This window comes from Sarcophilus harrisii, chromosome 6 (genome assembly GCF_902635505.1).
Source record: "Sarcophilus harrisii chromosome 6, mSarHar1.11, whole genome shotgun sequence".
Classification (NCBI taxonomy): Eukaryota; Metazoa; Chordata; class Mammalia; order Dasyuromorphia; family Dasyuridae; genus Sarcophilus; species Sarcophilus harrisii.
In genome coordinates this window covers 112,102,202-113,255,634 of record NC_045431.1, presented here as the reverse complement: position 1 = coordinate 113,255,634, position 1,153,433 = coordinate 112,102,202, and the positions used below count along the sequence as shown (strand labels likewise).

Here is a 1,153,433-nt window from a genome sequence, read left to right as displayed (position 1 = left end):
AATGATCGCACTAAAACTGTAAAATTAACCCTCTAGGCTAATGAAAATTTTCAGGAACCATTGAGGAAATTAATTTCTGGTATTTAATGTTTCTTTATTGCCAATCTTCCTAGAGTTCTATTATATCTCATAATATGACAGGAAATGGACATAAACACATTGAAATGATGCAATTCAAAAACTTTTTTGTCAGGGGAAGCTTCAAAGACATTTTTTTTCTGTCATGCCTACTGACTAATCAATAGTGAAAAACAGGAGACTTTCCTCAAATTAGGGCATGATGCTATATTTTATAATTATTATTGACGTAGCTTCTATCAAAGTATGAATTTCCAAAAAGAAAAATCATTCAATTTATAAATTCCTGAAAACTTGTAATTGGTAGGAATTTTTTTTCCTATTTAGACACAGCACTAATAACTTTATAACATATTTTAATATTGACTCAAATCATCCAAATAGAACTAATTTTTGAAGGTTTTCTATGTTCTGGGGCTTTAAAGCACACCAAAAATTGCTTATAAAATTGAGTAAAGTTACAGTACCCCTCTTCCCTCTTCACCATACACTTGCAAAAGCTCTTTCAAAGATATAGGGCCTATGGAAGAATTGTAAAATTTAGCTTGCTTATAGCCTACTGTTAGTTCTCCCTTTCAAAAATGATCAGAAAAAGAAGCCCTAAGCAGGAAGAGCCTCTGCCAAATAGAAGGAGTTCAGAGGAGGCTTTGTTCATACCTACAACATAACATGGCCATAGATGTTTACATCCTATGGTTTAGTGTCAGTCTGACCTCAAATTGATCTTTCTGTTTCCAGCATGGAGAGACAAAAGCTATGCAATCCAAAAGGAACTAGTTAATAACAGACTTTTAAATCATGCATTAGCACTTAGCATCTGGAAATCCCTGTTGCAAATAGCAGAATTAAACTAAATCAGTGCAGCATCTTTTATAGCTGAGTGCACCTGAACCAAAGGATAGATAAAGGCCCTTGGGTAAGTAAAGTATCATCCAAAACCCCAACATTTCTCTCAATTAGTAGAGCACCTACAGTGCTCAATAGGTTTGTTTCCCACACTGAAGATTTATAATTCAAAATTACCTCATACAAAACTGGTCTGTAAATGGCAGAGTCTCCAGAGCCCTCACCTATTTGCCATAATCTATAGTAATTGAAAATATTTGAGATTTTCCTCTAGACACCTATTTAAATTTAGTCCAGCTAACTTAGTTTTATTCATATTTCAAGAAATATGAGAAAAAATGTTTATCTACAATTTTAATATCATGGAATATATATATAAGCTAGGTTGGTTTACAACTTATTGGAAAGGAAAAATACTTAGTTGTAGTATTTGGGTCTAATGGTTAAGATGAAGTATAGTGGTAATATTTAGAAGGTGTTTGGAAAGAGAAAAGCAGTAGATACCTTTCCTTTAGTATATTTCAGGTAATCTAGAATACTATTATATAAGAAAGATGAGATCAATGGGAGATCATATCTTAATTGAGATTAGCAGTAATCACCCTCAGGAGCAAAAAAGCAGATAAAGGACAGGAGTCTATGTTTTTGTCTCAGGCACAAACCAGTAGCTACTTTCCTTTTAATCTCTGCTTTTTTGCAAAGGGATCCCTCATCCCCACCCTCTTTTGAAAAAAATGTATTTCAGGTTTTTTTGTTTTTTTTTTTTGCTGAGGCACTTGGGGTTAAGTAACTTGCCCAGCTCACACAGCCATATCTCAGATATTTTAATACTCTAATGATACTGCTTACAAATCCAGTCTTAAATCATCCAATTCTTCAAAGTCCAGCTCAAGTATCCCTTCTTTAAGAAACAATTTCTCAACTCTAGATGTTTATTATTTCCATTCTATTTATACTGATGATAAATCAAAATTATACTACCTTCACATTCAGTTACAAGAGTCTGTATGGGGTTTTAAACTAGAGTTTAAAGAAGCTGGGCTCTAGCATATACTGAATGTGTTGTTCATTTGGCACTTAATGTATATGGTCTAATATTTTATACATATACATATATATATATATATATATATATATATATATATATATAAATATAACCAAGCTATTACTTATATGTCACTAGGGCAAACATTATTTTCTCTTACTCATTGGATTTTCCTAAAGAAAAATAAAGAATACTTTTAACACTTATTTCATACTGTACATATTTGTATAATTATGTAACAAATATAAGTATCTAATAAATTACAAATATAAGTATGTTAAATTAGATATGAAATGCACATATTAAAACATGTAATAAATATGTGTTATGTCCCTACTCTAATCTCAGCTGAACCTTAAGGATAAAAATTGTGTCATTTAAAAAAAATTGTCTGCCTGATATCTAGCACAATGATAAAAAAAAGTGCACATTTAACAATATATATTTGTTTAAAAAAAACCCCCACAACTTTTAAAAGTCTCATTGTATCCCTATTCATCTTAAAAAACTTAAGCTCATTTCTTTGTAAAAATACTGGATTAATAGTTCTGTATCATTAGGTAACTTGAGTTAGGGAGGTTTAGCTTAAGCTACTGGTTGGAATCAAAATATGGTGAAATAACTGATCAGAAGGTACTAAAAGATTCAGGAGGATTGATCTCAAGCAGTAGGTTAGAGGAAGACAGGTATTTAAGCATCTGTTAGACATAAAAAAGTGGACAGAGAATTCAAAGAAAGCCTACAACATGTTTAGGAATGTGCAAGAGGCTAGAAAAGGGTCTTGAAACAAAAATGATTGGTTGACCAGAGCTCCTCTCTAGTGAATAGGAAATTAAAGGTAATTTCATGAGTGGACTGGTATCCAGAAATCCATCCCACAGCAGACAGGGAGACAGAAAATAAAAAAAGCCTATGGTAGAGATTTGTCTTTAAATAAACAAAGAAACTTGGAAATCTATTATAGGAGGCAAGAAGTGTATTGTCATTAAAGAATTAAACCCAAGGATAATTCATTCCAGTAGTCAATACTGGAATTTTATCAAGGAGAGTGCAGTAGCATGAACTAGGAAGTATGTAATCTCAAACAAGTCATTTAATGTGAGTTTTAGTTTCCTAATCTGTAAAATGGTAGAGGTATGGGAAGACAGAATAATTATTCTAACTACTTGATAGAGTTATTATAATGATCAAATGTGGTATATTAAATAATTTGTTTTCTAAATGTGAACTCTTATTAAAAGGAGAAATGTTTTTGCAATTTGGTGAGAGAGAGAGATTTTGTATGTCACTTTTTAATGGGGACATAATTTGGCCTGTAGTATGACTGAAATGTGAAAAAATAAAAGATTTTTCTTCTACTATATGTATTGAATTATGTCTTCTAATAGAGTTCTATGCCACAAGTCATCTATCATAATAAAATAATTAAGACCTATCCAAATATATTTATATGGTCCTTCAAACATCAACCATGTAAATTTTATTCAAATACTCATTTCTCACCTGATCGCACTATTTTGACTTCTGCATCATAACATAGAAGCTCATTGGGATAACCTCATTATTATGTAAAATTTCATTGAGTTTTGAACTTCAACTCCTCACTTCCTTTTGCCTCTTTGGAAAGTAGAGCCATGAACTCTGTATCTCTATCCAAGGAGAGAGCTAAGATCAAATATCTCCTTTCTCATCTAGCTGAACTATTTTTAGGACTTATCTAAAAGTCTTCTCCCTGGCATTGGGTACATTCCTTTCTTCCTTCTCCCCCATTTCTTTATAGTTTTCTGTTTGTTGTCTTTGCCCCCTTTAGACTGTAAGCTCCTTAAGGGTAGAATCTCCCTTTTCTTTTCTTTTTCTATTTACATCTTTGGTATCTGACACATAGTAAGTGGTTAATAATATTTTGATATTTGCATAATACAATTTAAGTAGAAATATTAAAATCAGCATTATATATTCAAATACATATTCCATTATATACATTATTATCTTATTTTAGTGGTTATATTATTATTTTATTTTGTTATCAAGAACGGGGGATATTAGAGCTAGAAAGTATTTTGCAAATTATATATTCTAGATTCTTCATTAACAGATTTTTAAATGGAAGTCTTGAAATGGTAAATGACTTAACCAATATCAGGTAATGAATTATTGGCAAAAGTATTCCTTGAATCTTTGTTTTAGTGTATTTGTTTTAGTGTATATTTTTACACACTCCCCCATAGTTCCTGGCATACAGTAGCTACATAGGAAATACTCAGTGACCTATTAACATATTAACATTGTTAATCTTATAAATGCTAAATATATCTATATATGTTGTTGTAGATATCAAATTCTTATTGTATTATTAACATTTAAACACTTTAATAAAAAAGTGAATAATGAAAAATCACCTGGTGAGTGTGAGAAGGCTGATTGATTATGATAAGTAATCAATTTTAAAGAAGAACAGGGATACAGATTGTCATTAATGAATTGTATGACAATAAGACAATATGGGCCAATAACAGGGTGACAGTGAGGGATGACAGAAGAGAGCCAGACTGCTCAATAACAACTTGGCAGATAACAGAATAAAGTGAGGGGGTCTCTAAACACTGGATAAATTCCATGTAGAATATTTCATGAAGAGGACATCAAGAACAGCAAAATAAGGTAGAAAAATTGGATAGATCAAAATATGCCTCATTGGAAGCTACTCCAGCATTGACAGTCTCATATATCCATTCAAGAAAAGTGAACTTAAAATTATATTTGATAACTTCTCATGTTAAGTACCCACTTAACACTATATCAGACCTCAAAGATGCTTAAATGAAATTCTCTTTCACAAGCTTTCATAGCATTTTTTTCCCTTTCCAACTGACTGGGGAGTTAAAAATATAAATGTTTCAGAAAAGACAAATATCTTTATGGAAAAATATGGACAAATGAGAGCAATGCCAGAGAAAGGTGACTAAGTAGACCTGAATCTGTGATACATCAGGATCATTTGAGGGAACTGGGATTATACAGCCTGGAGAAGAGGAATATTAGAGTAAAACATGATGTATGTGTGTGTGTGTGTGTGTGTGTGTGTGTGTGTGTGCATATCAGTACTCTGGACAGCACCAAACTGCAGGATGAGAATGACGAGCCTAGTTTCAAAATATAGAACTCTGTTGTGTTGGCTTTAAGAGCAAACAAGGGACACATAATCAGAGTTACAGTGAGAAGGGAGAATGCATCTCTTTGAGGATACTTGAGAGTTCAAGATGTAAATCTTCTAGTCTTTGAAATGCTGTCATGTGTAAGAGAGTTGAGAACTGTTTTTATTTGGTTTTGAGAAAAGAAATATGAATTTTGGAGTCAGGGAGATGGTTCAAAGAAATATATTGCAGATCTATAAGAAAAAAATTAACTAGTTAAGTTCAAGACAACTAGTAAGTTTGAAGAAACAACTGGTTTTAAGGTAAAATTGTTATCTTTTGCTTTATTAATAGGTAATAAACACAGCATTATTAGAAATCTTTAAGTAAAATTTGGATGACCATCTCAGAGATGAAGGATAAACTTTTATTTATGCATAATTTGTATTAAAATGAATTCTGATAGATTTTCTAATTCAAATGTCATAATCTGGTCTGGTTGAAATGATTTTCTGAATATTTAGGTATGGTGTTCTTCTTCTTTAAAATATAATGGTTCTCTCTGGGAGCAGGTTTCTTGGGGAGGTTTTCTGGAGGTAGCCTTAGTTTCAGTTCCAAGTAATAATCACCCCAAATACAGCCAGCTGATAAAATCCAAATGTTTATTTTCTCCTTCCTTGATTCCAAGAGCTCTTGCAGCTTGTCCTTTGCTTCTGCCTCTGCTTTCTTCAGCCTCCAGTCAGCACAAAGGTGGAAGATGGAATGAATCTGACTCCAACACCAAGAGTGGGCTTGTGGGCTTCCTTGCCGAGTGCTCCCCTCTCAATTTTTTCAACTGAACTAACTAACCTGAAGCTCTAAGAGCTTCTTTATATATGATCACCCAAAGGTTGACTCCTCCTCTGAGGGAGAGATTAAGGGAGGTGTGAATTCACAAAGCTACAAAGTTAATTTTGTGAATCTCCCATACTTGTCACCTACAATGAGTACTTAAATACATTAGTGAATTAGAGAATTTGTTAAGTACCATGTTAAATTAGGCAACCGACATCACTTTGTAAGGATTTGCTCTAAAGTGTGAACCAATGAGCAATGTATCTATTCCATTGAGTTAACACTAGGATTCTAACGTCTCCCTTGGGTTATCACCTTGTTTCAAGTTCTGGCTCATAACATTTTGTAAAATCAGATCAATCATACTGAACCATGCTAAATTAGATAATTATTGTCTCTATCAACTCTAATGAGTTAACACTTTGTAATGATTCCAACACCTCCCCCTTTCTTTTGATTTAGAACATAGGTGATCATGACCTCCCTAACTTCTCAAGGAGATGAGAACCCCTCCAAAAAAGGGGGTTGTAGTGGAACTCTTAATCCTGTTCTGATATACAAAATAACTAGGCAAAAGCCCTATTTATCATCACTGAGGACTATGATATTCCAGAAGACAAGAATGTGATGGGTATCTGTGACTGATCTGAACTATGATGATAGTTCTTTAGAGGTAGCTACAAGTGATCTTTTAGTTGTGTGTGATAACACTTTCCTTTCTTCCTTTCCAGATGTTAAACTACCCATTTTCTCTCCTTCAACGATCTCACTTGCTCCTTTTGTCTTCTAAATGTGAGTGTTGCCTTATCACTTAGTCTTTGTGCTTTTCTCCGAAGCTTCATCTCTCCTTAGAACTTTAATCCTCACTTCTATATGGATAACTTCTAAATCTTTCCCTATATCCTTGATATCTATCCTGAGATTCAGGTTCTACCTCCAATTGCATCTCAATTGCATTAACAACTCAACCCAATATTTTCATAAATCCTGCATGTCTAAGATAATACTTAACCCCCTCCCTTTAAAAAGGCTCACCCTAAAAACATCCCTATTTCTGTTACTATTCTTTAAGTCAGTGATCTTTAATTCAATTAGAAACAGGGATTATTAAACCCTATATAACCTCTGTGGGTCACATATGACAATTTAAAAATCACACACACATAGACATAATAGTATAAATTGTATTTTGTCAGATAAATATATTCAAATCTGTTTCTGGTCACATTTGAGAAGTATTGCAGGATGCATTTAGTGCATATACTGTGTTTTACACCTCTGTTCTAAGTCATTCCTGAAATATTAGCTATCTTCATATTCTTCATCCCCTTTCCTCATTCTCATTTGCTCCATCCTCAAGTTTTGTCATTTAAATTTTTTTCTTCAAATCTATTATTTCTGTTTTATACCATCATCACAATTTAGTCTACCTTGTCATCTCACATTTAAGCTACTGCAATAGTTGTTTAATTGGTCTTAATTTCCTTCATTCCTTCTCCTATACCTTTCACCCCCACACCATTGAAATTTTCATTTTCCTAAAAATAACTCTAATCAATGACTTTCAATTATCTATAAGAGAAATTCTAGCATTCTTACCTAGAATTCAAAGCCCTCTGCAATTTAACTTTTACTCATATCTCTACCATGAACTGTTACTATATGGGCAAGCTCCTTTTCCATCTATAAACCATATAGGGCAAGAATCATTTTCTTTCACTCAGATTTTCCTAAAGAAATTTGTCAGAATATTTTCAACACTTATTATCTTATATCATACTTATCTGTATATACAGACCTGTAAAATATGATATAAGCCCTTTGCCATAACTCCAGAATAATTTAAGCTCCTTGAGGGTGAGAATTGCATCATTTAAAATGTATTTCTGATATCTAGTGATTATACGCGCACACACACATGCAATGCTAGAAGAAGTTGGCATTTTACAATATTCATATGTTGAATAGCTTTTTTGTCTCATTGTATCTTTAATCATCACAATCATGTTATATAGAATAAAAAATCAAGAAATATTTGCTTTGGATAATGACTTCAATTTAATTAACATCTAAAATATTACGCCTAACTAGAGGAGATACAAAGATGTATGACTCCTGGTACTCATCCTGCAGGAAAATAAACTAACAGGGGAGAAAACTATGTAGGTATCCATTGAAATATAATCATTCCATAAGGGAACTTCGAACTAATTGACACATTTTCATTAAACGCCTACTATATCCCAGAAACAGTGCTAGAAGCTTAATGTACTTCTACAAGTACATTAACAAAATGTACTTGCCCTCAAGGAGGTTACATAATGTTATAATGTTTAGGAATGAAGGGTAATTTCTGATTAAAGGAATAAGGGAAGGTTTTAAGGAAAAATTTGAATTTGAATTGAGTAATGGAGAACTCTGATTTTTAACAGATAGAGATGGAGTTATATGTGCTCTATTTCTAATTATGCTTCAGGTGAGAGGGTTGGGGAATGTAGGGCTTTTTTTCCCTGCATAGTTGGGTACCTTACACAAGTCTTTTGAAAAACTATTTTAAACTTTTTATTTTGAGGTTTATCTACTAGTATAAATATTAATTGAATTGAAATCATCCTCATCCTCATCCTCATGGTGTGGGAGCTGAAACAGGTGTTGCAGGTATGCTTCACTGAACCATTTAACAAGAAGATAAATGAACCCAATTGAACCATATGGGGATATTTTTGGTCTATTTCCTTACCTTCTGTGTAGACAAGGAAAATGGAGCAGGAAAAATATTTAAATAATGTAACATACTATAGTTCAAAGTACTTTATCATGCAAATACAGCCCATACTATTGACCCTTTCATAGCCAGACCCAGAAAAAGTTTGTTTATAATCACTGCTTTTAATTCCTTACATTTCACTTATCTCTTAATATTTTGTAATTAATCTTCCAAATCCATTGCTCTACTGAAATTATTCTCCCAGAGCTACCAACGATCTTCTAATTTCTAAAGTTTATAGTCTTTTCTCAGTTTTTATCCTTAACACTATAGTTACTGACATTTGAGCAATACTTTCTCCCCTGGCCTCTTTTCATTTGATCCTTAAAATTCTCTCACAGAGCTTAGATCTTAGATTAGGATCTTAAGTCTTAAAGATCATTTAGTTCAACCCCTCAATTTGTAGATGAGAAAGTTTAGGTGCAGAGAGGGAGATATGTCCAAAGTATTCCTGCATCTGCTCTCTTTTCATTTTCCTACCTATGTAAACATTCCTCTTTAAATCTCCTTTTCTGGTTTATAATTTATGACTCACCTCCTAAATATAAGTGTCACCCAAGGGCTCTCTTGGATCTTTCTCTTTTTCTACATTCTTCCTTAGATTCAATGATCACTTTTTCTCTTTCTTTCTTTCTTTCCTAAATCAATGTCTAGCCCTAATTTATTTCCTGAGTTTCAATCACAAATTTCCAACTTCCTAAAAAATTTGTATTTGTAAAAAGTCTTGATCTGAAATAGAAATCTTTATTCTCTCACTCTGTTAAAGTTAATTATTAGTTATAAGGTCATTTTCTGGTAACCCAGGTTTGCAATGTCTGAGTTATTCTTGCTTTTCCTCTCCCTTACCCCATCGCTCTTTGTATTTAGCCCATTACCAAGTTTTATAATTTTTAACTCTACAATTGTTTTTGCATCTTTCCTTCTGTTCACTCATATAACCATTTCTCCCACCTTAGTCCCTCAGTGATTCTTGCTTTGATTATTACAATGACTTTGCTTTCAGTCTTTCCTATCTCTCATCTATCAATTGCACAGAGTCAAAATAATCTCCCCAAAGCCCAGGTTTTATTTACCATATGACTTTATGCTGATTCCTAAAAAATAAAATTAAAAACTCTTGGGTTTGACATCTTAAAGCTCTGTTCTAATCTGTTTCTAGACTTATACCACCTTCTCCTTGACACATTCCATCTCCTTGGCAGTCTTTATTCTCCCTAAACTGGCTTGAAGGAGATTTCCAGAACCCACTTCTATCCTTTTGCTTAAAGTATTCAGATTAATAATGTTTTCTCCTTCCTCCAGTTTTTTTTTTAATTTTATTTATTGATTTGTACAAAGTTCCCCTTAATGAAATCTGAGTTCCCTGAGGCTGGAAACTGATATTTAAAAAAAAAAAAACAATATCCCAAACACCTAGTAAAGTACTTTCTAAATAATAATTCTTTAAAAAAAAATAGAATATATAAGTGATTTCTAGGAGAGTGAAGGGATGTCACTTGAACCAAGCCTTGAAATGATATTCAATTGATCTCTGGCATTTTATCCTAATTTTATTTCTAACTTTGTTAAAAAAAAATCCTAATAACATTATTTACTTTATATATAACTTGATAGGTCAAATGAAGTAGAAATTTAAGCAATTATATAGTCAATTCGGTTTTTAAGAATTATGCAAAATTGTTAAGCCCCTTGGGGCCTAAATATGCTATTCAGTGTGTTAATTGGATAATTACATTTTTTCTTTCCTTGCTCTGGCCCAAGAACACTTATACAATTACATTTTTCCATGATAGTAGTCTGTGGTTACTCTAATGTTTATGTAGTTTATGGATTTTTGCTCCTGTGCTATAAATATGGAGAATACATACAAATATGCTACCATATGCATATGAATATACATATATACATACATACACACATATATGACATAGCACAATATCATCAATTGACCCCTCAGAATTATAAGATTAGAAGATATTCATTGGATTCCATGTGTTCAGAATACCAAGAAAGGTATTTTTTTTTTTTTTTGATTCAGATGCTCTCATCAATTAGTTCACATTCTAATGGGAAAGATGTAAAAAATGTATCTACTATATATATATATGTATATATATATATATACATATATATATATGATGTAGATATCTTGGTACAGAAAAGTGGCACGATGGATAGATACAGCATATATAATCCTAGAATCAGAAGGAACTGAATTCAAATTTGAGCTTAGAAACTTTCTACCTCTGTGACTATGGGCACTTAAACTCTTCTTGCCTCACTTTCCTTATTATCCAGTATTATGTGGATTAAATTTAAAAAATCATAAAGCACTTAAGATAATATCTAATTCACAGAAAGGTTTTATAAACATTAGCTATTTTTATCATTGTTGCTATTGTTGTTATTAGCAGATAACCTCAGCACTGGAAGTGTGTGTGTGGTGGTGTGGGATGGAGAAGAAAAAGAAAAGACCTTCTAAAAAGGTAGCATTTGAAGTGGATATACAAAGAAACTCGGTGCCCAGGATATAGAAATGAGTAGGAGAGTATGTGGAACAGTTGAGAAGGCAGGGAAACAGGATGTGTGCTATTTTATGTGAGGAACAAAAAGAAGACCATTCTCATCAATTCCTAGTGTAAGAGGAAATTGTAAAATTGTAAAAAAAAAAAAAAAAAGTAGAAAGAGGTCATGTCATGTCAAGTTTTAAATGCAAAACCATGATTGTACATTTGTTCTTAGAGGTTATTAGAGCCTCTGATAAGTTTACTGAGTATAGAGATGATATAATCAGTCCTATGTTTTAGGAAAATCATCTTGACAGCTGAGCAGAATATGGATTGGGATGAGGGAGATTTACAATAGGAATATCAACTAAAAGACAATTGTAATTACTTCACATGTTAAGATCATGAGAGCCTATACCAGAATGACACATGTGTGAGAAGGAGATTGATAGATAGTTGGGTAGAGATGGAGATAATCAGTTTACATATATATGTATTTATATGTATACATATACATATTACACACATACATGCATATATGCATCTATATCTATACATATAAAAACACAGAGAGAGATGATGTAAAGATAGAAACCATAAACCTGATTATTGGATTGGATATATGGGATGAGTCAGGAATGACACTATGGTTGCAAGCTTGGATTATTGGGAGGATGCTGATGTCCTTAGCATTAAAAATAATAAAATACCTATAAGGAGAAAATGGTGAGAGGAAGATAATGAGTTATTTTAGACAGTAGTGTGAGAAATCTATGAGATTAAAAAGTCAGAGATATATAAAAGGCAGTAATCGATTGGTCCTCAGGAGAGAGGTTAGAGCTAGATTTATACAGTTGGGAATCATCTGCTTAGATATGATAACTAAATTTATGGCAACTAATGAGATTACCAAATAAGAGAGCACAGACAGAATTTTGAGAAATAAAAACAATCTCGATTGTACATATAACCTGGATTAAGACCCAGCAAAGAGAAGAATATTTAGATGGAAGAGATCATTATTATGATCCAGAGTAGAGAGAATATCATGGTAACTGACAGGGTTAAATACTAAAGAGTTCAAGAAAAATGTAGATTGAATAAAGGCCATTAGTCTCAGCAATTAAGAGAACACTGGTAATTTTGTAGAGAGAAGTTTCAGCTGAATGATGAGGTCAGAAGCCACATTGCTAAGTGTATATATATAATCAAATCCAAGTAGAGGAAGTTGAGGAAATTTCTATAGCTGGCTTTTTCAAGGAGGTTAACCATGAAGGGGAAAAAAATTAAGAAGTATCTGGTAGAGATATTTGTGCCAATTAAGGCCAAGTATCAAGAAAATCTAGAGAAGAGAGAGTTTCCAGGAGAAGTGCATTTCTTAAAAAGTAGGGTCTTAGGAATTTTTCACTGCATATTTATTTTTAATTTTTGGATCTTAGGATTTTAAAGCAAGATATGATTTTATTATGTGAAGTGTTCATATCATAAAGTGTTAAGGTACTTTATATCTACTTGTATTTTAATTTTATCAAAAAAGATAATACTATTCATTTCTCTGTGATATGAACACTTGGACAAAGGCAAGGAAGAATAATAAAATCCTAATACAATTTAATTTTAAGAAATCTGAGAAACTCAAACCTAACTTTTATTTTGGATACTATTAATTAGATACGATGTCATTAATAGACACAGACCAGAATTTCAAGTTTTACACTATTGATTCATAATAATTTAAACTCATCAGCTATAATTCATATTCTATTAATAATTATAAATTTTCAAAATGAACAGTAATTATTTCTCTTTAAAAAAATCAAAATGATCCTAAATCATAGCAGAGTTCCCCAAAAGGAACAATGGACTGACATTGGAAATTTCTTTCAGTGTAGATTTTCCTGAGTACATATGTAAGAAAACAATTTTTAATAGATATGCTCAGGATAAGAACTTAGTTTCAAACCTTGAAAGAATTCTATTATGTATGGAAAGATTCCATGATTTTTTTAAACTGTCAGACTTAGTTACTAGTTCTATTTTTGTTCTTGATTTGTTTTTGGTCTCCTGTATATCACATCTCATTTCTACCTTTAAATAAAATGCTCCTTTGTATCACAACTCATGCTCTTAGGAGATAATTCCCAACTCCTATTTTTGCTCTCCGTCAAATAAAAGGGATGCCCAGGTAGCTGTGTCAACTTATCTTGTAGATCTATGTTTTTTATGATTTTTATAAATACATGAAGTATTAATGGTTCCTAAAATGTAAACACTATAACATTTATACTATTGAACAAATATTAAAATATAAACAGAATATTCCCTATATCCCTTCTATATTATTTCTACTTAGAAAAGGAAATCAATTCCTTATAACATTGGGAAAAATATCTGGTCATTTTGTTTTTGCAAAAGTTTTGTGGCTTTGGACTCAGAAACATGATGTTAGCAAATAAAAAAGAAATTCCTTTTAGACTTTCCCAGGATTAATCATTGAGCTATAATCCTTCTTCACATTATCAAATTAACTTTGTACAAAGGTCTGAAACACCAGGAAATACATTTGGGAAAGTAATAGAAGTCTTCTTTAAAAATATATTTTAAAAGAATATTACAGATGACTGGAATGAGCTAATCACTCCATTCTTTTGAATCTGTCAGTTGAGTGATGAGATAAACAAAAATGGTTTATAAAATAGTCACACAATACAATTTAGTGGAAGCTTAATAAGATACCTACAATTATTGCTAGAGACATACTGGTAAACACTTTTAAATTACAATTGCACAGCTGATTTGAAGAATTCTCATTTTAAAAAAATGTGAATTATAAATTTATCTAATTTATAATAGTCCCTTAGAATTTCTAATAACTTGCCACGTAAGTCCTAAATCAATGATGATTTACACTCATTGGTATTTTTGTTTGATCCAAGTCTCTGCAAATCATTACTGCTGGAGGATGCTGTGCAGATTTGGGTCATTACAGATTAATTCTGCAAAATCTCAGTTCAGTGCTCATGTTCCTTGGTGATTATTTTGTTCATATATCGGGCATTCACATATTTTACCTTGCATCAACTCAATTCCATCTCTTGTTTTACAACCTCTCTGCAAATGACTTTGTTTTCTAGAAAAGTATATGGACACTTTAAAAATCTTGCTCTATTCTTTCTTTCTCTTTCCCTCTATATTTTATTGACTCATATTCTGAAATTTTCCCTAAGTCTAAAGGAAAGTAACTATCACCACTTTTACTTTCAAAGTATATCTTTTAGCTACATGGTTAATCACTTCTACTTCTTTCTTTTAAGGGAACTTCGCTATCCTTCTATAATATTCATTTTCTTTCTTGAGTCCTTCTTCTTTGACATCAGTACCCTATAACTTTTTAAAAGATAAAACATGCAAGTCTCTACGCAATCCTTGACCCTGTTTGCCTCTTCTAACTAATAATCTTCTTTTTTATGATAAACTCCATAGTTTAAGTTAATCTTAGTTAAGATAAAATCAAGTGTGAAGACACAGTCTTCGAAGAAGAGTGAGTGAAATGTTAGTGATTCTAAAATGCATGTTAAAATCATTAGACAATATTGCTATCATGGAACTGAAAGGAGAGAAGTAACAGCATTTTCCAGAGAAGAGGTTCTAACAAAATCCTGAATACAGTAAATGGCAGAGAGTGGTTAGCAAGGTCTGGATTCAAAACTTGAGGATTTCATATTATGAGGAAATAAGGATCAACTTCCACATGGTAAATGGAAGGATAATTATTTGAAGAATAAAAGTTATGGAGTATTTAACATGTGAAATTAAATATACTATATTTTTTTATAAACAAAAACAAATTATACATTTACAAATTATATATTCACAAATTGAATGAAGCTCACATATTCATATACAATACATCTCTAGAAAAAGAACTAATAAGTAAAATATGTAGCTATGTGTATATATATATATATATATATATAAAACACACACACACATATATATATATATATATATATATATATACACACACATATATACATGTGTGTGTTTAATTGTAGCCTTCTCTAGAGCAGGAGGAAGGGAATAAAAATAGTGCACAAAAGAGAATAAACAAAAACTTTCAAGGAAGCAGAGAAAAACAAAGAAGGTTAAATGGAAATTCATGGTTTTATACTGAATTATCTCTTACAGTCTTTAAACACATGGAGTTTTTTTTTTTTCTCTTTTTGTATTTAGGTTCAAAATTAATGAATTTTATAAGTAAAGAAAAGATTGTGTTCATATGACTATATAATTTCCATTTCTTCATAAAAAAAACCTGCTCATATTCTTTGATCATTTATCAATTGGAGCATGACTGGTTCTCTTGTGTTTTCATCATTATATATCAAAATGTTTGCCTTGGTTTATGAGAAAAAAGAAGAAAAGTTAAATTTGTCATTCTCCTCTTTCTAAGTTGTGCCTTTCCTGTGTGAAGACCATACATTCTGAAGAATTTGAATTGCAATTCAAAAGAGCCTTTCCTTTATGGGTAGAATGGAATTTGCTACTAAGAAGCAAAGTAGACAATAAATCAAAACAAAAGTAATTCCCCTTTCTCTGAGTAATTTTGTTTAGCTCTACAATGATAGACTCTACCAAATAGAAAAGCCTAGATGAATTAAAAGTCATACTAGCAAACATAAATACTTTTACACTGGCATGATGTCATGAAATAATGAATCAATCATTATGAACCAAAGCAATAGGTGACAAAAACTTAAGAAAGATCAGGAGGAAAAAAGTCTTCTTACTTAAAGACTCGGATCAAATGATTATTTATGAGAGGATCACAGGAGATGATCTGCCATTGGTAGTCTTTGAGTTGAGATTTAAAGAATTGAGGTGTGATTCAAATTAGTATGAGGAGAAGATGGGGGAATATGTGTGGGAATTTCATTTTATAGAGAAATAAATAAACAAAGTCATCAAGTTGAAAAAGCTTGAGACTTTTATCAGGGATCAGGAATAAGTAATTAAGCCTGGATCAGGTAATCTTTCCCAAGGAAAAAGAGACATAGCAAATAATATAGCTTCGTGGATAAAATTCAGGGGGTCTAGGAGTTTGGATGGAACAAAAATTGTATTATTTTATTAATGAAATGGTGTAATATTATTTAATAGTATGAATAGATGATATTAAGCTCTCACTAATTATTTGGTTCTTTTAAATGTAAGAGTTCTTTGAACTTATTGGGCACTTGCTGAGAAAAGAGTACATATACTTCAGTAACTTTTTGGTTATACTTTCATACTGTTTCTAAAATTAATAGATAAGTTGGTGATTCCTCCAATACTGCATCAAAATGTCTGTTTTCTTGCAGTCCCTCCAAAATTTGGTATTTCCCTTTCCTGCTCATTTTCCCCCAATCTGATGGTTATGAGATAGAACCTAAGAGTTGCTGTAATTTGTCTCTAATGAGTCACTACTAATTTAGAGCCTTTGTAAAAATGGGGTTAATGTTAGCTTGGATTTCTTCCTTTGAGAATAGTCTGCTCATAACTTTTGACTATTTGTCAATTGTGAAATGATTCTTATGCCTTTAAATTTAAATAATTTCCTTATATATCTTGAAAATGATATCATTAGGGAAAAAGGCTACAAAATTTTCCTCTCTCCAGTTAACTCTTTCCTTTTTAAATTTTAAAAGGATTAGAGGTCATTGTTTAAAGTCTTTTTAAGATTTTATGTGATTAAAATTTTAGTTTATTTATGTTCCTCTTTATATCTTTTTTTTAAAATGAGCTCTTCCCCATATATAAAAAGGTAAAAATGAAACAAACATAAAAAAAAACCCATCACCATCACAACAACAATAATAACAATGATGACAAAACTAGATTCCCTTAGTCAATGTCTGCTTAAACTGGAGTCAGCAGAAAATTCATTATTCTATTATGAAGCAATAAAATAACAATCATCATTATTATCATCAATAACAACCTCTACAAAAACTTCCTTTTACAATCTCTTTACTAGAATTTGACAAGGGTTATGAAGTTTAAGCTAGCCAATCCATTGAAAAGTATCCAAATACATAGTTATAGCTTGGTCTCATTCATTCATAGCATTAAATTTGTTTGCATTATTATGTTAATGGAGTTTAAATTTAACAAAGACATTAAATATCGCTCATAAAACATTTTTTAATACTGAGAAAGCTCCTTTTATCTGCTGTGCAAACTTTAGAATTTCTTAAATCACTGCAAGACATTTTCAACTATTTGTTCATATATTCAGAATCTTATAAATCTTAAATTAAGATTCCTTGCTTGCCCTTTCTGTAGTGGCTAGAAACTGGAAATTGAATGAATGCCCATCAACTGGAAAATGAGTGAATGGATTGTGGTATATGAATGTTATGGAATATTATTGTTGTGTAAGAAATGACCAGAAGGATGATTTCAGAGGCCTGGAGAGACTTACATGAACTGATGCTAAGTGAAATGAGCAAAACCAGAAGATCATTATATACTTAACAACAATACTATATGAGGATCAATTCTGATGGATGTGGCCCTCTGCAATGAGATGATCCAAATCAGTTCCAATTATTAAATAATGAAGAGAACAAGCTACACCCAGTGAAAGAACTATGGGAAATGAGTGTGGACCACAACATAGCATTTCCACTCTGTGATTGTCTGCTTGCATTTCTTTTTGTTTTCCTTCTCAGGTTATCTTCATCTTCTTTCTAAATCTGATTTTTCTTGTGCAGCAAGAAAACTGTATAAATATGTATACATATATTGTATTTAACATATACTTAACATATTTAACATGTATTGGACTACATGTCAGGAAAAAAAGGGGGGTGGGAAGGAGGGGAAAAGTTGAAACAGAAGGTTTTGCAAGGGTCAATGTTGAAAAATTACCCATGCATCTTTTTGTAAATAAAAGGCTACAATTAAAAAAATCCCTTGATTTCACCTGACCTATAACCAAACTCTGAGATAATCTACCATGACACTGGCATGTGATGAAATTGAAATTTCTTCTCAGCCTAATTAATAAAAAATAATTTATTTAATACATAAAATGTCTGAATGAAAAGATACAATTTAAATTCTCAATCACATTATCATATTATAAAGTTAAATCTTTATCAAAGTTTTCATTGAACTAATTAGAAAGTGAGGTTCAGCACTGCAAGATATAAAGAGTAGAATGACATGGATAAGCAAAATAATTTATTTCTTCCCACAAAGCTTTTTTTCTTCTTCTTCTTGAAAACACATGATGGTATCTCAAATAGGAAGTCAATTCCCTTTTTAAGACTGTAGATGAAATGGCTAAGATGCCAACAATGAGTTTAATCAGATATAAATAAAGTCTATCATTGTAAAGAGGGAAACGTGACAAAGTATATTTCACTGTGTTTTAAAATATATATCTAGGGTTTCTTTTTGGAATTTTTGCAAATACTTCACATTTGTAATTCAACTCTACTTGTTTTGTGTTCCATGGCTTATACTTCAACCAGGCAATATTCTTTACAAATTTCGGACATGATTATTGTGAATAAAGAATGAATAATGTCCCCCATTATTTGAAAACTTCTAGTACTCAGTATGTAGTACTAGAATAAATCTAAGTGAAATAAAGGAACATTTCAACAAAGATAGACCCACTTCTGACTTTTACTATATATATATAACTATTTTGTAAAAAAAAAAAAAAAAAAAAAAAAAAAAAAATTAACCATTCTTACCCCAACAGACAACAAATTCACTATCTTTTTTTTTCTTCCCTTCAACTTATTAGAATCCAGTTGCCTTAACCATGAGTAGCTAGGTTACACAGTAGATAAAGTGCTGTGCCTGGAATCAGGAACACTTATCTTCCTTATCTTCCTGAATTTAAATCTGGCCATAGACATTTATTAGCTGTTCAATCGTGGACAAATTATTTAATTCCAATTTCCTTTGTTGCTCATGTATAAAATGAACTGAAGAAGGAAATGACAGACCACTTCAGTGTCTAGCCAAGGAAATCCCAGATGGGGTCTCAGAAAGTAAAACTCATCTGAAAAGGATTGAACAACAAGCCTTCACCTCATCTTTGTCCTATTGCTGTTTATTTATTTTCACATAAGGCAAGATCACAGATAAAGAGTACTAGAATACATCGTGGCTCTAATGCTTTTTGTCCGGTTGACTCTGGATAGTTTAATCTTTTTGAATCTCAGTTATTTGTAAAATAAGACAGTTACATTAAATGGCCTCTGAGGTCCCTTTTGGTACTGAGTTTATAAGTCAATGACCATTCCATTATATGATCTATAAAGTAAAACATGGGTATTCTTTTTCTTAATTTAGGAAGAAATTCCTTTCTGTAAGTAGCCTCAAATGTCATGAAGGGAGGAAAACAGTTGAGGTGGCTCTAGTGGCTAATAGCACTGGTCTACTACACCAATAGACTACAATCCAGATCTAAGTTGGTATGGCATTCTAAGTAGCTAACTATAGAAATGGAAATAGTATTATCCAAATGGTTTAATAGAGCTTTATATAATAGAGAAGTTGAATGTAACCAAAGTAACAACATTGTATCATCTTTGAAGCCTCATATCTTCAAATGGATGCAGCCAACCAACACACAAGGGGTTTTCTTATAGATTTTTTTGTATTTTTTTTTTTTTTTTTTTTTTTTTTTGCATTCTGCAGGTAGCAGTTCCATTCCTGGGATGTCTGCTTCATTGCTTCTTCTTACTACCTGACCTACCTACCGTATCTCTTTTTTTTTTCCTTTATCAATTCTATATTACCTATTGTTCCTTTTCCCTTTACCCTTTCACTGGAGTAGCCAGAAATGATTTCTTGTTCTCCCATTCTCTTAGCAGTTATTGAATTTCTCTTTTATTCTTAAAAGTCTTCTTTGTATTCTTTTTACCTGTGTATATAGATGTATATCTTCATGACTAAATTTTAAAAACCAAGAGGGCAGGAATCAAGTGTAATTTTGTGGTAATAAAACAGTACAAATAGATGTACATTCCAAATGCTACAATGGTACCCAAGAAATACTGAAAGACCTTGAGAAGGGTCTCCACCTTACTTCTTCTTAGATAGGAGCTGATAAAGAATATCAACAATCATTGCACTGGAAGATAAGAGAAAGCATAAGTGTGTTACAATTGTTACTATTTAGAAAAATTGCCAAATTAAAGAGACAATGACTTTGTTGATGTATGGAAGAGAGCAAGGAATGTATAACTTTCATCTTTGTTATTCCCATCAATACCTTGCACAATATCTTCCTCACGTTTGCACAAAGTAGGCACATAATTGTAGATAATTCCTAATGATATAGCAGCATTTTAGGGATGTCACAGATGTCTGCTCCCCCCAAGATTGTGTCCCCAGTAATGCTCTAGTATGGTCACATTGAGACCATACTCATGAGACCATATGGTCACAAGTTCTATCATTAATCCTCTGGGTAGGTATTACCAGTTCTTATTTATCCTCTAGAAACTGTCATGAGCTATATCAAATGCTGCCCTTTTGATTGAGAGCAAAATCTCTGTTGGTTATATAGAAAGGAGAAGTTTTTTTCTTCTCTATAGTCAGGGATTTAAAATTCTCATGTATGAATGGACAGTCAACTCCATCAATCACAATGCACTGTCCACTTCTCCAGATCCTTTAGGTATATTATTAAAAATAATTTCTATGATATATATGTGTGTTTACACATACACACCCACATATATGTATGTATATAAAATGTCATCAGACTAAGATAATGAATTTGTCTTTTCAACAAAGGTATATTATTGTGATAACCATAAATCAAAAGAATAACTCTACTTTTGCAGGCAATTAATTAAAATAAGTGTTCATACAATATATCTATCATTAAGAGAAGGAAAGGAAAAATGATTTAATAATAATAAATGGAATCTTTAAAATATTTCTTAAAAAACAAGGAAATATAAAGAAAATAAATAAAGAATAAAATATGCTGACTATTGATTCTTACTCTCATGGTTTTCAATTGCCATAATTTGTAAAGGTGAACAAGTCACAATCATGTGTAGAATTTTTTTTTTTTACTCTGAATTATGGCTTGACATGTGACTAAAATGTGTATTGTTTTTACGTGGAGGATGTTAGGTTTTTAACCCCAGAAATTATGATTTACTAATCCAAAGGAAATTTACTGAAAATAAACTAACCTTTATCCATAAATAGAAATTTTTGTAACACAAAAACCTCACATTTTGTACAAAGCATATGACAGCTCGTATGTAAAAACCTATACATTGATCACCTGAGTGGTGTAGTATAACTATTCAGAGAATCATAGAATTCTCCCAGTTGGAAAGGATTTTAGATCACCAAGTCATTGTCAATAAAATTGGCTTAAAGTGGCCTACTTGTGAAGACTTCTAGCTTAATAATTTAAAATTTTAATTATTTATATTTTTATCACTTATTTTATTTAGGTTACTAGTCCCAAGATTTTTTATTTGGGTGAATTCTACTAATTCATTGTGACACAGCAATGAGCATTGTTCTCAAAAATCTGTTTCTCCTGATCATAATCTCTGGTAGATGCTATTGAGCTGGGAAGACTCAGAATAAGAGCCCAGAAAAGAAGTACATTTCTATTTTCTGTGTATTATCCTTAGAAAGATCCCAAATGGTTTGTCAGTCAATCATTTTGTATTCTTCCTTAGTTTTTTTCATTTTCAAATCTAAAGATGCTCAAGCTTTATCATATACTTTTTGTATATCATTCTAGCCTATATTGTGCCCTGGCAGGAGACTGTGTCTTAAAGATACATACATTCATTTTTTTATATCACTGATATTTAGTGAGTTGAAGTTACAGTAAATTACTTTTTTCTGTCTCAGAGACTTGATTATGCCTCCCTATGGGCTTGGGCTACAATCATGAACTGTTAAGAAACTGGTTGAAAGACAAATAGTTTTGCTGTGTAATTTACAACTCTTAAAACGGAAAGCAGAAAATTAAAGTAAGATGCAAAATCACTTTCTTTCCATTTCCCAAAACATCTTCAAAGACACATTTAAAATATAATGTGAAAATGGTAAATTTAGAATTCTGTTCTTTATGGACCATTTTGAAAAGCTCAAGGGACCATGGGAATAGACTGCAAATGAGTCTCATTTAAAAATCTCAGAAGGTCAAATGTATTTCTTGAAAGTGGAAAAGAAAAACAATTGAGTGTGGTTTTCTTGAACGAGAGTTTTCAGAATGGAACTTTGATTTAACACTTTTTTAACTGTTGCCTTCATATAACCTACATGTTTTCCAACAGTCTATCAAGTTATTTCACTTACTAATTATAAATCCTATGCTTTGCAAGAACAATTTTTAGAAATGCAAAGTTAGATTATTCAACAACTATGGAAAAGAAAAAATATATTTTAACAGTGTGCTTGTATTTCTTTATGCAAAATGTATGGATTCTAAAATCATTTGTAATAGTATTATTCACAATAGGGGAGCATTTGGAGAGGGGGGAACATGTTGCATGACATATGTTATATTGGAATACTGCCACTACTAGAGTGGCTGTTGGGGTCTCCATCTTTGGCTTCATATTTAAACACCCAGTACGTGGCATGTTCCCAACACAACACATACACCCTATCGTGTCTTACTGCTTAATTATGGCTTATATTCATAACATATGTTATATATTGTCAATAGAAAGAAAAAAAGCATACTTAGATTTGAGCTGAATTTAGTGTCTTTAAAATATTCAAATATGTTGTTTTGCAATAACATATGGTCATGAAAAAATGTTTTCCCTGCCCTCCAACAGTAGATCTCTTCTAGAATGAATCATGAATTCTACAAGTAAATTAAATGGACTATTCTACTGAAAAAATTGTTTTGTACTTTTGCTTGAATTTTGCTTAAAGGTTTGGTTTTAAAGCCTTTTACAGTCTTTATCCCTTCCAATCTGGCCAGTCTTATTATTCATTATTGTCTTTCATGTATCCCGTGATTCAGAGAAAAAGATATTCAGTTGCTCAAGTAAGACTCTTCATCCAGACTGAGGGCATTTTTACTATCAACTCTTTATACTTAGAAAGTTTTGCCTCTTCATCTCTGCCTTATGACTTCCTTTGAGTCTCAGTTAAAATACTACTTTCAGTAAGAAGCCTTGTCTATCTCCCTTAATATTAATGACTTCTCTCTGAGATTATCTCCAATTTACCCTGTATACATCTGGTATGTACAGAATTCTTTGCATATTGACAACCCCTTTTAGACTCCGAGTTTCATGAGGGCACTGATTATTTCTGCATATTTTGCATCCATAATTCTTAACATAGTGCTTGACAATAGAATGTGCTTAATAAATACTAACTTGGAGCCTATAGTTTTTTCATTGACATAGAAGCAAAAATGGATAAGGAAAAAAAGTTGAATTCAAAGGTCTGGAATGATAATCATGAGAGTGAAAAACAGAATGAGGGAAGAATGAAGAGAATAATCAAGAGAAACCATATATATCACATGATCCTTCCCCTTTGGGCTCAGGAAAGCATGAGGAATTGTAAAGGGCTGAAACTTAAAAAAGTGCACTTGAATCAGACAACCAAGCACTTAAGGCTAATTACTTATTTGAAAATGACTCTATTAGCATGCATTTGGAAAAATGGCCCTTCTCACTGTTTGGTGCTGGCTCAGTGTTTGGGGTTAAGATAATTGTAGGCAAGGATTAGAGGGTGGGGTGATAGAGGCCAGAGACTCACTTGGTTGCAGGACGAGAAGGAGAAAGGTAGAGATTCTGGACTCCAGAATCAAAGAGAGACTTTTGGCAAAACTCCTGGCAGTTTACCTGCTTCTTTCACTCCTCCTCCTCCTTTTACCCAGGAAGGCAAAGTTGATGGGGGAAGGTCAACAGCCTGCTTGGGTGTGGTGTAGGTGGAGATAAAGCTGAGATAAAGTGAGAGTGAGAATCACCATGCCCTTCAAGTTCACTTAAGTCCTCATACTCTCTGGCGGTATTTCCATTAATCTCTCCTTTCTCATCCTCTTTCTCCTCACACTTCCTCATCTGGCTGTTCTTAAAACTTTTCTTTTTTCTCTAATTTGCAGGATTCTTTAAGGCCAATTTTATCAAGTTGTACATATAGAATGTTTTCTTAGAAATTGAATCAGGACCTTTATCATTATAATATTCATATAATTGATCTCCTAGTTTCCAATTATCTGCCTCTATTTCTTCTTCCTTAAAGAACCAAGGAAACGTGCATTCTAATGTATCCATAAGTCCATCAATCTGCTCCCAAGTTACAATCAAACCTTGCCTCTTTATTAGTCTGAGTATGTTTCCTGTGGATCTCCCTTGGGGTGGGGGTGGTGATGGTGTTGAGGGTGGGGTGGGGGAGAATCTTTTCCTAATATATGCCCCATTTCAGCTAGAAAATGAGAATTACTAGTTTAGTTCTTAACAAAGTAAGTAAAAGCCTGTACAACTTGCCTTCCTTTCTATGCTTCTATGCTCCCTCCAAGGAAGAACCCTTATGGTTTGAGACCCAGTGAAATTAGGCAAATAGATGTAACCCATTATAAATCTTTTGGTCATCTGTATTTTATCCTTGTTGTAGTAGACACCTTTTCAGGATTCACTTTTACAATACCAGCAGCAAAAGAGACAGCCGAGTGGTCACTGTATTCCTTATCCAAGCATTTGCTATTATGGGTGTGTCACAAGCAATAAAAACAGATAATTGACCTGCATAAACTTCTAAACATTTTGCACACTTTTGTAAACAGTATAAGACTTTATGCACCACTGGCATACCCTTTAATTCTCAAAGACAGGCAATAGTAGAGAGGAGAAACAGAGACTTTAGATGCTCCTCCAAAAACAAAAGAAAGGGGGAGCCACAGATAACCCTAAAGAAATTCTAAATTTAATGCTTTATACTACTAACTTCTTAATTTTTGACAAAGATGCACTGGTTCTGGCAGACAAGTTTTATAACCCACTGGAAGGGCAGTGTCCAGTGTGAGCAGCAATACTGTCTTTAGATAATCACCAGATGATGTGGAGAGATCCAGAAAGTGGTGAATGGAAGGGGCCAGATAGGCTAACTGCTTGGGGGAGAGAGAGGGTTTGCTTGTATCTCTACAGACAGATTGTGAAGGAATCAGATGGGTGCCAACGAGCTGTATTTACCTTGTCCATCAGAGAGAGGCAAAGCAAACCCTTGAAATGAAGAAGACCCAAGAAACATTGGGTGATTCCGTTGCTTACTGTGCCCACCATTGAAAGAGGATGACAGTTATGGCATTTGACTCATGGACATCAAAAATTGTTGGACTTCAAAACCGTCAGGAATCATTGGAATTCCTGAGATATGAAAAGATTGTTGTAGGACTTGAAAACCCTCAGGAATCATTGCATTCTCTGAGACATGATAAGACTGTTGTAGGACTTGAAAATCTGCAGGAATCATTGGATTTCCTAATACATAAAAAGACTGTTGCAGGACTTCAAAAACTTGCAGGGATCATTGGATTCCCTGACACATAAAGTAAAGAACAATAGATTGGTTTTGGACTATGTCTTGATTGCTGAAGGAGGCGTATGTGTGATTGTTGTTTACATACTCTCCTTCTAGGACTTCTGGAAATCTTTTACAATACCATATTGATTCATATTGTTTATTATATCACTACTTGTATGTACAATTCATGTTTGTGACACCACATTGAGCCTGCACTGGCTGTGGGGAGAGTTATCACCACTAGCCTGTGCTTTATTGCTATGCGCTTATGTAATACCTCCCATGCTGATGAGTTTGTGCATACCTGTTTCTAGTAAGACCTTTAGCCCAGAAACCCACTAACAATATCTGGCTTGACTCCCCACTTCCCTTTGGTGTTTTTTAATCTTTCTTCCTAAGAAGTCAGAGAGGGTGTGAGCACTTCCTTTTTGGGATTCTCACCTCCCTGAGAAATCAGGGAGGGCGTGACCACCTATGTTCTAAAACGAAAGAAAGCAGGAGATGTAAAGGGCTGAAACTATGAAAAGGTGCCCCTGAATCAGACAACCAAGCACTTAAGGCTAATTACCTATTTGACAATGACTTTAATATCATGCATTTGGAAAAATGGCCCTTCTCACTGTTTGGTGCTGGCTCAATATTTGGGGTTAAGATAATCCTAGACAAGGATTGGAGGGTGGAATGACAGAGGCCAGAGACTCACTTGGCTGCAGGATGAGGAAGAAAAAGGCAGAGATTCTGGACTCCAGAATTGAGAAGAGATCTTTGGCAAAACTCCTGGCAATTTGCCTGCTTCTTTCACTCCTCCTCCTAAAGACTGAGGACTTTTACTTATCCTGACTCTGGCTGATCCTGAGACCTCCAGGGAGCTAGTTTGGACTTAACAAGGAATATCTTTCTTGATGCATAGAAAATACTCTTTGCAGGCCACTTGAATAAAAAATATAATGTTTTATAGTTTTCAATTTTTTAAAAGTACTTTCATAAACATTTTATTTTTTCCTCACAACAAATATGATTAGACAAGGACACAAGTCAAGAGACCCAAAGTTACTTGCCCAAAGTAATACATTCTGTGAATCAGTTGAAAAATCAAATGTGAAAATTAATACCTGCTGATTCACACCATGGTGAATTTTTTCTCCTGAATCATGCTGCCCTTTATTCAAACTGAGATCTACCTACATTTCTGCAAAATATGATATTAGAAAAATATTAGCAATAATGATTTACTAAAATACAAGATGAGGATATAAAAAAGACATCAATTTTTAATGTACATGTATTTCTTATAGACAGGTTGTTTTTGTTTCAAATTTAATCCTTTGTGTGAACTGTCACTTTATATCACTATAGTTCTAATCATAGGACTGGAAAAGACCTTCTGAGGTCATCCGATCCTTCCCCCTGCCTTCATTTCAACTGCCTTGCAAAAGATTAACCTTGAAATGAAATGTACATCTTATTCTATATTTCAACAATCTTTGCCAGCCTCCATCAATCTCTAGTTATTTCTATTATATATCATTTTGCAAAAGTAATTAGCTATATAAATTATATCCTTCAAGAAAGCCTAGTGTCTAAGAGAGTTAAAAACAGGTTTGTAGGTACCTGACATTTAGTGACTGAATTAGACATCCAAAAGAAGGACTCCTTGAAAGCCTTAACATAATTTAATATTTTTAAATACTAAGTAAGCACATATACAATATTCATTATTTGTTTGTTAATTTATGTTTTGAAAAGAAAATTAATTATACTAATAAAATAAATGGAGAATTAATTTCCCAATGTACTATGTTTCTGAATGAGATATTAATTTTATATAAAATATAACAAAAATATCTTATTAAAGTGATGATTTAAATTCATACTGCTCTTTGTGTTGCTAAAAAGCTGAAAAGGGAACATAATTAGCAGAGCTTCACCAAGAAAATAATCATGTACTACACATAAAATTTCTAAGTTTCCATAAGCAATAGTAATATGAAGATACCATCATGCTTGATAATCTTCCCTTCTATGATTACAAGATACAGCTGAATGCTAGCTCATAAAAGAATCTTTTCCCTTTTACTCCAAACCATTTCTCACAAGGCAATATTTTCCTTACAAGACAGATATCTCAACTTCATATGGGTTAACTCTGTGAAAAGGAAAGGAGGGGGAAAAACACGACAGAGAAAGAATATGAAGAAGGTATTGCAAAATCCATTAAAGATCTCATGTTCATTTGTCAGAAAGGAATGCAGTGGAAAAACTGGAGGAAAATACTAGTGTCTTTGATGCATCATGTACAACAGGATGTGGGCATACTGCTTGATAAATTATAGTGTTTGTGCATTTATAGGACTTGAACAATGAATGCTTAGCCAATAATTGCTGTATTTTTCAACGGTTGTAGCCTTGAGGATGAACAATAGGTTTCATCATAAAGATGTTAAAACAATCCATTACCACATGACTTTTGCTGACCCTACTACCTGTACTAACAGGATAGCTTTTATGTAGTATACAATACCTCACTATTCTAGAAGAAGTTTAAAAGGGATGAAGAGGTGTAGAGTATTTCTGAAATGTCCAAAAGAAATACCATCTGAGAAAATACAGCATTTATGAAACAGGAATTGGAATGGGAGTATATGTGTGTGGGATCCTCAGGAGGGTTTCAATCTCCCATAAGATCATTCCTCAGGTAATGAACTTTTAAAAGAATTATTCAGCCATGTGGTTAATGGCTTTTTTTGTTGTTGTTGTTGAGGCAATTGGGGTTAAGTGACTTTTCCAGGATCACACAGCTAGGAAGTGTTAAGTGTTAAGTGTCTGAGACCACATTTGAATTCAGACTCTCCTGACTTCAGGGCTGGTGATCTATCAGTGGATAGCATCATCTAGCTGCCCTTGGTTAATGGCTTTTAAAGAATATATGCATGTGTATGTATATTGTGGGTATATATTTATATAGACACATATGTGTGTATTTATTTTTATATGTATATATATATATATTTATATTGTGTATATGTATATATATGTATACCGATATACCCCACTCTCATGTTCTTCTGATCATATTCTTATTAGGCAGTTCAAGCTTAATCAGAAATGGGACCTCTGAACTGTACATTAACATCCCCAGAAATTGACACGATGATTTAGAAAACCACATATTTGTGTTATTTATACTTTTTATTTTTATTTTTAAAAACTTTTCCAATTACATTTTTAATATTTTTTTAATTTTCAAAATACATGCAAAGATAGCTTTCAACATTCACCCTTGCAAAAACTTTGTGTTCCAAATTTTCCCAATAACATTTAATCTGAATCTTATCATACTTGGGTATAGAGAACTCCTATCAAGGAAACCTCTTCTGCCAATAAACCTTGGCAGTTTGTGTGCAATATCAGGCTTTAGGGAGTTATGTGTTGGCCTAAATACTTTTCTAAGGGTCTACTAGCTTTTCTGATAAGTTGTTTTCATGTTTATCTCCTTTTGGAAGCATACAGATGGTAAAGTAGATACATTAAGCAAGTAGATACAATAGATTGAGAAGACCTAAGGTCAAATCTAACCTCACACATTTATTAGCTCTGTGATGGTATGATAACTGTATGACTAAGCCTGTATTTTCCTCAGTTTCCTCAACTGTAAAATTGAGAAAATAACAGCATATCTTTCCCAAGGTTGTTGTAAGGATAAAATGAGTTATTATTTTTTTTTTTTATCAATATTTAACTTAATCTGGTCCTGGGACATAGTAGGCCTATAATGAATGCTTGTTTTCTTTCTTACATTTGATTATAAATACTTTAAGAGCAGGAATTGTACTTTTTCTGGATCTATAGCTCATACATTTAAATGAAGGTTGACCAAAAGCCAGTATATGCCAGAGAAAGAGTTGAACCCAGGTCTTTCTGATTCCTAGACCACCTTTCTATATAGAAACCAAATGATGTCCACTTGAAATAGATAAAGGCATTGGACCTTTGATCTTATAGTTCCACATAATTATGTGAAAATAAATTCCTTCATTTTATTGACAAAATTCCTATACCTTAGTTTTAAAGATTATCATGCAACCACAAAAGTATTAGAAATGCATGATATCTCAAAAGTTTTAGAGAAATTAAAACTTTAATGCTTTAAAATTGCATTAAGATTTTTGAGTCAACTTAAACATATAAGATAGGTAGATAAGTTTGTTTATACATATCTAATGTCTATGTATATATATATGTAATATTTTTATTTACTACTGTAATTATTGGATACAATACACTTTCAGTTCAATGTTATTTTTTTTTTTTTTATCTAGGGAATTTAAAAAAAAGCGAAAGCAAAAAAACCCCAAACAAATGAAACAAAAAAAAAATACAAAAAAAAAAAAAAAAAGGTTTTATTAATGACCTCATCAAGGGACTAAAGGAATAATGACATAAAGCTTTACTTTTTAAAATTTTGTCTAATTTTATTGCCCCTACTGACCCTTCTCTATTAAATTGTGGACAAAGTGGCTAAGCCCAAAGTAGTGTTTTTGTTTCAGCATACAGTTTAAACCTCAGGTAACTCTTGGTTCTAGGCAGCTGGGTGGTACAAAGGATAGAGTACAGAGTCTAGAGTTAGAAAGACATCAGTCCAAAGTCATCCTTAGAGAATAACTAACTGCATGACCCTGGGCAAGTCATTTAACCCTATTTGCTTCAGTTTCTTTCACTATAAAATGAGTTGGAAAAGGAAATGGCACCATTGCAATATCTTTATCAAGAAAACCCCAAATAGGATCATAGTCAGACATTGCTAAAATAACTAAACAACACAAGAACAACAATCCTAATTTTAAAATTTATAAAACCACATCTTTTTTTAAAGTAGCTAGACAAAATCTCTATAGCTTCAGGACTGGAAGAGAGATCAGTCATCATTCTAAATAACTCAGACTTGAGTAAGAAAGGGATAAGAACTGGATCTGTCATTTCATTGATTTACAGCACTCTTGGATAAGACAACTCCTTTTATCAATAAAAATCAATATTATCTCTAAAACTTAAAGACTGCTCAAAAATACCTTAAGACTATTCAAAAAAGTACTGAGAAGTTTAAGAAGATCTTGATACCAGTTTTTTTTCTGGCTATTAGGCCAGCTTTCCATTCACTATATCCCTTCTTCTTTCTTTCTTTCTTTCTTTCTTTTTTTTTTTTGAAGTATTTTAAAAAAATTTTTATTATAGCTTTTTATTTACAAGATATATGCATGGGTAATTTTTCAGCACTGACTCTTGCTAAACCTTCTCTTCCAACTTTTCCCCTCCTTCCTCCACCCCCTCCCCCAGATAATAGGTAGACCAATACATGTTAAATATGTTAAAATATATGTTAAACACAATATATGTATCCATATCCATGTAGTTATTTTGCTGCACAAGAATCAAACTTAGAATTAAAATAACCTGAGAAGGAAATTAAAAATGCAAGTGGACAAAAATAAAAGGAGTGGAAATGCTTTGTTGTAGTTTACATTCATTTCCCAGAGTTCTTTCACTGGGTGTAGCTGGTTCTTTTCATTATTGAACAATGGAACTGATTTGGTTCATCTCATTGTTATCAGAATTGATCATCATATAGTATTGTTGTCAAAATGTATAATGATCTCCTGATTTTGCTCATCTCACTTAGCATCAGTTCATATAAGTCTTTCCAGACCTTTCTGAAATCGTAAAGGTCATTTTTTTGCTGGTCATTTCTTACAGAACAACAATATTCCATAACATTCATATACCACAACTTATTCAGCCATTCTCCAATTGATGGGCATCCATTCAATTCCCAGTTTCTAGCCACTACAAAGAGGGCCGCCACAAACACTCTTGAACATACAGTTCCCTTTCCCTTCTTTAAGATCTCTTTGGGATATAAGATAGTAACACTGCTGAATCAAAGGGTATGTACAGTTTGATAACTTTTTGAGCATAGTTACAAATTGCTCTCCAGAATAGTTGGATGCATTCACAATTCCACCAACAATGTATCAGTGTCCCAATTTTCCCACATCCCCTCCAACATTCAGAACCTGTCATCCTAGCCAATCTGAGAGGTATGTAGTGATATCTGAGTTGTCTTAATTTACATTTCTCTGATTAATAATGACTTGGATCATATTTTGGATCAATAGTTTCCATTTCTTCATCCAAAAATTGTCTATTCATATTATTTGACCATTTGTCAATTGGAGAGTGGCTTGATTTTTTTATAAATTAGAGTCAGTTCTCTATATATTTTGGAAATGAGGCCTTTATCAGAACCTTTGATTGAAAAAAATGTTTTCCCAGTTTATTGCTTCCCTTCCAATCCTGTCTGCATTAGTTTTGTTTGTACAAAAATTTTCTATTTTGTGATCAATAATGATCTCTAGTTCTTCTTTGGTCACAAATTCCTTCCTCCTCCACAGGTGTGAGAGGTAAACTATCCTATGTTCTTCTAAATTATTTATAATCTCATTCTTTATACCTAGATCATGAACTCATTTGATCTTATCTTGGTGTGCAGTGTTAAGTGTGGGTCAATGCCTAGTTTCTGCCATACTAATTTCCAATTTTCCCAGCAGTGTTTGTCAGTGAATTCTTATCCCAAAAGTTGGGGGTCTTTGGATTTGTCAAACACTAGATTATTATAGTTACTGATTATTTTGTTCTGTAAGCCTAACCTATTCCACTGATCAACTAGTCTATTTCTTAGCCAATACCAAATGGTTTTGGTGACCGTTGCTTTATAATATAGTTTTAAATCTGGTACAGCTAGGCCACTTCAATTGATTTTTTTTCATTAGTTCCCTTGAAAGTCTGCCCTTTTGTTCTTCCAGATGAACCCCACCTTCTTTTTTGAAGAGGAATTCCATCTATATTGTTTCCAAGTATCATCTAGCAGCCTTCAGTTGAAGACCTCCATGGATAAAGAACTCACTTGTCAATTATCCATTCTACTTCTGGTGTAATTAGTAGAAGAGTATCACTTTTCTTATGAATTGTCTTTCAGTGATAAAGTATAAAGCTCAAAAATTTCATGTATAATACCCAAACACACACACTATCTATCTATCTATATAAAATTTTCCATAAGCAAATAGTAATGTAAAGATACTATCTTGCTTGATTTTATATATGTATATACATATACATACATATATATATATATATATATACACATACATATATATAAAATCCTTATCTATTTTAGTTTTTCTTTGTTCCTTGGATCTCACATAGTATTTTGTTTTATACATTGTTAATACACTTAATGTAACACTGTTTATTACAATTTTCAGTTATATTATTGGATAATAGATTAAGGAGTACAAGAAAACCTGGAGGCTATGTAGTGAAACTCACTCATTTTATAGTTGTAGAACTAAGATTCAGAAAGTTTTTAGCAATTCCTCTAGTCATGTAGATAACAAATGTCAGACGAAAGATTTGCTTCTATATCTTTATGGCTCTAGTTGTATCTACTATATACTAGACCAAGCTGCTTTTAATGGGGCATGAGATTACATTATGGCAACACTGTTTATAGGTTTGAGAAATTTTGACCATCCCTTTCCAATTAATTTTTGAGGCTTATTAGATTTTAGAGCAAGATTAATGGGAGGTACTAATCATATGGTGATGGTTACACTTTCTATATCCAAATACATGAAAGAGGTGAATCGAGTTCATTCCTTTTAACTTTCCAAAAAGTAAAGACTGAAGGCCTTTGGTGATGAAGTCTTCTCAGGAATTATGATAAAATTAAATTCTCAGTGTGAGTATTTATTTGCCAATGAAAATTAGAAAGCTACAAATGATGTCTTGATTTTTTTACTTTATTTATTATCTAGATTTAACACAGTGATGGAAAAAACAATGAAATTAAACCTTACAATGTGTGGTGGGTACATCCCCCTTCTCTCCCCTCCAGGGAAATAGTTGTCAAATATTTACCAGCACACTTATGCCTTTAGTTGAGAAGTACAAACCAGAAAAACTTATACATGCTTAGGAAGCTACTTTGTGTACCAGCTGAGAGAAGCTATGATACTGCCAACAGAACTAAAATATATATTGACTGGGCCTCAGACAGGTTGATCTAGTTGATTTCATCCTAAAAGAGTGATGCTACTTCCTCCCAAGTAACAGTAGCTATTGGAGCAGTAGAAACCAGATACATTATTGTTGTTTCCATGGAAAGTTGATACAGAGATAGAAATCAGCTGTGTAGCAGAGTGCTGAACTCCTAAGAATCAACAGAAGTAGTTGTGTGGCACAGCAACAGCAGGAATGGCAAAGGAGTTTCTGAACTATGCCAAAAAACTACAGAATCAGAGCCAAAGAGCAGAGAGCATAGGCAGTTTCCAGAGACTTAAATCATTAAGTCTCAAGAAGGAGAAATATCCCAGCTGCAGAAACATTAAAATATAAAAACTCCCTCACATGTGAGTAGGAATTCCTGGGGCTTTACGTAGGGTGAAATACCAGAATTAATTCTCTACCAGTATATGAGACTATAGGAGATAGTATGCATTTTTTTTCATGTGCCAATTTTAAATAAATTATTCTCTAGGACAAGAATTGCATTTCCATGTGTGTACATCACTGATAAAGTACAATGGTTCATTTCTCTCCCACTGCCCACATTCAAGTACTCAAAATACCCAGATTTACACAGTAGCTTAAATGCTACTTAGATGGCCATTTGTACCCTTGGCTACAAATCTTCAATATTTGGAAAGCTGTGTGGAATACTTTTTCTTCTAGTATTTTTAGTCAATCCCTTTCAATGGTGGGTTCAGGAAAAACACCTCTGGATGAGGCTACTACACCATTTGAGAACTAGTCAGGAATACCCACTGGCATGCTTCCTCCCTGCCCCTTCCTCAAGCTCTAATACAGATTAGTAATAAGAGGGTTGCGAGAAAGGTATGAAGAGAGGATGTGTTTTGCACATTCAGAAATGCTTTGCAATTAGCTTTCAGTCCTCTTGTTCTCATTGATGACCTTTCTGGTATTTTCATTTGAACAGTGAAATAGCTGATATGCAGTTGTCAAAGTTCTCCGCACCCAAATGGGTTTCCCAATTGTGGATTTGACTTCAAAGATGCCAGATTTATTAGTTAAGAATGGAGATATTGAAAGTGCCACCTCCAAGGTCAAAGATCAATAGGGGTCTTTTGGTACCAATCTTTTTGTCTAATGCCATAAGCAGTAGTAGCTGTAGTTGGCTTATTGGTAAAATGGAACACTCTGATTCTGGTGATCGTTGCAGCATCTTTGCTGGGTTGCCAATTAAGAATCAATGAAGTAGGATGGCACTCTAGCAGTATTTGTAACTTTTTTTCTTTTCTGATGTAAGCTGCAATAGTTTTCACTTTCAGCAAGACCATTAAAGATAAATCTTCTAGATAGAAATTTTTGGTCGGTCCTTTGTACTTGACTTGAACCTTAAAGCATGCCTACCTCATCTGCCACCATGAAAGACCAATGTTTCATGTCTGCTGTACAATTTTCTCATCAAAACACAAACCAAATGTTTGACATAAAATACCATTTTGGTTTGGTTCACTGCAATTTGATTTTTTTTTTTTTTTTGGCAGCTTCACAAATTAAACATCTAGTCAGTGAATGTAATGTAGGTTGGTCTTGTCCTGTTGCCTAGGTCATTATCAGTGCTTTCTATTTCCCCATGTTGGAAGACTTCCACATAGAAATAAATCATACTAAGACAAATACCAATCATGGGTCTCTTTAACATAATTACTGGGGGCATTCAGGTCAAGCTGAATGGTATGGAATAAGAAAGGCTGATAATAATACTATTGATTTTCTATATTTATATTGTAAATATAGAATGTAGAATTTAAATAGAATATATAGTACTTTTGAAATGTGATTTATCATTCACATTATTTACTAACAGTCTCATCATCCTCTGAATACTTTATTATTATCCCAAATTCAACAAATTAAACACAAGCTCACAAGTTTTCCTCCTAATTTGTTACTTCTGACAATGGCACCTCCTCTAGTCTCATACCCTTGCAACTCTCAAGATAAGTTTAGTTTTGCTATTTCCATATGCCATTATTTAGTATGACCTGGACATTTCTTCTTCTCTAGTAGCATTCTTTAGTAACCTAAATTCAAGTTCTAGTTTGAAACTCATATACCATATGATGGTAGGATAATAGTGACCAGAGATCCCAAGTTAAAGTGGTTTTTATAAAGCCCCAGGACCTTTGAGTAATCATTCTAGACAATTCTGTTAAGGAATGGAAACTATTATTCTTGAAATTAATCCCTGAGACGTGAATCCCTTTCTCCCTTTTTCATGGATTGGTTGACTTCCTTCACTTCCATTTTTCTATTGATTATCTTTTTTTCTCTTTCAAACCAAGATCACTACCTTCATGTCCCTAATGCCATTGATGATCAGTCTAACATTTTTGACTCATTCCATTTGTAAGACCAGTTCATCTCTACTTGTACATTCTGAAGTCTACTGCACCTGATCTTGAGGGTGAACCATACTGGCACTCAATTTACTATGGACATCTGTTTGGCTTATCCTATACCAGTTCATAATATGGCAGAGACAATAGACATTTTCCACCACATTTAGCTCTCACCTACTTTCCAGTCACAGTGTAATGGAAATAATTCTCCTTCACCTTAAAGATAATGAAACAGAGCTCCAGATAAGTTAAATAACTTGCTCAAGGTTACAGTCAGTAAACCATATGGTATATACAATATCTTTCCATGAATATATACACCAAAACAAAGAGTATCCTTGAAAAAGAGGATGATACAAGATTCAATCTGGAACATCATAGTTCCCAATAATAGCAATAATATCAAATGCGTCACAATACTTATTGCTTATGTTGGCAAACACATGGGCTAGTCAAAAAAAAAAACAAAAAAACATGCAACCTTTGAAAAACCTATTTTTGCGAAACCTTTAAATGTGAACCAGTTTAATCAAATGTTCCTTTCCAGTTCTATATATCCAGGGTACTTGTCAAGGTCTATAAAGGCATTCTTTTTGTGGTTAGTGTTTTCATGACAACAAGAAATTCACAGGAGCACACAAATGCATTATGTGTCTAGATGAATATGAAGTCTATATAATCCAAAGAGGAGCAGTCATGGTAGCATTGTAGCTTTGTTCATCTGGGCATTAAGGTCCTAAGACACTTTCTTCTGTAAGTTAATGAAGCTGACATTTGCCTCAGAGAGTATAAAGAGAAAAATGGTGGAGGAGAAAGATAAAATTAGTGAAATTAGTAATCAATAGTTACCAATCATTGAGGGGATGATTTACTAGGGTCTGAAGATACTAATTATTACTTCTGAATCAAATAGAAACTGTTTCCTCTATTGGCAAATATTAACATATTTACAAATGTTTTCATGAAAATGTCAATTACTGGGCAAAACATGCCAGCATTGATATGGTAGGTGGCCTTTGGGGGAAAATATGAAAATGTAAATTACACAGTCATTCACTAAAGATAAAACACCTCAATATCTTTGTGCCAGTGTCTACCGAAGTTTGTGGAAAATTTGACTATTAGGTCAAACAGATATTCATGTGATTCATGTTAAAGAAGGAGGGGCATCTGTGTCTTTGATTTGACCTGCACAAAATCAGCTAGTAGTGTAATGAACCAAATCACAGGATACTAGTTTAGCTTCCTAGAAGTCTGCTAATTTGTTCCCCTGCAAATTTTCCACAAAGAGTTATTTACATTTCACTAACCACTAGGTTCACACCTGGGGTTGGCAACACCTGGCAGTGTTCTTAATGAGTTCACTACTGTTTCTGTAGAAAGTGCTGACATCAATAATTGTAATGTTACATTTATTGCAAGAAAAGTACAAACATAACTGTAGTGGATTAGTAAAGGTCACTGAAATCCGCAGCTCCTTTTGGTGCTAATGTAGTTTGACAGTATTTTCTAGCTAGGTTGGAGGGGGAGGACAATAATCTTGGAGGGAGGAGCATGAGTCCCTGTGAATGCTGGCTCTTTCACAAAGTTGTCTCACTACATAAAGGCATCAATCTATTCTGGAAACTTGATATTGAAATATTTCCCTTCTGACATTTAAAAATGGTACTCAGGTTAGCATCACAACCTAATCAGCCTCTCACTAATCCCTCCTTCTGATCCCTCTTATATGCCTTAGATCATAGAATTAAAGATAGAGACTACATATTTTACATATACTCATTAGTATATGGTTTGTTGTCCCCCAATAATATGTGGGCTTCTTTAGGGGAAGCCCTTACTAGAGTTTAGTTTCTGAATCCTCAGTATCTACTATACATTAGGCACTTAATAAATGTTTAGGGAATGAATCAATAATTGATATAACATTTCTTTCAGTATGGCTAGATTTTGGATTCGATTTGTAAATAAAGAAATGAAAGCCCAAATATGAGGCAGCCAGGTGAGACAGCATAGTGGAGAAAATGCTGGGCTATAGTGTCCAGCATTGAATTTAAATCTTGCCTCATAAATTTAGAGTGGTGTATCCATTAGCCAGTCACTTAGTCTCTCATTGATTCAGTTTTATTTCATCAAAAAAATGAGGGAATTGGATTCAGTACCTTCAATAAATATGTAGTGCAATAGGGAGACACTTGAATATAGCAGAGGCCAAGGCCTTTGAAAGGTTGGATTTTGAAATGAACTTTGGAAAAATCCAATGTTCAAGAGAAAGAGGTAGGAAAGATGCACATTCCAAGCATATGACACAGACTCTGAAAAGTCATAGAGACACTGGGTAAAATCATACATAGGATAAAATAGAAGGCCATATTAATAGATTTGGCTAACTTGTAGATACACATCTTAATCCAATGTCATGCATATTCTAAGTAGTAGAAAGCAGCAATTTTCTGCAAAAGTTGATTTGTACAAATGAGAAAATGGATACTCAACATGGTAAAGTAACTTGTCCCAAATCACATAATTAACACAAAATATTGGAACTAGGTCTCAAAGCTAGGTCTTTTGACTCCAATTTCATTACAGCAATTGATACTTTGCAGAAGTAATAAATCAACAAGAAAGAATATGTAAGAATCTAGAAAATGGAAAGAAAACAGAAGACCTACCATCAAGAAACTTACAATCTAGTAGAAGAAAAAAAGATAAATTGTTCAACTGTTTTAGTCATGTTTAATTCTTCCTGATCCCATTTGTAATAAAGTAGTTTGCCATTTCCTTCTCCAGATCATCTGACAGATGAGGGAGTTGAGGCAAACAAGGTCAAGTAACATATAGCCATACTTGAATTCAGAAAGATGAGTCTTTCTGACTAGGCACAGCACTGTATGTATTATACCACCTAGCTGTATATCTATGAAGATATCTAGCAATATAAGTCAGCATTTAACAAGATACAATATGAGTGTAACAGAATTAAGGACATGAGAATCAAGAGAGAGTAATGACATCGTGACTATTGTTAGCAATAGACAATAAAGAGATCAAAAGAAAAGGAAAAGGACCTATATGATAATACACACACACACACACACACACACACACACACAAATACACATAGCAAAAATTTTTGTGATGGCAAAGAACTGCAAACTAGAGGAACAAATGATGGTGAATGAATATAATGGAAGTAACAAAAGAGGTAGTTTTATAGAAATCTGGGAAGACGTGAACTTATACAGAATGAAATGATCAGAATCAGAGTAAAGTACCTGATAAATCAAAGAACTTTAACAAAAGTTTAATGATTACATAATTAATACTAGCATAGGTCCATATAAAGTTTGGCATGGTGAGTAGAAGTTTGATCAAAATGACCTGGGTTGAAATTTTACTACAGAAACTTATTAGCTCTATGGAACTGTAATGTTTAAATATAATTATGTCCATCAATTATTTTATGAAACAATAATGAGAATAACATTATATAATGCTTATTCATGTCCCAGGCATTATATTAAAAACATTTTGAATATTATCTAATTTGATCTCACAAAAATTTTTTTCATGCAAAACATTTCTATAGGGCAAATTGTAAAACAAAACAAAACAAAAACAACCTCTCAAAAGATAAAACAAAGAAAGTTTACTTCAATTTGTATACAGAAAATATCAGTTCTTTCTCTGGGTATGGGTACCATTTTTCACAAAAGTCCGTCAGACTTGTCTTGGATCAGTGCATTGCTGAGAACATCAAAGTTGTTCACAGCTAACTATCTGATAATATTTCTATTGTTACTTTGTATCCAGTACATTTCACTTTAAATCAGCTCATGAAAGCCTTTCCAGGTTTTTCTGAGACCATCCTGCTCGTCTTTTCTTATATAGCACAATAGTATTCCATCATCCTCACACACAACACAATTTGTTCAGCTATTCCCTATGGATGGACATCCCTTCAATTTTCAATTCTTTGCTCCCAGAAAAGAGCTGCTATATATGTTTTTGTATATGTAAGTTTTCCCTTTTCATTTTCTGTTTTTTTTTTTATTTATTTTGAGATATAGACCTAATAATGGCATTGCTAGGTCAAAGGGTATTCAGGGTTTTATAGCCCTTTAGTCATTATTCCAAATTACTCTACAGAATGGTTGTATCAGTTCACAACTCCATCAACAATGCATTAATGTTTCATTTTTATCCCATCTTCTTTACTGTTTTCCTTTTCTGTTCTATTAGCCAATGTAATAGGTATGAGGTAGTGCACCAGAATTGTTTTAATTGATAGTTTGAACATTTTTTTTCATATGGCTATAGATAACTTTGATTACTTCAACTGAAAACCATTCATAATTTTTGATCATTTATCAATTGGAGAATGGCTCTTATTTTTTTAAAAATATCAGTTTGATTAAGCTTTTTATATGTTTGAAAAATGAAGCTTTTATCAGAGAAATTTGCTTCAAAATTCTTTTAACAATTACTTTTGCTAATTGCAATTCTCTTCATTCTGTTCCCTCTAACCATTTATTCTACTCTCTCTCTCTTTTCACCATCTCTCCTCAAAAGTGTTTTGCTTCTACTTACCTCCCCATCAATCTGTATTCTCCTCTTAATAAAATTACCCTACCCCTCCCACATCTCTAATCCCTTCTTCCTCTTAATTTCCTATAGGTTAAGATAGATTTCTATACCTAATTGGATATATACATTATTTCTTCTTTAAGCCCATTCTGATGAGAACAAGGTTCACTCAATCCTTTTTATATCCCTCCCCTTCCTCTCAACTAAAAAATATTTTTCTTATCTCTTTTATGTGAAATAATTCTCTCTCCATTTCCCCTTTTCCTAGTATATTCTTCTCACCCCTTAATTTTATTCAAAAATATATCATCCCTTCATATTCAATTCACACCTATGACCTCTGTCTATACATATTACTTCTAACTGCCTAATGATGAGAAAGTTCTGAGTTTCAAGTATCATCTCCCCATGCATGAATGTAAATAATTTAACTTTACTAAGTCCTTCATGATTTCTCTTTCACATCTACTTTTTGTATTTCTCTTTAGTCTTCTAATTTTCTATTAAGTCGTATTTTTTTTTTTATCAAGAATGCTTAAAAGCCCTCAATTTCATTGAAGATCTGTTTTTACCCCTGAAAACTTTTTTTGGTGGGGAGGAAGATTATAATCCTAACTTATTTTTCCCTATGAAATATCCTTTTGTAAGCCCTTCCATTCTTCAATGTAGAAGCTGCTAAATCTTGTGATACTCTGATTGTGGCCCCACTATATTTGAATAATTTCTTTCTGATCATTTGCAATATTTTCTACTTGACCTGGGAGTGCTGGGATTTGGTTATAATCTTCCTGTGAGTGTTCATTTTGGCATTTCTTTCATGAGATGAATGATAGATTCTTTCAATTTCGATTGTACCCTCTATTCTAGAATATAAGGAAAGTTTTCCTTGAAAAGTTCATGAAAGATGATGTCTAAGTTCTTTTTTTTTTGTTGTTCATGGCTTTCAAGTATTCCAATAATTTTAAAATGATCTCTCCTATACTGTTTTCCAAATTAGCTATTTTTCCAGAGATATTTCACATTTTCTCCATTTTTCCATTCCTTTTGTTTGTTTTTGTTTCTTGATTTCTCATAAAGTCTTAAGCTTCCATTTGTCCAATTCTATTTTTAAGTAATTTTTTTTTTCCTTTAGTGAACTTTTGTACTTCTTTCCATTTGGCCAATTCTGATTTTTTAATACATTTTTCTCCTCATTGGCTTTTTGTATCTCTTTTGCCATTTGATTTAGTCTGATTTTTAAGGTGTTACTTTCTTCAGTACATTTTGTCTCTTTTTTTAACCAGGATGTTGACTCTTTATTATTATTATTATTATTATTATTATTTTCTTGTATCACTCTTATTTCTCTTCCTAATTTTTCTTCTACTTTTCTCTTTTCCAAATTTTTTTCAATGCTTCCACGACCAGAGATCTATTCATGTTTTTATTGGAGGCTTTAGATGTAGGATTTTTAACTCTGTTATCTTTCAAATATATGTTTTTATCTCCTTTATTACCATAATAATTTTCTATGGTCAGATTTTTTTTTGTCATTTTTCCAACCTTTTAGTTTATTGGGAATTGAGCGGAGAATTGTGTATGCAAATAGGAAGTATCATTCTGGTTTGATGTGAGGGGGTGTGTTTAGTGAGTTGGCTGGTGAGAAGTTGTCCCGGTCTCCAAGTAAATAGAGAGTAGTAGCATTAGGCCCAAGGCGTCCTTGATAGTGTAGTATCAGCGAAAGGAGATTTATTTTTAACTCTTTATTAAAAGTTGCAAGCTCTGATGTGCTAATCCTCTTCCTTCTTTTTGGACTACCACCCAGGAGTAGGAGTTTCTGAGTAAAGAAAAAGCAACAAAGTCCTGCCTTGTGCTACCAAAGAGATCCTGTAACTTCCTCCTGATTCAGATCAGGAAGTTCTAATTTCCTTCCTTACCATCTGTGAGCTGAGAGTTCCAGAAGCCACCACAGCTGCTGGTAATTCAATGGCTTCCAAGGATGGTTCCTGTTTTTCTGGGCTGGGCTATGCTGGCACAGTTTATCCTGGAATGTATTGGATTATCTTACTTTCTCAACCAGATAGATCTTTTCTACTGACTTTTTAAATTGTCTTTGGCATAAGTTGGCTGAGAGGTCTGGAAACCTTCACTGCTATCACTGATTTGGTGCTCTCAGGTACAAACCTTGTTTACTGATAACAGACTACTCTGGCTTGTGTTGGATTGAATTCCACTCTTATCCTGGTACATCAGACCTTTGCTGTTGACTATCTAATTGTCTTGAACTAGAAATTGTTTCACTCCATATTTTTATGAATTCTGCCACTCTAGAATATGAGTCATTTGAAAATGTTTGAAGCGTTTTGAGGGAAAGCTTACGGAATTCTTACCTTTATTCTGCTATCTTGTTTCCATTTCTAGTATGTAGATTTTGAAATGCTTTGCAAACTTTAAAAGTATTATATAAATACTAAATGTTGTTATTATTAGATCTCTCACCAGAATTTGGACTCTAGTCCAAGTATTGCTATCAATGTGATTAATTTCAATGACTGAGTCATTCTATCTTGGGTCCAACATGTGCATATGTATCCACCCTGCCTTTCTCCTCAAAATATATGTAATTCATTAAATAGAATATAAACTAATTGAATCTTGTATCTACAAGCTTTTTCCTAGGTTAATTGTCATAAGTCCATATTCACTTTCCAACATTTTGATTTGATTTGCCAGTTCTTTTTACTAAAAAAAAATTGAACCACTTGATGCAGATGGGCTCAGCAGTGTTCAATTAAAAATCAAAGCAAGTATTTATTGAATACCTATTATATTGAAGGCATTGCAGTGACCCCTGAACACAATTCAGATTTTATAAATAAATATATCACAAATAACCTGACAATTACTAAAGAATTGCCATTCAGTAAACTATCTTCCATCAAGCAGATGCTTCTTGATTTTTGTTAGACCATTGCACAAAATATGTGTGCTCATGGCTAATGGCAGATAGCATTAACATTTAGAAATACTTGGTTTATTGACTACAGTCAACAATAACTGTTTTATAAATTATTAAGCACCGATCTTTAGTATGAAAAAGTTACATTGTTATGGTGAGTCCATTAGTTAAATGAGTGACTCCCTATTTCTATTTCAAAATTATTCTATGGAAGAGGAGTGCGTTTGTACATGAATTAAAATGAATTAAAACCAATATTAGGTACTGAGATTATGTGGTAAAATGTTGGAATGTACAAAGCAAAGAGGATCAATAATTTAGCTTATAAAACTAATGGTCAGGGACTGTTTCTGTGTTCTATACTATGTGCAGTAAACTGCTGGCACTGAATAAATACCATTAACTATAATAATCCAACAGTCTCTACAAACGACTTCAAGATTTACATATTTTGTCATAATTGGTTTACAGAGTGTACGTACTATCTTAATTCACTCTTTTAATAACTTTTTCCAAACCATTATAGAATAACCATAACCACTATGCATTAATTTTTAACAAGATATCTATAGTCACCTATTTATCATTTATAACATGGATGGCAAAAGCATTATAAAACATTTATTAAGCATTTATAAATAATTTTATACTACTACTAGCATGTGTTATAAATATATTATTAATTCTTTCTAAATTATTGATTCAAAATAGCTAAAACTGAATATGAGAGTAACTTTTATTATGTAAATGACATTTCATCACCCTTGAATTCCCCAACTGAGGCCAACCACAAGTACCCTAGTTGAACTCATAGACCTTCTATAATAATATTGTACTAAGTTAGAAACTATTTAGAGAACATCATAGGAATGGTAGCCACCAAAAAAAAACAAACCTGGTATACTTAAATCTATATTTTAGTAAAATAATTTTTCCCCTCAAAGATTATTACTAAATACAAGAAGCTACAATGTAATTAAAATTTTGAAATGGTGTCATACTTAATGGGTTCAATTCCATCCTCTGAGCTTCCTGGTGACCCAGGCAGTTCTCCAAATCTGTAAATTGTAAAGCTATTGTTACGCATTGTAGAGGAAGATTTTCACCCATATTTTGGGTGAAATACAAATAAAATAACAGTTCTGACCTCGTTACTAATTGGTCAGGTTATTTGGAGAAGACATTAAAGTTTTCAGACAACTAGAGTGTCATCAAATGTAAAAATAAACATAATTTAGTGAGATGTCAAAACACTTGAATAAATTTATTTCATCTATGTGTTTTATTTGCCATGTAAAATATTTAAGATTACAAACATGCTAATTCATTCAGGAACCTGGGTTCTAGTCCTGCAATTGATTTGATCTTGGACTTGTTAGTTTCCCCTATTTTAAAATTATATTAGTATATAATGGAGTGCTGGACTGATCTCATTCCTTAATTTTTTCTCATCCCCTAATACTTCATGTTTAATATTGGAAAGAAATTAGACATTCATTGGTTATTCAACAGTTTTATTTGTTTTTTTGAAGAGATTTTGCCATAGTAAAAGGATATTCAACAAAGAAATACTCAGAGTTGATTCTGCTAAGAAAAGCTCTCTTGTCTGAGTTGCCTATTGTGGTCTACCAGCCAAACATTAGAGAGTACTTGGAGATCCCTATGATTATTTTCTCCTCAGGTAATTAAAAAATCATATTAACTGACAGAACCTTTAGTCTCCAGAGCAAATCAAGTCTTAAGAATAGTTTCTTGGGTGTGTGTGTGTGTATTGAGATTAAGTGACTTGAGTCCATTATCCATTTTAAAATGAGAAAGGAACACAGAGAAACCTGTAGCTGAAAGTAATGATCTCCATACTATATTTTGGGAGTCTTTGACTTACTTGAGGTATTTTTTGGATCTCAGCTCCTGTTATCATAAAACTTCACATAGTTCTCCTGGGCTCTGAGTGGCAGAACAATTTGATTTGACTTTTGGAAACTGATTTTTAAAAAATCAATTTAGAATAATGAGATATGTACTATCAAGTTCAAATGGAAGCCACAATACATGATATATGTATATCCACCCATCTATCCGTTGTGTGTATGTATGTGTATATATATATATATATATATATATATATATGTCTGCTTGTATATTATGAAGCCTGACAGCATAATCAGACTGCCCAATACTGAAGCACCCCAAGGGGGTATTACCAAAGTATGTTTGGATCTAAAATGGAGGTACATTTTTTCCATCTCCACATGAGATGGTGGGCTTCCTTTGATTGGCTATGAAAGAAGAACAGCCTACATCTTTAAAATTGGTAAATGGGGACAGATGCTGTATTTCTGCTCTTGCTTTTTCTTACTGCATCTAGAGGATTAAGATCACAATTTATTCATGAATTGAACTGACGAGAGGAGATAGGTTTCCTTCTCATTCTTTCTCTGTTTTTTGCTGATTGTGAGAATTAGGTCAGAAGGTATTTGCTTCTGTTATGTTTAATTTTCCTTCTCAGTGACAGTGACAGTGATTCCAGTTAGACCCAGGATTTTGATTCATGGTATCTTTGGAGTCAGTATTACCTAAGTTTTCAGTAAACCAGCTAGTTTGGGAATCCCAGAGCAGATGGGGGACCTGGGACTTGAGTCCAACAAGAATTTGAACTTGGAAATCAAAAATGATTTTTATAGAACTCAGCTAAGATATGAACATACTCTTCTTTCCTTCTCCAGAGACTGAATTGGTATTTTTTTTGTGGGGGATAAGGGGAAGTGGTGGTGGTAAATTTGCATTTAAATCTGTTGAAGTAAATACTCTTTTTGTAAAGACTAATTGGACCCTAAACAGAACTGGGGAACAGGTGATTCCTCCTATTTGGAGCTATATACTGTTTTGGGGAACTAGAATTATATGCAGAAACCCTCAATACCTCCAATTCTCTTTAGGAATATAGAAGAATCTTAAGGGAGAAATGAAATGGAACTTATCTGGCTTTACAGACAGTATGGACCAAAGTAGTCAGTGCTACATATGTACAAATACATATTTATACAAATATATACATAGACATATGCATATTTCATCAATGAGGTGATATAGTCAACTACTTTGCTGATAGAGGTAACCCTGCATCACCTCTCTTCCCCCTCAGGATGAAAATTAAAGTAAATTAGCCCCCAGTACAAAAATATTTTTTGTTATAGCTCTTTTATCTTTCTGCAACATAAAATTGCAAAAAAGGCTAAATTTCTCCTTAAATGAAATTGACTTAAAAATAATCAGAATAAGTATAAGTTTAACCCTCCAAATATTAATCACAGAACTATCTGTGGGAAATTTATTCTAGGAGGAATATGGAAGACATGTGATTCAATATCAGCTTAGTAAAGATCTTCCACTTACATTTGTGACACTCATTATGGACTCTAGTTTTGCTGGCTTGAGTCTAAAATCCTACCTTCAATTCTCTATAATTCATGCTTCATAGTAATAATTAGAATTCATTTATAAAACATGGGTAGTAATGTCCTACCTTGCTGAAAGTGTGGTTGATTGATAGAGGGTAGGGGAAGAAAAACATATAAGTTTTTATATAGTATTTACTATGTTCCAGGCACTGTGCTAAGCCCTTAACAAATTTTAAAATGTTTGATCCTGTGAGTTTTTTTTTTTTTCTTTTTTAAGTTATTCAATGTAAATCAATGCAAAGTTAGGAAGTGACTTGCCTAGGGTCACACAACTGGGAAGTTTCTGAGATTATATTTGAACTCATGTCTTCTTGACTCTGGAACCAGCACTCTATATGCTTCACTTCCTAGCTGTCTTGATTAGAAAGTATTTTGCAAATTAAAGTGTTATGTATTAAGGGTTTCATGTGCACCAAGATGTACCAAGCTTCATTGTAATTCTAGGGACTAGCATATGTGGAATAAATATGCAGTGTATAGGTACACAGAGAAAGCACAGGGAAGAACAACAGAGACAGAATCAGAAACAGAAACAGAGTCAGGAAGATCTTAGTCTAAATCTTGCTTCTTTCACATACAGATTACATGATCTGGTCAAGTTGGAATGTCACAGTTGCTGAGGCAACTCCCTAAAGACTAAAATTTACAATAATGTCAAGACATTGATAAAGTTTTTCACTATAAGTGCCAATCATAGAAGAAATCGGAATTCTCATCTAGAAAAAAAATGAGTTACTTGAGGACTGCCCCTTTCACAAATAGTATTAAATATTCTTATAGTTCATAGATGAAACAAATCATTTAGTCCATTCATCAGATAAATGGGAAAACTGAGGATCATAACAGGTTTGCCAACTTGGAGGTATTCAAGGTGATTCTGGGTGATCACCCACCAGGTATAGGAGTGAGGATTGCTTTATAGGTTGTATTGGTGGCAGCTAAGATAAAATCCAACTCTCAAATTTTGCCATTCAAATTGTTAAGGCTTGACTAAAAGGACTTCAGATTTAAAAGATGTGAATTCTAGTAAAGCATGTTTTGGGTATTTTTATATCTTGTGTCAACTCTACACTATATTAAACAGAGTGATGACCTTCAGTAATTATTGATTTGATGAATGAACATGGAGGATTGATATTATGAAGGATGAAAGTTGTTTCTTACAAAATTTATGATGAGTTTGCAATAAGGAAATTCATTTATGCCAGGATGAAAGCAAGAAATTTAAAACTGACAGTAAAGGGACTAGTCCTATCTATGCAAGAAGACAAAGCACAGAATGAAACTTGTCATTTTTTTAGCAAGTATATAGAAATTTCACCAAATTTAGTTTTGTGATACAAAGGGAAGATAGAATTGCAAAACCTTGCATGCAGTAAGCACTTAATAAATGTATGTTGATGGACTGAGATCGGAGTATATTGAGGAAAATTAAAGAGGAAATGCATTACTCTGCTTCCTTTAAGGCTTATCTCATGATTAGCCTGCTTGCCTTTGCTAATTTGTCAGAGTAGTTTGTGTTCTTGGTCTTCTCAAATTATCTTGTATTATTTATATTTTTCTGTGTTTTTAACTTTGATGTCTTTTTTTTTTTTGTTTGTTTGTTTTCTTTTGCCAGTTTTTGTATTTGTATGCCCAGGATCTACTTGAACCTTTTGCAAACAGCAAATAGATACTTAATGATTGCTTATTGGGTTGAATCTAATTGCAAGGAAAGGGAGTGGCAGGGAAAATTTATTTCATGGAGGCTTCTTTAAAGGGCAGCTAGGTGAGATAGTAGATGGAATCAGGAAGACCTGGTTTCAAATCTGGCCTCAGACACTTATCAGCTATGTAATACTAGGCAAATCACTTTATCCTCTTTGCTTCAGTTTTCCTTATCTGTAAAATGAGTTGCAGAAAGAAAGTGCAAACATTTCAAAATCTTGACCACAAGAACACCAACCAAATGGGATCATGAAGGATTGGGCATAATTGAAACAACTGAACAACAAACCCACAAAGCTTACATTAAATTTTAATTTAAAAAAATTTAATTTTAAGATTTTTTTTCTATCCAAACTACTTTTACCTAATATAATTGAGTAAAAAATAATATTCTGGTTATTTTCAAGGCAGTTGTGTCTTACTTTGATAAAAATGTATTAACATCCCTGTCCCACAAAATGAATAGATTTTTATATATTCACACAATCAAGATTAATGTTTGTATCTAATATCAAGAACAGTCCTAAAATGAGAAAGTACAAAAGTAAAGACAGCGCTATTCATAAATATATGACAAGAGAGCGATAATGCTAATTAATTTGGGTAAGAATGCAGCCAGATTATAGTATAAAAGACTTAAATCTTTTCAAAGATAACAAATAGATGGCAAAGGTCATCTAATCAATGCAGATAAATAATGAAAGTCTTTAGAAAAAGCTAAAATGTGACAAGTGAGTGGGTGGGCCTGTCATTCAATATGGAGAATTTAAATATTGAAAAGTCAATTGTTTGGATATTAAATTTGAATGACTATAACGATGAAATATAGAGAGGAAAAAAAATCTATGTCTCTCACTCATTCACTATCACATGAGCCAGATTTCCCCAAGAAGCAAATTGATCTTCAGGGGCAAATTAGTTGCTTTGGCTAATGCATTTACTTTGTCATACTGCTAAAGATCTATTTTCCAGGGCTAGATACAAGGTGGAGAATGGAGTTAAGAGAGAAAATGAAGAAGAAAATCTGAGTATTTAAATTGCTTTCACTTTAGCAATTAGGGTAAGTTTGGGTTGCCAATAATATATGGAGTGCAGGAAGTCTTGGATCTTGCTTGAATTGCTGATACATGATCATAGACTTTTAAAACTGGAAAGGGCACTAGAGACCATCTATCCTAACCAATTGATTTTACAGATAAGAAAGTGAAGTGTAGAGAGGATAAATGACTTAACTAAGGTTGCAGAATAATTAACAGAAGCATGGGAAATTCAAGCTGAATTTTTATGTTCCTAGGCAAGAACATTATGATTTAAACCTAAGTACACTGAATACAAGGAATAGCCTGTTTGTTATCGCTAATATGTATGATGCTGTGACCTCTTCTAGATGTGAAGGTCTTTTATCATGTAATTGAAACAGATTTTTTTCCCCATCATCCAGATTTCTAGACCTATAGTTAGACTTTTTTTGACCTATTGTTGTTGGAGAACAATTCTCCAGTAGAATTAAATATGGTTCAATATTTTTGAAGGACATTCTCTCATTTTACTTGCCTAACATTATAGGTAGTGGTGAAATGCAATTAGAAGTTTATCAACTGTCACTTGAACTATCACTAGCTACCTTTTGGCCAGTCTTCCTAAAATCTTTCCCTAATTAAATACATTCTTCACATAACTGCCAAAGTGATATATGTTCATGATGCAGGCCTGATCATTTCCCAACCTTAGTTAAAATACCTACAACAATTCTTTACTGTCTCTAGAAAAATAAAACAAAACAAAAACCCTTCTCCATGTAGAATTTAATATTTTCACAATTTAAAACTTTTTTTTATTCTGTTCAATCTACATTCAAGCCAAACTGTTCTTTTTTACCATTCCCTATAAGCAATATTCTACTTCTCATGTTGTTGCTTTTGCACAGGTTGTCTTCTATGTTTATAAATAACTGGAATAATCATGTGAGATATGAAAAAAGAGGTTTGGCTGAAAGAAATGTGGCAGATGATTTGATATAATGGTTGAGGGAAAAGGGGACTATCAAAAAGAATTCACAGGTTATGAACTTATGTGACTGCAATGATGGTGATACAATTAGCAGGTGAGACAAAATTCAGAGAAGGGACAGATTTTGGTGAAACTTAAAAATGACTATTTTGGACATGTTAATTTTTGAGGTGCTTATTTGTTATTCAAAGGAAAATGTTCAGAAGACTCTGGGTGATATGAGTGGGGAGATGAGGATAAGAATGAGGACTAGAATTATAGATTAAGGAGTCATTAAGGAGAAACTGATTGCCTACTTCCCTATAGGAAGGCTAAGAAGATCACCCAATACATAGGATGTGTATAAGGAAGAGGACCTAGGGTAGAGCTTTGGGGACACTTCCAGTTAAAAGGTAAGGCCTTGGTGATTCAGCAAAGAATATGAAGAATCAGGAAGATGAAAAATCAGGAAAGAGTGGTGACATGGAAGCCAAAGGAACAGTAAATGTAGTTGGAAGTTGACAACAGTGCAAAAACTTATGAATAGTGAAGAAAAGAAATGTGCAAAAAAAGTACAGATAGCATGTTTTATACCTAAGTACTAAGGCATAGATCTGGTCAAATATAAGTGTACAAATAGAGAAAAGAGCATGTGATTCCAAGTCCAAAGAAATGTGTTTGAATCCTGTTCTCCCTACACCATGATCCTGGTTAAGCTCATATACCTCTCTAGTTCTCAGTTTCTTCTGTGAAATCCAGGGACCTAGATTACCTTTAATGTCCCTGTGATTCTGTGAAGACCTCATGAAAGACATTTCAAAGATATATTCAAACACTTTTCAGTGTTATATGTGGAACGCTCATTGTCTACTCTTATTTGACAAAAGCCTGGAACCATCCTGAAAAAATAAATTTTAAAAAAGTTAAAAGGAAAGAAGTTCCTGAAGAACTGGGAAAACATTGGGAAAGGTTGAAAGAAGCATTATGTTACATAATATTTTCTATATCAAATCATTTTACCTAGTACCAGAGTCAACAAATGAGACAAAATTTTTAAGCTAAACAAAAGGGGAAAAAAGTAAAATCTGGGCTTCAGTGTGAAATGCAGACTGCTTGGGCTCCGGCTGCCACTCCTGCAGCAGCCACAGCCCCTGGTTCTGCTCCTGAACTTTCCTAGACCAATGCCAACACCTTCATTGCCTTCAAGCCCAGTGTTGTCTAGTGGGGCCATCCTGGGGACATTATCAAATGTTTTGAGCAGTAGGGATTCCAGCTCATGGGGATGAATTCTTTAAAGCTTCAGAAGAACAGCTGAAACAGCACTACATTGATCTGAAGGACCCTCCAATTTCCCCTGAGTTGGTGAAGTACATGAACTCTGGGCCTGTTGTAGCCATGTTCTGGGAAGCTTGAATGCAGTAAAGCAGGCAGAGTGATAGTGGGGGAGACCAACCTAACTGATTCCAAGCCAGGTACCATTCTTGGAGACTTCTGCATTCAGGTGGTCAGGAACATCATTCATGGCAGTGATTCTATAAAAAGTGCTGAGAAGGAGATCAGCCTGTGGTTTAAGCCTGAAGAGCTGGTTGACTATAAGACATGCTCATGACTGAGTCTATGAATAAGTATTTTAAAAGTGTATGTGGACTGAACCCATTCCTTTTAGTAGCTGTGGTATGCTTCTATGCGTCTTTATCATTGATTGTGAGTGTGTGTATGTATGTGTATGCATGTATGTCTCCATCCTTAAATACAGCGTTTTATGCCAGAAGATTGAAAGGTATTGGAATCATAATGTTCTAAAACCTTCTAACACTATTTGATAAAGCCTTAGGGGGAAAAAAAGCTAATAGCGTAGTAGAGAAAAACAGTTCTTAGTATGTAAAAAAAAAATCCCTATTTAGTTTCCTACTATAGGACAGAAACTCTGTCCCACTTGTGCAGTCTAGTAGCCTAATCTAACCTCAAATCAATCAAGGATTTAGAGAATAGAGCTGTATAAATATTAAACAAAAGAATAAAGTAAATTGATTTATCATTCAACCAATTTAAATGTACCACTGTTTTAATATATGAACTTGATGTTTTTCTTTTAAAAATAAATCATATGACATAGAGGAACATTAGAAAATTGTATTATTGATAGAATTTTTTTTTCATCTCCTGAACTGCAGAAACTGCATTTTATGTATCAAGAAGGGCAGTAGAAACAACACTAAGAATGGAAATCTGCCAAGTCTATTGGAAAAAAGTAATATTGTACACATAAGTATCTAGGAAACTAGACTACTTGTTATAAAATTAGTTATTTCCAGAAAAGACAATGAAATAATACATAGAAATAATTGCAAAGTGTTTCATAATTGTTAAGGAGCATACAAATGCATGTTTCTAATAATTACTTTTGCTTACCCTAGGAAATGAAATACTTTAAATAAGTAATTAAATAATTAGTATTATGACATCTTCCCAGGTTATCTCTCCATAGTTATAATATAATATATATCTTTTAGAAAAAAAAAAAAAAACTCTAGTCAAGGAATAGTAAAGTACTACTTTGTATGATTTTGGAAACCATTTTTATCACTGCTATCTTTCACTGAATTTAGAAGGTAAGATTTATTCTCATAAAACATTTTTAGGTTGAGCATTCTGAGATAAAAAAAATAGAAAAGCAAGTTATGACTTGAATTCCTGTGTTTAAAAATTATTATTCAAATATTTTCTTCAAAAAATAAAAAGAAAAACAAGTGGAACTTTCTTAGAGTTTTAATGTTCACAAGAAATCATTTAAGTACAGACATAGTTGTCCTTTGAATAAAGAAGACATGGAAATTTAGATGCAGGAAGCACTTAGGAGTACAACACTGAAGCATTGAAGCCTTCATAAAGTAGAAAAGCAAACCAATAAATAAACCATATTATGTGGTTATATTGCCACCTAGCGGTATAAATAATAAGACACTTAATAAAGATAGATGACTTAAAAGAAATTCCTGTCAATATTATAAATAAAACAACACCTTCAAAGTTAAAAGAGTGGAAGGATTATTTTACACCAAATGGGTGAAAAAGCCTAATAAAAATAGTTATCTCTATTCCCTTATGTTTTCTTTCTTCCAAAGCTGCATGAAGTCTATTGATACAAACCTCAGGTGTTTTCAGAAAGAGTTTGTGGATTCAGCACCCTGGACAGATATTAAAGAAAACAAGCTAACAGGAAGGAGGGGAAAAAATGCCTTTGAACGACAACAACAAAAGTTATTTCTTGTTGCTTTAAAAAATTCTGTTTCTTGGTACTCTAACTAAATTTTAAAACCTTTTTTTTTTCTTTCCTTCGTGGAAACTGGCAAGGGGGAAAGAATCCGTATGAGAATGCTTTTGCTTCAGCTATCTTTCTCTCAAAAGCCAGCCTTCTAAAACTGAAACCATCTGACTTGTGATCAATCTAGGATACAAACTGGTGAAAGGAGAATGGTCTAATATTGACAACTCCATTACCGTCAGCAGTGATGCCAGATTGTTTCCAGAGATTAAGATGCTTTTTACATGCTCGAGAAACCATCACATTATTCCCTGTGAGATGGTTAAAAGAAACAATTGTGACTTCGATGTTGTGAGCTTGCTTATTGGCATGGATATTATAGTAAGACCTAAACCTTTCCTGGAGGAGGAGAGAGACTGGAATTAGAGGAGATCCAAAAGCAGAATTTCAAAGAGGCCAAGAGGATTTTTAAAAAGTAGAAAATGAAGAATCTACAATGTCAGATAGTAATTTTAATAGTCATAAATGCACATGATTAGAGGATTAAAAAAGATAAATCTCAGCATGGAAAAATAGCATATGGAAGTAAATTTTTTATTAATTAGGCAAACATTTGAAAATAACAGTCAATAAAAGGAGAGCTTTTAACATTTAGTTAATCTAATGGGACATTAGTCATGCTTATTTTAAAATTATTATTTGAAAATATTCATATGACTTAGCATGTGTTTTCACTACTGAAATCTACAATTTGATCAGTGTAATGATCCTTCTTCCAACTTCAATCATAACACATTTACAATTTAGCTTACAGTTATGGAGGTGAAATAATTTATTATCCTTTGGCTCTTCTAATCTCCATTCTCCAAAATTCGTTTTGAATTTTATTAGACTGAACTTTAGTCAATGTCCTTTCATAATCATTTTCTTCCTCATCCCTCAATTATAAGAAGATATCTTATAAGATACTATATCTATGTGTATTTACTATGTATCTGTGTATATCTCTGTATATGTGTGCATGTATGTCTCTGTCTGTCTAGCTCTCTATCTATCAAAAAGAATTGGCAGAAACTATATAAATTAATCCAATTCAAGCACCAAATTTATACAGATAAGAAAACTGAGGTCTATGGTGATACAATGACTTATGAAAGGTTCACAAAGATGGTTAGCAGAAGAATTAGTTTTAGAACTGAAAGACATGTCATTTTCAGTTCTTCATTTACACATTATTGTATCTCCAGGATAAAAAAATAAAATAAAATAAATAAAATATTGCTAAAAATTTTTTTTGGGGGGGGGAATGAAATGTTTCCACAATCTAAAATTAAATTACCTAGCATATTGGGTTGAATTTTAAGAAAGGAAAAATAGGCATATGATTGGCACTCACAAATACAGCACACTTTTAATAGACATCATATTACCATGGTTTATTCACTTAAAAGTCATGACATCTACTAAACTAAAGGTTTTCACAGCAATGAGCAATTAGTTAAATATCACAAATGGAAGCAAAACCATTAGTTTGGGTATGGATGTCTGTTCTTTGGTGCCTTAATTACCTATATTGCAACTTGTTTCAGACCACTAAAGACAGGCCTGTCTAAAAATCCCCAGGCAATTAAGGACAAAGCATGTTCAAACATGAGCAGCTCCTGAAGAAATAAATGAAATGAACAGGTTTTATCCATAATGTTATTAAGTAGATAAATCACTAGGAAGAATAAACCACCAAGAGAAAAAAATAAAGGACAAACTAAGATTAGGCCTTTAAAACCTCCTTGGAGATTATGTGATTTTTCCCAAGAAATCAATATCTGTTCAATTGAAGATAAATTACAAGAGAAATGAGAAAAGGATACTTCATGAGCAAGTAATAATAGCATTGTTTCCTACAATATACAAAAATCTCTATTCATAAAACAGAGATGGCATGGGGGTATAGGGAGAGCTGTTTTTCTCCAGTAGCTATATGTCAGTTCAACTATACATGACTATTCCTTCTATAAATCTTTTTTATGTGGTCTAGTCAAAACTAAATACCAGCTCAATGTGTTCTTTAGGACAAGATTCATGCCAACACATTTACAAAAGGAAAAAATATCATATCCTAATCTTTTTCTTATTTTAGTTTATTTTCCATTTATTTTTCCAGTAATGGATATTTTTGTTTATATTGATCTTTTACATGGACAAAAAAGTTAAGTAAGGATAAATCTGAAGGAAAAAATGAAGGCATGAAGTGTATATTCCTTTGCATTATATATAAACAATAATAATAATAATTTCTGTACTTTTTCACCAAATACTGATAGCAACACTTTTAGCATGAGTATAGAAGACAAAATATCTGTCCAATAAATATATTACACTCTAATGAAGTTTTGGATAACATATGAGGGTAAATTGAATCCAAGCTATTCAGACACTGGTATTAATTTTCATTCTGTATCACCACTATTCAGGATAGTCTCTTTCATTTAAGGGAGTGCAGTAGAATTTTTTTTTTTTTTTGGAGGGGTTTAGGGAGGAGGGTGAATCATGTAAAGATTTACTTGCAAAAGTCATTTGTGTAATATAAGAATCATAGTCAGAAGTGCTTATCAATGAGTTCCGTATTTTTATGTAGTTTTAGCTATAAAGAAGCTCAGATTGCTTAAAAAGTAGGCAGCTTAGATCAGAAACCAATGGACATTAGATAATTGCTCTAAAAACATCAGATCATAATACTTTTTTTTTTTTTTACTATACCAAACTAAGCTATTGATGAGGCTTGGAAAAGGTAGGAAGCAGGGTTTTTATTATAAAAAAAAAAATACCTGAGAGATAGGAACATGGATTTGGCAAAAAATACTCTTAGGACTTCATAACACAAGTATGATTATATAGCAGGGCACTCATACCACCATCTGTTTCTTCCTTCTGCTTTATAGTGAGAGACGAGAGTACAAGTAATTCAAGAGGAACACAGCAGGGCTTTCTAGCTGACCAGACATAAGAGGAAATAAAAATATTAGGCTCTTTTATTGGACTGCACTTAATCATGATGAATGGACTCTTTATGGGTCTATAGAAGATGAGAATCTAGCTAGGATAATATTAAGGAAAGAGAGATGTTCATACTATGAGAAAAATACTAGAACTAAGAATGACCCTGACAACTGAAACCAACAGAAAGAATATAAGATTCACATTTTCCATCCTAGGCTCACGCCATGCACATACATAACCATTGAGGATAATGGCAAATGGGATTGCCAGTGCTCTCACTAGTGTTCCCCCCTCCCTTCCTCTCTTTCTCCTTCTCTTTCCACATAACCAAATTTGACAAGTTAAACAGTCTATGATGTGACTGTACTGTGTACTTTTAATAAATGTTTATTGATTTGACTATAATCTTTGATTCAATACAATTAAGATAAAACAACATTTTATCAAAGGATGGACTAATGTCAATCGCAATGTAATTTCTTTCATACACACACTAAGCTGAATTATATTCTACATTATAAGAAGTTCAAGATATTCTTAGGAATGTTTCTTTATCTTTTATAAAACAGAAGACTACAAGTGTTCAAAGAACTTGTGTAACAACTTATGGAAAGAGATAGGTTTTTCTGTCCCCCCATCCCCTTACTTACATTATATCTTGCTCAATTTTAAGGAACAAATTTTTAAAATTAAAAAAAACCTTAATTTATAGGCAAATATAACTATAAATAGTTATATGCATATTTGTATATATATATATTTATATTGAATTTCTTAAATTTTAAATTGTTTATTAAAGTTTACATATATATACATACATAAGACTGTATATACATAAATGTACATATCTACACACATATATATGTATCTGTCTAGTTACAGGCATTGAGGAAGGCTTTTTTCTTATTCTAGGTAATGACATAATAATAGAACTTCAAATTTAGAAACTATACTAAAAATGTCAACACTCATTCATTCAATGCATGAATCATCTTTCTGTGCCTCCAACTTAACATTTCTATTTCAGTCTCTTCATGTCTTCACACTTACTATTCACCAAAAAACTTCAAAAGTACTGGGCCAAGTAAACTAATTCATTTACTAACCTGGAAATCTAGGATAAACCTTTGTCCTGGGTTGATTTAAGAATTAGATAAGAGGGCAAGATGAAATAATTGACATTTTAATTATTCTGAAATTCTCTGGCATTAGCATTAACCAAATCTAGAGAGTTAGAATCTTGCCTTCAACCAATCAAAATTATCTAATTATGTGTATGTATATGAATGTATTTATGGATATATATATATATGGGTGGATGTATACACATATAAAATATATGTGTACATATATAATTTTTTGTATAAAATAAACTGGTTCCTGAATATGTTTTTACATATGAGAGTACAAATGGGAAAAGAGAAGAAGAAAAAAATTAACATGAGCTAAGAAGATTTATTTTCAGGGCAAAATAATTAGCATGAGATTCCCATCCTTGTAGAAACTTTTTAGATTCCAGAGAATGGTCAGATGATAGAATATGCCTGTATTTCACATCAAGCAACTGAAATTTGCAAATACATTTTGGAACATAGAATAATTTTTTTTGGGGGGAAGGATTTGGTTATTATTTATATAGAGCAATTAAGTGGCATGTTGAGCCTTTTATTCATCCATGACTCAGACAAAACAAACAACTGAACAGCAACAACTATATATACATAGTTATTTATACTATAGGCACTTAAGAAACATTCAGTAAGTACTTGTACTTATGCATACTCATACATATATACATACATATACATTTAGGCCATTAAAGATCAAAACTGCACTAAGTACATCTTTAGTACACCTTGTGTACACTGCATTTAATAAAGCATTATATGCACATAAGAGGCAGCTAGAAGGTTCAGTGGATATAGGGTTGAGCCTAGAGTAAGCAAGATCTGACTCCAAATTTGTTTGGACTTGGTGACTAGCTGTGTGACTATGGACAAGTCATTAAACCTTACTTTGCCTAATTTACTGGAAAAATAAATGGAAAACTATTGCAGCAGTTTTATTATAGTAAGTCTCCAGAACACAGTTTATCTGCACTTCTCTTGTGTATTTGTGTATTATGTCCTGGTTTAGAATAAATGTCTCTCTTTTTGCTTTCACTTTTTGACTATCAAAAGGTAAAGGTGAATTCAAATGTTCTTAAGAAACTTTCTTATTAACAGTACTGCCTCACCCCTGTCCTGGACCTCAAATATTTTATTTTGAAATGTTTTCATTCAATTTCCATATCATAGTTCTTCTTAGAGTTATCTCTATTGCTTGAGCTACTGACATGCACTCTGCTTCATCAGGGTAAAGTGTGTCTTATCTAAATTTTGTTTCATTCCTAGGACCTACTCCAATGATATGAACATGGCACAATCTTAAATTGATGCTCTTAGAATGAATGGATGAAAAAACAAATGCTGACTTTGTGATCTTAATTCAGACTGGCAGGTACAAAATATATATAAAAGAAAAAGCAAAAAAAAAAGTACTTATGTGGGAAAATCATATGGAAAAACTGATAGTTTATGATATAGGAATATATTGTACTTTTAAAATGCAAACTTATCAGAATTCTCAACTGCATTCTAATAACCATCACTTAAATAGTATATTTTAATATATTTTAAATGCAAATAAATAGAATAATACAATATTACTAATAATTCATATTTTGAAATAAAAATAGAAGAACTAGAAGGAAGAAGAAAATTGAGCAACAGAGACTTTTTTATATATTACATTGGGACATATTTGTCAATACAAATTTAAAATGCAGTCTATTATAAAGAAAATTGTGAGAAGATGTTTCCAATTTTAGGGTCTTGAAATTAGTCATTAAAAGCTTGACTTATTTAAACATTCAAATGTAGAAAGTATATGGTTATGCAAAGTGGAACATGAAGATTCAAAAATTCATTCCCCATGTTAGAGGTACAGATGCTTGAAAGGTCAAAGAACTCTTTCAAGGAATTTGTAACTATCCACATCTCCTTATGCAAATACACAAATAAACAAATTCAACTTTTATAGAGTGAATAAATCATATATGGTGTAATTTTTTGTAATACTAATGTTCAAATATATGTAGCTGCTGTTAAGATTAATGAAATGAAAATCCATTAAACCATTACTAGATTAATAGTAACTTTTTGTAACAATGTATTCTTTGTCAATAAATGTCAATAATACAATCACAGTTATATAGGATTTTTATTGGTCATTTTTCATAGGGGTATTCCTGACAGGGAAGATGGAGGAGATAGATAAAGGTATTGAGAATTTAAAGAATTAAAGAATTACGTTCAGCTTCTAGACAAGATGATTTAGGGGAACATGATCATTGTCTTCTGTCTTCAAGGTGGTTAAATATAGGAAATTCATCTCCATTCTGACTTCAAAAGTCAAAAAAAGTGATAAAAAGTTATAGAGAAAAAATTTGTATTTAATGGTATTTCCTAAAAATTCATATTGTCCCAAAATGGAATATGTACTACCTTAAGCAGTAGTAAATTTATTGCAGGATTTTAAATGGATGCTTAAATCTACCTATGAGGGATATGGTCAGAGTGATGTTTACTGTGGTATACATTACATCACCAATGTTCCTTTCAGCTTGTAAAACTGAATCTAGTTTAAAAACTCTGGAGTGACTCATCTAGAGTTTGGTGCCATCAGAATCCTACTTAAAATTACTTTTTTTATCTCATCAATCTCCAACTCTAAGAAAATCAAGAATGCATTCTTATTAGAATCATTTTAATTCAGCAAGAATTTAAGTGTTTATTATGTGGCAGTCATTGTGTTAAGAAGTAGAGATGCAAAGAAAAGCAAAAGCAGCAAAAAGCCTTCCAAGCTGTTTATAGTTCAATATTGGAAGACAATATACACCATAGTCTGTTTGAACAAGATACACACAGGACAAATGTTCTATTATGTAATAGGGGAGGTACTGATATTAAGGGGGGTGGATATGTGAAATAAAGCAGAAACTGTTAAATAGCCTCAAAGAAACTCATAGATTCTGATTCTTACATAATGGCTTGGAAATTTAATGTTAGTGTCAGTGAATTTTTTGTAACAACAATTTGGAATTCTGAACAGAATTTTCTGGCAGTGTTTATCTAGGAAGAGGCAATTGAATTTATTATTTTTATATAAATAGATCATTATTAAGATATCTGATAATCCTGAATTATCATCATCATTATTAATATTTACACTATTTTTTGTTTTTTTATATTTCAAAACCTTATTAATTGAATGACTTTAATACCACAGACTTCAACTTCTTTACATAGTCATGTTGTATGAGTTAATGATGATTTAGGAAACATTATGTTTTCCAATAGCTACTTACTTGATTTTAATAGTCATGTCATTCTTAATATTGACTTATTTCTGTAATATGTCACTTGTTCACTAGAGAAGAATCTCATAGCAGTTAAGGTTAAGTATAATCCCTCCCCCCATACCTTGCAGATAATGCATATTTTTTAAACTGAAAGGAGACTGGGGTGAGAAGCCTGGGAGAGAAAAAGTGATTATATATTTCTAGGAAGAACAAGACAAAGGTAACAAATAGCCCTCTTAGTCTTCTCTACTCAGTCATTGAAATTTGCCCAAATTTTAGAGCTAATGGTAGAAAATTAAAATGTTTTCCTTACCAAAGATCACTCAACTCTACTTAAGGAAATAGAGTTGTGGGGAAATTTCTCTTAGTCAAGTGTTATTATAAGATACAAGTGAAATGAGTTCCTGAACGTGTTAGGTGATAGCTTAATTGAAAGACTAAAGAAGAGATGGAAGACAGAGGAAGAGAAAAAAAAAAAAACGCAACAGAAGAGTTTAACAAATACATCTGTTTCTAGTCTAGGTCTCAATTTGGCTGTGGGAAATAGCTTCATAGTCATTGGATCCTGAAAAAATCTGAAGAAAGCTTTACAACTATTATAAGAAAATGTTAGAGAGACAAAGCCAAGATGATAATGGATAATATGACAAATAATGGATAATACTGACAAATTGCTCCTTGATATTTGAATTGCTTTTTTCTGGAAGCTTGCAGTATTTTTTCCTTGAGATCATAGTTTTGGAGTTTTGCAACAATGTTCCTTGGGATTTTCCTTTTGGAATCTCTTCCCAGATGTGATCAATGGATGCTTTTAATGACCATTTCCCCTCTGTTTCTAGTATATCAGGAAAGTTTTCTTTGATGATATCTTGAAGGGATGCTCTCTAGGCTTTTTTTTTTGGTCATGGCCTTCAGGCAGACCAATGCATTTTAAATTGTCTCTCCTGTGTCTATTTTCCAGATCCAGAGGGATGATAAAATGTAGGGAGGTGGAGTATGAAGTAGGTTAAAAATAAAACACTATTAAGGAGGATAGAGTGGAGAGAACAAAAGAGAGAAAATAGAATGGAGGGAAATGCAGAGCTGATAATCATAACTGTGAATGTGAATGGGTTAAACTCTCCTCTAAAATGGAAGCAAATAGCACAGTGGATTAAAAAACAGAATCCTACAATATGTTGTTTACAAGAAACCCATTTGAAACAGAGAAACATACAATGTTCTGGGATGACCAGTATGAATGAATTTTCCACAAATATTCTGAAACATTTATGATGAAAAATTCTATTCATACCCAGAGAAGGAACAGATTGTGTCTAAATACAGTGTGAAGCATTCTTTCTTTCCCTGTCTCTTTCTTTTTAACTTAATTTTTCTTGAGGATTTTTTATTTTTATTATGGTGATAGATCTATGTTTTTTCACCATTTGATTTTTATGGAAATGTTCTATATAACTTCACATTCAATTTCTTAATTATGGATTGGACATAGAGAGGAGAGGACATAGACCTCAAAAATTTTAAAACCAAATGTAAAAAATATGTTGAATATAACTGGAGAAAATAAGAAAGAAGGAAGGGAGGAAAGAAAGAAGGAAGGGAGGGAGGGAGGAAGGGAGGGAGAGAGAAAGGAAGGGAGGGAGGGAAAGAAGGAGGGAGAGAAGGAGGAAGGGAGGGGAAGGAAGATGGAAAGAAGGAAGGAAAGAAGAGAGAGGGGGAGGAAAAGAGGGAGGGAGAAAAAAGGGAGGGAGGGAAGGAGGAAAGAAAAAAAGGAAAGAAAGAAGGACAGAGGACGGGGAGGAGGGAGGGAAGAAGGAAGGAAGGAAGGAAGAAAATACTAGCTGAATAATGTTATAACTCTCACGACATGAAATCACAGAACCTCCAATAAAGACTTTGGAGATAGTGTTTTAACTGAGAATTATATAGCAGGCATAGTAGGAGCCTGAAAAAGCTGTGTCCTTCCTTATAGGGGGAGGTTTATTAATCATAACACTCTCCAGTAGACAGTAAAGATAATAAAAATATTTTTAACATACCAGCTAAAATAAAGAAAGGACACCAGAAGGGAACAGCTGAGATGCAATAATTGGTTGAATACAGTTTAAGAGTAATGACTTATGGGAAATAATTCCATCACTGAAAAACACAATATAATAAGATGAGCTTATAAGGGAGCTTTCTAGCACTGTAGTTTTAAGTTGCTCCTTCATACTTCAGCATGCTTTCTTAGTATGTATGTCCTTGTCCTGGCTACAGGTTTATTACATATGATTTCCCACAATGATTTTTCATTCATGCTCAATCTTCCAATTAAAGAGTGTGTGTGTATATGTGTGAAATGGTAGAGTGACTAAGTTCATGTGTTTTGTGTTACAAATATAATAATCTAATAGCTATAATCTCACATAAATAACAGGGAAAACTGTGAGGGTATTTGCATGTGTCCTGATTACTATAGTTAAATTGTTATTTATATGTGGTTTTAAAAATATGCTTATTATTCTTAATGAAGTACCCTATTATTCTTATATCTTTGCTGCAAAGGTAGAAGGGGATCACCCAGGTCTGTGGGCATTTAATTTGGAAAAAAAAGGTTGATTATCATGAAAAAGACAAGGTTAATCTGGTGTTGAGATTCTAGGAATTTGGCTGTGTTGATTCTAAGAAAGCAGTAGCAGCATAGTAATTATTCTATAAAATCATTCAATATAATTATCTCACAAGTCCCACAATTGAAGTAGAATGGAGGAGATGATTATTATAAGGCTATAAATAGGAGGGGGGGATTCAATTGTTTTTGTGAGAGTTTGACAGTCTTACTCTTCCTTTTGCTTATTGTAGAAAACTTTTTATTTAGACCCCACAGTTTTGCAAATTTTCTCATTTTCCTATTTTAAATTAAATTTTCTTAATTTGTCATATTTTCTTTTTAATTGGAATTTAAATAAGTAGGAATTATTTTAGAATATACTTATCTATATTTCCTAAGTCCAGTTTCATGAAATATAAATACCACAGGTTATGTTTATACACACACACACACACACACACGCATGGAAAATTGTTGAGGGGGATAGGAGAGACAATAAGATTTGCTCATAGTGGTGGCTAAAATAAATCACAGGCAGGACTTAAATTCCACTCTTCAAGATTTCAAAGCCTGACTGTAGCCACTCATTTTTTTCTTTTTAATTTCTATATTTTCAGGAAACAGAGTCATTTGTTTCTTCATCTTCTCTCACCTATCATTCAGAAAAATTACCTGAAAACCACAGAGTCATCTTTGATTCTTTTCTGCAACTCATATCATTACTAAATATGACTTATCTTTTCCACAAAAATGCTGTTCAGATACATTCCTTCCTCTTTATTTTCATTATTATTTCCTCCTCTTTGTTTTCATTAATACCATATCATCTAAACCTTATTATCTAATACTTACAGTTATCATTTCACATTTAGATTTATCAATTACTAATTTAACTCCTTGTCCAAAGTCTTTCTAATCATCCTACATATACTGAAAAGTTCTCTCTCCATACTGTAGTATTTTGAATGCCACAGCCTACTCTTCAAAACCTTCATAGTTTTGATCAGTCTTATAGACAATCTTCTCTCTTTGTACCCCTAATTTGTTTTGTCTTATTACTATATTCATACTATGCTAATATTTCCCCCCTCATATTACTTCTGTTAGTCTAAGTATATGCTCTTACTCCTATTGATTTCTGTTCATTCTTTAGTGTCCAACTCCTATACCATTACTATGAAACCTATTTAAATTATTCTAAACCCTAGTAATCACTCCTTTGGAGTTTTAACTGATTGCTCCTCACATTCTGTTTCTCTAATTCCTAGGCTGTTTTATTCCTCTAGATCCTAAACCCTTAAGCCCTTAACAACTATTGTGTTGAAAGTGCTAAGAGCTGAAGTGACCATGGTAAAATATCTGTTTTTTAAAATCATTCCACAGATAAATTGACATCTATAATACTACCAAGTTCCTTAAGGGAAGGGGGGTGTTTTCACTTTTCTTTGACTCCGCTATGTTTGGCTCAGAGTAAGAACTTAATAAATGCTTGTTAATTGATTTATTACTCTTTCTAATTGTTCTGTGGACTTTAGGCTTGGTTTCATAAATACATTGTAAACTCTTGAGAACAAGGATTGTGTCCTAAGCTGTTCTTATGACCCCTATAAATTCTGGGTATAAATCCCTACTGACTTACTAAATGCTATAATTAAACACTGAAACATTCTTATTGACCATTAATAGTCTAAAAAATATTCAACCATGTGGTATTCTTTCAGCCACATAGTTATGATTAACAAGATTAATATACTAGTTTTCATTTAGGAAGATGGCTCTATATTCCTAATAGCCTTGTGAATCACCCAGAATCCATTTGCCATAGTATAAAGAAAATGAAGCTAAGAATGCTATACTATTTAACTTAGTTTTGCATTTTTTTAATCTAAAAGCACTACAAAATATGAGTTTATCTTACCAAATTATATTCTTCAAGTCATTTTTCTAGTAGCGTTGGTAGATATACAGTGATCCTGCAAATGTCTAATTCTTCTGTTTCTCCAAACTCCCTCTTTCTGTCTCTTTCATTAACTCCTTTTCTTTCCCTAATGTTGTTAATATGACCTTAAAATTCTTTCATTTCACTTATTTATCTTCACTCTGTTTCTGATTCCATCTACTCTCATACCTGTTATTTTTACCTTGATGCAATTGAAACTCAGATTTATACATCCATAATGAACTATTATCCTGGGCTCAAGATCTATTCATTTGTAGAATAACCATTCTGTAAGTACTTATATTATGAAACATTGTATGAGGAGAGGGGAAGAGGAAAGAATTCATGCTTTGATATAATTAATAGCTGGGAAGGGGAAGCTAAATGGTACAGTGAATAGAGCATTGGTCCTGGGATTCAATCTGACCTCAGACTCTTAACACTTCCGATCTATATGACCCTGGTTAAGTTATTAACCTCAATTGCCTTATCTCCCCCTCTCCCCCCCAAAAAAATCTGTGCATGATGGTGGCATGCTGTAATCCCTGCTTTTAGGGCTATTTAAGATAGGTGGATTAGTGAATCTTGTGAGTTCTGAGCTACATTAAGGCTAAAGTTAATCAAGTGATCATACTAAGTCTGCTTTCAATATGGTGAGTTCCGAGTGGCACTAAGATGCTCAAAGAGGGGAAAACTAGTCCACTTCTCTAACAAAATAAGTCTAAACTTCCATATCAGTCATAAGTTGGTAATAGTACCAACATGGTGCTTGTCAAGGTTCTCTTCTGAACTCTCTTCTGCTCTATTCTTTATATTTAAAAATGGTTTATTGATGTTCTGTTCTTATTTATTTTTCAGAAGTATTACTATTACCCCTTGCTCCCCTCTACAATTCCATTCTCACTTGAAATAATTGGCATCCATAATAATTAAACAAGAATATTGAGCAAAAGATCTGTTGGCTACCCTTCTCTTAAATATAAATACTACCTCTACCAATGTGTTGTATGTGGACATTAACTTGAATATATTCTACCATATTTACTCAATGTCTAAGGACTGTAGGCTTCCTTGCTGTCTGATTTTAGGGCATTTCCATCCTACATTTTCATACACTTGGAAAATAAGCTATATCAGCCAAAATATTATATTAACTCCATTGGGCAACAGCTTTCTTTGAAAACTATAGGTTGTAATTATTACATACCTATTAAGAAAAATTAGTTGTAGAGAACTTCCATTTCACATCCAAAACTAAAAACAAACACAACCTCTAATATGTATATGGTAATATCAAATTTATTTGGGATTTATTAAATTCATTTTAAATATTTTAAGTACTCTGTGTTCTTTACAGTATCTAGCTTTGCTAATGAATGTGGGCAATTTTCACCTTTGTTCTGAATTTTTTGCTTAAAACCTCTTTGTTAGGTTCTGATAAAGGCCTCATTTCCAAAATATATAGAGAATTAACTCTAATTTATAAAAAATCAAGCCATTCTCCAATTGAAAAATGGTCAAAGGATATGAACAGACAATTCTCAGATGAAGAAATTGAAACTATTTCTAGTCATATGAAAAGATGCTCCAAGTCATTATTAATCAGAGAAATGCAAATTAAGACAACTCTAAGATACCACTACACACCTGTCAGATTGGCTAAGATGACAGGAAAAAATAATGATGATTGTTGGAGGGGATGCGGGAAAACTGGGACATTGATGCATTGTTGGTGGAGTTGTGAACGAATCCAACCATTTTGGAGAGTAGTTTGGAACTATGCTCAAAAAGTTATCAAACTGTGCATACCCTTTGATCCAGCAGTGTTACTACTGGGATTATATCCCAAAGAGATTATAAAGAAGGGAAAGGGACCTGTATGTGCACGAATGTTTGTGGCAGCCCTTTTTGTAGTGGCTAGAAACTGGAAACTGAATGGATGTCCATCAGTTGGAGAATGGCTGAATAAATTGTGGTATATGAATATTATGGAATATTACTGTTCTGTAAGAAATGACCAACAGGATGATTTCAGAAAGGCCTGGAGAGACTTACACGAACTGATGCTGAGTGAAATGAGCAGGACCAGGAGATCATTATATACTTCAACAACAATACTATATGATGACCAGTTCTGATGGACCAGGCCATCCTCAGCAACGAGATCAACCAAATCATTTCCAATGGAGCAGTAATGAACTGAACCAGCTATGCCCAGAAAAAGAACTCTGGGAGATGACTAAAAACCATTACATTGAATTCCCAATCCCTATATTTATGCACACCTGCATTTTTGATTTCCTTCACAAGCTAATTGTACAATATTTCAGAGTCTGATTCTTTTTGTACAGCAAAATAACGTTTTGGTCATGTATACTTATTGTGTATCTAATTTATATTTTAATATATTTAACATCTACTGGTCATCCTGCCATCTAGGGGAGGGGGTGGGGGGGTAAGAGGTGAAAAATTGGAACAAGAGGTTTGGCAATTGTTAATGCTGTAAAGTTACCCATGCATATATCCTGTAAATAAAAGGCTATTAAATTAAAAAAAAACCTCTTTGTTCAAATTTGTAAGCTTTAAGGAAATCCATGACCCTTTAAAAAACTATATCCTGAAAATCCAAATCTGATTTAATGCATATCTTATTTCCCAAATCAAATTCTTTTAAACAAAAGTCTTCAGTTTAATAACCAATTGTTATGTTGAAAACAATGTTGAATGCTTGTTGAAAATGTTGAAAACACTTCTTGATTTTTCACTTGAATATATACATCGTTACCAAAGATGTATCCTATCCACAGGAAAGTATTCAAGGTTCATTTTGCTAAATAGCTTGTCCCTACATCAGTCACTAGAAGCAAGTAATGATCACCAGATTTGGTTAGTCTTGGAAGACTTAGAATCACAACATAGTAATATTCCCCAAGCAAAACAGCAGCATGCTGTACAATCAACTCCAGGTCAACCAATGACCACAAGTTACTTATTCTTCTGTAGGCTATGTATTCGATGGTGTCTCCCCTGGCGGCACCTATAGATCCATGCTTCTTCCTGTTCAGAAGTCCTATTTTCCCCATGTATGGGAAAAAGCCTCAAACCTCTTACTTAGTTCCACATGTTCAGTGGTCTTTCTTATTTCTCTTCTTTATTTGTGTTACACTGTTTGACCCTCTGGCTACCTGACACAATTTAGGAAACAAACTCCACTCCTTTTCACATTATATTTTTCTTTGTTCCTCCATCATTTAAATGTTTATTGATTTTTAAAAATACATTTCCCCATCTCTTTCATAACTTGAAGAAGACAGATATTCTTCTGACTTCTTAATGTTCTCCATCATAGATGGGAAATTAATCTGTAATTTGTGTACATATAAATTTTCTTTGTTATGAGCACAAGTACAAATGCAATACATGATTTATTTCTAGAAAATTCCTTCAGTCCTTAATTTAAGGAAGCAGATTTTCAGTCCCCTGGTTCTCTGCCAATCTTGTTGGAGGTCTTGTGCTGAACTAACTTCTTGCATCATTATTCTTTATCTTGTACTGGAGGCTGATACAAGATTTTTTAAAGAGACTTCTCAATATCAGCTACATTTCAAAAACAATTAGAAGCTTCCTGTGAAATCCAATACAATAAAACTCTTAGTTGTCATTTGAAGGAGAGCATCAGGTGGAAATCTAATTGATAGCAACTTTATACTTCTTCCTACTTCCTCTTGCATCCTGCTGCTGATACATTCTAGATACACATTATCTATCAGTTACTACTTCTTTGGTACTGAATTTTCTTATTTTAAACTACAAAGACACTGATAACAATTTATTGTTTCATTATTTTAGCCATTTTCCACCCCATCTGTACTCTTTATAATTTCCTTAGCTCTTATGTATATATATATATATATATAAGATATATGTATGTATCTTATATGAATATATATGTGTATATATATATATATATATATATATATATATATATATATAGATGTATATAGATGGAGTTTAAGTAACAAGTAAAGTGATTAACTGTTGTCCCTGTGAAGCTGTACTATACCTTTTGAATATCCTTAATTATTTTAAATTATTATAACATATATTGGAAGCAACCTAAATTTGTTTTCTTCCCCTACTTCTTCAGTTGAAAAATATAAACTATAGATAACCATATGTTAAAGTAAGCAACAGGGATTATTTATGAAAAAACCTATTAAAATACCAGGTAGGTAAATATTTACATAATATTTAGCCATCTAAAGTTAATAATAAGAAGCATGTAATTATTAACTATACTAAAATGTCTAAACTACTAAAAGTTATATTTGTTTGACTTAAGGAAATGCCTTCTAAAATGATTATTATTTAATTTATTTTATTTAATTTCATGAAAAAATTAGAGAAAACATAATGTGTAATATTTTGAGGCTGCATTAGACTTAGAGACTATTATTCCCAATTGAAGGGTAAAACAATCTCTATTTCTGACTACACTTCTTTTCTATATAATTTGTAATTTATCACCACTAGATTTCCTGCAAAATTATCTTTTGGACTATTCTCTTCTTTGTGCTAGACTGAAGATTCAATGTAAACTTAAAAAAAAAAAAAAAAAAGAAATGACTATGGTATTAGACTAAGTTCTGTCAACCTTTCACCATAACTCATCATTAGTTTCAACTAAATTGAAATTCCCTTGTGTTCACAAACTTCCATCTAGCTAGTTCACTCTTTATTTAATCCAATAAATGAAGCCTAACTCCAGCAGTTTCCATAATTTGTTTGAAAAGGACTTTGCATAATAAATGAAAAGATTTTATTACTTGTACTTCATTCAGTAGCTGCAGTGTTCAACTTAAATAATGCAATTAAAGGTGAGAAGAGAGTAATTTTCTGCAAACTCTCTCTGGTGACTTTCTCAATAGGATTCTTAAACCTTTAAAAGCCTTCACAGTAGCAATCCCACCATTTATTACTCACATGTTTCAAGGCAGCATTCTTTTACTTTAGTAATCATTACTACTTAGGGCCAGCTCTTCTTGACATTTATCATAGCCTTCTTAGTATTCTAAAGGTAGAAGTAATCCTAACTTTAAAAAAAATACTTTGAAGATAATACATATATCTGATATTTACACATCAAACTTCTACTCAGTGAATATTTATATAGACTCAAGGTTGTGATTAGATAGAATTCTAATTCAGAATATGGAAAAAATTAGGTTCACATCCTGTTTTATATCTTTATCTGCTGAGGGATAATTCAGATCAATTCTCTTAGTCTCAGTTTATTTCTAAATCAAAAGGATGGAAAACCATGTTATATGAATAGTCAAACTCTAAGTTATCACCATTAGAATTAGTATAGAAATACATATACACACAATCATAATGGAGACTAGAGATAAAGTTATAAGCAATACCAATGCAGACACACACGCGTTTATATAAAATAGAAATGTAGTGTTTTATTTTAGTGAAACTTGAATATTTTCCAAATGGAAAATCAATGATTCATGAGAATTATTTTTAGAAACAGAATGATGAATGATAATGAAGATGCCATAATGCTAAAAAAAAAAAAAAAAAGTAGCATTCTGACTTCCTCAAGATTTTCTGTGTGATTTTATTTTCATTCAAGCTCTCAAACCAACGAAATGGATAAGACTATCAAATACCATAAAATAACAAAGTCAGATTAAAGGGAAATTGGTTCTAATCATATGGGCACTTACATTAACATGAACAATACGCAGCCTATCTTGACCAACAACAAAACAAAACAATAAAAGCCTCAACAATGTTGTCAGAGATGCTTTCTGAGTGATAATTCTGGTATTTTGATAAGTAGGGAGAGAGGGAGCAGGGGAAGAGAGAGAGGGTGAAGAGGCATTGGAAAGACAGACAAACACTCAGACAAAGAATCACAGAGACACACACGTAAGAGAGACACAGGAAAGAGAGAAAGAAAGGGAGGGGGAGAGGGAGAGAGAAAGGGAGGAAGAGGAAAGGAAGACACACACAGTGAGACAGAGACAGAGAGACAGAAAGAGAAGAGGGAGGAAAATTGAGTGAGAAAGAGGAAGGAGAAAGGAAGGGAGAAGGAAAGGAAGCCAGGGAGGGAGGGGGCCTTGGAGGGGTAGGCATAAGTGAGAAGAGACAGGGAAAGGAAGAGAGAGAGAGAGAGAGTGTCAGTCTTGAATAAATTCTTTAAAGCATGAAAATGCTGAAAGAACCTCTAGTACCAAGTAGAAAAGAAAATTACGCCCATGTACCTTACAAACATTTCTATTAAATCTAAGGAAAACAAAATTACAGCACTGGGAACATATAGGATGTAAGGATTTTCAATGTCCACACTGTGCAAGTCCATAAATTATAAGTCCTTAAGAATATCATTAATGTATAAGTTGAGCTATCAGTATTTGGCTAGTTCAATAATAAATTGTTTATAGAAAATTGGGCATTTTGATGATAGACACAGAACATGAAGTTTTCAAGAGCACCTTCTTTGTCTATAATTATTTTAAAAAGATACATCCACAACTCTCATTTCTTTCTTTCTTTTCTGTTTTCCTTTAATTCAGTTTTAAAAACAACCAGTCACAAACAGTATTTGCATGAACAAATGAAAATTATGCATTTGAGTTAATAACCGATTTATTTTTTAAATCATATTGTAAGTTAAATTACATGGATATTTCATGCTAAAGAACTTTGGGTGGAAAAGCATCTTCTTTAAATTTTAAACTTTGTCTTTTAATGTGAAAATTACATAACTGGTCAAAAATATAATTTGCCTTTTATTATCTGGGATGGAGATCTGGAAAGTTGAGATAAAAGATAGTTGTTTTTAAACATGATTGATGATGATGATCGTATTTATTACAATATATCAAATTTATGTAGAACTTGATGATTTAAAAATACTTTTATAAATATAATCTAATTTCCAACAAGAATCAGAGCAATGTAGGACCTTTTATCATTTCCATTTTACAGATGAATTAATCAAAGTAAATAAAGATCAAAGGTAAAGTATAATTTGGGAATGAATTGCCTACAGGTTTCATACATGTCCATATAGCCTTAATTAACTGCATATTTTAAGTGAAAAGATTTGGGATGGTTGAATTAGTTGAATAATTTTTCCATATCACCACTTTAATATAAGAATCCACATAATGTTAAATTGACTTGGAATGAGGAAATGTGCTAATTTGACTTGGAATGAGGAAATGTGCTAAGTCTAATTTTTTTTTATATGATATGTAATCAATATGAAGGAAAAATGGTTCTAGTACATGTTGTTGTAAGACTCAGCTCCAAACTTTTACAAATCTGAGAAATATAAAAATCAAAGGGATTATTTAGGAATTTTCCATTCAGTGTTTAAGATTATATGACTAATAAAATCATATTTACGTGAAGTACAATGCAACTGAATGTTAGTTTTGTTTTTGATTCCCACAATACAAGTGAACCAGGAAAACTTTGAATTAATTATCCAGAATGGTGGCAGGATGAAGGCATGCAAAGTTGACATTTGACTAAAAAACAGAAAAATTAGCACTAAAATGCAGTTGCCTTACAGTGAAAATACTGCAAAGCCAAGACGGTGGAGAAAAGTTAAAGACTTGTCTGAGTTTTCCCCCCAGACCTCTCCAAATAATGCCTCACTACAAATTCTGGAGTTGTAGAACTCATAAAAGAATGAGGTGAAACAATTTCCCAATCCAAGACAACTTAGAAATTTGGCAGGAAAAATCTTTTACATCAAGGTGAGAGTGGAGAGCAGTCTAGTTAAGGCTGCATTCCAGCAAACTAGCAGTAAGTATGGGGTAACTGAACCAGTGGCTGAAGTGGCAGTTTCTGGACTTCTCACCCCATAGACAGTAATGGGTTCAGATAACTGCCACCTCCCCCTACATCATACCATGTTGGAAGAACCAAAAAAAAAAAAAAGTCCCCCAAATTATTTCTTTAAAAAGATGCATAGGGGGCAGCAAGGGGGCGCAGTGGATAGAACACCAGCCCTGAAGTCAGGAAGACCCGAGTACAAATCTGACCTCAGACACTTAACACTTCCTGGGCAAGTCACTTAACCCCAATGGCCTCAGGGGGAAAAAAAAGCTGCACAAAAAACTTGAAACTTAAGATAATGCCCTCTCCATTTTGGAAACAGAGCCCCACTTTAGCATAAAACTAAAAGACAAGAAATAAGCTGGAAAGGTAAGCAAACAACAGAAATGAATTGTTATTCTGGTGACAGGGAAGATCAAAATAAAATCATGAGAAGACAAAAAAGTCAAAACTGTTATATCCAAAATCTCAGAAGAAAGTACACATTGGTTTCAAGTCACAGAAGACCTCAAAAAGGATTTTAAAAAATTAAGAGAGGTAGAGGAAAAATGGCAAGAGAAATTAGAGTAATTCAAGAAAATTATGTCAATAGCTTAATAAAAGAGCCATCAAAATAATGAAGAAAATAATACTTTAAAAACAGAATAGATCAAATGGTTTAAAAAAGCACAAAAATACAATGAAGAAAACAATGCTTTGAAAAGCAAAATTAGCCAAATGGGAAAAGAGATCCAAAAATTCACTGAAGAAAAGAACTCCTTAAAAATTAGAATTGGTCAAGTGGAAAAGGATATGCACAAATTCAATAAAGAAAACAATTCATTAAAATTATAATTGGGAAAGTAGAAGTAAATAACTTTATGAGATTAAAAACAATAAAACAAAATCAAAATAATGAAAAATATAGGAAAATAATGAAATATCTCATTGGAAAAACAATTAACTGGAAAATAAATCCAAGAGAAAAAATTTAAGAATTATTTAGATTATTGTAGATCCATAATCAAAAAAATATCCCAAACATCATCTTTCAATATATTTTCAAGAACAAGTCTGATATTCTAGAACCAGATAATAAAATTGAAACCAAAAGGAACTATCATTTCCTGAGAGAGATGCCAAAATTAAAACTCCAGGGAATAGTATAATCAAATTTCAGAGCTTCCAAGTCAAAGAGAAAAAAACTACAAGAAGCCCAAAATAAACAATTCAAATATTATGGAGCCACAATCAAGATAATAGAAGATTTAGCAGTTTCCTCGTTAAAGAATCGGAGAGCTTGGAATAAGATATTATGGAGGGCAAAAAAGCTATAATTATAACCAAGAATCACCTAGCAGATAAAACAGTATAATCCTTTGGAGGGGAATGACTATTCAATTAAATAGAGGATTTTCAAGCATTTCTGATGAAAAAGCCAAAGTCGAACATGAATGTGTCTCTGAAATAGAAGACTGAAGAAACGCTTAAAATGGAATCAAGAAAAAGAAATCACCAAGAATTCAATAAAATTATACTTTTTAGATTCCTACATGGGAAAAATGATACTTGGAACTCCTAAAAACTTTTTTTTTCATATTAAAGGGACAGTTAAAACAGTATATATGACAGACATGGGCATGAGTTGAAAAGGATGGAACAATTGTTTAAAAGAAATAATGGGTTGAGAAAGAGGAATATGCTGGGAGAATGGGAGAAGTAGAGGTAAAAGGGGGTAAATTAACTGATAGAAAAGATTAAAAACATCTTTCATAGTGACAGACAAGATGAGGAGGTGGGAGGGGAACATATGAATCTTACTTTCATCAGATGTGGTTCAAAGGAGGAATAACATACACATTCAGTTGGATATAGAAATCTATCTTACCATAACAGAATATAAGAGGAGAAGAATATCTGAGAAGAGGAGTGAGTGATGAAAGGAAAGGCAAATTGGAGGAGGTAAAAGTCAAAAGCAAAATACTTTTGAGAGTTGAATAGTGAGAAGAAAGAAAGAAAGGTTTAACAAGGAAAAAAATGGGATGGAGGGAATACATAGACATCAAAACTATGAAAAAATATACAGGTTTCTCTGAGGAAGACTTCCTTTCTTAAATAAATAGAGAACTTAGTAAAATGTATAGAAATAAGAGTCATTCCTCAGTTGATGAATAGACAAAAGATAACAGACAGTTTTCTGATAAGTAGTCAAAACCCTCTATAGTCATAAAAACAATGCTCTAAATCACTATTGATTAGAGAAATGTAAATTAAAATAGCTCTGAGCTACCACCTCATAACTATCAGATTGGGCAATATGACAGAAGAGGAAAATGACAAGTATTGGCACAGATGTGGGAAAATTGAAGAACTAACACATTGCAAGTAGTATATTGATTCAACTATTTCAAAGTCTAATTTGCAATTAAGCCCAAAGGGCTATAAAACCAAGCAAGTCTTTGTTGGTCTCTGTATATATCCCAAAGAGATATAAAACAAAAAAGAAAAGCACCTATATGTATAAAAATATTTATAGTATCTCTTTTGATAGTAGTGAAGAATTGGAAACTGAGAGGATGTCCATCAATTTGGGGCATGACCAACCAAGTTGTTGTATACATTTGTGATGAAATGCTATTGTGCCAAATGAAATAATGAGCATGACCTCAGAAAAACCTGGAAAGACTTACATGAATTGATACAAATTGAAATTAGTGGAACTGGAAAAACATTGTATATGGTAACCACAATATTATATGATGATCAACTGTGAATGACACTGTTCTCAGAAATACAATAATGCAAGACATTTCCAAAAGATTCATGATGAAAAATGCTCTCTCTCCAGGGAAAGAACCTATGGAATCTGAATGCAGATAGAAGCACACTTTCTCTTTACTTTCAATATTTTTCTTGTTGCTGGTCTTGTGTATTGGAATCAAAATATCACCTAGTCAATATAATTTGATTTATTACTTCATCCTTGCCAATTGTATTCACTTCTATATTCTATGGGCCCATTTTCCTATATGAAAAATGGAGATAGTGCCGTTTTTTTCATAAAATTCCCTGAATCTAAAGATGGAAATAGAATTGGTTTGAAATAATAATACTGTATTAGAAAGTTCCTAATACTTTTGCGTTCTGAGCTATTCTCTGATGCAGACCCCATGCCAGAGGCTGGGGGACACTGAGAGCGTGGTCTAATAACAAAAAATGATATAACTTTGTTAGATATTACTGATTCAATTTATAATGCTTTGGATGCTATGATACTGAAATGCACAAAGATTGCAAATGGTCAAGGCCATCCACACTACTACAGAAGTTAAAACTAAATTCTGCTAATTCTTTAGATTCCATAGTGTTCAAAAAAGATTAGGGAATGTGCAAAGGATGCTTTCTGATGACTTATTAACCCAGGTGCTTACTTTCAAAAGGAGTAGGGGTCATCAGAAAAGGAAAAAAAAAAACAAAGAATTTTTTTAGTGACATTAATATATATTGATTCAAAAAAAAAGCTGTGAAATGATTTAAGATAGCTAGAATATTCATGGTCCTGAAATCTGAGAATAAAAGCTAATTATGCACAGGTGCATGGGAAGATATATGTACATTCATCTAAATGTGGTTTTTGATCTATGTTTCCATGACAAGGTAGATTTTAAAAGTCAAGACAGTGAATAGAGATTTGCTCGAAAGTTTCTGCTTTAGGGGAAATACTGTTTTAAGTCTTTGTGAAATCCATATTTTAACTGAGAATGAAAATGATTTTTTACAGAAGTATACACACACACACAACATTAATTCATCCTTAAAAATTTCAACTTTCTGTAATATATATTTTCAAGAAGCAAAACTATTTCCTAATCTAACTTCTAGCAGCTTTTAAAAGATTTTTATGTCTAGAAATTATTTTGAAAATTACTAGAGTTAGCTTTTAGTCTATATGTAACAAATATTTTTCAAGAATATTTGTATAATAATGAATATTTAAAATGAAAATACTTAGACACAAGTGATCAATGTTACTATCTCCATCAGTGTACTTCCAAACTTGCTGTAAAATTAAGCTTGTTTTCTGGGAGGCTAATTATTTACATAACTAAAGTTTTAAGGAAAAATTAAATGACTCTGTGGCAAATATGAAATATTAGGAATCATTCTACATATCAAAAGTGATTTTCTGGTATTCCAAAACATGTAAAGGAAGCTTTTGAAAATGCATAAAGAAAAAAAAAAGATGACTGGAAAGTCCTAGTCTAATTAATCTAACTAGAAAAAAAAGGAACCCCCTTTTTTTCTGGAAAGTTTTGTATATCAGAGAAATGCTAGAAGATACAGTTGTAGACTTGAGAGATAATCATATATACATATATATTTATGTACAGCAAATTACTGATATTAGAAAATAAAGTGAAAAGAATATTTCAAATAATAAGAGCAATAATAATAATGATACCAAGAAAGTCTAAGTTTTATTGAAACAATGTGATATAGACATGGCTGACAATTTAATTGACTGATTAAATCCTTCTGTGGAGCAACCTATATTCATTTGTTTAAAAAAAAAAGTCTTAGTTCATGGAATTCTAATGTTTCTGATAGTTAAATCAAAGTATTATTAAGTTGTTATATTGTATTTGAGGATTGGCATACCTTATGATGATACTTTATCAATATTATGATTTTTGTTTTTATGTGAGAATTATATATAATAGAGACCTATATGACTACTCCCTCCTCTTATGAAAGCTATTACTTGAAATACAGATATAAATGTTATTCCTAATGAGACAAGTGTCAGTTTTTACTTGCCATCAGTATTGACCAACTAATTCAACCATTATATGGAGAAAAATTGCAAATGTTGCTGAAAGATTATAGACCATGAGATAATAGTGTCCTGAAATATATTCAAAAGCATTTGTTCACCAGAAAAATCTATCTAGTTATATACAATTTTGCAAGAAAAAATTAAAAAAAATAGATTTGGGAGGGAAAAAAGTCAAGATCATGAACAAAAATAGGAGAGGGTGATTTTAATCATATAATTTTAAATAAAAATAAATCAATAATTCAATTCCCCAATTTCTTTTTAAAATATATCAAACCTATTCCAACTTATATGGGTACTTCCCACAATATTAATGCAGACTGTGATGCTTTCATAGTGTAATAAATCTCTTTTCTTTCCCTCCTAAGAACCTTCATCTTGGTATACTAGGTGATTCTTGATTCTCAGAGCTCTCGAGATAAAACACAAGAACATGAAGGTGCTATTAAACTGCATCATCTATGGATACAATCCCATCTATGGACTGCACCTTTTGCATCTGAGGGAGACTATATAAATTCAGAGGAACTTATCAACCAGAAGGTGGCCACTAGCAGATAATCATAGTGATTCTGGAAAGGCTAAATACACACAGAACTTAATTTGTGGGAAAAGAACCTTTTAATAAGCGCTACCATGTTGAGCATAAGACCTTTGGTACAATCTTTAGAGGATAGCCCAAGAATCTGTAACAGGCTAGTAGCCAGTAGAACTGATAAATGTGCCAGGAATTCTATAAGGTATGACTATTTTAACTCAGGCATCCAAATAAAGGTTGTCCTTTCGTGTAACCCAGTGAGAAATTTATTCCAGTAAAGTTATGATTGTTACTTTTTTTCTTTTTCGAAGAGGGGTACAATTACTGTCTCCAAAGTTATGACAAAACACAACAGAAAATGAGTCATATATTTATAGGTACATCTTATATATTCCAGGAGATTCTGATCTGCTAAAATATGAAAAAAAATGATATTTCATAACTTATCAGGAGCTTTCACTGGCCAGGGATGAAAGGTTATGATAATTCTACCTTTATGATGCCATAACAGTATTCAAAATTTATTTTGTAACAAAAAAATTGGTAACTCCTCTTTTAATAAAAACTGACAAAACATATTTACAAAAATACTAAGCATAATTCAAACTTTTAAAAATTAATATTATAATTTGGAATGAACAATAAATAATGGTAATCATTTCTAAGTGCTTCCTATTCTGTTGAAAATTAACAAGAATTATTTGCAACTTCATATTCTCGCCAATTGGTGGCATGTATTACATATTTTCCTTAGAAAATATCTTCTATAGGTTTCAGTTACAAACAGCCTTTAGCAGCTGAAATAGTTTTAAATTATTCTCTTCCATTCAAAGGTTAGTAAGAATGAAATTAGAAAACAATTTTTACTACTATAGACATCTAAAAACAGTATTTAATGTTGTAATGTAGTTGTTTTAGCAATAACCTTTTTAGGAGACTCTTCTGAATCCTAGAGAAAACCAAAATATTTTGGCAATAATTACATAAAAAATGATAAACTATCACAAAAAGTTATGGATCTTTAATAATTTATTTTGTCATCTAATATAATGTCTTTATCACATAGTATATGTATATACACATACATATATAGATATGTGTGTGTACACATGTAGTCAATGATCCTATTTTAGTTTGATGTTTTAGTCAGAAATTGTATTGATCCTTCATAGAATGGAATTTCATGGTATTGGGTCAGCATCCAAAATTAAGGTTTTTTTCCCCCTTGATGTCTTTTATTATTCTTAGGCAAATATAAGCTTATACAGAACTTTTACTTTCTCTACACCATGAAAAGATTCATTAGACAGATTAAGTATATGTGTCAAAGACACAAGTTTTCTAAGGACACACAAAGGAGAAAATTTATTTCTAGTTGACAGTTCTTGCACCAGTGTCCTCTGTTTCTTTGATTAGTTTTTTTTTTACCCTAGAGATGGTGCATTTAATAAAGCCCTAGACCCAGGGTAAAGAAGACCCAAGTTTGAATCCTGCTCACACATTTATTAGCTTTGTCATTCTAAGCAAGTCACTTAACCTTTGTCTGCCTCAGTTTCTTCATATGTAAAATGGGGATAACAATGATATCAATTCTCAAGGTTGTTGTTATCAAATGAGATAACAGGTAAATCATTTTGTAAAGTTTACAAGAATTATATAAATATCATATATTATTATTATTTTCTCAGATCTTTCTTGGCTTCAATCACTGATTAAACCTCATTCTTTTTCTTTCTTATTCTAGTCCTGGAATATTAATATTTCATTAGATATGCTTGTGTGTATGTGTCTGTTTATCTGTTTCTCTGTGAATATGAGCTAAAACACTTCCCTATGACCAATGGTACTCTCTCCACTTTAAGGGCATTCGAAGTGGGATCTGAAAATTTCCAACAACTGCATGCAGCCTTTGTTTATATACTGGCAGTACTTAAAAATTGAATGGTAGAGAAGATGGTAAATAGTGAAACGAAGACCTCTTTTATAAGACCTAAGCAGGTAGGTGTATACCTGAAGAAATGTATTCAACTGGAGCACTTTTATAGTTGGAAATAAAATGACAGATAGATAGGATGACATTAGTACTTGCAAGACCCCCGAGTCATGGAACATTTTTGTAAGAAATATACAACCTGCAGTCTACAGACCAAGAACTGTTGAATCAGACCATAGATGTCTAGTGCCCCACGTATAGCCATAATAGTAATTTCCCATCCTTTAGCACTGTCAAATTCAAGGGCTTGCTTCCACTATATTTCTCATTACTCTTTCCTAGATATGCTAATTTATATTTTTTCAGTTAAAAGTCTATTTCCTGGCTATTATGCTAACCTCTCTAGATCTTAGCATAATTTCTCTGTCCTTGTTTTAAAACTTGAAAATTTGTCATTAGAGAATTTCATGACTGTCTGGTTTATTCTCTTTTCCATGCTATTAGGAAAGATATTAAATTAAACCTTACTAAATACTAGTTCATGAACTCTCATTTAGTAATCACCCCACAATTAGAATAATGCTTATTTTTTTTCCTTCTACTAGTTAGGGAATAGTCATAGACACTGATCTATGACAAATATTCATATTTTTTAAAAATATGGAATAAGAGGAAACTTACAAAATCATTTTAGAAGTTTTTCTTTTCCTTTCAAACACATTCCATGAATTTTGTTAATTAAAAAGTATTAAAAAAAAAAAAAGTAAAGAGGTGCATGACATAATGGATAGAGGGTTGGTCTTGGACTTAAAAATTCTTCAAAACCTTCTTGCAACAAATCATTTAAACTCTCAGTGGCCAGGCTAAATTATAATGCTATAAATTGAAGACAAGCCTTTGATTTGCATAGCTGGAAACAATTTCTATATCAAGTCTGAGCACTGCCTAAATCACAATAATATAGAGACAGAGACAGGTAGAGAGAGGAGACAGAGTAGGGGGACAGAGAGAGAGAGGAGGGGGAGAAAGGAAAGAGGGAAGGAGGGAGAGGGAGGAGTGGAGATTAATGAATCAATTTATGTGCTAAGTAGTATGACATAGTAGATAGGACAGTAAATTTGGAATCAGAAAGATCTCAATTCAAATGCGATTTCAAACATTTACCAGGTAGTTGTGTGATCACAAATTCTGTGCTTTAGAATCCTTATTTGTAAAATGATATCCTCTGACTACCCTTCAAATATTCTACACATGATCCATGAAATAAATAAATGTTAATAAGATCATAGATCAAGGAGTGGAAGGAACATTGGAAGACTTCTCCTACTCCTTTATTTTACATAGAATGAAACAGACACAGGGTGAATATGACTTACTCAAGATCACACAGAGAGGTTACTTAAACAGATGAGTATTTTCAAATGTGGTGTATGTATAATACATGAAATCAACATGATCTGAGCATTTATCTTTGGTCAGATGGTCTTTTTCTGCTTGACTATGGAATAAAAAAAATTTTATTATTATTATTACAGTCATAAATTAATGTAAAATTGAATTTATCAATTCATTTCCTTACCATCTTCTTTATGCATATTCTTGCAATTCAATTAAAGTACTGAAAACATTAACTATTTTATCTTAATAATTTCTTCCATCAATTAAAATAATCCAATTAATTTGATTCCTAAATCTATTCCATATCATAAAAATCCACCTTTATCACAAAAACTCAAAATTTCCTAGCTTCATTTAGGAGTAAGATAATGTTCTATCTTGACAAATTTTTTCAGGCTCCTTGTTAAGATCCAAAGAATATATGTGTCCTCCCGCCCCCCCCCCCCCACATACACAGAGGCTATCTTATCTTTGTCTCTATATCATGTGATATAAGTCAAGGAGAGCTTATCTATAAATCAAAAATCTCACTAAAAAGTAGCTTATTCAGGAATAAAACCTTATCTGAATGTATTATGGTATAATTAATCACATAAAGCTCAAAAAGATAAAATAAAGGTCCCTTAACAAATCAAAAATGTTAGATTGTTTAAAGAACTCAATGTCAATAGCAAAATATCACTCAGTATGAAATTAGATTTGCTCTTATTTTCCTAATTTCAGAAAAAGGAACAAATTCCTGAAACAAATAAACAGGTGACATCTAGGTGTCACTTTACATAATGTTTTCATATTTATTGTTTCTTTTTGCTACAACCCTGTGAGGTTTGTAATATAGATATTATTTTTACTTTCCATATGAGGAAACGGAGACTGAGAATTTAAGTGGTTTATCTCCCATCAAAAAGCTATCATATCAAAGGCAGTAGGTCATGCTTAAATCTGCATCAAAATTCTTTCTAATGTTGCCATAAACCTGAATCTTCTTAGGGCCTAGTGTAAAGCCAGGGTACTATGTTTCTATGGCCAAATAAGTACTAAAACTTGTCATTACTAGTTTCCAGCAGAGAGAAAAACAAATATTTACTTCAGTGACCAGATTCAATTTTGGGGGGATGGGGGAGTCTATAAAGATATACTTCACTTAGAAAAAGGCATTTGCTTATTAGCTCAACTGGGTGTTGTGGTGGATGATCTCTTTCTTCTCCACTATATTTCTCAAGACTAAAGAATACATAGCTTTCCTAAGGAAAAATGTACATTTTTCTAAGATAGTTTGGGAAGTTGAGAAAGGACAAAAACTATGGGGAGCTTTTAAAGGACCCTAATGCAGGGCAACAACCAATCTCTGAACAGCCCTCATATTCTCATTTCTCTGTGTCTCTATTCATACTGTTTCTTTTCCTGCACTGTCTTTTCCTTCCAATTCCACTTGCCCACATTCTGTGCAGACAGGTTGCTTCAAAGTTTATGCTGAAAGCCACATCCTCTAGGAAGTTTTCCCTGATCTTTCAAACAGAAGTGATTTCCGTCTCTTAACACATGCCTCTCACCCCAGACTACTGTTGCAAAGTATATCTCTCATTGTGATTCAATCACAATCTACCTTGTATTGCAGGACTAACCTCTTTTATTCAATTTAAAGTTCCTATTAAAATGTCATTTATATAATGGAATCCTCCCTCAACCCCTCTTATTTCTAGTGCCTTCCCTCCATTAATTATTTCCCATTTGTTCGTGTTTCTCTCTCTCTCTCTCTCTCTCTCTCTCTCTCTCTCTCTCTCTCTCTCTCTCCTCTCTCTCTCTCTCTCTCTCTCTCTCTCTCCCCCTCTCCCCCTCTCCCCCGTGTATCTCTGTCTCTATTTGTTTACATGTTTTTCTCTTTCACTAAATTGTGAGCTCCTTGAGGCCTTTTTTGTATCCCCAATGCTCAACTGCGTAGAGTAGACACAATAAATAATGGTTAATTTATTTAATTGATTATTAACTATTTGACATTAGAAATAAAAAGTCCAGAACAAAGGAAGTCTTTCTATGAAAGAGCTTATATTGTTTTTGTAAGGAGAATTCACAATTTATACAGAGTTAATATAAAATAATTTTGGAAACTGTTGTATATGTGAGCACTAACAACTGGTGGAATCAAGAAAGGCTCCAAATAGGAAGTAGCCCTAAAGTTGAGCATTATTTGAAGTTTGGGACTCCAAGTATAAGAGGTAAGGAAGGCAATCATTCAATACTCATCAATTTTAAATCCTTTATTGTGCACAAAAGCATAGGGAATAAATGAAATAGATTTTAAAAAAACAAAAAACAAAGCAAAACAACAACAAAAAATACTTGCTCTACCCTTTTCTTTAGGAAGTATCTTTCTGCGTTTTGTTGGTGCAATTGCAATGAGTCTTCAGTAGTTCTCTGATTCACCTCATGATAATAAGAAATGGGCAGAACACTCCAGCTTTAACAAGTTTAAAAGGAAAAATAAAGTTGATTTTTTGTGAAGTTGGAGTCAGGAAGAATAGGATGTAAGTGATATAAAAGCTGTGTGATCCTGGAGATGTCATTTACTTTCCCCATAACTCTGACAACTCTTGTACAGCAGGTTGTAGTCTAATTTTATAGAAGGAGTTGACTCTCTGGGTTTTCCATATTATAACTGAAAGCATATACTAGGACAAAACAAATCAAAAATATTTAGGAAGGAATTTGAGTTAATTTCCCTGATTGTCTGGCAGTATTTAAGAAAAAGAAGAGGGATGGATGCCCTGTGTTTGGTAGGAATTTGACAGAATAATGGACTTATGAGGTCAAGTTGATCTAGGATAGCACTGTGAACATTAAAAATGACTTACATGTAAGAAGCACTGATCACTAGGGGCTTTCATTGTCTGGTTACACCTGCTGTGTTTCTGATCTATGATCTCATCCCAGAATACATAGTCTGAGCAAGGAGCACAGTGTGCCATTCAAATGTGAGCATTGGTGTATATAGGTAGATAAGGATGTGCTCCTTTGATTTCTGCTCTGCCCACATGATTCCTAGAGAATGTGGAGATCAGAAGCACTGCATGATCATTGAATAGCAATCATCCCACAATGAAGGGAAGTGAAAGCTTCTTAGAGGTTGGATGACTGCAAAGCCAGGAAAAGAACAGAGAGATGCCAGGAACATACCAAGACTAAAGTTTGTTTTCTTAGAGAGGAATTAAGAACAGCAACAATTCATAGTAATACATTACTTGAAAACTTACAAACTTTTTTACTTATAATAATTCTATCAGATATTTTGTCAGTCCCATTTTACAGATGAGAAAACATGCAGAGAGATTAAGTGATTCATAAATTTGTTTTGAGAAAAGTTTGAATTGACACTGTTGGAAGGACTTAGTAGGAAAACAGTAGAAAAAGACAAAAAGATGTGAAAGTGATGACATAGATATACACCAAGAGAGCCAACTCTGAAAACCCCTACATTATTCTCCAATCCCTTAGAAATTAGTTCTTCATCATACATAGCAATGATAAGATGGACATGGCTTTTTTCAACAATGAGGTGATTCAGGCCCATTCTTGTGATGGAGAGAACTATCAGCATCCAAAGAGAGCACTATGGGCACTGAATGTAGATCACAACATAGTATTTTCACCTTTTAAGTTATTGTTGGCTTGCTTTTTTTTCTGTCTCACTTTTTTCAATTTTTATATGATGTTTCTTGTGTAGCATGATAAATGTGGAAATACATTTAAAGAATTGCACATGTTTAACCTATATTTTATTACTTGCTGTCTAGGGGAGGAAGGTTGAGAGAAGAGAGGGAGAAAAATTTGGAGCACAAGGATTTGCAGGGGTTAATGTTGAAAACCAACTTTGTGTATTTTGAAAAGAAAAAGCTATTATTAAAGAAGAAATTAGTTTTTGTCTTTATTTAAGTAGTGAATCTAATGAATTAAACCATGTTGTTTGGTTGATAGAAGTGGGCTTTAAAAATAAAAAGTGAAGAAAGTAAGAAGGCTAAGATCATAATAGGGACATACTTGGAGAAGAACAGGCCCAATACTAGGCAGAGAAGTTGAAAAGTGGACTGGAATATAACTTGCCTTAAGGAACATGGCAGTACCATGTTCATAAAGGAATACTGCTCTCTCTCTGCTCTTCTCTTTATAATTATTCTCTTTTCACTTTGTACTTTCTTTTTCTATTCTCTTTCCACATTCCAAATTCTATTAACAATCCCTTCATTCAAAAAATAAATAAATACCAATATAACTCTAACATTATTAAATAAATTGAACTATTTTCTGCTTTCATTTTTGGTCCAAGTGCTTTGCTTCTTTCTACTGAGACGTCTAATCCTTGAGTTTTACCTATTATCATTCTGTCTGTTAACATGTATGAGGTATGGGAGTCAAACCCAAGGTTCTTATTTATAAATGGCCACCTAACACAGTAATCTCAACCTTTTCTAATTTTACAAAGGGATTTGTTTTCAAATGATCAAGAAAAAACACATAATTGAAATAGCTTTTCAGATAGGTTAAATTTGTAATCCATTTTACTTTGATAATAATAGTCCAGTAAAAATTCTGGCTGATCTCATGGTTATGACAAAAATTCACTTTGGTTCAAGATCAAATGCATGATCCATCATATTTTAAGACTCATATCAAACAATGGAAGATAGGAAAACAAACAAACCAACATGATGACCTTTAATAATCTCAAAAAACTAGAACCTACAAACTGATTTCTCTTTCATATTGAGTATAATACATTTTTAATATATAGTGTCTATTTTAAATAGAATATAAAATATTTCATCATGTTTTTGAAATTAAAGAGATTGAATTTTTCAATGAAAAAGTTCAATAATGTTTCCAGACTGGTATTAATTACTAATTTTATTCAAAATGACATGCTAAATTAATTACTGATGAGCTATGTTAGTGGATGTATTCCAAGATTCTGATTGTTTGTGGCAGAGTGGCTTGGTAATAAATATTTAACACTCTGTGGGATATCCTGGTTGCACTGGTCAGTTGTTCACTTCTTTGATCCCTGGAAGCTAATTTTTGTTGCAGTCAACTGTAACTGATTGGAGACAGCTTTTCTATGCAGGCACCTAATGTACATTTCCCCATTTGATTTTTACCTGATTGAACTCATATCACAAAAAGCAGCAAAGCATAATACCATTCTTTGATGCCAACATCTGCCTATTAATCATTTAATATTTTATATTACAATTTGCCCAATGGTTCTAAGTTTTTGTTTTATTTAGTTGAGATTTTTGTTTGTTTTTTACTTTGTTTATTTATTTGTTTGTTTTTAAAGATAAGGTTTTGCCCAGCATAGATGTACATAGGCCATTCTTGGATATGTCCCAGTCTGATTATTGGAGGGTGACTAGGTCCATTTTTTGACATTGGCTTGTTTGTCTCTCCTCCCCAAAGTAAGGAAGAACCCTCACTATTTTTGGAGGCCTGCTATTTCCTTGCTGAACTTGATAATGATAACTGATTAGCTTAGCTAACTGAATCTTGGAACTCCTGAGCATGAGAGATTTCCCAGCCTCAGGATCCCAAGTAGAAGGGATTACAGGCAAGATATTTAAACAAAAACTTTCAAATTACTTTGAAGTCATCTTTAAATCACTGTGGCATCCTCACTATTAGAGACTATTATTTAGTTCTAGCATAGCATTTTATACATTCTTAAATTCCTTTTACACTTTTTTGTGTGTTCTAGGTGATTTCTCCTGGGAAAACCTAAGAGAAAGGCTTGCATAGTTGGAGAGTATTTCCTTCCTAAAATCTGGGATTGTTAAATAATCATTTGACCTGGATAAATTATGGATTTTAGAGTAAATCAGAGTTTATCAGCATAATATACCATATTAATTATTCACCATATGCATCTTTATTTAACATTATTATTTCATCATGTTCATCATGGGCAAGATTTCTAAATAATGCAGTCAATTTAGTGAGAATAATTTCTTAAATCAAATAGGAAATCACCTAGGATAATTCCAAGGTTGTTTGGAGATAAGGTTATGATTCCATCTTTAAAAGCATGATTATACCATGTCTTGCTTTAAAAAGCAAATCTACAAGGAATATTTTAGATATGATGCATATGACTTCAATATTTCAGCGACCTCCTGATCTTATACATGTGTGTGCTCCCATTAATGGGATGAAAAAATATGACCCCTGTATATTCCTGTAATACTTCTGTTCCCATATGGGAAGTCCATGCTTCCCTATAAATTCTCAAATGATATGATTGCTAGAGTCCATCCTCTATCTAGTTCTTTTTTCTTTTTAAATATTTATAAACATCAATGTACCATCAAGTTATCTCACTGATATCCTTTACAATCAACTTTTTCTAATCCTACATTTCTTCAATGACATCTTCTATGTTAAAGCTTTCTTATTTGCACTAATCTTTCCATTATCCATTAAGAAATATGAAATTATGATTCTTCAGAGTTAACAGTGTTCCATGGTTTGTAAATTTATGCCACTATCAAGATGATACTGATAATAACAACTTGAATTTTTCTTTCAGGGAGTGTCTTAGAATTACTGAAAATACTCCAGGGATATTTAAATAAATTCTATCAAACTTAGCCTTTGCTATTCTTGACCCTATTCAGTTTTTCAAGTTCACAAATGCAAATACTTTAGAGCCTAAAACGCAGTTAGTGGTCTAAAGAACATGTATTTTTCATCTACTTGTCATAAATGTAAAATTTTATAATTTAAAATCCTCCTTATATAAAACATCTAATTTAAGCTTCTCAACAACCTTGTGACCCAGGCAACATATTAGTGATTTGGTCAAGTTTTCATACCTTTTAGTAGTAAAGCCTATACTTGAAAACATGTCTCTTACTTCAATTCTACTACTCCTTTTTTTTAACCATGGCAGATTATTGATTAAGGTAAATAAAAGAAGATCTTGGAAATTATTTTCTTAACCTCCATATATTCACATATGTTTACATAAGTATATATAAATGTTTTAATTTTATTTTTAAAGTAATTTAATACTGAAATTAACGTTAAATGGATGACAACTTGATTTATAAATGTTGGAAGGACATAAATATATATATATATATATATATGTGCACACTGCATAAACAAGATCTATTAATTTTGAATTATTGCAAGAAAAAGCATTGTATTTGATTTTTCTTGTGCAGCATGATAATTGTGGAAATATGAATAGAAGAACTGCACTTGCCATCTAGGGATAGAGTGGGGGGAAGGCAGGGAAAAATTTAGAACACAAGGTTTTGCAAGGGGGAATGTTGAAAATTAACTATGCATATATTATGGAAATAAAAACTTTAATAACTAAAATAAATAAGTAAAACCTTCAAATAAAAAAGGAAAAGAAAAGGTAACATAATAAAAATTTTCTAGAAGCAAAATATGAAGTTCTTTGAGCTATGAAATAAAATAAACTCACTTTTTACTAGGGTCTTCTACCTCTTCTTTTGGGTTTGACTGTCTTTTGAACTAGTTGATGGTAAGAAATATTAAATTTTCATATTTTTATCATTTTGTAGACTTTCCAATAGACTAATTCTAAAATTTTGGCAAAATCAGAAAAGACAGATAGTCCTATTCTCCACTAAATTTTATTCAAGTTAAGGAATTTATACTAATGCTTACAATGGAAAGTAATGGCTCTTTGTAATGATTCTACTGAAAATACATTTTTAATTAGAATTACAATTTATTTTAAAAAAACATAAAAGCCACATTTTATTGCAGTAGCTATAAAATAGTGTTTGATTTATTGTTTATTTGATTTAAAGAAATTAAAATTGCCAACTTTGATTCCTGCATACAAAACTATGTACGTAACATAAAAATAATCTAGTTATTGAAAGAGAATAATTTGTGTGTAAACAAACAAGTCACACTGTATTGGCAGTGACACAAGCAATGATGATGTAAACATATTTGGGGCATAAGTTTTCTTTTAAAGACTACATACAATTTCTCTATAATAGAAACTGAGACTGGTTTTTAGTGTGTAATTACTAGGGATGGACTATGTACAAACAAATTACCATGCATTGGATCAATTTGGACACTTAAATGCTTTTTTACAGTGAGAATTGTTTATACTTTATATATTTGATACTTTGACATATATAATTATATAATATTTTACCTATCAAACATTTTTTGGTAACAAAAGTCTTTTATTTTCAGTATTTAAAGATTTATTTACTTAATTGGGTAATATGAGTTGAAAGATTCAACCATACATCTAGAAAACAAAATTATTTGGTAAAGAGTAAGGAAACTAATATAAAACAGCTAGTGTGTTCTCTAGCAAGCTAGTAGCCAAAGTATTAATTTGATGATTATATCATCAAATTCCTGATAAAATTGGAGATCTATGGATCCACCATTCCCCCCTAATTTTTTGAATAACTATGAACATCAGTATAAAATTCATCTCTCCTTAATCCATACTTTTTCATGCCTCCAATATTCCTAGCAGAGTGAATATTCTCTAATGCCAAGAGAGATAAAAGGATTGCTGCCAATATAATATATGAAGGAAGGGAGTAAGACTGTTTAATAGTGGCAGAGAAACTCGCGATTGCATATCTGACAATAATCAGTAGTGAGACAGATTGCCACATTGTGCAAAACAATATTTTACCTTATTCCAAAAGAAGGCTCTGTAGCTACTTCTCTACCTTTTTCAGTCAGGTAAGCCTTGCCCACTATCTACCCACATCAAATGAAACAGAGTAAGGAAGAGGGAGAGGGAAGAGGAGGAGTTTAGGGAAGAAAAAAGAGTTGGATGGAGAGACAAGAAGGAAAACTGTGAAAAGGAGTAGGTGAAAGGAGACTGAGGAAGAGAAGGAAGAAAGGAAAGAAGAAAAGGAATGTAATGAGAAGGAAAAGGAGAAGGATGGGAGAGAGAAAAATGAGGGAGAAGAACAGAAAGAAAAGAAAAAGGAAGAGGAAGTATTTAATTACTGAATATTGAATAGAGACATCTATACACATTTCCTATGTAATTTCTTGGGTTAAGAATCCCAAAATGTAAGTTTTATTCCTTCTATAATCCATGTAACTTGTCTTAATTACCTTTTCCCAGGGATTCAAAGGAAGATGCCAGTTCTTTTTTCTTTTTTTTTTGGGGGGGGGGAAGAAGAGGGGGGTGGAAGGCAATTGGGGTTAAGTGACTTGCCCAAGGTCACCCAGTTAGGAAGTGTTAAGTATCTAAGGCCAGATTTGAACTCAGGTCCTCCTGACTTCAGGGCTGGTGCTTTGCTCCATCGACTGCACCAATTAGTTTTCCCTATTCTTTTTTTTAATTGAAGTATTTTTTATTTTCAAAACATATGCAAGGATAATTTTTCAACACTGACCCTTGAAAATGTTGTGTCCCAATTTCTCCCCTCCACCAACCCCTCCTCTAGAAGGCTTGTAATCCAATATATATTAAACATGATAAAAAATATGTTAAATCCAATATAGGCTTACATATTTATACAATTATCTTGCTGCACAAGAAAAATCAGATCAAAAAAGTATAAAAAAGAAAAAGATAAAATTCAAGCAAATTACAACAAAAAAAGTAAAAAAAAAAAAAAAAGAGTAAAAAAAAAAACCTCAGTTCCCACAGTCCTTCCTCTCTCTCATATCATCACAAGATCATTGGAACTGTCCTGAAACATGTCATTGTTGGAAAGAGCCACATCCATCATAATTGATCATTACATAATCTCCTGGTTCTGGTCACTTCACTTAGCATCAGTTCATGTAGGTCTCTCCAGTTCTCTCTGAAATCATCCTGCTGATAATTTCTTATAGAAAAATAATATTCCATAACATTCATATACCATAACTTGTTCAGTCATTTTCCAACTGATGGGCATCCAAATAAATTTCCAGTTACCACTACAAAAAGGGCTGCCACAAACATTTTTGCACATGTAGGCCCCTTTCCCTCTTTTAAGATCTATTTGGGATGTAAGCCCAGTAGAAACACTGCTGGATCAAATAGCATGCATGGTTTGATAACCCTTTAGGCATAGTTCCAAATTGCTCTCCAAAATGGCTAGCTCCATTCACAATTTCACCAATAATATATTAATGTCCCAGTTTTCCCATATTTCCTTCATTATCTTTTCCTGTCATCTTAGTCAATCTGAGAGGTGTGTAATGATATCTCAGAGACATTTTAATTGCATTTCTCTGATTAAGAATGATTTAGAGAACCTTTTCATATGACTAGAAATGCTTTCAATTTAGAAGATCCCAGTTGATTACAACAATATTACAAATATATATATTAGTGAATACAATTCATCTTACATGAATTTGTACATGTTGATTCTATTAGCTCTTTCTCCAGATTATAATTTTTTTTTAAATCTTTTTTTTAAATATAATAGCTCTTCTTTGCCTCATCACTTCGGTCATTTCAATTTTCCTTTATAACTTTTTTCCAAATCCAATTTTTTAAATTGTTGGTATTTTTTTTTAAGATGACAATGAGCAGGAAGTACTGTGTGTAGCATTCTGGCATAGTGGCATTTTCACAGTCTTAAACTTTAAGCTTCCAAACCGACTGGACCTATTTAAAAATAATATATTTTGTAATGGGTAGATAAGAGCTTAATAAATTGTGTTATTTTTAATATATTGATAAAGAAAATTATAACTTTTTGTTTTATTTGGACTATTTTCTTATGGTGAAATAAAAATATAAACATGCATATATATGTATGATACTATTCCTAAACATACAAAATGATAAATAAGTTTTTAGGGAAACCAGGAACTAATGACAAAACTTTTTTTTTTTTTCCAGATGAAACTAAATGTCTTCTGTAATATACTTCATTAAGATTTGTTTATAAAACTAGTAGTCCACCAGAGGGAGATGAGCTATTATGTAGTTATGTAGAGTTAAATTTATGAAAGGCTGGGGGGTTACTATTCACCCCAACCTTTTCCTCTCCTGCTTTGACTCTAAGGGACTGATAAACTCCCATAGAGAATAATGTTAATGTCCACTCATAGCAAGATGATAATAATAATATATATGCCTTCAAAGATTGCAAAGTGCTTTATATACATTTTCTAATTTGATCCTCCCAACAACCCTTTAAGATAAATAATAGAGATATTGTTATTCTCCATTTTAATGGTGATAAAAGGGAGATTCAAAAGAAATCCCTTGGTAATGGATTTGAGTGGAGGTCTCTGTGAATGTAGATCCAGCGCTTTCTATATTAAGTTGTTCTGCTTCTAAAAGTATAAGTTTGAAAGTGCTGAATTTTGAGGTGAAAACCATTCAAGCCTTAAAAGGGTAACCATACCCACCTCTTCTGTCTAGGAACTTGGGTTCTCCATCTCACTTCATGGATTCATTCTTCAAACCGTGAGACTGTAAGTAGAGATTCCCTATCCCCTTGTCAGGAGCTGTTTATGTTTTGTCTTTCTCCAAGAGATTATTAACTCTTTGATGTAGATGAAGATTATCTTATTTACTTGCATTTATATCTTTGCAACTTAGTACAGGACCTGAAACATAGTAAGCGCTTTATAAATAAATAATCTTATCTATTATCTAACTAGGTACAGAGAAAATATATAGAGAGTAGTTGGAAGACAGTCTTTATGAAGAAGTTCCTAAGGGCTGGAGGACTCAGGGAAGGCTACAAACCAAAGGAACATCTCATTTGATTCTTGTAGGAATCAAACAAAACTAAAAGGCCGAAGAGAAAAGGTAACATATTCCTGATGATTTTACACTATCATGGAGAATAATCAGTACAAAAATGATAAGAAGGATTCTGGTAGGCCACAATGGTTAGACCATGCAGTACATAAAATATAGTAATAAGCTAAGAAAATACGAAAAATAAGAATGGGCCAGAGATGAATGCTTGAAATCCCAAGAAGAATTTACTTTCTGGAAATAATAGAAAACTACTAGTTTATGGAGTAGTAGATGCCTTTGTAAGACTTAGGCTTTAGGAAAATCATGTTAGGCGTTCAGTGGAGGATCAACTGGAGGAAGGAGATGTATGAGGTAAAAAGAATAATTAGGAAACTATTGAAATAGTTTAGGTAAAAGGCAACTAAAATTGCAACTTAGAATGTTGACTGTGCCTGTGGAAGCTTAAAGAAATATTGGGAAGTATGTTAGAAATAGGAACTAAATTTGGTGATTTTTCAGATATCAAAAAAGCTGTGGATGAATTTGATGGGAGGTAATACCTATGGCAGTGATGCTGTCTTGGAGGGTAATTTAAAGAAATAAAATTCTTATTTTCTCTGAATCAAAAAAATAATAAATGACATCTATAGGGCTTTCAAATAAAACATCACATATACCACATTACAATTAAAATGCAATAGGAAGACCATTATATCCAGGACCATCTCAATCAGTGCTGATATTATATGTATTGCCACTTGACCCAAATGACTCAGTAGGGCAGATTTTGTATAGCCCTCCTTCACTTAAATCCAATTTACTTTCAGGTCATGATATCTCCTTCCTAAAGCTATGGTTTTCTTTGAGGACAAAAAACAAACCACAAACTGTGAGGAGAAGGAGTAGCGGTCTCACTGGGGACCTAATTGGCTAGTTCTAATTGGACAATGCAGTCTGCTCTTTCCCTCCATCTTCTTCCCTCCCTCCCTTCTTCCATCCCTCCCTTTTTTCCTTCCTTCCTTCCTTCCTTCCTTCCTTCCTTCCTTCCTTCCTTCCTTCCTTCCTTCCTTCCTTCCTTCCTTCCCCTTCATCCACATACGGATTACTAAAGGAATATTTACCTAAAAGAATATAAATTTTGGTCACTGAAATTTAACAAGATTTTTGAGGGTTTAAGGACTATATTTCCTTTATAAACCTTATCTTAAATCACTCTGATTCTCATTGACTGTCCAACAATCAATTGACTTGAAAATCATAGTCCTCTTTGAGAACTGAGACAAACAACAGCAGTTAAAAGTTTATCTATAAGGGTAGTTAGGTGGCACAGTGGATAGAGCACTAGCTCTGAAGTCAGGAGGACCTGAGCTCAAATTTGACCTCAGACCCTGGGCAAGTCACTTAATCTCAATTGCCTCAAGAGAAAAGTAATGTGTGCCAATCTGAATAAAGAAATATTTTTCAATGATTATAAACTATACTGATGAAAACAAAGTTGTAGTCCCATCCCCTCAAAAAAGGCCAACATCTATATATCACTTAATACTCACAAGAACTATATAATACTATTATCAACCTAGTAACTTATTCCAGGGTCACAGAGCTACTAATTGCCCAAATAAGAATTCAAATTCATGCATTTCTGACTCTAGGCCTAACATCCTATCTATTATATCCAAAGTTTCCTCTGCCTACTCATAAATCCAATGCAAATAGAAGATATTTACAGCCAATTAATTCAGTAGAGTCTTGGTGCATTTATCTTGTGTCAACAAATCTAACAATAATGTTGGTACATGACCCAGAATATTAAGCCTTTTTAATATTTAAAGTGGTTTAGTATTTAGTTGTTTTTAGCTATTCAGTCAAACAATTGATTTGTTTTGACTGACTGGACTGCTACACTTGAGGAAAAAGCCTAGATACATAAGGAAGGTTTTTTTCCCTGAATGCATGTCATTTGGGCAAATGGGTTATTAGTAATTTTTGCCAATATGCCAGATAGGATATGAGTGGCTTGTTGATTCAACCATATTTTCTGCTTATTCAGTTCTTGCATAGATGTAGCTTATGAATTTAAAGTAGATCTTAAAATCCATCCTTATCACATCTCTTTAATTTTTACTACTTATTTCTAACTCGGTTTATAGCCATGTTGTTAAGTTGAAGTCATTGATTTTAAACAACAAAAAACAAAACTATAATCATGGTATTTTGTAAGTACATTCTTTAATTTACATTGAATTATATGAACTATAAAATATGAACATAATATTGTATAAAAACAACGCTCCTACAGAAAAAAATGAAAGATTTTGAATTTAAACAATTTGAACATAGATCTGAAAGTGAGAAAAAATATTAAATTTGCTTTTATCTGGATTGCTAATTATTGTTTGGTAATTCTAAACTTATATTTGTTTTGGAAAATAAGGTATGCATTTGTTAAAATGTATTATATATAGCCTTTTTTTTTTCTAAATCTCTTACTGTTTAAAAGTAAACCAAATCTGTGATTTCTTACATTGAATTCTCCATTGAAAATGGTGAGGGTTTGGAGGCAACTCCTAAATTTTATTTGGTTCTATAAAAACAAAATCAAAAAGTAATGGTGTGCAAAATTTGAAAATTTCTTATAAACAATACTCAAGAGGAAGGCCCTGTTATTTTTCTGCCTTCTTTGCTCTGAAATCAATGATATTAGATATACTATGGTTAATCACTTCATTAAAATTTTATATTATTCGTTAAAAAATGAATAGTTCTTCATATATTCTTCTCAATATAATTTTTCATTCCAACTAAAGTAAAATAGTTAGGTGTGAATTGTCTTTTCCAATCATTTGCCAATAGGAACCAACTTCAAAATGATAATATTGAATTTTGTGGGTTCTTGGGAGAATGCTTTACTGAATTGAAGGTGCAAAATTAGACCGCTATAGCTTGCTGCAAACTTTAGCCTCTGGCATTAAATCAGATGCATTTTTTTTTTTTTTTAGAAATTTAGATATAAATAATCAGCTTTATTATTTTTTTGTAATGAAATAAACATGGGAGAGTGTTGAAATAATTACTTTTCTTTTTCTTTTTTTTTTTTTTATTTAATAGCCTTTTATTTACAGGATATATACATGGGTAACTTTACAGCATTAACAATTGCCAAACCTCTTGTTCCAATTTTTCACCTCTTACCCCCACCCTCCCTAAATGGCAGGATGACCAGTAGATGTTAAATATATTAAAATATAACTTAGATACACAATAAGTATACATGACCACAACATTATTTTGCTGTACAAAAAGAATCAGACTCTGAATTATTGTACAATTAGCTTGTGAAGGAAATCAAAAATGCATGTGTGCATAAATATAGGGATTGGGAATTCAATGTAATGGTTTTTAGTCATCTCCCAGAGTTCTTTTTCTGGGTATAGCTAGTTCAGTTCATTACTGCTCCATTAGAAATGATTTGGTTGATCTCGTTGCTGAGGATGGCCTGGTCCATCAGAACTGGTCATCATCTAGTATTGTTGTTGAAGTATATAATGATCTCCTGGTCCTGCTCATTTCACTCAGCATCAGTTCTGTAAGTCTCTCAGGCCTTTCTGAAATCATCCTGTTGGTCATTTCTTACAGAACAGTAATATTCCATAATTTTCATATACCACAATTTATTCAGCCATTCTCCAACTGATGGACATCCATTCAGTTTCCAGTTTCTAGCCACTACAAAAAGGGCTGCCACAAACATTCGTGCACATACAGGTCCCTTTCCCTTCTTTATAATCTCTTTGGGATATAATCCCAGTAGTAACACTGCTGGATCAAAGGGTATGCACAGTTGGATAACTTTTTGAGCATAGTTCCAAACTACTCTCCAAAATGGTTGGATTCGTTCACAACTCCACCAACAATGAATCAATGTCCCAGTTTTTCCACATCCCCTCCAACAATCATCATTATTTTTTCCTGTCATCTTAGCCAATCTGACAGGTGTGTAGTGGTATCTTAGAGTTGTCTTAATTTGCATTTCTCTGATTAATAATGACTTGGAGCATCTTTTCATATGACTAGAAATAGTTTCAATTTCTTCATCTGAGAATTGTCTGTTCATATCCTTTGACCATTTTTCAATTGGAGAATGGCTTGATTTTTATAAATTAGAGTTAATTCTCTATATATTTTGGAAATGAGGCCTTTATCAGAACCTTTGACTGTAAAATATTTTCCCAGTTTATTGCTTCCCTTCTAATCTTGTCTGCATTAGTTTTGTTTGTACAAAAACTTTTCAGTTTGAGTATAATCGAAATTTTCTATTTTGTGATCAGTAATGATCTCTAGTTCTGCTTTGGTCATAAAGACCTTCCCTTCCACAGGTCTGAGAGGTAAACTATCCTATGTTCCTCTAATTTATTAATAATTTCATTCTTTATGCCTAGGTCATGAACCCATTTTGACCTTATCTTGGTGTACGGCGTTAAGTATGGATCAATGCCTAGTTTCTGCCATATTAGTTTCAATTTTCCCAGCAATTTTTATCAAACAGTAAGTTCTTATCCCAAAAGCTGGGATCTTTGGGTTTATCAAAGACTAGGTTGCTATATTTGTTGACTGTTTTATCCTTGAACCCAATCTATTCCACTGATCAACTAATCTATTCCTTAGCCAATACCAAATAGTTTTGGTAACTGCTGCTCTATAATATAATTTTAGATCTGGTACAGCTAAGCCACCATCATTTGATTTTTTTCATTAATTCCTTGAAATTCTTGACCTTTTGTTTTTCCATATGAACTTTGTTGCTATTTTTTCTAGGTCATTAAAATAGTTTTTTGGGAGTCTGATTGGTATAGCGCTAAATAAATAGATTAGTTTAGGTAAAATTGTCATCTTTATTATATTTGCTCGCCCTATCCAAGAGCATTTAATATTTTTCCAATTGGTTAGATCAGACTTAATTTGTGTGAAAAGTGGTCTGTAGTTTTGCTCATAAAGTTTCTGATTTTCCCTTGGCAGATAGATTCCTAAATATTTTATATTATCAGTAGTTACTTTAAATGGAATTTCTCTTTGTAACTCTGACTGTTGGATTTTGTTAGTGATATATAAGAATGCTGATGACTTATGTGGGTTTATTTTATAACCAGCAACTTTGCTAAAGTTGTGGATTATTTCTAATAACTTTTTAGCAGAATCTCTGGGGTTCTCTAAGTATACCATCATGTCATCGGCAAAGAGTGATAATTTAGCTTCCTCATTTCCTATTCTTATTCCTTTAATCTCTTTCTCAGCTCTTATTGCTATAGCTAGCGTTTCTAATACAATATTAAATAGTAACGGTGATAGTGGGCAACCTTGTTTCACTCCAGATCTTATTGGGAATGGTTGCAGTTTGTCTCCATTACATATGATGCTTACTGATGGTTTTAAATAGATGCTGCTGATTATTTTAAGGAAAAGTCCATTTATTCCTATACTCTCAAGTGTTTTTAATAGGAATGGATGTTGGATTTTATCAAATGCTTTTCCTGCATCTATTGAGATGATCATATGGTTTTTGTTAATTTGGTTATTAACATGGCCAATTATATTGATAGTTTTCCTAATATTGAACCAGCCCTGCATTCCTGGTATAAATCCTACTTGATCATAGTGTATTATCTTGGAGATGATTTTCTGTAGTCTTTTTGCTAATATCTTATTTAAGATTTTAGCATCAATATTCATTAGGGAGATTGGTCTATAATTTTCTTTCTCTGTTTTCAGCCTACCTGGTTTAGGTATCAGTACCATGTCTGTGTCATAGAAGGAATTTGGTAGGACTCCTTCATTCCCTATTTTATCAAATAATTTATATAGCATTGGGGCCAATTGTTCTTTAAATGTTTGGTAAAATTCACATGTAAATCCATCTGGTCCTGGGGATTTTTTCTTAGGGAGTTGTTTAATTGCCTGTTCTATTTCTTTTTCTGAAATGGGACTATTCAAGCAATTTACTTCCTCCTCAATCAGATGCATTTTAAAAAATTATTTCAATTCTAATTTCCCCAAGAAAAAGCTAAAAAAGGACTTTGGGAGGGGGGAAAGGGCAATGTCAGGTTAATCAAAATCTGGGGGACATATATGCTTTGCCAAGGAAAGAATAAGCTTTTATTTCATATCAATTTTAATAATTATTTTTGGTAATTTTAAATACAAAATATTAGAAAGAACAAATGAAAAGTGTTAGAAATGTATTGCATCTCTAAAAATTATTCTAATAGGCCCAAAACTTTTCAGTTACATGAGCGAATATTAAATGGGATATAAAAAAAAAGACAAATAAACCAAAAAATAAACTGTGATTTCATTTTATCCTAAATATATTTTGTTCTAGAAAAGTATTTACCATCTCTACCTCTGGAAAATATCTCTACCATAAGTCAATTTTAGTCAATATTTTAAAATTTAGAGGTAAATTATTTTTTATATTTGACAACAATAATATTTAATAATTCTTGCAATTCACATTTATCATCATAAAGGAGGTTTCTTGAATTTCTAGTTTTTGTTACCATTAGTTTTGTAGTCAAATAACTTCAGGATTCTGATAAAGGCCTCATTTCCAAAATATATAGAGAATTGACTCTAATTTATAAGAAATCAAGCCATTCTCCAATTGATAAATGGTCAAAGGATATGAACATACAATTCTCAGATGAAGAAATTGAAACTATTTCTAGCCATATGAAAAAATGTTCCAAGTCATTATTAATCAGAGAAATGCAAATTAAGACAACTCTGAGATACCACAACACACCTGTCAGATTGGTTAGAATGATAGGGAAAGATAATGCAGAATGCTGGAAGAGATGTGGGAAAACTGGGACACTGATGCATTGTTGGTGGAATTGGGAATACATCCAGCCATTCTGGAGAGCAATTTGGAACTATGCTCAAAAAGTTATCAAACTATGCATACCCTTTGACCCAGCAGTGTAACTACTGGGCTTATATCCCAAAGAGATTTTAAAGAAGGGAAAGGAACCCGTATGTGCAAGAATGTTTGTGGCAGCCATTTTTGTAGTGGCCAGAAACTGGAAATTGAGTGAATGCCCATCAATTGGAGAATGGCTGAATAAATTGTGGTATATGAATATTATGGAATATTATTGCTCTATAAGAAATGACCAGCAGGATGATTTCAGAAAGGCCTGGAGAGACTTACACGAACTGATGCTGAGTGAAATGAGCAGGATCAGGAGATCATTGTATACTTCTGGACGTGCCTCTTCAACAATAAAGATGAACCAAATCAGTTCCAATAGTGCAGTAAGGAACTGAACCAGCTACACCCAGGGAAAGAACTCTGGGAGATGACTATGAACCACTACATAGAATTCCCAATCCCTCTATTTTTGTCCACCTGCATTTTTTATTTCCTTCACAGGCTAATTGTACACTATTTCAAAGTCTGACTCTTTTTATACAGCAAATGAACTGTTTGGACATGTATACATATATTGTATTTAACTTATACTTTAACATATTTAACATGTATTGGTCAACCTGCCATCTGGGGGAAGGGGTGGGAGGAAGGAGGAAAAAGTTGGAACAAAAGGATTTGCAATTGTCAATGCTAAAAAATTACCTATGCATATGTCTTGTAAATAAAAAGCTATAAAAAAGAGTCTTACTTATGATTTTTTACTATCATTATGACAAGACGATGTCTATGAAAAATCCTTCTGACCTCAACTTTCTGATATGTAAAATTAGATTTCATGATTGCAGACTAGAAGTTCTCTAAGGCATTTTCCACCTTTATGTTTATAAATATATAAATATAAATCTACTCAATTCCTTCTTAAGTGAAATGAGGGACCTTCTTTCCAGTCATTCTACATTATCTCTCTGGGGCCTTAATCATTTCACCTCCTAAGAGGACAGTGTTCATTCATACACTGATGTGGGAAACTGGTGAATGTGTATATATCCCAATCACTAATACAGGTAGACAATGTGTGACTTATCAATGAGAAGAAGCAGTAGCATCAGGTTTACTGATACAGACTCCTAATTGGCAATTTGATGATATTGGCCCAGATTTTGACTTCCAACAACAAAATCCAGAAATATTCTGGATTGCAGCTGTTGCAGTTTACTATTCTATGCTCACTATCTATGTAAATAGCATATAACTGGAAGGATTGGTAGACACAGGGGCAGATTGTACTGTCATTAGAGGTGCCAATTGGCCCAGTTACTGGCCAAAGATTAAGGCAGACACCTATATGTCTGGTGTAGAAGGATCAATAGCAGTTGAAGTTAGTGCTACTCCTTTGACATGGACTTTTGAAGGCAAAACAGGAGTTTTTATTCCTTTTATAGTTGAAAAAATCCCCATCAATCTATGGGTAAGAGACATCTTACAACAGTTAGGATTACAATTGAATACCTCTGCTTTTTAGGCAGGGCTTCTGTTGAAGGCCTGCCAACACTTTCACCTGTTCCCATTCAATAGAAAACTGATATGCCACTGTGAGTAGAAAAATGGCCTTTACAAAGTGAAAAAATTCAGGGCTTATTAGATATAATACAGGAACAACTTGACCAAGAACACTTACAACCTTCTCTAAATCCTTGGAATTCCTCAATATTTGTTGTAAAAAAGAAATTTGGAAAATGGAGGATGTTGACTGATTTAAAAGAAGTAAATGAGCAGATGGAAACTATGGGAACTCTTTAGCCTGGGACTTCCATCTCCTATTCAAGTGCCTAGAGAATGGCCTCTTTGGATTATAGACATTAAGGATTGTTTCTATTCTATCCCTCTAGATAAGGAGAATATGAAAAGATTTGCCTTTCCAGTGCCCAGCATTAATTTAGCTGAGCCTTATAAAAGATATGGATGGAAAGTTTTGTCACAGGGAATGAAAAATAGCCCTCCTGTGTATCAAATGTATGTTGCTGCTGTTCTTACTCCAGTAAGAAAAGCATTTCCAAAAGTTATGTTGTAACATTACATGGATGATATATTGGGATGTGCACCTGAGGAACAAATGTTAGAAGCATGTCTACAAAAGACCATAGGAACACTAAGGAACTACAAATTGCAAATGGCTCCAGAAAAAATTCAAAGCCATGCTCCTTTTCAATATTTAGGATATGAAGTATATCCTAAGGTGCTCACAGTACAAAAACTTTCTTTAAAAACAGAGACGTTGAACATCTTAAATGACTTTCAGAAATTGATAGGAGATATCCAATGATGTGTCCAGTGTTAGACTTGACTACCTACCAATTGCAACCATTATATGACATTTTAAGGGAAAACAGTACTTTAAACTCACCATATCAGCTTACAAAAGAAGCTCAAGAGGCTTTGAGAGAAGTTGAACTGGCTTTATCCAATGTGGTTGAAAGAGTCACTCAAAAACCCTTGGAAATATCAATTTTTGTTACAAAAGAGGCATCCGAAGTCCTTCATCAAGGACACAGTGTAATAGAGTGGGTGAACCTCCCAGCACAACCAGAACAAAGCTTTACTCCTTACCCAGTGCTTGTGGCTAGAATTTTATTAAAGGCCATTAAGTGAGTAGTACAATTATCTGGGATAAGACCTGACAAGACCTTTTATACTATGCATAATTTAATGTATGCTGTGAAACCATCCCAGAGTAGCAAATTTTATTGGCCACAGCTCCAAATTTTACACACAGGTCTCCATTAAAGATAACCCGGCTATTACATAATTGGCAATGAATTTTTGAAGAAAAGATTTCTCAGGTTCCTCTTAAAAGACCACTATCTTTACAGATATATCCAAACATGACATTTGTGCTGTATACTCTCATGACTTAGCTATAAAGAAAGTAGTCAGAACTCCTCTTCAGTCCATTCAGCAGAATGAATTGTATGCAATCATGCTAGCTCTTATTATCCAGATGTACATATAATATCTGATTCACCCTATTCAGTAGGTATGGTACAAAGAATTGCCAGAGCCCAAATAAAATTTGCAGCTTCTAATATATATCAACTCTTTAAGGAGCTTTAAGAGCAAGTGAGAAAGCATCCAGGTAAGATTTATATCTTGCATGTCCACTCTCATAGTGGACTTCCAGGGCTATTTTTGATGGTAATTCAAAGGCAGATAGCCTTCTAACCATGCTAGCCAGTACTCCTTTATTTCAGGAAGCTCAAGAATCTCATTCTAACTATCATCAGCCTGCTTGAGCTTTATGTTTACATTTGGGATAGCAAAAGAGGAAGCTAAGAGTATAGTAAAAGCCTGTACAGATTGCCTTCCTTTTCACGCTCCTACGCTCCCTGCAGGGAAGAACTGTCACGGTTTGAAACCCTATGAAATTTGGCAAATGGATGTAATTCTTTATAAATCTTTTGGTTGTCTGTCTTTTATCCATGTTGTGGTAGACACCTTTTCAGGATTTACTTTTGCAATATCAGCAGCAAAAGAGACAGCCAGAGCAGTCACTGAATTCCTTATACAAGCTTTTGCAATCATGGGTGTGCCACAAGCAATAAAAACAGAAAATGGACCTGCATATACTTCTAAACATTTTGCACACTTTTGTGCACAGTATAAGATTTTACACACCACTGGCATACCCTTTAATCCTCAAGAACAGGCAATAGTAGAGAAGAGAAACAGAGATATCAAGACACTCCTCCAAAAACAAAAGAGAGGGGGAGCCACAAGTAACCCTAGAGAACTTTTAAATTTTGCTCTTTATACTATTAACTTCTTGATTTTTGACAAAGATGCACTGGCTCCAGCACACAGGTTTTATAACCCACTGGAAGGGCAGTGTCCAGTGCAAGCGGCTCCACTATCTTTAGATAATTTCCAGGTGATGTGGAGAGATCCAGAAAGTGGTGAATGGACAGGACCAGATAGATTAACTGCTTGGGGGAGAGGGTTTGCTTGTATCTCTACAGATGGAGAAGGAATCAGATGGGTGCCAAAGAGCCATATTTGTCTTGTCCATTGGAGAGACAGAGAAGACCCAAGAAATATTGGGTGATTCCATCTCTGACTGCATGTGCCACTGAAAAAGCATGGCAGTTAACTTATGAACATCAAAAATTGTTAATATGACTGATGTAGGACTTCAAAACCCACAGGAATCATTGGATTCCCTGATACCAAATAAGACTGTTGCAGGGCTTCAAAATCTTCAGGAATCTTGGATTCCCTAATACACGAAGTAATGGACAATAAATTGTTTTTGGACTATCTCTAGGACTTATAGACATGTATAATTCCTCATGTTGATTCATGTTGTTTGTTAAATCAGTACTAGCCTGTACTATGTGCTTGTGTAATACTTCCTATGCTGATGGATTTATGTATACCTGTTTCAAGTAAGACCCTTCAGTCCTGAGGAAATCTGCTAACAATATCTGGTTTAGTGTTCTCACTTCCATGAGAAGTCAAGGAGGGCGTGATGCACCTCTTTTTTGGTGTTTTTACCTCCCTTCCTGAGAAGTCAGGGAGGGTGTGACCACCTGTGTTCTAAAACAAAAGATGTAGAGAGCCAGAATTCTGGAGAAGTATACTTGAAACAAATTGTTAACTCAGTGGAATTGATGAAATAAAGGTTCTCTAGTTCACATATATACTTAATACTTAGTATGGTGATGTAGTGGTTCTCCAATTCACACATTCAGTGTACTGTAATGATGTAATTATAATAAGGTATTTAAACTGAATAAAAAAGTCAGACTGGGGGATGGCGGGGGGGGGGAGGGGGAGACTGGTAGAGATTAGCAGACTGTCAGACTCCTGGAGGAGACTGAGTCATACTGGTGGGTCAGATTATGTCAGACATAGACTTGTGTAAGAGACAATAAAGACTTTGGACTCTATTCTTGTCCATTTTTATGGTATCTATCCTGTTGAGACCAAGGCCTTCTAGAGGACCTCCAGAAAGTTATCCTGAACATTATGGGGAGGGGAAAGGTAATATGAAACATAGCTGCGAACTTGACTGGTCTTGTTTTTCAGATACAGCTCATTGCTGTGTGGTTCATTATGCTAGGAATGAACTTTCTTCTCATATATAATTTCCAAACATCATTAAGGCTTATGTCAATGGCAACTTTCTCCAAGAAGCCTTCCTTGAGCCCCTTAAATTCTAATCTTTCCTTCCCGCTATTATTATACTTACATATTTGTGTGTATATGTTACATTATCCAGTATAATATAATTTAAATATACATAATAATTACATGTATATAATAATTATACAATTGCCATAGAATTCTCTTTTCAAATATTTCTCCTACTTTCAATGCTTCTTTTGTGTCCATTTGTAGTGATTAATTTTTAAATTTTCTAGCATTTTTTTTTAGCATTTAATTCAAGTTCTATGTTAGTCCTCTGTCATTATATGTAATGTTCTCTGTTTCAGTTTGGTTTTCTTGGGGTCTCTGAGAGCAGACTTTGTTTCAGTTCAGTAATCACCACAAGTGCAGCCAAGTGTTAAAGTCCAAATCCTTTATTGTCTCCTTCAAAGTCCTATCTCCTTCACTTGGACTCAGCTAGTTTTCTTAGAGGACTATCTCTCTCCTTTGTTCCAAGAGCTTGAGCTCCCACCTGCCTTCTCTGGTTTCTGAATCTCCCCAAATCAATCTTGGCTGAGGCTTCTAGTTTATATGCTCCACATTGAGTATAAATCAATCATTATATCACTAGGAAACCATTATTTGTTGTAGGATTAAATCACTACTAAACTAAATTTAACCATTGTCTCCTCAATTCCACTTAGTACCTTGTTTCAACTTCTGGCCCATAACATTTCCCACTTTCTTTTGTTTTTAGAACATAGGGGGTCATGCTCTCCCTGACTTCTCAAGGAGGTGAGCACCCTAAAAAGGAGTTGATCATACCTTCTATGACTGCTCAAAAAAGAGGTGAAAACACCATAAAAGGAAATGACTACTCCCTGATGTCTCAGGAAGGGAAATGAAAACACCAAAGGACATGGAAAATCAAATCAGATTAGCAGATTTCTGAAGGGTCTCATTTGAAACAGGTATACATAATATCAACGTGGGAGGTATTACACATAATTACATAAATTACATAAGTACATAGTAACACAGGCTAGTAGTGATGTAACAAATAACATGATGATTTATGAGGAAAACTTGATAACATGAGGATTTATACATGTCCATAAGTCCTAGAAATGGTCCAAAAGGAATCTATTGCCCATTACTTCATGTGTGTAGGTAATCCAATGATTCCTGCAAGTTTTAAAGTCCTGCCTTATCAACAATTTTTCATCTCAGGAAATCCAATGATTATTGAGGGTTTTGAAGTTCTATAATAGTCTCATTATCAACCATGCTCTTTCAGTGTCAGATGATTCTTAGGTTTTCTCCTTTGTTTCAAGGTTTCTCTCTTTTTCTTTCTCTCTCCAGATGCTCATTGGCACCCATCTGATTACTTCTCCATCTGTAGACATACAAGCAAACCCTTTCTCCCAAGCAGTTAACCTATCTAGTCCTTTCTATTTACCACTTTCTAAACCTCTCCTCATCACCTGGCAATTACATTGGAGCTGCTTGCATTGGACACTGCCCTTCTGGTGGGTTAAAAAGCCTATATTCTCTCCAATTGTAATCCTTTACTCCCATCTGATTGCCTTTTGGCTGACTGATCATGTCTTAATATTGAATTTCTAAAGACTCTCTGGGTGTAACCTTGGCTGCCATCATGCCCCACCTAGGGCCTTGAAGCCAGGCCCTGCCTCTCATTTCCCTGGGTCAATCTATCTGTGGCAGCTCAGTGGAAACCTTGGTTGCATTTTGGACATAGGGTTTTCGGTTTTATTTTCTCACCCGGTTCTCTCACTCTATCTCTATATCTACATTGAGCTCTCAGATGTCCTATTTTTCCACATTGAAAGCATTGACGAGTCTCTCCAGAAGTCCCTTGCCAAGAGGGATCTTGTCTTCCCATATTCATCATAGTCTGGGTATAATAAGCACTTGTGCCCACTGTGGCACAGCGTCTTATGATCTCCTCTAAAAAAGCATCTTTGTGTAGTCCCCATATTATTCTTATGCAAACATCATTGGCATTTTCCTTAGCCAGTTGTTTTATCATAATTCTTGTAGCTGAATTTTCTCCAATGGTTCTTGTGACAGTTGTTTGCAGATTTCCCCCAAAATCAGCAAAAGGTTGATTGCGACCTTGCTCTATTTTCGTGAAGGGATCCCCTCGATCTTTCCCTGGGAAGGACCCCATGCTTTTATTGTAGCAGCAGCAATTTGCTCATATGCTGCTATGGGGTAGTTAATCTGTGCTGAATTCCCTGCATACTGACCTTCCCCTGCTAGTTGGTCAAAGGTGACTTGTATGTTAACTTCAGTTTGCTTATTGAATTGGGCTTGTATCCTACATAATTCACTGTACTCCAAAAGCCACAAGTTCTGTCCAGGTTCTAAACATGTCCTTGCTATGCATTTCCAATCACGAGGGATTAAGATTCCATAAGCCAAATTCTCTAGTAACATCTTAACATAAGATGATGTAGCCCCATAAAGAGTGCAGCCTTTTTTCAAATCCTTAATTTTTTCCAGATCAAAAGGAGTGTATCTTCTCCTTTGTTGACCTGAAGAGTCAAGTTCTTCAATCACAGGGTATGCATTTATTAAATCAGATATATCCTGTCCTTCATTTTTAGCCCTAACCAGTGCCTTTTGTAATCTTGTCATAGGCTGCTTCATAAGTGGTGCTGACTGTGTCACTGCTCCTTCCCCTCCTCCTTCTCCCTCCACTCATAAAAGGTTAATTGAAGGAGGAATTCAGAGGATGGGGAATGCCCTAATACTTACTGCTATAAAGCACCAAACTCAGAACTGTACTTAACTCCATTCTTATCTGATTCTTAATCCTTTTCACCTAGTTTGTCTAGATCCTCCTTCTCCTGTACTTTCTTCTTCTTCCTTATTCTATAAGTTATATAATTTCCTAAAGCCAATTGTATTAATTTATATGTATAAAGTGTTTCTTTGGAAATTGAGTTAGGTCCACTATCATTGTAGTATTCATATAATTGCTCTCTTACCAATTTCCACTTGTCTGGATTTAATTCTTTTTCCTTAGAGAACCAAGGAAACGTGTACTGTACTGTTTCTAAAAGTTCAATGATCTGCTCCCAAGTTACAATCAAGCTTTTGACAAAATTTTCCTTTTGGTGGAGAAATCTCCTTTCTAAACATTTATCCCATTTTAACTGGAATACTACTTTAACCCTTTACAAAGTTTCTTTCTTGTACTCACTCCAATTTCACAGATGAAAGTTTTTGGCCCCACATTGAGGGCCAAAATATAATGTTCTCTGTTTCAGTTTGGTTTTCTTGGGGTCTCTGGGAAAAGCCTTTGTTTCAGTTCAGTAATCACCACAAGTGTAGCTAGGTGTTAAAGTCCAAATGCTTTATTGTCTCCTTCAAAGTCCTATCTCCTTCACTTGAGGCACAGCTAGTTTTCTTAGAGGACTATCTCTCTCCTTGGTTCCAAGAGTTTGAGATCTCACCTGCCTTCTATGGCTTCTGAATCTTCCTGAATCAATCCTAGCTGAGGCTTCTAGTTTATATGTTCTACACTGAGTATGAACCAATCATTATATCACTAGGAAACCATTATTTGTTGTAGGATTAATGCAGTGCTAAACTAGATTTAACCATTGTCTCCTCAATTCCACTTAGTACCTTGTTTCAAGTTCTGGCCCATAACAATTAAAATATTTTTCAGATATAAAAATTTTACATTGAGTACTGCTTTAGTTGTACCATATATTCATTTTTATAAAACATGTTTGTAGAGCTGTATGTATTTATTTTATTTTCTTTAAAATGTCATATTGTTTCTTTAGATTGTTCTTTTATTTCATACTTTTTTTTTAGAGTATAGAATGATTGTCCCCATTTAATCCATATTTGAGCTCTTTACAACCTGCTCCCTCCCAGATATGCTGATCCCTTTCAAATGTTTTAATAATTAAGGAGCAAAATGTATGGTCATTTGTCTGTGGTGTTAATGCACAATGTAAGTTGGATATATGATTTTAAGTAATCTTTGCCAATATTCAGGATTGGGGGAAGGGTTTTTTGATTGTCATGTTTTCTGTCCATTTAATTCTTACATGAGGTATGAATATAAAATAAATCAAACAGAGTAAATTTTTTGAGGGTGATTGCTTTAATCTTAAATTTCCCTAGTGTATAGCACATGATAAGTGCTTAATTAATATTTGTATAATTGAATGACTGAAAAGCCATACTTTTCGAGCCTATTTGCTGAGCTATCAAATAACTATCACAATAATTATGATCATAAGACCATAAATCTAGAACTGGAAGAGACCTCAGAGGCCATGGACTTTCCTTCTCCATTTTACAAAAGAGGACTCTGGGGTCCAAGAAGATGCAACTTTTGCATGATCACACAAGTAGCCTTAGAATTAGGATTAGAAGGTGTGGCTTTTCCAGACCACACAAATAGTATCAGAAGTAGGATTTGAGTGATTCTATAATCAGTGCTCTTTTCTAATATGATCACAATCCTCTACTGTATTAATTACATTATAGTTTTTAGGAAAATATGTTTGCAAACTTTTACAACTGATGTAAAGGTGAGTTACCACTATTTTGAATAACTACAGCTTCCACCTCTACATTTTTATTTTCTTTCTTGGCCCCAAGAAGGCTCATCTAACAAATTAGCTTGTCAGGGAGTTTATAGTTTAAAGTCCCAAAATAGACACTGGACTTCAAAAAATTATCAAAATTAGCTTTGAAATATTTTACAAAAACTTAAACTTCTTTTGTTTTACATCCCCAATGGATTTCTGCTAGTTTTAAATATAAATTTTCTGTACCTTAAGTTTTGTTGTTTTTCCTCTTATTACATTTTGGCTATTGTAAATTAGTGAATTGGCCTTTATTAAGCATCTACTATGTGCCACGGACTATACTATACTTCAGACCTTAAACAAAAAACTTAAATAGACATTTCCCAATACATACTTAAGTCAGGGTACAGTGTAAGTTCCTTATCACATACATAAACATAAGTCCCTTAATTTGAAGGAAAAAATACGTTTCTGTTGCAGGAGCAGATTCACCCTGCTAGTTTGTCTCTGATGATACTTCTCTGCCAATATCATTTGTTCACTACTGTTCTTTGGATAATAAAAATCTTATTGATCATAATGCTCTGATCTTTCAAGTGGAATTAATAGCAACAACACTGACCCATAATTCACATCATAACTTACTCAACAGTAATGGCTCTGAACAGGAGACCATTCATGTTTTTGTGAAAATGGGTGCCTTTTCATGCAGAAATAAATTAGCACTTAAAACCTGAAAAATTACTTTTTCCAATACAGCAAGAAATGTGGGAAAAGTTGTACTGATTATTTAGTGTTTATTCAAACAAAACTACCATTGAAGTCCATGAGTGTTCTTCCTTTATAAATATTGCAGAATTAGCTCATTTAATTTTCTTGTGATTGTTTATGGAATCATATGCTAACATAATATACATATATGTGTGTGTGTGTGTGTGTGTGTGTGTGTGTGTGTGTATGCACAATAAAATTTGTTAAGAGCCAGCCTAGGGATTTGTTTTGATTTTCTTTCTTTCTTTCTTCTTTGTTTATTGAAATACATACTTGGGGTAAAGATCTTTCTTTTCTTTATATCGATTGTTATTTCATATTTTGACATAAGAACTTTTCTACAAGGGCTTTGATAAATAGAGTGGAACTAAAAAACCATTCAATTGAGCTTCAATAAATTTGCATCTGTGTCACCCTAATGATTCTGCATTTCCTGGCATTTCATATTGGGAATGCCACATTTATCAATAGTTGGGGATTGTGATTAGTGTAAGTATACACAAGAGCCAACTCATGAAAACTTGAGTTGAAAGGAAATGAAGTGATCTTTAATGAATAAGGAACATGATTCATTTAATAGATATCAGTGAAATGAAAACTGTACCAAGGAATTAAAAAAAAAAAGAATGAGATGAAAATTGACTTATATTTTTTATCACTTAGTATAGTGCCTGACATATAGTAAGCATTTATAAATGTTAGCTGACTAACTGCAGTAATTTCTTGTTTTTTTCTCCCCCCAATCTTGCTTACTCCGGAATTCTGAACCTCACTATTATGCTTTCCTTTAATGATCATCTTTCAACATAAGTATTCCACTGACATTTTTCAAGAAAGATTACTTTAGAGCTATTCTGTTCTATGTAAATCATCTATGATTTTGATGTAGCTTAAGAAAAGATTCTTAGACAATCTGAAGATGACAAAGCTTATATGTTGGATTGCTGAATTTTGATATAAATAGTCAAAAAATATTTTGAAGAGTGGGCTAAATTTGCAGGATTAAACTCAATAGATTTTACCAAAGGTCTTTTTAATGGGCTTGAAAACTCAGTTGTATAAGTACAAAATGGGACAAATAGACAACACTTTGAAAGATCTGAAAATTCTAGTGGTGTCATCTCAATATTTGTCAGTATTATAAGACAACAAAGAACAACCCTATAGTAACTCTTATTTCTATAAAAGAATCATATTATCCTACACGGTACAGATGCTATTGCAGAGAACTTCTCCAACCATGCTTCTGTTGATTAAGTAAACAGTGTTTTTGGTTTGGAGCTCCACATATTTAGAACATTAAGTGACAAATGAACTATGTGCAAAGAATTGAAAAGGATGATGAAAGACCTAAAAGGATAAATGAAAGTCATTTTAGCACAAAGAATAAAAAAATCTAGGTAACATGATCATTAGCTTCACATGTCTGAAGAAGATACAGATTTGTTCCGCGTGATCCTAAAGAGCACAAAAAGCAATCATTAGTAGAAGTTACAAGGAAATACATTTTCAATTCCGCATGAGGAAAATGAGCCATCCACAAATACGATGTCATGTCTTGGGAGTAGTAAACTCTTCAGCACCCCAAACCTTTTGAAAGTCTAAGCAATCAATCTTGAGTACTCTTAAAGGAATATTTAATGACCATCACTAAGGGGGAGTTTATTCCTTTATTTGACAATCCATTCTGCATTTATTGTTTTATACCTAATAAATGCTTGAGAGCACTAATAAATAGGAACTTTTTCTTATATCATATTCAATTCTTTCTAGAACAGGGGGTCAGAACTATATCCTGTGGGCCAATCTAGTTGATCACTTTTAAAAAATATTCTATGAACTAAGCTCATAGGTGATCTTAAAAATAACATAAACACAACAAAAACCAGACAGTGGGCCAGAAACCATTTTTAATTTGTAGGCTGTACAAAATAGGGAGAAGGCTGGTTTTGGCTTGTTTAGTTAAGGTCAGCTGAAGTACGAAAGTGTTCCCTCTAATTCTATGATTCTGTCATCTTCATACCAACTGATGGTTCACAAATAACTGTCAGCATAAATTTAGTCAAATATCATATCAACTCTAGTAATCCCTCCTATTAAAAAGTGGCAAACTCTTAATAAATATAGCCTCATTCTGTTGGTGACAAGTTTTGATAAATGTGTCATATACTACATCAGTGGTAAATGTAGCTATAAAATTCATCTGTTCTAATTTCTCAGCTAAAGTTATTTTCTTCTCTACAAATATTTGACAAATTTCTCATTAATTGATATCCTTATTTTCTTAAAAAATGTTCCATTCAAAGTCATAGAATCTTCTCCACTATGAAACTAGTATGTTTCTTTCTACCAAATATTTATCTACATGACTGTCACCAACCTTGAAACAAGTTAATTAAACTTTAGCCTATGAGAGTGATTTTGGCAATAGAATAATATTTTATCTTTAATTATCCCATATACAGTCCATTGTGAGAAAGTCCTAACAACAATACATGTTTGGATTTCCATTAATTCTAAGAATAGAATACTATTTTTGTAACATTTCATTGGATCTCCAGCCTTCACTTCTCCAATGACCAACTAAAGATATTTACTATACAGCCTTTGCTGCTGATGGTCACAGAATATTGCTGGGGATGCACTTTGTGGTAAAAATGCATTTTCTGGATTTTTTTTTTACCACAAGAAGTAGAATTAGAGAAGTACTCACTTTCACTTGATTGAGAAAATATAAATAAATATGATATTCCAAAAATAAGCTGAGGTTAGAAATTCCTTTAGTGATATGAGTTAATTACAAATTATATATATATTTTATAAATACATGTGCTTTATCATCTTATATTTTTGAAACTGTTTTATAGAGCATCACATATGAGTGTTTATATATAGGTAAGAATGCCCATATACACACATATAAATGCATACAAATATATCTATATGTGAATCTATACATATATATATATATACATAAAGATTTTACCTACTTCTCTAAGTTCCCTGTTACAATCATTTTAATCATAAATTGATATTTGTCATGTGCAAGAAAAATTAGGCTATAAAGGGGGGGAATGAGAAAGAAAAAGAAAGCAAATAAATAAAAAGTTGAAAATACTATGCTTTGATACATATTCAGTCTCCATGGTTCTCTCTGGATGCAGATGACATTCTCCATTCCAAGTCTATTGAAATTGTCTTGGATTGAATTGTTGAGAAGAGCAAGGTCCCTCACAGTTGATCATCTGTCCTACTGGTTCTGCTCACTTAAATCAGCATCAGTTGATGTAAGTTTTTCAAGGCTTTTCTGAAATAATCAGCTTGTTTATCATTTCTTATAAAAATAATATCCCATTACATTCACATACCACAACTTATTCAACCACTCTTAATTTTATGGGCATCCCCTCAATTTCTAATTCCTTGCCACTACAGTTTTGCACATGTGGGTCTTTTCTCCTTTTTATGAATATAGGTTGTCTTTTTGATTTGTTTTATTGATTTATTTAACATTTTTCCCAGTTAGTTTCAAAACAAAAAAAAATACATTTCTTTCTAAAATTTTTGAGTTCTATGTTGTCTCCTTTATCCCCACCCACAATTAAGAAACCAGTTATGAAGTTATGCAAAACATTTCCACATTAAGTCAAGTTGTGAATTTAAAACGTATAGATCTCCCACTCTAATGAAAATAAAAACCATCAAGAAAAAAAAAATTTTTAAAGAGAGAAGATAAAGAGAGAAAGAAAGAATGCTTCAGTTTGCATTCAGACACAATATTTTCCTTGTCTGGGTATGGATAGGATTTTTCATTATAAGTCCTTCAGAGTAGTCATGGATGATTGTACTGCTGAGAATAGCAAAGTCATTCACCTCAGGTCATCCCAGAACATTGCTATTACGTTGTATACAGTGCATTTCACTTTGTTCATGGAGGACTTTCTAGGTTTTTCTTTTTCCCTGAGAGCATCCTGCTCATCATTTCCCACAGAACAATAATATTGCATCATAAACACATATATTATTGATCGATTCTGCAATTTATGGGCATCTTCTCAATTTCCAAGTTACTTTGCCCTGAGAAGAGATCAACTATGAATGATTTTTGTGTATATAGGTCCTTTTCCTTTTTTTGAATTTTTTTTGGTATTCATATCAAATAGTGGTCAAAGGATATGCATGAATTTATATCAATTTGAGTACAGATCAAATCATTTGATCATTTATCAATTGGCACATGACTCATTTTGTTTTATGAATTTGACTCAGTTCTCTATATGTTTGAGAAATCAGAGAATATCAGAGAAATTTGCTTTAAAAATATTTCTACAATTACTATTGTTAACTATATTTCCCCCATTTATTCTCTCCTTTTACCCTGTCCTCCTCAAAAGTGATTTGGTACTGACTACTCTCTTCTTCAATATGCCATCTTTGTTATTATTCTTCCCCGTTCCATATTCCCCATTTCCCTCCAATTTTCTTGCAGGGTACCACTATTGAGTATGTATGTTATTTCCTTTTTTAGCCAATTCTCATGATAGTAAGATTCACTTTCTTACCCTTTTCTTCCCTCCTTCCCCTCAAATGTTAAAGCTTTTTCTTGCTTCTTTTTTGTGGCAGATAATTTGTACCATTCCCTTTCTCCCTTTCCCCCAGTACATTATTCAACTCACACCTGTACCCTCTCTCCATATATAGTCCTTTTAACTGCCATAATAATGAGAAAGTTATAAGGAGTTGCAAGTATCATCCTCCCAAATAGGGATGTAAACAAATAAACCTTATTAAGTGTCCTATGGTATCACTTTCCTGATTACCTACTTATGCTTCTCCACAGTCCTATATTTGACATTCAAATTTTTTATTCAGCTCTGCTAAAAAATGTTTGAAAATATTCTATTTCATTGAATGACCATTGAATTGATGGGTAGGTAATTCTTGATTGTAATCCTAGTTCCATTGCTCTCTAGAATGTCTATATTCTAAGCCCTCCAATCCTTTAATGTAGAGGTTTCTAAATCTTGTGTTATCCTGATTGTGGCTCTACTTCTTTCTGGATGTTTGCAATATTTTCTTCTTGACCTAAGAGTTCTGAAATTTGACTATAATATTCCAAGGAGTTTTTATTTTGGAATCTCTTTCAGTAGATGATTGGCAGATTCTTTCAATTTGTATTTTACCCCATAGTTCTAGAGTATCAGGGCAGTTTTCCTTGATAATTTCTTGAAAGATGATGTACAGGCTCTTTTTTTTTATCATAACTTTCAGTTAGACCAGTAATTTTTAATTTAGCTCTCTTGAATCCAAATAAGCTTTTTTTTTTTTAACCAATGTGATATTTCACATTTTTTTTTGAATTTGCTTTATTGTATCTTGATTTCTCATAATTACCTTCCATTTGTTCAATTATAATTTTAAGGAATTATTTTCCACAGTGAACTTTTATACCTACTTTCCCAATTGGCCAATTTCACTTTTTAAGGCATTTTTCTTTCATCAGCTTTTTGCATTTCATTTCGTACCTCTCTCAATTATTTTTTCCAATTTTTCCTTTCTCTTTCTAGCCTGATTTTCAAAATCCTTTTTGAGCTCTTCTATGGCCTAAGCTCAATTCTTATTTTTCTTGGAGACTTTGGATGTAGGAGCTTTGACTCTGTTATCATCTTCTGAGTGTGTTTTGTTCTTCCTTGTCACCATAATAACTTTAAATGGTCAGAAACTTTTTTTGTTGTCTGCTCATTTTCCTAGCCTATTACTTGGCTTTTAACTTTTTGTTAAAGTAGGATTCTGTTTCCAGGGTAGAGGGTACACTGTCTCAAGCTTCAGGTTTTTTTGGTAGCTGTTTTCAGAAATACTTCTAGGAAGCTGAGCACAAGCACTCTTTTCAGGTCTACAGCTGTTAGTTGTATCCCTGCCCCACTGTAGCTATAAAATCTAGTATGCTGAATCAACATTTGATCACTCTGGCCCTGGGATTGGGACAGGGGTGCACTGGTGTGGGCTGCATTGGAACTGCACACCAGACTCCCACCCTATGGTTACAATTCCTCTCCAATGACCTTCCCAATCCTCCGTGGTGTTCCTGGGCTTAGTGGTCCAGAAGCCTCCAACACTACTGCTGATTCAGAGATTTCTGCCTAACTGAGACTGGAATCCAGCTGAGGCTGAAAGGCCGGGATTGGGGCTGAGGCTGAAAGGCTGGGATTGGGGATGAGGCTACGCTAATTCACTCTGCATTGAGATTATATTCCAGGTTTCCACCCTGGTTCCACAGACCTTTTCTGCTGACCTTTCAGGTCCTCTTTGCTGTTTCTGAGCTAAAAAGTCTGAAAGCCACCAGTACTGCTGCCTGATTCAGACATTAAGCTGGGGCTGGAACTGGGACTGGGTCCAGGACTGTGACACATGACCAGCACCAGGACTGCACTCTGACTACCACCCTTGTGTCACAGTCCTTTTCGGATGACCTTCTAAATTCTTTCCAGTTGGAAAATGTTCTACTCCATCATTTGGGGTGTTCTGATAGTAGGGGGACATGAGTAAATATTTCTTAAATTCAACTGCCCAATCGTTGGGGACCAATGATAGAATATGCAAAAGTAAGTATGTCAAAATATATTTCAATTCACCATGTATATGAGGGCAAGGAATACATGACACACATAACAGTTGTGTTCCTTTGATTATTTTAAATGGTAACCTTTAGGGTAAAATTTCTCTTTTTTGAAATTTTAGATTATAGGCATAAATTTTCATAATGAAGAAATCAACTTCAAATTCAGTCCCTTGAAATGTTCTAGTATTTCCTGGATACAATAAGTCAATTGGATGGCTTACATTGGTATCCATACTATTTTTTTTTCTTTGCTTCCAACAGTGCACTTGGAGGGGAAGTGTCAACTCTAAAGTGCACCCAGAATGGCTCAATTCTAGGAAAATTCAAGAAACTCTATAATGATAGGCAATGCTTGAACAGTGGAGAAAAGAATGAAAGGCTATCTAAATATGTTGTCAGAACTGAAAATTAAGATTATTAATGAACAAGGACATAAACCTGAAAGCCCATTACTACCTAATTATAACATATTACTTTCTGCAAGTTCAGTGTTACTCAAGTTTCTCAAGAACAATAGCCTGATGCCACAATTTTCTAATACTTACTTACCCATAATCTTTGATCAAGATGCTTTCTTTATAAAGACAATTCATAAGCTGCACATCAATGTCTCTATGTTTTATGATGAAAATATACAGTTAAAGCATCACCACTTCTTTTGAATATAGTTAAAAGGTTCTATTCAAAAACCTATTCATAAGAAACACAATGCCAAATTCCACATAAAACACATTTGGATAAAAAGTAATATATGCTTTGTGTCTTTCTCCTGCTGGGGACACATACTCAGCCTCATCACAGTTTATATATTTATATGGTTTATTTATTCTATTTCCAACATTATCACATCTCTGATGGCATTAGTAAATACATAAACATATATAAATAAAATACACTCTGCAGGGTAGGCTAGAAATGCTGAAAGCATGAAAAGCATGTTAAATGACATTTTCCAAGAACAAAATCTCTCTTTGAGGTATGAATTTAGAATTAGGATGTCAAAGAGAAAGCTGAATTGTTTATCACAATGTTAAATTTTTAAAAAATCACAATGGTAAATGACAATCACAAAAATACATTTACTTTTTATCCATACTTTACTGAGTAGGACAAATTAATATTAAAATACAATAGTATCAATTTAGAAATTTATGTATGAAATATTCAATATGAATGTTCCTATCATATCTGTGTATGTGTTTTTTTTAAAAAAAACTTTAAGTATATCTGGATTTGTGGAGAGAGCTCTTCAATGTATTATTCTGAATCTAAACCTTCCATGGATGAAGGTGAACCTAGATTCTTAAAGCCTATGTCAGCTTTGGATAAACTTTTCCAGAAGCTACTAATCAGGAAACAATTCAATGATATTCTCAAGTACAAATTAAATCTGCTTTGTCAGAGCCTATTTCATTCATTTTGTTTTTTCTATGTAAATAGTTATTCTTGAATTTCATTTAGGTATCTCTTTTTAACATTGGTGAGCTTGATGAAACCAATATAATACTATCCACAATAAAAACTTCTGGAGAAATTCATCAGTATCATAAGATTCTACTTTCATTTTAATAGTAGGCAAGATATTCTTTATTCTCCATTATTTCCATATATTTCTTATCATATAAGATATATATCTCTGCTGTTAAATGTTTTTTTTTATTTTTGGTCATAGTTTAATTTATTCTCTTCTTATAGTTTTGTTAAAAACTATTTTGTTAAACAGCTAGACTTGGCAATAATTATTTTCTTGATTAATTTTTTAATATAAAAATGTTATTCATTTCTCCCCTCAATTTTTTTTTCTTTTCACCTCAGAGGTATCTTGCTTTATTTCTTAAGGAATTACTTCTTAATGTTTTGAAGGTAGTTTTAATGTCAATACAGAATTATTCAGTCTGTATTTTCACCAGTGCAGTTACTTTAAGTAATTCAGATTAAAACTATTGCAGTTAGTCATAATGTCTCCTTTTCATCGTTAGTACATTAAAAAAATACATTTTGACCTCTTCCCTAACTAATCTGATAGCATAAATTGTGGATCCTTTTATTTTTGAATCCTCAATTAGTGCCCGATCTGCCATTTCCTAAACATAAAAATATTATCTTTTCTCATCTTGGAGATGTGATATCCAAATTTGTCATACTTTCCAAATGTCTTTTGGAAAATTTTAAAGTTATATAGACATGACTTGTCACTCTCATTTAATTCTAAATCTGAGCCATAATCTCTAAATCGAGTTGTATACCCATTATACATTTTATATGTCCTCTTAGCAAGAAGGTACTTCATTAAATTTTAATTCAATCCATTTAAAATATTACTTATAGGTTAATGTTAGAGACCCATATTTTTGAGCAATCGAGGAACCTAAATGAATCATTTCCTTTCATGATTCCTTCAAATAAACGATACTATAAGCAATGTGACTTGTCCTTCAATTATATGCCTATTTGGTTGGTTTGGTTGAATCATGCAAACAAGTGACATTGAATTTAATAATATCAAGGTGACTATTCATTTTAGGGTTAATCTACTTTTCATGTGTCTCATGTACTTCTATTAATTAAGTTATAATCTTGAATACTTTTAAAAACTTCTAAGCAACAGAAGTAGCATCCTAACAACTCCTTCCCATCCACCTCACCTCACCTCCCTCCACCCCCATTCCCTGTACTGTTGCTGAATGCTTGCTTTCATGCAAATTAAATGGCACTTTCTCCCACTTTGGATGTATATAATTCAAATATATGATTTGTAATTTTGTTACTATGGGGAAAATCCATCCACCAATGCATTCCAAATTATTTTCATACACACACACATATATATACACACACATATTATACACACACACACACACATATATATATATATATACACACACGTAATATTAGAGAACTGACTTGAAAATATTTTTGAAGTCTTATATATGATCCACTAATCCCACCAAAATTTTTACTACGGGATAATTTTAACTAAATTTAAAATTTCATAATAAATAAAGAATAGCAGATATTCTCCTTCCTACTTAAATTGCTTATTGTCTTGCATCTTCATTCTTCTACATGCATTCATATTAACAGAGGAGAGGAGGTTAAATGTACTAATAAGCAAAAAATTTAATAAGCAAGTATAATGATCACAGACTATTTAGAATATAATAATGTATTTGTACACACACACACACACACACATATACACATACCCTCCTTGGACCTCAGAACCTACCTCAAAAGAGGTAATAAAAAAGAGTTTTACTTCTTTACTGCATAATAGCTATGTGACCCTGATCAAGTCACCTAGTTAGTGAATTTTTCTGAGCCCCAGAAACTAAGTTATAGAACTGACATTACTATGCATTCATAGATTTTGTTTCCACATTGGTAGTTCTCTAAACAATTAAAAATCACAAGTCTGATTAAAACAATAAAACAATTAACACCTGGAAAAAACTGTCCTGGTCTAATGAATACAAAAAATTGAGACAAGTACATTAGCTCTGCTTCTAGACACTAATACTAAAATAGCTGCTTATACATTGAAGTTTATAAAAGTAATTTCAAACTTCTATCAGTCCCTCACTTCCCCTTTCCCACTGTTTCCACAACCCCAACTAGTCAGAGTACTGAAATTAAAAAAAATAACTGATTTCAGATCCAATCTTAGACAGTTAATAGCTATGTGATTCTGGAGAAATCATTTAATTCTTCTGTCTCAGTTTCCACAACTATAAAATAAAATAAAAAAAAATTATAGTATCTATACTAAATGTTTCCTCAAAACATTTTTATCTGGTTTTAGCCAGAATTCTGGAGTTCTGCAGCCTGCATGTGAGAGGTCAGGAAATTTGTCACTGCAACAAAAAGATATGTAACATATGACAAAGGTAGTACTTGAGTCCCAAGTCTTCCTGTTTTTTATTCAATATGAAATAGTAATATGTAATATAATACATACACACGCCAAAATAATGAATGTATTTCTAAGAGAAAACTTAAAATTCCAAATGCAGTTGGACTGACAAATCATGATGACACTGATCATTATGCTCATTGAATTTTACATAGTCTCTGTTATGGCTGTCATTGGATCAATAGACTTTCAAATTTGAGTACAATTTTAGGATAACTATAACGTAGTGGAATGCTGAATACTCAAAAATGACAATCCATCATTTTCTCAATAATAAAGCATTTGCAAGCTACAGGTAAAATAATTTAAAAAATAAAAATGTATTATTTTATGAAAATGAAAATTAGTGTCATTCACAGACATCATTTTGGAAGGAAGTGATTACAGTGCTCATTGGTGGTGCTATTATTTAGCTTGTACCAACTTACTAGTCAGTAGTAATTGCAAAGCTTGCCTAGTGCTACTCTTCTGAAATCTCAGTAAAAGATATGAGGAATATTACTTGAGCAAAAACTTGGATTTGTATGCCTAACACCTAGATATTGCAGGTAAATGTCTCTGGGTTTTTAAGAACATTATTCTTTAGAGCCCAAGAAGGTTTTATCAGCTTTTTGTTGACACTGCAAATTCAGAATGAGCAATAGTAAGCAATTGAATCAATTAGTAGCTTTTGGCCTTCTGACCTTCTTAAAAATGTTGCCTATAAACTGCACTGAAGATGCTGATTTAAACAGCAATCAGCAAGAATGTCTTATTGAAGAGGCAAATAGTCTTTTTTCTGTCTATGATTTCTATGTCAAATTGATCATCAATATTCAGAAAGAATGCCAGCTAAATAGTGGACCTAATAGATTTTTTTTTCCCTTCCCAAATTGACCCACATCAGAGAATTGGCTGGAAGGCTGTCACTAGATGAGATTAGCATTCATTTTACTTTTTTATCACAGCAGATGGGATGATTCAACTGTTGTCCTGAAGTTATAATTAGACTACTAAAGAAATAGATTAGGGTAAGACACATTTTGAATTGATATGTTGGAAAGATTTCTGGATAAGTCTAAGAATCTGAGTTCAAATCCATTGTAATAAGCCTATATTACCCTGGGCAGGCCAAACAGTTTTTTATCTCATTTTCCTCAATAAAGAGATAGAACTATTTGGAGTAATGAATTCAAAGATAGTTCTTCCATTCTCAAGGTGGGAATGTTATAATTCTCTACCCTATTTAGGTGGTATGAGGTTTATCTGAAAACTCTCACTAAGCCATTTGTGAACTAATAAAATCAGAGATATGTTAAGGCTTGATAAAGGAACTAAATAGAACTGTTGAATCTCTGAGATTTGAGACTTTCAGAGAGGTGTACCATTAATACTGTAACATTTATTACATACTTCTCAGGAAACAAACAAAATCATATCTAACTTTTCAATTACTGCTGCTATTCCCTGAAATTGCATCATAATTTCTTGATTCTTAATTTCCTTATGTAAGTTTTGCTTACATAAGTCTCTTCTTTAAAGCCTCTCTTAATTACTGTCAAAATTATTTCACCCTAATCTGAAATCATGGCTCTTCATTTAAGATGCTTTCTTAACTTTCTTGGTTCAAATGAACTCTGGTCTAGGTTACTAAAGAGCTTGCCAGTGTAAAAGACATGTTTTAGAAGAATTAGCAACATTTCACAAGAATCATCAAAGTTTAGAAGAAGCATCTAGATAAATTGTAAGAAAGTAAGTTTAGAAACTATATTAATAACCTTGATGTTAATCCAAAAAAAAAAAAGATTGGGCATACTTAGAAAGAAAAGAATGACTACTGAAAGAATTTATTAAGTATAATTCAACTGCAACTAATCTTCATATTTTTAATCAGGATACCAGTAAGTTCATGCCTCATGAGAATATCATAGTGTTAGAAATAACACTTTTGACACTGAAAATCAGGTATCAAGGAAAATTTATTAAAGAAGAATCTTAATGAATTGTTTTTAACATTTTTGCTCAGAAGCAAGCCTCACTCCTCTTCGGGAAGAGGGAGCACTGAATACAGAAGTGGAATAACCTTTATATTTGCTAGTGTGGGATAGCCCCTCCCTTCAGAGAATGAATGGGTCCATTTCAGCCGGGTTACAGTCTTTCTGATACATCCACTACATGTTTCCCCTCAATACATATATATATATATATATATATAAACATGTTGCCCCTTATCATACATCCCATGATCAAAAAAAGAAAAACAAAACCCCCAAATTATGGAGTGTGTTGCTTAATATTCAGTTAGCCTATTAAGCAGATACAGTAGTGATTTGGTCAAGTCCTATCACTGACCCCAACTAATTTGGGTTGGATGGGCTATTATCTTAAGTTTGTAATATTCTCAAAACTACAAGACTCTTTCTGATTGGCTGAAATCCTCTGTGCCTTCTTAGGCACCCCTCCCTCCCCCAATTCCTTGTTTTCTCAAGGCTTCTATTGATTACTTAATTGTTTTGTGAATCCTAATCTTCCTTAACCTCTCACTTTGTGAAAACCTCTTGGTCAATGGTACCTCCTATCCCACATTATCTCAAAGCTCGCAACACTGTGGAAACCCAGCTTTTCAGCATTTCTCACAATAGTTACAGAATATCTTGATTTTAGCAAAGTTCTTGATTCTTTAAATTTATCTGTGTGAACAAAAGTGAATAATATGTGTTTTTAAAATAGCATAGGCTTAGTGATATGTCACTAAGGATCAGTTTTCAAAACTGGAAAGTATAACCAGATCTCAGAATGTCACAGTTGGAATGACTTTTGGAGATCATCTGGTTCAACTTTCATAACTGATATATAAGAAAGTCAAAACCAGAGACATTGAGACATTCTGATAGCATTCTCCTGGTTCTGAACTTGTATTCTAAGGTCTTCCCTTATTATAAGTCATTTTACAATTCATTAATTTCCCTCCCTCCACCCAAAGAAAAGTTTGCTGACCTATTATTGGCCAAATTCATGTACTGTTACCTTTGAAATTTACTTTAGTTCCATTCTTGGATCTAAATGACTTCACAAACCATCTGAAGTTAAGATACTTTTGATTACAGTTGACAAATTTCCTATCATATATATGCTATCAATCATACTATCACTGTAGTTCAGTACAGTGATATATATTTATTCCAAATGTATTTCTTCAAGTTTTTCTTAAATTAATTTGACTTGGGCTCTAAAAATGTCTATCCTTCCTTTTTCTCCCTTTTACTCTGAAAGTATTTATCTTCCTATAACTGTCATAAGGATTGAGACCCTGAATTTCATTAATATTATTTAAATCTGCTGTGATGCATTTTACAACCCTAAAGTTGTACATTAATACTGCTATTATACAGGTATTAATTGTTTTAAATGTGGTCTTCCCATTGAGCTTTGACTTCAGAAGGCCAGTAAGTCTTTAATTTTTTTTTTATCCACAGGTTTCTTGATGTGTTTGTCTAGAAGAGACTAAGATATTTATTGCTATGCCCTTCTTCACTGATTCAATGAAGCCTCCAAAGACATTTTAGCAGCCTTCAGTCTCTGTATTCCCTTGACCTGTACTAAGAATTGTATACTTTTTGAGACCAAATAATATTCCAATATTATTGGAGAAAGATCCTACAAGATGAAGAAGCAATTGAATTTGTTTTTCAAATGAAACAGTGCAATGTCTTTAATACACGTCAAATGGTTAATAATATTTTTTCATTTGCCATTCTTAATTTAGAAGCCAATCTCAGTTCTATTAGGAGAGATGATAATGGATTTAAGGTAAGTATACACTATAATGGGCTTAAAATGTCTGTCCCTGAAAAAGATACATACTATTTTTTTCTTGATAGTATTTGTGTGAAATGTTTTAAATAGAGAAGTTTTCCATTTGCACATCAAATACTCTTGCATTTTTGCTCTCTTTGATTCTATTTTGTATTAGCTGCAACACTTAAATAAACCATGAATGTGGAACTGATTGAAAGGCTTTGCAAATCTACAAACACTGTGTTTATGTTTGTATACATATACATACATATAAATTTCAAAACTTGTAACAGTTCATAAAGGGAATGGTCAGCAAGAAAGAGGAAGCAAACCATTGGGATTATATGAATATTATCTATTTTTAAGAATTTTTCTATTGTGTAGTTAAAAGGTAGTTTTAAATTCCCATTCATGTCTTATTTAATTTCTACACATTTCCTATATGCCATGAATAAAACTGAAGAAATGCAAACAAATAAAATGCTTTTTTGGGGGGTATTAACAAATACCTTAAAGCAGTAGAGCTCAAATTCAAACAATCCATTTGCAATATGATTTAAGTTATAAATGAAACTCTAATTAATAAATTGTTAATTTTTTCTTGACTGAATAACATAATATTTGATTATCTGAAATTCTAAAATATCCCAAGTTCCCATCAATATCAGGTGGAAGCAGCCTAATATATTCCAGAATAAAAATGCCAAGCTAGGATATGAAGATTTATAATGTGGGGACATGTGTAAAACAGAAACAGAATACACATCAATAGCAGAATTGCAGATTAGACCACAATATGGTTTATTAAAAGATAAATATCTTGGTGAGAATTGCAATTGAAAAGTTGCTCAACAATTTGGAATTATGCTCAAAAAGTTATCAAACTGTGCACACCTTTTGATCCAGCAGTGTTACTACTGGGTTTATATCCCAAAGATATATTAAAGAAAGGAAAGGGACCTGTATGTGCCAAAATGTTTGTGGCAGCCCTGTTTGTAGTAGTTAGAAATTGGAAAATGAATGGATGCCCATCAACTGGAGAATGGCTGAATAAACTGTGGTATATGAATAATATGGAATATTATTGTTCGGTAAGAAATGACCAGCAGGATGAATACAGAGAGGCTTGGAGAGACTTACATGAACTGATGCTAAGAGAAATGAGCAGAACCAGGAGATCATTATATACTTCAACAACAATACTGTATGAGGATGTATTCTGATGGAAATGGATATTTTCGACAAATCGAAGATCTAATTCAGTTTCAATTGATCAATTATGGACAGAATCAGCTATATGCAGAGAAGGAACACTGGGAAATGAATGTGGACTACTTGCATTTTTGTTTTTCTTCACAGGTTATTTTTACCTTCTGAATCCAATTTTTCTTGTGCAATAAGAGAACTGTACAGATCTGAACACATATATTGTGTCTAGGATATACTTTAACATGCTTAACCTGTATAAGACTGCCTGCCATCTAGAGGAGGGGGTAGAAGGAGGGAAGGGAAAAATTGGAACAGAAGTGAATGCAAGGGACAATGTTGTAAAAATTACCCATGCATATGTTGTGTCAATAAAAAGCTATAATTAAAAATAAATAAATAAATAAGTTGCTCAAAATCTGAAAAGGTTGTCGTATTCTAGTATAATATATACATTAGTCATATGCATATATATATATATATGTACCCAAATCAACACATGAAAGTATGTAATATAAAATAAAGAAAGGAATATGGGCCAGAAAATCCACTGTCTTATCTTACAATACTTCATGTGTTGTTTTTTCAGTTGTTTTCAGTCCTGTCCGACTCCCCATAATGCCTTTTGGGGAGGGGGGTATTCTTGGTAAAGATACTGGATCATTTTGCCATTTTGCTCTCTAGCTCATTTTACAAATGGAGAACTTTTGTAAACATTTTGTAAACTTTGCAAACAAGATTATATGATTTGACCAGGGTCACAAAGCTAAGGAAATGTCTGAGGCCAAAATTGAACTCAATTCTTCCTGACTCCAGACCTTGCATTTTAACACCTACCTTCAGTTTTTGATTACTCAAACCCATTTTCATGGCATGCCAAAAAGATCTTAGAGGACTGATGAGAAGCATGGTATCTTAGAATTTCTCATCCCTTTAATTAGTTTTAAGGGAGCTCTTAAAATAAAATTAAAATTATTTTAAAAGGAAGAATTATCAAAATTAGAAACTGATAGGAATCAAAGGTGACTTTACCCTCCTCCCAAGATTTTGATTGAAATTTGGGAGAGTTCACCAAAAAACATAACTAAAGCAGTTACGATGTATTAGGCACTGGGATAAGCATTCAGAATAAAAAGTAAGAGAAGGATATTCTCTGCCCTCAAGGTATTCACATTCCAATGAAGGAAATCTACAACATGATGCATGCAAGATACATTGGAGATAATCTCAGAAGAATGGCAGATGCAATATTTGAGGTAGAAAAGAGACTGGAAAAAAACTAAGAATCTGGATAATGGACAACAGAGCTACCAAATGGCACCTATTCTTTCTTTTAAGCACTAGATCAGTGCTAGGATCAGCTTAGAGATCACTGGTATCTCTTTCTATATGGGTACCTTCTGTTCCACCAGTGACAACACTGTGCTGTGCTACTGGCTAACCCATAATTTGTTGTCCTCAGACATGTCTTCCTAAACTGTCCTGGGCAACAACAAGAACAACAAAAGTTTCTCTATGACTCTTTCTTAGCTCTCCCAATCTTAAGTACATTTTCTAGGTTCTTGTGAGGAAAGTGTGTCAAGAGAACTAGGCAAACTCTCCTTCTATGACATAGAAAGATGATGAGATAGATTTTATCATTTTTGCAGCTAATCGACAAATCCAATGTTACCACTTCCTATGAAGTTGAATTCCACCCAGCCAAACACAGTGACTACATGCTCTTGGCAGTGGTTCTCAAACTTTTGTTTTCAGTATCTTTATCCTATTAAAAATTATTGAGGATCTCTCCAAAAAGTTTTTATTTATCTGGATTATATAGACATTTACCATATTGGAAATAAAAACTATTTTTGAATTTGTAGACCCTCTAAAAGGGTTCCAGAGATCCCTAGGATTCAGAGGTCCTCAAATTTTTTAAAGAGGGGGCCAGTTCACTGTCCCTCAGACTGTTGGAGGGCTGGACTATAGTAAAAACAAAAACTTTGTTTTGTGGGCCTTTAAATAAAGAAATTTCATAGCCCTGGGTGAGGGGGATAAACGTCCTCAGCTGCCGCATCTGGCCCTTGGACCGTAGTTGAGGATCCCTGCAATACTTTGAGAACCACTGTTCTTGGGTTTTATACTGAGCCTGTTAAGAAACAGGACTTATTTTGTAATAGGTTTCCCTCTTACTTTGGCAGGTTCCTGAATGCCCTTAACTTTGCCTATTGCTATTATTATAAGCATACATTAGCATTGCAAACATGTAAATCTTTGTGGTATGGAAAGAAATTAGATACAAGTATAAAATTCATATTCCTGAAAATTAATATAATAGAATAATATTTATTGAGTCTTCCAAGGATGCTATAAAGTCTTTTTCCACTTTATAGAACATAGAAAAATACAGCCCCTGACCTTAAGGACTGGCATAAATATAATACTAAAATACTTAGCTGTGTTATGGAGCACAAAGGGAAGACACTTATCTACTTAATATGATTAATGTAGACTGTTCAAATAGAAAATTTATGAACTCGATAACTCTGAAATTCAAGTTGAGTAACTTGTTGAGCTAAATTTAAATTTCCAGTCCATAAGGGAGAAAAAAAATAGAAGGCCACTTTTCTATAATTACCCAGGCCAACCCAACTCAGTGTCCACAGAATCATTCTAGCTATGTCCCAATGTCTAGCTCAGCCCACATTATCCATATTTTCATTTAATATATTATACATGTTCTCAGTAATTTTTTCTCTCTCTCTCTTTTCCATTCTTCCTTTTCTCATCCCCCAATATTCTTTTCCAAATCATTTCCCTAGGCTTTTCCCAGTTTTCACAAATGTTCAGAAGTCATTCTCCAGGCTATTTAAGTACAAACCTTGAAGTCACTTAGACTGTTACAGCTGGTTTACCTTTTATCTTGTGTGTCCTAATTATTGCCAGATGCAATCTAATTAAACCCACCAGGTGTCTCCCCTCAGGTTAGAGCACCTTGCAGAATTCCTGTTACAAATAAAGCAGAGAACAACAGAATGCCAGATACATAATGAACTCTTCATAAGGAGTAGAGTTACTTTGTGTTGTGTGTGTGTGTTTTAATGGCTATAAAGGGAGGCAAAGGGATCACACATCTAAAGACAATGATACATAAAATGACACTGTTTTCTATTCAAATATTTCTTCAAAATTGTATTTTTCATCAAAGTGAAGATTCTAATCATCAATTATGCCAAATGGAATGATAAAATTCAAAGCTATTATTTTTGGTTTTGAAAATAAGTCATGCTAATAATTTCTATTACTTATGTTAAATATATTGACAGTCAATAATTAACATAGGCAAATATGCAGGAGATTTTTCTGGACTTTTCCTTAAATGAAAGTTGTTTTCACCCTAAAACATCATACGATATTCATTATTTTTTTGGTAATGTTTCCTTTGTCAGAAATTTATTTTCTTAAAATTCAGTAATTCCAGATGTACTTCAAGATTGGGAACAAGAACCATCTGCATTTTGGTGAGGAGTTATATAGTTGGAGGCTACAGGATTGGCAGTTATTGCAAGGGAAAGCAAAAATTTTTGAGAATCCTTACTTGGAAAACTGTACTCTTACAGTGTAATCTGTTTCTAAAAAGGAAAGCTACTATTTCTGTGTGGCTTGGAAAATTATATTTTGTTGTCATCTTAAGAAAAGATAATTACAATGAACTGAATATTATTTAGTGATTTATTTGTTAATTTATTTGATTAAGGAGAAAATTTCCTTTGAGATGTTTTATTGGCACAGTTAAGATTTGAAAAATGTAACTCGTGATTTTCCAGGATTTTAAAATGCTGCAATGTCCGAGTGATAATGAAATTGCTAGTAACAAAAAAATCATAAAAAATACTAGAAACATAGTTAACTTATATTAAAAAAAATAATTCCTATATATGTCCATATTGTTAATCCTCTCAGAAGGCAAGTAAGTGCTTGGAGGCTTTTTCTTTATATGCCCACTGTCTAACACAGTGCCCACTAAATGCACTTAATATTTGTTTACTGATTTATGACTATGTTCACAATTCCATCTTAATTATATGATTACTTAAACTCAACTACATGACTATTTTTTTGAATTGTACTTCCTAGGTTTAGCATAATCACCATAGTTTTACATCAACTATAATGGCATTAACTTACCCAGTATCAGAACTTGTTGAGTAATCTAGTGCAGGCATACTTTTATGGTTGAGAAAATGTTTTAAATATTGAATTTGTTTTTAACATTTCTTTAAGCTAATCTTTTCTTTCATGTGTTTGGATGTTCCCAAATTAAGCTTAATATAAGGCAATTTTATTTTTTAGGTATGGAATTATCCTTACCTTTTAAAAATTTATTTTGGGCAATTTTAGTTAAATCAAACTTCAACTCTGCGACTATGTGACTTTGGGAAAGTCACTTAAACTTGTCTGCTTTTAATTCCTTCATGTGTAAAATGAGTGGTTTGGATTAAATGATGTTCTCTATAGAACACTATTTTTATTAAGAAATTAGAAATATACTTCCCTTTGTCCCCAATTTAAGAATCCAATAATTTTTTTTTTTAATTTAAAGAAAATAATGGCCTTAGATGTACTACAGCTAACTCATATTGGCTGACTGAGGGCTGAGGACAGTGGATTATTCTTCCTCCCTCCATTCCTTCTTCCCTCCTTCCCTTTCTTTCCTTCCTCTTATATCTTAGACAAGAGCAAAGGCTATCAATTAGGACTTAATTTATTATTTTACTGATTGTCTAGACATAAGAAAGTGATGGAGGGAATGTTAATAATTCAGATTGTAGTTAAAATGTGCAACATACTTTTTTCCTCCAGAGAGCTAGTTGTTAAAACTTGACCAACACATTCTTTTTTTTTCTTAATAGTTTTTTATTGACAGAACATATGCATGGGCAATTTTTCAACATTGACCCTTGCAAATACTTGTGTTCCAACTTTTCCCTTCCTTCCCTCCACCCCTTCCTCTAGATGGCTGGCAGTCTCATATATATGTTAAATATGTTAAGGTATATCTTACATGCAATGTATGTGTACGTATTTATACAGTTCTCTTTTTGCACAAGAAAAATCAGATTTAGAAAGGTAAAAATAACCTGGGAAGAAAAACAAAAATGCAAGCAGTCCACACTTGTTTCCCAGTGTTCTCTCACTGGATATAGCTGGTTCTGTTGATCACTGATCAATTGGAACTGAATTTTGACCAGCACATTCTTGAACAAAACAAAATATTTCTATTTTAGATGGCATTAAATTCACTTGAAAATATTTCAGAAAATAGGATCTGAGTTCTAAGTCGATTATTGGTTCTGCTGTCATCACAACTTAAATTTTAAATATGATTCATTTTCTTCATGTACTTAGTCTATAGGATTCCTGAAGAGGCACAATATTTTATATAATAATATGATCAAAAAGCACAACCTCTGTACTGTCAAAATCCTATAAATATGCAAGTTCACACTGTTGCTTATGCATACACACACACATATATATATATACCCCCATGTAAAAATATATACACAAAAATGTATATACACAGATATATACATTCATACATATTCTTATTTTTTTTAAATTAAAGCTTTTTATTTTTCAAAACACAGGCATTGACAATTCTTCAACATTAGCCCTTGCAAAACCCTGTGTTCTAATCACCCCCCTTCCCTCAGGCCCTCCCCTAGATGGCAAGTAGTCCAATATATATTAAACATGGTAGAAAAATAATTCAGACATTTTAAAAAATATCCTGGTGTGTGTGTATGTGTGTGTGTGTTCTCATTTGTTGATTTTTATGGAGGGAGGAGAAATATAGAACTATGATTTTATTGGTTTGTACAACTCCTAACAGAACAACTTCCCCTACCTTCACTGATACATATCAGCAAGTCTCTAATTTAGTCTAACAGAGTTCCTAGAAGAGTTGGAGTTTAGTGACTTGCTCATGTTTAGAATGGTAGCTTATATATGTTAGGAGTAAGATATAGTCCTTAGTCTGCTTAACTACAAAACTATGATGAAATTATCTTGCCTCTACAATACATTTGATTTTTGAATGAAATTCAGACTCTAAAGATAGAATTTTTTAAAAAAAGTTTTGATTACCTTTTACAAATGTAAAGACCACAAATCAGCTGTCATAAATCTTCATTTCTAAAAAATTTAGCAATTTTTAAAAGGAAAAGTTTTCTTTCCAAAATTCTCTGTAAATACAAAACATTTCAGTGCTCTATCAACTATATTTAAACTAATCAAATTATCTCATTTATATAATTCAGTTGTAATCAGGAAGTATTATTTAAAAGACACAATGATATCTGAGAAATTATCAATCATAGAAGTCAAGATGACAAGTTCCATACAACACTTTATGTTTAGTCACTGATATGTCTATAACATAACAAATCACTATTGTATAAATTGAACCAAATAAGGAAAATGAGTGCCTGCTTTCTGCTGTTCCTAGAAATTCTTAATGATCAGTCTCAGCTGTGCTTTTGACATTTCTACTCTCAGCTTGCTAACGTGTACTTCAAGGCTGCAATAACTAGATTAAAGTAATAACACACCAAGTGTTGCTCCAGGCTCCAGTTTTCGCTGACACAAATCATCTTTCACTGGACACACTTTATAGTCTCTAACATAAAATGACTTTGCTAGAAAGCTGGTATTTGCCAAACTGAAGGTACATTCATAAACTCTCATAAATCTGCACAAGTTTTTTAGAGTTTGTGGCAAGACCAAGCCAGTAGTTAAAATATCTTAATTAAAATTGCAAAATCACATCAGCTTCAATTGAAATGTCCTGAGATTAAATGTGAAGCTAATCTTGTTTGTTATTCAGCGGCTGGCAGCTTGAGGCTGGAGGATCCTCCGAGTCCCATTGCTCATTGAAAGGTGTCCATTTGCTCTCAGTGGGAAAAAAGAAATAATGCACTCTTGTTGGATCGCAAGAACAAACAAATACTTAACATACCTAGTGGGGTTTATTGTTCAGCCCTGACATAGAAATTATTAGCAACCTTACTAATGTTTGTTAACCTGAATCATCGGTGAAATATAATGAAATAGTGGGGCATGGCAAGCTAAAGGTAAGTACTTTCCCAGAATGCTCTGTCTTCTGATTGATGTATCTTTGGGCCCTCCATTTCATATATAAACATACAAAAACAATGATTTCTTTGGCAGAAGGAGCTCCCTTTGTGGAAACTCCCCTTTCTCAAGTATATTACCAATAATTTAAGCAAATTAAATTCTAGGGACTTTCCTGAGACTCACAGTGTTTGGAGTGACTTGCTCAAGGTCACCAACTAGCAAGTGTCATTAGTAGAATTTGACCCCAAGATTTCCTGACTCCATAAGTCAGCACTCCATCCATGACATACTGTCCCTTTCATTGTATTTAATAAACATGTAAAAAAACCTGCAAAGATAAATGTAGACATGGACTAAATCTACAGATCTTTAGAATAACTCATGGAAAAAAGGATTTTGATTTAGTAGATGATTTGCATTTGGGAGAGAATATGTCATAGACCAGAAATTACTAAAGTAAACTGCTAAATGATTAATGCAGTTACACGGTTTGTTTTTTTTATTCTTTTTGGTTCTACTCACCTAGTGTTTTTATGCAGGAATCAAATCATGGATGCATAATCCAGCATTAGTAAGAGACACAAAACTAATAATGAAGAAGTTTGTCCTCTAGTTTGAAAGGGCCTTTAAGGTCAATCATGTGCAACTGAATGAGGTAAAGGTCCTTCAAATACATGCAAATCACCACAGTGTTCCACTTAGTTTTCTTTGTCCTACATATCTGAATTTCTGTGTCTTTCTAAACACAGATGAGTCAAATTCAATTTATTAGAATTTCCAGAATTTTAAAAGGTAAAAATATATTGCAATATACACTAGAAAAATTTTGAGAGGCAGCCTTGTAGAATGAATGAAATGGATTTAGAATCAGATGAATTAGCTTTAAATTCCAGTCTTTTTATTCAGTATCTGTATGACCTTGTATAAATCATTTAAGTTCTCTAAACATCTGAAAAGCTTAGATCAGAAAGAATAAGTTCAAATCTATCCCAGTGCTCACTGGTGACATGATATTGGGAAAGATATATTTAACCTCTTCGTGCCATAATGGTCTAATCAGTAAAATAAGAAGTTGACCCTTATTCTTCCTGCTCTCACTACATCATCCTACAATCCTTTATTATTGGATTGTGACAGGATGGACTAGAATAATGAATGTAAAATAATTTGTTCTTGTAAATTTCTACATAAATATGAGTGTTTAAGTTTTTTTTTTTTTTTCAATTCAGTTTTCCTTTTTGTATCTTTTAGGGAAGATTTCTTTCTTAATTCTTAATGTCTGAAGTAATATTATATAGCAATCTGGGCTCACTGAAATGAACACGAATACATTAAAATATGTAGCCCATTGAATAGTTTTATATAGTTTAAGGAGTAATGTGATACTCCTCATTTTCCAGAAACAGAGTGGACAGTTTTCCTGAAAGAAACTATCTTAACAACATGGTTACCTATATGTGTGTTGCACAACTTTCTCCTATTTATATCATCTGAATCGTTGGAGACAATGAAGGTTTCTAATGAAATAAAAAAACTTTCAAATTGACAGAGATCTTTGAGATAAATTATTATTAAAAAATTAAGGTGTTTTGTTAATGCTTGTTAACTCAAATATCATTGTTCACTAATTTCCTTCCCTATGTGTAACTGCACCTAAAGTACAGTTAACCAAAACAAATTACAGATTGATCAGAGAATATCTATTACTATGCATTGATTTGAAAGGTAGGGAAACTGAGACACAGAAAGATTAATTCACAATGTCATTAAGAACCAGGTCCAGAATTAGAAATCAAGTTCTTTGCTACTGTTTTATCAATTATAGTTGCCTCTCAAGGATATTTTCTCAATTTCTGAAAATTTTCTGAAAATGAACATCTTATGTTCAGTCACAAGAATTTGTAATGAATTTTTCAACATTGGCCCCAGTCACTTTGCCAAATTAAATAGCTATATTTTCACTAGGATATAAATAAAACATATCACTATTTAAATGAGTAGTTGTCATAAGTCCTTGCTAGAATGTGGATTTTTGGAACTACTTGCTATATAAAATCAACATCAAAGCAATTAACCTTTATAAGCTTTGCTCTATTAGCCCTCTATCACTTCACAAATACTCAAAACTAAATTGATTTGAGCTTTGTTATGTTACCAGCACTACTAGTAGAAGAATTTAAATGCAATGGTCTCCAATATAATGGTATTATTTTGATATCCCCAAGTTATATAAGAATTTGGACAAGAATATTATTGTTCTTTTTCCAGAATGGATTGAAATATACATTTTATTTAACCAAGGAATGTTGCAAGAGAGTATTCAAGGTACCTTATGCATATTGTAGAAATATCAGTAAGTAATCAAGTATGATTATTAGTAAAATTTATAAATAATTGTTGGAAGTTTGTGAAGAAAAACTGAAAAGAGTATACACTGAGGGAAAAATTGTGAGTACAAAAGTAGAAATCAGTTAGCAAGGTATCATAGACCCAGATATCTGGTTACCACTAGATTTTTGACTCAATTTTTTTTTCTTTCATTTAGCCTGCTTTTTAACACTAAGGAATGTCAATCTTCCTCAGATTTTCCTTTTTAATAAATTCACATTTGCTTAACTTATTGCAAGCTGTTTTAGGCTAAATGTGTATTATGATAGATTATTTAATATATGGAGGTACAGTTTATACAATTCAGCCAGCAAGGAAATTCAAATTTTGGGGCCAAAAATTTCTTCAATACTTCTCTAGATACAATCAGGTTTTATTACTTTCAGTTGTTCTTATCTGAATGACCTTATTCACTTCTCTAAATATTTAAAAAAACTAATTCTTACCATGATATTATTTTCATTCGATCAGTTTCTTGTATCAGGTTCAAAGTTTTCATTCTCATCTATCTACTGCCTCTAAATTCCTCTTTTCCTCCACAATTTTTCTGCTTGATTTGTTCTATTCATTTTACACCTATATCATAATTCTCCCTTTTCCTAACCTATTTTGCCTTATATTCAAGGAAGAATCTTTAGGTTTGTTTATTAGTGTCAACTTAGCAAGGTAATAAGAAAGTTAAATTGCATAAACAGAAGTGATGTATCTTCCAACTAAACACTGTCTTTTTTTGCCACAGCTATGAGGAAAATAAAACATGAAAAATATAAATATTTGCAATCATTCTCTTAAGAAAAGATATTAAAATATTGAACTAAAATTTTTAAACATATTGCCTCTTGTTTTGGGAAAACCATTTTCCTGTCATGCAAAGTCACTAATATACTGTGAATTCATTTTCAAGCTAATAAGCTAATAACAGATTTCCCAAGTTAGGTTTTACAAATAAACTAATATTGAATAACCAATGTAGCAGGAATAAAATGGAATACCCAGCTATTTTGTTTTTCGTTTTCTTCTACTGAAGTCTTAAATACAAGTTATTCTATAAATCTCTCAATGCCTAATAATAAAACCATTATGTCTTGAAAGTTCTCAAATGTCATCTTTAGGACTATTGAGGACATATAATTTTCTTAAAGAAGTACAGAAGGATCACCTTATCCAGAGAGTGATAATTTAAACAAAAAGTGAAAACAATGGCAAATAAATGAAGGGCATTTCACAGGATTAAAGATCTCTAAAATTGATATTAAGTTTTAACACACTATCTGGATTCACAATGTAATCATTTGAAGACTAAATTGTTCAAAATGATATACTATTCAATGATAATTTTCATGCTTTTAAGAAGATAATCATGTTACAAAATTACCTACCCTTCTGCGGACTTGAGAGTTGTCTTTTTCCTACTTCTCTCTGTTAAACTAAATTCTATCTCGCCTACAGGGGCTAGTATATTTATATGTGCAAGGGCTTCAATAATTCATATTTTTGACATTCAGACATTATATGACCCACTGAATATTCTTAATTAGTTGGGGAAGGAGGCATCTGTATGGATTCACAAATTATTTTAAACATGCTTTTAAATATTTTAAATTAGAGCTTCCAATTAAAATTGTACATGTCACATTGTCTCATTTAATTCTACTGTTCTTTTTAGGAGACACAGCCTCAGCTGAACAAGCTGCATTGATGTGAGCTGAGCTCAATTAGTTTCTGATGTTCTGCCAAATTGCCTCATTACCTGTCATACAAACACCACTGACACTTTTAAAGTCAACCTCCTTGCATCCATATTATTCTCTTTAGACCCAAAATAATTATTCTCATTAGACTAGTAAAAATAAGTAATTTGCTAATAAACAGTAAACCAATATGTTTTGTAATATAAATAATGTGAAAAAAGCAACAGTGTGATTTATAAATCAAGTCTGTGCACCAAATATAATTTCTGACAAATTTAAATTGCAATGCATCCATGAAATCCTTGGTAGTTGTAATAGGTGTTGTTGATATTATTATTATTATTTAACATGTACTGACCATTGGGTTTTCCAAATTGCTTGAAATATATTGCTTACTGAGAAAAGTGAAGTTTACCCCCCTTTCTGTAGATTTATATGTACCTGGCCCTAAAATTATAAAACAATTCAAGTATTCAGTATTGTACAAAGAGAGCTCTAAATGGCATGAAATACGTCCAACTGTAAATTGGAAAGATAAACCACACAATAAATTTATTTTTCTAATGGGTCTTCATTAATGTCAATTAAAATTTATTAAAAGATTGAAAGGAAGGAAATAAGCATCTATTAAAGCATTTATTATATTTCAAGCAATGTGGTATGCCTGGATATAATATTTTTACAAGTATTATCTCACAAGCACCTTGGAAGATAGGTGCTATCAACATTTTAATAAAGAATCTGAAACAAAGGTTAATGAACTTGCATATGATCACATGGCTAGAGTATGGTTGAGGCTAGATTTAAACTCAGGTCGTCCTTACTGTCAGCCTAACACTTTATCCACTGTGCCTCATAGTTGCCTGATTGATTATTGGATAGTTATATGGTTTTAAGCCATGGATATTTGGTTTTCTGATTGACTTTTTTTTCTTTTTTAACCTCGACCCAACATTTTTAAGAACAAGAAAATGTAAGCATACAATTAAGAGAATGCCTTCTAATTGATTACAAGTTTTCATGTGAAAGCAAAATTCCCCTCTATATTCTTATCTTGAACCAAGTGGAAAACAGAGTGCCATCATTAATTTAAAACTTATATGACATTAACATTTCCATGATTAAAGAATTTACTGATTATAGTTATTATTCATATTATTTGAGTTTCAGTTGAATAACGGCTAATTATGATAACCAAGATTATGTACATGACTTTTATTTGACCTGGGAGTTTCTGTTTGATTTAAAATAAGCTCTAAAGAACTCCTTAAAAGTAAAAATAAAATCTACAGTATAGAAAGACCTCCACATTATTGTCATATTTAAGCAGAATTGGAATACCACCAGCACATGACTGATTAAAACTTATTTTTGATGCTGAATATTCATGCCAATAGTGCTGAAGAATTTTAGTTTAATAATTTTATAGCCAAGATATTTTAGCATTAAACACTTCAAAAAAAAAATCAAGTCATCTTATCCCAGTCTTAGTGAAAGAAAGCAAAGTCATAATCTATCTGTTAGTGAGGATTCCTTATACTTGGAGTGTCCTAGATTATTTAAATAAACCAAAGATCTAGGATGTTAAATCAAGAAAAATATTAGTAGATAAGAACAAGATCAAGGTCAACAGACACATAACTGGTTAGCAGAAAAGACTAGCTCCACTGGAAAATTTATCTAAAGACTATTATTATGTAGTTGGAGAGTTTTATAATAATCCTTTCTTCCTGACCCCTATCTTGTTCCTTTTCTTTTTTTGCCATATCTATATACCAACCTTTTATTATTCAACTTTTCATAGTTTTAACAATTATTCCTTGAAGGAAGATTCTGGATTAGGTCAGAAAGTTTCAAGCTCTCCACAAACAATACAAAATTATGCCTCAGGGTGAATGTAGAGCAGTTCAAACCAAAGAAGAGTTGGGGCAGAATTGAGTTCCTCCAGGGAAAAGAGGGGAAGAACTAAAGAAAGATACCAAGACCAAAATTTGGCTCCTGGGAATTAGACAACTCCAGTCTTGTTTTTTTTTTGAAACAGCAAGTGACAACCCCTGATGCTAGGTAGGTTAGAAGGTAGCCTTGCCTCCACCACAGGAACTTTCACCTCCCACACAGTGTAAGGAGTAAGGGATGGAGTCAGGGAAGATTGATAGAACCCTTGCTAATAAGAAAATCCAGGCCAAGCTGTGCTTCTGAAGGAGGTTCTGGGAGAGAAGGGACCAACACATTTGCATTTAGTGCAGAACCAATTGGACAGAGACTGCTGGCTGTGGGCACTTAGAGTAGCAAGGAGTTCTTTGGTTTAGGTTCCAGGCCAGAAAGAAGAATTGAAGGACAACTTTAGACCAGAGTCACCTTCTCCTCCCCACACCAACTAGAGGTGACTACCTTAATAACTTCTTATTGATAGAGACCGACAGAGAGACATGAACCATAGCAGATACTTTGTGAATAGGAAATATCACGTTCATTGTCCGAGAAGGATACTGAAGTAAAAAAGAAAAAAATCCAAGAAAAACAATGAGATTATGAAAAAAAAAAAAAAGCTAATCAATATAAGGTAAAATCAAAGATTGATTTCAAGTTACTCAATAATGACAAACTATTGGAAATGTAAAACACATGCCTAAGATTGTCCTTAGTAACTGTATATTTTGAAAGAAAGACTAGGGTAGAACTGAGTATGATATGATTGTAAAAAGCAAAACAGTTTAGAAAAGATCAATAAAAGAGTAATTATGTTATATGAGCCAGAGTAAAAACTGTCAGAGAGGAATATAATAGTTCTGGAATCCTACTCAAATTGGGAATGGGTATAAAAGTCTTTTAAATTTTTAAAGAAATAAGAGAAAGAGCAAAAAAGGTTAGGGAGTATAGAAAATGTGAATTAACAAGAATGGGATAAGATATGTATATTAATGATTATTGGATAAAGAGGTAGAAAAATTGGATAAAATGACAGGAAACGATAATGATATATGTTGGAGGGGATGTGGGCAAACTGAGACACTAATGTATTGTTGATGGAGTTTTGAAATGATCCAACAGCAGGAGAGCAATTGGAATTATGCCCAAAGAGTTATCAAACTGCACATACTTTTGACTTAATAATGCCATTATTGGGTCTGTATCCCAAGAAAATCATAAAGAAGGGATTAAGGGTTACATACAAAAATGTTTGTAGCAGTTCTTTTTGTGGTGGCAAAGAATTGGAAAATGAGCAGATGCCCATCAATTGGAGAATGGCTGAACAAGTTGTGGTATATGAAGGTAGTGGAATATTATATAAAAAATGATAGATAAGCTGATTTTACAAAGGTCTGGAAAGATTTACTTGGACTGATGCTGATCAAAACAAGCTGAATCAGGAATACACTGTACACAATAATAGCAAGAATGTGCAATGATCAACTACTAAAGACTTGATCCTTTTAAGTGATTCAGTGATCCAAGGCAATCCCAATAGACTTTAGATTGAAAATGCCATCTGCATCCAGAAAAAGAACTATGGAGATTGAAGGTTAATTAACACATGTTATGTTCATTGCTTTTTCTGTTTTTTTTCTCTTCCATTGTTTTTCACTTTTATTCTGATTTTTCTCTCTCAATATGATTCATAAAACAATGTACATTAAAAATAAATATTTTTTAAAAAAAAAGAAGTAGGAAAAGAGTAGGGGAGGAGTACAAAGGAGGTATTCTTGGGTGGGTGGGGTAGGTTAAGTAATAACAAAGCAAGGTAGTGGGTACAAGTAAAGCAGCAGAGTCAGTGGGGATAGAAAATTAAAGATACAGATATAATAACAATAATCAGGAGTAGATCTTATTTTTAAAAGAACAAGTAATCATTGACAAAAACTACAACAGATTTAATGAAAAAGAAAAATAGGGAAATTACTTTATATACTAGACATTAACTAATTTTGTTTTAGATTATTTAAAATAACTAGATATGGATAGCGTAGAGTTGCTAAAATGATATTCCTAAAAATATCTAATCATGATAATATTCTCTTTTACACACACACACAAACACCCCTTTCTTCAATGTTTTGTCTCATGGATGTGATACAAATTCCTTGACTTTATTTTTTCCCTGAGGCAATTGGGGTTAAGTGACTTGCCCAAGGTATTACATGTCTGAGAATAGATTTGAATTCAGGACCTCCTTCAGGGCTGGTGCTACTGCACCACCTAACTGCCCCTTCACCTTTTATTAAAGCATTCACAATCTAGGTGCTACCTATCTTAAATAATTCATATAATCCCTTCCCCTGAATCTTTCATTTCAAACAATTCACCAACTATATGTTCTCATATACATAATATTTCCAACCTCTGTGCATTTGCCAAAGCAATCCTTTACACCTGAATTGCAGTCCTCCCTCACCTCCTTTCCAGAAATACTTTCTTCAAAATTCAGAGGTGGTTTACTACAAGAAACCTTTCTTAATACCTCCAGTGGTTAGCATTCTTTCCCTCTTGAAATTACCTTACTATTAACACTGATATATCCAGGTTTCATCACTTCCACTCCAAAAAAAAAAAAAAAAAAAAAAAAAAAAAAAAAAAGTAAAGTTTATGAAGATGAGAATTATTTCTAAATTTTGTTTATCTTCATTGCCTAATATAGTGTCATATATATATAAGATATATGCTGCATTTTGCTGAATCTTTAATTGAATTCCTCTTTTTCTGATCACCTTTTCAGACAGTTTTCAATGTAATTACTTTCAACAAATGATCAAATAAGAATAAGCATATAAAGCACTTTGCAAACAGTATATAACCAAAATGCTACATTTTAGTTATTGCTAATAATTATTATTTTTGAGATATATGCATATCATTTACAATTAAAACACAAGCATATAATTCACTTTTAATGCTAATAGAGAAATCAAGTGATCCCTTAGTGACAACTTATATAACAAGATGTATTAAAAACCCTTTGAATCTTCTTAAAAATTTGGCATAATTTAAAAAAGTCATTTTGTAAAATAATGAAATCCTACACCAGGAGTGAAGAATCTGAATGTGAAAAAAGTTGGGAACTGCTCATGTAGACATTATGTGGGACCATCTTGAGGACAATTCTAGGTACTCATCAAAGTAATGAAAGAAATTAATAGGTGGTTATCCTTCACTTTACAGAACATATGTGTAAATATTTGCATACACATATACATATTTCTTTAATGTATGTGTGCATATACCTGTATATAGACACATATATGTCTGTGTATTCTCCATAAAAAGTACCATGAAAGTCTACTTAGCCTCTTAGAATGGGTATCATTCAAATATGAAAGAAATTTTTACATAGCTGAAGTGCAAAAATTAAATAATCTAATAATTTAATGATATATGAAAATACAGTAAGAAAGATGATAAAATGAAAAATTACTCTATTATTCATTTACTAAGAAGCACAAGACACTTTACAATATTCCCCAAGTTCTAAGATTTTATTATGGCATGGAAATTATTGACATGCTCTATTTTAAGATAATATATTTTGAGTTTCCAGGGATCATGACAATTGTTGATTCTAATCCAACTCGAAATTTTAGAGGGATTTCAGATCCCCAAAGGCTAAATGAATACAAAAAATGCCATTGGTATTAAGTAGGAGAGGAGAGACTTTTTTGGAACTTTACACTATTGCAAATATAACACTATTTGTCACCAAATGATAAACCTTGCACTGTTTCCTTTACAGTCAATATCTATTGTTTTCTACATATGTGTCCTATTTTATGATATTGAATAGTGGAAATGGTAAGCTAGTACAGGGAAACACTATGAAGAGCCCTCATTTCATCATTTCTTGGCTGAATAGCTTTGGAAATCTGTAAACTGATAATGATGACATTTTACCCTCTTGAAACTAAAGAACAGAATTAGACTTTCTTTGATGTCTCCATCAAGTTCTAGGTTCTATACCTTTATTATCTGGGTCAAAATTATTTTTATTAAACTATAACTTCTCTGTGCAAGGGTACAGCTAAAAGGTTTATAAATCTCATTGCATTATGCCATACACAAATAGTCAGAAAATGAAATGATGAAACATTAAATTATAATCATAGAATCTAGATTAGTAACTATGACATATAAAATAAGAGGTCAGATGAGATGTTGTTTTTTTTTCAAACTCAAGATGTGTATCCATTCATAACATTTGTTTAGATAGTCCTGTGAATTTTTCAGCTTACAAAGGACCAGTAATAATAGAATTCCAATCTTGTTCACTGTACACAGTTGTCTTAAAACTGCGATATATTATCTAACACAAACCACAGAAGCAAAATGCAGAGACATAAAATTAGACTGCACACAATTGTTGTCCATAAATAATCCGACTGGGACTAGATCAGTTGCAAAATAGTTTTCTCACTTTCAATTCATAGAATAATTTTATAGAATCATAGTTACTCAGAAATCATCTAGTTCAAACTCTGTTACAGAGAATAATGAAAATAAGGCCCAGAGAATTAAACAACTTATTAAATAGGCATGCAGCTAATTATGTACTCACAAAATCACAATTAATTATTACTATATTTTCTGAATTTCAATATATAATGATTCCCTTATATGTTTTAACAACCATTGAGAATATGCTATATACATTAGGATATACTGGAATATATTTTAAAAATGGTTGCACACATCAAATTTATAACTTGCATCTGAGAAACTGATTCTCATTAGCCACAAGTGTATTCCCTTCTCCTCCCCAAAAAATAAACAACTCTTGCATTTATTTTTAATGTGTGTTTATAAAAATGTTCTTATGTCCTTACATTTTATCATCAAATTTAAATTGTTGTTTTTGTATAAAAACAAGAACTGCAAATGATTTCCCATAGATAAAATGTGACTTTGCAAATGCTTACTAATGCACATTCTGATTTTCTGCATTACTAGTAAAATATCTTCAAATGACAACCATTGTAGTTTGCTCTTATTGGTATTCAAATGGAACTTAATTTGTGCTTTTTTGATAAGGGTGACCTGTGATTAAATAATTAGAATAATGTTGTAGCTTTTCAACAAAGGCTTGCATTAACATTTGAGTTTTACAAGATATTCCATTCCTTTTTTTTTCTAGTCCCATCTAGTATGTATAATCAACTTTAGAAGATGATTATCCATTTATCAATTAACTTTGTCCATTTTTATGGTTTATCATCTTATTGTCCTGAAGTCTTTTTGTTCATATAAGCATTAGTCATTCATTAGAGCAAATCAGGAGAAAGTAAGAAGGTAAATCTCAGGTAAGTTAATATTTCTATTTGAAAGAATGGCTTGTTAAGATCTCGTGGGATTTCACTTGGCACTCTACCCTGTGATAGTTATTCTTGTTATTCCAATAATATCAACAATAATTCCACTTGGCCTGAAGTTTATTTCAGCATGTTTTAGTGCACCGCTCTTTCTGTGTTTCCTAACATCACCTCAATTTGTCATCACAGATTTTTATGATTTTTTTTACTTCCTTACATATCAGTACAATCTTTTTAACCCTGGGATGCTGAGCTAGCTTGATCTAAAACAGTTTACCATTTACTAATGAAATGTATATCAAGAATTCACTAGAATTTGGAACTCAAAATATCTTTTGTTTTCCTTCATAATCTCAAACAATGTTTGCAGTGAAAAAAAAAATCCTACTGTTGTAATACTAGTAATTATACAGGGAAAAACAAACATTGTTATTATTATTATTAATATACATGTTATATATGTGTGTCCATATTTATATGTCTATCTATTTATCTATACATCTAGAAATAACGCCAATGTTTTAGTATATATGAATATATCTCTCTAAGGTCCTTTTCATTTTCCCTTTAATCATGAACATACAGACTTTCTTCTTGGTTCTTTTCAGAGTACCTAGATTGCACAGTGGATAGAATGATGGGCCTGAAAGAGAAAAACTTGAGTTCAGATCCTACCTTAGGTACTTATTTAGTTTGGTGACATGTATGTATCAACTTCTATATGCCTCAATTTCTTTGTAAAGAGGAAGTAATAATAGCACCTCTTGACAGGATAGATATAAGAATCAGCAGAGTTAATATTTGTAAAGTTCCTAGAACCATGCTTGGGACATAATAAATAATTACACATAGGAAGCTTAATATGTATTTATTCTCCTCCTTTTTTTCCCTTCTGAAATATTGTATTATCTGATTTTCTTCTGTCATAATTGGTCTCTATTTCTTCCTTTTTTTGGTATTTCTTGATACATATTTCCCAAGCTTCTTTCATGATCTGTAAAATGAAGAGATTATCAGTTCTGGTGGGGGAAAGCACTGCTTTTTTTGGATGGATTTACAAAATAAAAATGAACATTAGTAAATGGGTCTCTGTCAACCCAGAGATTTGAAGGGATGTTGGTTTAACCTAGTCCTCTTTATTGTATTTTCTTAAAAAAAAAAAAAAAAAATTAAAGACCTAGAAAGATTTCACTAATGTATTTAAACAAGCTTCTTATGCTATTCTTGTACACACACACACACACACACACACACACACATAGGAAGGATCAGCTTAGGTTTGTCTTTTTATCTCTAGTGATGAATACAAAGCCTTACACATAATAGGCATTTAATAAATGCTTGCTGATTTGTTGAATAAATATTTGTTGGAAGGATATCAAAGAAAATGTAAGCAAAAGAAAAAAGCACACATTTTTATACACTACATGTATAAAATATGATGCAATAAAATTAATAGTAAATAATTATATAATAAGAATAGGATGGATATGGAAAAGACTATAGAAGATAAAATTATTTTAAATATAAATTTGAAAGAAAAGAAAATTTAAACATTAAAATATGAAAATGACAAAAATATTAATATATAAAATTTATGGAATATGGAAGTACTCAGTAATCAGAAAGCAATACTCAGAAAAAAAATTCATAGTCAAAATGCCAACTCAGTAAGAAAGGAACTATTTGATATAAATTATAAAAAAAAAAAAAATTAGAAAGGAAATTTAAAACCAAAAGGCAAAACCAGATTTGTAGCAAAGATTAATAAAATAGAAAATTTTAAAAATAGCAAATCTAAAAGATTTTTTTAATAAAACCCAATTAATTCTAATCAAAATAAAACATGTAAATCAATAATAACATAAAATAAATGAAGAAAACCATGACAGGTCATAAAAACTCACAGCTCATATTTGAAAAAATATGAATTTGAAAATTTAAAAGAAATATATGATTAAAAAAAGAGCATAAAAGAACAAGAAAACCATAACAAACCAATTTTGAAAACAATATTAGAACATTAGCTAGTCCATTAAAGAGCTTTTATTTAAAAGATTTCTTTTTAATTATTTTTTTAAAGACACAAGGTTTCAGATGTATTCATTTGCAGTTCTCCCCAAAGTTTTGATGAACAAATAGATCCTAAACTATTATTGTAAAGGGCTGAAATTATGAAAAGGTGTACTTGAATCAGACAACTGAGCACTTAAGGCTAATTACCTATTCGATATGAGATGACTCTATTAGCATATGTTTGGAGAAATGGCTCTTCTCATCATTGGTGCTGGCTCAATGTTTGATATTAAAATAATCCTAGGCAAGGCTTTGCAGGGGTCCTCAAACTATGGCCTGCGGGCCAGATGCAGCAGCTGAGAACGATTATCCCCCTCACTCAGAACTATGAAGTTTATTTATTTAAAGGCCCACAAAACAAAGTTTTGTTTTTACTATAGTCTGGCCCTCCACCAGTCTGAGGGACAGTGAACTGGCCCCCTATTTTAAAAGTTTGAGGACCCCTGGAGAGGGTGTGGTGACAGAGGAGAGAACTCACTTTGAGTGAGGATGAGGAGGAGAGAAGTTGATGGCAAACCTTGTGACAGTTTGTCTGTCTCCTTCACTTCTCCCCCTAAAGACCAAGACCTTTAATTTATCCTGATTTTAGCTGAAGTTTCTAGGGAGCTAGTTTGGACTTAACATTATTATGGATTGTTTCAAAACAGAGAGTTGTAAGTCATCTAATTCTTTTTATAGCACAACTAATAATAGCATAAAGTAGATAAAGATATCTACTGTTTTTATTAATAAATACTAATGCAAAAATAATAAAGTCTTTACAAATTGAACACACAAATATTTGCTATTGTTGCCAATGAGGATTTACAAAAAGAATGCAAGGATGAATTAAGGCAGGGAAAATAAATGTAATAATCTTATTGACAAGATAAAATATGATCATATCATGATAATAAGCAATGTAAATAAAATTTATAGTATGACATTCTATAACAATAATAAAATAATTTTAATAGCAAGAAAACCATTAAAATCTTTGGCAAAATGGCATTTTTATTCATGTCACCCTCATACATTCATAGTAGAAACTAAATTTATCATAATATCAAAATATTTGGAACATGAACAAATATACATTGGAATAAAACTAGATGTACATCCATTCAAAAAAGAAATCAAAACAAGATTATCTCCTTTGGATATTCTTTGTAAGCTATTTTTACTAATCTGAGCAATAATGAGGAACAAGACAAAATAAATGAAAGAAAAAATCAATAATAAAAAGTAAAAATTTAATTATAAGTGACATGCATTTACTAAAAAAAAATGACGGTAGTAAATAAAAGCCAGTAATATCTGGCTTTAATTTAAAAAAAAAGTTTTTAGAAACATAATTTAAAAATAAAAAAGGCATTTCCTTCTTAAAAAAAATACTGAGATAAAAAGGTAGCTACAAGAAGGGACAAAATATTTCCTTTTTTGGGGGGAGGGCAGGAATTAGTGACAAGATAGCAAGAAAGAACCATTTAATTCTTACTTTGCTTCTGGTTTCTGCCATATAGAGAATAATTTATGCATTGGAAAATGATAGAAAAAGTATAACAAGAAGTTGCTCTACAAGATAAGAAGAAAATGAGAATACATGGCTTTGTCCTTACTATATTTAAGTTACTTAGCACAGGTGAAAAACATCCACTGACTAAAAATCAACAAAACTTGGTGCTATACCAAGCTCAGATCAGTGACCTTTGAAAAATCATCAGAGACAGGAAAGTTCCTAACAAGTACCAAAAGGAGAAATTTTATCCTAGTTTTTTATGTTTGTTTGTTTGTTTTTTGAAGAGACTATAATCTCCACACTATAGTTGAGAGAGCATGATTTTTATTTGTGGTAAAATAATATAATGAATGCTTGAAGACATGGTTGGCAAATACTTAGAAAGTGAAACTGATAATTGGGTGTCAGAATACTTTCATCAAGAAAAGATGCCAATTTAATTTTATTTCATTTTGACCTTATTAAACTAGGAGATGAATTGAATAGTATAGATTGTGCATACATTTTAGCACACATTTTGTATCTACAAAATGAGAAATCATAGAAAACTGTTAGAAAAAGGAGGAATAACTTTACCTCAACTATGGAAGGTAAGGACATTAAAACTAGGGTAAAACAAGCACATAATTGCAGAAAGATTGATGAGTACAAGTCTAAAGATAAAAGCATTTTTAATAAAATTCATCCAAACATGTAAATAAATAAAATAGATTTGCAAAATACATAAGAACTTTTAATCTCTAATATCAATAATAAACATGTTTGTAAAATAAAAGGCAAATATAGCTAATAACTGTAGAACAGAAGGATAGAGAAAGAGAGAAAACAGGATAGTCAGAAGAAGAGTAAGAGAAACACAGAGACAACTCTTTTTTAAAGATGATATAGAGAAAAGAAAATTCTAACACATTAAAAACAGAATTGTAGATAATTCGGACACTTTGGAAGTTACTATAAACATGTGTTTAAAAAAAATTTAATTTAGTATACTTCCTTTTAAATCAAGTTGTCTCAAAGAGCTTATCAATATTATAAAATGTACAAAATATTGTTAATTTAGGGCATCAATTATTCAGGTATTTTTATTTTTATTTAAATATGTCTCCTTTAATTTTTAAGATTTCTTTATTTGATTTGATTTGAGTATTGATTTGAGTTAATTTCTCAATTTGAGTTTTTAATAGTGTATATTTGTTAATCTTTTTTTTTTTTTTTATAATGTATACTCTATTTTCCTCTGGAGATTTTTTAAGTGGTATCCCAGAAATTTTGGTATAGTGTCTTACCATTAACATTATCTTTCAATTCACTATTTGAGAAAATTGTTGAGAAAACTAGAAAATGATATGTCAGAAATTGGCATAGACTTACATCTCACACCCCAAAATTGAAATTGAAACCATTTATATTTATGTGAAAAATTGCTTTAAATCACTATGGATGAAAGAAATGCAAATTAAAACAACACTGAGGTACTACCTCATACCTCTCAAATTGGCTAAGATGACAGGAAAAGATAATAATAAATGTTGGAGAGGGTGTGGGAAAACTGGGACACTAACACATTGTTAGTGGAGTTGTGAAATAAACCAACCATTCTGAAGAGCAATCTGAAACTATGCCCAAAGGGCTATCAAACTGTAAATACCCTTTAACCCAGCCATATGGTTACTAGTTCTATATCCCAAGGGAATCATAAAGGACAGAAAAGGATCCATGTGCTAAAATATTTATAGCAAAGAATTGGAAAAGGAGTGGGTGCCCATCATTTGGGGTATGGCTGAACAAGTTGTGGTACATAAAGAAAATGGAATATTATTATTCTATAAAAAAAATGATGAACAAGTTGATTATGGAAAGGCCTGGAAAAATTTACATGAATTGATGCTAAGAGAAACAAGCAAAACAAGGAATACATTATACACAAAAACAGCAAGAATGTGTGATGATCAATTATGAAAGCCTTGGTTCTTCTCAATAGTTCAGTGATCCAAAGCAATTTCAATACACTTTGGACAGAAAATGTCACCTGCATACGGAAAAAAAAAAAAAAAAATTAAGGAGACTGAATGTAAATTAACAAATGCTTAGGTCACTTCTTTTTTTCTTTTTTTTATGTTTTCCATCTTTTTTCCCTTTTGATCTGATTTTTCTCTTCCAACATAATACATAATGTGTATTAAAAATAAACTTACTACAATAAAAAATAAAAATAAATTGCTATATAAATGCTAAGGACAAAAACAACAACAACAAAAAATGATCTCTCTTTTAGTTACTATCTCTATGGTTTGTCCTTTGACCCAATCATTATTCAAGATGTTGATAATAAGGTTTACCTTAGTCTTATATCTTTGCTTGGTTATTACTTTTATCATGCTATAGATAGTGGAAACATTTAATAGTTTTAAAAAAATTGACTTATTTCTCTATGCTCTAATGTGTTTTATTAGTAAAAAGCCTTATATAGTATGAGAATATGTAGTCATATGCAAGTTCTCCAAAAATTTGTTCAGGTCCCCTTTTTCTTTTTGTTGGATTTGCATATCTCTACAAGAGGAACATTAGTCATTTAATGTTATATAATTATTTATATATTATGCTTGCTTTTTTTCTTTATGAACCTCTCTCCTCTGAATTTTTATATATTTTATTTAATATACATTCAGGGTTAAAGTTTATCATTTCTTTAAAAATAATGTAATTTCCTCATTTTCCCCAAACAATATTATGATTTTATTTTTGCTTATTATTTTTGCTTATTATTATTTTATTCCTGCTAGCTGTTGGAAATATCAGTTAGTGAAAGAAGCAGTTTGGGAGAGATAAAGGATAATGTGGTGGAAAGCACTTTGTTACCCAAATTATAGGCACCAAATCTTACTTTTTACCTTACATTGATCATTTATTTTCCTTCCAAAGCTTTATTGTAATTCCCAATTACAATCACAAAACTTATTGGTCTTTAGATCCAGAAATTCCATTATTAGGATATTATTTTAAGTATATATTTAAAAGTACTTATCAGATTAAAAATGTTAATGGTTTCTCCTTTTTTAGAAAAAAGGAAAAATATAGTTATTAAGCCTAACAATAGGTTGAATATATTGTAGTACATTTTTCAAATGAAATAGTACATAATAAAGTTAATTGCAAACATTAAAACACTTTAAAAAATAAAATATTTTAATTTATTTATATGTAACATATGTATTTGTGAATTCTAAATGTGAAATTAGGAAATCCAAAGGACTTAAATTATGCAAAAATTCAGTAGTAAGACAAATATAAACACACTGAACATAACTATATAAATTGAAAAGAAAATAAGCTCAAGGAAGCAGAATTTCAAACAGACATGGAGAGAAAAGCAATTAAATATTTTTATTGTTGCTGTTCATTCATTAATTCGAGTTCTACATTGTTAAATGATAAATATTTTATGTGTTTAACTCTTAATTTTGTATATTTTTATTATTTTTATTCCATTCTTTTAAAAACAAATCAAGGAAACTGATATTAGTTGTGTGACCTTACACACCTATTCTGACTGCCTCACACACAAATAAGGGTGTGATAAAATATGAACTGAAATTTTTCTAACATCAGTTAAACTAGATAAATAAAGCCCATCCAGAGGCCCAGTTATTGTATTGTCTATACAAAACGGCAATTTCTGTAACTTGAGAACAAAGAGGTAGTAAATAGGAAAATTTAGAATTTCTTGGTCAGAGGAAACCAGGATCATAAACTAACCTCTACAACTGTACCCATAAATAAATATTTCAAAGTGCTGATTTGTGAAATTAATGAATCCCTCTAACATAGTTATGTGCTTTACAATACATAGGATTTTGAATTATAACTATGTATAGTAATTTGTTGTAATCTAATGGAAATAGATAGTGTGAATTTGAAAAATGCAACCACTTCAGGTAGAAATTCCTTACGCAGAGTAATTAAAACCTACATAAATTACAAAAACAAATCCTTAGTACTGTAGTATAGAATTTCTCACAGTAGGAACTTAACAAAATATAGTTACTAAATTTGATAGAATTCAATTGTCGAAAAGTTTCAAGAAAGCAGTTTTTAAATATCTATTTTCAAGTTTTCTTTTACTTTCTCTTTCTCTTTCCACCCTTTTCTCTTTACCAGATCTTTGTTTCTGAGGAACCATAGATTCTAATAAACCTCAGAAGAGAAAGGAGACTCTCAATGTATGTTCTTTTTTAACAATAATGATGGTTACTCTCACCATGATTTAAGAAAAGTTGTTGCTGATGACAAGTTGTAAATTTGCCACATAATTAAAATTTATTTGTCTGCAACATAATATCTATTATTTAGAAACTCCATATTGTGTTATTCACTTCTAAGAAGTTTCCTGAAGAATTTTACTTCAAAAGATTCACTTTGAGACAGTAACAATATTCACAAAAAGGATAATTTTTTTCTTGTTCTACAATAAATTAGTCATTTTCCAAAAAATAACAAAACAAAATATAGGCATAAAAATATCTAAGATCAATTCTGTTTAGAAGCTAACTTACAAATTCCCTAGTAATCTTCTGCTAGTAACACTTTTATAAATTGCCCCAAATGGTAAAACAAAGAATGACCAAAACAAACAAACAAACAAACAAAAAATACCCGACAACAATAACCACACACTGGAATAAATGTCACAAATATACTTTAATTAATGCATAATGTATTGATAAACATAGACCAGCATAACTGGATTAGAATTTAATACATTTCTTCTTTTAAAAAAAATTTTTCTAGCATTTAGATAAAGCAGGAAAATGTTTAAACTTAGTCTTAATGATTTTGGTAAGTTGTTTTATTGAGCTTAGGTATTTGAATTTGGTAAAATGCTCATCTACCTGGAGACAATAGCATATTTAGGGAAAAATAAATTAAATGGAAGTGCTAGTAATAATGAAAAAATATTATCTGTAAAGAAATGAGTAGGTCTAATTGGATGAAAAAGTCAGGTTAAAAATGCCAACCCCTGCCAAGTAACTAGGACCATAGATAAAATGATAACTTCTATTGGGATGTATCAATCAACAAATATTAGATGTCAACTCTGTTCCAGGTATTGTGTATGTAAATTTTATTAATGGCATAGAAGTGATCTGGGTAACATATTTTCACATCCTCATAAAGGAAGGTTAAGTGAGTACCACTGGTAACTTGTTCATTACCCATCAAATCTTATTGATGGGGCCAGCCTGAAATAAAATTCAAAAACCAAAATTGATTAAAGCTTTGTCAGCTCAAAAGGACATATTCTGTCTTCCATTCATAGGTACTGGAAAGATTCCTAGACCTTCACCAGTTATGAAATTTAAACAGCCCTCTCCTTTTAACAAAATGAAACTGAAAGATGTCATGTAAAATCTCTAAGTTAAACACCATAAAGTTAGTCTTTCAAAAGGAGATATAGATATTTATAAACTTTATGTGGAAACAGACTTTAAAAAAGGAAGAAGGGAAGAAAAAACCACTCTCGGGCTCTTTATTATAAAATGTGTAGATTGGATAAGACAACAACAGTAGAAAGAAGATTTTAATATAAGATTTTTAAGTTAAAAAAAAAAGCAAAATAAATGGTTTTAGAGTTTAAAAAAAAAACCTTAAATTCCATTTAATTAAAAGATCTGAATTTGGGTTCCAATTTGGATCATTAGTAAATCATTTTCCTTTAACACATTTTCTTTATTTTTCAGATAATCTTCCTTATAATTTATTTTTTAATACAGAAAATGATAGATATATCTGGGGAGAATTTTTTTCTCACTTTTTTCAATTATAGGCTCTCTACCTCTACAATGAATGCATCAAACTCATTCAAAGATCATCTTGTAACTAACTAATTAGTCAAACTTTGCTTGTCCAATTCAATGACCAATGCCATTCTTTGTCATCAAGAAATTATGGAATTCTGGGGGTGAAGCCAAGATGGCAAAGTGAAGCTAGGAAGCTGCTCAAGCTTTTCCACTTTCTCTCAAAAACTCCATGAAACCCAATATCTGAACAGAGCTATGGAATGAAGAAACCACTTTCCAGCTCAAAATAGATTAGAAAAACTTCAAGAAAGACCATTCTTACTGGGGTAAAAACAGGTGTTTGGCATAGCTCAGACAGAGTCTGAGCCCAGACCTTTGGTCCTGGGTCAATAGTGTAGCAGACAATGGGGCAGGCTCCAGTCCCAGTTCAGAAAGCAAATTCTGGAAAACAGGCTGTTTCTTGCAAAGAACAAATAAACCTACCCCCACCCCTGCAAACAGAAGGAGCCCCTGTACTCAAATCCAAGGCTCAGAGCTACACACAAAACTTGGTAGAGGGCCTCAGGGGAAGAAGCAGAGCTTTACCACTGGAGTAGAGAGAAAGAAAGGAAGGAAGGAAGGAAGGAAGGAAGGAAGGAAGGAAGGAAGGAAGGAAGGAAGGAAGGGAAGGAGGGAAGGAGGAAAGGAAGGAAGGAAGGAAGGAAGGACACAAAAAGGAAAGAAAATGAGCAAGAAACAAACAAACAAAAAGAACCTTTACCATAGAAAGTTGCTATAGTGATAGAGAAGGCCAAAATACTAACTCAGACAAGGACAGGATGTCCACAAAGGAAATCTTAGAGTAGTAACAATATTAAATGTATATGAATGGAGTAGTAGAGCATACAATTTCTTAAAGAAGATATTAAGCCAGTTACAGGAAGACTATATTAGTAGTGAAACTCAATGTTCCCCTCTCAGGATCAAACAAATATAACCACAAAATAAACAAGAAAAATCTAGAGAGGTTATAGGATCCTAGAAAAGCAAGATATGATAGATCTCTGGAGAAAACTGAATAGATAGAAAAGAATACACTTTTTTTCTCTGCAGTACATGGTACACAAAAACTGACCATGTATTAGGGCATAAAAACTTCACAATCAAATGCAGAAAGGCAAAAATAATAAATGCTTCCTTTTCAGACCGCAATGCAATAAAAATTATATTCAATAAAGGACCAGGGAAAAATGGATGAAATACCAATGGGCAATTAGATAATCTTGTTGTGAAAAATGATTGAGTCAAACAACAAACCACAGAAACAATCCATAATTTCATCCAAGAGAATGACAGTAATGAGACAACATACCAAAACCTATGCGACATAGGCAAAGGATTTTTATATCACTAAATAACTACATGAATAAAATAGAGAAAGAAGAGATCAATGAATTGCACAAGCAACTAAAAAAGAAAAAGAATACATTAAGAAACCCCAATTAAATACCAAATTAAAAATCCTGAAACTCATAGGAGAGATTAATAAAATTGAACATAAGAAAATAATTGAACTAATTAATAAAACTAAGAGTGGGTTTTGTGAAAAAACAACAATAATATAGATAAACCTTTGGTTAATTTGATTAGAAAAACGAAAGAAAAAAGACAAATCACCAGCATCACAAATGAAAAGGGTAAATTTACCTCCAATGAAAAAGAAATTAAAAATAATCAGGAGCTAATTTGTCCAACTATATAACAAAACTGACAATCTAACCAAAATAGATGAATATTTATAAAAATGTTAATTGATCAATAGAAGAGGAAATAAACCAGTCTCATTTTAGGAAAAGAAAGTGAATAAGCCATTAATGAACTTCCTCATAAAATATTTCCAGGGATGGATGATTTACAAGTGAATTCTATTAACCATTTAAAAAATAATTAATTTTTTTTAAAGGTCTTTATTTTCAAAATATATGCATAGTTTTCAACATTCAACCTTGCAAAACAAGGTTTTCCCATTTTTTTTCTCTTTCCCTTCCTCTTACCAGTCCCTTATATGGCAAATAATCCAATATATGTTAAATGTGCAATTTTTTTTATACATATATCCACAATTATCATCCTGCACAAGAAAAATCAGAGCAACTGGAGGAAAAAGAGGGAAAAAAAACAGAAGCAAGCAAACGACAACAAAAAGGCGAAAATACTATGTTGTGATCCACATTCAGTCCCCAGAGTCTTCACTCAGTGCATATTCCAGTGCATCACTGGCCTGAATCACTTCACTATTGAAAAGGGCCATGTTCATCATAATTAATCATTATATAATCTTGTTGCTGGATACAATGTTCTCTTGGTTCTACTCACTTTACTTAGCATCTGTTCGTGTAAATCTCCCCTGGTCTTTCTGAAATCATCCTGTTGATCATTTCTTAGAAAACCATAATATCCCATAATATTCATATACCATAACTTATTCAGCCACGTTGGGCATCCATTCAGTTTCTAGTTCCTTGCCACCATAAAAAGGGATGGTACAAAATTTTTGCACATGTGATTGCCCTTTCTTTTTTTATGATCTCTTTGGGAAACAGGCCTAGTCGAGATACTACTGGATCAACGAGTATGCTTAGTTTGACAAACCTTTCAGCATAGTTCCATATTGCTCTTCAGAATGGTTGGATCAGTTCACAACTCCCCGCAAAAATGTATTAGTGTTCCAGTTTTCTTACATCCCCTCCAGCATTCATCATTATCTTTTCCTGTCATCCTAGCCAATCTGAGAGGTATGTAATGGTATTCAGAATTAAGAACAATTAATTCCAATGCTATGTAAATTATTTGGAGAAACAGGTAAAGAAGGAGTCCATCCAAATTCCTTCTATAACACAAATAAGGTACTGATATCTAAACTAGGAAAAGCAAAACAGAGAAAGAAATTACAGATCAATTTCCCTGAATGATATTGATGTAAAAATTTTGAATAAAATATTCGCAAAGAGATTACAGTGACTTAGCAGGAAGATAATATACTATGACCAAGTAGGATTTATATCAGGAATGCAGGGCTGGTTCAACATTAGGAAAACTATTACCATAATCAACCATATCAATAACAAAACCAAAATAAGTCATATGATAATCTTAATAGATGCAGAAAAAGCTTATGACAAAATATAGCACCCATTCCTATTAAAAACATTAGAAAACACAGGGATAAAGAGAACCTTCCTTAAAATAATAAGCAGTATCTATCTAAAACCAACAGCATGCATTATTTGTAATGGAAAGAAGCTGGTTGCATTCCCAATAAGATCAGGAGTAAAACAAGAATTCCCATTATCATTATTCAACATTGTCCTAGAAATGTTGACTTTAGCAATAAGAAAAGAAAAAGAACTGCAAAAAATTAGAATAGATAATGAGGAAATAAAACTATTACTCTTTGCAGCTGATCTGATGGTATTCTTAGAGAATCCTAGAAAAATCATCCAAAAACCTACTTGAAACAACAGTTTTAGCAAAGTTGCAGTATATAAAATAAACCCACGAAATAGTCCATTTAAAAGAACAGGAAAAAATAAAATATGTAGGTATGCACCTGTGAGGACAAACTCAGGAACTATATGAACACAATTACAAAATACATCTATATAAATAAAGTCAGACCTAAAGAATTGGAAAAAATATTAATTGCTCATGGGTAGTCTAAGGTAATATAATAAAAGTGACAATTCTGCCTAAATTGGTCTCCTTGTTCAATGCCATACCAAACTGCCAAGAATTTATTTTATAGAACTATAAAAAATACTAACAAAATTCCCCTGGAAGAAGAAAAGGTCAAGAATATCAAGGAAATTAATGGAAAAAAAAATACAATTTTTTATCTAGCAGTACCAGACTTAAAACTATATTCTAAAGCAGCAGTCATCAAAAAGATGTGGTACTGACTAAGAAACAGAGTGTGGTAGATTAGTATGAATAGATTAGATAATATGACACAATAATTAAGATATATAGTAATCTAGTATTTGATTAATTCCCAAACTCCAGGTTCATATAAAATTATGGGGAAAACTGGAAAATGATATGTCAGAAATTTGGCATAGACCTACATCTCACACCCCATACCAAAATAAGGTCAAAATGCATATATAATTTGGTCATAAAGGATGACACCATTAGCATATTAGGAGAGCAAGGGTTAATTTACCTATCAGATCTTTGGAGAAGGGAGATGTTTATGACCAAAGAATAAACAAAAGAACTTTATGAAAGGCAAAATTGACAACTTTGATTACATTAAATTTAAAAGTTTTTGCATAAACAAAACAAACAGAAACAAGATTAAAGGGGAAGTGCAAATCTGGGGGGAAATTTTCAGTTAGTGTTTCTAATAAAGGCCTTATTTCTAAAATATATAAAGAAGTGTGTCAAATTTATAAGAATACAAGTCATTCCCCAATTAATAAATGATCAAATGATATAAAAAGACAATTTACAGATGATGAAATTAAAGCATATTAAAAAATGTTCTAAATCACTATGAATTAAAGAAATACAATTTAAACAACTCTGCAGTACTACCTCATACCTCTCATTTTGGCTAAGATGATAACAGAATAAGATAATGTAAATGCTGAAGGAGATGTGGGAAAATTGGAACACTAATGCATTTTTGGTGGAGTTGTGAAATGATCCAACCATTCTAGAGAGCAATCTGGAACTATGCCCAAAGCCCTTTAAAACTATGTGTAACCTTTGATCCAGCAGTGCCACTACTCGGTCTGTAACCCAAGGAAATAATAAAGGAGAGAAAATGATCCCCATGTGCAAAAATGTTTGTAAAACTATTTTTGTGGTAGCAAACAATTGGAAAATTAGTAAATGCCCATCAATTGGGGAATGGCTGAATAAGCTATGGTATATGAAGGTAATGGAATATTATTGTTCTATAAAAATTATGAACAAACTCATTATGGAAAGGCCTGGAAAGATTTACATGAATTGATACTGAAGAAAATAAGCAAAACTAGAAATACATGGTTTTGCTTGTTTTGATGAGCATCAGACATTATGTAAAGCTATCAGGGCAACTATTATTTTCTCAAAGTTAAAAAAAAAATTCATCCATCGTTTGATTCATTAAATAGGGTAAAATCTTAAAAGAGAAATAAAAAATAAGAGAGCATCTTTTCATGAGTATTGGCAGAGAAAGCCTAAATTCCCAATTTTGTAGTCCTTTAAAGTAAAATTCAGAATTTGAGTGAACAAGAGAGGTCGTCTAATGCAATTCCTTAGTAAGTTAAGCAAACTTAGGCTTAGAAAGCAGAGTGACTTATTTAGACATACAAAGGTAGAAAAACAATAGAGATCAGATTTGAAACAAAGTCTTCTGAATTCAAATCCTGGGATCTTTCCACATTGAATTTTAAATATTATACTTTAAAGTGACAATATGAAATCCAAAATGAAGACCCAAATCACTAGGCAGTTGAATATTGCTGGGCCTCAGGCAAGGAAACTAGATTGTAAAGGAGATAATAAAGGATTTAGACTTTAACACCTGGCTACTTTTGTGTTGATTACTCAACTGAAATGAAGGCTAGTCCCAAAACCTCCAGAAAATCAAACAAGAACCTTATATTTAACATATATTTTAACAGTTTTAACGTAAAATGAATTGCTTGACATCTAGGGGAGAGGGTGGAAAGAAGGGGTGAAAAATTTGGAACACAAGGTTTTGCAAGGGTCAATGTTGAAAAATGGTTTTGAAAATAAAAAGTTTAAATAATTTAAAAAAGGAAAATGTATTCAATTTGGGCTTCCCCACATTGCTGCCCTCTCTTCCATGTTAAGCAGAAGTAATGCATTTCAAAACTTTAAAAAGAAAAGTATCTATGAAATTTATATAATTTCTATAGCTAATTCATATTTCATATCCACAGATAGTTATGATAGTAATGATCCCCTGTTTTGAATCTTTTTTTTTTTTTTTCTAATAAGGACTGACTTGATGTAATTTAGATCTACTTATCAATTCATTCTTCCTTACATAATTTTTCTGGTAGTGGTAATAGATTTGCATGGATTTATCCATACAGGTTTGTTCTTTCTTCTATGTAGATAATATTGTGTGTTTATTTACAAAGAAAATTGAGTTTGGATATCAATGCACTGTGTTTCCATGGAAGAAAACAAATCCATTTAGCCAAAAAAAATTAAAAAAGTGTGTGTTTCTAGTCTTAAAAACATGACCAGTCCTTGCTCTCATAATGCAAAAAGAAATCTTTAGGAAGGGTACAGATGAGGTTGCTTTCCCCTCTACACATTGAAAGCATATCCTTCACAGCAGAGGAGGGAGAACTGTGTAGAATTTTTATCATAGAATTATAAAATAAAGCACATGAAAATAATATACTTTTCAACTACACTTGAGTAAGCACTAAAGAAATGTAGTTGCATGAATATGTAAACACATTTTAGTACATATTCATTAGACTTTTAGCATAATTCATTGCTATGCATATTTAACATTATATTATAGTGCATTTAGAAAACATTTTCAAATGCTCTGGATGCTTTCTTCCTAAGATAGAGACTTTTTGAGAACAAGAATTCAGCCATTGCCAAAGTGGGCTATTAGGCTGAAATGAAACATCTAAGTTTAGTTTTTAAACTAAGATGGATGGGGAGAGATTCCACAAAAGCCTTTGAAATAAAATTCAAAAAAATCATGAGGTCTAAAAGAAAGGCAATTCAGTCTGAAAGTTTTACATTTGCGCTGTCCATATTGGCTAGTTCTCCTCTATCTCCTTTTGAGGTACTAAATATGTCTTTAGCTTTAAAGAAATTGTGTTGCTGCCAACAATTTATATTACTGTAGCTCCCTTACATAAATGGATCCTTATGAAAGTAAAATGAATCATCATCTAAAAAGTTAATTGTGTTATTCTTAGTTAATAGCTTTAATGACCACAGAACTTGAGTATTTTGTCTAGTTTTACATGAGGTCATGTATTTCTCATGCAGTAATACATCGGTGTCTTTTTTCATTTAGAAAGATTCATATCTATCTATATCAGGTGACACTCTAAACTTAAAATAATAGCTCACACATATTCTCTTTTATCTCATATATCCATAAACTATGATTCAATAGTTTTTATAGTTCACAGACACACATGTGGCTAGAGAGTAATTCATGCCCAATTTTCTATTATAATAGCAATATTATAATTTGTTTGTACATTATAGAATATTTTTCACCCAGCTTTGGAGAGTTTCCTTATTTTAGTTTTACAGGGGAGAAAATTGATGTAAATGTGAGAACTTTGACCATGATGTCATTTATTCTAAGACTCTTCCCTTAGGGAAGGAGATAAGAACAACAACAACAAAAAATAGCTAGAAAGACTGCTAATGGTGGGAATTCTTTACCAGCTTGTGGATCAGCTTATTCTCAGGAATTGCTAAAATGAACCCATCCTGATCCTATTTTTAATTAATCATATAAAGAGATCTCTAATATATAGGAATTCTACCAATCCCTGTGTTTATTTTTATTTGGATACTCATGGCTTCTGTATTCAATATTGCTAGAATCTGCTTTGGGACATTTAAAAAAAATCTTCTCTTCTCTTTTGCCTTTCCGAGTATAAAACATTACTATCCATAATTGCTCAAGATCAATTATCTTTTAGCTACAATTCTTGGCAGAGTTGGTGTCCATGTTCAGCTTCATGTTTAAAAAAAACAGAACTGACGCCATACCCATATGGTAGTGCTGGGGTTCTAGAGAAGCCCTGTTCCAGGTCACCAAAATGATGGGAAATAGGGAAGATACCTCCTAAGTATGATGAGTTATGCTCTGGTGTCACAAGTCTCCTCAAAATAAATTTTAGGCTTAGGTATCTGGCAAACCAAGGGGCAAAGATTTGATTATGTTGCTAAGGTGGACTTAATCCATAAGGATTTTTAGAGGAGGAAGGACATTTAATAAGGAGGAAGACAAGTTTCCTAGCAATAAGTAGGAGGAAGATGCCATTAAGAGAAAGATGCCATGAAGTGGGAATATACCATTGACATAAATTGACCTTGGCAGGCTAAATTAAAAAAAAAAAAAAAAGTTTAGCAAGGATATACAGAATGAGGAGATCTTTTAAAGGGGAAATATAAAATATAACTTTGTCTTCTGAATGGGTATAGTAAAGATGGAGTTTCTAATGATATCTACCTTGGGTGGAACTGTAATCAAAAGTCCACTTGAACAAAAGGCCTACTTAGAGCTCAGTTGATGCTATCAGTGTTCTTCCTCACTAACCTCAGGGAGTATTATAATCTTATAAATGCTTCAGGCTTTCTCTGCTAATGTCTAACTGGGATACTCAGGGTTTCAACTTTTGGGAAGTGGTGAAGGTGCATATTTCCTTAATAACCTTTGTTCATTAGATTATTTTTTCCTAATATCAATAAACCAGTAGTTAAATAGCATAAATTTGCTTTTTCAAATCCATGTCTCCCATATCAATAAAGTGATTTTTTCACTTTAAAATATATCTCTAAAACCACCTACATTAAGATAATAACTTGATTACCTAGGTCATTATTTTTTTTTTTAATTTAAGAACAAAAAGGCACAATTCTATACATCCTACTAAGTGAAAGGTGGTAGACTTGAGGTCAAAAAGACAAAGACTTCAAGTCTTGTTACACTTTTATTAGCTGTATGACTCTAGGCAACTCATTCAATTCCTCTCAGTCTCAGATTCCTTATTTGCAAATTTGGATAATAATGGCATTTATCTCACAGTGTTGCTAAGAAGATTTAGTGAGATAATAGTTATACAACATTTTCCAAAACTGGAAGTACTAAGTAAATACTTAATACTAAGTAAATACAGGATGATGTCAACACTTCAAAAATCCTTTATTTTATTTTATCCATATAAGGAGCATAAAATCGTCAATTCCTGTGTAGCTATTCTTTGAGAACTATTGCAGGTGAAAAATTCTGAGATCAAATTGGAGATGAACCTCTCAACTGTTGTGCCACAGTTCCCTTTTGATGTCCTGACCTAGTTTCCCCATTGTCCTATCTGCCTCAGGTTATAACTTTTCCCTCTTAAAGTTTGATGAGATAAATGTCTGCCTCAGTTGCTCTGCCCCAAAACCCCAGGCTATGATCATTCCCTCTTAAATGGTTGATGAGATAAAGGCTTTTTATCTTTAAGGTTATAATCATTCCTTCTTAATGTTTGACAGAATAAAGGTCTATCCATTTTAGACATCATTAGAATATCAGAACCTCTCCAGTACTTTCCTCCATTGTGTCATCCGAGGTGCCTCCCCCCCATTAGGTTATCCCCATACAGGTACCTCCCCCATTATGTCATTGTTCTTGTTATCCTATAATTAAAAAAAAAAAAAGCTTGCTGTCTGATACTTCGGGCTGGATTCTTTGAGATGGTAGTCTTGTCCAGCCCTGGAACCAAGATCCATTTGGTCCCAGTATATCTCTCCATTTAATAAACTATTAAATTGGTCTCTAATCTCTGACTTAGTTTCTCCGGCATTACACAACATGTACTAAAGCTTTAATGATCAGTGATCAACCTATATGCTAGGCTGTACCAAAACTTATATCACATTGACAAAGATTTTCAAAACCTACGTTCTCTCTATGTCACATTTAAACATTTGAGTTATTAACAAGTCAGAATTTTATATTTCTTCCTTTCCTCTCTCCACCCCCACCTCTAAGTTAGATTGCTTGCAGAAGATAATGTTATTTTTTATAACCATAATTAAATGAGCTCTTTCACCCACATTTCCTTTTTTTTAAAAGGTTTTGAATTAATTAAAGTTTATTCCTAAAAAGATATCATTATTTTCCATTTTAATATCTCCCTGTTTATTTATTTTTAAATCATCACTTATAATTAGCAGCACCAAAATAGAAGTTTTAGTCTTTTCCTGATTGGCAAATATTACTCCATCTCTTTCCTTTCTTCCAGTCTACCATGTGTTTTGAAATAAATGATGTTAAATGTTTCTGAATAACAACAGTTATTTGAACCTATATATAGTACTATGTGTAGTCAAATAATTTAGTGCATTCAAATCATCAAAGATGTTAGTGTAACTCTAAGAATATTTTTTTGTTAATTAATTACTGGGATAAAATAGAAAATATTCCAACTTACATATTAAAATATTTTGAAATATTACACATAAGAGTTAAAAGAATTCATTTTTTTTAGAGTGATGAAGTATGAATTAAATGTTATTTGCAAATGGAGCCTTTCTTAACTAGAGTAAATTATCTAAAATTGAGTGATCATTTTATTGCTAGAGATACAATTTTGTAATTCTACACATACTATCTTGGACTTCCATCTTGAATTCCTTCTACTATATTTGTTGTTTGAAAGACTTTTTAATTTGTTTATTTTTTCAATCCCTCTTTTAGAAATGTAAGTAATTAAAATGTTTCTAACCCTGGATAGAGAATTCCCACTTTAAATTTTAAAATAACTCAAAATGATGTTGAACAAAGTCTCTTTAGAAGTATTTAAATGACATATAACTCCATTTTCATTTTAATATGTCTCTATTTTAAATAAATCATATAATAATTTATTTCTAACATAATATTTTGATATCTTATTCTTTAGTTAAGTCCTCAGCTATGTTTGTAGGCATTGTGCAAAACATTTTTGGTCTAGGTATTTATAGAGCTTCTGGGTTTGTAGGGCACACAGAATACAACAATAGTCTAAAATATCTACTCTAATATTTAAAATCTTAAAGTCTATCTTCATAATGAAGCAAAATTGAATAATGTAAAAAGTCATTCTTGTGCTTCAAGTAGCCCCCAAATCACAAAAACAAAACCAGAAATATTTCCTGTTTTTCACATTTTAATCCTCTTTAGATAGGTATGACAGTGGATATATTTTGAACCATATAAATTAAATTAATTAATAAGTTTGGCATACAGTAAAAAATAATAAATTTATGAAATTCTAATATATTTTCTATTTTTGTAAATTTTTCATGCAAATAAAAAATTATTTTCCTGATATTTTTTGTCCTTATCATTACTTAAATGTTATTATCAAAAACATCTTGATGGTTAGGACACACAGCTGAATTTTTTTAAAAAATGAAATTCAATAGATATAAATGCAAAGTCTCACCCTTTTAAAAAAATCATCTTCTGAAGCAGAAACTGTAATAAGAAAGTAATTTGAGAAACAATTTTTTTTTTAATCTGGGGGAATGGGTTAGATATACAGTCTGTGAAGTGGCAGCTAGAAAAACTAATATAAAGCTTCAGTTTATATGAAGAGAATCACTTTCCAATAAGAGGCAAATGACAATCATACAATATTCTGGTCATACAACATAGGAACATTTTTATTTATTCCTAGATATTTGAGGATCTGAAAAATCTGGAAAGAACCAGAGAAGGGCAAATATGGGACTTAGTCCCATGATATATGAAGATGAGCTGAAATAACTGTGAATATTTATCCTAAAGATAAGAACTCTAAAGGAAATATGGCAACCATCTTAAATCATTTACAAGCTTATCATGGAAGAGAGAGATGACATATATTTTCATTGCAGAGAGTAGAAGCAGATATAAAAAGTGCAAAGAAAGAGGCAGATGTAAGATTGATAGCAAAAAAGAAAAAAAAAAAACTTCCTACCAATTAGGCTCCAAGCAGAATAGGATACCTTAGGAACAAGAGAAACCTTGGGTATGTAGGTGATATTGGGGATTTCTCTCCTGTGTGGGTTTAAGTTGTTGGACTATGACATTCTTTTTAATTTATAATTCTGTATTTCATTTGTGTGTGTGTGTGTGTGTGTGTGTATAATATCTATCTATCTATCTATCTATTTATCTATCTACTTACCTATCTATCTATGAAGAAAGAGGAAGAGGGAAAAGAAGACATCTACATATAATATACCTTATTTGATATAATAGATTTGACATGTAAATATGTAGAAAAAATAGATAATATAAATAGTAAGAAAATGGAATAAGGAAAACTTGCAATCAACTCCAGCCTCAGATGCATATTAGCTATGTGATCTCAGGCAAGTTACTTAGCCTGTTTGCATTAATTTACTCATTTGTAAAATAAAGATAATTATAAAACCCACCTTCAAGGGTTGTTGTGAAGATTGTATCAGAGAAAACATATTTAAACATTTTGTACAATGCCTAACACAAAGAGCCTGACATATTCTATAAATTCTTGCTATTATGAGCAACTAGGTGCCACAGTGGCTGGAGCACTGAATTTGGAATGAGAAAGATTCATCTTCCTGAGTTCAAATCCAGCATATTTAGGTGACCCTGATCAAGTCACTTAACCCTGTTTGGCTCAGTTTCTCATCTGTAAAAAGGAACTGGAGAATGAAATGGGAAGCCACTGCAGTATCTTTCCCAAGAAACCCTAAATTTGATCATAAATAATTGTACATGACTGAACAACTCTAAACTAATACGTTAAGATTTTAACTTGTAGAAAATATATGTCAACCTGCATTGGTGGAAGGAAGTTTTTTATCTGAGAGTTTCTTACTTCAGTGATCTCACAGGTCAAGTTCCTATCCCTATTTTTGATAATAGATCAGTAAGTAGAGATAGAAAGATTAATTTATATGTATAATCCCTATGACTTTTATAGGAATGTTTTTCTGTCTCTTATTAAGGAAAAAGTGCTGATTCACTATGATTAAATCAATTCTTAATTTAAAGTTTAGCCCAGCTGACATTCTTCCCATAATTGATAAACTTGCTGATGTTCTCTGCAGTTCATGACTAAATAATATGTAAGAAATATGCATATATACACCTACACAAGACTTGGGAACTTGCTTTTCTGATTCTAAGGCTGATTCATCATGTATTTTACTCATACTCACACACTTATAAACACAAATTTAAGTTTATAGTTCAGTGAATTTTGAAGTTGGAAGGGATTCAGAGTCACTGAATTTTACATTTAGGAGGGATTTCATTGGTATCTGATTTGTTATGAAAAGTCGATTGACCAAGCTCAGGGTAAGGATATTTTCCTAAAACATTTACTCCTGGCTCTAAAACTAACTGGTTCTATGACTATGTGCCTATCTTGTAACCTCTTTGGGCTTGATTTTCTTCCTCAATAAGTTCTGATATCAATATCATAAATTATGATTTAAATTTTTAGTAAGGGAACTATGTAATGTTTGGACTAGCTTTCTGGAGGTCCTTGGTCTCAGCAGGTCTCATGATACCATGAGAATGGTCAGGAATAAAATCTAGAGTCTTTATTATCTCCTTCTTGTCTCCTTTACTCTCTGTCTCTATCACAGTCTGATCGAGTCTCAGTCTGCATCTCTCCCAGGCTCCTCCTGCAGTCTCTGCCAGTCTGCCAGTCTGAGCCAGTCTTGATCTTAGTGGAGGAGTGAAGGAGGAAGGAGAGCCATCAGGAGAATGGTCAAAAATGGAATGCTCATTTTAGTCCTCTCAGCCCTTAAATACCAAGATATGATTACATCATTACAGCACACTATGTATGTGCGAACTAGAGAACCATTATATAACCACACTAAGTATTAAGTATATGTACTTATTTTGCTTCTTTTCCTTATGGTTGGTCTTTTTCTCAAAAAAAAAATGGTATATGGGAAATTCTTCCAGGAATTTTAGTATTCCATCAAATCAAATCAGACATTTTCCAATTGATAAGTTTCCCTACAATTTCAAGCTACTTTCCACTACAAAGAAAGCTGTTATAAATATTTATGAACATATAGGTTCTTTTCTGATTTGTGTTCTAAAGATGTTCAGGGCATCTTTTCTGTTATTGCAGTGCACATTAAGAATAGGGCCAAATTAGATGGGGGGGAAAGGACCAAGGTTGAAAGGAAGATTAGGCTAAGCTTGTAGCTACATTAATGTGTGTGTATAGATTTAGCATATATATACATCTGTCTAGTCTGCTCTAGCTATAGATAATACATATATAATAGTCAACTCTAGTTGCTAAAATAGAAATTTAAAAGTTTTCTTTTATTATTCATCATTCAGGTCAATTATGCTCCTCATTCACATATAAAATTAAGGTTTTCATTATTTTTTATTTGCTCTTTATGTGAGAAAAATATCTGCTAAAATTAAATTTATATTTGCACTTTCATTTTATCTTGCTTTTCAAAGAGAAGCTAATCTCACCTTCTTGCTTCTCACATGTCAATTAACCCAGAGATATATTCTTTTTCTAAGTTAGTTTTTAATTAATTTTGTATCTCAAAATTACCCCTATTATTCTAAAATCCCCATCCTTAGTTCTACTTTTTTTTGGGGTCACAAAAATCAAAATGCTGAGGTGAATATCAACTGTGGAGAGAGGTAATGCCAATTAGAATACACCAATTAGTTCAGAATCTCATGACAATACAGGATGGTGTGGAGAGGTAGATGAATAAATGGAGATGGGGGAAGTAAGTCACTCATTTCATTTTCCTTCATAAGCGATATAAATATACAGAAAGTAGGGGCATTGAAGATTGTCATTTTACTGTTACTTGTTCCTCACTTATTAGTAATATGAAAGTTTGTCTTGTGTTTTTCCTTTCCTCTCCTCTAGTTTTTCCCCCCTTCTTTTCTTTTTCTTTTAAATCTGAAACAAACATAAAATGACAAAAGTCAAGGAATTTGATGGAGTAGGAAAAGTTACTGTGAGAAATGGAGCATGATGAACTAAACACAGAATGTATTTTTAGGAGAAATCAGCAAACTCTTTTGCTCTAACCAACTAATATTTGTACTGACACAATTAGAGTTAGAAATACAACAAAATGGCCATATGAATTTATATTAATAAATAAAAGGAGCTAAAATGTAAATAAGTGAAGAATATTTACTATAATGTTTGAAGAATACACGCACTGCATGAAAACTATAGATAGAAGTAAAAAGGATCTCTCTGAATTTGAATAAAATAATAAGAGATTACACAGAGTAATCAATTTTATATTCTTTACATGGGGTCAGAGGCTCTTGAATATGACATGAAAATGCTTAAACACACATAAATTAGTGAAGCTTCTCTATTTGCCAAAATTAACCAGGCAGCCTCATAACTTATACCAATAAAGTAGGGTTGATGATGAATAAACACAAATAAATATATTAATATGGATTAATAATATACTGCATTATATTTGAATAAAATACAGGGGATCATTATAATCTTGGAAAAAATACTTTAAAAAGGACTTCCATCCTCCTCTTGTTAGAAAATTTCAATGAGATTTAATTACTCTTTAAATAAAAGTAATGTAACATCCAACCAATTTTATTAAATTCTTTACCCAAGAATGTTCTTTCTTCCTGTTTCAAAAAGTAAACTAAATATTTTATGCTTATTTTCTAAAAAATCCAAATTTCAGATTTCTAATATGTGAAAATTATTTTTAGTGATAATTTTTGCATTCTAATCACACTAATAATTTTGATAGTAGTCTATTCCCAAGATGATCTCAATTGTCATTGATCTCCCATCATTTATCTTAACTGGCTTCATCTCTCAGTGGCATCTTCAAAGAATGGTTACCATAGAGATATATAAAAGGTGCCAGGAGGGTAAATGGTTTTCATCTCTTTGCAGTACTCTAGTAACATATCAATGTCATTAGAAATTAATTAAATTAATTAGGTTGACCTAATAGCATATGACATTCTTTTGTCCAGGAGTAAGAGCTAATAATATGTCTATGCTTATCAGTTTTCTAGTAGCTTTATGGTATTTAAGATTTAAAAAAGTCATTTTCAAAAAGCAAACGATTAAAATAGCTACTCTAAATATATTCCAAACCTGATTACCAAAACCCACATCATTACTGTGTAACCACTTTCTAGGTAAGTTATTTTATGGATACAATTTGTCAAACAACAATTACCTTGAGAACATTTGTACAATGCACAAACTTCAAAACTTAGATATTAATCAGAATAAAGCTATTTAAACACTGGTTGGCATTATGGTTTCTTTCAGCTCACATTCTGGATGTACTGAAACAGTAAACTAAGTGAGCCCCGATGGCCCAGAAAATTTATAGAACTTCCAAAGTAGTTTATCCACTTGTGAGTTGTAGTTCAGCATCATCCTATAATTCTAGACTAGTAAATTCACCTTAAATTTGGGGAGATGTAAGTGAGATGCTGTTGACTGCATAATAGAGTAAAGAGTATGATTTAAGGAAGAAAAGCTGATTTGTCATAGTAGCTTGTGCTCTCAATATATATTTTTTGACAGAGGTTCTAATGGTCATTAGGTTTTATTTAATAATTTTTTAATGTATTGGGAGTAGGGACTGAATCTATGATTTCATTGGTATATGGAACTCTGTCATAAATCATATCTGCAGATTGATATCTTCATTGCAAATTAGAGACTTCAAGAATGGTTAAGTGATTTGCTAGGTCTTTTTCAGTTCTAAGGCTGTCAACTATTCCAATTTCCTTTACTTTTGGTATAACTTACAAGAAGTGGAAGAAACAAAGAAATTAATCATTCAATCAATAAATATTTATTATGTTTCTGGTATAGTCTAGTCACTGTGCTAAATGCTAAAATAATTAAAATTAAGCTATATGCCACATGCCCTCTTTCTTAAATTATAATGTAGCCCATGGAAAAGATTTCTGGTGGTCACTTATTTGAATAAGAATTTAGATGATCTTTTATATGGCCACAGTTTGGAGTCACCAGTGCATCAGACATGGAGATTTGGGGACAATGGTTGGAAAATTAAATTGGTAAGTCTAATGTTACAGTCTAGAACATGGGTTCTTAAAATTATTCCAATCATGACATCGGGAACACGGCTATATAAAATAGGTACACTAATCAAACATTTACTGACAATAAATCATAATTTTGCAAACCCCACATTTAGTTTTGCCATACCATATGAAGTCACAAACCACAGTTTATATAAGTTAAAGTTGAGAGCATGCTTAACTAGATTGAGGCCAAAGGCAACAGAAATGGACAGCAAGACAGAAGCCAAGATAAAGGAAAGCACATTAGAAAAATATTTAGTAAAGTATTTGGAGCTATTCTAAGAGTGAGCAAGAAAAACGGCAATTTCCTCCCAAGGGCAACTAGCTGCCTTGTAGCTTTCCTTTATACCCCCACTATGGAGATAATTCTATTATTCCTCTCTTAAAGAGAGTAGCCATCAGGATGGGTTATATTTTCTCAAGTCAGTCTGTCTGTGTGTCTTTATATATAATCCCTTCATAGCCATTTCTCAGAGTAGTGCTCTGTCATTTGGTAAGATGGGGAAGGGGAGTAATATGAAAGCCAGATGGAAGCTTATTTCCCTAAGTCCAATGATCCTAGCCATCCAAATTCTTTCCCTGGGGTCAGGACTAGAATTTCAGCAGCTATACTTTTTGCTAAGATTGTGAAAACTAATTACTGGCGAGATCCCCAAAAGATAGAAATGATATTTTTATTTGTAACATCATTTTAAAATGAAAAAAATACATAGAGATCAAGAAGAATTTCCAGGACCTATTATAACTGTCAGGAAAGTCTTTTTCTACCCCTTCCCAACTAGTTAATTGTGTGTAATTATAGTTTGTCCATAATAATGTCAATTTCTTTTTAGTATGTGCAAAGTAAACACTGCCAATGGGGCTGCCACTTGTCACCCTAAATCATTGTGATGGATTCATTGCATTTGGCAAGATTAAATAAGTACACTTTGTTTTTATTATTTGGTAGAGCAAGTTATATCTTTAAATGACTGAATGCTGTAGTTAAGACATTAAATTATGGGCCGTAAGCCTTGTCATTTATTCTAATGTTGCTTTTTGCTGGGTTTTTAGCATTACTTGTAAATTCATGTTCGACTGATTGGATTACTTAAGGGCTACATTGGATTCATTTGGCTATATAACTTAAACCATGTATTGATGTAAAGGTAAAAATCTAGAAAATATGTTTCTTTAATCTTAAAATTTAAACTTAAAGTAAGGAAATAAATTTAAGGGACTATTAAGAGTTATAGCACAGTCTTTAAGAGACTATACTTTAGAGAAAAAAACAGTTTGAAGGAACTGATAAATGACCATGGATGTCTACATCCCATAGAGGGATTTTAGCAGAAAGGCAGTTTAAAGAGGTGGATTTTCCATAGCTTATTGTTTTGGAAAGAGTAATGAAAAACAATCTTCTTTCCAGAAAAGATGTCAGGAAATATACTTTGAGGACACAGACTAAAGAAGAACAAAACTGCATTCTTTGTCAGAAACAGTCAATGAACTGCATATTTTTTGTTTAACTCTTTTCTTTTTTGGGAAGCTTGGTGAAGCAGTTGATAGAGCACAAAGTCATTAGATAAAAGAATCATCTTCTTGAGTTCAAATCTGGCCTCAGACATTTATCATCAGTATGTCCCTGGGCAAATCACTGAATCATTTTTGCCTCAATTTTCTCATCTATAAAATTAGCTGGAGAAGGAAATGGCAAACCACTCCAACAACTTTAACAAGAAAATCTCAAATGGGTCACAAAAAGTCAGATATGACTGGAATAACTAACAATTTTTCTCTTTGTTACAGACAAAAGACAAACAAATTTTAAAAATAAAGAAAAGGTATCTTTGATTAGCATTCAGGCTCTCCTAGTTGTTTCTCTGGAGATGGATAGCACTTTTCCTCATAAGTCCTTCAGAATTGTCCTGGATTATTTTATTGCTGAGAATAGCCGAAGTTTTTTTGTTTTTGCTTTTGTTTTTTTAACTAGGAGATTAAACGATATTGCTGTTAACATGTATGATATCCTCCTACTTCTGCTCATTTTGTTTTGTATCACTTCATATAAATATTTTCATCTTTTTTGACAGTATCCTGTGCATAATTTCTTAAAGCACAATAGTACAACTTATTTAGCCATTTCCCAATTAATGGACAACACTTCAATTTTCAATTCTTTGCTATCACTAAAAAAGCTGGTATTCATTTTTTTTTTTGTACACAAGCTCTTTTCCTTTTTATTTTTTATCTTTTTGGGATACAAACCTAGTAGTGTTATTGATTGTCAAAGGGTATGCATAGTTACATATTGCTTTCCAGAATGGTTGGATTGGTATATAACTACCAATAGTATATTAGGTTTTTTTTTTTTTTTAATTTTCCCACATCCCTGCCAATATTTGTTATTTTCTATTTTTTTTTTGTCATAAGCCAAACTGAGAAGTGTGAAGTTATACCTCGGAGTTGATTTAATTTGTATTTCTCTCATTAATAGTGATTTAGAGCATTTTTTCTCATATGACTATATATAGATTTGATTATTTTCAAAACTGCCTGTCCATATCCTTTGACCATTTATCAGTTAAGGAATTGCTCTTATTTTTATAAATTAGACTCAGTTTTCTATATGTTTGAGAAATGAAATCTTTATCAGAGAAACTTACTATAATTTTTTTCACCATAATGATTATTAACTCTGTTTTCCCCTCCATCCTATTTTCTTCCTGTTTATCCTATTCTCTCTCCATTCTCAAAAATGTTTTGCTATTGACTTTTATCTCCTATTCTTTTATCCTCTTTCCTTCCAACCTTTTACTGTAAAGTAACAGATTTTTACTCCCAACTGAATGGGTTTATTATTTCCTATTTGAGCTATTTTCAGAGTAAGGTTCAGGGTCTCCCCTCCATTATTTCCCCTCCATTATGAAATTTTTCAGGCTTCTTTTATGTCAGATAATTTATTTCATTTTATTTTTCCCTTTCCCCTTATCCCAGTGTCTTCTTCTTTCTCATCCCTTAATTTCATTTCTTTAGATAATTATATAATCACATTCAATTTATGCTTTTGCTTTCTATGTATATTAAAATGAAAATGTCTATAGTAGTTGTAAATGTGATTTTCCCATGTAGAAATACAAACAACTTAAACTTATTGAATCCCTTTTGATTTCTTTTTCCTGTTTACTTTTTATGCTTTTGCATCTTGTATTTGATAGTCAAATTTTCTACTCAGCTCTGGTCTTTTAATCAAAAATGCTTGAAAGTTCTTAAATATCCATTTTCCCCCGGACAGATTATACTCAGTGTGCTTGCTATGTGATTTCTGATTGTAATCCAAGTATCTTTTTCTTCCACATATCATATTCTAAGCCCCCAATCATTTAATGTAGAATTTCTTAAATCTTGTATTATCCTGACTGTAGCTCCACAATATTTTAATTGTTTCTTTTTGGCTTGCAGTATTTTCTGAAATACCTGAGAGGTCTGAAATTGCTATAATATTCCTGGTATTTTTCATTTTGGGATTTCTTTCAGAATCTTTTGGATTCTTCCAATTTCTAATTTTGCTCTCTGGTTTTAGAATAATAGCATGGTTTTCCTTTATAATTTTTTGAAAGATAATATCTAGCCCTCCCCCCCCCTTTTTTGATCATAACTTTCAGGAAGACCAATAATTTCTAAATTATCTCTCCTGGATCAATATTCCAAGTCAGTTATTTGTTCTGATGAGCTATTTCATATGTCCCATTTTTTTCATTCTTTTGATTTTATTAGATTGCTTCTTGATATCTCATAAAGTCATTAGCATCTATTGATAAATTCCAATTTTTAAGGAATTATTTTTTTTTCCAGTGAGGTTTTCTACCTCCTTGTAAGCAGGATTCCATATCCTCTATGGCTACAAGTTCTGCTCTGCTAGTGTTCCTTTTCAGAGTGGAACTAAGATTCAGGACTATGATCTAGATCTGAGTACAGGCAGTGTAATAGAGTCCTATCCTTAGAGTCAGAAAATGGACTTTGTAAATTTTCTTTTGACACATTGTCTGATCCCCTCACTGTCTATGGATTGGAAACTGCTATTGCTGACATGGATTCAGTTGTCTTTAGGCCTGTTTATGGCCTTCTGGTGCCTGGTCTGTGCTGGTCCTTAACTAATCTCCTCTCTGACCTTAGTGTAACAGACCTTTCCAGCTGACTTTCTAAGTTGGATTGGTTTGGAAAATTGTTTCATTCTGTTTTGGGGTGTTCTGGCCCTAGAATTTGTTTAGAATTATTATTAAAGCTATTTGGAGTGTTTTGGGGTAGAACTCGGGTAAATCCCTGCCTTTATTATGCCATCTTGGCTCTACCTCCTGAAAATATTTTTTGGTAGTACTTATAGCTCAAGGTTGTTTTAAGAATCAAATCAAATAACATTAAATTGTAGTAATGATGATGATGAAAATGATAACAAAAGCAAAATAACAATTATAAAACTTTTAGGAATGAGAGCTGACTTATGATTTCCTTGATAAAAAGAAGTTTTAAAAGTAGATCTATTGTGTCTTCAACAAGTAACAAAATACTTCCCTAATTTGATCATTGCCCTCCTCCAAAATGTGTAAAAACAAATCCTTGAAGTAAAAGGAAAGAGGAATATTAAAAAAAGAGCTACTGGTTTGTATTTCTTTTTGTTCTTAGCAAAAACAAAATCTGCAATATGAAAGTAGGAAGTAGGAAAGAAGTTGTCTAGTTGAAAACAAAGGATGTTAATAATGGAAAAGAAAAAAAAGAGATGAGCATTCAAAGAAGTGAATAAAGGAAACAGTTGTAGAAGGAAGAATAGTAGGCCAGGAGAGGAATTGGGAAAATGAAAATTCCATTAAATTGTAAAATTTCTTATCATTTGGAAAGGATAAAAGTTAATAAAGTAAAATTGAATGCATAAAATATTATAAAAAATGACCTGCTTTTCATCCAAAATCTAAACTTTTTTTTACTGATCCACAATGATTTGGTTATGCAGATATATTTTTATAAGTTAAATCACATAAAATTGATTTTATTATCAGAAACTTATAATTATCAGTAGATTTTCCTAAGCATTTTTATATAATTCAAATTCATAACTATTTTGTATTTTATATGTTAAGCTTGATTGAATAAAAAGGCTTATATTCTCTTCCAACTACATGCCTGCCCTGTTGACAAATGAGTCCTCAAATACGTACTGCAGATTTTTGTATCTTCCACAAATGTGCAGAAAATAAGTCATAATTGAAATGCTATAGTATATAATATTTATGCCTTTAGGGAAGAGAAAAATTGGCCAAGAGCCAGTTCATAAATAAATATTCATTGTTTCTCCCCTAAAGGCACTTCCATCATATTTTACTAATAAGGATGTTGTTTGGAGGCTACATTATAAAGGTCACTGACTGAAGAAATAGGACTTTTAAAGTAGGATTCTCCTACAGAAAAGAAAAAGAAATTAGGAATGTGCATTCATATGTCTAAATGAGTTGATGGATTTCCCATTCATGTATAATAGCTTTATATATAAACAAATAAATAATTTTAATTAGCCTATGGTTGATTCATGAGAATGAATGTTGATGGCACCTTGGATTTTCTAGGGACAAATGTAATTATAAAGGGCATCAGCGTATTGAATCCATAATTTAACCTACGTGAAATATTTGCTTGAAATGCTGAGATCAGAGATGGAGTGGCTTTCTTTAAGATGAATGTTCAAAATTATCAGTAACCTTATTTCAAATTAATCTTCATTTTTATATTTTAATTTGTGCAGTATTTTGCTATTTCCAGAGATGTGAACTAAGCTTAAATGTACTTCAAATGGCATAGCTTCAGGTTCCAGATTTGAATGCAGTCTGCTTCTTATGGGTCCTAAGCTGCTTGTAGTTCAAGTCATATCTGTATAAAAAGTCACATTTTCCTGAGCTCCAACAGATAATATCCAGAAAGCCATCATGTTGTCTGCATAATGACCTTTATTGACACTGCCAATGGTGTAATACTAGACTGGTGGAATAAAGCATTAATCTGACCTTGTATGACATCTCTTAAATTCTTATTACAAAGAGTAAAGGTTAAAGGACAATATCACTATTATCAATAACTCAGTTTCCCATGTCACAAATAGAATAACGTGATGTCAAAAACACTAGCGAACAGCATTTTGTCTTCTTGTGTCTCATATTGGTTTTTTTTAATTAAAAATTATGTCTTTAAAAACTAACAATATTACTAGAACCTTATTCAATAATAAAAACACTACCATTGCTTTAGCTCATTTCTTATCTCCCTCCTTCCTTCCTTTCCTCCCTTCCTCCCTTTTTTCTTATCTCCCTCCTTCCTTCCTTTCCTCCCTTCCTCCTTCCTTCCCTCCATTCATTCCTTCTTTTCTTCCTTCCTTCCTTCCTTCCTTCCTTCTTCCCTCTCTCTCTTCTTCCCCCTTCTTTCCTCCCTCACTCTCTCCTTCCTTTTCTCTCTCCTCTCTCTTTTTTTCTCTCCCTCTCTCTCTTTTTATCTCTCCCTTTCTCTTTTCTCTATTTTTCTTTCTTTCTTTTTTTTTCTCTCTCTCTCTCTTTCTTTCTTTCTCTCTTTCTCTCTTTCTTTCTGTATGTTGTTTAAAACACCAGGGTATATGACAAATTCATTCAATACAGATTTCTACTTCAAAGGTTTACTCAAGTAACTAGTTTTATATATGTAAACATTAGATATCTGCTATAGAACCAGTAGTATGTTATATAAAATGAAAGGTTAGTATTTTTCTTTAGATCTTGATCTTGAGTAGCACAAGTTATTCCAGTTTATAGAAAAGAATACAGACAGATATCAGTAAATTACAAATGGAATAAATGCTTTTGTAAGATTTCTTCAAGTAGGGGAGAAGCCATGATGACAGAACAGAAAAAAAAAAAATTACTTAGCTCATGCCCATTTCTATTGAATAGATTAGAAAGTAAGGAATAAATGAAGCCTTTTTTTTATTTTTAAATGATAAAACCAAGAGCAAGCACTGTCTGTAACAGAAATAAACTTGAAATCTTACCAATAAGATCAGAGGTGAAGCAAATATATCTATTATCACCATTATGATTAAACCATTGTACTAAAATGCTAGCTATATCAAAAAGATAAGAAAAGAAATTGGAAGAATAAAAGTAGGCAATGGAAAAACACAAATAACCTTTAAAAATGTGATGATATATTTAGTTCTCAAGGAAATTAAGAATATTTTAAATAATTAACAATCTCAGTAAAATTGCAGGATATAAAATAAACCCATATAAATAATTAACATTTTTTAAAACTACCAACAAACCCAGAAACAAGAAATAGAAAGGAAATTTACATTTTAAAAATTGCAGATAAAATACTCAAGTATTTTAAGATTTTTAATAATTTTAAGATTCTACCTGCCAAGACAAGCTCAGAGATTATAAGAACACAACTATCAAACACTTTTCATATAAAGATATTGAAACATTTGGAGCAATATTAATTGCTCATGGGAAGGGTGAGTATAATATAATATGTGTAATATACTGCATAAATATAATAGTGATAATAATTCTATCTAAACTGATTTTCTTATGTAATGCCACACCAATCAAATAATGAATTATTTTACAGAGCAAGAAAAATAATTAAAAAAACTCAAATGGTAATACAAAAGGACAGGAATATAAAGAGAAGAATTTTTTTAATGGGAAGGAAGTTGGTCTAGCAGTTCTAGAATTAAACTATAGTAAAAAGTGATTCTCAGTAGGAAGCAAACAAACAAACAAAAAAACTTGAACTATGCCCAAGAAGTATTGTGATGAATCAGTGGAATACATTTATCATATAAAGCACATTCAGCAATTACCATAATAACCTAATGATTAATAAACCTAATATTAAGACTTTTGAGATAGGAACTCAATATTTGACAAAAAATTCAGGGAAAACTGAAAAGCAGTTTGGCAGAAATTAGACACAGACCAATATCAAATATTATATACCAAGGTAAGATCTATTTTCCAGGTCAGTTTTTTTCCCCCAATGAGCTGTTTGATGTTTTCTTTTGTTTTCCCCATTCTTTTGATTTTGTTTAACTGATTTATGATATCTCATAGAGTTGTTGGCTTCCACTTGCCCAATTGTTTTTTTTTTTTTTAGGTTTTAAGGAATTCTTTTATTTGGTTAGTTTTTGTACCTCTTTTAACATTTGTCAATTTTTAAAGAAATTGTTTTCTTCAGTGGATTTTTTTCCAATTTGGTCAATTCTATTTTTTTTTAAAGACGTCATTTTCTTCATCAATTTTTGTGCTTCAGTCTGGAACTATGCCCAAAGGGCTATCAAACTCTGCATCCACTTTGATCCAGCAGTGTCTCTATTGGGTCTATATCCCAAGGAGATCATTAAAAAAAAGAAAAGGACTCACATGTGCAAAAATATTTGTAGCATCCCTTTTTGTAGTAGCAAGGAACTGGAAATTGAGTGGTTGCCCATAAGTTGAGGAATAAGTTTATTGGGATAAAAAAGAATATACCTTTTTTCTTAATGGTACATGACACCATGAAAAAAGAAATGACTATGTATTAGGACATTAAAAGTTCACAATCAAAAGGAGAAAGGCAAAAATATTAAGTGCATTATTTTCAGATCATGATGAAATAGCAATTATGGGTAATAAAAAGCCATGGAAAAATAGATTAAAAACAAATTAGAAACTAAATAAATAAAGAATGAGCCGGTGAGGCAGCAAATCATAGAAACATTTAGTAATTTCATCAAATAGAATGACAAAGAAACAGCATAACAAGACTTATGGGATGAAACCAAAGAAGTTCTGAGGGAAATTTTATATCTCTAAATGCTTACATGAATAAAAGAAAGAGGAGCTAAAAGAATTAGACAAGCAATTTTAAAAATCTAGAAAAAAGACTAAGTTAAAAATTCTCAATTTAATACCAAATTAAAAATATTGAAAATTAGAGGATTAATTAAAGTGAAAGTAAGAAAACTATTGAGCTAATAAATAAAATTAAGAGTTTTTTTATGAAAAAATCAAATAGATAAACCTTTGGTTAATTTGATTAGAAAAAAATAAAGAAGAAAACCAAATTACAAGTATCAAAAAATTAAAATGGTTAATTCACCACTAAAAGAATAACAGAAAAGGAAATAAAATATTTAAATATCCATTTTAGAAAAAAAGAAATTGAATTTTATCAATGAACTCCCTAAAAAAAAATTTCTAAGGCCACATGAATTTACAAATAAATTTTACCAAACCTTTAGAGAGGAAGTTAATTCCAACATTATATAAATTAATTGGAAAAAAGGAAGAAAAGGAGCCCAATTAATTCCTCATACAATAAAATATGGTGGTGATGCCTAAATCAGGCAGAGCCAAAATATAAAAAAAAAGATAGACTAATTTCACTAATGATTATCAATGCGAAAAGTTTAAAAAAATGTTAGCAAAGAAATTACAGCAATTTATCAAGAGGATAATACACCATGACTAGGTGGAATTTCTACTGGTACATTATTAGGAAAACTATCCAGATAATAGCCCATATCAATCCCCACACCAATAGAAATCCTATGATAATCTCAATAGATGCAGAAAAAGTTTTTGAAAAAATGTAACACTCATTCTTATTAAAAGCACTAGAGAACATAAAAATAAATAGTGTTTTCCTTACAATGATTAGTAATAATTATCTAAAACCATCAGCAAGCATTATATGCAATGGAGATAAGCTAGAAGCCTTCCTAAAAAGATCAAGATGCTCATTATCATCACTATTATATAATATTGTACTGGAAATGTTAGATATAATAAGAGTAAAAAAGGAAATTTAAGAAATTAGAAAAGGCAATAAGAAAAAAAACTCACTCTGATGACAATACACTTAAAGAATCCGAGAGAATCAACTAAAAGATCTACTTGAAACAATTAACGACTCAATTGTGAGATATCAGTCTTTCAATATATTACTAAATTTATATATTTATCTATCTATTTTGTATATATGACCAATAAAATTCATCAGTAGAGATAAAAAAGATATCTCATTTAAAATAATGTTTGGCAATATAAAAGATCTGGGAGTCTGTCTGCCAAGTCAAATCCAGGAACTATATGAACAAAATTACAAAACACTTTTTACATAAATAAAGTCAGTTCTAAACAGTTGTAAAATAATAAAATCTATTACTCATGGTCAGACAAAACTAATATAATAAAAATGACAATTCAGCTTAAATTCATTTACTTAGTGCCATATCCATCAAATTACCAAAAACTATTTTATAGATTTAGAAAAAATAAAAACAACATTAATATGCAAGAAAAAAAGTTCAAGAAAATCAAGTAAATTAATGAAAAAAATGCAAAGAAAAGTAGCCTAGCTGGACCAGATTTAAAACTGAATTATGAAATACCAGTCATAAAACCTATTTAGTACTGGCTGAGGTAGATCAGTGGAATAGGTTAGGTAGAAAAGACACAGTAGTAAATGATTATAGGAATGTACTGATAAATCCAAAGACTCCAGTTTCTGGATAAGAACTCACTATTTTCAAAAACTGCTGGGAAAAATAGAAAATAGTATTGTAAAAACTAGACAACATATCATACCACATACCAAAATAAGTTTGAAATACATTGCACAATTTAGACATAAAGGATTACATACACCATTAGGATAATTTACCTGTTACATCTATGAAGAAGGGAAGAATTTATGACCAAACAAAATGATACTATTATGAATTGTGAAAATAAATAATTTCAATTATTTTATTAATAAGGTAATAAACAAATGCAATCAAGATTAGAAAGATATTAGAAATCTGGAAAACAATTTTTGTAGTCTGTTTCTGACAAAGGCCTCATTTCTCAAATACATAAAGAATCAAATCAAATTTAGAAGAATAGAAATTATTTCTCATTTGATGAATGGTCAAAAATATGAACAGGCAATTTTCAGACAAAGAAATTAAAAGTGGCTATGGTGATATAAAAAATGCTCTAAATCACTATTGATTTAGAGAAATGCAAATAAAAACAACTCTGAGATGCCACCTCATACCTATCAAATAGATTAAAATTACAGAAAAGAAAAATGATAAATGTTGGAGATGCTGTAGGAAAATTGAAACACTAATGCATTGTTAGTGAAATTGTGAATTGATTCAATCATTCTGGAAAGCAATTTGGAACTATACTCAAAGGGTTACAAAATTGTGCGTACCTTTTGATCCAACAATACTATTAAGTCTATATCTCAAAGAGATCATGAAAAAGGGAAAAGAACCCTCATACAAAATATTTAAAGCAGTTCGTTTTGTGGTGTCAAAGAATTGGAAATTGAAGACTATCAGTTGGGGAATGGCTTAACAAGTTGTGGTATGGAAGTGTAATATAATATTACTGTCATATGAGAAATGATGAGCATACAGATTGCAGAAAAACCTGGAAAGACTTACATGAACTGATATAAAATAAAATGAGAAGAAACAGAAGACATTGTATATAGTAACAGTAATACTGTGTGATGATCAACTTTGATCAACTTAGCTCTTCTCAACAATACAGTGATATTAGATAACTCCAAGGGATTCATGATGGAAAATGCTGATTACATCTAGAAAAAGAACTACACAATCTGAATGTAGAGCAAAGCATACTATTTTCATTTTTTTGTTTCTTTTCTTTTTCATTTTTTAACTTTTGTTTTGAATTTTCTTTTATAACATGACTGATATGGAAATATTTAACATGATTGCATATGTATAGCCTATATTTGATTGCTTGCTATCTGGGGAAGAGGGGAGGGAAGCGAGAGAGGAAGAAAAATTTGAAACTTAAAATCTTAAATCAATGAATGTTGAAAACTCTTCATATATAACTTCAAAATCAAATATATTAAGTAAAAATTAAATATAAGATACAGCTGATTTGTACATAGTGCTTTTGCATTTACATAGCCCTTTAAAAATTATTCAATTTGATTCTCATAACAACTCTATAAGAAAGATACTGGAGTTATTATCATTGCCCACATTACCAATAAGAAAACAAGTTCATATAAATTAAATTATCATGTAGTTAGGAGCAATATTTAAACCCACATATTCCCTGCTTCTAAATGTATTTCTGTTGTCATTCTCACAAGTTTTCTTAATGACTAATGATAAATTATTATATAATAATTGCACAACAATTTGAATAATTTCAAAAGAGGAAATTGGGTAATAAGAATAGAATTAGTAATATCACAGATGTGTGGACACATCATTGTATGTTTGTAGGATAGGAACAAAATTAGCTTTCCTGAAATAATTATATTAAGAAGTAAGAACCAGTCTCAAACTATCAAAGTTTTTACAACTTGAGACACTCATTCTTTGCACTTGATATTGTATTTATCATACTGTCATGGTAAGTTCCAATATCACAACCTTTAGCCTTTTTGCTCTTCTGCTTATCTACCTTCCTTCTTCCTGGTTTTCGTTTTGTTTATTTTAGAGATGCTTTGTTTTGAATTTCACAAATTATCCACCCTCCAAAATCATCTCCTCCTCTAACCACCAGTTCCCACCAGAGTGGGGGGTTAATCATGTCCTTCCCTTTACTAGAGTACTTTCCCACTCTTTCCTTGATTATTTTTAGGATATTTTAGGATAATATTGCTTCTTGCCCATGGCTGAAAGTATTTTCTGCTCCTCCTCCTCCATGGCAAACTCTCATGAGGAAAAATTCTTCCTTTATTTGTCCTCAAAGCCACCTTTCAGAGCAAGGAAGTCTAAGATCTGAGCAAATATCCTTCATTTACATTTCTCAAAATCAAGTTCTTCCATTGGATACCTTGGTATCCATTAGATACCTTGCCATGACTAAGTGACCTAAATAGACCTCTTTCTGTTTACCTTACTTTATCTTTCCTCTGAATCCTCTTCTTCCGAAGCTACTTATTATTACATCATCTCTCTATATAGCTCTGTCAGAGTCTGACTTTGTCATTTTGTCTGTCACAGTCTCTACAGAGATAAATTCTGTTCCTCTGGGTCTGTCTGAACCTTCTTTTACCTTTCAGTCTCTCCTCTTCTCTCCTCCTCCTCCTCCTCCTCCTCCTTCTCCTCCTCCTCTTCTCTCCTTCTCCTCCTCCTCTTCCTTTCTCCTCCTCCTCTTCCCTCCTCCTCCTCCTCCCTCTTCCTCCTCCTCCTCCTCCTCCTCCTCCTCCTCCTCCTTCTTCATCTCTCTATCTCCCTCCCTCCTTGCACACATCCATCCATCCCTTCCTCCTTCTCTCTCTCTGTGTCTCTCTCTCTGTCACTGTCTCTCTCTCTGTCTCTCTCTGTCTCTCTCTTCATCCCTTTTCCTAACTCTTCCTCCTTTTCCTCTCTCTCCTTTCCCTTTCTACCTCCCTCTATCTCTGACTCCCCCCCCCCCCCCCCCCCCCCCCCCCCCCCGTCTCTGCCTGAATATATGTTTTCTTTTGTTTTGTTTTTTGGCTAATTTACTGAAACAAAATATTTCAGCTCTAGTAGACTTCAATTTAATTATGCATGATACCTCAAGACAGAACTAGCTTCTCTGAGCTGAATTCTCCACAGGTTTGACACATGAATCATTCTTTTCAATTTACTTATAATCAATTGTGAACAAATGTATCTATTTCTCTTTCCCCATTACTGATCAAACTAAAGTGACAGGCATGTCTGAGGAAAAATGGAAACTGCAGTTCTTCCCCTCCCACCCCGCCTAATTCTAAAGCAGGGATCCAGCCATTCTCCACTTAATATTGAACAATTTACAAAAAATATTTATGGATATACAGAAATCTACATATTTTATCTTTTTCAATGAATTTCACAGGGTAACTAAGTTTGCAGTGCTGCAACAAATGAACTGAGCAGTTGGGAATAGAAATGTCAACAAGGGAGTTATGAGGCTATTTTAAGAATTTAGGTTTGAGGTGACAAGGTCTGACCAAGTGTGACAGCAATGAAAATGTAAAGGAAAGGTTAAATAAAGAACACATTATGGAATGGAAGAAAGAATAGACATCCTTAGACAAGCTATTTAACTTTCAGTATTCAGTTTTTTTGTCTGTAAAATGAAAGGTATGTATCAGCTGTTTCCTAAAGTCCCTTCTTTCCCAATATTATTATACTGATATTCTGAAAAAATTAAATGCAAATGTGTATCCTTAGAAGATAACTCATTTGAAAAAGTAAATAGAACTTCAGATTAGCCTATATGTATGTATACACTCTTCCTCCCAAACTCTCCTTACTTTAATTTCTACTTCAAGCTAGCTCAGCAAGGAAATCAACATCACCAATACTATACCTCCATTAGTTCCAAAAAACATGGCTGCTTAATGCATCATCACTTTTACTTTTTCTAGAATTTTCCTTCCCTTGTCACCATCCTCATATATGGGCTGTATTTTTCTCATCTATGTGAATGGAAATTCCTAGAAAGCAAAAGTCCTCTTACTTTGATATGTATGCCCACAGGTCTTAATGTACTGTGACATCAATATATTCATATCTATATTTTTATGCATGCATATGTACTCATATACATGTGTAATTAAATGTCACATAATGTATAAGTATTACATATTTATATATGCACATATTCATTCATGATCAAATAGGACTTAGTGAAGCTGAGATTAGGGAATGGGAACTCTATTATTAGAAGAATAAATGTATAATTGACAGAAAGAAAAAAGTTTAGACTCTGAGCTGTTTTGTTTTCTTTTGTTTTAAAAGTCAATAGTGAAGTTTTAGACAATTTAGAGATGAAAATAAGTCATTTGGAAATCTACAATGTAGGGGCAGAATCAAGATCATAGGGTTAGAGCAAGTAGTTTTGTCTTATTCCCTCACCACCGCCACTCACAAAAACCAGTTAAGAGAACCAAACCAAATTCTAACTAGAAATGGCAAGAAAAAGCTACAGTGAGTCATTCTCCCCCAGCTTAAGATAGCTTAAGAAGGGAGACAGTAAGTCTATGGCAAGTGGGGTTGGGACCCTCCCGGAGTAAATTGTGACATTAGCAGAAGCTTCAAATAAAAGAATTAGCAGTGGGTTGTGGTTGCAACAACAGCAGGGAACAGCCCATCACCTAACAACTGAATACCGGGGCAGAAAGGAATCCCAGGGGATCGAAGATCAGGAATGAGTATTACATGACACATCTATTGCCCATTACTTAGTCCCAGGTCAGAGGTACAGCACAGAGGGAAGAATTTGGGGTTGCAAGAGAGTAGGACTCTACCTATGGAAGGAGCAAGGAAGCGATGGAAGTTGAAGTAACACAGCTCTGTGTCTCTGAGTCTAAGAACAGAGAGAGGATTCAGTTTCACTCTTTATCACATAAATCTTCAATGGACTAAACAAGAGCAGAAAACCAAAATTAAGGTCAAGCCAGCAATTCATTCACTCTGGACATGCAGGTTAGATATGATAATTTGGATCAATTCACTCTACAAATATTGAAAAGGATTCACTGGGGAAAGTTACAAACTAAGTTTTTCGTGTGTGCTAGGTTCTATGATGATAAGGTATTACTGATAAAGATAAAGACAGAAGTATTTGGATATGAAGAAACTACAATCATTCCATGGGGATAGAACATATTATCCTCAATTTATTATAAGTTCTTTCTTTCAAATGCATGTGAAGAAAAGATAGAATGGTAGTTTGAAATAGCATGAAAATACTACAATGAATTTTCAATTTATTCCATAGGGAATAGAGAGATGTTGAAGTCCATTGAGCAGGAGATTGATGTCTCCAGAGCTGTGCATTAGGAAGATTAATTTGGCAGATGTACACATATGAATTAGAAGTATAGAGATTAAAAGTGAGGAGACTAATTAATAAGTGATGGAAATCACCCAGATAAAAACTAAAGAAGTCATGATTGAGAATGGTGACAGCAGAAAACTAAGGGATATAAGTAAGAGGTGTTTAACCAAAATCACTAGGACTTCAAGACTCATTAGATATGAAGAGGAGATGGCAATAGGAAAAGTTTAGGATGACTCCAAAGTTATGAGCATAAGTGTCTTGCAAAATGATGTTTTCAACAGATAAAGATAAATTTGATGGAGAAATATTGATACACCCATATGCACAAATATAACTATGTGTATATATATATATATATATATATATATATATACACACACATATATTCATAAATAGCATGCATTTATGTGGATATATATAGGCATGCATCTGTGCACACATAAATATATGCATACACATATTATATGTGTGTAGATAGATAGATAGACAAACACCTATCTTTCTATCTATATCAGGAGAAGATGATTATACATACATTTTGTGAGGTGCTAATCAAAAAGTACATGGGGTCTTGATCACCAAGTAATTTGGAATGTGAATCTGGAATTCAGGAATAATGCCAGAATGAGAAATGAGGATTTGGGAAGCAAGTAGATCATACATGGGAGTAGAGATGATAGATGATGTTAGGGAATTCAATCATGGAAAATATCTACCTTAAGTGTACGATAAAAACTCATTGAAAGAGGTAGAGAAGGATTGTAAAAGAAATAGAAGGAGAAATAAGGTAATTTAGTGCCACAGAAGTGAAGGGAGATTTCTTTATTATAATACTGTAACACTAATTCTTAAATATTGTTAGGAGAAAAACTAGGGAGAAACAAAATCATTGCACTTATCAGTTAGGAGATCATTAGTAACTTTTGAGTGATTAATTTTAAAAGAATAATGGAAATCTAAGCCATATTTCAAGTAATAAGAAGTATGTAGGTAGTGAGAAAATAAAAGCTTTCTATTTATTTGGTGTTCTTTGTAGTATATTTGCTAGGAATCTTCCAGTCAAAGCTCACCAAAGGATTGTTCAACTTCTGCTAAGGGGAACCCAACAACTCTTGAGCTATCTCATTCTATGTTTGGATTGATGGATTTGCCTGACATCAAGTCTAAATTGGCATTTTTGAAACTTCACTAGTTGAATCTGGTTTGTTCTGTGGGAAATAAAAAAAAAAAAAAAGACAAATCATTCCTCTATGTTATAGTCTTCCAAATCTGAAGTTATCATATCTTCTTTGATTTCATTGTTATAAGAAACTCTCATCAAGGAAACTATTTATTATAAAACCTATTCTTGGAAATTTATATGGGGACACTAAGAGGTTCAATGACTTGCTCAAGGTGATATCCAGTAGGTGTCAGAGGTAAGACTTGAATGTAGGCCTTTTTTGAGTGAAATCAACTGATGCAATATTTTCTGTGGGAAGTATATTGAAAAGAAGAAAATAAAATGGTTATATGCATTGTAATCTAACATACAAGGACTTAAATTCTCTATTAGGTTCCATTATAATTTAACTCCAATATAAGATTTTATTTATTTGCTAATAAATATTGAATGCCTTTTAAAAATAAATTTTGTAGGAAAAAGTGCAAATTTTCTTACACTGATCTGAACAGACTTTTTGTCCTGGTACCATGGTAGGATAATAAGCCTGTAGATTAAGAATTTTTATGCTCATGAAAGTAAGAGGAACAGATTCAAGCATGGGGCTTTGAAAAAGATATGAATGTAGGATTATTTCCCTTATGTGAACAGTGCCTGAAACATATACTTGTAATAAAAGGACTAAAAGCCAGTTGTTGATATTCCATAATCATAATTTTTCAAAAATCTAAATAAAATGAAAATGTAACAATAATAAATATAATCAATTTTCATACAATATAAATGTTGCTGTGATGACATTTCAAAGTCAGTGCAAGATTTCTCAGAGAATCCTACTAACATTTGCTTCTTTTAAATTACCACAGTCAGTTGGCAATATCTGTAGGAATGTGGCATACTTATCAGATTCCTAAATTCTTTATTACTTCTTACAGACTTTCAATAATGTCATATATTTAAGTCCCACAATTAGAAAAGAGAATCCTCTGTCAGGTTTTATACATACACTTACAAGCAACTTTCCTCTTTCCTTTTTACTTTTTTTTTTTAATCATTTACAAGCTAATCTCTTCTTTCCTTTTCACTTTTCTTTTTTCATATTCATATTTATTCCTCTGGCCAAAACCAAGACTACTTGTTACTGAAAAGAAATGGGGAGACAAAATAATAAGGCTTTAGAAATTATCCTTGTAAGAAACTCCTAAGTCATGAATGAAAATGATAATAGTAAAAATGAAAGAGGTAGATGTGAAAGAGTTTGGGACAAAATCAACAATACTTCAGGTCTTATTAGATGTAGGGAGAACACTGTGATTGGACAAATTTGATATGATTAAATATCAACTATAAAAATAGATCTAGAATATAACACAGTATATCAAAGATATAGAGCCAAAAAGGGAATTAGGTATGGCATGCATGAATAGGTTTAGGTTAAGACTGAAGTGACTTTCCATAAAACTCATCTAGTTTGCTCAGTCTTCTTAGTGATGATCTAGGCCTGTGATTTCAAAAGTGTTGAGTTAAAATTGAAAAAAAAAACCAAAAAAAAAACTTTGTGTCCTAATGGAGATCTGATACTTTTTAAAACTTATAGCCTTAGAAGTAGTTTCTGTGATATTGAGAGATTAAGTGACTGAGTAAAGTCACTGAGCTGGTATATTTCAGAACTAGGCCTCTTGTAAATCTGCATCCAATGAATCACGATTGTTATCTTTTCTAGAACAATACAGCTTGATTTTATTATGTATTTGAACATCCAAAGAAATTTTTAAAATGTAGAATAATGAAGAGATTACATAGGTAGCAATCTAGAAACAGGAGAGAAGTTGATATGATAGAATGAGGGGAAAGAGAAAGGGCATAAATGAAGAAAGAAAGATTTGTAGAGAGACGACTTTAAAAATTAAAATAATAATGATATTGATATCAAAAGAGTGAACACAATTATAGTCAATGATATTTTCAGGTTTAAAATATCATTTTTATATGCTAACATTCAGCAATACAAATCAGCAAAATATTTTATTGAGAACCCATATGTTCATATAGCTATAATCTAATAATTAGTTGATTTTGATTCAAAGCTGGACTATAACTAGTATGTGTAACAAAAATTATAGAACTAGAGCTGAAAGAGACATCAATAACTCCATAAACTCAATCTCCTTAATTATCAATAAGGAAACTGAGGCCCAGGCAAGTTAAGTGATTTGCCAAAGGTCATGAAGCATGTATCAGGAATGGAGTTCAAACTCAGGGCTTCTGACTCAGGAATCAGTGTTCTTTCTACTGAGCCATACCATCTTCTTTAGACTATGATCAAAGAGAAGTCCTAGATTTCTTTCAATCTGAGTTTGAATCCCAACTTCTCTACATTGTGATCTTGAGCAAATGACTCAAATTCCTTAAATTGCAATGTCTTTTTGTACAAAAGAAAAGGATTTGGATTAATGATGTGTAAGGTGCTTTTTGTTCTCTGAATCCAATGAACTCACTACCTCAGTTTTTGTACCTGTGAAATGGGATCATAACACTACCAACGTTATAGGAAAGGTATAAGGATAAAATAAATGTTAGCTATTATAACTGTTAATACTGTTATTTTCTTCAACTTCAACACAGTCTATTGTCTTGGATTTGGAATCTGTCTTTTATACAAATAGGTCCTGATTAGTGTGGAAATTGAATCCCATGAAATGGCCATATCATCCAAAATCTTTCACTGCACATTTCATTTAAATTGGCACCTATGATCATATTTTATATAATTATAACTTCAAATAGTACAAATTCAAATATATACAACTATTTTGCAGGATTAGTTATATATACTAATTGGGCCACAGCTGCACTCATCACAAAATATGAACCCATTAAATTCCTTCTCACAACAGTTCTAGCCTGAATTCCTACTTATCACATCTGCATATTCAAGAAATTAATTTAATATCCCAGTAAAATGACGTATGGTATGCATAATCATCAATTAAATCCAAGATTATGGAAAATCTCTGAATACTGATTTATAATGGTCAAACAAAAGAAAATCAGTGAGCATTCTATCATCTTATAGAGGTAAATATGGTTTAAAAGCAAACCTAATGTTGTCATTTGCAGCATCATTTGGTTTTTGCCAAAAAAAAACAAAAACAAAAACTACTAGTTTCCTTTTTATAGATTCATAAGAGTTTTTCAGCTCCCACTGATCCTCTCTACCCCTCATGGAGTACACAATTTTATGCCAAAAGTGGAAGAAAGGACAATGACTTCATTTGTTTTACTATTGCCATAACTTCTGAGGGACCATCTAACTTAAAAAAGAAATTGATGACCTGATCATTTCTTAGTACATGTTTAAACCAACTGAACACTTCAAAACTTTCCCAAAATTTCATCATAATCCTGACACTATGATGGCAAGCAATAATCCATTTTTGGAAACTAGGGGCACTTTAAGAAATACAAAGAACGTTCTAAACAAAGAAATTACACTTTGATGTAAGATCATGAAGATATAAACCTTTCATCTCCTAGGCTGCCATTTTTTGAAGTTGCCAAGTGCCCCATTGTTAGAATATAAGTTCACTTTCATACATTTCAAAGACTGGAAAAATTAGCAATAAAATAAAAAAGTAATAATTCTTTGCTAATAATTTCCCTTAGAATATGTTTTATCCTGAATCACCAGCATTATTATCAGACGGCATTGCATTCTTTATTTTTTTTTTTTAACTTTGTTCATCAGGTAGTTCTGAAAACACCAAATTAATTAGTTATTCTCAGTCAAAAGAAAAATGTGCCAGTTTGTCCTATATGTTTTAATGTCAGCTCCATGAACATTTAGCTAGAACTCAAAGTAATTAATGTGACATATCCTCAGTTTTGAACAACAGCACTGGCAGTCTCTTTGGCTTTAACATAAAATAGTCTTTTCAAAACAATGAATCAAAAACCATGATAATTTTCAATATAATTTACCTCAAAATGTGCTTACCTTGGGAAAGAATGTCACACTTCTAGCAGCAATTAGCCTGTTAAAAATAAAACAAACCATTTATTTACAATTCTTAAATAGCAAAAAAACATGACAATATATTATAGTGCTTAGTGGAATTTCATGATACTAAAAACTTTTCCTAATTTTGTTCATTTTAAGGCCAAAATGAAAATAACTGTTTGATTACAATAAATGAATGCTTCTCTCTTCACTGCATGTGCCTAGAAAATATGAAAACTAATGAGTTTCATGAGACAGCAAAAACAGATTTTTCCAGGGCACCTCCTCCAGGTCATGTGGACAGATGAGGGCACAATTCACTCACCTGCTTGAATAAGAATCACATGGATAAAAGTTTCTGCAAGAAAATTTAAGGGTGAGGTGTCAGAGTAGATTTCTTTTCTAATGAAAAATGTAATGTCTCCAGGTGAAAGTTATTAATGTGAGATGTAGTTCATTCCAATAGAGCATTATTTATAGTGCTGGTTGTATTCTTTCTCTGAAGTACATTCAAGTCATCACTGAGAGACTTTTATTTACAGTGCATCACAAATAGCACTGAGATACTATAGAGTGAAAGCATGATTTCCTATAACAGGCCCATAAATTTTAATTCTCACAAACTCTGTTGCATCACTGCCATATTTTCTGCCTATCGCCAACAAGGGTGATGGCAGACAATAGGAATAGCTGCACAAGCTCTCATGACCTCACTCTCTTACAGTGTCAGTGTAAGAAAGGTAAGAAACACTAAGTGACCACACATGTCCATGATGTGAGCAGGATGATATATGTTCATTATGCAAATAACCCTCTTGTAGATCAGAAATGTTTACTTTCAATTGATTATATCTCATCAGACTTTATTGGCTAAACAACAAACCTTGGAAGATATATTACAGTACATTTGAAACAAGTAACGTATAAGTCTGTCTTAAATGCATTGCATTTGGATATTAATCTGTAAATAGAAATAGGGCATGGCATAAATTCATCCAAGTTCATTAAGGCAATAAATTGTCAAGACTTAGAAAAATGGTAGCTTTTCTTCTTGCTAATCTCCTTCATTCATTGATTCTCTGATCTACCAATAGCTGTGGACACGAATGAGTTATAAGGCTCAAAATCAAGCTTAGTAAATACTATTTTATTCTTCTAGATTTCCTCAATAATACTTTTTCAACCAATGGTAAAAGTCTTTTCATGCTGTATTGGATTCATTTCAAAAGAACTTCCTGGACTTCTCTCTTTATTTATTATTCTTCTACATGTTTGTTCTTCCATATATAGAATCAGAAAATCTGACACAATAAGATGAAGTAATTTGCTTAATATTGCACAGGGAATAAGCAAGAAAGGCAGGAATTAAACCCAAATTTTCTGCCTCCATATAGAACGCTTATATCATAATTTAATTTATTACACAATATTTTAAAAGTATCTCATAAATTAATTTGTGATAAAGCGTTAGTACCTCATAAAGCCTCCCTATTTTATATTTAAAAGAGGTATTTATGCATTGGTTGTATTTATACTTTTAAAAGTATAATGCTTTTTTCATATCACCTTCATTTCAAGGATAAATACTTTGTCCCTCCCTTCCTTGTATACAATCTTTCTTTGTAATGAAAGGAGGAAGAAAAAGGAGACTAGAAGGGAGGGAGACTGAATGGAGGAAATAAGAAGAGAGGAAAGGAAGGGGGAGGAAAAGAAAAAAGGGAGGGAAGAAAGGAGAAAGCAAATAAGAGAATGAATATTTAGAAAAAAAATTTAAGACAGATTATTATCACAAAGTTCATTTTTCTACTCTTAAGAAGCAGCCATGACAGTGTAAAGAACTAAATCTCTTTCTGAAATTTCAGGTGCCAGTGGTCAGTGAGCAATTCCCTTTCTCCCCAAATAAGGTCTATTCAGTACTCCTTAAATCACATATCTTTTTACAAGGTCTGGCAAACGCAGGGGCCTTTAAAAGGAAACTATATTTAAGTAGCAAATGCTACACCTTTCCCAAACTTAATCTCACTACTAGCAAGTGTTGACATTGTTGGTCTAATTGAGTTTTGAAGTGTTTTAAGGAAGCACCCATGACCCATGATGGGTGCTTCCTTGGGTGCTTCCTTAAAACACTTCAAAACTCAATTATAAAATATAATAGATAGCCCAACTCAGAGAATGATTGAGAAAATTCTTGGTGGCTAGAGATTTTTGCAATATATCAAAAAAATTTAAAAATTTCTGATTTCTGGATAAAAAAAGTTTCAATTGTTTCTTATGATTTAAATTTTTACTTCTATGATTACTCTTTATATTTAGGAATGACTGTGCATACATGCAACAACATGTACATAAAGTTTCTACTTTTATGAATAGAGAGTTGCAGATTAAATAGACAGTACTTAGAAGACATCTGACCCAACCTCTTTATTTTAGATCTTAAAAAACAGGTTCATAAAAGTTTGGTGACTTTTTCCAATATCATAGCCATAATAAGTAGGAGTATCAGAATTTGAATTTGAGTTTTCTATCTCATAGTCCATTGTTCTTCTGGCTTGATTTATGATACCCAATTATTTAATTTTAAAGCATCTATATTTCATCATATCTGCAAAATCATCTCTTATCACCCAACTGAAATACTATCAAAATCAGATTTTATCAAAAGTGTGTTTCATGGGAGAAACTTTGTATTTTCATATAATTAGTCTGTCCTTACATACTAATGCCATTTGATTACCTAGAAACTCAGAGTTGTCAGTGGAATAGCTATGACTTAGAAATCATCTCATCTATTTGTCCCATTGAATTTATGATTAAACCGAGGTCTTGAGAAATGAAATAATTTGTTTAAGGTACAATAGCTAATAACTAGAGAAGATGGCCCAGAGCACAGTCTCTTAGTATTCTAGTCTACTTAGTATACCATATTGCCCTCTAATTATACTTAACCAACTAAGTATCTTATTGCATGGAATGATCAGAATGGACCTATGCTGCTGCCTCAATATTCCATATTGATTCCACTTAATTAGAGGATCAAAAACCATATCTACTTCTATTGTGGTAGATGACACTGGATATGGAATATGAACAGAAAACAGATGGCTTTTAAAGTGTAGTAGGTTACATAAATGAAACATTTGAATCTGAATTATTTTTTCATCTCTTTTGGTTCCAGTCAGGTCTCTAATGTTCTTTTAATGTAAATTTTTATTTGTGCATTTCATGGCTGTTATGTGAATCCATTGCCACTGAATATATTCAGTCAAAAGTCTTGTTGAAAATTAACAAGATTCTTTCAAGATCTAAATAACAGAACACATTTATTTTGATAAAAAGGGGAAATGAAAGCTTGACTTTCATTATCTGTATACTCTTAAATTGTGTACATTCTGATTTACTTGGATTGTTAATCATCACCAAAATTTAAAAGATTATCTGAGTTGAAAGCACATCACATAATGTCGATTTTACTCTTTGCTGGAAATGGGCCATGATTCTGCCAAAATAAATTGTTAGGGTAATTTATTTTCTAGGTTTCTATCTTCTTCCACTCTAGTATGTAGAGACATGTTAGTTTATTCATCTGAATGCTTGAATTTTAACAAGGGATGGAAATGAATTCATCATGCATCACAGAGAACAGAAACATTGCTTATCAGTAAAGTTACTGAAGGAAAGAGACATGTTTAATTGTGTATTGTATAAAACAATAAATCAACTTACAAATTTTTTGGAAAAGTTTCATTTAGATGTAAAAATCCACATTAATTTGAATAAAAAAGTTACAAAATCAATCAAGTATTTATTAAATACCTTTAGCTATGGCATAAACTCAAATTAGGGCAATGATTTCTGCATTTAATGATTTAATAATTATTAAGTAATATTGATTATATTCACTTAGGCTGATATTAAATACTGTGTATAATCATATCTCACCAATATAAAACTCAAGTTATCTGACAAATAGCTTATCTAGGATTTGCCTGAGAATAAGAAAAAATTTTTCAAAAAATATAGCCCTAGGCTGAGAATTTTATGGATAGTATTTTTGTCCTTTAATCTATAAGCTCCTACCATCAGGTTACCATAAGATATTTTAAATTCCTAGAGAAAGGGGATTATGGCACTCTTATTGACTGCATGAATTCTAGTATTATGCTTTCCTTAATATAGGCATCAGCTTAATATTAGTTGAATGAATAAAGCAACATGTATGTTTCTGCATACACTTATATAATGATACCCTCAAATGGGAATTAAGCAAAACAAGCAAAAAGATAATGAAATAAAATTATGAAATACTTGTTTTAAAGATTACAGAATTTTTCCAGGCAAATAGTCATCCTCAGATCCACTGAATTATAATTCTATATAAAATTAAGCAGGACCATTCTAATCTTAATGTCAGGGATATGGGGAGCACCTGGTTACAAATATATAGCAAAAATGTAGAAATAGTAACAAGCAAGATCTTGGTGTTGAATCAATACTTTGTCTTAGCCAGGATGCTTCTTATGTTTCTTTCTGCTCAAGATAGGATTCATTTCTCAAGAGCAGTCTAATCTGGGGCACACAGCTATATTTAAGGGAGTGATCACTTTGAGCTAGGCTGATTTGAAGAAAATGGTACTTTAGACCTTGAAAGAAAGGATGATTTTCTTGGGGTAAAGATGAGTGAGATGCTCATTCTAGTCATGGGTATAAAACATGCACAAATAGACAAGGACAATGTAATGTCATAAAAAAACAACCCACTGTTAATATAGTTTGGTTATAACAACTTGTCTTGGAGGGTGGGACCTAACATTTATTGTCGTTTTAAGGTCTGAAAAACACTTTTTATACAGCATCTGATCCTCACAAATATGAGATGCGGATGTTATTACTTATATATTCTACAGCTATGAAAATAGGTTTGAGGCAGGCTATGATTTCACCACACACAAAGCAAGTGACAGAAGCAGAATTGCCTCTTCTTTACTCCAACTCCAGCACCCTGGTTACCTTGCCATAGTGTATTTCTTGTGTAAGGCAGAAGTGGGAAATAAACATGTAATGTTAAGTTGGAAGAAAGACTAACTGTGAAAAGACACAATGTCCCATATGCAGTGTGATCAAATATACATGTACATATATATATGTGTATATCGTGAGTGTTTATGTGCATATATTTGCATATATGTATATATGCATACACAAAACAGTTGTCCAATTTGTTTACACAGCTAATTTCTTTTTAGAGTAGCAGGTATTGGCTTGAGATGTGATGGAAAAAATACTGAATTAAAAATAAGAGCTGGGATTAGATCATAACTCTGACTTGAAGTTGTAAAATACAAATGCAAAATTGTAAGAGATATATAAAAATTTTCAAGGGGATATTTTCTCAGAGACATATTTTTAAAAATATAAAATGGTGGAGCATCTAGATAGTGTAGTCGATAAGAGTGCTAGCCCTGAAGTCGGGAGGACCTGATTTCAAATTTGGCCTCAGACACTTAATATCCCTAGTTGTGTGACTAGCAAGTCACTTAACCCCAATTGCCTCAGGGGGAAAAAAAGTATAAATAACATTGGACTAACCATCTAAAATTTGTGATGAGAATTAAATATATATATATATATATATATATATATGCATACATATATATAGCACTTTTGTAACAATAAATGTTGGCTGTTATTGAAGATTTTTTTTCTTTTTTCATTAAACAAATCCCAAATATGATGAAAATATATTAAAAAATTATAAAATAATAGTTTTCTTCAATACTGAGATTTGTTAATTCTATGGGTTGCATCTAAAATAGGAATTATCTAACAATCCATAATCTACTAAGGAATGAGTAGGAATGATCAATCAGCAGCAACAAACCAATGTGACTCTAAAACCTGAAAAAATAATTGCTGAAAAAGCACATAATGAAAGCACAAAATGATAAGTGCCATAGATAGGGGGAAGGAGAGAAGAACTTAATTCTGAGATCCTCAGTCAAGGTGTATATAAAATGGGAGGGCTGGTGTTTATCAAGAAGTTCTCAATGGTCAAAGCAGCATATAGGATGATGAGGTTGTTGCTAAGCTTCCATCTGATCAAATAGCATGGCTAGATAGCATCGTGGAAAGAATCCTGGAGTCAGAAAGAACTGAGTTCAAATTTCACCTAAGACTGAGAAGGAATGGGAAGGGAAACAAAAGAAAATTCACACTTATTCATATGACCCTAAGCAAGTCATTAAAAATTTATCAATTTCCTTATAAGTGAAATAAGAATAACAATAACATCTACCTAACAGTGTATGCGTGTATCTGTGTGTGTGTGTGTGTGTGTGTGTGTGTGTAATTTCATAGGATGGGATATGATGATGATAAAATGAAAATATGATTATAAAGTGCTTTGCAAACCTCAAAAAACTATTTAAATTCAAGAATATATATATATGTATATATATAGAATATATAGAGAGAATATACATATAAACTTAAGAAGGTAGGATGGAAAGGAAACATAAAATGGAAATGGATTCACAAAATGTTTTAATAAATTTATGAAAGTCAAAGCCAGAATACCAAATAGCAAGCATGCTCCAAAGATATACTCAATAAGGCCTTTATGTTTTGTTTATTTTTATTTTGACATCTCTCTTTTTTTAGTTGAATATTTTTATTTTCCCTAGTTACATTTAAAGCATTTTTAAAAAATATTTGTTTTTAAAATTTTGATTCTCTCCCTTCTTCCCCACTTTCCCTCCCTTTAAGAAGGCATATGTGAAGTTATGTAAAACACTTCTATAAAAGACCTGATGTAAAAGAAAACAGAGTAGGCTTCAATTTGTAATTAGACACAAAAAGTTCTTTTTCTAGGTGTGGACAGCATTTTTCATCATAAGTCATTCAGAATAGTCGTGGATCTGTTGAATTGCTGAGAATAGTAAAATCATTCACAGCTGTTCATCCCACAACATTGTTATTACTTTGTATACAATACATTTCCCTTTGCTTGAGTTTATGGAGAACTTTTTAAGTTTTTCTAAAAATATCCTGCTCATCATTACTCAGAGAACAATAATATTCCTTCATAATCACATATCATAATTTATTCAGCCATTCTTCAATTGATGGGCATCCTTTCAATCTTTATTTATTTATTTATTTTTGCTAAGAAGAGAGCTGCTATAAATAGTTTGGTACATTTAGGTCCTTTTCCTTTAAACAATATCTCTTTGGGGATTCATGAGTGGTAATGGTAATGTTAGACTAAAGAATGTGTATGATTCTATAACCTCGGGTATATTTCATATCATTTAATCATTTATCAATTGGGGAATGGCTCTTTTAAATATATATAATTCAGTTCTCTACATATTTGAGAAATGAGGCCTTCATCAGAAAAACTTGCTTTAAAATTCTTTTCTCAATTACTATTGCTAATTGTATTTGCCCCCTGTTTATTCTATTCTTTCTCCCCTTTCACTCTGACCAAACTTCCCTCAATATCCCCTTTCTTCTAATCCTATCCCCTTGCTGTATATCATTCCCCTCCTACTTTCCCACAGAGTAACATAGATTTCTATGTTCATATTGAGCGTGTATATTATTTCTTCTTTGGGCCATTTCTAATTAGAGTAAGGTTCACTCACTTTCACTCCCCTCTCTTCCCTTCTACTGAAAAAGTTTTTTTTTCTTGTCTCTTTTATTGAAGATAATCTTTCCCTTTCCTTTTCAACCAGAATATGCCTCTCACCCCTTCATTTTATTTTTAGATATTATTCCTTCATATTTAACTCACACATGTGCCCTCTATCTATACATACTCCTTCTAACTACTACAATAATGAGAAAGTTCTTATGAGTTACAAGCATTATCTTTCTACATAGGAATGTAAACAGATAAACCTTATTAAGTAGCTTATGTATGATACCCTTTCCTTATGCTTCTCCTGAGTTCTATTTTTGAAAATCAAATTGTCCATTCTGCTCTTGTCTTTTCATCACAAATGCTTAAAAGTCTTCTATTTTATTGAATTTCCATCTTTTTTCCTGGAGGATTATAATCATTTTTGTTGGTTAGATGATTCTTGGTTGTAATCCTAGTTCCATTGCTCTCTGGAATAGAATATTCCAAGCCCTCTTGTCCTTTAATGTGGAAGCTGCTAAACATTATTTTTTTCCTAACTGTGACTCCACTATACTGGAATTGTTTCTTGATTTCTCATAAAGTCCTTAGCTTCTATTTGCTCTGTTCCAATTCTTAAGGAATTATTTTCCTCGGTAAACTTTTGTACCTCCTTTCCTATTGACTAATTTTGCTTTTTAAGACATTCTTCTCCTCTTTAACCTTTTGCATTTTCTTTAATACCACTCTCTCTTTTCTTTCTAATTTCTCCTCTATCTCTCTTACTTGATTTTCAAAATCCCCCTTGAGTTCCTCCAAGGCCTGAGACCGATTCTTATTTTTTTGGAGGCTTTAGACGTAAGCTTTGACTTTATCTTTTTCTGAGTATGGGTTTTGATCTTCTTTGGGACCATAGCAACTTTCAATGGGCCAGAAAGTTTTTTCTGTGGTCTACTCATTTTCCTAGTAGGTTACTTGGTTTTTAATACTTTTATAAAGTAGGGATCTGTTTCCAGGGTAGAGGGTAGAAGTTTCCAAGCTTCAGGGTTTTTTTGCAGTTGTTTTCAGAGATCCTTCTAGAGAACTGACCAGAAACATTCTTTTCTACACCTGAACTACGAGGAGGATCCCTGCCCCCATATAACTGTAAATTCTAATGTCCTAAACCAAGAGTTCTTCCTCAGTGCTAGAAAGATCTTTTGAGGTGAGAGTTCTAAAAGCTATGGCGGCCATCATTGCCCACACCCACTCTTGGTTATCTGGTTTCCCAAGGCCCTCTCAACCTACTGACAAACCTTTCCTTCTGATCTTCAAAGTTGCCTTCGGTGTTTCTGGATTGAGAAATTTAAAAACCACTAGTGCTACTGCTGATTCAGAAGCCCTTAGACTCATCCTCAGTTTTCTGAATTTGCTGGTTTGGAGGCAGGGAAGGAGACTGGGGCTGTGTTCCCCTCCTTTCCTGCTGACCTTCCAAGTCGTTTTTGGTGTCTTTGGTATGAGAATCAAATCCTTAATTTTCCCTTTAATGGGTTCTTGGACATTTCAAAACCCACAAAACTAGAACCATTTCTTAAGATGATACAGGTACATCTCTTTGAATATGAAGGTTGCTTCTTCTACTTGCCATTGTGCCGGCATAAAAAAAAAATACTACCTAAACTGAAAAACAAACAAAACTTACAGAAATACTGAAAAGATCCTGTTTTTCTTTTCTTTTTGCAAAAAATGATAAATTTTGCACCAAAATTTGAAATGAATGTGCCTAATTGACATGAACTCAGTAGTAGCAACATGGGCTATTTTTATTGTATTTTGCATTTACACAGTGATAATATGATTGTGCAGCTTTCTTATAGTTAGATGAATATATTAAATAGAATTGTGCAGCAAGATGAAAGCCTAACACTTTATGAGTAGCATCTGCTAGGGAGGCGGGCCAGAAGGGGAAATCATATAATTAAAATAATGTTTTTACTCTCTTAGTATTATATTAATCTAAATTTGACAAAGATACAACCTTTTTAAGGAAAAAACAGTCAACTGTAAGCCTCACATTCTTGCACAGTCTGTGTGCTGTAACTTTTGTAGACCAACTTTTCAATATTTATTTGGCTAAAACAATTTTGCATCCAAAATATTTTGTAAGTGAGGAAATTTAAGAGTTTTACTATAAAATATCATTTTTCTATGAAACAGAAGAAAAATAAGAAACATAATGAAAAGAGGGATTTAAACTCAACCTGCAAAATTCTTTCAATTTATTTTAAAGGAAGGAGATAAATGATTGGTGACTAATGTAGCTAATGTATGATTGCCAAAAATCTACGGCATTGACATGAGTAGTTCAATGTCCATTTAATTAAAAGTGACATCGATAAAATATAAGTGATTGAAAATGTGCACTTTTGTTTTTCTCAGCTCTGCTCTGCATATAACTCTCAATTATTATGGGTTCTTTCATTGTTTGTCATACCTTCTTAAAGATGGATTTACAGATTGACTATTAAAGTTAGAATTACAGTCTCAGAAACTAAACTAAATGCTTTCACAAATAGCATACCCAATGAATAATCCTGGAATCATATGTTTTTCTTTCTTTCTCTCTTTCTAATTTTTTGTTCTTCTTATTCTTATTCTTGCTGCTCTGCTTCTGCTGCTTCTGCTTCTATTTTCTTAGTGTTTCAAGTAGATGGCTCCTTTCCCATCAACTACTTTCTAACTGTGAATATGACAATATGATGAAGATTTACAGATGCCAAAGCATTTGACTAAAGCAGCAAGTGTGTGTTATAGATATAAGATGAAAAAGAAATGATACTCTGGCCTTCAGGTGATTTCCATGAAGATGCCTACATAAAATTCAGTACTCAACCTTAGTATTATATCTGAGAGGAAATGAATCTTTAGAGAAAAATCAATAATAACCTCCCCAAAACTTTATTATATATTTATATTTTAATTCGAATTTTAAGAGCTGTACTTTTGAAAAAACAGAAGTTTCATATATGGACAACTATTTTCCCTTGTCCTGTATAACATATTTCTTAACTGACCCAAAGAAACTGACCTAAAGAAAGCCTCCATGCTTTCAAAAATTGGATCTTTAACAAAATTATTTTAACAGTTGCCTCAACTATGGTATATTTTGAACTATGATATTAGAATCACTTTGTCATACTATATAGAAAGATGGCCTTGGAGTCAAGAAAACTGGTTCAAATCCTACCTATCACATAAATTGTCAGTATGACCCAGAAAAGTTGCTTAAATCCCCAAGGATCCAAGCAATTCTAAGATTACATTTGTATAACTGGCACTAATATGCATTGATTAGAAAAACTTTTTCACTAGAAATTTCCTTTACCAATTAAGTCACCGGTCCAGTTTGGAAGAAAAGAAGAAAAAAAAAGACCTTGTGCCATTGTAAATGAATGTATGATTATTAAAATTAACATTTTTTTTCTTTGGAAAAGACAATTTGTTGGTTGAGACATAGATAAGTTAAGTCTTTAGGCAAGCTATTTGCTATCATTGAATCTAAGTACTTCTATGAAAAAAAAAAAGTCACGCCCAAATAAATGCTATGCTATATGAGCAAAACAGAATCACAGTAGCACAAAGGAAACAGGTGATGCACAAATCTAGAGATTTGTGCCCATCCCAAATATTCAAATTATGACAGAATCTTTTGAGCTCTTACCAGGCTGATCAGACATAGCTAAACACACTTTGCCCCCAACATTATGATATCATTGTCTTCTTTGTAGAAAGGATGAACAACAATGAAACTATGATTTTTACTTCTAGTTCTATAGGATTCATTTATGCATATTAATATTAACTCTGTAAGTTCATGCTTTTGATAAGTCTTATGAGAAATTTTATTTTGGGGAGATTATTGAGAAGTTATACTTAAAATCTATCATTATTTCTCCTGGCAAATGTAGGACACATTTGTAAATCATAGAATATTATATAGTGTCATTGTTTTTAGCAGAACAATGTATTAACAAAAAAATTGTTTAAATTGCTTAGTGCAAATAATTTTTTAAATTGTATGCATAAATTGAAAGGAAGAAAAATATTCTCTCTTACTTATCACGATATTCCTATGTACAAAGGATCAAAGAGTTGGAGCTAAAAAGTACTACAGAGGTCATATAGCCCAACTTCTTTACTTTAGAGATAAAGCAACTAACACCAAAAGAAACTGAATGATTACACATTAGGACATTAGGAGCTAGTTAGTGGTAGAACAGAAATTCCATTGGACATTCTATGACGCTGAATCAAAAATTCTTATCAGTGTAGCACACTATCTGCATCATCAATCTAGTTATCCTTTTCTCTACCTACTTATCTCTCTTATCTCTCCATTTTCCGTGAAACATTTTTCTAATAGAATGAAATATTTAAAGAAATGAAGGCAGAGAAGAAATGCCCATTTTCTATTGAAACAACAATAACAACATTTATATGATTTCATGTTTATAAAGCATCTTATTTCATTATTTCATTTTAACTTCACAGCAAGTCTGTGATGTAGGCAATAGACATCTCATATTCTTCCTTTTAGAAATGACATAAAGAGAAATAAGGTATATTCCTAGGGTCACCCAGCAGTAATTTTAAGAGCTGGTTATACGTACAAGTCTGACCCTCAGTGCAATACCTTATCCCTATGTATGAACACAAATGCTGCCTACAAAATCAAACCTGCCTAAAAAGTTGAATTGATGCTGATTTCTATAAAATGATTTTGAGTAGATAGATGGTAAGAAAATTGATAATCTATACATTTTATATGTTAAGTATAAAAGTGATTCAATAAGCCAAGGGACTTGCTTTGAAATCTTGATTGTTATTGTGATCTGTGTTGCCTCATAAAGAAAGGGATCCCTTAATATTGATATAATACTTTTAATAATTTAATGTCATAAAGGGACATCATTTTTATATACATATCAAACCATTATGTTTAATACCCCAATATAAGTTATTAAATCAAAAGGGGCCCAAAGGAAATATAAAGAGTTCAATTGTGGAATGAAGTAGAGAACTAAAATGCCATTTTTAAAGTATCTCTCATCTCATTTGGCCTTTAGGATTGTTATGTATTTAGCAAAGGGAAAGGCGGGCATAATTAGTTCTTCATGTGTCAAAATATTTGGCCTCATAAGGCTATTTAATACAAACAGAATGTTTCAAGCAAAATTTAATTATAAAGTTAAGAAATGTTTTCTAACATGAAGTAAATTAGATCAATAAAGTCAAGGATTTTGAGTTGGAAAAAAATTCAGATATTATTTAAGCCAATCCCTTCATTTTATAGGAATTTGAGGGAGCAAAAAAAAGACTTGTCAAAGGCTACAATGTTAGAATGTTAGAATAGTAACATATAATTACTTATGGTAGATTTGCTTCGATCATTTTTTTTTCTTTTGGCAAATCAAGTATGTGAATTCTAGAATATGTATTGAGATAGATTCCAATTTCTTATAACAAAGATCCTTGTTTCAAAATCTGTGCTGAATGGATATGTAATATTTGCTTAATAATTGCACTATACACATGTATATACAACTCACAATATTATGTGAAAGCCTTAAACTACTGACTTTTAGTTTCTTTAACTATACTGCTGAAGGCTTATTTCTTAACAGTGAGCTATAATCTACCTCTTTATAACCTTAATGTATTGATCTTAGCTGTGCCTTCTGGTACAAAAGGAACACCCCCATTCCTTCTTCCACAGAAAAGCTTTTCAAATACATGAAGACTGAAATTATTTTCTTTATGCTAAATATCTCTAGGTTCCTGTAAGGTATATGACTTAGTTCCCAAATCCATCATTCACTCTCCCCTTGCCATATGTTTAAAAAATTAGTACATAAAATTGAAAACAGTACTGCAGAAATTCTTTCATCATTTTCAAGTATATTTAGAGGAGTGTGTTTTATTATGGCTCTTATAATCACGGTTTGACTCCTGTGGACTCTGAAACTGACTCTTCTGATCAGCCCCCTGCTGTTGCTATTTTGCTTAATGATCTTCTTTGAAAAGAGATTTTTAAAAATCCTGTCATTGTTTTGTTAGCTTTTCTGTTGGCACAACACATATAAGAATCTTAGAACCTAAATATTATGAGGGATATTTTTAAACCTTAAGTCATTGTTTTGCTTGATGAAAATGATTCTAGAAAGCCACACAACACCTCAACATGCAGGATAAATACAAAGAATATATGCCTTGTGATTGGATACTAAAGACTAATACCAAGGACCATAGCCAAAATATTTTGTAATGTTCTTCAATTAAAAAAATAATTTGCTCATTCATGATTACACCAGCTATTTTATGAAAAAGGGGGGGAAAAAGGTTTATCATTTTACGGGGGGAGTAAAATAAAACAAAGGAAATGACCTGTTCAAGATCATACAACTAATGAAACCAAAGCCAAGACTTGAACCTAGCTAGTATTGTACCCACAAATCCATTGCTTTTTCAAATAGTTTCTGTTAACCAAGAGTAAGATAAACAAAATCATTCTCTATTAATATTGAAAATGTTGAAAAACAAAGATCGTAAATGCTTACACTTAAATTTTTCCTCTTATTTCTTCCCAATTTGCCTTTTGGCTTGGATCCTACACAATACCTAGATGATTCTCAAATCATATTTCATCTAGTTATGTCTTATTTTATATGTATATTTAGAATTTTTATTATTATATCATATCTCACCTCTTTTTATCCTTTTCCTTCTTAAATCAAATGTGTCCCATTTTCTTTTTGTCAGCTTGATTTTCAGAACATAAATGAAGCTTTTCATTTGCCCAAGTAACATTACTTAGCAATGGGAAGAGAGAGGAAATGCTCATTTAAAATACTGCAAGAAGATAGAGCTAGATGTTCCATAAAGGAATTATCAAAGGACACAGTTAAATAATTTCAAGAATGAAAATTATGAGTGGATTGCTATTTGCACCACAAAATACAATGACTGAAAACAGGAATTTATTGATGTATTAGAATGTTGAAATGCCAAAGTCATCTTTATTTTAGCCCTGTTGATTTTGAATCTTGAATCTATAGCCTGTCATATTAGACCTCCCCTCAGCACCACTTTACAACTTTTAATGTAATGCCATCTACAACACATACTAAAAACAAATTGTGAAAAAAACATGATAAAGGACAGAACCATGAGACACTCAGATAGAGATGTTTCTCTATGTTGACAGCGGTATTGTATTCATAGTGTATTTCAAGCACCTACACATTCCTCTAATTACAATATGCCCACAGAGTGCTATTAAAGGTGTTATGAATTATCTGTGCAACTTATTAATTGTTTACTTATTTGGCTTAAAAGTGGTGGAATGACTCTACTGCAGCTATCTGAGATTAATATCTCTGGGAAAGTGATATAAATTATATCAATGTTATCAAATTAACCTCTATAATAATCATTCTATCATGTTTTTGATTATTTCATGTTTTTGAACTTAGAATGATTCATATGTTTTTTGAGGTGAGGGCCCATGATGTTTTTCATCTTTGTCTACATACTACGCAGCATGATACTTAAGCACATACCCTGTATGATTTAATAAATGTTTGTTGAATTTTTGAATCAAAAATTGCTTGTCAGATAAACATCTCTTTCAAAAGCAAGGGACAAATAGCCTTCTGAATTAAAATTGAGGTCTTACAAGACAGTGAATTCTTGCTTGTTTAAAATCAAAATATATCCTAAAGATGAGAACATAGTGGAGAGAAATTGTCAATATTCAGTGAAAACTTGCCCATTGAATTGAAAAATTAACCTCTGGTGGATTGCCTTCAGGCAGACTGCAATTTCAGAAATTATACTCTAGCTATAGTCACTTTTTTATACCAAGATGTTTACCCCTTCCACTATCTTCACTTTACCCTGTAAATTTGAATTCTAGGCAATCTTCAGACTTAAAATTTGATTCAAGATAACTAAGGAAAAGAAAAAGGCTTTGCAAGAAAATAAAATTAACACTGACATCTTTAAACACCAATACCAAAATTTAAAACATGGATTAGTTTTTCAGTGTTTAAGATAAATGTTCTATGTACTGAGTTGCAATGCCCATTATCTGACATCAATATCACCAAAAGCTTTTATTCTATCTATCTCTATTGGGAGGAAAATGTAGCAGAAACCAAGACTTACAAAACACTTTAAAGTTGGCAAAGTATTCTAAATACATTATGTATATTGTTTGATTCCTACATCCCTGCCAGATAAAGATTATAGAAATTATACATTCTGTTTAACACATTGAGGCTCAGGTCCACCCATCTAGTTTTCAAAGGTGGGATTCAAACATAAATCTATTCTTTTATCCATTACAATGGAGTTTTGAATAGTTATATTTCTGCACCTCATTTCTATTCCAGGCTGACACATAATAAATACTCAATAAGTTCTTGTTGATCATAGATAAACATTCTATATCACCAAAAGACACTAAAATCACCTGTTTTTTTTTTTTTTTTTTTTTCCAGCCTTGGAGATCTCTCATAAAGCAAAAAGATGGAAAATTCCCAGTGCAAGCAACTAATTGAATTTGCAGGTATATTATAGTGCCTGTTGGGTTCAAGTCATTGTATACATGAAGACAAAGAAGACCCAGATATCTCAGCTTCAACCCTTTCCATGAATGTGTACTTTCAGACTATATACATGAACTAAGTTAATCTTAATTTATAATAAAAATTAAACAAAGCAAAGCAGTATGGAATTCAACTAATATGAATGCTAGCTTGTACAAATTCAGCTAAGCTTACTGTATTACTTAGTCCAATGTGCCTAAAAGGAATGAAATTAAAGAATTTTGTCCTGGCATATATGACTATGGCATTATCATCCCATTCACTATATAATTATCCCTCAAAACTCTGTCCTTTAAGCTTTGTTCTTCTCTAAACAATACCCCTACCTCCCTGCCCCACAAAAATTATCAGTCTTCATCATTAATCATGTTATTTGAAAATTTGATAGATATTCCAGTTGCATATTTTTTAAATTATTGAAAAAAAGTATTGATCAAAGAACAATCCCATTAAGGCTACATTCGAAATTTTCTTTTCTTCTGTTATGGATAGTTTGCATGCATAAATAAAGTTTAACATTTGTAAATTTCATATGCACACATGTATATCCATGCACATACATTCATATCTATGCAGACATATTAATAAATATTAATTAAACTAGTATGTGTTAGACTCGTGCTAAGCCCAGGGAAAACAAAAACTGGTAAAACCCCTTCCATCCAGGAATTTACAATCAAATGGGGGAAACATCATGTAAACAAATATAAGCAAAGCAAGCTTATATGCATGATAAATAGGAAATAACAGTAGTTAAGCAGTAGAATTAGGAAGAGTTGGGAATATTTTTTCCTGTAAAAAGGGAGATTTTGGTTTGGAATTTAAGTAAGTTAAAGATGCCAATATGTGAAGTTAAGAAGTTTCATTTGATCTTTATATTAATGCTGAATTTTAAAGTTGGGGAAATGAGGGCACAGAGAGTTTAGGTAACTTGTTGGGGGTCAGGCACCTAATAAGTTTCTGAAACAGAATGAGAAACTGGATTTTCTTAATCACTGTTCCCTAGATTCAATAACTCAAGTACTTAGAAATCTCCTTAATCACAAGTATCTAACCTGCATTTCCTCATCTTATTCATGTGAATAATTTGAGCTAGAAATTTGCATGCAAAAATAACCAAGAGGAAAATCCTATTTTTGCAAGTAAGACATTTTAAAACACTGATCACAAATTTTCAAATAGTGGCCAGCTATTTCAATGTTCAGAATAAAATTGTTTTCTTGCTTGCCTTGCTGAATTCCAGATTTAAAATGTAAATGACTTTTCCCTGTATTGCCACTTTATATTCCTATTAAAAGTGTAGTTAAATTGAGATGACTTGTTCTTGAAGATACACAATGATTTGCTATGACCCTTGATTCCCATTCTAAGTGTTCACAGTCACTATTTGCACATTCATCTCTTAAAGGTATTTTCTAGAATTTTGTCAGGGTTGTACATTAAACTAACCAAACTGTAGTTTGAAAAATTCACCTTCACTATTTTTTATGTCAGGATACTAGGCTCACCTATTCTGTAGAATTTTTCAAAGATCACCAGTAGCACAACCCATTTTATAATTCTTTTGTTATACTATAATAAAGTTCATCATGTGATCATAATATCATACTATTTGAAGGCAGTTGGGTACTATCTTAGGTTTAAATTCCCTATTATCTATTTTTAATCTGTACTTTTCAGTCTAATATTCAATTTTTGAAGTAGATCTGCATCTGAAATTGTATGAACACAGAGTATAGATGGTATTTTAATGAATACATGAATTTCATGAGTGTAAATTCAAAATGTATAGTTCATGGATCTCCAATGTACAAGAAAATGAATGACCTGTTCCAAATAAGAAATTACCTTAAATATATAGGTAAATGGAGTTATAATAAGATAGTGAATTATTGACTAGATTACTTAAAAAAAAAAAAATTTAACATCTCCTAGCTTGGTTTTTCTATTTCAGTAAAGGAAAAGAAAAAAAGTAATCAGGAACTTTTTTTGGTCATCTTATTTGGATTTTGTTATCTTATTTTTCAGTGCTTTGTCATTTTTGAAGTTAATACATATCCTGTTTTTAAATTCTTTCTTATTTTCTTTGATTCAGATTATGCAAATGGTATAACCATTCTATCACTACTTCCTTTTGTACATGCTAACATACTATCTCCTTATATTACTCTTGACATGAGTTGCTCATGACAGAACCCCAGGAACATGCTCAGAGGCAGTTTTTCAGGATCATCTATCTTCCCTGAATGAAGACATGAAAAACAATTGCTAATTATTTTATCTAGGTTATCTATGGAGATGAGACCTAAGAATTTTGATACTTTAGCATGTGTTACTAATTTTTTCCTAAAGATACTCCAATAATAAGTCAAAAATCAATTGGCTGCTTTCATTTACCATTTTAATAAGAGTTAGAAAAGCAATTAACATGCAGTGGCATATGAACTTTTTTTCATTTAAAAAAAATCATACAATTTTGTGTCAGCCTCTACAACTGGGTAAGTATAGTAGCTACTAATGAAGGAGTGTGGTATATAGCACAGGGATCAGCAAATTTCCTGGATCAAATCTAGCAAACTACCTGTTTTTGTATGGATTGTGATCTTTTTTTTTTTTTTCTCCCATTTTTCATTTCCATTTGCAAAAAAAATCAAAAGAAGAATATTTAATTAAATATGAAAATTATACTTATATGAAAATCAAATTTCAGTGTCCACTCATGCTCATTCTTTTACACACTATATGTAATTATATAGTAGCAAAGTTGGGTGGTTGTAAGGGAGATAACATGATATTCTTAATGCCTTGCACTGTTACTTGTTAATAATTTGATAATGTTTTTGTCATGTATAGTGCCATATCACGTTTTTTTTTTAATCCTAGTGCATATCAATTTTGAGGAAATAACTAGAGAAAAGTGAACTTATACCAGTATTCAACAATTCAACAGTACCTATCTATGTATTATTTTATATATATTTTTTGTTGGCATTCAGTTGTTTTCAGTCATATCAAAATCTCCATGATTTTATTTAGTATTTTCTTTGCAAAAATACTGCACTGCTTGGCCATTTCCTTCTCCATATTATCACTTATTTCAGTATTATTAAAATTTGAATTTTGCCAATAAAATATTTTTATAATTTTTTTCTCTTTTTATGTAATTAGCCACTCATTATCTTTGATTTTACCTCTTTTGCTCTACAATATCTTAGATATTCACTCTCTGTCCCTCTCCATAAAGAAAAAAAAAGTTTACACATCTCTGATACAGCAGATAGATATTTACCATAGGATTAAGAAGTCCTAAATTCAATTTTCTCTGTATATTATATGCTAGCTATATAATTACTGGTGAGCTATCTAATCTTTTGGTATTCTAAATTTAAGACAGGCTAGCTGGTTTCTAATATTTCTTACATTAATATAATTAATTCTTCATTACAAAATCAAGCTATCTACTAATGGATCAATGTGACATAAGAGGAAGGTTTGGACAACTGATCTTCATGGCAGTAGGTCATGAATCATACTTGATTTTTCTACAGAATGTTTTTTTCTATTTTATAGTCTAAGTTAATTTAATGTTTTTCCATATAAAAGATTCTATTTTATTTTTTACTAACTTTTTTTGTTCTTTCTTAGTCTTCCTCCTAAAGCTGCCACAATTCAGCTGAAGGGATAGTATCAAAACTACTAATTATTAATTAACTCATAACACTGTACTCTAAAACAGAGATTAGAATTGGTGAGAAGAAAATTAGATTTACATTCATAGACATTCTCTTAGGAGACCATTGAGAGATATATCATGATACTAAACATGAAACAAAATGGAAAATGTATCCATACAATTGGAAGATTTGGTTGTTTCAGTGACAGCCTCTTAAATCATTTAATGATAAAATGTTAAATGAATTAAATTCAAACCCACTGAAAATAAAAGAAATCATTCAAGATAATCATTAAAAGATAAAAGTTTGAAATGATCAGGGAATCAGGAAAAGATAAACTGTCTACAGAACAATTCAGATGAGAAAAGAAGAAAAAATGTGGCTGTATCTTTTAATTCATCCTACATAAAAAAGTAATTAATTGGGAGCATTAGATATTCATCCTACATAAAAAAGTAATTAATTGGGAGTATTTTCTCTATATATTTATGTTAACTTACACCTTACAAGCAAACAAGTGATTAGTAGCACAAATCTTAGAATTATATTATAATTTTGAAAAAGAAGAAAACATTTTTTAAAAGAATCATCTTAAAAGCATAACCTGGACAGTTGATAAAAGCCTTAGAATAAAAAGAAAAAAAGATAGCATTCTATTTTTGGTACAGTAGCTATGTTGACATGAAGAAAATGGACGATGATATTTATAGAACTCTTCCTGATTCACATACATTGTTGACATGATTCAAGAACTCTAACAAATTGACAAAAAATAGTTTCATTGACATAGTTACTTTCATCCCAAGACTATGTCCAAGAGCAATATCATTTAAGATTAACATTTTTTCCCCTTCAGAGAGTAGAATTATATATTCAGAGATCCAAAATGTATATTATATATACTTTCTCCTATTTTTTCTTCTACTGATGATCATTTTGCTAATATATAACTGTAATAGAAATTTAAATTACAGAAACATTATCACAAGGTTATAGATTTAATGCTAAAAAGAACCTTAGATTTCATCTAGTACAAACCCTTCATTTTAAAGAAAAAAACAAATAAACAAATAAAAAACTAACACTTAAACATTTAAGTGAATTGCCCCAAGTCACACAGCTAGGAAATAAAAGAGATGGCATTTGAAATCTAGTCCTTTTCTCTCCTAATCCTGCCCTCAACTTGTTGGGATAATTCCTGCTACAATTACAATTCATCTGTACCTTCTCATCACAGATGTCATTCGATGTGTCTTTCATAGATTAACCAATACCTTGAAGGACTTTTCCTGGTCTTTAACTCTTATGTTTAGGAATAATTAAGTTAATTTTAGGTATATGAACCTAACAGTAGAAATGCCCTCAGGAGATGGAATCAACCATAAACATTTATGTTATCATAAGCATTTGTTAATTTAAATTTAATTTTAATTATTAATTAATAATTTTGACATATTATTAATCAATAACAAATGGGATGGTATGTGAGAAGAGATAAATAATTGGCATCTGCATGCCTCTTAAAATATTCCAAGATGTTTACATACATTTTCACATTTGACCTTCACCATAATCTTGTAAGAAATAGTATTGTCATACTCTTTTTATTGATCAAAAAAACAACAAAAAAATACCAATAATCTGAAAAATTAAAAAAATTTACTCATGGTCATAGAGCTAGTAAGTACTAGAGATTATATCTAAACACAGTTTTATCCTAGATCAGAATTACCTTCATTAAATCATGGTGTATTTCCAAAGAAGAATAAGAATATGAAATGGTTCCAAATTCTCCAACTAAAGAATTTTAGAATTAGATGAACATTAGTGAAATTCAGATTAAATGGACCATTATCCCCCCAAAATTTGATAATCATCACTCTTAATCATCCACTCATCTTAATATTCAATTCATTCATGTATTGGTTTTTTTGTTTGTTTGTTTATTGTCATCTGTCCCTCCCACTGCTTCCACAATTCGGCATCTAATGATAATAAATAACAAAATTTTAACACCTTAGTATTAAAAATATTAAAAAAACAAACAAACAACAAATCCCCACTTTGTCCACATCTTAGAAACATCTTATTTTAAATGTTGACATGATTAAAATATAATAATTATTAAAATATAAATAAATATATTTTAAAACTTTTTTTTCAAAATTATAAGAATTAGAAAATCAGTTAACCTTCTGGTCTTGAATGTGCATCTATTCAAACTATTATCTTTGGCATGGGCATTCCTTCAGTACCAATACTATCTTATTCATCACCTGTGTGCAGCTGACAGACCCTCTCTATTGCATTACCAGCTGTCACTTCAGACAACAGGATTACTTTAGAGCATCTGGCTCTTTAAAACCACCTGGTCCACCCCATAAACATTACCTCCTGTTGGCCAAGATTTCCAAAGCCAGCACAAGGCATGTAGAGAATCCAAGAAGATAGAGTTGACACAAAGTAAGCAATAGTTCACTAGTCCACATGGATCCAACTTAACTGCTTTAAATAGAATAATCAAATTTCTTTTGTTACTCTGCAAAAATAGTAATAGTTACTCCTTAAATATTTTTGATAAGGCATAATAAAACATTTCTCTTTTCTCAGATGAACCAAGGATATCCCAAAAGAAAAGAAAGTGTTCTTTAGAATGAAGAACATGAGGCATTTGATGAAATGCATTATACTAATAATATAATCTAAAATAGTTATGTCATATGGCTAAAATTCAGAACAGGTTAAAGACAAAAAAAAAAAAAAATGCCAGCTAATTTCAACAGGAAACAAAAGAACTAGAATCAGAGTTAAAGGTAAAGAATAAACAAACACAAATGTAATAGGATGAATATTTACAAATTTTGCCCTGGGGCAGCTGCTTTCACCCTATCTATAACAAAGGGAGGCCCAGGAATATGCTCTTTAACTAATGCTTATGTATTACCTTTTCTGAAAAGGAGATAAAAATGCCCCCATAACTTGATATGCACTGGTTTCCCCAACCTGGTATTCCGATTCCCTAAAGGTATTAAAAATTCCTGGGCATAAGCAGTTGAGACCTCCCAGACTACCCAGAAGATCATTCACTTTTTTACCACATCCTGATATGATAATAGGCCTATTTCCATAAGACTAAGGAAAGACAGGGCTAAATGCAGAAAAGCTAGATGCTACTATATCTTTGTCGTGGTGTATCTTTGCTATATTAGAGCAAAATGAAGTTTCTTTTTTTTAACTATTCAATCACATAAAAGAATTTTATTTTGTCTAAAAAACTTGAGCTGCAATGTTGACGTTAAACCTTAAAGGAAGGGGTAAAGGCATTGACCATGATGAAAAACTGGCTATGCCCTTGAAAGCTTAAAATAGGTAAGCCCTGCAGAAACTAGGCAGTCTCACACCTAACACCCTATATCAAGATAAGGTCAAAATGGGTTCATGGTTTAGACATAAAGAGTGGTATTATGAGCGAATTAGAAGAACCTATAACATATTGCTTGCTATTTTAGTAAAGGGGAATGGAAGAGAGGGAGGGAGGGAGGGGAAAAAACTGGAACACAAAAATGAATGTTAGAAACTATCGGAAAAATAAAATATTACTAAAGGAGGAAAAAATAAAATAAGGTTATTGAAGATAGGGACTGTGTCATTTTTATCTTTGTATAAGTATCATGTTTATCATTGATCAACACTATATATTTCACATAGTAAATGAGCTGTACATGTATATGTGTATGAATACACATGCACACACATATGTATACACATACATGTATGTATGTATTTTAAATAGGAATCTGAGAATAAGATAATTGCTTGCTTGATAATTAAAGTCAGGATAAAGAACAGATTTATAGAAACAGGAAGATGTGATATCCTAATTCAATGGAAAAAAAAGTTCAAAGGAATATAAGAAGGGGAGGAAACATTTTAAAAAAACAAAAAATTCTATGAAGAATTAGAAGAATAAGAGAATAGCCAATTTGATTAGGCTAATAAACCATATGCTCAATGAAGAAGAGAATGATATAAGATCAATTTTAACATTTAGAAAAATGCATTTTGAAAAGGCACTCAGAAAAATTTAAAAGTGCTAAACAATGGCTTATTAATACTAATTTTTATTACCTCTTGTATCCAATAGTTGTGAAGGAGATTATTTTTTATGTAATACATTAAAGAGAGGTCCTTAAGAACAAGAATGTATTAGAAGCACTGAGAATAGATGTTGATGCATATAATAAAGATAAATAATAAAATAAAACAAGTTGAGTGAAGATACTGATTCAGATGCAGATATAGTGAGGGGTGTGTGTGTGTGTGTGTGTGTGTGTGTGTGTGTGTGTGTAGTTATACAATCTTCACAGTATTCATGGATAAAAAAAGTCAGCTTTTCTTCTGACAATATGCTTGATGAAAACAAAATCACAGAAGCAGAGAAGTGAGGATGCTATGTCTTTAAAAGCAACTTCTCATTTTTAACAGATAAAGAAACTAAAGTTAGCATAATTAAGGAGCATCCCTAAGATTATAGACCCAGACAGTAGTAAAGTCAGCCATAGAATTCATAGCTCTTGATTCTCAGGCCCAAATGGCATCAATAGAGCTGATCCCAAAGTCAGGAACATCTGAGTTAAAATCTGGCCTTAGACATTTGCTAGCTCTGTGACCCAAGGAAGTGTTGCCTCAGTTTCCTCATCTATAAAAAAGGGTAATGTGCTTATTTATCAGGATTATTGTGAGATCCAATCGAAATAATAATTTTAAATAATTTAGTATGGGGTCTGGCACATAGTAGACCCTTTAAAATGCCTTTTTATTTCCTTACTCCTTTTCACTGGAGTTTGTCTTTTTAAAATATATATTAAGGGGCAGCTTGGTGGCACAGTGGATAGAGAACTAGCCCTGAAGTCAGGAGGATCCGAGTTAAAATCTGGTCTCAGACACTTCCTAGCTGTGTGACCCTGGACAAGTCACTTAACTCCAAATGCCTAGCCAAAAAAAAAAAAAAAAAAGGCCTCATAATTTAAAAATAATAATAAAAATAAAATATATATTAAAATGCTATGTTGTTGCTGTTCAATCTTATTTGACTCTTTGTGGCCCCATGAACCATAGCCCTTCCTTCAGCGCTTCTATGTCTCAAATTTATTCCAATCTCAATTGACCAATTGAGTCAACTGACCAATCTCAAATTTATTGCTTTCATTCCATTTTCTATTCATCTCATTCTGCCTTCTCTTTCTTGTTTTTTCTTCAATATTTCACATCAGTATTTTACAGCGTGTCCTAATATCTTAGTATGTGGCCAAAGTATTTAACTTTGGCTTCACTAAATCTAAATCCAGTCATCTTTCCAGGTTACTGCTTATCAATTATTTAATACATTTGATTGAACTCAATTAATTAACTCTATGAGAAATGTCATAAAGTAATGATCCCTATTTTAAACTTAGTAGATGCTTATGGGAAATTCTCAGTGATCTTCAGGACCCTGAGAGTTACAGATGAGGTGTTGAAGTACTTAACACTTTGAGATGATGCAACAATTCTATGATTACTAGATAGCAATAGGTAAAGAAGGGTGCAAAGATGATTGGACCACTGAGTCAGGAGAAGCCACCCATTGAATGGGCAGTAAAAGAAGAAATATTCTCTCCTCTTCCCCTCTCTTAAACTTATGGTTTTGAACTCTAGAATTTCCAATGAAGAAGGTAGGGAATATTTCTTTCTTCTGTCCCACTGCATAATTAAGGCTACTGTTTTGGAAGAAAACAGCTACAGAGCAATATCATATATTAGAAACCAAGAAAAGGAACAAATGGGTAGTTTATTTAGAACTCAAGGGTGATACTGTAAGCATATTAGAGGCTGGAATAGTTTATTTGCCAGGTCTATGAGTAAGGAAAGAATTTATGACCAAACAAGAATAAAGAGTATTATGGGATTTAAAATTTATGATTCTAACCATGTTAAATTAAAAGTTTTTACACAAACAAAACAAATGCAACCAAGATAAGAAAAAAAGCAGAAAGAAAATGGTGGTGGTAATTTTTTTTACAGCAAGTGTTTCTGAGAAAGACCTCATTTCTCAAATATATAGAAAATGAATTTAAACAAATACAAGTCATTCTCCACTTGATAAATGGTAAAAAAAAAAAAAAAAAAAAATGAACTGGTGAAGAAAACGGAGTTATCTCCAATGTTTTACACATATTTATATAAGCTCCAGATCATTATTGATTAGAGAAATTCAAATTCAAATGACTCTGAGATACTACCTCATACTTATCAAATTGGCTAATATGATAGAAAAGGAAAAAAAATACAGTTATTGCAGGCTAAGTAGTAATATTAGAATATTCATTTACTATTGCTGGAGTTAATAATTTTAGAGGGCCATTTAGTTCTATGCCCAAACGGGCTATAAAACTATGCATATCCCTTGACACAGAAATACAAATACCACATTTGTTTCCCAAAGAGATTTTTTTTAAAAAGGAAAATAACCTATATGTGCAAAAATATTTATAGCAGCCCTTTTTGTGGTGGCAAAGAATTGGAAAATGAGGGAATTTTCATCAATTAGGGAATGACTGAACAAATTGTGATAATATGAATGCAATGTAATACTATTGTGCTATAAGTGATAAGTAGGCAGATTAAAAAAAAAAAACCTGGGAAAAATCTTACATGAATTGATGCAAAGTGAAATGAGCAGAATCAGAATATTACACAGTAGCTTCAATATTATATAACATCTTACATGAATGACTTAGGTATTTTCACCAATACATTAATCTGAGACAATTCTAAAGAACTCAAAATGAAAAATGCATCCACATTCAAAGAAAGAACTGATAGAGTCTGAATGAAGATTGAAGCATACATTTTAATTTTATTTTTCTTCTTTTTTTTGAAATGTGTCTGTTTTCATGGTCAAAGGATATGAACAGACAATTCTCAAATGAAGAAATTGAAACTATTTCTAGTCATATGAAAAGATGCTCCAAGTCATTATTAATCAGAGAAATGCAAATTAAGACAACTCTAAGATACCACTACACACCTGTCAGATTGGCTAAGATGACAGGAAAAATAATGATGATTGTTGGAGGGGATGTGGGAAAACTGGGACATTGATTCATTGTTGGTGGAGTTGTGAACGAATCCAACCATTTTGGAGAGTAGTTTGGATCTATGCTCAAAAGTTATCAAACTGTGCATACCCTTTGATCCAGCAGTGTTACTACTGGGATTATATCCCAAAGAGATTATAAAGAAGGAAAGGACCTGTATGTGCACGAATGTTTGTGGCAGCCCTTTTGTAGTGGCTAGAAACTGGAAACTGAATGGATGTCCATCAGTTGGAGAATGGCTGAATAAATTGTGGTATATGAAAATTATGGAATATTACTGTTCTGTAAGAAATGACCAACAGGATGATTTCAGAAAGGCCTGGAGAGACTTACACGAACTGATGCTGAGTGAAATGAGCAGGACCAGGAGATCATTATATACTTCAACAACAATACTAGATGATGACAATTCTGATGGATCAGGCCATCCTCAGCAACGAGATCAACCAAATCATTTCTAATGGAGCAGTAATGAACTGAACTAGCTATACCCAGAAAAAGAACTCTGGGAGATGACTAAAAACCATTACATTGAATTCCCAATCCCTATATTTATGCACACCTGCATTTTTGATTTCCTTCACAAGCTAATTGTACAATAATTCAGAGTCTGATTCTTTTTGTACAGCAAAATAATGTTTTGGTCATGTATACTTATTGTGTATCTAAGTTATATTTTAATATATTTAACATCTACTGGTCATCCTGCCATTTAGGGAGGGTGGGGGTAAGAGGTGAAAATTGGAACAAGAGGTTTGGCAATTGTTAATGCTGTAAAGTTACCCATGTATATATCCTGTAAATAAAAGGCTATTAAATTTAAAAAAAAATGAAATGTGTCTGTTTTCTTGTATAATATAATTAATGCAGAAACCTATTTTGTATGATTTCCCATGGAGAATCCATCTCAAATAACTTGCCTTCTCAATGAAAGCTGAGGGGAGTGTCATAAGGTTGTGAATCTGGAACTCAAAATTTCAGAAAAAAGATTTAATTTTTTTCAAATAATTGAAAAAATATTTAACATACAAACAATAAGACTACTCCTCTTACATGACAGCATGCATATATGCTGTTTGGGTAACACTTTGTCTGGGTCTTCAATCCTGGATTTCTCTTCTTTCTGCTTCATTACCCAAGCACAGATTTTTTTTAAAACAGCAATACTAAGGTGATTCTTTCCATTCTGGGAGCAAATTTCCCCAAAATGGAAATTTACAGGAGTTAAGGATTAAGATACCTTAGTCAATGCGGCTTATGCTGTGGTTCCTGAATTTTGAAACTACAGTTAAATTTCTCTTGAGAACATGAGCAACAGAAGGGATGAGTTGAAACATTCACCTAGCTGGTTGTGGAATTTAGAATTTGGGGGACCTGTTCAGATAGTGGAGATCTGAGAGGGAATGTGAAATGCCTATTTAACAGTCCCAGAAATATTCAGTGTCTTTATATTTTAAGTATCAATCATATGGGAATGAAATAGAAGCAAGTATATCATATATTTGATTCTTTGTCAATTCATGCTTTTGAGAGTTTTGTGCTTTTAGAATAAGTAGCTTTTCTATACTTGATATACAATTTATACTGAAAGCCTATCTTCTCCTATTGGGAAGAATATAAGTAGTGTCAAAAATAAGCTTTAAGTGATGGTTCCTATGAAGGGATTGGCAGGAGGGAATAACTAAAGGGAGAAAGCATTAGGAAAAAAATAGGAAAAACAATCTAAGCATGCTTTCAGAGACTAAACTTCAACAGGACTGAACTTAGTCTATACTATAGTATAATCTATACTACTGTTAATGATTGACAGTGTCCCACACAGCTTGCAAAAAGCTAGTTTTATGGTACATAAAGTTGAAGAAAGAGTTGCTCAAAGTGGGTCAAATAACCAGTGTATGATCACAAAATTAACATGTCTTATAGCTGGTTGTCTAGCTCCTCCCACTCTATCCTCTTTATGAAAGATACTTTTCTTTTTTTATTATACTTTTTATTTACAAGATATATGCATAGGTAATTTTTCAACATTAACAATTGAAAAACTTTTTGTTGCAATTTTTCCTCTCCTTCCCCTCACCCCCTCCCCTAGATTGGTCAACCTGACCAATACATGTTAAATATGTTAAAGTATATGTTAATATATATATATATATATATATATATATATATATATATATATACATATCTATACAGTTATTTTGCTGCACAAGAAGTATTGGACTTTGAAATAATGTACAATTAACCTGTGAAGGAAATAAAAAATGCAGGCGGACAAAAACAGAAGGAATGGAAATGCTATGCTGTAGTTTACAGTCATTTCTCATAGTTCTTTCACTGGGTATAGCTGGTTCTTTTCATTATTGAACAAATGGAACTGATATAGTTCATCTCATTGTTGAAGAGAGTCACATCCATCAGAATTGATCATCATATAGTATTGCTGTTGAAGTATATAATCTCCTATTCCTGCTCATCTCACTCAGCATCAGTTCATGTAAGTCTCTCCAAGCCTTTCTGAAATCATCCTGCTGGTCATTTCTTACAGAACATGAAAGATACTTTTCTGAAAGACTTTTTAAAATCTTAATTTTCTCTGCAAAATACAGAATGTCACTTTGTATCATACATTAATGTGAGGGCTCATTGTTTCTTCCAGGAACTTTAGACCAATGTTATGACCACTGTATATCCCTATCATCAGTATACTTGTATAGTTTATATATTGTATAGTTTATATATTAGTGTCAGAACATTTTATTTTTTTCATTTGATCTTGATTATAAAAATGACAATTAGCCAAATATTTTTTGAGAAAAATTCTTTCATTCAACATGAAATAACACTGCAGCTATATGTCTGCTACTTCATTGAAAAAAATATATCATTAAGTCAAGAAGACCTAGGTGAAGATCAAATGAGAAAAAATAGGTAAAGTGCTTTACAAATCTGAAAGGTGTGTGTATGCTATGGGTAGCAAGCATTATACTAGAGCAATAGAAACGAGTATGACATATAAATGTCCTCGTCCTGAGGTAAGTAAGAAATAAGCTATAAACAGAACATTTTAATAAAAATGAGGTAATTAATTGATTTTAATTGATTTTTTAGTCTAAGGGATGTCAAAAGATAATAGATAATTTATTTCCAAGTAAATTACAAAGAAGAAAATTTCTCCATGTGTTCAGAGAAAGGAGTGACTCAGGATATTAAGAAGGTTTCAGGCAGGAGGTGGATTTGAGTTTGGCTTTAAATATTTCTCTCAAACAGTGTAGTTAGAATTGTCTTTTACTGTGCTTAGAAAAATTCTGACATGATAAAACTGAAATATGAAGATTCTTGGTAAAATGCTTTCTTGAGAAAAGAATGCAGGGCATTTTAGTAATAAATAATCCAAGAGAACTTTGGAAAAATGGATGGACTTGGTAGCTTAAGGGCGGGGGGCAGGAGAGGGGGGATTTAAAAGAAAAAAAAAAGGAAATCTATTAGAAGTACTATCAGGTAGGAATCAGTCAAAAAAATATGGTGGCTTCCAGAGAATTACATGGTCAACTAGGAATTGAACTAGCTCAATAGTAACTTATAGTAAGAGGTAAAGAAGACAAGTTTTTCCTAAAGGGAAATAATACTTTTCATAACTGCAATGTATTTATTTTAGACAAGCTTGTCAAGATAGAGAAAAGTAAGACCTGCTTCTTAGAAAATAGAACTAAGGAAATGTCCAGCAAGGTCAAGATACGTGTTACGTTAGCTCCTGAAACCCTGGGTCAAAATCATTAAAAATCATGAGGCAAAAATATCTATGTTCAAGTTGAAGGCCATTGTTTTGAAGATGTCAAGACATTCAACAAAAATAAAAATTCTATCAACAAGGATTGAATTAGATTTTTAAAATCTTTTTACTGCCTAGTACAGAACACACACATTGAGTAAGGACTTAATATTTATTATAGTGAAATGAATGATGAGATTTTCTGTCAGATTCTTGAATGAAAGATTAAAATCTGCATAGGAGTTCTCTAGGGACAAGATATAGGAGTGCCTTTTACAAACTAAGAGCCCACATGCCTTGAGTAAAAGTTAGCCAAGAGGTTCTAAAAAGAAATTTTAGTAGCTGAAGCTTAGAAATCTTTGCCTAATTATATTTATATCTGTTTAAGAGATTGGGGGCTTTGCCTAGCTCCAGCCTAGTTATTAACTTTGGTTTCCCTCTTAGTTAAGGCTATGACACAAATAGAATAACATGAATCAAAGATAAAAATAGCATCAAGGATTGTTTCAATTTGCCCAAGAAAATGTAAACTAATATAGCCATACAGTCTTCTTTAAAAAAAAAAAAAAAAAACCCACAAACTCCAGATCCTCTCCTAAATATTTCAGTTCTCTCTTACTTTTAAGTATCGTGGAATCATACTATAAATTTTCAGAATGTTCAGAAATAATTATAGGACATTCTTTCTTTGGACAACAGTGTATACCCAAACAGGGATGGTCTATATTGGCATTCCAGACATAGCTAAAATATTGAGCAAAAGCTAGTGATTCATTCTTTATTAGCAATTCATTATTTAAGAGGTATAGGACATTTTAATTCTGAATCTAAGTGATTCAAGAAAGTCAAGGAAAATAGGTAGTAGCAATATGGAGAAACACAGAGAAAAGGGAAAGGAAAATATGAATTACAGACATTTTGAATCACTAATACTGACAGATTTATTGGTCATAGAAAATGACATCTGAATGAGAAGGAAGATTATACTTTCACTGACAAAAGAGATAATTTCAAAAGGAAATACCAGATAAAAGATATATAGAAGAAACTTTCTGAATATTGATTAGGCTACAGTGAATTTCCTAAATAGTGCACAATGAAATGTTAACATTTGCACTGAAAGATCTCAAAATTTACATATATTTCAACAGTTCTAGCAGGACCACATACCAATCCTTTTGGGACATATTTTCTGACTCTAGAATTAGAGTATCTTGTCTCAAATTCTTCCTATGGTATAGATTGTATAACCTTGGAGAAGTCACTTCCCTTGTTTAATATTGGTTTACTTACTTATAAAATGAGGAGAGTTGGATTAGATGACTCCCAAAATCCTTTTTCAGTTCCAGTTCCCTTTTTAATATCTTTAAGCTGAGCCTAAATTATGAACTGAATTCCAAGGATAAAATTAATCCAGGCTTTTAGCTTGATTTTCACTGATTTTGATGACCTAATACAGGATAGAAAGACTAACTTAGTCCTTAGCTCATCACAACAATAAAGTCTATGGTGGTAGAAGTGATTTGAAACATATTCAAAATTTTCCTAAGATCACTGCACCAATATAACTTCTAATGGTCATATAGTTAATATTCAATTGAGTAGTAAATTGTAGATTATTCATAGATGCTGACTGGAGGAACAATTAAATACATCCATATATTTTGATGTTTGTCCATATGTAAATTCAGTAGAAATTCAGTAGAAAAAAAAGGCAAAACTTTTATATTACTAGAAAATTAATGCCAAAGTTGAATCTAGTTTTATGACAAATAAGAAATATTTTGAAATGTAAAAAAAAATTCCTTACTTCTATGGATCTTCTTGAATATCAACCGTGATATCTTATTTTTTAATCATGGGCTCATAGCTAGATCAATTCATTGGTCTGAGAAAGAATTTCCATAATAGTAAAATTGAAATGACAACACTTGTGGTAACCAGTTTCATAACCATTTATGAGGGTAAACTAATAAAATATCTGTAAAGTATTTTCTAAATCATATAGTGGGATACAATATTAATATGTTATTATTCATCTGTTTTGATGGATTTAAGCTATGTATGACCTGCGACATATTTACACTTTCTTTATATTTAGTTTTGTGTTTTATATTACTGGTACATTGGTAGAGTAGATGTAATACTTAATTTCTCTGTTTGGATATGAGTTTTGGGCTGTATAGCTATCCTAAATATATTCATTAACAGTAGCTTTAAGATAACTCTAGTCCCCAAAGGGATCATGGGTATATATGTACCTCATCATGTTCCCACATTGTTTTACTATGTTATGGCAGATAGTTATATTTTTAAAAGCTTTTGATTATATATAGATTATAGTTTACAAACATTTAATAAGGTGACATTAATTAAAAATTGATTCATGTCCAGGCATGATGAGAACACTATTTTCCAAGGTTTTCTTCCACCTGTCTCCTTCTAATGGAAAATATTTTTTCCTAAAATACAATAGTCACAGGAACTGATAAATCCCTGTCTTCTTTCACACAACTTCCTGGTCACATAAGGGCACAAAAATTTCCACCTACATGGAGTTAGAGGCACTTCCAACTTGGTAGATATCTGAAGACCAATCAGGTGAGTCACCATACTCTATCATTCTGTGACCGTACTTGCTTCCACAATTCTGCCCATAGTAATGGCCTTTTCCAGTACAGTTTATTGGGAGAGATTTCAAGGACATTTTTGGGAATCTGTATTTGTAGTATGGTATTGGTATAATTATTGTTATCATTATTATCATCATCAATGTTGTCATCATCCTCATACTCGCATATGGTTGGTATTCGCTGAAAGCCACAAAGAAGTGAAACAAAATAAAGTGATTACTCTTCAAAGACGTGCATTGGACATAAACATATCTTACGAATATTTAGTTTCCATTTTACTTGTCACTTCAAAAAAATACATTACACCTAAAGCAGCTAATGAGTTTCTCAGAAGAAAGGAGGCTGTTTTTAAAGTTCACACCAAATATTCCTTTATACCTGTTTGTGAGAATGCCATTCTTCTCCTTTTCCCCAAAAGGGGAAAAACAAACAAAACAACAGAAATTAGAGCTCCTTTGCCTATTTGGTAAAATTGCCAAGTTAAGAACTAGTTAGTTGTTAAATCAAGTTAAAGTGATCGATTTAAAGTACTTGAGGTTTTTCCCAAACAAAAGTATGGCTAAATAAAGAATAGGTTAGTACTTACGGACTGAACTACATCATAGTGGCATTTGGACTAAGCAAGCCATTCACCTTTCTCATCTATATTGACAATCCTCCAAACTTTATATGAAGTCATATATTGAACTTCTATTAGGACCAACTGGCTAAAACAAAAGTTAAAAGGAGTTCTTGTCATCCTTTAAATGTTGCTCAGTCTATTTCATGTATTTTAAATCTAACATTTGGAAGGGACTTAAGCAGGCATTTATACCTGAACAAGATTACCCTCTATCATGTGCTCAAGTGATCAACCAGTTTTTGATTGAAAAATTCCAGTTGAGGAGAATCTACTAAATCTAGAAGCAGGTCATTATATTTTTGGACAATTATTTCCCCACATTTAAATTGGCACTAAATTTAGAAATATGTAAAGTCCAATCTTCCTGAAAACAAAGGTGAAGATGTGTGATAATTTAATGTCCCTTTTTGATTTCTGTCAGCTGGGATGAACACTATTATCAAATTCTCCTTTCCCTTTACCAATATAAAAACCTTTTAAGGGAGACCTCTGCATTGAATTTTTCACTTAGATTTTTATCTTCCAATCATAAAATAACACATTAACACTTTCATAGCAAAAAATAAACTGCAGAAATGTAGTGACTATATAATCTTGTCCTAGCAAAATCATTCAATCAGGGCAGATAAAAGGAAATTTTTACACTCAACTTATACTCAACAAGAAAGAACAATGCATACCTTTATGGAAGTTTAACAGTATGAGTTAAGGGATAATAAAAGAAAATGTCATGAGATGCCACAAAACAAGAACAGTATTAATTGTCCAAGAATGACAAATAGTATGAATTCAAAACCTTTACAAAATTCTATTAAACAAATATTCAATTCAGCAAATATTTAGGTGCTTGTAATCTAGGCAAGGGAGGCAACATTTTCAAAAGCCAAGAAACAGGAAATCATTGGCAAGTTAGAGGAATAGTTAGTAGGCCTGTTTGATTAGAAGATAAGAATCATAAAGAGAAACTATAGAAAAAAACCTATAATCTTGCAGGATTACCATAGGATGCAGGGTTCTGGTTACTGCATGTATTTAGAATCATGACAGAGTTACAAATGAAGAACCAAGGAAGATGATGATTTACTTAAAGCCAGCCAACTATAGTTATAAACGACAGAAATATAAAACCTAGGTCTTTTAATGCCAAACCTTCTACATTCCCCAATATATAGTAGTATTTCTATACTAATGTCTATATGACATCCTTCCCTTCCACATCTCTTTTCTCCTCCCCTCCTCACTCTCTTCCAAAAGAATGTTATACAAATGTGAATATAAAAATTGCTATGTGTTTCACATCTCAAAGTGGTTACAATATCAAAATTTGATTTTTAAAAAAAGTTCATTCCAGTCATTGTAATATCACATATTTGCTTATATTAAATACACATCCATACTATACCCATCTGCATATATATTTAGATAACGTGATGACATTGCCACTTATACTGTTTATTCAACCACATGTGTATTTATGAATGTTGGTTGTATGTATGTATACATATATGTATCTGTTTATACATGTGTGTAAAATGCATGTATATGTAAACCTTGTTTTTTCTTATGCAAATAAGAAATCGTATCTATCATGAAATGCATGTGATTAATTTGAAGTTTTCTATATTGTATATATATGTGTGCATATTTATCCATCCATATATACATATATATGTACATACATACATAGACAGAGAGAAACAAAGAGAGCCAGAGCCAGACACACACACACACACACACAGGAAGAGAGTTGGGGAGGAGGGGGGAGAGAGAGAGAGAGAATTTCATCCAAAAATATTTTTAAACCAAACATTAACATTTTAAACTGAAAAATGAATTTTTTTTTTTTTTCTGAAGCAATTGGGGTTAAGTGACAAGTGACTTGCCAGGGTCACACAGCCAGGAAGTGTTAAGTAACTGAGGCCAGATTTGAACTCAGGCCTTCCTGACTTCAGGGCTGGTACTCTTGTCTACTGCACCAACTAACTGCCTCTGAAGAATGAAATCTTGATGGAAATAAGGTTTAAAATATTCTGACAGGAAAAGATAATGATGAATGTTGGAGGGGATGTGGGAACACTGAGACACTGCTACATTGTTGGTGGAATTCTGAACGGATCCAGCCATTCTGGAGAGCAATGTGGAACTATGCTCAAAAAGTAATCAAACTGTGCATACCCTTTGATTTAGCAGTATTTTTATTGGGTTTATATCCTAAAGGGATCTTAAAGGGGGAAAAGGGACCCACAGGTGCAAAAATGTTTGTCGCAGACCTCTTTGTAGTAGGCAGAAACTGGAAAGTAAGTGGATGTCTATCAACTGGAAAATGGCTGAATAAGTTATGGTATGTTAATATTATGGGATATTATTGGTCTTAAGAAATGATCAGGAGCATGATTTTAGAAAAACTTGGAGAGACCTACATGAACTGAGGCTGAGTGAAATGAGCAGAATCAGGAGGTCATTGTACACAATAACAACAAGATTATACAATGATCAACTCTGATAGATGTGACTCTTTCCAACAATGAGATAATTGAGGTCAGTTCCAATGATCTTATGATGAAGAGAGTCACCTATACCCAGCGAGAGGACTATGGGAACTGAGTGAGGATCATAACATAACATTTTCACTCTTTTTGTTATTGTTTGCTTGCATTTTGTTTACTCATTTTTTTCCTTTTTGATCTGATTTTTCTTGTGCAGCAAGATAATTGTATAAATATGTATACATATCTTGGATTTAAAATATATTTTAACATTTTAACATGTTTAACATATATTGGATTACTTACCATCCCGGGATGGGGAGAGGGGAAAGAGAAGAAAATTTGGAACACAAGATTTTGTAAGTCAATGCTGAAAAATTATCCATGCATATGTTTTGAAAATAAAAAAGCTTTAGTAAAATAAAATACAGATAAAACATATCATTTTCAAAATCTAAACCCTCCTCCCCTATAGTAAATCCTATTCTACTTCTTTACATGGTATGGTGAATTAAATAAATAGAATTGTTCAAAAATCTTACCTGGGTAATGTCAGTCATATCTACCGTTCACTGAACATTAGAACTCAAATGGATATTTAGGCTATAAAACCATATTATGTTATCTTGAGCTCTAAAACACTATTTAGATTTCTTATATTTTTATTATAAATTCTACCTCACAGTAAAAGTTAAGCATCACAAATGTGGTATTTCAAAGAAATTATGATGATTTTATATTAGTCACAATATTTCACCTTTCTATCAGGTCTACCCAGGACATGTAATCACAGCCCAGTGGTTGCTGAAATTTATTCCTACATATAAAATTCAATAAAGTATCTTATGATGTTTCCTTCCTGCTGTGCATTCCTAATACAGTTGTACCTACTTGGATGTCCCATCTTCACTTCAAATTCAATATCTGAAATTGATCTTTTATGGTCTTTCATGTGAAAACAGCTCCTTTAGTATTTAAATACAATATATTCTGCTAATAAACATTTATAACATAATATATGAGCATGTATTATATATTATAAATAAATATTTATTCTTATTCTCCCTGAATTTTTTGGCCTGAAACTTCAAAGTTTCATCCTTTTATCCTTTCATCCTTGTTATACTCTTGTAGAAAGTTTATCATCTATACTTTATAGATCCTTATATCAGAATTTAGAGTGATAAGGGATATTTTTATTCTATTATTATGATGACAGTAGTGACTACTATTACTATTACAATAATGCTACTTCTTCTACTATTACCACTACTTTTTTAGAAAATTAATTAGTAAATTAATTGACACACATTGCTTTATGAATCATGTTGGGAGAGAAAAATCAGAGCAAAAGGGAAAATCCATAGGAGAGATATAAAAACAGAAAAAAGAAGTCAACATAAAATGTATTGATTTACATTCATTCTCCTTAGTTCTTTTTCTGGATGCAGATGGCATTTTCTGTCCAAAATCTATAGGGATTGCTTTGAGTCACTGAACCACTGAGAAGAACCAAATTTTACATAGTAGTAGATCATCACACATTCTTGCTATTATTGTGTACAATGTATTCCTGGTTCTGCTTGTTTTGCTTAACATCAGTTGATATAAATCTTTCCAGGTCTTTCTAAGATCAATTGGTTCATCATTTTTTATAGAACAATAAAATGCCATTACCTTCACATAGCACAACTTGTTCAGTAATTCTCCTGCTGATCAGCATCTATTCATTTTCCAAATCTTTTCTACCACAATAAGAGCTGCTACAAAGAATTTTGCACATGTGAGTCCTTTTCCCTCCTTTACAATTTCCTTGGGATACAGACTGCTGGGTCAAATAGTATGCATGGCTTTTTAATCCTTTGGTCATAGTTCCAGATTGCTTTCCAGAATGACTGGATCATTTCACAACTCCAGTAACAATGCATTAGTGTCCTAGTTTTCCCACATCCATTTCAACATTTATCATTTGTTTTCCTGTCATCTTAGCTAATATGAGAGATGTGAGGTGGTACCTCAGAGTTGTTTAAAAACAGAATTTGGTAAGTAAAAGTGAATGACTCCATGAGATATTAAGAAACAGGAAATTAAAGTGAAAAGAATGAAAAGAATAAAAGAAATGTAAAAATATCATTGGAAAATAAATAACTAGAAAACAGACTGAAGAGAGAGACTTTAAAAATTATCACAATACCTGAAAAGTATAATAATAATAAAAGAAAATAATTTAGATGAAATAATTTCAAGAAATTATAAAGGAAAAATTGTTTCAATGCCTTACAATCAGAAGGCAAAATAGAAATTTAAAGAATTCATCAATCACCACTTGAAAAAAATATAATCAAATTCGGAAGCTCTGAGATTTTAAAAAAAAAAGTACTTTAAGCATTCAGAAAGAAATCAGTCAAATATCATGGAACCACAGTAAAGCTTATATAAGATTTAATGGGGAACTTAAATGACTTGGAAAATGATTTTCTGAAAGGCAAAAGAGCTAGAATTTCTACTAAGAATAACTTATCCAGCAAAACTGACAATATTTCAAGGTAAAAAACCAGAAATGTAATGAAATAGATTGCTTTTCAGCTTTCTTAATGAAAAGACCAAAGGTGAATAGAAAATTTGACATTCCAAAACAGACTATAGCATAAAAATGTAAGCATGAAAGAGAAATCATAAGGTTAAATTGTTTGCAATACTATGTAAAAATATGCTTCATAATAACTATCATCATTATGGCAGTAAAAGTATTCTACTTAGAATGAAAAGGAGTGAATTGATTATTTTAGGATAATGTAAAAATATGAAGTGGTAAGAAAAAGATATGCCCTGGGAGTAGGGGGAAAGAAGAAAAAGAATACGGGAAATTATCTCACATAAAAGAGGCACACAATAAAAAGTTTTGTATAATGTAGTGGGTCAGGGAGAGAATAGCAGGCAATACATAAGACTCACTCATATTGAAACTGATTCAAAGTGGGACGAATATAAACACACATATTTTGTTTCCATATGTGTGTACAGATAGATAAATAATTATATTGATATAACACTCACTTTGGTATAGAAATTTAGTATTTCACAAAAAAAATCAGGATTGAAAGGGGTTAATGTGGAAAGGAGTGATCAAAATGAGGAGATCACTATGTATGTGATCAAAAGCCCCCCCCCCCAAAAAAAAAACAGTCTTTTGATAAGGAGAAGATAAAAAGATAGATAGACAAAAATGGGAAGGAGAGAATTATTTAGTAATTATGGCTGTGAATATAAATGGGATAGACTCACTCATAAAATTGGAGCAACTAACAAAATGGATTAGAAACAAGAATCCAACAATGTTGCTTATAAGAGATATAGTTGTTGAAAAAAAAATCAACAAGTGATGATATCTGAATATATAGACTAAAGCTTTCTCTCTCCCCCTCTCTCTCTCCCTCTCTCTTCCTCTCCATTCCTTCCCTTTCATTTTCTGGTACAAAATGACAAATATTGAAATATGGCTTATATGATTCTTCATGGAAAATATTTCAGATTACATAGAGTCTCATGAAGAGGAGAAAATAGGGAGAGAGAAATTTTGGAACTCAAAACATAAAAGAAAACATATTTCTAAAAATGGTTTCTATTGTAACTGGAGAAAATAAAATATTATTTTTTAAAAAAGAAACAAAGACATATGTTCAGAGCAAAAATAAAGAGTTAGAGCAGAATATATATATCTGGTGAAGTAAAAATAAGTCAAGTTTAGCCATCATGATCCCAAACAAAGCAAAAACATAAGTATACCTGATTAAAAGGGACAATTGGAGGAAACTATATTTTGCTAAAATGAAACTATATACAATGAAGTAATGTCAATTGCAAAAATACCAAATGGGAAAGGATCCAAATTCATAATGGAAAATTTAAGTGAATTATAGCAGGAAATAGACAGTAAAACTATACTAGTGGAGGACCTTAACTTTCCTCTCAAAGAATTATATAAATCTAACTGTTATATAAATATGAAAGAAATTGAATAAATGAATAGAATTTTAGAAGAGTTACTTATGATAGACCTCTGGAGAAAATGGGATGGGAATAACAGTTAGTATTTTCAGTCTACATAGTACCCTCACACACAAATTATAAACACACATGTGTGAACACACACAATGCATACATATATACATGCATGTATATGTTTCCATATATGTATGTGTGTATACATGCACACACATATACAGAGAGAGAGAGAAGACCTGGAGAAAAGCATAAATATTAAATGTACTTTTTTTCATTCTATAATGTAATAAAAATAGCATTAAATGAAAGTCCTTGAAAGTATAGATTAAAATTTAATTAGAATGAGTAGGTTAAAAAAAAAACTCACGGAAATTAGCAGGACCAGAAGATCATTATATACTTCAACAACAATACTATATGATGATCAATTCTGATGGACGTGGCTCTCTTCAACAATGAGATGAACCAAATCAGTTCCAGTAGAGCAGTAATGAACTGAACCAGCTATACCCAGTGAAAGAACTCTGGGAAATGTGTGTGAACCATTACATAGCATTTCTAATTCCTCTGTTTTTATCCGCTTGCATTTTTGATTTCCTTCTCAGATTAATTTTACCTTATTTCAAAGTCTGATTCTTCTTGTGCAGCAAAATAACTGTGTGGGTATGTATACATATATTGTATTTAACATATACTTTAACATATTGAACATGCATTTGTCTACCTAACATCTGGGAGAGGGGGTGGGGGGATGCAGGGGAAAAGTTGGAACAGAAGGTTTTGCAAGGGTCAATGCTGAAAAATTACCCATGCATATATCCTGTAAATAAAAAGCTATAATAAAAAGAAAAACTCACAGAAGTAATAATTTCACTAAAAAATGACAATGAGACAGTTTTCCAAAATTTATGGGATTCAGTCAAAGTAATAACTAGTGAAAAATTAATCTCTAAATGCTTATATCAATAGCATAGAGAATGATAATATCAATGAATCAAGCATATAGTTAAAACACAGAAAAAGAAAAAAAATCTTCAATTAAATATCATATTGAAATTTTGAAAATCATAGGAGTAATGAAGTTAAAATTAACAAAAAATATATTGTACTGTAATGTTCTGGTTAGCTTTCTGAAGGGCCTTTGGACCAGCCTTGGTCTCAGCAGAATAATAACCATGAGAATGGTCAGGAATAGAGTCCAAAGTCTTTGTCTCCTCTAATCTACTCTGAACCAGTCTCTCCCAAAGTGCAGGAGACAGGAGAGCCACCACGAGGCTGATCAAAGATGGAATCTTTGTGACTGACTTTGTCTTCAGTTTTTATATACTCTATTACGATTACATCATTATAGTATACTGAATATAAACCAATCATTATATCACTAGAGAACCATTATTTGTTGTAAGATTAAATCAATCATACTGAACTAGAGAACTATTAATCACCATACTAAATTGTCTTATCAATTCCACTGAGTTAACACCTTTCTCCAGAGTTCTGACCCATTACATTATACTAATAAATATAACTTAGAAATGATTTTATCAGGAAAAAACATAAAATAGATAAACAATTGTTTATTTGATTTTTTAAAAAAGAAAAAATAAATTACCGGTATCAAAAATGAAAAGTATAAATTCATTAACAATGAAGAACAAATTAATTATTAAAAGCTATTTTGCTCGATTTTATGCCAACGAATCTGATCTTCTAATTAAAATTGAAGGATATTTATAAAACTGAATTTCCCAGATTAATAAAAGAGAAAAATAATACTTAAATAATCCTATCTTAGAGTGCAAGAAATTGAACAAGTAATCAATAAGAATAAAATCTGCCAGATCAGATAGATTTACAAGTGAATTATATGATGCCTTTAAAGAGCAATTAATTCCAATAATGTATAAACTATTTGAAAAAAAAATAGACAAAGAAAGCATCCTACAAAGTTCTTTTTTAAGGCACAATATTACTTTGATATCTAAACCAGGAAGAGCAAAAACAGAGAAAGAAATTTATAAGCCAATTTACTTGATGAATAATGATGCAGGAATTTAAATAAAATATTAGCAAAGAGATTACAGTAACATATCACAAAGATCATAAACAATGTTTGGATGGGATTTATTCTAGAATTGCAAAGCTGGTTCAATATTAGAAAAACTATATGCATAATTGCCTACATATATATATATATATATATATATTTTTCTGAAACAACAAAAATCATATGATTATCTTAACAGCTGCACAAAAAGCTTTTGACAATATACAACACTCATTTTTATGAAAAGCACTAGAGAACATGTGAATAAACTGAACTTCCCTTAAAATGATGACTAGTGTCCATATAAAACAACTATAAGTCTTCCCAGCAAGACCAAGAATGAAGCATGGATGTCTATTTTTACTACTATAATTATATTACAGATATTAAAGTATTAAGAGAAGAAAAAATATCGAAGGAATAAGAATACGATATTATCTTTGAAGATTATATTTTGGTATACTTAAATTATACTGGTCTACATATAGCTCTTAAATTTTTTCTGCATTGTTGAAAATCATTACTAATATATTGGAGTACATAAGCTGAATACAAAGGGGTATGTGTGTGTCTGTGTGTGTGTACACACATATGTACATGCAATCAATAGTAATTATTACCTATTATTAAGGGGAAAAACTTTCACAAATGGATTAGGCTTATGGAAGACAGTAACCTTTCCCTTATTTTAAGAAAGGATTAATTATTTCATTTTCAAGAGGATTAAATGATTACTAAGCACAATATCAAATAAGGGAGACTTTATATAATTTAACTGGAATGCCTCATTCATTAACTTATTGAAAATAAGTTAAAATAATCAAGTTTTTACAACAATAGATTTTGAAAAAATGTCCAGCAATGCTGAATCCCTTATGTATCACATGTAGTAATTGCAAAGATGAAAATAAAGTTTTGAAATGTCTAACACTTTCTGTGTATATAAAAAAAAAAATTTCTTATGAAAATTGGAAAAATCTAGCCTGTCATCCAAATATCTGAGTCATTTTAATAAATCCAAATAAACAGATGTTTGGAGAAGTCATGTAGACAAAATATCCAATTGAGGGACTAAATCTTTCCACTTTCTTTCAGAAGACTGTCATTGTGTGGGTAGTCCTAATCTTCAACAGTTTTTTCTAAGAATTTGCTTTTCAAAAGAAAAGAAAGAAAACTTTATTGGAAGAAAGCCATCTTTCAAAGTCTGGAGGGCCAGTCAAGAATTTTCAAATGCCAAAAGTGGGTTGCTTTATTTTTTTTGCTTTAGAGAAATGAGTAAGAGGATGATGCAGAACAATTCATTATCCTAGTCTGTCTATTTATATTCCTACAGATCCTGGCAGAATGGGAATTTGAGAAAAATACTGTACAATAATTCTAAGTACAGAGATCTAAAACATTCTTCCCTACTCAAAAGCCATATCTAGCCTAACCTTTCCAAGCTGTCCTCAATCTTCCCTTACTAGCAATAATATTTAGTATTAAAATGTGCCATATCTCTAAGACTATATCCCCATTTTCTTGCTCATGTCAGACATATCAAGAAAGTCATCACTTTAAAGACAGATATTTGACAAAGAATATTTTAAAGGACTTTAGAATCTACAAACTCCAATTCAACTGAGAAAGTAAAGAATATCTTTTCTTAGAAGTCTGTAAAGCCAAAATATGTTCATCTTCTTTTAGTGATTTAAATTTTGGCCTTCTTAAAGTGGAAGTTGGATTAGGTGGAGTTCTTAATGTTTTTTTTTTGCATTCTGTTGTTGTTTGCCCTTCATTCTGAAAGAGGACCATGACATCATACAATTGAATTGGATTTGAGTGAGGAAGGGCTGTGTAAAGTTGTTTCGCTTTTCCCCCAGAGCCATCTGGATCTAGTGGCAAAATACAGATATGGATTACTGGAGATGGCCCTGGGTGAAATGGGACACCTTGACTTTTTTAAGCTAAAGTTTTCAATAGGTTTCAGTTTGACTGAGGATGCACCCATTTAGTGATTAAGGCTAGGAGGTAATAATTGAGACAAGGAATCTCCTCTTCCACTTTGTCCAAAAATAAAAATCTAAATGAATGAATGAATGAATCCAGGAGGAAAAGACCCTCAGGGTGTCTGTCTAAACCAGAAATGACTGGTATTTAGATTCATTTTGAGTCAACCAGGACCCAAACAACAATCAAACCTGTTGGTGGCCAGTGAGCATCAGATTATTTTTAGTTTAAGGTATGATTCTTAAAGAAAAAATGTAGCCAGTAAATCTCTGATTCTGATGCAAAATCAAAGTATTTGGAGAGGACAGGTTGGGGTAGAATGCTATTAGTGAGCTTTTCTTCTAGGAAACCCTAGGGTGCTATTTAAGATCACAATTTATGAACAGATTTGAGAATTGTGTAAGTGAAAGGGTTATGAATCAAATTTGCTATGGATAGATTGGTGCCTATTCATCTACTATGCTGTCACCTCACTTGAATTTTTCTTTTATCAATCTTCACTAATGCTTATGTGGCCTTTTTAGAAGTTGATCTAGAAATAGGAGTCTTGAATTCTCTTTTTAAGTTCATCAACTCACTTGAGAATGTGTCCATAAAAATATCAATTGACCCCAAAAATGGAAATGGATTGCAGAAGGAATTAAAAATCAGAATCTAACAATATGTTGTTTTCAAGAAACATTTAAAAATGAGAGCTATACAGTGAGTTAAAAGAAAAAGCAGTTGAATTTATTATGTTTCAGCTAAAGCAAAACAAATAAAGAATCATGGTCTCAAAGTTAAAGCTAAAATAGATTTAATTAAACAAAAATATAAGTTGGAAGATTGTATTGTGATAAAAGATACCATAGAAAATGAAGTTATTATCACTACTAAACCTATGTACACCTAATGCTTTAGCATCCTGAAGTAATCATTAAATAAAATACAGAACTATGATAATACTATATAGTATGGGACTTTAATCTTTCCCTCTCTGATAAATCTAACCAGAAAATAATAAGAAATTAAGGAAGTTAATAGAATCTTAGATGAATTAAATATGATAGCTATCTGGGAATAGGAATAGAAAGGAATATACCTTTTTCTTAACAGTACATGGTACCTTTACAAAAGCTGACCATATATTATGGCATAAAATTTAAAAAATGATGGAAAAAAAATTAGGGACAGTTTCTCAAGAATATATAGATATAGATATGTAAATAATATAAAGAACTTTGCCAAATACAAGTCATTCTCTAATTGATAAGTGGTCAAATGATATAAGTAGGCAGGTTTTTTTTAATGAAAAAAATCATATAAAAATGCCCTAGATTATTATTGATTAGAACAATACAAATTTAAAAAAAAAACTTTGAGATATCATCTTATATCTACCAATCATCAACTCTGAGTTGAATACTATTGCTACCTGCTGTTGGGGTTCAGTTTTGAAATTTAGTTTTGAACCCAGGTTTTCCTGACTCCTAGTCTAACTCTTAGTCCTAAGAAATACTCTTTCATAATACTATGATTTTCTTCACAAATTTGGTAGATTAATGGAAGAAATTGTGGCATAAGTATTACACAATAAAATTTGATTAGAAATGCAGTGAAAATCACAAGCTTAATAGTCAAGCCAATGTAGAGTAACAATTATGTATCTTTTTAAGGTGAAGGGAGTACCTCTTAGAAAACTATATAGTCTAAAAATATTACTAATGATTATTGAAAATGCTTCAAACATAAAAGTGATATAAATAAGTAATCATTGAGCAATTATAGCTACAAAAGCTGTAGTTTGGAGACTAATTATTTGCATTCCACTTGGAACCCAAGTTCCTATGTTATAAGTGATTTAAATGAAGTTTGTGAAGTAGATGCCAGAGTTACTAGTTGATTATTCATCTCTACCTGACCACTGGCAAGCCAACAGAAGAAAAAATTGCCTATTGGTATACATGGAACATATAAAATCTCTTACCATTTAGGATCTAAAAAAAAGAGCAAATCTAATTTTTAATTACAGCCATTTCAAGAGCTATGAACTTTTATGCCAATTTTCAGAATGGAATGCATTTTCAGAGACAGCTGTAAACTTTAAAATCAAATTTAATGAAAACCATGCAGCCTTTCTTACTATAAAATATCTATTATCACAATTTGCTTAAAGAAGCAGATTTTTGGTTTTGTTTTGTAATTTTTTCCTTTTCAGAGAATTATAGAACATTACAATAATCATTTAGAGCTAAGTGTTGACTCTGAACCTGAAGCCCATCACAGCACCTTATGCAGAGTAGTACTCAATATTTGAGACAAAAGTCAATGAATGAGCAAAGCTATTTATAGTTTATATGACCTTGGAAAAGGCAGTTTATCTTCTTGGCTTCATTTATCCTATCTGTAAATAAAATAGGTAAATTAATGAAAAGGCAGTTGTTAGGTACTGTTTCTTTACCAATTTTTCTTCTAAATGCTCAGGATACCAATATAAAATTTAAGAAAATCTCTGCCCTCAAGGAACTTACATTCTGATAGATGAGACAATATACAGAGTATTGTGTATTAAAAAACTAGGGTTTGCCTTTTAAAGTTATATAGAGGGAAGTGTATGAGAATATACTGAAACCTTTTTAACAAATGATGAAGTTGATTTAGCAGTAAATTGAGACCTGGAAATAGAGTTATTGGTAAAACTACTAGATTAAAATGAGAGGTCTGTCAAATTAGGCCTAGCTAATCAAGTGGAGGGTGATTAAGACAATCACAAATTATAAAGTAGGGCCCAGGAATGGTTTTTCAAGGATTAGAACTGCCCTCTTGGTCATAGTTTCTAGTCTTAGCAGAAAAGAAAATGGTCAACAATAGCAATTTACTAGCTTAGAATTCAGCTAGGAAGAAAGTGACAGTCTCAGAAAAGGAATCTATAACAAAATATTTAAATAACTTGCCAAAGGTCATTTAGCTAGTAAAAAATGGCCTTTAATACAGACCTTGTTCTCTTCATGCCAAATGTAATATTCTTTTCGTTTTTCTGAATAATCAATTAGGCAATAAATATTTGTTGAGCACCATATATAAGTTTATTATTATTGTAGGTTATAAAGGATAAGAGACCATACAACTCTGCCCTCAAAGGCACCCATAAGATTTGAAGAGATAACACAATCCACAGCTAAAATAGTTACTGAACGCAGTAATATTTTGTGTTTGTATAATCAACATATTCTTTAGTTCTTTCTGATATTTGTACATGTTTCATAAAAAAAACTGCTCAACATTGTATAGTCATAAAAATTTCATACTGATGAGAAGAGTGAAAATATAGCACTTAACACATCTAATGCTAAGATAAGCTCCTAGATTCCTACTTTTACCTCCTAAAACTGGCTAACTGAAGAATAATAATTATTCATTTCACATGAAAAGATACTTGGATAAGAAATCTATTTACATTTTAAAATATTAACCACTAATTAATTTCAAGTTACCAGTGGAATATTTTCCAGATTTGATCATTTGTTCAGGCAATTTCATCTGGCTTTCTTTGATTTTTTTTTTTTTTTTTTTGGTTTGTGATAAATTATGTAGAAAAATCAATTAGTTTCTTTTTGGGAAAAAAAAATACCTTTTCAACCTAAAGTATTAAAAAAAATTCCATAGTTACCTTGAAGTTGGATACCAATTGGCAGAGCTAAAATAGTGGATGTTATGTTTCTTCTATTAATATAGTTAGTATGGACTATGCATGGACCAGTGCTAAAAATACACATGTTTGAGGCATTCACTTGGTTCATAAACAATATATGCTCTATCATAGAAGAAAGGATGAGAAAAGCACAGGTAATTATTTTAAACAAAGCACTAGAAGAAATCTGATAAAATATAGTTGACTTTCAGAAAGGATTTGAGGAAAAATATCTGGATAGGTCAAGCAAATATAATAAAGATGACAATACTCCCTAAACTAATCTATTTATTTAGTGCTATACCAATCAAACTCTTAAGAAATTATTTTACTGACCTAGAAAAAATAATAACAAAATTCATCTGGAAGAACAAAATGTCAAGAATTTCAAAAGAATGAATGAAGAGAAAAGCAAATGAAGGTGGCTTAACTGTATCAGATCTAAAACTATGTTATAAATCAGAGGTCATCAAAACCATTTGGTACTGGCTAAGAAATAGAGAAGTTGATCAGTGGAATAGGTTAGGTTCACAGAACAAGAATTTGATAAACCCAAAGGCCCTTGCTTTTGGGATAAGAATTCACTATTTGACAAAAACTGCTGGGAAAATTGGAAACTAGATGGCATAGACCCACACCTAATCCTGTATACCAAGATAAGGTCAAATGGGTTCATGAGCTATGATATTATAAATAAATTAGAAGGACATAGGATAGTTTACCTCTCAGATTTGTGGAGGAGGAAGGAATTTGTGACCAAAAAAGAATTAGAGATCATTATTGATCATAAAATAGATAATTTTAATTATATTAAGTTAAAAAGTTTTTGTACAAACAAAACTAGTGCAGACAAGATTCAAAGGGAAGCAATGAACTGGGAAAACATTTTTACATCCAAAGGATCTAATAATGGCCTCATTTCTAAAATATATAGAGAATTGACTCAAATTTATAATAGTTCAAGCCATTCTCCAATTGATAAAAGGTCAATGGATATGAACAGACAATTGTCAGTTGAAGAAATTAAAACTATTTGTAGCCACATGAAAAGGTGTTTCAAATCACTATTGATCAGAGAAATGCAAATTAAGACAACTTTGAGATACCACTACACACCTGTCAGATTGGCTAAGATGACAGGAAAAGATAATGATGAATGTTGGAGGGGATGTGGAAAAACTGGGACACTGATACATTGTTGGTGGAACTGTGAACAGATCCAACCATTCTAGAGAGCAATTTGGAACTATGCTCAAAAGTTATCAAATTGTGCATACCTTTTGATCCAGCAGTGTTACTACTGAGCTTTTATCCCAAAAAGCCCAAGAGATCTTAAAGAAGGGAAAGGAATCCACATGTGCAAAAATGTTTATGGCAGCCCTTTTTGTAGTGGCAAGAAACAGGAAACTTAGTGGATGCCCATTAGTTGGAGAATGGCTGAATAAAATATGGTATATGAATGCTATGGAACACTATTATTCTGTAAGAAACGACCAGCAGGATGATTTCAGAGAGGCCTGGAAAGACTTACATGAACTGATGCTGAATGAAATAAGCAGAACTAGGAGATCATTATACATGGCAACAACAATACTATACGATGATCAATTCTGATGGATGTGTCTTTCTTCAATATTGAGATGATTCAAACCAGTTCCACTTGTTCAGTGATGAAGAGAGCCATCTACACCCAGAGAGAGAACCATGGGAACAGAGTGTAGAATACAACATAGCATTCTCACTTTCTCTGTTGTTACTTGCTTGCATTTTTTCTTTTTCTTCCTTTTTGATCTGATTTTTCTTGTGCAGCAAGACAACTGTATAAATATGTATACATATATTGGATTCAATATATTAACATATATATAGGACCTGCCTTCTAGAGGAGGGAATGGGGGGAAGAAGAGGAAAATTTGTAACAAAAGATTTTGTAAGCATCAATGTTGGAAAAATTACCCATGCATATGCTTTGCAAATAAAAAGCTTTACTAAAAAAATAAAAAATCCTTTCCTGTAAAAAAAAAAAAAGAAAAAAGAGTTTGAGAAGTAAAACTATTGAAGCAGCTGGAAGAAGTATCTTCCAAGTTTAACAATGAAGTATGTAAGTATATAGTAGGTATGTAGCAATAGGGAAATTTTGTGGGGAGGATGGAAGGGAAATCTATTCCCTGAATGGGAAATAATTTTTATGAAATCACAGAAAAAGGGTAGTTATCAGGGAATTATACTGAAATCCAATATAGTATGTTGGCTTGCATCAGGAACAGTGGATTTGAATGCTGCCTCAGACACTAGTTGCATGATCATGGATTTTAGTTATGTCTTTCAAACCCTCTGTTTTATAATCTTTAAATTGGGAGAATGGTTTCAATATGTTTCTAAAATTATTGTTGTAACCAAAGTGCTTTGAAAATTATTAAGTTCTAGAACATGTAAATTATTATAACACAAAATTATACAAAGAATTAAAGTGTGAGTAAATACAATTTTGATGTCTTGTTTAAAATCAATATTAAAAAGGTTTAAGGATCATGTGGTAAGTTAAAGGGGATGAACTTATGTAATAGCTATATTTTCTAGGATGGGGGTCCCTGATTGAATTTATTTGCAGAAGAGATAATTGCGAAGAAGAGAAAGATTAAAGTTCACTCTTGTTTTGTCTGTTTTCATGAGACAATTCTTTCATTTTTTTTTCAGTCTGTTTGGTCCTTTGTTGCAGAAAAATATTGATAGACTGTACCTATTTGTGGTATATGTCAAAGTTCATATACTCTCCCCCCTTTCTTAGATTCAAATATCTCCACCAAACAAATGACTCCCAAATATAAATAACAAACAAAATGTCTGTCCTGAAATTTAGGCATATATTTCCAAATTTCAGATAAGCACCTTCACCTTAATAATCCATATGCATCCAAAATTCAAAATGAACTTCATTGTTTTACTCAAAAACCTCTTGGCTTGTGGGTGTATATGTATATTTGTTTGTGTTTGTGTGTATGTGTATGTGTGTGGTTATATATTTCCACATTTTGGAAGTATAGCTATTCCATGGATTGTTACCATATTATTCATATTCCTTTCAATATCACTCTTAAGTGATGTTTTTAAAATTTCATCCCTATTCATTCATTATTCAATTTCTTGAAATAGATTGTATTATTCTATGTATAACTAATATTTATCTAATAATAATATAATATGTATATATGTGTGTATGTGTATATACATATAAATACATAAATATTTATTTGTATAAATATCTCCATATTTACTTGTCCACAACTGTTCTTACTTTTGTCTTTGTATCTATAATAAGACCTAAAACACTGTTGGACACATAACATTAATATTAATGCTTGTTGATTCATTGAAACACAAGAGAGAAAAATAGTCATTGATTTATTTCAGTCTTGTAAGACAAAAAAAAAGGAAATGGTTCAGATCCAAAAGTACAGAAGAGGTTAAGTCTTGGGCAGAAAGAGAAAGAGAAAAAAAGGAGAAAGAACAGTTAAAACCAAGAGGGATTTTGAGGTGAAGAAAGTTGAAGTTCCTATTAGATGGAATTTATCTTTTAAAAATTAGGTTGTAAGAGCCTAAAAGATGGAGTTTCAAAAGAGTGGCTTGAAGAGAAAGATTTGGTGAGGATTTATTATGTGATGACATCAAAAATATCTATAGGCATTTGTAGAGGATAAATGCTAGTAGACTACTCAGACATAACAATCAGTGTCATTATAATTAGTAACTGCTATAAGAATCGAACAAAAGTATTTTGAGGCAAAAAAAAAAAAAGAAAAAAAAAGAAAAGAAAAGTCTTAAATGATGTTAAGGAATATCAGTGTGAAACAATGATAAAGAAAACAATGAAACAATGTAGCTGTTTATTGATAGCAAGTGGGAACATTATATGGGATGCTATAATCAGACATTTCTTTATTCCTTGATAAGAAAACCACGGATGAAGGTCATACATTAAAATAGTAGAACCGTGAATAGTGACAGAGTCATTGATGTTCAGGTGATGGTCCACATTATGATATTTCCCTGGAGAGCCAAAAGTAGATCCAACTCCTAGTCAAAAGGAAACTAGGATACAGGATCTTTGCCATATGAAACAATTTGTCTCTATTGTGACTGAAATTCATGTGATCCTGCTCGTATTCTGCTTTTGAACTTTTAGTCCTTCTCATCTTATCATTGATTTAGGCTGACTTAAAATACTTTTCTTAATAAGTTATCTCATTTAGATTTTGCTCAAGCATTGGTATTTGGTTTCCATCTCTGAGTGTTATGCTGGTTTTGAAATTTCTTGGCTCATTTCCCTATCATTGTGTCACTACTAGCTGTCGGATCCCCTCTCAAAGCCCATTCTCTTATTTGTCAGATAGGGATAATAGCTCCTAGTTCTCAGAGTTTATTTGATTATCAAAAGAGATAATTTATGTAAAGCATTCTGTAAATGTTAAAGTACTATGAGTTCCAGTTATACCTTCTACCATTAAGACAATAAGTCCCAACATCATGGGCCACTCCAACCATCAGAAAATGACTGCCATTAATTAACCACCTGGATGATCTGGGTAGAAAATGTGTGATGTTAACAGACTTGTCAGCCACATTATTATACTTAATAATGAACCCTATCATCACTGGCACCTTCAAATAAAAGAGGCCATATACACATTGTCATGTTTCATAAACACAAACTAGAAAAATTATTTCCAGAATTGTTTAAAAAGGATTGTAAAATTATTTTCACAATTGCTCAAAAAAAAGAATGAATTATTTCTAGTGTGACCATTTATAAATTATTAATCCTACCTCTCCCTCCCACCCCCAGGCTACAATTCTTTAGCTTTAAATTGAGTAGTTTGGGCTGGATTGCTTCTGAGATCACTTTCAGCTCTATGTTCTATGATCCTATAAGGCTATGTGTGATTTACTTATAAAGCCAACTATGGGACTTTTTTGCAATTGGATAATCCATGCAGGCCTCTATAATGAATAGATTTTCCATCAACCCTAATGGGGATGATAATCTGGGTTAGTTTATTAGGGAACTTTGGCCTGATTCTGGTTACCAAAATTGATGCTCATTGGGGCTGGGGAAAGTCTAAAGTCTAAAGTTAAATAGCCCAGCAGAGGGTTAGGGAGAAATAACAAGCAGTAAAACAAAAAAGCAATTCAGGAATATCTATAAATTCTGGACAATGATCTTTTCAAAGCAAAAAACACAAGCATCACAGGGATGAGCTAAAATGTACCAAGATGCTACCTGTGAGCATCAAACAAATAGTCAAAGGGAAGATTTCAGTAACATGCTAGAGGAGGGGAAACTCATTGACCATTGGCAGTTTGGCTATTTGCTAGTGTATAGCATCTGCTTTTCCAATACCCCTTTCCCCCCTGCCAATTTTTTATGCAAGTACATTGATAAGTGATAATGACGCAGACAAGATTAGAAGGGAAGCAATAAACTGGGAAAATATTTTTACAGTCAAAGGTTCTGATAAAGGCCTCATTTCCAAAATATATAGAGAATTAACTCTAATTTATAAAAAATCAAGCCATTCTCCAATTGAAAAATGGTCAAAGGATATGAACAGACAATTCTCAGATGAAGAAATTGAAACTATTTCTAGTCATATGAAAAGATGCTCCAAGTCATTATTAATCAGAGAAATGCAAATTAAGACAACTCTAAGATACCACTACACACCTGTCAGATTGGCTAAGATGACAGGAAAAAATAATGATGATTGTTGGAGGGGATGCGGGAAAACTGGGACATTGATGCATTGTTGGTGGAGTTGTGAACGAATCCAACCATTTTGGAGAGTAGTTTGGAACTATGCTCAAAAAGTTATCAAACTGTGCATACCCTTTGATCCAGCAGTGTTACTACTGGGATTATATCCCAAAGAGATTATAAAGAAGGGAAAGGGACCTGTATGTGCACGAATGTTTGTGGCAGCCCTTTTTGTAGTGGCTAGAAACTGGAAACTGAATGGATGTCCATCAGTTGGAGAATGGCTGAATAAATTGTGGTATATGAAAATTATGGAATATTACTGTTCTGTAAGAAATGACCAACAGGATGATTTCAGAAAGGCCTGGAGTGACTTACACGAACTGATGCTGAGTGAAATGAGCAGGACCAGGAGATCATTATATACTTCAACAACAATAATAGATGATGACCAGTTCTGATGGATCAGGCCATCCTCAGCACCGAGATCAACCAAATCATTTCTAATGGAGCAGTAATGAACTGAACTAGCTATGCCCAGAAAAAGAACTCTGGGAGATGACTAAAAACCATTACATTGAATTCCCAATCCCTATATTTATGCACACATGCATTTTTGATTTCCTTCACAAGCTAATTGTACAATAATTCAGAGTCTGATTCTTTTTGTACAGCAAAATAATGTTGTGGTCATGTATACTTATTGTGTATCTAAGTTATATTTTAATATATTTAACATCTACTGGTCATCCTGCCATCTAGGGGAGGGGGTGGGGGGGGGTAAGAGGTGAAAAATTGGAACAAGAGGTTTGGCAATTGTTAATCCTGTAAAGTTACCCATGTATATATATCCTGTAAATAAAAGGCTATTAAATAAATAAAAAAAAAAAAGATAAGTGATAATGACAATGACAAATCATGCGTTTTCTCTATGACTAGTTTACTTGTTATTTATGGTCGTTTATGTGTTTCAATAATCTCCAACTCTTCCTGACTCCATATGGAGTTTCCATGGCAAAAAAAAAAAGATGGAATGGTTTAGCATTTCCTTCTTGAGCTCATTTTATAAATGAGGAAATGTGATTTTTACAAATCACATGGTTAAGTGAATTGTTGAAGGACATACATTAAGTATATAAGCCACATTTAAATTCAGGTCTTCCTGATCTCAGGCCTCACATTCTATCCATTGGTCTACCTATCTTCCAGTCCTCTCAACATGTCTTCTCAACCATCATAAGATGAGAAGTGAGATGATCTCACTTCCCTTTTTTCAAAGCAGAAGTGCTGTCAATTAGGCAGCTATTGTAACTAAAGCTCTGAATTTGAAGTTTGAATTACATCTAAAATATTTAATAATTACATCACACTGGGCAATACCTTAACTACTCTCAGCTTCAGTTTTCTTATCTTTAAATTAGGTATAATAATAACTCCTAACTCACTGAGTTATTGTGGAATGAACAGATTAACATATGCAAAGTGCACTGCAAACTTTAAAATGCTATATTAAAGGTAAGCAATTATCCATTAAAATAGTTGTTAAATTCATAGAATATCCACTGCTGATATTTTAAATTCCTTTAATTTAAATTCCTTTAATTTAATTTCTATTTTTTATACATGCACATACACCCACATACACACACAAACACACACACACACACACTACTGTGGAAAGAAGGATGGATTTGGAGCTTGAAGACCATCTAAAAGCTTCTGGATGCTATTCTTACTTGTTTTAAAAGAAAAAAAAATTGGAAATAGATAAGGACATTTTCATGAACAAGTATCTTTTTCTTTTCTACCACATATATACAAATGTCCATAAAGTTCAGAATATAAATAATAATAGTAATAAACATTTATTAGATGACAAAAACATTAATGTGAATGTTTTTAAAGCAGGATAAGGCTCTAATTTCTAAAATATTTCAATGAACTTTTTACTAACTGTTTTACTAAATGTTTTTAAAACAAAAACAAAAAAACTCTCCGCTGTTTACTATTTATGTGATCCAGGATAAGTCATCCATTTCTCAAGAGAAAAGATAGATGACCTCTTCCCCTATAATCCCCTTTGAAATTAGATGGTTTTGGGCATAGCTGCCTCAATTAAAACCTGCTATCATGGTGACAAAAGCAATGGCTTTCATTCTCTACCTCTACTACCGAGTTTACTGCCTTATGTTTTCTTTTTTTTTTTGGTATTCTTTGTCCTATGTTCTTCCCCCTATAATAAACCCTAGGACAAAGCTGGCATAGATACATATTATAGCATCCATTGTTAGTATAAAAGATGAAGATGATAAACTCACAATCTAATTGATGGAACAAAGGCAGTGTGTGTGAAATAATACATAAAATATTTATAAAATATGCCACAAATATGTTGCAAAATATTCTTTCTAGGGCAAAGGGATTGTTAATCATTTTCAGAATTTAGGGATGGATTAGCAGAACAATATAGGTGAGATCATCCCTGAAGTACTGGCTTCTCACATACATCTCTTAGTGTATGTGTTGATAGTTCTAAATACTCCATAAACATGAATAATTTATTAGCATTCCCAGAATAGGTGATAAATGCTATTATGCCTATTTGATAAATAGTGAGAGGCAAGGAAAGATTAAATAGTGTGATCAGCATAGCAAAATCAGGAATAGCTTTCATGTTTCAAGAGATACCATTCAGCACTCTGATCTCTGGCTCTCACAGATTGCCCGTTTAGTCTATCTTTGCAACTCTAAGCAAATCATCTAATTCCATCTAATAAAATGAACTATAATCAGAATCTAGATGATGGACTGATTGTGAGGAGCAAATAAATAAGTACATAAATCAATATAAATTTACTATTTTATCATTGATGTGTGTATATGTATAGGTGTGTACATGTACGTGAGCACAAATATCTTATTATGAATATTATCAATAACAAAAAGTGTTATTGGGGTAGGAAAAAAAAAGTAGGTCTGAGTCTGCTACTGGCACATTCTAATTAGCTAGCTGCTTTGGGGAAAATCAATCTAATTTATTAAAAATCAAAAGAATTTATTAAATATTTACTATATAATTGGTGGCATACTGACCATTCTTACAAGAACTATTCCTTGGTTGAATGATTCAGGAAAATATGGTTGAACTGCGTGAAAAATCATACCCCTTAATATATTTTATACATACATATACTCATATGTATGTAATGTATATATGTATATGCATATATACAGATCAGTAAAAACCAAATTAAAAACAAAAAGTTTGCAGCTGTATCAAATTGTTGACTATCAGTTATATATTGAGTGACTGTGTGGCAAGCACTTTGCTATGAATTATACAGGAAGGGAAAAATATTCTTCTTTTGTTGCATCAAAACTTATACATTCCAAAATTAAGGATTAGTTGGCTAGAGTAATAGAATTTTCTTCTACAAAATATAACAAGTGCGAATTCTGAGAACTAAAGGAAGACTTCAAGGAATTGATGCAAAATGAAGAAAGCAAAATCAAGAAAAGAATATACAGAATGACTCTAATATCATATATGTAAACATCACTAAAAACAACATTATTTTTGTTCAGTTATGTCAGACTCTTTGTGATCCCATTTGAGGTTATTGTGGCAAAGGTACTAAAGTGGTTTACCTATCTTTTTCCACAATATTTAGTAGATAAAGAAACTGAAGCCGAGTTAAGTAACTTGTCCATAGTCATACAGCTAGTAATTGCCTGAGGCCATATTAGAACTTGGGAATTCCTGACTCCAGGCCCAGTCCTCTCTACTGGACCAACTAGCTACCCTAAAAAGAAGTTTGAGTTTCATTAAATGCAAAGATTCCATATGCTGAAGCACATTTCTCTTCCTTTAGTAGAGACACAGAAGAATAGGGCTATAGAATGTTACATTTATGAGCAAAAATAATGGAATAATTATCATAAATTATTTTTCTTTCTTATAAGAAAAATTACAAATTGGTAGGATGAAATGGAAGAGAAAGCTAGAAATGACTACAAAATCAAAAATGTAAATGCCATGTGTATGTTTATTTGCTTTAGGTCTGAAATGCTCTTTTGAGACTAAGCAAATACATTATTACTACACATAACATGCATACTGAAAAATTTATGGTCTTGCTTGAGTCATGACAGATGAAATTGATAGTGAGATGTGATGGTTACTTCTAAGTAGGAGAAGTAGAGTAGGAATGCATATTAATATTTAATTTATAACTCTGGCCATTTACCTAATTATTATGTTCGTTTTAATGAAGTGAATGCAATCCTGTTTCCACCTAGCATTCATTACAAGTATTACTGTTTCAATTCCAATGGAACTATAGTCCCCTCTGCCTTATAATCTCTCAACTGACAGATTTTATGGCTAAATTGAAAAATTACTAAATAAATTTCATGAAGGTTTATTTTAAAACTTCTGGATATAGATAAAAAAATCTCTTCTGAAACAGCCATCTTTAATCACCTTTTTTTTTCTAATAATTTAAACTTTTTCTTACAGGACAATATAAAGTACAATAGCAATCATACCAACAGTCACTCGACAAATACTTATTAGCTGCTATGTTGGAGGCGTTGTGTAAAAGACTAGTAATATGAGGTTTTTGTCTTCAAAAACCTCAGATTTTAATAAACTTAGCAAATAACTATATGCTTGCAAGGCATTTACATTGTAAACAGAATATAATATCAGAAGGCAGGCACTAGCATGATGGGAATAATGGAAAGGAAGACATAGAAAAGGCCTCCTGAAAAAAAGTAGGATTTGAATTGAGTCTGAAGCAAGTCAGTAAAGCCACTAGACCCTGTTGAGTTTTACAGAAAACTGCTTATCTGATTTAATCCCACAAAAGCCATGGGGATTTGATCTAAAAAACCAAGACTATACCAAATGGGCTATGCATATATGAATATTGTTAATTGGATGCCATGGAAAGGCTTTGGATGAAACAATATTTTAAGGGTCAAGAAGTTCTAGAACAATAACAGTCTTTGGGTAGTACAAAATGTAAATGAATAAATAAATAAACAACAATAAACCAAACTTTAAAAATGGTCCCTGAAGAGATAAATTTTTTTTAGTATTTCCTATATAGTAGCTTTGGTAAGCTAAGACAGAAAAGTAAGCCTACTTAGAGACATTCAAATTTAAATCAATACTTTCTTATTAAATATGTGTGATTTGTAATACTTTGTGTCAAATTTAAGCATACAAAGTAAGAACAGGAAATAATGCCTACTCTAAAGGATAAAACCTTGGTACTTGAGCCCTTGAGACATGAAATTCTGCTATCTATCATCAGTGGTACTGTTAATATTTGGTTCTGACAGAGAGCCAGGAAGAAAGCAGGAAAAATGGGATTAACATATAGAAAGAGTGAAGATAAAGACTAAAATCAAAACTACTTAAATGATCCTGGGATTCACCCCAATAACAACTGACTTCTTGGGGCCTATGAAAGCCTTGAAGAAAGAGCACTTAAAGAAGCAAAAGAATATACCAAAATCCTAGAAGGAGGGATAGTAAGTAGGTAGAAAGGAAGTTAACTCTTTCTTCCTTTGGTATATTCTTATCTCTACATTAAAATAATCTTGAAAAGATACAATCAGATGAATGATTATTCAAAACAAAATTTAGTCCACAATTGTGAAATCTATAGGCTTTATTCCAAAGGAAAGGAAAAAAATAGGGTAATTGCAGAGTTCCTAGGCTTGTGAAACTGGGAGTCTAATTTCATTGTTGTCATTTTGCTCATTTTGAGGAATGCAGTTGATTGAAAGTAGAGCTCAAAATTCAGAAGTCTTTTTTCTCTTCCAAAATATTCTTCAAAAGACTACCAGAATAAAACACAAATTATCAAATTCATTTATTTTCTGCTTTTATTCCATAAAATCCAGAGCCATTTAATATTTGGTTTTAACTATAATGGTATAGGAGAAAGAGCTTTGGACCTGGAGTCAAAGAACCAAGATGCACATCCTGTCTATGATTCTTATTAGTTATAAAACACTAAGAAAGTCATTTTACTTTCTTGGGCCTAACTATAAAATGAGTGGGTTGGCAGAGGAAAGTCTCTGATATTTCTTTCAACTTTAAATCTAGGGTACTATGATCCTAATGACTTCATTGACAAGAAAAGAGAGGAAAAACTGTACATGCCATACTAAATATAGACCCTTCTTTTTTTCTGATCTCTTGCTGAGTAATTTATTCTTTAATTTAGCATTTCTTCTGAAAGTTCTGTGTTTAATGATTTCAGTATATTAGGACTGGTCCTACAATTTATCAAATACTGCTACTAATAAATGCCAAGCTTCTCAATGAATGGTTTTTAAAATGGTTCTTCTGGGAATTCTTTACTATAATGTTGCAATTCTGGAAGTATGATCAGATTTTTTTATTTGAAATTAATATTTTAGAATTCTTCTCAGATTGTTGTTGGCAAAAAATGTGAGCAGACTCTCCCAAAGTGAATTTGGAAGTATATCAAGATTCTTAATCGCAGTAGGCAGTAGGCAAAATATAGACATGGAGCCCTAGTTAGCTTGCCAGGATGCTTTATTTTTAACCTTATTCCTAAAGATGAATGAAGTGTGTTCAACTTAAAAGGAACAGAATAGAAGAAATTCACCTGCAGATTCTCAAAATAGGAAGGTCCTTGCAAACAGGCATGATTAGGAAAGACTGCAGGAGGAAGTAATATGTGAATTGGGCTCTAAAATATACATAAGATTTAACAGGCAAAGAGAAAGGAAAAGGATATATTAGTCACTAGAAACAACTTCATCAAATAGAGGTGAAAGAACAAGGGTTTTATTTAAGGCAAAGATAACAGCTTTGTTTATAGAAAAGACTAGACAAATTACTCAAATTTAAGCAATGTTATATGGATCAAATATTAAGATAGTGATTTTTTCCTATGTTTCTTGATATTAATCAGTCAGATTTCATACCAATATTTTGAAGATAAAACCATGTAAACTTTTTCAACAGGGGAGGGCTTAGCATGAGTTGATATCCCAGAGAAGTTGTAAATGAAAGAGAAGCTTCTCTCTGCAGATTTGGAGGTTAAATGCTCTTAGAAAGATGACCTGGAATTAGGAATATACAACCCAATCCAACTACCCAAGAATCATAGCTATTAATTTTATACAAGTAGTCTCAGAAAAATATAACTGGGGATAAGAAAAAGAACAGTTGTGTGTATGTGTGTGTGTGTGGATGTTGCTTGTGTGGATGTTTTAGCAAAGAGCTTTTTACTATGCACAAGTTAGCTTTATATGTTTATTTCCCATAACCATGGGACAATAAGTTCTACTACTACAGAGCAATGGATTATTAAAATTTTGTGTGTCCCAGAATGTTAGATAATGTTTTATAAATTTATAAATTTATATTTCTATTATGAATTGACCTAAGCTATTATACTGGTATCTCTTCAATACAAGGCTATTATTACAAAAGAATGCTTCTTATAAAGGAAATTTATTGTATTTCACCAATTCCTACAAAAGAGCAGTTGAATGACCTAAGAAGCATTGATATTTCTTTAACTCAAGGTATGCAGAACACTGCTTGTATAAATATGTCTAGAGTTAGATCCTTACTGATATAACTGTAAGGTAGCTTTTTAAGTCACTGCATAAACCAATGTATCTTGTTTCACTGCTTAAATGAATATTTTTTCCTAAGCACTATGAGTCATTTTAGCATGTTGATCAGTATCAGCATATAACTTATCTTCATGTACTTTTTTCACTGACTTCAATGTGACTCTCAACCAGATTCATAAGGGGGGAATGCAAGAAAAAAAAAAAAAAAAGAGATATCTCTGAATATACAGACATGAAGTTACTCTATACCTATGAAAAAAAATTAGCTTTGCCTAGAAAATTCTAAAATTGAGCTTTTATTTTGAGCTATGTTTTTGATATGTCACCTAGTCATAAGAGCATAGATATAAAGCTGGAGGAGACCTCAAATGCCATTCTAGCCCAACCTCCTCATCTACAGATGAAGAAACTGAGATTCAGGTCACTTAAGCAATGTGTCTAAGATCACACAGGAAATAAACATGGGCAGTACTTTACACCTGGTCCTCTCTCTGATCCACAAGCCACGGTTCTGTTATTTTTTATTAATCTTTAATCATTACTAAATAGATTGTTTTCAGAAATTTATACTTTCCTAAATGAATGTAGTTAGCAAATATGAAGAAGTGTATTAGTGTGTGAAAGAGAGAGAGAAGGAGAGAGGGAGAGAGGGAGAAAGGCAGAGAAAGACAGAGAGAGAGACACACACACACAGAGAGAGAGAGAGAGAGAGAGAGAAAGACTAAGCAACCAAAAGTCATTTAGGGAGGCAATTTAAAAAAAAAAATGTCTAACTTTTTGCCAAATTATATTTGATGTACTACATTTTCAAATTTTCATAAAAATATACACTCATACATACAAAATTTAATAATACAGCATTTTTATGAAAAAATTAACGCATATAAAGTTCACTGAAAACAAACAAAATAATTACAATAACAAAAAATGATGTGGATTATACTAATATCTCATATTTTACAGTGGTAGAACTGAATTCTTCCCTTTACAAATACCAGGAAATTTTATTAACTTTGAGTACCACTAGTGGCTCTTTTGAATATTTCATGTGGACTAATGTGTGACTGACATCATAAATATGAATCAAGGAATGATGGGAGATTTTAAAAAGGCTTATGAAGAGAAAATGAAAAAGGTGGGTAAAAAGTCAAATGATGTTAATTCATTCAATAATTCATTCATAATTTTTATTACCTGTTTATTCTGTACAATGTATCATGGTGGGTTCTGGAGGAGATCTAAAAAGATCTCAACTCTAAAATGAGCTCAGTCAATTCATAGCTGTATGAGACCTAGGCAAGTGATTTCCTCTCACTGGTATTTGCTTCTTAAGTATAAAATGAAGATGTAGGATTAGATTAGTTTTAAGATTCCTTCAAGTTCTCAAAGACCATGAGTTCTAGGAATGATAAGATATGTACATTTATAAATATAATACAAAGTAAATATGGTAAATGAATAAGTAGTACAAAGTTCTACACCATTAAATGTGCATAAGCTAGCTATTATCCACCCTTTACCTTTAAGCACTATTCAGTGCTTCTTCCTAATACTATCAAAGATTTACTCCTGTTTTCTGTATCAGAAATTGACTTAAGACACATATCTTAAAAGTTATATCCCCTCTTTCTCTTCTCTGCACTCCTGTTTTCCACATAAACACTTTTGTCTGAGTGCAGACAGAATAAAATAATATTTAAAAACAACATTTAAGTATAAAAGAAGTCACAAAAAATCTGTCTAAGCATATGTCAATATGGAATTGATGGGTAATTCAAACACTTTTCACATACATGGTAAGTGTGCCATTGGTATATATGTGTATGTGTGTGTTTATATGCATACATATAAATGACAACATGGAGGGAAGCAAGAAATGAGCCTGAGTACTTTTTAAACAGAAATTCTCCCAATTTTCTCTTTTTCAATCTTCCTCCAAGCACAGTGATTGGAATCATAGTCCTAATTTATCACCTTTTAAGGAACTGATGCCCTTATCTCTAATACACCAAAGGAAGTTTTGGTTTTATGCCAGTCTTTCACCATTCTCTCTTCAAACCCTTACCCCTCTGTGATGCCAGTCATCAGAAAGCATTTCGGATTCAAAGATATTGATAGACCTACAACTTTTAAATATTATAAATGTGTCATAGGCTTGGGTGTGGGTTGTCTTAATAGGAAAGGAATAAACTCAGTGTTTTATAATGATTCACATTGGCATGCTATTGAACATCTGTTCTATTTTTTCCTGTTTTTAAAAATGTATTTGTCAAAGGCTGCAAATCTTTTTTTTTAACATTTTAGAAAAGTTACATAAAGATGATTTGTACCACTTAATGAGAATAAGAGAAAGAAAACAATAAATCTTTTCTTTACTAACAAAGTTTTAAAAATATGTCAGTGGATCTAATATGTTCAAATACCAGATTGTCTCCACATTTCAAAATGATGCTGTATTTAGATCTATCTTTATCAAAAATCACTGACACATCATGGAACATATATTTCAAATTATTTTTCTATCATGAATGAAAAACCTTTGATTCTCACTGTAAAATTAGTGACTGTCATTCTTTATAATATATGCTGGTGAGACAATTATGTTCTAACACAAACAATCTGAATTTTTGAAATTCAAGTCCTTGGAACATATCAAACAATTCATTGATGAGCCCATTGGATAAATATTGGGTAAATCCAAATCCTGGGGGGCGGGGGGAAATCTTCAAATTGAGAAAAAAAAATAAGAATATTATCATCATCAATTACTGTTGAATGTGCAGAAAACACATCATACTTCTTATAGCTCACAATTGATATTATTGCCCAAGTGAGAGCTTTGCAGTTATGGATCTTTCCCCTACCCCCTCATGATCATCTTATCCTAAAAAGAGTTAACTAATTTAATTATTAGCTTAAATAAGTAGAGTATGGTACTTTATTTATATGAAAAACATAAGACATATCCAAGAAACAGCTGGGGCTAAGTGAACTTCTATTTTTCATTATATTCAATTATCCTGTTACCAACTCCCCTTTCTTTAAAATCATGGTCATTCCATTTCAACCAGTTTATAAACTTTATTGTCATATAAAGGAAAACAACCAAAGAAATCTGTCAAATAACTAACAAATCACAGCTTTTATCTATTTTGTAATAATAATAATGATGACAATATGCTGCCTGTACATTTGATCTAATTTTAGGTTGTCACTTTTTTTAACTTTTTAAAATTATTGATTATTTTATTATAATTTCTATTTGTTATACATTGGTATTTTGGAAAGGTAGCATGCTCAATTTCTGAGCAAGTATTTAAAAAATTCTGCTAGCAACAGGATGTCATTAAAAGTAAAATTCTTCTGTCATTTTAATTAACTCATTAGGAATGCATCCAAATTCATCATTATTGGTAGCTATATTCTAACAATTTCCTAACAGTAGTGTACTCTGTAAAATGAGACGTTACACTGGATAGTTATTATTCATAATATAGTTGAAGTATTATTTGTATTAGAAAAATAGAATTAGTTATCACTTTAATTAAAATATCTGACTTATGGATGCCATGATATTGCTTTTTGTATTTGAAAGCCCAAAATCACATCTATGGTTTTTTAATCCCATCAGAATAAACATTTTTGTACTTTTTTGGGGGGTGGGATAGAGAACAGGATGAAAAGCAGGATGATGTGAGAAACAGGTTGTATATTATTTTAACTAATTCAAAAAATAAATCTCCATGATTTGTAGGAAGAAATTCTTATCACCCTTTGATTTGAATGGCTCCAATCTTCACAATGAATGTTTATCATTCTTCCACCATCAGTGGTATGAAAGAATTATATACATATATACATATATATATATATATATATATACACACACACACACAGACACACACACAGACACACATATATGTATAATATATATGTAAATATATATTAGTGGGAAAGACAAGAGATCTCTTCAATTAAATAGAGATATCAAGGGAATATTTCATGAAAAATGGGGATAATAAAAGACAAAAATGGCAAAGACAATAGAAACAAAAGAAATTAAGAAGAGGTGACAAGAGTACACAAAAGTATTATATAAGAAAGATCTTAACATACACATAACATGATGGTGTGATTGGAGAAAGTATCTGAATTGCAGAATCCCTGAGCTAGAGGAAATGACAAAAGCAACATGAAGCAGTTAAAGAGAAATATCCCTTGGCACCTGACAGAAGGTCATTCATTTCTTACTGAGAGCTCTACAGTGAGAGAGATGAGGTAGTCCATTCCACTTTTGAACAGCTCTAATTATTGGATTATTTTTCATGATACAGAGTTGGAATCTGTCTCTTTTGAAATGCTACTCATTGTTCCATGAACTTCCCTCTGAAGCCAAGCAAAAGAAACTAAATTCTTTTCTTGGGCTCTAAAAAGCTAGATCTAAAGCTAATTAGATATGTGAACTGAGGTAATTATTTGTGCATAAATCAATGATTTAATGTGACTAAAAATTTTTAAGGTAAAATATAAATACCATGATTTATATATAATATATATTTATAAAAATGTGAAATATATACATCTATGTATACATGGAAAAAGAGGAATAACAATAAGAATAAGCAAAGAAAAACATCATCTAAAAAAAGAAAATACTATATAATGGGATAATTTAAAATTTAAAATCATTGGTGATGTAATAGTTCAATATATGGAGATACTTATAATCTATTCCTAACTCTTATGCTTTAAAAAAAAGCAAATCACATTTTCTTTAATAAACACTGACCATTATATAGCAAGTATATGCAAGTCAACAGAATTTGGCAAATCTTTTTACTATATGTAAGTACGCAAAAATATATACTAGTATTTTGTTAAGTGTACTGGATATGTATGCATATACATTCCTACATGTGTGCATAATACATATAAGCATTTATATATTTACAAATGCATAAATATCTATAAATATATGTCTTTATATATTTACATATTACTATATATACACAAAAATGTACATGTATTATTACATTAGTAAAGATATTTAGCAAAAAAAAATTAAGCAACCATTTAATAAAAGTTAAATGAAGATTTGGAAATAAATTGACTTTGGATAATGATAATTCAGATTATTTTCAATAAAATTAGTTATAATCCATACTTATTTTCTTAATTTGAAAGGTCTTACTTATCCAGCATTCTATCAACATGACATGCCTTTTGCTCATGACTACTAAAGATAACTATTAAAAATTATGGAGCATGTGTGCAGCCTATCATTTTTTTTATAGTTCTGATACAGTGGTATAAAGGAATACACTCCAATCTGTTACTATTTATGTGTTTAAATTAGCAAGTTGAAAATTACCCAAACCATACTAACACCATTTAATAGAGGCTAAACTTCTGACTGCTAATAACATAAAAATCCTCTGTCTGAAGGTAGCTGATTGGTGTCTTGGATAAAACACGCCCCTCCCTCCCCCCCGGAACTCAAGAGGACCTGAGTTCAAATAGAACTTCAAATATTTGACACATATTAGCTGTGTGACCATGGGGAAGTCACTAAACCCCATGTGCTTCACAAAAAAAAGCTCCAAAACCAAAACAACTGCAAGAAATTGTAATTATTTTCTGGAAAGCAGTAATTTTGACAGAAACATATCTCTCCCTTTTTCCTATTTAAGGAAGAAGATATTTAAGTTCATTACTAAGAATTGTCATTATTTAAAAACAAGAGTAACAGAATCCCCTGGACATTTAGGTGAAACTATTAGTGTACACACAACAGAATAGATTGTTAACCTTTGAAACTGCTCAAAACTCAGATATTCTTCTCTGTTTAAAGGTGATGCCAGCTTCCACTTTATAATAGCTTAACTAACCTGACTTTTTCTGTGTCATTTGATGCCTCATGAATGATCTAAAGTGAAAGAATCAATTTTAATATACAATTAACACAAAGACACACACGAATCTTCCCAAGATGAACCCGAGAAAACACTGTCAAAATATGATTGATTTCTGTTGCTAATTGTTGGTATGCTAGTATCATACCATTCTCAGTCCAGACAGTTTTGACAGAAGAGGTGTTACATCCATAATCAAGTTTGGCATGAGGAATACTATGCCAGTAGATCATGTGGAAAACGATGGACCAGACACTTCATCCATAATGGATTATAAGAGGCATGCATTATTCTAAGATCCACATTTCCAGTCACAGACTTTCCTGTTAAATTTTTTTCGTATTATTTTTCATATCATCATATCCATGAATGTCTTAAATCAGTCTATTAAACAAACAAAAACCAAGCTTTCCACACAAAAAAATTAAATGGGAATACATCTAAATGACTTGAAGACCACATACCCTTTTTTGATACTATCAAATGTCATCAAAGTGCATGAAAATTTTGAATTTTTCACTGAAGAATTTTTATTATTAAGCAGATAATCCAAAATTCTCATGTTATTTAAGTTGGATTTGTCCTAATAAATAAAAATCAATTTTCTCAAAAATATGAATAAATTTGCTTCCAAATACTATTAGTTCAGTAGTCAGCACCATTATGATTGTGAAAAATGTTAAATTTTAAAACAACATTCCTGATGTGATTAAATAAATAATATATATGAAGCACCTGATAAAATACTATGCTACACAACTGTTATTCATCATCACGATTAGTATCATTCCATTCTAATAATACTGTACTACAGGAAAAAAAAACAAACTTTATAATTCTTGCTCTTAAGAGGCTTACAGTTGAAGTAGTTGTTACAACATGGAAACAAATAATTATGAGAGGTAAAATGTGATTGGGGCAAATTAGGGAAATCAACATAATTTTTTTTAGTAAAATTAGGAGAGAAACAATTTTTGACTTTCTTCCTGAACCAAAGATTTATCTTTAGAATACCAACTCAGTTACTATAAGTCTTGGAAAATGAATGTCCATAAAATTAAAGTTGAGGTTCACTCAAAGTGAATGGTAATTATAAACAGCATGTATTCTCTATTACAAATCCAGAAATTATGATGCATTAGCTATCATCAAAACCAAAAACATAACAGAAAAAAAAAAAAAAAACAGAGCCTGGATATGTTGTAGGCAAATTAATGGAAGGACGTGGAATATGAGCCAGAGAGACAGAAGATGGGCAAGCATGAACGTTTTGTGATCTCTATCATGGAAAGAAATGTATAAACGAATGCAATTATCAACCAAAAATGTCAGAGTATCAGAGGGACAGATAGAAAGATACTTTAAAGGAACACCTTCCTCAATTGCATTTTTTTTTCAAAATAGAATTTTGTAAAAATAAGATATATACATAATTATAAAATCTACTTAAGAGTGAAATTAATCAACTATTATGTTGGAAAAATATGTCAAAATTTTACATAACTTTAAAAAAAAACTTTTTTCACAGCTTTAGAAAAAGCTTTCTATATTCTTCACAGACTTATCACTACCAATTTAAGGTGCATCAATCTTGCTTCCCTTCTCATCCCCATTGCAATTTTTTTTAAAACTTCTCCCAAAAGGGAACATGTAAATGTAGATATTTATTAATATAAATATGGAAAGGGTATGAGTCGGTAGGAGAAAAGAGACCAGTAAGGTATCCCATCCTAAGTAGAGCAAGAATAAGTCAGAAAGATAGAGAAAGAATGGACAGAAGAAATCTAGAACTATAAGTTAAGAACACATAATTCATAAATGAGAATAAAGAAAAGCTTCAGAGCAACAATTTGGAGACCTTGAGCTGGAACGGTCACATAGAAGAGAAGCCACGTCAGTAGAAGACTGAGATGTCAGGTTGCAGAGATAACAAGCAAAAAAGAGTTATCTTGAAGACATTTAAAGATTGGCTTCTAGGTGAAGTGGATAGAATAGTGGGCTTGAAATCAGGAAGACTCATTTTCCTGAGTTTTAACCTGCATGAATCACTTAATCCCATTTATCTTAATTTCCTCATTTGTAAATTGAGCCAGAGAAGAAAATAAACCACTTTAATGTCTCTCCTAAGAGACATGGTTGAAAAATGTCTGAACAATAACTGAGTTCAGATTTGATATCAGCCACAATAGAGCCATTGTAAGTTTGCAAGCTGGCTAGTTTTCCTTTTTACTGTACCTTTATAGTTCCTTTCTGAAAATAGCAATATTGTTTATTGTGCATTTAAACATCTAAATTATGACTATAAGTTTTATAGAATATTATACATATACATATGTAATTGATCTATACATTTTACCTATGCCTAAATGCTTTAAATTAAATCACTTTTCAGTGTAAAAAACAAAATCTCAACAGATTTACCAGGACATAGCTTAACTGCAGAGCACACAAAAATAGCTGACTTCCCTTAATCCACACGGTTGATATATTATTCAACTATTTCTGAAATCCTTTATCTAATACCGTTTAGTCTTCAATTCTCTCCCTTTTCCATAGCATGAAAAACTGTAATTGCCTTGCTCAAATGTTGATATGCCAGGATTATTACAATTTACTGATCTAGTAGACCTATTGAAACCTATTGACTTGTCTCAGATTAGAAACCTGGGAACTTGAGCTAGCATTTAGTTTGTACTAGACTAAGTACAATTGACTCCCAAGAAACTACTAGAAAAAAGAACTTAATGTGGGTTAATGCAAAAATACGTCTTTCAGAAAGCTTTCTCTAGTATTTTGGGAATTGTATCTGTCCGAAATAACATTTTCTATATTATAAAATTATCATCACAAGCAGACTAAGCAAATCATAGAAATAGAATCAATATAAAAACTTCTATTTCTAAAGCTTAGAAAGCTATCATAAGCTTGTATATATTTATATAAATATAATTACCTATTCTTTATTTTATTAAATATAAAAATGATTTCTACTTTGCAACTATTTATAAACTTATTCAAAAATTTAATTTACTCAAGATAAAAAAATAATTTGTTAACATCCAATGACTATCTCATTCTAATAGCCTTTTAAGCCTAATATTTTGTATAAACTATTTCACAAAAATTGATGGGAAAACTAGAAAATAATATATCAAACACTTGATATAGACCTACATCTCACACCTCGTATCAAAATAAGGTCAAAATGGAGAATATGATTTGGGGATAAAGGGTGATACTAAAGGCAAATTAGGAGAGCAAAGGATATTTTACTATCAGATCTTTGGAGAAGAGAGGAATTTACAACCAAAGAAGAACTACAGATCATTATGAAAGGCAAAATGGACAACTTTGATTACATTAATTTAAAAAGGTTTTACATAAACTTAATTAACAGAAACAAGATTTAAAGGGAATTACAAAGCTAGGGGAAAAAAATCACTGTAGCCAGTATTTCTGATAAAGGTCTCATTTCTAAAACATATAAAGAACTGTGTCAAATTTATAAGAATACAAGTCATTCCCAATTGATAAATGGTCAAAGGATATGAATAGACAATTTTCAGATGATGAAAATAAAGCTATCTACAATCATAGGAAAAAATGCTCTAAATCACTCTTGATTAGAGAAATGCAAATTAAAATTCTGAGGTAATACCTTGTATCTCTCAGATTGGCTAAGATGACAGGAAAAGATGATGATAAATGTTGGAGGTAATGTGGGAAAATGTGGGAGTTGTGAAATGATCCAACCATTCTGGTAATTTGGAAGTATGCCCAAAGGGCTATAAAACTGTGCATAGCATTTGACCCAAACAGAGCCACTACAGGGGCTATAACCTAAGGAAATCCTAAAGGAGAGAAAAGGATCCACACGTGCAAAAATATTTGTAGCAGCTCTTTTTGTGGTAGCAAAGAAATGGAAAATCAGCAGATGCCTATCATTTGAGGAAGTTGTGGCATATGAAGGTAATGGAATATTATTGTTCTATTAAAAAAAATATGATGAACAAGTTGATTTTAGAAAGGCCTGGGAAGATTTGTATAAAGTGATGATTTTTTTTTTAAATGAGCAAAACAAGCAGAATCAAGAATACATTGTACACAATAACAGCAAGAATGTGTGATGATCAACTAAAAAAGACTTGGTTCTTCTCAGTGGTTCAGTGATCCAAAGCAATCCAAATAAACTCTGGATAGAAAATGCATCTGCATCAGGAAAAAGAACTATGGAGATAGAATGTAAATCAACACATGAAATGTTTACTTCTTTTTTCTATTTTTTTCCCCTTCTCCCATGATTTTTCCCCTTAAAAATAAAAAAATACACATTTTAAAAAGTTTAATATGTATCATTAACCTTTTATTACATCTAAATAATTAATATAGCATTAAATCAAGCTGAGTTGTAAGAACTCACACTGAAAAATTAACAAAGGACTCTCACAATCAGGTTAGCATGATCTTTAGCATACCTTTGTATCTACCCCTAGGATTCCATTCTTGGGCTCCTAGGGATATTAAAAAGTCTCATATATGTGCAATCAGTGAATGTTTTGATTTAGAGAATATTTAAAGATCAAATGAGTTACCACACCCTGTCTTATTAACTAGAAAAATTTCCATATGGAACATGAGGTGGGGGAATTCTATTTTTTCTATAGAAGCTAAGTTCCACTCCTTAGTACATTTCCAAAATCTCATTTTGTTAGACATTCAATGTCTTCAAACTAAAACAGAGCCTCAGGTTGATTCACTCTGTCTTAGTTTTGGTTCTAAATTCAAATTATGTTCTTTACTATATACTTTATATATTAAAAGTTGTGTCAAATTCAAATAGAAATGATCCCTCTAACAGGTACATAAGAATCCCTGCAGGCTGTTATTGACATAGGAACATTAATTATTTTCTATTGCATTTTTATTTTATTACTATTTCCTCAATTACATTTTAAACTGGTTTGGATCCAAATCTAGGAACTTGGCTTTAAAAGTTCCTAACCCTATAAAAATGTAAAAACTCTAATAAACCACACAGATAATTTACCACTAATTCTGATCAGGCTTAACCAAGGAAAATAAAGTTTATTTCTATCAAAGTCCTAGCTTATGCATATGTGCTATTAATTGAGTTCTATGATTAGGTGCTATTTTCATTACAATATAAAAGGAAACTTTTGCAAATTTAGGATAAAAGCATTCCATTTGCCTCAAGTCAATTGAATCAATCTAGGTCACGTTTCTGTATATGTGTGGGTGATGTTTGCATTAGCATGTAATATATAAAGAAACATTGGAAGAATTTTTTTTCTGTGTGAATTTTTAATAAATTGAAAAGTGTTAGATGATTTATGATGCGATAAACTGACTATCACGCTCTACCTTGGGACTTGTTTTTTCCCTTTGATTGATGTTGGCAAGCTGATTTTAAAAACCAGAACACACAAAGGGAAGATCTTCCAAGTCTCTTTAAAGATCTAATGATGAGGTTACTAGTGGAGTGTGTGATTTTGTGAATATCAATTCCGTTTCCATAGAAAGAAAGTATTATTTCACAACAATAAAGAAGCTATCTGAAGCTGAGGTCTTGATTCAAGCCTTCTCTGGCTGACATAATTTAGACAATTCACTTAATCTCTTCATGACCATCTCCTATCCCTGTGTAAATCCCTAAGAGTGTTAACCTTGAGAGAAGTGACTCATCAGCATTTCGAAAGAGAAGTTCCTCAGCTAGAAGCACCATATACCAAAGAAGTTGCAGGTCCATTAATTCTCTAAGTATTAAACATTCATGACCACAACAATTCCATAGGTATTACAAGGAGGCAATAAACTTTGGCAGCTAGGAGGCACTGTACTAGGTGAATCAGGAAGACTTCAGTTGAAATCCAGCCTTAGACATTGTTATCCTTAGAGAATCAGAGACATTGTATCTATACAGCATTTTGCAAACCTGAAAGCATTATATGTTGGTTATTACTGTATTATTACATGATATTACATCCCTGACTTCTATTATCTATATTAAATGCAAAAATCAAGTATCACATTTAAAAACATGAATGGTAAGGCACTATTGGTATTGGAAGGGAGCATTTATTAAGACTCTCTTGTGTTCTGGGTATTATACTACCATTTGATAGCAAATTTACAGCATACAGCAGAAGTCATACTAATATATTTCAAATGAATCAAAGCTTGTTAGAGCTAGAAGTATTCTTTATCATTTAATCCAAAGCCCCATTTTCAAGCTAAAGAAAATAATGTCAGCTAGATGGAATGAAACACAGTTAGTTATTAGAAGGACTTTCCAAATGCAGAGACTATTTGAAGTGGTTTGGAATTAAAGAGATGAGCAGATATATAGATGGAGGCAACATGTAACTGTAATTAGAAAGTTAGCATTGGAGAAAGGAAGACCTGAATTTAAGCCCCACCTCTGACATAGACTGATTGTATGACTCTGAGTCATCATTTAAACTCTTAGTGCTCTCAGTGGTGACAAACTCAAATGGAAATGGATGGCTACAGGCAACATATTGACTGGGAAAATCTCAAATTAACATCACCCATGTTTTACTGTATTTTTATATGTCCTATTAAATTTTTTCCAAATACCTTTTAAACTTGAGTTTTATGGTTCTCCAGTTTGATACTTTTGCTCTAGGCAACTCTTTAAAACTCTAAATCATATAGAAAGTGTTGGCCTGCATTAAAAGTGGAAATTAAACCAATCAGGATTTTCCTATACAAATGAAACCAGCAAAACTATGAGTAATTTTTCCTGTTTCTGTTAATAGCCTATTTTGCCTAATTATACAGTATAAATAGGTATACTTTTGTTTTCTTATATATAAAAGTTTAACTAAAGTTCTCTTTTTGTACCTCATAGTGCTATAGAGGTGACATCAGAATTAGGCAATTATAGGCTTCATGAAGCTTAAGAGGATTCTTGTAGAAACTATGATCAAATGATTATTTGTTATCTGAAGCTAAATCTCAGAATTAGATTAAGGATTACATGAAGAATAATTTTGCCTATAACAATTATCAAATTATCAAAGACATATTTTGGATTATAAAATCAAAGCTCTAATGCTCGAAAGGACCTTGGAGATTATCTAGTCCAACTCTCTCCTCTCAAAAGAAACTGAGTTTCAGGAAAGGAAACAAGTAGCCTAAAAACATATTAGACTGTGAGCTCCTAGAAAGCAGGGACTTTATAAAACAAATAAACATTCTGCATCCTCAAACCTTCCCACAGGGCCTGACATATATTTGGATCCTAGTGAATGCTTATTAATAAAGTGAAACATTATTCATTAACAATAGCAATATAGGGAATAAGTACCAGAGTTTAGATTTGAACTCAGGCTCTGTGGCTCCCTGTACAACAACACCCTTTGTAAAAGGATTATTATATGTATTTGGTAGAAGTGCCATATTAAAATTTTTTAAGATGTAAATTTTATTCTTGTCATTACTATTTATGCATTCATAGAGTTCTTTAGGATTTGTAAAGTGATTTACATATATAATTTCAGTTGATCCTTAAAATGAACATCTGAAATAGGTGAAGATGAAGAAACTGAGGCAGAAAGGGTAACTGAATTTTCCATGTCTGCATAGCCAATAAGTATGTAAGGAAAGATTGGAACTTATTTAATCTTCACTTCAAGACTAGAATTCTACCAACCACCTGGTCTTGTTCAACTTTCTCAAAAACCAAAATATCCCCATTTCTATGACACAGGAAAGGGAAGAAGGGGTCCAGTTCACTGCTGCTCCCTTTTCTTTCTTTTTTTAAAAATTACGTTTTCACCAGTCAGATGCTTTGACAGGAGCTGTGGCAGAGAGAACCACTGTACCCTGTTCAACAGTAGAAGTAAAGTTTAATTTCTTCTGAATTGTTTCCCCCTTATGGGTTATTTGTATTGTTACTGCTCATATCACTGTTTCTATAATAGCTTCCAAAGCAGACTGTGCAAGAGCTTCCTGTCATTCTGTCCACACTGGGAAGTTTGGATGGAGAGTCAGTTCTGAGGAGCTATCTCACAGCATGCTATTTGTCTAATCTTCCAAAGTAGTTATAGGTTATTTAGCACAAACAAACTTCCACTTTGGATGTAGTCTAACATGAGCTATTTGAAAAGTAGTTTTATTTTTTTTCTCTCTTCCCAATGGACTTCTTAAATATGAGGAATTAGAGAAGAACAGCATCAGATTAAAAGAATCAAGTACTCAGACTGAAAATGTATTTGTCCATAGTAGCCTGATAAGGTCAGAATTACATAGCTTCTCTTATTTATGACTATCAGTCTATGGCCTCCAGGCACTTCCTAATGAAACTACTTGCAATTGGTAACCATTTTCAAGCTGTCAAAATGTGCCACTGAAAGAGGAATAAGCTACAAGTATATTTAATGTGCAGGCAAGACAGATGCAGCTCCAAATGTTATCAACATTTTCTATTTTTTTAACAGGGAGAAGCTGAGAATATTAACTTATCTTTTAATGATCTTCATTCAGTATTAAGTAGAAACTAATTCCTGTTATTTCCTCAAAAGTATATTATGTGGATTCAAACATACTATATCTCTCAACTTGCAGAAATCCAAAGATTCATTCTGGATCCAAAACATTTAGGATTCCTCATTACTTGTCATTTGCTTATTTTCATTATTTTCCAGGCAATATTTTCTTAAGATCTGGTGAACAAGTTTCAAAAACCTGCATGGTGAAAGCAAAGAAGCGAATCTAAATATGAGGGCAAATATTGTTTTGTTCAGTTATCAGCTTTGCTATTGTTCTTAGATGAATTTTGCATGAGGGTTCTTATGTTAAATGTATAAACAAAGTAATGACCTCAAAGAAGTGTTTAAAAAGGGATTCAGTGACATTGACTCTTCTCTAAGTGATTCCACCAACAAAGTTAACATGTAAAAGCAATTTTTAGGTTAAATCATTTTTTGCTATCAGAAACAGGACTGCAATGAGGGGAAATGTTAAATTAATTCTATCAAATTAGTTCATGCCTATGAGATATTACCAAAGTAATTGAAACAATATCAATGCAAATCTTAGGGGTAGTGAGCCCTTTCTAAAATAGGATTAGAATACAAATAGCCCTGGGGGTTTTGGTATCTTGATTAGAAATAAACTTGATGCTATCCAGGAGAGATATGCTAGTCTCTGAACTACATATATCCTAAGAGGAAGTGGTTGATAAAATATTTCTTCCATTCTAAAGGATTTGTATTTATAGAAAAATTCCTCAATGGAGCAATTTATGCAGCCAGGTGAACTCTTAACCAATTACTGGTCCATTAGTAGGGTAGTGGAAATAAAATTTCATTCAAACCAGGAATAATAGAAAAGAAAAAAATACAGATTTTTCTGACACAGATGTTTCATTTGTTATAAATGAAATTTCTATATCAGAAATCTTCCATTATGTATAATTAATAAAAAGTGGCTAAGGAAGTAAAGAATCAAAAAAGAGTTGATTCACAGACCAGTGCTTAAAAAATGGCATAGAATTATGTATTATTAGCTGTAAAGATATTCATTTCCCCCATGAACATTCAAGGAGGATGAAGAGTGAGAAAAGGGTATCAGTTCCCTTTAATTGACTTTTCAGTTAACTATTCACTCAATGTTCATAGAGAAAAAAGAGTTAATAAATTTTAGGAAATGGAACAAATATCTTAATTCATTTTTTCAATGGCATTTCAGAGTTGATATGACAAACAAAACTCATCTAGATCATTCGAAAATTTAACCAGTTCAACTATACACTTTTATTCTCCTTTAATTCTTTATTTTATTGTCATCTTGTCATTCATGTCCCAACAATCTTTAACAGTCATGTCTGTTTTATGACTTCTTTAGGATGTTTGCAGGAGGAGGTTGTGCTACCTTATCAACTGAGTCCCCTACAGGTTTCTACCTATTCTCAACTGGACTCTCACTGTAATACTTTTATTCTTTCCTTATTGATCATCATATTGCCAGCAGTCATTTTTTCAAACATATTCTCCTTTTTATAAGGCTCCAATGTGACACTGACCTCCTCTCTCTAAACATATGAGATTGATGCAAATAGTGTTCCCCATGCACTTTTGGCAAAATGGAAGGAAAACTCTGAGAAGCTCTCCTCTGGGAGAGACCCATCTCAGGGAATCAAAATAAGTAGTTTCATTCTGTTATCTTGATGGGACTAGCTACACCTTCTATTGAGTAGTTGCAAATTGTTGAATTGAAAATTAGTCCAGGGCCACTCCTACTTAGCTCAAACTTAAGTGGTCTCATTCAACTGGAAATCTAGGCCTGGGGGCAGTGACAACATTGAAGGAAGAACATCATTCAATTGATCTCTTATTTTAAAAAAGGCAATTTTAAACTCATAACTTGCAGAATTATGCCTTGTCAAGGAACCTCTCTCTCCTTGGCATAGCTGCTTACCAGACTCCTGCCTGTTGTGAAGAGACCCTCTTCTCAGTGAAAACCCCTTTTTATTTCTCTGCCACGATTTCTCTGCTAGGACCTCTATTTCCCTACCAGGACTTTGTTACTCAGAAATCTGCCTTCTTAGCAAAGCTGGCTTCTGCAGTGCCAATAATAAAACTTCCCTTTTTTGCCACTAATATTTCGGGCATTCTTTCATGTTGAATCTGCGTCGACCTCAACTGTCTGCACTGCCACTAAACGCATCAAGATGAACTTGCCTATTTTACTTAGAAAATTGAGGACATTTATCACAAACTTCTTCATCATCCCTATTCTCTATGTCAAAATTCCTCTAGCTTCACTTGTCCTTTCTTGTTTTAGTACAGTCTAAAAGAAACAAGGCTAAGGCTTTCAAGCATGCTGTATTCCATCTCCAATCTCATCTGGGAGCTTGCCACATTAGTCAATCCTCCTCTCCTCCCCCAATACAATCCAGTCTCTTTTCATTATGGGGGAGGGGAACTGACTTTTGAGTATAAAGACCTGAGTTCAAATTCCAAATCTAATGTTTATCACCAGTGTCATCTTAAGAAAGTCACTTAAGCTCCCATGGTACAAATAAGAAGCATGGACTAAATGGCTTCTGATTAAATGATTCTAATTCTGTCTTTCTAATCATATCATCTGTTCTTCCTACAAACCTTGCAAATTTTCCTCATATTAAAAAAATATTCTCCCCTCTACTCTTTTAAACTATCACTCTTTATCTCTCTTGTCTTTCATTGCCAGCACTAATACTTTGCTTTTCTATCTCATTACCTGCTTCCTTCCCCAAATTATTATATTATTATAGTATATGCATTATATAATACATAATATCATTATATATTAAATATATTATTATAATATCTCTTTGTAATCCTTCAAACTTCTTTCCAAATTTCAAAGTTTTCAAATAATCTCTGCTATGGTAATTTATTCAATTATTTATTTCAGCAGATGACTCGGAAAATCTACATATCCATATCCTACAACTGTAACTCCTCTATCCACATGCCATAAACTCAAATTCAAAATATTTCCCTCCAAAAAAAATTTTGCTCATTATTTCCTCCTCACTTCAATGAAATCTATCTCTTCTTCAACATTTTCTATTTCTTTATTTCTGCGGCAGAAAGAATCATTCTCTAAGGCACAAAGTCAATAATCCTCATTTCTCACCATCATATTTTTCATTGCCATTTTCTTGACTCAGCTTCCACAATGACCTGCAGCTAAGTTCTTTCCTCTACTCTTAAGATTACTACCTTAGTTAAGAAACTCATTATTTCTGACATATTTGTGTATATTTTTAAAATTAAATGTTAATAGCTTTTTTTCTCATTACTTATGTTTCCTAATATAACTCTTTCTCTTCCCAGATATACCTACTATAATTAAAAGGTAGGAGGGGGAAGCCAGCCCTACTAAGCAATATTATGAATAAAGCTGACATTTCATTTATTGTTACATAAACATGACTCTCACTTCTGTACAGAAAGGGTGGGGAGGTGCCATTTTACAAATTTTTGAAGCGGAATGATTTAATAGCATTTCATTTTGGTGATTTATCTCCATTTATTTTATATTATTTGTTCCTTATTTTTTCTAGCCTCTGTAAATTTCATTTCACATTAGTATATTCAGTCATCATATATTTTTCTATCTATAATATCTTACAGCACAGTCATATACATGTGCATATCCATAAATTGTATACTTACATCATGATTTATGTAACAGCATTCAACATTGAAATGCTGTTATTTCCTAATTGATTGGCATTCACTTATTTTTTGTTCCCCCAGGTTGTTGTTAATGCAAACAGTACTATTATAAAAATTTAGGGTAGAGCAATGAATAGAGTATGAGGCTTGTAGAAAGTAAAAAGACCTGAATTCAAATCTAGGCTCAAATACTTTCTAGCTGTGTGACCCTGTACAAGTCACCTAACTTCTATTTACCTCAGTTTCCTCATCTATAAAAATGATCTAGAGAAGTATATAATAAATCACTCTGGTAACTTTGACAAGAAAATCCCAAAAGATGTCATAAAGATTTGGACATAACTGAAAAATTAATTGAAAACAACAAAAATAAATATTTTGGTTATATATTACCTGTTTTCCCTTGTTCCCTTCTTCTTCTTAGCCTATAGTCCTGCATCTCTAGCTCAAAAGGTATGAATATTTTGCCAACTCCCTAGATAATTCCAAATTGTTCTCCAAAATGACTGGACTAATTCAAAGTTCCATAAACAATGCATTAATGTATTGATATATCTCTAGGACCAATACTGACAATTTAAATTTTTCTTTCCTTTTTTGTCAGTTTGCTCAATATGAAGTGATACCTCAGAGCTGTTTTGATTTGCCTTTCTTTTACTATTAGAGATTTGGAGTCTTCTTTAATATGGTTGTCAGTAGTTCATAATATTTTTGAGAAATGTTTGTTCATATGTTTCAAACACTCATCTACTGGAGAATAGCTTTTTGTGACATATAATTCTCTTAGTTTTCTATATATCTTGGATATCAGAATCATATCAGACAGAGTTGATATGAACATTTCCCCAGTTGACTACTATTCTTCTTTATCTCAACTGGATTAATTTTGAACACTCAAAAGTGGTTTTTAAATATCATGTAATTAAAAATTATATTTATATGTAATTAAAAACAAATTATTTAAGAATTTGCCCCACCAGCTATAGCAATTAAGATTTTACTCATCTTCTAGTTTTATATTATCTTTAATATTTGAATCACATCAATTTTGATTTTATTGAGGCATATGGTTCATACCAAATTTTGGTGGCCTACTGTGCACTTGGTCTTTTTATATCTAGTCTTTTCTGTCTCTAGTCCATCACCTATATATTTGGAAAGATGACCTCAAAAAAGAGATTTTAACATATCCTTTCCCTGGTCAAAATATATAAGTGACTTCCTATTGTCTATCAAATGAAACACCTCACATTCAAAGTGATACAAGATTTATTATGATTTGCATTACTTTATTTTATGTATTCTATGTTTCAGCCAAACCAGTTATTTCCTGAATTTGCTAACTCACTGAATTCTTTGCCTTAAGTTTTACTGAAAAAGCTATGATGGACATCACAACTTCCAAACCATCTCCTGACATGAATGAATTAGAAGTAATAGATCAAATACTAGCCAAGACTCCATATACGCTAAAGTGAATTGATGAAAACTACATGTCATCCACCTGATAATTTAGAAGGCACTCAGGGATGAAATTGGAAAAGTGTTTGCTAAAATATGTAACCTAATGTTAAAGCTGGCTACCATGACAAGGACTGGGGGGTTACAAATGTGACTCCTAAACACTGGAAAGGGTGCAGAGGATATCACTGTAAATGTAAACTGATGAGTCTCATGTTTGTACTAGGAAAACTAATGGAGTTTATAAGAAAGGGAATAATCACTGAATACTTAAAAATTTATTTTCAGTGTAAGTTAAAACAATGTGGTTCCCTCAAAAGCCATGTTTGATTAATTCGCAGACATTCTTTATGTCAGACATTAAAAATACAAGGTCAATAATGTAATAGTATCTTATCTCAAGGAACTTACATATAAGGGGAGACAATATATACATTAGTATACCCAAAATAAATATGAAGTAATTTTAGGACAGGGAGAAACCTTCAAAAGATAGAAAGCAGCATATAAATTGAGATTTGAAGGATAATAGGGATTCTAAGAAGCAGAAATAAGCTAAAAATGCATTCCAGGTATACAAATAGCTTATACATAAGTATAGAGATATATTATATAGGCAAGTCAAAGAATATGTGAAGGATAGTGTTGCATGTTGAGACCAAAAAGGTGAGGAAAAAATTAGGTGGGGGAGAGGTATAATGATAATACTTTGTCCCTCCTCAGACTCTCTAGGATCAAATCTAAAATTCTGTATTTGACAATGAAAGGCCTTAACCACCTGGCCATAACCTCCTTTAGGGATTTCATTCACTCAGTAGTGCAAAGTGGCCAAAGAGGCTCAACTGGCTCTCCCCTCTGCTTCTCCTTCCCTCCCCCACCATATGGAATCCACTCACTCCTTATATTCACATTCTAAAATCCTTGACTCCTTTCAATCTTCAATTTAAACACAACTTTTCATATGAAGCCACATGTGATCCTTCCCAGCTATTAGTGCTTTCTCCCCAAAGTTGCCTTGGATTTGTTTTCAATAGTCTATATATATACATGTAAACATATATTGCATCTTCCCATTAAAATGTGAGCTCCTTGAAGCAAGAAATAATTTTCATTTTTGTCTCTGTATCGTACCATGATTGGAATAAAGAAGGTCTTTAAATAATATTCACTCATTGAACTAAACCATTATACTGAGACACTTTAAGACCATCAGCTGCAAATCAAATAATAGTCTACATTGATAGAGTGTGTTTGCTCATCAGCCAATAAACCACTTGTATGGTTGCTCAGACCATATCTCACTTATTTTCAGCTTTTATCTCTATTCTGATAATTCTAGGGTATGTATATTTATTCTTCATCTATCATGATGATCATGATCTATGTCAGGAGCCAGTAGTTTTTCAGACATCTCCAAAGGAATATTACAGGCCCAGTGCCAGTAAAATAGTAAGTACCAATAAACATTTGTTGATTGATTGATGGATTTCCCACAGCCATCTCAAATCAATTTGACCAGCAAAGAATTCTCACAAGATCACCCTTCTCACTTCTGCCTCTTAAAATCTGTAATTTACACAGTTTAGGGACTGCCTCCCATGGGGGTCTCTCCTAATCTCTGATATCTCACTGATCAACTATCACTTGCCTTGAATTTCCTTCATATAACTGCATAAATTTGGTAATTACAAAACTCTGCACATACCTTCATCATCCCTGCTCCCAAGAAAATATGAGATCTATGAAGGCATGGACTGTTTCTCTCTCTCTCTCTTTTTTTTTTTTTTTTTTTGTCTTTCTGTCTTTAACATCAATCACAGTATCTTCCAGTAAATAGGCTCTCAATAAATGTATAATTTTTATATTGACTATGATTTGTCACACTCAATTTACATTTTCCTTTCCTGAGATGGTTGTGTTAAGACACTCACTATAGTAAGCATGTGAATAAATTTGGCTTAGTTTAGTTTCAGCTACATTGTATCACTTTATGAACCCAGCATCTGTTCCAGTTGCTAAAAAATGATAGGTTCATTTCTGTCTGCTTACAAGAGAATAATGAAATTGAATATCCACATAATATTGCTAGTAGTAAAGTAAGGATTTCCTGCTGGTTTTTTTTAATGTCCTAATATTATTCCTTTTTTGTTTACAGTAGAAAACTTAAAATGCAGGATGTGCTTACATTAAGAATCTGTCATGATATAAACAAATAGAGAAGCAACACATAGATTCATATTGGTGCATTATTTGAAAACTCAACAAATCATAAAGCTGTAAAAACCTGACATTTCTTATATCTCAAGAGTACAGATCTTAAACCTAGTAACTAGCATTCATGCAGAATGGAACCAGTGTACATTAGGGTTGGTCAATAGAGTTGCAAAAAATTATTTTCTTGCTTGCTGGTTTAGGATAAAAAGCTGGAATATGCAAGCAAGATTCCTGCTTTGAAGACAATACAAAATACAAGTAAATAATTATCATTTTATAAATATTGTAAGGACAAAAACTAAGTAGGGGAATGATTTTCATTCTGAAACAGCAATATGCAAATTGACAATCAATGTCAGAGGCCCACACAGCTGAATCCAAGCCTGAAAAACTTGATTTTAAATGTTTAGTTCCTGAACCTGGTTCCAAGTTTTCAAGCAAAAAAGATATTCTTAATGGATATTTCTGTTTTACAGATGATAAAACTAAGATCATACAAATGAGAAAACTAAGTTGAGGGAAAGGCTTATGCAGCTACATGTCAGAGTAAGGACTAGAAGTTATACCTTCTTTCTACTGCATCTATACAGAAAGGCATGGTTGTCTGGCAATGAATCTGCTTTTTCTTTCCACCTTCTTTACTCTTGTGATTTCTGTCAGCTTTTCACTCACTTCTCAACCTTCACTCATGAATCCTCCTGGTCCTTATCTGTAGTCCTTCTTTCTGTGTCTTGAATGGCACTTATCCAAAAATATTATTATTTTTTTTTTACTATACAGCTTCTATTTCCCACTTCTATGTCTTTGTACAAGTTGTCCTCCACTCCTAGAATCCAATTCCTAATCTTCTTCAACATTCAAAATTTCTGGCTTCTTTTCAGGATTAATCCCTATGCCATTTAATAGAAGAATTCCTGATTTCCCCTAGTTAAGTGATCTTTCTTCTTCCTCACGGTGATTTGCATTTACTTATGTATTTATTTGTTTGTATCCACCAGAAGAATGTAAATACCTTGAAGAAGGAGTCAGTGTTTTTCATTTCTGTGTATCCCTAGTGCCTAGCATAGTGTCTTGTACATAAGAAGCAATGTTTGTTGAATTGATTTAAATTGAACTCTATTTCATCATCCTCAAATATAGTACCATTTCTGGAGTTCCAAAATCCATTTTCTGACAACTATCAATTGGTTTTTTTACTTCTCCCTATGTCTTACAAAACCCTATTATTTATCCACACAATTGTAGAGGGCCACAAATAGTAGGGTGAACTCTGGGTAAGGTAAAGTTAGTGGGAGAACAACTAATTGAATACAATGGATTAAAATTGGTTTTAATGAATCCCAGAAGTTTTAAAAAGAGGAAAGATTTTAACTTGGCAGCCAAACAAGAATGGATCAGGAGAAAAACAAGCAAAGAATTGGTGCCTGTAGCCCCAGAGCTACAGCACATGGGATGTAGCTAAGGAAGCATTTTACTGATTTATATAGTCTGTTACTGCTCTAGGAGGTTTGCCGGGAATGAGTTAAGTATCTTAACTACCATGGCCTGTTGCTCAGAAAAGGAATTAAGTACCTTAAGTACCTTGCTATGAGCTTGCTATACACTTTTAAAGCTCATTTTCAATTCTGCCTACACCTAAACATTTGCCCTTAGAGTATTCCCCATTCCCTCACCCTCCTCCTTCAACTCTGCCTTAGTGGGTAGGGAGGAGAAGGAGGAATGGGAGGGGCAATGATACCATTGGCACTGCTCATGCAGAAGTTTTGCCCACTGTCTATGTGCTCATTACAAGAAGTGGGGCTCAGCACCAGGACCCCAGGCAAAAAACACTTGGGACATGATGGCAACTGCTATTACACCCAGAGAGTCTTTAAAAGCTCAGTACTCCAACATGATCAGTCAGCCCAGAAGCAACCTGATGGGGAAAGAGGATTGCAATTAAGGAGAATAGAGTTGAATGCCACTGGGAATACTGAAATATCTCCTGGAGAGTTGAAACCTGTCCCTGTATGGCCTATAAACCCCTTGCCTCCACACACAGTAGGTGTGACCATTTCACCTCCTGAGAGTACTTACAAAACAGTGTCTATCCATACACTGATTTGGGAAACTGGGGAATGTGTAGCTAATATCCCAGTCAGTAATACAGGTAGACATTGTGTGATCTATCACCCAGGAGAAGTAGTAGTGTCAGGCCTCCTGATACACACTCCTGATAGGCAATTTGGTGATATTTATCCAGATTTTGACTCCCAACATCAGAATTCAGGAATATTCTTGACTGCAGCTGTTACATCTGACTGTCCTATGCTCACTATCTATGTAAAGGAGAATTTAGTACTACCCTTTTGAGATGGAAATTTGAAGATAAAACAGGAGTTTTTACTTCTTTTGCAGTAAAAAGAAATCTCCATTAATCTATGAGGAAGAAACATTTAACACAGTTAGGATTACAATAAAGTGCTTTGGCTTTTTAGGAAGGGCTGCTGCTTAAAGCCTGCCAGCACTTTTACCTGTTCCCATTCAATGGAAAATTGATAGACCCTTGTGGGTAGAAATGTAGCCCTTAAACAATGAAAAAAATTCAGGCCTTATTAGATATAGTACAGGAGCAACTTGACCAAGGACACTTACAACCTTCCTTAAATTCTTGGAATTCCCCTGTATTTGCCACAGTATCAGATTTTACAAATCACTGGCATACTTTTTAATCCTCAAGGATTAAAATAGTAGAGGCAATAGTAGAGAGGAGAAATAGAGACATCAAAATGCTCCTCCAAAAAACAAAACAAAAACAAAAAACAAAAGAAAGAAGAAGCCACAGGTAACCCCAGAGAACTTCTACACTTAATTTTATATATTAAAATTCTATATATTAAAATTTTCTGATTGCTGATGGAGATGCACTGGCTCCAGCAGACAGGTTTCATAACCCGCCAGAAAGGCATCCAGTGTGAGCATCTCCAATATTTTTAGATAATCACTAGGTGATGTACAGAGAGCCAGAGGGGGTGAATGGAAGGGACTAGATAGGTTAACTTCTTGGGGGAGAGGGTTTGCTTGTATCTCTCCATGTTATATCAAAGTTCCCTTTTAATGGGGTGACCAGTTCCTCCAATTATCCTATTTCGTAATTCTGCTTTAGGTTAGGACCATCCCCACTTAATGGTTGAGATAAAGGTTTTATAGATGTTCCTTAATGTCATTAGAATATCAGTAACCTCCCTATCCTAGGTTATCCCCACCTAGGTCTCTCCATTATGTCATTGTTCTTGTTATTCCATAAAAGGCTTGCTGTCCCAATACTCGGGGCTGGACTCTTTGAGGTGATAGTCTTGTCTAGCTCTGGGATCAACATAGATGCATTGGTCCCAGTATTTCTTTCCATTTAATAAATTATTGAATTGGTCTCTAATCTCTGCTTGCTCAGTTTCTTCGGCATTACATCCAGATAGAGAAGGAATCTGGTGGGTGGGTGCCAATGAGCTGTATCTGTCTTGTCCATCAGCGAGAGATGGAAAAAGAGAAAACTCTTGAAAAGAAGAAGACCCAAGAAACATCACATGGTTCCATCTCTGACTATATGTGCCATTGAAAGAGCATGGCAGTTAACCCTATGTATATGGCAATTGACTTAAGAAATAAAAAATTGTTAATGAGACTGTTGCAGGATTTCAAAACTTGTAGGAATCATTAGATTCCCTGACACATGATGAGGCTGATGCAGGACTGCAAAACCTGAAGTAATCATTGGATTCCTTGACACATGAAGTGATGGACAATAGATTGGTTTTGGACTATCTCTTGGTTGCTGAAGGAGGTATATGTGTGATTGTTATTTATATAGCCTCCTTCTAGGATTCATGGAAATCTTTTATAATACCATGTTGATTCATATGCCTGTGTGATTCCTCTCATCTTGATTCATATTGTTTGTTATATCACTACTAGCCTGTGTTATATTACTACTTGCTTGTGTGATACCCCCCATGCTGATGGATTTATGTATACCTGTTTCAACTAAAACAAAAGAAAGTGGGAAATGTAGAGGGCCACAGATAGTGGGGGAACTCTGGGTAAGATATAAGATCTTTCAGCCCAGACGCAACCCGATGACAATGTCTAATTTGGCTCCCCATCTCCCTTTGGTGAGTCTCACCCTTCCTGAGAAGTCAAGGAAGGTGTGACCACCTGTGTTCTACTTGAAGCAAGGGATACTTACACAGTAAGGAGGCATTTACATATCAATAGCAGGGTGCTTATAGTTAACACTTGCACAGTGTGCTGTGGTGCTGTGGTGATATAATAGTTTTATAGTTGGCACATGCTCAGTATGGTGTAGTGATATAATTGTACTAAAGTATTTAGGGGCTTAGATCATTCCAAGTATTCACCACCTTTTCTTCTATACATGTGCTGCTAAACAGAGATGGAGGAAATCTTACAATGATTCTGAATGGGTGCATTATAAATTTATGTTACGCAATCTCTACTGGGCTTTCAATATTTAGGCAATCCTACTAAGATCCCTCTTATCAACTCACTATTCCACTTTCCAAAGTAGTGCTTCCAAAGCTTTTTCATCCCTCTTCTAACTACCTATGCCTACATGTCATGTGATAACCAAGAATCATGCCTTATGTTTTACAGAAAATAATTTGAGGCTATCATTGTAACCTCTGTCTCTTGCCTCTTTCTCATCTACCACTCAGATATTTTATATTACTTGTCTCTTCCTTTACTCCATATCCCATATCCCCTTACTCTTTACAAAAGCTAATCCTTCTGTTTATTCAAGCAATTCCATTCCATCCTATCCTCTCTCCTTCATTAGATTACTCTCTCCATTAACTCCATTCTTTCTCTTATTTTCAATCATACCTTTTCTGAATCATTCCCTATTGTCAATATATACACATATGTCTTTGCCATCCTTAAAATACACTTCTTGATCCTTATATCTTTGCTATAATCCTATATCTTTTCTGTCTTTGTAATTAAATTCCTTGAAAAAAGCAATCTATAACAGATATCACAACTTTTTCTCCTTGCAATCTTCTTAAAATCCAGATCCCCACTTATCATTCTTCTAAGACTGTTCTGTCCAAAGTTCTTAATGAAATCTTAGTTGCCAAATCCAAAGGTCTTTTCTCACTCCTCATTCTACTTGACCTATCTGAAACCTTTGACACTGCTCATTTCTCTTTTCTTCTTGAAATTCTTTCTCAAGATTTTTGGGATGCTATTCTCTCCTTTTTCTCCTTCTACCCAAGTGATCACACCTGTTTCCTTTGCTTGATATCCTTCTCAATTACACCTTATAAATATAGGTGTCCCTCAGGTGGCTCTATTCTTCTGTCCTTCTGTACTATTTCACTTATTGATTTCATGGATTGAATAACCATATCTATGCTATTTTCCCTTGAATCTATCAATTCTGCTCCAAACTATCTGCTGTCCTCCTGTCTTGTATCTACACCTGCCTTTTAGATATATCAAGGTATATGTCCCTTGGATATCTTAAACTCAACATGTCTAAAATAGAAGTCATTTTTTTGGGGGGGAGGGGGGTCTTAAACCCTTTCTTCCTTTCCTGTTACTCTAAAAGGCAATTCCATCCTCCTAGTACCTTAGACTACATAGACGTTATCCTCAACTCCTTACTTTCTCTCATTTTCCACATCCAATCTTGTTGCTAAGATCTGCAAATTTCACCTTTGCAACATTTTTGAACATGCCATCTTCTCACCTTTGACATTACCATTACTTTATTCAGGACTTCATCATCTCACACTTTGATTATTGCAATAGTCTGCAAGTGGATTTGTCTGCTTCAATTCTGTTTCCACTCTAATCTGTCCACTATGTGATCACCAATCCTAAAGCAGTTTTGATTATCTTATCTCCCCACTTAAGAAACTCCAGAATCAAATACAATACATCTTTTGTTTGACATTCAAAATCTTTTGTAATCCAATTCCCTCTTATTTTCAGTCTTTTTACACTTTACTCCACATGTACTCTTTTGACTGAATGACTCTTGAATGTTCTTAAAGCAAGATGAAGTGCAGTGTTTCATAGGTCTGGCATTTTCTCTCATTATACACGATGTCTAGAATATTTTCTCTATTTTACCTAATGTTCTCTGTATCCTCTAAGTTCCAACTAAACCCCCAACTTTTTTCCCATAAGCCTTCCCAAATTCTTAATTCTAATGCTTTCTACATTATTTCTTATTTATCCCATATATAGCTAACTTGTGTTACTTATCTATGCAGGTGTGCTTGCATGCTCTCTCCTGAATTAGATTGTAACCTTGAAAGCAAGAAATATTATTTACCTCTTTTTGAATGCTCAGTGCACAACTGGAAATTAAGTAGACACCTATTAATTGTTTACTGATCGATCTTTAATCTATAACTACAAAAGAGATTGCCATCTAATTTCTGACCTATTTATTTAGCATGCATCTCAAATAATATTATATCCTTATGGCTCTGTTTCTCTCTTGCTCACCCTATCTTTGTACTCTGTTATGATAAATATACTGATAACTTTAAAAACTTATCAACAAATTCATGATTTGCCTTAGGACAAACTTCATAAAAAAATGGAAAATTAAACTGGTTGATGCGTCATAGATCTATAAATTTAATTTCTCGCCCTATCTCCTCAAAACATTTCTTCATGTTCATTCATTACAATGTAATTTTCTTAGATCTGGTGCTTATACAAATATCATGATCATTGCTCAAATAGTTGCCCTGGTTGCTGTGTCAAAAATTGCAAAGATTAAAAACCAAAATACATATGAGGCTAGAATTTAAAGTAATTCACTCTTTCAAAATCTGTTCTTCCCTCCTGGACCCAGTGTCTCTGAACCCTCACTACCTTGGAAGTTTATACAAAATCATTTTTTTCCCCAAAAGAAGTCTTTTCTGAGTCCTCATTCCAGTACTCTATTCCATACATCAAAAAAAATTGTATATTTACTTATCTATATTTGTCAAGCAGAATGTAAACAGGGGCTGTTTTATTTTATTTAAATCTTTGTATCCCCCAATTTCTCATAGTTCCACTGATTATACTGCTCATAACTAATGTTGAATAAAGGTTTATTTAAATTGACATACCAGTTGTCACTTTTTTACTTACAGGGAAAAACTTATTTGAATATGAACCAACCTAAAATAAAACTACTTAAGGGGATTCCTTTTCAAGTTGTGTAGAAATAATTTCTATTTTTTGATGAATGACCCAATGTGAAAATGCTTACTGGACATTCATGATTCTGATTATATAATCATTCAGAATGTATGCTTTCAAAAACCCTAATACATATCATAGCTAATCTCTAAGGGGAAAAAAAAAGTTCTTATTATATATTTCTCTTCTAGCTTAAGTGTATTTTTACATTGTGTGTCAGAGGATGAATGGATGGGAATGGGTTAGTATAGTTACAAGAATGCTAGTTATAAAAAGGTCTAAAAAAAAACATAAGTTTAGAACAAATTAAAAGAACTACAAGTTTACAAACATGCATTTCTGGACATTACATATTACAATGGAGAAATGGTACTATCATCAAATGCAAGTATCCTTTGACTTTAATGCTACCTTTTAATTATAGCATATTTTTCAAGATTAATATAGTAGATAGTCCACTGAAAGTAAAGAAACAGAATTTGTTTATTTATTTATTTATTTTTGCAGGGCATTTGAGGTTAAGTGATTTGCTCAGTATCACACAGCAAGTGTTAAGTGTCTTGAGGTCAGATTTGAACTTGGATTCTCCTGATTCTAAGGTCAGTGCTGGATCCACTGTGCCATCTATCTGGCTCCTAACAGAATTTGTTTAAATCTGACTGCTGTTTACTCTCTGTGTACTCCCTACTCCTAACTGTGACATTTGGAAGGTAATTAAATCTGTCTCAGCCTTTAAGTTTGTATTGTTTCTCAGCCTCTTGGTTTGAACCAAGCTGGCCTAATTGCTGTCCCCCATGCATATTACATCTTGTCTATTTGCCTTTGCACCATGTTTCTCTATTGACTTGGAATATTTTCCTTGATTAATTCTGTCTTCTTGTTTTATTTTCCCATAGTAGAGCATAGATTCATTGTGTTTTGAGCCAGTTTCATATTGATTTTTAAGTTGTCTAGGGCCAGCTAGTATAGTGATGGCAATATAAGGCACTTAGTTAATACCTGTTCAGTTGAACTAACTGGAAAAATTTTACTACATATTTATAAATATTAAAGCCTATATCATTACTAGGTCTTTATAAAAAAATTTTTTTTAAAGGGGAAAAGGACCTATATTTTATTAAAGGTTTTTTTTTGTTTTTTGTTTTTTTTTTGGTGGCAGGGGGTTGAAAATTGGGGGAATATTCAATCCCCTAAGAAATGATGAGCAAAATGCTCTCAGAAAAAAAGCTGAAAAGACTTATCAGCTGATGCAATGTGAAATACATATTGTGTACAAAGTAACAGTTATATTGTAAAATGAACAGTTGTCAATGACGTAGCTATGCTCAGCAATAAAATGATCCAAGACAGCTCTAAAGGACATGATGAAAAATGCTATCGCCAAAGAACCAAGAGTATCTGAATACAGACTGAAGCATATCTTTAAAAAAATAATAATAAAAAATCTTTTCCTTTTTTTTTTTTTTTTTTTTTTTTGGCAGGGGAGGTGCAGTGCTCCATGTTTTCTTTCACAACATAATTAATATGGAAACAGGTTTTGCATGATTATACATGTATAATCTATATTAAATTGTATATCTTCCCAGTGAAGGAAAGTAAGAAGCTAGGGAGAGAATTTGGGATTGAAAGGTTTAAAAATGATATTAAAATTGTTTTTACATGTAATTGGGAGGAAAGAAAATATTAAGAATTCAAAAATGTAAAGAAATCTTAAAAATCAAAGCCTAGATCAGAAACTAGATTATATCTCATTTTTATAGTTTAAAACACAGAACTACATACGGAAAGTTAGAAGGGACAATTCATTATTTTATCAGGGAATCCATTCTACCAATCAACAAATATTGATTAAAGGCTTACTATATTTTAGGTATTATTCTAAGTGCTGGAGGAACAATGTCCAGAAGAGAAATATTCACTGACCTTAAGGAACTATCAGTCTTCATATGAAGACTTCTATTCAAGGTGAACTTATTGAGCAGTCCATTTCATCTTTGGACAGCTCCAATGACTACATTTTTTCCTATTTGTGTTGTAGTTGTCATTTTTCAGTTATGTTCATCTCTTGGTGACCCCATTTTGGGGTTCTCTTGGCAAAGATACTGGAATAGTTTGCCATTTCCTTCTTCAGTTCATTTTGCAGATGAGGAACTAAGGCAAACAGTATTAAGTGACTAGTCCAGGGTCATGTAGCTAATAAATGCTTGAGCCTGGATTTGAATTCATGAAGATGAATCTTTCTGGTTCTAAGTCCAGTGCTTTATCCACTGCCTTTATCCATTGTCTCTCAATTAATTTCAATTCATTGCTTCTAGTCCTGCCCTCTGGAATTAAGAAGAATATATCTAATCTCACTTCCATATGATAGGTCTTCATATAGTTTTAAGTAACAATCTGCTTTCAGCCAGGCATTCTTTTCTTTAAGCTAAACTATCTTTTTTCCAACACATCATTATATGGCATGATTCCTAACTCTTTGTGAAACCAGTTACTATCTGTTGGATGAGATCCTGTTTGTTAATGTACTTCCTAAAATGTACTATTTGGAAATGGACATAATATACTAGATATGGTAAGAATAGGGTGTGCCTGTTATCTCCCTCATCACTGATGATTAATCATCTTTCTTAATAAAGACTAAGATCCCATCATTTTGTTTTGTTTTGTTTTGTTTTTTGCCTGCCATATCACACTGTTGATTCACACTGAGCTCACAGTTCATTAAAAACCCCTGCTGTAAAACTTAAGAGGGGGGAGATACTGAGTTCAAAAGCAATTTAAGCTCATTAAACTATAGAAACAATGCAATGGAACACATTGCTTTTATCACAAATAACCTCATTTGCTTGATATTATTTTTTTCTTTTTCCACATTCAAGTAATTTTTTGTATTGCATAATCAATTTGAATTCCCCAAATGAGAACCACTATATATTGACCTACTTTCCCATAAATACATGGTAAATATGGCAATTTACCATACAAATAAGGTCCATTAACAGATATCAATTTAGTAGTTAATAAGGCTTAGTACCTACCATTAAAAGTATTTATCTGTGCTATAGGAATCCCATAGTCAGATGTATTTCATCAGGTTTTAATGAATTCCCTTCATACCATGTGGAAGGAACTAGAGTAGGATCTGATAATGCTTTGGATGAGTCAGTGTATAGGAAGCCATATAGACATGATAAAGGCAGGAAGAAGGGCTTGGAGGGTAGAATACAAATGTTTTCCTTTTAGATCAACTTTTGTGCTTTCTTAATTTCATTTAAATTGTAGCATCCAGAGAATTTCAGAGAACAACAGAGTTTTGTTGTTTAGATACCCATGTCCCCTTCATTTTCTTAGTATACAATTGTTATGCCAAATTCCCTTTTAATGGGGTGACCAGTTACTCCAATTGTCCTATTTCGTAATTCTGCCTTAGGTTATGACCGTCCCCTCTTAATGGTTGAGATAAAGGTTTTATAGACATTCCTCAATGTCATTAGAATATCAGTAACCTCCTTCTATTAGATTATCCCCACCTAAGTCCCTCCATTGTTCTTGTTATTCCATAAAAGGCTCCCTGCCCTGAGACTTGGGGCTAGACTCTTTGAGATGATAGTCTCGTCTAGCCCTGGGATCAGCATGGATGCATTGGTCCCAGTATTTCTCTCCATTTAATAAATTATTGAATTGGTCTCTAATCTCTGTCTTGCTCAGTTTCTTCGGCATTACACAATCTCCTGAAATAGCATGACTGGGAAAATATATTATTGCATATTGACTTTAGTTAGATTTGACCTTTGGCCATAAATCATTTTGAAGATTGCGATAGAACTTTAATCCTACCAGCAGGAGAAAGTTAACTGTTCCATTTACACTACTTAAAAAATTACTTCATTAAATGCTTTGACTTTGAACTATTTATATCTTGTGACTAATCAGTAAAAGGAAAAATCTTTAGTTCTATTTAGGTATGGTTTTGTATGGACTTATTGAGTGCCAGAAATAGGTAGCTTGCTTGAAACATCCCTCTCATATGAGAGGCCCTTATAAAAGCTATTCTACTTTCAAAATATTTCAGAAATATTTTTTTTGTTGACTAGAAATTACATAAATAGGAGTACTTTTAAAAATATTGATAAATCAATCCTGTGCTAATATAATTAAGGAAAACCTAATTATGTGACTTTTGATGAAAATCAGTAAGTAGCTAAGGATGTTCCAAAAGATCTGTTATTGAGGGTATAAAGTGCATTTTAATTTTATATATTCAGCATCTATGATAATGCTTTTAGACTTGAAATATTCCACCTAGAACAGAAGTTCTTAATTTATTGTTCACTCCCACTACCACCCCATTTTCAGGGATTCATTCATTAAGAAACTCACAAGTGTGTGTATGTATATACACACATGCATATGTATACATGCATACATGCACACACATATATAATATTAATATATGGATGTAGGCATATATATGTATCATTACAATTGATTTTCTTCATAACACAATTGCAATTTATTTGTGTGCATTGAAAAAACCCATCATTCTGAAGTCCTAATCTCCAGCAGTGTGCCAGCTTGTCCCTGAAACCCATGTGCAGGGGTCCTCAAACTTTAAATAGGGGGCCAGTTCACTGTCCCTCAGACCTTTGGAGGGCCGGATCATAGTAAAAACAAAAACTTTGTTTTGTGGGCCTTTAAATAAAGAAACTTCATAGACCTGGGTGAGGGGGATAAACATCCTCAGCTGCCGCATCTGGCCCGCAGGCGATAGTTTGAGGACCCCTGAAATTTATTAGGGGAGCAACCCTTGCAGAGCCTTCATCAATCATCTACCTGTGCAATTCTTAGTTCTTATTTCCCTATGTAGCCCTAGATGCCAAAGAACTATAAAACAAATTTATTACCAAAATCCATTGCAAATGACAGTATTAGAAACAAATATAATTTTTAAAATGGAATTTATTAAATAAAAAAATTAATAAGATCTGTTTTGTTCCTTCACGTTAATAGTCACAGTTTTTTCCCCCATCTCTTAGAGTGAAATCTTTTTCTACTAAAAAAAGCAAGCAACTTGAGGACAGCAACTGTCTTACTTTTCTATTTTTTATTCTCATCATTTAACACAGTTGGCAGGTAGTAAGTGTTAAATAAATGATTTTTCATTCATTCATTCATTATTTATAATTATTGACATGTTGTAGGAAGAGTAATAATCTATCATTCTTAACTATTGTTCCATTATAACTTATCTATTATTGGTACGGTTTCCCAGTTGAGACACCAGCCACTACTTATTAGCTGTGCTCGCTTCCCATTCTGTATAGTCCAGCTGAGGCAAAAGAAATTCACATCAGACTCAAAGATATATGCAACAACCTCTTGGATAAATCTTCAAAGCCAACTTTTCTATCTAGGGGAACTGCTCACTTCTTCAGCCCCATAGATATAAGGACAAGGGGATATTCTCTCAATTTCACTCTCTGGGGAAACAATTCTCACTCAGTAGCAAAAAAAAAAAAAAAAGTATGCTAAATTGTATATTGGTCAATTTCTAAAAATTATATGAGCTATACTTTAAAATTTTGTCAGTTTTGCTGGATATAAGGTATAAATTTCAGAGGAGGAAATAAAGACCTCTTTTAAAAGTTTCAACTAAAGTATAAATTAAAGCATTCTCTCACCTCTTTCATCCTGGTATAGTAAGAGTACCTACAAGAATTATGATCCTGAACATAAAGCTGAACTTCACCTAATCACATTTAACCTAAACTGCCAAGGCAGCTTCCCAGAAATTTGTGTAAGGGAACTCTTTGCATTCACTGATTGAGATGGACTACTTTCAGCTGTGCATGGCCATACAACAGCTAAAACCCACTGGCAGTAGTAGTCCTCTGCTTTTGGAGCAGAGTCTTGTTTATTCAATCACTAATTTCCTTAGTGGGTGAAAAATCAGGCTTTGTTTGCTTATATTTGCTTCCCTAATCCCCTTTAATAAGGTCCCCTTAACAGCTCAGGGGGTTTCCTGCAAAATGGTTTTGCTTTACTGTTTGTGTGAGCCTGCGTTTTTGTCTATGTTTCTCTCAATAAGCTTAATTACAAAGGAAAAGATCTGGCCATTTGGGATTTAAAAATGTGATCTATACCTAAGTGGGTTGGGAAATTTAGAGAAATAAAATCTTTCCTCCTTCCCTATCATATAGGACTGGAGATAAGAACTATTGTAAATATTATGGAAATCTAGAATGGTGAAATTTTTGAGAGGAAGAGGAGTTTTCTTCCAAAATTGTGACCTAAATTTGTGTGTTTAAATTTAAATTTTATATGATTAGAATTACTTTCAATTGATGCATTTGGGAATAAGATTTTAGAAATGTGTGTATTGATGAAGTATTGCTATTAGAAATTTAAATCTGTATTTGATTTGAAATTTTAAAAAATTGGGTATTAAAACAATGTTCTTTGATAACTTACCTAAAGAGATCACGTTTGTATCTCCTATTTAGATGAAATATATTTAAGATACTATGTTGCTTGCTAAATTGTATATTGATCAATTTCTAAAAATTATATGAGCTATACTTTAAAATTTTGTCAGTTTTGCTGGACATAAGGTATAAATTTTGTGAAATTTGGTTCAAAGTTATTTAGATATTAACTGTATTCCGACTCTTAAAAATTTGTCTTGCTTTCTCCCTTTATATTTAAAAGGTAAAGTTTATAAAATTTCATAAGAGAAAGGTTTACAAGCAGAAAAGGTTGCTTGGGAAAGCAATTTTTAAGATTGAAGATTCTGAAGGAAAAGTTTCTTTCTTTCTCTAAGCCCCATTACTTGCCCTCCTTGCTGCAAGAATGGGTGAATGGGATAGAGAAGGAAAGAAATATATATTCAGCATAGTGAAGAGGTTAAAAACACGTAGAAGAAATCAGGAAAAATATTGAATCAGAATTTGAAAGAAAGAAAAATAGAAAGGAAACTATGAATGAAGAATATGAGGATTTGGGGGAACTTTAGGGAAATAGAAAAGCAGTTGGTTCCCTGTGTTACTTTAAAAAACGGGCAGCAAACAGTCCACTTTCACATTACAAGTACTTAATCCTTTCTTGATTTACAAAAGGAAGGAAAAGGGTTGAAAGATATTGGGGGAGGGGCAGCTAGGTGACGTAGATAGAGCATCATCTCTGAAGTCAGAAGGACCTGAATTCAAATCTGGTTTCAAATATTTAACACTTCCTAGCTCTGTGACTCTAGGCAACTCACTTAATCCCAATTGCCTTAGCAAACAAACAAAAATCAAAACAAAACAAAAAGGTATTGGGGGAAAAGAAAACAATTGACCTAAAATTGGTCAATTTGGGACTGCAGAAATAATTAAAGTTATAGAACTGCTAAAACATTTTAACAAATTGTGGGAGTTTTGAGAGTAATCATTAAATTGTTTGGAAGTGTCAGCTAACTTGAGTTAGTCTATTATATTTTCAAGTAGGCCAAATTTACATGACTAAAGGTCTTCTGAGGACCTGAAATCTGAAGCTTAAAGAAAAACTACAAAAACAAAAACAAAATCCTGATGGATATTGGTAATTACCTGATGAGAAAAGAAGGTGAAATAAGGGCATAAATAGAAAGATTTTGATGGGGGTTGTGGTCCCTTTAAGAAACTAGTCCTTTCAGATTGATTTATCTTTCTAATTCCCAACTCCTCCTAGCTGATGCATTATCAACTCAGGAAGCTAGGACCTTTGATTCACAAATCCTGGTCAAAAGCATCCCTTTGAATTCCAATAGGAGATCCAGGCTTATTGCATCCCCCACTGGATCTGAGCCAACTTGGGCTCTTCTAATGATTTGCTCAGGTTTTCCAACCCTCACCAAGCAAACTCTATCCCTCACTGGAACGCATCGAGGAGCCATCTTGGGACTAACCCACAGGCCCTTCTAACTGAATCTCTCATTATAAAAAAGCCAAGCTGGAGCCCTCTCTTTGCAGAGGTTCCAAACATGCCAGCCTTACACTTGGCATGCCAAGGAGCCTCTGTCCACTGAAACCCTGTTTCTGGTGCCCTCCTCTCTTTATCCTTACCTGTTTCCTCAACTAGACTTTAACCTTACTTCCTATGCCCATAATAAACCTCTTTTATCAATCTAGGTTTTCGGGTCTGTAAATTCCTTTACAGGGGACTCTTGTGCCACTACTAGACCTCATTTAACTCTCCACCCTTGTGCCGAATCCAAAGGGGTTTCAGGGGAGCTCTATTTGACTCCCTGAACCTTGAACCTGCCACTAGACCTCAATTAAACCCTAATTTCATTTAGGTACCCCAAATCTAGACCTCATCAATTTTAGCTGTAAGTCATTGGTGTGCTCAAGCAATGTGAGGTGTATTTTAAAGAAAATTTGGAAAGGTAGATACCTGACTTCTCCTCCAAATCATTCCAGATTTCTTTGGATATTGACTCTGAACAGATTTTGGAGTATCAGAACACTCAGAAGCATAGGAAGAAAATTTGGCATATAACCAATATCTAGTATAAGACCTAATGGAACAGCTTTTGATCACATTCCTACTTAAAGCAAGCTTCTATAATCAGGGCAAGTGGTCAGTGGAAGCTATAAGAACAAATCAAGTAAAATCTTATAGTTTTCTATCTGAAAAATATGTGGTCATTATGATGGGGGTCTGAAATTGTGTCCCCTTTAATCTGTAAAATGAACATTCTAAAACTGTGTACCCTTTGATCTGTAAAAAAGGGAGATTGGAGTCTCAGGTCCTCCTGGGAAGCATATCTCCCCAGACAAGTTAAGTGGCTTCATTTAACTGGGCCATTTCTAAGGCAAATCACTTCCATTGATAGCAGGATTTCTATTCAAATTCAGGCTGAAAAAGCCTTCAAAGCAATTTCATTTGGGAGATCCTGGTGTAATCAGCTCAAACTGCCCCAGCCCCCCACTAAGATCTACTCATATAATAGGTTTCTGTTTACTCATTTCTTTGCAGAATGTCCAAAGCACGACTATGCCTTGTCCCTTGGTATGGCTGCCTGTTAGGACCCTGCCTGCTGAGAAGACATTCTCTTCTCAATGTCAGCCTCCATTTCCCTAATAGGACTTTGCCACTATGAAGTCAGTCTCTTAGCAAAATTGACTTCTCATCCAACAATAAACCTCCATTTTTGCCACCTAAAACTCTTTGAGTTCATGAATTCTTTCACAAAGAACCTGTGCCTCTGACCAAAAAGGGATTTCCACAACTCTCTGACTGCCATTAGAACCCCATCAATTATATCCTAAATAATCAGGTGAGTATTTGGCCTAATCATCTGTGGGTTGCTAGATACTTATGTCTGTCTGTTTCTTTGAGTATTTCTGTCGTTGCTGACTTTTATGATAAGCATCATTATTTGTGAAGGATTACCTATTCTAATTTTTGGGGATGCAAATGGTTGGGATGATAGATGCCTCAAAATGGGAATTGGGCACAGAACCCAATTTATATGCTGCATTGGCCCATGTCCCATTCTAGATCTGGTCCTCATCATTTTGATATCTCCTGGTGAATTTGGTCTGGGGGCAGCTGATGGAAACAGGTTCTATGGTTCCTGCTGATAGCTTTAAGTGGAGTCATACTACTCCCTGTCTGCCTCCCCTATGTGATACCGTTTATCATAAGGTCATCATCTAGTCAGGATGGTAAAGATTGAACAACCAGGAAGGGGTGGTCCAGTTAGAATTGGTGTCATAAAAGGATGAGGATGGACTCCAGCAGAGAAAAAAGGACAAAGCAAATCCAGAAGGATTGGAGACTGAGGAGGAGATGGTTGAGGAAATGTATCAAGAATGATGTGATAGGTCTTAAGGATTGACTTAAGGAAGACTTCTCATAAGAATTGGTCTCAACCTGTGCTCTAATTGTGACCTGAGAGTTTTCAATAACAAGTTGTGCTATAGTTAAAAGCTGCAGGTGTTCAATTATCTTAGAATCAATTACAAGGTCTTCCTGTTCTCCCTCCCTCCTTATCTTTTCATTAGCATTTAAAACCTACTAAGATAAAGAGTGTGTTATTGACTAGTTTTCTTTGTTTCTGGGATAGATATTTAAATTACGATGTAAATCTAGATTCTCCTAACCAATGGAGAAAAGGTCAGAAGGTAGGGTGGGGGCTTCTAGAAGCCTTAGGGTCTATATAATCTTGTATTTTGCATCTTGCACTTGGCACTCTTCCCTGTTGGAAGTTGCCCTTTCTTACTAGATGGCAATAAATCTCTTTTTTTTTTTAAATTTTTTTTTGTTTTTTGTTTTTTATCTTAAGAATCCCTGATTTTAATTTGGGATAGGGGTCATAGCTGTCCTAATATTCCTTTAAACATTAACATTTTGTTTATATGAGAGAAAACTGTGATGTAAGAACTAGATGATTTATAAAAATTCTTCCTTTCAAAAAGTCTGTAGTTCTTGGGATATTTTTTATACATAATCATTTATATATTGTCAGTAGCTTCATTTAGGATTATCATCTAATAAATATTTTCATGATAATTATTTCCTAATGGACATAGTCTCACAGGCCACCAGATGTAATTGTCAAAGCAATAGTGAATGCCCTTGCATACAACTGTTCAGACTCTTTTGCCACTAAGGACCTGGGAGGATTTCAAAAGCTGGTTTAAGGTATAAACAATTGGTTAAGAGTTTTTCAGAGACCAAATATATGCATTAAACATAGACCATGAATGCAAACTATAATTAGCTTTGGGCAGGGACTGTCAGTATTAATAATTACCTACTAACATTTATATTATTATTTTGTGTGTTTAGCCAGAAAGAATGACAAGACTCATAGATTTCATACAAGATTTCTACTGCCCCTTTATTTATAGATTACTGTATGTATATGTGGAGTACTGAGATATATTCCCCCTGAGCATTTTTAGTTATTTGAGAAAATAGAGATATTTTTAAAATTGGCATATGTTCCACATAGTTGTTGCTGTAGTTCAGTCATTTCAGTTGTATCCTTTTGTGACCCAATTTGGAATTTTCTCAACAGAGATACTGATATAATTTGCCATTTTCTTCTCCAGATCATTTTATAGAGGAAACTGAAGCAAACAGGTTTAAGTGACTTACCCAGAGACATAGCAAGTAAGTTTCAGAGATTGCATTTAAACTCGGGAAGATTCATTTTCCTGAATCCAGAGCTTACACTCTATTTACTCTTTTCTAGCAGCCCTTTCCACATAGATCACTACTAAAAACAAACTCTCCTATAGATAAATACTACATATACATATATATATGTATACATACACATGTGTATTTACATGTACATGCACACACATCTCTGTGTCTGTATGTCTATATGACATACATACAGACATATGTGTGTGTATACAAATTTGGACCTCCCTTAATGAGAAACCTCACTCAATGGGAATTCCCTAAAAATTTTTATTGCCTAAGAGATATCATCCATACCATATAACTAACCAAAACTAATGAAATCAATTACATGTCAGATCCACCTCCACATATAAACACACACATGTGTATAGACATGCATGAACACTTGTAAATACACATTTATACTGTGGAATATAGCCATGATGTATACACTGTATATAGGCACACATATGTATACATGAAAATATGCATGTATGTGAATAAGTATGTATCCATTCATATATATATATGTATTTATGTACTTACTATATATACATACCCTTTAACAATGTACATTGGTACTTTTTCTGCAGCTTATAGTCTTAGATACTTGCCCAGATCACAGAGTTCAAATGAATTATCCAAAGTCAAATAGATTATGTAGAAGAAATGGGACTTTAACCCAAGTTTCCTTGACTTCAACAGCAGATATTTATTAAAACATGCTGCCTCTGTAATCACTATAGACTAATGTAAGTAACAACAGCAAAACAAAACAGAGAACATTATTAGTCTTGTTCATAAATTCTTCTCCCTGATTAGGACTATAACAATACATAAATACTATCTAGTTATGTTTAAATGTGAAAGGGAAAAAAAAAACTCCAGGCACCTTTATTATAGCAGTCAATAAGAACTGATTAACATCTTCCACAAAGAATCTTATAACATGTCATCACATAAAATGAGATTATAAAGCTGCCAATCACAATTGAAAACAATGATAGAACTTAAGGACAATAAGAGAAAAGGGCAGATCTAGAATAATAATGCCTTAGAAGATATTAGTCGCATATATAAAAGAGTATAGAAATATGTGTGTATGTATATATAATTTAAATGATATTCAATTTCATAACAGACTTTTAACATTTCTAAAATAAAAGAGTAAATTTATAATCTGAAAATATTTAAAATTTTAATTTAGTTTCCACATGTGGCTTATACCTGCCAGTGTTTTTTCTTTATTTTTACAAAAAAAACCCAGAACTTTATTATTTAAAGGAGTATATAATCCCATGTGTTTTTTTTATGTTATTGATAGTATCTTTTGCAATCTCATTATATTCTAATATGATTATATAACTGAAATTAAAGACCATAGAGCAGAGAGGGAAATAAGAGGGAGACCCAAATTATATTCCCAGTTCTGTCATTAACATGCTAAAAGGTTCAGTCATCTTCTTTCTATGCTTCAATCTATTTATGTATATGATAAAGTGATTAAAACAAATAAGCTACAAATTCCCATACATATAATTACAATTGGCATATGATTTCCTCTAATATAAATTCTGAGCATTGTTAACTTATTTGCAATTCTGACATCATACACCACATTTAATGACATAGAGTTATGATTTCATCATAGTCATATAGAATTCCACTAAGAGTAACTTCATGTATCAATAAAATGAAGCAGTCTAAGTTTTAGGAGAGGGCAGTCATTTACACAGTGATTTCAAGCTGCCAAGAATTCAGGATAGACAATAATTTGTTTTACATATTGTCTTAAAATTTTATCAGTTATGGGTTTATTGAGGTCAAAATTCAAAAATCTGTTGGGAGTTTATCCAAGAGAGTACTTTTTTCCTGATACTTACCAAGCTGATATTTGCCACATTCAGGTAATAAAATTGCTATTTGCTGGTAACAAATGGAAAAGGATGAAGGCAAGCTGATTTTATATAAGAGGACACTTGAAATGAAGGCAATAGTTAAGCTTGAGTTATAAAAATGTTTGGCTTTGGGAAGCACTGAACATCATAGAGGTATTGGAACAGAGAAGAGAATGGTTGGAAAAAGAGAAAAGATATAATGTGATAAAGTATTGGACTTAGGTTCATGAGATTTGTGTTCAAGTCATGATTGTACTACTTTCTACCTGTATGACTGCAAAGAATTTACTTAAATTTTTGGTTTTCTTATCTCTAAAATGAAGGGGAAGTCATATTTGTACTACCTATTTCATAAAGTAAATTTAAAAGAAATTTGTTGTGGGAAGGGGATAATTGTCTAAATGATATTAAAGAGCTTTTAAATTTTGAATTTTTTTTTTTCTTCTTGTACTAGGTTTTATTGTTAGAAATATTTTGCACCATATCAAATGGCCAAACACATTAAGATAAAAATGGAGTGTCATAACATTGACTAGAATTGTTTATATTTATTTAAAACATTAATAATCTTAACATCTTAATAATGTATTCTCTTTTTCTATATGTAATGTACAAGACAAGAGTAATCATTCCTAATTCCTTAAGGGAGAACTTGTATCAAAGAGGCAAGCTCTCTAGTTTATTATATTTGTTGGGCAGCAACTTGGTAAACATTACCTTGCCAAAATTACCTGAGACCAATTCTTTGTAGATCTGTAACATTACATGAATCATTAAAATTCTAAGCCTCTGTTTCCTCATCTATAAAACAGGGTTGATAATTATTTCACTACTTATGCTACCTACTTGTTATGAACACTAAATTATATAAGCAAATGGTTTTTTGTTTGTTTGTTTGCTGAGGCAGTTGGGGTTAAGTGACTTGCCCAGGATCACATAGCTAGGAAGTGTTAAGTGTCTGAGACCAGATTTGAAGTCAGTTCCTCCTGACTTCAGGGTGCTCTATCCACTGTGCCACATAGCTGCTCTAGCTAATGGGTTTTTATTTTGTAAATAAAGAATGCTACATTTTTGTATGTTATTATAAATGCAAATAAGGTATATTTCTTGTAATAGATGAATCCAAACATCCTTTTATACCCTTATCATTTTCTCAAAATTATAAAATTTCTACTGAATATTTCCTAAGTTTAGAAAATAATATCTTTTTATTTTCCATTCTGTATGGTCTTCATTTTTTTTCTGAATAATTCAGAAGTCATGATAATTTGGAAGGTAGAATAATATGCAATCAAAAATATTCATATTTAAAAATATATGAGAGATGCTTCAATAGGGCATCAAGAAATAAGAACTGCAATTAAAACCATGATTCAAGTTTTGAAAGAAAAGTTACAGGGTGGGAATGGTTTAACAATTCAAGCCAAATTTTGAACAGCCTCCTAAGTTAGGGTAATATATGTGACAACCTAACAAACAAAAATGTTCTCTGAATTTATGAATTCAGGGCCCAGAGGGATTTATGATAAAAACAATAACTAAAATGAATTAGGATTACTTTTCCTTTTATTTTCAATACTTTTAAGATCTATAGTGTCATTGAAATACCTTTCTCCTCGACCCATACAGTTTAACAGATATCCATGATTTAGCTGTCATTAGAATATCACTTTCATGCTGAATTTTGTACCTTTAACTTGTCTTTGATTCAAGGCAATTACAATAAACTTGTGATGGGGGGGAGGGGAAACAACAACAACAATAAAAAATCATATCCAGAAAGAAGAATATGGAGAATGTATAGAGATCACAGCAGAGTATATTTAGCTTTTTTTTTCTTGTTTGTTTGCTTATTCCCCCCTCCTCATTCTTTTTACCTTTTGATCTGATTTTTCTTGTGCAACAGGATAAATGTAGAAAAAAGTTCAGAAGAACTGCACATGTTTAACCTATATAGGGTTACTTGATGCCTAAGGAAGATATGAGGTAAGGAGGAAGGAAGAAAAATTTGGAACATAGGTTTTAGCAAGGATGAGTGTTAAAAACTGTATTTTGAAAAATAAAAAGCTATTATTATAAAAGAAAAGTTTGTCCCTTTAAGCAGTCTCACCTAGCTATAATATGAATGTTTTATGAAAAAAGACAACAAAATAGATAAAACTTTACTTAATTTTATTAGAAAAAGGAAAGAAGAAAATCAAATTGTTAGTCTCAAAAATGAAAAGGGAGAATTTCCCACCAATGAAGAGGAAATTAGAGCAATAATGAAGAGGAAATTAGAGCAATAATTAGGAGTTATTTTGCCCAACTATATGCCTATAAATTTGATAATCTAAATGAAATGGAGGAATATCTACAAAAAGAGAGATTGCCCAGGTTAACAGAAGAGGAAATAAATTATTTAAATAATCCCATTTTAGAAAAAGAAGTAGAACAAGCTATTAATGAACTCCCTAAGAAAAAATCTCCAGGGCCAGATGGATTTACTTGTGAATTGTACCAAACTTTCAAAGAACAATTAATTTCAATATTATATAAACTATTTGAAAAAATAGTGAAAGAAGGAGTCCTACTAAATTCCTTTTATGATACAGATATGATGCTGATAACTAAACGAGGTAGGGTGAAAACAAGAAAGAAAATTATAGACCAATTTCCCAAATGAATATTGATGCAAAAATCTTAAAATAAAATATTAGCAACAAGATTACAGAAAGTCATCCCCAGGATAATACACTATGACCAAGTAGGATTGACACCAGGAATGCAGACTGGTTCAATATTAGGAAAACTATTAGCAAATCAACTATATCAATAACCAAACTAACAAAAATCATATGATTATCTCATTGGATGCAGAAAAAGCATTTGATAAAATCCAATACCCATTCCTATTAAAAACACTAGACTATAGGAATAAATGGACTTTTTCTTTAAAATGATTGGTAGCATCTATTTAAAACCATCAGCAAGCACCATATATAATGGAGATAAACTAGAACCATTCCTGGGAAAACCAAGAGTGAAACCAGGCTGCACCCTATCACCATTACTATTCAATATTGTATTAGTAATGTTAGCTTTGGCAATAAGAGAAGAAAAAGAGATTAAAGGAATTAGAGTAGGTCATGAGGAAACCAAATTATCACTCGTTGCAGATGATATGATGGTATACTTAGAGAACCCTAGAGAATCAACTAAAAAACCACTAGAAACAATTCCCAACTTTAGCAAAGTTGCAGGATACAAAATAAACCCACATAAATCATCAGCACTTTTATATATTACCAACAAAATCCAGCAGCAAGAGATACAAAAAGAAATTCCATTCAAAATTACTGTGGATAGTGTAAAATATTTGGGAGTCTATCTGCCAAGGGAAAGTCAGGAACTATATGAACACAACAAGAAAATACTTTCCACATAAATAAAGTCAGATCTAATCAGTTGGAAAAATATCAAGTGCTCATGGGTAGGCCTAGCGAATATAATAAAAATGACAACACTCCCTAAATTAATCTTCTTATTTAGTGCCATACCAATCAAACGCCTAAGAAATTATTTTACAGATCTAGAAACAATAGTAACAAAGTTCATCTGGAAGAACAAAAGGTTAAGAATTTCAAGAGAATTAATGAAAAAAGATGCTGATGAGGGTGGCCTCGCTGTGCCAGATTTAAAACTATATTATAAAGCAGTGGTCATCAAAACCATTTTGTACTGGCCAAGGAATACAGTAGTTGATTAGTGTAATAGGTTAAGTTTACAGGACAAAATAGTCAATGACTATAGTATTAAGATTGCCCTTTATGTGATTATAGAGGCATGAAATCTCTGGTGGATAGCATGAACAAAGCATTCAAGTAAAGTACAATAAATGTAAACTCATACATGAGGTCAAATGCTTCTATGCTATGAGATGAGATTCCTACAACTAGAATCCTGATGTTATTATTAGATAAGCAAATTGTATATCTAATCTGCACCCTCTGTAGAAGTGAATAGCTACTAAAGTATTCAAGATCACAAAAAGTGGTTGTTCTCTAGCTCTTCTCATAATATCAACATGGTCCGTACCTGACATATGTACAAAGAAAACAAATTCACCTTGGATATTCATTTTTAAACAAATACAGCATGAAATCTATCCACCAAATTGTGCCTATTAGAAAAAAAAATGATGAGCAGTTACAGATGACTAAGATATGAGAAAATGTTAACCTTTTAAACAACAAAGAATGTAAAATCTCTATAATAGGATCATGGTTTTAGCACAGAGAATTTGAGTTCATCAAAGCCTTTTAAATGAAGGTCAATTGCTTCATTTTACAACAACAACAACAACAACAACAACAACAAACCCTGAAAGTTGGAGAAATTAAGCCATTTTCACAGGGTAATAAAACAAATATGATGCAGATCTTTCTATTCCAAACACACTATTGAGTCTCCTGTGACTCCTGATTGCCTGACACATTTTTTCATTTGCAGAATCTTCTACACCATGTTTCCTTATCTATTTCTGATAATTAAAATGTCTAAAAGATTCACTTCAATTTCATTTAACAAACTTCAGTTAAAAACCTACTACTTGGAAGGCAATGTTTTTGTGGTCATTGTTTTCATGAACCTTGTTTCAACAAAGCTACAAAATATAAACAGAAAAGTAAATACAGGATTATGAAAGGAAAGCTAGGATGATTTGGAAAAGTCCTTATGTAGAAGGTAACAAAAGACTGAATCTTAACAGAATCAAATTATGTTAAGTGACAATTGAGGAGGGAATGCTTCCCAGGAAAGGGACACAACCTGAATGTTTGACTAACTAAAATACAAGGAGATTAATGTTGCATATAAATAAATATACACCTTTTCACTGAATTTGGAAAAAAAAATCTTCAAACCCAGAAGTTAACTTTTTTTATATAATGGACCCCTTTGAAATCTGATAAAGCCTAAGCATAACGTCTCAGATTAATTTGCTAAAAGCAAACAATATATAGAATTATAAAAGAATCCAATTTCAAGGTTCCTCTAAAATCTGTACACAGATACCAAGTTAAGAACCTTTGTTCTAAACTAATGAATGAGTGTAATTGGAGGAATAGCTACTTCGTCCAGGTCAAGGAAAAGCAAGACATATGGGGAACTATACAAATATCCCTGAAAATATGAAGAACATGTGCTTTTAAATGATTTTTTCCTTTTTTTCTCTGATCCAATTTCATTACCCATCAAGGATAAACATTGTGGTATGCTGTCATTGTCATCATCAAAATCATCATCCATATCATCACCATCATCAGTAATTAACACAATACTTTAGGATTTTCAAAGCACTTTCCATTTATCATCTATCATTCAGACTGAGAAAATAGAAAGACACTATGCTCAGGTTAGTTCATTCAGGCAACCTTCTTCCCTGTGGATTGAGAGAAATAGAGTGGATCCCCGGAGGGAAAAATATATTGGTGTACCTATTTAAAAGCTTATGTTATAGACAGGTTAAGTTGAAAATTATTTCAGCTTTGTAGGTCTTTTAAGAGAAATGAATAGCAAGTTCAGGAGCAGGTGAGGAAAATTGTAAAATGCAAATGTCTGAATATAGAGAAGAGAGAATAATGTAATTGGTACCTTGGCAATAGGAGTAAACTATATTTCTTATCAGGGAAACAAAAGCATGGGGTTGCTTTAAGAAAGCAGGGAGGAAACACCTGTCACTTTTCTCTACCTATTCTCTCCTGATTTAAGAGAAGAAAACACTGAGGGATGGGAGTTGGAAGGAAGACACTGAAAGTGAGAAAGCTGTCCCTGGCTTTGCTGGAATAAAGTAGAAGTCAATTCTCTAATTCAATGGTAAATGTGGCAGTAGGGTAAGTACCTAATAGAAGATGATGTCTACAACGTGCAGGCAGGAATGCAGCCAATTTCCAGTAAGTTATAAAAAAGATGGGATTGCAGGTTCAAAGAAAGATGGGCAAAGAAAAGTGTTGAACCAAAGTAACAGAGAATTATATCCAGTTTTTGTGTTTCTCTTATATTATGAAGATCAGATAAATGAATATGGGTTAAATAAGTTTTTGAAAACTAAAAAAAGATACAAAAATGATTACTGACATTATATTTTAAGTATTTCATTAACTTTTATAATATTTCTACAAAAAATATGTCATTAATAGTGTTCTGTTGATCAAATCTAAAATTGGGTGGGGAGAGGTTATCTTGGGATTTGTTAGCAATTAAGTACTTGTAAGAATTTTTCATGACAGGTATGCTATCAAAATAAGAAAGAGCATAATCTCCTCAAAATACCTTTTACTTACTTATCTGTATTTTTAAATCATCACTTTAGAGCCAAAAGATGCCATTTAGTCAAACTATCTCATTTGTAGATAAGTACAACCTAGAGAAGTTAAGGAACTTGTTCAAGGTCATACAGATAAGAAGGGGGCAGATGGGCATTAAACCCAGGTCCTTAAATTCTAAATCCAATGCTCTCACTAGCAACTTGAAGATCACTTTTATCTTACATTCCACTTTGTATACTCAGGAACTTGAACATAATAAAATTTTATGTTGGGTTGAATTGAATCAGACTTTCTCATTTCAAAAATAGCCTATCACTTTAAAATGAGGAGCATCTCCTAATGACCCTCAAATCTGGGAAAGAGATCGACTCCGGGTGGTGAAATTTTGTTTACAACCTTTAGAGGCAGCTGTGGAGCAGAATATAAATAATCGACCAGGAAAAAAAGCAATTAGATATCACCCTACTAGATTGGAAGTCATGAGAAAGGTATAGGATGAATATATAAAGAATTTTTGTTTTCTGCTTCATCCCTTTCCTTTTTTTGGTATGATAAGGCAGAGAAAAACAATCGAAGGTCTTCATCTTCCACTTGGGTCCTTCACAGAGGCCAGTAATCTCAATCTCTCTCTATTTTTCTCTGCATCTGTCTCACTGTATGCTCCGTCTCTGTCTCTGTCTGTCTCTTTCTTTCTCTCCCCTCTCACTTTCTCTTTCTCTCTTGTTTGTGTCTCTCTTTTTTCTATCTCTGTGTCTCTTTCTGTATGTCTGTGTCTCTTTTGTGTGTGATTTTGATTGTTTTTTGTTTGCTTTTCTTGATGGGCACGGCATCACTTAGTACAAGGACAGGGATTCTTATTTCATCATCCTCTATAGCTGCAAGTCTCATTTTATCTGTATCATTAACTAGGATTTTTGTTAAGAATTATATCTTCATTCTCTAGAATTTATATTTACATTATATGTGTGTGTATGTGTGTGTGTGTGTGTGTGTGTGTGTGTGTGTGATTTTATCTAACTAAATGATCATATATTTCATTTTTTTTCTTTGTGGGCCAGACTTGTGATGTAACTAGCATAGAATCTCCAGATAAACTCTCTGTACCATGACAGATCTGAATTTGATGCTTCTAAATGTAGTGGGTGGTAGGCAAAAGCTTATGGAATTATCTCTGCATACTGAAGAATTGAATGACTTAGCAAGAATGTCCTATCTTGTAGATTCTGGTCAGAAGTTGAAACCAAGTCTTCCTAATTATAAGAATATCCTTATCCAGAATTCCATGTTGCTTTTTTTATGTTTCTCTCTTCATTTAAAAAAAAATTCTATTTCCTCTCAAATAATGTTTAAAAGAAAGTTTGGTCATTTTATTGAGGGAGAATCAGTCCATTAAAGTGGCTGCCACTTGCTGAAATATTATTCCTAGATTCACTCACTAGGGTAGGAAACAAGTTTTCCTCCCAAAATCACTTCTCAAAGAACCTTTCCTCATTTTACTTGGAAGTTAAGTTTATGTGTTCTAACTATAAATCTCAAATCTAGCTGACTCTTCTTTTTATCTCTTTGGATTAACAAGTACATTATTTATCACTTTACAGTATTTTACAAATTGTAATTGTGACAGATATCTAAAATAGGGGTAGACATATCATTTGACTAGATGGTGCTTTGAATATCCCAAACAGCTTCACCACTTCTTCTGTGTATAGAGTACTTATGGCATCATTATATATCCAGTTATCAATTAGAAATAAATGTGTGTGTGTGTATGTATGTGTGTGAATGTGTGCATACATACCTATATACTGTTTCAACTGTATTTGCATATAGTTGAATTAATATTAAAAAAGACAAGACACTCAAATCTAGAAACTCCTACCACTACACTATGGTAATTTGACACATTTTCCATGTTAAAATAAAATACCTATATTCTAATTTCAGGAGAGAAGAATTGAGACTGAAAATTGGTTCCTTATTTCAAATGCACAGCACAACAGAACTCAAGAAATGTGCTGCTGCCTAGTTACAGGGCTCCATGTGCTTTAGGAAACAAAATGATCTTCCCTACGTTGCTATAGCTACAGTTGTGTATCTTTAAATGTACTGCAAAAATGAACACCATTATATTGGAGAACAAAACAGAAGAGACATTTGTCTTGACAGCAATTTTTAACTATACCTTCTCGAAGATTATGTCTAGCATTTAGTTATTTTGCAGGTGATGACCCATTATTATATTACCTTATTTATTATATCCACACATTTAACAGACAGTTGCTTATTTGCATAGTGAAAAAAAGGAATATATGTGTCCTGTGCAAATAATGAGATGCTCATTTGTTAAATTTAAAGTATCTATTCTTACTAGATTTAAATTTTTGAAATATAATTTCCATAGGCATTTATGCAGCATATCATTTATTCTATCTATCTATCTATCTAGTTTTTCTATACCAGTACAGAAAACAGCAAAGCAAAATTCTACCTTCTAAATGTTGATTGTATTCTAGATTTGAGAGTCATTAGGTACATGCTTTAAAGTTATAGGATATCTTTGAATATATTCACCAGAGTGAATCTAAAGAAAAAAAAATGATACTTTGGAGGAAACAACACAGGTTAGCAGGAATAAAAATTTTATATATAAAGTATATATATATATATATTTAAATATGTTTATACGTTCGTATATACCTATATATCTATGTAATTATAACAGAAAGAGCAGAGGTTTGATTTGAAGTCCCCTCTCCAATTTGATGAACTTACCAGTCTTTATGTGGGATTTTCAGGGTAAAAGGAGTTTACTGGACTTTTGAAACCTCCCTATGGAAATATATTCTTTACCTTTCTGGTTTTGTGGTCCTTTTGAACAATATGATAAAATCTATGGACCTTTTCTCAGAATAGTTTTAATTGCATGAAAAAAATTATGTATAATTACAAAAATAAAACAATCATACTGAAATATTATTATCATTTTATTTTAAGTTCATGGATCCCAGGCTAAGTAAACTTGCCATATCAATGGGGACTGTCCACATGACTAGATCTATTTACCCTCACTGAAGCTAATCCTATATGATGATCTAAAAAGCAGTTATATTCACCACTATCACTAAGCTGTATGAAGTGTTCAGGGAGTATTCTATGTCTGATGTGAGGGCTTGCCTAGCCTTTTTCAGGGCTGTTTATCCACTTTGGATAATATCTACTTTTGGCAACAACCTTTATCCATCTCTCACCAGTGGCTCCAAGAAGTTATAGCATGAACAATGGCCACAGACTGTTAATTACATCTTGGAAGACAGGATAAACTTGGGTAACCAATAGGTTTCAAACCCATCATTGAGTTAGCTACCCCCAAAATGTGAAGACTTCCCCTTGTGGAATAGGCAGATGAGAATGATTTGTTCCAGTGGCCATGAAAGCAACTGAAGCAATTATTACACAGTACTTTGAATTTGGTCATATATTGAAGATGCCAAGGTCTCCCCTGAATCCTGAGCCATCACCACTAGTCCTGACCTTTGAATCGATGAGTCTGGAAGGAAGTGTTTTCACTGATGACTTTGTGCAGCTCTGCCTCACATATGCATTCACTGCAAGTCAAGATATTATGTTGCGATATCATCTCTCTTAGAAAACAAAGGATGAACAACAAAAACAACAACATATAGTGACAAAGATATTTCATTATTAAAATTAATATGTATGACAAAGTAAGGAGATAAGACAATTGAAGTAAGACTGAGATAAAAGTTCAAGCTGAATATTGTATTCGTATCATCAAGATACAAATAGAATCAGAGGGAGGTATATATAACACTTTGAATATAGTATTTAGGGAATGTTTACAGAAAGATGTGGAAAAGAAATTCAATAGGCCAAAAGATAGGGAGATAAACCAATCTGTAACAAGAGAAAGACAACTAACAACAGTGAGAACATGGATCCCTCTAAAGAAAAAGCTAAATGTTTTCTATTTCTTTTCTTTTTAAAAAACAATAGCAGCTACCTTGTAAGGTTGTACTGATGATCAAATGAAATCATATATATTTATATATACATACATTGATTTACATTCAGTCTCTTTAGATCTGTTTCTGGATGTAAATAATATTTTCTGGTCCAAAGTTTATTGGGATTGCTTCAGATCACTGAACCATTGAGAAGAACCAAGCATATAGTTTATCATTTCATATTCTTGCTATTATTGTGTACAGTGTATTTGTGGTTCTGCGTGTATTGTTTAGCATCAGTTCTTTCCAGGAATTTCTATAATCAGCTTGTTCATCATTTTTTATAGAAAAATAATATTTCATTACTTTCATGTAGCACAGCTATTCCCCAAGTGATGAGCATCCACTCCTTTTCTAATTCTTTGCTACCCCAAAAAGATCTGCTATAAACATTTTTGCATGTGGGTTCTTTTCCGTCCTTTATGATTTCCTTGGGATACAGACCCAGTAATGGCATTGCTGGGTCAAAGGGTATGCACAGTTTTATAACCCTTTGGGCATCTCTTCTATTATTATCAAAAAAATAACATTTCCAGTTATTACCCTCCCAGCCTTGGGATGGCAATTCTAATCTCTTTGGATAGATAATTTCATTCATTCATACCTGAACAAGCCTAAAATCCAAGAATTCCTACATGGTCTAGCAGCTCTTTCCAGACCTTAATCCATGATTTACAATGGAATACAAGCCATTGGTTTTCTATTATCATGATGCAAAGGATGGATTTTAAGTGATGGTAATAGTTCTTTTTTTTATCCTTTTTTTTTTACCCTTTGTTTTTATCCTCCACCCCATGCTTTTGTAATACTGGTGCTCTTGGAGGCCCTGTTTTAAAACACCCAAGCTAAGAGAATGATAAAATATAGACAAATCTGACTTTGATTTTTCCTCGTATTATTATTAATTGAGAAAAAAAATAGTCAAATGAATGACATTGTGCCAAATACCAAACTACAAACTATGGTAGATCTCTAATAATCTAAAGTATTTGATGTTCTTCAAGGACTCCCAAACCTTTCATCTAAATTGATCATATCGGTTCTATTTTCATTCTCTTAGAAAACATAAATTGTTTTTCATTTAATGAATCATATCTTCATAGTCTCCTAGGGAACAGATCACATTATAATATCTTAGAAGTGGAAGAGCTCTTAAAGGTCATCTAGCACCATGGCTCATCTAATTTGAGAATCTATTCCATGATATTCCTGAAAAAGTCTTATTATATATTCATAATTTACAAAAATGTTTACATATATACATGGATGTATATATATATATATATATATATATATACATATATGTATAGGTGCATATATATATATATATATAGAGAGAGAGAGAGAGAGAGAAATATAGATATATAGTGACAGTATATTTATACACAAAATTCAAGCTTCAGTTAATGCCAAATAGTGACAAACTGACAAATTTGGGTAGGCGTTCTTTTCATTATTTTTCATAAATTAAAATATATGCTGACATTCTTGAAAATACTTGCATTTAATTACTGATAGTAATTATTGTATTAAGAGACTGGTTTCTAAATTGACTTCTAAATTGGATCTATGTGGCTCCAAAACAAAAAATTAGATATTTCAATTTACAGTTGACTTGGTAATATAGTATCATAGAACCAAAGAAACCCAAATAATTTATGGAAATCAGTTTTTACAAATGGGATTTATTTCGAATGATTTTTAAATATAGATAGTCATATAACAAGTAGCAAGTGAAAAGAGAATAACTTATCTGGATCAATCATTCAAGGCCATACACTTTTATCAAGGTTTAAGAAAAAAAGAACAAAATGGTATCTTTTGCCATTTCCTTCTCACATTTTTGATGATTTTTCTTTTTATTAAGCAAAGGTTAGGTATATAACAGGAATGAAATAATAATACTATGTCAATTATCCAATTTGTTTCAAGGAAAAACAAATCTAAAATTGAAAAATCCATAAAATGGCTGACTTACTCCAATCATTTAACTGTATACATCAGCTGAAAGCTATTTTTGCCCTAATTTATATTTGGATTTAGAAATACTAACGTTTACATCAGTAATATTTTATTTGCAAGAGAAGAACTGACCTGGGAGAATAGAATGCTCCTGGACTCTTGTCCTTACAATTATGTCAAATCATTAATTCTTTTTGTCTAAAGTCATGTAGAAAAGATATACTGTCACTATAGAATTAATATTTTTATAATTTATATTTCATATTATATATATTATAATTTATATTTTTGGAAAAATGTAATTAAGAGCATGATTACATTTAAAGAGTTATCTGTATATAATGAGTTTAAACATATATTTCTAGAAATTTAGCAATATAGATATATATGCATATATGTGTGTATATATATATATGCATGCATATATAAAATGCTTTAAATTAGCTTTGTTTTAGTTTTCCACCCTAACAAAATTTCACACCTGGAATTTTTCTCATAATAATGCTAGTTCAGGCATTTCAGCTTCACTGTACTATAGTTTAGAAAACTTTAGGTAACTGAAATACTACATTAAAAATTTTCAGTTCTACTATCTGTAATGTATTCTTTTAATTGACATTTTTAAATTACAATTTGGGTGTCAAAAGTAAACTATGTGGAAAACATGCTATATGATCACAACATAGATTTAGGTCTGTTTGTTGTATTTTATTTTTAAATAAATATGAATTTCCTTCAAATATTTTTGACATTTACTTTTTTCCTTCATTTCATTTCTTCCCCCTCAATTTAAGTATAATTGACCATGCTCTATAGAGAAAGTAAATTATTAAAATGTGAATTTTTAATCTAGTTTTTATAATTATATATGTAGATATTGTATACTTATAATGTAAAAATATTACTCTGCAAATCAATGGCTTCATAATGATTAAAAGTATAAAGATAAGATAATCACTAGTTAATATTTCATTTTTTTTTTTTTACTCTGGATATACCTTAAGTTTAATTTTTTTGTGTTTACTTTAATCTGGACCTGTGCTTTAATTGGTATAATAAACTCCTGGTGAAAAAATTTCTTCTAGTATTGCTAATTGTCAGTTTTTTCTTTTTTCAATTTTTTATCTTTGAGAGTGGTTAGTGAAATGAAATGACTTCTTTCTAGTCACCTAGCCAGTATCTTTCAGAGGTAGCAGTTGAAGCAAGTTATTCTTGATGGCAATCATATCCCCATATGCTGTACCACATTTCTCCTCAAGTTTAATTTTAGATGATTAAACAAATCTTCAATTTGTCTATGGAAACTGGAAACATATTTTTAAATAAGAAGTTCTGGTTTTGGCCCACATGGATACTATTTCAATAATGATATACTCTGAATTAAGTTATATCTTCTCATCTACAATGCTGATTTTTATACATCTCTATCCTGAAAACTCTAGGAAGGCTAGAACATCAGCTAATACTTGATAGGACAACAGATTAACTTAAAGTAAAAACATTTGGCTCAATGTATCTGATTAAGTCTAAAATGCAATAGTGTTACATTATCTAGTGATGTTAACAGGAAGGAACTGCTGTTAGAATACAGATTTACCTTGCAGATATAAAAAGAAGAAGAAATTAAGTGATATTACAAAATGTGAGGCTCTAGCAGTTTCAATAGGAGGCAAGCATGCTCAAGTTTCATGTAATTTGCCTCAAGATGTCTTTTTTCAGTAATGATCATCTTCAAGGTTCATGATGAAATTTAATGAATCTAAGCATAAGGTTCTAACCTAGAGTCTAAAAACCCCACCTATATAACAAAATCTTTGCATCCTTTCCAACTTGCAATACTATTATTCTAATTGAATGATAATACACAATAAGAGGAAAAAATGATGGAAAACAAACAGTGCAGTTGTCATAAGGAAAAAGTGATAATCACTTATAATACCTTAGGAAGAAAATCATTCTGGTTTAGCCCAAGGTCACACAGCTGGTATGTGTATGAGGCTGGATTTGAACTCATGAACTAGAGTCTTGGCATGATTCCAGAACTGACATTCTATCCACTGTGAAGCCAGGGAAATTTGGATTAAATTATTACTTCTTATCATATCTTGGCTGTAGGAAGGTCAACTAGTGACTTTGCCTCTATCTACCAAGAAACTGTCTAAAACTTTAAAAATGCAGAGAAAGAACCTCTTTCCTTTATGGAATGAGCACCTGACTCTGAAGAGCTCTTGATTTTTGTACAGCGTGTGATCCAAGTAAGTTATTTATCCTCATAATCCTCAGTCTCCTCTTTGCATATTAGGGATATGTTTTCATATAATAATAAATAGAAATTAAAAAAAAAAGAAATAAACAGAACTTTAAAAGAGTGGTGAGCCAAGTAAAGTATCCAGAAACCAAACACTGGAGAGGTTCTCTGGGTATTACATTGTTACATGGGAAATGGAACAACATTACTTGTATTATAAATATTGCAGAGATAAGGTAAGTAAAGCCTTTTATAAATTTTAAAATCCACTATAAATGTGAGTTGTCCATAAAAGGAATGGAATTAAATAATTGATCTTTAAGTTAAATATTTATAAATAGAATATTAGAATTCTTATCTGCATTGGATAGTTGTATTAAAACATATCTATATAGATTGGAATGGATTTTGAATAAAATTTACAAATTCCTTGCTTCAGGGAAGGAAGGGTGAAAAAATAGGAATGAAGGAGTAAGGCAGAAACATCCAAAGGACTACATCTAGTAGAATATTAATTTCTAACCATTATTGATCACAAAATAGAAAATTTTGATTACATCAAATTAAAAAGCCTTTGTACAAACAAAACTTAATGCAAACAAGATTAGAAGGGAAGCAACAAACTGGGATAACATCTTCACAGTTAAAAGTTCTGATAAAGGCCTCATTTCCAAAATATATAGAAAATTGACTCTAATTTATAAGAAATCAAGTCATTCTCCAATTGATAAATGGTCAAAGGATATGAACAGACAATTCTCAGATGATGAAATTGAAACTATTTCCACTCATATGAAAGAGTGTTACAAATAATTATTTATGAGAGAATGCAAATTAAGACAACTCTGAGATACCACTACACACCTCTCAGATTGGCTAAGATGACAGGAAAAAACAATGATGAATGTTGAAGGGGATGCAGGAAAACTGGGATATTGATGGATTGTTAGTGGAGTTGTAAATGAATCCAACCATTCTGGAGAGCGATCTGGAATTATGCCCAAAAAGTTATCAAACTGTGCATAGCCTTTGATCCAGCAGTGTTTCTACTGGTCTTATATTCCAAAGAGATTTTAAAGAAGGGAAAAGGACCTGTATGTGCCAAAATGTTTGTGGCAGCCCTGTTTGTAGTGGCTAGAAACTGGAAAATGAATGGATGCCCATCAATTGGAGCAAGGTTGGGTAAATTGTGGTATATGAATGCTATGGAATATTATTGTTCTGTAAGAAATGACCAGCAGGATGAATAGAGAGGAATGGTGAGACTTAGAATAACTGATGCTAAGTGAAATGAACAGAACCAGGAGATCAGTATATACTTCAACAACGACATACTTACTGTATGAAGATGTATTCTGATGGAAATGGATTCCTTAGACAAAGAAGATCTAACTCAGTTTCAATTGATCAATGATGGACAGAAGCAGCTATACCCAAAGAAAGAACACTGAGAAATTAATGTAAACTGTTTGCATTTTTGTTTTTCTTCCCGGGTTATTTCTACTTTGTGAATCCAATTTTCCCTGTGCAACAAGAGAACTGTTCAGTTCTGTACACATATATTGTATCTAGGATATACCGTGACCTATTTTACATGTATAGGACTGCTTGCCATCTGGGGGAGGGGGTGGAGGGTGGGAGGGGAAAAATTGGAACAGAAGTGAGTGCAAGGGATAATGTTGTAAAAAATTACTCTGGCATAGGTTCTGTCAATAAAAAGTTATTAAAATAAATAAATAAATAAAAGAAAGGGAAAACAAAAGAATATTAACTTCTAGAGGACACGGGAGGTTTTCTTGATTGTCTATGTGTCCCTTGTATCTAACACAATTCTAAGTAATAGAAAATGCTTAAAAATGTTTGCTGAAATGAATAGAATTACATTGAATAAATGCATAAATTGTGAGTGACAAGAAAAAATATTTTAAAAGAAGCTCAAATCAGTAATTTTTTCGATTAACTACTTTCCCTATTTCCCATCCCAAACTTCATTTTTTCTACCAGAGTCAGTTTATGTGCCATATATACTTGAAACGAATTAACTTTCATTGTCCCTTGTTCACTTAAGGAATAAAACTTTCATTTATATTTTAAAATAAAAAACAAGACATTCTTATATCAAGTTAATATGATTACACTGTATAAATTACAAATAATAAACAGTATCAATTTACTTTCAGTGAAAAGACTATTTTGGAATTTCCCTGAACATATTCTATTTTAAATTTCTATTTAAAAAACAGAAGCTTAAATTAACCGGATTTATCCCTAAAGTGTATGCAAAGATTTTCCTTATAAAGAACTTCTAACTCTGTCAAATTATAGAGCTGAAAACCAGAAGTGATTCTATAAACCCTTAGTTTATATACTGGTTTGCTAACCTACTTTTTTTTTTTTTAATTAAAGGAAAGTGTTGAATTTCATGTTTCCACAAACTTCAGGGAAGCAATTTATTACAACTATTTTATAATGCTCTTTGGATTCAAAATCATCCCCTTTCTCTTTTCCCTTGGTAGAATTCCCATAAAGTAAGGACTTGCAATGATCATTACAGACAAACTAAATTTGTTATCTTGATCTGATGGTGGTTTGATTTCAATTTTGCATTTGGCGAATTGTTGTCAAAACTTTTGGAATCTCTATTGCTTGGAAAAATTAAGTCTGTAAGTAAGACATCTCATGAAACCACAGGGAAATCAGACAGTTATTAAATCATTCATTAAAGTTGTTTTGATTTTTGTTTCAAAGGAAGGTAAGGGGTAAATATTGATAGTTGTTAATTTCATGCAGAATATTTATTTTACAAGTTTTTGTAGAGTTAGTTGCTAGCTCAACAAATTGTTAACTTGAATAGTTGTTGAGGATGAGAAGGCATGGATAACTTCTGTTCTCTTTTACTGGCAAAACTATCCAAAGGGATCACAGATAGTCTGAAATATAAAAATATTTCCAGAGTATTTAAATACTGCTTAGGGTTGTAAGAAATTACCAATGAAAATTAATCAATGAAAATTTTAAATTCTTTATTACCCTCAAAGAGTTAAAATTCAGACTGACATATGAGAGACTACTATATAAAGACACATTTCAGTACATTAATAAGAATTCCAACAAAGATATATATTAAGCCTTTGTTGGATGTAGGACTCTGCTGGTGGCTAGTTATTATAAATAACTTTCAAAGTAGATGGGGAAACAACATGCTTAACTAAATATAATAACATCTAATGGAGTTGAGGGAAAATGTAACTGAAGGTCTCAGAGAGGTTACAATAGTAAAATTTGAACTGAGTTTTAAAAGATAGATATGAAGGAAGAAGGAGAAGAAGAAGGAGGAAGTAGAAGAAAAAATAAGAGGAACAGAATAGGCAAATTGTGAAAGTGAAAAAAATGAAGGATAAAGTAATATGGTATAGATTTTAAAAAATAGTTCAGGGAAGAAGAACTTGGGAATAAAAGAGTAGGAAAGATTTCACAAAAGTAGTGGAATTTAAGATTGGACATTGAAGAATAAGTACATTTTGTCAAAAAGGTAAAGAGAAACCAAAAAAAGGAGGGAAAAAAAGATATTTTAGATCAGCAGGACAGCTAGTGGGAATTATTGTAGCATATAATGTAGTCAATGTAAATAAATGAGTTCTTGCTGGAGAAGAATAAGAAAAGAGATGAAAAAGATTAAATAATTTGAGGAATTCAGGAATATTAATTCAGATTCCTCTAGTTTTCAGATGGGGATCTGTATAATTAATATAATTATATCCTTAGTATGGTATGAAAACTCTGCCCCATACCAACTTAAAAAATTCCCAGATGTATCTCATTTCATCAACATTTTATTTTCTCTTCATCCTTTTCTTTCTCGTCTTCTTCCAAAATGCCTTGTGTTTTACTAGATTTGACAACTGGTATAAGAAGACATTAAAAAGTAATTTTAAAGAAAAAAAAAATCCATGTATAGAAAATTGTAGTCTTGACTTCCCAGAGTTCTGTTCTCTTGATCCCTGGATATAGGTTACAGAGCAGGAGAAGCCAGGGCAGAGCAGAGCACCTAGAGATGTGCGAGAAAGAATGCTCCTTAGGGCATTGAGTGGATATGTCCATCTCTTCCCCTCTCATTATTTCAACTTCATGAACTACTATGTCAACAGGATTGAATGGAGTCAGGAAATTTGGGTAAAATTGAGTTCATAGTTATGAACAGTTATGGACAGGAATAGTGAGAACTAATTTTTTTTCTTAATGATTGTGGTCTGAGTACTGATATAGAATAGCTAACATTAGCCAAAAATTCACTAAATGAAAAATGCCTTTTGGAATGTGGTTTGGGGTAAAGGAAGCTACAAGAATTAGTTCTTCATCTTATATTACATGGCAGAAGCACTACTCCAAGAAATGAGCAGCCACTTCTTTCTATACTTTTCTACCTTCCTCATTCAGGAATCTAACTAGAAAATGATAGAGTTATTTTATTATTAAAGCTTTTTATTTTCAAAACAAAAGTATGGATAATTTTTCAATATTTACCCTTGCAATCCAAATTTTCCTCCTTTTCTCCTCTCCCTCCGCTAAATGACAAATGATCCAATATATGTTGAACATGTATAATTCTTCTATACATAGTTCTACAATTATTATGCTGCACAAGAAAAATCAGATGAAAGAGAAAAAGAGAAAGAAAACAAAATACTAGTAAACAACAACAAAAAGAATGAAAATCTTATGTTGTGATCTACACTCCGTTCCCACAATTCTTTCTCTAAGTGTAGACGCTTCTCTTCATCACAAAACCATTGGAACCGGCCTGAATCATCTTATTGTTGAAAAGAGCCATGTCCATCAAAATTGATCATTGTATTATCTTGTGCCATGTACAATGATCTCCTGGTTTTGCTCACTTTACCTAGCATCAAATTCATGTAAGTCTCTCCAGGCTGTTCCAAAATCATTCTGCTGATCATTTCTTATAGAATAATAATATTCCACTGATGGTTTCCAGTTTCTTGCCACTACAAAAAAGACTGCCACAAATATTTTTGCACATGTAGGTCCCTTTCTCTTTTTTATGATCTCTTTGGGATACAAGCCCAGTAGAAACATTGTTGGATCAAAGGGTATGCACAGTTAGATAGCCCTTTGGGCATAATTCCAAATTGCTCTCCAGAATGTTTGAATCAGTTCACAACGCCACCAACAATGCATGAGTATCCCAGTTTCACCACACTACTTCCAGCATTCATCATTATCTTTTCCTATCATTTTAGCCAATCTGAGAGGTATGTAGTGGTACCTCAGAGTTGTCTTTGCATTTCTCCGATCAATAGTGATTTAGACCACCTTTTCATATGACTAGAAATGGTTTCATTTCTTCATCTGAAAATTGTTCATTTCCTTTGACCATTTATCAATTGAACAATGGCTTGAATTCTTATAAATTTGAGTCAGTTCTCAATATATTTTAGAAATGAGACCTTTATCAGAATTGTTGAATTTTTTAAAAAAAATGTTTCCCAAGTTTCTTGCTTCCCATCTAATTTTGTCCATATTGGTTTTGTTTGTAAAAAAAAAAATTAACTTAACATAATAAAAATTATCTATTTTTGTATTCAATAATGTACTTCAGTAGCCACAAATTGGCCACAATTCCTTCTTTCTTCGCAGTTCTGAGAGGTAGACTATCCTTTGCTCTTCTAATTTACTTATAATATCACTCTCTATATCTAAATCATGAAACCATTTTGATCCTATCTTGATATAGCATGTTAGGTATGGGTCAATGCCTAGTTTCTCCCATATTAATTTTCCAATTTTTCTGCATTTTTTGTCAAATAGTGAGTTCTTATCTCAAAAAGCTGGGGTCTTTGGGTTTGTCAAACACTAGATTACTATAGTCATTGACTATTTTGTTTTATGAACCCAACATTTTACTGATCGACTGACTACTCTATTTCTTAGCCCGTACCACATGTTTTTGATGACTGTTGCTTTATAATATAGTATTAGGTTTGGTACAGCTAGGCTACCTTCATTTGTATTTTTTTTTTATTAATTCCTTGAAATTCTTGACTATTTGTTCTTCTAGAAGAATGTTGTTATTATTTTTTTCCAGCTCTATAAAATAATTTCTTGGGAGTTTGATTGGCATGGCACTGAATAAGTAGCTTAATTTAGGTAGTATTGTCATTTTTATTGTATTTGCTAAGCCTACCTATGAGCACTTGCTACTTTCCAGCTGATTAGATCTTATTTTATTTGTGTGGAAAGTGTTTTGTAATTTTGTTTATATAGTTTCTTACTTTGTCTTGGCAGATAGACTCCCAAATATTTTATATTATCTACAGTTATTTTAAATGGAATTTCTCTTTGTATCTCCTGCTTGCTAGACTTTGTTGGTAATATATAAAAATACTTATGATTTACATGGATTTATTCTGAATCCTGCAACTTTGCTAAAGTTGCAAATTGTTTCTAGCAGTTTTTTATTTGATTCTCTAGGATTCTCTAAGTATACCATCATATTGGAGCAACTAGGTAGTGCAGTGGTTAGAGCACCAGACCTCAAGTAGAAGGACCTGAGTTCAAATCTAGCCTTATACACTTAACATTTCACACTGTGTGATCCTGGGCAAGTCACTTAACCCCAATTTACCTCAGCAAAAAAAAAAAAAAAAAAAAAATGTATACCGTCATATCATATGCAAAGAGTGATAATTTGATTTCCTCATTACTTATTGTAATTCCTTTAATACCTTTTTCTTCTCTTATTGACAAACCTAATATTTCTAATACAATATTAAATAGTAATGGTGATAATGGGCAACTTTATTTCATTCCTGATCTTATTGGAAATGCTTCTAGTTTATCCCTACTACAAATGATGCTGGCTAATGGTTTTAAATGGATGCTACTGACCATTTTAAGGTAAATTCCATTTATTCCTATACTCTCTAGTGTTTTTAATATGGTGTTGGATTTTGTCAAATGTTTTTTTCTGCATGTATTGAGATGTTCATATGATTTTTGTTAGTTTGGTTATTGATATAGTCAATTATGCTAATATTTTCCCTAATATTGAACTACCCCTTCATTCCTGATATAAATCCTACTTGGTCATTGTGTATTGTCCTGAGGATGACTTGCTGTAATCTCTTTGCTAATATTTTATTTAAGATTTTTACATCAATATCCATTAGGTAAATTGCTCTATAATTTTCTTTCTCTGTTTTGAACCTACCTGGTCTTAGTATCAGCACCATATATAGAAGAAATTTGGTAGAACTTCTTCTTTCCCTATTTTTTCAAATTGTTTGCATAGTTTTGGAATTAATTGTTCTTTAAACCTTATTCTTTAAAAGTTTCATAGAAATCACATGTAAATCCATCTGGCCCTGGAAATTTTTTCTTGGGGAGTTGATTAATAGTTTATTCAATTTTCTTTTCTAAAATGAGCTAGTTAAGTAATTTATTTCTTCGTCTATTAATCACAGCAATCTATATTTCTGTAGGTGTTCCTCCATTTCAATTAGATTATCAGATTTATTGAGATAGAGTTGAGCAAAATAACTCCTAATTATTGCTCTAATTTCCTTGTCATTGGTGGAAAGTTACCATTTTCATTTTTGATACTAACAATTTGATTTTCTTCTTTCCTTTTTCCAGTCAAATTAACTAAAAGTTTATTTTTTTTGCGTGTTTTTCCCCCCATAAAATCAACTCTTAATTCTGAGTACTCAATAGTTTTCTTATTTTCAGTTTTATTAATCTCCCTTTTTATTTTCAGAATTTAAAATTTGGTATTTAAATGAGGGTTTTAAATTTGTTCTTTTTCTAGCCTTTTTTTTAGTTGTAAACCCAATTCACTGAGATTCTCTTTCTCTATTTTATGCAAGTAAGCGTCTAGAGATATAAAACTTCCCCTTATTACTGCTTTGGCCTCATCTCACAAATTATGGTACATTATCTCATTGTTGTCATTCTCTTGGATGAAATTATTGATTGTGTCTATGAACTGTTGTTTCACCCACTCCTTCTTTAGGATTAGGTTATTCTGTTTCCAATTAATTTTTGGTCTATTTTCCCCTGGCCTTTTATGGCATGTAATTTTTATTGCATCATGATCCAAAAAAATTCTTTTATTATTTATGATTTTCTGCATTTGATTTTGAGGTTTTTATGTCATAATATATGGTCAATTTTTGTATAGATTCCATGTACTTTTTTTATCTTTTATTTTTTTATTAATTATAATAACTTTTTATTGACATAAGCCATGCCAGGGTAATTTTTTACAACATTATCCCTTGCACTCACTTCTGTTCTGATTTTTCCCCTCTCTCCCTCCACCCCCTCCCCTAGAGGGCAAGCAGTCCTAAATATGTTGAATATGTCACAATATATCCTAGATACAATATATGTGTGCAGAACCAAACAGTTCTCTTGTTGCACAGGAAGAATTGGATTCAGAAGGTAAGGATAACCTGGGAAGAAAAACAAAAATGCAAACTGTTTACATTCATTTCCCAGTGTTCTTTCTTTGGGTGTAGCTGCTTCTGTCCATCATTGATCAATTTATTCCCTGTACTTCTGAGAAAAAAGAGCATATTCCTTTCTGTCTCCAATCAATTTCAATTTGACAATTTCAAAATTGTCAAATCTGCAAGAACGAGTCATTCCTCAACAGAACAGAATGAACATAATGAATATCAAAGGATATGAACATAGTTTTCTAATTAAGAAATTGAAACAATTTTTTTCTTTTGTTTTTAAAACATAGGTGGTCATGACCTCTCTGACTTCTCAAGGAGGTGAGAACCCCAAAAAGGTGATCAAGTCTTCCCTGACTGCTCAAACAAGGGGTAAAAACAACATAAAAGGAGGTGATCATGCCTTTTTTGACATCTTAGGAAAGGAGATGAAAACACCAAAGGAAATAGGAAATCAAATCAGATTAGCAGGTTTCTGAGGTGCCTCACTCTTAAAACAGGTATACATAAATCCATCAATATGGGAGGTATTACACATAATTACATAAATTACATAAGTACCACAGGCTAGTAGTGATTTAACAAATAACATGAATCAACATGAGGATTTATACATGTCCGTAAGTCCTAGAAATAGTCCAAAAGGAATCTATTGTCCATTACTTCATGTGCCACGAATCCAATGATTCCTGCAAGTTTTGAAGTTCTGCAATAGTCTCATCAACAATTTTTTATTTCAGGAAATCCAATGATTCCTGCTGATTTTAAAATTCTGTAACAGTCTCTTTATCAGCCATGCTCTTTCAGTGTCAATTGTTTTGTAGTTCTTCTCCTTTGTTTTGAGGTTTTTCTCTTTTTTCTGAATCTTCCCAGGTGCTTGTTGGCACCCATCTGATTCCTTCTGCATCGATAGAGAAACGAGCAAACCCTTTCTCCCAAGCAGTTAACCTATCTAGTCCCTTCTACTTACCACTTTTTAAATTTCTCCTTATCTTCTGGCAATTACATTGGAACTATTTGCACTGGATGCTGCCCTGTTGTTTTAAAAAGCCTGTATTCTCCCCAATTATAATCCCTTTCTGCTATCTGATTGCTTTTCTACTGATTGATCATGTAATCCCTTTCTCCCATCTGATTGCTTTTTTGCTGATTGATCACATCAGAATCCTGAAGTTCTAAAGACTCTCTGGGTATAAACTCAGCTGCCATCATGCTCCATCTGTTTTTTATATGATATCTTGGAGCTGGGCCCTGTCTCTCATTTCCCTGGGTCAATCTACATTCTGAGGCCCAGTGGAAGACCTTATGGCATTTTTGACATAGGGTTTTAGGTCTTCTACTCTCACCCTGTCTTCTCACTCTATCTCTTTGCTTCTCTCTGAGATGTCCAATTTTTTTTAACACCGAAAGCATCGGCAAGTCTCTCTAGAAGTCCCTTGCCAAGAGGGAAACTGTCTTCCCATGTTCATCATAGTCTGGATATAATAAGTACTTGTGCCCGCTGTGGCACAGCGTCTTATGATCTCCTCTAAAGGAGCATCTTTGTGTAGTCCCCATATAATTTTTCTGCAAACCTCATTAGCATTTTCCTTAGCCAGTTGTATCATAATTCTTGTAACTGCATTTTCTCTAGTGGTTCTTGTGACAGCTGTTTGCAGAGATCCCACAAAATCAGCAAAAGGTTCATTGGGACCTTACTCTATTTTTGTGAAGGCTTCCCCTCGATCTTTTCCTGGGAGGGAACCCCAAGCTTTTATTGCAGCAGTAGCAATTTGCTCATATGCTGCTATGGGGTAATTAATCTGTGCTGAATTGTCTTTATTCTGACCTTCACTTGCTAGTTGGTCAAAGGTGATTGAAGTATTAACTCCAGTTTGCTTAATGCTTTAGGCTTGAATCCTACATAATTCATGATCCTTCAAAAGCCACACCAAGTTTTGTCCAAGTTCTAAATATGTCCTTGCTATAGATTTCTAATCACTAGGGGTTGAGACTTCATAAGCCAAATTCTCTAATAACATCTTAACATAAGATGATGTAACCCCATAAAGACTGCAACTGTTTTTCAAATCCTTGATTTTTTCCAGATCAAAAGGAGTGTATTTTCTCCCAGGGGGTGGAAATACCTGATAAATAGAAACATAAATATATATAGTGTGTGTGTGTGTGTGTGTGTGTACATACATGCAATTGTGGCCTCCCCTAGGGTGGAGCAAAGGAAGAAAATAAGAAAAAAAAATGCATGATAACATATTATACTATGACTTGGAAATGATTGTTTTATTCCATAAATTAAAAATATTTTTAAAAATTGCTTTGGTAATATATGAGATTGATGTTTATACTTTTTTCTATCAACTAAGAGAAATATAAGGAATATTAATAGTTGAAGAACTTGCTACTATAGAGGGTAAGAAGTGAGAAGATTCTTTTTAAGTGGATGACATAGTTTTAAAAGCTTTTTTCCAATTGCTTTTCCTATGATAACATCTATGGCAAGAGTCTGTATGAAGTCTTCCATTTTAAGTTTAAGTTTCATTTTAGAAAGTAAGGATGTAGAAAATCTCAGAACATAGACTATATCCAGAGAAGGTGTACAGGTGCATAATATTTACTCTCTGAATGGGTTCAATTTTTTAAAAATTATTTTCATTTATTTATTTATTTTTTGCTTAAGGTATTGGGTTAAGTGACTTGCTCAGGATCACACAGCTAGGCAGTGTTAAGTGTCCAAGACCAGATTTTCAAAACCAGATTTGAACTCAGGGCCTGCTGACTTCAGGGCTGGTGCTCTGTCCACTGCACAACTTAGCTGCCCCATGGGTTCAATTTTTCAGCATTTGGTTTAATGAATTGCTCAGTCTCTTCTAGTGACTCCCAATTCCAGTCACTTAAGACAGTCCTAACCTTTGGAGTAACTTTTTCCTACCTTGTTTGTCCAAACACTCATGACAATGCAAAAGCTAAACAGTTTCTCCTTAGATCATTGGAGAAACAAGATGCTTTTTAGTCTGGTCACAGAACTACCTCTTGGCTCCAGATTAAAAAAAAAATGCTATTCATGAAGCTACCTGAACTGCCTCAGTAACATTTCTGGCTTTTTACCATATAAATTCCTGAGCTGTTCTTTTTTTTGTTCTTTGTATATATTCTGTTTCATAATCATGACCTTTAAACTATGTTTATTTTTTGCATGCTTCTTATGTTCTCCTATAAGGTTAACAAGAAAGCATATCACAGAAACTCAGTATATTCTTTTAGGGAAAATTGTACCATACATAAATGACCATGCTCAATATTTACATTTTATCATTATTATTATTATTATTTTTTACAATAGCGGACTCTTTAATCTCCAATGTGCTATCAGTCTAAGTTTTCTTTTTTTCTTCTTTGAAGGTTCAACATTCCTTTGAAAAGTTTGTCCTTGGACCATCATATTCATTTATATTTAATTATAAATATGAAAAAAATCCCAAATATAAATCAGATGCTTCTGATTTTCTTCTAATTTGGATTATCCTTATTACTTTTGCCTTTTTATTTTGTTAATAATTAAAGTTTCCAACAATAGAATTTTATTTAAGCATAAATTAAGTGGCTTTTTAATCATACATGAACTTTTATATAAAATATAAAAATAATTAAACTATTATTTAATATTATGTTATATATTATATATATTATATAAAGATGCTTTTATCTGTCATTCTTCTAGTATATAAATTTCTAGATATGCACAAAGAATAAAATTATCATCTTTTGACTTCACTGTAGAATTCATCTTGAAATTCAAAGGTTAATATATTATTATAAGCAGTCAAATAAGTTGTCTATCTTGGAAAAACGTAAAAGCAAATAAACATATGAGTGTGACAGAGAGAAAAAAAGGAAAGAACAAAAAGGCAAAGCATACTATTATTTTAAAGATACAGCATTAGTCACATTATTGTAATCTTACAGAATGCCTTCATTATTTAATAGACACACAAATATCTATTAAAATGTCTCTTATTCGTGAGAAAATCATTCAGTTATGTAAAACAGCCATGTGAAAAGGACTGAAACTGGGCTTTGAAAAAAAATGTAGGGCACTTAGATGGCGCAGTAGATAAAACACCAGCTTGTGAAGTCAGGAGTACCTGAGTTCAATTCCGGACTCAGGACACTTGAACACTTACTATTTGGGTGAGCTTGGGCAAGTCACTTAAACTCAGTTGCCTTAAAAAAAAAAAAAAGAAAAAGAAAAACCTAAAAAAAGAAGAATGTAAAGTATACATCCTTCCCAAATCTATTATTTCTAATCTCTTTATTTATTAACTATTAATTATTCCAATGTCCATGGTCATAAACATTTAAAATGTCATTTCCCATTATCTCATTTTTCATGCTTAAACATTTTTTGAAATTCCTACTTCAAAGTTTGCCTTTGTCTGTTTAATCATGAACAAATAATGAACTGTTTCCTAACATAAAAGGAAAACCGGATTCTAAAGTAAAAAACGCTTAGGAATCTTAAAAAGAAATTAATTCTCTAAAAATACCAGAGTCCTTAAAAGGCTAGAACATAGAAAAAAAGCTGAATGTGGAAATTTTAAATTTAATTTAGAGGTAGAAAATAAGATAAAAAAAACTGTAGCAGAGATTTAACTTTATTATTTGATAAATTAGAAAACACTATTTTAATGCCTATGGACTTGAAATACAACTAAGTTCTTGAATGTGCACAAAAAATGAGATTATCATCTGTTGTGACTCCACAGGAGAATTCATCTTGACATTCACAGGAGAAGAATCTGCTCCATTTTGTTTCGATCAAATGAAACTGTATATACATCTGCAACTGCATCCATACCTCCAGGGCAGGTCTATTTGAGGAAAAATAAGTGTTTGAAAATACTCCTTATAGTTCTATAACATTTATTCTTGCTCTGGGCAAGTCTATATGGGAAATACATTTTAACTGGTTTTAAAAACCTATTCCAGATTCTAGATTGTCACACACACACATTATCTGAAAAGAATGAAAAATGTCTTTTAAAATCCTGCTCAAGGGGTAAACTACAAGTTTGCTTTTCCCTGACATGATTCACATCCCTTTCTATATATACCCACATGCAATCCATAAAACAAACCAGATACTATCAAAATCCAAGAAAAAACACTCCAACACTATTTGCAATGTAGGTATGCCAACATAGTTTCAGTTTATATCTTTTCCCCAAGGCAGTAAACCTACGTGGATGTTCTGAGACACAACTATCTATATAGTTGAAATACAAATCATAAACTTGTTTCCAGTCTATGATAAAAAACATAAGTAGTTAATTTAATACAATTCAAAAGAGCATTTATTAAGCACTTACTCTGCCATGGATTGTGTGCTAGGTATTTAAAGAAATGGACAAAAATTAGGTTTCTTAATCTTGAAGAAACAAACATATTTTACAGAGGATGGGGGGATTTCTAAATAGAGAGGTATATTTAAAATGTATACAGGAAAAGGTAACAAGACATTTCCTGATCTGCTACTTCAATAAGCTTTTACTTTAGTAAGCCACACATCCCCATGTGAGGACAGTTTAATTAATAAATATCTTATGTAGAAAAGAATATAATAAAACAAATTGATGTAGCTAATGTCTATTATTTTATAATGCAACATTAACTTATATTTAAATGGAAATCTTAGGGATTTTAGATTGAAAATATTAAATAAACATATTTGTCAGAAGACCCACAATTGCTCCAATTGTTGTTGTTAGTTTTTTTTATTTCCATGCTATAAAAATAAATCTATGATGCATTTTGACTGTGTGATATATAACTGTCCAATTATTTTCTTTGGTGCTAAAACCAATGTTTCATTTTATTATTTTTCTAAGTGATGGCCTCCCTCCATAGATCAAGTTTCATGGATTACATGAAATAAGCCTACTAAAGTCTAATTTTGAATTCCATGCAATTTGAGTCCCTAATTTTTCTATTTAGATATTAATTCCAATTTTTAATGTACAGTTTTGTAATTCAATAAAATCAAATCCACATACATGTAACAGATACAGAGTGTTCAGAATCCCATGCTGGGAAATGGAGTGCTATTTTAAAATCTGAAAACAATGATTCTTTTCATGCTGATATAAAGTCTTTATTTTAATCATCAGTGGTATCAACAAACATTTTAAAAAATATCTGATATATTTTCACATAGATGAAGGATTCAAAGAAATGAGACAAAATACCCATCTTCTAAGATCTTACAATCTACCTGGAAAAAGAAAACATTTAGAGATTTAACTTCAAAATAAGGAGGCATGAAGGAATAAATATATACTAGATAAGTTGGGTGGGGTCAGAGGCAGTATATATATATAGGATGGAATCTTTCCTTCTTAAAAAAAATAAATAATAGTTTCAAAGGTCTCTGTTTATAATCCATGCCTCAGGCTACTGGAGAGTAAAACTGGTTATGGCTAAATATGACAGATTTATTTTGATGCAATTGTATTTTCTGATGGAAGTGACACAAAAGTGACAACAAAACTTGTTCATAATTTATCAATGCCTGCTATGCCCATATTTCAATATTTGGATGGTTTAGCTTTCTTATCAATGTGGTTTTCCCTTCACTGGTGCAGTTCACAACTCATTACTTTATTATTAAGTGTACAGCTACCTCTGGGGAAGCTCTCTAGTTTGAAATGATCTGATTTGGTCAACTATCATTTGTATATTCTAAGTATTATGCTAAGTTCTGAGACTACAAAGGAAGATAAAATAACATTCTTTCTCCTGAAGAAGTCATATTTCCATGATAGATTCAATTTGCAAATGATTTATTCATATCTTTCCTTAAATACCCCATTTATGACTATCCATCATGCCTTCCATTGGTCCTTAAAAATGTAAAGATATTAAGTTATGTGCATGTATTTTGGTACATACTACTACTACTACTACTACAACTACTACCACCACCACTACTACTACTACTACTACTACTACTACTACTACTACTACTACTACTACTACCATTACTACTACTACTACTACTACTATTACTACTACTACTACTACTACTATGAGTGATTAGGTAAAAGGATGGATAATAAATAGGAATTTGAAGTTGGTATCTAATGAGTTAAGGATAAGAACTTCCTGCCCACTAACTTCAATACTATTTATTATCTGTTGTCTTCGTACATGGCATTTGATAGATAATGTCATTTTAAGACCTATGTAAAGCAGTATGTATGGCAGCCTTTGGCATGGGAAATCCGTATGGGAAAATGTGAAACTATCAGAGACAAGACACAAACAACAACATGCATCCATAGCATGAAAGAGTTATTTCCATGTTCTGCCAAAAAGCATTAGATGGTTATATTAATATTTAGCCAGTATTTTCAATAGAAAAATATAATGAATTATTGCCCAATTAAAGACAACAAAATAGAATGTATGAAAACTAAAGAAAAAAAAGTTAGAAATTCTATGTTCAGCATTGAAAACTCAAGTCAAAAGTTAAACATTTATAAGGAAAAAAAAAACAACTCAAAGAACAAAATCATCAATTCAATAGCAATCCAAATTTTTACAAAGGCTTGAGAAGTAAAGAATACTTGTCAAGATAACAGCCATTTATTAATGTGTCAGGCACTGGGGATACAAAAAAGTGGCAGGAGATGTAGTGGACATACTCTTGAGTTCACAATCTAATGGAAGAAAAACATGCATAAACTATATGAGTATATATGTAAGTAACACAATTTCTATTTATATTTATATATCTATGTAAATAGGTCAATAGATATAGAGAAAAGATAAATTAGCTATAATCTCAGGAGGAAGACACAAAGAATTAGCTAGAACACAAGAATACAATGAAGACAAGAGATAGAGATAAAGAGGCAGATAATTACAAGCATGAATTACAAGCATGAAAACAAAATTCAGGGAAAATGAGTGCATTCAGGTGATGGAAAGAGTATCATGGGCAGTGAACCATCAAGAGCCCAATATTACTGAATTGTCAGTTTATGGAGAGGAGCAAGATATAAGGATATTAGAAACACAGGAAGAGTTCAGGTTATGAAGAAATTTAATAGCAAACTGATTCCTAAATATTTTGATCCTAGAAGTAATAGAGACTAGTTTAGTAAAAGAGAAAAGTAATTGTACAATGATCAGAACTGAGAAAGAACTGGAGGAAAAAGGAGATGTGGAAAATCATTGGACTTCTATATGGGTATAGGAGATCCATGACAACTTGGAAAAACAAAACAAAACAAAAAGACAATCACCATTAATATAATGAATAACAGAAAATTTGACCATCAAGAGAGATAATTCAGTCTGTAGTTTCTTTAAATAAGTGGAAAGAAACAGGGCTGAAGAGATGCATGATTATTTATTCAAACTATCCCTACCATTTAACACAGATCTTGGATCATAGTTATTACTATTTACAAAAATAAGCATTCTTATATTCTCAAAAGGTGATTAAAAAGGTTATGAATTCTAAAATCATTTATCAAACAATAATCATGTCACCCAACTATTGTAAAGCTGATATGTTCATTTAATATAACTAAAAGTAGTTTACCCCTCTAATATCCAGAAGTAGTATCAAAGGTCCTTCAGAGAGGAAAGGAATTAATACTTACTCAAAAACGATATGACAAGTCTCAAAAATGACTTAATTATACAGATTTGTTTGTAATAACAGAGAAGATAGTGATGACAATTCAAGATCAGGTCATCATAAACATAATTTTGTGAATTTTTCTTCAGGGGTGCCCACAGTTACTGGTTAATATATACTCTTTAAGAAAATATTAGAAACTGTGGACTATCTCAATGAAAAATATGGAAATTTAGCTCATACCAACTACCAGCATGGTACCAATCATGAAAAGCCATGTTTTTTACTTTCTTTTTATCCCCAATGTTTAACACATAGAAGGCACTTAATAAATAATTGTTGACTTAAATGATATTTGTTTGGTTATTTGTTTTTTTTTTGCTTTTTGTTTTTATTTCAGCATAGTACCAACATCACCTAGTAGCAACAATTATGCACCAGAAACTCACTTTCATTCATAAAGTACCAGAGGACAAATTCCCATGTTATAAATATAACAAAGAAGCTGTCTTTTATAATTAAAAAATAAATTATACTGAAATTGTAAGATTATTAAAGTAAAAAATGTTGCTCATAATCATCTAGAGTATTAACATAAAAATATAAAAACAGTATTTTTCTGAAATGTCACTGTAGCAAATATTCATGATCTTTGAAATACTACAATAAAAATCTTTCAAAATATAGAGATCTAAAGAAAGAAGTCCAAACCATGTGGGAACAGAATGAATAGATATTGAACATGTCATCCTTTGGCTGCTGTAGTTATCCCAAAGATGTTTTCAGGGAATTCAGAAAAGATAAATTACAAAGACAACAACTTGTCCCAGGGCTAGTTTTTTTTTTTTTTTCTCTACCTGAACTCCATATAGGGACTAAGGGGAGATAAGAAAAATGAGATATGTCCAATATATCCCCAAAGATTCATAGAATCACTCTTAATGAAATGATTAAGAGAGGTAAAGGGCTATTAGAATCCAGTGTTGCAAACACTGTCACAGAAAGTACAGAAGGTTGTTTTTGTTTGTTTATTTTGTTTATTTTTTTTTCTTAATTGCTTGTATTTGTTACAAGGAAGGATTCATTAATGTAGAAGGAAGATACTCCAGAAAGAACCATATAAATGAAGATAAAACCATTAGTAAGTTATTTTTAATATAAATTTATATGTAAGTAAAATAATTATTTTATAAGTGTATTTTTTTCTCATGTCTTACCATTTCACTGATTCATGTACAGCTCAATTTCCTAAAAATTTTGTAGAAAAAAAATAATCATTTTGCTGTTAGTACTACAATCCAGGTCTCCTCAATTGTACAGTGTTGCATCTATATAACATACAATAATTGCATGAAAAAACTCCTAAATATTTTTCCCATTTGTCAAACTTGATCTTCATGACAGCTATTCCTTATGCATTCCCTTCATTTATTTATAGAAGTTATGCTATTTTGTTAATAACAACTAAAAGGAACTTTTTGTTAGCGATGACATCATAAAATCAATTAATATGTCTAAACATCACAATAACTTGATTATGTTTATTATTATTATTTTTATCAATGATACCAAAGATGTTTTTATCTGGGATTTGGAAAAGAAACCTAGATTTTTTGAAGAATTTACAGGAAAATTGTATAATCAGTAAATATTTGAGGCCCACCTATCTTCCCAGGATGAATCATATTCAACAAGAACTTAAAACACTCATTCAAAAAATTTAAAAAAAGCAAAATTACCATTCACAAATAGTTTCTCATGGAATCAGCTATTACAGTGTGGTTTTGAGGTATAAGAAGAGGGAGCTGTATTTCAAAAAAAACAATATGTTGCTATGAACAGGCTTGTCATCATAATCAATGAAAAATGGATCCAAATCCCATGTCAATATTCAGTAAAACAAAAATTTCTCTATGTCTGTACTGAGCTGGATTGTTGATATTAAATAATCCATTAATTCCAAAAAGCTATACTTAGCACGCTTCTTTCCTTGATGATTAAAACAGAAGGAATTCCTAGAAAGGGTAGTTGCTTATAGATTAGCTGATGCATCTAAGGAATAAGAAAAAGCTTTCATGTATACTTTAACTCAAACATAGTCCACTAAATTACAAGGTAGAAATGCTTTCTAGTAATAATTAATTGAACAAGAAATAACTCTTAAATATCACTTAAGTTCTACCAGACATAAGGTATATTAAGTCCTAGAAAAATCACTATGTTCAAATTTTCTGTATAGAGTGACTTGCTAAGGATTATCTTTTCCAATGGCATTTCTGATACTTAGTTTATTTTAACTTAAGAGTAAACATCCATGGAAGGTTATGGATTCAAATGAAGTATGAAATTTTCTATCACTATCACATGTCAGCTCAAAGTCACAAAGTTAGTATGCATTAGGGAGTGAGATGGAAGGACTTAAGACAAGTCTATGAATTCAGATGTAGAAGGAATAGCAAGAAAAGCATTGATTCTGTATTTTGATTACCTGGGTTCAAATCCTATATCTTACCTTTATTATCTGTTTAAAATTGGGGAAGTTACTTTGCTTGGCATCATTTTATTCATCTGTTAGAAAAACTACTATGGTGACAGGGTGGAACAAAACATAAACTCAGATGAGGATAGAATATCCATAGAAGAAATCTCAAAGAGTGAGATAAAACCAAAAAGGCTTCTTGGAAATTCTCATAAAAGACTTCAAAAGGCAAATGAGAGAGGTAGAAGAAAAAATGAAAAAAGAAATGAGAAGTATGCATGAAAAAGTCAACAGTTTGGAAAAGGGAGGAAAAGACTGAAAAAAAACTACTTAAAAGGTGGAATAAACTAAATGGAAAAAGAAATACAAAACATAATTGAAGAAAATAACACATTAAAAACTAGAACAGGGCAAATGGAAGCTAATGACTTTGTGAGACAGCAAGAATCAATCAAACAAACTAAAAAGAATGAGGAAATGGAAGAAAATGTGAAATACCTCATTGGCGAAACAGCCACCCTGAAAAATAGATCCAGAAGAGATGATTTAAAATTATTGGCCTATCTGAAAGCCATGACCAAAAAAAAAAAAAAAAAAAAAAAAAAAAGAGCTTGGGTAGCATTCTACAAGAGGTTACTAAGGAAAACTGCCCCAATATTGTAATAAAAAGGGGAAATACTCATTGAAAGAATCTATCAATCACCTTTGCACAGAGATACCACAAGGAAAACACCAAGGAACATTGTTGCAAAACTCCAAAACTGTAATCTCAAAGAAAAAAAAAATGCTACAAGCTGCCAGACAAAAACAATGCAAATATCAAAGAGTAATGATAAGGATTACCCAGGATCTAGAAGCTTCTACAATAAAGGATCAGAGGGTATGGAATAGCATATTTCAGAAGGCAAAGAACCTGGAGTTACAATCAAGAATCAACTACTCTTTGAGACTCAGCATCATTTTTCAGGAGAGAAGATGGATCTTCAATGAAGTAATATACTTTCAATCATTTCTACTGAAAAAACCAGAACTAAACAGAAAATTTAATCTACAAACACAGAACTCAAGAGAACCATAGGAAAGTAAACAGAGGGAAATATATATATATATATACATATCATATATATATATATTTCAAGATTAAATTGTTTACATCCTTATATAGGAAAACAATATCTTTAACTCTTGCAAACTTCATCTGACACTAGGACAGACAATGGGGAACATCACATGAACTGAAAGTGTGGGGTGGGAAATAGTCTGTACTGGAAAAAGAGGAAAAGGGAAGTAAAATGGAACAATTAGTTCATATGAGAAAGTGTAAAAGGCCTATTATAATCAAAGGAAATAAAGGAGGGAGATAAACTCCTCAATTTTGGCTTTAAGAGGGAATAATTGAGTATAGAAATTTATCTAACCCTATAAAGAAGTTGGAGGAGAATGAGAAAAAGAAAAGGGAGGGACAGGATAGAAAGAAGAGAAGAAACACTAGGGAAAAAAAGGTAAGAAAAGGAGGGGGAGGGGGATAGGATATAAGGTAATGGGTGTGGAGGGTGAAACAATAGGACTAAGGATAGGATAGAAAGAGAATAAAAGTACATACAAGGGAGAAGAAGGGATGGAGGGAAATACAGAGCTGATAATCATAACTATGAATGTGAATGGGATGAATTCTCCCATAAAATGGAAGCAAATCATAGAGTGGATTAAAAACAGAATCCTATAATAATGTTGTTTACAAGAAACATACTTGACACAGAGAGACATATACAGAGTAAAAGTAAAAGACTAGAACAGAATTTATTATGCTTTAGCTGAAGTAAATAAAAAAAAAAAGCAGGGTAGCAATTTGATCTCAGATAAAGCAAAAGTAAAAATAGATCTTATTAAAAGATATGAGGGAAAGTTCATCTTGATAAAGATTACCATAAAAAATGAAATAGTAAGGATACTAAATGTATATGCACCAAGTGATAGAGCACACAAATTCCTAGAGAAGATGTTATGCCAGTTACAGGACAAAATAGACAACAAATCTTCCCCTTTCAGAATCAGACAAATCTAACCAGAAAATAAATAAGAAAGAAATTAGGGAGTTTAATAGGATCTTAGAAAATCTAGTTATGATAACCTCTGGAAAAAACTGAATAGGGACAAAAAGGAATATACCTTTTTCTTGGCAGTATATGGCATCAACACAAAATTGATCATGTATTAGGGCATTAAAAACTTCATAATCAAATGGAAAGTAATAGCAATATTCTGGTATGGCCAACTGTAAATGACTTTGGTATTCTCAAAGATAAAATGATCCATGATTACTCGGAAGGACTTATGGTGAAAATTCCTATCCATACTTGCAGATGAAACTGATTGTGTTTGAATACAGATGGAAGCATACTCTTTCTCTCAATTTTTTCTACTTTTATTTTTCCTGAAGTTTTTTTTTTTTTTTTTAATAAGAGTGGAAGATCTATATTTTCTTTCACAATATGACTTTTATGGAAATGTTTCACTTAACTTCACATATGGTTTCTTAATGAGGGCTAGGAGGATAAGGGAGAGAACTGGAACGCAACAGGTTAAAAACAAATGTAAAAATGTTTTAGATGCAACTGGGAAAAACATTAAATAGATAATTTTTAAAAAAATTAGCATGTAGTTGGATGTGGTAGAACATATAATCTCTTGATTTCCAGAGTTCTGAACCATATAGTAGGTAGATGAAGCTAATTGGATATTTACATTAAATTTGTAATTAATATGGTGAGTCTCTGGGAATATGGGAAGTCACACCATAATGCTTAAGGAGAGGAGAATTGGTTTAAGTCAGAAACAGAACAGGCCAAAAGTTCTATTCAGGTCAGAATGGGATTGGGTTTGTGAGTAACCCTATATTTCTAGTTGGGTGAGATAGAAAAACTTGACTTTTAAAAAGTTTGGAATAAATGACCCCTGAGGTCACTCTAGCTTTAGACATAAGATCATCTCTATCAACCATTCCAGGCTGACTCTCACAACATAGCAATTGTCAAAAAAATTCTTCTCCTTTCATTGCTTGATTATAGCGAATGCAGCATTCTTATCCCCCATGTAACTTAGTAAAATAAAGTATGTATCAGGGATGAGGAATGAAAGAAGGAAAGACTTGAAGACTATACAAGAGTCTCCTGGCTCCATATCATGAATATTTTCCTTAAAAAAAGAAATGTCAGCACTGAACATACACACAACAAATTAACACCTCAAAAATAAAACTGATTTTTTTTTTAAAAAGCAGAATGAAATACATTGTGGTGTTTGTTATTATGAGCATAAAGTCTGCAAAAGGAGAATTTGCATGCACAGAGAAGAACAGAAACCTCGTTTTATATGAAACTATAAATCTCTATTTTATGCTGGGAAAAAATAAAAAAAAAACAATGTGCCTCAGAACATTGAATTAATAACTGTGGCATACTTATTGGAAGATATGATCAAATTGCATGGGATAAATGGGCATGGATTTGTTATAGTTTCATCATTGGAAGAGGAAGCCATATAGTAGAGGTCACATTTGAGTAACTGAATGAGGCTGAAAATTTCCCCCTGTGGCATCATAACAGACTTTCTTACTTCAATAGCTTTGTGATCTTTCTCAGGTGGAAATATTCCCCAGTAAGATGTATTACAAATCATCCATACCTTCTTATCTAGGAGGGCAGATATGTGGAGAAAAGACTCAACATAAAATAGTGTCAGTGCAGGAAGAGAAGCAGTGAGATGTCCTGGATTGCAATGGGCCAAAGTTTTGGTTTTGGAGTGATTTTTAAAAAAAATGGGTGGAGAAAGGAAGAAGTAAGATCAAGGAATAATATTGATTTCTTAGTTATTTGAATTGGATAGGAAGATAACTCAGAAAATCCAAGAAAATGACAAGTTATAATAATCCACAAGAGAAGGCTCATCAAACTGCATGACACTTCATCTGTTAAAATAAACATGTTTTTAATTGGACCTAGGGTTGCAGAAAGAGAATTCAGGTATAATATATGCCATATGACTAATACTTATAAACAGATGGGTGTAACCAGTGAAAGTTTCTTCCTGAAATTAAGAGTGAGCTATAACAAAATAACACAATCTGTGTTGATATTTTATTACTTATAGCACAAAAAGGTGTAATATCTATGTGAAAGTAAATTTTTGGGGAAATTTATTTAAATAATTAAAATATTATTAAATAGATTTAGGTTTTTCAATAATTTTATATTCTCTTCCCAGTTTTATGACTTTTTAGTACTCCTAGGAGGTGTTAAGAGAAGTAAATTTTATAACCACAAGGGCAGAAGAAGTTGGATATAAGTAATATGCTTTGTCTGCATGAATGGTTAACTGAAGGTCACTATGTAGTATAAAATTTATTAATTCAAGTATATTAAAATTCAAGTCTAGCAGACTAATCATTAATAACCACGGAGATCTAAGGAACAGACCTGGCAGTATATTTTGGAAAAAGAAACTGCTGCAAAAAGGATCACACTTGGCATATTCATCTAAGTGTACACACATAAAAATGTTAGATTACTTGCCTTCAAATATACCCTATGATCACTATGTAATGGGGTATTAATAGCCAAAAATGTAATTAGGATGAAGTCAAAATTAGTTTTGTTTTTGTTTTTTACCCATTGTACCAGTAAGAAAAGAATCAGTAAGTAGAGCAGTTGGAATGAGAACTTTTTCCATTTCTTTGATTTCTCATCTGTCAACAGAGATTCTGACAAAATATATGTAGAAAGTTATTTTCTGAGTGTACAACTTCTTCTTTTAGACTATATGTATTATTGCATTAATCTAAAGAATTTTTAGAGAAGAACCTACTTTTACAAATGAAGGTTGACATCTGCTTTAAAACTTATTCTTATAAAGTTGCCTAAGGGCTTAATACATTTTCAAGTGTTTAGTACAATGCTTAATATCTACAAGGTATGTAACAAATGTTTGTTGATTGACAGATTGATTGAGAAGAACTACACACCCAGTGTCTGTCAAATATAGAACTTAAATCTTGGTCTTCTGGATTCTGTATCTTTTTCTAGTTAAAGTACAGACATATCAGCCCAGACGCCATGGGAAACAATGAAGGAAACCCTGCTATGTGAGTCAGACTATTACCTATATCTTGACTACAATTTCTACTCACATTATGATGGAAATACCCAATGACACTGAACCCAAGGGTCTTGAGAATAGCAGCATCCCCAAAGCACTGGATTTTCATTTAGCCCAGTAACCATGGATGTCACTGAGGGACAAAAATCAGAGTGGAGAAGAAACCTACCTTCTTTATCACCACCATTAGCACCTGTTTACCAACTGCTACCAATAGATAGACACAAATGCCATGGGAGTGGTATATTGCTGCCTAGACAATGAACTTGCTTTTGCACGAGCCCTCACAGCTATCATTTGGGACAGGGCCTCCTGAAGCAGGGGAAAGTAATTCCAACAAACTGGAAAACAAATACTAAACAAATACTACTCATACAGTTTAAGGAACCTTAGATAAAACAATCAAAAAGAGAGACAAGAGCCATCATGCACTATGCAGGTCAAATCACCATCAACACCATCTCCCCCAGGCTTTAATGGAGACAGCCAAGTATCCTAAAGCCAGGAGGCTTTGCAAAATAATTGTTTCTAACCCAGTGTCCATAGCCATTATCTCAGGAAGGAAGACTTTGGAAGATGTAGCCTAAAAAGTGATCCCCTTCAAGTTATAGCCACATTTCTTAAAACACCTAGAAAAAAAAGTTGTGAGGAAACTCCAACACACTGAGAGTAATTATTTGCATATAGTCACATAGCTATAAAGCATCTGAACTAGATATGAACTTATGTTTTCCCGAATCTAGGCCTACTACATTATCAATTATACTATTCTACCTCCCATTAGTGCACTAATCTACACTATTTTAAGACTTAGGAACAGAAGGAACCCAGGATCTTGACAATGATTCCATGTCCCCAAATCAATGACAGCTTCATTCTGAGTAAGAAGTTCTGAGTATTACAGAACTGATTTGCAAATTGTTATATCTTAGCAGTTCCTGTGAATAACAGGAAATTAAAAGAAGTTCATCACTATCTCTTCTATATATATTTTACTTGTAACAAACAATTCAATATAACAAAGTAAAAATAGTTATTTTTTTATTCTCCTAATCAGTCACACTTAGTAATCATGAATCAGAAAAGTCACTCTTTGCCTACTTGTACTGAAATCAACTCTAATTTACAAAAATTGACCTAAAGGAATGACTAATAACTATATTTATTTTAATCAAGAGGACACAACATGGTGCATTAAAAAAGAGTTTAGTGTTCGAGTTCTGACTTTATTAATAGCAAAATATTTGATTTTAGGCAAGTCATTTTTTTCTCTTTAAATAGTAGGATTTTTCCCTCTTATAGGATCAATGTATTATAGGAAAAAGGGCACGAAAGTTAAAAGTAGAAGACCTGTGTTGGAATTCTGGCCCTGATTCTTATTAAGTAAGTGATCATGTGCAAAATCCTTCATCCTGTCTTACAAGGATAATAATATTTTTATATAGCAAGTACATCTTTAGGGGTTCCTGTCAAATATTCAGATTCTACATTCCTGAGTAACTGCAATGACTGGATAGTGACCATTGGACCATAAATTGAATGCATCCACTCCACAATTATAAAGTGAACATAAAAAAATTACCTGTGAGGAGAAATTTGAACACTGATTTTGCCCAGAGTGCAGACTCAAGATCAACTTAGAGCTTCTGTAAAGCTTAAAAAATTTATGTGAATATGAGTAACTACCACTTATATCAATAATAGAGGGATCTGTTTCAGGATTCAATAGTGTGGTATCTATTTAAACTTGGCCAAAATGTTTCTTGGACAAAAGACTCATATTGTTTCACTGAGATTTTGCCAGTAGTTCTTCTGGCTTAATATGATGTATCAAAACTGAGACTTTATTATCATAATCTTGCATAGTGAAGATAACCTACATGGCACTGGGATAGAAAGTGACTGAAATTGAAAGTGATATCCTTTCCTCCTCTTCTTCATTCTCTTCTTCCTCTTCCTCTGTCTACCTTCTCTAAAATAAGAGAGCTACACAATATTCTTTTCCTGATCTCTTTCAGGTCTGAAATTTTAAAATTCTATTCAATGAATCCATCTTAGATGGTAGTATAAAAGTTGTTGTTGTTGTTTGTCCTTTGTTATTGAAGAGGACCACAACATCAGAGAGATGTTGTCATGACATGCAAGTGAATTGGATTTAAGTGAGGGAAGGCTGTGCAAAGCCTCACTTTTCCCTCCAGAGCCATCTGGGTCAAGTGGCACAATATAAATCCAGTCGACTGGATATGGTCCTAGATGAAATGGGAGACCTTGGCCTTTTTAAGCTATTTTTCAACAGGTCTCAGTTTAATTGAGGATGCACTCATTCAGTGATTGAGGCTAGGTAGAAATAGGCAAAGAATCTCCTCTTTCATTCAAAAAACATCTAAATAATAAATGAATGAATGAATCTGTGGGAGGGGAAGACTGTCAGGGTTTCTGGCCAAAGCAGAAATGATTGCTATTTACATTCAATCTGAATCAATCAGGACCCAAATAGGCGCATCATTTCAATGAAATTGTTTTCAGAATTTTCACCCCCCCCCCAAAAAAAATCATTCTTTTTTTTTCCAAATTCATCTTTTGAACATGTAAGAAACATATAAAGTAGAAATATTTCATAGGAATGAATTTAACTTTGGAAATAACAAATTGTATCTCCATATTTTGTTAATTGTTCAGAAAATATTTCTATTGATTCCCTTCAGAAATTATGTAAAACATGAACATTGTTCTTTTTAAAACTTGAGGAAATTCCTTTACCTAGTTTTATCACATGAGAAATAATAGTTAATATCAATTGAATATTTTAAAATAGCCATATCTAACAAATAGAAACAGGCATCACTAAATTTTACACAAGTATTCTTCTGGATCACATATTGACTTAGAAAACTCCATATTCACATTATCTATGTTCCATTATACTTTTATTAATTTTCTTAAACATTTTTCCAATTATGATTTAATTTTGTATGGGCAAGATTCAGTCCATGAGGCTACATATTTGATACCTCTGATTTAAAATCATACATTTTAGTTAACTTTAATGTGTGTATGTATATGTATGTGTATAATAACAATATCCATACCTAATAATTTAAAATATTTATGTCTTCATTCATAAGAAAATGTCTAAGTACCACATGAGACTGCAATGTCTACAAAACCTGCTAGACAGTTTTAGGAGTTTCTAGAGCCAAAACAGTTCATCACCCAGGGATGAACATTGTGATGAAAATTTTCTACAAATTTAAGTAGGCCTTTGGACACAGTCCATAAAATTCATACACAAACCCTTTCTATCTTGTTAAAATCTGCCAGCATTTAGACATAGCTGGCACAATTTTCAATATTCATGGGTTATTTTCATGCCAATGTTAAGACATGGGAGCATTAATTTAGTAGAAAAGCAACTTTCATTGTTTTTAAAAATTTAATATCTATTATGAATGCAAAACTAAGTGATCTGGACATCTGATATTGTATTACTGTTTACATTCAAATTCTTATTCTGAAAATATCTGTTATTCTCATTATATGCTAAAAGAAAGAAGACTGCCAAAGGCAATATCAGGTTAGAACATTTACTTGTTTGGAAAATTTTATAAAGAAGAATGTTGAATGATTATTAAAAACATTTACTAATAAAGTAGAATTAGTGAAGTTTAAAACTTAAATAAAAAGGTAATAAGATATCTAACAATTTAAAATCATCTCAAGGTTATTTAAGAGGGAAAATGAAAGATCTACGAACAAGAGAAATGTAGAAATAATATGATAAAAATTGATTTCAGGAACTGTTAGTTTTCATTGAATATACTTAAAACTATAAAAATAAAGGAAGTAGAAATAACCCTCAGAAGAACAAAAATGGAAAAATAACTGAGAATTTTTCAAATGTGTAGAGGAGAGATCTATCCTGTGGATGGCACAGTTTTGAAGGTGTTGAGGGGCCATCATAGAAGGTGTATAAGAAGAAAGGAAAAATTCTAAAATATGGGAAAACCTTGAATCTTATAAATATAAAAATAACCAAGAGAATAATTATAGCTCCTGATCCATATGCCTACATTCCATCTTTATATGAGAATGGCAAGATATTATAATAGCAGTGAAACTTCAAAGATGAGAAGTCAGTAGGAAAAAAACAAACAAACAAACAGGTTTTTAAAGGGGTCCCTTTTAATGCAGATTAAACACCCTGCAACATTTTAGGAAGAGACTTATGCTTGAGACATTTAGTTACAAAAAAAAATTCTTGTGATCCAATGAGCCTGTCTTTGGGAAAGAGACTATATTCTTAACACTGTTCTAAGACACTTAACTGCATAAGATAAAACAAAATTCTAAAAAATTTATTTAGCTGATTTAAGACTGATTGATCACTGTAATCCAAGGAAAAGTCCTTAATTTAGGAAAATAGTCTGGAAGAAAGAAGAATAGTTAAAAGAAAAGCCCAGATGTCCTCTAACTTTTGGAATTGGGAGTCTGAAAGAATCAAAAAAGAGAAATCTTAATCAAATGAAGGATTAATATTGTTTTATTAAATAAAATATTTTCATCACTTGATGAAAAAAGTATTCCATCTGAAGAAATCACAATATGATTCAAATCATTTAGAGCCTGAAGGCACTATAATCAAGTTGCTTATTCAAGAACATTCTAGGGAACCCATGCTATTGAACAATCCTTAAGAAATATTGTGCTTTAGGGAGAGTCCAGTGGTCTGGTTATCTTTAGCCAGTAACAGCTTCCCAGCATAATGATCTGTCAATCTCTGCCTAAAGAGCAATGCTCAGTAGTCCAGTGAACAGGTGGCTTGCCCACTCAAGCCTACTATAAAACCTGTGTTAAATGGCCAATAAATTTTCCCAGTCTAACCCTATTGAAGTAGCAATGGGAAAAAAAAGATTTTGTGGAAGCAAGTTGAACAGCCTAATCAACAGAGATGCTACATTCTACAAGGACTGATCCAGCAAATTACAGAAGGAACTTGTACTTTACTGACTTTACATCCTATAGGAAATGTCATAAGAATCCTCCAGAGTTGCTTTTATGTGTCCTTTACTACCATAGCATTTTTATATCCATTCTCACTTTTACCTACATGAATTCTATAGGTTTCTGGGAGAACATTGCCTAGATTTTTGAGAAATGTTATGAAACTATTTTTAAATTATGTATAATTTTAGTAAATGATTTTTCCAAAGAACTGAATTCACTGATTGTTTACAAGAAGCACACCCATAGGAATTTTGTGAATTGGTGTCAGGAGTATAGCCACCTATAGGGTTATGACAAAAAACCAAGAAATAACAGCAGCCACAGCTCTGGGGAGCCAGCATTGGCATGTACTGGTGCACTTTGGAGGTGTGAGCTTACATAGATGAAATTTTTATTACAGTCATCTATTCTTAAACTGAGGGAATCAGCAAGTTTTTTCAAACACTATTTGACAATTGATCATATCTTTGCCCAGGAAAATAGGCTCAGGAGACTCTGAAACTTCCACCATGGGATCCTCATGTTTTCTTTGATATAGCCACACATTGTCCTATAACTATAGCAGGCTGGTTCTGTCCCTATTGCTCTTTTTAAATTTCTTTTAAAGATATTCATTTTATTCTAAACAATCATATTTCTGTAATATAGTAGAATAGAAAAAATGATGGTCATGTATGAAACAGTAAATCTATTATGTACTTGCTAGTCCTTTTAAGGAAATAAAGTTATCATGTAATTTTTTCCCTTGTTTTCTGCCCCCTCCCAATTATCTTTCTGCCAGTCATTCTACCTCTCCATTTGTATACTCTGTTCCATCACCTCTGTTTTCCAGTGCAGAAATGATAACCAAATATTGTTGCTGCTCAAAATAAAGGATTATTCTTCTCCTTTATTGCTTTATTGCCCATGTGTGTTGCTTTAGAAACAAAAATAACTTTTCCAGGCCACCACTCACCAATGTGTATTATAACCACTCAGAATAGTAAGTTTCCTGAAGAGTTTTGACTAGTTTTAGAGTTGCAGCTCCAACACTCAGCACAGTTCTTGGGGAATAATAAGCCCTTGAGAAGTGATTTTAAAAAATTCATTCAGTCAGCCATTTCGCAAGTAACTAGAATTAGAAAATATATGATCTCATTGTGCTTTTATTGTTTCTTGGTTATTAAAAAAATTATTAAATGGAACAAAAGTGCTTTTTAACCTTAAAAAAGGTATTCCCCAATCACATAGCCAAATTATTGAAGTCTTTATATATGTATGTATATATATATATATATATATAATATCTGAAACATATATATAACAATAGAAATTAATCCTATCCAATGATTATCTTAAAATAAGCATCAGTTGAAAAATAAAAGAAGATAGAAACTCACTAAGGCTATTGCTGTCATGTTGAAGGATATCCAGATCAGTGTTCTGATTAAAGAGGGATTTCCTATATATAGTAAGATATTCCAGCTGCTCCTGTTTTTGTCTAATGTGCAAATTGCATCAAATTCCAAAAATATATGTGGTGCTTCTTAGAAGAGATATAATAATCATAATAATCACTTAAATGACTTTGTTCAGAGTGTTTTCACAGGAAAAGACCAAGTATATAGAGAATATCTTTTGTTTATTTATTTTACTGTGCATTTATATGGACACCATAAAAAGCTTGTCTATCATTATCTGGAACAGTAAGTAGATATGGATAGTGAATTAGGTTCAGAGGCAAGAAAGTGGGTTAGGATTCTTTTGGAAATTTGTCTTTGCTCACATAGCCCATTTTAAAAAAAAAAGCAGAAAAATAATTTTACTGTAAGTAGATTTTTTCCATTTATTATGCTAAAATGATTCCTGTTATTAACTTTAGTTAATAGTAGTGGTCTCTCAACTTAAAATGTTATTATACTTGACAAAATTTATTCATTTAAAAATTATTCTAAGTATATAGTATAATAATAGCACATTAGCGAAAATAACACGTGGATGTTTATTAGAAAAAATAAATTCTTCAAAAGATTTCCTCTTATTGAAAAATTTCTTTCAGTAAAAAAGCTGCTTCCATTTTCCAATTAAATCATAATTTAATAAAAATGTCAGAGAAGTGACAGCATAAAGAACCCAAAGATTTTCAAAATGCATAAGCAAAGCTAATAAATAATAGTGACAATTCCACTATACTGCTAGGCTAGGGATGCTAATTTTCTTTCTCGTACACATGTTCCTAAATATGTAGGAAACCTAACATGATACTGTGACAAAAATCTTTAAATTTTACTTTTGCCAAGTATATGCTATTTAATTTGCTATTAAGCCCAATATTCTAAGCATTGTGTCTCCTTGCTGTCATTAGTCCCACCTACCTTCCTGTTAGTAGACTATAGTTAAATACCAGTTCTGTCCATTTCTATCCAGTGAGCAGGATGCTATCAGAAAAACCTGAAAAGACTTTCATGAGTTAATGCCAGGTGATATGTATCATGTACAAAGTAACATCAATATTGTAAGATGAACAGCTGTGAATGACTCCACTATTCTCAGCAATACAATGATCTGGACAACTCAGAAGGACTTTTGATGAAAAAGTCTATCCATCCCCAGAGAAAGAACTGATGGTCAATTGGGGAATTGCCAAACAATTGGTGTATGAATGTAATGGAATCAATAAGAAATAATGATTTCAGAATGACTCAGGATTTCAGAAAAATCTGAAAGAGTTATATGAACTGATTATGAGTGAAGTGAGCACAATCAGGAAATGTTGGACACAATAACAGCAGCATAATGTGATGATCAAGTATGACAAACCTAGCTCTTCTCAGTAATATAGTGATCACAGACAATTCCAATAGACTTGTGATAGAAAAATGCCATCCACACTAGAGAAAGAACTATGGAGACAGAATACAGCTTGAAACATACTATATATTTATATTTCTTTTTTTTTTCCTGATTTTTCTTTCACAGCATGCCTAATGTGGAAATATGTTTAGCAGGATTATACATGTATATGTGTATACATATAAGGTTATACTATATCAGATTGCTTTCTGTCTTGGAAGTAAAAAGAGGGAGGGAGAATAATTTGGAACTTGTAATCTTACAAAAATCAATGTTGAAAACTATTTTTACATGTAATTGAAAAAATAAAGTCAATTATGCTCTTTAAAAAAGAACTGAAGGTGTCTGAATACATATTGAAGCATACTTTTTAAATTTTATTTTTCTTAAACTTTTTTCTGCTTGTTTTCTTTCACAATATGACTAATATGGAAATATTTTGCATGAAAAAATATTGCCAACCTCACTAAACATAAAAACAGATTCACAAGAGAACATATTTCAAGTCCTAACTTACAATCTTCAAAATCACACACACATACACACAGATTGTAGAGGAGGCATGTTCCACTCATATATGAGTATTAAAAGAAACCTAGTAAGTATAGTTTATAGGTAGTAAACAAATTCATACCTCCCAACAGATACCAATATCCCCATGTGCACATGCATAAACATATATGCACACCCCCATGCTGAGAAGAATGGAGTTAACATTGACTACAATTATAAAAGAAAAATGATAAATCAAGAGTCTGAAATGAATCCTGATGAGCACTTAAAAGTGAGAGCAAAATATTATTTGATAGTTTATACAGTGAAATTTATATATGTATATAGTTTTTAAAGAAGTTATATCATCAGTGTTAGTTTCTTATAAAACATTTAATTGAAAATAAAAGTTGAGACATGATTGCAGATTGTACACTCATTGGAAATGTGTGTTCTTGGGCAAACCAACTAACCTTTGTACTATCAGTGCACTGGATATTATGAGCAATCTCCAATAAAAACTTGTTAAGATTTAAATTCTCATCTTTTGGCAAACTTGCCCTCTGTGGCCTTACAATTATTATCCTCAGAGTTTTAAGAAACTGTAACTTGGAAATAAGGTGTATGTATATATGTATTGATTGTGTGTATATTTTTGCATGGGAATTCAAATGCTCAGGCTTTAGTCAAAGTATTATTAACCAATAAAAATATGCTATCTACTGCTATGTATTTGCAGTGGGGAAACACTGAACTGAATATTTTTAAAGGGACTTCTCATTTGTTATTTTCATTTTAAAATTATTGCTAATAAAAGAAAAATAATCAGACAGAATTATTCATGATTTTTTTAAAAAATTGTCAAAATTGGAGAGCTCATCATATTGAATATCTGTGACAAACATTTTTTTATAACCAGAAATAAATACTTACTAGTGCAGGTTGCACCTAGAGGTTAAGTGACTTGCTTTAAATTGGCAGAGGTGGGAGTTGAATCCAGGTTGTTTCAAGGATATCATAATAACTGATTGATTGATTCCAAGCTTCTATTCCATAATCATTAAGGCAAACAGAAACAATTATCCAGAGGAGGCAGCATATAAATTCCAAAAGTGGAATTTATATTTTCTCCACTGTTGCTTTCTAAATAGGAATAAAAATGGTTTAAAAAATATACTTGGTATCTATAAGGCTATTGATGTTAAGAGATATAAGGTTGAGCTTTTGGTTTCTGAAGCCAGTAATCCTGCTTCTTTGGAGGCAAATGTTAATGCATTGCTTTAGCTCATGAGCTCTGAGATGCAAAAATATAAGTCATTGGGTGTCATTTCCCAAAACTGCATCACTGTGGTGAACCACCAGTGGTGGTGCACTGTCAGGCTACCTAAGGAATGGTGATAAAAAATAACATAGGTCAAAGCTCCCTTGTTTATCAGTTGGGGAGTGGGTCTAATCATGGTAAGAAAGAGATATCCACTCTCATAAAAAGAAAAAAAAAGATTTGCAGCATGGAGAAGTAGAGAAGTAGATAGACAGTTGATTTTGGAATCAGGAAGATCTGGATTCAAGCCGATACTCTAATTCATATTGGCTGTGTGACTCTGAGCAAATCATGTAAGTCTCAGTGCCAAATCAGTTCTCTCAGGCAACGTTTCAAAATGTAGACTTGCATTCCTCACTGGGGTGTCCTACACAAATGAAATCATAAGTTTATGCCAATATATTAATTGTACACAATCAATAAACATTTAAGTGCCAACTATGTGTAAAACATCATGCTGTGAACTGTGATGTGAAAAGAGGCAAAAGAGTCCGTTTCATCAGGAATCTTAAAATTGAATGGGGAAGAAAACATTTTCACTGTAAGTATACATGCGTATATGTATGTGAATGTGCATACTTACATATAATTAATATAGCAATATATAATATGATCTATATGTATGTATACATATACATAACACATAATAAAAATGAAATTTGTTATAACTTTTACACAAACATCCTTTAAAAGAAAACTCTTCCTTTGGCTTAGGCAGAAAGTCATATGACCAAATTAATCAACAAGAAGTGTGAAATCAGAGGGAAACCACACATACACACTCAAGTGCTTTCTACAATTTCACTGTCATTGTCAGTGCATTCAAGTGGCTGACCAACTGGGAGGGATGGACCCCAGATCAATACAATATCATATGCTCTAGGGATATGTTGCAATTACTGGCTTAGAAAGCACTCTAGCAAAACTTCAATATTAAGTCAATGCTCTAAATGCTTCTATTTTGATCCATGTTATGCCAACTAAAATGAGGAAGGATATTATAAGCTGCTTCTGAAGACAGGTTAATGTGTATGTATGGGGCTTGCTATTATAAAAGATGTAAAAACTGAGGAAGTAAGGCAGCCAGTTCTAAAACTACTTTTCATGAAGCAGTATTTATAGCATTAAAGGAAAATGATGTAAAGAATTTTAGATGCAACAGAGTATTAATGTGAATCCCTCTCCATTTCATTCTATTGTAAAAGAACTAGAGATGCACTGATTATTATGGCCACTTTGATTTCATTGAAAATTGCAAGAGATAGCTGTGATGATTTATAATTACATACAAGAAAATGAACTCATTCCTCTCTCTATGTGTGTATGTATGTATGTATATAGCTTTTCCACATGCAATTGTACAATTACATATATAAGTATATTTGTGTGTATGTATATATGTGTATATATACACATATATGTAATGCATGCATGTATGTGTGTTTGCACATGAATTGTGTAGCAAGGATCTCTACTCACCTGTGTTCCCTATTCCTACTTGTTAAATTCCAACAAAATTCACTCTTGTGGAAGACCAGTTTATCCTAATTAACTCATGGATTCTCATATAGATGTTTTTAATCATTACCTTCCAAAGGTAATAGTATCACAAAGGGGATAATTCTCTTTAGAAATGAAAAATACAGATAGATGCAATAAGGCTTCATGTGTATTCTTATCACAAAAATGCTGACATACATTACAAAAAGTTTTAATTTCTGCAAAAATCATGTCACCTGTATTCTAATGAATACTATACTCAACGCTTTCTGCTCCCTAACAGATGAATTTCCACACTATTTTAGGTGAAAATGGAAATAAATCAAGCCAAATTTTAATCGCAATATTGACAAAAGCAAAAAAAAAAAGGAAATTATGAGTTTTCTGTTTCAAATTCAGAATTTGTCACCATTTTTCTATGGTAAAAATATCTCAGAATTAGCTAAGTATAAGTGATTTGATGTTTAAAAAACACACAATCTGGCCTTATATTAGAAAAACAGAAAAAAAAAAAGAAATTAAGAATTTTTTCCAGGATTTTCCTGGTAAATATAATTTTGGAGCCTTTTATAAAGTCTGGAATATACAGGAATATACATTTAAAAAAAATAAAACATTTTTCTCCTTCCTCTCTGTATCTCTGTTTCTCTCTCTGTCTCTTGATATATATATATATATATATATATATATATATATACACACACACACATAGATATATACATATCTATGTATATACACATATATACATAGATAGATAGATATATATATATACATACATATATGTATATACACATATATACATAGATATATAGATATGTGTGCGTATACATATATTCTTTTTTCTACATAGTATATTACAATGAGTTCTCTATGGACTACAAATAAATTGAATCTCTTTTAAAGATAAAGATATTCAGAAGCAATAAATGTATAATCCAAATCAAGGTATGGTAGAAAGCTTCTAGATTTACAGAGAGAGGAAATGGATTTGAATCCTGACTTTTCTTGTTACATTACATAAGTCACCACCTTTTTTGCCCTCAATTTCATCCTCTATAAGAGAAGGATAAATGAGATGATCTCTATGCTTTCTTCTATCTCTAAGCCTGATGAATCTTTAAAAAAGAGAATTATTTATTTTGAAAAGTCATGAAGGCTGACCCTTGCCAATCTCCATCCTTAAAATGATTTTGAGTGACATGTAAAATCCCTAAATTTCAGAGTTCAGAGGCCATCTAGTACAAGTTATATCTGAGCAGCAATATCCTCTACAAATCCCTCAGAAAAGATTATCCATTTTCTGATTATAGATAAACGATAATGTACCCACCATTTCTTAAGGCAGCTCATCCTTACTTTTGAACAGTTAAAATTGTTACAAAATTTTCATTCACATTAAGCAGAAAAAAATGTTAATTGACTCCCAATTATAAGTTAAGTTCCTCCCAAGTACAGGTTTTATTTTTATTTTTATTTTTTTTTTTTGTTTTGTACTCAAAGACTAAGCAAAACAAATGCAATACTTTCCCATCTGAAAGGCTATCAAATATTTGCAGTCAGCTGTTACATCCTATGTATAGCTCCTTGTTTTTAGGCATAACTTGCTCAATTCTTTCAACTGTTTCTCTAATCCAACTCCCACCCCATTCCTTACCTTAATGGAAAAAGAGCTTCTAAGCTTTCTCTTCTCCCCAGCTCAGCTAAATCCCTCACATTTAAATCTCATTTGTACATTTAAATCCCATCAGTGCCTGCTTTCTAGTTCCTTTGTCTCCTTGGCTTCTTCTTTATACATTCCTGCAGATTAAACCAACAATAAAGTACCTAAAACTGATTAAAATATTCTAGGTTTACCAGGACAAAATAGAACCATCTCTCCACTTAGTTGAAACAAACACTTGTTATTAATGCAAAATGAGAAAGAGAGCATTAGTTCTTTTAGTTATATCACTCTTTGAATTCTATTATTCTAGTAGTCCACTGTACCCTTCCTAACCACACATCATCCCTATTTAAATATATGTAAGCTCTCTGCAGAAGACTCCCAAATTTATAATTCTCCAGGCCTAAATTTCCAATGATCACATCTTTCTGCATGATATGCCATGGCCACGTATTTCTGAAACTCAGGTAATCCGACCTTTTCAGCATCTTCCTCCTCTTCTCTCCATTTTTGATACTAATTCCTTGAAGTCATTCAATTCTGATTCAAATTTTATATTCATATTTTTCCTCCTCTATCTTTTCATCACTCATAAAAACCTTGAGTTTAATTGAGCCTCCACAAACTCTCTTCTATCTTTCTACTATTCTCTATCTTTGCTTTCTCCACCTTAGCTTATTATTACTAATTATTATTATTAACTCTCGCACAGACTATCACAGTAACCTATTGATCAATCTCTTCACATGAAATATAATTATATTCTATGTAGGGATGAAGTAGAAACTAGACTTCAGATTCCTTTGGAATAGGGGACTCCCAGATGAGGGAAATCCTTCTACCAATAAAAGTCATCACCTTTTCTGTAACTTTGAACTGCTTGGAGACCTACAAGTGGCTTGTTCAGTGTCATGCAGCTAGCAGATGTTAGAGACAGGATTAGGAGAAAGTTTTCCCTAGTTTTGAGGATAGTTTTGCAGTGATTAAAGCTATTCTATTTCATTGCAATGATTCTACATACACTAAGAATTGTGTCATTCTCCCCTCAACTTCTTTTGGAGAAACAATGAAGTCCAAGACTTGTTCTTCACTGAAGGGTAGGGCTGTGAACAAACCTGGAACTTTAGAAAAGGTGGAAGTTCAGAAAGAAGAACAGAATTGGATAGCTGAATGATAAAGGACATATCTTAAAAGTTTGTCCAAGAAAAGGACATAATTTGAAGTTATATAGTCTTAGTTGGTCACTGTATATTGCATTGCAAATTTATATTGTTCTCTGATAGAATTACTATCATAGTTCAAATAAAGTTATTCCCAAACTCATCTCTCTCTCTCTCTCTCTCTCTCTCTCTCTCTCTCTCTCTCTCTTTCTCTCTCTGATCTCTACAATTATCTCTTTTCTAATCCACCTCCCAACTTCTTTTTAACTGAGAACCTCATTCTTTACCTTACTGGAAAAATAACATCAAAGCTTTCTTCTCTTAGATCAGTATCAAATGCCTCATATTTAAATTTCATTTGTTCCAGTTTTTGACAGAGAATTAGTCTTTCTCTCCAGCAAAACAGGCCCCTTATATACCATGATAACCATATTTACCTTTTCTTTGTCCTTCTTTCTTCCTTCCTTCCCTGCTTCTTTTTTTTTTAACTTCCTTTCCCCCTTCTTCTTTTCTTCCTTCTTTCTTTTTTCCTCTTTCTTTCCTTCCAAATTTTCTGGTTCTTTCTTGCTATATGCTCAAGTTTCAAGACAAATCCATATTTCCTCCATAGTTTATAACAAAAGAAAACAAAACTTTAGGGTTTCTATTCAATAACTTCCTTCCCTTTAATAGTCAAAATCTTGTAAAAATATTTAATCATAGTATACAAAATTTAAAAATTTCCTAATCTACATTCACTTTATCTATTTCTATACCTACAGTAATAAGTTCGAATTATAAAACCAAATGAGAAGAAACTACGAGCATGACGATGCTAAAGAATTATTCAATTCATATTAAAGTTCTCATGTGTTCAATTTATATTAAATCTCATATTTATACAATTCATATTAAAGTTCTCATATATGTGTTTATGTATGTGTGCACATAGCTTATATACATGGATATATTAGTATATCCATGTATATGTGTATATGTTTTGCTTTTCTCTTATAGTGGTAAAATGGACTTTTAACTACTTGATCTTAATCTATTCACTTGATTCTAATTTCCTGTTATTTCTGTACCAGGACTACATTTTATTTTTGTAGTATCTACCTAATGAAAAGAGAATTTGAAGGAGAGGATGAGTTAGAGACTATTTATTATTTTTTAATCCTTTGTATTTATCATTTTGTAACTCAAAATACTAATTTCCTCTTTTGTTGTTCAATATTTACCATAGAAGAAGAAATGAAATTACTCAACAGAAAACAATGAGATGAGCAAACCAATAACAACAATAACAAAATTATATATCCATTATTAATCAGCCAGAATATATTTGATTAAAGTTTTATAGTATAGCAACCCCCAAAAGCTGGAATAATTATTTCATATACATATATTTATATATAGCTATAGCCTTGGATGTGTTACTACCTAATTTTTTTAAAAAAAGTTATATTATTTACACAAAAAGCACAGTTTCTTTTATATTATTTTAATAAAGAATATTAGGTATGCAAATATAATTCTAATTGGATGTAACCATACTACTCATGCTAGCATTAAACTTGTTTTAAAGGTGATCTGTCTAAAGAATAATATCACAAGCATACTAATGAACACTATGATGAAGATAAGCCAATTTCCTGACCCTAAAAATAATAATGACTGGGTTATTTAAAATGCTGAATTGCAATTCTTTTAAGACTAATGATATTTGATAAAAACCAGATTAAAAGTCTAACCTCTTTATATATGACATTATGAAAAGATTGAAAATGACATAACCAAAGTGGATTGTTGACAATCATTATTAAATCTATATCCTTTCTTTAAAGGACCATAACTTTTTCCTTATTATTTTTGGTTTATCACTTTTTTCCTTATAATTTTTGTTAAGCTGACTTAACTTTCAATGTGTTATTGAAAGCACTTCATGAAATAACTGAAAATTAAAGCAGTGCACCTCAATTGGGAAATGTCTAAACAAATTGTGGTATATGAATGGAATGAAAGGAACATTATTGTATTATAAGAAATCACAAGCAGGATGATTTCAAAAAACCTAGATAGACATATCAACTGATGCATAGTAAAGTGAATAGAAACAGGAGAATATTGTACATGATTAACAGAAGTATTGTTCAGTGAAGAACTATGAATGACAGTTGTTCTCAGAAATATGATGATCCAAGACAATCCCAAAGGACTGATGATGAAGCATACTATCCAAATCCAAAGAAAGAGCCAATGGTTAAATATTACAACTTCTTTCTTCTCTTTTTGTTTAAGTTTTCTGTAAAAATGACTAATATGGATATGCTTTATATAAATGCACATGCATAACTATATCTGATTATATCTGATTACATACCATCTCAAAGAGGCAGAAAGGAGGAAGGGAAATAGAGCAAGGGGTAGAATTTGGAACTCAAAACTTAAAATAAAAATGTTTTTTTTAAAAAGGAGAAAAATATTTATAATTAATTCCTAATTAAAAATAATTAATTAATGAGGGTAAACATTTAATTATTTTAACATGAAAAAACAAAGAAATTGCTTTAACATCATGAAATTATTACAGGGAGATTTCAAGTATGTATCCTATTTGATTATATTAATATTGAATATCAATTGAAATTTGATTATATGAATATATCATCTTAAACTCCTTTAAGGAAAAATGCATTAAGAAAAGTCTAAAAAATAGTAAAGTTGCTGCTTAATTGCTAATCTACAAAATGGGAAAACTCACAAATAAAAAAGCCTGGTATAGTTCACAAGGAAAAATAATTATTTTCTAACCAAATCACATTTAATTTGTTTTCAAATGGAAATCATAATATCCCCTAGGTTGAATTAGAATTGACAATTTCTTTGCATGACATAACATCAATACATTCAAATAATACTGTCCATTAAAGAAAATTCAGGATATCAATGAAATAAAAAAAAATATTTAAAAGCAATTATTTAAAATAATTTACATGAGAGACCTTCATCTGGAATGTTAAAGCCCGTAATCACATTGAGCATTATACATTTACTATCTGGGTGACTCTAGGCACATTGCTTAAATTGTGTCAATGCACATCTTTTAACCTATATCTCAGTTTCCTTATCTTTAAAAGAGAGGTCAATAGCACTTATTTCCCAGCATTGTTATGAGGATAAAATGAGAAAATATTTGTAGAATTCTTTGCAAATCTTAAATGATTGTATAAATGCTAGTTATCACCATAATAATTATTATGGTTATTGTTATTGCTATTTAGAGATAATATTATTGATTCTAATTTTTAAATGTGAAGGGATTTGTCCATGTTCATATACCTACTAAATGAATCTCCATTGGAGATAGGAAGGAAGGAAGGAAGGAAGGAAGGAAGGAAGGAAAAAGTATGAAACAAACATTGAACATACAAATATAAAAGCAAGATAGTGTCTGTTTTCAATGTGAATAAAACAAATGTAAACTGGAAACTAAATAGACCATGTGATCCTTAGGAAGCAGTCAGATGGCAAGTTTCCTTGATTTGTATGGAAAAAGACAATGAGTCAGTTGTAGACAGAATCCATTAAGATACCAGTACCTTCTGATTAGATCAAAGATCTAATCAAATTCATTACAGGGAGCATCAGTGACTGAAAAGGAGGCAAAGTATCAATTTTCCTGGTCTAGGCTCAAAGCCTCCTCTTAATTCTTTGAGCCATGTAACTATGGTCATACCCCTTTACCTCTCTGAGTTTATTTCCTCATTAATTAAATGAGAGATGACAAAACTCATATTAGCTATGCTTCAGTGTTATGTGCAGGCACTTTGTAAATTATGCATTAACATGCAATTGTGAATTATTCTTATCATTGCTAAACATTTAGTTGATTTATTTTCTCATAACCATATTTGATTATGAGAATAATGATACATGTTAATTTACTCAGAACTAAAACATAAAAGATGGAAACATTGGACAAGACCTGGCAAATACAAGTGATTGCTATTTCAAAGACCTTTTTAAATGACAAAGCATTTTGGTTATTATTATATACTTAGTTGATATAAATGTTTGAATATAGAACAGATTATAGTTCTATAATTAAAAAGTATCCTGATTGCTAAAGGACTCATTCAGACATCCATTTTCTAAACACATTTTCCTTCTTCTATTCTATTGCAAATCTATATTCAATGATGAGCAGGGGTATTAAGATTTGAATAAAGAGACTTTAAATAGATTCTTTGTAATAGATTTTAAAATTACTAAAACTCTATTTCTTTTTTATGGTTTATATTTTTAAAAATTTATTTACTTACTTAGTATTTTCCCCCAGTTACATTTAAAACATTTTTACATTTATTTTTAAGATTTTTGAGTTCTAGTTTCTCTCCCTTATCCCCACCAATAATTAAGAAACCATATGTAAAGTTATATAAAAGTCAAGTTGTGAAAGAAAACATAGATCTCCCACCCTAATGAAAACAAAAACCCTCAAGAAAAGTTTAAGTTAGAAATAAAGAGAAAAATAAAAGAGAGAAATAGATAATGCTTTGATCTATATTTAGATACAACCAGTTCCTTCTCTGGATATGGATATAATTTTTCATCATAAATCCTTTAGAGTAGTTGTGGATGATTATATTAGTGAGAATTTACAGCTGGTCATCCCAGAACATTACTATTACTTTGTATACAGTGTATGTCACTTTGTTCATAGAGGACTTTCTAATTTGTTTTTTCCTGAGAGCTTCCAGATCATCATTTCCCAGAGAATAATAATATTCCATCAGAGAAACTTGCTTCAAATTTTTTTTACAATAACTATTACTAATTGCATTCCTCCTCATTTATTCTCTTTCCTTTTACCCTGTCCCTTCTCAAAAGTGTTTTGCTACTGGCCACTCCCTCCAATATGTCCTTTCTTTTACATCTTCCCCCCTTCCCAATTCCCATCCTTATTGCATTTTGCTGCAAGGTAAGATAAATTTCTATACCTTTATTGAGTAATACCCTATTTCTAAGGTTGGAAATAGTCATGAAATATAGACATTTTTACATTCATTGTATTTATCATTCTTTTATTTTCACGGTATATAAATAAATAAAATTATTTTATAATGTCAGTAGTAGTCAATATCTATGTTATTTGTACCCCAACATCTATAGATTCTTTTTTTTTTTTTTTAATTTTTCAAATCTCTTCTTCCCACTATTCTGACTTGTCAGTTTCTTTTGTGTAAAGGTCTGAATGGAGAATACAGCATTTTTTGAAGAAGAAAATATTTTAACAGCATATAATTTTATACTGCCTTATATCCAGAGTTAAGGTTCTTCTAGAAAAAGATTGCTGAGAAAATGCTTTGGGGGAATGCAAATATATGCACTTAGAAAACAACAACAGCAACAACAAAATACATAACTCTACATATTTCATTTTGCTTCAAGGACATCCTCAGAATGAAGAAAGTAGTTAGTAGTTAATTTGTAATCAAGACTACCATGTAATATTGAGAAGCATTGTTAAATCCTACCAAACTAGTCACCACCAATGAGTTCAACACTTTCTTAATTATTCTCTTGTTTTTGTTTTTGTTTTGTTTTGTTTTTCCTATCCAACTTGATTATAAGCTGCATACATACAACTATTGCTCAATAAATGTGGTTTGGTTGGTAGATTACACTCATTTATATTTTAAGGGTAGCAAATTCTTGTGAATTTCTGGAGCAAATATTTTCTTTCTTCATTGAAAATAGATAATATAAGATGATGTGTGATTTTCCCAAATAAAAACTGTAGAGAGTATGATACTTTCTACATATTTAAGATGAATTTGCAAGTGAGAAAAATATATAACTGCAGTTTCACAAGTAATAATCCTGGAAGAAAAAAAGACATTTTATATTTCATGAAGTTTGTTAATATGTATATTTTGCTTTTGTTTTCTCTTCTTTACCATCCCTCCTCCAAATTATTCACTTTACTCTAGCAATGTAGTTGTAACAGCTTCAGAGTTATTAAGCACCAGAACTGATTACCTAGGGAAACTGCGAAATCTCCTTCCCTAGGAACTGTAAAAAGTATATATGGCCAACCATCTGTGAGGAAAACTTTGAGGGAAGCCAGCCAAAGGCTGGGAGGTGGAACAGCATTAATTTCCAGTCTCCCTTGCTCAATATTTCCACATTTCAAATATTTATACCTTTTTTTCTCCTGGAAGCTTTCATTTAGTCTCGATATTTATATTTCATTTGCCATTGGCATAATTATTCTTAAATTTTTGAAGAGATTTCTTTGTCCTCTTCAAAAATTATCTTTACTATAGTATAATAATCAGATTGTTAGAGGGTCTGCCTTTGAATCCAAACTGATGATTGCTATTTAAGTGACCTTGGTCAATAATTCCTCTGGGTCTCAGTTTCCTCAAATGTAGAATTCGACATTTGGACTAAATACAATTCAGTTCAACAAGCTTCATTAACTGCCTGTGTGTGAAAGGACAGTGATGACCTCTGTGGTCCCATCCAGCTCTAAATTTTATGATCTTAAATCCAAACCTGGTATGTAGATTTAATTTATATGATTTCCATAATATTCAGTATTCATTCAGAAAATATTTACAGACTAATTGTTACAGTGCTATGCGGGAAGCAAACATGAATAAAAATGTTTCTGCCTTCTAAGAACTTATCTATAATAGAATATAGCATTTGGGAGGTAGTCAAGCAGTCATTTAAGGTTTAGTAAGTGCCTGTTTATGCTAAGCACTGGAAATAAATAGGAAGGCAAAAGATGGTCCCTATTCTCAGAGTTCACGATTTAATGGGGAAGAAAACATGTAGAACAACTATGTACAAATAAGCTTATTGTTTAGTTGCTTTCAGTCATGTCTGACTGTTCATGAGCCCAATTAAAGTTTTCTTCGCAACGATATTGGAGTTGTCATTTTCTTCTCTAACTCATTTGGCATATGAGGAAACTGAGGGGCAGCTAGGTGGTGCAGTGGAAAGAGCACCAGCCCTCAAGTCAGGAGGTCCTGAGTTCAAATTTGTTTCAGCGACTTAATACTTTCTAGCTGTGTGACCCTGGGCAAGTCACTTAACTCCAACTACAAAAAAAAAAAAAGAAGGAAATTGAGGCAAACAAGATTAAATGACTTGCCCAGGGTCATACAGGTGACTCCAAGTTGGCACTCTGTCTATTATGCTAGCAACCTGTCTATAAACAAGCTACCTACAGGAAAAATTGGAAATTACTAATAGAGGTAAGGCACTAGAATTTAGGGGAAAAGGAAAGATAAGAAAAGGTTTCATGTAGAAAGTAGAATTTTTGCTGGTACTCGAAGGAAGCCAGGAGATGGAGGTGTGGGTGGAGAAATATCCAAACATGAGGGACAGCTAGGAAAAATGCTAAGAAATGGGAGAAACATGAAGAAATTCAGTGTTATTGGATTGCAGAATACTTGGGGGAGGGGGAAGCAGAGATTGGATTAGAGAGAAAAGGACTGGAATAAAATATAAGAATAGAAAGGGCTGAGTTGAGAGTCCAGTGATGGGAAATTGATTACCAGTTCTGGCACTTAATCTTTGTGATCATGGGAAAGTCACTTCTTTTATCTAGTTCTTGATTTCTTCTTATGGTAAATGAGGAGATGGGATAGATGACTCTCAGAGGCCCTCCCAATACTAAATCTAGGATTCTATGAGATAGGTCAGTGAAAATTAAACATCAGAGGATACTAAAAGAGAAAGCTGAAAAGATCAGGGAAATGTGTGGAGGTGGTAGAACTGAAAGTGGCCCTCAAAGCCTGGAGAAGTTTTTGATTGGTCATAATTTAAGAAAAGGGTATTCCAGACAGAGAATTGAGATTAAGGGAATAGATGTGTGTGTGTGTGTGTGTGTGTGTGTGTGTGTGTGTGTGTGAGAGAGAGAGAGAGAGAGAGAGAGAGAAAGAGATAAAGAGTGAAAAAGAGAGACAGAGTGAAAAAGAGAGAGAGACAGAGAGAGAGAGAGACATACAGAAACAATTATAAAGGACTTTTTGTGATAATCTAAATCCCAAAACTACTAGGTGATTTAATATATATTACTGGGAAGATTCATCTTCTTCAGTTCCAATCAGGCCTCAGACACTAGCTGTGTGATTCTGGCCAAGTCACTTGACCCTGTTCACCTCAGTTTTCTCATCTATTAAATGATTTATAGAAGGGAACGAGAAATCACTCTAGAATCTTTGCCAGGATAACTCCAAATGAGGTGACAATTATTTGGGCATTATTGAAAGATTTCAACAACAATGAATCCAACACTCCTGCCCTGCAATGTTTTAAACCATTTCTTGCAGATGGCTATCTCATACACACACACACACACACACACACACACACACACATCTTTACACACATATACACACTCTAGTGCACTCCTGATTTTTATGCTTCTGTGCTATTAGCCTGGAATGTTATCTTTTTGCCCTGTTGCATCTTGGACTTTTTCAAGATTCACTTTAAACTGAGCTGCCTAAATGAGGCCTTTACTGGTCACATCACCTGTTTGGGTCCTGATCGACTCAGATTGAATGTAAATATCTGTTATTTCTGTTTTGGGCAGAGAGTCTCCTCTTCCCCCCTCCCCGCAGATTCATTCATTTGTTGTATTATTTGGATTTTTTTTTTTTTTTTTGGACTGGGCTAAAAAGAACATTCTTTGCCTCAGTTGCTACCTAGCCTTAATCACAAAGTGAATGCAGCCTGACTCAAACTGAGACTTGTTGAAGACCTTAGCTTTAAAAGGCCATGGTCTCCTAAGGCATCCGGGGCCATCTCTAATCATTTTGATCTATATTTTGCAACTGGATCCAGATGGAAAGTGAGGCAGGTGACCTTGCATAGCCTTCCCTCACTTAAATCCAATTCACTTACATGTCATGGCATTACCTCCCTGATGTCATGGTCATCTTAGAGAACAAAGGAGAAACAACAATCTACTAGTGCACTCCATTTCCCAAAGGTACCTAGTACTAATATGTATATATGTGTGTGTATATATATACACACACATATATACATAACCTGTATAAATTACTTTCTTCATTAGGAAATAAGCTTCTTTCATGCTAAATAAAATTTTATTTATTTAGAGAGTGGACCATCCTGGATATGATATCAGGAAGACATGAGTTCAAATTCAAACCCAGATATTTTATTGCTATATGACCCTGGATATGTCACTTAACCTCTCTGCCTGTCTGTTTCCTCAACTGCAAGATGAGGATAATAATGGCAATTACCTCCCAGGGTAGTTGTGAAGATCGAATGAGATAATATATGTAAAGTAGTTAACACAGGGCCTGGCATATAGCAGGCCAGATGCTTAGCAGATGTGTGCTTCTTTCCCTCCCTTAGCACATTGGCAAGCGCATCGTGGTCACTTAATACTTGTTAATTGGTGGATTGAGATGGCTTCTGTTTTAACCTTCCAGTAATCCCAAGTTCATTTGTAATTTATCTCATTCTATTTTTGTACATTTCTAATAAATGGAAATTCTTTAATTATATGGAACTGAAATATATCTCCATGCAAATTATATCCAATCATCCTAGTTCTTTTGTCTAAAGCTACACAATTAATATTCTCTTCATTTCTATCATATTTGTTCTTCCCTCCCTCTCCATAGAATTGCTCATATCATTCCTTATTCCAGGGATGGACTTCTCCTCTCCTCCCCATTTTCATATGCTAAATTCCTGTTTTTCTTCAAAACTCAGCTCTTGAAATCTCTCTGTGCCACATATATCCTATATACATATATATACACACATATCCTATATACATATATATATATACATATCCTATATATATATATATATATATACCTATATATGTATAATTAGAAGACTGAACAAATGATCTCTAAGTTTCCTACCAGCTCTAACTCTTATGTTACAAAGAAATTCTTAAAAATATATGATCCTATACCCTTAAACCTTTTCTATTCTAAGTCAAGATTTTTCTGGTTCTTTAAAACTTTTTCTTAGAGTTAGTGAGATCACTGCTAAGGTAGATAACTCTGGAATAGTGGGTAAATGAAGTCAAGGATAGACTGATGGCCTAGTTGTGAACAGTTCTGATGAGAGTGAAAAATATGAGACTAACGTAAGACAGAGAAATTAGAAAGTTCTCTCTCTAGTAAAAGTAATTGCTTCAAAACTGGTTGAGAAGGAGAAAGAGAGAAAAAAAATGCAATATAAGCCTCAAGATCTTGAAGGTGGGACAAGCTGGATGAAAAAATGGAAAGCATGGTCTCCTAGGAATTGAAGCATAGTTAATAATAAGAACAATATATGTAAAGTGTTCAAAACTCTACATTTATTATCTCATTTGATTTTCACTAACACTTTTCAAATAAGTAATTATGTGTATGTGGAGGAAGAGAGAAGTTAGCTTCTCTATTTGTTTGTTTAAGGTGGCAGAAATGGTAGGTATTGAAGTTGATATTAAAATACAGACCAGTTTTTCCTGACTCCAAGTTAAGATGAAAATTATAGGAACTAAAGAGATTGCAGAAGGTTAAGGCTGAATAGTGTTGAACGAGTTATCAGTGAAATGTTGAAGTTACCAAGATAATGGCAGGTGCTAGGTTTATCATAAAGCTATAAGCCAAGGGGAGAAGTCATAGAAGAAAGTCAGTGAGGACCTTTTATGTTGGTAGCTTGCATAAGCATATGGTGGGAACTTCAAAAGCAATGACTTGATTGATTAATGGTGACAAAATAATGGTCTGGAAATATCCCTGGTGAGCAAAGAAGCCAGAGTTTTAAAATGCTTTTTAAAAGTATATCTTTTCTACCTCTCATAGGAAGAATGGTCGTTATTAAGGAAAGCTTTAGACTTTTATTAATCACTTAATTAATCTTAAATGCAAATTTAAGAGATACAAAGTCTCTCCCTGACCTCAAAGAGATTACAATCTGGCTTGGGTAAATAACACATACATATATAGTATATATGTAAAAAAAACAGAAGGTGATTTTTATTGGGGGAAATGAAAATATTTGAAGGAATCAAAAGAAATCTCACGTATAAGATGGTAATTGATCTGAATCTTAAAGGAAACTCAATATTCTGAGAACCAGAGATAAGAATGGAATAAGTTCTAGGAATAAAATACCAGTTGAGAGATGATGTGGATCATTTGGGCTCAAGTATTGTGTGGGAATGAGAATAATGTGAACTCCTTCAATTAATTGCTAGTGCTTTCTCTGTTTTTTTTTTTCTTTGCCTTCCACTCTCTCTGTCTCTCCTTTAATATATACTTGTCTCTCTATATACTTATGTATATCTGCCCATTAGAATACATGTTCTTTAAAGGAAAGATTTCTTCTTTTTCTTTTTTTAAAATTTTGTTTGTATTGGTAGTGCTGCCATAGGGTCATGAACAAAATAAATACATAACCAAGCTTTGGTGGATTGGATTGATTTGGAAGAACCAATTTTTGGGAAAGGCAAGAACATGGAATAGAATACTTTTTGACAAGGTTCCAACTGGGCTAGGTATAGCAAGGGAATGAAGCTCTGAGAATCAAGTTAGTCTTTTAATTTTGTTCATTAAACACAATAACTCTGTTGGATTGAACAATGGTAGTTATTAAATTTTAAACATTAAATATATTTATGGATGTCCCTTCTAGAAAAGCCCACAATTCCCACTCCTTTTTTTTTTTTTTTTTTTTTTTTACAAAATTTCTAATGATAGTGTAACTTTTGTTTATGATTTCTTAGAATACAGAAAATAAGAGTGATCACTGAATTATTAAATTGTAGATTTGGAGTTAAAAGGGAATTTGTAGATAACCTAGGTCAAACCCCTTATTTTTTCAGGCAAAAGAAAAATAAACCTGAAGGCTAAATGGGTTAATTAAGTGACTTTAGGATATACAAAAAGTATTAGAGCTGGGATTTGAATGCAGGTTTTGATTCCTATAGGACAGATAGGTGGCACAGTAGATAGAAAGCCTGATCTGAAATAAGAAAGACCTGAGTTCAAATTTGAACTCAAAAACCTCAAGCCATGTCATATTGGAAAAGTCACCTAACCCTATTTGCCTCAATTTCCTCTTCTATAAAATAAACTGGAAAAGGAAAGGAAACGAAATGAACTGGCTTCAGTCAGACATGACTGAAGCAACTGAACAATTACCTTTGACTTTATTTTTTATAATACTATTATGCCTCCTTAAAGCAATTTAATTGAAATGATACTTTGTATATCTCTTTTGGAATTAAAATATTTTAAAATTTGAACTAGTTTTAAGCCTGCAGTACAATAGATGTTTAGCACTATAAAAGGATAGATGTCTTTTCTCATTTATTTCTATAAATTAATAGGATTTATTGGAGCATTTTATGCATAGAATGAAATATGTCATCATTTTTAACCTCCTCCTCAAAATTCTTCCAATAAGTAATACATATATATATATATATATATATATATATACACACACATACATAATAGATAACTTTTAAAAGACATATGGTTAGGGAAAGATTTGTAATTTGCAAATATCCAAAAATAATTTAAAGGGCTTGATTTGTAATTATAATAAGCATTTTAACTCTTACATAAATCAGTATCTCTATGCATTTATAGTTTCTTAAGTGCCACGTTAAATGTAGTTGGTTAAATACACTAAAATGGATGCAATTATATGGAAGCTATATATTCTCATGTACCAGAGTAAAACAATTTAGTGTATCTCTAGCATGGAAATATGACTTAATTAAATTTTAATTTCCATATTATGCTTTCTGAAACATTTTATTTAAATTGCTTCAATTGTGCTATTTTTTGTAATGGGAAATTTGCTGTGCTCAGGTGCAGAGCACAAGAGTGATTGTCAGAATGACATTCCTAAGGCACTAAAGCCATCGATAGAAAATACTCCAGGGAACACAAAGGTGCACAACATGCTTCCTTCCAATGAAACAGTAAGGTTTAACCTTTAAAATGTATTCTGAAAGTACTACTCTCAATTTGCCAAAGGCAAATTTCAACACAAAATCTAATGTTAAAAGTGAATTGTAATCAACTTTAAATGCATTATTTTCCCTGCATTTCAATCATGAAGCACATTTCTTGTATCACAAATGGTGGAAATGATGAGCTGCTTAAGACACAGTGACTTGAGTGAGAAGAAAATTTTGTCAGAAACATGTACTTCATAAAAAACCATCAAACAAAATGTTGGATTAAGCTAAAGTATTTCAATTTAAGGGGGAAATGGCAAGAAAATTAATATGATTTGTTGCTTTGCAAAATCAGTTTTTAATTAGATGTTAGCCTAAATGGTTTCTATGCAGTGAGTGATTTATCATCTTTGAATCTATCCCCTCATGTGACCATGATATAAATAACTATATCTCTCACATTAATTACATCTCTCCCCCTTACACTATTATATGCACTCAATCAACAGGAGACTTATTATATCCCAATGACCTTATTCAAGCTAAATGCCCATATGTATTTATAAAATTCTAGAAGAAATAGAATAAAATAATAAAGTTTTGATAAACTAATATATCAGATATGCTAAATACCAAGCAATTTATACACACACACACACACATGACTAGGTAGTACTTTGAAATTAAACAAAGTCTTCAAAAATGACTGATAGGTATAGAAAAAAAAAAATTAAGAGAAATGTAAAATTTCCAAGCTAGCACTACTTAAAACTCTTTGGAGAGTTTTATTTTTAACAGAAATAAATAAATTATTAAATATATGGCACCTACTCTTTTCCCTCGTCATCCTGTCATGCCAGTGTTCTGAAGCATAGAGTATATGTGTGAGATCACCCACTGTTCTGAGATCTCAGTTGTACCAAGATGCAACATTTTGAGAAGTGACAGCCTCCACTTAAGAATTTTCAAGACTTTTCTTTAAAAAAAGTTTGGTCTTCATATTATTCTAAATACCTTTCTTTTTTTTCTAACTTCCTTAACTTCTAATAAAGGCTGTCTTTTCAAGCATAAGTAAAACAGATTAATTATTTCATTCCACCAGATTTGTAATATTTTCCAAAATCTCCAAAAGTGCCATTATCCACACTTTTTCAGGAAATGAGGGCACATATAGAGAGAACTAACTATTCAATTTTCTATTGTCTTAAATTTAATAACATTGGTATCACAAGGGAAGTAGTTACAGAAATTATAAATGGAATGTTCCTATGAGACAGTCCAGTCCCAATCATTTCAGGTATGTAAGTCACTAGCTGAAATAGGGGTCTTAGGAGATATAAATTTAAATACTAATGTGATACCAATTTTTCTATCAAAGAATTATTTTAGATTTATATATCATTTTGTAACTATTATATTCTCCATTTCTTGATCTTAGTTAAGCTTGACATGTTTTTAAAAAAGGATATTAAAGATGAAATGGTGATACGGATATTTTACATGGTAAGTATAGAATAGAGAATAAAAAAAAAAAAGCAAGAAAATATTTAGCTGTTATTCAGGTCGACCTTCAATGATCAATAATTTAATTGAAGACTTTCTCTCAAGCCATTTTCCATTTTTCTAAGTCTAAATCACTAGATTTTTGCTCATAACATTTCAGAATACTAGAACATGAAGAGAAAGAGTTAATTTTTAGGTGCTACAGAAAATAAGAAATGGTGTTAGTAGACCTGAGAGAAGTTATGTGGTAACTGAGGTCAGAGGAATGTAACCCAAACAAAGGAATCGATTTCAGATTTATGATCATGCTGGTAGGATGCTGAATCCTTAATTAAGGCCATAATTTTCTAAGTTTTAAGAGGTATATAAACACTGAGCCAAATTTGAGTTTGTAACATCGGCCTCAAGTAAAAAGGTTTCTAGCATTACTTGAAGATCAAAAAAGAGTGTGAAAAGTATATTGAATAATGTTCTATATAAGATGGAGGTGATAGAATGAAAACTATTCACTTTAAATAAAACTTTATTTAAATTTTAGAGTCACAAAATATCACATAGGAAAGCCCTCCAAAATTATCTACCCCACTTTTTCCCCCCTGAGAATAAGTAAAGTACATGAACAATGATCACCTCTATACCTCAGCAAGAGGTGGTCATCTAATCCTTATTTAAAATTCAAATGATACAATAGTCAATGACTATGGTAATTTGGTGTCTGATAAACCCAAAGACTCCAGTTTCTGTGGTAAAAACTTACTATTTGACAAAAATTGCTGGGAAAACTAGAAAGTGATGTGGCAGAAACTAGACATTGATCAAGACCTAAAATGAGTTCATGATTTAAATATAAAGGGTGAGAGTATAAACAAATTAGGAGAACAAGGAATAGTCCACCTCTCATATTTGTGGAGAAGGGAGAAACTTATAACCAAAGAAGAGCTAGAGAACATTATAAAATGAAAAGTGGATAATTTTGATCATCTTAAATTACAAAATTTTACAAACAAAACCAATATAGCTAAGCTTAGAAAGGAAGCAGAAAACTTGGGGAGAGGAATTACATCCAAAGTTTCTGTTAAAGGCCTCATTTCTAAAATATATAGAGCACTGACTTAAATTTATAAGAATAAGCTATTCCCCAATTACTAAATTGTCAAGGATATAAACAGATAATTTCTAGATGAAGAAATTAAAGCCATTTCTAGTCATAGGAAAAAATGCTCTAAATCACTATTAATTAGAGAAATGTAAATTAAGCTAACTCTGATAAGTCACTTCATACTTCTCAGATTAATTAAGATGACAGAAAAATATAATGATAAATGTTGAAGAGATGTGGGAAAACTGAGACACTAAGATATTGTTGATAAAGTTATATACTGATCCAACCAGAGCAATTTGGAACTCTGCCTAAAAGGCTATAAAACTGTGCATACCCTTTGATCTAGTAGTGTCTCTACTGGGTCTGCATCTCAAAGAGATCATTATAAAGAGAAAAGAACCCATATGTGAAAAAAATGTCCCTTTTTATAGTGGCAAGGTACTGGAAACTGAGTGGCTGCCCATTAATTGGAGAAAGACTGAATAAGTTATGGTATAGGAATGAAACAGATTACAATAGTTCTATACAAAATAATGAGCAGGCTGATTTCAGAAAAACCTGTAAAGACTTATGTGAACTGATGCTAAATAAGGTGTCTAGAACTAAGAGAGTATTTTACTCAGAATCAACAAGATCTTGTGATGATCAACTGTGATGGACTTCACCCTTTTCAACAATGAGGTGATTCAAGGCAATTCTAATAGACTTATGTTGGAAAGAGTCATCTTCATCCAGAGAGGAGATAATGAAGATTGAAGGTGCATCACAGCACATCATTTTCATCTTTTTTGTTGTTTGTTTGCTTATTTTTTTTCGTTCTTTTTTCCTCCTTTTGATCTGATTTTCTTGTGCAGCACAATAAATGTGGAAATATGCCCTAGAATTGCACATGTTTAAACTTTATTGGATTACTTTCTGTCCAGGAGAGGGAGAGGAGAGAAAGAAGGGAGGAAAATTTGTAACACAAAGTTTTGCAAAGGTGAATGCTGAAAACTATCTGTGCATGTATTTTGAAAAATAATAAGCTATTATTATTTTTAAAAAAGAAAAGAAAATTCAAGTGATAGTGAATTTACCACCTCTAATAGCTGGCTATTTTACTTTGAATAGGCCCAATTATTATCTTTCTGAAAAGAAATTTAAAATTCCTTTGTTATGACATCTTTCTTTAAAATATCTAACTATTAATAATTCCTCATTATGTTTACTATTCTAGTACACGTCCAGGCTCTTGTTCTTTTTTTTTTTTTTTCAGGGGATGAGTGATAATTGGCCAGGACTTTATACAATATACATTATATTCATTGTGGAATCAGAAGGAATCACTCTGGAAAACAGAAGGTGGCTGAGAAGACTTATTCTTTTCTAGAAAGGATAAGGGCTGATTCATTCCAGACCATGTCTGTCTCCTCTCACAGGGCTCAGTTGGGATATTACTTTCTACTTGGTCTCCCCACAACTGCCTTCTGTGAAAACAAAATGGAATTTGGAGATTTTTTGGAAAGAAGGATAAGGATACTGTCACTTTCAGATGGGGCTGATTATTTCCTAGGTAGCAGCTAACACTGCATTTTCATGATAAGAAAGAGAGAGCTTATCACTTTCTCTTTGTCAGTCACTCTGTCTCTGTTTCTTTCTGTCTTTACCTCTCTGCCTCTCCTTCTCTCTCATGCATATGTATATATGTATATATTGTAGTGATATAACAGTTGTTTATGTATGTGTTTATAACATACATACATGTATACATATATATATATATATAATATTATAGGTGATGATTATTTTAAAAAAGATTTTCTTAGGTATCTCTCCACAAAATTCAAAAACCAATTTTTTTTCTTTTTTTTTCCAGTTTTTTTTTAAAGCAGAAGAAAACACTAGATTATTTCTTTTAAAATTATTTAACATTTTATTTTCCCCAGTTACATTTGAAAACAATGTTAAATATTTGTTTTAAAAGCTCAGAGTTCCAGATTCTCTCCCTGACTCCCTTTTCAATTTTCTTCATAGAGAAGTCAAGCAATTTGATATGTTATACATGTATTGCCATGCAAAACATTTCCAGGTATCAATCATGTGGTAAAAGAAAACACAGAATAACAAAAAAAAAATCTCCTCAAGAAAAATAAAGCTCAAAAAAAGTATGATTCAATCTATACCCAGGGGTCCTCAAACTATGGCCAGATGGGGCAGCTGAGGACATTTATCCCCCTCACCCAGGGCTATGAAGTTTCTTTATTTAAAGGCCCACAAAAGAAAGTTTTTGTTTTTGGTGTAGTCCGGCCCTCCAACAGTCTGAGGGACAATAAACTGGCCCCCTATTTAAAAAGTTTGAGGACCCCTGCATACCATCAATACTTTCTTTGTAGACAGTGCTTTTCATCATAAATCTGTCAGAGTTGTCTTATTGAGAATAGCTAAGTTCTTAAAAATCTTAAAATGCTGCTATTTTTACACAGTACATTTCACTTTGCATCAGCTCATGAAAATCTTTCCAGGTTTTTCTGAGAGTACCCTACTTATTTCTTACAGCACAGTGGAATTATACTGTAATTATATGCCAAAATTTGTTCAGTCATGTGATAGGCAGGCCCTCAATTTCCAATTCTTTGACAAGAGAAAAGGGCTGTTAGAAATGTGTGCATGTCTCTGTCTCTGTCTCTCTGTCTCTGCCTCTCTCTTTCTCTCTCTCTCTCTCTCTCTCTCTGTCTCTCTCTGTCTCTCTCTCTCTTTGTGTGTGTGTGTGTGTGTGTGTGTGTGTGTGTGTATGTGTGTGTGTGTGTGTGTATGTTCTTTCCCTTTTTGTTTTTTCTTATCTGTTTTGGGATACAGACCTCTTAGGGTTCTTGCTAGATCAAAGGTTATACGTGGTTTTATAACTCTTTGGGCTTAGATCCAAATTGCTCTATAGAATGGTTGAATCAGTTCAAAACTGTATAAGCAGCATATCAACGTCTAATTCCCTGCCTCTTCCCCCATCCACTGCATTATTTGTCATTTTCCTTTTCTGGCTTTTTAGCTAATCTAACAGGTATAAAGTAGTATTGTAGAATTGTTTAAATTTGCCTTTCTTTAGAGCATTTTTTTTCATATGTATATAGATGCTTTACTTCATTTGAAAACTCTTCTGATCATTTGGGAAATGCATATTTTATAATTTAATTCAGTTTTGGATATGTTTGAGAAATGATGGCTTTATTAGAGAAAATTATATCAATTTTTTCATAGTTACTATAGCTAACTGTATTTCTCTCCATCCTATTTTCTCCACTGTTTTTTTCTTTCTCTCTCTTTTTACTCTGTCCCTTCTCATAATGTTTTGCTTCTGATTATCCCCTCCTCAATCTGCTCTTTCTTCTATCACTCCTTTTATCTCTTTTCACTTTTACTTTTCTGTAGGGCAAGATAGATTATGTTATTCCTTCTTTGAACCAATTCTTTTGCTAGTAAGGTTACTTCACTCTCTTTTACCTTCCCCTCTTCTCCACCACTGCAAAAGCATTTTCTTGTCTCTTTTATATGAGCTACTTTATCACATTCCCCATCCCTTTCCCCTTTTTCCCAGTACGTTCCTCTTTCACCCCTTAGTTTAGTTCAAAACTTTTAGATATCATCTCTTCATATTCAATTCACATTTCTGGTTTCTGATTACATATATACTCCTAATTTCCCTAATAGTGAATAAGTTTGTTTTTTTATGCTACAAATATCTCACCACGTATGAATGTAAACAGTTTAACCATATTAAGTCTTTTACTCTTTACTTTCCTCTTTACTTTTTTATGTTTCTCTTGGATCTTGCATTTGAAAGTCAAATTTTATTTGCTCTATTCTTTTCAACAATGTTTGAAAATCCTCTATTTCACTAAAAGTGAATTTTCCCCCAATGTTATGCTCAATTTTGCTAGGTCAGTGATTCTACTTTGTCTTCTGGAATATAATATTACAAGCTTTCTGATCTTTTAAAATAGAAGCTGCTAAATCTTATATCATCTTGACTGTGGCTCTATGATATCTGAATTTTTTATTTCTAGCTGCTTGCAATATTTTCTCTTTGACTTATGAGTTCTGGAATTTCATTATTATATTTCTGTTGTTTTTACTTTGGGACCTTTTTTTCTGCAGGTGATCAATAGATTCTTTCAATTCCTATTTTACCTTCTCATTCTGTAATACTAGGGAAGTTTTCATTGATAATTTCTTCAAAGATTATGTCAAGACTTTTTTTTTTTTTTTTTTTTTTTTTTGATCATGGCTTTCAAGTAGTCCAGTCATTTCTATTTATCTCAATCTATCTATGCATCATCTTTGAGGAAATTATCAAGGATATTTTACATTTTCTTCTGCTGCTTTTTCATTCTCTTGGTTTTACTTTATTGTTTCTTATCACAAAATCATTAGCTTCCATTTGCTTAATTCTAATTGTTAAGGAATTATTTTCTTCAGTGATCTTTTCAGCCTCCTTTTCCACATGGACAATTCTACTTTTTAAGAAGTTATTTTTCCCCACTGAATTTTTATGCCTCTTTTTACATTTGGCTGATTTTGTTACATTCGGCTGACTATGCCCAACTATATCTTCATAGTTTTATGTACCTCTTTTACCATTTGGTCTAGTCTGTTTTTTAAAGTATTATTTTCTTCAGTTTTTTTGTGTGTGTCTTTTTCACCAAACTGTTAACTTTTTTTTAAAGATGAATTTTCCAGCATCACTCTTATTTTCTCTTCCAGTTTTTCCTCTTTCTCTCTTACTTGACTTTCAAAATACTTTTTGAGATCTTTCATAGAATTAGAGCATTCATATTTTTCTTGGAGGATTTGGATATAGTAGTTTTGATTTTATTATTGTTTTAGTATGTTTTGATCTTCCTTGGCACCATGATTACTATATCCAGGTTTGTTTGTTTTTTTTTTTTTTTCTGTTTGTTCATTTTCTATTTAATAATTTATAACTTTTTTTTTTTTATTTTAGCAAGGCTTTGCTTTAGAGTGCAGTGTTCCAAGCTTTTGTGCAGCTGTTTTCAGATATACTCATGGGGACTTGTAAGTATTCATTTTTCCAAGATGGTTTCCTCCAAGTGGAAACACTTCCAAGGAGTGTTTACGATTCTCCTACCCTGTGTTCTGGTCAGTGAATGACTATGAGTATTCATCTACTTTGGAACTGTCTCAATGATCCTATTCCACAGTAGCCACAAATTCTGGTATTCTAGTGCTCCTCCTTACCCTGAGATTGACATCCAGAACCATGACCTGAATCTGAGTATGGGCAAAGCAACAGGGTCCTGCCTCAGTGCTACCAAAGAGACCCCTAGAATTTCCTTCTGAGTAGTTGTTCAATTCCCTTACCATATGTGTGGTGATAAGCCTGAACACAGTTGCTGCTGCTCCTGCTTCTGACTCTGTGGCTTCCAAAGCCTGGTCTGGCTTTCTGGGGCTAAATCAATGCTAGACTGTGCTCCACTTTTACCTAAGTATCCCACACTTTTCATAGTGACATTCTAAGTTGTCTTTGGCTGGAAAATTATCTTGCCCATGTCTTTGTGGATTCTACTGCTCCAGGAATTGTTTATTAGCAATATTAAAGCTCTTTCAGGGATTTTGGGGAAGAGCTCAGGTGGGTCCCTGTTATTTTTATACCATCTTGGTTCTACTACAATCTACCTCACCCCACCCACTTCTAGATAATTTCTTAAAATTCATTCCAGATCTTCAATTATAATTACAGTAGACAAATAAGGACATTTTTAAAATTCACATTTAAAAAAAGATAGAAAGTTCATATATATATGCCCACATATATATAAACCCAAACACATATACATGTGTATATATGTGTGTGTGTTTTATCAGTTAATACGAAATCAAAAACTTAAAAAGAACTTACAATGGCAAGCCAAAGCAGGAGATAGCCTTGAGCCAGATTTTGAAATAATTGAAACTTACTGTCAAAATCTTTGTTCCCTTTTTCACTCTTATTTTCTATAAATCTTCAATAACACCACCATCTGAATGCCAATAAGTCAATATGGCATAGTATAAATGCTGTGAATCAAAAGCTCTGAGTTCTAATCATATTTCTTTCAGTAATTAAAGGCTTAAACTTGTTAAAATATCTAATCTTCCTACTTTTCAGTTTATTCATTTGAAAAATGAAATGAAAATACCTCATTTGATTAAAGACAGGTGTTTATGAACTTGAGGTTGTAAAGCAAAACTAAAAAATACTAAAAAATTCCAGAAGATGACTGTACTAATAGATGGGAGAAAATTAGGAAAGAAAAACTTGGAAACTTAGAATAACAAAGCAACTATATCTTTAAATAAAAATGAAAAAAATATGGAATTGTGTAGTTCAATCTCATTGTTTTATTTTTTTTCTTGAAGTTAATTTCTCCATCTTTATGGAAAATCACACATCACTGTATCAACATTATTATTAGGAGGCACTAATTTCCTTTAGAATCTGTCCTTTTAGGACATATCAGAATTTCTAGAAAACACTTGTATATTAGACAATTAACTATTGATTTTATTTGCCATGGTAGCTTTGGAGCTGAGTGATCAGAGAAGGCATGCTTATGAATGCAACAATATTTCCTCTTCCACATCCTGAGATAGTGAATTGAAATAATGTGCTCTATTAGAATTTCCTTTGCGTTCATTGTGCTGATGGAGCCATGTTGAGAAAAAATTTCCCCTGCCTACATCTCCCCTTCCTCTCCTTTCCTCCAGGAATATCATTTGCAATTTTCATTCTCATGAGGCCCAGACAATCTCTTATTTGAATGCTACATGTGAAATGAAACTATAAAGCATAAATGAAACTATAAAGAGATTAATAATATTAAATATATTTTAAAATTTTATACTAGAACAAAATGTAAAAGTTTATATTACAAGAGTTTTAGATTAGAATTAAATACAAAATGAAGGATTTTTTCTAATGTCAGTAAACATATATTAAAATGTGTTTTTTCTTTTAAAAATTTGTTAATTTTCAAATATATATAATTACAATACTACTGGATATGGAAAATTGCTTTTTTATGAGCAATGTTTAGCTTCTTGTCATGAGTGCAAGGGCAAGTGGTTAAAGCCACAGTCAAACACTAGGGAATGAGCTTTTGAGTATCTACTTTATACTTTCTTTAGGAAAGAATAGGAATTTAATATAATTTTTTATTTCATTATATTCTGATGCAGTAGCACCATATTAGATTTTTTTTGGTGTGTAATGTTCCAAGTTTGCAAAGTGTTAAAGTAAATATCTAGACAAGATTACAGGAAACTTAGAATATTTTAGTGAAGTTGTGATGATGTGTTATTCACCTCATGTTTCCTATTGGGTTTAAGGAGAGAACAAGCTGATGTACCTCTGAGAAAGGGAGTTAAAAATTAATGAGTAGTATCTATGTTACCTAAAGCATCTGTACATGATCCAGGGTTTGTTTTTGATTTGTTCTGTTTCCAAGTTATAACAAAGCAAAGAAGGTTTCTTGGGAGTGTGGTGGGATGTCATTTCCTGCACATTTCTTATCCTTTGAGAATGAATTCTGTGTTTCTATCCCCATGGAAAAGTACCCAAGGGTAAGCATCTGACATGGTACTGAAAGAAGTTGATAGCTGAATAATATTAATGACTAAACTGTCATAAACTATCATATTAAAATAGTAAATATTTTAAATAAAATTTCATTATACTCAGATTACTTTGTTAAAATCTAAACAACAGTCAACCTTGAATGAGTCTGGAGAGACTGTTTCAGTGTTTATATTTACAGAGCTGATTTAAAAGGTTTTCTAGGAATTGTACCCTCTTGCTAAAGATGAGTTGACAACTTAACCTCACATAGACATTTAGTGGGCAAAAGCATTCTGAGCCTTAACAAGCCCCTAATGCAAACATAAAAAAGACTGATGTCTCAGCAATAACAATATGGCACCATTATGCTCTCTTAACACATTTGCAGTGCATTATATTGACAGATAAGAGTTCTAAGTCTTTGGAGCACTATTTCTTGAACTCATATATTTCAAACTATTCTCCCCATGGAGACGTCACCTCTTCTTCAAGGATATATTAGACACTGTGGTAATAAGGACAGATTTTTGTTTACCACTTTGATATCACAAACCTTTCAAAAAACAGTATGTAATTTGCTCTTCAATAGCATGTCAGTGTAGATTGTATAGCTCAATATGTCTCAAAATGAAGAGAAGTAGTCTGTCAACAATATGACAAAGGCTGCAGAAATCGTTTTGTGTTATATCTGATATGCATATAAGCTCTACATGCATGCTGGTGCACATTGTAGGGCTGTCACTCATTTTCTCTAAGAACTGTCTTGTTTTACTCTTTCAGAAAAGAGGATTTCCAGGTGTCACAGTAGGATGTGAGCACAGTATAGTCAGTTACCTTTCCCATCTGGAAATGAAGTAGCTGGATTTAATGAGTCAGGCCACAAATGATGAATTAGATAAAATCCTCAGTCATGCACATAAACAATACCAATTTTTTTTTTTTTTTTAGTAAATTGATAAGATTTTCTAAAAAGACCAAAAAAACAGAGTAGATCAAAGTTTATCTGAGGAGAATATTTTGAAACTTTGCCTAGCACCTGTTCACTATGGATGACCTGTTGTAGGTCCTTATTAACTACTTGTTTTTATTTTTTAAAAAAATCTGATCTTGCTCTTCATTTCTCATTTATACTGATAAGGGAAGAAAGCAAAGAATGCTTCTTTGAAAAAAAGTTTCATTGCTAAAACATTTTCTTTTTAAAGGGAAAATGATAAATCAATTTTCAATATTCCTTTTATATCACAGATTTATTGCATTAGATAAGAAATTTCACAATATAATTAATGAAGAAATAAATATATGCTATCTCTAAATGGTATACTTCATATATGCCTCAACAAAATCAACATCGGGTAACAGTTTTATGTTACTTTAAAATGTGCACATGTACCTGATTCAATCTCACAATTTTTTGAGGAGGTACTTTAAGGATTACAAGTCTTTTCTATACAGATGATCCCAGAGAGCTTAGGTAACTGCCTAAGATTACACAATTAGTGTCATAGTCAACATTCAAACTCATTTTCTCCTACTTCTAATGTGCAATTCTTTCCACTGTGTAAGACATTGTTCCATCATTTCAGTCATGCCCAACTTTTTGTAACCCCATTTGAGATTTTCTTGGCAAATAGAACAAAGTGATTTGCCATTCCCTTCTCCAGTTCATTTTACAGATGAGGAAACAAGACAAATAAGATTAATGGCTTTCCCAGAGTCAGAAAACTAATAAGTTTCTGAGGATGAATTTGAACTCAGATCTTTGTGATTCCTGGACCAGTATTATAGCTATTGTTCCACATAGCTGCCCATGTGCAAAGATATCTTTACCTTTAGGGGGGAAAAAAGGTTTCTTTATAGGATAATAGGTCTGAATTCTGCCATTCCTAAATTCAAATGACATTCTCCAAAGGAAAAAGAGCCTGGAGTAGTGAATCATCTTTAAAAAAAAAAAAAAACCTGCTGGATTCAAAGTCAAAATATAAAATTATCTGTGTAACTAATGAAATCAAGACATGCTATCTCTCTAAATCCCATTTGTTTAGAGAAAAAGAACATCTATATACCTCAGGAAATTCTCTAAAATTTGATTACTAAATCAGAAATTGATTATCATCTTGATTGGTACATGATTCTCAGTGCTGATTTCCCACAATTCCCATTCCAATGGCTATTATTGAGGGAATTACAAATACTTTAGAAACAAAAGTGAAATAGAGGGAAATAGATTTTGGATCAAGTAACCTCCCATTTGAGTTTTAACCCTTAGCATTATATGGTTTTAGAACTGGAAATTACCTTATTCATTACCTAGATAATCAGCCCTCTCAAACTATAAAAGAAAAAAAGGCCACAAAATAGAAGTGAGTAATGATTAAATAAAAACATGTCATTTTCTCATGTACATTTTAAAAACTGATTTAGCAACATTCAGTAAAATTATTTTTAAATAAATGTAAAGGCATAGAAAGTGATCCATTTAATTTTTTTTCTTTATAGGAATCATTGAATGTTATAATATTTTGGCCATCTTAATGAATTACAGATAACCAATTGCATTAATCAAACACTGAAAAATCTTAAAGCTGGAGGGAAATTCAGATGATACCTAGTCTAGTCCATTCACACCTGAACAATAATCTTCTCTATAACATTGCTCCAAATGGTCATCCAAGGTCATCTTAAAGAAGTTTCAAAGAAATATTCATTCATTTCCTCTAAAATCACTATCATAATCTTGGTTCAGAAAATAAGTATTTTCAATACTCATTACATATATCCAATCATTTGCCAAATGCATTTGTTTCTATAGTTACTCCATCTTCTACTTATTTGCCTCTTATCTCCATTCACATAAGCCACCTTAGTTGAGACCCTCGTCATTTCTCAAGTAGACTATTACAATAATTTCCTAAATGTTCTTGTTGCCTCTCCACATAGCCACCTAATTTCCCTAAGCTATAAATCTGACCTTATCACTTCCCTCCCGATTCTATAATCTCAGTAGTTTGCTATTACCTTCAGGATCAAATATAAAATCCTCTTACTTAAAATGAAGACTACAAATTGTTAAGAATTAAAAAGCAAACAAAAATGAACAAAAATAATGTAAGCTATTTGATGATGTAGTTGATTTTGTCTTTCATAAAATGCCTAAGGTTTTTTCACAGTTCCTGGAACACATAAAAAGTTAGTGCTTAATAAATGCTTGATGGGTAATTGATATATAGATTTTGCTTTCTTCTTGAATTCATCATCTTAGGATAAAGAATAAACACATTCCCACTGTTCCCTTTTCTATTCCTCTTTGAAATAAGTACTTTTTAAATTTAGGTTTTTTTCAAGCTCTTTTTTTTGCAGAGTATGGGTAGAGGTGGACATGGAAAAGGGATATAGGACAAGGTGAATAGTATGATATAATGAAGAAAAAGCTATTTTTAGAGTCAGGAAGCACTAATTTCAAGTTCTGACTGTTACTTGAGTACTAATAAGTAAATCACCTGACCTCTCAGTGCATCTAGGCCACAGTTTTAGACTATTATTTACAGATGAAATAAATATTTGCATCAGTGGAAGTACTTCACACATCAAGGGTTTCCTGAAGAAGAAAACATATTATCTGAAATCACTCCTTCTCCCCCCCCCCCAAAAAAAAAAGATAGCCTTTTTGTTTTGTTTTGATTTGTTTTTACAGTTAGAAACTAAGGAAAATTAAATTAAAAATACTATTATAAGAGAATGTATGTAGTGATAATACTATTATTACTAATAACATGTATTTTTATAGAAATGCCTTTTTTGTTGTGCTTCAAAGTTCGCAAATTTCTTACACATGTATCTTATTTGATCTTTACAATACTGTGCTATAGCTGCTATCATGAATGAGCACTGACTGAAATCAGAAAGGACAATGCTAGATCTGCCACTTACAACTTCTGGAAACTTAGATTACCTTGATTTTTTATCTGTAGAATGAAGTATGGCCCAATCCCTTCCAGCTACTTTTGAAACTTTATAGGATTTTGAAATTGTACTCTCCAATCTGTTCTCAGTTATTCTACTGCCTTGGGAACTCAAGAGGCTTCTTAATGAGTCCCAACCAACACATTTTGTGTGGTGGTGTTTTTTTTTTTTTTTTGGGGGGGGGTCTGTTTTTTTATTTTGTTTTTAATTCACAAATTGAAAGGTTTTCCTTTAAAGAGGAACCCATGGTGGGAGCACATAGGCAACATGGGAAAGTTGTAACCAAAGTGTTGGTGTACTTCAGTTAGTATGGTTTCCAGGCTAGGAAATATGAAAGAAGTGGACTACTGATTTTTCAGGAAATTATCCTCTGAATTCAGTACATCCCAAATTGCTCCAGAATTTTGTCACATCTTCAGAACTGGAACTGGGTTCCACATCTTACTCTGCAGGACATTTAAACAAGGCTTGAGAATAAGGACCAATACCCTTTGGCAGTTATATCAGCTTGGTTTTCCACCTTTATTGTCACAAGCAAATGTATCTCACAAAAAACCTTATTTGGGAACAACATTAAGTTAAAAGATCACAGCCTAGAAGATTCTGATATGGCAAATTCCATACTTGGGGGAATAAGTAGGAGAGAAGCAGAAAAGGTTTATGAAAGTGGTTCTAGGCAGGAGTGCATGTATTCAAACAGATGCATCCATTGGCATATAAGTCTTATAAAACTCAACCCTCCCCCCCCCCCCCACCAAAAGTTAAGGTTCCAAAAAGGTTGTGGGGGGGGTTGTTTGGGGAACAGGACAGTCCAATCCCTGCCACAAGAGAAACAGACTAGATTCTTTCTAAGGTCTCAACTAATTTAATACTATTTATTGAAGATTTGGTGAATTGTCACAAAAGGAAAATTGTTCTTGGAGTCAGAACACCTAGGTTTAAATCTTTAGTCTGTAACTTACTGTTTTACCTCTCTGAGCCTGAGTTTTTTCATCCACAAAATAGGGAATTTATAACATTTGTACAAACTATCTCAAAGGATTGTTTCCAGGAAAAGTCTTTGTGAAACATTTTTATACAGATATGAAATATTGTTACTAGAGAGCTTAAATGTTTATAGAAGCAGACAGGCCAGGTTTTTTATTGAAATGTAATTTAGCTATTTTGGCTAATGTTTAGATAATCATTGACCAATTTCTTATCTAGAGAATCAATCCCACCAAAGTTTTCTATGCTTTTGTTATAAGAATTGGAGTTCTAATATTTTGATCTTCCCCTTTCCGTATCCTAACTCTTATTTTGATAATATAATTCAAAGAAATATGTCCATATTACTTTACCCTTGAATCTATACAATACAGAATGAAGGAAAAGAACTGTTTTCATTAAGTTTCTACTATGCTCTCAACACTGAACAAAAGTATTTTTACAAATTTTATCTCCTTTGATCTTCACAAAAATCTTGGGAGATAGATCTTATTATTATCCTCTTTACATATTTGAGGAAACCAGTGTAAACAAAGATCAAATGATTTGCTGTAGCTACTCAGCTAGTCAGTGTCTGAAGCCAAATTTGAATTCTGGTTTTCCTCCCTCCAAGTACAATACCTTATCCACTGTACCATCTAGCTGCCTCTTAGCTCTAAGTTATAACCTAATGGTTCTGTTGGTTGAGTTGATAATTAAATATATGACATACATATATATAGGACAGATAAATAAGTAGAAATCTCTCTGTCTCTCTCTCTCTCTCTCTCTCACTCTTTTTCTCTTGCTTTCTCTGTCTCTGACTCTCTCTTTAGCTTTATGAAGATAATTATCTTCAAAGACCCACCATCTTAGTGTCTTGTTCTAAAAATATTCCAAGTAAGAAAATTCAAAGATACAGTCTAGATAGCAATGGCTAACAGTTTAGAATTTGACTTAATTTATATTAGAATTGAGATGCGGCATAAGTTAATAGAAGGAAAATGCCTCAGAACCATGAAGACCAAAGATATAAGATTCAGAGAAAATGCTCACCTATATTAGTACAGGAAGTTTACAAAACTGTAATCACTGTACCAGTGAAATCACATAGCTACTACCTATTTTTATATTAGAATTATGACTTTAGGTACCATTTCAAAATAGGATTAGTAATTAGTAATAAGTAAACTTGATATTGTATCTTCATGAATTCCAATAGTCATGTTATCAATAGCATCACTTTTGCCCTTATTTTACTCTTGTTCCTGTGTTTTCTGGCCCAATTCTTCTCCCTATAGGTATATTGATTTGTTTTGCATAAAAGTGAATGTAGTCTGTATCTTGTATCATGTTGTGCACAGCACTGCATTACCTGAGGGCTGAGTGAAACACTTTCACAACTACTAAAAATTTAAAATGTGGAAAATTTGTAATAACAAATAAACAAATAAAATGAGTTACCTAAAATCTTATCTATATAAATGACAATAGGCTACCTGAAAATAAGCTTATTAGAACAATAAGATACTAAATAAATGGAAGCAGATAATGATCCATAAATTATAATCAAAACTTCAGTTATGGATTTTTAAAAATCCCAGAGAAAAATGCATGAAAAGTTTAGAAAGACAGATTAAAAATGATGGTTAGGCTAAAAATAGTAATAGTAGAAATAGTAAAAATAGTAATAGTAGTAGTAGTAATCTCAGAATCATTTTGGGATAATTAAATTATCCAAATTGTTTTAAAATGGCAGAACATTGTGTTTAAATGAGTTTTAATTTACTGCTGCTACTGGTCTTAAAATTTTATAATTAATTTATGACATAAGAGACACTGGCACAGGACTGACCAGCATGCCATGCCCTCATCAGAGAAGGTGATGTGCCCTATAAGTAAAGCAGAATTGAATTATCCCAAAAGAAACATGAAATGTGCAAAATCAAAGAAGCCACCCCAAATGTTTATAGGGACTATTTGTGTCTGACCCGTGGCAGACCATTCCGAAATTGTATTGGTCTGTTCAGCCATAGTCAGACACATTGTGACTCGATTCTAACATTGCGATGTCATTTTGGTCCTCTTCTAGAGAGAAGGGTCACAACCAACAAACTACTACTATTACTATTACTACTACTACTACTACTACTACTACTACTACTACTACTACTGCTACTACTACTACTTTTATTACTATTACTCCTATTCCTATTACTACTACTATTATTATTGCTACTACTATTACTGCTGCTGCTGCTGCTACTACTATTACTACTACTACTTCTACTATATCACTACTATCACTAATACTAGAACAAAAGAACCATATTTTTTTTTTTTGGATTTTATTAGAGATAATTTAATTCAGCCACATTTAGCTCCATTAAGTAATACATTAGAATGGATTCTGGATTTACAATCATGTAACTTGAGATTAATTCCAAGCCTTGTCTATCATTTACACTGATGTGAACTTAAAAAAAAAATATTTCCCATATGTGGACTTTTGTTTCCTTAGCTGTAGCATGAAGGAGCTTAGTGTTAATGAAGAAGAGGAAATTAGTCCAAATGTTTTCTCTAAATTGTGTGACCTTGGGAAAGTCATATAATCTCCTAAATGATAAAATAAAGGAGTTCCTTCCAGTGGTCCAAGAGGTCTCTTCCAGATCTAAACCCATTATCCTGGGATTTTAAAGATAAATAAACTGACATCAGAAAGGTTAGCTTATTTGCCCAAAGTCATTCAGAAAGTAGGTAGGACAAATAGGAGTTTTATATTCCAGTTTGAACCACAGGAGCCTGCACTGTTATTGAGAGACAGCTGTCCAGGGGAGAGTATTATTCTCCCTGTCTCACATAAAAGGGAAGAGTCTTTTTGGCCCAGAGCTAGGAAACCAAATGTGAAACTGATTTATCTAGGTTCTAAATTGATCTAGATTAATTAACCCTGGAGAGCATCCAAAACGTTGTTCTGACTCCAAGTTCACTAAAGCTACCATTTATTCTTAATTAGATTTTTCAGGTAGCTTTATCCTATCAGAAAGGGAATGACTTACTAGGTAATATGATGTGCCAGGCTCTATTTGCTACGGAGGAATTATAAAATGTGTTTCCTATTCTTAAAGAGCTTACAGCGTTCTTGGGAAGATGATATCTAAAGCGTTGGATAACAATTCAGTAAAATAAAATGAGTGCAAGATATGATGGCATGAGAACTGATTTTGAAGTAGAATATCTGTGTTTAGGTCTTCCTTTTAACTCTTACTAACTGTGAATTTGGAAAATCATTTTATCTCTCTTAGGCAGACAGAGAGGCAGTAGATAAGAGTATTGGGCCAGAGACAGAAAGATCTAAATTCAAATCCTGCCTTAAACACCCAATAGCTGTGTAACACTGGACAAAACACTTCTCAATCTATTTCAGTTTTCTTAACTGTAAAATGAGAATAACAACAATACCTACTTCATAAAGTTGTAATGCATTTATAATGCATCTTGAAGATAGTAGGCACTTGGAAAATGTTTATTTATTTCCTCTCTCAGATTTATAGAATGACAGAATTGAAGTTTTGGAATGAAAATCAGTGGCTATCAAGTCTGACTGATGTACAAAAAGAATCCCACTCCATAATATGATCTTACTCAAAAATTTTCAAGATTGGGGCCCCACTATCTCTCAAGTTAGTCCATTCTACTTTTCAACAACTCTATCAGGAATAATTGCCTGACATCAGGCCAGAACTGGCCCCTTGGCAATTATCACTCACTGTTTCTGAATCAGTCCTCTGAGACCCAAAAGAATAAATTGAATCCTTCTGCTACATATGACTTCTTCAGATATTTAAAGAGTTAGTTGTGACCTTCCTGCATCTTATCTTTTCTAGACTAAACACTCCCAGTCTTTATAACTAGTTGTCATATAGGCTTATCACCTTTCACTATTCTCCATTAGATGCTCTACAGATTATCAATATTTCTTTAAAACGAATGTACATAACTAAAAGCAACACTGAAAGTAGGGTATTTAGTGGCATTATTATCTCTCTATTCCAGGAAGCTGTACATTATATTAATGTTGTCTAAGATTGCATTCACTACAGAAAACTAAAACCCTAAAATCTATTTTAGAAAAATGGCTATCAATGCCATCCCCATTTTATTTTTCTAAAATTTATTGTTTTGTACCTGGGGGCAAGGATTTACTATTCCTATTGATTTTACTTTATTAAATTCAGCCCAGGCCATCTAACATGATCCTTTTGGATCCTGACTCTATCATCCAATGTTGTTAAATACACTTCCTAGCTTTGTGTTATCAGTAGAACATGATGAGCATAACATGTTCAATTTTATCCAGGTTACTGATAATAATCTTAAATATCCCAGGAGAAAATTCAGTTCCTGGGGGAAATTCCAGGGAGATTTCTTGCCACCTTGTCATTGATCAAGCAACAATTCATCTGTCCATCTAATCAGATGGACGGATCACTCAGATCTGAATCAATCTAACTGAATTATCTAATCCAGAAGGATTAAAGTGGGGCCAGGTCATATTGATCACCAAAAACTCCCAAGTGCAATCTAAACAATATTAAAATAAAATTGTGTAATGTTTTACAAAAAAAAAAAAAACACATAAAAATAATGGGTTTTGTTTTAAGTCCTGGTGCCACCCACAGAGCTCTGTTTTTGAATGATACTAGTGAATACCTATCTTTCCATTTTCTCCAAAGGGACAGACAAAATAATTCTTTATTGATTTTTAATTAAAATCTAGATTATTTAAACTCTATTTATAAAGCATTGCCTTCATGAACTAATTTGTTAAATCTGTCAAAAAATGAATTTAGTCTGGTATAACCTGTATTTAATGAATACATGCTGATTCTTTGTAATTCATGATTCCCTTTCCATATGTTTGTCAACTAATTATCCTTTAAATAACCCTTGCTTCTTTGTTGTTTGTTTGTTTCTTTGATTTTAATCTGTAAAATGTGATTAATAATCACAGCTCACCAAGTATTGAATATATAAAATACTTTGTGGAAGTTAGGCTTAGTGGTTAAATAGCCAAAACTAAAGAGGACCCGAGTTTAAAACCAGCTTCTGAGAATATAACTCTGCCCTTTAAGAGTGAAAGTTTCTGATTATTTGCTTATTGTCATCAGTAAGTGGAGTTTCTTTATATGTTTTCTTTGTTGTTCAGTTCTCTTCCACTTTTTAGGATCTCGTTTGAGGTTTTCTTGCTAAAGATATTAGTACGGTTTGCTGTTTTCTTCTCATCTCATTTTAAAAATGAGAAAACTGAGACAAACAGGATTAAGTGACTAGGGTCAACATATCTAGGATTACAAAGCTAGAAAATGTTTGAACTCGAATTTGAACTCCTGTCTTTCTGACTACAGATCTGGCACTCTTTCCATTGGACCATCCATTGGTGCAATTTTTTTTTTTTAACTCGGATGAAATCATTGATATAGTCTTTTAAAAGTCATACAAAGAATACTTTGCAAAGTGAAAAGTACCTTTAAATTAAATCATTTAATAATAAAGGGCTTAACTGTATGGTTGACACAGAGAAAATAAAAATCCAAAGAATAGAAAAAAAAAATTGAAGTAGATTTGTACCATTTGGACATCAGTTGATGCTGTAATGAATCATTTGGGCCCTTTTCAGAATACTATAGTCTGTACTAACAAAGGTAAGAATATCTCTCTTATTGTAAATAATATTTGGGTATTTTAATGTAGAAATTGTCCCTTTTATATCATACTTAAAGAATCTCTTAGGCTCATATCAAAAAGGAATATAATTTACAGTATTCTTCTATAGCATCTACCCTTATAATGGTTTTCTGTATTTTCTTGGAAACTCCTTTTCCCCCCTTAAAGGTAAAGAGATATCAGTGAAAAAATCATGAAAGAAACTTAATAGCCTCAAGCTAAAGGGCTATAACAGCATATTTAAATATTCTACAGAAGAAAGACAAATAGTCCAAAAAAAAAAAGAAATGAGTATTTCAGAACTACTCTGAGCTGCTTATTAGGTATCTAATTATATGATCCTGACAATTTTCTTTAGTATCCCAGACTCTTTTCAGCTGTAAGAGAAGCCCTGAAAATACAAAAAGAGGCAAAAGACAATCTCCTGCCCTTATGGAACTGATAATGTAATGCAACGTTTGTTTTCTAATGAGTAGGTTGTTAAATTTTCAGTGTAAGCATTTATGACTGGGAAATTGGGAGATGTTATAAATTAAGACTTAATGTACTGTTTTGTTCATATGGAGCTACTGGAGTGTGCCTTAAATCCAGAAAGCTTGATGGTCTTCCCCTCCCAGACTTTTTTTTAAAAGTAAGTAAGAGGCCATTTTTTTGGCCTCATTTCTTACCCAGCCTCAATTACTGAAGGAGTATTATCTCATACAAACTGAGTCATCTTGATCTGTATCTTGCCATCATACCCAGATGGTTCTGGAGGAGTGACCTGACATGACTCTGACTCATTTAAATCTAATTACCTTGTAAATGGAGACTTTACTTTCCTGATGTCATTGGTCCTCTTTAAGAAGGAAAAACAAACAACAATGCTTGAATACTTAAACTTAAAGAAGTGATGAAGAAAATATTAATTATGCATATTAACCTCAAAATTGTCTTTTGGGAAAACATTTTTATCAGTTAAATGTTAAACATTTATAGGCACACTTCTGATAATCCTTAATATTTTAGATAGCATTGTCTGAAACACAATTAATACATATTGATTGATTATCAATTGATTAATAAATATTGATTTATTTAAAAAGAGATAATTTTTACCCTTTACTGTTAATGTAGATACTGAAGTTAACTATCATGAATACATTTATTATTTCTTTTTCTTTTTTGCTGTGGCAATTGGGGTTAACTTGCCCAGGGTCACACAGTTAGGAAATATTAATTATCTGAGGTCACATTTGAACTCAGATTTTTTTGATTTCAGGATCAGTGCACTATCCATTGTGGCATCTAGCTGCTCCTACATTTATTATTTCTAAGTTTTTTTTTTTTTAACTTACAATTAACTTTTTATTTTCTAGAAATTATTTCTCAAGAGGCAGAGAAACTTTTCTTTTTCTTCTATCACATCTTTTTGATTTCAGAAGGCCTATGTGGGTAACAAGACCTCACATTTCAGATTCGATATGACTTTCTCTTGTCGTCTTGGGAGCTCTAAGAACTAGCAGAGGCTTTGTGGAACAATAGAGCTCCCACTACCAAAAAAAGCAAAAACCAATAATGAGGCAGAATCTTCTATAAATTGAGACTGTTAACATCACCCTTGAGAATTGGAGATTGATGCAATAAAAAAAAATGCCTCAGGAATTGATAGAACAAGAAAAAACAAAAGTTTAAAAAAAATCTAAAATCCCAAAACAACCCTTCCAATAAGGCAAATGGTAAAGTATTCACTAGTTTTTGCAAGCCAACCATCTGCAGAGACTCAAGTAAAATCTGTGAGTAAAGACAGTTGTTTAAGAAGTCACAAGGGGGATATCATTTGAATTAAAGTACCAACAACCCCCAAAACAAGCTATAGTACTTTTTCTATGTAAACACCTTGTCAAAAATCTAATATTTTAGAGAAACTATAGAGGGCACATATATGTAGATCCCACTCAATCCTGGTTGACAATAATTAAAATAATTAAGCTGTTTATAAATTTCCTGGCAAATTATGCTTTTCCTATATAGATTCTGTAAACTATAGTCAGCATCCTGAAGACTGAATTTGGTGGAAATGAAATAAAAATTAACAAAAGATCAGTAGGGAATTAGTGATAAAATCAGCAGGAAATTAGGAATACTCCAAACAATAGTTCAACCAGCCCCCACTGATAACCACAGAAGCCAAATGTAGAGACAAAGAACTGCAGGCAAATGGGAAATAGCAGTAGGAAACAAAGAAAGGTGCCAGGGAGGGAGCCCCTGAAAAGTTAATTGAAACAGCCAGCTGAGAGCCACTTGCCCGAGAGGAGAAACATGGAAGATGGAGAAAAGAAACAAGAGAGATTGAAGCACTAAGGTCCCAATTGAAGCTTAAAGTAGTATAAGACAATGAAGAAATAATACTCGGAACCAATAATAGTCCCCATTTCTATGGCACATTATTTATGTACTAATGGCCTAGAATTAGTGTAGCTAGCAATTTCATATTTAATAATACATATAAATAGCAATTTAAAATTGTTCTGGACAGAAACTCTGAGGAATGTTAAATTGGACCATATTTTGTTTCATTTATTTTTTAGCTCTTAACCACTGAACCAGTATGGCCTCAAACAAACTAATACCTTAGAAACACCTTAAATTTAAAAGGCCAGGGTCATGCACTGTATCCTGACCATTACCAGTTTTCTCTTGCCACTGGACTCTGGTGATTCTGGAGGAGAGAGCTACAAAATGAAACTGAGGATTTCACCTAGTTTTGCCTCGCTCAAATCTATGATATAATACTTATGGTGTTGTCATGATGGCATATATTGTCAATATGGTATCATAAGAATGAAGGACAAACAGCAACATTATCATCTATCTTATCTTTGTCCAACCATATCAGGAATGAGCTCTCTCTTTACCTTACTCTATTAAAGCCTCTAGCTTTTTTTTAAAGTTCTGACCATCCACAACATTCTCTGTCCTCCATTAAGTTTTTGTTCTTCTTTCAGCTGCTAGTATCAATCCATTACATTTACTTTGTTTTTATTTTGCATAACTTTTATATCTTTATGATATTGCCATTCTTCAGGTAAATGAACAGTAAAAAGTAAGCTCAATGAGTATAGGGAGTTTCATTTTTCTTTTGAAATCCCTAAGGCTTAATACAGTACCTGCTGCATAGTAACATGTTAAAAAAAAAGTCTGTTAGATGATGGATTGATTGAGAATAACTTATAACTACATTTTATATAATGCCTAATATTACATCTGAAGCTCAAGTGTTTGACCTTGGGTAGATCAATTTTGTTCTCTGAGGTTTCCTCACATGAAAAATTGGGATAATAGTTGTAATTACCCACCTCAAAGTGATCCTTAAAGACCTGTCAAATGACATAATATATGCTATCAATCAAATAAGAATTTGTAAAAAATGTTTTCTAAAGTACATACTGATTACCAGGCACTGTGCTTGGAATAGTTGGGACATGTTTCAACCTTTGTTTTTTGAGAGCCTAAAGAGAATCTCACTGAGGTCAAATGAAATGAATAGCAAAATTACAAGTACCAATAAGGAAAACTGCTCCCTGGGAATAAATTTGATTTCCTATGTACAGATTTGATGTTAATAGATTTTTTAGGCCTTAGAGTACAGTCAATCAACATTTTTCATTTTCATGGATGGATGAGATGCAATCTGTCCCTTTGGTCCTGGTTCTATGTTGGGTATAGCACATGTGGTTCCCTGTTTATCTAAAGCATGCTGTGTGCAGAAGAGCTTTGTGTATTCAGTTAGGCATGGAGGCAATTGAGTTACATATTGTTATTTAGCCTAAAACAGCAGAGGGATAGGCAAAATTCATTCAGATTTCGTGAGAAAGCTATATAACCTAATCAAACTACATTTTATGATAACAATGTGTTTTGTTTTTTATTTGCTTCTCTTCCACCACTATCTCTCCACTCCTATTGCAAAAAAGATCCTTGTCCTCTAGGAGCTTATATTCTAATAGAGAGACATAATATATAAAAATTAATACATAATAATTTGGGGAGTTGTGGGTAAGGCATGAGAAAGTTGCAGCGTCTGATGGGAGTGCACAAATAATGCCAATTTGTTGATCAGTAAGCTGATGGTAACTACCCCATCTCTACCACCTCTCAATTGTACCTCTAAGCCATAATATTAGCATATCAACCAAATCTTTGTTTCTTTCCTATAAGGTCATTTCCTTGTTTCTCTTTGCTAAAATTCCCTTGGAAATTAGCCCACTGACAAGCAGCCTAATAAATCTTTGTCCCTTAACTTGGAGACTGAGCATGAGAATTCTTTCTTCAAATCCACAAAACCAAACAGGGGGACCCTAATCTTCTTGGGATGTTTTCTGCCTCAACAAGAATAGATTTCTTGTAGAAGGTGAAGCTTAAATTGGACAAAAAACAGAGAAGAGCACAAGATGTATTCTAGTCATAAAGGTCAGCCAGCAGGAAGAAAAGAAACTGCATATTCAGTGAGAAACATCAAATAGGTCCCATCAAATAGGTTGCATCTTATAATATGTTATAAAATAGAAAGCACTAAACAAATATAAACTATAGCTATTATTGTTATTTTAATTATTATATGCTATTATTGTTATTTTAATTATTATATGCTATTTCCATTGTATAAGTTCATGCTAATTATCAGGTACTTTATTAATTAAATAAGAGCTAGTTGTGGGTCTAAAAGCAAGTCACTTAAGCACTCTGAGCAACTCTCCTCAGATTTATAATCACCTACACTTGGGATAGTTCCATATTACCAAAGTCATAGGTCCTTTTCATAAGGATATACTTCATTAAAAACAACCAAATGCTCTTTTATGAGCTACATTTTAGAAAGTGACACAGAGGCTGTTCTATGGTCTATCTGAACAGTAATGAAACTTTTTTTCCCTCTTGAATTTCGGGACACAGGACAGAATGGTAAGAATATCCTTCTTAATCATTTTCCAAGTTCCAAGTTTCCAAGCTTCTAGTTACCTTCTAGTTAGAAGCCATGGTTTCTTTTACCTATTATGATTAAACAAATAAACAAAATCTGGGACCGGAAGACTTTCTCTGTTTCTGATCCAAACACAATTCCTATTTACATTCACTCTAAGTCAATCAGGGCCCAAACAAAATCTGGGGCTTAGTCTGAGATCTATTGTTGGTCAATCAATAGGAGACCAAGTGATCTGAGTTCAAGACATGGTTCCTAAGAAAGAAATCTATCTAGTAAACCCCAAGATATTTTGGGAGATTTTAGCTACCAATAAAATAACTGGTATTTATGTAAATATTTTAAAATTTAATGGATATTTTGGGAGGATATATTGGAAATTTATAGGATAGTTTGACATCATGGGCAGAAAAACTGCCCTTGGAATCAGGAAATCTTGGATTCAGGCTCTACTTGTGACAGAGTAACCATTTAAATATTAATTAGGTCCAGCAATTCTCTAATGGTTTATGCTGCAAAACAGGTTCTTATTTCCCTTGGTAAAATATTTTTTTCATGTAGCATTTTCTAAGTTAATGATACCACAAATCTAGTTTGTCTATTTTTTAAATTTTGTTTTTATTATCTCCTATCCTCAAAACAAGAGTGGAAGACAGTTTCTGCAAGTACTATCCTTTTTATTTTACTAATGCAAAATCTGACACTTGAAGAAAGTGAGATGCTCATAGTCACACAACTAAGAAATGTTCTGTATGGCATTTGAAACCAGATCTTCCTAAAGTCCTTATCTAGTATGAAGCCTATCCTCCCCTCCCTTATTCTACTTCTTTACCTGTAACTACAAAATGTCCATCATAAGAACTGATGATTAGTATAGAGAAAAGTGAGTATAGGGGTTGCTGTGGTTCCTGAAAGTGCTGGAATTGATATGATTCCATTCTGAGCTTTCCAGATCCTCACCCCTCTTCATTACCTTATACTAGACTATGCAGTACTCAGTGAAAAGTATGACCTATTTATTGAAGACATGATAGGATATTTGGGAGGGTTCAGACCTAAAGAAAACCACATATCCCTAGAAAGAAACTGGGGAGAGAGAAGCTGTAACTTCAAATAGTCCCTTGCAATACAATACCAATATATGGACCTAAATAGATCATTTGTGAGCTAGGTAAGGCACTGAGCCAGATGAATTACCTACCTGGGTAGATAACATGATACAAAGAAAACAAAGATAGATTAAGAGGCTAGGGACCTGGATTCAAGGATTGAATCAGCCATAAGTCAGCCTAGTAAGATTTCATTTACTTTTTTTCTAATTTAGGAGCTGGAATAAGATAAGTAACATTCCTTTCCAGCCTTATCTCATATACCACTCTCCATGAAATCACTCGACACTTCTAAGGCCTAGCGGTTTTTAATTCTGGGTCAAATAACTTATTTTGTATTTATTTTTAAATGTGTTAATAAATATTTTCCATATAATTTGATTGTGGGCTAAACCATACTAAAACTATACCAAAGCTTGCCTGTCAGTAATAACCTTCTACTCTTTTCCTTTCAGCTTTACAGAGTTCTAATGGATGTATTTAATATCATGTATTATAGTGATGCACATTGGTATCTACTCTAAATGATCAGGCTTGCATGTCTTTTTCTAAAATTTTCATCCCTTTCCATAATATCCAAAAAATGACTCTGTATATACTAGTATTTAGGCACTTAATACAATTGTACTGAATGAATGGTCCTTCATCTCTAATATTGTCATTATAGAAACATATGTTGGAAGGAAAATAGGCTAATTAACAGCATTGCTTTAAAAATGGAAATGAGAAGTAAAAATAGTACTTCCAAGGAAGCTAAAGGAATTACTCATGTGGTTAGCCTAATTAATTAACTTTAGTAAAGTATTGTATATTTCAAATGTCACCAAAATGCTAATATGTTCATTTTAACAGATAACTTTTAACATCTATAGATGTCTATAAGTTATTTTGAATTTTAAGTGCCATTCTAGCATTCAGTTATAAAATACTCAACTACTAAGAACTAAGGTTCTTCTGAATTTATATTATTCATCCTTTACCCCCTCAATTTCCCTCCCCCTGAAAAAAGTACCCTCAAAATACTAAGAAAGTGTGACAGACCATTCTAGTCAGTTCCTCAGAGAAAATTAAGTCACCAAAAGGGACAAATCACTGATTTATTTGCCTATATGTATGTATATACGCAATTATATATGTTGTGGATCTTTATTTTTATCTATATTTAAATTAAATGTATGTGAAGTAAAAGGTTAAAAAGAAAACTGCCTGGAAATTTCAAAGGCTTTTCCACTGTCAGTCATTTCATGAAACATTTAGAATACACTATCTCTTTTATCAGTTTCTTGATGCAGCAGTCCTAAGAAACAGGTCTGGCATTCGTGTATATGCATTTATTAAGTGTTTACAATCTATCAGCTCTTGCACATACAAAAACTAATAATGTCCCTCACAGTGAATTAAGCAAAACATTTTTGACTAACTTAGAGTTACTTTTAAATATCCCTTGTAAGAAATTCTTGGGAAGGAAATTATAACTTTTATACATATATTCAAAGTTACAGAAAAGGTAAAAGAATGTACCTTAGGTAATCAATACTGTCAATCTTTAACATATAGTTATACCTTATTTTTACTTAATGTGTTGGTTTACAAATCAGTGGAATTAAAAATAATGGAACTATCCTATTTTCCTCTTCTGTTTCTTTATTGTTTCCTTTTTATTTCCACATTTTTTTCCTTTGTTAATTTTATGATATACCAAACTTCTAGTTTGCTTCATACTTCTCTGATTCCCCCTTTTTCTTTCAATTCCCAAAATGTAGATTATTCTTTAAGTCTTTTATAAACCTCATCATTTCTCTCTTCACTCTAATCCTTGTGATCTTTTATCTACACTCAGTTTCAGTATTCCTTCTAACTTCCATAGTACATTTACAGATTACTCACACTATAGTGAGAGGACTTGAATTCAAATTACATATCTGTTACTACCTGTAATAAATATACAAGAAAGTCATGTAAACATCTATGGACTTCGGTTTCCTAAGCTCTTCAGATGGTAGTAGTGGTAGTTTACAATAGTTGACCTCTGAGTTCCTTATAGCTTTAGACATCATTCCATTTTATATATGAATGCATTTTTATGTCCAACCTTTATCTTTTGGAATCAGTATAAACTGTATTCAAGACCTCCTTCTGAAATAAAACCTTCTAAATTCCCCAGGTTACAATACAATCTTTAAAAAAAAATTTAATCTTTGTGTTTTCCTTAGAATCCATCCATTTCTATGTAAAAGGCAATCTTAAATTTTTTGTTGTTGCTGTTATTTTGAAAAAAAAAAACATTATAATTAATAAATAATTCTTTTGTTTTGAACAAATGATTCTTTTATTTACTACCTTATGATTAAAAACACACACACACACACACAAAAAAAAAAAAACCACAACTTTTTCTAACTAGGAAAGTCTCAATTGGGAAATCATCTACTTTTATTTTATTTTGCTGTAATTATTTTATGTAGTTTTCAGAAAGCAGTTATTCAAAGTTGATTTTCTGTTGATATTGTGTTGATTCAGCATTGACATATGGTAGCTGGGTTAAATCAAGATAAAATCAATCTACTCAAATCTCAAATAGAAACAGCTTGAAAAAAAATCGAATATACAGATGCCCCTGGAAGAGGTTGGGCAGGACAAAAAAAAGTTTCAGAAAAATAGTCTTTCATTAGTATTCAAACCTATATTTTACGAGTTAACAAGACTTTAACTCTGAAAAGTATGAATTCATAAAACGTGGAAAAAAGATTAAACAGAGAGATTCTTTTAAGGCTTTTAAGGCTCATTGTTTTTGTTCCCTATACCACTTCCATTCTTCTCAGAAGGCAGAACATCTAAAAACAGACAATTTAGTTACTTTACCCCTCATCCCTATGATGTGTCTTTTTAGAGGTTTATAATGCAAATAGAAGCATTAAATATAACATTTCTGAGGGTCATGTCAAATTTCATTTTTTTTAATCCCCATATTCCTCCTTAAAATATGTTGTATACCAACAGTCTTCTCCATGTTGCATGATAGTCAAAAGTAGTATGGAATAACTCATTTTCCAGAAATGAAATGAAACATAAAGTAAGGCTGACATGGAACAAAGAAACTTATAGAGAGAAGCCATAAATTAACATAAGAAATATGCTATTGGTATATACAGAAATGGTACATACACAGTCACAGAAATGTTGGGAGTGGGAATTATAATTAAGGGAAGGACTGCCAATATAGAACCTGCAGGGAACTATCACCAAATAAAGTGAACACTAATGGAAGATGTAATCAGGGGTGGGACCTCATTCTTACATGGGGGAATTAGGTATTCTGAATAAACTGTAATATCTGAAGTACTCAGCCAATGGGGAATGAATTGTGGGGACTTATACTTATGTGGAAGTGTCAGAGGAAGAACTTTCATTTTGGGACAGAGTACAAAAAGTTATGCTTTAGTGCTTAAGTGTGTATCTGCTGCCAGATACCCATTCTTGCAAGATGATGAATAAAAATCTTTTTTTGGGTTCATTAGGAAGTCTATAGAATTCTTGGTGAGATGCTTGTTTCTTATAGTTATGAGTTGGAGAGATTGAAACAGAATTAGAAAAGAATAATTATCTAATAAATATATGACTAATTGCTCTGATTTTTCTGGCCCAGTATGCTCTGTTTGATATAGTTACTCTACTTTGTTTTTACACTCTCATATATCTACTCTCTCTAACAATGAAGATCCCAAGCCATCCAGATCTCATCATACTGACCAATTATTGTCCATATCCTCCTATGAATCCTCTCCTGAGGTACACTCAACTTTGCCATATACTCACCAATACTATTGGAGCACCTGGATTGTTATCCCACAGTCTTTCAAGATGACTAGCCTACCTCCTTTCTAAATCACATTTTTTTCAGTTATTCATTTTACTCCTTGAGTAAAAATGATTAAGCTCACCTTGGAACTAGGCCAGTAATGAAGGCTGCTTGTCTGAACTTCAAATGTTTTCCAATTGTTTGAGAGAAACTTTTCACATTTTGGCAAATAGTGATCAAGATTAATATGGCAAAATTTTTGTAAGGAATAGGAGGAAGCATGAGTAAAAAAAAATCCCAAAGTGCCCTGACTAATTCAAGACAACATATAATCAAAGAATAACAACACTCATTACTGTGATGCTCCAACATATGATGGTAGAAAGAATATGGAGAAAGAAAAGGAGGCTCTCTAGTGTCTGGGTGCTACATAATTAAAAGTGATTCACCTATGCCCAAAGATCTATAAATTCATGCAGATCCTTTGACCTAACAACACCAATACTAGGCATGAATAACAAAAGATTTGTGGAGAAAAAAAGGATAATCACACACACACACATATATATATATATATATATAATATATATATATATATATATATATATATATATATATATATATATATATATATTCAAAGTAGCTCTTTGATGCCCATCAATTGGGGAATGACTCAATAAATTTTGTGTTTGTGATGGAATATTATTGTTCTATGGGAAATGATGAGCAGTATGCTCTCAGGAAAACAAACAAACTCCATGAACTCAAGTGAAGTGAAATGTACTATATACAAAGTTATAGCAATGTTCTGGGATGACCAGTTATAAATGATTTTGCTATTATTAAGTAGTACAATCATTTATCAATACTCTAAAGAACTTAGGATAAAAAATCCTATCCATACCCAGAGAAGGAACTTATTGTTTCTGAATACAAATTGAAGCATTCTCTCTCCCTCCCTCTCCCCCCCTTTCTCTTTTTCTTGATGGTTTTATTTTCATTAGAGTGAGAGATCTATATTTTCTTTCGCAATGACTTTTATGGAAATGTTTTACATCATTTCACATCTTAATTGTGGAAAAAGGGAGACAACCTAGAACTCAAACATTTTAAAAACAAATGTAAAAAAAATGTTTTAAATGGAGCTGAGGAAAAAAAATAATTAAATTAAAAAAAAAAAATAAGTGATCCACTAAGTTGAGTGACTTTCTTGCATCCTATGGCAAAGACAAGCTCATTCATTTTGCTTACTTAAAAAACATTAGGTCTTCATCTCTGCTTTCTCTACTGACTGAAGGTATAATCTCTTAAAATAATTTAATAAAGTATCTCAGAGGCAAATTATTTTGGAAAAAGGTTTGGGAAAAGCAAAAGGCTGGTAATTTCATTCTATTCATCTCAATCATTAGATGAAATGGAGAAGGTGAATTTTTCCATATGCAGATGTAATAATTACATAAATTTTATATTTATACAATCATAGTCTGATAAATATGCCTTATGCAAGTATAAAACACTTACATGATTATTTACAATTCCTTGCTACATATTTGTTTATGCATAAATTCACCTCCTTTTTTCCATGTATTTATATGTAAATTTAGCACATATGGAAACTTTCTTCTCAAATAAAAATTATGAAATCTTTTACTCTTATTCTTATATAACTAGTTAGTAAAATATAACAATAAAGTAATTTTGAAAAATAATAAGGTAATGACGATGTCTAAACTTCCCAGTTAAAAAATGTTATTGCATCTAATTTCCCAAGGTATGTATTTTTCAGATCTATACTAGGAGTCTTTATGAAATAATACTGATAATTGAAAAGCAATAAATATGGGTTTCATGTCACCTTTATAACATTTTTATAGTTAAAATATATTTAATGCATTATCCTTATAAATTTTTAGCATGTTGTAATAGTTTAGAATTAGAAACTGAACTTAAATGAGAAATATTCTATATATGAGGGATATAAGACCCACTTCCTTTGATAAACATAAAATAAAAAAAAATATATGCATATTATATATATATGTACACAAATGTACAATAATATATAGACACAAATGTATGTAGGTATACATATACCTATGTCATATATAGAATGAGGATAATAACATCTAGGTCCCAAAGTCATTATGAATATCTAATGAGATAATATATCTAAGACACTCTGCCAGGCTTAAAGTACTTTAAAAATATTTTCTATCATTAGAATTAGTATTCTTTGCACACTTATCTAAATTTCAATTTCTAATATGGCTTCTTCCACAGACACAAAATTTACCTAACAAATAACTATGCTATATTAAATAAAACCCCCATTAGTACTGTATTTATTTTAATTGGGGGCATAAGGAAGGAGAGGAGGAACGCTCCTTCTAATTTTTTTTTTTTAATTGTACTCTGTTGTTCAGTCATTTATCTAACTCTCTGTGTTCCCATTTGGGATTTTCTTGACAAAGATATGGGAGTGGCATGCCTTTTCTTTCTCCAGCTCATTTTAAAAATGAGGAAACTGGCAAAATGGCAGGGAACACTCAAGAGGTTGCCTGAGCTCTCCCCAATTTTCCTTAGAAATAATGTTAAGTCAAGCTTCTAAATAGATTCTTTAATGACAGAATACACAAAAACAATGAAGTGAAACAATTTTCTAGCTTAAGATAACATAGAAGGATTCAGGAGAGTCTGTCTCATTTGGGTAAAAGGGAAGTACAGTCTACCACACAAGGTGTTCTAGAAAGCCTGGGGCAGGCTCTCAGAAACAGCACACATCAAAAACTGAGGTCCCTTGTCCTGGATCATTAGGTAATATGATGAATTGGTCATAAGGCCAAAGAGTCTTCTTGGAAGTGCTCATAAAAGACTTTAAAAGGCAAATAAGAGAGGTAGAAGAAAAAGTGAGAAAGGAAATGAGAAGTATGCATGAGAGAGTCAACAGTTTGGAAACAAAAGGCAACTCCTTAAAAAATACAATTGGTCAAATTTAAAAAATAAAATCCACTGAAAAAACAACACCTTCAAAGTAGAATAAATCAATTGGAAAAAGAGATACAAAAGATACACATTAAAAATTAGAATAGGGTAAATGAAAGGTAATGATTTTGAGATATCAAGAATCAGTCAACCAAACTAAAAAAAAAAATAAAATGAAAAAAGGAAGAAAATGGGAAATACTTATTAGAAAAACAAAATAGATGCAGAAGAGACAATTTAAAAATTCTTGGTCCATTTCAAGACCATGATCAAAAAAAGCCAGGATAGCATTGTTTAAGAAATCATTAAGAAAACTACCTTGATATTCTAAGGGGGATCTTCCGGGGTTGGAGCCAAAATGGCAGAGTAAAGTCAGGAAGCTGCTCAAACTCTCTCAGTCCCTTGAAAACCACATGAAACCAAACCTCTGAACATACTCTGATAGAATGAAACTATTCTCCAGCTCAAGGTAGACTGAAAAACCTTCAAGAAAGATCAGTCTTACTAGACTAAAAAATATGTTCAGTCTTGCTCAGATAGACTCTGGGAAAGTCAGTGAGAGAGTTTTATTCATAGCAAATCAGCAACTGAGACCCTCAGTCCTGGCTCAGTGGACAACTTTCAGTCCTAGCTCAGAAGGCAAACTCTGAGAAACTAGGTTGTTTCCTGAAAAGAAGAGGCAAAGCTATCCCCTGCAAAAACAAGGGGCTCCTGTGCTTAAAGTCAAGTTTCAGAACTGCACTGGAAGCTTGGGACAGCCCCTTTACCTCAGGAGCAGAGCTCAACCATAAAAGTAAAAAAGAGGAAATACCAAAAGAAAAGAAAAGAAAATGAGCAAGAAACAGAAAAGAATAATGACCATAGAAAGCTACTATGGTGACAGAGCAGACCAAAACAAACTCAGATGAAAACAGAATGTCCACAAAAGAAATCTCAAAGAATGATATTAATTGGTCTCAAGCCCAAAGAGGCTTCTTGGAAGTGTTCATAAAAAACTTTGAAAGGCAAATAAGAGAAATAGAAAAAAAATGAGAAAGGAAAGATAGATATTCGTGAGAGAGTCAATAGCTTGCAAAAGAAAAAAAAGAAATGACTTAAGAAAACAACTTTTTAAACAATAGAATTAACCAAATGGAAAAAGAGATACAAAAGCTAACTGAAGAAAATCATACATTAAAAAGCAGAACAGAGCAAATGGAAGCTAATGAATGTGTGAGACAGCAAGAATAAGTCAAACTAAAAAGAATGAAAAAAAAGTAAGAAAATGTGAAATACATTATTGAAAAACAGCCGATCTGGAAAATAGATCTTGAAGAGACAATTTAAAAAATATTGGCCTACCTGAAGGCCACAAATAAAAAAAAAGAACCTGGTTAGCATCCTAGAAGAGATCCTTAAGGAAAATTGCCCCAAATTTTTAGAAACAGAAGGAGAAATACTCATTCTACAAATCCATCGTTTACTTCTGGAAAGAGATTTCATAAGGAAAACTCCAAGGACATTCTTGCAAACTGCAAAACTACAATCTCAAGGAAAAAATACTACAAGCTGCCAGACAAAACCAATTCAAATATCAAGGAACAACAGTCAGGATTACTCAGGATCTAGCAGCTTCTACGGTAAAGGATTAGAGGGCCTGGTATACCATATTCCAGAAGGCAAAGTATCTATAGTTACAGTCAAGAATTAACTACCCAGTGAGGGTTAGCATCATTTTTCAGAGGAGGTAATGTAGCTTCAGTGAAGTAAGAGACTTTCAATCATTTCTATTGAAAAAACCAGAACTAAACAGAAAATTTAATCTACAAACACAGAACACAAGAGAATCATAGAAAAGTAAACAGGAGAAAAATATGCATTATTCAAAGGTTAAACTGTTTACATCCCTAGATGGGAAAATGATATCTGTGGTTGTTGAGAAATGTATCTGTCATTGGGGCAGACAGAGAGGGGCATTACATAGACTGAGGGTGTGGTTGTGAATGGACTCTGCTGTGATTATATCAAAGAAAAAGACAATAAGAGGTGGAAAAAGGAATGTACTGGGAAAAGAGGAAAGGAGAAGTACAGAAGAAGTATAATTGGACAATTGGTTCACAGGAAGAATCACAAAACACCTATTACAATCCAGGGAAAGAAGGGAGGGCTATGAACATTGTCTCAAGCTTGATCTCATCAGTTTGAGCTCTAAAAGTGAATAACTTAATCTTTCATTTGGGTATAGAAATGCATTTAACCATATAAAGAAGTAGGAGGAGAAAGAAGAAAAAAAAAGGAGGGGCAGGATAGAAAAGAGGGCAGAAATAAGTAAGAGAAGCAGGGAAGGGATGATAGAAGATAAGGTAGTGGGTAGGGTAGATTGATGGAGAATGGCTGAATAAATAATGTTATATGAAAGCTATGGAGTATTATTGCTATATAAAAATGATAAGCAGGATGATTGCAGAGAGGCCTGGAGAGACTTACATGAACTGATACTAAGTGAAGAGGGTAGACCTAGGGGAACAATGTCTACAGTAACAGCAAGATTATATGATGATTAATTCTGACAGTCTTGGATCTTTCCAACAATGAGATGATCCAGGCCAGTTCCAATGGTCTTAAGATGAAGAGAACTACCTGTATTCAGAGAGAGAGAGCTGTACGGATTGAGTCAGTATCCCAATATAATATTTTCACTTTTTTTGTTGTTGTTTGATTGCATTTTGTTTTCTTTCTTATTTTTTCCTTTTTAATCTGATTTTTCTTGTGCAACATGATAATTGTGGAAATATGTATAGAAGAATTGCACATGTTTAACATATTATTTGCCATCTAGGGAAGGGGTGGGAGGAAGGGAGGGAAAAATGCAAGCACAAGGTTTTACAAAGGTAAATATTGAAAATACAAATTTTTAATAAAAAAAAGAATGGGTGGGTTGAATAAGAAATCATAGAAATAATAATTTCATTGAAGAAAATAAGAAAATATTATACCAAAACTTGGAAGCAGCCAAAACAGTTCTTAGCAGAAATTTTATATCTCTAAATCCTTACATTAATAAAAGGGACAGAAGAGAAAAATGAATTGGGCATGCAACTAAAAGACAAAAATAGAAAAAGAACATGTTAAAAATCATCTAATAAAACTGAAAATAAGAAACCTATTGAGTTAATAAATAAAACTAAGAATTGGTTTGATGAAAGAATAACCCTATTGTTAATTTTATTTAAAAAACAAGTTACAGGTATCAAAAAACAAAAGTATGCATTCACTATTAATGAAGGGGAAATTAGAAGCTATTTTGCTCAATTGCATGCCAATAAATCTGACACTCTAATAATATAAATTGCCCAGATTTACAGAAGAAATAAAATACTTAACCCCATTTTAGGAAAAAAAAATGAATAAACCATCAATGAACTCCCTTAAAAAAATTCTACATGATCAGGTGGATTTGCATGATTCTACTAAACATTTAAATATCAATTCCAATATTGTATAAACTATTTGGATAAATAGGCAAAGAATTGTTCTTACCGAATTCCTATTATGGCACAAATATATTGCTGATACATTAACCAAAAAGATCCAAAATAGAGAAAGAAATGTATATTCTGATTTATCAGGTTGATAATATACTATGACCAGGTGGGATTTATTAGGAATGAAGGGCTGATTCACTATTAGGAAAATTATGAACATAACTCACCATTATAAATAACAAAACTAACAAAAATCACCTAATGATCTCAATAAGTATAGAAAAAGTTTTTGACACAATATAGCAGCAATTCCTATTAAAAAAAACTAAAGAAATACAAATAAATGGAGTTTTCTTTAAAATGATAAGCTAACCAGCATATACCTAAAATCACTGGCAAGTATTACATGTAATAAAGACATTAGAAGCCTTCTCAATAATATCAGAGGTGAAACAAAGGTGATTATTATCCCCACTATTATTCAACATTGTGCTAGAAATGTTAGCTTTAGCAATAAGAAAATAAAGCTTAAGGAATCAGGATAGGCAATGAGGAAAAAAGAAAACTCATTCTTTGCATATGAAATGATGATATACTTAGAGAAACCTAGGAAATCATCTAAAAACATACTTGAAACTAGCAACTTTTGAAAAGTACAGGATGTAAAATAAACCCATATAAATCATTAGCATTTTTATGTATTACTGCACAGCAGTAAAAGATAGGAAAAAATATCGACCATTTAAAATAATGATAGACAATATAAAATATTTAGAGTCTTCTTGCCAAAACAAAGCCAGGAAGTATATGAACACAATAACAAATCATTTTTTACCCAAAGTTATATCTAAACAACTGGAAAAATATAAATTGCTCATAGGTAGGTTGAGCTAATATAATAAAAAAATGACAATTCTACTTAAAATAATTTAATTATTCAATGCTATAACAATCAAGCTATCAAAGTTATTATAAAATAATAATAAAACTAAATAAATATAATAATAAATATATTTTCTATAGATAAACATAAATAAATATAATAAAGGAATAAATAATAAGGAAAAATAATAACAAAATTCATCTGGAAGAATTAAAAGAACATGAATGGAATTAGTGGAAAAAAAAAAAAAAAGAAAAGATGGGTGGCCTACCATATCTAAAACTATATTATAAAAAGACAATCATTGAAACTACTTGGTACTGGATAAGAAATAGAGTGGTGGATCAGTGAACTAGGGTAGGTACACAGGACACAGTAATTAATAACTATTGTTATCTACTCTGATAAAAGCAAAGATGAGAACTTCTGGGATAAGAATTCACTTTTTGTCAAAAACTGCTTGGAAGACTAGAAAATAGTGTGGAAAAAACCAAACAAAGATCAGTATCTCATATCCTATATCAAGACAAGATAGGATTGGGTGTATGGCTTAAATATTAAATGGTGATAGCATAAGCAAATTAGGAAAGCAAGGAAGTGTTTACCTATCAGATCTATAGAATATGGAAGAGCTTATGACCAAACAAGAGATAGAGATGATTATGAAATGCAAAAAAAGGATAATTTTGATAGCCTTAATTAGAAAAAAAAATTTTGTACAAACTAAATGAAGGCAACCAAGAATAGAAGGAAAGCAGAAAGCTGGGAAGCAGTTTTTCTAGACAATATTTCTGATTAAGATTTCATTTCTTAACATTTTTTAAATATATGAAGAGCTGAGTCAAATTTATATATATTCATGTCATTTCCCAGTTAATATATGTTCAAAGGACATGAATAGGTAGTTTTCAGATGAAGAAATTAAAATTATTTATAGTTATATGATAAAATGCTCTAAGTATTGGCTTGAGAAATGCAAATTAAAACCACTCTGAGGTATTAACTAATACTTATCAGATTGCTGAATGTGGCAGGAAAGGAAAATGTAAATGTTGGAGAAAAGGTGAGAAATTTGAATACTGATGCATTGTTAGTGGAGTTGTAAACAGCTCCAAACATTCTAAGAACAAATTGAAACTATTCCCAAAAGACTATCAAACGATATTCCTATATTCCAACAAGATCACAAAAATAGGAAAGGGAAACACATGTACCAAAAAAATTTATAGCAGTACTTTTTGTGCTGACAAAGAATTGGAAATTGGGGGGGATGCCCATCAATTAGGGAATATCTAAATATAATGGAATACTATTCTATAAGAAATGATGAGCTGTTAGATTTCAGAAAAATCTGGAAAGATGTACAACATGAACTGTTGGTGAATGAAGCAAGTAGAACAAGAAAAACACTACACAATTATAGCAACACTGTTTGATGATCAAATATGATAGATTTAATTCTTCTCAGTAATGCAATGATCCAAGACAATTCCAAGAAATTTGTGATGGAAAATGCTAATCACTTCCAGAAAAAAAGATCTATGGAGTCTGAATGCAGATCAAAGCATAATATTATCATCTTTTCTTCCTCCCTCCCTCCTCTTTCCTCTCCCCGCCTTCGTCACTCTCCTTCTCCTCCCCCCTCTCTTCCCCTCTTTTTTCCTCTCTCTCTCTCTCTCCCTCTCCTTCCTTCCTTCCTTCCTTCCTTCCTTCCTTCCTTCCTTCCTTCCTTCCTTCCTTCCTTCTTTCCTTCCTTTCTTTCTTTCACTTTTATTCTGCATTTAATAGCATAACTAATATGAAAATATGTTTATCATGATTGTACATGCATAACTCAAAACAGATTGCTTGCTATTTTGGGGAAAGGGAAGCTGAGAGAAGGAAGAGAGAAAATATTGTAGTTCAAAACCTTATGAAAGATAAATGTTAAAAACTATCTTTAGATGTAATTGGGAAAAATACTATTAAGTAAAAAATAAATAAACTGAAGTAAACAAACAGTAAATGACACAGCTAGTGGTGAGGCTAGATTTGAACTCAAGAACATGTCTTCCTAATTCAGTCAGTACTCTATTCACTGCTCCACCTAACTACCTCTTTTGCTCATTAAATTAACCTTTGTTATACTAAGTAACAGATTAATTATTAAGCAACTGTCTCAAAAAAAAATCACTACTGGCTTAATTTGTAAAATCTTGGTTTTACATAGGCAATGAATATTGCCTATACTGTATACATGTCATATAATTAATTTGCATGGATACAATACTTTAATGAAGATCAGTTTAATTAAGTTAAAATTTTCCCTGGTGGTAACTCAATCAAAATGCATTATATCCTCATTATAATATTATCTGTAGGAGATCAACATTCTAAATGCTATAAGGAGGGTTTATTTTAATGAGGGTGGTCATAATAAACTGTGCTTTTATCAAGTTGTGCACAGTGATATTGAAACATAGTTTTATATTAAGATCACAGCATATGCATTCTAGTCCCTAATTAGTATGGTCTACTTCTGTGGTTTTATTAGAAGGATAATGCCATTCAAATGATAATGTTTTGTTTGACTAATATTTATGACAATCATCTACTTAAACTGATATAATGAATACAAGTTGGCATAATTAAGTTTACATAAATAATCAAACGCAATTTGTGCACCATTTCAGCAGTGATCACAGTCATTGTCAAACGTCATGTTTAAGTGTTATTTATTTTCATTTCATGTATCTTGGACTAACTCCATGGTAAATGAAAGATTCTCAGCTATAGAATTCAGGGGTCAAGTTGGGTGCAGGAAAAACATACTTTGGAGGAGTTTGGCAAATGAATTTGTGATAACACTGAATTTCATGAAAATATATATAATCAAAAAAGATGAATAAATATTTACTTAAGATGAATTTTGGGGTAATTTAGTATTATCTAAATAAAAATAAAGTGCATAGCTTTATCCATTACTTTTAGGTATGCTTTGTTGTTGTTATGTTTTTTGTCATGTCTGACTCTTTGTGACCCTATTTTGAGTTCTCTTGGTAGAGATATCAGAGTGGTTTAGCATTTCCTTCTGTGCTTTCTTTTACAGATCAATAAACTGAGGAAAACAAGGTTAAATGACTTTCTCAAGCTCACTCATTAAGTATATGAGAACATGTTTGAAGTCAGGAAGATAAGTATTTCTTACACTGGATCCAGTACCCTCCCCATTGAGTGCTCATTTAGGTATGCTACAAAAAAACAAAACATATAAACAATAATGTTTTTAAAAATATTATCCTTGCAAATGTTTGAAAATTATACAAGTATGAGCTATGTCATACTCAATCTAAATTGTAATGAAACAATGAAGGAATAATAATGAGAACACAGTTCGACTTCATTCTTCTTGTGAACTAATACTAACAAAGAGTTCTGACTATTGTTCTAAGGGAGTTCAACTTTTTTTTTTAATTAAAATATTTTTAATCAGAGTAACAACTAACAATTTTTGTGCCTGAGGTAAGAGGCACAAAATGGTCCCAAGAAAAATGACATGGATATTGCCTTAAATTTAGTGAAGTCCTAAAGCTTTGTTGAAGGAAAGGGAAGACAGTAGAATTACAAAGAAGCTACAGGTGTTAACTCGGTGGAGGAGAAAAGGAGACATGACACAACCAGCATGGTTCATCTCAGTTAGGCTGGTGGACAGTGAGGGGATCTAGTGGGGATTTTTATTTAATTGTTCTTGTGAACTAAGAACTGAACTCAATTATTTTGAAGTTTTTCAAAGATGGAAAGTACTATCAGTATTCCTGTTGTTTTTTGTGTGTTTGTTTGTTTGTTTGTTTTTGCACCAAAATCTCATTTTCTTGAGAAGTCAAAAGCAATTATAATCTGAACACTATTTGTGCAATAAAAAGCAAGAACTCAAAATATTATAGTCCATCTATATATCTGGGTCATAACATCCCCCCAATGTACAATGTCAGTCAAGAGGATATATATTTATAGAAATCTGGTAATGAGACATTTGAGCAAGGAATACCCTGTGCCCAGGGCAGTTCATGACTCTATATTTCAGGCCCAAGAGCCAATGTTCTTTTAGAGAACAGTATGAACCAAGTATTACTTCCTTGTCTTCTAAGGCTGTCTGCTCTCCTGACAGGTGAAGATCCTGGTCTGATATTCCAGGGCTCCTCAAGAAATAACAATCCCTTTCAGTAAAGCAACAGCATTGCAATCTCACTGAAACAATAGCTCCCTTAAGTTTGGAATATGCTAAGCTAATCAAGTCTGTTTCCTATTGGTTTTAAAGTAGGGTTTCCCTTCCACAAATCATAAAGGGCAGGGAAGGGCAATACAAACAAGTACCTGAGATGGAGTTTCTTAACAAGATTTGTTATGGATCCCTTTGACAGCTTGGTGAAGCCTATATATCCCTTTTCAAAATAATGTTTATAAATAAAGAAAGAAAATTTTCCCTGGTGGTAACTCAATCAAAATCTCAGTTAGAGGGTAATGAAAATTTTTTAAAAAAATGTAATAGCCCTTGCCCCATCCAGATTCATAAATCATGGACCCCAGGTTAAGAACTGCAGCCAGGAGATGTGTCATCTGTCAGGCTAAAACCTCTGACAGTTCTTCACACACAGAGAGAATCCAGCTTTCCTCCAATGACTTTCCAATAGCTATACCACTTTCCTCTAATGAGAACAACTGTAGGAGAGTACAGGTAGACAGCTAGGTGCATTGTGCATTGAGTTTTGAGTCTGGAGTCAGGAAGACTCATCTTCCTGAGTTCAAATCTGATCTCAGACACTTACTAGCTGTGTGACCCTGAACAAGTCATTTCTTCTATTTTCTTTGCTTTTCTCATTTGTAAACACTAACTTCCTCATAGGGTTGTTGGAAGGATCAAATGGGTTAATAGTTATAAAGTGCTTACCACTATTCCTGGAGCAGTAAATTGCAGCTATTAGCTAGGTATCAGCTTTCTCACCTGAGGAGATTCTCCAGCTCTTTTAAGAAACAGAAAGTGGTAGCTTTTCATACTATAATCATGTCTTCATATCTTTTCAAGTTTTAGATTTCCCTATAAATTAAAGTACTCTTAAGTCAGAGACTTTGATAACAATAATAATAAATTCAGATACTCATCAAAAAGTTTTTAGTTTATTATTTCATAACTGGAATTGAGAAGAATTAAATGAGCTAGTGGGTAACAATGCCTTTCAGCCTAACCCCACCTTCAGTCAAAACATGTGTCTTAGAAGAACATGCTTTCATTCAGTTACACCATCCTTTACCTTAGGCACTTGTATATGAGGGACTATGCTTGTACTAAAGTTTTATTTATGATATTTATCTTTCTACCCTTCCTTTCCATAAATAAAATATCCATATTAAAATTATTTAGTAACTTAGAAATGTTTTATATGTTCATGCTTTATTAAGCAGAATGAATTGAATTTGACAACGTTTTACTTAAAAAATTCAAGATAATTATTCTGAACTTCAGCTATTGAATTGGGAGAATAGAGTGATATCTTCAGCAACTTTCCAGAGTTCTCTGGGACTATTTATTCTCCACTTCTGTTAAATTTTTATGTTTTTTTTTTTTTTCTGCCTTCCCCGTCATAGCTAGCTATTATTTTTTTCTATTATTGACATTTTTGAATTTTGTACATGCTCTTCCCTGAATCTGTTTCTCAATGACATCTTCTTGATTCCTAGAAAGAAATCAGAGCAATCCAAGAACCTTTAAAAAATTCATTTTGAGGGAGGGCTTGGAGGTAATGCTACACTTCTACAATACAAAGCAGATAGTAGAGAACAGCAACTATTTTCGTTCTTACTCAGCAGTTGGTTTTACATTTTCTTATGTTTTTGGCTATATTCCAATGATTAAAGTTGCCAAATGACAGACAAATGAATAGTAAGGCAGCAAGGTACACTAGACTAGAATATAAATACCCCAGTGCCTAGTGCCAACTCTGCATGTTATATTTAACCTTTTTTGAACTATTCCTCATCTAAAGTCTGAGAAATTGGCTTCTGTCTCTTCTATCACTAAAATTGCTTTATTATGATTCTTTAGGTAAAATATGGAAGAATAAAACAGCAGAAAAAGAGCTATTTTCAAAATCAGGAAGACTTATTTTTACATCTTGTTTCTGATACAGTCTTGCTGGGTGATCCTGGCTAGGCCAGTTTCCCTTTATATGATCCAATTTGCTGTGGAAAGGTCTTAATGATAGAAAAAAAGGCTGATCTGCAGTGAAAGAATATTTATCTAGTGATAGAGCTCTCTTAATTTATAAATAACTTTTGTTGTTCAGTCATGCCTGACTCTTCAAGACCTCATTTGGTTTTGTTTTGTTTTTTGGCAAAGATACTAGTGGATTGTCATTTTCTTCTTCAGTTAAATATTCACATTTTATTTATGTAACATATATTATTTATGAGGAAAAGAGACAAACCTGGTCTGGATCATATAACTTGTAAATAAATGACGCCAGATTTGAACTCAGAAAGAAGAGCTGTACTTACTCTAGGCCTGGTACGCTATCCATTTATTCCACTCAGCTACCCCAAAACCTTAGGTCTGGTTTTTAAAAAATAGAGTATTATTGTACACAGGAAACAACACTACACAGAAGATTCAATGTGATCTAGTACAGGGCTTCTTAAACCTTTTGCACTTGTAATCCTTTGTTGCCAAAGACTATTTTTATGCAATCTCAGGTATATAGGTATACAAATCAAATATGATTGAAAATAAATCATAATTCCATGACATCCATATTAGTTTCCCCATATGGGGTCATGATCAATAGTTTAACCAGGTTTAGACTCTAGTCAATATTTTGATTTTAATTCTTCAATCTCTATATCAGATTTTTTTGTACTCTGGAACAGAATAGTTGTTCTGTCTTCTGCAAAATTAATGTAACAGAGGCTTTTCTAAAGGAAGTGTCTTTTTCTTGATAATAGGTAAATACATTGTCTGCCAGTCCCCTGGGGCTAAATAAAATGTTTTCAAAGACATTTTAAGAAAAAATAAATTGAGTTAATCAATAAAGAACTACTGAAGAAAATTCAAGACTTCTGTTGTCTCTCTTTAGCTTTGTCTCAAGTCAAGTACCTTTTATATTCACCTAAGTACTTGCATGAAATAAGATCTTTCATAAAATAATGTATGTTCAAATTATATATTTGTGCAGAGCAAGAGAGTTCATTGCAAAATACAATCTACATACTTTCTTCACATAATTTCTGATGTAAATAAAATTTGAATAAATTATAAGATGAGCATATGATTCTAAAAGAATATATATGTTAAGTGACTCTATGACAACTCATATGTTATAACTTGCAATATCCTTATAACCAACTCAATTTAAAAAAAAATTCTTGAAACATCATTGAAAACATGTAGTAATGTCTGAGCTGGATTTTATTTCAAATCATCCTGAGTCCTTATTCAAAGTTCTGTCCAATTTTTCATCAAGCTGCCATTACATTTATGTTTAGGTAAGCTATGGTTACTATTCTAGATTACATGTACTAATGAGAAGGAAGTATGGCGAGAAGAGGGAAGGGTTTGATTCATTGATTTATCTATATCATTGTTGAAAATTTCAAATATAGGATTTACTCCAAAGATGAGAACTTTTAAAAGCATAACCTAAACAGGCAAGAATTGAATTTGGGTCCTCTAGATTATGAAGTCTTGCATTTTATATGTTATAATATCATGTTGTCTGGTATCAAAGAAGAAGAAAAAGTGGTATTTGTCTTAGAAATTGTCCTAGAACTATCATAAAATTTATTTCCATTACTATGACAATTGGTGTCAATTGGATATTTTGATTAATATTCTCCTTATTAATAAACAACAGCCTATATATACTCCCTACCATCAGGATTATTTAGAAACTTATATATGGAACTATCCTAGTACAATTCATGGCTAGCCTCTTCTTTGCAAAATATTTGACAAAGTTTACAACTAAGTTTCTGAAAAGAGTTATTGATTTTTTGTTACTAGTTTCTCCCTCTTTTTCCTAACCAAGTATTCAAACATATAAAGCAATTCAAACAATTTTTATCCACCCCTCTCCCCAAATATGAAAGAGAAAAATAAAATGTTAGCTCTGCTCTGAAGGAGGTTATAATCTATTGAAATAAATACACAATCCAATATAGGCTAACTTTCTAATTTTTTATTCCATCAGATAAGTATCCTCTATCATTAGCCAATATTGACTGCATGCAATTTGTCATAAGTTTATACATATGTAGTAAGACAAATCACTTTTCTAAATAAGGTCATTCTGTGAAAGAAAAAAAAACCAGAGAAGTAGTAGTAGTAGTAGTAGTAGTAGTAGTAGTAGTAGTAGTAGAAGAAGAAGAAGAAGAAGAAGAAGAAGAAGAAGAAGAAGAAGAAGAAGAAGAAGAAGAAGAAGAAGAAAATATGGTAAAAAAAAGGTATTTGCATTTGCATTACCTGTTCTTTCTCTAGTGATGGATAACACCTTTCATCATAAGTTCTATAGAATTATTTTGGATCTTTGTATTTCTGAGAATATCTAAGTTATTCATATTAAATCATCCATTGTACAATATTCCTATTACTTTTTACAATGTTTTCTTGGCTCTGCTCATTTCACTTTCCACAAGTTATTATGTCTTCCCATGTTTTCTAGAGACCATCCTATTTAGCATTTCTTTAAGCAAAATAGCAATTCATCCCAATCATATACAAAAACTTGTTCAGCCATTTCCCAAGTGATGGAATTCCTCTCAATCTCCAATTCTTTATCAACATAAAAGGAGATGCTATAAATATTTTTGTACACAGAGGTCCTTTTAATTTTTTAAAATCTTTTTTGGAATATAGATCTCATAGTAACATTGCTTGATCAAAGTGTATGTTTGGTTTTATAGAGCTTTGGGCATATTTCCAAATTGCTCTCCAAAATGGTTGAATTAATATACAACTTCACAAATAGTACATTAGTGTTTTAATTCTCTCACATCCCCTCTAACATTTGTCATTTTCCTTTCTTTGTCATGCTAAGCAGCATGTCTGCTTACCATAATGGTACAGAATGAATAGAGTATTTGTGAAAAAGAGGATTTTTTTTTTTTTTTAGTGAGTTGATAAGAGAAGGAATTCTTTGCATAAAGTGATATTTCATTGAGAGGTATGATTTGGAAGGGCCTCAAAATTTGCTGTATAAACTGTATCTGAATGAGAAATAACTATTGGCAAATGGTTATTTATCTTCTTTTTGATAATGTCCAGTGATAAGAAAGCTTACTTTCTAAGGCAATTCAATTCAAACTTTGAATGAAGGAACAGCAATATTTCAATATATGGTGGAAAGTATGTTAGAAAATGGGAAAGGAGTGAAGTAGAAGAAAAATTGAGAATCAGGACAGAGAGGTGAGAAAAAGGTAAATAGTAGTTACAGTCAAATAAATAAAATTGGGCTTATTATAAAGGATGTATGGATGTTATTCCATAGAGAATGGGGAGTCAATAAAGATTTTTGAGACAAGGAATGTCACTATCAAAATTATGCTTAAAGGAAAATATACTAATCTAGGAGTAGCTAAAAAGCCTCAATAAGGGGAAAGGAGATGATTAGGAAAACTCTCTGGGACATTATTATCATAATTAAGAATCATGAGAGATTAAAGTCATCAACTAAGAGGTTGATAAATAGAAATGAAAAGCAGGACAAATTTGGGTTTTTGAGATATCTAACAACACTTGATGGAGTTATTCCTCAAACATTGTTAAATGCTTACATTGTTCCAGGCAATATGAGAAGGCATATACATATATATATATATATATATATATATATATATATAAAAGACAAATACAATAATACAATTCTGGTCCTCAAGAAGTTGCATTCTAATGGAGCAGATAAAATGTAAATAACTATGTAGATAGAAATTATATATTGCATATGTATATACAGAAATACATAAATATACACACATATAAACACACAAGGAGCAGAAAGTATTGATATCTATTTTTCTTTCTATCTACATACATACATATATATATATACATACATAAACATATACATACAGTAGGTAGAAGGTATTAGGAGAAAGGGAGACACTAACAGAGCTTAGGGGTTCAAGAAAGGGCTCCTAAAGAAGATGGAATTTGACCTGAGTGATGAAGGGAACATGGAAATCTAAGAGGCAGTGATGAACAGATAGAAAATTCCAACTATGGCAGACATGAAGTATAAGAGTCCATAGGTAGGAGATGGATTGTTATGTGCAAGGAACTATAAGTAGCCCAGTACAGGGGAGTCAAGTATAAGAAGCTTGTAAAAGTTGGAAGGGACCAGCTTAAGACAATCTTTACATGACATGCAGAATTTCTATTTGATCCTGGTGTGTAAAAGTTCACAGAATTACTCATTTTATCAGTACTGCCAAGAAGTTATTAATGTATGTATATTAAATATGTATATTTTCTCAGTTAATTTCTATAAACATAGTTGTTGAAAATGACCTTACATCAAGACGACAAATCAATAACTAGATTTACGAAGAATAACATGATAATGGTTGAAATCTAATGTGTACTTAGCTATTACATTAATGAGAATTCATTAAGAAATCTTTACAAAAAGGCCAGGCTTATGGTGTGAATCTCAAGTAAAGTGCTCTATTAACTCTTTTATATGATTTTAAAACATATTGCAATATCTATCTTTTTATACAAACATTAACTTTTTTCCCCATAGTATTTGAATAAAAAAAAAGTTTGTCTTCTTATAAAGAATTCTTTAACAATTTAGGAAAGGACATAATGCACAAATATATGTGAAATACAAATACAAAATTCTGAAAACCAAGGACAGACACAGAATTGGGTAGGATGGAAGAATGGAAAGGACACTGGACTTCAAAGCAAACAAACCTGGTCATACCTCTGAATTATTTGATTGTGAAAACTGTTTTCTCTTTAGGAGACAGAATTTTTTCTTCTCTACACAATGAAGAAAAGAGCAGAATAATTTGCCTCTTGGAGTCATATTGAGGAAATCACTTTGCATCATGTAAAAGTGTTCATAGAAAATGTGACTTCAATGACAAAAGAAAACAAGAGTAAAGCATCAGTCCTATTGTTATGAACAAAAACACTGCACGTAAAGGTGGTTAATGTTAATTCTGTTAATGACAACTTACCGAGTGAATTCCCAAAATATACCCAATACACTTTAGGCAAAATGACCAAGCCTTGTACTCCTTGCATCCCCAATTCTCAATTTGATTCATCTGAAGGTTTTACTATTGCATAGTTTTTTGTTGTTTTTTTCTTTCTGCCCTTTAATTATATTAGTTTTGGCAGGGATTGCTTCTTACTCAAATTTGCATTTTTTTATCAGATAAAACTTTCTTTGCTTTCACTTGACACATATATTTGTTATGTCATTTTATACTGAATGTAATTTTTTTTTCTCTTCAAAATTTTAGGTTCACAAAACTGTTTGTCTACACATAAGGGAAGGGAACTGGCAAAAATGATCAATTTCATTCTGACTTTTCATGTACTTTCAAATAAAACTCATATGAAACAATAAAAACTGCCATTCTTGGACCTATATAAATTGTATACATACAAATTGTTTTTGCTATGTCCTAAGTTGATTATCAGAATATATTAATTGGTTACAAAGAGTTTTGTTTGGCTCTGTTTCATTTTTTAAAATGATTTAGAATCATCCACAGTTATTGGTACTTTTAGACCTTTCTGTTGCTTTCTGTCCATAGTAATCAATGTGCTTTCTGGAAAAAGAGAGAATTTAAATTCTCTTCAATGATATTATTTCATTAGGACAATTCTCTTTTGAGTAAGCATTGTGTACTGACTTCTCCATGTTTAGAATTATAATTCTATACTACATAGTACTCAGAACGATAATTATTTGTTTTTTATATTCAATTCTCATTTCAAACTCATATTTGAGGATCTGTTTTTGATATTCAATATTAAAACTTTCTAAAGATATATCTTGTGTTTTTGCTTCTAATAATTTTTCCTTTTTTAGAAATTTACAGAGTAAATTATTTACAAAACAAAACTTACTTTAATGTTTTTTTTTTTTATTTCTGTGTTTCTAGAATAATTTTCCTTGCTTTTCCTCAAATACCTTCTTGCAAGGTTACGGAAATCTCTTTAATACTTATTGTTAGAATATTCCCCATATAATTATTTTTATTTTCCTGGTTGATTTTTATTTTTTTAAAATGTTTAATTGGTCATTCCATTTTCCCTAGTCATATGTAAAAACTATTTTTAACATTTGTTTTTAAAATTTTGAATTCCAGATTCTCTTCCTTCCTTCACCCCTGTAAACCATTTGGTATAGGATGTACATGTGTTGTTATAGAAAACATAGTTGTGAAAGAAAACAAAGACCACCACCTCACACACACCAAAATTAGTTCAAGAAAAATAAAGTTTAAAAAAAGTATTTTGGGGTCCTTCAGAATTTTCTCAGTTCATTGCATTGCTGAGAATAGCTAAGTCATTCAAAACTGATCTTACAATATTGCTCTTACTTTGCACACAGTACATTTCACTATGCATCAGTTCATGGAAGTCTTTCCAGTTTTGTTTTGTTTTTTGAGAGAATTCTGCTCATCATTTCTTACATCACATTAGTATTTCACTACGAGTCCATGCAATAATTATGCACTATAATTTGTTTAGCCATTCTCCAAATGATGCACATTCCTTCAATTTCTACTTCTTTTATCCCAGGAAAGATCTGTTTTAAACATGTCAGTCCATATAGGTCTTTTTCCCTTGTGTCTTTGTATACTTCTGTGATATAAACTTAGTAGAAGGATTGCTAGGTCAAAGAGCATCAATGGTTTTATAGCTCTTTGGGCACAGTTCCCACTTGCTCTACAGAATGGTTGAATCATTTCCAACAGAGACATCAATATCTCTGCCCCACCATATTCCCTACAACATTTGTCACTTTCTTTCTTCTTCCTATTAAGCAATAGGTATGAGGTGTACCTCAGAATTGTTTTTAATTAGCATTTCTCCAATCAATAGTGAGTTGAACATTTTTTTTTAATATGGCTACAGACAGCTTTGATTACTTCACTTGAAAAACTTCACATCTTTTGATTGATAATCAAGTGGGGAATAGCTGTTATTTTTTTTATATACATATAAATTTGACTCAGTTTCTCATAAGTTTGAGAAATGAAGCGTTTATCAAAGAAATATGCTTTATCTTTTTACAATCACTACCACTAACTCCATTTTCCTCTACTCTATTCTGTTTATCTTCCATTTATCTTATTTTCTCTCTCCTTTCATCTTGTTACTCCTTAAGTGTTTTGCTCTTTCTCCAATTTGCCCTCTCTTCTATCATGCTCCTCCCCTACTTCTTTTATCATCTTCCTCTCCTACTTTCCTATATGTTAAGATAGATTTCTACACTTTATTGAATATATGTTTTTCCTCCTTTGAGACAATTCTGATGACAATAAGATTTGCTTCTTCCACTTCATTTTCTACCTCTTCCCTTCCACTGTAAAATATTATCATATTATATTAAATATATTATTAATATATAATATAAATTCTGGTGTTACTAGCTAAAATAATAGGAAGGAACTATTTACTCATTGATTGTTGCAAGACAATTTCCACTAAAGTACAAGGTCGCATAGTAGCATGACGTGATCCCATATTCTAGAAAACCAGGATAGTAAAATATTAGTGTAAACACATTTATCAAGCTGGAAGAAGCAGGAGAATAGACCCAATTCCATTGTTTATTGACTGACTGTGGTTATCTGAGATCCAATCTAATTATGACTAGAGACTTTCATTACTACAAGGATGTAGAATTATAAAACATAGCCATAGAAATTCATTTATAATTATCTACAAAGGTATAATAAGTCATAAAAATTAATAAAAATAGGAAGTATTAAAACCAGTTAAAAATAAGTCCATCTCTAATATGCTCAAGGATTACCCATCCAATGACTTATATTTTACATAGAAAAATCACCCTCCCAGATCATCAGTGGTGACAATCTGGTCCTGCTTCATTCTTTATGTAGCCAGGTTCTGAAATAGAGAAAGAAGGGAGCAGTCCAATAATGCTGATTTTTGATCTTTCTGTGATTTTTTTGCATGTAATTATAACCAAAAACATATAGATACTCCAGATACTCTCCTAAGAAAGAGGAAACAAAGGTAATTTTTTTTTTACTTCAATGAGGTAGAGAAATAATTTCTCTACTTAAGCACTAAAGAAAAGGTGTCCAAATTATACTTCCCCTTGGGTATTTCAGTTTAGCTCAACCAAACTGATGAGCTATAGACAAAACCACAAAAGGATACAAGATACTGGCTCTTATTTTAGAGCAAAGGAGATAAAATGTTGAGAAATGGACTCAAATCAGAGTGTTTAGGAATTTGGCTTAAAAACTTGAATCACTTCCCATTTATTTGTTTGTCTTCTGCTAGACAGAGAGGAGTTTTTTTCTTGTTTCTCTTCATTATGTGGATAATAGAATACAGAAATTCCTTGTTTTCTCTGTCTTTCTTCTCTTATCATTTTGATGGAAAAGCAATAGAGCACAATATAGAATCGTATGGTTAGTAGACGATGGTATATAGAAAACCATTTACCCTTCAGAAGCACAAAACAGTTATCAGCAGTGATTTTTTTCTCATTTTTTTTTTTCTTTCTCACATAGGGGTTGGGAAGTCTCTGTGATCTTTTTCTATACAGAAAACAAAGTCATGAAGAGGAAATTGTATTGTTCTTATATTGGTATATAAACTATTTTCAGGAAGATGAGTTAAGGATAAATAGCATCTTTTAAAATAGTTAATTCTGATAGAAATCATTTATATCATGCTTTAAGCAGGGATCCTCAAACTTTTTAAATAGGGGGCCAGTTCACTGTCCTTCAGACTGTTGAAGGGCCAGACTATACTAAAAACAAAAATTTGTTTTGTGGACCTTTAAATAAAGAAACTTCATAGCTCTGGGTGAGGGGGATAAATGTCCTCAGTTGCTACATCTGGCCCACATCCTTAACTCATCTTCCTGAAAATAGTTTATATACCAATATAAGAACAATACAATTTCCTCTTCATGACTTTGTTTTCTGTATAGAAAAAGATCACAGAGACTTCTCAACCCCTATGTGAGAAAGAAAAAAAAAATGAGAAAAAAATCACTGCTGATAACTGTTTTGTGCTTCTGAAGGGTAAATGGTTTTCTATATACCATTGTCTACTAACCATACGATTCTATATTGTGCTCTATTGATTTTCCATCAAAATGATAAGAGAAGAAAGACAGAGAAAACAAGGAATTTCTGTATTCTATTATCCACATAATGAAGAGAAACAAGAAAAAAGTTTGAGGATCCTTGAAAGGTATACAAAATATTTTATAAATATGTCATTTTAATTGGCTCAAAAAGAAAATAACAATATGTGTACAGAAATCAATCTTACCCTATAGAAGAGTAAGAGAGGATGGAGTTTGAGAAGGGGAGGGGAGGATCATAGAAGAAAAGGCAAAGTGCAGAGTAATAGCAATGTTTTGGGATAATCAGCTGCTAATGACTTCACTATTTTCGGCAATACAATGATCCAAAACTACTCTTAAGGATTTATGATGAAAATTGTTACCCATACCCAGAGAAAGAACTGACTGTATCAGAATACAGAGAAGCATACTTTTTTTTTTTTAACTTTCTTTTTTTTTCTTGAGGTTTTCTTTTTGAAGGGGAGGAGATATTTGTTTTCTTTTGCAATATAACTTTTATGGAAATACTTTGTACAACTTCACATGGGTCTTCTCAATGGGGTGAGGAGGTGGAGAGGAAAGGGAAGATCTAGAACTCAAAATTTTAAATACAAATGTGAAAAAATAAAAAAAAAATAAAAAACTTAATATTACTTCATCTTATTCTCATAAAACCCCTGAGAGATAGGTAGTATACTCTTCTGAATTTTATCATTGAGAAAACTGAGGCCTACAATGGTTGGGTGACTTTATAAAGCACACATAGTTATTGTCCAAGGCTAGATTTGATCTCAGGGCTTACTGACTCTAGGCCTGCTCTTAAATCTTATAAAAGTCTTTCATAATATATCTATATCTTTATAATAAGACTTTAATAATTCATATGCTTAATGTTTCATAAAACACATCATATTCACATGTTTATTATTGCATACTCCCTTAACTATTTGTATGTAATAATTTTTATTATATATACTGCTTTTTATTTAGTAAGGATTTGCTTGCCAATATGGACCCTTGACAGAAGTTAGGTGAAAAAAATTATAATATATTTGGTAAGAACAAATTCAAAACTCAAGAACAAGCTATACTGGTGTAAGTAATCAGAGGATAAGAGTATGTAGGAATAGGTCTTGGAATGGATATTATTATCTAGGGTTTTCTGGTATAGAGGGGAGAAGTGACAATGCAGAAGCTATGCAAGAGCAATGAACTGACATTATCAAGGTACCATTCAGAAAAAGCAATGATAAGTGAACTTTCAGTGGGACCACTTCATGGAGAAATGCTAAGGCTTAGGAAGGGGAAGTTGCACATCAATTTGACCATAGAAAGGCATTTGACAACACAACTTTTAATTATTTCTTATTACTAAAAGATTATTCATATTCTCATAGGCCTGTGTTTTTAAGGTCATGGCATGATGTTAACAAGCAAATTTGATAACCTAATGTAGTTTGTCTCATACTTGAGGAAAATTAGCAGTTTAGCCATAATTAACTTGACAAACAGGAATTTATATTCATTTAGGGCAAGTGTATACTGGAATCATCATCTAGGGCAGAGGTTGTAGTGGATTGTTAAATTTTCAGTGTGGACATTTATATCTTGTAAAGTGGAAAACTAAGTTGTTTTTGTAGTTTATTTAGACTTAATTAAGAAAGAAATTATTCATAACTCAGATGGAATATAAAAATGTATATTGCACTTTTTGGAGATCTCTGTTCTTAGGCATTTTCCAGCACAGTCCTAATTTGTTTTCTACTGCTCTAAAAATAATCTGGTGGATTGTCAATTCTGGAACTTCTGAAAAGGTACTTATTTAATTATTTCATAGATTAAAACAAACAGGGTTACCAGAATAGGGAAATAGAAACAGCAAAACTTCATTCAGTGAAAAGCATTCATAAATTATAAGTTGTTTGAAAGAATTTGTATATAACATTTCAGCACTTAAAAATATGATCTTAATGAATGTCTGTATTTACAGTTAAACATTAGTGAAAATAATCAGCAAATTGCCTGAAGAAGTCACTGTTTTATTTTATTCTTCCAAACAGGGTAAAAAAAGACCAATATCATATCAAACAGTTGCTGGTAAATATTCAATTATTTCTCAATTTAACAAAAATGTAGGGCAATTACATTATTCCATAATTTCACATAATTTTGAAATAATAGAATTATTCATTCAGCCTATAAATGCTTTATTCACTCATTTTACAGTGGCATATTTTGCAAAGATATACAATTGTAATTTTATTGGATTAGCATGATAGACTTTTAATATACAACTTAATTTAAACTATGAAATGGGTAAAATTTTAATCTTATATTTTCTTAAATGTAACACTTAATATAGGAGAAATGTTTTCTCTTATAACCCAGTAACCCAGTAACATTAGTAAAGATGATCAAAGGACTAACTTGTTTTACAGGGGGAAACATTTAGTTAAATATAGTAAATGGTTGCCAAAGTTCATTACTATGTAGGACAGCAGTATGTTGCTATAGTAAATATTCTTTTAAAAGAGCTATTATTTAGCTACTTCTTGTTCTTCTTTCATTTAAGCATGGGAGAAATAGTTATCAAAATGAATTCAGGAGATATAATTATCTATGGTTAGAGACATAGATACATAATAGTAGCTTAGAGCAATGGTGCTCAAACTTTTGTTCTCAGTATCCATTTATACTATTAAAAACACAGAGGATCTTTACAAAGAATTTTTGTTCATGGAGCTAATATTTGTAGATATTTGTCATATTGGAAATAAACATATAATTTTGAATTTGCAAATTCTCTGAAAGGGTTTCAGAGAGTGCCATGAATGTATGGACCATAATTTTAGAATGAACACTGGCCTAAAGTGTGTGTGTGTATATATGTCCATGTGTCTATGAACACATATATGCATACACACAAAAAATATATGTATATATATTCATTAATGAATATATGTGTATGTATATGTACATATATATATAGATATATAGAGCTATATGTATATAAACATGTGATTCAAATGTATATATATGCATTGTGTATATGCATATACTCATAAACATATACATATACAAATATGTATATATGTACGATATACATATGTATATTCTAAGTTCATCTACCTAACTGCTCCTCATTTATGTGTCTGCATGTACACATGCATATGTGCATCATATGTTAAAAGACATATACTGAAAATTTTAAAATTAATAGAAGCTGAGAAGATGGAGTAGTGAATGGTTCAAAGTTAAATCCAGAAGGATTTAGGCTAGATATAGGGAGTACTCGCCTGAAAGTAAGATTAATTTAATTAGCTCCCCCTCCCAAAAAAAAAAAAAAACCAGATCCAATTATAAAGCAGAAAATTTGACTGAACTTAAGTAAGTCAAGCCTAAATATAAGAAAAAGAAATAAAATATGTCCAAAAATTGAAAGGCATCTTATAATCTGGAGCCAACAGCATTTTGGAGATAAAAAAACCAAATCCTTCAAAAACAATTTGGTGTGCTCAAATTTGTAAAGTTAGATAGTAATGCAATTGGACTAGGATCTAGGTAGGTAGAGGAAAAGAGAATCTTATATTCAGCTTGGTTTCAAGGCAAATAATGAAATCCTTGTACTGACTATATGCCTCTATTAGTTTACCTAATATGACATATTTAAAATATATCTGTTTACCATTTTGGAGAATGAGGAAGGGAGGAAGAAAGGGAGGGACAGGATTTTGAACTCAAATTTTAAATAAAATACAAAATAAAAACTAAAAAAATGTTTAAAATATTAAAATATTTGAAATATTTCAATAAAAATTATGGGTAAATATTGTTTTTATTATTAAAATTATGGGTAAAAATTTGTTACCTATTAAGAGATGTGAAATGTTTTCATATAGGTCTTGACTGAATTCAGAGTTGAGTAAAATAATGTTCCCTTTTGGGAACATCAAGAACTTATTATAAGGAAAAGAAATGACTTACCCAAACAATTAACTTACCTTAACATGCTTTTCCAATTATGAAAGTCAGTTTTATTATTATTACTACTACAATGCAAATATGATTCTTGAAACTCAGTTTGATCTGAATTCTTCACATTATCAACATTCTAGGCTTTAATATTATCATTGTAGAATATCATTATAATAAAGTTTCACAAAACCTATTACAGATTTTTTAAATTTCTAGACTGAATTTTCATTTAAAAATGATTTAAATAAGTTAGATTTTTGGGAATAATAGAAAATAAGCAAGAAATACATATCAATGTTGCTGTTAAATTTTGCCTTCCATATTTGCATTTATTTATTTTTTAACAGATATGTAGCATACTTCATTAGCTAGCTGACTACTCATTTTCCACCATTTCCCAAACTATTATTAGCTGTCCTAACAGAATTTGCCCTTCTTTATTCCGAGAGACACTCTTAAATAATCAGATTTTTAATTGAATAAGGAATTGCCATTTCATAAATCACATTAACAAGGAAATATTTTGAAGAGAAGAAAATATAATTCGACATATATAATATTAGCAATTTCTGATAAAATGCAATCATTCATACAATTTTGTATTGATTATAAAGTTTTGAGAGAAAAATAAAATTTCCCTATATAAAATGGCCTAGTTTTATTTATATTAATTAAATCTATAACATAGAGGACTATTTTTCCTTTAAAATAATAGGAATAAGTGATAAATGAAATGCAAATATAATTCATTAAATTAGAGAATCATATTAATGACCTCTAAGATTCCTCCCAGACAACACTTGGCAACACAAAAACTTTTTGCCTTTCCTTATAAGAATGAGTATATCAAATTGATTTGAATTTCTGATCCTCTTCTTAATCTTGCCCATTGTTTTGTGGAAATTTTCAATTATATTTTTATACTCCAAAATATTTTTAATTTCTTCAGTGTAGTTACTCTGTCCAGCAATAAATACACAAATTGAAACCTCTTCAAAACTTAGAACAGGAAGTCTTCATTTTCTTTCATGTACCTTAAATCCCTTCAAGTGTCTAGTAAAGCCTAAAGCCCACTTCAAAGACCAATGCAATTAAATAAGTGAAATGGCCAAATTATAGTTAGCATTTAGTTAAAATCAAGATTATTTGCCCTCATATCTATTTGTCTGCTTCAAATTCTAATTCAATGGATATATATGTGTGTATACATATACAGAAATACATATTTCTATAAAAATACATCTGGACTTAAACATACATTTTATAAGTATTCATATAAGAACAGGAAGTCTGATCCACCTTTCATATGTGGAAAGGAGCCCACTGGTAGATTAGTGAAATCTAATGATGCCTTCCAAAATACTATTATTAAATATTAAATAATTAAAATGCTAAATTTTAGAATTAGCTGAAAAAAAGATCATTCCCCTCTAGTAGACTAGTGAAATCTAACGATGCCTTCCAAAATACTATTATTAAATATTAAATAATTAAAGTGGTAAATTTTAGAATTAGCTGAAAAAAAGATCATTCCCCCCAGCTATTTAACTCTATCAAGTATAACTCTATTGAGATTTCTAAATAAACAAGTAATTTCTATTAATACCTGTTCTCTACCTATAGAGATAAGCCATCCATCAATATCTAGAAATATAGATATCTATAAACATATAGGTACACGTTTGTGTATATATATATATATATATATATATATACAGAGTTATTTATACTTATCAATATGTGTATGTGTATGTTTAAATATATGAATCTGTAAACCTTAATACAAAATTTTTTTACAATTACTTTCCTTTAAAATTCAAAATCTTTTGTTTCAGTGGTTGGAAAGTATATAAAATTATTTATTATTTGTTTTTATAATATTTTAAATAATTCATTATCAAAATGATCAGAGTAATCAAATGATCAAAAAATTTCAAAAATAATCCTTTAAAACAAGGACTAAAGTTTATGTCAAGTCTCCTGGCATTTGAAAATGTTATTTCTTTGAAATAAAATTTTACTTGTGAAGATGATAAAATATCAATTAGAATCACAATCCGTATTTGTTAAAACTAATTATATTAACAAATTTTAATTGGTATAGAATTGTTTAAAACTGTTTTTTTAATTCTAATATCCATCCACATAAACAAAATTTCATTTGATTCAGCATTGACACTAATTAAAATGATCTAAATACTATTTAAAAATCTTATAAAAGTTACTTTTGATATAGGCAATTACATGAAAGTTTATGGTTATATTTTTGTACACATGTATGTTAAGAGAAATTTTGAAGAGTCTACACTATTTGATAATATATTTTAATATACAAATTGTGAAAACCGAGACTGCTACTGGGTCCATAGGCAATACTAACATTTTTAAAATGTTATTTTTTCTTTAAAATTTTCTTTAAAATTCATAACATTTGCTTTGAAAGAGCAAAAAAAAAATACTGTTAAAATAAGACTATTGAAGTAAAAGATCAGGATATTTCTAAGTCTTCACATTTAATATAAAATTCACTCTGTAATCTTCTCTTCCCTCCCTCTCTCTTCTGTTTTGGCACACTAAAATCAAATTTAATTCCCTTGTCCTAATGTATATATCTTTTAGAATAAATATTAAAAATCATTTTGCAAAATGAATTCTCTAATATGAGCATCATGGAAGACCCTAGTGCAAGTTTCCTCTACACAAGTTCTCAAATCTCAGCTGGTCCAGTTCAATATAGTCTTTTCTATTTTATTTTTCCTTCTAGAGCCATTAGTGTCAACAGTTTAGGATGCAATTCAAAAATTCCTTGCAGTGAGCCTAGCTGAAGCTATTCTACCATTAGACTGGTCATCTATTAGGATTCCAGTTTCTGAACAGTGTTGCTTTGTTTATCCAAATCCTACTGGGGAGTTATGCTCAATTTTCCCCAATCAATCACATGCTATGGGAATTTATTTGTTTTCATCCAATATCTTAGTCACTTGTCCTTTTGTGCCTTGTTTATACCTTGTCAGTACTAACTTCAGAATAATTCAGTAGCTATGTATAGTTCTTGACAACAAATAAGATTAATTACCTGATTCAAGATAGATGTCATTGAGATAGATTTCTAGAAGCTTTCACACTTCTCATTCCCAACACATAAATACACACACCAACAAACACACAGAGTTGAAGATTTTCTATCTTAAGAGAATTAACTAAGTAACATAGATTTTCTTAAGATAGAAAATCTTCAACTCTGTGTGTGTTTGTAACATAGTAACAACTATGTTACTTTTAGAAATAACCATAGTTAAAAACAAAATATATAAAATATTATGTGTGTATATATATACAATATATAAAAATTATTTAAAACCACAAAAATAATATGCAAATGTGTTTTATATGATTGTACAATATATGGCATATCAATAAACAATATTCAGGGAGAGGAGAGGGAAGGGAAAGAAAAAATTTCTAACTCAAACATATTACAAGTGAAGTTAAAAATTGTTTGTCATAGTGGCAAGCAACTGGAAATTGAGTGGATGTCCATTTGTTGGAGAATGGGTGAATAAGTGACTGTATATGAATGTTATGAAATATTATTATTCTATAAGAAATGATCAGCAGGAGGATTTCAGAAAGGCTTGGAGAGACTTACGGAATTGATGTTATGTGAAGTGAGTAGAACCAAGAGAATACTGTAACCTTGTGTTCAAAATTTTTTCTTTCCCTTTCCCTCACCCCCTCCTTTAGAGAACAAATAATCCAATATATATTAAGCATGTGCAATTCTTCTATACTTATTTTCCCATTTGGGAAAAAATGAGAAAGAAAACAAAATGCAAGCAAACAACAACAAAAAAGGTGATAATGCTATGTATGCTGTGATCCATATGGAAAAATAAAATATTATCCAAAACTTTTTATAAAAGGAAATAACCATAATCCCAAATCTTAATTAGTTTTCTTATGATTTGGTAATGTTTCTTATTGAATGCACTCTCCAGTGTCTTTTATTAATAAGTTTCTAGACATTTCTATTCCCCACATTTTAAAATCAAACCCGGAATTGGAAATATTTTCTACACATAGGACTTCAGAGATTAAAAGTATGGGATCTATTAGACATAAACTCATCTTTAACAAATAACTTCAACTTTAAAAAGAAACTATGTAGCCATGTTAATCCACTTCTATTGCTTTTGTACCCTCCCTTTCAAATTACTATAAAAGGCTTTAGGAATTCAGAATTCTTTTTAATATGGTAGGAATTAGGGAAGTCCTGAAGTCTGAGGCAACAAAGGAATATTAATCCAATAGACGAATGCAGGATAATTTGCTATGTGAGTAATTCATATTTGATCAAAAATATGAGTATTCTATACATGGTCAAAACATTTTACACTCTTGTCACCACAAATGAAACAAAATAGAATAGTAGATATCATTTAAAAATGTAATCAATGAAAATTACAAACATAATCACAAAATTTTTCATATATATATGTCATAATGACTGACAAAACCCTGATTTTTCTTTTAGAATTTCATCCAACCTTGTCAATTTTCCTGTCATATCTTTAAAATTATGTTTATGCTTTTAGGGGTTCCTTTCACAGCTACACTAAAACTCCTGAGCAGGGGGCTAAAAGAAACATCATAAAAGGTTATAAATGGAAAGTTGACCTTAAAGTTGTTCATTGGAAATGAATAAATGTTAGAAAGCATTCATATAAACCTTTTCATTTTCACAAATGAGGCCTTAGGAAGATACCCAAGTTCATACTGCTTAGTTAGTCTAGTGGATTCTGTTATACTTAATTAGTTTAGAAGATTAAATACTTCACAAAAAGACCTTAAATTAAAATGAATAAGTAGAAGGCTTACTGTCATGCTCAGGAGATCTGAAATGAAGCTAGGGCACTGATGGCAATGTAGAAGCACATAACTAAATTAGCTTTCGAAACAATGCCAAGTGATTCTCTGTGCAACTTCATCTCTCTCCCATACTGCATCAGGTAATTTCAACCAGGCAATTTCAAATCAATTGGTTATTAGCCTATTAAACATTCTGACCATGTTTATATGATAATGCACTAGGAAACAATACATGCCATGAAACACTATATATAGATCACTGGATCTGGAGTCCAAGAAGACCTGAGTTCAAATCAAATTGAGGAAAATCTTTTTACTTTTGACGATCAACAGGTAGGAATTGAGAACCTCTAACCTTTCCCAGCTCTCACTTTGTATTGGGAATCTCTTCCTTTTGTCCAAGAGGTTGATTTTAGAAACATATATATATTTCATGTTGTTCCCTTGTCCAACACTGTAGCATGTTTAAGAAAAAATAAATATGAATTATATGTACATATGAATATAAACATAAATGTATTTATATATAATACTTATTATACATTTTCAAGTTAAAAGTGATTTTTTATAATTCTTTTTGTATATAAATTATTTTAAGTAAGAGTATAAGGAAGACAGAAATGCTGACATCTTCTTAGTCTCTCTCACTCTCATCAATATATCTCTCTATTCCATTTGACTAATACTCATTGGTATGAAACAGTGAGTCATAAGGTAGTTGTCAAGAGTAAAAATATGTAAGCTTGTTGAACTTTTCTAAGGGTGGATGATGCTTGATTCTCTCCTCCAAACTCTAACTTTAGATTAAACATATTAGTGAAATATAGCTGAATACAGAAAACTATCAGGGTAGATTTGAGCAACTGGTACTTAGGGGAAAAAAAAACAAAAAAATCAAACCAAACCAAAAACTAATTGAAAGTACTCGATCATTTTTCAGGATTAGTGTCAGAAACAGGCTTTTATGAAATATATTTAGAATACTCTCTCAAATTGTCATCCCAATGGTGATTTTCTTTTTAATCAAAGTAACACTTCTATATTTTCAAACTGTTACTTTTAAAAATCCCTTTAAACTGCCAATGCATAAAATAATGTTCTGATTTCAGTTCATGAAACATCACATTGTGAATTTTCATAGACACTTCATGAATATCCTGTTAAGATTACAATTAAGTTGACTGTAATATTGTTTATAATCTTAATGTCTTTTAGACTGGACTGAAAGGGCAATGATTTTATTCTTTTTAAACTGAGTAGTCCTGAAATTATTGAAGGATATTCCATGAAAAGACAGTCCTATTTTTTCTATGTAAATTTTATTGCGCAGATTAAGTTTTATTAGATTATTTCAACAAATTGCCCTAATGTTAAAGATTCCCTAGCCTTTTATTTTTATTTTATTCATTTATACTTATTTAATTTCTCACTTCTTCCCCTTCTTTTTGCTTATTGATTCTATAAGGGATGCCATCATAGTACCATGTAATAATAACATATTCTCTAATATTGCTACTACAAAGGGCTGAAAAACACATTTTCCTAAGTATCTGACTGATGGATGATTCTATATAACAAGTATAGATCAAATTATTGGTGAAGAGACACCTATTATTTTTAGTCTCCTGATAAAGCTCAGGTTTTTGCAGAGGTTGGTGATCTTAATGGAACTGATCTGAAAAATAAAATAAAATTACAGAATCTCCATGGTTTTCTAGTTAAAACCATACTTGAAATAATAATTTGTTTTATATAACATGTCATTGGAATGGTCATTTATCCTCTATTTGGAGTTTTTCCAAGATGGGGATCTTACTATTTCTCTTTTTATTTTTTCTCACTATTTCTCAAGGCAGTTTATCTCATATATATATTGCCCCCCCTATATATAACAAGTATAGCTTGTTAGGAAGTTGTCTCAAATAATCTATAAAAATGAGCTCTCCTTCCCCCTAACTGCCATTTTAAAAGAAGTTTAATCTCTCTTCCACTTGAGAGCCTTTCAAAGACTTGAAAACAGCTATAGTAATATAGCAACTTACGCTTGAGCTTTTTGTTGTTGTTGTTGTTGTTATTTTTGGTGTCTGTGTGCATTGCTTAATAAACACTTTTAAAGTTGACACTAGTTATTGAATATTAAAGTAACATTGGATAAGATGGTTGACAAGGTTCCTTCCAAATCTCAAGTTCCTTAATTCTGTGAATGATTAATTCCACTAGATGTTCCCTTCTGGATAGATTGCTAGACCTTGAGGCAAGAAGATCTCAGTTCAAACCTGGACTCAGGTATTTTTTAGCAGTGTGACTCAATGCAAGTCATTTTCTCAGCTAAGAAGCTGTAAAATATGGATAATGCTATCATACTTCACAAGCTTGTTTTGATGATCAAATGAGATCATTTTTAAGTGCTTAGAACAGTTCCCAGCACATATCAGGCATTTAATAAATAATTGTTCACTCTTTCTCTTGTGATATTGGTACTTCCTCTTTATGCAGCCTAAATTATTCAAATCCTTTCTAAAATAAAAAAAAAATGAAAATGAACAAACTAACACATGTCTACATGGTTGGGCAGGGGATAATATCTATATAATATCCTTTGTGTAGAAATTTGTCATGTAAGTAATGTAAATTAAATCTCTGTTAGTTTTAAAAGCAGACATTCTATAGACACTCTTTTGGAGGATTCAATATACTAAAATCTCCTGATCGTTTTCATATGCTCAGTGGTCTAACCTTATCTCTTCCACACCATATTTGCAGATTTGTGTAAATACTTTTTTAACTCCAGTCAAGACTTTTTATTTTTCAGTATTAAATTCATTCATTCATTCATTTAATTTGATTAATTTGTTTAATCAAGCCCATTATTTTAGCCCCTTAAGATGCATTAGAGTATAAGTTTCTTGGTGACAGGTATTGTCTTTCTGATTGAATTTGTATTTTTAGTGCTAAGCATAGTGTCTTTGAACATAGGAAACAATAATTGCTTATTGACTTGATATTTAGATTATGATTTGTTCATGCAGCATGTTAGCTACACTTTTCAGTTTCTTATTACCTAAAGATTTTAAGTATTCCATCTATGTATTTAAACTAATAATTTATTATATAATGAACAGAACAGGGCCATTGATAGAGGATTACCTCATGATGTATTTTGGATCCATTGTCACCCTTTTGCTCTGATTGTGTTCAACCAGATTAGACTTCACTTAAATGTAAATGTAAAAACCTCAAACACTTAAAATGTTATTAAAAATGCAATTTTTCAGTAATTAGTTTTGATTTGAGATAGATTAAATGATAAGCAGAACAGCATAAGTAAATAGAGGCGGGAAACTTTCAGAGTATCAGGAATAAAATGTTCATATACTCATAAGGGGTGGGGAAGGCAATAAAGCAGAAAAGATAATTTGAATTTTCTGAGTGTCTGGTTAACAAGCTAGGGACTCATCTTGAAGGAAATGTAGAGCTATTAAAAGTTTAAATTCAGGTAGGGACATGCAAAAAGTGTTGTTCAAGGTAACTGTTTTGTAAGATAATTTCCATAATTTTTAGTGGTAATGGATAAATTAATCATAATGTTATGATTTTTCAAACAACATGTGACTCTGAAAGTCATAGATATCTTATTTTTTTGATTTATTGTTTTTTCACTCTAAGGTCTCTTTTGTATTGTTTTCATTGTTTATTTTTTGTATTGCTTTCATTATTTAAAATAATCTATCGTATCTCAAAGAATTTAGAGAAAATCAGAGCTGAGGCAGACTCAAGATGTCATAGGCCATAGATTTAAGGATAAGCAGTTTCTATTTCTATCATTTTTCAAATAACAAAACCTAGACTGAGTAAGGTTGAATGACTTGATAAAATTCTTTCACATAATATGTACATAGTCAGAATCTAAACCTTTATCTTCAAATGCAGTTCTCAACCTATTGTACTCTTAGTTCAAGTCATGCATAAACAGAAATATCACTTGCAGGTTATTTTGCTTTTTATTCAAATTAATAATCTGTTTTATGCAGCTCCTTCTTTACTAGAAATCCATAAACATTCATCTGTCATTTTTCATTACTTCTGATTTGAAAAATATTTGACCAATGTAAAATATTTAAAAACAAAACAAAATAAAACCCAAACCATAAACTCCAAGGTATTGAATTTCAATAGTGTCTGTCACTGATCTTTGAACTATCCCTTTAAAAAAATAATAAACTATCTCCTTTTTGTGCAATAGATTTTAATACTATTTAAATTTCTAATTCTCTTTGAAACATGAAACTATTTCCTATCTTTCAATTTTTTTCACCTATATTTCACATGATGAGCTTTGAATTTATTCCATAATTATTAGTTTAGTTCTAAGAATATGAAAAATTATGCAGACTTGTTATAACCTGCGATATATTTACTCTCACATATCTAGTCACCAATTGGACTTTCTTTTTTGTTACTGTTATTTTTTTAAAATAATTTAAATATTTAGCATTTACAATGCACTAAGAAGAAACAGAATATACAGTCTAAAAGTCATATGAGCAAGGTTTTAGTCATATATTAAGGTCTTGCTACCCTCTTTTTATTGTCATATTTTGTTACCTTAATAATTCTTACTTAAAAATATGTATTTTTTTAAACATCTTGAACTTTGAAGAAGTCTGCTTTGCCAAATATCCAACTTATACTAGAAAACATTTTGGAATAGTTAAAAAAAAAAAAAAGATTAAAATGAAATAATATGTGTGGGTTTACTCCCCCCCCCAAAATGGAACAAAATAAAACATAAACATATTTTTGTGCAATCCTTTGATCCAGAGAAGTCATTACTAGATAAAAATTTGCAAATATTCAAAAGAAAATAAAGACACCGCTTACATAATAGTGTTCATAGCACTTTTTAGGGGTGGTAACAAGGACTTGAAAATAGCATACATCATTATTAGTTATAAAATAGCTAATGGAAATCTGTTAAGTGAAAGCATTTTGAAACAATTTTTTTCTTGGAAAACAACAAACATAAAGAATTCATGGAAATATGGAAATATATTTGTAAACTTATACAGAATAAAATGATCAGAATTAGAACATTCAATGTTTCCGTCATATCTGGAGGTAGAAAATGGGGAATAGAAAACTATCATATGGAATCAAATGTTTTGTATGGTTAAGCTTCCACCCAAAAGAAAAGAGGAATAATCGTAATCCTAAATTGTCAGATGTAGATGTGTTCATTGATTTTGTGGAATTAAAAAATTACAAAGAAAAGTTCAGTAGGAAGTAGACTTGATAGGAGATATTCAGAAACTGTTGTCAAAATAAAAGGCATAATCCCAAAGAGATAATAAAGAAGGGAAAGGGATCTGTATGTGCACGAAGGTTTGTGGCAGCCTTCTTTGTAGTGGCCAGAAACTGGAAAGTGAGTGGATGTCCATCAATTAGAGAATGGCTGAATAAATTGTGGTATATGAATATTATGGAATATTATTGTTCTGTAAAAAATGACCAACAGGATGATTTCAGAAAGGCCTGGAGAGACTTACATGAACTGATGCTGAGTGAAACGAGCAGGGCCAAGAGATCATTATATACTTCAACAACAATACTATAAGATGACCAATTCTGATGGACCTGGCCATCTTCAGAAATGAGATGAACCAAATCAGTTCCAATGGAGCAGTAATGAACTGAACCAGCTATGCCCAGAGAAAAAACTCTGAGAGATGACTAAGAACCATTACATTGAATTCCTAATCCCTATATTTTTGTCCACCTGCATTTTTGATTTCCATCACAGGCTAATTGTACAATATTTCAGAGTCCAATTTGGCAAAATAACGGTTTGGTCATGTATACTTATTGTGTATCTAATTTATATTTTAATATATTTAACATCTACTGGTCATCCTGCCATCTGGGGGAAGGGGTGGGGAGAAGGAGGGGAAATATTGGAACAAGAGGTTCAGCAATTGTCAATGCTGTAAAGTTACCATACTTATAACTTGTAAATAAAAGGCTATTAAAATAAATAAATAAATAAATAAATAAAAGACATAAATAAAACTTTTTTAAAAAAGACATTGAGCAAGCAGTGAGTGACCAAAAAAGGGAGCTTCTATTTTCTTTTGTTTGACCTACATCTAGTTACAACATATCTAAAATATATGACTTCATAAAACAATAGAATTCAGAACTTTATCAGTACATATGATTTGCATAATTACATTCAATTCACTGACATTATCAATGCAACTATATAAATAAAAATGTGGACAATTTTGTTGCCTCCATAACAATAAATTTCAAGATAATATTTTCTTGAGTTAAAAACTAAAATGACATAATGTGCCTAATTAATAGTGAAATTTGTCTTATTCACTTTATTTTATGCAACTTGAATTTATATTGTTCTCTAAATTTTTTCTTCCTTTTTTCACATAATATAATGTAGTAATATGCAATTAAACATCATCACAGGAAACATTTGCATGTTTTATTATAAACAATAAATATTTTCTTGAGAAATTCCACTAAAATAAAGATATTATTAGTTACAAATAAACTTATTCATTTCAAAATTAGCTAATGAAGCCCTATGAGAGAGCAATAACTTTAGAAGTGATAGTAATTTCTGATATTTATATGCTTTGTAGAAATTATGACAGTAAAGCTGTCATTACAAATAACACCAAAAATTTTAGCCTATATTTTATCAAAGAAAATGACAAGAAAAATTGGGTAAAAGTTTTGCAAAAGCTACATTGTAGAGAAGCTTCAGGAAGGAATTAGAATATCAGGCAACCATGAAATTCTAGAATTTTATGACCTCTGATCCACTAGAAAACATAAATAAAAAATTCAATTTTTGACACTATAAAAGTGGCTCTTAAAAGATAGCTTGAGCATCATAATTCCAAACATCAAATTAACCTCCTTCCTAAATACCATATAATATATATCTATATATATCTATATCATCAGTAGCTTAAAAAATTTCTAAATACTACTTGATGAACAATAGCTTTAAAGCAGGATGCAAGATTAATTTCAAAGAACTAATCATTGCTGCATAAATTGTCTGCTATTTGCCTTCTCCTCATTCTGCTCTTCATCAATATTATTTATCTATCTCTTTATAATTTACAATATCCATTTGATTTTCCAAGTATTATTTTGAAAATGTATTTTAACATTGGTGCTTTAGAAAGATCACTGACTGTTGTCAGAAGACCTGGCCTAAAATTTCAATTCCAATACATACTGAGTGTTGGGACAATTATGCCTCAGTGAGTTAGATATTATTGTCAGCATTTTATAAATGAAAACAACTGAGATAGACAGAGGTTGAGTGACTTCTCCAGAGTCACACAAGATAATATGTGTTTAAAATCAAAGTAGAGTTCAAGTTACCCTACCTATAGGGATAACACTGTACTGGCCTCAGTAGCTTTTCTACAATTAAATATCTGACTAATATATGTGCATATTTGAAAGAGAATTATTAGAACAGTTTTTTTTTAATGAGATATGACCTTCATTCAAGAAAGGGCAGATACTAAATCAATGTTTAAAAAAGAATCTTTTTTTGGCAGGAAGATAAAGAGTGTGTTTTAAATAAAGTAATTTGAGCATAATGGTTCATTATGGGAAAAAAAAAATTGTTTAGCCTAAGGAAGTGATGATTCAATGGGGACAAAATAGTGGTGTTCTAGTGTTTTAAGGGATAATATATGTAAGGGTAAGGCTTATTTTGTGTTGCTCCTGAAGTACAATGGACAATGTAAAAGGTATAATGAATAAAGGTTACATAGAGGCAAACTAGGGATTAATATTGAGTAAAAATTCTTGGAATTAATTTTTGTTAGGTATTATATTCCTTTTTTACCCAATGTATTTAGCCAGAGGCTGGATAACTACTTGTTGAATATGTTTTATTACTATTCAATGAATTATTAATCGCATCTGACTTTCTGGAAACGCCATATGGGGTTTTCTTGGAGTGGTCTGTCATTTTCTTCTCCAGCTCATTTTATAGATGAGAAAATTGAGGCTAACAGGGTTAAATGACTTGCCCAGCATCACACAATTAGTAAGTATTTCAAACCAGATTTGAACTCAGAAAGATGAGTCTTTCTGAATCTAGGCCTAGCACTCTCTCTACTATATCACCTAGCTGTTTCCAGATATATTATAGAGATTTTTCTTCATGTATGGCTTTAACTAGCTGTTCTTTTCAGTTCCAGAAATCATTGATATTGAGTCTGAGATGAATAATGACTCCAATAGAATAGATTGCATAATCTGAACACCTATATTGAAAATGTTGAAAACTGACAACAGGATTGTGGTTATTCTTTAGACTGGTATTATACTATTTCCTTTTATTCCTACATTGTATTTTTTCTTACAGGCTTCAATGTATAATGATATGTAGATTGATTAATTTAAATCCTAATACTTCCATAGAAAATAGAGGGCCCTTCATCAAACAAAAATAGTGAAATGACCCAAACCATCAAGAAATTAAGAAAGACAAACTTGTTAATTTCCCTTTTAATCAGAAATAAAACATGGGATCTTCAAAACTAAATTCTTATGAGTTTTAAAAATTATTTTAATTTTTAAAATTAATTTTGAATAAAGTTCATTAAAATCCTCAGAATTATAATCCCCTGATTAATAATAACTTTAGTTGAGAACTATTCTCACTATACAAAATTTTGTTATTAAAATGGAATCTATGAATTATCCTTAGATAAGCTTTTTATTTCTTTCATTTTTCTGAGAGAGAAGTGTTAAGTATAGTTGTTACCAAGACTTTGCTGTGTTTAAAAATCTCACTTTTTATATTTGCTCTAATTGATATTTTCAAAGCCTATTTTCAGCTTTTGGTCTTGAAGAAATCTTCGTGTAGAAATTAACTTGTTAAATTACTTTCCCCATTCAACTTTGAAAGTCCTTTTTAGAAAATTTACTTCCCTGTTGTAGATGATTATCTCAACATATGTAACCAAATTTTAGTAGGCATTCATGAACCTAATTAATTTATGAGTTTGGATTAAAATGTAACATAGTGGTTTCCATTTTTGTTCATAAGAAGTACAATCCTCTGCATTCTTCTAATTCTTTTGCTTTTATTTAATTTCTTCCCCTTTATAGGAAGTAGAAGAATTTGGAGTTATTTTCAGATATCTTTATAAGAGACAAATCCATGATGGAAGTTCAGATTTAAAACTGAAATAGATATGAGTGTCATTTGATCTAACAATGCTCTCTCATTTTACTGATCCAAATCCTGGGGCACAATTGCCCAAGGTAAAACATCCAATATTAGATTTTAGCCCAGGTCTTCTAATTCAAGCTATATTGGTCTTTCCAAAGTACCACAAGTTAAAATATAATTCAGAATAGTACTTATGCATTATATATACTAATATATTCAGGTCCATTCCATTATTATTTTTTAACCAAAGGAAATTAAAAAATAACATTTTTCTAGTGTTCATTGTTTGAAAATTAGAAAATAGAAACAAAATCATTAGACAATGATTTTGTCTATATAATCAATAATCAATAGACAACAACTATTAAGTTACTATTCTTACAACTGACCACATCATATAATTGACATTAAATAATTAATATTTATAGGTAGTTCAAGTTTTAAGACATTTTAGATATTTTGTTTTTTGTTTATTTAAAAAGACCCAACATTTTTATAATTATCAGAGACCTCAAGAAAATTTACAGGTATAAAAGTCTTTATACAAAAGTCATTTCCCTTAGCAAATCATCTTGTCCTAACAGTAGCCTAAATAGAGTCAAAACTATTTTCTTGTACTGCCTTAAATATCTAGGACAGCACATATATTTATATAATTATTTATATATTATTTTTTATTCCTTGAATACAGCCAGCTTATGTGGACTTAGAACAAAGTATCTTGGAAACACCAGTAGTATCAGGAAGGCTAAAGCTCAGAAAAAGCCAAAGCTTTTAAAATGTGGTAAATATTGTTGTTGTTGCTTTTGTTGTATGTGTATGTTTAAGCTATGTTTAGATGGAAATGCTCTGCACAAAACATTGTTTATTTTATTTATTTTATTTTTTTTGCTGAGGCAATTGAGGTTAAGTGACTTGCCCAGGGTCACACAGCTAGGAAGTGTTAAGTGTCCAAATTTGAACTCAGGTCCTCCTGTATTCAGGTCTGGTGTTCTATCCACTGCACTTTGTAGCTGCCCTACCATTGTTTATTTTTATTGATAACAATAGTACTACTTGTGATAAAGTCCCAAGAAATATGTTAGACTCATTTTGAACTATTGGATACCCATTAAATTGTTTTGTATTATCTATTAGGCTCTTGGATTGATCCCATAATATCATGATAATTTTCAAAAATGATTATATCACTGTACAACTTAATAAAGTGCTATTGGTTTATCACTTCATTGATGATTTTGCTCTTATAGGAACTAATAATATCTGTTTCTAAAATGGATAAATGCAAAATTTTGTTATTGTTTAGTTGTATCCAACTCTTTGTGACCCCATTTGGATTTTTTCTTTGGCAAAGATACTGAGCTCTTCTTGATTCTAGGAATTTTACTTCATCTGCTAGGTCACCTATTCTCCCCCCAAAAAATTATCCATTAAGCCTAAATCTTTTTCTATCCAAAGTTGTCCTCCTTGAGTTATGCCTTAGATTTTTCATGTCACCAAGAAAACATAAATTTAAAGCTGTTATTAGTTAATTCCCTGACCTCTAGTTTTTTTGACGTCTAAGGCAAAATGTTAATCAAATACCAATTCATATCAGCTAAATTGTTCTGATTAAATATTGTTCCATAAATTTGTGGTTTTATGCCCTGATACTGTAGAATAGTTTGGTTGTAAGTGACCTTTTTATTATTTTGTATGGCTTTTCCCCTTATATGTTATCATGAGAAATACATTTTCATATATGTCATCAGTGATGGGATCATTGGCACATGACAAGGAAAGTCATACCATTCACATAGAAATTTCCAATCCTATTGAAAATATCAAGACTATGACGCAAGACAAGGAAAACATTGTTCTTGATTACCAAAAAGTGTTTTTTTTTTCTTTTTTGTCATGTAGCTAAAAGTCAATGAACTGATTATCATATTCAAAAAGATTCCCTTCATTTTGATTCTTCAGGATGCTATTGAAGAGATAAAGATGAATTCTTATAACACTTCGAAAAAAAGAAAAGCATGAGAGAAGCAAAAAAGAACAATTCCCCCCCCCAAAAAAAAAACCTTCCCAATAGGACTCTATTACTACAATGAAGATAAGAATGCCAAGATTAGTCTCCAAAGTCAAATGTATTTTTTTATCAATGTAGATCTCTGAGTCTTTATGGCCAGTCATTTTCAGAGATATTGTGGTAAGTATTGTATGACTTATTGATTCAACAATCCCCACAATATATATTTCTATATTTTCTATAAACATATACAGGTTTGTGTGTATATTTTTGAATAGTGGGTAAATATCTATATACAAGTATATGCATATATACTTTATTGTACATAATTTGTAAAATATAGGAGAAAATCTGTTATATAAAAAGTAATCAAGAATCATTTTTATGTTTCTTCTAATGAGAAATATTATACTTAAATTGTTATAATAATTGATATAATTTGAATTTACATACAAATATTAAACTAAGAAGAAACCTCAAAAATTATCATTTAAACTAAAATAAATTTGAATTTTCAAATCACAATAATGAGGTGGTATTGTCATAAAACTTAAAGCATATTAAAATATAACTATGGTTATGCTACATATATTAATGAATTTTTTTCTATTATAAGTATGTTTTCAAGTGTATATTTAACATTCTCGACTTCTCTTGTTGGCAATTGTATCAATCAAAAGGTATGAAAAGCTAGAAGCAATTACTAATTTGAACTTCATTTTAAACAATGAAGAACATAATGATGGTATGACATAAAGAAACCATGTAATATTGAAGATTACAATAATTAAAGAAGTAAAAGCCTGATACAATGACCTATGTGTCTTAATCTTTCAGATTAAATTTTAAAATGATATTCTTCAATTATGAATAAAATTCTATCAATATGATGGCTCCCCAGAATTCTCAAGAAGGATAAAAGTTAGTGACAATTATTTGATATAGTCAGCTGAAAAAAGAACTTTTGTAAAACATGAAACAAAAATATATTATAAAAAATAAAATAAATTACTTACACTGAAATGGCCTATGCCTCAAAATGAATTGAGTTTCAAAATATTCTGATGACAAAAAGGGATAGTTTTAGTTATAATTAGGGAGAAAAGAATGAGGACTACTCTTTAGGGAAGATAGCTCACATTATTGTAATGACCAAAGAAGTTAAAGTCATATTTACAAAATTGAATATAGCAGAATAATTAAGAAAAAACCCTTGAAACCCCATATGGGAGAAAAACTAGGAATAGTGACCTTAGAAACTATTTCCAGATAAAACTACTTTATAACATAGAAAATATGCCTGTGGATTTGATTGTAGAACTTTAGTCAATTATCTTTGTAGAATCAAATTGTAGAGAGCAGAAGTTCCAGAACATGAGCAATAAGCAAACGCCTTAATTTTTCAATGGATATGTTCTATAAAATAAGTCTGTTAGCAATAATTTACAAAATTCTAGAAATAATTATAAAATAATGGATGTTTGCAACTTAGGAGGAAAACTTAATGCCTAATTATAATGTTCGGGCCAGCTTTCTGGAAGTCCTTTTGGATGGACCTTGGTCTCAGCAGGATAGACACCACAAGAATGGTCAAGAGTAGAGTCTAGATTCTTGATTCTGGCCCAGTCTTGATCTTAATACAGGAGGCATGAGAGCCACCACAAGGCTGGTCAAAAATAGAATGTCTATCTTCCAGTCTTTCTTAGCCTTTATATACCTTATAGTAATTACATCATTAGAGCATACTGATTATGTGTGAACTTAGAGAACATTATCATACTAAGTACTAAGGATATATGTAAACTGGAGAAGCATTATCTCATCAATTCCACTGAGTTAACACCTTGTTTCAAGTATACTTCTCCAGAGTTCCAGCTCTCTACACCTAATAATCAGGGTAAATTCACAGTGATGATGGTGATAAATTTATTTTTATTGAAGTTTTTTACTTTTAAAACATAGGCAAGGATAATTTCTTGATATTGATTCTTGAAAAACCTTGTGTTCCAATTTCCCCTCCCCTTTCCCTCATCCCCTCCCCTAGATGGTTTACAATCCAATATATGTTAAACATGGTAAAATATGTGTTAAATTCAATATAGGCATACATATTTATACAATTATCTTGCTGCACACAAAAAAAATCCAATCAAAAAGTAAAAAAAAAAAAAAAATGAGAAGGAAAACAAAATTCAAGCAAACCACAACAAAAATCATATCAAATTCTATGTTATATTCCATTCTCAGTTGCCAAGGTTCTCTCTCTGGGTATAGATGTTTCTCATCATCACAAGATCATTGGAACATGCCTGAATCATCTCATTGTTGAAAAAAATGATGTCTATCAGAATTGATCATCATATAATCTTGTTGTTGCCATTTACAATGATCCACTAGTTCTGCTCAATTCACTTAGCTTCTGTTCCTGTTAAGTTTCTCCAGGCTTCTGTAGAATCATTCTGCAGATGTTTTCTTATAGAACAATAGTATTTCATAACATTCATATAAATAACTTATTTAGCCATTCTCCAACTGAAGGCATTCATTCAGTTTTCACTTTCTTGCCACTACAAAAAGGGCTGCCACAAACATTTTTGCACATGTGGGTGCCTTTCCCTTTTTAAAGAAATCTTTGGGATATAAGTCCGTGGTAACACTGCTGGATCAAAGGGTATGCACATTTAATAACCCTTTGGGTATAGTTCCAAATAGCTTGGATACCTTCAAAACTCCATCAACAATGTATAAGTATTCCAATTTTCCCATATGCCTTTCAACATTCACCATTATCTTTTCCTGTCATTTTAGCCAATCTGAGAGATGTGTAGTGGAATCTCAGAGTTGTCTTACTTTGCATTTCTCTGATCAATAATGATTTAGAGCACCTTTTCATATGACTAGAAATAGTTTCATTTTCTTCATCTGAAAATTTATTATTCATATCTATTCATATGATATGGTATATTCATACAATATTATAATGGTATATTATACCATTTATCAATTGAAGAATGGCTTAACTTCTTACAAATTTGAGCCAGATCTTTATATATTTTAAGAATGAGGCCTTTATCAGAACCCTTGAATATAAAAATGTTTTCCAAGTTTATTGCTTCCTTTCTAATCTTTTCTACATTAGTTTTGTTTGTAGAAAAACATTTTAACTTAATATAATCAAAATTATCTATTTTGTATTCAATAATGATCTTTAGTTCTTTAGTCACAAATTCCTTCCTTCTCCATAGATCTGAGTGGCAAACTATCCCATGTTCTTCTAATTTGCTTATAATATCACTTTTTCACTTTTTATATCAAAATCATGAACCCAAGGGCAGCAAGGTGGCATAATGGTTAGAGCACCAGCCCTGACGTCAGGAGGACCTGAGTTCAAATTTGGCCTCAGACACTTAACACCTCCTAGCTGGGTGACTCTGGGCAAGTCACTTAACTCCAATTGCCTCATCAAAAAAAAATTCATAAATCATGAACCCACCTTGACCTTATTTTGGTATGGATTAATGTCCAGTTTCTGACATATTGATTTTCCAATTTTCCCTGCAGTTTTTGTCAAATAGTGAATTCTTATCCCAAAAAACCTGGGTCTTTAGATTTGTCAAACACTAGATTACTGTAATCATTCACTATTTTGTCCTGTGAATCTTAACTATTCCATTGTACCAAATGGTTTTAATGATTGCTGCTTTATACTATAGTTATAGGTCTGGCACAGCTAGGCTATCTTCATTAGCATTTTTTTCATTAATTCCCTTGGAATTCTTGACCTTTTGTTCTTCCAGATGAATTTTGTTATTTTTTTTTTTCTATATCTGTAAAATAATTTCTTGGGAGTTTGATTGGTATGGCAGTAAATAAGTAGATTAATATTAGGTAGTATTGTCATTTTTATTATATTTGCTCAACCTATTCATGAGCACTTTATATTTTTCTAACTGATTAGGTCATACTTTATTTGTGTGGAAAGTGTTTTGTAGTTGTGTACATACAGTTCCTCACTTTGCATTGGCAGATAGGCACCAAAATATTTTTTATTATTGACAGTTATTTTAAATGGAATTTCTCTTGTATCTCTTGCACTGGATTTTTTTTTTTTTTTGATAATATATAAACATGCTGATGCTTTATGTGGAATTATTTTGTATCCTGCAACTCTGCTAAAGTTGTGAATTGTTTTAGTAGCTTTTTAGTTGATTCTCTAGGGTCCTCTAAGTATGCCATCATATCATCTGCAAAGAGTGATAATTTGGTTTTCTCATTATTTATTCTAATGCCTTTTATGCCTTTTCTTCTCTTATTGACATAGCTAACATTTCAAATACACTATTGAATAGTAATGGTCATTGTAGGCAACCTTGTTTCATCCCTGATCTTATTGCAAATAGTTTTAGTTTGTCCCCATTACATATGATGCTTGTTGATGGTTTTAAATAAATGCTACTGATCATGTTAGGGAAAAGTCCATTTATTTCTATACTCTCTAGTATTTTTAATAGGAATGGGTGTTGGATTTTATGAAATGCTTTTTATGGATCTATTGAGAGAATCACATGATTTTTGTTAGTTTGTTTATTGATATAGTCAATTATGTTAATAGTTTTCCTAATGTTGAAACAGCCCTGCATTCCTGCTATAAATGCTACTTGGTCATGGTATATTATTCTGGAGATGACTTTCTATAATATCTTTGCTAATATTTTATTTAAGACTTTTGCATCAATATTCATGAGGGGAATTGATTTATCATTTTCTTTCTCTGTTTTCATCCTACCTGGTTTAGGTATCAGCATCATACCTGTGTTATAAAAGGAATTTGGTGGATGCCTTCTTTTCCTATTTTCATTTTATTATAATAAATTTAAAAGAAACATGAAGAAATATAAAGATTTTCATGAGAATAATGCATGCTAATACCTACTTTTTAGCCTTAAAATAATCCAAATATCTAGGTATAATTATTATATATTGCTTTTGTTGTTGTTCCTGTTGCTGTCATTGTCATCGTTATCGTCATCATCATTATTGTTATCATCATTATCATTGTCAATCTTCTGTCTGTGAGTGACCACGTTTTTTTTTTTTTTTAAAGGACTAAAACCTATCTCCTTAGTAACACATTCTACAATAGTGATATTTTAATATTTTTACTTTAGCCTGTTACATGTAAAACAATTTTTACATTTGTTTTTAAAATATTGTGTTCCAAATTCCTCCCTTTCCTTTACACATACTCCTGTTGAGAAAGGCCATTTGTAGTTGTGCGAAACAGTTCATATAAGTCATGTTGCAAAAGAAAACATACCCCCCCTCAAGAAACTCAAGAAAAAATTTTTTTTTTTAATGCTATACTTCTGGGGCAAGTTGAAAATTATTGGATGACCTGAAAACCAGTATGAAAAAGATTCTAAATAACATCTTTCAAGAAATCATCAATGAAAATTTCCCTAATGTCCTAGAACCAGAGGGCAAAATAGTCATTGGAAGTATTCACTGATCACTTCCTGAAAAAGGACCCAAAATGAAAAACCCAAGGTATATTGTAGCTAAACTTAATCATTGACAGATCAAGGAGAAAATACTGCAAGTAGCCAGAAAGAAACAATACAAATATCAAGGAGACACAATCTGGATTACCCAGGACCTAGCAACTTCCAATTTAAAGGATCAAAGTCTAGAATATGATATTCTAAAGGAAAAAAGGATATTGTGTTGCATCCAAGAATCGAGTATTCAGCAAAATTATGTATTATCTTTCAGGGAAAAGGATGGGCATTTAAAGAAATAGGTGGATTTCATTTATTTTTGATGAAAAAATCCAGAGTTGATTAGAAATTTTGATTTTTGAACACAGAACTCAAGAGATGCATAAGGTAAAAAGGAAAGAAAAAATAAACTAGTGGGGATTCTCTACCTTTGTTCTATCAGAAGTAGATAAATCAAAGCACAAAATAAATAAAAAAGAAGTTAAGTAGGAAAACAGGATTTTATAAAAATTAAAATTGAAAGGAATATACTTTTTCTCAGTGGTATATGGAACTACACAAAAATTGACCATGTATTATGACTTAAAAACTGCTAAATCAAATGCAAAAAGGAAGGATTAGTAAATTAATATTTTTTTGAATCATAATGTAACAAAAAATTACATGTAATAAAGGGGCAGGGAAAATAGAACAAAAATTAATTGAAAATTAAATAATCTAACGCTAAAGAATGCATGGGTGAAACCAAAAATCAAAGACCCAATTGATGCTTTCATCCAGGAGTGACAATAATGAAACAACATCAAAATTTTGGGATACAGCCAAAACAGTTCTTAGGGGAAGTTTTATATTTCTAGAGGTTATTTGCATAAAATAGAGAAAGAGAAGATCAATGAATTGGGCATGCAATTTTTAAAAAAGCTAAAAAAAAGAACAGATTAAAATCTCCAATTAAATGCCAAATTTAAAATTCTGAAAATAAAAGGAAAGATTAATAAAATTGAATGTAAGAAAACTATTGAACTAAAAAAACAAAAATAAGAGTTGGTTTTATGAAAAAAAAATCAACAACAAATTAGATAAATATTTAGTTAATTTGATTAGAAAAAAGAAAGAAGAAAATCAAATTGTTAGTATCAAAATGAAAAGGGTGAACTTTCCACAAAAAAGAGGAATGTAGAGCAAAAAATAGAAGCTATTTTGCCCAGCAGTATGCCAATAAATCTGATAATCTAAGTGGAATTGATGAAAACTTATAAAAATACATATTGTCCTGATTACCAAAGGAGGAAAACAATTACTTAAGTAGTTCAATTTTAGACAAAAAGAATTTGAACAAGATGTTAATCAATTCCCTAAGAAAAAAATTTGTAAGGCCAGACAGATTTATAAGTGAGTTGTACCAAACATTTAAAGAACAATTAATTGCATTATTATGCAAACTATATGGAAATATAGGGAAAGAAACAGTCCTCCTAAATTCCTTTTATTGAAACATATATGGAAATAGTGAAAGGAAACCTATCAAATTCCTTTAATGACACAGATATCGTACTGATAGCTAAACTCGGTAGGGTGAAAACAGAAAAAGGAAATTATACACCAATTTCCCTAATGAATATTAATGCAAAAATCTTAAATAGCTTTGTGCATGATGTGTGCAACTTTTGCTAAATGAAGCAGTACTATCAGATTATCCTTCACTTTTACAATAATCTGTGAAGGAGAAATTTCACCCTTTACAATACACACAATTATTTCTGTATATTTCATTTGCTTATGTTTAAAATGTATTTTCTTGTGTTGCATATATTTACAAATACATTTAAATATCTCAACACTTATTGAAAGATATTTTGATGAGAAAATAGTTGAATCAAGAAAAACTTTCTTTACATTGTGTTAGTTTTTTTTTTAGAAGAATCCAGTGGTTATTTAATATTTTCCCATAATTTTAGGAGCATATAACTTGATTTAGAAGGGACCTGAGAGGAATATTAAGTCCAAACTCTTAAGCAGACACTTAAGTAAAGAAGCCCAGAGTGGTTAAATGATTTTCTCCACTTACAGTGGAACTGAGTTTGGGGTTTGAACTCATGTCTTCCCCTCCTAAATGTCAAAGCTTCTTTCCATTTCAAACAGCACAAATGACTTCAACAAAACTTTTTAATTCCCTGTGAGATATGTTCCCAATATTTTAGGACTATTTCTTTCTACTTCACTTAAATCACACATTTTAACAGAAAATATTTTGATCTTATTTTGTAATCATTTTGGAATGAAGGTAGGAAAATTCCATTTATCTTAGGTTGAATGGATTGATATTGAACTCTGAACACTCATAGCTCTCCCCTCAAAAAACTGAAATCATTCTTATCTTGAATTGAATGCCTAGTCATTAAACAAAATGTTTAATATAGATTCTGTAAAAATTATCTTTATTTTTCAATCAACATTTTAATCTATAGAACACTAGCAATTTTCTGCCCTTTGTAAGTCTTATGGATATAATACTTGCTAAAGATACTAATATTAATAATTGATGTTTATGTGTACTTTTAAGCATTCAAGTACTTGTTATTGAATTTCAAGTTCTAACTTTCAAGAAATTATATTGGTTCAGCCTGAAGAAAAGGTTAAACATGCCACTTTATCTATCTATCTATATTTATATATACATATATGTGTGTGTTTTATATGTGTGTATGCATACATATATACACATGTATGTACATATACTTAATGTATGTACTTAGATATATATATATATTTGTATGCATACATAGATATATAAAACATATACATCTCTGTGTGTATATGTGTGTAAGTTCATTAGAGAATTTTTACCCTTTTGCCTTAGTAACATATATCCTATTATAGTCACTAATATTTATCATTTTTTATTATATATTTAGAAAAAGTAATTCCAACTCTCCAACTTTAGCAACTTTTAACACTATCAGTCATTTTTTTTCCGAACTTTATCATGGCTTTCATGATACTACATCTTTTTATTTTTTTTTCTCCTTTTCCTATCTCTCCCTAGATATTCTTCTTTTCATTTGCAATTGTCAATATGTCTCAAATTTCTGTCTTCTTCTATTTGCTATTCATTTTCTTCATATATGTTGACATGGGGAAAAGCCCATAAAGCATTATATATTAAAGTACAATTCAATGAAAAGCTGTGTTTCATCCTTTCCTGAATATAGTGTCTACATCGTCTGTCACTATTCCATCAACATTCATAAATTCAACTGTTACTTTGTTGTATTTATTATGATGTAATTTATAATACTTGTGTCCTTCAAATGACCACTTATGTAGGCACTTATTTTTTGCTGGTAGAATTTCCCCTTTTTTTATGATACTGTGATTCATAGTTTCCAATAAACATGGTTGTCTGAGAGGAAAAGAAGCACACTTTTTCTTTCTATTCAATATATAATTTAAAAAATTTTTGATTTGTTAATTTAGCTAAAATATTAAAGAAAATGTTTGAATTTAAAGAGATATCTAATCACCCCAAGGAATAAAAAAAGTACAAGCATTTTGGTATCATTTAGTACTTTTCTCACAATATATGTATGGGTGGGGTGTGTGTGTGTGTGTATATATCTTTAGAATATATTAGGGGAAGAAATTTCATATCTTTAGTTTTGGTTTGTTTGTTTTTTTCCTCCAGTAAGAGAAGAGAAAACTAATTATTGCTTATAAAGAATCAAAGTAGTTGTTAATTTTTCTTCTTTACATTATATTTTCCACTATTATAAACATAAAACAATATATTTGTGTGTATATGTGTTAAGAAGGAAAGAGAAAGTCCATTGCTTGAAACATTTTCAGTTTTTTCCTCAATGAATATGCAGAAAGAAAACGATTAGCTCCATAACATTGCGTTTCATCCTTGTAGAACTCCATCATTTTTTGTGTTCAATCAAACTTTTTTTTTTTACCTTTTTCAAGTGTCTTCCTTCATTTTTAATTAATATTTTAGCCATTTTTAGTGTGAAATGAAATATATATTTCAACTATCACCATAGCAGTCAGTTCTAACTCAGAAGTTTAGATTTTTTAAAAAAAACTATTTTCTAATAAAGATTGATTTCTGAAAGAACTTAGTGTAGAAATATCTTGGTTTGTACTACATATTTTTTTTAAATCACTGAAAATGCAAAAAAAAAATCTTGCCACATATTTCAACTAGTCTCATCACTAATGAAATTACTATAAAATCTATGACAGAATCCACTTTTTTCTCAGGCAAACTACAGAACAATATCAGATTTTAAGTTAGATGTCACACTGAATTATCTTTTCCTCCAAACCAGGCCCACAATCTTATTTATATACTTCTTGAATATTTATTATCCATTCAAGCTTGGAACATCTGTGGCTTCTTCTGTTTTCATCCCCTCACCCTAGATCCAATTACTTAACATTTCCCATTTTTTCTTTATGTCAATACTGTTACCATAACTGAGGCAAATGTCCAATAGGTGATTAAGGCTATATAAGAAAGAAATGAGGCAAAGAATGGTCTTTTTTACCTAGTTAAAAAAATCCAATCTGGGAGCGGAAGACTCTAAGGGTTTTTGGCAAAAAACATTTACTCTGACCAAATCAGGTCTCAAACATTGACCAAGTGGGGCTTGAACTGTGACCTTTTGTTGACCAACTGATGAAAGCCAGAGTGATTTGGCTTTTACTATAGGGTCTTTAAGAAAGAAGTTTAGTCTGTGAACTACAAGACCAAGATTTTCTACTCCATCCAGAGCCATCTCCAGTTATCTTGATCTATGTTTTGCCACTGGACACAGATGGCTCTGGAGGAGAAAGTGAGGCTTGTGACCTCCCTTACTTAAATCCAATTCACTACCATGCCATTGCATCATCACTCTGATATTATGGTCATCTTCAAAATTGCAGAATAAACAATTGTTACCACTCTAATTTTGACATTTCTAACCCTATCCTTTGTTGCTATATTCCTTTAGGAACTTAGCCATTTATGTCAATCAACCTTGAAACCCTGGAGCCCTGGTGACTAGAATAATGTCAAACAAAAGAAGTTAGGAGGAGAAAGGATTTGGGATGGAATGAAGAATAAAAATAGCAGATCTGTAATTAATTCTGAGAAATCACTACCATTCTGATTGCATGAACTTTATTTCTATCCTTTCTCTTTCCTATGAATTTTCATTATGCATCAAATACTGTATGTTATTACTTATCTCAGAGATATTGAAATTACATATGTCTAACGCAGAGCCCATTAACTTATTTAAGAAATCCTTTAAAAGTAACAAGGGATAGTCGAGAAATCTAGTACTTCCCTCTAAATTCCTTTAATTTCTTAGAGATATAATTCAAAGGGTTATTTTTTATTTGGTCTTTCATTGTTATTTAGTTACTTGTGTCCTACTTCTCAAATTTACACTATACATATGTTATATTTATTCTTTATTTATTCATACATGTATATGCTATCTCCCAGGATTGGAATATAAACCTTTCGAAAGGCAATAACTGAGTCATTTCTGTCCATGCTTCTCCAGTGCCTAACTTACAGAAGGAGATAAATCAATTCTTTCTTTCTTTCTTTCTTTCTTTTCCATAATGAATTTAAATTTTAATGGGAGAGAACAAAGAATGTGAAAAATATATATAACATACAAATCTTATAGGTTTATTTATAAGCATATATGTGTGCATATTTGGATACCTATCAAAATGTATATATGTATATTTGTATATTTATTTATTTTCCAATTTTCTGAGGTGTTATTTGCTGTAAAGTCAATTTAGTCGTGTCCAACTCTTTGTAACCCAATTTGGGGCTTTGTTGTCAGAGATACTGGAGTGGTTAGCCATTGTTTCTTTGGCTCATTTTACAGATGAGGAAACTGAGGCAAATGGGGTTGTGACCTGTCAGGGTCTCAATTTTTTTAATGTCCAAGATCAGATTTGAGTTCACAAAAATGAATGTCTTACTAAATACAATTCTTACACTATATCCAGTGAGCCACTTAGGTGTACCCCAAAAAGGTGTACCCAATTTTTGGTTTCCCCCCAAAATTGCTGTTTATTTACATTTTATATGCCCTGCATTAAGATAAATTAATTCTTATTATTGATTAATTGATTAAATGCTTATTTACTTAAATACTTCAAAGGATCTGTAACTTCATGAGTAAAAGTAATATTCTTTCTAGCGATACATATCACATTTTGTTCCATGTCTTAAGAGTTGATTTAATAGGTTGGTAGACTAGAGCAACACCTATGAATACTATAACAGCAACAAAAAGAATATTTCCTGATGAATGATTTTTCCCAAATTAAATAGCTATACTATCTTGTGGAGTACAGCATAACTTTTCCATCAGTGATTAATCTGCAAGCTGCTTTACAGCTTCAGGGAACTCAGGTTGTCTGTGCTTTGAGAAGCATCAAAGTAGCATGTTCATGATATATGTCATATCAAAAAATTTGTTTTCATTAAAATTTTATAAGAATTTAGGATAAAGTACACTAAAAAAGTTAGAATTTTTATATTTAATATGTTGTAGTCTATAGATGCAAATTAGGAAATTTAATTTTAGTTATTTAATCCCTACACAAAATAAGCACGTTTTAAACTAAACATTAATTCAATTACTTTCCCCACAGTTAAAGAATACAAAACTGAGAATCATAAACTAAAACCTATTTATAACTTTTAAATTTAAATTTGTAATTGAAAAAATATTAAAGATGCAGCATCTCAAATATACTAATTTGTGGGACACACGATTCATTAATAATTTATATATGTGAACTGATAAAATATTTTATAGATATAGAAAGCTTTTAAATATTTATGAAGGGACACAGTCATATTCTAGCCTACTCTGAACATTGGATTTATCTTCATCTAAATGCTACAGTTTAAACTGAATGCTTACAATAAACTTTTTAACATAATAGGCCATATCTTCATGAGACAAATATTTTTACTCTGACTATATTTTTTCTTATAAAATGTTTGTCCTCAATTTTGTTGCTTGTCTCCATGCATTAAATAGAAGCAAAAGTATTAATCTGCTGTAATGTACAAACTCAAAGACAAATTAGGGTTTCTAGGCTCCAACCTGCTATTTTCCTTTTAAAACCTTAACTAAAACACACATATTGAAAACTTCAGACAGGGATTTTTTTTTCCTTGCAGTTGTTAAACATAATATGCTGATAATCAACAATCCATTAGAAATAAGGTAATTCATCTGAAAATTTGAAAATTTGTTTAAATTAATAAATTAGTTAATTTTTAATATGCATTGCTTTATGGATCATGTTGGGAGAAAAAAATTAGAACAAAAGGGATAACCATGGAAGACAAAAAAATAAAAGAAAAATGAAGTGAAAATAACCTATGTTGATTTAGATTTTAGTCTCCATAGTTCTTTTTTCTGGATGCAGATGGCATTTTCTATCCAAAGCCTATTGGGATCACCTTAGAACAATGAATTACTGGGAAGAACCAGACTTTCATAGCTGATCATCACACATTCTTGCTATTATTGTGTATAATGTAGTCCCGATTCTGCTTGTTTCACTCAGCATCAGTTTATGGAAACTTATCCAGTTTTTTCTAAAATTAGCTTATTCATCACTTTTTTATAAATCAATAATATTCTATTACCTTCATATACCACAACTTGTTCAGCCATGCCCCAATTGATGGGCATCTACTCATTTTCCATTTCTTTGTTACCAAACAAAGAACTGCTACAAACATTTTTGCACATGTGGGTCCTTTTCCCTACTTTATGATTTCCTTGGCATACAGACCCAGTAGTGACACTGTTGAATCAAATAATATGCATAGTTTTATATTTTGGACATAGTTCCAAATTACTCTTCAGAATGGTTAGATCATATCACAACTCCACCAACAAAGTATCTCAGGTGTGCCCACCTCCTGTCCAACACGTATCATTGTCTTTTCCTGTCATCTTGACCAATCTGCACGGTGTGAGGTCAGAGTTGTTTCAATTTGCAATTCTCTAATCAACATTGATTTAGAACATTTTTATATGAATATAGGTAGCTTTAATTTCATCATCTGAAAATTGTCTGTTCATATCCTTTGACCATTTCTCAATTGGAGAATGACTTGTATTCCTATAAATTTGACAGTTCTTTCTATATTTCAGAAATGAGACCTTTATCAGAAATCCTGACTAATTTTTTTCCTTACTTTTGTACTTCCCTTTTAATGTTGTTTGGTCTTAAATTCCTCCATTCTTCAAAGAACTGATGGGTAAATTACTTCTTGCTCTCCTAATTTGCATATCATATCATCTGATAAGCCCAAATTATGTACCTATTTTGACCTTATTTTGGTATGGATTGTGAAATGTAGGTCTAAGCCAACTTTCTAATATATTATTTTTCGGTTTTCCCAGCAATTTTTGTCAAATACTGAATTCTTATCCCAGAAGCTGGAGTTTTAGGGTTTATCAAATACTAGATTACTATAGGTCTTCATTATTATGTCATGTATATCTAATCTATTCCATTGATCTACCACTATAGTTCTTAGCCAAAAATGTCAAATAGTTTTGATAACTGCTGCTTTATAATATAGTTTTAGGTCTGGTATAGCTAAGTCACTATCCTTTGTATTTTTTCATTAATTTCCTTGATATTCTTACCCTTTTGTTCTTTGAAATTAATCTTCTTATTTTTTTTTAGTTCTGTTAAATAAACTTTTGGCAGTTTTATTGATATGGTATCGATCAAGTAGACCAATTTAAGCAGAATTGTCATTTTTTTATTATATTATATTACATTATATCATATTATATCATATATTATATTCAGCTTACTGTGAGCAATTGATATTTTTCCAATTTGATTCTGTTCATATAGTTCCCAGGTTTGTCTTCGCAGATTGATACTCAAATATTTTATTTTGTCTAAAGTTATTTTAAATGGAATTTATCTTTCTATCTCTTGCTGCTGGGCTTTATCAATAATATATAGAAATGCTAATGATTTCTGTGGATTTCTTTTATATCCTGTAAGTTCACTCAAGCTGTTAATTGTTTTCAGTAGGTTTTTGGTTAATTTTCCAGGATTCTCTAAATATATCATCATATCATCTGCAAAGAGTGATAGTTTAATTTCCTAATTGCCTATTATAATTCCTTTAATTTCTTTTTCTTTTCCTATTGCTACAGCCAATATTCAATGTTCAATAATAGTGGTGATGATGGGCTTCCTTGTTTCACCCCTTGATCTTATTGGGAATGCATCCAACTTCTCTTCATTATTTGTAATTGCTGTTGGTTTTAAGCAGATACTGCTTGTTATTTTGCGGAAATCTCCCTTTATCCATATGTTTCCTAGTGTTTTTAAAAGAAATGGCTGCTGTATTTTTCAAAAGCTTTTTTCTGAATCTATTGAGATTACCATATGATTACAGTTGGTTTTTGTTATTTAAATGGTTGATTATGTTAATGTTTTCTTGATATTCAATCAGCCTTGCATTCCAAGTATAAATACCATTTGATCATAGTGTTGCTGTAATCTCTTCGCTAATATTTTATTCAAATTTTTGCATCAATATTCATTAGGGAGATTGGTCTGTAATTTTCTTTCTCTGTTTTGGTTCTTCTTGGTTTAGATATAAGTACCATATTTGTGTAATAGAAGGAATTTGGCAAAACTCCTCCTTTACCTATTTTTCCAAATAGTTTACATGGGATTGGAATTAACTGTTCTTTAAGAGTTTGGTAGAATTTACTTGTAAATCTATCTGGTCTGGAGAGTTTTTCTTAGGGAGTTCATTGATGACGTTCAATTTCTTTTTCTAAAATGAGACTATTTAGGTAATTAATTTCTCTTCTGTTAATCTGGGTAATTTCTATTTTTTTAAATATTCAGCTTAATTACATTGTCAGAATTGCTTCCATACAATTGGGCAAAATAGCTCTTAATCATTGCTTTAGTTTCTTTTTCATTGGTGGTAAATTCATCCTTTTCATTTTTTGATGCTGATGATTTGGTATTATTCTTTCCTTTTTACAATAAAATTATTCAATGTTTTATCTAATTCATTTGTTTTTTCATAAAACCAACTCTTAATTTTATGAATTAGTTCAATAGTTTTCTTTCTTTCAACCTTTTTTGTAGTGGCAGCAAACTGGAAACTGAGTGGATGCCCATCAATTGGAGAATGGCTGAATAAATTATGGCCCATAAATATTATGGAATATCATTCCATTGTTCTGTTAAGAAATGGCTCACAGGATGATTTCAGAGAGGCCTGGAAAGACTTACATAAACTGATCCGAAGTGAAATAAGCAGAACCAGAAGATCATTAAACGCAGCAAGAACAAGATTATATGATGATCAATTCTGATGAACTTGGCTCTCTTCAACAATGAGATGACTCAAACCAGTTCCACTTGTTCAGTGATGAAGAAAGTCATAAACACCCAGAGAGCCTTGTGGGGAACTGAGTATGGACCACAACATAGCATTTTCATGCTTTCTATAGATGTTTGCTTGCATTTTGTTTTCCTTCTCAGGTTTTTTTCTTTCTTTCTAGATCCAATTTTTATTGTGCAGCAAGATAAGTGTATAAATATTTATACATATATTGGATTTAACATATATTTTAACATATTTAACATGTATTGGACTACCTGTCATCTAGGTAAGGGGGTGGGGAGAAAGAAGGAAAAATTTGGAACAGAAAATTTTGCAAGGGTCAATGTTCAAAAATTACCCATGCATATGTTTTGTAAATAAAAAGTTTTAATTAAAAAAAAAAAAAGAAAAGGTAGGGAAAGGAGGAGTCCTACCAAATTCCTTTTATGACACAGATATGGTGCTGTTACCTAAACAGGGTTGGGTGAAAACAGAGAAAGAAAATTATAGACCAATTTCCCTAAGGAATATTGATGCAAAAGTCTTAAATAAAACATTAGCAAAGAGATTACAGAAAATCATTCCCAGGATAATACAGTATGACAAAGTAGGATTGATGCCAGGGATGCAGGGCTGGTTCAATATTAGGAAAACTATTAGTTTTCCTAAGTATATCAATAACCAAACTAACAAAAATCATATGATTGTATCAATGGATCCAGAAAAAGCACTTCATAAAATCCAACACCCATTCCTATTAAAACGACCAGAGAATATAGGAAAAAATAAAGTTTTCCTTAAAATGATCAGTATCATCTATTTAAAAATATGTAATGGGAACAAACTAGAATTATTATAGTAAGATCGGGGGTGAAACAAGGTTGCCCACTATCACCATTTAGAGAACTCTAGAGAATTAAATAAAAACTTACTAGAAACAATTCCCAACTTTAGCAAATTTGAAGGATATGAAATAAATTCACATAAATTATCAGCATTTTTATATATTACCAACAAAGTTACCAATAACAAATATTACCAGCAGCAAAAGATACAAAGAGAAATTCTAATTTAAAATAACTATTGATAATATAAAATATGTAGGAGTCTATCTGGCAAGGCAAATTCAGTAACTATATGAACACAACTACAAAACACTTTCCATACACTAAATTCAGATCTGATCAATTGGACAAATATCAAGTGCTCATGGGTAGGCTGAGTGAATATAATAAATATAATAAAATATTATTTAATACTAATATAATATAATAAAAATCATAGCTACTTATTTATTGCCATCCCAATCAAATGTCCAAGAAATTATTTTGTAGATATAGAAAAAATAGTAACAAAATTTACCTGGAAGAATAAAAGGTCAAGAATTTCAAAAGAATCAATTTAAAAAAAAATACCAACAAAGATGGCCTAGCTGTGTTATAGTTATAGTTACATTGTCATTAAAACCATTTGGTTCTGGCTAGAGTAGTTGGTCAGTGGAATAAGTTAGGTTCACAAGACAAAATAGTTAATGATTGTAGTAATCTAGTGTTTGACAAACCCAAAGACCCCAGATTTTGGGATAAAAACTCATTATTTCACAAAAACTGCTGGGAAAATTGGAAATTAGTATGGCAGAAACTAAACGTTGACTCACACCTACACCATATACCAAGATAAGTTCAAATTGGTTTCATGATTTAGACTTAAAGAGTGATATTCTAAGTAAATTGGAAGAACATAGACCTGTGGAGAAGTAAGGAATTTGTGACCAAAGAAATGGTGATCATTACTGAACACAAAATAGATACATTTGATCATATTAAGTTAAAAAGGTTTTGAACAAACAAAACTAATGCAGACAAGATTAGAAGAGAAGCAATAAATTAGGAAAACATTTTTACATTCAAGGGTTCTGTTAAAAGGGTTTCTAAAATAAGAGTATTGTCTCAAATTTATAAGAATTCAAGCCATTCTCCAATTGACAAATGGTCAAGGACATAAACAGACAATTTTCAGATGAAGAAATTGAAACTATCTCTAGTCATATGAAAAGGTTCTCTAAATCTCTATTAATCAGAGAAATGCAAATTAAGACAACTTTGAGATATTACTACACATCTCTCTGATTGGTAAGATGACAGGAAAATATAATGATGAATGTTGGAGGGGATGTGGGAGAACTGGGGCATTAATGCATTGTTGATGCAATTGTAAACTGATCCAACCATTCTGGAGAGCAATTTGGAACTATGCTCAAAGAGCTATCAAAGTGTCCATACCTTGTGATCCAGCAGTGTTTTGGGTTTATATCCCAAAGAAATCTTAACAAAGGGAAAGGGACCCACTTGTGCAAAAATGTTTCTGGCATATTTTGTAGTGGCATATAACTAGAAACTGAGTGGATGCCAATCAGATAGAGAATGGCTGAATAATTTATGGTATATGAATATTATGGAATATTATTTTTCTATAAGAAAAGATCAGCAGTATGATTTCAGAGAGTCCTGGAATCGCTTTAAGGAACTGATGCTAAGAGAAGTGAGCAGAACCTGGAGATCACTATACATGGCAACAGCAAGATTATACAATGATCAATTCTTATGAATGTGGCTCTTCTCAACAGTGAGATGATTCAGGCCAGGTCCAATGATTGTGTGATGATGAGAGCTATCTACAATCAGAGAGAGAACTGTGGAAACTGAGTGTGGGTCAAACATATCCTTTTCATTTGTTGGTTTTTGCTTGAATTTTATTTTATTTTTCATTTTTCTTCCTTTTTGATCAGATTTTTCTTGTGCAGCAAGGTAATTGTATAAATATGTATGCCTGTATTCTATTTACATACAATATTACCATGTTTAAAATATAATGGATTACTTGCCATCTAGAATGGGAAAATTCACAAGGCTTTTCAAGGATCCATGTTTTTCAACATGGACTTTGCATATGTTTTGAAATAAAAAGCTACAAGAAAAAAGAAAAAGAAAAATGCCTCAAAACAAATTCTCTAGTGGCAGAACCCACAAAAAGATGGAGCTAAACACTTTTTCAGCCCAAGACAACTTCAAAGATAAGCAAGAAAATTCTGTAAAATTTGCTGAGAGTGGAACACAATCCAGCACAGACAACACCGAAGTTCAAACCTGTAGCAGACCCCAACCCCAAAAGCCAGTATAGACAGGTGTTGCAGTCACCTGCAATAGCAGCTTCTGAACTCTCAGGCAACTGATTTGAAGTGTGTTGGACAATTGTCAAGAAGGAAATTACAGGATTAATTTACTGACACTAGCTGCAGGACTCTTGCATTGCCCATATGTAGATCCAGGTCACAATCCTGGATTGCAGTCTCATGGTGAAGAGGAGTAATAATATACCAGAACTTGCAGCAGCAGGGGAGCTAAGGCATTGTTCAAACTCTCAGAGCAGAAAAGTTTCTTGATAGTCACAGACCAGACTATGGGCCAGGAGAACAGAAAACTTTTTCTCAGATCACACTGCCTTGGAAGAACTAAAAACTTACAGAACTTCAGAATTAGGTTTGAGAATAGCTGTAACAAAATCCCCTCCCCCGCGCCAAAAAAATTGTGAAGCTTGGGACAGAGTCCCCCCATTCTAGTAAGAGAGTCCAACTTTAATATCAAATTAAAAATCAAGAAATATTCCGGAAAAATTAGCATACAACAAAAAAAAACCAGACTATAGAAAATTACTATGGTGACAGGGAAGACTGATACCTTAAAGAATAAAATTAAGGGTTAAAATAAAGAAATGAACTAGGAGAATGGGGAAAGAAAAGGTATAGTGGCATAAACTATTTTACATAGAAGGGATGCAAAATAGTTTAGGAAAACTATAGCTTATAGTTTGTATAGTTTATAGTTTAGGAAACTATGAGTGAGGTTATGATAGAAGTAGCATTTGAATCTGTTTCTTACCAGAATTGGACTCCAATATACATTCAGTTGGATATAAGAAAGTAGGAGGAACATTGGATAAGAGAAAGGAGAGAGACTGATAAGGAAGGCAGATTGGGGGTTATGGTAATCAAAAGCAAAACATTTTTGTCAATTAAGAGTGAAAGGAGAGAGACAGAAGGATAAAGGTTAGGGGAGAGGTTCAATGGCATGAAATACACAGCAATAATAATTATGGGAATAAAAAACTTATAATTCATCTCTCTGATAAAATAGTTCTCAAATACATAGAGATCTGAGTCAAATTTATAATAATGCAAATTAATCCTAAATTGATATGATCAAATGATGTCAACAGTTTTCAGATTATGTAATCAAAGCTATCTGTAGTCATATGATAAAATGCTTTACATCGCTATAGATTAGAGGAATGCAAATGTGATTCAACATCATATTAGCTAACTTGACAGAAAAAAGTAAAATGCAAACTTTGGGAAAACATAGGAAAATTGAGCCATTAATGTGCTGTAGGTATAGTTATGGACTGATATTATCATTGTAGAGAGGAATTTGAAATTACATCAAAAGAATTACAAAACTGTGCGCACCTTATGAATCACCAATACCACTCCCAGGTCTTAATATCAAAGAGTAAAATAGGAAAAGGAAAAGAACACACTCACACACATATACATAAGTATGTATATATGTATGTATTTATGAATACATATATGTGTATATATGTACACACACATACACACCAAAAATAAAAATTATAGCAGATTTCTTCATGGTGGCAAAGAATTAGAAATTGAGGAAATGGCTATCAATTTGGGAATGACTAGACAAATTGTGGTATATGCTGCAATATTATCGTGCTATAAGAAATGATCAGGAGATGCTCTTCAAAACACTGGAAAGAATTACATTGTCTGATGCAAAGTGAATGAGCATGACTACAAGAACATTGTATAAGTAGAAGCAACAGTACACAATGAGCATATGAATGAAATTGTTCTCAGTTATGCAATGATATAAGACAATTCCAAAGAACTTGTGATGAAAAAATGCTATGTATAAGAGAAAAAATTGATGTAGTCTTAATCCATATCAAGGCATAACTTTTTAAACTTTCTATATTCTTGTTCATTTTTATTGTTGATATCTTCTCTTTCACAACATGACTAATATAGAAATAAGCTGTGCATTACTGCATATGTATAACCTATATTAAACTGCTTGCCTTCACAGATTCAAATTCAATTCAAACTAAAAATTTGAATTTGATTCAAATTCAAATTAAATTTCAAATTAAAAAAAAGTTTTTACATGTCAATGGAAAATATTAGTAAAATATAAATACTAAAATAATAAAATATATTGGTGTAAATGACACTAATATTTTCATATAATCTTACCAGTATTGCCTTTTCCATTTAATATTTTTTTCTTCAATTACACATAAAAACATTTTTTATCATTAATTTAAAAAAAAATTGAGTTGCAAATTCCCTGCTTCATCTGTTATTTCCCCAGCTCAGTGAAGTGGGAAGCCATTTAATATGCTACACATGTGCAATTATGCAAAGCATATTTTCATGCTAATTAATTATGGTTGAAGAATTAACAAAGACAAAACGAAGAAAGTAAAGAAAAGGTATCTCTGATCTTCAATTCAGACTCCATTTTTTTTTTTTTTTTGGAGATGCATAATATTTTGCATCATAAATCTCTTCAGAATTTTCTTGGATCACTATATTTCTCAAAAAAACTGAGTCATTCTCAGTTGATCATTATACAATATTGCTATTACTATTACATATAGTCAGTTGGAACTCTGAAAGGATGTACTTGAATTTAAGACAGCAGGGTAAGCTTGTACCTTACTATCTGTGAGATGGTAGTTCTAAGCACATATTTGATGTATGTAATGATGTGGTCAGTCTAGTTGGCGTATACTTAGGGTAATGTGGTGACGTGATGTTCTACAGCTGCATGTGCCCAATGTGGTGTGATGATGTAGTCGTACTGGGGTATTTAAAGGAGTCCCAGAGACAGAGCTTTCTCTCAACCACAGCTCTTAGCAGCAGCTCTCAGCCAAAGAAGACTTCAGGGTCCAGACTCCAGATTCTAGGCTTTATCTTGGACCAGTTACGTGGCAACTCTCCTGCCTCTTTCACTTCTCCACCCTAAGACCAAGGAAGCCTGGACATTACAATTACAATTTTTTTTTCCTGGCCCTATTCATTTACCTTTGCTTATTTTCCCCCAGATTTTTCTGAGAGTATTCTGCTCATTATTTCTTATAGTACAACAGAATTTGATCACAATTATATGCCAAAATGATGGAAATTGCCCTAATATCCAATATTTTTGATTGGTGCTCTACATATTTTTGAACATATAGAATCTTTTCCTTTTTAAAAAAATCTCTTTGGGATACACATCTAGGAGAAGTATTCATATTTATTTCAAATAATGTGGGTTTTCAATATGATTCTGATAGCTAAGGCAACTTTTTCATTTCTTAGGATAGGTCTGCTTGCTACATGAATTCAAATGAATTGATGTAAAATAACATTGGTAAAATAACAACTGCATTTCACTAATTTTATGTTGTTTGAAATGAATATCATGATATTTGATTTAATTCATTAATCTTAATCTTTAATCTTAAAAATGCTGAATTATCATACCAATTTAGAAGATGTTAATATTCACTAATTCTTCAGTTTTTTGATACAACATAATCTCAGGCTTCATTTTCTTACCGAAAGGTCTGTCTCTAGTGAAATGTCAAAGTCAATATTTTGTTCATTTTACTCTAGCATCTTATCAATGACTCTAGATGATAGCATAATTAACATGCTTAAAAATCTTTAGGTGACAAATGTAGCTAGGCTGTTTTGAAAACAGGTTAGACACCAAATGCAGATTCCAAACAGATGTCAAAAACATGAAAATAATTAGCTAATGTTTATAAAATAAAAATAAATGGAATAAATATACATCACATTTGGGTTCAAAAAATCAATTGAAAAAATAGAAAATTTAGGCAAGAATTCTTATGAATAACAGACTGTATAGTTTTAATAGATTGTAGCATAATGATGAGTCAAAGTGTTTAAGAACAAATAAAAATATTCATGCATTTTAAGCTGTTTTTGTAGTTATTCTGTCCATAATAAAAGAAATTATCATCACACTATATTCATCCAGTCTGAACTTAATTAAAATGTTGCTTTTTTCTAGTAGATTGGAAAGAAATTTAAGAAGGAGATTAATAAACTGCAATATGTTCTTGTGTTAGTAACCAACTCTAAAGGGGCTGAAATCCAAGATATAAAAGAATGTACTAAAGAGCATTCAGAAAAGAGGATAAATGATAGCTATCTTTAAGTATTTGAAGCACTCGAATGTAAAAGAGGACTAGAGTAATTTTGTTTATTCCTAGTATATAGAAATATCAGAAATGAATAAAAGTAAAAATTGCCTAATACTCAGAAGCATCCCAAAGTAGAATGGACCATTTTCAGACTTAGTCAGTTTTCCCTCTCTGAAGTCTCCCGAGTGTGAACTGGTATGGTTATTGTTAGTGGTGTTACTGAAGGCATTCTTTTTTAGCTAATATATTGCATTAGATAACCTCTTGTATTATTTTAAATTCCAAATTCTTATGTCTTTATAACCTTTAGAGTTGATCTGCATCCATGTCAGAATAATGAGTTAGAAATCCTATTTTGTTTTATTAATAGTAATAAGTAGATCCATCTTACAAATGTAATAGCTTTGTGATTATCAGTACCAATTTCTCTATATGTAAAATGGGGGTAATAATATCTGTTTCTAAGCATTATTGTGAGGACAAAATAAGATTTTATATATTTATCAAAGTGAAAAATACCCAACAAAATTAATTGTGAATTATGAATGTTTGGATATAATAACAAAAATATGTATTTTAAAATTGGCATTATGAAGCTTGATTTATTTTATAAAATAAATGATGAAAATTTGATATTATTCCATATTTAGACTCAGTATCCCATGTATCTACATAACATTATAATTACAACATTACTGTTGTAAGATTTCATCCAAATGAGGTATTTGTCAAAATGTGGAAAAAATCCAGATCAAGTTAATCAAGGTGTTTTCTGAGCAAGAATTTTCCTAATCTGAATCCCAATTTATTAATGTTATGGTGAGTTTTGGAAATTCCATAGTTTAAAATACTTTGATACTCAATAATAAAATATGCACACTAGTATTTTTTGAATTATTGATAGCTGTCTAGTAGAATTAATATGGCTTAACTTTTTTTTTTGTCTCTGGATTATTGATGGTGTATGTAACCTATATAATATATTTTTGGGGGCAATTAATAAAGTTAAGATTGTAAATCTGTTGGAAGGAATTTACAATCTATTTTCCCATTATGATAAAGAAAAATAATAATTCAATGAGATTGTATTTGAATAATATGAATTGGAACTTTATATTATCAAACATTATAGAAAATAATGAGACCAAACTTCATATTATCATTCATAGTCTAGATAACTTATAAATCTTTTTTTTTTTTTTTTTTTGCTGAGGCAGTTGGGGTTAAGTGACTTGTTCAGGGTCACACAGCTAGGAAGTGTTAAGTGTCTGAGGCTGGTGCTCTATCCACTGCACCAACTAGCTGCCACAACATCCTATAAATCTTAACTGGGTTTGGTGTCTATAAAGAAAATCATTTGATGATCCTATTCCTGGATGAGAATAGTGTGGAAATAGTTTGGAATTACTGAAATGCAATTCAATTCAACAACTATTTAGTAAATAACTTTTACACGCACAAGAATGAAACATGGCCTTCTCTCAAAAATTTTGCTTTCAATTATGAGCTAAGCGCCTAGATCTAAGATGATAGTTATGTGGTCTTAGAGAAGTAACAAACTCTGCTTGCCTCAGTTTCTTCATGTGTAATAAGAGAATACTAATAGCACCTGCTTCACAGAATTGTTGTAAAAATCAAATGAGATGGTTAGATAATTAGAAAATTCTTAGCATAGTGTCATATGAATGATCCATTATATCCATTGATAATCAAATGTTAATAAATAAACAACTTTTAAGAAAAAAATGAAGAGGGGAACAAATGAGAGACAGAGACAGAGAAAGAGAGAAACAGAGAAAGAAACACATACAGAGACAGAGAAACAGAGAGACATACAGAGAGAACACAGACAAGCAGACAGATAATGAAATTTTACAATTTGGGGTGAGGCGAAATGAGGAAAGGCCTCAGATAAATTATGATATCTGAGAGATGAGAGCTTTACATTTCTTAGAAAATGTATCCTATCATCAGGCAAATAATGCCAGAATCTCAGATATGCAGAGAACATCTCTGCCTACTAAAGTGGGCAAGAACAAAGATAAGATGTTTATGATAATGCATGTTAGTAAAGCCAATAACTAGCCTGTTTCTATATGGTGCAGTAACTTAAAGCTTTTTACCAGGTATGCTCCATTCTATTCTGATGGAAATGAAAATGTTCTACATTTACACATTCCTAAAACCGTTTCTACAAAAGCAGAACTCAACTTATTTCCCCATATCTAATGTCTTTCCTGTGGAATCTGCAGAATTACATTATAGAGGAAACTAGTGTATTGTGTGAGGCACAAGGATAAGGGGAAGGAAGAGGAAAGAAGAAAAAGGAGCAGTAATACAAAAAAAAGAAGCCTAGAAGACTGCAGAAGAAGAGGTAGAAATAAATGGCAATGGTATTTTCTTCTAATTACCTACATGGTTTTATGAAGTGAATATTTAGTTTCATACATATATTTATTATCATTTTAGGAAATTAGAAAGCTATTGATTTTTATTTAATCAGTAAGAATACAACTGTATATGAAATATTAAAATTATTTAGCATTAAATTAATTCTGGAGAAAAATCAACAAGAATATTAAAATTTTATTTTCTTTTAGTACTTCGTGCTAATTGTAGTTTTAAATTAGATAATATACAAACTGCATTAACTTTGAAGTAATATTACTACAATAAATCATCCATATTCAGATTTGTTCCAAGTATGGGAAAGGGTACTTAACTCATGAAGGAAATTTTGTTTTTGTTGTTTTTTTTTAATTTGATAAGTTTTAAGTCAACTTATTTGTAAAATATTTTATTTTAAAATATCCTTCTAAAGAAATTAGAATGTCTTAGAAGTCTCACATAATGTGTTATAAGAAATAGAAATACTATTCTTATCTTTGTATTCCCAGCATCTATCAAAGTGCCTCATATGTTGTTAAGTACTTGATAAATACTTTATGTTAACTGACTAATTCTGTGTCAAATGCTTATCTATTATAATATTGTTATAAACCAGCCTTCTGATTTATTTTCTACTGTTTCAACTTTTATAAAGTCTTGCTTGGTCAAACTTAAAATGTTTTACATCTCAAATTAATGATTAGATTTTTACAATTTGTATTTTCTATACTTGACAAGCTAATCCTACTTTAAACTTATAAATGTAACAGCAAGGTTAGATTCTAAGAAAGAACAGTAAATTTCAATTCCATATTGGCTACATCAGTGTTTCATTCATTAATCAGTGGTAATTTCCTCTAATATAAATGCATTGATCTTACTCCTCAGGCTCTCTCTTGTGAGTAATTTGATTCTTTAGCAGACATTATGAGATACATTAAAAAGTGGCATTGCAACAAATGAGACTGGCTTAACTGTAGGAGAAACAACCAATTAATAACCAAATACAAAGTGATTTGTATAATTTTTCATATTATAGCACCAAATAACATTGCAGCATTCAAGGAAAACGCATGTGTAACTCTTCAAGGATGAATTCACACAAATACACAGGTATAATATTATAGCCCTGATTATATCACTTAAGATAATAGTAATAAGATTTCTCATGATGTAGTATTTTTAATGTACATTAAAGGATTCTTGCTTTAGTGATACTTGGATGGTATTTTTTAAACAGATCAAAGATTTAAGTAATGATGTGCCAATAGGATTTTATACTATTAATTTTGGATTTATTGATTCTTCCCTGCATTTTTGTCTTTAGAACCACAACTGCTAGGTTGCTAAAAGTACATCCATTAAAAATAAAAAAAAAAATAATGTGTGTTGCAATATCATACTTGCTTCCTGGAGAGTTATTCTAAAATTAATATAATGTAGAATCTGAAAACAGCTTCAGTATGTTATCACAGGATTGTTTCTACATAATGCTATAATATAATTTCTTTTGATGAAAAAGAAGCAAACAAAGAAATGGAGAACTTTTTGCATCTTTATGTATGTTCCCTGAGAAGAATGTCCTATCAATCATTACATATTATACATAACTATTAAATGTAGTACAGCTCAGATGACAAGGGAACTGAATTTTAAATGGATATTTATATACCTGATGATATATAATATTTAATAAAAGTTCAAAATTCCAAAGGTTTTAAAGGTCTTTAGACATTCCATTAACTAATTTTATGTTTTTAAAAGATTTAGGCATGAAATCATCTATGACTTATCAGCATACCCCATCCCCACCTCTACAATTTAGAGTAGATTATTATTTTCTTTGTGACATTGCACAGATGATTTAAATTCATTGGATTTCAATTTTTCCTTCTTAAAAATGAGGGAGTGGTAGGAGATAATTTCGAATATTTCTCCCAGTTCTAAAAAACTATAATTCTTCTCCTTCTTTAAAGTCATTGCATGTGACAAAGACCTCTTTAAGAATAAGCATGTAAAATATAATCTCTTTGATGTATTTAGATTACAAATCAAAACTTCAATGAAAAGATATAGAGAGGTGGATAGATGTTAGACATGTAATAGATCTGGATATACAATAAAATTATATTTGTATGTGTGTGCCTATGTATATATATGTATTTTACTTTGTTTTCTTCGTTGTTTTGTTTTGTTTTGCTTTAAGGAGGATGTTACCATGGTGAGATCTCTATCTTAGAAAGATTATTTTGACAGTTTTGTGAAAGAAGCATTAGAGAGGAGGAGAAATTGAGCACAGAGACCAGTTAGGAAGATATTAATATATCTTTTGAGGTCTGAATATAATAATTACATAATAACTAGCATTTATAGAGTGATTTAGATATTTAATAGAATATTTCAGGAGTGGTATCTGATATATGCTGGCATTGTGATCATAGATATACTATTCTCAGTACTTTAGGCAATTCTCTACATTTATCAACTGTAAAAAACATCCCAAACATATTTGGTAGGGGGATATTCTTTACTTGGTCGATACCCTCACTAATGAAATCACAGAAACAAGGATTATATACTTAAAATATATTTTGAATCTATCTTTATCCATATATAATGAATAATATTTTATGTAATCCAGCTTATTCCCTTGAAACCTTATGAAACCATAAGAAAAAGCATGCTGGTTTCATGATTATGTTTTATTAATGATAAATTAAGCACAGAGACATATAACAGAAGAGGGAAAAAATGTTAGGACAAAACAGATGATTCAAAAAATGTAAGCACCCTGAGGGAAAAGATACAAGTCAATCTATTGAGAAAAATAAAGTCACACACACACACACACAAAAACACACACACACATATATTTGGACAGAGAGAATGATTTGTACTGTGAATGAGAATATTAATGAATCTAAGTCTATATGTGAAAAGTAGGTTCTGACACTAAATTCTTACCTATAAAAGGTTAATTACTTATCCTGGGCACTCTAGTAGTACTTAGCATTTCCAGACATCATATCATTCTTAGTTTCAAGTCAACTCTCAAAGATGAGTTCTTTTCTCCAGAAGATAGTTTGGTCCATTTAATTCATGGTCATAATACAAGACTAGGCAGATTTCAAAATCTTCAGCAAATTTTGTAAAACCTATCATGGACTTGAGCATCAGAACCTGTTTTCTATTCAGTTTTAGAAAAGAATCTTAAACTTTGGAGAAATAAAAATGGGAAGAGATAAATAGTAGAAGTGCTAAAAATATTAAGCAATATTTTGAGAAGCATGTAAAATGTAGAAAGTAAAAAATCTGATCATTTTGTTGCTCAATTGTGTCATCTCTTCATGACTCCAATTGAGATTTTCTTGGCAAAGATATTCAAGTGGTTTGCATTTCTTTTTCCATTCCATTTTATAGATGAGAAAACTAAAGCAAACAGAATGAATTGACTTGTGCATAGTCATACAGTTAATAAGTGTCTGAGGTCAGATTTGAACTCAAGAAAATAAATTTTCCTGACTCCAAGTCCAGCACACTATCTAATGTGTCATCTAGCTATCACATTTGCCATTTCTGTATGGCCTCTTACGGAACACAAATTAAAAGAGAGGAAAACACTTGGATTGAAATGGAAAGATAGTTCTAAAAGAAAGGGCAAAAAGGAAGCAAAAGAAATTTGGCCAGAATTAGGGATTTCAATAAAATGAGCATTCTTATTTCATGAAGCATTATTTGTAATAGGCTGAAAACTGAGTTGATGCAATGAGGTTTGAGCACTTAAGGCTAATTACCAATTAATTGGATAATACTCTATTAGCATATGCTTGGAGAAAGAATGGCCCTGCCCACTCTCTGAAAAGGTTTGATCTGTTTGGCTTATAGAGAGATTGAGGCAGTATTTAGAGGGTGGAGTGAGAAAGCCAGAGTCACTCCTGGCGGATTCCATTCACTTGGTATCACCATTGTTTACCTCCACAAAGAATAAAGATCAAGGACTTTTGCTGATGTTGACTCCAGATGATTCTAAAGTATCCAGGGTACTAACGTGGTCATCACAATTATTATTTTTTTAAGTTATAAAGATAATATAAAGTTATAAAGTTATAAAGATAATATTTTATCTAAAAGAATGTTCTAATCATCCACATTATAAAATAATTTATCCATCTATTAAATTTCTGAGAATTTTAGTTCAACTGTTTTTTTAATCATTTCTGGTGATATTATCTACAGGTACAATGATTCCATTGTCTAATTGTACTCAATGACATATACATTTTTCATTATATTTAATTTCAATTTGATCTTCCTAAGCTTCTGGTCATTACTCCTTCTTCTAACTCCTCAGCTGCCTATAAAAATTCCTCTTCTCTTTTTTGTTATGTTCTCTCATATTTATAGGTAGTTATCATATTCACCATTTGTCATCTTTTCTCTAAGCTATACATATTAAATACCCTTAATCTTTCCTAATAGCCTCTTGTCCTTTTATCACTTTGTCTCCTTTTTTTAAGATTGATTTTAATTCTTCAATGTCTTTTTATATCAAATATGGTGTAATGGAGAGAACATAAAATTAAATGAGAACCCTTGAAAAACACTACATTATTTCAAAAAAGCCATAGTTATATGATCTCAGTGTTACTCAGTGATTCAATCATTTTATTTTAATTAAAAAGTAATACTATTTTATTAACAAAGAAAATGTCCTTTTCATTCAGATGGGTTTAGACATGCTTTAACTTGGATTTTTACATTTATAAATACATCTAAATTTATGATCTATATACAACTATCTATAAATGTCATCACATATCTGCATATATTTATCTGTATCTGTCTATCTAGCTATATACACATGTATATATTTACATGAAGATGTATATAGAAATGTCTATTTGTTTCTGTCCATATTAAGACCAAAAACTTTATTACATAGCATTTAGTTTCATTATATTGCTCTGTTTTCCACATGATTACAATTATTTTGTTAATTCATTTCTTTGGTTCTGTTTATTTCATTCTACCCCATGAGAATCTAGAATCATTAATTATATCAGAAAGGGACCTTAGAAGTTGTCAAATATAACCCTTTTATTTTATATAAGAGGTAATTAAGGCCTAGAGAGATTAAGGGATTGATTCAGCTATCAAATGTTCAATTTGTATATATATCTTCTTTACTCAGCCCATTATTATGTATACCATATACCATGCTGTGAGTTATCTAAGTTTTTCCATGTTTTTCTGAATGCCTTGTATTTGTCACTTCCAGTGGTGCAATAAAGTTCCACATGCACATGCTTCCATTTTCAAATCAATGAATTTGTGTTTTAGTTATTTAGAATAACAACAAGAAGACCCTATAATTAATGTTTAGATGATATAGGACTTTTAATAAAGAATCTACAAAGAGAAAAAAGAATTTCCAGGGCCATGAAATACTATAATGAGTTGGGCATGAACATTGCTTTAATTTGAATCCACTTCCCTCAGGGACTATGTTCCTCCAGTTTACAAGATGCTTACTGCTTCAATACTTGTTATACATGTTCCATAATTTTTTTAAAAAAAGAACAAAAATTGAGTGTATGGGACCTTCCATTTTAGATTTGATATACTCAGCAGTGGATCATGGAGTCAAAGTTTATGAATGCTTAAAGTCATTTTTAAAGCGTTACTTCAAATATTTTCTTGAATGATTGTGCTGATTTATATTTCCTGAAGATGCTTTAAAAAATAATTTTGTGTGCTTAACTATTCTGTTTCTGTGGCAAAAAGAATATATTAGATATGGACTAAGGGGACCTAAATTTGAACTTTGAGTCTTCTATTTATTATTGGTGTAACTCTGGACAAACTATGTCATGAATATGTGCCTCTGTTTCCTCATATGTAAAATGAAATGATTTAATAGACAATCTCTAAGAGTTTTATCCTGGTGTTAAATAAGGTCTAAGATGTTTGCAATGAGAATTTAATGAGATAATATAAGGAAAGCTACATACTCTTTGGAAATGGAAGGTAAAATTATTTTTAATTTTGAAAATTTATCTATGTTTATTAAAATCAACCACCATCAGCACCTGAACATTGAATGATCCTTTAAAATGAGAGAGGAAGAATCTTGCACAGGAATGGGCTTTGGAGTCTGAGCTTGTGGACTGATTTCTCCATGGCTATTTATTAATGAAGGAGCATGGACAACTTAACATTTCAAGGTCATCTGCAAAATAAAGGATTAGATTGGGTGATCTCTACTGTTTCCTTCTACTATTAAATTCTATGATCTAGTGAATATCTAGAATGATTTTAAATACAATATAAATGAATGTAATATTCATGAATACTTACTAGCACTAACAACTCTAACCTTAGTAAAGGCATAAGTAAAACAATCATTAATGTCTTACAAATTAACAAAATGAAGAGACATGGGCGTTCTCTATATTTATATTGCATTCCCAGCATATGATCAGTACTTCTTTGGCAAAAGACACATAGAGAAAATGTGAGTACAATGAAGCAGCTAACAGGAGATTTAAGAAAGGCATTATAAAAGGTTTTGATAAAAGCACTATGGCCAAACATTTATCATCAAAATTGGTAATAAACCATGATGCATAAAAACATGAAACTGACTATAGCTAAATACAATGTGATTATTTTAATGATCATTGAAGAAGATGGCTTTCAGGTAAGTTCTTGATTTCACTCAGGGGAGAAAGTTCAAATTTGGAGAAGAATTAAAACATGAGTTAGCATATCCGATTTCATTTTCAGGTAAGAAAAAGAACCTTTATATATGCTTAAATATATCATATTTAAGAAGTACTGACCAAAAATAGTAAATTACCTTATTTAGACATTTAATAATCTTCATTTAGAGATGCAGGGCATAATGCATAAGAACACATAAACAAAAGCCAACAAAACCTGGGTTTGAGTCCCACTTTAGACATATAATTGTTTTGTGACTCTGACCAAGTTGTTTAAGCCTTCATTGCTACTGATACTATAAATACAAAGTTGTCAAGAAGGTAACTTATTTGAAAAAGCAGAATTGATTTAACCTAAATTTTCCTATATAAATTAAATTGAAGTGCTAGTAATTTCCTATATTCATACTGATTTTTTTTATCCAAAGGTATGTTATCTTTATTATATTAAATTTTTTGATTCTCTTATTATCTTAATTATTTTTAAGTTCTATAACTTCCTCTTCAATTTATTGTCTAAGCTTCTGAGTTCCTTTTATTTACAAATAAATTATGAAAATACTAAATTATGAAAATTGATTTTTCATAACTTCTCTGGGCCCCTTAATTCACAAATAGAGTGTAGAATCTTTTAGCTATTCTTTTATCCATATGTGATGGGTTTTGGCCTAAGATATTCTGAAACTTCATTAAATAATTCAATATTAATATATAAAATAACTGGAATATTATTTTATAAAATTATTTATAAAATAGTTTAAATATTTATTATGAATATTTGTTATAGAATAACATAAGTATTAAGTATTTCATATTGTTAATGTATGAAAGAACAGTAGCATTTCTTATTTTAAAAAAAAATTTGCCAAATCTCTAGCAGATTTGTCTCATTAGCAGATAGCTAATAATTGTCATTATTCCTCCACTTGTCCTATTCCAATGTCTATGAGTTTCATGAAGATGATTTGGGGCTACAGAGATGTTTTCTGGAAATGAAAATTTTGACAATACTCCAAGCCAGGAAGGTTTTAATTTGGGGGTAGAGACAGACTCTGCTTGCTCTTTGAGAAGCTGCATAGCTTACTAAAAGTGGCTAGGATTATTATATATGTCATACACACAAACCATATACCATTCAGGAGCCCACACATATATACACACACACATTTGTGTATATGTGCAAGAAAATCATTAACTGATCAGAGCAAAGGTCCATAGAGATACCAGGTTAGAAGAAAAGATAAAAATCAGAAGACTGCAATGAGATCATGATACCTCAGATCTGAGCTATTAGCACTCAAGAATAGAAAATAGACAAAACCTGAAAACAAACAAACAAAAAAACCTGATAATATATTTAATTCTTTAAAAAGTTTACAGGTGCAAATGCACGTCACCATAAAATAGAAATTGAAAAAGACAAGAAAAATATTGTCCCAATCATTAATAGATAATTCATCTATATGCCCACCAGACAGATCATAAAAGATTTATATGTACATGTTTAACATACATATATGTAAGTATATGTGTACATGTATACACACATGTATACATGCATATGTAAGAATGTGTATATGTGTGCATGTACATATAAGAGCACTAGCTTACTTCCAGAATATAAAAGAGGAGGATAATGCAAAATTATAGTAATATTATTGCACAATACAATGAAAGGAATTTATGGAGAAAATGAGAAACCCATGAAGGAGGTGATAAAAATGTAAAAGCAATATGGAATAAAATATTAATATGTTTCAAAGAGGAGAACATTTCAAAAACTGTTATAGATCACATAGGTCTCATACACACACAAAAAACAACTACTTAGACTTGAGGAGAATTGGAACATAACTATCATGTTATGATTACTGTAAAGGAAATCAGGAGATAAACCAAGTAGCAACAGAATAGAATTATGGCTCACAGGTTGACTTGAAAAGGCAAGTGAAAATGTCAGTTTCATCACCCATCACCATAGAGATCTTATCATCTGCTCTGCTGAGCAGATATTATCATTCTGCTGAAATATCATGACTGTCTCCCTCAATCTTTGCAATAAAAGTTCAGATTTCTCATTCTGGAATACAAGAGTCTCCATAAAGTGGTACTACACTACCTTTCCAGACTCCTTTCATTATCACATACTATGTACTTCATGCTTCAGTCAACTTGGACGACTGTTTGTCTCAAAATGACAATCTATTTTTCCATATCTTACTGATATCTGTCAATATTTCTCTATTCCTGAATTTGACACCATTGATATAGAATACTTTGAGGTTATCCTCCACAGAATATTAGAAGGAAATAGGCACTTTGCAGAATTTTCAAATTATTTTCATGTAGCAGATTGCATTTCTACCCATATTACTGATTAGGTAGAATAGATATTATAAAATATTTTAAAATACTTTTGTCTTCATTGTTTATGAAATCCAAATAAACATAATTTAAAAATACAATATAAAAGCCTCTACTGAAGGAGATCTCTTTTACCCATTTGATAAAATAATAGTATTCAATGGCTGAACAATGGTAATCACTTTGAAGTGGATTAACATCTCAGAAGAATCAAAATTGCAGGGGATCTGAGCAAAGACAGATAATCACATAGTAAATGAGAACCATAAGACATTGCAGATAAAAGACATCAACTAAATGATCTTGGCTTGTCATATCTGGCATATAGTAGATATTTAATAAATTCTTGTTAAACTTGATAGAGCAAGAATAAGAAGACTGGCTGCCAAGTGCAATATTGGCATCCTTGTAATTTGTAATAAGTATCTAGTGTATTAAAGAGATAACGTTCACTAGTGGCACACATTTCTATCTAAGTAAGGATAAAGTCCTGTTAAGTACTTGCTGGTATTTATTGACTCTTTCTCTAGTGGGGGAGAAAGGGACAAAGAAACGAAGAGAGAGAGCAAGAGAGAGAGAGCGAGAGAGAGAGACAGAGAGAGAGACACACACAGAAAGGCAGAGAGAATTGATAGAAATAGATAATAGATGAAATAACTGAGAAATAAATGATAAATTGTATAAATATATAACAGGCAAAAAGCCATGTAAGGCAATATAATCACCTTTGAACTGAATATTATAGAGTTGGTGCTTTGCAGAATCTAAAGAAAAGAATAATTACTAGTCTGATGTCAATATTTTTGCAGTATTCATGTTTATAACATGACAAAATTATAACAACTAAATGATTTTTAGCTCAGCAACACATCAGTCTCTTCATTAAAATCCATTATTATTTGAAATGAAGAATGTTGGATTCAAAATTTGGGCTTGAATTAAAGCTTTGACACATATTCCTTGTGTCATCTTTATAAATCACTAAAACTTTGGGCTCTTGGTAATGTTGTGCCACAGTTCCCTTTTATTGTCCTGACTTGCTTTCCCTAAATTCTCCTACTTTAATTTCCCTGAATTGCTCTGCCTCAGTTCCTAATTGTTCTGCTCAATCCTTCAACATCACCCCTCTCTCCTAATGACTATGATCCAGATATAGAGAAAGACCTTCTATCTTAGACATCATGACCCCAGACTTTCCCTACTTATCAGAATGTCTGATGCCTCCTCCATTCTGTCATTGTTCTTCTAGATCCCAACTTATGGAAATATCTGGTGCATCCCCCCAACCCTGTTGGAACCAGATTGATAGCCAATTCCTGTTCTCAGCTCTCTGACTCCACCCCTGCCTAGGTCTTCCCCCTGGTAGCTTGGAGCCACATGCATATATACTTCATGGGAAGCACACATTAGTGGCTGGATGCTGGATTCTTGGAGATGATAGTCTCATTCAGCCCTGGGACCACAAATCATGGATCCATTTGGTCCCAGTAAATCTCTCCCTTTCAAATAAAATATTAAAAACTCTAATCTCTAGCTTGCCTCAGTTTCTCTGGCATTACAATATCCTGATGTATAAAAAAGGATTTTGATTGGGATGATATCTAAGGTCCTTTCTAGCTCAAAATTTATGATCTATGCAAGAGATTATTGAAAATAAATTTGAATAAAATGTATGCTTTCCTCCTAGATGACATTTGAATACTACCAATATATTTGTCAGTTTGGTTGTTATTAGAACTGATGTCCAGTATTTTGCTAGCAGAATTCTCCTACTGATTATATAGTGACTTTATGCATCATCAAAATCTCAAAAGAATCAGAATTGCAGATGATCTGAGCAAAGACAGATAAGCACATGGTAAATATGGGAGAACTATAAGACGTTACAGGCAAAATACATTACCTAAAATGATCTTGACTTGTCATGTCTGGCATATAGTAAGTAGGTATTTAAAAACTTCTTATTGAACTTAATGAGCAAGAATAAGAAGGCCGGCAGCCCAAATACATTATTGGCATCCTTTTTAAAAAGACATAAAACACTTCTAGTATGTTAAAGGTTTATAACTTTCACTAGTGGAACACATATCCATGGGAGAAAGAGAAGAGGAAGAGAAGGAGAAAGAGAGATAGAGAGAGGGAGAAGAGAGAGAGAATTGATAGAGAGAGACAATAGATTAAATAATTGAGAGATTAATAAATTATATAAATATGTAACAGGTAATAAATGGTAATAAATATGTATAATATACCATATGTATATTATATAATTATCATTGTGTGTCTCAAGAAATTTTTAATGAATGTGTTGAGGTGTTGACCAAATGTTGAGGTTTAGATTTGGGGTACCTAAATGAAATTAGGATTTAGTTAAGGTCTAGTGGCAGGTTTGGGGTACAGGAAGTCAAACAGAGCTCCCCTGCAACCCCCTTGGATTCGGCACAAGGATAGGGCGGTAAAGGAGGTCTAGTAGCGGCGCGAGTCCCCAATAAAAGCATTTATTGGCCCGGAGAGCTAGATTGATAAAAGAGGTTTATTATTGAGTTTAGAAGTAAGAGATAGGTGAAGGTAGAGACAAGGAGGGCACTGGACAGAGAGTCCAGTGGATAGAGGGTCCTCACATGGCTAGCATGTTTGGAATCTCTGAAAAGAGGGGTTCCCAGTGTGGCCCTTTTATAATAGGAGACAGCTCAAGGGGCTTTTGGGTGTAGCCCCCAAAGTTGGCTCAGATCCAGGTGGGGCTGGGACAAGTCTGGATATTCTATTGGAATTCAAAGGGACCAGGATTTGTGAGTCAAAGGGTAATTTACATTAACTAGGGGGGGCTGGGAATCAAAGTTTGGAATCTTTCCCACATCATTCCCCCCTCAAGCAGTTGGAACTTAAATTCATTTAAGGAAAAAGACATGGGGCAAAGTCTGTTATTGAGACAGAATTGAAGATTTTCTCCTTCCAGGATTTTCCAAGTTCAGGGGTCCCCTCTTCAAATGCAAGCATTCATTTACTACTTATTATTATTACGTACTAGACATTGGCAAAGTATTATAATGCCTTAATGCATAAGAATGCAATCATGAACTTGAAACTCATAAGGAATTTTTATTTTTTAAATATTCAATGAACAGCAAATTATTTAGTAGCTGCTTTCTATAAGATATTATGTCAGGAGAAAATGAAGCCAGATAGAAGGATTTTGTATTCCAACAGCTTATAATCTAGATACACCAGATAAGAAACAAAGTAATATAATAGACAAATGTGATATTTAGATATCACCAATCTTTACTAGAGGGGATCTGAGAAACCAAGAGAATCACTCATTTTACACATAAAGAAACTCATTAAGTAAATTGCCCAAGGTCCTACAAGTAGCAGGCATCTGAGTTAACAATTCAAACTTAAATCCCCTAAATCAAAAGTTAACCACATACCACCTTCCTGTACCATTAAAAAGAAAGTCCATTTTTATCAACTAAACAATTATGTTAGAGAAACATCTGTCCTTCTTTTTGTACATTTTGTATATGTCCTTCATATTTAACGGTTGATCAAATGACAAACAAATAAACAAAAACAAAAACCAAAAAATGCCAAAACAAACAAAAAACAATCCTACAACATAGTCATCACCTGTCTGTAAGTTTATTAAATATGGTACTACAAATAACTTTTGTTGTGAGTTATCTGTATTCATCTATTACTTGGTTTCTTAGATTTCAAAATGACAAACTGAAGGAGAAACATTTTGCTGTTTTCAAACAATATTGATTAATTAATTTAACTCAGACTTGTATTGCATGCTATTTAGTTCAGTTAAAGACCTATTCTGTTTTCCTATTCCTTTGGGAAAAACAAACCCTAAGGCAGATTTCTGAAGTGTTGAAACAAGCTTGAAATCAACGTACATTGTATTATGTACAGTTTTATTCAATAACTAGGTGGCCAACAAACTATTTATTAGAATCTCAATATAATTATGACATAATCATATACATTTTAATAAAAGTCCACAAAAATTTTTGTATCTCATGAATTAAGAAAACAACAAAAGTCAGTTTCCAAAATATAAGTAAAGTCTCTAGATAATATCAAAATAGATACACTATTAGAGTATTATTACACAATTAATTACTTCAATTACACAAATTACAAATTTACATTTGTACAATTTACAATTACACAAATTACACAAAATGACTTTTTCAAAGTAACCCAGTCTCATTTACTAGTGACTTAACTTCTGAGATTAAATTCATCTACATTATATATCTTGTATTTCACTATTTATATATTGTTTTCCCACTTAGAATATGAGCTTCTTGAAGAAAAGGAATTATTTTTTTATCCCTAACTCTTAGGGCATTACCTATCATACAGCAATAACTTCATAAATGTCTGTTTTCTGCCTTGTATCTAAAGTAATATTAATAAAATTAAGACTATCATGATAAATAATGTAGTTTTGTTGTATTTGTTGGAAAATGTTAGAATTTTGAAAAATTTTGTGGTCAGTTCTTTACTGAGAGCTCCATTAATAACAACAAAAAGGGAAGGCGATAATCTTTTAACTGTGTACTATGTATCAGACACTATGCTAAAAACTTTACAAATATTATCCCATTTGATGCTAGTACTACTTTGTAATGTAGATATTTTTATTAGATCCATATTATAATAGAGGAAACTGAGGCAGACAATATTGAAATGACGTGGCTTAGGTTTAAGCAGCACGTGTAGCTCTACAGTTGGATTCTATCAATTGTGTCATCTAACTGACCTAGGCCAGATCTAAAGGATAAATTGTTATGTAAAACTATAAATGACCCTTAGAGATCAACAGTTCTGCCTTATTTTGAATGTGAAGAAACTAAGGCCACCAAAAGTCAAATGACTTTTCTAATATTATAATCATGGTAACTAGAAGATTCCAAATTTGAACTCACTTTTTTTTTCTTTTTCTTTTTTTAAATTATGGCTTTTAATTTACAAGATATATGCATGGTTAATTTTTCAGCATTGACAATTGCTTCCAATTTTTCTCCTCTTTCCCCCCACCCCCTCCTCCAGATGGCAGGTTGACCAATACATGTTAAATATGTGAAAGTAAAAGTTAAGTACAATATATGTAACATGACCATACAGTTATTTTGCTGTACAAAAGAATTGGACTTTGAAATAATGTACAGTAATTAACCTGTGAAGAAAATAAAAAATGCAGACAAAAACAGAGGGATTGGGAATTTTATGTAATGGTTCACACTCATTTCCCAGAGTTCTTTTGCTGGGTATAGTTGGTTCTTTTCATTATTGAACTATTGGAACTGATTAGGTTCATCTCATTGTTGAAGAGAAACTCACTTTTTTTCTGACTCAAAATTTCTACCCTTAACTTGTCCGTTGTGTAACATTTGACCATTGTTATAAGAGTTATACTCTATTTGATTGACAACATGTTGCAATGTGCCCAGTTACTAGATTCATCATAATGATCTTTTATAATGAAACTATATACTCATTGCATATGGGCTAAAACTATCAGATATACTCATTCTGTGTAAATGGTATTTTTACCAGTAGCTCTTTTTCTTTGTTAATGTGATATTATAAAACTTAAAATATGGAAAACTTTTTCTTATGTAAGACCTTTAATGCTAAAATCAACTCAGGAGATTAATCCATAAAATTAAGATTTAAAGCAAGGATATATAAGATTAGAAGCATTTGTTTCAAATAATTCTGTCTACATTTTAAATATGATTTTTTTACTCAAATAGTCATATTCTCGAGTTTTAAATTCAGGACTTTTTCCAAGAACTACATCAAATATTACCATTTTTTAACCAGTTCTCATTATGTGACCATTTGCCTCCTAGTAACAATTGGAAGGTGTGGATCAAATATTTGTATTTAAACCCTTTAGATTGGGGATTGTGGATCATATGCACATTAGTTATCACTATGGCACCAAGTCTATGGCAATAGGAAACTATCAATACTTTTTTAAGCAGGGAAGCAAAAAATGCATACTAAGATGACCAATGTGAAAGTAATAAGGACAATGAATTGGAGAGGTTAGTGATAAGAAATGGCCAGACCTAAAAGGAAGCTATTGATGTAATCCAAGAGAGAGGCAATAGGAATTTGAATCTATTTCATTAGATTTGACAAAATATTCCAATACTGTAATATCTACTACTGATAAAATACAAGGTAGAAATGGGAAATTATGGAGTGTGTCAAAAGCTGGGTATGATGTACTTGTATATATTTTGTGATAAATTCCTCAACTATGTCTACAACCACTTCTGCCACTTCATGTACCTTGCTATTAGAATATTAGGTATCAATAGGCAACTTCAAATACCATGGATTAGTAGAAAGACCAAAAGATTTAGCCCTTGAGTTTGGAGAATCTGGGTTCAAAATCCATATTCCATTCCTTACTATCACTGTTGTCTAATGTCTCTTATTTTTACTTTCCTCATGTATAAAATAAACTAGTCAGTCTTCAAGAAAAGACAATTCTAAGGACTCTTTCAGTTATAATTCCTACAATTTGGTAGTAGAATAGAAAAAGCTCAACATTTGGGATCAAGCTATCTAGGGTCTTCTTCTAAGTTGACCAAAAGCTAGCTATATGAAGATGGATAAATTATCTAAACTCTCTTTGCCTTGCTTTATATAACTCTAATATTTAATAAATAAATTAATTAGCCAATTAAATTAATTAATATTTAGATGAAACTATCTTCAAATTCCTTCCTAAATCTAAGTTAACTATTAACTATGTTAACTATTTTGCTGAAATGTTTTCATGATGCAGTTTATGCACTTGAAAAAATGATATTAAACAAAAGGAAAATAAGAGAGCTTTTGTTTCCTTGGGTTTTTTTTTTTTTTTTTTTGCTTGTTTGTTTTTTAAGGGAGAGCACTTAGAAAAAAGAAATCCTAAGGTGATTTGAGTGAATTGAATTCACCCAATTTGAGTGAAATTGCTCCATTAGATAATGCATTTTGTATGTTTGTGTGTGTGTGTGTGTGTGTGTGTGTGCGTGTGCATGTGTGTGAGTGTTTAAATTGTTCAACAGTAGGTCAATGGGAGTCAGTGATGAGAGAATATTAATTTAAAAAATAAAATAGGAGGTTGTAGCTTGGCCAGGCAGTGTAGATCTTTGAATTTATGTCATGTAAAAAACTATAGGGGACTTTAGTTTGAAGAACAACTTAGAATCTCTATTCAGTCCCACAATTGAAAAGGTAAATATTATTTTTATAGAACATAGATCTATCTATTTGCACAGAGAACACTATTCATTACATTTCAATGGCTGTTAATACTCAATATAATCACTTTTAAATTTAAGGAATTTAGATTAATCTGATTTCTATCAAATAAAATTGATGTACAGTATTTTTTTTTCATTGATTTTAAATACTGAAAATTGTCACTCTTGTATCACTATAATATTTGGATCACAATGTATTATTTTGAGCTGATATGAAATTTTCCTACAGAGGTTTGATCTGGCTTCTGCTGTAATTTTTATGCCATCTAAGGTTTTTAACACTAGTTTTAATTATTGAATAAGCTGTCGGGGAATTTTTTACAACATAATAGAAGACTTAGAATGCTTCTCAATTCAGCTAGATTTATTTTTTAGTTTGAAAAAAATCATCATAAAATATGATGATGATGATAGTTGTTGAATGGATGAATATCAAAGCTACAAATAACATTACAAACAATAATTAAACATATAATCTATGTATTTAAAGTATGCTTTCTATCTCTAAAATGTACTGAACTTCCATGTTACTTAGCTTTATGCTCTCTGTTATCTACTCTAATTTAAAGTGAAAGTTTTCCATCATTCTTTCCTTAGCATTTGCAACCTCTGGCAAGAGTGTTAGATCAAAAGAAAGAAAGCCCTGACTTCAGTTGTAATTCAGTCACTAATTTTAAATTAGACTTAACAAATTAATTAAAATCTATGTATCTAGATTTCTTATGACATAAGATGAAGGAGTTGAATATCTAGAAGTGTTATATTATTTTACTAGATCATCTTCAAATCCTTTAAAACTCATATTCTTGTAAGATTCTGTTTTTTAAACTCTGCTTAGCTTCATTTGACTTCTTCGTTTTGGATGGTCACTTCAAATTACCTATTTCTTATTGTGATGCTTGAGAATAAGCACTGAAGTCTATCAACTGACTTTTAAATTTCATTTAAACTTTCTTCTTTAAATAATGGTTGACCTTATCACAGGCTTTGATAATAAAGATTATCTTTTAAATGTCCAATCTTATTATATTTTATTCTTGAGACTGACTAAAACTCAAAGTCATCACTAATCTAATACTTTCTGACTATTTGGGCCAAATGAAAGTGAATCCAACAAGTGATAGAAGTGTGGATCTCTGTGGGTGCTTTAGATATGACCAAGAAAATGAGGGAATGATCAAAGAGGTAAGAAGATAAATCATGAATGTGAATGTCAGGGAAGAGAGGTTCCTTATAACCTATAGAAAATTTCCAGGATATTTATGGGAAAAAAACAAACAAAAAAATCCAACAATAACATTAACAAACTCATAAAAAGCACATGTTGAAATGGTAACAATAATGGAAATATAAATAAATCAAAGGACACTAGATTTCTTATTGGAAAGGAAATTAGAGATTATCTAGTTCAATCACTTAATTTTTCATATGAGAAAACTGAGGCTCAACCAGGATCATACATTTACAAAAGGATAGCTTTAGATCTGAAAATAATCCTAGTGATTACTACATCCATCCCCTCTTAAGTTATACATGAGAAAATTGAAGCTTAGAAATTAACTTATGTAGAATCCCACTGCTAATAAACATCTCTTAAAGAATTTGAGTTCAAGACTTCCTTACTCCAAATCCCACATTCTAGAAATTATGACATATTACATTTCAACAGAGAAATTATTAATTGGTTTATGATGGGATAATTTAAGGGAATAGCAGATTTAAGGAGTAGTACATTTTATACATAAGGTAGTTGAGGGCCATAGAGTTGTTATGACTTACTTAAGATCATGCACCTAGAAAATATATAAAGTGAAATGTGAACTCAAATCCTTTCAGCTCACAGGGAAAGCAAGTAGTGGTATAGGTCCCTCTGAGAATAAATGAGGAAGATTAATGAGTGAAGACATAGAGATATGACAATGTAGATCAATGATAATCAAATGATAAAATTAAAGGATTAGACTCATTGAGAACTAAAATCCTTTGTTTATCTAAATGTACCATCCTGCAATTATTATTATTATTATTATTAAAATAGCACTACAAATTACCAAGTTAAAATAACAATTTTCTTTTTCAGGTGTTTTAAGTCTATTTTTGAACGAATGCTCAGAGTCTATTGTCAGCACTCTGTGGTCACAATTATGGTAATTTTCCTACTGTACCTCGATCCAGAATCATTACTTATTATTGTCATGAATAATTGCAAACCTTTTTTAGGAACATTTAGCCATTTAGAGTAATGGGTCACTTGTGTCTATGAAACAATTTTACTGATGTAAAGTCTAATAGCTTTACTTCATAATATAGTATATTAAATGATTAGGGCAAGTAAAACTTAAATTTTACCTGTGGAACTAAATAAATCTTAATCATACATCATTGCTATTTTATATTATGTAGCTTATAAAAGTCAAATGAAATCTATCTATATCTATATCTATCTATATAGTAAAGTTTTTTAAATATGAAGTTGATGAAACATCTTTATAATCTTGTTCTAAACATATTGTGAGATTTTTTTTTCTCAGTTGTTAATATTGCTTATACATAGCTTTCTGTAAAAACTGGCAAACCTAAAACGGTAGGTCAGGTTAACCTCAGAGACTCTCCGGGAAGACAGTTTTTATTTTGGGTCTGCCCAGAATTTGGGTCCATTTGACAAGCTTGTGTTGTGAATTCTCTAATAGTTTCTGTTTTAACATATTTTATTGAATGTTTATACTTACCCAGTGATATATAACTTAATAAATTTTACCTAGAAACTGGTCTTTTTGGGAAACTACTCACATGCCAATCAACCAGCTACTTGTCCTGTTCTTTGAACTCATATAAAGTAAAACTAAAAAAACAAAAACAAAAACAAAAACAAAAACAAACAAACAAACAAAAAAACCAAACAAAGCACTGAGGGAAAAAGCCACATCTTTTTGCAGCTCTTTCTTATGCTGAACCAATAAAATAAAAATCTTTCTAAAAACTCTTATAGGTTTATAGATGTATTCTTCACTGACAATTCTCATATGATTATATAGTCTTTATTTTTCAAGTCTAACATAACATATGCAATTTGTTCCTGTAAGACCTGCCTTGTTTTTAACATTTGAATAGCTGTCAGATCCACTAGAGGTAAAAGTCTTTTATATTCCTGTTTGTTGATATTCTGTGCTCTGCAAACAGAATTAAAATGAATAACTCCCCTTTATGCTATATTGAAACAGGTGGTGAGTGGTATAAATTACTTTGTAAGATAAAATTGAATCTCAGTCCTTTCAATATTTCTCCATTGTAAATTATAGGAAACACTACATTTTATGGAGTGGCATCAGTGATTTTAAATTTCATTTTCTCTTGTGGATTAAGATCAAATAATTTGCAATATATTTTGTCCAGTTTACATCAAGTGAAGTTACTTGTTGTTTTTGTTCATTCTTTTAGTTGTGTGCCTGACTCTGTGGACTACTGCGTCCATGGGATTTTCTTGGCAAAGATATTGAAGACATTTGCCACTTCCTTTTCCAGTGGATGAAGCCAAATGTCTTGTCCAGGATCACACAACTAATATGAGTCTGAGGCGAAATTTGAACTCAGATCTTCCTGACTCCAAGTCCAGTACTCTATACACTAATCTACCACACTGCCCCAAAGTTACTTACTTCAATGGAAAGAAGAAAAAAAAAAAAGTGTAACCACTGCTTAATTCAGTGATTTTTAAAAATCTTTTCTCATTTTTATTTCACTCTATACGTTTTCTGCTACCTCCTCCTTTACCCTAACTCAAATAAAGAAGTATCCCTTCTCCTTGCCAAGACAAACACCTCTACAGGTACAAGTAATCCTATCCCATTTCCCCCCACTAGAATGTCCCCTTCACACACAATTTTCTATATGTATGCATTCTCACTCTCTTTCGCTCTCTCTGTATGTCTGTGTCTCTCTTTCTCTGTCTCTGTTTCTATCTGTTGTCTCTCTCACACACATATAAATACAACAAAAACTCTTACTTGATTCCCATTCCCATTATGCTATTCCACTCATCTCCTTCTAGCTAAACTTGAGAATTTCATCTAAAAGGTAATTTCACTTCCTTTCCTCCAAATCTCTTCTTAATTCTTTATTCTAGTTCTAATCTCTTATACAATTGAAATACTTTTCTGAAAAGTTATCAATGATTTCTTAATTTTCAAATCAATTTATTTTTGCAATTCCCATGTTTCTTGGCTCCCATGGTTCCTTGGTAGGAAAGTAATCCTACTTTCTTTTCTCTAGATTTTCATTTTACATCTCTTTGCCAATTTTCTTTCTACCTGTCTAGCTTCTACGCATCAGTTTTCTTTACTGGATCTTTACCCAGATGTTACTGACTAATCATGGTGCTCTACAAAAATCTTCTGTTTTTCCTTCTTCCTCTTCTCTACTGTTTTTCTTGGTGCTATCATCTCCCAAGAATTTAATTATCATCTTTTTGAGTATAATTTTCCAGATCTATTTACTTCTTACTCTCTCTTCTGACATCTCAAATTTGATATGTACTTAATACATTCTTATTGACTTGGGAAAAATAATTGTGTAAAGTATTTTAGGATATTATTTACATGGCTACTAGTGCTCAAAATTTTGAAGAACATTTGAATAAAACAAGCATTGCAATGGTGCAATAGAAATAATAAAGCACAGTTTAAATTGGAAATACATATCAAACTTGGAAAATTAGTATTCTACACATTATAGCTATCCAAACTTTTAAAATTTCAAAACCTTCACAGATTTCTATTATGTTTTTACATACTATTATCACTGGCAATTTATTTCATATAGGGATAATAATAGGGTAATGCTATTCCATTGGTATAGGAAAAAGGGAAATTCTTCTGATGAAAATCTGTACCTATTCTGCAAATTCCTGACTTAATTATTCGAGGCACTATATGTCACTTCAGAATATGGTGTTGAATGGAGAAATTGATTTGTTAGTATTCAGTATCAACATACATGTTCTGTATAATATGCCAGTTCTATGACTTATCTGTTCAATACTACATCATAAGCTTGACCCAAAAGACAATGGAGTGGTTCATGGTAAGTATGAGTATGTTACAACATATTAAAAAAGAATTACATAGGAAGAATGGTATTCACAAACAAAACAAATAGAAACAAGATCAAAAGCGAAGTGCAAAGCTGGGGGAAAAATCTTTGCAGCCTGTATTTCTGCTAAAGGTCTCATTTCCAAAATATATAAAGAACTGTTTCAAATTTATAAGAATACAACTCATTCCACAATTGATAAATGGTCAAAAAATATGAATAGACAATTTTCAAGTGAATAAATTAAAATCATCTATAAATACATAAAAAATACACTAAATCACTTTTTATTAGAATGTAAATTAAAACAACTCTGAGGTACCACTTCGCACCTCTCAGACTGGCTTAGTTGACAGGAAAAGACAATGATAAATGTTGGAAAGGATGTGGGAACACTGGGACATTAATGCATTGTTGGTGGAGTTGTGAAATTATCCAACCAAAGTAGAGAGCAACCTGGAACTATGCTCAATGGGCTATAAAACTATGTATACCCTTTGACCCAGCAGTTCCATATAGAAAATGGATCTATATTTAAAATAAATCATAAAGGAGGGAAAAGAACCTACATATGCAAAAATGTTTGTAGCAGCTCTTTTTCTGGTTGCAAAGAATTGAAAAATGAGTAGATGCCCATCAATTGAGTAATGGCTTAACAAGTTGTGGTATTTGAAGGTAATGGAATATTATTGTTCCATAAAAAAATAATGAACAATCTGATTTTAGAAAGAACTAGATAGGTTTCCATGAACTGATGCTGAGCAAAAGAAGCAGAACCAGGAATACCTTGTATACATTAACAACAAGAATATGTGATGATCAATTATAAAAAAAAATTTGGTTATTTTCAGTAGTTCAGTGATCCAAAGCAATCTCAATAGACTATGGAAAGAAAATGCCATCTGTATCCAGAAAAAAGAAACAAACAAAAAACATTAAGGAGACTGAATGTTCTTTCACTTATTTCTTTTCTCTTTTTTATCTCTTGCATGGTTTTTCCCTTTTGCTCTGATTTTTTTTTCTACCAGCATGATTCACAAAGCAATCTATGTTAAAATAAATAAATATATAATTTTTTTTTAGAAAGAAGAATCGTATTAAAATACAGTTTATCAACCAATCTATCTTATCTATGTAACATGAAAAGATGGACTTTTTTATTTTGCTAGAACATGGGAAGTCAGTCAACTAAATTTCACTGTGTACTTACTATGTGCATAATGCAAGCATTGTTGTTTCAAAAAAGTACAAAAAGAAAAACAAAACAAACAACAAGAGCAACAAAAATCCCTGATTTACAGGAAGCTCACAGTTTAATTGAAAAGTTTCTTATATGTGAGGGAAGCCAACATGTTGGGTTAGATTCCTTGGGAAGTATTTAACATAGTTTATGGACATGAGTCACATAGAATGAGAAGACATGCAAGAGTTTATATCTCCAATAAATTGATCAATAAGCATTTGTTAACTGCTTACTATGCTCAAAACTCTATTGATATAAAAAGGGGGCAAAAAACAATTAATCCCTGCTTATAAAGAGCTCACAGAAGTGCCAATATGAGGGAGAGCAGGATGTTCGCAAGACCCTTGTGAAAGATATAAAACAATATATGGATAAGTTTCATGCAGGATGAGAAGATGGGGATGGATTTTAATCCTAAATCAACATTTCACTAAGCACATATTAAGACTCATGACTGGACAGTTAAGTGATGCAGTGAATAGAGAACCAGGCCTGAAGTCAGGAGGACCAGAGTTCAAATTTGGCCTCAGACATTTAATATTTCTTAGCTGTGTGACCCTGGGTAAGTCACTTAACCCCAATAGCCTCAGGGAAAAAATTAAAAAATAAAAAGAGTCATGCTCAAAGATGATTTCTGGGGATAAAAAATATGGTAAAATGTTGACCTTGCCCTTAAGAAACTTACAATATAATAGAAGAGACAACATACAAGTACAAAGCTAATTATATGCAAAATAAATAAAGAATAATCAAAAGAGGAAAGACACCAGAATCAAGAGTAGGGAAGGGCTTTCAGCAAAAAATCAAAATGGAATACAGTAAGTGAGTTTGAAGAAGAAGCTTTCCAGGCATGAGTGAGAGACAGAAAAAATACATAAAACTAAGATATGAAGTCTCTTCTTGGTTGAAATGCCAAAAGACCATTGTTACTGTGGCAACAAATAAAGTGTGAGAAGCTTGGAAAGGAAAAAGAAGGCTAGGTAATCTAAGCCTTTGATGTGTTAGATATGGTTGAATCTGTGTTTTAGGAAAATCACTTTCATGGCTGATAGAGAGCTATCTACTCAGATAGAGTAGAGTGGAAAGAGATTTGATCCAAGTAGAACTATCATATTACAATACTTTAGAGCAGTGATGATAGTCTGTACCAGAGTAATGGTGAAGAGGAAAGAAGTAGATGTATTCAAGAAATGCTGCTAAGGTAAAATTGACAAACTTAGGTAAATAAGTGGATATGTGGGATGAAAGGTAGTGAGAAGTAAAAAAAACCAAACAAACAATTCCTAGATTGCAAGTTTTAAGGATTTTAATATACTCTCTACAATAATATAGAATATAGGAAAGAGGAAGGGTTTAAGGACAAAGATAATAAGTTCTGTTTTAGGCATATTTAATTTAAGATATCTGTTGGAATCCACTTTAATATGTCTGAAAGATAGGTGTAGATGTAAGATTGGCGGTCAGGATGGATGATTAGGCAGGATAAATAGGTTTGAGAATCATTAGTAAAGAGATAGAAATTAAATCCATGGAAGTTGATGAGATCACCACATGAAATACTATAGAGGGAGAAGAAGGACTGGATAGGGATACATATTATAAAAGGATATAATCTGGAAATCTGAATAATACCACAATAAAGATGCTAGAAAACCAATGGTAAGATACGGAAAAATAAAAGCAGAAAAGAACGTCATTCCCAAACCCTAGTATTGAATATTATCTTCAATAATAGTGGTAATAACCATATCAATGAGATTAAAGTTCCATTAAAGCCTCAATAGTTTTATAGTTCTGTATTTGAGCTTTCCTATTTTGTAATTATTTATGACATCAACTACCAAAAATCTTTTATAAGAGAATATATTTGTGTATACACACAAACAAACCAAAAATAAGCTTGTCATAGGGTTGCTGCTACTACTTCTCCTATAATCATACTGACTTTCAAGCTTGACAAAATGGTGATTGTTTAGTGGAGCTGCATAGCATATCACTTAGAACTCAAAAAATAATCCTTTGAGAAGAAAACAGATACTAGAACATTGTTTTGTGGCAGTCTTCTGTCACAATAGAGCTCTTCCCAGGAGAATATAGGGTTTCCCTGCTGATACTTGCTTTTTTAAATTGGGCTTCCAGTGCTACACTTCTACAGGTTAAATACATCTTTGGTCCATTTATGTTTAAAGAAAGGCCAGTCAGGCAGCAAAAGACTTTGAAGAAAATAACACTTTAATGAGTTCAAATGCTGAGAATAATATGCAAAATAATGGGAGTCAGTTCAATAAAAGGATTTATTGGAAAGCAATGGAGAAGAGGGGAAGGGTAAAGGGAGAAGAATACTATGCTACTTAAGAGGACTTACAACTGAGACACACATTAAGAAAGCATATAATTCATATAAGATGATACTGTTGGGGAGCACAAAGATTCACATCCACTCAAGCAAAAAGTTATAATACAAAATGCTCTTATGAGGATGGGATGTTAACAACCTGATTTGTTGGGCCCCTGGAGCTAGCTATTTTGCATGTTAGGGTTTGGAAATGTTAAGGTTTGAGGATACACAGGTGCAGACAGGGGGAAACGGCTAACTGTTAGAAAGATATTATTTTTGGATACATTGCTACACAAAGATTAAAATTATTGCCAGTTTATCCATGAATAGATGCTAGAAGCTACAGATTCTCACAAGAGGAAATTGTCATATTGATCTCAATATGAATCTTCCTCATATTATAACAAGCATATTGTCAAATTCACAACAACTTTTGCAAAACATTTTTCTAACTAGATAGGAAAATTATGTCATGTTATCATTTTCTCTCTTAGACCATTTGTGACCTCCTCTCATAAGACAAGGAGGGAAGAGGGAAGAGGAAGAGGAAGAAGAGGAGGAGAAACAGGAGGAAAAAGAAAAGGAAAGCAAAAGGAAAAAAAATGTCTATTAGTAAACAATGCCAAATAGAAGTGGAAGAGTTGAAGAATAAATACGGTGCATAAACCATGTTCTATTTTAGCATATACATTTGTATTTTTAAAATTTGACTTATCATATGTTTATCTTTTTAATGATTATATTTTAATTCTTTGACCCTAGAGATTTCAGTACCACTTACTTTGAAGCTAAATTGCATTTTGAGACTATTTGCATGTACAGTTTGATTTCTCAGCCTAAAGCTTAAGATGTTTTTAAAAAAAAAAACATGTTTGCATTTATTCATGTATTTGCAGAAAGCAGTCTGTTTAAACATTGGGAATGTGAAAAAGTTGTGGGGTTTTTGTATGTGTTTATAAATACTCTCTTGTGGATTAAATTCCCATTGTTTGCGGAATATACACTGAAAATATATATAGTATAGTGGGAAAACCAAAAGGTTGGAGTTAGAAAAATTGAGTTTAAATCTTCTCTGTGTATTATCTCCAATATGTAAACATAGGTAAACCATATAATTTCTATGAAGTTCAATTTTCTCCCTTGTCAAATGGCTGCAACAATACATTCATTATATATGGTAACTTTCACAGTAATTATTAAAACACTTTATAGATTTTTGAGGGGGAGGAGCCAAAATGGTGGAGAAGACACACATGTCATTCTAATTCTCCCTTCTGCCATCAATACTAATTACCAATTCATCCCTAGAAATAGTGCTTGACTGGTAAAATCCTCAAATATTAGGAGTACAACAAATTACCAGCCAAAGATAATCTAGAAGATCGCCAGAAAAGGTTTGCCCTAATCAGCAGGAACAGACCAGTGCAGGCAGGGAGGCAGAACATGGAGGCTAGCACACTGAGAGGACCAGGGTGGGGGCGGTCTCCACAGGTGGAGAATTTGCAGGGAGGACTCTACCACAGATTAGCTGTTCTGCTTTGGTTGCAAAGCAGTAGATCAGCAGAGAAGCTATACAAATGCCAAAGGCAGAATGTTCTCCAAAAAATGCCAGAAATTAAAAGGACCTGGCCACACCCACCCAGCACCTGAAGTGACTCAGCACAGACCACAGCACAGCTCTGCAACCCCATTCTGCAGCATGGGGCTTTTGCCCAGGGCAACCACACTTCAGCACACCAGTGGGGCAGTCACACTTCTGCATGGGGTGGGGGGAGGGGAGGGACGGAGAGAAGGGGAGGGGGGAAGGAGGAAAGAGGGGAGGAAGGGGGAAGAGCTCTGCCCAGGACAGTAAAATTTCCACAGCTTGGCCCCACTTCCCAGGGCAGAGACACTTCCACTGCAGGGCTCTAACCAGGGCACTTCCACAGTTCAACCACTCTTTGCAGCCCATTTGCAGGACAGCTATTGACATATATCTGTCCCTATTCTGTAGAGGAAGCTGGTAACCTCCTTGCCCTGAAGGCAGACCATAAGGGCTTCTAAAAAAATGAGTAAAAAAGCCAAGCGAATTCTAACCATTGATAGCTTCTATACAGAAAGAGGGCAGGTTTCCAACCATGAGGAGACTAATAATAGAGAGTCTCAGACAAAACCCCAAAGGGAGATGCAACCTAGTCCCTATCACACAAGGCTCTCCTAGAAGAAATTAAAAGAGAGCTAGAAGAAAAATGGGGAAAGGAAAGAGACGCTCTGCAAGAGAGTATGGAAAAGGCATATAACTCAATAAAAGAAAAAATTGATAAAGTGAAAAAGAAAACAACTTCCCGAAATGTGAATTGGAAAAGGTAAAGAACTCCTAGAAAAGTAGGATTTGTGAAGTGAAAAAAGAAAATAAGTCAGTAAAAAAAATAGTGAAATGGAAAAAAAAAATCCATAGAGCAAAACAACTCATTTAAAAACTCAATTGGACATATAAAAAAAAAGAAGTAAAAAAAAAGCAAATGAAGAAAATAAATCATTAAAAATCAGAACTGAACAAATAGAAATGAATGATTTGTTGAGACATCAAGAATTAGTCAAGCAAAACCAAAAAAATGAAAAAATAGGAAAAAAATGTTAAATAACTACTTGGAAAAACGACAGACCTGGAAATAGATCTAGGAGAGATAATCTGAGGATTATTGGACTTCCTGAAAATTATGATGAAAAAAAGAGCCTAGATGCTATTTTACAGGAAATCATCAAAGAGAACTTTCCAGATGTAATAGAGTCAGAAGGTAAAATAGGCATTGAAAGAATTCATCGAACATCTTCTGAAAGAGACCCTAAAATTAAAAACTCCAAGAAATATTGTGGCTAACAAAACTATCAGACTAAGAAAAAAAATATTACAGGCAGCCAGAAAAAAACAATTGGAATACCAAGGAGCGACAATAAGGATCACTTAGGATCCAGCTACTTCCACATTAAAGGATTGAAAGGCCTGGAATCTAATATTCCAAAAGGCAAAAGAACTTGGAATGCAGCCAAGAATAAACTACCCAGCTAAGCTGAGCATTTTCTTTCAGGGAACAAGATGGACATTTAATGAAATAGGTTAATTTCATTTATTTCTAATGAAAAAAACAGAGCTAAACAAAAAAAAAAAAAAAAAAAAATTGATCTCCAAATATAGGACTCAAGAGAACCAGAAAAAAGTAAAAAGAACTCTTGAGAATTGTAGTTCTGTTATGGACATACATAAAGAGTGCATGTATAATTTGATTTTAGTGATATAATATAAACAAAAAGATCAGTAGAAGTGGAAAGCGTATAGTATCAGAAAAAGGGAAAAGGAGAGATAAAAAGAGGAAAATTATATCCTATGAAGAGACTAATGAACCCTATCATATCTGAGGGAATTTAGGGAGGGGGAGGAACATTGTGTGAATCTTACTCTCATCAGATTTGGCTCAAAGAGAAAATAATTGACATGTATGGTTTACAGAGAAAGTTCTCTCACCTCATTAAAAAGTAGGAGAGGAAAAGGGAAAAGGAAAAGAGTAATAAGGTAAAGGTATAACAAAGGATAAGAGACTCAAAGGGGGTGGGAGGGGTTCTAAAGAGGCAGAACTGCGTGAGGCAAGTGGTGCCCATCAGTTTAATACTGGGGAGATCGTAAGGAGGGTAAGAAAAAGAAAAGCACAATCTGGGGATAATAAGATCACAGCAAATACAGTATTAGTCATTTTAATGTAAATGTGAATGGTATGAACTCTCCTATAAAGTGGAGGTGGATAGCAGACTGAATCAAAAGCCAGAATCCTACAATATGCTGTTTACAGGAAACAGATTTAAAGTGGGGTGATATATACAGTATAAAGGTAAAAGGCTGGAGTAGAATCTATTATGCTTCAGGTGAAGTCAAAAAAGCAGAGGTAGCCATCCTTATCTCAGATCAAGCAAAAGTAAAAATTGATCTAATTAAAAGAGATGAGGAAGGAAACTATATCTTGATAAAGGGTAGCATAGACAATGAAGCAATATCAATACTAAGTATATATGCAACAAGTGGTATAGCATCTAATTTCCTAAAGAAGAAGTTAAGAGAGTTGGAAAAAGAAATAGACAGCAAAACTATAATAGTGGTAGATCTCAACCTTGCACTCTCAGAATTAGATAAATCAAACCATAAAACAAATAAAAAAGAAGTTAAAGAGGTAAATAGAATATTAGAAAAGTTAGATTTGATAGCTCTTTGGAGAAAACTGAATGGGGACAGAAAGGAATACACTTTCTTCTCAGCAATTCATGGAACCTATACAAATATTGATCACATATTAGGACATAAAGATCTCAAAATTAAATGCAGAAAGGAAGGAATATAAATGCATTCTTTTAAGATCATGATGCAATAAAAACTACAATCAACAAAAAGCTAGGGGTAAATAGACCAAAAAGTAATTGGAAACTAAATAATCTCATCCTAAAGAATGAATGGGTGAAACAGGAAATCATAGACACAATTAATAATTTCACCCAAGGGAATGACAACAATGAGACAACATACCAAAATTTGTGGGATGCAGCCAAAGCGGTAATAAAGGGAAATTTTATATCTTTAGAGACTCAATTGAATAAAATAGAGAAAGAGAAGATCAATGAATTGGGTTTTCAACTTAAAAAGCTAGAAAAAGAGTAAATTAAAGAAAAACCCAATCAAATACTAAACTTGAAATTCTAAAATTAAAAGAAGTTGATAAGATTGAAAGTTAAAAAAAAAAACTATTGAATTAATAAATAAAACTAAGAGTTGGTTTTATGAAAAAAGACAACAAAATAGATAAACCTTTGCTAAATCTGATTAGAAAAAGGAAAGAGGAAAATCAAATTGTTAGTCTTAAAAATGAAAAGGGAGAACTTTCCACCAATGAAGAGGAAATTAGAGCAATAAATAGGATTTACTTTGCCCAACTTTATGCCAATAAATTTGATAACCTAAGTGAAATGGATGACTACCTTCAAAAATATAGGCTTCCCAGACTAACAGAGGAGGAAGTAAATTACTTAAATATTCCCATTTTAGAAAAAGAAATAGAAAAAGTTATTAATCAACTCCCTAAGAAAATATCCCCAGGACCAAATGGATTTACATGTGAATTCTACCAAAAATTAAAAGAACAATTCACTCTAATGTTATATAAATTATTTTAAAAAATAGAGTATGAAGGACTCCTGCAAAATTCCTTTTATAACACAAACATGGAGTGATACCTAAACCAGATAGATTGAAATTAGAGAAAGAAAATTATAGCTCAATCTCCCTAATGAATATTGATGCTAAAATGTTAAATAAAATATTAACAAAAAGATTACAGAAAATCATCCCCAGCATAATACACTATACTCAAATAGGATTTAAACTAGGAATGCAGGTCTGTTTCAATATTAGGAAAACTAATAGCATAATTCACTATATCAGTAACCAAATTAACAAAAACCATATGATCATCTCAATATATTCAGAAAAAGCATTTGATAAAATCCAACATCTATTTCTATATTAAAAATACTTGAGAGTATAGGAATAAATGGACTTTTCCTTAAAATAATCAGTAGCATCTATTTAAAAGCATCAGTAAGCATCATATGTAATGGGGATAAACTGGAACCATTCCCAGTAAGATCAAGAGTAAAACAAGGTTGCCCACTATCACCATTACTATTCAATATTGTATTAGAAATGCTAGCTTTGGCAATAAGAGTTGAGAAAGATATTAAAGGAATCAGAGTAGCTAATGAGGAAACCACATTATCACTCTTTGCTGATGAGATGATGGTATACTCTGAGACCTCAGAGATTCTACTAAAAAGCTTTTAGAAATAATCCAGAACTTAAGCAAAGCTGCAGGATATAAAATAAACCTACATAGATCATCAGCATTCTTATATATCACTAACAAAATCCACCAGTTAGAGTTTCAAAGAGAAATTTCATTTAAAGTAACTGCCAATAGTATAAAATATTTGGGAATGTATCTGCCAAGAGAAAGTCAGGAACTATATGAGCATAACTACAAAACTCTTTCCACACAAATAAAGTCAGATCTAACCAATTGGAAAAATATTAAATGCTCTTGGATATAGGTTGAGCAACTATAATAAAGATGACAATATTACCTAAATTAATCTATTTATTTATTGCTATACCAATCAGGCTCTGAAAAAAATATTTTAATGACCTAGAGAAAATAACAACAAAATTAATCTAGAAGAACAAAAGATAAAGACATTCAAGGGAAGCAATGAAAAAAAAAATCAAATGAAGGTGGTCCAGCTGTACCAGATCTAAAACTATATTATAAAGCGGTGGTCACCAAACCATTTGGTATTGGCTAAGAAATAGACTAGTTGATCAGTGGAATAGGTTAGGTTCACAGAACAAAATAGTCAATAACTTTAATAATCTAGTGTTTGACAAACCCAAAGATCCCAGCTTTTGGGATAAGAATTCATTGTTTGACAAAACCTGCTGGGAAAATTGGAAATTAGTATGCCAGAAAGTAGGCATTAACCCAGACTTATCATCATACACCAAGATAAGGTCAAAATGGGTTCATAATCTAGGCATAAAGAATGAGATTTTAAATAAATTAGAAGAACATAGGGTACTTTACCTATCAGACCTGTGGAGCAGGAAGGAATTTGTGACCAAAGAAATACTAGAGATCATTATTGATCACAAAATAGAAAATTTTGATTATATCAAATCGAAAAGCTTTTGTACAAACAAAACTAATGCAGACAGGATTAGAAGGGAAACACTAAACTGGGAAAACATTTTTACATTCTAAGGTTCAGATAAAGGCCTCATTTCCAAAATATATAGAGAATTTACTCTAATTTATAAGAAATCAAGCCATTCTGCAGTTAATAAATGGTCAAAGGACATGAAGAGACAATTTTCAGATGAAGAAATTGAAACTATTTCTAGCCATATGAAAAGATGCTCCAAGTCATTATTAATCAGAGAAATGAAAATTAAGACAGCTCTGAGATTCCCCTACACACCTGTCAGATTGGGTAGGATGGCAGGAAAAGATAATGCTGAACGTTGGAGGTGGTATGTGAAAACTGGGACACTGATACATTGTTGGTGGAATTGTGAATATATCCAGGCATTCTGCAGAGTGATTTGGAACTGTGCTCAAAAAGTTATCAAACTGTGCATATCCTTTGATCCAGCAGTGTTACTATTGGGCTTATATCCCAAAAAGATCTTAAAGAAGGGACAGGGACCTGCATGCGCAAGAATGTTTGTGGCAGCCCTCTTTGTAGTGGCCAGAAACTGGAAATTGAGTGGACGCCCATCAATTGGAGAATGACTGAATAAATTGTGGTATATAAATGTTATGGAATATTATTGTTTTTTAAGAAATAACCAGCAAGAGAATTTCAGAAAGGCCTGGAGAGACTTACAAGAACTTAGGATGAGTGAAATGAGAAGAACCAGGAGATCATTATATACTTCAACAACAATACTATATATGATGATCAATTCTGATGGATGTGGCTCTCTTAAACACTGAGATAAACCAAATCAGTTCCATTTGTTCAATAATGAATAGAATCATCTACACCCAGCAAAAGAACTCTGGGAAATTAGTGTGAACCACAACATAGCATTTCCAATCCCTCTGTTTTTGTCCTCTTGCATTTTTTATTTCCTTCTCAGGTTAATTTTACTTTATTTCAAATTTCAATTCTTTTTGTGCAGCAAAATAACTATGGATATGTATGTACGCATATATGTGTGTAATATATATATATATATATATATATATATATATATAGTATTTAACATATACGTTCACATATTTAACATGTATTGGTTTACCTGACATCTGGGGAGGGGATGGGAGGAAGGAGGGGAAAAGTTGGAATAGAAGGTTTTGTAAGGGTCTATGCTGAAAAATCACCCCTGCATACATCTTGTAATTAAAACGCTATAATAATTAAAAAAACCCAACACTCTGTAAATACCATGTGAAGAAAAATATTTGTTTTAAATCTGTAGAGTAGGGATGTGTATTTATGTATGTGTGTGCATGTACATGTTCATGCACGTGTGTATGTGTGTGCGCCTGTGTATTTGATGAGGGGCTGTAGGAGAAGCAAAGCATAGTATGTCCACAAAGATATCTGATTTGCCATAAATCTTGATAGAACTATGCAATAGTGGAAATCTTGTCCCTCATTCCTCTTCCATTACTATTCCTTCAATTACATTCCACAATATTTTCTATCTAGGTCAGGCTTCACTCCTAGACCCTGTTCCCAATTCCCTCATCTTTGGAATTTAAAGCCAAATTACTGATGCAAAGAATAATAGAGAAGGAAGCCAAAGCCTTAGAGAAAACAGAAACAGGACCAACAAGCCATCATATTTGCTTTGACTTTAAGGTACTTTCTCCTATCTCTACCTGTATCTTGTGAGAATATAACACTATAAATAGTACATAGTATTGTAATGTATGTTGTTTATCTTGTCCTATAAAACTAAGTGCTGTTATTATAATGATTAATTGAGCTTTCATATATTTTAAATTTGTTTACTTTGCAAATAAGGAAACAGGTAAGGAGAAATCACATCTAAGATTACACAGCTGCTTAGTATAAGAGTTTAAGTCTCTAACCCAGAGACTATCATTGTATCCCATTGGGTATGGGAATAACCATACAGATTAAAAAAACAAAAACAATCAATAAGTATTTACGGAGGACCTTGTACCAGGGCTAGAAAGTGTAAGTCTGCCCCCCCTCTCTTTCTCACACACGCGCACAAACAGACACACACACACCCTCAGTTCTAGTATATTGTTCCCATTGCTATTCCCAGAATCATATTTTGAGTTTTCTGTTTGGTGTTGAAAGCTGTTTAAAATATGACTCCTTCCCACCATACCAGTATTTTTATTTTTTAAAGTATAAAAGCTAGCTTTCTGGACTTAATTTCTGTTCCTTGAATAGCCTACTGTATATCTTTGCAGTGTTTTTAAGTTCAATCATCTTAGCTTCTCTTAGTTTTTCTGACTTTTTTAATTAAAGGTTTCTTTTTTTTTTTCAAAATATATACATGGATAATTTTCAAACATTCACCCTTATAAAACTTTGTGTTCCAATTTTTTTTCTCCTTCTTTCCCTCATTCCCACCCCCAGACAGGAAACAAAATCCAATATATGTTAAACATGGGCAATTCTTCTATACATAAGTCCACAAATACCATGCTGCACAAAAAAATCAGATCAAAAAGAAAACAAAATGAGAAAGAAAACAAAATGCAATCAAACACCAACAAAAAAGGTGAAAATACTAGATTATGCTCCACATTCACTTCTCACTGTCCTTTCTCTGGGTTTAGATGACTTTGTCCATCACAATATGGGTTCTTTTAAGACTCAATTCACACTTCACTTTGTGAATGAGCCTTTTCCCACTTTCCCTATTTGCTGGAGCTATATCCACTTAAATTATCTTTCAACTACTCTGTTTTTGTGTTTCTCTGTATCTCGTTTTCCATCTCTCTCTCTCTTTTTCTCCAAACATAGATAATGTTAGATATCTATAGTTTCTTTCTCTATCCATCTGCCTATCTATCAAGATAAATCTGCAGGTATAACTGTGATTGGCCATAAGTCTTGGTAAAAATATGCATATATTTCCAGTATTTAACATATTTCCTGGCACAGATAAGAGGAGAGACTTCAAAAATTTTAGCTTGAATGATGTGATTGACTGGGAATACAAATAAAGAAAAATTCCATGAGTTAGGTCAAACTACAATTTACATATAACTAAAAAATAGTCTGATTCATATCATTTGGCTTAAAATTTCTTATGGCTCATATGTAATTGAACTGAAACTTCTATCAGGAGAAGAGGAACATTTTTTTCACCTATTTATTTTGAGCCATTTATATGTTTTACTTTTAAAATTCTTTTCCCTTTTATTTTTCCCCTGTTAAAATAGGAACCTTTGGAAAGATATTTTCAATGCCCAGGATATTTATTTATTCCTTCTATAAAATCAATTTTCTGTTCTAGCCCACATAAATTGGTTATTCATCATTCATTTTGTTCAACACTGAGAAGCGCAAAGCAATGGAATAAGCTATGGCAATTATAGACAGAAACTCTGAATATTCAGCTTAGGAAGGAAAGAAGAGGAGCAAATACTATTGAATTCACAGATATATTTCAGAGGTGGAGAATACAGTTTGCTAAATTAAAATTAAATCATTATTTCTTTAGTCAGAGCTAAGAAGTCTTTCAAACAGTGCCAGGTTTTCAATTCTTGAGTTTTAAATCATTTTTTAAAACAATATCTCTGATGGGACCTTGTCAATACGTCCTCTCCTCTTTAATTCTGTATAGACTGAGTCATAACTGCAAAGGACAGATTCTATGATTATTTCTAGGCGGCCTCTTATGTCGTAGCTACATCACTTTGAATATGGAAAAGAAGTAATTGATATACATAATGTAAAGTAGTATATTCTTTGGCTGAACTGTCATTACTAACTCCTTAGAAAATCATTTCAGAAATTCACACTAATGAATAAGTAACAGTAAATGAGTTTTATTAAGAGTTTATGTGAGTATGATTTTGTAGTATAGACTATGAAAAATAAAAACAAAACAAAAATAACTTCACTAGCTTTCTGCACATTAAAATTTCATATTTTAAACTGAGGCATTCTGCTGCTTGATGCAATATAAATGAAAACACAAACAGATATAGCATATGTTCATCAGGGATTATACACATTTCAGGCCTGGGGCTGGAGAGAGAGACACACAGAAAAAAAGACAGAGATGAGAAAGAGATAAGAAAGAAATAGAGACAAAGATAGAAACAGAAAGACAGAAACAGAAGGAGAGAGAATAAGGGAGAAGACAAAAAATAAGAACAGAGAGAAATGACTGAAGGTATATCTAGATGAACATTCAAGAAGTGAAATACTGCAAGGAGAAAAGATGACACAATAATAATAATAGCAATGTATGAACCACAAGGAGATATCAGATTTCCAAATAATTATTAGCTATACCAGAAAGCAATGGGAAGGCAGATCTGTAGGTCCCAAACAGGGATAGAACAGTAAAGGGAAATACAATAGTATTCCCAGCCAGCCCACATTCCTATATTCCCTGATTGGCTGGACTTTGTCCTATTAACAGACTATAAATAGAAAATTACATTGATGGGGGATTTGTGTTATATGTTTGCAAGATTCCTTCTGGTATTGTGTGGAGTTCATATCCAATGGGATATCTATGGGATGACCTACCTACAGCTTTTAAAAATGGCCATGGTCAAGTATGTTGACAGCACTGACTCATGGTACCTTAGTAATCTGTGAGTCAGTCCTAGTCCAGGACAATTTTAGTAATACATACTTGGATCTTGTCTTTGGGCCAACAGAATTTTAAAAATTATAACTGCCATGAATAAGGAAATAAATGGCATGTTTATAAAAATTATGCAATCCTATAGCACTTGTAACCTAAGCAAATTATAAAGCATAATTTCTATGGAAATAAGTATTTTATCACAGTAAAAGCCTGACATAAAGTTTTGGAATATGGTTGTTGTTGTTTTCATTCAGTTTTGTCTGTCTCTTCATGACCTTATTTGGGGTTTTCTAGGCAAAGACATTTTCTTCGCTATCTCTTTTTATAGATGAGGGTATTCAGGCAAATAGAGTTAAATAATTTCCTCAGTGTCACAAAGCCAGTAAGTATCTAATGTTAGATGTGAACTCAGGAAGAGGAGTCTTTTTGACCCTAGGACCAGCTCTCTCCACTGTGCTAGGTAGGTGACTATCTAAATACTACAAGACTGCTTAAGTTGTCCATGATTTGAACAGATTAATAAAAAGCTCATTTTCTACAACAAAATATACTTAAAGTTCTAACAGATCTAGGCTAAAAGTTGTAATGTACAAGTATGATTTTACTCCCAGGGAAACTTTTAGCAGAAATGTTAACTATCTCCCATAACAAGATAAAGGTCAGGAAAAAAAAGACAACAGGCCAACAGAATTACTACTACAACTGCTAAAAGCATGAACGACTATGTTAGAAGTGAACCTTGTTACCAAAAAGAAATCCTCTAAATCTCTCAGCCAGACTATTAGTATAAACCCCTTATGTAAAAAAAGTATTTTAAAAACATCAAATATAGCCAGCAGCCAGATGATATACCTACTTACTCTAACAAAAGGAAAAAAAAATGAAAGGAATTAAGGCTAAAAACTTTTTTTTTTTTTTATTTAATAGCCTTTTATTTACAGGATATATGCATGGGTAACTTTACAGCATTAACAATTGCCAAACCTCTTGTTCCAATTTTTCACCTCTTACCCCCCCACCCTCTCCCCTAGATGGCAGGATGACCAGTAGATGTTAAATATATTAAAATATAAATTAGATACACAATAAGTATACATGACCAAAACGTTATTTTGCTGTACAAAAAGAATCAGACTCTGAAATATTGTACAATTAGCTTGTGAAGGAAATCAAAAATGCAGGTGGGCATAAATATAGGGATTGGGAATTCAATGTAATGGTTTTTAGTCATCTCCCAGAGTTCTTTTTCTGGGCATAGCTGGTTCAGTTCATTACTGCTCCATAGGAAATGATTTGGTTGATCTCATTGCTGAGGATGGCCAGGTTCATCAGAATTGGTCATCATATAGTATTGTTGTTGAAGTATATAATGATCTCCTGGTCCTGCTCATTTCACTCAAGGCAAAAAACTTTACTAAAAAGTATAGAGTTCACTTATCCAAGTTAATGTCATAGAAGGAAAATATTTCTTTCCTTATCAGAGACATGTTATACACATTATACCCATTCATGATACAACTAGCAAAGCCTGCTTAATTTTCACTTATATGTACAGATCCACAGGACTCATTTTCATTTTTACTTTGTCTGTTTGCAGTCTGCCAATGTGTGAATTAACAGCGTTCTCTAGCACTGAATTTCTTATCTCTCAAACTAAATTCTGTTTCTTTTCATGATTATTTACCAGATGAATACACCAAAAATAGAATGCTTTCATTTCTTTTGAACACACTACTTCCTCCAGGTCACTTTATAGGATAACATCATAGTTCCAACTCCAAGGCTATCTCAAGGCTATCAAGAATACTTAAAGCCCCAAGAATACTTAAAGTCAGTAATGGCAGGGTTAGTCTTTATCATTGGGTTGCTTGTCTAAACTGGTTTGTACCACTACTACACTCTTTATATTTCCTTTTCTCTATTTCATGTTAAATCTGGGTATAAATCAAATTAGCATGGAGAGTTTAACTACTTTGTACCCTTCTAAAATTCTAAATTGAAGAAAAATTGTGTGTGTGTGTGTGTGTGTGTGTGTGCGCGCAAGCGCGTGCGTGGGTGCAGTAGAAGCCACTTTCTTGATTTCATAATCATAGATTTTAGAGTTGTAAGGGATCTTCATACAACCCTTTCATTTTTAGAAACTGAGGACATTCAGAGATGTACAACCTCTTGCCCAAAGTCTTACAAGTAATCATAAGCAGAGACAATATTGAGCTCAAGTCTTCAAATTCCAAACTATGTAGTCTTTTCATTGAATCACAATATCTATGATATTGTGAAAGTCCAGATTCCTTTCTGAGGAATTATGAGTTCTTCCATAATTTTGAGAAGAATAGTTTCTTCCTTATTTCATGAAATAATAGAATCTTAGAGCTAGAAGAGATCTTTGAGATTAATATCCAAACTCTCATATGCAAGACATTTCAAAATTATTTAGTGAGAGAACAATGATAAAATACATAGGTTCCTTGATTCTAAATTATTTTTCTTACTACACTATGTTATTTTACTTACTTCATCTCTATTCTAACAGGATTAATTTCTCCCCCATCGTCAACTGAAAATTGCAATTCAGTTTGTAATATGAGGCAAAATCAAAAAAGGATGTAGATGTCAGAGTTTTAGTATAGCTAATCCAAGGTTTACTTAAGTGCCAGCATAAGAAGGCAATAAACCTGTATCTTGCCTATGCTGAGTGAACTAGGCACAGAGCAATGAGGCAGCCTAGAGCATTCTATCAGTGTTTTATTAGAACTTCTGCCATTTTAATGATGCGTAGCTGACTGACCTCAGGGTATCTCCCTTAACACTGTTTTTTTTTTTTTTTTATAATTGAATAACCATCAATGTTTGAAGTCCTATGCAAAGAGATCGGTAAATAGTTTGGATACCAAATTTATGTGTGTAGTACTTGGCAGCACAAGTGCCAAGTCTGTGGTTTTAATAGCACAAATTATAAGCTATAGCACACAATTTTCCTTCCTCTTAAAGGTTTTTTCAGAAATAGATATTTCAGAAATTAATAAAATAAATAAAAACTTCAACTAACCACAAATCACACTGCATTTAGTTATTATTAAAAAAAAACACATTTTTCAATGTGACGTACACACATGAAACATAATTGCAATTTTCATCATTATGTATTTTTTTTGGAAAAAAAATAAATTTTTTTTCAAAAAAACAATTATTAAGGATAAATAGTATTAATATCTATGTCTTGTTTCTTAAAATAAAGTAGAAAAAAAGGAATTTCTAAGTATTAGATGCAGACATGGCATCAATCACTGTACTTATCTGTTTCCAAATTCTATAGAAAGCATCACCTTCCAAAACATTCTGCATGTGGTTGATGTAGTGGTTATATTGTGCTCACTTCTCAGTAAGTCAAATTTAAAAGGACACTGATCATCTGGAAAGCATAGAGAGGAAGGCAAAGGGAAAATTAAAAAAAGTTTTTAAAAATGTAGGACAATTTAGCCTGAAGAAAAGAAGACTCAAATAGGACATGATAGCTCTCTATAAAGACATCAAAGTTCATCAAAAAGAAGGGGTTTACATATAAATATAAGTGTTGAGGAATCATATCCATTTGATATCACCCAATAGTGATAGAACTACTATTTTATTAGTAGGTTCTAAGTGACATACAAGTTTCATAATGAGAAAATGTGGAAAAAGGAAGCTATATTTTTACATAAGCTACTATAGCAAAGAGGAGAATTATAACCCTAACAAGGGATAGAGGTAATCATAAAAAATAAAAAGGGCAATTTCATTACATAAAATTGAAAATAATTTGTGTAATTAAATCAATGTAGTTGGAATACTGTCTACTAGTCATATAGTTAAGATTAGCAAAATATGTTTCATATAGTATCTTATGTGCTTGAAAAAACAACCGAATGGTGTAGGTACCATTAATGTCTTCTATTTACAGATGGATAAGGTTAGATGAAATACTCAGGTCCATACTGTCATTGTCTAAGGTAGGATTTAAATACAAGTATTCCTGTCTATATCCATTGAGCCACTTAATTACGTAGAAGGAAAATAGGGAAAATCTGCAATAAAAGCCTGAGATAAAAATATTCAAATTATATAGGGAATTGATACTACCATATAAGAACAAGAAGTATAACTAAAGAGATAAATCATAAAAAATATAAATAGCCAGTTCTCAAAAGAAGAAATGGAAGCTCAGAACCTTATTTGTTTTAAAAAATAAGAGAGTATAATGGAAAAGTTGCTGACTCAAAATTTCCAGATTTCTAGCTTTCTCTATGGCCTTAGTTCTGATACCAACTAGCTGACCTCTAAGTGCCTTAAAATCTCCCTGTGATACCCAGGGTTATACAGCAAGTAGCTCAAGCTTTATTTAATTAACATTTTTCTTATTTGATGATGTCAAATATACTACTTTAAAGGAAAACTAACTTTGTAGGAGTTATTGTTATTTCCTCTCCCCAAGTGAGTTATTATTTATGTCAAGACTTATTGGAAACTCAATAACAATGTTCTGTGAAACAACTAAGACAAGTTTCAGAGGAATTTTAAAAAAGACAAACAGCCAAAAAAATTCAAAATCATAAAACACATTTAGTATGATGTCTCTGCTACTATCCTTGTCAACTTTATATTATAATTCATTGCTTTTGCTCAATATTTATTTTCTATTACATAATTTAATCCCTATAATCTTGTAATTCAGTGTGCAAAATTACTTTCCATTTAATAATTATTTCTAAACAGCTCTCAGTTTGGAAGAAAACTTCATAAACAGCATAATAATACATGACAGAATTAGGTCTCACCTAAAATACATAAATAAATGAAAACAATAACTCTTATTTCCTCTGCCTTGAAGGATAATGTCCCTGAAAGATAAATTTACCATTTCTTATATCCTACTATTGCCAAAAATGTTTAAATAAAATAATTTTTCTAAAATCTATAATATTGATCTTAAGATTATAGAAATTTCATTTCTATGGTGATTAAAGTAGATTGCTAATTTTATACAAGTGAACCTATGTAGATTATTCATTTTTATCCACTTGACTTAATTTTGGTATTGAATTTCTTTTTGACAAAAATTCTTAGAGTGGATCCATCCTAATTTAAGAAGAGATAAAAAAGTTCAGAAGAGTTGCAATCTATTATAGTCACAATATAATTGCCATTTCCCAGAAATGAGAATTTATAGGTTTTAAGTATATATTTATAAAAATCTGTAAATGTTTTGGATATAGAAATGATAATTGAAGAGTCTATAACTCAGGACAAATATATTGTAGAAGGCTTCAGTTAAACAGGTATTTTAAAAATCTAAACATATCAAAAAAACACAAACAAACCAAACCAAAGAACAAAACCAAAACAAAAAAGACTTCAAAAGGAAAAGAGATAGTGAAATATCGAAGATTAGTATTTTTTTTAATACTCAATCCAAACAAAAAAAGTCTTATTGGGATATTTGTAGACTATTTCTTCTTAGACTTGTTGAATGGAAAGCTGGAATGAAACTATGTAAACTAGGAGGAGATATTTCCAAAAAATGGCAAAGTATGTTTTGGAGGAATGGTTATTGTCATTGACTAGATTATGAGAATAGTTTCCTTAAATAGCTTCCTATCTCAACCCATTTCACACTACAATGCACATTGATGCTGGATTATTCTTTCCATTTGAAAGTTCACTTTTATCATGTCATTTTGTTTAGAAATCTTCATTGCCCCATTATAGAAGAAAGCCCATATATTTTACATGCTTTAAAATTGTTTTTTTGTTGCACGATATTTATTTAAAATAATAAAAAAATCCTAGCCTCTTTTAATGAAATCTTCTTTAAACTGGGAGTTTAAAGGCAGAATTACATGAGAACACATATCATAGCAGCCCTTTTGCTTGTCTGTAAATTTGAGAAGTGAAAGGAGAACCCAAGTTTTGGGACCTTCATATACCAAACCAAAGACCCAAATTCTCTCTGACTGAAAACAATATAATAATAGAAAAAGCAGAAAAAAATATTTAACTTTAGCTCTTCCTTCCTAGCAAAATGTATTCTGCCTTGTGTCCCTGGAAACTGAAATGTCAGTTTTGGCTTTATGCTCCAGGAGCTAGTTCTCTATGCCACTTGCCTGCTAACCCCCCAGTATGGGATATTGGAAAGCATAACAATAACTTCACCCCACCCATTCACAACTACCCTTTATGTGTTGTTTTTTCTATTAGACTGTTTACCCCTCAAGAGATAGGATTATTTTGTTTGCCTGTTTATATTACATCCTCAGAGTTTATCTAATATTTAATAAATGCTCTAATTGTCTAGCTAGTTTGATCTGCTGATCTATTTTGATCATTATTTATCTATCCACCTATCTATCCAGGATCCTTTCAGTGATGGGCCTACAGTCAGGAAGACTCATCTTCCTGAGTTCAATACAACTTTAGACACTGATAGCTTGTGACCCTAAAGCTAGTCACGTAATCCTGTTTGTTTCAGTTTTCTCATCTGTAAAATGATCCAGAGGAGGAAATGGCAAGTAATCCCAAATAGGGTCATAAAGAATCAGTCATGACTGAAAATAACTGAACAATATAATGCTCTCAAGATCCAATAGGGAAGTCAGGATTATACATGATATCAATAATAGAGGCAACATTGCAAAATGGTGAGAAGGCACTGAAGACAAGGAGAACTGGGATCAAGTGCCATCTCTCATAAACTGACCGTTTGAGCTCTCAGTTCTCTTGACAAATCCTAGGCAAATACTTAAAATTAAGAAGTGAAGAGAAGATGTCAACTTCCACTGATACAGAAGATTTTCTTCATCAATAAAATAAATGAAATTACAGTTCATGTCTCTATTCCTATCCTGTGAATAATAACACTCAAGTATAAAGAGATAACAAAAAAGAGGGGATAAATGTCAATCATATGCCCCATATTTTGTTCTAAAAGTTCTCTTTTTTCAATGCTGTTTTAATTGTGAGTGCATTAGGAAGAGAATTGAGATTGTACTAATCTTTCTGAAATGTAGCTCACACTTAAAAATGATTTTTAATATCTTCTTGTAGAATAGTTAAAAAGGTTAAGAAATTACAATATTATTGGAAATGTGATTAAATATGAAAAGTCATCTATATCTTTAAAGGAAAAAAAATCATAGTTATTGAATACGATTATTTCCAATGTCCAAATCATAAATATTAACCCCTGCAGGTCATTGAGGGGTAGGAGATATTAGGAGGAATGTAGCATGTGGAATGATTCTATTCTAGTTCCTCAATTGTAAAATAGTTTCCTTATGCAATTTAAGTTACTTAACATATATCAGAGATTAAATGGAATATTAAGAGAATTTTTAGAACTCTTATAAAAATTATAACTACACTTAGAAAATGATGTTTTGTCTTGTTTTTGTTCTTCCTGTCTCTAAGCCATATGTAATTAAGAATCTGATACTGAATGAATGGTTGATTTCATGATACATTTACACTTTCCAATAATAATTAAGGTAGTGAAAGTTAAGATGGGAGAACAGGATAGTATATCTTTTAATCTGGTTTTGTTTTTACAACAAATACATTATTATCAGGATCAGTATTAATATTATCATAGTATTTAATTCTGGGTAACACAGAAAGCTTTACAAGAATCACCTTTACCCAGACACCATCAAATCACATTCCAATACATTCTCTGAAGGTGCTAGAATAGATTTACAAATTATAAGCAAACAACACCTAGCATGTATAGTGCTTCAAGATTTACAAAATACTTTACATATAGTAATTAGTTTGGTCCTCACAATAATCTTGGGAGAAATGTACTAATATTTTCCAATTTTACAAATGGGGAAACTGAGGCAAACAAAGGCTAAGTGACTTTCCCAGAATCACACAGCTGGTAAGTGGGTGAGACTGAATTTGAATTCAAATCTTTCTAATTCCAGTTCTATCCAATCATTGCTCTATTCAAGTAGCTGTAAAAATCTTTTGAAATGTCTTTGGAAAAAGTTAATCAGAGCGCTCATCTTAGAATTCTCAATTTATCAATTCCACAGTCGTGTTGATACTCATGATCTCTAAAGATTAAAAAGTATAAATATATTAAAATCAGATAAAAAAGTAATTTGACACCTCATTTTCCTTTTCCACAATTTTCTTTTAATGGAAAATGATATTCTGCAACTTCATTTCTCCTCCATTCTGAAAATATGCTACTTTTTCTTTTGCCTAATGAATATTTTCCCCATAGTGGGTGCTCAATATTATTTATTAGTTGGCATTGATTGGCAGTCTGATCCCACTGACATAATTGTAAATATATATGTATTTTTACACAAACCTATCTGATACCATATATGTATATAATATGTATTTATGTATACACATACATGTATATTATATAAATAAGTATGTGTGTATACAAACACAAACATATACCTACACATGCATAGACAAACATATGATAAATCTCCAAGAGGTAAATTCTATGCCGTCCTCCAAAGCAAAGGAATGTTTACTCTGGACTACAGAAAATGAGTAGTGTCACATCTTTTGTTTTACCAAGGAAAGAGTTATTCTTAGTGTAACAATAATCCTATCTGTTGAAATCTTACAACATTATCTCTAGATTCTGTTGAAGGCAAATAACACAGTACTGGGGGGCAGCTAGATGGTAGTAGATAGAGTACTGGGCCTGGCGACAGGAAGATTTGGGTTAAAATCTGTGACAGGTAAAATGACTGAGGAAACAAAGGTTTGTTCTTCTGGCCATATCTGTTTATCTAACAATGAATGGCAATTTCCAGCAAACAGATATTAAGCTCTTCCCTCAACTTAGGGCTAGATCCCAAAGACAGAGAGAGATAGACTTTAATTCAAATAAGCCCAATTAACTAAAAGGAAACACTGCAACATTAAATAATAGAATATCTAATTGGACGAAAGAATTTTGAAATTGGGAGGGGGAGAATGAATAGCTGAAATTCTCGGAATTCAGGAAAAAAAAAAAAGGCTTCTTACTCCTTTCAAGTGTCTGTAAACAATCAAAGTAACATGGAAACAATAATTGATTGATCAGTATGGGACCAGATTTTAGAGGAGACATATGAGTTGCTTGAGAGATATAACTGTGAGAAAAACTCTTTGTATCGGTCTTTCTCTCTGATTGAATTTCTGGTCAATATAACCTGGGTTCTTAGTTAAGGGTCTCTAAGCAGCAGGTAGCAATGCTCTATCTTCTCAATCATGCTGGCCTAGATTCAAACAATAAAAGAGGGTTGTCTCCCAATTCCCAAAATTGAATGCAGTGTTATCACAGGACAAATATTGGACTAAATTCATAATTGAATAGAAAGGAAATTGAGCTAGCTCAAGAATTGAGTCACAAGATGGAGTCAGTTTGGTTCCTTCAATTCCCACCATTAACCATTTGCTATTTTTATCTCACTTTAATCAAATCCAGTGTCAAACACTTACTGGCTGTGACAAATATTATATCATTCTATATAAGCTTATAAGTTGCTGGAGATAAAGGTCTATATTATGTATTTTTTTATTTCCTTCAGAATTAAATAGTGTATGCTGCACATAGTAGGTACTCAAAATTGTTTGGCCCTCAGAAATTTATACTTTGATTTCTTGAATATGATTTTTGCACTTTTAATTTCTCCTTCATGTGTGCTTATCAGTGAATCAAGTAACGGACTCATTTGTCAAATGAATATTTGTGAAAAGCACTGTGCAAAGTGTGAAAGATACAAATAGAAAAACCATAATTTTTGTTGTTAAGGAGCTCATATTCTAATAGGAAGAGACAACACAGTTAGGAGCCATCAAGTCCTTCTAATTTCCTATTTCTAATCTGTCATGAGATTCTCAAGACAAAGTAACCACATTTATTGAACAGCAACAATGTGGAAGGCTCTTTGTAATGCCCCTCTGAATGTAAAAGTGGCCACCACACCTGGTGCCTGACCTTGAATCAATTATATTTTATTATAGGAGTTTGTGTTGAAGTGGGGGGTCTAGTCAACTGTCAATTATAATCATTCAACATTTATTAGATGACTACTATGTTTCACTTGGGAAACTAAAAAAAAAAAAAAATAATTAAAAAACAGAGTCTCAACCCTATAAGAAGCTTACAATTTAATCAGTGTGGGAGGTGGGGGAGGGAAGAAGACATTCTGGAGGAAATAAAAAAGGCTGCTGGAAGGGGAAGAGTGTATCTCATTCAGGGATGTAGTAGAAATATGTGACTGAGAAGTCCCAAAGTAATAACAATCAACTGAGAAAATAAGACTTCTCTCATGTAACGGAGGTTTGTAGTTCATGACCCCACTTTCCAATCAGTCAGAGGGTAAGGATAAGGTGGGCTGCCAAGGCTGATGAGATCTTACAGGATGATGGGGTTACCCCTTTAATGAGTTTCTGAGGCATGACAAGGTATTCAGAGATGTCTCCATGTAATACATCCAGGTGAGAATGAATAGAGGGTGTTAGAGAGGGTATGGCAAGTAGTAAGACCAGAGATAAGAACCAATAAATTTGTTTGGAGAATTGCAAATTCATAGTATGTGGTGTTCTTTTTCTTTAAAATAATATAATAAGATGTGAAGGTTCTCTCTGGGTGTGAAGGTTTCTCGGGGAGGTTTTCTGGAGGCAGCAACAATAGTAGAGGAAGATGGGGTGTCATGAATGAAGAAAAAATAGAAGGATAGTTTGGCTTGCTGACAGAATACAGAAAGATGGATGATGTTAATTGAGGCTAAAATGATCAATTGTGTGCTAGTTGTGAAGGGTTTTAAAAGCTAAACTTTAGCTATCTCATAATATTTCATGTAGTTCTTTCTGCTTTTCTTCAGCAAATCATTTAAGCACTCGGAGTCTCAATTTCTCTGTCTCTAAAATGGGATAAAAATATCCTGTAAATGTTAAAGGTGACATTGTATAAATGACAATGGCATTAACACTTAGAAACTTTGGGCATGTAATGGATAGAGAGGGGACCATGAATCATGAAAGCCTTTGCACAACCCTTGGCTCTGACTCATACTTTGTTCTTTTGTCTCTTTGATCCCTCTCTATGCTTTTGCTTTGACTTTCTCTCATGACTGAAGTATACTTACATCCACTTCACAAAGTCCCTCTCTTATATTAATATGAAGTATAAGTATCATCTGAGCAAAATCTTTCCTAATCCCATCAAAGGCTAATCCTCTAATCCCTTCTATGCTCAAATACCTTGAATTTAACTAAGATGTGAAGTGCATGTCCATTTGGGGAATCTATGTGATAAAACACCAAAAGAGGAAGATCTGAATTCAGTCTGGCTTACTTACTTACTAGATGAATGACTCTGGAAAAAACACTCAACCTCCATTTGATACAGTTTCTCATCTGTGAAATGGGAGCAAACTGGAGAAGAAAATGACAAATCACTCCAGTACCTTTGCCAGTAAAATACCATGGACAGACTCCATGGGGTCACATAGAGTTACACACAACTGAATGACTCAACAACAACAAATTATCCCTTTATCTACATTTATGTGCATCTACACATTGTATAAATATATACATGAGTGCATATATAAATTTACATGTATATTCTCTAGTGTGTAAAGTACATATGCATATACATATCAATTTATATATGCAGACATACATATATACATTTATTTACACGTATCATGTTTATATTTTTGTACTTTAAATTTTATGTGAACTTTTTATCTTTGCTGTTAGAATGTAAACTCTTTTTGAGTAGGAACTATTTCATTCATTGGACTTTTATCCATAGAGCTCAGCACAGTGCCTGGCATACAGTAGGTGCTTTTAAAAATTATTACCATTACTGTTGTCATTTTACCTATCATATCTAGACCTTAATTTTTATATCTGTAAGATGAAGAAGTTGGACAAAATGACCTCTAATTTTATATCTATATCTATGAACTTGTGAATATATTATAGTAAGAAATCTATTCTCTGAGACAATTATATATTTTTTCATCAAAAATATTTAGATGCTCTTAAAGACATGTCCTCTAAAGAACTTCATGAGTGAAGTGAAAGAATGAAAGAATTCCTAGAATAATTTCTTTCTCTTTAGTTAACTGAAACTACTTTAATCTAAGCTTATCCATACTTGACTATTTTAAAAAATTCTAACTTAAATACAACTTTATTGACATTGCTATCTTTGTTTCATGCTAAGGAAAACAACTATTTGACTCATACAAAAAACAAAAAAACAACAAACCAACAAAAAAAATTATAAATTGGCTTAGCTTGGTAAGGACTCAAGTTGTGCACTGAATAACATAAATAAATAGCAAAATTACTCATTTTAATACACAAGAACCTAAAAATTAACTTTGATTAAAAGCCTGAATTGATATTAATGACACTTACAAATTTCTCATTTTAGAAGGCCAGATTTGGAATGTGTAAAACATGTATAAAACTTGTGTATCATTCCATAATTCTCCACTAGATTACCAGTGTTTTGAAGGCACGGAATTCTACATTTTTTTTTTTTTCATGTTCACCATCCAATCCATATTTCCAGATCACCTAGCAGAATGTAAAATAGTAAAACAAAATATTTATCAATGAATAGAATTGTAAACCAGAGTGCTATAAAAAAGACTAAGACTGACAACTTATATCCATTATTTTCTTGACTGTTCAAAGCAAGTTCAAATCAAGGTAAACATTATTTTGATGGTTCTTCTATCCTTTTCCAGGAAACATTGTCCAATTATATTTTGATGAACCTCAAAAATAAAAAAAAAGCAGATAAAATATCAAATTAGAGCAGACTGACAGCTTCTAGGGTAGCAGCAAGCAATCTAGGCTATGCTTATTGAGTGCCTATTATGTGCTTATAGTTGAAGGAAACTTCTATAATATAAACTTAAATTAGATTTGACTCCATTGTCTTTCCTTCCAGCAATCTCTAGAATTTCACAAGCAGGTATATGAAGAGAAATTATGGGAATGAATACTCATAGCTGGTCTCTCTGCAGATTTTGTTCAGCTTTTACTCTTGATGATTGTACTTAGCATATAATCCACAGTGCAGATTGTAGTGTTTTCATATTCTTACCAAGTTAATTAAATAGAGCAAGGCTAAGCCCTGTGTTAACCACATTTGAAATTCCATGTCAACTAGCCTGAGATATAGTAAGACCATTTTAAAAACAAAATATGTAATTGCCTCCTTTAATCTACAAATGCACAATGTCTAAGAAGTTTAATTTTAGTCATTCGTTATTGTCTGAATCAATGTCTTTCTCGGTCATAGAATTATTACTGGAAAGCATGCTAATGTGAGAATCAAGTTGGGGAAACTGTGCATTCATTTAGCACTTCATTGTTTCCTGAAAAGTATTGTGAATTTTTATAGTATCAGATACATTTTTATAAGCACAAAGGTACAATACAACATCAAATGTAAATTCACTTTAGATTGTTATTAATACATTAATTTGTGTCAAGACTTGTGATTTCATCATTGTAGTGAATGTCTAATGGGGAATGATTTCTATCAATGCAAATGCAGAAATCATCCATAAATTATGGTTTTAGAAAATTGCCTGATGTTTTGAGAAAGGAAATGATTTGTTCATGAATGTGCCTCTCCTATTTTCCTTAAGAATATAGAATCAGGAAGATTTCATATTCTTAGAAGCACAGAAACAGAGATCATTAAATTTGAAAAGCCCTTCATTAAGAAGTCATCTAGTTTATCTAAACTCATTGTACATATGTGGCTAATCAATCAATCAAAACTTAGCATAACATCTACCACATTGTAGACATGTAGTAGCTGTTATGCTAAGTGCTGGTGATACATTGATCAAAAGAACGAAATAGTTGTTACAACCCTTAAGGAAATTATATTCTTTACTATGTCCAAACAACCAGATTGTGGCATAGTTTGGTGGTGCCCAAAATTTCTAAGTGTTTATGCCAGTGTAGTTTATACAATGTCACCTTTAACATTTACAGAAAAAATGTGTTTAGACTATCAAAAATGTGTCCCTTAAGAGAATCTTTATATAATACAAAATCCCATCATACATTCTTTAGACAATTCTGAATTTTACTATTTTTGCTTCATGCGAAGGAAACACTATTAAAGATTATTTTAATTCTCATAAGTATTAATTACAAGATAATATCATTATCAGTCTTTATACACAGTGACAATCACAATTATCAGTTTCTTATTGATTAATATTTCAGGAAATTGTTTCTCTACACAATACTTGTTTCAAGTTGTTTCAAACTAATTAGCCATGTAGAAAGAAGGCAGTTTTTTTTATTGGTATTTGATTTTTGCATTGGTTTTATCTTAAAAAAAAAAAAAAAAGAAAACAGGAACTAAAAAGTAATGATAGACTGATTCTAAATAACCATATAGGCCTATTCCCAAGAACTAAATGAACTCCAAGTTCGTTCCCTCCTTGTAAAAGAGTGAGCTAAAAACAGCAAATCCTTTCTGAACAGTAATTTAAATCAGTCACGTAATGTGCCTTCACTATGATTTTCTACTTAAACAAAATATTAAACTACAAAACTCATTTTATCTTTTCTTCTACATTCATTGAATCTTATTTGGTACTTCCTGAAAAGAAAAAAAAAAACAATTAAGTTTCAATGTCCTGAAAACTTATTTTTACAATGAAATCTATTCTAAATATAAGATGTAATGTTGCATTGACAAATTACTAAAAAAAAAAAAAAACACAAAACATTTGGGTTGGAATCTGTTACCAAATGTATTTAATTGGAGAGTTTATGAATGGTATATTTGAGAAAGAAGAATAAAGTGGTTACACCTATTAGAGGATTTTGAAATGACATAAGGCTTATACAGAAAAGATGAAATTCTCTATATAGACAGTTTGCCTTCCTTTCTCTTCCTTTTACAGAATTAATAAATTCATACTATGTTACTGAGTATTTCCAGAATTCATCATCTAATCCATGATCCAAAGTCAAAGTTATACTTCCATTTCTGAGGTTATAACTGCTATCTAGGAGAACAGAATTAGAAGTTGAAATAGCACCAGCATTGGGATTCCACCATTCAAAACCACTAATTTAAAGGTTAAATGTAAAACAGTCATTTTTATATCTCATTTAAAAAGCAGTCTGTTTCTATCTTTAATCTTTCAATTTCAGAGAATTAGATGTAAAACACTCCTCATTCACTGTAGGTACAGAATGATCAAAGGAATAAAAATTTTGATCACAAAGCTAATTGTGTTGTCAAATGACCTCATACATAATGAATCATTTAAAATGATCTACTCTATAACTGTACTTTGTTAAAGGTTAAAATAGCTTTAATTTGTGAGAAAGAATTGCACAAATGAAATAAAAAAAACTTGCTTTATTTTAGTTATGCCAACAAAGGAATTGGTAGATGATATTTAGAGTTTATAACCTCTATCTATTAAATTAGTTACTTTAAGAGCTGTGAAACAAAAACTACTATGGCATAAAATATTTCAAGGTAACATAAAACGGACTTTTAAGCTATGTCAACATAGATTTCAGTAACTCCATTAATCTCATTTCTAGATAGGAAAATGACATACATGTAAGCCTCTAAGCCTGACATTTTGCCTACCATCTAGGTATAAATGTCCTGTTATCCACTGGACATCTTTTTTTAAATAGCTTTTTATTTACAAAACATATGCATGGGTAGTTTTTCAACATTGACCCTTGCAAAACCTTCTGTTCCAACTTTTCCCCTCCTTTCCCCTCCCCGCTCCCCTAGATGGCAGGTAGTCCAATAAATGTTAAATATGTTAAAGTACATGTTAAATACAATATATGTATACATATTTATAGTTATCTTGCTGCTTAAGAAAGAAGGTAAAAAAACCTGAGAAGGAAAACAAAAATGCAAGCAAACAATAACAGAAGGAGTAGAAATGCTATTTTGTGGTCCATACTCATTTCCCATAGTCCTCTCTCTGGGCATAGATGATTCTCTTCAACTGGACAAATGGAACTGGTTTGGATCATCTCATTGTTAAAGAGAGCTACATCCATCAGAATTGATCATAATATAATATTGTGGTTGAAGTGTATAATGATCTGGTCCTGCTCATTTCTCTTAGCATCAGTTCATGTAAGTCTCTCCAGGCCTTTCTGAAATCATCCTTCTGGTCATTTCTTACAGAACAATAACATTCTATAACGTTCATATACCATAAATTATTCAGCCATTCTCCAACTGATAAGCATCCATTCAATTTCCAGTTCCTTCCCACTACAAGGGCTGCCACAAACATTTTTGCTCACGTGGGTCCCTTTCCCTTCTTTAAGGGAATATAAGCTCAGTAGAGACACTGATGGATCAAAGGATATGCACAGTTTGATAACTTTTTGAGCATACTCCCAAATTGCTCTCCAGAATGATTGTATCTGTTCACAATTCTCAATCATTAATTCACCATTATTCACCTCCTTATTACAAAACACTGGATCTAATACAAAGTTTAGAGGAGATGATTGCTTCCATTACCATCTAGAAGACAGGTTCTTAACTTTTTGTTTTGTTTTATTGTATGAATCCCTTATTGTCTTGTGAAGCCTAAGGACACTCTCCCCTCCTCATAATTATAATTTAAATCACTGAAAGAAATTCTAAGTTACAGCAATATAGCAGTGAAAATAAAGGTACACATTTGTTTTCCCACAAGTATATGCAGGAGCCAAGATGACAAAGAGTAGATAGGTCTTTGACTATTTCAAGCTTCCCTCACATCAACACAGATCAACCCTCTGAATGGGTTTTGGAGTGACAGACCTACAAATATTTGGAGTATAACAAATTTTCAGCATTTTGGAAGAACTTCAGGAAAGACCTATCAATCAGGCAGAGGGGGTTGCAACCCAGCCCAATGCAGGCACAGTGAAGCAGCACTGGAAGACTTACTGTGAAGAGACTTTGTGCACTGAGAGAAATCTAGTGGGAGTCCCATATCCTAAACATAGCAATGTTTTCATTTTTACAGTCAAAGGCTCTGATAAAGGCCTCATTTCCAAAATATATAGATAATTGACTCTAATTTATAAGAAATCATGCAGAAATAGAATATGCATCTTTTTCAAATCAGGATGCAATTATATGTCATAAAGGTCTGGGGAAAAATAGACCAAAATTAATTCAAAACTAAATAATCTAATCCTGAATTAGGGGGTAAAACAACAAATCATAAACACAATCAATAATTTCACCCAGGAAAATGACAATGGTGACACAATATATAAAATTTTATGGGATGCAGCCAAAGAAGTTCTTAGGGGAAGTTTTATATCTCTAGATGCTTACTTGCATAAAATAGAGAAAAAGAAGATCAATGCATTAGGCATGCATCTAAAAAAGCTAGAAAAGGTACAGATTAAAACCTCCAGTTAAATACCAATTAAAAATTCTGAAAATAAAAGGGTAGATTAATAAAATGAAAGTAAGAAAACTATTGAACTAATAAACAGAACTAAGAGTTGGTTTTATGGAAAAAATGACAAAATAGATAAATCTTTATTTAATTTGATTAGAAAAAGGAAAGAAGAAAATTAAATTGCTAGTAGCTAGAATGAAAAGGGCAAACTTTCCACCAATGTAGAAGAAATTAGAGCAATAATTAGGTGCTATTTTGCTCAACCAAATGCCAATAAATCTAATAACCAAGATGAAATGGATGAATAATTACAAAACTATAGATTGCCCATATTAATAGAGAAATAAATTACTTAAATAGTACCATTTTAGAAACAAAAAGTTAAACAAGCAATAGCTTATCTTTGCAGCTCTTTAATCAACTTCCTAAGAAAAAATCTTCAGGTCCAAATGAATTTACAAATTAATTCTACCAAGCTATGCAAGACTGTGCATAGCTTTTGGGAAAATAGGGAAAGGAGTCCTACCAAATTCCTTTTATGACACAGATTAGGTTCTTATAATTAAACGAGGTAGAATCAAAACAGAAAAAGAAAATTATAGACCAATTTTCCTAATGAATATTGATGCAAAAATCTTAAATAAAATATTAGCAAAGAGATTACAGCAAGTTATCACCAGGATAACCCACCATGACCAAGTAGGGTTTATACCAGGAATGCAGAACTCATTCAATATTAGGAAAACTATTAGCATAACTGACTATATCAATAACCAAAATAAGAGAAAGTATATAATTATCTAAATAGATGCAGAAAAAACATTTTACAAAATCCAACACCTGTTCCTGTGAAATGCACTAGAGAGCATAGGAATAAATGGAGTTTTCCTTAAAATGCTTAGTAGCATCTATCTAAAACCATCAGGAAACATCATTTGGAATGGGGATAAAGTAGAAGCATTCCTAATAACATCATGGATGAAACAAGGTTGTCTACTTTCACCATTACTTAATATTGTATAAAAAATGCTAGCTTTAGCAATAAAAGAAGAAAATAAATTAAATAATTGAATATTAAATAATTAAAAGCAGGTAATGAGAAAACCAAATTAGCATTCTTTGCAGATCCTATGATAGTATACTTAGAGAATCCTAGAGAATCAACTAAAAATACTAAAAACAATTCACAATTTTTAGCAAAGTTGCAGGATACAAAATAAATCCACATCAAACAAGTTTATGTAAACAATTAAATCTACTCAGAGACCCCAGTTTTTTATGAAACCTTAGTCTGGTATAAAATGAAGGAACTATAAATATATCTTAATAATATTATAAAATACTAATAAGTACTTTGACAAAGTACAAAATTATTACCAAACATGAATCATATAAGGGTCCAGAAGAAATGGAATATGAGTTGAGGATGTGAGAAAATACAGCAAGGGAAATGAAAGAGAGAAGTTCTGTGAGATATTAGACAAATCATGAATATACACAGAAGACAGAAAAGCTCAATCAATACAAGAACATCATCAGGTTATTCTTTAGATTTCACAAACCCACCACATTTTCTCCAAACCTGCTCTATTCTTTCCCATAAAATTTTTGTTATTAAGATAAATTTCTCTCAGTCACCTACTGAAAATTTAAAATAAAGAGTGATGTCAATTGTTATAATGTGAAATGAGAAGAACCAGTAACAGCAATATAATAATGATCAACTATGAAAGACTTGTCTTCTTTTTTTCAATAGAGTGATACAAGTTATTCCAATGGATTCATGATGAAAAAAATGATATCTGTCTTCAGAGAGAGAGCTGGTGAACTCTGAGTACAAATTGAACCATAATTTTCTTACTTGCTTTCTTTATTTTTTGCTTTTTTTTTTTTTGAGAGGAATTAAGATGGAAATTTCACATTTATAATTGATATTGTTTGTCTTCTCAGTGGATGAGAGGGAGAGAATCTAGAATTCAAAATTTAAAAGGAAAACTATATTTAAAAAAAATACATTTTTCCAGGAAAAATAAAGGAGTTACTTTAACTCCTTCATCACACACACACACGCAAACACACACACACATATGTATTACGTATATTGCCAAGTTAATTATACCCATAAAATTTTACATTCCTCATCCATTGTTTTTCCTGTTCCCACTACTCTCCTCCTAATGTCAAAATACTTTAATATATAATATTCAAAACTTTCACTAATAATAACCAATATGCCCAATCTTTAATAACACTCTTGTTCATTTCTTCTTTCAAACAAATTCAAATCCCCCAAATTCATTGTTTTTTAGTATCTCTATATGTCTGATTCAATATTGTTCTCTGTGATACCTCAAATAGATTCCCTTATAATTCTTTATGTTCAAATCTTTTTGTCTTTAATCATCAAGCTGAGGTAAGACTTACTCTATGATGCCTCTACTAATACTCCCCATTTAATCGTAGCCCATCTCTACTTTAAGGATTTGTTAACTATATTTTTGTGTAATTACCTTGTGGTGAACTCTATAAATTCCTACTCAGAATATTTTAAAGTCAGGAGTTAAAATAATTTGATACAAATACTAATCTATCATTCTAAATTCGCACACACATATAGATAATAGAAAGATAGACAGATAGATAGATAGATAGATAATAAAGTTCCACAGAAGGTAGGTTAAGAACATTTGAGGCAATCTGGATTTCTCATATCTCTTTTTAAAATACTACCTTTAAACAGGTAGGAGGTTCAGTATATAGATTGGTAGAGCTGGAGATAGGAAGAAGTGAGTTCAAATCCTTCCTTAAACACATACTAGTTTCCTCATCTGTAAAATGAGGAACACAAGAGCATTTACCTCTGAGTATTATTATGAAGATTAAATGCAATCATATTTGTAAAGCATTTTGCAAAATTTAAAGTTGTATAAAAAGTAAAGTTCTGAAATATTTTACTTTATTTTTCATTAAGAGATTTGTAAATCTTAAAGTCCTATCTAAATATTAGCGGCCATCACCACCACCATTTACATTTTACTTATTTGCATCTCATCTGTTAACCCAAGACTCTAAACTTCCTGAGGTCAGGGTCAGTAGTATTTTATTTTGCTATTCATTTCACCAAACTCAGAACTATGAAAATGTCAGTTAATTGTAGAGGACCACGGATAGTGGAGGAACTCTGGGTAAAGTATACTTGAAGCCATGTATACTTACAGCAGGGTGCTTATAGTTAGCACTTACTCAGAGTGATTGATGAGATAATGGTTCACACTTAGTGTGATATAATGTTGTAATCATACTGAGGTATTTGAGTGCTGAGAGGACTGGAAATGACACACAGACTCTATCTTTGACCATCCTGGTGGCTCTCCTGCCTTTTTCACTCCTCCACTAAGATCAAGGTTGGTCCCAAGATCCTCCAGAGAGCTAGTCCAGACACTATATTATGGCACCCAAATGTGGGGCATAAGAAATACAAGAAATGAAGCAGCAGCCGTGCCCAAGAGCTGTTGGTGAGTAGGATCCTCCCAGAGTTCCTTCAGTAACCCATGGGAAGGAAAGGGAGAAGAGATCTGGTAATATTTTTTTTAGTCAGGGTAATTAAATGGGCCAACACATCAAAGGGCTGAGTCAGAAGACTGATGAGAGATTTAAATGCCTGTTTGACTAGAGTCCTCTTCTCCATTTGAAAGTTTGACTCCATGACATCTCACAAGATTCCACACCTGCTACAATGCTATTTGCACTCCCTAGCATGAGGACTCAGATACCTTAGCATGTGGACTTAGATAGCAGTTAAAGCACAAATTTACTGAACATGCTATGGAGGGAAAATAATCACAATTCCATAAAACAAAAAAACAGGGAATCGTTGAGGACCATGCCTAGAGTGAAGGGGCAGGTCAATTCTCCAACAGCCTCCACAGCTGTGGATCATAACACTTGAAGGAGTTGCAAAGTGGCCTTTACTTACACAGACATTGTTTGTGGATAATGTTTTCTTAAGCTCTTAGTTTTCAGTTAATCAAAGGAATATGAAACATGTACTAGGAAAATATTTAAATTTTCCTAAGATTTCTTCATTTGTGAAAGCATAAAATTGACTTTTTTTTCCAATTACTAGTCACAGTAAGAAATCTGGATGCATCTCTTTAATAGAGCTAAACCATGATGTCAAAGCAAATATCTTTAAATTTGCCCAAATGTGGATTTGCCTTGAAAAAGTGTTATTATTTTGCCTGCTGATAACACAGCTGGAATCTGCCCAGAATAAGTTAAACACCTAGATTTTCCCAAATAGATATAGATATAGATATAGATAGAATTTATCATGTACTTGTTCATGTCCATCCCAGATCCTACCCCCGACCTAAATTCTCAACCCCTTTCTGCTTCTGTGTTTTATACATACAAACCTTTAGGCTTCTTTCCATCTTTATTTTATTTTATCTGTCTTTATATCTATCTAGGTTTCTCTATAAACAAAGATATGATATATGTCTATGTGTTAACATTTGTGTGGGAGACAGGATCCTATATCTAAATCTAAAAGAAACTTGTATTTGAACTCTTTCATTTTAAGGATGAATAAACAGAGGTTATGGGAAAAGTGATTTGTCCAAGTTCCTAAAAATCTTAAATGAAGTGTTAAAATTAGAATTGGAACCTATAGTCTTTGATTTTAGAGACCTGTACCAGATATAGAAATGAATAATAAAAGGAACAACAAACTAAACCTTGATATTTATTGACGATGGAAAAAAAAACTTGTCTTAAATATCCTTAACATTAGTTATTAGAAGGTGATGGAAGAAGGAAGAGTTAAATGCAGACAACAAAAAGTACAGGAAGGAAAAAAAAACAGATATTTATTAAATATCTACTATATGGCATGAACTATACTAAAAAACTTTACAAATCTTATTTCATTTGGTTCTCTTCACAAAAATAAAAGGCGAGACCCATTTCCATCTTCATTTTCACCATTTTTATATTGAAAAAACCAAGGTAGGCAAGGGTTACATGACTTGCTTTGGGGGGGTCACAAAATTAGGACTCTAACCACTCAGCAACCTTGGATTTTCTAGGTGATTGAAAGTCTCTTGCATTTGTCCTCCATGAAAACTCCTATAGCAGACCCTACCTGTTACAATAATATAAAGTACACCTAAGCTCAATGATTATAACATTAGTATTTTTCAGAAAGCAAAACCAGTTTCTTCATTCTGACTAGTAAGAACCTTTGGGATATTGAAATATTTTATCAAAAATATGTATTAATGTGGAATGAATAAATTTCAGATTGTTATAAAATATCATTAAGACCAAAAAAAAAAAAAAGGGAAATGGGCTTATAATTATCTGTGGGGGAAGGGGAAATTTATTTTATAAAGATACAAGGTGTCTCAAAAGTCTTAGTAAAGTTTTAGTTTTAGCAGTTTAGACTGTTGAGCCAAGTCAAAAGATAAAATTAAAAGAAAAATTCACTAGCATATTCTATGGGTAAGGCATTCTACATCTCATTTTACAGAATTAATTTATTTTATGAAACCTTCTTATAAAACAAATTAATTCATATAAAATTGCATTTTCGCAATGACTTTCATTATAAAATAGAACATGCATTTCCCTGTTTAAATAAATTGGCCTTGTTTAATGAAATAAAGCATAAAACATATAAAGGAGAACTTTTGTAGAAAAAATAATGAATCTCTTTATAAGTGCAAAGTATTCTTTATTTGGACAACTTTAAATTTTAAAGAAAAAGTAGAACTTTAGCAGAATATTTTGATGCTGAATACTGTCAACTCTAATTTCCTTTCATATTAAGAGAACATGTGATTCTTCTTTCTCAGATCTTCTAATAGCATATAAAACCTACTAGTTTCAGAAACATAAATAGTGACTTAGATGAAAGAATAGGTCAGGGTTGAAGGAATATATAGCTGTAAGACAGTGGAAGAAAAGATAGAAGGGAGAGAGGGAAGAAGGGAAGAAGGGAGGGAGAAAGGAAGTAAAGAAACATATTATGAAATTCCTCTTTAACAGGTACTGTGCTAAGATATTTACAAGAACATCTTGTAAACATCTTATTTAATCTACAAGAAAACACTGAAAGCTAGGAAACAGTATTTTCTATCTGCATTATGCATGAAGAAATAGAGACAGACAGAGCTTAAGTGACTTGCCCATAGTGATACAGTTAGTATAGTTTTAACATAGGTGTTCCTGAATCCCGGAATAGTGCCCTAACCACTACATGGCCTATGTGGACTTGATATCATAAAACCTGAATTCACATCTTCAAAACATATTTTTATTAGTAACATACTAGTAGGAAGTAACATACTAAGTAGGAAACTACTTAGTATAAATAGTTCAAGAGTATATGAAGGTGTATGAAGTATAACACTTATGTCCCAATTACATCTCAGTAACCTCATTCTACCTTTTAATATAGACTAAGACTATAGCAATCAGATTTTATTAGATTCCAGTATAGATATAAATAGGGAATTGAAAGTCAAAAACACAAAAGGACTAGAGGGAGAAATAAACAATTAACTTGTTAAAAACATATTGTATTACGTGGACAAGAAGATTCCTGAGGAATTTTGGAAGGTCAAAACACTTTTATGTAATGTTTAATTTAACTACTCTGATGCAATTAATCGTTTTCAGATTATAGTCAAATCCAGATGACTAGAATATGTACAAAATTTTCAAGGGTGATAATTTAGCTTTTAAAAAGTGTGTATGTGTATATCTAATTTGTTAATCACCTAAAGACCTCAGAGCAAGATGGCTGCAAAACCTGGCTCCATCACTGAGTTGTGTGAACTTGGGAAAGTGGTTATTTTGTTCTCTGTTTCCTTTGGAAATTATGCAATGGAAATAGCAATATTTGTAACAATCTATTTTATAAGGAGATTGAGGAGCTCCCTTGAGACAATTTTCTTAAAGTGTTTTGTAACACTAAAGTACTGCGTGATTTTTATTCAGGTGTATGATAAAGGAAAACACACACATATGTGTGTGTGTGTGTGTATATATATATATATATATATATATATATATATATAATATTTTTTAAATTAAACTAAATCTTTTTCTCCCTCCCATTTCCCACACCATTAAGAGGAAAACAACCAACAAAAATTCCTTGTAATATAAACATATTCAAACTAAAATCATTACTTCATTAACTGTATTAAAAAATACAGCATTTCAAAACTCTCAGTGCATTTTAAAGTTTCAATATCTTAAAAATGGACTGAGTTTTAAATCACTCTTTATGTCTCAATCTGTCCTCTAAATCTATGACTTCTCTGTCAGAAAATGGCAAGTATATTTCATTATATTTTGGAATCTTGCATAGTCACTTATAGTTACTTACTGTGACTTAGAGTCACAGACACAGTCATAGCTTTCAGGTTTTTTAATTGTTTATTTTAGATGACAAAATAAGGATTCAAAAATAACTTAGTATATTGTTATTGTTTAGTAGCATTCAATTCTTTGTGACTCTATTTGGGATTTTCTTGGTAAAAATATAGGATTATTTTGTCATTTCCTTCTCTAACTCATTTTATGGATGAGGAACTGAGGCAAAAAGGATTATATAGCCAGTAAATATCTGAAGCCAGATTTGAACTCATGAAGATGAGCTTCTTGACTATAGATCCAGGACCACCTTGGAGAAGATTTCCTTCATCCACCTCATTTTATGCTTGCCATAACAGAATTCCAAAGAGGTGAAGAAATTATTTTGGCAAGGTTACATGGGAAGAAAAAAGAACTGTAGCATATATTCAGATTTGCTGCCTACAATTCTCAGTCTTTCCCCCATTCTTGCCTACTAGGGAGATAACATTCAATAAGGATGAATGTAAAGTGTTGCATTTAGATAGAAAACATATCAGCTGATAAGATAAAAGATAGGGAAGACTACTTTTTAGTAATTTCTGCTCCCCACAAAATTTTATAAATGCTTCCTCCTCTCAAACTTCCTCTAAACCCATAGAGATGTGTACTATTATAGGGAATGTTTATAAGAATTTAAGACAGCAGAGATATTTTCATTGTACAGTGCTCCCTTATTTGACTTTTTAAGGGAAAGACTTTTTCCTCCCCCAAACTTAATCCAATTTCTTCTTCATTTTTTGTATTTCTTTTTGAGCTTTGACACATTTCTTATTTAAAGTGTTATACTTATCCTATTGCCACAAGATAATCAAAATTTTTTATATTGTGTCACAGAGAAAAAGTGTTATCCATATCAAAAACCAGTTTCTAACAAAAGAAATGTGACTATTTTAAACAATCAAGTAAGCCTCACATATAACTGAACTAAAATAGCTTTCCTTTATACACTTGAAAGGGAATTAAAGTAATCCTCCACTTTAAGAGATACACATTTCAAATAAATATAAGAAAACCCTGCTCTTGCAGCTAAAGTCCATATGATTTATTAGGGAGATTACTGAAAATTAACTTCAAATAACCAAAGTAGAACCAAAATAATGGTGTGAGAAATTTTACCTTCAGAGGTTAAGAAACACATTTATAATCTCTTCATGATATTTCTTTGAATCTTTTTAAAAATATAGTATAGAAAATCAAAAAAAGTATAGTTTTCTAAGCTAGCACTTGCATAAAACAGATTTTTATGCTTTAAGGATCAGGAAATGTTTATTTATTAATAGAATGTCTGTGAATTTAAATGTGGAAAAGGAAAGGAGCTTTACTTATTTCTGTGTTTGTAACATGATCAGAAATGTTGCAGAAAAGGTAGGACAATATGACATGTTATCAAATATTTGTTCTAGGGTAAGAATTTCTGATAAGTATAATATGAACAAGATTTTTTTCTCTTTTTTAGGAAAAAGAAGAAAAGATAGAGAATATTTAGTTTCAAAAGAAAATGGAATAATTTGAGGCATATTGAGAAAAAACAACTTCTATTTCCCAACATATCTAGCCCATCATTAAAATTCTACACATTAGTTCACCCAACCTTACTATATTGCTTAGTTGTTGTTGTTGTTGTTGTTTATTTGCTTGCAACTCTTTGTGATCTCATGTGAGATTTTTTTGAGAAAAATTCTGGAGTGGTTTTTTATTTCCTTCTTCAGCTCATTTTACATATGAGGAACTGACACAAACTGGGTTAAATGATTAGTCCAGGGTCACAGAGCTAATAAGTGTTATAGGCCAGATTTAAACTCAGTAATGTAAGCCTAGTGTGCCACCTAGGTGCCTGTCCCAACTATTCTTGGGATTGTTTCTAAATTATTAAAATTCAACAGATTACCTGGAGAAGGAAATATGGTATCATTAATTTCTATTAACCTCTTTCAAAAGTTATTTTAATTAGCTACTTATGTCACAATACTCTGGGTTATTTGCATTTTTTTGGACTTAACTTTATTCTGAAAAATAAGGAAAAGGGACTGGATCATCTTTTAAAGGCTTATTAAAATGTTATAATTCCATTTTTATGACTTAGGTAAGACAGTTTAATTTAATTTTTAATTAAATTGATGGTTCGAGAATGGTCCACGATATAGTTGATATTAGGCATAATTGATAAGTAAGGAAAATGTATACATTTATTTTCATTTCCCTTGAAATTGTCTTTCTCTCCCAGTGACTTCATGCCATCCCAATGTTCTAAAATACCAAGTAAAAAGGTAGGATGCATGGGGATTGTGGGGATAGGAAGAGATATTAATAGCTGGTATGATGTGATCAGGAGAGGTTTCATGTAGAAAGTGATATTTGAACTGAACCTTTCAGGACCTCTAGGGATTCTAACAATTAGTGATAAGGAAGGAAGTCATTCTAGACACAAACTCCAGCCCCTTCAGAGACATAGAGAGGGGAAAACAGTAGCAATAGGCCAATTTAATTGCATCAAGAGAGCAAAAATGTTTAAGAATCCTGGTTGTATATGGATTTTAATGCCAAACAGAATTCATTAAAAAGGAATGTGAAATGATCAGATTTATGCTTTAAAGAAGAATTGCATGGAATTCTTTGGTGACTTATAACAGAAATTAACCAACTGTCATTTAAATCTGTCCTAATATCTCCTTTTAGCCTTATACATTATTTTCTTCCTTCATTTATAAAATAGATAGTGATTGGATCTTTGGTTTTATTAGTATATAACAGCAGTTCTCAAACGTTCTGTTTTCAGGAATCCTTTACATTATTTAAAATATGACCAAGAACCCTGCAAAGAGCTCCTTTTTTGTGCCTATGTGTTATACTGATCTTTAATATATCAACAATTAAAACAACTTAGAATTATTATGCTATTTTTGTTTATCCTATGAATCCCTGAGAGTCACCAAATCATACTTTGAGCAGTAAGTTTAGGGATGGACTTTTTTCTACAAATTCAAATAAGCACATTCTCTGCAAGTTAGTGTTAGAAAGCTTCTTTAGACACAGAGAATTTGCTTTATCTACTTATAGTTACACAGCCAATTTGTGGTGGAAATATGACTTGAACCAGGAGTGTAACACAAATTTTTTGACTTTGATATCACCTCTCTCCTACTATACCAGATTGCATTTTTTTTGAAAAAAGCAATTAAAAAAAAAAAACCACATAAGCAATGATTTTGCTTAATATTAATATAATCATTATCAGACAAAATAAAGTCATTATGATTAATAATAGTTGTATAATTATATTATTTCTTTTTCAAAAAAGGTTTATTTCTAGTTTCTCTTTTGCACTTGACTACAAATACATGAAATAGATTACATAAATATTGTAACCATCTTACAGAAAGAGAAATTGATAGATAGATATATGAGGACTTCCTTAAATCAGTAGAGCAAGTTATTTTCAGAGTGAAAACTGGAATTTAGACCTCAGTGCTCTAAGCCCGTGATGTTTTGCTAGTTCCCTAAGAAAACTAGAAAACTTGCCTGAGAATTAATGTTCTCATATGGTTCATTCCCTGATTAAATTTTAATTTCCATTTTTTAAAAGTAAATCCCAGATAAACAGGAGGACAATGATTAGGGAAATTGCCAATATCTGGAACTTGTCTGTTCTTTTTAGGGTAAAAAGAGTTGACTTAATTAAACTGTGATAATAAATGTGATTTATTATCTTCAACTTCACTAATCACCTTAATTTATAAATAACAAGAATAAGTTTTTCAAGGGGGCCTTTAGTTCACATGATTATTATTGTGAGATGTGTTCTCTTTTAACAGAATCATAAATCCATCCTGGGAATAATAAAAATCATTAAATGAACAGAAAGTTTAGTTAATTTGGGATATATATATATATATATATATATATATATATATGTATTATATCTATTCAGAAACAAACATAATGCTAACATAGTGTTCCATTTTATAATTCTTTAGTAATATGGTTTTGTAATAATACTCTCTCCTCCCCCTTATACATGGAAACAGAGATGGAACTTTGATTCCAATGTTAATAATAGGTGATAACTCTAGTTTCACATTTCTATAGTCCTTTCTATGCCCCAAGCACTATTCTTAGTCCTTTATAGATATCATATTATTTAATCCTCATAACAATTCTTTGAGGTAGGTGCTATTATTATCCCCATTTTTCAGATGAGAAAAGACTGAAGGGTTAAATGTCCTGCCCAGAACCATGCAGCTGGAAGGCAAGATTTTCGGATCCAGCACTATCCATTGTATTATCTAGCTGTCCCTATATAGCACTTACTATGTATCAGGCACTGTACTAAGCACTTTACAAATATTAACTAGAATGTCACAAAAACCTTGAAAGATATCTGCAGTTGAGGAAATTGAGAAAATGGGTTAAGTGATTGCCTAGGATCACATAGTTAAGGCAAAATTTGAATTCATTTCTTCATTCGAAGCCTTGTTTATCCACCTTATCACTGAGTAGCTACTTATATGAGTGGAAGTATTATATTGAGGAAAGAAAATAATTATTCTAGAAGCTTAGAGCTTTTTTCCCCAAAATAATTATTTGGAGGAGAAATGATGGAAGAACCATTACAGACAATAATTGCATGTCTGCTCTTTTCTTTAATTTTTAAAGCTAATTCATGAGGCAGCTAGATGGCACAGTAGATAAAGCACTGGCCCTACATTCAGGAAGGAACTGAGTTCAAAGATGGCTTCAGAAACTTAATACTTAGCTGTGTGACTTTGGGCAAGTCACTTAACCCTAATTGTCTTGCAAAGAATAATAAATTTAATTTAATCTATGAAATTATTAATAAATATATTTGCTCAATATTACTTATATTGGAATGATTTCATTAAAAATGTTGTAAATAAAAAAACTCACAAGAATAGAAAAAACTTTTGAGCTGAAACAAGTGAAAATCATTTGTGGCAATTAAAGAGAAATGTTCTAAGGCTTAGGAGGTGAATAGTACAAAGAAATCTAGTTGTGAATAGATTTCTTAATTTTGAATTATGCCTACTTAGTAATAAGAAAGGGATGATACCTAAGAATTTTGGAATACAGTTCTCTGATTTCATCACAATTAATGTTTAATTATTATTTAAAGTATATATTATTTTCTTAACTGAGGATTTATAAATTTAATTAACTTATTAATTAAATCGTTAATTTATTCACAAATATGTCTGAAACGTTTCAAAATTAGAAAATTTTACCCATTATAAAAATTTAAGCACAAAATTGTTAATTCATGACATTAAAAAAATATGTCTATGTTTAGAGATATCCATATGTCACAAGCAAATAAAGACTGTCTAAACTTATAGGAAATGAATCATGTCTATTTAAATATATTTCCTATGTAAAAATTTTATTCGCCCCACTTTCTTTTGCTAGTAATTCTGAACATACTTTAAAAATATAGAATAATTTATAAGATACTAGAGTAGAAATTTGGAATATTTACATGCTAACTATAAATACTTTTTCAGTGTCAACCATATGATAAAGAGCTCTTGAAACAAAAAAAATGAGCGTGATATATTAATTTTTATAGTTAACATTCAAAGAGCTTTATGAATTTTTGCTTTGAGGCAAGTATATCATACAAGTGGTTCTAAATGGAATCTAACCCAGCTAGAGCTCCTAGATCAACTTCTTCAAAGTTGATGTCAAATTATCTTCATGTGTATGGTAGAAAGGGTCCTGCATATGACATTGAAAAATGTGAATTCAAATCCCATCTCTTTTTGCACTTGGTGACTAAAGCAAATCATTCACTTTTTCTGGGCCTCAGTTTCTTCATCTCTAAAATAAACAGGTGGGACCAGAGGACATATAAGGTTCCTTTCATTTGTGTCTCTGTGTGTATATATGCATATATACATGTATATGCATATATGTTGATATATACATATAATATATATATATATATATGTATATGAATTACAAATACTTATTCAAAGCTGGCAATATCAGACTTTTCTCTAAAAAATACTGTTTTTTATAAACTGGATCTGAGCCAAAATATGATACTTTGCCAATTTAATGGAAATAAAAATCTCTATAGAAAGTCATGCTCAAACTAGTTCCAATCTTTACTTAGAGGCTCATACATTTAGAACTGAAAAAGAATTAAATGACTATTTCAAAAGTCCTCATTTTTCAAATAAGGTAACTAAGACAGGTCACAGTGGTATCCAGGTATCAGAGGTCAGGTTTGAACTGAGGTTTACTGTGCTTTTTTCCACTGCATTGCAATATGCCATCTTGAAATATTATTTTTGGTGGCAATGTCTTAATATATACTAAGCTGATCTGCATTTTCATAAATCTTTGCACCACACTGCACAAAATTATTTCTTTTCTCTAGGGAACATCATTTAACTTTATTGAGATCCTTCCTAGGGCAATTTTTCCTCTTCGAAGTCCTCAGGCTAAATGCCAAGAATATGATGGTGTCCCCCAAACCCCAATGGGAAAAAAGATATTAAAGATTCTTCCTGATCTTTAATGTTCCACAGAGGAAAAAATAATTATGATACAGAGCCATTGCCAAGGGGCAGAGCTCTGGCCTCCTAGTGATTGATAAATTACTACAGTGTCAATTACCTTTCTACTAGTTTATCTTTGATATGCTGTTTCATAAAGCAAACTCATCAACTTGATTTAGTTATGGCTGCTCACAAAGCAGACCCACCACAATTTATAGATTGACAACAGCTAGACAGAATGCCTTTGACCTTCACCTTTTCCTGAACGCATCCATCTGGCATTGGTCTTCAAATATGAGAAATGTTCAGGTCATACTCTCAGACAAAGACATCTGTTCACCCTCTTCTCTGTAATCATTTTCTTGTTTCAAGTCCTTCATTACTTCAAAATGTATCTTATTTAGCTTGTTCAAGAGACTTTACCTGAATGCTTTATCTAATTCATGTATCCATTTAAGGTGCTTGGATTTGGAGACTTATTCAGTTTTGTTGTTCAGTGGATTACTTGTGTCTGATTCTTCCTGACCCAATTTGGGATTTTCTTGGCAAAGACAGTGGAGTGGTTTGCCATTTTCTTTCCTATCTCAGATTCTGCCCACCATAAACCTGGGCAGTTAATTTGGCCTGAGTGACAGACACAGGCAAACAGGGTTCAGTTCCTTGTCTGGAATCACACAGTAGGATTTGAAGTGAGGTCTTCCTGACCCTAGGTACACATCCCTTTTCACTGTGCCACCTTTTTGTCCTGTCTATTGGAATCATAGATTTAGATCTTCAAGGAACTTGGAGAAATTATTTATCCCATTCCCTGCCCCCTGTTTTGTATTGATGATGATAAAACTGAGGACAAGATAAGTTAACTGACTTTGTCCACTTCCACAGGTGTGCTTTTAAAATTTGTCCATACTGTTGTGTCCCCAGATATATTATGTGCTAAGATATGCGATTCTGTACCACACAGTTATAACAGCATCATCCATCTCTAGCTAGAATATATCTTAGGGACCAACTTGTCCAACCCCAGTCTCCCCACTCCACTTATTTTACAGATGAGGAAAATGGCCTTCTCTACTACTATATCTTTGTCCAAGGCCAAAACGTTAGCAAGCTTCAGAGGTAGCTTTTGATTCCACGTCCTCTGACTCCTTTACCACTCTTGGCACTTTTCAAATGCCATGGACAGTTTTCAGTTTATTTTGTACCCCTTACAGTGCTTACTACATTGACCTGAATCTAATAGTCTCAGGTATCCAAGAAAGGAAGTCAATACATAAAAAAATTACCAGCTGTTTTTTAGCCCCCAAAGAAAGTGGCTCCAAATGTTCTTCAACAGATTGGAGTTGCTCCTTACCCAGCCTTCTGGAACAGCTCATTTATTGACCACCACACACCTGGGCACTTCACTTGGCCTCAGCAATAGGTAATTCACAAGGCTGCTCTCTTCATATAACAAGCAGCTGTCTACCACTTAGAGGGCACAGAGTATCTCTTCCTCAATACCCAAAGGTTGCTCCTTGACATCTGGCAGCCTTCTCTCTATCCGTGTTTTTGGCTCCGAAGGTGACAGCTGAGAGAATATGTTTGACAACAGTGCAGCCTTCACCACTTACATCTGAAATGTTCTTTGGATGGAGGGATCAGAATCTACATGAAATTTGAATGGGAAATATGATGTAATGTGATGTGAATGACATCCTCATAATTAATGTTATAAAATCAACCTTCAAAGAATACTTTGAAGAACTTAGGGTTGGGGGAATCTAAAATAGATATTAAATAATATCAGAAATGTGACTTATTATTGAAATAAGATGTTGCGGATAATTTCTAAAATTTTAAAGCTTGTTGCTTATTTCATCATATCCACTTGGTATATATATATATATATATATATATATATATATATATATATATATATATATATTATATGTCTTGAGAGAGAGAGAGAGAGAGAGAGAGAGAGAGTATGGCTTTGAAGGCTTGATCCTGTTTTCTCATTCAACCTCAGATATGTATCTGTTATGTGACCCTATGCATTTTGAAATCCCTCTGATTCCCAGTTTCAAGTGAAGATAAGTATTTTTAAAGTATTTACAGGTACTGTGCTAAGCTGTGGGTATGTAAAGAAAAAAACAAACAAACAAACAAACACACACACAGTCCCTGTCCACAAGGAACTCACATTCTAAAGAGTCATATTCTGAAGAATTCACTCATCTAGTAAAATGAGAAAAATAATGCCAGGTCTGCAAAATTTAATGAGTTATAGAAATGTGTGGTATTATTACTTTTATATGTAATTTTGGTTGGCATTCTGTTTACCGGACACATCTTACTTTCTTTTATCCCAACATTAATTTTGCTTCCTTTGCAGAATGTCTTGTTTTCAATGAGTTGTATTGCAAATAATAATATTTTGTGTTTGCCAGCAGGATACTGCCTGGATAGAGTAATAAGATTTCATAAGTTTCAGATATGAAATCTTCTCATGACACTCAAATATTTGCTAAATTATCAGCAGGACATGTGGTCTATCCTATGTAGCTTATTCAGGGGAATAAAACGTTTTTGTTCAGTCGGATACCTTTTCCCATAAATGGTATCTTTCATTTGAAAATATTTGAATAAGAATTTAACATAAAATCCATTAACTGTAACACTCCCTCCCCAACCTGCCTCCTTACCCTCTCCTACTAACAGCTTAATATGTACTGTAAATAGTATGCACAAATAAATCTATAATTTTGTCTAGTCTGTGCTTTTCATGTACTGAGTTGACTTTTGGCGCTATCCCATGCCATCCACTTTCTCTCTGTCAGTGACCCTTGGCACTCACAATCTACTCAAGCTGCAAACAGACTGAAACCAATTTGTTTTCCTTATGTTTTTAGAGCCACTAGCCTGGTATGCTAATTAGAAATAAATCGCTTGACCCATAAAAGAAACGGCAGGAAACCTGAAATGAAGGCATTATCCAACACTTCATGCTCCTTAGTGATGCCATTTTAAATATTTCAGACAGCCTATAAATAATTAAAACCTCACCACAGCAAATTATGTCCTATTATGCAAATAAATAGCCTCCTCCCCGGTTTCATTAAAGATTCTAAATGACAAGCAGAGCAGTTTAAACATGGCAAGGTACTGCACTGAGGCGAGAAATCTTTCCATTTTTTTTAATTGTTAGTGCCAAGTTTCATGTGGATTTTTACTCTAACGCTTTAATTTGCATGAGCAAATAAACCTTTAATAAACCTTTTGTAAGTGGAGGAAATGCATCATTTAATTAAATTTGATTTGTTGTGAAACTATTGTGCTTCATGAATATTTAAAAATCACGAACTCTCTTCTGCTGAAAGTAGTGCCATTCTGCTTTATAAAAAAGAAAAAAATACTTATATGTGTATATATATATATATATATATAATTTTTAAAAAGTTAATATGAGATAAAGAAACACTTTGAGCATGATGATTCTATGCTTCCTATTTATTTTCATAATAAAATAATATGGTAAGGATGAATACCTGCAAACTTACATTAATGTTTTATAAACTGATAGGCTAAGAGAGGATACTGATCGATTACTTTTCTGTAATAAAAAAATTGAAAGGTATCAATGCTATAGAATTTTCTTTTTTATAGGGTCTCCAAACAATGCACTCATCAGATATCTGAGGATGAGAAATGTAACACTTAAATAATCATAGATAATGATAATAATAATTAGTATTTTTATAGTACCTGCTATATGCCAGGCACTGTGCTAAGTGCTATACAAATAGGATTTCATTTGATCTTCATAATAGCCATGGGAGGTCAGTACAGGAACTAGAGGGAATCTTTGTTGTTATCTATTCCAATTCCTTTTACAGATGAGAAAACCAATTTCAAGGGAGGTTAAGTGTCTTGCCTAAAGTTATACAAATGGAAGAGCAGAACCAGTATTCAAACTCAGGTCTTCTACCATTAAAAACAGACTTCTTTCCACTGCAATATATGCTGCTACATATATGTGTGTGTGTGTGTATATATATATATAAATATATATATATATATATATATATATATATAAATAAAATCTCTCTCTCTGTCTCTCTTTCTCATATCTATCTATTCATCCATCTATATATCAACATATTGATCTATTCTTTATCACTTTCATACATGCTTATGCATCCTGTATCCCTTATATTAATTTTTAAGATGTTATTTTTCTTAAAATTGAACCCTAAAATTTTTTCTAACTTTAATTTCTTCATTTTACACACACACACACACACACACAGAGGAAATGCCATAGATATAAAAATTGAATTGAAGCAAATGTAATTACAGGAATGTCTTTGTCCTTTAAAATCTTTACATTTTAAATTGATTTGATTCCCAGTCTAACATTTGACTTCATTTACAACACTGTAAACATCAAAGGTAATTTTTCTGTAATTATTTCACTGGTAATTAATTGTTCATGTCTATAACTTTGTAATGTGCCTTTTGAGCACAAAATGTAATTACACTTAATAGTGAATGTGACTTTACTATCCTCAGAAAAATAAGGAATTTTAAAACTATGTATGATTTAAAATTAAATTAATATATAATCAAGGTTATCAAGAATTGGGAAGAATTTAGAAGCATACTGTATGTAATACTTAATGTTTTTGTGAAATTCAAGCTGGAAATTTCTAAATATGTACAATTCTTGAGGAATAACAATGAATTAACATTATTTTTATTATTAATAATGTAAAGAAATAAACTTTATTCAAGAGAAAGAATGTGAGTTTAGAGTCAGAGGACCAGTTTGAAATCTGCTTCTGACACATATTTGAACCTGATCTCATCATATATAATCTCTCTGGCCCTCAGTTTCCTTCTCTGTAAAATGAAGGAAAACAATTAACTGGCTCAAAGCCCTTTTATCCCGTGACACATATTTCTAAGATTCTTTGACCAAAAATCCACTTTAAAACTTTATTAAATTTCCCACCTCAATATGATTCATAAATGTATTCAGGACCATAAGAAAACAACTTCTGATATAACTAATATTTTTTTGCAAATTCAAATTATGTAGCAAAAATAAGTTTTATCTTATATCTGGTAATGATTTGACATTGTGTGGAAATTTTATTTTGTCTTTGAGCCTACTTTATGATTTAACTTCTTGATTTCTGTCAGTGAAAATAGAAAGAAAAAAATGTTATAAGAGAAAGGAATTGGAAACTCAATGAATTAGGACTTTGGATAGTTCTAGAATATAGTGGTGATAAAAAGAGATCCTTTTAAAATATCACATTTTATAACAATCATATTTTAATGTCATAAGCTTATGTTTTTCATATTTTATTATTTTTTATAAATCAAGCTATTGTGATTAACACTTAGTCTCTGCTGGACAGGAACACACAAAGGACACAGCAATCAAGACCAGGAAGGAGCACAGACCATTCACATGGCTTGATCTCTTCTTTGTAAATACTCTTATCCCATACTCTGTAATACAGTATCATGCTTAGCATTGCTGTCTAAGTAAGACAATTAATAAAATGCAAATCATTCTCAGTAAGTAATTCATAGCTAGCAATGATTTGCTTAAAAGCAATTATATATGCAGGATTTTAAAACTAAATTTGATTTAAAGTTTGTAGGTAGTTTTGAAGTAAGTTTAAGACCAAAGATTAGGGTCTGGGTGAGAGGATGAAATACTTTCAAGACCAGATGTATTCTCTTGTGAATGAATAATTTATTTTGCACATGAATGCTTTCACCATTAAATCTAACTCTAAATGACTACAATCTTTAAAATCCAGTGTATCTTAAGTTAATACTTGGCTTATTGGCATAGTAGATAGATTTGATCTCAGAGTCAGAAAAACCTAAATTAATATCCTATTTCTGATATATATTGACTTTGGGATTCTAGCTAATCACTTAATCTCTCAGTACTTTGGATAGTTTCCTATGAATAAAGGTTTCAAGGAAGCACCAACCAATAAGAGAAGGGGGGATTTTCTCACCCAAGTATCCCTATATCAATGAAAGCACAGGCTCAAACCTTTTACCTAATCTATATGCTAAAGATAAAAAATAGAGCTAGAAATATCATAGGACTATCAATAAAGATTTTTCAGGGCTCTGAACAATAATATAATTTTAGGGTTATTTGAATGGGATCCATAGTTGTATTTCATGGAGTCTGTGACCTTGAATAGAAAAAAATAAACATTGTTATTTATGCTGAACTTCGCTGAAAATTAACATTTCTTTCAAGTATTTAAAAACACTATTTTGAAAATGAGTCTAGAATTTGATAGATTGGAAAACTGGTCCATGACACAAAATACATTAAGAAACCCTGATTTATTCCACTACCACCCCATTTTATGGATGAATATATACAAACACATATATAACACATATCATATGTTATGTAAAGAAAACAGACAAAACAAAATATAATAAGAAAAAACCAAAATGAGTAATGCTGATTATTTGCTTTAATAAACAATGTAACTTTATAATATATTCTATTATTGAAGAAAATTAAATACTGCAGTGATTTTGGCTAAGTGACCAGAGAAATTTCATGTGGACTACATGTCAAGGCTAATTTTTCAAAATTCAGTGGAGAAGCTATTTACATTTTTCAAAAAAAGTTCTTATCCTGGACATTGATATCTGAATTCCACAACGAAAAAGACATTTTTTTTGTTAAAACATTATTTCTTATAAAAAAATCAAATATTCTTAGAAAAAATATTTTTTATTCTGGTGACCACAGTAGTTGGGGAGAATGAGAATGAGAGGGCACAAAAATTGAATGCAGAGTCTGAGAAAGATATATCAAAAAAGCAGATGCCTATCATATGGATTACATACACATTCAATAATAACAAGATGATTTTTCAATAATTAAGTCAATAAATTGTAAACGAAAATTTTCATTGTGCTGACCAAACAAGCCTACCTATGACTGAAGAAGCTCATCACCAGGCTGACTTTAAAATAATTAATGACTTACGTAAATAAATCATTAAAATTATTTTCTATATTGTTCTATAAGAAATAATCAGCAGACTGATTTCAGATAGGCCTGGAGATATTTACATGAATTGATGAACTTGGTTCTTTTCAACAATGAGTTGATTCAGGCCAATTCCAATAAACTTGTGATGTCTCCATCACAAGCCATCTGTATCCAGAGAGAGAACTATGGGGACTGAATGCAGAACATAATATAGTATTTTCACATTTTGTTGTTGTTGTTTGCTTTTTTCTTTCTTTCTCATTTTTTCCACTTTTCATCTGTTTTTTCTTGTGCAGCATGATAAATGTGGAAATATGTTTAGAAGAATTGCACAAGTTTAATGAATATTGTATTACTTGCCATCCCAGATGGGGTAGGGGACCAGGGAGAGACCACAATTTGGAACATAAGGTTTTGCAAGGGTAAGTGTTGAAAACTATCTTTGCATTTTTTTTGAAAAAATTATGTTACTATTGTAAATATTAAAAATGTAAAGAAAAAAAGTATTTTCTAATCCTTAGGTTATTAACTGATTTGATAGAATAAATCATGAAATGACCTAATAAAATACCAGGTCATTTAAGTAGAGTTAGCATGATCCTAAAATGAGAAGTAAACTTAAAAATTATCTAGTGAAAGTTCTTTATTCTGCAGATAAAATATGAAATCACTTTGTCGGGATTACAGAAGTGATAAGTGGAAGAACTGGAATTGGAACCATGATATTCTAATGTTAAGTAAAGAACACTTCACATTATATTCTACAGTCTCTATAGATTATAGTTATAATGTTCTTAAAAACAACCAGTGAATAATAGTGAGATGTAAAAGTAATTAAAAGTATTTAGGGTAATCACTTTGACTACTTTTTAAATAATATTACTGTTCATCATTATTAGAATAAATTCTTAAGTGCTAATATATAATATGCTGCTAATTATCAAGGAATTGTATCACAGAAAGATGACACACTGACCATTAGCAACTGTGAATTGATAGATGGAAACACAGAGTGGTACCCTTCTACTGAAATTTCCTGAGAAAATAAGAAATACTTATTTCCTTCACCTTTAGCTCTAGAAACTTGAAACTTGAGTGAAACTCTTGTGGCAAATTTTGGAGAGGCCATGGGCATAAGTTAAATAGGATGGATTGTAATCTACATGTGCTGGAAACTCCTGAATACACATTTACATTTAAAAGGAATGGACAGAGGAAAAGAAAATAAATTACATTATTCCTACAATCCCTCTTCTCACTCCTGTGTTTCACAAAAAAGGAAAACAAAGTGCCCAAAAGAAAAAAAAATAGGCAAAATTCGGTTTTCTTTGAAAATATGGCCCAATTTAGGCTTAGAGGCTCACTACTACCATGATTACCACTACTTTCACTACTGTTTCTGTCATTACTAAATTAACAATGAAGAAAATCATGAATTGTAAGCAATTGATGAGTTACATCTAATAAGTTAGTTCTGGAGAGAGATTCATTAAGTAAATTTTTCAAACATTTCGTTGAATTATACTAGAAAACTTTGAATCTATCTGTTCCCAATTAAAAGAAACATATAATCAAAGACTCACAGCATTTGAGAGGGGTTATTTACTTCAGTCACACATGAAAAACAATTATATATTTTTACAATAAAAATAATGATGATCGCATGTGTTTCTGATCAATCTAGACAATGACAACACACCTTAAATTGACTATTTTCACTTCCCAATATGTTCTAAGTAGAGTAATTAAAATTACTAGTGACATCAGAAAAAAAGGAAGAGTCATTTTTGGAAACTTAGCAAAGAGAAAAAGGGTCTGTGGGAAAGGGTGAAAAAGTTCCCACCTATGTTCAGCTATTTTCTACTCTGCTGTATTTTTTGTTTTCACATGTAAATTTTATTCTTTTAGTCCTCTAGGCTTTTAGTCTATCACTCATTTATTTATTTCTCTTATATCATAAACTTTATGCACATATTTAAAAGTATATTACTTTTCTTTTCTTATACAATTATGATATATAGAAAAGATAACAATACTTGTTTTCTTTTCAAAATATTTCAACATTTTTAAATGAAATCTCAAGCTACCTCAGTAAGTGATCATAATTTTATCCTCCCTCCCTTTCTCCCTTCCTCTCTTCCTTCCTTCTTTATTCCTTCCTTCCTTCTTTGTTCCTTCCTTCCTTCCTTCTTTTCTTTCCTTCCTTTCTTTTTTTTCTATTTTCTCTTTCCCTACTTCCCCAAATGCTAAGATTATAGGAACTTTGCACAAATTTACTGTAAAGTAATTAATTTCTTGTCTACAGACACCATTAAAATAATTTTCGAAGTCATGACTTAGAAACTAATAAAAATGATAATGGAACTATTGTGCCTTGAAATCCTAGGTTGTTGTTCTCCCCAAACTACAAGTATCCACTTTAATAAAATGTACATATCCTCAACCCTAATTATATTACAAATTTTCTATATGTAAATGCAGTGATTGCATAAAAATATAGTTTAAAATACAGTCTTTGTTTCTAGTTTTTATCTGTATAAAATGGTGTTATTTATACTTGTGTCAATCCCATAATCTCTCTGTTTAATCTTTAAAATTGATTAAATGTGTTTAAAACTATATGGCTATTGTTAATAATCTTTATTCTAATGAACATTCAAACAATTCTACATTTTTATTACATTCTATATGCTAATAGATAGTCTATATTTTTACATTCATATCTGAAATAAAAATTCTTTGAAAAGCAAGGTACAAGCATAATATAAGAGGAAGAATCTAGAGATTGACTACACTATCATTTCTTTGGAAAACTATTGTATCTTCTACAAGGGAACTCTGTCTGGGATATCATTTATAACAATGCCAACTTTTGAAAATTACATGATACTTTGTGTATAATATATTAAATATCTGGCTTTATAAATCAGAATTATATAATCTTCATTTCCTAATTTTTCTGCATTCCAACTTAGCAACTTAATTTTGAATTACTTTTTCATTTAGCATATCCTAAATTGCATTTTCTATTCTTTGATTATAACTTTCAAATGTCCACCATTAGGATTAATGGGAAATATTCAAATTAAAGTATCTAGATAGATGATTTTCTCTTCTATTTTTTGCTTAGAACAAAAAAAGACAATAATAATGGGAAAATATTAGTGACATAGTTGGCATTTAAATATTCAACAGCCTGATTATTGTTATAAACAACTTAAAAGAACTTCTTGCTTCTAAGAATTGAATTGCATATATTTTATTACTTCAAAACTGAAAATGCACTTATATTATTTTGAAATTTGAGTTGGACATTCACATGTGAACATACAAATATATTTACTTATAAACAGTATATTTTCACATGTCTATGTACATCTTTATCTTCTTCCAAGAATTATATATATTTATATAAAACATATAAAGTTGTATATAATTTTATTTTTTTATTATAGCTTTTTATTAACAGAACATATGCATGGGTAATTTTTCAACATTGTTCCTTACAATCACTTCTGTTCCAACTTTCCCTTCCTTCCCTCCACCCCCTCCCCTAGATAGCAGGTAGTCTCATACACGTTAAATATGTTAAAGTTGTATATATTTTTATAATCCTAATGAATAATTGGTATGTAGGGGTTATCTTTCTCTATTTCATAAAAGAATAAAAGTAAAAAAATGCTACATTAAAAATTGAAGTGCTTTTTTATATATATTGATTCTATTCCTTTTATTCATCATATAGTCAAAACTTTTCTCTCTATGCATCTGGGGAGACTCAGGTTTAATTTATTCAATTGAATCTCTTTGTCCATTATTTTACTGCAGTGTTTTATTTGACAATAAAATGAATCAACACTGGATCAAGGAATCATAGACTAGAATTGGATGAATATTTGGAGTCCTGGTGGTACAACAACCTTTTTTTTTTTTTTTTTTCAATAAACACATCCATATTAGTGATGTGCCTTTCTCAAAGTCATGCAGATAATAAGTGGCAAGCTCAGAGATTAAATTTTAGTTTTTAATGTTTCTTAAAGAATAATAACTAATATATTACAAAGCAGCGGTCATCAAAAACATTTGATACTGGTAAGGAATAGAGTAGTTGATCAGTGAAATGAATAGATTAGGTTCACAGAACAAAATAGTCAATGACTGTAGTAATTTAGTAGTTGACAAACCCAAAGACCCCAGCTTTGGGGATAAGAATTTACTATTTGACAACAACTGCTGGGAAAATTGGAAACTAGTATGGCAGAAACTAGGCATTGACTCACGCTTAACACTATGCCAAGATAAGGTCAAAATGGGTTCATGATCTAGACATCAAGAATGAAATTTTAAAGACAGAAGAACATAAGATAGTTTACCTCTCAGATCTGTAGAGGAGGAAGGAATTTATGACCAAAGAAAAACTAGAGATCATTATTGATCACAAAATAGATAATTTTGATTATGTTAAGTTAAAAAGCTTTTGTAATGCAGACAAGATTAGAAAGGAAGCAATAAACTGGGAAAAAATTTTTACATTCAAAGATTCTGATAAAGGCCTCATTTCTAAAATATTAGAAAATTGATAAACATTTATAATAGTTTAAGTCTTTCTCCAATGGTCAAAGGATATGAACAGACAATTTTCAGATGAAGAAATTGAAACTATTTGTAGTCATATGAAAAGATGCTCCAAATCACTATTGATCAGAGAAATGCAAATTAAAACAACTCTGAGATACCAACTACACACTTGTCAGATTGACTAACATGGCAGGAAATGATAATGACCAATGCTGGAGAGGATGTGGGAAAACTGGGTCACAGATACGTTGTTGGTGGAATTATGAATGGATCTAATCATTCTGGAAAGCAATTTGGAACTATACTCAAAAGTTGTCAAACTGTGCATACCCTTTGATCCAGCAGTGTTTCTACTTGGATTATATTCCAAAGAGATCTTAAAAGAGGAAAAGGGACCCACATGTGCAAAATGTTTATGGCAGCTCTTTTTGTAGTGGCAAGAAACTGGAAATTGAGTGGATGCCCATCAGTTGGATGATGGCTGAATAAATTAGGGTATATGAATGTTATGGAATATTATTGTTCTGACAAAATGACCAGCAGGATGATTTCAGAAAGGCCTGGAGAGACTTAAATGAACTGATGCTAAGTGAAATGAGCAGAACCAGATCATTATACATGGCAACAAGAAGACTATGCAATGATCAATTCAGATGGATGTGGCTTTGCTCCATTGAGATGATTCAAACCAATTCCACTTGTTCAATGATGAAAAGAGTCATCTACACCCAGAGTGAACCATGGGAACTGAGTGTGGACCACAACATAGCATTCTCACTCTCTCTGTTATTGTTTGCTGGCATTTTGTTTTCTTTCTCAGAATTTTTTCTTCCTTCTTGATCTGATTTTTTCTTGTGCAGCAAGATAACTAAATAAATATATTTACATATGTTGGATTTAACATATATTTTAACTTGTATTGGACTACCTGCCAGCTAGGAGAGGGGGTGGGGGAAAGGATGGGAAAATTTGGAACAAAAGGTTTTGCAAGGGTCAATGTTGAAAAATTACCCATGCATATGGTTTGTAAATAAAAAGCTTTAATAAAAAATTAATAATAGTAAGACCATTCAGACAAATAATATGTGTCTAAAGTATGCCTCCAGTAATGACAATAATGATAGATGATGCCTGCCATATGATGAGGATAAGAATAAAGATGAGGATGAAATTATATTATGTCTCTAAGCTGACTATAAGTTCTTTGACAATGTTTTCCCCCATTTTATCTTTGAATCCTCTATCTTAAGTGTTATAAATTATATAAAAGAGGTCCTTAACAATTGATTTTTGGATTTTTAAAAGTGGTTTGGTTTGGATTGAATGAGATGGGAAAATAATGAGATTTTACATTTTATATGGTAATTTAAGATTTGCAAAACACTTTAGATGCATTGATCCCATAAAAGTCATGGACATTGTATACATATAAATTCATTTCTTTTTAAGAACATAAACATATATAATGTTTAGAAAACCTAATTTTATATTATCATAAAATGAAACTTCCATTACAATCTTTGATGTTTCAAAGTATTTTGGGTGGAAACATGTAGACATAAAGTCAAGGAATGAAAAATAATTGTTATATCATTCTGTCATCTATCCAGGTAATAAATAATAATAATTACAATAACAAAACACTTATATAATATTTAGCACCAGCCAGACACTGTATTAAGGATTTTACAACTTTTATGTCATTTGATTCGCACCCAGTTAAGCTTAATTATCCCTATTTTACATGTAAATAAACTGAGGCAAATAGAGGTTAAATAACTTACCCAAAATCACATCCTAGTAAGTGTAGGAGACTGGATTTGATCAATTCTTCTTCTTTATTTCAAACTCTTTGCTGTATCCACTATACTACCTAGCCAAAGTCTGAGAGAACCAGCAAGGTTCTCTGTCAAGTGATTGGTATGAAGGGCATTATGATATGTTATGGGTCACATGAAAACATAAATCTTTCAAATAAAAGAAATAAATATCTTTTTGAATTCTATTCATCAGTGAAGCACATTCTTTTCATGTGTATATGTACCCACAAAAAGGAGCATCAGACTATAATTATTGCTGCAGGAATAAAGGACAAAGGTTGTTAGCTCTCCTGTATTCTAGGAATGTTCATTGAAGCTATAGTTTGAATGAGTCTGGAACTAGGTATCAATGTAAGGATGGTAATTAAAAAAATAAATTGCTCCTCCTAATTGAAATATAAAGTGAGGCTAGGAAATTCTCTGATAAAGACAGTAAAATGTAAGTCTAACTTGAATATCCTTTGTCATTGTCATCGACCATAGTCTAGTCCAAGAGAAGGGGGAGAGAGAGAGAGAGAGAGAAAGATAACGACAGAGAGCGAGAGAGAGAGAGGGAGAGAGAAAGAGAGAGAGAGAGAGAGAGAGAGAGAGAGAGAGAGAGAGATATGCAAACAGGCAGACAGAGAGGGAGAGACAGACAAAGACACACACAACCAGAGACAGAGACACACACACAGAGACAGCGAGACACACACACACACAGAATGAGAGAAAGGTAATGGTGTACAGATTACTCCTAAACCACGTTTTGGAAGGTTCAATCTCACAAGGAATGATAAAACTCACTTTGAGGAAAGAAGCCCACCAGATGGCAGCAGCTCAGTGGAGGATCAGTTAAGAAGCAGTTTGGGGGGGGGGGGTAAAAGAAGAGCAGCAGCAGCAGAAGATGATGTGGAAAAAAGATGAAACACCATGGGTTGCTCAGAGAATGAGCCAGGAGACAGGAGAACAGCATTGGCTGAGAAAACCTGGTTTTATCCTTTGATGAGTCGTGAGTGAATTGTGAGTGAATTGTAAAAAGAAGTTTTCCAACTTCCATCAATGATATGGTAATTCCATGGGACAAATCTTTGCTCACTGTGCAATGGCTCCTTGTACTTTACCTTGTTTTTTTTTTTTTATAATTTTATGTCTTTTGTTATTATTTCTTTTGTTGTCAGGCTCTGACAGTCCTTTAATAGGGGCTCAGATCTGGATTTGAAGAAATAAGTGCAGAGTATACCTTGAATACCACATCAACCTAGGGAAAAAATAAAGGAGTTCCTATAATTAGGAAGCATTTTGCCTATTCCTCCCAAGAGTTATTTAATTTTGGGGTATTTCTATTCATTATTAAATATAGGATTATTTCATCATGAAAAAGTATTTATTAAATTGCATCAGTGATACAGATATCAGAAGAGTTTGATAGAAGAGAGAATTATTTTAGGAAGGGTCATAATCTTAGAACTGAAAGAACCTTTTGAAGTCATGTAATTGAAATCCATTATTTTACAAGTGAGGAAACTAAGGTGTAGCAATAATTAATGTCATTCATTTATCACAGCAAATTTGTCTGGAATATCTGTTTTTTTTTCAAATTTCCTAATGGAATAAAAAAATAAAACAACCCATTAAAACTAAATATATGGACCCAAAGTCCTATTTTCCTTTTTGCTATGAAAGAAGTACTGAGGGATTAGGTTAGTGGGAGAAGAAGGGCAGTAGTGAAGAGAAGAGGATGGGAGGAAGAACCAGAAACTAGTCTATTGATGATGGATAAAACAATGAAGCCTGAAGAATGAAGTCAGCAAGGTGGGTCTTGGGATGCAAAGTAAGATCACTAGGCACCAGTTGGAAAGAGAGAATTCATATAAGATTAAAGATTGAAGAGGTTGCTAGCAATTTGGATTTTAGCTTAAATCACCTGGAACTTAGGTATAAACAAAATGATATATTTAAAAAATTACATAATACTTAAAATGTTATATAAATATTAGTTGTTGTTAACTATTATATTTGGTGGAATGTAAGGGTCATAAGGCCTGAAACTGTTATTTTTTTCTTTTTCTACCTTTGCATATGTAAACTTTGCCTCCAAAAATGGAATTTAATGTTTGTTAAGTTAAATAAGTGAATTCATTCCCAATTGAAAGGTGAGAAAGAATTTATCCTCCCTCAAACTACTCTTTTCATTCTCCCTCTGGGAATACACACACACACACACACACACACACAGAGATACACACACACACACACAGAGATACACACACACACACAGACACACACACACACACACACACACACACACACTTTTTCTTCTCCCTCCCCCTGATTTTCTCATTAACTGTCACTCCACTTTGAAAGCCCCGAACTTTTCTACTCATCCTGAATGGGCTGAGCTAAAATATGTCTACTTTAGTCTAACTTATTTCCAGTTATGAGTTTCTCTACAGGGAGAATGTGTCCTAATATTCTGTTTGATACAAACATTTGTATGGCAGTTCCTCCCTTCTATTTTCAAGAGCTATGTAATGGAAAATCTGCTCTCTAAAATGTCTGCCCTATGCTCCTGCAATCCATCTTGTAACCGTGAAATGCATGCAGCTGGTACAAAATAACAAAGACGCCTCAATATGTTTTCCATAAATATACTGGTTCACGTTTTTACACAGAGAAAAATGTGAAAAACGCTACCTTCCTCCTGTTGGAACTATAATTGGACTGGGCCTGAGCCAACCCAGAGTCATGTCTTTGGCTCTGCTGATACTGGGTTATTCTCATGTGATTTGCATTTGGTATGTCGGGGATATTTAAATGTAAAACTTGTTGATTTCAGAAAAGCTGTTCAAAATACAAATAGAGTAGCAAACTCCAGGGATTTTAGGCCCTATCTCCATTATACTTCAAAACCACATTGGGGTTTTAAGAAATCACTTCTCATTATTGTTCAGTCTTCACTGACAAGCAAGATTTAAACTTGTGTGTTGTCACATCCAACTTTTTTGTTTGTTGTTGTTGTTTTTTTTCAGTAAAACTGATTTGGAAATAGAATGGGGAGCCAAATGAATCTAATCCTTTAAAGAAGATTGGTATAATCAAATTCAAGGCTTAATCTGAAATGACCACTGATGTTTTAAAAGAGTCATAGTCTCTTAGTATGGAAAGAAATCTGAAATATAATGAACAAGATTTAATAAAGAAAGCCCTAAGATTATTTTTGTGTTGGGACTGGGTTTAGAAGTCAGCTTTACCAGTAGTGACAATCCCCTGAAACAGAATTCTAAATGAACAATGCAATTTTGATGTAATGTAGAATGGGTCTTCAGAGCAAACTCTTTAGCTTGACCTGCCTTGAAGAAGCCCCATTGTGATAGTTTGATCTGATGCTTGTAGGGATCTTGGACTCCTGGCAGAGCTCCAGCAGAAGTCTATTGGGAAAGCTGCTGGAAGCCAAGAGAAGAGCATAAAAGCTAACATCACTTTGCCTAGTAAAAGGATAACTCAATCAAAGAGAAGGGAAGAACATGTATTTTTTTTTCCCAGTAGTAAAAAGCTGGCAGGATAAGTAGACTGGACAAAAAGATGTAATCATACAGAGCAACAAATGAGAATTGTACTAAAAATCTCTGAGAGAATCATGAAGAAATAGAATTTTTTTAATATCAGTCAACAATCATTTTTTCGTTTCTAACTATATGCCAGGCACTGCACTAAGATCTGAAGATACAAAGTATTTTAAAAAGTCAAAAAGAATTCAGTAAGAATTATTATATATTAGGCACTCTAATGATATAAAAGTGATCAAAATGTCCTTGCCCTAAGGAGGCTTACATTTTAATGAGAAAGAAAAATAACTAGTACATAAAAGATATGCAATATAGATGGAAATAACTTAATTGAGGAAAATATAGCATCCAGGGTCAATGGCCCTTTAAAGAATCTGGAGTGTGAGTTGAGTCTTGAATAACTAAGAGAATTAAATAAAGAGATAATTAAATAAGAGAGGAATGAAAAATGTAACATATTCCAAATATTGGGAACAACCAGTGAAAACAAAAGTCTCTGAGAATAGAGTATTGTGTGAAGTTTGCAGTTAGCCTAGCTCAACAGTAGAGTAGATAAAGAGAATAAAGAAAAAGAGAAGATAAAGAATAACAATAAAAATAAAGAAAAGAGAAAAAAAAAAAAGAAAAAAAAGACTTGAAAAGTAGGAAGGGGCCACACTGTGAAGAAATTTTAAAACTTGATAGAGTACTTAATTTTTGATCCTGAAGGAGACTCCTAAGGAGCCACTGGAGTTTAATGGGTATTCGAAGAATGCATTTTAGGAAAATCACTGAGAGATGAATGGAGGATAGCTTAGAATGGGAAAAGATTTAATGCAGAGAAGCAAAACAGAAAGTTATCACAATATTCTAATGAAGACATGAATAGGAACTATCCTAGGTTTGGGCTGTTTAAGAAAACAGAAAAAGGCATATTTGAGAGATAAAGCTAGAAATGAAAATATTTGGGAACAGATTGGATTTGTATTATCAGAAATAGATGATAATGCCAAAATTGTGAGCCTGGCTGATTGGGAAAATGGTGGTGCCCTGGAGAGTAATGGGAAAGTTAGAAAGGAAGGACTCTTTTTGGGAAAAGATTATTAAATGATTATTTTAATGAGTTCTATTTGGGTCATGATGATATAAGGAAATCCAGATGTTTTTATAGATTTATTATAGAATTAAAAGGGTGAAATATTGTTTCTTTTCTCCCCCCCCCAAAATTAAGGACAATCAGGTGAAAGCAAAATATGTTTCCCTGAAGAGTAACTGTTGTTCTGTTTAGACATGAAAACAAAATTCCTGAAAGTTTTATTATCTATGAATCTCTTCTTTCCTGAATTAATTCTATTTTTATCCTTGTCCAGTAAAATCATTTACATGAACAAAAATAGCCCAAAATTATTGGTGCATTTTTAAAAATGCTTACAATATAGATTAAATTTTTCAATATAAAAATTCTAATATTGAGCAATTTTCATTTTCCTTACTTTTTACTTAATGGTGATTAGGTATACTTCAGTTAATCACATTCTGCTTAGGAACAATGGTAAGCATCTATGAGTTCCACAAAAACAAAAACAAAAACAAAAACACCAAAAAAACCTATTTTTCTCTATATAAACTAAATAAGTATAAAATTCTAAATTAAAACCTCATTAGGACAGAGTTTTAATAAACTTCATGTTCTAATAAATAAGCTAAGTGGTCTAGATATTAAATAGAGATAATAGTTAAATTTATAGTTAATCTTCAAAATAGCCCTGTGAGGAAAGCATTCTTATTTTTTCCATTTCCATCAGATGAGGAAAAAAGTTTTGGAAAAATTAAGTGATTTGTCAAGGGGTATAAAACTAGTGTTCAAGTCAGACTTTCTTTGAATCTAGGTCTCCCCATATTCTTAGGCTAATGCTCTCTAATTCATAATTTTTACTGTTGTTTGCCTCTTGGAAAAGCAAACATCGAAAAACACTTCATGGCCATTCTTTATTGCATTGCTCATTAAAAGTATTTTAAAATATCATTAAAATAATTGCCTTATTCACTATCCTATGTTCCAAAGTATGAAGGGGTTAAGAAAAATCTAAAAAGCACTCAATAACACTCTCCAAATTACATCAACACATACATCAACTTAGTGATTTCAGTGCAATGATGGGAATAGATGAGAATGACAAGAAATTTATTGGAAAACATGAATCAGGAGTAAGAAATAAAGAATGCCCAAATTTCTAAACAAAAGACCCCTGTTTATTATAAATGCTTTCTTTGAGAAAATAATAGAATAGTACTGGACTTGGCAAACATGGAAAAACATCAACAAAATGAAATTCATTATGTATTATTTGTGACTAATCAGGAAGTGACTAAACCTGATGTAAGAGTCATTCCTGAAGAAGCTATGTAGTCAGAACTTCAGTTTGCTAGAACAAAGATAAAAATTAATATATTCCTTCAAGAAAGGTAAAATTTGGAATAACTTATCTTCACCTAGTCTAATGAGCTTCTGATATGAAATTTATTCATTTATTTATTTTTTTAAATTAATTTTTTTCTTTCTTTTTTTTATTTAATAGCCTTTTATTTACTGGTTTGGTTATATGCATGGGTAACTTTACAGCATTAACAATTGCTAAACCTCTTGTTCCAATTTTTCACCTCTTACCCCCCCCCCCCATCCCCTCCCCTAGATGGCAGGATGACCAGTAGATGTTAATACATTAAAATATAAATCAGATACACAATAAATATACATGACCAAAACATTATTTTGCTGTACAAAAAGAATCAGACTTTGAAATATTGTACAATTAGCTTGTGAAGGAAATCAAAAATGCAGGTGGGCATAAATATAGGGATTGGGAATTCAATGTAATGGTTTTTAGTCATCTCCCAGAGTTCTTTCTCTGGGCGTAGCTGGTTCAGTTCATTACTGCTCCACTGGAAATGATTTGGTTGATCTCTTTGCTGAGGATGGCCAGGTCCATCAGAACTGGTCATCATATAATATTGTTGTTGAAGTATATAATGATCTCCTGGTTCTGCTCATTTCACTCAGCATCAGTTCTGATATGAAATTTAGATGAGTAAAAATTGATAATGGAAGGACATTATATTACACACAAGTTTAACCAATGTATAGCAATTGTCATAACCAGAAAAAAAAGATAAAAGAAAAATATTCCTAAATAATTTTTATTATAGCTTTTTATTTACAAGATATATGCATGGGTAATTTTTCAGCATTGATCCTTGCAAAACCTTTTGTTCCAATTTTTCCCTTCCTTCTCCCCATCCCCTCCCCCAGATGGCAGGTAAACCAAGACATATTAAATATGTTAAAGTATATGTTAAATACAATATATGTATACATGTCCATATAGTAATTTTGCTGAACATAAAAAATCGGACTTTGAAATAATATACAATTAACCTGTGAAGTAAATAAAAAATGCAGGCAGACAAAAATAGAAGGATTGGGAATTATATGTAGTGGTTCATGCTCATTTCCCAGAGTTCTTTCACTGGGTGTAGCTGGTTCAATTCATTACTGCTCTATTGGAACTGGTTTGGTTCATCTCATTGTTGAAGAGGGCCACGACCATCAAAATTGATCATCATATAGTATTGTTGTTGAAGTATATAACGATCTTTTGATCCTGCTCATTTCATTTAGCATCAGTTCATGTAAGTCTCTCCAGGCCTTTCTGAAATCATCCTGTTGGTCATTTCTTACAGAACAGTAATATTCCATGACATTCATATGCCACAATTTATTCAACCATTCTCCAATTGATGGGCATCCATTCAGTTTCCAGTTTCTGGCCACTATAAAGACACCTGCCACAAACATTCGTGCACATACAGGTCCCTTCCCCTTCTTTATGATCTCTTTGGGATATAAGCCCAACAGTAACGCTGCTGGATCAAAGGGGATGCACAGTTTGATAGCTTTTTGAGCATAGTTCCAAATTGCTCTCCAGAATGGCTGGATGTATTCACAATTCCACCAACAATGTATCAGTGTCCCAGTTTTCCCACATCCTCTCCAGCATTCCACATTATCTTTCCCTGTCATTTTAGTCAATCTGACAGGTGTGTAGTGTTATCTCAGAGTTGTCTTAATTTGCATTTCTCTGATCAATAATGACTTAGAGCATCTTTTCATATGGCTAGAACAGTTTTAATTTCTTCATCTGAAAATTGTCTGTGCATGTCTTTTGACCATTTATCAATTGACCATTTGACCAATTTATCAAGAATGGCTTGATTTCTTATAAATTAGAGTCAATTCTCTATATATTTTGGAAATGAGGCCTTTATCAGAACCTTTTACTGTAAAAATGTTTTCCCAGTTTATTGCTTCCCTTCTAATCTTTTCTGCATTAGTTTTGTTTGTACAAAAACTTTTCAATTTGATATAAGCAAAATTTTCTATTTTGTGATCAACAATGATCTCTACTTCTTTGGTCATAAATTACTTCCTCTTCCACATATTCCTGAATAATTACCTGAAGATCATATTTTAGTTAGAACATGGAATATGGAAAGGGGAATAACAATCAAGCTGCAATATTATGCTTAGTTTAAGCCTGTGGAAAACTTTGTATGTCAAGCCAGGGAGGAAATAATTTATTGGATAGTAAAGGAACCATTGAAGGATATTTAGCCATGGAAAGCCATGTTCATATTTGTACATATAATTTTAGTTGCCAAAACAAGAAATTAGAGTACAAGTTTAAAAGGACAACAGGATCCTTCATTAAAGAATCTGATGATTTGTTCTTTGAAACAAGCAGTAGTTGAGTTTTGGTCTTTATAAATCAGATTTCCAGCTTACTTGTATTCAATTTTTATTTGAAATATGAATTCATTGGTTTTCCTGGGAAGAAATTCCCATGAAGGAATATTCGTCTGCCAATGCATACTTGCTCTTCACATAATCCTAAAGAATCGGTTGGGGCATTGAGAGGTGATTTTTCCTAAGTCAAAACAGCTGACATGAGTGAGGTGTGGCACTTGAGTATATATATATCTTTTTGATTCTTAGGTCATCTTTCTATCCATATACTTAATAAGCAATTGGCAATTGCTTTTTTACTTTATTTCTCTCTTCCTTGTTTCTTTTTGTTGCTTTTTTCTTTCTTCTTTTCTCCTTTTGTTTCTCTTTTCTATTCTCTTTCTCTCCTTTTCACTGCCCTGCTTGTCTCTGTCTCTCTATTTCTGTCTGTCTGTTTCTCTATCTCTCTCTGTCTTTGTCTACTCTCTGTCCTTTCCTCCCCTATCACTCCCTCCCTCCTTCTCTCTATCTTTCTTTGTCTCTCTGTCTCTCCCTCTCACTCCTCTCCTCTCCTTTCCTGCCTTTTTCTGTGCCACGTTGCTCCTTACAAAATTTTATGTAACCAATTATAAACCCAATGTCACCCAGTTATTAAGAGTAGAACCCAGGCTTTCTGACTTAATGGTATGTTAAATAAACAAACCCAGAAAATAACAAAAAAAATCACGATACCATGGAATGTGCAAAATAACTAACGATCACAAAACATTTTGTAGAACAATCTATTTTCTATATAGCAAAAACTTCTAGAGCTACATACATGTTTATTATTTACTGTTCTTCCATCCCTTCTTTACTTGTATAGTAGTTGAAAACCAAAGTTTTCATCCTGCATCAGGCACTTACATTCATGCTACCCTTGTCTAATCAGTAAACTAACCTCTTTGAAATGTAATTTTCTCCTTTGAAAAATGGTAATAATAATAACAACAACAACTACTAAATACTATAAACTTCTCAGGATTGTTGTGAGGATAAAAGCTAAAAAAAAAAAAAACTTTAAAAAGCTGTGCAAATTTTAAAGTGCCATATATGGATCTGACCTATAATTACTATTGTGTCTTTAGAACTTCCAGTGAAAATTGATCTTATGTAAGGGAAAAGGAAATAGATTATTGGGAGAAATATGTTTTCGTCCACTTGAATATCTTATTGTCAACTTTAAATCTATGAACCTATAAACCACTTGAAGACATAGAACATGAATAGACTTATGTAAAAATATATTAAAATACAGAGAGTTAAAAATTTGTTAAAAAATATTTTTAATTTAATGCAACTTTTATTTAAGTAGTTTCAAGGAAACTTGTATAAATGAATCCAAGTTTTCCCCTCAAAGATTCCCAGTACAGTACAGTGTCTGATACCTTAGGTAATTTGATTTATTCAATGCCCTCTCTTTAATCTCTTCTAAGCCCATGTTTCTTTATTCTATGTACAATAAAAGGATTATGCACATCATACCTCTTAACTTTCTCTGGAGGATAACAGATTTAATTACTGTTCTTTCTTCCATTTAAACATTCAAATCAGAATGTTTTCTCTAGCAGTTTTTAGTAAAAACAAAATGCATCAAAATCTGCATTTGGATGATTTGTCCACATCACAACATTTAATTGGAAGGTAATGGCCAATTCTCCCTTTTCAACTTAAGAAAAACAGTGGTGAGTTTGACTTTTAATTAAATTTTAGATTTTCACATATCTTACAGCCGAATGATTATTTTCCTCGCTATAGGAGACATGTTAGTAAAGTAAATCAATTTCATTACCGATACCTTCTGTGAACATTTGACAATGGTGGACATTACTGTCTTCTAGGAATCTCAATGTGAATGCCTCATTTGTTGAAGATGGGATTCTTATGGCCTGCCTCATCCATTTATATTTAGGGGGTAAAAGGTTAACACGGTTAACCTGAGCAATGGCACCATACCTTTACTGGATATTTTTAATAAGACTTACAAATACAGAGACCTTAATAAAGATCCACAAATGATAATATGAGACAAGATACACATTAATCCGGGAATTATGCCATAAAGAAAACTGAAGAGACCTATAATTATTGTGAAGTGGTTTTTGTATAACTAAGTCACACATAAATATCTCCCATGAAGGCAGATAAAAGTATTTAGGGACAGCATCTTTTTGGAGAGAAAAGCATGACAATTTTAAGAGAAATATTAATGCTTGGACTACCAGATATTCTTGCAATATTGTGAGGAAACTTAGTCCATTAAAGGGACTCTGGACTCTGATGTCCAGTGAAATAAATTCTTGTTGAATACAAATTAGACTGATGCCTTGTAATGCTCATCTTTAAGCTTGACACATGGAGCTGGAATCTACAACATTTATGGTGTCATCATATAGAAGACATATTCTTGTTGCAGAAGAACCAAAACAAAAGCAAGGTAAATCAAATATTCTCATTACTACTATTGCTTTAACAATTAATTTTAAGCTTTATAATTACCATTATATGACACCAAGAGTAATATTGAAAAGCTCAATTTTAGTCACTCATACTGATGAAGTTTGTATTCCCTCAATTCCGTGATGAAGTTAGTGGCAATGAGAGAGTTGTTAGAATCTCCCTTTTGGTCGGCTGCAGGTTTGAAGTGAAAGAATTCATTTATCCCGAATTATTAATTGGTAAAAATGAAAGTTTATTGTTGGATAGAAACCAGTTTGCTAAAAGACTGACTTCTATTTGGGAAATGGAATCTTATGCTGAGAAGAAAATGCCTTCTCAGCAGGCAGAGGGTCCTAACAAATTGCTTGAGCCTTCACAAAGAGTGAATCCAGACACTGCTTTTTTAAAGGAGTCTTGAGGCTTCAGGAAGTCAAGGTTCCCAGGCTTAGATGCTTATCAGTTTTCAGTCCAGATCTCCTATTGGAATTAACAACACTTCAAAGGAATGCTTTTTGACCAGGATTTTTAATTGAATCAAAGGTTCTGGCATCCCGAAAGATAACTTACCTCAGCCTTCCCCAGGAGGAGCTGGGACTCCAAAAGGGATAACAGATCAAAAGGAAATACAGTTTCTGAAAGGGAACACAACTTGTGTAAAGGGTTTCTCTCCCCCTTCAATACTTCCATTTGACTGAGATTGGGTTTCCACTAAATAAGATTCAATTACAAATATCATTTGGTGAAGAAAAATATAAATGAATTAATAGTTAGCTATAAAAAAGCTAAGACACTGATGCACTAACTACAGAACATTAAAACCTGATTCTAAACAAAAATAAAGAAATAATACAGTTTGGATTCATCATGTCCATCCTTCTTCTGAGTCCTGAATTTCCCAATAAGGAGTAAGAGTTCTAACATGAATGTAATGGGAGTGTTATTAAGCTCAGGAAGAAAAGTGAGAATCGGGAGAAAAAAAAAAAAAGAAAAGAAAAGAACTATAAAGAAATAAGCTTTCTTCCTCATATGAAACATAATATAAGAAATTAATAAGGGGATTATATTTATAAAGATCAGCCATAGAACTGACTAATTTGAAGCATTAATCTCAAATGTTATTTCTATTAATGGTGATAAATATTTTTCTAATATAAGTTAATTCAAACTCTTTTCTTTGTATAGGTGGTTGTTTAGTAGTTTTTCAGTCATACTCAATTCTTTGTTACCCCTTTTGGGATTTTCTTGGCAAATATACTTGTTATTTACTATTTCCTTTTCTAGCTCATTTTATAGATGATGAAACTGAAGCAAACAAGGATTAAGTGATTTTGTTATAAAGTAACCCAGTTTGTGCCTGAGGCTGCATCCAAAATTTACATCTACTTTATTCCTGACCCAATACTCCATCTCCTGCACACCTACCTTCCTCTACCTGGAATTGCACTCATGCTCAAATATCAATCAAACACCCACTAAATATAGATCCAGATGCTGAGTACTGTGGGGAGGAACAATATCGTTCCATTTCTTTTAGTAAATTGTAGTGTGTGTGTGTGTGTGTGTGTGTATACAAACTTTAACAAAAATAGAATACCAGACATGGAATATGAAGATAAGAGTTCAAATCCCAGCTCTGTTCTGCTGTCTTTTCCAAATATGTGACCTTAATCAAACATATTAACCTCAAAAACTCAGTTTCCTCCTTTGTAAAATTAAGGTTTTGGAATAGATAATCTTTAAGATCATTTCTCATTCTAGGTCTTATATTCCTATCATATTTAAAATCATTTTCCTCTCAGATCATTTTAACCTATTAACATGGTCACTAAGAAAAAGAATAAAAGTATCTAATGGAAACATATAACAGAAAAAGAAGATGGTCATAGCATGTGGCAAGCCTGGGCCAAGTGCTTTACTGATACCCTCTCAATGTCACCAAAAAAACCCAAGAAGTGATGTCAACATGTTGGGTAGGCTCCCATGAAAAAAACCTACAGAAGGCCATAGATAAGTATATGAACAGAAGTTATTTCTTTCATCACTAGATTTTAATATCCAAATGAGGTCAGATGACCACATGAATGCCATATCATTTGTACTTACTGTTTGAAGATTCCAGACAGGTAAGTGGAAGGAAATGGAAAGGAAGGCTTTACTAAGTTCATGCTCTTTTGGAAATTAGGCCTTAATTCTTATAGACAGGAAGTGGACAGATTCTCAGAGTTGCTCTAGCAAATATTTTTTGGAAGTTTCTGAATGAAAAATATTATATATCCACGTAAGTAAGATAAATCAACTTAGATTTTTCAGAATGTATTGTGGGCACTGAAAGCACCAATCTCTCTAAAGGAGCTATTGGGAAATTTATCCTACCACACTTTGTAATTCTATATCACTCTGTCAACCCCTGATAATTTTCTCTACTACTGTTAGCTCTTCATCACATAATAAATTTGTAAATTTAAATACTGTCACTTGGATTATGTTATCCGTGAAAACTATAGATTTCTCTTCTTTGACCTTGAGTAGCCAAAAATTTGACCAAAAAGAGCAATAGTTGTAGATGGATACCATATTTCACCATCTTCCTTTTCCTAACCCCTTCATATAATTCCCTAATGATATTGAAAGTAGTGTTACTATTACCCAGAAAATGATATCAGAAAAAATTCTGCTCTTAGAAACTGTCTAGTGCAATGAGGGTTTGCCTACTGAGTAAGAGAAACAACTGAATTCTGGCTTCATGGAAGACAAAATGTCAGAAAAATGGATTAGGATTTTTGTTTCTACATCCAGATGCAAATTTTAATTAATCTTTGAAGCATCTGTGAATCTGGATGCAATGGTTGTTTTAGTTGCTGCAAATGTTGAGAAGGATTTTAAAAAATTGCACACAGTTTACTAATGGGAAATCCAAAGGGTAGGATGCTATAATGTTGAAAAATGAAGTTCTTTGAAGGTTTATGTGGGACACCTTTCCTAAAAGCAGTGACAAATGGAAGCTGTTCTCCTCTGTGCAAATTCAGAAGATACATTGCTTCTCTCTGTGAAACTGGAACTGGAGAAACATATTGATGTATTTATACCTTAAAGAAACTAACAAAAGATGAAGCAACTTATAATATGGAGGTGTACTTCAACTTCATAGAAAATAACCAAGGATTGGGGCACAAGGTAAACACCAAGGCATTGTTTTAAATTATGCATTTTTAACAATGAACTTCTTTGAATATATTTGCAACATAGAGAAAATGAATATGAAATTAACCTAGTAACATATAATGAAACTGATATCACTATCTGAAAATAATACTTCATGCTACCATCTGTCATTTTAGATTTACAAAATTATGCATAATGTAGGAAAATTTTTTGGTTGAAATGTTTAAAACATTAAAAGGGATTCTCTTTTGCTTCAAAAATAATAATTTTATTTTTATTAGACCTTATCATTAAACCACTTTATATGGCTTTGTTTCATAGCATGTTTTTTTTATTTTTAAAATTATGATAAATGTGCTATTTAAGATCTTTTATATAACAGTATTATATATGTGCATATTTATTCATTCCTAATTTGATATTGCCTTTCCAGGTGATAATAAGTGATACTTAATCTATCTATCTATATCTATATCTACCTATCTATATATATTTGTATATGTGCTTATATAACTATAAGATACACATGCAAAGTAATCATTTAATATTTTAGTCCAGCTCCTACTTCCACAGCTTCTAGTAGGCATGGTGCAAAGTGTGTAAAACCCAAGTAAAATCTTTTTAGAAGAAAAAAAAATCCTTGGTATTTGTTTTGAAAATATTAAAAGACCATATAAAGATCTGAAAATGAGTTAGAGCATACATACATGTACACACATCTATGAAGATATGCATATAAATTATATACATGCAGTTATGTTATTGTTCAGTCATGCCTGACTTCACAACTTGCATGGATGCTAGCCTGCCAATACTAGTACATGGGGTTCTCTTGGTAAAGATACTAGAATGGTTTGCAAATTCCTTCTTTGCTGGATTATTTCAGAGATTAAGTGATTTGCTCATGATTACATAGCTAGTAAGAGCCTGAGACTGAATTTGAATTCAGGTCTTTCTGATTCCAGGTTCAACACTCTATCCAGTGAGCCACCTACCATATAAATACACACATGCATACATAACACATAAATCAATCCATCCATCTATCCTTCTATATACATATGTATATCTCTATCTATAAATCTTTATATCTATGAGTTCCTTCTGTAAATGCTTTCCTAAAGTCCATAGATTTGGGACTCTCTCCTTACCAGTGAGTTAAAGTCCTGCTTTGCATAACAATTTGTTGGAAGTGAAAGAATATGTAAAAAATATGTATGTGTGTGTGTGTGTATATATATACATACATACATATATATATATATATATATATATATATATATATATATATATAATGTGAAGAGAGTAAAAGTAATAAAGAGTAAAATGACATCCTGTTTTTAAAATGTTAATTTTCCTTCAAATAAGAAATTGATAGAAATGACAGAAAATTATTTTGGATGATTGTGTTAACAGTGAAAAATGCATTTAGTTTATATTGATTTTGTTTAAAAATACGCTATCTACAAATAAAAAGAAAAATATGGACACATCATAGATGACCTTAACTAAGTTCAAGGCAATATTTCAGTCAAGGGATTCTGCTAATATTATGATGTGGACCATACAAGTGCAATCCAAGCAGTTAGTGAAGGTCAATTGAACTGAGAGTTAAAAATGCTAATGGTTTTTGAATCTAGTGGTAGAATCCATCTAGGAATTGCAATGTACATTAGCACTCAGGAAATATACCAAAGAACATGAAAAAATATTTTTTAATCATAGGCAATACCAACATTTTCAAGTCATCAATAATTCTGCATTGTGTAATATTTTTTCATTAGCTCACTAAATATATTGTTCCATTTCTTTGCTACATATTTTACCCTGACACTAACTTATAACTTAATTTTATGAAAAAGCAAGATAAACTTAAAGGATACTTTTCAGGAATTGTTTTAAATTCAATTTTGAAACAGGCAAGTAAAGAAGCAATGTGCTAAACAATTTCAATGCAAAGGGAAATTTTAAGGGAAAGGTTTCATACCCAAAAAAACCCTACTTTATAGAGTTAATTTTAAATTATTTTTGAGACTTTTCTATTTCATAGTTTCTATTTTTTTCTTAAAAAGACCAGAATCAAATACATTTGAGTAAATGTCCACCCCCTAACCAGTAGTACCTCCTATAATTTGATCCCACAGGGAATTTTAACACTATATTTGGGATCTCACAATAACCTCCCTAATAATAGGCCAATTTGCCACAGCCATGGGTTGAAAAAAAAAAGGGAACTTGAGTTTCTAGAAAAGGAGCAATTTATTCAAAATATATCTTTTGAATCAACAGAGAACATAAAATTTCCTCTGCAATGTTGGCCCTTTAACCATTTTCAATTAGCCCAGGCATGAAGACTTCATTCTTTAAGCACATCAAGTTAATTATTAATATGAACAGTTTACATTTATTGCTTTGTATTACTATTTCAAAAGAACAGTTAGTTCTATAAATAAAGAAAATCTTTTCCCTTTCTATAAATCATACCACCTAAAAGTCAAACACAGGCATAAGACAAATATAAGAAAAAATAATTTACTGCACTAATTATTGAGAGCGGTAGTATGGTTACTAGAAGACGGCAGGTTTTCTTTTAAATCAATTACATGTTACTTATGAGCATATTTCTAATTAGTGAGCTTAATATTTATGCTATTTTGTGCTCTCATATCACACATGGGATTATAGATGACCAGAAATAATAAAGAATTATGCCAATTAGCAGGAGAAAAAGTGTAAAGAATAAGAATTCTATTTATCTAATTCCCCCAAAGCATAAAGGATATAAGGATAAGAATTGTTTCAGATATCAATGGAAATAATATTCAAAAAGAATATAATAAGTTTTAATTATGTAATTATATTTCAAGTTGGTGGGAGAAAGAGGAGGCTTTGAATCCATAGCTCCAGACACCTTTCATGAACACCTTAATTATGTCATTAAATATAACAGACAAATTATCAATATTTTCTAATTTCTAAATTTCCATGTGATACATGAAGAAATGAAACCCACAATTATTTCTCTTTACCCTATAATTAAAATTTTCTTAAAATAGAATATATATGCTAATCCTGCATGCATGCTCTCAAGAATCATTTCTAAGCAAATACATTAAGAACTTTCAAAACAAAAAGAGCATTTGAAGTGCCTTTTTATGAAAAGTGAAATAAAAATATAGTGTTGATGGAGCTTTTTTCCTGAATTAGAAAAAAAAAAAAAGATTCCATCATTTAATGGCAATGTTCCATATCTCATCTCTACAATATGTGTGTGATTGTGTGAGCACACATTATGCATATATATATATATATATATATATATACACATACGCATTTTAGATACTTCATATACTATATAGCAGCAATCTAATAAAGTGTGTTTCATTTTAAGAAATAAGGAAATTAGCCAGTTGGTATAGATTAAGTTCTCATAAATCTTTTGACATATAGAATATCTGATATATGAAATTGTGAAAATCTCCTGGGGGAAGTCTTAAGGAAGTTTTTAGATGAATTAATACATCATCAATTACATAAGCTTGTTGGTCAATATTTCAAATGTGGCAAAGAACTAAGGATTTGGGCTCATGTATCCTTCTACTTCTCTCTTTTTTCACTTTAGTATAAGCCACCTTCTGTAATGTACTTTGTTCAGTTTTCTTGAAGGTCTCTGGGGCAGTCTTCCTTTCAGTTCAGTAATCACCACGAGAACAGCCAGGTGTTAAAGTCCAAATCCTTTATTATCTTTTTCAAAGTCTTGTCTCCTTTCCTGGGACCTGGCTAGTTTTCTTTCTTTTATTATAGCTTTTTATTTACAAGATATATGCATGGGTTGTAAAACCTTTTGTTCCTATTTTTCCCCTCCTTCCCCCCACCCTCCTCCAGATGGCAGGTAGACCAAGACATGTTAAATATATTAAAATATAAGTTAAATACAATATATGTATACATGTCCATACAGTTATTTGCTGTACAAAAAGAATCGGACTTTCAAATAGTGTACAATTAACCTGTGAAGGAAATCAAAAATGCAGGTGGACAAAAATTTAGGGATTGGGAATTCTATGTAATGGTTCATAGTCACCTCCCAGAGTTCTTTCACTGGGCGTAGCTGGTTCAATTCATTACTGCTCTATTGGAACTAATTTGGTTCATCTCATTGTTGAAGAGGGCCACATCCATCAGAATTGATCATCATATATTATTGTTGTTGAAGTATATAATGATCTCCTGGTCCTGTTCATTTCACTTAGTATCAGTTCATGTAAATCTCTCCAGGCCTTTCTGAAATCATCCTGCTGGTCATTTATTACAGAACAATAATATTCCATAATATTCATATACCACAATTTATTTAGTCATTCTCCAATTGATGGGCATCCACTCAGTTTCCAGTTTCTGGCCACTACAAACAGGGCTACCATAAACATTCTTGCACATACAGGTCCCTTTCCCTTCTTTAGTATCTCTTTGGGGTATAAGTCCAGTAGAAACACTGCTGGATCAAAGGATATGCACAGTTTGATAACTTTTTGAGCATAGTTCCAAATTGCTCTCCAAAATGGCTGGATGTATTCACAATTCCACCAATAATGTATCAGTGTCCCTGTTTTTCCACATCCCCTCCAACATTCCGCATTATCTTTCCCTGTCATTTTAGCCAATCTGACAGGTGTGTTGTGTTATCTCATAGTTGTCTTAATTTGCATTTCTTTGATTAATAATGACTTGGAGCAACTTTTCATATAGCTAGAAATAGTTTCAATTTCTTTGTCTGAAAATCATCTGTTCATATCTGTTGACCATTTTTCAATTGGAGAATGGCTTGATTTTTTATAAATTAGAGTTAATTCTCTATATATTTTGGAAATGAGGCCTTTATCAGAACCTTTGACTGTAAAAATGTTTTCCCAGTTTATTGCTTCCCTTCTAATCTTGTCTGCATTAGTTTTGTTTTTACAAAAACTTTTCAATTTGGTATAATCAAAATTTTCTATTTTGTGATCAATAATGATCTCTAACTCTTCTTTGGTCATAAATTCCTTCCTCTTCCACAGGTCTGAGAAGTAAACTATCCTGTTTTTCTAATTTATTTATAATCTCATTCTTAATGCCTACGTCATGAACCCATTTTGACCTTATCTTGGTGTACGTTGTTAAATGTGGGTCAATGCCTAGTTTCTCTGGCTAGCTTTCTTAGAGGCCTTTTGGAGTCTTGGTTTCTGTGGAGAAACTAAGGAGGAGCCTTACTGAGATGAGGTAAATGAATCTGTCTCTGAGTTCCCAGGCTTGTGCTTCAGCCTCCAATCTGCTTGTCTTTTCTAGCTCTCTCAATCTGAATCTGAGGGCTTTCTGAGTCCCAGCGTACATGCTCTACACTGAGTATAACAATCATTATATCACTAGGAAATCATTATTTGTTATAAGATTAAATCAACCATACTGAACTATGCTAAACTAGATAACCATTGTATCATCAATTCCACTTAGTTAGCACCTAGTAAGAATCCTTTGTTCCAAGTTCAGAGTTCTGGCCCATAACAACCTACTACCCTCTATAAGCAAAAGTTAGGAAAATCAATGCATTGGTAGCTTAGAGCATATTATTATACTAATTTTGTGAAAAACTTATGAATATTAATTATGAAATTATATATACACATATTTGCATTCACAAACATACATATATGACACATATATGTATACACTGCCCTTGGGATTCTAGATGAAATTAATGATTTAAGTTATAAGTAACTTAAGCAGTAATATTTAATCGAAAAGGAATTATAAAGCACCTGTATTCACTCCAAATACTGGTAAGCCCTGAAGATATTACTACTATTACTAAAATAAAAGATACTTTTCTCTTAGGGATCCCCCGGGGAAATGAAGGAGAGAACATGAAAATAGACAAGTACAATCCAGATATATACAGGAAAAAATTTAAAGTAATTAGTATAGGGAAGACAAGGTTTTAACTGGACCATAGAGAAGCCATGGAGGCCAAAAGACAGGAATAAGCTAGCTATTTGACTCAATGGATAAAGTACTGGAGCTTAAGTCAAAAAGACCCTAGTTCAAATCCAAGCTCAGATTCTTACTAGTTCTACAACTCTGGATGGGCCTTTTTTTTTTTTTTTTTTCTTCCTCAATTTCCTCTTTAAAAGAGAGATGGTAATGGCCCCTACTTTCCCAGGTTGTTATGAGTATAAAATGAGATAATATTTGTAGAGTCTCTTGTAAATCTGAAATCATTATATACAGCCCTGCTATAGTAGTAGTAGCAGTTTTATAATTACAGGAAATTTACACTCACTCACATATAAGCACATATGAAAGTGTGAGTAAGCATGTAAGTGCCTCCCTATGCTTGTGTACCTAGATTAAACAATGGATAGAGTCTTGGGCCAGGAAGACATGAATTCAAACACTTTCTAGATGTGTGACCCTGGTCAAGTCACTTATCTTTGTTTGCCTCAGTTTTCTTATCAATAAAATGAGCTACAGAAGGAAATGGCAAAGCACTCCAGTATCTTTGCAAGAAAATTTGAACACAACTAAAAATGACTCAAGTAGATACAGAGCTGGCCTTTGGCCCAGAAAGACCTGGATTCAAGTGCGTGTGACACATACTAGGAGAATGACCCTGGGAAAAAATCATTTAACATTAATCATCAATCTAGTCAACTCTTTTAAGACTATAAATTGCAGAGAAAGTATTAAACTATATAGATAACGTTTCTTCATATAGAAGATCTCTTTATCAAGAAAACCATAGATCCATTCCCTTTCTCTATCTCCTACTGAAAGGGCATCTTATAATTTATATCAAAAGTTTTCACTCTCAAATGATAGCAGTTTCTCAAAGACAAATAATATGAATTGCTACTATATCCTACTAATTCCTACTACTACTCCTACTAATCTCCACTCCTCTAGATCCAATTCTTTTTCCATAGAGAACCAAGGAGATATGTACTGTACAACTGTACAGTAAGTTCAATGATCTGCTCCCAAATTATAATCAAACCTTGGTTTTTCATAAGTCTGACAATGCTCTCTACACATTTTCCTTGAAGAGCAAAAGAAGACTGTTTTCTAAACATCTGTCCCATTTTAGCTGAAACACTAGTTTAGCCCTTTAACAAAGTTTCCTTGTCTATTTTTGTACTCACCCTAATTTCTAGGATTGAGGAGACTTTTCCACTGAAATCAGGATCATGTCTGTACCACGTTCAGATGCCAAAATGTAACATTCTTCTCTAAAATATAATATTCTCTGGGAGCAAGTTTCTTGGGGAGCTTCTGGAGGCATCCTTCCTTTCAGTTCAATAATCACCTCAAATGCAGCCAGGAGTTAAAGCCCAAATCCTTTGTCTCCTTCAAAGTCTTGTCTCCTTCACTTGGGGCTTGGCTAGGTTTTCTGGAGGCCTATCCCTCTCCTTGGTTCTGAGACGCCTGCCTTCTCTGGCTTCTGAATCTCCTCAACTGAAACCTGGATGAGACTCTGAGAGCTTCTAGTGGGCTTGTCCTTTCTGCCCCTGACAGCTCCTCCTTATATGTTCTACACTGAATATACACCAATCATTATATCACTAGGAAAACATTTTTTTGTTGTAGGATTAAATCAATGCTAAATTAGATTTAACCACTGTCTTCTCAATTTCACTTAGAATCCTAACAATACTCATAGCTCAAAAATAGGCCTTCTAACAGCAGGGTAATATTGTATTTTATGTATATATGTATGCATGCATATATGTATTTATACATATATAGATATACAAACATGCATTTATGAATGTATACACATACACAACATATATTCACACATATATACACACATATACACATACATATATATGTCTCTGTGTTATACATACATACAAATACATATTCATTTGGAGAAATCAAATTGCTACTTTTTCTTTTTCTTTTTTCTTTGGCTAAGGCAATTGGGGTCAAGTGACTTGCCCAGGGTCACACAGCCAGGAAGTGTTAAGTGTCTGAGACCAGATTTGAATTCAGGTCCTCCACACTTCAGGGCTTGTGCTCTATCCACTGTGCCACCTAGCTGTCCCCAAAGTGCTACCTTTTAAATGAAATGTCTCAGATGTTACATTAATAGATGAATGACTACTACTGCTTAGTATTTCAACTGATCAGTTTTCTCCCATAAATGGTCAGAGAGTTTTGTAAGTTTCAGGGCATTCCTTAAATTTTTATTTAAACAAAATATATTCTGCATTAGCATGCTTGAACACCTAAAAAACAATTAACCATATCTGAAGCATATTTATTTCGCATCACATAATCTGAGCCCCTGGTAAATTCCTTAACTACTTTTGAATTGTAATCTTTCATTGAAATGCTCATATAATAAATGTGATTAACTATTAGTAGCTAGATGATTCCAAATAACAGCTACCATTAGCATTTTCTGTGTGCAGCTATCACCTCTCTTTCTATCCATATATTTATATATTTCATAATACACATATAATTATGATAATAGCTAGAATCAATATAGTGATTCAAAATGTACAAGGCACTTTTATATGTTAATAATTTGATCTTTTCAAAAACTCAGTAATGTAGGTGTTTATTATTGTTATTCCTATTTTACAAATGAGAATACTGAAGGTTACAGATTAAACCAATTATTTTAAAGATATACAGATGGGACTGGAACTTTAATGTTCTTGATTCCAAGTTCTGGACTCTATCCACCAAACTAGCTTGCTATAATATAGAGTGATGCCTTTGGTGTTATGAGGCTTCAAACCTAGTCCTACCACACACACACACACACACACACACACACACTTTTGTTTATACATATATTCCACAATGAATACATTTTAACTTTATGGGAAAAAGTCTTCAAATTAAATATCATCCAAAATGTTTACTTATTTATTTGGGGGTAGATATTGAACAGGCTTTTGGGAAAATACAGATTAATTTGCTCAGAATGAGGAAGAAGGCATAACAGGATTACAATGTCTTTTACTTAGATGCCTAAAATATGTTATTGACAAGATTTGAGGTTTAATTGGTGAAGGCATGTTTCACAAAGGAAGTTTCCTATATTGATGAAATCACAGTGGATAAATTATGCAAATATAACCATTAACCATAGCACATTTTACATTTGATATGATGTATCTACTTTTTGTGCCTAATACAAGAATATACATTTGCTAAAATGTAAAAAAAGGAACTCATTATACATACCTTGGACATATGGACATAGAACATAGTATATATAAATACTATGGTTTCCAAAACTAAGAATAAAGTGTGAAATTCAGCAGTAAACTGTATAATACCACAGTTAAATATTTAAACGCATTTAGTTTACAAGCATTATCACTTTAGACAAATCATTTAACCTCCTAAGTTTCCTTATCTATAAAATGAAAGGTTCAGATTAGAAAACCACTGAGATCTTGTACTGTTCTAGCTCCAAAATAAAGGAAATAGGATTTATCATATAAGACATTACTTTAAAAAAAAATGGCACTGACAGTCCAATAATGCAAAGCTTTCGAATTTTGTCTAGAGAAGTAATTCTTATCTGCCTTCATGTAGAATTAAGACTTTCTTTACTCCCTAAACAATTTCAATGATCCAATTATAAATGCAAAAGCCAGATGAATTTTAGCAAATGCTACATGCTGAGTACATACCTGCCTCCCTTATACACAAATCCATATAAAGCAAAGAAAATATTCCACTCAATTCACTCTATATTAATTAACAAGGAAGGTCCAAAATCCTAGATGAAAACAGACTTTGTACAATAATTTGTCCTTTGGAAAGTTTGATGTTTTCACTAGACAAGATTACCCCGTCTATGAATGAATTTTGTAATGTTTTTATGCCTACCTTTTCATTTGGTGCAATACAATCTATATTTTCCTATAGATTCTAAAGATCTCTGCAACTCATTCTATAAAGTATTTAATACAAAGAAAATATTTCAATGAAGATAAAAGTGTTTTAAGAACATAAATGTCAAAAATTAATGGTAAATTATAAAATTTGATTTTTTTCATATCCTATTTCCATATTTGCAAGTAATTATATTTTACGTGAATTGAAAAAAGTAATGACTTCCATACAAACAATCAGATAAAATGTTATATTAGTGGTATTCTTGATAACTTTAAAGAACAAGTGAAATGCACTCTCCCCTCTAATTTACATGAAATCAAAAAGCATCCTTCTTGTTTCATAGAATATGCAACAATTATTAGACATATGTTAAATTTAAAATGCATCTGCGCTATAAATACACAAAACAGTAGGAAGAGGTCTTTGGTTTCATTCTGTTTTACCCATAATCAATATAATTAAATTCAAAGTACTAGTAAGCACCATGTATATTAGTACTTTACAATTTCCAAGGATACAACTTTGACAGATATTTTTATAATTGAATCCATAATTGATCTATAAAGATCAAGTAACTAACCAGACTTTATGCAGCTAGGAAATGTCAGGTCTCCTAACTATGATCAAGGCCTTTTTTCTATACTATGCTATTGCTCTTTAAGAATGGTTATTATTCAGTTATTTCAAAGGTATTAACTCTTTGTTACTCCATTTGCGATTTTCTTAAGAAAGATACTAATTCTTTTTTTTTTTGGTCATTTCCTTCTCCAGCTCATGTTAGTAAATGTCTGATATGGATTTGAATTTAGGTGTTGACTCCAGGCCCCCTCCACTGTACGAAGAATAGATAGTGAAAAGTGAAAGCACTTTTGCCAAATTAAAAACATTTATTAGATAGTTGCTTTTCTACCAGTTTATCACTTTAAAACTTATCTTTGATCTTTTCATTCTTGTATGCTCTGAACTCTATTCAAATAATTGAAATGTATATTCTTTATTATGACAACTGTAGGCCACACTAAATACCTTAAACTCTGTGGTTACTCAACTATGATTCTGCTAACAGGACTGGACTTACATATTGAATTCACCATGTTTATCCTTTTAAGCCAATAATGAATATTGGCTATTTCCCCTGGGTCTTGATTCCATACTGACTGGGAAGCTTTTCTACCTACACTTAAGGGAAATGTTCTTAATCTATAAGGCAAAACACTCCTGTCTCCTTTATAGTCACTCTTCCCTCTGCTCCCCAGTAAAGTATCCTTCGTAATTTTTCTGTATGATCTTTCTTCCATTCACATGTGTTCCAATTTTATTACATCTATTCAATCTCCTAAAGTCTCTCCCCCAAGTTTTCTGCCTGGTTGGACATAAATTCTTAGTCTTTTGTTCCATATCTAAGCATATCTTGAACTTCAAATCATGTTCATTCTGTGAGATGATATTCTATCCTCTACTTTGATCTTGGAATATCAAGTATCATTGCAATTTCACATACCTAGAATGATGATGGCTCCTAGAAAATTATAAATTTTAACATTGGAGGTAAATTATTTAATGGATCAAAAGGAGATTTGAATTAGGCAATTTTATACCTTATGCAAGATTAAAAAAACAATTAAAAATGAAACATTATTCTAAATCAAAATAACATCTCACTTTGTTGACACATATGAACTACAGGGGAGATACAGTTATAGTGCAGCTAGGTAAGGATCAAAAGGGTGAATCAGTGATAGTATGGTGGGAATATAAATCTGATCACCAAGATGCAAGGAAAAACTGAATACTAAATTCCAGAAACTGCTAAAATTTTTGCAAAAAAAAAAAAAAAAACAGCATAGCAATACTGGGAGACTTGAAATATTCTGATATTTTCTGGGGATCAAACTCATGTAAATGCAGAGAAGCTCAGCAATTCTTAACTTGCAATACTAATAATTTCATCAATTCACTTCTCTTTAACAGCCAGTCATCTTAACTTATATCTTTCCATTGGATTTTGATGACAGAAAAGGGTAAGCTGATGACTGTGCAACTCTTCCTTACTTAAAACCAATTAATGAACAATAAAGAACCAACCCATCATGTCATTTGTCTTCTTTAAGAACGAAGGACAACCAAAACCAATTATAAACTAAAAGAAGAATTCTTATTCTGGAAGAGATTCTGCCTGATAAGTGACTGCCAAAATAAAATTGATTGAAAGGTGGCAAGTTTATTATCTTATACAAGATTTAAAAAATTTAAAATGAAACATTACTCTAAAAGAATTCTAGGAATGGTCTGATGCAGACTCTACAAGTAGAGAGAATATATTAGAAGAACTTCAGGAAAAAATAATTGTACAAATTTCTACAGAGTACATTGGTTAAATTGGTATAGGCTGAATTTAGAATCACAGATATAGAGAAGGAAAACTAAAACTAAAATAAATCTTATTACTAATTGACCTACATAAAAGATAAAGGAAGGAAGGAAAGAAAGAGGGAAGGAAGGAGGGAAAGATGGAGAAAAGGAGGAAAGGAAGGAAGGAAGCAAGGAAAGAAGGAAGGAGGGAAGGAAAAGAAGGAAGAAAGGAAAAGAAGGAAGGAAGGAAAGGAGAGAAGTAAGAAAAGAAGCAAAGAAGGAAAGGAAGGAGGGAGGGAAGAAAGGAAGAAAAGAAAAAAGGAAGAAAAGAGGAAATAAGGAAGGAAGAAAGGCAGAAAAGAAGACAGACAGAAGAAGGGAGGGAGGAAGAGAGGAAGAGAGAAATGAAAGGAGGGAATAAGGAAAGGAGGGATGAAAGAAGGGAAGAAGAGAGGCAGGGAGGGAGGGAGGAAAAAAGAAATGGTTGGGAGAGGTAAAAAGAAAGGCAAACCAAAAAAAAAAGAATCTGAGATTAGTTCATTTCAGGAGAATGTCAGATATATAATGTAAATGTATTTTCATTTGAAAAAATCTCCCCCTATGACTTTGAACACACAAAAAAAGATATATATGTTTGATGCTTCCCTTCTCTCAACTTTTTATTTTCCCAGAGGCCCTAAATTTCTCAGGACTCCTTTTGGCTTCTTTATTTTCTCTTTTTCAAGAAGCATATCTTCTTGGTATATCTAATGCCTCCATCTGGATGTTTTATGTCACCTCCTCCCCTCCCCCAAATGTTTTTAAACTATCAATCACCTCATCTTTTTATGGCAACACCAACTCTAAATTCTCCTCCTGATAATAATCACTTTCTCCTTATCTAAGTACCAAAGTATCCCCTTTTCTGAAAAGATATTTTTTCTCAATGCTACTAATTTTCTTTCTCATTATCATCTCTGATAATTTTATTAAAATATTAGTTAATACACTCATTGTTAATTTTCAATCACATGTCCATCTAAACCGTGAACTCTGATCTATCAGGCTAAGATACTCAAGAACATCCTAAAGACTAAATCTAAAAGTTCTTTACCAGAGCAACATTAGATATTGTTTACTAGCTCTCTTTATGTTTCTTCTATTCTATAGTTCTGGTTCTATTACATTTTCTTTAAAAAAAAAACTTATTCTTCTTCCTTACTGTTTAATCTTTACATTAAAATTTGTTCCTGGAGGATTCATCCTTGATTCTATTCTCTCATGTTTTCTTCTTTCAGGATCTCATTGTCTCCTATAATCTTAACTATGAGATTTTCCAGATGACATTTATTAGGTGGTATAGTAGATAGTATGCTCCAATTAGAGACAGACCCGAGTTCAAATCTTGTCTTAGATCCTTAATAGTTTTGAAACTCTTCATAAATAATTTTAAGGCCCAGACCTAATTTTCCAAATGCTTGGGATATTTGTGTGTGTGTGTGTATGTATGTATGTGTATATATATATATATATATATATATATATATATATATATGTAAATGGGTTTATATAAGCACACATATATTTATCCATGTATGTGTGCATGTGTGTGTTTATATATGTATGTATAATATATGCTCATCTTTACAAAACCACCTGGTTATTTTGAATGTTTTTTCACTGTAAATGGTACCATTATGTTCTCAATCATGCAAGATTAAAATCACAGTATTGTATAAAGGGATAAAGTGTTGAACCTGGAGTTAAGAAAATCTGAATCACTCCTCAATCACCTTTTGCCTTTGTGACACTGGACAGATTATTATTTAAATGAATCTCAGTTTCTGTAACTGGAAATAGTTATAACATAATAATAAATATGAACTAATAACATATGTGAAGTGTTACATAAACCTTAAAATTACAATAAAGTAAAATATTATTACTAACTCCATCATAAAGCATACCCACACACATGAGCAATACATTTTCAAGACAAATTGATTCCTATTATTTTACCTCTCAAATATCTCCCCCTTCTCTCTCCTTCTTACCATGCCCATTGTCACTATACTAATTTAGGTGTATAATATATCTTTCTTAAACTACTATGTTCATGCCATAATTATTTATGCTACTACCAATTCTTTCCTTACTAATTTATCTTTCAAAGTGTGGCCAGCTTACTACTTAAATCTTTAATTCCATTACTCAGAAACATCCATTGGCTACCTACTAAATGTTCAATGCCTTACTTAGACACCTAAAGATCTTCCATCATCTCATTCCAACTTTTTCATTCATCTTCTACTATGTCATTTTATATAATTTCAATTTTGTACATCTGCCAAAATTATCTCCCTGACTCCTGAGCTTTCCCAGTTCTGTTTTGTTCACAATGTTATTTCTTTATTTTTTTTCCCTGAAATTATATGTAAAGACAGAAGGTTCACAGAGGTCATGTAGTTCTACTCACTTCTTTTTATAACCAAGAAAGTAATTTCACAAAGGCTAAATGCCTTGTCTCCGATTGCCTAGGTAAGAAACAGGATCAATATTTGAATATAGTATGTCTGACTTAAAAACCAATCCTTTAAAAAAAAAAGAACATTTTTGCTATTTTAAAATAACTATTACTTCAAATTTTCCTTAATTAGTGAAAATTAGGAGAAAAAAATTTGTAACATATATTCCTAGTTAAGCATTTTTCATTGCCATTTTTACGATGTCCAAAATATGTACATGTTTTCTTGTATATATTCAGGCATGTGTATATGTGCATTTGTATGTATACACATACACATGCTCTCACTCAGTTCATCACCTCTGTCAGGAGTAGATGAAATATTTCATCATCAGTCCTTTTAAAGAATTGTCGGATTTCATGTTGATCAGAATTCTTATGTGTTCTTATGTGCTTTGATTTCTCCTAATATTGAGTATACTAGTTGAGTTCTAAGTTTTGCATCTTTAAATTGTTCTTTATAGTGTAGCTTTTCTGAATTATTTGGCTTATTTTTACTGCATAAGTTTATGAAAGTGTGCTATGGTTTTCCTGAAATTGTTCTTTTTATAATGTCTTATGGAACAATCCTACTCAATTATATTAATATACCATAATTTACTTGCCATTCCCCAAATGATTATTTTCCTTTCAGTTTATAGTCTTTTGCTACTAAAAAAAGAGCTGACTTAAATATATCTGTACAGATGAATAATTTTTCTATTTTTTTTGAGATCTTTGGGCTTCAGTTTTCTTTCATGTATAGCTTTCCATCATTAGATTATAAAGTCTTATTTGTACTTTTGTATTTCCATTACTTAGCACAAAATGTGGCATAGAGTAGATACTAGATAAAATTTGACTTACAATTATTTGTTGATTATAGATCTAATAGTGGTATTGTAGATCGTGTTTCAATTCCTCTCCATCCCCACATAAAGACTCTACATAAAGATCTTATACATCTATGTGTATATGTATACATGTATATCAACAAATGGATAGATCGATAGATAGATATTATATACATGAGAAAAATAGCAGATAGAGTGATCACCATTCCCTAACCATTAAGAAAAGCCCAAGTTTCCCTTTCAGTGTAAAGATTTTTGACTGTTTTATGCTTCACTGGTAAAAAATTGGTAAGAATAACCTCAAGTTTAAAAAAAAGAAGATCCAAGAGGAATATTTTATTGTAACCTCTTATTAATCTAAAATATACTCAGAACTCATGAGAATTGAGGCCTATGTTAGTATTTTTATAATCCAATTATTTTAATGAGTATTTCTGTCACTTTCAAACAAAAAAGTGTGTCATATTTGACGCTATTGGGGTGTTGATTAGGCAAAAAGAAACAAATCCTTGCTACTAAAGGGTTGGAATTGAAATAGCTGATGAATGATAAATTTATTTTGAAGTCTGCTGGCAGCAAACATAAACCAATTCAGAATTCTAAAAGACATTTACTTTTGGTGTTTGATATTTTTGTGCTAGATTTAGGAAGAAATCCCCCTGCTATTCTAAAAAATAAATTTCATATTAAATCACTAATATTCATTAAATTGAAGGCTATATTTATTCCTGACATCTCAATTATGTTTAAACTATAATACTTATTACTTTGACTAATATATATTTTAATTAGGACATGCTACATATTTTTAATGAAGAACTTCATTCAAAACTAAGGAGAATCATGATGACCAAGCAACTTCTTTACTTTTTAACAAAGTCAATTGATAAGTGATTCATTTATTAGAAGATATAGCACTATTTTGTCCACAAATTTTCAAAGGAAGAGAAAAACAACATTCAGTCAACGTCCATTCATCTATCTTTCTATCTATCTATCTATCTATCTATCTAAACATGCACATATATCTACTATATATAACATGCCCATTACATAAACATATATGCATATGTATATGTTATTATATACATATATATGATATAAACATTCAGATTGACATGCAAACGTTTGAGACTAAGCAAGAGAGATAGCCTTTCTATTTTCTGATTTCCAAACTTGAGAAAAGATTTATGTAAAGGGTAGAGTTAAAGAGAAGGAGCTGATTCTTTTCAATCATTCTCCATTCTGTCTCACTCATTATACTCTCTGTGATGCCATCCATGTAGAAGTTTTCTAAAATGATGCAGGATTTAATCAATAAAATTTTATTCATGAATGTATTTTCTCCTTGATTTTTTTATTCTCATCCATCCACGTTGTGGCAACAGTTAGTCTACCTAATATATTAGCTGCTTTGATTTCTCCTAATATTGAGTACACTAGTTGAGTTGTAAATCTGTGTACCTGATGGAAGTTTCCTATGCCCTGCTTGTTTTCCTACCAGATATTTTCTTAAGGATATCTTTTACTCCTGTTCTTCCCCAGAGTTCCAGATGTCATATATTGCAGCCAATTTTCATTTTCACTTTGTTGGGGATTGATGTGTCCAATGTACTCACAGCAATATAACAGCACTGGTAGAATGGTAAAATGTTGATATTATTCAGAAGATGCAATGCCTATGTATCATGGAGAAGCTTGGGGTTACTACAAGATCAATTAAATTTCCTGATGGTAATCTAACCCAATCACCTACTTCTCTTTATTCCCACATCACTTACTATAAAGGAAGAAATGTAGATTGCCCATCTTTTCTTCTTTGGGTGAAAATGTTAGCTTTCTCTCTCTTCTTGCAAAACACTCCAACATGTGGTAATCTAATGGCATTTGCCATAGCTCTGTCTTTGCTAATAGAGAGCATCAATGTTGCAATAATAATTATTTGTTGAAAGGTTGGAGGAGGGAAGTGTTCCTTGAGCAATTCATTTGATATATAATTTCATTCACATACTTCTTTAGAATCATGTATTTGAATTGAGTGTAGGGGATAAAAGAAGAGATATACTAATGGGGCAGAATTTTTGAATGTATTAATGAAATGGTGAATGAAGGAGAGAACATTAAGGAAGAGTGAACAAGGGTGATGAAATACTACTACACTATAATAAATTATGAACTCCATGATCTTAGAAAAACATGCATAAATTTGCATAAAATAATGAAAACTGAAATGAGCAGAACCAAGAGAATACTGGGTATAGTGATAGCAATATTGTTTTGAAAACAACTTTGAGAATAACTTTTAAAATGCCATTTTGTTTATTATAAATACTTAAATGAACTTCAATAGACATATAAAGGTGATGTAATTTGTACCTAGAGAAAGAACTGATAAATAGAAGAATGTACAGAATGATTTTATATATAAATATATATGTATATGTGTGTCTAGTGGAAGCCATTTTAGGATGGGGAGGGAAGAAAATAAAAAGAATAAAAGACATTTTCTTGATGATTTTATTATCTTTTTAAAAGAAATAGCAAGTTGTATGTAATAGATTTATGGTTTTATGTGTAATCATTTTAAACAAATTAATACTATTTTACTTAAATTCTTATTTCATTCCATAAATTAAAAATAAAATAAAATTTAAAGGGTATTTTAAAGGTTATAAAATAAGCATTTTTCTTATTTTATAAAAGTATTAAAATGTTATAAGCAAGCATTACAAAAATATATGTTATACAGAGTACTCTCCTTCGAATTTGGATAATTAAAACATTTTACCTAAGATATAGCATATCTAAGATAAGATTCTGAAATAACTATAAAAGCCAATATTACATGATAAATTCACCAAAAAGTGGTACATGAGGTTATAAAAACACATGCATAGAACTGGGAGGGCTTTCAAAGTCATCTATTCCAATTCCTTTATTAATTTCAAAGTCCCTGAGGCATTCACGTTACTTGATACATTTTGTACTAGTACTATGAGGCAACGCTAGAATTTGAGCTCAAGCTCTTGACTACAATTCAGAACTCTTCCCACTGAATCAGGATGATGGGAAAGATTATTGAGGAGGGGCATCTGGTAAATATAAGAAATGTACAGAAATAGATAGTAATTTCACATTGTTGGATGTTTATGTTAAGGCTGGACAGTGCGAATACCAATGAGAACTGAGTTGTAGATAGGAGATTCAGCCTAAAGGTCTGGAGATAAGGCACATGAGGGTGATGAAAACATCTTTGTGCAATTTATGTAGAGGAAAAAATGACTAGCTATGCAAAAATATTTAGATCCCTGATACATGATCCTAATTGCCATTATCTCTGTCTCCTTATAAATCACAGTTAATATACGTGGCTACTGAATGGATATTGACTTTCAGCTAGCTAATCATAACAAAACAAAGTGAACACTTTAAATTTTATTCATTTACCTTGACCAACAGAGGACAAAGTAATTGCAAAAAGAACAAGTCAAGCTTTTGAGACTGCACATCAGTTTAACAATTTAATGTTCTCCCTGGTCAGATTAGATGACAATAATCATTTAGTGTCCTTTTGATTCTGATAGGGGAAGAGGGAAAGGAATTTATAGATAAATATCATTGAAATTACTTTTAGATTTCCACCTAGGCCTGGGATGAATAATAATCTATATTTAATGCCTATAGAAAAAAAAAAGTGGTCAATTGTTATATAGTGGAACTTTAGTGAATAAAATAATCTTAAAACAAGTAAATGAAAGGAATTATAGAATTTCAATTAATTAATATCATGATTTGATTTTTGGTGTTTTCTTCTTATACATCTATAAAACTTCCAAGCCTTCTTCTTCTATCCACACTCTTTCTTCCTGAATAAAATTCTTCTTATTATTTTTTTAAAATTCTGTTATTTACACCTAGGAATAAACTAGAAAAGCCTGCAGTATCTCTGTCACTATGTAGTTAAAATACAATCTAGGATTCAATACACAATATGAATATTTGGCTACTCTTTCCCAGATGAATGAGGCAGTCTTGCAATGATATTGTTAATAGTTAGCATTATCTCATTTCTATTTCCCAAGGGGAATATATTTATGCTCCTCTTCAATCACCAGTAGAAAGATGATCTGATATTATATGAACACTGAAAGTGATTGGGCTTGCATGTCAATGGCAATACTGCTACAATAACCTTGTATACATGTTTAGTATCTCTCAAATAACCCTTACATTTTCCTAGGAAATGAAGAGGTGATTTGTACCCATATTCTATTTTACTCTATAAGACAATAAGGCAAAGAGTTAATATGATTTTTAAACTCTGTGTTCATTCCAGAGTTTCAATTGTAACATAACACGCTATTCCATATATAACCCGGTATCTGAGGGCACAGAATCATTGCTATCACTGTATATCATAAGAAGAAAATGTAAGTCACTGACCCCATATATAATTTTATTCTATCCCCCTGTGATCTTACTCTCAGAAATGCTGTGCATATCAGATTTTGACATAAACCCTGGCCGCGGTAAACTTACATTACATTATATTAGGGAGGAAAGAATAGGAAAAAAAAAATCTAAACGGGGGAGAAAAGAGAGCATAGCAATATGGCATTGTGAAAAATGTAAATTAAGTTGTAAGAGTTCAGAATGCTACATTCTATAATAATCAGCTATATCACCTTGTACCAGTCAATTCCTGCCTTCCCAATTCCACCTCTCCAGCCCAACCCACAAATTCCTCATTTCTAAAATCAGATAACTGGGGTAGATGAACTCAATAAAAGCTTGGTTTTGTTTGTTTCTTTTGGTGTGTGTATGTGTGTGTGTGTGTGTGTGTGTGTGTGTGTGTGATATATTTTTGTACTGCTTTTCATTTTCTGGTTTCCAGATATCCCTTCTCTCATTCTCTTTCCTACCACTTTAATCTTTACTTGGAATTAATTCAGAAGGGGAAAGTTAAAGAGAAGGGGAAAAAAATCACAAATTAAAAGTCACAAATTCCTTAGAAAGACAATGTACCATATAACAACTTTTGAGAAACTAGAAGCAGAAAACTGTAGCAAGGAGATTGCTAGATGCCCTTTCTAATAGGATTACATGCCAGGAAAAAGAGACTGAGACACAGATACATTTTCCCTACAGAAACAATGCAACATCATTTTTAAAAAATGCCATATCAATATAATGTGATTTTGTTTTTTTTAAATGATAAAAAATATTAATTTGAGATATACCTACAGGATTTTATATGTGAATATTGTGTTTCCTAATTAATTTATAAAGTGTGATACAAAGGGATACTGGCATGTCTTTCTAGTTACTAATGTCTTTCTAGTTTTTAATATAAGGTATTTCTTTATTTTAAGAATTATTTTCTAATTTCTAAATGTTTATTTGAAAACTCTTTCTCCCCCAGTCATTTCTTCTCATTTTCCAGAATAACCATTCCTTGTTCTTTCCCTAAATCCTCAGAAACATGTTTGCTTGTATTCTAGACATTTTGATTTTCTTTTTGGGAAGAAACTCAGAACTTAAAACTGATACCCAAAATTGAACATGTTTGCCCAAATTTGGTTCAATGAGGGCAGAATACAATAGTATCACAGTCTCTCTTACAGATCCCACATTGACAATTGTGACTGCCCAGTTTCAATCCTAACTCATGTTTGCCCGGGAGACACTATTTTTTTTCCTTCACATGAAGATTATCTAATAGCTTCTTTACTTATGAATCACATTCAACTGAAGTCAATGTTCATTTGTTAAGTGCTTATGATTTGTTAGATACTGTGTTAGACAATTGAGGTACACCATTGTTATTCAATCATGTCTCTTTCTTTGTGACCCCATGATCCATACTGTCTATTAGGTTTTCCTGGAAAAAAAAAAAATTGTTAAGGATCATGCCTAAGTGAAGGGGCAGGTCAGTTCTCCGATAGCTTCCATAGCTGTGAATCATAACACTTGAAGGAGTTGCAAAACATCCTTTATTAACACAGATATTCCTTTTGTATTGGGAATGAAATAAATTGGAGGCAAGAGGGAAGAGGAGAAAGGTCAGAGAATGCAACTGCCTCTCAGTCTCCTTGTATCATCATCATCCTCTCACATGAAGAGATCCATTCTACAGGTCTGAGTTAGACCTCCAGTAGCCATTGGCAGGTGGTTCCCATATCACAACAAAAAATATAGTGAATTATATCAAAAAGAGTTTAAATGACTTGCTCGGATCACATAACTAATAAATTTCTGAGGCCAGATATGAATTTAGTTCCTTCTGATTCTAGGCCCAATACTATATCATTTGACACATTTACCTGTCTCCTAAGCATATAGACTTTCTCATGGTCACATAGCTAACAGGAGTAGTATAAATCCAAATTAAAACCCAATTTTTCCTAACTCTAGGCTTAGTGCTCTATATCTTGAGCCATTTAATTACCCCTGTAGATAAAATGACAAAAAAATGATCTCTCCCTTCAGGTAAGTGTATTAACAGGAAATGTAATAAAATATATTAAATATTACCCATTCAACATTCTTTACAAGAGCATATGAGCCAGAATTCTGAGATAGAGTCAAATAGAAAGGAAACACCACAAACATCAAAGGGACTGGGGAGTTATCTGGAAATATCCAGATATCCCAGAATCTTCTGTTTCCTTTAGATACCAAGCCATGTTCCACTTGAAATTCTACCATCTATAACATAATTAATGCATTCAACATTCATTCCTATTACCACACTTTTTTTTTTTAAAGATCGTGATTTGGGAGGAAAAAAAAAACATTTATCCATTTAATGCACAAGGATATATTCCAAATCAGTGATTTGCACTGATGACAGTGCAACCTATTAATCCCACCATTTATGTATGTAATTAATAGTTTAACAAAAGGACAAGCAAATTAAAGATAAATATTCAGTGGTATGATATAGATAAAACAAGCTTATTTAGCATTAAAGTAGTAATGCTCTCCATGATGAATGTCTTTATATATATATATATATATATATATATGCACACATATATAATTTTTCCCATTAAAATAATTTGGAACTATATATAATCTATTGCAGCCATGGTTAACTAGTATTTTCACCTTAAGAAAGTACTATATTCAGGATTCAAATATTTGTGAGTATTTCCAAACAGATTTGGCTCATCTTTATTCTTGATCCAATGTTGTTTGTTTTAGGGGACTTGTCTTAAGCAGAAGTATCTTTCCTACATAGTTAGATTAATCAGGATGTTATTTTGTATTGCCTAAAGCAGTGTGCTTAGTAATTGGATAATTTGTCTTCCCCATCACAATAAGAGTGGATGGAATCAGTGTACTTGCCACAAAGAAGTCTGTTTCTGCTGGAGCTTGGGGAAAATTTGACTAGTTTTATCAGATTAACATCCATTTAAAAATAAATTATTCTTGTAATCATCAACCAAGCCCCAAACCCTGCTGGGCCTTGCTGGAGGGAACAATATTGCAGTGGGAAGGAGAACATTAAGAGGAGAAAGAATGGATTGAAAATGTGAGATAGCTTATTGCCCCTTCTAGGATAGTAGGTAAATACCACACTGTACTCTATACTGCATGGGTCTTGATGTATGACTCATGTTTCACCTTTTATCACTTGTCATTCAGATCATACTATTGTAAATGAAAATCAGACCCACAGCTAGTGGAGCAAATAAATGTCAGGTTGATTTTAGTAGTTCTAGTGATTTTATGGGAGTTATTAATGGAATGCAAATAAATTCAATGCTCATCTTAAGTTAAGAAGAGATTTGAACCTAAGAGTAGGTTTCTAATAAATTCCAGTTAGAAAAACAAACAAACAAACAAACAAATCTGTGGCAACATAGTAGGAAAGCTTGTTCTTTTACTGTTACCTTTTCTTTATAGAATATATAGTTAGACTCTTTTTAATTACAGACTCTCACATGTCACTGCACCTTTGACAGGGTGGTCCTTTACCTTTTACTCTTGCTGGATATACCATAATGCCCTGTGATGTTTGCCTTAAGAATATCATGTTATATGGATAGAGCCTAGGTTCTAAAGTCAGAAGGACCTGAGTTCAGATCCACTCTCAGACACTTACTACTTGCTAGCTATGTGACCCTGGGTGAGCCACTTACCCTCCATTGTCTCTCAAAAACAAAGCAAAAAGAAAGAATTTAGTATCACAGCTTCTATACAAGAGATGATTTATTTCTATCTATCAACTATATCTGAAGTCAAATGAATTTATGACTAAGCCTTAATGCTCTTACTTCCTTCCCCCCAGAACTGAAAGAAAATATAAATATTGGTTATTCTAACTCACAAAGTAGTCAAAAATGCCGTATTTGGAATTAGTGTAACTGTGTTCAAGACCTTAATCTACCCTCTCCCTGTCTATGTGACCTCAGTGGGATATTTCATCTCACTGGGTCCCAGTTTTCTCATCTCTAATGTGAGTATGATCAGTCTTATCTTTAAGATATTTTCTGTCTAAATCTGTAATCATACAAACTTCATTTTACAGATGAGAAAATTGAGAAGAAAAACTTCGCCACAATTATTACTTTCTTTTGCTTTTTTTTTGAAACTATATAGCACAGTTATTAATACACTTGCATTTTAACAATAAAGAATAGACAAATGAGATATAAAAGCAATAAATACCTAAGTATAAATCAACACCTTTTACGCTAATACATACATTTATCCTCACTGACTCTAAAATATTTTTTATTAAATTTCCAAAAAAAAAAAGCTCTGAGACCCTTAATTATCAAAATATCTAAGAGTATTATAGGTGGCAAGATTTATAGTTTCACCTGGAATAAAATGTTAGTAGCTTCCTGGACAGCTACTGGTTACATTTTCTATTTTGTTTTTAGTCCTCATCTAACTATAATGAAGAAGAATTCAAAGATTTAGGGCTGAAAAAAGCAGCAGAAATAATCTAGGCAAAGCCAATCATTTTCAGATGGGGGAGGAGAAAAGTCCCACAAAGGAAAATAATTTGCCCAAATTATATAGGTTGTAAGCAGTAGAGACAGTGTAAATTAGGAATGGTACTAGGGGATGAGAATGCAAATCCTTGTGCTTTGTGTTTTCATTGAGTTTATGCTTTCACAAATCTTTCAAACTAAGGGGGGAGAGGTTAATCTGCACACCTATAAGCATATACAGAATAAATACAAAAGTAATGAAAGGAATGGTACCAATAGTTGTGGGCATAAGAGGCAACTTGTTTTATTCTTTGACATGATTCTTTCTTTGATTATAAATGTCCTTTCCATTTAATCTCCTTTAGAAAAAAGACTTTTGTAAAGGAAAGAAATACAATTAACTGTTCTGTCCTACACCCCTGCCCTCTCATTACATTCAGCTTTTTAGATCAGATTTTTATTTTCTGATTAACAAACACAGAGCCACAAAGTACAATCTAAGAAAGGATCTATTTCTTCTTAGGGGTATTTACAATCCATGATAGATAGAATAAGCTTCAAAGCCATGCATCTTCTGACTCAGAATCATACACTTTCAGTTGTCCTTTCTACTATTAAGGATAACATTTTTTCTTCCATAAGCAGGTGAGAAGTAGTTACCTTTGGAATTTTGTTTTTTTCAAGTTTTCTAGTTCCAAATACATGAAACCAGAATGTAATACCAGAATGTAACCTTTTAAAACAACATTTAACAGGTTTTTAACAGAGTTAAAATGGTATAAAGATAGGCATTTCCAAAGAGGCAAATATGGTTTGGTGGATTGAGGGCCAGACCTGGAGTCAGGAATTCCTAATTTGGAGTCTTTACTTCAACATAAAAAGAGTTGGTTGTTGAGTTAAATGGGCAAGTCTCAACCTCTTGATGACCCAGGCAAATCTCTAATATTATAAGTAATAGTTATATTGATGGAATAAATTGTTGTATAATAGAATTCCCTCTGGACCTCTATTCTTCCTCATAGAAGGAAAGAAAGAAAAAAAAAAGAAAGAAAGAAACAATTGAAAGTACTCAGTGAATAAATGAATAATGAAAAGTTTTTTGTTCATTTAGTACAGTAATTCAATGCTAAAATATCCATTTTTGAGGCTAAAACGTGCAATTATTACTAATGTGTATTTAGTAACACTTTTTCAATTTTCTTAATTTTTCAGAAACTTTCAAGTCAACATTTCACAATTTGTGAATTGATTTTGTTTTATTTAGAAAAATGTAAATTATTAATTTATAAACCCCAAATAATCTTAAATTTCAGCTCTGAAACTCCCAGATTCATTATAATCAAGTAAAACAAAGCAATAATAACAATAAAAAAGAACAATAAAAACAACACAAAGTCTCACAAACCCCATATTTTCTCAGAAATAATGAATGTATGTAATGGAATTGAAGTTAGAGTTTTCAAGAAAACAAACAAAAGAAAAAGGCATAGTGATGAGGTCCTGAACATTGTTTTGAATCAAGAGAAACTAAAGAATTAATCCCTTCCTGGGAAGAAAGGAGGCTCTAATAATCTCAGATCAATTTAGTTCCCTAATTCCATGCACTGGAAATAATCTAGTTAGAAATCCAAGTTATGACAAGTCCCTGAGACTAAATTCTCCCTATAAAACAATTTAGGGCCCATAGCTTTGTTACTCCCCTCCATTGGGTCAGTCCACCATGGCACTCTGCCTTGTAGGGTCATTTTCCTTCCCTTTCCTCCATGGCACATGGCATCTCCCTTAACTCCACTATGCTTCCCAACCCCACTTCTCCTCATTACAGCTAAATTTTTTAGGGTGTTAAATCCCATTCAGGATTTAGCCTGCCAGGTAAGGGCATGCACCAACCTCATGGGGTGCTCCTTTTGTACTGGGTAACTATAAGTTCCACTGAGGAACTTATCTTTCATATATTCTCCCATTGTTTCATATTTACCATTCCTGATGTAAATTGTATCCCTTTGTTTTTCTCTGTAACCTCTTCGCTAAATAAATATACCTTTTGTCAAAGAGAAAAGTCATTGTGAATTCTTCACATGACTGAATCCCAACTTTTGATGCCCAATCTCACATCATAGAGCATATATGTGTATATTTAACATTTACAATTACATTAAAAATAACCAATGAAATAATTTAAATTACATTATTAAAAATCTATCAGAAATTATTTCCTTAAATAGAATATGGCTAATAATTTATAACCTTTATTCAAATCTGATCAAGTGTAAATCATTGTCAATATTATAATATCACTAAGTATCACAAAGAATGTAATAAATATGCTTGTGCCCTTACTTCCTAGATGTGTATCTAACACTGACACTTCCTTTCCACCAAAACACAGACATATCTCAAACTGTCACTGCTTTAATTCAGTTCATCTCAAAAAGCATTTATTAAGCACCTGCTTTGTACAAGACATTATGCTAAGTAGTGAGACTTAGGAAGAGGTAGGAAGTAAGGATTTATTAATTACCTATTTGATTATGTCACTATGCTAAACACTTCACAAATAATATCGTATTTGATCCTCATAACAATTCTGTGAGATAGGTTCTATTTTGGTCCCTATTTTAAAGATGAGTAATAGAGGCTGAATGATGTTAAGTGCCTTGGTTTGGGTCAGACGGTTAATATATGTCTGAGATTGGATTTGCAATCACGTTTTAATGACTCTATTGCCCATGTTCTATTCATTGGACTGTCTAGTCTCTATCCTCTAGGGACTCATTAATGTTCTCTTCAACCCCGTAATCTCATCAAAACATTTTCACAAATTATTCATTAAAATGAAAAGTTAACACTTTAATACATTTCATTCCAGGAGTATTTGTATCATGACTGTTATCTAAACCTTAATATATGCCATAATCTCTGTTTTTTTTTAAAATAGCACATACAGTAAAAGGTTAATTAATGCTAATAAAGATAGAAAGATACAGTTCTGGTGAGAGAACTGTATCATATGATTGTATTAAATGAATTGTATGGACAAGGGGCCTACCCTGAACATTTGAAATGATATATAGGACTTCAACTTTTGAACTGAAATAGAATGTTGGTTTTTTCAGGAAATAAATTTAAGAAATCCGTTTCAGTTTTGTTATTGTCTTTAAGGCTATTAACAAAAGGAGCTAGCTCACTTTTCTAGATGTCCACTTAAGTCTCTAGTAGAAGAGAGACTTGGATTAAATGATTTATATTTTTTTCCCTAGATCTCATATTTTCCTATTCATAAGAAAATGAAACTTAATGCATTGAAATGTAATTTTGGAGAGTCCATTAACTATTTTCTCACAACATCTTCTTGAAATAAATACATAAACAATGTTATTGCAAATGACTCATTTGTTCTTTCACATTTTTCTGGGTTGTTACTTGTATAGCATCTTGTACATTGGAAAATGGGCTTCTTGCTTGTAAAAGCATGACTATAAACACTGAATCAGTGTTTTTCACAATATGAAGGATTTGGGTCCCATCTGGAGGGGTTCTTACTACCTGAACTTTAGTTCTGTTCTCTTCAGAAAACTCTAAAATTTCATGCCAATATAATAAGATCCATAATTGGAAGGGACCTTGGAGATAATATCCTTAGAGTTTCTTTCCCTCAGGCCATGAATTGGTGTGTGTGTATGTGTGTGTGTGTGTGTGTGTGTGTGTGTGTGTGTTTAGTATTTTAGTAATCATATTTCAGTATACTTGGTTTTATTTGTAATTTTTTATTTATTATTATTTATTTAAAATTCTGAGGTGATATAAGATTCATAGGTTTTTGTAGATTACCAGAATCCTGTGAAATACATACACACAAAATGTTTTCCTCACTTATTTGGAAGAAATTTAGAAAAGGAAATTCATATACATTATACATATATACATATATCTATATACATACTTACATGTGTGTGCATATATATATATATATATGCATGAATGTGTATGTGTCTGCGTGTAATTTTGCCTTCCCAACAACCCTGTGAGTTAAGTGCTATTATTATATTATCCCATTTTACAGATGAAGAAACTGATGCAGGCAGAAGTATTACAACTAATACGTGTCTGAGCTAGATTTAAACTTAGTTTTTCATGCCACCTGGCACAAGACTCTATCTACTTGTACCAGTTACGATTTGCCAATTTGTAAGCAGATAGTTCACAAAGGTAAAGGAAGAAAGCTTTGCCGAAAAATCAATACAAAATCAAATTACTTAGAATCCTTGAAAAACAGAAAGCCCAAAATAATCAACTTTCTCTTAAAAATTAATATAGAATCCCCATCACTTACAGTTCGAGAGTCAAAATTTTTCTGGCAGATATTTACCAGATGTGATTCCTATTGTAGCATATTATTTATTGATGATGGTAGTGGTGAGGAAGGAAAGGATGATAGCATTTATAGGGCACTTTAAAATTTGTGAAGTCATTTTTTAAAGAAATGTATCTCATTTGCTTTTCACAGCAGCCCTGGGAAGCAGGTGTTATTAATGCCCTCATTTCACAGATGAGAAAACTGAAGCAGAGAGACATAAAATGAATTGCTCAGAGTGATGTAGCTAGTAAATGTCCAAGGCTGATACGAACTCAGAGCTTCCTGACTCATGTTACATGAGGTTCCTCTATAATTTTACAATGTTTCAAAATCTTGTAACCAGCTATTAGTATTAGTTATGACTTCTGGGATTGGGGTAGATGTCTTAAAGTATGGCTATCCTAGGCAGCTTGATGACAGAGTAGGTAAAGTAGCTGGCTTAAACTAAAGAAAAACCCAGTTCAAATATTCCCTGAGCTGTTGACTGTTATATGGCTCTGGACAAACTACTTACCAGTCCAGCTTATTCCCTCATCTGCAAAAAATTGGTCATATTGACATGTAACATTTAATGTTATTGGGTGCATCAAGTGAGAAAAATATAAAAAATAGTCTTCAAATATGAAAATGCTATATAAATGTTATTTCGTTATCATGGTTATTATTATTACTATTATTTATCTACATATATCCTAATTCTCTTCATCAGCTCTCTCTAGATTCCAGGAAACAAAACTAGATGTATTGTTCCCAGTCAAAACTCCAATGTAAGGGCTACTGTTTCTCTGTCATTGGATATCACTTTGGCCACAGATTATTAAAGTTTTCTCTTTCTGTCTAGAAATATATTTGTCCCTATGTCACACCTGCAACAACAGCACCATCTTCTTCTTAATGAACTACTTCTGCCCCCCAACCCCAACCCAGGAAAAAAGTCATCTTTTAGAATGTCCCTGAGATCAACTATAAGTTCAGATACAATGACTGTGAATTTTGGTGTCTTTTCTCACTCTGATACTTGAGGGGAGAATGGTAATGAGTCCCCCCATCAAAAAGATTACTTCCCAACTTGTTCAGGAGCCAAGAAAACACTCCAATCTCCCTAAATATGTATCCTAATTACTGAACTATTTCTCTTAGGCAACTGGATGGAGTTATTTAAATCACCAGCTGCACCTGAGGCAAAGTCAAGAGTTAGGATAAAATGAGATAAAATATGTAAAATGTTTTCTAAAGCTTAAAGTGTTATATAAGGTATTTCTATTTATTAATAAAAATAGAAAAATAGTAATAGGTAGCATTTACATAGTGCTTTATAATTTGAAAAGCATTTAAAAAATCTCATTTATATATATATATGTGTGTGTGTGTGTGTGTATGTGTGTGTACAACAATCCTGGGGGATGTTATTATGCTCATTTTATAGAAAATGAAATATCAATATCATTATTATCATTATCAAGATGATCTTCATTGTTGCATTCTTATTGTTATTATTACTATCCTCTTCCCATAGTTTCCAGAAAGCATATTTCACAAGGGATAGCATTCATTCCTTTTAAGAGGGAAACCTTTCCAATCAAACCATATTAAAAGTATTTCTTTAATATGGTCCATTGCACACACACACACATACACAAAGAACCCCCAATTCCCTTCAATAGGGCAGCATACTTTATAGGTTACTACTTTGAAATTTTGTTTTTAACAAATCTCTTCTCCTTCTGTCTTCTGATACTATGTTTTACTTTGTGTTACTTCATAAGCATAAAAAGGAATGAGAATGGACAAAGAATCCTGAAGAAGGCTCACAAAGAGGGGCTCAAGAAATGTTATGGCATTTCATGAATAGAAATAAGTTCTATGAAATACACATAGTTTCCAGTGATGTAGTTGTTTGTACTCGTGCTTAATATAATGTTTTTAAAAATAATATTTTTAAAAAATGTTTCTTCTACTATTTTTATTTTCTATTGATTGTTTGCGTAACTTCAAGTAGACAACATGGGCCCAATCTCTATTTTTTCCCCAAAAAATGTAGGCAGGAAGTCACTAGATCTTTAAAATGATGAATCTTTAGATTTTTAGATAATGAAATTTAGGGTGAAGTAGGCAAGACAACTTAAGAGGAATAGGTATAATGTAGTTATCTTAAGAACTTCAGAGTGTGATAGATAAATTCATGTTCAGTAGAGAAAAAACAAACAAAAACTATTCAATTCAAGGAGTATTAATTGCCTACAACATTCTAGGTCCTGTGTATGTGAGTTATGTGTGGGGGGGCACAAATTCCAGGCACTAAAACCAAAACAAATCCTACCTTCAAGGTACTGAGATTTTAGAGGGAGAATATATGATAAATATGATAAAAAAATAAGTAAAGTAAGTATAAAGAAGATTTCATTAATTGATCTATTCATACACATTTTACAGTATTAAAGGTTGTTGAATTGAATTTAGTCAGAAAAACTTAGAAATGAAGTATGCTAGTGTGAATAGTATTTGTTAAAGCATGTGTCTAAAAGATGCTTTTCCTTGAAGAGTTTTTTTTTAATTAGTCAAAGATTGGGCTGTAGGGTTGATTACTAATGGGATCACTCATTTACATTTTCATTTCATATATATTTCATACCAAATTCAGTTTTATGATGTTATCAATAACTTATGTAACCAGAAAGGGAATACATGCAATAATCCTAATATTTAAGAATGACTGCATAAGATGGGTAGACAATATCTTTTGATTGGATTTGCATTGCTTACTTTCAGAAAAGATGATGCCTGTCTTTTAAGAAAGATTGTTCAAAGGCTGAACTGAAGAAATGAGATATTATTTTTCAGTGGCAGAAACTTAAAGCCAAAATTTCCCTCCAGCTATTTCTCCTTGTCCAGTACTTTGTTAAAGGGTAAATTTATTTCTGTGACAGGAAGACAATAAGACAAATGCTTTTGGTAAATCAAATAAATGAAGATTTAAAAAATCTTAATTCATATTTGAGAGAAATTTACTTCCTAATGGATCTTATATATTCATGAAACAGCGCTACCTCAGGAGCATCTAGTTTATACTTGTGGTTTAATTGATTCCAAGCCTAATGGAAAGGGCAAAGCAATTAAATATCCGTTGTTATTTTTGCCTCTTGTTTTAAAAAAGCTAACTTATTTTTTTGTTAAGATTTTTCTTCAATGTTTAGATTTTTTCTCCCTTTTTTTGTTAAAAAAAAAAGTCCTTTATGAAAGTCCTATTCTATTGTCTTATCATGTCTCAGCAATGACATGGGATTTTTTTTATTTATTTATAAGTTATATGCATGGGTAATTTTACAGCATTGATAATTGACAAACCTTTTGTTCCAATTTTTCTCCTCCTCCCCCCCACTCATTCCCCTAGATAACAGGTTGACCAATACATGTTAAATATGTTAAAGTACAAATTAAATACAAAATAAGTATACATATCCATATAGTTATTTTGCTGTACAAAAAGAATCGGATTCTGAAATAGTGTAAAATTAGCCTCTGAAGGAAATCAAAAATGCAGGCAACAAAAATATGGGGACTGGGAATTCTATGTAATGGTTCATAGTCATCTCCCAGAGTTCTTTCACTGGGTGTAGCTGGTTCAATTCATTACTGCTCCACTGGAACTGATTTGGTTCATCTCATTGCTGAAGATGGCCAGGTCCATCAGAATTGATCATCATATAGTATTGTTGTTGAAGTATATAATGATCTCCTGGTCCTGCTCATTTCACTCAGCATCAGTTCATGTAAGTCTCTCCAGGCCTTTCTGAAATCATTCTGTTGATCATTTCTTACAGAAAAATAATATTCCATAACATTCATATACCACAATTTATTCAGCCATTCTCCAGTTGATGGGCATCCACTCAGTTTCCAGTTTCTGGCTACTACAAAGAGGGCTGCCACAGACATTCTTGCACATACAGGTCCTTTCCTTTCTTTAAGATCTCGTTGGGATATAAGCCCAGTAGTAACACTGCTGAATCAAAGGGTATGTACAGTTTGATAACTTTTTGGGCATGGTTCCAAATTGCATTCCAGAATGGTTGGATGTATTCACAAGTCCACCAACAATGTACCAGTGTCCCAGTTTTCCCATATCCCCTCGAACATTCCATAATATCTTTCCCTGTCATTCTAGCCAATCTGACAGGTGCGTAGTGTTATCTCAGAGTTGTCTTAATTTGCATTTCTTGGAGCATCTTTTCATATGGTTAGAAATAGTTTCAATTTCTTCATCTGAGAACTGAATGACATGGGATTTTAAAAAGTTAAGCTATAAAAGGTTGTTTCTTTCCTTTTCTTTCACTTGCTGGAAAATGTGCTAGTTACAATAATAAATTCTCTAAGTCACTGAATGAACTTTTTATGGAAAAGACTTTAAATATCTTCTAGATTAATTCTCTTAAATTTTTTGCCAAAATAAGTGCCTAAATTACTGATGTTTCCACCTGTTAGTGCAGAATGCCTTTATAGTAGGCTGATGACCTATTTCTAAAATTTTCATTTATCTTTTTTTGAGTTGGGGAGGATTAAGTAATATTCTATAGATTACTTTAATGATTACAATGCTTTGAGTTTTGCCTCCACTTACTATTATTCAAAACTTCTATCACATTATTCTCACCTTAAGTTTGAGATTTTATCTCATATATTTGTATTCTTAATAAATAGCTCTGTTCAGTTCCTCTCACCATTTCATATCATATGTTGCAACAAAATTATTTCTAGATTTATTCTCTTTGCATGCTCCACAGTCTGGCCAAACTTTTAACTGGGGCAGCAAGTTTTGAAACATTTTTGTCACTGGATTTCCAAAATGATTGCCCTCCACTTTTTAATTTAAAAATTTAGCTAATCATACAGACAATGAATTCTTTATACTCTTATTCAACAACATGAATGACAGATGTATATTTTTTTGGTGATATTATTTTCTTACTTAGATATGTAATAGCACATCCACTGAAATGACCAGATGGTGACTGCTACAGTTTGTGCTACAAGATGAAAAGCTAAAATTTAATCTAGTTTAGATTTCCCACTTTCAGCCCCCTCCTTTAAGAGTGCTTACCCTAGTCAGAAATCTTTCTTTTTTCCCCAGAAGCAAATGGTTGCAAAAAGGCTTTGGGCAGCCTTTGTTCACACCTAGTGAAATCTGTTCATGCTTTGATTTAAAGGAAGTATAAGCAGATAGAGCACAGGCTGAAGACGCAATCTCTCTAAGAAGAAATATGATTTTGTTAAGGAGAGTATTTAAACTTTCTTATTATCTGCAAACTTTCTAATTACATTCCCTCCCACATAACATGATGCCGACTCTGGTACTCTGTGAACTGTACATGTGGAAGGAGAACTGCAAATGGGAAAAAAAATGAAAACTTGTATCTTAATTAAACAGGTTGACTTTTTCCCTCAGGTACTCATGCCAATACTAACTATAAATAGTGACAAGATAAAATGTTTTGAGGAAAAGAATATTAAGAGACTATTCCAATTGGATAAAACATACATCCCACATGTTTAACATCTTTTTATTTCTCTATAATAATTTATTGATCCCAATATAGTTAATTATTTACATTGAATTTCTCCAATTTTATAGACTTCAGGCATCTTGATCATAGGGATCCAATTCAAGAAAACTGACTAAGATCATAGGAATTAGAGATGAAGTAGTCCTGAAAGTTCAATTAATCACCCATGTCAGTAACAGAACCAACTTTGAAAGCATTTTAACAACTTGTGACATGCCATCTTTGGTCTACAATTTCTTTAAGAAGTCCTCTAGATAGGAGCCAAGATGGCAGAGATGACATATTTCTTTCTGACCTTCTCCTACAACCCTCAGTCTAATTAGCAAATCTAGTCTCTGAATTAGCCCTAGACTGGCAGAATCCGGGAATATTGGCAGTGCAACAAATCATCAGCAGAAGATAATTTCAAATATCACCAGAAAAGGTCTGTTTCAATTAGAAACAGGAGACAGGTAACCAAGAACAAGCGGCTGAGCACAAATACCAGCACAGACAGTGCAGAGTCCCGAGGTGGGGTGGACTCCACAGGCAGTGTGGACTCTGTGGAGGAATCTACACCGGTGTTGGCCACTCTGCCCTGATTGAAAGCTAGTAGATCAGCAGAGAAGTTATAAAACATCCAACTCAAACACAAAAGATCAATAGTGAACACCGAAATGCCAGAATCTCATGGGATCTGGCCATGCCCATCCAGTACCAGAAATCAGCACAGACCCAGCACACAGTGGCTGCTTATAGAGGAAGCCACTGCTTGTGGCGGGAGCTTGGAATACTTCCCCCACACTAAAAGCAAACCTTAACTTTTTTTTTTTTGATGAGTAAAAAAGTAAAGAGCACTCTGACAACAGACAGCTTTTATGGTGAAAGAAAAGATTTCAAACCCTGAGGAGACAAATGGCAGATTGTCTCCAGATGAAGGCCCAAAAGGTGACATAATCTGCTCCCCATCACACAAGGTTCTACTAGAAGAAATTTAAAAGAATCTTAAAAGAGAGCTAAAAGAAAATAGAGAAAGGAAATAAAAATTCTGCAAGAGGGTTTGGAAAAGGAATATAACTCGTTAAAAGAAAGATTTAATAAAGTGGAAAAAGAAAGGAATTCCCAGAAAAACGGAATTTGTGAAATAGAAAAAGGAAATAGCTCCTTAAAAATAGAACTTGTGAAATAGAAAAAAATCCATAAAACAACACAACTCATTTAAAAATTCAATTGGACATGAAAAATGGTCAAAGGATATGAACAGACAATTCTCAGATGAAGAAATTGAAACTATTTCTAGTCATATGAAAAGATGCTCCAAGTCATTATTAATCAGAGAAATGCAAATTAAGACAACTCTAAGATACCACTACACACCTGTCAGATTGGCTAAAATGACAGGAAAAATAATGATGATTGTTGAGGGGATGTGGGAAAACTGGGACATTGATGCATTGTTGGTGGAGTTGTGAACGAATCCAACCATTTTGGAGAGAAGTTTGGAACTATGCTCAAAAAGTTATCAAACTGTGCATACCCTTTGATCCAGCAGTATTACTACTGGGCTTATATCCCAAAGAGATTATAAAGAAGGGAAAGGGACTTGTATGTGCACAAATGTTTGTGGCAGCCCTTTTGTAGTGGCTAGAAACTGGAAACTGAATGGATGTCCATCAGTTGGAGAATGGCTGAATAAATTGTGGTATATGAATATTATGGAATATTACTGTTCTGTAAGAAATGACCAACAGGATGATTTCAGAAAGGCCTGGAGAGACTTACACGAACTGATGCTGAGTGAAATGAGCAGGACCAGGAGATCATTATATACTTCAACAACAATATTATATGATGACCAGTTCTGATGGACCTGGCCATCCTCAGCAATGAGACCAACCAAATCATTTCCAATGGAGCAGTAATGAACTGAACCAGCTACGCCCAGAGAAAGAACTCTGGGAGATGACTAAAAACCATTACATTGAATTCTAATCCCTATATTTATGCCCACCTGCATTTTTGATTTCCTTCACAAGCTAATTGTACAATATTTCAAAGTCTGATTCTTTTTGTACAGCAAAATAACGTTTTGGTCATGTATACTTATTGTGTATCTGATTTATATTTTAATGTATTTAACATCTACTGGTCATCCTGCCATCTAGGGGAGGGGGTGGGGGTAAGAGGTGAAGAATTGGAACAAGAGGTTTGGCAATTGTTAATGCTGTAAAGTTACCCATGCATATAACCTGTAAATAAAAGGCTATTAAATAAAAAAAGTAAAAAAAAATTCAATTGGACAAATACAAAAAGTAGTTTAAAAAAAGCAAATGAATAAAATAATTCACTAAGTTCAGAATTGAAGAAATGGAAATGAATGATTCAAAGAGGCAACAATACCTAATTGGAAAAACAACCGGCCTGGAAAATAGATCTAGGAAAGACATGGAAGGATTATTGGACTCCCTGAAATACATGATGAAAAAAAAGACTTTAGACACTATTTTTCAGGAAATCATCAAAGGATGGCTCGGATATCATAGATTCACAAGCTAAAAATGATCTTTGAAATAATTCACAAAACAACTCCAGAAAGAGACCCCAAAATTAAAACCCCAAGAAACATCATGGCTAAATTTCAGAATTATCTTACTAAGGAAAAACTATTACAAGCAGCCAAAAAGAAACAATTTAAATACTAAGGAGCTGCAATAAGGATTACTCAGAACCTAGCTGCTTTCACTTTAAAAGACTGAAGGGCCTGGAATCTGACATTCCTAAAGGTGAAGGAACTTGGAATGCATCCAAGAATAAATTACCCTGTTAAACTTAGCATTTTCTTTTAGGGAAGAAGATGAAAATTGAATGAAACTCGTTAATTCCATTTATTTTTGATGAAAATACCAGAGCTAAACAAAAAATATGATCTCCAAATATAGAACTCAAGAGAAGCATAAAAAGGTAAAAAGGAAAAAAAAACTCTTGAGAACTGTATTTCTGTTATGGCTATACATAGAGAATACATGTATAATCTGATTTTACTCTTATAATATAAAAAGAAACTAGAGGTGGAAAGGGGATTGTAACAGAAAAAAAGGGGAAAGTGGAGGTAAAATGAGGGAAATTACCTCTCAGGAAGAGGCAAAGAAAACCTATTATAATTGAGGGAAAGAAGGGAGGATGGTGAATATTGTGTGAAACTTACTCTCATCAGATTTGGCTCAAAGAAAGAATATTAGTTATATTTGGTTTCACTGAGAAACATCTCTTACGTTATAGAAAGTCATAGGGGAAAGAGGGAAAGGGAATGCATAGGCTAAATAGAAGGGAAAAGAGAAATAGCAGGCAAAAGTTATAAGAAAGGGGAAGGGGAAAGACTGCTTGAGGCAAGTAAAATACTGGGGAAGAGGAAAACTGGAAAATTAAAGAGAAAAGTATAATTTGGGCTTAATAAGATGGCAGAAAATAAAGAATGTATAGTTGTAGCTGTAAATGTGAATGGGGTGAACTCTCCCATAAAATGTAAGCAGATAGCAGACTGGATTAAAAGCCAGAATCCTACAATATGTTGTTTATAAGAATCACACTTAAAGCAGAGTGATATATACAGAGTAAAGGTAAAAGGCTGAAGCAGAATCTATTATGCTTCAGGTAAGTAATAAAAGCAGGGGTAGTCATCCTGATCTCAGATCAAGTAAAAACAAAAATAGATTTAACTAAAAGAGATAAGGAAAAAAAACTATAACTTACTAAAGGGTACCATAGATAATAAGCAATATCAATATTAAATATATATGCACTAAGTGGTGTTGCATCTCAATTCCTAAAGGAGAAATTAAGAAAGCTGCAAGAAGAAATAGACAAAAATTATAATAGTAGGAGATCTCAACCTTGCTCTCTCAGAACTAGATAAAGCAAACAACAAAATAAATTAGAAAGAAATTAAAGAGGTAAATAGAAAACTAGAAAAACTAGATATGATAGATCTTTGGAGAAAATTGAATGGAGACAGAAAGGAGTACACTTTCTTCTTGGCAGTTCATGGAATCTATACAAAAACTGATAATAAATTAGGACATAATGACCTCAAAATCAAATGCAGAAAGGCAGAAATAATAAAGGAATTTTTTCAGATCATGATGCAATAAAAATTACATCCAATAAAAGGCCAGAGGAAAATAGACCAAAAATAAATTGGAAACTAAATAATCCAATCTTAAACAATGAATGGGTAAAACAGCAAATAATAGAAACAATCAATAATTTCATTCAAAAGAATGACAATAATGAGACAACATCCCAAAATTTGTGGGATGCAACCAAAGAGGTAATAAGGGAAATTTTTATATCCCTAGATATTTAATTGCCTAAAATAGAGAAAGAGAACATCAATAAATTGGGCTTGCAACTAAAAAAAAGAGCAAATTGAAACTCCCCAATCAAATACCAAACGTGAAATTCTAAAAATAAAAGGAGAGAGCAATAAAATTCAAATTAAAAAAAAAAACTATTGAACTAATAAATAAAACTAAGAGTTGATTTTATGAAAAAACCAATAAAATAAATAAACCTTTAGTTAATTTGATTAGAAAAAGAAAAGAGAAAAATCAAATTGTCTCAAAATGAAAAGCTAGAACTATCCACCAAGGAACAGGAAATTAGAGCAATTATCAGAAATTATTTTGCATAAATTTATGCCAATAAATTTGACAATCTAAGTGAAATAGAGGAACATCTACAAAAATATAGATTGCCCAGATTAACAGAAGAGGAAATAAATTACTTAAATAGTCCCATTTAAAAAAAGAAATAGAACAAGATATTAATCAAATTCCCAGGAACAGATGGATTTACATATGAATTCTACTAAACATTTACAGAACAATTAACCCCAACACTATATAAACTATTTGAAAAATAGGGAATGAAGGGCTTCTACCAAATTCCTTTTATGACATGGACATGGTCCTTATACCTAAATCAGGTAGGATGAAAAGAGAGAAAGAAAATTATAGACTAATCTCCTTAATTAATATTGATGCAAAAATTTTAAATAAAATATTATCATCGAGATTACAGAAAGCCATCCTCAGGATAATACAATATGACCAAGTAGGATTTATACCAGGAATTCAGGCTGGTTCAATATTAGGAAAACTATTAGCATAACCAACTATTAACAATAACTAAACTAACAAAAATTATGTTATCCCATTAGATGCAAAAAAATTGATAAAATCCAACACCCATTCCTATTAAAAACCTAGAGAGCATAGGAATAAATGAATTTATCCCTAATATGATCAGTAGCATCTATTTAAAACCATCAGCAAGCATCATATGTAATGGATATAAACTAGAACTATTCCCAGTAAAATCAGGAGCGAAACAAGGCTGCCCACTATCACCATTTCTATTCAATATTGTTTTAGAAATGTTAGTTTTGGCAATCAGAAGAAAAAGAGGTTAAAGCTAATTAATTAGCTCATGAAGAAAGGAAATTATCACTCTTTCCAGATGATATGATGGTATACTTAGAGAGCCCCAGAGAATCAACTAAAAAATTATTAGAAATGATCCACAAATTTAACAAAGCTGCAGGATACAAAATAAATCCACATAAATCATCAGCATTCTTATACATCACTAATAAAATCCAACAGCAAGAGATACAAAGAGAAATTCCATCTTAAAATAACTGTTGATAATATAGAACATTTGGGAATCTATCTGTCAAGTGAAAGTCAGGAACTATATAAGCAAAACCACAAAACACTTTCCACAAAATAAAGTCAGTTCTAAGCAATTAGAAAAATATCAAGTGCTTGTGGATAGGTCGTGTGAATATAATAAAGATGACAATACTCCCTAATCTAATCTATTTATTTAGTAGTATACCAATCAAAGTCCCAAGAAACTATTTTACTGACCTAGAAAATATAACAAAAAATTCATCTGTAAGAAAAAAATGTCAAGAATTTCAAAGGAATTAATGAAGAGTAAAGCAAATGAAGATGGCCAGGCTGTACCAGATCTAAAACTATATTATAAAGCAGTGGTAATCGAAATCATTTGGTACTGGCTAAGAAATAGAAAAGTTGATCAGTGGAATAGGTTAGGTTCACAGAACAAAATAAATCAATGACTAGTATTTGACAAACCCAAAGGCCCCAGCTTTTGGGATAAGAATTCACTATTTGACAAAAACTGCTATGAAAATTGGAAACTAGTATAGCAGAAAGTAGGCATCAACCCACATCTAACATAGTCTACCAAGATAAGGTCAAAATGTATTTATGATCTAGATGTAAAGAATATTATAAACAAATCAGAAGAATATAGGATATTTTATCTCTCAGATTTGTGGAGGAGGAAGGAATTTGTGACCAAAGCAGAACTAGAGATCATTATTGATCACAAAATAGATAATTTTGTATATTAAGTTAAAAAAATGTACAAACAAAACTAAGGCAGGTAAGATTAGGAGGGAAGCAATAAACTGGTAAAACATTTTTACATCCCAAGGATCTGATAAAGGCCTCATTTCTAAAATATATTGAGAATTAACTCAAATTTATTATAATTCAAGCCATTCTCCAATTGATAAATGGTCAAATGATATGAACAGACAATTTTCAGTTGAAGAAATTGAAACTATTTGTAGCCACATGAAATGGTGCTCCAAATCAATATTTATCAGAAAAATGTAAATTAAGACAACTCTGAGATACCATTAGACACTTTTCGGATTGGCTAAGATCACAGGAAAAGATAATGACAAATGTGAGGGGGATATGGGAAAACCGGGACACTGATACATTGTTGCTGGAACTGTGAACAGATCCAACTATTCTGGAGAGCAGTTTGGAACTATGCTCAAAAAGTTATCAAACTGTGCACACCCTTTGATCCAGCAATATTTCTACTGGGCTTATATCCCAAAGAGATCTTAAAGGAAGGAAAGGGACCCACATGTGCAAAAATGTTTGGGCGCCCCTCTTTGTTGTGGCAAGAAACTGGAAACTGAGTGGATGGTCATCAATTGGAGAATGGCTGAATAAGTTATAGTATATGAATGATATGGAATACTATTGTTCTGTAAGAAAGAACCAGCAAGATAATTTCAGAAAGGCTTGGAGAGACCTACATGAACTGATGCTAAATGAAATGTGCAGAACCAGTAGATCATTATACACAGCAACAACAAGACTATATGATGATTAATTCTGATGGGTGTGGCTCATCTACATGGACATGATTCAAACCAGTTCCACTTGTGCAGTGATGAAGAGAGCCATCTACGCCCAGAGAGAGAGAATCCATGGGAACAGAGTGTGGAACAGAACACAGCATTCTCACTCTCTCTGGTGTTGTTTGTTTGCATTTTTTTTTCTTTCTCAGTTTTTCTTTTTTATTCCTTCTTGATCTGATTTTTCTTATTTAGCAAGATAACTGTATATATATATATATATATATATATATATATATATATATATGATTTAACATATATTTCAACATATTTAACATGGATTGGACTACCTGAAAGCTACAGGAGGGGATTGGGGGAAGGAGGGGGAAAGTTTGAAACAAAAGGTTTTGCAAAGGTCAATGTTGGAAAAATTTCCCAGCTTTAATAAACAAACGAACAAAAATGAAGTCCCCTAGATTAAACTTCTCAAACTATGGGTCACAACACAATATGGCTTTGTATAATTGAATATGGGGATTGTAAAATTAGGATTTATTATCAGTCAGTGTTTGATTGTATAACTATTTTATATATACCACATTAAAGTTTCTCAGGAGAAAAGGAATCTCAAGTGAAAAAAATGTTTAAGAAGTTCTGTTCTAGAGTCTGCTGTGTCTTTAGTTTTATCATAAGGGAATAAAAAGCACTGGTTGAATGGGTACTTGATGGAAGTCATTTTACTGAATTAAACACTGACCTGGAAATGGGAATAGATTAAAAAATTTAAAATAATAACTCATGAAACCTCTACAACAATCCAAAAATGGCAATTTTTTTGGTATGCATTAGTGGTGAGAGAACACATTCCTAAAACATATTATTGTCCCTAGTAGAAAGCATACTCTAAAAGAAAAGAAAAAAATAAAGGCAGATTTTATTAGGGGGTGGGGTAATAAGGCCACTTAGAAGCTGAGGAACAGGAGAAGCTTTATAGCCTGGTCAAAGTGGTCCTGGGAATCTAAAGTTGACTGGAAGTTATGGGAGGCCATGAGAAAACAGCACCTAGTCTTTGAAAATAAAGAATTAAGATGATATAAGGGATTGGGGTTGAGGAAAGGAAGGTAGTTCAGTGACTAGAAGTCATTAAAAAATCTGTTAGAAGGGTAGCTAGATGGCCCAGTGGATAAAACACCAGCCTTGAAGTCAGAAGCAATGGGGTTCAAATCCGACCTCAAGTCGCTTATCCCCAATTGGCTCAGCAAAAACAAAACAAAACAAACTATTAGAGAGATGCCATGAAGAAATGTATTATTGCCCAATTTTATTTTCTCCTCCTTCCTCACTCCTCCCCCTCTTTTTCTTCTTTTTTTTCTTCCTCCTTTGCCTTCTCCTCCTCTTTCTCTTTGTCTCTCTCTTTTCTGCTGCCACCTCCACCACCTCCTCTTCATCATCTTGTTCCTCCCCATTTACATTCTTTGTTTTGTTTTGTTATTTTATTTTTTTTGCTCACCTATGATTAGCGTGAGTTGGAAGCTCTTTATTTCTAAGGAATATAACATTAAATTCTGACAGTCTTAATTAATTGAACCAAAGTACCTTGAAGCATTTTTCAGCTATCCCTCAGCATTAATAGTGACCTTTATCTATTCTTGGGTATACACAGAGAAAATAGTCTCAATTGGCTTTGGTTATTAGACTGCACTTGAGAATTGTGTAAAAGGGAAGTAAAAGTTGTCTAACTCAACTGAGGGGAGAAGAAGAACCAGAGACATAGAAGAGAATTATCCAAAGAAAAAATAAACATCTTGACAGTAAAGAACAATCTATTCACATAATTTTAAAGCTCTGAGATTTAAAGAAAAATACCATAAATTGAAATAATAAGTCAATTTTATATTATTTTTCCAATGTATGAGAATAGGTTAGTTACTTCAGTAGATTTAAAATTAAATAATACCAGGGACATAACTTAATCTTGAAGGAGCCAGTTCAATTTCCATAGTTGCAACATTTTATTAGATTATTGACGAATAGAAACTTTTCTATATTAGCATTTTAATTATTAAAATTTTAATTTATTAGGATTTAATGTCATTTAGACTTGGCCTTTTGAAATCTTGAATCTTTACGTATTGGGTATTTGCATGGCTATAATATATCAAAACAAAAAACAAAAAACAACAAGAAGATTCACTATATAGTATCTTTTAAAGGATAATACATTTTCCCTCTAAATATCTGCTGTGATTTTAAAAGTGCTTATGTAATACATGGATTACTGAGAGAAGTAACAGTATATAATTGCTTAAGATATAGATGTTCACAAATATTTCTATGACTGACAGTTTATTGAATGCAAAGTCATTTTATGTTGTTAAATGTGATTTAAAGTCTCTTGCCAACTTCTTTAGTACAGAGGAGTGAAAAGTAAGAATCTTTACAAAAAAAATTACTATATCATTGAGAGATACTTCAACATGCATAATTTACTTTCTCCAATAAGTTAAATATTAGAAAAGAGAATGCCTTAAAAACCTGAATTATTTTGGTTGGAGTTTCAATCTGTGTCAACAGATTGTTAGGTGATCAAATTCTAGCTTATTAAAATCTATTCATCTATATATCTATCTCTGTATAAATCCCTATTTGGGTTTTTTTGGCAAATAAACTGTTACCATTTGCCATTTCCTTCTCAGCTCATTTTACAGATGAAGAAACTGTGGCAAAAAAGGGTTAAATGTCTTGCTTAGGGTCACATAATTAATAATTTATCTGTAGCTATATTTGAATTCAGTTCTTCTTGATTGTAGGCCCAGTGACTGTTCATTATATCTATCTAGTTGCTTTATTTGTGAGTAGGTATGCATTACATACACACAAATTAATAATCTCAATTATTACTACTAATAAATATTACTAGAATAATGTAAAAATGGAGAAAGCATGGCATCAAGAACTTAAAGTACAAATTTAATTACTATGAATGTCACTTAATTTTAGATATTAGGTTTAGTAAAGTCAATGGGATAAAATAGATCATATAATTTCTATGATGGCTAATAAGGAAAATGAAATAAAGAAAGAGTGAGCAATTCCTAAAACAATGTAGAAATCAAAGTTTTGTTTCAATAAACAAATTCTTTTGAATTGAACTCCATGCAGACTCTGCCTCTTAGTCTTTTTATTTCAATCTGAATTGAAATTCTCTCCACCTATTTAGGTCTAAACATACTCTGAATGATAAGAGAGTTGTCAGAGAAGCTAAAGGGTCTGTCATATTATAAGTACCAGAGTCAGTCCTTAAACCTGGCTCTTCCTAACTCCAAAATAGGATCTCACTCAGATGTCCCTAATTCTTATTCTTTTAAGAATGAATATGAACAGGAAAATTAAAAAGTAACCGATCAAAAATAATTTAAAAGCATTCTCTAAAATGATATAATGCTTATTTCCAGATGTCAGTATTCAGAATATGCACTTTTAATAATGTTATTAATTTGCCACTCTGCTGTTCATGGCAAAGATCACAAACTTTTATATTGGAGTATATGTGTGAGTGTGTGTGAGTGTGTGTGTGTGTGCATGTGTGTATGCAATGGACTTCTTTGGTGGTCTCATAAAGCCTATGGACCCCTTCTCAGAATAATATTAAAATATAAAAAATACATTGGATTATAAAGGAAGCTAATTATATTGAAGCAATTATCAAACATGTTTTTTTTAAAGTTTATAGACCCCAGATTAAGAATCTATGCTTATTGCTTAGAAGACAGATTTCACTTTTTCTGGGGGCAAAACACCTTTCAACCTAAAGCTAAATTCACAACAAGCCAGGCATAATATGACAGGTACGCCACCATACTCACACTTGAAGACTTTCCAGAAAGCAACAGCTAGCTAAAGCTTAATGCCATAGTCTTTGGGAACATAAGTTCAAAGCAGCACAATGGACCATTGAATTCAGACTTTGTTAATTTTTAATGTATTTGTTTAAAGATAAAATCTTTAAGCTCTGATTGCTTTAGTTATAATATTAATGAGTGATAATTTAATAAATTAGTGATAATTAGTATATGAAATTTATAGATTAATTTTATTTTTAACAAATTTTATTTAAAACAAAATTTTATTTTGTTTAGCAATCTCTCTCAAACCTTCTGCCAGCCTAATCTATCCTGCACACAATTGCCAAAGTGATTTTTCTCAAAGTTCAATTCTGTGCATGTAATGCCTTTATTCAGTAAACCCCCATATCTCCCCATTGTCTTGAGGATAAGAGATAAATTCATCTGTTGAGCAATAAAACCCCAACTAAGTCTAGTGGCCTCAGCTATCATTATCCATTTTAGGTTGAAGTAAAGTGTCTTGTCCAAGATCTCACAGCTAGTCAGTATCTGAGGCCAGATTTGATCTCAGGACTTCCTGATTCCAGGCCTTGCATTCTGTTTATTGAATCATCTAGCAATTCCCTGTAGCAATAAAATCTCAAATCCAGACCATATTCTTGACTTTTTATATGCATTATATACATAAAGTTTCCCTCAATAGATTGTGATCCTCTTGTGAGGTGGAATGGTTTCATTTTTGTCTCTTTCCCCAAGCATGAAGCACAGGGTTTGGAACAATAATAATTGTTTAATGTTTGATTGCTTCCAAAGGTACTAAATTCCCTCCAAGTCTGATAAAAGTCCTTATCTGCTGTTAAGATGCTTTTTTAAAGCTTATCTAATTCTAAGAACTCCAAACCTGGACTTAACTTAAACCAGTGTGGACCTTAGAAATGGAAAGGTAGAATGCTACTCTGTCTCCTTTACATATCAAATTGAACAAGGATGTTAATTCATGTTAACTCGGTCTGTAGATGTAATATTTAATATTGAGAAGAATGTTCCGTACCCAAAATATGTAGCTTGATATTACATTTTGAAAGAAAAGAAATTATGTTAGTCTGCTTTGACTTGTTCTTTATGAAACTATGCTAAATAAGACAGTTTTCTAATTCTTTTTCAAAATGCTAAAGAGGAATCCCTAGAATTTTGCCAAGAATTTAAGACAATATAATTTGCCTATAATTTGAAGAATATAACTTGTTCCTGTTTTTGAAAAACTTACATCTGTCCGTCAGCAATTTTATAATACTTCCAATGTGAGCTATTTTCAACTCTTCATTTCTTTCTCTCTATGTCTCTATATTTGTTTCTGGAATTTGTATGAGTCTATCTCTCGACATATAGTATCTTAGGATATAAAATATGTACATATGTGTGTCCATATCATTGGAATCTATCTTTCTCTATACATATATAACTGTTGATTTATATGTAAATACTTATAATAAAGTAATGTGATAGATTTTCATAGCTGTTTTCAATAATTTATGTTTATTGTTTTTGTTATATTTCATATACAAAGATAATTACCAAATCTAAGGAGTTATATTACATTCTAATTCTATTCAATAATCCAGTCTTAAAGGCATGGGAGATAGAAAGATGACAAGCATAGTCTCTGCCCCTAAGATTATAGTATATTAATAAACATGGATTTCTTGCCTTGTACATCCCTGGCCCACTTTGAAATTTTAGGTCCCTTGAGGACCTAAAGAAGATCTTTTTTATTCTCTCTTCATATTCCATTTCATAGTATTTGTGTATCCTCCCAAATATTTAACCTAAGCTCCATCAAAAAATTTCTTCACATATATATATTTCACTTTTTCTTTTGATTAGAAAACTAATAATGTTTTCATGATTTAAGAATTATATACTCTAAACATGTTTGATTAGAGTTACGCAAAATTACTATCAAACTTAATCAGAATGTTCAAAAGGTATCATTTATTAATGAAAGAATTCATCAACATGTTTTTTTTTAAGAAAAAATCAGTGTTCACTCATTTTTATATTAAATACTCATTTGAGTAAATATCAAGTACTTTTATAAGAAGTATCTTTCAATAGATAAATATCTTAAAAAACAATTATTTTTAAAGAGAATAATAAAATGTTAAAAACTGTAATCTACCATACTGCAAACATAATTAAATATATTAAGTGCTAACTTTGTACTGTGCTAAGCGCGGGGGATATCAAGAAAAGTAGTTGCTGAACTCTAAGAGTTCATTGTTTTGTGGGGTAGACAACCATAAATAAATACACATGAACAAAACATAAGTTTATGTACACATGTGCATAAACACACATGTATAACTGTGTATATATACAGATGCATAGAAATATGTGTTTAATAAATTGTAGATAATCAAAAGAAAGAAATGATTAACATTAAGGGAAATCAGAAAAGACTTTTTATTAGAAAGTAAGGGTTTACATGGGACTTGAAGAAAGCCAGGGAAATGTGTCAGTGGAATAATTTAAACTTAAGCCTTCTTGACAATGAGACTCTTTACTATCTGTTTCCCAAACCTAGTTCCCTTGCTCCAGGTCCAATGATACCTACTGTTATTGACATGCTGCTAATAATATATTATTATCAATAATTTTAATAGATTACATAGTATTCCATCAACACAATACACACAAAGGCATGCATATATGTAGAAATCTCTTTCTCTCTCTCTCTGTCCCTTTGTCCTCTCTGTTTCTGTCTCTGTGTGTGTCTATCTCTCTATCTCTTCCTATAGGCACCTAAGTGGCATAGTAAGTAAAAGCTCAATTCAGAGTCAGGGAAAACTGAATTAAAATCCAGCTTTAAAGTATTAGCTTTATCAACCAATACAACTTTTAAAATTTTTGATTGTTTTAAAATTTTATTTTCCCAGTTACATGTAAAATTATTTTTAACATTTGTTTTTAAAAGTTGGAGTTCCATATTCTCTCTCTCCTCCATCTCTCCCACTTCCAATTTAGAGGACGCGTGAAGTAATGCAAAATATTTCTATAAAATAATGTTTTAAAAGAAAACATAGATGCTACAAAAACTCACAAAAAATAAAGTAAAAATATGCTTCTACTAGAGATCATTATTAATCACAAAATAGAAAATTTTGATTATATCAAACTGAAAAATTTTTGTATAAACAAAACTAATGCAGACAAGATTAGAAGGGAAGCAATAAACTTGGAAAATATTTTTTTACAGTCAAAGGCTCTGATAAAAGACTCATTTCCAAAATATATAGAGAATTGACTCTATCTCAAATCAAGCCATTCTCCAATTGATAAATGGTCAAAGGATATGAACAGACAATTCTCAGACAAAGAAACTGAAACTATTTCTAGTCATATGCTAGATGCTCCAAGTCATTATTAATCAGAGAAATGCAAATTACGACAACTCTGAGATATCACTAGACACTTGTCAGACTTGCTAGAATGACAGGGACAGATAATGCAGAATGTTGGAGGGGATGTGGGAAAACTGGGACACTGATACATTGTTGGTGGAACTGTGAATATATCCAACCATTATGGAAAGCAATTTGGAACTATGCTCAAAAAGTTATCAAACTATGCATACCCTTTGATCCAGCAGTGTTACTACTGGGCTTATATCCCAAAGAGATACTAAAGAAGGGAAAGGGACCTGTATGTGCATGAATGTTTGTGGCAGCCCTCTTTGTAGTGGCTAGAAACTGGAATCTGAGTAGATGCCCCTCAATTGGAGAATGGCTGAATTAATTGTGGTATATGAATATTATGGAATAGTATTGTTCTGTAAGAAATGACCAACAGGATGATTTCAGAAAGGCCTGGAGAGACTTACATGAACTGATGCTGAGTGAAATGAGCAGGACCAGGAAATCATTATATATTTCAACAATACTATATGATGATTAATTCTGATGGACCTGGCCATCTTCAGCAATGAGATGAACCAAAACAGTTCCAATGGAGCAGTAATGAACTGAATCAGCTACGCAAAGCAAAAGAACTCTGGGAGATGACTAAGAACCATTACATTGAATTCCCAATCCCTATATTCTTGCCTGCCTGCATTTTGGATTTCCTTCATAGGCTAGTTGTCAATATTTCAGAGTCTGATTCTTTTTGTACAGCAAAATAATGGTTTGGTCTTGTATACTTATTGTGTATCTAATTTATACTTTAATATATTTAACATCTACTGGTCATCCTGCCATCTAGGGGAATGAGTGGGGGGAAGGAGGGTAAAAATTGGAACAAAAGGTTTGGGAGTTGTCAATGCTGTAAAATTACCCATACATATAACCTGTAAATAAAAAGCTATTTAAAAAAATATGCTTCTATCTGTATGCAGACACAATCAATTCTTTCTTTGCATATGGATAACATTTTCATCATAAGTCTTGTGTTCAAAGTAACATTATTTTATTATTGTATCATTATATTATTGAGAATAGCTAATTTGTTCATAGCTGATCATCCTACAATATTGGTATTATTTTGTACACAGTACATTTCACTTTGAATGAGCACATGGAAAACTTTCTAGGTTTTTTTGAGAGCAAACTGCTCTTCATTTCTTATGGAACAATGCATTCAGTAAATCCCCAATTGAATGATATCCCCTTAATTTCCAATTCTTTGCCCTGAGATAAGAGCTGCTATAAATTTCTTTTTTTTGTACATATGGGAACTGTTTTTAACATCTTTTGTGATACATGTCTAGTAGTGGTATTTATTGTTAAGTCAAAGGGTATGTATGATTTTGTAACACTTTGGGCTATTTATCAATTGGGGAATGGCTCATTTTTCAAAATATAAACTTGATTCAGTTCTCTATACTTTTGAGAAATAAAGCCTTCAGGGGAGAAACTTGCTTCAAAATCCTTTTCACAATTACAATTGCTAACTACATATTTCCTACCTATTTATTTCTCGAATGGAAAGGGAGATTGTCATAAACAGAAGTTTTCTATTGGCAAAGATTCCTAATTCCTAGATGGTGAACTAATGGTACATACAATTTAACAAATCCTAAAATGCATTAATCATCTTCTTCCCCAAACCTATAATTCTCTGATTCTGTTGATATATCCAATATTCAGATAGTCATTAATGCTCAAAGCTTTGTAGATAACTTTGAGTCTTTCCTTTTAACTCCTACACCAAATAATTTGCCAGTGTAAATGAACCCTATTTCAACAAAATAATTTGAACCTTCTCCTCATTGCATAGTGATCTAGATGAGAAGCACAGCATTATTCCTTTGCAGATTGTTCTTACTATTTTCTTTCATATCTTGTAACTAAACTAGACACAGATTGTAACATGCCCCATCTCCTATCTTTTCACCTTTGTTCACCCTGTCTTCTTTGTATTTAATAGATCCTTTTCCTATCTGTTGAATGTCTTTTTTGTCAAGACTTCATTTAGGTTTTAGTTTCTTCGTGAAGTATTTTCCATTCCTTCTCTTTTCCTTTTTAAACTAGAAGTTATATCATCCACTTTAAATTATTATTCTTTCTTGCTTCTGACCTCTTCTTTGCATTTACAGATTTTGTCTTGCGATATAATTATTTGCATATGTTTTATTCTCCTATTAGATTATGATTTTTTTGGGGTGAAGCAATTGGGGTTAAGTGATTTGCCCAGAGTCACACAGCTAGGAAGTGTTAAGTGTTTCAGATCACATTTGAATTCAGGTCCTCCATGATTTCAGGGCAGGTGCTCTATTCATTGTACCATCTAGCTGCCCCAGATAATGCCCTTCTTAAAGATATGGGCTATGCCTTATTTCATCTTTCTGTTGCCAGAATCTATTACAGTATAGACAACATAATTGAAAATTGGTTTTAAAAATAATATTGAGGGGCAGCTAGGTGACACAGTAGATAGAGCACCAGCCCTGAAATCAGGATGACCTGAGTTCAAATATGGTCTCAGACACTTAACACTTTCCTGGCTGTGTGACCCTGGGCAAGTCACTTAACCCCAAATGCCTCAGGAAAAAAAATTCAAAATTTTATATATATATATATATATATATATATATATATATATATATGAATTGAATAATTTTTTTTTTACTGAATTATTCCTTGGCATTATGGAGATATAGTGTTCAGTTCCTAGTTATACCTTAGCTTTTGTGGTATGTTTTGTTGTTAAACTTAATGAGTTTTTTTTCTGCAAACCTAGTCAGATCACTGATGAACATTTTAATACTGCCAACAATAGGACTTATTCTTATTGTATCTAGCTGATGACACTGAAACAACTATAATTCTTGTGTGTGGCTGTGTGTTCATTTATGTATTGCACATGTGTTGTATTTTGATTTTTCTTTCCCTTATTTTTGGTAGCTGCATTTTAATAACTCAGCTGACCTTGTATCTCTTTAAACCAGTCTGACATGTGTCCATGTACATATATTTGAACATTTTTAATAACAAGTACTTTTTAAAGTTTGTTTTTAATGAAATTTGAAATAAATTTTTGAAATACAGACACTGAAAAAACAAATATACATTTATGCAAATAGTTTTATATGTATATATATATAATGTGTATATGTATGTACATATCAACTCTAGTAGGCACTATTAATAATGAAATTTATCCCTTCTTTCATTTTATAATCTAATAAAGGAGAGAAGACATGAGGGAAAATGGGATATATACATACATGCATGTAGTGCACATATATACATGTATGCAAACATGCAAATGGTATATATGCATGTCTATGCATCTATATGTGCATATGTATGTACATACACAAGGATGGAATACTTGTGCACATGTGTAAATATATTATTTTGTGTAAAATAATAATTTTAATTACATAAGTTTAAGGGAGTAAAAATTTTAGGAGAAGCCATTCCTTTGGATTTAACACCAAATCTTAATAATAATATGTGTTTGATAGATCAACGTCTCTTAAAATGCTAATGAATTGTGTTCAGTGGCACAATTCTTAGTTATGTTTTCTGTATTTAACCAAAGAATTTAGTCAATTAAAATACACTAATATATGAAAAACTAATTATAATTAAATAGGAAATTATTATTTCAGAGCGAATATTTCAGAACATCTCACATTTAAGACATTTACTTCACAACTTGTTTTTTTTTAAATCACCTACATTTCTTATACTAAATTATACTTATACTTATATTTCTTATACTAAATTAAGATAAAATTCATAATGCATTTTCGTATCAAGCTGTGATGGACAAATATCTGTAACATGTGAACTTTTTAAGATTTAACAAAGTTTAAACCAATATAAGTTGAAAGTTTCTGCTTTCATCCTTTCTGAAGTACTTTCTGAAGTCCCCAGTAAATCATTTTAATATAATATTTAAGAATACTTTACTTACTGTCTTAAAAATATTTCATTTTTTAAACTATTTGAAGCTAATAGGGATCAAATGGATGTACATATTTCTTTTTGAAGCTACACTATTCATTACATTAATGTACATTAGAGTATTTAACTCAAGTTAAATACTATAATGCAAAAGACCTTAATAAGTGTTTAACAAATAATTTAATGGGGGTAATATAAAAATAATTTAAATTTTAAAATGAGGAGCAGAATGGAAAAAAGAACAATTTAAAATAATGAATTAAGAAGAGCATATTCATTAATTATCATTGTATACAGTGGAAAAACTGGCCTGAGGGCTTTTCAATTTAAAATGTTCCATAGGTACTATTGGACCCCTAAAGCAAACTATAATAAGGGCTTGGTGCCCCAATTAAAGTATTTGAAATGTCAGCAAGCTGAAGGGAGATAACTTTATATGTTTTTAGAGACAAGTGTGCTGGTAAGGCAGTTTGTGGCATCACTTACTTGAAAAGTTATCTAGAATAATCAAATAGTGGGTTTTTTTCTTATTTACCCCCCCCCCCTTTTAGCCTTTTTTCCCCTAAAGGGAATTGTACTTGTACAATGCCCCTAAGAATTTATGAATGTGAGTGGACAAGATCATGTAGAAACTATATTGAATCTTAAAGCTCTTGAAAGACTGATTTGGTTAGGTATTCCCTTCAGCAATTTCATATCTCAATTTAGTCTTTAAAGAAAGAAGATATCAACAATGTTTTAGCATATTGAAATCTGTCCCCAACCTTCTAAAAAGAAATATGACAATGTAGTCAAACACTCTTTATACACTTTTATATTGATTATATTAAAGGTCTATCTCTAACTATAATGAAACACTTGCCTTAATTTATCCTTAAGAATAGAGGGAAAATGATAAAAGAAGTATAAATCTTTATTTACTAAATTAAACATCATCTGTGTTGAAGTTAACAACTGTTTTTTTTAAATGACCATTATCATCAGATATCTGATCAATTTTATTTTATGTCATTAAAGTAATAACCTCAGAACCCATGCTACTAGTTTATTTTCGAGAAGAAATGAACCAAAATAATGTTTAAAAACTATGAATTCTCTACCTTCACTCAGGAAGAGGAAAAGATGGCATGGCAAGGAAGATTTAAAAGAAATTTATTAAATACTCAATGTTTGCTCAACTATGTGTTAGGCACCAGAGATTATAAGGATGAATAAGATACGTTTTTAAAGGAGCTTGCAACCTAATAAAGAAAATAAAAGTTATAAGAATAATTTTAATAAAATTGTTTATAATAAAACACAACTTTTCAGCTCATTTTTGCATATTGTCTTAACTTATTAGAATGCACATTGTTTGAGGACTGGAACTTTCTTGTTCCTGTATTTTGGATACCCACCATTTTTCACAGTGTTATTAAGTGTAATAAACACATAATAAATGCTTGTTGCTTTGCCTTTCAAAGGCAAAAAAAATAAGGATTACCTAAATTAATAGTAGTTCAGTTTGACTGGAGTTAAAATACATTATTCCTTAAAGAAAAAGGAATCATTTAATTATTATATTTATTTAAATGTATAACCCAGTCATTAAAAATAGATTTACTTTGTGGATTTTACATGTACTAGCTTTTCTAATTTTCTTAATCCATTTAATTGAATTGTTAAAAAAATAAATCTAATCTTAATAAGATTGTCTTTACTTGCATTCCTCTAATACTTCTTCATTCAAGTATGGATAGTAATCATTATTATCCAGAAGAAAAAAAAGTGAATGAAGAGTAACTACTGTATTCTCAATTGTGCCATGTTTAAATTGATGGCAATTTAGTTAGCATATCATATTTATCTTGGAATGATACTGACCATGGGTAATAAATTCAATTTAGAACTAGTTAGGGTAGCTTGCATTTCACAAATAGTACTTTTGATTGAAAGAGTAATGGAGACACAAGGGGTTTCCTCAGGAAGTTATAGTCTATTTCCAATAATAAAATAGAATTCAAGAATAGGACATCACACAGACAATATATGACCAAGAAAGGGGATCATTGTAACTGTTCAATTGTTTCAGTTATATCCAGCACTCTGTGATATTATTTGAGATTTTCTTGGCTAAGATACTTGAATGATTTGCCATTTCCTTTTCTTGCTCATTTTATGGATGAGAGAACTGAGACAAACAGGATTAAGTGACTTCCCCAGGTCAATCATCTATTAAGTGTCTGAAGATAAATGAAATGTAGATTGGTTGTTCATACAATGACAATAAGGCCATAGCTTGAGGATGTATCATAACATAGAGATTAGTAAAAAGTATGGGGGAAAGAGCTAGGATAGGAGAGACAATAGAATCAAATGGCTATCTTTGAGTAATATTCTATGAAGTAAATGAACAATCAAGAAAGATGCATTAAATAAATAGTTGAGTGATGAGGATATAAGATAATAATACAGGTGCTTATGAGAGTGATTTATAACCTGGACATTGTTACCAGATAGTAACAACAATGTTATCCCTAAGGAGCTCAGGATTAGCAATCAATATAGATCATAGAAGACAATTATTGTACGTATTTAGCCCAAAAATTACCTTTAAAATATAACCAGGTTTCCAGAAACACACAGAAGAATCTAACAACCTTCATCAACTAAGACGTTGCATTACAGAGACCTTAAAATATACATGATAATTCCATAAATAAGTTGTATTTAGAATATATCATCAACAGAGAGGAAAAAGGAAATTCTTGAATATAATTGTCTACATATATATATATATATATATATATATATATATATTTAATTAAATATTTCCCAATCACTTAAACAATATTATTAATCATTTAAAAATAATGAATTTTAAATTGTCTACATCCAGCTCCATCTTAAGAAAGGAAATAATTTTGATTTTGATTATACATAGGATGTCATAAAATTTTTTCTATATTGGCCCCATTGTAAAAGGAAAACAACAAAGAAAAACAAAATGAAAAAAAAAATTAAATATGCCTTAATATACATTCAGAATTCATCAGTTTTCTCTCTGGAGATGGATAGCATTGTTCATCATGAGGCTTTTTGAGATTGTCTTGAATCACTGTCATGATCAACATATCTAAGTCTTTCAATCCTTACACTATTACAATTGCATGTTCAATCTTCTCCTTCTTCTTCTCAATTAACTTTGCATGAGACTACATGCATTTTCTCAGGTTTGTCTGAAACCATTGTATTTATTATTTTTTATAGCAAAATGTTATTCTAACACAATCATATACCACAATTTGTTTAGTTTTTCATTCTCTGATTTATGAACATTTCCTCAGTTTCTAATTCTTTGCCAACACAAAAATACCTTCTATAAATGTTTTTTCCCTATAAGTAGATCCTTATTAATAGTAGTAATAGTATTATAAACATTATTTGATATTGGATTGAATAAGTAAATTAACTTAGGTCGAATTGTCATTTTTATTATATTGGATCGGCCAACAATTAATATTTTTCCAATTATATAGATCTGATTTTATTTGTATGAAAAGTGTTTTATAATTGTGTTCACATAAAATCTTGAGTTGTCATAGCAGGTAGATTACAAAATATTTCATATTCTCTGTACAAATGCTGATAATCTGTGTGGGTTTATTTTACATCCTGTACCTTTACTGAAGTTGTTAATTATTTCAAATAGTTTCTGTTTTAGAACAATAACCAAGTTTGTCTATGTGTAGTATCATTTCATCTACAAAGATATATAAATTTGTTTCCTTGTTTAAATTTAATAAAATTCCTTCAGTGTGTTTTTCTTGTCTTATGGCTATAGCTAAAATTTACTATTTCTAATAAAATAATGGTAATGATAACAGACAATGTTGCTTCATTCCTGATCTTAATAGAAAAGTTTCAAGTTTATCCCTATTAAATATAATGCTTCCTTTTGGTTTTAGATAAACACTATTTGTCATATTAAGAAAGGTTTCATTGATGCCTATGCTTTATGATCTTTTAATAAGAATTTGTATTAGATTTTGTCAGTCTTTTTGTGTATCTGTTTTTATATTAGCATGATTTTTTCTAATATTGTCTTATTATTCTGATAAATTATGCTTGTGATTCTTCTAATATTGATATGTCCCTGCATTCTTGATATAAATCCTACTTGGTCATATTATATGATTGTATGATATATTGTTATAATCTCCTTACTAATATTTTATTTAATTTTTGCATCAATATCCATTAAGGAAACTGGCCTGTAATATACTTTCTTGTTTTACTCTACCAGGTCTAGATATCAAAACAATAGTTATGTCATAAAGGAAATTTTTAGGACTCTTTACCTATTTTCTTTTCAAATTGTAATATTGACATTCTTACTTAGGAGTTGGTTAGAATTTATTTATTAATCCATTATATTCTAAGTTCTCAAGTCCTTTAATGTAGTAGCTGCTGAATCTTATCAGTCTGTTTGTTGATGCTCAGTTGTTACAGACTTATCTTCCCCTCTGTAAATCCCTTTGAGATTTCTTTAGCAAAGATAATGGAATGGTTTGATATTTTTTTCTCTAGCTCATTTTATAGATGTACTAAAGGTACAAAGGATTCAGTAACTTATCACATAGCTAATAAACATCTGAAGCTGGATTTGAATTCATATCTTCTTAACTTTAGGCATAGTATGTGTACCACCTAACTGCCCTTGATGCAAGTGATTCTATGACATTTGAATGGTTTATTTATTACTTCTTGAACTATTTTTTGTCTTTGACTGGAACTCTGGAATTTGGCTAAACTATTCTTGGGAGTGTTTGTTTTGGATTTTCTTGTAGTGATCTGTAGATTTTTCCCATTTCTATAACACCCTCTAATACTATAGTATGAGGGCAGTTTTCTTTGACAATTACTTGAAACATGATGGCTAGGGTCTTTCTTTAATTATCGATTTTAATAATTTTTAAATCATCTCTTCTCAATATAATTTCTAGGTCAGTTGATTTTCCAATGAGATATTTTATGTTTTTCTCCTTTTTTTTATTCTTTTGACTTAATTTTATTGTTTCTGGATATCTTATGAGTCATTAGCTTTCACTTGTCAATTCTAATTTTTAACATTTTTTTCAGTGGCTTTTTGTGCTTCTTTTTTATTTAATTTAGCAAATTATTTTAAGGAGTTATTGTACCTCCTTTTTTCCATTTAGGCAATTCTGTTTTTTTAGTGTCATATTCTTTAGTTGTTTTTATGCCTCTTTTACCAAGCTATTAATTGTATTTTCCTAATTTTCTTCTTTTGCTTTAATTTCTTTATCTATTTTCCCCTCCACCACTCATTTTATTTGGAAACTTTTTTTTTTAAATGCCTACAGGATTTCTTGTTAAGCTCTAATTCTCTCCACCCCCAATCCTTTTGAATTATTTCTTATTGATTTCCTTGCATTATTCTGAGTTTCTTTATCTTCCCTATTACTGTAGTAGCATTTTATGGTAAGGTTCTTTTGTTGTTGCTATAGTTCATTTATTTTTTTACTATTTCTTCCTTTTTTACTTATGTTAAGTTGGGATTCTATTCCTTGCATTGGGGATAGGGATTCTATCATAAATGTAAGCATTTTTTCATACTCCTGTTTTTAGAGCTAATTCTGGGGACTAGAAATTTTCAGTACTTTTCAGGTGACATAATCTAGGAAGAGGTATGGTCATTTCTATCTTGGTTTGTACTTTGGTCCTTAACCAGAAAGTGCCCCTATCCCTCAGGATTTAAATCAATACTGCTACTCAGGGACTCTCCTTGGGATGGAAACAGCATTTTTCCTCAGAGTCCCTGATAATCTTTTAGATAGAAATTATACCCCTCAGAGCTTTCACTCCTTCTTGAGTGAAATTCAGTTCTCATCATCTCCATTGAACTATGTGTCAGAAGTGGGTATAGGTAGTGAATTTGCCAACGGATTGTCCCTCAGATTTCCTACTGCCTCTTAACTGAAAGTATTCCTCTCTGCCCTTGAACTATATCTTAGAAGTAGGTATAGACAATAGAGTTTTCAAACACTGTCTTGTCCTACATTCAGTTCTAGTACAGGTGACTCTGTAGTCTCTTTCTGACCAAGAGTTGCCAGTTTCCTGAGTCTGGCTTGAGTAGTTCTGAAGCTGCTGTTGCTTCACTCCAGTCTCATGGCTTGTCTATGTGGGCTCTGGACCACACTCTACTTTTGTGTCACAAATCTCTTTTTATAGCCTCCTACATTGTTTTGGCTAGAAGAATCTCTCCCCTTGACCTTTTGCTGTCTCTTCCACTTCAGAATTCTATTTGAGATATTATTTTAAAGTTTCTTGTAGAGACATGTTGGAAGACCTAAGCTAAGTGCTTCTCTCCTCTGACTTCGTGGCTTCACCCTAAGAAGTTTCTCCCCCTCCCCATGTATAACATTGATTCATCAAAAAAGGCCTCCATATTTGAAACAAAATCATAAAAATCATAAAATAACAAACTTAAAAAAAATTAAACCAGAAGAATAAATAAGATGATTTGGGAAAAAGATGAGTTGTAAATCATTCTTGTTTTTCTCACAGTTAGTGATGTTTTACTGAAGTTGTTTTCAGGGAATCTTTTGAAGATGTGCTTATATTCTACTACATTAACTGAGTGACAAAAGGCAAACATTTTGTCCACTTACCCTATAGAATACACCACATAAAGTATAAAAGAGTAATTGTAGGATATCAACTTTACCCAGAACAATTTCTGTCTGAACTTCATAGAAAATAGATGAACAAGATAACAACAACAATAATGATAGCAATAATGTTAATAACAATTTCTAAACAGCTTTAGCATTTTCAAAGCCTTTTTATCTAAGACTCCCTGTGTGATTCTCCCTGGGTGCCTTTTTGGTCAATGCATAGACTGCCTTTTATATATATTTAAATGCCCAACTCAAATCAAATCATGCCTTCTTCCTATTCTTGTCAGGTTTTTTTGCCAAAATTCTGTCTTTAGTCTTCATTTAAATGCTGTGATCCACAAGTAATCATTTCTTAAAAAAAAATTATAGTACCCAGCTTTGATCATATCCTAGTGACTGTCACTTAAATGCAGACTTTATTTAGCTAACCTCTCTTGTAACTGAAGGCTATAATTACACAGTAGGTTGTTATTAAATTTTTTCAAGAAAGTTTTGCACGTGCCTTAAAATACTGTAACTGCAAAAATATTCTGATAAATTCAGATTCACTGCTTAATTTTTTATTGTCCTTAAAACTATAAGAAAAGTGTCAGAGATGCAAAAAGTAATATAACATGGAGATGCTAAGAAAGCAAAAGTGTATGTAAAGAAATTTTCCTTCCAAACAAATTCACATTTTATAAACTGATTAAATGTGCAAAGTAAGAATTAATAAACATAATCCAGATGTAGAAGCAAGGTGTTAATATGAGGTACCTTAGTTAGAAAGAGCTCAAGGCACTTGACAAACATTAGCATTTGAATAAGTGTTAATTTGCACAACATCTGGTTCTTTGCATTCCTATTTCTACCATCCTATTTTAGGACTTTATCAACTGGATTAAGGTAATAAAGTCCTAACTAGCCTCCCTACCTCCAGATATTCTTATATCCATTCTCTACTTTGTTTCCTAAAATCTTCCTAAAATACCTGCTCCAATTGTGCTAAACACATATTCTCCAAAACATTTAACAGAAAACTATTTACTAATTCATAAATCTCAAAAAAGCCTGTGACCTCAAAGACCCTTGATCATTTCATCACCAATTATATATTCAGTTTTTTTTTTTGAGGAGGGGTTTAGAGTAGGGTTTTGGAGAAAGAGGTCTGATCTCTGATTTCACAAGCTTGGAGAATTCCCTGGGTAAAAACTCCCTCCACAAATTTCCATAAGTAATTTGTTCATGGTCTAATCTTATAGAATTGCCAGGAGCACTGAGAGTTCAAGCACCTTGCCAATGTTCAAAGAGCTGTTTTATGTCATGTGTCAGAAGCAGGAGTTGAGCACAAATATTCCTGACTCAGAGGTTGGTCTTCAGTTTCCCTACATGATCTCTTCAGTTTTATCTTCCATATATCATAACCTACACTCTAGATCTAACAAATGAGGAGTACTAATCTTTCTTGGACATGCTCCCATATGTTTAATCATGCCACTTTATCTACTTGTAATATATGTTATACCTCTCTATCTTTAAATATTTTTTCATATCCAAATTCTTTCCAATCTTGTATTCAATGGTCAAAACCAGCCTCTTTCCCTGATTTCTGTAACTTAAAATAAGAATACAGATACCAGAGATACTAAGAAGATGAAGGCTGTGTGGTTCACTTGAAAAAAAAAGGGGATGTAAATGAAGTCAGCAAACCGAGTTCAATTTTGGTTATATTTCTTTATGACTTCTGTGATTTTTGGCAGATCACTGTATCTCCCCAGGGCTCAGTTTTCTCAGCTACAAAATTAGGGGCTGGAGTTGATGACTGCTAAGATTCCTTCCAGCTACATATCTATATCACAGTGTTCATCTATCTCATTTTACAAATAAAACTAAGGTATAGATGGCTTATTTTATCTTCCAGAATTCCTATAGAATAGTATAACAGCCTAGGTTTCCTCTCTTGTGTTCCAGCATTCTATCCACTAGATTTAGCACAGTGCATGGAACATAAGAGGTACTTAATAAATGTTTATTGGTTGATTGGCTACCATTCAATCTGAGAGAATCTAAGAACAGTCAGAAAGTAGAACCCAATATAATATCAGAATGCAGGAAAAAGAAAACATCTCCAAAAGCCAAACCAAACACAACTACATGAAGTAACTGAATTAGAACAGTATTTTAGCAAAAAGATGTTCCCACTTAGAACCAAATCAATGAGATTAACATTATGAATCTTAGAGATTTTGAACCTTTGAGTTATTACATGATTTGATCACTGATTATATCTACATATCTGCTTTTCAGTCTGATTCATTGAGTTCCAGATACTGTGCTAAGTTTGAGGAAAGAGAAAGAAAAGCAAAGACAGATTCCTTCACTCATGTAATTTACATTCTAACAAAGGACTCAACATTCAAATCACTAGGTTTCTACCAAATATACACCATAGATGGAAGATAGTCTGAGAAGAGAAAGTTAACAGCACTTTGGTCAGAGGTCCTGGAACTACTTCAAACTGTTGGTGAAAGCAACTTGTTAAATGTTTAGTGTGAGCACTTTAGAATTTGAAAATTAAAAAAATGCTGCATACCGTGACTGGATTTATTATTTGGTTGATTTAAGAAAGTGGAAACTTTAAAAGTATGCATTATGTATTCTTTTTGTGCTTCATTTATTAAGCATTTACTATTATATAAGTTAGCATATGAGCTGGGGAGAGTAAAAGGCTTCCTTCAAAAGGTGGGATTTCAGTTTATTCTTGAAGTAAACCATAAAAAGTAAGAGGTGGAGGTGAAGGGCCAGAGCAGATCTGTGTAAGGATTTTTCAATTGAAAAACACAGAAGTGGAAAACAGAGAGCAATTATGAGGAATAACCAAGTAATCCAGTATACCTTGATCAGAGATTGGGTAAACATGAATAACCTACAAGACTAATAAAAGATGAAGGGTCATGTTGGAAAATGTTTTAAATTCACAGAAGAAGACAAATTCGATCCTAGAGGTAAAAAGGAGGCATTTGAACTCATCTCTTTCAAAAATTCCAGTGTGATATTATTGTTCTGTAAGAAATGACCAACAGGATGATTTCAGAAAGGCCTGGAGAGACTTACACGAACTGATGCTGAGTGAAATGAGCAGGACCAGGAGATCATTATATACTTCAACAACAATACTATATGATGACCAGTTCTGATGTACTTGGCCATCCTCAGCAATGAGATCAACCAAATCATTTCCAATGGAGCAGTAATGAACTGAACCAGCTACGCCCAGAGAAAGAACTCTGGGAGATGACTAAAAACCATTACATTGAATTCCCAATCCCTATATTTATGCCCACCTGCATTTTTGATTTCCTTCACAAGCTAATTGTACAATATTTCAGAGTCTGATTCTTTTTGTACAGCAAAATAACGTTTTGGTCATGTATACTTATTGTGTATCTAATTTATATTTTAATGTATTTAACATCTACTGGTCATCCTGCCATCTAGGGGAGGGGGTGGGGGGGTAAGAGGTGAAAAATTGGAACAAGAGGTTTGGCAATTGTTAATGCTGTAAAGTTACCCATTCATATAACCTGTAAATAAAAGGCTATTAAATAAAAATAAAAAAAAAAACACCCAGAGCCCCTCTTTCCTTCCATCCCTCCTCTGATTGCCTATATAACATATTGCCAATATGTTGGACTGCTCTTTCCCCAGCTCCATCACATAAATAAACCCGAGGTATGGAGAACAGCCTCTATTTGCTCTTCCTTTCCTGCTCGGGGTAAGAGGTGAAAAATTGGAACAAGAGGTTTGGCAATTGTTAATGCTGTAAAGTTACTCATACATATAACCTGTAAATAAAAAGCTATTAAATAAAAAAAAAAATTCCAGTGTGAGGGCACCAGTTTCATCAAGATGTTCCAGAGGCATTTCTAAATGAGGATGATTGAACAGAACTCATTATTCTTTCTAAACCCAATCCTTCTCCTAGTTTCTCTATTTCTACCAGTCATATCATACAAGTTCACAAGCTCTGAGTCATCTTTAACTTCTTTGTCTTTCTCTCTGTCCCTGACTGCTTTTCTGTCTGTCTCTGACTGTTTTTCTGTCTGTCTGTCCTACCTTCGCTTCTTCCTCCCAATATCCAATCAGCATCTGAATCTTGAATCAGCATCTCATGCATCTTAGCCTAATTTCTAATCTGTCCTCTTCTTTTCACTCTAAAAGACACCAGCAAAGTACAGACCTTTTGATTCTAATCTCTTTCTAAATATATTTTCTATGTATCCACCAAAGTGCTATTTCTAAGCATGACTTTAACTATACCAATATCCTGGTCAAGAAGCTTCAGCAAGTTTATATTGTCACTCCGATAAATTACAAGGTTAACATTACATCTATTGTCACATAGTCTTTATAAAAAACTCTCTCTGGGGTGTCAAGTCATCTCCTTCCTCATCTAGGTCTCTTAGAATTTCTGACTTTCTTCAAGGTTCCACTCAAGTGCCCTCCACTATGTGGTCTTTGCTAATTACCCTGGTTATCTGTTTTTCCTTTTCAAAGCATGGCACTCATTTTGTGCAGAGCTTACATTTAAAAAATATACAAACTGTTTCTCCTTAATAGAGTATTATTTCCTGTTTATTTTATTTATTTGGTTATTTATGTATGCATTTATTTATTCATTATTTCATATTTTACATTTTATCATTTGTTTGTTTTCAATGACAACAAAGTATTAAAGAGAAAAAAGTCTTGAGGAAATTATGAGTTCTTTTTCTTTACATAGAACTGTTGTTGCCACTATCTAGAGGGAGGCTATATTTAATACTTTCTATCAATTTTAAGAAAGTAACACTTCTTTAGTATTTTTGAGAGGTTTAATTTCATTTTTGACCAAAATGTCATTATTCATAACCTTTGTGTGATTCTTCCATGTTTGTGTAGTTAAGGTACAGTGTAATAGGTGAAAAACACAACTTGGTTAACATAACGCTTTGACTCAGATGTACACTAGGCCATATTGTCCATTTAAAAAAATACATATTAGGAAACCATTCTGTTATATGGAATAAAGTGCTAGACTTAGAGTGAGGAAAACCCAACTTCAAATGCATCCTCAGATATTTACTAGATGTATTATCTTAGACAAGTCACTTAACCGGATTCTATCTCGACTTACTCATCTGTAAAAATTAGGTTAATATTCACACCTGCTTCTCAGGATTTTTATGAGGATAAAATGAGATAATATTCTTAAATTATTTTCCAAATTTTGAAGTGGTAGGAATATACTATGCAACCACCATCATCATCATCATCATTACTATTATTCCATTTATTATTATGGGCCATTCCAGTAATCTCACTTATGTATGGAATTCCCTCTGTAGATGTTGCCTCCACATATACATATCAGCAAATATCTAAAATAATAACTTAAGGAGTTTTATGGATCAAGATGTCAGAGTTGGTAATATAACAAGTCAGAAGGAGCATTTGAATCCAGGTCTTATCAACTTCATTGTTGATACTCTAATCAATAATAATCCTGTATAAAATATTCTGCAGTTTACAAGGATCTGTTTTTATAGCAACTCTGTGAGCTAGGGAATACAGACACTATGATCATTATTTAATAAATGACAAAAATTGTTCTCAGAGAAATATGTTAATTTGCCTATGATTATACCTATTGTAAATGAAGGATGGAGCTAAGATTCAAAAACACAGGCTCTTTGATTTTTCATTCCATTCTAATACATAGTCTCTAACTAAGCCAGTGTCACCAATGCAAAGCAAATGGAAATGTAGTGTCATTTAGATGAGGTTTTCTTCTGACTCCTCATTATTTTCTCTTCATTATGAATATCACTTCAGAGTATAGAGAAAAATGAATTTTAGTTATTTGTGAAAGTAGGCCCTGGATATATCATTCTGAAGTTTAGGGCAAATTGTCCATTTTCAGGAATGCTTTAAGTAGGTGAATTTCCCTATGTAGGATATCTTTGCATGTCTGTCTGTAAAATAACCCCTTCTTCCTTTGTAGATAGGTATGAATTACCTATTAACTGACTTTCCATACAAGGAAATTATTTTACTATAAAAGATAACACATAAAGTTAGGATGCTTAATGAATACTATGAAGACTAATTTTATTGCCATCATGAATTGTGTTTTTTGATTGTATCATTGTTCAGCACTTTAAAATGCTAGATAGTTGTAAAAGTATTCTATATCTAATGTGCAATGGATTTCAGAAAGTTTTAAGAAATAGAGCACTTTGTCATGGTTTTGTGAAAATGTGTTTGTATTGCATTTAAAAGGAAAATATTAATAAACATTTCTTCTGGAAGAATTAAATGACTTGGGCAGAAAGTAGAAATCTTTAGGTTTTTTTTTTAGTTTTATGTTTTAAGCACTCGTGCTTATAAGTTAAACATATTCAATAACTTATATCTAATTTCACAGATGTCATTTTCAAACTATTATTTGAAACACATAATTCTCTTTTGCTCATGTTTTCAAATTTTTATAAATAGTGAATGGAATGAAGTTAATGTATCATTAAAAGTAAGAATGATTTTGAATCATACCAAAAAAGCAGGCAATGGATGCCTGCTTAGGAATATCCTGGAGTACAAGACATCTTTAATTGGCTTAGAACAGTTCCCTTTGGGTATCTTCAAGACAAATTACTTTGCAAAGAAAACAACAAGAGAGTCTGCTGAGACCAGCTGACTGTGTGGTAATAGGAAAGCCCCATGAGGGCCATTCACATGGTTTTGTGGCTAAAATTCTATGGCAGTAAGGTGACTGGAATCTATTCCCCTAGATGCTCTTAGATGAAACATCTTGTTTATAGGCATGACTGTGCATAGAGAGTCATACCAGCTGCATTAAATTCACACCATCTGACGGAACATAGCCCTATCCCTTAGAATGTAAATAAACTAACTCAAGATTGCTAGCAAATCTGGACCTTCCAGATGGCCCCAGCAGATTTTTAAATGATAATATGAGGAACCTACTGTTATTTAGGGTATTTTAATTTCATCTCTGGGCCATATTTTCACTTGTGCACATAATTTATATGCTACCTAGACAGTGTTTTCTTATGTTGTCCATTCACATGATGTAGAAGTACAAAAGTAGATTGAGATTGATTGCTTCATAAGAGTAGATTTTCTGAGCTGGCATCACCTCCTTCTGGACATTAGAACACTAGAGAATTGGAAGTTATAAACAAAGTTTTACTCTTACTATATACCTTGTCATAGAAAGTTATTATATCATTCAGCATTATCCAACCTTGGTAAAAAATGAGGAATATAGAATTATAAATTTTGGCAAAAGATAATATCAAAAGGGGAAAAAAAACATTATTATTGAACTATAATGCATTTTGTCTTTATTGAGGGGTTCGCTTTATTTTTTTCCTAGCAGAAATGATTTTCTTTCATAAAGTATATTACCATAAAGAATATATAATATAAGCAATTGAATCTGACTATATATTTTTAAACTTCTTTGTAGTAATACATAAATCTTATCAAAACATGAACGCTTTGTAGAGCTACTGAATGTATTCTATTATAATTGCAGATTGCTATGATGGAAAAAGCTCTCCCTTTGGAGTGAAAGGATGTGCATTCAGAGTCTGCATCCGATTATTATCACTTGCGTGGCAATATTTCTAGATCTCAATATCTTCACCTGCAAAATAGGATAGGGGAAGATTAAATAGCTGCACTGAGATCCCTCTATCTCTTTTGATGCAATTCTTTTTGACCAGTTTACATTTTCTTTCTTAGAAAATGAATATTTTAAAACTGATAGTTTTCTCTAAAAATTTTCATTTAATGTATATCTTTCTAACAGATAAATATTATGTATATGTATGTATATACAATGCATAAATATACATATATATATATCCATGCATATGTATTTGTGACAATAAATTTGAGAGTATGCAAAGAAGACTCTTTTGGGGGAATTAATAAAGGGAAGCAAGAGGCTACAATTAGAGAAAAATCTGATTAAAAATGAAACTAACTTCATAAGTTGCATGTAATTATGTAGACAGCAAAGGAAATTGAACAAGATGGCAAGAAGATAATCTCCATTTCTAGAAAAAGTTCTTCATGGGAAACTTACTAGGCAGATGAAATTTCGGGTCTAGTTTAACCAATATAGCTCTAAGTTTCAAATGATGGTCACTAAAATATGTGTTTCTACTTAAAAATACATTATCAAGAGCAATGAAATGCATTTCCTATTTCCTCCATAAAATTTTTTGTTAATATACAAATATATAATAGGTAAAATAAGAAAAATAACTAATTTAAAATATTAATTAACATGATTCTTCTTAATTAGGTTAATTAAGGTGATTTTTTCCATTACTATGATTATATAGTATCTTTGTGATTTGATAAGAAAAAAATACTTCCATTGTATATGTTGTTACAAAGAAACAGATTTCAAGTAGGAATAATATTTAGAGAATGATCTCAATTTCAATACTGACAAAATCTCACCTCTGGCTTAATACATGTCTAAGTTCATTTAATAATATTTCTTAGATTATCATTTGAGTTGTTAAAGATGAAAAACAAAATATCCAGAGTTGTATTTGACTACTTTCTAATCTGGGGGATGTTTCTGAATGTCTGTAGAGGTCCAGAACTCTGGAGAAGTATACTTGAAACAAGATGCTAACTCAGTGGAATTGATGAGATAATGGTTCTCTAGTTCACATATATACTTAGTACTTAGCATGGTGATATAATGGTTCTCTAGTTCACATGTATTTAGTATGATATGATATAATCACTCTAGTTTGATATAATAACACTCTAGATTGGCTTATACTCAGTATACTGTAATGATGTAATTATAATAGGGTATTTAAACTAGGGACAAAGTCAGACTCAGATGGAGACTGGTCAAGATTGGCAGACTGTCAGACTGCTGGAGGAGACTGAATCAGACTGAGACTGGGTCAGACTATGACAGAAATGGACTGTGAAAGAGACAATAAAGACTTTGGATCTATTCTTGTCTATCCTTGTGGTGTCTATCCTGCTACAACCAAGGCCCTTTCAGGAGGACCTCCAGAAAACTAGCCTGAACATTACATTTTGGCACCCAGCATGGGGCTCTAGGTGAAGTACTGTATAAATCAGCTCATGATTCCTGAAAGTTTTGAAGTCCTGCAATAGTTTCATAATGTGTCAGGGAATTCAATGATTCCTACAGATTTTGAAGTCCTGTAGTAATCTCATCAACAATTGTTGATATTCATGAGTCAATTGCCATATTCATAGGGTTAATAGCCATGCTTTTTCAGTGGTACTTGTAGTCAGAGATGGAACCATCTGATGTTTCTTGGGTCTTTTTCATTTCGCGGGTCTTTTCAGTCTCTCTTCATTGGACAAGGTGAATACGGCTTGTTGGCATCCATCTAATTCCTTCTCCATCTGTAGAGATACAAAGAAATCCTCTCCACCAAGCAGTTAACCTATCTGATCCCTTCCATTTGCCACTTTCTGTTATCTCTCCACATCACCTGGTAATTATCTAAAGATAGTGGAGCTTCTCACATTGGACACTGCCCTTCTAGTAAGTATAAAACCTGTCTGCTGGAGACAGTGCATCTTTATCAAAAAATAAAAAAAAATAATAGTGTAAAGAGCTAAATTTAAAAGTTCTCTAGGGTTACCTGTAGCTCTCCCTTTCTTTTGTTTTTGGGGGAGCATCTTGATGTCTCTGTTTCTCTTCTCTACTTTTGCCTGTCCTTGAGGATTAAAAGACATGCCAATGGTATGCAAAAATCTGATACTATGCATAAAAGTGTGCAAAATGTTTAGAAGTATATTCATGTCCATTATCTGTTTTTATTTCTTGTGGCACACCCATAATTGCAAAAGCTTGTATAAGGAATTCAGTGACTACTCAGGCAGTCTCTTTTGCTGCTGATTTTGAAAAAGCAAATCCTAAAAAAAAGTATCTACTATAACATGGATAAAACAGATCACCAAAAGATTTATAATGAGTCACATCCATTTACCAAATTTCATTGAGTCTCAAACCACAAGGTTTCTTCCCTGAAGGGAGCCGAGGAGCATGGAAAGGAAGGCAAGCTGTACAGTCTTTTACTATGTTCCTAGCTTCCTCTTTTGTTATCCCAAGTTGCCAACATAAAGCTCAAGCAACATGATGATATTTAGAATGAGATTTTTGGGCTGCCTGAAATAAAGGAGAATTAGCTCACATAGTTAGAAGGCTAATTGCCTTTGAATTTCCATAAACAATAGGACCTGAAAGTCCACTATGAAAGTGGACATGCAACATATAAATTTTACCTTGATGCTTTCTTACTTGCTCTTGGTCAAGTTGCTCCTGTACTATATTTAATAAGGCCTGAATTTTTTCACTTGTTAAGGGCCACTGTTTTACCCACACTGGTGTATAATTTTTTCACTGAATGGGAACAGGCGAGAGGTCTTCAACAGCAGCCCTGCCTAAAAAACCGAAGTACTCAAATGTAATCCTAACTGTTGTAAGATGCCTCTTCCTCATAGATTGATGGGCTTTTTCAACTATAAAAGAAATAAAAGCTCCTGATTCACTTTCAAATATCCATCTCAAAGGAGTAGCACTAACTTCAGCTGCTATTGATCCTCCTATGCCAGACATATAGATGTCTGCCTTAATCTTTGGCCAATGACTGGACCAAATGACAAATCTAATGACTATACAATCTGCACCCGCGTTTACCCCCTTTCAATGGTATGCCATTTACATAGATAGTGAGCATAGGATGGTCAGCTGTAACAGCTGCAATCCAGAATATTCCTGGATTCTGTTTTTGGTAGTCAAAATCTGGGTATCACCAGATTACCTATTAGGAGTCTGTATCAGTAAACCTGATGCTACTGCTTCTCCTGGGTAATGTCACATGTTGCCTACCTGTATTAGTGACTGGGATATTAGCTACACATTTCCCAGTTTCCCAAATCAGTATAGGAATGGACACTGTTTTGTAAGTACTCTCAGGAGGTGAAATGGTCAAGTCTAGTATGCCTGGAGGTAAAGGATCCATAGGCTGGACAGAAACAGATTTCACTTCTCCAGGGAATATCACAGTATTCACAGCTGCATACAACTCTATTCTCACCAATTGTATCCCTTTCTGCCATCAGGTTGCTTCTTGGGTGATTGGGGGAGTACTGAACTTCTAAAGAGTCTCTGTGTGTAACATCAGGTGCCATCATACCCCAAGTATTTTTTTTTTTGGCCTGGGACCCTAGAACAAGCTCCACTTTCCATTTCCCTGACTCAATCTACATTCTAATGCTCAATGAAAGCCTTTTTTTTGCATTTTGAACATGGGGTTTTGGGTCTTGTTCTCCCAACCTGTTTTGTCACTCTATCTTTATGCCAACATTGAACTTTCAGATGCCCTACTTTACCACATTGAAAACATTGATGAGTCTCTCTAGAAGTCCCTTGCCAAAAGGGACCCTATCTTCCCATGTTCAGATCTTGAGAAGTCTGCATCATAGCCTGGCTATAAAAGGTATTTGTGCCCACTGTGGCACAGCATCTTATGATCTCCTCTAAAGGAGCATCCTTGTGTAGTCCTAGTATAATTCTTCTACAAACCTCATTAGCATTTTCTTTAGCAAGTTGTTTTATCATAATTTCTGTTGCTATATTTTCACCAATAGTTTGTATGACAGCTGTCCGTAGACATCCTATGAAATCAGCAAAGGGTTCATTTGGATCTTGCACTATTTTCATAAAGGCTTCTCCTCTATCTTGTCTTCCTGGAAGGGTGCCCCATTCTTTGATAGGAGCAGAAGCAATCTGTTCCTCAAAACAAAAGGTAATTTATCTGCGCTATAGTGTCTCATATTGACCTACACCTGTTAGTTGGTCAGAGGTGACAGAGGGCTTGTATTCTATAGAGTTCACTATACTCAGAAAGACAAAATAAGTTTTGTCCAGGTTCTAAACATGTCCTTGCTATAGATTTCCAATCATTAGAGGTTAAAACTACAAAAGCCAAATTGTCGAATAACATTTTAACATAAGATGATGTAGACCCATAAAGAGTGCTAACCTTTTTTCAGATCTTTGATAATTTCTAGATTAAACAGGGCACATTTTCTTTTTTCTTGATCTGATGAGTCAAACTCTTCAATCACAGGATATGCTTCTAATTTTAAATCAGATATATCCTGTCCTTCATTTTTAGCTTTAATAAGTGCCCTTTGTATTCCTGTCATAGGGTGTGGACAAAGCTCCTGCATGGGTGGTGCTGATGGTGTTACTGTCCTTCCCCTTCCTCCTCCCTCCACCCAGGAAGGAGGAATTGAAGGGGGAAGGTCAGGAGATGGGCAATGCCCTGAGGATGCCTGCTTGGATGTAACTGAGTTGTGAAAGTGAGAACCATCATACTCTTTAGTAAGTTTATAGGTATGGTACTTAAGATCCAATTCTCCATGCTTTCAGCTGCTTTGTCTGTACCATTCCCCTCCTCCTCTTTCTCCTCACACTTCCTTCTCTGGCTATTCTCCTTAGAACTTTTCCTTTTTTTTTTTTTTTTTTTTAGAAGTTGTGGAATTCTTTAAAGCCAATTGTATTATATTATAGATAAGGAATATTTCTTTAGAAATTGAATCAGGACCCATAGCTTCATAATATTCAATCAGTTGCTCTTCCACTAGTTCCCACATATCTGGTTCTAATTTTTCTTCCTTAGAGAACCAAAGAAACATACACTCTGTTAATATTTAAGAGTCCACTGATCTGTTTCCATTGTTATCAACAAACCTTTCTTTTCTATTAACCTAACTGTGAATTCCACATGCTTCCCTTGGGATGGGGGAGATTCTTTTCTTAGTATTTGCCCCATTTCAGCTAAAAAACAAAAGTGACTAGTTTTGCCCTTACCAAAGTTTCCCGCTTGTCGATTTTTATACACACTCTATTTCTAGGTCACAGGAGACGTCTCTGATGAACTTGGCTGATCGAGTCAGTCGATCTGATTTGTGCCCTGCTTTGCAAGGCCCTGTGTTTCTGATTAAAATGGAGCTGATTTGTATAGGATCTCACCAAGAGCCCCACTCAGGATAAGCCTGAGTCCTTGGTCTTAGTGGAAGAGCGCAGGAGGCAGGAGAGCTGCTATGTGGCTGGTCAAAGATGAAGTCTGGAATCTGGGGTCTTCTCTTGTGTCTGTGGCTGAGAGCTGTGGCTGAGAGAGCTGTAGTAGAGAGAGCTTTCTGTCTTTGAGACTCCCTTAAATACTCCAGTATGATTACATCACTACATCACACTGAGCATGCATAACTGTAGAACATTACATGACCATATTACCCTAAATATATGCCAACTAGATTGATTACATAATTACATTATATTAAGTATGTGCTTAGAGAACCATCATCTCATATTGAGTAGGTATTTAACTATAAATATCCTGCTGTTCTAGATTTTAAGTAAACCTTTTCAGAGTTCTTGCCCTCTTCAACATTCTTCATATTTTCTTGTCATGTCATCTTATTGTACATTTTAATTAAATATATAATATGTTTGAACTTTAAAGACATCTGACAGGTAAAGTCAAACTATGAATATTCTAATACTGTGGAAAAGGAGTTTTGACTGTCTCATTTGTTAACCTCATCTCTGGATCTCAAAACATTATACTATACATAATTATGATGATGAAAAAATAAATGAATTATGTAAGCAATGGGAGTCGTAATCAGAAATAGGCCCACGGTTCTAGGATTTTCCTGCTTCATTAATATGCACTTGATTCCAAAATATTATGGATGTAATAAAAAAATCCTATCCTAAACAAAATCACTAATTTTTAAATCTGGTTCATAGAAACCAAGGAAGCATAAGAATTTTAAAATATATTAGGAAGGAAAAAAGAAATATAGTTTTAAGTTGCAATTTACATAATACAGGGGTTTCATCATCTTGTTCAACTTGAGAAATTTAGTTTTTTAATTTGACAATTCCCTGTGGAAAGAATGAACTTGCAAATTTGAACCTTTTCTAGACTTTCTTGGCAATCTTGAGTTTGGCACTGCATAGTACACAATACAAATAAACAATGAAATAATCTACATACATTTTTGAGATGATTGGAAATGTTTCAAGATTGACCTCATTTCATATATGTGTATATGAATGTGCATTTATGTATGTGTACATACATTTTATATCTATATATAGCACATTAATGAATATATTTTAATTCAATTTTTAAATTAAACCCTTTTTATCTCATAAGTAATTTTATTTTGTTTTATTTGTGCATTTTGTTTTACTTGTGAAACAAACTATGACAGTTAAGTAGTTCTATTAACCAACTTCCAGTCCTGGTCAATTGTTCAGATTATACAGTTTACTAGGACCTAAAAAAAGGCAGCAATGTGACATAGTGGAAATAAATATGAATTTAAAGCTAAAGGAACTAAGTCAAAGTCAAGCTCCTAACTTTTTACTATTTGTGTGACCCTTGGAAAGCAATTAATTTATCTGAGTCAAAATGTATTCATTTTCAAAATGAAATGATTGGACTGGATTGGTTAAGAGAGTTGTATTCTAATCCAGACTCTGAAATACTTTTCAACAAGGTTATTTGATAAGATCAAAAGTTATGAAAGTATAGTTGATGAACGTGGAGATCCCCATGATACCTTCAAAGACTCTAAGAAACCAAAATTATTTTCATTATAAAAGTAGATGTCTTTTACGTATTCAATACTCTTGCCATTTTCAAATAACTTATTTGAGGCTAGATTACAAATGCACACACATGCACACACACACACTTGTGTGTGTATTTCAACTAAAATAACATGGCAACAGTTTGGATGCAAAAGTTTATGTGAGCATCCAATTGTCTTCTATTCAAACAGACATAAAAAGAATTTACCTCCAAATGTAAAAACTACCATTTCTTCACCATCATTTTCGTTTTTGAAACATATGTTTTTTTGATAAAATATGTTCATGTATATTGAGTTTGCTATTTAAACAAATATATATTTATATTTATATATTATTTGATCAGTTTTTATTTCTAATATGTTATACCTAGACAGATACAAAAAAAGTTCTCTGTGGATCTTAATAATTTTAACTGGGTAAAACATAAAATTACAAAATTGTAACAAAATTCATTTAAAAAAAAAAAAACAAAAAATCCAGAATATCAAGGAAAGGATGAAAAAGAAGCAGGCATAAAGAAGGAATAGCACTTCTATATCTCAAACTATGTTAGAAAACAGGAATCACCTGGATTTTAGTGAAAAAAAATAAAAAAGAGCCATAGTTCACTGAAATAAACTAGACAAGAAAGAATCAGAAATAATGGAACTCAATGGCCCAGTATTTGATAACATAGAACACATAAATTAATTAAGTAAATTCTCCTTATTTGATAAAAATTGCTGGAAAAACTGGAAAGCACTCTGGCAAAAATTAGAGTAATACCAATGCCTTATACTATATTCCATAATACATTTTAAATGGTTACCATACATTAATACTGAAACTCACACTATTAAAAATACAGGAAAAACAGATTAGATACCTTTACAACTATAGTCAGGAGATATATTATTGACTAAACATGAGATAAAGTCCATTTCAAAAAATAAAATAAGTAATTTTAATTGCATGAAATTTTATAACTTCAGCACAGACAATATTAATATATCCAGGATAAGAAAGGAAGTGGTCAAATAAAAACAAAATCTTTGTATGGTATTTATGTGATAAGGATTTGGTATCCAAACTATAAAAACAATGAATATTTAGATGATTAATAGCTATTTCTTTAAGAATATGAATAAAGGATTCTCTAAAGAAGTTTTCTAAAGAAGAATCTCTAAAGTAAAATTTTCAACAACTACATGGAAAAATATTCCAAATCATTAATAATAAGAAAAATGCTTAAGCAAGACATCCCTCATGTCCTACAAACTGGCAAAGATGACAAAAATAGAAATAATTGATGTGATAAATCTAGAGAAACATAGAAGTATCTATCTTAACTGATACAGAGTGAAGTAAACTAATATTAAACAAAAATAATGTTGTTGGAAAGAACAACCACAAACATACAAACATAAATGTGAGTATGTATGTATGTGTGTATGTTTAGATATAGATAGATAGTTAGATCACACATAATTTAAATGAAAGATATGAAAGAATAGTCGCAACTCACCTGTTTGGATGGAGGAGTTCCATTGTTATTATATATTAGACACACTTTCAGAAATTTTCAATGTATTAATCAGTTCTGCTGATTTTTTCCTTGCAAAAATTTTTGAAATGGGGAATGGCTCTCTGGGAGGGGAGGAAAGATTATTGAAATAACGATGATGACATATAAAACTAGAAAACATAAATAAAAATAAATTTTAGTGAATAAATTTAAAGGTGTATAATACCCATCAATTAGAAAACAGCTCAACAATTCGCGGCATATGATTGTGAAAGAATACTACTATGCTATGAAAATGCTGATTTCAATAATCTTAGGAAAACATGAAAAACCTTGCATGAAATATTGAAGAATGAAATGAGCAGAACTAAAAGAACACTCAATACAGTAACAGCAATATTGTTTCAAGAACAACTTTGAACAAATAACTAATTGTGTCTATTTTAAATGACTAAACTAACCATAAATGACATATGAAGAAAGACACTACATCCAATGAAAACTGAATAATGATACATTGATAAACTGAACTGATAAATAAAGTATGTATAAAATATTTTATATATATGCACACAGATTTCTGTCTAAGGGTAGCTATCTCTATAGCAAGGAGTAGGAGGTGGGAAGGAACACATTTTTTTAAAATTACATGATAATTTTGTTGTACATTTGAAATGAATAATAAGTTATACATAATAGATTTGCAATTTTATATATAACTCTTATTATTATTATACCATGTCATGGAATTTTATATATGTATAAATATATGAATCTATCTATGTATATATGTATGCATACACACGTTATTTATTGACTGAAACATTAAGCAAAATAGGATTCTATTTTTTAAAAAAATTAACTCTTTTAATGAAGTGCCTCCTATGCCTATGTTTAAATCCTATAGAGTCTTTCTTGATAGACACAACAGTCTATTTGAATTATCTTTCAATTTTCCATATCAAAGAAGACACAGAATAGAGTGGTAGGTGTATTCTCCAAAATAATGGAATGTCTTGAGTAAAAAAAAATATTAAAAAGAATCTGCTACACATGGTGAAGTGCATATAGAATCCTATGTGTGAATGAAGGATATTGTATAAAGTAGAAAACTCTACTTCTATATTATGGAGCCTCCTAAATGAGATTAATGGGCATTTAGAAAATCACCCAGCCAAAACAAAAAGCCAAGCTGTGAAATATTGCATACTGTTCAGATCACAAGATGCAGATACACATGTAGCAATTTACTTAGGTCAGTGGTTCTTAAGGGCTCATGGAAGGCTAAAAGATCATTAAATTCATATGTACAAGAGCATTGCCAATTTAGTATTTATTTAGCTCGAACAAAATGATTCACTATTACAAATCTCAAACTACCTTGTGTACACTGGTGTCTTTCATTATAGATATTAATACAGTCAATAGATCTGTTTTAACAGGCATTGAATTAAACTTTATAACTTATCATTTTAATTAATGGTACTTTATTTTATTTTATTTTTTCAATTTGGAAATTTGTATTTTTTAAAATTTAATTTAATTTTTATTAAAGCATTTTATTTTCAAAACATATGCATGAATAATTTTTCAACATTGACCCTTGCAAAACTTTATGTTCCAAATTTTCCCCGCTGTCCCCCCATCCCTTCCCCTAAATAGCAAATAATATAATATATGTTACACATGTTAAAATATATGCTAAATCCAATATATGTATACATATTTATGCAATTATCTTGCTGCACTAGAAAAATCAGATCAAAAAGGAAAAAAATGAGAAAGAAAACAAAATGCAAGCAAACAACAAAAAGAGTGAAAAAGCTATGCTGTGAGGGTAAATTATTTTAAAGGACCTAATTTCACAATATTATTATTAGATGTTTTCTCCAATAGATGGTTACCAATAATATATATATATATATATATATATGAAACCATTAAATTTTTAGACATCAAAAGTAAATTCTCATGACTTAAAATATTGGGAACCACTGATTTAATCCCTCAGTACATTTCAATAGGTATTGTTAAAGTGGTAATAAAGGGAGCACAAGTGATAATATGAACTAGATTTGGATAGTGTAGTAGTGACAAAAAGTAACCATGAGAAGACATCCATCACAGGTTACAAAGATATTGTCATTATTACATCATGGAACAGTTCACAGGCTCAACCAACCACAACAAAACAAGGAAGTGGAGTGTGGGGCTTAGGATCTAGGAAGTAAAAGGATACATGTTGAAACTGTCTCACAAAACAATCTGGGAAAACTGAGCTTCCATCAAAGCTACTTCAAATATGCTCATTGAGACAATCCAGGAAAACTTGAATTCCCATCATAGCTGACAACAGGAACAGGATATGCTGTTTCTTTTTTTATTATTATTATAACTTTTTATTGACAGAACATATGTCTGGGTAATTTTTTTTTGCATTATCCCTTGCACTCACTTCTGTTCCAAATTTTCCCTTCCCTCCCTCCACCCCCTCCCCTAGATGGCAGGCAGGCTCATACATGTTAAATATGTTATAGTATAGGATATGCTGTTTCTTAACAATTCCTGAGAAGAAGCTGGTCCAACTCACAAGATAGTCCAGAATTCCCATCATTGTAATACCAAAGGGGAAAAAAAATCTAAGGAATCAGAGGTGTTAAAATACTCTCTAAAACATGAAACTATGGGACTAGAGACAAATATTTTCACTCTTCCTGACATTAGGTCCTCCTTTGCCATTTGATGGAGTGGTATGGATTAGAGTCTCTTAGATATAAATTTGAGTCTAGAACTGAAAAAAGAGGAGTCAGATTCTGTTAAGGGACAGGCCAATTCCCCAGGAGCCTCCACAACTATGGGGCATAACCTCGGAAGGGTTTGCAAGGTAGCCTTTGCTGACATAGGTGTTGTGGACTAGGAATGAGATAAATTGCTGGCAGAGGGAAGAAGAGAGAGGTCAGACAATGCAAAAGCCTCTCAGTCAGAGAGGTCAGAGAACAGCAATTGCCTCTCAGTCTCCTTGTATCATCCTTGCACAAGAGGAGATCCATTCTGGGTTGGATCTCCAGCAGTCACTGTTAGGTGGCTCCCATGTATTTCGGCAGCTCTCCCGTGTATTCCAATAAGATTCCTCTTTGGGAAAACTTACATATTTTAAGTGATTGCAGAGAGATCCCAGATGCAGAAGATTTTGTTATTTCAGAATTCTTAAAATCAAGAAATATGGCTGCAAATACTGAAACACTAATTTTTTTTGAAAAATCAAATTGTAGGAAATCCAATGGGTAAGGGAAAGATGCATAAAGAAAAAACAAGATCAATATATTGATTAAGATAATCCCCTGATTTATTGACAGATTTGAGAGCTGTCAGTTATTTGCTTTAGAATATCTGTCAAGATTTTTATATCAGAGTGTGGTCACTATGGAACCACACACGACAGCTGAATGTCAGGTGGACACCAAAGATAGATTAGCAGCCCTAAAAAGAGATCACTCCAAAGGTGATAATCCTCTCTGAATCCTATATATATACCTTCTAATTGTGTTACTGGGTCAAAGAGTAGGTACTTTAATGACATTTGGGATAGAGTTCCATATTGGGCTCTGCAAAATTTTTGAACATACATATATACATATATATATATATATATGTATATATACATATAAACACACACATGTATGTGTGTGTATTTGTGTGTATATATGAAATTCTAGGAAATTCTTGAAAGTCTTGTAATCTGACCAGACACAGAAAGTACAGACACAGTCAAATTATAAATCTTTCAAAGCACAAAAATATGAAATATATGATTTTTAAATTTTTCTTTTTTATTAAAATTTTTTTTCAAAACATATGCAAAATGTAAGCAAACAACAATAAAGAGTGAAAATGCTATGTTGTGAACCACACTCAGTTCCCACGGTTCTCTCTCTAGGTGTAGATGGCTCTCTTCATCATAAGATCATTGGAAATGGCCTGAATCATCTCATTGTTGAAGAAAGCCATAATTCCATCAGAATTAATCATCATATAATCTTTTTGTTGCTGTGTAGAAGGATCTCCTGGTTCTGCCCATTTCACTTAGCATTAATTTATTTTAAGTTTCTCCAAGTCTCTCTGAAATTATCCTGCTGATTGTTTCTTATACAACAATAATATTCCATAATATTCATATGCTATAACTTATTCAGCTATTCTCTAACTGATGGGCATTCACTCAGTTTCCAATTTCTTGCAACTACAGAAAGGGCTGCCACAAACATTTTTGCACAAGTGAGTCCTTTTCCTTCCTTTAAGATCTCTTTGGAATATAAGCCCACTAGAAACACTTATGGATCAAAGGATATGCACAGTTTGATAACTCTTTGAGGATAATTCCAAACTGCTCTCCAGAATAGTTGGATCTGTTCAGAATTCCACTAACAATGTACTAGAATACCAATTTTCCTACATCCCCTCCAATATTCATTATCTTTTCCTGTCATTTTAGCTAATCTGAGAAATGTCTAGTGGTGTCTCAGAGTTGTCTTAATTTGCATTTCTCTGATCAGTAATGATTGAGAGCACTTTTTCATATGACTAGAAATGGTTTCAATTTCTTCATCTGAAAATTGTCTGTTCATATCTTTTGACCATTTATCAATTGGAGAGTGGCTTGAATTCTTATAAATTTGAGCCAATTCTCTATATATTTTAGAAATGAGGCCTTTATCAGAAGCCTTGAATATATATTTTTTCTCAATTCATTGCTTCCCTTCTAATTTTGTCTGCTTTAGTTTTGTTTGTACAGAAACTTTTTTTAACTTAATATAATCAAAACTATCAATTTTGTGATTAGTATTGATTTCCAGTTCTTCTTTGGTCATAAATTCCTTTCTCCTCCACAGATTTGAAAGGTAAACTATCCAATCTTCTTCTAATTTGCTTATAATATCACTCTTTATCTCTAGATCATGAACCCATTTCAACCTTATCTTGGCATGTGGTGTTAGGTGTGGGTAAATAACTACTTTCTGCCATACTAGTTTTCAATTTTCCCAGAAGGTTTTGTCTTATTCTTCAAAAGCAGGGGTTTGGGTCTCTGTCAAACCCTAGGTTACTATAGTCATTGATTAAAATATATGATTCTTAACAAGACCCTTTCTACTACAATGCTTTATCATTATTCAGACTACTTTAGCTGGCCTATGAAAACAGTCTAGCTGAATATTTATCTTCTCCTTTTTATCTATTCTATTAATAGGAAAATATATATAGATACAACAACACTTCTTTCTATTTTAGGTAGACACTTCCTAAAATTGAGAACTGTATCTATAATAATTAAACACCAGTCCTTTGTCTACTTAAATTTTTTTCAAGCAAAAACTTGTTCATATTAAGGAGAAACAAAATTAATTTTAAAATAATATTATATTCAGTACGTTCTGACCTTATGCTTATTAAAATGCTTTATCACGAATCCATATATATTATCATAAAATAGTCTATTTTTGAAACTTATATTAAGTCTGTTTAATTCAAGGCCATTTAATACTTAACTGAAGGGTGACTGAATGAAATATAACACCTGATAGCAAGTAATACACATGAAGTGTTATAAAATATGAATGTCCCCTTTTCAAAATTCACACATTATCACACATTATTCTTAATAAATAGCAGTTTTTTTTGTTTGTTTTTGTTTTTTTTCCTTTCCACTGTTGTTACCAAATGTTGCTCCATTAGATTTACTAAACTAGAGTTTTAAATACATGCACTCTGGCACAATATTCCCACAGTATTCTCTTCTTTATCTTTTCATTTTCTAATTTCCATCCCTTTCAGGTAGAAATCACTTCAATAAAAGAGATAATTGCTTGTGCTTTGCAGTGTTGACGTGTTTGCCTCAGGTTACTTATTACAATCTCTAAAATCACAACAGACAAAATAAAAATGTCCAAACTTTCCTCTCCTCCTGTTTTTTAAAAGAATTCTTTCATGACATTTCTCATGTTATTATTTTGTGAAATTCAAAAGTTTCTTTCTCTGAAAATTATTTTAATTTAGTTTTTTCCCCTTTATTTCTTCCATTTAACCCCCTATTGCTTTATCATTAATTTCTTCTCCAAGGAAAACCCTGCATCCTGTTCAAAATTTACAACTACAAGAAAAGAATTTCCTGCTAAAATATATCAAGGCACAAATTTATTTTAAGCATTAAATTTTAAAAATCCATTCTAATTATACATTTTTCCTTCTTTCTTTTTTCATTTAATTTAACACAAACTATTTCTTGAGGACCTATCATTTATGAGGTACAAGGAAAAACATGAAGTAAAAGATATAATTCCTACTGTTATATGCAAAAACTACAGTAATTGACTAACAAGCATTTGTTAATTGTTAACTTTGTGTGAGACACCAAGGTAATGTAAGATTTTGTGGTCCTCTGATTTTAGGTTTCTCTTCTAAGGATAAATCAGTGATCCCAAATCTTCTAGCTTTGGAGTCTGCATTAGGAAACTCCCAGGCCCAATATGTCTGATTCTTAATAGACCACTCCTCAGTCAGATAGCTTCTGCCCTCAGGATGGTTCCACAGATCAAACTCCTGAGACAATAGACCATTCTTCAATTCATTGCTGACTGTCAGATAATCTGTTAGTCAGTGATAACCAAATTCCAGAGATTACTCTTCTTGGCATAGAATTAGCATGTGAATGATAGAAAGCTGGATAAATGTGTCTCTTTGCTTCTGTTTCCTTGATAATTTCTTTTGGATCTTAGCCCATTTATAATGGCATTGCAATTACAGTGTAATTGCCCCTTGACTGGGAAATGGGTTCAAGCTTGCAAATTCTTTTGAGACACCTCACAACACTGGTCTGCGATGCCAAACTTTTGGGGTCATCTTCTCAACCGCAACAACACTGTATAAAAGATAGGTTTACAAAGATCAAACATTTCTGTCCTGAAGGAGCTTCTATCCTAATGGTATCTTATAATACAAGGTACCATATGAAAGGTTAAGAGATGTAGAATAAATAGAATTAACCACTACCTGAGGTGTCATTTCACTATAATGATTTCTTGAAGAAAAAAGAAGTTGAGATAGATTTCTTATTTGAGGAGAAGGAATAGTTTTCTTTGATATTATTGTTTAGTTTGAATTCTCATAAATGGAGTTTTAGAATTTTCTTGGCAAAGATATTGCAATGATTTGCTGTTTCCTTCTCTTACTTATTTTATAGATGAGGAAACTGAGGCAAATGAGTTTAAGTAATTTGTCTAGAATCACACAACTAGTAAGTATCTGAGGTCGAATCTAAAACTAGGCCTTCCTGACTTCAGGCCTAACTATGTTGTGTCATCTGGCTGCCTCAGTAGTTTTCTATCCCTAGTTAAAACCGGATGCTATTGTTCTGATCTGAAGTCACATTCTTATTACATTGCTGGGTCTTTTTTCCTCTTGTAATGGATTTCTACTGAGTCTGATGGGAAAGGGTGAACCTGAATTAAAGGAATTCTAAAAATCTTAAACCCCACCCTACCTCTGGGAGGAGCCCCACCCTCCTGTTCATAGGGAAAACTCCCATATGGTAATCTCCTCCTACAATTCAATCAATTGAAGATCTTGGCCTGGAGCATAATCACCACCCATTATTGAGTTGAAAATTAGTCCCTCAAATTCATCTGAAAATTTCTCCTCAGCTCCAGTCCAAAAAACCCCAATACAATCAAAACCTTCATCAATTCCTAATCAGGAAAGCCCACTGAGAAATTGGTTCTTCTCAGTATAAACTCATCTATGCTAAAATCTTTGCTAAAAATCCTTTCAAGATTTAGCCCACTGAGGGATTATTTCTCAGTGTAATAAGCCCATTTTTTGCCACAAACCTTGCCTTTCAGGATTGCAAATTCATATGCAAAGCCTGTGACACTGGCCAGGGGACCCCATTGCTGTCAGGGGATCTCTCAACTCTTATTTCTCACATTTCAACATAATCAAAAGTAATTACTGACTTTATTCTGAGACATAAACCACTTAACTTTCCATATATTTTTAGGTAGTCTAAATTTCTCCTAAATTATAACATTCATGATGCAGTCCAACACTGACCAACAAGAAACTTAAAATTAGCTATATTATTAATCCTATTTTCATACTTTACAGAGATGGATCAAAATTATTTGGAAATGATTAGTTGGCAGTTTAGGGGTGGAGTGGAGATATGAGAGTGAGAAATATGGAAAAATGATTGCCAAGGTCTCAGGTTGTAGGAGAGAATAGGTGGTAGCACTAAGAAATAGAGGAAGAGTAGTAAGTCTGGAGATGGAGAGATGACTTCAACTGGGAAAGACATTACTAATCATAATACAAATTCACATTTATTAAACCCATCAAACATTGCATAACATTTTCTTTTTAATAACTCTTAGAACTGAAACGTCATTATTCTTATTTTAAATTAAATGAAGAAACCAAAGTTTAAGTTATTTACTATTAGCCACTAATCTAAAATAAACTGGTATCTAGACTACAATCCTTTCACTCTAGTGTTCTTATCACTACATTATTAATGCCTGCGACTTGCTCTAAAAGCAAAAAAATAAACAAATTAAAAAAAAAAAACAAACAAAAAACTGTTTTTGAATTAGTAGTTTAAATAATTCTAAAATACGGTCCACATTTCTGAGCTCTTTAAATCCTATATATCCATTCAGCGTTTACAAAACTGAAACACAGAGCATTTTGTCAGCAATAGTAGCCTAGAGCTCAAAAGCCCATTTACAGTAGGACATAAACAAATTTTCATGCCTAGAACACACTTCATCTCTATTGTCTTAGAATTCCTAACTTCCATGTACATCAGGATCCTTTTTCTTTCATGGACCCCTTCAGCAATCTAGAGAACCATGAATCTTTTTCACAATACTATTTTAAAATACATGAAATAAAATTGCATAATTACAAAGAAAGACAATTGTTTCGAAGTAGAATAAAATATATGTCTTAAATGCTCATAACTCCCAGATAATTCACTATCGAAATTTTCTTAATGTAATATAATTATGAGGTAAATGCCCAGAAAATATATATTTAAATATTTTATTGATCAAAGCATCCTGAAAAGTACATTGGAGTTTTGTGAAAGAAATGACTGAATTATTCACATCTTTTGACTAACATTCCACTGATTGAACAAATATGCAAAGGACGTTAATGGCAAAATCCAAAATTCCTATATACATCAAATATTTATAGTGAGTTTGATGACCATTGGGGAGGAGAGATGATAAACTGTAACACAAAGCTAAGAAAAAAATATATACAATGATTATAATGATAGAAATGGAAAGAATAAATTAAAATGAATATTTTTATTTTATAATGACCAAGTTAAACCCAAAGAAGTGATTTGAGAACATATCCCCCTTTCTCATATATAGACTTATGCTATGTATATGTAATATTACAGATTTTATCATATTTTGCTGAACAGTGTTTCCCCTTCATCTTTATTCTTGTAAAAATAAAAAAAAATGATGGCTCACTGGAAGATACAAAAGTGAATGGTGTTGGGCAATAAAGGTGAAAAAAAATTTCAATTAAAAAAAAATGTCTACAAAGCAATCTATTATAAGGATTGTTTTATAAAGATACTTTATTAAAAGTTTTGCATAAATAAATTCATATATATTTTATATCTAATAAACACTTTACACACTTAAGTTTATACTTAGGATTAATGATGATACCAGTCAAAGGCATTTTATAAAGAAGTAGCTATCCTTCATATAGTTGTCTAACATGTCCCTGTCATGCATTTTCTAAATTTTCTACATTTTCATTAAAAACTAAATCCTAACTAAACAAATAGGGTGATGATGTAATCATACCCAAAAAAGGAAGAAAAAAGTATAATTTTCACTCTACCTCAGCCATGTATTAAATAGACTTCAAAATTAATATTACCCAATTATATTGTCCATATTCAACTCCTTGCTGTTAAGCAAAATATTCATAGTGAGCAGATTTCACTTAGTAAAATCATCATTGAGTTTTTTATTCTACATAATTTGCTTCTCATTTATTTTTCTTTGAATTAATATGAATTAGTATGCATCTTCCTCTTTAATATTTTCTTACTTATCATTGCTCATTTTCATCAGCTACAAAATAATTTATAACTTCTACTTTCAACATCAACTTCATTATTCACTTATTTTAAAAATGGCTAAAGACATTTTAACTTAAATTTTAGCTAGTTAGAGGAAATAATTTGTGGACTGAATATAGTTTTTAATGAAAATATCTTAGTACACATGGATTTCAGTGGTCCAGCCATTCTACAATCACAAAAAAGGAATATTAGGTTTCCACATAAAAGACTTTAAATCAATTTCCTAAAGGTATTTGTGATAGATTAAGTTCTCAGTAAAGACAATGAGAACTATCCAGTGGGTTAAAAATAAAAAATAAAAAATTCTCATTCAAATGAAGAAAAAAAAACTATTAAAAATTAAAACTTAGTTTTCTCTGTGGGATATTAAATATTTGATTTAATTGTAGCCTACTGATTCTCTTGGGCATTTGGGAATAGAAAAAGCATCGTGGAACTGAGTTATTATATATTGATTTTGGTGCTAAATGTGCCATGTGATTTTAGGTTAAACTTGAACTGTGTGAGCCTCAGCTCCTTTATCTATAAAATGGGCATGGAAAATATGCTCTATCCCAAAGATTCTTATAAGAATCAAAAGAAATAATCATATGTTAAAATAATTTTGAAAATGCAACTCATATACAAATGTAATTCTTATTATATATTCAAGGTTTATATTTTTCTATGTCATGAAAAATTAATGCTATTTAAAAGTTTTTGAATACAGGCTACCAGAAATAGATTCTGTAACCCTTAAATGAGATATTTTAAAATTCTATTCAATTCTATTCAAAATGCACTTATTTATATTCAGCTTTGAATTATCAATTGACCTTAATACATTAGATATATAAATGAATTCACAGCCCAAGTAACAACTTTATTTTTGAATACAAGTTCTAACTTTTAGGAAGTATTAAAAAATTAAGCTAAACAAAAGGACTGAAGGTGTGGTATTTGTTATATTTGTTTGATGACATATTGGAGGAGCAGATGTGTTTATGTTTAATCCAGCCATGCAAATTGGCATCTGCCATGTGTTTAAAACTCAAAAGCAAGTACACCTAATATGTTATAAAAAAAACAAAACACCTACTCTGTCATTTAAGATTTTCACCAAGTTTCTGTTATAATGGAAAGAATCTTTATTTATAAACTCTGGAGAAGGTTTGCTTCAGTCATTTAAACTCATGGTATTTTTTTCCCTTTCTGTTCCAATACCATTTCTTTTTTGTTCACTATCCACATTTCAGAGCTATAAGAAATCTTGGAGTTTATCTAATCCAAGCTTCTCATTCCACAGATTAGGAAAATGAGGCCCAGAGGGTTAAATGAATTAGCAGAGGATTATATCATACCACCTTTTGAATACAGTGTAGACTAAATGGAAAGAATATAGGAGATATGAGCTGGTTTCGAATTCCCATTGTGTTACTTATGACCTGACTCATTTTGGAATTACTTTGCTAAGTGACAAACTAATTTCTGAATTGATTTCATTATTTGTCTTTATTGTGAAAATGATATTGATTTCAATCTACTGCAATTTACAAGCAGGTCCTTTTCTTTTCTTTTTCTTTTTGGTATCAAAATTTTTAAAAATGGTTATTACTTTGTAATGTGGAGTAGTTCAACAGTTGATATGCTTATGTCTCTTTGAGGAATCTTTTCTACCACTTTATCATGCCTCGGTTTCCTCATCTGTAAACAAGGGAATAAATAACTTTCCAGGTGCCTTTTAGCACTGATGATAATTGTGTACAATATTATGGAAATGATGCCACTTATATTTGCAGGATCCTTATTCATCAAACTATAAATTCATTTTTTAAAATATTATTTTTTTTCAAATGCATTCAAAGATTGTCTTCAACATTCACCCCTAAAAAACCCTGCATTCCAAAGTTTTCTCCCTTTCTCACCTCCCCTAGACAGCAAGTAATCTGACATACGCTAAACATGTGACATTCTTCTAAACATAAAGTCTTAAGGGTTAGAATAAACCTCTAAGTTCATCATGCTTCTTCTTCCATTGCAGTGAATGTTTGACAAAGGATCATTTATTGTCTGGCTTGAAGGTTAATATGTCTAGGATTTTATTGTTTCATATGGCAGATTAGCAACCATCCTTTGGCAAAGCTCTATTTTTAAGGGGATTATCCTAAATAATTAGGAAAGTCTGTATGATCTAGTAGAAAGAACACTGAATTCAGTGTCAGGAGACCTGGATTTGAATTGCATTTCATTACTCGAATTTATTGAATTCCATTACTCAGGTTCTGAGCCTTGTTAAATGGGTACAATAACTGACAAATTTAAAGTATTGTGGCAGAATTACTTTTTAAAACTTTAAAATAGTATCCAAATATGAGCTACTATTTGTATGTTGTTTCATAAAACTGAAATTTCTTTCTGTCTAACTTATGGCCATTGTCCTAATCCCCTGCGGGACCAAGTCAAATAAGTGGAATGCTTCTACATGATATTTTTCCATGTACTTGAAGGCTTCACTTACTAACATGTCTCTTATCTTTCCTAATTATATTCATTTCCTTTAAACAAATTATGCTATAGCATTCTTCTTATTAATTTAATTATTTCTTTCACCCTTCTCTGTAACTACCTTGGCTTATCCATATCTTTCCTACAATTTGAAGACCAGAAATAAAGAGGGAAATTTAGATAGCTCCTAAGCATAATGATGACTTTAATTTTCCTGGTTCTGGATACTGTGCATAAATGGATACTCTAGTTGCTACTTCTAACAGGTGATTTACAATGAACTTGCCATCCATTAAGAAAATAAAGATTTAATTTGTTTTTAATATGAGCTATACTTTAACTATATCTTTCTTATCTTATAATAATGCAATTGATTTTTGGAACCCAAATTAAAGATTAGACATTTATCTTAATAAATGTCATCAGTTTTATACCATTGTTCTGGAAGATTAAGGATTTTTTTTTTTTGTATCTTGACACTTTCATCTGATTATTTCATCCTTCTATCCCCATAATAAGATTACCATAGATAGATGATACATGTAGTTAAAGTCTTAGTGCTGTTTCAAGATATGAAAGCTTAAAACAGTCATTACTTTAAGTTTTCATAGTATTAAGCTATTAAAGGTTTAACTTTGTTTTTTTCTTTTTGAAGTACATTAAGACTTTTGGAACATTCTGTCCTATATGAATCTTTGAAATCTGAATTAGTTGTTGAGTTCCCTGTGCAGCTCCATTACTTTCTTTACACAACTCTCTATCTTCTTCACTGGAAACTTTGAGCTTGTATCATCAAGGATACATGCTGTGTTCATTCTAATCCCCAGGAAACTATAAAATTCTTGAAGGCAAGAATTGGCTTGATTTTTCCTTGTATGTCTAAAATCTAACCTGAATCATCATATGAAATAGGTTTTTAATGAATGTTCATTGAGTTGGGGGGAGATTGTTTAACCACATTTATATTTTATAATTATGTATATATTTAATTATATCTAGAATTCATTGGGAACCTGAACATTGACTTGATTAATGTTTGTAGTTCTATCTTCTTATAATTCAAAATTTCCTTTATTATGGTTCACAAAAATGAAACAAGCATTTCAGTATTTTTAGAGGAATGTCATTTCCTAAGATATCACTGCTTGTAATACTGTAATGCTGTCTAGCCATTTCATGTAAAGAATACTTTGAAGTTGGTGATGCTGATAAAATGATTCTACAAGCTCAAAGGAACATTTTTGTTATAGATTTCTAAAATCATAGAATAATAGCTAATAAAAATACTATCTAGCTTTTATAGAACACTTTATTGTTTAATAGTTTTACCTAATTTTATCCTGACAATAATCCTGAGATTATTATCTCTCATTCCACAACTGAATAAACAGAGGTTAAAGAACTTATCCAAGACCCCAGAATAAGTAACTATTTGAGATGAGATTTGAACTCAATTCTTCTTGACTACACATCTAGCTGTATATCCATGGTACCTCCAATATTCTATGGGTTTTCTTGGTCTGGACTAAAAGTTAAGGTGAAAATGGTGCTGAATTCTGCAAAGAGGTTAGGAAGATAGATTACAGGAGGCTTTGGCACATTACTTTCAGTCCATTAAACCATTAATGATTTCAAGATGGTGAGTTTGTTAGTGATTATAAGATGAATTAGAAAGAAGCAATATTAAAAATATCAAAGCAGTTAGGAGATGCCAGGAAATTTGAGAAGATAAGCATCTGGAGTAAGCAGCGGGACAGAGGGAAGGTGGGAAAGAGGAATAGGCAATAAAAATATGAAGTATGGAATGAATGTAAACTAGTTTACAAAAGAAGTGTCCAAGGGCCTTGTTCTTTGACTGAATATCAAAAGAAAAAATAAGGAAGTCAGGGTTCACTCCCAGGGTCTGCATGAAGGGACTAGAAAAATGAATGCTGAAAGAAATAAGTAAGTCTGAATGGGTCCTAAGTTCTCTTTTAGATGCTGGATATTGAGTAAGTGATAAAATAATGGGAAAAAACTTAGAAAGCTAGAAATCCCATTTGTGAAATCATGAGTCTAAAAACTTCTATGAATGAGATTTTAGTTTAATGAAAATTAAAGTTGTTATTTTATATGGCTGCCTTCAAGATAAGTAGTGAAGTTTTGAAGAGAAGTCAAAGCTAGCAATAGATATTTCCAGTACAGAAGTGCCCATTTTCTTCTGAACAACAAAAATAATTTTGTTGTGAATTACCACTATATCCAAGGGAAATCAGAAAGCTTTTAAAAATCATACAATCTTGATTAGAAGAAAACTTAAAAAACAAATTCAAACTATAATCAAATAGGAATCTATTTTATAATATCAGCACCAAGTAGTCAATCAACTTTTGGATTCAGAGAGATCCATCACCTGCTTAGATAAAACACATCTCTTTTTTTACATCTCTGATAATTAGGATTTTTTCCCCTTTAATACAGAATAGAACTTATGTTCATTCTGAACTATTGTTCAGTCATTTCAGTCATGTACATGTCATGTATTCTTCATTACATCATTTAGTGTCATGTAAACGTACCAGAGTGGTTTACCATTTCCTTTTTCTAGTTTATTCTACAGATGAGGAAATTGAGGCAAACAGGGTTAAGTGACTTGCCCAGAGTCATACAGCTACTCAGCTACTAAGTATCTGAGGGCAGACCTGAACTCCATGAAAATGGATTTTCCTTAGTCCAGACCAGGTACTCTATCTGCTTTGCCATTTAGCTGCCTCTTCATTCACAGTTAGTTAACATTAGTTAACTACAAAGATTTAGCATTGTGCCAGGCACATAGTAAATGCTACATAAATGTTACCTGTTATTTTTATTTTTAATAATTATTGATATTATTCTGTAATGATACTGCATTTATGAGAAATTTAAGTTAATGATGTTAGACAGCCAACAAATTATTGTTACTCCAGTGTTCTCTTCTCTCTTTCTGATACTTTGCTCCTGCCACTGCAGACATAAAAGGGACAAAAAAGATATTTTGTATTTTATTTGTTTCTTGGGTTTCCATAGCTAACCATATATTTCCATATATTCATATATATTTTCTATAAATTCATCATCAATTAATTAATATCTTGCATATCAGCTTCTCTGTGCTTGGTTAGGCTGGTTTATGAAGTAAAATTCAATATTTTGCTGGGCCTATGCTCATTCCTTCCAAAATAATGAAACCTTCTGGAATTCATGATACAACATGGTATCAGTCACTACCAGACCACAATGGCAAATCAAAATATATCACAACAACAATAAATGAATAGACATATTACTGGAGGAAATGAATTGCATTGATCATGACCCTATTACATGAAGTTTCTGAAACCAGAAGGAAAAAAAAAATTCAAGATTAATGGAATGATTTCTTGGAGATATAAATAAAAATATTGATGGAAGTTAGTCTTATCTAATGCCAAAAGTCAGTAATAACTAAAATTACTTGGAAAAACCGAATGATCTTATATTGAAATTCATATAAAATTATTTATAAAAATGACATCCTGCAAAAAAGTTGTGCCATAAATACTAATAAATATGTAGAAGACAAAGAAGAAAAGAAATTTGTAATGAAATGAGAAAGATATATATTATTTAAAAAAAAATATATATTGATGCTTGATGACTACTCCAAACATAAGAATAAGTGAATAAATCAAGAAATATTTGGGAAATTATGGATCAGAAATAAGGAAATAAAAGATGATAAAATATGACAACTGCAAAAAATCTCATTTCCAAATATCATGAATTCTTTCAAAAAAGTAAAAATTAAAAGGTGCCTTTCATGGAGAGGGAATCCTGAAGAAAGAGAGCACTGAATAACATTACACACATTATAAAAATAGAATTGATCACATTTTATATATAATAAATGTCATGATACTGAGGTAGGAATCACTAAACTAGCTGTCCACTTATGTTCAAACAACCAAAGATTTAGAGAAAAAAAAAAAAAAAAAAAACATTGAAAAGAATGAAGAAAGACTCAGGATGAGATATGATAGGCTTTAATTCTGATTTATTTAAACAAGTATTGTTGAGGGAAGGGAGAATGTGGATATAGTAAGAGAAATAGAGTGCAATATTTTAATAGAAATTTATTCACTATGTACTAAATATCTGTTTTTAAAGTAGGGGGAAAAACCTAATGCAACTCCTTCAGTAAACTCATTGCTTAATTTGCCAGGTAGAAAAACATAGCCTGCCAAAGGTTTAGAATACATATTTAAATGAGAAAACACAGAAAAGTGTGCCGAAAGGTAATACACTTTAATTTCTCACAATGAAAGAGCGGAGGGCAGAAAAAGTTAAGCAAAGCCATTCTGAATACATATAAGAGCAACGAATAGAAAAGAAAAAGAAAAAAATAAATCTGGTAAAATTGTAATATTTTTCATTTTCAGTAAGAATAAAGCCTAATATGGTTGGCCTCTAGCATCTCTGAAATTATGTCCATGGATCTAACTATATAGAAGAAAAAATTTACAGTGAAGGAAACAAAGATAAGAAAAGCAATGAATTAGACTAAATGTATAAAGAGGGAATCTATTGTTGAGGCTTATAAAGACCCATTCTGCAGAGTCCAGTTAATACTTCTAATGCATATGTATGATATTTGTCTCCCAAAACATTGCAAGAAGACACAAAGGTATAGACCTTTATAATTTTAATTAATATTTTAATAGTCTTAAGATGATTTTGCTCTGAGGATGGCCATGATAATACTACTCATAAAAAATGTGAAGTTGTCCCTGCAAAATGCAGTGATGGAAGACTGGATTATTACAGGGAGCAAGAATACTCTCTGAATGTCACCTATATAGTATAAAAAATCAAACAGTCCCTTTCTAAATTTAGCACTGTTTATATGCATTCTACCATTTTTCGATATCTTTGTTAAATAGTGGTCCCCAACTAGGCACAACATTCTACTATGATATGACCACTGCAAAGTATAAAATAAATTTCAGTTCCTTTGCTCTTCACAATAAGTCCCTTTCATTATTTCCTAAGATTGAATTAGCTTTTTTAGATGCCTTTTCACAACAGGCACTTATAGTGTGTTTGGAGTGAATGCTAGAAATGCAGTTATTTCTGTTTTTAATGGGAAAAAGCATGAGAGGTCATCCTAGCCCAACCTTTTCATTTTATAGATGAAAAAAAACTAAGGCATAGACACTAAGTGATTTGTTTGAGTTTCTAAGTGATAGAGAAATGATTTTACACCCAAGTCCTCTGAATTAAGTCTAACACTCTTTCCAATATGCCACAAATTTTTACATTTCTTTGAAAAAAATCTTGCTCTGAATAACAGCTACTTTCTGGCATATATTAAGGACTGGTTATACACACTATAAAGTTATATTTTGCCAATAAAGAAGTTAATTTGCTTTATATGGTAGATTATATCCCTCAGTTCATCAGAATTCTATTCCCCAGAAGAGCAGTGTTTCCTATTTAAACAACCAAGGCTCCATTTAGTGTTTCCTCTTGTATATTTAAAAAAATGTGACTCATAACACACAGAAGTGGGGAAAGTAAGTGAAGCACAGAACTAGAGGGCTCCCAGATCTTTAGAAGCCACAGTTACTAAAGAAGGAATATAGAAGATTCTTTCCAATAACGTCCTTATCAGTGTTCAATACCAATTTTTTTTGGTTTATTATTATTATTTTTTATGAATAGAAATAGCACTAACGAAGATGTATTACAATCTGCTTTATATCCTAAGAATAATTAGGCCTTTCACTAAGTCAGGTACTAAGCACTTATTAAATGCCAGATATTGTGCTAAGCATTAGCCATAAAAGAAAGGTAAAAACACATTGTCCCCGACCTCAAGAAGCTCAGGATCTAATTTAGCAAATTACATTTTATACATGTAAATATATGAATATAGGTAGGAATATAGGTATAGAAGTAACATGGAAGGTGGTTTGTCTGTTTCAGTTCAAGAAATGAAGCAAGTATAGAAAGAAAAAAGAGAAACCAACAAGTATGGGATCATCTATATACCACATTCTGAACTCTTTATGTTTTTCAAATTGAAGTAAGGAATAAATTGAAATTATCTTGTTTTTATGATCTTTTTATGACTATTGTTCAGCAAGGATTTTTAATAGGAAATATGATCTACTAGTCAATTTAAAATATTATTTTTTTTTCTTGTCAAGTTGAATGATTGGTATTACACATTACATTCTTAGATTATATTGTCTGAAATTTATAGTAAAATTTAGTTCTTATTTCATTAAGTTATTAAATTAAATGAAAGGCATCAAGATATATTGGAAAGATAGTATACCTCTGAATTGTATTCAAATCTTTCAACTGATATACTGTATGATCATGCATGTACTTTTTAAACTTTTTAATGCCACAGGTAAGTCTAATATCTTTAGTTACAGATGAAATTTTGATATGCATCCATGGAAGGAGTTACCTACTTTAATGAAAAAACAATTTTAGATTTTCACCCTCCAAATTAAATGGAAAAAATAATTTATTTTCTTCAAATAACTCTGACTGTTAGCTTAAACTGCAGAGAACTCTGATGAAAATTCAGTAAACAAGTACTGACAACCTCATTAAAATATAACTAGGATATTTCCTTTCCATAGTTAAAATGTGTTTTTTTCCCAAGATGATGAGATGAAGCAAAACTGAACATGTCTACTTTATAACTCAACTCCTTTACAACAAGCATTATTTTGATCAATATTCTTTTTGTATCCCAAGCAGCACCTAGCAAGCATTGGTCAAATGGAAGACAGATAATGAATATTTATTTGATTAACTGATGTCAGATAATGTATTTAAGCAGGGAAATTCAATGAACAACGTATTTGTGGTTACAAGTCCTGAAGAAAACTGTCTTCCTACCATGTTGTTCTCACTCTATTACGTCTATTTTGAATTCATTTTTCTTTTTGAATGAGAGCCTTTATCATACCATCACTCTAAGTAGGATGATTTTTTTTAATAGTCTGATTAAAAACTTCTGGGTGTCAAAACAGGGAGAGAGCCATGCATGGAGTTAGAAAGAAATAAATTCAAATCTGGTTTCAGATACTATTTCTTTGACCTTGGCAAATCACTTATCCTCGATTTGCCTCAGTTTCTTCAATTATGAAATGAGAATAATAAAACCTCTCAGGATTATTGTGAGGAATTAATTAGGTAAAATTGTAAAAGGTTTAACATATAATAGGCTTTCTAGCTATGTATATATATAAATAAACACATACATTTATTATATATATATATATGTATATATATATAATATGTGTATATACATGCAAATTAAAATAAGATGTGATAGAGGATACAAAGTGCTTGAAAAAGTTCTCAAAACAATCTACAACATGAAAGTTTTAAATTGGATTGTTGTACTCCAAAATGATAGCCACAACCTTCTAGGAAAGAAAATGGTGGTATCAAGATCCATAAGATGTAAACAAAACTTGAAATCAAAAGATCTGTATTCAAATTCTTGTTTTAAGATTTCCCACTGATTTGGAAAGAGCATTAAATTGCATTCTAACTCTATTCCCAATGCTCATGAGATATGTGACCATGGGCAAAGTACTGAACATCACCTTAACATCACCTTTTTATCTGAAAAATGAAAATCCTTCTTCTAGAACTTATTTTAATATTCTTTACAAGGGTCAAATAAGATAATTTATATAAAGTGTACTGTAAACAATAAAGTGGTATAAAACATCAATATTATTATGAAGTCACTCTTCTAACAGTGACCTTATATAGCTAATGTTCTGAGAACTGTTCTTAATTTGTTGTGGTTAACCTGGGCATTCTTCTATAGTGAAAATTCAAATTTGAAGGGAGAAATTTCAGTTTTCTGAGGTATGAGACACTGGATAAATCACTACACCATTTTGAATCTCACTTTTCTTATTCTCTGCTCAAAATCCTTTAGTAACTCCCCTCACCCACTTTGAGTTCTAACTAAATCATATGACTCGATGTTCCTTGATATTTCCTTGCACTCCATCACATGTCTCTCCAGGTTCATATAAACTAGCCTTCATTCCTGGTATGTATTCTATTTTTTGATCTACTTCTAAGAATCTTTTTTCTCTTTCAAGGCTCAGTTCTTGGACCATGTGCTATTTCATCTACAGGGACTTTCCTGACACCCAAGTGTTCTTTCCCTCCTTCATTTCATTTCTATTATGCTTATTTATGCACACAGTATATTTCTCCCTTAATGTTTAAGCTTCTTATGGATGGAATCTTATTTTTGTTGTATTCTTAGGAACTAGGATGAAGAATTGTACTTAGGAAGCATTTAAATAATTATTGAATTAATTTATCCTCTACTCTGTCTTAATATACCTACCTATGTTAAAAGTGTCCCTTTTCTTTGTCTTAAACCTCTATTCTGGACCACTGTTCTCATCCTTCTGTTTATCAAGATAAGTTTTTACTTCAATCTTTTCCTTTTCTTTGATGAATTTTCTTGCTCAGACCTGTCTTTTCTTTGTATTCAAGTTGTTATGAACCAAATTCATGCATAGAAAAATAAATTCTCACTTTAATATCTAAAGCTTTGGTGACCCCTCTTCTTTTACATTTTCTTGGCAAGCAGTATAAACAAATAAAACAGAATGATTGCCTTCATTTTGTAGTTTTCCTTTCTAAATCCAGAGTTGATCTGATTTCTGATCTCTTTGTTGAATCTACTTTTCTAAATACTTATAAAACATCCACTTTGGCACAAATGCAAAAGATCCTTTTGTGAGTCACTGATATTAATTTCTGTTCTGACATTATTTTTTACCCTCCCATAAGTTGACAGGGATGTTGTTATTCTAACATTTTCTAGGATTCTTTCTGCTTTTTGATTTCGTCCAATTGTTCTCTCCATTCTCTCACTTTTTTTTAATCTTTTCAGAAAATTAGTCAAAATTATACCATCTAAAATTTCCATGTTTTGCCAAAGAATATAGAAACATTTTTAGTTTACTATCTAACCAACATTTTAGGATATTAGAATTTTTCAAATGAAATAAAATAGTTAGGAAAATTATTTTCAGATTTAAAAGGTGAAAAAGAAATATGATGAGAGATTTTAAAACATAAAAAGTATTATAGTAGGATATAAGTAAAACATGTAGAAAATTGTAAAGTGAAGAGAATGTTGGACTTGAAATCAGAAATCTTGGATTTGAATTCAAGCACTACAGTTTGCTACCTGCATAATATTAGGAAAGTCTCCTGAGTCTCAATTTTCTAATATATGAAATATGGGTTATACTCCTCACATTATTAGTCTCATTAGTTTGTTATGAGAAGGGGAAAATGAGAATATATACACATATATGTATATGTATGTGATTTAATAAACAAAAAATTATATAAATATGAATAATAAAATTTATAATATTCAAATAATAAATAAAAATTTCAAGAATAACAATAACTAAATACTTAGTGAATCCAAGTAAACTTTCTTTTTTTGGATTTCAGAAATAATAAAGATCAATGAAGTCTATTGATGTCCATCTCCCCAACTTTTTTACGTTCTAAAACTTGTTTAAATTGTAATTATTATTAGCAACAACAACAATAATGTTAACATTTATATAGCAACTAATATATGCCAGGTAATATGCTAAATACTTTGCAAATATAATCTCATTTGATTCTTACAACAACCATAGAAAGTGTGTGTTGTTATTATTCCAATTTTACAGACAAAGAAACAGAGACATCTGAAGCCAGATTTAAAGTTGGTTTCCCTAATTCCAGTTATAAGGATTTGTCTTCATTATTACTCTTTAATTATATACATCAGCATGGTAAAAGATGGTTTTTAATACTGATATTTTCCATTAAACTACATGACAATGATTTGATATATTGAACATGATGGATAAAAGAATAGACCAATGGTAATTATCTAGTTTATGTTGATACAATGGACCCATACTACACATCTACACTTGTACATTCTCATAACCCATAACTGACTGTCTTTCCTAGAGTTGAATACACCACAAATCATTGTGAGCCAAAAAATATTAATTGAAAGAAAAAGAAAAGGTAACTGCGTCAAGTTTAATGGATAAAGTAGTGGATTTGGGAAGATCTGAGTTCTAATGTTGCCTTACGTAAGTAAGGCACGAATCTGGGTATGTGATTTAACTTCTCTAAACCTCAATTTTCTCATCTATAAGATAAGGATAATAAGTGTAGTTACCTCACAAGGTCACCAAAAAGGTAAAATATAACAAAATATATTTGAGGTATTATACTGATATTATTTATTGTTGTCATCATCATCATCATCATCATCACTAATTACTTCCTCCTGCACATTCCTAAACTCAATCATCAACTTTATAAATACTAGGTAAGAATTGTCCTACTAAGTACATCTAAATAAATTTGTATTTGGAATATCTATTTTATTCTTTTAAAAATTAAATGGTGCCATGCATGATTTTTTTCTGGGTCCAAAAATAACTTCTTTGGACAAAGGGATTTTGATTTGAAATAGCTCATAAAACTCATCTTAGTAATCAAGTTAAAACTAGAGGAAATGACTTGCATTGTCAGCAGGATACCATTTTATTAAATTCAATCAAATGTTCTATTTACACACTTCAATCTTCAATAAAATCTAGTTTTATTATTCCAAACCTATAATCTTCAGTGAAATGGAATAAGTGTATTTCACCAAAGCTGGAGTGCTCTGTTATGTTAATCAGTGAGACAAAGCTGGGGAAATAGAGTGGGGGAGTGAGTTCAATTTTTACTTGAATTTGTATTTCTAGTTTGTTTTGTAATATTAATCAATTCCCATATTTTATATCTAATGATGTAGATTATGTAAACATTATGCAGCATAAAAGGAAAATGTTTGTTATTTTAAATAGTACTTATAATCTTCATATATCAGCCAGAGAACTTAGAAATATTCATTATGTTATTCTAATAAGAATAAGTCTTGGCAAGGGAAAGGGACTTGTATGTGTAAAAATGTTTGTGGCAGCCCTCTTTGTAGTAGCTAGAAACTGGAAACTGAGTGGATGCCCATCTATTGGAGAATGGCTGAATAAATTGTGGTATATGAATGTCATGGAATATTATTGTTCTGTAAGAAATGACCAGCAGGACAATTTCAAAAAGGCCTGGAGAGACTTACATTAACTGATGCTGAGTGAAAAGAATAGGATCAGGAAATCATTACATACTTCAACAACAATACCATATGAGGATCAGTTCTGATGGATGTGACTCTCTTCAACAATGAGATGAACCAAATCAGTTCCATCATTTGTTCAATAATGAATGGAACCAGTTACACCCAGCAAAAGAACTCTGGGGAATGAGTGTGAACCACTACATAGCATTTCCAACCCCTCTGTTTTTGTCCACTTACATTTTTGATTTCCTTCCCAGGTTAATTGTAAATTATTTCAAAGTTCAATTCTTCTTGTGCAACAAAATAACTATATGGATATGTATACATATATTGTATTTAAAATGTACTTTTACATATTTAACATGTATTGGTCTACCTGTCATCTGGGTGAGGGGGTTGGAGGAAGAAAGGGAAAAATTGGAACAAAAGGTTTTGCAATTATCAATGCTGAAAAATTACGCATACATATATCTTGTAAATAAAAATCTATAATAAAAAAAAGGAAAAAAAAAAGAATGTCTTGGTGGAGAGAAAATCACCCATCTAAAAGACCTCTGGGGGAGAAATTTAGTAAGACAAAATATTGGAATTTAAGGGGGGGAAATATAAGACAGAAGCTACTAAAATGAAAAAGTTAAACTGAAAAATAAAATAAGTGTACCCTTTAGCAAATTAAATAACATATGCCAGGGCATCGAACAGACTTCATCATCAACATAGAGTCTACAGGAGATACTGATAAAATAAAGTATTGTGGAGAGAAGATGAGAGGGTTTTTTTTTTTTTGTTTGTTTGCTAGTTTATTTTTGCTGTTGTTGTTTTGTTTTGTTCTTAGCATAACACTGTCTCTTTAGAGAAGAGGAAACTAAGTGTTCAAAACAAATGACATTTATCTTAGTTACATTAGGCAGCCAGCAGATGTGTGTGTGTGTGTGTGTGTGTGTGTGTGTGTGTGTGTGTGAAAGAGAGAGAGAGATAAATAGAAAGCAAAAGAAAAGAAATAAAAAGAAAGGAAGGAAGGAAGAGTAAATTGGGTATGGGATCATAGGATCATTCCATTTTTATACATGCCAATCAGAAATTTTTATCTAATCCTGAATAATGAAACAAAAAAGGTATCTTGGATTACCTAGCCTCATAAATTCTTTTAATTTTACTTTTCTATTATGTCTGGAGGTAATTAGAATACATAAATTAAGAAATAAATTTCATTCTAACCACATTACATAGTTTTAATGTGCATAGTATAGTTTTGTTGAGTTCTCTTCAGCAAAAACAATGAAAAAAAAAAGACTAAAAATTAGCTACACCTATTTTAGGCTAATGCCCATTGACCAGTTTTAAGTTTGTCATCTAAGGATTATTCTGATATTTATACATCCAAGTTAAGGGTATTGACATATTTAATTCTCCCTACTCTTTATCAACAGATAAAATGGTAGATATGTTCAGAATAAACATATAAATTCACATAAAACCTGCATAAAATTTTACAACCTTTTCCCTCAACTGACTCCCAAACTGAGCATTCTGTAAAAGGGACATGCAGCTGCTGAAATGATTCTTGGGAATGTTACACAGATTCTGCAAAGAGAAAATCTTATCAAAATGAAAATAGTTTTTCAGCTGAACCCTAGAAAATTTCATATACTCTGAAGCCTCTACAATCATACTAAACACCTTCAGGGTTCCACAAGATAACTTTAATTCATATTATATTAACCTCCCTGGAGATCCAAGGAGTCTTCAGCAGTAGTGAGACATTCGATTCCTTCATCCTCCATATTTTTTTCCTTACCAATGTGAATGGTGTGCCAAGTCACACGCACATACACACACATGCTATCACCACCACTACCAATGATTGAAATGGAATGTAGTATAAGATGAAAAAAAATGTACATACATTAATTTAAGAATACTTTATTGCTAAAAAAAAAAAAGTGCTAACTATCTTCTGAGCCTTCAGTGAACCAAAAAATATTTTTGCTGGTGGAGGATCTTGCCCTAATATTGATATCTATTGAGTAATTGAGTGGTTTACTAAGAGGTGAAGTATATATGACAATTTCTTAAAATAAGACAACAATGAAGTTTGTCACATTGATTGCTTCTTTCTTACCCTTGAACATTTTAAAAATATCACAGGGTTATTAATTATTAGAATGAGTGTTGGATTTCATCAAATGTTTTGCTATCTATTTATACGGTTGTTGATATGATGAATTATGCTAATATTTAAAATAGGATTATTTAAGTAATTTATGCCCTTCTCTGTTAATATGGGCAATCTATTTCCTTGTAAGTATTCAAACATTTCTCTTAGATTATCAGACTTATTGGCATACAGATTTTTTACTTTCGATACTGGGGCTTTGATTTTCTTTTCTTTTTCTAATTAAATAAACTAAAAGTTCATCTACTTTATTAGTTTTTTTCATAAAACCATGTCTTAATTCTATTTATTAATTCAATAGTTTTCTACTTTCAATTTTATTAATCCTCCCTTGTATCTTCAGAATTTCAAATTTGGTATTTAATTGAGGTTTTTTAATTAGTTATTTTTCTAGCTTTTTAAATTGCAGCCCAATTCATTGATCTTCTTTTTCTGTATTTTATTTAAGTAAACATCTAAAGATATAAAATTTCCTCTAAAAACTTCTTTGGCTGCATCTCATAAATTTTGATATGCTGTCTCATTATTGTCATTCTCTTGGAATAAATTATCAATTATGTCTATGGCTTGTTGTTTCACCCATTTATTCTTTAGGATTAGATTATTTAGTTTTTACAATTAATTTTGGTGCATTTTCCTTGACCCTTTGTTATATACAATTTTTATTGTGTCATGATTACTGCCTCTCTGCATTTGATTTTGATGTTTTTATAACCTAATACATGGTCAATTAGGTTCTTGGTACTGCCAAGGAAAAAAAAAAAGTATATTTCTTTTTGTCCCCATGCAATTTTATTCAAAAGTCTATTATACCTAACTTTTCTAAAAATCTATTTAACTTGTTTCTTGTTTCTTTTATAGTTCAAGTAATCTAGTTTTGATAAAGTGAGGTTGAGATCCCCCACCAGTATAGTTTTGCAGTCTATTTCTTCTTGCTTCTCTCTTAAATTCTCCTTTAGGTACTTGGATGCTATACCACTTGGTACATAGATGTTTAATATTGAAATTATATCATTATCTATGGTATCCTTTAGAAAAATGTAGTTTCCTTTCATATCTCTTTTAATTAGATCTATTTTTCTTTTGTTTTATTTGAGATCCTGTTAGCTACCTCTACATTTTTTTTACTTCAACTGAAGCATAATAGATTCTGCTCCAACCTTTTACCTTTACTCTGTATGTATCACTTTGCTTTAACTATGTTTTTTTTAAATATTGTAGGAATCTGACTTTTAATCCAATATGCTATCCACTTCAATTTTATAGGAGAGTTCATACTATTCACATTAACAGTTAAAATGACTAACTGTATTTCTCATCATCTAATTTTCCCCAATTTGTCCTTTTCTCTTTCCTTTCCCCTTTCCCTCCTCCCCACTGTTTTGCTTCTGACCATCACCTCCCTCAATCTGTCCCCCCCCCCTTTATAGCTCCTGGCCCCTTTTATTACTTTCCCCTTTCCTTTCCGCTTTTTCCTCCTACTTTCCTATAGAATGAAACAAGTTTCTATATTAAGCTAAATATTTTTGATCTTCTCTCTTTAAGCCAAATCTGATGAGATGAATCACACAATTCGGCTCCCCTGTTATAAAACAAAGAATTATAACATAGGTCAAGAAGCCACTTCAAAGATCTCTAACTGATTGTAATCAATTTCCTTAGGGATGGCATAAAGGACAAACATAAGTACTGTTCAGAGAGAGAACATACAGGGAATCCTACTATATCTGAAAATGCAATAAAGAGAATGGTAAATAGAGATTCATCTTAGATATTGCTGGAGTGTCCTTGAGTAACTCAAATAAAGGGAACAGCCAGAGAAGGGAACTGGGTTAAAATTCACAGTATCAAAACTGGTGAGATGTTATTTTGGCTTTTAAGGGGATAACAGGGCAAGTTTGCTTATTGTTCATCAATAATAGTTGGACAAGAATTGCCAAAAAACAAACAAACAATGATCTAGACCCAGAGTTGAGGAAGAGAAGATCTTGAGAATTAATTTTGAGAAACTGGGCTGAGTTTTCAATAACATGTACCTGCTCAATGCCAAGAAAGTCTATTTCATAAACAGCAATATTGTCTCAGTGAGATCATGTGGTTGTAAATCATGAATGATTATGATCTCAGAAGAGTAAAAATTTCAGGTGATTCAAAGGTCAATGGAAAACTAAATATTGAAGATGGGAGCAGGCTGGAAGATACTACCAAGAATGACATGTATATGAAAATGGGTACAAAAGATACCAAGAATGTATAAAAAACAAAAAAGAATATGTTAATATTTTCAAGGAACATTTTTTATGCTATTAAATTTGGTCCTTAAAAACCTCTGAAAGTATACTGATCTTCCCTTTAAAAAAAAAAGGAAACTGAGAGAGGTTAAGTGATTTACTCAGAATCACACAAATAGTAACTAAAGCAGATATTGAAATCAGTTCTTTCTGACACGAAGTTCAGATTCTAATGACTATGCTACTTTGCAGTGCTTGTGGGAAAAAAGTGGTAACAGAATGGTTAACTGTAAAGTATACTTGTTTGCAGTCAAAGGCCCTGAATGGAAATTTTGTCACTTTTGTGACTTAGTTAAGTTACTTCACATCTGTGTAACCTTGGTGTTCTCATCTCTAAATGATGAGTGAGACTGTTAGAAAGTTGGGGTTCCTTGCAGTTCTATAATCAATCATTTATAGGACCATTTATAGGACAATTAATCTCTGAAGGACTCTATAGGGTTTTCAGACAAGTGTGGGACTGGAATGTTAAGAGATCTTTGCCCAGGTGGATAATGCTTCCTCTCTGGTAAGAAATTCACATGTTCAAATGTTTAAGATAATAAGTGAAATGAATATTAACTCTCATTAAAAACAAGGTATTCTAGGTATCCTTTTTTCACATCTTTCCATATTCCTGTTGTGAATTCTGGTAGTTTATTCTAGAATTTCAAAACAAAATTTGACACTTTTCATATTTCATTAAGTGCCTATGGTACCAAGAAAGCCTGAAGTGTGATAATAAGGCTGATTTTCATGAGTGACTGACTGGTAGATTCACTTTTATTACTTTATCTTCTACTGCCCATTAAAATGAATGTACTAAATGCAGATTCCCCTTTAAGCGTAAATTGTTTATTATAAGAACCCTGACTATATAACAGTTAAACAACTCTCAGTTGACAGTAGTTATAAGAAAGATGTTTTAGAATTTAATTGTCATCATAAGACAATATTGCCTAGAAAGATTTTCTAGAAAATTGTTGTCATGGCTAACATTCTGGCACATGCATGCAAACAAATATAACTATTTAGTATTAACCCAATGCATTGAATTTGTCCCCTGAAAACCTCAAATGCCCTGATCAAGTTCGGTGTGACCTCCCAAAATAGGTACCTATGTTCTAAAGCTGGTCAATTACTTTATAAATCATATCTTGTTTGTGACTTACAATAACCCTCTGAGTAGTTACTATTATTATGCTTCTTTTAAAGATTAAAAAAAAAACAGAGAACAGTAAAGTGACAGCCAGTTAATATCTGAGACTGAATTTGAACTTAGATCTTCTTTATGCAAGTCCCAGAATTTTATTCAATTTTTCCCCAATGATCTCATATTCACATTTTATTTTATCTGTTGTATCTCCTAGTGGAATAGAATGAAAACTTATTTGGAACAGGCATGGCATTTTTTTCCCTTTTAATCCTCTGCATCTCACACAGAACTATGAACATAAAAGAAAAGAAAGGAGAAGGGAATATGAATTTATTAAGTGCCCCAAATGTGAATGGCACTGTGCTTAGTGTTTGACAGATTTGATGTCATTATCTCTAGGAGGCCATTAATATATCTGGCCCAGGGAGTCCTTCTTCTAGTCCCACCTTAAATAAATTTGTATGGGCTCTTTGCCAGATAGTTGTCTAAGAGATATTTGATGAGATCCTTTAGTCACTGAAAACCTTATTGAGTAAGGTGTTGAAAGACTATAATATGCAATGAAGAAAGAAATAGCTATACTATCAAAATTAAATAGACCAAAAAATGGAAGAAGTTTTTAATCAGAAAGCTAAAGAAGATATGGGAAATTAGCAATTAATAATCATATTCAATTGCTTAAAGAGACTTAAGTGGTGAAATGGATAGAGATCTGGTTTCTGAGCCAGGAAGATCTGCATTTGATTTCTGCCTTTGAGACATTTAATCTGGAGAAAATCTTTTAACCACTTAGTGTCTTCACACAATACTCTAAAATTCTTTATTAAAGTACAGATTTTTATTGACAGGGAATTCCTTATTGGGAGCTCCCTTATTCTAATGAAATTACAAATCCGGTCAAAAATATATATACAAGGGAAAAAAAAAAAAGAAAAGGTATGCTTAAATGCCTAGTTGTCAGGGATAAATAGGAATAAGTTACTGAAGATAGCAAAAGAAAATGTTCAATTGTTTCAGTCATATTGACACTTTGGTGCTCATTTGGAATTTTCTTGGCAGAGATACTGGAGTGACTTGCCATTTCCTTCTTCACCTCATTTTATGAGGAAATGAGGTGAGTGAGGTAATCAGAGTTAAGTGACTTGATCAGAGTCACACAGCTGGTAAATAACTCAGAACAGATTTGAATTTAAGAACACAAATCTTTATTCTAAACCTGGCACTCTACTGTGTTACCTATAGTGCCTGGCTTGGAGTCAGGAGGACCTGACAATCCCCAAATATCAATCATCATCATATTGATACATCCCATAATATCCTTTCCATCTATAAATCTATTTTCCTATGAACCCTCACTCAACTCATTGAGATAAATAGTGACAATTTTATTCCTATTTTAGGCATGCAGAAATTGATATTAAGAGACTTCATAGCCAACAAGTGGCAGGGCTGGGGTTAGATTCAAAGTTCTCTGGTTTCTATTTCAATCATCTTTTGACTATACTTTGTTACATACTACTGGATGTATCATAGGGTTTCCCATTACCAATCTAATCAGCTTTAGACAGAATAGATTTAATTGGAGAATCCTATTCAGCTATGAAAAAAAGGCATTAATGTTCAATTTTTTTTCCTAATGCTAACTTATTTTTATATGGTGCAATAATATTTTTATATACTTTCTAAGACAGAGATGTCCTATTATAACTAATTATAACTTAGGTTCCAAATTATTGACAATTCAGGAACCTCTTTTGTGGTAACAATTAAGTATTCTTTACCAAACATCTTAATGAACTTTTTAGAATCAGATTTGACTAATGAACTAATTTCTCAGATACATTTTTAAAACTTTATTTAGGTTATATGTATGCATTCATTTTTAACATATTTCCATATGATTCATGTTGAGGAAGAAAAATCAGAACAAAAGGGAAAAACCATGAAAAAGAAAAAAAATGAAACAAAAGGGGGGAAATGGTGAAAATAGTATTCTTCAATCTACATTGAGTCTCCATAATTCTCTCTCTGGATGCGGATGGCATGTTCCATCCAAAGTCTTTTTGGAATTTTCTTGGCTCACTGAATTGCAGAGAAGAGTTAAGTCTAGGTAAAATTCATTAGTCAAATATGATTCTAAAACATTCATTAAGATGTTTGGTAAAGAAACTTAATTGTTACCACAAAAGAGGTTCCTGAATTGTCAATAATTTGGAACCTAATGTTCATTACATAAGCCTGCTGTTGCTGTATATAGTTGTTTCCTGGTTTGTTGGAATCTTTACTAAAGTGTTAAGACATTTCTTTACAAAGTGTTAAAGACATTGGAGTTAATTTAATCTTAGAGTTATTTTGGGCCAGAACTTGAAACAAGATACTAAGTGGAACTGATTGAACAATGCTTGTGTTCACACCTTTAAAGAGCTCATAAGTATCTAAGTACTCAATGGAGTTCACTCCTTTGGGAGAGTTCAGGGCTAGTATGAGAGCTGAATTCACACCTCCCTTAGGACCAGAGAGCACTCTGGGAGATAACCCAGAATCCCTCTCCCTCCAGAAGGCGGAGTTAACCTTTGGGAGATCACATAAATATAGGAAGCTTTTGAAGCTTGAAGTTACTTCTTCAGGTGGGACAGACTGGAGATAGAGAAGCCACAAGGCGGAGCTGGCTGGAGGCTGAAGAAAGCAGAGGCAGAAGCCAAGGACAAAGCTACAAGATCTCTTGGAGCCAGGCAGAGAGATAGGCCTCAACTAACCGGGCTGAATTTGGAAGGAGAAATAAACGTTTGCATTTTTACCAGCTCTACGATTTCGGAGTAATTATTTATTTCAACTGATACTAAGGCTGCCTCCAGGAAAACCTTCGCACTGGTTCTGCTCATTTCACTCAACATCAGTTCATGTAAATCTTTCCAGGCTTTTCTGAAATCAGCTTGTTCACCATTTCTTATAGAATTTTAATATTGTAGTTGCATTTATATATCATGATTCATTCATCTAGTCCCTAATTGTTGGGAATTCATTCACTTTTTCAATTCTTTACCACCACAAAAAAGATCTGCTACAAAAATTTTTGTATACATGGGTCCTTTTTTCTCCTTTTTTTTTTTTTTTTTTGGTCTCTTTGGGATACAGTAGGGCCATTGTTAGATACATTTAAAGAACAATAAGACAGAATTAAAAAATAACACCTGAAAGCCATCCAACATGATGTTTCGATGTCTTGGGATGGGGCAGAACTATTAATTGTATGATGAAAATTATTTTATAATAATGGAAATCATGGAATAGCCTGTAAGAGTAAAGACAAATATCTGCAAAGGAAAAAATACAAATCCATTTAATTATATAAATAAGTCAAAACCAAGAAAATCCCAAAGTAACTGAGAGTTGAGTATAACAACCAGTTTAAACACAAAAAGGGAAACTGGAATTTTTTGATGAGATTAGGCTACATTAAAACTATGAGATTCATAGTTAAAGGATTTGGATTAAAATCCTGAATTTATTTTCTAGCTCCAGATCTTGGATCCCATAATCCTAAATCAGTTTGTCTCTTTGAGACCATTACTCTATGTGGAAAATAAGAAGGATGGATTAATTGAACTCTAACTAGGATTCCAAACTTGGAATCCTGTAGCTATTCATTCTTTTATACATTTACCAGATTTTTAATAAAATAAGATTTGTTCAATTTCATACATATGTAGAACCTGCTATGAGAATTCAGTTGCTTAAGCTCTTTATTCTATTAAAGTATGGAAAAATCCCTAAACAAATTCTAAGAAAATAGTACAACATTAAAAAATATTTCATCAACAAATATATACATGTGTGTATATGTATGTATACATATAGTACATATATATATGTGTGTGTATGCATGTATGTATACATAGTACATGTATACATATAATGTACATGTATATACATGTATAATATACATATTATACATGTATATAACATATATATGTATACTATACATATACATAGTAATGTATACATACAAGTATGTATTTCAAATACATATTTGAAATAAACTTTTTTTTTCCAATCCAGAATGTTTCCTGCAATCAAGAATATGGGCTTTGTCAACAAAAGAACTTTTGATATGCAATAACATACCTTCTAGAACAAATTCATTTAAAAAGGTATTATCTGCCATTTGTCTTATTCTATATTGCCATTTTCCACTAAGTGCTAATAAGTGTTCTCTGTTGAAGAAGTTTACATTTAACATCTGTCACTTGCATCCAGTAACAGCACCTACAGGGAACTGTCAGAGAGACTGTTATTCTCTTCTGAAACACTAGCAAATCTGTCTCACATCATTTACATACAGATTGTTATAGGCATTCATCATTTCATTATGCTGACTACTTCACTATTCTGATATGCAATGTCTCTTTAATGAGCCTCAAAAATACAATATTCTTTGATTTATGCCTGCTTAACTGAAAAATTATACAAATTGACAAAAAGGAGACTCATCATGAATTTTCATTTTTAACTACCTTATACTTATTTTTAATAGTGACTCAGGAGTAAAGACCATGCTTCTTTGACAAAAGAAATGATCCAATTTTGACTTGCCACATTGTAGTATCTCTGTAGTTTTATGTGAATATTTTAAGTTTCATAATAAAACAGAGCCACTTTTAAAAGGTAGAAAAATTAAAATTGATCCTTTTTCCCCCTCTGGGAAAGATATATATTGGACAACTGCTTTCAGTATTACTATAACTGTGATAAGACTTCCTTTGTTACAATGAAAACTGTTGCTATACTATTCATGCACTAGTAACTCATAAAAGAGACAATTTCCATGTTCTAGTAAACTACATCTTGCTTTATATTCTATGAGCTTTGGTGATATCACACTTAGGTTTTCAATAACAAACTACCTTTTCCAATAATGAATTAAAGCTTCTGCTGTAGCTACCTGAAAATGAGAAGAACTCACCCACTATTGTTCTTTCTTCGTAGATTTTTTTTATTGTGAAAAAATATTACCTCCATTTAAGTCATTAGATAATAGAATTATAGCTGGATGGAACTTCAAGGGTCATTTAGTCTAAAACAGTTGGGCAGCTATGTGGAATAGTGGATAGAGTGCCAGGACTGGAGGCAGAAAGAATCATCTTCCCAAGTTTAAATCTGACTTCAGTTACTTACAATCATTGTGACCCTAGGCAAGTCATTAATCCTATTTACCTCAGTGTCTTCAGTAAAATAAGTTGAAGAAGAAAATGGCAAACCATTCCAGTAACTATTCCAAGAAAATCCCAATGGGTCACAAATGGAGGTACAAAGTGTAGGAGATGACTAAAATGACTATAGGACAAATATCCAAAACATTCACTTTATAAATGATGAAACTGAGTCCCGGGATGCATAAGTGATTCCTCCTAGGATTATATCAGTTCTACATGGGCAAGGCAGAAACTGACCTCTAGGTCAGTGACTCTATATTCAATATTCTTTTCAACTGCACCACAATTCTCTAAGAATTCCAAAAAAACTATGCCACCGAGTCTAAGTTGGCAGATTCAACTAATCTGGTGAGGGAAATTAATGTTATATTATTATATTAATAACCAATTCTTTTGTCTTCCATCATTTTCCTCATGTTTTTCAAGAATCCAGTTTTGAAAAGACCAGGTAGTCATTAAAGTGTTGACTGGGACCTAGTAATGTGAATAATTCCTAGTCCCCAAGATATCTTCTCATTAACTATATTAGTCTAGGACCATCCAAATGGGACTCTGCCTTCTGTTTGCTCAGCAAACAGGACTCAGTTTGAGTGAGAACTTCCCACGGGCAGTATGAAGTTTGCCTTTCTCCCTTCATTAAAATTTGAGGTGACCTAGTTTAGAAAGGGGAGAATAAACCAGTAAAACGCCATTGAGATTATCTTTTTCTTTTTAAGATTGTTAGCAATTTCTAGTCCAAGGAGCTGAAGAAGGGTATTATTGGTACATCTGAGGAAAAGTTCACTGTCTACTGACCACAAGAGTGGAAGAGCTAAGAACCTTTAACCTTATTTCCTCAATAAAATGTCCATCAATCAGGATTGCCAGGGAAGAATACAATGATGCAGAATAAGGCCAATTTGAAGGAAGACACAACTATGTATAAAAGACTCTGTAAGCTCTCCTCTATTTTTTTTAATTGGGTACATGTCATTGATCTGTTCTTTATTAACAAATGATATTGTGGTCAGAGAAATGGAGGTCAGAGAATTTTATTTAATGATCAAATTTCCCCTGTGACACTGGAAATGTTAAAAATACAAGATCATTGATGGACAATGAGTCTTTCATCTCAAGGCCCAGCTAGATAAATGTGAAGAAGGTTGTCCTTAAACCACATAGTACTAAATTTATCACAGTAACTCTCAAAAATTATGACTTTCAATGAGATTATACAATGGTAACTGAGTTCAAATATTTCTTCAGACACTCACTAGCTGTATGAACCCATATAAGTTATTTGCCTCAGTTTCTTTATCTATAAAATGGACTTACTTCACAGAGTTATTGTAAGAATCAAATGTAATAACATATAAAAAGCACTTCTTAAACATTAAAGCATTATATACATGCTAGCCATTATTATTATTGTGAAAATAATGTGAAGATCTGTGTCTATATTTCCTGTCTTCACTCTAGAAAAGGTTACAATTAAAGGAAACAGTTAATTAAGATGGGCTTAAAAATGTGGCTAATCTCTATCTACAAAACAAAAGAAAGACTCAGAGCAAAGATGAAAGCATTAGAGAATAATTAAAGATGGGAAAGAAAAAATATGTGTCTCTGAAAAGATGAGGAGGTAAGAAGAGAGCTTTAAGTGCCTTCCTTTCCTTTCCTTGATTCTGTTCCCTTTCCTCCCTGAATCATTTTGGACTTCCAACCCTAAGCAAACATATTAAATGTGCCAAGAATGTTCACAGACCCAAAAGCTCCAGCTTCTGGGATAAGAATTCACTACATGACAAAGCTGGGAAAACTGTAAAGTTTTATGGTAGAAACCAGGCATTTATTAATATCTTACAAGATAAGGTTGAAACAGATTCCTGATCTAGACATAAACAGTGATATTAAAAGCAAATTACTAAAACAAAAGATAATCTACCTTTCAGGTCTGTGGAGAAGGAATATATTTATGGCCAAAGAAGACCTAGAGAATGTTATAAAATGTAAAATGGATAATTTTAATTATATTAAATTAAAAAGGTTTTTTATAAACAAAACCAATGCAGCTAAGATTAGTAGGGAAGCAGAAAGCTGAGAAACAATTTTTACATCCAATGTTTCTGATAAAGGTCTTGTTTCTAAAATATATAGAGAATTGATTCAAATTAATAAGAATACAAGCCATTACCCAACTAATAAATGGTCAAAGGATACAAACAATTTTCTGAAGGAGAAATTAAAATCATTCTTTTCATATAAAATGCTCTAAATCACTATTGATTGGAGAAATTCAAATCATTTCATATTGATTGACTATGATAGACTTGGCTTCTTTTCAACAATGAAGTGATTCAAGGCAATTTAATAGACTTATGATAAAAAAAAAGTGCTATACATATCCAGAGAGAGAACTAAGGAGACTGAATGTGGATCAAAGCATAGTATTTTCAGTCTGTTGTTGTTTCTTTGCTGTTTTTTTCTTTTCTCATGTTTTCCCCTTTTGTTTTTTTTTTTATTGAATGATAAATATGAAATATGTTTAGAAGAATTGCAATGTTTAATCTGTATTAGATGGCTTACTGTCTTGAGGAGAGAGAAAAATTTGGAAGACAAGGTTTTGCAAAAGTGAATGTTGAAAACAATCTTTGCATGTATTTGAAAAAATAAAATACTATTAAAAAAACCTTCACAATGTTCATTGAGACTTTAAAAACATAACAGACAACGCAGTTACTTTGTTAATTAAAACTACTCTTTTTTCCTTTAAGTATTGTGTTATAGTAAAAAATAATAAAGAAAAACATAAACACTGACAAAAATTGTTTATGTGTTGGCAAGATTTTTCAGGTGGTAACTTTTAGTATATATTGTAAATCACATTAGAAAGAAAAATATATGTAATTAAGGTCACTGTCTGACCTTAATTCACAAACTAACTCATAAATCACCATGAGTAAGACATATAAAGATAGAGATAAATTAGGGTTTGGCTTCTATAGGTTTGAAATTAAGATCACCATAATGTTAGCCTTCAGTAATTAATACAAAATCATTTTCAGTTTTCATCAGGTGAAAACAAGAGCAGACCCTACCATGCCACATTGCACTATTGTGATAAAAAAAAAAAAAACCTCCAAAAATAAAACAAAAAACAAAATTCTGGATTTCAAGTGAAATGAAAGTATGCTTATGCCTTACTAAAAGATAAATTTGCAAATAGAAATAAGTTCTGTTGAGATAAATTTTGCTAGTTTAAAAAAAATCCAGATATGCACTGTGAAACTAATACAGCGCGAATTTCAACTCATTCTAAAAACAAAGGCAAAGTATTTACTAAGTTCCTATTATGTTCGTGGACTCTGTTAATAGCACTTTATATGCTCCCAATGTCCTTCCATGCAGAGAAGGTAAGCTATACAAACTCGTAGGTCTTTCCCTTACACAGATACAGGCATAATCCACAGATGTTCTTTGGACATGGAAATTCAGTGCTCTGCAGAGATCATTGCAAATCTGCTTTAGCATAATCAAAATTACCACTCATCTTTCAATTAAATTTCAGATGGTGAGTAGAGATCAAATTCCATGCTTTATGGTTTTAAAAACACAACCACCATAGTCCCTGCCCTCAAGGAACTTATCACCTATGGTATACTAAGGAAAAGAAGAAGTAGAGAATATTAAATGTAAATAGATAATTACATGCAAAATATATTCAAAGCTATACCAAGTTATTTCAAGGTGTAGAGAGCATTAATAATTAAGAGTATCAGGAGAATTCTCCTAGAGCTTTAAACGAAGCTAGGGAATATAAGAAGCCCAGGTGACAGAGAATTGCATTCCAGGTTGAAAAGATATGGAGATGGGAGAATTCAAACTTAATTAAGAGGAACAGAGAGGAGGCCAGTGTGACTAGACCACAGTTTTGTGAAAGAGAGTATGATGAAATAAGGCTAGAAATGTAGAGAGGAGCTAGATAGTGAAAAACTTAATCAGATGGAGGATTTTGCATTTTATCCTAGAGACAAGAGGAAGAAACAAGATTTTTAAGTAAGCAAATACTATAGTCAGAAAAAAAAACAATAGAGAAAAAACCATCTCAAAATATTAAGTAGAAATACCTGAACCTTAATAAGTTTCAAGTATGCAAAATAATTATAACAATTCCCCTAAATTTAGAGAGCCACATTTGAACCCATGACTTGTAGCTATAAATCTGATCCTTTTCCAGCACACCTCACTGTGGTCCAAACCTGTATCACTTGCCTGAGATGAAGATATAAATGGCATGTGGTCATAGTAGCAGATGATATAAAGTTTGAGTACATATTAGATGAAAGAGTCAGTGTTCAAACACACGTTATATAACTAAAGCCAAAAGCCAAATCTACTGAGATTGCATTGAATCCAGGGATAAGCAATAGACATGTTTTATTTAAAATGAGAAAATGTGTAAAGAACTCTGTAAGCTTTAAAGTATTATATAAATAATTATTATTTTAAATCAGTTTTGCAAATACAGAATAGAATCATCATACATATATGGCTACTCATGGGGAAAATATTTGGGGTTTCATTAAACTAAGGTCTTATTATGAGTTAACTGTGTGATATGGCAGCCAACAAAAAGTTAGTGATTTGCTAGATTGTATTTAGATGATAAGATCATAGATCCAGAAATAGAAGAGTTATTATTGATCATCTAGTTCAATGATAACTAATTCAGAGATAAATGGATTCTTGTGGACCATATATTGACTAAGAAAACCACAAATTAACATTATTTATGTGGTACTATATTTTTATTAATTTTATTAAAAATTACAAATTAAAATGTAATCTGATTTTAGCTGCATTCCTAAGTTTTGTAACTCCCTGCATGAATCTGATGCTTCTCATTAGTCCAGCACCATGAGAGATGTTCTGGAGTCTGTTCAAACTGGCTTGGAGTTGCTTTTAAAATTTTCAGTATGACCATTCACAATTTAGAAATCAGCAAATACAATGGGCAAATCAGGGCTTGATTTATTTCGTTATTGTTGTTATTGTGATTGATTGCCTAGACTTCAGAAAGTGATGGTTAAAAAAATAGTTAGCAATTCAGATTAAACTTAAAAGTATGATATGGGCACATTTTCCCCAGAAAGATGGACGGTTATCATTTCCCAACACTCCCTGATGACTACCCTTCTAACAGATTAGGAGACTGAAGCAGAATGAAGAAAGGATTATTCAGCTGTTTTTTGTCTTTGTCAAACCATATCTGTGGAATTATGTTCCAATGGGGGAATTACAAAAGACCTTGACAGGTTAGAGTGCATCCAGAAGAAATCAGGCAAGAACTAGAGCCCGGACTCTTCTGATCATCCTTTAGCTACAGTAAGGATATTTATGGAGAAAAGAAAAGAAGATTTGGGAGCTGGCACTATAACAATCTAATAGTTGTCATGTTGAAGGGATTAGGTTGTTTTTTAGCTTTATGAGATATATATATATATATATATATATATATATATATATATATAGTAAAAATAGGCTCAATTTAAGGAAAAAAAAGTAAAAAGGGCTATCTAGAAAACTGGTGAATTTCCCAATCACTGGAAATTTTCAAGAGATCACCAGGATAAACTCAATTATAATGTTACAAAAAATGATTTTGATCAGTTACACATCTGATTAGCCAAATGAGACATTCTAGCTGGAAACACAGATGCATGTGGATCCTATCTCTAATATTTTTAACCAAATAGTGATAGTGAGTGGAAAAAAAGGAAACCAAACAATTTCTGTATGTTCCGTTTTCCAGCTGGAGCTGTATTTCTACTTCTTTATTTCTCAGGTTCTTAGTTATGCCTCAACTGATAATACTTAATATTTCCTTAAGAGAAATCATTAAAATGACATTAGCAATGACTTTGAAATTGCTCTTCAAGAGCTGCAAGAATTGAAGAATAATTTTAACAGTTACTGAAGCAGCTGTCTGGACATATGCTGGTATGGGATAGCACATCTGAGTGCATGACATGTAGAAACAATCATACTTTAAAATAGTCAAGGTAAAAATTTCCCAAAAGGAATGACTCTTTAACATTCCCATTGACTATCAGGTTACCTCATCTCTTAACAAAAATAAGTAAAACACACACACACACACACACACACACACACACACACAAATTGCAAAACTGGTTATCTCTGATTTTACCCTTGTATATTTTGACAAAAATGTTTAAAATAATGATGCAACTTTTGGTTCTACAAAATAGATTGCCTTCCCTATAGACACATGCTGCCTATAAAATACCCCCCCAAAATCTTGTGCTGCTTTGAGCTCAAGACAATAAATGCAGCATCACAGAGTTTCCTCTAAGAGCCAGCTGTATATACATGAACTGTTCCATTCCAAATTCCATTTAATTTTTAGTTTGTGAAGTAGTCTGTAGAAGATATTTTTTCTTCTTTAGAAAAGTCATAAGAAATGGTCTGCAAATGCAAAGACAAACAGTGTGAATAGAAATTTGAATAAAGCTAGAAAATCTGTAAATTTTGAACAGCTGCACCTCTGAAATATAAACAAACCCATCTCCATTATGACATTTATTTTGATCTGATTCCTGGGAATCCTGTTGAATACTATGACCACTAGAGGGCTTCCACATTTTGCCTTAAGAATGAACCATTATTCTAACACTGGATTACCTCTCTGTTAATGAACAGTAGTACTACCATACTTCAATGATTGCTATTAATCTCTCAATACCTATATTTATAGATGAAATATAATAGGACACAATAAAGTGGCGATATGAAAATACAGTGTTATGGATTCATTTCATTCTTAGCTTTTACAATTCCTAGAATAATTTACAGACTCTGTTTCTTTACTCATTAGGCCTTACTCTACACTGAAAGTCATTTCTATGAATTTGTTACTATCCATATGTTCCTGCAGAATGGCCTGGGCCATTTTTAGGAGAAGCTGAATTGGATCAAAGCATGTTTCATGTTCCATCCAAAAAGTTGCTTTGGTATACAAACTCATCAACATTTGTTTCATGATGGGGAAAAAAAAGCTTAAAACCATTACTACAATAAAAAGAAGGTTTTGCTTGGACAACTGGACAATGTCCCTTATGTGATTTAAGAAACTATATTAGGGTGATGAGATATACTGAGAGTCATTTTTTAAAAATGTTTTAACAGGGAAATCCCCATCTTTTTATTAAGTTTGATTTTTGAACTCTCTTGAGTGCTACCTTGGCTTTGAATCAATTCCACAATTTAAATTCATGAAAAATATCCAGTTGGTTGTATAACAACAAAAGGGGAGGTGAAGACAAAAGACACTTAGGACAAACACTATAGAATTTACATGAACCACTTTAAAATAAAAATCATATATTTTTGTATTGAATCATTGATAAACATCAATGTGTAACAATATTTTAAAAGGAAAATAAAGAATGAGCTGAACAACAGAATTTTTTAAAAAATATAGCTTGGATTGCTTTCTTTCTCTGCACAGAAACTTTTAAACTATACCTAAATTATAGTTTCAGTGTATTTTGTTTCATTTTATACATTATGTTAGAGTATTCTATCAAATAAAGAAAAGAGTGAATATATTTTATCACCTACAAAGCTTTTCAGGTGATAAAGTTAGAAACAAAGGGATACATTTGACCTACTCTATGTAGACATCCAAACCTAAATAGATCTGAATTCTTTTGAAGCTTTTTGGCATCAAATTTCAGAGTCTTTGATAGTCCTTTTGTCTGGAAGGCTGAAGGTTCCAGATCATATCTCCTAGGTTAAAAATATTTGGTTGGATAAGAATGGATTGAAAAAAATAAAATGAAATAGCCTTGGAAGGAAATTCAAACTGTTTACTCTTCATGAGAGCAACATACTTACACCCAAAGGAAAAGTAAAAATTTAGTTAGAACCTATTTTGCAATATTTATAATCAATTTTATTACAAATTCTTTTATCAAATAATTTGGTATGAAGACATAACATTTCTAACAGCAAGTCACTAATTAAATATAATCCATCCCATGCCCATTATAATGGCCTTGTATAGGCAAACATATGAGTGCTCCAGTTGTTAATCTTTTCAAAATAGTACTTCTAAGATTCTCAAGCAACTTCAGTTTGAGCAAGCTTCTCATTTTAACTCCAAAGATCAGCATTATTGTAAATTTTAAAACATCAGAAAAGGATTAAATTCAAACGTTTGGCACACAGGTGTCTCTCATTCATGTATAGTTTTGATCATAGTGGATGGAGTACTTTGATTAGGTATAGACAAACTGTCATTGAGATTTGCAAGACATTCAAAATATTTTCATTTTCACAATACAAATTTTCTATGTGTCTCGGCAAAAAACAATTCATTTTTGTAAGTAATCATTGTGTCAAGAAATATAGCTCACTTCAAGTTTATCCTAAACATTTTATTTAACCCAAATTCCGTTTGTCACAAAATCTAAGATGAGGTGTCCTAAAAGTCTTAGTGCAAATTTAAACTTTAATAGCGTAAAGAAAGTCTATCAGTTTTAATGGTTAAAAACTATACTAGGACATTTGGGACACCATTTACAGTAAGAAAAATCCATCAGCTTGTAAATAACTTCTTCAAGTATCCTTTCTCTCTGCAATCCATGACTCAGAAATCTTCAAGTGTCTCCTGTCTCCTACTACTGCTGTTGCTGTTATTTTTAAGTGCCACAAAAGTGGACCTTGTCTTAAATCATCAGGCATCAAAGCAATATAAAAATTACTTCTTATTTCACTTAAAGTACTTACAGTGAGCTGCTTCTCCAAGTTGCCTTAGTGTTTCAGCAGGAATATTCTACACGTCCGAAGAAAATTCAGAGGGTAATTGTTCAATTATTCTTTCTCTCTCCACAATCTGCTCTCACTGCATACAGTTCTTTAAAGAATAAAAAAAAATCTCATTTCAAAACAGAAGAAGATAAATTCATCTCACAATTTCTTATATGATGGAAAATACCACTTGTTATAACTGGTATACATTTATACTCCTCTAATCTGAAAGCAAAAACAGTGGTCACTGAAGAAACCAGCAGATTTTCTTAGACAAAATGAATTTAACTCTGATTACACATACCATGAGGAAGTATAAAAATAGATTTCATTAAATGCCATTCAATTATTTGTCAGAAATTATCAAGTCCACTAAAATTATATGTGCTTAACAAAATGTGTGTCTTCCAAATGTAATCAGTCAAACAATAAATATTTATGTTTATGCTTATTAGGTGTCAGGGAATGTGTATGAGGACTGGGGACACTCAAAGAGGCAAAAATCAGTCCCTGCACTCAGGGAGCTTACAATCTAATGGGGAAGAATATATATATATATATATATATATATATATATATATATATATATAAACACATAACATGCATACAAAGTAAGTTATATACAAAGTCTATTAAAAAATAAGAAACAGAGAAAAGGCACTAGAATAAAGAAGAGATGGGAAAGGCTTTCCATAAGAGAGAGGATTTTAGCTGAAACCTAAAGGAAACCAAAGAGATCAGTATGTAGAATGGAGGTAAAATAGCATTCTAAGAACAGACAAAAACCAGAAAAATGCCCAAGGCTGGAAGAGAACATGTTTCATTTATGGAACAAGAAAGATGCCATTGTCATTAAATGGAAGAGTATATATTGGGGAGTAAAATTTAAGAAGACAGAAATGGGAAAAGGGGCTAGATTTTAAAGGGCTTTGAATGTTAAACATAACATGTTGTATGTAATCCTGGAGTCAACATGGAATTCCTGGAGTTTTATAAAGTAGGGTGGTGACATGATTGGAGTGAGGAAGAGACTAGAGATAAGCAGAACCACTAGCAGGTTATTGCAGTAGTTCTAACATGATATGATGCTGGCTTATACCAGAATGGTAGCAGTGTCAGAGAAGAGAAGGCTTATTTGAGAGATGTTGAAAATAAGAAATCAAAAGGTCTTGGCAACAAATTGAATAAGGGGGTGAGTGATATTGTATCTAGGATGACTCTTTGGAATGCACAGCATTACTTCTTGTTCTTTTCTGCATCAGCAGGCTAAAAAAGCTGAAAAGCAACTTTGAGATATAGCCATCTTATATATTATCTCTAACTGTTCCCTTATCTCTACTTCTCTCTCTCTGTGTAGATATGTATATATACAAACACACATATCTAAACCTGCTTCTATACTAACTTATCTCTGTCCCCTTTTTCTGTTTGGCTAATTTTGCTATTTAAGGAGTTATTTTCTTCAAATAAGTTTTATGCCTCTTTTACCATTATGTCAATTCTGCTTTTTTTTTTCCTCCAAAAAAAATTCTCTTGAAAGGAAGAGTTTCTATAGTGGAAGGGAAAATGAGTGATGGATAGGGAAATGGTTATCAATTCTTAAACCTCACTTTCACTGGAATTGAGTTCAAAAGGTAAGAATATATAGACACACTCAATTATGAATAGAAATCCATCCTGCTGAATAGAGAAATAAAAGAAGGACATAAAGAAAAGGAGAGGACTGATAAAAGGCAGGGTGTATTAAGAGAGGTAGTGGTTAGAAGCAAAATAGAAATTTGAGGAGAGACAGGATAAAAGAGAAAAAGAGGAAGAAAGAGGAGAAATAGGATACAGTAAAATGCACAGTAATCATAACTGAATGCAAATGGGATCAACTTACTCATAAAGCAAATAGTATAATTAATCAGAAACCGGAATTCAAAAATATATTGTTTATAAGACAGACTTGAACCAAACAAAGAGTTTAATTAAAAGGCTAGACCAAAAGACTTCAGCTGAAGTAAAAAAAAAACAACAACAACAAAAACATAAAAAAAAGTGACAATTATGATCTCAATGAAACAGCAATAATTTACTTATTTTAAAGAGATAGAGAAGCTGCATTGTACAATTAAGCAATATTAAAATTTTTACAGTAAATTTCTCTGATAAAGTGCTCATTTCTTAGACATATAGAGAACTGTCAAATTTATAAAAATAAATCTCATATACTAATTCATAAATGATAACATATATATATATATATATATATATATATATATATATATAAACACTTTTCAGAAGAAGGAAGTAAAGCTATCTAAAGTGTAGAGGGCTGAAACTCTTGAGTGGTTGCACTGAGGTTGGTTCAAGCACTTAGGGCTAATTAATGATTGTATAATACTCTATGGGCATGTGCTTGGGGAATGGCCTTTCCCACTATCCTGTGCTGGATTGATAATTGGTGTATACAGAGAATTGCAGGAGGTACTAGGAAGTGGAGTAAGACTAACCAGGGTCACTTTGGTGGTAGACAAGGGAGGAGGAAGGTCGTGGAGATTCTGCTTCCATCCAATTCAATCCTACATCTAAAGACCAAGAAAAAGACTAAGGACTTTTGCTTATCCTGATTCCGGCTTATTCTAATGTATCCAGGGTGCTAATGTGGTCATTACATAAACATAAACACATACATAAACACACACATATGCATGCATGTATATTATATATAGTATACATGTATAAATTATATATGTAAAGAAAGAGATCAGTTGTTTCAGAAAAAATCAAAACAAAACAAAACAAAATTATAGCTAGTCATAATTTAACTAATAGAAAATACAGTGAGAAAAATTGAGAAATCATTGGACACAAAAATATGTATGTTAATGATAATCAACTGTGAAAAAGTCAGGAATTTTGATCAATATATTTTTGCAAGACAATTCTTTGGGACTCATAAAGAAAAAAATACTATCTCCAGAGAAAAACTGATGAATCCTGAGAGTAACTGAAGTATGATATACTCATTCTTTTTGTTTTTTTTGATAATATAGCGAATATAGAAATATGTTTTGCATGATATCACATACATAATTGAGATCATGTAGCTTATCTTATCAGTGGGTGGAGAAAGAGGTAGGAGAGAGAAAATCTGGAACTTAAAACTTAAAAAGAGAATAAAGTTAAAATAAAATTGAAAAAAATATAAATAAGTGAAACACTTTCATTGGATAAGAAATATAAAATTTCAGAGAAACTAATTCTACTTCTCAAGGACACCTTGAAGAAGCAAAAACACAAAAAATAGAGAGTAGGACAAAAATATTAAAGTGATGAAGGGGAAGAACAAAATGTGAGTACAATAAGAGATGAAAGGAGTAACTTATCAAAGATTTCCTACACCAAAATTTGGGTACCAACATCAGTTATATTCATAGCAGATTTATATAACTGAAGATTTTTTTTTCCTACCATGGGAAAAAAAATGGATAAGGTGACACTAATATGTGCTTAATGATTTCAGGCATTGATGCTGAGTTTTGATAGGACTCTGAGCATAAGGTAAAATATTCCACTAGTGAGACACAAAAAGCAGTAAAATATAAACTGGTATTGATGCTTATATTATAAAATCATATTTATTTTTCTGTGTTTCGTACATCATTAAGGAAGAGAGCAGATATAAAGCCCTGCAGAGGTGCTTAATATGAAGAAGGCCTAAGATATAATAGTGAATGATTAAAGCCTATCACTATACAATTCAGCACACTGGAAAGATCATTTTTGGTTATTCTTTAAAACTGTTACCATTTACCAAACTAATGCCTTCTGGTCATATTAAAGTTTGTGAAAAAAAAAAAAACAAACATCTGCAAACCTCACTATGTTATCATTATATCAATCTTCCTTCCTAATCCCAATATGAATCCCAAATGGGAGACAGTAAAAGGTTATCTTTAACCTAAAAATCAATATAATTAAGATTTTAAGCAAAATTCATTTTGATCAGAGTTCCTTTTGTCTAGACAAGAATTTTCAACCTCTTTTTTTTTTTTTAGCAATGAACATTTTTTAAAATTGTATTTATTGAAAACAAATGTAAAACAAGGAAAAAAAACAAAATGGAAAAAACAAAACAAAACAAAACAAAAACAAAAATATTGTCATGTCAACCCTCCCCCCCAAAAAAAAGAAAATCAAGAATTATTCAAAAGATGTAACAAAAATTTTCCATGTAAACTTTTCTTCGTACCTTTTCTCTTTCTTTTTCTCTTTCTCTTTATCCCTTTCCCATTAATCTACACACCTTATCTCTCTTGAGTTAATCTACATACCCTTCTAAATCCTATCTTATTCTATTCTTTTCCCCCTTATTTCTTTAAAGATTTGGAGGTTGCCATACCCTTCTTGCACATACACATACACATACATATGCATATATGTGTGTTCATTTATATATGTATTGTTACTTATTTATTCCCAATGCAAAGAATATTTTCAGAACTATCAGCCCTCCTCCCTCATATTAATTCCTCTATGTAGGTTTTTGCTGTGGCACCTCATTTGTATATCATAATTTTTACCTTTACTTATATGATTTGTTTTTTAGAGTCACAGTATATTCAGAGCTAACCCAGTCTTTCCTATGGAATATCCAATTACTAATGTCAATCTTATACATATATAGTTTACAGTTTCATGTATAAAACATAAACACTTTGTCCTCATTGAGTAATGTGAAATTAATCTTTCATGTTGGCTCTGATATGTCAAATTTTCTACTAATTTCAGATTTGGTGGAGTAAAATTTCTGAAAATCTGACAATTCACTGAATATCCATTTTTTCATTTAATATTACATTTAATTTTGCAAGATATAATATTTTCAGTCACAACTTTAATTATTTTGATTGTCGGTACATAATGTTTCAGGACCAGTGATCTTTTATTGTACCCAATGAAATGTGGAGTATTTATTGTAACTCTGGTGTACTTTAATTGTTATTGTTATTACAAAGTAAAACTTTCTCTTTGATCTGGGGGTTTCAAAACTCAGCAACGATTTTCCTACATGTTTTCCTTGTGGGATCTCTTTGAGGTAATGATTGGTGTGTTTTTTCTATTTCTACTTTCCCCTCTTGTGCTATAAAGGAAACAATTTCCTTTATATATCTTATTGCATCAAGATTCTATTTTTGGTCATAACTTTCTGGTAATTTGATTATTCTTATATTTTCTCTAATTGAGCTATTCTCTAGATCTGTTTGTTTATTTCCTTATAAAGTATTTCATGTACTTTTCAAATTTTTTAACACTTTATATTTTCTTTTATTATGCCTTGGCCTCTTACAACTTCATTTTTCTTTTTCTTTTTTTTTCTTCTTTTTTTTTTATTTAATAGCCTTTTATTTATAGGTTATATGCATGGGTAACTTTACAGCATTAACAATTGCCAAACCTCTTGTTCCAATTTTTCATCTCTTAACCCCTACCCTCTCCCCCAGATGGCAGGATGACCAGTAGATGTTAAACATATTAAAATACAAATTAGATACACAACAAGTATACATGACCAAACCGTTATTTTGCTGTACAAAAAGAATCAGAATCTGAAATATTGTACAATTAGCTTGTGAAGGAAATCAAAAATGCAGGTGGGCATAAATATAGGGATTGGGAGTTCAATGTAATGGTTTTTAGTCATCACCCAGAGTTCTTTCTCTGGGCGTAGCTGGTTCAGTTCATTACTGCTCCATTGGAAATGATTTGGTTTATCTCATTGCTGAGGATGGCCAGGTCCATCAGAACTGTTCATCATATAGTATTGTTGTTGAAGTATATAATGATCTCCTGGTCCTGCTCATTTCACTCAGCATCAGTTTGTGTAAGTCACTCCAGGCCTTTCTGAAATCATCCTGTTGGTCATTTCTTACAGAACAATAATATTCCATAATATTCATATACCACAATTTATTCAGCCATTCTCCAGCTGATGGGCATCCATTCAGTTTCCAGTTTCTAGCCACTACAAAAAGGGCTACCACAAACATTCATGCACATACAGGTCCCTTTCCCTTCTTTATGATCTCTTTGGGATATAATCCCAGTAGTAACACTGCTGGATCAAAAGGTATGCACAGTTTGATAACTTTTTGAGCACAGTTCCAAACTACTCTCCAGAATGGTTGGATTCGTTCACAACTCCATTAACAATGCATCAATGTCCCAGTTTTCCCGCATCCCCCCCAACAATCATCATTATTTTTTCCTGTCATCTTAGCCAATCTGACAGGTGTGTAGTGGTATCTTAGAGTTGTCTTAATTTGCATTTCTCTGATTAATAATGACTTGGAGCATCTTTTCATATGACTAGAAATAGTTTCAATTTCTTCATCTGAGAATTGTCTGTTCATATCCTTTGACCATTTTTCAATTGGAGAATGGCTTGATTTTTTATAAATTAGAGTTAATTCTCTATATATTTTGGAAATGAGGCCTTTATCAGAACCTTTGACTGTAAAAATATTTTCCCAGTTTATTGCTTCCCTTCTAATCTTGTCTGCATTAGTTTTGTTTGTACAAAAACTTTTCAGTTTGGTATAATCGAAATTTTCTATTTTGTGATCAGTAATGATCTCTAGTTCTTCTTTGGTCATAAAGACCTTCCCCTTCCACAGGTCTGAGAGGCAAACTATCCTGTGTTCCTCTAATTTATTAATAATTTCATTCTTTATGCCTAGGTCATGAACCCATTTTGACCTTATCTTGGTGTACGGTGTTAAGTGTGGATCAATGCCTAGTTTCTGCCATATTAGTTTCCAATTTTCCCAGAAATTTTTATCAAACAGTACAACTTCATTTTTCTTACCAAATTTTCTTTTTAAAAGATTTTGGATTTCCTTTTCTAACTGATTGACTTTCTTTTCATTATATTTTGTTTTTTTCTTGGATTTTTCTTTCTTTTTAAGTGTTTCCTCAATCTCTCCTTCAAATTTTTAAGTATTTTTGAGTGATTATATATATTCTTTTGGGGAATATAACCATTTAACATTTTTCTCAGAGAAGGAGAGCATTTTTTTTACTTCACTGTCCTCCTCTGAAAATTAACCCTGGTCTTTCCTAATCCCATACTAACTTTTTATGGTTGGATTATTTCTCTTTTGCATGTTCACTATTTTTTTTTTAAATAAGAATTTATTACTTTAACTACCTCTAGTTGGGGGAAGAAGAGGGGAATAATGACTCTTGCTTTACTTCAGTTCTACTCTTTGGCTAGGAATGCAAAACCAAGAATTATACCTTCCTACAAGTGTTTGTAGCCAATAGTGTCCCTGACTCACTTCTTCTCCACTCACCATGTATACTGGTTGCTTTCCCATAAAGGGCAGCATCTCAGAAGCACAGCTGAGCATGGTGTTCTTCATCAGTCAAAATTTCCTTCAATCTTCTTGGATTCAGAGAGGTAACTCCCTAAGCTGTCCAGGAGGTAAAAGTTCCTGTAATTCTAAACTGCCTAGGAATTCATTTAGTCCCGGGGCTCCTGCCTGCTACTTCTGCTGAGCTAGCACAGGAAGTGTTTACACTTTACACCAGTTAAATTTTGATTCTGGGATCTTTCTACTGGTTTCTCAAATTGTCCCAGAAGGACCACTGTTCAGCCCCAGGTCTTATTTGATTTACATGGGCCTACATTTACCTTAAGGTTCAATTGTGTTTTGTTTGTAGGGGAAATGTGGTGTGCTTAGAATTTTCTGAGAATTTTCACCTCTGGCATGAAGCTTGTAGAAGTCTTTTCAGAATAATTGTAAATGCATAAAATATCAAATACTTGGGATTAAAAAGGAAACCAGTTCAACTGAAATACATGTAATCCCAGATTTCAATTTCATACTTATAAATAGCTTTCCATACTCAAATATGTTTTTCCTTTCCTTTTCTTTTTACCAACTGCTAAATGTTTACTGATTAAATACAGTGGTCTCCTTAGCAACTACATCTAACCCAGAAACATATATAAACTTTCTTCTAATAATATAATAATGGAGTTACAAAAGCTTAGTTGTCTAACAATAGGGGTTTCAGCATCAGTGCATCAATTGAATTCTGAAAAGTTTAAGTTATTGATGATAAAAAAAGTTGAGAATAGAGGTCTTGTTTTCAGAGTAAAAGGTCAGAGTTGACATAGATTGCAGCTCTTTTTGTGATAAAAAAAAGAATCAGAAAATGAATAAATGTCCATCAGTTCGAAAATGGCTGAACAAATTGTGGTATATAAAGGCAATGGATTATTATTTTTCTATAAAGATGATGAAAAAACTGATTTTAGAAAGGCCTGGAAAGATTTACATGAACTGATGCTGAGCAAAACAAGCAGAAACAGAAATACATTGTACACAGCAAGAATGCATAACGATCAACTATGAAAACTTGTTTCTTCTCAATGGATTAATATTCCAAAGTAATCTCAATAGACTTTGGACAGAAAATGTCATCTGCATCCAGAGAATCAAGATAAGTAACTTCATTCTGCTATCCTGAAGGAGACCAGCACACCCCCATTGATAAAACTTACTACTGATTATACCCTTTATTGAGTTGAAAATTAGTCCAGTGACCCTCATTCAATTGAAAATCTTCTATTCCATTCTCAAAGATCTCAGTCTGATTTTCTCAAACTGCCCCCAGTCCCTAGCCAAAATTTCAAATTATACAAAGTGGCAACTTGGGGTACTTTCTTGCAGAGAATCATGTCAGGCTAAGGGACCTCCCTTGGCATAGCTGCCTGCAAGAACTCCCTACCCGCTGAGAAGACATTTTCTTTTCAGGGTTAACCCCTCTTTATCTCTCTCACCTATATCCTTAACAGGACTACACCCCTCTTTACCTCTATCTCCGGATTTCTCTGCTAGGAACTTTATTTACCTCACCACTGAGGAAGTCAGTCTTCATAGAAAAGGCTGACTTCTCAGTTCCAACAATAAACTTCTTTTTGTCAGTCTACCCTTTTTGATTTGTAAACTCTTTTACAAAGGACCTGTGCTGACCAGAACGGGTTCCCACAACTCTCTGCCCTGTCCCAAACCTCATCAAAATGACAAATGAACTATTCAAGTAATAACAAGAAATAATGCCCAGAATGTTAATCTGAATAAGCTCTCTTATGATATATGAAGTGTTAAACAAATGCCTGAATTTTTTAAAGACCATATACAAGAGAAGCAGCACAAAATACTATATAAATACACTCCACTTCATTAAGAAAAAAAAAAGTACTGCTTAAAGTACTCTGCAGTGATGTTGGTGCAGTAACATGTGAAAATGTGGTCATTATCTGACAACAAACTAAATGGATAAAATTTCCAAGTACCAGAAATATAAAAGTACATGATTAAAATAATTCTTATATTTATATTTTAGTTTTTAATCACACATTCAACAAACATTTATTAAGTGTCTATTGCATAGAAACACCCTACAGAAGGAATCAGGGAAATTTAAAAACAATCCTATCACTCCCTACCAAAATATGAATATAAATAGTCTTAGTAGTGGAATGAGTCACAAACATCATAATGAATATGATGAATGATATAAATTATGCATAAGAGAATTTCAATACAAAGTGCTATATGAAAATGAAAGTAAGACAGATTATTGACATATGTTCTTTGAAAAAGTCATATACAATCATTGTTATACTTTTCTCTTTTCTAAATTTTCTGTTGTCTGACTTTTGACATCTTTAATCATTGAAAGTATTCTCTTGAATGTTTTCCTAACTGCTAAATGTAATAAATGAGATATAGTCTTAATTGTTATCTTTCTTGAATTTTCTGCTGTGCTTGGCAATACTGATTTTTCTCTCCCCTTTCAAATTTTGTGATACTTCTTTCTCCTATCTCTAATTTATCTGAATACTCAGTCTTTTAAAGCCATTCACCTTCTATGTCATCTACTAATTTTCCTGAACAATTTTCTCTTTTCTCTCTGTATTCTAACTTGGTGATCGCATCATTTTCCATGGATTCAAATATCATCTCTATGCAAATTACACACACAAACACATAAACATATACAAATGCATATATGTATGTATATATAGATACATAGTATCTATCTATCTATAAATAGATAGATACTATGTATCTATATGCATACATGTATATATATGTATGCATATAGATACATAGTGATAGAGATACATAGATATAGATAGCTATAGAGATATCAAGATAGCTATGAAAATATCTCAATATAATTATACAGATCTATATCTATAGAAATATAGAAATGCACTTAACACTCACTAGTTGTGTGACCCTGGGCAAGTCACTTAACCCCAATTGCCTCAGCAAAAAAGAAACAAAAACAAAACAAAAACAAACAAAAAACAGAGATGGCTCTAGATCTAATTAACTCTATCTCTATATGTGGATGTATTTTATGGAGTACCTGTGTTTTCTTATTGTTGATTGTCAGGAAACTGAATTGCTTCCATTTGAATTGTCTTCAGAAGATTCTGAAAATGATGTGGCAAGATAAGATACCAGACACTGAAGTCCTTTCTCAGATGAAACTGCCAAACATTTAAATTCTACTGCAGCCAATTCTGTTGGACTGCCTACATGTTTCAATGCCAAATGAACACTTGCCAAAATAACTATTTTATGGAGAATTTATACAAGGCAAGAACTCACAAGGTGGTCAGGAAAAGGTGATACAGAAACACTCTCAAGATCTTTCTTAAGAACTTAAGAATTGATTGTATAACATGGGAGACAACAGTACAGGATTGTCTGGCATGGTGTCCCCTCATCAGAGAAGTTCCTGTGCTTTATGAGCTCTATGTGCTTTATAAACTCTATGAGATCTGTCATTAGTGAGCTCTATGAGCACATGAATTCGATTAGAAGCAACAAGAGAGAATCTATCCCAAATGCTCATAGAGACTATTTGTGTTTGACTTGCAGAAGAGCCATCTGAGCTTATCTTGGTCTGGTTAGCTACATTAATTTGGACACATTAATTTGATTCTGATATAGTGATGTCATTCTGGACCTTTTCAAGAATGAAGGACAACACCCAACCAAGAAACCAATTATTTCTTTTTTATATAGTTTTTTGCTTGGGTAATTTTCCAACATTGTCCCTTGCAATCACTTCTGTTCCAGCTTTTCCCTTCTCTGCCTCTACTTCTTTTCCTAGATGGCAAGCAGTCTCATACATGTTAAACATGTTAAAGTATATCTTAAATACAATATATGTGTACACATCCGTACTGTTCTTTTGGTGCACAAGAAAAATCAGATTCAGGAAGGTAAAAATAACCTGGGAAGAAAAACAAAAAATGCAAGTAGCTCACATTCATTTCCCAGTGTTCTTTCTCTGGATGTAGCTGGTTCTGTCCATCCTTGAGAAATTAGAACTGAATTGGACCTTCTCCTTGTCAAAGATATCCACTTACATCAGAATATATCATCGTATAGTATTGTTGTTGGTGTATAATGATTTCCTAGTTCTGCTCATTTCACTTAGCATCAGTTCATGTAAGTCTCTCCAAGCCTCTCTGTATTCATCATGCTGGTCATTTCTTACAGAACAATAATGCCATTCATATACCACAATTTACTCAACCATTCTCTAATTGATAGACATCCATTCAATTTCCAGTTTCTAGCCACTACAAAAAAGGCTGCCACAAACATTTTTTGCATGTACAGGCACTTTGCTCCTTATAAGCCCAGTAGTAACACTTCTGGATCAAAGGGTATGCACAGTTTGATAACTTTTTGAGCATAGTTCTACATTTCTCTCCAGAATGGTTGGATCCGTTCACAGTTCCACCAACAATGCATCAGTGTCCCAGTTTTCCCACATCCCCTCCAACATTCATCATTATCTTTTTCTGTCATCTTACCCAATCTGAGAGGTGTGTAATGGTATCTCAGAGTTGCCTTAATTTGCATTTCTCTGATCAATAGTGATTTGGAACACCCTTTCATATGAGTAGAAATAGTTTCAATTTCTTCATCTGAAAACTGTTTGTTCATATTCTTTGACCATTTATCAACTGGAGAATGGTTTGATTTCTTATAAATTAGAGTCAATTCTCTATACATTTTGAAAATGAAGCCTTTATCAAAACCTTTAACTGTAAAAATGTTTTGCCAAGTTATTGCTTCCCTTCTAATCTTGTTTGCATTAGTTTTGTTTGTACAAAAGCTTTTTAGTTTGATATAATGAAGATTTTCTATTTTGTGATCAATAATGATCTCTAGTTCTTCTTTGGTCACAAATTCCTTCCTTCTCCACAAGTCTGAGAAACTTGTGTTCTTTTAATTTATTTATAATTTCATTCTTTATGCCTTTTTTATCTTTATCTTGATGTACAGTGTTAAGTGTGGGTCCATGCCTAGTTTCTGCCATTTAATTTCCAGTTTTTCCAGCAGTTTTTGTCAAATAGTGAATTCTTATCCCAAAAGTTGGGATCTTTGGATTTGTCAAATGCTAGATTGCTGTATTTATTGACTATTTTGTCTTGTGAACTTAACGTATTCCACTGATCAACTAATCTATTTCTTAGCCATTACTAAATGGTTTTGGTGACTGCTGTTTTTTAATATAGTTTTTAGATCAGGTACAACTAGGTTGCCTTCATTTGATTTTTTTTTTCATTAATTCCCTTGAAATTCTTGCCCTTTTGTTCTTCCAGAGGAATTTTGTTGTTAGTTTTTCTTGGTCATTAAAATAGTTTCTTGGGAGTTTAATTGGTACAGCACTAAATAAATAGATTAGTTTAGGTAGTATTGCCATCTTTATTATATTCACTCAAACTATCCAAGAGCACTTAATATTTTCCCTATTGTTTAGATCTGATTTTATTTGTGTGGAAACTGTTTTGTATTTTGCTTATATAGTTCCTGACTTTCCTTTGGCTTTCAGTCTTGTATCACACTATGATCCAAGTAGAAAATATCAACTTTTTCCCAAAAATTCTCTTTCTCATAAAATTCACTGTTATTCTTATCTAGGGTTGCAACCTCAATGGCATTCTTGATATTTCATAATCAATAAATTTCTATTAAATGGTTATTATTTTCCACATACTGTGGTAAGTACTGATGACACAAAAAGATACAGGAAAAAATAATGACCATCAAGATGTTCACAACAAATACTACTGTTTATATATCCATATTCCTCTCATACATCCTTTTCATTCTATTCACACAAACCCCATCCCAGTTCAGGTCCTAATTACTTTTTATCTGAACAACTCTCACTCCAACCAAACCTCCTTGTTCTACTGAATAACTTCCAGCGGCTCCAGATCACATTTATAATAAAATATCAATTCATGTTTGGCATATGTAAGTCTGCTGTTTTAATGGTGTCTCCCAGGCTCCCGCCCTGCTGATAAACCACTCCCAAATTAAAAACTACCTAATGCCATTATACTCACTGGAGATGCTGTGATTATGAGGCCAAACTGCACCAATACCATCATAAATGCCTCAACGAAAAGCATGATTAAGCTGAAATAGGCCTATTCGTTTCTATGCAAATATATAAAGTATATAAAGCTTTAAACAATTTGATCTCTTATTACTTTCCTAGGCTTCTTAACCATGACTCCTCTTTAATCATAAAATCTAGTCATTGCTGTTTCGCACATTTAATGCTCAGTCAACTCTCTCTTTGCCTTTGTAATGATTATCCCCACCCTATGTTTGAAATGTGCTTCCCCCAAACCTCTGTTCATCAAGATTCAGCTCAAACACCACTTTCCAGATTTTTCCCCCCCTAATCCTGTCAGAGGTAAATGCTTCCTATAAAAAGTCTTGTATCCATTTTACAAAGATTATGAAGATATTAAAATATACATATTTTCTCCTTCCCATTAAAATGGAAGTTTCTTAAAGCCAAAAAAAATGGTTGTTTTTCTTTTTTTCTTTTGTTTGGGTATTCACAGCATACTTGTAATATTCTAGCTTATTTAGTAAATGTTTGTTGATTTATTGAACAGGAGATCAAGAAAATCTTTTAAAAAGAGGTGGTATTCTAGTTGTGCTTTAAAGGATAAGGAATTCATTAAGCAAAGAAAGTAGAGGAAAAGTACCCCATTCAAAAAGAACAGTAGGGCTAAAGGCATAAAATTAGTTTCAATAAGAGTAGATATGAGGGACAAGTTATGAACACTATGAAATAGAACTGGAAAAGTAGGGTATTCAACAACAGGCTAAGTAAATTAAACTTTGCTAGATGGTAGCACTGGAAGTTTTAGAGGGTATAAATATCATCATTTCTAAGAGGAAAATATTTAGTAACTAATTATATGTGAAAGTGAAGGAAAGATAAGGGCTTTAGAACTCTTAGGTTGTAAACATAGAAGGGAAGATAGTACCACAGAGTAAATGAGGATAGAGTCAACATTACCAAAAGCTTCAGAATAAGTAATTTTAGAAACAATTAGGAAAGCTATAATAAACTCAGCTTTGGAAACACTGATTTTGAGCTGTGGTTGAACCCACAACTATGGAATTGGAAATTTACACCTGAAATGTGGAAGATCAATTATGGATAAAGATGAATATTTTGACGTCCTATTCATGGAAGTAATATTTCAAACCCAGTAAGGTAAAAGTGTGAAGGGAGGGAAGGAAGAGAGACAGAGAGTGATAGAGACAAAGTCGAACGAGAGAGAGAGAGAGAGAGAGAGAGAGAGAGAGAGAGAGAAGGGGAGGGCTTGGGGAGAAGGGTAGAAGAACAGAGAGGAAAGGAAAGGAAGGAATGGGAGTGGAGGGAAGGAGAAAAGGACCTTTCTGGAAAATATCTACAGTTATAAGAAAAAAGAGCAAAAGGTTACAGAAGATAGATGAGGAGCTAGTAAAGTAAATAAAACTGGAGGGATAAGAAAATTAGGAAAACTTGAAAAAAATATAATGTTCTTGAGGCCAAAACTTCTGGCCATTAGAGGTGCTTTCTTTTTTCTTTTTTTTTTTTTTTAGCAATGTTTTGATAGTTAGGAATTTTAACTAATGCCATTGGTCATGTCAAATAATAAAATTTTTAAAAATAGTAATTTACAGAGTAAGCTGACTTATTAACTCAGAACTTATTCTTAGAAAGGAATACCTTTGATTGGGATCATAATCTAAGAAATCTCTCCTTCCTTGTGGAAATTTCTTTTTTTCACAATCTAGTAATATTTTATTGTTTGTTTTGTGTTTTTTTTAAGTAGTCATTTATGTCATGAATTCGTTGGGTATTGGTTCCAACAGCTCAGAATGCTTGCCATTGGTTCTCACAAAGTGTGTTTCTCTGGGTGGAACAGGCTGAGATTTCAGTTGAACCCAAGTGCCATTTTCTGTGGCTTCCTTCTTCTTCTGATCATTTTCCTTTATAGACTTCAGGAAGCTATTTCTTCTCTTACAGTGCTTAATATTCTCAATATGCACATTAATTCTCTTGGCTAGAATCTTGCCCTTAACTTGGTTGTTTACTACAATGCCTATGGTATGTAGTGTAACATTATAGACCCTCTCAGCCTTGCCATGGTAACATTTATAGGGTGTTCCTTGCTGAACTGTCCCCACAACTTTGACATCTACAATATCACCTTTCTCGTATATTCCCATATATGTAGGGAAGAAGACAACACCATGTTTTCGAAAGGGCCCAGAATACATGTATTGTGTCCTTCTACTTTTTCCTTTTGCGTTTCTCATTTTGGCAACTCAGTGGAATATGGTGGAGGCAGCAGAAAGCTGGAAATTTCTTAAAATTAGGTAAATCTAAATAAAGGAATAAAACAAGAAAGCTTCTTTGGAACAATGATTCCTAAATTCCTAAACATTTTTGCAAAAGTTGATACATTCTCTCTTTAGTCCATAAATCAAATTATTCAAAAAGTTATTATTGAGTGTCAACTGTGTACATGAAGTTGGTACATATTAGAGATATAAAAACAAAAAATAAAGAGTTCCTGCAAATTTTCTACATTAAAAGAAAGCATGATATGTTGTTAATTAAAATAACAAAATCTTGGTGGGGCATTGTTGAAAAATCTTATCATGTCCCTTAAGCTCTTCAGAAATGTTTCTGGGTCTCAAAATAACAACTCAAGAGTATCCATCATATATGTCCAACCAATTACTCCAAATCAGACTCTGAAAAGTAAAAGATAGAGACATATTTATTTCTGCAATGCCAAACTAAATTAGCAAATTCTCAAAATTAAAGCATTCCCAAAACTGTATCTAGATTTTAATAAATATATTAATTTTAAGATATTTTCTTTTTTGTAGAATTAATTTTCTAACTGGTATGTTGACTATGTTTATGTCTAATTTTTTAATGTAAAATATGGGATGAAGTTTCCAAGCCATTCCTTGCCCCTTCCATCCCAAGCCACATTTTAGTAACAAAAGTAATGCAAAAGGAGTTTGGCTAAAATTATTAAGATTTCTAAATTTCTCATTTCAACATATTTTTATAAATTGTAATGGGATTATACTAAAAAGATGTAATTTGGGTGGATTCAAGTTATATGATAATATGTCAAAACCAAAAAAGAAATTACTTTCAGTATAAAGACTTTTCTTTATTCTTTCAGAAGCTAAAATAGTACTAAATTGAGTTATTGGTAGAAAATGAGAAACTGTCTAGAAAAAGAACATACCATTTGAAGAAAATTTCTGGGAAAGCTGGAAATTAGTAAGGCAGAAACTAGGCATTGGCCCACACCTAACATCCTATACAAAGATAAGGTCAAAATGGATTCATGATTTAGACATAAAGAATGATACTATAAGGAAATTAGAAGAGTGAAGGATAGTCTACCTATCACATCTATGATAGGTGAAGGAAGGAATTTCTGGCCAAAACAAAACTGGAGTACATTATTGAATATAAAATGGATAATTTTGATTATATTAAGTTGAAAAGGTTTTGTACAAACAAAAACAATGCAGAAAAGATTAGAAGGAAATCAGAAAACTGAGGCAAAATGTTTTCCATCCAAGGGTTTTGATAAAGGCATCATTTATGAATATATAGAAAAGCGATTCAAATTTATAAGAATACAAGCCATTCTCCAATTGATAAATGGTCAAAGGGGGCAGCTAGATGGTGCAGTAGATAGAGCATCAGCCCTGAAGTCAGAAAGACCTGAGTTCGAATTTGACCTCAAACATTTAACACTTTTTAGCTGTTTGACCCAGTGCAAATCACTTAACCCCAATTGCCTCAGGAAAATATAGAGATGATTCAGGCCAATACCAATGGACTTGTGATGGAGAGAGCCATCTGCATCCAGAGAGAGGACTATGTTGATTGAGTGTGGATCATAACATTCTATTTTCTTTTTTTTTGTTGTTGTTGGCTTGCCTTTTGTTTTCTTTTTGAAATTTTCCTTTCTGATTTGATTTTTCTTGTGCAGTATGATAATTGTGGAGATATGTGTAGAAGAATTGCACATGCTTACCATATATTGGATTATTTGCCATCTAAGGCAGGGGTTAGGAAGAAGGGAGGGAAAAAATTTGGAACACAAGGTTTTTCAAGGGTGGATATTGAAAACTATCTATGCATATACTTTGAAAATAGAAAGCTTTGATAAAAAAAAGAAAATGAGAAGCTGGAAATAAAATGATCAATGCATAAAATATAATTCCAATATTTTAGTTCAATGTAGAAAATCAATTTATTTTATTACCTATAATAGAGCTTTTCAGTTTTTTTTTTAATTTCTGTCTATTTTATGGTAACTATATCAATTATGTATTCTAATTTTACCCTTTTCAGTATAAAGTTTGCAAAATATTGGAGATAAAATTTGTAATTACTGACATTAAAATGCTATAATTTCTTAAATTGTGTAGGTACCAGTAATTATAGCAGTACGAAATGGACAAGTCCCTGATAGCAAAAATATGCTTTTATTACCCTATGTCTACTTTAAGAATAGAAGAAATCATTTGTAATATGAATTATATGTAAGGAATTATAATTGTGTTGTTCATAAAGATAAAATATTTCTATCAAAGGATATGTATGAAGTAAAACTGTATAAATATGCATTGATTACTAGACCTTTTTTCTATAAGCATTTTGATTTAAAATCATTTTATTGTTTATATTTATAAATAAAAGTCCAAGAAATATGCAAGTTAAAGCATATTCTGTTACTAGTAGAAAAATGATAGACATTGTAAGAGGCAATAAATTCAGCTAACATATTAAAATACAACATATTTTTAAGCTAGCCATAATATTTATCAAATATCTACTATTTGTATATGTAAATACCAGCCCTCTTTCATCTTATGTCTTGGAAAAGCTACTAGTTGGAAAATTTCTAGTTATTGTGGGAGGGGAAGGAGGTGGTGGTGGTGGTGGAGAAGTTAACATTCTTTCTAAACCATAATTTATGACACCTCACCAACATATTTGCTTTTCCTTTCCCAAATCAGAAGACATAGGTTCCTTCCCCCCCACCCTTCCTCATTCTTTTTATTTAATTTAGTATTTTATTTTTCATCAATAACATACACAAATGATTTTCAATATTTGGTTTTTTTTTAATTTCCTTTCAAATTCTCTCCCTTCCTCTAAATCCTTCATTGGGAAGGCAAGTGATTTCATATAGGTTATTTAATGTATGTGCAGTCATGCACAGCATATTTTCAAATCACTCATGTTATTAAAAGACCAAAATAAAAACTCAAAAAAATACCAAAAATTTGCTTTCATCTAGATTCAAAGTCCATCAGTTCTTTTTCTGGGAATGCATAGCATTTTTTGTCATAAGTCCTTCAGAGCTGTCTCAGATGAATATATTACTGAAAATAATTAAGTTACTCACAATTGATCATCTTATATCATTATTGTTATCTGTACAATGTTGTCCTGATTTTACTTATTTCAATTTGCATTAGGTCATATAAAGATTTCCAGGGTTTATATTTTTTTCCTGAGAGCATCTAGCTCATTATTTTTTTTCTTTTTTTAAATGTAAAAAAATAAATTGTTTCCTATTGTGATAGCAATTAAGATAAAAGAAATAAACCACTTGACTTAAAAGCTCATTTAAACCATAGAAAAATGTTCTTGTGCAAATACAAGCCTTTGCTTGTATTGCTATTAGCAAAAGTAGAAAGGACATAATGGCTTTGCTTACACACACACACACACACACACACACATATATATATATATGTTTTTTAACAAATGTTAACTAAAACCCTATTTTAATTTTAAAATGATTTGGAACTAATAATTGAAACTTCAAACTTCTTAGAAGCAAAGTAACAGGATGAGAATCTAGGTTCAAAGCTGTGTGACTTTGGGCAAGTCATTTAAAAATCTGGATATTTATTAATTTTTGAAGAGATAAGAAGTGAATATCTCCCCAGTTACTTAACATAAATAAGCAAATGAAAAGTGAAACTGTGCATATAGGTCATCATTTCTTATAGCACAATAGTATTCTATCAAAATCGTATACTATAACTTGTTCAAATACTCTTCAATTGATGGGATTTCCCTTAATTTCCAGTTCTTTGCTACCAGAAAAGTGCTGTTATAAATATTTTTGTACATATATGTCATTTCCTTTTTTTTTTTCCCTAACTACCACTTCTTTCAATCTGTTTTCCTTTTATGATTATACTTCTGCCCTTTCTCTTATCACCTTCCCCATCTACTTACCTACAGGGTAAAATCGTTTTCTCTACTCAACTGAGTGTGTATTTTATTTCTTGTATAAACCAATTCTGGTGAGAGTAAAGTTTAAGGATCCCCTATTTCACCTTTCATTTTCCTATTGTAAAAGCTCTTTCTCATCTCTTTTATATGACATAATTAATTTCATTCTGTTTCCCCCTTTCTTTCTCCCAGGGCATTACTCTTTCTCACACTTAATAGTATTTTATCTATTTTTAAAAATATATCAGCCCATGATATTCCACTCACACCAGTGGCCTCGCTTGATGTACAGTACTTCTATCTGCCCTAATAATGAAAAAGTTCTTCGAGTTACAAGTATTATTTTCCCATGTAGGAATTAGAGTTTAAACTTATTAAGTAAATCACTCATGATTTCTCTTTGATGCTTATATTTTTATGCTTCCTTTGGGTGTTTAATTTAGTAGTCAAATTTTCTATTCAGGTCTATTTTTATTAGGAATTCTTGAAAGTTCTCTATTTCATTAAATATCCATTTTCTCTCTGAAGAATTATATTTAGTTCTCCTCAGAGTATGGTTCTTGGTTGTAATTTTAGCTCTTTTGCATTCTGGAATATCATACTTTACCATTCTTATACTTTAACATAAAAGCTACTGAATTTTGGTTATTAAAATGACTCCACAATATATGAATTGTTTCTTTCTGGCTAATTGCAATATTTTCTCTTTGACCTAGGAGCTCTGAAATTTGACCCCTATATTTCTGAGAATTTTCAGTTGGGAATCTCTTTCAGGAGATGATCAGTAGGTTTTTTTCAATTTCTATTTTACCCTCTAGTTCTAGAATATTAGGCCAGTTTCCCTGATAATTTCTAAAAAAAAAAAAAAAAAAAAAAAAAAAAAAAAAAAAAAAAAAAAAAAAAAAAAAAAAAAAAAGATGTCTAGGGTATTTTGGGGTAATGTTTTTGGGAGGTCTAATAATAATAAATTATCTCTTCTGGGCTTTATGCTCTATTTTCAAGATTACTTGTTTTTTTCCAATGTGATATTTCATATGACCTTCTATTTTTTGTCATTCTTTTGGTTTTGTTTAACTGTATACATCTATCTATCTATCTATTTATCTATCAATCTATCAATCTATCCTTTGTCAAGCAGCTGAATTGTTTTCATATATTTCTTGCATCACTCCCAATTGTTCCTCTACATCTCATTCTCAATTTTTAAAATCCTTGTGAATTCTTCTATGTCCTATGACCAATTCATATTTTTCTTTGAGGATTTGTGTTTAGAAGTTTTAACTTTTTTTTTTTAGTATGTGCTTTAATCTTCCTTGTCAGCATAGTGACTTTTTAGTCAGGATTTTTTCACTTGTTTGCTAATTTTTACAATCTAAATCTATTTTCCATAGATTTATTAAATATTAATCTTGTATATACATTTGCTATGATGTCTTGTATATATAGCTATGCCATTGATTTCTCCTTTTTGCCTATTAACTGTTACAGTTTTTACATTTTTATTTAAAGTTCTGATTTCCAAATTCTGATCCCTTTACTACTCCCGAAATCCATGAAATGGTAAATAATCAGATAGATAGAAATTACACTTGTGCAATTATGTAAAACATTTACATATTAGTAATTTCATAGAAAATGATTCAAAAAAGAGAAAAAATATGTGAAAGAAAGTAAAAAAAATAGAATACTTCAGTATGTATTCATACGATATCAGTTCTTTATCAGGAAAGGGATAGTATGTTTCATTATTAGTCCTTTGAAATTGTTTTGTATTATTATATTACTGAGAATGGCTAAGTTATTCACAGTTCATCACTGAACAATACAGCTGCTATAGCGTAAAATGTTCTTCTGTTTCTTTTTACTTCATCATGTATCAGTTCATGTAAGTTTTCCCAGGTTTTGCTGAAATCATCCAGTTTTTCATCTTTGGTAAGACAATGATATTCCATTTTAATCATATATAGAGCAGCTTATTTAGCCACACACCCCACTTGATGAGCATTCATTCAATTTCCAGTTCTTATCCACCACAAAAATAACTTTTATGAATAATTTTTCTATAAATAGGTCCTGTCCCTCTCCCTTTCTAAATGTCTTTGAGATACGGACCTAGCAGTAGTATTGCTGGATCAAAGATCCAGTGATACAGCTCTTTGGGTATATTTTCAAATTTATGTCCAACATATTTAGATCAGTTCAAAAATCCTCCAACAACATAATGGTATCCCAATTTTCCCACATCTCCTCTGAAATCCAATTTTTTTTCTTTAGTTTTATTAATGAATGTGATAGCCATGAGGGGATTTTTTGACATTGTTTTAATATGTATTTCTCTAACCAAAAGTAACATAGAGAATTCAAATTATATGAATGAGCAGTTTTCAGACAAAGATAACAAAGCTATCTATGATCATATAAAAATTAAATTTGGGATCATGTAGGACTTAAAGCACTTTCTTTCTAAGTTTCTCCCTATTGATTCCCTTAATTTCTTTGAATGTTTGTTCTCCCAGATTAATTTAGCTTTTATTTTTTTCTAACTACATAAAGTGGTGTCTGATAGATATGATACTATACAAATAGATTAACTTGAGCAGAACTATCATTTTTATTATATTGGCTTTGAATACCCATGAGCAATTAATATTTTTCCCAGTTGCTTAGATCTGGCTTCGTTCATGTGAAAATTGCTTTTTATACCTGTTCTCATATAATCCCTCATGTTGTCTCAGAAGTTAGACTCCCATATGGTTATTTTAAAGGGAAACTCTCTATTTCTTGTTAATGGACTTTGTTGGTTGTATATACAAATGATGATTTATGTGTATTTATTTTGTATCTTGCAAGTTGGTAAAAATTGTTAATGATTCTAGTTGTTTTTAATTGATTCTCTAAGATTTTCTAAGCATAACATATATCATATGCAAAGATTGATAAATTTGTTTCCTCCTTGCTTATTTTAATTGGTGTAATTTCTTTAACTGCTCTTATTGCTGTAGTTGATATTTCTAGTACAATATTTTATAATAGAGGTGATAATGGGCATTTTTTGCTTTGCCTTATTGTACTGGAAAGTCTTATAGCTTATTCCCGTTACAGATAATATTTTCTGATGATTTTAGGTAAATGTTATTTATCATTTTAAGAAATTCTCCTCTTATACCTAGGTTCTCTCATGTTTTTTTTTAATAGAACTGGATGCTGTATTTTGTCAAAGAACTTTTCTTCATCTATTTAGATAATCATATGATTTCCATTGAATTTGTTTATTGATATGCTCAGTTTTGTTACTTTTCCCCTAAACGAACAAATCCTGCATTCCAATTATAAATCCCACCTGTGTTATACTTGTAATATATTGCTGTAATCTCTTTGCTAGTGTTTTATTTAAATTTTTTCATCAATATACCCACTAGAAAATTTGCTCTACAATTTTCTTTCTCTGTTTTGGCTCTTCCTGTTTTAGATATTAGCTATATATGTATGTATATATATATATATATATATATATATATATTATAACTTTTGATTGACAAAACATATGCATGGGTAATTTTTCAACATTGACCCTTAAATTTTTTTCTCTTCTTCCCTCCATCCCCTCCTCTAGATGGCAGATAGTTCTATATATGTTAAATATGTTAAAGTATATGTTAAATACAATATATGTACACATATTTATACAGTTATCTTGCTGCACAAGAAAAATTGGATTTAGAAAGAAAGTAAAAATAACCTGGGGAAAAAAACAAAGATGCAAGCAAACAATAACATAAAAAGTGTAAATACTATGTTGTGGTCCACACTCATTTCCCAGTGTTCTTTCACTGCGTGTATATGGTTGTGTTCATTACTGATCAATTGGAACTGATTTGCATCCTCTCATTGTTGAAGATAGCTACTTCCATCAGAATTGATCCTCATGTAGTATTGTTGTTGAAGTGTACAATGATCTCCTGGTTCTGCTCATTACACTTAGCATCACTTTGTGTAAGTCTCTCCAAACCTCTCTGTATTCATTCTGCTGGTCATTTCTTACAGAACAATAATATTCCATAACATTCATATACCATGATTTATTCAGCCATTCTCCAATTGATGGGCATCCATTCAATTCTCCTGGTCATTTCTTACAGAACAATAATATTCCATAACATTCATATGCCAAGATTTATTCAGCCTTTCTCCAATTGATGGGCATCCATTCAATTTCCAATTTCTAGCTACTATGAAAAAGGCTACCACAATTATTATTGCATATACAGGCCCCTTTCCCTTCTTTAATATTTCTTTGGGATATAAGCCCAGAAGTAACATTACTGGATCAAAGGGTATGCACAGTTTGAAAACTTTTTGAGTATAGTTCCAAATTGCTCTCCAAAATGGTTGGATCTATTCACAACTCCACCAACAATGCATTAGTGCCCCAGTTTTCCCACATCCCCTCCACCATTCGTCATTATCTTTTCTTGTCATCTTAGCCAATCTGACAGATATGTAGTGGTATCTCAGAATTGTCTTAATTTGCATTTCTCTGATCAATAATGATTTGAAACATAAATAGTTTCAATTTCTTCATTTAAAAAATTGTCTATTCATATCCTTTGACCACTTATCAATTGGAAAATGGCTTGATTTCTTGTAAATTAGAGTCAATTCTCTATACATTTTGGAAATGAAGCCTTTATCAGAACCTTTAACTGAAAAAAATGTTTTCCCAGTTCATTGCTTCCCTTCTAACCTTGTCTGTATTAGTTTTGTTTTTGCAAAAGCTTTTTAACTTGATATAATCAAAATTTTCTATTTTGTGATCAATAATGATCTCTAGTTCTTCTTTGGTCACAAATTTCTTCATCCTCCACAGGTCTGAGAGCCAAACTATCTTATGTTCTTCTAATTTATTTATAATTTCATTCTTTATGGCTAGATCATGAACCCATTTTAATCTTACCTTGGCTTATAGTGTTAATAGCATTATATTTTTGTTGTAAAAGAAACTTAATGGAACCCCTTCAATTATTTTTAAATAATTTATATAATATTGGGATTAGTTGTTCTTTAAGTGTTTGGCAGAATTAATTTGTGAATATATTTGGTTCTGGACAATTAGATTAAAATGCGATTTGAAACTAAATAATCTTATCCTAAAAAAATAAGTGCACCAAGCAACAAACCATAGGAACAACTATTTCATTAAATAAAAATACAGCAACGAGGCAACTTATAAAAATTCATGTGATACAGCCAAAGCAGTACTTAGAGAAATTTATATCTCTAAATGCTTACATCACTAAAACCAAGAAAATGCAGATGAATTGAATGTTCAAATTAAAAAAAAGCCAAAAAAGAAAAAAAGACTTAATTACAGGATATAAGAAAATAAATTATATCTTTTTATTCTCTACAATAGACAATAAAGTCACTTCAGTACTAAACAAATATGCACACCAGACCTTGTGGTCACAGTGGAGTGAGGACCCTGAAATACTCTGAAGAATGGACATGCATTGCAACCTCATCTGGGAAACAACTATGAGAGGTTGAAAAAGTGCCCAAGGAGCACACATGGAGGCAAGAATCCAAGTGCTCACCATTCTTTCTCTCTTTCTCTCCCTCTCCCTCTCCCTCTCTCTTTCCTTTTTCTTTTCCCTCTCCCTCTGCCTCTAACTTTCCCTTTCCTTCTTTTTTTCCTTCTCCCTCTCCCTCCCCCCACCCTTCCTTTGTATTTATCTCTGTCTGTCTGTCTTTCTGTTTCTGCTTTCTGTCTGTCTATTTCTCTGTCCTTCTCTCTTCATTGCCAGCCATCAGTAAGTGTTTAACTATCTACATCTTTTCAATATAACTTTATCCTCTCAAGTGGCTGGTTTTCACTATGATCCAGTCTCTCTGAGTGAAGGCTATAATGCTTTTTCTGAAAATATTCAACAAATTGCTACAAGCTAATTATACATTTATAGTCTGAAGGAAGCTTAATGTTCATCAATTCCAAATCCTTCATTTTACAAATGAAGAAACAGACCTAGAGAAGTGAAAAAAATAATAAATACTGGCAAGTGATGTAGAAAATCCACATTGGAATCTAGATTTGAGGATATTAAATACAATGTCTGTATTTAATTGAGTGGATACCTATCAATTGAAGAATGGCTGAATAAATTATGACATGTGAATGCTATGGAATATTACTGTCCTGGAAGAAACGACCACCAGGATGATTTCAGAGAGGTCTGGAGAGAATTACATGAACTGATGCTAAGTGAAATGAGCAGTACCATGAGATCATTATGCACAGAAACTACAAGACTATTCTGATTCAATTCTGATGGATGTGGTTCTCTTCAACAATGAGATGATTCAAACCAGTGCCATTTGTACAATGATGAAGAGAGCCATGTACACCCACAGAGAAGACCACAGGAACTGAGTGTGGACCACAACATAACATTCTCACTCTCTCTGTTGTTATTTGCTTACATTTTGTTTTCTTTCTCAATTTTTTTCTTCCTTCTTGATCTGATTTTTCTTGTGCCCTAAGATAACTGAATAAATATGTATATGTATATATATATATATATATGTATGTATGTATATATATATATATATATTATTTAACATATATTTTAACATATTTAATATGTATTGGACTACCTGTCAACTATGAGAGGGAATGGGGGGAAGGAGGGGAAAATTTGGAACAGAAGGTTGTGCAAGGATCAATGTTGAAAAATTACACATGCATATGTCATGTAAACAAAAAGCTTTAATAAAAAATGAGTGGGTAAAACAACAAATAAAAGAAAGAACACATAATTTCATTGAAGAAAATGACAATAATGTGACAATTTACCAAAACCTATGGGATGAAATCAGCCAAGGAAGTTCATAGGGGAAATTTCATATATCTAAATAGCTACATAAATAAAATAGAAAAAGAGGAGATACAAGAATTTGCTAGGCTACTAATAAAAGCTAGAACAAGAACTAATTAAAACTCCCAATTAAATGCCAAATTATTAATCAAATAGAGAATAAGAAAACTATTAAACTAAAAAATAAAACTAAGAGTTGGTTTTATGAAAAAAACAACAACAAAATAGCATAAACCTTTGGTTAATTTGATTGAAGAAAGGAAAGAAAAAAAAAAACAAATCATCAGCATCAAAAATTAAGGGTGAACTTACCACCAAATAAAAAGAAATTAATGCAATAATTAGGAGATATTTTTCCCAACTCTATGGCAGCAAGTTTTCCAATATAACTGAAATGGATGAATTTTTACAAAAAGTAGTAATTGCTAAGTTAACAGAAGAGGAAATAAATAACTTAAATAGACCCAATTGAGAAAAAGAAATTGAACAAGTCATTAATGAAGTCCATAAAAAATTATGCCCAGGGCCTGAGGAGTTCACAAGTGAATTCCACCAAATATTTGAAGAACACTTAATTCCAATGCTATATAACTATTTGGTAAAACAGGTAGAAAAGTAGTATTGCCAAATTCTGTCTATGACACAAATATGGTACTGAGATTGAAACCAAGAAGGTCCAAAACAGAGAAAGAAAAATACAGAACAATTCCCCTAATTGATATTCATGGAAATTTTTAATAAACTATTAGCAAAGAGATTACAGCAACTTATTAGTCGGATAATACACTATGACCAAGTGGGATTTATACCAAAAATGCAGTGCTGGTTCTGTATCAGAAAATTATTATCAGAATTGTCATATCAATAACACAACCAACAGAAATCGTATCATAATCTCAATAGATGCAGAAAAAGCTTTTGACAAAATACAGCACCTATTCATATTAAAAAAAACATGAAAGAAAATAAGGATAAAGGGAGATTTCCTTGAAATAAGAATTATCTATCTAAAAATTTATAGTAAGCATTATTTATAATGAAGAGAACCTGGACACATTCCCAATTAGATTAGGGGTGAAACAAGGATATAATTATCACCACTATTATTCAACATTGTACTAGAAATGTTAACTTTAGCAATAAGAAAAGAAAGGGATATTAAAGGAATTAGAATAAGCAATAAGGAAAGAAAACTATCACTCTTTGTAGATGCTACGATGATATACTTTGAGAATCCAAGAAAATCATCCAAAAACCTACTGGAAAAAAAATTCACGGCTTTAATAAAGTTGCAGGATATAAAATAAATGCACACAGATCATCAGCATTTCTATATATTTCTGATAAAGCCCATGAGCAAGAGATAAAAAGAGAAATTCCATTTAAAATTACTGTAGACAAAATAAAGTCCTCCTTCCAAGAGAAATCCAAAAACTATATAAACATTGTTACAAAACATTTATCACATGAATAAAATCAGATCTAAACAATTTGGAAGAAGGAATAGAGCCAAGATGGTGGCAAAAACACACGCATCATTCTAAACTCCACTTCTATCCTCACTACTAATTAACAAATTCAGTCTCAGAAATAGTGCTTGCCTGGTAAAATCCACAAATACTGGGAGTACAGCAAAATACCAGCTAAAGATAATCTGGAAGATGGCCAGAAAAGGTTTATCCTGATCTGTGGGAGCAGGCCAGCACAGGCAGGGAGGCAGAACACAGAGGCTAGCACACTGAATGGACTGGGGCATGAGCAGTCTCCACAGGTGGAGAATTTGAAGGGAGGACTCTACCACAGGTTGGATGCTCTGCTTTGGTTGCAAAGCAGTAGATCAGCAGAGAAGATACACAAACGCCAAAGGTAGAATGTACTCCAAAAAATGTCAGAATTTAACAAGACCTGGCTACACCAATCCATCATGGAAGTGACTCAGCATGAACCACAGCACAGCTGTGCAGCTGCATTCTGCAGCACAGGGCTTTTGTGCAGGGCAGCCACACTTTTGCACATAAAGGGGCTCTACTTGGGGCAGTCACAATTCTGCACAGTGAGGTGGAGGGCCTTTGTCCAGGGCAGTAGAACTTCTACAGCTTGGCCATGCTTCCCAGGGCAGAGATATTTCTGCTGCGGGGCTCTTCCCAGGGCACTTCCGTAGCTTGGCCACTTATTGCAGCCCATTTGCAGGACAGCTTCTCTCTCTCTCTCTCTCTCTCTCTCTCTCTCTCTCTCTCTCTCTTCATATATATATATATATATATATAGTCAGGAAACTAGGGAATGAAGGACCCCTACCAAATTCCTTTTATGTCACAGACATGGTACTGATACCTAAACCAGGTAGGTTGGAAACAGAGAAAGAAAATTATAGACCAATCTTCCTAATGAATTTGAATATTGATTAATAATATATTAATTAAATATTAGCAAAAAGATTACAGAAAATCATCCCAAGGATAATATACCATGACCAGGTAGGATTTCTACCAGAAATGCAGGGCTGGTTCAATATTAGGAAAACTATTAGCATAATTAATTATATCAATAACCAATTTAACAAAAAGCATATGATCATCTCAAGAGATGCAGAAAAAGCATTTGATGAAATCCAACATCCATTCCTTTTAAAAACACTAGAGAGTATAGGAATAAATGGTATTTCCCTTAAAATAGTCAGTAGCATCTATTTAAAACAATCAGTAATCATCATATGTAATGGGGATAAACTGAAACCATTCCCAATAAGATCAGCAGTGAAACAAGGTTGCCCATTATCACCATTATTATTCAATATTATATTAGAAATGCTGGCTTTGGCAACAAGAGTTGAGAAAGAGATTAAAGGAATTAGAATAGGTAATGAGGAAATCAAATTATCACTCTTTGTTGAAGAGATGATGGTATACTTCGAGAACCCCAGAGTTTCTACTAAAAAGCTATTAGAAATAATCCACACCTTTAGCAAAGTTGGAGGATATAAAATAAACCCACATAATTTATCAGCATTCTTATATATCACTAAAAAAATCCAACAGTTAAGAGTTACAAAGAGAAATTCCATTTAAAGTAACTACCGATAGTATAAAATACTTAGGAATCTATCTGCCAAGGGAAAATCAGGAACTATATAAGCAAAACTACAAAACATTTTCCATACAAATAAAGTCAGATTTAACCAATTGGAAAAATATCAAATGCTCTTGAATAGGGTGAGCAAACATAATAAAGATGAGAATATTATCTAAACTAAACTATTTAGCGCTATACCTATCAGACTCCCCAAAATTTTAATAACCTAGAAAAAATATCAACAAAGTTCACATGGAAGAACAAAAGGTCAAGAATTTCAAGGGAATTTATGAAAAAAAAATCAAATGAAGGTGGCTTAGTTGTAGCAGATCTAAAATTATATTATAAAGCAGCAGTTACCAAAACCATTTGGTATTGGCTAAGAAATAAACTAGTTGATCAGTGGAATAAGTTAGGTTTGAAGGACAAAACAGTCAATAACTTTAATAATCTAGTGTTTAACAAACCCAAAGACCTCAGCTTTTGGGATAAGAACTCACTGTTTGACAAAAATTGATGGGAAAATTGGAAATTAGTATGCCAGAAACTAGGCATTGACCCACACTTAACACCATACACCAAGATAAGGTCAAAATGGGTTCATGACCTAGGCACAAAGAAAGAGATTATAAATAAATTAGAGGAACATAGGATAATTTACCTCTCAGACCTGTGGAAGAGGAAGAAATTTTTGACCAAAGAACTAGAGATCATTATTAATCACAAAATAGAAAAATTTACTTATATCAAATTGGAAAGTTTTTGTACAAACAAAACTAATGCAGACAAGATTAGAAGGGAAACAATAAACTGGAAAAACATTTTTCAATAAAATACTCTGATAAAAGCCTCGTCTCCAAAATATATAGTGAATTGATTCTAATTTATAAGAAATCAAGCCATTCTCCAATTGCTAAATGGTCAAAGGACATTGCTAGAAGGTCAAAGGTCAAACACAATTTTCAGATGAAGAATTGAAACTATTTATAGCCATATCAAAAGATGCTACAAGTAATTATTAATCAGAGAAATGCAAATTAAGACAACTCTGAGACACCACTATATACCTTTCAGATTGGCTAGGATGACAGGAAAAGGTAATTATAAATGTTGGAAAAACTGGGACGCTGATACACTGTTGGTGGAATTGTGAATATATTCAGCCATTCTGGAATGCAATTTGGAACTATGCTCAAAAAGATATCAAACTGTGCATACCTTTTGATCCAGCAGTGTTACTACTGGGCTTATATCCCAAAGAGATCTTAAAGAAGGGAAAGGGATTTTTACGTGCAAAAATGTTTGTGACAGCCCTACTTATGGTGGCTCGAAATCGGAAATTGACTGGATGCCCATCAATTGGAGAATGGCTGAATAAATTGTGGTGTATGAATGTCATGGAATATTATTGTTCTGTAAGAAATGACAAGCAGGATGATTTCAGAAAGACCTAGAGAGACTTACATGAAATGATGCTGAGTGAAATGAGCAGGACCAAGAGATCATTATATACTTCAACAACAATACTACATGATGATCAATTCTAATGGGCATGGTTCTCTTCAATAATGAGATGAACCAAATCAGTTCCATTTGTTCAATAATGAATAGAACCAACAAGCTGATTATAGAAAGGCCTAGAAAGATTTACATGAACTGATGCTGAGTAAAATAAGCAGAACCAGGAATATATTGTACACAATAACAGCAAGAATGTGAAGGATCATTTATGAAAGGTTTGGTTCTTTGCAGTGATTCAGTGATCCAAAGCAATCCCAATAAACTCTGAACAAAATATGCCACCTGTATCCAGAAAAGGAACAAGCAAACTGAACCTAAATCAACACTGATTATGTTCACTTCTTTTTTTGTTTGTTTGTTTGTTTTTTTAATCTCTCATGATTTTTCCCTTTTGATCTGGTTTTTCCTTCCAACATGATTCATAAAGCAATGTGTATTAAAAATACATAAAGAACTGGCAGAATGATTTCTAAGCCACTGTAAAGTGATCAAAGATTTGTAGAGAATGGAATAAGTATTTCTACACTCAAGAAGGACAAAAACTGCTTTCTTATGTGGAAAAATAATGGACTCTGCAACTTATAGGCCAATGAGTTTGACATCAATTTGAGAACAAAACTTTGGAATGCTTTATTTAAAAAATGTTTACTGAATGTTGATGATCACAAAATGTTAGCATGATCTTATAAAAGAGTGAAAATAGGCTATTTAAATTAGGTAAGTCTTTTCTTACCAAAGTTTTTTGACTGAGAGGGCAGGGCTCAGATTTAGTAAGACTTGGTTTTAAGTATCCCCTCTGAAAACTACTGTCTGATCATGGGCAATTCCTTTAATCCTTAAGTACCTGAGACCATTCTCTGAAACTATAAGTTATGTGCGTTATATATGTTATATGAGTTTGAAAAATTTATGAAATTCAGCTCTGTATAAGAACAAAATAACAAATAAACAATAATAAGAAAAACAAACTAAAAAGAAGAAATTGATCTATTGGAGTAATTCCAAGGACATATTTTTACTTAGTTCTTAGCATAGCATTTGATAAAGTTTATGTTGCCATTTCTGTGGACATAGTAGAAAGATATTTATAAAAAATTACATACAATTAGAAATTTGTTAAAAAGTTAAAGATAGCCATAATTGTTCATATGAACTAGGAAGTTCTGTAACAGAGTTCTCTAAGAAGCTCGATTAGGTCCTCTATTATTTTACAATTTTATCAATGACTAGAATAACTACAATGTCTAGAAATAGCATGATTATTATATTTGCAAATGACACAAATCTGAGAGATATAGTTAATGACATATAGGAGTTATATTCCATAAGTGATTTTAATGGGCCAGAAAACTGAGTCAAATTAGAAAAGATTAAGTTTAATAGAAATATACAAATTTGTTGTTATTTAAATCCCCTTTGTAAATTGAAAATAGTTAATTGTTAGTTCATCTAAAAGCAACCTAGTTATTTTTTTGAAATTTAAGGGCAATAAAAGTCAATATTGTGACACAGAAGTTGTAAAAACTTAATATAAAAATCAATCAATAAGCAAACAAATAAACGAATGAATGAACAAATACATGAATGAATGGAAAACAAATAAATACACAAATAAATAAAGCTTAATTGTGATTTCAGGCTGGATTAAGAGATGAATAGCCTCTAGAAATAAGTAAAGTATCTATGTTGTACAATGGAAAGAGCACTGCACCTGCTGTCAGACAGATCTAAATTCAAGTTTCAACTCAGACATTTAATTGAATAGGTGTATGACCCCATTCAAATAACTTAACCTTTGTCTGCTTTGGTTTCTTGATATATGTTATCTGCATACATCCCAGAGTTACTATGAGGATGCGATTAAATAATATTTTAATTGTTTTACATACCCTAGACTTCTATATAGTGCTAGCTATGCATCATTATCATCTTTATTGTGATGCTGCTGGTACTGATAATGATAATGATGGTGGTGGTAATGATGATGATGATGATATTAAGCTGTCATGGGCAGACCTCCCCCTGGATTATTGTGTTTCAGTATAAGTACTACATTTTAGGAAGGACAGTGATAATCTAGAGAAGCCTTTCTAGGATAGAGAACAAACTCACTATTGTACTACATGAGATCAACTAGGAAAAAACCCAGAGATTAAGACTGTTTTTTTTCCTAAAGAAACTTGAGGGAGAGAGTTTAGAATGAGAATGGCATGATAATTATGTTCAAATATTTAAAAAGTTGTCCTGCAGGAAAGAAATCAGTCAGGTTCTACTTACTCCCAGATGGGAAAAAAGTTACAGAGGTAGAATTCAGCTTGATATAAGGATAAACTTTCTAATGATTATGGTTATCATACTTAGAGTGTGTTTCCTTCAGAGGTAGTAGATTCTATGTTACTAGAGGTTTTCAATAAAAGCTGAATAAGTCCTTTTCAACAATGTTATATAGGTTTCTTTGTCACATGGACTAAACATCCTGTAAGGTCTCTTAGAGTTTCAACTCTGATTGTTAATTTCCAAGGAATTTCTTCTCACTTTTGAGACAATCCGCTTCTAGTCTATCATGATTATGGTGTTGTAATGAGAGCTGGTATAGACAGTAGAAATCGGAGAAAACATTGCTGGGTAAGACAATTTGGGCTGAATTTTAAAGGATGAGGAGGAATCCAATTGTCATGAAATATTTAAGAGTGATTTAGTTGAACATGTTAAATAAAACTATAGGATTGGATGAAAACCAATAGATGAGGTTTATAAGGAGAGAAAGTAGGACCAATGAAGAAATTTTGGGTCACACCTCACAATTAGAGGATAAGAAGAATAAACCAAAAAAAAAAAAAAAATAGAGTAAAATAGAGTAAGGGTAATGAAATATTTAGAGAAGTGTTGCTTTCTTTTCCTTACCAAATCCAAAATAAAATGTCCTAGTTCTTTTCAAAACCTGAATACAAAATAATCAGAATAATCACCCTTCAAAGTAAATGTCATCTTCTACACAAAACATTTTAATGATAATTCAATGAGCTGTACAAAGTGAACTAGATTTAGAGACCGGAAGGCAAAGGGCTACATCTGGATGTGTGAATCTTCAATAGATCTAAAAACTAAAAGCACATATTTCATTTGTTTATTTTTAATGGGAATGTTGTACTGTCATTTAAGAAACATTTATTAAGTAGTATATTTAAGAACATTGCACTGAGCTCTAGGGAATTTTCTTTTTAAAAATAAGACGTGTTGCCTTCTGTATGTATAACTAGTCATCTAGCATAAGGAAGTCTAGAATAAAATTGACACAAATATAAATAGCAATGATTTGCAGAATTACAATGATAAGTATATTAAAGATTTTTCTTTATAAAATACTATGTAAAGTCCAATTCAATGTAGGAGAACCACCAAATATTTCATAGAAGAGTTGGCATGAGTCAATCTTTAAAGGATAGATAGAAATCCAAAAGGTAAAAAGGGAAAGGAAGAACACTGGAAGTAGCATAGACAAAATGTTTTAGGGATATGTAAGTTTAGAAAGTTTTCCAGGGTGTGGAACTAGGAATGAGTAATGCTAGATTGAAGAATGGTTTAAGGAAAGGTGTGATAGTAGAAAAGAAACAATACCAAGAAGTAGGAAGTGAGAAGCTATTTTGGAGAAACGCAAGAGAGGCATGTTAAAATACAAAACAATAACACCACAAACACAAATGAGTAAAATATGTGTAAGCCACATGTGCCCTTCTTAGATAAGACATGATGCTTGGTGTGATTTAACAGTAGAAGACCACATTAATACATGTTATATACTATTTAAGCCAACAAGAAAATAGTGTTATTTTATTCATTACTAAGCAAAGGGGTATATTATTTGATTCTTCATAAAAAATGATAATGACAGCATACTCAAGTCACTAGGTAAGTAATTTCATCAGTCACATTTGTAAGTATTTTCTCTGGTGTCCACCATTTTCCTAAGCCAAATGGTTTCAGATATATGGTCAAATAAAACTTTCGCAAATGTAGACTAGGAAATATGAAAATAAAACTTTAAATTATGGAAAAATTATTAAAAGAGTTGAGGCTCAAACCCCTTCCCCCATTTAACCTCCACCATCATGGGAGATTCAAGAGAAAGGGAGCTTTTGTTTTGTTTTATTTTAAATCTGGAACACTGTGTAGAGTCAGGCATATAACATGGGGAAACAAAATTTCTACTTTATATTCAGGCTTTTCCTGATTGTCCTACCCCATTTTTCCTGCTAATAAAGATCTCAGACTCTAGTAAGTGAAACTAAGGTGAGAAGGGTACAGAGAATATTTTTCCCTATCCCTAGTTTACTAAATACAGAATTCTCAGCAGATGTGGCCCAGTCTTGTTAATTTTCTTTTCTGGGCTTGAGTCATCCTGCTGTGATCCTTGCCATTGGTTCCAGTTTTCATCTAGCCCCCCCAACTTGGTTCACCCATGGCCTCAGTCAATATCAATTATTTTTTCCTTCTATTGATGACTGCAACAGTAGAGAAACATGAATTGGAATAAAAAACAAAACAGGAAAAAGGTATTATGAACCCAAAGTTTACTGCCATCTAGCTGCATGTTGGATAGGAAGCTTGAGTTCCATCACTCTGAATATCTCTAGTTCTTAAACTCCAAGAATGGCTTACACAGAGCAAGACTCAGAGGCAATGGAAGAAACCATAGAACTCAAGGACCCATTTCTCTGTACCCTTGTACTGGTACACCGAGTGCTTCATAAATCTGTTTTCCCTTCTTCCAACCAACAGCCCATAATTCACTCCATTCCTAATGCTTCTAACACTCCTACTATATTATTACCTGCTGTAAATGTAGGAAATAATTTAAAGAACAACAAGAATTATTTTGTTTTCATACAAAAAGGGTATGTGAAAAAAATACATATTACTGTTATGTGTGGGGACATACACCTGTAGTTCCTGCTGCTGGAGAGTTAGAATGGGTGCTCAGATTCTGAGATGGAATAATTCTGAAATCATGTGTATGTCTGCCTTTAATGCAATCTTATAGTAGCAATAGTGAACCCTACAGTAGCAATATGTAATCAGGCTACCTAAGAAGGGAAAAACTGACAGTGCAGCTCAAAACACCTATGTCCCGAAGAATATGGGATTCAGGTTTATGATGAGTATCCTCTTCTTCTTATAGGGAGATCTACTATCTTAAAAAACTTATAGGATCAATATTATAGCTGTCATATAAAAATAATAATAACCGTCATAATTCATTGAATGATAGTCACAGAAAGCCTATTTCAAAACTTTAACTAAGCCATTGAAAAGCTCCAGATTATATTCTTCTGTAAAGTGATGAGTTTGGACAAAATAATCTCTATAATCTTGGCAATATTAATATCCCATGGTTAATAACATGCAAGCTCATTTAAAATAGGAATACACTACTAACCATATTGTAGATGTTTGTTTTTTCTTAAAACAGATTTAGTACACTATGGATAATAAGTCAGGATCACTGTTCAAAATGGAAATGAGTCAAGTTAAGTCTATTACAATGTCTTTATAATATGCATTGTCCATTCTGTAAGATATTCTAATGAATTATTAGTTATGATCATATCTCTTATTCAATATATAATACACTTATTTTATTAGAAGCACATGAATGAGTGGTTCAATCAAAGCTATATAAGATTTTCAGAATCCAAACCATGATATATTTGCAGTATGCAAAATTATCACTTAGAATCACAGATACAGAAATGTTATCTTCATATATCCCAAAGCAAAAACAATAAACAAAACAAAATAAAACAAACAAACAAACAAAACCCACAAAAATTCCATGGAAGTTAACTTTTAAATTCCAAAGACATATAATATTAAATGGTGAATTTTAAAGGACATAATTAGCTTCTTGGGTGTCACCCATTATTGTCAAGAATTATACAGGAGTTTACTAAGGTCATTCACAAGGATGATTTACTGTCTTTAAATTCAGAGAAAACCTTTGTTTTCCCATATCTTATATGCAAACCTGAAGTTTTTGTTGTTAATTGCAAGAAAACTTAAGCATGTTTTGTTGCCTGCAAAGCAATGCCTGCAGCTTGAGACAGAAGCTCAACATGTCACAGTTGGAAATAAGAAAACAAAATTTTCAGATCCCACATCATGTCAGCTAAATTATGTTGTTAATTTTTTTTCTTTTACTTATAAATTTGAAATTTTTTTTCTGGAAGGTTTGAACTATTCTGACTATTCTACGAACTATTATAATGATTATTTTAAAAGAAAAATGACATGGGATGGTCATTTTCAACAGAATTCATATTGGCTGAACATAAATTGTGCAGTGAAAAATAGGTGATACAATATGAGTCTTTTGATGTAACTATTGTTAAGTCAAAACTATATGAAATAAATGTAATATCATATAACTTATGGTTGAATACTAGAGTATTCTACCAGAATATACTATCAGAAAGATGGAAAACATTAGAAAACATAAAATGGAGGAAAAAGACAGCAGATAGATTCTGTTAAAGAAAGAGGAAAAAATTGAATATTCACAATATAAATCAATCACATTCCAATCCTTTATTTACAGATACTATTAATATATTCTTTTAAATCAACAATTATTTAATTAATTAATATATTGAAGGTCTTATCCAGAAAATATACTCCTATGCTCAAGTGGTTGAGTATGATGAGTATGATGGTTTTTACCATCAGATTTGGAATGGGAATCTTTTACAATTGTAAAAGATATATACATAACTAAATATAAGGCAATGTATATAAATACATTAACTATATACATGTGACTTCTGAGGAAATGATACGATTTATAATATTTTGTCTTTTCCATTAAGCGAATATTAATTCAAATTAATTCAAAAAGGAAAATTAATTTCCTATCTACTGTAATAATAAGGAAGAAAAGTTAGCCAAATTAAAGATTTCAGAGAATACGTTTGTCCCTTTCTTTTTGAATGTGTAACTCCTAAATAACCAACTCTACCTTACCTTCTTTTCAAGTAATGTTAAGAACCATGCATAAGTGAAGGGACAGTTCAATTCTCTGAGAGCCTCCACAATTGTGGATCATAACACTTGAAGGAGTTTCAAAGCAGCCTTTTCTGATACAGGTGTTCATTGTGGATTGGGAACAAAATAAATTGGAGGCAGAGGGAAGAGGAGAGAGGTCAGAGAATGCAACTGCTTCTCGCTCTCCTTGTATTCTCCTCCTCCTCCTCCTCCTTCCCCTCTTCCTCCTCCTCTCCTCTTCCCTTCCTCTTCCTCTTCCTCTTCTTCCTCCTCCTTCTCTTCCTCCTCTTCTCCCTCCTTCTCCTCCTCCTCCTCCTCCTCTCACATGAAGAGAGATCCATTCTACAGGTCTGAGTTAGACCTTCAGCAGCCCCTGGCAAATAGCTCCCAAATCACAACAGAGTATGACAAATCTTGAGCTCCATTTTTTCTTCTTGAAATTCAGTGAGTTTCCAGAATACATTGTTGATGAAATCAAAGATAATTTGATACCTATGACTCTTACTTAAATCATTTAACAGTATATAAAATACATCAGATAAAATATGATTTTATATAAAAACTTATATCTGATTCTTTGTCAGCTGCCCCATAACAAAGTTGACCTAGATTGCAGATTTGCTAATAGGATAACATTTATATTCTCTTTCTCATACATGTATTAATAGCATGTTGCAAACATGATCTAGGACAAACCATTAATCTTGCTTAATGTTTCGCTCTGAAGAGGCACAACAGATAAAGTATTTTTTTTAATTTTTATAATTGCTGATTATAATATAAGGCATTAAAACTGTGATTTCATCAAAAAAGGAGCTTCTGTTTTGGAAATGCTTTTAACTGATTCAGATTTCAGATTCTCTGCCAGCTGTAGCATTGACTTGCCCAATCTCACACTAGCTAGAATGTCAGGAGGAGCATTTGAAGCCACATCTTCCTGACTATATGAGTAGCTTTCCATGTACTCTACCACATTGTTTTTATGTGACATCATATAATTAGAGATTGCACCTGTGATTTTATTAACTTGGTTAATTTCTGAGATGTGGAAGCTTTCTCCGCTGTTGCAATTTGGCACCTTGTCTGCAACTTAATCTTAGAAAATTGTCTAGAATACTGAGACTTGAATTAACATCCCTGAGTTAACACAGAGTTTATATGGAACAAGATTTGAAATCCATTCTTCCCAGAATAATCAACTCTCTATCTACTATGCTAGACTGTATTTTATAAAATAAGTTAAAGGAACAAAAGCTCTGGAAAACTGGGAGTGGTTAGTTTCCTCTAGAAGTTAATATCGTCCCTCTAACAAAAGACCCTTAAATGGAAAGAAGAAGCTGTCTGTAATAGTGACATCTTGATGTAGAAAAAGCAATGGGCTGCTCATGATAGCAACTGGATAAAAGCATTTCAAATGTGAGGATGCTCCTAGTCTGGCAGCTCCTTTTGACTACATCTGGAGTAGCTCAACAGTTAGACCAAACTCAGAGCACTGTAGGGAGGTCCTTGTTCCCGAGGCATGTGGAGAGCAGCAGGGGTGATGATGACCTGTGAAACACTTGCTCTAGCTCAAACTGCGTCCATCTGGAATAGAGATTTGCTTCCTGACAGATGATAGACTATCATGCAATGTCAGCCAGTCCCTAAGATCCTTTGGTGCAGCACAGGGTGGCCATATCAGTAGTCCCAGGATGAAGTTCTCAAAATCCTCTGAAGTGGTGAGAGTAATTTTTTTAACTTTAAAATGACTTCATTGCTTTGAAAGATCTAAGTGACTTATTTTCATCTATTGGAAATTCAAACCACTCCTCATCACCTTTAAGCTTACTGAACTTTCTTCACTGCTTTCTGCCTTCTTTTTAACCCGCTGTTTTCTTTGATAGCAGAATCTATCCCAATGAAATACTGTTAAGCTTGTATCTCAGACCACCCTAGAGATCAGAATTTTAAAATGAGCTTTAATCCACCCTGGACACCCAGGTCTTATTTGAACCTTCAGGGATAGTCATATACTATGATGACCTTGAATCATTCACATGATTCCTTAATATTCTATTCATCTCAAACCACAATGTCCACTAGCCATTCTAATTCATTTCACATCAGGGTACTCTGACTGTGACAAAAGACTTACCCAATCAATCAAAAGATGTTCACTTATTAACTACCTACTATGTGTCAAATAATTTGTTAGATTCTAGAGATAATATATTTATGTATTTATGTAAATGTATGTTTGCATACAAACATGTATATGTACATATACATGAATATCTATATATTTATGTTCATATATACTATACAATATATACATATATTTACACACATAGAGATATAACCCAAATAAATACAAGGTAATTTTTTAATGGGAGTGGAGGCAGTAGAACCTTGAAGACATCAGCAAATACTCCATGTAGAAAGCAGCTCTTGAATTAAGCTTTGAAGGAAACCAAAGTTTTTTACAGAGGCAGAGGTGGAAAAAGAAGAAAGTTATAGGCATGAGAATGAGTGGGTGAAGGTAATCTGTGGGAAAATTCAAAGATGAGAGATGAAATGTTGTATGTAGAGGGCAATAAGTAGCCCAGATTGGTTATACAATAGAATGGAGGTAGAATGGAGGGAAGAAATCTATAATAAGGAAAGTAAGATGTAGGCAAATTGTTAAGCACTTTTAATACCATACATAATTACATGTGCTAACTGGAAAGTAATAGGGAGCCACTACAATTTATTGAGTAGTGGAGTGATGTAATTCACAGCTATGTTTTAGGAAGATCACTTTGGTAGTAATATGGAAGATGAAGAATTAATTGCAGGAGGAAAAAATTGAGGTAGAACAAAATATTTGAAAGTAACCGAAATACACCAGTTTAGAGGTATTAAAAGCCAGAAATCAGAGTTATTTTATTGGAGTGAAAAAAAAAGAATTGATTAGAAAACCATATTGTTTAGCGCCTTTTTTCAGTAAGAATGATAACAAATCATTTCAGTAATTAATTAAACATTTATTAAAGCCATACTGCCACAATATGTGCTTGTGCGTGTGTGTGTGTGTGTGTGTGAAAGAAAAAGAGAGAACAGAAAAGATGGTAAAAAGGAAGGACGAATAAAAGACACATACAGAGAGAGAGAGAAATGGGTAGATAGATATAAATATGGTAACTTCCCTAAGTAGCTTTGAATCTTAGGACATAAGTCATCTGTACAAGTTAGACTATATTCTATTTTTATAGATCTCTAAAGAAGGCAATTTTTTGAATAACAAATTTTAAAATATAATAATATCTGTCATAAAACTCTTCACTATATCTACCCTCAATTAATTTTGCTATAGATTAAATCTATTTCTATTTGTTTTGGCTTTAGTAGAGAAGAATAACTGTTGAGCTTACTATCTACTTAAGAATTCTTGAAAAAAATATTTCATTTTTATTATATCATTCTCTCTTACTGGAATAAAAATAGTACAGGAACTTTATAAAAAATTTCTTTATATATTTTATTCATAATCTTTTAAAATGCTTTTTGTCAACATTCTTGTCCCTCTAAAGGTTCTTCATATCATCATATATGTGGGGTACTTCAGTCTTAGAGGCAAAGGATAATCTAGATCTTTCATCTTATAAAGAGCTAATAATCAATTATTCAACTTTAATTATTTCTAGGCTGAATAAGCAAATCAAGCAGAAATGCATTAATAAATGTTTAACAATCAAATCTTTGGAAGCATATGACATATTTTTAAAAGTTTTAACTATATTATTAACATTTATTTAAATCTATACAGTCAAAAGAATATTAAATCAATCCTGATTAGTAGTACTTGCTAATTTTCAATGTGTAAATACACTGAAAATTTAGCAATTGACACTCCAAACTTGTCTGATTGCTGAGGCTCAGGTAGACTGTCACTGTCCATGATCATAAGCCAGTTAATACCAGAATTTTAGACTTTAATTGAGATCTGCTGACTTCTGATCCATTATAAAACATGCTTTAAAAAGTTTTTTTTTGAAGATGAGGCTTATATTAATGTTGCTGAAATTTGAGACTACATCTTAAAAACTGTCTGTGGAGGATTAAATACAATTAGATCCTGTATATTATGATATCATTCATTTATTTCAGTATTGTGCTTCATCCTCAATAAAACTACTGTACTATGTTGCTCACTCATAGTAAAATTCACTATGAATTCTGGATCTTTATCTAATAGATGTGAACAGTTAACCTTACCTGTATTAATCTTCTTACTTTATTGAGTCCCTGGGTTTATCTAATAGATGTGAACAGTTAACCTTACCTGTATTAATCTTCTTACTTTATTGAGTTCCTTAAACTTTTTTCACATGTATACATACATATACGCACACACATATATAATAAGTTTAAAAATCAAACATTTACTGATAATTTCATAATTTCATGACCTTCACATTCAGTTATGTGACCTCCATATATGTGTACAGAACCGAACAGTTCTCTTGTTGCACAGGGAAAATTGGATTCAGAAGGTAAAAATAACCCAGGAACAAAAACAAAAATGCAAGTAGTTTACATTTATTTCCCAGTGTTCTTTCTTTGGGTGTAGCTGCTTCTGTCCATCCTTGATCAATTGAAACTGAGTTAGATCTTCTCTTTGTCGAAGAAATCCACTTCCATCAGAATACATCCTCATACAGTATCATTGTTGAGGTAAATAATGATCTCCTGGTTCTACTCATTTCACTTAGCATCAGTTCACGTAACTCTTTCCAATCCTCTCTGTATTCATCCTGCTGGTCATTTCTTACAGAACAATAATATTCCATAACATTCATATGCCACAATTTACTCAACCATTCTCCAATTGATGGGCATCCATTCATTTTCCAGCTTCTGGCCACTATAAACAGGGCCGCCACAAACATTTTGGCACATACAGGTTTCTTTCCCTTCTTTAGTATCTCTGTGGGGTATAAGCCCCAGTAGTAACACTGCTGGATCAAAGGATATGCCCAGTTTGATAACTTTTTGAGTATAGTTCCAGATTGCTCTCCAGAATGGCTGGATGTGTTCACAATTCCACCAACAATGTATCAGTGTCCCTGTTTTCCCACATTCCCTCCAACATTCCACATTATCTTTCCCTGTCATTTTAGCCAATCTGACAAGTGTGTAGTGGTATCTCATAGTTATCTTAATTTGCATTTCTCTAATTAATAATGATTTGTCTCTGATTCTAACCAAATGTTTCAGAATTCACATTGATAAGCAGATCTTTACCTGTATTCATCATCACTCCACCAACTTTTTGTGACCTATTAATGTAACAAAGTCAATCTCAATGGTTCATAATATATTACTCTAGATTTTTAAGGCATAGGTGATAGGATTTCAAGATAGTTATTATGGAGAGTATATTAAGGAGTATGGGGCAATGTCTTATTCAGCAAGCTATGGAAAGAAAATGGAAGGGAGAAATTCAGTTGGAAAGTTGGGGACAATTCTGAAGCTTCCTGGTGAACTGACAAGGTATTATAAAAAAGATGTACACACAATGATGTCATCATGCCTGTATTCCTTCCTATCATAGGGTTGTTAATAAGTAGAATAATATATTCATTAGCTTCTATTCTCCATAGTCTCAGATTTTATAATCCATTATTCTCATAATTATCATCATATTATTTTTCCTTTGAAGAAAATAGTTTGTCACTATTCCAGAGAGTTGGGATAAGAGGACATCTTTTCTTTTACTACACTGTTCATAATCCAGTTTTTTTAAAGTATTTCAAAATCAACTTTCTGATTATTATTCCCTTCTGATTATCATTTTACACGTACAGAGATCTTAGGTACACACACACACACATTTGACTATTTTGATTGAATTAGCTGGCTACAACCCAATTATTAAATTGATTTAACCAGTCAAGCTGCTAAAAACTGCCAGGCTGCCATATGGATGGAGAAATAACCTTTGAATTTTAGATCCTATAAAGAAAAATTCCATATGTTATATGGCATAGTAGTAAAAGTAACATTCTGTCATGGATGTGGGGATAACCATCCCTATGGTATTAGGCAAGACCTTTAACATCTCTATGCCACAGTTTCCTGATCTCTAAATTGAGGCTATTAGACTAGTTATCTTTAAGGTCTAAATAACTCTAAAATTCATTTTGATCTAAGATATGCATCATAACATCATGGGACGTAAAAATTAGTAATCATTTATGTGATAATATCATGATAATGTATTAATAATATAGCTAACCAATGATCTTGATTGAGGCAACTATAAGTATAAGTAGGAATATTATGATGCCTCAGTGGATAAAATACTGGGTTTGAAGTCAGGAAAATCTTAGTTCAAATTTTATTTCAGGCACTTAGATGTGGTACTGTAAAGAAATCATTTAATTTCTATTTGGTTCCATTATTTTCATTATAAAATGTAATTGTAATGATAGCATTTGCCTCTCAGTTTCTGTGAGAATTAAATGAGATAGGGCAGAATCAAGATGATGGAGAAAAATTGAAGAGTTTCCAGAACACTCCCAAATTCTCTTCCAAACAACTTTAAATAACATCTTAGAATGAATCCTTGATCAATAAACCTGCAAAAAGATGGAGTGAAACAAGTTTTTAGGCCAAGACAACGTAGAAGGTCAGCAGGAAAAGTCTATTGCAACAGTATGAGAGTGGTATATAATCCAGTTAGGTTAGGACTTAGCAAATCAGTATCAGATCTGGAAGGTTACTGAATCTGAAGTTTCCGAAATTCTCATTCTACAGACAGTAAGAGGATTGGACAACTGATTAGGAAAAAAGTATAAAGGTATCATTTCTTGCACTAGGAAAGGACTCTATTGCATAACTTATCCATAATTAGGTAGCAACTCTGTGTCACAGTACCAGGCAAAAAGGAACACTAGCACATGAGGGCATATGGAAGATGGATATCTTCTGGGCATATTCCAGAATAGTTGTGGTCTCTCAGACAAAAGCACAAGGCATAAGAGAAGTAAACATACCCCTCATTAGATACACTACTTTGGCATATCTACCTTTGTAGACCTGAAAATTGATAGGCTCCCAGAACTAGCTCTGAAAATAGCTGCACAAAAAATTGAAAACTAAAAGACTCCCAGAACTAATTTTGAAAACAGCTACACAAAAAAACTAAACCTAGGAAAAGTGTCCCCTCTACCTCAGAAGTAGAAACAACTGTCCATCAGGCTAAAAATAAATGAATAAGCAGGGTAAATAAGCAACAACAACAACAATAACTAAAGAATCTGACCAAAAAAAAGACATTATTGTGAAAGGAAGGATACAAACAGAAATTCAGAAGACAACAAATTTAAAACTGCTACATACAAACTCTCAAAGGAAGAAAGAAAATTAGTTACAGGCTCAAAAGAATTTCTGAAATAGCTCATTAAAGAATTTAAAAATAAGAGAAGTAGAAAATAATTGGGGAGAAGAGTGATGAAAGAAAATCATGAAAACATACTCACTAATTTGGAAAAGGAGGCACACACACATACACACACACACACAGAACAATAACTGAAAAAAGAAATCACACCTTAAAAAAACAAACACAGACATCTGCTGAAAAGACATGTTTTAAATAAAAATTAGAATTGAGCAAATGTGGTTGAAAAGATACAAAAAGTTACTGAAGAAAATAATTCCTTAAAAGTTAAAATTGGGTAATTGGAAGCTAATGGCTCTGTGAGACATCAAGAAAAAATAAAGCAAAATCAAATGAATATAGGAAAAAAAAGAAAATGGGCAATTCATTGGAAAAAAATCACTTTTCTGGAAAACATATTATAGAGAGATAATTTAATAATTATTGGACTACTTGAAAGCCATGATTGAAAAAGAAACAGTATCTTTTAAGAAATTATTGAGGAAAACTGCCCTAGAATAAGAAGGGGAAATTGAAATAGGAAGAACCCACTGATCACCTCCTGAAAGAAATCCCAAAATGAAAACTCTCAAAAAATAATAGCCAATTTCCAACACTTCCAGATAAGAAAAAAAATTTCAAGTAGCCAGAAAGAAACAATTCAAATATTATATAACCACAGTCAGGAAAAGAAGATTTAATAGCTTCTACAATGAATGATAGAAAAACTTGAAATATGATATTCCATAGGACAAAAAAGCTAAAATTATAACCAATAAATCACCTATCTAGAAAAACTGAATATACACTTTCACAGGAAAAAGGGCATACTTAATGAAATACAAAACTTTTAGCCATTTCTGATGAAAAAAACAGAGATGAATAGAAAATTAAACTTTCAAATACAACACTGAAGAGAAGCATAAAAAGGTAAACAAGAAAGAGATTCATAAAAAATTTTAAAATGTGAAATTGTTTATCATCTATGTGGAAAGATGATATTTGTAATTCCTAAGAACTTTCTCAGTATTAGGGCAATTAAAAAAAAAATATATATATATATAGATGGAGTGCATGAATACAAGTTGGATATAAGATAATATCTAAATAATAAAATTAAGGTGTGTGAAAGAAGAATGCACTGGGAGATGAAGAAAGGGAAAAGGAGAATATAGTGAATTATCTGATATAAAGTTGTATGAAGAACTTTTACAGTGAAAAGAAAGATGAGGAAGTGGGAATATTTAAATCTTGCTTTCATTGAAACTAGCTCAAAGATGGAATAACATACAAATTCGGATGTATAAGTTTATTTTATCCTACAGGAAAGTGAAAGGGGAAGAGAATAGGGGAAACTGAAGGGGGGATTTGAGAAGGAGGATTTGGGAAGGCAGTACTTAGAAGTAAAGGAAATAATTTTAAGAATGGAGTATATAAAAAGGAGAGAAGGATGCTGGAATCCCAAAAGAGATTTTTTAAAAATAAAAGGATAATAAACTAACTTAAAAATATTTATAGCAGCTCTCCTCTCAGAGCAAAAAAAAAATTGGAAATTGAGGGGATGCCCATCAATTGGGGAATGGCTAAGTAAATTGTGTCTTGTAAATATAATGGGATGCTATTGTTGTGTGAGAAATAATGAGCAGGATGCTCTCAAAAAAAAAAAAAAAAACTTAAAAAGTCTTCCATGAATTCAAGAAAATGTAATGTAGAAATTCATAAAAATGACTTTGCAATTCTCAGAAGTAAAATGATCTACAACTACTCTGAAGGACTTATGATGAAAAATCCTATTCGTACCCAGAGAAGGAACTGATTGTATTTGAATACAGACTGAAGCATAATCTGTCCTTTGTTTCAGGCTCTCTGTGTCTGTTTCTGTTTCTCTGTCTCTTTCCTCTGTCTCTGTCTCTCTATTTCTGTGTGTCTGTGTCTCTCCCTGTTAGTCTCTCTTACTTGAGAATTTTTCTTTGTTTTTTAGTGTGGGAGATCAGTTTTCTTTGACAACATTGCTTTCATGGAAATATTTTGCATGACTTCACATGCAGTTTCTTAATGGAGATGGAGCAGAGATAAAGGAAAGAATCTGGTACTCAAAAGTTATTTAAAAACTTTTTAAAAAAGTAAATGTAACTAGGAAAAATATTAAACTAAATAATTAATTAAATGAAAAGAGGCAGGAATGGGAGAGGATAGAAGAGAAACCTAGAAAGATTGATAAGAAATGATGCAAAGGGATGTGAACAGGACCATGAAAACACTATACACAGTAATAGCAATAGTATATGATGATCAATTGTGAATGACTGCTATGACTACAATGCAATGATCCAAGACTTAAGAACTTGATGAGAAAATGCTATCAATCTCTAGAGAAATACTGGGGAGTTTGAATACAGACTGAAGACTAGTTGGATGTTTGTTTTATTTTGTTTTGTTTGTTTTGTTTTATTTTTTGTCTTAACTTTTTGTTTTGTTGTTGTTTGTGGTCAATGCTTTCTTTAACAACATGCCTAATATGGAAATATATTTAGCATGACTACTCATGTATAATATATCAAGTCACTTATCTTCTCAATGTGGGGTGGGAGGACAGATAATTTGGGACATTTAAAAATGTTACGTGCATAGTAGATTTGTATTTTCTTGTATCATTATTTTGGGTACTAAGTTATAAAAATATTTCCTTTATTCCAAAAATTAAAAATAAAGTGTTATTAGAAAATTTGTCTTTTGAGGTTTTAACCCCTAATGATTGGAAATCTATAGCAAGGACATGTTTAGAACCTGGACAAAACTTGTGTTTTTTTAAGAATAGTGAACTATGTAGAATACAAGACAACTAAATAGGCAACGTGGAGTTAATATACCAGTCTTTTTTGATCAACTGGCAGGTTTAGGTCCTTATGCAGACACTTTAGCTCAGATTAATTAGCCTATGGCAGCATACCAGCAAATTGCTCCTGCTATCAAAGAATGGCACACCCTCCCAGGAAAACAAGATAGAGGGGAAGCCTTCACAAAAATAGCACAAGGTCCAAATGAACTCTTTGCTGACTTCGTGGGATGTCTACAGACAGCTGACATACAAACTGTTGGTGAAAATATAGCAACAGAAATTATGATAAGACAACTTGCTAAAGAAAATGCTAATAAGTTTTGTAGAATTATACTAGAACTACACAAGGATACTCCTTTAGAGGTGATCATAAGATGCTGTCCCACAGTGGGTACAGATACCTTTTATACCCAGGCTATAATGCAGACGTCTCAAGATCTGAACATGGGAAGACAGAATTCCTTTTGGCAAGGGACTTTCAGAGAGACTTTTCAATGTTTTCAATGTGGTGAAGTAGGGCATTTGAAAGCTCAATGTTGACATAGAAGACAGAGTGGGAAAACAAGACCCAAAACCATATGTCCAAAATGCAACAGAGGCTTCCACTGGGCATCAGAATGCAGATTGATTTGGGGAAACGGGAAGCAGGACCCAGTCCTAGGTCCGCAGGCAAAAACAAAAACACTTGGGGAATGATAGCAGTTGCAATTACATCCAGAGAGTCCCTAGAAGTTCAGTATTCGGACATGATCAATCAGCCTAGAAGCAACCTGATGGGAGAAAGGGATTATAATTGGAGAGAATAGAGTTGTATGCAGCTGTGCCTACTGAGATATCCCCTGGAAAAGTGAAATCTGTCCCTGTCCGGCCTATTGATCCTTTGCATCCAGGCACAGTAGACTTGACCATTTCAACTTCTGAGAGTGCTTACAGAACAGCGCCCATTCATTCACTGCTTTGGGAAACTGGGGAATGTGTAGCTAATATCCCCGTGACTAATACAGGCAGACAATGTGTGACATCACTCAGGAAAAGTAGTAGCATCAGGTTTACTGATACAAACTCCTAATAGGCAATCCAGTGATATTTGCCCAGATTTTAACTCCCCAAAACAGAATCCAGTAATATTTTGGACTGCAGCTGTTACAGCTTATCTGTATGCTCACTATCTATGTAAATGGCATACAATTGGAAGGGTTGGTAGAGACAGATGCAGATTGTATAATCATTAGAGTTTCCAATTGGCCCAGTAATTGGCCAAATATTAAGGCAGACACTTATATGTCTGGCATAAGAGGATTAATAGCAGCTGAAATTAGGGCAACCCTCTGGGCTGGATATTTGAAGATGAAACAGGAGTTTTTACTCCTTTTGTACTTGAAAAATTGTCTGCATTTTATGGGGAAGAAGCATCTTACAACAGTTAGGATTACAATTAAGTACTTCAGCTTTTGTAAACAGGGTTGCTGTTGAAGGTCTGGCAACACTCTCACCTGTTGCCATTCAATGGAAAACTGATACACCAGTGTGTGTAGAATAGTAGCCCTTAGTGAGTGATAGAATTCAGGCCTATAATACTGGAGAAATTTGACCAAGGACACTTACAACCTTCTCTAAGTCCTTGGAATTCCCTTGTATTTGTTACAAAATAGAAATCTGGAAAATAAGAGTGTGATTGATGTTGATTGATTTGAGAAAAGTAAACGAACAGATGGAAACTATGGGAACTCTTCACCCTGGACTTCCATCTCCTACTCAGTTGCCTAGGGAATGGCCTCTTTGGGTTATACACATTAAGGATTGTTTCTATTCTGTCCCTCTAGATAAGGATATGAAAAGATTTGCTTTTTTTAGTGCCTAGCGTTAATTTAACTGAGTTTAATAAAAGATATGACTGGACAGTTTTGCCACAGGAAATGAAAAACAGCCCTACTATGTGTAAAATGTATATGGCTACTGCTTTTACTCCAGTAAGAAAAGAATTTTCAAAAGTTATGTTATTACATTATATGGATGATATCTTGGGGTGTGCACCTGAAGCATGTCTACAAAAGGCCATAGAAACACTAAGGAATTACAAATTGCATATAACTCCAGAAAAAATTCAAAGGCACACTCCTTTTCAATATTTAGGATATGAAGTATATCCTAAAGTGCTTACATTACAAAAACTTTCTTTAAGAACAGAGCAGTTTAACAACTTAAATGACTTTGAGAAATTGATAGGAGATATCCAATGGTTTCATCCAGTGTTAGGCTTAACTACCTGTCAATTACAACCATTATATGACATTTTAAAAGGACACACTGCTTTAAACTCACAATGCCAGCTTACAAAAGAAGCTCAATGGCCTTTGAGAGAGGTTGAACTGGCCTTATCCAATATAGTTGAAAGAGTTACTAAAAAACCCTTGGAAATATCATTTTTGCTATAAAAGAAACACCCACAGCAGTCCTTCATCAAGGACACAGTGTGATACAGTGGGTGAACCTCCCAGCATAACCAGCACAAAGCCTTTCTCCTTACCCAGTGTTTATGGCTAGAATTTTATTAAAGGCCATTAAGTGAGCAATACAATTATCTGGGACAAAACCTGACAAGATATACACCTTTTATAGCAATGCATAAATTAATGCATGCTGTGAAACCATCCCCGAGTAGCAAATTTTATTGGCCACAGCGCACCAAATTTTACACAAGGGTCTCCATTAAAGATAACCTGGCTATTACATAAATGGCAATGGATTTTTGAAGAAAAGGTTTCTAAGGTTCCTCTTAAAGGACCAACTATATTTACAGATGCATCTAAAAATAACATTTTTGCTATATACTCTCATGATTTAAATATAAAGAGAGTAGTCAGAACTCCTTTTCAGTCCACTCAGCAGAATGAATTATATGCAATCATGCTAGCTCTTACTTATTATCCAGGAGATGTAGCTATATCTGATTCACCCTGTTCAGTAGATGTGGTACAAAGAATTGCCATAGCTCAAATAAAATTTGTAGCTTCTACAAATATCAACTCTTTAAGGAACTTCAAGAGCAAGTGAGAAAGCATCCAGGTAAGATTTATATCTTGCATGTCCACTCTCATAACAGACCTCCAGGTCCTATATTTTGTGGAAATTCAAAGGCAAATAGCTTTCTAACTATGCTAGCCAATACTCCTTTATTTCAGGCAGCCCAAGAATCTCATTCAAAATATTATCAGACTGCTTGAGTTTTACATCTGCAATTTAGGATATCAAAAGAGGAAGCTAGGAGCATAATAAAAGCTTGTCTTCTTTTCCACACTCCTCTGCTCCCTCTAGAGAAAAACACTTGTGGTTTGATATCCAATGAAATTTGGCAAGTGGATGTGACCCAATATAAATGTTTTGGTTGTATGCCTTTTTTCCATGTTGTAGTAGACACCTTTTCAGGATTTACTTTTGCAATACCTGCAGCAAAAGAGACAGCCCGAGTGGTCACTGAATTCTTTATACAAGTTTTTTCAATCATGGGTGTGTCACAAGCAATAAAAACAGATAATGAACCTGCATATATGTGAAGACCCTGTATTTTAAAATCAGCCGGAGTTAGGAATTCAGGTTAGGGGAAAATTGTCAATCTTTATTCTCAGTGAAGAAAGATCGGAGTTGGAAGAGAATGGGCAATAGCAATGTGTGTAGCTGAGTCAAGAAGCTAGCTAGACCAGCAGCCACACGACCAGCAGCTAGGAGCATCGAACCCAGGCCAATCTCCCCCAGCTTCTCTTCCTGTCTCTCTGCCTCCACCCACCAAAATCGTCATTTCCTATACAACACATCAGGACTTGCGCAAAGAGTGGGTGGGGGCCATTCTTTATCCAAGCATGTATATTAATAGAGTATAGTCCAATTACTATTTAGCCTCACATGCTTGGAACCTCAGTGCATCAACTCAAGCCTCAGCCCATTACACGTATACCTCTAAATATTTTGTACACTTTTATACACAGTATCTGATTTTACGCACCACTGGCATTCCTTTTAATCCTCAAGGACAGGCAATAGTAGAGAAAATAAACAGAGACATCAAGATGCTCCTCCAAAAACAAAAGTGGGAGCCACAGGTAACCCTGAAGAACTTCTCTAAATTTAGCTCTATATATTATTAATTTTTTGATTTTTGGATAAATATGTACTGGCTCCAGCAGACAGATTTTGTAACCCACCAGAAGGGCAGTGGCTAGTGCGAGCAGCTCCACTATTTTTAAATAATCACCAGGTGATGCAGAGAGACCCAGAAAGTGCTGAACGGAAGGAACCAGATATGTTAACTGCTTGGGGCACAGGGTTTGCTTATATCTCTAGAGATGGAGAAGGAATCAGATGGGAGCCAATGAGCCATATTTGCCTTGTCCATTGGAGAAAGAGGGAGAAGACCCTTGAAATCAAGGAGAAGATACAAGAAACATTATCCATTGCTGATTGTGCCTACTACTGAAAGAGCATGGTAGTTATGGAAATTGCCTCATGATCATAAAAAAATTGTTAATGAGACTGATGCAGGACTTCAAAACCCTCAGGAATCATTGGATTGCCTGACACATGATGAGACTGTTATAGGATTTCAAAACTTGCAGAAATCATTGGAGACCCTGACATGTGAAGTAATGAATAATAGATTGGTTTTGGACTATATCTTGGCTGCTGAAGGAGGTGTATGTATGATTGTTATTTGTATATCCTCCTTCTAGGACTTCTGGAAATCTTTTACAATACCATGCTGATTCATATTGTTTGTTATATCACTACTTGAATGTACAATTCCTGCTTATTACACCACATTGAGCCTACACCAGCCATCACTACTAGCCTGTGTTATATTGCTGTGTGCTTGTATAGTACCTCCCATGCTGATGGATTTATGTAAACAAATGTATTTGTGTATACAAAGTAAGGCCCTACAGAAACCTGCTAACAGTATCTGATATGACTCCTAATTTCCCTTTGGCGTTTTCATCTCCCTTCCTGAGAAGTCAGGGAGGGCATGATCACCTCCTTTCTGGGGTTCTCACCTCACTGAAAAGTCTGAAAAGTCAGGGAGGGCATGACCACCTGTGTTCTAAAACAAAAGAAAGCAGGAGATGTAGAGCACAGGAATGCTGAAAAGGTGTACTTAAATCGAGGACTGAAGGGTATTTATAGTTAAGTACCTCCTTAATGTGAGATAATTTTCTCTAAGCACATATTTAATGTAATGTAATGATGTAATCAATCTAGTTGGCATATATTTAGGGCAATATGATGATGTAATGTTCTACAGTTGTACATGCTCAGTGTGAGATAGTAATCATACTGGAGTATTTAAAGGGAGTCTCAGATGCAGAACACTCTCTCAGCAGTAGCTCTCAACCACAGCTCTCAGCCATAGACACAAGGGAAGATGCCAAATTCCAGACTCCATCTTTGACCAGCTATATGGTCCTCCTGCCTCCTTCACTCCTCCACTAATGACAAGGACTCAGGCTGATCCTAAGGTTCTCCAGAAAGCTAGTACAGACTTTACACTGAATATCTCAAAACAATGTTAAATTAGAATTTAATTTGTTGATTCATTTTATTTATAAGAGCATTGACTTCAAGTAACTGATGACAAAAAAACTAAGTATATATTCCCTCAACTAAACAACATGATTGACAAATGAGATGCATGAATTAATAAGTTAATTATTTTTGCTGCCTTTAATTGAATATTATGTATTCAATTAAAGTGAATGTGCCCAGTGAAAAGAAGACTCGGAGCTTTGTTGAATCAGTATTAGAAATAGGCCAAAATGGAAATTTACAAGAAAATGTAAGACTCTTTATAAATCACTAAGATCTAGAAATACATCTGAAAATTGGAGAGTACCTACTGAAGTCATAAAATAAAACTAGCGGAGGCCCTCATTTTCACCTCTCAGATAAATCTCACAAAATAACAACAAAAACAGGAAGAGTTACAGAGGCAAATAAAATTTTGGAAGTTAGATTTGGCTGGGAAAAAAGGAATATAAAGAAACATGCCTTTTTAAAGCATGGAACTTCACAAAATTGACCAAGTACCTAGACTATAAAAAATTCACAGTCAAATGCAGAAAAGTAGAAATATTAAATACATACTTTTCAGAAATCAGAAATTAAAACATAATTTTAAAAATCTTACTAAAGAAAATGACAGCAATAAGAGAATAGATGAAAACTTAGAGGATGCAGCAAAAGCAGTAGTAAGGAGAAATTGTGTGTGTTTAAATGCTTACATCAATAAAACTGAGAAACAACAGATCAAATAATTGAGCATGCAAGTAAAAAACAAACTAGAAAAAGAACAAATTAAAAATCCCTAATTAAACACCAAATTAGAAATTCTTAAAATGAAAGGAGAGATTATTAAAATTTCAAGCAACAAAACCATTGACCTAATAAAACAAAACTGAGCTGGTTTTATTAAAAACAAAACAAGACAATAAAAAATAAATATTTGCTTAATTTGATTATTAAAAAATGAAAGAAGAAAATCAAATTATCAATATCAAAAGTGAAAAGAGTAAATTCACCACCAATTAATATAATATTAAAGCAATTTTAAGAAGTATTTTGCCCAGTTACATGCCAATAAATCTGACAATCTAAATGAAGTGAATGAATATTTAAAAAAAAATGTAAACTACCTAGATTAACAGGAGAAGAAATAGAATACTTAAGTAATCCCAGTTTAGAAAAAGAAAATGGAAATAAGCTCTCTTGAAAAAGTCTCCAGGATCAGATGGATTCACAAATGAAGTGTATTAAACATTTAAAGAACAAATTATTATAATTCTAAATAAATTATTTGGAAAAATAATCAAAGAAGCAGTCATGCTAAATTTATTTTAGGATAAAAATATGATGCTGTTAACTAAATCAGAAGAATAAAAACAGAAAAATAATACAGACCAATTTCTCTTCTAAATACTGATGCAAATAGTTTTAAATAAATACTAATGAAATACTAGCACGTATGTTACAGCAATATAATACAAAGACAACTGACCACATTAATAACAAAACCAACAAAAAATACATGACTATCTCAATAGATGCAGAAAAACCATGACAAATAGCTATACTCATTCCTTTGAAGAAACACTAGACAGCATAGATATAAATGGAGCTTTTATTAAAATGAAAATGATGCAGTGGCTATCTAAAAGCATCAGTAAGCATTATCTCTAACAGGGATAAGCTAGAAGACTTCATAGTAATATTAGGGATGAAGCAAAGATACCCATTATCAAAGCTATTATTCAGACATATTAGAAATGTAAGCTTTAGCAATAGGAAAGGAAAAAGAAATTAGAGAATTGAAAAAAAAAGACAGCATAACTATTACTCTTTGTAAATCATTTGATGATATAGTTAAAAAATGCTAGAGAATGAAGTAAAAAAGTAGTTGAAATACATAGCACCTTCATCAAAGTTACAGAATATAAAAGAAATTCAAACAAATTATCAGCATTTTAGTATACCAACAACACAGTCCAGAAGCAAGAGACAGAGAAATTCAAATTTAAATAACTGCAGACAATATAAAAAAGCTTGGGAGTCTACCTGCCAAGACATATCAACAAAATATGTGAACACAGTTACAAAACATTTTTATATAAAGTCAAATGAAGAAATATTAATTGCTCATAGATAATGCTAACAAAATAAAAATCAAAATTCTACCTAAATCGACTTATTTATTCAAAGATATACTAATCCAACTAACAAAAATATATTATAAAACTAAAAATTAATAATAACAAAATTCATCTGGAGGAACAAAAGGTTAAAAATATTCAGGGAATAAATACAAAAAATGTTCAGGAGAAAAAAAATGTCAAGGACACTGGCCTAGCAGAACCAGGTCTCAAAACATATTATAAAACAGTAATCAAAAATTTTAAAAAATCTGATACTATCTAAGCAATAGAGTAGTAGTCATTAGAATATTTGTATTGTATTGTATGTAGTATTTGATAAGTCCAAACACCCAAGTTTGTGAGTGAAGAAAGAACTCAGTATTCCATGAAAAACTAATGGAATTAGTTAGGCAGAAACTAGGTATAGAAACCTGTCACAATGTATAACAAGATTAGCTTATAATGGGTACATGGTTAAGACATAAAAAATGATGTAAACAAAAGAAGGAAGCATCAAATATCGTACCTGTCAGTTCTATGGATAGGGGAATAATTTATGAGAAAACAAGAGATAAAGAGCATTACAGGTAGTAAAAGGGATAATTTTGATTACATTAAATTAAAAATGTTTTCAACAAACCAATCCAATGTAACATAAATGAAGCTTCTCTGATAAAGGCCTCATTATACAGGTAACTCATTCAAATCTAGAAAAATATGAATCATTCCATAATTGATAAATGGCCAAAGGATATAATCAGGCAATTTATCTATAGTCATATAAAATATTCCAAATCATTATTATCAGAGAAATATAAATAGAAACAACTCTGAGATACAACTTCACACCTATGAGATTAGCTAATATTATAGAGAAGAAAAATGAAAAATGTTGATGTGAAAAAAGAAGGATACTAATGCCTTGTTGGTGGAGATGTGAACTGATCTAACCATTCTGAAGAGCAATTTGGAACTGTGCCCAAAGGGCTATAAAATTATATGTACCCAAATCCAGCAATATAACAGGTTTGTATTCTAAAGAGATAAAAAAGGGAAAAAAGTTCTATACTTTAAAAAGGAGAGGAGAGAGAATTTCAAATCTTCTTGTGGTGACAAAGAATTGGAAATTGAGGGGGTTATTTGGGGAATGGCTAAACAAGTTGTGATATTTGATTGTTATGGAATACTATTGTGCAGGATAGTATAAGAAAAATCTGCAAAGGCTTATATGAACCGATACAAAATAAAATGAATAGAACCAGGAGACCATTGCACACAATAATAACAATGTGGTATGATGAACAACTGTGAATAACTTATAATGATTCAATACAATTCTGAATGACCTATGAGAAATGCTACCCACCTCTGGAGTTGTGGGATTGGGGGTGCAAGTGAACTGATGAAGTCTGAATGCAGATCAAAGTAGTTTTTTAAAAAATCTTTTTTTTTTTGGGGGGGGGGGTTCTGTGCCTAATATGAAAATTTGTTTTCCTTGAGAACATATGTATAATCTTTATCAAACTGCTTGCCTTCTCAATGACAAGCTGAGGAGAGAGGGAAAGAATGGATTTGGAACTCAAAATTTTATACATACACAACGTTAAAATTGTTTTTCATGTAATTATAAAAATATGCATATATATGTATACATACATGTACACATGCACATAGTTAGATATATGTGTTCATATCACAATCATCTGGTATTAATCACTTAGCACTGCAAAGAAATGGCACTTCAGATCTAGTAAAGGAAATGTAGCACACAATGTACACAATATGGAATAAATACACAGGACTAATACATACAAAGAGCTCTAGGGCAGGAAAGATAATTTCTTTCTATTTCTATTTCACACAAAGCTTTATGTAGCTGACAGTATCTGAGGTAATTCTTCAGAAGAGAGTTTCAGAAAACATTTATTTTGTTGTGGAGAGAAAAGTTGAAAGAACTTTTCAAGCATATGAAATGATATAGACAATGGCACCAAACTGAACAAGTAATAGTGCAAAAAGCATTATCTCTAAGGTCAGAGGACCAATGCTCTAATTCCACATCTGACATGATCTTTAGAACAATAATACACCACTTAACCATCCTGACCCTAAGTTTCCTCCTCTATAAAATATGACTCATGGACTTGATGGTCTCTGTGTTGTCTTCCAGCTCTTTGTTCAGTCCTTTTTAAGTCATATTCTATATGATCCCATTTGAGTTTTTCTTGGAGTACAGTAGTTTGCATTTTCTTCCCCAGCTCTTTACATATAGATGAAAAAAATGAAGCAAAAACAAGATTAAAAGACATGACCAAGGTCATACAATAAGTTATCTAAGGATAGATTTGAACTTATGCAGATGACTTTTTCTGACCCCAGACTCAGCCCCATATGTACTAACACATCATCTAGATGCCCTAGATCCTGTCCTAGATCTTTAATTTCTTATTCTTTTTGTAACGTATCAGAGAAGCTCTTAGATAGGAGTAGATAGCAAAGGGCAGTAGAAAATACTTTGCACTTCATGTCTGAAGTTTGGAGCACATTTTCTAGCTCTGACATTTAATAATATTCTGACTTGTGGTAAATTAATTTACTTCTTGAACTTCATCCAGGAAATGGAAATAACAAAATTTTCATAAAGTGCTACATGGATTAACTGTGAATAAAACATTTTAGAAACCTCAAAGCACTACAAATAAATGTGAATTTCTGTGGATGATGATGGAAGCACAGTGGATAAGGTACCAGACATGGAGTCAGGAAGATTCCTCTTTTGAGTTTAAATATGGACTCAAACATTTACTAGCTATGTGACCCTGGGCAAGCCACTTAACTTTATGCCACAGTCTCCTCAAAAGCAAATGAGGTGAAGAAAAAGATGGCTGAGTACTCTAGTTTTCAAATGGATTCACAAGTGTTGTATACAACTGAAATGACTATGATGATATAAATGATGTGATAGGAAGTCACTGAAGAATTCTGAGTAGAAGAGCAATATGATAAAAAATGTGAACTTGGTATAAAAGGATGTTGATACAAATGCAAATCTGAAAATTTCTCTGGAATAATCATTGAATGGAAAGGAAATCATTTTTTTCTCTCTCAAATAAAAACTGTACTTTTTATTGTGTTGAAAGGAGACATTTTAAAGTATGCAATTCTTGAAAAATTATAGATAAATATGTTAAAATTCAGAGAGAGGGCCAGGCTTTCAGTCATGAACATCTGAATTCACATCTTGTTTCTGACACATTATGTGTGGCTCTGAGACAGTCATTTAACCCCTCCTTCCCCCAATGCCCAAGGCAACCAAAACTAATCAGCACTGGCAGGAGAGGTTGTGGGATTTTCCACATCATGAAATTTACCACATTGATTAAACCACAGATACAGAAAAATCAAAATCAAAATAGATGCTAGTAACTGTTCCATAATGTCACCTTCAAAATTGAAAATATATTACAGATATTTTCCTTTAGTCAACTAATATTTATATATATATATATATATATATATATATATATATATAATCATTACCACTTCATGATACATGCCAGAATTTTCTTTATGAATAAGCAAGTAAAAAATGATAGGAAAATAATATAAAAGAAAATTCTTAGGATCATAGATCTAAAATTGTAAAGGAACATAGAAGTAATTTAGTTGAACTCTCTTATATGGGGAATAGATGTTAGATGACTTGCCCAGGGAAACAGAGAATGAAAAGAAAAGATGGTACTTGAATTTAGGTCCCTCAGAACTGAGATTAAGATAAGTTTTGGGGATCAGCAATGTTATAATTTATTTTCCTTGATTATTCATGTTTGTAACAAGAGTGTTGTGCTGTAGTTTTTTCAACAGTGAGGAATATCATAGATCTAAAAATCAAATAATCATGTCCCATAATTTTATCAGAAAAAAGTAAAGCTGATGAAATAAAAAGAATTTGACATTTAATTTGAAAGTATCCATTTTAAATGTATCCATGAAATAGGTAATTCTAAAATTTTTAAAAATATAATATGTTAGTGTATTTGTCATACATTAACATAGGTAAAATGTGTGTAGTATGATAAGATTATGTGAAAAAAACAGTTTTTTAAAACACATTTGGACAATTTTACATACATGTTTTAACAACATTATCTTTTAAAAATTTTATTTATTTTTAATGAAAGCACCTGTGCATGCTTTCAATAATATTAGTTAAAGAAATCTAACATATTTAAGATATTTTTAAAGACTTCTAGAATTGTCTTAAATCATTTGAACCAATATTTATGCCTCTAATTTCTAGAAGAACCTACTAGACTGATATTTGTAATATCGAAAATATAAAAATTATGCTGCTTTTAGTCTAATTACATCTAAAGAAATATGGAATATGTAACTTTTAAATGCAAATATGTTCTATATACTCTTGCATATGTACACACATATATATGACTTATATTTAACACAAAATTTCATTTAAGTTTTACATTATAGTTTATGAAATAAAAAGCTGAAGAATGTTAGAAGTTATTTAGTGAGTCAAAAACATTTTTAAGTACCTACTTTGCACCAAACACTTTTAACAAGTTTAAAAAGGCAAAAAAAGTCCCTGCACTCACAGAGCTTACAGTTTAATGAGGGAGACAGCATGTAAACAAATATATACAAAAACGGTATATAAAGGATAATGGGTAATAATCAAGCAGGGGAGGCACTAGAATTAAGGATGATCAAGAAAATTATCTTGTAGAGTGGAGACTAGGGGTTGAAGGAAGTCAATGAAACCAGTAGGAAGTGACTAAGTGGTAGACAATTCAAGAGTACCAGCCAGTAAATGTGGGGAATTGGGAGATGGGAGATGGAGTATCTTATTCGAATAGCAAAGGCCAAAGTACTTAGAAGAGTACCTTCATTTTGAGTAATGAAAAAGTAGGCTGTAAAGAGTGAGGTGGGGAGAAATTATGAAGGATTTTGAATGCCAGGGGATTTTATATCTGATTCTGATGGTGACAGGGAACTACTGGTGTTTACCAAGTAACAGGAGCAGGAATGTGAGATATGGTCTTTCTTGGGGTTTTGGTTTGACCAGTGATCAGAGAGACCAATCATTAGGCTTTTGCAGTAATCTAAGCATGAAATAATGAGGACCTGAACTAGGAAGGTAGAAATATCACAAGTAGGAAGTCCAAATACCATGTTTTATAGATTATAGAACTATGGCCCAAAGAGAAAGTAAGATAACCAGAATTCACATTCAGACTTCCTGGTCACAAATGCAGTGTTTTCCTTCACACTAATATTTTATTCTCAGCAACCTTTTGAATTATGAAATACAGGGATTATTGCATCATTTTATTCATGAGGAAACTGAAGTTAAGTGTTTAATTGATTTATCTAAGGTCTGCTAGTACTTTTTAATTCAATTTAAATTTAATTTAGCTAAATAAGATTCATATGTAGAACATGGAAAATAAATATCATATTTGTAATATCTATATGTGCTTTGAAAAGTAATCATTCATTAGCTTAATCATGGTAGATCATTTGATTTCTTGAAAATATTTTACTTAGGCTATGTCCCCACTGTGACAGGAAAGATAGGATTTAAATGTGCTGGCAGAAACAGAAACATATCATTTACTCATAAGCAGAAATAAGTTTAATGATGGCAAGATATCTTATTTAAAGCACTTATTAGTCTAGATAATTCAAGTTGCAAAAGGCCTTGATTGACAAAGGAACCTTCTGACTGTTCCATGCTTCTAGCCCTAGCCTGATTTTTTAGCCATGGCATATGCAATAATTGAATTGCAGGTCCTCTTCATCATAGAATAAAATATTAAAAGAAATTAAAGCCTCATTCATTTGGATTCCATTAAGTCAGAGTCTAGCAATTTGACCTGATATTAATTGCAATTCTTTAGAGCTTATGATACAAATAAATACTTCTATAAATTCTGTAGGAAAAATGCTCATCTTAATTTTTTTTGGGGGGGAGACCATAACACATTACTGTATCCAAATTTACGCAGACATTGACAAGATAGAATAACAAGTCCAGGTTTAGTGAAGACTAAAAACATGGCATCCATAATGGACAAGATGAAGGAACTGTGCTTGTTTAACCCAGAAAAGGGAAGATTTAGGGAGGTCATGATAGTGGTCTTCAGTTATAAGAGGCTCTTTCTTTGGAAAGAAGAATTAGAATAGCTTTGCTTGGCCCAAGATCAGTTTGAGTAAATTTAAGAGAAGAAAACTTAAATTCAATGTAAGGAAAAAAATAACCCTTAAAACAGAGATAGAAACATGGGAATACATTTATAAAATGCTTATGTAAAACTTAAAACTATGCAAATTATAACTTTTGTTAGAATTCAAATGTGGAATCATCTGCTTTGAAAAGTAAGTTTCTCATTCCTGGAGGTCTTCAAGCAAAGGCTAGATAAACTCTTATCAAACTGGGAGAGGGACAGGTGTGCATGGTTTGAGTTAGAGGGTTTCTGAGCCCTTCTTTGACTGAGATACAATGATCAAATGAAGCAGATCCAGAAAGATATTCGCATGAAAACATTTTTATCACAATCAAAAAGTCAAAATTAAGTACCTACTGTGAGCCAGACACTGTATAACACTATTATCTGCATGCAAATTAACAAACAAATAAACATGTACACAGATTAATGCATAAACAAACAATTAAATTGTTAAGAGACAGGTGAATTCTCTAAGAGCCTCCACAGCTGTGGAACATAACATCTGAAGGAGTTGCAAGGCAGCCTTTGCTGACACAATTCTATGTATCTGTAATCCAACGTGTTGCGGACTGGGAATGGGATAAATTGGAGGCAGAGGGAAGAGGAGAGAGGTCAGACAATGCAATGGCCTCTCAGTGAGAGAGATCAGAGAACAATACTGCCTCTCAAAAGAGGAGATCCATTCTGAGTTGGATCTCCAGCAGCCACTGTCAGGTGACTCCCGTGTATTCCAACATATGGCACCTACAAGAACCAGAGCTGTTTATGAGAAGGATCCTTCCAGAGTTAAGGAAGAAGAGCCCGGGTAAGACTTTTTTAGTCAGGGTAATTAAATGGGCCAACACATCAAAGGGTCGAGACTGATGAGAGACTTAAATGCCTGTTCTGACTACAGTCCTTTTCTTCTTTAGAAAGTGTGCCTCCATGATATTTCACAAGAGCAACACCTGCAACAACAATCGAGAAGTGATAGTAAATAAAAAATGAAAGGAGCTTGTTAGCTAAGGAAGATGACCAAAAAAGCACACATGTGAAAGTAGATGCTAAGCTTTGAAGGAAGCTGGGAATCCAAGAGACAACGATGAATGAAGTGGGAGGATACCTAGTTATGGAGGACAGCTTGTGCAAAGGCACAGTCAGGGAATAAAATGTAGTGTATCAGAATAGAAAGTAGGCTAGTTTGGCTGAAATGGACAATAAAAAAAAATCCAGTTAGCTGCAGCTATAGCAAGCATTTAAAAACAATAAAACTGCATTTTTCCAAATGTTCTATTCAGACTTTGCTTCCTATTCAGAACAAAGCTCCTTTCAATTCATCCAAATTAGTGAATTTTGCCATACCATATTTCTATGGTTTTCTGTTTTCTGCTGGTACATTAGTAAATTAGTACAGATAAGTCATTGAACCCATATCATGAAGGAGGTGGAAATTTCATGGTCTTTAAGCTCATCTCAAGCTCTATAATTCTATGCATCTGTAATCCAAACATTAATAATGAAATTAAAGCTCTTCATTTTCATGCACTGTCTTTGTTTTGGCCCCATCACAGAAAAACCTAAATTATGTTCTCAGGACTATCACATGAAGAGAACACTGTATCTTTGAAGATTTTGTCAAAGCAACAAAAAGTCTGGCAGATACTACCAAGCTAGAAAGAATCTGAAGTGCTATCTCAGTGCTGGACACTAGGTCTGCCATATAAAGACCAGACTACCTAATTTTGGAGAGGATCATCAACAGAAGAGTGGTCACTGGGTGATAAAGAGTCTTTGCCATAACAACTCATGAAATTGTTTAGTGAGACATGGAGCAGCTTCTATGTATATTAGTGTATGGAGTACTCACATCAATGAAGTCACTGTTCTTTCTAAATTGAAGTGAGATGCTGGGTGGGGGGGGGAGAGGAAAGAAAAAAAATTGTTTCAAAATAGACAACATTATATTGGCTAAGATGACAGGAAAAAACAATGACAAATGTTGGAGGGGATGTGGGAAAACTGGGACACTAATACATTGTGGGTAGATCTGTGAATGAATCCAGCCATTCTGGAGAGCAACTTGGAACTATGCTCAAAAAGTTATCAAACTGTGCATACCCTTTGACCCAGCAGTGTTGCTACTGGGCTTATATCCCAAAGAGATCTTAAATGGGGAAAGGGATCCTCATGTGCAAAAATGTTTGTGGCGGCCCTTTTCTTAGTGGCAAGAAACTGGAAACTGAGTGGATGCCCATCAATTGAAGAATGGATGAATAAATTATGGTATATGGAGATTATGGAATATTATTGTTCTATAAGAAATGATCAGGAAGATGTTTTTAGAGATGTCTGAAGAGACTTATATGAACTGATGCTAAGTGAAATGAGCAGAACCAGGTTATCACTGTACATGGCAACATCAATATTATAGGATGATCAACTGCAATGAATGTGACTTTCTAATAATGAGATTATTGATGTCAGTTCCAATGATTTTGTGATGAAGAGAGCCATCTACACCCAGAGAGAGGACTGTGGGAATATAATGTGGATCACAACATAACATTCTCACTCTTTTTGTTGCTGTTTGCTTGCATTTTGTTTTCTTACTCATTTATTTTCTTTTTTTATCTGATTTTTTTTGTGCAGACAGAAAGTTATATAAACATGTTTAGACATATTGGTTTTAACATATATTTTAATGTGTTTAACTTATACTGGATTGCTTGCCATCTAGGAGAGGTGGTGGGGGGAGGGAGGGGAAAATCTGAAACACAAGGATATGCAAGGGTCAATGTTGTCAAATTATCTGTGCATATGTTTTGAAAATTAAAGGCTTTAAAATTTAAAAAAATAAACAATATTTTACTGAAGCCATATGCATTTTTATATTTTATTACATAGTATTAATCTTAATTTTGTCATGTAGTTTTGGGATAAGAAAGGATATAGGGAACTAAAGAGAGTGCAGCAGCTAAAGCTGGTAGTAAATAAATAGATAGCGAGTATTATAAGCAATTTCAAGTTCTGAGTCTGATCCATACTAGCTGGATCACCTTGGTAAAGGCCATTTAATCTTTTCATGTCTGATGCTATTCTCCAAAACTATCAATTGCAGTAAAGGTAATAGAATTACATGTATAGAGCAAATTTCCTTACAAGGGAATTCCCTATACTATCACAAGTCAAGCTTCTCCCAAAAGCACCCCCAAAAGGTATATTATTGCATTTAAAACTGGTCAACTTCTTTACAAATTTATTTGTATCGGTAACTTCCAGTTAAGGAAACTTTCTGCGTCTATGGAGATCAGCACCATTCTCTGCAATTAATAATCTTAGAGAGCTGCCCAGAATTTAAAAACATTAAGTAAGCCATCCAAGATTGCACAGTCAGTGTTTATCGGGTGCAAGACTAGAAACAAGGATTTCCTGACTCTGAGGCCAGCATATTTGTTGTATCATATTGCTTCTTTATACAGTAATAAAAGTATTTTATTTGTGACCCATTTATATAGAAGATCTCTTCAGGTAGTACATAAAAAGTCTCAGCTTTAGGACTAATTACTTAGTTAATCGAGTCAGATGCTAAGTAATTTACATATTAAGATATATATGGTACATTCAAAAAGTGAATTAAATTGGTATGCATGGATTTTAGATTTTACTGTGTATTTGATAATGGAAATATTTTAAATTAGAATTAGAATGATTAATCTTCAGATAAGTTTTTCAATCTCTAATTAATGAACATAATGAAAGAATGGGTCCAACAATTGACTTTTAAATCTATTTTAAATATAATATCTGGAACTTTGTTAATAAAATTAGTTATTTCCTTTTGGGACATCACTTTTTTTCCCTTTCACTAATTCATAGAGTCATGATTTTATCAGGGTGGAATTCCCTCTACCAATAATGATCACAACTTTTCTGTATTAGTAGACTATTTTTATCTGTTGCTGAGGCTGGAGAAAAAATCATACCTTGTTGTGGATGGATAAATATTCTAACCCCTGCCTCCATACAAACTAGATCAGTTTTTTTTTTTCTCTTAAAATGTATTGAGGCTATTGTTAAGATTTGAAATGCTCAGAAGGACTAAAGGAAGAGGCTCTTGACATCAATTCCTTCTGGCTCCATGAAGAACTCCAGGAATACTCAAATGGACAACTCAAACACTCATCTTAGATATCTCAGAATATCCCCATGAATAACTTTGTTGAATATCTTTCTATTTCTATGGCAAAGTAAACTCCCCTTTATTACCTGTGGAATTTCCTAAAAGCAGATCATTTTGTTCCAAAAATCAAACCCAAACTCAGAGGAAGCCTGAGATGAAATAAAAACTTCTCTGTTCTTAATTATATAGATCTTCTTGTGACAGAATGCAGTCTCCTATCAGGTCAATGTTCAAAAGGTTTATACCTTTGTAAGACCTGTGAGAATTTTCCATTTACATGGCATTTTGAAAACCTACTTGCCTCCTTGCCACAATGAAATGCTTGAATATGAATTTATTTTTAAATATTTTGACAGAAAAAAAGGACATGAAATTTAATTTGCAAAATCACACTGAAAAACATGAAATTAAATAGCTCTATGAATTGTGCATTTTGCAAAGGAGACATGAATGGTTTTTCTCATGTATCTGCAATAGTAATTTTTTAAAAATTATTTTGTGATTGTTGTAACAATTTTATATATTGTTTTCCTGGATCTTCTCACTTCAGTTGATCAGTTCACATTATTCTTTCTGTGATTCCTTGTATTCATTATATTTGTTGATTCTTATGTTTTGGAAATGTTTAAAAAGTGATGATTGATTCTAAAATACCCCTTTTAAAAATCAATGTTGATTTGGTCTATGTAGACTGTTTCTATTTTAGAAGTCATTGTATCATAAGCTAGTTTCTCATTGGCTTTTTTTTTTCTCTCATCCCTCTTGACAGAATGGGCCAGCAGAAGCAAATGGTACACTATTACCAGTCCCAGAGCTTCCCTTGTCTAACATCTTTTTCATTTGAGTTTCACTCCATCTACTAATTTATCCTCTCAAGACTGTTGTTATAAGCTATGTCACTCATCGACATTTGTCATGGAAACAAATGTTTGGTTTAAAGACTTTCTCAGTAATCTTGCCCCTGTTCGATAGTTTAAAATGAAGTATTCCTCATTCATAGAATTACACTTAAATTCAGACCTCCATCCTATTTCACAAAGATTATTGTTAACAGCTTTCTAACTGATCTCTCATCTTCAACACACTGTTGCTAGTATAATTTTTTCTTAGGGATAAATCTGATCAAGAGCTACCCTTACTAAGCCAATTATTATGATTTCTTATTGCCTCTTAGGTAAAATATAAATTCCTCTGTTTAGATTTTATGCTTATACTGCCTTACTTACTTATGCTTACTGACCTTACATTCTATTCCCAACATTACTGATCATTATTACCCCTCCCATACTTTGTGACCTCCCCAAAATGGCCTTCTTTCTGTTCCTCACATAAAATAGTCAATGTCCTTTGGAAGGGACAACCACCATGTCAAAATGATTTCCTCCTTAGGGGATACCTCAAACATTTCCTTTCTTTTAACCAATAACATATTCATTGCACTCTCCTGAGATCCTGAGCATCCTTTGAAGAAGGGAATACTCTTAAGGGAGACTGGGATATTTCATGGGATATTTCAAGACCTGTGCCTTAACTACTACATACTCACATTGCCATTTCCAAACTCAATAGATATCTTCATATACTGCTCTATGCTTATACTGAGAAAATCAACACAAGCTTCCTCTTCTTTCCCATCTGATACCCCAAAATTATTATACATTTTCATGTATTTTCTCTTTTGTGATGAATTCCCTGATCGTTTCAGTTTCTCTCAGTCCCTCCCTCTCTCTTTCATTTTCCTTCCCTTTTTTGCCATATAATATACATATTATATTAATCTGGATGTTATATTTGTTCAATGTACTCAATAAAATGTGTAACTCAGAATTAATCCTAACACTTCAAATGTGGTCCAAACAAAGCCGGACAATGAGTTTCTCCCTTCTACCATTCTGAGCAACATACCTCTAAATAAAGCATAAGGTCAAAGTCTTTTTTTTTGTAAAAAAAAAAATCATGTTACACAGTTTAATCATTTTGAGTTGACAACCTATGAATATCATTGGATTCATTCATTTTTTTACCTTCAAAAGTCTAATAATATGAGTGGGGAGACAAGAATGATAAACCAGGCTTCAAACCATCAAAGCTGCATTAAGTAAAAAGCTAAAAGTATATAGCAGTATATTAAGAATAAAGTGATGCAAGGATTTATGAAAGGATCTCATTTAGGGCTGAGATAACTGTGAGGGCTGAACATAAGACATGGAACTTGGTTTAGAACTTGATAAATGATAATGAGAAGAGTGAATCATGAAAATGGGATGAAATTATCAAAGAAAACAAAATGAAAACAAACATATTAAGCTGCTGGGACAACGAAGCACAGAACAGACTAGATTAGAAGCTATTACCAATTATCACTGCATTAATTATTCAATGGTAGTATTGGAAGAGATCTCAGAAGTTCAAGACATACACAAAGGAATACATACACCATAAAGCATATAATCATCCACAGAATGAAAAGTTCCCAGGAGTAAGAGTCATCCATCTTTTGCAGCAGATCATTCAACTATTACAAATATCTAACTGTTATGAATATTCTCCCAATATAAAGGCTAAATATACTTCTTTGCCCCTACAGTCCTTCACTCTTGATTTTGCCCCTAGGCCAAGTAAAAGAAGTCTTATTACTCTTATACAGAAAAAACTTTCCATGACTTAAACACAACAACCAAATCTCTGTGTTCTCTCTATTGGTAAAACTTATCAAGTTGCTTCAACTTATCATCCTGTGTCACAGTCTCAAGGTCTTTCATTATACTAGTCAACCTTTTTCTTCTTTTCCTCTCCCCCTCGACTTTCTTTTCTGCTTTATCTTTCTTTATTTTTTCCATCCTCATCTTTGTATTATTTACTTCCTCTAAACTATTGTGTGAGAAATATTGTGATGTAATGGACAGAGTCTGCTTTTTATTCAGGAAGACCTGGATTCATGTTCTCCTGATATATGCTGGCTGTGTGACCTTGAGCAAAGCATATGTGTGATGTACTTTGGAGTCTCTCCAAGACCCAAAGTTGCATAATAGATATCCATATTGGCAATGGGAGTTTCTTTAATGGGGATCACTATAATGTTATAATCATTGCTTGGGAAAAAAAAGAAGTAAAGAAAAAGAGAGAAAAAGAGAAAAAAAGAAAGAAAGAAAGAAAGAAAAAAAGAAAGAAAGAAGGAAAGAAAGATAGAAAGAAAGAAAGAAAGAAAGAAGGAAGAAGAAAGGAAGGAAGGAAGGAAGGAAAGAGAGAAGGAAGGAAAGAAAGAAAAAGAGAGAAAGAAAGAAAGAGAGAGAGAAAGAGAAAAAGAAAGAGAGAGAAAGTGAGAAAGGGAGAGAGAAACAAAGAGAGAGAAAGAAAGAAAGAGAGAGAAAGAGAGAGAGAAGGAAAGGAAGGAAGAAGACAAGGAAGGAAGGAACAAAGAAAAGCAAGAGAGAGACAGAGAGAGAAGGAGAGGCAGAGGGAGAGAGAGAAAGGAAGAGGGGGAAAGAGGTAGAGAGGAAGAAGAGGGAGGGAGGGAGAAAGGAAAGAAGAAAGGGGGGAAGAAAGAATTGAACAGATCAGAAGGAACAGAAGAACTAGGAAATGAAGAAATGAAGGAATATTTTTTGCACTGATAGGAGATTGAACAAAATTATGTTAGATATTTTCCAAATATTATAAGGTTCTTTAATTAAGTGTATATTCTCCAACCTTTTTAGTATTACCTCTGTAAAGTTCTAAGCAAACCATTTCTCTTTTTTCTAAAGTTAATATAAAAGTACATTTCAGTCCACTCACAAGACAAATTTTCATAGATTCTGAGACAATGCTACTCAAACTAATCAGATTTTATTTTATTTGTTTAAATGAGTTTTAGCACTATGGTTGAGTTATCTGCATTATTTCTACTTCTCCTCACCCTACATAGTGGAAATTGTCTAATTGATAAAATGAGAACACCCTAAATTATGAAGTATCTAGTCTGCAAATGTATCATCAGCTGCATGTTTTTTCCCCCAAACCAATGATGTATTTAACACAGATAGCTGGGAAACTTTTCTTTCTTTCTTTTTGTAATTTATATAGCTTTTTATTTACAAGTTATATGCATGGGTAATTTTACAGCATTGACAATTGCCAAACCTTTTGATCCAATTTTTCCTCTCCTTCCCCCCATCCTCTCCCCACGATGACAGGTTGACCAATACATGTTAAATATGTTAGTATAAATTAACTACAATATTAGTATACATGTCCAAACATGTATTTTGTTGTTCAAAAAGAATCGGACTTTGAAATAGTGTACCATTAGCCTGTGAAAGAAATTAAAAATGCAGACGGACAAAGATAGAGGGATTGGGAATCCTATGTAGTGGTTCATAGTCATCTCCCAGAGTTCTTTCATTGGGTGTAGCTGGTTCTATTCATTACTGTTTTATTGGAGCTGATTTGATTCATCTCATTGTTCAAGAGGGCCACGTACATCAGAATTGATCATCATATAGTATTGTTGTGGAAGTGTATAATGATCTCCTGGTCCTGCTCATTTCACTCAGCATCAGTTCATGTAAGTCTCTCCAGGCATTTCTGAAATCATCCTGTTGGTCATTTCTTAACAAACAATAATATTCCATAATATTCATATACCATAATTTATTCAGCCATTCTCCAATTGATGGGCATCCACTCAGTTTCCAGTTTCTGGCTACTACAAAGAGACCTGCCACAAACATTCTTGCACATACAGGTCCTTCTTTAAAATCTCTTTGGGATATAAGCCCAGTAGTAATACTGCTAGATCAAAGAGTATGCACAGTTTGATAACTTTTTGAGCATAGTTCCAAATTGTTCTCCAGAATGGCTGAATGTATTCACAATTCCACCAACAATGTATCAGTGTCCCTGTTTTCCCACATCCCCTCCAACATTGAGCATTATCTTTCCTGTCATTCTAGCCAATCTGACAGGTATATAGTGGTATCTCAGAGTTGTCTTAATTTGCATTTCTCTGATTAATAATGACTTGGAGCATCTTTTCATATGGCTAGAAATAGTTTCAATTTCTTCATCTGAGAATTGTCTGTTCCTATCCTTTGACCATTTAGCAATTGGAGAATGGCTTGATTTCTTATAATTTAGAGGCAATTCTCTATATATTTTGGAGATGAGGCCTTTATCAGAACCTCTGACTGTGAAAATGTTTTCCCAGTTTATTGCTCTTCTAATCTTGTCTGCATTAGTTTTGTTTGTATAAAAGTTTTTCAATTTGATATAATCAAAATTTTCTATTTTGTGATCAATAATGATGTATAGTTCTTCTTTGGTCATAAATTCCTTCCTCTTCCACAGGTCTGAGAGGTAAACTATGCTATGTTCCTTTAATTTGTTTATAATGTCATTCTTTATGCCTAGGTCATGAACCCATTTTGACCTTATTTTGGTGTATGGTATTAAGTGTGGGTCAATGCCTAGTTTCTGCCATACTAATTTCCAATTTTCTAGCTGGGGAACTTTTCTAGTCTTAAAGCTATAAAGTAAACAATTACAGATAAGGTTAAAAAAAAAAAAAGAAAAAACCTACTGGCTATATAACAGTTGATATATTTCTCTTATACACCTATCTTTTTTTGCCATTTATATGTTCCCCTGCTGTTTCCAAGAAATTGACTATTCAGTAAATAGGATTTTGCTGAAACTTAAAGAGGAAAAGTTATCTTTTAAAGGTTTTAACTTGGTCTTCCTTTAAAGACTCAGGATAGCTTCAAAAGACACATTATGAAAAAAGAGGATAAGGAAAAAAGAATAAAAGCTAAACAAAACAAAACTCTTCTATTAGTCTCTAGTTAGCCAGAGTGTAGGTTTGAAGAAATCATTTTTTCCCCCTCTAGAATGAATATCCTTCCAATCTAGCCACAATCTTATTTCATTTCACACTACTATTGCCATACCTCCCAGGGAAATTTCCATTGATTTGTTTTTGCCAGGGAAATGATAGTTTTCTCAAAGTAACAGTATATTCCCCCAGATTCTGGAAGTTCCCTGAAGCATTTTCTCTTCCCACTATATCAGTTTGTTTTGTGCCATCCTTGAAACACTTTAAGATGATTTTAAGATTTTGTTTCATTGTTTTGTAAACCACATCAACTACATAAAATTTAAGGAAAGGCTTGCACAATAAAATTTCTGCATATAAATATTTAAGCTGATAATTAAATAAAAACAACTATTTAGCAGTTTTGGCAATTTTCAAGTGCTTTAAAAAAAAAGATATTCCACCAAGAAGTCAGTCACAGAGTCCATGTTCCAAATTAACAAGGAAACAAAAACAACCAAATAAGATTTAAAATTCTTAAGGAGAATGTTTACGTAAATGTAAACTACTGGAAAACAGCACAGAACTTAACAACTTTCAAAGATTTTGTTCAAAGAAGTTATTAAAATTTCTTACAATCAGATTAAAAGCATTAATCTAAAATAATTTACTTATTATAAAGTACAAAATCATGTGATACCTGAAATAATCATTTCTTCCCACTCAGAATTTTACCTACTTTTAAAAACTTTCCTATATAACAAAACTTTCTTCCTTTGATCCATATCATCCCAGAATTAAGTATGTTAATGTGATACAAAGAAAGACATTAAGCAGGACAAGTTGTTCTACAAGACAAAGTCTTAATTGCTACTTAAATAAAATGACACTTTCTGACTATCATCTAATTCAGTAATTAGGGATAAATGATAAAAATTCAACCCATCTCACTGGCTAAGCACATATAAGTATAGCACATGTGGAGAGGACATAACAATAGAAAGAAAGGGGAGATGGATGTCTGAAGGAGTTTGCAATCTGATTCAAAAGAGAGAATAAGAAAGTTTGAGTATGTAATTTTTTAAAATGAAAATTATAAAGTAGAAGATAGTGGAACTGGAATTGTGCTTTCAGGATGTGGAATGGATTACATTAACCAGATAAGAGGAAGAAAGGGATATAATATAAAAGGAGAAAGGTGGAATGTTCCAATGTAATCAAGATTGTAGAAGAGGAAGAATTGAGCAGAGGGGGAGGCAAAAAGAAAAGCTCAACTGATACAGAGAAATAATCTCTGCTCACAGAAGAAAAATACTTTTTAAAATATCTATTCTGAGAGAAAGTACACTAGATATGTTTCTGCTACATATCTTTGCATGCTAGATATGTTTCTGCTCGAAGATCCTTTCCCCCTTCTTTTTTTTTTTTTCCTCTTTTCTTGATGTTGGATTCCCACACAAGTAGTTAAATAGTCCATCCTTGATTATCTGCAGACATCTAACAAGATGATAGCCTGAGGTGGTATCAGGAAGTTGTTTCAATGATATTTAACTCAGGGAAAGAATAGGCAGATAATTTATTATTATTTGAGATCAGTTTTTGCCTGAAGGTTGTATGATGTTGCTAATCTTATTGCGGCTTTTTAAAGAAGCATTTTCCTACACTTCAATTAGAAAAAATTTAATTGGGGTTTTTAAAATTTAAAGATCTTTAATAATAAATTCCCCACAGCATGTCTATTGCCAACCACAGCTGCCACCTCACCCAGTGCTGTTTTTAAAGTACTTTATAATTAATCACAAAATTAACTGATTTAAAAAAAAAAAAAAAAGTTCTATTTCCCAGCCCCACTCCTCCATTGCAGCTTTTAAATTTATATACACATTTTGGTGAGAGACATGATTCCAAAATGCATAACTTTTAAAAAAGCAAATATGGTTTTGGAACATATTAATCTGAACCCAATAAGAAAGGACTACGAGCTAATCTTAAAAAAAATACAATGGCAAGAAATATTCAATCAAGATGTCACAACTTTATCCATCTACTTACATCTAACCCAACTTTTCAGCGTATAGATCAAATCTCATCTCCTTGGTGAAGGCCCACTGATTTTACACAGCATTTACCAGTCCCCTGTGGCATAATTTAAAGTACAGTGAGAAGATATTTTGCTCTCCCAAACTCCCCCTTCCAATATCTTCCCAGCATCATCTGATTTTTTTTTTATTTTTCTTTTTCCTGAAATGTCACCAATTAGCAATTCATTTAGATTAATCAGTAGTCCTTTTTAAAAATGCAAATATCCTGCTGAGGGACTAGTGAAATCATTGATCATTCACATCTTAGTATGAATTTATTTCATCTAAACCAGCAAGAAATGTCTTTGGGAATGAGAAGTTTTCAGGAGGGGAAAAGTTACTAATTTTTTTGGTTTCTCAAAGACCTTTACATCTCATGATTTTGGCCATTTAAACTCTATGTACCTTTAAGACAAGTCTGGAATCGGAAACTAAATCTACTCCTAGGCAAATGAGGATATAGGGGGGTATATAAATACACAATAATATAATTGGCCTAGAATCCTATCTTGGGTCTTTTTTCCCTTTTAAAATCTTTTCCTGTTGAATTTGGTAATTAGATCATTGTCTTTTTTTGACATTATTTTTTTTGGTTAAGTTTTGTAATGGTCTCTTTGTTGCCCATCTCAGACTCCATCCTCAGATTTTACTTCAGGACCCTGTCTGATTTTTGATAGCCTAGTTACTTTGGAATTGACGGCTTGTCTTATTTTTTGTCAATAATCTAACGAGCTTCTACTCCAATGTGGAAGTCCCCCTTATCTAATATCAGACATCAGAATTGCCAGTCTCTTGATTAATTGCATCTATTCCTCTTTCTGGCTACCACAATTCCCCATCTTTTTGTTTCATTTGCACACTAGGGAATGTATTGAAGTCAGGATTTCTTTTGCCAATGATTTCTCTTTCTGGAACTTTACCACATTTACTGCCAAACTTCCTTGATATTCCATCTATATTCTTCTAGTACTTCTGCTTGGGGACCAATTGGATCACTGATTTAATATCAAAATGGCCCAATCTGATGCCAAGTCCCATCTCCCCTCTCTGTTTCATATGCAATAAGATACGCATATCTTATTACCTTATCTAAAGTGCAATCATTTTGTGGTGGGCCATTATCTTTTCCAATCCTCAAATACTTAATATAGTATAAAGCAGATTGTCTGTAGTGTAGGATCAGAGATGAAATCAGACTAAAATGAACAAATATAGCTTGGAAGTGACAAAGAGAACATGGATAGAGAATTCAGTACAGTAAACATGTATTATTGAGAAAGATAGCATATTAAAGTTCATAAGAGTTCACCTCCATGTTAGAAAAAGCTAAAATAAAGGCCTTATCCCACAAAATACTAGATTTAGGATCTCAGGGAAGCCATTTAACAATGAAAATTTATTAAGCACCTAGCATATTGTAAGAACTGGAATACATTAAAACCAAAAAATGCAAACCTTACCCTTCAGAAGCTTACAAATTAAGTTTACAAAGCTTACAAATTACACAAAAGGATGGAGAAAGCTAAAGGGAGAATAGGAGGTATCTTGTTTCTTGGAGTTAAAATCTGTAATGGGCTTGGAACTCTTGAGTTAATGCACTGAGGTCAGGACAGCCAAGCACTTAAGGCTAACTACTGATTGGACAATACTCTATGGGCATATGCTTGGAAAATGGCCCTTCCCACTATCCTGTGCTCACTAGATGACTGGCTATACAGAGGATTGTAGGAGGGATTAGGGGGTGGAGTAAGACTAGCCAGAGTCACTTTGGTGGTAGAAGGCGGTCACAGAGATTCTGCTTTCATCCAATTCAATCCTACCCCTAAAGACCAAGAATAAAGACTAAGGACTTTTGCTTATCCTGACTCCGGCTGAATCGAAGATTTCCAGGGTGCTAACGTGGTCATCACAGAAATTAGGAAGAGTAGTAGATAAAAATTAGAATGATCTAAAAGTTCTGTATTTGCCTCCTATAAAAGAGGGCAATGGGAGGAGTTTGATACTTCTAATCCTCCATCCCTCCAATGAGAGGAGAGAGGAAGCTGAGAGAGGTAGTGTCAATCAGGGCTTGAGATAGAAACTTGGTTATGAGTTTAGAAGTGATGAGCTTATCCTGGGAGGATAATCTTTTGTAGAGTGGTATGTGTGAGTGTGTGTGTACACATATATATACATATATATTACAGTATATATATATATATACATATATATTACAGCATATATATATATGCACATACACATATACACATATGTATATTAGGCATATTGCATACACACATGTGCAGATAAAAGGATATATTATATACATACACATATGCATGTGTTCAAATGCATACACATATACAGATAAGAGTGTGTGTGTGAGCATATATGCATGGACACATGTACACATATGCAGACAAAAGCCTATACATATGTGCACACATGCACATATGTGTGCCCATATGTCTAGATGTGTGTATATCTGTGTACATATTTGCACATAAAAATATATTACAAGTACACAAACAAATACACATGTGTATTTTTTTTTTTGATAGACAAAGACAAAAGAAAATAGCTCCCAAAGAATTTGTGTGGGGAGGAGTGTATAATATGTGCAAAAAGAAAATGTAAGTAAAGATAAGGAAATGAGGTGGAATAGTGCACTAGAACAGAACCCTAGACCTGGTGTCAGTAAAATTTAAGTTCAAATCCAGTTACTCCCTAGCTGTGTGATCTTTAACCACTGTTTGTCTTAGTTCCCTCATATATAAAGTGGGGATAAAAATACTATCTCCTTTCCATGCCTGATGTGAGCTTAACATCAGCTATTTTTGTGGAAAATCAATGGGGGAAGTAAAAGACATATCAAAGTATAACAGCAAAATCTGAGAAGGGGGGAATTGATAACTGAAACAATGAAAGAAGGTTTCATAGAAGAGATACACCAGAAGCCAATATAGGAAAAGAATAGATTTTGAAAGGTGCTAATGAGCAAGGTTGGGCACTAGGTGGTGCAGTGGATATAGCACTGGGCCTGAAATTGGAAAGACTCTTCCTGCTGTCAAATCAAGCCTCCAGCACTTAGTAGTGGTGCGACTGTGGATAAGTCACTTAACTCTGTTTGCTGTGGTTTTTCATCTGTAGAATGAGCTGGAGAAGGAGCTGGCAAGTTACTTCAGTATCTTTGCCAAGAAAATTCTAAATGGAGTCATTAAGTCTCAGATATTATTGAAACAGCTGAAAAACAATGAGAATAGAGTGCATTTAAGTCATAGAGGGAAGTATGGCTAAGTAACAGAGCTGAATGTAGAGCCCTGTAGCCCTGTAGAGAAATAGTCCCATGAATGGTAAAGTTTGCTGAAACTGGCAAGGCAGTTGGATAACAAGAATTAGTTTCAGTAATATAACAGAGAAAACAGAGAAAAAAGTGGCTCAGATAATAGACCAGACATTTCCTTGAGATGAATAGGTTGATGACAACACAATGAAGGAAGTACTGCTCAAATTTTATTTTGTTCCTATTTTTCTGTGCAAAGGAGAATCAATTTTCACACTGGAGATAATAGAACCAAAATGACTATCAGAGAGCTGATAGCCAAAATAAGTAAGGTGATAGTAAAAGACCAGTATCATTGCTAAATTCAAGTTACCTAGGCCAGGTTTACTACAACCAAGAAGATGTGGTTTCTATGCTGATATCAGTGAAATTTGGAAAGATGTCAAAACATTAGAGAAAATTAAATGTTACTCTGAATGGAAGTAGAAGGAGAAGAAGAGAAAGAGCAGCAAGAGGAGAACAAAAGGTAACAAGCATTTTTTAACTTAAGTACTCATTATATACCAGATATTGTGATAGGCTGTAAGATGATGAAGAGAAGGAGGAAGAGGAGGAAAAAGAAAAAGAAGGAGGAGGAAGAAAAGAAGGAGGAGGAGGAGAAAGAGGAGAAGAAGAAAAGAAAAAGAAGATCTCTGCCCTCAAGAAGCTTACATTTCATTTTTATTTTTGTTGTCTCTTTTCAGTCCTGTCAGACCCTTTATGACTTTAATTAGGGTTTTCTTGGCAAAAATCCTGGAATAATTTGTTATTTCTTTCTCCAACTCATTTTACATATGAGGAAACTAAGGCAAACAGGGTTTAGTGACGTCCAGAGTCACACAGATACTAAGTATCTGAGGCCTGCTTTAGCCTCAGGAAGATAAGTCCTCCTTATTTCAAACCTTGTGCCCTATCCATTGTGCCATTTAGCTGTTCTACATTTTAATAAGGGAAAACAATAAGAAAAAAAAGAGCTTAAATTGAGTGGTTAGCCAATGAAATAAAGTACCTGAGCAGGGACATCTTAAAGTCAGAAATAGAATCAGAAAGAGAACAGTCTGCTCAAGTATAAGCCAGTGAGTATAGCATTGAACTTCAGGGAAATTCTAAAAAAGATTATTAAATGTTTGCATGGCAAATATCTAGAAAGGTAAACATTAATTACAAAGAGCTGGCATAGTTTCATCAAGAAGTCATATCCACTAATCCATTATTGGTGAAGTGGTTAAATGATCCAACCATTCTGGAGAACAATTTGGAATTATGCCCAATGGACTATAAAACATTGCATACCCTTTGATCCAGCAGTGGCACTACTGGGTCTTTATCTCAAAGAAATCATAAAAGAGGGAAAAAGGACCCACACGTGCAAAAATGTTTATAGTAGCTATTTTTTTTTTTTTTTTTTTTTTTTTTTTTTGTGGTGGAAAAGAATTGGAAAATGAGTAGATTCCCATCTATTGGGGTATGGCTGAAAAAATTATAGTAACATAAAGCATTACATCTTGGAGGAATATTTGATGCATTTTATGTTGCCAAATTTTTCCTAAACCCCACATTCAATTATACAGCTCCATATGGATCACAACCAACAGTTTTAAAAGCTTTAGTATAAGGGTCTGGACATGTTTAAATTGAAGAAAAGACAGTGGGAACATGTTTACTATGTTCAAGTATTTAAAGGACTGTTCTGAGAAGAGATTAAAATTGTTCTGTTTGGCCCCAGAAAACAGAATTGGGAGTAAAGGGTAGGCATCACAAATAAATAAGTAAATAGAACAAAAACAAAAACAAATTTAGGCTTGATGTTAGGAAACAGCTCCTCAAAATTAGAGTTGTCCAGTGGAGGTCTTTAAATGGATGATAGACAACCACTTATTGAATATGTTATCATGAGGATTCGTTCACATATAAATTGGAATAGATAACTGTTGAGGTCACCTCAATTCTAATACACTGTGATTCCATTATAATCTATTTAGAATTAGAAGGCACATCTTGTATGTAACCTAATCTCAATCACTTTAGCGATAAGGAAACCGAGTCTCACAGAAATTAAATTCCTTGCCCTCAGTTTTAAGGCTTGTAAGTTTCAGAAGTAGAACTCAGATTTTCCTGGCTATAGGCAGGGAATTCTCTCCATTTAAACAAAGGGATTGTTTGTGGAAATGTCTAGAAGTGGAGTGAAGGAGTATTCAGGTATTAGCAAGTAGCTCTGTTGTTGTAAAAGGGCTACTACAAGCTAACCATGCATTTTCAAAGTATACAGTCACCTCCTTATATTGGTCACCTTCTACTTTGAAGAGCCACTGCCCAGAACTAAGCATTTGGGATCAGGACTGATAATTTAGGTTTGATATGCTGTGGGGTTGCAATGTTTGAGTAGTATCTTAATAAAAGTTTATGTGATTAAAATCCCAGATTGAAACTTAATATGGAAAGGTTCTCAAAACACCAGAAAACTGTTTTTAAATAGAAATCTGAGAAGCAGCATCTGTTCACCTCAGCCCTGAAGCATCTCATATGATAGATAGAATTTTGAATAGTGAATAAATAAATTCTCACAGTGAACTGGACTGTGCCTTGGCCTATAAATAGGCACTATCATTGTCCTTAAGAAAGAAATGTGCCCTAAGCAATCCATTTTCTTCTAAGTTGGAAATCTTCCCCAAAGTATCAAATATTACATTTCCAGATCTTATTTCCCTTCCTTTTTCCACTCTACTCAGATTTAGCAGGAAGTGAACTGTGTTTAATACACATAAGATAATTAAAAAGCTAGCAAGATAATTGGATCCCATATAGAAAGTGTGGGGCCAAATAATAATAACTTCTTCTGTGACCCGGGATGGTCATCTTCAGGTTGAATGGTGATGAGGGAAAGAAAATACAACAAGAATTGGTACCTACAAAATGAAATAGTAGATAACGTCAACTCAGGGAGAAGAGAATTAAAATAACTAGGTGCTTTACCTTTTTTCCCCCTCTATTTTCCAAAATTCCCTACTACTCTTTTAATTATAAATAAAATCATCACCAGGTGATCAAACTAAATTGTTTCAGTGGTTTGGAGTATAACAGACAAAAAATACTTTGGAGGTGAAGAGCCTTTAGTTATAATTTAAAGAAATGAATTTGGAATGGCAAGCAGGTGAAGAGAGAGCATTCTAAATATCTCTAGGCAGCTTAGACAAAGGCTCAAAGGCAAAAGAAAAGATAACAAATACAAGGGCAAGAAATGTCAAGAAACTCAGGCTTTTATTTAAGAAATATTGGATAAAATCTTCAGTATTTTGAGAGTTATCCTTTCATTGACTTTCTAACTATAATACTTCAACTAACAGTCACATTAAAGTTTTACAAAGTATATGAAAAGAGCCTACATGAAGCAAACTCCAAAGTGCACACATTTTATAGATTATCAAGTCTAATTAAGACATAAATTTTGGTATTGCAAAGATTTCTTAACAACTATATAATATGTACTGAAGAGGTAATAGGTTTCTTTCACTATCTTTGGAAGTTCAGGCTTAACACCTCACATTCAGACTATGACAATGGCCCCCTCACTAGTAAACTTGCCAGCATGTGTAACATACTAAATTAAATTGTTGTAGTAATATAGAATGTTATATACACATATAAATATATGCATATAAAAGTTCTTATTAACACAGAATGTATTTGTATGCATATATGTGTGTATGATTATGAATATTTAATATATATGTATATACATAAAATTTTTATATTAACAAAAAGCATTTACTGAAGGGATGGATTTTTGAAGAGATACACATAGAATCACTATATCAAATCTGTTTTTTTCAAATAGCTAACAATTTTGTGTGTGTGTGTGTGTATACATACATACATACACATATGTTTGTATGTACAAATAAGTGCATGAGATACAATGGAGTGGCATATATTATACACACATATATAAATATATGAGTATATACGCATATATGTATATATATTCCCATGTCTAAAGTCCTCTAAAATGAATGTAGCTGTGAATTTCATTTAGTTAAATCTTAAAATGGAGTAATTTATTAGATAGCTTTGATTTTTTAATTAAAAAGTTCCTAATATATACTTCTTACTGAACATTAATCAATCAATCAATCATCAAGCATTAAGCATGTACTATGTTCCAGACACAGTGTGGTAAGTACTGAAGGGTACAAAGATAGAAACAATCCATATCTGCAAGCAGTTTATATTTTAATGAGAGTGTGTGGAGTGAGTGGGCAGTAAGACCTCTTTCTCTGATAGGTAGATGATACATTGATACATAGATAGATACAAAGATACATAGATACATAAATGCTAAGGGAATGAGTACAAACCAATACAAATTAGTTAAATAGAAGAAAGTTTGAAAAGAAAATCACTAACAGTTTGGAGACTGGATAAGACTTCATGTAGAAGTTTATTCATGTATTAGCTCTTGAAGGGAACAGAGCAAGTCTATGAGGTAGGGGTGAAGAGAAAAGGCTTTGCAGGCATATGGAGACATCCAGTACAAAAGGAGCAATATGGGAGAGGAAAAATCTATGTGAAGAAAAAAAAAGAGAGAGAATACCAGTTTGACCCAATTACAAAATGCCGGAGGAGGGGTAATATCCAAAGATCCTGAAAGGATAGATTTGTGATAGAGTGTGAAGGTTTTTTAAAGCTAAATAGAGAATGTTATATTTTATCTAATAGGCAATAGAGAGGAAACAGGAATGGGCAGTTGTGTGGAAGACAGACAAGAGTGGGAAGAAATACTTCCCAGAGAACAATTTAAAGGCATTGAGCATTAAAATAAGGGGTTGGCTTTTTGAGTGAAGAGAATAGATTAAGGGGAAACAGAATGTGGAGGTAGAAATGTCAAGATTTGGCAACTGATTGGATAAGTGGAGCACAAGCAAGAAAACATTCTCTTTAGTCTTAGGATGAGGGGAGCATGCCATTTTTTCCCCTTTTTACTATTTTAACCCATAGAATAAGATTAGGAAAAAATTATTAAAATGACATATTTGAATGCCACTAGTCATAAAAGACTAACAGATGGTGAAGAGCAGGAACAGAGGTTATTTTGTAGAGAAAATGAATCAACAAATATTCACTGAGTTGCTATTATAATACTAGTCCACATTTACATAATACTTTATGGTTTAGAAAGCCCTTTACATATATTATCTCATTTGATCCACAGATTACACTGGAAAAAGGGATAAATTTCAAATTCAAAGGTCAAAGGGCCTGGGTTCAAATTGCAACACATCTATACTTCATTTATAAATTTTGCAAACTTGGCCATTTGGATTCATCTTTAAAACGAGGGGATTAGATTAGATTACCTTTACATTTCCTTTTAGTTCTAAATCTTTGATTCTCAAAACTTTTTAAGGCAGGCTAGCAAAATATTAAATTTAGAGATGAAGAAATTGGGGTTGAAAGATGGGAAATGACTTACCTAAAGTAAAAGGGGTAGTAACTACTGAAATCAGGATCTCTCTTCCTATTACACCACCCTGTCATATATCCTCTACTATACTAAACACTGCAGGGAAGGTAAAAGAAAAGGAGAAAGAGGAAGAAGAGAAGGAGGAGGACAATGGGAGAGTAGGAGGAAAAAATGAAAGACACAAGAAGAAGAAGAAGAAGGAGAAAGAAAAGAAGGAGCAAAAGGAGGAGTAAGAGGCGAGGAATAAGAAGAAATTATATGCCTGTTTTAAGATGTTCAGTCAATTAGTAAGCAAGCATTTATTAAGTACCGGACATATAGTAAGCACTATTAAAATGCTGGGAAGACAAATACAAACCAAAAGAAAAATAATTTCTTCCTCAAGGATCTTGTATTCTTTGGACAGATAACATGTAAAAGAAGCTAAAAAGGCAAAGGGCAGGGAAGTGGCAGTGTATGGAATCCAATGAAGGATATCGAGTAAAAAGTAGATAAATTATAATTTAAGAGACTAAACAGTTAAATGAAATGGCATTCTGATTTATCACATAAACTCTAATATCTCAACTTTGATTTTACTATTTTAAAAAATGTGATCAATGAGCATTTTACTAGATTTACAATATCAGAGTATAAACTCTAGAAGCTATTGTCTTCCTCCACCAAAAAACATTGTCTTTCCTTAGATTTAAGCATTTGTATCCAGGTCCCCAATTGCTTTTAATGTTGTAATCATTTTTCTCTTTATCCTGATTATCTTCTTTGGACTCAGTATAAGGTCCCCATAAGTCCTTTTATCATCATGAAGGCTCTAACATTCTTCTGAGGAAATATCTTCCCAGAAACCCAATTTTTCATTGACTGTTGATTTCCTTTCATATTTTTAGTATAGATTTCCTAAAATATAGACTATTTACCACTCATTGTATGTTGTAAAAGATGCATTGCTCAAGTTATATCAGTGTTTCTGGAAGATGTTACTCTACTAGCTTATTTACAATACACATGAAGGTGACTTCCAATTTTCTAACCTGTTCTCCTGTAACTCAAACTAAAATCTTTCAGTCTCTTAGCTGTTTCTATTTGGGACTTTTTTGCTTTTATTGTCACCTTCAATAGATTTCATAAACTAAAGGCATCACTTCTGCCCCTGTACTGGATCTTCCTCTCAACTTTTCTGTATTCATTAATAGTAGGACTAACTCTTAAGAGATTTGCTTGAGACATCGAGAGATTAGAAGACTTAGCCAAGTTCATATATATAGTTGGAACAGAGGTAAGGCTTTACCTCAGATCTGTCTTGATTCTGAGCTTGCTCTCTATCTGCTACAACATTATTTCACAGATCATGTCACATCAAACTATTCTTCTTAAAATATTACTTTCATTATTTGGTATTTATGCTTATAAGACTATATTTGCTATATACAAGCTTTGAAAAGTACTCTAGGCTAAAGTTCTAAATAATATCCTAGCATTCTATATAATAAAAATTCCTAAAGAAGAAGAAAAAATGTTTCTTTTGCTTTTATTTATTTATTTTCTTGAACTTAGATCCACAAATTGTGTAAACCAGACATTAAAAATTTCTTGGTTGAGTGGACTTATTTTTGGTATGTGAGAAAATGAAGGTTGCTGCTGAACTATTAACTAACTTCTTGTGAAAAGTGAGGATTATCTTAAATTCTCAATTATCAGTGGTTTGATGAATGGATTGATACAAGAGCATTTATTTAGAAAACATCCAAGGCATATAATAGGTGTTGGGAAAAAATGAAAACAACCCCAGTACTCAAAGGACTCACAGGCTAAATGTGGGAAATAGTTTATGTAAAACAGAAGATGAGAATAGGAGTGATACTAGCATTTAGAAAGTTCAAGATATGATTCATGTAGAAGATGATTCTTGAGCTGGCAGAATAAAAGTAGGGCCTGGCCTGAGCTCTCCCTCAAACACCTCAAAGCACCTTTAAATCATGAGTCTAAACAAATTCTAGAGCAGTAAGACCCACTTGGGTGGAGTGAAACAATATTCCAATCCAAGACAACTTAGGAAGTTAGCCCAACAAACCAGGAGCAGACTACAGGGTGACTGAATCAGTGGTAGCAATAATATTAGCAGACTTCTTTGTCCACAGATGCCAAAGACAAATTAGAAGATCAACAGGAAAGGCCTGTCATACCTGAGTGAGACTGGAGAACAGTACAGCAGAGTGCTAGCACAGGCCCACAGGCCGAGGCCCAGCATACCAGAACAGGTCTTGGGGGCCACTGAGTTAGAAGTGGACCACACCACTCAGCCCACAGTTGATAAGGAGGGGGGTGTTCAGAAGAAGATTGCAGGGGGTCTTTTTGCTAGCACTGAGGCAGGACTCTTGTTCCTTTGCCCATATTCAGAACTAAGTTGCAGTCCTTGGTGGCAGTACCAGAGTAAGGAGGAGCACACCAGAGACTGGAGTTACAGTAAGGTAGGGACCCTCCTCACAGTTCCATGGCCAAAACAAAGTAAAAAAAAAAGTATTTTACAGTTACTCACAAAGCACCACACAGGTCAGCAGAGTAGAAAACACACCTCTCCTTAGATCATACCAACATGAAAGAACTGAAAACTTACAGGTCCCTAGAAATATCTCTGAAATCTAGTACATAAAATCCATGAACCTTGAAACAGTGCATTCTCCACCCTGGAAACAGAGCCCTACTTTGGCAAAGAGTCATGTAATGAGATGAGGAAATGAGCAAAGAACTGAAAAAAAAAAAAAAAAAAAGATTCAGATCATACAAAGTTACCATGGAAACCAGGAAGATTTAAACACACACTCAGATAACAAAGCAAAGATCCTACATCTAAAGCATCTAGGAAAAATATGAATTGTTATCAGGCCAAGGAAAAGTTCAAAAAATATTTTGATAATCAAGTAAGCAAGGTAAGGGGGGAATTGGGAAGAGGAATTAGATGATGAAAATAATCACAAAAAAACAGTCAATGGTTTGGTAAAAAGAAACACACATATACACACACAGACATGCACATACAAAATTGAAGAAAATAACAAATTAAGCAACAAACTAGACCAAATGTTAAAGGAGATTCAAAGAGCTAATGATGAGAAGGATGCCTTAAAAACTAGAATTGACCAAACCAAAAGAAAAAAAAAAAATCAGTGAATTCAGTGAAGAAAAACAAGTCCTCAAAAAGTAGAATTGGCCAAATGAAAAGGAAATACAAAAGCTCATAGAAGAAAATTTAAAAATTCTCTTAAAAAATTCGATGTTCAAAAACAAGACAAGAAGCATAAAAAGATGAATAGGAAAGGGAAACATAAAAGCCAATACAGTTAAACTGTTTACATTCCTTCATGGGAAAATGATACTTGTAAAACATAAGAAATTTCTCATTATTAAAATAATTAGGAATATTTATAGACAGAGGAAACAGGTATTAGTTGATCGAGAAGGAATGATATCTTAAAAATAAATTTAAGGGGTGAGAGAGCAATGTACTTAGAGGACAAAAAAAAGGTAGAATGGGATTGAGTATCTGACATAGAGACAAGAAAAAGTTTTACAATGGAGGAGAAGAGGGAGAAGATGAGGTGGAAGGAGTGGACCTTACTCTCATCAAAATTGGCTTAAAGAGAAAATAACATACATACTTAATTGGGTATGCAAATCTATCTTTCCCTAAAAGGAAAGTAGGAGGGGAAAGGCATAAGAAAAGAAGATAATAGAAGGGAGGGCAGATTGGGGAAGGTGGTAATAAGAAGTAAAATACTTTTGAGGAGGAATATGGTAAAAGGAGAGAGCAAATACAATAAATGGAGTGTGGAAAATAGGATAAATGAAAATACAGTTAAGAATAGTAGCTGTGAAAAAATGAAGCAATTTTCTGTAATAAAAGTATTTTTGTTCAAACATATGGAAAACTGAGTCAATTTTGTAAAATTAAAAGTCACTCACCAACTGATAAATGATCAAAAGATAGGAATAATTTTCCAGATGAAAGAATCAAAACTATAGTCATATTGGAAAAAATTTCTAATTCACTATTGATTTGAAAAATGTAAATTAAAACAAATCTCAGGTATTATCTCATGCTTGTTAGATTAATTAATAGGACAGAAAAGGAAATTGACACACACAGGAGAGGATGTGGGAAAAAAGTGTTGCTGGTGAAGTTTTGAATTGATCAACCTAGCACTCTATCCTATATGAGAAAAAAAAAAAAATGGTGAGTGCATTTCAAGCATAGAAGACAATAAATTTAAAGGTATTGAGATGGGAAATAGAATGCTGTAGTTTTGACCAAAAAGACATTGCATCTTAGCATCATATGTTTGGAGTAGAAAAATTTATAAAAATTTATAAAAAAAAAAAAACCCAGCCCTCTCATTATAAAGATAAAAATAGAGAATTTCAGAGAGAATGAATAATCTGCCCAGGAGATAGATTTGACAAGCCATTCTCCAATTGAAAAATGGTCAAAGGATATGAACAGACAATTTTAGATGAAGAAATTGAAACTATTTCTAGTCATATGAAAAGATGCTCCAAGTCATTATTAATCAGAGAAATGCAAATTAAGACAACTCTAAGATACCACTACACACCTGTCAGATTGGCTAAGATGACAGGGAAAATTAATGATGATTGTTGGAGGGGATGCGGGAAAACTGGGACATTGATGCATTGTTGGTGGAGTTGTGAACGAATCCAACCATTCTGGAGAGTAGTTTGAACTATGCTCAAAAGTTATCAAACTGTGCATACCCTTTGATCCAGCAGTGTTACTACTGGGATTATATCCCAAAGAGATTATAAAGAAGGGAAAGGGACCTGTATGTGCACGAATGTTTGTGGCAGCCCTTTTAGTAGTGGCTAAAAACTAGAAACTGAATGGATGTACATCAGTTGGAGAATGGCTGAATAAATTGTGGTATATGAATATTATGGAATATTACTGTTCTGTAAGAAATGACCAACAGGATGATTTCAGAAAGGCCTGAGAGACTTTACACGAACTGATGCTGAGTGAAATGAGAGCAGGACCAGGAGATCATTATATACTTCAACAACAATACTATATGATGACCAGTTCTGATGGACCAGGCCATCCCTCAGCAACGAGATCAACCAAATCATTTCCAATGGAGCAGTAATGAACTGAACTCAGCTATGCCAGAAAAGAACTCTGGGAGATGACTAAAACCATTACATTGAATTCCCAATCCTATATTTATGCACACCTGCATTTTTGATTTCCTTCAGAGTCTGATTCTTTTGTACAGCAAAATAACGTTTTGGTCATGTATACTTATTGTGTATCTAATTTATATTTTAATATATTTAACATCTACTGTCATCCTGCCATCTAGGGAGGGGTGGAGGGGTAAGAGGTGAAAATTGGAACAAGAGATTTGGCAATTGTTAATGCTGTAAAGTTACCATGCATATATCCTGTAAATAAAAGGCTATTAAATTAAAAAAAAAAAAAAAAAAAAAAAAAAAAAAAAGATAGATTTGAAACCAGGTCTTCTGACTCTAAATATTAGACTCTTTCTACTCTACCATACTGACTCCCTTCCAATATAAAGATATGGGAAATGTCATTACTGGAGAAACTTACATATGTAAAAAGAACAGCTAATTGTACATAATAGATTTGTGGTTTCATGTTCAATGATTTTTTTTTTCCATTCTACTATTGTGGTGTTTTTCTTCTTTAAAACATAATGGTTCTCTCTGGGAGAAGGTTTCTGGGGGAGCTTTTCTGGAGGCAGCCTTAGTTTCAGTTAAAAGTAATAATCACCTTAAAATGCAGCCAGGTGATAAAAGTTCAGATCTTTTATTTCTTCCTCCAAAATAGCCCGGTTAGTTTTCTTAGAGGCCTCTCTCTTTCCTTGGTTCTAAGAGCTCTTGCAGCTTTGTCCTTTGCTTCTGCCTCTGCTTTCTTCAGCCTCCAGCCAACACCAAGGTGAAAGTTTAATGAATCTTTCTTGCCTCTGAAAGAGGGCATCTGGCTGAACTCACTTGACAATCCCCTCTCAATCTAATTCAGCTGAACTCCCCGAGAGAGCCTCTATCTGCTTTTTATATATGATCTCCTCTGAGAGAGTGGGATTATGGGTTTCTCCCAGAGTGCTCTCTGGCCCTAAGAGCTTCAAGGGAGGTGTGAATTCAGATATTTCATACTAAACCCTGAAATCTCCCAAACGTGTGAACTCCAATGAGTGCTTAAATACTTCTTGCTTATATGAAGCTCTCTAAAGGTGTGAACACAAGCATTGTATCAATTCAATTGTATCAGTTGTATCAATTGTATAATGATCTTCTGGTTCTGCTCATTTCACTTAGCATCAATTCATGTAAATCTCTCCAGGCCTCTCTGAAATCATCCTGTTGGACATTTCTTAAAGAACAATAATATTCTATAATCACAATTTTTTCATCATTGTGATTTATAATCACAATGAATTCATCAATTCATGGATGAATTGATGGGCATTCATTCAGTTTTCAGTTTCTGGCCACTACAAAAAGGGCTGCCACAAACATTTTTGCACAATGTGGGTCCCTTTCCCTTCTTTAAGATATGTTTGGGATATAAGCCCAGTAGAAACGCTGCTGGATCAAAAGGTATGCAAAGTTTGATAACTTTTTGAGCTTAGTTCCAAACTGCTCTCCAGAATGGTTGGATCCATTCACAGTTCTACCAACAATGTATCAGGGTCCCAGTTTTCCTACATCCCCTCCAACATTTATCATTAACTTTTCCTATCATCTTAGCCAATCTGAGACATGTGGAGTGGTATCTCAGAATTTTCTTAATTTCCATTTCTCTGATCAATAGTGATTTGGAGCACCTTTTCATGGGACTACAAATAGTTTCAATTTCTTCATCTGAAAATTGTTTGTGAATATCCTTTGACTATTTATCAACTGGCTTGAATTGTTACAAATTTGAGTCAATTCTCTATATATTTTAGAAATTAGGTCTTTATCAGAATCTTTGAATGTTAAAATGTAGAAAATAGAATTTGAAATAAAAAGAATAAATATAAGTGAATAAAATAAGAGCTTTTCACGTATTTGTGTGTGTGCCTGTGCCTGTATGTGTGTGCATGTTGTATGTGGGTGTGTATGTGTGTGTGCAATTAATTAGCTCTGAATTTCCAGTGATGTCTTGAACTGATAGACCCACAAACATATTATTAAGCTTAAGGATACAGGCAAATTAATCTATATCAAAAAGGGAGGGAACAAGTAGCAATACTCTAAAATATCAGGAAGAAGGCCCTCTAACATATAACATTGCAAATAAAATATTTTGAGGAAATGTTCACCAATGGGAACTGATGCCCAGTCTCCAAATGTACACAGTTCACCTACACATCCTATGTTGAAGGCCCTACTTGACCTGGAACAGAGATTTAATTCAGATTTTGGTTTCCTAATTCCAAAGGATCTATGGATAAGTTTAAGGTGACTTATAGAGTTGGGTAGATAAAAATAGATTCTATCTTTATTGCCATTAGATTCTATTTGTAATTTAAATTTTTCTGTACTTATTTTTAATAACATTCTGAGGTGGGGTTCATAACATTTACTAGAAAGTTAGAGGAGAGGAGTACACATACAAATGCATACACTTATGGAGAGAGAGAAAAAAAGACACGGAGAGAGGGAAACACACATACAGAGAGACAAACAAAGAGAAACAGACAGAAAAAAGAGAAAAAGATTAAGGACTTCCTCATTAGAATTATCCTTTTTTTTCCAAACTTCCTTCACCATCTCCATCAAATAAAGTCACTATTCCAACCAGGCTAAAGTAGTCATGGATGCCTAAATCTTGTCCTTTCTTGGTTCATGTCATCATTCACCATTCTCACATTCTATAATTTCTTCCCTTCTCTAAATCAAATTATAAACGTCTTCAATTCTATTCTATTTGATAAACATATAATGTGACATATACAATGGCTGTGCTATTGGAGATGCAAAGATGAAAACTGAAATGAATTTCTACCATCGCATTTTGTGAGAGGTGAGATGGTGATGAGGTGGTGATACAACATGAAGAATAAACGAGTGAAATGTATTTAAGTTCTTACAAAACATGGATGGAACAACAATGAGAGACATCTTGTCTTCAAGGATTTTAAATCCTAGTGAGAGGAAACAACACATAAAAGTAGTGTCCAGGAAAGGATGTTTTCATTTCCATTTAGTTAAAGAAATAGTTCTTTTAAGTGGGAAATCATAGAGTCAACAAGAGGAACCATCAATTGAAAAGGGAAATCAAATGACTTATCCTTTTCTTACAGGCAATTGTATTAATAGTATGATTATTCTAAAAGCAAAAGGAAGAACTTGGTTGGTGAGAATTTTACAGTGATTGAGAAGTTATAAACATTAAGGCACAGAAGGAAGATAGTCAAAGCATTCAATTGATTTCTACTAGCTAGAGATAATGGGCTCCCACCAATTAGGTAGGCATGGCTACAGGTTAGGAAGGATAGCATGTTAGGAAGATATGAAACTATGATTTTGGGGATATAGCTATTAAGCAAATAATTATAATTCAATAAATAGAGATAGAAAAGGGCACTTACTAAGAAGGTGGAGCAAGTAAAGATGACAGCCAGAATAAGAATAGAATGCATTCCAGGCATGTCATACAACTTATATAAATGTTCAGACATATAAGATGGAGAGTTGAGCTTAAAAATTAGTTCCTAATCCAATTTTACTAAAAGATAAGAGAAAAGCATGAAATAAGTCTGGAGATAAGAGGGAAAAAGTATAGATGATTTAAATGCCAGAAGGATTTAATATTTTATTGTAGAGAAAATGGGATATCACTGACAATTTCTGAAGGATGAACCACATATTTATTTTAATGCACTATAAATCCCAGGTCAATACCTTAAAACATACTTCTTAATTTTATTGCTTGATATGACAAATTCATAAGATCTTGTCCTATAAGATATATTAGAATTAGATTGCTTTACCATAATAACTATAATTCATGTCTATGACTTTTATACAATTTTAAAATTAGACCAATATAAGCATAAAGAAAACAAAATTATAAGCTTATGATTTCTTATGTAATCCTCATTCATTAATAATTGCATACATTTGCACATTTGTTTCTATAAAAATTATATATTATAAATCACATGCATAATTTTGTGATTGCAAATATATTATAAAATTATAAATATATACATGAACTATGGAAAGAAGGGCAGATAAAGGACAGATATAAGATTATGTTGGTGGTTTTCCTTGGAAGCAGCTTTAGTATCAGTTCAAAGTAATAATCACTTCAAATACAACCAGCTGGTAAAAATGCAAGCGTTTATTTCTCCTTACAAATTCGCCGGGTTACTTGAGGCCTATCTCTCTGCCTGTCTCCAAGAGATCTTGTAGCTTTGTCCTTGGCTTCTGCCTCTGCTTTCTGCAGCTCCAGCCAGCTCCGACTTGTGGCTTCTCAATCTCCAGTCTGTGGCGAGTACTCTTTTCTTCCAGAGTGTTCTGTCTCAGAGCCCTATTGATGTTCTGGAGAAATTCTCCTTTTTTGCTCCAAGAGCTTCCTTCATTTATGTGATCTCCCAAAGGTTAACTCCTCCTTCTTGAGGCAGGGATTATGGGTTATCTCCCAGAGTGCTCTCTGGTCCTAAGGAAGGTGTGAATTCAGACTAAGCCAGGCCTGAATTCTCCTGTGAACTCCACTGAGTACTTAGATACTTGAGCTCTCTAAAGGTGTGAACACAAGCATTGTTCAATCAGTTCCACTTAGTATCTTGTTTCAAGTTCTGGCCCAAAATAACTCTTAAGATTAAATTAACTCCAATGTCTTTAACACTTTGTAAAGAAATATCTTAACACTTTAGTAAAGATTCCAACATCTCCCCTTTTCTTTTGATTTAGAACATAGGTGGTCATAACCTCCTTGTCTTCTTAAGGAGGTGAGAACTCCAAAAAGGTGATCACACCTTCCCTGACATCTCAGGAAGGGAGATGAAAATACCAAAGGAAATAGAAAATCAAATCAGATTAGGAGGTTTCTAAAGGGGCTCACTTGAAACAAGGTGTACATAAATCCATCATTATGGGAAGCATTACACATAGTTACATAAGCACATAGCAATATAACACAGGCTAGTAGTAGTGTAACAAACAATATTAATTAACAGGAGAATTTACACATTAAAACATTGCCCATTAGTTCATGTGCCAAGAATCCAATGATTCCTGTAAAGCTTTGAGGTAAACAGTTTTTCATATACAACATTATACATGTCCATAAGTTCTAAAAATAGTCCAAAAGGAACCCATTGTCCATCAATATAACACAGTCTAGTAGCAATGTAACAAATAACATGAATCAACATGAGAATTTGTACAATTGTCTACAAGTCCTAGGAATAGTCCCAAAGAAATCCATTGTCCATTAATATGCCAAGAATCCAATAAAAGATTTTAAAGTTATTTTAACAGTCTCATTATCAGCCATGCTCTTTCAGCATCAGATGTTTCTTGAATCTTCTTCGTTTTGAAGAACTTGAAACAGTCTCTTCTTGTGTTAGAAATCCAATGATTTATGAAGATTTTAAAGTTATTTTAACAGCCTCATTATCAGTCATGCTCTCTCATTATCAGTCATGCTCTTTCAGTGTCAAATCTTCTCCTTTGTTTTGAGGTCTTTCTCTTTATCATCTGGTAATTATATTGGAGCCGTTTGTCCTGAATACTGCTCCATTGGATTAAAAAATCTGTATTCTCTCCAACTGTAATCTTGATTGCTTTTCTGTTGGTTGATGACATCAGAGTCTTGAATTTCTAAAAACTCTCTGGGTGTAACCTCAGCTGCTATCATGCCCCACCTGTCCTTTGATTGATACTTAGGAGCTGAGCTTTGCCTTTCACTTCTCTGAGTCAATCTACATTCAGAGGCCCAGTGAAAGCCTTGATTGCATTTTGGATATGGGGTTTTGGGTCTTCTCTCACCCTGTCTTCTCATTCTATCACTATATCTGCATTGGGCTGTAATGGGCTGAGGTTTGAGCTGATGCACTGAGGTCCCAAGTACATGAGGCTAGATAGTAATTGGGCTATACTCTATTAATATACATGATTGGATAAAGAATGGTCCCTGCCCACTCTCCGTGCAAGTCCTGATGTGTTGTATAGGAAATGACGATTTTGGTGGGTGGAGGCAGAGAGAGAGCGAGGAAGACAAGTGGGGAGAGATTGGGCTGGGTTCGAGACTCCGAGCTGCTGGTTGTGTGGCTGCTGGTCGAGCTAGCTTCTTGACTCAGCTGCACACATTGCTATTGCCGATCTCTTCCACCTCCGATCCTTCTTCACTGAGAATAAAGACTGACGATTTTCCCCTAACCTGAATTCCTGACTCCTGTTGATTTAAAAATACACGATCTTCACATTGGGCCCTCAAATGTCCAACTTTTCCACACTGAAAACATCAACGTTTAGTTGGCACTTTCTTCTTTTTCGTTTTAACACTTAAATACCTTCTTATAGCCAGTTGTATTAAATTATATGTATTAAATATGTCTTTAGAAATTGAGTTAGGGCCATTTTTATTACAGATTTGACAAAGATCCTCTCCTACTAAGTTCCATTCATCCAGATCCAAATCTTTCTCCAGAGAGAAACAAGGACATATTTTCTTAACAGTTTGTAAAAGTTCAGTGATCTGCTCCATATTTATAATCAAACCTTCGCTTTCCATAACTTTAACAATGCTCTCTAAACATTTTCCTTGAACAGAAACAGAAGGCTGTTTTCTAAAGATCTCTCCCATCTTAGCTGAAATTTTACAAAATTTCTTTGTTGTACTCACTCTAATTTCTGGCTTGAAGAGACTTTTCTACTCGATCAGGGTCACAGGCTTTTCCACTTAAATCAGGATCAGAGCCTTTTTTACTGAGGGTCCTGTCAGTCCCACGTTCAGGGCGCCAAAATGTGGAGGTTTTCCTGGGGGCCAGCCTTAGTCTTAGTTGAAATAAATAATTACTTCCAAATCTCAGCCAGCTGGTAAAAGTTGCAAACGTTTTTTCTCCTTACAAATTTTCCCGGTTAGTTGAGGCCTTATCTCTCTGCCTGGCTCCAAGAGATCTTGTAGCTTTGTCCTTGGCTTCTGCCTCTGCTTTCTGCAGCTCCAGCCAGCTCCGACTCGTGGCTTCTCAAATCTCAATCTCCAGTCTGTGGCGAGTAGTCTTTTCTTCCAGAGTGTTCTGTCTCAGAGCCCTGTTGATGTTCTGGAGAAATTCTCCTTTTTTGCGCCAAGAGCTTCCTTCATTTATGTGATCTCCCAAAGGTTAACTCCTCCTTCTTGAGGCAGGGATTATGGGTTATCTCCCAAAGTGCTCTCTGGTCCTAAGGAAGGTGTGAATTCAGACTAAGCCAGGCCTGAATTCTCCTGTGAACTCCATTGAGTACTTAGATACTTGAGCTCTCTAAAGGTGTGAACACAAGCACTGTTCAATCAGTTCCACTTAGTATCTTGTTTCAAGTTCTGGCCCAAAATAACTCTTAAGATTAAATTAACTCCAATGTCTTTAACACTTTGTAAAGAAATGTCTTAACACTTTAGTAAAGATTCCAACAAGATTATAGAAAAAATATATGAAATTGGTATTAAGAGAAGTAAAGCATAAAATGAGCTGAGGATAGCAAGAAAACTAAAGACAATAAAAAAGAGGGCTTAAACGTAGTACATAGACCCAGCAGCAAGAGACAAGAGAAATTCCATTTTAAACAACCATAGACAATATAAAATATTTGGGTGTCTATCTGCCAAGACAAAACCAGGAATTATATCAACACAGTTACAAAACACTTCTCACACAAATAAAGTCAGATCTAAATCTTCAGAAAAAAACATCAATTGCTCATAAGTAACCTGAGCTAATATAATAAAAATGCCAATTTTGCCTAAATTCTTCTACTTGCTCACAGTGCCATACCAAACTGCGAAGAAATTATTTTATACAGCTGGAACAAATAATAACAAAATTCATCTAAAAGAACAAAAGGTCAAGAATATCAAGGAAATAAATAAATATACAAAGGATGGTGGCTTAGCAGTACAAGACCTAAAATGGCATTATAAAAGTTATCAAAAGCATTTGATTTGGCTAAGAAATAGAATGTTGGATCAGTGGAAGAAATTAGATACACACAACACAATATTCAATGCTTATGGTAATCTAGTATTTGATAAACCCCCAAAGGTTCTAGAAAAAAGAACTCCATATTTCACAAAGATTGCTGGGAAAACTATAAAATGATGTCAGAAACTCAGCATAGACCTACATCTCACACCCCATGCCAAAATAAGGCAAAAATGAATTCATGATTTGGGCATAAAAGATTTACCATAGGCAAGTTAGGAGACCAAAGGATGATTTACCTTTCAGGTCTTTGGAGAAGAGCGAAATTTATAACCAAAGAAGAACTAGAAAACATTATGTAAAACAAAATGGGCAACTTTGATTACATTAAGTTAAAAAGTTTTTGCACAAGCAAAACCAACAGAAACAGCATTAAAAGGGAAGTACAAAACCTGGAAAAAATTTTTACAGCCAGTGTTTTTGATAAAGGTATCATTACTAAAATATATTAAGAACTGTGTCAAATTATAAGACTACAATTCATTCCCAAATTGAAAAAGGCTCAAAAAATATAAACAGACAATCTTCAAATGACAAAATTAAAACCATATATAGTCATATGAAAAATTTTCTAAATAACTATTGATTAGGGAAATGTAAATTAAACCAACTCTTAGATACCATCTCTCCTCTATGAGATTGGCTAAGATGACAGGAAAATATAATGATAAATGTTGGAGGGGATATGGGGAAACAAGGGTAGTATTGCATTGCTTCGAGCTGTGAAATGATACAACCATTCTGGAGAACCATTTGGAACTATGCCCAAAGGGCTATAAAAACATGTGTATGCCTTTGACTCAGAAGTGCCACTATTGGATTTTTATCCCAAGGACATCATAAAGGAGGGAATAGGACCCATATGTGCAAACATGTTTGTAGCAACTCTTTTTGCAGCAAGTATTGGAAAATGAGTAGATGCCCATCAGCTGGTGAATGGCTGAAAAAGTTGTAGCATATGAAGCTAATGTAACATTGTTATTCTATAAAAATTATGAACAAGATGATTTTAGAAAGGGTTGGAAAGATGTACATTAACTGATGCTGAGTGAAACAAACATAACCAGGACTATATGGTACATAGTAACAGTAAGAATATGCAGGGATCAGTTCTGAAAGGACTTGATTCTTCTGAGTGGTTCAGTGATACAAGGTAATCCCAATAAACTTTGGATAGAAAATACCCTCTCCCTCCCCCTCACCCCCCCCCCCCCCCCCCCCCCCCCCCCCCCCCCCCCCACATAATACATGGGGAAAGGGAGATCAGAAAATGAATAGGCCTACCATATGCAGTTAGAGGTGACATCAGTAACTGACAACAGGGAGAAAAAAGTAGTTGTGTTTTTTGTTTGTTTGTTTGTTTGTTTTTTAAAGACACCAGCTTTCCTTGATCAGTTCGTCTGAACTTTAATTACTAAACTAAAAAAAAAATCTTCAGGTACTTAAAGAAATGGCATGTATGATTGTTAGCCGGTGTGCATTGTATAAAAATAATTATAGCAAATAGGAAAAATCTGAAGAACAAAGGAAGGGCAAATATTCAGATTTTCAAAATGCAAAAGGGAATTAAGTCTATGAATTACAGGCCAGTGAACTTATCTTTAATCTAGAAATTTTCTAAAAATTTTTGTTAAAAGGATTGTAAGTAATGATCTAAAAAAGCTAAAAGAGTTTTAAAAACTCAAATGCAGCATAGCTGAGTGGATTTGGACTTTATTGAATTTATGGATTTGGAATATGCATTATGGAGTTGTTCCCAATTTGGAGAGTCTTTAACTCTGTGTTGTTCTGCATTTTTAAGAATGACTAGGACGTAGGCTACTATGCATGCTTCTCAAATTTATAGATGAAAAATCTTAGGATACCTAACATTGAATAACAATTAGGGTCTCAAAAACAGTTGTACAGGATGGAATATTGTGCTAAATCTTATAAAGATAAAAGTAAGTAGTAGTTAATTCAAAGGCTTGAACTTGAGATAAAAAGTAAATAATGTCATTAGTATAATATACAGGAGGTAGAAATGGCAGAATCACATCTGTTCTGTAAAACACTTGAGTGATTTAAAGGACTACTAATTCAATATAAGTTTATAGTGTAAAATTCCAGCAATCAAAAGATTTTCCCACCCTCATCCCCTTAACAAAGGTTTTGTAGCTTTCTTTAAAAAAATTTGGTTATTACTTTCCTTTAATTTCAAGAATGCTACACTAAAAACTAGAGAAATCAACAATAAGGCTTCCAGATTCCATGTCTTCTGAAAGTATTTGAATATTTTCTAAGTATTAATGAAGCAATTTCACAAGAGTTTTTGCCTTTTTGTTTTTCTTTCATTTTTGACTACTTTTTTCCCTTTGTACTTTGGTGTAACTTATTGTATTTCACTGTGGTGAATGATCATATAAATTACTGACAGACTGAGATATTTCTAATAGTTCATAAAGAGTGCTTTGTAAGATCTACAATATTCGCATGTTTCCTTAAAGTAATAGTCATTCTTAAAAACAAAACCAAAATAAAAAAAAAAAAAAACAACAACAAAGATTTAAAAATTAATTAAGAGAGACCAGTGAAATATATGCAAATGGCAAAATTTCAGCACTCATTACTCAGAGAACAACACAAGGGTGAGGAGTTTCCTTGTTTCATTTGGTAAGGGGTCAGATGTTCCCAATTCATTCTAGTGTGTCAACTGAAGTGCACACATGATCATTACTTTCACAAAACAAATTCAAAAATTATTGCTCATTCCAAGTAATCTGCACATTAGTTATTCTCATAATCACTTAATAAAAAGATTTTTCATTCCCTTATTCATCCATCCATTCAATAATTTATTATATGCTTCTGATGAGTAAATTCCCATTAGTTAGTTCTTAAAATACATTCTGAATTATCTGATAGCAAGATTCATCATGACTTCTTACATATTTTTAGAGTAAATAATACTAATATAAATGAATGATCTTATTTTGCTTATTTGTTTTTCAGGACTTGGAAACTTTTATACCTAAAGATAATTCATATATTTTAAAATTTTGAGAATCATAATGACAGGTACAAGATGGAATGTGTGTGTATTTATATTCTTAGTAAGGAGTTTTTTTTGTGACTATAGAAGGAAACATTTTATGCCATATCCACCTGTACTGTATCAGAACAATTCTGATATATATACATATATATATACATATATGTGTGTATATTATATATATATATATATATATATATATATATTATATAAGCACAGCTATACACACACACATAGAGGGAAGAGCATACATATCATTCATTAACATCTAAAACAAGTTTTTTTTTTTTTTAACCCAAGCATGCATTAAAGAGCATTTGACTTATTTTTTAATAATTAAACTACACATTTCCCTATATTCATCTTTTTAAAATTACCAAATTAATTTCTTCTATAACTTTATAAGAGAATTCTTCTTTGGGTAAGGAATATGTGTATTCCTTGAGATAATATAATAATATAATTGAGATAATATAGCCTTAAGCTAAATGATGAACACCTCAATAGGAAGAAATATTAATTATTATAAATACCTTTATTACTGTTATAAATAATAAAACAGGTTTATCACTATGGAAAGCTATTAAATGTTATATCCTTGAAATTGCATATTTCATAGTATCAAAGACATTCTTTTTAATGATATCAGTACAAATATTACATTTAGGACATATTTCTAAATGTTTTCCACTCTCTGTGTTCTGGCAGATGTTGGCATCATTGAGTGTGTAAAGAAAATGAATTATGAGACTCTATTCTGTCACAAGCACATAGTCAATAATTTCCACTAAATTCCTCCTGTGACTAGTATAACAAACTATTAATGCCTGCAGCTGGTGTTTTCCTCTCTGTGCTGAGGCAGTTAAAAAGTATAAATGATTAAAAGGCTAATCAATACAATCTGCATAATCAATAGGATTCTAGGATACCACATGGGAAAGGGTAAGCCTTACTATTTGCAGTCCATATTTAAAGAGGAGTAAAGAGATACAGAACAAAAGCCTTGACCTCTGTTGTAACAAGCTGCAAATCATATGTATAGAAAATGACTGATTTGATTTGCTTTCAGCCCTTTTTATGTTAGATATCTTCCTCTACTCTAAATTGACAGTGATTTGGGTGTGATTTTATTATTTGGTTCTTTTGGGGGTGAAAAATACAAAGTCTTTAAACAAAAAAGAAACTTCAGAGGCCATTTAGCACAGCCTTGGAGACAACTACATGAAGAAATGCAAGAGTCATTAACAATTTGTGGTTCCAGTAACAGTGAGCAATGATTTTACTTTACTATTAGTACTATGCTGACCTAAGCAACCCAGAAAGATGAACTGTAATCCAATTCTTCATCTGCAAAATAATACACTTGATGAATAATTGTGGGATTGGAATGAACTGAAATGATCAATAAGGCAGTACAAAGAATTAAGAATTTTTAAATAGTAATAATATTAATAACAGCTCGGATCTGCATAGCATTTTAAGATTTATAAAGTACTTTAAAACTAGTATTTCATTTTATCCTAACAACAATCCTGGGACATAGGTGAAATTATTACCCTTATTTTAAAGATGAGAAAACTAAGGCAGACAGAGCTTAAATGACTTGCATATTGTTATAATAAATACCTTAGGTTGGATTTTAATTAAGGTCCTCCTGATACCAAATTCAATTTCTATCTATTGTGCCATATACTTTTTAAATAAATGTGTCTTCCTGCCTTTCCCCCCTCTCAATCTACTCACCTCTATATCCTCCACTGAAATCCTAACATGATCTTGGAAGTCAGAAATTTGCTTTAGTCCCTCCAACTCACACAGACCTTTGTACTAATCTGATTGGATCAAATTTTGCTCCAGAATTACTATTACTGTGTATTTTCAGAGTAGTATTGCATATTTGTGTATCTGGAATGTCTTTTTGTTCAATTTCCATGTTTCATGAAGGAAAAAGTTATCATTTTATCTTCTGTACCCATTTCTGGGTTCTGAATGATTTATTGATAAATGGTGATGATAATGATAACTGATATTTACACAGTTGTTGAAAGGGGGAAATCACCTTAAAATTCATGCTATCACTGAACCTCTTCTCCAGTAGTGGGGATGTTGAAATAATCTCAATAATATTTTCAAATAATCTTATAATTCTGACAAATGGAAGGGAGATTTTGTTGGAAAAAATTTTTTTATGGAAGCATTTTTGTTCTACTGAGACATATATTGTTGTTGTTATTTTATTTTAATTTTAATGGTGAATACAAAATAAGCATAGTAGCTCTTACATTGTCTTTATCTTTCAGTTAATTCTATGAAACATATTTTCTAATATGAAATGTCACTTGCCTAACCCCCCCTAATTTTCTCATTGATGACCTTGATGCATATGTAAATTTCTCTCATAAAATTTTTATAATGAAGTTACAGAAGACATGGGTTTTCAGTCTTACAATTCTTACACTTTTGTTTTTGTTGTTAAATAGTAATAATGATAATAATAATAATCCCCAAAGTCCAAGCCGGTATCCATGCTTTTGTAATTTCTTTACATTTGGAAACTTTCAGAAATGATCAAATAATTGCTTCAAAATGGTGTCATCTTCAACATATAAATTCTCGATATACAGTTGGTCTAATCTAGTTCTTATACACAACTTTGATTTTTTCAATGCCATTGTCACTTCTTCTAAAAGTGCATATAGTGCTATGATGTTGAAGTCTGAATGCAATGGTTCTTCTAATTTATGACAACAAAAAAGTGTTTGTTACAAAAATATTTATGAATCATTTCCATGTAATATAATTTTGTCCTATTTTCATTCTAATATAAATATTATTGGGATAATTTTGATTATTTTGTTTTCTTTACAATCTTTTTTTAAATTTATTTTCCCTTGTACTGCTTCTTGCTGGAAGTGATACCAATAATTTTCCACCAATTTCTTTGTATGATTTTGAAAATGAGTTCATTTTTAAACAAATATTTCTGTTTGACATGTAATAACAATAGCTAAACTTTATATAGTAACTACCATGTGCTAAAAACTATTAGGTACTTTATAATTATTAACTTGATTCTCACAACAATCATAACAGGTGGGTAGTTTTATTTTCCCCATTTTATAGTTGAGAAAAATGAGTCAAACAGAATTGCCCAGAGTCATAATATAGGAAGTGTCAGATCAGATTTGAAGTCAGGTCTTCCTGAGTCCAGAACCAGCATTCTATTTACTGTGCCACTTATTAACAAACAAATACCCCCTCCCCCCCCCAAAAAAAAAGAACACTTATTAAGTGTTATTAAGTGTTTTTTGTTTGGGAACTGTTTGGTTCATTTTCTTTTCATTTCTTCATTATAACAACTCATTTTTATTATAATTGATGTTTTTACAAAACTGTAATAATCAATATCAAGATATTCTCTATCCTCTTCACAGTCAACTTTCAATTTCTTTGTTTTTTTAATAAAATAGGTAACATTACAGTCTTTTTGACTTGATATTTTTTTTCTCATTTATACTTTTCCTCTCTTTTTTCTCTTTCACATCTCTCTTTCCCCTCCTCAGCTGTTATTTGGTCTTGCCTCATTCAATCCCTAGGAATTCTGGTCTTAAAGCAAACATTCAAGACACAGCTGAGGTTTCTGTATAGTCTACAATTCTTTTCTTTCTCTTAAGCATTATTCTTGAACCATAATTTTCTAACATACAATTGAAAGGCCTTTTCTATAATTTTTCTCTTTCATCATTTTCTGCAACACATATAGTCACATAAATTGAAATTATTTTCAGTTTGTTTTCAAATATTCATAGTGAATAATACAATAATATGAAATAAAATGTCCCATGAAACAATGTTTTGGTTTGATTTGGTTTTGGGGTCCTTTAGCTATATGATCAAACTAACTCTGCCAATGTCTTTATTAACCTTTTAAAAAGGTATATGTGAGCTTTCCTTTCACTTAACTTATTTAACTTAATTTCCTTTCATTTAACTTATTTTTGTCTTAGAAAATATATGGTAAAAAAGCAAAATGAAGGGATTTATGCAAGGAGAGGCACTGAAAGAATACTAATGGGGGAAATGAGAGTTGAAAACCAATTTTCCTCCCTTTCAAATTTTTATCTAGGGCACGCTATGCTTCCCAATACTTATAATATAACATATATTTGAATATATTGTATGTTACTAAAGTTAAGTTAGCTAATTTATGGGATGTATAGTTTTAAGTAAATTTTTATTAGTCAATAAATATTAAAATTTAGTAGTGTTTTTCCAAATATAGCTATTTGAAAGTGAATAATATATTTTATACGATAACAATGATTAAAAGTTTTTAATATTATTACTACTAATAATAATCATTGCTGTTATTATGTAAGCTGACTGGTAATAGTTATGACCATTATCATGGTTATCATTATTGTCTTCACTACTGCTGTAGTACTGAGAACATAATTAGCTTTTAAACAGTCCTTTAAATTTCCAAAGTAATTTTAAAATTTATCTCATTTGGTCTTCAAGGCAACTAGTATTACAAATATTTTACAAATAAGAAAATAAGGTGGAGACTTTAAATGGTATCTTCAGGTTCTTACAAGTAAACTCTGATGTAGAAGGAGAGGAGGAAGAGGAGAAGGAGAAGGATTTTGCAGGATTTGATTGGAAGGCAGATTAAAACTAAAGTAATCTCTAAAATAAATTACATAAAAACAATTAAATCCATATAACTTGATTGTTTAAAAAAAAAAACAAATTAAATAGTTTACTTCTCTTCCATACAATTAAGAATTTAACAGAGGAAGTGGTTTCAGAGATGATTTGATACAATTCTTTCAATTTACAAGTGAGAAATATGATATAAAAGAGTAAGTGACTTGTTTATAGTTAGGCAGCTGATGACAAAATCATAATGCTATTGACTTTCAGTAAAAAATCAGCTGCATTACAACTTTATTTATTTTATATTCCATTCTATTTACAACTTTATTTATTTTACATTTCATTCTATTTATAAATTCTTAAATTTATATTTATAAAAATCACACAATTCATCAGCACGATAATTAGTTTTATTTTCCTGTAACTTAATTTTGACAAAATTTGACAATATTTTTCCTATAGATGTTCTTAAACTATTAATACTAAATAGAATGAGCATTTCAATTAAATTATCAGTATTACCAGATATATCAAAACTAGAATATTTTGGATAAAGAGATATATTTTAATTAGAGTTTTCTTTTCCTTTGGAAAAAATATCAATTAAAAATAATATATTCAACATGGCCAAGTGAAGCCAGGAAGCTAATCAAGATTTCCCAGTTTCTTTAAAAAACTACATGAAACTTGGTCTTTGAACAGAGGCTTCTTGGAAATGCTCATAAAACAATTTAAAAGGCAAATATGAAAGGCAAAAGAAAAACTTGGAAAAGAAATGAGAAGTAAGAGAGAGTCAACACCTAGCAAACAAAAAAATAAAAATTTATTGAAGAAAACAATTTATTTTAAAAAATATAGTGGACCAAGGCCAAAAAAAATCCACTGAAGAAATCAATTTCTTAAAAAATACAACTGACCAATTAAAATTTACTGAAAAAAACTTTGAAAAGTAGAATTAATCAAATGAAAAAAAAACTAACTGAAGAAAATCATACATTAAAAACTAGGACCAGGCAAATAGAGACTAATGATTCTATGAGACATCCGGTTAAACTAAAAAGAATGGGGAAAAAAGGAAGAAAATCTAAGATATCTCATTGGAAAAAAAACATCCCACCTAGAAAATAGATCCAGGAGAGATAAATTAAAAATTATTGGTCTATCTGATGGCTACAACCCAAGGGCCAAGAGAGCATTCTTCAAGAGATTATCAAAGAAAATTGCCCTGATATGCTAGAACCAGAGAGTGAAATAGTCATTGAAAAAAATTCATGGATTAACTCTAGAAAAATATTCCACAAGGAAAACCCAAGAATCATTGTTGCAGAACTCCAGAAGTATAATCTCAAGGAAAAAAGTATTGCAAGCTGTCAGAAAAAAAAAAAAAAAAAACTCAGTAAATAAATATAGAAAAAATAAAATATTTGGGCACCTACCTAAAAAGATAAATCAAAGAACTATATAAACATAATTATAAAATATTTTCATACAAATAAAATCAGATTTAAACTGGAAAAACAGTAATTGCTCAGGGGTAAGTCAAGCTAATATAATAAAAATGATAATTCTACCTATATTTATCTACTTGTTCAGTAACATATAAATCATACAGCCAAAAAATCATTTTATAAACCTAGATAAAATAATAACAAAATTCACCTAGAAGAACAAAAGGTCAAAAATTTCAAGGGAATTAATGGGTGAAAAATGCAAAGGATGGTGGTATCACTGTATCAGACCTAAAATTCTATTATAAAAGTAGCAGTCATCAAAAAAATAAATGGTACAGGCTGAGAAATAGAGTGGTGGATCAGTGGAACAGCTTAGAGTCTCTTGATGATAATCTATTATTATAGTAATCTAGAATTTAGAAAATTCCAAAAGCCGGAGTTTGGACATGGAAAATTAGGACATTAATGCATGGTTGATGGAATTATGAAATGGTCTAACCATTCTGAAGAGCAATCTGAAACTGTGCTTAAATGGCTATAAAAGTATGCATAGCTGTTGATCCAGCAAGTGCCACTACTGAGTCTGTAATCCAAAGAAAGCTTAAAAGAGAGAAAAGGATCCACACGACAGCTTTTTTTTTTTTTTTTTTTTTTTTTTTTTTTTTTTTTGTGGTGGCAAAGAATTGGATAATGCATAGATGTTTATCAGTTAGGACATGGCTGAATAAGTTATGGTATATTAAAATAATGGAATATTATTTTTCTATAACAAATGATAAAAAGCTGATTTTAGAAAGGTCTGAAAAGATTTACATGAACTGATCCTAAACAAAATTAGCAGAACCAGGAAAATATCATACACAGAAAACAGCAAGATTGTGTGATGATCAACTCTGACAGACTTGGTTCTTCTCAGGGATTCAGAGATCCAAGGCAATTCTCAATAAACTTTTTATGGAAAATACCATCCACATCCCGAGAGAGAAGTATGGAGACTGAATGTAAATCAGCAGATGCTATATTCACTGTTTTCCCTTATGTTTTTTCCTCTCTCATGATTTTTACAAACATTTACAAAAATGCTGTTTTTACATTAACCTGGGAGAATTAAAAATTGAAAAAAATTAAAATATCATTGCTTTATCTTAGTATATCCAGCAGAAGTTCTTAACAATTTTTCTGTATCATACACCCTTTTATTAGTCAGGGTACCCTTCTCAGAATAATGTTTTCAAGCACATGTAATAAAATGCATTTAAATATAAAAAGAAACTAATTTTAAGTAATCTATTTATATACATATTTGTGTATAATCTAATACATGCATACATATATAATATAATATATCTATATATATATCCATAAATACCAAGTTAAGAATTTCTAGCTATAGACTCTATAGGGCAATTATTATCATCAGAATTTATCAGCTCAATATCTGCTGTTCAGCCATTTTTCAGTTGTACCCAATGCTTTGTAATCCATTTGGGGTTTGGGGTTTTTATAGTAAAGATATTGAAGTAATTTGCAATTCTCTTTTCTAGCTCATTTTACAGATGGGGAAACTAGGGGAAATGGTATTAAATGATTTTCCGAGGGTCATAACAAATAGTAAGTGTCTGAAACCAGATTTGAACTCATGAAAATTCATCTCTCTAACTCTAGGCCCAGTGCTCTATCCTCTGTGTTACCGACCTTAGTATCACTCGTGTACAATAACAACTCTTAAAATGAATTTCAAACCAAAAGCTTATTTTGTTCTCTATGGCATAAGATATTGTTTAAAATACCTTATTGTTCTATACTTTGTATAAAATCTAACATAACATGTTCACTTGAAAAACAACTGATCATTCAGCCTGAATTTTCGTTTAGTAATCTCAATTGTTTTAACGGATAAAACAGAAATTAGATTGTATGACACAAACAATTTTAAAAGTTACTATGAGTTTTTATTATACATTAAATCCTAAACATTCAACTTTCTCCTCTCTCCTGGGAGATTTTCTCCCAAAGACACAAAACATGATTCATTCATGTTATGACACCTTGTGCAGCAAGAAAGTTTAATGAGATTCTAATTCATTTTACCTTAATATTTGGAGATTATACATATTATATATAAAATTATAACAGAAAATTTAACCAAAAGAATGTGGACTAGAGAAAGCCAAAGAGTTGGACAGAATTCATTGCTCTGAATTCAGTATATAAATTTAAGAATACTGATAATGCAAATCAGAAATCCCTCATTTTTGCTAATAACATTTTGGACAATCCGATAGTATTCTGCCTAGAATTTAGTAACATACTTGAATCAGAAATCTGCCAGTTGAAACAACTCTTCTATGTTAAAAAAAATTAGGACAAAAAATTTAATAGAGATCCTAGGAGCTTTGCATGCTGAAATGATCAGATGCTTTGGGGACCTGTTTGCTCATCTCATTAAACCCATGAGGTTTTCTGCAGAAGAATTTTCTTTCAGTGTAGTATAGGGAAAAGATTAATGAATGTTTGTCTTGGTTCTGTGACTTATTCTTTGTCTGACCTTGAACAATTATATCAACTTCTTCTGCCTCAATTTTCTTATACATATGAAGAGTTTAGCCTCAATCCAACCTAAAATCTTTTCTGAGACTAATATAATTTTATCTAGTTTCTGTTCTTAGGTAACTAATCTGCAACAAAAGAGCAATTATTCATTAGTTAAACTGGTTCAAAGAGATGACAATAATAGTCCCTTACATTCATATAAATTTTGTGGTAAAAATCATTTTAACAAAAGTAATAAAGGTTGAAAGATGAACCATCCCCTTAATTTTTTTTGTTTAACTAGGGAAAATAAAGTAAAGATTTCTTTTTCTTGAATGATATTCATACTAATGAATGAGACAATCAATGAAGAAATCTTAGAAAAGGTAAGGGTTGGTCTTTGGTGAGATTGGAGAGGAAATCAGAAGATAAAGGAATGACTAAAGAGTTACTTTGTCATTATTTTGCATCAGAAAAAAAGAAACAAAAGATTAGAAGATTCTGTCTAAACTAACCTAAAAAACTTTGTGAGGAAAAAGGCTAATTGTAATGCTGTGGAAACAGGATATTTGTCCAGAAAAAAGGGTGAGGGAGAGGAAGGGGGAGAGGAAGAAGGAGAGATAGAGGTACAAAGGAAGGAACAAGGAGAAGGGAAAGTAAAAAAAAAAAAAAGAGAAGGGGAAGATACAAGAAAGAGGAAGAGAGAGGGAAGAAATGATAAAGAATTGAAAATTAAGAATTGGAACTTATTGTAGGGACAATGTGCTAAATATGAAAAGAAAAGGTAAGATGATATGATTAAAAAAATATATATAGAAAGGTATCAAAGGTACCATAGAATAGGATCATCTTTCAGGAGAGACTTATTAAAGGATCTGAGAACAGAATATAATATTTGGAAGTACTAAAATGTAGAGTGTGGGCAACATATGCTCAAAATACAATTTTCCTTTTTTTTTTTTTTTTTTTTTAGTTTTCTATGAAGTACTTTGCTGAGGTCAGCAGAGGGAAGAAATCTTGGGGAAGGCTTGAGAAGAGATGAAAAGATTTGGAAGATGGTCGGAAGTAGTATTGTAATTAAATTGTATTGTATTGTAAAGTAAATTGTAATTACTACCCTGTAGGCCTCTTTGAAATTAGCTAATATAAATTATTTGGGATTCAGTCAATAATGATTAGTGACTTCCTCCAGTTCCAGTAAGCAATATATAACAAGAAAGAGAATTGTGAGAGGGTTGACTTTGGCAAAAGGTGAATGACATTAGAGTAAAGGAGGAAAGGGTAACACTGAACTGGAAGAAAATACAACCAGAGTAGAGGTGATGGCTTAAAAGAGTACACATAATGCATGGAAGGACTGAGGACACATTGTAAATAAAAAACACTTACATAAAAGTGAAGATTAGAGAAATATGAGATTACAGTCAGATAATTAAGCATCTCTTTTCAATTATTTTAAAGGAATGAGAGATCAAATTCCTTTTTACTCTGCTAGCCCTAATGACATTACTTGCATTGATTGCATATTTTTCACATCTATAGTTTTTGTGTTACAATCAATTTTGCTTCTTCTCTTCTCATTCTATGTATTGTCTATTTTCTATCTCCTCTACTTCCATAACTTCTATCATTTCTATAAAGATCTCTCCAAAATCTATATCTCTAGTCCCATAATATCCCTGGAGCTTTAATTTTGTATTTTGTTTTTTAATCTAATTGATGAAATCCATATGTAGATCTCCCATCAAATGCAACATGATCAAATTGAAAACCCTCATCTTGTCATCAAAACTAACTTCCCTTTTCTTCCCAGCACCTGAGCTCAAAACTTCAGTATCATATTGGACTCTATGCCTTCCTTTAAAACACAGATCCAATCAGATCTCACATTCTGTCATATTTGTCTGTTCCTATCCATTTTCATTTTCATTAAATTAATGTATACTTTGCTTATATCTCACTTGAAAACATTTCAGAGCATACTAATTGTCCTATTTTTCTCCTTTTCAACTCTTTCTTTATAATTCTTCCAAAAAACTTTTCTAAAAGCAAAATTCAGATCAGACATTTTTTTTCTCATAAGCATTTAGGGTTCTCCATCATCCACCAAAGAATAATTATTAATAACTATAAACTTATAAGGAAGTAATAAAAGATATGTTCCATAAATCTGGGTTTAGTTCTGTGACATTAATAATTTTTCTCCTTAATCAGTGACTTAGATTAAGACACTGATGCTTATCCAAACTGAAGAGTCAAAATTAAGAGAGATGCTACCATTTTGGATGACAGATTTCCAAAGGATCTTGAAATACTAAAGTACTGGTCCAAATCCAATAAGAATATATATGTATGGATCTATGAATGTGTGTGTATGTCTTTAATTGTTTTATGCTTTAGAATTCCCAGATCTGTTTCCAAAATCATCTTTCTTATATTTGTACTAGTTATTTTTAACCCTAGTTTAGGATTTGCTATTTATCAATTATCTATATATGTATTTGTAATAAGAATATATATTATTATAATAATAAATCATAATATAATTGTCTAATATAATATACATTTAATATATTTTATTTATTTACTAATGCATTAATATTATGCATATATAATATGAATATCTAAATAGAGACAGATTACAGGGATGTGTCAAATTTTAAATTTAAGTTGAAAAATAAATATATAAAGAGAGAATTCAATTACTAATTAATAAATCATTTCTAAGAACAATCAAGAATTTCATTATATATAACACATAATTATATAAATAATATAAATAATAAATTGAGAGGGAGAACAAATTTTAACGTTGGATTGAAAAAAAAACTACAACAAATACAAGAAAAGAGAAATTTGAAACAGATCTGAGAATATTAATGCATAACAAAATAATTAGGTATCAGTATTTTGATATAGTAGCCAGAAAGGAGATAGTATTAATTCATTCTTAGGTTTCATTAAAAGAAATATAGGATTCAGAAATATGGAAGTGATACTGCTACTGAAAATGCAGTGGGTAGACTTCTGGACATATTCATAAAAACCTGAGGTAAAATCCAACTTTGTCAGTTTCAAATTGAGTGATTTTAGATAAGTCATTTAACCTCTGTCTTCCTTAGTTTCATCATATGTAAAATGGGCATGAGAATACCACCTGTCTTCCAGAATTGTCATGAGGTCAAAATAAGATGTTTTTAAAGTGACCTGAAAACCTTAATATGCTATACAAATGTTTGTGATGATGCTAATGACTACTGTAGTGAGTTCTGAATAACATGTACAGTAGTACATTTCTCATTTCTAAGCATTATGGTTTAAAAGGTAAATTGGTAGGATTCTAGATAAAATGGCTTGGATGGAACAGGGTCTCAAGAATGTTCCACATTGAAAACTGGTAAAGTAACTAATAATTTTGGTTGGGGCAGGAACTAGATGGTAAATATTTTATTTAAAATTTTGAAAAATCTTTCATGAAGAAGAAAAATCAAGGCCAGGTGGTTGTTCCCAGATTGAGCAACTGTCCTGGAGTGAGGAGTACCTGAGTTCAAATCCAAACTTAGCCACTTAACCGAGCTATCACCCTGGGCATGCCATCCAACCCTGATTACTACTACTAATAATAATTTTCTTAAAAAAAGAAGAATATATGGTTTCCTAAGCACTAGGGTGAAGAACTAGCAATACTGAATTAGGAGCATATAGGTAAATTGTTATTATTTTTTTAAAATAATAACAGCTTTTTATTTTTCAAAATACATGCAAAGATAATTTGAATGATTCAATCTTGCAAAAAGTATTCCAAATTTTTTCTCCTTTCTCCTCCTCTCCCATCACTTAGACAGCAAGTAATCTTATAATGGGTTTAACACACAATTCTTCTAAACATATTTCTACATTTATGCTGCACAAGAAAAAATCAGATCAAAAGGGGAAAAAAGGGAAAGAAAAGAAAAAAAAAAACAAATAAGCAACAAGGACAACAAGAAAGATGGATGCTGTGATCCTTTTCAGTCTCCACAGACCTCTTTCTTGAAGCAGATAGTCCTCTCCATCACAAGTCTATTGGAACTGGCCTGAGTCATCTCATTGTTGAAAAGAGCCAAGTCCCCCAGAGTTGGTCATCACATAATCTTGTTGCTGAGTACAATTTTCTCTTGGTTCTACTCACTTAACAGCATCAGTTCATGTAAGTCTCACCAGGCCTTTCTGAAATGACCCTACTGATCATTTCTTATAAAATAATAATATGTTATTACATATATATAAAATATAATTTATTCAGCCATTTCCCAGCTAATGATCATCCACCCAATTTCCAGTTTCAATTCACTACAAAAAAGGCTCCTCAAACATTTTTACTTATATCTGTCCTTTCCCTTTTTAATGGTCTTTTTGGAATATATAGCCAGTAGAGACACTGCTGGCTCAAAGGGTATGCTCTTTGGGCATAGTACCAAATTGCTCTCCAGAATGGTTGAATTAGTTCACAACTCCACCAACAATATATTAATGTCCCAGTTTTCCCACATCCCTTCCAACATTCATCTTTTCCTGTCATCTTAGCTAATCTGAGTTTAAAATGGTACCTCAGAGTAGTCTTAATTTGCATTTCTCTAATCAATAGTGATTTAGAACATTTTTTTCATATGACTAGAAATGGGTTTGCTTTCTTCATCTGAAAATTTTCTATTTATTTTCTTTCACTATTTATCAATTGGAAAATGGCTTATTTAATTGTTATTCTTTATGTAAGAAAAATTCTCAATAATTAGATATCTTGAAATTAAATAACATGTTTTAGAAAGTTAATAGGTTCCTTTTCATTGGAGATCTTGAAATAAAGGCAAGAAAATAACTTGTTTGTTAAAAAGTATGGGGAAATTTTATTTGATGTGGTTTTTTTTTTTGAATCCTGAATTGTGAAATAAAATATAAATGATTTAGCTTGGTATTCAAGGGTTTTCACAATCTGACTGTAATTACCTTGAATTTTTCTGCTACTTATCCTTATTGTCTCTGGGTTTTTTTCCCCTCATTTCCAAAATAATAAGATTGTACCAGATGCTATCTGAAATCTTTTCTAGCTTTTAATCAAACACAGAATTTAAAAAATGCTTAAATATTTAAAAATTTTGGATGTTGATTGTTATGGAGGAAAGGCACAAAAATTAAAAGTTAATTATTACCAAAAATTTGGAATGGCAAAGCCTAGTATGTGGAGTCAAACTCTCACTCAGGATAACTTATGTTCAAGATCAAACTCTTAAATCTCTCAGTACCTCCAGAAATCTTGTAGTGCTCACAGAGACTCAGAATTACTACTTAGATGACAAAATGATGTTTCCCACAGATGACCAGTGAAATACAGATTAAGCATAATCTGGAGTGGTGAAGGTTGGAAGGATAAAATTTATATCACAAAATAAAATAAAGTTTACTTTTATTAACTAAGTAATTATTGTTAAGGCCAGAAATGTGATCTTAAATTGAATCATATAATTATTATCAAAGGCATTTTGTTTATTGCCATTAAAATAGTTGATATTTTCTTCAATTTGTTTACATTTGTTTTCAAAACTTTTGAATTCCAGATTCTCTCCCTTATCCTCGGCCCCAGCCCCCATTAAGAAACCACAGGTGAAGCTATGCACATTTTCATAAAAGTCTGGTTGTGAATGAAAACAGTTCTCCCACCCATTCCTCCAAAACAAACATACAAAATTTAAAAAAACCTCAATAAAAATAAAGTTAAGACAGAGAAAGAGAGAGAGAGAGAGAGAGAGAGAGAGAGAGAGAGAGAGAGAGAGAGAAAGAAGAAGAAGAAGAAGAAGAAGAAGAAGAAGAAGAAGAAGAAGAAGAAGAAGAAGAAGAAGAAGAAGAAGAAGAAGAAGAAGAAGAAGAAGAAGAAGAAGAAGGAGAAGAAAGAAAAAGAAAAAGAAGTAGAAGAAGAAAAAGAAGGGAGAGGGAGGGAGGGAGGGAGAAAGAAGGACAGAGATACAGATACAAAGACAGAGAGAGCAACTTCAATTTGTTTTCAGACACAATCTTTCTCTGGATATGGATAGCATCCTTCTAGGGACCTGAACATAAACACTCTTTTAAAATCTGGAATCGTTAGATGCATCCCCACTCCACTGTAGTTGTAAGATCAGTGTGTTAAAGCAAGAGTCCTCCTGCTTTTCTGCTTTTGGGGTCAGGATTGGGCTGGCATGGTCTGCATTGGGACTGTGCACTGGATTCCCACCCTGTTGTCACAGACCTTTTATACTGAACTTCCAATTCCTCTCTGGTGCCTCTGAGCTTAGAGGTCTGGAAGGCCCTAGACTTGTTTTTGCCTTACTGGTATGAGACTGGGGCTGAGGTTGGGGCTGGGGCTGAGGCTGCACTGGTAGAGCATTGACTGGGATTGCATATTGGCCCCCACCCTGGTTCCACAGACCTTTTCTTCTGGCTTTCTAAGTTGTATTTGGTGTCTCTGGGCTGAGAGGTCTAGAAACCTCCAGTAGTGTTGCTGATTTGGAGATCTCTAGACTCACTCCTACTTTACTTCTTGGGCCAGGGTGGGAGCTGGATTTGGGCCTGTTATGCTGGTTGGCCCACAATGGGACTGCATGCTGGACTTCCACTCTGTTTCACAGAAGTTTTCTGCTGTTCTTCTTCTAAGAACTTGTTCTTTTAAGTTACCCTGGGCTGGAAAAAGTCCTACTGTTTCTTTTAGGGTGTTTTGATACTCTAAAATTTGTTTAGAGTCATTATTTAAGTGGATTTGGAGCTGTTTAGGGGGGAGGAGGGATATGTTAATACCTTTACTCTGCCATCTTGGATCCACCTTTCATCATAGATATTTATTGATTCCCTCTTAGACACATAACATATATACAGATATTAAGGTTGGGAAAGATGATGTTTTTTGTTGCTATTGTTGTTCAAGATCTATGAAATCAGTGTAGGAAGGCTTCAATATAGAAACTCCTCTACTTATTTATTGTTTAGTTTTTGCAGTTTTTAACTCTTTGTGATCCCATTTGTGATTTTCAAATATGGAGTGATTTGCCATTTCCTTCTCTAGCTTATTTGACAGATCAGAAAACTGTGGGAAACAGAGGAAAGTGATTTGCCCAGGGCCACATACTAGTTCCTGTATTTAGCCATATTTAAAATCAGGAAAAGAAATCTTTCTAATTTCAGGCCCAACATTATGCACTGCATCATCTAACTATCCCATCCTTGCAGATGAATACATCTTCTGTTACTTATAGTTTTAGAAGTAATACTGCATTTTAGAAGTAACATAGTAGATATCAGAAGCAAGAAATTAATTTGGATTTCCCTGATGTAATTTGACCCACTCAACTATTCTACTTTGTACAAAATGACTACTAGTAGTCAACATCTTATCAAACTTTTTCATTGCTGCAAAGTTACTTGAAAAAATTAAAACAAAAGAGCAATGCAAAAATAACAAATTTTTAATAATTTCTAATTATTTAGAATGAAATTATCAAAATTGTTTATAGTTGCAGAGAAAGTTAATATCAATCACTGCAATATTCTTGATATAGCACAGGCTCCCAGAAGTTTTATGAAGGGCAGGATAATAATAAACACCTTTATAAAATGCTTGCTATGCACCAGACATTATGCTAACATTATATAGGTATTATATCATCTGATCCTCATAACAATTTTAGAAAGTAGGTGTTACTTATATGCCCATCTTATACTGAAAAAAACTAAAAAGAGATTAAATTACTTGACTAAAGTACATATTCAAGACCAAGTTTGAATACAGGTCTTACTCAGACCCAATTATCTATCCACAATGCCACCAGTTGCCTTTATGGAAAATGACAGAATAGTAACTAAATGCATTATATATTTAAGAAGCGCAAATGCATTTGTATTGATTATATACATATATGTATATGTATATAGGCATATATGCTAATATACATATATAATACTAATATTTTATTCATTTTAACAACTTTATTTCCTAAAATATTAAGCCAGAGGATTAAAAATCACATTCTAAAATATATGCATAAACTTCATTATGAATGTACTTTTCATTAATATGAGTTTGATGGATCTGGAAGAGGGGAAAGTGTTGTTCAAGCAAGAACCAAAATCCAATCCTGAGTCATATGTCAGCTTCATTGCAATCATTTCTAGTATGAAAAAGCTGATCCATTTTTTTCAATTTCAGTTACAGTTTTTTTTATTATTATTTTTCAACCTGTATAAAGAGGAAGCAACTTGATCTCCCAGAATTTCCTAACTTTATGGACAATTAGCCATGTTCATAAATGATTCTATGATCATCAACATAAATACCAGCAAAGCATTGGACCTGGAATCAGGAAAACTCATATTTCTGAGTTCAAATTTGGCCTTAGAAGCTCACTAATTGTATGATCTCTGGGAAGTCTCTAAATCCTATTTACCTCAGTTATTCCTCTATAAAATATGCCTGAAAAGGAAACTTCAAATCATTCCTGTATTTTCTAAAAAATCCCCCCAAATGGGCTAAAAAAGTGTTGGACACAACTGAAAAAGACTGAACAACAAAGTTTAAATTTTGTGTAGGAGTCAGGGGAGACAACTAGGTGTACTAGTTGCCTATACTAGAGCCTGAAGCCAGAAAAACTCATTTTTCTGAATTCAAATCAGGCCTGAGACACTTATTAGCTGTAAAATCCTGGGCAAGTAACTTAACCCTATTTGTCTCAGTTTTCTCATCTATCATGGAAAAGAAAATAGCAAACCATTTCAATACCTTTTAAAGCAAAACCCCAAATTGGGTCACCAGAAGGAACAATAACAAATACAAAGTTATGATGAATTTGTCAAGTCAATCAAGCATACTGAATAATGAGCAGATTCAAATTTTGTCAATATTTTACCTTTGATTAGGTCAATTAAGACTGCTTTGAATAAAGGATTTTTTATTCATGATTTAGTGTTCATTATCAGATACTGTAATAAGAATAGCTTTAAACTAGCATATGAATGAATGAATGTATTATTTTATAGAGAGGGAGAGTGTTCAATGGCATGATCAGAAGTGAAGACAGGAATGAGTTTAGAATCAAAAACTTAATCTTGTATGTGCATATGTATGTGCATGCAAACTCTGCCTTTAAGAACATGAGTTGTTTCAGAACAGAGACTGTTTTGTTTTTATCTCACCTCCCAAAATAGTTAGTCCTTAATCGAATTTGTTCAATTAAAATGCAAATTTATTAAATTTGACCCATTCAAAATTTGACAAATTGTGAATCATACTTCTTAGAAATTATTCTATACATCATAAACTCAATTCTATACATCATAAATCAATTGCTACATGGCACAATAAGACTTCCTCCAAGCCTTTCTTTTTGTCCCTTCTGTATATTCTATTTTTATTTTCTATATATTTTTCTGTTCTATTTTCTATATTCTATTCTAATTTTAGCTATCTTTCAATGTCCAGGTTATATCTCATCTATGAAGATGACTACTTCATCATACCAAATTTCAATTCATACCAAAATTCTCCTCCTAAGAACTCATGAAAGTTGGTATCCCCATCATTTTTTAGCACTTGATAATACATTGTATTTTGAAACATCTTAATGTTTTCCTGTATTGCTATTTAAACCTTGTCAGCTAAATTACTTGAGAGCAAAATCTATACATGGTATATAATTACCACCCAAAAAATATTGAATGCATTATCATTTTCACAAAAGTTTTAATGGAAAGAATCAGAATTCATAAAGACCCAAGTTGCAAATTTAATTTTAGAGTATAAATTTATCCTCTATAATTTTTAAGAAAGGAATTAAATGTTATTATAGATTATAAATTTTAAACATATTAGCTGCCACATTAAAAAAAAAAACAACTCACACTAGGTCATATATAATACTTACTTCTCAAATTTATTTTCTGTATGGTACAGAAAAATGTTTTATTTCTTAAAATATTCCCACATAAAATAATTTGACTGAATTAACTTGATTTTATGAACTCTGTTGATTTCCCTTGATTAATATACTGTAAGATACAGCTTCAAAGTTCAAAATTTCCTACAACAAAATGTCTATGGGCTATATTTTAAAAATGTGACTCCAATCACAGTTTATGGCTTGTTTTATTACTGAGTTTCACACTACTTTATAACTCATGGTGATGGCATTGCTGAATTTTTTTTTAAATGTACAGTATACTCACAAGTTTAATACTGGGGAGAGGGGTAAGGGAGAAAGAAAGGAGAAAAGCATAAGCAGGGATTAACAAGATAGCAAGTACTACAAAGTTAGTAATTTTAACCATAAATGTGAATGGGGTAAACTCCCCTATAAAGATGAAGCAGATAGCACACTGGATTAAAAACCCAAATCCTACAATATAGTTTTTACAGGAAATACACTTGAAGCAGAGTGATACATACAGAGTAAAGGTAAAAGGTTGGAGCAGAATTTACTATGCTTCAGGTGAAGTCAAAAAAGCAGGGGTAGCTAGTCTCATCTCAGATCAAGCAAAAGCAAAAATTGATCTAATTAAAAGAGATAAGGAAGAGCATTATATCTTGCTAAAGGATATTATAGATAATGAAGCAATATCATTAAACATATATGCACAAAATGGTGTAGCATCTAAATTCTCAAAAGATAAATTAAGAGAGCTACAAGAAGAAATAGACAGTAAAACTATAATAGTGGGAGATCTCAACCTTGCACTCTCAGAATTAGATAACTCAAACCACAAAATAAATAAGAAAGAAGTTAGAGAGGTAAATAGAATACTAGAAAAGTTAGGTATGATAGATCTTTGGAAAAAACTAAGTGGAGACAGAAAGGAGAGCACTTTCTTGTTAGCAAGTTCATGGAACCTATTTAAAAATTGACCATATATTAGGACATAAAAACCTCAAATTCAGATGCAGAAAGGCAGAAATAGTAAATACATCCTTTTTAGATCACAATGCAGTGAAAATTACATTCAATAAAAAGCCATATAAAATAGGCCAAAAATAATTGGAAACTAAATAATCTCATACTAAAGAATGATTGGGTGAAACAACAAATAATGGACATAATTAATAACTTTACCTACCCAAGAAAATGGCAACAATGAGACGTCATACCAAAATGTGTGGAATGCAGCCAAAGCAGTCATAAGGGGAAATTTTATATCTCTAGAGGCCTACTTGCATAAAATAGAGAAAGAGAAGGTCAATGAATTGGGCTTGCAACAAAAAATGCTAGAAAAGGAACAAATTAAAAACCCCCAACCACTAAACTTGAAATTCTAAAAATAAAATTGAAAGTAAAAAAAAAAAAAAACAACTATTGAATTAATTAACAAAACTAAGAGATTGGTTCTATGAAAAAAAAACAACAAAATAAATAAACCCTTAGTAAATCTGATTTTTAAAAGGAAAGAGGAAAATCAAATTGTTAGTCTTAAAAATGAAAAGGGAGAACTCGCCACGAATGAAGAGGAAATCAGAGCAATAATTAGGAGTTACTTGCCCAACTATATGTCAATAAACTTGATAAATGAAATGGAAGAATACCTTGAAAAATATAGCTTGCCCAGGTCAAAAGAGAAAGAAGTAAATTGGTTAAACAGTCCCATCTTAAAAAAAGAAATAGAACAAGCTATTAATCAACTCCCGAAGAAAAAATACCCAGGACCAGATTGATTTACATGTGAATTCTACCAAACATTTAAAGAAAAATTAACTCCAATGCTATATAAACTATTTGAAAAAAAAACAGGGATTGAAGGAGTCCTGCCAAATTCCTTTTATGACACAGACATGTTAGTGATACCTAAACTAGGTAGGCTGAAAACAGAGAAAGAAAATTATAGACCAATCTCCCTAATGAATATTGATGGGATCTTAAATAAAATATTAGCAAAAAGAGTACAGAAAATCATCCCCAGGGTAATACGCTATGACCAAATAAGATTTATACCAGGAATGCAAGGCTGGTTCAAAATTTGGAAAATTGTTAGCATAATTGACTATATCAATAACCAAATTAACAAAAACCATATGATCATCTCAATAGATGCAGAAAAAGCATTTGATAAAATCCAACATCCATTCCTAATAAAAACACTTGGGAGGATAGGAATTAATAGACTTTTCCTTAAAATAGTCAGGAACATATATTTAAAACTGTCAGTAAGCATCATATGCAATGGGTAAAAACTGGAACCATTCTCAGTAAGATCAGGAGTGAAACAAGTTTGCTCACTATCACCATTATTATTCAATATTGTATTAGAAACACTAGCCTCTGCAATAAGAGTTGAGAATATACTATAACATATTTAACATGTATAAGACAGCCTGCCATCTAGGGGAGTGGATGGAGGGAGGGAAGGGAAAAGTCAGAACAGAAGTAAGTGCAAGGGATAACGTTGGAAAAAATTACCTGTGCATATGTTCTGTCAATAAATGTTATAATAATAAAAAAAAACCATACAGTATTAATTACAGAGTTGAATGTCCATTGAATATCTACTTCCTAAAATCATTCTGATCATAACTGAAGAACATGTAGTTTTTACTACTTCATCAATTTATGGAAGAAATTTAACTTGTTTTAAAAATATATGTAATTGTTTAATATATTATGGAAAAATAAAAAAAAATCCATAACTTTCTATATCTCAAGAAATTCAGTGAAATTGAATACACATATAAGGCAAAAATAGAGAATATTTTTACATTAAATTAAACATTTATTGCTGAATTTGCATGATTAGATACTGTATGATCAATGTCATGAAAAGTTTATTTTAATTTTTGTAGGATTATTTATAGAAAAGTTGAAAAGAAATAAAGATAATTTGATTATTTATCCTTCCAAAATTTTTTTTATAATAAATGGAACTATAATAGGAAACTAAATAATAAGAAAATATATTCACTTGGGGATAGTGTTGTGAGAATATAAGTTAAAACAAAACAAACAAAAAAAAAGATAGCTAAACATTGGAAATAAAGGGGGAAGTAAAGAGTCAGCAACCAAATTACAGCTCGGACAAAGCATTGCATACATACTGCTGGATAGAAAAATAAGTATTAAAGGATAAGCAAAAAAAAATAAATATTTTGATGCTTTGGATAATAAAGAGAACTATACATAATATCTATTGTACTTGTAATAAGTAGAAATTTTCAAAAAGATGGAAAGAGATACAAAAAGTTGAATGTTCAAAAAAAATTGCCACAAAAAAATCCAATTTAATTTTTCTACTTTAATTAAATTTATCCTTCTCAATTTGAGTTCCAAGTAAATGTGAATGACACCTTTTAAATCCTGACCTTTGGTTGAAGACACATTGGATGTCAAAATTGAATTTAATGATTTCTAATAGGCTATTTTACAGATCCAGTCTTTTGAGTTGTAACCAAGTCCCGTGCTAATAACATATATTACTAAAGTACACTCTACTAAGGATATATTCTGAATCTATTTCAGGATGTAGGCAATGCCTTGGGCTGTAAAGGATCATCCCAAAGGAATACAAGCTCCACTAGCTCTCATTAAACAAAGGCTTTGAATACTGGCCCCATGACAAACAGTGCCATTAGTTATCTGAGGATGAACTTGGCAAAAGCGACTAATCACCATGTTAGCTGTAAGTGATAACTCTTGTTCCTTGGCAACTTTGACCTACAAAAGTGTTAAAAGGTAGTATATGCATTGGTGGGGAAAAGAGTTCACATTTAGATTTAAAAGTACTGGATATAGGTAAGTAATAGATCAGTAGATAGATACATAGATAGACAGAAAAACAGACAAGTAAGAGATAGAAATAATAACAGTTGAATGATAGACTAAAGGATAATATACAAATGATAGGTTGTCAAATGTTTAGATGGAGATGTTTAAGCAGAGAGATATACACATAGGGAGTAAATAGATGGATACATAAATAAATGGTAGGTGGATTACAGGTAAATATTAGAAAAATGGATACAGATGATGGATAGCTAGAAAACTAGACAGATATCAACGTAGTTTTTTTTCTCCTTTTCATAACTATATTTTAAATGGTATCACTTGGCTAATTTTCAAGTTCTGGATTTATCCTTAAAGGTTATTTTCTGAATTGATGTCCTTAATCAAAGAGGTGACAATCTCTGAGACAAAAGTATAGATATCAATTTGGACTTCTCTCCAGGAGCCCTGCTAGTTTATCTCACCCTCCTATCAGGAATAGCCGTGTAAAGTATAATTATCCTACAATAAAAATACATTTAAACTGCTCTCCAGTTTCATAACAATATATTCCTAGAAATATAGGTATACACACACACACATATTTATATGTCTCTATTTTCCAAAGGGAAAAAAAGATTAAAAATAGGAATGCACTTCTTATCGTAATTGGCATAAATGAAATCATACATATGACCAATAATGACTTATGTAAATGTAAATGGATTACTAAAGTGCTATAATATAAGTGGTAAATGTTATATGTCTGAGATTATTAAATGGGCAGAAATTCATCATACATATTGAGTATCCTAGAAGACCTAATGAAATGGAAATATCGCCCTGAAATATATAGCTCTACTGCTTCATCATTCTGATATATCTAAAGTTAATAAATTAATTTTAATATACAATAATCCAACAATTAATTAACAAAAACTATAATTCTTTTCTAAGAATTTGGAAGAATTTGGGTAGAATTGATTTGATTGTCCAGGTTTCTTAATCTGGCTGGGGACATGTAAACGACCATCATCTTTCTCTTTACTAGCAGAAGTAAACTGAAAGATAGGATGATGATTTTAAAAATGTCATTTCAGTGAATAGAATTCTAGAAAATTTAAGCTTCATGGACTTTTGGAGAAAACTGTATGGGGAAAGAAGAGGATATATCTTTTTTTTTCTTCTCAGAAGTTCCTGGTACTTACACAAAAATTAACTACATATTAGGACATAAATACTTCACAATCAAATGCAAAAAAGTAGATAAGCTAGAAACATGCCCAGTGAGATCAGTGATGAAACAAGGATGCCCATGATCACCACTATTATTCAAAACTGTACTCAAAATATTAGCTTAGCAATGAGAGAAGAAAAAGAAATTGAAAGAATTATAGTAGGCAATAAGGAAAGAAAATTCATTCTTTGCAGATGTGATATATTTAAAGGATCCTAAAGAATAAACCAAAAACTACTTGAAATTATTAACAACTTTAGCAAAGTGGCAGGATATAAAATAAATCCACATAAATTATCAGAATTTCTATATATTAATAAAGCCCAGGACCAAGAGACAGAAAGAGAAATCTCATTTAAAATAAATATATGAAATAAAATATTTTGGAATCTACCTGTCAAGACAAAAACAGGAAGTAAATGAGTACAACTACACAATACTTTTTCACAGAAATAAAGTCAGATCTAAACAACTGGAAAAATAACATTTGCTCATAGGTAAGCCAAGGTTAATATAAAAATAACAATTATACTTAAATTAGTCTACTTAATATAGTGCCATACCAACCATACTGCCAAGAATCACTTTATATACCTTGAAAAATAACAAAATTAATTTGGAAAGGAAAAAAAAAAGGTAAAGGATATCAAGGGAATTAATGGGGGGGAGGGGGAGGAATGGAAAGAAAGGTGAAGTCAGTATACTAGGCCTAAAATTATATTATAAAGTGGCAATCATATGATACTGGCTAAGAGAAGGAGTAATGAATCAGCAAAATAAGTTAAGTGCACAAGACATAATAGTCAATATTTATAGAAATCTATTGTTTGATCAACCCAGAGTCCAGCTTTTAGGATAAGAACTCACTATTTGACAAAAATTGCTGGAAAAATTCAAAAAAATAGTATGACAGAAACTAGTCACTGACCAAAATCTCACAGACTATAACAAGATAAGACCAAAATTGGTTCACGATTAGAAATAAAGGTGATACTATAAGGAGAACAAGGGAATGTATACCTGTCAGATTTTTGGAGAAGGGAGAAATTTATGGTCAAAGAAGACCTGGAGAATATTATAAAATACAAAACAGATAATTTTGATTACACTAAATTAATTTTCCCCCTGGAACAATACTAAGGTAGCCAAGATTATAAGGAAAGCTGAAAGCTGGGAAAAAATTTTACAAGCAGTGTTTCTAATAAAGGCCTCATTTCTAGAATACACAGAAAAATGAGTCAAATGTTTAAGAATACAAGTCATTCCCCACTTAATAAGTGGTCAAAGGACATGAACAAACAATTTTCAGATGAAGAAATTAAAACTATTTGCAGTAATGAAAAAATGTTAAAAATCACAATTGATTCTCTAATCAAATAAAATTAAAATAACTCTAAGGTACCATCTCACACTTTTCAGATTTAGATTTGCTTTGAGACAGTCCAGGACAAAAGAAAGACCAAATGGAGTTGGCTAGGATCTTTTGTTGGCTTATTAATGAAAGCCTGAGTGGTTTTGGTTTAAGGTATGGTCCTTAAGAAAATAACCAAGGGAAGGAAAGAAGGAGAGAGGAAGGAAGAAAGCTTAATTGTCTGGTCCTCTGTGAGACAACTCTTACTCACAAAGGTTGTTTGTCCTTCATTCTCAAAAAGGACTTTGATATCAGGGAGGTGATGCATTGTATATTCTAGAAATTAGCATTGGTATATTATAATAATTGGTAATTGTGGAATGAGTTGGCAGTTTTGAACAATGAACAGATAGCAGGCCTTAGAATCAAGAAAATATGTTTCTAAAATTATAATTTTGATAATAGGCATCAATCTACATTGGCAATAGAAAATCCACAATATCCTAACCAAATGAAACCACAGATCTGCTCATAAATTATTTTATGATTCAATTCCTTGAAAGAAAACAGAAACATAAAATCTCCCCCAAAATGAAGAAATTTACTTTCACTTCAATTCCCTCCACAAACACGAAGGGAGAAAAACTCCTATTATTTTGCAGATTGCATTAGACTTAATAAGTGAAAAATAAAAGGGAGAAAAAAAGTGTGAGTTAAAAAACAAAAATAGAAAAAAATACTCCAGAGCCTTATTTCACAAAGTAAAGTGCTGTGACAAATTACAAGAGCTTCTAGGGACTATCTGGCTCCCTTATTTTGAAAATCTGATTTTATCAAATCTTTATACAAATAAAATATGTTATTTGATGACCTAATTATTTATTTTAGCATAATTTTGTATTAACAAAAGTCAACAAACAACAAAAATAAACAAAGAAAAAAAGAAAACTGTGACCCAGTGAAAGTAAGTGACTTTGTTGCATCACATAGCTAGTCAATATCTTAGATAAGTTTTAACTATAGGTCTACCTGACTTCAAATGTGACTTTTGTTTTATAAAAAAAGATGTTGATGTTCATTATTGTGAGAGGGTGTACTTTTATTTTTTTCTACAAAGAAATAGTTTATTTTTAACCTTAAGAGAAATATGAAGTTAGATTTTGAATTCAAACAGTGCTTTCAAAGAGATGATTCATGATGAAAGAGATCATTAAAAGCTTATTTGTATTTTACTGGAGTTGTAAATTGATTCAATCATGCTTAAAGGCCTATAAAACTATGCATACCCTTTGACTTATCAATATCACTATTAGATAAAAACAAAACAAAAAAAAAGAAAAAGATGTATGTGTACAAAAATATTTATAGGAAATCTTTTTTTGTAGCAAAGAATTAAAAATTGAGGGGATACTCATCAAATTGGGGAATAAAGAAATTGGGGCATATGATTGTGATGGAATACTACCGTGTCATTAAAAAAAATATATAAGCTAGGTGCTTTCAGAAAAACCTGGAAAGACTTACATGAACTGATGCAAAATGAAATGAGAGAATGTTGTATATAGTAGTAGCAATATTATAAGATGAACAACTGCAAATGACAGCTATTCTCAGCAATACAATGATCCAAGACAAGTTTGAAGGACTTCAATAAAAAAAAAATAACCAGAAAAAAAAACTGATGGAATTCCATTACAAATTGAAGTTCTTTTTCTTTCTTTCTTGTTTTATTTTTTATTTTTTTTGGGGGGTGCAGTAGGGGGGGAGTGTTGGATTCCGGAGTTAGGTCTCTGTTTTCTTTTCCAACATGACTAATATGGAGATGTGATTTGCATTACTACATATGTATAACCTATATCAAATTGCTTGATTGGTTGAGAGGAGATTAAGAAAGATTGAGAGGAAGGCAGAAAATTTGGAACTCAATTTAAAAATGAACACCGAAAACAAATGGTTTCTGCATATTTGTGGAAAAGTTAAAAAAAGAAAGATAAAACCATAACAACAATAACAAACTTACTTTACTCACTAATTGATGTTTTGAAGCTACTAAGAGTCTCAACAACCAAAGATAAAAAAAAGTATGAGACCTGGTTGAATCCATTTATTAGAGAAGTAAAGCAGTAGCATATTGTAATTATGCTTGAATAAACACATTACTATCAGGTTATTACCAAAAATATACATTTTAAAGAGAATGTTCTTGATTAATTGAGCATCAATAACTGCAATTTTGAGAAAGATAGAGGAGAGAGGGACAAGGAGAGAGGTGAGGATACACACACACACATACTCACACATACAGCATCATGATTTCTTTTTATCTTTCATTTTGTTGCTAAAATATGTAATGAATTTTAAAAATCCTAGTCATTTTAGTAGGGACCAAGATGAGAAACTAAGAAATGAACCAGTTCTATAATACATGATTTTGTCATTTTATTGCTACATTAATGTAACATTCCTTAGGATAATTGATTTACTAGAATTTCTGCTTCATGTGTTTTTTAAAATATGACTCTTTCCAGAGTAAGTAGTAAAAATTTAGTTTTATTTAAAGTGTTCGAATTGAGATAAGGAAAGAGAATGAAACAGATAGATGTGGTGTGAATGTACTTTCTTTTAAACCTTAATCTAAACAAAGTACTTGATTTGATGATCTACTTAAATATTTATTATTTTAACATGGTTCGTATAAATAATAAATATTTTATCTCATACAATTACTTATGTTTTGATGTTTTTCTCTTTCCACAGAAACATGAAACCCATTCTAATTTTAAATAATTCATTCTCTATTAATCAGATAGGAATCAAGATAACCTCACAAACATTTTGTACTAAAGATAAATGCTACTTGATACACACTTTGAAATATTCTTAATCAGTTGCAAGCAGTAAATAGTTCAGGAAAAACACAAATAATTTTTAATGCCATCTTATTATGCAGTCAGATGGTTTTCATCACAAAGGTTTGAAATGCTTTCATCTTCATGGAAAAAATAATAAATAAAATGTCCTTTGAAATCAAACAGACCTTCCAAAGACATCAGTCAGTCTATTGTGAAAATATTACACTTTGTCACTTTCACCCAAGAGACTCCTGTCAGTCTCCAATCTGGTGTCACTATAGAATTAGAGCTTACAGTACACTATCAATGCCTGCTGTGTCCTTTGGGAAACAAAGCTTTGCTGGTTGAACTTTATGATTTACTCCCAAAGGCAGAAGAACAAAGCTTTGAAAAGCAGATAGGACGCACTCTTCTTCTAAAATTATAGAGACAAGATGGAATTTATTTAGAATTTTTGGGCATATTATAGGTTAAATTGAATATTAAATATAATGCTTTTGCACATAATTGGCATCAGTTGTCTTTTCATGATTGCTTCAATAAAAGTAGTTTCCTGATTTTCAAAAGTAGATTTTCAATTTTATGTGTTCTTTGTCATTTTAATCAATACATATTTTAACAATAAAATTATTATATTAATGGAGTGCCAAGAAACAAAATATTTTATGTAGAAGTGAGTTTCTAAGAGAGAGGTTTTTTTTTTTTTTGGTGGGGGTACAACTGAAAGCTGATAATGATCTTTCCATTTATATGTTGCAATACTAAAAACAAATTCAATTCAATTATTTTAAATCTCTTTTGCCATTCTACTCTAAGCTCCCAATGCTTCATGGATAATTCAATTTGAACAACAGATATCTGAATAGTGACAAAGACCAACATGGTAATAAGATAAGTAAGATTAAGGTAATTAGAAGCACTTGAGTCATGCTTCTATTAGCTATAGATTCCTAGAAATGTATTTTGTTTCATGGGGCTAGAACTTTCTTGATTTTGTCATGTAAATATATATTTTGTACAGAAAGTATAAATTTAATTGCCCTTATTATCATTGTTTGCATTACATCCTAAATTTTAAGTGGCTAATTAAAATTGTCTATAATATTTGACTCGATAACTTTCTAATGCAAAGATTTGACTCAAGGTTATCTATAGTTCAAAAGGAAATTAGAATTCTTATTTCTACATTGTCTTTCTGCATATTAACTACACAAATGCAGAGAATTAGAACAGTTAATATTCAATAATTTCGTTACTACTATACTTTGGCCCTCTTCAATTTACCTTAAAAGTTTGAAAGCAAAGATAAAATTAAAATCATTAAAAATGAAAAAGTGGGACCAGTTGGGGTAGAAACCAAAAAAAAAAAAAAAAAAAAAAAAAAAAAACAACTCTTTTTCCTGATGGACAGAAATAATCATAAAACTAATTTCTGCATAAATGTTTTTTTTTTCTTGACTTATAATAAATTGTGCATCCAGGTTCTCACTTGAGACACAGAAGTGAAAATATAGATATCACTGGTGAGACAATAAAGATGAGCCAAAAGAACTTCATATTTATGAAAAGTCAGTTTTACAAAGACATTTGGCAAACCTCAAATATTTTCATGATATCAAAAGGTTGTGCACACAAACTTTTGATAAGGTCTGGTAAAGTGAAAAATTTATTCTATATCTCAAGTGGACATGCTTTCTGATCAAATATAAACAAGCCTTTGACTTTAGAAATCCAGAAACTAAAAAGTCTAAGAAATCAAAATGCTTTTATTTCAATATGGAATCCAGGCAGGCTTACCTAAAGTCATTAATTAGTTCATTATGAATACAAAAATTATTAGCCTTAATCTTTACAGGAACTTTATTATGAAAGTTGTGACTAGAAAACATGTTGAATGTTTTTGGTACAGCAGAGTCTTTATAAAACATATCTGTGACATAAAGGGGAAAAATTGGGCAAGCATATACATATTTACATCTACCAAGTATAATTAAAACTTCTAAGGAATAATAAAATTGCGCCTTTACATTGTCAATTTTTTTTTTATCTAAGGCTTTTTGACTTTCAAGAGATGCCCCCTGACTGAAACTTAACTTTTCACTTTGATAAGCATCAATTACATACCTTAGATCTACATGAGGAAAGCACAAATTTTCCCTTTTCCAAATCTCTAGGCAAAGCCCATCTTTGAATAACCTTTTCATTTTGATGATGAGTAGAATTAGAAATGTATTCCTTTGCAATTACCTATTTACTTATGTGATAATTCTTTTATTAACGTTCTGAAGGGTTAAAAGTAGGTTATGCTGAATTGGAGTATGATTTGATGAATAGTCAAACAATTTCCAGTGGTCAGAAATTCCCCCATAATCTGTTGAATATCTCTCTTAAAGGTGTTAATTCTTGTACACTATTTCAAAGTTTGATTCTTTTTCTACAGCAAAATAGCCGTGTAAACATGTATACATACATTTGATTTAACATATACTTTAACATATTTAACATGTATTGGTCAACTTGCCATCTGGGCGAAGGAGTGGGGGGAAGGAGGGAAAAAATTGGAACAAAAGGTTTTGTAATTGTCAATGCTCAAAAATTACCCATACATATATCTTGTAAATAAAAAGCTATAATAAAAAAATGTTAATTCCATGGGAATGACTCTACTCACCTGAAACTACATCCAAGGTAGACTCAAAAACAAACATACAAAGTAATTTGGTCTAGAATACCAATTACCTAACTTCTAGTATCATTTTTAGGCTCATTGAAATATTATTTATGTCATGAGACAGACCCATTATTCATTTATTTTCCCACAAAATATAAAGCTTGCATTTTGATTTTGGACTTGTAGGTAATAGTTAAAAAAAAGATATATGCTCTCTGGAAGGAAATGCCCTGTTAAAACCACTGGATTTATGTGTTGCTTTTCTTCCTTTATTTATCATTCTAGGCCCACATCTTCCTTTTAAATAATTTCAAATGATTTTTTTTCTTATAAAAGATTATCTTTAGAAGAGTGTTGCCTGATTCATATGGAATCAAGTTTTAATGATTCAGGTTTTTTTGTTTGTTTGTTTGTTTGTTTTTGTTTTGTTTTGTTTTGTTTTGTTTTGTTTTGTTGTTGTTGTTCTGTTTTTTTTTTTGTTTTTGTTTTTTTTTACTTTTTAAATGAATCAAATAATATACTATTTTGTTTTTGGAAAGACAGGTTCAGTTTACACACAGTTCAATCTACTTCACAACCTTCAGTCTTTCTGTTATAAAATAAATATTTTAAAAGGAATTTAGTTAATCATATGATCATAGTTAAATGAAAAGTTAGAGATCATTTAATGCAAAAGCTTTATTTTACAAATGAAGAGAATTCAACAGAGGGATTATGTGTCTGTCTGACCTCTTCCAAGGGTCATGTGAGTACTTGAATTGGTCATCCAACAAATATCTTCCAAATTCAAATCTTTCCCTCTTTGGTAGAGGAGGTGGCAATCTTTTCAGTTATTTTAAAAAGAATAAGTTGAGTGAAAGGAAACATCTTATCACCCAGGGGATAATTTCTATTTGGTGAAGGTTTTTAGATATAAAATATAATACCATCGATTAAGTATTTATCAATAAAATAACAGATAACTGACTGAAGTCAGAGTATTAGATTATCTTTGTTTATTTTTTACACAGATTAAAAAATAGATACTTAACTTATCCAATGAAACATTCCTTCCAGATACTAGGAAAGCTTTAAATATAACAAAATTAATCCATTGTATTATAAGAAAATACAGGTTCTCATAATTAATTTCATGATAAAATTAATATTTTAATTGTTTTATCTTTGAGTAAAAATTAATCAAAATTTTAAAATTCTGTAGTCTTTAAAGAACACAGTGATACATTGTAGTTTTCATAGAAAAATAGACAAAATATCTGAGTATAGAATTCTATCCACATAATGAAGGCAAAGTATATCATGCTGCTAAAAAATATGATGTAATTATAACTAGTTTGATAAAAACATCAACATTTCTTCAAAATTTTTTCTTTTTAATGGAGAGCTGAGCTGAAAGTTGTTTCATAGGATCATTAGTTATAGGTCATTCAATTTCTTTTTTTTTTAATAACTTTTTATTGACAGAACCCATCCCAGGGTAATTTTTTACAACATTATCCCTTGCACTCACTTCTATGCCAATTTTCCCCCTTCCTCTCTCCACCCCCTCCCCCAGATGGCAAGCAGTTCTATATATGTTAAGTAGGTTGCAGTATATCCTAGATACAATATATGTGTGCAGAACCAAACAGTTCTCTTGTTGCACAGGGAGAAGAAAAACAAAAATGCAAGCATTTTACATTTATTTCCCAGTGTTCTTTCTTTGGATGTAGCTGCTTCTATCCATCCTTCATCAATTGAAACTGAGTTAGATCTTCTCTTTGTTGAAGAAATTCACTTCCATCAGAATACATCCTCTACAGTATGGTTGTTGAGGTATATAATGATCTCCTGGTTCTGCTCATTGCTAAGTCATTCAATTTCAAAAAGATATCTACAGAAAGATATATGACTGTTCAAAATATCATAAGTCTAAGCAGAGATGACACTGGGTAAAGTTCATTATTTTAAAGTATTTTAATGCCTCCCTTTCCATTATTTTAACTTACTGTAGACTAGCCTCATCCCAGCCTGGTCTCCACATTTACCAGTAATCTCTTAATTGGAAAATCTAATGACCTTTTCTCAATCTTTTTCCTTCTTTCCTTCTCTTCAATCTCTAATATTATCAGTTGCCCTTTATTCCTCATATACTTTTATCCTTAGGTTTCCATGGAGTCTCCTATTTTTCTCTTCTTACTTTTCTGAATGTTGCTTGTTAGGCTCCTTGATGATTCTTTATCAGGCTGTGCCCACTAACCGAAAGTGCCCCCCAAAGTTTTATCCTAGTGTCTTTCCTTTCTATATTACTTCACTGTTGTGATCTTATTCAATCCTATGGATTCAATTATTGCCTCAATGTAAATGATACTGAGATCTATTCATCCAGTCGTAACTTTTCCCTAATTACCAGTCTTCTATCACCAATTATCTATTGGAAATAATAAGATGAATACTTCATAGATATCTTAAATTCAAAATGTTAAAAATAAATGCATTTTTCCTTCTAAATACTAAGTTTTCTATTATTACAAGGGCACCACCATTTTTCTAGTCACAGCCTCTTCATTCTCTTTCACCAGTAAATTCAATGTGATACTAAACCCTGTCAACTCTACCTTCATAACATGATACACACACACATACACACACACACACACACACACACACACACACACACACACAAAACACAACACACATTTCTTCCTCCATTGCTATCACTTGTGCTATCAAGATTTCATTTCAGTATTACTGTAATTGCCTAAACTCTTTCCCCAATTCCAATCCATCTTCAATTCTCTTGTCAAAATGATATTCCTGAATCTCAGGTCTTATCCTGCCATCTTCACGTAGGTAAATTCTAGTAGCTACCAATCATCTCTAGAAGAAATATAAAATCCTGCATTCTAAAGTTATTTATAACCAAGCCAATGCAACCCATTACAGTATTCTTAAACTTGTTTCCCTTCCATGTACTCAATGCTCCAGTGACAGTCGGTTTATATAATATTCCTCATAGAGGATACTCCATCTTCTAACTTTGGACAATTTATCTTTCTGGCCCACATGCCCAAAATTCTTCCCTTTTCTCCACATCCTGGTTTTTTGAATTCTTCAAGTATCAGCTAAACTGCTGTCTTCCATGAAAGAAAAACCTTTCCTGATCTCCATTAATGTTTATGTCCCTTGGTATTGATGTGTGTGTGTGTGTGTGTGTTGTTTTCTTTTTATGTTGTTTGTTTGTTTTTTTTTTTTCATATTGTTTCTCCTATTGGATTCTAAGTTGCTGGAAAAAAAAAGAGCTGATTTTTCCTTTCTTTGCATCCATAGTGCTTAGCCTAATTTCTGATGAATAGTAGGCACTTAATAAAATATATGTTAACTTGACTGCAACTTACACTACAAGAGAATTGTATGGGTTCATGGCAGTTTTAGGATGTTTACAGATAAACTGACTTGCCATAATTGTTCCACACAACCAGTAAATATCAGAGGCAAGCCAGATGAATATCACTTATAGCACCTAATACAACACATTAAGTTTTATAAAGCAGTTTTTTGTTTATAATCATATAAGAAATGGGAAACAATTTTCTCTATTTTACATTTAAGGAAACTGAGGTAGAAAATGTAAAATAAAATGTCTATGGTTTTAAAAGAAGTAATTCTCACATCAATGAATCCTAGGCAGTTCTCCTGACTCAAATCTAATAATCTTGTCATTATATTTCACTGCTGTCATAAACACTTTTAATAAAGCAGTGTTTTTGTCTTTTTATTCAGATCCTGATTTTTGACTTCTCAATGGTTCATGATACTTTAGGGAGATATGAATAAATCAGTTGTTCAAAATAAAAGCATTTCTAACATGATTATTTCTCTTTAATTCATTAGGCCTATCCTTCATCCTATTCTGCATGCCAGAAATATTTCTTGGAGTGATAAATGTATGAATTATGTTTTTAAAATTATTAAGATGAAATATAGGAGTTGGAGCAGTTCTTTAAGTTCCATTTCATGGCTTATGAAAAGAGGGAATGAGACAGGGAGTGGATAGAAAACAGTAAAATCCTGGGGGAAGGGGAGGAGAGAATCCATAAAAAAGTAATAATACCAAAGAAATAAGATTTAAATATACTTACTGGATGATTTGAAATGCATTTCAAGGTAAGCAAAATAAATAGTTTAAAGTTAAACACTGTGTGATGCTAGAAAAAGGATCAAAAATATGAACATTAATTTTGGGTAAGCCAATAAATAAGACATTATGCCAATGGGTTAGAACAGTTACAATGATGTCAAATTACAGAATTTTAAGGGTTTTTTCAATATACTTAACACAACAACAAGGTAAGATAGCTATCTGAATGAATGGAGAATGTTAGGTATAAAGATACTAATATTGTCATTGTGTAAGATTCTAATATTGTCATTATATACAAAAGGAAATTTAATAAAAAATGAATACTGTTGAAATAACAAAGGCTAAGGAACATAAGCTTCAAAAGTCCTCTACCTTATATACCTTCATTGTACTTTTTAAAAGATAGATTATGAGGGGCAGCTAAATGATACAATAGATAAGAACATTTGCCCTAAAGTCAGGAGGCTCTAAGTTCAAATGTGACCTCAGACAGTTCACACATTTTAGCTGTGTTACAGTAAAAAAAGAAAAAAAATGTTAAATAAGTACTTCATTTCATTAGAGAAATTCAACTAAAGAAATATGTCTGCTATAGAAAATACCCCAGAGTCAAGTCCCTTAATATCATAAATAAACTACTGGTATGATATATGACGTGGGTGTAAAGTGATTCTTGACTATGAGAAATCTTCAGTTTAGTAAAAATCACTTAGCACAAGAGCTTTCTAGAACCAATGAATTTGCTTATGTTTAAATTCTATAATTATAGAGGAAAAAAATAAAAGAAAATGATTCCTGCAGTAGGATGTTAAAGATCAAGAGAAAATTATAAAATTTTGGTGGTAATATTTTGTCAACCAAAACATCTTTTCTAGACTAAGGGGGCAGCCATATGACAGAGTGTTTAGAGTACCAACCTTGAATTCAAGAGGACCTGAATTCAAAGCGAGTCTCAGACACTTAATATTTCCTAGCTTGTGTGACCTTAGGCAAATCACTTAATCCCAATAATCTCAGAAATTAAAGTTGAAAAAAATACTAAGCCAAAAAAAATGCAGTTGGAAATTCACAGGTAATATTATCTGTTTTCTTATCTTATAGTGTAGGGGACTGCATAGTCTGAGTATAAAAGGTATTTGTGCCCACTGTAGCACAGTGTCTTATGATCTCCTTTAAAAGAGCATCTTCTACAAATCTCATTAGCATTTTCTCTAGCAAGTTGTTTTAGCATAATTTCTTTTGCTGTATTTTCACTAATAGTTTGTATGACAGCTGTCATAAATTCCAGGTTGCCTATTTCATTGGGCTTATAGCCTAGAGTTCACTATACTCAGAAAGCCACAACAAGTTTTGTCCAGGTACTAAACATGTCCTTGCTATAGATTTACAATCATTAGGGGTTAAAATTTCATAAGCCAAATTCTCTAATACCATCTTAACATAAGATATTGTAGACCTGTAAAGAGTGCAAGTCTTTTTCAGATCTTTGACAATTTCCAGATTAAAAGGAGTGCATCTTCTTCTTTATTGACCTGAAGAGTTAAACTCTTCAATCACTGGGTGTGCTTTTATTCTCAAAGCAGATGTATCCTGTCCTTCCACTTTAGCTTTAACTAATGCCTTTTGTATCATAGGGGATGGATAAAATTATTGCCTCCCTCCATTCAGGAAGATGAAATTGAGGGAGGAGGGTCAGGAAATGGGCAATGCCCTAAGGGCGCTTGCTCGGGTATGGGCAAAAAAGTGAGAAGCCCCACACTCTTTAAGCTCATCAGCACTGAACTTAAGATACTTAACTTTTTCCTTGTCCAACTCTCCATGCCTTTCAGCTGCTTTGTCTATACCATCCCCCTCCTGCTTTTTCTCCTCACATTTCCTTGTCTGGCTGTCCACATTAATTTTTCCCCCTTTTTTTTAGAACTTGTGGGATTCTTTAAAGCCAAATGTATTATATTGTACATTAGGAATGTTTCCTCAGGAATTGAATCAGGACCCTTAGCTTCATAATATTCAGTTAGTTGTTCCCCCACTAGTTTCCACATATCTAGCTCTAATTTTTCTTCCTTAGAGAAAGCCAAGGAGATGTGCACTCTAATATAGTTAAAAATTCAGTGCTTCCAAGTTAGCAACAAACCTTGCTTCTTCATGAACCTAGCTATGCATGCTACACACTTCCCTTGGGGTGGGGAAGGCTCTTTTCTTAATATTTTCCCCATTTCAGCTGAAAAATGAAAGTGACTAGTTTAACATTTACCACAGTTTCCTGCTTGTCTATTTTTGTACTCATGCAATTTCTGGGTCACAGGGACTTTTCCACTGAGTTTACTATCATATCAGTTGAACTGCTAAGTATAGGTCCTTAAGTCCAGAGCCTCATGTCTAGTGCCCCACATTTGGATGCCAAATGTAATGTCTGGGCTATCTTTCTCAAGGGTCTCTGGACGGGCTTTGGTCTTAGCAGGAGAGTCACTATGAGGATGGTCAGGGACAGAATCTGGAGTCTGGATAGAGTCTGGAGTCTGGAATCTGACCTCAAGCACACATACTCTCCAGTCTGCTTATTTCAAGTACTCTCAGCCCTTAAATACCTTAGTACAATTACATCACTACAGCACAATGAGCATGTGCCAACTGTAGAACCATTACATCACACTAAGTACTAAGTATATATGAACTAGAGAATCATTATCTCATAACTCATACTGAATAAACACCCTGTGGTAAGTATTTTTGCTTCAAGTATACTCTTCTTAGAGAATTCCCTGACACATGATGAGACTGTTTCAGAACTTCAAAACTTGCAGGAATTATTAGATTCCCTAACACAGGAAGTATTGGAAAAGAGATTGGTTTTGAACTATCTCTTGGTTCCTGAAGGAGATGTATGTGTGACCCTCTTTCTAGGACTTAGGGGCATTTATAATTCTTCATGTTTATTCATGTTTTTTTGTTATGTCACTACCAGGCTGTGTTATATTACTATGTGCTTGTGTAATACCTCCCATGCTGATGGCTTATGTATACTTAAGACCCTTTGGCCCAGAGGAAACTTGCTAACAATGTCTGGTTTGGCTCCTCATCTCTCTTTGGTGTTCTCACCTCCATTCCTGAGAAGTCAGGGAAGGCGTGATCACCTATGTGATGTAGAGGATCATAAACATTGGGGAACTCTGAGAAAAGTGTACTTGAAGCAAAGATACTTAAGGCAGGGTGTTTACTCAGCATAATTGATGATATAATGGTTCTCTATTTCATACATACTTAGTAGTGGGATATAATGGTTCTACAGTTGGCATATACTCAATGTGCTGTAGTGATGTAATTGTACTGAAGTATTTAAGGGCTGAGAGTACTTGAAATAAGTAGACTCGAGTGTATGTGTGCTCAAGCATGATCTCAGATCCAGATTCCAGACTCTATCCCTGACCATCCTCATGGTAACTCTCCTGCTAACACCAAGGCCCATACTGAGACCTCAAGAAAGCTAGCCCAGACATTACAGTATTGCTTTTATTTAATATGATAATCCTTTAAAAAAAACAAGAATTGTAAGAAAAGCATATATATTTATGTATTAAGATTTCTTTTTAAATGGGAAAAGTACTAAATCCATAACACAAATAAGGCAGTCAACATAGTGCGACTATAGTCAAGGAACTTAAGGCAACTTTTTATGACCAAAAATTATGAAGGAGTTGCAAGTATATGTTGGTAGAGAAGACTCTCATATCAATGAAATCATAGGTCTAGACCATAATACAAACAAATTAAAAGCCACAGGAAAACAACAAATAAAAATCTTCCTAAAGTACTTGAACTCCATTAGAAATTACTTTGTTTTTAAATAGAAATATATATTTTATTATAAATCTAATTAAAATCTCACATGAAAACAACATATAAAAAAACCTTTAATTTTGACCTTAACATCACCGCTCAGCTACAAATGAGGCAAAGATAATCTCATTGCAATAAAATTTGAAAATCAGAGCTCATATGTACTATACATGGAATTTCTCATGAAAAAGTTAAGTGCAAAATAGTTAAGAATGTATTTGTCAAAGACTGGCTTAACTCAAAATTATGATCTCAAAGTTTATACATTTTAAGGAAGTGGAGTATTATCAGATAAAAGTTTAATTCTGATCAACGCAGTGATTAACAATTTTTTTTCTCAGTTGTGATATTTTTAATCTTAAGCTCTGCCTTCTACCATTATTAAACAACAACAACAACAACAACAAAACTATTTACTAGAATAGAAATCACATCTGAGTGGTCAATATTAAACAATGACATTAACCATTTTTATATCTTTCAACCTCTGAAACTTTTAACTATAGAAACCACTTCTCTGAGTGTAAGTTATAAGATATGATAATTGCCTAGTTTAACCTAAAACAGGCCTCAGTTTCTTTTCTTTTTTTTTTCTTTTTTCTTTTGACCTCTACATCATCTTTCAGGTTTACTAGTTCATAATTCTACACTATATCTTTTTGTTCTCTTTTTTCATGTTTAGTTTATTTTGTAAAATGTTATAGATATTTTTTGCTTTGACATTCCTTTATATCAGCTTCACTGTCTATCTTTCCAGAGTAGTAAAGAAAGATGAAAATCCTCCTAGTAAAGAAAGATGAAAATCAATAAAAGAAAAAAATAAATTTAGCAAAATATAACTCCACATTGAAGAAAATATTTGACATTACTTACAACATTCTACAACCATGTAAAGATTGAGGGAAATAACTTGTTTATATCTCTTCCTTGGACCAAAGAACTAGAGATCATTATTGATCACAAAATAGATAATTTTGATTATGTTAAGTTAAAAAGTGTTTGTACAAAAAAAATCTAACGTAGACAAGATTAGAAGAGAAGCAATAATCTGGGAGAAAATTGTCCATGCAAAGATTCTGATAAAGGCCTTATTTCTAAAATATATAGATAATTGACTCAAATTTATAATAATTCAAGCCAATTGATAAATGGTCAAAGGATACGAACAGAAAATTTTCAGATAAAGAAATTGAAACTATTTGTAGTCATATGAAAAGATGCTCCAAATCACTGTTGTTCAGAGAAATGAAAATTACAACAACTCTGAGATACCACTACACACCTCTGAGATTGGTTAAGATGGGACACTGATACATTGTTGGTGGAATTGTAAATGGATCAACCATTCTAGAGAGCAATTTGGAATTATGCTCAAAAAATTATAAAACTGTGCATATTCTTTGATGCAGCAGTGTTACTACTGGGCTTATATTCCCAAAAGATCTTAAAGGAGGGAATGGGACCCACATGTGCAAAAATGTTTCTGGCAGCCCTTTTTGTAGTGGCAAGAAACTGGACATGAGTAGATGCCCATCAATTGGAGAATGGCTGAATAAATTATGGTATATTAATGTTATGGAATATTATTGTTCTGTAAGAAATGAACAACAGGAAGATTTCAGAGAGGCCTAGAGAGACTTACATGAACTGATGTTGAGTGAAATGAGCAGCACCAGGAGATCATTATACACAATAACAACAAGATTATATAATGATTAATTCTGATGGACATGGCTCTCTTCAACAATGAGATGATTCAAATCAGTTCCACTTGTTCAGTGATGAAGAGAGCCATCTACACCAGAGAGAGGCCTGTGGGAACTGAGTGTAGACCACAACATAGCATTCTCACTCTCTGGTGTTATTTGCTTGCATTTTGTTTTCTTTCCCAGTTTTTTCCTTCTGCCTTGATCTGATTTTTCTTGTGTGGCAAGATAACTGTATAAATATGTATACATATATTGGATTTAACATATATTTTAACATATTTAAGATGTATTGGACTACCTGGCATCTAGGGAAGGGGGTGGGGGTAGGAGGGGAAAATTGGGAATAGAAGATTTTACAAAGGTCAATGTTGAAAAATTACCCATGCATATGTTTTGTAAATAATAAAAAAAGCTTTAATATATCTCTCTTTGGGGCAAGTTTATTTTTTCTAACTTTCCAACATTCAGCTTCGATTATTTCTGCATTTATTGTTCTTTCCATTTATAACACTGTGTTTTTACAATTACAATTCTACAATTATATATATATATATATATATATATATATATATATATATATTATTTATAGTAGTCCTTTTTGTGATAGGAAAGAATTGGGGAGAGAAAGTAAGTAGATAGATACTATAATGCTGGGAGGCTTTCTTTCTGTCAGTATTTTGATTTATACACTTAGCAGTGGAATCTCTGGGTCAGAGGTTATCAGAATTTCACTCACATTATTTGCATAATTCCAAATGTCTTTTCAAGATTGTACAAATTCACAGTTCCAGTAGAAGTTCACTGGGATGTCTTTTTTTCTTCCTTCTTTATCTGTCTGTCTTTCCCACAACTCCTCAATACATTCATATTAAAACTACTCCAATAACAATTGTTCCCAATTTTTGTTATCTTTGCCAATTTGCTGAATTTAGTTGAATTCTGTTTTTCTGATTTGCATTGCTTTTGCTATTAGTAATTTAGGTCATTCATTTATATAGATGTTAATTGTTTGGCATACTTTTGAGAACTATTTGCTAATTTACTCTGATCATATATCTATGATCTATGTTAGTGAACATTTTTGGTAATTTTTTTTTACTTGTTTTTATGAAAACTTTTGTCAAAAGGTTTCCCATGAACTGCTTCCCTTATCTTCTCAGCCTATATGTATTAATGTCGTTTGTGCAAAAGATTTTCAGTTTTATTTAAAACATTTTATATTTTATCTTTTGTGAGTATTACTATCTTCTACTCCTTGGTTAAAAATTTATCCATTTAGTCATATGTTTCAAAGGTAGATGATTTGTTTCTCTTATAATAATTTTATAGTGTGATCTTTAATATGGAGGTAATATATCCACTTAGAATTTGTGGAATATAATAGAAAATATTTATCTAAGCCTAATACTGCTTGATTGCTTTCCATTTTGCCCAATAGGTTTTAATCAAATAAAGAGTTTTTTACTAAAAATGTCACATTTTCAGTTTTATCGAACACTACTATATCTCTTTAAGAAAATGTCACTCACATTATGGCCCATGGATTGTGGGTATTGTCAGTGATTGGGTATAAACCATCCTATCTTCCTCACATATAAATTAAAATGAAACAAAATCAAAATGTTTTATTTTGACCTTTGCAACACTATCACAGAAATAATAAAAGCTGACTTTTTATAAAAGTTAAAGGTATACAAAGTAAATTTATTCATTCATAATTCCACTTAGGGAGGAGCTAGTTATGATTACCTTCATTTATAAGATGAAGAAATAGGTTCATAAAGGTTAGGGACTTGTCTCTGGACATGAAGCTAGTGTAAGTGTCAGAATTTACACCAAGATCTCTGATTCTAAGTCCAGAATGTTATTTACTATACTATATTGCTTAAATTAAGAATGTAGGGGGGATATTCTGGGAAGATGGTGGAATAGGTCAGAAAATTTCATGTTCTCCTGATTTCCTCCCCAAACAAAATACAGTTACGCTGCAGGGCTAACAAAAACAGGGGAAAACGAATCAGATTTAGAGCAAAATGGAGATCCTCCTGGGACAATGCAAGAAGAACTAAAAAAAAAAAAAAAAAGACCTCAGGTTTAATCTGTGTGAACTATTTGACATCCTGAAGATAGCTCTGCAAATACGCCACTGGGAACTCCTGGGACAAGGTGGGTTTGGAGGGAGTCTCAGCCACAATCACAGGAACTTTCACTTCCTGCACAACATGGTAGGGATTCAGAGTCCAGGAAGTCTGAGAGAACCTCTGCTGATTGGGACCACCATGCCCAACTATGCTGCAATTATGCAGCTCTGGGTGAGAAGGAACCAACACACCCAGTGAGTACAGATGATGTGGGGCAGGGAACTGCTGGCTGCAGGCACTTGGGAACTTCTAGGAATATGGAGCTTTTGGTTTGAGATTCCAGGTCAGAGGGGAGAGATGAAGTGAATCTAGAGACACCATTCTATCCCACCTTTATATTAGAAGTGCTTACACTAATAGTTCTCATTTTAAAAAATTGAACAGGAAAAAAAAATAAAAACCCAACCATAGAAACTTATTATGGGAACAGGGAAGACGTTGAAGTAAAAACATCCTCTTCTACTCCAAAGATAATTTAAATGGCTACCTGCCTAGAAAGAACTCAGAAAAGACTTTAAAAATCAATGAGAGAGATAGAGAAAAACAACAACAACAAAAAACAAACAAAAGAACCATCTAAAAAACAATATTAAGGGATAAAAAGAGTTAACCAACTAGAAAAGGAGATACAGAGTTTTAAAGAGGAAAATAATTCTTTGACAATTTGAACTGGGCAAAAGGAAGCCAGTGAAGCCTTAAGAGAAGAAGAAATAACAAATCAAAATATAATGACTGAAAAATAAAACAATGTAAAACATCTCATAATAAAAACATCAGACCTGGTGTGATAAAAAAATGAATCTTAACAAAATAATGGAAGAACTAATCAAAGAAAATTGTTTTACAGTGATGCAACATAAGGGGAAAGTAGAAATAGAAGAAAAATTAACTAATCATCACAAGGAGATCTTTTGTGGAAAACACATAGGAATAGTATTCAGAAAAAATAATCATAATATTGAACAACAACCAAAAGTGGACATTCTATTAATCTACAAATTTTCAGGACTTTTTCTCGAACAAATCTAAATTCAATAGAAAATTTAACATATAATAACCAAGATCAAAGACTAATTTCAAGGGACTCAAGATGGACAAACTGTTGTTTTTTTTTTTTAACTTGGAAATGTATAGCATATGTTTAAGACTGACATAAGCAATTGGGTAATTCAAAAGAAAGACTGGAATAAAGCTTAGTATGATCTGACAATAAAAAGCAAAACTGTCTATAAAAAAGAAAAAATAGTAATTATGTTATATGAATAAAGTGCCAAGGAAAAACAGCCATGAAGGCATTAGTTCAGGGAGGAGGGCTGGGTCACTTTGAAAATTTACTCCTATTGAGAATGGGTTAAACAGGGAACAATACACACACACACACACACACACACACACACACATGTATATACTTATTTATACCGTGAAGAGTCCTCTTCAAAATCTATAAAGGGATAAGAGGAGAGGGAATAGAATGAAATAAGGAATTGAAACTTTTTTAAAGGGAATGGGATTAAGAAGGAAAGAAAGGTGGTAGTGGGGAGAAGATAATGAAGGGATGCATGGATGAGAGAAGGTTAAATAATAGCAAGCCAAGTAAAAGAGTTAGCAGGGATAAGAAAGAAAAGATATATCCAAACTCTACAAGGAGGATGAGAAGTAGAATAAATAATAAGTAGGGCAAGTAATCATTGATTTCAAAGACGAAGTTAAAGATTCAAGCACAAAAGAACACTACATTATATTAGTCACATTAATATTGTTTAGATGCATGTTTACATATGTACAAACATATGTATATATGTATACATGTATGCATATATGTACAGTTATATAAATATAGATATAAGTATTGTGTGTGTGAAAATGGATCTATGAATAAGAGAGAGCAAACAAATAACCTACAAGGAAGCAAAGAAAAGATGGACAGTCATGAGTATAACCTGTTCTATTACTATTAGGCTTTTTTGAATGGAAATTTATTGTTACATATTTTGAATCTTTCTGATATTTTGCTGAGCATATTGTTGTTTTTTTTTTTCTTCTGTCTTTCTTTTTCTATTTTGGTATTTCTTATTTTGTATTTAGTTTTAAATAAAAAAATAATAAAAACAATTATAAAAGAAAAATATGTATAAAAAGAATGCAGCATTCATTTTATGTATGTTTAACTACCTTCTCTATTCAATTTATTGATCAACAAATACATATTTATTAACTATGGAAAGTACCATGACAAATTCTGGAGAATCAAGTTCAAAGAATCAAGCAATCATTAGTTACAATGAGCTTGAAATATAAATTCAATAAATATATACACCCAGAACATACCAACATCCCCACTCCCGTTTTCCATTCAAAGTGGTAAATTTAAGGTGCTATATATGATAGGTTTTTTTGTTTGGGAGAGGTTTCATGTATAAGATGGGCACTCAGCTGCATCTTCAAGCTAAGAGTGATTCTAAAAGGAAGAAGGAGAAAGCTAGGTCGTTTGGGTAGAGTGCTGAGCACCTAATCACAAAGATTCATTTCCCTGAGTTCAAATCTAGCCTCAGACATTTATAAGCAGTGTCATCCTGGCTAAGTCACTTTTTGCCTCACTTTCTTCATCTGTAAAATAAGCTGGCAAAGAGAACTGACTAGTATATTTGTCAAGAAAATCCAAATGGGGGCTTGAAACATCAGAAAGAAGAAGTAAAGAGGGAAAATTCAGGTGAATAAAGAGCCTATCAAATTATCCCACCTCTTCCAAGTCTCCATGGAATTCATTAAAACAATATATACTTGATGTCAGTCATCCATTTCCCATAACTATCAAAATCTGCTTTGCTTTGTCCTTTAATCTTCTTTTCATAAGAACTAATTTGGCCTAAGGCCTTTATAGTAAATAATGGTATAAAGGTTTGCTTTGTTACTTGTCCGAAAGATCTTTTAAAATGAGGGAAACACTAAAATTCAAATGAAGGAATTGCAAATTGTAGGATTTCAGGATTCATTATAAATAAAACTGTGGGGAAGATTTTTCTAATATGGTAAATTTCCAGGCACTAATCAGATTACAATTTGTAGCTACATATTCTTTCCAGGAAACCACGGTCATCAGAGAGCTTGCTACCCATTCTTGACAGCCCCTTTCACATCACACTTTACAATCAATCTTGCTTTTGAGCATCTGTTAATCTTAAAAATAGAGAGCTATTTTGACGTTCAATGCTAAACTTTAAATAAAAAAATTAAAATAAATCAATACTGGTTAAACAACAAAGATAACGTTCTTTGAAGAAGTATTAAATGTATCTGTTGATTAAAACTATACCCAAGAAATTTCAGGTCAAAGAAAAGTTATGAGTAGGTCATTTTGAAAAAATATTGAGTTTCAAAAAGAATTTTTTAAAAGAAATACCTAAGGTGCAATATATAGCTATTTCTACATCTAGACATCATGAGTTTAATTCCCAATGGCCCTGATGGTATTTCTACCTGCAGAATCACTCAAGAAATCAATAGAAGTCCATAACAAACACTATCATGGGAAGAAAAACTTTGCAGTTATAGTCTTGATTATTTCTCTTTGTTTCTAAAGACAAACACTTTAAAGTCATCCTTCAATTTAGGTTTAACTTCCTTATAAATTTTGGTTTCATTTACAACAAAAATGTCAAAAATGCCAATATTGATATGATTCAATTCTTCTATCGCTTGCCATCTTGTTGTTCACTGGACAAGGATTACACATTTAGAGTACCAACAATTAACTTAATGTTTACAGACTGTCTAAGATAGTATGTTATCTAATTCCACCCATCATTTTTTTTTTTTTTTTTTTTTACTACTCTGCCACTATATTTGCAGTAGTGGAAGAATGAAATCTCAGGAGTAAACCATATTTTATATTTGCTTTTTCAATGGGCTGTAATAGCTCAAGAAATAATCATCTTTGGCCATTCCAATGGGGATTATATTTTGTCTTTTTAGCTAGATTGGTCCTTGATAAGTACACATAATGTCATTAGCATTATATTTGATGAATTTACATTTATGATAAATCCTTGCACAACTTGTACTCTGTTGGCACAGCTATCAGACATAAAAACTCATCTTCGAACTATGAAAGAAATTTGGAATAGTACATTTTGCAAAACAAAATGAAGGATCAAACTTGTGACTTCATTGGTTTATGTAGCTCTTAAATAAAGAATTATCAATACAGTTTAGCACTTTCTTTGTAAATTAAGGTCTAAAAACATTTAGAGGGGCAGTTAGATGGTGCAGTGTAGATGGAGCACCAGTCCTGCATGCATGGTGTGTGTGTGTGTGTGTGTGTGTGTGTGTATACAAATACAGATATATAGATGTATGTACATATATAGATGGATATATATGTGTGTGTGTGTGCATGTGTGTGTATACATGTATATTCATACACACACGTGTGTGTCTGTGTGATCCACAAAGAGGGGGAAAAATCACTTAAAAAACACTTTAACCAACAAACACAAAATCTCTTGTAAAAAGTTATAGCATCCAAATGCAACTGGTTTAGTATTTAAATGTGGATTTAAATTCTTACTAAGGAGAATAGAGGGCAGTGATGAGTAGTGTTATATTATAAAATAATGAGAAACATTGGAATGAAAATAAATGAGAAGAATATATGTCATGATTCACAATTAATTGACATCATTTCATCAGGATTTCAGATTGAAATATAAAGGTGGACAATAAGGATATGAAAAATGTAAGAGCTTTCTAATAAGCTATTTTTTTATGATTTGCAATGGAGGTTACTATATTTGAATTCTATAGTTGAAATTCCCCAGAGGAGGCAAAAACCATCCCCCCCCCCAAAAAAAAAAGGTAGAAATGGAACTAAATAGGAGTTGGGGGAAGTTGGATCAACCCAAATTTACACAAAAGAAGGTATGAACTGGAGATTGTGATTAGTTATATTTTTTGTAAAGATTGTGATTTTTGTAAAAAGGGTTTTAAAAGATTAATTCTTTAGATGTTTGAGAGAGAGGAGATACCAAATATGGTTGGGGGTGGGATCATGTGTAAATCATTGAAATTATTCTCAAAGAAAAGGTCATGAAAAGGAAAGCATTAACTCTCTATCCTTGCTTTATTTATCTGTTTATTTGTTTGTTGCTGAGGCAATTGGGGATAAGTGATTTGCTCAGGGTCACACAGCTAGGAAGTTAAGTGTCTGGGAGGGCAAATTTGAACTCAGGTCCTCCTGACTTCAGGGCTGGTGCTCTATCCACTATACCCATTAGCTGCTCCTCTATCCTTGCTTATTAATGAATGAATCTTTACAAGAATAATTTATGTACATGTTAAATGATTCCTTAATAGAAATATGAGAAGGGAACAGATAGACTTTTGTAAAAGAAATCATATATCTATCTCTATATATACATATATAGAGAGAGATAGATAGATATAAAATTTCAGACTACTTCATATAGTCACAGTTGACTTAAAGATTTAGAGACTACAAGATCCTACTATTGTCAGTACAGTATAACAAATGGCTTTTGACACAAGAACAGAAATTATATAAAGGGGAAACACTTTGTTGGAGAAAAATTTTAAGGATATAAAATTATATATGATTTTTGAAAGATTCAAAAACTTCAAAACTCTGTTATAAGACTGATCCTCTGATTATTGATATCAAGAAAGTCACAGAATAGGGAGATGTGTGCTTACCAAAAAGTTTGCCATGATTCTGCTAGAGACGATGTCTCCAACAGAGCCCAAGTTTAAGAAAGATTCTGTAGAAGTTGTGAGATCTTTCCTAACTCCTGTTTGCAAGTGATATCATTTTCATATTAAGTTCTCCTGAACATTGCAGAGACTATTAAATGAGATTCACACAAATTTTTAAAAATGGTCTAACAAATTACATCAGAAAAATCAAATGGAAAAGAAAGATCTATTGTCCAGGCTATGAAGTTGAACTGAAGAGTTATGCCAAGAATTAAATATAAATAAGATTGGAATTATATTTTATAAACTGTGCAGTGAATTGAAATATCAAATTGTTCTTCTTCAAATATAAACCTACCTTTTCATCCTAAATGTTTTGTTTTTATTTGTTTATTCCAAAAGCCAACACTTAAGCAAAACCAATCAATATGAGTACATCTGAGAGCATATGCCACTTCTGAACTATCGTATTCCACCTCTCAGTTAAGAGGTAGTACATAAAATAAAAAAGAGCACATAAATTTCTTGAGAGAAGCTATCATACTTTTGACTTTATGAAACCAAATACCTAACACAGTTCTTAATATTTATTTGGAACTATTTATTAAACTGTCAAATTGATGTGTTTCCTCCTCTCTCCTCTGAAACAAACATTGGACTTTGTATTTAAGCTGAGTTCAAATGCTTCCCAGTATTACAAAAATCTCTGCATTTTGTACACCAATGTCCTACTGATAACACTAAATTACTGTAAATTATGGGATATTGACATCTATGAAGAATCAAATTGACAAATTATTCAAAAAACAAAGAAAAGCTTCATGATGAGAATAGACTACAAAAAAGGGGATCTGTGTGTAAGAGAGAGAGAGAGAGAGAGAGAGAGAGAGAGAGAGAGAGAGAGGAGAGATTCAGTGAACCCGACATTTACCAAACAGTGAAAAATGCATGGACAACATTGTACCCGCATTTTGTTAGAATGCATAAAGGAAGTCCCTTGGCACAACGTATGAACCCCTCTAGAGAATTCATTTGGAGACATGAGTGATTTAGAAAGGATGAAAAAGCATGAAAAGCAGTGGTCCATTCCATTTTAAAGTTGTCCACATCAACAAGATCACAAATACACTGAAAAAGTAGAGAAGTGACCAGGCAAGTTGCTCAATGAAATGTCATGAAATTATAGTACAAACTTCTCTTTCAAAGCTCCTCAGAAATAAAAATACAGAATTATATGCCTTTTGAGAATGAGCAAGTCAGGAATTAAGGGGCTATTTCATTAGCATTATATTAGTTAACTAAATATTCTTCAGTTTTCTACACTTCATGTCATATTAAAGGTCCAAAGTAGAAGAAAAAATTTCTGTGATCAATAGGAGATAATGAAATTTGTGATTTCTAAAAGATCAGGAAAAAATAATTTAAATATCTTCTTCATTATCCCAGGAGACCACTGATGATTACAATATGTAATTTAAAAACTTACTAAGATGAAATTCATTATAAAAAAGAAAAAGAAAATCCAGTTTGGTTCAAATAATTAACTTCATAATTACAAGATGGTAAAAGTTAAAAAGCAAACTTTTGAAATCTAGGAGTTTTATTGGATTTCTAGCTCAATTAGATTTATCAATGTCATAGACAGTTGTTATAAAAGTAAAAAAAAACCTGAGAACATATTACAATTCTTGTAATAGGAACAACAAAACCACAAAGTCTCACTGTCCTCTGCTCTGATCAGATCATATATACAGGATTGTGGTCACTTTTATGGGCCATTACTCAGAAAAGATGTTGATAAAATGGAATACCCAAAAAAAGTGCAAACAAGATGCTAGAGTCTTCATTCTATGTAATGTTATTTGAAGAACAATTGATTTTGATTTGATCAATTTCATTTGATACTGAGTTTGTAAGAAGAACTTTTGGAAGGTTTGGGGACAGTTGTTTTCTCATATTTGAAGAGTTGTCTTATGAAGAAGGGATTACTCTTGTCCTTACTGGCTACATAGTGTTGAACCAGGACAATAGCCAGATATTGCAAAGGAACAAAATTTAGGTTGATGTCATGGAGAAAGACCTTGTCAATGGAATGAAGCTACTTTGAAAAGATGGATTCCTCATCCTGGGAGGTTGGAATCAATCCTCCTTGTCAGATATGTGCTAATGGGTATTTCTTTGAGAATAAGTTGCACTACATGTCACTGAGATTACTTCTACCTCTAATATATGATTCTATGGAGATAAAATCCACATTTACTTAAAGATACCAAGAATTATAATGCTATTCCACTTAGAAATCTATGTGGCTTCCAATGCCATGAGGGTCAATAATCTTAAATAGAAAATATTTGTAGCAATTAAGATACATACTAATCTAGCCTAAATTTCATATAAATGTGAAAGAAACTGTTGAGGTAATGTAAATTAATTTAAATTAATCTTATATTCAAAAATAAAATCTTGGGTTGAAGTTATGTTTCTTTTCTTAAATAAGATGATCATTTAAAAAAAGTTACGGTTACGTTGTCTGTAGGTCAATCGCTTCAAAGACATTTTCAGGAAAACTTTCAGTACAAATTTAAATGACCTTAAATATAATGCTTTCTTTCAAGGGTAGGGGGTTGATTGTAGGAAGGAAATTTTGAGTACTAGGTTTGTAGCCCAAGGCAGAAGCATTAGTCAATGAGTTTTTTAAAAGTGTCATCATATTTTAAGTTTGCCAAAATATACTAGTCCTAACTGAAATAAAGATGGAAACAAGTAAGGGAAGAAGCATGAAACAAAATGAAAAGGACTGCATTTGGAGTCAGAAGATCTGGCTAGAAATTCTGGTACTATAGTACCATTATGTATCTGTGTGTGTGTGTATGTATATATATATATATATATATATATATATGTATATATATATAATCCTCAAACACTAACTGTGTGACTCTAATCAGGTCAGCTAACTTTATTTGCCTCAGTTTCACCTGCAAAATAGGTAGAAATGAAATGGACATCACTTTAATATCTTTGCTAAGAAAATGTCAAATTCACAGAGAATCAGACAAAACTGAAAGAACTGAACAATGCGTGTCTATAGGTATAGACACAGATTGTATATGTGCATCAATGTGTATATGTGCTTATTCTGAAGAAATAAAAATAAAGGGAGTTATGTTAAAAAATAAGAAAAATAAGAATTTTAATGAATAAGAATATTATTCATATGTCTCATGCCAATTTTATTAATTTATTAACCCAAAATTACCTTGTCTCCCTTAATGAAATTATTTCAATAAGTAATTATAAAGGAACTACTATGTGTAAGACACTGTCTTATCTCTTGAACACTATTTTAAACCATTATTACATCTTGTATTTCTCAACAGGGTGGGGTCAGCTTTAATCAATGTTTTTATCTATTAATGTTTATAATCAAGGCAGGGAGCCATAAGTAAACTAAAAGACAATTATCTTTAATAATAGAATAACTTACAGAATCTAATTAGTGTGTATGCTCATTTTTTTTCCTGTTACTTACTTTATCCTAAGTTTATTCTTTAAATGAGACAAATGCACTGCAATCCTCTCATAAGGTAAGGAACTCCTTCTAACAAGGATCTGCAGTATTTCAAAAGACTTGTGAAATATCTGAACAGCATAGAGTCTGTGTTCTTTATTTTTTCTATTTATCACAAACTCCTCTGGCACTGTGGTAAAAACTAGAGATCCTTTCTCAGAATGTTTTCAAATGTTTTACAAAATACAAAAGATTACAAACGCAATCAATTCTGCTGAAATACAGCTCTCAAATGCACATAACCAAAGAGGTGGTGTGTTGTGTATATTGTGTGTATGTGTGTGTGTGTGTGTGTGTGTGTGTGTGTGTGTCTGTGTATCTGTGAAACCATATGAGATTTTCTTAGCAAAAATACTAAAGTGATTTACATATATGTAAATGTTTATATGTACAATACATACCTATCCAAAAATACATACATGTATTTGTGTCCAGTTATAAGATCTCCCCAGGTTAATAACCACTGCCATAGAACATGGCATTTTCAATCAGAAAACTAGGATTGGATCCTTTAGGTATTTTTGAGTCTTAGTTTCCCACACAGGGAGACCTTCTTCTGACCATGCATCTTATATCTCTTGTTGCCTGCATCTTCTCAAGTCAGCTGATCATCTGTCATCTGCACTAGCACAAGACAACTACCACCTCCTGCTGTTAGCCTGGTCTGATGTAGAGGGTCTCTCTGAAAAGAGGAACAAACATCTCTTTAATCTCAAACCCATCCATCTTTCTGCTTCCTTTGAGAGAAGAGGAAGAAAAAACATGGGCATGGTGTTGGACTTCCATGTCCTGCTGTGTGAATTCCGTTATAATTTTCTACCTTTGGAATGAAGAGGAATAGTGAAATGGGATCTCTCTCATCTGAGCACCCGATTATGTCTTTCATCTCATGTTGAAGTTTTTTCCAGTTCCATATCCAGCCTTCTCTGAGAAGAGAAGTTCCTTCTACTCCTCTAATTGGATGGTTCAAGGATGAAACATCCTCACAGCTTTTCCCATCCCATACATGCCAGTGATTCTAAACACTTGTTATAGTTTCAAACCTGATTCCCTATAGCCCACTAATTAATTCTTATCCCCATCCCATTCAATGATCATATTCATTCCACTTTTAAAACCAAGCATGACTAACTTCTTCCATGGTGTCCTCTGGAATGCCTGTTCCTTAAACAACTAATTTGCCTTCATCTAATTAATTTTTTTGTTTTCTTACACACTCCTTTCATCTTTTAGTTATTGAAAGCTGGCTTACTTCTGCTGAAACACCTCCCTGACTACCCTTTTCAGTTCTGTATCTATTTTCATTCATTCCTCTCCACTCTCTAGGTGAGGCCGTTGGTACCCCACAGATATTCTTCTTCACTCCTTCTGTACTATATCCCTTAGTACTCTAATCCCCTCCCACAGATTTAATTACCATCTCTTTGCTAATGATTCTTAAATCTATTTTCTTGCTCCACCCTCTCTGTTAATCTACAACCATCAGTTCCTCACTATTACTCTTCTATTCCTTCTTTTTTGCTAAAACCTGCAAATTTCAGCTTTGCAAATTAATTCAAATATGCCCCTCCCTTGTCCTCTGATAATGCCACCATTCTTGTTTAAAGTCTTTCCCCACTACAATCAATCTTCCATTCAGCCACCAAAGTTTTACAAACAAGTTGCCCCAAATATGGTACTCTCTCTTTTCTCCCAATTTAGTTAATTCCAGTGGCAAACTCTATTGCCTCAGGAACAAATGAAAAAATGTTCTGTTTGGCATTTAAACCTTTTCATATGGCACTTTCTTCCTAGACTTCTAGTTTTCATATACCTTACTTTCCACCACATATTCTTTGCCCCAGTGACCCTAACTTCTTGCTATTTGATGAACAAGAAAATACATCTCTCAGTTCTATTCATATTCTCTGACTATCCTCCACTTTTGAAACTCCCTTCTTACTCTTCTTTACCTACTAGCTTCTTTTAATTGCCAAATAAAATCCCATCTTCTACAAGAAGCCTTTTCAATCCCTTTTAATTCTATTGCCTTCCATTTCTTAAAAACTTTATACCATATGCAGCTTGTAGATACATATTTATTTGCTTATTGTCTTCTCCATTAGATATTAGCTCTGCAAGGGTAAGAACTCTTTTTGTGCTTCTTTTCATATCCCTGCTTATTTAGGTAAGTATAGTAGGTATTTAATAAATGTTTAATAACTAAGTTTCCTGAGTAAAATAAGTTAGACTAAACTTAATTTAATTCAACAAAAATATTTCAAGCATATACCATGTAATAGGCACTCTGACAGGTACTATATGTGTACAACAAAATAGTCCTTGATTTCAAGGGCTTTATTTTCTTTTAAAAATTTTTATTGATCCCTTTTCTCTGTGCCTCCTAGTCATTATAAAAATACCTTACAGATTGAATACTATTTTGTGATGGAAAAAAAAAAATTAGGAAAGAAAACATGTTACATATATATCAGATATCAGGTAAAATAAGACTTTATTTTAATATTATTGGAAAATATTAGATATAGTTATACAAATTAGGTATACCTTTAACAATATAAATGGCATTTTTCCTAATTTTCATCTATCTCTCTTTCATAAAGGGGGAGCAAGATCTAATTCTATCTCTGATATTTTACTAGTTTTCTTTTGGCTAAGTGGCCAAACTTTGGCCAAACTTCTTTCAGGCTTTGCTTGCTCACTTATAAAATAGGGTAATATTGGCATCTACCTCTAATATCTGTTATGAGGAAAAAATGATAATATATTTGTAACTTGTTTTATAAACCTCAAGGTGTTATTTAAATGCTAATGAGCATCATCTACAATATTATTGAAAACATTTATATTCTATTAAGGAAATATAAAAGTTACCAAGAAGTTAAAGTAATATAATTTGAGAAGAAAAAAAAAACAATACTAATTATGATTTTTTTTTAAAAAGCATTTACTATAGGATGGTTCTAAGATGAATTATGAAGGAAGCCAAGGGATATAAGAAGTAGAGGGGAGGAGAGAGTACATTACAGATGTGGTAGTAAGTCTGGCAAGGAACAGGATATGAAACCCTGAGTTTGGGAATCATAAAAGCATCCAATTGAATTGGAATATAAAATATACAGAGAGAGTGTAATAAAGATGGCCCAGTTTCTAAAGTGGCTTTAATCTCCAAATACATTGTCTGATGTAGTGAATTTGCCACATGTATGTGTTAAAGTTTGAGGGAGTGGGAAGAGTTAACCCAAAAAAGAATGAGCCACCTAGTTGATTATTAATGATATGGAAGTATTGTTGCTCTTCAGTTATGTCTAACTGTTCATGAGCCCATTTACATTTTCCTTGACAAAATCCCAGAGTAGTTTACCATTCCTTTCTCCAATTCATTTTGATGATAAGGAAACTAAGACAGAGTTAAGTGAGTTGCATAGGGTCACACAGCAAGTAAGTGTCTGGAGCCATATTTGAACTTAGGAATATGAGTTTTTCTTAGTCCAAGTCTGTCACTTTATCCATCTAGCCTCTTTAATGATATATTAGAGGTTTTTCTAAATTTCTTGTGAAGTTCCTTCCAATTATGATATTTTTTAAAACTGCCAAATAATAAAGAAATGAAAGACACTGGTTCTTTTGTTGAGCGAATGGTATTCCTTTTCTGCTTATGGTGAAGAGATGGCAATGTAATGATGTCATTTCATTTCATATTGAATAAATGCACTTATATGAGAATTTGAAAGGTAAAAGCAGCAAAAATGCAGCAAAAATTGTCTGTTTTGCAACTGTCAAAATTGTGTACAAGTACTATTTGAAACCTAGATGTTCATTCATCTGAAAGCTTAAAATATTATCAGAAATTCCTTATCAGAAAAATGTTAACAGTTACATGCCATCATTCTGCATAGTTTATCCATCATGAAATCAAGGTGCCTGATTTCCAAGGATTATATTACGCATTGGTACTCAAGAAATCACCAATGGTTTTTGGATTATATTTTAAAATATTAAGAATACCATTATCCCCAAATGGACTGATATTATAAACATTTTATTTGACTGAATTCAACAATCAAATTTTATAAAGAACATAGTATATATGTGGGCATGTGCTGGAAACTCGTTTTACAAAGACCAAACACCAAACATTTCTTCTCTAAATTCACATTCTACTTGGGAAATACAAAATGTACACAGCCATGTAAACACAAGGTTATTTGAAGAAAAAAATAACTATTAATTAATGGGGATCTCAAAGCTAACAAAATTCATTTGAAAAGAAGGTACTGGTTTAAAAAAAAAGTCATTAGAAAGGAATGCATTCCATACATGGAATTGGGGAAGGGGATGTGTTCAAAATCATGGAAGCAAAATAATGTCATGCCAAGTTCAGCCAATAGACAGTAGTAAAATTTTTATTAGAATGTAGAATGAAATAAGGGAAGTAGTGTTATATAAAAGTATGAAGGTAGGTGTTACCTTGGTTCTTGGATCTTGAATGCCAGGGTGAATATTTTCTATTTTATCCTACAGGCAATAAAGCTAAGGAGACAGTAAATGTTGATGTCTGTATTAGATGAGAGAGAGAGAGAGAAACAGAGACTGAGACAGACAGAAAGAGATAAAGTCAGAGACAGAGACACAGAGATGAAGAGACACAGAGACAGAGACAGGGACCCACAGAGACAGAGACGCAAAAACAGAGACACACAAAGAGACAGAGACACACAGAGACAGAAACACTCAAAGAACAGTGATACATAGATAGAGAAATAGAGAGAGACAGATCCAGAGACAGAGACAGAGACAGAGGCAGAGGCAGAGGCAGAGACAGAGGCAGAGATAGAGACAGAGGCAGAGGCAGAGGAAGAGAGAAACAGAGTTCATTTCAGACCACTGACTTAGCAAGAAAATTTTGTTAAACATAGAAAGAGGCAGATTGGAGAAGTAGAAACTGGAAATCAAGAAAGCAGCAATACAATCCGTCTTTTACAATAGTACAAGTGAAATGATGATCACCTAAATTTTGATGGGAACTGAGCAAATAGAGAAAAAAGGTACAGAAGCAAGGGATGTTTTAGATAAACATTGATAGGACCTAATGTCTTATTGGTTATAGTGACGAGACAGAGGAAGAAAAAGCAAGTTTTAATGTGGCATTATGAACGAAAATGACAGGGAGGGTTGTGGTAGTCTGGAGAGAAATAAGAAAGTTTGGATAAGGGGCAGATTTCCAGGTTAAAAAAAAATGGTTGGTTGTCCTTTGTCCTTGAGAGAACCAAAATGATATCACTATGTTAAGAGTCAAGTTGTAATGTGTGGAGTTGTCTGTCACAGGTCAGATCCAAATAGTCCCTATTGAACATTTGGGGTAGCTTCTCTAACTTTGGATATCTTGTGTTTCTTTTGGCATAATTCAATTCTGCTTTGCTCATAAAGCACAGCACTTTCTCTGATGAGGGCATGCCATGCAGGGTGCTCCTGTGCCAGTGTCTCCCATGCCATACAATCAACTCTAAAGTTATTAAGAGATACTAGACATATAGATAAGTTAGATAAGTTCAACAGGCAATTAGTTATATAAGACTGAATTTCAGAAGAGAAATGAAAGTTTAGTGACTTGGAAACATCAAGGCCAATGTCAAACAATCAATGCCAAACATCAAATGCATTAAATCATCAGAAATGGCTAAGATCTCTAAAAGAGAATAAAAAAGCATCCAAGACAAGAGTTTTCCAACAAGTGAGACTGAAGATGTAAGCAATAAATAATGCACCATTAAAAGTGACCAGAAAACAAGTATGAAAAGAGTCCAAAAAAGATAACTGAAATTGTTTTATTTCTTTAAAAAGAACAATGAATGGATGCTGTTCTTTGTTGTGGTTGAGTCATTTCCATTATGCCTGCCTTTTTGAGGTCATTTAGGATTTTCTTGGAAAAATACTGGAGTGATTTATATTTGCTTCTACTTTTTACTCTGTTTTATAGATAAAAACTGATGCAAGCCAAGTTAAATGATTTGCTTAGGGTCCCACAGCTAATAATGACTCATCCTAATTTTAAATTCAGTGCTATATTCACTTCACCACATAAATGCTCTAAATAAGTGGATGGATAGTAGTAACCTATAAGTAATATGATAAAATTATAACAATTCACAATTTTGCAAAATGCCAATGTGGAGAAAATGATATCTACAATGCCATTTCTCAAGCTACAAGTCAATTGTGATTTATGTACTCAACACATTTATCAATATTATATATTCGTATATACACACACACACACACACACACACCTATATATATATATATATATATATATATATATATATATATATATATATATATATAACTAGGTGATGATAATGATACAAAAGAATTGTAAGAGTCATTTTTTGAAATTTGTAATCTAATTGAATACAATAAATACTAATGATGCAGGTAAAAGAATCAAGTGCAACAAATAGCAACATTAACACAAAATTGCTAGATATACTTACTTTCTTAGTCTCAGTGTCAGTGATATTTGGGAGAAAAAAACAAAACAAAACAATTCTAATACCAAATCCACAAAGTAAGGATGTTGAGAAGAATTTTTGACCATGAGACCATTACTAGAAAACAAAATGAAATGAATTGCAGCAAAGTAATAATCCTTAAAAAATAGAAGAAATGATGATAGACTTCAGCAAATACATGATTGTCAATTTAGGGATTTAGTGGATCTGTGCTCTCTTCTCAAACAACAACGGAGACAAATGGAATGGATTGAATATATTTATACTGTTTTTGAATGATCTACATTAGAGTCTGTATGTGAAAAAAGTCTTAATGCCTTGGGATAAAAATTTGTAAATTAATTTATAAGTGTATGTATGCACGCATGAAAATCTAATGGAACAGCTTCAGTCAGTAATCAAACTGATGCATCATTCTTCATGTGTTTATCTGCCAAATAAAGATGCAATCAAGTATGAAATTTGAAGTAAGAAAATAGAGAAAGAATGACAGACTGATAACCTTTCAACTCTACTAAATAAATAACACATAATTTCATTGAACTAATAGAACTTTAAACTTGGAAATAAGAAAGCTGATGTTGCTTAAGACATACTATGGAGAAGAATAGGAGCACACACCTTAAGGTTCCTACTACTATTATATAGGGGGGAAAAAGGGGAAATATAAAAGATTTTATGCCAATATACAATTATTACTTTCACTTTGTATTTATTTTGATAACTAGAGGGAAGATACCAACATAGTAAGTTGATTAGTTTTGATGAGGATTCTCAAAATGAGGTCTATAGACTTATAAAGGCTGTCCCAAAAATCTTAGTGCAGTTTTAAAATTTAATAGCTGAAAATGGCATTCACTTTTTGAAACACCCAGTATTTTTCAATATCTTCAGAAATCTATTTCAACAATATTGTTTTCTTGTAATTCTAGGGAGTTTTCATATTTAAAAAAACTTAATTTATTTGGTTTCATCAATTTATCAAAGGGGACCTTGAGAGAAACAGGATTAAAAATCATGCTCTACAAAAATTTTGCATAAAAACAATTGCCAGAATTACATATTATAATATATTGTGAAGTGTCTATGATTGTCACAAATAGTGGAAACATAAAAATTATAAAAATAGAGATACATATAAAAGTTTTGGCACATACATGAAGTGTCCAAAATTTTAATGAAACTTTGCACTTTAAAACTTCATTAAGCCTTTCAGAACATTTTGTATATTCATCTTCTGTTATGTGAAGTTATTGGTTCAAGATCTTTAGAACATTAAAATTTTAGAAATAGAAAAGAGATGTTTTACATAAAAAGGAAAGGAAATTCCAAATATTTATGCAAGTTCAGCAAGTAAGGTAGTAGTAAAAGCAAAACTAAAACCCAGGTATTAAATCATAAATATTTCTAGTATACCAAAGTACTGAAATAATATATTGTTCCATTATACTGATAAACTTAAGAAATAATGCATAATTTAAGATTAAAAGATTCGACAAAACATTTCAAGAAGAATATGGTCCTACATTAGCTTTAAAAATAAACATCATATGTGCTTTTGATTCAAGTTGTAAACTTTGGCCAATACTGACTATTGATCAGATTTGCATAAAAATGGTATGTTGTGATTTCTACCACTATAATCCTTCAAGTACACACCCTACAAATATAGCAAGAAGCTCTAACATGGAATCCAATACAATCAATAGTATAATTTGTGAATGCTAAAGAAGAGTTTTCTTAAACTATACATGTAATAGCTAACTGTCTTGTTATCTTGAGGGATTGCTTAAAATTAAATACTACTTAGTAATGTTTTTAGATTTTATTTTATTAGGATTAATTTGCTTCACTATACTGTAACTTAATGTGCATGTATAAACCGTTTATAATTGTTTTCATTTTTCTGGTCAAAGTAAATACTTTCAATTATTTTAAGAGTCTAAATTTTTAAATAGTACCATATGCTTCACTGACTTATTGCCAATTAGAATATTGTTTCATTGAAATTGTTAGGTTTCTGCACACATTTTAAATAGATAATTAATATAATGGGTAAATAATTAATCCATAAATATCAACAAATTAATCATCTTTTAACTGGCTGTCTGATCCTCAGCTATTGATATAAAAAAAGAAACCTTTGCCTAATTAGAAACTCTCAGAATTATATACAGTAATCTTTAAATAAAGTGCCTTTATGGAATGTACTAATAAACAGCTTAAATACCATTTATTAAGCTAAAATAAATTTCAAAAGAACTCAATGGTTACTATCTGTGTCAGTTTGTCTGCCTCATAAATATGTTTGTATGTATTTGCATATAAAAACTAAATCCAGCTTTTAATGTAAAAATACACATTGGAATGTCGCTACAAAATTAAAATGAAGACAATAGGTGTACTATGCTATAGAAGTACTAACTGCAGCATATGTGCACATATGAATGCATAGATGTGTCTGTGTATACATATACGTGTGTATACATCTTTATAGAATCATATGAATATAAATTATTACCCAAAATAGTGAATTCATGCTAACTTCTTTAATTTTGATAATGAAGTAAACATAATTTAAATAAATAATCAAAATGTCACATTAATAAAAAGATTTTTTAATTAAACCAAGAGAAAAGAAGAAATGCATGCAATTGTGATGTACTTAATGATTTGTATTAAATGTATTCTAAAATTCTAGAAAAAATTAAATGATCCATTTTCATAATTCAAGCAGACTTCATTTAATTAGCATACAAAATAATTGATAGCTTCTGTTTTTCCTTTTAAATGTGATTCTTCTGAGTTTACCCTTATCAAAATATAATCAATTAAGCATGTATTTCAAGAGGAAGAATTCTATTTTCTACTTTGGGGGTCCCTAAGGTAACACTATGAACTTTGCCACATTTATTTTCCAGTAATATTTTTGCTAAATCTCTAAATTAACATCAAGCAGGATATTATCCTGTTATGTCATTATTTTACTGGTAGTATATATTAATTACAATTTAACTACTTAAAGTTCTTGAGAAACCATGCTCAAGAGTCCTAAGTTTCCAAGAAACTCAAATACAGATTGTTTTCAGTGGGTGTAAGTACACCCACAGCTTATATCTAGAAATGTAATCTTTTAATTAATGGAGTTGACATTCATCAACAACTTGTTCACATTTCTTAATGGATAAGTGTTGAGAGTTAATCCATGTTCCACTTATAATATAACAGCTATAATTAAAATACTTTCCACATTTTAAAAGGATACAATAAATGCTAATGAATCTTTACTAATTCATCATGACTTTGTGATTCCATTGATTTGACTACAAGGTAGAAAATATAGTAATTTTAAGCAATTCATTAATCAATTAATTAATGCCTAAAAAACAAAATTATATCAAAATCAACCCAATTTTCTAATTAATTGCAAAAACCCACAAAAAGAAAGTTTCATGAATAGAATTTTGAGTGAGATAAAAAATGAGATAAGGAAATCTGAAGTTTCTGTGACACTCAATTATTCATATTAACATAAATACTTCTTTTAAGAGCTATAAAATAATGTTATTTCTTAGCTACTAAATATTAGCTACTAAATACTAAATATCCTGATTTCTTTTACATAAAAATAAGAATATTAACAAATAGATAGGTAGAGAACTACAAATAAACAATCTGAAAATATGCATATATATACAACCATTATATTAATATGAAATGTCAATAGAGGAACTCAACAAGGAAGTAAAGAGTGCATATTGTACTTGTAACTAATGTCTGATTGAATCTACAATATTTACTGCTAGAAAAACTTTAAATAAACTGCATCTACCCCATTAGACAGATTCTGATTTCTGTTACAATTTTAGACAACCTAAAATGGGATCATATAATATAATTAAGCATACATTATCAGTCTTCTAATTTGTCAATATTCAAAGAACTGAATTAAAGTTAGAAATGCAATTTTGCTGTCTGGGGGTTTCTTTGTTTGTTTTTATTTTAAAGAAGCTGATCAAAGATATTTTTAAATCTATTGAATTATTAAATTAATTTGGTAAAATTATGCATAAATGAGTTGGTAAAAACATGGTTTTCATAGCAAATTTCTTTTTAAAATTGAATAGTTCAGTAAAAGTTAATATAAATGACCAGCACAGTTTTGTGATGTGTCAAATGAATTAGGAAAAAAATTGAAACATATTTCACCTTCCTGGAATAATTACTATATTATGGTTCTCAGACTGTTAAATGTCGATGTTAGGACATAGAATATTGGTTGAAAACTTCACGATCTTAGTATAAACTTGTATCATGTTTATTCAAAGTATGCTATGCATACAATGGCTGCTTAGAATGGGATTTACTTTCAAGTAAAATTTAATACCTTACACAAATATTTATTTTTCTTTCCCTAATTAAGAAATTCAAACAATCTTCATAAATCTTAGGCAAAAGTCATATTCTGCCACATCACATTATATGGCATATCAAAACTAATAATAGGAAGATAGAAATGTGAGTATCTTACTTTATATTTTTTAAATGATTTTAACTTTTTAAAAATAACAACCTAAACATACTTAAATATAGAAGTGAAAGAAAGAAAAAAAGGTGACCCTAGATTTTCTTCTCCTGACCTTTTTACACATTTAGAGATTTAAAAAAATTCAGATCTCAATCCAACAATTACGATAATTGTTAAAAGAACAGAACACATGTATCTCGTACTATATAATAAAACCCAGAGTAAGACTGAATGTCAAAATAACATTGAAAGGGCATTTTAAAAAGAACACTAATCAAACTGAAATCTGGTGGTCCCTAATCTTCAATTGTTAATATAAACTCTATTAAATAGGTCCTATTAGAGAAACCATTTCTAATCAGGTCATTTTCTCTTTAAGAGTAAACGATGATAGTTTCCTAGAGAGAGAATAATATTTCCACAAGCATATCATCAATACATACTTTCTCTAGTAACCACTATTACCAATGGTCCCTTCTGGAAATATGTCCTCCGAATTCCTTTCAATCTTAGATTTACCTCAGATTCTTTGAATATGACATTGCATTTAAAATAAGCATTAGGGAAGATACTCAGTTTAGTAGAAGAGGACAGATGTGAAACCAAAAGAATGAGAGAGAGAGAGAGAGAGAAAGAGAGAGAGAGAGAGAGAGAGAGAGAGAGAGAGAGAAAGAGAAATCCATAATGTATTAAAACGTCTAACTTAGTTGTATTTCATATCCTTTCCATGTACAACATTTCATTGAACGGGTTTTTTTTTTTTTAAACAAATATGCTTCTGAAACAGCACAAGAGCATCAGCAGAGTTTTATAGTTTATTATCATGTTCTCTTTCTGTTCTCATGCAAAAGTTTTAAATGACTTTTTAATAATTTTATTTAATTTTAGAGTTATAAGTTGATTTTTGAATTATAATTTGTATTGAAAATTTCCTAATTTGGACTATATGTAATAAAAATATAGAAATCAAGAAATACATTTAGACTTTTTATTTTTGAATCATTTTAGGATTACATCAAACTTTTTTGCATTATTCACGGCAATTAAACTTTTGAGAGTGGTAGATTAACTGTTGGGGACAGAGAAGTCATTAAGTGATCTAATTCACCTTCTCTATTATGAAACCAAAGCTAAGAGGTTCAATGATTTTTTGGGATGGTAAATCTGAAAGGAGGCCAATTTCTAAAACTTTCTAGAATAAGTAAAAGCAATTGAATTAACTTTTAAATAATTGTTATATTAATATGATTATATTATAAATACATGGGTACTTTATTTCTCCAGTTTAAAAGAAAATAATTGGCAATTTAAAGTGTACTTAGTTATTAAGTATCTGAAGTCTAGTATCAAAAATTCATAATTCAGAGAAATATATATATTTTAATTTCCCTTGGTAGGATATTGTTCTAATTCTAGGTATTGTGAAATGCTCAATAAATTTTGGAAATCAATATGTATTAAATAATGAATAATGAAGGTTTTATGTTGATTCCCCCCTCTCTGTATGAAGATAATTCCCACACCATTGTCATGCCTATTGCAAAATAGAGTAGAAAGAGCTAAATACTAGTAGTTTCATGTTTATTTTTATGCTCTCCCACTGACCAGCTATACCACATTAAGCCCTTAAGACTCAATACCTTCATCTCTAGAATGGGTACAATACAATTTGCCTCTGCCAAGTTGAAGAACATTCTGTGAAGATAAATGAGAGAAAGTATATGAATTGTTTCAACAGTAATTAAAAGAACTGCACTGCATATATTCAAGTTATTGCTACCTTAATTCTCATATAAACAAAGAAATAGGGGAAAAAAGAATATTTACAATATCTTTTGTCTATCTATCTGAATTTGTGACTGTCATATTTTGGGCTGCCACACAAATTACGTAGTTATTGTAATTTTAGGAAGAAGGATCTCCAATATAATCGAATTACTGAAAAGCTTGTATCAATTTCTTTTGTTTCTATTCTAACCATTACAGCAAATTATTTTAAATACCCCAAGTATGTTGTTGCAATGAAAGAAGTATAAACTTATTGTCCTTAAGTTACCAAACAATATGGAATTAGGTAATTAACTCTTTCTAATCTTAATAATATATGTTCACAATCAAAGTGAAGTTACTTTCATCTAAGCAACTGAAATTATTTTCAGCTATACTATGATCCACTTTCAAACGTCTAATTATAGAACAGATGCCGGTAGTCTGAATGAAAGTGGAGTAAAATAAGTAGAAAGAGAGAGAAGAAAACTTGACAGAATACAGATTATAAGAGTGCATATAATTTATATACAAATGTCATGTATATGACACACATATATGTATATATGTCAAACTATATTGCAATTGCAAACTGAATTTGCAATTTCATATGCAAGAATCAAAGTTGTCTTTCCGACAAGTGGTTACAGATGGACATATGTATTCATTTTTATAATTTCCTTTCACTATGATTAAACAAGGATAAATTATTTTTATGTCTTGTTCTAATACAGTTTTCCAGTGCTCCATCTACTGGATGTCCCTACATTTCCAGCACTAACGGATAACCCCTAAAAAGTAACACGAACTAATTCAGCAGGTGGCTTCAACAATCTCAAGCCTTAACTACGCTGCTGTGAAAGTTAAGACTTTTTTTTTTAAAGAGACACTAGTTTCCTATACACAAATAAACAATATACAACATATTCACAAAAATGCCCGATTTAATAACAGAAGGTTTCAGTTAATATGTTCCAGACAAGGCAAACTGCAAAGGTAGGCGGACACATATTAGGTTTAAGAAATATCCCTAAATGATGCAGATTTCGAGAACAATAGTAATGGGGGTGTAATTTTATTTTATTTGTTTAAAGGCTTTGTTTCAGCTCTTGCCTTAAAACAAACAAACAAATAAAAAACAGAATTCTAAGGACAAAAGTTTCAAAGCACTGTTTAGTCTGCCAGAAAGCAAAGCACACAGATCTCTTAAACCGACATTAGGTTTTCCCCGTCCAAGAATTACCAAAAGATCAAGTAGCCCTCAATCTTCGGGTCTTCAGAGCAGGCTGCAAAGAAGTCACGTTCCGGCAACAAGGCTGATGCACTTTCCTCCCTTCTCCATCTGCTGTCACAGACGGGACAATGTGCTGCTGCTGGCCACCGGTCACTGCTCGGATGCTGAGCCTGCTGCCGCCGCCTGCACCTCCAAAATGGGGCTACTGTAAAGAAAGGGTTACTCCTCTCTGGGAGTCTAGTGGCGGCAATCAAACTTCAACCTGCTTTAAGCTATCCTTCGGCTTCCTAGAAACTTACATGCCTCCGGGTGTGGGAGTACCACGGAACACCGTTATCTTCATACACAGAAGGAACGAGGAGGCAAGGAGATGCTATACTAATGAAGGACACCCCAAACAGAACAGACTGCTGAGTTAGAGAGAGGTGCCTCTTTTGCAGAGATGGACTGCACCGCGTCTTCGGCCCATCCAGCCCACCTCCCTCACCTTCTCCCATCCACAAATAATGACCCAGGTTACCCAGGGAAGGTGGCTGCCCCTGGCGGAGGAGGGAGATCGACTGAGGCAAAGTTTGACAAACGACCACCACTCCTGGAGGAAGAAGCCCGGTAGCCCCAAATACACACTGCGTAGCAGGAGTCATGCAAAAATAGACATAATTTTTAAAAGTGCGACGTACCTTTCTGCCGTGTCCAGGCACCGCCCGGGAGGAAGTGCCTGAAAGGTGGTCGTTAGGTGCAGGTGCAAGTGCAAGTGGTGGGGTTGGCAAGGGGTCCCCCTTGCAAGCCAGTCTTCCTCGCGCTCCAAGGTGTGCTGGGAGGAGGAGGCGGCGGTCTACGCCGCCTCTGCCACTGCCGGCCGGAGGGGCGGGCAGCAGCATCAGCAGCCGCCGCCGCAGCAGCAGCAGCAGCAGCAGCAGCAGCAACACCACGGGAGACTCCGGGCAAAGCACACAGTCACTTGGATAAGTGAAGTTGGGGCGGCCTCAGCTGCAGCCCCGGCAACCGGAGAGAGCAACACGTCTGGTGTGAACTTTACAGTTTCAGTCGGGGGGAATATACACACGCACGCACACACATGCATACATACACACACGCACACCCACCCACACACACGCGCCGCGCGCCAAAGGAGCACCTCTCCTAGTCTAGCGAACAGGAGCCGGTGTCTCTCTCTGTCCTTCGCTTTCTCTCTCCCTCGCTCTTATTGGCGGGGAGGTTATTGTTTTATTTATTTATTTCCTCCCCCTCTCCCTAGTTTCCCCCTCCCTTCTCCTCTCTACGCTCCCTGCTCCTCCTCCTCCTCCTCCTCCTCCTCCTCCTCCTCCTCCTCCCTCCTCCTCCTCCTCCTCCTCCTCCTCCTCCTCCTCCTCTTCCTCTTTTTCCCCAAGTCAGTCCCTGGCAGTTGGGTCTGCAGCTCAACGAAGCTGCTCCTTAGCTGACCACAGATCCAATTTGCCTGGGTTGCTGGTGTATTTGTACGCGCGACTGGGGAGGGGTGTCTATGTTGGGGTAAGGCGGGGCCGGGGGTGATGGTGGCGAGGAAAGGGGAGAGGGGAAAGGACAAGGAGAAAAAGGAAAGGACTAGGGTGGGGGCCAAGATGCTGGGGGAATTTTTTTTTTTTTGCCCCTGCTACTGAGGGCGTATAGGATGATGCTCAAGGAAGAACCCCCAAGTTCTGAGGTTGGAGGAAAGGAAAAAACACCCCTCTGCTTAGTGTTTGAAGAATTGGAGGTTGCTGCGTACAGCCTGGCGGCTGGAGGCAAGATGTGAGCCGAATGTTGACGCTGACTGCGACCTCTCAGACACTGCTGGAGGAGCTGCTCGGAGCGGAGGGTTCTGTGCCTACCACTGCGCCAGCCACACTAGCATTATGTTCTTCTTCTCCTCCTCCCCTTCTGTTCCCTCCTCGTCTTCCTCCTCTCCTCCTCCTCCTCCTCTTCTTCCCCCTCCTCCTCCTCTTCCTCCTCTTCCTTGTCCTCCTCCTCCCTCTCTCACTCCCTTCTCTTCCTCCTTCTCTTGCTCCCTTCTCGTCCTCCTCCTCTTCCTTCTCTTCCTTTCCTGCTCCTCTTACTCGGTTTCTTCCTCTTCCTCTTCTTCCTCGTCTTCTTTGACCAAAAAGATCTCAGCTTCTGCTGCCCCCTCCTTCCCTTCCTTGATTCTCTAATGCTTTCATTAACCCCTCAGAAACACTGATGAGCATCGTCATTTAGTCACGAAGACGTGAGTTTGCATTTGTTAATGATTTAACAGTGCTATACCAAACGTCTTCCTTCATGTCCCCCTTCCGACTCGACTCCAACCCTTTCGGCTGTTCCCAAACTCTTCGCAAAGATGGAGCTCATCCTCTTGGGCTTTTGTTTGCATGCCCGCTGTTTAGTGAGAGGGTAGAAGAAATGGAAGCTGCTGGCTATCCATAGAACATAGCAACTAGAGCTTCTGATATCTAAACGATTCTCCAAAGGCACCACAGAGATTGGCACTGGTATTGGCAGCAGCTTCGGCTTGCTTGAATTGCCTGTGCTGTTTGCCTCAAAGACTGAGACAGAGCAGGTTACTGATTCTCATGGTCCCAGCGTCCTTCTGTGGTTAGCAAAGTAAAAATCCCTAATGTCTCTCCATCCAGTTTGGATTCATTGATGTCCTTAGAGCAGTAACCTGGCCTGGAGACTTAAGCATTGTTTCAAGCGGTGTCCAGGGTGGCCTTGAGATAAACAAGCCCTGACTTGCGAAAAATTCTTCCTTCCATCCTCATGATGCTGACCCTGCTTCCGGACCATTTTTCTCATGCACCATCAGTTGAGGCTCCTTTAGCCCTAAGTAAGCATCTTCTTAAAGCTTTTAAGAAGATCATCAAGGGGTAATAAAGGGTCAAAAAGAAAGTAAGATCCACTGGGTAGGGGCAGTGTGAATCAGATTACTTGATAACCAAATCTATCCCAGATGATGGGCATTTTCAGCCTGTTAGTTTCCAGATAAGCAACATGTTCCCTACATTTAGTGGACAATGTTGTTGAATCAATTGGCATCCTTTCTTTGATTATGCCTTAAATTTTCCTAAGATTTTTGTTAGATTAAATTAATAATCTTGGGAAAGAAAACTAGTATCCTGTTCTCCATGAGTAAAACATAGTAGATCCTAACTGGATTAGAAGAATGAGTACAGCTTAAACCCAAGGACTAAAGCTGAAAAAGACTAGCTAAAGCAATTAAGGCAGGAACACAAACAAAAACAATAGAGAAGAGCACTGAGAGAAAATAAATGGAAAAAACTCAAACATGATTAACCTGGGTATTGGAGGTCCCTATGATATGCCTTCTATGGAATGACTTCTAAATCACTCAGATTTATACTCCACAATTTGCTTGCTATTTCATCATAGGTGCCATTTCTTCACTGTGGCCTTCAAATTTTCCATCTATAAGTTAAGGAGATTGGATTCAAGCTTCTTTCAACTTCAACATACTCTGAGTCTGACTCATTTTGATAATATTTAGAAAATCAAATATATGTCCAATGAAGATATTGAACTATCTGATCTCCCTTCAAACTGTAACATCCTGCAATTCTGCTCATATTGTACCCAATTATTTTCCATCTTTCTGTACAAGCTTTGTCATTTTTAGTTTCAATACTTGAAATCTTGTGCGAAATATGATGTATTCTTGATTCCCATCCTCTTTTCTCTCCCTATTGACTTGAAGAAATGGATCATTTAGAGTAGAATGGGGAGATTATCTTTGTTCATTCAATATATATCCTTTTATATCCTATTTTGTCACTTCATTGTGGTATGAAGGAGAGTCTGGATTTCAGCATCCATATTATAATCAATGAGAAAGGATGGAAAGAAGCAAGGGAATCCAGGAAAGAAGAAAGAGTCTAAATGTAAGAATAGAGGTGGAAAGGGAAATTACTCTATCCTTAACAATGATATCAGATTCAATAGTATTCCCACTAAAAAACCTCCAATGGGGAATTTACCAATATCACAGGAAAAACATAAATTAGTAAATATTAGCCAGCTTTACTACTTTATATACTTAACATCAGCAAATGATAGGGTATCATAGGGAACACAAAAGCTATACAAAAAGCATGGCAAATCACCAAAAGGTAGGAAGCATCTTAGAAAAGTAGTGGAAGGATGCTGATGACCAATTGAATACTTCCTGATTTTTGTCAAGTGTAGACCTGCTTTCAGCATTTTTGTAAGAATCAATGAGATATTTATTTGAAAAGTGCTCTTCAGCAATACATAATTTGTTATCTCATCCAAGGACGAATTTATTCATTTTTAGAAGTTCTGTTATATTAAATTAAAATTTACAAAATACTGCAAAGATAAAATCACAACATTTATGACATTCTTGTACAAATCAATCATCATTCTAGGTCATGCTTTCTGAGATTTAATCTTTGTGTGTGCTGCTTATCTTTTACTTATTGATAATCAATGAATAAAAAAGTACAAGTATTTATAAAACACTTTTCTGTTTTGCCCAAGAGTAGGTTTGTAGAATCTGAAACAAGGAAGGGGGAAAAGAAGGCTAAGACCTGTGCCATGTCCTTGAGGTATTTTTAATTTAGTTGAAGGAGACAACCACAACAATAGAGAATATTAAAAAACGGCATATAATCAGAATCTCATTTTTGGTGGGGAAAAGTATAAAATGTTCAGAGTAGGAAAAAATCAATATGAATCATTGTAATAAGGAAGCTTCATGAAGGAGAGTTGGACCTTTGAGATTGGGTAGAATCAAGCAATCACACAATTAATTATTCTGTGCCTACTATATATTAGGTGCTACTTTCAAGGAACTTTCATTTTAGCCAGGATTGAAAAAATATACATATACATACACATAGATAGATAGATAAGATGGAAGCTATGATAAATATATACATATATGTATATGTGTGTGCACATCTATATCTATGTCATTTGTCATATCTCCTAATTAATATATTACATTTCTATCACCTATATCTTTTATCTCTGTCATTGCTCTTTATCTACATCTATCCATAAAATAAATATATTAGAAACAGGCAATTTAGGTAGGGGTGAAAGAGGTTATAAGGTGACATTTGACCTGAATCTTAAAGTAAATTAGAATTTCGGTGGGTACAGAGCAGTGATGAAATTTCATGTTGGACATATAGCATGAGCAAAAGCGCAACAATACTGACTTTGTCAGATAACAGGGACTGGGAACAATTTCGTCTAACTAGAACTGGGAGTTCTTGTTTTTAGACACAGCCTGAGCTTTGTTTACCTTATCCTTAATTTAGAATGAGATGGTGAGTGAATGTCACAGTTAGATTCAATTGACATTAAACATTCCAGGCCTGAAATATCTTTGACTCTGAACTCAATATTCTTGTAGAAACCTGTGTACAGATGCTTCCAACTTTAAGAAATCTCTCATACATTGTTTCAGATTTTGAGATAGAAATATGAAGTATTTATGCCCTAATTAGTCTTACTGGAAAAGGTGTTCATTTGTTTAAAAAAGGATTCCCCGATGTGTTATTTTAGTTTTTTGGAGAGTGGGGGTGAAGCAGACTGTGATTTCACGAGTGTCAGCAACTCTTTCAGTCCTTGGAGACTGATACCTGCTCAGAAGTTTACCATCTTAAAAAAAAAAAAAAAAAAAAAAGAATGGTGAAGTTAGATGATTTACTCAAAATCATACAACCATTAAGTATCAGAGAAGGAATTTGAACCCACTTTTTCCTGACTGAAGTCAGCTATTTTTGTTCCATATCTTAATGCTTCTCACTGTTCTTTTAAAGAAAGAATACAATTCAATTCAACATTTAATAAAGAGTTACTGGGTTTCATTGTTCCCTGCTCTAATGGAACTTATAGTCTCATGGATGAAATGATATACATACCCTAAACTATAATATTAAATAACATACAATAACTGTATAACAGAAGGAAAATAACTTTTTAATGAAGGCTGAGAGGAGAGCAAAGAAATTATTAACTACTGAAGGAGATGTAGCACATGTCCACTACTGACACTGGCAGGTTGGATTCCCAGATGTTAGCAGCTACATCATCCTTCAGAGGTCTAAGGGTATTTCAGAGGTATTAGAAATACTTTTTCTAGGATTATAAATCATAAGCCCCACCATTGTGCACTGATAGTCAATTGATATCAATTAGTCAGACCTAATTAGCTTTTAGAAATAAATGTTTCCTAAGATATTATTGTAAGGACAATTAGTACATTTCTCTTCTTCCCTCTCCTTCTGTGCACAAAATCTGCAACACATTTTTTTTTCCATCGTACATATTACACCATTCTGGGGTCCAGTTAAAATTGAATTCAAATTTAGAGAATATATATTGCAAATTTGTACCTCTGAATTCCTGAGGATTGCAAGTTCTATTTTCTTTTTCATGTGACCATCATAATAATTGTATTGTGTAGCTTTCTGCTGAAATCATTATAGTCTTCAATCTGTCCTCCTTAATATGTTTTTTGTCTTCAATTCCCAATATAGTCAATGATATTCTGTTGCTTTGAGGACATTGGTATGATGCTGATAAAAAGTCCCCAATTTATTGTATCTCTTAAGTTTATAAGCTCCTTTTCTTTTTAGGTAACATGGTTGGAAAGAGACAAAGCTCTACCCTTTACCTTCCAAGAGATTCTAGGAGTTTGGCTAGAATTGCACTCATGAATATTAGAATCTGAATTGTCTTTTGATTTTATGCAAAATCTATTAGAACTAATGGAGTTTCTTCAACCAATGCCAATGATCTTTCTCGTTGGAATGCCTTCTATTGGTTTGTTCATTAGTATTATTTAAGACCTTGTTAATACCTACAATTGATTTGATTCAGTTGATGTATTTTTACTCCCCTAAAGACATCAGTGTCATATTTTTGTTGAGCATATAGTGAATGATTGATTGATTCAATTTACTCCTACCCTTACACAGGGGAAAAAAACAAAGGGAATGGTATTTTATTTGAGTTAGGCTTTAAATAATGGCAAATAGTTCTACATGCAGAGAGTAAGTTCTATGCATATGGAGCAGTATGGAAAATTCATGGAGGTGAGTGGGTGGGATCATGACAAATAGTTCAGAAGTGAGCATATTGGTAGAATAGTGTACTTAATCATGATGGAAATATGATATGGCAACAGATTTGAACTCATAAAGATGAATCTTCCTGAATCCAAGTTTGGCAACCCATATGCTGTACCCCCAAAATTCTTTAGCATGAAAATAATATATAGCATGAATTACAAATTAATTTCTTGGGGATAGAATCAATTCCAAAAGACTGCAGATGACTAGATATTCTGTTTCTCGAATAGCTAGGTGTTATATGCTATAGGTGCAGGCAAAGTATTTTTTAAATTCTTAAAATGAACCTATTTGCATTATTTTGCTTTTCCAAATCAATGTTGCCCAGCTTTTCTTTCCTTTGTAAAATTTAGATTTAGCTATCAAACATGGATAACAGGATCAATTTTTTTAAATGATATTTTTGGGTGTTGTAAACAATCTAAGCTATAAGTTGCTTAGGACTTAGTACGTAAATTTCAGTTTTAATTGCAATTACATGCCTTCATGTATACAATACCTTCATCAAATACAATACAATACCTTCATCAAAAAAAAAATCACAAAAATAAAAAGAATGAAGGAGAAAGCAGCAAATAAGAAAAAATGGATTATTATACTATAACACAAGGAGCAAATAAACCAGTCATGCATTGTATGAATTTTGTGTGCAATTCTTTCTGAAATATAAGCAGTAATACCCTTGTGTCCTTAATGCCGAAAACACTTTTGACATTACCACAAGTAGATAAACTGCATTGGAAAGATGCTTCAGGTAAGGTACTCCATTGCGTAATAGTTATAACTTGCTGAATGCAACCTCACACTTTTTCTTTGTTCAGGCTTTCTGTATTTTTCAAAAGAGAGAGAGAAAACAAAATTCAGTTCTGCACTTCTTGTGGCTTTTTTGTCCTGTGTAAATGTGATTGCTCTTGTTAGATAGAAAATTGACTTATTCCTTAATCGAAACCAGAACTGAAAACAGGAGCCCCTGTGGGAGTAGTTTGGAGAGCTCAGATAGCAAAATTAGTAAAACCCTATTCTGTGAATTGTGGTATGCCTTGAATTTTTTTTAAAGAAGATTTTCTTATTATCTAATGAAATATAAGATGGAAAAGCAATATATTCCAAAATGTATAGAAAACTTGAGTTATTAAAATAAATTTAACATGGGACAAAGTCTAAATTATCCCTTGTTATCTTACTAAGTGACAAAATATCTGATCAAAATATTGTAAATATTCCAATAAATATATGAAAGTTTAACTTCTTAAACAGAAAACACACATCTTTGATAGTTCTCAAACACCATAAGTTTACAGTTGTCAAATGAAAACAATAAACTAAATGAATGTATATTTTCTTATGTACAATGTATTACTTTAGAGTAAACACAGAGACCTTCTTAAAGAGTTGGATTAATGGTTGATTTTGTCTTGAACTACTTATTTAATGAGTTACTTAAAAACTATGAAGTTCATTCTTTAAACATCCTTAGAAATCCCTCCTCAAAGGCCATTACAGCACTTGTCAATCTAGCAGACACTGTCAGGTAACAACAAAGACTATGAGAGTGTTCTGTAAACAGCTCTCTGATTTTGAACAGGTTACTTTCTCAGTAGATGAGAACAATAAAAATATTGTGTTTTTGAAGTTTTTTTTTTTTTAAAGAAAATTACTTTTAAAAAAGTTATCTGAATGGTTTTCACTGGTTTCTTTAATCACTCAGCAAAACCTGTAAATGTCATTAAACTTCAAGGTCAATAAGAAGAATGTGGTGAGCATATTCATATTTTGAAAGAATACGACTGCATTTAAAACAGTTTTGTTTGTGTTTAGCAAATAGGTCTTAATACATATTGATTCATTCTTTTTCATTCTGTTATGCTTTTAATATTACCTCATTTCTAGTATACAATAAGTCAAGGCCAAAACAACTGAAAACCTTTCACACTTGATATATACTCAGAACTATTTCTGTGTCACTTTATTACAGGATATTTGCAAATATGTTAGATAACAGAATTGTCCAAAACTAAATTCATATTTAAATTTTTGCTTTTATTAAGGATATGTTTTTACAAATCCACTGACAACCTCACTACATAATCATTTTGACAAACACTAAACAAATTTGGATTTGGATTTAATTGAACCTTATTCTATGATATTTTCACATTTTACCAAAAACTAATACTGACCTAGACTTCTGACAGGAGAACAAAAAACAGAAATAAGTTCTATTAAACTTTGGAAATATTTAATATAATGAATATTTGCATTCTACATATATTTTGACAACTTTGAGAAAATACAAATATGACAGATTCTCTTAAGAATTCTATTTTGAATGATAAGCATTTGTTTAAAAAGTTAAATATTCAACCTTAATTTTGCATAAAAGTAAGTGAAAATATTGACTTCTCTATTGGAAGATATAAAAACAAAGTTCTAAAAATATTGTAAAATTCAGTCAGATAAAAATTTACTGATGACTATTAATGACCACTATGAAAAGACTTGAAGTTAAAAGAAGTGAAAGCCTCTAAGTGGATCCTCACATGACAATCAAAGAACCAGAAAGAATTGTCCTCAGTCTCAAAAAGTTGTATGCTACAATGGTAGCATACAACATTGTATAACTCAACATGAATAGAAAGATGATGAGAATTCCTTGGAAAAGAAAAGCTCTTAGTACAGGGCTTGTCACAAAGTAAGTGCACATAGTAGATAGATACACAAATACCTATTTCTTTTCCTTCTCCTTAAGACCATGTCCTTAATAGTCATAATATCAATATATTGGTTTTGTGTTGACAGATATATGTTTGTTATCTGATAGTTGCTGTGCAAATACATCAGTAGTTTATACTTGAAATGACATATTATTTACTCCATTGTACTTCAAAATTTGACATTGGAGGATGTAATGAGGCCATTGTAAATGATCAACATTGCTTAGATATAAGAAGCATGCACACATATACACACGCATATATGCATATACATATGGGTGTATGTAGGTATACACACTTGTAGATATATGCATATGCATAATTTGGCCACAAGGAATAACCTCTATTTTTACTATAATATCATCCACAATTATGGTTGCCATGGAAGTTAATGAGGACAGCAGCAGTGTCAGGAGATCACCAGTTGAAAGGAATTCAGGGGAAACCACGTTAGGCTTAAAATTTGAATTGAGCCCACATTCCAAACAAAGCAAAATGTCTCTTTTTCCTCATCTACTGAAGGATTTATTGCTCATTTGATAATGAATCATTTATTTTTGAATCTCAGATAGCATCACACTAGTTATCCTAGACTTAATCCTACTTCTGTGTTTTATCTGAACTTATGTTTGGAGAATACTATGGAGCCCTACAATCTCCAAAGTGGACAGTCTTGGATACTGATCATTGGTTTTGGTCTTACTTCTATCATCTGGGGCAACATGAAACAATTCTATTCTTTTCTCATATAATGCTCCTCCCAACACTTGAGAATAACCTTTTATCTCTAGTCATACCTTTTATTCTCTAGGTTAAACATTCCTGATTCATTCAGGCATTCATCAAATAATATGTTCTCGGGTCCTTTCAATTTCCTCTCCATTCTCTTTTGGATAAATTCCATTTCTTAACATCTTGCCTAAAATTAGGCAGTTATGTAGCTATGTAGATAAAATTCTGTCCCAGAGTCAGGAAAATCCGAATTCAAATTTGGCATCAGACACTTCAAATGTATCTGCTTTAGCTGATTCAGTTTTAAAATTGGCATCATAATAACATCTGCATCACCTATTAGTTAAGAGATTCAAATGAAAAATCTGTAAACCTATTAATACCACACTTAAAACATAGAAAACACTAAATAATGCTTTTTGCCTTGACTTTTAAAATGTGGTGTCAGGAACTAAATTTTTGACAACTTTGAATTTAAGACATCATATCACAATTTTTTACATATCACACATGAACTTTTCATTTTTTTGGAATATATTGATATTTTGAATCAGTTCCTTCAATTGTAAACATATCCTACTTTTCAGTAATAAAATAGGAATTAGTACTACAGCCTTATATTTCTGTATGATTGTTTTTCTTATACTTTAGTTCTTTCTCACAACAAATGGACAAACATGCAAACAAACAAACCTAATTCCAGCATTTCACCCATGAGCAAAACATTTAACTAGAGCAAAACTCTATGATCATTTCAACTTCAGTGCCACAACATCTGTCCCACCATTAAACCTTCATGTTACCACTGAGTGGTAGTATTCTATATACCTCTATTTAATTGTTAATTAAAAAATAACCACAACCACAAGTATATCCTTTATTTTCTATTATATGCAAGCTGCAAGGTGTTGTGGGAAATAGAGCAAAGCTATACACAACTATCACCTTCAGGGAGGTTGTAGCTTAGTAAGAGAGACAGAAAATAAAGTGAGTACTTTAAAAAAATTCAATTCAACAGGCACTTCTGTATATTGTACCACATTTTATTCATATTTACTTATTCCTTTTATATTCACGTTGCTTACACTTATTTATGTCTTTGTTGTCTTTTCCATTAGTATGGAAATTCTTTGTGAATCAAGATTTTCACTTATTAGGAGAGATTATTTTGCTTGGTATTTGTATCTCTAATACTTAGTGGGTTCCTGGACAAATAAATAGGCACTTAAAAGTTTATTGATTAGGTGATATATACAGAAGTATGGTAGGCAGTAAAAATAAGAAAAAGAAAGAGAGAGAGAGAGAGAGAGAGAGAGAGAGAGAGAGAGAAGAAGGAGGAGGAGGAGGAGGAGAGGGAGGGAGAGAGGAAGGAAGGAAGGAAGGAAGGAAGGAAGGAAGGAAGGAAGGAAGGAAGGAAGGAAGGAAGGAAGAAAGGAAAGGAGGGAGGAAAAGAGGGAGGAAGGATGGGGGAAAGGAGGGAAGGAGGGAGGAAGAAGGAAGGAAGAAACAAAGAAAGAAGGAAGGAAGGAAATAAGGAAAGAAAGAGGTAAGGGAGGAAGGAAGGAAGAGAGGAAGAAAGGGAAGAAGAAAGGAAGGAAGGAAAGAAGGAATGAAGAAAGGAAGGAATGAAGGAAGAAAGGAAAGCAGGGGAAGGAAGGAAAGGAGGAAGAAGGGAGAGAGAAAGGAGGAAGGAAAGGAGAAAGGGAGGGAGGGAGGAAGGAAGGAAGGAAGGAAGCAAGAAGGAAAGAAGGAAGAAAGGAAGAAGGGGAAAGAAAGAAAGAAGGAAGGAAGGAAAGAAAGAAAGAAGGGAGGAAGGAAAGCAGGGTGAAAGAAGGAAAGGAGGGAGGAAGGGAGAGAGAAAGGAGGAAGGAAAGGAGGGAGGGAGGAAGGAAGGAAGGAAGGAAGGAAGGAAGAAGGAAATAAAGAAAGAAGGAAAGGAGAAAAGAAAGAAAGAAAGAAGAAAAGAGGAAGGAAGGAAAGAAGGGGGGAGGGAAGAAGGGAAAGGGAGAGGGAGGGAGAAAGGGAGGGGGAGAGGGAGGAAGGGAAAGAGGGAAGAAGGAAAGAAAAAGAAAAGAAAATGCTTTTTACTTCAAAGTGTTTATATTCTATTGGAACATATCTTACATTCTCCTGGAATGGAGCTAAATTGTATCTGATGCTTTTGAAAAATGGTCATGATTAAATAAGCTGATATTCCATCCATAGGTCAGCATACCTCTAATTGGAGTTCACTAATAATAATTCGAAGATGCTGTTGAATTCCAGCTTTAGTGCCACAGGTGGGGCTGTGGGACTGCTGTTTCTCCTGCATGGCAGACTTAGCTGATTTTGTAAGTTTTAAATGCGGCAATTGATGAGAATAAAGATGACCTGTTGTTTTTGGATCCCTTTGAAAGGGATCTGTACCCTAAAAAATGGTAGTATTTCACCTTGAATGTGATTTCACAAAGAGTAACTAAACATATTTGCAGGAGCAATGTAATCTTTTCCACATTTAATGTTTATAAATTATCTCCTACGATTTGTTGAAAATGCTGAATATTACAACTACAAGAAATATTAGAATGTTTAAAGCCCTCTTAAAACCTCTTACATATGAGAATACACATGTATGGAGCCCTGAAGAAGAGAAATAGCTTAAATGAAATCCTAGACCAACTAAGTGCAATGTCTTCTGATTTCACATACAATATATATTTCACTAGCCTATACTTGATGATTTATAAAACCTGGCTGTGTCTCTTTATTTCATGAACTATGAAATGCTTTTGGCTTAAAAATGATTTGTTTTTTTTTTGTTAGGCTTAGCACAATGCTGGGCACAACAGTAAAACAATATAGGCAATATTTTTTTTCTCACTTGCTGTATTATTTTCCTCCATCATTATACTATCCCTTCTTCTCTCCTCTCTGTCCCTTTTCTGCCCCCCCACTTTTAACTTCAGTAATTTTGTGACATTTTAATAACAAAACATTTGGCTATTAGGTTAAATCATTAGGACATAAATAGTAAGGGAAATGAAAATTTAAGTGACATGTAAAGAAGACAATGATTATTATAATTTTTTTGGGAAAAAATGTTAAGTATACCATCCTGTTGTGCATTAAAAAAATATCAGGCAAATTAAAACAGTCCTGTCAAGCATTCAAATAAAGAGATCTGCAAGGCAATTTAAGGATTTAGAATTATTAGAGAGTCGTTTTTCTTTATTAATATTTTGTTAACATTTACATAAAGATTTAGGGCACATAAAGCTTTAAGTGTATGTCCTATGACTTGACATAGAAAACAACTCTGGTAGAAACTATAGTTGTAATGATTTTCATTTTGTCATAAGAAACTGGGGCTTGTCCATTCTCACAATGCTAGTAAATTTTAGAGATGTGATTCAAACTTGTCTGCTTCTAATTATATATCCAAAACAACCATTATTTTATTTCTCTTTATTTTTTTCATATAATGGATTTCAAATGGAAATTTTCCTAGGACAAGTCACTATCCTATTATTTCCTTTTTTCTGATATTCAGCAAACTATTGTGGGGATGTATAAAAATAATAATTGTTATTTTCTTATTCTTTTATCTTTTGAATCAGATTCAGAAAGAACCATTGCTATATTACCATTATGCTTTTTTATAATTAATTTTCTGCATGCTATTGAACAGGTAGATAAAATAGCTGCTTTTTGAAGTTGAATAAAAATATTATGATATAAACTCATTCTTTGAAGGTTCCATTTATGCATCATCATTATAAAGTTAGCAGCAGATAGAAAAAAAAAACAAAGGTTTGATATGTACCACATTACATTCCTGCTTTTAAAAAAATCTCTTTGGCTAGTTCTCTCTAAATTGTTTTATACAAAGCTATGCTTATTATCATTATTTATCAGTTTTTCATTCTTGAAAAGGACCATGACATCAGGGAGGTGATGTGATGATATGCAAGTCTGCCTCACTTTTCCCTCTAGAGCCATCTGGATCCAATGGCCAGATATAGATCAAGTTGACTGGAGACAGCCCTCAATGAAATGGGGAGACCTTGATAAGGTATTCAGCAGTTCTCTGTTTAACTGAGGCTGTACCCATTCAATGATTAAGGCTGAGTAGCAAATGAGATAAAGAATTACTTCATTCTGAAATCAGTCTGCTGATCATTTCTTAGGAAAAATAATATTTCATTAATCCATATATCATAACTTATTCAGTCATTTTCTAATTCATGGACTTCTGCTCACTTTCCAGTTCCTTGCCAGGACAAAAAGAGCTTTTACAAATATTTTTGCACATGTAGGTTCTTTTCCCTTTTTTATGATCTTTTTGGTATACACAGATACCCAGTAAAGACACTGCTGAATCAAAGAGTATGCATAGTTTTATATCTCAAATTTCTCCAGAATAACTGGATCAGTTCACAACTGTACCAACAATGGATTACAGTTATCTTTTCCTTTCATCTTAGCCAGTCTTAGAGGTGTGAAGGGATACCTCAGAGTTGTCTTAATTTGCATTTTTATAATCAATAATGATTTGGATCAATTTTTTCATATGACAAGAAAAAGCTTTAATTTCTCCACTTGAAAATTGTCTGTTCATATCCTTTAACTATTAATCAATGGGGAAAATGTTTAGATTCTGATAAATTTGAATCAGTTCTCTCTATATTTTAGAAATGAAGACTTTATGAGAAATACTGTAAATTTTTTTTCTGGTTTTCTGCTTCCCTTCTAATCTTGGTTGCATTGATTTTGTTTATACAAAAACATACTAATTTTATATAATCAAAATTATCCATTTTGCATTTCATAATGTTTTTTAGTTCTCTTTTAGTCATAAATCCCTCCCTTCTCCACAGATCGAGAGATAGACTGTCCTTTGTTCTTCTGATTTGCTTATAATATCACCCTTTATGAATAAATCATGAATCCATTTAGATATTATTTGGTATGTGTGTAAGAGGTTGGTAAATGCCTAGTTTCTGCCATACTATTTTCCAATTTTCCCAAGAATTTTTGTCAAAAAGTGAATTTTCCCAAAAGCTGTTGTCTTTGGATTTATCAAATACTAGATTACTATACTGATTGACTACTGCATTTTGTGAACTTAAACCTATTCCACTGCTGTACTACTTTATTTCTTAATCAGTATCAAATAATTTTGATGAATACTGCTTCATAATCTAGTTTTAGATCTGATGTAGGTAAGCCACCTTCATTTGAATTTTTTTCACTAAATCCCTTGAAATTCTTGAACATTTGTATTTCCAGATGAATTTTTTATTATTTTTTCTCGCTTTATAAAGTAATTTCTTGACAGTTTGAATGTTATGGCACTGAATAAATAGTCTAATTTAGAAAGAATTGTCATTTTTATTATATTAGCTCAGCCTAACAATGAGCACTTGATTTTCTTCCAATCATTTAGATCTTTATTCTTGTGAAAAGTGTTTGGTAATTGTGTTCACATAGTTCCTGGCTTTGTCTTGGCAGGTAGACTCCCCAATATTTAATATTACCTAAAATTATTTTAAATGGAATTCCTCTATCTCTTGCTGCTGGACTGTGTTAGTAACATAGAAATTCTGATGACTTATGTGGGTTTATTTTTTATCCTGAAACTTTGCTAAAGTTATTAATTGTAGAATGTTTTAGTTGATTCTCTAGGGTTATCTAAGTATACTATCATATAATCTGCAGAGTGTTAATTTTGTTTCCTTATTATCTACTCTTATTCCTTCAATTTATTTTTCTTTTCTTATTGCTAAAGCTTACATTTCAAACACAATACTGAATAATAATGGTGATAATGGGCAATCTTGTTTCATCCTTGATCGTATTGAGAAAGCTTTTAGTTTATCCCTATAATATATGTTTGCTGATGTTTTAGGTAGATGCTATTTATCATTTATTCCTATGTTCTTTAGTGTTTTAAATAAGAATGGGTGTTGTATTTTGTCAAATGCTTTTTCTGCATCTATTAATATTAAATTAATTAATTAGCTTAAATAATAATTAGTATAAATAGTATGATAATTAATATTAATATATTAAGATATGACTGGTTAACTTGATTATTGATATAGTCAATTATGCTGTTTTCCTGATATTGAACCAGCCCTGAATTTCTGCTATAAAACCTACATGTTTATAGTGTATTACCCTGGTGATTAATTGCTGTAATTTCTTTGCTAATATTTTATTTAAGTTTTTGCATCAAAATTCATTAGGGAAATAGATCTATAATATTTTTACCTGTTTTGGTCCTTCCTGGTTTAGGTATCAGCACCTTATCTATGTCATAAAAGTAATTTGGTAGAATTCCTTCTCCTATTTTCCCCAAAAGTTTTTTATAATATTTTAATTAATTATTGTGTAAATGTTTGGTAGAATTCACTTGTAAATTTTTTGTTAGGGAGTTCATTAATAGCTTATTCAATTTCTTTTTTCTAAAATGGGATTCAATCTGGGCAATCTATATTTCTGTAAGTATTTACCATTTCATTTAGATTATCAATTTTATTGGCATACAGTTGGGCAAAATAGCTCCTAATTATTGCTTAAATTTCTTCTTCATTGGTGTAAGTTTACCCTTTTCATTTTTGATATTGATAATTTGGTTTAAAAAAGCTGATCTGAAAAAACAGGAAATTTAAGAATCATTGGACTTCTTCAAAGTCATAAGAAAGAGTCTTCAGACAATAATTTCAAGCACTAATAAAAGAAAAGTGACAAGATTTCTTAATGAGTGTTAAAAAGCCAAGATAAAAAAAAAAGTTAATATGGAGAAGAGAGAAGCTATGAAAGCACAGTATCACTGAACTTTCATTTCCTTGTGTAAAAAAATAAAAACTGAAAAGGACTGAATCTTAAATTTTCTTTCAGCTAGTTCTAAAAAATGATAATTCTTTCCCTGGGATGTAAGTTGGAAGCAAGACATTTCGGAAATTTAAAAGAGCAACCCAAACCAAATAGATTTAGTGATATCTACTATCATAGAGTTAGTATTTCTATAACCCTCTCTGAGCTTCAGTTTCCTTGCCTGTAAAATAGGAGGAAGCATTGGACTAGATGGCCTCTCAAGTTCCATTAAGCTTCAAGTCTATGAACTTTTTATTCTAGTACAATGGGTCTTTCTGCATCCCAACTCAATAATTTAATTTATCAATCACAGATATGAACTAAGTGTGATCAAGGCCTAGAAATCTAAATCAATATCACAGGAATTATTGTCAAATATGCCAATTCAACCCCATAGTTATGAAGTTGATTTTTAAAGCCAGGAATAGAAGTTTATTTACACTTTCTCCTGATAATGTTAATCTTATGTTGTAATCAAGTGATTGTCAAGGTTTTATTTATATAATGCTCTGTGGACTATTGTTTAATTTAGCAGAGTTTGGCACAGAGTAGGTGTTTAAAAATGTTTATTGAATTGCATTCAACTATTTGTATTTCCAGCTTTTTATCATTTGTATTTTTGAGAATTCCATATATGCTTTTATCCAAGTGATTGATAAAAATTTTGAATACACACAAGCAAAGATTTAGGAAGTGTAGATACTACCACTTCAAAATAGCATGCATACATTAGATATTGCCCTTTTGAGAAATTCACCAGTTCTAAATTTATCCAATTATACTATCATATACAAATAAGCATACATATCATATACTATCATATCATATCATATCAAATCTATTTCAGCCTCAAAATTACCATGAAAGACTTTGTCTATCCTTTTCTTCTTTATAAATCAGACTCTATTCCAATAATTTAACCATCTAGTTACATTGTCTAAAAAGACAATGTTTTCTAGCTTCTATTAAGAAAAGAAAAGAGAATTTCATTTGACCATGTACTATCCATCTCCTGTTGTGTTTTGCCAAAGAGAATGAGGCAAAGGGCCAGACTGAACTGACTTTTATATGCCACAAAACAACTTCTCCTAGTTCCAGGACATTCATACCTCTTACTGTGTGTTTTCCTGGTCTGTGATTTCAAATGAGAAGATGAATTAGTCTTTTTGCCTGCTAATCTTTCACCTCCTGCTGTGTGTGTGTGTGTTTCCTTGAGTTAATGCTTCCAGGGGCCAATCTGGGATACTTTCATCTATGCCAACACAAATTGTCTTCAATTTTTTAAATAAATGTGCAATTTTTATTTTCTTTTTAAATTTTAATGGGATATTTTATTTTCCACAAATTACATATAAAACAATTTTCACATTCATTTAAAAATGAGTTCTAAATTCTCTCCCTCCGTCCCTATTGCTTTCATTGAGAAGGCAAGCAATAGATTATACATATGTAATCAAGCAAAAAGTATTTTCATATTAATCATGTTTTTAAAAAAAAAAACATGCACAAAAACCCAAGAATAATAAAGTTTAAAAACTATTCAGATCCCTTCAGTTTTTCCTCTGGGTATTGATTGATTTCAACAAATCTAACAATCGAATTTAAATAGATGGATATTTGGAAAAGTATAAATTGCATAGCTTAACAAAGAAACAAAATATTTAAATATGAGTTAAGCATTTTTCATATAACAATAGGCATCTGAAAACAAAAAATTATTTTTAAAATCATTTTTCAATTTTGAATGGCTTTTTTGTATAAATTTGACTCATTTTTTCTATATATTTGAGCAATGAAGGCTTTATCAAAGAAAGCTGTTTCAATTTTTTTCACAGTTATAATTGCTAACTATATTTCCCTCCATCCTATTTCCTCCATTGTATGCTATTCTTTTTCTCTTTTTACTCTATCTCTTCTCAAAATTGGTGTTTTGATTTCAATCATTGTCTCTCCCAATTCACTCCCTATTTCTATGAGCAACCCTCCTTTTATTCCCTTCCTCTCCTACTGTCCTACAGGATAAGATTGATTTCTATACTCAATTGTATATGCATATTATAATCTTTTTGAAGCAATTCCAATGAAATTAAGATTCAGTTGGCCCTCTCACTTTCCACATCTTTATCTTCACTCTAGTAACTCTCTCTTGCCTTTTTTATGTGAGAATATTTACTCCATTTAACCATTTTCCCCATTCTCCCAGTGCATTTCTGCTTCTCACCTCTTAAGATTTATTTTAAAGATACCATCCCAACAAAGTCAAATAAAATCTGTGTCCCTGGTGTAAATATATTCCTTTTAATGCTCTATTAATGAGAAAGTACTTATCAGTTAATAGTATCATCTTCCTTTATAGGAATATAAACAGTTTAACTTTATTAGGTCCCTTACAATTTCCCTTTTCTATTTTTTTTTACTTCTCTTGAGCTTTGTATTTCTGCCCTGGAACTATAATGAGGGACTCTGCTCAGTTTCTCCAATGTGTCAGTACCTTACTGACCTGCCTTACCTGAGAACTGCCACTCAGGAATGTTCTGAATATGGACAAAGTAACAGAGTCCTGCCCACCCCCCATGCCAGCAAACTTGTAATCTCCTTCTAAAGAGTTGTCTGTGAGCTGAGAGCTACAGAAGACATTGAAGCTCTTGATCTATTCACTCCCAAGGCTGACATGTTCTGCTCTGCCTACATTGGATTGTGCTCCACTCTCACCATACTTTGATGGGCCTTTCCTTCCAAGTTTTTATGTTGTCAAGCTTGGGCTTGAAATTATTTTCGCCATCTTTTTTGCCATTCTAGGATTTGTTTTGGGGTATTATTTAAAATTGTTTGGAGGGGCTTGGTTAGAACTCAGGTAAATTCCTGAATTCTCTCTTCCATCTTGCCTCTATATCCCATTTTCTTATTCTTATCCATCACAAAGTCCCAACTAAATGGAATTCATCTTTTCCAATTTCCACTTTGGAATGAATGTTCTAAAGGCAAGAAACTCCCTTTTGAGAATGTCCTTCAGTCCATTAGTAATGACAAGGGAGTTGGAATATTCCTTGTTCCCAATTGCCACTTCCAAATTTTTTCTTTTCTTCTACTATTCAGCAACTCCTCTTCCTTTATTCATAACCAAAATACTGTCTTGAAGATGACAGTGTAAGCAGTAAATTGCAGCAATTATCCTCAGCCATAAAAAAAGTTCTGCACAACAAATCCTGGAACACATGAACCGGCAAACCAATGGGGTAAAACAATCTTTGAGCCAAAAAAAAAATGTGGACAATGGACAGGAAAAGTCTGTGTCCCTCCTGCAATGTAAAGGGGGATATAGTCCATAATAGGAACCATCCCAGAAAGCAAACCTCATTTCAGTAAATCCACACTAGATTTTGAGCACCAGTGTGGTGCAACAACCAAAAAACACCAGAACCTTCATGTGCTTTAGCATAGCCAGGGGAATGATCCTGAGACAGTGCCTCTTCTACTGTGGGATAAAAGCTCTAATTTATTTATTTGTTTATAATTAATTGATTTTAAAATTTCTGATATTTGCTTTTCTTTCAAATTTTGATTTTCACTCTTTCTTCCTCCTTCCCTTTACTGCTGCCCAAAATGGCAATGAATCTGATAAAGGTACACATGTGGAGTCATAGCAAACATAGTTCCACATAAGTCATATTGTGAAAGAAGAATCAGAACAAAAGAGAAAAAACACACAAGAAAGAAAAACAACAACAATAATCAAAGTGAAAATATTATGCCTCAATCTGCATTCAGATGTCATATTTCTTTCCTTGGATGTGGATAGCATTTTCCATCATGAGTTTTTTATTTAATTGTTGCAGATAAATATATTCCTGATAAAAACAAAGTTGAACAAAGTTGAACATCTGCACAATGTTCTCCTGGTTCTGCTCTCTTCACTCAGCATCAGTTCTTGTAAGTCTATCGAGGTTTTCCTGAAATCTGTCTAGTAACTATTTCTTATACAACAACAGTATTCTCTTATATTAATATACAACAATTTATTCAGCCATTCCAAAAGTCATGACCAACCTCTAAACTTCTAATTCTTTACTATCTCAAAAAGATAGGCTATAAACATTTTTGTTCATGTGGATCCTTTTCCATGTTTTTAATGCTCTTTTTGGTCTGTAGAAGGTATGGCTGGGTCAAAGAATATGAATAATTTTATAGCCTTTTGGGCATGATTCTAAATTGTAGAGTTCAGATTTAAAAGAAAGGGAAAAGGCCAAAAGTCATTATGGTGACAGAGAAAATCAAACACAAACTCATAAGAAGACTTCAATATCAATACACACATGTTCAAAACCTCAAAGAAAAGCTACAAGTGGTCTTGAGTTCAGAAAGAACACATGGAAGAGCACAAAAAGGAGCTTAAAATCACCTAAGAGAGATAGAAGAAAAATTGGGGAAAAGAATTAGAGTGATACCAGAAAGTGATTCTAAAAAAAGTCATAGAAAAGAACTGCCTTTTATTTAAATAAAATTTATTATTTAAATTATTATTATTAAATTATTATTATTTAAATAAAAGGCTATTAAATTAAAAAAAAAAGAAAGAAAAGAACTGCCAAAGTACAATTGGCCCAACGGAAATGAAGTACAAAAGGCAATTGGGGAAAATAACTTTTTCAAACTTGCAATTGAATCATTGGAGTTAATGACCCTATCAGATTTTGAGAATCAGTCAAAAAAAATCAAAAGAAAGAAAAAAATAGAGAAAATATAAAATGCCTTATGGGATAAACAACTGACTTGTAAGATAGATCAAGGAGGGACAATGGCAGAATCATTGGACTACCTGAAAGCCATAATTACAAGGAGTAACTGGACAGCATCTTTCAAGAAATTATCGAGGAAGACTGCACCAGTAGGTTTCAGTATCTTGAAACCAGAGGGCAAACTTGTATTGGGAAGAATTTACCAATCATCTCTAAAAAGAGATTTCAAAATAAAAACTTCATGGAATATTGTAGAATTATTCCAGAATAGTAATATCAAGGTGAAAATACTAAAATCAACCAGGAAGAAACAACTTAAATATCAAGGAGCCATAGTCAGTATTACACAGGATATTGATCCTTCTTCATTAAAGGATCTAAGGGGTTAGGATATGATATTCCAGAAGCTGAAAGGGCATAACTATTCAATACTGAGCTGGTGGTCCTAATGCTGATGACAGGCATGTGCCGAAGTCCAGTAAGTTGTTTCTGCATTTTCCTGAGGCTACACTGAAATACAACATTCTGGCAACTGTAGGATGCCCACTCACTTGAAGCTGTGCCTTACTCTGAGATGTTCTAGCCTTTGAGGAATGACTGCCTGCCTAGGTTCAGGCTGAAGCACTGGGAGGTTTTTTAGCTACAGAATACCTGCCTGCCCTAGGGAGACATGGAAATTTATCTTTAAACCACTTTTGATTAGAGAAATACAAATGAAATCATTAGATTAGCTAATGAGACAAAAATAAGAAAAATCATAAATGTTTGAGCTATAAATATTAATGTTTTATGGAAAAATTGCAACACTTTATGGATTGTTGATCAAATTGTAAACTGATTAAAGAATGCTGGAGAACAATTTAAACTATGCCCAAAGGGCAATCAAACTGTGCCACTACTAGTTCTATATCCCAAATAAATCATAAAAAAGGGGGAAAAGATCTTTATGGGCAAAAATGTTTATAGCAGCCCCTTTTGTGTTGACAAAATATTAGAAATTGATGGAATGCCTATCAATTGAATAACGACTGAATAAGCTGTATTATATGAATGTAATGAAACACTACTGTGTAATAAGAAATTTTGATCAGGCAGATTTCAAAAAAAGAAGAAGCAAAAAACATGGAAGAACTAATGGATTCTGAATTCAAATTGAAGCCTTCACTTTTTGTCTTTTTTAGTTCCTTTTTTAAAAAAAGACCTTTGAATGTACTTTATAGATTTTTCTAGAATTTTTTTTAATCAAATTCCTTAACTACTCGTGATTTTTATGTTAGTTATATTCTCATATTGGTAATGTGTAATGTTTCTCTAAAATGTAATGTTCTCTGTTGAGGTTTTCTTGGGATCTCTGGAGGCAGCCTTCATTTCAGTTCAGTAATCACCACATGAATAGCCAGGGGTTAAAGTCCAAATCCTTTATGATCTCTTTCAAAGTCTTGTCTCCCTTCCTGGGACCTGGTTAGCTTTCTTGGAGGCCTATCTCTCTCCTTGGTTCTGAGAGCTTAAGTTCTTGCTGCCAGCCCTTTGCCTTCTCTCCCACTTTCTCTTACTCTCCCTGGTTGAGGCTTCTAGCTTATATCTTCCACACTGACTACAAACCAATCATTATATCATTAGGAAACCATTTTTTGTTGTAGGATTAAATCAGTGCTAAACTAGATTTAACCATTGTCTCCTTAATTCCACTTAGCACCTTGTTTCAAATTCTGGCCCATAATAGTAATATAGTTCCTGTATTCCCTTCTGGGGAATTCTTTCATTCTTTGACCTCATCAAAAGATTTCTTTGCATTAAACATTGTTGTTGTTGTTTGTTTGTTTAGTTGGGTATTTAATATTTTAGCTGGCTTTTTTTCCCTATGGCTGTTCATTCTCAGTATTTTTTAACTCATCCCACTTTTTTGTGTAATTGTTGATGTTCTTTTTTATTTAGGAGATATCTTTATATTTTTAAGTAATCAAGAAGATTTTGATTTAGAGATGATGACTCATTAAGCCATCTTTGTAAAATTCATGTTTTTTTTTCTTTATGCTGAATGTATATATCAGTATGTACACATATATACACATATATGAATAGCAAGGTTATGGATAGCCTACATTCTACTTAAAGACAGATGTCATGAATTTGTATGCATGTGTATATATGTGTGTGTATGTAGCAAATTTATGTAAAGAGATAGCACGTGTATATAAAGATTTTTGGTTTTGTTATTCAGTTGTTTTTAATTGTGTTTGATTCTTTGTGATCCCAATTGAAGTTTTCCTGGCAAAAGAATGAGAAGTTTGCCATTTGCTCTTCTAACTTATTTTACAGAAGAGGAAACTGAGGTAAAAGAGTTAAATGACTTATCCAGAGTCACTCAGCTAGTAAATATCTGAGGCCACATTTCAGTTCAGGAGGAAGAGTCTCCCTGACTCCAAGCTTTGTATTCTCTGAACAGCACTGTCTCCTTGAACAATAAACAAACAAACAAACAAATAAACAAATAAATAAATAAGCAAATAAATAAATTAATGAACAAATGAATAAATAAATAAATAAAAGATGGATAAATAGATAAATAAGTAGAAAAATAAATGAATGAATGAATGAATATATATACATGTATATACATGCATCCACACAGACAGAATAATAAAAGTATATGGATATATACACATATGTGTATGGGTATCCTATATACAGAGGATTGTGTGTGTGTATATATATATATATATATATACACACACACACACTCATACCTACCCACATATGTGTGCATGTATATATGTGTATGTGTATGTATTGCTATGATTATCAATCAATCTGATTATTTTAAAAATATGAAACTTTCTGACATAATCTGCCCTCTGAAAGGAACTGAGTTGGAAAAAGTCTTAATATAATTTGTAAATATATAAATATAATTTATAAAATAATTATATATATGCAGCCCATTATTACATGTTTGTTCATATGAAATAGTCTTCCAACATATTTAAAAACATAACTTTAAATTCAAAAAATAAAAATTAATGCAAGGCTTATCTGTTTCTATTAGTAAAAAAAATGATAGACCTCCTTTAAAATAGGATAAATGAATGCCAGGTATAACCAATTTTCAGTATTTTCCCTTCTTTACAATATGTACCTTTTATTTAAATAAAGTTTACTTATAATTCATATCTAGTTTGAGGAAAATGTTTGAATTGTATTTTATATTAAAGTATACTTTTATAATAACACTCCCCAAATGAAATGCAAATCAAATTAATCAAGAAACATTTTAAACCAGAAGTTTTTGTTTAGCTTTCCTTTCTTATCTTGTGGCCCTTCTATCACTGAAATATAAGATTTAACACATTTTGTGATTCTGAAGACTATTAATTATTATTTTCAAAAAATTGATTGGAATGCAGTCTTTCTTAAGCCTAATTTTTATGATGCAGACAAAATGAGTTATCAGTATCTGAAAAATCAAAATCAATAATAATGCAAAACTGTGTAATTATGTTTTGGGGATATTAACATATAATTTTATTAAAATCAAAGCTTTGCTAATGATTTCTCATCCAGATTCTACACAATTATAGTGTATATTTCTAAAAAATAAATTTGATTCATTAGCTTTTGGACACTGAATTATATTGGTATTTGACCTTGAACACTTCAGACAAATTATAATTTGCAAGTGGTACCTGATCTACTGTTATTCAGAACAATTGAAAATCCCATTTTGATTAATTGATTTTAAGGGTCACAATTTCAATGCTGAGTATAATAAATGTGCCATGGAAAAGGATCAGTGCACCTGTTGCATTATCAGAACATCTCATGTGTGCATATAAATTGGCTAGTTGCAAATGCAGCTATAGATGCAGGTAGTGATTGAGTTTTTTCAGGTAAAAATAGATTTTTTTTCAGGGTCAATGACTCTAATTTGTCCCTAAAGATTTAGTTTCCATATATATATTGAAACATCAAAGTCATGTTACACCTTTCAAATTGAACTTAAAATGTTTAACATCTATTTTGCAAATAAATAGTTAGAAATGCTAAATTGAAATGTATTTTAAATTCAATTTGTCTCTTTCTAATATGTTTTTCACCACTATAATCATAGGGTTCATCCATTTATTTACTATTTTTCAAATTGTTCTTATTTTTTTTATTATATAGTTACTTATTCCTACTTCCATAAAATTAAATTTGTTTATTATATAGGGATTTTATTTATTATATAGTGACATTTCCTACTTTAATTCAATAAAATTCAAAAACCATTTATTAAGTAACTATTACATTGGGAAAATACTCTAAATGCCAAAATTACAGATATGAAAAATAGGATAATCACCCAAGCTCTGGACTAATTTTACAACCTAAAATTTGTGATTTGATTTATTTTTTATTTTTTTATAACTTTTTATTGACAGAACCCATGCCAGGGTAATTTTTTACAACATTATCCCTTGCACTCACTTCTGTTCCGATTTTTCCCTCCCACCCTCCATCCCCTCCCCTAGATGGCAAGCAGTCCTATATATGTTGAATATGTCGTAGTATATCCTAGATACAATGTATGTGTGCAGAACCAAACAGTTTTCTTGTTGCACAGGGAGAATTGGATTCAGAAGGTAAAAATAACCCGGGAAGAAAAACAAAAAAATGCAAACAGTTTACATTCATTTCCAGTGGTTTTTTTCTTTGGGTGTAGCTGCTTCTGTCCATCATTGATCAATTAAAGCTGAATTAGGTCTCTTTGTCAAAGAAATCCACTTCCATCAGATTACATCTTCATACAGTATTGTTGTTGATGTATATAATGATCTCCTGGTTCTGCTCATTTCACTTAGCATCAGTTCATGTAAGTCTTTCCAAGCCTCTCTGTATTCATCCTGCTGGTCATTTCTTATAGAACAATAATATTCCATACATTCATATACCACAATTTACCCAACCATTCTCCAATTGATGGGCATCCATTAATTTTCCATATGATTTGATTTAAAAAAAGATATTCAAAGTATTCTATAAAAAAATTAAAGCAGCATCATTTTTAGATGAGGGGATTTACATAGACTTTACCAAAATGTGGGAAATGTGCTGAAAGAAAACTGTGTCAGCAGATGTAGATACATTGGAAGTGTAATCCAGAAATAGTTTGTATAAATCCACTGACATGAAGTAATGCAGGATAAGATTGGTCTTTTCTACTTAATATTCTTCAGTAGAAATACAGTTGGCATGAGTGTAGAGTATATGAAAAGGTTTACTATGACACAAAGTTGGGTCCACCTTGTGAAAAGAATCAAATTAGGGAGGACCAAATGAAGGGAGGAGGAGAGGCAGAAAGGAAAGAAGAGAACGAAGGAGGAAAGGTGAAACATATGCTAAGCACTTATTCTGTACAATTCTTGATCTACAGGAGTCTTTATTCTAATAGGAGGACAGAACATACACAGGGAAATAGTGTCTAGAAAAAGTTGTCTTATTTTAGAAAAAATGCAGATCATAACATTTTAAGCATTTCCAGGTTTGATGGCAAAATTAATTTATTGATACAAACATTTTGGAAAGATGTGTTTCAGGAGAGAGTACCTTATGGTAGTTGGAGAAAAACAATTCCAGGAGTAAAATCAAGCTTTTTAGAGCTAAAATGTAGCAGACAATTGAAACATATCAGGATAATCAGCTTCCAGGGCAAAAACTCTGGGCCAGAAAGAATTAAGTACTCTAGGATTTCTTTGTAAGATTGAGTAGCATGATAGTTAATTTTTTTCCCCCCATATTGCCATGTCAATTTTGTTTTTCTTTCCTTTTTATATCAGTGAGTTTTAACAAAAGTAATTTCTTTATAAATATATCTTCCATATTATAATGATATATCTCTTCCAATTTTAATACTGTTATTTAAATGTAATAATTTTGAAACAAGACAATTATTTTGACCTTTTTTGTTGACTTTCAATATTTAAATTATAATATTTATGTTGTCCTTGTCATTTTATGTTATTTTGTTAACAATTTTCTTCATTCCCTATCATTTAAGTAGTGTTTGCACATTTCTCTGAATTGATATTCTTTTTTTTTTTCTGTATTTTATTTTATTTTTTTTTTTATAGTAACTTTTTATTGGGATATGGGGTTTGTTTTGCATTATCCCTTGCACTCACTTCTTTCCATTTTCCCTCCCCCTCCACCCCTCCCTAGATAAGCAGTCCAATATTTAGATTGTCTAGTATATCCTAAATACAATATATGTGCAGATCCAAACAGTTTTCTTGTTGCACAGGGGGGATTGAAGGTAAAATAACCGGGAAGAAAAACAAAAAAAATGCAAACAGTTTACATTAATTTCCAGTGTTTTTTTCTTTGGGTGGCTGCTTTGCCATCATTGATCAATTGAAATTAATTGGTCTTTTGTCAAAAGAAATCCCTTCCTGGGCCCATCTTCATACAGTTTCGTTGTTGACGTATATAATGATCTCTTGTTTCAGCTCATTTCATTAATATTCATTAATTCTCCGCTTCTCTTATTCATCTTTGCTGGTCATTTCTTACAAAAATAATTTCCATAACATTCATTCCACTTTCAACCATTCTCAATTGTGGACATTCCTCAGTTTCCATTTAGCCACTACAAACAGGGCTCCACAAATATTTTTGGCCAATACTGGTCCCTTTCCCTTCTTCATATCCCTTGGGTATAAACCCGAGCACCTGGATCAAAGGGATCCAGTTTATCTTTTTTGGGCATAATTGTTCTCTCCCAGAATGGTTGGATTCGTTCACACTCCACCAACAATGTATCATTCCCAGTTTTCCCATCCCCTCAACCTCATCATTATTTTTTCCTTCATCTTAGCCAATCTGGGTGGTTGTTCTCAGAGTTGTCTTAATTTGCATTTCTCTGATTAATAATGATTTGGAACACTCTTTCTATGAGTGGTAATGATTTCAATTTCTCATCTGAAAATTGTCTTTCTATCCGACCATTTATCAATTGGAGTTGCGGTTTCTTATAAATTAGAATCAACTCTCTATATATTTTGGAAATGATTTATCAGAACCTTTAACTGTGAAAAGATTTTTCCCGTTTTTTGCTTCCCTTCTAATCTTTTTACATTGTTTTTTTTTTACAGAAGCTTTTTTAATTTGATGTAACCCAAATTTTCTATTTTGTGATCAAAATGTCTCTGTTCGTCTTTAGTCACAAATTTCTTCCTCTTCCCACAAGTCTGAGAGATAAACTATCCTATGTTCCTCCAATTTGTTTATAATCTGTTCTTTTGTCTAAATCTGGACCCATTTTGATCTTATCTTGTATACGGTGTTAAGTTGGGTCCTCCTAATTTCTGCCATAATAATTTCCAGTTATCCCAGCAGTTTTGTCAAATAATGAATTCTTATCACAAAAGTGAGGATCTTTGGTTTGTCAAACAATAAAGTATTTAGTTGACTATTCTGTCTTGTGAACCTAACCTTTTCCACTGATCAACTAATCTATTTCTTGCCAATCCAAATGGTTTTGGTGACTGCTCTTTATAATATAGTTTTAGATCAGGTACAGCTAGGCCACCTTCATTTGATTTATTTTTCATTAATTCTTTTTGAGATTCTTGACCTTTTTTATTATTCCATATGAATTTTTTTTATTTTTCTAGATCATTAAAATATTTTCTTGGAAGTCGTTGGTAAGCACTAAATAAATGATTAATTTAAGATTGTATCTTTATTATATTTGCTCATATCCAGGAGCATTGATATTTTTTCAATTGTTTTAATCTAACTTTATTTGTGTGGAAAGTTTTTTGTAATTTAGCTCATATAATTCCTGACTTTTGTTTGGTAGATAGATTCCCAAATATTTTATGTTGTCGACAGTTATTCTGAATGGAATTTCTCTTTGTGTCTCTTGCTGTTGGATTTTGTTGGTGATGTATAAAAATGCTGAGGATTTATGGGGATTTATTTTATAACCCAACTTCACTAAAGTTATGGATTATTTCTAATAGCTTTTTCGAGAATCTCTGGGGTTCTCTAATTACCATTATCATCTGCAAAGAGTGTAGTTTGGTTTTCTCACTGCCTTTCTGATTCCTTTAATCTCTTTCTCGACTCTTATTGCCGAGGCTGTTTTCTAATACAATATTGAAAATTAATGGTGACATGGGCAACCTTGCTTCCTCAGATCTTATGGAAAGATTCCAGTTTTTCCCAACATAAGTTTACGTGGTTTTAAATATATCTCATGACTATTTTGAAAAGTCCATTTATTCCTATATCTCAAGTTTTTTTTTTAAAGGAATGGATGTTATTTTATCAAATGCTTTTCCATCTATTAGGATGATCATATGGCTTTTGTTAATTTGCTTATTATATAGTCAATTATGCTAAGTTTTCCTAAGATTGAAACCCTGCATTCCTGGTATAAATCCACTTGTCATATGTATTATCCTGTGGATGATTTTTCTGTAATCTTTTTGCTAATATTTTATTTGATTTTAGCATTGATATTCATTAAGTTGGTCTATAATTTTCTTTCTCTGTTTCAGCCTACCTGGTTTGGTATCAATTACCATGTCTGTGTCGTAAAAAGGGTTTGGTGGACTCCTTCAGTCCATTTTTTCAAAATGTTTTATAGCATTGGGAAATTGTTCTTTAAATGTTTGGTAGAATTCACATGTAAAATGCATCTGGTCCTGGGGATTTTTTTCTTGGGGGTTGGTTAATAGCTTGTTCTTTTCTTTTTCTAAGATGGGACTGTTTGGATATTTCTTCTTCCTCTGTTAATCTGGGCAAGCTATTTTTTTGAAGATTTCTTCCATTTCATTTAAGTTGGGTTTTGCCATAAAGTTGGTCAAAGTAATTCAATTATTTCTAATTTCCTCTTCATTATGGTAGTTTCCTTTTCATTTTAAGACTAACAACATTTTCCTCTTTCCTTTTTTAATCAGTTTACTAAGGGTTTGTCTATTTTTTGGTTTTCTGAACCAACTCTTGTTTATTAATTAATTCAATATTTTTTACTTTCAATTTTAGTCTCTCCTTTTATTTTTAGAATTTCAAGTTTAGTGTTTGACTGGGGGTTTTTTTTTTGTTCCTTTTCTAGCATTTTTTAGTTTGGATTTGTTGACTTTTCTTTCTCTACTTTTGCAAGTAAACCTCTAAAGATATGAAATTTCCCTTATTACCCTTTGGCTGCATCCCACATTTTTGATATGATGTCTCATTTTGTCATTTTTCTTGGTGAATTATTAATTATGTCTAGTTTGCTGTTTCACCCAATATTCTTTAGTATAGGATTATTTAGTTTCAATTATTTTTTGGTCTACTTTCCCTGGCTTTTGTTGGGTATTTTTATTGCATCGTGGTGAAAAGGATATTCCTTTTCTGCCTTACTGCATTTGGTTTGGGGTTTTATGTCCTAATTATGGTCTATTTTTGTATAGGTTCCTGAACTGCTGAAAGAAAAGTGTAGTCCTTTCTGTCTCCATTTCGTTTTCTCAGGGTCTATCATATCTAACTTTTCTAGTATTCTATTTTCCTCTTTGCTTCTTTATTATTTTTTGTGATTTGATTTATCTAATTCGGGAGGTGCAAGGTTGGGATCTCCACTATTATGTTTTGCTATCTATTTCTTCTTGCAGCTCTTTTTTCTCTTTTAAAATTTAGATGTTACCCCTTGGTGCATATATTTTAATATTGATTTGCTTCATTATCTATCTCCCTTTGAAGTATTGCCCTTCCTTATCCTTTTAATTAGATCAATTTTTGTTTTTTTTTGATCTGAGGCTGGATGGCTACCCCTTTTTGACTTCACCTGAAGCATAGTGATTTTGCTCCATCCTTTTACCTTTATTCTGCTGTATCTCCCTGCCAGTTGTGTTTCCTGTAACAACATTTGTAGGATTCTGGCTTTTTAATCCTGTAATCGCTTCCTCTTTATGGGGGTTTACCCCGTTCACATTTAGGTTAAAATTCAATTCTGTGTTACTTGCCATCTTGTTAACCCCTATTTTGTTTTCTCCTTCTTTTCCCCCCTTCCCGGTTTAAACTTGGAGGACCCTTGGCTTCTCACAGCCCTCCTTTTAGTATCCCTTCCCCCATTGGTTTCCCCTTATTCTCTTTTCCCTCTCAGTTTCTGTATTCACTTCTGTTGCTTATTCCTTTTTTTTCCTTTTCCTTCTCCTTTTCATAAGGATGGGAGGTTTCCCATATATTGAATATGTCTAACATTTTTCTCTTAAAGTCAATTCTTATGGCGTTCCCCCTATATTCATCCCCCCTCTTTCTTTCTCTCAGATATAATGGTTTCCTTTGCCTCTTTGTGAGGAAATGTATCCCCATGTTATCTTTTTTTATACATTTCCTTTCCACCTCTAATTTCTAGAACAAGGTATACATGTATTTTTTTCATCTTTGCAAAATATAGTTCCCAAGATTTCTTTTTTACCTTTTTGGTTTTCTTGGTTCTATATTTGCAGATCAACTTCTTTTAAGTTCTGTTTTTCACCAAAACAAGTGAAATTCACTTATTTTGTTGTGACCATCTTCTTCCCTGGAAAAAGATCTCATTCTGGCTGTAATTATTTTTTGGTTGCATACCGAGTTCCTTAGCCTTTCGGAATATCATATTCCAGGCCCTTCGATCTTTTAATGTGGATGATGCTAGATCTTGGGTGATCCTTATTGTGGCTCCTCTATATTTGAATTGGGTTTTTCTAGCTGCTTGGAGTATTTTTTTGTTTGAGGGTTCTGGCATTTGGCCACTATATTTTTTGGTGTTTTGATTTTAGGATCCCTTTCAGTGGGTGATCGGTGAATCCTTTCAATGTCTATTTTACATTCTGTTTCTATGACTTCTGGGCAGTTCTCTTTGATAATTTCCTGGAAAACAGTATCCAGGCTCTTTTTTTCATCGTATTTTTCTGGGAGTCCAATGATTCTCAGATTGTCTCTCCTAGACCTGTTGTCCAAGTCTGTTGTTTTCCCCAGAAGGTATTTCATATTTTTCTCCATTGTTTGTTTTTTTTGGTCTTGCTTGACTGATTTTGCTTGTCTCCTCGAGTCATTCAATTCCATTTGTTCTATTGTTATTTTCAATGAAGTGTTTTCTTCACTCACTTTTTTTATATCTTTTTCTAATTGTCCAATTTGTTCTACGGAATGTTTTTCCATTTTGCCCATTTTATTCTTTAGTGAGCTGCTTTTTGTTTCCAGTTCACTAATCCTATTTTTCAAGGATTTTATTTCTTTATCCATTCTGTCTTTAAGTGAGTGGGATGACTTCTCCAGACTCTCTTGCCAAGCCTCCCTCTCCTTTTCCCATTTTTCTTCTAGCTCTCTTGTGAGAGCCTTTTTAATTTCTTCTATGAGATTCATCTGTGCTGAGGAACAGATGCTCTCCTCCTGTGGGGATTGACCTGAAGATAATCTGTTTTTAGTCTCCTCAGGGTTTAGAGTCTGTTCTCTGTCTGTATAAAAGTTGCCAATAGTTAAAGTCCTTTTAAACTTTTTGCTCATTTTGTCAGAGAAGAATCAGAGACAAACTAGCGAAAAAAAAAAAGGAAAAAAAAAAACCCAAATGGAATCTGCTTTTTTGGGGGAGGGGCTGAGTGGCATTACCGAGCTTCCTCTACAGACTGAGGGGGCAGCAGCGAGGCACTAGCAGGACTGTGCTGAGTCTGTGCTCTGAGACTCTGAGAGCGTGCTGAGATGCTGGGGGGGAGGGGTGGCCGGTCTCAAGGAACTCCAGCTGTTTGGGGTTGTATTCTTCACCCCCGATGTTTTTAGCTTCTCTGCTGGGCTACTGACTTGCTGCCAAAGCAAAATATCCAATCCTGTAGTGAAGCTCTCCCTGCAGAGACGGCTGAGATCACACCCCAACCCCCTCCGGTCTGCTTGGCTGTGAGCTGCCTGCCGAGCTCTTGCTGCCGCTGCCTGCCCTCAGCCTGTGCCCGATCTAAAACCGTCCCGCCCTCGAGCAAAAACAGACCTTTCCTGCCGAATCTCAGGGATGTCTTCTCTTGGTAACTGTTTGTGGGTTTTTTTTTTTTTTTTCAGTCAGGCATTAATTCAGAGGCTTATAATGAGATGGATTCTGAGAGAAAATGCGGAGCTTACACAGCTGTGTGCCTCCTCGCCTCCATCTTGGCCGGAAGTCCTGAATTGATATTCTTGTTTTGTTTTGTTTTTTTCTTTTTTTGGACTGAGTTAATGATTTCATTAATACAGGGAAATACTGTTAAGAAAATAAGAACATTACCTATGCTACTGTAACTCAACACCTGCACTGGAACTTTTAGATTAAGTACAATACTTACAATAATTTTTCCAGGGTCACATATCAGCATATGTCAGAAAAGGGACATGTGCTTATATCTTTTTACTCTGAGGTGATTGCTGCATATCCAATATATAATACTTCCTCTAACATATTCTTTTCCATGCAATAATTTTCCTTTTGTTTATTTCACAATTATTGGACACATAATTTCTTTCCATCTTTTTGCAGTTACATGGACTGAATATTTTGGTACTTATGAGACTATTTTTCAGTGACATTAAGGCACAGAATTCCATCCAAAATTCTCAGAGCAAAGCATGTAAAGAATGTATTGTTTCCTTCTATAATTCCATTTTTTAACACAATGATTAGACAAATTGAGATTCACCAGAAGTATTTTATTGAGCACTGCTCTCTTTCCACAGGCTCTCCAACAATGAGTTTCACTTTTTCCATCTTTTTTTCATCATTGTCAATTATGTATTGTTTTCTGATGAAATGCTTTCTATTTTTTCCATGATACTTTTTTATGCAAAAATTTTCACTTCCAAGAAATATATTTTATATAGCTCAAAGAGCAGGGTTGATCTTTTGTGTATTTCTTTGGAGATCAAAGCCAAGATACATTATATATTTTATGGTTAAGTTAAGAAGAAATCCTCTTTCTAGCTTTTCCTCCTGTGCAGAAATTCTGGTTTTAAAAATTTATTTAGTGTGTTGATTTTTTTTCTGAATTGCCTCAATTATTATTATTTTCTACCTTGATTCTTTAAGTCAAGTCTTTAAGGTTTCATCATACTCACATAAACAAACACAGATATGGATCAATAATCTCACTAATTTGGATGTTCCCTGTAATTCATGCTTACAGTATTCTTCATCATTCTTGTCTTTTTAGTCTCATTATATTTCCAAAAGGGGTCTTTCCATTATGTTGCAGACCTTTTGTATGTGATAGTTCTAGGCAAATTTCTTTCATGATTTCTATTAATTTGCTTCAGAAATTCTACTTGACCTTGTATCAAGTTCATCTCAGAAGATGATTCATGATAATACCAGTTATTATTTATTTTCATCATCTTCATCCCATCAATGTTGTTGTCAGTGTTTACTTTGTTGCTGTCAAGACTGTGTCATAAACACATGCTTATCCACCTCATTTACTCTGTAGTGTTTATTAATTGTTATCCTTTGACCTATGCCATTAATGAATACACAGTTTCAGATGCGACTAACCCATGAAGAATGAATTTAAATATTAATCCACACCAAAATCAAATAGAAGAAAACCCTTAGCTTAGTTTGATAACCATGAAGGAGAAAGAATACGTGATGGACAATTTGAAATTGAGTTTCCCTGTGTCTCAAAAGGAATTTTATAGAAGTCTTCTCCCATCTTGTATTTTCTAACATTTTTTTCTTACATATGACTTAAAATGTAAAAAATAATATGAACAATGCTCATCATTTAATTAGCTCTATAATACATAAGTATATAATACTAAATAGAAAAGAATAAAGGTTGAATCATAACATGTTTTTACATTGTGTTATCTGAAGATTATCTAAAGGAAAATAATGATGATGCTAAATATTTTGACATGTTTATTATCAAATTTACATATTCAAATTCTTTACTTCCTTCAAAGTCTAGCTGAGTGCTACTACTTATAGGAAGAGTATCCCTATGTCACTCTGAAAGAATCAGACAACAAAAATTATTTTAGATAATTTTATTTATCTTTTCTATATCTTTATCACATTCTACCTTGTATTATTTCTGTTTATCTAAATGTCATGTCTTTCTTGATAGGCAAAAACTTTTTCTGAGAGATATTCTTTTATTTAAAGATTTTGTATTTCCAGTGCCTAAGACTGTATTTCTGCTCATAGTGTATATTTAATAAATTAGTGATGAACTGAGTAAAGGAAGTGATAGATTACTATGTTATTATTGTTATTTGTCTTTCATTCTCAAAGAGGACCAATGACATCAGGAAGGTGATGTCTTGACTTGAAAGTGAGGCAAAGGAAGAGAAAAGTGAGGATTTAAGTGAAGTAGAACTTTACAAAATCATCAGCCCCACTATCTTTTCCACAATCATCTGAGTTTAGTGGAAAGGCATAAATCAGGAAGACTAGTGATAGTCCAGGATGCAGTAAGAGATCATTTCTTTTTAAGCTAAGTTCTTTCCTAGGTTACAATTTTCCTAAGCCAACAGCCATTCAGGAGTTAAAGACTAAGTAAGAAATGAGGTGAAATATTGCTTACTTTTCCTTCACAAAAAAATCAATCAAGGATGGGAAGACCCTCAAAGTTTATGACAAGAAGAGGAAAAATTGTTCTTTATGCTCACTTTAAGCCATCAAAGCCAAAATAAAGAGTAAGTGAAGCTAGGGATCGAATCCATCATGGGCCAATCATTGATCCCAGAATGATTTGGGTTTAAAGATAGAGTCAAGTAGTTCTGTTTGAATGCAAATTGGCTTTATTAAAGCATATTTTTCCAGAGCATTTTTGGTGAAGAAATAATAAACAAGAAATATATGAGACAAAGGAATTAATTGCTCAGTTTGAAAATAAAGAACAAAAATAATAGTATAAATAGACAGATAAGAAAATAAAAAACTTGTCCTCAAACCTTAAGACATCTTAGAAAGTTTAATTGATCAAAATTTATTTTCCTTTGGACAGATCACTTACATATAAGGATATGACTCACCATGAAGACAAAAGAAGAAGAGGAAAAAGAAAAAGACAAGAAGATGAGAAGAATTATACAAACCCCTTCATATGTGCATGTATCATCTAGACTTGTGTCAACCACATTTCATACATATATGAAACACTAGAGATGCTTTTACAAGACTGGAAAAATAGATTTTCCAGGATATGTTAATAAATCTACCATGTATTTTGGAGTGGATTTTATCCATTGAATACATGACCAGAAGAGTTCTCTTCTTAAAAAAGAACATAACTTAGAAAATGTGGGACCTCTGGGGACATTGTCACATGTGGAAGGCGGGGGTGAGTCCTTCACTCACACTACTTAATTAGAAGAAGAGGATTTTGATAGATTCTTTAGATCACACCTCTGACCAATATCATATAATCCCCCAGAAATAATTTAATGAGTGACATCTATAATCACTTGGGGAATACTGAGTTTTAAATCAGCAAGCCAAAATATCCAAAATACAATTAAGCCCTACCTCCTTCTTTTATTCAATTCAAATTCTTTTACATTAACCACTTTTAGAGCTTATTCAATATGCCTGCCTATATCTCCATCAATGTCTACATTTTCCTATAGGTTTATGTCTATCTATATATTGTATCTATGCTGATAAACTGCCCCAATTTTTTTTCACAATCTGGACAATGGATTTTTTCTTATATTTCAATCTTCTATTAATTATTTCTAGGCTGAACTTTTTTCAAATGGCTTTTATGAATTTCATTTAGGAGTGTTCTTGTTATTTATTTTTGTGGCTTGATCAAATTGATTAAATATGATATACAAAGAAGAATATTTGGAGCCACATAATTAAAAAGAAATATTTTCATCATTTGGATTTTGGTCAGAAAGGCAAAATCTTATATCTTGTTTGTTGCTAATATTCAGAGGAGGGATTTTAATAAATTTATTACCAAATCTTATAATTTCTATCTCCCTAAAATTTCTTGCATCGGATCCCTTCTCTCCAATCATATAAATACCAACTGTCAATTAGACTGAAACCAGCCTCTAACCTGTGAGTGGCCACAGCCACACAAGCAGGCTACAAATAGGAGTCAGAAATCAAACAAAAGTTTAATTTCGAAGTGAGGAAAATTCTTACAAATGGAACATATCCCTCTGATCATTCCCCCACTGAGAAAGGCTTAAAATAATAAGGAAGAGGCAAAAATGTTATACAAAGCAGACAAACAAAAACAAACAAACAAATGGCTTAGACCACAACATAATATTTCTTGGGTTTTGAGTAGCATTTCCCATGCTATTGTTCCCAAGCTCATGCATGGACAATGATGCTATTCTTGAATCCAGTGGGAACAGTCTTCAAGTTGATTATCTCAAGACTTAAAAAATCACTTAACCAAAGGGTGAAACCAAGATGGCATAAAAGAGACAGGTCTTCATCTGAACTCTTCCCGGCTTCCCTCAATTTAACACCAGATCAAGCCTCTGAACTGTTTTTGGAGTGACAGAACACACAATTATTTGGAATGTAACAAATTTCCAGCAGAAGATATTTAGAAGAACCTCAGAAAACCCCTCTGGCATAGGGAAGGTAGCAAGCATAGGCATAACTCAGGGACCTAGGGTGGTGTGGCTTCCATGAGGAGGAGGAATCTACTGGGAGACTCTTAGCCAAAATATAGCAGAATTGGCTACTGGAAAAAATCCAGTGAACAAAACAACCCATTTAAAAGTTCAATTGGCCAAAAGCAAAAAGAGATTTAAAAAAGTAACTGAAAAAAAAATCATTCACTAAAAATTAGAACTGAACAACTGGGAATGAATGACTCAATGAGACATCAAGAATCAGTCAAACAAAAACAAAAACTGAAAAAAAATAAGAAAATGTAAAATGCTTCATTGGAAAAACAACTGCCCTAGAAAATAGATTTAGGAGAGACAATCTTAAGAATTAGACTACCTGAAAACTATAATAAAAAGAGAGCCTAGATATCATCTTTCAGGAAATCATCAAGGAAAACTGCTCTGATATCTTAGAATCAGAGGGTAAAACAGCCATTGAAAGAATTCATTGACCCCTCCTGAAAGAGAGCCATAATGAAAACTCCAATGAATATCGTAGTTTCAGAATTGTCAGATTAAGGAGAAAATACTGCAAGTATATAGAAAAAAACAATTCAATTGTCAAAGAGTCACAATCAGGATTACCCAGGACCTCACAGCTTCTACTTTGAAGTATCAAAGGGCCTGGAACATGATATTCTGAAGGACAAAGGAACTTGGATTGCAGCCCAAAATCAATTATCCAGCAAAATTAAACATTATCTTTCAGGGGAAAAGATGGACATTCAATGAATCAAATGAATTCCATTTATTTCTTATGAAAAGACCAGAGCTAAACAGAAAATTTCATCTTGAAATACAGAACTCAAGAGAAGCATAAAAAGGTAAAAAGGAAAGGAAAACAAAAACAATTGTTTCTTTTAAATGTTAAAAAGTTTACATCCCTATAAGAGAATGTATGTGTAACTTTTGAGATTTGTATCTCTGTTAATGGATATGCTTAGAGGCTATAAGTATAATTTAATTTTGTTGTGATGACGTAAAAATAAACTAGAGATGAAAAGGTAATAGTACTGGAAGAAGAGAAAAATGGATGTAAAATGGGGTAAATTACATCTCATGAGGAGGCAAAAAAGACCTATTGCAAATGAGGGAAATAAGGGATATGAGTATTGTGTTAACCTTTCCCTCATTAGATTTGCTTCAAACAGAGAATATCGGCCATATCTAGCTTCACAGAAAAAGTTTTCTCACTGTATGGGGAAATAGTAAAGGAAAGGAGAAAGGAAACGAGGAGGCTAATAGAAGAAAGAAGAAGGAAAAGGGAAAGGGATAAGAAAATGGTAGGGGCTGTAAAAGGGGAGAGTTTTTATGAAGGAGGTGGTGGTCAGAAGTAAAACACTGGAGAGAAAGGAAAGGGGTAAAGGAAAGAGAAAAGTATAACCTGAGGAAAATAAGATAGCAGGAAATAGAGTTAGTAATTTTAATTGTGATTATGAATGTGATAAATTCTCCTATAAAATGGAAGCAGATAACAGACTGGATTAAAAGGCAGAATTCTAAAATATGCTTCAGGCTCTGTGGTGTAATTAGAGCCAAGTTAAGGCATCTGTTGCAATCTGAGCTATCACTAGTCAGCTTGAATTTGTCTTGCTCCTAGACTGTGATGGTTCTGGAAAGGGATATGAAACCAATGACTTCATGAAACTCTTCTTCACCTAAAATTCAGTTTATGCACAAATCAAAAGATATCACCTATCGCATTTTGCAATTTTCCCCCATGTCAAACTCCTGTCGTGACAGGCAGGTGATGAAGTTGCAGGTGCAAATACATTGGGAGGTGTAGTCACAATACTGCAAAGAGGCAGACAAGTCATAGGGTCATCTTTTCACTAGAAGCAGAACTGAGATTCAGCAACCTTCTGTGTGTTTGAGCAGTTTTCTAAAGACTGCACTGCCCATCTCCTGAAGTATAGAAGGGACTAGAAACAGTTCTCTAAAAATCTTCTACTTTATCCAATCCCTGGCACAATAGGCAGGAATCACACCCTGTGGATGAAACAAACACCAAAAAATTATACAAAAACCTCTGCAGAGGTAATTCCATTCACTATTGGAGCATGGAATATCCATATATTTATGGATAACCCTAAATACCTGAAAAAAAGTAAACAGCTCTTGTTGTGAAAGAACTCAGCAATATTGCATCCAAATAGCAGCCCTGTGTGACACAAGACTAGACTAGCAAATAAAGGCCAGACTAGGAAGTTGGAGCTGGATATTATTATTATTATTATTTGCAGAGTGGCTGTAATGAAGGGAAGTTATATGAAGCTGGCATAGAATTTTCAACTAAAACTAATTTAGCAAAAAAGCCTGTATAGTGGCCAAAAGGAATGAATGACAAACTCATGACTATATGATTACTACTTCCAGGAAAGCATCATGCCACCATCATGTATATGCTCCCATCATGATAAATCCTGATGACATCAAAATAAAATTAAGAAGACCTAGGGAAGTTTTTAAAAAAAAATTTTTTTATCAATGTACTGAAAAAAGACTAGTTTAGAATCCGGGGTAACTTTAATGCAAGAGTAGATACAATTATTAGATATTCCAAGGAATCCTTGAGAGGAATTGAATAGCAATGGTCACTTCCTATTATAGACCTGTGTATTTCACCTCATCAAAAACATGGTCTTCCATGAAATAATTAAATAATTTAACAATAATAATAGCAATAATGTCAATAAAATTTCATTGATGCACTCTTGCAGCACACTGGCATTTAAGAGACTATATTATTGTTAAGAAGAAGAGACAGTCAAGCTGTGAGGGTGTTGAAGGCAATGTGTGGTACAAAGTGCTAGTGTGATCTGAGACTTTACACTCTTCAAACTAAATATGTACAATCAATAAAAGCTACAGCATAAGGCAAAACAACTGCTAGAACACTTACTACTAAAAGATTAGAGTGCTTCTCTGAGATGGAACACTTCATTTCTGACTTGGAGGGAAAAGTGAGCCAAAACACAGAGCAATAGTGGAGCAGAAAAGGAATAAGCAGCTTTCAGAAATTTAGTGTACAACACTGCACTTATTCATCTGGGTCAAGACACTTATAAACATCAATGTAAATGTAGACAAAATGATGGGGAAATTCTGAAGCTGCTAAATTTAAAGAGAGAACTCCACAGGGATATTTAGCAGGATAGTTCATCCATTTCTTTTTTTTTTTCTATACCTTTTTTATACAAAACATATGCATAGGTAATTTTTTAATTTGTCTTCAAATGTCTTGCTCCTAGACTGTGATGGTTCTGGAAACTTCTGTTTTAACTTTTCCCCTCCTTCCCTCCACCTCCTTCCCCTAGATGGCATGTAGTCCCATACATGTTAAATATGTTAAAGTATATGTTAAATACAATATATGTATACATATTTATACAGTCATCTTGTTGCATAAGAAAGATTGGATTTAGAAAGAAGGTAAAAATAACCTAAGAAGAAAAAACAAAAATGCAAGCAAACAGTAACAGAAAGAGTGGAAATGTTATGTTGTGGTCCATACTCATTTCCCAGTGTTCTTTCTCTGGGTGTAACTGGTTTTCTTCATTATAGATCAATTGGAACTGATTTGGATCCTCTCATTGGTTAAGAGAGCCATTTCCATCAGAACTGATCATCATATAGCATTGTTGTTGAAGTGTATAATGATCTCCTGGTTCTAATCATTTCACTTAGCATCAGTTCATGTATGACTCTCCAAGCCTCTCTGTATTCCTTGCTGGTCATTTCTTAGAGAAAAATAATATTCCATAACATTCATATATCACAGTTTATTCAGTCATTCTCCAATTGACGGGCAGCCATTCAATTTCCAGTTTCTAGCCACTATGAAAAGGGCTGCCACAAACATTTTTGCACATATGGGTCCCTTTCCCTTCTTTAATATCTCTATGGGATATAAGCCCAATAGTAACACTGCTGGATCAAAGGCTATGCACAGTTTGATAACTTTTTCAGTATAGTTCCAAATTGCTCTCCACAATGGTTGGATGTATTCACAACTCCACCAACAATGCATCATTGTCCCAGTTTTCCCACATCTCTTTCAACATTCAGCATTATCTTTTCCTGTCATCCTAGCCAATTTGAGAGGTGTGTACTGGTATCTCAGAGTTGTCTTAATTTGCATTTCTCTGATCAATAATAATTTGGAACACCTTTTCATATGACTACAAATAGTTTCAATTCAATTTTTTCATCCAAAAATTGTCTGTTCATATACTTTGATAATTTATCAATTGGAGAATGGCTTGATTTCTTATAAATTAGAAATTTCTATATATTTTAAATAGGCTTTAAAGAACCTTTAACTGTGAAGATATTTTCCCAATGTATTGCTTCCCTTCTAATACTTTCTGCATTAGTTTTATTTATATAAAAGCTTTTTAACTTTTTTTTTTATTTAATAGCCCTTTATTTACAGGATATATACATGGGTAACTTTACAGCATTAACAATTGCCAAACCTCTTGTGTTCCAATTTTTCACCTTTATCCCCCCACCCCCTCCACTAGATGGCAAGATGACCAGTAGATGTTAAATATATTAAAATATAAATTAGATACACAATAAGTATACCCTGACCAAAACGTTATTTTTTAAAAAGAATCGGACTCTGAAATATTGTACAATTATTGGAAGAAATCAAAAATGCGGGTGTGCATAAATAGGGATTGGGAATTCAATGAATGGTTTAGTCATCTCCCGGTTCTTTTTCTGGGCATAGCTAGTTCAATTCATTACTGCTCCATTAAAATATTTGGTTGATCTCGTTTTGGAGGATGGCCTGGTCCATCAGAACTGGTCATCATATGGTATTGTTGTTGAAGTATTAATGATCTCCTGGTCCTGCTCATTTCCTCAGCATCAGTTCGTTAAGTCTCTCCAGACCTTTCTGAAATTATCCTGTTGGTCATTTCTTCAAACATAATATTCCATAATTTCATATACCACAATTTATTCAGCCATTCTCCAACGTGGACATCCACAGTTTCCAGTTTTTAGCCACTACAAAAAGGGCTACAAACATTCGTGCACTACAGTTCCTTTCCTTCTTTATAATCTCTTTGGGATATAATCCCAGTAGTACCCTGCTGGATCAAAGGGTATGCACAGTTTTTCTTTTTGAGCATAGTTCAAACTCTCTCAAAATGGTTGGATTCTTCCCTCCACCAACAATGCATCAATGCCCAGTTTTCCGACCCCTCCAACACATTATTTTTTCCTGTCTTTAGGCAATCTGACGGTGTAGTGGTATCTTAGGTTGTCTTAATTTGCATTTCTCTGATTTAATGACTTGGACATCTTTTCATATGACAAGAAATAGTTTTTTTCTTCATCTGAGAATTGTCTGTTCATATGCTTTGACCATTTTCAATTGGAGAATGGCGATTTTTATAAATTAGGTTAATTCTTAATTTTTTGGAAATAGGGTTTATCAGAACCTTTATGTAAAATTTTTCCCAGTTTATTGCTTCCCTTCTAATCTTGTCTGCATTAGTTTTGTTTGTACAAAAACTTTTCAGTTTGGTATAATCAAATTTTCTATTTTGTGATCAGTAAGATCTTAGTTCTGCTTTGGTCATAAAGACCTTCCCCTTCCCAAGGTCTAGAGGTAAACTATCCATTTCCTCTAATTTATTAATAATTTCATTCTTTACCTAGGTCATAAATTTTGCCTTATCTTGGTGTAAAAGCATTAAGTATGGATCAATGCCTAGTTTCTCCATATTTTTCCAATTTTCCAGCAATTTTTATCAAACAGTAAGTTCTTATCCAAAAAGTGGGATCTTTGGGTTTTAAAAGACTAGGTTGGATTTTGTTGACTTTTTTATCCTTGAACCTAATATTTCCATGATCAACTAATCTATTCCTTAGCCAATCCAAATAGTTTTGGTAACTGCTCTTATAATATAATTTTAGATCTGGTACAGCTAAGCCACCTTCATTTGATTTTTTCATTAATTCTGAAATTTTGACCTTTTTGTTTTTCCATATGAACTTTGTTGTTATTTTTCTATTTAAATAGTTTTTGGGAGTCTTATTGGTATAAGCTAAATAAATAGTTAGTTTGGTAATATTGTCATCTTTTTATATTTGTCACCTATCCAAGAGCATTTAATATTTATCCAATTGGTTAGATCAGACTTAATTTGTGGAAAAGTGGTCTGTAATTTTGTTCATAAAGTTTCTGATTTTCCCCTTGGCAGATGGATTCCTAAATATTTTATATTATCATAGTTACTTTAAAAGGAATTTCTCTTTGTAACTCTGACTGTTGGATTTTTTAGTGATATATAAGAATCTGATGACTTATGTGGTTTATTTATAACCAGCAACTTTGCAAAGTTGTGGATTATTTCTAATAACTTTTTGAGAATCTCTGGGGTTCTCTAATATCCATCATGTCCATGGCAAAGGTGAAATTTGGTTTCCTCATTGCCTATTTTTTTCCTTTAATCTCTTTTCAGCTCTTATTCATAGTAGCGTTTCTAATAAATTTAAATAGTAACGGTGATAGTGGGAACCTTGTTTCCTCAGATCTTATTGGGGAATGGTTGCAGTTTGTCTCCATTACATATGATGTACTGATGGTTTTAAATAGATGCTGCTGTTATTTTAAGGAAAAGTCCATTTATTCCTATACCTCAAGTGTTTTAATGGGAATGGATGTTGGTTTATCAAATGCTTTTTTCTGCATCTATTGGATGATCATATGGTTTTTGTTAATTTGGTTATTAACATGGCCATTATATTGATAGTTTTCCTAATATTGAACCAGCCCTGCATTCCTGGTATAAATCCTACTTGATCATGGTGTATTATCTTGGAGATGATTTTTGAGTCTTTTCTAATATCTTATTTAAGATTTTAGCATCAATATTATTGGAGATTGGTCAAATTTTCTTTCTCTGTCTTCAGCCTACCTGGTTTAGGTATCATACCATGTCTGTGTCATGAAGAATTTGGTAGGACTCCTTCATTCCTATTTTATCAAATAATTTATATAGCATTGGGGCCAATTGTTCTTTAAATGTTTGGTAAAACACTTAAACCTCTGTCCTGGGGATTTTTTCTTAGGAGTTGTTTAATTGCCTATTCTATTTCTTTTCTGAAATGGGACATTCAACATTACCCCCCATCTGGGAAGTCTATATTTTGGAGGTAGTCATCCATTTCCCTTGGCTATCAAATTTATTGGCATAAAAGTTGAGCAAAATAACTCCTTATTATTTTCTAATTTTCTTCATTGGTGGAAATTTCCTTTTTCATTTTAAGACTACTAATTTCATTTTTCCTCCTCCTTTTTTCAATCAGATTTAAAAAGGCTCATCTATTTTATTGGCTTTTCTAGAACCAACTCTTAGTTTTATTAATTAGTTCAATAGTTTTTTCTTTAATATTTTTAATTTCTCCTTTTAATTTTAAATTTCAAATTTAGTAGTTGATTGGGGTTTTAATTTGGTCTTTTTTAGTTTTTTTAGTTGCAAACCCTTTTAATCTTTTCTTTCTTGTTTTATTCTAAGCCCTAAGGATAAAAATTCCCTCTTATTCTGCTTTGCTGCATCCCACAAATTTTGGGATGTCTCTCATTGTCATTATCTTAATTTAAATTATTAATTGTATCTATAATTTTTCTTCACCCAATCATTCTTTAAGATGAGATTGTATAGTTTCCAATTACTTTTGGTCTATTTCCCCCTAACTTTTTGTTGAATGTGTTTTTATTGCATCATGACTGAAAAAGAAAGCATTTACTATTTCCTTTCTTGCATTTAATTTTGAGGTCTTTATGTCCTAATATACGGTCAATTTTTGAATAGGTTCCATGAACTGCTGAGAAGAAAGTATATTCCTTTCTATCTCCATTCAATTTTCTCCAAAAATCAACATACCTAATTTTCTTAAATTCTATTTACTTCTTTAATTTCTTTCTTATTTTTTTGTGGTTTATTTTTAATCCTTTTCCCTCTTTGTTTTTTTGTTTTTCTTCTTCCTCCTTAATTCTTTTAGGAAGTTGGATGCCAACCAATTGGTCTTTTTTAATTTGATTTGTTGTTTTTTTGCCCTTTGGGGATGTGGTTTCCCTTTTATCTCTCTTTTAATTGTCAATTTTTCTTTTTGTTGATCTAATAAAATCTTTCCCTTTTTTACCTAACAAATAAATTTTCTCCAGATTTTACCTTTCTCATTGTATCTTGCTTTAAATGTGTTTCTTTAAACAAATGGATTCATTTGTTTCTTTCCTCCTCTTTTGGGGGGAGCATCCCTTCACTTTTGGGTTGTTTAAATCTTTTCCTCCATCCAAAACCCCTTGTGCTTTAGTTATTCTTTCCCCAACCCTTTTTCCCCCCTTTTGAAACTTATGTCCCTCGTTAATGTTTTCCCTCTTTAAAATCCCCCTTTGAGTTTTTTCCCCTTCCTTCCCTTATTACTCTTTTTTCTTTCCCTTTTCCTCTCCCCATTTTTAGGCGGAGAAATTTTCTTAAAAAAAGTAATTATTTTTTTTTTCCAACTTTATGGGGGTAAAATTCCCAATTTCCCCCTTCTAAATTCCCTCGATAGATAAGTTTCCTTTGCCTTTTGTGGATGTGTTTTCCCTCTTTTAACCTCCTTCCCATTGTTTCCTCATGCCTTTTTCCATATCTATTTTTTTATGTTTATCGTTAATCCAAATTATAATGTATTTTTTCTTTCCACAACAGAAATCAATTCTCGGTTTTTTTCCTTTTCTGCATTTTGGTTCTTGTTTTAATCAAATTTTTTGTTTAGTTCTGGCTTTTTCTTCAGAAACAAATGGAATTCATTTGTTTCATTAAATGTCCATCTTCTTCCTGGAAGACAATGCTCAGCTTATCTGGGTAGTTTATTCTTGGCTGCATCCCAACTTCTTGTGCCTTTCAGAATATCATATTCCAGGCCCTTCTTTCCTTAAATGTAGAGGCGGCCAGATCTTGGGTGATCCTTATTGTGGCACCTCGGTATTTAAATGTTTTTTTTGCTGCTTGTAAAATTTTTCCTTAATCTGATAGTTCTGAAATTTTGCACAATATTCCTTGGAGTTTTTATTTTGGGTTTCTTTCAGAAGGTGTTCGATGAATTCTTTCAATGCCTATTTTACCTTCTGATTCTATTACATCTGTGCAGTTCTCTTTGATGATTTCTTGTAAAATAGTATCTAGGCTCTTTTTTTCATCATAGTTTTCGGAAAGTCTAATAATCCTCAGATTATCTCTCCTAGATCTATTTTCCAAGTCTGTCGTTTTTGCAATTAGATAAATCATGGGTTTTTCCAATTTGTCATTTTTTTGTTTTTGCTTGACTGATTCTTGCTGTCTCAATGAATCATTAGATTCTATTTGTTCAGTTCTAATTTTTAAAGAATTATTTTCTTCATTAGCTGCTTTTTTTACTTCTTTCTGTATATGTCCAATTGAGTTTTTAAATGTATTGTTTTAGTCTGTGTAATTTTTTTCCATTTCACTAATTTTTTTTTTTTAGTGAATTATTTTCTTTTCCTATTCACAGATCCTACTTTCTTGCGTGTTCTTTGTCTTTTCCAATTCACAGATCCTACTTTCTTTGAGTTCTTTGTCTTTTCAATTCCAAATCCTACTTTCTAGTGAATTCTTTATTTTTTCAATTCACAATTCTTACTTTCCTGAGATTTTTACTTTTTCAATTCGTATTTCAGGAAGTTGTTGCTCTCTTGTAAGGCTTCTCTTTCCTTTCCCCATTTATCTTCTAACTCTCTTTTGAGACTTTTAATGGTCTCTTCTATGAGAGCATCATGTAAAGGAGGACAGTCTGATGCATGTTTGCTGTTTGAGGTCTCTTCAGGTTTGCTGACCTGCTCTTTTTCTGCATAGAAGCTGTCGATCATTCTTTTCAGCTTTTTATTCATGTTTTAAAGCCTTTAGGTTATGTCTCCTAGGCAAGGGGGTTACCAGCTTCCTCTGCAGAGCAGGGAAAGATGTAAACTGATTTCAGGCTCTGAGGTATGGGAGTGCCCTGAGTGAGAGTTTTCCCTTCCCCCAACAGGAAGTGGATTCAGCACTGGCCGAGCCATCAAAGTGCCCAGTTGGGCTGAGTGGGTTAGGGATTGCCCTCGGCTAGAGACTAAGGGGTGAAAGTGTCACTGCCCCAGGCCGGAGCCTCTTGTGGGACTGTGAGTATTAGCAGCTGACCCCAGACTGCCCCAAACTCTGCCCCAGTGTCTCTGCCCAATGCAAATCGGCCCTGGAAAAGCTCTATGGCCCCAAGCCGAGCCCCCGGCTAACCCGGCTGCATCCTCCTGCCGTGCAGGATCACAACTGCCCCAAGGAACAGCCCCGTACTGCGGGTTGGGGCTGTGCGCTTTTGCTGAGATCTGTGCTTTCACTTTCGGTTTGAGGCTCTCCTCAGAACCTAATTTCTTTCCCCTTCTGCGCTGATCTTCCCCCTGGCCCCGGAACCAACCTTTTTTTGGTGAGACTGCAGATTTTCTTCGGCCGGTGAGTTGTTCTACTTCTTATCTTTACGAATTGCAGCAGTCAAGACTATTTTTGAGGCTCGATATAATATTGATAAAGAGGGTAAGAGAAGAGCTTAGAAAGTCATGTGTGCCTTCTCCGCCATCTTGGCTCCGCCCCCAAATCTTTTTAACTTAATATAATTTTCTATTTTGTGATTTATAGTTGTTCTTTGGTCACAAATTCCTTCCTCTTCCACAGGTCTGAGAAGTAAACTATTCTATGTTCCTCTAATTTATTTATAATATCATTCTTTATGCATAAATCATGAACCCATTTTGACCTTATCTTGGTGTAGTGTTAAGTATGGGTCAATGCCTAGTTTCTGTCATACTAATTTCCAATTTTCCCAGAAATTTTTGTCAAATAAGGAATTCTTATCCCAAAAGCTGGGATCTCTGGGTTTGTCAATACTTATTGACTATTTTGTCCTTTGAACCTAACCTATTCTACTGGTCAATTAGTCTATTTCTTAGCCAATACCAAATGGTTTTGGTGACTGCTGCTTTATAATATAGTTTTAGATCAGGTACAGCTAGACCACCTTCATTTGATTTTTTTTTTCATAAGTTTCCTTGAAATTCTTGACCTTTTGTTCTTCCATATGCATTTTGTTGTTATTTTTTCTAGGTCATTAAAATAGTTTCTTGGGAGTCTGATTGGGATAGCACTAAATAAATAGGTTAGTTTAGGTAGTATTGTCATCTTTATTATATTCACTTGACCTATCAGGAACATTTAAAGTTTTTCCATTTCGTTAGATCTAACTTTATTGTGTGGAAAGTGTTTTGTAGTTTTGCTCATATAGTTCCTGACTTTCCCTTGGCAGGTAGATTCCCAAATATTTTATACTATGGACAGTTATTTTAAATGGATTTCTCTTTATAACTCTAATTGTTGGATTTTGTTAGTGATATATAAGAATGCTAATGACTTAGGTGTGTTCACATAAGGTGTGGATTATTTCTAATAGATTTTTAGTAGAATCTCTTGGGTTCTCTAAGTATACCATCATATTATCACAAATAGTGATAATTTAGTTTCCTCGTTACCTACTTTAATTCCTTTAATCTCTTTCTCAACTTTTGCTGTCAAAGCTTGCATTTCTAACACAATATTGAATAGTAATGGTGATAGTGGGCAACCTTTTTTCATTCCTGGCAATGGTTCCTCTTTATTACAATTACATATGATGCTTACTGATTATTTTAAATAGATGTTATTGATTATTTTAATGAAAGGTGCATTTATTCCTATACTCTCTAGTGTTTTTAATAGGAATGGGTGTTGGGTTTTATCAAATGCTTTTTCTTCATTATTGAGGTGATCATATGTTTTTTGTTAATTTGGTTATTGATATAGTCATTTATGCTAATCATTTTCCTAATATTGAACCAGCCCTGTATGCTTGGTATAAATCCTATTTGGTCATGGTATATAAGCCAGGGAATGATTTTCTGTAATCTTGTTGCTAATATTTTATTTAAGATTTTAACATCAATATTTATTAGGGAGATTGGTCTATAATGTTCTTTCTGTTTTCAGCCTACCTGCTTTAGGTATCAGTACCAGACACAGACACCTTTTCTGTGTCATAAAGGAATTTGGTAGGAGTTTTTCATTCCCAATTTTTAAAAAAAAATAGTTTATATAGTATTGGAGTTAATTGTTCTTTAAATGTTTGATAGAATTCTCATGTGAATCCATCGGGTCTTGACAATTTTTTTAGGGAGTTGATTAATAGCTTGTTCTATTTCTTTTTCTAAAATGAGACTATTTAACCAATTTGCTTCTTCCTTTGTTAATCCGGGCAACCTATATTTTAGAAGGTATTCATCCATTTCATTTAAGTTATCAAATTTTTTGGCATAAAGTTTGGCAAAATAACTCCTAATTATTGCTCTAATTTCCTCTTCATTAGTAGAAATTTCTCCCTTTTCATTTTTAAGACTAACAATTTGATTTTCCTCTTTCCTTTTTCTAATCAAATTTACCAATTTTTTTCATAAAATCTACTCTTAGTTTTATTTATTAATTCAATAGTATTTTTACTTTCAATTTTATTGATCTCTCCTTTTATTTTTAGAATCTCAACTTTGGTATTTGATTGGGGGCTTTTAATTTACTCTTTTTTAGCTTTTTAGTTACAGGCCTAATTCAATGATTTTATCTTTCCCTATTTTATGCAAATAAATATCTAGAGATATAAAATTTCCCTTATTAATGCCTTGGCTGTATCCCACACATTTTGGTAAGACGTCTCATTATTGTCATTCTTTGGGATGAAATTATTAATTGTGTCTATCTATAATTTGCTGTTTCATCCAATCATTCTTTTGGATGAGATTTTTTTAGTTTCCCATTACTTTTTGGTTTATTTAGCCCTGAATTTTTATTGAATGTAATTTTTTATTGCATCATGATCTGAAAAAGATGTATTTATTATTTCCACCTTTCTGCATTTGAATTTGAGGTCTTTATTTCTTAATATGTGGTCAATTTTTGTATAGGTTCCATGAACTGCTGAGAAGAAAGTGTACCCCTTTCTGTCTCCATTCAGTTTTCTCCAAAGATCTATCATACCTAACTTTTTTAGTGTTCTATTTACTTCTTTAACTTCCTTCTTATTAATTTTGTGCTTTGATTTGTCTAGTTCTCAGAGTACAAGATTGAGATCTCTCACTATTATAGTTTTGCTGTCTATTTCTTCTTACAGCTCTCTGAACTTCTCCTTTAGGAATTTAGATGCTGTACCACTTCGTGCATATATGTTTAATATTTATATTGCTTCATTATCTATGCTACCCTTTAGCAAGATAGAGTGCCCTTCCTTATCTCTTTTAATTAGATCAATTTTTGCTTTTGCTTGATCTGAGATCATGATACCTACCCCTGGTTTTTTAACTTTGCGGAAGAATAGTAGATTTTGCTCCAGCCTTTTACTTTTCTTCCATATGTATTGTGCTACTTCAAGTGTCTTTCCTGTAAACAGCATATTGTAGGATTCTGTCTTTTAATCCAGTATGCTATCTGCCTCTGCTTTATGGGGGAGTTTACTCCAATTCACATTTATGGTTAAAACTACTAATTCTGTATTTCCTGCCATCTTATTATTCTCAAATTATGCTTTTCTCTATCCTTTTCCCCTTACCTCCCTCCTCAATATTAAACTTATGAGTACCACTTGCCTCACACAACCCTCCCTCTTTAGAATCCCTCCCTCCCCTTGAAGGTCCTCCCCTTTCTTAAACCTTTTCCTTATTATTTCTGTATTCCCTTCTATTTAGCCTACCCCTTGGGAGAAGTTTCTATGTAGACCAAATATGTCTAATATTTTTCTCCTGGAGCCAAATCTGATTAGAGTATGATTCATACTGTGTCCATCCCCCTCCCTACATCCCCCCAGATATAATAGGTTTCCTTTGCTTCATGAGATGTGGTTTTCCTTTTTATCTCCACTTTTCCCTTTTTCTGGTACAATTTCCTTTTCACTGCTAGTTTTTTTTTTTTATATTATAACAGTAAAACCATATTATACATGTATTCTTTATATATACCATAAAAGAAATTCTGTTTTCAAGTATTTTTACCTTTTTTTATGCTTGTCTTGAGTCCTATATTTGGAGGTCAAACTTTTTGTTTAGCTCTGGTTTTTTCATCAGAAATAAATGGAATTCACCTATTTCATTGAATGTCCATCTTCTTCCGTGGAAGAAAATGTTCAATTTAAATGGGTAAGTTATTCTCAGCTGCATATTAATTTCTTTTGCCTTTCAGAACATCAGATTCCAGGCCCTTCGATCCTTTAATGTGGATGCTACTAGATCCTGAGTGATTCTTATTGTGGCTCCTCAGTATTTGAATTGTTTTTTTTTTTTTTTTTCCTGGCTGCTTGTAGTATTTTTATCTTGTTCTGATATTTCTGGAATGTAGTCACAATATTTCTTGGAGTTTTGATTTTGGGATCTCTTTTAGGATGTGATCAATGAATTCTTTCAATATCTATTTTACCTTCTTTTTCTATAACATCTGCACAGTTCTCTTTGATGATTTCCTGAAAAATAGTGACTAGGCTGTTTTTTTCATCAGGATTTTGGGAGAGTCCAATAATGCTTAGATTATCATTATCTCTCCTACATCTATTTTCCCAGTCTGTTGTTTTCCCAAGTAGGTATTGAATATTTTTTCTATTTTTTCATATTTTTGATTTTGCTTGACATATTTTTGATTGTTGGTGTCTCCTCAAGTCATTCATTTTCATTTGTTTAAGTCTGATTTTAATGAATTATTTTCTTCATTTACTTTTTTATTTCTTTTTATATTTTTCCAATTGAGTTTCTAAATGAGTTGTTTTGTTCTATGGAATTTTTTTTTTCATTTTACCAATTTTTTTGAAGAATTATTTTCTTTTTCCAGTTCACAAATTCTGTTTTCCTTGGAATTGTGTACCTTTTACAATTCACAAATTCTGTTTTCCTGGGAGCTGTTTTTCTTTTCCAATTTGAAAATTCTGTTTTTCAGGGAGTTGATTTCTTTATCCACTCTATCTTTTAATAAATAACACGGGTTATCCTGATCCTCTTCCAAAGATTTCCTTTCCTTTCTCCATTTTTCTTCTTTATCTTTTTTTAAGATCCTTTTTAATTTCTTCTATGAGAGCCTTGTGTGATGGGGACCGGATCTTTAGGGACTTTGGATCTAGAGACAAACTGTTTTTAGTCTCCTCAAGATTTGAAGTCTGCTCTCTTTCCATATAGAAGCTATCAATATCCATATAGTTAGTGCCCACTTTGCCTTTTTGTTCATTTTTGAAAAAAAAACTATGGGTGACAATGGGGTATTTCCAAACTGCCTCTACAGACAAGAGGAAGTAGCAGCAAAGGGCAGTGGGACAGCACCCATAGGCTGCATTGGGATTATCAGTTGTGCTGAAATCAGCGGTAGTGGAAAGGCAGCAACTAGGGCTGTGCTTGGATCATGCTGAGTTACTTAAGGTGCTGGGTGGGTGTGGCCAGGTCCTGAGAGACTTTAACATTTTGGGGTTATAGTGTCTACCTTCTGTGTTTATAGCTTCTCTGCTGATTTACTAGCTTGCTGTCAGGGCAAAGTAGCCAACACTGTATGAGAGTTCTCTCTGAAGATTTCCCACCAGTAAAACCACACCCTGTCCCCTCCAGTCTGCTCAGCATGAGCTGTTTCCCATGCTCTCACTGCCTGCCTGAGGTCTATGCCTGGCCTACCCCCGTTCTGTGCCCACACATGAGCAAAACTGACCTTTTCTGGTAAATTTTGAGATTATCTTTGGTCGGTAATGTTTTGTACTCCCAATATTAGTGGGTTCTGACAGTCAAGCACTAATTCTGAGACGGAGTTTTGTAAAATATATTGAGGGTGAAGGAGAGTTTAGGAAGATGTGTGTATCCTCTCCACCATCTTGGCTCCATCTTCCTAGTTCATCCATTTCTAACAAGATATCACTTAACTCCATCAAAAGTCAAGTCCAAGTGAAGTATGGGGAAATGTGGACACCTTGGCCAAGTAAAAAGGCATATGAAATTCAGTTTTACACTGATAATAACAGTCCAAGATGCTTTTATGATATCGCAAAGAATATTTATGGAGCAAAGATCTATTATACATTTTAACTACTCAATGTTGATGGAGACTCATTGATTAGTGATAATGACATGATCCTGGAGAGATGGGTGTTATAAAAAAAATTGTCATCAATCAATGCTGAAGCCATTGACTGTATACCTGAAGCTGAAGTTAATTTCTCTCTAGTTGAGTTTCCAACTGAAGAAGAGATTTTTGAATGTCATTGAACTCCTCTTATGTGGCAAAGTGATTAGTGCTAATTCTAATCCAACTGAGATTTACAAGGTGGGGCATCGACTATTTATGTGAAAGCCTACTGAAATTTTCTGGGTTATATGAGAAGAGTTTTGTCCCTCAAGATTTCAAAGATACCTACGTTATCCATCTTTTTAAAGGTAAAGGAAATAGTTTGTCCTGTGACAATCATGGGGGTGAGAGGTCCTCTTTCTTAATCAGCGATGGCAAAATTATTGTCAGAATTCTCTTTAATAGGTATAAAGGGCCACAATAGTGTGGGAACTCTGTATGAAGTATAGAACCTTCAGCCCAGAGGGAACCTGCTAACAATATCTGGTTCAGCTTCCCATCTTCCCTAAGGGCTCTTGACCTTGCTGAGAAGTCAGGAGGCAGTGACAACCTGTGTTGTAGTTGAAGCAGAGTGATACCATGTGACGAGTCATCTACATACAATAGCAAGTTGTTTATGTATTCCTGCATACACAATATATAGTTAATGCATGTGCAGTGTTGCTAGGAGAGAATCTGGAATAAATGGACTCTATGTTTGACTATCCATGTAAGTCTCGCTTCATCACTCCTCCACTAAGACCAAGCACTTGGGCTGGTCCCAAGATCCTCCACAGAACTAGGCCAGACAGTATATTTTGGCACCCCAATGTGGGGATTCTAGAAAGCATACAACATTTGGCACCGAATGTGGGGCCCTAAACATAGGGTATAGCAGCTTGACTGACTCGATCAACCGAGTTTGGCCAAGGAGTTCCCTAGAAATATGGTGAGTATAAAGACAGGCAAGTGGGAAGATTCAGTAAGGGCTAAACTAGTCACTTGTTTTTTTCAGCCAAAATGGGGCAACTGCTAACAAAAGAGCCTCCCTCCCAAGGGAAGTATGAAACATGCTTAGTTAGATTAATAGAGAAGCAAGGTTTGTTGGTAATTCAGAAACAGATTGCTGAATTCTCAGATGCTCTGGAGTACACATCTCTGTGACTAAGGAAGAGATTTTGTAGCCAGACATGTGGAAGTTAGTGAGAGATTGACTAACTGAATACAATGGGATAAAATTGGCTTTAAGGAACCCCACTTATAAGAAAAAGAAAGCTTTTATTGTGGGGTGTTGAACAAGGAAATGTCAGGAGAAAAACAAGCAGAGGGTTGATGCTGGTAGCCTTGGAGGGTACAGCATGTGGGATGGAGCTAAGGAAATCTTTTTTAGTATTTTGTTTGTTTACATTGTTGTTACTACTTTAGGAAGTTTGAGGAGCCTGGAAAGTTGGGCTGTAAGGGAGATAAGGACTGCCCTGAGAGGTTTGAGGGGCAAGGTGTTTCTCAGTTTCCCAGACTACCTTCTCTTCTGCCTAAGCAGTTCATTTGCCCTTGGAACATTCTCTGACTCCTGCTCCTTCTCCCTCAACTCTGTCTTCATGGGCAGGAAGAAGAAGAATAGGAGGGGGATGACACCACGAGCCCTTCAAGCACAGTTTTACCCTCCCATGTCCTGAGGGAAGGCAAAAGAGAAAAGACATTTTACTGCAGTTAGGATTGCTATTGAGCACTTCAACTTTTTAGGCAGGGCTGCTGTGGAAGCCCTGCCACCCTTTACACCTATCCTCATCCAATGGGAAACTAATACACCAATGGGGGTGGAAGAGTGGCCCTTAACCAGTGAAAAATTTCAGGCCTTTTTAGATGTAGTTCAGGAACAATTTGACCAAGGATACCTACAGCCTTCTTTAAGTCCTTGGAACTCCCCTGTATTTTCTTTAAAAAAAAAAATCTGGAAAGTGGAGGATGTTGACTGATTTTAAAAAATAAATGAACACATGGAGGCAATGGGAGCTCTTCAGCCTGGACTGAATGGCCTCCAGTTTATAAACATTAAGGACTGTTTCTATTCTATCCCTCTAGATAAGGATATATGAAAAGATTTGCCTTTTCAAAGTGCAGCATTAATTCAGCTGAGCCTTATAAAAGATATGAATGAAAAGTTTTTTCACAGGGAATGAAAAATAGCTCTACCATGTAACAATCATGTGACTGCTGCTCTTACTCCAGTAAGAAAAGCATTTCCAAAAGTTATGTTATTACATTGCATGGATGATATCTTGGGATGGGCGCCTAAGGAGCAAATGTTAGAATCATCTCTACAAACAACAATAGAAACATTTAGTAACTAAAATTGCATATAGCTCCAGAAAAAATTAAAAGGCATTCTCCTTTTCAATATTTAGGATAAGAAGTATATACCAAGGTGCTTACGATACAAAAAATTTCTTTATGAAAAGAAAAGTTGAACACCTTAAATGACATTCAGTAATTATGGATGTCCATCAGTTGGAGAATGGTTGAATAAATTGTGGTATATGAAAATTATGGAATATTACTGTTCTGTAAGAAATGACCAACAGGATAATTTCAGAAAGGCCTGGAGAGACTTACATGAACTGATGCTGAGTGAAATGAGCAGGACCAGGAGATCATTATATACTTCAACAACAATACTATATGATGACCAGTTCTGATGGACCAGGCTATCCTCAGCAACGAGATCAACCAAATCATTTCTAATGGAGCAGTAATGAACTGAACCAGCTATGCCCAGAAAAAGAACTCTGGGAGATGACTAAAAACCATTACATTGAATTCCCAATCCCTATATTTATGCACACCTGCATTTTTGATTTCCTTCACAAGCTAATTGTACAATATTTCAGAGTCTGATTCTTTTTCTACAGCAAAATAACTTTTTGGTCAGGTATACTTATTGTGTATCTAATTTATATTTTAATATATTTAACATCTACTGGTCATCCTGCCATCTAGGGGAGGGGGTGGGGGGGGGGTAAGAGGTGAAAAATTGGAACAAGAGGTTTGGCAATTGTTAATGCTGTAAAGTTACCCATATATATATCCTGTAAATAAAAGGCTATTAAAAATATGATGCATTTTAAAGTTATTTTTGATATACTCTTATCTTTTGCCTAGAGAATTGAATCTTTTCTTGTAACAAAGAAAAATAATAAAGCAAAAACAACTGAAAAAAAATGACATTCAGTAATTGATAGGAGCTATCCAATGGATGTGTCCTATGTTAGACTTAACTACTTATCAATTACAACCATTGTATGACATTTCAAGGAGCTTATAAAGAAGCCCAAGAAGCTCTGAAAGAGGTTGAACTGGCTTTACCCAATGTAGTTGAATCACTCAAAACAGTTTTTGTTACAAAAGAGGCACCTACATCAGTCCTTTATCAAGGAGATAGTGTGATAGAGTGGGTGACCCTCCAATCACAACCAGACCAAAACCTTATTCCTTACCCAGTTTTTGTGCCTAGAATTATATTAAAAGCCATTAAGTGCATAATACAATTATCTGGGATAAAACCTGACAAGACATTCACCTTTTATACCAATGCATAAATTAATGTATGCTGTGTAACCATATCAGAATGGCAAATTTTACTGGCCGCAGCTCCAAATTTCACACACAGGTCCATCTTAAAGATAACCTGGATTCGTCATTACATAATTGGCCATGGATTTTTGAAGAAAAGATTTCTAACGTTCTTCTTAAAGGACCAACCATATTTGCAGATGCATCCAAACATAATATTTATGTTGTATTTTTTCCTGACTTAGCTATAAAAAGAGTAGTCAGAGCTTCCTTTCAATCCACTCAGCAGAATGAATTATATGCAATCATGCTAGCTGTTACTTATTATCCAGGAGATGTAAATATAATATCTGATTTGTTCTATTCAGTAGGTGTGGCACAAAGAAGTGCCACAGCTCAAATAAAATGTGTAGCTTCTAACATATATCAACTTTTTAAGGAACTTCAAGAGCAAGTGAGAAAGCATTCAGGTAAGATTTACATCTCGCATGTCCACTCACATAATGAACTTTCAGATCCTATTTTTTTTTTTTTTTTGGAAATTCAAAGGCAGATAGCCTTCTCACTGTGTTGGCCAATACTCCTTTATTTCAGGCAGTACAAGAATTTCATTCTAAATATCATCAGGCTGCTCAAGCTTTACATTTGCCATTTGGGATAACAAAGGAGGAAGCTAGGAACATAGCAAAAGGCTGTATGTAGACCTTGCCTTCCTCTCCACTCTCCTACGCTTCCACCAGGGAAAAAAACTCGTGGTTTGAGACCCAGTGAAATTTGGCAAATGGATGTGACCCATTATAAATCTTTTGGTTGTATGTCTTTTTTCCATGTTGTAGTAGACATTTTTTCAGGATTCACTTTTGCAATACCAGCAGCAAAAGGGACAGCCCAAGTGATCATTGAATTCTTTATACAAGCATTTGCAATCATAGGTGTGCCACAAGCAATAAAAACAGATAATGGACCTGCATGCACTTCTAAACATTTTGCACACTTTTGTGCACAGTATCAAGTTTTACACACCACTGGCATACTTTTTAATCCTCAAGGACAGGCAATAGTAGAGAGGAAGATCAGAGACACTAAGATGCTTTTCTAAATACAAAAGAAAGGGGGAGCCACAGCTAACCCTAGAGAAGTTCTAAACTTAACTCTTCCTATGACTAATTTTTTGATTTTTGATGAAGATGCACTGACTCTGACAGACAGGTTTCATAATCCACCAGAAGAGCAATGTACAGTGCGAGCTGCTCCAATACTTTTAGATAATGGTCAGGCAATGTGGAGAGATCCAGAGAGTGGTGAATAGAAGGGACTAGATAGACTAACCACTTGGGGCAGAGGGTTTGCTTGTGTCTGTGGGGCAGATGGAGAAGGAACCTGATGGGTGCCAATGAGTAATATCTGCCTTTTCCAACTCTTGAAAAAAGGAGAAGACCTAAGAAATATAGGGTGGTACCATCTCTGACTATGTCGACCACTGAAAGAGCATGACTATTAACCCTATGTGTATGGCAATTGACTCAATTGTTTGCTATATTACTACTTGTTTGTGTGATATTACTACCTGCTTGTGTGACATCTCCCATGCTGGTGGATTTAACTTCCTGGTGGATAACTGGTGGATAACTTCCAGCAGCAGAAAACTGTACACAATACTCATTAACCAGGCCAAGGCCTTTTGATACCATCAGTAATCTTATGGAAAATTATGTCAAAATTTGGTTGCCTAGAGAAGTTCATCAGTATTGTATGTCAGTTTCATGATAGCATGCTTGCCTGAGTTCTGGATAATGAACAATGTTATTGTATTTTTGCAGTCACACTAGAAAATAAAATAAGGTTGTGTACTTGCTTTCATACTTTTGACCATGATGTTTTCATCAATGTTGTCAGATACCTCACATGGTCAGTGGTACCAGATCTATGGTAAATTATTTAAATTGCAAAGTCCCTCAGCCAAGACTAAAATGGAGATAGAATTGGCACATGTGTTTTGTTTGCACATAATTGTGCACTCAATGCAGCCTCTAAAGCTGAAATGAAACAAAATATGGATTGATTTTCTGTTGCTTATGCTAATTTTGGCCAAACAATTAACGTCCAAAAAACAGAGATTCTCCATAAGCCAGCAACACATAATTTATATGTGGAGCTATTGTTTAAAACAAATGGGGAAATTTTGAGTACTGTGGAAAAGTTCCCTAACCTTGGCAGTATGCTTTCCAGGGATGCACACATAAATCTTAACATTGATATGTGCATTGTCAGAGTAATTCTGTTTAGGAAGCTCTAAAGGTAAATCTGGGAGAGAAGAGATATTAGACTTCTATCAAGCTGAAGGTCTACAGAATTTTGTGCACCTCATTGTTGTATGCCTGTGAAACCTAAACAATATATCAGTATTATGCTAGGAAATCGAATCACTTACATTTGAATTGTCTTAGTAAGATTCTGAAGATCACCTGGCAAAAAAGATAATGGACACTGAAATCCTTTCTTAAGCTGAACTGCTAAACATTCAGACTCTACTACAAAGAGTGCAACTTTGATGGATTCACCACATTTTTTCAATGCTGAACCTATGCTTGTTCTTAGCTTGACTTAAGCTTGACTTAAAAACTATTTTTCAGAGAAATCACAGAAAACAGACACTGACATGGAGGTCAGAAGAAGCCATACAAGGACACTATTAAAATTCTCTCTCTAAAGAACTTTGGAATAAATTTTGGCATATGGAAAATGCTGGCAAAGGACAACCCATCCATCATTGTTCTACCTAGAGCAAAGAAAATGTTGTGCTTTATAAGTGAAGCAGAATTTCAGTAGCTCAAAAAGAAATGTGAGCAGTGAAAATTTAGAGATAGCATGTATTCATATGTAATATGTGTACCAGCAGGATGACTACAGAGAGGATTGGTGAGACTTACATGAGCATCAGCTGAGTGAAATGAGCAGAACTAGGAGATCATTATATATCTCAACAACGATACTGTATAAGGATGTATTGTGGTGGAAGTGGATTTCTTCGACAAAGAGCAGTTCTAACTTAGTTTCAATTGATCAAGGATGGACAGAAGCAGCTACACCCAAAGAAAGAACACTAGGAAATTAAATAATTTACCATAGATCTGGTACCACTGACCATGTGAAATATCTGACAACATTGATGGAAACATCATGGTCAAAAGTATGAAACTGCTTGCATTTTTGTTCTTCTTCCCGGGTTATTTACCTTCTAAATCCAATTCTCCCTGAGCAACAGGAGAACTGTTCGGTTCTGCACACATATATTGTATCTAAGATCTACTGTAACCTATTTAACATGTATAGGACTGCTTGCCATCTGGGGGAGGGTGTGAAGGGAGGAAGGGGGAAAATCAGAACAGAAGTGAATGCAAGGGATAATGTTGTAAAAATTACCCTGGCATGGGTTCTGTCAATAAAAAATTATTAAAAAAAATATGTAATACGTGTGTCCTACCTGTAGTAGAATGTTTTATGCTCATATTGGTCAAAATAATTATGTCATTTTGGTCCTCTTCAAGAGTGAAGGACAGCAATCTAGATGAATCTGTAAATCTTCTTTGATGTCTAATGCAGACAATGGTATCAAGTAACAAACTTTTCTAAATATAATAAAGCTAATATCATCCCTTGAAAGTTCAAAAGGTCTTCCTCTGGTGAAAGATAAGTGAAGAGGTTGACTAAGGTCAAAGCCAAAATTCTTCCTTTGTCACTTATCTTTTTTTTTATTTATTTTTTTATTTTATTTTATTTTATTTTTTTATTTAATAGCCTTTTATTTACAAGATATATACATGGGTAACTTTACAGCATTAACAATTGCCAAACCTCTTGTTCCAATTTTTCACCTCTTACCCCCCCGACCCCCTCCCCTAGATGGCAGGATGACTAGTACATGTTAAATATATTAAAATATAAATTAGATACACAATAAGTATACCTGACCAAAACGTTATTTTGCTGTAAAAAAAGAATCAGACTCTGAAATACTGTACAATTAGCTTGTGAAGGAAATCAAAAATGCATGTGTGCATAAATATAGGGATTGGGAATTCAATGTAATGGTTTTTAGTCATCTCCCAGAGTTCTTTTTCTGGGCATAGCTAGTTCAGTTCATTACTGCTCCATTAGAAATGATTTGGTTGATCTCGTTGCTGAGGATGGCCTGATCCATCAGAACTGGTCATCATCTAGTATTGTTGTTGAAGTATATAATGATCTCCTGGGTCCTGCTCATTTCACTCAGCATCAGTTCATGTAAGTCTCTCAAGGCCTTTCTGAAATTATCCTGTTGGTCATTTCTTACAGAACAGTAATATTCCATAATTTTCATATACACAATTTATTCAACCATTCTCCAACTGATGGACATCCATTCAGTTTCAATTTTAGCCACTACAAAGGGCTGCCACAAACATTCGTGCACATACAGGTCCCTTTCCCTTCTTTATAATCTCTTTGGGATATAATCCCAGTAGTAACACTGCTGGATCAAAGGGTATGCACAGTTTTATAACTTTTTGAGCATAGTTCCAAACTACTCTCCAAAATGGTTGGATTCGTTCACAACTCCACCAACAATGCATCAATGTCCCAGTTTTTCCCATCCCCTCAACAATCATCATTATTTTTCCTGTCATCTTAGCCAATCTGACAGGTGTGTGTAGTATCTTAGAGTTGTCTTAATTTGCATTTCTCTGATTAATAATGACTTGGAGCATCTTTTCATATGACTAGAAATAGTTTCAATTTCTTCATCAGAGAATTGTCTGTTCATATCCTTTGACCATTTTTCAATTGGAGAATGGCTTGATTTTTTATAAATTAGAGTTAATTCTCTATATATTTTGGAAATGAGGTCTTTATCAGAACATTTGACTGTAAAAATATTTTCCCAGTTTATTGCTTCCCTTCTAATCTTGTCTGCATTAGTTTTGTTTGTACAAAAACTTTTCAGTTTAGTATAATCGAAATTTTCTATTTTGTGATCAGTAATGATCTCTAGTTCTGCTTTGGTCATAAAGACCTTCCCCTTCCACAGGTCTGAGAGGTAAACTATCCTATGTTCCTCTAATTTATTAATAATTTCATTCTTTATGCCTAGGTCATGAACCCATTTTGACCTTATCTTGGTGTACGGCGTTAAGTATGGATCAATGCCTAGTTTCTGCCATATTAGTTTCCAATTTTCCCAGCAATTTTTATCAAACAGTAAGTTCTTATTCCCAAAAGCTGGGATCTTTGGGTTTGTCAAAGACTAGGTTGCTATATTTGTTGACTGTTTTATCCCTTGAACCTAATCTATTCCACTGATCAACTAATCTATTCCTTAGCCAATACCAAATACTTTTGGTATAATATAATTTTAGATCTGGTACAGCTAAGCCACCATCATTTGATTTTTTTTTTTCATTAATTCCCTTGAAATTCTTGACCTTTTGTTTTTCCACATGAACTTTGTTGTTATTTTTTCTAGGTCACTAAAATAGTTTTTGGGAGTCTGATTGGTATAGCGCTAAATAAATAGATTAGTTTAGGTAATATTGTCATCTTTATTATATTTGCTCGCCCTATCCAAAGCATTTAATATTTTACAATTGGTTAGATCAGACTTAATTTGTGTGAAAAGTGGTCTGTAATTTTGTTCATAAAGTTTCTGATTTTCCCTTGGCAGATAGATTCCTAAATATTTTATATTATCAGTAGTTACTTTAAATGGAATTTCTCTTTGTAACTCTGACTGTTGGATTTTGTTAGTGATATATAAGAATGCTGATGACTTATGTGGGTTTATTTTATAACCAGCAACTTTGCTAAAGTTGTGGATTATTTCTAATAACTTTTAGCAGAATCTCTGGGTTCTCTAAGTATACCATCATGTCATCGGCAAAGAGTGATAATTTGGCTTCCTCATTGCCTATTCTTATTCCTTTAATCTCTTTCTCAGCTCTTATTGCTATAGCTAGCGTTTCTAATACAATATTAAATAGTAACTGGTGATAGTGGGCAACCTTGTTTCACTCAGATCTTATGGGAATGGTTTGCAGTTTGTCTCCATTACATATGATGCTTACTGATGGTTTTAAATAGATGCTGCTGATTATTTTAAGGAAAAGTCCATTTATTCCTATACTCTCAAGTGTTTTTAATAGGAATGGATGTTGGATTTTATCAAATGCTTTTTCTGCATCTATTGAGATGATCATATGGTTTTTGTTAATTTTTTATTAACATGGCCAATTATATTGATAGTTTTCCTAATATTGTAACCAGCCCTGCATTCCTGGTATAAATCCTACTTGATCATAGTGTATTATCTTTGGAGATGATTTTCTGTAGTCTTTTGCTAATATCTTATTTAAGATTTTAGCATCAATATTCATTAGGGAGATTGGTCTATAATTTTCTTTCTCTGTTTTTCAGCCTACCTGGTTTAGGTATCAGTCCCATGTCTGTGTCATAGAAGGAATTTGGTAGGATTCCTTCATTCCTATTTTATCAAATAATTTATATAGCATTAGGGCCAATTGTTCTTTAAATATTTGGTTAAAATTCACATTAAATCCATCTGTCCTGGGGATTTTTCTTAGGGAGTTGTTTAATTGCCTGTTGTATTTTTCTTTTTCTGAAATGGGACTATTCAAGCAATTTACTTCCTCCTCTCTTAGTCTGGAAGTCTGTATTTTGGAGGTAGTCATCCATTTCACTTAGGTTATCCATATTTATTGGCATAAAGTTGAGCAAAATAACTCCTTATTATTTCTCAATTTCCTCTTCATTGGTGGAAAGTTCTCCTTTTCATTTTAAGACTACTAATTTCATTTTTCCTCCCTCCTTTTTCTAATCAGATTTACCAAAGGCTTATCTATTTTATTGGCTTTTCATAGAACCAACTTAGTTTTATTAATTAGTTCAATAGTTTTTTTACTTTCAATATTTTTAATTTCTCCGTTTAATTTTAGAATTTCCAATTTCGTATTTGATTGGGGGTTTTTAATTTGGTCTTTTTTTTGTTTTTTTAGTTGCAAGACCAATTCATTAATCTTTTCTTTCTCTGTTTTATTCAAGTAAGCCTCTAAGGATATAAAATTCCCTTTTATTACCGCTTTGGCTGCATCCCACAAATTTTGGTATGATGTCTCATCATTGTCATTATCTTGAGTGAAATTATTAATTGTTTCTGTAATTTGCTGCTTCACCCAATCATTCTTTAAGATGAGATTGTTTAGTTTCCAATTACTTTTTGGTCTATTTCCCCCTAACTTTTTCTTGAATGTAGTTTTTATTGCATCATGATCTGAAAAGAAAGCATTTACTATTTCTGCTTTCTTGCATTTAATTTTGAGGTCTTTTATGTCCTAATATATGGTCAATTTTTGAATAGGTTCCATGAACTGCTGAGAAGAATGTATATTCCCTTCTATCTCCTTTCAATTTTCTCCAAAAATCCAACATACCTAATTTTTCTAATATTCTATTTACTTCTTTAATTTCTTTCTTATTTGTTTTTGGTTTGATTTGTCTAACTCTGAGAGTGCAAGGTTGAGATCTCCTACTATTACAGTTTTGTTGTCTATTTCTTCTTGCAACTCTCTTAACTTCTCCTTTAGGAAGTTGAGTGCCATACCACTTGGTGCATATATGTTTAATATTGATATTGCTTCGTTGTTTATGTTACCCTTTAGCAGGATGTAGTTTCCTTCCTTATCTCTTTTAATTAGATCAATTTTTACTTTTGCTTGATCTGAGATAAGGATGGCTATCCCTGCTCTTTTGACTTTCACCTGAAGCATAATAGATTTTGCTCCAGCCTTTTACCTTTACTCTATATGTATCCCCTGCTTTAAATGTGTTTCTTGTAAACAACTATATTGTAGCGTTCTGACTTTTGGTCAGTCTGCTATCTGCCTCCTCTTTATGGGGAGTTCATCCCATTCACATTTACAGTTAGAATTACTAAATCTGTATTTCCTGCCATCCTAATAACCCCAGATTGTGCTTTACTTATTCTTTGCCTCCCCAACCCTCTTTCCCCTTTTAAACTTATGTACCCCTCTTGTACACGATACTTATCCTCTTTATAATCCTCCCTCCCCCCTTTGAGTCTTTCCCCTTCCTTCCCTTATTACTCTTTTTTTCTTTCCCTTTTTCCTCTCCTCCGTTTTTAATGAGGCAAGAGAATTTTCTCTAAAACAAATGTCATATTTTTTTCTTTGAGCCAACTCTGATGAGTAAGATTCACACAATGTTCTCCCCTCTCTACATTCCCTCAGATATGATAAGTTTCCTTAGCCTCTTTGTGGGATGTGGTTTCCCTCTTTTATCCCTCCTTCCCACCTTTATTCTGCCATCATCCCTTTTCCATATCTACTTCCCTTTTTTATGTTATATCAGTACAATCAAATTTTACATGTATTCTTTTTGTATATCCACAACAGAAATACAATTCTCAAGAATTATTTTTACCTTTTCTGCATCTCTTGAGTTCTATTCTTGGAGATCAAATTTTTGTTTAATTCTGGTTTTTCTTCAGAAACAAATGGAATTCATTTGTTTCATTAAATGTCCATCTTCTTCCCTGGAAGAAAATGCTCAGCTTAGCTGGGTAGTTTATTCTTGGCTGCATCTCAAGTTCTTGTGCCTTTCGGAATATCATATTCCAGGCCCTTCGTTCCTTTAATATGGAGGCAGCCAGATCTTGGGTGATCCTTATTGTGGCACCTCGGTATTTAAATGGTTTTTTTTTGGCTGCTTGTAAAATTTTTTCCTTAATCTGATAGTTCTGAAATTTTGCCACAATATTCCTTGGGTTTTATTTTAGGGTTTCTTTCAGAAGGTGTTCGATGAATTCTTTCAATGCCTATTTTTACCTTCTGATTCTATTACATCTGGGCAGTTCTCTTTGATGATTTCTTGTAAAATAGTATCTAGGCTCTTTTTTTCATCATAGTTTTTGGAAAGTCCAATAATCCTCAGATTATCTCTCCTAGATCTATTTTCCATGTCTGTCATTTTGCAAGTAGATAATTCATGGTTTTTCAGTTTGTCATTTTTTGTTTTTGCTTGACTGACTCTTGCTGTCTCAATGAATCATTAGTTTCAATTTGTTCAGTTCTAATTTTTTAAAGAATTATTTTTCTTCATTTGTTTTTTTTACTTTTTCTGTATATGTCCAATTGAGTTTTTGAATGTATTGTTTTGGTCTGTGGATTTTTTTTCCATTTCACTAATTTTTTTTTTTAGTGAATTATTTTCTTTTTCCAATTCACAGATCCTACTTTCTTGCTAAGTTCTTTGTCTTTTCCAATTCACGGATCCTACTTTCTTGCGAGGTTCTTTGTCTTTTCAATTCACAAATCCTACTTTCTAGTGATTCTTTATTTTTCAATTCAGTATTTCAGGAAGTTGTTGCTCTCTTTAGGCTTCTCTTTCCTTTCCCCATTTATCTTCTAACTTTCTTTTGAGACTTTTAATGGTCTCTTCTATGAGAAGCATTATGTAAAAGGGAGGACAGTCTGATGCATTTTTGCTGTTTGAGGTCTCTTCAGGTTTGCTGACCTGCTCTTTTTCTGCATAGAAGCTGTGGATGGTTCTTTTCATCTTTTTATTCATGTTTTAAAGCCTTTAGGGTAGGTCTCCTAGGCAAGGGGGTTACCAGCTTCCTCTGCAGAGCAGGGAAAGATTTAAACCGATTTCCGGCTCCGAGGTATAGGAGTGCTCTGAGTGAGAGTTTTCCCTTCCCCCAACAGGAAGTGGATTCAGCACTGGCGGAGCTATCAAACTACTTAGCAGGGCTGAGTGGATTAATGATTGCCCTAGGCTAGAGACTAAGGGGTGAAAGTGTCACTGCCCCAGGCCAGAGCCTCTTGTGGGACTGTGAGTATTAGCAGCTGACCGCAGACTGCAGACAGCCACAAACTCTGCCCAGCGTCTCTGCCTGATGCAAATCGGCCCTGGAAAAGCTCTATGGCCCCAAGCCAAGCTTCCCACTGTGCAGATTGGAGGCTAACCCGGGCTGCGTCCTCCTGCTGTGCAGGATCACAACTGCCCCAAGGAAAAGCCCATACTGCGGGTTGGGGCTGCGTGCTTGTGCTGAGATCTGTGCCTTCACCCTCGGTTTGAGACTCTCCTCAGAACCTAATTTCTCTCCCCATCTGCGCCGATCTCCCCCCTGGCCCCGGAACCAACCTTTTTTGGGGAGACTGCAGATTTTCTTCGGCCGGTGAGTTGTTCTACTTCTTATCTTTACGAATTGTAGCAGTCAAGACTATTTTTGAGGCTCGATATAATATTGATAAAGAGGGTAAGAGAAGAGCTTAGAAAGTCGAGTGTGTCTTCTCCGCCATCTTGGCTCGGCCCCCCCCCCCCACTTATCTTCCTATGAACACCAAACCCTATGGTTCATACACAGGAATTTGCTGAAATGCCACACTTGCTACAAAATCTTCAGTAATTGTTGATTTACTCTAGTTTGATAATTTAAAGATGATGAGCTGAGTGTGACCAAATTTTCTTTATCTAGTTGAATATACTTTTCATAAAAGATCCCTCCACTCACATTGACTTTTCACACTAGCCCATATTTAAAAAAAGAAAAGATAAAGAAAATCAGGGCATACCTATCAGATGGAATTTTTTATTTCTTGGAGCAGTGATGACAAAATTAAAGATAATTGGATCCTTGGAGGCAACATACTGAATTATAAAATACGATCTATGCTCTATTATATTTTTTATTTATTTTGTTTAAAATTTTACAATTACATTTTTATCTGATTCAAGATGCACTAGGGAATCTTTCTGGACCCTGTGAAAACCAGGTTTTGAGTTTAACATTTTTACCTTGAAGTATTCCCTTAACAGTGGCCTTTTCCCCAAAGAAGTCAGCAGCTGCCAAAAGTTTGACTTGGTGTTTGTGGCTATGAGGTGAAGAGGTCATAATTGCTACCTTTTCCCCTTTCTTCTACTCTGAAATCAGTTTAGTACCAAATTTCATGGTAAAAATGCTACTATATCCAAGATTGGGTATATCGTCCTCTCCCTTTTCTGCTGTTATGGAAGAATCCCTTACCCACTCAAGTTCTGTTTAATCATTGACTAACTTTACAAAAGAAAAATAAAACCAGAATTTCTAGCACAAAAAGGAAAGGTTAGTCTGTAGGATGCTTATTGAAACATATAGGCATCACTTTTCAGGGATTTAGAACCTGAAGTCAACTAGAAGTCACCTTCTTACCCTCAGGTGGAAAAAGGAAACTATCCTAGATAAAAATCATTTTCATTATTTGTTCAATGCATAAATTCAACCAATTGGTTTATAGGCAGAAGTGTTCCCAGAGATAGTCAACCTGACCTTTTCCCCATTGTTCACACATGCCACTCCACCTTGTCTCCATGCCTTTTTCTTGACTACCCCCCATGTGTATAAAATATATTCTGTATGTCTTTGCTTTAAACAATTCATCTCACCTACAACCTTACTCAAAAGCCACATTCTCCAAGAATTGTGTCTTTCCTGATTCTTTTAACATTTAGTTACCTTTAAAATTACTTGCATTTAAATATTTCATGCTTATTTATGGTATATTGGTATAGATGTATATGGATATAAATTTATACATATATTTATATGAACTTAATTTCTTACCTGAAGATATGTATTACTTTATTAATTGTTTTATATCCCCAAAGCCTGATACAGTTTTTGGCGTATAATAAACATAATACATTCTTGCTGAATTCAAGAGAGGCTTTAAGGGTATATTTTGTTCTACAAAATCAAAAACATTTGTAAAAGAAATCTCAACATATACTAGACACAGTGGAATCTTCTACCATCTACACCTCTTAGTTGCATGACTACAAGAGCATTAAATCCAGTAAAAAAATAATTAAAACAAAACATCAATACATGGAAGCATGTTTATTTCCTTCTCAAATTTTTTTATGAAAATAAGAAGAAGCAGAATGATGGGACTATTGCAATAATTCAGGTGAAGTATAGTAAGGATGTGAACTAAGGCAAATTTGAAATGTACCAGGATTTATCATTGTATTTGGAATATAATAGGTGCTTAATATGCACAATAGGTGGAGGGTTTTTGTGAGGAGGGATTTATTGTTTAAATCATATATGTGATACATGCCTATAATATTTTTGAATCAGATTTTATAGAGAGGAGAAAATAAGCATAAAGTTCAGTTTTTGGAGACAATGTCTTTATTAGCTAATTTAATAAAACAAAATTACCCTTATAGACTTTGGGGCTTGGGAATAGTTGCATCTTATGGATATTTTTACTCTTTCTTTTAGACTTTTGAGGCATAGGTCTAGGACAGGGTTTTCTGGGTAAAGGTGTATATCCCCAGGTGACTTGGGGATATAGTTCTGAACTGATTTCAAAATGGCTTCACCAGCCCCACTGACAGTTTGCTGTGTATCTGTTGCAGTCTTTTAAAAATTTGCCCACATTTTTTTCTTTTTGCCAGTCTTGTTAATCTCAAATTTGTGAGATGGAACTTCAGAACTTCTTTGATTTTCATTTCTCTAACTATTGGTGATTTAAAGAATTTTTATTATCATTATTTGCTATTTGAATTATTTTTTAAATGCTCATATCTGTTGGCCATTACTCAATTAGGGAGTGTCATTTATTCTTTTACATTTGAATCAAACTTACTTTTCTAGGGACATAGATGAATGTTATCAAAGGAACTTCAACTCTTTTGTTACCCTTTTCTTAAATTACAGTACCTCCTAAAAATCCAGAACTGCCTAAAAAAGTGCCTCTGAAAACTCGTGTAATGAAATATTAAATTCTGTAAAACTATTGAAATAAAACTAAATTAATGATCCCATGTCATATTTCCTATTTAATCTTGCATTGATTATTCAAGATTCCATTAAGTTTAATTACTATTTCTATTTAAAGCATTAATTTAAAGATAACTGAAGGAGAAATGTTGTGTTTTTTTTTAATTTTATCTCTGCCTTGGTACTTTCATACATATATGGAAACTATTAGTAAAAGATTATGTTCTTTGAGAACTTTATCTTTAGTATTTACTGGATATTCAATAAATATTTCTTGTTATTTGGTTAATTGATAAAAACTTCATATTTAGATACATTTCTAAAACTCATGCAGACTTATCAACATAATTTCCACAAAATTGGGAGAAAAAATACTCAGTATTCTTATTTCTAAATTGATCTAGGCAGTATTTGCAAGCTTGTAATTTGACATTTAACATAATTCAGGAAAAGGAAACGAATATGATAACAGCGCATAATAACTTTAGACTGAATTTTAAACTACCTCCTCCTCTTTGGTCTTAGTAGATATTCTGAATGATTATTTTATTCATAATGGCAAATCATCAACTGAAACATCTTTCTTCATTCTACTTTTGACAATGCACTTTCCATATTTTCAAATTTTAAAGAAAATAATTGTCACAGAAATTCAGAACAAGATGATAGTAATACTAAGAATGCAAAATTCAAACTTTGTGGCAATGTGTATATAGCTTATTAACTTGAATTACTGTGACATATATGTATGTATGTATATATATATACAATAATATAATTAAAGATTTCCAGATACTATAATAATATAAATGGATTTTATATAAAATATGAATGTGTCACCTAAATATAGTGAGTGAAAAGAGGAATTCTGAGAGATGGAATCATAATTATTTGGATTTCATATTGTTTCTTTCAAACTGAAACATTCATTAAGTAGTCTCAAAACTAAATTTATAATATATAATCTTCAGAAGCTTATTTAAAATAGTCCACTTGGAAAAATGGTCTTATTAAAAATGAAGCTGTTGATGACCTTACCTTATCTTCTGTATCTATCATTCATCATTTGTTTTTATTAAGTAAAGTTTCCAGTTGCAAGCTTACTTTTTTATGAGAATTGATTTTCTTTTTTGTTTTATTAGTTAAGTCTTTCAAGCATCTGTGATATCATCAGTGTGGGAACTCTTATCACTGATGAAAGTCATTACCTTAATGTTTCATCATGATATAGGGATGTCACTAGGTTCTTAAAAGCCATAACATTAGAGCACACAACCTTTGTTAGATCTGTCCAAATCAGAAGGATAATTGAACAAATGAACTTAATTTTCTGCAAAGACCCAGATTTGTTCAGTTCTGAGAAGCTCATCACTAGAAATGATTCTGGGTAGCCATATCAACTCATTGAGACTCCAAGAAGGAACAGGGTATCAATGATCTCTATCAGGGAAAAGAATAACCCCCAATATGGAAATCACTGATACCTGAATTATAGAGGTAAATCAAGTTATCAGAGAAATAGGAATAAAAGTTGTAAACTAAAACTGATTTACAATTTGTCAAGATGTGGTTTGCTTGGTGCAGAGAAACTCAGAAGGGAATTCTTTCTTCCACTGCAAATTGGTACTTGTTCTGCCACTCATAGTCTTAGAGAGTTGCATGAGTACACTAAGATTCTAAAGTATTTGACTAGAGTCATAAACCTGTCTATGTCAGAGGAGGAACTTGAATCCATATTATCCTGAATCCATGACCTGACCAAAAAAACTATGTTGCTTTCATTTGTATATGAGTCAATGTATTTTTTAGTTTTTCCATCCATCACTATCACTTTTCTATCTCTATAATTTATCCATTATCTATTAATTATCTGCCTATCACTATGATCTAGTTATCTTTTCAATATTTCTAATATCTAGCTATGTATTATATATCTATACACATATGTATACCTTTCTATTTGAAAGCTTAGTGTTTTTGCTTTTTGTTTTTTTTCTTCAGCTGATTTCAGTGAATTCACCCACTACTACCATCTGATAGCAACAGAATTTAAAGTGTTGAATCTTCCTTATGTACTATGGAACAACTATTTGTGATTTCAGAAATGGTTTTTAGCTTCCGGTGTGGAATAAGCAGAAAAGAGAGAGAAAGCACACTCGAATTAAAAGCAGATTTTCTTGTTTGTAGAGCAGTAGAAAATAACACTGAAAGACATGAATCACAGCATGACAGAACTGGATCATCTAGTTTAATTCTTACCATGAATAGATGAGACAACCAAGACACAGAGAAGTTGATAAATATGTGTAAAATCACATAAAAGTTAGTGATAAAATTAGATAACTCCAAATCTTCTGCCTCATTCTCTTGTATCTGCTCTATAAGAAACACACAAAGTGCATCCAGAGTCCTAATATTTATTTTCTATATTTACTCCCAAATTCCTGGGATTGTTGAAATTTCACTCTTCATTAATTGTCAATAGTGTTTGATTCTTCATGATCTCATCATGAAAAGATACTAGACTGGTTTGCTATTTCCTTTCCCACTTCATTTTACAGAGGAGGAAATTGAGACAAAAGTGTTGAGTGATTTTCCCAGGGTCAAAACAGCTAGTAAGCATCTGAGGCAAGATTAGAACTTAGTAAGATAAGTCTTACTGATGTTAGGCCCAGCACTCTAGTCACTGTGGCATATAGTTGCCATCATTCTCTCTGGATAACTAGAAATATTATTCTTTAACTATATTAATATATTAAATATATTAAGAAAATTTTATTTTTCATCAGTTTTCTTTTCCTAGTTCTTTTTGTTGATTTCGTATAGATATAGATATATTTGCTAATATAGCATTAATTCCATTAAAAATTTAGTGATATTGAAACTTAGACACAATTACAACTTCTATCCATTGTATTTTATTATTTAAATGATTATATATACATTATCTTGTGAGTCAAATATGCTTTTATATCCATTTTTAAACATGATCCTGCTAAGAAAGCAAATTATATCTGGAGCTAAATTCAAGCTCTCCAAATTTCTAATTGTGTCATTTTGGCTGTCATTTAATTTATCCAAAACCACTGAAAGAAGAGAATAAATATTTAATCATCTCTGAGTTTCCTATGTTGAACTCACATCCTTTGATCCAAAACATTCCTATCACTAATTCATACTTCTAAATTATGGGAAACAATTTCAACTATTCGACACATCTAATTTTCAATTAAATTTTAGATTGTGCAAAAGGTTTGTGTTCCTTTAAAAATCAATTAATAGGATAAAATACTTAGATCTGGAAGGGACCGCATAGCTCATTAAATACAATTCTTTTACTTTAGACACAAGAAAATTAAGAAACAAAAAGTCTAAGTTCTTGACTGAAGCTGAAGCTCAATCTCAAGCTTCCTGTATAGCTATGGAGCAATCACACATCCCAAATGATAATTACAATTTCAGAAAGAGAAGGATAGAGAGATAGAGGATAGAAGAGGATAGAAGGATAGAGAGAACACATCTTCTGATGATTTGAGCTAACGTCAGAGAAAAGAAACTTCCCTATTATTTCAGCATACTGGAGAATTTTATAGGAGGTAAAATATAAAAGGCCTAATACTCATAGAGTTGTACATTAACTAAACAGAGTTATTAAAAACAAACAAAATACCTTAAAGTATTCTGGGAAAGTAACTACATTGGCTAAAGACTTTTATATGATGATATAGGAGAATCAATGAAAATATTCACATATATAAATAGGAGAAGATCCAAGTCTTTAAAGTGTTATTATATCGGGGACAAATTTAGATTCATATAAAAGAGGGATTTAGAGAGCATGGGCCAAGTGGATTTGGGCTTACATGTCACGGAAGAATCAGAATAGGAGAATCTTGACATTCTGGACTATAGGTGATAGTCTTATGTATTCATTGCTTTAAAAGATTCTTGGCAACTTTTTTGGTGCTTTTAAATTGGTTCTTTCTGAATAAATACAAACTTTCTAATGTATACTTTTCGATCCTGATCTTATTTTTAAATATATTTTTCCTCTTCTTTTTTGCTCTCATATCTTGCCCCCATTATATTCTCTCTTCCATGTCATGGTTTGAAAAGGAAAAAGGTGGAGAGCAAGCAGAAGGTATCTATTTCAATTTTCTTTCTTCTTTAAGCATTGTCTGCCACCATACTTCTCTAGCTCTTCCTGAAAAGGACACTTTGATTGAGATTTGTATATAACTAGTAAAGACTAAGTTGTATTCTAATCCAGTTAATCCTTTTGACTTTAGTCTTTTGTTAAACGTAATTACCTTTCTTTTTCCCTGGTTCCCTAGAACTTATGGGAGTTTAAATAGCAAAGAACAGTTTCCCCTGGCTTCAGTATGTCAAAAACACTTGATATGTCAAAAACACTTGATTTACCCTTTTAAGGAAATTAAGGAGAGATTAAGGGGGAGAGAAAACTTCTTGTAGAACAATCTAGATTTTTAAAAATACATATATTTAGTTTTCAATATTTTGGGGGCATCCTACAGAAATGCCGTATTAACTCTTTCACATTTTACTTGCAATATTATCCTCTTCAATAGATTTTAAATAAAAATCAAGGCAAATGTTTTTTCCGCTCACCCCAATTACCTATTTTAAAGAAATACATTCTAACTAAAACTATTGCTGTCTACTGAGAATTTTCTAAGTAATATTTTTTTAAATTTTCATATCCTCCTCTTCCTGCTTTTCCAAAAAGTAGACAGTGTTGAAATGAAATGGAGACTGGGCACTCTTTTCAGGCTCTTTAGATCTCAAATTTTGTTGAAGAGATGGTATAGTTCATTTAGAGAATTTTTTATTTAAAGAAATTTAGTACAGGGAAAGCTGTTAAAATTGTAATTACCTGGATTTGATTTCTGGTTCTGAAATTTACTAGACTTGCATATATCACTTATCTTCTATGGTTTTCTCATGTGTAAGAGAAGGTAGTGACATCTGTAGCACTTAATTCGCAGATTTTTTTGCAAGGAAAACACTCTGATAATATTAAGAAATTAATTAGATATGAGTTATTAAAATTTTTTTAAAGATAGGATGGACCTTATTGATTATTTATTCCAATCTTCTTGACTTACAGATGAGAAAAATGTCACCCAAGAATATTAAATGACTTTCTTTTCACAGCTAATCAATGATGAAATTGGAATCGTTTCTTTCTAAAGTAAAAACAAAAAACAAACCAAAACAAAAACATACAATGGTTACAATATGCATTATATAGAAGTCATTTACCCACACTGGTGAAGAATAGATCCTTGAATAATTACTGTATAATAATAATTAATATTTTCTTTGCTCTTGTTTTATAAAGTGCATTGTATTAAGAAATGTTGGAAGGAATCAAAGTATTTTGAACCCAGAAAGAATTTTGGATATTCTTTAGTTCAACCCCTATATTCCTCATGAAGCAAAGAAGTAGGATAAGGTTAATTATCTGAGGTCACACTTAGTGACATAATTGGGGTGAGAAGCTGTTTTTTCTAAGTGGAAATCTGGGACTCTTTCCACTAGATTATTCTAAAAACTGCAAATACCTAGGAAATTTAACTAAGAATTGTAGTCCTACTACTGCACATACCTTTGATAATTAATGATAGTGTTAAATGTATTATAGATGCATAAATCAAGCAATAATTGTTTAGCAGCTTCTCTGGACAAGAATCTTGTGTTCAATATAGTGTTAGATCTAATAAGAAATAAAGGAGCCTTATCCTCTGGAGACTTATAATTTCATCAGGAAAATAAGACATATACATCTAAAAGGATAACTAACAAATCAGGCAACACACCATTAATTGTTGAAGGGAAAAGTAATGCATTGAGAGTAAGAGCAATTTGGGAAGTTTTCTGGTCGGAAGCAGGATTTGAGGAATTATTTTAACATATCACTGAAATGTAACTCCCTTCTCCCTTCTAATGGAATTTGTTGCATTCAAACCCTATTTTGTAAGGCCTGAAATAAGCAGGCAATAAAAGTGACCTTCCTTTTCCTCTATAGCACCCCTTCTCTGGCCAGCTCCCCTACCAGGACCCAGATTCTTTCTAATAGGTGCAGTTCCAATGTTTAATTTTTGTGTGTGTGTGTGGTGTTGTTTAGCTGGTTTTTTTTTTTTTTTTTTTTTTTTTTTTTTTTGAGGCAGTTGGTATTAAGGGACTTGCCTAAGGTTACACAGCTATAATTGTAAAGTATCTGAGGTCAAATTTGAACTCAGGTCCCCTTACTTAAGGGTTGGTGTTCTATCCACTGAGCCATCTATCTGTGCCCCCCCTTTTTTTTCTCAATTGACTGAGATTTTAATCATTGGAAGCAAATTTAAATGAAAAGCTTACAATAGGAGTTACCCCTCAGTGTCATTTGTAAATTGATCTGGGACAGAAAGAAGCTGAGAGAAGTCTCTCAATCTAATTTCCATCACAGACATCTATGTTTGCCTTGGCAGCCTGATTTGAGGAAAGGATGGAGAAAACCTGCTGGTCCTGTGAGCTACCTCAACTGAGGTTTGTGTTGTCAGCTCACTCCTATTCTCCATCAGGTTTACCCCCTAATTGATTCTGAAAATTACCCTTCTTTTTGTAGCCAGAGAAAATATCAATCCAAAATAGCAGGACACCTATCTCTACAGCAGACCTGTAGATCTGCAGCTTCACAGCAAGTGGTTATATTTTGTACCAAACTTCCCATTAATTTCTTTCTCACTTCAGTCCTACACTCAAGTCACCCTTTCCTTTCTAATGGTATAAGCTGTGATCATCTGCTTCCTTCAACTTTTTATCTTCTGGATAGACATGACTACTCAAATCTGATCTGATCTGATCTGATAAGTAGAAAGTATAACAATCACAATATTTTCAGTAAGATGGAAGAGCATCAGGTCTTCATTTGCTTCACAAGATTACCATGAGAATCACATGGCATAATATTTGTAAAGTACTTAGTATAGTATTTTGACACATAATAGGTGCTATATTTAATTTTTGTCTTTCTTATCTGTTGTAGCTGTCAGTGTACCTTAAAGACCTTTATTAACTGTCCTATAGGTACATCAGAAAGAATACTGGACTCTTCTATCCAATTTACTACTGAGACACTTTATTTTCCCTAGTTGGGATAAAATTTACTTGAAAGCAAGGGTTGTTTTATTTCAATGTTTACATTCTCAGTGCTAAGCACAGTATGTAGCACACAGCAATAAATTTAAATAAGTTAAGAAGTGAATATATATGCACATATATTATATACTGTGTGTATATGAATGCATAGACATAGAAAAAGTAGATAGATTTTTTATTTGATCATTTAATATAATGCTGGAGCTGATTTAAACCAGTTAGGTCAGGGGGGCGGAGCCAAGATGGCGGAGAAGGCACACGCGACTTTCTAAGCTCTTCTCTTACCCTCTCTATCAATATTATATCGAGCCTCAAAAATAGTCTTGACTGCTACAATTCGTAAAGATAAGAAGTAGAACAACTCACCAGCCAAAGAAAATCTGCAGTCTCACCAAAAAAGGTTGGTTCCGGGGCCAGGGGGGAGATCAGCGCAGACTGGGAGAGAAATTAGGTTCCGAGGAGAGCCTCAAACCGAAAGTGAAAGCACAGATCTCAGCACAAGCTCACAGCCCCAACCCACAGTACAGGGCTTTTCCTTGGGGCAGTTGTGATCCTGCACGGCAGGAGGACACAGCCCGGGTTAGCCTCCAATCTGCACAGTGGGGGCTCGGCTTGGGGCCATAGAGCTTTCCCAGGGCCGATTTGCATCAGGCAGAGACGCTGGGGCAGAGTTCGGTAGAATCGGTGGTCTGTGGTCAGCTGCTAATACTCACAGTCCCACAAGAGGCTCTGGCCTGGGGCAGTGACACTTTCACCCCTTAGTCTCTAGCCTAGGGCAATCGCTAACCCACACAGCCCTACTGGGCACTTCGATAGCTCAGCCAGTGCTGAATCCACCTCCTGTTGGGGGAAGGGAAAACTCTCACTCAGAGCACTCCCATACCTCAGAGCTGAAAATCGGTTTACATCTCCCCCTGTGAGGAAATGGTAACCTGCCTGGAACCCCCAAAAGGCTTTAAAACATGAATAAAAAAGATGAAAAAATTATCGACAGCTTTATGCAGAAAAACAGGTCAGCAAACCTGAAGGACTAACAAATCCCGACTGTCCCTTTACATGATGCCTCATAGAAGAGACCATTAAAGTCTCAAAAGGGTTAAAGATAAATGGGGGAAAAGGAAGAAACCAAAGAACAACAACTGATGAAATATGAACTGGAAAAAATCTGGAAAGCAAAATTGTGGTGGAAAAAAAAGTTCATAGAAAGTAGGATTTTGAATTGGAAAAGAAAAGAACTTTCAAAAAGTGGATTGTGGTTTTAAAAAAAAAATTGGGAAAAATTCCAAGAAAAATAAACATTTAAAAACCAATTGGACATATACAGAAAGAAGTAAAAAACAAATGAAGAAAATAATTCTTTAAAAATTAGAACTGAACAAATTGAAACTAATGATTCTGAGACAGCAAGAATCAGTCAAGCAAAACAAAAAATGACAAACTGGAAAAACCATGAAATTTCACTTGCAAAACGACAGACTTGGAAAATAATTAGAAATCTGAGGATTGGAATTTCTGAAAACTATGATGAAAAAAGAGCCTAGATACTATTTTTACAAAGAAATCATAAAGAAACCCCAGATGTAATAAAAATCAGAAAGGTAAAATAAGCATTGAAAAGAATTTCAAACACCTTCTGAAGAAACCCTAAAATAAAAACCCAAGGAATATTGTCCAAATTTCAGCTATGTTAAGGAAAAATTTTTAAAAAAAAAAAAAAAAACAATTTAAACCGAGGTGCCACAATAAGGTTCCAAGATCTGGGCCTCCACATTAAAGGACGGAAGGGCCTGGAATCTGATATTCTGAAAGGCAAAAAGAACTTGGGATGCACCAAGAATAAACTACCCATAAGCGGGTTTTTCTTCAGGGGAAGAAATGGACATTTAATGAAACAAAATAATTCCATTTGTTTCTAAGGAAAAACCAGAACTAAACCAAATTTGATCTAACCTAGAACTCAAGGTAGAAAAGGTAAAAAATAAGTCTTGAAAAATTGTATTTCTTTGTATATAAAAACAATACATGTATAATTTGATTTTATTGATATAACTAAAAAGGGAAGTAGAATATGGAAAAGGGATGATTTAGAAAAGGTGGGAAGGAGGGATAAAAAGGAAACCACATCCCACGAAAAGGAAAGGTTTATCATATCTGATGGAATTTAGAGGGGGAGGAACATTTTGGAATCTTACTCCTTCAGGGGGTTTCAAAGAAAAATAATTGTTTGTTTTTAGAAAAATTCTCTCTCTATTAAAACGGGGAGAGGAAAAAGGGAAAAAGTAATAAGGGAAAAGGGAAAGTAAAGGGGAGGGAGGGAGGGATTATAAAGAGGGAAAGCATCATGAACAAGAGGGTACATAAGTTTAAAAGGGGGGAAAGAGGGGTTGGGGGAGGCAAAATAAGTGGGCAAATCTGGGGTTTTGGATGGCAGGAAAAAGATTTAGTAATTTAACAAATGGAATGGGATGAAGTCCCCAAAAGAGGAGGATATAGCAGACTGGAAAAAGTCAGAACCCCAAATATTTGTTTACAAGAAACATTTAAAGCAGAGAGATACATATAGAGTAAAGGTAAAGGCTGGAAAAAATCTTTATGTTAGGTGAAGTCAAAAAGGGGAGCCATCCTTATCCCAGATCAAGAAAAGCAAAAAATTGATCTAATTAAAAGAGAAAGGATTGAAAAGGGAAAAACAACGGAAACAAATTAAACATATATGCACCAAGTAATATGGCATCCAACATCCTGGAGGTTAAAGAGAGTTAAGAAGAAATAGCAACAAAACTGTAATGGGGAGACCCACCTTGCACCTGGTTGAAAACAAAACAAATCAAATAAAAAAGAAATTAAAGAAATAGAATATTAGAAAATTAGGTATGTTAGATCTTTGGAAAATTGAAGGAATAGAAAGGAATATACTTTCCCAGTTCTGGAACCTTTCAAAAAATTGACCATATTTAGGACATAAAGACCTAAAATTAAAATTAAGAAAGCAGAAATAGTAAATGCTTTTTTTCGATCATGATCAATAAAACTACATTCAACAAAAAGTTAGGAAATAGACCAAAAAAGTAATTGGAAACTATAAACTCATCTTAAGAATGATTTAAGCAACAAATTACAGATAAATTTAATAATTTCCTAAGATAATGAAATGATGAGACGTCATACCAAAATTTGTGGGATGCACCAAAGCGGAAAAGGGAAATTTTATTCCTTGAGGCTTTTGAATAAAACAAAAAAAGAAAAGATTAATGTTGGGCTTAACTAAAAAAACTAAAAAAAAAATTAAAACCCCCAATCAAATAAAAATTGGAAATTTAAAATTAAAAGGAAAATTAAAAATTTGAAATAAAACTACTGAACTAATTAAAAAACTAAGAGGGTTCTGAAAAAAGCCAATAAAATAGATAAGCCTTTGGTAAATCTGATTAGAAAAGGAGGGAGGAAAATGAAATTATAGTCTTAAAATGAAAAGGAGAACTTTCCACCAATAATAGAGAAATAAAAGGAGTTATATTGCCAACTTTATGCCAATAAATTTGATAACCAAATGAAATGGTTACTACCTCAAAATATAGACTTCCCAGACTAAAGAGGAGGAAGTAATTGTTGAATAATCCCATTTCAGAAAAGAAATAGAACAGGCAATTAAACAACTCCTAAGAAAAATCCCCAGGAGGAATGGATTTACATTGAATTCTCCAAACTTTAAAAAGAACAATTGGCCCCAATGCTTATAAATTATTTGATAAAATAGGGAATGAAGGAGTCCACCAAATTCCTTCTTGCCGACATGGTATTTGATACCTAAACCAGGTTTGAAAACAGAGAAAAGAAAATTATAGACCAATCTCCATAATGAATATTGATGCTAAAATCTTAAAAAGATATTAGCAAAAGACTAAGAAAATCATCTAGAAATCCCTGATAAGTAGGATTTATAAGGAATGCAGGGCTGGTTCAATATTAGGAAAACTATCAATATAATTGGCCATGTTAATTTAAAAAAATATGATCATTTCAATAGTGCAGAAAAAGCATTTGATAAAAATCCAACATCCATTCCTATTAAAACCGAGATTGGTAAATGGACTTTCCTTAAAATAATCACAGCATCTATTTAAAACCATCAATAAGCATCATATGTAATGGAGACAAACTGCAACCATTCCCCCAAAGATCTGGAGGAAACAAGGTTGCCCACATCACCGTTATATTTAATATTATATTGAAACGCAGTTTTGGAATAAGAGCTGAGATAAAGATTAAAGGAATAAGAATAGGCAATGGGAAACCAAATTATCCCTTTGCCGATGACATGATGGTATTTAGAGAACCCCAGAATTCTACTAAAAGTTATTAGAAATAATCCACAACTTTAGCAAAGTTGCTAGTTATAAAAAAAACCCAATAAATCAGCATTCTTATATATCATCAAAATCAACAGTCAGAGTTAAAAAAAAATTCCATTTAAAGTAACTCGATAATATAAAATATTTAGGAATCTATCTGCCAAGGGAAAATCAGAAACTTTATGAGCAAAATTACAGACCACTTTTCACACAAATTAAGTCTGATCTAACCAATTGGAAAAATATTAAATGCCTTGGAAGGGTGAGCAAATAATAAAGATGACAATATTACCTAAACTTCTATTTAAACCCTATACCAATCAGACTCCCAAAAAGCTATTTTTAATGACCTAGAAAAAATAACAACAAAGTTCATATGGAAAAAAAAGGTCCAAAATTTCAAGGGAATTAAGGAAAAAAAAAAATCAAATGAAGGTGGCTTAAAGCGCCAATCTAAAATTATATTATAGAGCACATTCCAAAACATTTGGATTGGCTAGGGAATGATTAGTTGATCAGTGGAATAGGTTTTAAGGGATAAAACAGTCAACAAATATAAAACCTAGTCTTTGACAAACCCAAAGATCCCAGCTTTTTGGGATAAGAATTACTGTTTGATAAATATTTGGGAAATTGGAAACTAATATGGCAGAAACAGGCATTGTCCATACTTATGCCACACCAAGATAAGGTCAAAATGGGTTTGACCTGGCATAAAAGAATGAAATTATTAAAAATTAGAGGAACATAGGATGTTTACCTTCAGACCTGTGGAAGGGGAAGGTCTTTATGAAAAGCAGAACTAGTCATTACTGATCACAAAAAGAAAATTTTCGATTATCCAAACTGAAAGTTTTTGTACAAACAAAACTAATGCAGAAAGAAAGGGGAAGCAAAAACTGGGAAAATATTTTTACAGTCAAAGGTTCTGATAAAGGCCTCATTTCAAAATATATAAGAATTAATTCTAATTTATAAAAAGCCATTCTCCAATTGAAAAATGGTCAAAGGATAAAAAAGACAACTTAGATGAAGAAATTGAAACTATTTCTATTAATGAAAAGATGCTCCAAGTCAATTAATGAGAGAAATGCAAATTAAGACAACTCTAAGATAACTACACACCGTCAGTTGGCTAACATAAGGAAAAAATAATGATGATTGTTGGGGGATGCAGGAAAACTGGGACATTGATGATTGTTGGTGGAGTTGTGAACAAACCACCATTTTGGGGTTTGGAACTATCTCAAAAAGTTATCAAAGTACCCTTTGATCCACAGTGTTACTACTGGGAAACCCAAAGGGGAAAAAGGGAAAAGGAAAGGGACCTGTAATGTGCCGAATGTTTGTGGCAGCCCTTTTTTGTAGTGGCTAGAAACTGGAAACTGAATGGTTTCCATCAGTTGGAGAATGGCTGAATAAATTGTGGTATATGAATATTATGGAATAATGTTCTGTAAGAAATAAACAAGGATGATTTCAGAAAGGCCTGGAGAATTACGAACTGATGCTGAGGAAATAGGCAGGACCAGGAGATCATTATATTTCAATAACAATACTATATCATGACCAGTTCTGATGGCCTGTCCATCCTCAGCAACGAGATCAACCAAATCATTTCCAATGGAGCATTAATGAACTGAACCAGCTATGCCCAGAGAAAGAACTCTGGGAGATGACTAAAAACCATTACATTGAATTCCAAATCCCTATATTTATTCCCACCTGCATTTTTTATTCTAGCTAATTGTACAATATTTCAGAGTCTGATTCTTTTTGTACAGCAAAATAACGTTTTGGTCATGTATACTTATTGTGTATCTAATTTATATTTTAATGTACTTAACATCTACTGGTCATCCTGCCATCTTGGGGAGGGGGTGGGTAGTAAGAGTTGAAAAATTGGAACAAGAGTTTTGGCAATTGTTAATGCTGTAAAGTTACCCATGCATATATCCTGTAAATAAAAGGCTATTAAAAAAAAATAAAAATAAACCAGTCAGGTCAACCTTGATAGTGGGAGAAAATGAAGTACTCAAAGTTCCATTAACAATATATATTTACTTCTCCATATTATAGAAAGAATATTTAGCAAGGATGATCAGTCATTTAGCTCAGACTTAGACTTCCTTCTCTTCACCTTTTGTGACTCTCAATATGCTAACACATTTAGAAAACTCAGCAGTGGCCAATACATTGGAAAAGATACCAATCCTAAAAAAAGGGGAAAATGTTAAAATTAATGTACAATTGCACTCATTTCACATATCAGAAAGAATGTCCTTTAAATTCTGCAATCTAGTTTTAATTATGAACTGAGAATTACCAAAAGGGTAGTCTGGTTTTCAAGGAGCCAGAGGCACTAGAAACCAAATTGGTGACATTCCTTGGGTTATAGGAAAAGCAAGAAGTACCAGGAAAACAAACAAACAAACAAACAAATATCTATGTCTGCTTCTTTGACTATATTTACAGCATTTGACTGTGTAGATTACAACAAAATGTTTCAAGTCCTCAAAAAGATGGGAGTATCAATCATCTTACTTGTCTCCTTAGGATTCTGTATATAAGCTAAGAACCAGCAGTTAGAATTGAACGTTGAATACCTGATTGGCTTAAGATTGGGAAACAAGTATAGCAAGGTTATATATTGTCACCTTATTTATTTAACTCATATGCAGAGCAAATCGTACAAAATGCCAGCCTGGATGAATCAAAAATATCAACATTTCCTCTGTACCTTATTTGTATAATATAATTTTTTATACCTTTTCCTAGACAGTTTTGATGTTTTAGAGTCATATCACACTCAACCTGTGCCCCAATCTTTCTTTTGATCTATGTAATTACTGATGTCAATTTTAACATATGATATACATTTCCAAGTGAAAGACATAAACAATTTGTCCATGTTAAGTTCCTGGATTAAAGTTTGATATTAGCTTTTATATGCTACATTTTCTATTAAATTTGGGTTTGGTTGAAAGAAACTCTCAAAAATCTGCAACTTAATTAAATGTCTTTTTTTTCCAATTCAATATTATGAATAATTTTGTGGGATATAATATTTTTGGTCACAGGCCCAGTTCTTTTGATGTAAGTACATATAATTTCAGGACCTGTTGTATTTTTATCCTACCTGCTGTTAAGTCCTGTGAAGTTACATTTTTTTCTCAAGCATATTTGAATTGTTTTGTTTTTCTTGTTTCTTGAAAAAATTTCTCTTATCAGCAAGTTTTAGAAATAGGCAAAATCATTACTATACATTTTTCATAAAGGATCCTTTTGAGGTGGTGATCAGCAGAATTTTCCTAATTCTACTTTCCTCTTCTGTTCTTCTTCTGTTAACATCTGCAGTTTACATGAGAGCGGACCCTAACCTTTAAAAAATTAGCAAATCAATACCAGATAAAGTCCCAAAAGGTAATAGGAATTGGTGTCCATTTCATAAGGACTCTTAGAAAAATTCAAAAAAATATCTTAAAAGAAAATTAAAAGATAAATAGGGAAAGGAAAGGAAATCTTTGCAAGAGGGTATGATAAAGGAAAACCAGAAATTAACTGATGAAAACTCTTTAAAAATAGACTTGATGAAATGGAAAAAGCATATAACACCTTACAAAATAGATATGAAAAGGAAACTAATCCAATGAAAAACAAAATTTGTAAAATGGAAAAAGAAATGAAATGAACAAAATATTTCATATAAAAGTTGAATTACCCAAATGCAAAAGGAGATAAAAAAGCTAAATGAAAAAAAATCACTAAAAATTAGAATTGAACAAATGGAAATGGATGATTCAATGAGACTTCAAGAATCTGTCAAACAAAATCAAAAGCATGAAAAAATAGAAGAAAATGTGAAATATATTGGAAAAACAACTTACCTGGAAAAAAAAAAAAAAGATCTAGAAGAGACTAAGTATTACTAGACTTCCTGAAAACTATAATGAAAAAAAGATTATCGACTTTAACTTTCATGAAATTAGCAAGGAAAACTGCACAGATGTCTTAGAACCAGAAGGTTAAATAGCCTTTGAAAGAATTCCCCTATCACCTCCTAAAAGAGACCCCAAAATGAAAACTCCAAGGAACCCTGTAGCAAAATTACAGAATTATCAAATCAAGGAGAAAATATTGCAAGCAGTCAGAAACAATTCAAATATCGAAGAACTACAATCAGGATGACCCAGGACCTAGCAGTTCCTACTTTTAAAAGACTGAAAGGAATGATATCTGATATTCCGAAAGGCAAAGGAATTTGGATTGCAGCCAAGAATCAATTATACAAAACTAAGCATCACCTTTCAGGGAAAAAGATGGACATTCAGTGGAACAGGTGAATTCCATCTATTTCTGATGAAAAGATCAGAGATGAATAGAAAATTTGATATTTAAATATAGAAATCAAGAGCAGCATAAAAAGGGAAAAAAAGGAAAAAAATAATTATCTTTTAAAAGTTAAAAAGGTTATATTGCTATATGGGAAGAAAATTTATTTAATTCTTCAGATCTGTATCTCTGATTTTACTGTGATGATTTAAAAAAAAGAAATTAGAGGAGGAATAGGGGTTCTACTGAAAGAAGAAGAAATGGAATTAAATGGAATAAATTATATCTCATAAGGAGGCAAAAAGACCTACTGCAATTGAGAGAAAAGAGGAAAGGGGAATGAGTATTGTATGCATCTCTCATCAGATTTGGCTCAAAGAGAGAATATCAAATATATTTAGCTTTACAGAGAAGTTGTTTCAAACTACAGGGAAGTAGAAGGGGAAGGGAGAAAGGTAAAAGAAGGGAGAGAAGAAGCAGTTATTAGAAGAAATTTTAAAACTCCAGATGCTTACTTGCATAAAATAGAGAAAGAGAAGATCAATGAATTGGACTTACAACTGAAACAGCTGGAAAAAGAACAAATTAAAACTCCCCAAATAAATACCATTTGAAATTCTGAAAAGATCAGATTAATAAAACTGAAAGTAATTAATGGATAAAAATAACAGTTGGTTTTATGGGGAAAAAAACAACAAATAGATAAACCTTTAATTAATTTTCTTAGAAAAAGAAAAAAAGAAAATCAAATTGTTACTCTCAAAAAGTAAAAGGGAGAACTTTCCCACAAATGTAGAAGAAATTAGAGCAATAATTAAGAGTTATTTTGCCCAATTATAAGTCAATAAATAAGATACTCTAAATGAAATGGAGGAGTAGCTACAAAAATATAGATTGATTAGATTAACAAAAAATAAAATAAATTACTTAAGTAGTCCAAAAACATGTAATTCCAATATTATACAAACATTTTTTTAAAAAATAGATAAACAACAACTTTTACCAAAATCTTTTCATGACACACGTATGGTGTTGACACCTAAGCCAGGTAAAGTGAAAACAGAGAGAGAAAACCATAGTCCAATTTCCCTAATGAATATTGATGCAAAAATTTTAAATAAAATATTAGCAAAGAGATTACAGAAAGTCAACTCCAGTATAATACACTATGACCAAGAAAGATTTATACCAGGAATGCAGGGCTAGTTCAATATTAGGAAAACTATTAGCATAATTGACTATATCAATAACCAAACTAACAAAAATCATATGATTATCTCAATGCATGCAGAAAAAGCATTTGATAAAATCCAATATCCACTCCTTTTAAAATCACTAGGGAATATAGGAAAAAATGGAGTTTTCCTTAAAATCAGTAACACTGGGCAGTTAGGTGGCATATTGGATAGAGCACCCAGCTCTGAAGTCAGGGGGACCTAAGTTCAAATCTGACCTCAGACACAACACTTGCTACCTGTGTGACCCTGGGCAAGCCATTTAACCCCAATTCCCTCAGCAAAATAATAATAATAATAATTACGTAAAATGAGCAGAACCAGGAGATCGTTATGCATGGCAACAACACAATTATACAATGATCAATTCTGATGGATATGACTCTCTTCAACAATGAGATGGAACAACAGTTCCAATTGTTCAGTGATGAAGAGAGCTAGAGAGGGGACTGTGGGAACTGAGTGTGTTTCACTCTTTTTGTTGTTTGCTTGCATTTTATTTTGCTTCTCTTTTTTTTCTTGTGCAGCACAATAATTGTGTGTATGTATTTATGTATATATATATATATATATATATATATACACACATTATATATATATGACAACATATGTTTCTACCATGTTTAACATATATTGGACTACTTGCCATCTAGGGGAGGGCATGGGGGAAGAGGTGAGAAAATTGGAATACAGGCTTTTGCAAGGACTAATGTTGAAGAATTGTCCATGCATATGTTTTGAAAAAAAAAGCAGCTTTAATAAAAAAAAATCAGTAACATCTATTTAAAACCATCAGCAAGCATCAAATGTAATGGGGACAAACTAGAACTATTCCCAGTAAGATTAGTGGTGAAACATGATTGCCCACCATCACCATTACTATTCAGTATTGTATTAGAAATGTTAACTTTGGCAATAAGAGAAGAAAATAGATTAAAGGAAATTGAATAGATAATAAGGAAACCGAATTATCACTCTTTGCAGAATTTATGATGGTATATTTAGAGAACTCTAGAGAATCTACTAAAAATCTACTAGAAGTAAATCAAAACTTTAGCAAAGTAAATAAATAAATCCACAGAAATCACCAGCATTTTTATATATTACCAACAAAGTCCAGCAAGAGATACAAAGAAAAATTCCATTTATAATACTTGTAGATAATATAAAATATTTTGGCATCTACCACCCGAGGCAAAGTCTGGAACTATATGAACACAACTACAAAACACTTTCCACAAAAATAAAGTCAGATCTAGTCAGTTGAAAAAATATCAAGTGGTCATGGACAGACTGAGCTAATATAATAAAAATTACAATATTACCTAAATTAATCTATTTATTCAGTTCCATATTAATCAAACACACAAGAAATTATTTTACAGATCTAGAAAAAATAATAACCAAGTTTATCTGGAAAAACAAAAGGTCAAGAATTTCTTTTTTTTTATCTTTTTTTTTTATTATTATAACTTTTTATTGACATAACCCATGCCAGGGTAATTTTTTTACATTATCCCTTGCACTCACTTCTGTTCTGATTTTTCCCTCCCACCCTCCACCCCCTCCCCTAGATGATAAGCAGTCCTATATGTGAAGATCCTGTATTTTAAGATCAGCACGAGACAGGAATTCAGGTTAGGGGAAAATCGTCAGTCTTTATTCTCAGTGAAGAAGGATCGGAGGTGGAAGAGAATTGGCGATAGCAATGTGTGCAGCTGAGTCAAGAAGCTAGCTTGACCAGCAGCCACACAACCAGCAGCTCAGAGTCTCGAACCCAGCCCAATCTCTCCCCCAGCTTCTCTTCCTCCCCTCTCTCTGCCTCCACCCACCAAAATCGTCATTTCCTATACAACACATCAGGACTTGCACAGAGAGTGGGCAGGGACCATTCTTTATCCAATCATGTATATTAATAGAGTATAGCCCAATTACTATCTAGCCTCATGTACTTGGGACCTCAGTGCATCAGCTCAAACCTCAGCCCATTACATTTCCCGCTTTCTTTTTATTTTAGAACACCGGTGGTCTATGCCATCCCTGACTCCTCAGGAGGTCAGAGCCCCAAAAGTGATCACAGCCTCCCTAACTTCTCAGAGAAGGAGGTGAAAGCACCGAGGAGGTGATCACAGCCTCCCTGACTTCTCAGAAAAGGCAGTGAAAGCACTAAAAGGAGATGATCACGCCCTACCTGACATCTCAGGAAGGGAGATGAAAAGCACCAAGGAAATGGGGGTTGCTAGCGGGTTTCTGGGCTGAAGGTCATGCATAAACCCATCAGCATGGGAATATTACAAGACATAGCAATAACCCAGAGGCTTTGGGATGACCCTCCCTCAGTCAGTGCAGGCTCGATGTGGTGTAATAAACATGAATTGTACACGCAAGTAGCGGAATAGCAAACAATATAAATCAACATGGTGTTGGAAAAGATCACTAGAAGTCCTTAGAAGGTGGGTATGTAAACAACAGTCACACTCACCTTCTTCAGCGCCAAAGTAGTCAAAACCAATCTTGTCCATTGCTTCACATGTCAGGAATCAATGATCCCCTGAGTTTTGAAGTCCTGAAAAAGTCTTTTTATGTGTTAGGGAATCAATGATTCCAGCAGATTTTGAAGTGTTGTAACAGTCTTATCATTTCTAAGAATCAATGATTCCTGAGAGTTTCAAATCCTATGTCTCAGAGAATCCAATGATTCCTGAGGTTTTAAGTCCTATGGCTCAGAGAATCAATGATTCCTGAGGGTTTTGAAGTCCAACAATCTTTGATGTCCATGGGTCAAACGCCTAACTGCCACCTCTTTCAATGGTGAGCACAATCAGCAAGAGCACCACCCGATATTTCTTGGGTCTTCTCCTTTGTTTCAAAGGTCTGCTCCGTCTCTCTGCGATGGACAAGGCGAATATGGCTCGTTGGCACCCATCATTTCCTTCCTCCACCTGTGAGATACAACAAACCCTCTCCCCAAAGCAGTTAGCCTATCTGGTCCTTTCCATTCACCACTTTCTGGGTCTCTCCACATCACCTGGCGATTATCTAAAGATAGTGGAGCTGCTCCACTGGACACTGACCTTCCGGTGGGTTATAAAACCTGTCTGCCGGAGCCAGTGCATCTTTGTCCAAAATCAAGAAGTTAATGGTATAAAGAGCTAGATTTAGAAGTTCTCTGGGTTACCTGTGGCTCCCCCTTTCTTTTGTTTTTGGAGTAGTGTCTTAATATCTCTGTTTCTCCTCTCCACTATTGCCTGTCCTTGAGGATTAAAGGATGCCCGTGGTGTGTAAAAATCTTATACTGTGCACAAAAGTGTGCAAAATGTTTCAAGTATAAGCAAGGACCATTGTCTGTTTTATTGCTTGTGGCACACCCATAATGGCAAATGCTTGTAGGAGGAATTCAGTGACCACTCAGGGCTGTCTCTTGCTGCTGGCATTGCAAAGTGAATCCTGAAAAGGTGTCTACCACAACATGGATGAAGACAGACGACCAAAAGATTTATAATGGGTCACATCCATTTGCCAGATTTCATTGGGTCTCAAACCACGAGGTTCTTCCCTGGAGGCAGTGTAGGAGCGTGGAAAGGAAGGCAAGCCATACAGGCTTTACTATGCTCCTAGCTTCCTCTTTTGTTATTCAAATTGTAAACGTAAAGCTCAGCAGCCTGATGATATTTAGAATGAGATGCCTGAGCTTCTTGGAACTAAAGGGTATTGACCAACATGGTTAGAAGGCTATCTGCCTTGTTGCCATCAAATATGGGACCTGGAGTCACTATGAGAATGGACATGTAATATAAGATCTGACCTGGATGCTTTCTCACCTTGCTCTTGAAGTTTCTTAAAGAGCTGATATATGAGGCTGCAAATTTTATTTGGGCTGTGGCAATTCTTTGTACCACACCTACTAAATAGGCGAATCAGATATTATATTTATGTCTCTGGATAATAAGTAAGAGCTAGAATGATGGCGTACAATTCATTCTGCTGAGTGGACTGAAAAGGAGTTCTGACTACCTCTTTATAGTTAGATCATGAATACCAGCACAAATATTATGTTTGGATGCATCTGTGGTGTTGGTCCTTAAAGAGAACTTAAACTTTTTTCAAGTCCATCAAATTATGTAATAGTCTAGTTTCTTTAATGGAGACCCATGTAAAAAATTTGGACTGGCTAATAAAATTCGCCACTCTGGGATGGTCTCACAACACATTAATTTGTGATTGTATAAAGGTGTATATCTTATAGTTTTGTCCCAGATAATTGTACTGTCCTTAGTGGCCTTTAATAAAATTAACAAGCATGGGTGAAGGGCTTTGATCTGGTTGTGCCGGGAAGGTTCTCTCTATAACACTGTGTCCTTGATGAAGGACTGCTTGTAGGTGCCTCTTTTGGAAAACTGATATCTCAAGGTTTTTTGGTGACTACTTCAACCCATTGGATAAAGCCAGTTCAACTTCTCTAAAAGCCTCTTGAGCTTCTTTTGTAAGCTGGCGTGGTGAATTTAAAGGCTGTCTCCCTTAAAATGTCATATAACGTTTGTAACTGATAGGTAGTCAACCTAAACTGGTTGCATCCATTGGATATCTCTATAATTTCTGAAAATCATTCAATGTGTTTTAGCTTTTTGTTCTTAAGGAGAGTTTTGAATTGTAAGCTCCTTAGAGTATACTTCATATCCTAAATATTGAAAAAGACATGTCTTTGAATTTTCTGGTGCTTGTATATTTTAATTCCTTAGTGTTTCTATGGTCTTTTTGTAAAGCCTCTAACATTTGTTCCTCAAATTTTCACATCCCCAAAATGTCATCCATGTAATGTAATAGCATAACTTTTTAGGAATGCTTTTCTTACTGGAGCAAAGCAGGCAGCAACCCATTTTGACATAGTAGGGCTGTTTTTCATCCCCTTAAAACTGTCCATTCATATCTTTTATAAGGCTCAGCTAAAGTTACTGGGCCTGAAAAGACAAATCTTTTCATATCCTCCTTATCAAGGGATAGAATAGAAACAATCCTTAATATCTATAAAGGGCCATTCTCTGGCACTGGTAGGAGATGAAGTCCAGGCTGAAGGTTCCATAGTTCCATCTGTTCATTCTTTTCTTAAATCCGTTACATCCTCCATTTTCCAGATTTCTTTTTCCCAAAACTGGGGAATTCAAGGACTTGAAGGTTTAATGTCCGAATGTTCCTGTACTATATCTAATAAGGCAATTTTATCTTTACTTAAGGGCCCTGCTCTTCCACACTGGGATATCAGTTTTCCATTGGATGGAACAAAGTGTTGCAGGCCCAACACAGCCCTGCAAAAACCGAGTACTCATTTTAACCCTAATTGCTGTAAAACGTCTCTTCCCCACAGATTGATGGGGATTTTTCAACTATAAGGGTAAAACTCCTGTTTGCCTTCAAAAGTCCATCTCATAGGGGCAGCACTAACTTCAGCTGCTATTGATCCTCCTACGCCAGACATGTAGGTGTCTGCTTTAATCTTTTGGCAGTGACTGGGCCAGCTGGCACTCTAATGACCATCCGATCTGCACCAGTGTCTACCAATCCTTCCAATGGAAGGCCATTTATATAGATTGTGAGCATGGGTCGGTCCGGTTGTTCAGCTGCTGTCCAGTAAACTGCTGGATTTTGTGATCTGGAATCAGAATCTGGGTGACTATCCCAGGCTGCTTATTGGATTCTGTATGAGTAAACTGATGCTACTATTTCTCCTGGGTGATAAATCCACATTGTCTGCCCTTATTGGTGACTGGGATATTATCTACATTCCCAGTTTCCCACATCGTATGTGGATGGACACTGTTTGACTTACTCTCGGAGGTAAAATGGTCAAGCCTACTGTGCCTGGACAAGGGATCCATAGGCTGGAGAGGAACGATTTCCACCTCTCCAGGGGTATCTCCAGTTGTCTCAGCTGCATACAACTCTATTCTCCTAATTGAATCCCTTTCTTCCATCAGGTTGCTTCCTGGCTGATTGATTGTTAATCCCTTTCTGCCATCATATGGCTTCCTGGCTGATTGGTCATATTGGGGTATTGGCCGTCTAGGCACTCTCTGGGTGCACCCTTGGCTGCCATCATGCCCCAAGTGTTTTCCTGGGGCCCTGGGGCTCACCCTCATCCATTTCCCTGAACCTGTCACATTCTGAGGCCCAATGGAAGCCTCTGTTGCATTTTGGACATGGGATACTGGGTCTTTTCTCCCACCTGCTTTCTCACTCTGCCTCTATACCAACATTGAGCTTTCAGATGCCCTACTTCCACACTGAAGCATTGACTTCTCTAGAGTCCCTTGCTGGAAGGGACCCTTCACCATGTTGGGATCTTGGGAAGTCTGCATCATAGTCTGGCTATAAAAAGGCTTTTGTGCCCTGTGGCACAGCATCTTATGAACTCCTCTAAAAGACATCCTTAGCAAGTCCTAGTATAATCCTTCTACACCTCATTAGCATTTTCCTTAGCAAGTTGCCTTATTAAAACATCTGTTGTTGGATTTTTCCCATTAGTTCTTTGTAGCAGTCTGCAAACGTCCCACAAAGTCAGCAAAGGCTCATCTGGCCCTTGCATTATTTTAATGAAGCCTCACCTTTATCATTTTTTTTTGAATCAGATCCCACCTTTGATAGCATTAGCAGCAATTTGCTCATATGCTGCTACTGAATAATTAACCTGTGCTGTGAGGTCTGCTATGGACCTATACCTTGTAGTAGGTCATAGGTGATTGCACATGAACAGCATTTTGACTATTTTGTTGGGCTTGTATCCTACAGAGCTCACTATATTCAGAAAGCCACATGTAATTTTTGTCAGGTTCTAGGCATACCCTTGTATAGATTTCCAGTCATCAGGAGTCAAGACTTTGAAAGAATTCTATAACAGCATCTTAACATAAGCTGATGTAGCCCCATAATTAGTGCAGGCCTTTTAAGATTAATGATTTCTAAGTTAAAAGGGGCGTATCTTCGACTTTGTTGACCTGAGGCATTAGACTGGGAAATTACAGGAAACATAAGTGGTTGAAGCTCCCGAATATCCACACCCTTTTCTTTGGCCTTCATTAAGCCCTCTTGAAGCCTGCTCAAGATTGGTCCCCTCACTGCCCCCCCCCACTGCCCCTCCTCCCTCCATCTCGGAGGGTGGAGTTGGTGGAGGAGAGTCAATCACTTGCTCCTGGGGTGGGGCTGAAGCCCCTCCTGAGGGAAAGGTCACCACACCCTTGCTCACTTAAGTCTCCATGCCCTGTGGGGATATGGTCATTAATCTCTTCATTGTCTTCCTCCTTAATATCATGGCTAATTTGAGGGAGGAGTGGAAGGAACAACAGGTTTTCTTTCTTCTAAAGGGATTCTTAGTGCTAACTGAAATACATTGTATAAATAAAATGCCTCCATGGAAATTGAATGAGGACCATATTCTCTGAAATGTATGGACATCTCTTGTCAACCAGGACCAGCTATCTCGAAGATCTGCTCCTCCTCTATGATCCAAGGGGAGATGCGGTTTAATATACCCACAAATCTCACTATCTGTTCCCAAGTTGTAAGTAACCCATGTATTTCTGTCAGCTTAATCATGCTTTCCATAGCACCACTCTTGGGTGGGGTTGGGGGCAGGGATGGAGAGTCTTTAGCTAGCATTTGTCCCATTTTAGCCAAAAAAAAAAAAAAAAAAAAAAAAAGATTACTGGTTTAGTTTTTAAGAAAATATGTTCCTTATTTGTCTATTAACAATACTCACCCAAGTTCCTGGTCACCGGAGACTTCTTCAGTCCTTGGTTCCTACCGTTGGGCGCCAAATGTGAAGATCGTGTATTTTAAGATCAGCACGAGACAGGAATTCAGGTTAGGGGAAAATCGGTCAGTCTTTATTCTCAGTGAAGAAGGATCTGAGGTGGAAGAGAATCGGCGATAGCAATGTGTGCAGCTGAGTCAAGAAGCTAGCTGGACCAGCAGCCACACAACCAGCAGCTCAGAGTCTCGAACCCAGCACAATCTCTCCCCAGCTTCTCTTCCTCCCCCTCTCTCTGCCTCCACCCACCAAAATCGTCATTTCCTATACAACACATCAGGACTTGCACAGAGAGTGGGCAGGGACCATTCTTTATCCAATCATGTATATTAATAGAGTATAGCCCAATTACTATCTAGCCTCATGTACTTGGGACCTCAGTGCATCAGCTCAAACCTCAGCCCATTACACCTATATATGTTGAATATGTCGTAGTATATCCTAGATACAATGTATGTGTGCAGAACCAAACTGTTTTCTTGTTGCACAGGGAGAATTGGTTTCAGAAGGTAAAAATAACCCGGAAAGAAAAACAAAAATGCAAACAGTTTACATTCATTTCCCAGTGTTTTTTCTTTGGGTGTAGCTGCTTCTGTCCATCATTTATCAATTGAAACTGGATTAGGTCTCTTTGTCAAAGAAATCCCCTTCCATCAGAATATATCTTCATATAGTATCGTTGTTGATGTATATAATGATCTCTTGGTTCTGCTCATTTCACTTAGCATCAGTTCATATAAGTCACTCCAAGCCTCTCTGTATTCATCTTGCTAGTAATTTCTTACAGAACAATAATATTCCATAACATTCATATACCAAGGGTCAAGAATGTCAAGGAAATTAATGAAAAAAATGCAAATGACACAGCCTAGCTGTATCAGATCTAAAACTATATTACAAAGCAGCAGTCATCAAACTATTTGATACTGGCTAAGAAACAGAGTAGTAGAAGAAATAGGTTAGGTTCACAGAACAAAATAGACAACGACTACAGTAATCTAGTCTCTGACAAACCCCCAGATCCCAGCTTTTGGGATAATAATTCATTACTTGATTAAAAACTGCCAGGAAAATTGGAAAGTAGAATGGCAGAAACTAGGCATTGATCCACCCCCAACACCACATAAAAAGATAAGGTTAAATGAGTTCATGATTTAGACATAAAGAATGATATTATAAGCAATTAGAAGAGCAAAGGATAGTTTACTGCTATGAACCAGAACTTGAAACAAGGTGACAACTCAATGGAATTGATGGAAGCAATGCTTGTGTGCTTGGGTTTGCACCTTTGAAAGTTCACACATTAGCTCACACACATTAGTTCACAAGTTTGGAAGATTCACAAGTGTTCACAAGTATGGGAGATACACAAAGTTAGCTTTTTAACTTTGTGAATTCATACCTCCCATAATCCCACTCTCAGAGGAAGAGTCAACCTTTGAGAGAGCATAAAAACAGCTGAGCTCAGTCAGTTCAGTTCAGTTGAAAAGATTCAGAGTGAAGGAGCATCAGTTCAGAAGAAGCCACACTTGGGAGACAAAAGATTGAAAGCCACAAGGTGGAGTTGAGGCAGAGGCAGAAGCAAAGGACAAGCTGCAAGAGCTCTTGGAATCAAGGAAGCAGAAAATAAATGTTTAGATTTTATCAGCTGGGTGTGTTTGAGGTGATTATTACTCTGAACCGAAACTAAGGCTGCCTCCAGAAAACCTCCCCAAGAAACCTGCTCCACAGAGAACCATCATATATTATACCAAAAAAAAAAAAAAAAAAAAAAAAAAAAGAACACCACAGTTTACCTCTCAGATCTGTGAGAAAGGAAGGAATCTGTGGCCAAAGAAGAACTGGAGTTTATTATTGAACACAAAATACATAATTTTGTTTATATTAAGTTAAAATTTTTTTTTTGTACAAACAAAACTAATGCATACAAGACAGGAAGAGAAGAAATAAACTGGAAAAACGTTTTTACATTCAAAGGTTCTGAGAAAAACCTAATTTCTTTATTATTATTATTATTATTAAAGATTTTTATTTGAAAGAGATATGCATGGGTAATTTTTCAGCATTGACAATTGCAAAACCTTTTGTTCCAATTTTCCCTTCCTTCCCCCCACCCCCTCCCCCAGATGGCAGGTTGACCAATACATGTTAAACATGTTAAAACATAAGTTAAATACAATATATGTATACATGTCCATACAGTTATTTTGCTGTACAAAAAGAATTGGACTTTGAAATAGTGTACAATTAGCCTGTGAAGGAAATCAAAAATGCAGGCAGACAAAAATAGAGTGATTGGGAATTCTATGTAGTGGTTCATAGTCATCTCCTAGAGTTCTTTTGCTGGATGTAACTGTTTCAATTCATTACTGCTCTATTAGAACTGATTTGGTTCATCTCATTGCTGAAGATGGCCACGTCCATAAGAATTGATCATCATATAGTATTGTTGTTGAAGTACATAATGATCTCCTGGTCCTGCTCATTTCACTCAGCATCAGTTCATGTAAGTCTCTCCAGGGCTTTCTGAAATTATCCTGTTGGTCATTTCTTACAGAACAATAATATTCCATAATATTCATGTACCACAATTTATTCAGCCATTCTCCAATTGATGGGCATTCACTCAGTTTCCAGTTTCTTGCCACTACAAAGATGGCTGCCAGAAATACTCTTGCACATACAAGTCTTTTTCCCTTCTTTAAAATCTCTTTGGGATATAAGCCCAGTAGTAACACTGCTAGATCAAAGGGTATGCACAGTATCAATTCACTTTTGAAGGGAGCCATGTCCATCAGAATTGATCATTGTATAATCTTGTTGTTGCTATGTATAATGATCTCCTGTCTCTCTACATGTCTCTACTCATATCTCTCAGCATCAGTTTATGTAAGTCTCTCCACGACTCTCTGAAATCATCCTGTTGTTCATTTCTTACAGAACAATAATATGCCATAACATTCACATACTATAATTTATTCAGCAGTTTTCCAATTGAAAACTGGTGGGCACCCACTCAGTTTCAAGTTTCTAGACACTACAAAAAGGACTGCTACAAACATTTGCACATGTCCCTTTCCTTCCTTTCAGATCTCTTAAGCCCTAAGTAACATTGCTGGATCAAAGGATGCACAGTTTGATAACTTTTTGAGCATAGTTCCAAATTGCTCTCCAGAATGGTTAGATCTGTTCACAGTTCCTCCAACAATGTATAAATTACCCAGAGTTCCCCCATTCCCTCCAACATTCATCAATATCTTTTCCTATCATCTTAGTCAAGCTGAGAAGTGTGTAGTTGTATCTCAAAGTTGCTGTAATTTGCATTTCTCTGATCAATAGTGATTTGGTGCACCTTTTCATATGACTAGAAATAGTTTCAATTTCTTTATCTGAAAATTGTCTGTTCATATCCTTTGACCATCTATGAATCAGAGAATGGCTTGATTTCTTATAAATTTGAGTCAATTCTCTATATATTTTGGAAATGAGGCCTTTATCAGAACCTTTGAATATTTTCCCAGTTTATTGATTTCCTTGTAACCTTCTTTGCATTAATTTTGTTTGTACAAAATCTTTTTACCTTAATATAATCAAAATCATCTATTTTGTGATCAATAATGATCTCCAGTTCTTCTTTGGTCACAAATTCCTTTCTCCTCCATAGGACTGAGAGGTAAATTATCCTACTATGTTCTTGTAAGTTATTTATAATATCACTTTTTATGCCTAGATCATGAACCCATTTTGACTTTATCTTGATATATGCTGTTAGGTGTGGGTTAATGCCTAGTTTCTGCTATACTCGTTACTAATTTTCCCAGCAGTTTTTATCAAATAGTGAATTCTCATCCCAAAAGCTGAGGTCTTTCAGTTTGTCAAACACTAGATTGCTATAATTATTGACTATTTTGTCTTGTGAACCTAATATATTCCATTGATCAACTATTCTATATCTTAGCAGAAAGATTCCCAAATATTTTATACTATTAACAGTTATTTTAAATGGAATTTCTCTTTATATCTGTTGCTGTTGTATTTTGTTAGTGATAGATAAAAATGCTGATGATTTTTGTGGATTTATTTTGTATCCTGCAACTTTGCTAAAGTTGTGTATTCTTTCTAATAAATGTGTAGTTGATTCTCTGGGGTTCTCTAAGTATACCATAACGTTATCTGCAAAGAGTGATAATTTGGTTTCCTCCTTACCTACTCTAATTACTTTACTCTCTTTTTCATCTCTTATTGCCAAAGCTAGCATTTCTAATACAAAATTGAATAGTAATGATGATAGTGGTCAACCTTGTTTCACCTGTGATCTTGTTGAAAATGGTTCCAATTTATCACTATTACATATGATGCTTACTGATGGTTTCAAATAGATGCTACTTACTATTTTAACGAAAAGTCCATTTATTCCTATACTCTCTAGTGTTGTTTTTTTTTTTTTTTAGAAGAAATGAGTGTTGAACATTGTCAAGTGCTTTTTCTGCATCTATTGATATAATCATATGGTTTTTGTTAATTTGGTTATTGATATAGTCAATTATGCTAATAATTTTCCTAATATTGAACCAGCCCTGCATTCCTCATAAATTCTACTTGGTCATGGTGTATTTTCCTAGGGGTGATTTTCTTTAATCTCTTTGCTAATACTTTATTTAAGCTTTGTTCATCAATATTCATTAGGGCTTTCGTTTATAGTTTTCTTTCTCTGTTTTCATCCTACTTGTTTAGGCATCAGTACCATATCTGTGTCATAAAAGGATTTTGGTAGGAGTATTTCATTCCCTATTTTTTCAAATCATTTATATATTATTGGAGTTAATTGTTTTTAAATGTTTGGTAGAATTAACATGTAAAGCCATCTTGTCTTGGGGATTTTTTCTTAGGGAGTTTATTTCTTTTTCTGAAATAGGACTATTTTAGCAATTTGCTTCCTCTGTTAATATGGGCAATCTATATCTTTGTAGGTATTCCTCCATTTCACTGTTCTCAATTTTTTTTTGTCATAAAGTTGGGCAAAATAACTAATAATTATTGCTCTATGTTCCTCTTCATTGGTGGAAAGTTCTCCTTTTTCATGTTTAAGACTAGCAATTTGATTTTCCTCTTTCTTTTTTCTAATCATATTTATTAAAGCTTTATCTACTTTGTTGTTTTTTTTTCATAAAACCTACTCTTAGTTTTATTTATTAAATCAATAGTTTTTTAGTTTTAATTTTATTAATCTCTCCTTTTATTTTTTAAATTTCAAGTTTGGTATTTGATTTGGGGGGGATTAATTTGCTCTTTTGCTAGCTTTTTAGTTTCAAGTCCAATTCAATGATCTCTTTCTCTATTTCATGCAAGTAGGCATCTAGAGATATAAAATTTCCCTTTATTACCGCTTTGACTGCACCCCATAAATTTTGGTATGTTGTCTCATTATTGTCATTCTTTTGGGTGAAATTATTAATTGTGTCTATGATTTGCTGTTTCATGAATTCATTCCTTAGGATGAAATTCTTTGGTTTCCAATTACCTTTTGGTCTATTTTCCCATGGCTTTCTATTGAATTTAATTTTTATTGCATCATTATAGAGGCTAAAACTCTGAAAAGGTGTGCTTGAATTAGACAGCAGAGTACTTAAGGCTAATTATCTCTTTGCTATGAGATAATGGCTTTATAAGCATATACTTAGATGATATAGCAATGTGATGGCTCTCCTCATGATTGGTACTAGTTGAATGTGTGGTGGTAAGGTAATTGTAGGCAAGGCTTGGAGGGCTGAGGGAGAGAGATTAGGGTCACTTACCTGCAGGACAAGGAGGAGAGAGGCTGGAGACTCCTGACTCCAGAATCCTGGATATATCTTTGGCAAGCCATGTGGCAGCTTGCCTGCCTCCTTCACTTCTTCCCCTAAAGTTCAAGAACTTTGATTGATCCTGACTGTGACTGATCCTGAGGCCCTCCAGTGAGCTAGCCTGGACATTATACATCGTGATGTGAAAAAAATGCATTTACTATTTCTGCCTTACTGCATTTGAGTTTGAGGTTTTTAATGTCCTAATACATGGTCAATTTTTGTATAGGTTCCATGAACTGCTGAGAAGAAAGTGTACTCCTTTCTGTCTCTATTCAATTTTTTCCAAAGATACGGCATACCTAACTTTTCTAGTATTCTATTTACCTCTTTAACTTCTTTTTTATTTATTTTGTGGTTTGAATTATCTACTTCTGAGAGAACAAGGTTTAGATCTCCCACTGTTATAGTTTTGCTGTTTATTTCTTCTTACAGCTCTCTTGACTTCTCCTTTAGGAATTCCATGTTACACCAATTGGTGCATATGTATTTAGAATTGATATTGCTTCATTATCTATGGTATCCTTTAGTAAAATATAGTTCCCTTCCTTATCTTTTTTAATTTAGATAAATGTCTGCTTTTGCTTGATATGAGTTTAGGATCACTACCCTGGATTCTTTTCTTTTTTTTTTTTTTTTTTTTTTTTACTTCACCTGAAGCATAATAGATTCTGCTCCAGCCTTTTACCTTTACTCTGTATGTATCACTGTGTTTTAAATGTGTTTCTTGTAAACAAGATATTGTGTGATTCTGGCATTTAATCCAGTCTGCTATCTGCTTTTGCTTTATGGGAGAGTTCACCCCATTCATATTTATGGTTAAAACTATTGATTCTGTATTACCTGCCATCTTATTATCCCCAGATTATACTTTTCCTTTCTCTTTCCCCTTTCCCTCCTCCCCAGTATTTGACTTATGAGCACCACTTGTCTCAAACAGCTTTCCCTTTAGAATCCCTCCCCCTTTCTTATACCTTTCCCCTACTATTTCTGTTTTCCCTTCTATTTAGCCTACCCCTCCCCTTTTTGCCTTTCCATTCCCTCTTTTCAATAAGGTGAGAGAAGTTTCTCTGTAAACCAAATGTGTCTAATATTTTTGCTTTGGGCCAAATTTGAAGAGAATAAGATTCACACAATATTCATATCCTTCCTTTCTTTCCCTCAAAGGTAATGGCTTTCTTTTGCCTTTTTGTGAGATATAATTTCCCTCATTTTACATCCACTTTTCCCTTTTTCTGGTACTATCCCCTTTCCACCTCTAGTTCCTTTTTATATTGTACCAGTGAAATCAAATTATACATGCACTCTCTAAGTATACTGATAGCATAATTACAGTTCTCAAGAGTTCTTTTTACTTTTTTATGCTTCTCTTGAGTCCTATATTTGAAGGTCAAATTTTTTGTTTAAGTCTGGTCTTTTCATCAAAAATACATGGAATTCACCAGTTTCATTGAATGTCCATCTTCTTCCCCAGAAGAAAATGCTCAGTTTAGCAGAGTAGTTTATTCTTGGTTACATTCCAAGTTCCTTTGCCTTTCAGAATATCAGAGATCCTTTGGTCCTTTGAGGTGAAAGCTGCTAGATCCTGGGTGATCCTTACTGAGGAGGGTGATCCTCCTCACTATTCGAATTTATTTTTTTTTCTGGCTGCTTGTAATATTTTTTTCTTGGCATTATAATTTTGAAATTTAGCCACAATATTCTTTGGAGTTTTAATTTTGGGCTTTTTTTTTTGGGGGGGAGGTGTTTTGTGAATTTTTTCAATAGCTATTTTACCTTCTGATTCTATCACATCTGGGCAGTTCTCTTTGATGATTTCATGACAAATAGTGTAATGGGCTGAGGTTCAAGTTGATGCACTGAAGTCCCAAGTACGTGAGGCTAAATAGTAATTGGACTATACTTATTAATATACATGATTGGATAAAGAATGGTCCCTGCCCACTCTCTGTGCAAGTCCTGATGTGTTGTATAGGAAATGATGATTTTGGTGGGTAGAGGCAGAGAGGGAGAGAGGAAGAGAAGCTGGGAGAGATTGGCCTCGGTTCCATACTCCTAGCTGCTGGTCATGTGGCTGCAGGTCTAGCTAGCTTCTTGACTCAGCTGCACACATTGCTATCTCCGATTCCCTTCCACCTCCAATCTTTCTTCACTGAGAATAAAGATTGACGATTTTCCCCTAACCTGAATTCCTGATTCCGTCTGATTTTAAAATGTATGGTTTTCACAAAATAGTGTATAGGCTCTTTTTTTTTTCATCATAGTTTTCAGGGAGTCTAATAATCCTTAGATTGTCTTTCCTAGATCTACTTTCCAGATCAGTTGTTTTCCCAGGTAGGTGTTTTACTTTTTTTCCCCTATTTCTCTCTCTCTCTCTCTCTCTCTCTCTCTCTCTCTCTCTCTCTCTCTCTTTTGGTTTTATTTGACTGATTCTTGATGTCTCATTGAGCCATTCATTTCCATTCATTCAGTTCTGAGTTTTAGTGAATTATTTTCTTCATTTACTGTTTTTTACTTCTTTTTGTATTTGTCCAATTGAGTTTTTAAATGAGTTGTTTCGTTCTATGGAATTTTATTTTCCATTTCACAAATTCTGTTTTTCAGGGAGTTGTTTTGCTTTTCCACTTTATCAAATCTATCTTTTAATAAGTTATATGCATTTTCCAAACCTTCTTGGAAATTTTTCCTTTCCTTTCCCCATTTTTCTTCTAGTCCTCTTTTGAGGTCCTTTTTAATTTCTTTTAGGAGTTCCTTGTGTGATGGGGATCAGGTTATATCACCTTTTTGGGGCTTCATGTGGAGACAATCCCCTTTTAGTTTCCTCAGGGTTTGGAATCTGTTTTTCTCTTTCACCATAGAAGCTATTTATAATTAGAGTTCACTTTGCCTTTTATTTTTTATTTTTATTTTTATTTTTTTAATAATTTGGGATCTCCTTTTAGAATAAGGAAGGTTTTCCAAGCTTCCTCTACAGGTACCAGTGAATGGGCAGCAGAGTGGCTGCAGCTTTGCTGGGTTCATGCCTACTCACTCTCGGTGCTGGGTGGGTGTGGCCAGATTCAGTGAGACTCTGGTGCTTTGGGGTTCACTCTTTACCTTTTGTGTTTGTGTTCAATGTTTTATAACTTCTCTGGTGATCTTGCAATCTGAGCAGAGTAGCCAACACTGTGATAGGCTCCTCCTTGTAGATTCTCTATCCCAAGGATTCTGCACTGCCTTGTGGACACCCCACCTCACCCTGGGTCTGCACAGCATGTGCTGGTATCCTGTACCTGGCCTCCTTCCATGCCCAACCAAAACAGACATTTTCTGGAGATCTTAGAAATTATCTCCTGCTTTTAATTCGCTGCACTCTCAATGTTTGCAAATGCTGCCTGTCTAGAACTAATTCAGAGGCTGATTTTGGTAATTAGTTGAGGGTCCAGAGAGAAGCTGAGAAAGAAGCATGTGTCCTCTCCATCATCTTGGCTCTGCCCCTTGATTTTATTTTTCTTATGCAGCAAGATGATTGTATAAATATGTATGGATATATTGGATTTAGCACATATTTTTACCATGTTTAACATATTTTGGATTACTTGCTATCTAGGGGAGGAGGTAAGAAGTAGGAGAAAATTAGGACACAAATTTGTGAAAGGGATAATGTTGAAAAATTATTCATGCATATCTTTTGAAAATTAAAAAAGCTTGAATAAGTAAAAGACTATGGGTCCTTTTCTAGTTGATAATTTTTTTCATAATCTTTTTGTTTTTCTTGGGTTGTTTTTATTTATTTGTTCTTTAGTTTTGCCTCAATGTCTCTGATTTTTAAATTAGTTTTTGAATTGTTCTACAAATTCTCTCTAGCCAGGGAGTCATTTAACATTACTTTTGAGTTAAACTATTTGTTGGGAAGCATGGCATACTCTAAGGGTTGTTAATCTTGTGGCCATAAATTATTTTTAAATGGAAGGTAGAAGTTTTTTTTTTACTTCAGTGTCCTTTTCTGCAGATGAACCTCAATCTTCTTTATTCCCATAGTAGATTTCTATATTTAAGTTCTTTTTTATTTACTAATTTATTTTTTTTTAATGAGAATTATTAGTTTGGGTGGGTGGAGGTACCTCTAGGTTCACTTCAGTTCTCTCCTCCAACCCAGAGACCAAGAGCTCCACCCATTTACTGACTTATTCTGTCATCTTCCCCAAATCCTCCTATGACCAGTACTTTCTACATAGCTTTTAGTCTTAGAGAAGTGCCAGATTTAAAGGTTTTGTATGGAGTCATAGAGTCAATTCATATAAGAGGTGTGACTTGACCTAAGGTAGTTGTGGCTTCAGAATCATATCTTTATCCATTTTATTAGTTTTTGACCTTTTGTAGTTTCATGTTTTTAACCCTTGACAATTTGTTGAAGTATATGTACTCCTCAGGTTAATATTTTTTAATTCATAAAATTAAATGCAGATATGGAAAGAAATGACAACCCTTGAAATACAACCCTTGTATTATGTTATGCTTTCTCACAAATATTTTAACTCAAAATTATCATGAATTTCTGACAATCCATAGCCCTTATAAGAAATGTATTTTAAAGTTTTGTGTGAATTTATAACATAGACAAAAAAGGGGCTATGATTTGAAAACAGTTAAAAGAGGATCATAAGTGCCATTGGTTTGGAAAGAAGGACTAACATAGTCATTTCATGTCTATTTCATTTCTATATTATCCTATCTGGGTGATATACAAAGGATAAAATGATTTTATATCTCCCATATGAAGGTGAAAAGAATGAAAAAAGTGGGGTGTTAGATCAAGAGGCTATCTCAATAAGTGTTGAACAGTCTCTTCTCAAGTTGATCACAAGCTATCATTATCAAGTATATCATGCTACTTTGTTACTAATTACAAATGAGTTGACTGCATCAAAATGCATTTGTTTTTTGAAGGCATCTAAGGAATAATGTTAAGGGACTGATCATTAGACACTCTCATGACTGGAGATAAATAAAAAGATAAGAAAAACAAAGAAGGCAAGCTTTTAGCCAGTGTCAACTAAGAGTTATGCCAGTCAGATTTATTAAAGAAGTTCTTCTAGAAAACATTTCTTTCACTTTTTATTTGAACTTAATCACTACGGTCTTCCATTTCCTCAGTTATAAAGTAGTTATGAGTTTACTGGGTGAAGGTTGATGCTGGAGATTTGGTGTTGGACTAGATGACCTCTTAATTTCTTTCCAGTGATAACTTGATACTTCTCTGAACCTTAAAAGTGGAAATATACATGAAAAATAACAATGGTTGAAAATGAAAATGTTTTGATAGTGAGATACAGCCAGTCAGTTATTTGATACCTACTACTTTGTTCTTTCCAACTGGTTTAGAAAGACCAAACTATTAATAAACATTTATTAATCACCTAATATATGTCTAACATCATGCTATGTGCTGGGAAAGCTATCTCTTTTCTCATGGAATTTACAGTCTAACAAAGGGGATAATATCCAAATAAATGTATATAAAGCAAATAATATACAGTAAATATTTAGCAGAGGGAAAGCACTAAAATTAAGAAGGTTTGAGGAAAATCTTCCAAAAAAATAAGAAATTTTAAAAGTTAAAAGATTGAAACTTAAATTAGTCAGGAATGTCAGTAGCTAGGGCAGAGTAGGGAGAGAATTCCAGGAAAAGCAGACAAAAATGACTGGAACTGAGAGATATAGTATCTTTTTCTTGGAAGTCAAGGAGGTCAGTGTCACTGTATAACATATTGGGCAGTAAGGTATAAAAAGATAGGAAAGGCAGGAGGGGATAACACCAATTGGGTTCTTTATAGTCACAAGATTCACTGTGAGATTTGAACTATTAAGAGAGCTTTTTTGTAACTTATATTTCTCAGGGACTAAAGAAACAAGAAAATTTTGCCCAAGAGAGTTGTGTGATATCACCCAGTGGTGGTGGGGGAGTAATGGACAAAATGACCTCTTCAAATGGCTTTAAATACAACAATTCTGTTAGATTTTTTGATAAGTACTCCTATGCAAAGCACCACCTGCTAACTCCAACCTTTCCCCAAGTGAGAAAATGAGAAAACAGACAATAGACACTACTTCAGAATAAAGAGTATCCTTTTCATTGACTGTCCTATCATTCCAATGTTTTCTTATTTGACAGTCCTTGGCACAAAGCAAAGACTTTGTTTGAATATGAGAATGTGTTGTGTGTATGTTTATATTTTGATCAAAGCCATTTCATTTAGAAACCAATGAAATCAACAGTATGTATGGCCTTCAAGTAGTGGAAGTTTTAATTATAGCAAGGCTATTTGAATTGGAAAAGAGGGTAAATGAAATTCAATGCTGTTTATTGGTCAACACCATTCCTCTGACTTGCACACACACACACACACACACACACACACACACAGAATACTCACGCACACAACACTCACACACAAACACACACACAGAGAAAGACATGCACAAACAAACTGAAAGAAAAAGAGACACAGAAAGACAGAGGCAGAGAAGCAGGCAAAGAGACAGAGAAACAGAAAGAGACAGAGAAAAGAGAGAGAGACAAAGAGTAGGAGAGGGGAGGGAAACAGAGAGAGAGGGAGGGAGGAAGAGAGAGTTTGCCTAGAAAAATAATAATAAAAACTGGTTTTCCTGGGTAAGTTGGCAATTGAACTGTGTAACATCTGAGGTCACTTCTAATTATATGACTTTATGATTATTGTTACTTAATAGTAGTATACTAATCTTCTTAAAAGCCTGATATCTGGATTATAACAGTCTAATTTAATTTTCGTGTCAAGTTACAGTTATACCTGGGAAGAAATTCTGATTGTTTCCTCACTGACCTAACTCAAATTTTTGGTAGTGAATTGAAAAGCTTCGTTGTGGGTTAACTATATTAGGCAATGTAATATGTACTGAGAATTTAAGGGCAAAAACAATACCTGTTTTCCTGGTAAGATGAGGGAGGCAAAAGGTAAATAATATGTTTGTGGGATGGGTACTAGATCTCCTTACCCAAACTGACTATTCAGAAGTATCTTCATTTACAAAGAGGAAGCATTTATTTGGTCCTTGCAAGAAGAGGCCCAAGCATACCTGAACAGAAATAGAGCCTCTCAGCTTCCATCTCCCAGCATGTGCCTGGCCTAGGGAGGCAGAAATAGTGAATTTAGTTAAATAGTAAAAGATCCAAGTCTTTTTATTGGATGAACTGAAAAGCCATTGACCAATGGTTAGCCATATTGTCTACTTTCTGTGGGTCATGTCACTTCATGCCTTACAGCCCTCTGGGAATAGGGATCATGTGATTTCCTGAAACTTGGGTATAGGGCCTGACCTTCCATTTCATAGACTTTTTGAGAAATGTTTACCTGTACCATTCATTAGTATATACAAGATACCTACAAAATAGATATAAACATAGAGGAGAAGACTATAGGAATTGAGTGCCCGCAAAAAAAAAAAAAAACAAAAACAAACAAAAAAAAAAAAACTATTACTGAAGAAAGTCTTTGAGATCAATTCTAGAAGAAAGTCTAATCCTTAGAAAAGTAGAGGTTAGGAGGAATCATATTCCAGGAAAAATAAACATTCAGTGCAAAGGCATGAGGTCTGGAGATGGAAAATTATGTGTAAGGAACAATTAATCCAGTGTAGCTTCATCAAGAGTGATAGGCAAAAAAAAAAAAAAAAAAAAAAAAAAAAAAAAAAGTGAAAGAGAAAGGGAAATAAGGAAAATAAAAATATATTGAACAGAATTTGCTTTATTAGTTTTTTTTTTTTTTACTTTTCCATCATGGAATACTTATTTTACTTATGAAATTGTTTTTATTTCTCTTCAACAGGAAAAAAATTAATATATTCATATTAATAATTTTTAACTATGGCTATTTTAAAGAAATTTTTTAAAGAAAGAACTACTCCATAAGGATATATAGAGGAGAAGACATTATTTGGAACATTATGTGGATCCCATTCAATTGAATATAATAATAATGATGATAAAAATAAGTAGCATTAATATAGAGTATTAAACCTGGGAAAGTGCTTTTATATGTGTCTTTAATTTGAGTGTTTCCACAAAGCACTGGATTCAGCATTTCATTATAACTATCATTATCTCCATTTATAGAAACTGAGAATTTATAAATATATATATATATATATATATATATATATATATATATATATATATATATTTATAGGAGGCAATTGGGGTTAAGTGACTTGCCCAGGATCACACAGCTAGGGCGTATTAAGTGTCTGAGGATAAATTTGAACTCAGGTCCTCCTGACTTCAGGACTGGTGCTCTATCCACTACACCACCTATCTGCCCAGAGAATCAACTTTAAGTTTAATGTCTTGTTTGTGGTCATATTAATACTAAGTTTTAGGAGTAGCATTTGATCTCTCTCTCAATCTCTCTCTCTCTCTCTCTCTCTCTCTCTCTCTCTCTCTCTCTCTCATTTTATTTTTCAAGTTTGCTTATGTTTTTCCTGATTCCAAGTCCAGAATTCTTATCAGTAAATTAATTTGTTTATGGAACACTCATTATGTACAAAGAAAGTATCAATTGTTCCCCCCATGAATCAAGTGTAACTCTTTTGACCCCATTTGGAATTTTCTAGGCAAAAATACTGGAATGACTTGTTTTACTTTCTCTAGCTCTTTTTACAGATGAGTAAACTGAGGCAAACAGGATTAAGTGATTTGCCCAAGGTCACATGGTAAGCATCTGAGGCCAAATTTGAACTCAGCAAGATGTCTTCCTGACTCCAGGATCAGTATTCTATCTACTGTACTACTTAGCTGCCCTTTCAACTCTTACTGTAGCATAGAAGATAAAGAAGGATTTTAGCATTTTCAGTATGAACTATTTGTATAGTACACATTAAGAAAATAACTTCTACATTTTTCATTACCTGTATAGATGAAGACTGGGTAATCTGGCTCTACTCTAGCTATTTTTTTGACTTCTCCTACCCTCCTCTCAGGAGTCCAAGACTGGTAAATTATTTCACCATACATATTATTTGAATTATATAGATAACAACTCCCAAAGCACACCATACATCACATACATACTCATATACATATATATTCATATATATATATTAACCTATAAGTACATATATTTTTGATACATATACATTATATTTATATATTACACATTAATATATATACATTAACCAAATGTGTATACATATATATGTGTGTATTTCTATAGGTATGCATATATGTGTTTTTATACATTTTATATGCCTGTTAAGTGGTTCAATGTATAGAATGCCATATTTGGAATCAGGAAGATCTAAATTCAATCTAACTTAACACACTTACTACCTGTATAATCCTAGACAAGTTACTTAACCCTATTTGCCTTAGTTTTTTCATCTATTAAATGATCTGGAGAATAAGGTACCAAATCACTTCAGTGTCTTTGCCAAAAAACAATAACAAACCATAACAACAAACCTAAATGAAGAGTTGGACATAACTTAAATGACTGATAAACAATATACAACATACACAAAGTAAAAAGCTTCTTGATCTGCCACTTTTTATAACTATCTATTTACATATATATATATATATATATACACACACACAAACACATATATACGCACACACACACACACACACAGAGATAGAGAGAGAGAGAGAGAGAGAGAGAGAGAGATGTAATGGGCTGAGGTTTGAGTTGATGCACTGAGGTCCCAAGTACTTGAGGCTAAATAGTAATTGGGCTATACTCTATTAATATACATGATTGGATAAAGAATGGTCCTTGCCCACTCTCCATGCAAGTCCTGATGTGTTGTATAGGAAATGACAATTTTGGTGGGTGGAGGCAGAGAGAGGGAGAGGAAGAGAGACTGGGAGAGATTGGGCCTGGATTCGAGACTCTGAGCTGCTGGTTGTGTGGCTGCTGGTCGAGCTAGCTTCTTGACTCAGCTACACACATTGCTATGGCCGATTCTCTTCCACCTCTGATCCTTCTTCACTGAGAATAAAGACTGACGGTTTTCCCCTAACCTGAATTCCTGACTCCTGTCGATTTAAAAATACACGATCTTCTCAGAGAGAGATGTTAGGATTTTCACAAAGTGATAAGTTGGTTGTCTAAATTCGCACAGTACTTAAGAAGTTCCCCAGCTCACTAATGTATTTAGCACTCATTGGAGTTCTATAAGATTCACAAGTCCAGGAGATTCACAAGTTCAGTGGAGGAGATTCACAAGTCACAGCTCCACCAATCCCACTCTTGGATGAGGAGTCAACCTTTGAGTTTACACCTCTAAAAGAGCATATAAAAGGACAGCACCAGAGAGTTTTAGGAGCTTGAGAAGCCAGGATTCAGTTGGGCAGAATGAAGGATTCAGAGTTGATCTAGAGGTAGAAGCTGGAAGAACTAAAGGACTAGCAACAGGAGCTCTTGGAACCAAGGAGAGAGATAGGCCTCTAAGAAAATTAAGTAGGCTATTTTGAAGGAAACAATAAAGGACTGGACTTTAACTCCTGGCTGTACTTGAGGTGATTATTACACTAAACTGAAAGGAAGGCTGCCTCCAGAAGCTCCCCAAGAAACCTGCTCACAAAGAACTTTATAATTTAGAAAAGAGAAGAACATTACACACACACACACACACACATACACACACAGAGTGAGAGAGAGAGAGAGAGAGAGAGGGAGGGAGAGAGAGAGAGAAAGAAAGAGAGAACATGAATATCTATTTGGCATGCCTGGAATTTATATTTTCCCCTTTCATCTTCAGAGAAGTTTCTGATATTTGGGAATAACTTTAGAACATCTAGGAACTGATTACATCCAAAATTAATCTGAAAAAATAATAAACCAGTAATATATATATATATATATATATATATATATATATATATATATATATAGTGTTAAATGATGGATACTAGCTTTCCAATACATTTTGTTAAAAAGTAGCAGTATACGAATCCTAAAATATCTTTATAAAGAAAATGAAAGTTGTTGGAGTTGGGATAGGGTAAAAAAAATTCACTAATGTAAAAAGAAACCAGTTCCTTTTCCCATGCTTCCATATAAAAATGTCTCCTCGCCCCCCCCCCCATTTCTTCCCTTGAGCATAAAAGTAATTCAGTCTTTGAAATCAGAAATGATTCCTTTCCATAGCTTTTCTCCAGCTGTTTGACCCTCTACACTCCAGTGCTCTATAGTTAATACTGAGCAGCTGAAGCACAATTGCACATATAGGTCCCTGAGTGGATATGAAAATTGCCGGATTTCTAGTGAATAATATTTATCTCACTGGATGTGGTAATTTAAAAAAATCATAAAGCATACAAGCCTCACCTATCTTTTGAAATGAATCTTCTGAGACCTGTCAATAGAGTATGGTTATCTTGTTGTTATTGAATAGGAATTCTCTTCTGTGTTTTTTAAAGGAAAGTTTTACTCTGTCAACCATTAGCTGGTGAACAGGTGTGACAGCTTATAGAACATAAGGTGACTTTTGATTCTTCTTTATGCTATCTTTTCCCCCTAGCTTAAAACAAATATTATTGAGAAAAAACATATGACATTTAAGTGGGAAAAAAGTTATTTTCCACCTTTTTGCGTTATTGTACTAAATATTTTAGTTAGAACTATAGATGTTAGAATGTTTCATCCATCTTCCATAGACATTGCAGGAGTCTAAGGGGTCATTTAGTTGATTGTATTGATTTTCAAGTAAGTAAATTATGGCTTATGAAGGTTAAGTGTCTTGCCCAAGATTGCAAGTATTGGGGCCTTTTAAAGATTATTGTAGATTAATGGAATTTCTTGGCATTTTGAAAATATATCATGAGTATCTAAAAGTAATGATACACATGCACTTAGATAGATTCATGTACTACCATACATATATGTATTAATACTTATGTATTTACAGATACACATTGAAAGATAGATTAGGTAGATATAGATAGATGGATAGAAAGATAAATAGGTAAAAATAGATAGGCAATGGTACAGACTACAGGAATGAATTTCTATGCTCAAAACTATTTAAAAGGATTATCTAACTAAAGGGAATGTTTTACATATCTATAATCTGTATCAAATTGCTTACATCTCAGAGATGGGGAAAAAGAAGAGGGAGAAAAGGGATAAAATTTGGAACTCAAAACTAAAAAATGATTATTAAAAATAATTGTTGCATGTAATTGGGAAATAAAATATTTTTAAAAGAATGGTCTAACCCTTGCATCCTACATTTATAGCTTTATTATCAAAAAATCATTCTCTTCACATATTTTTTTTCCTCCCTACTATCATAATCTAAAAAACAAACAAACAACAAACAAACAAACAAACAAAAAAAAACAGTTAAGTGATACAGTGAACCAAGCTTTGAGACTGCCTCCAGGAAAATCTGCGTTCCAACCTAATTCCAGAAATTTGTGATCTTTGGCAAGTCATTTAATTTTTGGATGACTTGGATTTTTCCTCTACTAAATGGGAAAATGATAGCATTGACTTCTCAAGATTATCATGAGGATCAAATAAGATAACACATGTAAAGCACTCTGCAAAACTTAAAGTACTATATAAATGCTAGTATTATATAAATTACTGATTATGAAGAAAATTGACAAAATGCTTGGTGGGGTGTTGGTGTTCTTTTTCCAAAACAAAGTCAGATGATAAAAGAGTTCAGATCTTTTATTATGTCCTTCAATATAGCCCGGTTAGCTCAGGCCTATCTCTCCACTTGGTTCTAAGAGCTCCACCCGAATGTCTCTAAATCCAAAGGTTTGTCCTTCCGACTCCAGCCAGCACCAAGGTAGAAGATACAATGAATCTCTTGCCTCGAAGATAGGGCTTGTGGGCTTCCTCCCAGAGTGCTCCTCTCTGAGCCCTGGGAATGTTCCCAAGTAATTTTTTTCAGCTCTAAGAGCTCCCTGTATATATATATGATCTCCCAAAGGTTAACTCCTCCTTCTGGAGAGAGAGGGATTCTAGTTTATCTCCCAGAGTGCTCTCTGGCCCTAAGGGAGGTATGAATTTGGATATCTCATACTAAGCCATACTAAGCCCTGAAATCTCCCAAATGTGTGAACTCCATTGAGTACTTAGATACTTATGAGCTCTCTAAAGATGTGAACACAAGCATCCTTTCTATCAGTTGTACTTAGTACCTTGTTTCAAGTTCTGGCCCAAAATATCCCCTTCTAAGATCAAATCAATCATATGGAACCATGCTAAATTAGATAATTATTGGCTCTATCAACTCTAATGGCTTAACACTTTGTAAAGATTCCAACAGTGGGGGATTATTTTTCGTAAATGCAATGACAAATATCAAGGTTCAATATCAACTTAAACACTTAATAGCTCTAAGATACTAGGCAAATCATTTAACATCTTAATGTCTCAATTTTACCACCTGTAAAATGCAATTAGAGGTGATAGCCTTTAAGGTCACTTGTACCTCTCAATTTATATTTATATGCTTCTTGATTATTAGTTCTTTAGTAGCAAATCTCAAAGATATTATTTTATAATATTTAAAAACAAGCCATATTTAATCAAATGCTTCTTATGTTTTTCATTATAATTCTGATTTATGTCACCTTCATTGGTTGTGAAACTGCACTTTTTATTTTTGATACTGATGATTTGATTTTCTTCTTTCTTTTAAAAATCAAATTATGTTTTTTAATACTTCTTAGTTTTGTTTATCAATTTAAAAGTTTTTTTTAACTTTCAATTTTATTAATCTCTCCTATGATTTTCAGGATTTCTATTGTAGAATGTGATTAAGGCTTTTCATTTTTTTTTCTTTTTCTGATTTTTTAGTTTTATGCCCAATTCATTTTTCTGCTTTTTAATTTTTATGTATATAAGAATTTAAGAGCATAACTTTTCCTACTAAATACTACTTTGGTAGTACTCTCAAGTGTTGTTGTTTTATCACATTGTTGTAATTATCAGAAATGAAATCATTAAATTGTTTCTATGATTTATTCTTTGACCTACTTAGATTAGTTTAATTAGTCTCTAGTTTATTGAGTTCATTTTTTTTCTTGCACTATTTTCTCTTAGAATTGTGAGTTATAGATTTTGTTTATAAAATACTTGGGAATTTCAGTTTTTTCAGGAGGTGACTGGTAGATTCTTTTAATTTCTACCTTGCCCTCTAATTCTAAAATGCATGGGCAGTTTTTCATTACAATGTCTTGAATTCCTATGCTGTCATATTAGCCAATCTGATAGATATGTGGTAGTAGCTCCAAGTTTTTTTTTTTTTTTTCAATTTGTATTTCTCAACTCAATAGTGGTCTACAGAATTTTTTAAAATATTACTATAGATAGTTTTAATTTCTTTATATGAAAATAGCCTATTGGTATCATTTGATTATTTATCACCTGGAGAATATCTACTTTGTTTCTACCTGCTATCTTGCCCAACTATGACTTAATCTAACCCTCTTCCAAGAATTGCTAAATCTTCTTCCCTTACCCTATACATTTGCTATCTTATTTCTGTATGAATTTCTAAATATATATTATGTTCCCTCTTTATCCCATTCCTATTAATTTACAAATCCTTTTCTACCTCACCCCCTTATCCTATTTTCTCACTCTCTTATTTCTTTATAAATTTAGAAAAATTTTATTCCAGTCTAAATATGTATGCTGTTTTCTCTTTAATCTTGATCTGATGTAAGGTTCCCTCTAAAAATCTCTCTCTTATCCTCATCCTCTCCTTTTCCCTTTTATCTCTTTTTTCTGAATGTAAAGATTTTTATGTCATTTTAGACAAATAGATATGTGTGTATATATATAATATATATATATATATATACATACACACACACACACACACACAGAGAGAGAGAGAGAGTTCCTTACTGAACCCATTCCTCATAGGGTACCAGTCTCTTCCCCCAGCTAATTTCTCAATGTCATTTTTTTCGCTTGTACCTCATTCATACAACATAATTGCTCTTTTTTTTTTTACCTTTTTGTACACAGTTTTGTGTTTTTTTAGATTCATATTATGCTCAACTTTATTCCAATCTTTCTTTTCAACTACACAATTACTAATGACAATCTTAGATATTGGTTTACATTTCCATGAATATAAAGTAAGCAATTTGTCCTTATTAAGTACCTTATAATTAGTATTTAATGTTTACCTTATATTTCTTTTGGATCTTCTCCATGAATCATCAAAGACCCCTGGCTCATTGTATAAGAAATACTTGACAGAGAGTAAGATGTAAGAGTACTTGAAAGGCAGGTTTTTTTTTTTTTTAATAACTTTTTATTGACAGAACCCATGCCAGGTTAATTTTTTACAACATTATCCCTTGCACTTACTTTTGTTCCGATTTTTCTCCTCCCTCCCTCCACCCTCTCCCCCAGATGGCAAGCAGTCCTATACATGTTAAGTAGGTTACAGTAGATCTTAGATACAATATATGTGTGCAGAACTGAACAGTTCTCTTGTTGCACAGGGAGAATTGGATTTAGAAGGTATAAATAACCTGGGAAGAAAAACAAAAAATGCAAGCAGTTTACATTCATTTCCTAGTGTTCTTTCTTTGGGTATAGCTGCTTCTGTCCATCCCTGATCAATTGAAACTGAGTTAGATCTGCTCTTTGTCACAGAAATCCACTTCCATCAGAATACATCCTCATACAGTATGTTGTTGAAGTATATAATGATCTCCTGGTTCTGCTCATTTCACTCAGCATCAGTTCATGTTAGTCTCGCCAATTCTCTCTGTATTCATCCTGCTAGTCGTTTCTTACAGAAGAATAATATTCCGTAACATTTATACCACAATTTACTCAACCATTCTCCAATTGATGGGCAATGAATGGAAAATGAATGGATAAAATGAATGGATATTCATTTTCCAGATTCTAGCCACTACAAACAGGGCTGTCACAAACATTTTGGCACATACAGGTCCCTTTCTCTTGTTTAGTATCTCTTTGGTCTATAAGCCCAGTAGAAACACTACTAGATCAAAGGGTATGCACAGTTTGATAACTTTTTGAGCATAGTTCCAAATTGCTCTCCAGAATGGCTGGATGTGTTCACAATTCCACCAACAATGTGTCAATGTCCCTGTTTTCCCATATCCCCTCCAACATTCTGCACTGGAAGCATAATAGATTCTGCTCCAGCCTTTTACCTTTACTCTGTATGTATCTCCCTGTTTTAAATGTGTTTCCTGTAAACAACATATTGTAAGGTTCTGACTTTGATCCAGTCTGCTATCTGCTTCCTCTTTATGGGAGAATTCATGCCATTCACATTTATGGTTAAAATTACTAATTCTGTATTTCCTGCCATCCTAATATTCCCAGACTATGCTGTTCTTTTTCTTGCCCTCCTTCCTCTCTTCTCTAGTATTAAATTTATTGGTCCCACTTGCATCACCCAGCTCTTCCTCTTTAGCATCCCTTCTTCCTCCCTTTGAATCTCTTCCCCTTTCTTGTACCCTTACCTTATTATTCTTTTTCCTTTTCCCTTTTCCTCTCCCACTTTTTAATTAGGTGAGAGAAGATTCTCTGTAAAACAAATATGTCAATTACTTCTTCTTCGAGCCAACTCTGATGAGAGTAAAATTCGCACAATGTTCCTTCCCCTCTCTAAGTTCCCTCAGATATGATAGGTCTCCTTTGCCTCATCGTCGCATGTAGTTTCCCCCTTTTCCCTTTTGACACTATCCCCTTTCCATTTCTACTTCCCTTTTTTATGTTATATCAGTAAAATCAAATTATACATGTGGTTTTTATGTATATCCACAACAGAAATACAGTTGTCAAGAGTTCCTTTTACCTTTTTCTACTTCTCTTGAGTCCTGTTGTTGGAGATCGGTATTTTTTTTTTTTTTTTTTTTTTTTTTTGTTTAAGTCTGGTTTTTTTCCTTAGAAACAGATGGAATTCCTCTGTTTGATTAAATGTCCATCTTCTTCCATGGAAAAAAAATGCTCAGCTTAGCTGGATAGTTTATTGTTGACTGCATTCCAAGTTATTTTCCCTTTCAGAATATCAAATTCCAGGCCCTTTGATCCTTTAATGTTGAGGCAGCCAGATCTTCTGTGACCCTTATTGTGGAACCTCCGTATTTGAACTTTTTTTTCCTGGCTGCTTGTAAAATTTTTTCTTTAGTCTGAAAATTCTGAAGTTTGGCCACAATATTCTTCAGAGTCTTTATTTTACGGTCTTTTTCAGAAGGTGTTGAATGGATTCTTTCAACACCTATTTTACCTTCTAGTTCTATTACTTCTGACAGTTCTCTTTGATGATTTCCTGTAAAATAGTATCTAGGCTCTTTTTTCATCATAATTTTCGGTTAGTCTGATGATCCTCAGGTTATCTCTCCTAGATCTATTTTCCAGCTCTGTTGTTTTTCCAAGTAAATATTTGACATTTTCCCCCAATCTTTCATTTTTTTGGTTTTGCTTGACTGATTCTTCCCATCTCAATAAATCAGTCATTTCTATTTGTTCAGTTCTGATTGTTAGTGAGTTATTTTTTTCATTAACTTTTTTTTTTTTACTTCTTTTTGTATATGTCCAATTGAGTTTTTAAATGAGTTGTTTTGCTCTATGGAATTTTTTCCCATTTCACTATTTTTTTTTAGTGAGTTATTTTCTTTTTCCAGTTCACAAATTCTGTTTCCCTGCACTTCTTGGAAGTTTTTTTTTTACTTTTTCCAATTCACAATTTAGAAAGTTGTTTTCTTTTTCCACTTTATCAAATTTTACTTTTAGTGAGTTATGTCTTTTCTGTACTCTCTTGCATAGCTTCTCTTTCCTTTCCCCATTTTTCTTCTAGTTCTCTTTTAAGGTATTTAATAGTCTCTTCTAGGAGAGCATTTTGTATTGGGGACCAACAATTGTCTGGAGACTGTCTGCTATCAGTCTCTTCAGGGTTAAAAACTGTTCTCTTTCTGAATAGAAGCTATCAATCATCCTTTTGATGTTTTTACTCATTTTTTTCAAGCCTGTAAGGTCTGCCTTCAGGGCCAGGAGGTTACCAGCTTCCTCTGCAGAGCAGTGAAAGGTGTATGGATGGGTAGCTGTCTTGCCAGCTGGCTACAAAAAGCAGTGAGGTACTGGAGTACTCTAGGAAAGAGTTCCCCACCTGGAAGTAACTGGGGCCTGCAGGGTAGAGCTGGGAAAGTGCCCTGCAAAGAACCTCTGCAGTGGGAGATAACTACTGCCCTGGGGCTAGACACTGAACAGTGAGAATTTCACTACCCCAAGCCAAATACTGCCCTGGGGCTGTGGATATTAGCAGTTGAGCAATGAATGGATTTGCAGGGACTGGGAAGTGTCTCTGCCCTGGGAAGCATAGTCCTGCTGGGGAAGTTCTATTGTCCCAGGCTGAGCCCAGTGCTGATTAGAGGCTGCCCAGGCCCCCCTGCCATGTGGTTTTGTAATTGCCCCTGCAAAAGCCCTGAACTGCAGGATGTGGCTGCAGGGCTGTGTTACAGTCTGCCTGAGTCACTTCCGGGTTTGAGTAGTTACAGCCAGATCTTGTTAGGTTCTGGCAATTTTTAGAGTACCCTCTGTTTTAGGCTTTACTTTCTCTGCTAGTTTCCTGCTTTGTAATCAAGGCAGATCAATTAGCCTATAGCAGAGTGGTCTCTATAACTTCTCTAGCCACAGAGATCACCCCTGCCCCTGGTCTGCTCAGGACGCTAGTCTCTCACTGCCTGGGCTAGTCTATTCCTGGCCCCTCAGGACAAATCTTTCCTGGTGGTCTTCCAGATTGACTTCAGCTGGTAAGTTATAGTGCTTCTGATCTTCATGAATTTAAGCAATGAAGAGCTATTTTTGAGGCTGAATTAAATAGTTGGTTATGAGGGGAATGAGAGGAGCTTAGAAAGCCTCATGTGCCTTCTCCATCATCTTGGCTCCCCAAAAAGTAGATTTTTGAAGAAATATTGTGAATTGGTGAAATAGAGAATTAATAGGGGAGATATAGAAGAATTGATTAGAATCAATGAAGGCTCAGTTGAGTATGTTTAGCAAAAGTTTTATAGTGAATCCTACCAGAACAGTGGTGTGATTTTTTTCTCCATGTTTATTAAGCAACACATGTGAAGGACAAAAGGTCAGATGGTAGAATTGATCCTATTCTGAGGCTTAGTAGGAAATTAATTGACAATATAAGGTCAGATATTCAAAAAAAAGAGAGGATTGTAGAATTGAAGTTGTTCACCAAAGGGACCAGAAAGAGAAAAAAACAAGAGAGTGGCTAGTGCAGGGGTGGTAATGACCTGGGAAAGAAATAAAGATTCTAGGATTCATCGATGACAGTGTGGACAGAGTAGAGTTTGGTAAGGGAAAGTAGACAGAGCAGTGAAAGCCCATATATTATGGTCAGGTAAGGCATTTCAGAATTCTTAAATGTGAAGGTAACAGTATATTTATGATATCAAGATCAAGTATGTAGCCATATTTTATGTGGCTATTGTAGAAGTAGATTTGGGGAAGTAATTAGGTTGATGAATTGAGCAGTTTAGTTAAGTATGGGAGAAGTGATCTATATGTTTAAATCCCCTAGTAGGAGATTAAGAGCTGGGAGGATGTAGCAAATACTGTGAGCCAAAACTGAACTTACTGAATAAGGAAGAAGACTAACCTGACCAACTGTGAACAATAACTATTACGACTTAGATTAAATGATAGATTTTTATTATATGAACCCCAAGACAAGATGTTACTGAGTGATGAAAGTATGAATGTGAATGTTATGTGTGTAGATGAAACTTGGAAGTGGCAAGTAGGAACAAGAGAAAGCTAACTCCTCTGCCTCAATTAGGAAACTAACGGAAATGAGTGAAAATAAAGTCAATACTGAAAAGAGTGACCAGGGAGAATGTATCATAAGAAGTATGTGTGTGGGGTGGGTGGGGAGGAAACCAGATTTTGGTCATTATTAGAAGATGTAGAAATTAGAGAAGAAAATATATATTTTAAAATTGTCACAAGTTTATTTTTAATACACATTGTTTTGTGAATCATGTTGGGAGAGAAAAATCTGAGCAAAAGGGAAAAACCATGGGAGAGAGAAAAAAACAGAAAAAAATAAGTGAACAGAGCATGTTGATTTACATTCAGTTTCCTTAGTTCTTTTTTCTGGATGCAGATGGCATTTTCTGTCCAAAATCTATTAAGATTGTTTTGGATCAATGAACCATTGTAAAAAACCAAGCCTTTCATACTTGATCATTGCACTTCTTGCTGTTATTGTGCACAATTTATTTCTGATTCTGCTTATTTCATTCAGTATCAGTTCACATAAATCTTTCCAAACCTTTCTAAAAATCAGTTTTTCTTTTTTCCTTTTTTTATAGAATAATAATATTCCATTACCTTCATGTACCACAACTTGTTTAGCTATTCCCCAATGGATAAGGATCTGCTCATTTTCCAATTCTTTGTTACCATAAAAATTCGGTCCTTTCCCTTCCTTTATATTTTCCTTGAGATACAGACCCAGTAATATTCACTGCTGGGTCAAAGGGTAGGGAAGAAAGCATTTAGGAGGAAGTTTGTATTCTATGGAAAAGGTATTCAGGAACAGAAATGGTGAGTAATGTTTGGTTGTGATTTAGGGTGGATGGATTTAGAGGGATAAAAATACAAGAAATCATTGGAGTAGCAATGGAATGGAATCTGAATGATCACAACTTACAGGGATTTTTGTGATATACAGGACAGTGATATCAAATTCAAATAGAAATTAGATAGAGGGAACACTAACTATACATAAGAATTCCTCCATATCCTTATTGACTGAGAGAACCACCTATTGATATTACCTTTTTTTATTATATTTTATCTATTTTGTAAACATTTAAAATTATATTTGATGTCTTTTGACTCACACTTGATAATGTTGCAGCCTGAATTCAACTAGTGGGCCATGTTTTTGACTTTGCTCTGGTCTATAGTATGGCCAGGTATGAGTATGTTCACCATTGAGTGGAAGGAAACATTCCTCTTTCCAAGAGGGTACCGGATATCACACAGGAGACAAATACAGCATAAGATGAAAAGCAACACAATCAGATCAGAGACCCCATTTCACTTCAGCTTGAACTTCTGAAGGCTGAAGATTAGTCATGGGATTGAATTCAAACATGGACAGTAGGAGTTGCTCAGGCATGAACTTTATTTTTGTTTGAACAAATACTAGTATTTTAACATTCTTATTTGGAAAGAGCACCTAGACTTAATATTTATGCTATTATCAATTATTCAATACTCCAGGAAATAATCGTTTTGTTGTGAAAATAATTATTTCCATCAATGAACACACCATTCTATTTGAATTAGTATATGGTGTTTAAGGTTTCTTTTGGGCAAAATATTCATCATGCAATAGCCATCCTGGAGATGAACCTTTCTGAAGTGAACTAGGCTTGTTCCTTTTTAATATATGACATAAAACTAATAGTTGATTAATTGGATTTATTTAAAACATATGCATATGTACATATGGAATATATTCATATATAGGCAAAAAAGCTCTTTATAGAATAATTAATTGTTTTATATGCATATATACATGTATATGTCTATTGATAAATAGTATATTTGTCTTCCTGAGACAAAATCATCTTAGTTAAAAATATTAATCATCAGGTTGGCCAGAAAGTATTGAATTATGCTATTCTATTCTCCATGCCATGCTGCCATATGTGTATGCATACACACACATATATGTATACATTCACATTTATGTTTATATATGGATGCATATATACATATATGTGTGTATGCTTTTATGTATGAACATATATATATATAAATATATTTATATTTATTTATTTGATATATACATATAGATAGATAAATAGATAGATATAGGCTTCCATTATATAACATATACAATATATAGATGATTACTAACTTTATATATTTATATATATTTCCTATATGCATGTATATATTTGAATTCATCATATAATTTATATTATATATAAATATAAATAGGCATGGTTGTATGTATTTATGTATCATGTATTTGTGTGACAGAGGTAAAAAAAAAAACAACATTTAGTAGAAATTCTCTTTTTTTTTTCTGACACTGTTAGCTGTATGACTGTGGGAATTTAAGCTATCAGTGCCTCCAGGGAAATATAAAACAATAATTACAAATGAATTGAAGGTCTGCAATTGCAAGAGAGTTTATATGTGGTGAGTTTCTTTATATAATTATAAGCACAGAAAGAGTGATCCCCAAAAGAATATATTTTATAACACATCTGTATTTACATTGTATTTTCATGACAAATATAAATTTCATTACCTTGAAACATCATATTACTAATCCCTAAAGCATCTGAAATTTTTCTAGTGTGAAGTACAACCCAGTACAGGACTTTATATAGTTTACAACTTCCTCAAGATTTAATAAGTCTGGGATAGCTAGGTAGCACAGTAGATAGAGCACCACTGAATTCAGGAGGACCTATGTTCAAATCTGATCTCATATACTTAGCACTTCCTAGGTATGTGACCCTGGGCAAGTCACTTAGCATTAATTGCCTCAGCAAAAATACATACACACACATACACACACACACACACACACACACACACATATATATATATATATATTAATAATTGCTAGGGAATTACATAATGTACATAAACTTTAACTATTTTCTCCACTATTACTGAGGCAAGATTTTTAATCAGGTCATAGAGTACAGTTTTAGGATTCAAGGGGAAATTAAAAGACATTTTTGATATCAGTTACCTAGCAGTCCAATGTTATAATTTTAAAGATGATGAAATTGTCTCCAAGTAAATGTAAGAAACTTGTCCAGAACCAAGAACCAATAAATGTCTGAGAGATCTGAAATTTTTTTTGCTCTGATTTCAGAGTCAGTGTTCTTTCCAATGTATCATTCAGGTCTTCCTAAATCCAAGCCTAGTATTCTAGCCATTTTCTAATATTGCCTCTAAGAAAGAGAGATGCTGCAAAGGCTTACTTTTCCTCATAAATTCAGGAGAAAATCTGCTTCTAACCATTATCTTTTCCCAGTTCCCTGTGGGGAAAGATATAGACTGTTTTAGAACTAGTGAAGGAAATTCCAAAAGTGAATTAAAGCATTTCTCTATGGGAATACTGCAGTTGTAGTTTGGTGGTGAAAAAGCTGCCTGTAGGTGATGTTTTCTGCATGTGTAAGAGTGCTCAATAAATAAAGCATGTCTACTTTCTCTTCTGGCTTAAGAGTGAAGTGGGTATCTGTTCAATGCCAAATGCTAAACATGTTTCCCTTTGCTTTACCAACATAGTTATAAACTCTTAAGTTCATTTCTACATTTATTAAGCATCTATAACTTGCAAGACACTATATTAAGCACTGGTTATAAAAGACAGAGATAAAATAATATCTTCTCTGAAGCTTGCTTTCTACACTTTTTAAAAATTTGTTCTAAGAGTTCTTGTGATTTCTTATTCTGCCTCAACCTTCCATTCTTCGTAAATTCCTAATTTTGAGGGAGAATGTCACCTCCTTTTTATTCACCTAGCTTACAGCCTTGACATTATCTTTGGCCTTTGTCGGTCTCATACCCCACATAACTAATCACTTGAAAAAGTCTTGTTTGTTTTGCTTTCCTCTCACAGGTAACTCCTCTAAACTTATAAAACCAGCACCAAAATTCAGGTCCTTTTTATTTCTTACATGTTCTGTTATATTCCCTTTGTAACTAATGTGAATGTTCAATCAGGTGACCACTATGCTTATTAAAATCTAGTGACTTGGGACAGCTAGGTGGTTCTGTGAACAGAGCATCATCCCTGAAATCAGAAGGGCTTGAGTTCAAATCTGGTCTCAGACATTTAACACTTCCTAGCTGTGTGATCTTGGACAAGTGACTCCCTTTCATCACTAGGATAAAATTAAATACATACACACACACACACACACACACACATACACACGTGGGTAATATATACATATATGCACACATATGTAGTCTATATAATATATATTTTTTATTCATATCTATATCTATCTACTTTGCATTCATCATCCCTTAAAACCTAGCTCCATCTTCTCTTTTTTGTTTTCTTATACTTCATACCATTCAACATAGTCTTGATCCAATTACACTGGCCCCCTTGGTCTTCCACAAAGAAGACTCTCCATCTACTGGCACTTTCTCTGGGGATTCCTCATAGCTGAAATACTATTCTTCCTCATTTGTCCCTCTTGGTTTCTCTGACTTTTTTCAAATCCCTTTCTTCAGAAGAAACCTTTTTTTAGTCCCTCTTAATTCAGATGCCTTTGCTATTTTGTTTATTCTAAATATACCTTGTCTGTAAATATCTTCTACTTGTCTCTCTCATTAGATTGTAAACTTTAAGAACAGGGATCATCATTCTTCCTTTTTTATCCCTGGTATCTAGCTCGGTGCCTGATACATAGTAGGCCCATTTGTCTGACTGAAAATTCTTCAGACATTTTTTATAAATTATAGATGAGATGCTGATCTTTATTGAAGAGTGAATTTCCATGTGAGAAATCCTCACATACCAAGGATCAAACATCTGCATTACAACAAATATAGTTTACAATTCTGATGATAAAATATAATTCTATCTTCCAATTAGTACCTGGATGAATAGAGCCAGGATAATGTTGTACACAGTAACAACAATATTATTCAATGAAGAACAATGAATGACCTAGTGCAATGCAATGATCTAAGACAATCCCAAAGCACTAATGATGAAGCACTATGTACTTCCAGAGAAAGAACTGGTATTATTTGAATACATACTGAAACTTGCTCTATTTCATTTTCTGTTATTCTTCTTCTTTTACTTGACTCTTCAGGTACAAAATGACTAGTATGGACATGTTTTAAACAACCTTTATCTGATTATATGGGAAAGAAAAGTATATTGAAGAAATGGAGGGTTAGACTTTGGAATGCAAAACAAAAAAAAAATGTTAAAATTGTTTTAATATGAAACTGAGAGATGTATTTTAAATTTCAAAATATAAAGTCTTAATTGTTGGGGGAAGAAATTATATGAAAGATAGTGATAATATAGAAATAGAGAGAAGATTCTGAGATGTTTGAGTTGGTTAGAAAACACTAGAGTTCATCTTCAGAGGAGAATAATGAAGCACAAAACCTTTTCTACCTCAAAGAGGAGGATTAAATGATCAGCTGCCCTAAATGAATTCATGCAAAAACTTAAAACAAAACAAAACAAAACAACCTAAACCATTAAAAATCAAATGAGAGAAATTAAGGAAAAACTAAAGAAAAAATAACAATAAAAGAAAAACAAGAAGATTATGAAAAAAGTCAATCAACTATCAAAAGAGATCCAGAATCTTGAGAAAGCAAATGACTTCATAAAAATTAGAATTGGGCAAGAGGAAAATAGTGAATTTATTAAGATACCAAGAAATAATAAAACAAAATATAAAGAATGCAGCCAAAGGAAATAAAATGAAACCACTTATAAGAAAAAAACGAATGATCTGGAGAACAGATCAAAAAGAACAGAGCAATTGGACTGCCTAAAAGTTAAGATTAAAAAAATAAGGTACAATAATACAAGAAACAGTTAAAGAAAACTATCTTGAAGTGTTCGGCATGAGGGGAAAATAGAAATCATTGCACTGATCACTATTTAGTATTTAGGAGGAAGATGTACAAAAATATCAGAGTCAAATTCTAAAACCCCCAGATCAAAGAAAAAATATTGTGAGCAACAAGAAAAAAAAAATTCAATATGGTGAAGTCACAATTAGAATCACACAAGACCTGGTAGAGTCCACATTAAAAGACTTGGAACACTATATATTGAAGGTCTTGGGACACTATATATTGAAGAGCAAAAGAAGAGTAGTTGCAATTAAAAATAGTATACCCAAGAAAAATTAAGCATAATCCTGAAGGGAGGGAAAAAGGATATTCAACAAATTGTCAGACTTTCAAGATTTTGTTGTTGTTGTTGTTGTTGTTGTTGTTGTATTTTTTAAAGAAGACTCAACTTCTAATTTGTTGTTACCAACTTTCTAATTTTTCTCTTGCTAGCTTTCTCTTCTTCCTCAAATTACTTTAAATTTACTTTTTATTTGTACTTTTCCCACCATAATGAAATGTAGACTTTCCAATGTCAGGAACTGTTTTGTTGTTGTTTTAATGAAATTTGTAGCTGCAGAATTTATCTAGACCATAGAGTCTTAGAGATTAAATCACTTGTCTGGCCAGGGTCACATAATCAGGATGATCATAATGGTCAAAGATGAGAATTTGAATTCTGGTCTTAATGGCTTTACCCTTTACCTTTCAATAAATATTGTTTAATATCAAATATTGAAAAAAAAGAAAGAAAGAAAAGAAAAACAATCATACTAACATTTCCCCTGCCCCCAATTTAAATTCCTATTAGGTTAATATCATAAAACCTAATAACTATTAAAGTATTAATTTATATTTTATCAGGTTAGCATCTATTAATATTAATGGAACAGGATGCAAGAAAACCCTTTAAGTACATTAACTCAGAAATTTCCACTTATTGAACAGCTTAGTGAACTTCTCCCTAGAAAATAAACATCGTGAGTTTTTATATCTGTCAGTATCATTTAATATGCTACATCTTACTCTGGATTAGCCACCATTTCAAGCCAAAATAAAACAAAAACACCACTGGGATATTGTGAAACTTTTCTCTGCCAAATATTATTTTGCCCTGGTCATATTTAGGGCATTATCATTAGTGTTTTGCTGTAGTTGTATTTTACATTTTTTTTTACCTTTGTTATGACCTTGGGCCTGAATAAGCTCATTAAAAATTAAATTGGTTATTATACTCTGGCATCACTTTCCACTTTGATCAGAAAGCACAATAAGTTCCTTAAGTGGATTTACCTATAAAATATTTTAGTAATGAGAACAGAAAAGGCAAGTTTAATAACCCTAATACTGAAACAACAGCTCCAAAAACACCACCAAGGGGGCATTTGCAAACATAAAAAAAAAATCAAGTAGTTTCATGTGATATTAAAATTTCCTTTTCAAGCTTTTAAATGAACATCACTTAGAACCTGAAAACCCAACTGTTTCCTTTTTCCTATTTAGATTACTATATTCTGCCACCCTAATCTCCCCCTACCACAACTTGATGGTGCTATAAGCAAAATTGAAAAATTCTACTCAAAGACATGATTTTCTTAATGGTTAGTATAAAAATAGTTTCTAAATTATGTACCTCAGGTATGCTGAAAGCTTTATTCTTCTTTCTTATGTTCCTAGGCTGTTATTTCACAGTTTTGATAGTGCTATAAACAACTTAGGTTGGTAGGATTCACTTCTTAGAGTATTAGTGTAATTTATTGTTTCCTATCTTTTCAGCATATGGGCATAGTAATAAAGGAAAAAGAGAATGGATTATTGAAAGTTTTACAACAATTGGGCCTGTGTGAATGTGGTTGTGGTTGTGTGTGGTTGTGATTGTATGTGTGTATATGTGTGTGTGTGCAAACTCTTTGGAAATTTAAAAAAAAAATAGTTCTCTCCTATTTACAATACACATAGTCATTTGCATTTGAATCTTAAAGCCTTTGCACTTGGGATTTCTTTGTAACAATGAATAAAGAAACAATTGGCAACGAAACAAATTATGCTTAAATATCTACTTGCTGTCTTTCAAGACAGTTATGTCAACATTTTGTAAAAAAGCTTTTAAAATTATGTCTTTCCTTTCCCTTCCCCATGTTTGAACAAAATGCATACCAAGAAGAATGGATAATCCTAAACTGTTCTCATTAAATAGTGTAATATTTTCCAACTCATTTAAATTGTGATAATACATTTGTAAAAATCACAAATATACCATCGTTGTTATTATGATATGATCTATATTAACTTCTTGATAAAACCAATCATATTAATCAAGAATATATGTATTTCTCCAATGCAAGTGTGCTCAGCTCCATGCCTAGTATTGTGCTATCAAATATTAGTTAATATGATGAGAGTGAACTCTCTGAATCTGAGTGAGACCTGTAAAATTAGGTAACATCACAAAAACCATGTACCCTTTGATCTACAAACCCAAATGTTCTCACATCCTCTCAGGGCAAGATAAACTTTCTTGGGGGAAGTCACAATCCCAGGCAAGATTTCACATTCACTTGAGACTTCTCATAAAATGGGTCTTCAAAAAATGACTCTTGGTAGATCACTTCTCCCTTGAGAATGGTATGCTTGCCAAGAGAATGCCTCTTGGTATTTCTTTAAGAATAAAGCCTTTTTTTTTTTTAACCATAGCCTCTGGATTTAAGGAATTGTTTCCCTCAGAACTCCTGTCTTGGAGAAAGGGAACCTCTCCCATTCCTGTCTAACTTCTTCATTAGTACCCTCATCAAATAGGTTTGTTACAGAGACTTTGCTAGCACACACACACACACACACACACACACACACAATACACTTTATATACTCATGCACACTATATAAGTATATATAGCACACAAATACATATATAAAATTATACCTATTCATATATATGTATGAAAGAGATATTTCTTCATTTCTGATAAGATACTTTAATTTCTTTGAAGTAGAATAAAGAAATAAATGAAGCAATAGAGATTTATTAAGAACATTCAGGACTGTACATATTTGACCTATATCAAATTACTTGCTTTCTTGAGGAGGGGCAAGGTAAGAGAGGGAAAAATATTTGAAATACAAAATTCTTGCAAAAATGAATATTGAAAACTATATATGTATTTGAAAAAATAAAACTATTAAAAATAGAAAAAATAATAAAAAATCAATCACCAAAATCATTCACAAAACAAAAACCTTCTAAGTGCCAGAGAGTGTGCTAGACACTGGAGATTCAAATAGAAAAGCAAAACAATCTTTGACTTCAAGAAGCTTACATTCTGATAGGAGGTCAAAATCCACAAAAAGAACTGCTACAAATATCTATGTACATGTGTGTCCTTTTCCCTCTTTTACATCTCTTTAGGATACAAACCCAGTAGTAAGACAGGTGGATTAAAAGGTATATACAGTTTTACTCTCCAAAACAGTTGGATTAGTTTACAACTGCCAATATATGAATAATTCTTAACCATCAAAGAATAGAGAAATCACAAAAGATAATATAAATAATTTTATAACTAAATTTATTTTTACAAATGAAACAAAATGAACATAGAATGAGGAAGGGTACATTCACTTTTCAAAACATTTGTATGAAATAGCACTGATAAAAATCTAAAACCCTAGAGACCATTTTAAGTAACAATTTGGAGTTCTTCAATAAGTGTTTAAAGCAGTTATACCCTTTGATGCAGAAACCTTGTAATAAGGCACATTAATCCTAGGAAACTAAAGATAACAAAATAAATCCAATATATGTCCAAATATCCAGAGAATTTTTTTTCATTTGTGCTATGAAAGAATGAAACAGAGATTTATTAAATGCTTACTATGTGTGAGGCACTGTGCTAAGTACCTTACAAACATAATCTCATTTCATCTCAGGACAATTCTGGGACATTATGATTTCCATTTTATAGGATCCTCATTTTGCAGTTGAGGAAACTGAGGAAGATAAAGTTTAAGTAACTTAAGCTCAGATTCATCACCTAGATAAGGTGAGATTTAAATCCAGGTCTTCCTGAATCCATTCAGAGAGACAGAGAGCAAGATAGAACCCAGCGTTCTATCTACTGTGACATCTAGTTTATTGGTAGCATAATTGCATAATCAAAAACAAAGACATGTCCATTAATGACTGAAAATTCAAAGTTTGTTATGTGAATTTAAAGGAATCTTAGTGTGCCCTAAGAAATGTTGAAAATAAAAAATAATTATAGAAAGATTTATATGAAATGATATAAAAAATAAGCAGAAACCAAAGAACAATATTCACAAAGAATACAGTAATTAAATAAAAATATCACTAAAAAAGAGGATAAATGCTGAGTAAGAGAAAGGCCAGAGATAGATAATGATGAAACACAGCTTTCTTCTCAATGAAAAGAAGTGTGTATATTTGTATATTTTTTTGTGTGTGTATGTATGTGTGAGAGAGAAGGGGACAGAGAGAGAGAGAGAGAGAGAGAGAGAGAGAGAGAGAGAAAGAGAGAGACAAAGAGACAAAGACAGAGACAGAAACAGAGAGATAGGGAGAAACAGGAAGAGAGAGACAGAGACAGAGAAAGACAGAGAGAAAGAGAGGAGAGAGGGGGACAGAGAAGGAGGAAGGCAGGAAAGGAAGGAAGGAGGGAAGGAAGGAAGGAAGAAAGGAAGGAGGGAGGGAAGGAAGGAAGAAGGGAAGGAGGGAAGGAGGAAGGAAGGAAGGAAGGAGAGAAGGAATAAAGGAAGGAAGGAAGGAAGGAAAAAAGGAAGGAAGGAGGGAAGGAAGGAAGAAAGGAAAGGAGGAAGGAAAGAAGGAAGAAAGGAAGAAAGGGAGGGAGGAAGGAAGGAAAAAAGGAAGGAGGGAAGGAGAGAGGGAAGCAAGGAGAAAGGGAAGAGAGGATCTGTGCATACATATATGTATGTTTGGATGTCATTAATAGAGCAAAAAGCTCCATATATAATTGGATGAGCATTAGGATTAATTTTTAAAAGTAAATGGAAGCACTTTAAAGTTATAAAGTACTATAAAATGTCAGGTATTATTATATCCCAATTGTACATAAACTTTTCAAGTATCTCAACATTTAAAGAGGTAAGAATGCATGTTAGGTACATTAGGAAAAAAATTTAAATCCTAGAAATTAAAAATAATGCATATTCTCATTGTGATTTGAAATCTTATATATTATAGACTTCCTTCTCCTCTTTTAGAAGAATAAGATACAGGATAAGACAGAGGTAAGAATGATGCCATTGGCTGAAAGAAAACAATAGTCCAAAATCCTGACTGTCATACATTTGCTATGCATTTTGGATCTTAACTTTTTAGTGGCCCTGGGCATATTGTAAGGGATTCCTGACTAGCTCTTCAGTATGCCATCAAGGGGTCGATGGAGAGTGTGACATTTTGAGAAATGACTGCTATGAAGAAAAGAAAAAAAGGCATAAAAAACTTTAAAAAAATAAAGTTGTGTAAGAATATCATCTCTCCATTTGGTATTGGGTGATCAGGATTAAATTCAAGGAGGTCACTTCAATTAATGGAAAATGTTAGCGGAAAATAAAGATTTAGATGCTAAAGATGTATGAGGACATAACGAAATGGCACCGTATGGTCAGTGTTTATTTACAAATTATTTTTTCTTGTCCTTTTCCAGTTTATGGGTGATTTCTGTTCATTCATATTCACAACTATGGTTTTTAACTATGTATTTCTTTTCAGTCTGTCCTCTCATTTTCCTTTCTGTGCCTGATCCTTTCTTTACAAATAAAAATGTGATTAAGAAGCAAAAGTTTGTCTTACACTTGTGATCTATAAATGAAGTAACTAAACTTTGCCTATTTTCATTCCTTTTTTCTTCTTACCTCACATGTGAGCAGAGATTTCTGACTCTTTCTTCTTTTCTTCCTATTCCTCTTCTGGCTACTCTCTGTTGTTTCATTTCTTACTTATGGTGATTCCCTCATGTATCCAGCTCTCTCAATAACTCCTGCCTTCCACTCCTTCTGTTCCCACCCTTTTGCCTTTCTGTACATGTGCTTGTCTGTGTCTGTGTGTTCAACCTTCCTTTGTCTGGTTCAGCTGAAAGTGACGTTCATAGTTTGCCCCTTCCCTTGATACTTTGCTCCACTTCTGAATGTTTTTCATCTCATGAACCTTTACTATGTGAAATAGTGAGTTTTCTTTCCTTTTCCCTCCTTTTCTCAATAATATAGTCCTCGCTATCTTTCATATAAAACTTTTCCTAAGTCCTTTAAAATAGAGAGGGGGGGAATGAACAACTTCAGGGCCTTTCCTATCTAATTTAACTTTCTCTTTGACCCTAGAAAAATATTAAAGTTATGAGAGACATTTGTTTTTAGTTCTCCATTAGTGTGTACCATTTCATTCCCATACAATCCCTTCCAATTGATCACATGCATATATCTTTCTATGTTTCTTTTCATCTCTGTATTTCCATTCCAAATTGTTTACTTGGTTCTCTTTTTCATCAGGAAAGAACACTTCAAAATCCTCTCTTTTATTAAAAGTCTATTTTACCCTGTAAGATTATACTTGCTTTTGCTGATAGGCAATCTTAAAATATAAACATTTATCTTTTTCCTTTCATAATATTGGATTTCAAACTCTCCTCTTCTTTATAATGGAAGCTGTGAAGACTTGGGTAAAACTGACTGGTACTCCTTGGTACTTCAACTCTTTACTTTCAGATGTTTGCTGTATTTTTTTTTTTTTTTTGGTTTTTGTCTCTGAATGTTATCTTTTCTTGACCTTTTTTCTAGGTTAGTTCTTTTTTTTTTTTGACATTTTATTCCCTACATTTTCTCCTTTTTTTCCTACTCTTTTATTTTTTAAATTTATTTATATTTTATTATTGTCTCATTAATACATACATTTCTCTTTGCTTCATCTAAGTTTAAAAACATACAAAATTTACCATCATCTATTTTAAGGTATTAATTTCCCTTACTATTCTTTTCTCTTTTATATACTGTGTTGTATCTTTTGCTTCATTTCTTCCAGATAATTTTATACCTAGGGCATGACTCCTCTACCCACCAGCTCCAGGATTCTACTTGTTCTTGTTGAGAATAATTATTTTTATTATATTTAATTTTATTTATATCACTCACGCCAAAACATTTCTTTTTTCATTATGTTTGTTGTTTCCTTCTATTTACTCTTGTCTCCAACCTCCTTTTCTCAGTTGGGGGCTTATATTTAAATGAAACTTCATTTTCATACTTCTGGATGGTGTGAGTCAGGCCCTGCTTATGCTCTGTAGCAAAGAATAGATCACAGTACTTGCTGCAGTTCTTTAACTTTGTCTCCTTTTCCAAGTCAGCCCTTATTGTCTGGTTGTTGATTTTAGAGGGACTACTGGAAATTATATTCAGAACAGACATCTAGACATGGATCTCATATAGATTATAGACTAGTCTTATAGACTACCTAGATGGAAGCAGAATCTCCACAACTGCTTTCTCCCTCCTCTACCACAAAGAGTAACTCTGGCTTGTCTTACTCCACCCCCTAGTCCCTCCTACAATCCTCTGTATACACCAATCATTGAGCCAGCACAGGATAGTGGGAAGGACCATTATGCAAGTATATGCCCATAGAATATTGTCCAATCAGTAATTAGCCCTAAGTGCTTGAACTGACCTCAGTGCAATGACTCAAGAGTTTCAGTCCTCTACAATCATAAAATGCACATAATTTTGTATTTTTTAAAACCTCAATGTGACATGGACATTAAAAAGAGATAGTGGTGCAGAATCTGACATATATTCTAATTCACATTTATTTGTTATTCTAACTCTAGTTTCACTGACATATTTTCAGTAAAATCTGACTTAGGTAGATCTCATGTTTATATTTCTATAAACTCAGTTTGTCCTTAACTATTTTTCATTTATTTATGAGACAAGGTTTTTATAAAAATTTCCATTATTATCCTTGGCTGTCATATATCTTCCTATTTGAAAATGACTTTAAATTTAGCAAAGAAGTACTGGACTATTACTTGGGGTTAATAGAAGAAAAAAAACAATAGAAAGAAGTCAGAAATGCTAGTTAAATTTTGAATTCCTTCACTCTCCTCCTTTTTATGATTATTTTATGCCAGTTAAGATTTTATTAATAATTGTGCTAAGTACCATAAGTACTTTTTCCCCATTTTTAAAAATTCATTGTGATTATGTAGACTACATTGGAAATATTTTAATTGAAATGTATTTTAGCTTATCCTTCTAATTTATTGTTAATTAATGATTTTTTAAGCTTATCCTTCTAATTTATTGTTAGTTAATGATTTGATAACATACAGAGAGCCAGTTCACTTTTGGAGGCATTCTGTGAATCCAGGAGATATATAATTCTTCTTTTTTTCAACATTTCAGGGATATTGCATTTTTTTCAATTTTTTGAAATAGTGGGGTAGGGCTCTTTTCCCCTTTATCTTCAAAAAGTTTAATAATTCTTGCAATTTCTTTCTTTTTATTTTCAAAGTCTGTCATTTTTTTTCCTGTTTATGTACCTAATCTTTATGAGGTTTTGTAAATTTCTTCACTCATTTTCATGTTTCCTCTATTTTTTTCTGTCATTCTCACTACTAGGGCTAAAAAAAAACCCTGTTTTTATTGACTATTTTATTTATATTTTCTAGAATTTTAAAATATGCAGAGCTTCATAGGCAACTTATCCTAAAAGTTCTTATTCACATGGATTTTTAAATTTATTTCTTCTTAGAATAGGCTGGCATAGTAACCTGTAATTTTATTGTCTTGGTAATTACTGAATGAACAACAACAACAACAAATTTCTATTAATATAGGTCAGCATCTTCTCTGCAATTTTTAAGTCTTAAAGGATTGTCTTGGACAGACATAACTAGCAATGGACCATAACAGTATGCTATATGGCCTGAATTAAATTTAAATGTAGTTTTCTTTTGATTTTAATATATTGGTATACCAGTGAGGAAATATGTCAACATATGTGCTTTTCTTAGCCAATACAATGCTTTACTTAGGGTTTTGTAACCTTCATTTCATTTGCACTTGATGCCACTAGTCTATAGCATAAAGAATTTAAATGACATGAGGAGATTCATACTATCAACATAAGTTAGACATAGGATATAACCACAGTTCTTTCTGACTTCATACTATCAGTCATGTCATGCTGCTTTTTATTGAATTTTTTTATATAATTTGCTTCTGTCAGTAGTTAAAAAAAATAAATGTTTTTACTATGGCATTTTTATCTTCATTTAATCCATCATTTAATTTTTTTCTGAATTTTTGTTGTGTGATTTCTTTCCCTTGAAAAACATTTTTTTGAGAATTAATTTTCTTGCTTATTTTTTCTTGCTGTTTTTAGAGGACATTGAAAAACTAGCCTCTCTTGAAACCCTTCACTCTTTTTTTTTTCTGAGTTTCTTTTCTTTTTAACTAAAAGAAAATATTTAAGAAAGTATTCATGATATAGAAGAATGAATCTTCTTAACAATCTGAAAGTCTTTGGCTTCCTTAAATTTAAGCGATACATTATTGTTTACTTATTTTTAATTGTTACCACCATTCAGGCTTTCATATTGAATTCATTATGTATGTTGGTGTGCTTGAGAGGATTGTGCAAGTTTTTAAGAGAATTTGTTTCCTTGTTCATCCCTGTAACAGATATAGCTACAACAGCTACAAATATACTCATGATGGCTCTTTTCCCTATACTTATTACTATGTTGCATCTAGACCTTTTTGTTCTGCATCAATACTTTGTTTTATATATTTTCTCTTCCAATTACATTGTAGATTCCTAATAATAAAAACTATAGTTCTTTAAGAATAAAAAAAAAAAAAAACTTGATGAGTTTAATCATATTTTATTCTCAAAAACTGAGAGGGGGATTTTACTACTTTGCCCTTATTAGAGATGAGGAATGTGAGGTATCAGAAATTAAGTTACTTTCTTAGGGTCTGAAAGTTAGTAAGTGAAAGAGATTTAAGTTGGAATTCATTTTTCTCTGAATCCAAGTTTAAAATTCTATTCACTCATATTATACCTAATATTCTTCTTGCTTCCTGCCCAGAAAAAAAAATGGAATTCTTTTTTTTTTTTTCCTTTTCTCTTAAAAACTCCTCATTAGGTTAAAATTTCTGAGGACAGGGACTGTCTTTTGCTTTTTTGGTATTCTCAGAACTTGGCCATAACCACTGGTGCTGACCTGTAATGTTCGGACTAGCTTTCTGGAGGATCTCTGGGTGGTCCTTGAACTTTAGGTGGAGAAATGATGAAGGCAGGACAGCCACCAAGAGGCTGGTCAAAGTTGGAGTCTGGAATCTGGAGTCTGAAGCTTGCAGTTTTCTCTGTTTCTGTGGCTGAGAGAGTCTTCTGTGTCTGAGACTCCCTTAATACCTCAGTAGGATTATATCACTAGAGCATGATGAACATACCAACTGTTAGCAGAGTCAGTACATCACCATATCACATTAAGTATATGTTTAAAGAACCATTATTTCACACTGAGTAGGTGCTTAACTATAAGCACTCTGCTGTCCTTGATTCAAGTACACTTTTTCAGAGTTGTGGCCCTCTGTATCTTCCATTTTCTTTTGTTTTAGAACATAGGTGATCACCTCACTGACTTCTCAGGAAGGGAAGTGAAAATGCCAAATGAAAATGGGGAGACAAACCAGATATTGTTAGCAGGTTTCCTCTGGGCTGAGACTGAAACAGGTATACGTAAATCCATCAGCATGGAGAAGCACATAAAAATATAACATAGGCTTGTAGTGATATAACAAACAACATGAATCAACATAGTGATATAACAAATAATATGAATATATATGTCCATAAGCCCTAGAAAGAGGGCATATAAATAATAATCACACCATCACTTCCTTCAGCAGCCAAGATATAATCCAAAACCAATCCATTACTTCACGTGTCATGGAATCCAATGATTTCTGCAAGTTTTGAAGTCCTGTAATAGTCTCATCTTGTCTCAGGGAATCCAATGATTCCTGCTGCTTTTGAAGTCCTACAGAAATCTCATCAACAATTTTTGATATTCATGAGTCAGATGCCACAACTGCCATGCTCTTTCAGTGGTGGGCACAGTTAGTGATGGAACCACCCAATGTTTCTTGGGTCTTCTCCCAAGAGAAGGGTCTTTAAGGGTCTTTCAAGGGTCTTCTCCATCTCTCCCTCCAATGGACAAGGCAAATAATGGTCATTGGCATCCACCTGATTCCTTCTCCATATATAGAAATACAAGAAAACCTTCTCTCCCATTAAGTTAATCTATCTGGTCCCTTCCATTAAGGACTTCCTGGATCTCTTTACATCACCTGCAATTATCTAAAGATAGTGGACCTGTTCAAACTGTACACTGCAGTTCTGGCAGGTTATAAAACTGGAGCCAGTGCATCTTTATCAATAACCAAAAATTTAATAGTATAAAGAGATAAATTTAAAAATTCTCTAGGGTTGCCTCTGGCTCCTCCTTTCTTTGTTTTTGGAGGAGTGTCTTGATGTCTTTGTTTCTCCTCTCTGCCTGTCCTTGAGGATTAAAAGGCACACCAGTGGTGTGTAAAATTTGATATTGTTCACAAAAGTGTGCAAAATGTTTTGAGGTATATGCAGGTCCATTATTTGTTTCTTTTGCTTGTGGAACACCCATGATTGCAAATGCTTGTATAAGGAATTCAGTGACCACTCAGGCAGTCTCTATTGCAAAAGTAAATTCTGAAAAGGTATCTACTACAACATGGATAAAACAAAAACGACCAAAAGATTTATAATGGGAAACATCCATTTGCCAAATTTCATTTAGAGTCTGGAACCACAAAGAGTTTTCCCTGGAGGGAGAGTAGGAACATGGAAAGTAAATCAAGCTGTACAGGCTTTTACTCTACTTCTGGCTTTCTCCTTTATTATCCCAAATTGCAGAAGTAAAGCTCAAGCAGCCGGATAATATTTAGAATGAGATTCTTGGGCTTTCTGAAATAAAGGAGTATTGGCTAAATGGTTAGAAGGGTAGCTACCTTTGAATTTCCATGAAAAATAGGACCCGGAACTTCACTATGAGAGTGGACATGCAAGAGATAAATCTTACCTGGATGCTTTCTCACTTGCTCTTGAAGTTCCTTAAAGAGCTGGTATATATTAGAAGCTACAAATGCTATTTGGGCTGTGGCAATTCTTTGTACCACACCTACTGAATGGGCCAAATCAGATTTTATATTTACATATCCTGGATAATAAGTAAGAGCCAGCATGATAGGATATAATCCATTCTGCTAAGTGGATTGAAAAAGAGTTATGACTACTCTCTTTACAATTAAGTCATGAAAGTATACAGGACAAATGTTATGTTTGGATGCATCTGAAAAGATAATTGATCCTTTTAGAGTAACCTTAGAAACTTTTTCTTCAAAAATCCATTGCGAATTATATAATAGCTGGGTTATCTTTAATGGAGAACTGTGTGTAAATCTGGAACTGTGGCCACTAAAATTTGCCACTATGGGGTGTTTTCATAGGATACATTAATTTTTTTAATTAAAATCAATTATGTCAGCAAGCAGATTGGTCCATATTACAGGCCTGGGAATACAGAAGAATTATTTCTAAGAACTTCTCACTTGCCCAGGAAATTTCTTTTCATTTTTTTACACATTTATTTATTTATTGATTGATTAATTTATTAGAAATTTTTATTGACAGAACCCATACCTGGGTAATTTTTTTTACAGCATTATCCCTTGTACTCACTTCTGTTCTGACTTTTTCCCTCCCTCCCACCCCCCTCCCCAAGATGGCAAGCAGTGCCATACATGTTAAATATGGCACAGTATATCCTAGATACAATATATGTGTGCAGAACTGAACAGTTCTCTTGTTACAATGGAAGAATTGGAATCAGAAGGTAAAAATAACTTGGGAAGAAAAACAAAAAAAATGCAAACAATTTAAATTAATTTTCCGGTGTTCTTTCTTTCCTGCTTCTGTCCATCCTTGATCAATTGAACCTGAGTTAGATCTTTTTTTTTGAAGAAATCCACTTCCATCAGAATACATCCTATTAGAGTAGCATTGTTGAGGTATATAATGATCTCCTGGTTCTGCTCATTTCACTTAACATAAGTTCATGTAAGTCCTTCCTAGCCTCTTTGTATTCATCCTGCTAGTCATTTCTTACAGAAAAATAATATTCCATAACATTCATATACTACAATTTATCCAACTATTCTCCATTTGATGGGCATCCATTCATTTTCAGTTGCTAGCCACTACAAACAGGGTTGCCACAAATATTTTGGCACATACAGGTCCCTTTCCCTTCTTTAGTATCTCTTTGGGGTATGAGCCCAGAAGAAACACTGCTGGATCAAAGGGTATGCACAGTTTGATAACTTTTTGAGCATAGTTCCAAAGTGCTCTCCAGAATGGCTGATGTATTCACAATTCCATCAACAATGTATTAGTGTCCCTGTTTTCCCACATCCCCTCCAACATTCCAAATTATCTTTCCCTGTCATTGTAGCCAATTTGACAGGTGTGTAGTGGTCTCAGAGTGGTCTTAATTTGCATTTCTCAGATTAATAAGGTCTTGGAGCATATTTCCATATGGCAAGAAATAGTTTCAATTTCTTTGCCTGAGAATTGTCTGTTCATATCTTTTGATCATTTATCAATTGGAGAATGGCTTGATTTCTTATAAATTAGAGTCAATTCTCTATATATTTAGGAAATGAGGCCTTTATCAGAACTTTGACCGTAAAAATGTTTTCCCCGTTTATTGTTTCCCTTCTAATCTTGTCTGCATTAGTTTTGTTTGTACAAAAACTTTTCAATTTGATATAATCAAAATTTTCTATTTTGTAATCAATAATGATCTCTAGTTCTTCTTTGGTCATAAATTACTTTCTCTTCCATAGGTCTGAGAGATAAACTATCCTACCAATTTATTTATAATCTCATTCTTTATGCCTAGATAATGAACCCCTTTTGACCTTATCTTGGTGTATGGTGTTAAGTGTAGGTCAATGCCTAATTTCTGCCATACTAATTTCCAATTTTCCCAGCAATTTTTGTCAAATAATGAGTTCTTATCCCCAAAACTGGGGTCTTTGGGTTTGACAAACACTAGATTGTTAAAATTATTGGCTGTTTTGTCCTTTGAACCTAACCTATTCCATTTATCAAGTAGTCTATTTCTTAGCCAATACCAGAGGGTTTTGGTAACCACTGCTTTATAATATAATTTTAGATCTGGTACAGTTAGGTCACCTTCATTTGATTTTTTTTTTATTAATTCCCTTGAAATTCTTGACCTTCTGTTTTTCCATATAAACTTTCTTGTTATTTTTTCTAGGTCATTAAAATAGTTTTTTGCAGAGTCTGATTGATATAGTCCTAAATAAATAGTTAAGTTTAGGTAGTATTGTCATCTTTATTATATTTGCTCACCCAATCCAAGAGCATTTAATATTTTTCCAGTTGGTTAGATCAGAACTTAATTTGTGTGGAAAGTGTTTTGTAATTTTGGTCACAAAGTTTCTGATTTTTCATTGGTAAATAGATTCCTAAATATTTTATATGGTCAGTAGTTATGTCAAATGGAATTTCTCTTTGTAACTCTAACTGTTGGGTTTTATTAGTGATATATAAGAATGCTGATGACTTATGTGGGCTTATTTTGTATCTTGCAAATTTGATAAAGGTGTGTATTGTTTCTAATAACTTTTTAGTAGAATCTCTGGGGTTCTCTAAGTATACCATCATATCATCAGCAAAGACTGATAATTTGGTTTCCTCACTGCCTATTCTTATTCCTTTAATCTCTTTCTCAACTCTTATTGCCATTTCTAACACAATATTAAATAGTAATGGTGATTGGGGGCCACCTTGCTTCACTCCTGATCTTATTGGGAATGTTTGCAGTTTATCCTCTTTACATATGATACTTACTGATGGTTTTAAATAGATGCTACTGATTATTTTAAGGAAAAGTCATTTATTCCTATACTCTCAAGTGTTTTTAATAAGAATAGATGTTGGATTTTATCAAATGCTTTTTCTGCATCTATTGAGATGATCATATGGTTTTTGTTAATTTGGTTATTAATATAGCCAAATATACCGATAGTTTTCCTAATATTGAACCAGCTCTATATTCCTGGTATAAATCCTAATTGATCGTGGTGTATTATCCAGGGCATGAATTTCTGTAGTCTTTCTGCTAATATCTTATTTAAGATTTGAGCATCAATATTCATTAGGGAGATTGGTCTCTAATTTTCTTTCTCTGTTTTCAACCTACATGGTTTAGGTATCAGTACCCTGTCTGTGTCATAAAAGGAATTTGGTAGGACTCCTTCATTCCCTATTTTTTCAAATAGTTTATAAAGCATTGGAGCTAATTGTTCTTTAAATGTTTGGTAGAATTCACATGTAAATCCATCTGGTCCTGGGGATTTTTTCTTGGGGAGTTGAGTAAAAGCTTGTTCTAGTTCTTTTTCTGAAATGGGACTATTCAAGCAATTTATTTCCTCCTCTGTTAATCTGGGAAGCCTATATTTTTGGAGGTATTCATCCATTTCACTTAGATTATCAAATTTATTGGCATAAAGTTGGGCAAAGTAACCCCTTATTATTTCTTTAATTTCTTCGTCATTTGTTAAAAGTTCTCTCTTTTCATTTTTAAGATTACTAATTTGATTTTCCTCTTTCCTTTTTCTTATTAGATTTACCAAAGGTTTATCAATTTTATTGTTTTTTTTCATAAAACCAACTCTTAGTTTTATTTATTAGTTCAATAGCTTTTTTTTTACTTTCAATATTATTTTTCTCCTTTTAATTTTAGAATTTTGGTTTAGTAATTGATTGGGGGTTTTTAATTTGGTCTTTTTCTAACTTTTTAAATTGCAAGTCTCTCTTTCTCTATTTTATTCAAGTAACCCTCTTAAGATATAAAATTTCCCCTTATTATGACTTTGGCTGCATCCCACAAATTTTGATATGATGTCTCATTTTTGTCATTATTGTGAGTGAAATTATTAATTGTGTCTATAATTTGCTGTTTCACCCAATCATTCTTTAAGATGAGATTATTTAGTTATTTAGTTTCCAATTACTCTTTGGTCTAGTTACACCTAACTTTTTGTTAAATGTAGTTTTTTATTGCATCGTGATCCGAAAAGAAAGTTTTTACTATTTCTGCCTTCCTGAATTTAATTTTTGAGGTCTTTATGTCCTAATATAGGGTCAATTTTTTGTGTAGGTTCCATGAACTGCTGAGAAGAAAGTGTACTCCTTTCTGTCACCATTCAGTTTTCTCCAAAGATCTAACATACCTAATTTTTCTAATATTCTATTTACCTCTTTAATTTCTTTCTTATTTGTTTTGTGATTGGATTTATCTAATTCTGAGAGTGCAAGTTTGTGATTTCCTGCTATTATAGTTTTTTGCTGACTATTTCTTCTCGCAACTCTCTTAACTTCTCCTTTAGGAAGTTAGATGCTATACCACTTGGTGCATATATGTTTAATATTGATATTACTTCATTGTCTATGTTACCCTTTAGCAAGATATAGTTTCCTTCCTTGTCTCTTTTAATTAGATCAGTTTTTGCTTTTGCTTTATCTGAGATAAGGATGGCTACCACTGCTTTTTTTACTTCACTGGAAGCATAATAGATTCTGCTCCAGGCTTTTACCTTTACTCTGTATGTATCTCCCTGTTTTAAATTTGTTTCCTGTAAACAACATATTGTAGGTTTCTGACTTTTGATCCAGTTTGCTATCTGCCTCCACTTTATGGGAGAGTTCGTCCCATTCACATTTACAGTTAAAATGACTAATTCTGTATTTTGTGCCATCCTAATATCCCCAGATTATGCTTTTCTTTTTCTTGCTCCCCTTTTCACCTTCCCTAGTAATAAACGTATTGATCCCACTTGGGTCATGAAGCTCTCCCTCTTTAGGATCCCTCCATCCTCTCTTTGAATCCCTTCCCCTTTCTTGTATCCTTCCCTTATTACTTTTTTTTTCCTTTTCCCTTTTCCTCTACCACTTTTTAATGAGGTGAGAGAAGATTCTCTGTAAAACAAATATGTCAATTATTTCCTCTTTGAGCTAACTCTGATGATATTAGGATTCATACAATGTTCCTCCCCTTCTCTAAGTTCCCTCAGACATCATAGATTTCCTTAGCCTCATCATTGCATGTAGTTTCCCTCTTTTTATCTCCCCTTTTCCCTTTTTCTGACACTAGCCCCTTTCCATTTCTATTTCCCTCAAATTATACATGTGGTTTTTATGTATATCCACAACAGAAATACAGTTCTTAAGAGCTCCTTTTACCTTTTTCTACTTCTCTTGAGTCCTGTTGTTGGAGATCAAATTTTTTGTTTAAGTCTGGTTTTTTCCTTAGAAACAAATGGAATTCCTCTGTTTCATTAAATGTCCATCTTCTCCCATGGGAAAAAAAATGCTCAGCTTAGCTGGGTAGTTTATTCTTTGGTGCATTCCAAGGTCTCTTGTCTTTCGGAATATTAGATTCCAGGCCCTTCGATCCTTTAACGTTGAGGCAACCAAATCTTGAGTGACCCTTAATTGTAGCACCTTGGTATTTGAATTGTTTTTTCCTTTCTGCTTGTAAAATTTTTTCTTTAGTCTGAAAATTCTGAAATTTGGTCATACTATTCCTCGGAGTCTTATTTTAGGGTCTTTTTCAGAAGGTGTTGGATGAATTCTTTCAATACCTATTTTACCTTCCAGTTCTATTACTTCTGGGCAGTTCTCTTTGATGCTTTCCTGTAAAATAGTATCTAGGCTCTTTTTTTCATCATAATTTTCCAGTGGTCCAATGATCCTCAGGTATCTCTCCTAGATCTATTTTCCAGCTCTGTTGTTTTTCCAAGTAAACATTTGACTTTTTTCCAATCTTTCATTTTTGGTTTTTTTGACTGACTCTTGATGTTTCAATGAATCAGTCATTTTCTTTTTTTCAGTTCTGATTTTAGTGAGTTATTTTCGTTAGCTTTTTTTTTTTTTTTAACTTCTTTTGGTATATGTACATTTGAGTTTTTAAATAAGTTGTTTTGCTCTATGGATTTTTTTTTTGTGAGTTATTTTCTTTTTCCAATTTACAAATTCTGTTTACCTGCACTTCTTGGTAGTTTTTTTGTTTTTGTTTTGTTTTGTTTTTACTTCTTTTTGTATATGTCCAATTTAGTTTTTAAAAATTGTTTTGTCATAATTTTTTTTTTTAGTGAGTTTTTTTCTTTTTCCAATTTACAAATTCTGTTCATCTGCACTTCTTGGTAGTTTTTTTTTTTTTTTTTTTTTTTTACGTTTTCCGATTCACATTTCAGGAAGTTGTTGGTTCAAGTTTCCCTTTCCCCCATTTTCTTTAGTTCTCTTTAAGGTTTTTTAGTTTCTTGTGGAGGGCCTTTTGTATTGGGGGACCAAAAGTCTGGAATTGTCCAAATTTCAGGGCTGCTCTTTTCTTATAAAAACTATTAATTGTCATTTTGATTTTTTTTAGTCATTTTTAAAAGCCTGTAGGGTCTGTCTTCAGGGCCAGGAGGTTTCCAGCTTCCTCTGCAGAGAAACGTAGGTGAACAGGTGCTGCCCCAACTGCTACAAAAGCATCAAAGGTCTGGGCCTCGGGAAAGGTTCCCCTATGAATAACCAGGCCTACAGGGAAAGTACCCTGCCTAGATCCCTCCCCCCCCACTTTCCAGCCTCTCTGGGATAACGATTGCCCTGGGGCTAGAGGCTGAGCAGTGAGGAGTTTTCATTGGGGGCGGGACCAGTGCGGGAAGACACTCAACCAAGCTTTCCCTTACCCTTTTATCAATATTATTCAGCCTCAAAAAGTCTGACTGCTACAATTCGTAAAAAAAAAGTAGAACAACTCACCAGCCGAAAGAAAATCGGTCTCACCAAAAAGGTTGGTTCCGGGGCCAGGGGGAGATCGGCACAGGGAAAGTTGGGTTCCAAGGAGGTCCAGACCGAGGTGGGCGATCTCAGCACAAGCTCCGCCCCAAAAATGGGCTTTCCTTGGGCAGTTGTGATCCTGACAGGGGAACCAGCCCAGGTTCCTCCAATCTGCCATGGGAGCTCGCCGGGGCCGAGTTTCAGGGCCATTCATCAGCCAGAGACTCTGGGGTTTTGGCAGTCCGTCAGCGCCCCCAAGTCCCAAAAGACCGGCCGGGGCTACACTCACCAGTCTTAGCCAGGGCAAGCGATTCCCCAGCCCCCTAAGAGTTTGATAGCTCGGCCAGTGTGGAAAACTTTTGGAAGGAAAAACTCTACCCCCCCATATCGGAAAACGGTTTACATCTTTCCCTGCTCTGCAGAGGGGCTGGTAACCCCCTAGGAACCTACCCTAAAGGAAAAAACATAATAAAAAGATGAAAAAGAAATGGACAGCTTCTACAGAAAAAGAGATAACAAACCTGAAGAGACCTCAAACAAAAAAATGCACCTGTCCTCCCATAATGCTCTAAGAAGGACCATTAAAACCAAAAGAGTTAAAAAAGGGTAAAGGAAAGAAGCCTTACAAGGAACAACAACTTTCCAAAACAATTGGAAAAAAAAAAAGAATTCACACAAAGTAGGATTTGTGAATTGGAAAGACAAAAGAACTAAGAAAGTAGGATAAAAATTGGAAAAAGAAAAGAACACGCAGGTAGGATCTGTGAATTGGAAAAAGAAAATAATTCCAAAAAAAAATTAGTGAAATGGAAAAAAATTCCACAGACCAAAACAATAATTCAAAAACTCAATTGGAATAACAAGAGAAAAAAAAGCTATTAAGAAAAAATTTTTAAAATTAAACTGAAAAATTGAAACTTGATTCATTGAGACAGCAAAGAATCATCAAGCAAAACAAAAAAAAATGACAAACGGGAAAAAACCATGAATTATCTTTTTCAAAAACGACGACTTGGAAAATAGATTGGGAGAGATAATCTGAGGATTATTGGACTTTCGAAACTATGATGAAAAAAAGGCCTAGATACTATTTTACAAGAAATCTCAAGAAACTGCCCGTGAATAGAATCAGAAGGTAAAATAGGCATTGAAAGAATTCATCGAAACCCTAGAAACCCAAAATAAAACCCGGGGAAAGGGAAAATTTGAACTTAAGATTAAGGAAAAATTTTACAAGCGCCAAAAAACCATTTAAATACCGGGTGCCACAATAAGGATCACCCAAGATCTGGCCCTCTCATTAAAGGAAAAAGGGGCCTGGAATATGATATTCTGGAAACAAAGAACTTGAATTTGAAAAGAATAAACTACCCCCTGAGCATTTTCTTCCAGGGAAGAGGAATTTAATAAACAAATGAATTCCATTTGTTTCTGGAAGAAAAAACCAAACAAACAAAAATTTGACTCCAAGAATGAACCAAAGATGCAGAAAAGGTAAAAATAACCTTGAGAACTGTATTTCTGTTGGATATCAAAAAGAATACATGTATAATTTGATTGTACTGATATAACATAAAAAGTAGTATGGAAAAAGGGGTGATGGCAGAATTGGGAAGGAGGGATAAAAAGGGAAACCAATCCCAAAGAGGCTAAGGAAACTTATCATATCTGAGGGTTTGGGGGGAGATTTGGTGGAAATCTTCTCAAGGTTTAAAAAAGAAAAAATAATTGACATTTTTTTTAGAGAAAATTTCTCTCGCCTCATTAAAAAATGGGGGAAAAGGAAAAGAAAAAAGTTAAGGGAAGGGGGAAAATCAAAGGGGAGGAGGGGGATTATAAAGGGATAAGTATCGGATACAAGAGGGTAATAAGTTTAAAAGGGAAAAAGAGGGTTGGGAGGCAAAAAATAAAACAATCGGGGTTATTAGGATCGGGAAATACAGATTTAGTAATTCTAACCATAAATAAAATGGGATGAACTCCCCATAAAGAGGGGCAGATAGCAGACTGGATCAAAATCGAACCACAATATTTTGTTTACAATAACATTTAAAGCAGGGGATGCATATAGAGTAAAAAGTAAAACTGGAGCAAAATCACCCTTCGGTGAAATAAAAAAAGAGGGGGACCATCCTTTCCCAGATCAAGCAAAAGTAAAAAATTGATTAATTAAAGGATGGGTGGTAACGATCCTCTAAAGGGTAGCATAAACAATGAAACAATACCAATAAAAATAATGCCCAAGTGGGAAGGCACCCTTCCTAAAGGAGAAGTTAAGAGTTCAAGAAGAAATAACAAAAAACTTAATTAGGAGATTTCAACCCTTTGCCTCGAATTAACAAACAAACCACAAAACAAATAAGAAAAAATTAAAGTAAATAAATATTGAAAAATTAGGTATTTATCTTTGGAGAAAATTGAATGGAATGAAGGGAAAACATTCTTCTCAAGTTCGGAACCTATTCAAAAAATTGACCAAAGGGACTAAAGACCTAAATTAAATGGAAAAAAAGAAAAGTAAATCTTTTTTTCAATCATGATGCAATAAAATTAATTCAACAAAAGTTGGGAAATGACCAAAAAGTAATTGGAAACTAATCTCTCATCTAAAAAAATTGGGTGAAGAAAAAAATAAAAAAATTTCCCAAAGAAATAAAGAATCAACCAAAATTTTGGGGATGCAGGGTGGTAATAAAAATTTTATTCTAGAACTTTGAATAAAACAGAGAAAAAAGATTAATAATTGGGCTTGCAACAAAAAACTAAAAAAGACCAAATTAAAAAAACCCCCTCAAATTAAATTAAATTCAAAAAAAAGGAGAAAAAAAATGAAATAAAAGAAACTTTGAACTAATTAATAAACAAGGTTGGGTCTTGAAAAACCAATAAAATAGATAAGCCTTTGGTAAATTTAGAAAAGGAGGAGGAAAATAAAATTATATTTTAAAAAATGAAAAGGAGAACTTTCCACCAATGAAGAGGAAATTAGAAATAATAAAGTTTTTGTCAACTTTAGCCAAAAATTTGTAACCCAGTGAAATGGATGACTACCCCAAAAATACAGACTTCCCAACTAACATGGAAAATAAATTGCTTGAAATCCCATTTCAGAAAAAAAAAAACAAAGGCAATTAAACCTCCCAGAAAAAACCCCAGGACCAGATGGTTTGTGAAAAACATTTAAAGAACAATTGGCTAATTATAAATTATTTGATAAAATAGAATGAAGAGTCTACCAAATTTTTAAGAACAGTTTGTCCAAACCGGTGGCTAAAAGGAAAAAATTGCCTTAATGAAATTGATTAAAATCTTAAATAAAATTTGAAAAGACTAAGAAAATATCCAAGATAATACACTATGATCAATAAGGTTTAACAGGAATGGGGTGGTTCAATATTAGGAAAACTATCAATATAATTGGCCATGTTAATAACCAAATTAACAAAAAACCATATATCATCCTTTGATGCAAAAAGCATTTGATAAAATCCACCATTCCTAAAAAACACTTGGAGTAAGGGAATAAATGGACTTTTCCTTAAATCCAGCATCTATTTAAAACCAAAGCATCTATGAATGGAGACAAACGCAACCATTCCCAATAAGTCGAGTGAAACAATTTCCCACTATCCCGTTATATTTAATATTTAGAAACGCTTACATAAGGTGAGAAAGAGATTAAAGGAATAAGAAAGGCAAAGGAAACCAAATTATATTTTGGATGACATGATTATCTTAAGAACCCCGAGATTCTGTAAAGTTATTAGAAAATACAACAGCAAAGTTGCTGGTTTAAAATAAACCCACATAAGTCATCAACTTATATATCATAAACATCCAACAGTCAGATTCAAAGAAATTCCATTTAAAGTAACTACTGATAATTAAAAATTTAGGAATCATCTGCCAAGGGAAAATCAAACTTTATGACCAAAATTAAACCACTTTTCACGCAAATTAAGTCGATCAACCAATTGGAAAAATAAATGCTTTGGATGGGGCGAGCAAAAAAAAAGATGACAATATTACCTAAACTAATCTATTTATTTAGCTATACCAATCGACCCCAAAAACTATTTTAATGACTAGAAAAATAACAACAAAGTTCAATGGAAAACAAAAGGTCAAAATTTCAAGGGTTTGAAAAAAAATCAAATGATGGGGCATTCCAGATCTAAAATTATATTATAAGCCGTTCAAAACTATTTGGGGGCTAAAATGATTAGTTGATCAGTGGAAAGATTATTAAGGATAAAAAGTCCAAATATAAAACCTAGTCTTTGACAAACCCAAAGATCCCAGCTTTGGGATAAAAACTTTGTTTGATAAAATTCTGGGAAAATTGGGCAAATGGCAAAACTAGGTTGAATTTAACCCTACACTAAGAAAGGTCAAAATGGGTTTATACAAAAGAATGAAATTATTAAAAATTAGAGGCATGGGATAGTTTACCTCAGACATTGGAAGGGGGAAGGTCTTTATGACCAAAAGAACAGAAATTTATGATCACAAAATAGAAAATTTCGACTATAAAACTGAAAAGTTTTTGCAAAACAAAACTAAACAACAAGATTAGAAGGGGCAAAAACGGGAAAATATTTTTTTGTCAAAGGTTCATAAAGCCTATTTAAAAATAAAATTAACTCTAATTTTAAAATAAGCCATTCTCAATTGAAAAATGGTAAAGGATATGGAAATTCTCGAGAAGTTGAAACTATTTTTGTCATATGAAAAGATGCCCAGTCATTTTAATCAGAAATGCAAATTAAACAACTCTAAGATACCCCCACCTGTCAGATTTAAGATGACAGGAAAAATAAATTGTTGGAGGTGATGTGGGAAAACGGGAATTGATTCTTTGTTGGTGGGTTGTGAACAACCAACCATTTTGGAGAGGAGTTTGGAACTACTCAAAAGTTATCAAACTGCAACCCTTTGATCCATTTGTTTACTGGGATTATATCCCAAAAGTTATAAAGGGAAAGGGACCGGTGCTAAAATGTTTGGCCCGTAAACAAAACTGGCTGAATGGATGTCCATGTTGGAGAATGTAAATTGTGGTATATGAAAAATTATGGAATATTACTGTTCTGTGAAATGACCAACAGGATGATTTCAGAAAAGGCCTGGAGACCCGAACTGATGCTGGGAAATGAGAGGACCAGGGATTTATATACTTCAAAAAATAGTAGATGATACCAGTTCTATGGATAACATCCTCAGCAACAGTCCCAAATCATTTCTAATGGACATATGAACTGAACGCTATGCCCAGAAAAAGAACTCGGGGAATGACTAAAAACCATTAATGAATTCCCAATCCCTATATTTTGCACACCTGCATTTTTGATTTTTCCCAAAGCTAATTTTAAATAATTCAGAGTCTGATTCTTTTTGTACAGCAAAATAATGTTTTGGTCATGTATACTTATTGTGTATCTAAGTTATATTTTAATATTTTTAACATCTACTGGTCATCCTGCCATTTAGGGGAGGGGGTGGGGGGGTAAGAGGTGAAAAATTGGAACAAGAGGTTTGGCAATTGTTAATGCTATAAAGTTACCCATGTATATATCCTGTAAATAAAAGGCTATTAAATAAATTAAAAAAAAAAGAATCAATCAAACAAATTAAAAAGAATGAAAAAAGAAAGAAGAAATGTAAAAATGTTATTGGAAAGACAACTGATTTAGAAAATAAATCTAGGAGAGACTGTGTCAGAATCACTGGGCCATCTGAAAGCCATAATCAAAAGAAGAACTCAGACAGCATCTTTCAAGAAATTATCAAGAAAAATTGCCATGATATCTTGAAACCAAAGGGCAAACAATTCAAACATCAGGGAGCCACAGGATTTCACAGGACTTAGCAGCTACAATATTAAAGGATCAAATGTCATGGAACATGTTATTCTTGAAAGCAAAAGTATTAGGATTACCATCAAGAGTTTTCTAAACAACAAAATTTAGCATAATATTCCAAAGGAAGTGGGAAGAGCAAAAGTCATTCAGTGAAATAGAAGGAATTTAAGCATTCATAAGGAGAAGACTGGAACTCAACAAAAATTTGATCTCTAACATCAGGATTCAAGAAAACCTAAAAAAAGAATAAAAAACATAAGAGAATCCAATAAAGATTATAAATACCATCTTCCCATATAAACATATAAACATTTCGACATGTTTATATGGGAAGATGATATTTATAATTCTTTTTTTAAAAGAGTACTGCTAATTAGTTAGAGATTGTAGGAATTAGGTGAATTTGATTGAATTACTTAAAATAGTTAAAGAATGATAAAGAAGGGTACATTGGATACATAAGGAAGGAAGAGATAAAATGGGTAAATTATTGCACATGAAGAGATACTAAAGACCTAATACAGTGGCAAAGAGTGAAGGCTTGACAATAGACATCACTTGAAATTTACTCTTATCAGTGTTGGCTTAAAAAAAGGTATAAAATAGACAATCAGTTGAATATAGAAATATATATTACTAGACAGGAAAGTATGGAGGGAAGAAAGTAAAAGTGAAAGTAAAGGTGGATTGGATATGACATGGGGAGGATTGAGAGAAGAGGGAGATGGTAAACTGAAGCAAAACACTGGTGAGGAGTGAAAGAGTATAAGGAGAAAGATGATAAATAGGAAAAAAATAGGATAGACATAAATAAACTAGTCATTATTTAGTGATCATAACTGTAAATGTAAATGGCATGCAATCTGCCATAAAACAGAAGCAGATAGCAGAGTGATTCAAAAACCAGAATCCTACAACATGGTATTTACAATGAAATACCGTGAAAGACACACAGAGTAAAAGTAAGGGACAGGCACAGGATATATTAAGCTTCAGGTGAAATAAAAAAAAAAAACAGAGGTATCAAACCTGATCTCAGATGAAGAAATAGCAAATATAAACGTAATTAAAAGAGATAAGGAAAGAAACTCAATCTTGCTTAGAGGTATGATAGACAATGAAGTAATACGAACATGTATACACCAAGTAGTATAGCTTCCAAATTCTTAAAAGGGAATTTGAGTTGCAGGTTCATGACCAAAAAGAGATAAAGAGCATTATTAAATGTAAAATAGATAATTTTGATTATATTTGAAAAAAAAAACTTTTGTACAAACAATACCAATGTAACCAAAATTAGAAAGAAAGTAGAAAGCTGGGAAACAATCTTTAGCAAGCGTCTCTGATAAAGGCCTTTTTTCTCAAAAATATAGAGCCAAATTTATAAAAATGCAAGCTATACTCAAATTTGTAAATGTTCAAAAGATATAAATAAGCAGTTTCAGAGGAAGTCTAAGCTCTCTAAGTCAATATTTACTAGAGAAATGCAAATTAAAACAACTCTGAGGAACCACATTATAGCTATCAGAATGGCTAATATGACAAAAAAAGGAAAATGCTAAGTGTTGGAGAGGATGTGGGAAAATTGTGATCCTAATGTACTGTTGGTGGAGTTGTGTACTGATCATTCTGGAGAACAATCTGGAAATATGTTCAAAGGACAAACTGGGCATACCTTTTTATCCAGAAATACTACTACTAGTTCTATATTCCAAAGAGATTCTCAAAGAAGGAAAGGGACCTACAGGTACAAAAATATTTACAGCAGCCCTTTTTGTGGTAGCAAGATATTGGAAATTGAGGGGGTGCTCATAAATTGGGAAATGGCTGAACAAGCTGTGGTATGTAAATGTAATGTAATATTCTTTTGAAATAAGAAATGATGAAGAAGTCGTGTTCAGGAAAAACAAAAAATCACCTAGAAAGACGTGTATGAACAGATGCCAAAAAAAAAAAAAAAAAAAAAAAAAAAAAAAGTGAGCAGAACCAGAAAAACTGTGTACATAATATTAGCAACTTTGTGTGATAAATATCTCCAGTCTTCTTAGCAGCACAATTACCCAAGACAGATACAAAGGGCTCATAAAGGAAAATTCTATCCACATTCTGATAAAGAATTGAGGGACTTACAATGGATATTGAGGCATATTTATTTCACTTACTTATTCTTTTTTGTGTTTTTTTCCCATTTAATGTTTTTTCTTTCATAACTATGACTAATTGGGAAATATGTTTTATATGATAATACATATATAACCTATATCAAATTGCCATTTTTGGAAGTGGGGAGGAGTGGCAGAGAGAAAAATTTAAAATTAAAAATCTTGTAGAAATTAATATTAAAAGTATCTTGACATGTTATTTTAAAATATCAAAACATTTTTTTTAAAAAGATGATAATCTAGAGAACATGCAGGGTTATATGATAAAGGTTTTTTTTTTTTTTGAATTTAAAACTCATGAGGCTGTGGGCCAGCTCAATAAAACAAAGGTAAGTATACAACACTTTACTATGGGAGAAACACAATCTACAAAGCCAGGCAAGTCACCATGTAACAGAAGCATCCCCAGTAACTCTATACTTTAGATTTTGACAACTGTATTTTAATACAATGTTTTCCTGTTTATTTTATATTCATATAAGAATCTATATAGTAAGTTATTTATTCTGAGATCCCTGAATAGATATCAGAAATGTCATTATTTTGGCATATAGGGAATTATTCTGAGAACAGATCCATAGTAAGAAGAGGAATCCATAACAGAAAAAAAAAGATATATTAGGAACTATTGATATAAAGTGATTGAAAGGAATGATAAACAATCAAAATTCTATAATCAAAATCAGAAACTATAATTTTCTTACAAGGCCTGAGTTCATGTACAACTATAAGTGATAGTTTGTTGTCATATATAGCTTGTTATTATCAGTACGGTCAAAAACTCATCAGTGTGTAATTCATCTGTAGCTATATGAAATCTGATAATAAAATACACCATCTCATCTCCTGAACTGAACTGGATTCTCTTTCATGGACTCACTATAATATCATAGAAAGCAGAGGTGAATGTTTAAGTGATTCACTCACAGTACTCTAGTGTAGAATACAGACAAGAATAAAAAGCATTCTTTTTCCATATTGCCTCTGAGCCTGATTGTCTTCTAAGAAGAGAAACAAGGAAAGGTAAAAAACAGTTAGCTTAATTATAACAGAAAATTGAACACATAGCATTAGCTCCTCTTTCAAAAATATATTTTTCAATTTATTTTCAAAGAAAATATTAAAAAGAAAAAAATATGTAAACCTTAACTTGATAGGAAGATTAGCACTTTGAGTCTCTAACAGCTGTCATAAAGATAGATAACTTATTCTTTACCCAGTACACATTTCTTAGCAAACAAATTAAGAAAGGATTGAGAATGAAATTCTTCAGCATGTTCCAAAACAATAAGGGCTCTTGCTTCCAGTCTCTAAACTAACCAAACCATTTTCATGCCGATGCAAAATTAATTTTCCTAAAGCAGAAGTCTGACCATTTTACTTACAAATCTTCAGTGTTTCTCTATTTCCTTCAAGGTAAAAGACAATATTTTAGCTTGACACTTAAAACCCTTCCCAGTCTGACTTGAGTGTAACTTTACAGGTTTAATTTACATTGTGCCTCTTCCCATAAGTGAGAGGTAGCTAGTGTCAAAAAGATAAGTGCTGCTTCTGACAAATATAGTCTGAATGATGCTGGGTAAATTGTTGAACTTTTTGATATCTCCAGGCTACTTGTTAAAAACAACAACAAAAAAAAAAAAACAAACGCAAAACTATGAATTACTTTGCTTTAATAGTGGAAGTTTCCTTGTTGAAGTTTCTCATACCAAAAAAAATATATAATCATTCTAAACCTCAACTTTCCCCATCCTCCTCCTCCCCTCAAACAATCTCTCTCACTTATGAAACAAGCAAAAGTATCCAACCTTTCATGCATTCTACCTTTCATCCAAACTTATCTATTTGTTGTTCCCCAAACTATTATTGCATCCTTTACATCTTTTGGATGCCTTTAAGTGACCTATCCAATAGGTCTGTAATGCACTCCGTATCTTAGAATCCTTCATTTTCTCCAAAGCTTACGTTAAGTGTAAACTTTTAAGGGAAACTTTTTAAAAATTAAACGTTCTTAGTAGTTGGTATTCTCTTCTCCTTCTTCATATTTTCTTGGATTTACTATTCTGTGTACATGTCCTATCCATCCCCATCCCCTGCAAGAAAACTTAAAACTCCTTAAGGGAAAAGGTTGATTCCTTATCAATATAGTCATATTGTATACTTTACACAATCTCAACAGTATAGAGTCTATAGTCAATATAGTCTATAATGTTATAATTATACCTCAGAGAGAGAGAGGATCATAAATGGGTAGCATAAAGTTGTTGTGGTTGGTTTGGTGAAAGCCATGATTCGCATAATACCATAGCCTCCTAGTTTTAGTAGAATGGTGGCTAAGACTATGGAGCCTGTGCTTTTGGCAGTCAAAGGTGGAGGCCATATAGTGGTATTTTTTACTATGAATGCTGTTATGCAGGCATATCAGAGTAGGGAGCTTGATACAGAGATGTCTAAAGTGGGTGAGACTAGTGATATGTTTAGTATGTGAAGGGAGCCTAGGTTGTTGTGTAGGTACAATAGTGCTACTAAAAGGGGGAGAGACTCAATTAGCATATAGAAGAGGAAGTATAATCCTGCATTGAGTCGTTCATTTTGGCTGCCTCATTGTGTGATGATGATTAAAGTGGGGATTAAAGTAGTCTCGAATAGGATATAGAATATGATGAGTTCTGATGAGGTGAAAGCTATGATTAAGGATAGTTGGAGAATAATAAGTGTGGTTAGATAGACTTTTTTGTGTGTGTCAAGGGTTCATGAGCTAGATGGTTTTGTCTAGCAATGATTATTAGTGGAAGGAGTCAGCATGATAGAGCTAGTAGTGGACCTGATAAGGAGTCTAGTGAGAAGGAGTTGTTATAATTATAGACTAGCTCGGAGTTGTGATAAATCAGAGTTAGGCTTCAGATGCTAATAACAAAACTGTGTGTGGTAGTATTGATTCATACTCAGGATTTTTTGGAGTACCACGTTAAGGGAATGAGCATGAAAGTTGATGTAAGGATTTTTAGCATTGTAACAAGTTGAGATTTTGGATGTAGTCATTACTGTGAGTTGCTGAGATTTTGACTAGTAGTGTGAGGCCGACTCCTGTCTCACAAGCTGAGAAGACTAGTAGGATTAAGGAGGTTATAGACATTGAGAATATTTGGAAGTGGGTAATCAGGAGGGCTATAAGGATGAACAAGGACAACATTATTCCCTCCAGGTATAGGAGGGTGGATATTAGGTGTGATTGGTAGATTAGAACTCCTGTAAGGACTAGCAGAAAGGCTATGGTCAGGTTTAAGTTAATAGGGAACATAAGGTATTCATGGGGTAGAACCATGATTTATTGAGTCGAGATCAATTATCTTAATTAGATTAAAAGAAGACTTCTGATGTAATGAAAAGAACTATGCTATAGCATGGGCCTTTTTGGACAATGGGGGTATGGTAACCTTGAAAAGTTCCTTCTCATACAATGTCTCATCATCATTGGAATATTGTTAGGAACATTGATGTAACTCCCATGAAGAGAAGGAGTGTGGAGTGGAAGTGAAACCATATAATTATTCCTGAAGTAAGGAGATGTGCTGATAGGGCTCCTGTTAGTGGTCATGGGCTAGGGTTTGCTATGTGGTAAGCCTGTTACTCTACAATCTCTCTTGTGTAGAGTATACAATACTCTACACAGTGTCCACTAAAGAAATGCTTCTTGAATTTTATTAACTTGAATTCTTTAAGGCACACAGGACCTATCTCATTGCACTCAGAGATTTTGAGTTAAAATATCAGAATATTAGAATAATTGCAGATAACAAATTGAGAAGGAAAAAGGTTGAGCCTAAAACAATTTGGTTTTGAAAAATAGAAGGACTTGCCCTGTGTTATGAACAAACACATCACACTTTACAAAATAAGGAATATCTTTCAATACTCTGATCACATATTCTCTTAACTGAATAACTTTGAAAAGCAACTATTTATGGATGAAATAATTTTAATCATTTATTTTAGCAATTAAAATAAAGAAACGTTTTTTTTAACAAGTTCCATGTCAGAGAAGGGGGGAATACTACAACTCCATTTGTTAAGATATGGTGTTTATGATGTGTTTCCTTATTGGTGTATCCAGTAATTATCAAAGATGCCCCTAAAATATGATTTAGAATTGTATTTGTATTTCCTTTACTTCTCAGTGTTTTTAATGACTTTTTTTATTAATAAAATAAATTTGTGCTATGATATCAGACATATACATGTATTAGTACCTTTCAGTTTTTTGAATTTTTTTGACTGTGAACCATATGGATTCTTTTCATTGAACCATATGATAAATTTTCTAGAATTTTGAGAAAATCTTACTTGAATAATGTGGTGTTTTTATCTGAACGCAGGATAATATGACTCCTAAGTAAACAATATTTCTTTTGAGTATTGTTGGCAATTTTTAAAAGCATTTTTCTGTATTTGAAAATACCTTGTTAAAAATTCAATTACTTTTCTTTTTCCACTATTCATTTAAAAAATCTTCATTTCAGTTTCTTCATGAAACACTTAAATTACATGAACCAATGTCTGTAATTTCTAATCTTTTATGTTTAATTTTCAATTTTCATATAATGTTTCCTTTTAAAATCTTTTTATGGTGTGAGCTCAGTCTTTTGCCAATCACTTATTTTGCAGACCTTTTTCTCAGCCAAAATGGTTCAATTCCCCCTTAAGTCCTATGAAACATTCATAAACAGGGAAAGAGATACAATGATCCATGCACTTCTGGCCTATGGCTTTGTACTAAGCAGCTTGTGAATTCCTATCCTGGTTAGTGGTTGTGCCAGTGTTTATATCAGTGGCCTTAGACTTAACCTCTTTGCTTCCCAATTTGTCATTTGTAAAGTGGAGATAAGGATACTTACCTGCTTCACAAAGGTAGTATGTAAATGAGCTATGCTATTGTTCATAAAAAAGTTCAGTAGAAATAGTCTGTATTAACATCATTAAGTCAAGGAAACTCTACATAACACAGAACCCCCATCCCACATGTATATATGGAATCTCAGCTTCTCCTGTGATGTCCCTAATCCATACAAGGTTTTTGAAAAAAGGAATATGTATCTTATTTTACATAAAATATGGGGACTGTGCATATGTCAAAACAAGATGAACTATTATATTTCCAGAGAGGAATTAACCTGCAGGTATTCTTCAAGTTTTCAATTGAATAATATGTATGAGCTGAGTACCATGCACTACTTTAACCTTTTAATCAAGGAGTCACATGAAGCCAAGAAAAGTGTATTATTTGTAAAACTCCTAAGATTTCTGAGCATTCTCTGACAGATTAAATTCACAATATATTCTTAATGGTATATACATACACACAGAATTTGACTTTGAAAATAAATCTAATGGTGAGTTTACTTCTGCAAATTTTACTAAAAATTAATAACAAAATACTTTAATTTTGCTCTTAACTAATAATTTCACAATATTACATTGCATTTTAGACAGGATTGATAATTTCATCTATTTAGTAATTTAGCTATAGATTTATGAAGACTGGCTTTGTGACACTGAAATGTGTGTGAAGTGAGTTCCCTACGGCCACAAAAATGGTATGAGGATGGACTTAAACCCAGGTTTCTGTGACATAGGACATGTATTACATTTTAAAAATATAATCTATACTTAAACTCACATATAAACTGTATAAGAGAGTAAGAAACAATGAATTTTCTTTTTATTCTATAAATGCCAGAAGACAATTCTGGTTGATGGATACCAAAAGCTAATTGTAATAACTTTTTATAATCATGGCCTCTCTGAGTACTTCACGTCGAACACCTCTTTAGTGTCTTTATCTGTTTAACCTTCTGCTATTCCCTTTCTAAATTATAGGGAAGGCTATCATCTAGTTCTATACAATCTGATCTTTTGGTGAAACTAACATCTTAGTGCCCTCACCATAGATATCTACATTTCTTCTGAGATCCTTCAAGGACAATGATTAAACCTGACACAAATCCCTGGTGGGTTTCTCACAACTCTACTCTGTATAATGGCAATAAAAATCAAGATTAAAAAGATATAGCACATATTTACAGCTGTACTTAAAACATTCTGTCAAGAGCATCTTGACATTGAGCATTAGCAGCAAATTATCCAGGGGTTGAACAAAGTACATTGTGTGCAATAGATCCCTAACACTGCTACCCTAAAGCACTTTGTATCTTCTCCATCCATGCAATTTCTGGTCAAAAGGGCATCTTTTTTTAATTCATATACTCATGAAAGCTGACTTTAGTATGCAGTTTTTAAATGAGATTCTGCTTCATTTCTTGCCTGGTTTTATACTTGGCCATATGAAGTCCAACTTCTGCAACACAGCAAAAGAAGAGATCAGCTGGGATTTGAACCAAGAAATCCAGCATGCCCTAGTATTCAACCTTTGCTTTTAACCATACAGATCACACTAGCCTCTTAATTTAAATTCTTCCCCCTAGTTTAAGGATAGGTGAAAAGAAAAGTTTAGCTCAAGGGGACTGGCTCACTTTAGTTAAGTTTCACTTACAGTTCATGCCCACTTAGAGAAATGGATGCAGCAATAATCATTTTGTTATCACAAATATTATATGCAGCTCCACAAAATACTTCAAAGACAAGTATTCTCAAGGTAATATCTATTGAAATGCTGCAATGATAGTCTTTCTCTTGGTATTTTTTTAGGTAGAAGAATAGGGAGGTTTGACTAAAAATATACCTGGTAAGGCATTTTTTTTTTCCAATTTGAAAAATGTACTTAATTATCTTTAAGATATTTCTTTTCATATGTGCTCCCTGAGGTTCATCTGCTCACACTGTACTTGTCACAGAAAGGCCATGTCTCCCCCGTGTTTGTAGATAGAGAATAAGAGGAAAAATGGCAATTTTACTTCTTTAAAAAAATTAAAGTAACTCCTGTCATCTCTTCTCCACAACCCAAAATAAATTAACCACAAAATAGAGAAACAATTCTGAACTTTCTTCACTTTCTATATTGTAAAAAGATGAACTTATAGCCACTCAGATGAACAGGAAATATTTTCCAAACCCAGGCAAATAAAATCAGGAGTAAATGATAGTGCTTAAGAGAACATAAGAATTTCAAACTGTTCTTTGAGAAACAAATGTCACTTGCTTTCATTTTGAAAAAAAAAAAATCACTAGAATTCAAGTACAAAAAAATGCAAATACATTATCCCATAAAAATCTATTTTGTGTCCATGTTAGAGTTTCAAAGCATGGGTCACCTCAGAAGTGATAGAAAACTAAACTGGACTAATCCTTATATGTTGTGGAGAAGTGTTTTGTGGAATATTACAACATTTTGTATAAACATGGTATTGTGTGGGATGGGTTCTAGATCTCCTTCCCCAAATTAACTAATCAGAAACATCTTCAGGTACAAAGAGAAAGCATTGATTTATTCCCTACAGGGAGAGGGAGCCATCCTAGTTCCCACCATGTGCTCCTGGAACCTGACAAGCTTCTGGCTTGTCAGGATTTAAAAAGCAAAAGACCCAAGGCTTTTTAATTGAATAAACTAAAAGAAAGTAACCATCCTTGACCAATGATCACTAATATTGTCTGCTTCCTATGGGTCATGTCACTTCCTGTAACTTCATTTACTTCATATGACTTCTTGCATTCCAGAGTTCAAGGCCTAATCTTCTGGCTCTGGAAATAGGGATTATGTGACTTAGACGTAGCCTCCTAAACTGAGAAAACTTTATTGAATCAGTCCCATTCAATATGAAATTAAATTATTCACTGTGTAATTTTGAATTTGTTAGAACAAATTTCCTTTAAATATAGTAGATATGAGATAAACTGATTTTTTGTACAGATAAATTTAGACTAATAACAGTGTATTTAGCATAGCTCTCTCCTTTCATGCCAATGTTGATATTAATTAATTTTTAAAAAATGCTATGTAATTAAAGAAGTGCAGCTAAGTAGTATAATGGATAGAATGTTGTACTTGGATTCAGGGAAACCTGAGTTTGAATTTGTCCTCAGAGACTTTGAGTCTGTGTGAACCTGGACAAATCACTTAACACAGTGCCTCAATTTCTTCATTTGTTAAATCTTACAAATCTACAAATCTTATTTTGGGGTACAGCATTATCATATTCCAGTACATTTTCAGATCAGTTGGTCAATTGCATTCAATTATAAATGAAGTTGTTATTGCAGTAGCTGCCTCCTAAATATAAGTGAAACTTTGCAAAAGGAAGAGAATTATGGGAGATATAAGAGGACTATATTCTAATCAGCTGGAGAAGGAAATGACAAATCACTCCAATACCTGCCAAGAAAATCCCAAATGAAGTCACAAAGAATTAGAAATAACTGCACAACACAGTTAAAAAAATTATAGAAAGAAATAATTCCTTAACTTTAGCTTCATTTACTAAGTAGGCCTTGTGAAAAGACTTCCTAACACTAATTAAACTTCTAAATTTGGTTAAAGAGAAAAAAAAAGGTACATGAATATATGTGAAAGTGTCCTCTCTTCAGCTTTTAGGTTTTGCCTCTGCATTGCTTCTGTGGAAGAAATTTCAATTAAAGATGACTTAAGTAGAAAAGCCAAATAAAATTTCATAATCTCTAGTTCATGGGAGATCCTGATTTGCTCCATTCACTATCTTCATTTTCCTATACTTTTGGTGCTAAAGTGTCTTAACTCTTTATGATAAGTTGGGTGACTGATAGTTTATTAAAAAATGATTTCCAGTCCACTTAAGAATTCTTTCATATCATGAAACCAAGTGAAGCATTCCACTGAACTTTGACTGACTCATTACTGCAATAGCATTAAATTTGTGCTAACCTCTTCTCTCCTTTTCCAACCCAAGTAACCATTTTGAACTATCAATAAAAGTACATCATTTTCTTTACTTTTCTGATGCTTTACAAAACTACCTAAAAGTCAATGTAGAATCCCTGCTTTTCACAGTCATGAAAATAATATGAGTTTTACAGCTCTCAGCTTCTTGTAGTGATTTTAGTTCATCTGTAATTGCCACCTCTATCACAAAATATCTTGAGTGAAATGTTAAATGTTCCAAGGGCTAGTTTCTTCATTCAATAGAATCAAAATACCCTTTGAAAATAATGCCCCATACAATACTTGTATGTGATTTTGAAGTGGATAGATTAGAATTTCTACAAGAGCAATACCTTTTAACAATGTAAAGATAGGGACTGAGAAGAGCATCTACAGCTGAATTGCTAGAGAGCTCATTTCAAATAAAATCTACTGACCTAGCTACCCTCTCAAGGACAAAATTTGTCTAATGACCTCTAGGAAGAAAAACCATTTACAATGATTGTCCTAGTATAAGGAAGGGGAAAAAAAGAAAAAAAAAAAAAAAGCTTTCTTCTTCACAACTCAAATCTCATTAGGGTATAAAAATAAAATATATTATCCTTTCATTTCTTAAGATAAGTACTTATTACATAGAAAACAAATAATTATATAATAGGTCTAGAAATATATCTTATTTACATAATGACTTCTCTTGTAATCATTGATCTGATTCAAATTGTATATTTTCCCATACTCAACATATTAAGAACCAAGATATTGATATCTTTATCTATTTATTCCAGACAGAGATCATATATATATAGATATCAACCTAACATGTCTACATGTCCATATATGTCTTTATGTATCTCAGGAAACATATATATATATATATAAGCATATATTTATGAAACAGCATCATATGTATGTATATATGTATATATATAGAGAGAGATACAGGAACATTCATACTTAAATGTAGGCGTATGTGTGTGTGTGTGTATGTGTGTGTGTGTGTATATGGAGATGCACTGCTCCATGGTACAGAAAATTTGTATTTAGATTGAATCAATTGCTTGATACTAATTGAAAAAAGAAATAGTAGTCATACCTGCTATCTTGAGCCCATTATTGTCTAAATGTGCATCCCAAATCTTCTTATATTGGGGTATAGCATGATCATATTCCAGTACATTTTCAGATCGATTGGTCAATTGCATTCAATTATAAGTGAAGTTGTTATTGCAGTAGCTGCCTCCTAAATATAAGTAAAACTTTGCAAAAGGAAGAGAATTATGGGAGATATAAGAGGACTATATTCTAATCAGCTGGAATACTGATTAACTTTAGGTAAGTTACTGATCTTTAGTAAATAGGGTAAGAATCCAAAAAAATAACATGACAGGTTATCAGATGTTAAGACTTGCTTAAAATTATTTATCACTCTATTTTACATGAATACTAATTTATTCATTTATTCAGCTAAAGAAAGATTGTATCCTGAAAACCTAGATAAGGTAATATAAAGGAAAAGGGGTAATCTACAATATCAAAGGCTAAAGGATAATAAAGAAGAATGAGGATTAAAAAAAGGCCTTTGGATATGAACAGATAATTCTCAGACAAAGAAATTGAAACTATGAAAAGATGCTCCAAATCATTATTAATAAGAGCAATACAAATTAAGACAACTCTGAGATACCACTACACACCTGTCAGATTGGCTAGAATGACAGGGAAAGATCATGCAGAATGTTGGAGGGGATGTGGGAAAACCAGAACACTGATACATTGTTGGTGGAATTGTGAATACATCCAACCATTCTAGAGAGTGATTTGGAACTATGCTCAAAAAGTTATCAAACTGTGCATACCCTTTGATCCAGCAGTGTAACTACTGGGCTTATATCCCAAAGAGATTTTTTTTTTATATATTATAACTTTTTATTGACAGAACCCATGCCTGAGTAATTTTTTTTTACAATATTATCCCTTGCACTTACTTCTGTTCCGACTTTTCCCCTCCCTCCCTTCACCCCTTTCCCCAGATGGCAAGCAGTCCTATGCATGTTAAATTTGTCACAGTATATCCTAGATACAGTATATGTGTGCAGAACCGAACAGTTCTCTTGTTGCACAGGAAGAATTGGATTCAGAAGGTAAAAATAACCCAGGAAGAAAAACAAAAATGCAGTTTACATTCATTTCCCAGTGTTCTTTCTTTGGGTGGAGCTGCTTCTGTCTATCCTTGTTCAATTGAACCTGAGTTAGATCTCTTTGTCGAAGAAATCTACTTCCATCAGAATACATCTTCATACAGTATTGTTGTTGAGGTATATAATGATCTCCTGGTTCTGTTCATTTCACTTAGTATCAGTTCATGTAAGTCTCTCCAAGCCTTTCTGTATTCATCCTGCTGGTCATTTCTTACAGAACAATAATATTCCATAACATTCATATACCACAATTTACCCAACCATTCTTCAATTGATGGGCATCCATTCATTTTCCAGCTTCTAGCCACTACCAAGAGACCTGCCACAAACATTTTAGGACATACAGGTCCCTTTCCGTTCTTTAGTTTCTCTTTGGGGTACAAGCCCAGTAGAAACACTGCTGGCTCAAAGGGTATGCACAGTTTGATAACTTTTTGAGCATAGTTCCAAATTGGAACTCCAGAATGGATAGATGTATTCACTATTCCACCAACAATGTATTAGTGTCCCTGTTTTCCCACATCCCCTCCAACATTCCGCATTATCTTTCCTTGTCATTCTAGCCAATCTAACAGATGTGTAGTGGTATCTCAGAGTTGTCTTAATTTGCATTTCTCTGATTAATAATGACTTGGATCAAAGAAATTTTAAAGAAGGGAAAGGGACCTGTATGTGTAGGAATGTTTGTGGCAGCCCTCTTTGTAGTGGCCAGAAACTGGAAAGTGAATGGATGCCCATCAATTGGAAAATGGCTGAATAAATTGTGGTATATGAATATTATGGAATATTATTGCTCTGTAAGAAATGACCATCAGCATGATTTCAGAAAGACCTGGAATGACTTACATGAACTGATGCTGAGTGAAATGAGCAGGACCAGGAAACCATTATATACTTCAACAACAATACTATATGATGATCAATTCTGATAAACGTGGCCCTCTTCAACAATGAGATGAAACAAATCATTCTAATAGAGCAGTAATGAATTGAACCAGCTTCACCCAGCAAAAGAACTCTGGGAGATGACTATGAACCACTAGATAGAATTCCCAATCCTTCTATTTTTGTCCACCTGCATTCTTGATTTCCTTCACAGGCTGATTGTACACTATTTCAAAGTCTGATTCTTTTTGTACAGTAAAATAACTGTTTGGATTAACTTATACTTTAACATATTTAACATGTATTGGTCAACCTGCCATATGGGGTAAGGGGTGGAAGGAAGAAGGGGGAAAGTTGGAATAAAAGTTTTTACAACTGTCAATGCTGAAAAATTACCCATGCATATATCTTGTAAATAAAAAGGTATAATAAAAAAAAATAATAATTTCTCCTTGGTATAGCTTACTTTTTTTGTTATTGAGTTATCTTGACAAAATGTTGTAAATCTCCAACATATCTAAACTTTTAAATGTCTGCTAATTTTGTTCCAATTTCTTTTTAATAGATCTTGTTGCTTTGATTTAATATTCACTTAAAACTGCTCAGCTATTAAGACATCTGCTACAGCTTTTACTCTGACAGAACAGATATTTCTTGGCTTACCTTCATGTTGGCTTTGATCTTTGTTTTTGCTATTTTAGTACTATATATTTTTAACATTTCCATTTAAAGTTTTCCATTCCAAATTCTTTTCCTCACTACTTCCTTCCCTCTCTCCCTCTTCTACCGCAGTCCTGAGATCATAAGCAATCAGATATAATATATACATGTGAAGTTATGTATAACATTTCTTGTTAGTCATTTTGTACAAGAAGACTCAAATAAAAAAATGACAGATTGAAAAATAGCATGTTTTCATCTGTTTTCAAACAATAATCAGTTTTTTTCAGTGAAGGCAGATAGTATGTTTCTTCATTGTTCCTTTGGGATTTTCTTATATCATTGTTTTTCTGAGAATAGCTAAGTCATTCACAGTTCTTCATTATACAATATAGCTGTTACTGTGTACAATATTCTCTGGTTCTGTTCAGTTCACTATGCATCAATTCATGTAAAATTTCGGCTTTTTCTGAAATAATCCTACTTCTCATTTCTTATAGCAATATCTAGTTATAATCACATACTACAGCTTGTATGTATGAATCCCCAACTAATGACTTTATCATTGATTTCTAATACTTAGCCACCAAAAAAAAAAAGCTGCTATAAATATTTTTTTGTACAGATAGGAAATAGGTCCCTTTCTTTCCTTTTTTTTAATGTCTTTGGTTTATAGATCTAGCAGTGGTATTTCTGGTTAGTTTTGGAATAGTTCTATCTATAGCCCTTTGGACAGAGGTTCAAATTGCTCTCCAGCATAGTTAGTTGGATCAGATCACAACTACACCAATATTCTCCCAATTTTCTAAACATCCCCTATAAAATGCAACATTTTTGTTTTGTCATATTAACTAATCTGATAAGTGTGAGATGTTTTTAATTTGCTTTTTTCTGATCAATAGTGATTTAAAGTATTTTTATATTATTATAGCTTTTATTTCTTTTTCTGAAAACTTCATGTTTGTTGATAATTTATCAGTTGGGGAATAACTTGTATTTTTATAATTTGAGAAATAAGGTCTTTAGCAAAGATATTTGTTGCAGGAAAATTTTTCTCCTAGTTTTCTGTTTCCTTATAATTTTGGTTGCATTCATTTTGTTTATGCAAAAACTTTATAATTTTATATAATCAAAATGAAATATTTTATAATTTTTAACATTCTTTCATTCTTCCTTGGTTCTAAATTCTTTCATTATCCATAATTCTGACAAATAAACTATTTCATTGTCCCTGAATTTGCTTATGACACCTCTCTTCATATAGAAATCATATATACCTTTTAAACTTGAATTGATATATAGTATGAGATGCTGGGCTATACCTATTTTTTTCCATGCTATTTTTTAATTTTGTCAGCAGTTTCTGTCAAATAATCAGGTTTTATTCCTTTGTATTTTAGATTTTTTTGTATGCTAGATTCCTATTCTCATTTGCTATAATATGATTTGTGCCTAATCTATTCCATAATTCAACACTTTTCTTAGCTACTGGCAGATTATATTGATAATTACTGTGCTATTTATTTATTTATTCCTATGCTCTCTAGTGTGTGTGTGTGTGTGTGTGTGTGTGTGTGTGTGTGTGTGTGTAGGCAATTAGGGTTAAATGAATTGCCCAGGGCCACACAGCTAAGGAGTGTTAAGTGTTTGAGAACAAATTTAAACTCAGGTCCTTCTGACTTCAGGCCTGGTGCTCTATCCACTGTGCCACCTAGCTGCCCCTTTAGTATTTTTTAATAAGAATGTATGTTGTGTTTTGACAAAAACTTTTTTGATTTTTTTTTTATTGATTTGGTAAATTATACTGATAGCTTTCCTAAAATTGAATCACTCTTTCATTCCTGGTATATATTCCACCTAGCAAGAGCATTTGATCCTTGTGACATATTGCTATAATCATTTAGCTAATTTTTCTTTATTTTTTTTGCATCAATATTCATTAGGAAAATTAGGAAATTTAGAGAAATTTCTTTTTTGTTGTTGTTGTTGTTTTGGCTGTTCCTGGCTTAGGTATTATCACCATATTTATGGAATTGGGTAGGACTTCTTTACTTATTTTCTTTTCAAATAATTTATTCAGAATTGAGATTAATTGTTCTTTTAATGTTTCATAGAAATTGGCAGAATTCTTTTGTAATCCATCTGGTAGTGGAGATTTTTCTTTAGGATGCCCATTGATTTTTTTTCCAACTTTTTTTTTTCAAAGATTGGGTTATTTATGTATTTTATTTCTTCTTTAGTTTAACTGGGTAATTTATATTTTTAAACATATTCATCCATCTCATTTATATTGTAAAATATACTGTCATAAAATTGGGCAATATAGTTTCTAAAAATTCTCCATTGATGATGAATTCATCCAGTTTGTTTTTCATTCTACTAGGATAGTTTTCTTCTTTCTTTTTCTTTCTAAATTAAATTAATGTTTATCTAGATCATCCCCTCCTCCCTCCCCCCCCCCCATACAATCAGTTTATGGCTTTATTTATTAGTTCTATATTTTTAAATGTCACTTTTATTAATTTCTCCTTTAATTTTCAGTATTTCTAATATGGTGTTTGATTAGAAATTTTTAATTTCTTCTTTTTGTATTTTTTTATTTGCATGCCCACTTCATTGATATGCTTTTTCTTTATTTAATTGATGTAAGCAATTAGAAATATAAATTTTCCCCTAAATACCACTTTAGCTGCATCTCATATATTTTAGAATGTAGTCTCCTTGATGTAATTTACTTCCTTACTCCAAGGGGGTAAATACTTTGTTATACTGCTAAGAGCAGGTTAAATCCATAAGAGTTTTGTTGTTGTTTTTCTCAAGTTAAGGGGTTTTAGCAATTAACAAGGGAGAAAACAAATGCCCCAGCAGTAACTGGAAGGAAGATACCATTAAAAGAAAAATGCATGCTACTAAGTAGAATTATGCCCTTAACTGATGGGCTAAACCTAAAAACAAATTTAGCACCTTAAAAAGAGTTAGCTATAATAAGGAGAAAGGTGCTATGAGACAGAAGTATGTCACTGACTGGCAGGCTACTCCTAAAAAAAGGGAAATATAACTTCAGAGGTTTTGATGTAGGGGAGACAATAGTTACTCTGAAGCCCTTTTGACCTAAGAGTGATCTTGTCTGTCAATGATTGTAAAAAGTAATACTATTTCTTCCCTTAGATTTTAGGGATAATATAGTAGTTATCCTTAAACCCTCTGACCTTGTTCTAACAATCTGTCTGTCAATGATTGTAAAGTCTTTTGGCTTTAGAATAGTCCTACAAACATTAGTCAAATCTATAATCTGTTGGTTAGTAAATGAGCAAGTTCCTGGAATAGACTACCCCTTAAACCTACCTGTAAACCATAAAATTAACAAATATAATCTATTGGTCAGTGATAACCAAATTCCTAAGACCACTCCCCAAACCTATTTATAAGCCACAAAATTAGCAAATAAGTAACATGCTCTCTCTTTTTCCTGTTAATTTATCCTCTTGCTCCTGGCTTTTTGTTAGTCTCTTCTGGAGCTACAATTGGCCTTACAATTATAATTACAATAAAACTTTGCCCTTTGACAATGAAATGCGTTTAAGCCTGCAAATTCTTTAGAATCATGACACTGGCCTATGACCCCAAACTCTTGGGGTCTTCCCAACTTCAACAATTGAAATCATAACTTGGCTTTCAGATTGGATATAGTAAAGGTAGAGTTAAAAATAGTTTTGTCAATACAGATAATTCAGCTAGGAATCCTACTAGAGACCTCCATCTAGATTAGGGTTATAATAAAGTTCACTTAAACAAAAGGATTTATCAAAATTTTAAAAGATCCCCTCATAATTCTATCAGTACTCCTCCCTCCTTTCCTCAGGGTTCCATAATCTAAACTATTTTAAGGCGGATCACCATGCTCACAAAATGTTCTAAAGAACCAGGCAAGTTTATAGTCATGTGATTCTCCATAACAATTAGTGGCTATTCCCAAACCACATTAACCCATTACAAAAAGCTTGATAGACATTTTTTCAACTGAAATATAGAAAATAAAATTGCCAAAAACAAACTAGCTGGCTCCTCTATGTTACACTGTTATTATGATAGTTGGTGCCAGGGACACCCGGACTTTTTCAGGCAATAGCAGTGAGGGTTGCTGTGGCTGGTGGCTAAATCTGCCTTAAGCCACACTGGTCTCCATACATGGAGTCCCATAGGGTTCAGAGGAGACACAAAGTTCTCAAAGGGGATGTCCAATATAGAGTCTTGTTAACTGGTGCTCAAGGACCCAAAGCCAGTGGGCAATAAGGCCCAAGCCAAGGGGTGTCCAAGAGCTCTTAATAAGTGGGAATTCAGGGATTTTTAAATTTTTATTCAGTGTATCTAGCAGGCTGCTAGAAGTGCTGGCATTAAGAGTTTAAGTTTACCTTGAGTTGGAGCTAATACCAGAAATGTTGAGATATGCCAAAGATGTTGGGATACCTGGACATAGGTTGTAGTGTTACCTCCAAAAGACTTTAGGAAATATACTTAAGCATAGAGCTCAATGAGCATAGAAACTCCATAATGTCCCAACAAACTTTCTTGAGGTCTTGAGTATCCCAGCTATAGGAGAACAACAAAGAAAGAGGACTTACCTTGAAATAAAGAAAATAAAGCTAAACTCTTCTCATATAGGGCCACCAAAATGTTAATGTTAGCCACCAAATGATGGAATATGGGGTGATAAAAGGTTTTGGTTGTGTTGTGCCACAGTTCACTTTTAATGGCTTGATCCAGTTTCCCTAAATATCCTACCTCAGTTACTCTGCCTCAGGCTATAACCATTCCCTCTTAATTATTAGAATGTTTGATAGGATAAAGGTCTTCTATCTTAGATGTCATTTGAATATCAGGTGCCTCTCCCTCTCTGGTGCCTCCCCCAATTATGTCACGGGTTCTTGTAACCTTATAAAAGAATCTTTGTACCTGATATTTGCTGCAGGATTCTTAGAAAGTCTCATTCAGCTCTAGGACAAAACCATGGATCCACTTGGTCCCAGTAAACCTCTCCCTTTCAAATAAAATATTAAAAACTCACTAATTTCTCGCTTGCCTCAATTTCTCTGGCATTACATTTTGAAGGTCCCAGCAAGATATTAAAAACTGAAAATGGGAGTAGAGATTAGAGATGCTTGAGTATCTGCCTTGAGCCTTGGGGTGGTTGAGGGTCTGGGTTCTTGGCCTGGAGAGGCTAGCCTTCTGCATTTTTTTCCAGAATCTTCAAGAGAGCAGTTTTCAGTCACAGGCCGATGGTGTACACTCTATTTCAGCCATGGGAGAGTAAATCTGTATGTCTTAGTACATAATCTGATCTGCTTACTTATTCTGTCTGTCAGTGATAGCATCTAAAATCTCATAAATAATAGAATGCCAATGGGCATTAAATTCTGAGATGGGTATCATTCCAGGACACTGGATGATCCCCTCTGGTTTGGGTATCTTCTTTTATTTAATTATAGCTTTTTATTTACAAGATATATGCATGAGTAATTTTTCAGCATTGACAGTTGTAAAACCTTTTGTTCCAACTTCTCCCCTCTTTCCCCCCACTCCCTCCCCCAGATGGCAGGTTGACAATACATGTTAAATATGTTAAGTATAAGTCAAATACAATGTATGTATACATGTCCATACAGTTATTTAGCTGTACAAAAGAAATCAGACTTTGAAATAGTGTACAATTAGCCTGTGAAGGAAATCAAAAATGCAGGTGGACAAAAATAGAGGGATTAGGAATTCTATGTAGCAGTTCATAGTCATGTCCCAGAGTTCTTTTGCTGGGTGAAACTGGTTCAATTCATTACTACTCAATGTTTCATCTCATTGTTAAAGAGGGCAACATCCATCAGAATTGATCATCATATAGTATTGTTGTAGAAGTATATAATGATTTCCTGGTCCTGCTCATTTCACTCAGCATCAGTTCATGTAAGTCATTCCAGGCCTTTCTGAAACATCCTGCTGGTCATTTCTTACAAAGCAATATTATTCCATAATATTCATATACACACAATTTATTCAGCCATTCTCCAATTGATGGGTATCCACTCAGTTTCCAGTTTCTGGCCACTATAAAGAGGGCTGCCATAAACATTCTTGCACATACAGGTCCCTTTCCCTTCTTTAAAATCTCTTTGGGATATAAGCCCAGTAGTTACACTGCTAGATCAAAGGGTATGCACGGTTTGATAACTTGTTGAGCATAGTTCCAAATCACTCTCCAGAATGATTGGATGTATTCATAATTCTACCAACAATGTATCAGTGTCCCAGCTTTCCCATATCACCTCCAACATTCTGCATGATCTTTCCCTGTCATTCTAGCTAATCTGATAGGTGTATAGTGGTATCTCAGAGTGTTTTGTAGTTTTGCTTATATAGTTCCTGATTTTCCCTTGGCAGATAGATTCCAAAGTATTTTACACTATCGGTAGTTACTTTAAATGGAATTTCTCTTTGTAACTCTAAGTGTTGGATTTTGTTAGTGATATATAAGAATTCTGACAATTTATGTGGGTTTATTTTGTATCTTGCAACTTTGCTGAAGTTGTGAATTATTGCTAATATCTTTTTAGTAGAATCTCTGGGGTTCTCTAGGTATACCATCATATCAGCAGCGAAAACTGATAATTTGGTTTCCTAATTACCTACTCTAATTCCTTTAATCTTTCTCAACTCTTATTGCCAAAGCTAGCATTTCTATTTTTTTTTTTTAATTAATAGCCTTTTATTTACAGGATATATACATGGGTAACTTTACAGCATTAACAATTGCCAAACCTCTTGTTCCAATTTTTCACCTCTTACCCCCCCGACCCCCTCCCCTAGATGGCAGGATGACCAGTAGATGTTAAATATATTAAAATATAACTTAGATACACAATAAGTATACATGACCAAAACATTATTTCGCTGTACAAAAAGAATCAGCCTCTGAATTATTGTACAATTAAAAGCTAGCATTTCTAATACAATATTAAATAGTAATGGTGATAGTGGGCAACCATATTTCACTCCTGATCTTGATGGGAATGGTCCCCATTACATATGATGCTTACTGATGGTTTTAAATAGATGCTACTGATTATTGTAAGGAAAAGTCCATTTATTCCTATACTCTCAAATGTTTTTAATAGGAAAGGATGTTGGATTTTATCAAATGCTTTTTCTGCATCTATTGAGATGATCTTATAGTTTTTCTTAATTTGGTTATTAATATTGTCAATTATAATGATAGTTTTCCTAAAATGTAAGCAGCCCTGCATTCCTGGTATAAATCTTACTTGATCATACTTTATTATCCCAGGGATAAATTTCTGTAGTCTTTTTGCTATTATCTTATTTAAGATTTTAGCAGCAATATTAATTAGGTAGATTGGTATATAATTTTCTTTCTCTGTTTTCAACCTACCTGGTTTAGGTATCAGTTCGACGTCTGTGTCATAAAAGGAACTTGGCAGGACTCCTTCATTTCCTATTTTTTCAAATAGTTTATATAGCATTGGGGCTAATTGTTCTTTAAATGTTTGGTAGAATTCACATGTAAATCCATATGATCCTGGGGATTTTTTTCTTAGGGAGCTGATTAATAGCTTGTTCTATTTCTTTTTTCTGAAATGGGACTATTTAAGAACTTTACTTCCACCTCTATTATTCTGGGAAGCCTATATTGTTGGAGGTAGTCACTCATTTCACTTAGGTTATCAAATTTATTGGTATAAAGTTGGGCAAAGTAACTCCTTATTATTACTCTAATTTTCTCTTCATTGGTGGAAAGTTCTCCCTTTTCATTTTTAAGACTAACAATTTGATTTTCCTCTTTCCTTTTTCTAATCAGATTTACCAAAGTTTTATCTATTTTGTTGTTTTTTCATAAAAGCAACTCTTAGTTTTATTTATTAATTCAATAGTTTTTTTTTACTTTCAATATTATTAATTTCTCCTTTTAATTTTAAAATTTCAAGTTTAGTAATTGATTGGGGGTTTTGAATTTGGTCTTTTTCTAGCTTTTTAAGTTGCAACCCAATTCATTGATCTTCTCTTTCTCTATTTTATTCATGTAAGCCTCTAAAGATATAAAATTTCCCCTTATTACTGCTTTGGCTTCATCCCACAAATTTTGGTATGATGTCTCATCATTGTCATTATTTTGAATGAAGTAATTAATTGTGTAAATAATTTGCTGTTTCACCCAGTCATTCTTTAAGATGAGATTATTTAGTTTCCAAATACTTTTTGGTCTACTTATCCCTAACTTTTTGTTGAATGTATTTTTTATTGCATCATGATCTGAAAAGAAAGCATTTACTATTTCTGCCTTCATGCATTTAATTTTGAGGTCTTTATGTCCTAATATATGGTCAATTTTTGTGTAGTTTCCATGAACTGCTGAGAAGAAAGTATACTCCTTTCTGTCACCATTCAGTTTTCTCCAGAGATCTATCATACCTATTTTTTCTAATATTCTATTTACCTCTTTAATTTCTTTCTTATTTCTTTTGTGTTTTGATTTATCTAATTCTGAGAGTGCAGAGCATTTTTAAAAACTAAGACTACAGATAACTGACTTTTGCATTTAAAATTATTTCTTCCTATATTTTGACCATCTGCCAATTAAGAAATGACTTGTAGTTTTAGAAAATTGACATTGTTATATATTTAAGAAAAAAATGATTTATATAGAGAAATTAGATGTAAAATTTTCCCTTAATTTTCTGTCTTGCTTCCTATTTTCACTGCATTGGTTTTGTGTGTGAAAATCTTTTTTAATTTAATGTAATCAAAATTTTATATCCTATAAGGTCTCTATGCTTGTTTAATCATCAATTCATTCCTTATGTAAAGATCAGATAGATAAAGTGCTCCTTTATTTGCTCCCATAATTTGCTTATGCTATATCTCTTTATGTTTAAAATCACATACCCATTATGACCTTATCTTGGTATGTGGTATGAATTGTTACTCCATACCTAGTTTCTACCAAATCACTTTCCAGTTTTTCCAATATTTTTTGATAAATAATGAGTTCTTGTCTCAAAAGTTGTATCTTTGCATTTATCAAATGCTAGATTATTATTGTCATTTACTATAGTCTAGTGTGTATATATTCCATTCCACTGATCCTCCATTCTATTTTTTTAGCCAGTGCCAGGTTTTCGTGATTACTACTTGGTAATACATTTTAAGAACTAGTATGGCTAAGCTACTTTACTTCACTTCCCCCCATTTAGTTCCCTTCATATTTTTAATCTTTTTCTTATTTCAGATGAATTTTCTCATTTTTCTGGTTTTATAAACTAATCATTAGCTATTTTTTTTTTGGTATAGTGTTGAACATTTAAATTATTTTAGATAAAATTTTCCTTTCTTATTTTATTGGTTCAGGCTATTCATGAGCAATTAATATTACTTCTAAGTGCTTGGATTGAATTAATATGTGGAAAAATAAATGTTTTATAATTGTATTCTTATTGTTCTTGGTTTGCCATTTGCAAGCCAAATTCTTAGGTATTTTATATTGTCTACAGTTGTTTTAATTGGAATTTCTTTTTCTATTGTATTTGTAATATATTGAAATACTGATAATATAGCTGGGTTTATTTTATGTCCCTAAACTTTGGTAGCATTATTTTATTATTTCAATTATTTTTTTAGTTGAATTCAGTCTCAAGCAGTTGACACTCACTAGCTATTGTGACCCTGACCAAGTCACTCAACCCTGATTGCCCTGCAAAAGAAAAAATATTTTGAAAGAATTCCATTGTTTAAAATTTGGAATAGTATGTTTCTCTTTTGTTGTGTTAAGAGAATGATTAAGCATTTGATGGGGATGTAACATATTCTACTCATCGACTAATTTAGTTTCTTTGTTCCTTGAATACAGGGGCTATTTTTTTCCCCTTTACCATTGTCTCTTTACCATCTAGGAAAGGACTTTGCATTTTATTGGAAATAAATGTGTCTTGAATTTAATAAAGTTGAATGTTACCAAAAGTGATTCTGGACAGGTTCAGGTTAGATAGCCACAGACCCACTTCTAAATTTGAGATTAGAAATCTACATTGTCTCTATTTCTCAACTTTTTTCCCATTTTTTTTCTTCTTCCATCCTTCTTTTGAAGGATGGAGGGGAGGTAAAGCAAGGGAACATCTACCATTTCTTTGTACTGTAGGAGTTCTTATAGTCAATTCTGTTGGAGTGGAAGGAAGCTGGTATAATAATAAATAAGTGGCAATAAATTATTCAAGACAATACATCGGCTTAAGATATCCATAAGATATCTTTTGAAAAGTTGACCTGTAGCTGAGTTATTTGTTGGAACATAGTTAACTCTTTGCTTATAATTGAAATTACTTCATTGGAATGTTTAAGTGGTCTTGAGGAAAATCACACACTTGTTATTCATGTAATTTTGGTCTGTGATGTCACAAACAGGAACTAATAATGATTATGTTGAAATGTCAGTTGCAACTAGACAAGTAAACTATTAATTTCATCTCTAAGCACTTAGCAGTTTTTCATCCCTAATCAACTCTTTTAAATTTAGTTATTTGACATAATAGAACCTAAGGTACCTCATGGCATATCTAAATCAAATCAAATTTCTAAAAGCAAAACTTCAATTTATCCTAAAATTCTACTATGAAATCTCCAATTAACTCCTTTAGTTGACCTCTACCTCTAGAGATGCAAGTAGAAAAGCCTTCCAGGCAATAGTTAATTGGATATGCACTTTTCAAGTTAGAAAGATTGCAAAGAGGAAGTTTACATCAAGTTCTTTAGAGGTAGATTTCTATATTTAACTAAGGATTCTGGGTTAATTTCTGGGTTATTTCAAACAAATGACCCTCTTTATGACTTTCTCTTTTTCAGAGGACTGATTTTTGAAATCATAGAGTTTCAATTAATATTATTCTTATTAATTTATATAAAAGGCATATGCTCAAGACCCATGGAAACCTCAAAAATGACAACTTGTTGTCAAATAGCTATATATATATATTTTTTTTTTCTGAAAAAGTATACTCATTACTTGTATGTGGAATGATCTGTTCCAGTGATTTTAGCCTTCAAAATACTGGGTTTAAATCAACTGGATGGCATTTTGGTATTAAAGGAGTGCCATGCTTCTTAAATAACTGTATTAACTTAAATTTTTTACATTATTGTCCCAGTAGGCAAAATTAAGTTTCATAGGAAATAAATTTATGCTTATATAAATTCAGTGCCACATTAACATGTAAAGCTTTCCTTTGTAATATGCATAAATATATCAAACACACAATTTCTTTATAGCTTCCCTTCCACTGTAAAATTAATAGGTATTTAGTCATGGGATAGAAAACATTTCCCACTTACAGGGGTAAAAAAGTAGTTTTCTTTAATATTATGAATGTGAAGTCAATAAATTTCATTTGGAATTGTATTCTTTGGTTAGAACATTTCCATTCTATGTTCTTAATATTTTTGTCTTTATGAAAAGTATTTTTTGAACTTAAAGGAAAATTAATTGTTCATTTAGCAAACACATAGAAATATAAAGTTCTCAAAAACCTGCCATAATTTAAATGGATTTAAAATAGGGTAATCTGAGTTAATGGTTGCCAATTCTTTGTCTTATAAATAAGACATTTTTCTCCATTATAAATTTCAATGTCTCCAATCTCTACCTGGAGGGAAAAGACCAAAAAGCAGCAGCAGCATTAATAATTAATTATTATTTATACACAAATTAAAAATAAAAAGACTTATGAAGAAAGATGTTATCGATATTCAGGGAAAGAAATGATAAATAGAACCATATATAGAATAATCATATTTTATATGTATGTACATATATATACACATATGCATATATACACAAAGACACACATAATATACATACATATATATATAGCTATTTGTGTCTAATGGTAGCCACCTCTAGGATGGGGGTGAGGAAGAAAAAAGGGGGGCAAGTAATTTACAAGATAACTTTGTTGTATATTAGGAAGGATTAGCAAGTTGTATATGGTAGATTTGCAGTTTTATATGCAATCATCTTTTTTATTATCTTATGATATAGAGATACTTATTTTTTTCTGTGAATTGAAAGCAAAATAAGTTTAAAAGAAGAATATGTACTCTTTAAAATAAGGAATTCATTGCTTTTATTTGTAGTCTTTGACTTTTGCAAGTAATAATAGCTGTTATTTATATGATATAGCTAGCCAAAACTGAAGTGTGGAAGACTCATATTTCTGAGCTTAAATATATCCTCAGACACTAATAAATTGTGTGAATCTAGGTAACTCACTTAGCCCTGTTCCCCCCCTGCCCCCCGATTCCCTCCTCCATAAAATGAATGGGTGAAGAAAACATCAAATTATATTAATATCTCTGCCAAGAAAACATCAAAAGGTATTGTGAAGAGATGGTTATGACTAAAAAATAAACAACGATAACACATATACATTTACATACATGTAGAGTTTATACATATCTATCTATTCACTATATCTATATCTAGCTACTCTTTGATCAAATTCAGAAGCAAGCAAGGTTCAAGAATTTCTCATCATCCATCCATTTCCCTCTTCACTTTAAAAGTTCTTCCTCATGCATTTCTTTTATATGAGATAATTTTACCACATTCTATCTATCCTTTCCCTTCTCTCAGTGCATCTCCTTTTTGTTCACCTTCATAATCCCAACATATCCATGGCCTCTGTATGTAAACTGCCTCTAATTTCTCTAAACATGATAAATTTCTTAGTAATTTTGTATATGCACATACATACATGTACATATGTACATGTGTGTCTTCTCATGTTGGAATATAAACTCCATAATCTCTTATGAATTCTTTTTTATATTTACCTAAAAAAGCCTTTTGAATCTTGTGTTCAAGTCTATTTTTTTTTATTTAAGCCTGGTCTTTTCATCAAGAATATCTGAAATTCCTCTATTTCTTTAAATAATTACCTTCTTCCACTAAAGGATTTTTACTGGGCAAATGATTTCCCCTGAAGCCTTTTTCTGAATAATTTGTTCTTAGTTGTAATCTCAAATCCTTTGCCACTCAGAATATCATATTCCAAAACATCTGATTCATTAGTATGGAAGCCACTAAACTTTATCTCTATCCTAACTGTAGCTACATAGTATTTGAATTGTTTCTAGCATTTGAATTATTTCTGGCTAGTAGAAATATTTTCTCTTTGTCATGTGAGCTCTGGAATTTGGCTATAATATTCCTTGGAGTATTCATTTTGGGATCTCTTTCTGGAGGATATCGGTGAAATCTTTCAATTTCTATGTGACTTTCTGGATCTAAAATATTGGTGGCTTTTCTTTATAATTTCTAAAAAATATGATTTCTAGACTCTATCTTTAACCATGGTTTTCAGTTAGTTCAATATTTTAAAAATTATTTCCATTCAACTTATTTTTAGATCATTTATCTACTATAAATGATATAATTCCATCTTCTTTTTTATCTTTGTCTCTATATCTCATAGAGTCATTAGCTTCTAGTTATTCAATTTTAATTTTTAACAAATTAACTGCTTCCATGTGCTTTTGAACCCCCCTTTTTTATTTGAATAGTTCTTTTTAAAGAATTTTTTTCTACAATGAATTTTTGTATCTCTTTTTCCAGTTGCTCTGTTCTGTTTTTTGACTGTTTTTCCCCCATAAATTTTCATTTGTTTTTTTAATCATTTGATTATTTTTATTTTTAAGATATTTCCTTCATTTTTTGTTTCTTTTTTTAAATCAAGATGTTAATTCTATTTTCCTAAATTTCTTGCACCATGCTCTTTTGCTTTCCCAATTTTTCCTCTATCATTCTTTTATCTTTAATATTATCAGGAATTCTTGGTGGATTTCTATTCACTTAGCATTTTTCTTTCAAGCTTTGGTTAAATAAATATGTTTTCACACTGTTGTCTTTTTCTGAGCTTATTTCATGGCCTTCCCTGTTCCACCATGGCTATTTATAATTGTGTGTTTTTTGTTTGCCTGTTTCTTTTTTCTCCTCATTTTCTCAGCTTAATTCTTGATTTGAAGTTTATGACAAAATTCTCCTGGCCATGAAAAGCATGTACCAAGCTTCAGACTTTCTAATGTTCCTATTTTCATTGCTATTTTTGGAGCTCTACAAAATTTCAGGGCTTCTAAGATTGTGTGATATGGAGAGAGGCATGGTCACTGCTTTCTCTGTTGCAACTCTGGACTTTACTCAGTAAAAGTCACAAGTCCTTTATACCTGCAAATGCTAATGATCTTCTTGGCCATTGAAATGTGACCAGATACCTTCATCTGCAATTACAGGTACTAGTGAAAATTTCTGTTTTAAAACTATGACCAAAGTTCCTGCTCCCTTCAACTAACCACAAGTGCACAGGTTTCTATTCTGGAATTGTGACCCAGAATTGTGAATGAATAACATAGTTGCCAAATAGAAACACTGCAGTCAGTTCCAACAAAGTAATTTCTTTCTGACCAGTAATCCCTCCATTTTACCATTTCTGAGCTGTGAACTGCTGGAGATGCTACTACTGCTGTCATAAACATATAGGGTTTATAATTGATGCTATCACTCCAGCATATGCTCTGTTTCAGGCACCAAAACACTGTCACAGATCTCTCTTGTCAACTACCTAAATAGTTTTAGGCTGGGGAAAATTATGTTATCTTGACTTTTTATTGCCTTTGCTACTGCAGAATTCAATTTAAGGTATTATTTTATAGTTGTTTAGAGGGGAATGCTAAAAAGTTTGCCTAGGTTGTTTCCTATGATTCACCATCTTGGTACCACCCTTCTTGGCATGATACTATTCATGAGCACAGAGTAGCAACTAATGATCATTACATTCTTTTCTATTCACTGTAGTTCTGCATATTCAAAAAAAACTGCATCTTCAACATTATTTTTTAGAATTATGTGGAGAAAAAGGCTAAGCTCACCAATCAGCCATCTGCAGAATTGAATGCTACTTTCTACCTTCACCATAATTTGGAAACTAATGTTCTTTAAATTTTAGGAAAATTAGCCTGGGAGTATACCAAAAATGGAGGTATTGAGAGAATAGAAGCAAGATATAAGCTACAAGTCTACTGAAGTAGTTTAAACATATTATAAATGGGCTTTGATAACAGAGGTAGGAATGGGAAAGTAATAAGGAATGAGTCATAAAAATAATTAACAATAATATAATTGGGGAAATACAAACTTCTTTGCAAATGATAAGCTTCTTGAGGAAAGACTTAACATGGTGAATAAACTTTGTATCTACTCTCAAATAACAGATTGGTATACATGCATTTTAAATTATAAATATTGTTAAACTAATTATACATGAAATATGAGAGATTGGGTAAAGCTAATAATGTAATTTATACTGAATTATTTTTAATCAAATATCAAAATCTCATTCACAAATAAGGGAAATATAGATTTTAATTAGCTATTTAAGCTAAATATTCAAATAATTAAGGGCTCCATCAATATGCCTTCAACATTTGTGTCTAGCAACTAATATTACAAAATACCATTAAAAATTACAAAGTACAGAAATTTGACTTAAATGAAGACTATTTTACAGTTTTAAACTGTTCAAAGAACAATAACATACAATATCATTTTTAGAAATTATGTATGGTTTTCTAAACCTCTAAATTCTTAATTATGTAGAGAGATCACATTTCATGTCATGAAAATTGCAGAGCAAAAGATAAGATGCAATTTTTCTTAACCACAGGAAAAAAAGAATAGGTGAAATAAAATACATGTTTTGCAAACATTTTCAATATGATGATTGAGGTTATGTGGGATTTAAAAGTAATATCAACTGGATCTATTTGAATGAGTGTCTATGAAAACTGTAAATAAAATAACAGCTGATATAATATCAGAAATATATTAAGTAATTCTGATAAAGAATCTTCTCATTCCTTTGTATATAAATGAGAGGAGGCGAGAAGATAACAGTTTTCTATATGATTTGCCTTTTATCTAGATTCTTTTATTCTGTGGTATGTTACAAACACGTTATTCTTTCTTTCATAAATTTTATTGCTATGTCTTTTATAGTCTCATACAAGACTCTTCCCAAAGTGTAATAGATACAAAGGGATATATATATTATAAGGAAGCAGCAGAGTAGTTTGATAAGAACTCTTATCAAAGCTCTGGAAGTTGATCTTTGTTCTTTTCTTTCTTTAAATACTAACTTGACTTAGAATAATTTCTTCACTTCCATTTTTGTTTCCAGATTTTTAAAATAAACAGGCTGCAGTAATTTATTCCAAATTACAACAGATTATTAAATTCAACATATTTTTCTGAAATGACTGTTATGTGATAGGAATTGCAGAAGAGGCTAAGGACACAATATTTTATATTCACTTGTTTCATTCACATCCAACTCTTTGTGACACCATTTAGAGTTTTCTTGGCAAAGGTACTGGAGTGGTTTTCCATTTCCTTTTCTGCTCATTTTGCGGATAACGAGATTGAGAAAAAAACAGACTTCATTGACTTGGTCAATGTCACACAATTCATAAGTCTCTGAGGCATATTTGAACTTGAAAAGGTGAGTCTTTCTGACTTTAGAGTTGTCATTCTATCCACCTGCCTCCTAGCTGCTTAAGTATATAAATACAAAACCAATAATAGTTTTTGTTTGCAAGGTTCCACTGTGAGATAGGAAGAGCATTTAGAAGTGCAACAATTTATAAGAATTTTTCCATATAGTGTAGCAGATGTGGAAAATACTTTTATGATCATCTGGTCCAATCGCCTTATATTACAATTGGTGGGAATGAAATTTCAAAGATGTTAAATAACTTGTTCACACTCTATGTCTTTATTTGTTGGCATATTTGAATATGCAAGTATGCATACACATATACATGCATATGCCTACATACAAACATGTATACATATTTCCATTAGCATTGCTCAGTACCTAAATCACTTGCCCTAGAGTTAGTTTGATCTGAGTTTAAATTCAGCCTCAGACACTGTGTGACTCTGAACAAGTCATTTAAATTCTTCATATCTTAGTTTCCTCATGTAAAAAAGGAATAATAGGAAATGTATAATGGCAGAAAAATAAATATGTTTACTCTGTCCCAAGTGAAAAACAAATGTATATGAATGCATATATACCCTTGATAAATTGTCTTGGATTTGCTAGAATTAATCAGAATTTTTTCAAATTTTGATTTGTGTCATCTTGATTTTTGATTATTGATCTTTTTCTACACTTCAATTGTATGGCAGAAATGATGTGGCAAAATCAGAAAGTATAAAATAAAGTAAAAAAATTAAAGTATAAAGTATATTTTCATATTAAATTCAAACTCTGACTTAAGTCAAAGAGTGTTAAGGTAAATTTTGATGTTTCCTTAAATTAGTTCTAATATATAAAATGCATTAATTACTCTCTGTATAGAGAGAATACACAGCAGATGAAAGTCTTTCCAAATTTTGAAGCTAAACTGAATTAAAAACCCAGAATAATATTCCAGCTTCAAAGTTGTGACCCCAAGATGATCTTAAAGGTATTCTAGAAACATTCTCACCAAAGTCTGATAATAATTTAGTAGTTGAAAAGAATAGATGCATTTCTCTCACCATAGATGCTGTAGAATAGTCAGCAATCAGGCAGGATTATTGGAATTGAAATTAGATGATTTCATGCTGACAAAGTCAATAGCAAGCCATGAACTTTGGACTTCTTTGAAAATAAGCTGCTTGTCTTGCCACTGTGTTTACCAAAAAAGGAATTTGAAGTCATTTCCCATGCAAAGAAAGCTGATGTACTTATAGGATTCTTTGATATTTTGGATTCTTTTACTTCTGGAAGGAAAATACTTTGTAAAACCTAGCATATCATCAAAGTCAGTCTTACTATCATAGAAAGGTAGTTGTGGTACAGGGTACAGAGAACTGACCTTAAAGTCAGGAGGACCAGAGTTCAAATCCTATTTCCAATAAATATTGATCTACACAAGACAATCTCCTAGTGCACTAGAGGACATTCTAATACTAAGAATACTATTGTTACAGAAACAATTATCTACCTGCTTTAGTAGAGAATACTTTTTCACCTGAGGGTTCTCTATTTCTGGATATAGTTCAATCTCTACTATGCTTAATGTAAGTTCTCCATGCCATACTGCACATCTCTTGACCTGAAAAAATGTTCAAAGACCTGGTCTCTACTTGTAACCATGGAAGGGTTACTCATATGTATCTGGGGCTATAGAAATGATTATTATAAGTATTCAACCAAATAGACATTAAGGTTTTAGCAACTGATACATAAATGGTTAAAGAGTAAATTATGACCTAATTGTCTATGGTTTCATACTAACTAGTATTATATTAAAGTATGCTTGCTTTAAAGGACTAAGTCTCTTAAAAGTCCAGAGACATAGTACATCATACTATAATTATACAGAGTTTAAAAAAAGGATGAGTAAAGTACCAAATTTTGCTTTAGCATTTGGTAGAAGACTTTTATTAAGTGTCTTTCTTTTGCTTTGCTTTGCTTTTATTTGGACCTATATCATTGATATAGAAAACAACAAAAGTGAGAGTTAAAATGCCTTGCTTAGAGCCACACAATTAGTATGTGTCAAAGATGGGGTTTGAACAGTTTTTTTTCTGAATAAGAGATCAGTTCTTTATCCTAAGTATATTATCTGACAATGTACTAAGTGCATGCTATTTTGGCAACATATTTGGCAATGTTCTATTTATTCTAGTTTAAAAGAGAAATTCCATGTTTATCTCATTTATAAAGAAAATAAATTCTTTATGTTTTTTTTTTTTTTTTTTTTTTGCTAAGGCAATTGGGGCTAAGTGACTTGCCCAGGGTCCCAGAGCTAAGAAGTGTTAATGTGTCTGAGTTCAGATTTGAACTCAGCTCCTCCTGATTTTAGGACTGGTGCTCTATCCACTGCACCACCTAGCTGCCACAAATTTGTTTTTTCTAGATAGCAACACATCCTAACTGCAAAAAAATCTGAAAAATGTCATTTTTTTTCTGAACAGAAAGTCTAAATTTGTGTCATAATTAAAATATTTTCACTTTTGTTCTTTACTCAAAATCTTTGCTCAGGGTTATGACATTATAATTTTACTACATATTTAAAAGAAAAATATAGCTTTCATTTCAATGGTATTTTGAATTTTATCATCATTCACTTCCTGATAACCTTGTGGCATAATTAGTGCATTACAGTCCTTATTAACAGATGAAGAGGCTGCGGTTGAACAATTTGTTTACAATAATAAAAGTATCATGCAAGATAAGACTGGAACTTGGAATATCTGACTCTTTTGTTCCTTGTCATTGCTCACAATTACAATGAATGAGGTTATAGAAACAAAACTCATTTTATTTTACATATTATCATCAGGGGAATTTTGTAACCGCCAGAGTATTTATTTTGAAGAGGTGATTCAGAGCTAAAAAAAATTTGTCTTATATTTCTCATTTCAATATCTACAAGTAAATACTTCAAAATTACTTATGATCTTCCTCTTTTCAATGTCAGAATTTCAAGAACATTTCATAATGTCTAATTTTGTTGTTATTATTATTGTTGTTCAGTTGTTTTCAGACATGTCCAACTCTTTATAATCTCCTTTGGTGTTTACTTTGCAGAGATACTGGAGTGGGTTGAGTTTTTTTTTTTTCTCCAATTCAATTTACAGAGGGGGAAACTGGAAGAAACAAAGTTTGGTAGCTTGCCTAGGGTCATACAATTAGTATGGCAAAATTCGAACTCAGGAAGATTAGTCCTCACAATTGTAAGCTTAGTAGTTTCTCTTTTTACCATCTAGTTGTTCTATTTAATTTAGTTCTTTTTATTAAAACAAAATAAAACATATTCTTGATATTTCAATTGTGTTATCTATGTTGACTTATAAAGAAATTGCACATTATCTAAGGTCACCAATTTTAAAAAAAAGCAAACTGATTTTAGCATTTGCTCTATTGTCTGAACAAAAGAAATGTTTGCTATGATTTTTTTTTTTGGTTAGTAACACTGCAAATTACAGACAGTTATGACTAGCTTTACAAAAAATCCTCAGTAATGTGATTTCCATATTGATCATATATTTGCTCTTGATATTCATGATCTAAGCTCATTTGCACTTTATTATTATTCTGATAATTATGAATAGGGTTCACTACCATCAAACAGTCAATGAAGACAGCAAGTATTGCTAGAAAATGCTCAGGAGTAGCCAAGGAGGAGTGGGGGGAGGGAGGGAGAACTCAGGTAGATGACACAATGGATAATATAGTATTTTCTTTGAAGTTAGGAGAGGTCAAATCCAACCTTAAATACTTAATAGCTGTGCTAACTTGGACAAGATGAAAGAAAGAAAGAAAGAAAGAAAGAAAGAAAGAAAGAAAGAAAGAAAGAAAGAAAGAAAGAGAGAAAGAAAGGAAGGAAGGAGAGAAAAAAGAAAGAAAGAAAGAAAGAAGAAAGAAAGGAGAGAAAGAGGGAAATAGGAAGGGAGGGAGGGAGAAAGGAAGGAAGAAAGGAAGGAAGGAAGGAAGGGAGGAAGGGAGGAAATGGAAGGAAGGAAGAAAGAGAGAGGAAAAGAAAGGGAGGAAGAAAAGAAAGAAAGAATGGAAAGGAGGGAGGCATGGAGGAAGAAAGAAAGAGAGGAAGGGAGGGAGGAAAGAAGGAAAGAAGGAAAAATAGAAGGAAGAAAGAAAGGAAGAAATGAAGGAAAATGGAGGGGAGGAATGCAGGAAGGAAGGAAGAAGGAAGGAAGTAAAAAAGGAAGGAAGGGAAAAAGAGAAAAAGAAAAACAAAGAAACAAAGTAGGGAAGAAAGAAAGAAGGGAGAGAGGGAGGGAGAAAGGAAGGAAGAGGGAGAGGAAGGGAGGGAGTAAAGGAAAGAAGGAACAAAAAGAAACTTAGGATCAGAAGGTTTGGTTTTCATCCTACACCCAAATACAATTAGCTATGAGACCTTGGGCCAAGACAGAGGCATTAAATCCTAGGATTTTAGAGTTAGAACTTGAGTTAAAAATCAACTAGCATAATTTATGTATTTTATAAGTGAGGAAGCCAAGAACTAGGAAATACAGTGACTTTACCCAATGTAATAAAGCTCAGGGAATACAACTCATCAAATTTCTGTTCTCCTATGGACTTCTATTTAGCCATGATACTTGTCATGTATTCAACTATTAGTTCCTTAAGGATGAGTTCATGTTTATTATTACTGCCATTACAAAATAACCTCAACCTTTTCATAATTCTTTGGTGGTGTTCAAGTTTCTACCTTGTTACTATTCTTTTGTATGTCATGTTCTGCAGATGATTTATTATACAGATAGCTTAAATTAGTTTATTTTTTTATAATTGCATAAAATTATTGGGGCATATATTCATGTTCCATAGACATGCTGAAGGTCTTTTAGAGCAACTTTTAGAGCAAATGAGATGGAGATGATGTCTAATTTGTCTTATTCTCACATGATTTTGATTTCTTACCACACAGGTTGGAGATTATTATGAGATTTTGGGAGGGTGTTGCTAAAAAAAACAAAAACAAAAACAAAAAAACAAAACAAACAAAAAACTTTTACTATTATTACCTTAATTAGCCATGAGAAATTTAAAATTGATTTTAAATACATTTGCCCTTTGTTGTGTGAGTCTAAATTCCTTAGCCTTGCTAAGTTACTCAAGTATGATCTAGGAAATTTGAGTTACAATTTTGCTCTTGAGATTTTTGCCTCCAAAAAAAAAATTGCTTAATCTGAAGATCAAGCTTTTTGATTTGGGCTGTTCTAGCAACTCTATGATTCTCAAAATCATGTCTGTTAAATAGTTAAGGGTTTTTCTGAAGGGGTGGTTCATAATTGTAATATCAAGCTGAGGTTAGAATATTTTTTATTTATTTTTATATTTTTGCCAATCAGAAGATTCACCTATGCTACTCAATATTTTGGCCTTTTTCTGCCCTCTTGATGTTTCTCTTTTTGTTACCCTTCATTCTGTGTCTTTTGGCTATTGAGAAACCAATAACCCTTTTTTTTTCAATTGAGAAATGGTGCACTTGATAATGAAAGGAATATTCTGGCAATTTTATTGCTTTAGTTTGATTTGTATCACAACAGTCATCATCGAAGTATTTTCCTCATCAGAAGCCTATAAAGTAATACAAAAATCATGAGTCAGTTTACAGAGATATTGAAACTAAGGATTATAGACAATAGGGGATGTTTTTGTTTTCAGGACTTGAACCTAATTTCTCGGGACTCCAGATGTAGTATCCATTTCACTATATTATCTCATCTAAAATCTTACACTTGGATTAAAAAAAAAGCAATTACAGAGCTTGTTTGAAAATAATCTATTGGTTTTAATGGGTTTATTTTTCAATATAGATTAATATGATGGACAAAAAGTTATATAATTTTAAAATAATGTGATGTTAACCTACATTAACAGAGATATAGCTTCCCACAGTGATCATTCTGCTATTAGTTTGGTAAGACCGCATTTATCTCTTAATATTTAGGACAACAACCTTCAAGGCTCACAACTTATAGTCTTGAAATACTATCTGGGGGCAGAGCCAAGATGGCGGAGAAGACACATGCGACTTTCTAAGCTCTTCTCTTACCCTCTTTACCAATATTATATCGAACCTCAAAAATAGTCTTGACTGCTACAATTCGTAAAGATAAGAAGTAGAACAACTCACCAGCCGAAGAAAATCTGCAGTCTCGCCAAAAAAAGGTTGGTTCCGGGCCAGGGGGGAGATCAGCACAGACTGGGAGAGAAATTAGGTCCCGAGGAGAGCCTCAAACCAAAAGTGAAAGCACAGATGTCAGCACAAGCTCTCAGCCCCAACCTGCAGTACGGGGCTTTTCCTTGGGGCAGCTGTGATCCTGCACGGCAGGAGGACGCAGCCCAGGTTAGCCTCCAATCTGCGCAGTGGGGGGCTCGGCTTGGGCCATAGAGCTTTTCCAGGGCCAATTTGCATCAGGCAGAGACACTGGGGCAGAGTTCAGGGCAGTCTGCGGTCTGCGGTCAGCTGCTAATACTCACAGTCCCACAAGAGGCTCCAGCCTGGGGCAGTGACACTTTCACCCCTTAGTCTCTAGCAGAGAGCAATCGCTAACCCACACAGCCCAACTGGGCACTTCCATAGCTCTGCCAGTGCTGAATCCACTTCCTGTTGGGGGAAGGGAAAACTCTCACTCAGAGCACTTCCATACCTCGGAGCCGGAAATCGGTTTACATCTCTCCCTACTCTGCAGAGGAAGTTGGTAACCCCCTTGCCTAGGAGACATACCCTAAAGGCTTTAAAACATGAATAAAAAGATGAAAAGAACCATCAACAGCTTCTATGAAGAAAAAGAGCAGGTCAGCAAACCTGAAGAGACCTCAAACAGCAAAAATGCATCAGACTGTCCTCCTTTACATGATGCTCTCATAGAAGAAGACCATTAAAAGTCTCAAAAGAGTTAGAAGATAAATGGGGAAAGGAAAGAGAGGCTTTACAAAGAGCAACAACTCCTGAAAATGAATTGGAAAAGTTAAAAATTCCCAGGAAGTGCAGGAAACAAAATTGGTGAATGGGAAAAAATAAAAATTCACTAGAAAGTAGGATTTACGAATTGGAAAAGACAAAAGAACACGCAAGAAAGTAGGATCTGTGAATTGGAAAAAGAAAATAATTCACTAAAAAAATTAGTGAAATGGAAAAAAATTCCACAGACCAAAACAATACATTTAAAAACTCAATTGGACATATACAGAAAGAAGTAAAAAAAGCTAATGAAGAAAATAATTCTTTAAAAATTACAACTGAATAAATAGAAACTAATGATTCATTGAGACAGCAAGAATCAGTCAAGCAAAAACAAAAAAATGACAAACTGGAAAAACATGAATTATCTACTTGCAAAACGACAGACTTGGAAAATAGATCTAGGAGAGATAATCTGAGGATTATTGGACTTTCCGAAAAATATGAAGAAAAAAAGAGCCTAGATACTATTTTACAAGAAATCATCAAAGAGAACTGCCCAGATGTAATAGGATCAGAAGGTAAAATAGGCATTGAAAGAATTCATCGAACACCTTCTGAAAGAAACCCTAAAATAAAAACCCCAAGGAATATTGTGGCCAAATTTCAGAACTATCAGATTAAGGAAAAAATTTTACAAGCAGCCAAAAAAAAAAACATTTAAATACCGAGGTGCCACAATAAGGATCACGCAAGATCTGGCTGCCTCTATATTAAAGGAACGAAGGGTCTGGAATATGATATTCCGAAAGGCACAAGAACTTGGGATGCAGCCAAGAATAAACTACCCACTAATGAGCATTTCTTCCAGGGAAAGATGGACATTAAAAGAAACAAATGAATTCCATTTGTTTCTGAAGAAAAACCAGAACTAAACAAAAAATTTGATCTCCAAACATAGAACTCAAAGATGCGAAAAGGTAAAAATAACTCTTGAGAATTGTATTTGTTGTGGATATACAAAAGAATACATGTATAATTTGATTGTACTGATATAACATAAAAACAGAAGTAGATATGGAAAAGGGATGATGGCAGAAATAAGGTGGGAAGGAGGGATAAAAAGAGTCCAATCCCACAAAGAGGCAAAGGAAACATCATATCTGAGGGAATTTAGAGAGGGGAGGAACATTGTGTGAATCTTACTCTCTTCAAGTTGATCAAAAAAAAATAATTGACATTTGTTTAGAAAATTCTCTTGCATCATTAAAACGGGGGAGAGGAAAGGAAAAGAAAAGAGTAATAAGGAAGGAAGGGAAAAAGACTCAAAGCGGGGAAGGAGGGATTATAAAGGGGTAACATCATGATACAAGAGGTCATAAGTTTAAAAAGGGGAAGAGGGTTGGGGAGGCAAGAATAAGTAAAGCATAATCTCGGGTTATTAGGATGGCAGGAAATACAGATTTAGTAATTCTAACCATAAATGTGAATGGGATGAACTCCCCCATAAAGAGGCAGATAGCAGACTGGATCAAAGTCAGAACCCTACAATATGTTGTTTACAAAACACATTTAAACAGGGAGATACATATGAGTAAAGGTAAAAGGCTGGAGCAAAATCTATTATGCTTCAGGTGAAGTCAAAAAAACAGGGTAATCCTTATCTCAGATCAAGCAAAAGCAAAATTGATCTAATTAAAAGAGATAAGGAAGGAAACTACATCCTGCTAAAGGGTAACATAAACAACAAGAATATCAATATTAAACAAATATGCAAAGTGGTATGGCATCCAACTTCCTAAAGAAGAAGTTAAGAGAGTTGCAAGAAGAAATAGACAACAAAACTGTAATAGTTGGAATCTAACCTTTCACTCTCAGAATTAGACAAATCAAACCACAAAACAAATAAGAAAGAAATTAAAAGTAAATAGAATATTAGAAAATTAGGTATGTTGGATCTTTGGAGAAATTGAATGGAGATAGAAAGGAATATACTTTCTTCTCAGCAGTTCATGGAACCTATTCAAAATTGACACATATTAGGACATAAAGACCTCAAAATCAAATGCAAGAAACCAAAATGTAAATGCTTTCTTTTCAGATCATGATGCAATAAAAACTACATTCAACAAAAAGTTAGGGAAATACACCAAAAAGTAATTGGAAACTAAACAATTTCATCTAAGAATGATTGGGTGAAGCAACAAATTATAGATACAATTAATAATTTCCTCAAGATAATGACAATGATGAGACATCATACCAAAATTTGTGGGATGCAGCCAAAGCGGTAATAAGGGAAATTTTATATCCTTAGAGGCTTACTTAATAAAACAGAAAGAAAAGATAATGAATTGGTCTTGCAACTAAAAAACTAAAAAAGACCAAATTAAAAATCCCCAATCAAATGCTAAATTGGAAATTCTAAAATTAAAAGGAGAAATTAAAAATATTAAAGTAAAAAAACTATTGAACTAATTAATAAAACTAAGAGTTGGTTCTATGAAAAAAGCCAATAAAATAGAATAAGGCTTTGGTAAATCTGATTTAGAAAAATGAGGAGGAAAATGAAATTAGTAGTCTTAAAATGAAAAGGAGAACTTTCCACCAATGAAGAAATTAAGAAATAATAAAGGTTATTTTGCTCAACTTTATGCCAATAATTTGATAACCTAAGTGAAATGGATGACTACCTCCAAAATATAACTTCCCAGACTAACAGGAGGTAAATTGCTTGAATAGTCCCATTTCAGGAAAGAAATAGAACAGACAATTAAACAACTCCCTAAGAAAAAATCCCAGGACCAGATGGATTTACATTGAATTCTACCAAACATTTAAAGAACAATTGGCCCAATGCTATATAAATTATTTGATAAAATAGGGAATGAAGGAATCCACAAATTCCTTCTATAACGAACATTTACTGATACCTAAACCAGGTAGGCTGAAACAGGAAAGAAAATTATAGACCAATCTCCCTAATGAATATTGATGCTAAAATCTTAAATAAGATATTGCAAAAGACTGCAAAAATAATCTCAAGATAATACACTATGATCAAGTAGGATTTATACCAGGAATGCAGGGCTGGTTCAATATTAGGAAAACTATCAATATAATTGGCCATGTTAATAACCAAATTAACTAAAACCATATGATCATCTCAATACATGCAGAAAAAGCATTTGATAAAATCCAACATCCATTCCTATTAAAAACACTTGAGAGTATAGGAATAAATGGACTTTTCCTTAAAATAATCAGCAGCATCTATTTAAAACCATCAGTAAGTATCATATGTAATCTAGACAAACTGCAACCATTCCCAATAAGATCTGGAGTGAGACAAGGTTGCCTACTATCACCGTTACTATTTAATATTGTATTAGAAACGCTAGCTTTAGCAATAAGAGCTGAGAAAGAGATTAAAGGAATAAGAATACGCAATGAAAACAAATTATACTCTTTGCCGATGACATGATGGTATACTTGGAGACCCAGAGATTCTGCTAAAAGTTATTAAATAATCCACAACTTTAGCAAGTTGCTGGTTTAAATAAACCCACATAAGTCATCAGCTTCTTATATCACTAACAAAATCCAACAGTCGAGTTACAAAGAAATTCCATTTAAAGTAACTACTGATAATATAAAATATTTAGGAATCATCTGCAAGGGAAAATCAAAACTTTATGAGCAAAATTACAGACCACTTTTACACAAATTAAGTCTGATCTAACCAATTGGAAAATATTAAATGCTCTTGGATAGGGCGAGCAAATATAATAAAGATGACAATATTACCTAAACTTATCTATTTATTTAGCTCTATACCAATCAGAGTCCCAAAAAAATATTTTAATGACCTAGAAAAATAACAACAAGTTCATTGGAAAACAAAAGGTCCAAGAATTTCAAGGGAATTAATGAAAAAATCAAATGAAGGTAGCTTAGCTGTACCAGATCTAAAATTATATTATAGGTAGCAGACCAAAACTATTTGGTATTGGCTAAGGAATAGATTATTGATCAGTGGAATAGATTAGGTTCAAGGATAAAACAGTCAACAAATATGCAACCTAGTCTTTGACAAACCCAACATCCCAGCTTTGGGATAAGAACTTACTGTTTGATAAAATTGCTGGGAAAAATTGGAACTAATATGGCAGAAACTAGGCATTGATCCATTAACCCCATACACAAGAAAGGTCAAAATGGGTTCATGACCAGGCATAAAGAATGAATATTAATAAATTGAGGAACACAGGATAGTTTACCTCTCAGACCTGTGGAAGGGAAGGTCTTTATGACCAAAGGAGAACTAGAGATCATTACTGATCAAAAAATGAAACTTTCGATTATACCAAACTGAAAAGTTTTTGTACAAACAAAACTAATGCAGACAAGATTAGAAAGGAAGCAATAAACTGGGAAATATTTTACAGTCAAAGGTTCTGATAGGCCTCATTTTCCAAAATATAAGAATTAACTCTAATTTATAAAAAATCAAGCCATTCTCCAATTGAAAAATGGTCAAAGATATGAACAGACAATTCTCAGATGAAGAAATGAACTATTTCTGTCATATGAAAAGATGCCAAGTCATTATTAATCAATGCAAATTAAGACAACTCTAAGATACCACTCACACCTGTCAGATTGGCTAAGATGACGGGAAAAATAATGATGATTGTTGGAGGTGATGCGGGAAAACTGGGACATTGATGCATTGTTGTGGGTTTGAACGATTCCAACCATTTTGGAAGTAGTTTGGAACTTTGCTCAAAAGTTATCAAACTGTGCATACCCTTGATCCACAGTGTTACTACTGGCTTATATCCCAAAGAGATTATAAAGAAGGAAAGGGATCTGTTGTGCACGAATGTTTGTAGCAGCCCTTTTGTAGTGGGTAAAAACTGGAAACTGAATGGATGTCCATCAGTTGAGAATGGCTGAATAAATTGGGATATGAATATTATGGAATATTACTGTTCTGGAAATGACCAACAGGATAATTTCAAGAAGGCCTGGAGAGACTTACAAGCGATGCTGGTGAAATGAGCAGGACCAGGAGATCATTATATACTTCAACAACAATACTATATGATGACCAGTTCTGATGGACCAGGCCATCCTCAGCAACGAGATCAACCAAATCATTTCTAATGGAGCAGTAATGAACTGAACCAGCTATGCCCAGAAAAAGAACTCTGGGAGATGACTAAAAACCATTACATTGAATTCCCAATCCCTATATTTATGCACACCTGCATTTTTGATTTCCTTCACAAGCTAATTGTACAATATTTCAGAGTCTGATTCTTTTTGTACAGCAAAATAACGTTTTGGTCATGTATACTTATTGTGTATCTAATTTATATTTTAATATATTTAACATCTACTGGTCATCCTGCCATCTAGGGGAGGGGGTGCGGGGGTAAGAGGTGAAAAATTGGAACAAGAGGTTTGGCAATTGTTAATGCTGTAAAGTTACCCATGCATATATCCTGTAAATAAAAGGCTATTAAAAAAAAAAAAAAAGTAATACTATCTGAAACTTCTATTCCTACCACCTGAATTAGATTTTCTTTTCCTTAGGGCTCAAGATGAAATTACTCCTATGCATGCATAAGGACATCAGACTATGATTTCCCTTAGCTTTCAGTGCTACATTAGCTTCTTTGTATTCTAGGCAGTTATCAACTGAAATAAGAATTTTTATGCTATTAGCACCATGTCTGTCACATAGTAAGTTTCACATAAAGGCTAATGATTATTATTATCAGTATAAGTAAAGTTTCTCCATGATTAAATTTTCATATCTGTATAATGGGACCAAAAGTATCTTTTCTATATGCCTCACAGAACTCTCATAATCAAAATAAGATAATACTTGTGGAAATGTTTTAATCATATCAAATAACACAAATATCAAAATGTTATTCATTATTTTGAAATTGTAGTGACCTGAGGGGTGATCAAAAAAATTAAAACAAAATGTTGGGTTTAAATAAGATGCTATCTATCACCAATAATTACTTTTTAAACTTTTTTCCAATCTTGTACTTTATATCACTTTAATGTTCAAATACGTCCCCAAGATTCTCTAATGAGAAATCCTTTCTTTCTTACAACCTATATATGAGGATTACACACTGGTTCTTCCCAAGCCTTATCTTTCTTTCAATCTATTATTGTACCACGTGAACTCAAGTCCTTAATTATCATAACTGCCTTTTTCTATATCCTCTCCACCTTTTCAATATCCTTATTAAACAGGACACTAAGAATTGAACACAATTATATAAATGTGGTCTAAGTAAACTAGATTATAGCAGAATGATCACTGTGGGAAGCTATATCTCTGTTAATATAGGTTAACATCACATTATTTTAAAATTGTATAACTTAATTTTTGTCCATTACATTAACCTATATTGAAAAACAAATCCATTAAAACCCGTAGATTATTTTCAAACAGGCTCTGTAATTGCTTTTTTTTTTTTAAATCCAAGTGTAAAATTTAGAAATCAGGAAGACCGAGATTCAATTCCCATGTCTGAAACTTAACAACTCAGAGACCTTGAGTAAATCATTTAATCGAAGTAGCTGTTTATTCATCAATAAAAGAAGAAATTGTATTGGATGTTCTTCAACATCCCATCTCACGCTTAATCTATGATCCTAATATTTGATATTTAACCTGATGGAATTTCAACTTTACCTTTAGCAAATGGACTGTTATCCAGTATTTTAGCTATTGATCCCAGCTTTGTGTTTTCTACAAATTTAACCAGCATGTCATTTCTGCTTTTATCTGAGTCATTGAAAAATGTTAAATAGCCTATGACCAAGAACAGATTCCTAGAGCACTCCATTAGATACTTCTAGCAAAGATGACATTTAGTCAGTAGCAGTCTGGCTGTTTGAACAGGCTCTGAATATATCCAGTTGCCCTATTGTCTACCTCTCATGTCTCTATTATTTCATAAAAATAATACGAGAGACATCTTATCAATGCTTTGCTAACATGTAAGTGAATTATATCTCCTATATTCTCCCAATCTAGCATTTAACAACCCTACTTAAAAAAAATCAATCTTTCATTTTTTTTGTTATGTAGTTCCCGATGATCATAACTCCCATTTTTAGATTATTACTAATCATGATTTTTTTTTTAAATCAATCTTTAAATTTCCCTAGGAATCAAAGTCAAATTCATTGACTTAAATTTTGCAAACTTTCTTCTCTTCCTTTCTTTGAACACCAGACCATATTTCTTTAGCTATGTGGTAACTTTCCTATTCTCTATGGTTTTTGAAATATCATGGGCAGTGCCTCAGCAATCAAATACATAATTCTATCAATGTTCAATGATATGAATTGAGCCCTAAATGCTATCTTATTTTAGGTACCAACACTGTTATTCTTTTTTGTAATGACTGTCCTTTCCAAGTTAGAGGTCATTTTGAAAAACAAAACAAAACAAAACAAAATAAAAAAAAAAAAAAAGAAGAAGAAGCAAAATAATACTTGAGCAGATCTGCTTTCTTTCTGGATCCAGGTAACAAATCACCTCATCTTCCCTGAGAAGCAGTCTATCCCTTCCTTGTTACATCTTTTCCACCAATATTGTTTAAAAAACAAAAGAAACAAACTCTCTATTTTTCTTAACTTTGCTCATCAGCCTCACCTCATTCTAAACTTTAGCACCCTGAGCATATTCCTACATAATATACATACTTTTATATTCATCCAATCCATTCTTTCTTTATTTTCCTCTTGTATTCATATTAAAAATTCCAAGATTATATCTATACCAATATCTTTAGGTAACTTTTATTTTTCTCCCAGGTGGTATTGTTTTTATTTGAGTCTGTAATTCCACATGTGAGAATCCACATGGGAGAATCCTCTTTTCTTGGGTTTGATCTTGATCTTAAAGGAGCTTAGTCTCATTTAATTGAAATGGAATGTTCAGGGAGCTTAGAACAATGGAAGTTACTTTATTTACTCAGATACATGATTTTTTTTTGACCCATCACAGGGAAAGTATTAATGTCTTAACTGGAAGAGGTACTTTTTTGCCCAAATGGGTATAAAATGTCCCAAATCTCTTTGTTGTTGTCTACTTTGTTTGCTGAGAGGTACAACTTGCATTCAGATTGTGACAGATATTATAAAAGTTCCTATCATTGTGGTTTCCTAGTAATTAAAAGCAGTGTTTTCAAAGATTTATTTCCCCTAAAGGGTTTTGAATAAGTTTTTTTTTTTTGATCTTCAAGATTATCTGTAAAATAATCCAAAAAAGTTGCTTCTATATTAATTTTCTGGTGATATTTAGTCACTTGAGGTGCCAAATAGACAATTATTTGTGACAATACTGATATTAAGCAGGCAAAAGCAAAAAGAAATTGTTAGAAGAGTCAGGGAAGAGTTATTTATATTTTCTTACTGATGGTCCTACCTACTTACAACAATGAAAAATTTCTAAGTTTTGGCTAAATATATTTTTGTATATTTTGGGTTCTATATATATATATATATATATATGTATATATATTATTTTTGCATCATCATTTCAAAAGAAAAACTAACATGGATTGTTCTTTTTTAATTAATTTATTTATTTAATAGCTTTTTATTTACAGGTTATATGTATGGGTAATTTTACAGCATTAACAATTGCCAAACCTCTTGTTCCAATTTTTCACCTCTTACCTCCTCCCCCCTCCCCCAGATGGCAGGATAACCAGTAGATGTTAAATATATTAATATATAAATTAAATGCACAATAAGTATACATGACCAAACTGTTGTTCTGCTATACAAAAAGAATCGGACTCTGAAATATTATACAATTAGTCTGTGAAGGAAATCCAAAATGCAGGTGGGCAAAAATATAGGGATTGGGAATTAAATGGTTCTTAATCATTCCCAGAGTTCTTTCGTTGGGAGTAGCTGGTTCAGTTCATTACTGCTCCATTGGAATGATTTGGTTCATCTCATTGTGAGGATGTCCAGGTCCATCAGAATTTCATCATATGTATTTTGTTGAAGATAAATGATCTCCTGGTCCTCCATTTTACTCAGCATCAGTTCTGTAAAGTTCTCCAGGCCTTCTGAAATCATCCGTTTCATTTCACAGAACAGAATATTCCATAATATTCATAACCACAATTTATTCAGCCCTTCCCAACTGATGGACCATTAGTTTCAGTTTCTACCACTAAAGAGGGCTGCCCAAAACATTCGTGCACATACAGGTCCCTTTCCTTCTTATGATCTTTTGGGATATGCCCGTAGTAACACTTTGGATCAAAGGGTATGCAAGTTTGATAACTTTTGAATGTTCCAAACTATCCCAGAATGGTTGGATTTCATTCACAACCCACCAAAATGCATCAATGTCCCGTTTTTCCACAACCCCTCCAACAATCATTTTTTTCCTGTTCAGCCAATCTGACGGTATGTATGGTATTTAGAGTTGTCTTAATTTGATTTCTTGATTAATAATGATTGGACATTTTTTTATGACTAGAAATATTTAATTTCTTCATCGAATTGTCTGTTCACATCCTTTACCATTTTCAATTGGAGAATTTTGGGAATTTTTTATAAATTAGAGTTAATTTCTTATATTTTGGAAATGAGGCCTTTATCAGAATCTTTTGACTGTAAAATATTTTCCCTTTATTTTCCCTTTAATCATGTTGATTAGTTTTGTTTAAAAACTTTTGGTTTGGTATAGTCGAATTTTCTATTTTGTGATCAGTAATGATCTCTGTTCTTCTTGTCATAAAATCCTTCCCTTCCACAGGTCTGGAGGTAAACATCCTGTTTCCCTAATTTATTAATAATTTTATTTTTATCCTAGGTCATGAACCCATTTTTGACCTTATCTTTGTATTTATGTGGACAAGCCTGGTTTCTGCCATATTAGTTTCCAATTTTCCCAGCAATTTTTGTCAAACAGTGTTCTTATCTGCTAGGTCTTTGGGTTTGTCAAAGACTAGATTGCTATAGTTGTTGACTGTTTTGTCCCTTGAACCTAACCTATTCCACTGATCAACTAATCTATTAATGGATTGTTCTTGAAATACATACATGCAATGTAAGATTTAAAGAAAATACATACATTCTGGTATTTATCTATTTAGCACAGTAGATTGAATTTTGGGTATGGAGTTGGAAAAAACTACTGTTACTGAATTCAAATCTGGCCTCAGATACTTACAAGCTGTGTAATTCTCAGCAATTTCCTTTTCACTTCTATTTTCTTTTTGTCTCAGTTTCCTCATCTGTAGTAAAATGAGTTGGAAAAGTAAGTGGCAAACCACTCCCACAACTTAAAAAAAATACAAATAGGATCACAGAGAGTCAGACAAGAATGAAATAACTGAATAACAACATTCAAAAATTTATGTTTGAAATATCCCATATATCCACCAAGCCAAAAGAACTGCATTTCATCTCTGTGCTCAGGATTTATCATTTTTATTACTTTCAGTGTTATTTTTCATTTACATTATTTAATTCATTTTGTATATTTTTTATTGGTTTTACTTTATTCTGTATCCACTGATATAAGTTATTGTAGGAATCTTTCAGCTTTTGATACTTTTCCTTTCGTATAGTACAACAATGTCCCATTTTATTCATATATCACAATTTGTTTAGATATATCCCAACTGAGCACCAACCACTTTCTTTTCCCTTTTTGTTATGATATAATGTTCTGCTACAAGTATGTTGGTATATATACAACCTTTCTTTTCCTCTTTGACCTTGATTTTTTGTACAATATTTGTATCATGAGGTTAAAGGGTATTCAATATTTAGTGATTTTTTCTTTTTTCTTTTTTTTTTTTTTTTTGCATAATTCCAAGTTAATTTCCAGAATGGTAAGACCAATTCATTATTTCTATGTGTGCCTATCTTCCTATAGCTACTACTACTCTTTTATTATTTTTACTAATCCTACAATTATGAGGTAAAACCTTGGAGTATTTCTTAATTTGTATTTCTTATCAATAATGATTGGGAGAAATTTGTTCATGTTTTACATTTAATTTGAAATTATTTTAAAAAGTGAATAATTTAACCTGATAAGATTGGGGAATGGCTCTTTGTCCTCTGTATTGGTGTGTGTCCTCTTTGTATTTTGGAAATTAGCTTTCATCCCCAATTCATAAATTTATGCATTACATATATGTGTATTTATAAATATATTTGTATACATATATATATGCATAAATACCTTTTTTAAATTAGCCTTTATCCTCTATTCTCTCTATATATAATGTGTGTGGGTGTGCTTATATGTGTGTAGGCAGAAACAAAGACACAAAGAAAGAGATAGAAGAGAGAAATTTTTGGTCACATATTAATATCAAATTCATTCTATAGCATTTGTAAAGTCCATGTTTTAAAAGTGTTTCTTTTTATTATTTTGTAGAATAACTAGTGTAAAATAAATATAAAATTATGTGCTTTGTTAAAAGTTTTTCTTCCCATTTAGAAATAGAAAAACTTGGAAACAGTTTGGCTTACTATGGACAGTCTTACATCTCTATAGAGCTCATCTTACTGCTAAGGTTACATAGGTGATTTATTTATGAAACAAAGAACTAATAGGAATTCAATTTCGATTTACATTGCTGCACAATCATATTTTAAAATCTAAAATGTAATTTAATATTATGGGTTTAAACATATTAAAATCATCTCCTTTCAATGAAATATACCTTGTTTCAGCTCTTTTGAGAAACTCAAGGGTAAGAGGCCAGGAGAAATCAACATACCACTATCTTTCAGCTCCCAAACTGTTGGATTTGGTCTTTTTTCCTCTCTTTTTAGGACGCAGAAAGAAAAGTTCCTTATTTATAATGTCCACATTAATAATCAAATGCCATAACTAGTGTCCACTTCATCACCTTGAAGCTTTTTGGGAAATTAAAGAACATTTCCAAAACTAGATGAGAAGTCAATAAGAGCAAATCTACAAGCATAGCAGACATTACAGATATTACACTTAGTTTTGTATTCCAAAGACATCATACTTTTTCCTTTAAGGATTGCATTGAATCACTTGTTCTGAGTTTACAGAAATTTCAAAAAGTGTGATGCAATATGTAATTACATATTGCATCAGTGTGGGAAGGTAAGGATGTAATGGGCTGAGGCTTGAGTTGATGCACTGAAGTCCCAAGTACGTGAGGCTAAATAGTAATTGGACTATACTCTATTAATATACATGATTGGATAAAGAATGGCCCCTGCCCACTCCCTGTGCAAGTCTTGATGTGTTGTATAAGGAAATGACGATTTTGGGGGTAGAGGCAGAGAGACAGGAAGAGAGGTTGGGAGAGATTGAGGCTGGGTTCTATGCTCCTACCTGCTGGTTGTGTGGCTGCTGGTCTAGCTAGCTTCTTGACTCAGCTGCACACATTGCTATTGCCCATTCTCTTCCACCTCCAATCTTTCTTCACTGAGAATAAAGACTGACGATTTCCCCCTAACCTGAATTCCTGACTCCGGCTGGTTTTAAAATACACAGTCTTCACAAGGACATCAAAAACTTATCTTAAAATTTTTATCAGTCTAATAATCATTTTTTTTCCAGAAAACTTAACTTTTTTAATACATTGTTTTTTTTTCACTCAGTCTTCCCTAGTCCATTATGAATAGAGAAAACTAATTATTATTATTTAGTGATCAGAAAAAAAAAATGTTTCTTTACTGGCTTAGATGGATAGAATCCAGACTCCTTTTATCTAGCTTCTCTATGCCTATCAAAAATACTGCAATGGTTTGGGGAGGAGCTAAGGTTCCTCCTTTGTCCTCCTTTGGGGAATGGCTCTTTGTCCTCTGTATTGGTGTGTGTCCTCTTTGTATTTTGGAAATTAGCTTTCATCCCCAATTCATAAATTTATGTAAAGTCAAGGGTTCCTTTAATCTTTTCCAAATCCTCCTCCAAACAATGTTAAGATAATATCTGAAAATAAAGTCTAGAGTCATAGAACCAAAGAAAGAAAGAAAGAAAAAGTTGGGGTGAAACAATTTTCCAGACAAAAACTACTTAGAAAATTAACAGAAAAGATCACTCTCACTGGAGTGAGAATGGAGTTTAGGGCAGGAAAATAATGACCATACCTCTCTTTAAATATCACCTTGGAAGAACTGAAAACTTATAGACTTTCAGTGCTAACTCTGATAATGGTTGTGAAAAAAAACAAACTAACAACAAAAACAGCATAAATTGAAGCTTAAGACAGCTTCTACCCTGGGAGCAAAGTCTTAATATAAACAGACAAGTAGAGAACAGAATGATCAAGTTTCACTCTACTGTGGTTTGAAAAAATACAGACATAAATTAAAGAGCAAACCCATTTGTGAATTTGAGGATAAATATTGCTATTATTTTGCTCTATGCTTCAGACATTTCCTCATTCCAATTCATTGGCAAAAAACTGCCTGATTATCATCTTAAAATGTTGTGTTGTTCCTAAAAATACTTAATTTTTTCATAGTATAGTAGAATATTAGATTATAGTAGAACATTGTTATGATTTTGATGGTATTTTACATATAGTAAATGGTACAGAAAAAGATGAGAAAATGTCCGGTTTTATATTATTAATGATAAACAATAAAGTTTGTCTTGAATGTAAGAAAATGAATATAGTTCTAGAAAGGAAACATGGTACTAGATTATGATGATCCTAGAGGATTAACTGAAGAAGTCTTGACTTGTGTGATGACCACAGGAATGATACCAAATAAGATTTAATTCATATGAACAAAAAATAAAAACAAAACAAAGGAAAAAAAAAACACAAAACACTCTCTACCAATGCAGATTGACATTTGTTTTATAATTTGCATGCATTATATAAGATAGCCTAGGGACCTGAAATTTTAAATGATTTCTCCAATATGTGTGTTGAGGGAGGACATGTACACTTCCCTGTTCTATTCTCCTGACTGGTGACTGCGTTGTTGGAAGACTTTTTCAGGAGGTGCTTAATATGATCACTTCCTTTATTCTTCCCCCTACCCTTCTCTTTTTTATTTCCTTTTCCTCATCTCTCACCGGACGTGACAAGTACTGTGACATGTTATCTTCCCCATCACTAAATTTCTTAAGAATAAAGCTGAGTTATTTAGTTGTGTTTATAAACTTTAATCCTAGTCTTCAGTTCAGTTTCTGATGCACAAATTAAAAGTTTTTCTTCTTTCCTTTGCCCTTTCTTCCCTTTCCCTTCCCCCCTTTCCTCTCCTTCTATCTCCCTTTCTGTCTCTCTGTATCTGTCTCCTTCTTTGTCTCTGTCTCTCCCTGACTCCCTGTCTTCTGTCTTTTCCCTTCCCCCCTACCCTTTGTTTGCATTCTTGCTATTTATACCACTAGTTTACGACTTTGTTTTTAATAGCCTTTTATTTACAGGATATATGCATGGGTAACTTTACAGCATTAACAATTGCCAAACCTCTTGTTCCAATTTTTTACCTCTTACCCCCCCACCCCCTCCCCCAGATGACAGGATGACCAATAGATGTTAAATACATTAAAATACAAATTAGATACACAATAAGTATACATGACCAAAACGTTATTTTGCTGTACAAAAAGAATCAGACTCTGAAATATTGTACAATTAGCTTGTGAAGGAAATCAAAAATGCATGTGTGCATAAATATTAGGGATTGGGAATTCAATGTAATGGTTTTTAGTCATCTCCCAGAGTTCTTTTTCTGGGCATAGCTAGTTCAGTTCATTACTGCTCCATTAGAAATGATTTGGTTGATCTCGTTGCTGAGGATGGCCTGATCCATCAGAACTGGTCATCATCTAGTATTGTTGTTGAAGTATATAATGATCTCCTGGTCCTGCTCATTTCACTCAGCATCAGTTCGTGTAAGTCTCTCCAGGCCTTTCTGAAATCATCCTGTTGGTCATTTCTTACAGAACAGTAATATTCCATAATTTTCATATACCACAATTTATTCAGCCATTCTCCAACTGATGGACATCCATTCAGTTTCCAGTTTCTAGCCACTACAAAAAGGGCTGCCACAAACATTCGTGCACATACAGGTCCCTTTCCCTTCTTTATAATCTCTTTGGGATATAATCCCAGTAGTAACACTGCTGGATCAAAGGGTATGCACAGTTTGATAACTTTTTGAGCATAGTTCCAAACTACTCTCCAAAATGGTTGGATTCGTTCACAACTCCACCAACAATGCATCAATGTCCCAGTTTTCCCGCATCCCCTCCAACAATCATCATTATTTTTTCCTGTCATCTTAGCCAATCTGACAGGTGTGTAGTGGTATCTTAGAGTTGTCTTAATTTGCATTTCTCTGATTAGTAATGACTTGGAGCATCTTTTCATATGACTAGAAATAGTTTCAATTTCTTCATCTGAGAATTGTCTGTTCATATCCTTTGACCATTTTTCAATTGGAGAATGGCTTGATTTTTTATAAATTAGAGTTAATTCTCTATATATTTTGGAAATGAGGCCTTTATCAGAACCTTTATCAGAACTAAACAAAACCTTTATCAGAACTAAACAAAAAATTGATCTCCAACCATAGAACTCAAGAGATGCAGAAAAGGTAAAAATAACTCTTGAGAATTGTATTTCTGTTGTGGATATACAAAAAGAATACATGTATAATTTGATTGTACTGATATAACATAAAAAAGGGAAGTAGATATGGAAACGGGATGATTGCAGAATAAGGTGGGAAGGAGGGATAAAAAGAGGGAAACCACATCCCACAAAGAGGCAAAGGAAACTTATCATATCTGAGGGAATTTAGAGAGGGGGAGGAACATTGTGTGAATCTTACTCTCATCAGAGTTGGCTCAAAGAAAAAATAATTGACATTTGTTTTAGAGAAAATTCTCTCTCGCCTCATTAAAAATGGGGGAGAGGAAAAGGAAAAAGAAAAAGAGTAATAAGGGAAGGAAGGGGAAAACACTAGTTTACAACTGCTCTTATGTATGTGATTTCATTTATCTAAAGATCACCAAGCAAGAAAACTTCTTATTTCAATATTTATATTTTTGGATAGTAATTAATGCAAAAAATGTTAATTCAGACAAACTCATTAAACAATAAAGTACAAGAGTGATGAATAGTTTATCTTCCTGAAATACTTTTTTTAGGGGGACAAATGCCAGATCATGTCTACATATCTGAAAGAAATGATTGATTCTGAAAGCCTATGTAAAAATGAGAACTTTTGTCTATTTATTTCTCCTGGATTTTTGACTCTGAACATTATCTATTTCAACATTTTTCTCTCACCTTGTGGTAGGAGATTTTTTCATATTCATAAATCATTACCAAAAATATTTCAGAGGAAATGAAAAGGTTACCTAGAGCACAATTATAATTAAAAGATAGTACTCCTTGAAAAGGTCACTTGAGCTATGCCTTTCTCTTCTGTTTGTATCTTTGCATCCCTGAGAAACAATAATCTTCTGTGAGTCACATGTGGTTTTGCTTGAAGGAGTAAGTTCTCCATGACCATGATATATTTTACCCTAACAGTCACAAATAAGACAAGCATAATAAGATTACAAACTGAATAAAAAAGCTTAAAAATAAAAAAATTAGATTAAAAAGTAGTTTAGTTTTTTAAAGAGAATACCTCTAATCAGACTAACTCCTACTCTAATAAATTTCTATTCAAAAATATGTATAATGTATCTCTGGAGAATACATTAACTTGAAAAACATACCAGAAAGATAAAACACAACCATAACCAATTAGTTCTTTTGGCCACAAATCCCACTTATTTTGGAGTCTTAATCAGGTTCTTCTGTCTGATTTCTTTTTTTCCCCTAACTCTTACACCCATTAAAAAGAAGGAATATGGATAGATAACCATCTATATAAAAATTTTGTTAAAATAATTACAGATAATTTTGCTGATTTTAGATGTTCTAGAACAGTGTTTATTTTATTATGGGAATTTTGGAAGCCCACATTTCTTTCAATGTCTATTTTACCTTCTTGTTCTATTACTCTTGGGCAGTTCTTTTTGATGATTTCCTGTAAAATAGTATCTAGGCTCTTTTTTCATCAAAATTTTCTGGTAGTCCAATGATCCTTAGGTTAGCTCTCCTAGATCTATTTTCCAGCTCTGTTGTTTTTCCAAGTAAATATTTACATTTTTTTCAAATTTTTCATTTTTTTGGTTTTGCTTCTCTGATTCTTGATGTGTCAATGAATCAGTCATTTCTATTTGTACAGTTCTGATTTTTAGTGAGTTATTTTCTTCAATAGCTTTTGTTTTTACTTCTTTTTGTATATGTCCAATTGAGTTTTTAAATGAGTTGTTTTGCTCTATGGAATTTTTTTCCATTTCACTAATTTTTTTTTTTTCTTTAGTGAGTTATTTTCTTTTTCCAACTACAAATTCTGTTTCCCTGCACTTCTTGGGAGTTTTTTTTTTTACCTTTTCCAATTCACATTTCAGGAAGTTGTTGCTCTCTTGCATAGCTTCTCTTTCCTTTCCCCATTTTTCTTCTAGTTCTCTTTTAAGGTTTTTAATAGTCTCTTCTAGGAGAGCCTTTTGTGTTGGGGGACAACAATTGTCTGGAGACTGTCTGCTATTAGTCTCCTCGGGTTGAAAAGATGCTCTCTTTCTATAGAGAAGCTATCAATAGTCCTTTTGATTTTTTTACTCAATTTTTAACACCTGTAGGGTCTGCCTTCAGGGCCAAGAGGTTACCAGCTTCCTCTGCAGAGCAGTGATGGGTATATGGATGGGTAGCTGTTCTGCCAACAGAGCTACAAAGAGCAGCAAGGTACTAGAGTGCTCTGGGAAAGAGTTCCTCAACTGAAAGTAACTCAGGCCTGCAGGGCCGAGCTGGGAAACTATCCTGCAAAGAACCCTGTTGTGCTGGTTAACAACTGTCCTGGAGCTAGATGCTGAGTAGTGAAAGTTTCACTAGCCCAAGCCAAAGCCCACCTTGGGGCTGTAGATATTAGCGGCTGAGCAGTGAATAGCCCTGCAGGGACAGGAAGTGTCTCTGCCCTTGGAAGCATAGTTGTGCTGGGGAAGTTTTATTGCCCCAGGCCAAGCCCCACACTGTGCAGATTAGAGGCTGCCCTGGGCTGTGCCCCCCTGCCATGCAGATTTGTAATTGCCCCCACAAAAGCCCCCTATTGCAGGATGTGGCTGCAGGGCTGTGTTATGGGTCTGCCTGAGTCACTTCCGGTTTTGAATGGTTACAGTCAGATCTTGTTAGATTCTGGAGTTTTTTAGAGAGTACCCTCTGTTTTAGGCTTTCATTTCTCTTCTAGTTTCCTGCTTTGTAATCAAGGCAGAGCAGTTAGTCTATAGCAGAGTCCCCTCTATAACTTCTAGCCATAGAGATCACCCCACCCCTGGTCTGCTCAGGACGCTAGTCTCTCCCTGACTGCGCTGGTCTGTTTCTGGCCCCTCAGGACAAACCTTTCCTGGTGATCTTCCAGATTATCTTCAGCTGGTGAATTGTTGTGCTTCTACTCTTCATGGGTTTTACCAGTCAAGGGCTATTTTTGAGGCTGAATTTAATAGTTAGTTGTGAGGGGATGAGAGGAGCTTAAAAAGTTACATGTGCCTTCTCCACCATCTTGGCTCCGCCCCCTCCTCTCTAGTGTTTTTATTATAAAAGTGTTTATTTTGTCAAATGGCTTTTCCTGCATCTATTGAGATAGTCATATGATTTCTCTTGGTTTTGTTATTGATATGATCAATTATGGTGATAGTTTTCCTGATATTGAACCAGAATCAAACTTATTTATTTTGTTTCTCCTGGTGATAAGTTGCAGTAATCCCTTTGCTAATATTTTATTTAAGATTTTTGCATCAATATTCATTAAGAAAATTGTTCTATACTTTTCTTTCTCTATTTTGTCAATTCAGGTATCAGCACTACATCTGTGTCATAAAAGGAATTTGGAAGGAATCATTCTTCACCTATTTTTCTAAGGTGTTTCTCTATTTTTGAAATTAATTATTCTTTAAATAGTTGATTTAATTAACTTATAAATCCATCAAGATATTCTTTTTTATGGAGTTCTTGTTCAGTGGGGTTATTTAGGCATTCTAAGATGGGGTTATTTAAGCATTCTATTTCCTGACCTGTTAATCTGGGTAATCTTTATTTTTCACATTTCTCTAAGATTGTAAGATTTATTGACATACAATTGAGCAAAATAGCTCCTAATTATTTCTTTAATTTCCTTATGGTAAGTTTACCCTTTTCATATTTGATATTGTAATCTGTTTTTTCTTTTTTATTAAAAAATAAAATTAACCAAAGGTTTATTTATTTCTTTTTATAAAACCAACACAAGTTATATTTATTAGTTTAAACTTATTTACTTTCAATTTTATTCATCTCTTTTTTTGATTTTCAGAATTTTTAATTTAGTATTTGATCTGGAGTATGTGTGTTAAGTTATTCTTTTGATAGTTTTCTTATTTGTCTGTCCAATTCATTGACCATCTTTTTCTCAACTGTGTTCATTTAACCATCTAGAAACATAAAATTTCCCCTAAGAACTTTTTTGGTTTCATCCCATAAGTTTTTGTATGTTGTCTAATTATTGGCATTCTCGTGGATAAAATTATTGAGTGTTTTTTGACCCACTCATTCTTTAGCTTCCATTAGTTTTTGGTCTATTTTTCCATAACCCATTATTATATATAATTTTTTTGCATTATGATGTGAAAAAGTTACATTTAATATTGCTGTTTTTGTGTATTTGATTGTGAAGTTCAATGCCCTAATATATTGTCAATCTTTGTGTAGGTGCCATGTATCACTGAGAAAAAAGGCAAAATCCTTTCTATCCCCATTCAGTCATTACTAACATTTCTAAAATTCTATTCGACTAAATTTCTTTTTTAAAATTTTCTGTTCACATTTATCTAGTTCTGACAGTGGAACATCAAAACCATGCATTTTTATAATTTTCTGTCCATTTCTTCTTTTAGCTCACTTAATTTTTTCCTCTAAGAATTGAGATGCTACACCTCATTGTACATATTATGCTTTAGAATGATGAAGTTTTTTTTTATTTTTAAATTATATTTATTTTTGATTTTGCTTATTTTGAGATAAAGATTATTATCACTGCTTTCCTTTCCTTTTCTTTTTCTTTTTTTTAAATTTTAGCTGGAGCATATTGTATTCTGCTTCAATCTAATAAAATCCTATTGAAATTAAAATTAAAGTAGAGAATTGAAATGGAAGAAAATAATACCTTGAAAACTAGTAGTGGGCAAAGGAAAGCTAACAATGTTCAAGGTCACAAAATATTAAAAAATGGAATAAATGAAATGAATGTGAGAAATATCAACAGAAAAAAGTAATTCTTTTGAATAATACTGTGAGGAGAAACTATAGGAGGCAGGCTGCCTGAAAATTTAAATAAAAGAAAAAGAATCTTGAGCAACATCACAAGATATTATAAAGAAAATATTGCATTACAATTCTAGAACAAAAAGGCAAAGTGTAAATAGAAGCAAAATCCACCAGTCACCACTGGTCAGTTAGGGACACAAATCCCTGACTATCAGGGATATCATGGCCAAGTTTCAAATTGTCTAATTTAAGAAAGAATATCAGAAAGATAATTTAAAAAAATAGTAACTACAATAAGAATTATACAAGACCTATCAGCTTTGAAGGAGTATAGGTGTGATATTCTCTTCTCTAAAATATAATGTTCTCTGGGAGCCGGTTTCTTGGGGGACCTTCTGGAGGCAGTCTTACTTTCAGTTCATTAATCACCCCAAATGCAGCCAGGAGTTAAAATCCAAATCCTTTATTGTTTCCTTCAAAGTCTTGTCTCTTTTCCCAGGGGCCAGTTAGCTTTCTTAGAGGCCTATCTCTCTCCTTGGTTCTGAGAGCTCCTGCTGCTAGACTTTTGCCTCTGCCAGCCTTGAGCCAAAGCAAAGGTAGAAGATGGAATGAATCTGGCTCCTCCTCTGAGAGCTTCTAGTGGGCTTCTGTGTCTGGCCCTGAAAACTTCTTGCTTATATGCTGTACACAGAGTATACCACAATCATTATATCACTAGGAAACCATTATTTGTTGTAGGATTAAATCAATGCTAAATTAGATTTAACCATTATCTCCTCAATTCCACTCAGTACCTTGTTTCAAGTTCTGGCCCATAACATCTCTTTGTAGGATCAGATCAATAATACTGAACCATGATAAATTAGATAATTATTGTCTCTATCAATTCCAGTCACTTAGCACATTGTAAGAATCCTAACATGTAAGTAGTAGAAAAATATATTCCATAGAACAAACAAAATAAGTAATATGCAAAGGGCAACCTATCAAGTAAAATCAAATATAATCCTGAATGAAAAAAAAATGGATATTTAAGAAAAAAAGACTTTAGGATATTTGTGATAAAAACAAGAGAACTTAAAGGAAATTCTTTCATCTAACACAGAATAAATAAAAATATTAAAATAAATATGGTCCAATAATTTGCTTCTTATTTATGAAAATATTTTCACTGGTTTATGATTGTCATTTTTATTTCAGTAACTTAAAAGAAAAGCTTGGGAGTATGGGGGGGGGGGCGGAGCCAAGATGGTGGAGAAGGAGACTTTCTAAGCTCCTCTCATTCCCCTCATACCAACTATTTAATCCAGCCTCAAAAATAGCTCTTCACTACTTAAATTCATGAAGATCAGAAGCACCACAATTTACCAGCTGAAGTCAATCTGGAAGGTCACCATGAAAGGATTGTCCTAACGGGCCAGAAAAAGACTAGCACAGGCAGCAAGAGATTAGCATCCTGAACAGACCAGGGGCAAGGGTGATCTCTGTGGCTAGAGAAGTTATAGAGACCACTCTGCTATAGGCTAACTGCTCTGCCTTGATTACAAAGCAGTAAACTGTCAGAGAAATTAAAGCCTAAAACAGAGGATAATCTAAAAAACACCAGAACCTAACAATTATGGTCATAACTACTCAAACCCGGAAGTGACTCAGGCAGACTGAAATGCAGTCCTGCAGCTACATCCTGCAGTTCAGGGCTTTTGTGGGGGCAGTTACAAACCCACACAGCAGGGGGGCACAGCCTCTAATCAGCACAGTGGGGAGGCTTGGCCTGGGGCAATAGAACTTCCCCAACAGCACTGTGCTTCCCAAGGCATAGACACTTCTGGTCCCTGCAAATCCATTCACTGCTCAACTGCTAATACCCACAGCCCCAGGGTGGGATTTGGCTTGGGAAAGTGAAACTCTCACTACTCAGCATCTAGCCCCAGGGCAGTCGTTATCTCACACAGCAGAGGTTCTTTGCTGGGCTCTTTCCCAGCTCTGCCCTGCAGGCCTGAGTTACTTCCTGTTGGGGAACTTTTTCCCAGAGTACTCCAGTACGTCTGCTTTTTGCAGCCTGCTAGCAGGACAGCTACCTGTCCATACACCTGTCACTGCTCTACAGAGGAAGCTGGTAACCTCCTGGCCTTAAAAGCAGACCCTACAGGCTTTAACAAAATGAGTAAAAAAATCAAAAGGACGATTGATAGTTTCTACTCAGAAATAGAACAGCTTTTCAACCCTGAAGAGACTAATAGCAGATAATCTCCAGACAATTGTTGGTCCCCAATACAAAAGGCTCTCCTAGAAGAGACTATTAAAAACCTTAAAAGAGAACTAGAAGAAAAATGGGGAAAGGAAAGAGAAGCTATGCAAGATAGTACAGCACAGACATATAACTCACTAAAAGAAAAATTTGATAAAGTAGAAAAAGAAAACAACTTTCTGAAATGTGAATTGGAAAAGATAAAATAACTCCCAAGACATGCAGGGAAACAGGATTTGTGAATTGGAGAAAGAAAATAACTCACTAAAAAAAATAGTGAAATGGAAAAAAATGCCATATTGCAAAACAACTCATTTAAAAACTCAATTGGACAATTGGACAAAAAGAAGTAAAAAAAAAGCTAATGAAGAAAATAACTCACTAAAAATCAGAACTGAACAAATAGAAATGACTGATTCATTGAGAATCAATCAAGCAAAACCAAAAAAATGAAAGATTGGGAAAAAATGTCAAATATTTACTTGGAAAAACAACAGACCTGGAAAATAGATCTGGGAGAGATAACCTAAGGATCATCGGATTTCCCAAAAAATTATGATGAAAAAAAGAGCCTAGATACTATTTTACAGGAAATCATCAAAGAGAATTGCCCAAAAGTAATAGAACTGGAAGGTAAAATAAGTGTTGAAAGAATCTATCGAAAACCTTCTGAAAAAGACCCTAAAATAAACACTCTGAGGAATATTGTGGCCAAACTTCAGAATTTTCAGACTAAAGAAAAAATTCTACAAGCATCCAGGAAAAAAAAAAAAAACAATTCGAATACCAACGTGCCACAATAAGGGTCACACAAGATCTGGCTGTCTCAACATTAAAGCATCGAAGGGCCTGGAATTTGATATTCCGAAAGGCAAAAGAACTTGGAATGCAGCCAAGAATAAACTACCCAGTTAAGCTGAGCATTTATTTTTCATGGAAGAAGATGTACATTTTATGAAACTGAGGAATTCCATCGTTTCTAAGGAAAAAAACAGACTTAAGCAAAAATTTTGACCTCCAACAACAGTACTGAAGAGAAGTAGAAAAAGGAAAAAGGAATTCTTGATAACTGTATTTCTGTTGTGGATATACATAAAAACCACATGTATAATTTGATTATCCTGATATAGAATAAAAAAGGGAAGTAGAAATGGAAAGGGGATAGTGTCAGAAAAAGGGAAAAGGGGAAATAAAAAGAGGGAAACTACATGCGACAATGATGCGAAGGAAACTTATCATATCTGAGCTTACTGAGAGAGGGGGAGGAACATTGTGCGAATCTTAACTCTCATCAGAGTTGGTTAAAAGAGGAAATAATTGACATATTTGTTTTACAGAGAATCTTCTCTCACCTCATTAAAAAGTGGGAGAGGAAAAGAAAAAAGATTAATAAGGGAAGGGTACAAGAAAGGGGAAGGGATTCAAAGGGAGGTGGGAGGTAAAGAGGGAGAGCTGGGAGACACAAGTGGGACCAATAAGTTTAAATACTAGGGAAGGAATACTAGGCATAATTTGGGGATATTAGGATGGCAGGAAATACAGAATTAGTCATTTTAACCGTAAATGTGAATGGGATGAACTCCCCCATAAAGAAGAAGCAGATGCCAAACTGGATCAAAACTCAGAACCCTACAATATGTTGTTTACAGGAAACACATTTAAAACAGGGAGATACATACAGAGTAAAGGTAAAAGGCTCAAACAGAATCTATTATGCTTCCAGTGAAGTCAAAAAAGCAGCGGTAGCCATCCTTATCTCAGATCAAGCAAAACCAAAAAATGATCTAATTAAAAGAGATAAGGAAGGAAACCATATCCTGCTAAAGAGTAACATAGACAATGAAGCAATATCAATATTAAACATATATGCAACAAGTGGTATAACATCTAACTTCCTAAAGGAGAAGTTAAGAGAGTTACAAGAAGAAATAGACAGCAAAACTATAATAGCGGGAGATCTCAATCTTGAACTCTCAGATTGAGATAAATCAAATCACAAAACAAATAAGAAAGAAATTAAAGAGGTAAATAGAATATTAGAAAGATTAGATATGATAGATCTCTGGAGAAAACTGAATGGTGTCAGAAAGGAGTATACTTTCTTCTCAGCAGTTCATGGAACCTAAACAAAAATTGATCATATATTAGGACATAAAGACCTCAAAATTAAATGCAGGAAGGCAGAAATAGTAAATGCTTTCTTTTCAGATCACAATGCAATAAAAACTACAATCAACAAAATGTTAGGGGTAAATAGATCAAAAAGTAATTAGAAACTAAATAACCTCATCTTAAAGAATGATTGGGTGAAATAACAAATTATAGACACAAATAATAATTTCAAAAGCAAAAACAGCAAATTATAGACACAATTAATAATTTCAATCAAGATAATGACAATGGTGAGACATCATACCAAAATTTGTGGGATGCAGGCAAAGCAGTAATAAGGGGAAATTTTATATCCTTAGAGGCTTACTTGAAGAAAATAGAGAAAGAGAAGATCAATGAATTGGGCTTGCAACTTAAAAAGCTAAAAAAAGACCAAATTAAAAAACCCCAATCAATTACTAAACTCGAAATTCTAAAATTAAAAGGAGAAATTAATAATATTGAAAGTAAAAAAAAAACTATTGAACTAATAAATAAAACTAAGAGTTGATTTTATGAAAAAAAACAATAAAATTGAAAAACCTTTGGTAAATCTGATTAGAAAAAGGAGAGAGGAAAATCAAATTAGTAGTCTTAAAAATGAAAAGGGAGAACTTTCCACCAATGAAGTAGAAATTAGAGAAATAATAAGGGGTTACTTTGCCCAACTTTATGCCAATCAATTTGATAACCTAAGCTAAATGGATGACTACCTCCAAAAATATAGGCTTCCCAGATTATCAGAGAAGGAAGTAAATTGCTTAAATAGTCCCATTTCAGAAAAAGAAATAGAACAAACTGTTAATCAACTCCCTAAAAAAAAATCCCCAGGACCAGATGGATTTACATGTGAATTCTACCAAACATTCAAAGAAAAAATTGTACCAATGCTATATAAACTATTTGAAAAAATAGGGAATGAGGAAGTCCTACCAAATTCCTTTTGTGACAAAGACATGGTACTGATAATAAACCAGGTAGGTTGAAAACAGAGAAGGAAAATTATAGACCAATCTCCCTAATGAATATTGATGCTGAAATCTTAAATAAAATATTAGCAAAAAGACTATAGAAAATCATCCCCAGGATAATACACCATGATCAGGTAGGATTTATATCAGGAATACAGGACTGCTTAAATATTAGGAAAACAATCAGTATAATTGGCCATATTAATAACCAAATTAACAAAAACCATATGATCATCTCTATAGATGGAGAAAAAGCATTTGATAAAAATCCAACATCCATTCTTATTAAAAACCCTTCAGAGTATAGGAATAAATGGACTTTTCCTTAAAATGATCAGTAGCATCTATTTAAACCAACAATAAGCATCATATGTAATGGGGACAAACTGCAGCCATTCCCAATAAGATCAGAAGTGTATCAAGGTTGCCCACTATCACTGTTACTATTTAATATTCTATTAAAAATAACAGCTTTGGCAAAAGGAGTTGAGAAAGAGATTAAAGGACTAAGAATAGGCGATGAAGAAACCAAATTATCACTCTTTGCTCATGATATGATGGCATACTTAGAGAACCCAAGAGATTTTACTAAAAAGTTGTTAGAAATAATCCACAATTTTAGCAAAGTTGCTGGCTATAAAATAAACCCACAGAAGTCATCAACATTCTTATATATCACTAACAAAATCCAACAGTCAGAGTTACAAGGAGAAATTCCATTTAAAGTAACTACTGATTGTATAAAATATTTAGAAATCTATCTGCCAAGGGAAAATCAGAAACTTTATGAGCAAAACTACAAAAAACTTTCCACAGAAATTAAGTCTGATCTAACCAACTGGAAAAATATTAAATGCTCTTGGATTGGGTGAGCAAATATAATAAAGATGACAATACTACCTAAAGTAATCTATTTATTTAGCGCTATACGAATCAGACTCCCCAAAAACTATTTTGATGACCTAGAAAAAATAACAAGAAAGTTCATATGGAAAAACAAAAGATCAAGAATTTCAAGGGAATTAATGAAAAAAAAAATTAAATGAAGGTGGCCTAGCTGTACCAGGTCTAAAATTATGTTATAAAGCAGCAGTTACTAAAACTATGGTATTGGCTAAGAAATAGACTAGTTGATCCATGGAATAGGTTGGGTTCAAAGTACAAAACAGTCACTAACTTTAATCATCTAGGGTTTAACAGACCCAAAGACCCCAGTTTCTGTGATAAGAGTACATTATTTGACAAAAATTGTTGGGAAAATTTGAAATTAGTATGGCAGAAACTAGGCATTGACCCACAGTTAACACCGTACATGAAGAGAAGGTCAAAATGGGTTCATGATCTAGGCATAAAGAATGAGATTATAAATAAATTGGAAGAGCATAGGATAGTTTACCTCTCAGACCTGTGGAAGAGGAAGGAATTTATGACCAAAGAAAAACTAGAGATCACTATTGACTACAAAATAGAAGATTTTGATTATATCAAATTGAAAAGTTTTTGTAGAAACAAAACTAATGCAAGCAAGATTAAAAGGGAAACATTAACTGGAAAAACATTTTTACAGTCAAAGGTTCTGATAAAGGAATCATTTCCAAAAATATATAGAGAATTGACTCTAATTTATAAGAAATCAAGACATCCTCCAAGTGATAAATGGTCAAAGGATATAAACAGACAGTTTTCAGATGATGAAGTTGAAACTATTACCACTCATATGAAAGAGTGTTCCAAATCACTATTGATCAGAGAAATACAAATTAAGACAACTCTGAGATACCACTACACACCTGTCAGATTGGCTAGAATGACAGGGAAAGATAATGATGAATGTTGGAGGTGATGTGGGAAAACTGGGACACTGATACATTGTTGCTGGAATTTTGAACACATCCAGCCATTCTGGAGAGCAATTTGGAACTATGCCCAAAAAGTTATCAAACTTTTCATACCCTTTGATCCAGCAGTGTCTCTACTGGGTTTATACCCTGTTAAAAAGGGAAAGGGACCTGTATGTGCCAAAATGTTTGTGGCAGCCCTGTTTGTAGTGGCCAGAAGCTGGAAAATTAATGGATGCCCATCAATTGGACAGTGGTTGAGTAAATTGTGAATATGTTATGGAATATTATTGTTCTGTAAGAAATGACCAGCAGGATGAATACAGAGAGGCTAGGCAGGACTTACATGTGAAATGAGCAGAACCAGGGGATCATTATATACTTCAACAACGACACTGTATGAAGATGTATTCTGACGGAAGTGGATTTCTTTGACAAAGAGAAGATCTAACTCAGTTTTAATTGATCAAGGTTGGACAGAAGCAGCTACAACCAAAGAAAGTATACTAGGATATGCATGTAAACTGCTTGCATTTTTGTTCTTCTTCCTGGGTTATTTATACCTTCTAAATCCAATTCTCCCTGAGCAACAAGAGAAATGTTCTGTTCTGCACACATATATTGTGTCTAAGATCTACTGTAACCTATTTAACATGTATAGGACTGCTTGTCATCTGGGGGAGAGGGTGGAGGGAGGGAGGGGAAAAATCACAATATAAGAGAGTGCAAGGGGTAATGTTGTAAAAACTTACCCTGGCATGGGTTCTGTCAATAAATGTTAGTAAGAAAAAGAAAAAAAAAAATAAAGCTTGGGTAGAGCTGAGTATACTGTGATTCTATAAAAATCAAACTGTGTATGCAGTCAGAAAAAGAACCAATTATTTTATACAAATGAGACAAAAAAGGGGGGATATGAAACAGAAGAAGTCAATAAATCAAAAGGCAGTTCTGAAAACTTGCTCTCTTTTGGAATGGGATAAATAGAGAACAGGATATATGGACCAAGTAGTGAGTAGAAATAAAATAGAGTAATGAGAATGCGTATGAATAAAGGTGAGAAGGATAGTGAAGGGAAATAGAAATAATGTGAATGGGATGGATTTACCCATGAAATACAAAGTACATTTAAAAATTTGACCTTAATAATATGTTTCCTTCAAAAAATATTATAAAACATGTGATACATACTTCTATCTACATTTAATTACACCCTTCTGGGAGAATTTGTGTGGAAGGAGAAATAGAGCAAAAATTGTGCAGAAGAAAAGAAAACTGACCAGGAGTCAAAGAAAAGATGGACAGCTCTGAATACCATGTGCAGTATTTATTCTATAGACATTTTGACATGGATATTTATTGCTTTCTCTTTTGAACTCTCCTTTATTTTCTGCTGTGTACATTTCAATGTGTGGTTTTCCCCCTTATTTTGTATTTATTATATTTTTCTTATTTTGTATTTAATTTAATTTTGTTTTTAATTGTATTTAATTTGTAATAATTGGAAATAATAATAAAAATTTTAAAAAGAATGAGAAGGGAAACAAAATACCTAGGGAAAATATCTCAATAAATTCACTGGTAACAGTTTCACTTCCAAAATATATAAAGACCAGATTCAAATTTATAAAACTAAAAGCCATGTCCCTATAAATAAGGGGTAAAAAGATATGAATAGAAGTTTTCTTTCTTTCTTTCTTTTTTTATTTTTTTATTAGTATAGCTTTTTATTTACAAGATATATGCATGGGTAATTTTTCAGCATTGACAATTGCAAAACCTTTTGTTCCAATTTTCCCCTCCTTCCCATCACCCCCTCCCCCAGGTGGCAGGTAGACCAATACATGTTAAATATGCAATACAAGGAGAATTGGACTTTGAAATAATGTACAATTAACCTGTGAAGGAAATCAAAAATGCAAGCAGACAAAAACAGAGCGACTGGAAATGCTATGTAGTGGTTCACACTCATTTCCCAGAGTTCTTTAGCTGGTTCTACTCATTATTGAACAAATGGTACTGATTTGGTTCATCTTATTATTGAAGAGAGCCATGTCCATCAGAATTGATCGTCATATAGTATTGTTGTTGAAGTATATAATGATCTCCTGGTCCTGCTCATTCACTCAGCATCAGTTCATGTGAGTCTCTCCAGACCTTTCTGAAATCATCTTGCTGGCCATTTCTTACAGAACAATAATATTCCATAACATTCATATACCACAATTTATTCAGCCATTCTCCAATTGATGGGTATCCACTCAGTTTCCTGTTTTTGGCCACTACAAGGAGGCCTGCCACAAACATTTTTGTACATACAGGTCCCTTTCCCTTCCTTAAGATTTCTTTGGGATATAAGCCCAGTTGAATCAAAGTGTATGCACAGTTTGATAACTTTTGACCATAGTTCCAAATCACTCTCCAGAATGGCTGGATGTATTCACAATTCCATCAACAATGTATCAGTGTCCCAGTTTTCCCACTTCCCCTCCAACATTCTGAATGATCTTTCCTTGTCATTCGAGCCAACCTGACAGGTGTGTAGTGGTATCTCAGAGTTGTCCTAATTTTCATTTCTCTGATTAATAATAAGTTGGAGCATCTTTTCATATGGCTGGAAATAGTTTCAATTTCTTCATCTGAAAATTGTCTGTTCATATCATTTGATTATCAAGTGGAAAATTGCTTGATTTCTCATAAATTGCAGTCAATTCTCTATGTATTTTGGAAATGAGGCCTTCATCAGAACCTTTGATTGTAAAAATGATTTCCCAGTTTATTGTTTCCCTTCTAATCTTGTCTGCATTAGTTTTATTTGTACAAAAGCTTTTCAATTTGATAAAATCAAAATTTGCTATTTTGTGATCAATAATGATCTCTACTTCTTCTTTGGTCACAAGTTTCTTCCTCCTCAACAGGTCTGAGAGGCAAACTATCCTATTTCCTCTAATTTATTTATAATCTCATTTTGTATGCTTAGATCATGAACCCATTTTGACCTTACCTTCATGTACAGTGTTAAGTGTCTGTCAATGCCTAGTTTCTGACATACTAATTTCCAATTTTCCCTGCAGTTTTTGTCAAACAGTGAATTCTTATACCAAAAACTGGGGTCTTCGGGTTTGTCAAACACTATATTATTAAAGTTATTGACTATTTTGTTCTTTGAACCTAACCTATTCTACAGATCAACTAGTCTATATCTTAGCTAATACCAAATGGTTTTGGTGACCACTACTTTATAATACAGTTTTAGATCTGGTACAGCTAGGCACTTTATTTGATTTTTTTTTTCATTACTTCCCTTGAAATTTTTGACCTTTTGTTCTTTCAGATGAATTTTGTTGTTTTTTTTTTTTTCTAGGTCATTGAAATAGTTTTTTTGGGAGGGAGTTTGACTGGCATAGTACTAAATAAATAAATTAGTTCAGGGAGTGTTGTCATCTTTATTATATTCGCTCAACCTATTCAAGAGCACTTGATATTTTTCCAATTGCTTAGATCTGACTTTATTTGTGTGGAAAGTGTTTTGTAGTTTTCCTCATAGAGTTCCTGATTTACCCTTGGCAGATAGATTCCCAAATATTTTATACTATTGGCAGTTACTTTAAATGGAATTTCTCTTTGTAACTCTAACTGTTGGATTTTATTAGTGATATATAAGAATGATGATGACTTATGTTTCCTGCAACTTTGCTAAAGGTGTGGATTATTTCTAATAGCTTTTTAGTAGAATCTCTGGGGTGCTCTAAGTATACCCTCATATTATCTGCAATGATGATAATTTGGTTTCCTCACTAGCTACTCTAATTCCATTAATATCTTTTTAAATTCTTGTTTCCAAAGCTAGCATTTCTAATAAAATATTGAATAGTAATGGCAACCTTGTTTCACTGCTGATATTATTGGCTATGATTCCAGTTTATCCCCATTACACATATGATTACTCGTGGTTTTAAATAGATGCTACTGCTTATTTTAAGGAAAAGTCTATTTATTCCTATATTCTCAAGTGTTTTTAATAGGAATTGATATTGGATTTTATCAAATACTTTTTTTTTGCAACTATTGAGATCTTCATTTGGTTATTGATATGGTCAATTATGCTAATAGTTTTCCTAATATAGAATCAGCTTTGCATTCCTGGCATAAATCCTACTTGGTCATAGTGTATTATTCTGTGGATGACTTTCTGTAATCTCAGTGCTAATATTTTTTTTAAGATTTTTGCATCAATATTCATTAGGGAGATTGCTCTATAATTTTCTTTCTCTGTTTTCAACCTACCTACTTTAGGTATCAGAATCATGTCTGTGTCATAAAAGGAATTTGGTAGGAGTTCTTCATTCCCTATTTTTTTTTCAAATAGTTTATATAACATTGGAGTTAATTTTTCTTTTAAGTGTTTGGTAGAATTCACATGTAAATCCATCTGGACCTGGGGATTTTTCTCTTAGGGACTTGATTAATAGCTTGTTCTATTTCTTTTTCTAAAATGGGAGTATTTAAGCAATTTACTTCCTCCTCTGTTAATCTGGAAACCCTATATTTTTGAAGATAGTCATCCATTTCACTTAGATTATCAAATTTATTGTCATAAAGTTGAGCAAAGTAACTCCTAATTATTGCTTTAATTTCCTCTTCATTGGTGGTAAGTTCTCCCTTTTCATTTTTAAAACTAACAATTTGATTTTCCTCTTTACTTTTTCTAATCAGGTTTACCAAAGATTTATCTATTTTATTGGTTTGTTCATAAAACCAACTCTTAGTTTTATTTATTAATTCAATATTTCTTTTTTACTTTCAATTTAATCAATTTCTCCTTTTAATTTTAGAATTTCAAGTTTACTTGGTTGGGGTTTTTTAGTTTAGTCTTTTTCTAGCTTTTTTAAGTTGCAAGGCCAATCTCTTTCTCAATTTTATTGAAATAATCCTCTAATGATATAAAATTTCCACTTATTACCACTTTGGCTGCATGACACAAATTTTGGTATGTTTTCTCATTGTAGTCATTCTCTTTGATGACACTATTAATTGTGTCTATGCTTTGCTGTTTCATCTCATCTTTAAGATGAAATTTTTTGGAGGGGTCTATTTACCCCTAGCTTTTTGTTGAATGTAGTTTTTATTGCATCATGACCTGAAAAGAATACATTTAGTATTTCTGCCTTTCTGCATTTGATTTTGAGGTTTTTATGTCCTAATATATGGTCAATTTTTGTATAGGTTCCATGAACTGCTGAGAAGAAAGTGTACTCCTTTCTGTCTTTATTTAGTTTTCTCCAAAGTTCTATCATACCTAACTTTTCTAATATTCTATTTACCTCTTTAACTTCTTTCTGATTTGTTTTATGGTTTGATTTATCACTTCTGAGAGTACAAGGTTATAGTTTTGCTGTATATTTCTTCTCACAACTCTCTTCACTTCTCTTTTAGGAAGTTAGATGTTATACCACTTGGTGCATATGTGTTTAGTATTAATATTGCTTTATTGTTTATTGTCCCCTTTAGCAAGATAAAATTTCCTTCCTTATCTCTTTTAATTAGATCAGTTTTTGCTTTTGCTTGATCTGAGATCATGATGGCTACAACTGCCAAGTAGATATTTAACTTTTTTTTCTTTCTTTTTTTCTTTCTTTTTTTTCTTTTCTTTTTTCTTTTTTTTTCTTTTTTTGATTTTGCTTGACTGATTCCTGATGTCTCAACAAATACTTCATTTCTATTTTTAAGTTCTGATTTTTAATGAGTTTTCTAAAACTTTTTTTTTTAATTCTTTTTATATATGTCCCAATTGAGTTTTTAAGTGAGTTATTTTGCTCTGTGGAAATTTTTCCATTTCCTAATTTTTTTTTCCCTTTTTAACTGAGTTATTTTTTTTCCAGTTCACAAATCCTACTTTCCTGGGAGTTCTTTATCTTTTCCAGTTCACAAAATCTGTTTTCCTGGGAGTTCTTTAATTTTTCCAATTCACATTTCAGGAAGTTGTTTTCTTTTTCCACTTTATCAATATTTTTAAGTAAATTATATGCCTTTTCCATACTCTCTTGCAGAGCTTCTCTTTCCTTTCCCCATTTTTCTTGTAGCTTTCTTTTAAGATCTTTTGTAATTTCTTCCAGGAAAGGCTTGTTTGATGGGGACCAGGATACATCTCCCTTTGGGGTTTTGTCTTGAGACTGTCTGCTATTCATCTGCCTGGGGTTGAAAACCTGCTCTCTTTCTGTATAAAAGCTATCAATCTTAGTGTATGCTTCCCTTTTTTACTAATTTTTAAAAAGCCCTTGGCGTTTTTCTTCAGGGCAAGACGATTACCAGCTTCCTCTGCAGAGCAGGGATAGATATATGGACAGTAGCTCTCCTACAAACAGGCTGCTAAGAGAGGCCAAGCTGCAGAAGTGCTCTGAGAATAGTCTCTCACCAGAAGTATCTCTGCCCTGGGAATAATCTCGCTGTGCAGATTAGAGGCCACACTGGGCCAAGCCTTCCTGGTGTGCAGAAGTGTGACTGTCCTGGGCAAAAGCCCCGTGATGCAGAATGTGGCTCCACACCTGTACTGTGGTTTGTGGTAAGTCACTGCTGGGTGCTGTGTGGGCATAGCCAGATCCTGTTAGATTCTGGTGTTTTTTGTTTTTTTGGGGGGAGTGCACTCTATCTTTGTCTTTAACTTCTCTGCTGTTCTACTGCTTTGTAATTAAAGTAGAGCAGCCAACCTGTGGTAGAGTCCTCCTTGAAAATTTTTCATCCATGGAGACCACCCCTGCCCTGGTCTGCTCAGTATGCTAGCCTCTGGTTTTACCTCCCTACCTGCACTGGCCTGTTCCCACTGATCAGAACAAACCTTTTCTGGCAATCTTCCACATTATTTTCAGCTGATAAGGTGTTGTACTTCCAATACTCATGGATTTTACCAGTCAAGCACTATTTCTGAGGCTGACTTTGGTAGCTACGTGAGGGTATGAGACGAGATTAGAATGCTGCATGTGTCTTCTTTGCCATCTTGGCTCTGCCCTGCTAGAAGTTTTCAAAGGAAAAAAACAAGCTATCAACATTGTATGAACAACATTCTTTAAACCACTAATAACTTCAAAAACACAAATTAATTAATTTTGAGGCTATACATTATGTCTATCAGAATGGAAAAGATAAAATAAAAAGATAAAATTTACATATATTGAAGGATCTGAAGTACAATAGCTATACTAGTGAACTGTTTGTGGGTCTGTGGACTAGTATAACCATCCTGGACAGCAATTTTGTAATGTGATCAGAAAGTTGTTAAACTGTACATCCCATTTGACCCAACTACACCAGTATCACATCTAATCCTTTAATAAATCATGTACAGAGTAAAAACAAAACAAAACAAAACAAAAAACCTAAATGCTTATATATAATATATATACATATATATATATATATGTATATTTGTATGAAATGATGTATGTTTAAATAAACATAGTTAGGATAATGGTTACAATATAGAGAAAATTGATTTTGAAAGACTTTAGTTCTTTGATCAATAAAAGGTCCCAATTTTAAAAGAATGATTATGAAATATGCCCCAATCCTCCAATAGACAGATGAGTATATAGAATACATAAAGATATAGCTATTTTTTTAATATTTAAAAATGCAGTTTATTTTTATTATATATTTATGTAATTATTTTTATTTTATTAAAGTTTTTGTTTTATCTTTCAAAAGATATGCATGGATAATTCTACAACATTAGCCCTTGCAAAACCTGTGTTCCAACTCCCCCACTCCCTTCTCCCACCTCGTCCCCTAGATGGCAAGTAGTCCAATATGCATTAAACATGATAGAAATATATGTTAAATTCAATATATCCATACATATTTATAAAATTATCTTGCTACACAAGAACAATCAACTGAAACTGAAAAAAAAAGCAAACAACAACAAAATAAGTGAAAATGCTATGTTGTGAACCACGCTCAGTTCCCACAGTCCTTCATCACAAGATCACTGGAAATGGTCTGAAATATCTCAAATTTGAAGGGAGCCACATCCATCAGTATTGATCATATTATAATCTTGTTGTTGTCATGTACAATTATCTACTGATTCTTCTCTTTTCACTTAGCATCAGTTCATGTAAGTCTCTCCAGGCCTCTCTGAAATCATCCTGATGATCATTTCTCACAGAACAATAATATTTCATAATATTCATATACCATAACTTATTTAGCCATTCTCCAACTAATGGAAATCCACTTGGTTTCCAGTTTCTTGACACTACAAAAAGGGCTGCCACAAAAATTTTTGCACGTATGGGTCCCTTTCCATCCTTTAAGATCTCTTTAGAATATAAGCCCTATAAAAACACTTCTGGATCAAAGGGTATTCACAGTTTGATAGCTCTTTGGGCATAGTTTCAAATTATTCTCCAGAATGTTTGGATCCATTCACAATTCCACCAAAAATGCATTAGTGTCCCAGTTTTCTCCCATTCCCTCCAACATCTGGCATTATCATTTCTTTCTTTTTTCTTTCTTTCTTTCTTTTTTTTTTTTTTTTTGCTGAGGCAATTGGGGTTACATGACTTGCTCAGGGTCACACAGCTAGAAAGTATTAAGTGTCTGAAGCCAGATTTTAACTCAGGTCCTCCTGACTTCAGGGCCAGTGTTCTATCAATTGTGCCATCTAGCTGCTTTGTCATTATCTCTGTCATTATCTTTGCCTGTCATCTTAGCCAATCTGAGAGGTATGTAGTGGTATCTCAGAGTTGTTTTAATTTGCATTTTTTGTTCAATAATGATTTAGAGCACCTTTTTCATATGACTAGAAATGATTTTAATTTCTTCACCTGAAAATTGTCTATTCATACTCTTTCACCATTTATCAATTGGAAAATGGCTTGAATTCTTATAAATTTGAGTCAATTCTTCATATATTTTAGAAATGAGGCCTTTATCAGAACCCTTGAATGTAAAAATGTTTTCCCAGTTTATTGCTTCCCTTCTAAATTTATCTGCATTAATTTTATTCGTAAAAAAAAAAAAAAAAAAACTTTTTGACTTAATATAATCAAAATTAAAGAGATGCAATTTTGATCTCCAAAAAAAAATTAAACAATGTAGTTATTTATTGATCGATTTTTTAAAAAAAAATCTGCATTTTGCTTTAAGAAGATTATTGGAAGGAGAAATAATTTTAATTGTGACTTTAAGTTTTTTTTAACTTAAAAAGTTAGATTGCTCGCTATTTTGATTATACTCTAAAAATATCTTAAGAAAACAACAATAATAAAATATATTTATTCATTTAAAATAGGTCATAAAATAAGTGTATTTTATACTTGACTAACCCATAGAAACTAATTAACCAAATCATACCTATTATGCCCCGATAGACTCCTCTAACCAGGTAGCTCCCTTTTGAGCTACTCTTACAGCTGCATGGTTAGGCCACACTTACCTGGGGTCAGACAACTCCTCCTAAGGCTATGCCCCACCTCCATGTAGGACTGGCCTGTGCCTCAGTACCTTTCATCCCTCAGGTCTTTCCACATGCCTTGAGCTGCATTCCTTGCTCCCAGAGGCTTTTTAACCCTTATAATACCAGTCTTATTTCTTGCCTTTCTTACAATGTTATACTTTTTTAAATAGTTTAGACTTATTGCATTCCCCGCCCTTCTTAATAACTGAATATCTCCAAAAAAACCAAGTTATTCTTTGAATTACTCGATAATAACATAAGACATTAAAAAGAACATGGGCAGAAAATTCTCAGAAGATGGTAAAGTCAGTCAGAAAATTCCAAGCTCTCTACATTTCTTCCACAGCTAAAACAAAATTTTGACTCGGGGAAAATACAAATCTTTGAAAAACAAATAAAATTGGGGCAAAAGAGAGGTCCTCCTGGGACAAATGGAGAAGCCAGGAAAAAAGACCCTAGCATTCAGTTTGAATTAGTGAGAATTGTAAAACCTCCAAGATAACTCCACTGAGTGGGAAGTTGAGAGCTCTGGAAATAAACAAGTTCAGAGGTAGCCTTAGTCCCAACCATAAGAGCTTTTGCTTCCTGGACAGCATGGAGAGTTTTGAAGATTTAGAGAACTTCTGCTGATTAAGAATAGCAGGCACAGCTGGGCTACAGAAATAAGAGCCTGAGTGAGAAAGAGGAAGCACACGTTGGGCATGCAGAAGTAGTGAGGCAGGAATATTGTTAGCTACAGGTACTTGCAGGAGGGTGGAACTGTTGGTTTGGGGTTCCATGTAAGTAACTGAAGGGAAGCTTAGATTAGACGAGTTTACACTAACAACAACAATAAAAATACCCCAAATAAAAATAAACAAATGAAGACAAAACATGAACTGGTAAAGAAGGAAAATAAATAAATAAAGCACCTTGCTTTGGCAATAGGGAAGATCAGGATTCATCTTCAAAGGAGGACAGTGAAATTAAATAAGCCATTTCTACCCCAAAGAGGAATGTTAAATGACTATCTGCACAAAAAAAAAAAATTAGAAGAAATTCAAAAAGATGTTAAATGTCCATTGAAAAATTGAGGAAACACACACACACACACACACACAAAAAAAATCTAAGAAAAACAAGATCATGATGAAAAAAAAGTAATCAACTACTAAAGGAGAGTCAGAGTCTTAATGAAGAAGAACATTCTTTGAAAACTAGAAATGGACTATTGGGCTTATATCCCAAAGAGATTTTAAAGAAAGGAAAAAGACCTGTATGTGCAAGAATGTTTGTGGCAGCCATCTTTGTAGTGTCCAGAAACTGGAAACTGAGTGGATGCCAATCATCAATTGGAAAATGGCTGCATAAATTGTGGCATATGAATATTATGGAATATTATTGTTTGGTAAGAAATGACCAACAGGATGATTTCAGAAAGGCCTGGAGTGACTTACATGAACTGATGCTGAGTGAAATGAGCAGGACCAGGACATCATTATATACTTCAACAATATTATATGATAATCAATTCTGATGGACCAGGCCATCTTCAGCAATGAGATGAACTAAATCAGTTCCAATAGAGCAGTAATGAATCAAACCAGCTATACCCAGCAAAAGAACTCTGGGAGAGGACGATGAACCACTACATAGAATTCCCAATCCCTATATTTTTGTCTGCCTGCAGTTTTTATTTCCTTCACGGGCTAATTGTACACTATTTCAAAGTCTGATTCTTTTTGTACAGCAAAATAACTGTTTGGACATGTATACTTATATTGTATTTAATTTATACTTTAACATATTTAACATGTATTGGTCAACCTGCCATCTGGGGGAGAGTGTGAGGGGGAAGGAAGGGAAAAATTGGAACAAAAGGTTTGGCAATTGTCAATGCTGTAAAATTACCCATGCATATAACTTGTAAATAAAAAAGCTATAATTAAAAAAAAAAGAAAACTAGAAATGGGTGAAGCCTGTGAAGGTATAAGAAGCCAAGAAATAACAAAAATATATAAAGAACAAATAAAATAGAAGCAAATATGAAACATAGGAAAAACAACATATCTCAAGAAAAGATAAAAAAGAGAAATCATAAAAATAATTGAACTACTTAAAAGGTGTTACCAAAACAAAACAAAACAAAAACCAAAAAACCTTGACACAATAATGGAAGAAATTATTAAAGAAAATTATCCTGGAGTTACAAAACATGAAGGGAAAATAGAAATAAAAAAAAAATTCTAATGATCACATCTCAAAAAAAAATTGTATATGGTAAACACATAAGTATTCTATTGCCAAATTTTGACACCCCAGATGAAAGAGAAAAAAAAATTGCAAGAAACAAACAAACAAAAATCAAAAGGTCAGATATACTGGAACAAAATTTAAAATCACCCAGGGTCTATTAGCAATTACAACAAAAGACTGCAAGAACTAGAATAGCATATAACAACAATAAAAAGAAATAAGCTTGTGGCCAAAAATATTATATCCAACAAAATTTACTATTTTGTTGAAGGAAAAAAAGCACATTCCAAGAAATTGAAGATTTTGAGGATTTTGTCTTAACCAAAGGCTAACTACATAAAAAGCTTAACATGCAAGAGCCAACATCAAAGATTATTTTCAAAAGACTCGGCAAGAACAAATTTTTTCTGGAAAGCAATTTGAAAAAATACCCTAAATTCTATAAAAGTGTACATACTCTTTAATCCAGTAGTGTCCCTACTGGTTCTGTACCTCAAATAGATCATAAAAAAGGGAAAAGTATCCACATTCTGAAAAAAAATGTTTGTAGTAACCCTTTTTATAGTTGCAAGGAATTGGAAATTGAGTGGATGCCCATAAATTGGAAAATAGCTGAATAAGTAGGATCTATGGGAGTAATAGAATATATTTTTCCATAAAAATGATGAGTATGTTGATTTGAGAAAAGCCTGAAAAGACTTATATGAACTGATGAGTGAAGTAAGAAGAACATTATACACAATAACAAGATTATGTGATGATCCTGTGCAATGTGATGATCCATGAGAATTCCAATAAACTTTGGATGGAAAATGTCATCCACATCCAGAAAAAAAGATGATTATGAATTGAAGCATAGTGTTTTCATCTTTTATTTGTTTGTTTTCATTCTTGTAGTTTTCCCACACTTTTAAGTCAGATTTTTCTTGTATCACAAGATAAATATGGAAATATGTCTAAAAGAATTGCACATATTTAGCTTATATAGGATTACTTGCTGTCTCAGGAAAGAGGTAGTAAGGGAGGAAGGAAGAAAAATTTGGAACACAAAGTCTTACAAAAATGAATGTTGAAAACTCTATTTACCTGTGTTTGAAAAATAAAATACTATTCAGAATTAAAAAAAAAATTGATATCAGTAATTGGGTAGCTCAAAAGAAAGATTGGAGAAAATATTAGTATGATATGATTCTAAAAACCAAAACTGCCTAGGAAAACATAAAAAATAGTGATTATGTTATTTGAATAAAATGCAGAGGAAGAATAGACCCAGAAGCATTAGAAGTTGGAGAAGGACTGGTACTTCTCAATGCCTACTCATATTGGGCATGGGTTAAATAGGGAATATATGAATACACATATGGATGCATAGTATCTATATATGTGTGTGTATGTAGGGATGTAACTATGAGGGATGTAACACCCTCCAAAATCTATAAAACATAAGTGGAGAAGGAATAGGATAAGGCTGAGTACTGAAGGATGTATAGATTTGTGGGCATTGGGACAAATATGTAGACTAATGGGCAAAGAATAAGGATTAAGGTTGGATGTAGAAGGTTGTATAGAGTTATGACAGTGGGATAAAGTGTGTAGATTAATAGAAAACGTAAATGGGGAAGGTGGCATAAGTGTAAAATGGGATTTAGAACTGTGTTTGAATTAAGAGAAGGATAAGGTATGTAGATTAATGGGAATGGAATAAAGAGGGAAGGAAAAGTGGGGAAAAGTGCAGTAGATGGAGGGCAAAGTTCAGTAATAGTAAGGTAAGTTTAAAGTAGAGGAATTAGCAGGGATAGGACACATACACAAATGCTACAACAAGAATCAGGAGTAGAATTATTTGAAAATTTAAAAAAAAGTAGAACTAGTAATCATTGACCTGAGATAATATGAAACTTAAAGATTCAATCAAGAGAGAGATCTACATTATATGTCAGCATATTAATCTTGCTTCAGATATATGTTTACATATGTATAAATTCATCTTTATACATATACATAATGTGTACATATGTATACATGTAGGTGTATGTATGTGTGTATAAAGATATATGTATGTGTATATGATTTTATCTGTATTTCTATAGATCTTTATCTATATGTCTATGTAGATATCTATATTCATATTTATGTCCATATTTCTGTCTTTCTATCCATGCTTAGTAGTAAGCTGCTTGCAAAATGTGGGGGGAATGAAAGAGGGAAAAAATGCCCAGCAAAGCAAAAAGCAAAAGAATAACTTAGTTGGAAGCAAAAAAAAAAAAAAAAAAAGACAGTCATGAATATAATCTCTTCCATTATGACATATGCTTTCTTGAAAGGGAAATTTATTGTTACATCTTTTGAATCCTCCCTGACATTCTGCTGGGCACATGACAATGTTTTATTTTGTTTTAATTTCCCTTTCATGTCTTTGTTTTTCTGTTTTGTTTTTTCTTATTTTTATTTAGTTTTGAAAAAAAAATTTAGACAAGCAGGGAAAAGGAAAAAAACAACAACAACAACAACAACCATAGAACATTATGATAACAGGAAAAACTGGAGTTTACCTTCAGAGGAGGACATTGAAGTAGAAAGATCCTCTTCCACCCCTAAGAGTAATGTTAAGTGGCAATTTGCCCAGAAAGAATTCATAGAAGAACTCCCAAAAGACTTTAAAAATCAAATGATAAAGATCAAGAAAAACAAAATTAAGCAATAACGAAAAAGAATAATCCAATAAAAACAAGAAGAATATGAAAAAATAACCAACTAGAAAATGATTTCCATAGTCTTAAAGAAGAAAATAATGCTTTGAAAATTAGAATTGGTCAAAACAAAACCTGTGAAGCCATGAAATACCAAGAAATAACAAAACAAAATATAAAGATGAAAAAATAGCAAAAACTTGAAATATAAGTAAAACAACAGATCTGGAGAACAGAAAAAAAGAGAAAATACAAGAATACTTGAGATATCTGATGAGTGTGACCAAAAATAGAATCTTGCCCTAATACAAGAAAAGTGTCTTGAAGTAATAGAACAAGAAGGCAATGTAGAAATAGAAATAGTCCACCAATTACTACCTCAAAGATATCATGCAAGGAAAACACATAAGAACATTATTGCAAAATTTTAAAACCCTTAGATTAAAGATTAAACTAAAAAAAAAACAATTTAATTATGCTGGAGCTACAATAAGAATTAAACAGTATTTATCAGCAACTTCAAAAAAAAAAAAAAAAAAAAAAAAAAAAGACTGTAGGACCAGGAATACCATATATCAATAATCAAAAGAATTAGGCCTTTAGAAAAAAAATATTATATCCTGCAAAATTGAGCATTATTTTGAATGAATAAATGACATTCTATAAGCTCTCAAATTTTAAGAATTTTGTCTCAATCAAACCTGAACTCTATAGAAAATATAATATATAAAAATAAACATTAAAGTCTAATTTCAAGGAATTTAATAATGACAAATTATTTCCATTTTACATGTGGAAATGCAAACCATATGTCTAAGACTGACATTAGTAATTGGGTAGTACACCTAGCTAAGCTGAGCATTTTCTTCCAGGGAAGAAGATGGACATTTAATGAAACAAATGAATTCCATTTGTTTCTGAAGAAAAAACCAGAACTAAACAAAAAATTTGATCTCCAACCATAGAACTCAAGAGATGCAGAAAAGGTAAAAATAACTCTTGAGAATTATATTTCTGTTGTGGATATACAAAAAGAATACATGGATAATTTGATTGTACTGATATAACATAAAAAAGGGAAGTAGATATGGAAAAGGGATGATGGCAGAATAAGGTGGGAAGGAGGGATAAAAAGAGGGAAACCACATCCCACAAAGAGGCTAAGGAAACTTATCATATCTGAGGGAATTTAGAGAGGGGGAGGAACATTGTGTGAATCTTACTCACATCAGAGTTGGCTCAAAGAAAAAATAATTGACATTTGTTTTTAGAGAAAATTCGCTCTCGCCTCATTAAAAATGGGGGAGAGGAAAAGGGAAAAAGAAAAAGAGTAATAAGGGAAGGAAGGGGGAAAGACTCAAAGGGGGGGAGGGAGGGATTATAAAGAGGATAAGTATCGTGATACAAGAGGGGTACATAAGTTTAAAAGGGGGAAAGAGGGTTGGGGGAGGCAAGAATAAGTAAAGCACAATCTGGGGTTATTAGGATGGCAGGAAATACAGATTTGGTAATTCTAACCGTAAATGTGAATGGGATGAACTCCCCCATAAAGAGGAGGCAGATAGTAGACTGGATCAAAAGTCAGAACCCTACAATATGTTGTTTACAAGAAACACATTTAAAGCAGGGAGATACATATAGAGTAAAGGTAAAAGGCTGGAGCAAAATCTATTATGCTTCAGGTGAAGTCAAAAAGAGGGTAGCCATCCTTATCTCAGATCAAGCAAAAGTAAAATTGATCTAATTAAAAGAGATAAGGAAGGAAACTACATCCTGCTAAAGGGGAGCATAAACAACGAAGCAATATCAATATTAAACATATATGCACCAAGTGGTATGGCATCCAACTTCCTAAAGGAGAAGTTAAGAGAATTGCAAGAAGAAATAGACAACAAAACTGTAATAGTAGGAGATCTCAACCTTGCACTCTCAGAATTAGACAAATCAAACCACAAAACAAATAAGAAAGAAATTAAAGAAGTAAATAGAATATTAGAAAAATTAGGTATGTTGGATCTTTGGAGAAAATTGAATGGAGATAGAAAGGAATATACTTTCTTCTCAGCAGTTCATGGAACCTATTCAAAAATTGACCATATATTAGGACATAAAGACCTCAAAATTAAATGCAAGAAAGCAGAAACAGTAAATGCTTTCTTTTCAGATCATGATGCAATAAAAACTACATTCAACAAAAAGTTAGGGGGAAATAGACCAAAAAGTAATTGGAAACTAAACAATCTCATCTTAAAAAATGATTGGGGTGAAGCAGCAAATTATAGATACAATTAATAATTTCACTGAAGATAATGACAATGATGAGACATCATACCAAAATTTGTGGGATGCAGCCAAAGCGGTAATAAGAGGGAATTTTATATCCTTAGAGGCTTACTTGAATAAAACCGAGAAAGAAAACATTAATGAATTGGGCTTGCAACTAAAAAAACTAAAAAAGACCAAATTAAAACCCCAATCAAATACTAAATTGGAAATTCTAAAATTAAAAGGAGAAATTAAAAATATTGAAAGTAAAAAACTATTGAACTAATTAATAAAACTAAGAGTTGGTTTTATGAAAAGCCAATAAAATAGATAAGCCTTTGGTAAATCTGATTAGAAAAAGGAGGGAGGAAAATGAAATTAGTAGTCTTAAAAATGAAAAGGGAGAACTTTCCACCAATGAAGAGGAAATTAGAGAAATAATAAGGAGTTATTTTGCTCAACTTTATGCCAATAAATTTGATAACCTAAGTGAAATGGATGACTACCTCCAAAAATATAGACTTCCCAGACTAACAGAGGAGGAAGTAAATTGCTTGAATAATCCCATTTCAGTAAAAGAAATAGAACAGGCAATTAAACAACTCCCTAAGAAAAAATCCCCAGGACCAGATGGATTTACATGTGAATTTTACCAAACATTTAAAGAACAATTGGCCCCAAAGCTATATAAATTATTTGATAAAATAGGGAATGAAGTAGGCCTACCAAATTCCTTCTATGACACAGACATGGTACTGATACCTAAACCAGGTAGGCTGAAGACAGAGAAAGAAAATTATACACCAATCTCCCTAATGAATACTGATGCTAAAATGTTAAATAAGATATTAGCAAAAAGACTACAGAAAATCTTCTCCAAGATAATACACTATGATCAAGTAGGATTTATACCAGGAATGCAGGGCTGATTCAATATTAGGAAAACTATCAATATAATTGGCCATGTTAATAACCATATTAACAAAAACCTTATGATCATCTCAATAGATGCAGAAAAAGCATTTGATAAAATCCAACATCCATTCCTATTAAAAACACTTGAGAGTATAGGAATAAATGGACTTTTCCTTAAAATAATCAGCAGCATCTATTTAAAACCATCAGTAAGCATCATATGTAATGGAGACAAACTGCAACCATTCCCAATAAGATCTGGAGTGAAACAAGGTTGCCCACTATCACCGTTACTATTTAATATTGTATTAGAAACGCTAGCTATAGCAATAAGAGCTGAGAAAGAGATTAAAGGAATAAGAATAGGCAATGAGGAAACCAAATGATCACTCTTTGCCGATGACATGATGGTATACTTAGAGAACCCCAGAGATTCTGCTAAAAAGTTATTAGAAATAATCCACAACTTTAGCAAAGTTTCTGGTTATAAAATAAACCCACATAAGTCATCAGCATTCTTATATAACACTAACAAAATCCAACAGTCAGAGTTACAAAGAGAAATTCCATTTAAAGTAACTACTGATAATATAAAATATTTAGGAATCTATCTGCCAAGGGAAAATCAGAAACTTTATGAGCAAAATTACAGACCACTTTTCACACAAATTAAGTCTGATCTAACCAATTGGAAAAATATTAATGCTCTTGGATAGGGCGAGCAAATATAATAAAGATGACAATATTACCTAAACTTATCTATTTATTTAGCGCTATACCAATCAGACTCCCAAAAAACTATTTTAATGACCTAGAAAAAATAACAACAAAGTTCATATGGAAAAACAAAATGTCAAGAATTTCAAGGGAATTAATGAAAAAAAAAATCAAATGAATGTGGCCTAGCTGTACCAGATCTAAAATTATATTATAGAGCAGCAGTTACCAAAACTATTTGTTATTGGCTAAGAAATAGATTAGTTGATCAGTGGAATAGATTAGGTTCAAGGGATAAAACAGTCAACAAATATAGCAACCTAGTCTTTGACAAACCCAAACATCCCAGCTTTTGGGATAAGAACTTACTGTTTGATAAAAATTGCTGGGAAAATTGGAAATTAATATGGCAGAAACTAGACATTGATCCATACTTAACGCCGTACACCAAGATAAGGTCAAAATGGGTTCATGAGCTAGGCATAATGAATGAAATTATTAATAAATTAGAGGAACACAGGATAGTTTACCTCTCAGACCTGTGGAAGGGGAAGGTCTTTATGACCAAAGTAGAACTAGAGATCATTACTGATCACAAAATAGAAACTTTCGATTATACCAAACTGAAAAGTTTTTGTACAAACAAAACTAATGCAGACAAGATTAGAAGGGAAGCAATAAACTGGGAAAATATTTTTATAGTCAAAGGTTCTGATAAAGGCCTCATTTCCAAAATATATAGAGAATTAACTCTAATTTATAAAAAATCAACCCATTCTCCAATTGAAAAATGGTCAAAGGATATGAACAGACAATTCTCAGATGAAGAAATTGAAACTATTTCTAGTCATATGAAAAGATGCTCCAACTCATTATTAATCAGAGAAATGCAAATTAAGACAACTCTAAGATACCACTGCACACCTGTCAGACTGGCTAAAATGACAGGAAAAAATAATGATGATGTTGGAGGGAATGTGGGAAAACTGGGACATTGATGAATTGTTGGTGGAGTTGTGAACGAATCCAACCATTTTGGAGAGTAGTTTGGAACTATGCTCAAAAAGTTATCAAACTGTGCATACCCTTTGATCCAGCAGTGTTACTACTGGGATTATATCCCAAAGAGATTATAAAGAAGGGAAAGGGACCTGTATGTGCACGAATGTTTGTGGCAGCCCTTTTTGTAGTGGCTAAAAACTGGAAACTGAATGGATGTCCATCAGCTGGAGAATGGCTGAATAAATTGTGGTGTATGAATATTATGGAATATTACTGTTCTGTAAGAAATGACCAACAGGATAATTTCAGAAAGGCCTGGAGAGACTTACACGAACTGATTCTGAGTGAAATGAGCAGGACCAGGAGATCATTATATACTTCATCAACAATACTATATGTTGACCAGTTCTGATGGACCAGGCCATCCTCAGCAACGAGATCAACCAAATCATTTCTAATAGAGCAGTATTGAACTGAACTAGCTATGCCCAGAAAAAGAACTCTGGGAGATGACTAAAAACCATTACATTGAATTCCCAATCCCTATATTTATGCCCACCTGCAGTTTTGATTTCCTTCACAAGCTAATTGTACAATATTTCAGAGTCTGATTCTTTTTGTACAGCAAAATAACGTTTTGGTCATGTATACTTATTGTGTATCTAATTTATATTTTAATATATTTAACATCTACTGGTCATCCTGCCATCTGGGGGAGGGGGTGGGGGGGTAAGAGGTGAAAAATTGGAACAAGAGGTTTGGCAATTGTTAATGCTGTAAAGTTACCCATGTATATATCCTGTAAATAAAAGGCTATTAAAAAAAAACAAAAAAAAACATACTTCTTACCACCTGACAGAGATTTGATAGACTAAAAAAAAAAAAAAAGTAATTGGGTAGTACAAAAGAGAAACTGGGGCAGAGCTAAGTGTGATCTTCTCTAAAAAGCAAAACCATCTAGGAAAAGGCAAAAATAATTATTTTATATGAATGAGATATAGAAGAACTGACACAGAGCTACTAGATGGGGAGAAAGACTGGTAATTCTGAAAACGTACTCATATTGGGAATGGATTAGATAAGGAATTATACACATACTCACAAACACGCACACACACATATACACACACACACATATATATATATATACAACCACATACACACACATATATGCATGCACATATATCTACATACACATACAGGCGTGTCTACCATGCTTTACTTCCCTCCTTATCCCTATCCTATTAATCTGCACACCTTTATACCCCACGTTGCCCTATTCCCCTCCACCCTTGTTTCTTTATAAATTCTGAAGGGTTTTATACTCTTCATAATATCGTATATGCACACATACACACATATTAATATTGTTTTAGATGTATGCCTTTTTATATGTTAATATGTAATGCATAATATATGTGTGTAGATATTTAGTTTTAAATGCCTATTTTCTTTTAAAAAGAAGAGCATGGGTAAATTTCCTATCAGATCAATGAATAAAGAAAACCAAACAAGAGATAGAGAATATTGCTAAATGTAAAACAGGTAATTTTGATTTCATAAGATCAAAAAGGCCAAATCCTTTTTAAACAAAAGCAATGCAGCTAAAATTAGAAGGAAAGCAAAAAAACTGGGAAAAAAATTTTATAAAGCAAACCTCTCTAATAAAAAACTTGTTACACACATATACATATAGTTTGCATCTTTACATATATATATGCATATATATATATATATATACACTCACACAGAGAGAGAGAGAGAGAGAGAGAGAGTACTAAATCCAATTTGTAAGAAGAGAAGTAATTTCCTATTTGATAAATAATCAAAGGCTATAAACAGTCAGTTTCAGACAAAGTAATCAAAGCTATCTAGGTTATATAAAAATGCTTTAAATCACTAAATTAAATGCAAATTAAAACAACCTCTGAAGTTTCACTTCACACCTATTAGATGGGGTAATAAGAAAGAAAAATAAAATAATAGATGATAAAGAGGATGTGGGAAAACTGGAACAATAATGAACTATTGGTGTGTACTGATCCAACCATTCTGAAAAGCAATTTGAAACTATACCTAAAGAGATATAAAACTGTGGATATCTTTTGATTCAGCAATACCATTACTAGATCATTACTATATATATATATATATATATATATATATATATATATATATATGTGTGTGTGTGTGTGTATGTGTGTGTGTGTGTGTATAAAATCATTAATATATATTGTATAATATATATTATCATTACTACATATACTAGTTATTACCATTACTATATCAAGGAGATAAAAAGGGCAAAGATCCTCTTTGTATAATAATATTTATAAGCAACTCTTTTTATGTTGGCTAAAAATTAGAAATTGAGGGATAATTCTTTTAAAACCTTATTTTTCTATCACAAAATAGAAAAATATGGAAGTAATTTACGTAATTGCACATGTATAACATATATTAGATTGCTTATCATCTGAGGCAGGAAGGGAGGGCCACAGGGAAAGAGGGATAGAATTTAAAATTCAGAACTTAGCAACCCTTTTAAAAATTGTTTTATAGGTAATTGATATCTGTACATGTGTGTTAGTAGCAATGACTACCTTAGGTAGTCTTCTACATGTTAACACATATTCATCATTAGAATATAAGCTCTATTAGCTTTGTAAATCAATCTCTCTCTGTCTCTGTCTCTCTTTCTCTCCTGAACTTAGCACAGTACCTATAAGCACTTAATGGAAACTTTTACCCATCCATCTATTCATTCATTCATTTCCCAAGGTCCAGTTCTTTCTTTTAATTATTAAAGCTTTTTATTTCCAAAACATATGCAAGGATAATTTTTCAAAATTAGTCCTTGCAAAATCTTGTTATCCAATTTTCCCCCACAGATGTCAAGTAATACAATACATGTTAAATGTGTAAAAATATATGTTAAATCTAATATATGCCTATATATTTATATAATTATCTTACTGCACAAGAAAAATCAAATTTTTAAAAATAAGATAAAATGCAAGCAAACAACAACAAAAAGAGTGCATTTGCCATATTTTGATCTACATTCAGTTCCCACAGTCCTCTCTCTGCATGTAGATGGCTCTTTTCATCACAAGATCATTGGAAATGACTTCAATCTTCTCATTGTTGAAAAGGTCCATCAGAATTGATCATCTTATAATCTTTTGTTGCCATGTACAATGAGTTCCTGGTTCTACTCATTTCACTTAACAATAGCTCATTTAAGTCCCTCCAGTCCTCTATGAAATCATCTTGCTGATCTATAAGAACAATAATATTCCATATCATTCATATGCCATAACTTATTCAGCTATTTTCCTGCTGATGGACATGCACTCAGTTTTATTTCTTGACACTACATAAAGGCTGCCACAAACATTTTATACATGTGGTTCCCTTTCTCTCCTTTAAGATCTCTTTGGGATATAAGCCCAGTAGTAACACTGCTGGATCAAAGGGTATGCACAGCTTGATAACTTTTTGAGCATAGTTCCAAATTGCTCTTCAGAATGGTTGGATCCATTCACAGTTCTACCAACAACGTATCAGTGTCCCAGGTTTCCCACATCCTCTCCAATATTCATCAGTATCTGTTCCTGTCATTTTAGCCAATATGAGAGGTAGTAGTGCCTCAGAGATGTCTTAATTCGCATTTCTCAGATCAATACTCATTCAGAGCACCTAGTCATATGGTAAGAAATGGTTTCAATTTCTTTATCTAAAAATTTTCTGTTCATATCCTTAGACCATTTATCAATTGGAGAATGGCTCGAATTCTTATAAATTTGGGTCAATTATATATTTTAGAAATGAGTCGTTTATCAGAGTCGTTGACTGTAAAAATCTTTTCCCAATTTATTGCTTCCCTTCAAATCTTGTCTGCATTAGTTTTGTTTGTACAAAATCTTTTTAAATTAATATAATCACCATTATCTATTTTGTGTTCAATAATGAACTTAAGTTCTTTGGCAACACCTTCTTCTTCACAAATCTGAGACATATAAACTGTGCTTTGTTCTTCTAATTTGCTTATAATATCACACTTTGTGTCTAAATCTTTAATTCATTTCAACCTTATCTTGGTATATGGTGTTAGGTGTGGGTCAATGACTAGTTTCTGCCATACCAGTTTCCAATTTTCTCAGTAGTTTTTGTCAAACAGTGAGTTCTTATCCCAAAAGCTGTGGTCTTTTGGTTTGTGGAGTACTAGTTTGCTATGTCATTGACTATTTTGTCCTGTAAATTTAATCAATTCCACTGATCAACTACTGTATTTCTTAGGCAGTACTGAATGTTTGTGATGACTGCTGCTTTATAATATAGTTTTAGGTCTGGCACAGCTAGGCCACCTCAATTTGCATGTTTTTCATTAATTCCCTTTAAATTCTTGACCTTTTGTTATTCCAGATGATCTTTGTTATAATTTTTTCTAGATTTGTAAAACAATTTCTTGGGAGTTTGATTATTATGGCAATGAATAATTAGATTAATTTAGGTAGTATTGTCATTTTTATTGTATTCACTCAGCCTACCCATGAGGACTTGATATTTTTCCAACTGATTAGATCCGACTTATTTTGTATGGAAAGTGTTTTATAGTTGTGTTCATATACTTCCTGACTTTGCCTTGGCAGATAGACTCCCAAATATTTTATATTATTGATGGATATTTTAAATAAAATTTCTCTTTTTATTTCTTGCTGTTGAACTTTGCCATTAATATATAAAAATACTAATGATTTTATGTGGATTTATTTTGTATCTTGAAACTTTACTAAAGTTGTGAATTGTTTCTAATAGTTTTTTAGTTGATTCTCTAGGGTTCTCTAAGTATACCATCATATTATCTTCAAAGAGTGATAATTACATTCCTCACTACATGCTATAATTTCTTTTATCTCTTTTTCTTCTCTTATTGACAAAGCTAACATTTTTTATTGGGAATGGTTCTAGTTTGTTCCTATTACATATAATTCTTGCTGATGGTTTTAAATAGATGCTACAAATTATTTTAATGAACACTTCCTTTATTCCTATATTCTCTAGTGTTTTTAATAGGAATGGTTTTTTGATTTTATCAAATGCTTTTTGTTCATCTATTGAGATAATCATATTATTTTTGTTAGTTTGGTTATTAATATAGTCAATTATGCCAATAGTTTTTCTAATAGTGAACCAGCCCTGCATTCCTGGTACAAATCCTATTTAGCCATGGTGTATTATCCTGGGATGACTGTCTGCAATCTCTTTACTAATATTTTATTTAAGATTTTTGCATCAATATTCATTAGGGAAATTGTTCTATAATTTTCTTTCTCTGTTTTCACCCTCCCTGGTTTAGGTATCAGCACAAGGTCCCATTCTTAATTCTCATTCTATCACAATCTCTCATATCCCACTCATATTTATAGTTTTAGTAATGTTCTTTATTTTGAGTACTTCCATGGTTATATCTTTATTCTTACCAATACCATTTCTGCATCTATGATTGTCAGCCAAATAATTTCACTTGTATGTTCAGCTATCAACTTAAGTCCAAGGTTCTTGCTTTCTAAGATTTCTTTAGCTCTATATTCTATGATTTTGTTTCTATAAGCCTTGCAATTATTCTCTGCAAAATTAGGTAATTACAGCGACTTCCTCTTCCTTCTGTCATTCTTGCAGTCACTCTTCTAAATCATCTTCCATTTCTCTTTTTATCCCTCCTATTATCCAGTGGTTGATTCAATCCTGTTGATACTTTGTAATGTTTTAAATTATTACTCCCTTTGCATTCCCATTTTTTTTTAACTCAGTCCAAAATGTTATTACCAGACTCATGACTTTATAGCAGTAATTTTCTGGTTAATTTCTCTGCCCTTTAGTCTCTCTCCATTCTAACTATTTTTAAAAACTACTACAAAATTAGACTTCCTAGAGTGTAACTTTCTCATATCACTCTTCTTTCTGTAGTCTATCAGATAAAGTCCTTAGCCAGACATTCAAGATCCCTACAGTCTAGCTCTCACCTCCCTTTTAAGTAGGTTTGGTCTACCTTTAAGTAAGTAGATGTAACTTATCTCTTAATACTCCATACCTGCATTCCATTCTCCATCCAAAATCCTTTATGGTTTGTCATTAGATAAAAAACATACATTTCTCAATCTATCTTTTCCTGGGATATTCCCTCTCTGTTCTTTATAACTTTTATATGAGCCCACATGATCACTATCACCATGAGGAGATTAATTTTAAAATAACATGTAAAGTCAAAAGAAAGTTATCTTTAACTAAGCAGACACTAAGTTATCTCTTAATACAGCTCCCCCATTCATTCCTTCTGTCATACACCCTTGTATCTAATCAAAAATCGGCATGAAATTCTGACAATCTCATTTCTCACATACCTACTAATGTGTTAAACATAGGATATATGAGGAAAAAATATAGTTCTTTCCCTCAAATAACTTACATTCTTATGGGAGAGAGGGCAATATCAAATCAGAAATGGGAGGTGATCTTAAGGAGAAGGCTCTAGAAAAGCCCAGGATTTTCTTCCTATATGCAGAAATTGTGGTTTTAGCCGAGACTTGAAAGAAGCTGGGAGGATAAAAGAAGGAATGAAAACATTTGGGTATGGTGGACAGTGAGGGAAAAGGCACAGAGACAGTAGATTGATTTTCATAAAGATGGAATATTATATGTTAGGAAAATCAAAGGAACCAGTAACCCTGAAAAACAGAGTATGTGGAGGGGAGGAAAGTATTTGAAGACTTGAATGGTAGGATTAGACCAAATGTTTAGGAGATTTAAAAGACAAACAGAAGGGAAATAAGTACAAATTAAAATTATTGTGAAAGTAGAATCAATAGAAGTAGGCAATACATTAGATATGTAGGATGAGGGTTAGGAAACTAAACAGACTAGTTTGGCAGTCTGAGTGTCTAGGAGGATGGCTGTATACTTGCCATACATGAAAGTGTTCAAAAGAAGGAAGGGTTTGGAGCAAAGATAAATTTGATTCTGGACATATTGAGCTTCAGATATCTATACATGAATCAGCTCTACATATCCAATAGGTCGTTGAAGGTTTTATCCCTGATGTTGAAAGAGAGTTTTAGACAAATAGACCATTTTTATGGAGATGATAATTAAATTAATAAGTACTGGGATATCATCAAGTGATATATATATATATATATATATATATATATATATATATATATATAGAGAGAGAGAGAGAGAGAGAGAGAGAGAGAGATAAAGAGCCTTGGATACCAAGAATTAGCATCTATGAACCAGATGAAAATCTAATAGAGTACATTGAGAAGGAACAGTCAGACAGGAAGAAGGAAAACCTGGTAAGAACAGTTGTCACCAAGAATTTAGTAAGAAGAGTATATCAAGAAGAAAATAGTGACTGACTTGTGAAAGGCTACAGAGATATCAAGAAGTCTGAAGGTAAAGAAAAAAAAATAAATTTGACAATTCAGAGATCATAGCAGTTCCAGTTGAATGATGTGATCAGATCCCATATTGTAGATAGTTTACAAGAAAATGAGAAGAGAGGAAGTGGAAAAAAAGAGAGGTACTGAATTTAGACATCTTTCTCAAATGCTTACTAAAAGAAAGAATGATGCAGAGCAATCATTAACAGATAGTATTTATAGGCATCATGGAAGCAGACCTGCAGATAAGGAGAGGTTAAAGATCAGTGACAGAGTCGGAATAGTGGAGAGGACAATTTACTGGAAAAGATAGAATGATATAGAATCAATAGATATAGACTATTTTAGATAGTCTTGGAAAAATGAAAGGCTATCTCTTTCTGTGAGATGGGTCAAAGAGTAGAAAATGCAAGGCTATAAAATGATATTGCATAATTATGTGGAAGGGAGAAGTGGGATCTCAGCTCATACATTTGTTTTTAAAAAGTTAAATAGTGAGACAGGTATTTTGTGGAAAGATATGTGGGGAGAAGGTGATATACAAGGTTTGATGGAAGATTTTAAAAAGTTTTGGATAGTCTACTGTAGTGAATATTAGTGAATATGAGAGTGGACATAGCATAATTTGTTTTCTTCAAATCTAATAGCATCTGAATAAGATAAAGACAAAGGGTATGTAAGATTAGTTCTCACTATAAACTTTGGACTTTGAAAGGCAAGATGAGAAGTAAGATAAGAGGGCAAAGGAATTGAGTATAGAAGTGAGTGTAAGATTGAATTAGTTCACCAATGGATCACATAGAGAAGAAAAGAACTAAAGAACTGAAGGGTAAAAGAATTGGAGGTTGTGATAAGAATAAGGAATAGTGTTAAATAATCATAAGGCAGAAGAAAAAATAATGATGCAATATTACTAAATAAATGAACAACACAGTTCATGAACATGAAAGTGAAACATTTGTGGTAAAAGCCAGTTAAATGATTTGACCATTTCTATATATAGTTGAATTGTTCAGTAAAGTGATTAAAATGAGGACTATAAAGTTATCCTGTTTAGGAAAACATCAAACTGTATGTTGAATTTTTGGTATTAGATCAACAATTGGTGAAGAGAGAAAGACCATAAAATAGGAATTGACCTATGATAAAAAGGAGGGTGCCTTAGGGATCAGTAGATAAGAGCTAAGATCTTGAGTCAGTAATAGATATGGATTAAATGAACCTCAAAGAACTCTTTGATGCTGAGAGTTTGGAAGTAACAATGAAGAGCAAGAAATATTTTGATTACCTATCCAGTCCCAGTGATTTGGGATTATGCAAGAAATTTCAAATGGAAGTGGAAATGATAGTTGGGTATGTCATCCCATCAGGAGGAAACTTGTGGTGGTTTTCCTGGGAAGGCAGCCTTAGTCTTAGTTGAAATAAATAATTACTTCGAAATCTCAGCCAGCTGGCAAAAGTTGCAAACGTTTATTTCTCCTTACAAATTAGCCCGGTTAGTTGAGGCCTATCTCACTGCCTGGCTCCAAGAGATCTTGTAGTTTTGTCCTTGGCTCTTGCCTCTGCTTTCATCAGTCTCCAGTCAGCTCCGACTTGTGGCTTCTCAATCTCCAGTCTGTGGCGAGTAGTCTTTTCTTCTTCCCGAGTGTTCTTTCTCAGAGCCCTGTTGATATTCCGGAGAAATTCTTTCACTCCAAGAGCTTCCTTCATTTATGTGATCTCCCAAAAATTAACTCCGCCTTCTTGAGGCAGGGATTACAGGTTATCTCCCAGAGTGCTCTCTGGTCCTAAGGGAGGTGTGAATTCAGCTCTCATACTAGCCCTGAACTCTCGTGTGAACTCCATTGAGTACTTAGATACTTGAGCTCTCTAAAGATGTGAACACAAGCATTGTTCAATCAGTTCCACTTAGTATCTTGTTTCAAGTTCTGGCCCAAAATAATTCTTTAAGATTAAATTAACTCCAATGTCTTTGTAAAGAAATGTCTTAACACTTTAGTAAAGATTCCAACAGAAACCATCTCCTAAAAAATTCCAGAATTTAGAAAGAATGTCAAGGGAAAAGATTTCAGATGAAAATCATTTTGTTAACAGAGGATCAGGTATTAATTAATTGAGAGTCAGAGAGACAAACACAAAGTACAGTCAGAAAACTGGGCAGCTTAGTTGTGCAGAAGGTAGAATTCCAGTCCTGAAATCAGGAAAACTCATCTTTCTGAGTCTAAATCACTCTTAGACACTAATGAGCTGCATGACACTAAGAAAGTCACTTAACCCTGTTTGCTTTACCTCCTTGGAGTAAAATCATAGGGATATATTGCAAAATGAACTGGAGAAGGAATAGGCAAATAACTCTAGTATCTCTCGCAAGAAAATCCCAAATGGAATCATGAAGAGTTAGGACTGAGAAGACTGAACAACAAAAAAGACAGATTGACTGACTATTTGGGTTAGAACAGAGCTGTCTAGATATTCCCAGGGGTAAGAACAGAAGACAAAAATAGAAGATCTAGATCATGAGCTGCAGTGTGAAGGACTGAATTTTGGGTAAAGGCAACATTACTTAGAAATTTTCCTTAAAAAAAGTTTGGAAAACTTTTACAGGAAATAATTTTTGTATTCATTTGAATACTCAGTTTGGAGGACACATGAGTACCCTTAATTTCAATTTCTTAGGTAAAATGTTTTCCCCTTAAATTCAGGACTAGGTTCAAAATATATTTTTCCTCTCCTTTTTTTTAAATGTGTTATTAGAAGAGATTCATACAGAAAAAAAGTGTTTGTATGGAAAGATATTGTTTGATCTCATCTTGTGAATAAACAAACCACTCATGTACAATCCAACCCTCTTCAAAACAACATTCACAAATGAAAAAAAAAAAAAGAAAATGAGAAAGAAAAAATTCAAATAGTCAATCTAGAATCTGGCCAATTGTCAAAGAATAGGGAGGAGGAAAAACTTGAAGAGTCATAAATGTGTCATTGGCCTCTAAATTCCAATTATACTAGGTGAGAGGTTTGCTAAGGTACTTTGCCAGTAGGTGTTTGTCATAGAGACCTATAAATTCTGAACAGAAGGGATAAGAAAGCATTGATTTCTTCAATAAAAGGTCCTTAATGAGACATTGATTCAGAAGATGCAGAGTAAGTGTATTTACATTCCTCTGTTAGTGTTTATAGGTTCAGGGGTAATAGGCTTAAGGAAAAAAAAAATAGAAGAAACTTTTTTCCTACTTTTACAAAAATAATCATAATTCATTATGTATCTATCTTTTTTATTATAGCTTTTTATTTGAAAGATATATGAAGGGTAATTTTTCAGCATTGACAATTGCAAAACCTTTTGTTCCAACTTTTCCCCTCCTTCCCTCCACCCCTTTCCCCAGATGGCAGGTTGACCAATACATGTTAAATATTTTAAAGTATAAGTTAAATGCAATATATGTATACATGTCCAAGCAATTATTTTGCTATACAAAAAGAATCAGACTTTGAAATAGTGTACAATTAGCCTGTGAAGGAAATAAAAAATGCAGACAGACAAAAATAGAGGGATTGGGAATTCTATGTAGTAGTTCATAGTCATCTCCCAGAGTTCTTTTGCTGGGTATAGCTGGTTGAATTCATTACTGCTCTATTGGAACTGATTTAGTTCATCTCATTGTTGAAGATGGCCATGTTCATCAGAATTGATCATCATATGGTATCATTGTTAAAAGTATATGATGATCTCCTGGTCCTGCTCATTTTCCTCAGCATCAGTTCATGTAAATCTCTCCAGGCCTTTATGAAATCATTCTGTTGGTCATTTCTTACAGAACAAAAATATACCCTAACATCCATATACCACAATTTATTCAGCCATTCTCCAATTGGTGGGCATCCACTCAGTTTCCAGTTTCTGGTCGCTACAAAGAGGGTTGCCACAAACATTCTTTATGCATCTATCTTAACAAAAGTCTATATACTGATATTCTAAAAATGGCTTTAAAAACCATTTTCTATTATTCTAGTCTTTTCTGTAGAAACTATACACATTCATTTCCTTTAGCTTTACCTTGATTAGGTCTGTGAAATTCTAAAAATTAAAATAAAATATGTTTTTCATTTTAAGGGCTTACTTTCAAACATTCACTTTTTCTCCTACATGAGATACGTCTATTTACCAGCAATGCACATTTCATCATCATCATCATCATCATCATCATCATCATCATCATCATCTTGTCCTTGTTCTTCTCCTCTTCTTCCTCCTCCTTTTTCTTGCTTCTTCTTTTCCTCCTCCTCCTCTTCCTCCTCTTCCTTCCTTCTCTTCTTTCTCCTCCTTCCTCCTCAAAGGCTTAAGCCTTGATATAATTGACTTCCCTTTAATTCATTAAACACTGAGTTTTCCCTTTCTTTTATGTAGATGCATTACTAATGTTACTTCAATATTAGTCATTATTTAAAAGTATTTATGGCAAGAACACATTTCTTAGATCAGCTGATACCACCTGCTATCTAGTGAAATATGCCATACACACATATGTATGTATGTACATATTAGATATATTAGATGTAATATATTTTAAGATAATATATTTTTATTTTATGTAAAAGGAAATGGAAACCTAGAGAGCAAAGGGACAATCTTGTCTTCTTACACAGGAAAAACTTATTTTTAAGATGACATGTTAAATTTTATACTAGGATCATAATGTCATTGACAATCCTATAAAGATAATTCCAACCTCTAAGGAAAGGTTTATGGTTAATATAATTTAAAATTCATGGAACCTCTGAGCTACATGGTTTGGGAAGGACCTATAGATTATACAAAGTATGATAAAGATGTTGATAAAGAGTGCTGAGATTATTTCTTGAAAAGTTGAGAATAAAAAGAAGATTTAATAGGTATGGGAGGATAATAAACATATTTTAGTATAGGTAGATGATCAGGTAAAGCGGGATTGGACATTTTGCTTGATGTCTGATGTCAGAACTAGTACCCAAAGGTAGAAATTGTAAAGTCACAAATTTAAGATTAATGTTCTAACAATTAAATTATCTCTTAATAAAAGGTCCATTTAAGAGGTAGTTGGCTTCCTTTTATTGGAGGTCTTCAGTTAAATGACATTTTAGGCATGGTGTAGAAGAGATTCCTGAATAATTAGAACCTTGATGAGAAAGATACACGGAAACAGAGAAAGACAGAGTTACAAAGAAAAATAGAGATAGAGAGACAAAAAAAACACAGAGAGATACACAGAGAAGAATGGAGAGAGATACAGTCAAAGACAAAAATATAGAAGGAGACAGATAGACAGAAACAGAGATTTCAGGAAAATACACACACATACAGAAAGGTAAAAAGAGACAGAGGCAGAGAAAGAAATGAAGAAAAACAGAGACAGAAAGAAGAGAGAAGGCCAAGAATAAAAAATGGAGAAGGATATAACCATATCTGTATGTAAATACCAATATATATACATATATGTATATTATATATATATATATATATATATATATATATATATATATATATAAACAGTAGAATGGGAAAGACTGAAGAAAGAGGAAAAAGAGGAAGATGGTTAAAATGGGTGAGTACATATGTATGAGGAATCTTTCAACCTCTAATTATTCTGTCAAATGGATTTTGGAAAAATAATAGCTAGCATTTATATTATGTTTTATAATCATCATCATCATCATCATCCAGTTATTTTTCAGTAGTGTCTGACACTTCATGACTCTATTTGGGGTTTTCTTGACAAAGTTACTGAAGTGGCTTGCCATTTCTTTCTCCAGCTCATTTTACAGAGGAAGAACTGAGACAAACAAGTTAAGTGACAGAATCAGAAAGTGTCTGAAGTTGTATTTGAATTCAATAAGAGAGGTCTTCTACACAGTCCAGTTACCCTACCAGAAATAAGTTAACATTTATTCACATTTACTATCTGCTAGAAACTGTGCTAAGTAAACACTTTCCAATTATTATCTCATTAGATTCGCACAAAACCCCTGGGAGATAGATCTAATTATTATCCCCATTTTAGACAATGAAACTGAGATCCACATGAGTGGATGATTGAGGCCATATTTGCATTCCAGGCCTGGTGGATTTAAGCACCACTTAAAGCTTAAATCTACTCTCCCACCCTGTTGGCCAGAAGAGGCATAGGTCTTTTTTAAATGTCAAGTCACTTTAGGCACTCCTGATTTATGAGTCATTTCTTGAGAGTCTTAATAAAAAAAGCAGTGAAGACCAAGTGAAGCCATATGCCTTCAGTTCAAAGAGGCAGCCTTAAGTTCAAATTGTGGAAAAGGAGAAAAGTGAGTTAGCAGAGAAGGGATTCCTATTAAGACAAGGAGATAAACTCTTCTGTGAATAAAATAAGAGCTGGACTGAGTAAATTTGAAAGATTCTTTTAGGAGAGTGGAATTCACAGTAAATAGCAAAGCAATATTAATGTGATACTAAATGAAGAGCCTACTTTTTAACTTAAAAAAAAAGCTGGTATTGAAGGCTAAAGCCATCAAAAGGCCTCATCCAACCGGTAGATAGGATTATAACTCAAACACTAATGATTTGAAATGAAGTTTTATTTATCCCAGATTAAAGGGATACAATGCATATTTAATATTTAGCTTTTCTGAAGAGTCTTTTTTGTCTTTTTATTCTTAGTTCCATTTGCTATCAAAGAATAGACTTTTAAAAATAAGTTTTAGGAGTGTTTTCTTTCTCTTACTGAATTTATATCCACATATCTTTATGAGAAACATTGATGACACACAGAGATAGTATTACTTTATTTTTCTAAGTATTTTTTTTCTGTTGTTTTCTTTCCAAACTTAATTGTAACATCATCCCAAAGAAGTACCTCCTAGTGACCAAATACTAGGAAGAACAAGATATTATTCTCTTAAGATATGTCATACAAACATCAAACATCATCAACAATACATAGGATCCTGACCAGGAAGAGATCTTAGAATTCATCTATTCCAAATACATTCCTTTATAGATGAAATTGAGTAATTTGTCATGGGTCACACATGTGGGAGGACATAGAAACAGTTTAGATTCAGGTTCTGTGTTTCTAGGGCTAATTCCCCTTTATCACATTTCTTCCCCTCCCTCTCCCCCCCGCCCCGGGCCATTTCTATTTATAGTTGGAAATAATCACTAGAAAAACAGAGAGAGAGGAGGGGGAGAAGGAAGGAAGGAAGGAAGGAAGGAAGGAAGGAAGGAAGGAAGGAAGGAAGGAAGGAAGGAAGGAAGGAAGGAAGGAAGAAATGTTAGCAGGGAGGGAGGGGAAAATCAATTATGTGCCAAGTATATTCCTGAAGGCTCTTTAATTATATTCTTATTTTATTCCCCCAACTATGCTATCATTATCCTTGTTTACTGATGAGGAAACTGAGACAAATTGATTAAGTGATTTACCCAGAGTCACCTAGCTGGTAAGTGAACGTCTTTTGAATTGAGCACTTGTAGCACTTGCAATGCTCTATCTATTATACTACCTACCTGCCCCTAAAAAACTTGGTATTTAAGAGCAGGAAATATGGGATAAAAGCTTTAAGTAGTCAGGGAATGAGCTTGAAAAGTGTATACTGCCAAAAAAATTCCAAATAGTTATTTTAGAAAAGGGGAATAATGTTTGAGTATGATCATTGGAATTAAGATACCTAGCCCAAATGAGATAGTTACACTCTCAAGTATGGAAAGAGCTGGAGATGAGATGGCTGTGATACTCTTAGTGAAAGAGGAAATATCTAAGAGAACAACTGCAGTGCCATTGACTGAAGAAAGGCAAATATCTCAGTTTTCAAAAATAACCAATTAGCTATTATATAACATTTACAAAGTCTTGTACAGTTATTTTCATGTGAGCTTCATAGTGGCCCTCTGAAGTAACGGCTATTATTATTTCCATTTCATACATGAAGAAAGAGTTCAAGAGAGGTTAAGACTTGAACACAATCATATAGCTAATGCTTTTGACAAACACTCAGTTCTTCGTTACTTCAAGTTCAATATTCTATTTGCTGTGCCAAAGTCGGGGGAAAATGGTCTATAGGTCAATGTGTTTAACTTCAGTGGCTTCATATATTCTAGAAGACACTTTGAAGGAAAATATCTTTCTAGGTGTCATTTTCTAATAATGTTATTTTCTAATAACATAATGATTACAAATTGGCAGGGAAATTTTATCAATAATGAGTCCTTTCTCACAAGATCTGTACATTGACATGTGCAAATATCATACTATCATATCTATATGATATATCATATCTATCATATGGGGAATATCATAACTATAATTTAGCTATACTTACTAGAGCATTTGCTAATGTACATTAAACTAATCACAGGCAAAAGATTAGCAGACATAGATTAGATTAATACAATTGGGTGGATTGGCAAGTGGGTGAATGGTCATAGTTCAATATCAGCCTCAAAGGAAAACTTATTTGACTGGTATGTGTGCTTGACCAGGGCGTCTTTAATATATTTATATTTATTTGACTAGATATTAATGTTATATTTAACATATTTACAGATGACACAAAGATGGTAGGATGATAAAAGGTGATAGTAAGGAGTCATAAAGATATTGAGTCCTAGATATTGACAAATCAAGTCAAAGATATTGACAGACTAGATTTGTGCTGAATCTAATAAGATAAAATCCAATAAGAATAAATCTATTACCTTTGAATTAAAAAATCAATTTCACAAAAATAGAATAGAGGAGGCATATTTAGAAAACAGTTTGTCTGGAGAAGACTTAGGGATTTTAGTGGAAAACAGATGAAATATGGATAAGAAATCTTAAAAAGCTACTACTTTGTGCTGCTTTGAGACAAGCCTACTCTTCAAGAATAAAAAGGCAATAATATCAATATACTTTACCTCGGTCAGTTCATATGTGAATTATTACATATTGTTCTTGTTTCCACAGTTTAGAAAAGACATTGAAAATAAGTTGAGGAATTGAGGAGTGTGTTCACAGGAAGGTAACTAGGTTGATTAAAATCTTTAAGCTCATATCATCTAAAGAAAAATTGGAGAAATTGGAATGTTTATAGTAGAAGAAAGAAAACATAGCTTCAAATATTGGAAGTTATATCTTGTGAAGGAAGGATTATGTTTATTTTGTAAATAATAGGTAACTCATTTTGACTTGTTTTAAGTAGAGGGAGGTCACCTCTTAACAATGGAATCTGTCCCAAAGTGGAATGACTTAACTGAAGAAATGTTCCAATTTTCTGGAGGCTATATGATCATTTATTATAATAGCTTTCCAAAAAAAAAATGGGGACATGAAATAGAATTGAAAACTGTTACGTCAGTGTGCTTGAGTTCAATTTCCAGGAAAATTCTAGAATGTACCATTAGATATTGGTCATTCTTATCTGTAATAAAATAGATGGCTGCTGATTGATTCAATTATCATTTCCAATCTTTTTCTAATTTTCGCTCTTACTCTGTTTATGGGTCTTTCAGTGACACCAATAAATGTGCAAATCTTCATACTACAAACAAAGAAATAAAATTTTGCGTCATCTTCACATTCTTACTAGTTATCTTTCTTTATTTCTCTTTCCCCATTGTTAAGTGTCAGAAAAACCACTTACATTTAGAATATCCACTTCCTCTCCTCTAATTCTCCAAACCCTTTGCAGCAATTTCTGATACTATCAATCAACTAAAATTGATCTTTCCAAATTTACCAATTATCTTTTATCAAATCTAATGGCTTTTTGTCAATCCTCATCTTTCTTGACCTATTACACTTGGCATTATTTATCAAGTCTTTCTGGATTTTTCTTCCTCTAGTTTCTCCAGGTTGTTCAATTTGTCTAATAATTTCTTAATCTCTTTTGCTGTTTTTTTTTTTTTTAATGTAATTCCTAGTAACCACTGGTGTCCTTCAAAGATTCATCCCTGGGCCTTCTTTTGTTCTGTAGATTTTGCCTGATGATCTCATCAGTTTTCATGGGTTCAATTATCTCTATATAGATGATTTCCAGATCTATATATCTAGTCATAATCTCTCTTCTGAACTCTGATCTCATATCATCAGCTGTCATTCACACATAATTAGTCAATGATCTCATTAAAATATCAAACTCAATATGTCTAAAATAGAAGTTTTATCTCCCCTCTGCACTTCTAGCCCCTTCCCCCCAAAAATCAACCTCCCTGATTTCTAATTCTCCTGTTGCTATTAAAGGTTTCATCCAATTACCCAAGTTTGTAACCACAGTGTAATATTTAGCTATTCATTTTTACTCAGCAACCCATATTGGATTTGCTATTAAAACTTGTGATTTCTCTTTTCACAGTATCACTTGTGTATATCTCCTTCTCTGTGTTCACATAGCCATCACCCTTGATCAGGTCCTTATTAATCTTTGCCAAGATTTTGAATAGCATTTTATGTAACCTTGTAACCTCTCATAATCTCTCCTTATTCTAATCCATTACTCAGCTGCTAAAGTGAGTTTTTCTAAAGTGTGGTCTAATTATGTAATCCTCTTCCTACAATCCCAATGGTATTATTTATAGGATTATATTCATATTCTATCCAGGATCTAATGTTGTCTCCTCTATTTGGCATTTACATTTCATAATACTTTCTCCCATGTATTTATGAGTCAGCTACATTGGCCCACTTGTTGCTCCTCACTTATGACATTTTCATCTATTTTTTTCTGTATCTGTATAATGATTAAATCTCATACCTAGAATTTTCTCTTTCCCTGACCTCTTTGCTTGCTTGGCTTACTTTAAAACTCATCTTAAATCCTATCTTCTAAAAGAGTCTTTTCCTGGTCCCTCAGTTTTTAATGGAGAAATACTCCTACACACATGTGTGCACATATCTGTGTATGTGTGGATATATGGATATATAGATAGACAGTGCTAAATTATTTATATGCTGGTTCATCCACCAGAATGTCAGCTTCACAAGAGCAAGAACTACTCTTTGACTTCCTTTTTATCACTATCTGGCAAATAGAAAGTGCTTAATAAATGCTTATTAACTATCAAGATTCTTTTCAAATTTGGAAATCTGTAATATTATTTTTCTTCTGTTGACCTCCTCCTCTTTCCAACTGTGTGAGTTTTGGTACTCTGCCCATGGTCAGAGGCTAAGGCTATTTTGTTCTTGGCAAGGCTACTTTTTCATACATTTTTGAAGATCTGGGTCTTCTCCTGGGGTCTCTGTCAGTCTAAATGAAATGCCAAAGTTAGGTTGTCATCCCTTCATAAGCTCCTGAGTTGAAAGTATGTGATAAGGTCTGCCTTTTCCTATGGTTGACATTAAAAGGAAATAAGACATTATATTTATCTGATGATAAGCAGGACTATATGGAGCAAGCCAACTGATAGCAACACCCAGACTAAACAACCTTGTATCCTCCCTAATATCATTACCACAATGATTCAATAATACCAGTGTTTCTAGAATATTTCCTCTCAAGTAAATTACTTCTTTAAGTGCCAGAATACCAAGAATCTGGGATCATTCATGGGTGACAGGTCTTCTCTTTATTTCTGGATGCATGATGTCATACAAATGGATGTGCTATACACTGATGATCTATCACAAGTTAGACATACACATCTTCTCATCTTATATCCTTTGTTTCCCTGCTTTTCTGTAAAACCTCCATAGAAAAGTTACTCTAAACACTAAAGACCTTGCTCTTTTTATTTTAAAATTTTGTGCATCGTGTTACTACTGGGCTTATATCCCAAAGAGATCATAAAGAAGGGAAAGGGACCTGTATGTGCACAAATGTTTGTGGCAGCCCTGTTTGTAGTGGCCAGAAACTGGAAATTGAGTGGATGCCCATCAATTGGAAAATGGCTGAATAAATTGTGGTATATGAATATTATGGAATATTATTGTTCTGTAAGAAATGACCAGCAGGATGATTTCAGAAAGGCCTGGGGAGACTTACACGAACTGATGCTGAGTGAAACGAGCAGGGCCAAGAGATCATTATATACTTCAACAACAAAACAATACTATATGATGACCAATTCTGATGGACTTGGCCATTCTCAGCAATGAGATCAAACAAATCATTTCCAATGGAGCAGTAATGAACTGAACCAGTTACACCCAGTGAAAAAACTCTGGGGGATGACTAAAAACCATTACATTGAATTCCCAATCCCTATATTTTTGCCCACCCGCATTTTTTATTTCCTTCACAGGCTAATTGTATAATATTTCAGAGTCCGATTCTTTTTGTACAGCAAAATAACAGTTTGGTCATGTATACTTATTGTGTATCTAATTTATATTTTAATGTACTTAACATCTACTGGTCATCCTGCCATCTGGGGGAGGGGGTGAGGGGTAAGAGGTGAAAAAATGGAACAAGAGGTTTGGCAATTGTTAATGCTGTAAAGTTACCCATGCATATATCCTGTAAATAAAAGGCTATTAAATAAAAATATATATATACATGTATATATATATATATATATATATATATATATATATATATATATTTAACATCTACTGGTCATCCTGCCATCTGAGGGAGGGGGTGGGGGGAAGGAGGGGAAAAACTGGAACAAGAGGTTTGGCAATTGTCAATGCTGTAAAGTTACCCATACATATAACCTATAAATAAAGGGCCATTAAATAAAAATAAATAAATAAATAAAATTTTGTGCATCTAAAATGTTTGTGGAAGCCCTTTTTGTAGTGGCTAGAAACTGGAAACTGAATTGGTCTCCATCAATTGGAGAATGGCTGAATAAACTGTGGTATATGAATGCTATGTAATATTTTTGTTCTATAAGAAATGACCAATATTGCATGATTTCAGAGAGGCCTGGAGAGACTTACATGAACTGATGCTGAGTAAAATGAGCAGAACCAGAAGATCATTATACACAGCAACAACAAAATTATATGATGATCAATTCTGATGGATGTGGCTTTCTTCAACAATGAGATGATTCAAACTAATTCCAAATGTTTAATAATGAGGAGAGTCAGCTATACCCAGAGAGAGAACTATGGGAAATGAGTGTGGATGACAACATAGTATTTCTACCCTTTCTGTTATCGTTTGCTTGTATTTTTGTTTTCCATCTTGGGTTTTTTTCTTTCTTTCTAGATCTGATTTTTCTTGTGCAGCAAGTATAAATATGTATACATATATTGTATTTAACATAAACTTTAACATATTTAACATTCAATGAACTATCCGCCATCTAGGGGAGGAGTTGGGAGGAAGGAGGAGAAAAGTTGGAACAGAAGGTTTTGCAAGGGTCAATGTTGAAAATTTCCCATGTATATGTTTTGTAAATAAAAAGCTATAATAAAAAAGAAAACAAAATTTTGTGCATCTAATGGAAAACTTAGCATAGCATAGGAAATAATTATCTCTTTGGTACTTTCAACATCATTGGCCAAGGCACACAGAATTAAAGAATAATAGATTTAGAACTGAAAAGTACCTTAATGACCATGTAATCTAATTTCTTAATTTTACACATGAGGAAACTAAGGCTCAGAGATACTAAGTGACTTGGTAATAATAATAATAATAATTACTAGTATTTATATTCCCCTACTATTTATCAGGTACTGTATTGAGTACTTTACTAATATTATCTTATTTTGCTCTTGATAATCTGAAAAGTTAGGTGTTTTAATTGTCTTCATTTCACAGCTGAGTAAACTGATACAAACAGAAGTTAGAAAGTGCCTGAAGTCAATTTTGAATTCAGATCTTCATGAATTCAGGCCCTGTATTTTATCCACTGTGCCACCCAGCTGCCAAGTGACTTGATCAAGGTCACACAACAAATATGGGGCAAAGATGGGGTATGACCTCATTTCTTTTGATTACAAAGGTGTGGGAGGAGAATCTTTTTTTCTATTCTATCACCAATAGATCTATCGACCCAAAATTCTTTATTCTTTCTGATTATAATACCTCCTTTTTTTCATGTACTTGATAATATCTTTTTTGGCACTACTAGCACACAAGTTCTCTTTGAGGATATTCTTCAGTCTAATTAAAATGCCTTTTAATTTTCCTGAAATAATTTTGTAACTGGAGCTTGGGTTTGCTTTGCTTTATGCATGCTCTTCTATTTTCACTTCTAGGATAAAAAAAACATTGTCTTCCTTTACACTTGGGTGGAAATAATCTCTTTCTACTGGCTTTATAGATACAGGCTACATATTTAGAAATTACCAGTATGGAGCATTTTTGCTTACTTCTTCCCCAGTCATACAGATAGGGTAAAATTCATGTTCATTTATAACATGGGTATCAGGATCTGAACTTTAGAAGTGGAAAATGCTCCATCCTCCTTCTCTCTTATTTTATCCCGTGGTCCCAAGAAATGAGTTTCTGTTTTGGTTGGCTTTGTTCATCCTTTTTAGTTCAAAATAGAAGTGATAGATTCTACATACTGAATTGAACCATGAAATCAAAATTCAAGATTAGATGTGCAGCCTACCAGTCCATCAGGGAAGCACTGAGAAATTCAGGTGCTTCAGAATGGAGCTCCAGTGAGAAGCCAGATTCACAATTTGATCAGATTGTGCTATATAAAAACTGATCTACACTATAAACATTATTTTCTCACTCTTCCCAAAGAAAGATGGAAGTAGAAATGATGCTTCCCAGATGTTGAAGAGAATGTTTCTTTATTTTGCTTTATCTTTGAAATAAATATTCCTTTTTCAAAGAATGTTTAAAATTAAGTGGTTAAATGAAATGGAGTCACAGGGCACCCCTAAAATTGAGGGAACAGGATTAGTGAGATCTGGAGTAAATGGAAGAGGTACTAATAACATCTAAAATCCTTTAAGGATATTCAAGAACCCTGGAAGAGAGGGAGTAAAACTTAACATGCCTGTTTCTCAGGCAGTGATGACTAGGGTAATTACTAATACTAAAACACATATATACACGAGTGTATTTGGTGTGTGTATGTGTGTGTACATGTGTGTGTGTGTGTGTGTGTGTGTCCTGATAAAGCAAGATTTATTTATTCATATAGCAACTCTTGGAGACTATTTTCAAAAATGAACATTTTTGGTAGGCACATTTGCATCACTGAAAAAACTATCTAGCTTTATGAAAGAAATCAAGCTCAGTCTCCTTTTCCTTTTTAGTTCTTTATTTAACTTATAGTCTATCTGAAGCACCTGACCAAGATGTATTTATCACCTAATTCAATGGGCAATTTGTCTTATCTAATTATATAATATAACTATATTAATACTGTATTTTTCATCCACTTTGTTTTTCTACAATGGTTGACTAGTTTGTTTATAATGAGCAATGTTCTTGCTTTGAAGATCTTGTATGCTTGTGAGTCTTGGAGTTATCATTATTATATTATTATTATATTTTTGCAACTTCTTGAAGAAAAATGCATTTTAATTCTAATCCAATTTAATCCTGGAACCAATTTATAGTCATAATTTAACTTTTGTTCCTTTTTTCATTTATACCATAATGCAATTTATCATCAATAATAAAGATGATAGTAATGGTAACTAACATTTATATAGCTTTAAAGTTTTCAAAGTGTCTTACAAAAATTATTTAATTTTACTGTAAAAACAATTTTGGTAGGTAAATACAATTGCTATTCTTATTTACAGAAGAGGAAATTGAGACAAGTAGATGTTGTGTGACTTACCCGGAACCTAATGCAATTTCATTTGCCAATTATAGCATCACTGTTTCCATTTGGATTTAGGGTAGCATATTTCCTAAAAAACTGGTCTGAGTATGTTTCATTAAAGTATTTCTAGCTTAATATTTACAGTTAGAATATGGCTGAATAAAGTTATCTCAATAGCTGAAACTATCACAAAGACTGCTATCATTTTAACATATGCATGAGACATACCTTGCTTTTTAAAAACATATTATTATAAATTTTTATTTACAAAACCTATGCATGGGTAATTTTTCAACACTGACCCTTGCAAAATCTTCTGTTCCAACTTTTCCCCTCCTTCCTCCCATCCTCTCCCCTGGATGGTAGGTAGTTCCAAGATTATATATTTAAAATAATATATAAGCTAGTTGTTCTTATAACAAGTTTATCTCTGAGGACATGATGTGACTGTGAGGATATATGTATAATAAACACAATGCTATATGTAATATTTATATGTTTATACCTGTAACACATATACTGTATCTTATATACTTATATATGTGACCCTTTAAGAGAATATTTTGTGCAAAAGTTTGCTTAATGTTCCTTCTCCTCAATATTGTCTACATATGTGTAATAAATACCTTTTACACAAGTGAAATTAAAGTTTTCCATGAAATGATTTTATATAACCTTGATAACATATCATCATTAAAAAAAGTGAGCCTTAGTTTTGAGAAGAAACCTAGAGTCATCATTATTTTTATTTTTGCAATGTCTCAAGGACAATTTATTTTAATTCTACTTTGATTTAATCCTGGATCCAATTTATAATTGTATGTTAATTTCTGTTCATTTTTCACTTATACCATATTGAAAGATGACTATGTATTCCAGACAATGATTTTTCTAGTAGCCATAGAATACTTCTAACATTTAATGGAACATAAAATCAAGTCCTGTAGCAACCTGCTTTGTCTCTACAAGAAAAATCTGTGAGCAGTTACTTCATTTGAGTTCAATTTCTTTATACTTTCTGCTTTTGTTTAAAGTGAGAAGATCAATATAGATATAATGAGCTTCATCCAATGCTATGTTGAGTCAGTAGATATGGGAAATAAATAAGCTTGAAGTACTGTTCAATTATTCCTTGTAGTTGACAGAAGGACATTATATTTCTCAAAATATCCTTTGTTCCCATTTCTATTGCTATCACTTAGAGAAATAGAAGTAGGCCTCATAAGACTGAAGAGTATTTTTGCATTTTAAAATATTTTAATGTGTCATATCATCTTCCAAAGTTAGCTACTCCCCCTCCAAAAAATTGTCTTCTGGTGTTGAATCTTCCTATATTTAGGATAGAAACTAAATTGCAAATACCTCTTTTTTCATAGGGTATATACTTTAAATTTTTCAAGTCTAGAAGAGTATGGCAGATCTTGTACCATTTTGTCATAACTTTGGAGAAGCCAGGGGTATCTTTACATGCTGATGAGGCAAAAGATTTGGTCTCATTAAAAGTAATATCAAATGAAGCTATTGAACTTTTAAAATGACTAAAATTCAGTGTATTTGTGACATCCTTTTTCTTACTTTCATAATATCATCTTATTCCTTTTCTAGTTCTGTTTCTGCCTCAATATTTGAAACACAAAAAAAACCTAATCTTTACATATCCTTAACTCTGAATCTTTTTTTGTTTTTGAATCATAGTCATAGGCCATTAGCAACAGAAATGATTTTAGAAGTATGGAGTTATATAATAATAGTAGCAAAAATCTTCATACTGCTTTCAAGTTTGAAACACTGTACAAATATCATTTCATAGAAGGACTATAACAACATTATGAGCTTGGTTCTATGGGTATTATCATCTCCCTTTTGTAGAAAAGGCTCAAAAATATTAAATGAATTCTCCCCATGCAGTCCCAGAGTTTGATTATCCAGTAGATAATGCCAGTTCTCAAATCAAAAAAAAAAAAAAAAAAAAAAAAAAAAAAAAAAAAAAAACTCCAGTTCAAATCCAGTATTAGACACTTCCTAACCATGTGATCCTGGGCAATTCAATTATCCTTGTTTGTTTCAGTTTCGTCATCTATAAAATATCAAACCAATTCAGCAGTTTTGCCAAAAAAATTCCAAAAAAGGTCACAGAGAGTTAGACACAACTGAAATGTCTCAGAAAAAAGAAGTCCTAGAACTAGCAATTTTTAAAAGCTGTGATTTAAAACCAGATCTTCCTAAATTCATGTCCAACAAGGTAAAGACTTGTATGTATATGCATATGCATATCTATCTGCTTATAGATATAGATATATAGATAAAATAAATATATAATGGGAAAAAACTATAGGTTTTCAAAAAAGAAATCAAGTTTAAGACCCATTTGATAATTGACCTTTTTACCTTGACTAGGCATTTAACCTCAGTTTCCCTGTAGAGGAATATTTACCTATATTTATACCTATATTTATAGGTAATAGTTATTATGCTTGACTCACATGATTGTTTTGAAGATTTTGTTAGAACATACACAAAAATGTTAGCAAAGTGCTATAAAAATAAAAACATTATTAAATAGTAGAAAACTGAGACCTAGAGAGTTGAAATGACTCATTCAAATTCATGCATACACTTAGTGACAGAGCTAAGGTTGTCCAGGTATATACAGAGCTCTTTCTCATATTTAGTCTTTCATCATGTCTTGCAAGATTTTAGCTATTACATTGCTTTTAACTAGAGGTATGCTGGTAAAAAAGCTTAACAACTGGATCTCCAAAAAACAAAGCAAAACAAAAATAACAAATGCATATAAGACACACATTTAAGTTCAATCTGCAAATTAGCATTTCATCTATCCAGCACTATTTTACATAGTTTAATTGATAAATTCTAAGTTCCAGACATAATGTCTTAGTTGTTATCTTCAAACTCAACATTTTATCTTTTGTCTCTACTTTCAGACTTTCTTCTCCATGGCTAGAATGTATTTCTCCTCCTCTCTCCCAACTTCCCCGATCACCTTTTTCTCTCAGAGTAACTGGGTTCTTACAAAGACTCACTTCCTATGCTATTTCTTTTAGGAAGCCTTTTGTGAAACATTTAGATGCTACTGTTCCCCACTGAACAATTGAATACATAGTTTATTGTCTATATGATAATAATAATAATAATAAATAGCTAACATTTATATGATATTTACTATGTGTCAGGCATTGTGTGAAGTACTTTATAGTTATCATTTCATTTTCTTTTCAACAACCCTGGGAGGTAGCTGTTATGATTATCCTCATTTGACAATTGAAGAAACTAAGAGAAATAATGATTAAAAGAATTAAAAGATCATACAACTAGGAAGTATCTGAAGCCAAATAAAATGTCCAATAAAATGGACAATTTTGATTACATTAAGAAATTTTTGCATGAACAAAACCCATGCAATCAAGATTAGAAAGAAAGCAGAAAGCTAGGAAACAATTTTTCTAGTAAGTTTTTCTCATAAAACCTCATTTTTTCTAATATATAGAGAACTGAGACAAATAAGAGTAAATATCATTCCCCAGTTGGTAAATTGTGAGTAGATATGGACAGGTAGTTTTCAGAAGAAAAAATTAAAGTTAGCTATAATCTAGCTATAGTCATATGAAAAAAGGCTTTAAATCACTTTTGATTAGGGGAAATGCAAACAAAAACAACTCTGAGGTATCTTACAACTATCAAATCAGCTAATATTACAAAAAAGGAAAATGATAAATATTGGAAATGATGTTGAAAAATTGGGACACTGATGCATTAATTGCTAATTTGTGAACTGTTTCAACTATTCTGAAGAACATTTTGGAACTGTGGCCAAAGAGCGATTAAACTGTTTCATACCATTTGATCCAGCAATATCATTACCCAAAGAGATCATAAAAAAGAGAAAGCCCACTTGTGCAAAAATATTTATAGCAGCTATTTTTGTGATAGCAAACAGAAACTGAAAGAATGCCCATAAATTGGGGAATGAGCAAACAAGTTATGATATATGAATGTAATGGAATACTATTTTGTTATAAGACATGATGAATAGGTTAGTTTCAGAAAAAAACTTAGACTTACATGAATCGAGGCTGAAGTGAATAGAAGCAAAAGAACATTGTACATATTAACAGCAATGTTTCATAATGATCGAGTACTATAGATTTACGTCTTCTCAGTAATATAGTGATCCAAGAAAATTTTTAAAGACTCATGATTGAGATCCAGAAAAAGAACAATAGAATTTGAATGCAGATAAAAGCATATTATTTTTACTTTTTTGTAATTTTCCCTTTTTTTCTGTTTCTTCTTCTATAATATGGAAATTTATTTAACATGGGATTGTGCATGTAGGACCTATATCAAATTGCTTGTCATCTTGGAGAAAGAAGATCTGGAGAGAAAGAAGAAAAAATAAATGAAACTCAAAATTTTATAAAAATGAATGTGGAAAATATCTTTACACATGATTGGAAAAAATAAAATACTACTAAATTAATAATTTTATAAAATCATAACAAAAAACTGAACTCGTTTGCTTCATGCTCCATTGTGTCCCTCACCACATCCTTTACATGCTTTACATACATAGACATAGATGTATACATGCACATGTGGTCTCCAAGCCTTTTTTGACTTCAAATTTCCTATCCATCTTCCCAATTGTACAGACTGAAAACTTTTGAACCAGCTTTAAATTATCCTTTATATTTCACCATATCCAACTAATCAATTGATAATCTCCTACTATGACATCAAGAATCTATCATTTCCATTCATTCTATCAATACCTAAGTATAGATGCTTATCATTTAATTTCCCATAGATTTAAAGTTGCAAGGAACCCAACAGAACCTCATTTTTACTAAAAATTAAATTGAATCACAAGAGATTAATGTGCCTTTCTCAAATTCATACAAATAGAAATCTTCATATTCAGGTTTTGAATCCAGGTTATCTAACTCTAAATCCAATGCTCTTTTCCATTTTACCATACTGCCTTTCTAGATGATCTTCCTAATTTAAGTCTCTTCCTCCCTAAAACCAATCCTGTGCATTTCTGCCATATTAATCTTCCTTAAACCACTTTCATTATTCTACTCCCTTGCTTAAATACCTTAAATGACCACTCATTACTTATAAAATAAATGCTAAACTACTTTGCATTACACACACACAATTTGGCCTCATTCTACCTTTTCAACTTTTACTCCTACAGAATTCATTTACCAAATCTAAATTTTCCCTTTCTCTTTACTTTTACCCTTAGTATTTCTTCTCATTCAGGAAAAAAAAAAGGCTTATTCATCTCTCCTTGCCTCAATATAAAAGTTAATCTTCCTTCTGGTTGATCTTCCCTCTAGAATCAGCTAAATTTGCTTCTTGTCCATGAAAACTTTCCTGACTATGCCAAACCACACAATATTAATAAAACTTCTATAAAATAGACAATAAGTGGTACAACACTATGATTAACTTTATGAAGCCTATAATATTTTTGCTTCTATATCCTGGTGTTTTTACATCAGTATATTTAAATCAACTCTTATACTTTATCTCTCTTATGTATTTGTATAATCTTGTGGTATGCCTCTAAAATATTCATAATTCCTAGGATATACTATGTATTCAGTAGATATATTTCAGGAAAAAAAATGCTAACTTAGTCTTAGTCTAGATTGTAAATAAGGTGAAATTTGATTTTTCTTTGGCCAGCCCCTTTTACAGATATCTAAGGCTTTCTGATTTACTATAGCTTTATCTTCAGTATGTCCAGTTTTGGAATTAGTTTATTCTTCTGCAAATTATACTGTTTTTCTTCCCCAAATACTATCAACATTTCTATTTTCTAAACATGCCCATCATTAGGTTCAAAGTACCAGAATACTCCTTATAATCTAATCAAGCAAATCATCTACAATTATGTACCTACTATGTTCAAAGTATGATAGATGGTCTTACATCATTGACAAGGTGCTGGTCTAGGATCCAGGAATATGAATTCAGAGCTTCTTCTCCCTATCTCTACCAAGCTTGTCTCTTTAATTACTAAAAATTACTTCTCTGGTCCTGGGTAAATTACCTAATCTCTTATTAATTTAACAACTCTTTATGATTCTAAACTGCAATCTCCATTGAAAAAAAGAAATTCCCCTACCCATATCACAGGTTTGATCCTAATCTTATACCTCTCCCTACTCCAGTCTTGATTCCTACCTAATCCTCATCCCTAGGCCTGTTATAGGCAATCTTCTCCAAATTCATGATGAAGCTAAGTGATATCTGATCTAAGGAATTGATGTTAAGATAAAGTATTTAAATTAGGTTGATGCTTTTTAAAAAGACAAATGATTCTCTAATAATCAAATTGTAGCAGAGACATTTGGGATAAAATGGTATTCCAGACAAATCTTGAATTGGACTGTATAGTTAATATTTACTCATTGGTTAATTCTGGTAGTGGAGAAAGCAGAGAAGATTGATGGTATCATGGGAGGGTGGGGGTGCAGAAAGGTAAAAAAAAAAAAGGATTGGAAGGATTAAGAATTATGAAATGACAGGATTTAATATCTGCATTTGGAGGAAATGATAAAGACTAACTTTTTTTTAATTATTGAAGCTTTTTATTTTCAAAATATATGCAAAACCTTGTGTTTACATTTTTTCCTTCCCTTCTCCCCATCCCTTCCCCCAGATGGCAAGTAATCTAATATATGTTAAACATGTGCAATTCTTCTATACATTTCCACAATTATCATGTTACACAAGAAAAATCAGATTAAAAATGAAAAATTGAAAAGGAAAACAAAATGCAAGCAAACATAAACAAAAAGACTGAAAATACTATGGTGAAAATATACTCGATCCCCATAGTCCTTTCTCTGGGTACAGGTGACTCTCTTCACCACCAGGCCATTGGAATTGGCTTGAATCATCTCATTGTTGAAAAGAGCCATGGCCATTAGAATTGAGCATAGCATAATCTTCTTATTGCCGTGTACAATAATTGTGTGGTTCTACTCACTTCACTTAGCATCAGTTCATGTACAGTGCTCCAGATCTCTCTGAAATCATACTGTGGATCATTTCTTATAGAATAATAATATTCTATAACATTCATATACCAAAACTTATTCAGCCATTCTCTGATGGGCATCTGTTGGAATCTTTACAAAGTGTTAAGCCATTGAAGTTGATTTAATCTTAGAAAGAGTTATTTTGGGCCAGAACTTGAAACAAGGTACTAAGTGGAACTGATTGAACAATGCTTGTGTTCACACCTTTAGAGAGCTCATAAGTATCTAAGTACTATATGGAGTTCACATGTGTAGGGCTTAGTTCGAATGCACACCTCCCTTGAAGTTCTTAGGACCAGAGAGCACTCTGGGAAATAACCCAGAATCCCTCTCCCTCCAGACGGTAGAGTTAACCTTTGGGAGATCACATAAATAGAGGGAGCTCTTGGAGCCTGGGAACTGACTGGAGGTACAGAGAGATTCACTGCATCTTCTACCTTGGTGCTGGCTGGAGGCTGAAGAAAGCAGAGGCAGAAGCCAAGGACAAAGCTGCAAAGAGAGTTAGGTCTCAACTAACCGGGCTAATTTTTTTTTTTTTATTTAATAGCCTTTTATTTACAAGTTATATGCATGGATAACTTTACAGCGTTAACAATTGCCAAACCTCTTGTTCCAATTTTTCACCTCTTACCCCCCACCCCCTCTCCTAGATGGCAGGATGACCAGTGGATGTTAAATACATTAAAATATAAATTAGATACACAATAAGTATACATGACCAAAACATTATTTTGCTGTATAAAAAGAATCAGACTCTGAAATATTGTACAATTAGCTTTCGAAGGAAATCAAAAATGCAGGTGGGCATAAATATAGGGATTGGGAATTCAATGTAATGGTTTTTAGTCATCACCCAGAGTTCTTTCTCTGGGCATAGTTGGTCCAGTTCATTACTGCTCCATTGGAAATGATTTGGTTGATCTCGTTACTGAGGATGGCCAGATCCATCAGAACTGGTCATCATATAGTATTGTTATTGAAGTAAATAATGATCTCTTGGTCCTGCTCATTTCACTCAGCATCAGTTCGTGTAAGTCTCTCCAGGCCTTTCTGAAATCATCCTGTTGATCATTTCTTACAGAACAGTAATATTCCATAATATTCATATACCACAATTTATTCAGCCATTCTCCAACTGATGGACATCCATTCAGTTTCCAGTTTCTAGCCACTACAAAGAGGGCTGCCACAAACATTCGTGCACATACAGGTCCCTTTCCCTTCTTTATGATCTCTTTAGGATATAAGCCCAGTAGTAACACTGCTGGATCAAAGGGTATGCACAGTTTGATAACTTTTTGAGCATAGTTCCAAACTACTCTCCAAAATGGTTGGATTCGTTCACAACTCCACCAACAATGCATCAATGTCCCAGTTTTCCCACATCCCCTCCAACAATCATCATTATTATTTCCTGTCATCTTAGCCAATCTGACAGGTGTGTAGTGGTATCTTAGAGTTGTCTTAATTTGCATTTCTCTGATTAATAATGACTTGGAGCATCTTTTCATATGACTAGAAATAGTTTCAATTTCTTCATCTGAGAATTGTCTGTTCATATCCTTTGACCATTTTTCAATTGGAGAATGGCTTGATTTTTTATAAATTAGAGTTAATTCTCTATATATTTTGGAAATGAGGCCTTTATCAGAACCTTTGACTGTAAAAATATTTTCCCAGTTTATTGCTTCCCTTCTAATCTTGTCTGCATTAGTTTTGTTTGTACAAAAACTTTTCAGTTTGGTATAATCGAAATTTTCTATTTTGTGATCAGTAATGATCTCTAGTTCTGCTTTGGTCATAAAGACCTTCCCCTTCCACAGGTCTGAGAGGTAAACTATCCTATGTTCCTCTAATTTATTAATAATTTCATTCTTTATGCCTAGGTCATGAACCCATTTTGACCTTATCTTGGTGTACGGCGTTAAGTATGGATCAATGCCTAGTTTCTGCCATATTAGTTTCCAATTTTCCCAGCAATTTTTATCAAACAGTAAGTTCTTATCCCAAAAGCTGGGATCTTTGGGTTTGTCAAAGACTAGGTTGCTATATTTGTTGACTGTTTTATCCCTTGAACCTAATCTATTCCACTGATCAACTAATCTATTCCTTAGCCAATACCAAATAGTTTTGGTAACTGCTGCTCTATAATATAATTTTAGATCTGGTACAGCTAAGCCACCATCATTTGATTTTTTTTTCATTAATTCCCTTGAAATTCTTGACCTTTTGTTTTTCCATATGAACTTTGTTGTTATTTTTTCTAGGTCATTAAAATAGTTTTTTGGGAGTCTGATTGGTATAGCGCTAAATAAATAGATTAGTTTAGGTAATATTGTCATCTTTATTATATTTGCTCGCCCTATCCAAGAGCATTTAATATTTTTCCAATTGGTTAGATCAGACTTAATTTGTGTGAAAAGTGGTCTGTAATTTTGCTCATAAAGTTTCTGATTTTCCCTTGGCAGATAGATTCCTAAATATTTTATATTATCAGTAGTTACTTTAAATGGAATTTCTCTTTGTAACTCTGACTGTTGGATTTTGTTAGTGATATATAAGAATGCTGATGACTTATGTGGGTTTATTTTATAACCAGCAACTTTGCTAAAGTTGTGGATTATTTCTAATAACTTTTTAGCAGAATCTCTGGGGTTCTCTAAGTATACCATCATGTCATCGGCAAAGAGTGATAATTTGGCTTCCTCATTGCCTATTCTTATTCCTTTAATCTCTTTCTCAGCTCTTATTGCTATAGCTAGCGTTTCTAATACAATATTAAATAGTAACGGTGATAGTGGGCAACCTTGTTTCACTCCAGATCTTATTGGGAATGGTTGCAGTTTGTCTCCATTACATATGATGCTTACTGATGGTTTTAAATAGATGCTGCTGATTATTTTAAGGAAAAGTCCATTTATTCCTATATTCTCAAGAGTTTTTCATAGGAATGGATGTTGGATTTTGTCAAATGCTTTTTCTGCATCTATTGAGATGATCATATGGTTTTTGTTAATTTGGTTGTTAATATGGCCAATTATATTGATAGTTTTCCTAATATTGAACCACCCTGCATTCCTGGTATAAATCCTACTTGATCATAGTGTATTATCCTGGAGATGATTTTCTGTAGTCTTTTTGCTAATATCTTATTTAAGATTTTAGCATCAATAACCAGGCTAATTTGGAAGGAGAAATAAACGTTTGCACTTTTACCAGCTGGCTGCAATTTTGGAGTAATTATTTATTTCAACTGAGACTAACTGCCTCCAGAAAACCTTCACAGGCATTGAATCAATTTCCAGTTTCTTGCCATTTCTCAAAGGACTGCCACAAATATTTTTGCACATGTTGAGTCTGTTTCCCTCCAAAGAAAATATTCTTAAAATTTTCTGAAGAATAACTTATTTAGAAAACTGAAGTTTGTAAAGTGCTGAACTTTCTGAATCAGAAAGGTTTAAATTCAAATAAGACATCAGTCACTTACTAGCTGTATGACTCCTGGAGGACTTCTTTTTTTTTTTTTTTTTTTTTTTTTTTTAATTTTAATAGCCTTTTACGTACAGGTTATATGTATGGGTAACTTTACAGCATTGACAACTGCCAAACCTCTTGTTCCAATTTTTCCCCTCCTTCCCGCCACCCCCTCCCCTAGATGACAGGATGTCCAGTAGATGTTAGATATATTAAAATATAAATTAGATACACAATAAATATACATGACCAAACCGTTATTTTGCTGTATAAAAAGAATCGGACTCTGAAATATTGTACAATTAGTCTGTGAAGGAACTCCAAAATGCAGGTGGGCATAAATATGGGGATTGGGAATTCAATGTAATGATTCTTAGTAATCTCCCAAAGTTCTTTCACTGGGTATAGCTGGTTCAGTTCATTACTGCTCCATTGGAACTGATTTGGTTCATCTCATTGCTGAGGATGGCCAGGTCCATCAGAATTGGTCATCATATAGTATTGTTGTTGAAGTATATAATGATCTCCTGGCCCTGCTTATTTCACTCAACATCAGTTGGTGTAAGTCTCTCTCCTGGAGGACTTAAAGTCCCTCTGTGTCAGTTCCCTTTTCTGTAAAATTAAAGGCGTAGTCTTTATGGCTTCTAAGATCTTTTTTTTTTCTCTGTACTTCTTTGTATGAATACTTTTAGGCCTGTAATGCTGTAGAAAATAAGGGAAGATAGAGTTTAGAGGTTTTTAATATTTTATTAGAGGGAGATTTTGGACTGATCAAGCCATCATATCTAGCTGGGTGGATAGGGCCATTGTCTCAAAGCATCAAACAATGAGCAAGGGGTTCCAGAGACTCTTACAAGGCTCCAGCGATTCAGGAAGACAAAGGCAAGGGGGAGGGGTAGAGCACTGCTGAGTGGGAACTTGTAGGAAAGGATCATAAATTCAGTTCTGACAGATTGGGGTAAGGAGAAAGGATCATTAATTCTGATAAGTTGGAAAGAGGATAGGAAACACAAAGTTCAGAAGGTCCTCTCCAGGTATTTGAGATAAACGATCTGGTTTTTTATGACTCTTTGGAATGCTAGTAGCCAAGGCTTTAAGCCCTAATTATCTCAGTCCTAATGGCCAGAAAGGAGCACTGCTATCAGAGAGACTTAAGTAATGAGGGGCAAATGCTGGGGGAATCAAGCGAAAGAGATTCCCTGACAGCAATGGGATCCCCTTGGCCAGTGGCAGGCTTTGCAAAAGAATTTGCAAACCTCAATGAATACAGGCCTAAGTTTGTGGCAGAGAATAGGATATAATTACACTAAGAAGCCAGCTTGCTAGGAAGAAAGTCTTCTTAGTGGGCAAGAAATACAGCAAAGATGGGTTACACTGAGAAGAAAATATCTTCAACAGGGGCAAGGTCCTATTAGGACATCTGCAAAGACAGATTGACCAATCCTTGTTTATATTGGGTAAATCTTGGCCTGGGGCTGGGGCAGTTTAAGCCACTCAATAGGGACAATTGGTCAATAGACTGTGCTTCAGGCGGAGACCTCCAATTGAATAAGAACACTTAACTGGGAGTTTGAGCCCAGGGACTACAGTTCAATAGAGGGTGGTTCTTATGTCCCTGGGCAATATCTCCAATTGAATGAGATTACTTAGGGTGTTTCCTTTATGGACAGAATGATGTGTCCCTCCCAGGTGAGAATTTGAGATCCCAAATCACCCTTCTCTCACAGATTAAAGTGGGCACAGTTTCAGAGCCCCCACCAAAGGTTAAAGGGAACACAATTTACATCAGAAACAAAACAATTCATGGAATCAGAGACAGAACAATTAAGGGAAACTGAGGCAAAAGAATTCAGGGAAGCTGAAGCAAAAAAAATAAGGGAAACTAAGGCATAATAAGTGTTTTATTTTTATTTTTATTTTTATTTTTTTAAATAAATCTTAGGGCTGGAGCCAAGATGGCAGAGAAAGCACACATGTTTTTCTGAGCTCTCCTCTACCTTCAAACTATTTTTGCAAAACTCAGCCTCTGAATTAGTGCTTGACTGTCAGAACCCACAGATATTGGGAGTACAACACATTACCAACAGAAGATAGTCTCAAAATTGGCCAAACAAGGTCTGTTTTTGCTGGGGCATGGGACAGAATGAGGGTTGGCCAGGAGCAGAATCAGGCAGAAAGGAAATGAGAGCTCAGAAAACAACTCACACTGAGCAGATTGGAGTGGGGAAGGGGAAGGGTACAGTCTTCTCTGGATGAAAATCTGTAGGGAGAACTTTACCACAGTGTTGGCTACTCTGCACTAACAACAGTGGATCAGTGGAGAAGCTATAAACATAAAGGGTAAAGACTATAACCCCAAAATGCTAGAGTCTTTTGGAACCTGGTCACACCCACCCAGCACCAAAGGGACTCAGCACAATCCTGGCACAACCGCTAAGCCCATCCTATCCAAGAACACTTAATATTTTTTTCAATTGTTTAGATCTGACTTTGTGTGGAAAGTGTTTTACAGTTTTTCTCATAGAGTTCCTGACTTTTCCTTAGCTGTTAGATTCCCAAATGTTTTATACTATCAACAGTTATTTTAAATAGAATTTCTCTTTGTATCTCTTGCTATTGGATTTTGTTAGTGATGTATAAAAATGATGATTTATGTGGATTTATTTTGTTTACTGCAACTTTGCTAAAGTTGTGGATTATTTCTAATAGTTTTTTAGTATAATCTCTGGGTCTCTCCAAATATATCATCATATTGTATGGAATAGAGAGAGATAAGGTGAAGAACTTACAGGAATGTATGAATTCTTTTTCTATATTTTATTATTTCTGTGTTTCCCCTATGACCTGTATAATATGTGCAGGCTCATATCTACTTGAGCCTTGACCAGCTAGAAACATATTTACTTAACCTGAGCTGATGACCTTTATTGGTATTTGACATTTATCGATATTTAGTCTATTAGCTAGACCACTGTCTGCTTGATTAAGCCTAAAGGCCTGACTTTCTGTTTCCTTGAAATCAGAAGATTTTGGGGAAATAGAAACCTTCCATTCCAATCTCCCCAAACAGCAACAACCAATTAGATGTCTCCCCCTCCCCTTCTCAATGCTCTCTTACTTGTGATGTAATTTCTTGTATAAAAGCTATGTATCTTTACTACTTCTTTAGCCCTCCTACCGCAAGCTTTCTCTTTCTTATCTCACAATGGGACGGCTCATCCTCTGGAGGTTTTCAATAAACAACTTTTCTGCCTTCTACTGAGTGATCTCTGAGTAGTCATTTTGGATAAGGGTCTTCTACATACCTCACAATATCATCTGTGAAGAGTGATAATTTGGTTTCCTCATTACCTAGTCTAATTCTTTTCATCTCTTTTTCATCTCGTATTGCCGAAGCTAGCATTTGTAATACAAAATTGAAGTAATGGTTATAGTAGACAACCTAAAAATTAGATGATGAATTTGAAACTATTTCTAGTCATATGAAAAGGTGTTCCAAATCATTATTGATCAGAGAAATGTAAATTAGGACAATTCTGAGATACTACTATACACCTCTCACATTGGCTAAGATGACAAGAAAAGATAATGACAAATATTGGAGGGGATGTGGGAAAACGGGGACACTGTTGCATTGTTGGTGGAGTTGTGAATGGATCCAACCATTCTGGAGAGCAATTTGGAATTATACTCAAAAAGTTATCAAGTTGTGCATACCCTTTGATCCTGCAGTGTTACTACTGGGCTTATATACCTAAAGAGATATTAAAGAATGGAAAGGGACTTGTATGTACAAAAATGTTTGTGGCAGCCTGTTGGTGGTCTTCCTTGGAAGGCAGCCTTAGTATCAGTTGCAATCAATAATTAATCCAAAATCACAGCCAGCTGCTAAAAATGCAAACATTTATTTCTCCTTACAAATTTACCCGGTTAGTTGAGGCCTATCTCTCTGCCTGGCTCCAAGAAATCTTGCAGCTTTGTCCTTGGCTTCTGCCTCTGCTTTCTTCAGCCTCCAGCCAGCACCGACTGGTGGCTTCTCAATCTCCAGTCTGTGGGAGTAGTCTTTTCTTCCAGAGTGTTATGTTTCAGAGCCCTGTTGATATTCCGGAAAAATTCTCTTTCGCTCCAAGAGCTTCTTTCATTTATGTGATCTCCCAAAGGTTAGCTCCGCCTTCTGGAGGGAGAGGTATTCTGGGTTATCTCCCAGAGTGCTCTCTGGTCCTAAGGGAGGTGTGAATTCAGCTCTCATACTAACCCTGAACTCTCGTGTGAACTCCATTGAGTACTTAGATACTTGAGCTCTCTAAAGGTGTGAACACAAGCATTGTTCAATCAGTTCCACTTAGTATCTTGTTTCAAGTTCTGGCCCAAAATAACTCTAAGATTAAATTAACTCCAATGTCTTTAACACTTTGCAAAGAAATGTCTTAACACTTTAGTAAAGATTCCAACAGCAGCCCTTTTCATAGTGGCTGGAAACTGGAAATTGAATGGATGCCCATCAATCAGAGAATGGCTAAGTAAATTGTGGTATGTGAATGTTATGGAATATTATTTTTCTGTAAGAAATGACCAGAAGGATGAATACAGAGAGGCTTGGAGAGACTTACATGAACTGATGCTAAATGAAATGAGCAAAAACAGGAGATCATTATACACTTCAGCAACAATACTATAAGAGGACCAGTTCTGATGGAAGTGGCTATCTTCAACAATGTGAGGATTCAAATCAGTCCCAATTGATCAATAATGATCAGAACCAGCCACACCCAAGGAAAGAACACAGGGAAATGAGTGTAGACCACAACATAGCATTTACACTCTTTCTGTTATTGTTTCCTTACATTTTTGTTTTTCTTCCCTGGTTATTTTTACCTTCTTTCTAAATCTGTTTTTTCTTGTGCAGCAAGATAACTGTATAAATATATAAAAATATTTATAAATAAATTTGTATAACATATTTAAAATGTATGGGACTACCTGTAATCTAGGGTAAGGGGTAGAGAGAAGGAGGTGTATGAGATGAGGTCTCTCAAATCAATTGTGAAAATTGAGTAAGGCTTCATCTTCTTCAGAGTTGGAGTAGGCCTGAAGGTCCTTGAGCATTGACTCAAGAGCATACCTAAATCCCTTTCCTGCTATCCTCCCATTGATGAGAGCAAAACTCTGACCTGTGACAGCCCTATAAAGTTATGTAAAATCACTAACAAAAAGTTATACAAACTCAAATGGTCTCACATTCTCTGGAGACAGGAAAATGAATCTTCAGAAAATGTTTCCTTTTACATACAAACTCAAATGGTCTTGCATATTCTTAGATTCCTGTATAAAATAGGTCCTGAAAATGTCTCTGTAAATCACTCCTCTCTCTCTTGAGAATGATATTGCTCACCAAGGAAGCTTTTCTCTTGATGTGAGTTAGTGAATTTCCATCACTGTGAACTCAGGCCTTGGAGAACAAGGAAACTCTCCCCCATTCCTGCCACACCTCTCATTCTGGGTTTTCTCCCTATGACAGCATTTTCTCCCTACTTCAATCAAATATGGGCAACTATGTACTTATGGCCAAGTTCAATTTCTTGGGCAGTTCCAGCTTCTCCTGGTGCGAGGGGTGGTTTTGTTAGGGATTATTTAAAAGGTAAAACCTGTCCCAAAAGGTGCCTCCTCCCTTTGATTGCTTGTTCAGCAGGAGGGAAGCTGGGTTCTCAGGTTCAATAAATAAACAATAAACTTTTGCTTTGCTCTTAGCGATCTCTCCAGCTTTTTATTAAATGGTGACCACTCACCAATTTGAATCACACAGAGGGGAAAAGTTGGAACAGTAGTTTTTGCAAGGGTCAAGGTTGAAAAATTATGCATACATATATTTTGTCAATAAAAAGCTATAATAAAAAAATAAAGTAAAAAAATCTTAAAATAACATTGGCATCTATTACAACACATACAGACACACAAATACAAAATCATGAAGTAGATTCAGACTGTCAAAACCTCTAATTTTGTATACTTTTGGACAAAAGATGTGAGTAAGTAGAGGTTTTGAGGTTTTTCCCTTTTTTTGACCATTGCTTAATCTTTGATTTATAGGAAAATGTAAAGCATACTAAACATACTAAATTGTCCTTATAGAGAATTTTGGTGAACATTTAAAAATTAAATATTGTGAAAAATTAATTTATTTGGTTTCCATAGCATAAAAATTAAATTGGAGAAATGAAACTTAAATTGAAACCCACAGGGCAATTGGGGGTGGAATATAAGGAAGAATGTAAGCTCCTTAGGTCCAAAGACTGGGTTTTGTAATCAGGACTGATGGCCTGAGATTTGAGAAGAATCTTTTGTTCTTTGCTCCTAGCTTTCCACAGTTACCTTTCCCTACTAGAATGGAAGTTCTTTGGGGGCAGGGACTGGATTGAGTGGGAAACACTCTATTCTGTTAAGCATTTGATAGCCTCAGGCTTTCCTACCTTATTTTTGACAAACTTTGTTTTAGAAATCACTGCCAATGAGAAAAGGAGCCAGGGCATTGGAGAGGGTAGCTGGAGTTGGAGAATAAAAAAGGGAATGTCCTTTGCTTATGTGTCTCTAGAACCATGATTTGTGTGTCAGAGGCCATGCACCCTGTCTCATGAGAAACAAATAAACTTTTTCCTACACTCATACTTGGACTTCTGATTATTTTAGTGGTTACTACTGTCCCACAGAATATGAAAGATAATCCTGCTTTTATTAAAAAAAAAAATGCTGCTGTATCTATTTAAAATCTGATAGGAGAGGACTGTGATTATTCCAGTATGTCATTCATTGACGCATCCATAAAGGCTGATTGCAACTAAATTTGAGAGCTATTCTCATTGTCTCTGATTCAAATAATCATAAGGTCTAGAAAGAAAATAAGTTTACATTGTACAATATTTCAGAGTCTGATTCTTTTTATACAGCAAAATAACATTTTGGTCATGTATACTTATTGTGTTTCTAATTTATATTTTAATGTACTTAACATCTACTGGTCATCCTGCCATCTGGGGGAGGGGATGGGGAGTAAGAGGTGAAAAATTGGAACAAGAGGTTTGGCAATTGTTAATGCTGTAAAGTTACCCATGCATATATCCTGTAAATAAAATGCTATTAAAAATAAATAAATAAATAAATAAAGAAAATAAGTTTACAAAATAAATTTAGTAGTTTGTAAAAGAATATTCATTAGCATATTCTGCCAAAGAATTTGATGAGTGCTTGGGGATTAATTCAAACTTCACTTACTAATGCTAATTTTGTTTTTTAAAGTTTGCAGAGGACTATCTTGGGTTTAAAATAGTTAAAGTTAAAACTTTTTTTTCCTTCAGAGCTTGTCCATGGGTAGCAAAATACCAAAATGGCAAGAATATCAATCTATCAATACACATTTATTGCATTCTTATAAAGGACGTAAAGAGGGGGCAAAAGAATCCTCTCTTCAAAGAACATACATGCCAATAACATGATAAATATAGAGGAAATGGAAAATAGCATCAGATTATATCAATGCAAACTAGGAAATACAACTATGGAAATGAGTGGGGTACTTGCCACAAACTAAAAATAGTAATAGCTAGCATTTATATAACAATTAAAATATATCAAGAAGCATGCTAAATGCTTTAAAATTAGTTTCTCATATGATCCTCACAAGAACCCAGAGAGACAAGTACTGTTATTATTCTCATTTTAGTTGAGGAAACTGAGGAAACTTAACTTGTTAAGTGATTTTCTCTGCTTCACACAATAAGTATCTAAGGCTAGATTTTCTGATTCCAGGTTCAGCATTCTATCCATTTTAACAACTAGCTATCTATAGGAGGTTTAAGGTCTGTTCTTGAGTACTTTGGAGAGTACAAACTGACTCATTAAGAAGACAGAGATTTCTTATCCTTTTGCTAAATGATGAGGATGATCATGATGATGGTGATGATGATGATGATACAGCAATAAAGATGATGACAATGATGATGATAGAAATGATGATGACAATGATGATGGTAAAAGTAGTGGTGATGAATGGCAGGGTGGTAATGATGATAATAGATAACAACATTATAGGGAATTCTGGATGTAGAAAACATCCTCCAAAATTCATTATCATTAGAAATTTAGAAAGAATTTTTAAAATTGCAAAATAGTTTATAAATTAGTACTTGCTCTATAACTTTAATAATGAGTTGCTAAAGTATGAGAAGTTAAATGACTTATCTGTGTTTAAAAACTTAAATTTAATAACTTAATAACATGTAAATCCATCTGGTCCTGGGGACTTTTTTTTTTAAGGGAGTTGATTAATAGCTTGTTCTAGTTCCTTTTCTGAATTGGGACTATTTAAGCAATTTACTTCCTCCTCTTTTAATCTGGGAAGCCTATATTTTTGGAGGTAGTCATCCATTTCACTTAGGTTATCAAATTTATTGGCATAAAGTTGGGTAAAGTAACCCCTTATTATTTCTTTAATTTCCTCTTCATTGGTGGAAAGTTTTCCCTTTTCATTTTTAAGACTACTAATTTGATTTTCCTCTCTCCTTTTTCTAATCAGATTTACCAAAGATTTATCAATTTTATTGTTTTTTTTTTCAGAAAACCAACTCTTAGTTTTATTTATTAGTTGAATAGGGTTTTTTTTTTTACTTTCAATATTATTAATTTCTCCTTTTAATTTTAGAATTTCACGTTTAGTAATTGATTGGGAGTTTTTAATTTGGCCTTTTTCTAGCTTTTTAAGTTGCAAGCCCAATTCATTGATTTTCTCTTTCTCTATTTTACTCAAGTAAGCCTCTAAGGATATAAAATTTCCCCTTGTTAAGACTTTGGCTGCATCCCACAAATTTTGGTATGATGTCTCATTGTCATCTTGAGTGAAATTTATTAATTGTGTATATAATTTGCTCTTTCACCCAATCATTCTTTAAGATGAGATTATTTAGTTTCCAATTAATTTTTGGTCTATTTACCCCTAACTTTTTATTGAATGTAGCTTTTATTGCATTGTGATCTGAAAAGAAAGCATTTACTATTTCTGCCTTCTTGCATTTAATTTTGAGGTCTTTAGGTCCTAATATATGGTACATTTTTGTGTAGGTTACATGAACTGTTGAGAAGAAAGTATACTCCTTTTGTCACCATTCAGTTTTCTCCAAAGATCTATCATACATAATTTTTCTAATATTCTATTTACCTCTTTAATTTCTTTCTTATTTGTTTTGTGGTTTGATTTATCTAATTCTAAGAGTGCAAGATTGAGATTTCCCACTATTATAGTTTTGCTGTCTATTTCTTCTTGCAACTTTCTTAACTTCTCCTTTAGGAAGTTAGATGCTATACCACTTAGTGCATATATATTTAATATTGATATTGCTTCATTGTCTATATTAACCTTTAGCAAGATATAGTTTCCTTCTTTATCTCTTTTAAATAGATCAATTTTTGCTTTTGCTTGATCTGAGATAAGGATGGCTACCCCTGCTTTTGACTTTGCCTGAAGCATAATAGATTCTGCTCCAGGCTTTTACCTTTACTCTGTATGTGTTTTAATGTTTTAAATGTATTTCCTATAAACAACATATTGTAGGGTTCTGACTTTTGATCCAGTCTGCTATCCACCTCCACTTTATAGGAGAGTTCTTCCCATTCCCATTTACAGTTAAAATAACTAATTCTGTATTTCCTACCATCCTAATATCCCCAGATTATGCTTTTCTTTTTGTTGCCCCCCTTACACCATTTCCTAGTATTAAACTTATGGGTCCCACTTGCATTGTGCAGCTCTCCCTCTTTAGGATCCCTCCCTTCTCCCTTTGAATCCCTTCCCCTTTCTTGTACCCTTCCCTTATTATTCTTTTCCTTTTCCCTTTTCCTCTCCCATTTTTTAATGAGGTGAGAGAAGATTCTCTGTAAAACAAATATGTCAATTATTTCCTCTTTGAGCCAACTCTGATGAGAGTAAGATTCACACAATGTTCCTCCCCCTCTCTAAGTTCCCTCAGATATGATAGGTTTCCTTTGCCTCATCGTCACATGTAGTTTCCCTCTTTTTGTTTCCCCTTTTCCCTTTTTCTGACACTATCCCCTTTCTATTTCTCCTTCCCTTTTTTATGTTATATCAGTAAAATAAAATTTTACGTGTGGTTTTTATGTATATCCACTACAGAAATACAATTCTCAAGAGTTCCTTTTCCCTTTTTCTACTTCTCTTGAGTCCTATGGTTGGAAATCAAATTTTTTGTTTAAATCTGTTTTTTTTTTTTTTTTTTTTCCTTAGAAACAAATGGAATTCTCTGTTTCATTAAATGTCCATCTTCTTCCACAGAAAAATGTTCAGCTTAGCTGGGTAGTTTATTTTTGGCTGCATTCCAAGTTCTTTTGCCTTTTGGAATATCAGTTTTCAGGCCCTTCAATCCTTTAATGTAGAGGCAGCCAGATCTTGAGTGACCCTTACTGTGGCAACTCGGTATTTGAATTGTTTTTTCCTGCTGCTTGTAATATTTTTTCTTTAGTCTGAAAATTCTGAAATTTGGCCACAATATTGCTTGGAGTTATTATTTTAGGGTCTCTTTCAGAAGGTGTTTAATGAATTCTTTCAACGCCTATTTTAGTTTCTGGTTCTATTACTTCTGGGGAGTTCTCTTTGATCATTTCCTGTAAAATAATATCTAGGCTCTTTTTTTCATCATAATTTTCAGGTAGTCCAATGATCCTCTGCTTATCTCTCTTAGATCTATTTTCCAGCTCTGTTGTTTTTCCAAGTAAAATATTTGACATTTTCCCAATCTTTCATTTTTTTTTTGGTTTTGCTTGACTTATTCTTGATGTCTTAATGAACCAGTCATTTCTATTTGTTCAGTTCTGATTTTAAGTGAGTTATTTTCTTCCTTAGCTTCTTTTACTTCTTTTTGTATATGTCCAATTGAGTTTTTAAATGAGTTGTTTTGCTCTATGGAATTTTTTTCCATTTCACTATTTTTTTTTTAGTGAGTCATTTTCTTTTTCCAGTTCACAAATTCTGTTTCCCTGCACTTCTTGGGAGTTTTTTACCTTTCCCAATTCACATTTCAGGAAGTTGTTGCTCTCTTGCATAGCTTCTCTTTTCTTTCCCCATTTTTCTTCTAGTTCTCTTTCAAGGTTTTTAATAGTCTCGTCTAGGAGAGCCTTTTGTATTGGGGTCCAACAGTTTGAAGACTGTCTGCTATTAGTCTCCTCAAGGTTGAAAAGCAGCTCTCTTTCTGTATAGAAGCTATCAATAATCCTTTTGATTTTTTTACTCATTTTTTTAATATCTGTAGGATCTGCTTTCAGGGCCAGGAGATTACCAGCTTCCTCTGCAGAGCATTGATTGGTGTATGGATGGTAGATGTCCTGCCAACTGGCTACAAAGAGCAGCAAGGTACTGGAGTGCTCTGGGAAAGAGTTCCCCACCCAGAAGTAACTCAGGCATGCAGGGCAGAGCTGGGATAGTCCTCTGCAAAGAACCCTGCTGTTCGGGTTAACGGTACTGCCCTGGGGCTAGAAGTTGAGCAGTGAATGTTTCACTACCCCAAGCCAAAGCCCGCCCTGGGATCTGTGGGTATTAGGGGGCGAGCAATGAATAGCCCTGCAGGGACCAGAAGTGTCTCTGCCCTAGGAAGCACAGTCTGCTGGGGAAGTTCTATTGCCCCAGGATGAGCCCCCCCCCCCCCCCCCCCCCCCACTGCGTAGATTATTGGCTGCCCCGTGCCGTGCCCCCTTGCCATGCAGATTTGTACCTTGCTCCCCCTCCCCCTCTGCAAAAGGCCCGTACTGCAGGATGTGGCTGCAGGGTTGTGTTATGGGTCTGTCTGAGTCACATCCGGGTTTAGGTGGTTAAAGCCAGATCTTGTTAGGTTCTTGTGTTTTTTAGAGTATTCTATTTTAAGCTTTAATTTCTCTTCCAGTTTACTGCTTTGTAATCAAGGCAGAGCAGTTAACCTCTAGCAGAGTCGTCCCTATAACTTCTCTAGCCACAGAGATCACCCCTGCCCCTGGTCTGCTCAGGACGCTAGTCTCTCCTGCCTGCACTGGTTTATTCCTTACCCCTCAGGTCAAACCTTTCCTGGCAATCTTCCACATTATCTTCAGCCGGTAAATTGTGTCCTTCTAATCTTAATGAATTTTAGCAATCAAGGGCTATTTTTGAGGCTGAATTTAATAGTTGGTTGTGAGGAGATGAGAGGAGCTTAGAAAGTTGGTGTGCCTTCTCCACCATCTTTGCTCTGCCTCTTCGAATATAGGCTTTTTATCCAACAGAAGGGTAGTGTCCAGTGTGAGCAGCTCCAATGTAATTGCCAAATGATGATGAGAGAGCTAGAAAGTAGTAATGGAAGGGACTAGATAGGTTAACTGCTTGGGATAAAGGGTTTGCTTGTATCTCTACAGATGGAGAAAGAATCAGATGGGTGCCAACAAGCTGTATTCACCTTGTCCATTGGAGAGAGACAGAAAAAAAGAAAAAACCTTGAAACAAAGGAGAATACCCAAGAAACATCTGACACTGAAAGAGCATGGCTGATAATGAGACTGTTGCAGAACTTCAAAACCAGCAGGAATCACTGGATTCCCTGAGACATGATAAGATTGATAAAGAACTTAAAAATCTACAGGAATCTATGGATTCCCTGAAACATGATAAGACTATTTCAGGACTTCAAAATCTGTAGGAATCATTGGATTCCCTGAAACTTGCAGGAATTATTGGATTTTCTGACCCATAAAGTAATGGACAATACATTGGGTTTTGGACTATTTCTAGGACTTGTGGACATGTATAATTCTTCATGATGATTCATGTTTGTTACATCACTAGTAGCCTGTATTACTATGTGTTTGTGAAATGATTCCCAAGACCTTTCAGAAACCCACTAATCTCATTTGATTCTCCATTTCCTTTGGTGTTTTCATCTCCCTTCCTGAGACATTAGAGAGGGCATGATCACATCCTTTTTTGGGGTTCTCACCTCCTTGAGAAGTCAAGGAGTGTATGACCACCTTCTGTTCTAAAATAAAAGAAAGCAGGAGATGTTGTGGGCCAGAACTCTGAAACAAGGATTCTTACAAGATGTTACGTCAGTGGAATTGATGAGACAGTGGTTATCTAATTTAGATTGGTGCTTAATAGTTCTCTAAGTTCAGTATGATTGGTTTAATCTTACAACAAATAATGGTTTTCTAGTGATACAATGATTGGCTTATACTCAGTGTAGAGCATATAAGCTGAGACAAACTCAGCCAAAGGAGACAGAGATAGATTCATTCCATCCTCCACCTTTGTGATGGCTGGAGGTTAAAGCACAAACCCTTAGACTCAGACTTCCTTCATCTCATACCACTGTGGTGGCCTATCCTCCTGCATTTTCTCTACTGAAACCAAGTTCCCTCTGAAGGCCACAAGAAAGCTAGCTGACCACCAGTGAAGGAGATATAAAGGATATGGACTTTAAAACTTGGTTATTCTTGTGGTGGTTACTGAACTGAAATGAAGGCTGCTCCAAGACCTACAGAAAACCCACCGAGAACATTACAACAATTCACTAAGTTACAGAGAGAAGCTACTACATATTTCTGGGGGTGTGGAGAAATTGGAAGAGTACCATACCTGGAGTTTGCAACATGGTAGAAATGATGTAGGTGGGATTACAGCTCTATCTCCAAAAATAACAAATATAGTTATTTGTCCTAATTCAAGAATATTCAGTGCTAAATATATTCTGCAGTTTCTCACTGCAAAGAAGTTGAAAGAATTTAAGTCTTCATTTTATTCGCGTTATTCCAATTACATTGCCTAAGATGTACTCTTGAAACTTTTAGAAAAGGATAATGATGTATGTTATAAATTTTCTTACCACAGAGGTCATTTCCACAAAGCACCTTCGCTTAACTCATTTAAAATTGGATTGGACAAAACATTAAAGAACAAGTCAGACCAGATGGCAATCCCGGAGTGGCAAGTTTACCTAATTGTCCTTCTTCATTTCTAATTTCTCTAATTCTACAAAGTCCCTACATTGTATCAAAAGCTTGTAAGTTAATGTGATGATGAATCAATACAAGTTCACTATTATGGAAATGAAGAGTGTTTTCTTCATCACATATTTAAAAGAAACTCTTTCTAAGGCCCTTGTGTTAAGGGTATTTGAGGTTATTTAATCTATAGAGTTAATGCTTTCTCTTCCTTATGGTAAACTCTATTGAAGCACAACTTTTATTTTCCCCTTACAGATATTAATTGGCTTTCTGGATGATGCCCAGAAATTCTGCACATTTTGCACAGGTTATTTAATACAACTCTTGAAGTTAATGGTTTGCAATTTTGAGGTCAAAATTGTGTGCATTTTAAGCCAAGCTTCTCTTGTTTACAAATCAGCATAAAATGACCAGGGTTGAGAGATATCCTTTCCCGCTACATCTTCCTTAGGAATTCTAGCAAAAATGAAACTCGTTGATGAATAACAGTGTCTCTAAACAAAGCAATTTGGGTGGTACAGTGAATGGAGTGCTAAATTTGCAAACAGGATGATCTCAGTTCACATATGATCTCAGACACTTATGAATTATGAGATACCTGTCAAGTAACTTCACATCTTACTGCCTTAGTTCTTTCATCTCTCAAATGGAGATAATAACATTTATTTCTCCATGTTATGGTATCATTATTAGAAAAATTTTAGCATTTCAAATATATGACTTATTTACTTATCACTGCTAGCTAGTTTTGCCAGTTTGATATAAAAACAAAACAAAACAGGAATAACAACAAAACAAACCCCCTTTTTCCAAGATAACCATGGCAAAAAATAAATAAGAAGGAAGTAAAATTTCGTTCATCTTATTTTGAAAATATGCAAGCTGAAATAACATTGTAACAAAGCTAAAATAATCGTGGATCACTAAAAAAGTGTATCAATTTCTCTGATATGATCTAACAGATGAATAAATGAATGAATGAATGGATAGCTAGATAACTACATTGGTAGATAGATAAATATATAAATGCCCTTAGTATAGGCACTATTTTAGTACCCAAACAAATCAGTAGTAATCAAGTAGAAGTAAAATGAAGACATATTGATTTATAGATATAAATGTTATACATTTTAATATTGATTTTGCAACCATAATATGATTTTTTTTCTGTGAAGGATAGCTTCAAAAGCAGATATATTCTGCAAGAATCAGGATTTGCTGTAAAGATCTAATGAATAATCATTTCAATAAAATCATGTTATAAAAATGTATATACTTCAGTACATTTTGAGTTTATGCTGGGTTCCCAAAAGGCCTTTTCTTTCATTCAAAATTTAAATAATGTTGTCTCTTTAAAAAATATTCAGGAAACTCAAAAATATACTTTTGATAAAAAGATGATCACCATGAAAAATTAATTATCTTTTGATTAGCTTGTGGGCCATATAGATAACAACAAGATTTGGGATGTTTTCTGTAGTAAACTCCTCCTTTTATTGATGAGGAAACATAATTTTTGGAAGTTAAGACAATTGCCCTATTTCAGCAGATAGTCAGGAACAAAGTTAGGATTCAAACCTAATTTCTACAATCATACATCTTGCACAACACCATTTATAGGATAGATTTTTATATTTTTTGACCATGTCAATTGCTAAAATACTCGATAAAATTTTACCTGTATGAATTTGGGCCTTTTTCTAGGTTTCATGTTCCTCACCAGAATTGCATTGGAAATCCTTTAAGTTTCTCCTAGCTTCAGTTCTATGATACTATTTCCTCTCTCTATGATACTATTCTCTCTATCCAGATAACATTGAAATAATTGTAATGCCATGAGCTAACTTGTGAAATTCAGTGGTAAAACATTACTAATATGATTCATCTCTAAATCTATTTTATAAAATATACTTTTTAAATGAAAATGTATAGAAGAAGCCTATGATTCATTTAAAATTCTCAGGATTTTTCTCAATATTTCTTAAAATTTTCTACAAAATCTTAACAATGTTTTTTAAAGCTAAGGAAATAATTATGCTTTGCTATGGGGAAAGCATAGGTATCTCATGTCTGACTTGGCAGTTAGATAGAGTGGTGGACTTTGAGTTCATTGAATATTCCATGTTCATTGCTTGTTTATTATTACTTTAATTCTTCTTTCATTGGGAAATGTAATATCACAAGTTCTTTCAGTTTGCAATTAATTTTAAAAGATTGTTTAGATAGTGATGCCTCTTATTGTGAATAGTGTTTCTCTTTAAGTAAGAAAATTGAAAAGTCCCATCAGAATGGTGTTTTGTAAATTACATAGACCATCCTATTTTGTTATTCTCATACCTGGATGCTGCAGTCAGGACAAAGATCCTCACAATGCCTATGTTGTCTTTGAGGAAGGTAAACAAACAGCTCTCTTACTAATGGGAAATAGTACCTAGAAAGATCTTTTTGCTTTTCTTTATCAAATCAGGGGTAACATCAGAGAGCAATGGGATGATATGAAAAAGTTCATTGGTTTTCAATTTTAAGTGAAAATGAAGGAAAATAGTTATTAGTCAAGGTCTTGGCCAATGAAATAAATAATCTCTCCCAAAAATAAGGAATTAGTTGCAGTTTATTCTTCTTTCCCAAATTTCTCAAATTCTGAAGTTTATTTCTTTATACACATATTAATTCTTAAATTAAAACTTATTCAATGTTTATTTTAAGCATCAAAGTCTTCATCTTTAAATGTAGTGGTATCTTAAATCCTTTGTTTTGGAATCTTTACAAACTGTTAAGCCATTGGAGTTGATAGAGACAATAATTATCTAATTTGGCATGGTTCAATATGATTGATTTGATCTTAGAAGGAGATATTTTGGGCCAGAACTTGAAACGAGGTACTAAGTACAACTGATGGAAACAATGCTTGTGTTCACACCTTTAGAGAGCTCATAAATATCTAAGTACTCAATGGAGTTCACACATTTGGGAGATTTCAGGGATTAGTATGAGATATTGGAATTCACACCTCCCTTAGGGCCAGAGAGCACTCTGGGAGATAACCCAGAATCCCTCTCTCTCCAGAATGAGGAGTTAACCTTTGGGAGATCATATATATACAGGAAGCTCTTAGAGCTTGAGAGAGTTTTCTTGGGAACATTGACTGGAGTTGGAGAGGAGCACTCTGAAAGGAGTTTCTTGGGAACATTGACTGGGGTTGGAGAGGAGCACTCTGGGAGGAAGCCCACAAGCCCTATCTTCGAGGCAAAAGAGATTCATTGCATCTTCCAACTTGGTGCTGACTGGAGGCTGAAGAAAGCAGAGGTAGAAGCCAAGAGCAAAGCTGCAAGATCTCTTGGAACCAAGCAGAGAGATAGGCCTGAGCTAACCAGGCTATATTGAAGGACACAATAAAAGATCTGAACTTTTATCACCTGGCTGTGTTTTGGAAAAAGAACACCCACACCTTTGATAGATAACATCAGTTTATTTCTGTAAAACATTCCATTTTCCCCTTTTATTCAAGTTCTACTGTATATGAGATATGATCTAAGCCACTGGGACACAGAGGCAAAACAAAATATCTCCAACCTTCAAGCTTATATTATACTTTGTATATAGCATCCATAAGAGTCTCTCTTCTCTCTCTCTCTCTCTCTCTTTCTCTCTGCATGTATGTGTGTGTTTATCTGGAAGTCATCTGCCTTGAAATGATAATTGAATTCATGGAAACTGAATTCATTGAAATTAAATTCATCAAGAAATAAATTATAAAGAGTGCTTTGACATGTTTCTGTCATTGCTTAGGATGCATTATAATAGTGGCCATCACTGCTGAAGATATGAGGTGACCATAGCTCCTCTACCCTCAGTTATCCATCTTTGATATAATTATTTTCCCTTATCAGTAATTGTGGTTTAATAAAAAAAATTAGGATGAGACCTACCATAGAACCTTATTGTCCATTCATGTCATTATTTACCTTGTCTGTTCTACTCTCCCACTGTGTCTGTCTCATTGCCCTTTGCCATCTGGTATCAGGGACAAGGGAATAAATGGTATGAATGGATAATAGGATTGTGTAGTAAAATAGGTAATATGCAAATCATATTTCAATATTAGTCATGTTGTCAGAGAAGAAACTGACCAAAAGGGGAAAAAACAGACACAAAACCAAAAATAAATTGAAAATAGTGTGCTTCTGATCTGCATTCAGAACACAGCAGTTCTTTTTCTGAATATGGACAACATTTTCCATCACAATTCCACTAGGATTATTTTGAATAATTTTACTTCTGAGAAAAGCTGCTATTCATAGTTGAATGTCATATAATGTTGATGTTACCATGTATGATGTTCACTTGGTTCTGCTCACTTCACTTTGCATCAGTTCATGTAAGTCTTTTCAAATGTTTTCTGAAATCTGCCAACTTATCATTTCTTATAGCACAATAGTATTCCATTAGATTCATATATTACAAATTCTTTAGCCATTCCCCAATGGAGGAACATTCCCAAAATTTTCAGTTCTTTGCTTATGAATATTTTTGCATGTGTAGATCCTTTTCCTTTTTTATGATCTCTTTAGGACACAGTTGCAGTAGCTAGAGCAAAGAACAAGCACAGTTTGATTACCCTTTTGATATAGTTCCAAATTACTCTCAAGAAAGATTGGATTAGTTCACAACTACAACAATAATGAATTAATGTTCAAATTTTCCCATTTCCACCCAATATTTATCATTTCTCTTTTCTTTCATATTTGCTAATCTGATAGGTTTTTCTTATCATTTCTAAACCTTTAACTAATGAATAGTGATTTAGGGCATTTTCTTAATATGATTATAGAAAATCAATAAATACTTTGGAAAAAATATAACATCATAACAATGCCCTATATCATTTGTTCCCTTCCTAGGTCTGCAAATGTGTGAGTATAGTTTTTTTTCCCCTTTTTTTTCTTTGGGTTTCTGATTGTGATTTGTAATCCTGCAAAATTAATTTTGGTTGATTTATGAAAACACTCCTCCCATTTCCACTTAGTTAATGTTGTATTAGTTCATATATTTTCCATATGCTATACATTTATCATATTAATCATTTTATAAGATTGTAAAAGCCTGCAGATAAAGGGGAACCCTGGGCAAGGTATAAGACCCTTCAATCGAGGGGAACCCTACTGACATATATGGTTTGTCTCCCCTTCCCTCTTCCCCCCCTCCCGTTAGGGGCGTCTCAAAGTCAGGGGGCATGACACTTGTGTTGTAATTAAAACAGAGTTATACTAAAGTGACAAGAAACATCTGAACACAATGGCAAGTTGTTTATGTGGTCCCATGTGCTCAGTATAAAGTTAGTGCATGCACAGTGTGCTATAGTTATGTAAGTGTATTAGGGTATATAAGGTTAGAAAATGTTGAATACATGGACTCCTAGTAAACCATCTTCATGAGTTCCACTCCTTCAATCCTCATCAGGATTTGGGTTGGTACTGAAATCTTCTAGTGAACAGGTCCAGACAACATGGGTGTGCAACGTAGGGTCCTGGAAAGCAGGGCGCACAGCAACTCAGCTGACAAGATCAGTGCAAGTTCCAGGTGAGGAGTCCCTATGTCCCAGGTAAGTTTAAAAAAAAATAACAGGCAGGGAAGATTCAGTAAGGGCTAAGGTAGTCACTTTTGTTTTTCAGCCAAAATGGGACAAGTTTTAAGAGTCTCCCTTTAGAGGGAAGTATGAAGAATGCTTAATTAGGTTAATAAAAGAACAAAGTTTTTTTAATGATTCAGAAGCAGATCACTGAGTTCTTGGATGTTGAGAAGTTGCAGCCAGAGATGTAGAAGATAATGGGAGTACAATAAATTAAATACTATCATACTATGGGTTCTGACTCCATTCCTGAGTACACATTTCTTATGTACAATGTAATAAATTTGGCTTTAAGAACCCTCACATATAAGAAAAAGAAAGCTTTTAGTGTAGGTTATCAAACAAAGAAATATGAGGAGAACAAATCAGGGGATGGTGCCCACAGTCTTGGAGAGTACAGTAAGGACAAAGATAAAGGTTGCACAGGGCAGTTTGAGGGGTGTTGTGCTTCTTTGTTTCCCAGCAAACCTTTACTTCCTCCCGTGCCCGTGCATATGTCCTTGGATCATCTTCTGCTTCCTGAACCTCCTCCCGCATCTCTGCCTTTGTGGGAAAGAGAAGGAAGTGCAGGAGTGGCAACAACATTGGCACTACCAGCACAGCTGTTTTGCCTTCCTCCTATGTACTGATTACAAAATCATTGGTTAAAGTAAAAGAGGAGAGACAGGATACATTTGGATTGAGAATTGAAACACATCTTGTAATTGAAGAACCTGATCTGAATGGGCCTCCAGGTCAAATCAGAAGAGGACACTCCTTTTAATCTGGAAGTTATTAAAGATCTTAAAATGGGGTGTACTCTCTATGGGTTTACATCATCTTATGTTAGATTGTTATTAGAGAAATCCTAACTCCTAATTATTGTAAATTCTAACTTCTAATAATTGGAAATCCACAGTAAAAACAGTACAACCAGACCAAAGTCATATTCCTTACTCAGTGCTTGTTTATAGAATCTTGTTAAAAGCCATTAAGTGAGTAATACAATTATTTGGGATAGAATCTAACAAGATATACACCTTTTATATTAATGTACAAATTAATGTTGTGAACCCATCCCAGAGTAACAAATTTTATTGGCCACAGCTCCAAATTTTACACATGGGTTCCCCTTAAAGATTGCCCAGCAATTACAAATTGGCCATGGGTTTTTTTAAGAAAAGGTTTCTAAGGTTCCTCTTAAAGGACCACCCATCTTTACAGATGCATCCAAACATAACATTTGTGCTGTATATTTTCCTGACTTAGCTATAAAGAGAGTAGTCAGAACTTCTGTTCAATCCACTCAGCAGAATGGGTTGGAGGAAATTATGCTAGTTCTTACTTATTATCCAGGAGATATAAATATAATATCTGATTTGGCTTATTCAGTAGGTGTGATACAAAGAATTACCACAGCCCAAATAAAATGTGTAGCCTCTAACATATTTCAGCTTTTTAAAGAACTTAAGGGGCAAGTAAGAAACCATCCAGGTAAGTATTACCTCTTGCTGGTCCACTCTTATACTGGTCTTTCAGGACTTATTTTTTATGGAAACTCAAAGGCAGATTGCCTTCTCACTGTTAGCCAACACTCCTATATTTCACGCTGCCCAAGAATCTCACTGTATTTTTCATCAGGCTGCATGAACATTATATCTGCAGTTTGAGATAACAAAAGAGGAAGCTAGGAGCATAGTAAAAGCCTGTGTAGCTTACCCCCCTTTTGATGCTCCTACACTCCCTCCAGGGAAGAACTTCCACGCCCAATGAAATTTGGCAAATGGATGTGACCCATTATAAATCTTTTGGCTATCTGTCTTTTATCCATGTTTTTGTGGACACCTTCTCAGGATTTACTTTTATAGTACCAGCAGCAAAAGACATGGCCCAGGTGGCCACTGAATTCCTTACACAGATCTTGGCAGTTATGAGTGTGCCACAAGCCATAAAAACAGATAATGGACATGCATACACCTCCAACAATTTCATGGAATTTTGTGCACAGTATCAGATATCACATACCACTGGCATACCTTTCAGTCCTCAAGGACAGGTAATAGTAGAGAGAAGAAACAGCTATCAAGATATTCCTTCAAAAATGAAAGAGGGGAGGAACCAGATAATCCTAGAGATCTTCTAAATTAAACTTTTATACTATTAAGTTTTTGGTTTTTGATGAGTATGCACTGGTCTCAGCAGTCAGTTTTTATATCCTGCTGGAAGGGCAATGTCCAGTGTGAGCAGCTCTGTTATTTTTAAATTATCACCGAGTGATGTGGACAGATCTGGGGAGCAGTGAATGGAAGGGGGCAGATAGATTAACCACTTGGAGGAGAGGGTTTGCTTGTGTCTCTACAGATAGAGAAGGAATCTAATGGGTGCTGACATGCTATATCTGTCTAGTCTATTAGAGAGAGACAGAAAAAAGACAATAACCTTGAAATGAAGGTGAAGACCCAGAAAATATCAAATGGTTGGTTCCATCTCTGACTACATTTACCACTGAAAGAAGACACTGGCTGTTAGTCCTATATATATGGTAATTGATGCCATGGTAATGAATATTACCATAAAAATCATTTTTTTATTCCTAAAAATAATTGCTAATGAGACAGATGCAGGACTTCAAAACCTGCAGCCATCATCGGATTCTCTGACACAGGAAGTGATGGATTGGCTTTGAACTATCTTCTGGTTGCTGAAGGTAGTGTATGTGTGTTTGTGAATAAATAGTTATTTTCTATACCTTTCTTCTGGGACTCATGGACTCTTTTATAGTATCTTGTTTATTTATATTGCTTGTTATATTACTATTTGCTTGTTACTTCCTCAGATACTGAAACTTGTTTTGTGGATTTAACCACTGATGCATACCTGCTTCAATTAAAACAAAAGAAAGCAGAAGATGTAGAGGGTCATAGATAGTAGGGAACCCTGGGTGAGTATAAGACCCTTTACTCTAGTGAAACCCTGTTGACATATCTGGTTTGGTTCCCCAACCCCTCTAGGAGCATCTCTGTTTTCCTGAGAAGGCAGGGGCTGTGACATCTTGTATTGTAATTAAAGCAGCCATACTAAAGTGAGAAGGAAACATCTGCACACAATAGCAACTTCTTTATTTGATGTTGCATGTTGAGTATATAGTTAGTGCATAAGCAGTGTGCTATAGTTATGTAAGTGTAGTAAGGTATATAAGACTGAGAAAATTTTGAATAAAAAGACTCCTATTTGACCATCTTCATGAGTTCTGCCCCATCACTTCTCACCCATGATCAGGTTTTGGATTGGTACCAAAATTCTTTAATAAGCAGGTCTGCACATAGGACCCTAACATTCTATAACTTTTTATATATATAATGTGCTTACTCATGCTCTAAGAGAATTCACTTAATTCCAAATTATTTGCTGTCACAAGTAGTAAACATTTGATAACATATAGGATCTTTCTTTCCTTTTTTAATGATGTCCTCAACATATACAAAGCAGTTGAATATTTATATCAAAGATTATGGGATATTTTAGCCACTTTGTATAATTGGAAATGTCTCAGAATAGTTGTACACATTTTACAGCACCATCAACAATGAAAATTTCTCTCCAAAATTGTATATTAAGTCTGTAAATTTTCTGGCTTTGAAGTGAAATATCAGGATTCTTTTCATTTTTCTTCCTTTCATTGCTAGTGATTTGGAACCTTGTTTTTTTTTATTTTTTATTTTTTTTGTCATGGTTGTTGATTGTAATTTTTTTTGAAAACTATGTTCTTATTCCTGAATGACTTTTGATTTCCTAAATTATTACAAATTTTTTTTAGCTTTCTACAAATTTCTTCAAATTTATATACTTCTGTAAATTTCTATAAATTTTATACACTACATGCTTATGGGAAAAGCATGATATGAAGATTCCCCCTGAATCCATCACTTCTCTCATTATTCCAGAAGTCTTAACATGTATTTTTTAAAACCTTTTTCAGTTTCATGTAATACAACATTTATTTTATCATTTGTAATCATGACTCGTTCCTTTAATTGATTAAATAAATATTTAATCTGTCTGCTGAAACTGTGAAATAAAATCTGCCTTCTAATTTTTGTTATGATTTTTAATATTCTGCTCACATGTTCAATTTAATTTGTTTTGGAATATAGTATAAATGGCCTTTCTAATTCTAATGTAACTACAATACTTTTGTTTCCCGACTATTTTTTAATCAAATAGGGAATTCTGTCCTTTCTAATATATGTTCCAGGGATTATTGAATACTGGTTTTTGAAGTTCTGTTGTTTCTTATTTCCCATTGTCTATCTTATTAAATTGATCTTCTTTTCTATTTTTAACCAGTACAAATGCTTTTGAAGATTACTCCATTCTAATATTGCTTGAGATTTGGAAGTGCTCCTCTTTCTTTGTCATCTCATCTCCAAATATATTTTATTATCATTTCTTTCTAATACGAAATATTTTGATGGCCTTATTTTATATCCTATCATATTACCCAATATAAAAATGGCATTAATTTCTTCAGTGATAATTTTGCTTTTTCTCTCATTATGTTCATGCCTTCAAGTTTATTTTTGGCATATAGTATCATTTACATTTCTAGCACTATTCAAAAATGATAAAGAAGAAAGTGAATTTTTTATAATCCCAAACTAACTAGGAATTCTTCTAATGTATTTTAATTACAAACAATGAAAGTCTTATGTTTAGAAATATTCTTGTAAAATTGTTTAAAAATTGCCTTTGTAAGACTTTTTTTTTAGAATTTCTATTTCTAAATACAAATGATTGATATCTTCTGTCTCCTTAACCTTAATTATTTTTTTCAGAATCATATAATCTTAACATTGCTATGAGATATCAGAAGCATATTGATAAAACTTGTTTATGACAAAAGTTTTCACTAAAATGTACTGAAGTATAGACTTGCCCTTTCAGTCTTTGCTTTCCTGTTACTAATAAAATGTATACTGGCTTTTCTAAGGAATTCTTAAATAACTCTCTAGATATCTTCAGTGGTTAAAAAGCTCAAGAACTGATTTTGTCTTATGCAACTTCTTACTATTTTTTGTACTACCCTATGAAACCAGAAGAAGTCTAACCTGTCTTTACTATGAAAGTCCTTTAAATACTTAAAGGCAACAATGATGCTCTTTACCCTTCCCCTCACTCTCCTCCCCCAGCCTTCATCTTTCCTCAGCTAAACATATTCATATGGCATATTAACCTTTTGAATATGTTCATATTATTAATGCTTTTCATACAATGTATTGCTAAGAATGGGACATAGTACTTCTTGTGTTTGTGTGTTTAATGAAATGATTATCTATACTCTTTAAGTTTGTTCTCAAGAACACAAATGCACCCCAATGTTATAGAATATTATTGTGCTATAAAATGATAAATATGACAAAAATATGATTTTGCAAATTTATCTAAGATTTCAAATAATGCATTTTACTTTAAAATATATAAGAAAAAATTACATTGGTACTTTGGATAATCCACTATTTATTATCTGAAAGAAAAAATATACCTTTAAACATTCTTTCCAACAATCCTATTTCCCCCAGGTTCCTAATATGAAATCACAATCCAGTCTTTCAAATGTTACAATGGTTATGGCAATTCAGTTTTAAAATGAATAGCAAGCTAAATTCTTCAGGCTTATCAAAGCATAAACATACTAACAAAAATGAAATGAATCCGTTAGAACAGCAGATGATTAAATACTGAGAAAACAGCCTTGTTACCTTACCATCTAGCTTATTTTGCATAGCATTTTACAATTAAAGGTAAACCCTGGACTTCTTTCTTTAGCACAGTAAATTAGTAAATAGGTTGCATTTCTTTGATCTGTAATTTTAGAAAATATTTATGCTTAAATCTTGTAATAATACAATACATTAATATTTCCAAATACTGTTCCCTACTAAACCAAATCAGCTGTTTCAACTTGTTTTGTAATTGGGTGGTAGAGGGAAAAATGGTGGGTGGGTGAACTACTAAAATACATTCCATACCAATAAACTATTCTTCCCAATAAAGATCTTTAAAATGAACCCTGCTGCATAAAATGCATTCCCTCTGGGTGCCACTTCTACCCACACTTCATCTTCTGAGAAGGAACTGGAACTTCCTTACTCCAAGACCAGTTCACCGAGTTCTTCTAAGTCCCAGTCAGTCCAAACGTCATCTTCCTCCGTGATGAAACTCTGTCCAGGCCCAAGGCAGGAAGGGTAGACCCGGGCAGAAAGGCAGATGAAGTACGGGTCAAACTGCAAAAGTCCAAACATAGTACCTATGTTAACCCAGCAGTCGTCACTGGGTTCATATTCGTACACGTTGATACCGTTCTTATTCCACTGGGGGACGGTGGAGGTGATGAGCAGTAATTTTTGTTCATGCTGGACAATCTGGTAGTTGTAGGTATCCACATCCAAGGGAATATCACTGATGCGCCTCCACTCTCCCCGGGGTGGGTTGTAGACCTGCATGACTGGGACGTCACAGATGCAGTAGATCTCCTCGTTGAAGACACAAGCATCCTGGAAATCACTGTCTTTGAGAGAGGGGCAGTTCAGCCACTGGTTGCAACTGGGGTCATAGCAGAGCATCCGTTTATTATCAATTGCGTAAAGATAGTTGTGAAACGTGATTAATTCAAAGGAATAGAAGGAATGTGGCACTGGGGCCACCAGGACCCACTGGTTCCTCTGGATACTGTAGCATTCCACCTCCTTCAATTTCACTCCTGTCACTGGGTCGCGGCCTCCCACGATGTAAATGTAGCCATTGAGGTAGGCCGAGTCCATGCCCTCTCTGCAAATCAGGCAGTCAGCCAGTTGTTGCCAACTATTCTGGGCAGAATTATAGACCCAGAGCTGCTTCTTGGGCTGGGCAGTCAGGTAGATGTCATTGTCTGGGGATACACAGACAGCAGAGAAAGTGATAGCCTTGCTGTGGGCAAGGCTGATCAGAGGCGACGTCATGGTGTAGATGTCCCCCAAGTACGGGTCATAGAACAAGAAGGGATCCTTGGGGTGTCCTAAAAAGATGATCATCTCCTTGGCCATCGTGCCTATCCTGCGGGCCGGGCTCTCTGCCACAGGACCACTGGTGCTGCCAGGGGCCGGCAGGGCGGGCTGGGGGGTCTTGACTATCATGTCCCCATAGCGAGTACGCAGGGCAGCTTCGATGAGTCCAGGGCAGTAGCGCTTGATGAAGGGTTTGGCACACAGTCTTTCCAGGTAGGCCCTGTCACGATCTCCAAAATGGAGCCAGCGCACACAGCGGAGCACGTCGGGGGCACTGGGGCCACGCTCCAGGGGAGAGGCCTCCAGCCATTGCACAGCCACAGTGCACACAATGCGCTCGCTGTTCACGTCCAGGCTGTCCAGGCACAGCACCTCCTGCATCTGGGCCAAACTCAGCTCAGCCAGGGATTCTTCCCCACCAGGGCAAGGAGCCCCGCTGAGCAGGGAAAAATTACGTGCCATAAAGGCCAAAGCCTTGGCGCGCAACTGCGGGTGGTTGAAAGCATCGGCGAAAATGAGGATGGAGGCACAGTTGGCCACGTCCAGGCGGCGGGCGAGGAAGGTGGCGCAGGCCTCGCGCACATATTCAAGTTGCAGCATGTCAGCTGTGGCATACAGCTGCTGCACGTTGGTCTCGCTCACCGACACGCGACCTGTGTAGCAGTAGTCCAGCAGCATTGCCAGCGATTCGGCATCCACATCGTGCATGGTCACGCGGGATTGCTGGCTCTCGAACAGACCACCCATGAACATACTCTTGAAGTAGGGGCACGCAGCTGCCAGCACGCTGCGATTGCATGCAAAGAGCCGGCCTGTGCCAGGCTCCCCGCCGGGTGCTGCCACTTCGATAGTTACGTCGCACAGCAGCCGGGCATCATAGAAAGACTTGAGCTGGGCCAGCAGAGCTGGGCCGTGGGCCGTGTCTTCCAACTCTTCAGGTCCGGAGAAAAAGGACGAGACCGAAGATCCGGCCATCTTCCTGGGCCGCCTTCCCCCACTGGGGTGGGGCAGGCTGCAGGAGCATGGAGGCTCTTCCTGGGACTGCGTGGTGGCGGTGGTGGTGGCGGAGGCGGAGGCGTGGGTGCCGGGCCGGGGTTGGGGTTGGGGTTAAGACTGGGACTGGCTATGTGGGTTGTCTCCTCGCTCAGAGGCCAGCTGCCGCTACCACACTGAGCTGCAGTGCTGCTCGAGTCTTGCCGCTGGCTTCTCTCTCTGGCCGAGCCGCCCCAGAGCTGGATGCACAAGTTTCTCTTGCTCCAGTCTCTCTCTGGCTTTAAAAGCTTCAAGGGAGGTGTGAATTCGGATTATCTCATACTAAACGCTGAAAATTTCCCAAACGTGTGAACACCAATGAGTACTTAAATACTTCTTGCTTTTATGAGCTCTCTAAAGGTGTGAACACAAGCATTGTTTCTATCAGTATTAGCAACTTATCACCTTGTAAGGATTCACTCTAAGGTGTGAACCAATAAGCACTGTATCAATTCCATTGAGTTAACTCCAGGATTCTGACATCTCCCTTGAGTTTTCACCTTGTTTCTAGTTGAGTTGACACTAGGATTCCAACAATATGACACATGGAAAATATATGAACTTACACAAATTTAAGTAAGTGGAAATGGGTGGAGGGATACCACAAATCAGCCAAAATAAATTTTGGAAAATTAAAAATTAAAATGATGAGTTATTGAACCATATTATACATTTTTCCCAGTCTTCCCATGATCATATAATCATTTGTCTTCTCCTTCTATACTTTGTCTCTACTCTCCTTATTCCTCTTCCTTGCCCTGACTTTTTTGTGTTTATTGTATTTACCACCTAAATCATCTGATTATTCACTTTTATTTACATCATCCATTTTCTGTTATATAATTATGGTTATCCTATAAAGATCTGCTTCCTCCTCTTCCTCCTTCTGTTTCTCCTCTATACTTTGTTCTTAGGATTCATTTAATATAGATTCAATCACCACATCTATTTGAGTTTTAAATCCTTCTTGAGAATCTTCCTTCATTTGTCAACCAAATGTACACACACACACAAATACATGTATTTGTGATTGAATATGATAGAGAAAAATATTGATGCTAATGTTCTACTGGTGAAGTTTGGGACTGTCCAACTGTTCTGGAAAATAATATGAAACTATGCCTAAAGGATATCAAATTTTGTATAATCTGTGAAAAAAAAAGGGCTTATGCCAATTCTTTTTGTGGTGATAAAGAACTGGGAATTGAGGAAGTCTGATGAACTCAGAGTTCAGATTGAAGCGTTTTTTTTTTTTTTTTTTTTTTAACTTTCATTTCCTGTGTGTCTTTGTATTTTCTTTTTTTTTCACAACTTAACTAATATAAAAATATCTTTAGTAGGATTTCACATCTATAATTCTTACTCTATTGCTTGCTGTCAATCAGTATGGGAGAAATGAGAACGAATTTACAACTCAAATTAACAAAAGAAGTTTTAAAAAGTTAAATTAAATTAAATATGTTATTTTCAAAAGCTGTTCTTGTCTTGGTTTCATTCTGAACCTTGTTCATTTCAGTTCCATGATTTTAAAATAGTTGAATGACCTTCTTTTAAAAAAAACAACAATATTTTATTTTCCAAATACATGTAAAGATAGTTTTCAACATTCATTTTTGTAAGGCTTTGTGTTTTAAATTTTTTTCTCTTCCTCCTTTACCTTCTCACCCTCCAAAACAGTAAGTAATCTGATATAGGTTAAATGTATACATTTGTTTTAAACATATTTCCATATTTGTCATGCTGCATAAAGAAAACTGACCAAAAAGGGGGAAAAAAATCAGAGAAAGTAAACAAACAAAAAGGGAGAAATGGAAAATATTATGCTTCAACCCATATTCAATGACTCTTTTCTTATTTATTGATCCTTTATTGATCCTATCAATTACCTCTCTTCAAATGGAAAGGGACCTGTGTGTGTGTGTGCGTGTGTGTGCGTGCATGGGTGCGTATGTGTGCGTGCATGCGTGCGTGTGTGTGTGTGTGTGTTTGATAATGTTCAAGAAAAACAATTTCCCATTTGACTATGTACATAGGCAAGTGGGAAACTGTTTTGTTTGAATAATATAGTATCTTTGTAGACTATAAATATGTGGATTTGTGTGACAATGTGTGTCTGTGTATATACACAGTATACACAGTAAAGTCTGAGATCCTGAGATCGATAGTGGTAGGGGTGGGGAAAATCTGACAAAAAAGACAGACTAGGGGAGACAATAGGCAGAAGTAAAACACTGTTGAAGAGGGAAAGGATAATAGGAGAGAGGGGAGAAACAAGAGGAAAAATAAAATGCAGAAAAATACAGTTAATAATCATAAACTGAATTTGAATGGGATGTGATCTGCCATAAAACTGAAGCAGGTAGCAGAGGGGATCAAAATCCAAAATTCTAAAATATGCTGTTTAAAGAATTTAATTTGAAACAGAGACCCACACAGAGTAAAACAAGGTGCTGGAACAGAATCTGTTATGCTTCATCTAAAGAAAGAAAAAAAAAAAAGAAAAGTAGAGGCAGAAATTATGATTTCAGACAAAGTAAAAGCAAAAATAGAACTAAGGAATTTAACAACATTTTGTTAAAAAGTTAATATAGACAATGAAGCAATACCAATACCAAACATCAATGAAGCAAGTGGCATAGCATCCTAATTCTTTTTTTTTTAATATTTTATTTTCCCAGTTACATATAAAACAATTTGTATTTAAAATTTTCAGTTTTCAGTTGAAATTGTGGAGGACAATTCAGCTTTTTCTGAGCATATTCTGTATAACATTTCCCAAGAAATAATAGAATTCCATCACAATCATATACCACAGTGCAGCCATTTCTCAATTAATGGGGATCTCTTCAATTTCCAACTCTCTGCTCTGAGAAAAGAAAGAAATTACTATAAATATTTTTGTATTTATAGATCCCTGTCCCTTTTTTAAAATCTCTTTTCAGATATATGCCTAGCAGTGGTATTGTTTTCTATTTTTAACTCTTTTGATTTTGTTTCATTTTTTCTTGTTTTTTCATAAAGTTGTTGGAATCCTAGTGTCAACTCAACTTAAAACAAACTGAAAACTCAAGGGAGATGTCAGAATTCTAGTGTTAATTCATTGGAATTGATACAATGCTTATTGGTTCACACCTTAGAGCGAATCCTTATAAGGTGATAAGTTGCTAATACTGATAGACAATAATGCTCCTGTTCACACCTTTAGAGAGCTCTTATAAGCAAGAAGTATTTAAGTATTCATTGGAGTTCACACGTTTGGGAGATTTTCAGGGTTTAGTATGAGATATCTGAATTCACACCTCCCTTAAAGTTCTTAGGCCCAGAGAGCACTCTGGGAGATAGCCCATAATCCCATTCTCTCACAGGAGGAGTTAACCTTTGGGAGATCATATATATAGAGGAAGCTCTTAGAGCTTCAAGGAAGTTACTGGGAAACATTCCCAGGGGTGGGAGAGGAGCACTCTGGGACAGACACAGAGCACTCTGGGAGATACGGAAGCCCAGAAGCCCTCTCTCGGAGGCAAAACAGATCCACCTTGGTGCTGGCAGAGGCAGAAGCAAAGGACAGAGCTGCAAGAGCTCTTAGAACCAAGCAGAGAGATAGGCCTCAACTAACTGGGCTATTTTGGAAGGAGAAAATAAACGGGCCTTGAAGTTCTAAGAGCTTCCTCTATATATATATATGATTTTGAAAATTGAAAATAGGCAAACATAAAGAATCATAAGCAAAATCATGTAGACCCAATTTCAGAGAAATTCAAAGAAAACTTAAGTTCTATAGAATTAGAAAACAAATTTGTATATTTATACTTTTACCATGTTTAACATATATTGGATTAATTGCTATATATGGGAGGGGGTGGGGGAAAGGGGCAATTGGAACATAAGGTTTTGCAAGGGTCAATGGTGAAAAATTGTCCTTGCACATTTTATATATATATATATATATATATATATATATATATATATATATACAAAGCATAAATTTAAAAATATCCTGTATTTATAGTTTGAGGATGAGAATGGAAGAAATGTTGCAAAAGAGGTATGCGACCTGGATATAGAAATGATCAAAGTATTTATGTGCATGTGCACACACACGGGCGCGCGCGCGTGTGTGTGTGTACATAGATATTGTATGTACCTGTATATATATTTTATATATATAATTCACAATACCACCAAAATGTGTGTATGTGTAAGGAATAAACAGAATCATAGATGACTAGAGTCAAAAAGATCTCAAAATTCATCTAGGTCAAAACATTACAGACAAAAGATCACTTTTCCCAACATTTACAATATCATTAATAGATGATCTTGAAACTATTGCTTGAAAATTTGAAAATTTCCTGGTAGGGAAAACCATTACTTTTTCAGGAATCCTATTACACTTTTGGGTAGTTCCAATCATAAGGCATGCTTCTCTAAATTAGGGAATAGTAATAAAATAAAATAAATGAGTGAATGAATAATAAGAAAATCTTTAAGATTAGTAATGGCTTTTCTTTTCATGTTTATATTCTTGAAACTAACATGTTTCACACATTAATACTTAATAAATGTTTCCTATTTATCCATCTGTTCAAATTTAAAGATGTTCATTTATTTTTCTAATATGTGAAATGCATGAACACATATATACACACATACAACACACATATATATTCATATGTACACATTATATATAACTAAGTTTCTCTAATGCTGTAATTGTTTAAGTACAGACTGTGACCCTGAATTAGTAAAACTAATTAAGGACTTTTCCAATTTTCTGACCTGGGCCATGTTTTTATCTTTTTAGGCAAACTAATAGGGCTTGCTATATTAATGTTAAACTTAGTGACACTAGATAATTAGGTTACTGCATCTCAGAATTCCTGAACTTTTGAATCCAATATTTAGCCTCCTTGGTAGCAGAGCTTATCAGGAATAGATCATTGCATATAGCAAAAATCAACTTCTTTTAACAAAATGTTTATTTATTTTATACATTTCCTGCTTTCAAGGGTTAAAAATCACTGAAATATGTTAAGGCAATGTGGTTTTCAAAAGAACACATTACCAATTTGGGTAATATACAAAGGCTTCTTGAAGTAGGCAGGATGTAATATCAATCTTGGAGGAAGATAAAGATTCAGAGAGAAAATGTTGAAGGGAGAAAATATATCAGAAATAGTTAGATAACTTGAATAGATATATGGATATTAGAGATGAGATGTCAAATTCAGGGAACAGTGAATATAATTCAATTTTATTAAACCATAGACCAAACAGATGGAAGTCACATGAAATAAGATTCTACTGGTACATTGGAGTCAGACTATTTTTTAATTTTTTGAATGTTATGCTAAGAACTTTAAATATTATTCTATAAGCAAAAAAGAAACCACTAAAAATCATTGAAGAGAGGAGGTAATGTATATGATCAATCATGTAACTTAGAAAGTTGATTTTGCCCTGGTGAGAGGAACTGATTTGAAAGAAATAAATTGACAGATCATAATAATTTATCTCCCTTCTTCCAGTTTTCTCTTCTACAGGTTAAGCATCACTTATTATATTAAAAAAACAAACTTTTTTTAGTCTCCATTTTCTTATGGCAATAATTGTCTTCCTCTGAAAACTTCCAATCCTTTCAATGTCCTTCCTAAAATTGGTAATGAATACAATACTCTAATATATTGAGATTAATGATATAAATGGAAAAAACAAATATCAGCTCTCCCCTAAAAGAGCTTGCAAACAAATAGGGAGATACGACATCCATAGGAGTATCGTATAAATAAACAGGAATTATTATTATCTTTTTGTTTGTTTGTTTTTTCCAAATAAATATATGAAGAAGTTTGTTGATGAGTAGTACTATCTGATCTCTCATAAGAACATTGGATTTTAGAAATGTATAGTAAAGATTTTGTTAGGTGTCCGACTGCTGTTTCCCAAGTAACATATCTGGAGTTTGTTTAACACTAAAAATTCACTCAGGTAATGGTTGTGATAGATAGGTTTATTAGGGGTGTGTGTGAGTAGGTTGTATGAATGGGAGGGCTAACCTTGATTTAATTCATCATATAATATATGATGATATACTATTGGAATCTTTACTAAAGTGTTAAGACATTTCTTTACAAAGTGTTAAAGACAGTAGAGTTAATTTAATCTTAGAAAGAATTATTTTGGGCCAGAACTTGAAACAAGATGCTAAGTGGAACTGATTGAACAATGCTTGTGTTCACACCTTTAGAGAGCTCAAGTATCTAAGTACTCAATGGAGTTCACACAAGAGTTCAGGGCTAGAGAGCTGGACAACCTAGGACCAGAGGCTCTGGGAGATAGCCAGAACCCTCAAGAAGGAGGTTAACCTTTGGGAGATCACATAAATGAGCAGCTCTTGAGCGATAGGAGAAATTTTTTCGAACATCAAGGCTCTGAGACAGAACACTCTGGAAGAAAAGACCCCACAACTGAATTGAAGCCTGATCAGCTGGCTGAGTTTGAAGAAAGCAGGGCTAGTTAACTGCAAGTGAAAAGCGGCAAGATCTCTGGAGACAGGCAGAGATGGGCTAACTAACCGGCTAATTTGTAGGAGAAATAACGTTTGCATTTTACAGCTGGCTCTGATTTTGGATTAATTATTAATTCCAACTGACTAAGGCTGCCTCTCGAGAAAACTCAACTAATATGCCAGTGTATATAAGGAGCAGATTTGTAAATTAGTATTGGCTAGTTTCTGTTATACTGACAAGTGAAAGGATTTTCTTATGCCCATTTCAATTCATTCTTTAAAAAAAAACTTTATTGACAGAGACCAATATGGTAACTTTTACACTTTATCCTTGTACTATTCTGTTCTGACTTTTTCTCCCTCTACTCTCTAGATGGCAGTCTAATGTTAAATGGTCTGAGATCTTAGATGTAATTATATTGTGTAAACCGAAGAGTTCTTGCTCAGAAATTGTTTAGAATATAATAAGCGGAAGAAGACAATTGCAAACAGTTTACATTCATTCCTAGGTTCTTCTTTGGGTAGCTGTTTCTTCATCCTTAATCAATTCAGAGCTGAATTAGATCTTTCTTGTCAGAAGAGATCCATTTCTGTCAAATACATCCTCATATGGTCATTGTCTTGAAGTATATAATGATCTCCTGGTGCACTATTTACTCATACATCAGTTCATGTAAGTCTCTACCTTTGAATTCCTGTGTTCAATACCTTACTCAACCATTTCTCTCAATTGATGGGCATCTATTCATTTTCCAGCTTCTAGCCACTACAAACAGGGCTGCCACAAACATTTTGGCACATAGTCCCTTTCCTTTCTTTAGTATCTCTTTGGGGTAGAAGCCCAGTAGAAACACTGCTGGCTCAAAGGGTATGCACAGTTTGATAACTTTTGAGCATAGTTCCAAATTGCTCTCCAGAATGGCTGGATGTGTTCACAGTTCCACCAACAATGTATCATTGTCCCTGTTTTCCCACATCCCCTCCAACATTCTGCATTATCTTTCCCTGTCATTCTAGCCAATCTGACAGGTGTGTAGTGGTATCTCAGAGTTGTCTTAATTTGCATTTCTCTGATCAATAGTGATTTGGAACACTCTTTCAAATGAGTGGTTATAGTTTCAATTTCATCATCTGAAAATTGTCTGTTTATATCCTTTGACCATTTATCAATTGGAGAATGGCTTGATTTCTTATAAATTAGAGTCAATTCTCTATATATTTTGGAAATGAGACTTTTATCAGAACCTTTGACTGTAAAAATATTTTCCCAGTTTATTGGTTCCCTTCTAATCTTGCCTGCATTAGTTTTGTTTGAACAAAAGCTTTTCAATTTGATATAATCAAAATTTTCTATTTTGTAGTCAATAGTGATGTCTAATTCTTCTTTGGTTATAAATTCCTTCCTCTTCCACAGGTCTGAGAGTTAAACTATCCTATGCTCTTCCAATTTATTTATGATCTCATTCTTTATGTCTAGATCATGAACCCATTTTGACCTTATCTTGGTGTACGGTGTTAAGTGTGGGTCAATGCCTAATTTCTGCGATACTAATTTCCAATTTTCCCAGCAATTTTTGTCAAATAATGCATTCGTATCCCAAAAACTGGGGTCTTTGGGTTTGTTAAACACTAGATTATTAAAGTTATTGGCTATTTTGTCCTTTGAACCTAACCTATTCCATTGATCAACTAGTCTATTTCTTAGCCAATACCAGATGGTTTTAGTAACCACTGCTTTTAATATAATTTTAGATCTGGTACAACTAGGCCACCTTCATTTGATTTGTTTTCATCAATCCCCTTGAAATTCTTGACCTTTTGTTTTTCCATATGAACTTTGTTATTATTTTTTCTAGGTCATCAAAATAGTTTTTTGGGAGTCTGATTGGTATAGTGCTAAATAAATAGATTAATTTAGGTAGTATTGTCATCTTTATTATATTTGCTCACCCAATCCAAGAGCATTTAATATTTTTCCAATTGGAAATTGGAAATTATTTACTTAATTTGTGTGGAAAGTGTTTTGTAGTTTTGCTCATAAAGTTTCTGATTTTCCCTTGGCAGATAGATTCCTAAATATTTTATACTATCAGTAGTTACTTTAAATGGGATTTCTCTTTGTAAATCTGACTGTTGGATTTTGTTAGTGATATATAAGAATACTGATAACTTATGTGGGTTTATTTTATAACCAGCAACTTTGCTAAAATTGTGGATTATTTCTAATAACTTTTTAGTAGAATCTCTGGGGTTCTCTAAATATACCATCATATCATTAGCAAAGAGTGATAATTTGGTTTCCTCATTGCCTATTCTTATTCCTTTAATCTCTTTCTCAGCTCTTATTGCCAAAGCTAACATTTCTAATACAATATTAATTAGTAACGGTGATAGTGGGCGACCTTGTTTCACTTCTGATCTTATTGGGAATGGTTGCAGTTTGTCCCCATTACATATGATGCTTACTGCTGGTTTTAAATAGATGCTACTGATTATTTTAAGGAAAAGTCAATTTTTTCCTATACTCTCAAGTGTTTTTAATAGGAATGGATGTTGGATTTTATCAAATGCTTTTTCTGCATCTATTGAGATGATCATATGTATTTTGTTAATTTGGTTATTAATATGGCCAATTATGCTGATAGTTTTCCTAATATTAAACCAGCCCTGCATTCCTGGTATAAATCCTACTTGGTCATGGTGAATTAACCTGGGGATGATTTTCTGTAGTCTTTTTGCTAATATTTTAAGACTTTAGCATCAATATTCATTAGGAAGATTGGTCTATAATTTTCTTTGTTTTCAACCTCCCTGGCTTAGGTATCAGTACCATGTCTGTGTCATAAAAGGAATTTGGTAGGGCTCCTTCATTCCCTACTTTTTCAAATAGTTTATAAAGCATTGGGACTAATTTTTCTTTGAATGTTTGGTAGAATTCACATGTAAATCCATTTGGTCCTGGGGATTTTTTTTTTTCGGGAGTTGATTAATAGCTTGTTCTATTTCTTTTTCTGAAATGGGACTATTTAAGCAATTTACTTCCTCCTCTGATAATCTGTGAAGCCCATATTTTTGGAGGTAGTCATTCATTTCATTTAGGTTGTCAAATTTATTGGCGTAAAGTTGAGCAAAGTAACCCCTTATTATTTCTTTAATTTCCTCTTCATTGGTGGAAAGTTCTCCCTTTTCATTTTTAAAACTACTAATTTGATTTTCCTCTCTCCTTTTTCTAATCAGATTTACCAAAGGTTTATCAATTTTATTTGTTTTTTCATAAACCTACTCTTAGTTTTATTTATTAGTTCAATAGTTCTTTTAGTTTCAGTATTATTAATTTCTCCTTTTAATTTTAGAATTTCAAGTTTAGTAATTGATTGGGGGTTTTTAATTTGGTATTTTTCTAGCTTTTTAAGTTGCAAGCCCAATTCGTTGACCTTCTCTTTCTCTATTTGTTCAAGTAAACCTCTAAGGATATAAAGTTTCCCCTTATTACTGCTTGGCTGCATCCCACAAATTTTGCTATGATGTCTCACCATTGTCATTATCTTGAGTGAAGTTATTAATTGTGTCTATAATTTTTTGTTTCACCCAATCATTCTTTAAGATGAGATTATTTAGTTTCCAATTACTTTTTGATTTATTTACACCTAACATTTTGTTGAATATAGTTTTTATTGCATTGTGATCTGAAAAGAAAGCATTTACTATTTCTGCCTTCCTGCATTTAATTTTGAGGTCTTTATGTCCTAATATATGGTCAATTTTTGTGTAGGTTCCATGAGCTGCTGAGAAGAAAGTATACTCCTTTCTATTACCATTCAGTTTTCTCCAGAGATCTATCATACCTAGTCTTTCTAATATTCTATTTACCTCTTTAATTTCTTATTTTTTTTGTGATTTGATTTATCTCAATCTGAGAGTACAAAATTGAGGTCTCTGGCTATTATAGTTTTGCTGTCTATTTCTTCTCGTAACTCTCTTAACTTCTCCTTTAGGAAGTTAGATGCTATACCACTTGGTGCATATATGTTTAATACTGATATTGCTTCATTGTCTATAGCACCTTTTAGCAAGATATAGTTTCCTTCCTTATCTCTTTTAATTAGATCAATTTTTGCTTTTACTTGATCTGAGATAAGGATGGCTACCCCTGCTTTTTTTTACTTCACCTGAAGCAGAATAGATTCTGCTCCAGCCTTTTACCTTTACTCTGTATGTATCTCCCTGTTTTAAATGTTTCCTGTAAACAACATATTGTATGTAGGGTTCTGACTTTTGATCCAGTCTGCTATCCACCTCCTCTTTATGGGGGCGTTCATCCCATTCACATTTACGGTTAAGATATAAGTAATCCTTTAAATCATGTTTTTAGATGAGTATTTATAGCTTTTATGTCCTCCTCTGAAAACTATTCCTTCCTATTTTGATAATTTAACAATTGGAGAATAAATATTTTTAATATAAATTTGAATGTTTCATATATATGTGAGAGATGAATACTATTTTTGAATTTGAATATGAATTTATTTATTTAATATTTTTCCCTAGTTATATTACAAATTTTATTTACATTTTTAAAAGATTTTGGAGTTCTTAGTTCTCATCCTTATTCTCATCCACAATTAAGAAACCACATGTAAAGTTATGCAAACCATTTCCATAAAAGTCAGATTGTGAAATAAAACATAGATCTACCACCCTAATGAAAAATTTAAAAAAATAACAAAAAAAAAAATAAGTTGAGAGAGAGAGAGAGAGAGAGAGAGAGAGAGAATAAGAATGAGAATGTTTCAATCTGTATTCAGACAAATCTGTTCTTTCTCTTGTTATGAACAGGATTTTTCATCATAAGTCCTTCAGAGTAGTCATGGATGATTATACTACTGAGAATAGCTAAGTCATTTATAGTCAGTCATCCCAGAACATTACAATTACTTTATATAAAGGATATTTCACTTTCTTGATGGAGAACTCCCCATGTGTTTGTTTGTTTTTTATTTTTTTTCCTGAGAACATCCTGCTCCTCATTTCCCAGCAATGATCATATTCTATTACAAACACATACCACAGTTTATTGATCTATTTCCCTCAATTTCCAATCCTTTTTTTTTTATCCTTAGAAAAGAGTTGCTATGAATATTACTGTACATATAGGTCATTTTACTTTTTCTTGTTTTTCCCCAAATTTCTTTTGGTATTCATGCCTACTTGTGGTATTGTTAGATTAAAGGATATGCATAAATTTACAGCCCTTTGGGCGCAGATTATAATTTTGGTCATTTACCAGTTGTGGCATGGCTCTAATTTATTTATTTTTTTAAAATAAATTTTGCTCATTTCCCTCTATTTGAGAAATGAGGTCTTGAGGTGAGTCCTTTATCAGACAAAATTGCTGTAGAATTTTTTTTGGAAGTTCCTTATTTTACTTCTACTTTTGGTGCCATTGCTTTCTTTACTCTCTCTCTCCCTCTTTTTACGGATGAGTGATTTATTTTTTTAAATTTCATGTAAGCAACTTAATTCTTATGATTCTCTCTGTTTTTTTGGTCAAAAAAATCCTTCTTTAAGGAGAGAATTCTGGAAAGATGGCAAAGTAGGTCAAAAATTCCAAGTTCTCTCCAGATTATCAAAAATAAAACACAATGGTACCTCAGGATAAATACACAATGCTATGTGTAAATAAAAGTTGGAGATTTGGGACTTCTGGTCAAGATTGTGAAGAGGACACACACATTTACTTAAGCTCCATCTTTTCTCTCAGAATAATTTATTTCATGACAAGTCTCGGAATTAGTGATTGATTGGAAAAAAAAACCATAAATTATTACCATGAGAAGATATTCTTGAAATTCCCCAGCAAAGGTCTGTTTTTGCTCGTGGGTGGGGATGGTTAGATCAGGGACAAACTGAAGGCAGGTAGTGGCAGCACAACAGATAGAGTAAGGCACAGCTGAGCAGACTAGACGGGGATGGGGTGTAATCTCAGCCATTTCTGTGGGGAGAGCTTTACTACAATGTTGGCTACTTTGCCCTGGAAGCAAGCCAATAGAAAAGCAGAGAAGCTAAAAACACAGGGGCTAAAGACTATAACCCCAAAAAGCTAATGTCTCTTGGGACCTGACCACATCCTGCTGGAGTGTCTCAGCAAGCTCTCAGAATCTCAGAGCATAGATGAAGCACAGCCATTGCTGTCCTGCTAATACCTCACTGTTGCCACCTGCAGTCTGTAGAGGAAGCATGGTAATACCAACCA

The 1,153,433-nt window shown here is 32.6% G+C and overlaps 1 protein-coding gene, 1 long non-coding RNA gene and 1 pseudogene across 2 annotated transcripts; all 3 read right to left on the bottom strand.

The window, feature by feature from the left end:
• Positions 1-192,687: 192,687 nt before the first annotated feature.
• On the bottom strand, positions 192,688-842,804 carry LOC116420023. Its single transcript, XR_004230350.1, has 3 exons — positions 842,266-842,804; positions 676,541-676,667; positions 192,688-193,054 (listed from the first exon to the last, which is right to left on the bottom strand). It is a non-coding gene; the product is annotated as an uncharacterized LOC116420023 (long non-coding RNA).
• Positions 691,772-692,274, bottom strand: LOC100927195 (annotated as a pseudogene).
• A 295,667-nt stretch (positions 842,805-1,138,471) lies between the features above and the next one.
• On the bottom strand, positions 1,138,472-1,153,170 carry LOC100927447 (kelch repeat and BTB domain-containing protein 7-like). The gene is made up of 3 exons (XM_012552095.3): positions 1,153,009-1,153,170; positions 1,140,726-1,140,920; positions 1,138,472-1,140,681 (listed from the first exon to the last, which is right to left on the bottom strand). The coding sequence occupies exons 1-3, from the start codon at positions 1,153,168-1,153,170 to the stop codon at positions 1,138,744-1,138,746; spliced, it is 2,295 nt and encodes a 764-aa protein (XP_012407549.2). The 3' UTR covers positions 1,138,472-1,138,743.
• Positions 1,153,171-1,153,433: the final 263 nt, after the last annotated feature.

Excerpts from the sequence above, each read along its gene's own strand:
- LOC100927447 (XM_012552095.3), bottom strand. The coding sequence starts at position 1,153,170 with ATGGCTGAGATTACACCCCATCCCCGTCTAGTCTGCTCAGCTGTGCCT. Across the intron at positions 1,140,921-1,153,008 it reads TTCAAGAATATCTTCTCATG|CTTTTAAAGCCAGAGAGAGA; the intron begins GTAATAATTTAT and ends CCTCCCTTGAAG. Across the intron at positions 1,140,682-1,140,725 it reads CCAACCCCAACCCCGGCCCG|TCCCAGGAAGAGCCTCCATG; the intron begins GCACCCACGCCT and ends GCCACCACGCAG.